Raw genomic sequence first — 1,148,126 nt, 5'->3', positions numbered from 1 at the left:
GAGGTTCAGTGCTGTTAAAGCCTGAAGATCTCTTAATCCCTGCGCTCCTGGGGCATACCTCCTGAGCCACTAAGATCCCAAATTTTTATATTTTTCTAATTTCTGTAATTTTTCAATTTTTCTATTTTTAATAAATTATTTTAATTTTTACTAAGAGTTGTCTCATTCCTCACAGCATTTCCATCACCACTCTGTGGTGGTGGGATAAAAGCCTGGCCCACTCCAGTGGCTCCTGGGGGACAGCTGCATTTTTAAGATGTGCCTGGCAAAATGCACCTCACGACCCAGGGAAACCCTGGACATTCCAATCATCCCCACCTGGTCCCTTCTGTATCCCACAGATCCCTCTTCCCACCCTGGAAACTGATAAATGCAAAAGGTTTCTGTACCCTCTGTGCTTTTGGGGGATTTTTATCACCAGCAGGATTCATATTGATTTTGAACCAGTCTTGTTTGCCTGAACTCCAGAGCTGGCAGACTCTGGACATCATTTCAATCTCTTCAGCACTCCCAGGCGTAGGGTGCCCTCTTTTTATTTTTAAGGCGTGTAATAAAGAACAAAATTAATTCCATGTCTGATTTATGCCCAAAGCCACTGTTCTTTGTTCTTCCAGCTGAGATTTGATTGGATTTCATTAGTTTCTTTCCCATAGAGGCAGATAATTTTCTTCAGGTTTAAGTTGGAGTGTTTCTGGCTTTGTCTGGGGTTTGGGGTTGTTTTGTTATTATTTTTAAATAGCTGAGAAATAAATCCAAATATTTGTCTGTATGAAGCCATTCAAGCAAAAATAAAGAACACACCTTTTTAAAGTCAAAAGCACAAAAGTTTTGCATAGATAAATCTGTCCAATAATTCTTTCCTTTTGCTATTTATTGACTCTCCTGTGTCATTAAAAGGTACTGTCATGAGATGCTTTTGGCACATTTACAACAGACCCAGCAAATGGTTTACTCACCCCCTGTCTTGCAGACCTGCATTTTCTAACAATTCCAGCTTAGCAGCTTTCATCTAAAATAAAATAAAAACGGAGTGGACATGCCTAGATGGGTTGGCAAATTCCTTTCCTGCCTGATGCTTCCAGAAGGAAATAAAATATTCCTCCCTGATCTGTTGATCCCACCTTTGAGAACAGATTGGCTTAAGGATATGGCTGGGGTTGGCAAGGCCAGGTTCTGGGAGGAGAGATAACAGGGACTGTAACAACACACACCGGGTTATCAGAGCTGAGCCTGAACACAGCCGGCACTGAAATCTGACTCCAGAGTGAGTCCTCACTGCTCTTGACCACTTAAAAGGAGTCTGAGTGTGACCCTGGCGAGATGGAACAGAGGGAAGGGGAAAAGGAAAGAGAAAAGGAAGGGAAAGCAGAGGAGAAGCTGGGGAAATAACTAGAGGATAATTAAGTTGATGGGGGGAAAGCATCATAAGGTGATAACAGAAGTGAGTTTAATTCAGACTTAAATGCCCTTCTGCATTACGAGACCAACCTGTCCTTGATGTTCTCCTGGGTTCCACCAGCCAGAGGAAAGATTTTTGTCATGCTTTAAGGAGGCCGAAGCAGTGTGTGCCCAGCTGGTAAATCTCAGCCTGCAACCTGCCAGAGCCCAGCCCAGCTTCCACCCCACCAGTGCAGGAAGGAATTTCATAGAAATCCACAACTTCTTAAAGTTCTGAGACCACAGCTTGCAACTAATTATAGAAATAAATAACTAGTGACTGGAGCCATCTGTTCTTTATTTGGCAGTGCCTTCCTTCGTCAGGAAATTAGCACACCTGCAACCTCTGTGTCTTCCTGAGGATGGGTCACTCTGCCCTCTAAACCACAGATGAATTGCTGGAGCACAGGCAACCCTCTGGAGATGGTGCTGCTCATCCTCCTTCTCCTCACCCCCAGAGGAAAATAATTAATATGCTCAATTGAGTTTCATTAGTTACTCAGGCTGAGGGGAAGCAGGGATGAGGAGGTGCAGTAGTAAATAGATATTTATCACCACAGTTTGAACCTCGTTATCAGTGCAGAGCTTGGAGCCTTTGGCTCCCCCAGCCAGGTGCATCCTCCCTGGCAGAGCAGGAGTCAGAAGGTGTGGGATAGACATCACCCAAATACAGACAATTTAACACGAGGTTTCCCAAGGCTCCAGAGGAGGTTAAATCAGGGCATAATATGGGAAATTCTATTTTCTCTCTCTTTTTCCTCCCCACTCTCATATTTCCCTTGGTTTAATCTTTGGCATTGAGGTGCTCTGTACAACTACGATCATGGGAATGAATTTTAAAAGGATTATTAATTTTGCTCTTTTTTTTTTTTCAGTTTGACTTTTAGCTTAAGTCAAAAAAATTTCAGGTCTTTAGAGCCATAATTAGACATATTGTCCTTAACCAAATGCCAGATAATTTGTACGCACTTGAGGTAAATCTTTTGCTGGAAAGGTAGGCAAATATTGAAATATGTAATGAAAATGAAAGGAAGCATGAATAAAAAAAACCCCCACACAACTATTTTAAATCTTTTAAATTACTTTCCCTTCTCCCTCTCATTAGTAAATATTTTAGTTATTCTTGCCCTGAACAAATCCTCCTTTCAGGGTTTCTGTGTATCTTTCTCTCTCATTAGCATTCTTTTTTTTTTTTTTTTTTTAAATAAGTCATAAAGACCTGGTTATTTTTAAAGTTCACGTCTTATATGCTATGCAGATGCAGGGACCAGAGAGACAGAGAAGTAGCAGCGTTGCTAATTCATTCTGGGCAGAGATTTTTTTTCTTCCTACCCTTAGATGAGAAGGAGTTTTCTTTTGGCTGAAAACATTCAAAGTAAGTGCAGCACTTTGGGAAATAGCACATAAAGGGACTTTAGAGGGAGGGAGAAATGAAAAGGATGGAAAAGTCGAACAGTGACAGAGGTAGTCAGAGAATTTACAAATTATTTTCTCTGACAATGTAGACAGCTCCAGGAGGCTGCCTTCTCTTCCAGGATAAAGTCACTTGTCATTCCGTTAGGGAAAGACAAGGGATGTGTCAGGAGTTATTTGAAATGTAAAGTATTGGTTTTAGCTTCTTTCTTGCTCATTATGGTAGTAGCAAAGTGCTCTCTCTGTGCTGATGGAGAGGCTGAGATTGCGGCAGGGAAGGAGGGCTGCAGGACCAAGGGGGCTCAGAAAATCCCAGGGTTGGGATAGACCATGGAGAAAAAGGATTTGGGGACCCACAGAATGGAAGATATAGGGCAAAGGAGTAGGTTTGTACCAGGACTGAGGGGAAATGGGGATTATGGATAGCTCTGTATGCTGATCAGCTCAAGAAAGACTGCAGGGAAGGGGGACAGCCCAGCATCAGGGACCCCCTAAGGACACGGGGCTGCACAGAGGAGGACACCAGGAGATGCTCAGATGAAGGGGAGCACTGACTATTTGTCTATCCCAGAGCCCCCTTCTGTCCTAGTCCTCTCTGCCTCCTCCCCCAGCCTGAGTTCCTTTAGTGCTCTGCCTGTGTTAAACAGGAATACTCCTCCCAGAAAATTCCTGGGTGAACTTCTCCTCTCTGCACTGGTCCTGCTTGGAAGCATCACATGAATGCAAAGTGCAGCACAGACACAGAGCAGCATTGCTCTGTACAGCAGGATCTTTCTTCCCACATTCCCTGACCATTTCAGACTAATCCAACTATCCAAATAAAAAAATCCCCACATTCTTTCTCTGGGCACGTCAGATACTCCACCTTCTCATCTCCAACCTACTCTCCCCTGATCCCACTGCAAAGGAAGTTTCAAACCAACTTTCTATTCAGTGCTGCAAACCCTGGCTGCTGAGAGACTCTGGAGTCAATGGCACGAGAAACTCCAGGCTCTGGAAAAGTTGGTTTGTGGAGAACACACTCCCTGCTAGTCCGTGGAGTGCTCTGCTGTTCCCAGCCATCCCAGCTTTCCCTCTTTGGCCTCTCCCTGTAATGGCTGCAGTTACCAAGAGCACACCGGTGGCAGATAAGCATCTGGTAACCCATGGCAACCAAGTTCCTTTAGAAAATGGTCTTCCGATAATTTCCTAAATGAACAGGCCTTTTTTGTCTTGTTGGAAATGGGGGAGAAAAGAGGATAAGAGGATGGGAAAAGGCACCAGGTGCGTTTGTGTGGACAGGTGCCACAGGCATCCCTGGGTGCTGCAGGATCTGACAATTTGCTCACCTGTGGGCACCTTTCTCTTTCCAGCTCTCACAGGATCTGGGGGGTTGGATATCCCACCAGCAATTTCTTCCAAATCTCTCCATAACAGGCTGAAGCTGCGGTGACAGGCTGAGAGGGATGGATGACCTCAGGCAGAGGCACAGACAGGGCAGCAGACAGTGAGCCGGGTGTTTGTGCAAGTCGCTGTTACAGGATGAGGCTGATTATATTCCATTCTGGATTTGATTAGATTGCATAAGTAGACAGACCAGCAGAAATGAGCTGCCTGGGAGAGCAGGACATTTAACTAAAGGTCAGACAAAATTGCCCTGGAAACTGGTAGGTAGAGAGAAGTGTGGAGATGGAGGTGGAGCTGTGAGGGCTGGCTCCTGGTAGAGACACTGGAACAGAGCTTAATTGCTGGAATTTCTGAGAGTTTGTACAAGCCTCACCTCAGAGGTGCCCTACATAAACTCACCTGTACTGCAGCCCTCACACTGCAGTGCTCCCCTTCCACATGGCAGCACCCCAAATCCCCAGGGCACAACCACCAACACTGCCCACCCTCCCTGCATGGCCACGAACATCCCCTGAAGACCACCCCTTCTTGCATCCAGCTGAGCTGACCACAGAAGAAGGAGAACACAATATTCCACTCCTGCCCTCCACTGCTGGGATGGCAAATCCATCCTCACCAAAGGGAAATATTTTCCCTGTTAACAAAACCAAAACTGCAGGGGAAGTGACACTCACAGACTGTGTTGACAGCATCTGTATTATTTTTAATATATATTTTTCCCCCTTCTCAATTAACTTTTCCATAAATATATTTTTCCAGCAGGCCAAATAATTGGATTTTTCTTTGCTAAAAGAAGGGAACATAAATTACTCCTGTTGGGTGCAGATTAGGTTATGGGATTTCTTTTCTTCTGTCACCGTCAATGCCCCAATGTCAGAGAGCTTTAATATTTAATGCATTCCTAATTAGTCTCCATTGGCCCAGGGCACTTAACAAAACCTGACACCAACCATCGAGTCAAGTTCATTTAGAGAGCACAATTACCCAACCATCATTTCCATAGCGCAGCTGGATTAGCCATGAAATTCCCTTCCCAACCCCCAGCCTTGCTCCCACCTTCTCACAGTTGCAAGTTAATTATGGGGAAAAAAGAAAAAGGAAAAAAAAAAAAAAAAAAAAGAGAGGATTTGATTCCAGTGACAGAAGATACAAATTATCTCATTTGGTCAGGGCAATGACATTTCCAAGATTCCTTTAATCTCTAGGAAGCTCTGCTGCGTTGAGCGGCATTTACCGAAGGATGTTGCTGCTTGTGGCAGTCCTGTTGCTTTGCATGCTCCAAAGATCTGGATTTCATATTTCCCAATGCACAGGCTGATCACCTGGGAAAGGAGGGGGGGGGGGGAAAAACCATCTGGAAATATATATAACTTCAAATAATACTTATTTGCCCAGAGAGACTTGGCTTGTCTTGAGAGACTCAAGAGGCAGGAAGGGGCACAGGCTGGAAGAGCTGGGGCAGGGAGAGATGGTGATGGCAGAGGCAGCAAAAATGAATGGGGGATGAAGGGAGAGCCCAGTTTCACTGCACTCAGCCAAAACATGGGATATCCAGGCTCTCCAGCTTTTGGGAGCTACCCCTGGTGTCACCCAGGTGCAGCTCCTGATAAATCCGAGCGAAACCAGCTCTGAAGCGCTGTCTGGAATCTCCGACCTTTCGCTGCTGGCTCAGGGGACACAGCAATGCAAAGTTCAGCTGCACGAGTTCCCATCTCGAGAAAGACTTTGGCTCTTTGGCACAAGGAGCCCTGAGTATAACTGAGCTGGGTAAAAAAAAAAAAAAAGATGCAAAGAAATGTCCCAGGACTTCACCCCTCTGGAGCAAAATAATAACCCAAACTCCTCCCCTGCCAGCTCTTGTTGCCAGCAGAAATGACTCTGTGTGGCAGACTTGGGCTAAAAATTATCATTTAAGTGGCCAAATGTTGTGAACTAATCCTTTCTAGGATGTCAGTAACACTGAAACCAAACTGCTTTGTGGGGATGAATAGGCTTGACCTTCATTTTCAAAGGATAACCACAGGAGCTTCTCACAGACAATATCAACAATTACAGAAAAAGATCATATCTGTAAAATCTGTCACCCCGTGAGTAATTTCAATTGCAATCACAAATGCAAAGTGTATGTTGCATGCTGGAGAGTAATTTAATTTGAGACCTCAAAAATGGTCAGATAAAAATACATGCTATATTAATTAATTAATACTTAATACCAGTTTCCTCCTCATACTTTCCACAGTGGTCATTGAGGATAAAATTTACCAAAAATACTCTGCTAAATAAACAGGCACAGGTTTTATGATGCCAAACTTTTCATTTCTCAGTTAATTGCAGCATTGGTAACCAAGCCTACACTCACAAATCATACAGTGCTGCTGCTCTTTGTATGTTGCTGGCCTGAAATTGCAATTGGTGCAATTGGAAATGTTTGATCCAAACTCATCGATTTCAATTCTTCTCACCAGTACCATGAAATACTTTTTTTTTTCCAAGAAGAATCACCCAGCTCTGCTATCTGTCTGTATCTGTTCAGTATTCAGGAAATAAATCCCTCCACAGCTTCTAAAACTTCTTAAACTGAGCACTAGGGAAGCCTATTCCAGGAAATGATGATATTTCTCTTCAGTGAGTGAGAAATAAGCACTTGTTGATTCCTGTGAACTCATCTTCATCCTCCTCGTGCAAAGAGGCAGCAACTGCAGGGTTAATCTGGAATATTAACTTGTTAGATTGTTGATCTGCCCTGGGGCCATCAGGAGCTTAAATAGCCAACAGTTAATTAAAAATAAACTGACACTTTACTTTAAGGATAGTTTTAATAACCATTTATAAATGTTACATTAAAAATTCATACACTGTTATCAACTCCTGCTAAGGATTTACAGCACAATGGAGGTGTCATGAATGTTTTATAGCTTCTGTGGAAAACCTCTTCCTGAACAGACATTTTCAGAGGTCTGTGTGTCTTTCCAGGGCTGCAGCAAACACCCAACACAACAGCAGCGTGGAAAATATAAGGAGATTCCCGAGATGCCAGGGCTTGAGTTTAGACTTTGCTCTGCAGCCTAGATGGCCAACACATCAGAGGCATCAAATACTTCAAGGAAGTGTTAAAAACTCCTCCTGATTTCTGCTCTGAAGCAGCCCATCCATCCATGGGCTTTAGGAACAGCCACACAGAGCTTCCCAGCACGGACTGCATCAGTTTTCTCAGTCAGAACCCCCACGAGGGTCACCATAAACAGTCAGGGGCTTCCAAAAGTGCAGAAAATTTGATTACAATCTAGAGCAGGGAAAACAACCTAGTGCTGCAAGGTAATCTCCTTCGTCAGCCTCTCCAAACTCACACACACACACAGGCAAACGCCCTCCCAGACACCAACACCTCGGCCCTGTGTATGGGTATTAGCTGGTCTCAGGTACATTTTTTACTCCTGTTTGCAGCTGAGGAGAGGCAGCAAAGCTGTTGTGCTTGGAATAAGTGCTCTTTGACCTGGAAAGCACGGAGAGATTCATGCTGTCGAGTCAGGGCTCCCGGCTCTTCCCTCCCCGCCTGCCTGTGGCTGCAATGTGTGATGGTACCTTCCCTCCCCATCTGCCAGGAGGGATGATAATCCCTCCCTGTCGTGGTGGGCTTGGACAGATAAACCCATTAACGAGGGGGAGGTGGCACGATAGCACAATGAGAGCTGCTCCTGAAATTATTATGGATAAATTGGTCTTGCTGTCATCATTAGCTACCTCCAAATGAGCTTCCTTTGACAATGTTGCTGCCCCTTTTGTTTTAAAAACACACCAACACTGCCATGATTGAAGCTGGCTGTCTACATGCTTCTGCAAAACAAATTCAAGCTCATGGTTACTGCTTGTCTGTGTTGCTTCTCTCTCACTCTCAAAGTGATATCAAGATGCTGAGTGGGGGAAGGAGGAGATGTGGCTTCCAAGGCCCTGTGAGGCACTGAGGCACAGAAGTGATTAAATCCGCAAGGTGAGGGCTGACCACCTCCCTTGTACTTAACACCAGCCGTGCAAACACAGGCACTCGCTGTGCAGGCACTGATGGAGAACAACCTTCAGCCTCCTCAGCCAGCCACCAATCAAACTGGCATTAACCTTGCTTGCTTTTGCCTTGCCTTTTTATTTTTCTCCTGTTTTGCTGTGTTTTAGGGGAAAGCTTCTCTGAGTATTTGCTTCTCTGGCATAAAAAAGGTTAAAAATTAATGAAAAATACTTGGTGTCAGGCAGGTGCCAAGCTCTAATTAGGGTAATTGATAATACAATGTTCGAAGGTAGCAGAAGCCCTCAGGCTGCCATGCAAACACCCCTGAGGAGCAGATAAAGATAAAGCAGGCATTTGTCCAGGTTCATTTCATCAAATTTGCACCCTTAAAAGCAGCCAAACCAAGGCTGGATTTTATCCTCCTGCCTACAGCTGAGGTGGGCTCCTGGCAGGATCTTCCAGGCACCCGCTTCTCCTCTCTCTCCCTCTCCAGAACCAGGGAGGGTGAGGGCAGCGTGCTCAGAGACCAAAGTCACACAAATGTAAAACCTCTTGGGATTGCAGGAGCTTCTGACCTGCAACCTGTCCCCTCTGGCAGCCTTTGGGTGGGCCTGGTCCTGCTGTCCACTGCCAGCCCAGTGTGCCCAGTGCTCCCCAGGCCCCACTGCCAGAGCCAAGGAGGTGAGAAAATGTGGGCTGATTTTAGTGGGTGGCAGGCACAGAGATCTTTTAAAATGCTGTCCTCTCCATCCTGCATTCCCGTTCACTCTTCCTCTGCACTGTAATCTAAATGATTGTTTTCATTCAGGGCAACTTCTCCTCTTTTCCCTCCAGTGACGACAGTTTTGTTCTGATGGAGTCGTGAGGTTCACCAGATATAGTGAAGGGCTGTTTCTGCAAGGACTTCAAAAAGCTTGTTTCATTCGCTTGGTCCCTTTCATCCTTTGTTGTCCCTGGTTGTGTTGGGCTCCCAACTGCTCCCCTGCCTTATCTGCTCAAATTTCTGCTGAGGGCTCAGAGGCAGCACAGTCAAAATCCACATGTGATGCCCAATCTGAAAACTGCTGCTCCCCAGCTCACACAAATGACAAAAGGCTCAGAGAGGCTTCACACACACACACACAGGGACACAGGGACACAGAGAGACACACAGAGACACACAGGGACACACAGAGACACACAGGGACACAGGGGGACACAGGGACATACAGGGGGACACAGAGACACACAGGGACACACACAGACACACAGGGGCACACAGGGACACACTGGGCACACAGGGACACATAGAGATACACGGAGACACACGGGGACACAGGGGGACACAGTGACATACAGAGGGACACAGGGACACACAGGGACATGGGGATACAGGGACACAGACACATGGGGGACACAGAGACATACAGGGACATACAGGGACATACAGGGACACACACACAGGGACACACAGGGGCACACAGGGGGACAAAGGGAGACACAGGGACACAGGGAGATACAGGGGGACACAGAGACACACAGAGACACACAGGGACACACAGGGACACACAGGGGGACACAGAGACACACAGGGACACACAGGGGGACACAAGGGCACAGAGGGACATAGAGACACACAGGGGGACACAGACACACAGAGACACACAGAGGGACACAGGGACATACAGGAACACAGAGGGGGACACAGACACACAGGGGGACACAGGGACACACAGGGGCACACAGGGGCACACAGGGACACAGGGACACAGAGGGGGACACAGGGACACAGAGACACACAGGGACACACAGGGACACACAGGGACATACAGGGGGACACAGGGACACAGAGGGGGACACAGGGACACAGACACACAGGGACACACAGGGACACACAGGGACACACAGGGGGACACAGGGACATACAGGGGGACACAGGGGGACACGGAGGCACACAGAGACACACTGGGGACACAGACACACAGGGACACGGGGACAGGGGGACACAGGGACACAGGGGGACACAGGGACATACAGGGGCACACAGGGACACACAGGGACACACAGGGACACACAGGGACACAGGGACACACAGGGACACACAGGGACACAGTGCCTGTGGACGCCACCACCACCTGTTCCTAAAGAGTTCCACCTGCTGATACAGGAGGATGAAGTTTCTGTGGATATTCAGAGGATGCACATCCCATGCACTCCCACTTCCAGCTGCTTGTGGCCACACTGACCAACCCTCAGAGAAGGTTTTTTGGGGGATACTGGGCACTATATCTGTTTCTACACCCCCTCCCACCATGCTGCAGGCACCTGCTCTCTGCAAGTCCCAATTCCAGCTTGCCTGCATGGGAATTGTGGCTTCTGGCACTGCCTGTCCTTGCAGAGGCCACATCACACACTGCAACACCCATGCACTCACTGCTGTGCACGTCTCTCCCACACCCCCACCCTCCATTTCTTCAGGAGCACAGGAAAAGTTTTAAAAAGGAAAAAAAAAATACATAGCTTTGGGCTGAAACTGGGCCAGGACATCCCATCCCATCCCAGTTGAGGGTTATTCCCAGCTCTGTACGCAGTGCCAGCAGCTCCTGACAATTTCCACAGCACCCCGTTCTTGCTGTGACTCTGCTACAGCTGCTGTGAGCCAGGAAAAAGGGGTGTTTTGTGGATCCAATTTGTAATTTTGCACCAGATCTTGAGAAACTTGATGCCTGCACTTCTGCCAGCAAACCAGGACTTGGGAGAAGCCTCTACCCAAGCACGGATTCAAGGCTTTCCTGCCCAGAAAAACACACACTCTGCGGCATTCCCAGCTCCTACCTGGGCCAATTTGCTCCTTGTATTACTGCCACGGGAGCATCATTGCCATGTGTTCACTCACCCATATCTCCCTGCAGCATTTTAAATCTAATCCTCTGTGTAACTGCAAGGCGAGGGTCATTTAGAGCTATTTTTCATAAAAACACTATCCCAGTCCAAATAATAATAATGCAGAAGGAAAAAAAAATAAAAAAAATAACCAGAGAAGTTGTTGGAGAGGAGAAAACAGGCCTGGATTAAGCTCAGAGACTTGTCTCCCTCTACTGGCTCCCAGATAGGGCAGACAGGAGTCAAACTCCTTTTTCAGGCGAAAAACAGCACTAAACACGCTGTCACACCATCCTTTTTTTTTTGCACTTTATTAATGCACACACCTCTGAAAGAAACAAGGGCAATCTGAAGAGGTTTTATGAAACGTGTCTCCAGTTCATTATTGCAAGTTAGGAATCAGCACTGGAATATTCCCACCTGTGTTCTCCTCTTTTTTTCCCAAGGTAGGATTGCTTCCTGCTGAGTATTTTCCTAGCAATCCTCCTGATCTCGTTTTCAAAGCTCCATCTCTAGATTTCCCTCTGATATTATTTGTCTGCCCTTGCCCCACAGCTTTCCTGCAAACCTGCTCCAGCACAGTGTGCAGCATCGCTGCTGTGCTCCCCTCCAAATCCCTCACCCAGCCTCACAGGGAAAGGGATTTTCCTGCCCAGGAAGGACAGGAAGGCTCTGCCAAGCTTTCCTGTAGGACTTTTGGTGTGAGAGGAAGGGAAGGAGAGGCAAAGAGCAGCCACATGCATGGATCTGATTTCAGGATGGAGCCTTGGAGGCATTGGCACCACCTCTCCCTGTGATTTATCATTCCCAAATGGATTCTCTGCCTTGTACATTGAACGTGTGGGAGGGGGTGAGGGAAGAATCAAAATCTATTAACCAAAAATTCTCATGAGGGGTATAAAACTCTGGACTCAGCCACAGTCTGCATCAGGGTCTGAGACAAGCCACAATTATTATCCCTGTCCTCATTACTTTTTTTGGGTTATTTTCCATAAAAACAATATTTCAGTCCAAATTATAACCATGCAGGGGGAAGGGGAAGGGGAAGGGGAAGGGGAAGGGGAAGGGGAAGGGGAAGGGGAAGGGGAAGGGGAAGGGGAAGGGGAAGGGGAAGGAAAGGAAAGGGAAAGGAAAGGGAAAGGAAAGGGAAAGGAAAGGAAAGGGAAAGGAAAGGAAAGGAAAGGAAAGGAAAGGAAAGGAAAGGAAAGGAAAGGAAAGGAAAGGAAAGGAAAGGAAAGGAAAGGAAAGGAAAGGAAAGGAAAGGAAAGGAAAGGAAAGGAAAGGAAAGGAAAGGAAAGGAAAGGAAAGGAAAGGAAAGGAAAGGAAAGGAAAGGAAAGGAAAGGAAAGGAAAGGAAAGGAAAGGAAAGGAAAGGCAGAGAACTTGTCAGAGAGGAGAAAACAGGCTAAGGTTGCATTATACTGCTAATATTTATATGTCTAGAGTGACCACAGGTTTGGGGATCTTTGGTACAAAACTTGGCTGAACGGTCTGGATCTTCAGCATTTTCTAAGTTTCTTTCTGCTTGATAATCTGCCTCTTGAAATCTGTAAGAAAGGGAGTCTATAATGAAATGAAATCTCTAAGGATGTTCCCTGAGTCCTGTGATCATCTGTATTACAAACAATTAGGCTCTTTCAGTGGCTTGACTCTCCAGAAATTACTCTTCCTACTTCTTTCTTTTGGTTGAAATGTTAAAGGAAATCAATGCTGTTAAGAAAAAGACATCATAATTTGCAGGGGGAAGGGCAAACATGGTCATTTTTAGCCATCATGAAAACAAAAATTGCTATCCCCAGCTTGAGAAATATTGTGATGAAGTTGTTTTTCCAATCAAAGCCCCATTTGTGCTGGACATGTTACAAAGATCCTGGTCTGCCTGCAGGTAAGAGCTCATTGGCATTTTTACTAATGTGCCTGGAGGGGAAGCAGGACACAATAATTCTGAAGAAAAATAGCTGAGAATTTTGCCATTTATGTTGTTTTTGATTTTCAGACGTTGTCCTGTTCATACACCATCCAAAAGGCACTGAAACTGCCCTAGAAAGTTTTCACCTGTCACACAGAAATGCCAAAAAAGAAAGAAACGTGGGAAAGGAACATGGGACCTTTTTGGCAGCTATACTATCACAGAACCATAGAATTATCAAAGTTGGAAAAGACCTTCAGGATCATCAGGTCCAAGTGTGCCCGATCCCCACCTTGTCAGCCCAGAGCTCTGAATGCCCCCTCCAGCCCTTCCTTGGACACCTCCAGGGATGGGCACTCCAAACCTCCCTGGGCAGCCCCTGCCAATGCCTGAGCACCCTTTCCAAGAGGAAACTCCACAGCACAGGGTGCAGGAAAGGAAAAAACTTGCCCATCTGAAACTGTGAAGGGCAGACTGGGGAGAAGACAATAAAGAGTCAAAATGGAAGATAATAGGAGTGACACCAAGTTCCTCGGAGAGGAGGTAGAAGAGAATGAGTGGACAACACATGATATAGACAGTGAACCTTGTGTTTAATATCAGGAATTTTCAGCCTGGATTGCAGATGCTGGGGCATCCACAGGCTATCTCCAGGAGATCTGAGAAAGCCAGCAGAGGAAAGTGAGCCAACTGCAAGGGCTTATTTTAGACTTCCACCTCCAGCAGGCAAAGCCTTAGGGGGCTTCAAATCAAAACAGGATGGAAATGAGTGTTTTCTCCCCAACCAGGTCAGCCAGAGCCCACCAGCACCACAAGGTGGGGTTAGTCCAGCGTAGATCCGCCGCCGACAAGCGCCAGGTAGTGAATAATAATCGCAGTCCCACTTCCTGCGGCTCTTTCTCCACAGAGGTTTGTTATTGACCCAGCGCAGTTTAGCTTGTGAGATGTGATGAAATCAGCGCCGCAGGGCTGATGGCAGTGGCTGCAGGCTATTAAAGCTCAGATGCCATCCTTAACTTGTGCTGGGGGCTCTTCTTTATTCATGACATGACAGCCAGAGGATGAGGTGTCAGGCGTAACACTAACATTTCTTGGCACCCACTGGTTTGAATCGCTCACAAAACTTTGCCTTATTTAGGAGCCGATTTGTGTATTTATAATTAATATGGATTAGCTGTTATTATCTATGCAATATGGCAGGCAGGCGGTGGAGAGAGGCTCACAGCTGTTCAACCATGCAAATGATGCCCACAGAAAGCACAGTTTAGTACTGGGATATTAATACCAGCACACAGAAGAAGTTCAGGACCAGGGGTGGGGAATATAAATAACTATGGCTTGGAAACTTTCCCAAGATTTCCCTGGACATAGAGCTGAGGTGCAGGGCATAGACCCAGGCATTGGTTGCTCCTGTATTCTCCAATGGTTCTCACTGTTCACAGCAGTTATGAATGAATGAAAAAAAAAAAAAAATCACAGCTGGCCTCAAAACAACCATCTAAGCTTTCTGTGCTTGCTCCCAGCCAAAAAATTCCCAGTGCTTTTGTTTGCACCTGGAGTTTTTGAAGAAAGGCATCGGATTTGACAAGCATTTAGTTGGGAAGGTTGATCTGTTCTAAAAATAATCCTCAGGGAAGGATCTGGCTGTATGGCCCATTCTCTAATATTCTGCTCAGTGGAAGAGGTGCTGCATCCCTGATGGGTCTGGGGTCAGCCAGAAACCCCAATTTGCTCAGCAGCCCCTCCCAGGCAGCGCAGGTGAACGGCACCTGGATTGATGTGCTCATCCCTCTGCATGGGCTGTAAATCAGAGGCACTCTGGACAGGCTGCACTCCCTCTCTGTGAACCTCGCCCAGCACAGCACATAATTCCCTCTAGGAAATACTGGATGAAAATCCTGGCTCTGTTTTTCTCTCCAGTCACAGAGGCTTCTGCTTTTAGACAGTTCTGCCAGCAAGACGCCCTAAGGTGAGGCTTTTCCCCGGATTTCAGGCTCAGCAATACCTTCAAAGCCATTGCTCCTATGTCAAGCCTGGCTCAGAGACTCCTCGTCAGCAGCACTGTGTTAAAAGTCCCAAAAGCTCCAGCTGCAACTTATGCCTTGTTAGAAACCAAAGCCAGTCAGTGTCCAAGAAACCAGGACTCGGTGGTTCTTGTATCTTCAGGATTCCTTATCCAAAACCACCAGGATCTTGTTCAAGAAAAAGTGACTCTTTTCTGCAGGAGAGCATGTCCTGCTCTACCAGCACCTATCTGGCTGTACCTCTTCTGGTAAAGGACTGGGAGAAGATGATTTCCAGGCCTGCAGTCTCAAGAGAAGTAAAAGTGGGGCAGAAAAGCACCAAGCTCCGGCGTAGCCTCCTCCATATGGGTGATGAATGCAGTAGGGTTTGGCATCAGCACTCACACAGCTCCTCTTGGGCTTGTTAAGCCTGCCTAACTATATCAGATATACTGACAGGAGTCCTGTTAACAGAGCAAATCCAAATCATCTCCTCTGCCAATATCCCAGAAAAGAGGAAAGGAGTGAGAGAAGTGGGATGCCACAGAAAGGCTTTGATTTTGCACTGCCTTGCACAGAAAGGGCTGTTTGGAGATACTGAAACAGGGTGAAAGGGAAGAGGGGAGCAGGAGATCTAATGAAGTGAATAGAAATTGCACCTGTCTTCAGGTCCAAATCTGCACAGGACACACATTTGTCTTCACGAGTCAGAAGCTCAGCCTTTGCCTATTTCCTTCACTGAATCCTACTGCAAGGTGCTTTACCTCAGCTGTGGTACCAGTGACTCCTGCTCGGGGTGACAGAAAATCCACAGGTCTCTTCCATCCCAAGTGGCCACTCAGCGTGTCCTGACAATGTGCAGCACAGGGAAGAGTGTTGCCCAGTGTTGTAAGCAAGGCTGGGCCTTCTGACAGCACAGACCAGGACTGACTATTGCAGTGCTTGATCTGCTGGGTGGGCAATTTATTAAAACAGATATCTAGGGCTTTAATCACTCTGCCAGGCTGCCATCTGCTTCCCTCATGCTCCATCCTGGCTCAGGCCAGGTCTCCATGTAGGAGAGGAGAGCACTTTGGGGTCTGTGTCATAATTCACTGTGTGCATACAGACTGTGCTGTTTGGGGCTGTGGATCCTGCCACACGTGAGCAGCCCCAGTGACGCTTCCTGTGAAATTAGAGGGGGGGCTGGACGAGCACAGGGGGTCCCAAGGTTTGGTTTGGCCTCTGGGCTTAAGCTGGGAGCAGAAGTGATGGGGGGAGCTAGTTCCCCTAACCTCGCTGCCATGTCAGCAGGGCTCGTGGAAAACATCTGGCAATATTTACAGAGATGTTATTCACAGATACAAAGTCAATTCATCTCATCCACTTTCTTGCTGTGATTCTCAGTGGCAATAGTGTTCTCCAAAACCTGAGCTCTCTCTGTCCTGTGCATAACCTTAGAAACCACATTGCCACCCTCCAGGTGGCTTCTGCCAACAGCTAAAAAACAGGACTTCAAAGTGCTCCTGAGAGGGGTTTGGACTCAGTTTGACTGTGTCTTCTTCACATCACCCATCTGGACCAGACTAACAGGACCCAGATGTGGCTTGGCTGTGAGGCCTCCTGTTAATGCAAACCCTTTTCCTCCTCAGAGCATCCCCAGCAAGCAAGTCAAGAAGGAAAGGTCCGTCATGGGCCCTTGCTCACCTGGTGGAGAACACTGTGCTACGTGAAGGAGAAGGTCCCTTTGACTCAGAGATCTTAAAGGTTGCTAAGGTTTGAGAGCATTCCCCAGATGAGTTATCTACACCACTGGCTGTGGACTGTACAGTCTGGGAAGGAAAATTCTTTCTACCCCTAAGGACGGGAATTCATTGGAAGAGTTGCTTCAAAGCGTCCTGCAGTGCTGTGTGGTTTGTGCCTCTGACAGCCAGGCTGAGCTGCACTGAATGGTTCAGTGTCCTCACTGCTGTCCCCTGAGGCAGCAGAGTGGTCCCAGAGCACAGTCAGTACCCACCAGCCACCAATGATGGAACCCAGACACAAACCAACAGCAGAAGTGTTCAATAAATTCAGATTTCTCTCGAAAGACTGAAGAAGGCTCCCAGAACCATATGCCAGAGGAATGGAAAATATAAATATCTCATAATGAGATAGACACTGGAGTCTCAGGGAGATTAAGAGAGAAATGCAGGGAAAGGAACACAGTCTGCAGTGGGGCAGACGTGGAATAGGAAATATTTCTGCCAGAAGGACTAAAGGATCCCATGGGTGACAAATAAATGCATTGTTATTCCTGGGCAGGTAGTTTTTGTTCGTGAAGGCTCCCAATTTTCTGCCTACATTTTCCAGTAGCTAGTCCACATGGGGAGCAGCTATGGCTGGGCTGAACCTCGGAAGGAAGGGATCCTCAGGTGGCTTCGTGCCCACTGGGCAGGGGATTTGGGTAGATTTGACTGAAAACAGACAGATGGGCTTGGAGTCTTATGGAGCCGAGAACAGGGATTAGTTAGAAACCCCTTCACTCCCCAAAGATAAATTTGGGTTTATTGAGATGCACGTGAGTCATGGGATGAGACATGGGGCACATCACTTAAAGCATCGCTGGATGGAGATCTCTTGTCATTGTGCAAAAAGGCAGTGCAATACTGGGTCAGGGCACAGGATTCTGCCTTTGCTTAAATAAAATGATTAATACTAGATAAAAACAGCCATGAGATTTTAGTTCCATGACAGCTGGTACCCACCCGGTGTCAGGGACCAGGGGCGATTGGAGAGCTGCCACCTCCCTGCTCCCAGACCTCCTCCTGAGAGCAAACTCATTCACCCAGCCTCCCTGAGGAAACTCCACAGACACGAGGATTAAGGAAATATTTAGCCAGCCAGGCAGGGGCACTGTCCCAGTGAGAAGTCCATCTTAACCAGTAGGGGTTCAAAACTAATTTGTCCATTTGATTTCCCAGAAGCTGGTGCCTTCAGTGCAGTAAATGAGTCTCGTAAATGGAGGTCACAGCAGGGCCTGATGTTTGCTTTTGCTCCTGTCAGGAGCCAAGCATAAGGGCTTTCACATGCCACTCTGCATTTCAAACCAGCAACGGCAGCCTGGGAGCATTTAAGTGAGCCCTAATTAGCACTGATAGATTTCAGGGTGCTCCGAGCTGGCTGAGCAGCCTCTGCAGAGCTGGGAGCAGTCTCCTTCCCTGCCTGAATGACAAACAGGTTCGCTGGGACTTGGGTTTGAGACAGCTCAATAAAAGCAGTTATGACATGGCCACAGGCCTTGAATTAACAGCTGATCCAACAAAGAAAAGAGGTGAAACAGCAAACAATTGATGCTTTTTCTTGTGCCATTTCCTAAAGACAAACTCCCAGAGAGCTGCAGGTTTGGAGTTCAGCTGCTTACCTGTGTTTTCTCCAGTCCTTTGGATGTGCAAAGCTGGGGATGGCTCATATTAAAAATTGTGCCAAGTCATAAATTCCTGGTGGTTTTAAAACTCTCTGTGTTTGTTTGATACTTTATGAACTGTTGCAGAATTATTCTGATTAGGTTAAGTGTCTGTAGCTTGTTTTAAGCTTGGCATGTCTCCAGTTGTGACAAGGATGTGTGGGTCAAAAGCATGTGACCTGTATGTCTTTTACTCACAGGGCTATAATTCTGCATGGCTTTTGTTCTGGGGCGGGGGAGGAGGGGGGAAGAAATTAAGTAAATCAAAAGTAGACACAAATCATTCCATAAGAACTAATAAATCCATATATTTATGTCACAGCTTCACCCCCAACATTTTCCCCTTAGAGCCACCTTGCCAGAGGCATTTTTGGCCTTAATCACCCCCATTTCATAATCAGCTCTGGCACTCCTCCACCCACAGTAGCTCTTTCCTGTGAGCTGGATGCTTTCTGTGGAAGCTGGGATGTTATTTTATTCCACCTGAACATGAGGAACTACTTCTTTCCTGTGCAGTGACTGAGCACTGGAACAGATTGCCCAGAGAGGGTGTGGAGTCTCCCTCATCCCACAGCTGTGTGGGCACAATCCTGTGCCCTGTGCTCTGGGATGAGCCTGCAGGAGTAGTGAGTTTGGGCCAGATGGCCCTACCCCATTTCATGTCTGGATTTTCTCCAGGCTGAAAAGAAGAAATGGGGTAGAACTGGGAGCCTTCAAAGCATCATGGTATGTTTGAGTGCAGGAGGAGACAGCAGCTTATCCATCCTCTCTACTTCATGCGATCTCATCGCATCATGCTGTTGGGGAAGCATGTTCCCTTCCATCCTGTGACTCTGAGACATCTTTGCTTTTCTTTGTTGTCTTCACACACCCTCCAGAGGCAGCCCCTGGGAGTATGTGAAAGACAGTCTGAAGATATTTGGGCAAACTCATGAGTTACCATTCATGAGTCTGGGCTCAGAACTGCTCTAGGCCAGTGGCCATGGTCACTTCAAGCCATGCGACCGCTCACCTGCTGACTCCACAACAGCACATCCTCCATCCCCAGCTGGAGCTCCCCTGTGGCACAGGGCAGATATTCTGATGTCTGCACAAGTTCGAAGAGAGTCCACTGACTTTCCAGTGTGACATAAACTGGAATCCCGTGTTTCTGTCTGCTCACTGCAGTGACATTAAACAGCAGCAATGAAACAACAGCAAAAAAAAAAAAAAAAAAAAGTGTGTTGTGTTTGGAAAGTTAGTGTAGAAGGGCAAAGGGCTTTATCTACAAAAGCAAGGTGTGCAGGAGGGAAAGAGGAGAGCAAAAACCTCAAACTCACACAGCTTAGGGGGAAAAAAAAGGGCAGTTAAGAAGGGATTTAATTGATAATGGTTTAGATAATGTCAAGTGAAGTTTCTATTCTCAGCCCGAGTGCAGATGATGAGGCAAAAGGACTAAATGTAGAAAATAAACACCCATTCAAAGCTAAACTGAGAAACCTTTTGTCACACAGAGAATCCTAAGTGTGTGAGAAGTCCCAGCAGGAGAGGTTCTCAAGGCAAAATAACACTGGGGGCATTCAGGAAATAATTAGCTGACTTCCTGGAGGGAGCAAGTGGGGAAGGCAGGAGAGTGAGAGGAGAGGGTCGGCTGGAATGAGATAAAGTTCCAATAGAAAGAAGGGATGAGGAATGTGGGGCCTTTAACTCATTCCACGAAGGTGGAAAAAAGTAAGCAAGTAAGTAAAGGAAGCAGCAGCTCTGTTGTGCTCGATTTAATGAGCTCCTCTGGAGTGGCAGTCTCAATCAGAGGTGTCAAATGAGGCTCCTGCTCAGTCAGAGCTAAACCACCCCAGCTCACAGCATCGCCTCTCCAGGTGGTCACTTAGCACAAACAAGTGACCCACGGGCTGCTCCTGGTCCTGGCAGCCAGAGCACGAGTGTTGCTGGGCGTTTGGTCTTGTTTGAACCGTCCCCAGCTGGACCCCCCAATCCAAATGGTTCCACGATTCCATGACCTGCGTTGCTCCTGCTTTGATCCCCATTTTCAGCTGCATTTGCTGACAATATTATTACTGCCATTATCGATGCTGCTGAAAACCAAAGCTTTTTGTAGGAGCTCCTTCCTGCTCTCAGGGGAGGAACCATCCATCCCATCTGGCTCAGACACCAGGTGTGGATCCAGAGAGTTGCCTTCTAAACACGCCTGTCTCTCTCAGCTACCTACAAATAACCATCACACTGCCAGGGCCTGACTTTTGGGTGGTCCAAATGGAGAGAGGCAAATGTTCAGCCTCAACCAAAGCTTCAGGGACTTGGGCTTTTTGCCTGGAATTTCTTTGGAGTACTTTCGTGTCATTACCCTTTTGCAAATAACTTTTGATTATTCTTGCACAGGAAATTTCTGCCACAATTGCTGTAATCTCACTGGTTTCTCATTTTTTTCCTATAAAAGTGATAAATGATGATGCTTTTAAAATTAATTTCCATTCTAGCAGCTCATGACAGCCCCTTTGTCTGTGTTACTCGGGACAAAGCAAAAACATTAAGAACGGGTTTTATCATCAGTGCTAGCACACAAGGAAACCTAAAACAGAAAGGAAAACCTAAGCACAGCCAAAAGGTGAAAGAACCACAAAAAGATGCTTTTCTGTATCAAATACAACATTTGATTTTCTCCCTCACAACCATACCCAAACCAAAGGATGTTCTTTTTAAGAGAATATGTGGAAGGTTTTTCAGCTCCAGCCCTGAAATTCCTACATCTCCTCCAAGCAGGATAGCAAACATCTTACCCCGACTGCCTGTCAACCCTTAAGTGGAGCAGTCACCTTGAAGGAAAAGAGTTCACTGTTTGGGGCTATTCCACAAGTGACTTTTCAGCAGTAACTGCTAACGAGGACAACAATTAGCACTAAATGTGCTCATGGCTTTTGCTGGATAAGTAGAGGTCCACCAGGAACCAAAGGGAACCTGTCTCAGGATCTGACCTGAACATTCAGCTCAGGCCACTGGGAGATGGCAGAGGCTGACCACTGTCACCTGCCACCTGACCACTGTCACTTCTTACCATCGCTGCTGGATCTGAACCACTGGCTGGGACAGCCAGGTGCACTCATGTCCCCAGACTGTTTGAAAGACACAATCTGTGCCACCCTCAGCCCTTGCTTGGGTGCAATGCTCATTTCCATTCCTTCCTCTCACAGCCTGCCAGTGCAAAGAGCAAAAGCAGAGCCTAGCACCAGACCCAGCGAGGAAAAGGTCACTGAAGCCTAAATCACACTCTGGCTACCCCTAAGGGGGTGAAGGGGAGTAGGGCACTGTTGCTGCAGGCTACAGACGAAATGGGACAGAAAGACAGGAGAAGAGCCACAATCCTCCCCCGAGACCCCAGACAGGGGGCAAATTAATGGGGAGAAACAAAGACTGGAGATGAATGTTTGGGTTTAGTGAAGGAGAGGAGATTGTAGGATTGTAGATTGTGTTGTCTGGGAGGGGACAATAGAGAGTGCACAAACCCTTTAATCTGCCAGGCTGTGGCTGTTGGGGAAGCGTGTTCCAAACCTGCTCTGTGACACTGTAGATCCTGTTGGCCTTTGTGCTGGTTTAATTGGAGCTTTGCAGTAGCCCTTGGTCACTGCTAATTGTCCTAATTGAGATGGCATGAGAGTGTGCAAGTGGGAATACACGTCCGTGGGGGTTTCAGAGGAAAATCCATCCTCAGCCTTCCCAGCCATTGTCCGGTGACTTGGGCTGAATTATGTGATTGCATCAGCTGCCTGCTGTGCTTTAGTAAAGCTGGGTGGATTTACTGCAAGCTTATGAAGACCCAGCTTTAGCCTGCACTGGTGGCACTTGATTACTTAAGGGAAGGGGAGAATAGAAAGAGAATGAAGCATTTGCTTGGTTTTGGCACATTCACCCTGCTGAGGTGGGATCTGCAGCCCCTCTCCCTACACTCAGCCTGCCTTCTCCAGCTGGGAGGGTTTGTGTGTGCACCGAACTGGATTAGAGCAGGAGACCCCATTTCATGTCTGGATTTTCTCCAGGCTGAAAAGAAGAAATGGGGTAGAACTGGGAGCCTTCAAAGCATCATGGTATGTTTGAGTGCAGGAGGAGACAGCAGCTTGTCCATCCTCTCTACTTCATGCGATCTCATCAAGAAACCGAACACACATCTCAGTGTGCCTCTGTACCCAGACTAATTGGGCAATGTGGTAATTGGCCTCAGCACAGTGGCAGGTGCCCTGACAGGTGTCCCTTCTCCCAAGCAAGTGCCTTTACTGTAACCAACTGTCCATAATGGTGTGAATCCCTCCAGAAAGCAGAATCCACCACTCCACCACCTTGCTAAGGCTCTCATCTCTAAGCACTCACATGAAAGCCGTGACCTGAGCCAAAGGAGTTCCAAACTTTGCAGTGAGAAGTCCAAGAAAAGGGCAGCAGTTAAAAAACACCCCTGTGGCATTCCCATAGTGGCAGCTGATTGCCTGGGATCTTCCAGGGTGCTTTGTTGTCCCTCATTTCACAGGGAGATGAGGAGCAGAGCTCAGGGCCCTGGTCTCAGCATGTGGCAGTGACCCAGAGCTGGGCTGCTGTGACACCAGGACTACACCCTCCTGTGATATCTGTGTCTGAGACTCTCCAGCACTGCGAGGGCCTGGGAGCTTGCACAGATTTTGGCAGAAGGAAGCTTTGGCAGCCCACAAAGATGCATCACTTTGAGTTAATTTATAAGAACTTGGACAGGGAGAGAGTTCATTTAATTGAAAGATGTAATTATCAGGTGTTGGAGGCAAAGGGGCTCATTAATTTCTGAGACATGCTGTTGACTGAGTTGTCCTCATTTTCATTTTTCACTCCATATCAAGGCTGAATCCGTGTGTCAGAGAGGCCGGGAGACACCAGATCACTGTTATCTTCCACAGGGCAGAGGTTTCTCTTTCTCCCAGCAGGAACCCCAGGTGTGCAGTCCTGCCCTGCTCTGCCTGACACCAAGGGCTCCCATGGGGGTGTTGGCATTATCTCACTATGGCCTGGACCCGGAGAACTCGCAAACCTCTGGTGACAGCATGGTCTGGGCTCAGGTGGAAGGTGATGGATTACCCAGGCCACCTCCACTGATGGGAAGGAATCAATGAACTCCCTTAACACATCTTCTTCCTCTGGCTTTAAGGCTCGAAACCCTAGAAGTGTCCAAGGCCAGGTTGGACAGGGCTTGGAGCAGCCTGGAATAGTGGCAGCTGTCCCTGCCCATGGCAGGGGGTTGGAGCGAGATGAGCTTTAAGGTCCCTTCCAACTCAAACCATTCTGAGATTGTGTGGTTCTGCCTGAAATGAAGAGGGCCATGGTGCTTAGAGGCTCCTACAGGAGGGAATCCCACTGGGGACCAGTGAGAGGTGATGGCTTTAGGCTGGTCATGTCCTTTGGCAAAGAAATCCCAGTCACAAACCTCTCCATCAGGATTTTTACACCCATCCCACTATCACTCCCTCCTCACCCCTGCGCCTCACAGAAACCAAAACTACCCTGCTGCCACCCTCCTCATATTGGTATTCCCTCCAGCTTGCCAGTCTGCGCTTAGATTTATGATTTATTTAGAATTGGATTACACCAAGGCTCAAGGCCAGCACTCCCTAATCCGTCACCGTCCCCGCCATGGCCAAACACAAACATTTGTTTTAGCTGCATCAGCATCCCTGGCTCTTGGAGAAGGATGCATTGTTAATTGCTATAGCAACCACGACTCAAGGTTTGGGCTCTTTTCCTATTTTTTTCATCCTTCTTCCCCCGCTGAAAAACACTGGCATTGTCAAGTCATAGGTATTTATAACTTCATATAACAGTGGCATATCTAAGTTATGCCGTTGAAATGCATCACAGCCAGAGTGGTTCTGTTATTTGCTTTTGTGCTGAATAGCAGCAAGAGCTTTAAGTTATTGTCTTTGCACATCCATAAAAAGGGGAAAAGAAGGGATGGATAATTGTTGCTCATATTTACAGCGATTGGATGCAGAGTGCCAGGGTGCAAGAAAGGCTGCTCCCAGCAATGTCACCCAAGATGATCCTGAAGACCACGTTCCCTTCAAATACGCTGATGGTGGATGTCTATTTGAGTTGGGAAATGAAGGTTTTGGGCTTGGATGAACAAACTGATTATGCCAGGGATATTTTTTGCCCCAGCTGGCTAAAGTTTGATGAGCTAAGATACGAGCACTCTCGAAAAAGTGGAACCAACACAAAAATAATGAGTAAGCCCTTTGAAATTACTGAGCAGAAGCACGAGCCAGGAAATAATCCATCTTTAATGCACCATGAGGCACAAGCAAAGCGTTTGCACTCAGCCTTTCCTTGCAATTTTCTAGTCAAGACCTTGTGGAGATTCTTCCTTCACAAGGCTCAGTGTTCTGACCACACACCCACAACCTGCTGGGACAATCCAGAGAGTGCAGGACACCACCAGGCTCTGGTCTCTCCTCATGGGCTCTACAGCCTACAGAAGTCCACAAAAAAATCTCCTGTTGCAGGGACTGGAGGAACAGCAGGAAAGCCAGAGTATGAGATAATGAGATAATGGATCAGGCGGTAGGAGAGGCTTAGAGGAGCCTCCTAGCAGGAAATGCAGCTCTCTGTTTCACCGCTCTGTGTCCAGGGGCAGTTATCCTGCCTCATCTTCCCATGATCCCAAAGTCTGCATTCTGTGACACTGTTAGTGCTTTGGTGACCCAGACTGGTGGGGCAGGGGAATCCTGCCAGACCTTCTTCTCTCTGTAGGGAGACAAGGAGGATAAGGAGAGCTGGGGTGATGGACAGAGGCTGTGGTGCTGTGGCAGGGGATAACATGAGGACCCACCTCAGAGAAAAGGAGAGACTTTCCTCCATCTCCTGGACCCATTTTGGGATGAAACCCATTTGTTCCTCTCAACACTGCACACCCTTGGAGGAAACCTGAGGCAGACACGTTCATCTCCTCCAGAGTGCATTTGCCCTTGTACTCACTGACTATTTTATTGCTCAGCTTTGTCCACTCAGTCTTCCCCAGTCTGTCATGGTTTTGGGTAGTTTTGGGCAGACTAGGTCACCATCCTGATGCTGAAGGGGAAACCTCCCCAGCTCAGCTCACGTGAGGCACCTGCTGCTATTTCCCCATAGCTGTGGGGTGGACTGGGAAGTGTATAAGAGAGGGCATATGGATTTGGGATGAAACGAGGTAGGGCATTTCCTTAAACAGCTTTAAAACCCATCAGTGATTTGATTTGCTTCCTGAGAATGGTTTAGCTCAACAAACAATTGCAAGCTACACAGTGGCAAGGTAAAATGGAAAGCCCATGGGCATTAATTATATATATAGGTATTAAAAAAGAAGCTACTGCTTAATTATTGTTTGCAAATCTCGGTATTTAAATTGACTTATTTGCAAATGTCTGTTTAGAAATTGACTTTGTAATTATAAAGTCGGTGCAGGCATATCACAGGCCCTGGAGGGGTCTCTAACGAGGAATGATAATGTACCAGGCAAAGTGAACTATCCTGAGCTGCATTTTAATAACCAAGAGGTGCTTGGAAGGGGGAGCGGAGGGTCCACAAGAAATCCCAGCGCCAACAGAAGAAGATGCAAGAGGCAGAGGAGAGAGAGCTGGCTCCACAGAGCAGAGGGCCAACGTGTTTGAGAAGGGGCTTCAGGGAACTACAGCTCTTCCTGCAGCCCCTGCAAGAGGGGTGAGCTGGCAGCAGGCTTGGTTTCAGCTCTGGAATGTGAATGAGGCCGGCTGCTGGCAGGGAACCGTGGTTGCTGAGGAGCCCAGCGCCCTTCCAGAGGAAAAGACTCCGTCCAGCACAGACCCAGCCATCCCTTCTCCACCCGCACTCCCTGCAGCTGATGGCCTGGACTCAGGGTGATTGCCCCTCAGCCCCAACATGGGCATGTTTGCAGGACTCACACTGCCTGTTCAGCAAGATATTAGCAATTAAGGTGATTCCCCAAACTTACACAGCTTTCCTGGACTTGAGGCCGTGTTCACCAAACTCTGTGGCTGAGGATGGTCTACACGAGGGTGTGGAGAGCATGTATGGCTGTGCTCTGTCATGTGAAGCAGGGGATCTCTAGGGAGATGCAAGGGCTTTTGGGTCAAGAGTGGCTTATTTTACCAGATCACAAATCCTTGTCTGTCCCAAAGCAGTAACTCTTTAATATTTAACTTCAGCACGTGTCCAAGAAGTGTAGTTACACCATGAGTTATACGAGACTGTTCTACCTTTTTCTCTCCATCATCTTTGACAACAGCACTGCTGCATTTCCAGATCCACTGGTCTGGGGCATTTCTGCTTCACGGACCATTCACTATTAACTTTAAAACCGGCCACTGGCCAGTGATTTCTTGCCATAGTTCATTAAGCAAGAGGGAACAAAACTTGGCTGCTAAGCGGCACATTAGCAAGATCAACAGCTGGCAGGGTGCAAAAATAATAACAAAAAAAAAAAAAAATTATCATAAGCAAAAGCTCCAGGTTTCTGACTCATCTGCTATGCACAGTCATGTTATCCCTTATTCGTGAGCATTCAGATGGCACCAGTATATTCATGAAAATGTGGCAGCTTAAGACAAGGTCTGAAAGTTAAATAGGATCCAGCATCCTACTGGAGCAGAATAATATTAGTCTTTTGAGTGAAATTATGAGTGAAAGTGTGGTCCTTGAGAAATCAAAGGCAAACACCCAGACACATTTTTTTTATATATACCACTGTGAAGGCAAAGGAACTCTGTGAATTAAAGCCCAACTGCTTCCCTGGCCAGCAGAGCTGTGGCAGTGTCAAAGCACGGCTCTGATGGGCTCAACACCCTCCTGATGTGTCTCTCTAAATGCTGCAGTGCTGCTCAGCGTTTGCTGTCTGTTCCACTGTGCAGCTTGTGCCTGTTAAATACAGCACAAATTCTGCTTGGAACGGCAGTATCTGCCTTGTTTGGGAGAGATAAGAAACCCCACCCGTTAAAACCAGTGACATGGAAGATCCAAGGTCCTTAATGTCTGCTTGAGCTGGCCAGAAATAAGATATCTCCCATCTGGGAGCCAGGTAGTCGTATTAGGACAGCTGTAAACACAAAATCTCCATGGAGGGATCTGTTCCTAGGCACAGGGCCCTGCACAGTTGGATCAGCCTGTGCGGGAAAAGCAGCCCAGGCAATGACACTGGGATTTTCTGCTTGTCCTGCTCACTACTCCAATGCATTTGTAATTAAATCAGTGAGGAAGGAAAAGGAAAAGAGGAAGAGGGGAAGACCAAAAAAAAAAGAAAGAAAGGGAGAGGAAGAGAAGAGGGAGAGGACAGGAGGGGAGAAGCAGCTTGTGTTGAATCAAAAAGGGAAAAGAACCCCTCCAAGCAGCTTGATTAGATTTGAAATCGAAGCATAAGCTGTTTGTCTCATTAGTTTAAAAAATGTGCATTGCCTCTCAGTATCAACTTGTCTGTTGTCCTCAGAAGATCTCTGTGCGGGGATGAGGTGTGTGTGTAGCCTGAGCAGATTTTCCAGGCATGAGATCCAGGCTGTGGGATCAGGGCAGCACAGTGTGAGCCTACACAGACTCACATGTTCCTTCCCAGGCGGTTCTGCTCACAGATCTGTAGCATCTCATTTACTTTTATTTTCCCCATAATCCTTTAATTCAAGGGTTGTGTTAGGACAATAATTGTTCAAACAAGGAGCATATTATATCTCATATTCCTGCATTAATTAAAACTGTCCAAAATCTCACAAAGTTTGTCACTGATTCAGAGCAAATGGGACCTGCAGATAATTAATGACTCTCAATAACAGTTCTTTAAAAAAATTGGTTTCTGGCAGCAGTCAGCACATACTGGATAGATTTCTATTATATAAACCTGTTCAGTTCTTAAAGACAAAAGAAATAGGGAAAGCATGCTGTTCTTTTCAATATTAATGAGACCATTATTTATTTGGAAAAGCGGTTTTTTGTGTCAGATATTTTCATGTCAGCTGAGAATTCCACCCTTAAGTCCATTAATAATTCATTAAGAAACATTTGTGATGGCTAATTATTTATTACAAATTCAGAATCTGTTTACTAGATAGCTTTAGTTCTGTTAATTAATCAGATTACCTTTTAGATCCCAAACTCACGCTGCCTACGCCAACCCTGTCATGAAACACAACATTTGTGAAATGTGGTGCCTTGTACATTCTCCTTCTTGGGTGGTTTGAGTCCTGCCTAAGGAATGTGAGTGTTCTGTGCCTCACTTGTGGACATATCATTAAGCCCCACGACAACCAACAGCTCCTAATAACAAACACTAATGAAGGGCTTGCTTTCACCTTGAGGAGCAGTGGAGCTGCAGGCTTGCTCTGCCCTGGCACAGATTGGTACTACCAGCCCAAATCAACGGTGGCAAGTCGTGACACAGCGTGGCCACAGCCTGAGTCAGCCAGCTGGTGAGATAAGGCGGCCTAGAGCTCAGCTCAGGCATCTCCTGGAGTTCAAGACCACCTAATAGACCTGAATGAAGGCTGAGCCAGGGGCCTGACGGTTCCCTTGGTCCCCTGATTAAAAGAAGAATATTTTTTTCCTAGGAATTTCTTCACAAGTTGAAATCATAAGGGGAAGTAGAGGGGCAGCTCCGACCTCTGCTCCTGGGACAGGGACAGCACCCAGGGAGCGGCTGGAGCTGGGCCAGGGCAGGCTCAGGCTGAGAGCAGGGAAAGGTTCTTCCCCCAGAGGGTGCTGGGCACTGCCCAGGCTCCCCAGGGAATGGGCACGGCCCCGAGGCTGCCAGAGCTCCAGGAGCGTTTGGACAGCGCTGCCAGGGATGCCCAGGGTGGGGCTGTTGGGGGCTCTGTGCAGGGCCAGGGGTTGGACTCGATGATCTCTGTGCATGCCTCCTATGATTCTATGAAATTCCAGCCCTTCTCCCTCCACACAGTCATTTCCCACACATTTAAAGGCTATTTTAAACTCCTACATTCAGGCTCAGCACCTTGCCCTGATGTCCCAGCTCCTCTGGAGCACTTACTCCTGCACAGGAACAGCTGAAGCCTGTGCCCCCAGAACCCACCGACTCCAGCCTTCATCCCCTTCAGTGGCTGACCTTGAGGAGAGCACCTTGGACTCCCCGTGTGGAGACAGCACCACATCTAATGAAAATCCATACTGAGAGGGTATGCAAAGATCAGACTTGATTAATTCTTTCCAGAGGTGCCTTCACAATGTCAACATTGATCTGCTTCCTAGACGCACAGTTTTCTCTTGGCTGACAACCATATGCCAGTCAGAGCTCTGCTGTACTGTAAATTTAAACAGATATGGAGATAGGATCATTAAAATACCCTGAGAATACACAGCAAGTCATTGTTTTGCTGCTTGTGCTGAGAAAAATCTTGCAGTAGCACTGAAGAAATAAATGCTCTGGGCCACTCTTATGGCAAGGAAGTTAATCTGACAATGAAATTGGATGAAATGCCTGAGGACAGGAATCAGGACGTGGGTGTCTTGTGCTGTCTATGCTAAAAAGTTGCTGCTTTATAAAGGACAATTGCAGATGCATTTTATTTCCAGCCATAGCCAGCCTGGTCTCTACAAATGGTCCCTCCCTCCCAGAGTGCCTGCGTTTCAGGCTGCCCTTGGATGTTTTTCCATTAGAGATAGTTTAGGGATAAATCATTTCATCTTGCCAGAAGGCAGCAAGCTCCACCACCATCTGTCTTCCTACATATACAAGAGGACCTTTTGGATTCACCCTGTGTTTCCACAAGTCTGGAGTCCTGTAGATACGCTGGATTTTGATTCATGTAACTGAGCCGTCCAGATTGACTTCTGATAGACTTCACCTGAATCTGGGGAGGGGTTTAGCCCCAGATCCCATCAGCTGTTAAGTTCCTAATTGAATTCAGGTGCAACCAATCTTTGCTAATGGACAGGTTATCTTTCATTATGAATATAGAAAACTGCACTCTGAGGAGGTCCAGTTGGCATCTCCAAGCAATGATGAGCTGGGTTTTATTTTTTTAATTAATTTATTTTATTAATAATATGTCTACTATTATTATGACTATTATTAATAGTGACTATTATTATTAATAAAATACACAAGTCAGGGCTATGTCATTTTAATGTCCTTTTTAAGGCCAGCTTCACCATTACTTAGATGTCTTCCTGTTTCTTTTTGTTCATCTTCCCCTGTTTGGTTTAAGTCAAATTAAACTACCAAATGTAAAAAAAAAAGAAAAAAAAATTAGAGACTTCCTAATTAAAAAGAAAAAAAAAATCTTAGAGAAAGAGAAATAGAAAATAAATTCAGAAAATCTTTTTTCCTGGGGCCCAAACTTTGAAATCAAGACTTGTAAATAATTACCCCCTGACAAGGACAACACATGCACTGAAGATGTATCGATGGCTCTGCTGTCCTAAAGGTCACAAGCCCACATGAGAGATCTCCTTGCCAGGGTGAGTGGTGCCCAAGAAAAATATGTTGAGAATTACTCACCTTTCAAAGAAGTTGCAGACAAATGAGAACGGCCTTTCAAAGGGGCAGCACGATTGGAACCAGATGCCTTCCCTAAAATGCCTCTAAAAGGCAAATTAAACCAGCAGCTCAGCAGCATCTTTGCTACCCATCATGCTGGCATTTCTAGAGAGAGGGAGGTTGAAAACAATCCATAACGAGCTGTCTGTGCAGAACTCGAGCCCTTCCCATGTGCTAATCTATTCCATTCCCTCCTCGTGCCTCACCTGTGCCGTGCCTCCTGCATCTCCCAGCCAGGCATTAAACAACATGTGCACGTCTCTGAGCCTTCTGCTCCAGCCTGAAAACTGCTCTGACTTCCACAAACACCCGGCCAAGAAGACATCACAAAAGTACCTAACCTCATCTTGAGAGCGGGAGAGGAAGAGTTATGAGAACAAGTTTAAAGGAAGAGAAAGGGAGAGAGAGAGAGACAGAGAGATTTTATTGCTCAAGGGGAAAAAAAGAGATTATAATTGAACTGCAGAAAATTCTCCACATCACGGGTAATGATGCCTGGGTTACCTCTCTTTATCTGTGCAATAGAGATTAGCAGACGGGGTCATAAAGGGAAATTAAAGTCAAATAAATTCTGGGCCAGCACTTGGTAAGTACTGATTTCCTACCATTTAGAAAAAAGGAACATCAAATGAAGTGGCACAGCATAAGGTAGCAGCCAGTGGAGAGAGCCACGCTGCCATAAACACTGAGCTGAGGGGGGCCAGCCCCCTCCCCTGCCACAGGCTGCCCTGGGGAAGAACTGGGGGAGGCTTCCCCCAGCAGCAGGGATGCTCCAAGGGGATGCTGTCAGACTCAAGCCCTGAACCCTTCAGGAACTGGGGTCTCAGGCAAGGCAGACATCAGAAGCAGCTCCGGAGATGTGAGATATTACCTCCCCACTGTTTTTTTGCCCCTGCCCTGCTGGTTCCCACTTTTCCCTGAAAGATGGAGGAATGGAAAGCATCCATGTGCTGTGACAACTTCCATGAGGAACTTGAGACTTCACCAGAGTCCCTCTCCCTACTCAGACCCCACATACCCACCCTTCCTCTGGCAGCCTGTGCTGAGCCCTCAGACCTGCACTGAGCCACTGCCCCCTCTCAGCCGTGGCTGTAGCTGCCAAGACACAGTGAGGGGAGGGGGACACTCCAGGTCCACCTGGCAGAGCCCCCAGTTTGTGTTTGACAGACCCCTTGGGACCACAAGTCCTGCTCTGGCTGTGTGCTTCTCCCTTGCAGTGGAGTGTTTTGAATGTCTGCAGCCAGCACTGGCAGAAAGGACAAGAGGTTTGGAGGACATTTTCCTAAGATTTTCCAATCCGAGACCCCTTCAAGAGGCTGATTCTCTAAAATGGCTGGAAAAAAATCTCTGGGAATTAGGTTTCTGAAGGTATCTCAGAAACAGAGTAAATAAAACACTTGGGGAAAAAACAATCCAAAAAACAACCCAAAGCAGGCATTACTACAAATCACTTTGGATCTGTTGAAAGCTCTTTCCTGCTCCTTTTAGGAGCTTGTTACAAATATTTTTTCTTTGGCTTTCTTAAGTAACACTTACTGACCTTCACAAAAATATTGCAGCATTTCTGGCCAGTAAAATATTCAGGGAACTTTCTGTAGGAAAGGTGATGTCTGTATTGAGGTATCTTTATTCTTTTCTTGAAGTGTCAAATTAAATCAGCATTCACCTTCCCCTTGCCAGGATGGGCAGTACATGAAGAAGAAGAAGAGGGTTTGGCTGTCAGAAGCTGTCAGCTGGCGAGAGAGCTGGACAGCCCAGCCCAACCTGTCCAGTGCCTGTTACTTTGATGGTGAACTGGACCTTACATCTCCCCAGCAGTGCTTGGGGCAGTTGAGCACGAAACTGGCTTGGCAGCCGATAGCAAAGGAAGATTTGCAGCCAGCAGCCTCACGCTTATTCCTCAGAGCTGGGGCAGCCGTGTTCCTTGGGGACTTCAGACATTTTTGCAGTGAAAAGAGCCTCATTAGGTTCAAGTGGGGCAAGGAAATTGGTCTTGCAAGAGAGGACAGGGACAACTGGAGGAATAAAGGCAGGGGTGTGGGTAGCAAAGATGGACAGAGATCAGAGAGAGAAAGAAGCCCATCTGCACTCGTCTCCACTCACCCCTTTCAAGGGAATGTGTTCCCAGCCATTCATTCCTTCATTCCCTCCCTCTCCCCCTCTCCATATTCTCTCTTGCCTTACTTGATGCTCTTTGAAATCAAGCACTTGGTTTACCCTTCTCAAGCGGAGCTGATCTCTCCCAGCATGACTCTGACTGCAGCGGGAGGCACAGCGGGACGCTGGATATGGAAACCTGGCATTAGTATCACTTTCAGATGACAGCAGATCAGAGAGCTGGACCTAGGAGGGAATTAATATAGGGCTAGGATTCACTTGGAGGGTTTGCTGCTGTCATACTCCTCTCTAGATGTGAGAGAATTAATGCGAGGGGCTGGGATTCTCTCCATGTGCTGCGGTGGCTGCCTGACATCCTCAAGGAGCTGGGACCTGGGCTGTGAGTGAGCACAGGGGATGGCTTTGCTCCAGAGCCAGCAGGTATCCCAGAGAGCAGCAGGGATGGTCAGCTGGAAAGGTCACAGGTCACTGATGACCTCTCTGATCCCAAATCCACCAGTGCAGGTGACTGAGGGTTGGTTTAACCTCAAATAAACGAGCAGTTGGCAGGCGTCTTCTTGCTCCTGCATTTTCCTGAGGGATTCACACTCTTCATGGGGGGTCTGGTGGAAAACCATAGCAATGCCCCAGATCTACAATTAACCAGTCAAACATGGAAAAGGCACCCTCAGATCCACTGGGACCATCTTTAAATGTCTTTGGGTAAAGGGTGTAGCTGAACACAATGGGTCCCTAATCCCTGACCCTCTGTACAGGCAGGGACAGAGCAGGTTTCTCCAAGGAGGCAGAATTGCAACTAAACTTCCCAGTTCTAGGTAAAAGATAGTGGCTTTATGTGCAGGAGCTGCTGATTATCCAACAGCAGAACTTTTTCCATAGACACTCATCCCTGAAAAAAAACAATATCTGATGCCCTTAAACAATTTCTCTCACCCTTGGCCTCACAGCAGAATCACACTTGGAGATTTCCTGGTTTTGTTTTCTGTGGCCCACAAGGCACCTTCCCTCTTTGGGGAACTTTTTTGCCCAACAGCAAGTTGGGCACATTCACAAGGACTTGTGTGCTGGTGTGTTTGTAGCCAATAGAAAGGGGTGCAGAAAAGATGGAAAGATCTGTCGTTGCAATAGAAAGTGACCCACATTTTGGGGAGGTTAATGGTTATTTCGAACAATACATCCCTGAGCCAGTGGCTCTGCAGGGCAGGAGGCAAAGGGAGGATTTGCTTCCTCTTTTCAAAGGGAGAAAGAGGTTTGGAGCCTGGAGCATAAACACAGCTGAGAATTCTGAAAATAGACAATATCCTTCAAATGCAGCCTAGGGATGGGACCGAATCACTGCATACACCAATTTCTCTGGAAAACAACCCAGACCAAACCAGAGAGGAAGTAGGGCCTTGGAAGCCAAATAAAGACAGAACAATGGGAAAGGGAGCACTGGAGGGAAGAGCTCCGGATAATTACACTGTGCAAGCGCCATGCTGGGGAGCAGCATATGCTGGAGGAGCCCTTGCTGGGGACACAGGATGAGCAGGCAGGAGGGTGGCCAGGCAAAACCCAGCCCCTTCAAAGCAGCACATGCCAGGCCAAGCTCAGAGCAGCTCCAGCTCCGGTGAGCTCAGCACAACCATGCCAGGGATGAAAATACCCCCGTGCTCGAAACAAAATCCCTTCCTTCCACTGCCAACAGCACCTGCTAACAAGCAGCAGGCGAGGGACTAATATTGTAACAGATATTTGGGTCACAGGCCAGGTGGGTGTGTGTCACTCGGTGCCCCTGAGAGGAGCAGGGAGGGGGCTCAGCTCTGCACAGGCCCTCGGGGAGCTGGGAAATGGCACTGAATTGTTGAGCTGAGAGCAGAGGTCTGGGCTCAGCTCGCCCAGCACTGAGCACAGGGGCTCTGCCGCTCGGTTTCGAGGGATCAGCTTCAATGTGTTTAGGAGGTGACTTCCCAAGGAAACAGGTGGAAAGTTAGGAGTCAGTCCTTTGTGGGAGAGTTGAAAACAGTTTGTTGAATCAGAAACTGCATTGCTGAGGCTGTGCTGGCAGTGGGCTCGGTTAGGGGAGCAGGGCTGGGTCAGGCCAACGCTCTGGTGATGGCCAGGTCTGGAACAGCCTGATAAATGCTTTTGTGCCTTTTTGTCTGACAGTACATTTTATACTTAAGTTTTTTATTTAAACAAGATTTTCTATTATTTTGGTTTTTTTAAATGGAAACATCTTGACCTTGTTCTATAAAGATAAGTAAGCATGTTTTTTTGAGAAAGGGAGATTCCATGTTCTGTCCTGAATCATTCCACTTACATTTCAGCTTCCTTTATGGAGGGAGTTAAATACAGGAAGCAACTACAGATTTGTCGCTTTAGGGTCCAAATTCCGCTCAGCTGTGTGACCAGCACTGCAAAGCCCCCCTGGACATGCCCATGAGAAGCAGGACTTTGCTGAATAGGACCTGCCCTCATCCCAAGAAATTCTTCCTCTCACCTCCCTGTGAAGAGAGTGGCACAGGAAAGGGATGTGCCCATAAATCTGCCACCCCGTGGTTTTCCACCTGGAGTTTGCGAATCCTTGGAGGGTCTCCATTATTTTGCTGATGGATCCATGAGTGGTAACTACAGAGAGTTGTTACCAACAAGTCTGTTGTGCCAGAGCTCACATCTGCCATGCAGGGTCTATGCCTCCCTTGGGGGAAAAATTAGGGAGCCAACCAACTGCAGGGTAGGCAAACCATTGCTGCATGTCTCCACCCTATGTGCAGTATAAATGCAATGAACCCAAACGGGCACAGATGCACCCTAAATACCTGTGTTTACTAACTCAGCTCAAAATGCCCAACTCACCTACATAGATTTACCTGCTCTGCCTGGCTGTGACAGCTTTCAAGAAGCACCGAAAGCAACAAGTCCCACCAGAGGGCTTGAAAAGGGCTCTGAGAAATCCTCCATTAGCAGCAGAAACTGTCCCCAGAAATACATTAGTGATGCACGGGGCAGAGCGTTAAGTTTGGACATTTTGTCAGATTTTCTGATCAGGTAAATACCTTACCATGCATGTCTTCCCAACCTCCCCCCACCCTGGCTCATCCTCCCTGGCCCCAAAATGAGGAAAATGTCATTAGTGCAGGACACTTCAGTGACTCTGCTATCAATCCCTGGCAGTTTCATTTCAATATTGACTGGCTCCGTGATGATAATTGATGAGAGATGCAAGTGATGGAAGAGAGCAGTGCTGAGCAGATCTTCCAGCCCAGATGGCAGGAAGCCCCTTGCTGTGCCTCATCCCCATCCCATTTTCTGTTTTAGAAGGGGAAAAAAAGGAAAAACCTTTTATTTCTTTTTTTTTTCCCTAGGAAAAGGCCACTGCAATTTTCCAGATTCCAGTTTGCAATCAGCATGTTTTGAGTGTTTGAATTGAAAAGCCTTTCCCTGAGAGAGAATAAAGAAAAACAAGGAAGGGCAGGGGGAACAAGGTGGGATGAACATGCCATTGACGATACAAAACCTGAACAGCTGAGCTTAAAGCTTGGAGGGATTTTGTCCATTTTTTGAGTACAAATCTCTCCCCCAGACACCCTGCTGGTGAGGGCAATCTGGAAAGCACAAAGACACAATATGTCAAGAGTTAAACTCCCCAGCTCAAAAAGCAACAGGGTACATGATCCAAAGGAGTTTATTTATTCAGGAGGAATAAACTTCCCTGAAAAGCCACCTTGATTGAGTGCTCCATGCAACAGCGACTGCAGTAACACAGCCATTGCTTCCACCACTGACTCTCCTCACTCCATTTTAATATCCCAGCCACCATGGGCCTGTTGGTTTGCATTCCTAACACCTCTCCAGCTGCTCAGGATGGGCTTTCAATATCCCCATCCTAAGAAACACTGCACCCAACTTCTTTTTCATGGTGTCATCCGCACTGAGGGAAAAAAACTTGGGAGCTCTTGGTAGCATTTCAGCCTTGGCTGGGAGAAACAAGGATGGCATTTGGAGAAGTGCCCAGACCGTGGTGTTGCAGGCAGGGTTAGCAGCTCTTCTCCTCAGCTCTCGTGCAGGGCTTATTCCTGGAGGGTGCTGCTCTCCTACCCTGGGCTGGTGAGGCCACTGTGAGGTGAATCTTAGGAACGAGGCATCTTAGAGCCCAAACTCCAACGTGGGCTCCCCGCAGAGCTAAAAGTCAATGTGGGAGTGGGTGAACAAGGAAATGGTGAGGTTTTATATAGTTACACACACATGTACACCTCAAGCTCCTTGAGGCTGCTCTCAGAAATGGCTCTGAAATGTCTCATAAATAGGAGCAGAGTAATTGTAAGGTATATTCTAATAACTGCAGCTATAATAACACCCCCTCCTCCCCACTTTCCTCTTTAGGGGTGATCTGCCAAAATGAGAAACAAAATTACTGTGTCTGTTCAGCAAATTCTTACTGACAAAATCTTTAAGGGTTGACAAGAGTAATACACTGAAAATTAGTTTAGAAGTGTTTCAAGTTTCAAAAAATCAATCAAAATCAAATTAAGTTCTGAAGACGCTGTCTGTAGAGTTTAAGGAAAATAGAGATCAGCTGCAGCAACGTGAGATGTGGGGCTCAGCTTCTGGGCAGGAGACTTGGACGTGCTCTGCCCCCTCTCCTGGCTTAGGGTAGAGTGACAACAGTCATGATGGTTTGCTGATGCTCTGGATACTGGTGAGTGTGGGTGCTAACAAGAAGAAACTCAGCCTAAGTAATCCCCAACAGAGTCCTCAGCGTGGCACTTCCCCCTCCTAAATTTGTGTCTTAAGCAGTGAGCCATAAATTGGGGGTTACAGAGATGGTTTTCTCTCCTGCTTCCTGATTGTTTCTTACATTCTTGCATTTCTTACATACATTCTTAATGACAGATAGAGGGGAAAAAAACTGAAATCAAAGCTCATAAAAATCCTCATCAAGGAGGAAAATCAGTTTATAAAGTAGATCTGTTGCAGAAGCTGGCAGGACCAAGCCTGGGCTAACCCAAAGCAGGGGCAGGGGCAGACTTCAAGTCTATTTTGCTTTGAAACCTCTTCATGTTTCCTTCTTGGCTGCATGATCTCAAATAACTGAAGCTTCTGCTGGCCCTGGCGTCAGTGAAGAAGCCTGGGACTCAATGTCTTCTTGAGAATATGTGAAAAAAAAAATGGTGTGAGAGTTTGTGGTGTTTCTGAGCGAGCAGAGCCTTTCTGGGGAAGCAGGAGCGTGGCTTGCTCGGATGTGTTGTCTTCTTTGCCCTTCATCCATATGGTACCCTGACCCCATCCTGGCCCAGCAGATCCAAGAGCTGGTGACCTACAAATCCTCAGCCATCTGCTTTGCAAACTCAGCCTGCGCCGAGCTCTCCTGCCTTGCTGTTTCAGCACTCACTCAGAGTGAATGGGCTTGCTTTAGGTTTCCAATTATGTCTTTCTTAATTATATTCCTCCTTGGGGTCCTAGAGGCCCTGGAAATTTTCCCCCACTCTGTCTTTTCCCATAACTGTGAGTCAACAGTTCAATTATAGTCTCCTTATACAGGCATGAGAATTTGTTTCTTGGGCAAAGTTCCTTGATAAGATGATATGCTACATAAATGTCTCTAGCAAAACACATTTCACAGTGAATTTATCTCTGCACAACTTCCCCGCCTTATAGCACCTTATCATTCCAAGACGTCTCAAGGCACTTTCCAAAAGGTGTGCAATAATAATACTTCACAGTTAGACACAGCCTTTCATGGAATGTCTCAGGGCTGTGTGCAGGGAAGCACTCAGCTCCATCAAACAGCTGGGAGCAGTGAGGCCAGGGCTGGGGGAGAGAATTGCCCCAAGGAATAAGGGACATGTAGGGCTTGTGCTGGAGTCCAGGACACCAGGAAGCCTCTCCTTTGCCCCTAAAGTTCTCACAAGTTCACTGCCCACCAGCGTTGGGAACCAGCCATGCCATGGAGAGGAAATACATCCTTGTCCTGTGGCCATGGGATGGGGACTCAGCTCCCTGACTACCTCATCTATCCTACACCCAACACGTGTGTGTTATGCAAGGAATAAAAACCTCCAAAGCCACAAGCCGCAGAACGTTTGTGATATGCTTTGTGTCTATTCCTGACATGAAGATGTTTGTGCTCTGCCAAGGATCCTGGCCTGGAGCAGAGCTGGGTATCTTCTCTGGGGGACAGAGCTCTGAACATTGCTGGGATTTCCCGAGAGAGGAATCCAGATGCAGTCCCTGGCACTGGGCATTTCCTTCCCCACCACACATCCCCCTACCTTGTCTCCCATCAGCCGGGTGTCCTTGGCTCCAGCCCTGCCTGTCACCTTCCTCCTCACTCCATCATGTTCAGCAACCTGCCCTGCCCCTCCTCCCTCAAAGCCCAGCTTATATCATCAAAAAATCACTTTGGCACCTTCACTGTCAGCAAACGGCTGTTTATCTGCTGTATCATTGAAAAGATCTCCAAAGCCAGGCTTGGAAAACAGCCCTTCTTTTATTTGATGCAGGATCATCTGAAAGGAGGATGAGAAGCAGCGAGAATATGTTTTCCTTGTACAGATCAATATGAGTTTAACCTTCCCCCTCAGCAGGGCCTGCCTGCCCACCTCCTTAGCTCATGTATTTCTCCCTCCTTCTCTCTTTGCTCCCCCTTCCTGCATCCCAGTGTTTCCAGCACTCCTGGCACATGGACCTCTTTGTCCTATGTGCATCAGGGCAGCATTTCTGCCTTGCCAGAGCAGGTCCTTTTGGTCCAGGGAAGGGTTTCCTGGTCAGCCAACTCACAGACTCAGTCACCCCACAGATTTCAGATCCTTTTTGTCTCCTCCTTGCTCCATTTCCTTACCGCTCCCATGCTGTCCCCCACACAGAACTCCTCTTCCAGCTGTTGGGTGTCACTAAATTAATTTTCCATCTCCTCCCTTTCTTCTCCCCCTCTGGGGAAGAAACAATCGTGTCCTTCTCTCATGCCCCCTTCACCTCTGCCAGTGGCAGATTTACTCCTGCCTGGCTTCCTGGCAGCTGCTGCAGCTGCAGCCCTGAGCAGGGGATCCGGCATCTTCCCGTCCCATTCTCACTGTGCTGCATCCCCAGAGGGATCAGAAATAGGGAGGGGAGTGGTTTGGGTCCTGTGGTTCGGGCCTGAAGCCTCAGGGTCAATTCAGGAGCCACCTTGATAATAGATCAATATTATCATTTTATACACAGGGAAACTGAGGAACATTCTGGGGGGAGGACACCCCCACGGTCACACCAGCAGGAGGTCACTTCCTCCTGGCTCACATGTCACAGATGTCTTTGCTAACAAGGGAGAAAGTCTGAGACAGGGTGAACACGAGGATGGTCCATGCTGCTCTCACCTGACAGGTACAGATCAACCACCACTCACTGGGCTTAGCCAGCCACAGGAACCAGTGCCAAATTCATTTTTAAAGGAAAAAGGAAAAGCCTGAGTCCTTTCTCAGCTCAAAATCCAGCAGCAAACCCCATCCTGCTATTCATACCCAGAGACAGAGAAGCACTTCTCTCTTCTCAGGAGATGGGAGGGGAGCAGACAGGTTGTTACTGTAATAGCAGGAAAGACGCCCACCACTGTGCTAAATGATAAATTTATATGTACCACGTAACGAGAGACTGCTCCTGTTCCCAGAGCACTGACAGCCTGAGGGAGAAATGCCAGCACCTTCTCCAAGGTCACAGGGATGGCATCCTGGTTTCAAACAGCACAGGGAAAGATTCCCACCCCGTTCCTCTCCACCTCCTTTTTCAGAAGGAATGTGCTTAGCCAGGCTCCGAACCCCTTGGTTACCTTGTCCAGACTCAGGGGATTTATTCAGACAGACAGACAGACAGGGAGGGTGACCAATCCGTAATCCTGGTCCTTCATCCCCATGCAGAGCCCTCTTCCCAAGACAGGAGCTGAGAAAGCATCCCTGCAAAGCTAAAAAAGAAGCAGGAGGGATTCCAAGAGCCAACAGGCAGTTCAAAGTCTCACACACACAAAGAAGAAATTAAAAAGACAAAAACTAGAGCTGAGGTGTTCTGTCCACATCCAGCCAAACCCAGGGGCTGTCAGAGGTTAGACGCTTTTGCAGATAAAGGCAGGTAATAGGGCATGACCAGATAAGGACAATAAGAGAAGAATAAAGGGAGCAGGGGAAAAGGCAGAGGTGAAAGGCCAGAGAGCAGAAGAGACAGCAGCAGATCAGCCTGACAGATCCGTGGCTGGGGCTGTGCAGAACCAGGGCTCGGAGCCAGGAACTGAGCAGAGGCACGTGGGACATGTCCTGGTCCCCACAGCACTGGGGCCTCCTGTGCTTCCCACCTGTGCTGCTCCTGGTGGGACACATGGTGCTCCCAGCGAAGTCAGGATTGCTGCTGTCCTGATCAGGAATGTGAACAAGAATCACTGGTCACCCTTCCCAGGTGGCCCAGCACGAGGCCATACTGGAAGTGCTGTGAACAATTGACAAAAGCACCCAGAGAGGCCTGGGCTGGGGGATATTTCTCTCCTGACCACAAAGAGACGGCCATCAGTCAGTGTTCCTGAGCACGGACTGCAGCAGTTCCATCAAGGATGACTCTGGCTTTAGAAGTCAAGCATGATCTAAGGAGTGTCCTGCTCTTCTCCATCCCCTGCCTGCTCTTCTCTTGCTCTTCAGAGCAGCTCCTCTGCCCTGTGGAACAGCCTCAAGCCTCAGAAGCTGTGATGAGTGCCCGAGGGCAGCTGGAATGCCTCAGGGAAGTCGCTGTACAGCAGGAACACGGGCAGTGGTAAAGCTGCAGGGTCGCTGTCCCTCGGAGGGACCTCATCCCTTTTTGTGGGATTGTCTTTGGAAAGCCATAATGGAATATTTGATACATCGTCCCCTGTACCCTGGGCTCTCTGTGGTGTTGTATCCCCCTCCATCCCATCCTGCACCGGGAGGCTCTGCAGGAATGGGCTGAACTTTGGTTTCCTCTGCAGAGCATCTTGATGCTCTCACTTGGTTCAAACCCGATAATTACATCTAGAGGCTTGGAAAAGGCTCAGCCTGTCATTGCTTTGCAAACCCTGCCTCCCCAGTCAGGAAAGGACAGAGACACTTGGCTGCTCCCAAGGGATTACCTTATTTCACTTTCTTACCACTTCACACAGTCTGGGATTTTCTGTTCCAAAATCTGCTGCTGTAACTGTGAGTTCCACACTGGAGGTTGTGTTTTTCTGCTGTATCTTGGTACCACTTTTTGAGAAGAACTGGTAAAGAGTTTGCTTTTCTATACATATGTAGATACCAACTATATAGATACAAAAACCTGGATGTTTTCAGCATCCAAGAACACTCATCCCTGCCCGAGGACAAGGATCCCCATGTGAACTCCTCCGAATAAAAATGGGTGAGTGGGAAAGAAAGGAAGAGCAAACCTGCAGCATCATCCTCTCTGCTCCCTCCTTCCCCCAGAGCTTTGCTGAGATGCCAGTGCCATGGGGTAATCCAGGAATTCTGTTCACTCTGCCTTACAGGTGGCCCAGGTCTGTAAGAAATGGGCTCTCGCCCCCTCACTGAATGTGATGCATCAGCTCTGGCTGCTTATTTACTGCAGTTAATTATTCTTGGGAGGGAAAGGGGCGTGTTCAGGTTGTTTTTCTCTCTCTCTCAAATCCCTGCCATCTCGATGGGATGCAGGAACTCAGCTGCACCCTGCAAGCAGGGTAATAAACCCCAGGCCTTCAGCTCAGCAAAGGGAATGGCCCCACAGGGAGACAACTTCTCAGTTCCCCTGACTGCTGGCTCCTCTTCCTTGTCAGCTATCACTTAATTCACCTCAATTTTTGTTCTGCAACATATTTCCTTTAAATCCCCATTGAAGGATTCAGCAGTGAGTTTAAACTGTTGGTGATTGGATTGAAAAACTTCCGTGAGATGCAGAAACACCATCCCTGCCTTGAACTTTGTGGGAGCTGAGGGGGCCCAGCACATTGTGCTGCTTCCCCTGCATGATGCAGGATCAGGCTGTGAGCCCTGGCACTGCATTCCCCTCCACATTCCCCCTGTGCACATCCACCACTGCTGGGGAGTGTTGTTTGTCCCTAATAGAGAAATATCCATCTCCTCCAATGATTTACCTTGTGTTTGAGCAGCCTGATAATTCCCAAATCTACTATTCCCTCTCACAAATGTGGAGTCCTCCTCACTTACCAGCCTTCTTGTTGACAGCTTAATATTAGGGGCTCTGAAGAAGACATTGAAAACCTGGAAAGATCCTGAAAACCTGGATTCTCCTAACAAGCTATACGCTGTGCTGGCAGCCTCAGTGGAGAAAACTGCTTTCAGAGGAGACTTAAAACACAGTCCTGTTCATTCCTGGCTAATAAATCTCCCTATGTGGTTTTGAGAAGCTGATCCTGATGTCTGTGCCCCAGTAAAGTTTCTAAGTTTCCCTACAACCTATTTGGTGGTGAGGAGAGCCCAGTAATTTAAATACAAAGGGTGCTTTGCACAAATTGTTCTTTGCCTGATGCTTAGCTCCCACCATGGCCTAGAGATGGGTGCTTCAGCTGATAGCCCACACACGAGCTCGGGCATGATATAAAATGGAAAATTATCCCTGCAGCTGTCCCAGAGGACTCAGAGATTTCCAGGGGCAAGGAGAGGGGAGGGTAGTGGTCACTAGCAGAATAAATGGGAAAATCCATAGGTCAATGAACTGAGTAGAGCTACAGTGACAAATGTGACGTGTTCATGGCTCCTGACACAGCCCCAGCCCTGCAGTGGGAGTGTGAGGGCAGCAGGTATCGGTGTGAGTGTGACCCCAAAGCACCTCCACCGTGAACCTGCTTTGTCCCTCCTTTCAGCAGTCAAACCTCGGTGCTCTGCAGCTCTCTGTGTACAGACACAGCTTCTCCTCTTTTCTATTCACCCCTTGTCATGCCCTGGAGATACCCACACCTCAGGGTAATCCAGGTCCTTGCTCCATAGCTGGAGTTGTGAGAAAAAGGGAGGAAGAGGGAAAGAAGTGTTCAAGGATAGTCATTAACCATCCCAAACCTACCGAGGTGTCAACATCGTTCCAGCTCCACCTGGGCCCACACACAGCTGGAGCCAGGGGCCAATTTTTAAATTCCTTCCCCCTTCCCATGTTCACAGACACTTCTCTCTAGCTGGGAAAGACAGAGACCATGGGCACGTGCAGCATTTGACAGGAGACCCAGGTTATTGATTCACAGCTCTACCTCCCTGAACTTTTCTGGAGGAAAACAGGGCTGCTTTGCATAAGGCAGGCATATGCTGCAGCTTTGGCACGAGGAGAGCCGCTTGGCATTTCCTTGCCAGACTTTTCCCACCCTCCTCTGATGCCATCTGCCTCCGTGAAACACTGAAATTCCCATCTGTCAATTTTGCTGTAAACACACAATTATCCAGGCTGCTGGGGGGGAAAAGTGGCACAGCCAAATCTTGGTCATTTGTAGAGAGGGACAAGTTGGGGATGAGTGTCCCTCTCACTGTCCCACCAGGCAGCTTGGTGGAGGGGGCCATGCCTTTCCTTTTTCTCCTTCCTTCTCCCAGTGGCACACCAGCTGTGGGTGCCACCAATCCCTCTGTCCATGCCCTGGGCCTCTCAGAACCCGGGGGCAAACTCAGAGCTCAGGCAGGGGCTGGTGGGGAGCTCCATCCATTCCCAGCACCCAGGTCATGGCACCCAGGTCATGTTGCTCCCATTTGCTTCCCTTTCTGCCGTGTCATGGCAGCGAGGACAAACCTGCACCTGGCCACCCATGCCCAGATCCCTGCAAACATCCCAGGGACCCAAGAGCAAGCTCAGCACCAGGGAACAGCCTTCCCTCGCCAGTTCATGTCAGCAGCATCTCTGAGACCAACTCTGCCTGTCCCCACCTCTGGGTTTCATTGCAGCAATGCCCAGATCCGGCAAGCTCAGATGCCAGAACTGCAAGGGTTTTTTTTTCTGCATTCTCCCTGGAAATCTCCCTCTTTCTGGCTGCAGGCAGCTTTCTCTGACCACAGCAGACAGCAAAACTCTGACAGCAGCCTGTGGCGTGAGCTGAGCCCTGTCAGCCCAGCTATCAGCAGTCAAAAGATCTCCTCATCAGTGCTCTGAGATGCTATCAACCCTTGCAGGGGCAGCAAAGCCAGAATTTCCCAAGCTGAGTCCATCTGCAGGATGAGCGAGCGAAGGGTGACAACTGAGGGAAAGAGAGGAAGCTGCAAACAACCGTGGGCTGGGAGATGTTTTGGGGGTGGGAGGGGATTACGCTTTGTTTTATTAAATATTGGCCCCTGTGTGGTGTCTCCAGCCCAGACTCCAGCTCCACCACCTGTTTCATTTAGCTGGGCAGAGGGAGGGGGCCGTGGGGTGGCGGAGGAGCTGGCAGATGGCAGCGTGTTCCCAGAGATAACACGGGGCTAGTTCAGAGGTTACTAATTGGGTTTCTGCTTGCCTTTTGTACTCCATGCAGACCCGAATGAGAACATGAGGTTCAACACACACAGAGCTCCTCGTCCCCCCAGGATGCCGCCCTCCGCCCCGTCCCCCCGCCAGCTCCGGATCACCCAGACACCCTGGATCCACTCAGCAGCCAAAGCGAAAGGGAGAGCGGGGAAACAGCAGGGAGGTTAGAGGAGAAGCAATTAATAAACTCCTCATCCAGGGCAGACCCTCAGCCCTGCAGCCCTTCTGGGCACTCAAGGCACCAATTCATGCAGCCAGACTGGGAACGCCACACCACGGGTAAGGGAGCTGGCAGCAAGGCCGCCTCAATGATTAAAGTGTGTGCAGGAGGACAAACTGGGGGGCTCTGGCTTCAGGCAGAGCCAGAGGAGCCCCACACAGGGTGCCCCCATCTCCCTCCAGTGGCTGCCCCAGTGCACTCATCTTCCTCTTCCTACTTGGCTGGACAAGGCTTCAAGGGCAACGTTCAGGGAGGATGGCAGAGCTGCAGAGGGGAATCCAACCACGGCACATCTGGGCAAAGGACACAGAACCACGGAATGCTACAATGGTTTGGGTTGGAAGGGACCTTCAAGATCATCCAGTCCAACCCCCTGCCGTGGGTAGGGACACCTTCCACTAGAGCAGGTTGTTTAAATGTCACTCAAATGGACCCTGTCCTTTCCAGTGTCCATCCCCAACCCTCACGTCTGGCACAGGGCTACTCTTGAGGAAAACAAACTCCAAATCTTTAAAATGTGCCCCGAGACTTGCTTGAACCTTTGGCTGCAGAGGAAGGCTCACACCCAAGGAGGACAGCTGTTACCCCAGCAGAGGTTTGGGGAGCACATCGCCTTTGGGTCCTTCTTCTGCAGCCCCTCACTCTGTGGGGTGTCTCATGCACATTTTGTGCTGCAATGCATCTCCCAGGCAGTGGCAGGGAGGGATATTCAGGAATAGAAAGCAGGAAGTGCGCACAAAATCTTGGAAGGGGGAGGAGGATGGAAGTTAACCAAGAAAAACACAACACTCTTTGAAAAGGAAAAGTAAAAAAAAAAAAAAAAAACAAACCAAAACCCCAACTCTTTGTCAAAGCATTTTGCAAATATTGCTTTTCCTCCTCTCCCTCATTTTCTGACAAGCTGCAATCAGCATTCAATATTGTCACTCAGTGCCCAATTTCAGAGGGGATAGGTACCCACGGAGCTCTTTAAATGAAATAAATAAATACATCTGGCCACGTATGGCAGGGGCTTAGCTGGGAGCTCAGCTCTTCTGAAAATCTGGTCAATCACGGTGACATTGATTCAGGACAATTACTCCTGATTTACACGGGTGTAAATGAATAGAATGGCATTAAACTGCTGACTGGGGAGTCCATACTCAGGCAGAGCTCATCAGAAAGCCGAGTTCCCATTCTGTAAAAGATTGAGATCAGCTTCCCCATCCAAATCAGGACAAAAATGGTCTATTTTTCTTAAAATGGAACAGAAAGAGGGGGAAAAAACCTCACTTGGGTTCAATAAAAACTTTGGGTTTGACTGCCTGGCATTTGTCATTTTGACTCTTTAAAAAGTTATTCATATCTAACAAAAGTAGGGAAGACAACTTTCCTGGTGTCATAATGCAACTCTTGGCTTTGAGTTTTCCTTTTGCCCAACTGAAAATTAATTGGGACTAGGGAGGACAGAAATCTGGGGGTTTTAACCAAACAATCAAACCTGTCCTCCATCTCTTTTCCCCTCCTGCATTTTCCACTGCCACACTGTCAGTGAGGTTTCCAAGCTCATTCCCACACCAGCCAGGTGCAATCCTTGCCCTGTATCACCACCCTGGCATGAGCAGGCAGCTTTGAGAACACACTCTAGGCTGTGTGAGGAAAAGGAGAAATGTCAGGAACCTTTAAAAGTCAATTTTTTTAGGAATAAGGAGTCTTCTCAGTGTAGGAGCTGCAGGCAGTGGGGCAGTGAGGACAACCATGGGGAGGAGGGAAGGATCCCTCTCACTGTGGCACCCTGGTATATTTTTAAGCAGGATTAGTTTGTGGGGAAGGAGAGGAGGGGAAGAGGCTAAAGCTCTTAGAGAGGCCCCCCCCCCAGTTTTTAAAGTACTTTGTGCCTGGATATGTGCTCCAGACATAAATCACTGTAGCTCAGGATAAATGGGAGCCCGTAAGTGCCATGAACACTAATGACAACATTCATCAAACCCTGAACCGCTCCATATTGCACCAGTCTCCGGGATGCCTACGGACATATGGACCCAGCTCGCTCCAGCAGCCCCCGCTCCCCTGCACCCTGCACTCCCTGGCAGCCTCAGCCTCCCCACAGCCAGCTCGGAGCAAAGCAGGAGAGACCATCAGGCAGTCATGTGCTGTCCCCTCAACAATCAAAAATACAGGGATAGCTCCCCTTGGAGCCCCATCTCACAGCACTTTCCCATCCCAGTGGTCCTGAGCCAGCAGCACTCCAGATTCCCAAAACACCGGTCTTGAAAAACCAACCCTCCATCGAAAGCAACGCAGGGAATATTCCCTGAAGCAATCAGGTTATGGAGACTCCATGGCCAGTCACTCACTGGACATCCTGCAAAGTGCATTGCATCAGCTTAGTTGGCAAGCAAAGCCCTGAGAAGGGGGTTTGAGCAAACCAGAGCTGCTCCACAGCAGCACCAGGCTATACCAGGATGTCTGATGGGAATTGAATCCCATATTTATCCTCTTACTGCTTAAGTGCCTCCCATGGGACAGGGTAATCTGGCAAAATAGTTTTTATAAGTCTGCAACAGCACTGGGGCTCTGAGGGGACATGGGGAGTGCTGTAGATCCAGTCAGGACAACCAGAGAAGTGGTGAGTTGAGAAAAGAAAGGGCAAAAAGGGGGTGTCTGCAAAGGCATGGGGAGAGGGAGGTCCCTGCTTGGGGAGAGGGAGGTCCTTGCACGGGGAGAAGGGAAGTTCTTGGATGGGGAGAGAGAGATCTTTGCATGGGGAGAGGTCCTTGCATAGGGAGAAGGGAAGTTCTTGGATGGGGAGAGGTCCTTGCATGAGGACAGGTCCTTGCATAGGGAGAAGGGAAGTTCTTGCAGGTGAAATCCATTTGATGGGCCTTGTGTAACAAGTCTGAAGGAAAAGAGAAGTTCCTGGGTCCAATATTTCACAGCACAGCCTCAATCATCAAATAGGTCAGCCTGTAATTAATTCTATTTATTGAGAGATGTATTAAACTGAAATTTCTCTGCAGACGTGCCAGGTTCAAGAGTAAATGTTCTCGAAGGGGAATTGCTGCTCAAAACTCAGGAGGACCAGAAACCTTTTAGGATAAGGAAAGCCAAGTGATATCCATTGCAGAATTCACAGCAGGAACCTAAACTGGTTTCTCTTTCATACCCCCGACTGAGCTGATTTCTTGCTAGACCAAACTCCTTCCCTCTGAAAAATCTGAAGGAACAAGTTCTTATTTCAGCCCTGGATTAAAAAAAAAAAAAAAGAAAGAAAAAAAAAAAAAAAAGAAAAAAAAGAGCAGCATAGCTTTCTCATTTCCTGGCTTTGAGCTTTAAGGACAAGGTGAGCAAGTGATTTCCTCCATTCCCTACTTTAGTTAAGGATGTTGCACAAGCTGGGTTCAATTTAAACACCGAAGGAAAGGCTACATCCAGAAATGGCATGGTTTCCACTAGAAAAGAGGGAGAAAAGTACAACTCAGGTAGTATCCTAAGGAAAGGGTTTTTATAAGTCTGTGCCATCCCTGGGGCTCTGAGGGGACATGGGGAGTGCTGCAGATCCAATCAGGACAAGCAGAGAAGTGGTGAGTTGAGAAAAGAAAGGGCAGAAAAAGGGGTGTCTGCAAAGGCAAAAGGGAGTTGGTTTGCTTGCTCACTTGTTTTCTTAAAACCTCTCAGAAAGTTGATTTTGTGTCTGAGCTAAAGCAATTATATCTGGAGATGTTTATCCCAGTCCTCTCACTGCTTTTCCATGGGCATAAAAGGGGGAATATCAGCACAGAGTGAAGGGGAATGTGGCTTCACTGCAGTGAAAATTGGCATTAGTTTAGGACAGTGCTCTGAATCCCTCAGAATATTCATGAACAGGAAGATTCACTCAAACAGAAATAAAAAAGTTTATTGAAATATGAAACTGCAAATAGAAATGGCTGTTTGGGGCCCTTTGCAGCAATTATGGAGGAGACATTCATTTTCTAGCTTTTATATGCAACTCAAATGATGCTTTAATGTAATTTTATAATTTATTTACTCAGGGAAATCCCAGCTTAGTTGTAGCATCTGTTTTCTTTTTCCTCCTCCCTCCAAACCCCAGCGCAGACCGTTATGATTCCATAGCCAGTTATGAGCTGGAAGAGAGGCAGATGATGCTCCTGAGGCCACGGTGGGAGCTAAAACCACCAATGAACTTGTGAGACCCCCAGTGCCAAGTTAATGTCATCTCTTCCTATATCTTTTCCTTAGAGTTGTCAGACCTAGGAAGGGATTGGAAGGGGATGGGGAGGGGGATCAGAGGCACAGGCTGTGTTTAAGGAAGGCAGGATGGAGTGGGGCATTCCACTGCGAGCCAGTGGGGTCAGGCTCTTTGGAGGTGCAGGAAAGAGGAAAAAAATGTGTCCTGGTGGGACGAGGTTGGGAATTAAAAGCCACCTTTTGCCAGGTGTTGGGCAGCGATCACATCTGTCCAGGGGATCTGCAGCTCACACAGGCAGGGAGGAGCAAGAAGAGACAAAGGCTCGAGGACATTCTGAAAGCTGCTCCAGGAGGATGCACATCACTGGCAGACCCTGAAAAATGTCCCAGAAATCCCAGTGCAGCAGCAACTGCAGCTCCCAGTGGATATTTCATGGTGAGGGGCTGTAACTCCCAGTATTGCCTGGGGACCAGGCCTTGAGAGCACAGTCAGTGGGGAATGCTGGTGGAAGCAGCTTCCTGCTGCTTTTCCAAGACAGAGATTTGGGGTTAGGGAAAGGGAGTTTTTGAAATACATTTCCTCTTTCATCAGAACTGCTGCTCAAGGAGGAGTTAGAGAAGTCAGAGATGCAATACAAGGGTTCTCCAAATTTGAGCCCAGCTGCACCACACAGTTTTAAAATATATATATCTATAGGTGCCTACCAAGTGCCTTCATGTTATTAGACTGAGCCAAGTCGAGCTGAGTTCTCAAGACAGTTAATTTCATAATTCCCTCATTTCATGGATGAATTTCATGTGCAGAAATGCAAAGAATTAGTGGTATGTGTGTGCTTTGCAGGTATAAGACCAAATGAATCTGGATGGAAGACATTTTCTTCCATGAAAAATGTCAAGTTATTTTTAGAATTCTAGGGAGGAAAGAAACTTCATCCTGGAAGGTCAAAAATTTTATTAAAAAGTCAGGAAAATAAATTCTTAGAGAATGAAAGTTTTCATGTTCCTACTTCAGGAGAAGTTTAATAACTTTCTAGTCACTTTCTTCTACTGCCCCTCTGAGTCACCTGCTCAGGGGAGTTTGTGTGTTGCCAGAAGGACAATCCTTCCAAAGGGTCTGGGTTTGCTATTTGCTCAGTGAGTCAGTCCCACACACATATCCAAGGTGGCTTTGAAGTTTAGGAAAAGTAAACATTGCAAAGACTGAGGTACAGATAGTTGCAAGCTCTTTCCCTCAGTGCAGGAATCCTTCTCCTTGTCACTCCCCTCCACCTCCAGCCTTTCCAAACTGAGGCAATTGTGATGTGAAGTGGCTGCCAAGATGCAAAAAAAAAACCAACAACCCACAAACAAAAAAAAAACCCGAGCTACCTACACTCAGTGCAAACCCAAAACAAGCAGCCTTTCAAACCCAAGGACGGTTCTGGGGCCATTAATCACGCACAGCTCACTGCTACAGCAGGTGACCACCGGTTAACAAAAAGGAGCTGGAAATCAAACCCAACAATGAAGTGTGATGGGAAGCAAACTCTCTTCCTCCTCCTTGGATGGCAGGAGCTGAGCTGTTCTGTTGGTTCCGTTTTTTGGGGGCACTATAGGGAGGTTTATTCCTTGAGGCTGTGCCCTTCTGGCCACCAAAGCATCTGACCTCTGTCCCCTGCTGCCAAGCTGGACGGGGCTGTCACTGCTCCCTGAGCACCCTGCTCTCCTGACTCTGATCCCAAACTCTTTGCATCCAAACGAGGTACCTGCCCAGCACTGAGGCTTCCTCTCCTCGTCTTGTAGGTGTTCCAGTCCGGGGTATGTTCCCCTGCTTTAACATGGTCATACCTCTCCATCCAGGAGTTCTCCTTCCAGTGCTCACAATCCTCAAGCCCCACAGACTGCATTCAGCTGGGTAGGATGTCCTCTTCTCTTCTTTTACACAGGCTTGGAGTGACAGGACAAGGGGGAATGGCTTCAAAAGGACAAAGGTCAGGATTAAACTGGATATTGGGAAGAAATCCTTCCCTGTGAGGGTGAAGAGGCCCTGGCACAGGGTGCCCAGAGAAGCTGTGGCTGCCCCTGGATCCCTGGCAGTGCCCAAGGCCAGGCTGGACGGGGCTTGGAGCACCCAGGGACAGTGGAAGCTGTCCCTGCCCATGGCAGGGGCTGGAACAGAATAATCTTTAAGGTCCCCTCCAACACAAACCATGCTGAGATTCTGTGACTCTCCCTGCCTCTCCTCCCAGCCACAAACCTGCCCTCCCAGCTACCACGTTTGCATATTTACTCCATTTCAAGCAGCTCTTCAACTTATTTCCCATTCATACAGAAAGGGTTCATCAGGGGAAGATCAGAGACTTTCCTTGGGGAGCATGACCTGAGTGGAGCCATCCCTGTCCCCCACCAGTACTGTCTGGCTGGGCAGCCTCGGGAAGAACCAGGGGAGACGTGATGAACAGGGACACGGGAGGTGACACCACGTGTGTGTGTGTGTGTGTGTGTGAGATCACATTTAATTCATTGAGAACTGAGGGAGAGGGCAATTGAGAGGAAGGGAAAAAAATAAATCAGTGGGGAAAAGAATGCCCAGATAATAAAAAAATAAGTGCAAGTGACTGAGAGAGCACATGAGGCACTTGTGAGCAGCATGGGCTCTAATCTCGTTACTGCCGTCAGCTCGGGAGGCTGATGTACCCCTGAGGACAGGTTGGCATTTTGATGCTCCTCGTTAGGGAAAGCATGAACTGGGAGAAGCTGCATTAACAAGCAAATCAATTTATGGTTGGCTGGCACCAGGATGAATCCGGCTGTTTGTCGGCGGCACTTTCCTGGTGATGGATGGACAGGGGCAGCTCTGGCAAAAATCCCTTCTCTCCCTTGGAGCCAGGGCTTGGTGGCAAGGGAGAGGGAAGATCATGGGATTTCTGTGGACCTCCCAGAGAAAGGGGCTGAACAAACCCATCTAAAGGTGAAAAATGAGGGTATTTTGCACAGTGCACCACTGCTGACCCAGAACCTGGCCAGCCCGAGCCCAGTGCCACGTGCCCAGCAGGGAAGTGTCATTGCCACTGAAAGAAGACATCTCTGATTTACAGCAAAAGTCAAAATCCCCTGATTTCAGCCTAGCAGGGGAATAAAAATCAAAATCTCCCAGTATCTGCACAAGGATGATGCTTGGAGGAGTATCCTAGGAAGCAGGCAGGATGGATTCTTGGCAAACCTTGGGAGGATCACTTGGACCCTTCCTGCTGTTGTTTTTCAGAAGGGCTGAGAGGGGTTTGGGGGCTTTGGGACCTCTCAGGGGAGAGGCCTTGCTGGGGTAAGAGCATCATTCCAGGGGAATCAGTGGTCAGGAGGGAGACTGGCAGTGATTTGTAAATCTTTGCTTTTTCTGCTGAGCTGAGCTGCTGTCTCCAGCAAAACAGAACTTTAGACGGTCTCACATCTTTACACAGCAAATAGGGAAAAAAAAACCCAACAAAAAGCAGTGAAACTTGGACTTTCTCCACACCCCCTCCAGCAAAGGAAACCTCTGGCTCTGAAAGCTTCCTCCAAGGCACCTTTTGCAGAACAAGGGTGTCAATCACAGGGTTTTGTCTTGCTCTTTCAGGATCCAGATCAAAACTCACTGAAGACAAAATCCTTTTCACAGACATCCGTGGCGGGTTTTTTCATCGCACTGTTATTTTCCATTTAGGAATCTGATTGAATTAAACCTTCCAAGCCCTCCACACGGGAGAAAGAGAGGAACAGCGAGTACTGAACTGTCTCCTGGAGGCTTTGGGGAGAGACTGGCAGCAATTTAGCACTAACCATTAGTACAGAGGGGACTGTGGGCTCTGATTCTCTTCCCACCTGCACTGATGTTAATCGGGTGTAACTCTGCTGACTGCAGCCCCATGGGCCAAGGGCACAGTCAGGCTGCTCTATCCTTTCTACCTCCTAAATACCCTGTTTTCCAACCAAGCTGAAGTGGGAATTTATAGGAATAATAATGATGATTAATCACGATTTGCACTTTTCAAGCATTTTTCTTCTTGGGAACTCGAAGCTCTTCTGAAAGTGAAATTAATTATGCTTTATAACCCCTCTCTGGAGTAGGTCAAGGACAGTTAGGGGCCGTTTCCACCTCCCAGGGAAGCAAAGGGAATGTGTGAGCAGCTCCTGCACAGGCTGAGACCAAGGACCTGGCACTGAGCAGAGACCACGAGGGGCTCAGGGGAGCAGCAAAGCACCACGAGCAGAGGCTGGGATGACCCTGAGATTCCCAATTCTCCTCCAGCAAAATGAGCCTTGGCTATAGTTGCAAGCAAATTGTTTCTCTTGTGAGAGATGAATGAAGTAATGATATTAATAATAATAATAATATTATTATTTATTTGCTTCCATGGTGGAATATAATAAGACCTTTTTAATTTTCTCATAACACTTAAGGGAGAGTTGCCCATGCTACTGATCCATGTGCTGGTGATAAAGAGGGATGACTGAGTTGGGAAAGATTGAGATTCATTTCCCCTCTTCTTCTAATTAAGACCAAGGATTCAAAGCAGGTTCTCTGGTGTACCAGGTGAACTTCTCCCTCCAGAGCTTCTCAGATGTTCTACTCCTACTCTCTTTCTTCTTTAACAGAAATTTGACCCAAAATATGAGAAACCTTTTCCAATAAAGAGTCATCGAATGAGGCAGAGTCCCCCCGAGTGTTGGACCCCAAAGCCTGCACTTCACAACAGAAACAATGAGCCTCTCTCAGCCATTCCTCCTAATCAGGCCCTGTGTTCCTTATCCTGGCGGAGCTGAAAATACACTTAAGACAGTAAGTATTTCATGAGTGCTCAATTAATTCACAGGAAGCCTAAAACCAGCAGAAACCTCAAATTTCACAGGTCCTGTTGGCTGTGAAGGAGCTTAGGAAAAGCACAGCACTATGAAACCAAGGCAGGCAAGCCAAAATTTATCAGCAGGCTGAGTCACCACAGGAAGGCTCCTCCGTGCCATGGAAGCTCAGCAAACCCCAACCTCCCTCCCCATCCTGCCTCCTCATTTCCAGCTCACCACAAAATGAGTCCTTGGCAGCTTTACTCAGTCTGAATTCAGTTTCCCCACTCGCTGGGAGCTCAGGAAGTGCGTGAGGTGCTGGATTCCAGGTTTCTCAGTATCAAAGCCCTGGTGAGTTCAGCTGGGTCAGTGTTTCTGAGCAGGAGAAGTGTGGGAGAGAGCGGAGGAATGAGGAGAGAGGAGGGAGTTTCAGTCCCGGGGAAGTCCCTGTGCAGTTGTGGGGCTGCTGCAGGTGATGGCACTGAGGTCCCCAGGACCAGCATCCCTGGGAACCAACAGCAGTGTGAGGTGAAAAGCAGAGCATTTAGAGAAAAAAGGGAGCTCTCCTGCTCACACAGGTGAGGTGTTTGTGGGGGTACCCCCTGGAGCCACAAACACACGCTGAAGCTCCCTCACTGACAGCTCCCCATGCCCGGCCAGGGGCTGGGGTTTAAGACAGGTTAATCAAGAAATAAACCCAGTATGATTAAACCTGCAGCACAGGGAACAGTGTCCTCCCATTGCAGGTGACAGGGATGTGCCCAGCCAAAGCCTAAAAGAGCTGCACAAGCAGCACCATGGAGATAAATTCTCTTTTCCACACACAAGTGCACTCACAGTGAGATCGTCCGTGGGTCTCAGTCCACCAGCACACCCTGATGTGTGTGCCTCTCTGGTTTTGGGGTGTCATGGGAAGGACACAGTGCCATGGGTGACAGAGCTGGAAGCAGGAGAGGAGCCCACCACAGGCAGCCATCTTCCCCTGGGCCTTCCCACCCCGCAGGGAATGAGTATTTATTATTCTATTTATAATATTATTTATTACTATTATAAATATTATTATTATTATTATTATTATATATTTTTATTATTATTATTCTTTATCTTATGCTCAGGCACAAGAAACTTCCTCAATAAAATTAAGCTTGCAGGTATGAGGGGAGAGGCCTTCATTTGTTTGATTTTCAAGGTCCTTCATATCTCTCAGCAGCAGCATCTGTGCCTCCAAGCTCCTTCAAAGCCCTGCTCCTTGGGAAGAGCTGAAGGCAATGAACCCATGCAATAACTGCAGGATACCCACAGACATTACACCTGTTAAATCATAATTCAGCAGCTGAAAAAAAATTAAATTAGAAATTAATCTATAAATACACACATATTTATATGCAAATATTTATGTATGAGTATGCCTTCATTTAAAAGCAATATTATAAATTACAATTCACCTGGATCTGCAAATTACATACACCCACTGCTCTTGCTATGGCAAATGAAAATCTAAACAGAGCTGGGTCAAAAGTTGCTCCACCAAAGGTTTTTTCAGGCAGTGGATGCTATTCCATGAATGCAGGGACAGGCTAGCAGGAATAGGACAATTTCACTTATATTTTATTGCTTCGATACAGTTCTACTTTGCCATTTATTTTGGCTTTTTTTGGACTCTTGCCACACTATCACAAATCAAGACAGAAGTGTCAGAATGAGCTATCAACTGAAGCTAACAACTACCAAAAGCCCAAAGAGTTCAACACTGATGCTAATTGTTCTAAAGACAAGTATTTATCTCCAGGTTGTTCTGTTCCTACAGAGAGACCAAAAAAAGTTTTATTCTACTCAGAAATTAAATAAACCCTGGGAATTTCACAGGACATAAAATCCATGTTCAGCTCTATTCTACTTACTAACTCCTCTCATGCTGATGCAAACTTTCCCTCCACATTTCAAAACACCAGCCCCAAGTGCCATCCACTTCTATTCCTGGGAATATTCTACTCCACACAGAGCCAGCACTGTGAGGAAAACACTGAGACTCCTGCCAAAATGCACCCAAGCCTGTATTTCATCCAAAATTTCATTTCTATATTTAGTTTTAGTGCAATTCCTACTGCAGTGGTTCTGGCAATGTCCCCACAGCTTTTCTGAAGTTGAAAATTGAACAGTGTTTAAAAGCAGCAGATAAATAAAAAAAAAAAAAAAAAGATGAAAGCACAGCATGGTTTGGACACTCCAGGCCCTCTGCCTGCAAACCCTGCACAGTCAGGATGGAAACACGGACAGTCAAAGTGGGGTTTGTGTGTCTGTGTGAGATGGCTGACACCGTCAGAGAATTCAATCCTCGTTTCAGGAGGTTTCCATATTTTAGAAGTGGGATGCTTGCTCAAGGGAGGAGTGATGATTTTCCTGAATAAAAACATTTCCCAGGACATGTAGGGATAGGACAAGGGCGAACGGATTTAAAGAGACAGAGGTCAGGGTTAGATTGGTTGGATTTTAGGGAGAAATTCTTTATGATGAGGGTGGGGAGGCCCTGGTACAGGTTGCCCAGAGAAGCTGTGGCTGCCCCATCCCTGGAAGTGCTCAGGACCAGGCTGGATCAACCTGGTCTAGTGGGAGGTGTCCTTGCCCATGACAAGGGTGTTGGATTTCGATCATCTTCAATGGCCCTTCCTACCCAAACTGTCCTGTGATTCTACAATTTAGCTGAAATAGCCCCAAACAACTTTGTCTGGGATCAACCACCACGCACACAAACAACCACAGAGGGGAAGAGGCCAACAAACCCCAGCACCGCCACGGGGGCAAACTCGGGGAAGCACAAGAAACTGCCGGTGCTGGCAGAGACCGAGCTCGTTCCCCTGTTCCCAGCCCTGGGGAGTGGCTCTGCACATTCCCAAGCTGCATCCCCATATCCCCGTGCCACATCCCCTCATCCCCCCATCCCCTCATCCCTGCATCCCCTCATCCCCCCATCCCCTCATCCCCCCATCCCCTCATCCCCTCATCCCCCCATCCCCTCATCCCTGCATCCCCTCATCCCCTCATCCCCCCATCCCCCCATCCCCTCATCCCTGCATCCCCTCATCCCTGCATCCCCTCATCCCCTCATCCCCTCATCCCCCCATCCCCCCATCCCCTCATCCCTGCATCCCCTCATCCCCCCATCCCCTCATCCCCCCATCCCCTCACCCCCCATCCCTGCATCCCCTCATCCCCCCATCCCCTCATCCCCTCATCCCCCCATCCCCTCATCCCTGCATCCCCTCATCCCCTCATCCCCCCATCCCCTCATCCCCTCATCCCCCCATCCCCTCATCCCTGCATCCCCTCATCCCCTCATCCCCCCATCCCCTCATCCCTGCATCCCCTCATCCCCTCATCCCCTCATCCCCTCATCCCCCCATCCCCTCATCCCTGCATCCCCTCATCCCCCCATCCCCTCATCCCTGCATCCCCTCATCCCCCCATCCCCCCATTCCCTCACCCCCTCATCCCCTCATCCCCTCATCCCCCCATCCCTGCACCCCCTCATCCCCTCATCCCCCCATCCCCTCACCCCCCATCCCTGCATCCCCTCATCCCTGCACCCCCTCATCCCTGCACCCCCCCATCCCCTCACCCCTCATCCCTGCACCCCCCCATCCCCTCACCCCTCATCCCTGCACCCCCTCATCCCTGCATCCCCCCATCCCTGCACCCCCCCATCCCTGCATCCCCCCATCCCCTCATCCCCGCAGCTCCGCATCCCCGCGCCGCCCACCCGTGGCCGCCCGTCTCCCGTGGAGCTGCGACGCCACCTGCCGCGCACGGGGCTCGCCGGAACGCTGCTCGCAAGGCCACTAAAGTCCGGCCAGGAAACGCCCAAATCTCTCCTCGAGTCCCATTTCAGGCGGTGCCGGGAGGGGGTTGTGAAGCTGTAGGGGTGAGATGCAGCCAGCCTGATCCTGGGACAACCAGAAAGCATGATTTTATATACATAGGCATGATTTTTCTATCATCTATCTATCTATCAATCATCTATCTATCTATCTATCTATCAATCATCTGTGTATACCTATGTATGTACATGTATACATATGTGTGTGTATGTATGTATGCATAAATATGTGCATACCTATATATATAGGGGTTTTTTTATGGTCTGAAGGATTTCTTTTAAAATCCTCAAGGAAATCTGCCTCAGGAAGAGCAGATGGAGATAGGAGGAAGGGCTGATCCTAATCCAGTGTGTCCCAAAAGGCAACGACGCTGAGCCTTGGGAAAACTCCCTTTGCACAGCGCTCTCTCCCCCTCTCTCTCCCTGCCAGCCCAGTGTCCCCACACAGTGACAATGCCCACTGCTCTGTGTGGAGCTGGGGAGCCCTGCAAGGAGAACCAGAGGAATGGTGTCCATGCAGATGTTTTACTTTGCATGGAAAAACAACGATTTTTTCATGGAGGGCTCTTTCCCCGTGGTTTCTCTCTATTTTCTAGGCCAGTGGATCTTGCACACTTCTCTAAACCTCACTGCCTGGCCCAGCCCACAGCACCCCAGTGCTGTCCTGTGCCTTTGCCCACACTGAAAATGAGACACCGGGAGCCTGGCAAGGGAAAACCAGGGAAGCAGGATATGTGTCCTGCCCACTTTATCCATTTTATTGTTATATAGGATACCACAGGTTCCCACCGGAGAAATGCCAGGCAGCCTGAGTCCCCTTTGCCCCATGCACAGCAGATGTGGGCAGCAGGGCTGCAGGGTGCTAAAGGAAATTGATTTTTGGGCAAAGTCCCAGGGAGACCCTGGCTGGAGGCAGGAGCCAGGCAGGGCACAGGGAGCTGCTCAGCCTGGCGTGCAGGGTCTCAGCTGCAGTGCCCACAGATAAAAATACAGAGAGGGCAAGTTTGAAACAAGCTCCCTGAGCTTTTATGGCCACCAAGGGTCCCTCTGAAGGCATTGACTGAGATGGTTTGAGGTCAGCATGTTGGAGCAGCGCTGCTGCTCGGGGAGGACTTGCTGCTCCACAGCACCTCTGCTCCAGCCAGGGCTGGCAGGGAGCAGCAAAACAAAGAGTTTGCTTCGGGCCAGGGCTCGTCCTGGGCAGCTACAGCACAGTCCTGGTCACAGGGACCAAGGAATTACACAGAGATGGTCAAAGAATGAGGGGTTTTCACCACCATCAGTGGGAGACTCTTTACAGGGTCAGGTCTTCAGATCCACACAGAATTCCTGGGCATCCTGGCAGTGCCGGAGAAGGAAAAGCCTGGAATGTGTGGACTGTTTCACTGCACGGTGTCTGGAAGTTATTTAGTTCTCCTGTTTGGTGCAGCATTGACAGCTCTGAGAGGCTGAGACTTCTGCACACAGAGGGCCTCTGCTCTGGAGGTGCTGCTGCTGTCAAGGGAGTTAGAGGAGTTGACTTCGTTTGCAGGAAAAATGTGATTCCAATTCCAAAGTTTGCTGACAATTTCCTTAGGGAGCAAGGAGAAAAAAACCATCCCACTGTTTCCAGAACAACATGCTGGGAAGTATTTATTTTGATAACTCAAGCCTTTCTATGCTTCATTATTAGTTTTGAAGGGGAAAACAACCTTAACCCAACCCACACAGCAACCTGCCCAGCTTCCTGCACAACCTCTGCAAAACAGGATCATAAACACTTCTTTATCCAGTAGGCATGTTAGTGAAGCTTCATTAACTCCAAAGCTCAATTAAAGTCTCTAAAAGGCTTTGAGCTGCTTGACCGAAAGGCTCTATGAAAATTAATTTAGTGCTTTTGTATCTGCTCAGCACCAGGACTGCAACAAGATGCTCTGTCCCCCAAAAGTGGGTACAGAGAGGTGATGGCCAGTGAGGGGAGGCAACAGGTGGCTTTTCTGAGGGCACGTGGTGGCCAGAGGGCACGGGCTGGGTGCAGAGGGGAGGGAAGAGCTCTGATTTTTAAACACTGGGTAGCTGCTGTGCAGCCGGAGGCTGAACACAGCATGCTCATCTCTTCCCAGCTGCAGCATTCGCCTGGCCTGGGAGCCTGATGAGACAGTTTGGAGTAGGAAAGGGGGGGTTAATTGCACATTTTATGGCTGCTAAGAGTCCCCCTGAGCCACAGAGCTGCCTGCTGCACGGGCAGAGAGTCACGTCCAGGCTGAGCAGCGCACAGAGAATCCCCAGCCGCGCACGGGGACACTCAGATAAATGCCACCCCCGTGCCTCGGTGGCAGATTTACCGGGCTGTTTGCATCTCCGGTGTAAATCCAGGCACTTAGAGATAAACTCAGTCCATCGCCAGGGATTGTTTCAACAAAGCAGGGCCTGTCAGGAGCAGGGTTATGTTGACAGAGTGGCAGTCCCTGCTGTGCCAGCTCTTGGCATCCCCCAGCTGGAGCCTTTATTTACAGAGCCCTCCGTGCAAGGAGCATGGCTCCTCCCAGCATGCGTCACTCTCTCCCAGAGACACAGAATTAGCAGGAGATCCGGGAGACCGGCAGCATCCTCTTGGACTTTCCCAGATAGCCAGGAGGAGCAAAGAGTGTCTAGAGCCTCAGAAATCCTCAGAGTGTGGTCATTTCCTCAGTTTCCCCCTCTACAGCTCAGCCTCAGAGTCCATGCAGAAGGTGGAGGGTCTGGTACCTTTGTGTGCAAGCAGAGTTTACCAAAGAAAAGTGGAAGGAAATGAGGGAAAGCACTGAGAAAAGCAAAAAGGAAAAAGATGGGCACTGGTGACATGCTCTGCTCTGAATGCACGTACAGCCCCATCTCTTCTCTCCTGCTCCCTGACAGTTCTGTCTGGAGGTTTGCATTCAGCACAGGCTCCTCTGTAACAAATACGAGAGCTTTATGCAATAGAATAATTGTTTAGTGTTGAATAATTCTCTCCATTTGTACCCTTCAAGCCTCAGACGCTGAGCAGAGCCGACACTCGGCTCAGTCAGAAAAGAACAAAAGCTTTCAGGTATGGAGAGAGCTGGGGAGAGCAGCAGGACCCCTCCCTCTGCCCACTCTGCCCCAGGTCCCCAGGTTATCTGGCTTTGCCACAGGCACACATGGGTTGCTCATGGTCAACCTGGTGCCCAGCAGGACCCTCGTGTCCTTCTCTGTGTGCGCTTCTGCCTGGGGTGATTCCTCCCCAGGGAACGTTTATTCCTCTCCTATTTAGCTTTCTGGGATCCCTGCTGGCCCATTCCTCCAGCTCCCTCAGAATGGTGCCCCAACCACCCAGTCCATCAAATGCTCCTCACAGTTTCACATCTCCTGCATCCTCGAGGTGCTCTCTGTGCCATCTCCTGCTCTGTAATGAAGATGTCAAACAACGCTGACCCCAGCACTGACCTCTGTGTTCCCCACCAGTCACTGGTGTCCTCTCCATCACCTGTGTGAGCTCACAGGTCCCACCCCTGTCCCCTCACAGCCATGCCCATCGCCCCACCTGGCCGATTTGCTGGAGACTCTCCAGAGGTAGATTTTTATCCTCCCCAGTAAAAAGATAGAGGAGGCTGGGACCAAAACTTTCCAAAGAAGTCACACATAACAAAGAAGCAGGGGAGTTCCCACCGGGGTTGGAGTTGCTGTCTCAGAGAAGCAGGAGTGGACAAAGCTTCCCGCTAAATATCCCTCCTGGCAGAAATTTCTGCACTTTCCCAAAGGCCAGCAGCATATTAGTTTCAGAGGCAAGAAGTTTCTGCTGTAGCTCACAGCTTAAAAGAGCAGGCAGAGACAGCAGCTCTCGAGACTTCAGCACTGTCTTAATAGAAGACACCGCAGTAAGGGAAATATTATATTAAATCTCTATACTTATACGTGTAACAAAAGTGGTATCAGCAAAATCCTCCAGCATCAAAGCAAATCACTTACCTATTTTTAGCTGTGTGATTTAGTCACACACTCTGAGGAAATAAGGTCAGGCTCTTTGCGATGTATCCCTTTCTCCCTGTCTCCTGCTATTTTTTTCCTGTCCTTATTAAAATTCTCCACTCTGCAGCAGAGCTTTGTGAGACGGAGCCTTTGCGGAGCCGTCACCATCTGTGGGGTCAAGCTGTGGCCCTGTCCCAGTAGGAATCTGTCCTGCTGTCACCGTGGCTGGGTCGGAGGTAACAAAGGCAGGCGAGGCAGTGCCAGGATTTGCATCCCAGCACCTCCAGCACTGCCAGGGGCTCTCCGAGCAGGTCCCTGGCCAGCTCCGTGGCACTGAAAGGGTGTCACTAGGAAATGTCACCCCTGATGCCATCGGGGAGCTGGCCCGGGCATGTCCAGCTGGGATACCGCTGCCTCTCCCTGCAGCTTTCAATCCCAACCTACTCCGTGCCTCAGTTTCCCCAATGCCAGTGTCTTGCTTTGGTCTCTCCTCCAAAAATGGGCAGTTCCAAGCTGTCAGGAGGCAAAATTACGTTTGGGCTTCTTTTCAATGTCATTAGAGGATCAACTCCAGCAAATCAAATAATGGGGAAATTATTCTATTCCGTTGAATATTTTGTTTCCCAAGACCTTTTTTCTAGAAATTCTTCTGGCAGGCATTTTTTTTTTAATTACAAAAAGAAATTTTAATTTTTATATTTAAAAGAGAAACTGTGGCAGAACTCCCATAAAGGAAACACTATTTTCCACCCATCTGTACAACACCTCAACATTATTAGGAGTAACAGACAAGTAATGGAAGTTAATTTAAGAAATTAAAGTTTATTTATTTATTTATTTATGTTCAGTGAGATTTTATTTGCTCTGTTTTGATTTCAGCTGCTACCAAGAGGTCTACTCTGGGAAGCAATAGTTCACTCACCTCATGATGCAGCTGAACTTTGAACTTCTTGGTCCAGCACATAAAAACCTTATTGCTGCTGCTTTTTTTCAGTTTGATAATTCACTGTTATTTCCAAGTGCAGCACTAACTGCTGTCTAATACACTTCAATATTTTACCTGTTGAGCACTGACCATGATTTATGGCCTTACTGTCCTGTGAGTACAGCTCCTGACCCCTGAAAAGTCCATTTTGCTTTGCAAGTTGCACTAATACACATAAAACATTGAAATTGGATCAGACTTGATTTCTGGACCATGTAAAATCAAATTTATTAATAAGAAGATATAAAAACCTTCATTAAATCAGTTTTTCAGTCAGTCTGAAGTCAACTGAAAATGTCTTCATTTTAATAATCTACGATTAAGAGCCATTTTAGAAAAGTTTTCAATTTGTTTTAAATTCTGAGACTGTAAAGTAGACGACCCTACAAAATAAATTATTTCCGTTTCGTTAATCAAAATGATGCCACAGTTGCAAAGATAATAGTGCCAATTAAATAAATAATAGCAACTAAAATATTTTCACTGGACATACTGATATAGTAACAATCTCTTAGGAAAAGAAGAGCCTCAATATTGTTTCCAATTTTAGATGTGGGCTATAGTGCCCTTATAACGAGTTATTTTACAGCTCTCTATTGATATTTGCTCAAAACTTGCTGCTGTTTTCTGTGTTCATTATTTACCACTGGGAGAATGTATTTGGGTGGTGTAAATGATGTTGTTTTGGGTACTGCTGCAGAGTTAAGGTTATTGTTGAAACTTTAATCAATACCTTTGATGCTTTTTGCCTCTGTGGTTTTTGACCTGCTGCTTCTATATTTGTTTTAAATCTTGCCATTGAATAACAACGAAAGAAATCCGACTTTTTCCATTAATAACTGCAAGGTACTAATTATGTTCTGTAAAATAATGGTCTATTTACTGCCTTAACCTATCTTAACAAAGATTTTGTTTGGGGATATATTACTAATGAAAAAGCCTTGACATCTTAATACTCTCCTGGGCAAATCGTTAGAATAGATCCCAAATGCAATTAAAGAAGGACTTTTTTTAAACCACTGTATTAGGAGATAAATAGGCACAGGCTCCTCTCTGAGTGCTTGTTTGTAAATCTACAGAATCCCCATTAATTCCGTGCTTCCTGCCTCAAAACTGGGCTGCTGCAGGTGGAGCAGGAGAAATGGCTGGGACAGGAGTAAGGGTTTGGTTTATTTTTATTTGTTGTCTATGTCGTGAAAAATTGAAACGAGGGAAATCCCCAGAGGCGGCAGCAGAGGAGGAAACACTGGAATTAGAAATAATGACCTGAGGTGGGAATCTCCTCCTTCTGAGGATTCTTTTCCTCAGCCATCAACAAGGCTTTCTCCAAGCATCCACAGGCGTGGAATAGCCTCCCATTCAAATTTCCAAAGCATCTTTTCAAAGATCGTTGCCAGCTCTGATGATCTTTTGATAGTTGTGTGATTGGGGGAGAAATAGGGATTTTCTTGCAGTTTCTGACCACTCACACTGAGCCATTTCTCTGTGGTTCTTGTGAAGCAGGAACTTTATAACCTCTGGAGTCTCCAAGAGATGTTTTAGAAAGCCAATCGTAAAACTACAACTGTTTGAGAGAAACCATGGGTTATGATTTAATCAATCTTAAATGTTTTCCAGTGGAGACACAGCTTTGGGAGGACATGACCCTTGAATTTGAAATGAAGGGAAATAGTTGTTTTTTTCCTTTTGAGGAGTTCAAATCCTTTCCTGACAGTTTTCAAACCTGCAGCCCTTGACAATTTAGCTTTCCTTCTTCTTTTTTTCACTGCTTTTATGGAGACAGGAACTATTTTGAGGGAGAAGGGGGCAAAAGGGAGGGGAATGGATGAGCACAGTCCATGACCCTGCTGAGATGGACAGACATGGGAGAAAGCAGAGGACAGACAAGCTCCCGCACAACCCCCCAGTCTGAACCACCGAGGAGAGGTTTCTGAGCACATGGGGGAAAGCCCTGGGACCAAAGCCATTTTTTCTCCTGGTTTTTGTGCCCCTTTTGTTGTCAGGAGACCTCTCCAGAGCAAGACCAAATAAAGAGCCTTCAAACTCTCCCAGGGTAGGGGAGGGAGGGAGGAGGTTGGTGCTGCCTCTCTGCCACACACTGGCGTTCAAGCAGCTGAATTAATCCATAGTTTCATGCCTGCTGCTCCCCCGGCTGGGCTTTTATAATTAGAACAATCTCGTTCCCCAGTGTTTATGGAAGGACTCCAGTGCTGGCTCCCAGGTTTTCATTACAGCTGAATTTAAGGGCATTTATTTGGCTTATTGCTACCACTCCCCCGTCCTTATTTGCTAACAAGGGCTTTGTTCCGTGCCGGGGATTTCAGAGGGACACAGGATTAGGGCAGCCCCTCCTCTCTCCGTCCCAGATCTGTCACCCCAGCACTGCCCGGCTCCGCTGGATTACGGCGCTGTGCCATTCTGCATCCGTCCCTCCAGAAAGGGGATTGATTTACCCGTCTCAGCCTGCTCGCTTTCCCCCCCACCTTCCTCCCGAAGAACAAACAGCATCAGGTATGCCAGAGCTCCTCATGTCACCGCTCAGCGACTGCGCTTTGCAAAACAAAAGCCTGGAACTGCCGGCCGGAAAGCCGGAGTGACAGGCGAGAGGGTGAAACTGAGGAGGAAAGAGGGAAGAACGATTTACAAGGGAAGGCTTTGTGGCAGGGCTTGGGAAGAAGCAGAGCAACACGCAGCACACCCCACTCTCACAGCCAGGGCTGGGAAATACGGAACCACTTTTTCCTGCAAGTGTGTTCTGAAGGAAAATGTCCAGTCCCCGTCCCATTTTCCAGCTGTTTTGTCTCCTCAGACTTCCAGAGTTGGAGCTGTCCTGTGTCCATGGTCCTTAAACCACACAGCCCAGATCCTGCCGGACACACGCTGCCTCACCACAGTTTTGTGCAAATGTCTGCAGTTTCAGCCCTCTGGGGGTTGGGGCAGGAGTGAAAGTTGTATTTTCTTTAAAAGGACCGTTTCAGCCTTGAAGAAGGCATTAGAAATCTCCCTGTTTAGCCGCTCACTTTCTTCTCACTTAGCTTTTGTTTTTTGTAGATTTATTCCCCCCCGGTGATTTTCCTGGAATTTAAATATGTGCCAGCAGTTTACAAGCCTTTCCCGACGCTGCCCTAGGCAGTACTGTGTGTTTTCACCTTCTCTGCCTTCAAGATTTAGCTCGAGGGTCCAGCCCCCGTAGTAAAATACCTGGCCCTTAAAATTCCAGCCTGCTGCCATCGATCGCAACAAATCGTCTTGGGTTTACTGCTCAAACTGAACAAAACCGAGTCTTTAACACATCAAATGCCAAAGCCATAAATACAAGGGCTCAGTGGGACAGGGGAGGGGATGGAGAGCGAGAGGGAAATGGAGGGACGAGCTGTGGCCACGAGCAGGGCCCCATCATAGGGGCACATGTGCTCACCAGGCCCCGATTCCCCCCAGCCTGGCACGCTGTGCTCACCCCACACCAGAGATGCAGAGAGCTATTTCCAGCAGGTAGGTCATAAATCTCTTGTTTATTGCCTTTTATTATGTTGTTTCAACAGCTCTTAAAGCTGGAACAGCAACCGATTGATAGCTGCTTTAAATCTCCTTCATTTTCTGCACATATTTATTTATATTTCAGGGAGGGGGGCATCCATCTTTTTCACACCTATCCACCATCTCTTTCCCTCCAGGAGTCAAATGCCAGCTCTTTCCCTTTAGGAGTCATGTTTTATAGGTCCCCCTCCACTCTGGAAATGCTGCTGATGGCTGGGAAAGGGCAGCCAGGGAGCGCCCCTGAAAGGGAGCAGTGTTTATGATTTGCTAGGAAATGCATTGAGATTGAATTCAGAGCAAGAGGAACAAAGTGGAGAGAGAAAAGGAGAAGAGACGGCCTTGATGGAGAAGAATTGACTTCCGTGGAATGAGGAGGAGAGAGCCACAATTAAAATACTCCGGTTTATAGCAGACTGTTATAGTCTGGATCAATTTTCAGTTGTGCATTTGCAATTGCATTCCCTCCTCTTGAACGACTGTCCTACAGGGTACAGGACAGCACGTGCCACTTCAGAGATGGTGTCTGATGAGGCCAGAAGATCTTTATGGAGATGCTGGAGAATTATGGATTAAATCCCAGTATCTCTATGGTGCTTTGGGGAGATCCCACCTGGAGCATTGCTGGGATCCGCAGCACAGGAGAGATGCCAACCTGTGGGAGCGAGTCCAGAGGGAGCCACAAAAATGATCAGAGGGATGGAACAGCTCTGCTCCATTGGGTTGAGAGAACTGGGATTGTTCAGCCTGGAGGAGGCTCCAGGGAGACCTTCTTACACCTTCCAGTACCTAAACAGGACTTGTAAGAAAGTTGGGGACAAAATTTTTAGCAGGGCCTGTTGCGATAGGCCAAGGGGTGATGGTTTGAACTGAAAGAGGGTGCATTTGGATTAGATAGAAGGAAGTGTTTTACAGTGAGAGCGGTGAGGCCCTGGCACAGGGTGCCCAGAGCAGCTGGGGCTGCCCCTGGATCCCTGGCAGTGCCCAAGGCCAGGCTGGACATTGGGGCTTGGAGCAGCCTGGGACAGTGGGAGGTGTCCCTGCCCATGGCAGGGTGGAACTGAATGATCTTTAAGGTCCCTTCCAACCCAAACCCTTATGGGATTTGCTGATCTCAGGCAGCCTCTGTGCAGCCCCTCTCACAAACCCCAAGCTTAAGGGTCACCAGGGACCTCTGAGGGACAGAGGTCACACCAGCAACACCAGCAGTGCCAGAGCTTCCTCCTCCAGTGAGCCTGGAAGCAGGGATGTGATTGATGGCAGCACTGGGGACCTCAGGCATCACTCTCCCACAGCCTGTATTTTTCCAAGAGTTGATCAAAATCTTATTACGTTGGTCAGGGTAGCTATCTACTGGAAAAATAGAGTTTTCCCATGAAAACATTTCATAAGGATATGTCCACAGCACCGAAATTTATAGTGGGGGGAAAAAGCCGAGTGAATTATTTCAACAGTGTTTGCTCCAGTTCTCATTTTGATTACCTTCATTTTGACAGGTATTTTAATATATTCATATTTTCATGCTTTGACCTTATCAGAACGAAACGTTTCATTCCATCTAAATGAAGGGATTACAAATGGGCTGGATGAAACTCTTGGCTGTTCTGAATCTGAAAAATGTGACAACTTCTGTTCCGTAAAAAAGTTCCAAATTTCCACATCTCATCCGCATTCAAAGCAACTCCCCAAAGAGTGAAAAGGTCTCGCATGAGCACCAATTAGAAGTCTGGGACCACTCACCACACAGTAGCCCTTTTAGGCAGGTTTCCAGCATTCATTAAGACCTCTAAACTCGCAGCTAATTTTCATGCTAGATTCAGACTGGTCACATCTGAGAACTCGCTTTAAGGGTGTTTTTTAAGCACCTGAAAATCCAGTCCCGGGTTCTCCAGGCACATCTGTTTCTACAGCCCTCAGCATATCTTTCAAACCTGCTTTTCTTGCTGGAGGTGAGGGATTTTAGCAGCCCAGCAGCTGAAAGCAGCCCCTTTGCAGGGATTTAAGAAAAACACTGAATACCAAAAGAACCCTGCACTTTAGAACAACAACAAAAAAATAAAAACAGTCACAGCAATGAGCATCCTTCACAGTCAGAGTGTCCCAGGGCTGTGGCTTGTGCTGTGCTAGAAGCCAGCCCAGCCAGAAGGGTCCCTCCCACACCATCTGGGAGGGCAGAAAAACCCATCTTCAGGCATCAGTGATTATGTATTTCTACCCAGTGCAAAGGGATTTGTATCAATAATTCCCAAAGGCCAAGTGTGAAGTAACTAAATCGTGTGCACATGCCAAATGGGGAGGGCGAGAGGGGGAGCAGGGTCTCCAGTCACTCCCTCTCATCCAAAATGGGAATTAACTGCCTTATTTTCTCTTTAAATTAACATGAGGGCACAAATCCCAGCATTTCCCAGTGTGCAGCTCCTCGCTTTACAAGAAATGCCGGCAGGTCCCACATCTTGACTGGCCCCACCTTCTCTGATTTATGTGACAATTTCCTCCTGGGAGCTGTGACAAAGCCTCGGCATCGCTGATGGATGGGATGTCACCGGTGAGCAAATTCTCACCTGGGAGCTCTTGAAGCCAGAGGCACACCTATGGTCCGACATCTTCATTTCAACACTCCATTATTGCAGTTTTAAAGCATTCTCGTATAAAGGCCAAGTGGACACGTAAATGTTTGGCCAGCGTGAGCTGGATCAGTTAAAAGGGTGAATAGCTTTTTTAATTATTTCATTTTTTTATGACTCAGATGTGCCAATAAAACTCTTGGCCAGTTTTCCACAGCTTTGCTGAACTGAGAGCAAATTAAACTGACAAAGCAATTTTTTCCCAGGGGTAGAAGAGCTGCTTTCTAGGATGGCAATCCAGGCAAACTCTTACACTTAACCCAGAGGCAGAGTTGAGATTTGTAAAACTGCTTTTCTTGCTTTCAGAGAGACATCAGCTCAGGTTCTCTCTCACACACAGTGTGAAGGTAAAGACATTCCTTCCTGAAAAGCCCCATTCCAAGGAAACTAACAGATGATGCAAACAAGTAAGCACAGAAATATATTAAAGAAAAGGTGGGATCTAATCTAAGATAAATCTGAATCCAAAAAGGAATAAGGGTGGCACAGAACCACCAGAAGGTTCGGGGCTGAAACCATCCAGCTATGTCTTAAGTGAGCATGGGTGAAAATTCAGAAGAAAAGGCAGATTCCACCCTGCCTTCCCATCAGACCTGGTAGCTATCAAATTATTGCCCTCAGCCTGGGAAATCTCGATGGGCTCTGCTTGTGCTGAGCTGAACAAGGAGCTTCTAATCATGGCTGGCTCAGCAGGGCTGGTCTAAGGCACATGGAACTGAGTGGTGTCCCCACCCCTGCCTGCAGCTTCTTTACAAGAGCTGTGCTGATGGGGCAAAGTAGGACAGCTCCGGGGCCAGCCAGCAGCTGGCTGTGGGCACCTGCATCCCAAACCAACCCAAAACACGGCAACACATCCCAGACAGGCCACTAACTGACACGTGGGTCAAAGGTTTTGGGGCTTTTGGGTTTTTTTGTCAGTACCATCAGCAGCAGAAAAAGCACTCTGGAAATCCTTGTATGAGAAAAAAACACACGAGGCAGGTTAAAAGGTGTCTCAGTCAGGGATGAGCCTCCTGGCACATTTGCAGATCTACCTGTCCTAGGCGCTGCCTGAGCAACCTGGCATCACATGGTTTAACCCCCTGTGCCTCAGCTTCCTCCCTTGGGGGTGCAAGGCAGCAGTATTCCCCCCACAGAAGCCTCTCTGCATTTGGGAGGTGGCACAGAGGCCACTGGTACCAGAAACCTGGCAAAACTCAGACTTTTGGATCCACGGCGCTGCTGTTGCGCATTTGCCAACTTTTTATTAATCACCATGTCACGGCAATCAAATATTGTCCACAGCAGCTTCTGTGGTTCTCCACAAACAAGAACAAGCCCTGACAAAACTTCTGTCTAAACCCAAGTGCCAGACTGCCTGCACTGGTGACTCAGTTTCTTACTATTTCTGCCTTTAATAGCAGCAGCTCTGATAAGATTGCTCGGAGTGGCCCATGTTCAGCAGTTTAATGGGTACCAGCCCAGACAGACTAATGGATCTAGAGACCAGGAAAGAGCAGGAAGGTGAGCTGAGTGGAGAATATTGAGGCTTTTAAGGCAGAAAAGTAGCAGCTAGACATAGGGTAGCTGACTCACAGAGCCTTGGTGGAGACAGATATCCTCGCTGGGCGTCCCCAGTCATCCATCACCCCGCGACAGGCCCATGAGAACCAGGCATTTCTTGAAACAATTTGCAAAACGCAAAGCTGAGCTGGGAAGGGATCCTGGGGCGTGGGGCCAGACACACAGCCAGGTGAATTATTGTCAAGTCTGAGCTCACAGGCTTTTCCCTCTCCTGCAGAAGTGCATTTCCATTCCTGTTGCCTCATATCACCACCAAGGCGATGTCAACACTCCAGAGGAACCAAATGTTCCATCCAGCACCATCCATTTCTCTGGCTCTGAGAGTTCCAGACAAGACAAATCTGCTCCTCCTCCTCATAACTCTCAGACCCTAATAAACAAGTTCTGCCAGGGAGCAGGAGGTGTTGAATTCACCCCTGTGCAGGGACTTGCCTCAAAGGGGTTTTACCTGCATGTTGTCCTGGTGGGTGACTTTTCAGAGTCTGAGCCACAGAGAATGAACTTCAGTCTCCTTCAAGATGCATTTCCAGACTGTGGGATCTGTGAACAAAAAACCCCCAAAACATTTAAGGTATCTGCCATATCAGAAATGGAGTAAATAGGGAAGGATTGGATTAAAATTGCTCTCATGCTCCTTCAGTGAAACCTTTAGGACTTTTGTTTTGCTTCTTATCAAAAGAAAATCCGGACTACATATGACAGGAAGAAGACAGAAATCAGGGCCACTATGTGTCCTTCTGCAAAAATATTTGTAGGATGATATTTATTGTTCCCAAACTGCCTGTGCAGAGAAGGACCTGTTACCCTCTCCTCACAGGTGTTAAGTGTTCTGAGCAATGAAGAAAGGTTTGCACCAGCAGGAAGGTGAACTGAGAACATCTAAAAATCATTTGAGTTGCCAGCAGAGAATGAAAAACCTCCTGCCCTCGTCACTGGAGTGATGCGAGGGGAGGCCGGGAGGGGCAAGGGACTGGAGAGAGAAAAGGAGTGATCCCGTAATTAAACAAAAGGCTTTCTCCAAAGCCCCCTGTGATGGATGTGCTCCTGCAGGCTGGGAAACAGCTGGTGCTGCTCAGTTTTGTTGCACTGGCCATAAATAACAGCTCTCCTGGGACGTGTGGGGAGGGTAAAAATGGCACTTGGCAGAAAAATTGCGACAGGGACAAGGATGCGATGGAGACCTCGAGTAAGGGATGCAAAAGCCAAGGTGCAGACAAAGTGCTGATTTATCCTGTCCTGCCCTGGAGGCCTCCCTCCCCCTTCCCCAAATCCACAGAGTGAGCAAGGCTGAAATCAATAGCTCAGCACGGCCACAGAGAGGAGGAGGAGGAAAGCAGCACATGCACAGGGTGGTAGATAGGAAATAAAACCTGGTGGGGAAACCAGCTTTTTCTTCCAGGGGAGGGAAGAGAGTGGCATCCAACGTCACAAGCAATGCCGTCCTTGTGACAACACCCAGACAACTTCAAACCAGAAGATTTCTACACACGTTGCAGGGATGGCAAATCATCCTCTGGCTGCTAGAAACCAACATTTGGGGAAGACATGTCCAAGTCAGAAAGAAAAGCTCTGTGAGAACTCAGCTGCTCTGGTAATGCTCAACCTCCCCTCTCACGCTGCTGGCTGTGCGCATTTTAAGAGCCCTGCATCAGCCTTGGCCCTGGGGGAACAGGGAAACTGGTGTCTGTGGGGATATTTGGCAATCCCAAACTGTCCAACATCACAGAGAGAAGGCAGGGCCAGGATCCAGGCTCAGTCAAGAGGTCTCTCAAGCAGCAGCTCCACTGCAAAATGCCCTGGTCACACAGTCAGTACCAGAGACCCTCAGACATCCCTCATCCCTGATCCAGCCCCCTCCTCAATGAGGCCAATGTGGGGCTGTGCAATAAAGCAGGAATTTCTTTAAATCATGAGCTGGGCTTGAAATCTTTATCTCAAGCCAGATGGAAAACCTTCATGAATATACTCACCCTACAACACACCCAAGGACAGATAGCAGATGCTGGGGGTTCTGTCAGACTTTGCTGCTGCTCTGCTGTCTGAGGAGGTGGCTTTCCAGGAAACCTGTCTTTTGGGCTTGAAATCCTTGGATCATACCAGCAAACCTGAACTCAGGCTTGCTGATTGCATTCATCTCAATTTCTGAGCAATGGTTCTTTGGACAGAGAAGTGCTCCTTCTCCTGCAGACCTGAACCTCTCAGCTAAGGAGCTACAGCAATGTTGTGCACCTTTCCACTTTAGTTACTTAAACTAAATTGCATCTCATCCCTGGCAAATTTAAAAGGCAGCCGGCAAACCCGCCGAAGAAGAGCCATGATGGAATTCAATTTGTGTCGACTCTGGGCTGGCAGGGATTTACAGCCGAGCTCGATCCAGCACAATGCACTTTATTCTTTTTATAGAGCAGCCTGAATGCAATGGTGGAACAGGCACGTTGAGGGGAGCCGAGCAGAGGCGAAAGAACAGGAAGGCATTTTATAGGTTCAATAAGATTTATGAAGAAAGACGTTTCTCTGGAGCAGGAAGCAAGGGAATTTCCAAAAGCAGCAGAAAACCTCTGCTCTTCTCCAGATGCCTTTAATGGTGAGAGGAGTCGATCGTGTCCTTGAGGGTTTTTATCATCAAATAGAAAGGAACAGAAAGTGGAATTATGCTCCAGTGACTTCAGTGGCACAGGGGGTGTCCAGGGGTCCAGCACCTTCAATGCCCCAATTCTCCACACCACACACTGTCTGCTTTCATGGGGCACAATTGTTGGCTGACTTCAGGGATGGTGAGGGGAAAGACTTTAGGTCTAGAAGGATATGGTGGGAAAGCATGACCCTGGCTGAACTGAGGAGAACATGCAATGCAAACGCTGCTCCCATTAATGGTCCCATCAGAAGAGCAGTGCCTTGGGGTTGTGGGAAGTTATTAACTCTCAGTGACCCACCACAGAGCCGGCTTCTCATCTCAGCTGTGAACACCAGTTAGCAGAAGAGGAAGCTGGCAGCTGAGAGTGTCCTCCCTTGCAGGGCATCCTGACACAGCTGAGGCAGACTTTGCATCCAGCTCCTAAACCTCTGTTTTAACTGCAGTGAAATCTTCACTGGGCTGCAGACAAAGCCTGAGCAAAGTCTGGCATGTCAGAGCACTTCTTGCACGTCACTCAGTTTTCTGTAAAGTCAAGATGCTGATATTTACCTATGAAATCCATAAAGCACTTGGAGAGTCTCAGCTGTAAAGAGATGTGGGGGAATGGATCTCTGCTAAGAGCTCTGAGTGAGAGCTCTCCCCCTCCAACAGGCAGAGAAGCCTTGTAAGACCCCCCCATCACAGTGGGGCTGCAGAATATCCACACCACCACAGCTGCTTCCAAGTGCATTTTAAAAATCATGGAGAGCCCCCAATAGCAAAGTGTCTTCTGAGAACCCCTAAATACTTTCAAGGCCCTGAGACTCACCATGTGAGCTGGCACAGCCCCCTTGGGATGTCTCAGTGGCAGAAGACAGGATTTTGCTGTCCTTTCCTTACAGCCATCCCTGTTCCCCAGCTCCAGCTCCACTGGCTTCAGCTGCAATTAATTGGAACATCTCCCACTGATTCCTGATTAGCTGCTTTTGATTAGGGTTTAATGACTTCACTCGGCCCCTAATTCACAGGGATGAGCTTGGAAATGCCTGAGAACAGCTCAAACACAATGACATTTTCTCCCACCTTGAAGCCACCACTTAAGCTCTGTACACACGAGCCCTGCTCCTCTGACCCTGCAGGACCTGCCATCCCCAGCCCTGCTCCTTCTCCCTGTGCCATCAGGCAAACCACAGCTGGGGATCCCAAAATCTATCTCCTGATGGTGGAGGATAGAGCTGGAGTGAAAAGATGGATATTTCAAAGCCACTTTGGCACTCAGATAATCTATAAAATTCAGGGCTTTGTATGTGGCTTAGCCGCAGAGCTGAAGGATGCCTTTAAAAGTCAGGATCATGGGCCCATGGGTGACTATCCTCATGTGAAATGGGATGCTCAGGGATGGCCAAGACAGTCCTGTATTGGACTTTGGACCTTCAAGGAGGGCAGGCACTGGTGTGATCTGGCCCTGGGTGGAGAAGAGCAATGCGCTGCCCTTTGGGGCTGGACATCTCCAGCTGCTGTGTCCTGGTCCAGGATTTAGGGCAAAGTGAAAGTCCCAATATCCACATAGTGCTGAATCCTGGGGAGGATTGCTTTGCTCCCTCTCCCTGACTCTATCTTCCCTCTCTCTTTCCTCCTCCATCCCCAAACTCTCCTTCAATGCCTGGGGAAGGAGAGTAGGCAGAGGGAGGGAGTTTGCCCTGGCAGGGAGTAGAGGTAAACCCAAACTCTACGTGGCTACTGGGAGCACTGGTGCCCACTGTGCTCCCAAGGACCAGGATCTGCATTTTGGTTTGACCTTGGAGGCTAAACTGAAGATCATGTCACGCTGCCTGCCTTGCCACCAGCCAAGGAGGTTGTAAACACTGGTTTCAGAGGCTGCCTTGCCTTTTGAAGATCTGAAAGTGCATTTATCTTCCTGAGACATGCATTAATCTACTAACTACCAGTGAAGATAAGGGGATGAAAAGGGGCTTGGTGGGGAGGAAAAAATAATAAAATAAAGCAAAATAAAGTAAAGTAATCAAATAAATAAAATGGAACAAAGTAAAAGACTCATTTTCATCAGTAAGAAGAGGTCCATGGACTCTTTCACAGTGCCTTAGGCACTGATGTTCCATCACACAGCTGCCTTATCACAGCTCTCCTCTGCACCAGACTCACCCTGGCAGTGTGAGGTGACAGCTTACAAAGTGTCTGAGTCCCCCCTGAGTGCCCCAAGCTCCACAGTTGATCTCTTTAATCACCACATCTCAGTGACAAGGCAGTGAAGCAACTCAACTCCCAGCAAGACAAATCCAGAGCAGGTTGTTTATTTTCTCTCAGGCAGCTTTGATTCTGTGCCTTGGAAGAGCAAAGCAGGGCCAGAACCTGGAACCTTGCAGCAATAACCCCTCAGAGCTCTGTAGCTGGACCTCAGCTCCTGCTGGGGGAGGCAGAGGTATTAAAAAAGAAAATAAGCCTGGGTTGAATCCCAGCTACACAGAGCAGAGCATCTCCTTGCTGCAAGCCTCAGTTTCCTCAGCTGGCAGAGAAAATCAACATTGGACTTCCACGTGAAGGAAGTTGGAGATCAAGGACTTCTTGGGTGTTGTTTTGAATCATTCTCTGTGTTTGGCTTCTCTGCTGAACCTGCCTCGGCTCCCCTGCTCTTCGTGGCAGAAGCCTCCTGGGTTCAGGCACTGAGGGGTTGCTGGCAAACAGGGAAAAAGGCCAACAACCCCAACTCATTTTGGAGTCAGGCACACCAGGGCTGACAGGAAGGGAAGAGGGAGCCAGCTGCCCCCAAAACCTGTGAGAGACAGCACCTCAAACCATGGGAGGGAGGGAACAGTGGGCTCCTCCACCATGAAGTGCAGGGGTGATTTCATCAGCAACAGGATTTGGGCAGAGAGGCTTCAGGGCTGCCTTTTCCCTCAGCTGCATCCTGAGGGACTCTAGGGGATGTCAGCACCTTCACAGCCCAGGTCACATCTCCAGCCAAGCCTGGCCCAGAGCCCTGGGCTGTTTGTCTGCAGGGCAGCTGAAGAGGAAGGTGGAAGCAGAGAAAGAGCTGGGGGCGGGGGAAGTGCTGCAGAACTAATAAAGAGCTTTGAAGGGGATGGGAAATTGAGTCAGGTTCACATTAAAAGGCAGGGAAATGAATGCTGAGATGAAGGCGCCTGCAAGTTCAAATGTATCCAGCTGATAAATAAATAAAGTTAAAAGAATGACTTTTAATTACATTTGAAAGAGAAAAATAGGGAGAGCTGGGGGGAATGATAGAAAAAACTCCTTCAAACCCAGACACTCTGGAGCTCTGGCCTTGTTCTTGGGGACACTCCTCTTGCCTGCCTAGTGAGCCCAGGGCAGCCACCCGCAGTGGCAGGGCTGTGGGGACAGGAAGATCAACTGAACCTGGGTTTAATGCCTCAATTAAGGTTCATTCTGATCAGCTTTAAAAAGCAATTTAGCCCCACTAAGCTGCCCCAGGTCAGGAGCAGGGATAGATGGCAAGTCTCATTTGAAAGCCAAACACACACATTGCCATCATTAACGGTCCCATCCCATTAATGTCAATAATATTGTTGGCTTAAAATGTTGCTTTCATTGAACAACTGGAGAAGAATGAAATGCTTTCCTCCCGTTTTTGGTCTGGTGCCAGGAGCTGCCTGTAAAATCCAGATAAGAGTTCTCAGCACAAACTTCTGATAAGGGAATTAGCAGGTAAACTTTAAACTTTGGTGAAGGCAGAGGCGAGGAGGGGAGGGAAAGCATTTGTGATCTCTTCACAGGTGTCAGCTTGCCAGGCTGAATCTCACCAGACCCAGATGCCACGTTCCCTGAATCCTCATCCCTATTATCTGTCTGTACTGAGAAATTACCTGTTTCCATGGCTGAGGCCAAGGCCTCATCCCCTTAAGAATCTGCCTTTTTCCTCTCCTTTCTATTTTCTTACCCCCCAGAGACCATCCTCCATTTTATTCCTAGCACTGCTCTTCTCTTAAGTTGAAGCTAATTCCCTGTCAAACCTTTTGGGGTTCTTTTATCTCACTTTTTAAAAATCTTCACTTCACCTAGCTTATCCACAAACTCAGCCAGAGCTAAAAGTGAATGCATTGACTCTGGACAAATCTCCCTCTTGCAGATGCTGGGTACAAGAACATCTGTCACGGTCACGATGAAACACCTCGATGAAATGCCCTCTGGAAAAGGAGCCTTTCACCTGATTTGTCCACTTTGCCAAGCCCCAAGTTCATGAAATGCTAAAGATGATGCACCAGAAGTCCTGGGACATCTGAAACTTGGAAGAAGGGGACAATATAGAAATGAGTCTGCTCCTACAGGTGGTTCAAGCTGTACATCCACTTGGTTTAGGAGTGATAAAATTCATTTGTCTTTGGTCACCATTTGGATGGACAAGTTAACTCCAGGGATATTTTGAATACTCATTCCAGTGCTGGAGAACCTGTATCCAAGGGGGATTAAATGAGCAGCTCATGATTGTGGAGGAAATTATGGTCAGAAGAGCAAAGATGAGGGCATCAAGTCATCTCTCTATCACTGAACCTGGAGTGGCTCCTAGCCAAGCTGTCTGTGCTCCTTTTTAAAATAAAGTGGTGATACACTCGGCTGGGAGGTGAAAGAGTTTCCAGGATCCTCCTAACACTGAACATATGATTTTGCCTTTCCATCCCCATTACCCTCTGCTGTTGGGAAGGTGGGTTAGGCACAGGAGCAGGATGGTTCCTCACAGAAGCACCAAGATTTAGGAAACTGCTCTTTCCTGTTTTCCCATCCTGGCACTTGTCTTCAGGAGCTGCTGCCTGAGCCAAACAATGGCAAAGCCAAAATCCAGCCACCCCAAACAGAAATCACAGAGTTTTTCAGAGGCTAAAAGGAATTTGTTAATTTGCCCAGATTTGCTGGGTTTGGACTTTTATATCCTGAGAGGGAACACCAAAATAACACATCAAGGGCCATTCATGACAAATTTCCTGCTTGCACCTGAGCAGGCAAGCTGGGAATCTCACAGCTTGATCAGCAGCATTAACACACCCACTCTTTAGTTTTAGGATTGGTTGAGACCTCCAGGTCCTCCGAGTTTGGGAAAGGCTGAAATCTTTGTCACCCCTGGCTCCTTAAGACTTCCATTCTACATTCTGAACCCTACTTGTCCCAAAACTTCTGTCCTCTGCACTGCCATCATCAGGCACCAGTATCCCAAGAAACTCACTATTTCTGGAACAGCAAGAGCCAGGCAGGAATATCTTGTTAAGATACCTCTTACAGGTTGGAAAAGGCAGATTCATCTCTGTTGAAATGCTTGGAAGAAAGAGACCCAGTTTGATGAATTTCTTCTGCTGGGAAAAAAAAAAATGAGACTTAGACAACTTGTTTTAACTTTTTATTCAAAGTCATTTTGTTTTGAAACTTAAGCTGATTACAATAAAAATATATTTTAAAAATGAAAAACAGGTCATGCATGAAACACTTTGATATCATCAAAATGAAGTATTGCAGACTATTTTTTTTCATTTTTGTCACAGCTCAACAGAAGTCTCGGTGATTTTGACTTTTTCATGCGAGGACAAGGAATTTTAAGCCTCTATGTTTCTTTCTGGGATAAGCAATCATTTATAGTAATGTAGTTTTTCTCACAGAAAAACAGAACCAGCCTTTCAGTTTCTAGCTCTGCTTTGAACTGAGACTGGGAGTTAACTAGAGTGATCCAAAGTTGTTAAAAACCAAGAGAAAAGCTTTCATATTTCAGACTTCTATCTTCCTCTGCTCCCAGCGGCCAAAGAAAATGCCATTAGCCCTGGAGGTACTTTTGGTAAATAAAGAAAAGGGGAAAAGAAAAAAGGAGAAGGAAAAAAAGATAGACAAGAGAATAGTCTTTATCTTTTATTTTTCTGTCGCAAATACATTATAAACCATTTTCTCCAAGGCGTCAGTGTCTCACTTCAGCCCTACAGAGCCAAGGGAGTCTGAGCTTTCAAAGTCGCCTTTTGAAAGGGACGGGTGGCTTTTAAAGGCCGTCTCGAATGCAGTTTATTGAGAGGGGCAGTTCGCCGGGGTGGGTGTGAAGGTTCCCGCAGCGATCCCGCAGCTCCGCTGCTCGGGATTGTGCGGGAGGCTGAGCGAAAACAGCTCAACTCCGCCGGCTGCAAACCTCAGCCCCTATTTGCACATCAATCCCCAGAAGGAGGGGACAAAGCCTCGCTTATCTCATCTCCCAGGTTTTAGTTCTTGCTGCTCAGGCATTTATTTGACAGTATTTACCAGGGGGAGTTGTTCCAGGGAGGGGAGCAGATCCCAGGGTCATCACTGCTGCCCCTCGCTGAAGGGATCAGGGATTTGAGGGGCTCACTGGTGACTTTTGCTTTTCTAAAGCCAGAGCTGCTGCTGATATTATTACTGACAGCTTTGCTGCCCACACCGCGGGGACAGGACTGGGAGCTCTGGGCTGTTGTGTAGAAGCTGATTTAGAAAAAGGCTATTTTGGAGAAGTTTGGCTTGTGAGAAAGCCCCCTTTGGGTCTCAGTTTGTTGTGGGCAGGTGAATTAGTGCACATAGAAAAAGCTGATCCATCCCTTTGTCTTTCAGGATGGGGCCAGTTAGGCTTTTCCAGAGACTTTAACCTTTTATACTTTTTTAATGGAAGTTTTTGTCAATAGTGCTATCCATCCATTTGATGCGTAATGAATTGCAGCTCCAGGAGGGGTGGGAACATGTTTGGGACCTAAAGAAAAAGAAGTGAATGAAAAGAGCAGGAAAAGACAAAAGGAGGGGAGGGGAGGGGAGGGGAGGGGAGGGGAGGGGAGGGGAGGGGAGGGGAGGGGAGGGGAGGGGAGGGGAGGGGAGGGGAGGGGAGGGGAGGGGAGGGGAGGGGAGGGGAGGGGAGGGGAGGGGAGGGGAGGGGAGGGGAGGGGAGGGGAGGGGAGGGGAGGGGAGGGGAGAGGAGGGGAGAGGAGAGGAGAGGAGAGGAGAGGAGAGGAGAGGAGAGGAGAGGAGAGGAGAGGAGAGGAGAGGAGAGGAGAGGAGAGGAGAGGAGAGGAGAGGAGAGGAGAGGAGAGGAGAGGAGAGGAGAGGAGAGGAGAGGAGAGGAGAGGAGAGGAGAGGAGAGGAGAGGAGAGCTGTAGGTACAACAGCCTTTCCTAAGCCACCAGCTGGCTCATACCTCCTTAAGGGCCGTGTCCAGGATTCGTCTCCTGGAGGGATGGACACAGATATTTAAAATGACTTGAGACAGCAGTGATTTGGGACCAAGTGTTCTGTTGGGAAGTGCTTGCTACAAGGATGCTGCATTCCCAGTCCAGGAGATTCCCTTCTCTGCATGTCAGGAGAAGGTCACAGTCACCCCACTTTGTGCTGTGAGGCAGGAAGGGGAGGGAGGAGCACCCTAAGTAAAACATAACTGAACAGTTTGAATGCTTTGCAAGAAACAGTTCCCAGAGTGAGGCATCTGCTGCTGGCTCTCCCTGCTGCGTTCCTAAAATGCCGACAGCACGGAATTCAGATTTGAACTTGGGGAATTTTGTAACCTATTTGAGTAGAGCCTGGGATCGCCCCCTTTCTGAGAAACCCTTTGCACCAGGCAGTCATTGCAGAGGGGAGCAGGGGAGAAGGGAAAGCACAGCCTGCCCTTGCTCAGGGACACAGAGGCAGCTAATGGCACGGCTGCCGTGTTGGACAAACAGAGCATTCACGCTCAGTGAGCTGCCTCCAGACTTCCAGCACTGACACTGCACCAGAACACATTCTGGGAGGAAGAAGCAGCACAACGATGCTTCTGCTCTGAAGGGGAATATGCAGAAGAAGACTCTTGGGAAGGGCATGATGATGCTACTTTTATTGGCAAAGTAAAAGACGCTGATAAGGTTATTATTCCCGTTTTGGTAAAGGTTCCACTAAAACTTAGGTGTGGGGGCTGTTGGCATTACAGAAAACATTCCCACATTGCAAGGACTCACAGACATGCAACCCCAAACCAATCCAGTGAGGTGACCATGGATACCTGAGAGAGAAGGGGCAGTGACAGGGTGGCTCCATCCCACTCCAGCCATGCCCTGATTGCTTTGGCTTTGGTGATTTTCTCAGCTCGAAGCAGGAATGGCTTCAAACTGACAGAGGAGGTTTAGATTCAACATTAGGAAGAAATTCTCCCCTGTGAGGCTGGGGAGGCCCTGGCACAGGGTGCCCAGAGAAGCTGCTGCTGCCCCATCCCTGGGAGTGTCCAAGGCCAGGTTGGATGGCGGTTGGAGCACCCTGGGATGGGGGAAGCTGTCCCTGCCCATGGCAGGGGGTGGAACGAGATGATCCTTGAAGTCCCTTCCAACCCCAGCCATTCTGTGATTCTGTGGAGTGAACCTTTGTTAATGGAGCTGCAGCAAAGCTCTGCTGATTGTGGAGCCCTCAGGGAGCCCCAGCCCCTCCTGGGCCTGCAGAGCCGAGCAGGAGCCAGGCAGAGCTGGTGGCATTTCTGCACATATTTACAGCTGCACTCCTAGGGAGCCTAATAGTCCCATCTGGAAACATCCGAGCTCAGAGGGGGCTGGAAGTGGTTGTGGCAATTCCAAGCAGCAGGAGGTGGATGGATGGGGCTCCATAAAAGTCATTTCAAGGATACGACACAGGCAGCCCTCACCTCCCCTTGGTCCAGGAACAGGGAGAGGACACAATGTGGCTCCTAGACGGGAAATAGCCTGGAGCCCTTCTTTTTACCAGCCTTGTTCAGCTTTAGGATTTCCCAGTGATGCAGGGCACTAGAAGCATGCCTGGGTTTTCTGCCTGCTGCTGGTGCCAGGGAACAGTGAAGAGAAGGCTCCCTGAGGATGTTGGACTGTGCTGTTGGGCTTTGGGAGGGGCACAAGAAAGGGATGGCAACACCACAACTACTTCTCATCTCCTCTCTGGGGTCACATTGTCCCCAGCCTGAGCTCCTCGGGCTCAGGGTGACTCTTGCTGCATTGATTGAGTCTTTCACATCCCTGACAAGCAGAAAGTTCCCTGTCAGCAGCTCCCCCACGATCTCCTGGAGCACTTGCATAAACATGCAGCTTTCCATCCTCATTCTGCACAAGTGGACACCTCTCAGCACACTGAAGGGACAGCCTCTGTTTAACCCCACCTGTCCAATTCCACAGCCTGATCCTTCCCACCACACCTGGAGCACATCTGAAAGCCACTTGTGCAGAGCACAGGACAAACCCAGATTCTTTCCAGAGAACCAGCCACATCCCACCTCGCTTGTGATGTGCCAGCCCACGTGTGACTTTCCATCCTCAGAGGAGTCAGGATGGTTATCACACCCCATTTGCAAGGTTTTGCTGGGTGGGAAAAGGGAAAGCAAAGCCATTGCAGAATGACAGATCCCTCAGGGTGCAGGTTTTATCATCACAGTTGTGGCTGTGGTGGCTCTGTCAGTGCTCCCTGGCACCAAGGGACACAGAAACTTCGGGACTGCCCCCAGGGCTGGTCATGGTCACTCACAGCTCCCAGTTCAATGGAACAGGCTTGGGCTTCCAACGTTTTAGGAGCTCCACAAGACAGGTTTGAGCTGAAAATTTCTACCACACTCTAGAGCATGGCTTTGGTTGGTTTTGCAGTCAGTTCAACCCAGAAGTCACTTATGATCAATAAAAGGGAAGGAGATGAAGGTGGCCTTTGCTTTTCAGCCAAGTGTGTGACAGGGAGCACCCTGGTGTGCCTGCTTGGGAGGAAGAAGCTCTGCTTCCCACTGAGGAATGGCAAGTGTTTGTTTGGATAAGACAACCAAGAAAAGCACTGCCTAAATAGACTCCAGGTGGTCTCAGATCCCCTCTGTTCCTCCAGGGCTTCTTCCCTTTTTGGGGTCATTGTCCTGTGCTTTCAGACAGAGTAGGGAATACAGCTGCTGCCTGGCTGGGGATCAGGGCTCTGCCTTCCATCCCTTCCTTGGTGCTTCAGTTTCCTCATCCTGTTGGTGCCAGCCAAGGAATTTGTGAAGGTGAGTGTGGTATCAGCTGAGAAGGGCTCACAGACCCTTGGAGTGAAGAACTGAGGACAAATACAATCTAAATAAAAGACTTTTTAAAAAGGTAAAGCACAGAAAGAGGATTTTTGCAAGGCAAGCAAAACAAGCTGTGCTATGGCAGGGACACCTTCCACTATCCCAGGTTGCCCCAAGCCCTGTCCACTCCCAGGGATGGGACAAGGATGGTTTTCTCCCTTCCAACACCAGTTTTGTTCCCCAGTCTGGGCCAGAAACAAAAAGGGCCAACCCCACAGGGAAAGCCACAGCCCCACACTGCCAACAGTGAGCCTGCAGAGCCCTTGGGACTTGGGGGTTTTGCTGTTTCTTGATGCAAAATAAAATAAGAAGAAAAAAAAAATTGTCAGCAAATTGGAGGGGCTCCAGCAGAAGGAGATAAAGATGATTAAGGGTTTAGAAGGATTGACCTATGAAGAAAGATTAAAGGAACTAATTATGTACAGCTCAGATAAAGGATGAGTAAAGGGGTGATTTAATAATGCCCTGCAAATACTCAGGAAGGTGTCAACAGTAAGGCAGGGGGAGGAATTATTTAGAGTCCTTCACCAAGGAACAACACAAGTGATGCAGTGAAAGGGGAAGGTGACACAGGACATTGGCACAACACAGACAAAAGCAGAGATTTCTTTTGGGAGCAGCAAGTGAGTTAGGAGCACAAATCCTCTGGAAGCACTCTGCCCTTCCATCCCTAAATGATCAGAGAAAGCATTTTCAAAGGTATTTAGGTGCTTAAAGGTGCAGGGAAGTGCTCTAATAGGATTTTCAAGTGCATCTAAGCAGGTTTCAACAGGAATTAGGCACTTAAATAACTTCAGCAGTTCCACCAGTTGCTTACTCACATCCTTGCACAAAACAGCTGGAAGGTCTGGCTGTAGGACTCATCAGAAATCCCCCAGCACAAGAAGATCAGACCTGAATCCCAAGCTGCTGGAGCAGCGTGAGGGTGGATGTCTGGTGTGCAGGAGGACGTTCTGTAGGAAACCATCCTGCCTCGTCAGGGCATTGTGCATTGATCTGCACGGTCGATTTGAAAGTCAATGAGATTTAGACTCTCAGGCCCATTAAAATAAAAATTTAAAAATGCCTTTGGCACTTCAGCACCTTGGTCAGTTGGGCAGGTCCTTGTGCAGGTTATCAGTGAGCCCAGCCACGGTGACAGAGCTGTCCCAAAGCAGTGTGGTCACCTTGTGCTGCCCTGGAATGTGTCGCCAGCACTGCATGGAAACATGTCCCATTTTTTCTGTGCTGCAATTAAGCCATCCATGTTTTCTTGGGGACACAGGAATATATTTCCCCTGTAAATACAATCAGCTGGATGGAGGAGGGCTGGGAAGGCACTAAAGGAGAAGATGACAATGGAAACTGAGAGTCAGGAGAGTCCCAGGGTGAAAATCCCACAGGAGTTTGCAGCTAAAAACACTGTGAAAATATAAGGAGGGAATGTCAAGTGTGGACTTGGAAGAGGATTGCTGACCTCAAAGCTTTCTTCCCAGTGCCTCCTGCAGGCAGTACCAAGAATTCAAGACCAATCTGCTCTCCAAGGAGCTCAGCCAGCAATGCCTACTTGGAGGGTGTCATGCATGGAGATTCCCCAAGGCTGCCACTTGCCTGGCTGCTCTCCTGGACAGCCAAGTCCCACAGAAGGTCACTGCATTCCCACCAAAACCCCTCCAGATCCTTGGGGCAATTCTATCAGTGCACTGTAATGGTCACAGGGAACTCACATCTCTGCCCCAAGCCCAGAAGCACAAAATTTGTGAAGCGCTGCTGCCTTCTGACTGTTCCCAAATACACACACAAATACTTCAAAAAAGGGGGGAAAAAACGAAAAAAAGAAGATGAAAACCAGTCCAAATTGCCAAAGCCTGAGTTCAGTCAATCCCCAGCCTGTGACTGCCACAGCTCTTGCAGCTGCAAGTTCAGATTCCAGAGAATTTTGAACACAGTCATAACACAAGGGAAGGTGAGAGGAGAGAGGCTGTGACTCATTCTTGTTATTGCCCTGAAGGGTTTTTCAGGGCAAATATTCCAGCGGCACTTTTCATTAAACCACAAACTTTTCAATTTAGCCCAGTGTATATGTATACATATATATATATATATATATATATATACAGATATATATGTATTTTCAAGTAATTGCTTAAAAACAGGGAGGTGTTTGAAAGAGTGATTTAACCCTTTTGCAGCACTTGAGTCCACTTGAAATTATAAGAGAGGAAAGTTAAATATGGAGATAAATGCATAAATGGTCAGAGTTGCTATGGAAATGGGAGAGGATGGAAATTGAAAGTCAATAGAGGACTAACTTATTGTTCAATTTTAAAAATAGTCTTTCTATACAGAAAGAGAACATTTTTCAAATCTCTGTTGGCCGGTATTGTACAAAATGGGAAGTGGTTTTGTGGCTGGGTACATCGATTTAATGCTGCATGCTCCACCTGCAGCCTGTATGGTCCATGGTACATCATAAGTGGGACTTTTCCTCAGGTTTGTGCCAATCTCTGTTGCAGCTCCAGAGCCCTGGTGCTAAATGTCAGCATGAAAAGCACAGACATGTGGGTCAAACTCTGTGGGGTGTAATGACAAATAATTTGTAGGGATTTCAGGTTAGTTCTATTTATTTTTTAACATAATTCCCCATGGAAAGAAGGTTTTCCAGATTGGGCTTGTTGCCCCATGGGCACTGCACAGTAGCTTTCCAAACCTGCTGGCCTGAAATCAGGTTTGATGGAAGAAGAGGCAGCTCAGAGGAATTAAGTCCTAATGAGCTTTATGAAGGAGGATATTCTCCAATGAGCACTTTCTCCCATTGCCCTTCCATTTTCCATCCCGCTCCCAGGGTGTGATACGAGCTCAGCCAGGGAATCCACACGGGAGACGACCGTGGAAAACCAGGCTTTGTCTGTTCCACAGCCTCCAAAGCCCCTTGTTTTATTAAGATAAATGTAATACACTTCCCTGGTTCCATTCAGAGAGGGAGAGCAAATTATGTTTGAACAGCGTCAAACCCCATCCATGAGCAGCATATCAAGAGGAAAGTGGGGCTTTGCTTCCACCAGCCCACACTTCGCTCTCCCTCTCCATCCCCAGACACTTCTGAGGCTTCTTGGTACACTTACTCACCCCTGAAATGTAGGTGAATAAACCCTTTTGGCAATTGGCAGCCCAGACTTCACGGCTCATGATGTCCCACACCCCAAGGATTTGACTCTTTCAGCCCCTTGATCTTCTCTGCCCGTTTGCTTCCCTCACCTCTTACTCTGTGGTGCCCAGAAGCTGCAGGCAACCCCTTCCCACAGCCCTGGGTGTGAGCACAGCAGCCCTGGGACAGTTCCTGCTCACACTTCCCATGCCATGGGTCCCTCTGCTCCTCTGTTCAAAGCACATGAGTCTCCCTCAGCAAATTTCTGACAGCTGGAGGTGTCTCACTGACTCGGGTACAGCAAACCTCAAAAAACCCCCTCAACAGACGCAGAAGAGGCTGAAATTCAGCTTCTCAAGGCAAAGAGCTGGCACGAGCTTCAGACTTGGCAAGAAGATTCTGCCACTTCCTTTCTCTCTGAGTCATGGTCCCCAGGTCTAGCTCCATCCCCTTCTGCGAGGGGGTTTGAAAGAATTCCATGGTACCAGCAGGATTCTCACCAACCCCATCTCCCAGCCTGTCAGAAAAAGGCCTTTAAAAATAGTTCTGTGCTGCTGGGTGGGATTTTCTTCTGCAGGTGCTGTGCAATAGAGAGTGAGATGAGATTCTAATCATAGCTCCTTCGCAGAGGGAAGGTTCAGAGTTGAGCCATGTGGCAGCAGCCTCATTTTCACAGCAATATCACTTTATTCTCTGGGTGTCAGGGGGACACATATTGCTGTCATTTCCCTGCACCATGTTTGTATAACGGATGCAAAGAGCAGCCACACAACATGGAGCTATCACTGCTCCATCACATCAAGGCAGGGAAAGCAGCCTGGTTGGTGCCTGATGCTTCTGCTCTGAGTCCCCAGAGAGTCCATCCCACTGGGAAGAGGGTCCCTGGGCTGGTGGGTGCTGTCCCCTCCAGCTGGAGGGATGAGGGGGGAGTAATTCCCATCCAAGCAGAGAAATTGGAGCTCAAGGTTGCATTTCCCCACTGCATGACGTGGCCCTGCACTCACCACTGAGGACTGGCTCTTCCCCACCACAGCCCCAGACTGCCCCATTAAAAATTCTCCAAGTCATAAAACAAGTGGTTTTCCCAAAAATGGGTCAAAGCCACCACATTTCTCTCACAGCAAGTTGCCACCACCCTGCTCAAGGTGTAGGACCTGCTTGGCTCATTTCCTCTCACACCAGACCCTGCTGCTGCTTTCTGCCAGGTCCCTTCACTCCGAGCTGTCAGTCCCCAGGAGCAGAAGGTCCCTGTCAGAGCCTCTGCATCTGGATCTCTCTGGAGGAGCAGGCTGGAGGCCTCCACGCACCCGGGGATTTCTGGCAAGGTCTCCCAGCACAGTCCAGCAAACACAAAGCTCCATCTGCTGAAGTTCAGGTGACTGCAATGCTTGTGGGAATTGCAGCACCATCACACCCCACAGACAACCTTCTCCTTTTAGTTTCCTCTTTATCAGGCACCACCTCTGCTGAGCTGTGCCCTCTGCCAGCTCTCACCATTAGGGCTGCAGTTGCTCTGTGGAAGTGCTGCCTTACCCACTGATCCTTTGCTGTTTGATTCCAGGCACTTGCAACTTCCCCGAGGCATCACCAGCTGATTTATAGCAGAAGAGTGTTTCCTAAATGGAGGCCCAAGCCAAAACACCACTCCAAGGGCTCTCCCCAACATGAACAAATCCTGGGACAGCTCGAGAAGGGATGCACTTTGGCCCTGCATTTATCTTCTGTGGATGTTTTGCCCGCTGTTCCTTCCTCTCCAAGTCCAGCTCCTTGCTAAGCAGGTTTAATAATTCTGTTTCATTTTTAGCCATTCGCTGCAATAATAAAGTCTGTTTTGCTTTGAGGACATGGAAGCAGCCTGGGTGCACTCAACCCAACAACCTGGCATGATTTAGGAGCTTTTGGAGGTGCCTGAACCCATCCCAGGCCAGCCCTGAGCTGGATAGCTGGGTGCCAACCTGGAGCATCAATCCAGCCTGCACCTGCCCTGGCATCCTGTCAAGCCCACCCAGGCTCGTACCTGCACCCTGCAGGATCTGCGAAAGAGTCTGATGGAGTCATGGCGAGAGAAGTGACACCCATAGCTGGGCTGGACCAGCCACCTCACCCTCGGGGGAGAAGTGTTCTGAAACACAGATTATTGCTACATAACGACACCTTCATGCCACCCACAGCCAGGAAACCATCGATGACAGTCACCCCAGCATGACCACACTGCCAGGACGCCCGTTCACTGCACCCTTCCACATCCACAGATGTTTCATCAGGTGCCTGACAGGGCTGGCACACCCTGTCTCAGAGCTGTGCTGTCCTTACCAGCAGCAAAGCCATTAAGCCCTCTTAGCAGCCCCATATGCATTCACTTCATGCCTTTAATCCTGACAGCCCAAGTAAATTCCTCCTGAAAAGAAAACCCTTGTTCCCCCTCCCCGAGCTGCTGCTTCTTGCTAAATGTCATTAAAAGCAGAACCCACGGTAACATCAGTCCTTGCTGAAGGTTGAAACCACCTTGACTGTAATCTTGGTGTGGCACTGGATGGAAAAAAAAAAAAGCAAAAAAACCCCAGATACTTCTTCCACTTCTCTGTCAGCTCCACTTTGCATCAAAATCTCCTTTGTATGTCACAGCTATTAAAGTTGTGGATTGTGGCTGGGCTCTGTGTGTGTGAACGTGTGTGTGTGTCTGTGCCTGTGTCTCGGAAACTGGGTCACCCGGAGAGCACTCCATGAAAACTCTGCCCTGACAAATCCAGCCTGGCAAGACTCAAAGATACCCCTTATAATGTTTTTCTGCCTCCCATCATGCTTTGAAATGAGCGAATAATACTACTTTCTGCTGTATTTTTGTATCTTTTATTCAGCAGCTTCCTGAGGTAAATAACCTCAGGCAGGCAAATCCAAGGGGATGCTCCTATCTCTCTTGCTGTCTGCTCACACTGAAATCATGATATACTTTGCTTTCATGATGCTCTTTATAAAACATTCTTTTTTTTCCAGGAGAAATGGCCATCAAGGAGGGCAAGAAACTTCACACATTTGGCTCAGGCTTCAGTCCCAGCTTTTGTCACCCTTCTCTCCCTGTCACTGCCCCAGTTGTGACAGGAGCCCACAGCAGCTCCCCATCACACAGGGGACCCCTGTGGGCACCACCCCGGCCAGAGCAGAGGGTGACTTCTCAGCCAGGGCCCTTTCAGCAGGCAGACATCCTGTAATTTCCATCAGGGCTCTGAATAACACGGCTCAGGCAGTTTCTGGCTGAGGCTGTGGGGTGAATCCTGTCACCCACCTGCCCTCCCTGGGGCACTGAGAGGTGGGGAACCAGCAGAGCACAGAGTGGCACTGGCCCAGCTCAGCACCAGGCAAAATCCAGGCTGCTGGAGGGGACAAGAGGGGGAACTGAAAGTTGCTGAGTCCATGCAGGGCAGAAAGATGTGGGCCACAATCTCAGGAAGAGCTGAGAGGGGGAAGCCTGTGGGTTTTCTACTTAACAGCTTATTTTAATACTTACAGCATGAGAGAAGGGGTGGCAGGAAGAAATACCTGGGCAGGAAAGGCTTTACTGCTAAGCAGAATTGCCAAGAGGGTCTTGGGGGCCGAATACTGCTGTTTTTTTGGTGCTCCTCTCAGTGCACTTATTTCCCTTAAAGAAAGCAAAACTTAAGTGACCACAAACAGAACCAGTGACAGGAAAGGGAATGGAAGGATCTGGCTTCAGACAGACGTTTACTGGCCTGGGGGAGAGCTATAGAGGAGGATTTCAAAATCCCAGGATGAGGGAAATGGAGTTGAGGAACAGAAAGTGCCATTTTCACGGGTTCTGATCTAGACTCTGTCTGTCTCTTAGTGCTCCACTCCAGCAAATCACAGTGTGCAGGTTGTGAACCCCATTTAACCACCAGAGAAAGCAAAGCGGGGCAGAGATAACAGGCAGCATTCAGCACCTAAGGGGGCTTGGCAGCATCCAGAGCCAGGCAGAGGTGGTAGAGAGCCCTTCCCCGCAGACTGCACTGCTTGGAAAAGAAAACAGAGGGGTTGCAGCGTGGGAGCAGGGGAGGGGGCACCAGATCCATCGTGAGACATGGAAAGGAGGGGGAGTTCCAGGTGTTGCCTTGTGAATCTCGCAGCGGGGGAGCTGAACCACCCAGAGCATCCCACATGGGGCAAGTTTGGGGTTGTTTGGGGTCGCTCAGGAGTAGAAGTGCTGATCCAGGAGCCCGTGGTGGATGGGTGGGTGTGTTCAGCTGGAGCAGCAGGCTGCAGGGAGGGAGGACATGGGACATCACTCTCCCAAAGCCCGCTCCGTGTCCTCTGGTTAATGTATTCAGCGGTGAGTTTAGGGGATCTCAGGAGAATGAATTGTCAGAACGTCAGCAGCAAGAGATGGCAGGGGAATTACTGCTAATCCTTTCTTGTGGGACACAACACTCCAAAGGATTTAAAGGCTATTCAAAAATGTAGAAAAAGAAGAAGTGACAAGGACATCCCTCCCTCTTTCTTACGTTTTACGTTGGTCACTTGCTGCTGGCTGGGAAAGACAGAAAAGAGAAACTTCGGGGAGAGGGAAGCGATGAGCGGGGAGAAGAAAAGATGAAGACTGAAGATTAGATCTGGAGAAAAGCCGATCTTACCCTCTCCGGGAGTGTAGGCTGCAATTAAATCTCTTTTGCCTAACAATACTCTATTGTTATTTGCGTGGCAGTACTCAAGATGTGGCGATAAGGGAGGAAGGAGCTGCCGGCAGGGGAGGCTGCGGTTGTTATCCTTGAAAATCCCCTGGCTGGAGGGCTGTGGGCCCCAGTCCTCCGGGGTGACCCTTTGCCTCAGCTGAGGATCTCCTCATCACCCATAATACATGTATTTTGAACAGCTCTGGTGGGAGGATCTGGGAAGTGTGGGGTTTGAATATCCTCTCCCTGCTGTTTGATTTGTAGACATGGTCAAGGGTTTGGTCACACAAAAGGTGTGTATTGGGTAGCCTGGCAGGCACAAAGGCAGGGCTGGGCTGGGCTGCCTTTGCCCTCCAGCGGTGCTGAAGTTCTTTCATCCCGGTCACCTGTGCCAGCTGTACCCCAAGGGCTGCCAGTCTCCATCCTGTCACCTTCAAAACATGGCTGGTACCCACGCGATGCTCATCGCCATCCCTCTTATTATCATTGTGCAAAAAAGTGGCACTTACAGACTCACCATGAACCTTCAGCCTTGTAGGTGCTCTGATTAGAGCTGGAAGCCCTGGGACCCAGCCACCTCCAGCATCTGGGATCCACCCAGCTGAACTGTGGCCACTTTCCCACCCAGAGATCCTGCACGAATATCTTCCCTGTTCATTGTCTTCCTTTTTCTTGCTTTTCAAGTGTTTTAACAGAGCTGTCCTCAGTTCTGCAATGTTTCTCTGTGTGTTCAGAGCAGCACAGCGAGGTCCAGGCTGGTGCATTATTGACGGTGCCCTCTGGGTGACCTTGAGGCTGAGGAAGGTGAGGGCTCCTGGCAGACGGGCTCCTCTCTGCAAATCGTGCTTTGCTGTCATTTGTCCCAATTCCCAGCCTGAGCTGGCGATGGCAAAGAACAACTTATTAAGGAATTGCTTCTTTCCTCCCCTGTTCACAGCTGCTCTCAGGCTCAGGCAGTTCCTATCGATCCACTGCACCTACTCAAGATGTTTTGCAAAAGGCACTTAGTGAAATTCATTCCAGGGGTTTGTCAGTGGTTTTTTTGCTGCCTGAACCACACATGGGACAGGTGAAGGTTTGACTCTGAGAGGGTCATGGTAAGAGCTGTCTTGGAAGAGGAATTTCCATTTTGCCAGACATACTTTTCAGCATGTTAACAAAAAAAAAAAAAAAAAAAAAAAAAAAAATTATTTTTCCCACAAAATGAAATCCAGAGGTTTAAATTTGGGTGTATGGGAAACATTTTCACATTTTGGTGTTGTTTTGGGAAGCTAGTCAGATTGTATAAATAGAAACAAATTTTAAAATGAAGATATACTCTGAAAATCAACAGCATTAGCCTAAACAGACTTTTTTTTTTTTTAAATGACATCGTGGACCAATTTAACTTTTATTAGAAATTCCTTTTTCAGACCCTCCAAAGGATTTTTAAAAATCACTGTTTCCATGAAAAATATCTGTTCTAAAATTACAGCCCCATGCAACACTAAACCAGACACTCTGCTGTGACAATTCCCATTCCATAGATTCTCCATGCTACCTCATTAAATTCCATAAACCACCTACAAAACAGCATTTCCCAAAGGACAACTGCTCTCCCTGAGAAGTTTCAACCTGTTCCTGTCAAGTATCAGTCGGTCTGGGGAAGCCAGCTGCTTTTCCTTCTTCTGGTGGGGTTTTAAGTGACACTGGAAGTCTGTGCTCCTGCTCAGGGGGGCCTGGGGAGCATTCCCAAAGTGCTGCTCCTGCAGCCAGCCAGATCCAGGTGGGAAGGACTGCACATGGCTCTGGTTTCCAGCTTTTCCAGCTGCCGCAGTGTGGGGAGCACAAATGCAATCCCACTAATGAGGGCACGCTCTGCTCAGAGCCCTTGCTGGCTGCAAAGCACAGCTTGGTGACAGTGCCAGCACATCAGGATGTCCTGCCCCTGGGGCAGCACCCTCCACCAGGCAAGGAAGTCCAGAGCTGCATCTGTCCTGGCATTTTGCATGGGTCAAATGAAGCTCAGAGTGAAATCAGGGCACACCCCCATTGCAAACGGAATCGCTTGGATGCAACAGCCCTCTGGAGCTTTGTCTCCATCTCTTTTTATGACCTGGGCAAAAGAGATGCTTTAATAACTGGAATTTCCTCAGGTATTTACATGAGACCTGCACAGCTGTTTGCTTGGCTGCTCATTTTTCACCCAATGAGTAAATCCTATCAAAGCCACTTGCTGCAGAGTGGGCACTTTCAAACCATGCACGCCAACAGCTTTGGAAACACGAGAACGTTGAGTTTTCCTTTGGACATTTGCTTCCTACAATGAAGGCAAATGAGTACGTGTGTTTCTGTGGGAACCACAATATTCCCCCCATTTATAGTACTGGGGAAAGCTGGTTTGAGTCTTCCAAAAAAAATCTACTGTTTCTCTGCTGGGTAAGTAGTGAAAATACAATTGTTCACACAGTCTTGTCCATCTTGGACTCATAAACCTCAGTGTAGGGCAGACAGGCACTGCCTGGGCAGGTCACAGAATCACAGAGTGGGTCAGGCTGGAAGGGATCACAGAGGGTCATCTGAAGTTATGATGCTTTTTCTGGCTTTTTCTTGGACAATAAGGAAGCAAGGGGCAACTCATGTATCCATCTCTGCTGTAGAGACTCTGAATAGGAAGAGAAAAACAAGTGACCAGTTTCTTTTTAAATTGTACTGGTGGGAGCCTCATCTCAGCATCACTCCAGCTCTCCTAAAGTTGCTTTGATATTCAAAAAAACACTGACTTTTTAAACAATACTGTCCTAAATCCCTTTTATAGATGCCCAGAACCACTTGCAGGCTTTCTGAAACTCATTGTTATAATTACAATCAAGAATCATAGGACCCTGTGCTTTGTGCCAGAAATACACATCCACTGAATTGTTTGCAGAGGAGCCACAGAGAGAAAGAGTGAAGGAGAAACGCAGCTTCAGTGCTGCTCAATTCAGGAGCAGGAGCTCCCACTCTATTTGATTTTTCCTCTTTTGTTTCCCAATTTAACTTGGAGCTGCTGAAATTCCAGCTAATGTTTGCTTTGTCCTCTGTGCCCTCCTTTGGCCTCAGTCCAAGGAGCCTTGAGCTGTGCCCTGGTTAACTGTCCCCCACCATCTCCAGCAGCCTCTGTCCCTGGAGGAGGTGGGAGGTGTGGGTGGAAGGGTGAGGTGGAAGGTCTGCAGGACCCATTAATCCCAGCAGAGGTAAGAACTTAATTTTGGGAATTGCTGGAAGAGTATTTAGCAGATGCAGAACAAACTCTCTGGGCAAGGGAACGCAGCATCAAGCTTCGTTTTATTAAAGCTTCATCTCCTGGGTCACAAAAAAGCTTAGGGAGGGGCTGTGGGGGTTTTTGGTAGTGTTGTCTGACACAGCACATAGGGAGGGAGCTGTGATTCAACTTTTGCCAGCACAAGGCCTGGAACTGGCTCTCCCCCTCTATGCAATAATGTGTGATGTTGATCCCTGATCCTGCTCCATGGAAATGTCCCTGTCTGGTGCTTAGAGAAGTGAGCTGGATCAGGCCTTCCTTCTGGATAAATATCAGATTTGATTCACCACTCAGTTGCTTCTGTTTTACCTCTGCAGATCCTCATTGATTATAGAAGGATTTGCAAGTTTAAAACCAGAGTAATTCAGTGATTAATCCCAACCAAAGCCTTTGATAAAGAGAGCAATACTCCTGCCCCATCCAATAGCCCACACATCGATGGAGTGCTCTGTGATATGATTCCATGGCATTTAGACCTTCCTTCCCTTGATTCAGGATGGTGCCGGGATACATTTAGTTTAGCTAATCCAGACTTTTCCCCTCTATCTCTTCTCCCTGCAAAATGTCAGGCACATTCTCAGTGAAACAAAAGCAAAACCCCCCCATGCAGTCCTGCTCCAGGTGGCAGCTGACCCCTGGGGAAGGCTGAGCAGACAGGCAGATCTGAACTCCATTTCAAACCCTGAAGGCTCCTGCAGCACCTTCCAACAGTGAAGTAAGGCTGGTCCAGAGAGTGAAAAAGCTTAATCTAGAACTGGCTGGCTGTAAACATCAAAACACTTTGTTCAGGCTCAATTTTGCTCACTTAGGGCAGTCCCAGAGTACATCCACGAACACTGGGTGAGGAGAAGCAGTTGGAACAAAGATGCCCCATTGCTCTCTGGAGGGTCTGTCCCCTGAGTCATGGTGCTCACGGAAGCACACACAAGACTTTTGGAATCCAAAGTTTGCTTTCTGTTTCACACCATTTTTAGAGCCAAGAATCCTGTGTCTTTACTCTGCCTTTGAGATTCTGGGCGCCACTCATAGAAACAGGCTGTGAAGTTCCTCTGGGTGAATGGTCTCAGGACCCAAATCCCCTTTCAGAAGCAGCCAGATGACAGTAAGGACATTGGTCTGTTCCCTGACCCACCAGACCTGAGGTATTGCTGGGCTACCTGTGGGTGACAGCCATGGGCAAACACGGAGCTCAGGCAGCTCTTCTGGCTCTTGTCACTCCTGAATTTGCAAATTCCCTTGAGAAAAGGTGATCAGCAAGGCAGGAATTCCTGTAGTGCTTTGGCAGTGCCTCCATCTACTCCCTCTGACTCTGAAGAGCAAGAGAAGACCCGGCTTCTGAGCACCAGCCATCAGCTCAGGCCAGGATGGCAGACAGGGGAGGAAGAACCATTCTTTCTTTTCACATGAGTTTTACCTCCTCCTGATTCCAACTTTTGCCTTCCAGCAGGACTCCTGTCAGCTGCCTCCAGAAGATGTGCTTGCTTATTTCCTTGTCTTTCCACTCCAGGTAGGTGTTCCTCTTCAGGTACCGGGACAGCCCCAATCTCTGCCTCAGCAGGGCCTTATTCACATCTTCCAGCACAATCATGATGATCCCAGTCTTTCCCTCCACCAGCTGCCAGGACTGGGCGATGTCAAACTCAAAGCTGCACCACTTGCTCTCCAGGAAGTCGGTGGAGATGACTGCAATGACATTCCTGCTACTGAGAAAACCCTCCTGGATGATATTGGTGACAATGGGTACCCCTGGCAGGAAGTCCCTGTGGTACAGACACAGGTGGAAGGGAGGTGTTCCTCCTTCCAAGGGTTCCACCAGCTCCTTTATCACCCATTCCTCATCTTTGCTGGAGTGGATGACAAAGGCATCGTAGGTGTCACCTCTTTCTGCGGAGTGTTTGCACCCACTGAGCAGCACCACGAAGTAGTAGAGCTGGAAGTAGTACTTGTAAATCAGGAAGAGGAGCACCACTATACAGAGCAACACAACCACTGAGAAGACAACTTTTCCTGCATGGATGTGGCAGGAGGACAGATCAAAGCTTGGCAGGCTCACGTTCGTCACGTACGAGGGTGTGTGGCACAGCATCAGCTCCTTGTTCTGCAGCAGCTCCTGCTTTTCCCTGATCCATGTCAGAAAGTCCAGGTACACACAGGAGCAGTCAAACAGGTTTTGAGAGATATCCAACAGGACCAGGCTGTCAGGCAGGACTTCCCGGGCTGAGTCCAACAGAACAGTCAGTTGGTTTCTGCTGAAATCCAGGACTCGGAGGGCTTGGAGTGGCTGGTAAACTCCAGCATCAAAGGTCAGGAGCTTATTGTTGCTGATGTTTAGCTCTTTTAGCTCAGAGAGGGCATCAAAACTACTTTGATCCACATGTACTAATTTGCAGCTTGAAATATCCAAGGTGTGGAGGTGACTTAGGTTTTTGAAGCTGTTTGACAGCTTATTGTCCTCAAAGGAGTTCCCTGCCATCTTGAGCACTTGCAAGGAGTTCAAGCCACAGAATGTACACTGGGATTTAACTTCAGTTTTGGTATGGGAAATATCAAGGTAAATCAGTCTCTGAAGGGACAGAAAGACAGGGTAGGAGCCAGGGCCAAATAAAGTTGTGTGCTGAAGGTCCAAATATAACAAATTCTTCACATTAGTGAAATCTCCAGTCAATCTGATATTGGAATTGAAGCTTAAGTTCAAGTGTTTCAAATTTGGACAATTTTGAAACTGAGGGGAACAGCATCCACTAAAGGTGAGGCTATTCTCACTCAAATCTATGACCTCCAGGTCACTGAGACTCTTAAATTTCTGCTTGAAGTTCCTGAGTGTTTTGTTCTTGGTAATACGAAGCACTCTCAGTTCCTTGAAAAGCGACAGCTTCACAGCAGGTACGTCCTCAAAATGGCATTTCTTGCATTCCAGGTGTTTCACTTTAGACCACACAGGAACCTCTGATATCTCCTCAAGTCTGAGGTCCACCAAGCGAATAGTGGAGACATTGCCTATGCAGTTAAAGAGAGTGTCTGTGTTATACTCAAAACCCTTGAAGCACATTAAGACAAACTCTTCCATCTGTACCTGGCACAGTCCACTCAAGAGCCCTCTCTCAAAGTCTTGCAGTCTCTCACTGTCTCTGAATTCCCCAGCTATGAGTCTGCTGACCTGCAAACCAGCCAGACCTTGCAGAGAAGTTTGCATCACACTGAAGTTCTCAAAAGCAGACCGGAGAGCCAGCTCAGCGAGGTGAATCCCTGCAAAGGCCCCCAGCTCTATGAATTTTATATTGTTCAAGGAAAGCACCAGCGTGAGGTTGAGCCTGTTCCCTTCCCTCAGGGCATCAAGGTCTCCTCTGGAGATAGATGTGATCTTGTTAGAGAAAAAGCTCAGGTGCCTGAGGGAGGTCATGTTGGCAAAATACTCGGGAAGCTTCAACGAAGTAATGTTGTTGTGGCCTAAATTCAACTCCTGCAGGGTATGGAGGTGGCCAATGGGCAGCTCAGACAGAGAGGTTCTGTTGGTTTCCACCAGAACCAGTTTCTTCAGCGACGTTAAGCCATAGAAAGCTGCTTTCCCCAGGTACTGGAGGGAATTGGCAGTTAAAATCAAGGTGGAAAGTCTCTGGAGATCCACAAAGGAGTTATCTTCTATTGTATGGAGGTGGCACCTGCTGGGCATGAAAAGAAAATATAAGTACATGAAACACTGTCCCTGCCTTCACTGAGTGCTGGTGTGACATCCTCAGGCTCAGCCTCATGCTGGGGGCTGGTTTGACTTTGCTGTGCTGGGCAGAGCATCCCTGGATGTGCAAAGGGAAGGCTCCTACAGCAGGAGACCTCCTCTCACCTCCTCCTCTCCTCCCTTTCTAATCTAAAATTCAAAGCAAGAGACCTGGAGACCTGGTGAAGATCACAAATTCATGCTGGCAGCAGGAAAGAAGAATCCTAGCTTTCAGTTTAGGCCAAAGTGACATTGTGATGACCATCACTGATGGAAGAACCAACCAGATCCAGCATTCCCTCATATCTTGCATCCCCACAGCCCTCAGACTTCCACCTCAGCCACATCTGGGCAGCCCCACTGGCACCAGAGCGGTGCAGCTGTGGCAGAGCTCACAACTCTGTCAGCAGTTGATACCTGGTGATGGCTCAGAGGGAGCAGACCCCAGGCTGTGCTGGCTCTGAAGGAGAAAAGTAAAAGAGGAAAATGAGGGTGGCCCCCTAAGGTTTGTTTCATGTGGGAAGATCCAGAATTTGAGACCCAAATCCATTCTGCAGTGAATCCCAGCAGAATTAGTTTAATGATCCAGCCAGTGTGTCTCACAGCAAATGTGCTCTGCCACTCAGCCACTTTGGAGCTAGAGCTGTGATGGGACTGAGTGACATTTCTCAGTGAAACAATTTACCCAGAGAAACTGTTGTCTGAAGTCAATGGAAATTATACATCAATTCAAATTTGCTAATAGGCCTCCCCCATCTCCTCCCCCAGATATATGAGGAGAAGGGAGAAGAGAATATGTTGATATTTTAAAACAGCCTTTTAGAAAATGAATGTACCTTCATGTTATTTTTTTTTTAACTGTGATTAGAAAAACAGCTCATCCAAGATGTTCCACTTCAGAGTTTTTGTAACAGTGAAAAGTCTGACATTTTTCTTGCTCAGAGACAAGTAAAACATCTTCCTCCTCATTCTCACATCCCAGCCTACAAGATCAGACTGACAGACCCAGCTCTGAGTGGAGAGCGTGCACTCAGTGACTGGACTAAAAGCTGCACATCACTGCACCATGGGGACATGCAAAATGACAGACACAGGGACACAGGCACAAGAGAAAAAAAAAAAGAAATAAATGGCCAAGACCAATAGACCCCAAAATATGCCACCATTGCAGCCCAGCTGGTGAAAGAAAAATTAACCAGTATCCACGTAATAGATCCCATTACCTTGAAAGGTCCAGAAGCTGCAGCTCAGGGACTGATGCAAAATAATTTGAGCCCAGTGATTTCAGATTGCTGAAACTGAGGTCCAGGTTCTGGGTGGTGTTTGGGACTCCATCAGGAACTCCAGAGATGTTCAGTCCGGTGCATCTGAAAGTTGTGTTAGGGGTGATCTGTAACAGAGGCAGACCCAATCATGGTCAACATCTGCTCTTCATGAAGTGCCAGAAAATGTCACTGCGAGGAAAGCAGGAGCAGAATGACCCCCCCCCCCCCCCCTTGCAGTTCATTCCTAAAGGAGCTACCCTGAGTTTTAGGAAATAATCTTACATATCCTAAGCATTTTTCCATTTCTAACAGAACCAGTCCTACTCCCCAGCAAGAGCTGCATTTCTTGCTGATTGAAGCTGGGACAAAACTACAGGGCAGTGTTCCTTGAGGCTACAGATGAACCAGCAGCAACCTCTGAGAGAGCCAGCAGGACAAGCACTCATGGACACACTGCATGTCCAGCATGTCTCAGCTCTCTTCCCCTGCACGTAACCAGGCAGCTCGAAGCAAAGTTATTCTGCAAGCAAATAATTGTCAGCAAAACTTTGCAAAAGGCAGTCGGTCAGTGTCAGGTACTTGGTGAAATCACTACTGCACAAATCAGGTGAAAATCTGTGTTTTGTAGAAATGAGATAAGGTTTGGATCCCTTCCCAGGGAAATATAATCTATTACAGTAACTGCACTGCAACACCCTCAGAGGTACAGAAAGCCAACGAGAAGAAAAGGTTCTTGCTGTTGGTTCTGGTTCTCAGGTGTTTTTGAGACCAGAATTTACTTCAAATACTTCAATCACCTTGATAACAACCTTGAAAGAAAAGCTGGGCTTTCCTAAGACAACTATGAGGCTTGAAGCACAAATCTCCCAAGCAAAGGGAAAAGTTGCACCGGAGAAACAGAAGGATTTTGTGCTCACTTGGAGCTCACATACCTCCAAACAGGGATTGAGGAGGCAGCCTGCCAGTGGGGATGGGACAAACACCAGCTGCAGCAGCACCAGGAGTATCTCCAGAGGAAGGGCTCCTCTCCTGGGCATCTTCAGGAGGCCAGGAGTGCAGGAGAAAGGAGCATGGAGAGAGAAGCCTGGAGAGAGGAACCTCCTGCAGTGCCAGGGGTTGTGTTTCACCACTCCTGCTTCTCACCACACATCTCTGAGAATGAGAAGGGAAGTGAAACTTGGTCACTGTCTTGTTTCCACACACGCTCTGGGTGAACTGCTCTTCTTGAAATTGTTTTTTAAAAAATGTTTTAAAAAAAAGCAAGGAAAAAAAAAAAAAGAAGTACTGACAGTTATAGTTTGGGCTAGAAATTAAAGAAGAATATGGGTTCCATCAGTGTCACTTGACTTGACTGCCCCTGATTAGCTCAGGTCAAATTGGCAAAAACACCCCAAAACAACAGAATATTTTGCACAATTCTGAGCCCAGTTTCATGCTCCCCATGCCATAAATTCAAGTGCACTGGTTAGAGAGGGTGACTCTCTGCCTTTGCACTCCTGCCACGCTCCCAGCTTCACCCTGGCAAGTACTGGAGAAGTGCTCAGCTGTGGAAGAGGTTTTCTTAAGCAAGGTAAGCACAGGTTTATCTCTGGCCAAGCTCTTGTGAACAAACATCCAGATTTTATCCATCTGGTTGGACCTTTATTGCAATTATTGCAGGAATATTATTGCAGGAATCTCCAGGACAAGGAGATTCACAGAGTGATCAGAGCTGTGGTCACAGAAATTCCACCCCTCCCCACCCTTCCCGTGGGAGAAGTTGCTGGGAGCAGCAAAAATGAGAGGCACAAACACCCTAAGCTGGGCTCAGAGCTGCTCCCTGCCCTGGTCATGCCTGAATCTCTGTTTGATGCCAGGCTAGAGAACAGCTCAATGCTGAATTCCCAGTGCAGACTATTGTTTCAGGAAAAAGCTTTGTAAAACCTCACAGTGGGCAATATTAATTTAAGTCAGCTGTGAGCCTTCTAATAAAGCTCCCTGCCTTCATTCACTCTGATAAATAGTCGTGCATTCATGTATCTCCTCCTGTCTTCCTGGAGATAACTAAGAAATGTTACATAGAGTTGCTGGGTATTATCAACACCACATAGAAAGAGAAGTGGCAAAAATATGAGACAAGGGTGGAGTGTTGGTCTAGAGGAAGATGGAATAAAGTGTGACGACTCATGACAGTCTGTGAAAATTAATATTAAATATAAGCTGCAGTACCAGTCCAGTGAGCAATCCGCTTATAAAGAAAAGTTTAAAATATTTCAGAGGTGAGGGTTAGACTTTTTCGACAGGTTAGTAGAGAGCCAGAGATAGATGGGGAAATCCTAAAATAACTGATGATCTCTGCAATAAAAAACACATGGCAGCACAATGGGAGCTAAAACCGACACCCTGATGTGCAGGCAGATAGTGCCCATTAAGCCAGCAGACAAAAAGTTTGTTGAAATTGGACAAGTTCTACAAAATCCCTGCTCTGAAAAGCCTCTGGTGATTGCAGGTATTTCCTTTTATAGATGGAATCAAAAGTGAATGGAAACAATTGCTGACTGCTTCTGTGCCTGGATTAAGGAAATTGGCAGAGCATCGTGTGTCTGCAGAGAGAACAAACGAGTGCATCCCTTAGTATTCAATATGCGGAATGAGGCAATCCACATTTAATTTTTATCTAAAGCTGAGATGAGCCTGAAGTATGCTCTAGAAATTACCATTTCAATGGAGACTTACTGAAGATGCTAAAGAGTTTAGGAGCATCACAAAGTCCCTCCCACAGCCACGCTCAGAGGTCAAGTGGGAAGTGCAGCTTGAAGGGCGTTCAGAGAAGGCGCTGCTGCTGTCACAAGGGACAGTTTCACAACACCCATCGTCATTTGTTCAAGGACAAATCCTACAGACACTGCAAGGCATGGGGCACTAGCAGAAAACATGCAAGTTAGCAGATCAAACCCGGCCACCGGTTTAGAAAGTCAGTGCTGGTTAACTTCGTATTACTCAGCTGGCACACAACAATGCAGAGAAAGCCATAACGTCTGTGTAATTGCTCACAAAACCCAAAAGAATTATTTGGAATCCCTTAAAGTGACAAGAATAACATCTAAAATCAAACATGATTCACTACTCTGGCCATTTACCAGTGGGATCATTAAAGATCTCTTAGCAAGGAGGGTTTACAGAGAATATGTTTCCAAAACCACGTGCCTGAGCAATCTTTGTCCTCCTGAACATTATTCTAATGTAAGTAACACAATGCAGACAGTGCATATGCAGCCTCTGTGATCTCAAGCAAGGTATTACAGAGCATAAAACAGCCACAATGTAGCTGGACTGACAAAACATCTTCTCCTTGCTTATTTTAAAAGAAAATGATTTGTGAACTCCAGCCAAAAAGCAAAGTTAGCTAAACTCCTGGACAAGACAAGTGGTGAAGCCATAAAAACAGGGTTATCTGTACCTAGAGTGGTTTCAAGGTCACAGTTAGCCCAGTACCACATGTAGATCAACAGAGCTCTTACCCTGGAGAGAGGCTCTATTTTCCTAGGAGTCATCTCAAGCAGTTGCCCAAGTCTGTCTGCAAATAGAGGCTGAGGAACATGACACAAACTATTTCAAGATTAAACAAACCAGGTCTTATTTTAAGTGAAAGGACCATCTATAGCAACTATTTGGTTATGAGCTATGGATCAGATGAGAGAGATTCATGGATGAGAGGGGGGAGCATTCCTGAGGTGCTGGCACTTTCACAGCACAGGACTTGTGGAGCTGAAGATGGGGAGCGCCACAAGAGCTTCCAAAAGTCCTTGAGAAGCTCAGGATACACCAGGTGACCCAGCATTGCTCTCAGACAGGCTGCAGCACTGGCCACATGTCCCTTCCTAACTATCACAGTGTCAACTTCGCAGTCACCTGTGGTGAATTAGGCTGAAATCAGCCACTGTGCACGAGGGATCCAGGCTCAGGGGGTGCAGGAGTTACCAGACCTTGGGGTTCACCTGACACATCACCAGTCCTTATAGTCAGCAGGTCAGTCACCTGGCCAGGTCTGAAGGGCTGTCTAAGTGGAACGGAAGAGTGACAGGAAATGTGGCACAAATTTAACAGCAAGTTGAGTTTTCCCAGCCATTCTGCTGGGAAAAACAATTTATATAAATTACAAGGGAAAATGGGGGAAAGAATAATCTGAAGATATCTTTAAGATCTTTCTGCTGCACATTCCACAAATACATTGCTTCCTGGAAATGGTGAGTCACTGCCTTGCACAGTAACCCCTGCCTGACCTGGCAGCCACAGGACAGAGCCAGTGCTGGAGCACACAGAGCCTGGGGAGGGAGCTGAGACAATGATTGCATCAGAACAGGACCTAGAGAGCCTTCACGCCTGTAACTCTCACTTGTGATGCTTCCCCACGTGAAGGGCGTCTAATAAGGGAATCACAGACTGGTTTGGATTGGAAGGAACCTTAAAGTTCATCTTGTTCCAACCCCTGCCTTGCTCAGAGCTCCATCCAACCTGGCCTTGGACACTTCCAGGGATGGGGGAACCACAACTCACACTTGATGGAAGATCAGCCTGGAAAACCCCCTGCCTCTGCATCTGGATCTCCTGGCTTTGAAGAAGAAAACAACACTCAGACTGAGACACTCCACATTCACTTTGGGGTATCAGACCCAAAGAAGAGCCAGCATCACTTCTCTCTGTCTGAGCAGTGATTGACTCCTGCTGCAGCTCCAGAGCAAGGAGCATCTGTAATGCAGGTTTCTTGTCATGCCTCTAAGTGTCAAGGAAGGGCATGGAGGTGGAATCACAGTCTCTTCATGCTACACAGCCCAGACCAAGCCCAGCCCATTGCCAATGGTGGCACCTAGCAGAGTTAAGCACAGCTGAGGGTGTTTCCCATTACAGAGAAGGACTGAGACTGGTGTATGCAAGGGACAGAAAAAAACAACCTGAAAGCCACAGTTCAGGTTAGTTTGATGAAAATCAGCCAAGCCTGCATTGGAGTAGGCAATGAGTGCCATCAGATGGGCTATTCCCCAAAGCCAAAGTCATATGAACACCCCAGAACTATTCCAAAGCTATTAGGGAAGAACTGTGTCAAGTAACCAGGGACAAATACACTCCTAGAAGAAGTAATTAATCAGTGTCAGGGTAGTCACTATCTGTGGCAGCTACTCCATATGGACTATGTCAGGTCATTAGGAGCCCTACATTTTACTGAAGTCAATGTTTAATCTAAATGGCTGGAAGGATTTCACACAGATGGTGGAGGCAGCCAGCCTCGCCTGCCAAGCATTCCTGGGCAGGCAGTGAGTGACAGTGGAGCTCCCTGGACCCCTGGAGAGAGGCAGGCTGGCAGCAAACAGGCCAGCAGCACCTTGTCCTTCTGCCTGGGATGAACCATGGTCACCCCTGGGCTGGCCAGAGCCAGGGATTCACTGTCACCATGGATGTGAGGGCATCCCCAGTGCCTTGGCACAGAGCACTCTGTGTTTAGAGGGAGTATAAATTCCTTCCACAGCCCTGAGAAAGGTGGATTGGCCACCTCGGACTGATGCTGGCTTTTCTACTGAAACAACAATAGGACTTATTTTCTTTTTCTTTCCTCCTCCATTGCATCCTTATTATGGTGTCTCATAGCCTGATTTACATATGTTTTGCATTACTGTGGCTTTGACTTATCCTACCTATTCTACCTCCTCTCCCCCATTTCTCCTAATAATGAGTCTGCTGTAGAGCAAGGATTTATTCAGACTGTCAAATATGTGTTGTCAAGTATTTGAACCTTGATAGCGTGCTCCAGCCAAACCATCTTTAGTTTTTTTACCAGATCCCTCAGAGTGGGACCAGGCTGGAATTACCCTCACTGGCTTCACCTGGCCTTTCCACCTTCAGCTGCAGCACATCAGCCCCAAGAGGGTTTTTTAAGCTCCAGTCTGAAGACTTGAGGAGAGAAGGGAGAGGTGGGACAGGTTTATATCTGCTCCCTGGCCTTTGCTGTCTTGTTGTCTGGATTTCCTGGACTAACTTAGCTGCTGATGGGTTTTGTTGCTGTCATCATCTTGACGCTGCTTGCCTGGATCAGGAGCCCCACCTGTTAGAGCCCTCAGGAATTCATCAAGGATTGAAAGGTAAACTGTGCTGAATTGGGAAAGAAGAAGCTGAAAAACTAAATACCAAGACAGCAAGGAATAGATAAAAAGGACTGTGCTGCACTGGATTAAAACCAATCACATTATCAGAAAAGTGTGTGGAGCTCATGGGCAGAATAGAGAAACCAATCAAGCAATGTGGGATCTCATGCACAGCAGCTACAAAATGTATAGGTCTGATGGATATGTTGTAAAATGTATAAGTAGAGTAGTCTGTAAAAGTAGGTAAAATGTGTAAGTAAAGTGCATAAGTAGTGTGCTATGTAGAAGTTGTGAAAAGTATGAGTAAGAAAATGTATAAGTAGAGTGATGTGTATATGTATAAGTAGCAAAAGGTAAGTAGGTAGAATGTATAAGTAAGGTATTATGTCAAAGTTGTGAGCTGTGTGAACACAGGGGTGTTTTAAACAATGAGACACTTCTGCATAATCATATTGAGTTGTTGATCAGAAGGCACAAGTTCCTGCAAACACAAAAGGTGAGTGGGGCATGGAGCACTGCAGAGCTCAGATTTTTAAACTGGACATAAAGAAGGTTGACTTGGGCACTCAGTGCCACAGCTGAAGCATGGTTAAATGTCGAGCCCTTACAGCACTGCTGTGACGCTCTGGGAAAGTTTGAAACAAGGGGCAGCTCTAATGGTGGCTTGGAGAAATTACAGATCCCTGTTTTGAGGGAAAACCATAATGTAAGAGCAGAAAGCTGTGTAGCAGACCTGCTTTCTGTGAACACTGAGAGCACTGCCACAGGCATGGCTAGTGCCAAGACTCCTGAGCCTCATGTTTGTGGTTTCACTGCCATGGCTTGACACCACATGACAGGAAAATGTCGCAATGGCTGCAGCAGGAAGGGCAGAGCCAGCTCCTGCAAGCCATGGCAAAGTTCTCGTGTACACATTACCCAGAGAGAAAATGCAAACCCCTCCTGGGGTTAGTTCATGGCATGCTTTAGACATCAGCTCTCAGACTTTTAAGTCTTAAGTTTTAATAATTAATACTTTTATGGCATTTGCCAGGAGAATGACACAGAGTAATAATTGTCCACACTACTGAGAGCCCACTTCCATTACTTGCAAAGCAATAAATTCCAAAAGAGTGGCAGAGCCAGACCCAGATGCAGGTTTGCCTGCACGTGGAGTGCTGTGTATTGGAATCTACAAAACCCATGTGGCTATTACGTGCTTTTTGGAGAGCAAAGACTTACTTGTGCACAAAGTAAAACCTGAAGCTGTGTTCCTGATAAAGAGGGATTTATTCAAACACCCCTTTTCTCCCAGTTCTGTTCAGTTTGCATATTTTAGGGAGGATTTTTTTAAGCATTTCTTTGGCCTTGAGTTGCCTGCATCAACCAGGAAAAAAACACTTAGGATCCAACAGAGGAGGAACCGAGCAGCCACAAGCAGTGGGGAAGGGCATTCACTTTGCAGATCATGAGACAGGGTCTTACAGAAAGCTGTCAGGGCTGAGATACCCAGAAGGGAAGTTACCCAGGAAAAGGAGTGACACAAAGGGGACAGGAAGTGCCCTGACAGCCTGACCACAGTGAAGGGAAGGGAGGGAGGAAATGTGAGGAAAAGCAGAAGTTTCACCTCCCATGGACACAGCAGCTACGGGTGCTCTACTGATGTTTGACACCCCAAATGAAGCTGCTGTCGGAGGTGCAGCCTCATCTCAGCCAAACCAACCCCACTTTTAGGGTTTGCCTTCTAATAGCTGTGCAGAAGGAGTCTTCTTCCCAATGAACACCCTGCTCAGAGGCTGCAGCAAGGGGGTTGTACATCAGCTTGCACATCCATCACCGTGGGTCCTTTCTGCTGGTAGAGGCAGCATTTTGGAGAGGTGAACCCATGAAGGTGACAGGCCAGGAATAAAGCAGCAGCAACAAGGGAAGTAAAGAAGGGGAAATAAAACACAGCTGCATCCTAGAAGAAAGCAGATGAGGATGAGATGATGTGGCTCCAGAGGTGGAATGTGGACAGGAGCCAGCACATATAAGCGGTGGTTTAAGGTGGCTTCTTAAATGTGGAAGATCTTCAGCACACAAAGACTTGGCAGGGTGGCTCCATGCTTAAAACAAGCTGGAAGAGACATGGAATGCTCTGACAGCATGCCAAGGAAAACAATAATAATAAAAAAAGAAGGGTCATGAAGCCATGGGAAGACTTCAGAGGAGACACTAAGGTAATTTTCACCTCTCCTCACTCTAAATCCCCCTCCCACAAGACAGTGTCAACTCCTTGAAACCAGAAGTGCATTTGGTCTCAAACAGAACAATAAAAGAACATTTCTTGCCTCCTGCAGGCAGTCATGTTTCCCAACAATGAGCAAATCACTGATATCTCTGAGTGTTCAACCTGGCCCTTTTCCAAAGGAATGAGTATGACTTTCCCTCACTCCAATTTGTTTAGGAAACAATGTGAAATCCCATGGCAGGTATGACACCCACGCCCCCTCCCTTTCTCAGGGACTAAGAATGGAATTAGCATCTCATTTTGGTGCTTTTCTCAAAGAACTGATGAGCACAGGGTGGCTGCTTACAAAACAGGAGGGGATTGTCCAAGGACTGTGCAACATCCCACCCTCCACCTCTGCAGTCAGCACTGGAAACCAGGGGCCAACAAAGTGCTCTGAATCTCAGGGCTTCATCTCCTACCCCACACGAGACAGGACAAAATGTGACTTGCTCAGACCTGTAGGTTCCCCTATGGAAAACACTGTAGTTAGAAGGGGAGGCACTTTCTGTCCCTTTTTTCCCCACAGTGACCCATATTGCAGTAATGGCTTGGCACCGTTTTGTCCTGGTTTCCAGGGTAACCAAAGCTTCAGCATTGACCTCTGGGCACATATGGAGGGTTTAAGTCCAGAGCAATGACTCCTGTGGTGGCAGATCTTTGGGAAAGGGGAAAGAGCAAGCATCTGTTCAGGATTTCAAACTCATGTTTTTACAATACTGACACCAGCAACACCCTTGCAGCTGGGACCAGCAGCTTCTTCCACACTCAATACATGAAAAAAAATGTGAATAAAACAGGACAGGTGCATGGACAGCACCTCCAAAACTCAAACAATGAGCATCTTATGGAAAGGTTGTCAGAAGATGACGGCTCATGAACAGAGCCTCTGGGCTGGTAAAACATAGAGCACCATGGGAATCAAAAAGCTTTGAATGGAAGAAGTCACCACCTCCTTTAACAAATCCTGTAAGAAATCAGCAGAGTTTTTAATAAATCCACATCCACGGCAGGGCTTATACAAGGTCTCTGCATCTCTTTTCTGTGTGTGTATTCCCTGCTAGCAGCCCTCGTGTGACACCTCACTTTTAATCCACACATTAAATGCCTGTCCCTACCCTGTGTGCTGCATCACCGGCTCCTGCTCACGCAAAGCCAACACAGCCAAATGCAAACTCAAACACTGCCCTGACAGCCGTGGGACTGAGCAGTGCAGCCACCACGCTCCTGACCACGCTCCCTGGTCCCTCAAGCACTTCACATGTCTCCCCTGGATTACCCCACTTTGCACTTTTTAGCAGGGAAATGTACTTTTTTTCCAGCATTGCTTCACCAGGGGACTTGGCATCAAACCTCAACCCAGCCAGGAGTCACTGTGGGACCTTGGACAAGGTTATTTACCACGCCAGGCCTTCAAGCTTCTGCTGCACTGGTTGCAGGTTATCAACATCCTCATAGTGCCTGGCAGGCTCAAAGTTAATTAAAGATTGCACAGCACTGCCACAAAGATCATTGGCACCAAAGACAAAGTATCATTTTATCCATTAATGAAATAATCCTCCATCATGCAGTGATGGGGAAAGCTGTGCTCCAGAAGCAGGGGGTGTAACAGGCAGCCCCAGGCCAGAGAGCTGTGAGAAGAGAGTGTTTTAAGGAATGCCAAACAAAACTCCTCTCATTTTACACTAACTAATTAGCAGTAATGGTCTTCAGACAGGGAAGGCTCAGGGACACGTGTGAGAGGGCTCATACAGCACAGCTGCTCGTCGGCAGAGAACCAGGTTAGCTAAGGTCTGGAACCACAGACAGAAATGTAACTCTGAGAAGGGATTTGACTGCAGAATGGTGGTAGGGCAGCCTGGAATAACACTGCAGTGCTCTGACAGGGGAGAAAAGGCCTTCTTTCCTGGTAGGAGCAGGTCTCCAAACATTAAGCAGTTTGGTATCTGATCATTCCTCTATCTGTGCACGTTTGGGGAACACTTATTCATCCTCCCGTTCTTTGTCCACAAGAGGAGAGAGGGGCTGGATTCCATTTCTAATTTCATTTATTCATTCATTTCATGACAGAGCTCATGACAGCCATGACAAAGCTTCACTGATCAGTTCGACAGTGCATCTTCTGATTGTCCTTCAGGGGACATTTCCCTCACTGTTCTGCATCCCACGTTCTGCTGGCCTGTTGGCTCACTTGGAATGGTATCCAGATGTCATCGGGCAACACCTGACTGAATTTAACCCTATTTCCTTCCCTGTTTATCTGCACACAAATCCCAGGCTGCCACCCACCAGCAGCCACTGAGACACTGATTCATCCAACAGAATTCCCCACGGCATGGGTAACAAACCTTCCAAGAAAGGCCTCTCTCCACATAAAGGATGCTTCCTGTGAAAGAAACCAAGTTCATTTCATGCTAGCCCTTCCTAAAGGCTTTCAGACCGTGGCCTGAGAATCAGTGACAGCTCAGGAGATCTCTTAAAGAGGTCTAGAAGTGCAGGGTGCTGAGCTCATGCCCATGTTGTCCTGTCTCCCAGCTCCTGGACACTTCAGTGCCATGAACAGCCAGCCCCTTCCCAAGCACATAAAGAGCTCCTGCACAGAGGAGTTTAGGTGGAAACAGATGGAGAGCTACTGCCAAAGTTATGTCAAGCTGTTCAGGACCTTGAACAGCTTGAGTTTTAGAAAATCCTTGGCCTCAGGTAAGCCCCATTTGTTGCTCCAGATAGAGCCAGGCAGTGAACAGGCTGTGGGATGGCCACCAGGCACTCTGGAAGTGACCATCAGCACCAGGGAATCTGCTGCAGTCCAGCTGAGGCATCTTCATGGCACAGGCTCTGCTTCATCCTGCTGCTCCTCTGGCTGCCCTGCCCAGCCCTCCAGCCATGTAAGGCTATGCAAGGAGCAGAGGAGCTGGGTGGGTCAAACCTTTCTCTCCCTGTATTCCTAGGTGCTCTGGCCCATCGAGACAATAAATAAGCACCCAAACTCCCTGCCAGGCAGGTCCCACCAATACCCTGAGCCCAAGAATCAGGCTCTGGACCAGAAATGATGCTCAGGATCAGTGCAGCTCATCCCACCACCTGCACAGGGCCCTCGGTCCTGGCCATCCAGGAAGCCCTGGAGGCGCATAACTGCTTCCCAGGGATCTTTCCCCTTCACAGCCCCACCATTTGTCCCACCAACACGGGAAAGGAGCCTGCAATTGCTGCTTTGACTGCCAAGCACTAAAGTCCTGTGATCAGCCCTGCTAAGCCATGGTTTATAGTGTTTAGGTGTCTGAGTTTGACTGACAGCCTTAATTATACAGGGACAGCGTCGCAGCTCAAAGAGACAATGGCTGGTTCAGGCTGGTGAAAAGCAGGAGCAATATTCTGCTCTCTTAGAGAGAGGGTGCAGAAAGTGAGAGCTCAGCTTCCCCATCTGATGGTGATCACCTAATTATCCTCAATGAACTCGATACAAATCCCAGCTTAGCAGGGGGAAGCACACTATGATGCTCTCAATGCACCTATACCCTGGCCTGGAAAAAGATCTTTGGAAGTCTGACTAATCCATCCAAGCAAATCCTACTGCTCACTACCCCCCTCTGGAACGCAGGGCTGGCAGCTGCTGCTCCCCCTGGTCATGCCAAGGAGCTCCAGTGATCCCCCAGTGGTTGGCTTTAAACGGGAAGCCCTGAGAGCCTGCTGTGCTTTGGGAAGGCAGGGTGTTTTCCTGGATGGATGGGTGTGCTTTAGGGGAAAGATATTGGGAGTGTTTCCCAGAAATATCTTGGAGAGAACAAGCTGATCTCTGCTGGCTGCAGACGTACTGCAGGCATGGGAGGGGAGTGAGGAGGTGCCCTTCATAGGCTGCTCCTTCTGCTCAAAAATGCAAGGAAATAGTTCTCTTGGCATTTTTCCTCCAGACAAGGCTTGCAGACTTACATTGCACTCTCCCTAAAAAACAGGGCTTCCCTTTCTTCCTGCATTGCCAAAATTTGCAGTAAAAAAACCAGATGTGATGCTTTCAGCCTCTAACTCCTCTCCTGGAGACGAACTCCAGGTCTGAGCAGTAATTTCGTACTTGCAGCTTCTGATGCCTCTCATCTGTCCATGGAGTTAGGACCAGCCTGGCACACTGAGGAGTTTCTGGCTGTTTGCTGCTGCTGGGCTTGCCCTCGGGACAAGCTGGAGCCCAGGGAGGGAGAGCAGCTACAAGGAGCCCCATAATCAAATACAGCAACCACGAGGAACTAATTTAATGCTTTGCACGTAGGTGAAGGAAAGAGAAAAGGCCAAAGCACTTAGAAAATACTGTTTTCTTTTTATTCTCAAGACATGATCATCTAAAACCATTCCATCTGTCCTGCACCAGGACTGGAGCAGGGGCTGGAGGAGGTGGAGGTCAAGCAGTTTGAGACCTTTTCTCAAAAAGCTTTCTCAAAGCCTGGCTTTCACCAACACCTCCCTCCTTGCCTTGAGCAAAATAGTCCCAATATTTATATTTGTGTATATGCAAAATGCAGCCTGGCTGCCAAAGGGCTTCCTTTGCCCATTTCAGGCCTCTTAAGATTCTTTTCACAGAGGCCTTTTCTTTTTCTGCATGGTTTTTTTCCTCCCATTTTAATTAAAGTATTTGTCTCCACAGCAGGAAATGTAAACTGTGCAGCAGGCAATCTTGATATATACTTTAAAAGAGAAAAAAAATACTTAGCTAAGTTATTATCTTCAGCTATGCACAGAGGCACTCTCTAGCCCTTTTTCTGGAAGCCAGAAAAATTATACACAAAAGGAAAAAGAGGGAGGCTGATCCTTTAAAAAGCAGGGGGAAAAAAAGATAGACAAATTTTAATTTTGTGTCTTGAAATGTAGGGTCAGATTTTTTTCTCTGCCAAAAAAAACATCCTCTTAGCAAAACAGAGGATCTTTTCTCTAAGAAACACCAAGAGCTGGGGAGTAACTGAACTATTTGGAAAATCTGCTGCTCAAGGTCTGGCTGCTAAGTAGTGGTGAAAATCTCATTTTGTCTGACTTTAATTGAGAGATGGCAGTGCTGAAGTGGGTTTTTTGTGTGTGTTGACAACATCCTGCATTTGGAAATCAGTCCTGTTCCTGACACTGTTCTTGGTGACAGATGATCTGAAGGAAAAAGGACTGCTTTAGTGCTGCTTTACTACTGATTTACTCCTCTGTGCCCCAGTTTCCCTGCTTGCAAAATGGACATTTTCATAGCTCAGGCTACAAACCTGGAATCATTGACAAAGAGCAGCTACGAGTCCCTGCAATAGACCAAGAATAACACAAAACCACCCCAAAAGACACATCACTCTCTGTTCTTCAGAGAGCACTGGATGAGTTGAGCTGCCCTGTCCTTTTTGTCCATCAGAGACTGCAAACTTGGAGATAAAATGCCTAAAAAATGCGAGTGCATTTTGCTGATTCTCTTTCCCTCTTCCCATACCACTCCCAGCCTCTGTCTCCCTTACTCCAGAAAAAAAAATAAAATTAAAAATCAGCTTCCCTAAATATTGTTTCTCTCACATCAGCCCAGCAGGAGAGGCAGAAATCAAATTATAACCACTGAAATAACCATCAGCGCTTAGTGCCAGAAGGGTGGGTGGAGATGCGGGAACATTTTGCTTCTGGCTTCCAAATAAGATAAATCTATCTTTATTAAAATAAACAAGTGCAAAAGAAGAAACAGAAAGAAAATCAATCAGCTGCATTTACAGCAGGGAGGTATCAAGTAAAGAGTGCTCCATCCAGAGAGAGGGACAACAGCTGCAGGAATCAACTCCCCTCTGTCTTCCTCGCTTGGAATAGGGTTTCCCCCCCCCCCCCTCCTCTCCTGCTTCTGAGTGTGTTTTCTCCTGGATGTAATTCTTCTTGCTTATGGAAAAGTCCTAGTGAGAACTTTTTTCCTGTGGGGACAAGGAGGATAAAAAGCAGAGCCATCCACCTTGTGCCCACCAGATAATTCCAGACAATCTCTATGAAGGGGATCACACTGTTTTTGATCTGACAATAATTTGGGCAGAACTTGCTGCGTTTATATATCTCAAAATCTTTGTAGATAAGAACAGATAAATACCAGGATTGTCACTTCCAGATATTTTAACTGAGTTTCTTTCCTGCAGGGATTATTTCAGGAAAAAAAGCCTGTTCTATATGGAAATGGTGTTGCAGCTTTTCTCTTCATCCCTACGGTGCTCCCTGGTTTTTGGCTGGAGGATCTGCACCTTCAGGAGCAAGCAAAGTACCGAATTCCTCTCTGTCTCTTTTCCAAAGCTGCCAGCCGAGCAGGATATTATCATGCAAGACCTGCACCGGGGCTTCATTCCGACCAGCGGAATGCCTGGGGGAGCTCAGGAGGTGAAAGCAGAGATTTGGCAGCCACGGGGGCTGAGCCAGCCCAGGGCAACTTCCCTCAGTGCTGGAGGAATTCGGGACACGCTGCTGCCCCAGTTAGCCCTGGGCTGCCCCTCGCTGCTGCCTGGCTGGGAACAGCCGGTCCCTTTGGGGCAGGAGGGAAAGGTCTCAGGCGTGTCGCGCTGTGGGGAAGCAGCCACTGTGCCTTGCGCAAGCTGCCAGCCCGGTGACACGCTCGGGCCACGCTGCAGCTCTGTGTCTCCTCTGGTCCCGAGGAAATGGGGGGGGGGGGGGTCCCAGAAAGCTTTACCCTACTTGGGAACAGCACAAGTCTGGGTTCGGCATCCCCCCAATCTCCCTGCACGCGCTGTCCCTGGAAAGCGGCGCCTGCAGCAGGGGATGGAGGAGCCGCGAGGAGCGGAGCTTTGCGCGCTCCTGCAGTGCCATCGTGTGCTGTCGGCGCACATTGCACAGGCGCTGCTGCCACAGCCGGCACGGCCGGCCGAGGACGGCAGAACCTCCCTGTGGCTGCGTGTCCTGCTCCGGCCGGAGCAGCCAGCGCTGGGAACGCTGCGGCCGCCGCTGCCACGGCGCAGGGGGCAGAGCAGCTCTGCGGGACACAATGTCCCAGCAGCCGGTGTCCTTCAGCGCAGGACTGAGTCAGCCCCACACCCGACAGGGCTGGTAAAAGGCTGTGGAGATGTCGGAGAGGAATCAATAAGGGTCCCTCAGCAAAAGAGCCATGGAGTGGAAAAGGGGGGGGGGGGGGGGGGGAGGTGTTGGCCCTCTGTTTCACCTGGAATATTCCTTATCCTGGGGATTTCCTAGCACGCCCTTCTTGCTGCTTAATAAAAGCTGCTCCAGCCATGGCAGGTCCCCACTCCTGACACAGAATCACGGAATCATGGAATCATAGGATCACAGAAACAGAATCACGGAATGTGCTGAGCTGGGAGGGACCCACCAGGATCATCCAGTGCAGCCCCAGCCCTGCACAGAGCCCCCAACAGCCCCACCCTGGGCATCCCTGGCAGCGCTGCCCAAACGCTCCTGGAGCTCTGGCAGCCTCGGGGCCGTGCCCATTCCCTGGGGAGCCTGGGCAGGGCCCAGCACCCTCTGGGGGAAAAACTTTTTCCTGATTTCCAGCCTAAACAACCCTGGCACAGCTCCAGCTGTTCCCTGAGTCCTGTCACTGATTACATGAGGGAAGAGATCAGTGCCTGTCTCTCCACTGCCCCTCCTGAGCATGTTGAAGGCCACAATGAGTGCTCCCCTCGGTCTCCACTTCTCCAGGCTGAACAGACCAAGTCAAATCAGTCACTCCTCATATGGCTTCCCCTCCAGACCCTTCCTCATCCTCGTGTCCCTCTTTTGGACACTCTCCCATGGCTTAATGTCTTTTTTATATTGGGGTCCCATGGCTTGGCCTGTTGCCTCTTCCCATTCCCCAAGTCTCATCCAAGGCACAATTCCAAGTGAAAGCCTCCTTCCATTCTCCTGTTTTCTCCAATTGCTCTGATGCCAGCTTTCCAGCCCAGAGCTTTGTCAATCCCTCCTGCCCTCCTGCAGCTCCAGCCCACCTTCCCCCTGAGCGTCAGACAGGCAGCAAGGATGCAAGCAAGCTCTGGAGCCTAACCAAGCCCTAGAAAATTCTGCAAGGAAAAAATGAGCTAATGCAAGAAAACCCCAACCATTCACAGCACACTGCCTTTCATCCTGGGGGATGAAATCCCAGGAGCTGATGACACTGGCCCACCACAGCAAGTGGCTGAGGGGGTTGTTTTAATGAGAAGCTGCTTTTCCTGGCTCTACTGCATCATCCCCAGCCAGGTTTTCTGGGAAGGAGCAGGCAGAGGGACAAATGGCTCCACACCACACACCCAGGGTGAAGTGGGCTGGCAGGGACAATGTTCCCCTAAAGCCAAAACCCTTCCTCTGTCAAAGTCTTTCAGAGAAAAATTGACCTTTTTAATCCAACTAACATGGAGCCAAACTATTTAGGCTGAAAGTGTTATAATTAGCTTTGGTGATGCCCCCACCTCAGCACCCAAAATATTCCTGTTTCTTACCACAGCTCTGCCTTCACTGCAACACGTGGCTATGGCTCACCACCTCCTGTTATCAGTTTTTAATTAAAAAATTAAGATATTTGGGAGAAAGTAGGTTCTTTGAAATCAAATAATAAACTAAAGGATCTGCCCCAACCAGCTCCTGACAAGAGTTTGAACTCAGAGTAAATGTATTCCAGCATAAGTGGAGGAAGAAAGTTATTAGAGGGCAATCATAATATTTTACTCATTTTTTACTCAATATTTTATTCATTTTATAGCAGTCTAAATGACAGCAAAAACATACAGTTAGGGGTGCTCATACATCCACATTTCCTTCCTCTTTGCACTTCCACACCTTTCCTAGCCTGCTCCATCTGGAGGAAGGTTTCCAGCCAGGCATGGCTGGCAAGGAGTCAAGGGCAGAGGGACGCCCTCAGAGCAGTGTCCAGGGCTGATTTTGGGTAGCAAGAGAAAATCTCTCTAAGCTCGTGCTCTTTGTTAAAGCTTTCTGGAAAAGGCCTGTGGTGGAGAGGACTCTGGCACTGCCCATCCCACAGACACCCCCCCATGTGCCTTCACGGTGAGCCAAAAACTTCCCACAGGCAACTCTTCCCTCAGTCCCTTCTCTGCTCCAGCACGTGTTCAACCACGCTGATAATGGTGGGATGCAACTGGTTCTGCTGAGATGCTGTCCTGATGTGGGTGTGTAGCTTCTGATCAGCCCTATCCCTTTTCCTTCCCCCACTTTGAGTCACACTTCCCAGGTTTTTTGCTGGCAGTGGGATCTATTTTAATAGACGGAAAGCGATGCCTCTCCAGCTCCCTGCGCTGCAGCTCAGAGCTGCTGGATTGCTGCTGTCTAATCTCCCCTTCCATACCCCAAAACCCTGCAGCTGGTGGCACAGGTGGGATGAGGTGGGTTTTCAGGTTCTGCCCATACCCAAAAAGGCAGCAGGCAGCTCCACTGATCAGCATCCACTACTCCCACTAGGATAGCCTGTTGCAATGTTTTGGCCCAGAGGCAGAGAAAACCCAGCTTTGATTAAGATGAGCCAGATGTTTTCCATTCAGAACTTTGGAAGAGACATTAGGCAGGATCCGTGGAGCAACCTTCTCTTTAAACACCACCAGCAGAAGACAGAGACCCAGAGTTAACAGGGAAAAGAGCTGCCTGACACAGAAGTCCTGTTCTTTGATTTCATCTTATCCCTGTGCCAAAGCACAATGGAAACATCCTTCTGTGGCTGAGGATTTGCACAGGGGCTGGGGGAAACCTGCTTTGCCCTGGAGCAGACCCACACCAGCAGGGAAGGGTCACTTTGCCACCTGTACCAGCTCCCTGTTCTGGGGAGTGCTCCTAATTCCATTAACCCCTCTGGAAAGCAGGTCAAGCCCTTCCTGTACAAGTGGGAGCTTTCGTTTTGCATATTTGCACAGGAGGGATAAACCAAATCACCAGAGCAGACAGAGCTTGAGGGCTCTGCCAGGTATCTCCTGGTAGCTTGAGCTGAGATGCTGCACGACCCTGGGATCCCCTGCATGCTGCCATCCCACCAGCAGCAGCTCTGCTGGAGCCCTGGATCCCCACACGCTGCGGGAGAGGCAGAGGAGGAAGCAGGAAGGCTGTGCCTGAGAGCTGCCAGCCAGCCACCCACGCCTGCCAAACTCCCCGGCCCAGAGGAACAGTGTAGGTTTGGTCACGCCAGCGAGGAGCGTCACCGCTCCCCATCATGAGACGGCTTAAAAATAATAAATGGTGGTAAGTGAAAAATGTTCCCTTCCTCTTCATTTCCCCAGGGTTCAGGAGGCTTTCACAAGCTGTTAAAGCTGGTTTCTGGGTTTTTTTCTGTGATGGATGAAAGTTTGTGTTTGCTTTGGTGAGACCTTATGGCTCTCTTGTAATTAAAAGTTCCAATAACAGAACTTAGAAGTTAATAAAACAAAATAAAGACCACCAAATATCACAACATTTGCAATACAGGATTCAGTCTGGTCAGGCAGTTTTCTTGCTTGTATTTACAGGATTCCTTGAGGTGGCTCCCATCAGAATTACCTTATGCATTTCCAAGAACACCATGATAGAGGTGAGGACTCTGGCTCCCCTCCAAGCTCACAGCTGTAGGAACTGGAGGCAGAATGAATCCACAGGCACACACAAGCTGACATCCTCTGGAATCAGACTGTCCACGGCAAATTCCCAATCCTGGTCTTCATTAACACAGGCCTCTCTCTGCCTCTCCCTGTTTTGTGAGCCAAACATGTTCAAGGGATGGGAGGTGAAGAGAGAATAATTTTTCACTGTCTCTTTAATGCAGGAACTGGAATCGAGTTAAATTAGTAGGAGATATGCTGAAAACAAAATAAGAAATTCAGCTTCACACAAGAGAACTATGGGACTATTTGAGTGAAGATTTTTGTGGATGCCCAAAGTTTGCATCTCTTTAAAAAAATGACTAGGCAAGCTCACAGAAGAAAATTCCAGTTGGAGCTAGAAACTACAAAGATCTCCCTGAGCTGCAGATTGCTGGAGGCTGTAAGAGAAATGGCATTTTATGACTGAACTAGTCCTAGACATTTCCCAAAACATGAACTGTGGGTCACTGCTGGAACTGGAATACCTGGCTGGATGTACCTGTGCTCTGACCTAGCCTGATCATTCTTTTTCCTTACTCATTTCAGTGTACAGCACTGCAGGAGGTAAAATCTGTGCCATTGAGAAGCTGTTTGTCCATTTTCTGAAAAAAAATCTCCCTCTGAAGGCTGAGTTTGCTCAGGAATCAGTGGTGGGACACTAGGATGGTAAATTGAGGTCCAGTGACTGAGCAGAAAATCCCCAAAACAACCAGCAGGGCTTTATGAATAGACAGCACTGTCAGGTAGCTGGGATGGAAAAACACATTCCTGCTATCAGCTCCAAAGGCTCAGCCTGGCAAAGAGTGTGACTGCAGATTGTGAGTGTCTGTTTCCTTTTCTTTGTTTCCTTGTTGTCTTTTTTAAACAATCTGCCAATTCATCATTAAGAAATTAAATATTTTATAGCTGCTGTGATGCTGATGACAGGTGCCAGACTGATTGGTTCTGGCAGAGGAAATTTGCTGCTCATTTCTTCCCTTTGCAGCAAGAAGTTGTGTGCACAGGGGTAGAGAGAGGGAAGAGCTGAAGTCTCCAAGCTGTCCAGATCTGACCCAATAAAGAGTTTAAAAATAGGTACAATCTGGAAACATATTGGTGCCAAGAACCATGACAACAAAAGCCCAGCTCGAGCGGCTGCATGTGCTAGTCCTGCACGCGGTGGGTGGAAGGGGAGGCTCCCTGGCATGGCTTGTGGGGATGTCAAGGTTGCCCTGACTTACAGGACCCCCAGGACAATGCTGCTTCCAGCCAGCCACAGAGCTCCAAAAGGAGCAATCATGTCATTAGAGCCAGAGACCCTGAGCTGTGTTCTGGTCTCTGCCACTGACTTCCCACACAGCCCTGGATAACTCCTGGGCAAGAACACACCTCACTTTTGGGGCCTGTTTCAGACAGTTTCTGATTAGGAATGAGCTTATCTGGACATCACCATCAGATCACTCAGTGTGGCCCAGCTGACCTCCCCTTCCCACACCCAACCTGCCTGCCCCACCCTGGGCCCATCCTGAGCAGAGCTCGCCTCATGCCCTGGCAGAATTTGGGGATTTGGGAAGCTCGTGCCCATCTCTGATTGCCTCCTCTGCCTCCTTCCCCACAGCTTTTCCATAAGCCAAGTTCCCCTGGGGCAGCCTGGTTTGTGCAGCACTCGGCTGAGGAGACAGACGAGCCACGTTCCCGGGGATGACACTAACAAGATTTAGTACGTGACTGAGGCTTGCAATCGGTGGTGATAACTAGAGAATTACCCTGATAAATATTTGATATGATTTGGAGAGTAATAATAGATTTTTCTTGCCCACGATTTCCATCAGGAAGAGGCAAGGGGAAAGAGCTGCTGAAAAGGGGAATGTAATTGTGGCATCCATCTTTCTGGCTGAGGTTACCTGTCCTTTGCAATAGATCAGTGGGGAATAGGGCAGGGGGGACGTGGAGGGGCAGGAGGTGACAGGGCATCCCTCAGCCCCACTGCATTTGAGATCTGCTGGCAGGCCCGAGGCTCTGGGAGGATTGAGTGTGTGATTCCGTGTGTGTGTGACAAGCCAAACTGAAAAATGGAGGGGAAAAAAGAAGTAAGGCCAGAGAAAGAAAATAGGATGGAAAAATCCAGGGCAACAATGGAAAAAGGTCTGGGCTGGCGGTGGGAAAGCTGGGATGCAAAGGGAGCTTCCTCTGTGTGTTGGATGTAAATGTAATGAGAGCAACTCAACACCACCAAATTCCAATAGGATTCCTGCTCCTCAGAGCCAAGATATTTTGTTGGCAGGCAGGTGAGAGGAGCATATGTCTCTGTCGAGAAGCTCAGTGACACACAGCAAGGCCTCAAAGAGCGGCAAAGCAAATCTCCCCCTTCTCCCCCTGGCATGGGGTGGTCCCAGAGACCCCACAGCTTTGGCTGTCGTTGGGTATCACAGCAGGATGGCAGCACTGTCCTGGGGTCACAGGGCTCCAGCACACCCTCAGCAAAGGCCACTAACTGGCACACAAAGGTTCTGTTCCCACCTTGCTGGATCCTCCACAGAACCATGTTTAAAACCACAGGCGAGCTTTCATTTCTGAGGAATCACTTTTCACTGGCAACAGGACAACCCTGCCAGGACTCTCCAGCTGAGGATCTGGGACACCCAGCACCCAGAGCTCCTGTCCTGGTTGTGCCACCCGCCCGCTGTGACACACAAAGCAAGTCACTCCATCCCTCCACACCTTTGTTCTCTTCCCAGTGCTTCCTCTGCTGATGTAGCTGTTCCTGTTGGAGCAGAGGTTTGACAGTGCAGTGGTGCCTGGGTCTTCAGTTTCCACCAGGATATAAATCGAGGTCTCCTGATTTCCAGAGGATCTGTCACTGGTGGAAGCAGCACAAGCTATCTGCCTCTGAGACAGTGGGCTTCCTTTCACTTTGGTGCCCAGTTTGAGGCCTCTGACAGTAAGTGTTCACCTCATTCTTTATTCCTGTCCTTATTTTGCACTCAAGTCATTACTCAGGCTGCATTCAGTGGCATCAGCTAAAGGAGATTTTCAGATAATGCAGGCAAAGCAAGTGAGAACAAAGATCACAGCGAGGAAAGTGGTTCTTTGGCATGTTCACATAACAGCTACTCCATCAGGTGGAACATGACAGTTATTGTAGGAATCTCTTCGTAAACCCTAATACACACTCAATTATATACTCTTAAAATTCCCTTTTTGTTCTGTATCACTCATCTGGAGAAGTGTCAGACGGAGAAAGGCAATAATCCACAGAGACACCAATTCATTTCATCCACATGCTCGGGGATAGTTATTAATAGCAGAGCTGCTGGCTAATTGCACATGTCCTGTTACAGGAGATCAGTCACACACAGAAGAGCTTGAAAACAACTTCGTGTCATTTCACACAGAACTGTTTAGTCAGGGCTCCACTTGTGTCCTTGCTGGATGTGTATAACCTTTGTGAGGGTTTGGGTTTGCTGTGGTTGAACTGTCCTGGGAGCTCTGCTTCCCTCCCCGAGGGTGCAGCTCCACCTGCACAGTCTGGGTTATCCTTTTGGGCTGTAGTGGTGACACAATCTGAGGGGCCCGGGCTTGTAATATTGATAGGCACAGCCTTCATGTCCTCCTTATTAAAAGATAATAGGAACAATAATCCCAAGGGCTTTTTATCTGCAAGAGGCTGTGGGCAATGTGGTTGTCTCTTCCACGAAGGAGAGGGAATGCTCAGCATGTAACAAACTAAACCCACCACTCTGCTATTGATAAATTACCCTGCTCTTATTTAGGACCACATAAAGTTCCCAGACAGGGATAGGGATCTTATTGCATGAGATGCTGCACACACATACAGATAAGATTTAGGCTGTTCTAAATATATATATATTTTTATACTTTTTTATAGTGCCTAAACAATAAGCCTGCAATGAAATCAGCATGAGGAGCCCCATCAGACAAATCCATTCCTACCTCTCATCTGTGGTTCCAAAACCCAGTCCAGTTTCCATCACTTCCAGCTCCCAGCAATCTTCAGGGGCTCTTGAAATGAACAACAACTTCCATCATCACATCGTAAAGGTTAATCTCCCCTTCAAGCAATCATCTTCATAAGAATGACGAGTTTAATTTAAGGAAAGTTTCTAGACAATAAAGCTACAACTTACATGGCTACCCTGAAGAGAGAATCAGACAAACAAGGCACTGTCTCCAATGATGGATTCATTCAGACCTGGAGAGCTGGAGTTGAAAGAAAAATTCAATAAAGCCTCCTTGATGTTTTTGCTTTTCTGCCCATTAAGTTGTCGCCAGATGTTTTAATTAGATATTGTTATTAACAAGAACGTAACACACAAATTAAACCTGCTCCGTGCTTCATTTCATTTGGCCAGGAAGGTAATGTTACCCAAGTGGGTTCTCTAGAGAGCAGGGGATCTGCTTTGTCTATTGTCCTTGCCTCTGGAATGGCTCTGGATCTGGGTCCCAATTCTGTTGTGCATCTGGGCATCCCTAAATCTGTGGGGTGGAGACGAGCATTTCACTAAATTCACACAAACAGCAAAGACCTTCATGTCTCACCCTGAAACCAAGACATCCAAAAATGACATGGAAAATACAGCTGCTAGGACCCTGGGCTAGATAATTTGGGTTTTTTTCTGAGCCATACACCTGCAGCCTGTTTTTGCCATACTGATACAGGGGGAAGATAATTCTTATCCTGACACAGAGTGAGATGGAGATGGGCTTTGAAAAGCAAATATAATTTAGATTGTGCCTTCATATCAAGGACATTTCTTAGCAGGGCATCTTTTTGAGAGGGGCAGCACTGTGCATCACCTGCAAGTTCAGTTCTGACCTCTTTCCCTGCTCCCCAGCAGTGGTGTCATGCAGGGCACTTAGCAGGCAGCAAACCTGCTGGTCCCCTCTGCTCTGCAGCCTTGGGTCCAGGTCAGGATGGACAATAAGACTGGATGGCTCAGATGGAGAGATCAAAAATGGATCCATCTCTTACATCTCCTGTGTGGAGGTGGAGCTCTCTAAACACCAGGGAGAGGAAAGTCAGACCTTTGGAGTGTGATTAGAAAATGAGCTAAGTGGTCTCACAGAGTGTGGAGGAGGCACAGAAACATAGCCCTTCCTGAGCTGGAAGGGCCCCACAAGGACCAGAGTCCAGCCCCTGGCCCTGCACAGACATCCCCCAACAGCCCCACCCTGGGCATCCCTGGCAGCGCTGTCCAAACGCTCCTGGAGCTCTGGCAGCCTCGGGGCCGTGCCCATTCCCTGGGGAGCCTGGGCAGTGCCCAGCACCCTCTGGGGGAAGAACCTTTCCCTGCTCTCAGCCTGAGCCTGCCCTGGCCCAGCTCCAGCCGCTCCCTGGGTGCTGTCCCTGTCCCAGGAGCAGAGATCGGAGCTGCCCCTCGGGAGGAGCTGCAGACCCCAGTGGCTCCCCCCAGTTTTCTCTTCTCCAGGCTGCACAAGCCAAGTGCCCTCTTATGGCACCTCCAGACCCTTCACCATCCTCATGTCCCTCCTTTGGACACTCTTGCACGGCTTTAGATCTTTTTTTATATTGTGGTGCCTAAAACTGCCCCCAGCACTCAAAGTGAGGCCACCCCAGCCCAGAGCAGAGCGGGACAATCCCATCCTTCGACCAGCTGGTGATGCTGGGCCTGATGCCCCCCAGGACAGAGGTGGCCCTTTGGGCTGCCAGGACACTGCTGACTCACATTCAGGCAGAGTCAGAGAAGCATCGAGGACTGAGCACTGCTTCAAGCACTACAGCCCCCCTGAAGTCACTGACTGTGAACCAGCTCCGAGCAGCTGAGGAGCTGTCCATAAACACGTCTGTGTCTGGGAGCCTTGTATGTCCTGCCACACTAACAGACTCCTGGAAAGGCTGCCAGCTGCCCTCCTGCCCTGGCCTTTCTCTGCAGAGCCACTGCCATCTGTCTGAGCTTTGAAAAGGTCGTGGTGCCATGGCCCTCAAGTGCTGGGCATTGACCTTTCCTGGAGGGGACAAATACTGACACTCAGCGTTTCACCACCCATCTGCCAACATGGAGATCCCACAGGAAGGGGAGGAGGGCTTCCTGCTCTGGTAGCTCTACACAGGCAGGGAGAGAAAGCCTGGCACTCTACATGAGCATCTGAAAGAGGATTTGGGCAGGAGCAGAGCTGTGCTCCCCATTCACAGCTGCTCTAGGGACAGCTGGGGCAAGGAGAAGGTCAGGGGCAGGAGTAGGTGACACAGAAGCCTCTGGGCACCTGTGGCTGGACTAAGACACCTCTGATGGAGTGGGGGAAGGATGCTCCTGTCACGCAGGGATTGGATTAATTTAATGTTGATTCAAGCACCAACTGCTAAAGACTCCAGGGTACTTTCTATGTTTACAAACATTGCCTTTGGACCACTTCCACTGCCTGTGCCTAAGTTTCCTGCTCTGAAAAATACAGACTATGGTGGTTTTTAGGAGGTATGGCAAGGGTGGGTCCAGGAGAGTGTGCAAGCTACTCTGTGGACACAGAATTGTCACCAGCTGGGACAACTGGCCTGGTGTGAGAACATAGTGTGGGAGTGAAGGTGCCCCTTGCTGCCCTCACTGCCTGTCCCCAGCCCCTCGGAAGCTAAGACCCCAATCCCAGTCCTGCCCACCAGCCTCTCTCCCATGCTGTGCATGAAAAGAACTTGGATTACAGAAGCTGGGAGCTGCAGACAGAGAACAGAGCAGTGACAATGAGGATTTAGCAGGGCTCCAAACACACAGGGGAGCAAGTACACCGAAAGGACTGCAGGGCATCATGTTAAAGAGGTGGGGCAGACAGACAGACAGACAGCCCCATGGCACGATGCAGTTCTTGGGTTGCATTTTTTAATAGGCAACAAGTCGCTCACTGAGAATCTCTAAATCTCAGCTCCTGCCTCTTCCTTCCTCAGGGCCCACCAGGCTCCCCCGTGCCTGGCACCTGTTAATGTAATCATCCCAGCAGGGGGGAAAACTTTGCAAGAATTTCACTTAAACAGCTTCCTCCCCAGGACACCAGCATCTACATGTAATTACAGCATGTGTGCTGCTGGCCCAGCGCTGAGAAGGAAAACCTGCAAGCTCACCAAAGCCTTCCCCACTCTCCCTCCCAGCCCCATCCAGGGATGTATCACCTTGATTGCTCAAATCTGACTGTTTCCCAATCTTCTTTCATCTCACATTGACCTCCCAGCATGGCAGGAAGCAATAATCAAAGCTGTGACACGTGTGGTAGCCCTGTGCCAGACGAGGCATTAGCAGTTCCTTTAGATTTAAGCCCAGTTCATACCCACCCGATAAATAGCCTTCCCAGCGAGCTCCTCAAATCCACAGTCAGTTCATCAGGAAGCACTTGTCCCAGTTTCACAAAAGGCCTGAAAATGAGGCAAATAGCCAAAGAAAAGAGCTTATTCGAGTTAAAATGACTCTAATACAGGAGCAACAGACAGGAGGGGAAAACATGCGCTGCGCAAATCTTATCAGCACGCTGGGTTCCAAATGCCAGTTTACAGCTTTAGGCAGCTTTAGACAGCAGAATACAGAAGGGATTGTCCTGTGTTGATGTAAAGTAGGAAGCAAGTGGCAGGAAATGCTAACAGGGAGCAGTAAAAGCAGACAGCACAGGGTAGCAGGCGGATCACCGTGAGCCTGGACAGACAGTTTGTGTTCTCACACCGGGCTAACTCCTCTCCTGACCTGTTTTTCCTGGTTTTCTCACCTATTCTGGCTACATTAAACTTGAGATTTTCTTATGTGTGCCGCAATCATCACTTCAGTTTCCCACGCAGATGTTCTGACTCTGTCAGGAGCCTGGAGGGATTCTCGGAAGTATCAGGAATGAGAAAGCTGTTCAGAGTACTGGGAAAAACTCATAGGAAAGAGCCCTGCCCGGGAGCACAGCAATGTCAGGGACCTTCTGGCTAGAAAGGGCAGTCCTTTTCATTGCAGGTGTGAAAGGAGAAGCTCAGACCTCAAACCTTCTCTTTTCTCTCTGCATCTTCCACCAGCAGGCAGGGAACCTCTTCTCCTGACGTGTTCTCACTGTGCTCGTGTCACAGCTGCTTCAGGAGCTGTATCCCAGCAGCTCATGGAGCCATTTTACCTCTCCGGAGCTTCTCCCGTGTCAATCTGTCTTTTACCAAATCACACATGCTGTTCCTGACTCTTCTGACCTCCTGTAAGTGTTCTGTTTTCCATCTTCCAGCCCTCCTCTGCATTCAAGCAAGGTTAAGCTTATCCACCCTGACCTTAGGAAGCCAGACATGGTCGGTGACACCATTTTTTGTCTGTATTTGCTGACATACCCCTCCTGATACATCCAAGGATAGCATTTGCCTTTCTTTGCCTGGCATCTCAGTCAGGCTGCTGTCACTCAGACCACACAGTCCTTGACCATTTGCTGCTCATCATCTCCTACAGTTTATCTCAGACTATCACAAGTCCTCACATTCCTGACCTGTCATCTCAAACTTTCTGTTTGCCCTCACATTTCAATTATTCTGATGCTCAAGGTTACTTAGTTCTTTCAGACTTGTACTCTCATTCTTCTCTGTGTTGTCAAAACTTCCAGTTCTGTGTCACTGGGCGATTTTAGCCTCAGGATCCTGCTTTCATTGCCAAGATCATCCACAAGAAGAAAAGATCAGTTCCCAAACAGTTCTGTGAGAAACTCTTTTGGTAAATTCCCTCCAGAGAGTTGCACCTCACCTTACAGTTTACTAATCCTCCTTTCCTTCAGCTTCACTAATAATTTCCCACATGGCACCTATCAGATACCTGACTGAAGCCTAGATAAAGGAGATCAGCAGCATTTCCTTTGTCTAGAAAATCAGGTATTTTATCAAAACAAAGCTATCATGTTCGTCTGACACAATCTACATTTCGTAAACCCATGTTGCATCTTATCTCATTTCCCCTTTATCTCTGCGTATTTAATTGTTCTTCCCTTCAAAATTCACTTTGAAATCTCCAGTCAAGGTTAGACTAAGAGGCTTGGAGTTAACTGGGTAACTTTTTCTCTGCACGTTACTACTCCTACTGTTCTCTGATCACTACTTGTACTGTTCTCTGATCACATGGCATTTGGAGACAAGGCGTTATTAGTGACCTTTTCTGCTGGAGCTGCACTTTAACAGGAGGATTCTTTCTGACCTCAGCTGAGGTGCAGTCCAGTGTCAGGGTGTAGTACAGAGGAATGCTTACACAATCCCAGAGGCCTGGGAGAAGCACTGTGGGACCCGATGCCTGCTGGGATTCACTGTAAAAGTGACTAGAAAGGAGGCTGGCTCTGTGCAAGCAGGGAGCAGAGGGGATTAACCAGGTGAGACTGGGCTGGTTTGTTTGTGAGCAGCTTTAAAAATATAAAACTTATAGCGGTGCTTGTCAAAGTGCTGCTTGCAAACTTCCCCACTGTCACACTCGACTGCCAGAGCTTTAATGTTAATTGGACAGATTGTCTCTGGTTTTGAAGGGAAAGCTGTGATTAATGAAACAACTGTTAACGAGGCTGGAGCAAAGCAAACCCCTCACCTTCCTTCTTTTGAGAGGAGGTGAACAGCAACTGGCTTTGACTGCCCTTAAGAAGCAGCTGACTGAGAGCCCTCCTTAAAAGCACTGCCAAAACCAAGCTGCAGAGATGAATTCAAGGAGTGGAGAGGCATGAAAGTGCTTCGTACCTCCAGGAGGAGGCAGGAAATCCACAGCCTCCTCCGTACTTTAGTTCCTGGGCAAGTTTGCCCCAGTTTAGACATTCAGAACTGACTAGAAAGCACAGTCCTATACCTTAGGTGGCTTTGGGCCTACACAGGTTCTCCATGGTCTTTTGCAATCTGTGACTTTGCAGTGATCTAATATGGGGACATTTTGCTCTCCTAATTCAGAAGTGGCTTAAATGTTTATACTGGCTGCAGAATTCCATGTTTACACTCACAGAACTCGCCAAAGGAATGGGTATAGATCCTCCTTGGATCTAAAACAATGGAATAAGTGGGATTCTTTTAGTCTTCCTTTATCATTGTCTTTCCCTATTCATGAACCCTTGATCTCACTCTTTGCACTGCTTCTACCACCATCCCTGAATTTCAGACCTGCTTCCTAAGTGTTTCTGCAGATGTCGATCTCAGAACACAGAGCTTAAACCAGACAGGACTTTCCCCCTTTCCCTCCCATCTCCAGGAACACGGTATCGTAACACACACAGCCTAAAATATTTCCTGTTGTTTTCAGTGAGAAACCTCATGATTGTGCTCAGGAGTATCCAGCTCTCCTTTGACATTTTTCTCCAATTTGTCTTCTACTGAAGGAAAAGATTGGAGCATTTGGTGTCTGAGCCCTACAGAGTCTTCCTGCTTCCCCAGTGAATTTGCTGGGGCATCTCCATGGAGCCATCCAGCCCCACTACCAACACTTGGACCTTAATCTTCCTCTCCCTGTAATCAGCAGCACACCAGGCTGAACTGAAGGGGACACAGATCAGGCCTCCAAAGTCTGCCTTGAGCAGTGAACTGAGAGTTCTCCCCCCTCTCACAATGTGCTCGCACTCCGAGGTCTCCGGTCATTACTCTCCTTGCTGCCTCATTACCAGAATGGGCCATTAAAGTTTTGCTCACTTGAAAATGATCTCTTATTATCTCTCCATGGAAATTGCCCCGGCAACAAGCTTCCTTCAATATCTATCAAGCCAAAGAAAGCCATTAGAGAAATTACAGGAGCTGCATGGATGCTCCCGCCCCTTCCCTGGCAGGTGGGATCCCCTGGCTCTCCGGGGCTGTGCGCGGCTCTGGCTCCATCATGAGGCCAGGAAGAGCAGCCAAGTGTCCCTGTGAAGGTCCCTGTGAGGGTGAGGTGGAGGAGGCCTGGAGCCCACCCTTTGAGGCTCGCCCCAGAAAGGTGACCTGGTGCTCTGTGCCAGCACCTCGGGTGGCAGCAGCTAAAGCAGAGGGGAATGGCACAAACTACCCATACAAAGGTGTGTAAATGTTCCCAAATAATCCTTCCTGGCTGCTTTATTTTGGAGTGTCTCTCATGAAGAGCCTGGAAAGTCTCCTCTCTTCACTCTGGATGTCCACAGTGTTTGTCTGGCTCCATAGCACCAGGCTGCCTTTTCCAGGCTGTGGATGCAAGAGACGTGTCAAGGGCATGATTCATTTGACCTGCTGTGGACACCAGCACGGGATGGATTGCGCCCCAGAGGTATCAGTTTCACTCCCCTGTCTGCAAAAGAAGAGCAAATAACTCACTGCTGAGGGTAACTGTGTTGTCTGATGAAGCAAATTCTCAGAGTATCATTTCTGGAGGTGCCAAAGCATTTGGATTAGGGACCTTGGGGAAAAAAAAGTAACACCATTTAATCATTTTCAAAATATAGCCCAAACCCGTGCAGGGGAAGGACTTGGTCTCTTGGTATCTGGGTGCTTGACGGGGAAGTACCAGACTTCACCAGACTACCTGAGGCTGTATTTGATATTTCAAATGTTACAAAACCCTCTGGATTCATACAGGACAACAGCAGGTGAGGTCCCAGGTCCTTCTTTATCCTGTACTGTCTCCTGTGACTCTGAGTCACACTGAAGGCACATGGTTATTATTTTTATTTTTATTTCTCTCCCTCAGCAGAATAACAGCACTGCCCTGTCTGCCACCTTTGACAACAGTGGAAGTCCAAAACACTCAAGGCATTTTGAGACAAACAAACTTGAAACAAACTGTGGGAGGCAGGGCCCTGCTCTGCCCTTTTGACCACCACACTCTGCAGGTTGCATTTCCACACTTGGGAAGAGGCTTGATTTGCTCCTTGCAGCCCTGAAAGTGGGGAAGGGAAGAAGAATAGGGGCATGTCTTCATTGCCAGTCAGAGGTCTGCATTCAGGGGGGTTTTGGGGTGGGAGCTGCTTTCCAGCACAGAGGTGTCACCAGCAGCAGGGTACAGCTCACCCAGAGCTGAGACACACGAGAAGGGTTGGGTGGCACAGGGTTGTCTCCCAGGCTGGTGGCAGCAGTGATCATTATTCTGGGAGTGCAGGCTGCTCCCCAGGGGTGCTGCATGTTGGATATCTGCTTTCTTTACTCGCTGGTGCGGACCCTCCCCGTGCCATGCAGCTCCCTGCTGCGGGCATGTTCTCCTGCCTGTCTCCTGCCTCTACTATCACAAGGCTTGTGCCTCCCCTCCTTGTCCCTTTTCCCACCACCTTGTGCAGTTAGAAGGCCACAGCACTCTGCTCTAAGCAAGGGCTGGCACATGGCTGTCGGAGCAGCCAGCTCCACGGAGATCTTTGCATCCTGCCTGCTGCTTTTCTGGATTTTATCCTGGTTATTGTCGTCTGTGTAGGGCGTTCACTCTGGTCCCCACGGCCTCCTTCTGGACTGGGGGAGCTGCTCTGCTCAGTGATGGACCCCAGGATTCAACCCAGGTCCCCAAGGGCTGTAATTATGCTGCTAAAAGGTAACTCAAATTCCATGAGTCCCCATATTCCATTTGTACAGCCACCCTTGCCAAACTGCCTGGGCACAGTGGTGCTGTGGCTTAGCCCAGGAGAGGATGGGGAGGGAGAAGAAAAGAGACTGAAGGAGAAAAAGGCAATTTATAAGCAAAGTGCTGCCAGTACTGAAAAGCAAATGGGTGATATGGGCAGAGAAAAGAAAACCAAGGGCACGAGTCATGTTCTGGTAGGGTCAGAAGGTTTCTTGATAGAACTTTTCAGAGCCTGCCTGGTGTGTAGGTCTCTCTTGATGACCTGGAGCTGGTTTGGAAGGTGTATGCAGGGAGAGTATTGGGAAAACATTTGCATTTTTCCACACAGAAGTCTCACAACCCCTGCAAATCTCCTCTTGGTTGTTTCCCTTGTCAATGCCACTGAGATGAGTCCATATGAAAAAAAAATAAAAGAAAATGAAATAAAGGTAATAAAGAAAAAAGCCCTAATCTCACAGAAGAAGAGACACATTTTGCTAAGCGCAAAGCAGATTGGCGTCTCCAGAGGCTCAAGCAGTGTTTATAGGACTTGGTTTGGACTTCACAGCCTGCTCAGCTGCAGCAAAGGGATGTAGCCCAAGATTTTTGTTAGCTGACTTGGTCATAAAGCAGCCAATTAAGTCTGGAACTCCCAGGGGAGGATTTAGTTCCTTTCAGCTGGGCCCCATATGTGCTCTCTTTCTCCAGCTGGCCGGCAGCCAGCTCTGCCAGAGCAGCCCTGGCGTTCCCTGTACCTGGAGAGACTTGGAAGCACCCCGTGGGTTCCCACTTATACTCCATCACAGAACTGCGAGTCAGGACTCCTGCATTCCTTCCCTGCCTCCATCTCCTCCTTGAGATATGACTTCAAAGAAATCATTTCCTTCCCTGTGCCTGCTGTCTGTGAAATGTGGCTAATGACGCTCTCCTGCCTTTTCAGGTTGCTCTGAGATTCCCTGCAGTCTGAGGGCAGTGTTAGTGTAGAGATAGGACTGGATTGCCCAGCTCAAAAATGCTTTTAGGAGACCTGATTGTGCTGAAGGTGGGGTTTGCTGACTGAGGTAGAGTGGTCAGAGGGTAAAGATCAACAGACAGGTTGGGATCAACAGAAAGGTCTGAGAGCAGCAAAGATCAGAGCATCTGAGGAGGAGGAGGAGGATGAGCAGCAGGAAAGACCCACCTTGGTTAATGTGATGTCAGGAATAAGCTTTCCAATGTGTTATTCACCAACAAGAGGATGGGGTCACTTTCTGCTTTTTGAAACGTTTTGGGGGTTCTGGGTTTGATACTCCACTGTGGTGACACATCCAGGGTAGTACTGGGCTCTTGTAAAATTAATCCAGCAACAGATTCAACTCAAAGTAAGCATTTACTGATTGGATGACATTAGATCATCAAAATTATGATAGCAAAGGGGCTTTCAAGTATTTCCCCAGGCGTGAGGATATCAATAGACAGTCACAGGACAGCTCTGCTGCTTCAGGGAGCAGAAAGAAATTTGATCTTTGGGAAATTGGATTTGAATTTTCTGCGTGGGGTAAAGAGCCTGTGCCCATGTCTCCCAGGTGTTGAAAGAAATAGGAAATATTTGGCCAAATCTAACCTGGATATACTTAGACTCTAGCACAGGATGTTCTGGGCCATTTCACACGGGGGAAGATGTCAATGTTTAATTGAGACTGAAAAATTGAAGGGAAACAAAAGTAACTGAAGACCTAAATGGGGTTTGTCTACGGCCACCCCATGTGGCAGGAATTCTCAGAAGGTATTTAGCCTGGGGAGGAATGTTAATGGCAGGAGTATTTCAGAATTGTGAGAGTCTTAGTGAACAGGAATTTATTGCTCTTCTTGCCTTGGAATCATAATATGGAAACTGTGATCTTATTCGATTAGATTAATGGTTAGGCAAATTTAATACAGGTCAAAAGAAAAAAAAAAAACCACCAGAGCTGATGTACTGTGCAGTCAGTTCATGTAATTCACTGCTGCAGGAGGTCAGAGAGTGATGTGCTAGAGCTGGAGTTAAGAAAGAGCTCTGTAATTTTACAGCCATTAAGAGCATGTCATTATACCTGTGAATGGGGGAATGGAAATCTCAGACCTGAGAATGCACAGAAAGAATAGCCTTAGGAAAGAAATTTCCCCATCTTCTCCCATCACCTTTCACACGCCTGGGAGCTGTATCAGGCTGGGTTATTGCCATTACCCCTGGAATTGCCTGCTGGCAGCCCTCAGAACATGTGCAGGTGCTCAGTGGTGCAGTGAGGCACGGCCAGAACTCGACTCCTTCAGCTTGCTGAACAACACTGGCTTTCCTTGCAGGCTCCCAGGGCCCCCTGCTTTATTGGTTTAAGGCAATCCTCACTGCCTGCACCCAGGAATGCAACAGCCACAGATTTCCCCACTCCTCCAGCTCCACTGGGACTGGCCAGCAGCACACAAGGAGAAAGGCAGTGCTGTTTTGGTGGCCTTCTACTAAAACTCCCTCTTCCCATAGAGAATTTTTGCAGTTGGCATCTCACAGCCTGGGCCTCATGGTTTCAATGAGAGCAGGGGGTGTTCAGCAGGGCACTCTCCCCACAGGGAACCAGTTCCACAGAAGGCAGTACTTCCTAGGCTTCCTAAAAGCAAGGAGGGAACTCTATTTCCATAGAGGCAAAGAGCATCAGGAGCAGCCTGACGCCTCTGTGCAAGTCATTTCACCCTCTAGATTTTCACAGATCCATGAAAAAGATGAGCTGGGAAATCTGGAGCTCCTGTCATAGTTTGCTTTTTCCCAGGGAGAGCCATGGCATTTCATTCCCAACGTCGTGCCCCTGCTGTCTGCACAAAAGCTCCTCATGTTTAGGTGAGGAAGGCGATGACAGGAGGGCAGATTGAGTCCAGGAAAGATGTCATGGATGTGGCATGCACAGTGAGCAACTGGGACACTTTATGGGGCATCTCCATCTCCCTTGGTTTATGGTTTGTCTGCACCATCAGGTGCTGAGCTGCACCTTCTCCCCAGCAGGTAAATGGAGACATTCCTAAGAATGTCACATTTCTGAGAATGTCACAGTCATAAGAATTAGACACACGTGGGAATTCAGTGTGTTTTCCACCTGCCTTTACATTCAAAAATTGAATTAATCTGCATTTAAACAGGCATTGTTTTCTGTGTTGTGTGAGGAGCTGGGGAATAGATTCATGTTTTAGTCAGGTTCTAATTTGGTGGAGAATTAAAGTCTCATAAATAAGGCACAGTATTTATTCAGCATGCTGTTGAAGATATCCGTCCTTAGCTCCAATACAATTCTTTCTCTTTTTTACAAGCAACACAGTGTAATGTGAAACATTTTGTATGCCATGAGCACACAAAACTCATGGCCCAAGTGCTCAGCTGGTGCAAACTGGCACAGATGAGTGGCTGGCAATGCTAAAGCATCCTCTGATGCTGCACGAAGAGGTGTCAGAGCTGACCTTGCTTTGTTCTCACGTCTCCCTAACATTGCTCCCAACCCGTGCATTCACACCTGCATCTCCCTACGGCTGCTCCTTTCCATGTGGAAGCCTTTGCCAGCATGTGGGATGTGGGGAAGGGGCTCCCAGGGCGAGTTCCCTCCTGCTCTGCCTGGCTGAAAACTTGCTGTGCCACTGCCTGTGCTCATGGGGAAACACAGATGGATGCCAACAGCGAAAATGTGCTGGAGAGCATTTTCCAGGTGGGAGATTAGCCTTCAAGCCACCCAAAAGGCCTTAGGCAGGAGCAGCCAGCTCAGGACCTGTAGTGAAATATCCTTTATCCATCCCCATGGCTCAAATGTCCCTTCCTGCTTCTGTGAGTTTTCTGGCTCCCCTGAGGTTCCCAGAGGAGCACACACCTCTCTGCTCTGTGTGCTCCTGCTGCCGGATGTTGGACTCTTCCGCCAGCATCCCGGGGTCCAAATGGCCTTTCTCCAGCTCAGCTAATCTGTCACTGCCTAATCTGTCAGCTGGCACATAAAGGATGTGCTCCGGCTCTGGGTGGGCAGGGAGGGATGGCACAGGCCCAGGATTCACAGTGCATGTCTCAGGGAAGGGGGTAAAAGCTGCGAATGTGACACTTTCCCCTCCCCATTTCCAGCAGGCTCCCAGCCCATTTCAAAGGGAGTAGCCCACAGGAGAATGGTGGTTTTGTAGAAGATTTGCTGATGCTGAATTAATCCCAAATTTTCGCTGTCTCCATGCAAAGTTCCCCTGCCCTCTGAGCAACCTCCATGGCTGACACCTGCCAGAAAATGAGAAGCAGGGTGTTTGGGGCAGAACCAGCTTTCCAGGAGTGATCTCCCCCTCTCCTGGGTGGATTTGGATGGCACTTGCTCCCAGCTCCCAGTGCTGCTGCAGGTGGGAGGATCTGCAGTCACAGGGTCCCTGTGTCAGACTGATGGAGTGCTGTGAACCCACAAGCTGTGGGTGCACCCCAGAGTTCCCAGCTCCAGCCCATCTGCACAGCAGAGAGGAGCTGCAGGCTGGACCCTGCGTGGCAGGAGCCCAAATTGGCAGTGGTTCAGCTGGAGACCTTCCACCAGTGCCAGCCGGTGCTAGGGCTGTGTTTCACAGCTTGTGAGTCCCTGTCAGTGCCTGGGTGACTCTGGACTCACACAGCAAACAATACCCTGCTCAGACCTTCAGCCTCTGGTTAAATAAAGCTCCTTATAATTAATCATCTCTGAAAGTCCTGCCCCTGCACACACAGGCCACTGTCCCCTCTCTGCAGAGCAAGCTGTGCATTTCAAAGGCATGGGTCAGACACCAGGCAGGACTTCCAGCAAAACATATTCCAAGTGATGCTGTGGCAAGTAATTACGGTGATCCCTGACTCAGAGATCAGCCACTGTACTCTCAACGCAGGAAAGCTCTTTGTATCTGTGCAGGAGGAGTCTGAACTCTTGCAAACCTGTCCAGTTACCTGAGGCATAGAATCACAGACTGCTCTGGATTGGAAGGAACCTCAAAAATCATCTCCTTCCAGCCCATGCCATGGGCAGGAACACCTTGCACCAGACCAGGTTGCTCAAACCTGGCCCTGGTCATGTCCCATACCAAGCTAAATGAACTCACCCATGCTCCTGGAAGACCCAGGAGCTTTGCTGGCTGTGCCTCAGAGCAAGCACTGCTGGGAGCATAGGACAGGGCAGCTGAAAGGTTTGACATGGAGCTCACGAGCCAGGTGACACAGCCTCAGTGCAAACACCACGTCCCCCAGGAAGATGGGCCCTGCCTTGTCAGGCACAGCACCTGCACAGAGCTGTGACAGCTCTTGTGGCACAGCTGAGTTACTCTGTCAGCTGGTCACCTGTCACCAAGAAAATAATGAACGCTTGGAAGGAGGCTACAGCAGTGCTGTGGTGGCCTTCAAAGCACGCTCAGTCACCCCACCAAAGCAGCAGGTGCTTCCACCTGATGCTCTTGTGAAGCCAGAGAGGCAGAATCCCCCTCATGCTCCTGGGGACACAGAAAGTAAACAATAATTTACCACCCACACTGCTCTCACGTCCTTGCTTGGGACTTGGGACCTGGTATTACCTCCCTGAGACTGACAGAAATAGGGAATTGCTCCCTGGAAGCCTGGGTAAAACTGGCCTGAAGACTTCCGGTCTTCTGTGGTGGCCCCAAAAGCTGTCATCCTTTGTGTCTGGATTGGAGGCCAGGGGGCTTTGCTGATCTACCCCTGCAGGTTTAGTGGAGATTTTACATAATTGCAGGTTTTCCTGTCCTTGACACTGAGCTTCCCCCTTTCTCTCTCCAGTTCCAGCTCTTTGGAGCAGGCTGTGTATCTTCTGCAGGATTGTTTCCACATAGGGTCACCTCCTCGGTGCCTGTAGGGAGAACTGACCCCTCTGCTTCACACGGGGCTGCTCCCTCATGGGACACTCAGTGGGATCCCTCTCCTCCAACTTCAGCTGTCCAGAAATCATAATAATAAAATAAACCAATTGCCTGGTCTTTTCCTATGGTCACTAGAGAAAGGTTGGCATTTCCCAAATTATTGCCATCATCCAGCGGGTGTCAGGCAAGACAGGGTTCAATTACCACCTCATTAGGGCTACAAAAAGCCCTAAGAACATGAAATTTGCTTGATTTGCGAGGAAAAACCCGATCTGCCCCTGGGGTGAGTTAGTAAAGCTCCTCTAAACCATGCCAAGAGCACATTTGGATTGATCAATAGGCCTGGCTCAGCTATCTTTGCTGCGCAGCAGTGCTCATCTACAGCAATTACCTAAAAGCCTGTGAAGGGGAGGAGATCAAGCAATTTAGCAGGGGGACAGGGCCTTCACATTGATTAAAAACTGTAATGGGAGCGTTGCAATGGTTTCAAAGATGCCCCTGAGGTACCTGATGAGCTAGAGGCAGGAGTCACAGCACTGCTGGGCTTTGCCTCTGCTCTCCAGCCCAGCAGACCAGGGCACCAGGGGACATCTCTGAGGTGCAGCCAGGGATGTCTCTGCAGGCCCCTTACAAAAACAGCGCATCCCAACCCGAACGAGAGAGATGTGCCAGAGATTAGAGCACCCGGATAGAAGGAGGGGCAGGGCCCGCATGTCCAAATCGATGGAACAATCAGTCGAAAGCTAAAGCAATTTCGAGATTAGGCCTCCTTTATGGAAAGCAGTGATCTCTTTGTGATGAAAAGCCATCCCAGCCTATTGCTATAATCTTACCTCTGCTCAGGCAGGTTCCCCGTGTCTGTGCCTGACCCACTTCCTTCAGCTCCTGCGCTTGTTTCCTTCAAGTGCAGTTTTAGCTCCACATAAACACCTTGTTTAAATTGCTTTAATCTCCAAGTGCTCTTTCTATTGATTTGAAACAGTTAAGCTGTCAATCAGCCCTTTCTCTTCACACTGCGGGGAGGAAGATTAAAATAACAAACAAACAAGAGGCGGATGGGCAGGGAAGTTAGTTTGAATTTCACAGGGGCTGCCAGCTTTACGGAGTCTGGAAGCAGGTGGGAACGAGGTCCTTCCAGGTGGAAACGAGGTCATTTCAGGTGGAAATGAAGTTCTTGCAGGTGCTGAACCCTGCAGAAAGGCCCTATCCAGAAGGGAGGGCAGTGTGTGATGCCCAGCAGTGCCCTGTTCTTGCAGCCTGCGCAGTCACTCCCACAGGTGAGGGTGTCTCTTCCAGCTGAGTGTTATGCAAATATTTCCAGGAGACAGCCTCAGTCTTAATGAAGTTTGCAGTCAGCACTAATAAGACACACACACACAAAGAGAATGCAGGTAAGCAGATGCACAGAGACAAAAAGCACTTTTTCCAAGGGCAGTGTGTGAATCCAAAGTCTCCTGATGAGGATGCAGCACCTCACCAAAACAAGTAATAAATAAACATAATAAACACATTCAACAAACCCATTCAGAGTGACTTTTCTGTGGAGTACTGAGGGAAGGGATGGACCTGAAGTCTCAGATGGCATCTGGAGCCTTGGCTGCTGGCAGCTGTGTCCCTGAGGGCTGTGCAGAAGTGCCAGAGGAAGGACATTTGAGCTGCACCACTGAAGGTGCGGATGCTCCTGCAGGCAGTGGTGCATCCCCTGGCACTTCCCCCGGCTTGGAGAGCGCACCAGGCCATCTGCACTCGGGCCCATCCTGATGGCAGGCTCGAGGCAGCGAGCTATGATTCCATCATTACAGCAAGGATAATGACAGGGCCAGGGAGGCTGATTGCTGCTGGAGAGGTCAGCGGTCAAGGAACTGAGAAGGAGAATAAAGATGAGGAATGGCACGCGTGGCGTTGAAGGCCGGCTTAGCCTTGCTCCAGTCAGAGTATTGATTACTAAAATTAAGCTGAGGGTCTCTAGTTAGAGTCTTCAAAGTGGAAATGCACTGCAGTCCAGTGCAGTGCTGGTCACACACTGAAAATCCATCAATTAATCACATTATGCGAAGCCAATATTAGACACAGCAACACTCAGGTTACTCTGCTGTCAGGGGCTGAAGAGAAGCCCCTCTGGTGACCTACTTGTTTCTGCCCCTTCCCACAAAAGGTTTTTTTACAGCCCCATGAGTATGATAAGGACTCACCCTGCACTCTGCCCTGCCCAGAGGGAAAATTTCCCAGACTCTTCCCCTTGTACCCAGTGCAGAGGGATTTTCAGGGAAATACATTTGTCTGCTAAAATCCTCTCAATGCTGTGGCCTGGGAGGGACAGGAGATTCAGGAAATGACAACCCCAGAGGGGCTGGAGGGACATGGGGGGTGAGAAGTGGGGCTTTCAGCTGTGCTCTGAGTTATCCAAGGCAGAGCTGCCAGTCCTGCAGCTGGAGCGCTGAGGGATTCCTGGCAAGGGCTCACAGAACAAAGAGGCCTGAAATCGATTTGAATGTTTAAAATAATAATAATAACTCTCTTTGAATGGCTTTCTTTCCCCTCAAGCAATTTAAGCAGCTGCTCAATTTCCATTTGGCCTCGAGATCCTTTTATTGATAGGCTGTAAAAATTTGCATGTGGTGGAACGGCTGCTGGGGAGTTTGGGGAGGGAGGGTCACACCTTTGGAACTACAGGGGCTGTGGGGTTTTCTCTTTCTTCTGCTGACTTTTGGAAGCAGGAGCAGGAATAAAAGTTGGAGCAAAGGGGTCACAGAGGAGCCAGCACAGATCAAATGAGAAAAGATCACTGTCTGCACAAAATGAAACAACTGTCCTGCAATACAGACTCCTCCGCTACGTTTCACCAGCCCACTCAAAAAGTGCCAGTGTTAGATACAGGATAAGGTGGAAGTCCTAGGGAGAAAATATCCAGGGATTGAAAGGATAAAGATGGAATAATGAGTTTAAATACAGGGTAGGTTTAAGGTTAGATGGACAGCTGGCCTTTCACTTCTGCCTATACAACTTCCTTTTAAAATGAATATTCTGTATTTTCCTAATACAATAATATTGTATATTTTACTAATATAGTAATATTTTATTCTTTTACTAATATTCTTTGGTCAAATGGGAGAAGAAGGGGAAGGAAGGCATCAGCAGGATTCATGTGATTTTTTTTGCATGTTAGTCAAGGCTGGGGTATGAGGTGAAAGTTGCTCCTGCATGGGGAAGCTTCAGAATTTCCTGACAGCTCAGAGAAAACCTTCTGGAGCCTGGTAAAAGACAACTTACACAGGGAACAGTGTAATATGGAGAAGGGAAAATATATGTCAGCACTCCCTTTCTGATGATAGAACAAAGTGTCATTCTAGGAAAACAAGCAAATTTGAAAGAGGGAAAAGAGACAGCCTATAAAACAAGTAGATATTTTCTTTTTATACACAACACAGAGAGTGGATTGATTTCATGATTTTAGAGGGCTTCAATCCTATGAATAAAGATGTCTTTCCCAGTTGTTCACAGCTGGCTGGCAGCCACTGGACACAGCAGCGAAGGCCAGAGCACAGAACAGAGCAGCCAGGACTGACTGGTGGATGAGAATTATGGATGAGAACAGGACAGACAGGGCCTGGCGAGAGGTGTCAACTAAAATAGCACAGGACAGCAGCAGCAGGGCCACAGCACAAAGACTTAATCTGTGGACTTGTTCTCCTCTGTAGGGGTGGGCTGATGTGACACCCACGCACTGAGCAACAGCTGGCAACATCTGCCACTGCTCCTCCTCTTCTTCAGCTTTCAAACACTTGCTGTCCTCATCAGTTCTTCTGATTTCTCCTCCCCTTGCACTTCCTGACTGCTGCAGTTTGCTTTTTTTTAATGAAGTCCCTTACTGGGGCTTCAAAGGGGAGGTGCACAGAAGTCAGGAAGAGGAGGGAGTGGTGCCTTTCAGTCTTCCAGGTTAAAATTGCAAACACACACATATGCATACGCACTGGCAAAGCAAAGCAAAGAGGGAAATCGATAGCCCTGGTCAAGACTCATTTTCAAATCTGAATGAAGTTTGTGATCAGTAGAGCCCCGCAGACGCCACTGTTTCAGTCTTGATCTGATCCTTAAGTGTCAGCCTTGCAGAATCGAAGAAAACTGGGGGTGAACACTTCCAGATACCACCTAATCCATCCCCTTGTCAAACAGTCCCATTTACAGGAGATTCTCCAGCAGGGAGAAATGCCAGGTCCTTTTTATGCTTTGGTGTTGTGTCTGGACTAGAAAAATGCAAGGGGCAGAACCTGCTTTCTTTACTGAGTTTACCTCACCCCTGACACCCAGGGTGTCCCAGGATCTCCCAGATGAGCAGGGCAGATCCCAAACTCAGACCTTCCTCATCACCAGCTCTGCCAGTGGGTTTTAGCATCTTCCCCACTGGGTTCAGAATGGGTGGGGAGAGCTGGGAGGGATGATCATGCATGGAGGAGAAGGGAATTTGGCTATTCTAATCTCCTCTACAAAATTTGTGATTTTTTATTTTAACTTGTATTTCATCAAATGACTGCAGGCAGATGAGTGGTGGGGCAGGAGGGTGGAGGACCAGGCAGAGGTAGGTGTGGACGTGAGAATGTGAGAGAAGAAATGAGGAAAATAAGCTTTGGCCACCTGAGCTTGTTTCTGAAGCTGGACATAACTGGTGATTAGCAAAATCCGGCAGAACCACAATCACCTCTTGCCTGGCTGGGATGTAAATGTCAGAGTCCTGCAGCTGGGAGAGGACCACGAATGTCTGCAGCACAGCCAGGGCGGCGAGGAACCTCCAAACGAGCCTGACATTTGCTCAACCTGAAACAAAGGCCAGGGAAGGGGCCCATCCCAGCGACCGAGAGCTGTCGATGAAGAGCAAGACCTCACTTAAACACAGCCTTTTGTCGTGGGCTGTGGAGCTGTGACAGAGGGTGAGTTGTGGGAGTTTGCACTGGGAGGGGGTGCCAAGAGGGTGGGTGGAGGAGCAGATGTGTTCACACTCCCTTTTGGCAAAGGGAATAATAACATTTGCCTCCTCTAAAGGGAAGGCTGATGAATCGTTAGTAAGCCTGGGCTGGGCTGCTTTCCATAGGCTCTGTCTTCTCTGAGGGCTTTTCATACAGGAGGATTTGAGAAGTGGGACCTCTAAGGTAAATAAAGAAAAGCTACACAGCAGGGATGGTTCCCTTTCTTGCAAAATTCAAGGGTATTTTTTGTTTTCTTCAGGGCAAAAATGAGATCTCAAAATTTTATGGGCTGAACCAAGAGGGAAAGCACAAAGAACAGGTTCCCTCAGATGAGTCAATGCATTTGTGATCAGCAGTCATCTAACACAAAATAAATGCAGGTTCATGTCTGCCTCCACCTGCTTCAGAGCAAGGCTGGTGTCAATCACACCTCAGTCACTCCTTGGGTGACAGTCCCGGGTCCCACCTCAACTCAGTTCTACATCTTTGCCCATTAGACTTATCCTGCTCCCATTATGAACTCATCTAAGCTGGTTTGTCCCCCATTAGAAAGAACTGATGTCCACCCATGAGCATTTTCCAACTAAAATCCATTTCAGGCAAATGAAGTCACAATAAAGGATCGGTAGTGCTGTGTCAGACCAAAGGTTCCTTGGCCCCTACCTCACAGAGCAAAGCTTCAGAGAGGTTCTAAGATCAGGATAAATAGGGAATGACTCTCTAGGTCAGGCAGTTTCCAAGTCCATTTCGAACTACAGGTGGTTTGTGCCACTGGAAGGACACTTGGGTTCGAGGCACCTCGGTCCTTAGGGTCTCCTGGAATTTTCCTTGAGCCAACACACAGCCTTCACATCCCTTTTGCTGCACACAAGTATGTGAATGGGTTTGAAAAAGCTGCTTATTACAGTTCAGTGGAGGAGGATAGACCATATTTTATCACAGATCAGTTTGTAAGGTTCATTATTGATTTTAATGTACGCAACGATGGCACAGTTTTTTAAAGAGAAGGAAGGAAGATTAAATATACTCAATCCTTGTCACCTTAGCAAACATTTATCCATCCGGTTGTGTGTGATGAGAAGTCTCTATTCCAAAGGAGGAATTAAATTTTAATAGGACAGAAACAAGCTTCTGGGGCTGTCATGGCCCAGGATTGGAGCAGACTATAGCACTGAAGGGAAACACCAGAGACTGCTGACAGAAGGAAAGCAGAAGGTGATAACTTATGCCTGAATGACTGATAGTAGGGAAGTAGGTGACTCAGGACAGGACTGATGTGGAGTGTCCTAGCCAGTGATGGGAGAGAAATTCTGCTCAGAAAGGAGGCAGAGAACCCCCAGCATTGCTGTAGCTCACAAATGTGATGCCAAAGTCAGGATGAAAACCAGCAAACCCCAGTAGAGACCAGAAGGTTCCTCACTGGTGCACGCTCACTGCCACAGGTTCCCCAGCAGCAGCACTCAGCCTGCAGGACTGTGTTTGCAATTCAGCTGCTTCTCTCCTGTGCAGGTGGGCTCTGCTCCAGCAGGGGAATGTGCAGTCCTTCCAGGCAGTGCCAGCCAGGCTCTGTGCTAATGAGAGGGTTAATGTCCTTCGGCAGGGAAAGGCTGGCACTGCGGGTGAAGCCTTCCTGGGCTCTTCAGGTCACAGCCCGGGGTCTTCAGGGTCAGAGAGCCGCGTGTGGCAGAAGGAGTGCTAATGAACTGGGCCAGTGGAGGCTGGGAAATGGTTTGGGCACCTCTTGTGCCACGCTGGGTACCACGGAGTGGGCACAGCAGAGCTCTCCCACCAAGGTCCCCTCCACACTCCATCGGTGAACTCACTTTACCTTCTGCCCTTTAGTGGCCTTCGCAGCTTCTTACTTCCAGTCATTACCAGCCACCGTCTGGATTTAATGAGGCCAGAGTTCGCCAGATGAAATAAATGCAGGTTCCTGAACCCTCTAAACCAAAGCTAATGAAAAATATATGCTCCCGCACTCCTGCTCTCATTTTCACATCCTGCAAATTATCTGTGCTAATGCACGCAAGGCGCTGCTCCTCCGCGGCTTCAGATGCTGAACTTTGAGTCTTTGTCACATCAGCCGGCACCAAGTAATTCTGTACAGAAGTCTGACATTTCCAGTTGAAAAAAATAAATTGATTAAAATTCAACAGGCATGTAGCGTTCAGTTTTTAAAGGTCGGCAAATCTAAGGAACTATCAACTGTAAAATAATTCAGCATTTAGAGGGGAGGGGCAGCTGGGGGGGTCCTGGGAAGAGGGAGGGAGTGCAGAATGTTAGGATCATTTACTGCCTGCATTTCGCTGTCAAGAACATAATTACAGGCAATTTAATTATCGTATAATGGAAAGGGTCCATCTTCCTGAGCAGCACAGCCAGCTCCTCCTTTGCCTCCCTGGGCTCTGTGCAGTGCAGATGTGGGGAGGGGTGTGACCGTGCCCGGGTGTTCCCATGGAGGAGTGCCTGCACAAGGACCTTGGAGGATGAAGATGGAGACTGGATGAGGCTCAGCTGATGGAGACTTTCCGTTGTCCTGTGAAGAATCACAGAGCCATTCAGGTTAGAAGATCACCCAGTCCAACCCCCCTGCCAAGGCAGGGCCACCCAGAGCAGGTGACACAGGAATGAGTCCAGGTGAGTTTGGAATGTCTCCAGAGCAGGAGACTCCACGACCTCCCTGGGCAGCTGTTCCAGAGCTCTGCCACTCTCCATGGAAGGAAATTCTTGCTCAGGTTGCAGTGGAACTTGTATTAAAGTTATTGTCCATTACTCCTTGTCCTGTCGCTGGGCACCGCTGAAAAAAAGGTGAAAGGATAAGGCTATTTGGAGCAATAGCCCCATCCCTGGAAGTGTCCAAGGCCATGTGGGATGGGGCTGTGGAAGGTGTCCCTGCCCAGGGCAGGGGGTGGAATGAGATAATCTTTCAGGTCCCTTCCAATCCAAAACCATTCTGTAATTACAGAATTACTAATTACTAAGAAACCTGGGTGCAGAAGTCTTCAGCTTGAGCCTTCTTTGGCAGGCTGCAAGTTCTAATTAGGACACGCTCCCTTCCCTGGATTGCACTGTACATGTATATATCATCTAATGAATGGCTTCTTTTCTTCTCCCTTACCCCACACTCTTGTTAAACCCTTTCTTCTTCAAACGCTTTTGTGCATGAACTTGAGACCAATTCCTTCCAGCCTGGAACATGTTTGGTTTCACTGCTCTGTAAACTCAAGGAATATATCCCATGGGAAACCTCTCCTAGGGCTTAGAGGCACAGAGAGCAGAGGAGGGTCTGGGGAAAGGGATATTCTCTGTCACTCAGGATCCCTGAATAGCAGGGTGCAGTCAATATGCTTGTGATTTATAATTCCTTGTAATTTCAAATTCTCCCCTCACACTGGTGCCAGGCCATTGATTTTACTGGGGACAGGAACACTGTGACTGAAGGGAAGGACACGGCCCGTGAAGTTACTGTTGGATTGTGGTATCCAGGCCAAAGACCACCAGAAGGACTCAGCTCCAGGCAGCAAAAATCCACATCAAAGGAGAGCAAGACGACTCCTGCTGCAAGGGGGCTGTAGGAGGATTCTCCAGGGGAAACTGTGACTCAGCAGCAGGCCAAACCAACCTTTAACAGTAGAAAGAAGGGGAAAAGAAAGAGAAAGAAGGACCAGCAGGCACATTGCTGTTGCTCTATCCCCCAAATGCTGCTGTAGTCAGTACAAAGGAGAGGCAGAGGAAAGGGAACATTGTGTAGTCTTCATTTGAAATGCTCCCAGCATAATCTTTGCTAACTCAGCTCCATCTCTGGGCCTCTGTCTTGCCTTGTCTCAACAGGAATCCACTCCAGTGCATCATTGCAAGCTCTTTCTAAGCTTTTGACCTCTCTTATACCACTGGAAAAGTGTCCCTGCCCTTTACCCTGGCTAGCGAGCCCCTTTTGCAATGGGCCACCCACATCCCCACCCATTATATCAGCCAGTGCAGGGATTCAGCTCTTCCATCACCACACACAAGACCTGGACCCCACCTTCTCCAGGGCCACAAGCACACAGCCCAAGTTTCCAGCATGCTGGGGACTTGCTCTGGGTGGATCAAGCACACCACAAGTACCAGCACCCCACCAGGCTGCAGGGGCATCTCTCCGAGTGGTCAGGACTCTCCAGATCCTACCCCTGTGGATTGAAACCTGTGCCAGGGAAAGAGGAGGAACCCCCGAGGAGCTTGCACAGGGATCGGGGGCGGGTGGGGCATCCCAGCTCCCCACGGAGCAGGGTCTGCTGATGGCAGCACGAGAGCTCACTCATGAATCAATGTCAGCCAGGCTCTGCACTGCCTCCCTTCCCTCCCACTGGTACCCAGCAGCCAAAAAGCACCATGTTGATTATTCAAGAGTGGGCTCTTAACAGCTCTAATCAGCTGATAATCCAATAACACACTCAGCTGAGCTGCACTCTCAGCTCCCAGGTCCCTGCCGCTGAGAGAACATTTACAGCTGCCTCGTGTTGATAAAAACTGCCCGGCTGGCAGGAGGGGAGCACAGCAGGTGAATCACCCTGCCTGCTTCCCCCTGCTCCTCAGGCACACCTTTCCTGCCAGCCCAGCCCCTCTCTGCTCCCAAACCCTGGCACAGCTGGCTGCTGGCAGGGTCCTGCCTTTGCCATGCGTGCAGCTCCCACAGCCCAGCTCCTGGGATCCTCAGGAAAGCAAGTTGCCTGTTCTCTTGAGCTACGCCCCTAGCAAAACTGCTTTAAATGTAATAAATAAAAGGGGAAGCATCAAATCCATCATTTTGAAGGCATTTGAAATGCAAGATGCCAGGGACCAGCCAGCACAGCCTCAGGCCCTTTCAGTTCTCCAACACTTCAGCACAAACTGTGAGTGTTCAGCCTGGGTGGCCTGGAGCCAGTGCGCAGGGAGAGACATTAAATGCAGAAATGTCTCTTCCTCCGCATCACCCCAGCTTTGCATCCCAACCCCATCCTCAGGCAGGCAGAAAACCAATCACACCTGCTTCTCACTGCTTTCACAGCTTGATTTCTCAGATAGAGAGTCTGTCTGAGCCTCCTGGCAAAGTCCTCTCTCCTTGTCTCACCTTCCATTTTGCATCATTCCTGTTGTCCACCCGGGTGCCTCCCCGGGGCTTTGTCCCATGATGGGGTCATGCTCAGCCCCTCCTGCCCCACACAGCAGCTACCTGACCCCACCTCATTAATCAATTCCCCTCATTAGCCATGTAATTACAGGCGACTGCTTAATTCCTCCAGGTGTATGACAGGGCTGCAGTAGAAAAAGGTGTGGAAAGCCAGTTCTGGGCCTAAGTACAGATACTCCATTAAGAAATGAAACCAATTTCCCCAAGCACTGAAATGAGTAGTTGCATCTGTGTGTGCATGCGTGCAGGAGTTTGTGCATTCAGAGCATATCACCCTTTATTTCCTGAAACACTTTAGCTGGCAGATTTACTACTCAGACAAAAGGGTGTGAAGCAATCTGTATCCCTTCTGTAGCCCTTTCTTGGGTACCAGAAGAATGGAAGTAAAATGGAATCACCCAGAGCAGGGTGTTTCTTCCTTGCCAGCTCTCCCAGTGCACAAATGTCTCCAAATGGTAATTTTTCCATGGGTGCCCCTCTGGTGCAGGAAAGTGCATTGTTTGGAGTTATATTAAGATGTTCAGGTCCAATAGAAACTAAACTGGGGTGGATGGTCAAGGAGGAGAGCTGGACCAAGTGTCCTCCATGGCCAGGGGACAGTGGGCACCACACAGCCACATCCCAGCCCCATGGGGTTCCTTTCTCCCCTGCTACAAAACTCCCTGCTCAAACCCCATGGTGGGACACGCTGGCTTGCTCTTCCTCCCCTTCATCCCCTTCCTCCTCTTCCTCCTCCTCCTCCTCCTCCTCCTCCTCCTGGGATGCTGCTGGTTGCCCTGGCAACCTCACACCCAGCAGGAGCAGCACCAGCTGCCCATCCTCACCACAACCTCCTGCAGCCACCCAGGAGGGCTCCCAGGGGGCCGTGGAGGCAATGGTCACCCCACACAGACCATCATGTGCCTGTCCCACTACCCCCCTTCTACCTCTCCCCAAAGCCAGCTTGCTCCCCTCCACCCCTTCTCCTGGCTTTCCCTGTCTTCTCCCCTTTCCTGCAGACCCCAATTAATCCTGGATGTCATTTCCCTGGACCTCCATCAGGAATGAACTGTGCCCTCCTGTTCTGGCAGGTCTATTTCCCATCTCCAGCCTTCCCTCACTCCCTGCAAAGTCTTTCCTAACAATTCCCAACCAGCAGCTCCTTCTCTCCCAGTACTGTTGCTCCCTGCCCTCTTTGTGGTCTGTCTCCTCCATGCCAAGCTGTCAGTCCTGGGTGAACTTTGTCTACAGCTGGACTCAGTGATCTTAAACATCTTTTCCAACCTTACCAATCCTGTTGTCTGCAAAAATCAGACATTATGCAATGTGCAACAAGCCAATATTCCATGATTCTATAATATCATCAGTGTTCAGGGCCATGGGATGGGACATGCACATCCTGATGCAATCAGAATTCAGGGACCAAAAGAAAAGCCTATTAAAATCCAGAGCCCAAACCTCCTCCCTGCCTCCCCAGCACATGCAGCAAAGTTAGTTCAGTGCTTCCCCTTGTGTTGCTTGTTTTGGGTACAGAGCAGCTCCAAATGGCTTTGATGGGGCTTCTCTGCTCTGCTGTGAGTGTAATCCCCTCTCTTAAAACAACCCTGATTATATTCTTAGGGAAGAGGCTGGAAAATCCCAAGGGACACCAAGATTCTCTACAGAAGAATCTGGGAAGAGCTGGGGTTTTGCAACTGAAAACAAAGTGAAGAAGTATCACTGCCTCGCTTCTCCCTCACTTTGCAAAAATCCTCACAGCAATAATGATGTGTTTGGGGAGCTGGGGCCGTGGCAGACGTGTCTGGGAGGGGGACAGGAGGGGTGGCAAGGAGGGGAGCTGGTACAGCACATCTCCAGGGGAGTGCTGTCCTGGTGGAGGCTCTTCAGGGCCACAGAATGCAGGTGGCAGCCCCACAGTGCTCCATCTGCATGACTGAGCTCAGGCCAGATGTGGCCATCCCACCGGCGGTCTCCAGGTCCTGGTTGTTCACTCCCCTCCAGACCTTTCCAATTTCACATTAACTGGGCCAGCGCACAGCAATTTAGCATGATCCCACTGGGCCATGGAAGGTCCACGTAGGTCTTGACCAGCCTCATTTCACACTCCAGGCACAGGGATATGATGAACTGCCTTCTCCCTCACCTTTCAGATCCTTTGGGGTCCATAAGGACCTGAAGGAGTGGAAAAGACTTGGGTCTGTGCACCAAGATCAGCCCCTGCCCAGGTGCTTTTCTGTACCAGAGCCTTCGAGTCCTTTTCCTGAGCTGTTTTAGGCAGTGAGGATGAGGGGTGAGGATGAGCAGAGGGTACATGGACAGCATAAGAGCTCCATACATGACCTGTTGGGCTGGAGGGAACCATACAACAGGACACTGAAACATGTCCAGGCCTTCCTCAGCCCCTTCTCCACATTTGGCCCTTGACCCCTTTGGTACATTCGCTCCCCAGCCTTGACGAGGAGGAGCCCAATTAGCAGGAACAGCTTTCCAGTGGAAAGCACTGGGCTGAGACTCCCAGCCCATTTCACAAATGGCTGGCCCAGCAAAGCCATCCGTGGGTAATGGCCCTGTCTGAGCACTCCAGAGGGAGCCAGGAGCCCTGAGCCAGAAGCTGTGTGGTCTGTTCTGGTCTCTTTTGTTCTGCAGCCCCAGCCCACCCCAAATACCACCCTCTGTGCCAGGGGCATTCCTGCTGGGAAGCAGTGATGGTGCACACTGGTTTCTCCTGGATCTTTGCAGAGACCCCCCCTCGCACAGGATTTTCCAGTGTGCTGAGGAATAAAATGCATCTCTTCCTGGTGGTCACTTTGACTGAGTGCTCTTTTGGGTATACTTGATTTGAACCTGATGATCAGGTGTACCCCAGTCCCTGGCAGGCAGCAGCTCTTCCTGAGGAGAGTTTCTGCTGAGAACAGTGAAGATTGTGCAGGAACCTCCCCAGGATCCCTGTGGTCACCAGAGCTGGGGCTGGGAAGGGCAGCACTGACTGGTTTGGGGCAGGAAACTGAGAAAAAGGGAGGACCTGCAGTCAGAGACCTGGCAGCAGTGTGGAGGTTTTGGGATAGTACCCCAAACATTTGGTACCTGGCTCAATAGGGACCCAGCCATGCTCTGTGAGCCTTCAGCCCTGTGACAGCAGTGTCCCTGCTGCCACTCCAGCACTGCTGCAGCGAGGAGCCCCACAGGGATTCCCTGGATGCCACCTGGCAGGATCGAGCCCATGGCTGGGCTGGGGTTTGGCACGACCTGGCCCTCTGGCACTGCTGTGGTCCACTCCACCATGGAGCATCCAGGGCTCCCAAACAGAGCTCGGTGTTGCCTCCCCTCCCTGCTCTGCCCCCTCCTTGCTGTCATTCGGTGACATAATGGAATCAAATTAAAGCCCCATTTACCAGTTTTATTGCCTATTATTTATAATACTCCAGCTCCAAAGTGCTGTTTTATAGAGTGCTTAAGCTGCCATTGCTGGATAGAGTTTGCCATAAATGTCTCCACATGCACAGAACATAATGTCCTTGTGTCGTGCAGGAAAAAGGAAGAGATTATTCTCAATTATTTCATATAGTCTGTTTTATTGTCTTATTGTAATAAACTGTCATACCCTACAACACTTTAAAATCAATAGTTTGCATTAAAAGTAATGAAAAGTAGTTATTAATCCCGCTTAGTGCTTCCGCTCTTCCGCTCACCGCGAGGCCCTGGAACAGGGAGCGGGTGATAATTATTCATTTCCGATCAATAGGAACATTTCCCAGAGCTCCTCTGTGTATCTGCTCTCGCAGCCGTGCAAGATAATGACACTGGAGGGCAGGGGTGGAGGCTGGGGATTGGCTGTGCCTCAGTTTCCCCCGTCCCCCGTGGCTGCGAGACAGGAGGGTTTTGTTTGAGAAACAAGCCTGGGTTTAAACCAGGCCAGGGGGATTATTTAGTTTTGTTTTGTCTCCCTGAGAACTGACAGATTTATGGCACACGAGGGATTTTTTCAAACACAAATCAGATCTATTGGCTCATGACAGGTTTTTGCTCATCTCTGGCCTAACTCAGTTAGCATCAGGCTCTTCTCTTTGACTGAGCTGTGCATCCCAGACATTTGACCAGCCGTGACTGAAGCATTGCTGAGCATTTCACCCAGCAGCGCCAGCTCACAGACCCCAGTTTGGAGGGACGTGCCCCAAAACAGAGTCCAGTGGCTCTGGGTGTGTGGTGGTGTCAATTCATTTACTGCCTGCACTCTCAGCATGATATCAAAGGCCTTGTAGGGATTTCAGAGGATCCTGGAGCCCTCATCCCTATGGATACCTAGGAAGTGCCAGCCTGGAGCACACCCAGCTTCTCTCCAGCACTGAGAAGCATCCAAACAGCCATCACCAGCAGTTTCCAAACCTAGGCTTTAGGTCTCCCCAGCCCCTGATAATACCCAAAATCTTGGATTTATGCAGAGCTCTGAGGCATAGAATTTCTCTTCTTCAGGAACAATCCACCAAGCCACATCCTCCATCCAAGGTGTTCCCTTCTCCCATTGCTCTGGGACATGCAGCAGCCAGGGAAGGCAGGGTTAGGCAGACACACATGATTTTGCTGGTACATGTGGGCAAAACACGATGAATATTTAGAAAAAATTTGAGCTGGCTTCAGGTTTCTTTGGGACCCTGCAGTGAGGCATGCAAATCTCCTACTAGCTGGGCCAGACCAAATTTGACCTTATTCACATCCCTCTCTTTGCTTTATGACCTCCCCCATCCTGTGTGGGACATGGGAGTTGCTCCTTGGATGCTGTTGGTGTTGCCAAAAGGTGACATGGAGCCACAGTGCAAACTGGTACTTTGGAAAAGCTAAGTGGCCTTTTCCCAAGGACACGATTTTGCGGTCACAGCTCACTGCAGACGTGGCAGAATGCAACGAAATACAAATTATTTGCATTTTCTACAACCTGAATTTTGTAAAACCGAGGTGTTGAGGTTATGATCACCTTCCCCCAGGGCAGTGTCCTGCTCCAGGCTTGGGCTGTGCTGATACACGTGGCACAGATGGGAACAGCTGCTGAATTTCAGCTGGGGAAGGATGGAGAGAGCAAACAAAGGATGAAGGAGCACATTGAGCACCAGGGCCATTCCTTTATATTCAGTATTTTTTAATCATATTTCAAAATAATCGTGGTTTTAATATTGTTTTTTCAGTGGGAAGGCCCAGCCAGTTGTTTGGATTGACTCTGTCTCAGATTCAATACAGTTGTAATGAAAAGGGTGCAGTAGCACATTAATTGTCATGATAAACATCAGAATCACCCCTCCACCTGCACACACTCAGCCCCATGGCAGGATTGTTATATCGATATCAGAGCAGCATTTCTTCACTGCTGCTGCCTGTGATAGCTGAGAAACAGAACAAAATGCTAGCAAAGCCCAGGAGGAGTTATCAGTGCCTGATCGGATATCAAGAGATTTTATTTTTATTTTTAATAAAGTCTATCTTCCCTCTTGTTTGTCAGAAGCACTTGGCTTTAAATGTTGTATGAGCTGAAGCAGGAATTACGTGTCTGCGTTCACTTAGGGAAGAAGATATAAGCAGGCACTTCCCCTCCTTCCACACAAACATCTCAAAGCCGTTAAAAACATCCTTACCCCAGGCAAAAGGCTCCATTTTTTCAGCACTCAAACCTGCAAACCTGGAGAGCCACAGGTAGCAGGAGCAGGAGTTGGAGCAAGCTCCAGGATCTCAGCAGAGCTGACTCTGACCCAGCGTGCACAAGGGAGAGGCTGAGGGAGGAATAACATTAAACCACCAAAGAATGACAAAGAAAGGTAGAACACCCTCCATGCACACTGTTTCTCATTATCTGTCAAGTACAGAGAGAGCTGTCTAATTTAGGGGTCTTTTTCATCTCATGGTGCCATTCTAAGTGTTCCTAATTTCTGTATGTCTCTGGCAGAGCCAGGAATAAACCTCTTGAACCAATAACCCTTTCCTACTCTGCAGGCACCTCTGGAAGGGCTCTGGGGAACAGCCAGGCACGATGGGGAGCTCTACAAATGCTGTTTTCACCTTGTTCTTTAGTGGCCAACCCAGTCATTCCTCAGCTCTCACTGCTTTTCTCACATTCTTCTGCACTGGAACCTCATTTTCCCCGTGTCCACAGCTGACACTACATCTCTGCCACCCAGATCCCTTTCTTATCCATAGATAAAGCACCCTGACACCACACAAGCATCATTTATGGAGGGTAAGGGGCTCTGGTGTCCAGAGACAGGATCTGGGAGCAGAAGGAGAAGGGAATCCAACCTCCCATGCAGGAGCCTTCATGGTGTGCCCTGACCCAAGAGTGTTTGAAGGGAGAGGAGGGAAGGATGGCAGTCCCTGTCCTGGCAGCTGAGGGAGGTGAGGGGGAAGGATGAGTCTCTTTTCCTACCTAGACGATGGGGCTTTAATCTGGCTTTGACATTATCTGAAATTAAAATCAAACCTGACACACGGACAGTGGCAGAAATGAATTACACCTCTCCTGCTGGTAGATAATCCCCTTCTAATACCCCCACTTTATTCAGATGGGAGATGGTTTAAGGAAGGAGCAGGTAAGAAGGAGTTTCCCTCTCCCCCTTTGCAGACGGCAGCTCATCCAAAGCCTCTGCCCGGCACAGCCCTCCCAGGACACATCTGTCAGCTGCCAAAACCACACCACCGCATCAGATCACCCAGCAAACTTCTCCCACCGTGAGCAGCATCCTCATCTCTCAAAACAAAGACCAAAGCAGAGCAACTGAGAGGGCAGCTTGGGAGGGGCAGTGCCTCGGTGCAGAAGGGAACAAAGACACAGAAACCTGAATGCTGGAACAAAGAATTGCAGAACGAGGACACGAATGTTAACACACAGCAGCTCTATGTCCTCTTACCTGCCTTTCCCCACCCCTCAGCTGTGGATCTCTCTTGCACAGCCGCATGTCATAATTTTTTCATTTTCTGAATTACTGTAGCTGTGCTGGCGGGGTGTTTCTCTCTCTCTCTCATCCCTCCCTTCCTCATAATTTCTGAACCTGAATGCCAGTGTCAACCAATTTAAGAGGAGCTAATGCAAAGCTATCACGTTCATACAGGTTGCATAAGAAATAGGTGGCCAAGTGGAGGAAAGAGATAGGAGCTTTATCAGACATTGGAGAGGCCACAATCAACAGCACCAGGAAACCTTGGATCTTCTGTCCTGCTGCCCATGCCGTGAATTTCTCACACTCCTGTTCTCACTACACCCCTTGGGTGGGGATGCTGTTACCCTCTGGCCCATCACTGGCTCCAGAAGGACATCAGGGTGTGGGAGTGAGCAGAGATGGGATTGATGAGCTGTTTGTTCAATTAAACCCATCTCAGAGCAGCCCTGAGTGAAAGCAGGGGGAAATCAGAGCTTTTAGTGGCTGTACAGCACCTCTGCCTTCCTCAGACAGTCTGTGGTGAGCAATTACCCCTTGAGCCCCTCCACCACGAGTGACCACCTTGGCAGAGAAGATCTGATTAAGGACAGTGAGACGTCCTCACTGTCCCCAAATACCAGTTTGTGGTGAACACATCGACTCAGTTTGGCTCGATGGGTGTGGAGTAATTTTTAATGTGGTTCTTTGTGTGTCTGATGAAAGCTTCTGCACGGGAAGAAATTACTCACAGAGTCCTCCTTCCCAGCTGGATCCCCTCCTCCATCCACACTTTCCTCTTCCCCAGGTCTAATGCAATCCCTGCCCGTGAGTGAGTGTGGGTACAATCAGTGAGGAATCTGCAGCACAATTCAATTTCAGAGCCATTCCAGCCAATAATAGTTCTAAACAAAATGTAATATGTAATTCACATCGTAATATTACCTTAATTACATTTTTTGGAACAGTCTTTCTCTCTTGGTCTCTCCACCCTCCAGCCCCAATAAGCATATCTAAAACTAGAAAAAGAAAGCCATCCATCTCTTAAAGCATCACAAGGGATGGGAGGGAAATTGCAGGAAGAAGAGATTAGAATTGCAGGGAATTTTGCTCTTTTTGTGGAGCAGTGTTCTCATCGCCACCTTCATGTGCTGGGTAATTGATTTTCCATGGAACTCTTAGAGGCTTTTTTTTTTTTTTTTCCCCTAATTTACTTTTTGAATTTTAAATTAATTTCACACCAGTCAGCTGGACCTGCACATTGAAGTCTCCTGTGTCAGCCTCAGAATAAGCATGGAAAAGAGACAGCAGGGCTGATTCTTAATCCACCTGTCCAACAGCTCTTCCTGAATCCCAGAAGAGAAGCTGTGTAAGATTTGGAGATTATTGATTCTTGGGGATCTAGTTCTGGAAATGGTGAGGCCATACTGCCCAACACAGCTCTTTGATGTGATCTTCTCATGGAAACATAGATCCTAAGTCCAGGGGGATGACCTGGTTTGACCTCTGGTGTAAGAAACCATGGGATTTTCCTGCAGTTTTCCTGGAGTATAAACTGCAGGGGAAAAAAAAAAACAAAAACAAACCAGTCTTGATGGATAAGCATGGAAAAATCAAGGGCTAGAGAGTGTGAAGTCTTTTACTCCTGCACCATGGGAAGGAGCCACACTTTGCAGCAGGTTATCTACATAGTGGTGTCATGACAGCTCCCTCAGCAGGTCCTGAACAGAGAGCAGGGCCTCAGGAAGGAAATCCAGAGGCAAAACTGCAGCTCTGGATGAAGCACCAAGGGATTGCACTGCAAGTCTCCAGCACCTGAGCTAAAAAATGCAGCTCCCTTAGCAAAACCTGCCTCGGGTTCAGCAGCAGCTCCTTGTGACCCTGGCAGCACAGCGAGGGGGAATGGATTACAAGTGCACCTTCTGTTGGAACAGCTGATCCACCCATGGAGGCAGAAAAACAGCTCCTCACACCTGTTGAGGGAGTGCTGGAAGGAGCAGGGTCTGACAGCAGCTGCTACACACAGGCTATTTTCCTAACACGGACACAAGTCATAATCTTGAGTGAGATTCCCAGCAAGAGGCTAACTGGGAGCCTACAGCTAGCAAAGTTCACAGCTGTGACTTGCCAAGGAAGAGCTGAGCCAAGAGCAAGAAGCCATTAGAAGGTAATAGTGTGAAAACACTAATGGCCTGCAGCCAGATTCGAATTAACAGTCCAAGTCCAGAGAAGCCTATCAACACTTCTTTGTTTTCCCCTTGCTTTCTTATAGGGCTGCAGTGCTGTCAGAAATCTGGGAGACAAAGGTGGCTCATCCTGTCAAGGATGCTGCCCCCAGCACTGCAGGGCATTAACCTCTGCTTGGAAGATCCTCTGCTCACTGGTCTTCCAGGCTGGGAGGGTAATGAAGAGAGGCACTGAACGGTGGACCTGGGAATTAAAGACCATTAGGGCTTCCCATATGGATTTACAGGTGACTTTAAAGTGTGTCCCTTTATCTTCCCAGCCCCTATACACCTTTCAGCTGACCTTTACCCTCTGTTCCTAGACCCAGTGCCTTTTCCTCCCGCTTTCCACGGTGGTATCCCAATCCATGTAGCAGCAGGGCAGCCAGGGTGGGAGACCCCCAGGCTGAGAACCCCGATGCTCTGGCTGTAGAAACAAAGCACAGTCAGCACCTCCTGTCCTTTCCCAATCCCTGGCACCACCAGCCTGTCCCTGCTGCCCCTCACAGCCTGAGCCACGTGCTTCCCACAGCTGCTCTCAGCACCCCTGTTGCACGCTCTCACAGATGCCAGATAAATTCCAGGTGCCTCCTAGCTCAGCCCCTCTGGATGTGACCCTCCAAGGCCACATCCTGGCCCGATTCCCTCCCATAGATGGTTTCTCCCCCTCGCCTGCCTCCCCTCCCCACAATAAATAAGAGGTGTCTCTCGATTCCGCGCTCTGGTGTGACCGGCAGCACTGGGGTGAAACCACTCAGCACAGATGGCAAATTATCCTGCCCAGCTGCTCCTGTGTGACGTAGACCTTCTCTGGCTTCATTGCTCTTCAGCCCTGGGCTCCTGTTCCTCCATGCTGCCAGTGGCCTGGACGAAACTGGATTCCAGTCCTGCTGGATCCCAGTAACTCCCAGTGATCTTGGTGGGGGCTGCATTCAGGCTGAAAGGACAGGTCCCACCACAAGCTCTCTTTTGGCAGGAGGAAAGGGATTTTCCATCCTCTAGCCTATGTTTTCATCTCTTAGTTTTCATCTCTTCAGAAGTTCTTCAACTTCTTTCTTGGATGCACGAAGTTCATAGAGGTTGTCAGGGTGGACTACAGTCTTGTAAATACATGTGTGACATCTTATGTCTCTTCTTTGAAAAATCCTTTCTTTCCCCATCAAAACAAGTCAGTAAAACACAGAAAACATCTCCCAGAGATGCCCTCAGGGCCCCCTTTTTCTGCCTAGTCTGAACATTTCATCTCCTGCTGATGCTTTGTCTGCTTTTCTCTGTTCTCCATCTACAGTCAGTCATTCTTCAGCTGTAGTCCCAGCAGAGCAGCACTTTCTGAGAAGATACAACATGGCCTCAAGTGGTTTTGCTTGTAGTTCAAACAGTCCTCCTCTCTCCACCCTAGCAATGATCCTCTTGTCATCATTCTACTTGGACAAGGTGACAAGGTCTCAAGATGAAGGACTTGTGAGAGGGCAGATTCTGTGCCTCGTGAAAGGCAGAGAGGATTGGGATTGTTCAGCCAGGAGAAGTTTTGGAGTGACCGAATTGTGGCCCTCTAGGACCTGGAGGGAGCCTGCAAGAAACATGGTGAGGGACTGTTTACAAAGGTCTGGAGTGACAGGACAAGGGGGAAGGGCTTCACACTGGCAGAGGGTAGGCTTAGATTAGATATTAGAAAGAAAAATCTTCCCTGTGAGGGTGGTGAAGCCCTGGCACAGGGTGCCCAGAGCAGCTGTGGCTGCCCCTGGATCCCTGGAAGTATCCAAGGCCAGGCTGGATGGGGCTTGGAGCAGCCTGGGATAGTGGGAGGTGTCCCTGCCCATGGCAGTGACATCGGAATGAGATTATACTTAAGATCCCTTCCAACCCAAACTATTCTATGAGTCTTTAATTCCATGAAGGAATTCATCTGCTGCCTCTGCAAGGAAGCCCAGCAGTTCAAAATCCCCCAGGAAGGAAAACTGCCAGTACAGGTGCAGAGGGCTAAGCTCAGGTAGACCAAAAGTGGGGTCTATTCACGCCTGCTGAGGAGCTGGCCCTGGGAGCCTGCCGTGGAGAAGCACCCTGAAACTGGCCTGTCTGTATCCATGAAGTGATGCTCTCTGGCTCTGCTTTCTGTTCGCTGGTTCTCCTGGCCCAGGGGCACCCCAAAGAATGTATCATCCACATTCAGCTCTTCCTTTTCTTTCCTTTCCCAGTGCTGGATGCATCCCAGAGCCCAGGTCTGTGCTGGCTCCTCATGAACCCGCACGTAACCTCTGCAGCACAGAGTGCTGATGGCTCCCTGGTGTGTGCTTGTGCCAAGCATGAGCCAGGCTGCCCTTTGCTCACATTTGCAGCCTCCCAGATGGAGACAACAATGCCCTTGAAAGTCGGCTTCAAATAACTTTGCAAGACACAATGTGTGCGCCGTTCCTCCAGGGAGATTCTGCCTCCCATCCTCGTATGGCGTGGGTCAAAGTTCCAGTCCACATTTGCTTAGATAAAAGCAAATCTTGGGAAAACAATCAAGAAATGCCATTCATTATTGAGGGGGAACTGGGGAATAGGTGGAAATTACTGGCAAAATGCCTTGAAAGCCCTCCCGTTTTCTGAACATTTCTCTTTGGTTTCTTGCGGATTTGAAAGGTCGCTAGGAGCTAATGAACCTCAGATAGAAAAGCTGTCTCTTGTTTGTTTGTCATTTTGAGTTTTTCTGGTTGATTAAGATCCATGCTGGCAGCAACGTATAAAATAGCAAATTTCTGTGAGTACAGCGAGGTCACGTTTCCTACCCTCACAAACTGATGAATTTACCAGGAAAAACAGTAATTCCCAAGGACTAAGAAGCCAGCTCTCAGCAGAGGAAGCTTCTCAGTGGTTCTGTTGCCCACATTTATTTTTGTTATTCCTGGTTCCATAGGTTTTCAACATCATGCCCCACTACAGTGGTGTGCCAGATAATCTGCACCCTGAGATATTGTAGGGCTACCACAGAATCCCAGAATGGTTTGGGTTGGAAGGGGCCTTACAGCTCAGCTCGTTCCAACCCCTCCACCATGAGCAGGGACACCTTCTGCTAGACCAGGTTACTCAGAGCTCCATCTGGCCTTGAACACTTCTAGGAATGTAATGTCCACAATTTCTCTGGGCAGCCTGTACCGCATATTTGAGAATGGTGAAGGGTGTCTTCTTTCTCCACCTGAGAACTTGATCTGGGGTGAGTTTGAGGACTTATTTTTGTCTGCTCACTTGCTAGGAGTAGCAACACCAGAATTCCAAATGCACAGATGACCTCCACAGCAGAGGTCAGCGAGCCCTACACATCTGGACAGGTCAGCCCTTTCACATCTGTGCTGCCCGGCTCCCTGGTGAATGCACTGTGGCCATTGCACCCACGTATCCACAGAGCTGCTGGAAGTGACAGCCACACCAAGCTGAGAAAGATGGAAAATGATCCCAAAATGCCCACAACTGTGAAGAAATGGGCTCTGCACAAAAAGTCCAGCCTGCAGAACCAGCTGTGTACCGGACATCCTGGGCTCCCCATACTCTGAGCATGAACACAAAACATTCCCAGCAGAAGTTCTGAGTTCTACGTTCTGGTAGCTGCCCCGAGCACAGGAGGTTGGATAACTCTGGATTTGTCAGATTCATTCTACTTTGCATTCGTGCTGGCAAATGTTAGTCAAAAGTATGTTAATACCCCCAGTCACCACCATGACTGATGACTCATGTTAGTCCCAGCCCACTGGAGAGCCCTTGAAGGCTGATTCTCCTGCTTTTATCAGTAGAATCATGTCTCTCCTCTTACAGCTGCAGCTCCAGACCCAAGTGACTGTGGTAAAAATGGAAAGAAAGAAATTAAAATTCCATTTACCTGCTCCTGCTCCCAGCCTACTCAGAGCTAAAGGACAAACACATCACTGTGCTCCTTTCTCTCCCCTCCCTGTTTGGGAGAGCTCGGGGCTCACGGCACAGCACCGAGCAACACCCGATGGTTCTGCTGAGACTCTGGAGCAGCTGAAGGAGCCTCAGCATTTGCTGAACATCAGACCCCTCCCAAGAGCTGTTGACTGAAGTGGGAACTTGCTGTTTCCACTCATACCACAAGTGAAATAACTCCAGGCAAGGAAATCTGTCTTGATGGAAGCAGCTCTGTCTTTTTTACTCCAAATGCACCGGTTTTTGCAGTTTTCATGGGACCCTTCAGACAGAGCTGTGGGCGTTCATTGCTTTGTCTGTGTCAGAGCCAGTGCCCACTGCAGAGCTAAGAGAAGCCTAAAGCAAGTGAAAAGTGACTTTACAGACTCAACTCAAAAGACTTTAAGGGTTCAGGGCTGTTTCCACCAAACAATTGAGCTCCAGAGCTTGATATGGCCCACATTTCAGAACCATTTCAGTCCCCTACGCAAGGCCCTGTGCTCGTTTCCCTGTGCACCTGCAGAGCTGATGTGCCCATAGATTTCCACGCACCCACAGAGTTACAGAGCTCACCGGTGAAACACAGGGGAGGCTTGGCCAGAGCACAGCCCAAATCTGGGCCAGCACACCATGGCCAGATCGGCCATGCCTACACAAAACTGCAAAGTTTAATGGGCCCGGATGGGGAGCCTGAAGAGAAATACCATGAGAGTCTGAGTCCCATCAGCATCTGTTCAACCCATCATGGGAAGGCACCACCATCGTGGGACTCCCCTCATCTTCCCAGAGAGCCTCCCCCAGCCTGAGGGTGTGCTTTTTCTCCAGTCCAGGCACGGCCGTGGGTGCTGAGGAGCCAAACATTGGTCACACAAAATCTGGAGCTTCTTATGACCTCCTTGCCCAGCCCAACATGGAACTGTGAGCGTGACGGAAAGAAAATCCATTTCCATCTACTCTATCCACTATGGCCTCAACACCCCTGCTGTGGGCAGACCTCTGTTGAGTGGTGTCACCTCACCAACCCCGACCCTTCCACTGGAACGCATCCCTGCTCCCACAGGGAACGGGCAGCAGATGTTTAATCACACATGGCAGCACCACAGAGCGGCGCAGGCCAGGCAGGGAAGGTGGATTCCACACTCCAGTGGAGCTGCAGGATGGATTTGGGTGGACAGAATGCAATTACCCAAATCATAATTTACTCAAGACATAAATCTTTTTTACTTTCTTTAGAAACAGCATCTAGCACATATGAAGCCTTATACATGTTCAAAGCACAAATGGTAATGTTTATGCCAAAAATATTTGAACTAAATTGATAACAAGCAGGGAAGTTGCATAGTTGAGAGGTGTTTCTCCAGCTTTAATTCACAGAAGAACCTTTTTTTTTCTTACTGGGAGGATTTTGCTCAGACTTCTCCCTGTCTTCCGCAGATCCTAGATTTCCTCCCAAGCTGAGTCAAGAAATAATAATTAAAACAAACCTCATCCTGTAAAGAAAAGACTTCTGAGTCTTAAAAAAAGCAAGGAAAATGAGAGGAGATGTGATTCTATAAGTGAACCACTTTTTAAAACTGATGTACACAAATTAGTCACATACATAGCCAGACATACATTTTTAATATGCATGTAAATATATCTATATGTATAAAAAGCTACTCAAGGCTCACACTTTGGATATGAACTTTTGGTCCAGCCAAGCTCAGATCATGGTACCTGGCTCATGGTGTTTTTTCCTGTTTCCCAAGGTGTGGGATCCAAAAAGGAACAGCTTTCATCACCCCATAACTTAAAAATAACCCTATGGATAAGGTAATGTAAGGGTTGATAAGCTTCTCCTTCTGCCTCCTGCTGCCACCTGTACTTCCAGAGAACATTGGAGTCATTTGAGAAGCCCATGTGGGATGAAGCCTTATTCCTGTGGGGAGTGGAAGAGCCCCAGTGCCCCATCAGTGGGTTAGAATGAGCACATTCCTTCAGTTTTAACTTTGCCATGCACTGCTCCTCTACCAGTTCACACCCTTCACATGCAGAATTTGGTAAACAGAATTTGCTTGCCAGAAAACCTGCTCCACATCCAAAGGCACATGAGCAGCCTGATTTTCTGAGCCTGGCTGGGTTGGGGCTGAACAGCCATCACTCACTGGAGCAGCTGGGGGAAGCTGGCATGGCTCTTGAGGAGAACAGTAGGTATTGTGTCGGAAAAAAGGAAAAGAAGCCATGTCTCTGGACAACTCTTGGAGCCAGAATTCATTTCTCTCCCTCTGATCTCCTAAAGCATCAACAATGGCCGATGTTTGGAGCACTGGTGGCTCATTGGCAAACTCACCAGAGCTCCGGGGCCTCTTTCTCATTTGTGTATTTACATAAATTTCCATATGGCATGGAAAACCAATAAATAGAGGCAAGAATGTAATTTTGTACTTTTCCATGGATTTGGGGTTTTTCTCCTGTAAGTGGCCAAGCACTCGCTGCCCAATTCAGCACAAGGGCCTGAGGTTTAAATTAAGGATGTGCTGAGATGCCTGGGGCTGCAGGGCTGGGCCTCCTGCGGCAGCTCAGGATGACAGCAAGAGCACAGGCATATTTTAACAGCTGGATACATCTTCTTAGAGATGCTACAGGGATAGGAACCTTGGAAACAGGCTGGGATGGAGAGGGAAACTGCTGGAGGAGTAGCCAGGACCATGTTCTTGTTGAAATGCAGTTCGTGCCTGGTGCTGGACGTGCTCAGCAAGGAGCTGCAGCTTGGCCTTGGTGTGGCAGGGAGTGCACCCACCTCACACACACAGACACCACGGACACATGGCACCACACCAGGCTGGCTCCCTGGGTCATCCTCTTCCCTCAGCGTGTTCTTATTAACAGGGAAGCTCAACGGGAAGCCTGCGGTATCCCAAACCCACCTTCCAGATTGGGAAACACATTGGTGCTCGCCTCCCCCAGCCCGGGATGGAGGAGAAGGAAAGGCAACATGAGGCCTTCTGGATGTGGGGAGGGAAGAGAGATGCATTAAGTGTCCTGAAACTGTATTTTTAAATTATAATCCAGGGAAACAACCAAAATTTCCACCCTGCCAAGGCACCATCAAAACAACAACCTCAGCTTAAATACTTTCTCTGGGCATGATTAAACAGAGCAGAGTGCTTGAACCTTCCCTGCAGCAGGGTCCCAGAGGGGTTAAGGCTTTCTGAACTCTCTTGCCCAACTTTCTCCCTCTCCCCTGCTCAGAGCTGGAGGGGAACCTGACTCATTTGGTTAAAAATAAAAACACTACTATCTAAACTTTAATGGCTTTGTTTCTCATTGCTGCAGGCAGTGGTTCATATGCATTCCAAACAGCACTTTGACTGCAAATGTAGCATTTTGGAAGCTATTCCACCTGAAAAACAATATCTTCCATCTCTCTGCCTTGCTCTGTTGGGGGCTGGGAGCACACCCGCCCTGGCTCCAGGTTCAGGGAGGTGCTGGTGTGGAAAAGGGAAAAGCTGGCTCTGCTGCAAGGATGGTGCTGGAGAACGCGAGGGCTGGGACAGAGAGCGGGAGTGCTGATGAGGAGGGCTTCAACCTCTGCTGGGAGAGAAAGTGTTTGAAATGTTGGGGCTGGGGGTGATGCCAAACCCTGCCACGTTTGGGACTTGTGAGGGGCCACTCCAGCTCTATCCCTTTGACCCCTGCAGACCTCCCACCCACAGATTTCGCTGCCCAGAGGCTCCCCTGTGCACCCAGAGCAAAGTTTGAACGTTGCACGCACTGATGTGCATGTACAGTGGAAAATTCCTCACACAGGGGTCCATGGCAAAGAAGAGGGGACAGATGGAGCTGGAGGTGGCTCTGCTGCCCAGCACTCACACACTGTGCCAGCACCAGCTGCACGCTCTGGTGACCCCTGTTGAAGCCTCTTCCGTGACACAGAATCATCTAATCTGGACTGGTGTGGGTTGGAAGGGACCTCTAAAGGCCATCTTGTCCAACCCCCTTCAGCATCTTCAACTGGAGCAGCTTGGTCAGAGCCACATCCAACCTGGCCTTGAGTCTCCACTGCTACTTGTCTGGCCAGGAGAGCTGCGACAGGCCATGTGTGACAGGCCATGTGTGACAGGCCACGAGTGCCATCCCCTGCCCAGATGCACACACATTCCCCTTGGCTGCACAAATCCCACACAGACCACAGCTTACCCTGTGTTTATGGAAGGGAATGGCCACGGTGAGGTCTGGGACGGGTGATTTGTCCAGCCACCATCACTCCAGCCCTGTTCTTTGAGCAGCAGCGTGGCTTGGCTGGGAGCCTCATGTCTAACATTGAGTTGCTCCATTTGTTCAGGTCTTTTTGTCCAACCTTTGAGTGACAGTTCCCTGCATTGCTCCTGTTCCCATGGAAGTCAGGGATGAGCCTCTCACCTGGTCTTACATCTGTTTGAAAAGGGACAAAGGAATCTGAGTTGGGGTTCACAATGGGATGGCCAGATAACCTGTCCTCAAAGGGGGTAAGGTATTCATCTCATGCCTGCAATGACTTTGTGGGGTTGCCCTGGCAACTGACGCTCGGAGGTGATGCAATCAAATTTGGGAACGATGTGATTAGAAATGACAGGCAAGGGGAAACAAAGGGAGGCAAAGTTGCTGTGGCAGCTGGGGTGCCGCGCTCGGTGCGTAATGCACGGATCGGGGCTGCGAGACGTTATTCTGAGCAATTACACTGAAGATCATATTCTATTTGCCAGCTAATTACAGAATATCACTCAGTGCCTGCCGTCCAGCCTGTCTCTGCCCTCCCCACTCTGGGAGGCCTGGGAAGGGCCCTCTCATTAACCCACCTGTGTTTGATCTGCTCTTACATTTTCAACTGGCACCTGCCCAGCAAAAACTACTATTTCCCCCCCTTTGCATATTCCCTGTCCCACTTCACAGTCCCTTCTCATCCAGGGAAGTGCTGCTCTCCCTTGGCAGCTGCCCAGCCCTGTCTTTGGCCACCTCCAAGGAAGAAGTGCTGATGAGCATCCTAAAAGGGAGTGCTTTGCTCTGGGCTGCACATGCCTGGCTGCAAGTGCTCAGCCACCCTTTAACCCCAGGTGGGACAGCCCTGGAAGGTGTGTGCACCAGCTGAGGACTCATAACTCCAGAATATAAAGCTTAAATATAATTTAGAAATGTGGTGCTTGAGCACAGCTGCCCAGATGTTCTGCCAGCTTCACAGCCCCACATGATTTGGTGTAGGATGCTTTGCTAAGCCACAAGCAGCTTCACTGCACAGCTGAGGGGACATCCTGCCACCCTCCAAGGGACACCCTGTTTGCTCTCGCTCCCCTTGTTTGGAGCAGGTGGCATGGCCGGGGTGCAGGGTGTCCATAAGCTCTGTCAGACACTTTGGGCTTGGTTTATTTACATACTATGGAGCTCTGCTGTGTGTTCCTGGGAATAATTGCCCTGGAAAGGAGAAGGAACCAAGTGGAAATATAGGGAATAGGGATGTGCACTGTAAATATTACTGGTGATTCATAATCCCTTTTCCTCAGAATTTCAGCTTTCTTAACTATTATCCCTCTCGCAGGAAGCCCCGACGGTTCTTTCAACAGTTTTATGTGACCCAGCAGGCACTTTTGATTCATTTTCACTGAAAAAACAGGAGGCTTAATTCCTTGTGGCTGGGTACCTGGTGGTGTCGTTAGCCCAGTGCCAAGGATGAGGAGGGGCAATGGGAAGAGAGAAGAATCGCTGCTGCTCTGATGTGACACCTCTTTACAGCCATCCACGCTGTTCTCAGCCATCAGACATCTCTGACAGCTACCAAGTGTCACCTCAAGGGTGCAGAAACCAAATGTTTTCAAAGAAGCACTGAGAAGGACACAAACCCCCTGCCATTTCTCTCCCAGGCCCTCCGGCCTTGTCTCTGCTGCCAGAAAAGACAGGGTGGTTTGAAATATGCATAACCTGACATGTTTTAAGATCCCTGTGGTGACAGGGTACCTTGGTGGATGGTCAAGATGAACTTTGATGTTGTCTCCTGTTAGCACGTGTTCAGGAGAGAGCAGGCAGTGCCTAAATGTGAGTCAGCCACGGGGTAGATATGATAAGGTGCATTTCCCACCTCTCCTCCCCCCCTCTGGTTTTGGCATCCCAAAAACGATCCCCCCTCTCCTTCTAAATAACTTCTCCCCAGGTGGGAGCTGAGGCCAGAGAAAGGGGAAAGAGGTTCTGATTCACCTTATTTCATATATTTTCAATCTCTAAAGCTAAAGCTCCACTTCCTACCATCCTGTGAGGGCACAGTGACCTTATGCTGGCAGGGAGAATGGACAGACCTCAGCATAACCTGCCACATTCCCAAAAACCTCCTTTCCTTCTGTTCTAATCCAGGTGATCACATCAACAGGGTGTGAGAGGAGACAGTGACGGTGGGGGCCAAGGTTTGGGCTTCAGCTCCCACCTCAGGGTCACCCTCTGGTCCCACCCCTTGTTATCCCCAAGGGGTGACCAGCCCAGCTCTCCTGGGCTGATGCTCTCTACAAGTACCTGACAGGAGACTGTGGCCAAGTGGGGGTCATTCTCCTCTCCCAAGTACCAAGCAGTAGAAGATGAAATGGCCTCAAGTTGCACCAGGGAAAGTTTAGATTGGATTTTAGGAAACATTTCTTCACTGAAAATACTGTCAAGCGCTGTCACAGTGCCCGGGGCTGTGGTGGAGTTACCATCCTTTGCAGAGATTTAAAAGTTGGTTAGATGTGGCACTTGGGGACATGGTTAATGGTGGCTTTGGCAGAGCTGGGTTAATCGTTGGACTCAGTGACCTTTGAGGGCTTTTCCAATCTAAACAATTCCATGATTCTGGGTCATGGGTTCCACTTCCTTGCAGCACATCAGTGGGGAACCACAGCACCTTCTCTTTTCTGCTCCTGCAAAGCAGCACTTGAACACCAACCTTTCCTCCCCAGCCCTCTCCCGGGAGTCCCCATCCTGCATCCAAGAGCAAGCTGCTTGGAATGACTGGGGCTGGGATGCACCGAGGCCTGGCAGGTGTCTGTGAGCACCCAGGGACTCCAAAATCCAGGCAGATCAAACCACTGTGGGATGAGAGAGAGGGAGAGCAGCTGAGGAGGCAGCAAACCCAAATGGGGGAGCTGCTCTTGCCAGATGGGGCACAGGGAGCAGAACTTCATTTGCATTGCTTGCAGGCTTAGCAGCCAGGCAGAAAGAAATCATCACAAATCCATCTAATACAAACTAATGCTGGTCATTAGGAGGCAGGCTGGGAGAGCGCTGCCTGATCGGGAAAAAGACATTAGGAAAAAAGTTCCTGAGCAGATTTCTGAGCCAAAATAGATCATCTCTGAACAATTTACTCTTCATTTACTCTTGTTCTCCAACCTGGGGAAGGGAGGGTTGGTATTTCTAATTTTTTTTTTCCCACAAAGAAAAGTACCCCCGGGTGATCTCATCTCATCTCTCATGTATTGAGCCAAGTTTTCAGCAATCATAGAGTCAGAGAATCATGGAATGGTTTGGTTTGGAAAGGGACCTTAACGATCATCTAGTTCCATCCTCACTGCCATGGGCAGGGGCACCTTCCATCCAAACTGGCCCTTTGGGAGCAGGACAGTGCTCGTGGCTGTCAGCAGGGGGCCCGGCCACTCAAGATCACTTAAAAGCAGAGCAGCCCTTCCCTCCACACGTGGATCAGGGCTCATGTCTGTAATTGGGTTGATGCAGATCTGGAATGGAAAACAGAACAGTCCTGACTGTGCCTGGCACTGACCACAGCCCCCACCCCGCAAACATGACCGTGCTTCAACAAGAATCAAATGCTTTTGATGACTGTTTGTGAAAAATAAACAAATCAGTAATTCCCTCCCAGCTGCAGACACTGGACGAGTTCTCCCAACTCTCCTGTCCAAGGCACACTTTACTATTAAAAAAGCGATCTCGCAGAAATAACCCATCTTTCCCCAAAACAGCCCTTTCAATTATTCAAAGTGACTTCAGTGCCAAGGCTCTTTCCACCCCAGCAAACGCAACACGCTCCAAATCCTGCCCTGCACCCCAGGACGTCCTGTGCAGGCTCTCGGCAGGGAAGGAGTTAATATGTTTGCCTTGAACAAGCCCGATTGAAGCCAGGCTGGGCTCAGCTGGAGAGAATCACTTTATCAGGAGAGGTTATGAGAAAAAGAAACTCTTAAAAGACTCTGGAGCAGAGTGTGGAGCTGGCAGGGAGTTGTGTTGTTCGGAGCCGGGAGCGGGTGCGTGTTGGGAAAGCCTCTGCTGATCTCTTGGCGGGGCAGATTTCGGTGCTCCCTGCTCCCCATTAAAGCTGGGGTTTGGGGGTGGTGGCAGGTGGGGGCACGGAGGGGACTGTGCAGCCAGGCACAACTTTTGATGTAATTCTGATGGGGAACTGCTGAAAACCTCCTTGTTCTTCACAAAACTATTTCCCAAATCAAAGGCCGGTTGTTTTTTGGGTTATTTTTTTTTTGTTTGTTTGGTTTTTGTTTTGTTTTTGTTATTTGATAAAATGTAAAGTTTTTCCAAAGAGTTAATGGAATGCTTATGTTTTGGGTCAATCTGAGGGTTTACTTTCAAATCATCCAAACAAAGGAAACTTCTGGGATCATGTAAATACTGTTTTATTTCTTAGACTTTCCTGATGTGATATGCATGAGCAACAGCTCTGCTAAGCAGAAGATTCTTTCTTTGATTTAGAAAACATTAAATGTGTAAATATACATTAAAAAGCTACTTGGAATTGAGAGAAAAAGTCACATTGAGTCAGACTTTGTCAGGATCTGTAATGACAGGACATGAGCCAATGGCTTCACACCGACAGAGTGTAGATTTAGATTAGATATTAGGAAGGAATTGTTCCCTGGGAGGGTGGGCAGGCCCTGGCACAGGGTGCCCAGAGCAGCTGGGGCTGCCCCTGGATCCCTGGCAGTGCCCAAGGCCAGGCTGGACACTGGGACTTGGAGCAACCTGGGACAGTGGAAGGTGTCCCTGCCCATGGCAGGGGTGGGACGAGACGGGATTGAAGATCCCTTCAAACCCAAACCAATATGGGATTCTATGATAACAGGGTGATCCCAGCATTTGAAGGCTGTCACCAATCCTCAGCTTCAAACCTCACCCTTTCTGTGTAGGATCAGGCTCACAAGCACTAGGATTTTGGCTTGGTTTTGGTTTAATTTCATGACTGTTAGTTCCTGGCTGTTCTGCCACTGCTATTCACTCCCCCTCCTCCTTTTCCCTGACATGCCAAAAAAAAAAAAGGGAAAAAGAAAAAGAAAAAGAAAAGAGCTTAAACATATTTTGCGGTTAAACCACTTTTTTTTCATGTCTGCTGGTTCCCACTGGGCTGAAAAGCAATAAAAAGTCAGGAAGAAGTATGGGCTCCCCTCTCAGCTTTGTCATGTGGATGAATAGCACAGTAAAAAGCACTGAATGCTATCGGTTAAAACGAACTCACTGCTCTTCCAAGTACATTTTTGCAGCGCTCTGATGCAAAGGGGTGGGGGACTGGATGGTGAAAAACCTCTCCCAGAGATGGAGCCTTTGTCAGGCTAGAGGTTTTTGCATTAAAAAAGAAATTCTTTTTATAATCACTTTACCCACAGCAACATTTTCCGTCCTCGCTTGCTCTGCCCTCACCCTCCTCACTTTTCCATGGCACTGGAATAAACCTCAGGGAGCTGTGACCCGCAGCAAGGCTATCTGTGAGCAGCTTGGAGGCTCTGTCAATAAGAGGCTGGCACACAGGAGTGCAAAGATCTCCTGACTATCCCCCTTCAGAGCCCTTCCTGGGCATTCCACTCCCTTGTGTTCCTCATCAGGTCCCTGATGGTGCTGCTAAGAGGTGGGAAAGAAAAAAATAGAATGGGGGGCTGTGATAGCAAAACTAGGTGACAAGGCCTCGTACTGTTTACACCTGGCAAATATTCTGGTCTGCACTGTTAATGTGTAATTGCAGATAAAAGTAGATGAGCAATTGCTGGGGACTTTCCCATTAAGATACTCAGATCCTTAAAAATCGCTTCTTATTTGGGTTTTGATCTCCTATTGTTGAGAAAGCTGAAAGACTTCAGGGGAAAGTAGCTCTGTTGTCTAAGATCTCTTTCCAGCAGTGACAGCCAGGCTGGAATTTTCAATAAAATAGGTTTTTGATTTGTCTCTTACTTTCTCCTACTCCCCTACCTTTTTTGTTAAAGCCAACCTCTCAATCCCAAAACCTTCCCAAAGCACATCTCCACCCTGATGAGATGGTTTAGCCTGGCCAGGAGGGACATGTGGTTAAACCAAAAAGGAGGGATGTAGCAGGAGCCTCAACCACAGCTGGAGGAAGGAAACTGGACAGGAAACGCTGCACTGCAAAACCACAGACTGAAGGAACCTCTGAAGGGTCCAAGTCCTGCCAAAGCAGGTCTAACTTGGCTCAGGCTGCTCAGGCCTGGCCCAGTTGAGCCATGAACACTTCCTAAGTTGGAGCTTTATCCAAGCTCTCTTCAACCACCCTTGTTGTAGAATCCTAGAATAGTTTGGGTTGGAAGGGACCTGGAAGATGATCTCGTTCCAACCCCTGCCGTGGGCAGGGACACCTTCCGCTGGATCCGGCTGTCCAAAGCCACATCCATCCTGGTCTCGAACACTTCCAGGGCTGGAACTTCATCCAAGCTCCATTCAACCACCCTTGGGAAAGTTTTTCCTCATATCTTATCAAAATTCCCTTATTGCTACTTGTGACTGATGCCACTCATCCTGTGCTGCTGGCTCTGATTACACAGAAATTTGGGTGTGAGGAAGAGTCTGACTTGTGCAGCTTGGTGCTACAAAAATCCCACGGAGGGCAAGGGCTCCAGAGTGATGGACAGATAATGGACATCCATAGATAAGAGGATAAAATATTTACAAGGGATATAATCGCTTCTGTTCCTGGTGATAAGCCAGCTGCTGACTGACAGAGGCAAGGAGGAAAACCTTCCTGGGAAGATTATTCCAAACCTGGTGAATTTAAGGCATGGATACTTGCAGAACTGGTTATGGCAATCTCGGAGTCATTAGTGATTATCCCTGGATGCACCAGAAGACTGAAAAGGGACAACAATGCCCAACTTTTATAAATTATTTGGAATATGGGGAATTATAGACCCATCATTTTATCTTCAGTTCATGAAAAATCCTGATGGAAAGATATGAATGCATTATTTACAGTTATCTGGAAGGTGCCAAGGACAAGAATCTTGGAGACCATGGATTTGCCAAGGACACCCTTCTTTAACCACCTCTGTAACAAACTGAGGAAATGGAATGAAAAAATAAGAGGTTGGGATTCATGTGGGACAAACAGAAAGCAATATACCCTGGGCTGATGGAGTGCACAGGTGAGTTTAGGCTGCACTTGAGCAGAAAAAGATCTAAGGTTGATTTCTTTCCACAGCACAAGTCAGTGATATCGCGCTGGTACAGCAATGACAAACATCATCCCAGCTTGTGCAAGAAGGCAGACGATGCAGGAGACATCACTAATCCCAGGGGCTGGGGATGCCACAGCAGAGCTCCATGGCTGCAGGAGTTACCACATGGGAAGGAAGAGGTGGGAGAATGGCAGAGAAATCAGGGGGAAGCAACAGGAATGATGAGAATTAGAAGAAATCATTCACAAGGAAAAAAGCAGTCTGGAAAAGAAGGAAAGCAGTAAATTTTTGGAGTAATGCAAGGCTTGTTTATAGAGCCAGTTTGGGAGGGAGAAGTTCATTGCAATTTCTTTTGTGGCTGGGGTTTGGACTGGTCTGAAAGTTTTAGCCAAAGGCAGGGGTGGGAAGGGCAGCTCAGGGGAAACCTGGGAGAAGAGACTGAAGACTTATCTGAGGATGGGCAGGTGGGTGTAAACAGAGCACCCAGGCTCTGCATTGCTGGGAAGTGCCCTGTGTGGCCCCAGCACACACTGCTGCACTGCAGACACACTGGGAAAATGTTCCATTTAATGCTTTTCCTTTGGTTAAATGGCTCCTGCAGCTTTTGCAGGCCTGGCAGGAGGGGGAAGTGCCAGAGCCACGGTCACCTGGGAAGTGGCAGAGTGACAACCTTCTGGGGTGGGATGTGAGTCCTCACCCCTGCCGGCATCCCAGCTGCTGCTGGCTGCTCTGCAGTGCCAGACGGAGATTTGAACAGAGAAGGAAAAACCTTCGCCCTGGGGTTCATCTGCTGGTTTTAGGGGTCTTGTTTTTTAGGAAAGACATCCTCTAGCACCTGCTTTTCTGGGTCAGGAGGTGATGAGGTACAGGAGAAGGCATTCAACAGTCTGGCAGTGAGCCTGCAAGCAGCATCTCCACCAGAGAGCAGCAGACAGCAGGGAAACATCCTGTTGGACCATCCCAAATGGACCCCCAGAGGCTGAACAGAGAAGCCTTCGGGTGCAAGTGGCCTGCATAGAGCTGGTCCGACCCGGAGACCCTCTCTGATGAGCGTCTGTAGGCAATCACTGGATTTTCCTTTGCGGAATCCCTGTTTAATAAAGAAACAGGAGCACAAAGTAACTGCTGGGAGATGGGCAGAAGCCGAGGAGAGGAGCAGAGAGAGGGCCCAGCCTTCCCCTGCTCCTCAACCCTGTGTCAGGACCAGCGCCAGGCAGCCCCGTGCTGCTTCCAAGAGCCAGGCAGAAGAGAATATTCCATGCCAAGCGAGTGTGAAATGGTGTGCAGACAGTCAGCCTCCCATTGTCTGTGTCCTTGGGAGGCTGCCAAGCCCCGCTGCCGTGGCCAGGGCACGGGAAGGAGCCCAGCTTGGTTGACATCTGCTCTGCTCAGGCCACAGCAGAGCGGGAGGCTCCAGGAGAGCGTGCTGCCCTCCTTCCCTCCCAGCCGGGGTTGTGCCGGAGATGCCAGCTTTGCTAGTCCTGCAAAGCACCTCCTGGTGGCACTTGGCCACCTCCAGTCACCCAGCAGATTGCTCTGTCCTTAAATCTTGGTCCCCGCTGCTGGCGCTCGGCCACCAAACCCACCGTGGGTGTCAAATCCGCTCTGGGCTGGTGACACAAGCACAAAGGCTTTGTGGCTGTGGGGACCTGCTCCTCTCACACCTCCAGCTGAGCGAGCATCAGGCAGACCTTGATCTCACCTGGGGGCATGCTGGAGACCAGGAGAAGCCTGTGGCGTGACTCAGAGCCCTGTAAGGGAAAGAGAGAAGAGCATGGGGGTTCCTACAGCAATTAAGGGGATGGTATCTGCACTGAGGAGGGAAATGCCTTGGAGCACTGCTAATGTATGCCATGCTAACATATGCTAAGTCATCAAAAACATGCCATTTTTAAAATATCCGGGATGCTTGCCGTGAATATCAGCCCAGCTTTGCCAAAGAAGACTTTCAGTCTCATTTATGGAAATCCAGAAAAGATTCTGCCTTCTGTCACCCAAGGGCAACCTCAGTATCAAAAGAGATAACATCCATGGCTAGAAAACGCGCTGAATATTTATCCAGGCCCTAAAGGCCGTTTTTCTAACTTCAGTCTTGGTTTGCTTTTCAGTACTTTTATCTTTTTTTTGGTATATTTTGGAAAATATATAAGGATTGGTTATTGGAACGTGCATCTTTGTGCAAAATATTTAATTGAAGCTCTTAATTGCAAGCTGTAAATGTAGCACTGGTGACAGATTGTAAAGCCAGAAACCATTTGGTCGATGCACAACAGCTAACAAGAGGGGAAAAAAAAACAAACCAGCATATAGGACAGTAATTTAGAAGAGATGTGAGTTTTATTGCAAAAAAATAAACCTTCCAGAAAATTAAGGAAAAAAGTAGGAATGTGTTATCAGATCCATGTGATAAAAAAATCAGGCTTTTATTGTTTTTTTTTTTAGTTAAGGAAAAATATATACAGTCAAAACTATATTTATTCAGTCAAAAGAAGTGAGATATATATTATTCTTACCGAAAGTAATTTTGTCTATAAACACATTCAAGACTTCAAAGCAAACCAAACCGAGGACAGGAAATCAGGCTGTGGAAGGTGTTTGTTGCTCCTGTTCAGCTCGTGTTCCCTCTTGTTGCTGTAAAGCTTGGGTGATTCCTTAAAGGTGTGAAATGACAAGTGCTGTGCATCTGTGAGAGACACGCACAGCACCTCCTCCCCCTGCACTGGGTTTGTGGCTGGGGAGGTGCTCCAGGTACGACACAGCAAGGTCAGGTGCTGCCGCAGTCAGGCACTGATATGAAGAAAAGAATATTTCTATTAATTGGAGAATTAGTCCTCTGTCAAGAGGCACCTCGGTAAGCGTTGTTAGGAAAGAAAGGACAATAACTTCTTTAATGGCTGCTCAAGTTTCAAGGCGCTCTTTAGGAATTAACTAAATTAAAATCTCTTTGGAGAGCTGGAAGGTTTCTATACATGAAAGTGAGGTCATCTGGGCTTATTGGAAGCAGAATTTCAGTCACTATTAAACTCTGGTGAAACTGGAAGAATTACTTAGAAAATTGACTGAATAAATGAAAAATTTTAAATGCTCTGAGAATTTCCCAGACGAGCTGTGGCTGCCCCTGGATCTCTGGAAGTGTCCAAGGCCAGGTTGGACGGGGCTTGCAGCAACCTGGGATAGTGGAAGGTGTCCCTGCCCGTGGCAGGGCTGGAATGAGAGATCTTTCAGATCCCTTCCAACCCAAACCATTCCATGTTTCAGTTTTAAGGGGATATCAGATGCTTTTATAACTCATAATACTGAGAGTTTATACAGGAAGCACCAAACTGGTTAGAAATTTTTTTCTTGCAATTGAGAGACTGCCCAAACTTCAGTCACAGGACAAGACTGTGATTTTATTCAGATATAAGCATTGTTATACTCTTTGATGTGCCTTTCTTAAGGTGCATCTTCCTATGGCTTCTTCTGAATAAGTAACTTAAGCATTTGCACTGCATTCACAGGGTTTACTTAAGATGATTCATGTTTCTGATTATCAGCTATTTAGGTTATCCCTAAAATACCAAAACAGGATTTACAAGTTTCCCCTGCTTACAAACAGACAAGCCATGTCTGTGCCTTGTTTTTTATCTACCATTAAAACAAGATTACAACTCATTTTAGGAAAGAGGTACTTAGATCCCCTCCAAGGGTAAATCCACTCTTACCATATATAATCTGTTACAAAGTGTCCTCAGAGAGAAGTGCAGAGGAGACTGTAACTGGAATAATGATCATTTATTGTTTATGATTTCCTCTGGTTCAGAGTTTGCTTTTGCTTTCTTTGGCAATAAAATAGCTACAAATCATTCACTAAAATTGTTGTGTTTGTTCTTTATTGTCTTTATTTTAAAGACAGCTGTTGAGGATGGGGTGAATAGTGCCATCACAGCTTTGTACTTCCCTGAAAGGCAAATTTAGAGATGGTGCCCCCCTGTGCCTCTTGCTTTTAGCTTTTAGCAGTGTCTAAGGCAAAGTCCAGCATCCAGAGACATCACCTCTAGTCCCAGCCTGAAAGGTCCCCTCTCTCTGCTCCTGGGAGAAGGGGATGTTCAACACCTACAGCTTAAAACCCTTCCTGTTGCATTGGAGAACCTTCCCCGGCTGATAAAGCGAATGTCAATGAGCGATGTCACTTATCACATTGGTGGGACCCCCAAATTCAGAGGGCAGTGCTGCTCAGAGCCCCAGGACTCTGCAAAGCCACAGCTGACCCTTCCAAAGCCTGGCCATGCTGTGTTAGGAGAACAACCCTTGGGAATGATTGATCTCCTTCCTCAACAGAGACTGAATTACATCCACTGTCTACCAGTGATGCCCGTGTGGGTTCTCCAGTGGTGAGAGGGCAGGGAGAGTTAATGGGCTCTCACAGCTGGTTCAGCCCCACCTGAGCCAACCATCACAGGTGGTATCTAAGCCCAGACTGAGTACTTGAACCTCCCTGGGACTGTCTCTACACTTTCCATGGCTATGCTGCTCCTCTGTGCCCCACCGAGTGGCCTCATGGATGGATGTCGGATCTGCCTGTCCCTACAAACCTCTCTGGTGCTGTGGGTTCTTAGCAGCTGGCCCTGCTCAAGTATAGTGGGATGGGCTGGGAACCCCAGCCGCTTCTCAGCTCCTGGACCTGAGGAAGCACCAGCCCTTGTGGCACCTGCATGTTGGGACCAGAAGTGCCATTTGCATCACTGTTTATTGACCAGGGCACCTCAGCAGGGCTGGGTGGGCCGGGAAGGCAAAATCAGCAGTACTGTAAAGCATGAAGGGGGGCTGAGCCAGGCAGGGGTCCCCGGGTGGGCTCTTTGTCCCAGGTTGATGCTGCACACTGGAACTGAGCCCTCCAGGTCACCTTTTCGTGCCCAGCCTTTCTCCAAGGAAGGATGTGTCCTTCGAGATGTGTCATGGTGACTTCTAGAAGCATCGAGCTGGTTCCTTCCAGGGAATGGTCACAGCCCCAAGCCTGACGAGTTCCAGGAGTGTTTGGACAATGCTTGGGCACAGGGTGGGATTGTTGGGGTGTCCTGTGCAGGGCCAGGATTTGGACTTGATGATTCTTGTGGGTCCCTTCCAAGTCAGGCCATTCCATGATTCTGGGGCCACAAGTTCTCCCTGAAGCAGTTTATTTATCCGGGCTCCTCCTGCTGTGCTCCTGCTCTGCTTTGCTTTCGGGGTGTGTGGGGCAGGGGGAAGCTCCACCACAGCAGAGCAGTTTCCCAACCTGTTGTGCTGTGTGGCAGCAGCAAGAGCCAGGAGAGGCGATGCTGCATGTTTGGGGATTTTTAACACATGTGATTCAAGGGCTTGAGAAGAGAAATGACCGTCTGCAAACTCCGTTTCTGCGTGCTGCGAGCCCCTGCTAGTGCCTCCCTGCCTTCCTCCCCTCGGTGCTCCCTCTGCTCCTCTGCAGCTCCGATGCTGCTGACAGCGCTGATCCCTGCGGAAATCTGCTGCTCCGGCAGCCTCTGCCCCTGCAGCCGGCGAGGAGGGCTGGATGTGCCCTGCAAAGCGAGCCAGGAGCATCTCCCACAGCTGCCGGCCAGAGCCGGGGCGAGGTGGGAAGGCTCCGCAGCTCCCGCTGCCTGCTGTTCGCCTTGCTGCACCGAGCAGGGTGCGCAAATATTCATTCCGCTGGCGCTCAGGGGCAGCGCTGGTGGCTCGGCAGGCGGGTGACCAGGGCAGGGGCTGCTCTTTGCTCCGCTCGCAGATCAGCCCCTGCTCTGAGGGTGTTAACGGGATAAACGCGCGGGTAAATTCCAGGGATGTGAGCTGCCAGCCTGTGCGCCCGATCGTGTTCCTGAAAGATGCCAACAGAGGGCATCCGCTGCCAGGCACAGCCTGAAAATTCCTGCTGCATCCCCCGCTCCTGGCTCCACATAAAGAGCATCTCAGGGCTTTTTTTTTAACCCTCTCCCACTTAGCCTCAGGTTCAGCTTTGTCAGAGGTTTTTAAGTAGATGGGCTTGTTCGGTGAGTGCTTTCATTTTCCTTTGGAGAAGGGAAACAATAATCCACAGCTGCAGTCCTTTGGTCAGGGCAGGGCTTTGATAATTAGTGACTAAGGGCTCCCCACAGCCTGGCAGAGCAACAGCCAGGTTCAAAGTGAAGGTTGATGCTCTGTTGTCCTGTGCAGCTGTAAACAAAATCAGAAGCACTGCTGTGCTGGTGTTGGAGAAGAGCAGGAGATTTCATAATGAATGTCCTGGCTTTGGTGGATTTAAATAGTCAGTTTTATTTATAGGTGCTTATTCCTGGTGTTTAATCTCCTTGTTTCATGTCTCTTGTGGACAGCCAAAAAGAAATGGAACTTCTGAAGCCTGCTGCTCCTTCTGGTAAACACGTATTGATGTCTGGGCTGTGAGGCAGCTCACTCTGGGCACATTGTCACTCTTCTTTTGTGAAGACCTCACACCAAAACATCCGAGATGTCCAAAGGCCAGGGAGCCTGTCTGATGGCAAGATCGTGAATCCAGTTTTGACTGGGACAGCAAAGGTCCTAAGAGGAGGACTGGTGTTAGGCAGGGCTTATGTGAGGGGTGGTGGGAGCCCCACACATGAAACCAGCAGAGGGATGATGGGTGCAGGAGCTGGGAATTGTGCCTCTAAGTGTGCTAGAAACAAGGGTCACTCTGAGCTGGGCAAGGGCTTAGTCTAAAGGGATGATTCCAAGCGATAGTTTCTACTGGAAATAAAGTAAGGGTAAGACTGATACTCTGCTGCCCTTAGTTGTGTATTTCTTGTGAATCAGCCCAGATGGAGCAGGACCTTTCTGGGATCCAGCTGGATCTCAGCAGTGAAGGGATGCTGATTACTGTGCTCCCAGAAGCACATTCTGTTCCAGGGTTTCCAGCTGCTTTGCACACAAATTGGGGCAAAACCCTAAAAAGTTAGAATGGTTGGAAGGTCTGGCTAGGATAGCCATCGGTGCTTGGGAAAGACCTGTCTCTGCCTCATGAAACTTGAGCTAACCCAAGCTGTGCCATGTTTAGCCTCATCCAGTAGCTGTTCTGTGTCTGGTTTAACTCTTAGTGTGGGAATATTCACATTTTACCTTCCAAAAAGTGCACACATTTTCAATAGTGAAGCTTGAAATACATGAACATGCTCCTTATAGCAAAAGTGTTCACTTGCTTTAATAATTTAACCAGTTTCCCAACTGGCCACCAAAAACAATGCCCTGCTCTGTATGTACAGGTCATCTCTACTTCCTATTATGCATTGAGAAAGGGCCAGTAACATCCAGCCAAATTTGATTTATGGACTACCATAGAGATTTAAGAAATTTATGATTTGATTAATCCATCCCATATATCTTTTTCTTTATTACCGGTAATTCATGCCATACATCAAAGCCTCCTGAGCAGGAATTTGGCACGGATCAGGCAGCCAGTGTTTCCAAAGGGTTAAATTCTATGGTGAACCAGCCAGACAATAAACTGCTGTGACCTGCTGGTTAAAGATGTAATCAGCAGTCCTGGGGTCTGGCTTACCCAAGCTTTGTTCTGGTTTACCCAGTGGGTGTTTCGGACAGGTGGGATGTGCAGAACAGCATTACTGGGGAATTAGGGGCAGGGGTGTGGAGAAAATATTGTCAAAATTCTCATGTGCCGGGGTGATCACTGTAGTAAATTAACAGGCACCTGCAGTGCTCCTAAAAATATAAGCTGAGCCAAAAGATGGGCTGACCGGTGGTCTGGATGACCAGTGGGACTGCCTGGAAAAATCTTCTCTTAGCAGAGCTGGCTGTTGAGCTGACAACCCCTGTTTTCCCTCAGAGGGAGGTGGGGGTTTGGCAGAGGGCATGGAAAGCAAATCAACTAATTAACTCAATGAAGGAATATGGAATTGCATACCTTGGATTGGATGAGGATGTGACCTGAGACTGTAGATGCTTCTGCTGCTGGTAAACAAGTTTTCTGTTTTTTCCTGTAACACTATTGACATTTTAAAATGATCAGAATATTTCAAGAGCACATTTAACCAGACAGAAGTACTGGATTTCAATACTGTCAACTCCAGAAAGCAAAAGGTGGGTCCTAAATTACCTTCAAAATCATAACAATTTTAAAAGTCGAATCATTTCTCATCTGCCTTGTGTTTTTCCAGCTACTCCAGGTCACCCAGCTGGCTCCTTGGAGAAGGAGGAGGCAGAGGGGTGATTCCTGCACTGGGGGAAGCGGCACGCACACACCTGACAGCCCTGGAGCACATTCCCTGTGCAGGAGCCAGGTGTGTGAGCTCCCCCTGCCTGGCCCTACCCCGAGGGTCCCCCAGCCCCTGCAGTCCTTGATCTCTGCTGATGGGGAGTGGGGATGCCACTTAGCAGGAGCCCCAGCAGCATTTTGCAACCGGGGCTCCTGTTAGCCTGGGATCGGGGACAGTCAGCGTGGTTTCACCCAGAGACATTTAATAATGTTGCAGCTCTGTTAAGCTGCCCACAATTTCATCCAGCCACCTCTTTCAGAAGAGCCCTGTGTCTTCATTACCTTCCCCTCGAGCCATCTGGTCTCCCAACCTGACCTTTTTAAGAAAGATTGGTTAAAAAAACTGGAGCAGTCCCTGAACAGAAGACCTTGTGTGTCATGTTTAAGCCCAGAGCAAATTTTTATGTCCAAGCTGTGAAACCTTGAAAATAAAGATTTATAATTGAGATTCTGGCTGAAGCAGAGTGAACAGAGATGGTCTAATTAAATTCTGTGGTGGGTATAATTAACCCATTTATTCATTTATTACCCTTTATGCAGCTAATGCAGGCCCAACCATTGCCATTTGTTTATGGAGAACCTGCTACCTGCCTGCTTGGCTCAGGCTGTGGCAGCCAAGTCCATGGTGATGCTCTGGAAGGGCTGATGGTTCAGTAAAAGCAGGACTGAACTGATGGATTCTTTTTCAGAAGCCAGCGCAGCTCCTGAATGAGTCAGCTGGGAAGGAGCAGGGTGGAAAGCAAAGATTCAGGGTTCTGCTTTGGGCTCTTCTGCAGAGCTGCCAGGGGACCTTGATCAAATGTGATGGTTTGGGAGAAAAAGGAGGTTTGGGGGTTTTTTTAAGAGCAGAGTGGCTCTCTGGTGTCAAACACACCTTGTCCTGTGGCACGGAATCCCTGCTGTGCACCAGGCAGGGCTGCAGGAATATCCACCCTGACGTGTGGATTTCTGCCTTCCCTCCTTCAGAGCTCAGTGTGGAAATGGTACTTCCAAACCCGTAACACAGATAACTACTCACACATCCTTTGGGAGAGCCTCATCTGACTAAAAGCCTGTCTGGCTCTTCCAGAACGGAGCTGTTTCTTTTCACCCAAGACTCATTTCACTTCACTTTCTTGCAGCCATCATGAGATAAAAAACAATGAATCAACCAGAGATTATTTTTCATGAAAGTTTAATCAGGCAGTGTCCCCTTCCTATGCCTGTGTGAGCAAACCTTGATGAGCATGTAGGGTTTGAACATGGAGTAAAAACCATCTGCTTGAGAGGCAAGAAGTGCAGGAAAAAGCCTTTGCTGGCTGGTACCTCTCTACCTGGGCAAGCTGTCCTGCTGTAGATGTGCTGTCTGCAGTTCAGCCCCCGGGTCCCTCAGCCCATCCGTCTCTCAGGCAGTGAAAGCCAATACCACCCACCTCCTTCCCCTCCCTCTGCTGCTCCTTAATATTTCATGCATCAAAGAAGTTTCACTTGTAATGCAAAAACTGATTAATTAAGTAGAGTGCAAGAGTTACATGCATTGAAGGTTTCTTTCATCTTGGCAAGGAGAGGAGCCACGCTGGAGGCTGTTGCTGCTCACGAAGGTGTGTCAGAGGGTGGGCAGTGATGGAGTGGTTATGGGGTTCTGAAGGAGGGGATGGGATGGGATAGCCTCATTCCTTGGACTTTGGCTCAAGCAACAGGCTGCTTTCCACTTTTCCCTGGGTTTTCCCTTCCTCTGTAAGTGTTCTTGCCAGCCAGGCTGGCCCGTGCCTGGCGATGGGGGTGTTCGGGAGAGGGATTGTAGCAGGTACCTGCCTGGCTCCAGCCTCAGGATGTGCAAGGTCCCTTTCCAGTGTGGCTTTGATCTCGGACGTGCCTAAGACCCTGCTGCTACCACACACAAGAAAAGTCTGGCTGAAGCCGCAGTGAGCCTCAGGGGAGTTGTAAAGAGACAGGTAGAAAATGCCATGGCCATGGGCACCTGACCACAGCCTTCCCTGGGTGAGCAAGGCTGCTGGTTGTACCATAACTGTTTAGTCTGCACCTCAGCCCAAAATGCTGAACAGCCTTTCCTTGCTGTACAGATGCTGCAGCTCCCTGTTCCCACTCCAGGCCCTTCTGAACCGAGTCCAGGGGCTGTTTCCCAGCTCACGGCTGGTGGTTCACAGCTCTCCTGTAAGAGGTAGGAACCAACTACTTGGATCTGAGGAGGGAGGAGAAAATTCAGCCTCTCCTGGCTGCAAAAGCAGGGAAGCTAAAGCCGGCAGAGTGTCCCCTCAGGGCACTTCTCTGGAAGTGGTCAGGAAGCTCCCGGTTTGATGCCGTGTCAGAAAGCAGCATCTCCTGCAGCTTTGAGCACAGCGAGGGGCCCGCTGGCTCGCTGTTAACCAGAAGCGAGAACCGAATTGCAAAGGGCACTTTGTGCACCCCCTCCTCTCTCAGGAGGTATTCCTTGGAATTGCTGACCCAGCCTGTCTCCTGTGTTGCTTGTGAGAGCTGGCAAAAGCACAGCTTGAGCCCCGTGGTCACCAACCACAGTCAGGTACCATGTGGCTGTGGACCAGCATTTGTACACTGCAGCTTGGAAACAAAATTAATTTTGTGGCATTTACTTCACAGTAAAAAAAAAAAAGAAATTCACTCCTTCAGTGGAGTTATTGATGCTGATGTGACCCTGGCAGGGTGAAATATAAACCACTGATTACATCAGAGCTCTAACAGTGGCTTTCTCCTCTGATTGCAAGCAGCAGGATTTGTGACATACAGGCATTACAGACATAAATTGCTCTCTGTATTGTAAATACATAGTGCATTTTAATGATCCCTGCTGTATGTACATGCCTTTAGTAATAGGGCCAATTGAAAACCACTTCAGAAAGCTGCTATTGGTATCTTTGCAATAACCTCCTCATCTATGCCAGCCAATAAAAGATACATTAGTTCTGGGTGTCCAGAAATACAGCTCATGGGATTGAAAGTCAAAGAATGCTTCATCTGTGACCCTTTAAATGAGAATTACTTTTCTTTTTTCCCCTTCACCCTCCATATTAAACTTAGATAATACAGATGCTTTAAGCACTTTCCAGCAAAATGGCTTCACAAAGCTCTCCTCAGAGGCACAAAACCCTGGGTTTGCCTCAATCCCACGTGGGGCGTTGTCACACAGAAGAAAATAACCCTGGGGCTGAACTGCTGTGTTTAGGACTAAGAAATAAATTGAATGTCTCAAAACCCCTGCTAAAAAAATACACTCAGGTGAAAATTAGGCATGAATGTGGGCAGACAGAGGCATAAGGTTGGCATAGCCAAGGTTCCTGGTTTGCATGACACACAACATATGCTCTGTCTTCTCCTAGAGGCTGCTCCACCCGGGAGCAGCCCGCTATTGCCTCTCGGTAGTGGAGAAGCTCCTACTGAGAATGTTTCCGCTTTCTGTGCGGAAACCCCCACGCTTGGGACCGGTACAGATATAATTTCCACAGCCCTCGGTATCTCTTTTTATCCATTGTGGCAGCAACGAATTATTTTCCTTGCATTCCTGTATGTGAGAGAGCATAAAAAAAATCCCAGATTGGGGAAAAAAGAAGGGATTTGCCCCCAAGCTGCACACTCAGCAGCCGAGGTGAGAACAGAGCTGGTGCTTCCTGACAACCCGTCAGGTCCCCCCATCTCACCCTGCCCAGATGGGTCTTGTCAGTGCAATGTGTTTTCACTTGTAAGACGATTTCCATTTTCATCCAGCGTTTTTGCTGGGAATGGCAGTTTTTTGCTGGTTTCTTGGCCCCAATGCTATCAAAATCGACGGTCAGGCAGGCGCCAGCATCCCCAAGGAAAGGCTGGATCCATGAAGCATAAGAAAAAGATATTAAAAATAGGCCTCATTTAGAAATAGCAATCTGGGTTATGGGCTATGCAATTGGCTTGAATATCCACAGTTTGTTCAGATTTAAAGTATCCCCAAATTAGCAAGTTAGGCAAACTTCTGTAAGTGTTCCTAGAACATTTTTTCAGCCAGTGAAACTCTCAGAATCCTGTTCGTGCCATTTTCTTTCCTCTTGTAAAAGGGGGGATAATAGAAACCTGTTACCTTCAGTTGTAAAGCAGGATTAACACATTCCTCTGTGCAAATATTATTGATGGTTTTCAAACAGTGAAGTTCTGCCTTTAGCTCAATTCTTTGGAAGGAAAAAGCAGGTGGAATCCTTTTGTCCCAAAAATGAGAACAGAGATTTGCATTTACACAGGGAAGGATCCAGACTAAATGGAAGCTGAATGTGCCCATTTGCGGGCAGTGGTTTGCAGAACCTTCCCCTTGATCACCGAGCCTGTGCTTGTACGGGAGGGCTTGAGAAAACCTCAGTCTGCTGCTCAGCAGAGAGTTGGTAGCAGAACGTTGTGAATCTAAAAAGTAAGGCAAAATAGGACCAAATGACGTCCAGAGAGCTGCTGGACCTCTGTTTTTTAATATCTCAGGACTTGCCTGGAGTCAGACAGTCTGTAGCAAAGCAGGTATCTCAACCTATGTCTCCTGACCTTTGCTTTCCAGCTCTAAGCCCTGGAAAACATTCACCTCGTTGCTCGATGGCACATGCCAGGTCAGGGGAAAGCTGGATGCACCTAAAACATGTCCTGCCCTCCAACTCAGCTGGATCCTCAGCAAACCAAGAGAAGGAAGCACTTGCTCAGAGCTGTGACAGCAGCAGTGGATATCTCTACACCCCCTTCCTAGCCCAAGGACAGCTCCTTACCAAAATCTCCTCGTACTTGAAAGCAAAAAAGTCTCTACTTATGGCAAATGGATGCAGTTGTGCAGCAAGTGGCTACGAGGAGAGAGGAGTAACAGGGCTGGGGCCTTAAATAGAAAGAGATGTTTTTCAGGATTTCCAGTTCTAAAACAATATTTAAAATTTGCTTCTTTTGTAGACATATTGGCAATACTCGTGTATTGGTGCTGCACTGGTTCTTTGCAGTCTTTGACTAGAAGGATTTTGAACAACAAGAAAAAGAAAGGAGCGCACGTACCAATAACAGCCTGAGCCAGTCCAAAAGCTATCCTTTCCTCCTTAAAAAAAAAAAAAAAAAAAAAAAAAAAAAAAAAAAAAAAAAAGAAAAGAAAAAAAGGAGAAAAAAAGAAAAAGGAAAGGAAGGGAAACTTTTTTCCTATTACTATTCTTTTCTCAACAAAGACCTGACAGGGCTGCATAAATAATCAGGGCTGCATTTTTGCCTGATTATTTTTTTTCCAGCATGCCTAGAAACTTCACCCCTCCAACTCAGACGGAGCTGGAATCCCACATTTAATGTTTTACAACAAGTTGCCTGTTTGCTGGTGAGCACTTTTTGCTTTCTCTCTATTCTTGTAGCTGGAAACAGTCGCTGTTCTCACACTACGGCGGGGCTGCAGCTTGTTAAGGCTGGAAGCTGGAGCTGGGAATGGCCCCTGGGAATGGGGCTGGAGCTGTTTGTTTGCTGGATTTCATATTCATTGCCATTCTGCCCTTGTTGTGGTTTTAACATTTGATGACCTAGGCATCTCAGAAGGCTGTTTTGCCTCAATAGGCATGTGATGAATTGCTCTTAATTAGCTTGTGGAAATAATATAAGCCTGAGCATTAAGCGTGCTTTGTTAGGGTTTTGACATCTTCTTTTATATGTACATCTACAAATACAATCAGGTAGATTAGCAGTCACTAGGAAATTGTTGTTGTGAGTCACTGACTCACAGCTACTGTGGGCTGTCTCTCCTCGTCTTTGTTAGTCATGCCCGACAGTGGGCAGGAGTTCACGGGGCGCTGGGGCTGGGGTCAAATGTGTCAACTTTGTCTGTAGGGACAGGGTTTGTCTTCAAATTCACCTCCGTCACTCCAGTTGGAAGAGCCAGTTGGCTCCACTGCAGTTGAAGGCAGAGTGTGAGCAAAACCACGGCAGTGGAGCTCACCTGGTTTTGTCTTCAAGCACAAACTCCAGCCTTCAGGTGGCACCGAGGCGCCCATGTGATGGAGGGATATTGGAACGCGAGATCAGACCTCAGGGTCATTTATCCTTCTGGCTCCCACTTAAATGCTGGCTGGTAAAGACCAAATCTAAAATCTTTGCTCTAGGCCACCAGCCTCTCTCCTCCAGCTTTGTCATTGCAAGCCATCCCTGTGTGCCCTGGATGCTGGAGGTGCCTATTCACTTAGGAGAGGGTAATAATTAGTAAAAGCTCTCAAGAAACTAATTTCTGTGCCCTTGCACCCCGGCAGTTGCCCGAAAGGAAGGAAGAGTCTGACAAAAGAGTGGCAATGAGCTGAATGGGGGGAGAGGTGGGAGGGACAGCGGGAATTTCATAAAATCATAGAATTCTATAATGATTTGGATTGGAAGGGACCTTAAAGACCATCCAATCCCACCCCCCCACCATGGGCAGGGTCTTCAACTATCCCAGGTTGCTCCAGTCCCCGTCCAACCTGGCCTTGGACACTTGCAGGGATGGGGCATCCACAGCTCCTCCGGGCCACCTGTGCCAGTGCCTCGCCCCCGTCACAGGGAAGAATACCTCCCTAATACCCCATTTAACCCTTCCCTCTGCCTTTTCCAAGCCATCCCCCTTGCCCTGTCACTGCATGCCCTTGCCAGAGCCCCTCTCCATCCCTCCCCGCTGTGCGGGTCAGGAGCGGCGGCAGCGAATGCGGGAGCGGTCTGGCCGCGGCAGCAGCGCGCAGCCGGGGCGGGGAAGCCGCTGCGGGGCCGGGCCGGTGCCGAGCGCATCTCTCCGCGCGGGGAGCGGCGTCCCCAGCGCGGGGCGGGCGGAGGGTCCGCGGGGAGCGGCGGCGGGGCCGGGGCGGGGCGGGGCGGGGGGCGGGCCCGGGCGGTGGCGGCGGCGGCGGCGGGGCTGGGGCGGCTCAGAGCGCCCGGCTCCCGCTCGCCTCCCGCTCCTGCGCCTGGCTCCGGCCGGCATGGCCGCTCCGCCGCGCCGCCGGGCCGCCGCTCCACCCCCGCTGCCGCCGGTGCCGCCGGTGCCGCCGCCGGTGCTGCTGCTGCTGCTGCTGCTGCCGCCGCCCGCGGTGCTGCTCGGCGGCGGGCCCGGCGCGGCGGCGTCGCGGGAGCCCCCCGGCCCCTGCCGCGTGAAGACGGTGACGGTGTCCACGCTGCCGGTGCTCCGGGAGAACGACATCAGCTGGAGCGGCGCCCCGCCGCCCGCCGCCGCCGCCGAGTCCCGCCTGCTGCTCTTCGTCCGCAGCGAGCTGCCCGGCCGCGTCGCCGTGCAGGACGATCTGGACAACACCGAGCTGCCCTTCTTCACCCTCGGTAGGCGCCCGCGCCGCTTCCTGCCCCGTCCCGTCCCGCATCCCGCCCCGCCACCCCGGAGCATCCCCGAAGCATCTGACACCCGCCGTGCCGGCTCTGTGTCCGCCCTCCCCTCTCCGCGGGCAGCTGGATGTGTTTTGGGGCTTTCTAACCCTGCCCGTGCTGCATCCTGGTTTTTGGTTTTTTTTTTTTGTTTTTTTTTTTTGCCTTTCCTGCCGGGGAGGGATTTTTTAGCAGGGCCTGAGGCTGCCGCCGCTGCCAGCCCCGGGAGGAGGAGAGCATTCCCCGGGAGGAGGAGAGCATCCCCGCGCAGGCTGGAAGTGATGGGGGCTGCCTCGTGTGCTCCAAGTTGAGCTCTGAGCCCCGAGGAGGTGCCGCCGAGCCTGGCAGAGCGGGAGGGGCTGTTTTTCTAGCCAGAGCCTGATTTTATAAATGCTTCGTGTTAATTCTCGAAGCTCGCTCTCGCTTCACGCACAACTCCAGCGCCCGGGTCTGTGCGAACGCTGCAGACTTTCCTCCGCTCTCAGCTTTGTGGGGAGGGGGATGGGAATAGAAATAATTCGGTGGCGGTACTTCGGGTCTTGGTGCCGGATCCTGTTGTCTCGGATGGGGTGCCCGAGCTGCCTCTTGTCACTTCTACCCATTTCTGTGCCGTAATCAGCCAGTCCTCCAAGAGAACTGTTCCGAATGTCACCTGGGCAGTGCAGTGTTTACTCTGCCAGGTCACTGAAAGGTTTTTGTTGATCTTTGCTTTATCCGTCAGCTTTCCCGTTTTTCGGCATCCAAAACTAGGATACTTTGAGTACCTGCTTAACTCGGGTCTCAGGTATCTCTTGACACACTGGGTTGTGACTTCCAGCGCATCTCTGTGTGCCTCAGGTGTTTCAAGGTGTGCCCATATCCAGGCTCACCGGGGGCAGCTGTCCCCAAGTCCCTTCCCATGCCTCGTGGAGTGATTGCCTTTCACTGGGTGCAGTGAGCAGGGGTAGGGAAATGCCTGTCTGTGTCCCCCAGCCCTGTCATTTTACATTGTGTGAAGCTTTGCTGTAGCAAGCACCCCTAATAAATAAGTTGGTGGTACTTCCTGAGGCTCTCGGGCTCCAGCTTTGCAGTTTCCTTAGACACGGTTGGTCAGCTGTAAAAATCCGAAACAAACCAGATACTCTGCTTCCACTAACAAAAGTGACAAATCAAAGGTTTGATGCAGTAGGAATGACGTTTACCGTACAGTGGTTAAAAGTAACAAGAAGTTTCATGGTTCACTGAGTTAATTTTCAGATGAGAGTACAGTTTCTTCAGGGACTGGGTGTGAATTGCGTACTGATCTAAATATATCAGATAGCAAAGAAACCCCTCTGTGTGAGCTTAGATAATAGCTCAAGTTGGAGGAGAGAAATTTGTCTTGATAGATCAGAGGCACGATCTTGTAGAGCAAATCCTATTTCTGTGAGTGCCTGCCAGTAAAGAGACCATGTCTTCATCTAAAAATTTCTTTTACTTGCCTGGCATATTGGTTATGTGTGTACTCATGAATATGAAGCATGTCTTGTGTAAATCTGTGGGGGTTTTCCTGCCTCTTTATGAACAGAAGACCCCAAAACATCCCCTCCTGTTCCCCTGGACTCTCAGGCATCAGGCAGATTGGAAGATAAATGGAGGCTGTGCCCATGGTGGGATGGCTTCATCATGGTCCTGGAATTAATCAGTCCGTTGCCTCAAGAGAAGGTAAAACACTTGTCCTTCCCCAAGGTCTAGCTCATGAATTGCTGTGGATGTTCTGATATTTCAAATTTGTTGCATTTCTCCCCGTCTCCTGGTGTGGCAACTGAGTCTCGCTCACAGTTAACTCTTCTCTGGGTGAGGGCTGTGGAGGATTTCTGCTGGCTGGTTTTACCAGTGCAGGAGTTAAGGCTGTAGTTTTCTGTGGTGATTTTTTTCCCCCTCTATCCTTTTCTAACTTTGTTGATGGTTGGGAACCGGAGAGCAGCTGCTGCCTCGTAATGGGCTCTTGGAGGTGAAAATCACGTTACATGCGGGAGGGCTTGGGAGTGACGTGGGGGCAGAGATTTCTCTTTGGCAGAATCTTTGCTAGTCCGTCTCTTTAGCTGGTTTCTGATGACTGTATCTCTTTACGTGTGTTGCTGGACATGTTTAGTGGCTGTCTGGGCATGAGCTCAGGAGGACACGTAAGAGCTGACGTCCTGCCGGCTGCAAATGTGTTGAGGACTCCTGAATGTCTTGGAGTGCAGATCTTGCTGTGAGCAGAGATCACTTTCTGGCCTCAGCAGGGTAAGGATGGGGCAGGATGGCCTCCTAAAGCACACAGCTCAGGACAGCCACCCTGACTGGCAGCCTGGATGGGTTTTTCAAAGGCGAAAAAGATTAAAATAAGAAAAGGAACCATTAAGCTGGCAGAGCTGAGTCCTGGTGCTGATACTACTCACTCTGAAGTGAAATAAGTTGAGAAAATATTGAGGCCACTCCATTCTGCAAGGCTCAAAAGTCTCTCCAGGCCAGGAGGCAGGAAAGAAAACATTGCCTTGCTAGTGGCAATGAGTTCAAGCAGCCAGGGCTGTACTCCTGGGTCTGCTCAGCAACTCCCAGCTCAGTAAGTCTCCCAGCGCTGCAGTGGTTCCTGTGCGTCTCCTCACTCCTTGGCATTTAAAGGAGGGTGGGCGATCTGTAGCTAAAGGCTGGCAGGTGCCAGAGCCTTGTCTGCAGCAGTGTGAAACCTAAAGTCGTGGAATCATGTAGCTTGGAAAAGATCTTTAAGATCCTCAAGTCTAACTGTAAACCTAATGCTGCCAAGTCCACCACTAAAGCATGTCCTGAAGTGCCAAAGCCTCCGGATGGATGCTCTGAGTAGGTGCTGGTACAAAGCACATGGAGTGCTCCGTGTCCCTTTTCTTTAAAGGATTCCCCCTTCTAGGGAGGAAACAACTTTATCTGTTCTTGACAATATAAGACTTTATTCTCTTAAGTGCATAAAGCGAGGGCTTCCAGTGTAGCATCCCTGCCTGCGGGGCTGCCTGGTCTGCAGGAGCCACTGCATGGCTGAGATAGGGGAGAAATCAGCACTAGGAAACATCCACACAGCCAGCCCTGGGCCCATGGCACGCTGGCAACATCGGGAGCAGCAGAAACAGGAGCAGCAGCAACAGGAGCAGCAGCAGCAGCCACTCGTGGAAGGCAGGAGCCCACTAGGGGGTGGTGGGTACCCGGGGATGCTCCACAGCAGCTCCTGCTCTGTGGGAGTGCCCGGGGATGCTCCACAGCAGCTCCTGCTCTTTGTGCCCAGGGGGTTCCAGCGATTCTGGACAGCAGCTCCTGCTCTGTGTGCCCAGGGGGTTCCAGCGATTCTGGACAGCAGCTCCTGCTCTGTGTGCCCAGGGGGTTCCAGGGATGCTGGACAGCAGCTCCTGCTCTGTGTGCCCAGGGGGTTCCAGGGATGCTGGACAGCAGCTCCTGCTCTTTGTGCCCAGGGGGTTCCAGGGGTGCTCCACAGGAGGGTACCCAGGGATGCTCCCTAGGAAGGTACCGAGGGGTGCTCCACACCCTCCCTGTGTGCCCGTGTGAGCACTCTGGGATGCTGGACAGCAGCTCCAGCTCTTTGTGCCTCAGTGGGCACCCGGCACCTGCAGGGAGGTGGGGAGCCCAGGGTGGGGGTGGCTTCATCCTCTCCTGACAAAGGTAGAAAACTTTGATTCCTTGTGCATCCCTCCGGGACTGCAGTGGGGACCTGCTGCTGAAACACCCCCTGGCAGCTCCCTGTGCTCGGTGTCCCTCCTCCAGTGGGGTGTCACAGCTTCTGTATTTCCTACGCCTCAGTTTATTTTTTCCCTCTTGCGTTGGAGACAAGAAGGATGCTTCTCCCACTACCCCCCAGTTATGTTACTATAAAATTACTCAGCAAAGCCCAGTGGTGGCAGGAAATGACAAATGTAACTGCCACCAGTGCATTATGAATTGCTGTGCCTCCCTTTTCCTGAAAAAGCATCCTGCCCTTTCCTTAACCTTGGATACAACTGATGCTTTGTGGCTTTTTCCCCCCCCCTCTAATTCTCCTAGAGTTACTCTGGCAAACGGTGCAGCCTATCATTGACTTTATCCCTGCACAGCGAGGTCTCTCTAAGGTATGGATCTTGATTCAGTCAGCAGCCATGTGTTCCCTACAGAAGCTGCTCCACCACGGTGTAGCCTGCTCCAAGTGCAGTTCAGGGAATGAGGCAGTTTGCTTCCGAGCTAATTTAGATGAGCTCTGTCTATGTGTGAGCAGATTTATATAGAGGAGAGAGAAGGGAAGAGGCAGACAGATTTTCACCACTGCTCTTACCCTGTAGTGGCTTACATAAGAACAGTTTACTACACACTTCTCATAAATGGCTTTAATGGATGCTGTTTGACGGTGTCTGCAGCGCTTTGCAGTGCTTTGTTTTGGTGGTTGTCACAAAACAGGCTCCTGTGTCTGCATTCCTGGTGTCCCCCTGTGGCCCCTGTGTGTGGCTGATTGATGACTGTCCCCGGCTCTTCCCTCTCCTCAGCAGTTCAGTGCCACTTCTTTTATCTTCTTTCTTAACTTTTCCTGAAGTCATCTTATAACTTGGACTTCTCCTCTTTAGGGTAGGAGTGTTGGGTCTTGAAGGAACGCCTGGACGTGGCACTCAGCGCTCTGGGCTGGGTGACAAGGTGGTGGGGATCGGTCAGAGGTTGGACTCAATTATCTTGGAGGCCTTTTCCAATCTTAATCATTCTGAGTTTCTATTAATACATTAAAATAAGGGAAAGCACTCAGTTCCCTATGGGCTGATGGTATTTATTGCTGTTCCTAGAAATGCTTGAGCAGGGTTTTGCCACCCTCATTTTGGTCACCATCTCCTGTTTGTGCAGACCGTGTGGGGAGGCTGAAGGGTCACCCCGGGAGCGTGGCTGTGACTGGAGCTTACTGATGCTGCTGTTCAGAAGTGCCATTCCCTGCTCTGAGCTGGCCCATGGGGTCTGGAGCAGGGTGGGTGCAGAGAGTGTGCCCAGTGTGAGGCTCCATCGTCAGGGCTTGGCATCTAAAAATGGGGTCGTCCCTGCGGAACAGCTGATGAGCAAAGTCTGGTTCTGCACCTCCCTTTGCATTAACTGCTTCCTGCCAGGCTTGAGATGCCCAGAGTATCAGCCCAGAGATTTGGTTAATCAAGTGCTGGGGTTTTTATTTTTTTGCTATTTATATTGTTTCTGTTCCCCAGCTGACCCAATGGGTAAAGAGTCACCCTTCCACCAGGCATGTGGAGGGAGCCTGATCTCAGTGAGATGGTGTGGTGAGGATGAGACAGGCTGGTGGGCTCCCAGGGACAGGGACAGGGGCAGATGTAGACCTGGCAGAGGGGCTGCTTCCCTGCCCCTCCACTCCCATCCACAGCTGTGTGTGGTCTGGGGTCTGGGCCAGGTCCCTGGTGGTGGGGGCTGCCTGGGGAGGGTGTAGGAAAGAGGAAAACCTTCTGGTAGGAATTTCTTCCCCTCCTTGTATTACTGTGTGATTAGTCCAGCTTTCCAAGGTGTTGGATTTTGTAGCTGGGAAGAGAAGGAGGGAGAGCCCAGCTCGGGGTAGGGTTGTACTGGTGATGTGGATGCTGAGCTGCTGGTCTGCAAGCACTGTAACCCCAGGAAAGGCTGTAGGCACAGAATGCCCAGGAGAAGGGGTCAGTCCTGAGGCCATCACTTCCCTCCCCAAAGGCGAGGTTGAACATGGCTTGTCCAGCATGGTGGGGTGTGGACTTGACAGGGATTTTGCTTCATCTCAGGTATTTTCTGGGCTGAATATCCCAGTTAAAGTTGAGGATTTGTAGCTGAGTGCAGGCTGTGCTCGGGGAGCTGCTGCTTTCCAAGAGTACCCACATTGACCAGCTAGTGGCAACAGAAGATTAACTATGGAGGGAGAGAGGAGCTGCTTGCTGCAGCTGAGCTGCCACGGGAGGAGGCTGGTGGCTGGGGTTCCCCCTGCTCCCCCTTCCTCCCAGCTGATTTTCCATGATGCCTGGGTGCCAGAGGCTTTTGTTGCTCTTTTCGGGAAGAAATAATGAGTTTTTATTCCAAATTATGCAGACAGTGTGCATTCCTCCGTGGGGAATGGGGTGGTGAGTGACCTCCGAGTGCCAGCACGCAGATGGATGTTACCTCCAAAACTTGCTGCCTGTTCCCTCCTAAGCCCTCAAACTGTGAAACTCAGCTGCAGGATGGACAAGCCTTTGTGCTGCCTCGGTGACACGGTGCTGATGTGTGGTGTTGGCTGGCTGTGAAATAGGGCTGAGCCCTTGGGCTTTCCTGGTGTGACACGAGCTCAGGCACGGGACTGGCTGGGACAAGGGGAGGGCAGATTGATGCTGTGTACGGGACTGATGTGGTATTGATCTTACGCTCCTTTGACATTTGTTTGCAGGTGCAGGTGGCTTGAGAAACACCTGCCATCACACCAAAATGCCACATAGAGTGTGGGGCAAGCTGGGTTTGGAGCCGAAAGAAAAGAAGATGCCTCATTTGATGCCTTTCTTCATCTGTAATGTCCACGGCACAGCCCGTGCCCAAGTGTCCTCCCCCTGTAGCAACCATTTGAGATGGGGAATGATGAACCTTGCCCTGTGTCCCCATGCTGCTCCCCAGTCCTGCCCCATCCCTACCTGTGGGGTGTGTGATGGCATCGAGCACAGATGGTTCTTGTGCATAACCACCTTAAGAAATGGGGCCACTTAAAAGAATTGAATGCTTGTGCTGCTGCTCGGGTCTCAGCTAATGCAGTTAAGGTTTCCAGTGTCCAGACAGTATGGAGACACTTAATGGTATTGAAGAAGCAGAATGGCATGCAGAGGGGACGAGCAGTGATCTTGGCTGCCTGCATCTGCACTGGCTGGGTGAGTCTTTCTGGTTGTCTCCTGGGAAGGAGGAAAGTGGGGAAAAAAAATCGCGAAGTAAATGTTTTGGGCCATTGTTCCCTTTGGGCGCCTTCCCCGCTTGCCCTGCAGGAAGCAGTGCTCTTGAATGCTTCCAGTGTCCTGCTGCAGGTCAGGGGGGAAGAAGGGATTCCTTGCAGGGGGAGGTTGGGCTGTGACTGCCTGTGGGAAGGTGGGGCAGACAAGATCTGGAACCAGAGCTCTGCCTGTGGGTGGAGGTGGCTGGTGGGGAGGGGGAAGAAGTACCAGTTCCCTCTATGTCACGTTACCTGTCCCCCACCAGCCCTGCACTCCGTTCTCTGTGCATCCACCTCTCCTGTCTTAGTGCAAGACAAAGTCTGTAGGAAACCTCGACTGGCTTTGGAAGCAGCAGCAATAGGGGAGAAATTTTCCATTAGCAGCATCAGCAGTATAAGAGATTTTTCCCAGTCACCTGGTAACTGCTGTATTTAGGAAGATTACTGAGCTGATGGTGCTGCTCCCAGGCATATGCACGGGAGCGATCCTGTTAGGAGAGGGAAGCAATGGCCAGCATGGATGGCCACACACGGGGAGATGGGCTGGTAAAGGTCAGCTGTGCAGGGAGAGAGGCCCCTGGGGCCGGGCACCTCCTGTGCTCCATCATCTGCTCCTCCAGAGCAGGGGAATGGCACAGAAATGGCACTGCCAGCTGCACTCAGGGGTGCAGTGGGGGCAGAGAGTGGGGCTCCCCAGGGCTGGGTGCTTGCACATCCTCGAGTGGAGGAGGGGAGGTCTGGCTCCAGCCTGATTTGGGGCCAGGCTGGGCGTTCTGGTGCATGATGGCTCTCTTTCTGTGGGATGGGATGTGCCTGCGGAGGGGCACTGCCCTGCCTCTGCTGTGCACTCGCTACAGAGGTGAGCCCACCCTCCCACAGCCCCAGGTCTGTATGATTGGGGTGCAGATTCTGGGGACCCCAGCTTCACTCCCAGTCATGACCCTGCTCACCAGAGCTCAGCTGTGCTAGTGCCTTTGAGGCTTTGATTGTTTTTCCTTTTTACCCTCCCTTTTCTCTCTCTAGGGCAGCAGGGTGGCCTCGCCTGTGGCTGGATCCCTGCCCTGGCTGAGCTGTGTGAGCTGGGCTCCCTGGCCAGCCCCAGGGCTCCTGGCTGCCGAGGCACTTGCCTAACACGAGCTGTCGTTCCCGAGTGTGCCTGCGGCTGCGCAGCCACGGCTGTGTCTGTCCCAGGGCCGTTCACAGCCTGGATCCTTCCCTTGCTGCTCCCTATGGCTCTCCAGCAACCAGCGTTCCAGGGAGCAGAGCACATCCCTAAACTGTGGGATCAAGTGACACGATTTAGGAGTTGGCAACAGCGTAGGAATTTTTTTGTTGCCTCTAGCCAACATCAGCTTCCTGGTGCAGTGCTCCTGTGCTGGGATGGGGAACACGGGGTGGTCTGTGTGTGCGAGCAGGGACCGGGGGCTGGAGCAGAGCGTGTTCCCTGCAGCCCTGGACCAGGCTCTGCTGCTCATCCACCCCGGCCAGAAAACCCTCTCCCTCAGCTCACTCTTGCTGTGGATGTTGCTTTTGCTACCAGGGGGCCCGATGAGGTAAAACTTGGTGCCACTGACCTGATGAATTCCTCGTGCAGGTGCACCCAGTGCGAGGTCTGCTCTTCCAGGCAGCTCAGATGGGCTTCCCGGGATGATGGGGCTCCCATGGCAGGTGCTGCCAGTTGTTCCCACCTCACTCTGTTACGTAGCCCTGCCTTGCCCAGGCTGCTCCATGGGGTGGAGGCAGATGGAAACCCTTCACATTGGCTTGCTGGGCCTGAGCAGTCACCTGTGTGGTGGGTTCAGCTTGGGTTGGGGCCCTGGAGAGCTTTGGGGCTTATTGGGACATCCTGATATGTCCCTTTTCCTTCTACCCCCATCACACTTCTTCCATGTCCTTTGAACCTCTCATCTGTTTAAATTAGAGGGGTTTAAACTCTTTTTCCCTGCCCTGCCCAGGGAATTCCTCCCAGCCTTCTTGTTGCAATCATGCTCCTTGTAATATCTGTAATATCCTGGGAAATCTGGCCAGAAAGGGGTGCCCAGGCAGAGCAATGTGTTGGGCAGGTGATCCAAAAGGATCTGTATTCCCCACCCTCTCTTCCATGCCATCCAAACTGGACAGCCCACGGTCAAGCTGTGTCCATCTCCCATTATCTTTGGTCTGGAGCAAATGTTCAGGGTGGGCAGCTCGGGGTCTTTAAGGGCATACCAGTGCTGGGCACCACTTATTTAAGGTTGGCTCAACTGATGGAGCCTCCTGGCCCTTACTGGGGGTGGGTGGATGGGACAGGAGGCTGTGAAGAAGGTCCAGCAGAGAAGGGATGCTGTAGACGAGCCAGTCACAGCAGGGGCATTTTGGGAAGCTGACAGGTATATTTATTTGGGAGTCAGGCATGTTGCAGGCTGAAAGCACATGCAGCAGAGGTGACATCGGCCTTATCTGTGCAGGCAGGTCCTCGCTCGCTGTCGCTGGCAGGGCGGTGGCTGCTCTGGCTGCTGTGTTCCCATCAGGGGCTTTGGCATTTTTCCTCCCCCACAGAAGGGAGGAAGGGCTGCAGGGGTGCATTTGTCACCTGAAGAGCCTCCGGGCTTCGGCTGAACTTTGTGTTCCAGCAATAAAGCCATGCTAGGAAATGTGTGCTGTAACAAAGCCCATGGATATAATACATCCGTATCATACTGTACCTTTCATCTTGAAGGATTCCCAAGGAGCTTTACAAACTCGGTGTGCTGCAGCCTGCCAGGGTGACTGAATGTTATCAGGAGCAGCGGCAGTCTAATCTCGGTGGTAGTATTTCCCCCCCTTGCAGGGGGAACTTTATGAAGTCTGGTCTCAGAGTAGCGCAGCCATGGTGTTTTCCTCTAAGCCCGAGTTTCTCAGGAGAAACAGGCAAACCGTGTAGCTGTTTGTTATGCAAAACCACCAAAGAAATATTTTTCCTGGGGCAGTAGGAGTGGGTGGGAATTACTTTCACACAGCTTCAGCAGCTTTGCATCTTGACAGAAGAGGCATTCGCAGGGGAATGTGCCCTCTGTGCAGCCCCAGAGAGGGGATGATAAAGTTTAAACGCTTGAGGAATTGCTTCTGGGCATTAGCAGGGTGGTTAGAGTTCGGCTGGCAGGACAGGTCTTGGGAGGGAGACTCTAAATGTCTGCCTGAAATACTTGGTGTGTGAGTCTTTTGTCACCTAATGTCCCCTTCTGTCTCTGCAGTCAGTCAGTCCCCGAGCCAGCTGATGGCTCAGGTCCACATCCTGCAGCCTTTGCTAACATCTGGGCTTGGTAACATCTGTCTGTGGGGTGCGAGCACGGAAGGATGATGCCTCCATCGCCCTTGCTGGTCTCCACCTCCAGCTGGTTGTATTTTCACTGCTCTTTGCTTACCTGGAGCTGTAGGAGGCATCTGAAGGTGCTGTCAGTGGTGACAGAGCCTAAAAATCAAAACTGAACACAGGATCAGGGGCACCAAGCGAAGCTGTTGTCAGAGGCTTGAAGCACGGCGGGTAGCTGGAATCTATTTTGGTTTGGAGTGGTACACATTTAGCCTGTTTTGTTTAGCAGTTTGTTTATGGGATGTATTTTCCCATTCTGTGTAGCTCCCCAAATGTGTGCTATAAACAAACTGTAAAATCAAAAGCAGCCTCTACGTGTTCCCATCAAACGCATCACAGGAGAGGCAGGGTGCGTGGTGCCTGCCAGCCTCGGGTCCCCGCTTCAGGAGGAGACAACACACCAGTGAGGGAGGTTATTCCATCAGGTTTGAGTATGGGAATTGCTGGGATGGAGGAGGGATATCTCAGAAGCACACCATTTGCTCTTGCTCCAAACCTTCCCAAGCTCGTCCCCGAGGAGTGCAGGTGTTGCTTCCTGCTGCTCCTTTAGCTTTGCTTCCTTCCCTGAGCCCCATGGAGGCGGTTCCTCAGGCCACCAGGAATGGGATGTGCTGTTGCCAGCATCATTCCCACATCCTTGACGTTAAGAACCTTCAAAATTGATCAAATTTCAAACAGGCATTAGAGGTTGTGGCTGTTCTTACTGTAGCCATTGCAGTCGCATGCCTTGTGCTGAATCAAAAACTGTGTGTTTCTTGGTTTAATTTTCCTGAGCGTGATCAGAAGGGCTGGAAGTGCACTAATGGAACAGCAACAGCCTTGCCTTTCAACGCAATTCCAGAAGCCAGAGCTGCTTGAAGACGCAAACTCCGCTGCCTTGCTTTACATCTTACAGCCCGTGCTGTTTCCTCCTCTCGTGTTCGCCGCTCTCCCAGCCCAGCAGTGCAGTTGTCCTCTCTGTGTTCCTGGCTTCTGCTGCGTCGCGGGAGGAAATCCATTATCTGGGGGAATGGCAGCTGGGAGGGAGGTTGGGGACGCTGCCTGTAGGGGCTGCTCGCAGCCAGCTCGGGGTCTTGCCAGAGCAGCAGTTCGCACAGCAGACACGCTGCTCCTCGTTGTACTCGATTTTATTCTGCTTTTGTAGCAGCTGCCTTTGCTGCTTGGCTGACAAGCTGTTCCTTAGCGTGCCGTGGCCCTGCGGTGCTTAGGGACAGGAGCTGGGGTTTGGCCAGGATGGCGTCTCCATCCATGAGGTGGGGGGATGCTGCCGACCTCAGGGATTCTGCCAAGCTTGGATTCTGCTCCCCAGGAGTGCTGCCGAAATCCCGTGTGCTGCCCAAAACTGTGTGGGCTCAGGGAAGTTTCCTCTGCTGCCTAGGCTTGCTTTTTAAAGACTGTTGTAAAACCTTTTCCCTCCTTGGTGATAAAGGGTTTTACAGTGTGTTGCAATGAGCCACTTAAAGGCAAAACAGGAGGAAGAAATCCTGTTTGCAACACTCCTCCCAGCTGAGCTGCCGTGGTGTGAGATATGGGGTGTTTGTAGGGGATGCTCCCAGGAAGTTGAGCCTCGTGAGAGCCTGTTCTTTGCTAAACAATCCATTGGTGTTTCTCCTGTGGCATCGCCCACCTGAATTTCCTCCCCAAAATCGTGTTTCCCGCTGCTCAAAGGCTTCTCTGGTTTGAGGACTGGCTTTAAGTCATGTAAACCCGAAATTTTAGTAGACTGCAGTCTCCAAAGCCTCTCTCCAGCAGAAATGGTGCAAATTTATCCACGGATATCTTGCCCACAGCTAAAGCAGGTCTGGGTTACCTCCAGGGCAGGGCATTCCAAAGCAGCCCTTGTCCTGCAGCCCTGCTCTCCAGGGCCCTGTTGTGGGACAGCAGCTCCGTGCCCCAGGAAGCAGAGGGGTTTGGGCTGGCAAGGAAGGTGATGTTTTTGCTGTGGTTCAAAAGGCAAGGGCATTTCTGCGGATTCGGCCGTGGGTTGTAATTGCTGCTTGTTTTGATCATCTCCCTACTAAACTGCTCTGGATGTGCCTACGGGCAAACAAGAAGGTGTTAATGTTGATATTCTGCTCCTTTTGCTGTTGTTGGGTGGGGGAAAGAATTTAGATTGCAGGAGAGCTGCAAGGGGTTGGAACGGTGCTTCTCTCAGCCGTGGCAGCTGGAGGGAGCTGAGACCCGGCGAGAGGAGACCAGCGCTGGACCTGGCCGGGAGCAGGCTGCAGCCTTGGGCTGCCTGCTGATGGCTTCTCCATGCTCTCCTTCTTCCAACTCTCTGCAGATATTTGCAGCAGTTAGGGGACTGCCCAGGGACATTTTTAGTTGTGGCATGAACTGAATTAGAGGGAAAGGTTGGGCCGGGAGAGTGGTCTCACAGCGGGCAGCAAGATCTACCTTGTCCGGCAGTCTCTGCTGTGGTGGCAGAAGGTGAGGAACAGGGCACGGCTCTCTGGAGCACCCCTGGAGCTGTTCCTTATGCTGTGGCCTCAAGAGCTGGGATTTGGGCAGGGTGGAGGCTCCGTGAGCTGGAGGTGCTGCCGTCCTCAGGGATGCTGCTGGCCTTTGGTTGCTCCTGCGTTGCTGCTGCAATAATGCCTGTCCTGGCTGAGCTGAAAGGGTCCTGCAGCAGCTCCTGAGGGGCTCCTGCATCTCTCCCCTGCACCTCCCTAGCGCTGGCCTCTCTGGGAAGCCCCTCTGATCCCTGGGGTGCTGCACTGTGCCCACACAGATGGGATGCAGTCAGGGAAGAGGGAGGTTTTCCTTTGAGGTCTGAGGGATGTGCTGAGTGCTGACCAGGGGCCGGCGCAGAGGGAAGGATGCCTCTGTTAATTAGCACGAGATGAAAGGAAAACTTGTCTTTATTCAAAGAGCAGCTTGTTCCAGTTTCATCGCAGTCCCTCAGTTCTGAGCTTTAAAGTTCGGTGAATGTGTGAACAATAAGTTTGGGAAGATTTTGAAGCCAGAATGGCAGCATTGTTATGAAAATGCTGAAGGGGAGTTGTGACACTGTTTTGAAGATGAAAGTGTTTTTACAATCTTAAACTGACACATTTTTATAAGAAAAAGAAAAGAAAAAGAAAGTTTTTTGTGAAAGACAGCTCTCAACAAGACTTTCCCTGGCCACAATCAAATGGGACTGAAGGCACTTGGAGGTGGCTGTCACATTGGTGACCCCGTGTCCAGCATGGAGGGGTGGTTTTTATTGGTGTTACTGGTGTGTGTTGGGCAGGGCGGGATCTGCACAGCCCTGATGGAGGGAGCAGTGAGTGCATCCTGCCCTGCTGGGTGTTGCCTCCCTCCGGGCAGCTGATGGACCAACAGAGCAGCAGGAGGAGGGCACAGAGATGAAGAGTTGTGGATGAAGCACGGACACATGCCAATCCCATCCTTGCTGCCCCAGCCATGCCCTCACCACTTCTGACCACACAACACTCACTGCACTTTCGAGTTTGTCTGTGAAAACAGATTTTCCACGTGTTCAGCAAGTTTCTGTTAATGGCTTTGCCAAACATCACCCTGTCAGTGCAGAGTGAACGGGAGGCTGGAGCTGCCCATGGCTCACAGCAGCTCTGGGCTGCTTCTGCCCTCGGCTGTGCCACAGGACTTGCCAGTCTGTGCTATTTCAGCTCACCCAGTGGCACTGGAGAAGCTGGGCTGGGGGGTGGAGGCTGGTGTGACACTGCTGGCACGGGAGGGAACGGCCTGGGGTGTCTGGGGACGAGCAGCAGCTTGGGCTCCATCCAGTGACTGGCTCCCCATGCCACTGCTGCACCTTGCCAGCTGGAGCTGCAGTTCCAGCCTAACCCAGCCTCCCTCTCACTGCTGCCTGAGCTGAGCAACCTCTAGGAATCATAAAATGGCCTGAGTTGGAAGGGACCTTAGAGATCATCTCTTTCCAATCCCCCTGCCCATGGAGGTGGCACACCAGAAGGTGCCCGGGGTGCCTGAGGCAGCTGTTCTGAGCCCACCTCCCCTTTGCCAGCTGCCTGCAGTTCCTCTTGTCAGGGTTAGCAAATGGCAACATTGGTCACACACTGACCACTTTTTCTTGGGATTTTCATGAGCACTGGAATGCAGCAGCTTGTCGCGATGTGTTGGGTTTTTTTTTTATTCCCATAAAGCTCTAGTTTCCATTACAGTCCCTTGGACACCCAGGGGCCTCTGAGTGGGTGCCCTGTAATTAAAAGCAATCTACTGCCATGGCTGAGGGGGCTGTGTGAGCTACGGGGCCGTGAGCCGTGGTCTCCTGCAGCAGAGCTGTCAGGCAGTTCCTTCCTTAGAAAAGAGACACCAAAAATTCCTCTTCCGCCCCCAACTTTGTCTTCCTGCCAGCCCTGAATTCCAGGTTTATTTCAGGGTCTTTTCTTTTGGGCTTGGGTAGGTGCAGAGCATGTATTTTTTGCCATGTGAGTCTGACAAGCCCTTGGGGAGGATGAGTGGGTGTCTTGAAGTGTAAGGGAGAAACTTGGCAAGTGCTTCAGCTCCAGGATCTCTTTGCATTTTTGGCTGCATCTCCTTTTAATCCTGCTGCTCTTAAACTTTTCTGAACCAGCAGAGTCATCCCTGGCAGCGCTGCCATCCAGGAATACCTCTGCTCCCATTCCTCGAAGGTCAGGTCACAGGGACTGCCTGGGTCGGGGCTTCTCTCGAGGGTGCCAGCCACTGCGTGCTGCTGGATGGGGCAGTCCTGCACTTCCCCTGCCCAGCACTCCCAAATCTGTGGATGGGGATGGTCTTACCTCCTCTACATCATGGGAGGGCTCCTCTGCTCTTGGAGGTGGGCAGGAAGGTGCTTGGAGCCAGTTGCTGTACACTGGATGTGTGTGCCATGCCTGTGTGATTCCCCAAAGGAGATGCTCTCCTGAGCCTCTTTGGGTGATGTATTTCTTGTTGTGTGTTGTTCCATGCTCCCAGCTTGGTTCCTGGCCTTGTCTATGGGATTTGGGATCAGGTTTTCAGGAGGTGAAAGCAATCACTTAACTGTGAGGGAGACTCGGGCAAAGAACTTCCCTCCAAGATCTTTCCTGTGCTGCGGTTAAAGGAAGCACCTGGGAGCGTGTGGATTCATCTGGTGGAAAATCCAGCGCTTTGGGTCATTCTGGGATTCTCCTCTTGGCTTTGCTATTTACTCATGAAATGACTTTGACCGAGTGAGCACAGCTCCTGTACCTCACTGTTTGCTGGAGCCTGGAGGGGCTCCTGTTTTGCATTACTGAGGTGGTGTGAAATTCCCGTGTGGAGGTGGGAGGGAGGGACAGACCCTCTTGGCTCCCTTCCTGCCACGCTGCCTGCAGACTGGTGGTGCAGAGGGCTGAGGAGAGGAGATCAGGGGAAGTGCAGAGCCAGAAGTAAAAGAAATGGGTGAGTGGACTCAGCAGACCAGGATCTGCTGCTTCTCTGAGCTGGGGAAGCTCCTTGCCCCATGCACTCCTCCATCCAGAAGCTCTTCCCATGGTTCAGCAAGTGGCTGGACAGCGGCACGTGGCTGTGTCTGCCCATGGCTGTCCCGTGAGGAGATGGGGTTTTCTCCCTGCTTTAATGTGCTAGAAATGATCTGTGTGGTTGAAAGCTCCCCCACGTGCACCCGCATCCCCCGATCTCTGCGAGACAGTGACAGCTCCTCTAATTAGGCAGCTGAGGAAGTAACCTTAGCAACTCCACACTGCTGCTGGGGACCAGCTTGGAAACACCTTGAGATGGTGTGTGTGGTGTTCAGATGGGCTCTCACAGGACAGCAGAGCTCGGGATGCCTGCACGCCATCGTCCCTCCCCGGGAGTGCTCCCGTGGCTGCTGGTGCTTGTCACGGAGAGCAGGAGCTGGCACAGGTGGAGGCACTGATGTCCCTTCACTGCTTGCTCTATTCTTGTTGATGCACAGGCCTGGCATTCTACCTGCCACAGCTCCAGGGAGAAGTACTGGTGCAGTACTGGTGCAGTACTGGGAGGGAACTGGTGCAGAAGAAGGTGCTGAGCCTACTGCTGCACTGTTGTAACCGCTGCTGCAGGGAGTGGGGTCTTGGAGCTGCATCAGGAGGAGCTCTGGACCTGCAGGAGAGCAGGAGCCTGCCCTCCAGGAGCATGGTGTGGGGCATGCCCTTGGATAGTCCCTCTCCTTAGTTTGCAGGCGGAGGGAGCTGATGGTGTGGCAGCAGAGCAGTGCTGGCGTTTGGAGGGTGCTTGTGAGTGTCCTGTGCCCTGGGAGCTGAGAGCATGGATGTGCCACAGCATCCCTGTCCCACTGCAGCATCCCCATCCCTCATCCTGCTCCCCATCCCTCATCCTGCTCCCCATCCCTCATCCTCCTTCCCATCCCACATCCTCCTTCCCATCCTGCATCCTCCTTCCCATCCCGCATCCTCCTTTCCATCCCACATCGTGCTCCCCATCCTGCATCCTCCTCCCCATCCCTCATCCTCCCCATTTCACCTGACCTGCAGCTGCAGCACTGAGCACTCCCTTAAAGCCTGAACGTGCCCCTTGCCCTGTGGGCTCTGGAAAGGGCCTTGGCTGCTCCAAACAGTGCTTGGAAATACTTCTGTATAGCAGCTGAGAGTGAGCCAGGGCAAAAATGAGCTGAGGCCGCTGAAGGGAGATAAGCTGAGACGTAAACTGTGATTTTCTGCCCTGTGAGCCCTATGCATGGATTTCATCTTTTAATGGAAGTGCAGTAAATAAAAGCCATTTTCACAATAAGCCGAGCAACAGGTCATAAGCGTCTGAGCCACTGAAATTGATAGAAGCGAGCTAAGCGTAACAAATCTCCCAAAATTGCACCAGACTCCACTTGTATCTAGTCCCTTCCTGCATCTCACCAATTATAGCAAACGGCAATTATTTCTGAGCCAGAGCTTTCTCTGAATAAAACCTCAGTCCAACTGTAGATGCTTTATCTTCTTTTCAAATAGATTTGTACCGGAGGAAAAAGCCCCAGTGGGGAGAAATCCCATTTGAAGGGGTTTTCCCTAGCAGTGTTTCCACAGACAGCGGATGCTGGACATGCATGGAGGCGTAAATTTGACCAATCCGTAGTTTGCTGGCTGTGGCTGAGAGAGGGATTTAGGGAGATGTCAGGCACATTCCCTTTTGGTTGTGTCTCTGTTAGGCTGAAGTGTGGGCTGGGGATGTGGGGCCATCAGGGATTGACACACTTGCTCCTGGGGTGCTCCTGTGGATGGGCCCCTGTGGAGCAGTGACTTTTTCTCCCTCTTCCAGTTAGATCCAGTGACTGTCTCTTCCCAGCCCCCGCCCCAGGGCTCTGTGCTGGTACCCAGTGGTGCCTCTGGGGTGTAAAGCAGAGTCTCGAGTCCCCACTCAGACTAGATGCAAACGCTTTTGTCCCGTATAACCTCTGTGCTTTTTTTAGAAGCATCTCTGCCGCAGAGCCTTGGGGATGCACCTGCAGCAAGGAGAGTGCAGGGGGGGAAGTTGTCTCAGTACCAGTTTGTCCCATTTGAAGGGGTTACTCAGGAATTTGCCTTTATTTGCAAGTGCTTGTAAAGAGATTTTATACATAGGGATGTGGCAGTGTTGGCTTTACCCACTCAGTCTCCAGTGCACAGCCAAAAGCCTGAACTCTTTGGCTCTGGGTGTTTGAGCAGGACCTCCCTGGTGCTGTACAGACCATGCAGGTCACCAAGGGCTTGTGGAGGTGGCCTTTGGCATGTATTTGGTCACTCCTTGGCCAAATGGCTGTGCTGGGGCATCAAACATCTCAGCCCCCATGCTTTCCTGTAGGTAGGATTGAAGTGCCTCACTTGGGATTTGCTGGAGGCATGTTCTGCTGTCAAATGCTGCTAGAGATGCTGATGAAGAAGTGCCACAGGGTAGTGGGTGTATGAAGCTCAACTGGCTTTCTGATTGATGCCATTAGTATTCCCTACTGAAAAACCCCTGGGAAGCTGGACACTTTCTGTCTCTGGATTTCACCAGAAGTTGTAGCTGAACAGCTTCTCCATAGGTGAGCAGAGGCTGCTAATGTGGCACCCTCCTGGGTGTCTGGAAAAATGGCAAGGTCTGAAATTGCCCAGGGACTGATTGGTGTCTCGTGGTGTTGTCAGGGAAGTGCCTCAGGTATTCTGCAATGCCTGGGAGCCTGTGGGATGGGACAGGGAGGTGCATTTCCTGCATGGCCCTAGAGCCACCTCTCAGGACGTCTCTCAGCAACGGGGAGTGATGAGTGTTGCTCAGTGGTGCGTCCTCCCCTGTCATGGGGGAGCAGGGTTTGATTGATTCACTCTGTGGTAGCTTCTTGTGAGCAAAACTGTTGGTTATTTTTTTATCATTTTTACCTGAAACTTGGGAATTGCATTCCCCATCTCCCTTGGAGGGTTGTTAACAAAAAGCACTGAACCAGCTTGTCTTCAGCTTAATTTGTCTGAGCTGGCAGCCCCCTCCAAACACCTCCCAAAATGTGTCAGAGAATCCCTGAATGGTTTGGGTTGGAGGAGACCTTAAAGCTTGTCCTGTTCCACCCCCTGCCATGGGCAGGGACAGCTCCCACTGTCCCAGGCTGCTCCAAACCCCATCCAGCCTGACCTTGGGCACTGCCAGGGATCCAGGGGCAGCCACAGCTTCTCTGTGCCAGCATCTCACTACCCTCACAGGGAAAAATTTCTTCCTGATATCCAATCTAACCTTCCCCTCTGTCAGTTTGAAACCATTCCGTCTTGTCCAGGGCTCTTGATACATCCCACCACAGGGATGCAGCCTCGTCATCCACCTTCGGAGCCTCCTTTATTGGTAGTATGAGAGGTAAATCAAATAAAACACAGGCTCAGCATGGTTATTCAGTACATCCCCCTTCCCTGGTGCGTGGTTCTGCAGGCAGAACATGTTCATTTACTCGCCTAAACAAAATTTCATCCTCCACCTCCCATGGTGTGTAATGAATCCAGCCGGAGATGCTCGGCCCCTGTAGCCACAGCAAACCCAAGCTCCCCAAGATGCTGTGCAGACTGTGACTTGTTCCCTGCGTCTTGCAGCGTTCCCATAGCGCAGTTGTCCCCCATGAACCTCTTTTCAATTTGGAAAGTGCTGTCTTTGTTTCCTTTTGCCTCGCCAGCTGTAATCCCTGCCTGGCGTGCCCCTTCCTGGGTAGCCGTTTATTTTCCTTAATCTTTTATGAAGTACTTTTATCATAAGCTCTCTGAAAATCCGCTGAAATGAGACCCTCTAAATCACCTTCATTTATTTTAAAGGCTCGCTTTTGCTGATAATACTTCCAGGTTGCTTAGCACACCTCTTTTCCACCCTTCCTTAAGGAAGTTGTCTTGACCTTGCTCAGATTCCACTTTGCTGCCTTCTACACTGGCTGACCCCTAATTAGACTCTGAGTGAAGTTCTTGGGCACCTGAAGTTTGGTATTTAGTTCTTTGGTCCTGGAGCCACGGCCTGCTGCTTTTTAAAAGCAAAATAACAATAATTAAAAAAACCAGTGCTGCAGCTGTTTCACTGTTTGCACAGCTTTTAGGAAGAGCATCCAGGGCTTGGCAGATATTGCAGGAATTGTATTAGAGTTTGATACAACTCTGTACCTGAGCTAAGAAGGCTTTTCAGATGTGTAGGAGTGAAATTAGCTTGGCAGCCAGGATGCAGAAGTTTGGCTAAGTAGATATAATCCTAGAATGGTTTGAGATGGAAGGGACTTGAAAGCTTATCTCATTTCAACCCTGCCATGGGCAGGGACACCTTCCACTATCCCAGGTTGCTCCAAGCCCCATCCAACCTTGCCTGGAGTGCCCAACACCTCTGGTGTATCTTCTGTGGTGGTTCATGCCTCATTTGACTAGGAGGGGCTTTTTTTTCCAGGAGATGCTGACCCCTGAAGACAGGGAGAGCTGTGGATGAGCTGTTTGCCCACAGACAGCAGCCTTGGGTCAGTCCTCCTGTGCAGAGGGAGGCTGCAGCATAGCCCAGCACTGCTGTAGGGAATTATTATTTTCTTTCCTGTGTGGTAAAGTAGCCCATTCTCAAGGCACGTGGCTGTGGCCTTTTGCCTGGTGTGAAAGCTTGGGGAAAAAATCACACTGCTTGAGCAGCTTTCTGTATTTGGGAAAATGAGGCTGCTCAGAGCAAAGCCCCCACTCTGCAGGCTCAGGCAGAGCTGTATCCCACTGCTGGAAGCTGCAATTAGATAAATTCAGGCGGAAAACGAAGCTCCAATCCCCAGATGAAATTAAGTGGCCGCCATGGGGTGGGAGGTTGGGCTGTGGGATTGCTGTGATCGATCCTGTCTTTGGGAACAGCTGGATTCTGGAAGTGCTGAACTGCTCAGGTGGCTGCTTCCTCCCAGCCTCAGAATGCTGGAGGCTTCAATAGACTGGCATATTGCTCTTTTTTAATGCTTTCTACAAATTAAACAAGATTCTTTCTGGGCTTCTCAGGAAGGGTGGGATGCGGGAGGGATGTCTTTGAATGGAAACATCCATCCTCCCCCGCATCCCTCCTCCTTCTCCCCCATCCTCTGCTCCTCTCTGCAAGGTTAAATGCCACAGCAGAGAAGGAAATTGAGTTTCAGTGTCTGTGCTCCCAAAGGCTGCTCTCAGCTGGGGAAATGCATCATCCCTCTGGACTCTCCTGCTAATCCCTCCTGGGATTGCTTGGTGCCTTGGGAGGCAATGACACAGACCCAGGGGGTTGCAGCTGGTGCTTCTGGTGTCCTCAGGTCAATGGGATACTGGTCCCATTATGCACTTGTAATGGAGAGGATATCTCTAAAAGCAAGGATTTATTCACTGTGTCTGGCCTGGCAGGGGCAATTTGGGATTGTAAGGAATAAGTAATCAGATTTCCATTTTCCGAGGGCAATGCCAAGTGAAAATGTATGAGTCTATTTCCTTTTTTTATTATTGTTTAGAAATAACAAAACCTTGTGCCCTGCACACAGGGTGGGCTCTACATTAAAAATAGAGGTTAAAGACATGGAGCAGAGCTGCAGAATCCTTGTGAGAAAGAATCCAGGACATTTTCCTTGGCAAACCCAGGGTGGAAGAGCTACTGATCCCAAGATGGGCTTGTGGAGAAGGGAAAATCGTGTTGTCCCACATCCTCCCACCCCCAGTCTTCTTTCCTGTGGGACTCGGGGAATTATTCTGCTCTGATCATACAGGTTGCCATCAGCTGATGGGGGACTTCATCTCCTGCATCCACTTGGCAGCGTGTGGTGCTTCAAAGAAAGATGTTTCATAGGTCTGAGTTTTCAGGAAGTGGAGGGAAATGGAGCCCATGCTGCCCATCAGTGTGTGTGTGTATGTACACATACATATGTGTGTGCATATAAAAAAAGCATATTTGGGCATGTTAGCTGATATATTAAAAAGAATTATTATTGGTTCCACAAACTACTGGCAATATTGCTGTGGCTGCATTACAGCCTCAGTTTTCACTTGATTGCCACCACATAATTTTTAAGCAAATAACCAAAGCATTCTAACTTAAATATTGTCACAGTATCCTTTTAATAGGCAAATGAGGTAATTATAATCTCCCTGGATAATAGGATAGCTTCTACCTACCAACATGCATGTAATGCATTCTGCTGATTTCAGGAAGATTGGGAGAGCTGCATTTTCTTTAGTGGTAGCTCTGCAAAGCTGGAAAAAGCCTTCAGCTGGGTGAATAGGAGAATCCTAGAACCATAGAATATCCTGAGCTGGAAGGGACCCACAAGGTTCAGAGAGTCCAACTTCTGGGCCTGCACAGACAGCCCAACAATCCCACCCTGTGCATTCCTGAGAACGTTTTCCAAACGCTGGAGCTCTGGCAGCCTTGGGGCTGTGCCCATTCCCTGGGGAGCCTGGGCAGTGCCCAGCAGAGCTGGACATGTGTTCTGGTGCTGAAGCTAATCGGGGTTGCTTTTTTCTGGGAAGAGTTTGTCCATAGCCAGGGGATAAGCTCGGAAACAGTGTGCACAGTGGTGGCTGGGTTTTGGGATTAGTTGCTGAGTGGAGCTTGTGGCAAAGCAAGAGTTTCTGGTATGGTGCTGCCTTTTTAAAGGGAGCTCTGGTCTCTTGCAGCCCCAAAACCTGAAACATTCTCTGAGTGGCTTCCCAGCTCTGCATGTTGAATTTTGCGCTTGACCAGCAGTGTTCAACTCCAGCTGCTGGTGCTGCTGAGGGCTGCAGGGAGCTGGGGCACAGGCAGAGGTTGTCATTGTCATTGGCTTTGGTGCTCTGCAGCATCTGCTTTGGCACCTTCCCCTGGAATGCTCCCTGGGAATATTCACTCTCCCTGGGAAGGGCGGGTGTACAGGGAAGAGCAGGGGCCAGGGGGAGGTTTGTCCCTCACTTGTCTGTGTAAAAGTTTTACTGGCCTGGTCTGAGGTTTGCAGCAAGGTGTTAGAAATGGTTTTTGGCACTTGGATCTGGAATTGGTGGAGGGAAAGCTGGCAGCTGCGAGACCATTCCTTCTGATTTCCAAGTGAAAGGATGGGTGCTGGGCTTGGAGCTGTTTCCAATGGTCTGCATAGGGAGGGGAGGCTGGGCTGGAATTTTGCCGATTACCTGCATCCAGGGACAGGAATTGGGATGCAGAATGTGCCCCTGAGCAGGATGACTGGCTTACTTCACTCTGCCTGTGCCCACTGGCAGCCCAGGGGGATGTGGTGCACACAGGGGAGCTCACAGGAGCCAGTGGTCACAAAAGAGTCACCCCAAATTCATCCCCTTCAGCATCGCCTACTCCTCCAGTCATGGTTTGGTGGCTCCCTGACCATCCAGCATTCACCAGAGGAGCATTTCATGAACCAGCATCTCCTCTGTCCCCACTCTCTTCCCTCTGCTCCCTTCGATGGAGTTGATTGGGAGGGAAATCACAGCTGCGAATGACCCTCGCTGCTGTACCTAAGCCATCACCTAAGCGATACTTTCCTGCTGTCTCCGCCCTGCCTCCGGTGATTGTAGCCGGGAGAATGCCTTGATTGCCGACAGCTTCTCAGGAGTTGCGGCACAATTGAATCAGTTCCCTTTCAGTGCATAGAAGACCGTCAAATTGTAATCACAGGCCATTCTGCAACTCTGCATTGTGTTCAGCAGCCAGCTGCGAGCCAGCCTCTCCTCCTCCTCCTCCTCCTTCTCCTCCTCCTCCCCTGAGCCCCCCGGGCCGCGCTGGCACCGATCCCCTCGCTCTCACCCCTGTCAGGGTGCGGGTGTTTGCATGGTCTCTGCAGATAGGGCTTGTGATGGAGTGGGCTGGGAGGGCATGGAAAAGCCAGTGGGAGCAGGTGAGGTGACTTCTGGGGACAGCCAGTGTCACGGGGGACAGAGCTGCAGGTTAGGGATGCTGTGTTTGTGTCTCTGCATCCCTCTGTGATGTGGAAAGGGGGAAGGTCCCGGCTGGAGGCAGGACGAGGGTGCTGCCAGGCTCCTGTCCCGCCTGCTGTGCCACCCGAGGCGAATGGGTGCAGCACTCAGAGCTGTAATCCTGGCTTTGAGGTGGGCCCTCTCCTAGGAGCAATCCACTTATTTTGGGGGAAACTCCAGCCATAAGCAAGGGGCAACCACATCTCTCTGCCCCGCCTGTGGGACCGAGTAGAAGCCAGAAGAGAATGCAGAAACGAGCCTGTGCTGTCCTTGGAGCAAAACCATCTGCATCCTTCCCTGCTGCTCTGCTGGGTGTCCCAAGGAAAACCGTGCCCAGGAGCCAAGCAGGGCTGAACTGGTGGCTCCTGGGGCCGGGAGTGTTCCCGAGGCGGGGCCGTGCCAGAGCTGCGGTGCCTCCCTGCTGGTGCCATGCAGCTCTTTTATCACCCATTTATCAAGCGCTGCGCTTCCCACGTCATCATCTGGATTTCTGCTGCTCTTGCTCTTCTTTCTCTTCCCCTGACCCTTCACTTTCTTTGTGCTGCATCATTTTTTATTTCCTTGGCTTTCCTTTTGTTCCCCATCTCCCCCCTCGGTGCCTTTCTGCTCCCTTCAGAAGCTTCCCGGGCGTTTCTGTCCCACAGGGCTGTGTCCGTGCAGATGCCAGCAGGACCAGGAGGTGCCTGTCCTGCCCCTCTATTCCCATTCCATGTGGGCAGGCGAGAGAATGCTGCCTGCTGCCTGCCCAGAGCGAGCAAACGCAGCAGAGGGTCAGTGGAAAATTGAGTGCAGAGAGAATTAGGGCAGCAAGGCAGAATAATAAAACCTATTGCTGTTGAAACCGTGCCAGGAGAAGCTATAAAGGGAGGGCTGGGTGCCAGCTCTAGGGAAAAAGATATGATGCAGTGTGACCCAGAGCTCATCTGTCTGGAAATTAGGATGGGGCTGGAATGAGCTGCTGGGCATGGGGACAGCAGGGAGGTGACACTGGCTGTGGCAGAGCCCTGGGACCACCTCCCTTTGTGACCCTCACGCCTCTCCCCGCAGTCTCCCGTGTTCACTGGTGGTGCTTGCTGGTCTGGGTTTGGTCTGGCTGCTGTCAGGTGTTGCTCTGTTCCTTCCCTGAAGGGCCAGGGAGGTAAATCTGAAAGGCAAATAAGTATTTAGTGGAAAAGAAGAGTGTGAGGGTGGGGCACAGATTTTGTCCTTCTGCTTGTTCTCGCATCTCATACTTTCTCCAAGAGGAAGACCTAAAACTTGTTAGACTTAAAAGGCCTGAAGTCCCCAGAGTGCAGCGTGGCTGGGGGAATGACTGTCCGGTCCTGTGAGTGCGGGACAGGAATTGGTGAGAATTTGCTTGTCCCGGTTCAGCAGCACAGCCCAGGCACGTGCTCGGCTTTCAGCACCGCTGTTGCTGAGGCTTCAGGTCGATGCTCTGCTGAAACAGATCTGACAGACTCGTTTGCTTTGTTTGGATTTTTCTTTTTCTATTTTATTTTTTTTCATGTTGGGAGGAGGAACTCTCTCAAGGTGGCAGTCAATTAAAAATAACAAAGCTCAAAACCTGGCTGCTGTGATCCATCGCTCTCCCTCACGAAGCCCCACCGGTTCCCTCTGAATGCAGAAGCGATGTTAGCAATGTTAACAACATCGTTATCACAGGCGGAGTCTTGAAGGCAGCCTGCTTTGTCTCCAAGGCTTTCAAACTTTCTTTTGTCCCAAGAAGCCAAAGTAAATGGTAGGCAGCCAGCTAGAACGTGTGTCCCTGGGGGATCCTTTCCCTGGCGGACAAGCAGGGGTTTTGTTCCTCATTGAGGTCTCCAGCATCCCTGAGCGCTGCCATTGTGCTGTCACCGTTGTGTGCTGCCTGAGGGCACGATGGGATGTACTGGGAGAGGGCCGGGGGAGCAGAGGCATCCCCGGTGCATCCCACAGCGTCCTCGCTTGACATCACCCAGCGCGAGGGCATCTCCAGGCTTCATGGGAGCATCCAAGCCCCTGGGGACCCTTTGCCCCAGGGCCTCTAGTTTTACCCGTGGCCTCTGCTGGCAGGAGCCTGGGTATTCCCAGCAGGATGGCCAAGACCTTGGTTAACCCTGTCCTGGAGCTGGGGAAATGACCAACTTTCTTCCCGTGCCAACGCTGGGAAACAAATGGCCCTGTCTCCAGCTTAAAGATTGTGTCCTCACATCGGCTGGGGCACAGCAGCTCATACATTCTCGTTTCCCTAAATGAAGGATGCACTCAAGCAATCGAAAACAACTTCTGGGACAATCTGGTTCCATTATGTCTAATGGCAGTGGGTGCACGTGGTGCGTGCTGATACCTTAGAGAAACAAAGAGGGATTTTCCCATTATTCAGAGAATGGATGAGACGTGAAATGAACTCCTCAGAGGCGTTTCAGTTTGTCACAATAGAGCAAAGTGAGTCACGTTTGGAGGATTCAGGAACAAAATGTGTGCGGTTTCTTGTACTCCCCTGTTTGTGTGCTCCCTCCCTCTTCTGTCCCACTCCTCCCTTTTCCTGTTCGAATTCGGCAGCACAAACCCAAACTCAAGGCACACTTGGCTACACTTGTTGAGTCATCAGTGGGACAGCAGCACTCTCCTGGAACGGGGCTTCAGGAGCTGATCCTGTCAGCCCAGGCATGAGCAGATGTTCCTGAAATGGGATTTTATTTGTCATTTTGTCTGTGAGCCCAGAGGAGGCATCACCTTGTGCCTTGAAAGCTGTGACCATGAGGGGCAGCTAATTAAAGGCAGAGCATCTCAGCTCTTCTGGATGTTGTAGTTGGAGCACTAAAAAATGACCAAACATCCTGTGAACTGGAATAGTTAATCTCATATTGATAAGTAAGCTAATGGATTCAATGGGCTGTGGGATGTTGTATTTGCAGCCCTGGGGCTTCCTGATGTTACACAGCCAGAGAGGAGCATCCAAAACTTTTTTCACAGCTTTCCCATCAGAAAATATAATTTCACTGGAAAAAGGGAGGGAGCATGGGGGGAACATTTAATTTGTACCCTCCAGTTGGCTTAATTAGAATTAAAAATGAGATTTTACTTTGACATTGTTTTTCATGGCTGAATTGGAGGAGGGTTTAGGATTCTGCTGGGCAGGTGTCCTGCTCCCAGCTCTGCTCCATCAGAAAAGAGGGATGGGGAGGCAGGTTTGCCATCAGCAGAGGCCCAGGGAAGGTGAGTAGCACTTGTTCAGGAGAAATGCCTGCCTGAACCCCTTTGCTTTCATGGCACTGAAAGGTTTCCAGAGGACAAACGGTGCCCCCGAGAAGGTCTGGGGTAGGTTCCAGGGACCTTGTGCCAGACCCAGGGGCAATGAGCTGCCCTACCTGGGTCAGCACTTGCTGGACATCCCCGATTTTGGGTTATTTCTGCTTTTCAAGTGGAGTTTTTCCCAAAGCAAGGCAAGGAGCCGGTGTAGGGATGGCGATGCAGAGGCTGGTGTGGGCAGCAGCTCTCCTTGGTCAGATTGCACACTTTTTGGAAGGGCAGCACGAAATGCTGCAGTTTGTTTCTCCTAAGCAGCGTGTCATTTAATTTTCTCCTGCGGAAATGCTGTCCAAAAAGAAATCCTTCCCAGGCGAAACTTAATTAGAAAGCCTTGGACATAAATCTCTTTGTGCCCCTGTATCCCAGCCTGGCCACAGAGATCCCTGATAGCGAGGAGGGGAGAGCTCCTCTTGCCACACTTTCCCCTGGAGTGCTTTCTGCCTCTTGTTGAGCTCCTCTTTGCTGCACCTGGGTTGCTGATTAGAGAATTGCCTTGAAAGGCATCTTGAAACTCTTAAAGGACTGTTTCCCGACTTAACAAATCAATGCATTAAAATCTATAAATATTTAATCACTGTTTGCCCTCCAGTGAGGCTGGCATGGTGCCTCTTCCCCTCCCAGCTCCCCCCTGCTCCGCTAAGACCCTTCCCTGCAATGCACAAATAATCCATTTATTAATGACCACTGCATGACCGTTCCCATTCTTCTCTGGCAGCACAAGGTCTGTGGAAGAAACAGCCCAAAAGTGCCTGGGAAAACCGTGGCCTGCCCAACCATCCACCTCTTTTCTTTGCAGGCTGTGGTCCTGAATTGCAAAACAAAAACCAATCCCCAAGCAAACTCTAAAATTATTTAGAAAAGAGACACAAATAATGTGGTTTATGAAAGGGGTTCTTTATCACTCTGAGCATTTTTTAATTTTTTTTTTTCTTCCACTGCAATTAAATTCAAGGTCTTGTATCATCTGCTGTCATCATTCCCAGGGAAAAAGCTGTGGATGTGACAGCAGGAGTGTGTTGGGAGGAGGGGACCAGGCTGCACCTTGAGATGGGGGCCAGCTGTGCTGGTGCTGTGCCTGGACCCCTGAGAGGTGGGAAGGCTGCTGTGGGGGCTCTGGGATGAACTGGGAAGTTGTGCCCGAGCTGGGATGGCACACAGGGAGCAGGGGTGCTGGCACGATGCTCTGTGGGCACAGCAAGCCCAGTTTCCCTGCAGAACTGGTGAGGCTGACATTTCCATTGCCCACACGAGCTGGGGTTTTGCTGCACAGAACTCCCTGTGGAAGGGGGAACAGGGCGAGTTTCACAGAGAAAAAAAAAAAACCATTCAGGGAAAAGCTGCTGGCGAGTTGTGTAGCAGAGGAGCAGAACCTCCCATCCCAAGCTGCAGCTCTGCCTCTCCCCTTTCCAGCTCACCAGCCCGATGGCTTTGTGCCACGGTGCTGCTGCCTGCAGCATTTGTGTTCTCCCTGTGACTTGTTAGGAATATTTCTGACATTGGCCTGAGTGATGGGAGCAGGCAGGCGCTGGAGCAGCTGGGCCAGGGCTCTTCCTGGGCAATCTCGAGGTTCTCGGTGCTTAGCAGTTCATTAGCCTTTGCCCATCTCCGGAGGTTTGGCTGTCTTTCCCTCTTCTCCTGAAAATGTGGCGTTTGAGGGGCTCCAAGATGACAAAGTGAAGGCTTAAAATGAGCAGGAGTGAGTGGCTTGGTCCTGCTCCAGGCTCTTCCCTAAGGTGCTTCACTTGCCCAGGGGTTTGTGCAGGGGGAGCCCTGCAGGTACCAGGGCTGGATGTTGCTGGCTCTGGGTGTGTCTGCTGTAATTTTGAGAAGTCCCGGTGATGTGGGCTGGCTTTTCTGCACGTTTGGGGAAGGTGTGTGTCCCGAGGTTCAGTGCTGGAGGCCTGTTAGTGCTGGCTCCAGCAGGAGGCAGGAGGATGCCTTCCCCTGTAGGAATCTCAACAGGTTGCTCCTTTGTCCTGGACTGTGAGTGTTTCATCTGGAATCTGCTTTATTTTTACTTCTGAAAGTGAAAATGAGAGAGAACCAAGTGTGTGGGGCTGAATGATTCCATGTTGGGGGCTTTTGTGGAGTCCTACCGGCTGCAGGGAGCCTGGGGAAGCTGGAAGCAGCATCAGGAGCTATCCCATTTTGGAAACGATGATTTCTCCCTCCTCCCTCCCTTGAAACGAGAGGGAAATTCCAAAAAATCTCATCGTGACAACTCTGACAGTTCTGTTTCCATTTGCTCAAAAATTACCTTTCAAATATAGTTCAGTTTTCTCCAGCAGACCTGTCAGAGGAGCTCTTCCAGGACAGCTGAGGAAGAGAGAAAGTACTAAAGCAGCATCCGTCCCTGCTATCTCTAAGGGAACTGAACATTTCAGCTCTGGGTGCCTGTGCTGTGCTCTCTCCTTCTGCAGCACCAATCCCAAAGGGAGACAGTGTTCTGAGTATTATAATTTGATGATAATAATTCAGCATTTACAGAATCTTCTATCTCTGAATAACAAAGCATGTCAGGGAAAAAATATTATCCCTGGTGACAGGTGGGGGGGATGAGAGGTGAAGCTGAGGGAGTTGAACTGAAGATCTGGAAGTGAAACTTGGGGCTTCTGACTTGTGACAGGGGGGGTTTTACATTCCTGATGCTCTCGCTGTAGCCCAGCTGTCTTGCAGGGAATGTCACCAGAGGATGCTGCTGGGATGCTGTGGATGTGGAGGGATTGCTGAGTTTGCAGCCCATCTCCATGGTGGGCTCTGCTGAAGGTGAGATGCCAGCTGTGAGAGAAGGGTGTCGCAGGGCTTTGGAAATGATAAACTTTTTTGTTTGAAAAGTAAACTAATTCAAGCTTCCAGGAAGGATCCTGGTGCTGTTCCTGACAACATAAGGAATGGCAAAGCTTCCAAGCGCGGGTGGCTTTGCGGTCCTGCCCTTGGAGCCGTGTCAGGCATCTGTATGAAAGCCATGCCGGAATGATCATTAGCCCTAATTGCTCAAACTCCTCCTTGGCTGCATGATTTCACTTCTGGAATGACCGAATGAGAGCATGGGGGGAGAAGAGAAGGGGGGTCTGCGGCGGTGACTCAAAACCTGGGATTAGAACAGAAATTGTCTTATAATTAAAGTTATGGAGCTGCTGCTGCCGCTGCAGTGTAATTACTAATGGGGATCAGTGAGGCGCAGATGAGGAAATGTGGAGATACCTGGCTGTGGTGAGCCTGGGAGCAGGGCTGAGCAGGCAGCACGGTGCTGTTTGGGAGGACAGCTGGGGGTGGATTTAGGGGACGAGCAGGATGGCAGGAAGGGGACAAGGGAGCTATCCTGTGCTGCTGCAGCTCCTGGAGGTGTTCCAGGCTGGATGCAGGGTAGGGGACACTCTCTGACCTGGTTTGTGTGTGCTCTCGGGGATGCTGAAACATCTTGCATCCCTGCTGCCACATGCATGTGTTTTTCTCCAAGAGCAGCCAACCTGTTGTTTGTGTGGAGGGAACCTTTTATTTGGTGTACGTTGGCCTCTGCTGCTTCATTTCATGCTCAGTGCTCAGAGATCAAGGGCTGTTCCTTTCCCAAAGCTTTATTAAATGCTTCTGGATTACTGGAGCTGGTTGGTTAGGCCAGGGAGGTGTTTTTTTCCCAGTCCAATGCTTGTGGCTGTTTTCTTGCATTCCTCTGCCCCTTCCAAGCACATGCTGCCTAGTTTTTATTTATTAATATTGGCAAAATATTGTTTTGGGGAGGGTTCTTGCTGGTCACCAATTAGAGCTGCGTGTCCATGAGCACTCAGGAACGAGCAGTTATCCGTGTCTGCTCCCAGCAGAGGCCGTGGCATTGCTGGCCACCAAAACGAGCTTCAGTGACCCCAGTTTGGCTCTCGTGCTCCAGGGTCAAAAGGAGTTATTTTCATTTTTGCCTCCTGCACAACCGATACCATCCCTTCTCATTTGGATGCTCTTCCTGCTGGTGTCTCTGCCCGGTTCCTGCCTGGAGGCTGGAGTGGAGCTGGATGTGGCCACGATATTCAGAGGTAGCAAGAGGCTCCTGCCTAGGGCAGGAGTGTGGGATGTGCTGCTCCACGGACAGGCATTAAACTGGTGAGAGCAGTGACAGTTGTGTTGTACTTCTTAAAACCACAGAATCACAGAATCATGGAATGGTTTGGGTTGGAAGGGACCTTAAAGATAATCTCATTTGAACCCCTCTGCCACGGGCAGGAACAGCTTCCACTATCCCAGTTGCTCCAAGCCCCATCCAACCTGGCCTTGGGCACTGCCAGGGATCCAGGGGCAGCCACAGCTGCTCTGGGCACCCTGTGCCAGGGACACCACCCTCACAGGGAAGAATTTCTTCCTGGTACCTCATCTAAACCTACTCTCTGTCAATGTGAAGCCATTCCCCCTTGTCCTATTACTACATGCCCTTGCAAAAAGCCTCTCCCCACCTTTTTTGTCGTCTCCCTTCAGGTGCTGGTGTGTCCTCTGCATGGGATGGGACTGAGGAGGGTGACTGGGATGGGGGAGTGCCAGGCTGCAGGGACTGGTGCTAATGCACATCCCTGCAATATGCAAAATGCTTACAGGAGCAGTGGGAATTTCTGCCTGACCTCAGCTGGTGTGATCAACTGATGCCCTGAAGCATGAAAATAAATAGCTCTGACTCATAAGAACAAGTGGTGCAATTACTTTAGCTAGGATAAAATATTTGTAAGTATCTAATCCTTCTCTGCACCATGTGCAGGAGCGAGTCCTTATCTCCTCGCTGCTCCCTCTTCCCTCCAGCAGCACAGATCCCTACAAACCAGGAGCCTCTCCAGCTCCAGGGGCCGTGGTACATCCCTGCAGCTCCAAGCTGGGCAGCAGGAGGGATGCACAGCCCCAGGGCTTGCTGTTAGGAGAAGTCACATCTCTTCATTCAGGGTTATTTTGTAGTTTTCCCTTAAAAAACAAGACAGCAGAGAGTGCCCAGGGGGCTGTGAGCAAAAGGGAAGCTCAGAAGGAGCAGGAGCAGTGAAGTGAACCTGGGGAGGGTTCCCTGCTCCTGGCTGGCTGTGCAGGTGCTGAAGCAGCAGCTTTTCCTGTGGTCACTGGTGTGTGGAGAAGGGGCTCGTTCCGCCTCAGAAGAGGGAGTTTGGCCCAGCCAAGGGGCTGGCAGCAGCGGGTTTTAATTTGGGTTATGTTTAATTTGGATTGCTGATCACTGCGTCTCAGTGGAGCCCTCTGTGTCAGCTCACACCTAATCCCCCTGACCCACAGGGGCAGGAGCTTTGGACCCGTGTTAAACCCAGTCCTTGGATGCAGAAACTTGGAAAATCCTTACTAGGCAGGATGATGCTGCCAAATCCGTGCTAACACATGGACAGAGGAGCGCTGGCAGGGTGGGAGTTGTGCTCTGGGAAGGGCAAGGGCAGTGCCATTCCCTCCACTGGCTGAGCTTGGTTGGGTTTCCATCCTTCTTTCCTTTCTGGTGCCCAGGGGTCATTCCCACTGGGCTGATCCCACAGCAGAACTGAGATTTTTCTGACCCAAGCATTTATTTTTTTTAATAGGTTTGGCCCAACAGTGATTTAATGATCTTTTTCTAAAATTTAGGGGATTTTTGGCTTGGTTTCCAGACATTCAGTGTTTCAGAACTAATTGTCGAATGAAACATTGAGTTCACAGCAAAACATTTTATGTTTCATTTTTTTCCTTAGTGCTTTCAACAACCAGAAAAATGACTAAATCTCAAGGCTGTGCACTGTGCCTTTGGTACTGCTGTAGCTGGACAAGTGTACATGGCAATACATTTCACAGTCAGCAGGAAAATAGTCCTGACTTCAGCTGTACTCTTACAGCATTAGCATCTTGCAAGGACCTGACCTGAGCAGCTGGAGGTGTCGGGTCACTGCTGCAGGCTGCCTGGTGCCTGCGTCTCCCTGTGTTTCCAGGGTTCCCTGTGCCACCAGGGAAAGGAGCAGCTGTGGGAGGATGGCTCTGTAGCCACCTTGTTTAAACCTCTCCAAGGTGATGTGAGCCTACCTGGGAGTAGAACTGAAACTGAGGTTAAGCAGCGTGGCCAGCGTGTTTGGGGGGGGGGAGGTTTCTCCCACTCTGCCCCTGTGCTCAGGTGAGACCCCACCTGCAGAGCTGCCCCAGCCCCAGGGCCCAGCACAGGAAGGAGCTGGAGCTGCTGGAGAGAGGCCAGAGGAGGCTACAGAGATGCTCCCAGGGCTGGAGCCCCTCTGCTCTGGAGCCAGGCTGGGAGAGCTGGGGGTGCTCACCTGGAGAAGAAGAGGCTCCAGGGAGAGCTCAGAGCCCCTTCCAGGGCCTAAAGGGGCTCCAGGAGAGCTGGAGAGGGACTGGGGACAAGGGCATGGAGGGACAGGACACAGGGAATGGCTTCCCACTGCCAGAGGGCAGGGAGAGATGGGATATAACAGGAAGAAATTGTTTCCTGGGAGGGTGGGCAGGCCCTGGCATAGGGTGCCCAGAGCAGCTGGGGCTGCCCCTGGATCCCTGGCAGTGCCCAAGGCCAGGCTGGACATTGGGGCTTGGAGCAGCTTGGGACAGTGGGAGGTGTCCCTGCCCATGGCAGAGGGCAGAACAAGATGATCTTTAAGGTCCCTTCCAAGTGAAACCTTCCATGATCCTATGATCTGGTACAATGCCCTCAATGTTGTTTCTCATCCTCCCCTGAGCCCTGGTGCCATTGGGGGCTGGGGCTTTGCCCTCTCCCCAGTGTCCCCAGGCTATTGTGAGCTCAGGGAGGTGGTGCTGGTACCTCAGGCCTGGTCTGAGCATTTCCCTTCCTGCCTGGAAAGGGAAACATCATCTCCTGGGACTGGGGGAGCAGAATGAATCACTCCCCCAATAATAGGATTTGTGTTTTTTTAAGGAGACTAAAATAAGCTATTTCTCCTAGCTGTTCCTCTCTGGAAGTTGCTTGTTCATGGGAAAAAAACCCCAAAACAACAGTGCTTTTTGGATAGCAAATGATTTGTGGGACAAAGCCAGTTTTGGGGAACTTAGGCCAGCATTGTACCAGCTCAGCACCCACTGTCAGCTCTAGATCTCTCCAGGGCACTTGCTGCCTCGGAGCTTGAGTATTCCTGCCTAGTTCCCTGAAACCCAAAATGCCTCCGAAGTGCACACAAACCAATTACCATCCCTGCCCCCGGAGAGTGCCTGTGAGGAGAGCTGCGAGCCCACTATCTTGATTGTTCCCTGGGAAAGAAACAAAGCCAGGCTTGTACCCGAGCTCCCTGAGGACTTGGGAAGATGTGTGGCTCAGTCATGATTGCATTTCTCCGTCTGCCACCGCGATATTAAAAACACCTCATGAACGCTTCTGGAGCGCAGACTGACGCACGCGCCTGCGCCGGGCGAGCTTTGGGAGCCCAGTGCTGAAGTTCACTGGGGAAGTTGTTTCTTCCTTTGGCTTCAGCATCCTCTGGTCCTGCCCATGAGCTGGGCTGACACTGGGAGTCACCCATTCCCAAGGGAATAATTTCCTGGACCTTAATGCTAAAGTCAGGAGGATATGGGGCTGTCCCATGGCAAACTTCCAGGCTTCAATGCTTCCGAGCCCTTGGGACATACAGGGGTATATTTTGTATTTTCCTTTCAGAGTGGGGCTGTGTTGATCTGCCTGCATCACAAAGGTTGTGTTTTTCAGTTTGCAGGGTTTCTTTTTTCTGCTCTCTTTCTGATCAGGAGTGACAAAAGCCTCCCGGTGGCACCCGACAGCCTTCCCACTGAAATGCAAACATACTGGGAAGGTTTTGGCTTGAGCAAAGCGTGCCCTTCTGATGGAAACCATTAGCTGCTGCTTTTGCTTTCCTCCCTCCTTTCTTCCTTTGCTAGAATAAAGTGGTTTCCATCATTTTTCCCCCTTGTTTCAGCCAACAAACATGTTTGTTTCTCCTTAATTACCTGGGTGTCAATGGGGTGCTTCATCACTGTCTCTCCTCAGCTGGTTCCTTTTCCTTTCAATATGCAGCAGATAATCAGAAGCCTCCACTGCAAATCCTGCAAAACCCTCCAGACTTGAAACTGTAAAATAACCCAAAAATGACCTTGAGATGACTTTCCATGTCTGTGGAAATGAAAATTAACTGGACTCATTTGACTGGCCTGAGGGGAAGAAGGTATTTAAAAAAATTAAATAAATAAATCTGACAAATGAGCCAGGGAAAGTTTCGAGTGTCTCAGGTGAACAGGAACATTAGAATATGTATTAGTTATAAATGCTCTAGCGCAGGGTGCCTGAAATTGTTAGAGGAAAATAATCTGTGTGTATGCATGAGGAATGCATGTGAGATGTGCCGAGCTGCACTAGGAATGTGACCCTGGGAGATGGGAGAGAGCAGGAGCCCGGAGCTGGGAGGGCTGGGAGCTGCCTGGGAGCCGGGGTGAGTTAGCTCGTGCTCAGCTGTCTGGATGAAGATTCATTTCGGTGGCGCTGGCAGCTCTGCCTGAGCTCGACCCTCACTTTTGCTGTGTTTTGCACAAATGCCGAGAGCTGCAGGGTCTGAACAGGGCACAGGGACGTGTCCTGCCGGTGTCTGTGCTCTGGTGAGGCACAAAATGGCTCATGCAAGGTCCTCTAGGCTGGACCTCGTGGAGGTCATGGAATCAGAGAATGGCTTGGCTTGGAAGGGACCTTAAGGATCATCTTGTTCCATCCCCCTGCCATGGGCAGGGGTGCCACCCACTAGATCACACTTCAGACCAGGCCCCCTGAGCTGCCACAGCTGTACCTCCCCTGTGGGCATCTTCCATGGGGACAAACCAGCTGATGAACATGGGATGGAAGGTGACTGGAGATATGCATGGGGCTGATCCTCTTGGGATTTCCCAGGCTCTGTGTCTTTTTCCCAGCACAGGTGTCTGTGCTGAGGTCCTTGGAGCTGCCTGTTGGAGGCTTGTCCCAGTCTGAAGCTGCTGGAGAAGAGTCCCCCTTGTGCTGCAGCAGGAAGGGGCTGTGCTCTGTGAAGTCTGTGAAGGTCCAGCCCATTGTTTGGTCTCCACCACTGCCTCGTGTTCACTGATGGACTCGCTCGTCATCTGTGAGCTTGGGCAGCAGAATTATCTTGACAAGAGAGAGGGATTTAGAGCTCTGTAATCCATGCTTGTCCATCCTAATTGTTTCCCTTATCAGCCTTCAAGAGAGTAACTTTACTGTGGTAATTAGTCTCTGCAATCCCACCCTATCTTAATAATTAACACAGAGTTAGAACGGGAGGGGAGAATCTGTTTTGGGCTGAAAAGGTCCTTCTGATGGGGAGAGTGGCACAGATTTCTTGAGCAGTCAAGTGCAGCCTGGAGAGGACAGCAGTGGGGATGGCACTGTGTGCTGAGGACCCACGGGACAATGACAACAAGTGGCAAGGAATGCATGCCAGGATTGTGTTTGTACAGTGTGAGTTTGGATGTTTTATTAAAGGAAGTGCTTGGCAGCAGCCCTGGTATTGGAGCACTGAGCATCTGTGGTTTGCGTGGGCTTCACCTGGAGCTGCGAGCATCCAGCTCTGCGGAAAATGAGCCCATTCATCATCTCCAGTGCTTGAGACACAGCACAAAAAGGGCAGTTTGACCTAATACTGCCCTATAGCAGCTGCAATTACTGGAGTATAATTCATTTCAAATAGATCCAGAGATTTCCTTCCCTTAATATCCAGAGCGAAAAAAAGAGCGAGCGGGCAGGATTTGTGAGGCAAGCAGGGATGGGATCGATCGCCGTCACAGGCGGGGGATGAGCTGGGGATCTTGTGGAGGTGAAGGGTAAGATTGGAACTAGCAGAGCTCTGGTGTGCACATCTGGAGACACAAAGGTTTAATTTCTGGAGTTTAAAAGGATCTTAACCCTGAGCACAGGTAGCAGTACAGTGTGTGATGCGATGGTCAATGTTGGCCATAGTGGGGGATCTCTTGCAGGAAAAGTTGATTCTCAGCTTTTTCCAAGTAGAGTTTAGTTGATAAAACTCACATCTTTGGGGCAGCATGTTCGTTTTGGTTATGTCCTTTTTCAGAAGGAAGCCCACAGAAGAAATTTACAGAAGAGGGGAAAAGTGTGGCCCTGGAAGCTCCTCCATTCTGATCAGTTTTGGGACATGTTTCTGAAGTAGGATGCACAGAAACCGTGGAGTTACTGTGGACACTCAGTGCTGCCTCGGCTGGAAGATCTGGCTGTGTGTGTTGAACTCGGTGTTTCTTTGAAATTGTTTAAGATTCAGTTTGGTGTTGTTACACATTTCCTGGAACGCAGCCATTAACCAGCAGGGTGGGTTTGGGAGCAGGACATGGTTTGCATGCTGTTCCTGTGCTGGGATGAAGGCAGCTGTGGCTCCCCTGCTCCGGCACTGACCCCCCCGTCTGCGAGGAGCTTGCGAGTAAATGTACGCAAAGGGACGGGTGGAATTGAAATCTTCTTTTAGGCTGCTCCTTTAATCTTCAGACATCTATCTAACCTGGGAAAAATACATCTTGGTTTTTATTGCAAGCCCCAAAGGCTCACGCTAACAGGTTGTTTTAGAGCTGCCAGTAATACCTTCCAGAAAGTGTCTGTGAAATTGTCTGGAGGCTGGATTCTGTCACCACCTCCTCAGGACCTCTGTCCTCGCTGGCTTTCTCCATCCCTACCCCCAGTCTGTTCCCCTGTGCTGGAGCTCTAAGGAAGACCTGCTGCTGCCAGGTCAGCCTGTCCAGGTTATCCACCAGACATGGCCAGGAGGGTCTCAGGTCCTGGGTTTTCAAGCGGGGTGCAGGGTTATGAACAGGGTGTGAAGAGTTTCCCTCCCTTCCCAGGCCATCACTGTGGAAGGTGTATTTCCCTTGGCTTCCTCCAAGATGAATTTGATCCCCGCCGTGCCAGGCAGGTGTCAGGCTCTGATGGATGGGCAGAGACACTGAGGAGCTGGGTAAGGATCCCCCTTGGCTCCCTAGCCACTCCCGTGCCAGGGACACGGCCCCTCTGTGGCCCACATTTCCCTTCCATCATCATCATCATCATCCTAAACTGCAGAGACAGCTCCATTCAATGATTCATGACCTCACGGAGTCTTGGTAGTATTTACAGGAGTGGGATAACAAACACCCTTTGGGTTGTCCTTCCTGCAGGCTGAAGGTGGAGGGGCAGAAGTGGTGAAGGCTGTTGGGTTTTTGGGCAATGCTGTTTGAAGGATGCAGTGATGGACACAAACCCTTCCTTGCAGAGCTTCAGCATGGCAGGGAGGTGGGGCAGGAGAAGCCCTCTGAAGGTGTGAACATTGTGCTGGGTGGGGAAGGCTTTGCAAGAGACCTGTGTAAGGGCCAGAGAGAAAGCTCCAGCTAAGGTTTTACTTTTCTGTTTGGTTTTGAGTGTGTTGTTGCTCAAGTCTGGCTTTCAATGGGGATTTGATTATCCAGAAATCAGGATGTTTCTGAGAACCAGCAAAACTGGCTCTTAAGGAATTTTGCAATGAGTTTTGAATGGTTTTCTTGTCATACATGTGACTTACCCTCATGAAATGACTGTATAAACTAATTCTGCTTCCTTTGGCTCTAAGGTGAGGTATGAGTTTGTCTCCTGTCCCTATCCAGGCTCATTTTTACTCTTGTACAGGCTTTCTGGGATTCAAGTAGAGGGTGCTGTGCTGTTTGATTGCTTAGAAGTCGCTGGAGTATCTCATGTTCGCTATTTTAACAATTGGAGAGAGGCTTTTATTTTCTCCAGAATCATAAACACAATCTTCAGTGGTTTTTTTTTGGAAACAATAAAGCTAAACTCTAATAACCACACATTTTCCTTGCTTTATGTGCACACATCCTTGGGGAACAGGGCCTCAAGGACTCTGCTTTTAGTGGGGTTTTAACTTGTTCCAGCTGGAAGGTGGTGGAAATCTGGATTATGAATTTGCTTTGGTACCTAAAGAAATATTTTTTGCCTTTAAAAATGCTCAAGGTGAGCAAAAAAAGCACCTCTGGAAGAAAAAGCCATTGACGGAACATGAAGATTTTAGCACCACCATCTGAAAATCAGGCTTCATTTAAATGTCGTATCTTGCAAACTCCTCTGTATGAGGACTAATTAGCTCTCTTCCATCTCTTTCCCATCCTGTGAATAATATTGTTTTCTTTTAGAAGAGATCAGAGGCTCTCGGAGGCAATTTATAAAGGAGGATGCTCTGCTACAGACGGAAAACCACAGCAGGGAGATGAAGGGACACAGTTCCTAAAGTATTTAGCCACCTAATGGCTTTTTATTTTTGAGTGCAGAAGTAGGTTAGGGCCTGAGCTCCATCTGTGGTAGTGCTTTTTTGATGGAGGACTCACTTAACAAGGTAGTTTTCATCCAGAAGTGTTGAGAAATCCAAAATGCTATGAGATGCTCCAGTTTTGAAGACTTTTTTGGGGGAGGTGTGGGGAGAAAATCACATCTGCTCAGTGTGACAGGGATGGGCACTTAGGCTGCACTTACAGAATCACAGAATGGTTTGTCTTGGAAAGGACCTTCAAGCTCATCCCATCCCACCCCCTGCCATGGGCAGGGACACCTCCCACTGTCCCAGGTTGCTCCAAGCCCCGTCCAACCTGGCCTTGGGCACTTCCAGGGATCCAGGGGCAGCCACAGCCTCTCTGGGCACCCTGTGCCAGGGCCTGCCCACCCTCTCAGGGAAGGATTCCTAATATTTAGTCTAAATCAAAACCTATGGCTCATCCTTGCGAGCCTCACATGGCAGGGAGCAGGAACCCCAATGCCTGGGGCATCAGGGGGGACAATTTTCAGCTGTAGGTCCTGAAAACAGCAAAGGGCTGCAGGAGGGTGGGCCTGTACACCCAGTGCTCAGATGATCTCGGTGGGTGGAAAGCTGGCAGGGAGGAAAGAGGAGGGGATGAAAAGTGTTGCTGCTTTCTGCTTCCAGAGAGAGGACAGTGTGTACATACAGGCAAGTGCCTCTCTTTTTGGGAAGGCAGAGCTTTGATCCAGCACCATGGATGGACAGGCTGTGGGCTCTGTGCTCAGCGTCCCGGGCAGCAGGAGTTAATTATCAGAGCTCTGTCACAGCAGGGATATTTGCCACCGCTGTCTTTGCAAGCTAACATGGAGTTTCCACGTCCCAAGCCCTTTGATGCTTGTCTGAGAGCATCAGGGCTCTCTGCTTTCCAAAAGGAGCGCTCTGCTGAAGAGTGATAAATGTGCTTAATTTTTGCAGAGCTTGTAGCCTGGTTTTATCCCAGGATCCGTCTCTGGAGGTTTTATTAGCTGATGGTGTCTGTAGGAAAAAGTCAAAGCGACTAGACAGGAACAGCCGTGGAATTGATGTCGGAAGCAGGAGCGTGTTTTGGAGATAATGTTTCTCATTCTTGCCGCGCTACATGCCGAGTTTGGGCAGTGCATTTGCAGTCCTGCCGGAGTTTCACAGCTGCTGCCTGCCAGAAACCCCTCTGGCTGGCTCCCACTGGGGCAGGGTGTGAGCAGGGATGGGTCCCCTGCTCTGGAGCAGGGGAACGGTGACAGGTGACCAACACCCTTCTCCCTGCGTGTGGCTCTGATGAACCTGGAGCAGAGGGAGCTCGGCCGGCTGTGCCGAGGCTCCAGCTGTCAGGAGGGGCTGGGAGCGCTGGCGTGGGGAAATGATCACCTTTCCTTTGAGTCTGGCAGAGAGACAATTTGCAAACATGTGTTGATGCGTTCCCAGAGGAAGCCAGGCACTAAATCATCACCTTGCATCTTGCATGCAGATTCGTCCAGGGAACCTATTTAATTAGGGGATAAATTTAGAAATCAATTATTTGCAGAAACAGTTTCTTTCCCTCTAATGAGGCTGCAAGGATTCATCCCCCTCTGCCACTTTCCCATGACCTTTGTGTATGCAGATCAAGGGGAAGAGTGCTCCATGTCTCTTCTGTCTTGGTGTAGGTGTCCCTTTTTGGGCAGCTCCTGTACAGCTTTCACTGAGGCTCTTATTAGGACAACAAATGAGACCATGCTGCCCTTGGATCTAATGGTGTGGAAATGGTGGGGGCACCAGATAATGACATGTTATATCCTAGTGGGGAAGGAGATGGGAAGCTGCAGGGGAAGGGCTGGAATGGGGCGGCTGGGTGGTGGTGGTGGTGTGTAGTGTCTGCTTCAGGCTTTGGTCTCTGCCACTTTGTTGCTTCCAACCTCTGACAAATTGCTCAGCTTCTCTTATGCCTTACCCACTTTTAAATGGGGAAAAATTGTTTTTACCCCAGGCTCTGGGAAGCCTTGATAAATTCGGTTGCTTTTATTATTTTGGATTTTAACGTCTCCTCATCTTACAGTGCCACTTTCTGAGCCCTCCAGCGACTTTGCTGTGCTCTTACATCAGCTGCTCTGAGTCCAGTTCACTGCAGTGGGAGTCAGTCCAGAGAGAGGTGAGAATTTTCGCAGCTCATCTCAGTAAACCTTTTTGCTTCTGGCAGCCTGATGGTTTGCAGCCTCCAAGGGCAGCCCTTGGCTCCAGGGCTGAGGCTGCCCGGGTGATTTGTCCTGCTCAGGGGGATCTGGCACCCTGGGATGGCATCTTTGGGAGCAGCAGTCTGCTTTCCCATAGCCCTTGTTGGGCTTCTTTCCTGCAGAGCTCTGGTGGTGCTTGGCCAACGGGAGGCTGTCAGAGCATCCTGGGCTGGGACACTCTGGGGCAGTCCTGTCAGAGTGTCCTGGGAATCTCTCTGGGTGCTGGTGTAGATAAATGTGCAAGGTTGCTCCTGGGTTAAGGTGTAATAGTCTTAGAGAGAAACGAATTTTCTGTGAGGTTGCAAGAACTCATTTCTATGGGTAAGAGCTGAATTTGAGGTTTGCTGAGTAGCCCAGACAAAACCTGGGTACTTGAGTGGTACCTTGGATACCTGGCAGGCTCTAGGGGCTTTCCAGGGAGCAAGCACTCAAAGCCTGTCCTGGAGAAGAGATAAGATTCTTAATCCTTTGTAACCACTGTGGATGTCTGCCTTGACAGCAGGGAAGGGACACGGTGAGTGTAGGAGCCCCCATCCCAATCCAGGTGGAGAGGCAGCAGGTATAACTGCTGATAAATAACTGATATTTTTGCCTTTTTGGGCAAAGGCATACCCAGAATTTTCAGGCTGTTTGGCTTTTGATGCACCCACCTGGTGCTCCAGGTGACACACAGGCAGAAGATCCCAAGTAATCCACTAGCTGCTTTTGTTTTTCTCCCCTGAAAATGCCCAGCCAGCTCCTTCTCCTTGGAAAAGGACATCCACCTCTCAGGAGATGGAACTGTCTTAGTGTTTGTAGAAGGCGACCAGACCTCCTCTCTCCTGTTTTCCTCTCCTCCTCTGCCTGTTCCACCTCCCCTTTGGGGGGGCAGGTCCATGGAGGAGCCATTGTAGAAAAATTACTTCACAGTCTGAGCAGAGCCATGAGCTGTCAAACTGCCTTATTTTAAGAGGTCTGTTTCCCAAAGAGAGATTTAAAAATGCAGAGGACTTCGAAAGCTCTTGGCTGGTTCTAATGGAGCCTGGAGCTGTGCTCACCCCCAGGGCTGATGCTGGCTCCTCTGCAGCTGTGAAGCAAATGCACCTCTCTGCTTTGTCCTGGAGCCTGCCTGGCTTGGCCACACTCTTCAAATCACCTGAATAGGTCATCTTGCCCTTCTGCTCCTGTCACAGCTCACAGGGAAGACAGGCACGTTCCCTTTCTGTCCCTTTGTGTCAGTCCTGCAATGCCCTAATACCCACAGCCCTGCTGTGCCCGGCTGCCCTTGCCCTGCTCCCAGCTCTCAGCTCCTGCAGAAACTCACAGACAAAGGGAAAGCTTTGCTGTTGCTGCTGTTACCTGCACAAGGAAGAGACCATAGGGGTGGCTTTCCAAATGTTCTCCTTTGCACAAGCCTTACCTAGTGCCATCCTGACTCCTGGGGCTGCTCTGCTGCCACAGTGTCTGTGTTGGAGGCTGCCCTGGGAAAAGGCATCCCCACCCCAGCCTTAGGTACCCAGGAAAAGGAAGCAGGAGCAATGCAGGCAGGTGGGGACTGACTGGGCTCCTTCCCTCTCATTCTCTGGGATCTGTGCTATAATGGCAGAAGCCATCTGGCCCTTTTTCCATATGCCAGAATTTCCTGTGCACCTGGGGACCATGTGCTGCTGCTGCAGGTGATGCATGATGCCCTTCCTTGTGCCCCATCCCTGTGCCCTCCTTGTACCTTCCTTGTGCCCTCCCTGTGCTCTCCTTGTGCCTTCCTTGTGCTCTCCCTGTGCTCTCCTTGTGCCTTCTTTGTGCTCTCCCTGTGCTCTCCTTGTGCATTCCTTCTGCCCACCCTGTGCCCTCCCTGTGCCTTCCTTGTGCCCCTTCTTTGTGTCCCTTCCCTGTGCCCTCCCTGTGCCTTGCCCAGCCACCTCCCTGGTGGTCCCTTGGCTGCAGTGAAAATTCAAGTGAGTGGTTATCAGAGGCAGCAGCTCTTCCCTGGTTGTGTCGTTGGACACTTCAGATCCATTCAGGCTCCAAGCAAAGCTCCGGTGTAGCCATAGAGGGACTGTGAGATGGCTGAGCTCTGCCTGGCCTTGAGGGTTAAATAGGGGTTTTTCCTTACCCAGGTGCCTAATGAAGGCTTTCAAAGGCCATTCCTCTGGACGTGTGGTGGGAATAGACCCTCTAAAGCTTGCAGTGGTCCTGCAGGAGCCAGGCTGTGTTTTCAGACAGGCTGGAGTCCCATGCAGGACTGGGGCAGTGATGGAGAGATGTCCTGTGTGGCAGCAGGGGCAGGCTGGCACCTGGAGAGGGGCAGGCCAGGTCCATGCAGGGCTCGGGTTGGGCGGCTTTGCCTGCCCTGATGGAGCAGATCTGCTCATTCCCTGCCCATCACTGGGTTTTGTGAACCAGAACATCCCCACAGTCTGCATGCAAACCTGTCTCACTTCATCCACCCTGAACACAGAGCCAGGCCAGTGCTGTGTGCCTGTTACCTGCAGAAAAGCTTCAGAATCAAAGGCACGGATTTCTTTAACAGAGATTGAGAGTTGGACCATCAAAAATGATGCTTGTGCCTTTCAGGTAGATCTTTTTCTCCCCATTTATCAGGTCTGTCTGTTGTTGGATTTGAGGATCTGGAGTAGCTGGGAACAGAGGACTGTCCCAGCTTTCCCCATGCACTGCCACAACAGCAGCTTTCATGGACCAGCAGCTCTTTCTCCTGTGACATCTCCCTCTTCCTTGTGCCTTCAGGTGCTGTTTCAAAAGTAAATCCTGCACTTCTCTTGGGTGAGCCAAGAGGCTCCAGAGAAGTAGTAAAGCTTGAGCTTGTTACTAAAACCCTAAAGCACCTCCAAAGAAAACTCCTGTGCTTTAACAGAGGGGTGGGGACTGGGGAAGGAGAGAGGGAAGGAGAGCAAAATCCGTGCATGAAAGCACCTCCTTCACACCCATCCCTCTGGCACTGTGCCCTTCACCTCTGCAGGATGCAGGAAAGAGGGGCTCTGATGCTTGAAGTCACATTTCTTCACCTTATTTTCCCTCATGGCAGCATCAGGGCGGCACCACGGAGGGGCTGTGGCTGAGCACCCCTGGTGCTGCTCCAAGCCTGGGTGTCTCCTCTATCCAAAAAAGCCTCACCCAGGAGCGCTCTCCCCCTGCTCTCCCATGCCCCACGTGCCAGCAATTCCTGCAGGATCAGCAGAACCTGCAGGAGCATTGTCTGCCTGCGCCTTTGGCTCCCACCGCTGGCCGGGGAGCCTCTGCCGACAGGTAAAGATGGGATTGGATGGAAGGGAATTGAAAGTCAAAGGGCCCTGTAATAATTTCAGAGTGCCTGAGGCGCCACACGGAAGCCCTGGCATCATAAATAAGGGTAATGTGCTGGAGCCTGAACTGCAATCAAAGCAGCTGCAGGAGCGCGGAGTGTGCTGAGCTTCTCTGGGCTTTGTGGAGTCAGACCGAGATCTGTGGGCAGCACAGGCAAATCAATATCTGCTCCCTGATGTGTTCAGGGAGCCTAAAGCCTGGGATTAGGGAGGCCGAAGGGATGTGGGGATGGCGCAGAGGGCTCCAGAGCCAAGACCAAGAGAGTTGTGTTGGAGCAGCCCAACCCTCCGGTTGCCTGAAGTGTTTCCAGGGGCTGAGGCCTGGAAGAGGCTGACTCTGTCCTCCCTGCTCACCCTGGCTCATCTCTTGGACCACCTCTGGATGATGCAGTCTGCAAGCTCTCCATCCGAACTGAGGAGCTTTTCTTGTTTTTTGTGTTCCTATTGAGCTTGGGATCTGCCCCCACCTTCAGTCACACTGCTCTGGTTGTCAGGAACCCTTTGGTGGCAGCTCAGCTCCTCCCACATCCTTGTGTCTTTGAGGTGACTGGTCCCAGGAGCACGCCTGAGCCCGGCTGCTTGTTCTTCTCCTTCCAGCAGAGCCTGAAAACAGCCAAACCCACTTGACTGCAAACCCCATTTTGCCTCTCCAAGGTCAGTTGTGTGATGCTGCTGGCAGTGAGATGCAGAGAGTGCTCCAGCCTGCACGCGGTGCCGATGGGACCCCTTGGACCACCCCAAGACCAGGCTGTCTCCAGCCCTCCTCCACCCAGCACCATGCCTGGACAGGCACCATGTCTTGGATTTGGCACTGCTGGGTTAACAGCTGGACTCGGTGATCTCAGAGAGATTTTCTAACTCAAACCATTCCACGATTCTGTGTCCCTGCAGACCCGCACAGCGCCAGAGCCACCCATGAAATGCCCTGCAGGTGCAGCACTGTGTTCTCACAGACAGTGGCTTTGAAAGGAGATGATCAGAGCGAGCTTGTCATCTTTTTTTTTCCCCCCCTTTCTTAAATTTCTGAGCTTCTCTATTACTTTTTATGATCTGCAGCTGCATTTGTGTGCTGCCCCAGGGAGTACTGTGAGGGAAGAGCAGGGGAGGAGGTGTGTAAGGGAAGGAAAATGTTAAAAAACGAGCGGAGGGGAAGGGAAGAAAAAACCCTGAGTTAATGATTTGGATAAAAAAACTCCACCACATTACCACCAAAAGACCCAAACTCTTGGAACTCTTAGGGCCTGTTTGACTGCAGAATAGCCCCCCGGGGAGCATGGGGGAAGCCCCATTTCTAGAGTCATTTTGGAACTAGTCTGCACAGAGCGTGATAATCTATTCCGCAGGGAGCAATCCTGCGCTGGCAAGGGCACTGGGGAGAGCTCTCTGTTTATGACTTTCTGCATAAATTTCCTTTATTAGCATAAGTGGTAGCTAGCACCGAAGGATCTCTGAACTAGCACTTTATTGGAGGTTGTTGCCTCTGTAGAACATTAACTCAGGAGAGCCCCTGGAAGCACAGCAACCGAATGGGGTGGCAGGATGAGGGGTGTGGAAGAAGGGGACACACGCTGCAATTGTGTCTCTGTAAAAGGAAGTACAGTCACTAACCAGATCTCCGGCTTTTCCTCTGCCAGACTGAGATGCTGAACTGTGCAGGTGAGCTGAGGAAGCCTGGCTGCAGGGTGCAGGTCCTGCTGGGATGAAGCAGGTGGGGAGGAAAAAGGCCAGGGGAGCCTGGATCCGTGCACTGGAAATTACTCACTGGCTCCTCACCCATCACCCCAAGCACTTGGTGCTGACAGGAAAGGTGCCCAGCAGGTCTGAGCAGCGCTGGGGAGCCGGGAGGAGGCACAAGGAGGGTTTGGTTATCCGGGGGCGGGGAACCTTGTGGGGATGAACTGCTCTAAGCAAAAGGGCTTATTTTAATAATGACCTTCAAGAATGAAATAAAAATACAATAATCGTGGTAGATTAGCAAGAACAAGCCAATTAAACACAACACAGGCTTTGTACAATGCCATGACAGATAAGGCAGGGCTGCAGCTTCCCGAGTGAGTGGTGAATGTTGAGGCATTGCATGAGGTTGGGGTGGGGGCTGGGGAGAGCTGGTGAATATTTCAAGCCTGACAGGCTGCCTTGGAGAAGGCAGAGGTGAAAAGGCTATCCCTGCCTTCAGTGAGACCGAGGGGGAGTGGGGAGAGAAGGGAGGAGGTGGGTAGGGTGGCCAGGAGCCTGAAGGCACAGAGTAACAACCCTCCAACTTTAATATCTGCTGTTTCATTTTGTATTCATCATGTCAGCATAATCTGCTTTTATGGGAATCGTCTTGGTTCCCAACCAAATGCATTTAGGCCCCTTTGCTTTTAAGTTTGATTGTAATACAAGTTGAAGACTTCAATGAAATGTTTATATGTAAGGATTGTAGCAACAGCAAAGGGAAAAAGGGGATTAGAGAGTTGGCTGGAAGGGACCAGCTGTGGTCACTGCTGTCCCCTGCCTTATCCTGGATGGGTGACCTGCTGATGGACACGAGCCCAGGTCAGAGGCTGAGCTGTGGGAAGGGTTTTGTTTAGATTGCTTGTTTTATTTCCAAGGAAAATGTTGAAGACTGTAGAAGTTGTACAAGGCACAGAGCTTGGGGAAGAGCAGAAAAGGCAAAAAATGCTCTGTGTGTCTTTTTCTTACTTTCAGACCATCATCAGGTGATAGCAAAGGCCGGTGGGTGCTGCCTGTGGGCTCAGCTGAGCTGTGGGGTGGGAGATGAAGGGCAGGTGTGAAGGTTTGGGGAGGCTGAAAAGGGAGATAGACCTGCTGGTGTGGGGGAGATCAGATCCCTCAGATCCTCTGCTCTGGGATGGAGGTGGTCCTTGCTTGGGGTCTTTGAACAAGGAGAAGGGGAGAAGCCTGGCTGCCTGATGTGGGGAATCCGGATCCTCCTTGTTTCTTCGTTGTCTCCTCTCTGCTGAGCACAGTGAGCAGGTAGGAAGATGGCATGGCAGATGTTTGATGATCTGTTTGGCTGTTTTACTTGGTGTTTTACTCACAAAGGGGTGTTTGAACCCCATCTGATAGCTCCCCATCTGCTGGGTACTGGGATTTTTAACAGCTATAGAGCACACGTGCTTTTCCATTGCTGTGCATTTAAAACCTTAACCGTATCTCATTCCGTCTGGGTGCAGGAGTGCCCTTAATTTGTTCCAAAAGCGTTTGAAAGCTCTGATAACAGGCAATCTTGCTGCAGACGATTACATTCTGTCTGATGGACGGGCTCTCACTGCTGTAACTACAGCAGATCGTGGAGTGACAGTGTGTGTCCAGTGAAACACAGGCAGCGTAATATTCGTGTCAAGTATGTGAGGCCAAAAAACTTCCTCGTGTTTGAGGATTGAGGGATTGTGCAGCTACAGGGCTTGGAAAAGCTTTTTAAGAATTATTTTTATTGTGAGTAGTGAATCTGCTTGGAGGCTCGTGGTGTCCTGGGGGTGCTGGGGTAGTAACCAGGTGCCCTGAAATGAAAGCTCAAGCACATGAGTGTTTGTAGGTATGTGGGAATGGGTACCCAGGTTTGGCAAGTCTGTGTTTGTCACAAACTGCCTGGCTGCTGGGTTTGCTTAAAATTGTGAAATGAATGTTAAATTGAAGTTTCTACTTTTGGAAGAGACCTTTTGAAAATGAAACAGGCTTATCTTCAGTCTAGGCTAAAATCCAAAAAATTGCCTATATTTCAGAACTCCTGAGAAATGTTCTCCGTGATCCTTTTAAACATCCCATGCAAAAATGTGTGTGTAAGGGGAAAAACTTGGAGAACGGTTGACCCTGGAGGTTTTTTCCCTGCTTCCCTAATGGGAGGTAGCCTTTGCAACTGGAGCAGTTGGGTCCTGGTGGCATCCCCATGGTCTGAGCTGTGGGCTGGGTGATAGAACCTCCTTCCTGAGCTCCTTAGGAAAGGTGTGCTGCAGGATATGTGTGTGATGAGTGTGTAATTCTGTAAATCATCCCCTCCTGTGGGTGACTGTCCCTCTGGACAGAATTAAGATTATGGCTTTGCATAACTGAGTCTCTCCCTTGGTGTTGCTGTGCTCTCCCATGGCCTCTTTGCCTCTGTGGATGATCTTGGATTTCTGCTGCAAAGCTGAGTGAGTGCTTTTGCTCCTAAAAGTAGCATTTGTTTTGATTTTAATTAGACAAGGAGATGCTTTTCAGTACAGACCTTTGAAGTATTGCTGGGAAGATGACTGCAATTAAGCAGCCTTGATATTTCTCTCATTTTGTTCTTATTTTTACTGCTATAAGAAACCTCTTTCTTTAGCCTTATTCGGAGAGGAGACACACAGGGTTCATTCCATGAGGTTCCCAGGTCTTGAAGGAGCTGCAGGGCTGCCACGATTTACAGGTTCCAATGCTCAGGCAACACCCTCCTGCTGCTGATTTGCTCCAGCAAAGAGTTCTTTATGTCAAAGGAGAGAAGGGCCATTAGCAGGATGTCAGGGCAGTGACAGGGATGTGACAGGGAGCTCATGCATCCCCTCCCAAGCACAGGTGTGGGCTCTTGATGGATCCATGTGTAGTCAGGAGCTGTTGGGTTTTTCTCTGTTGAGTGCTCAGGTGTGCACAGGGTTGGGGATAAGGAAGGTGCTGTGCTGGGGGGGCAGAGGCAATGAGCAAGCCCCTCTGGTGAGATTGAGGTGACACTGTGGTGGCTTGGGGTGTCACCAGTGAGGGATCTGGCAGTAATGGGGTGGCCTTGTCCCTGACCCCAGCCCTGCAGGACCTGTGGTGTGATGGGGTCTTCTCCATGAGCAGGTTGCTTGGCTTTGTTTTGATCCATGTTGGGAAGCCAGGAGCTTGCTGCTGGAAAATATATTGATTTCAGGGGTGAGAGAACCTGTTCCTGAAGGATTGAGAGGTGTTTTTGTTGGGCTGGGACATGGGTTTGTAGGAAGTGGAAGTGCCTGGTCTTGTAGCCTGAATGGCTGCTCACCACCCGAACGTTTTGTTGAAGCATCGTGTCCTGCAAGGTGTGGGTGGCTCCTGAGGACAGCCTCAGCTGGGCTTGTTCCTTCCTTCCTCTCCACTGGGAGCTGGAACTGGAAGTGCTTTTGCCCAGCTGGGCTCAGAGTAATGAAATGCAAAATGCCACCAGCATTCCCTGGCTGCTTTGCCTGCAGGGGAACAGGCGCTGTCCCCCCACTGACCCTCTGCAGACAAGGTGGAGGAGAAGGAGGAGAACCTCATCTCTGTTTCCACTGTGGTGCCAGAAGTACCTGAGCTTGTGCTCTTGACTGTTGTGGGGCACACACAGCTGCAGACAGTGGGACAGGGGCTGTCAGACCTGGTCTCTCCCCAAATAGGAGGGAATTGAATTTGGGTCTCCCTCAAAGCCGGTGACTGCTGAAGCTGTGGGCCCAGTGACTAAGAAGACCTGTCTTGCTTCCCATTGCTTATACTGGAAATGGAAAAACAAACACAAAAAAGATGTGTGGAAGGAGAAATATTTTGGCTTATTTTGTACTAGCATTTTTTTTTCCCGGTTTTGATTCAGCTGCCAAACTGCCAAACCCGTTCTCTGCAGAGGTCTGTGTGCAACGTGCTGGGCAGCTGTGGAGCTGTCAGTGCTCCTGGCCCACTCAGGAGCTGCAGCTGAAGCTGGGAGCTGCTGCCTTCACTGGGTCTGCAGGTCTAGGGGAGCCCTTTGGGTTGTCCAAACCCCCAGTTCAGTGCAGGTCAGGGAAAGCTGGTGGTGTGGGTATGTGTGCTGGGATGCTGTAATCCCGGCTCCCAGGGTGCCTGTGCTGTGAATCAGGGTCGGGTGGGATGTGAAACCAGCAGAAGCTGCAGAAGGTGACTGACAGATGCAGCCCCAAGGTCAGTACATATTTGTCAAGCCTGGTGGTCTTCCCTTGCTCCTGGTGCTCACAGTCTGTGCTGAGAGTGTCCCTGTTAAATACAGCTGTGCTGCTGCCCCACAGCTGGAAGAAGGTCTCCATTGCCAATGCCAGCACAGTGTGTACTGGTGTCTGCATCCTGCCTTGTTTGGCACAGTGTCCTCCCTGAGCTATGAAACCCCCTTGGGCTTGGCTGCAGCTCCCTGGGAGCTCCTTCCAGCCTTTTTCCTGGGAGAGCCATAGGAGGTTTAGGGCCTCCTGTGTGATTTACTACTGTTGCCTTCCTAGCCTAGAAATCCCAAGGCACTCTGTAGCCCCTTGCTTTTTATTGAGGAAGACAAACATTACTGTTCATGTATCGGGGAAGTAACAGGTAGAGGTTAAAATTAGATAGAAGCAGTTCTGGGGGTAAGACTCCAAAGTCCCAATTTCCTCAATCACTTAGAACTAACACCTTTGGGCATCATGGAGAAAACTGACCCTCAGCTGTGCGTTCTGTCCCTGCAGAGATGTCGGGGACCGTGTCGGACATTTCTCAGGTGCACTGGAAGCAGCAGTGGCTGGAGAATGGCACCCTGTACTTCCACGTGTCCATGAGCAGCGCTGAGCAGCTCTCCCGGGCCACCCCCCCCAGCCTCCAGGAGCCCTCGGAGATCGTGGAGGAGCAGATGCACATTCTTCATATCTCAGTCATGGTGAGTCCCAGCTGCCGGTGGCATCGGAGGGGATGGAGGGACCCCTTTGGAGGAGGGGGCTGGCAGCCAGGGTGTGGTGGGAGGAGGGGGATGAGGAGCAGGGTGGTGAGTCTGGGTTGCAGATGTTTGTCCCTTCTTGGTTGGGTCTCCAGAAAGGGAGAGATGTGTTTGACTGGGCCAGGAAAAAAATTAAAAAAAAGAATGCTTGGTTTTCTCAGAAAATGAAACAAAATAAAGCAACAGAGTGTGGGGAAGAAGCCGGTGGGAGGGTAACAAGGATCCTTGTAGTTCCTCCTGTCTCTGCCAAAAAGTGGTGAGGTGTGGAGGGCTGGGAGCCCTTGGCACAAGAGCCCTCTTCTCTCCCTCGGAGAAGAGACTTGAAGGCAAGATGATCTTCCCCAGAGATGAGCAACCTTCCTCTGGGTCATGGTGACAAAGTGAAGCACCCCCAGCACACCTTGTTTCTGTATGGTAATACCCAGTACCCAGCTGGCCAGTTGGTTTCCACCCCACCCCGTGCCTACCCCATAGAACCCCTGCCCCCAGCCCTGATTAGGGAGCCTTGTCCCTGGCCTTCCCTTCGCAGGGACTGCTGGACAATGAAAGCTGCCTCTGTGGAACTGCTGTACGAGGCTCCTGTCCCTCTATCCCCGAGTTCACCTTGGGTGATTTCACAAAGAGCTGGAATCACAAAAGCTGGAATCACTTGTAGCTGAGGAATTGCTACACTTGCTGAAATCACCTGCTGCCCAGGGAAGCCGGCCACCGCCCCTGCAGGAGTGGTTCCTTGCAGGACACTCTTTCTAGGAAGGTTGTGGCACACCGGGTTGCCCATCCCCTGGCCTCTCTGGAAGCAATAGTGAGGTGCCAGTGGAATATTTCTGCTTGTTCTTTGTGTTTTGGGTGTTGTGCAAAGGCAAGAATTTGGGCTTGGCCATTTAATTTTGAAGCTGAAGTTTATCTTTGAAGTGAGTAAGGGCTGCAGCATTTCTTGCAAAGGACAAGTCTGACCTAAAAGTAAAAAGATGATCCAGTGCTTTGAATGTCTCCATCTGGGGTGTTTGTGACCTTTCATTAACGCACTGTTCATGTGCGGTGTTGCCTTTTAAAGTTTCGGTATCGCACGAGGTGGTTGCCTACGTATTTGGATCTGGTCCATGGTTCCTCCGTGTTTTAGAGCTCCATCTGTAAAATGGGATTCAGTGTATTGTCCCTTCAATCCCTTTGGGATAAGATAAAGAAAGAAGTTAGGTTGGTATATGCAGTGTGTATGTATGCCATTCCTTTGCCAAAGCAAGTCTTTTATGGGATTGGGGGTCCCAGCATAGCAACCCTCTGCAAAAGGTGAATCTGTCCATCTCTGGGAATCTGTGTCATCTCCACAACTTCTATCCTTAGCTTTGGAAGGAGGAACAGAGACAATGGCTGCACAAATACTTTATTATTTTTATTTGAACAAGCAGCTATTTAGCTTTTGCAACTTAAATCTGGTTTTTTGGAGTGTCTCCTCGGTGGGGCTTTAGATCGAGCACTGAGTGCATATGAGAGGGCAGAGAGGCATTCCATTAAGGCTGTTGGGAACAATAAGATGCAGGATGGCAGAAGGGAAAGGAGTTGGGGGCTGCAGCTTACTGAGTTGGATAGAGAGTGGTTTTATGTCCTGCTAAAATTGTCAATGGGATGGGGGATCGGAGAGGGGGAAAGGGTTAGAAATGTGCACTTGGAAAATGAGCCTGAAAATATAAGTGAGAGACAGAACAAAGAAAGAAGACAGCACAACTTGTGTCTTTTGGGTGTGCAAAGCTCAGTCCCTGGGAGGAGGTTTGAGTAAGGGATTGTTTGGCTGTTGTGGGCAAACCTGAGCCGTGGAGAACTGCCCTGTGTCTGTGGGGTGACACTGGCTCTGCAGCCTGGTGATTCCTGCTTGAAATGCAGACTTCCTGTAGCAGGGGAGATTCAGTCCTGGTCCTCAGTCCTTGCTGAAGGTGCTCTCTGAAATACAGCAGATGATTGTAATGATTTGATGCTTGGGAAGGTCCTTGGAGAAGCTCCTGCCAAAGCCTTGCTTTGCTGCACCTGGGAAGGTGGGAGCAGCGGTGCCGGTGGGGTGGAGCTGACAGCATTGCTGGGAATGCCACAGAAATGTCACAGAAATGGTTTTGCCCTCTCATCCCAGGTTAGCCAGGGAAGATGTGCTTTGCCACTGGCGTGGGAGCACCCATGGCTTTGTGACAAGGGTTAGTTCCTGCTCTGAACCTCTCTTCCCTTCTGCAAAAGCAGCAGGAGGACAGGAGAGAAGGAGTTGTTCCTTCCACACACAATGAGATGTAATTCCACTGTCTTTATAAATCCTGACATTCCTTGCAGCAGGAGCCAAGGTCCTGGCATGGATGTGGGTCTGGGATGGGGCCTGGGCTGCACATGTGTCCCTGGAGAGGCAGGAGCCCTGCAGATCCCTTTCCTGGGTCGGGATTGCAGCACAGGCTTGAAACTTTGCCCAGAATTTTCAGAAGGTTCATTAACTTTTTGAGTGAACCCGAGCCAAGTTTTGAGTTACCAGCAAAGATGATTCCGTTTTGTTGGTTAGTTGTTATTTTCCTCCTTGAGGCCTCATGGAGTTCTGTAGCTGAAATAAAATGGGCACAGCTTTTGTTTCTGGGGTGGAATATTTCACCCAGGTCCCTGGGCTGCTTTATTTTCCTTCATGATCCCACCTGGAGCACATCCCAGAGGGCCCCCATCACCTGAGCTCTCTGACCCCAGCAGTGGGGTTCCCTGGCTGTGCCCTGGGTACCCCCTCCTGTCCCCACACCCTCTGTGTCCATATCCCTTTTGCCTCGGGATGCAACTGGACAACTTGTGTCCTCCTTCCCAGCTTCCCAAATGCTTTTCCTTCCTCTTCCTGTCATGAAGCCCAACGTCTCCTGTGTGCTTTCTATAAACTAAAACACTGCAATGGAAAAAAATCCAGCCCACCCCAGTGCTGCCTTGGCATTCAGGCTCTGCATGCCCTGTCCATCAGCCCAGCATCCCTCCCCAGGGGACAGGAGGGGACATGGGAAAGTGCTTCCTTCATCTCCTTTAAGTGGCTGTAGCACTTGCTGCTTTTACCTCTCTCCTCATGCTGCAGGTGATTTATAGGAGCTGGGGAAGGTTTGCCTGGGGGATCTGGTTAATCCATCTCTTACAGAGCACTTGGCACAGCTTTATTGGGCAGTGAGACACCTCCAAGCCAGGAATTGGTTGGATTTCTGTAGGTGTTTATGGCTTGGCTGGGAGCTCCTGCTCTGCCTCTAAAGCCAAGACCCCCTCAGTGCTGCATGGGGGCCCCAGGGAGGTGCAAATCCTGGGTTTACTCCTCCTTCTGGTGATTCTGACTGTCAGTCTGTGGCTTTCTGGTTTGGGATTGGTTTGCTTCCAGTGCAGCAGGAAAGTGTCCATGGCCCGTGTCCCTGTGGCCACCATCTACCCCTGCAAAGCACTGACTGTGAACATCTTCACACCTCCCTTCCCATGCTCAAGGGCGTCTTTGACAGCAAGACAATACTTAATTTTTATTTTTTTTCCTTTCCTAACTGTTTTTCCTTAATCTCTCCCCAATGAGACATAACATTAATTACTGCAGTTAAAGGGAATTCAGTCTCCATTACTCTCTGCCACCCATTTCCTCTTGGCTTGAGTGTCTGAAATTTGTCTCCCAAATGAAAAGAAGGGATAAAGGGAAAAGAAAAACAAATATGCAAATGCAAGATTTTATTTATTTACCTTTTTTTTTTAGCACAGTGTCAAGTAGAAAGGAATCAATATTTTTGTCATTACGCCTGTTGTGTTTTTTCACCATAATCTCAGCTGTCATTTGGGTTTAATTGTGTTGTTTCCTGTTGTGTGGAAGTAAATCTTATCTGTTTTGGATTAAAATTCAATGAAGGTCACAGCAGCTCGAAAACTTACCAGGCTGCAGCAATTAATGTTCATTTGGCTTTGATAAATTGGAATGTTCCCCACAATGGGACTGGAGTGGATTTCAGAAGCAATAATTCTTCCATTAACTCAATGATTCCCTGTGTGATGGAGCGTCTTGTCACTGCTCTGTTTGTCATCTGTCACTTCAAGGATCTGGGCATATGCCTGATATGATTTATCATGATTATTGGGGCTGCTTGTGTCAAAACATTTTAAACCACTAATTATTCCAGCCTTGTAAATTGCTGAATTTAACAAAACATAAGAGGGATTCATTTTTTTGTTGTTCCCCCCCGCCTTGTGTCTCGGTTTGATTATTGCCTTGTGTGATGCTAAATCCAGCCCCGGGGCCGTGTCCAGTGGCTTTGGCCGTAGAGGGGGGTGGTTTGTCAGGCTCTGAGGGGTGGAGGGGTGGGTCTGGGTGGGACAGGCAGGTTGTATCCCTGCATGGACCCCTTTATCAGGCATCAGTAGGACCACTGCAGCCTGTGAGTGCTGGGATGCAGGTTTGGGAAGAGGATGCAAAGCCCCATCCCGTCCTGCTGGTGGAGGGATGGGTTTTCCTCTCTTGAGAGTGATGCCAGTAAAAGTCCTGGCTGTGGGGTACCAGAGCCAGGACCATCCCTGCGTGGTGTGAGGGTTGTAAACGTGCTCTGCGCTGCCTCTGCTCCAGCTCCAGCAGAAATAAGCTGGGTTTGTTGGAGAGTGGTCACGAGGAAAAGCCTTGGTGCATCTCATGCCATCACCTTGCAAGGGACAATAAAAGTGTCTGGAGTAAAAGGTGATCAGACCTCATCAGGCTGCTTTTTAACAGAATTGCTATTTTTTATTTTTAATGCCCACTTTCTGCTGGCTGTGCTGGCAGCAGAGGCGTTATCTGCTGGCTTCTAGGTCTCCCAGAGGATTTTCTTCAGCTCATATTTGTGGAGTTCCCTTTTTTTCTTCTTGTTCCCATACATCCTGATGTTCCCCTAATGATCAGCTGCCAAAGCTGTGCTCCATCAACCCCTGAGCTGGGTATAAATTGTGGTCTTAAACTCTTCCCTCTGCTCTCACATCCTGCTCTGAAGTGGAGCTGGGAAGGAATCCTGTGCCCCAGTGCACCCTGTGCTGTGTCCTGGGGGCCCATCCTTGGGGCTGCCTCAGCCTGGGGCAGCTCTCTGCTTCCTTAAGGAATCTCCAAGAGCAAGAAAGTTTTTAGGAGCTGCTGCTGTCACCTTTTAGAAAAAAAATCTTCCCTGTGAGGGTGGGCAGGCCCTGGCACAGGGTGCCCAGAGCAGCTGTGGCTGCCCCTGGATCCCTGGCAGTGCCCAAGGCCAGGCTGGACACTGGGGCTTGGAGCAACCTGGGACAGTGGGAGGTGTCCCTGCCCATGGCAGGGGTGGCACTGGATGGGCTTTAAGGTCCCTTCCAACCCAGGCCATTCAATAATTCTGTGGTGGCTGTCCTTCCCACAGGTGGATATAACATCACACCAGTGCAACTGGGTTTACCCCAGCTTGTATGGGAGGGGAGAGGAGGCTGAAACCCTTTTCAGAGCTGGGCTGATTCCCACTGTCCCCAGCAAACGGCTCTCTGAGGGATCACTCCAGATCCTGTGGGCTTTGGGCCCATCCCCACTGGGGCTCCTTCAGCCCCAGCATTCCCTCAGATTGACCATTCTTTGTGTGGTGCCTCGTTTCCCTACCCAACAGTACTTAGTCCTCCTTGGTGCAAAACTTCCCATGGATTTAGCTCTCTCCCTCCCTTGTGCTTGCCTGCTGCTGTGTCCTGTGGGATTGCTGGCAGCACCAGTGGACCTGGCTTTTCCAGTGGATGCAAAGCACTGCTTGAACCTCCCTCTGGCTCTTTGCAGCTTGTCTTTCTGATGGCAGCATTGGAGCTCCTGTCAGGCAGCTCAGTGGGAGAAAAAAACCTTGGTGTGACATGAGTAATGAGGTAGTGAAGATGGCACAACATCTGTGTCATCATTTTTGCACCAGGAGGTCAACCAGATTCATCAAACATGCACTTCCAGCTTGTGATGTGTTTAGAAATTAATTAAGATAGGGAGAGAATTGCTGCTGCAGCAGATTTTCTTATCTGAAAGGTATTAAAAAGCTAAATTGATCTCCAATGAGCTGTTTTTATTAAAAAAAAAAAAAAACTAAAAGAAAAGCTCTAAAACCCTGGGGTTCAGCATGTCCCTGTGTGAGAATTGTGTGTGGGGAGAGAAGAAGGAGCTGCCCACCCTGATGTGGAGGTGGACTAAGCATCCCCAAATCCCTGGGATGGGGATGGGAGCTGCAGGCTCCGTGCTGATGGCAGACCAAGCAATCCTCAGACCATCACCAGTGCTCCCCACTCTGCTGAAGGTGGCCCTCAGCTCTTTCCTGAGCTGCTTCGGGGTGGCCAGAGGGACTGGTGGGATCTCTGCTGGGTCAGGTGGCTCAGGGCAGAGGGGCTGAGTGCCTGCAGGCTCCGTGGGTCTGGGGCCTAGAGCTCAGCCCAGCTGGGAGCTGAAGTCACCAGCCATGCAGGAGCACTGGAACTGAGGAGTTTTTGCTGGTCCATGCTGGAAGAAGGTCCCACTCCTTTCACCCTGACACTGTTGTGGCATCTGCTCTTTCCCAGGATGGGACATTCTTTGGCTTCAAGTTCCATTTCCATTTTAATGTTTCATTAACCAACTTCTTGCTGCCTGGGAGAAGGAGCCTCTTTCATTCACCTTCCCCCTCCCCTCCCCTCCACTCTCCTTTGCAGAGCCAGTATAAAACAGGGACTAAATGTAGTTAATGATGAGCTCTTGTATTTAGGGAATTCATTTTGGGGGGATTTGTCTTTAAATTGTCACTTCTGTGACAATGGCACCTGTTATGTTAATAATTTTTCACTAATCTCTCTATTTTCCACCTTAGCTCCAGTGAATACATTAGGCCCTTTATGGCTTTCTCTCCATCAGACTTTTTCCACCCCACTGTGTTAAAATATGTAACTGGAGTGCTTGATTTGCATCTCTGATAAAGGAGGGCTGAATAAATGCTCTCAGTTCATCTGAACTGAGCAGCAAACTTAACTTCCTCATCTCATCCCCAGAGCAACTGAAGTTGCTACTGGGGGAAAAGAAGCCATGGGAAGCACTGGGAAGGGGTTTGGTTTTGGCAGATGGCATCGAGGCGTGGGAGGAATCTGCAGCCTGAGAAAATTTCCCCAGCCTCGACGTGCTGAGAGTCGAGGACGGAAGGGAAAAAGTAAAAAAACTCCCGTTGGAAAAGTGGCCGGTGTTGTCAGGGGGTGTGAGAGCTGGAAAGGGGAATGGTGAAGTCGTGAGGAGATGAAGGAAAAAAAGCCAGAGGGAAGGTTTTGGGAGTGGGGCGAGGAGCATCAGAGCAGTGTGAGCTTGTGGCACGGGGTGGGACACGCTCTGTGCCTGCCTTCGCCCCCGGGCCGGGTCCCTCCGCTGCCAGCGGCGCTGAGAGGGTATTTTTATCAGTTTGCTGATCTCAGAGGCTTCTCTTGAACTTGTTCCCTTCCTTCCTCCTCCTCACTCTTCCCCTTCCCACCATCTGTCTGGGAGAAATACTCACATCCACAGCGCTGCAGGGTGTAGCTGGTGGCCTGACCTTTTGGTGGTGGTTTTGTTTCGCAGTGTGGGACAAGCAGATGGAAATCCAGGCTTCAGTGGGGTGGCTCTGCCTCAGCTCCTGGTTTCCACCCCTCTCCCCCACAGGCTGGGTCTCACTGAGCTGCTGGGCTCCTGGAGAGAGCAATTCCACGTGGGAGCCCCGTGCTGATCCTGTGTGTAAAGTGCTGGGAGTACTGGATTGGTACCTCTGAAACACTGACGTAAACACAGAAATGCTTTGCAGCTCCCAGCCTGGGTCTAATTGCTTTAAACTGCCAGGCTCCAAAGCACATACGGCATTAAAATTGTCAGGAAATGTTATTCCAGGAAAACTCCTGTGGATGCTGCCTTCTCCAGTGATGGCTGGGTGTGGGTGGCCCCTGGCTCCGAGGTAATACCTCACGATGGAGAGCGTTTACTTGGGATGCAGACCTTGCACTGCCCGGCCGGGTGCCGGGAATGCTGGCGGGGTGGAGGGTGTTGTCTCCTCACTGGTGAGGCTGTGCTGTGCTGGGGGGTGCCTGACACTTTATTCCCAGCAGGAATATTGTAATCTCCATCTTTCTGTTGGTACAATATGGGCTCTGACTGAGGGCGAGGAGCCTCACCCAGCTCTCACACCCCCAGGAGGATGCCTGCAGGCTTGAAAGCTGGGCTGGTCTTCAGACAAGCAGCGAAGTGCCTTTTTTTTCTCTTTCAAACCTTGTGTTATCTGCGGTTCTCGCTGCTCTCAGTTGTTACTCGTGTTTGAATGTGAGTTGGAAATGTCTGCATCCGTTCGAGTGTTGTCGGTGTCAGGCGCTGGCTCGTGTGAAGGGGAACTGTGCTCAACCTCATGCAGAACAGCTTCAAGGTGGTGGTGAAAGATGTTACATTGCAGCACCACAAAAGGCTGAGTTCTCATTCGCTTGGTGAATCCCGAAGATGGGAGTAAGTGTTAACGACAGGATGAAATGCAATATCGTATTTGTCCCCAGAAATATATTTGCTCTCAGTTTGGGCTTTCATTTTTTTTCCATTTAAAAATAAATTGGACTTGGTTTCACAAGGCACCGTGATGCCGTGAAAAGGCAGAGCGCTTTTTGTTCAGGGAAGTGTCAGAATGAAATGTTTCTACTCTTCAACACTTTCTATATCCTCCCCAAAACCACTTACACTTTAGTTTCAGCTGATGTGAAACTGTCTGAGCAGATAAACCGTTCCTGGAAAAACCTTTCCAAGCTCTGTGTGGAGTAACTGTGCCTGGAGCAGAGGAGATGTGGTGCTGTGGGTCTGATCATCACCCTTGGTGTGTCTGCAGCCTCTGCAGTGCCTGGTCCCAGGGCAGGGGCTGCTCAGCCTCCCACCAGCAGGAAATAGGGGGAAGAAGCTCACATATCCATGATTTTCTCTGACCATCGTTAGGCTGCTCATACAGCAGAGCCCTTTTTGTGTGTGTCTGGGTCTGGCTGCTTTGGAAGTTGGGCAGAATTCCCACTGGCTTAATTGGGAGCAACATCAGGCCAAGTATGGTTATTTTTACCTGTTGTTGCTCCCACTCCACCTCCTCCCTCCCTCCTCCATCCCCACGGATGAGGGGGAGCGAGCTCTGTTTCAGCTTTCAAAAGGTCTCTGCCTGCTCCGAGCAGGAGCCTCGTCATGAACTCTCAAGATGTGCAGCAAAGGAAAAGGGGAGAGAGAAAAAATGGAATTGTGCTTACTGTTAAAATCCAGTTTTATAAAACTGCAGGAAAATAACCGTTTCTGAGAGGAGCTGGTTGACTGGCTGGGCTTTGCCTCAGGTGGGTGCTTCTGGGGCTGGATTCATGGCAGTGCCTGGAGAGGGAGTGAGTGCGAGCATCGGCCCCAGCCCTGCTGGGATGCACGTGGATTTCAGGGGTTGGACATTTTTTCATTGTGTTTCCCTGTCGGTGTTTTTGGTGAGCAAACGGGATGGGGAACCCAGACAGGCGCTCCAGGAGCCTTTTTATTCTTTTATTCCGTTATCAGTCTCACATACGGAGTTGGGGCAGAGATGGTACAGAGCTCACGCCACCACAGGCATCCAGAGACTTCCTGGTTACAGAGAATTCTTAAAAGCTTCTTAGCCAATTAATGTGCTTCTAGAAGTTACAGACAACTGTTTTAACCATTTTTCAGTAATGCACGTACATCTGTTGTACACAATACTTGCTTGTTACACCTTAGATCATAATGCACAATATTCCATGATTAGGCTTAAACTTATCTATCTTGCTAAGCATATTTTTTGCAACTTCAAAACCCATCTCAGCCAAACCTAGAAACTCTAACCATTGTTTTAATGTCCTTGCTTGCTATATAATTGTATCCTCTTCTATCTTCAAGTTTTCACAGCTAGAGCTGATTCCTAAATTCTTTTGCTTTATTTCTAAAACCTGCTTTTTTTCCTCACACCTAAGAGCTTTTCCACCTTTTTGTGTTTCCCACATTTCCCTTTATCCAACAGGAAAACTGGTGATTTTTCCTTTGTAGCTGCCTCCTTTTTAGCTCCTCAGGGGAGAGGAGACCACTTTTTATTCAGATGGAAGGTGAGGAACCCTGGCTGGCAGCAAAACCACTGATGCTTTAGCAGTGTCAGGTGTCTCTGCTTCCCTTCCCAGAGCTGTAGCTGGGGAGCAGCTCCTCACCAGCCATTCCTTGGGCAACCTTGAGCTCTCCTGCTGCCCTGGCCATGGTTTTCCTCATTGCACCAAGCTCGGGCTCAGGGTGAAACCAGTGGGGTGGGAGCAGCAGTTATTGGGGGCACAGACAGCAGCCCCAGTGTTGAATTTTACTGCTTCTTCTGCAACTTTGGGCATCATTATTCAGAGGCTGGGGTGGGTTTGGTAATGCAGAAGCAAAGGGACAGGCAGCCCCATGTGCTGGCAGTGGGAAGTTGCAGTGGGGGAATGTCTGGCTGGAGGGTGCTGGTAGTGCCCCAGAGGGAGTCTCTCTCCATGATTAAGCTGCAGGTTTCACTTGGCCTTTCCCAGAGATCCATCATCACTCAGCCCTGTGCTGGGCCTGCCAGCCTCCCTCTGCCTCAGAAATTAATGATTTAAACTCTCCCAGCTCAGGTGCTGGGATGCAGCTTGGCCAGGCAGGTGAAGGCTGGGCTGGGTACCAAGGATCTGATCCCACCCTGCATCCTTGGGGTGTCTGGGACCTCAGGATAGCTCAGGGCAGCTGCTTCTCGCACTGCTCTTCCTCATGATGGGGATTCGGGGTGTGTAGCTCTTAGACACTGTACCCCACACCTTCCCAGGTGGGTTCAGACACACCTTCATCCCCTTGGACATTGGTCCTTCGTCCCCTCACACAGCTGGGATGTGCTGAGGGATGCATATTGAGGTGCTGGTTTGGGAGAGTGGGGTGAGGATGGAGTGCTGGCTGCCAGCCATCCGTGGTGCAGGGGTAGGTGAGGAAGGGGCTTGTTTACAAACTGCAAACAAAAGCAGTGATTGCTGCGAGTTGTGGGAACAAACAGGAACGAGGCAGCAGCTCCAGGGAGAGCCTGAATCAGTGCTGAGGATTCCTCGTGCCTGCAGCACCGAGCAGACAAGCTGTGAGATGTCTCTGGGCTGAGGTGAGGATTTGGTTATCAGGTGAGGCTTGTCCCCCTAGGCTGCGGCTGTGGAAAGGGTGAGGATGTGGCCGTGCCCTCCCTGGCTGGGGAAGGGTGTAAATTGCTGTGAAAGCTCGTCTGCCCACCTTACCTGAGCTGCAAGGAGGGGCTGGTGCTGTCACTGACACAGCCAGCTGTTCTCTTCTTTTTTTTTTTACTTTTTTGTCCTGTTTTGCACCAAACACCTTGAGAATCAGTTGCCTGGGCGTGTTGGGACTGGCCGTGCTGGTGGCACTCACAGATTTTAGGTTCCCCTTTGAGGGCTACTTTGATCTTGTCTCGAGGCATCCTTGGTACTGGTTTGGGGCCAGATCCACCTGGGACACTCGTGGCTTGTGCTGGGATGAATGCAGTGATTCTTCTCTCCCTCTCCGTGTACTGAACTGCCTCTGCCTCACAGCCCAGCTCCTCCTCTGGCGGTCTGGGGGCTGAGGGGAGGAGGAGGAGTCCGAGGTGTTGTTCTAGTAGCTGCTGCTGTGTCCTGGGAACTGGGGAATAGACTTGTCAAACCAGAGAAGTGAAGTGACCTGATTCTTCTCCCCCCTCTGCCCTGTGTGCTGGGAAGGGAGGGATGAGAAGGGCTGTTCAATGCTTGTGTTTCTCCTGTCCCCCCATGACAGGGAGAGAGAGGTTCACGTGAGCATCTCAGCATCCTCGGTGTGCTCTGCAGGGAGGGCTTAGAGACACAGAGAGATTTTTCAACCCAGCTGCTCCTGCTTTAGGATCCCGACTGCTTTGGATTTGGCTGCGTCTATCCCTGTATATCCCACCCAGGAGCTGGCACCTCGTGGAGGAAGCACTGGGTGCAGGTGAGCAGGCTGTGCTCCCAGGGCTGTCTGCAGCATCCCAGGTGTTGCAGGGACAGCTGAGCCTGCACAGGTGGCTGGTGCCCAGCTCGCTGATGTGCTGCACAGCCAGCAGGTCAATGACAGTCATGTGCTGTGTGTCTCTTTGCCAAAAGGATCACATTTCACCCCACCGTGCCTTTGCTGATGTCTGTGTCTCTGCTGGCACCCAGGCTCCCTCCTTTGCAGGCTGGAGTGTTTTCCCATCACCTGTTGGGCTGCAGTGGCTGCGTGGGGCTGAACACCCCTCCTCAGGTGAATGCCCCTTGCTCGGCTGTCACCCTGGCAGGGGGTGTGTGTGTGAGTGCTGCCCTCAGACTGTTCCTGGGCTGGATGGCCGGGATTGTCCCCATGCTCTTCTGATCGGTCTCCTTCCTTCCCTTCTCTGAAAAAAAGGTTAATTAAATACTGGCCTCATCCTGTCCTTTCCTGAGATGCTGTGATTCTCCAGCAGCAGGTTCTCACCCTTGGTACCCTCTGGGTGCTGGTGAGCTCCTTCCTGCACAGCATCCTCAGCAGAGGAGCCACCTCCATGGGGTCTGCTGCATGTGCTGGGGAGGAGAGAGGCTCTCCACCACCCTGCCTTTTTGGGCCATGAAATTTTGAGGAAAAATCTGTTTCACCCCCATGCACTCAAGGTTGCCAGCACAAGTGTGCACCCAGCAGCATTTATCTCTGTGGGTTTGCTGGGAGTGAGTGCAAGGTCCTGCTTTAGGGGCTCCATACAGCAGCGTGGGTGCAGGGAGGCTGTGCAGAAGTGCTCCTTCCTGCCTGGGAAGGGGGCACTGGGGGCCTGGCTCTCCCTGTGCTGGCTGGGGGGTGTGGGGAGGGTGATGGCTTTGTCCTGGCCACTGAACAAAGCCATGGCTCCAGGTGGTGTCCGCTCACCTCCTGCCGCAGCTCCATCCCCCCAGCTCGGACACAGCAAAACGAGTAGTGTGGTGTTTTTTTTCTTTCCTTTTAAAACTTTTTTCCCCCCATGCTCTTCCTCCTTGGCATGCAGGTCAGTGGGGGGAGGGAACCTTCAGCCAAGCTCTCCATCACATGTCTCTTGTTATTTTTTCCCCACTGCTGCCCTTGCCAAGGGAAGGACATTGTAGAGCTGCTGAGACTGGCAGGGGCTGTTACACTGCCTGCCAGTAGCCTCGGAGTCTGAAAAGACTTTGGAAATCCAAGCTCTAAATTAGCTCCCAAATCATCTTCTTCCCTTTCTCAGGCTGGAGAGCCCTGCAGAGCCAGCCCCGGCTCCCCTTCTGTCACAGGGCTCTGCCGTGGGGCTGGAGAGGCTTGGCCTGGAGAGCACAGCACGACTCTCCCGTGGGGATGGCAGGAAGAGGCTCAGCATGGGTGGCTCAAGGCAAGCTGGAGCACTCCAGGGACAAATTCCTGGTGTCCCTCCTCCCAACATTGCCATGCTGTCCCCTGCCCAGCTCCCTCCTGGTATAACCAATTGGGAAGTGTGTTGAGGCTCCTGGCTGTGGTGCTGGAGGGCAGGAGGGGAAGCACAGGGCTGAGGAACATCTGCTGACAGCCTCCCAGGGGAGATGGGAGCCCCATCCTGTGCTTGCCCCAAGGATGCTGCTGAGAGCAGCCAAGGTCATGGCACCGTTGGCAGCACACAGGGCCGGGACATCTGGGGTCGGTGGAAGCTGGAGGAGGGGAGCAGGAGGCGTGCTGGCTGTGTGTCTGCTGGGGAAGGAGACAACCTGTGCCCTGGCCAGCTGTTCCCCTCAAGCACTTCATTTCTGCCCTTGCCAGGTCAGTGGGTGAAGGCAGCAGCTGCAATGAGATGGGAGCAGGAGCAGCTCTGTGTCCCTGTGCTCTGCCTGGGCATGATATCCGCAGGGCAAAGCTTCTCCCAGGGCCTTTGGAGAGAGGTGGTTTTGGAGCAGCTGGGCCTGGGGAGCAGCTTTGCTCTCAGTGCTGCTGTTTGGGCACGGCTGTGTCTCAGAACTTTGTCTTTGCTTCTGTTGTCACCTCTTGAGAGAGAAACAGGAAGGGCTCACCTTTGCTGTGTCTCCTGGAAACTCAAGCTTCAGCTCCACAAATGCCCTGCGGTTCTGCATCCCCCCGGCACTCTGGCCTTCACACTGAATGCAAATTGCTCTTTAAATGTCTCTGTAGGTGGATTTTAGCACTCAGGTGTTGCGGGCAGAGCACAGGTGTCACAGCTGATCTGCTCTGCTAACCCCAAACCATCCCCTGTGATGCCTTTTCCTGGTCTTAAAATCAAGAGTCATACACAGTTAGAAGGGGAAAAGGGATTTTACCTTGGTATTTATTTTAAGGATCCTTAGGTGCACACGTCCAGGTCATGTGCACTGAAATGCACCCCGCCGAGTCTCTCTCTCTTTTTCTCTCTCCCCAACATTGGGTATAACATTATAGGTTTTACTAATTAGCATATCTATCAAAGATTCCCCAATGAGAGGCTCGAGTGAGCCCCCCTCCCCAAGGAGCCTTCCCCTGGATGGTTCTATCTGAGTTTACAGAATGTGTTCTGGAGAGGACCTTGGGCTCTGGGGCACACTGATCCCTGGCTATGAAGCTTCTAAAATGTTTAGTCTCTTAGCTTAACAAACAAGTCCAAGAACGTAGGCAAAAAGCACTAGGAATACAGAAGTTGTAAAAAGGTATAACAGGGGTATAAAAGAAAAGGCAAAAATCTTCATGGCATCACCTAGAGGGCTCTTGTGTTATGGGGCTCTTCGCATCCCACCTGGATTTGCCTGTGGGTGAGGATGACGGTGCCTCCCTGGAGGACTGAGCATCACCAGGACACGTTGCTGTGTTGCTGTGGCCCAGGGAGGCCGGGCTGCTGCCGCCAGCATCGCTCCTTCTCCGGGCCCTCGGAGGTGGCACGTGTGTGGGAGAGGCAGCGCGAGCTCCGCAGAGCTGCCTCGGGCACTGAAGTCTGTCCGCTTCGTCCTAACAGCAGGTACCTGGGGAAATAGCAGAGGAAAATTCCACTTCTACAGCAGCATAACTTGGGTTTTGTATTTTTTTTTTTTAAGGCTTTGTCAGGCTCCTGCTCTCTCCCCCTCCCCGTGCTGTGCAGCCAGCTCTGAAGCAGAAGTGATATTTTCTGCCAATGCAATGATTAGCCTTTCTGCTAATGACCCACGAACAGTGTCCAAAATAAATGAGCCCAACCTGCTCATCTTATTAGCCAAATGATTGCATAGAAAGAGGAAATATCTGCAGAAACAGCTTAGGCAGCTGTAATTTGGAAGCGTGGAGGAGTCGCTGCTTGAAGTATAGAGAGGAGCCATATGTCTTCAAAAAGCTGGGAGAGCTCCTGTGTTATTGGGGTGCTTCTGCTCACTCCCTGCTCCCCCTTTTGTGAAATAATTGTGCAGGGCTGGAGCTGTGGCTGTGCTCAAATTCTGCTGGTTCCTGTGGTTGGGAAGCTGCAGACAGGTAGATACTTCTCCTCCTGTCTTCCTTGTCTGTTTTTTGGCTTCCCATGTCCTGCAGATGACAGGCAGCAGTGGTGGGATGTCGGTCAGGAGAGCAGCTGATGCAGTAGCCAGTACTGAGCTGTTCTTGTGTCCTTCAGGCTCTTCCCAAAGCACTTGGCAAGGCTGTGGAACATCCTTGTCTGACATGGGGAGGGATGAGGAGCAGAAAAGGGAGAGGTGAAGGCGAAGGGGGTTTCTGCAGAGAAGGGAGGTGAGGGGGGTCTTGTGATTCCCCTCATAGATCATGGTGATACTGAAGTAAAACAAGAGTTTGCTTTGGAAGGGATTTCAGGCTTTGTGTAAATGCAAGAGAGAAACGGGGCTGGGTGCAGGAGAGTACAGCAGGAGGATGGGGGGATATGTGGAGAAGCTGGAGGGCTGAGTGTGAAACCCCTCCTGATTTTGGGAACAGCTTGACCTTCTCTGGGGCTTGTACTCAGTTTGAAAGGTGGGTTGTCTCCCCAGTTGCTGCATGTGTGTCTCAGTAGGTCTCTTGCCTGCAAAAAGGCCTGTCCCTGAGTGAGGTGACAGCAGTGTGGCTGTCCTGGAGAAGGGCTCTGGAGCTGAGACAAGCCCTGGAAGCTTGACCGTGTAGCCTTGAAGCTGTATCACATCAGAGGATGCACACAAGCTCGTGTCTTGTATAATAGCAGAGAAAAACACACTTGATCCTCTTGTCCCCTGGAGGGCAGCTGGAGACCTGGCTAATGATGCACCAGCCCCAAAAAATGCTGAGGAGGGTGAGGTCATCCTCTTCCAGAGCCCTGTGTTCAGGCCATGTGCTTCCCTGACCTCTGTGGCACAGCTGAGGTGAGTTCCCATGTGCCTGTTCCCTTGTTCAGCATCTCAGCTCGTGGGGTCCCCTCAGTCCCTCTGAGCATCCCACCAGGACCCTTCAGCTGCTGACTATGACCAGAGCTCTCCATGAATATTCCGTGTCTCTGTTCATGTGCGTGCATGTATATCCATGAAATAGAAACTCCATATAACTATGTGCATATTTATTTTTTACTGAGCTGGGTTCTGAAGGTTGTCATGCACAGGAATAAGAACCACGACTTTAATTTTCATTTTGATTACATTCATATGTAGCTATTTCATTGCTCTTTTCTGTTTTATGCAGACAAATTCTGCTTTGGACTTCTTTCTTCCTTTCCTAATTAGGGGGGGAATTGCTAATTGTGCATTTTTTTTTTCCTATGAAGTTTTGGGTTTAAATGATTATCTGTGTTTGGAAAACATCCTGACAATGCAAATATTGAAAAGTGGAACATGGAGTGGATGAGCCAATGACCGTGGCTCTCCTTGCACCTCTCCATGTCTTTCAGTGTGCTGAACCTCCAGGAATGCTGCCCTCAGTCCCTGGGGCTGGGAGGCGGCTGAGACAGGGGCGTGGGTGTGGATGGAAGGTTCACCTGCACGCCCCAGGCTGCATGTGTGTATTTGATAACTTTTCCTTGTTGCTCTATTAAACAAGTTTTTCAGGTTAATGCTCAAGGGGTTTGGCTGTGCAAGGCATGACTGCAGAGTGGGTTTTGGTTCTTTGGTTTTTGTGTTGCCATTTTTGGACTGTTTGTTTTTGGGTTGTTTGGTTTTTTTAAGTGGGGGAGTTGCTTCTTCATACCCCAACCCCTCCACACGTGCCAGCCCTGTCAATGGCACTGCCATCCGTTGGGACACTCAGAGGAGCACTTCATTCTCAAGGGTTTTGCGGGATGAACACTTGCTTTTCTTTAGGATCTGTGGAGTGGAAGGGATTTGGAGCGGTCATTGAATCCACCTCTGTGCCCTCAGGCAGGATCAATAACCCTTTGTCACTGGTGATGGATGTTTCTCTGTCCTGTTCTGCAAGAATTCCCGGTCCTCGTGGGCGGTTGTTTCAGCCTGCCCTGTCTGACACGGATCAGGGACGAGCAGCCACACCAGCGCTCTGCCTCCAGCCCAGCTTTGCCACAGCCGAGCATTTTGGATAACTTTTGCAGTGTTTGGACTGATTTAAATAAGCAGGCAGTTTGAGGTGATGGATGGAAACCCCTTTCCTGTAAATGTTTTGTTCTGAGGATTTCACTGCAAGTCTCTGGCTCCTGGCAGCACGCAGGGATGCAGGCTGGCATCCCGCCAGGGATACAGGGGTGGAGGGTGACCAGAGCTGCTGCTTTTGAAGAGGAGGGGTCTAAACACATCTGGTTTTATTTTCAAGCTGCCCTCTGAACATTGGGTAACACCTGTGCTCTGTGATGCCACGTCCATTCCTCTCTGTCCAGCAGCTCCTCCCTGCAGGGACAGGGACATTTGGTGCGTGAGGGAGGGACGTGGATTGCTGAGGCTCTGTGTTCTGGGATTTCATTCCCTGGAGCTCCTGTTTGGTCTGTGCAAGACACATTCAGCCTCTGGTTTTAAAACCCACACCCCTGTCCAGCTTGTGTGAGAGCACCTGCTCTTAGAGCAGTAACAGTGCTGCTCTTCTTTGCTTCCCAGCGCACTCTACTGCATTTATCCTGGGATTTATGGATTTATTCTCGCCCCACTCCCATGTAACAGGGCAGGGGCTGCTCCCTGAGGGAACTTTTCCAAGGGCTTGTCCAAGGATCGCAGCCATGGACCAGAAAGGCTGAACCACCAAGTTTCCAGTGCTCTGTCTGTAGCACAAAGTAGAGACTCCTTTCTTCTTTTGGCTTCCTTTGTTCTGTGGGAAATTACTCTGGTGTGGTGAAAGCCTGAGAGAAGGTCAGATGCTGAGGACAACAGCTGAGCCCCTGGGGAGCCAAGAGGCTTTTTGTTTGGAGCAAGGTTTGAAAAGCGGAGGAGCTTGTGCAGGTCAGTGCTGGCTCTCCAAGGGTGCTGCTCTCCACCCCGGAGCTCCCTCCTCTCCTTGGCAGCCAGGTGAGCCTCTCCAGGAACACACTCAGCTGGATCTTCATCTCCCATTCATTCTTCCCTCTCAGGCCAAGCTGTCTCTTTTGCAGGGCTGCTTTGAAGATGGGAGCATTGCCTAAACTGGGCTTAATTTAGATTAGATTACTCAAGCCAGCCGGCAGGACAGGCACCACCACATCAAGGAGATGGAGCTGGGTGGAAGTTGTTTTCCTACCTCCTACGAGCTTAAAAACAAACTGCTGGGGGATGCCTGTGCATGGTGGGGGAGGGTGGTGAGCAGAGTAAAGCTCACTACTCAAAAACAAGGAGTGGAGAGGAGCTTTGTGAGCCCAGAGGTGTGGGCAGAAGGGTTTTATTAGTTCCATTTGAAACATTTTGTCTGGATTCCCGTTTAGCTGTGGAATCTAATTTCATTTTAGCTTTAAATTTAGATTTTCAAAACAGGCCTGTCAAACCAGTAAAAGGAAATTTGATTAGAAAATGGCAGCAGGATTGAGGTCTTTGTTTTTCTCTGTTCACAGTTTGGCTTCATGTTTGGTCTTAACCAAAAATACACCATTGGGAAAGTGGTTTTTAGCTGGTCAATACTTCCCAATTCTGAGGAAAAAAATAGGGAGCAGAGATGGAAGATTCTTGCCACTAGTTCCCCAGTTGCTGCCCCTTGTCTGGGACCTGGGGAGTCAGGCTGTGGGGCCAGGGCTGAGGTGACATTAGTGGTGATGCAGGGACTGGAGGGGACGGGGGTCACAGAGGAGCAGGATGGCTGTGTGCCTTCCCCTGCTCTCTCCTGATGGCTGCCATCCCCATGTCTGGGTTCATCTGCTTGAACTCCCCAAGGACATCAGGGGCTGAGGCTTGGAGCAGCTTCAGGAACCTGGGTTAGTGGGGGATGCTTAAACCTGGGGGCTGCTAGGCTGGTGTGGGGTGAGGTGCAGAGCTCTGCCCATTAACCCCAGCGCCTTGGTGTTCCCGTTGTCTGTCCCAGGCTGGGCTGGTGGGAACACATTCCAGAGGGAGGACGAGGAAGGTGGATGAGCAGTGGAGTTAAACACTGGCTGATAACAGCCAGGGGAGGGCACAGGGCTGGAGAGCCAGGAACTGCGATCCCAGTGCCCAGCAGAGCTTCCAGGGGGATGAGGGAGCTTTTGGGGTTGGAGGAGCAGCTTTGCTTGCTCAGAGCCCTGTTTGAAGCCTGGGAGCAGTAATGGGATGTCAGGCTGGCTCCAAAGTGGCCATCCTCACCTGGTCCCTGCCTGCTGCCAGGGATGGAGCTGGGATCTGCTCGGCAGTTATTCACAGATGCTGCGATTAGGCTGGAGACACAGTGTCAAAACCCTGATGGCAGCCCCGGTGTGTGCATGGGGAGGGGGTTATTAGCCTGTTGTTATCCATTTACCCAGATAGCCTGGCTAATCAGCTTTCAGATGGGGAGAATTAATTGGTTTCGATTGGAGCACCAGGCATATTTAATTGAAATGAATCCTTTCCCACTTCCAAACGGGCACTTTCTCAGCTGCTGCTGGCTGGGGAGGGGGGGCTGCAGCCTTTCCACCACGACCCTCATGGTGTGGTGCAGCTGAGCGGGGTGAAGCAGCTGTAACAGCCATGCCCTGCAGTCCCCGCTCCATCTGGGAAGGAGCTCCTTTTTCTCCATCCATGCATCCCACTCAGACACACTCCAAACCCTCTGCTTCCAGCTGGGATGGAGAGTGTGAGTCTCAGACTGTCTCAGCCTCTTGCAGCATACCAGGGAGCTTGGGAGGTCATCTTGGTGGCACCCAGGTGGCATCGCTGCCATGCTGCCACCTCTGCTTTCCTCCTGTTGCCTTTGATGTCCTGCATCCATACAGAAAAAAACAGAAGGACTTGAATTTCAGGAGTTTGGGGACGGGGGCAGTCGCCAGGGTGTGCAGAGCTCTTCAGAGCTGGGGGTGCAAAGGGTCCTTTGGCAGGTGCAAATTCAGGTTTTCCCAGCCCAGTGGCAGGGTGCCCTGTCCTTCCTTCTCCAGAAAAGAGTTTGTTGGTCTCGTGCCCTTCAAAGAACAAGACAAAACCAAATCTGGTGCATTCCCATACTTCAATATTCCCAATCGATGCAGTGAGAGGGCCGGGTGAAAAAGGAGCAGTTTCGTCAAGATGTGCTGCAGAACTAAAAGGTTTCTGTGGGCTCGTGTGTGAGCAATGAGTGTGGGAGCTGTACAGCAGGAAAACCCATCCCCATGGGTTTGTTTTTCCACTGTGCTGAGCCCCGAGGTGGTTTGGAGGCATCACATGGAGAGCTGGGAGAGCTCCATTCTTGTCAGGGAGAGGAAAAAGTCCTGGGAGATGAAAAAGCCCTGAAACACCGGATAAATTTTATCTGTGTGTGAGGTTCCAGTGAAGTTAATGGGAGTTAAGTGTGTGGTTAAGTGCTGTATTTAACTGGGCTCTTAATAATTCCTGCTGGGAATAGCTGTGGTGTTTTGGGAGAGGAGGCTTGTGGGGTTCCTGAGGTCTTGGATCTTTTCTTTAAATCAAAGTCTTGGATCTCCCTGTTCTGTGCTACTTGGGGGGCAGCACAGTTTTCAAATGTATTATCAAATCAGAAATGAAAATTGATGACACTTTAGATTTGGGTTGTTTTTTCCCTTTGGTGTGTGATGCCCAGAGTACCAGAGGAGGATTCTCTCAGGGTGTGGGGGGCTGTGGTGTGTAACTCCTGTTGTGTGAGCTACGATGCCAGAATTCCAAAGCATCTTCCGATGCCAAATGCCATGTGGGCACGTGCACGGCGGCTTTATCCCCGATATTGTGTTTGAATACCCTCCCTCTCCTTCTGGAAAGCTGTGCTTTGTGTTCATTCAGTTGTTGATGTTCATTATGCTGAAATGTTTGCACTTTAAATACGGCAAGGCAGGGTTTGTTTTTTGTGGGTTGTTGTTTTGGTTTTTTTATTCTTTTTACACAATAAGCTGGATTGTTCCCAAAAAAAAACGCTCTGCCAACAAAACAAGCTCTTTTCCTTCATGTCTGTGTGCACAATAGCACCTTCCCATCACCTCCTCTCTCCATAAATTGCTTGAGAAGTCCATAAATAAATGCTAAACCCCTTTTCCAGTCTCTCTCCCGTCTTCACCGTGGGTAGAGCAGCAGCACAACCAATGCAGAGGAGACCTGATCCGTCAACAGGGTTTGGAGGTGTTTGGCTCTCCAAGAAGTCCCTGTGTTTGTGGTGAATTTTTGCACCTTTGCTACGTTTTCTGGACGAGTGGCCAAGGTCTGGCAGCCCCAAAAGTGGGCTGGTTAATTGAGCAGAACGGGTGTTGTACCGTGCCCCTCTCTGGGGCTTGGGAGCTGGAGGCACGATGTGAATCGTGCTCGTGTTCCCTCACCCGGAGATGTGCATCTCTTATTAGATTATTCTTTTTTCTAATATATGCAGAATATACAGTGGGAACAGCATTAATTCGCACTAATGGTTGTGAGATCCACTGAGAATTAACTGCATTTTTTGCAAATTAGTGAGGAAGCGGATAAACACAATTATTAAAAAAAACAAGCAAAGGTACTTTTGCAACAGCAGTACGTGTTTGTCATTTATCTGACAAGTGTTCTTTACTTTTAATTACATTTCATTACTTGCAAGCAAATGCTGCGCTGGCGGATATTGTAATAATCCTCCTAATTTGAGACCTTGCTTTAGCTTTTGTTAAACCTTTGTTCAGAAGGGGTGAGGGGCAGTTGGGTGGGTCAGGGCTCCTACAGTGGCTCTGACTTTGGGAGGTCCCATGGCAAGTGCCTTCCATCCCTGGAAATTACTGGCGATTTTGGTGAAACCAAGCTGAAACTGAACCCTGGAGGACTTTGTTGCTTTGTCACTCTCAGCTGGGAAGGTGTTAGGGCCACACACAGTCAGTTTGTGTGGATTCCCATTCGCCCTTTCCCTGGCAGGAGCTGCCTTTGCTGGGATGTGGCTGTGGCATGGGGATGCTCCTCACCTCAGCTGGGTTCCCGTGGACGATCAGGGTTTGGGCTCTGTGCTGAGGGTGGTGCAGAGAGGGACGTTGTGTCAGGGGTGGCTCTGAGGGACTTTCCTTTAGCTCCCGGTTCCACTGGGAGGTGCTTTTGTGTTGCCACAACCCCGGCCACTCTCAGCCTGCAGCACGTGGCGATCCTGGCCAGTGAAACCTCAGAGACACTTACTGTGGATGAGGTGGCCTCTTTTATTTAAAATCCAGGCTCCTTTTTCTTAATTCAAGTGAATTGAATACGGATGACACACAGTTCAGGCGTGGGGTGGAAATGAGCTGAGTGGGATGAGCACGTGCAGGGGTCTCTTGTTGGCTTAGCGTGGAGCAGGGATGGGGCTCTGTAGCTGAAACTCCTTGGGGGGACAGAAAAGCTTTTGTTTTTGTCTGAGCTTTCTGCTCCCAGGCTGCCCACATTAGGAAAACATGAGCGCAAGCGCAGGAGACCTTATGAATTTTAAAATCTTCCCTCTCTGAGGGCAGGCTCTGGGTTAGCAGGTCAGCCCATTTAGGTGAACCGTTTAGCACGCATTAAAATCACAATTTATGCAATCTGCGCCCCGGCTTTAAAAAGAGCCAGCAATCAGGTGCTTAATAAAATCACCTCCAGCCCTCCTCTTTCCGCTCGCTGCAAATAAATGCCTTTTTTTACATAATAAAAATGGATTAGGAGTCATTTTGAATTGTTATCCTAGCGAGATGTGCAGTTCGGGACACGCAGGCATGTTGGCTGTGATTGAGGGTTGTGTGTTTTGGTGCTTGCACACAGCCGGTGCCTGGGAGACCTTTCAAATAAACATTTACTGGAACATCACATCGCATGTCTGAGCAGCACAGAAAGGCTGATTGGCAGGTTCACTCCTTCTTTTGTTTCCCTTCTTGGATGAAACAGCAAAACAAAACTGAGCGTGGCTTAAAAAAAAAAATTATATGAAAATGTGACTTGTCTGACTTTTTTTTTGTTGTTGTTGTTTTTGTTTTTAACATGGAAGAGTCAGAGATTTTAAAGTTATGGTTCCCACAGCAACTGTAACTCTCATTGTTTGTGTGTGTGTTGTACTTTAAAGGACTGTAGGTACTGTTAGATTTATGCCCTGTGTGTGGATGTACAGCATGGCAGGAGGATCTGCATGGTGTGGATGGAGCCGTCCTGGGGGAACCCTTCCTCAAACCCCTGGGCCACATGCTGTGCTCCTTGCACCCATTCAGAGAGGGTGGCTCAGGGGTGCTGTCACCTCTGGGCAGGGTTAGGTGACACAGCTGTGGTTGCAACACCACCACAAGACAGTGCCCCAATCGTATCTGTAGCTCAGTGAGGTGGTGAGCTGTGGAAAGAAGGGAAAAAAGAGATGTAACACAGTTCTCTTTGGGCTGCAATTCAAGGAGCTGTCCCTGCTCAGCAAAGCGCTGAGGCGTGTGCTTTAGGCTCATGGACTGTAATGGGAATTAAACACATATTTAAAGTTGAGTGTGTGGTTAAGCACCTTGGTGAAGCTGTGCTTGAACGGGGATTTGAAGTGTACAGGGAGAAAATGTTGTGTTTTTAGGAGATTTGCCCTGTGTATCATCATTGTCTCTTATAGAGAGAGGTGGGGTTGAGTGGGCAGGTGATCAGGGCTGGATCCAGATCCCTTTGGAGTGCATATGTGTATATATTTTAATCCTGGTGTTTGTCTCTTCCTCTCTAGCCTTCATGCTGGCTTGCTGTCTGTCCCATCCCCCCTGTCTGCCTCAGTTCCCTCAGTTCTGCTCACTCATCCACGGGCTCATTGCTGGCCCCGCTGCATGTGGGGGTTTGGGCTGGCGGGGGGGGCTGTGATTTGTGCATGGGGGTGGGCTCTGCCTGACCTCTCTTTGCGTCCAGGGTCTGGTGGTGCTTTGTGTGTCTGGGTTATCTGGGAGGGGATGATGTACCCGAGATGAAAGATAAGATGCTGTGGAGCTGAAATGTGGGAAAGCCAAAACTGGGGTGAGTGGAATTCAAGAAGGGACCATGGGATCATCTGCTGTGCCCTCAGAGCTGCACAGGGTGCAAGAATGCCCTGAAGCCTCTACTTCTCATTTGAAATAAAGTATGACTTTTCAAAAAAGCATCCAGGCTTGATTTAAAAAGAAAATTAAAATTGACAGTGATGGATAATCGAGTACACCCCTTGGTAAATTTTCCTAGTGTTTAATTACCTTCACAGCCAAAAAGGAAAGAAAGGAAAAGTACACAATTGTGAAGAGCCCTGAGGGTTGTGTGGTTATTGCTCATACCTGATTGCTCACCTTAATTCACCTGCTGGGTGATGATGCAGGGGATGTGGTGCTCCAGCACTGGGGGCTCGTTCAGCCCAGGAAGTGATGGGGTGTCCTTGAGCTGTCCTGGGGGACTGTCCTTGGAACGATGTCCGGGGCTGTGAGATCCTGTGAGATTCATCCAGCAGCAGTCGCTGGCCATGGGGCTGGTTGCCAGCACAATGTTGGACAGTAAATGGCTTCGAGATAGGAAAGAAAGAGGGATATTTTTGCCTCAGGACAAAACCTTGCATTGGTGTTGGGAGAAAGGGGCCCAGGTCAGCACAGACTTGAGGGCTGTGCTGTTTAGCACCGGGTTTTCTTTGACCTGCAGAAGGGATGCTGTGGTGTCAGAGGTCTGCCCAGCCTAAACTATCCCCTCCAGCCTGGGACTTTCTTCTGTGACTTCAGCCCTTCTGGTGTGGCAGCTGGAAGACTGTCAGGGCTTGATTTCTGAACTGCTGGGCTGTGTCACTGTGTAACTGCAAGGCTGCAGGGATGGAGGATTCCCACAAGGGATCACACCACATTCCCCCCAGTGTGGGGAGCAGAGTTGGAAAGGCCAGAGGCTGCTGCAAGACAGCTTGTCTGGAGCCCTGAGGAGCAGTGGGACTCCCTTGTCTTTCACTGGTTGGTAGGGCAGGGTGGTGGTTGTGTTCAAAGCAGTGATGCCTCCTCTTGCTGCCTGGAAATTGTTCAGCATCTCAAAGATTCCTAAAGAGTGATGGCCCTCCAATCCAACAGCTTGGCAGCCTTCATAACTGTGTGAGGGTCCAACCTCTTGGGCTTCAGGGTGGCCTCTCCTATTGATTTTCCTCCTGGGCTTCAAATAAGTCCCAGCCTTGCTGCCCTCGCAGCTTCAGCGGTGGCTCTGGTGCCACCAGCCCTGCAGTTCCTTCCACATGTGGCTCGTTCCCACCATCCCTCTTCTCCCCCATCTTCCTTTCCCCATTCCTTCTCCTCCCCTGTGGGTTTTGGCAACACTCTGGTGCTGGTGGCTCCTGCTCGGCCGGCCCAGGGCAGCGGGAGCATGGCAGGAAGGACATTACGTGGGAGAATATGCATGTTCACAGCTCAGAGGATTAAAGGCCCGTGTTCTTATCACTGCAGAACAGAGTATTATAAATCCAGCCTTAGAATACCAAATCCCCGTGCGGCTTGGCCATTGTTTGGGAATATTAAAAAGCTCGGAGACAGAAATAATCAGTTTCCGAATGACACGTTGTCAAATAAAACATTTCTCATATTATCCCTTCTTTCCCCTTTCTCTCTCCCGCTCCCTCAGTTGGATAATTTAACACGAAAAATAGATTAAAATGAGGTTGGCTTGAATGCCTCCTAAGTTTGATTCTTTTTTTTTCCCCCCTTTTCCCCAGGAAGCTCTCCCAGCGTGTGTGGTGTGGTTAAACAAGCAGCTGCTGGCGCAGGGTCAGGGACGAAAGGAGCACATTGGAACTGTGCTGCCTGTGATGAGCCCGTGGTGCTTACCCTAGGGGCTGGCACGGGCAGCCCCAGCTTTTCCCAGGCAGAGAGGGGCCGTTGTCTCAGTGACTGGCAGAGCAGAGATCTCTGGCTCATCCCCAAAGGATGTGGGAGTTGTAGCTGGGCTGGGCTGGGAGCCCTTGGCTTCCTTAAGCCAGCCGTGCCAGTCTTGAGTCAGAGAGGGAATGGCACACCAGTAACCTCTATGCCTCTATGCCTTCTTGTAGGTTCTCCCAAGCAGAGAGATCTTTATTTAATATGTTAACAGATTTATTTTCTCCAGGCCATTTCCCAGGGGCAGATATAAGGTGAGCCCAGGCAGGAAGATCCAGAGTCCCAGGCCTGCCATGGGTGTCTGAACCCCTTCCTTGGGTCCAGCTGGCACAGCTGCTCCTCCTGCAAGGCTTTCTCTGTCACCCTGACTTTTTCTGAGCATCTGGGATGTCTCTGGTTTTGCTTTTCCATGGAGAGTGAGTGCCTGTGTGCCCATGGGTGCAGAGTGCTCTTCCCTGCAGCCACTTTCCAGTGGCAGAGTGCACCAAGGTGTGAGTGATATCTAGCTGGGCAGCTCAGGGATTTGGTGGTGAAGGCCTTGGAGGAGATTCTTCTCAGCAATCACATCCATGAGTGTTGTTCTGAAGCCCTTCTGGACCACGAGAACCCTCTCTTTGCTGTAAGGTCTGGCACATGAGCCAGACCTGGTTTTGCAGCAGGGTTTGTTGTGTTGAAGTTTGTGGCCCTGCTGTGTCCCGGCCTGGCCTCCCTTCTGGCGTGCCATGGTTTCTCTCCTGCAAACTGGATTTCTGAGCAAATGCCAGTGGGTGTGAGTGCCTCAGGCCAGGGAGCTCCTGTGATGCTCTGAGGTCTCCATGCATCAGGCACTGTGCAAATCCAGGGAAACTCGTGTCTGCTCTCTCAGGTTGAGGTGTCCATGCTGGTTCTTGTTTTTGAGCATGGAAGACCATGATGGGTCCTCATCCCTCTGGTCCTTGAAGTGCCCTGGTACTGCAGGGCATAAACCTGGGCTGCTCACCAAGCCCTGCTCACCAATGCCCTCGGGGATCCCTGAGCCTCTCCTGGACAGTAAAACACCTTTCCTGAAGGTGTGTGTCACACAAATTGGGGAACTCAAGCTGAGCAGTGTCCTGAGCCGCCAAGTCCTGCATCTGTTAGGGACATTTTGTGGGACAGGAGGGGATCCTGATGTGGGGGGTGCTGGGCTGGGCCCCTCTCTGTGGCAGGTTGTGGTGCAGGGAAACGTCTCTCCTCCGCTCCAGCTCTGGAGGCCTCTCCCGAGGTAACTCCTCCTGTGAACTGCACTTTCCAGTGCCGCCTCCTTCCAGCTGCTCCTGCTCAGGAGTCAGAGCCGTGCTCCGGGTGCAGCCTGCTGCTTTGTACCGAATGCAGAGGGAATATTTTCGCGCCTCTGCTTTGCTGTAGCGCTCGCTGCAGCTCTGGGCTGTGGCATCCCAGGTGTGCACGGAACGCCTGCCCTGCCCTGGCTGTTCCTGTCGTGCTGCAAAGCCCTGGCCGCTCGTGCTGCTCCTGATTTACATGCCCTGCCTTGCTTGTCTGCCACGGGATAGAATTGCTCCGATGCTGCAGAGATTAAGAGGCTCAGAGCTGGCACAGGCGCAGCTCTTGTGTGTGTAGGGATGAATTTGACTTCCAGAGCAGGCAGAGGCAGGGCTGGCTGCCATTGGTACTTCCTAGCCAGGCTCCCTTGGGAGGACATGCTACTTCCATGTACGTAAAGATATTTGGAAGTTTATTTTTTTTGTAAAAGGTTTTTATTTTTAATGTTAACATTGTTGAGAGCTGTATTGAATAAAATTTGGAGGGGGGAAGGACAAGAGCTTAGTAGAGAAGGTCTGGGTCTGAAATATGTTGTGCTGTGCCCCCAGCTCTGCAGCTGATCTTGAAACCAGAGGGAAATCATCCCAGAAATGTTGGAGCTGGGGTAACCATGCCTTGGGAGCATCTCCTGTGAGGGGCCATTTGTTGCACCATCATTTTTGGGAAATATGTGTCTCTGCTAAGGCTTTATTGCTCCTGGGTGATGGCTGGGTTGTTTTAATGAGGTTTTTTCTCCTAAGTGGTGGGATGTGATCATCCCCATTTCCCATCTCCCTGTGTGTAGGGGGCCTGGGGGTCCCAAGGGGTGAGGTGGAAAGAACAAAGTCCCCGGGAGAACGGGCAGAGTTGAGCCAGGGGTGTCACTGTGCTATTCCCAGCTAAAGGCCACGGCTGGCATCCTGATCTACCTGTCCGTGACCTCACACTTGAGAGATGGCTGCTCCATGAATCCACCTGTGTGTGGTCCAGGGTGTGTGGATGGAAGGGTGCTCTGGGGTGGTGAAGCACTGGAACATGTTGTTCAGAGAAGCTGTGGCTGCTCCATCCCTGGAAATGTCCTAGGCCAGGCTGGATGAGGCTTTGAGCAACCAGCTCTAGTGGAAGGTGTCCCTGCCCATGGCAGGGGGGGTGGAATGAGATGGGCTTAAAGGTCTCTCCACCCATCATTCTGTGATCCTATGGACACTGCAGCATCCCATCACCCCTCCCTGCACCCCGTGCCCTCCTGACTGTGCCCTTTGCTCTCTCTGCAGGGTGGGCTGATCGCGCTGCTGCTGCTGCTGCTGGTGTTCATGGTGGCCCTGTACGCCCAGCGGCGCTGGCACAAGCGCCGCCGCATCCCGCAGAAGAGCGCCAGCACCGAGGCCACCCACGAGATCCACTACATCCCCTCGGTGCTGCTGGGCCCCCAGGCCCGCGAGAGCTTCCGCAACTCGCGCCTGCAGGCCCACAACTCGGTCATCGGGGTGCCCATCCGGGAGACCCCCATCCTGGACGACTACGAGGACGAGGAGGAGGAGGAGACCCCGCGGCGGGCGGAGCCCAGCGCCAGGGAGGATGAATTTGGCAGCCAGGTGACAAGGACGCTGGAGAGCCTGGGCCGGGGCGGGGAGGAGAAGCCTGACTACGAGAAGAAAGGTTTGTGGCTTTTCTCTCTCTGCTCTGCTGGGGAGCAGCGCATTCCCCAGGATATTTTGGCTAATGCACACTTGATTGCTTGCATTTCTTATGTCTGTCTATCAGAAGCTGCTGCACCCGCCTCTGCTTATCGAAATGTTATTATGAGCCATTTAATATTGTTCACCTGCAGTGCACAGTAAAACGCATTTGAATAAACAAAAGCAAAGCACGTTAGTGCTGATTGTGAGTGCTGTGAGTGACTCCAGCAGCAGCCAGGAAGGGATGTGCTGGCTTGCTCTGTGCAGGGAAGGGATCTTGGGGTGGTGCTGAACCATCCTTCCCTTCTTGTGTGGCTTGCCAGAAAGGCTGAGTAGCCACAGTGGCAGGGATGGGCACAGGGACTCTTTTTGTCTCCACGGAGGAGCCAGGGATAGCCTAGGTGATACAGTGTGTCTGGAAAGCAGCTCCCTGCCTTTGTGATGGTCATAAGTGGTGGTTGAGGTTAAGTTTCTTCCACCCTTTAAATGCTCTTTACTCTTTCCCCTTTTAAACAAAGTTGTGATGATGGTGATGGTTGTTGTTGCTAAAACAGATTTGGAGGTGCCCAGGGGTCAATCTGCCATCCTCAAGTGCTGCTCTGCTGTTGGCATCCCTTGGTGTGTGTCTGGGGTTACCAGCCCATGGGGTTAAGAGATGTTTCCTCAACCCTCTTCTTAGTGAGAATGAACAAATGAAAGCCTTCATACATCATAACTGAGCTACCTTCTTTCTTCTTTCATATTCTCATCTTTGTTTCGCTTTTCAATAAATTATTTAGAGTTGTGTGAGTGGGGAAGACAGCACTAACTGCATTTCAGTGCTCTTCAAAACAAAATAGCAAACAAGATCTAGAGCAGAATATTAAACTGTCCAAGGGCTTCAGGAACTGGCAGCAGAGAACTTACACAGGCTGAACCCCTTGCCCCAAGCTGGGGCTGCCTGTACGATTCCTGAGCTGGGAGAGATGTTCCCAAATGCTCCCACCAGCTCTGCTTGTGATGCTGTCACCTTGGATTGAGGCAGGTTTGTGCCTTGCCTAGTCTGATCCTTCCAAACTGTGCCAGTTCACCATATGCTTCCTCCCAGATGGGCACTTCTCCCTCTTGGATGAGGCTCTGCTCAGGGAGCCAGGCTATGGTATGTGCTACTTACTCCTCTCTGCTGAAACTGCTTAGAGCCTGGATTGCCCAGGACAAGGTGGCTGCGGTTCAGACCTAGGGTTTCTAGATTGCAGATATAAATATATGTGCTGTGGGCTTTCCACTCTGACCTGGTGACACACACAGGGGAGATGTGGTGGTTCAGACATGCTGCTCACAGGGGCTTTGACCGCACACAAGCAGCAGTCACAGCTGGATTCCTGTGGGGATGGGGCAGGTGGGGTGGAGGAGCTGCAGCTGGTGTGAGCAGACACCAGGTACCTGGAGATGCCCAGGGACTAGAAGCCAGTTGTGCTCAGGCGTGGCTTTGCAGCTGGATTGAAGGTGGATGCATTTTGGGACGCCCAGCTGGAGCACGGCTGTAGTGCAACAATAAGATCAGCCTTTCTCTGGTGCCCAGCTGGCGCTGCCAGATTTCATTGTGGTCACTGGGGATGGGCATGGAGCTGTGCCTGCATCCCAGGGAATCCACCAGCTCCCATGGGAAAGGCTCTCCTCGGTGCTCTTGCTGTGTTGCCTTGTGATAAGACATCAGCTGGGACTTGTCAGCGGGCTCCAAGCGGTATCATCGTCGGGGCTGTCAGCAGAGGCTCTTTCAAGTGTCACTTCCCTGCACTAATTACCAGGGATGGCAAATCCAATGGGATGGAGCAGTTCTGCTCACCCTCCACCTGCCAGTGCTGCAGCTTCCCCCCTGTGCTGGCACCGGTTGATTTGCTGGTGCTGGCTTGTGCGCTTTCCATCAGTGGGGGTTTGCCACCCCACGCTTGGCAGGTGTTGGGTCAGTTATCCTTTCCATGAGGAAGACCGTGGGGTTTTTTTATTCACCACTTCTGGATGTATCTGGTCAGGGAATCAGGCAGGGAATTGCACTGGATGGCTCTGCTCCATCCAGTCCCTGCCCAGGAGGCCTGAGCAGCACAAATGTTTTGCAGATCATGGCTCAGCGAGCCAAACCTTCCTCCCCGGCTCAGGCAGTGATGTGGATGGGAGGAATGCTCCCGTGTGGTGCCAGAGCATCTGAAGTGAATCCCAGCACAAACAAAACACAGGAGTGATGTGCTGAATAATGACGTCTAGCAACAAGCGTGTCTGAATGATAAAGTTAATGAAATTACAGGTTCTGACCTGATACCAGGCTCTGCTGTGGGGAGATAAACAGCAGGGCAAAGATGAGATGTTTATTTCTCCCTAGCTGCAGTTGTAATCTGGATGTGCTGTGCAGGGCCATTAATGTTATTACTGTTATGCAAAATCATTTTTGACTTGGGGGAAAAAAAAAAAAGGAGCAAAGAAAGAAAAATCTCCCAACTGCCTAGAAAATGTAAAGCTGACAAAATTAGAATTGCAGCAGGAGCACAAGCTGACCTGGTGACATTGTACAGAGCCCAGATGAATTTAGACAGAAGAAAAATCCAAGGCAGTTTAGGAAGAAAAGTAGAAAAGTAGTCTTTTTTTTTTTTTTTTATTAATAATAAAATGAACTGGAGCGAGGCTGGAGGCAATAGCCAGGCTGTCCTAATTATCCAGAAGGATCCCTGGAGCTGGGATGGAGAGGGGGCTACTCTCTCCTCGTGGGTTTGAGTTCTCTCTGGCAGTTAAAAGGTCTCTAGGGCTTTGTGCTCAGTGGGTGTGCGTGGTGCCAAGTGGGGTCTGCTGGTGTGGGGTGCAGTTTCTGGGGTCTTGGTCTTTGCTGGGGAGACCCTCCCTGTCTGAACTCCGCCCCTGTGTGTACATGAGGTTCAGTGATTATGGGAATTCGGGTAAATTTGTGCAGGTGTTGCCCCTTCCTCACTGCCTCTGTCCTCACTTCACTGTGCAGTTTCCAGCCCATAGTCCTCCTGAGTTCTGCTCTCCTGCCTTTCCCAAGCAGATGGCCTCAAGCTCCATCCCTTTGGGAATTCCTCACTTGCTTTTCTCTTTTAATGTACATGTCTCTCATCCTCACTGACACAGCTTCATCCTACAGCAGCGGGAGCTCTTTGCTTCTGTCCATCAAGTCCTCTTTGAGGGACTTTGGCCCCAGTCCATTGCCTGGCACTGCTGCATCCCTGTCTGGGAGGCACTGGATACACAGCGATGGAGTTGGTAAACGAAGGCAAAGTCCAGCAAACCTCAGTATGGGATTACCCACAGGTTCCTCAGAAAGATTTTGCCAAACCATATCTCCTAAGGATCAGCAAGAAACAGAACCTCTGCCTGGTGAAAACTGAGGAGAAATCAGGCTTGAAAATCGACTATCTGCAATTCCACTCCTGCAACAAAGGACCTGTCTTTATTTCTCAGTTTCTTTCATGTTCGAAAAAAGAACTTTTCAAGCAGGCCTTTGTGCTGGCTTCACAGGCTCTGCAGTCTGGGTATGGCCTCCAAGTCTAGACAGGAGACAGGACTTATTACTGATGGTTCCAATGATTAATGCCATGAGTATATCAAAGGTGTGGTTCTGCACTCATCTTGAATTCCTCTCCTGGACTTTCTTCTGCCCTGCTGTGTTGGCTCAGGTAAACCTCTGAAGTTTCTCTTACTTAATCCATGGATGCTTTTCTCTGTAGCGGTAGTGAGATGCCTTTGGGCATTCCTGAAAGATGGTCTGGCTCTTAGAGTGCACCTGGAGATGTGGATCTAGCTCCATTCTGCCACTGGCTGCTCTGGTAGCCCTGGTCATGTCATTTAATGGTCCAGCCCTCATTTGGGGGTTGGAGAGGGAGCCAAGCCAGACAGCAGGCAGGGCAGCATAAGGAAATAGTGAGAACTGCTGATGTCAGGGCTTGTGGTCCCCCCAGCCTCCAAGCCAAGCTGCTCTGGGTGATGAAGTCCAGGGGAACTGTGGGAGAAGGGATTTAGGCACGGGAGACAAATGGCTTTGAGATAACAGCAAAAAGCAGGAGAAGGATCCTGATGATGGCAAGAGAGTGCTCCCTATGCCCCCCACCAGCACTGGAGTAGCTGTTCTGGTGGCCACATCTCAGTATTGTTTTTGCCTTCCAGTGGAGACTCCTCCAGGAAGAGGTAAGGCAATGCTCTGGCTGGAGGGCAGGATGTTGGGGCTGTGGAAAGGGACATTTTGGGGGCTGAGCTGTGCAAGAAGAGGGCAGGTAGTTAAACTGTTCCCTAGAGCTGCCATTCATTGCAATACCTGAGCTCTGCAGTGTCTCGGGGATGAGATTTAGAGATGGGTGTGAGTTGGGGGCAATGCCCTCACCATGGACAGGTGATGGTGTTGCTCTCCACATTGGAGGAGGGAGAGCACGCAGGCAGCAGGAACGGATGTCTGGCCTGATGATGACGTCCCTGAGCTGCCTGCCTGGTGTCCCTGAGGGGACACTGGTGTGTGGCTGGGCTCATGGCTGTGCCAAGATGTGCCATCCCTGGTGCCCGTGCTGGGGCTGGGAACCACCGTCTGCCGGTGCCGCTGGCTCGGGGAGTCAGATGCAGTTCCACCCTGATTCCCAGCATTAACCAGAGGCTTTCTGAGCCTTTAATAAATAAAATGATGGCTTAACGTTTGCTGTGGCTGGAGGCTAAAATGGGACAGTGCGTCAGGCCAGCATCTGATGTGTCTTGGGGCTCTTCTTTCCAGTGACCTGATGGGATCATGACCCTCTTTGTACGTGATCAGCTTTTCCCAGCTCTAATCCCCGCCAACTCCTTCTGTAATTTACAGGGACCTTTGAAAATGTATATTCTCATAGCCTGCCAGCGAAAAGTATTTTCTTGCAGTCCTCTAGTCCTGTCCGTAAAAACAGCTTCGAATTTCAGCTATAAAGAAATTAAAAAAAAAAAAAAACGGGAGGGGGGGGCTTGACAGGGTAGGAATTGACTCCTAATTCAGGGAAGCACTTCCAGACGTGCTTAGGTCGTGTCTCTAGTTAATAGAGATGTTTAAGATGTTTTTAAGTCCAGCAGGCTCAATTGTAGCTGATCTGAATGCGTTAATGAAAGGAATGAGGGCCCCAGTTAGAGAGGTTACACCAGGCGTGCCACTGGGTCCTTGGTTCTGTGGTGATGCCAGCTCAGGCTTCAGTGCAGATTTGAAAATGTCCTGACCTGCCAGGGAAAAGCACAGTCATAATTAATATATTAATATAATAACTGCTGTTGGAGATCTCAGTGGAGAGGCGCCAGGCTGGAGTTTTAGGTTTGTTTTGATCATCCCATTGGACTGGATACCTCCAACCCAGATCTGGGTTGTCCTCCCCAGTGTGGGGGAGGGAACGGTGGTGCTGTGGGACATGGTCCCCCTCCCTTACACCCTCAAGAAAGTGCATCAAAGCAGCGTCACGGATGTGTGGGAGCATGCTCAGGTCATCTCTCCCACAAGAGCCATATCCAACATACTTCAGCCTCTAAGAGTGGCTCAGAAGGGCCAGGGAAGCTCCTGGGGTCTGGGGCCTTCCTCTGGTCCTGCAGCCCCCTGGCTCATGGGTTTGTGGCCCATGCTTAATGACTAATTAAGGTTTAAACACCTAGGGTCAGCCAGGGCTCTTCTGGCTCACGGCAACTGTTGCTGTGGAGAACAGGCTGGTGGGGTGGGCTCCTGATGTGTTTTATTGTTTTTCTCCCCTCTCTTTGCTACAGCCCACTCATTAATTTCATGAGACAGAGGAGGGAAGAAAAGTTGGAAAAGCAGCTTTGAGTGGTGCCATGGGGACTGGAGCAGAAACAGGGTGGTTTCTTACGCCATCCTGAAGCATCCTGACAGGATGCTGGATTTATGAAGTCCTGCTGCTTTGCAAGGCGTGCGCTGGTCTCATCCTGACACTCCACAACATCCCATGTTGAAGAAATACCCTTGGTTGTCCCCCTCTTCCAGCCACAGCTGGGTGACATCTGGCTCCTCAAGTCAGCAGCAGCTCTTGAGCGAGGAGTTTTGTGGAGTTTGGTGGGGCTGCAAATGCCCAGTGCGGATGTCATGGCAGTTTCATGTGCAGTAGTCCTGATTCCCCAGGTGTCCAAAGTGTTTTCCATCCAGGCAAAATCACAAGCTCACAGAAGATAAGCTGTGAAGTGTTGGCTGTCCAAGGAAAATAAGCCATCAGGAAGTATATTTATATAAATGCCAGGCGCGCATTGTTCATCACTTTGTGCATCACTATGAATGTTTGATAAAGCACTACATTATTTAAAGGCGTAGCTGGGCTGTGGGACAGTTGTTGACCAGGATTAGCTTCAAGATGACTTTTTTTATCTTTTTTTTTTTTTTTTTTTGCCTGATGGAAAGTCTAAAAAAATAATATGATGGCTGTTTACTTGCCTTGGGGGATCTCAGGTTTCCTTGCCTCTCTGGAGTTTCTCCTCTGGGTTGTATCTTGCAACCACCTTGTGTGCAGTGCAGAGGACCTGGAAGAGCTTCTGAATCCTAGAATGAATGGTTTGGGTTGAAAGGAACCTAAAACACCATCTGGTTCAAACCCCTGCCATGGGCAGGGACATCTTCCACTAGACCAGGTTGCTCGTGGCCCTGTCCAACCTGATTTTGAACACTTCCAGGGGTGGTGCTTCCATGGTATCGGCATGAAGTGAAAACCTGCCACTGGTTTCTGAAGTCAGGCTGATCAGAAGAGGATGTGGGATGAAGGAGAACAATCCCACCATGTTCCCCATTTCTACTGGAAGTATATAGAGGTTGGTTAGGACTCAGCCCTTGGGATGCCGAGCTCAGAGCTGAGGCTGCTCTGGATCCTGTCACCTGAGCAAGTGATGGCTTTGTCTCAGACCACGATACTCAGCCCTTCTTCTCCTTGGCTTCTAGTGGCATTGTGGCTCCACCAGTCGGCATGTGGAGATTTCCCCCCATCATTCCATCCCAGACTTGTGGGTTTTATGGGGAAGGGAGCAGGGAGGGCAGCTGCAACACCAACTCTTCACTCTGTTTGTGTGTCCTCTTCCCATCGGTCGTGTTTTACCTGGCTACAGCACTGAGACGGTTTTGTCAGCTGGCTCCTAAGGAAGATGGATTGAGGCTGGGCACCTGTGCTGATACTGGGTCTGCAGGCACCTTCCAGCCCCATTTATCATTAGGTACTGACCTCCCTGAAGGACCAGTGGGAGAGGAAACTTATTAACAAGGTGCTTCAAAGCAATCCTTTCTGATGGCTGAGTTACGGCGTTTGCTGCGAGTCTCCCACTGGGTCCTGTGAGTGTGGCAGTGCTCAGCCTCACTTCTTTACCTGCGTGGCTTGGAATGGTTTGGTTTTGATATCCTGGGCTTTCTGGGTGTTCCTATTACTCCAGGTCTTCTCGTGAGCCAGCAAACCAGCTCTCAGCTCATTTTCTCCTGCCTGCTGCCTCCACCCATCTGCTGCCCAGTGAGGGAGGTCATTGGTCCTTTTGCTGCTGCTTTTGGAGCTGAAGCTCCTGGCCACGTTGAGAGATTTTGGTACTTTGTCCTTCTCCTCTGGGTTGGCATCTCTCCCTCGTTCATCCTGGCAGGTGGCACGGCATTGTCAGTACTGTGAAAAATGTCACCTTGTCTGCTGGGCAGAGGAAATGTATTTTCTAACTAAAAAGTTCATTCTGCTGCTGAGTTCACACTGCTGAGCGGGGGGTTGGGTAGTGGTGGAGACTGGAGAGGGGCCACTGTGCCACATTTCCCACCCATAGTGGCTGTTCTGGAGCCCTGTCCTGCCCATGCCCATCCTTTGGGGTGCTGGCACTTGGCTTACACTCACTTAACACATACCAAAGTGCTGCTGCATCCAGGTTCATCCCCCAGCAGCGGCTCCTCAGCCAGGTGGGGATGGGACTTTCCTGCCCTCGGTGTGTCCCTGCCCCAGCTGGCTCCGTGGGGCAGCGTCTCCTCTGGCTCTGCGGAGCTGCAGGAGCTGTGTGGGGGCAGAGGGAGCTGGAGGTCAGCGCTGTGCTCTCGAGCCTGTGTCTCTCCTCCACGCAACATTAGCCCAGACTGTTCCGTGTGCCCATTAGCACCAAATCAAGAAGCTTTCTCCAGAGTGTTCTTATTTAACTTTTCAATTATTTGATAACTTGAGGAGCATTAGCTGATACCGAGGGTCTGCCCATCTTCCCTCATCCTCTCTGCTTGCTGCTTAGGCAAGAAAGTTATGATATCTCATAAAAAAACCCCTAAGTTAAGGGTTTTATTAGAGCTGAAAAAACGGGAAATGGAGTCTCCGTTGGACTGGACCTCCGCAGTGCTCGGGCAGGGGGAGATAGAGCAGTACCCCACGGCCAAAGGTTTTTCCTTGAAGGAGAAATGGGATAAAAAAATAAATGCCCTGTACATGTTAGGGGAGGGGTGTGCTAGAAAGTCTTTTCCCCATGGAATAGCTGAGGGTTTCCTGGACAGAAACAGCTCCTGGGAAGGTCAAACCCAGCTGGAGCAGCCCCAGGAGTGCAGGGACCCATCAGCTTTTGGGAGGTGCTCTCCAGGCAGAGGTGTGAGGCGGAGGCGGGACTGCCGGGCTGCGGCTCTTCAGCGTTTGATCTTTCCTAATATGTTTATAATTACATTGCATTATCTTAATTACCAACAGGAGAAGTGGGGGGAGTGGTGGGGAGGGAAGGGAGGAAGGTGAAGAAGCAGGGAAGGTGCAGGGTGACGAGTAACTCGCAGCCTCCATCCGCAGGGCCGCGACTGCGGGTTGGAGTTGGAAATTATGCTATTAATACAATGCTTATTCATTTCCCATCATAAAAAAATGGGAGCACATTCGGAATGAAATTAACATTCCATGACATTTTCCGGTAATCGGTGAGTTTGCACACATGAGTGGAGGCAATTAGCTGGGAAGCGACTGAGCGCCGTGACTGGAGGGAGGATGAAGAAGGATCAGGGCAGCTGGTGCTGGGTGGGTGCTGCCGTGGGCTCTGGCTCTGCCCGTCCCTTTCCGGTGGGATGGGGTCCTGCCAGTTCCTGCTCACCCAGCTGCAGTGAGGATGGGAGCTGCAGGTGTTCTCTCCTGCTCTCTGCAGGTGGGGGGAATGGCAAAGCTTGGCAATAAAGGAGAAAAGCAAAGAGTGGGTGCGTGTCCAGAAGGGTTTTGGGGTGCCCTGGAGTCCCTGTCCCCACTGCAGGATGCTGCTCTCCATCCCCCTCCCACTGCACACCATCCTTTCCCGGCATCCCCTTTCCCGTCACGCTCCTAAAGCTTTATTAGAACCCAATGGAGACTTTTTCCCCGATTTGTTAAACTACTGAAAACTTCTGATCCTATCAGGACTTTTTTTCCCTGCCTCGTACCAGATAAGGGCTGTGCTGGCTCCGAGCCCGGAGCTGAGGGTGGCGGAGAACGGGGTAGGGAAGCAGTCATCTCATGAATATATGAAGGAGGAAAGTACATTTATTCAGTTTCCTTCAAAGGAGACATCTTGAATAAAACTTTATCTCTTCTTCTGCTTCCCTCCCCCTCCAATTTGCAATTGAAATCAGACTTTTGCGTACAAAGATCTATTTTTGTAGTGAGAGATTTATTAATGTATATAATAATCTATTAATGTATTAATAGCGGTGTATTAATAGCTATGTATTAATAACTGTGCTAAAAAAATGTATACAGACTCTATTTTAAAACTCAACAAAAAGGGCCAGGAGAGAGAAAAAAGAAAAAAAGTCGACATGGAATACAAGGCTGTTTTCAAAATGTGCCTGGGTTCCTCTCTCCCTCTGTTGCTGTGTGTGAGAACCCCACTTTGTAAAGGGCTTTTTGGAGATGGATTGATCCTCCCTCGTGCTGTGGTGGCAGGGCTGGGCTGGGGGCCAGCTGTGACAGAGCACACGGTGCCATGGGTGGCATTTCCCTGATGGGTCCATCCAAGTATGGTTTGGATATGGAGGCATTGCAGGAAGTGCTTGGCCCCCCAGTGTGTTGTTATGTGTGGTAATCTGTGCTTCCTTTTGATGTTTTTATATATATCCATATATAGAGATACACATTTAAATAAAAGCATATCTATGGAGATATATATATATGTATTTAAATAAAAGATATATATATATGTATGTCCAGAGTTGGTTGTGTAATGCAACCAGCAGCTTTCCGTGTTTCTTGGGCACAGTGGCTGCACGTGGCATTTGCCATGGACTGCTGGAGATCAGGGGAGCAAAGGGGACAGGCTGTCCTGCTCCAGAGAGGTTTGGTGGCTGGAGAAACACACGGAGAGGTGAAGTTCCCAGTGTTCCTCCTGCCTTTGCCGTACTCCCCGTGCTCTGTGGCAGGATGTCGCTCTCCAGTTGTGTTTTCCTCTGAGTACCTGCGAAGCTGTTGTACAAATCTCTCCCCCTGTCATCACATCAGCATCAGTGTAATTACCTAATTTTATGCTACTAAAGCTCTGTGCTTTGTGGAGCTCGGTACCTTCAGGGTGGCACTGTAAAATCAGTCCACATCCCAGTCTCAGAACAAACACCCTTAGTTATTTCATGCTTCAAAAAGCAACAAACACCCATTATTTAGAGCTGGTGAGAAATCAGGGTTTCCACCATGTGGAAAACTTCCAGTATTGTGAAATGTATGCTCGTTCCAAACAGGATCGGAAAGTCAATTTCTTGAAATACTTTGTAGAACAGAAATTTCTGAAATATTGATCCAGAAACATCAAAATGAGCTTGCTGAATATCAGGGGGTTGATTTGGAGGAAACAATTATAGCATTATTAAACTGTGTTGCATGTGCCTGGTGTTCCCCTGGCATGCTGGGGACGTGATGATGTATTAGACCTTTAGAGCCCATGTCAGGGGTTCCCAGGAGGGCCCCCTGGCCTGTACCTAGAAAGAGCAGATTATTTGAAAGATACTGGAAGTAGTCAGGGAAAGGGCAGGAGAGTCTTTGAGAAGAGCCAGTGTCTGAGGTGAGGGGGCTGCATCCTACACGTGGCCATGCAGGTCAGGAGGTAAAACCCCCCCTGACCCTGACTTCTAATTGCACCCAAACTTTGCCCATTTAATCCTTGATTGAGTTTGTCTTGTTGCAGAAAGCTCAGTCGAGCAGCTCTTGAGATGCTCTGGAGTTATTCCTCTCCCTAAAACTCTGAGAGCGTTGTGGCCACTGTTAATACTGAGGGATCGATAACTTGCCTTCTGACAGCCAGAAATCAGAGAGAAGGATGGGAAAATCAGATACTTAAAAGGCTGTATTTTATAGAAATATGTTTTAGTCCATCCCTCACATGGGAAGCTCTGATAGAAGCTGCTGTTGCCTTGCCTGTTCCCTTCCTGCAGCTGCAGGAGTGCAGGTGTTGTGTGAAGAGAGCAGAGATGGTTGTGGCTCCAGGAAAAGAACCTTAAGCCAGACACCAAAGACTTCGAGGCTCAGGAAGCTGGCACCTTTGCAGACCTTAAACCTCACTGTTCTGTTTTAATAAGATGCAAACCCCAAGCTGTAGGACTACTCAGCTCTCCCACCACCCAATGGCAGCACGCGGTTTGAGCCTGGTTTGGGGAGAAGCTGCTCCAGCTTAAGGGGTCCTCAAGGCCATGTCTGAAGACTAAAACACCCCAGCAAAGCTGAGAGCTTTTTTCCAAGAGCTGTGGGGTATTTCCATCACTGCCTGACTTTGCTGGCTGGGAACAGGTTGCATAGTCAAAGGGGTTTTGTAGTGCCTTGAGAATGTCTTGGAGGCAGCATCCAAGGGCAACTGGTGGGGGCTCACAAATAGTTCATCTCTCAAAGAGGATTTGTGGGTGGTTGCACTGATCCAGGTCTGGGACTCTGATATGGGGAATCCCTCTGGGGATGGTGAGATCCTTGTTGTGGCATCTCCCCGGAGCAGCCCCCCGCACCCATCCTGTGTGTCTGGGAGGCTGCAGCTCTCCTGGCTGTGCTGGGAGCCCTGCAAAGGCTGGAACGAATACTGCTGCTTCCCGTCTCCATTGCAATGTATTTTTACCCAAACATTGCTCATATTGTTCAGTTGATGACTACTTTTTTTTGTTGTTGTTGTTGTAATTTTTAAGCCAAACAACATATTTTCCCACTGCAATTTGTGCCAGCAGAAAGGAAGGAGGAGAGAACGGCTCGGGGTAGGAATTGTTTTGTGGGAGATGCACGCATGAATAGGGGAGCCATAAGGAGAGCAAATGGCTTTTCAAATAGAATATGGGGGTGGACAGGAGGGAGGTGTTCGTCAGGAATGTGTGCTGTGCTTTGCAAAGGTAGGGTGACCTTCAGCTGTGTCCTCAAAGAGCTGCTGGAGAGGGAAGCTGACTTTGTGGAGGCTGGAGTGCCTCATGATTCCCCTGCTCCAGCCTGCTCCTGGCGTGGTTGTGCTGCTGAAGGCTTGGCTGTGGAATGGGGGGAGATGGAGATGGTAGCGTTGTGCCAGATCTCGGGGTGGATCTCACCACCTCTGCCAGGCTGGAGAATCTCTCAGCGTGGTGACGAAGATGTGAGCTCAGTAGCCTGGGGGGATTTATCCTGGAAACCGGGGAGGGGAGAGAAGGCGTTTGGCAAGCTCTGCTCGAGGGGAGGACAGTCCTGTCGCCTCTGAAATGTGTCACGTTCGGCCAGCGCTGGGAGGAGCTGGTGCCTGGGCACTGCTGATGTGGCTGTGTCGTGCCGGGGAGGGGAGCAGCGTGTGGGTGCTGTGGAGGTGCCAGGAGCAGCTGGCTGAGCCCGTGTGTGACACAGGCAGCCCACGGGGGCTTGCAGGGGTGTGTAGATTAGAATAGTTCAGTTGGAAGTGATCTACCAGGATCATCTAATCTGACTGCCTGACCGATTCACGGCTGGCCTGTAGTTAACGGAAGTTATTAAGGTCTACCCCACAGTAGTGCTTCTTCTCATCCTTTTCTGACCACTTAAAACCTCCGAGGGCTGCTGTGGGAAGGCCCAGATGGCAGTTTTGTTTGCAGTGGACTGTCTCTCTCGTGGATGCGCTGAACAGCCCAGCAAGTGCTGTCTCATTCTGTTATGGTGCAGTGGTCTCTTCTCTCTCTCTTTTGGCACTGCTGGCAGTGCATGAAGGGTTCTCCCTTCAACCTTCACCCCTCATGCTCACACAGTTGAAGCTCTGCTATCTTTCATTTGTCACTGAGGGTTTTCTCTGTGCTGTCCACCCATGCCAAACTCCACCTGCTGAGATCATGTCAACAAGGGTCTTTACTCATTTTCCCCACTTTCTCTTTTTTTTTCTTCCCCCTTCCCTTCCCTTCCCTTCCCTTCCCTTCCCTTCCCTTCCCTTCCCTTCCCTTCCCTTCCCTTCCCTTCCCTTCCCTTCCCTTCCCTTCCCTTCCCTTCCCTTCCCTTCCCTTCCCTTCCCTTCCCTTCCCTTCCCTTCCCTTCCCTTCCCTTCCCTTCCCTTCCCTTCCCTTCCCTTCCCTTCCCTTCCCTTCCCTTCCCTTCCCTTCCCTTCCCTTCCCTTCCCTTTTTTTTTTTTTTTCCTTTTTCCCCCTGCTTTACTTTTCTCTCATCCCTCCTGCTTCCCTTTCCCATTTCCTTTCTCCAAACCCCTGAGCTCAGGGGCACAGAGAAGCCAACGACATGCTGGCACACCTGAGCTGTGCAGAGCAGTGAGATGCACCAGCTCCTTGCTCCCAATTCCTGCAGTATTTGCAGCATCATCCCAAACAGCCTGTGGCCAAGGGACCCCCCTTCCTCCCCACTCCCCCCCTCTTGGCTCTGGCTCCACTGACAGGCGCGGGAGCAGCTGCCGTGGGATGGCTGTGCCAGCGTGGTGGCCAGATGGGCACAATCACCACGGTCCCATCAGCCAAGCAGAGGCCATGGGACTGCTGTGACCTCGCTGCTCGCTGCAGGCATGGTCCCCTCCTCCTCCTCCTCCTCCCTCCATGCTCTCCTCCTGGCCTCCTTTCGGTAAATAAACCTCAGCCGTGCGAGCCACTCCAGAGCTCCCTGCTCCACCTCCACAAGTCCTGTATCACACAGCCCCAAGGTCTGGATAACTCTCCATCTGTTCAGGGGAGGCCCTGCCACACGTGCTCCTGGGCGAGGGAGCTGCGGGGTCGGGCTTCCCCCTGCGAACACGGCAGCAGGAGGCTGAGCCACCCCGGTGCTGCCACAGCATCCTTCCCTGGCACCTCGGGTGGGATGTGTGCTGTGGGGATGGGACTGGATGTTCTTTGGAGACCTTTCCCTGCTCTGGATATATTTTTTCTTCACGTGATGCTGCCTGCTGGGGCATCTGACACTGCAGGATTCAGCTGCACCTGCCGTAAACGTCGGGGGCTTTGGGGAGCTCTGTCTTTGATCAGTGGTTCCTGGGGGAGCCTGATACTGGAAAATTCAAAAGCGTAACACAGCTGGTCCCTTAGCTCCCTGTCTTTCTGGAGCTTTCCTGAAATGGTTCCCACTGTTGGTGCTGAACTCAGGCAGTGGGTTTGACCCTTGTTTCTCTGTTGCCTGGTGTGGCTGGATGGATGGATGCTCTCCCTCTGTCTCACAGTATGGCAGCGCTGGGTTGTGGGATCCTTTCCTGAGCCCTCCTGATCTGCTCTCTGGTTCTCCCTCTCCCGATGGCCCTGGCAGATTTCAGAGCCATCTCTGGAGCCCAGAGGGGTAGGAAAGCACCCTGGGGAGGCTGAGGACATCACCTCATCACTTGTGGGATTTAGGGAGAAGGGAGGGGACCTGCTCCATGGCCTGGTGTGGCACTGGGTGCTGAGGGCTCTCTGCTGCCTGCAGCATGGCTGGATGTTGGGCAGTCTGCTGCAGACTCTGTGTTTAGGTGAAATCCTTGCCTAGAATTGCAAATCCTCATCCTGCACGGCCAGCTTCTTTTCCAGCTGAACTCTAAATTCCCTGCACCACACTGGGAAGGGAATTGGTGTCTGTGGTGGAGAGTAGTTCTGTACCCTGAGCTTGCTGGGTGCCTGAGGAGCATTGTGCACATCTGATGTCTCTGGATCCAGGAGCTGTGGTGGGGTGCTACATCAGCCCATAGCTCCTGGCAGCCTGGGAGCTCCAGGGTGCTCACTTATCCCTTCTGCAAGTGGGTATGGGGTGGCTGTAGGACCTGGGATCTCTGCCATCTCCACACAGCCATGCTGCAGGCAGGGAGAGCTTCTGTAGCTCATTGAGGAGACTTTTGTGACTCTGGAAATGGACACAGGACAGAGATTATGTTCTGCTAATGGGTTTATTTAAGGAGCTGACAGAGGCCGAACCAGTGTTGCACCTGGGAGACCTCTATGTCCTGCAGGATGGGCCTTTTGATCCCAAATCTCATCTTTGCTTTTTGTGGGTGGTTTCATGGTTTCCTGCTACTGCCCCTTGTGCAGGTGGGTAGGGAGCTTCATTGGAAGTTCTGGGGGAATTTTGTGGCATTACAGAATTGAGGGTGTGTGAGAGCAAGGAGAGGAGTTGCTTAAATATCAGCAGGATGTGACACATGCCGTGGGGCATTGCAGGAAGTTGTTTCCTGACCTCAGGTGCTGCATCCAAGCATGTGAGTGCAGCCTCTGGGAGACCCCAAGGAATCCTGCTGCTGCTCAGAGCATTCCTGGGCCAGCTGCGCTTTGCCTGACTCCCACCCCAGCCTTCCCATCATTCCATAAGCCCAAACTCACCTGTTGGGGAGTTCCTGCTGCCCTAAAAGACTGCCAAGGTTTGGGTTCAATTCTGAGCTTCTGGTGTAGAGTTAAACCTGACCCAGAGCCAGCTTCGGTGCCCTGTATGATTTGAACCTTTCAGGCTGTAACTTGGATAAGGACGTGACGCTTCCAAGCGCACATGGGGGAGAGGCAGCAAATAATACAAAATGCTGGAAAGCAGGGTAGAAAAGGCAATTTCTGTAAACTCTAAGTTTTCTCGTTTCTGTGGCTTTGGTAAGATCAGAAAAGTGCCGGATGGGTGCCTGGGTGACCCCGGAGGGTGTTGGCAGAGCTCCTGCCCCAGGACTCGACTCCGGCTTACACAAGGCAAGGATTTTATGGGCAGCGGGGACACGGTGGCCCAGCTCTCTTCTAACCACAGCCCCTCTGCTGGTGTTGCAGCTCCCGAGGTGACGCAGGAGACGGTGGAGTCCCTGATGCAGAAGTTCAAGGAGAGCTTCCGCACCAACACGCCCATCGAGATCGGGCAGCTGCAGCCCGCGCTGCGCAGCACCTCCGTGGGCAGACGGAAACGCCGCAGCCGGCCCCGAGGTAGGTGGCCATGGCCAGAGGAGCTTGGCTGGGGAGGAAGGTGGGAGCCTCCTCACCCTCGCTGCTGGGCATGGGGACACCAGAGCTCCTCTGTGGTGGGGTGAGAGAGGGACGAACGCCATGCAGCATCGTCTGGGTGGTCTGGTGGAGGTGCCCGTGAGTTGTGTCACATCACGTCCCCTCCAAGGGATTCTGCTGCAAGGCCAGAGTCCCTGTCAGCTGCCCCAGCTAACTGAGGTGGGAGTGAATCACAGTTTTGTGTCAAGTTTTCGTTTCATGAAGGGGTGAAATTCATTTTGGCTGTAACTCACATCACTAGAACCTCTCTTCTTTCCACTTTCCCAGTGCTTAGGGGCTTTAGGAGCTACACAGAGGGTGGGAGCAGCATTCATGGATCTAAAGGCTGTACCACACTAAAGGCTGTGCCAAGGGTTTGGGTCCAGATTTCCATCTGTGGAGGAGGCAGAGACATCAGATCCCTTCAGGGATGATGGGGATGAAGGTCCCTTGGCCGTGATCTGCCCAGTGCACTGAAGATCTTTGTGTCAGCTCTAGGAGCTGGGAAGGAAATGCTTTTCTTTCTGTTTACTGTTGGTTTTGTTTTTCATTTATTTATGAGTCTGAAATGTGATCTTTTATTCCCGATACATTTTCCTGTGATACAGGCCTGGAGAGGACTTTTTTTTATTATAGCTCTGCCCATAAATTATTTACTCAGTGTGAAGAAAATGTTCTGACTCTTTAACTGGCTTAAATTATTTGGTTTGTTTTCTAGTAGTTATTCAAATATATGTCTCTGGATTTTAGTGTGGGTGTGGGTGCTCTGGGGTCCATGGGGACTGTCAGAGAAAGTTTCCCTGATTCCCTGCTCCAGCCTCATTTTTTTTGGGTGTGTTTTTATTTCATTTTTGAACTGCCTGAAGGTAAGAGGCTTTATGGTCACTAATGGAACGAGTCAGTTAATCCTTGCAGCTGAGCTTTGGAGGAGACACAGTGCCCAGCTGCAGGCAGAGCCTCTGGCTGTGTGGGAGCACAGCGTGGCCCCGAGCCAGCCCGGCCTGTCCCCAGTCTCTGGAGACACTCCCACCCCATTTCCCATCTCCCCAGGATTCCTCTGCCTGTTAGTGACCACGGGAACAGTCAGTGGATATCAGGACAAGAGCACCCTTGGTCTCTCTCCATCTCTCCCCACTGGTTTCCTCAGTACGAGAATGTGAGATTGCTTTGTACCCAGTGAGCAATGAGGAGCCCGAGGTAGAATGTACCCTGAGGGCTTCAGGAGGGGACTCTGTCTCCCAGTGTCCCCAGCCACAGGCATCCCTCACCAGCACACCCTAAAAAAGAGATTTCAAGCTCTCAGTGGTCAGAAATCCCCAAAAAGCCAGGAAGTCCCAACATCTCCAGTGGAGACCTCGCTCCCCACAGCCCCATCCCACCCATCCTCTTTTCCTCTTAATTTGTCTTTTTTGCTTGTAGAGGTGGTGGCTGGGTGCTGCTGCTGAGCTGATCCATGCCTTTCCCTGCCCATTCCCTGGCCTCTCCTGTGCCAGAGGTTTTGTTTTCACAGCCTGTGGTTACCTGTGCCTCCGGCAGGCGAGTGGCTGGAGTGCGAACAGCCCTCCAGGGTAAAGGATGATACCACAACTCAGGATGTTTACATTTTCCATCCAATTGCAAACATAAACTCTTTGCCTCATTAATCCATTGCAATCCACAAGACTTTTTTTTCCTCCCCCTAAATGAAATTGTCCATTTGGGATACATTCATTTCCTCCTAACGGCCGCGTGACAGTTCCGCTGATGGAGTTTGCATCCAACTTTGTTTCTGGGTAGTGACAAGTCAGCCTGATGGATGCATGTGTGTAATTATTTTCTTGTGGTTTGATTTAATTAATGTTTAACCTCATCAAAGCCCTACAGCTGGAGTGCTGTCCCTGCAGGAACTGCACACAGCAGAAGGATTTCCTCCTCTTCGAAAAGGCTCCGAAAGGGTTTCTGTGTGCTACTCCTTCAGAAGGGTGGGATAAACCATCCAAGCCAGAGAACAACCCGACCCTCAGTCCAAGGGAAACAAATCTGGGATAAAACTTTCCCTTGCTTTGCTTCCCTGCTCTGAGTGTGCTTAAGCTGCTGCCCGTTGCTCCTCATTAAATCTGATTCTGCCCTGAGTGTTTCCAGCAGCGCTGGGAAAGGTGCTGTTCTCCCAAGTAGATTGACTTTAAAAAAACCCACCAAATCACAGCACCCTCTCTATTTACTGTGCCATATAACTTTATTTCGTCTAATGCCTCTTTCATACAACCTTTCTCCCTAAGCACTTCTATGGAGTGAAGCACATTCAGAGCTTATAAATAATTGAGGGAGAGCGAGGATGGAGAGAGCCGAGTGTGGGAGGGGTGGGCTGGAAGGAAGAGGTCTCTGCTGGGGGCTGGCAGCACCGGAGGGAAGGATGCTGCATTCCAGAGTGTTTATTGATCCTGAAATGCAGCCCCGGAGCATCCCAACCTGGCTGCCCCAGAACCGGGCAGCGATGCCCCGGGGAGAGGCAGCGGGGCAGGGACTGAGGGTGTGGCTTTGGCTGATGGACCATCCCGTGTGCCCAGCCCTGGGGCTGGGAGGTGGCCTTGGGGGTGGCTGGTGTGCGCAGAGAGGGGGTCTGGTGCCCTCTCCTGGGGCAGGGCTTTAAAAACACTCTGGATTTGGGAAGAAATAACCCATAATGGTCCTTCCCCTGAGACAGGATGTGCTGTTCATCGGGCTGTGCTGCTTACTGGGGCTGCGGTTCCTGTGGTTTGGAGGTCTTGGCTGTGCCCTGAGTTACCCAAAGCTCCCTGAGGGAGGAGAGCTGAGGTTCAGCTGGGCTCATCCATGGTCCCTGCTTTTGCCAGGACACCTCTGCTTCCACCTTGCCCTGTCTGACTGTCCTGTGGTACCTGTGGAGCATTTTGCTGGTGAGGCTTTTCTGGGGTTCACCTGGGACCTTTCACTGCACCCAAGTCAGAACATCACGTCCAGCTCTTTGAGTTGGTCCTTGGTGAAATAAAACCCTTCAGGCTGTGCAAGGGCTGCTGTCTGGGATCAGCATGGTCCCAGTTTCTCACAGTGGAGCTGTCACCTGGTTGTTGCACCACCTGCACTGCTGGGGTGTTTTGGGTAGAGACAGAAGGAAAAGGGAGATCACTGAGGAGGAAGAGTTTTCCTCAGGTGCAGCCAGTATATGTGAACATACCCCTGCCACAAGGCACTTAGTTTTAAAGGGCATTTAATCTTTATTCTGTTTGTTTGTTGTTGGCTTGGGGTTTTTTGGGGGGAGGGAGAGGTTGACTGGTTAAGTTTCAGAAGAAAATGTTTGTGTATTGTTTTTATTCCTCCTTAAATCTGCATCTAATTTACCTTTCTCTGACCACATTTGGGTTGGGTTTCTTTTCAGTTGTCTGGTGCTCTTCTCAGGGTTAAATTAATTAAACTGAAAATTTCCACTTAGCTAATTGCATTGCCCTGCCAGCTCTTAGTGCATGGACCTTGCTGCTGTGCTGGGGAGGGCATTCCTCATCCAGTTTTTACTGGGAAGCCTGGGAGCAGAGGGGCTTGCTGAACACCCAGCAGGCAGCATTGCCTGGGGTGAGTGAGCATGGAGTGGGGTGAACCCAACATGGTCGATGGGGGAAATGGTGGGTCTTGAATTCTGTGATAGGTACAGGTGTTTGCCTTTTTCTGGAGGAAAAAGATGCAGAAAATCCTTTTTCCATTGATAGTGGCTGCAGGGCAGAGGGATGCACAAAGATGTCACCCAAGGTGGCACCGCTGGGGACAAAACCAAGCTCCCACTTCTATTATAACATCCAACTTGGAGGGATTAAGTGTCTGAGGTCAGCTTGGCCTCAGATAGGAGTTATCCAAATAGCTGCTGTCACTTATTTCTTTATTTTAACTCTGTTTTGATTCCTTTTACATCTATAGTTCTTTCCTTGAGATATTCTGTGACCTTCTGGCTTCGGGGAAAGGATTAAAAATGTCATGTTTGCTTTTTATTTCCTCTGTAATGACAAAAACCTCACTTTTAAAAACATACACATGGCTTCAGCTGACAAAAAGTCTTTGGGGATAAATCTGATTCCTGAATTTTATTTCTTTATCCCCACTCAGCATTAATGGGACCATCTTTAATTGCACAATAACGAGGTGTTTGCCTTGGCACCCCGCCTTGCTCCCCACTAAATTAATGCTGCACTCGGAACAAGTGCCCTACCCTGGTGCCTGGCTGAGCTGAGATCTATTTGAAGGGATTAACGAGCTTGTAAATCTGCAAACAGGATTAGAAACAAGAGCATCTTCCTTGAGCTCCCCTTCCCTGCCTGCCTCCTGCCCCACTGCCTGGCGAACGAGCTGGGCAGAAGATGGGGGGTGAGGAAGAGGAGCTCTGTTTTTCTCCAGTCTCAAAAGCAGGAGTAAACTGGGTGTAAAGAGGGTGTACATCCCCGTGGGAGCTGCTGGAGAGAGTTGCCAGTGCATTACAGGTGCCCAGCTCTGAGAAGCTGCTGTTCCCCTGTTCTCTGCCTTTTAAGCATCTTATTCCAATTTGTAACCGATTGCAGTGATTAGGATCTTTTTGTTTTCTGATACTTGGTGGTTTTCTCCCTGTTTCTGGAGAAAAGGGAATGCCGACCAGGCAGGACTGCTTGGCTTTATCTGGGTGCTGTCCTTGTTCATCAGTAATTGCACATGGGTGCTCTCTGCCGTGAGTGTCCTTGGCCCCATTGTGATTATCGTCAGCCCCATGCCCTGGTGAGCAGCCTGTGACCAAGGCTGGTTATGGATCTGGAAGAGGAGGCATCTCCCCACTTGTAAATGTCTCACTGGGCTGATTTGATCAGATTTTGGGGCCAGTTAAACATGAGATCAGGTTCATGGCAGGATTACTTGAGGATTAGTGTCCCTGCATCCTCCAGGTTGCTTCAGCTGGGCCCTAAGATCCTCAACACCACCACCAAGATGTGCTCCAGCATCCTGGATGGCACAAAGGTGTAAAAGCACATCCCTGGCAGCTGTGTGTGTGCCCCAGGCTGGTGTTTCCCGGCCGACCTCTGGCACTGCATGTTGGGTCAGAGGAGACGTTTCCGCTGCGGGCTGGGGACCTGCGCTGGGTCTCACAACTCCTGTATTTATACATCCTGCTCAGTGCTGGGTAATCAGAAAATGCAATATCGCTGTCACCAGCTCTCTGAAGACATCCAGCCTGAGTAATTTAACATGTCAGCTCCATCCATCACGGAGACGCAGCCGGCACACAAACGCGGAGCGGCTGGAGGGGGCTGGGCCGGTGGCTGGCGGAGCAGCTGCTGCCTGTGCCAGCTGCCTGGTCACCTCCGTGGGCTCTGACAGCACAGAGAGCACCACATCGCTGCCTCTGTCCACCCCAGCCATCTGCCTGTGCAAAAGGGGCCAGCTCTGATGCATGGGAAGGTGACAGAGGGACGTGCCGTGTCCTACCTGCACAGGCAGCGTCCAGGTCCCTCTGCCGGGCAGGGCCGAGGGCTGTGCTGAGCTCTCAGGAGTGGGGGGACCCTCCCACAGCTGGTGTCTGTCCCCCAGCCCCGGCCACTGCGGCAGTCCCTGCTCAGTGAGAAGGGGATGTGCAGCAGGACTGCAGCCCTGGCTGGTTGCCCAAGGGCCTGCCTTAGAAGCCCAGGTTAATTAAGGTTTTCCTCACTCTTGCAAATAAGCCTTACTGGCCTTACCCCTCTGCTGTGTACCCTTGGTGTGGGTGCATCATGGCACTGGATGTTTTTTGTGGTGTTTGTGGCTGAGGAGGGGCTGATGGTGGGTTATGGTTTGGGGTCTTTAAACCCTCCAGCCCCACTGTCCAAGCACTGAATGCTGCTGTGTGCAAGCACTGACCCTTCCTGCTGCTTCCAGGAGCAAAGGAGCCGGCAGAGCCTCTTCCTGCCCTGCTGCTGAGACTGCCCTGGAGGGCACTGCTCGGCCAGGTCAGGGCATGGCCAGGGCAGGAGCCACGTGCCGAGCTCCTTGAGTCCCTCTGGCTCCTGCCAGCCACCTCTCATCACTGTGATTAAGGATTTCAGAGGGCAGAAGGCACCGCTCATTTTCTGTTCTTCTGCCAAGAAATGGGGAAATTGTGCTTCTGCCTAGAATAAAAGATTTTTTAAAAACAGTAAAATATTTTAATGGCAGTTTAAAGGGCCACTGTCAACCCCCAGAGGCCTCTTTGCTTTAAGCTCTGCAAAGATTGAAGGACTTCTGCCAATTAGAGTCTGTGGTGCCTTTTAAGCATCCATCGCTCCTTGGTGGGTCTGGGGAGGAAGCCAGCTGGGTTCCTGCTGCATCCCACACCGCATCCGGAGAGGAGGAGGCTGGGTGAGCCACGGGCCAGCCCTGCTCCTGTCGGTCCTGACCACTGCAGGGTTGTGCTTCTGGCTGTCACAGCAAGCTGGAGGAGCAGATGGGTGAAACTGGGTGCTGAGGGGCAAGAAAGACCCTCAGGCGGGTCCTGGGTGCCCCCCAAGTGCTGTATTCCCCCTGTACCACTTGTCCTTGCTGGGTTTGCTTTGAAGCAAATGCCTAAAAGTCACTGCATTTCACCATGTAGGTGTCCTTGGGGAGAGCAGCTGCCATGCTCGGGAGTTTTCTTTGTAAGTCCCTTGAAATACATTTGTGTTTTTATTTCTGAGGATAAGAAAGCGTTTTCTTACATCCACATCACTATAGGCACTGTAGGGTCTTGATTTTTGATGAAATCATGAATGGTAAAAGTTCCTGCTCACTACTGGTGACCCCAAGCAAAGAACCTTAGCAAGGAGTGGGGGTTGCTGGCCCGATCCTGAGCTCTGCTGAGGAAGCTCCTGGCTCCACCTGCTCCTGAGCATCCCAGCTGCCAGGGCTGATTTTTTCCTCTCTATTGCCTGCAGGTGGGATCGGCTTTGGACGTGCCAAAGGCAACTCTGGCTCCGAGGCCGACGATGAAACCCAGCTCACCTTCTACACGGAGCAGTATCGGAGCCGGAGGCGAAGCAAAGGTACGAAAGGCCGCTGTGAGTGCACACTGGTGTCGGAGGAAGGGAAATGGTTGAGCGCCTTGACTGTCCCCATGGGTGGTGGTGTCCAATACTGCCCAAGTCTAAAGGACAGCCACACCAGTCTGTGGCGGTAAGGACGTCCCAAGGTGTGCTGTTTGTGTCCTGCAGCACCATGCAGGAGCCATAAATCCCATTTCCCAGCGTTGTTGCTGAGGTTCTGGGTTTCTTTGATGGTTTCTAATATCAGTTACCCTCCACATGCCCTGGCACTTCCCCAAAGCTGCACCAGCAGGGAGTGATTGTGTCTGTCATCGTCCTGGCACCAGCACAGCTGTCAGGGATGGTTACCTTGGCAATTCCTTGCTCCAGACTCCTGTTTTCTGCCCTTTATTTCTCATGCAAAGCATCCGTTGGATGAAAATTTCCCGGCCTTCCTCTTGGCACAAAGGCAATTAAAAGGAACAAATTCAAAATGAGGGTTGGGGCAGGGATTTGTAGACCCAAGCCCCTTCAGGCTCTTTTGTGAGTTAGAGAAGCTGAGAAACTGAAATATCATCTGCAGTTTGAAATGAGTGTCCTCATTTCCTCTGGTCACATCACGCCGGATCGGTTTTGTTTGGGACTCTCAGCCTGAGCTGTTTGGTGGAGGAGAGGACGAGTTCTGCTGCTGCTGCTGCTGCTGCTGCTGCTGGGTTTGAAAAATCACTGTCGGGAAATAACTCCGTTGGGAAGCAATTTAAAAATTGCACAGTGGGTCTGCTCCCTCCATTTGTTTTGAGCACGAAGCTGGGCCTCGGCAGAGCGCAGCAGCCAGATAGATGCTGGTGCCCACCGCAGCAGCACACAGCCCCATTTGTTTCCATGATGAGCCATTCCCATAAATGCTTCCAATGCGTTTATTTGAATGTGAAATCACCTCAACACCTCTGATCAGCTCGGTGGTTGCACATGGGAATAAACTCACGCATGCACAGGTCTGTGCTGCAGTTGTTCCTGCCCAAAGGCTGGGCCTTCAATTTTATATGTTTGGGTGCGGTTTTTTTTCTTTCCTTTTTTGGTTTTAGAACCAAAAAAAAATCATCTCTGTGTTTAAAATGAGCTTTTGATGAACAGGATGAGAGGATTCATGACTTACTTACCTGTTGCAGTACAAACTCAGCTGCGTTCAGGGGAAAATGACAGAATCCCAGAACAGTTTGGGTTTGAAGGGACCTTAAGGCTCGCCTTGTTCCACCCCCTGCCATGGGCAGGGACACCTTCCACTAGCCCAGGTTGCTCTAAGCCCCATCCAACCTGGCCTTGGACTCTTCCAGGAATGGGGCAGCCGCAGCTTCTCTGGACAACCTGAGCCAGGGCCTCCCCACCCTCACAGCCAAGAATTTCTTCCCAATATTCTTCCTAACCCTGCCCTCTGTCAGTTTGAAGCCATTCCGCCTTGTCCTGTCATTCCATGCCCTTCTCCAAAGTCCCTCTCCAGCTCCGTTCAGGTACTGGAAGGCTGCAGTTTGGTCACCCCTAAGCCTTCTCCAGGCTGAGCAATCCCAACTCTCTGAGCTTTTCCTCATAGGAAAGGCGTTCCATCCCTCTGATCATCTCCACGCCTGTGTGACAGAAGAAAGGAATTGGTTGTGTTGCAAACAGGGACAAAAGAAACTGTCCCAAAACACTGCTGGTGCAGGGGTCAAATGTCCCAAGTGCTGGAACAGCTTTTTCAGTGACTTATTCAGGGATACTGGGCAGGGTGTGACAGCACTTGGGTACCTTGGAAGAGTCACTGAAGTTTGGGGTTTTTCAGCTTCCACCAGGGAAAGGGGTAATAGGGCACAGGGAAGGTATGGAAAACTGTGTTTTAATGAGAGGCAGATAAATCTTTGCAAGGCTGCCTTGATGCCATTCCCCTTGAGGTCAAGTGCCCTGTCAGTCTCTTGAAAAAAGCTCATACTGGATGCCGGGTCCAAAGATATTTTTATTGACATCTGTGTTGGTTTTTGGTTGTTGGTTTAAGCTTCCTTGTAGGGCAAGTATAAAGGAACAGATGAATGGGAAGAATTCCTTTCTTTCCCTGTGAATAAGCTGTTGTTCACCTGGGCAGCTTTGATGGCTGGGTTTGAAGGGAACACAGGAGGCAGAGCTGCCTCGCGCCATCGCGCAGGGCTGGCTGTTAGATCTGCCTCAGTGTTTGAGCAATGCTGTGAGAACCTGGTTTGTTCATGTTCACTGGGGGCTAACTGAGGGAATTGTCTTGCATAAAGTCCCCATTGTACTTCCCCTTCTGTCTAGATAAATTTGGCCATCGCTGCATCCTTGAAAGGAATTTTCCATTATCCTTTCATTGACTCTCTTCTCCCTCATGGAAGCAAAGCAGAAGCGTAGTGGGAAGTCGTAGTTCCAAACTCATAATTACAAGTTCAGCCAAGATCCATAATTGGACAGGATCGTAACTCTAATAGAGAAGGATGCGTCGTCAGATCCAGTTAATTCTTACAGAGATGTTCCCCTATCGATTGCACCAGGCTTGCGTGTCGTTGCAGGTGCCTTCAGATAGTTATCAGGTCCAAGGAGAGGGATTCCTTGGGGTTTCTCTCCTCGGATAAGATTTTGTAGGATTGAGCCTAATTATTTGTACTGTCAAGGCATTGATCCTAGACGATGCGATGGGAAGTTTCCACTTAGGAGGTGTGCAGGTCTGCTTTCCTCTGAGCTTGGTTAGTGGCCTCCTGTGTCTCCTGGAGAAGGAGGACAGCAGGTTCTGTAGTGCTTTGGTAAGCTATGTTAGAGAGACATTCTCACAGGACAGTACTGAGCAGGGGAGAGCTTGTTCTGCTAGCTCAGGAGCAGCAGACCCACTGGTGCCTGGTTTTCAGGGCAGGAATACATGGAAAAGTAGGAGGCAGCACCTTTTGTGGTCCCAGCACGCTGCACCACTCACATTCCCAGCTTCTAGGTCTGTGGGATGCCCTTACACTGATGTTGCTGTGTCTTTGGAAAGTCTCCAGAGAAATGATAGGGGAGTAGAGTGTGAGGAAAAAAGCAGAGATCTTCCTGTGGAATCTTGGTCCTTGCTGTTGGGCTCAGCCCCATCTCTGGGATTTGAGCTGGGAGAGGCACTGCTGGCTTATGCCAAGGAGTACTCTGTTCATACCCAAATCTTCAGTGAGACATCCCTTCTCTTCGCCACAGTCCCCTGCCTGTGCTCACACCCTCCACTTCTCTTTGATGGATCAGTGTGAGCTCTGCTCCAGTGGCATGCAGTCTCAAGGGAGCTGGAATCTGGACTGCTTTTCCAAGTGAAACGAGTCCTGAGAGAGGCTGTCAGGCTGTGCACAACTCTGTGCTCAGAGGCTGGAGGGACCCTCAGCTGGGGCCAGGAATGGCTGGTTTGCTCCTTCCTGCTCCCCCTCAGCACTGACTCCTTGAGGATTTCCAGAAATCAGAATTTCTTGCACCCTATTTGCGACAGGTTTGCGCACTCCAAGGCTCTGCTTGCTGTGGGGGCTGGCTCTCCCCTTTCCCATTCCCCTGGGAGTACCAGGAAATGTGGGCAGCTCCTTGCATGCTGCCTGTGGTGCACAGATGGCTCTTGTCTCCAGGGCTGTCGGTCATCACACCTTCCACCAGCGCTGAAGTCTCTGTGAGAGAGAACCTGTCAGTGTTGTAAAGATGTGAATCCACATCCCCCGCTGGCCGTCAGGGCGATATCAAAGCTTTGATGCTTAGTTCCTGTCTCTGGAGCAGGGTGGGATGTGTTCAGTTGGATCCTACTCTGAGTTTGAGAGGAAAATATTAGTAGCAAAAATCCCCCTAAACCAAGGAGGCAGAGCCCTGTGCACAAACCCCACTCCTGCTCCGTCTTGCTTTGCCTTGTGCCCAGCAAAATACACTCGGCTCCAGGTCTGACTGTGCAGCCCCGAATTCCCCTGGTCACTGGCAGCACCTGCCCGATGGTGAGATCAAATAGTGAAAGACGTGGGGGGAAGAAGCAGCACTGTAACTCCGAGGCTGTATCAGGCTCCCTGCCCGTCTCATTAAGGATTCCGTGAGTATAATGAGCCCCTCCTTGCCGGAGGGGAGGCACAAGCAAGGCTCCTGCACCTCCCTGTGCTTTCTCAGACCACAGAGCAGCTGCTCTGTAACATAGAAATGTGCAGCAGATGCTGTTAAGCTTCCTGGGTTGGGGGAAACTGAGGCAGGGAAAGTGATGGTGTCACATGGGGACCCTGCGAGGGGCTGAGCCTTGCCAAGCCCATTTGTCTTGGAGACCCACAGACCCTCTGCCCTCCCTTGCACCCTAGTCATTGTCTGAGCCTCTGGGACCTGCTGGGAGCCCCTGTATCTGAGCCCCTGGCAGTTGCCAGGAGGTCCCCATAAGTGCTGACAAACCCCAGAGTGTGGGGCTGGTGTCACTCCCCCATCAAGCAGAGATCAGGTACCGAGTTGCTGGAAACCCAGACACAAAGCAGAGCAGGGGATGCAAAGGCAGAGGGCTGCTTTTGTTCTTGTGATAGTTGGGATGTGCTGGAGGGCACCTGGTGCAGTGTCCACCCACCCGGGGTGTCCCATGGACTGTCCTCAGCTGGCTGCTGCTCCTCAAGCTCTCTCTGGTATCTGCTTTAGCTCGAGCTGCACCACCCTGAGCCTGCTGCCCCACGCTTGGGTCTGGGATTGCTTCACCTCTCCTGGCATCACCTGTTAAAAGAGGAAGGGGGGAAATACTCCACTCTGTTTTCATGCACAGCTGTTGTTCAAGCTCCCCAGCACCCCAGGGAAGGGAGGGCGTGGCTTTGGGATGTTCCTCGGCTGAGGTCTCTGTGAACAAGGCACCTGGCTGTTTCCATAGCACGCGGTGATGGGTTTGACAAATTAGCAGAGTTCAATTATGTACCTTGGATTGGTGTCAGCCCCGTGTGCGTGTGTGCTGGGCTGGCTGGCGGAGCCTTCTGAGGGCTGTTAGAGAAATGAGAAGCTGAGCTTTGATCTGCCTCTGTATTTGGTGTTTAAAACAAGGCCTTTTATAAGGCAATATTAGGTATTCGGAGTCTGCTACATATGAGGAAGCTTTGCTTTGATCCTCTCCCATCTCCAGAGGCATCTGGCGCTTATTATTTCATGGGCAACTAAACGAAGTGCAGAATGAAATTTGGGTACTGCGCTCTTTGCTGCTGCCTCTGGCCTCGTTGGAGCTGAGTGAATGCTGCAGGCAGGACATCCCCCCAACTCTTCCATACTCCTCAGGGAATTGCCCCCCTGCTCTGCCTTAGGCTTGATTCGCCTTCAGACTGGGGGAGATGCAGTTGGGAATCAAGTGGGAAACAAAAGGTGATAAAGCAAACATGTCAATTTGGGCTGCTTCCAGTGGCAGGAAAGAAGAATGGGTCTGTCTGTGTCTGGTGCTGTCTGTACTTGGGGTGCTTCTCCCTTCCTGACAGCCCTGTGGCCATCCCCTCCTTGTGTGGTCAGCCCACGGCACAGACAGGTTGGGATTCCTTAAGAGGGGACACAGAGCCCTTAGGATTCCTCAGGACGGGACACAGAGGCATCAGAATTCCTCAGGAAGGGACAGAGAGTCATTAGGATTCCTCAGGAAGGGACACAGAGCCAGCAGAATTCCTCAGGACAGGACACAGAGTCATTAGGATTCCTCAGGAAAGGACACAGAGCTGCTCCCTGTGGGGACAGACGGACAGGTCAGTCTGGGTGGTGCACACCCAGCTGCTTCATGGCACGAGGAGCTGTGCTGCTCTTTGTGAGGCCAGGAAAGAGCAGCCCAGAGGGGACACCCCGGCTCCCATGCAACCTGCAGATCCCCACGTCTCAGGGATGAGGTGCCTTCACGGTACAAATGTTGTCTTTACGCCCCAGAGCACCAAGGTGCCTCCCTCCAGGCTGCACCCCAGCAGCACAGCCATGCTCACACTGTGATGCCCAGGGCAGTGTGACAGTGGGGGATGCTGCTAATTCCCAACCATTCCCTGCTCTCTGTCATGGATGCTGCTTTTCCAGAGAGCAAACGAACGTGGTGCTTTTGCCTGATTGCTTGTTTCGCCTGCAGAGCAATGAGGCACTGCAACAGCACATGAAACCCATTCGGAGTCCCTCTCCATCCCTGCTGGACTCCGGCTGTGCAGGGAAGCTGGGCTGGGGTTGCTCCAGCTGCTTCTTCGCTCCCTGAATCGCTGGTGGCTGTAGGTGGGGGGGTGCACTCATGCTCCTGCCTGTGCCAGGGGTACTGAGCTGCTGGAGCTGGGCAGAACAAGGGTCTGCAGGGAAAGGGGTGGTGGAGCTGCGGTGGCCGCAAGCTCTTTAAGTTCCCCGGACTGCGCTGGAGATAAAAGCTTTTACATCTGTTCCTGGAGGCAGTGCGGGTCTTCCTATTTATTTATTTATTTTCCGATTGTATCTGATACAGCCTCAGCGAGTAATTGAGTGTTTGAGAGTGAAAAATTATCTCTCCGGCTTGGCCCTTATCTTGACAGCAAAGCAGCACTTTTAATTTAATTTTGTTCAGAGCATGTGGGTAACAAATTTCACTAATCGCTCTGCTGTCGCCCTCCGCATGGTAACGAGCCTCTTGTTTCCCAGGAAGCAGAACATAAACACGGAGCTGGATGCAGGCGGGAGGAGGGCGAGGGTTGGTGCCGGTTGGAAAATGAAGATGCGTTTCCTTGTGGATTCCTGTGGCACGATGGATTTGTCTCCTGGCTGGAGCAGGAAAGGAGGCAGAGGGTGGTGGATGTCACATTTGTTCCTGTGTGATGCTTGGCTGGGGGGGGAAACTGAGGCACGGAGGGATGTGCCCCCACCCTGGGGAGCTGTTGCAGAGCAGAGATTTGTATTCTCCTCCTGTTCTGTCAGTTTTCATCTGTTCCAAAAATAATGGATGGAGGAAAAAGATGGTTTGGGACTTTTTTTTTTTTTTTTTTTTTTTTTTTTTTTTGGATACAGCAGCCCACTTCCTCGATCCCAGCTCTGCCTGCAGGGAGACAGTGGGACAATGGGCAGTGTGGTGAAGGTCCAGCCAAGATGAGCAACTTGAGTCCTTGGGCATCTCTTGCCACCAGCCCCTGGGACATCTCCTGCCAGGTCCTGAGCCCTCCCTGGCAGCCTGGCCTCCGTCACTGCTCTCTGCTGGTTTCTAAAATCAATTCATCTGTCTGACCAGCCCTCCAGTCGCTGAGCACAATCCTCCCTGGGCTGTGACTCAACACAAACTATTTCATAGATAATGATTACTTTTTTTTCCTTTTTCCTGTAGGAATAATGTTTTTGCTACACTGTATTGAAAATTGCTTCTCTTCTCCTTAAAAGGAAGCCTTCCACTCAGATTTGCCTTTGTGCTTGTATATTGTAAAATTGGGACTCATTGGGAGTGTAGAACAAAAAAAGATCAGGACTTAATTCCAGGAGAAGTGCTTTCATTGATTTTCATGAAAGAAAATTCCAGTGCAGGCAATATCTACCTTTAAATATGTAACTGTTTCTTTAATGTGATTTTATCTCAACCAATTCAGCACCGAGAACATGAAAGCAAAACTGACTTCATTGATTTTAATTGTCCCTGCCCAGAGAAATGCAAAAAAAAATGTAACAGTGCCCAGAGAGCAAATTGGGTTTGCACAAATTCTTCTCCCCTTTGCTGTGCCAGGGGAGGTCTAAGATATGTGGGCCAGAGAATCTGCCTGGTGGTGATGGGGCTGGTGGATCAGCATCTCAGCCTGTGCCACTTTGGCCATGTCTATTTTCCCCCTCTCCTCAGCTCCTCATTCCTTGCCCAGCCTTCAAGGCTTTACCTTTCCCCCCTTCCTCCTCTTGGCTGGAATTTGCCTGCTGCAGGCACAATGTCTCAGAGCGAAGGGGGAGCACCACCACCAGCTGTATAATTAGGCAGCAAATACATTTATTCAGTACATAAGGCTTTATAACTCCAGGAGCACCTTAAGAGCCGAGGCTCGGGCTGCTGGAGGAGCACAAGAGCTCACTGGGACACACAGGAGCTCAGCCAATGAGCCCTTGACCTTGCTATGGGGTCCAGCAGCCCAACCCCAACCTGCCCACGGTGCCCATGCCACCCCTTGGCATCCTCCTCCCCCCGACCCCCACCCCAGGGCTGCCTTTTCTGCAGCTCCCTGTGCTGTACTGGAGGATGTCTCGGCTAATTGCTAGAGGATAATTCATAAATGTTAATAGTATTAATCTGATTCAGCATGTGCTTAGCAAGGTCTAATCCTCTATAAATCCAGAAGTGACTGATCGCACCCTTCTGCTGCACAACGTGGCTGCCTTTCCTCCTCCTTTCCCCCATCCCTTCCTCTGTGCACCCTCTGCCTCCTTGGAGGGTCTCCTCGGGGGTCTCCCCCAACACAGGGGAAGCAGAGCTGCCACTTCATGGCTGATCCACGCCCCGCTGACTCTGGGATGAGGCTGGAGACTGCCCAGTGTCCAAACCCTGACTCAGATCTGGGCTGTAGCTGTGGGCACCTTCATTTGGGATTTGTCCAGGACTGAAATGGAGAAGATGCCTCAAGAAGAGGCTGGGACCAGGTGTGGTGTAGAGCGTGTGTGATGAAACACCTGCCTGTGCTCTCACCCCCTGCTGGGGGGCTCATTGCCCCCACATCCATCCCCTTTAGAAGGAGCTGGCTCTGGGGCTGGGTACTGCATGGAGGCTTAGTGGGGTCATGGTGCGGGAGAGCTGTGTCTGGCTCGAAGGAGGATCTGCCATCCCATCCCATCCCATCCCATCCCATCCCATCCCATCCCATCCCATCCCATCCCATCCCATCCCATCCCATCCCGCTGAGGAAGGGCAGGCTGCAGGGCAGAGGGGACACAGGCAGTGCTGCTCCCCGTGCAGGGGTGCTCCATGTCCAGAGCTGCCTGCCAACACCGCTGCTCATCTTAATTGGCATTTGCTTTGATTGGACATGATCTGCTCCTCGTAAAACACCTTGAGATGTGTCTGTGTGTGAGGCTGTCCTGGAAACGCTGCTCTATTCTGTTAATGAACCTCTGCTGGAACATAACGATGGATCATTAGGAGCCCGATTCCTCTGACACGGCAGCAACACCGGCGTGCTCCGGGAGCATCCCGGGGGTGTGAGCTGGGCTGGGGTGGGCTGGCTGTGCCCGGGGGTGCTGCTGTGCCCGGGGGTGCTGCTGTCCCGAGGGTGGGCTGGCTGTGCCCGGGGTGCTGCTGTCCCGAGGGTGCTGCTGTCCCCGGGGTGGGCTGGCTGTCCCCGGGGTGGGCTGGCTGTCCCCGGGGTGCTGCTGTCCCCGGGGTGCTGCTGTCCCGAGGGTGTGCTGGCTGTGCCCGGGGTGCTGCTGTCCCCGGGTGCTGCTGTCCCCGGGGTGGGCTGGCTGTGCCCGGGGTGCTGCTGTCCCCGGGATGGGCTGGCTGTGCCCAGGGTGCTGCTGTCCCGAGAGTGCTGCTGTCCCCCAGGATGCTGCTGTCCCGACGCTGGGCTGGCTGTGCCCAGGGTGGTGCTGTCCCCCAGGGTGCTGCTGTCTCCGGGGTGGGCTGGCTGTGCCCAGGGTGCTGCTGTGCCCGGGGTGGGCTGGCTGTCTCCGGGGTGGGCTGGCTGTCTCCGGGGTGGGCTGGCTGTGCCCAGGGTGCTGCTGTGCCCAGGGTGGGCTGGCTGTGCCCGGGGTGGGCTGGCTGTGCCCGGGGTGGGCTGGCTGTGCCCGGGGTGCTGCTGTCCCCGGGATGGGCTGGCTGTGCCCGGGGTGGGCTGGCTGTCTCTGGGGTGGGCTGGCTGTGCCCAGGGTGGGCTGGCTGTGCCCAGGGTGCTGCTGTCCCCGGGATGCTGCTGTCCCCGGGGTGCTGGGCGCTCCACACGCCGCTCAGCACGGCGGGGGTTGCTAAGCACTTGCAGCACTCGCTGTTCTCCCGCTCGCCTTCCCCAGCCCCGTCTTCCCCGGGTGCTGGGAATACATTTCCATATCCGAGTGGCCACGGAACGTTCCGTGTGATGCTATTATCTCCCAGGGGGCGGGGAAGATTGCAAAGCACTTGGCGTTTAACACCCACATATGGTTAACACCACGGGCTGTGTGCTGATAAAGAGGGGGTAATTAAAGTTTATTTTTTTTTATAGACTAATCTCCCAAGCATGTATTTACGAGCCTGATTTAGAAACAGCATATTACCGAGAACACGGGATATTTGTGTTGCTCGTAAATCCATACGTGTTCTGAACACACCTTTTTTTTTTTTCTTCTTCTCCCCGCCTAAATTTAGGGACTACTGCCAATATTAAAAAGAATTGAGCCTGGAGTTTTGTTGGGCTTTTCCCCCCCTCCTTGTCTTTTGGGCAGGCAAAGGAAAGTGTACAAAGCAGTGAGTAATTAAATGCACAAGGAAATGATATTTCAAAGGAGACACGGTGCGTTTGGAGGGGCTGTTTGCTGAGTGTTTCCACCAGTGGCTTTGAATTTATCTTCATCTTGCAGCAGGTGCAAAATCTTTAGGGGAATGTGGTGCTTTGCAAGTGGTTTCTGAGCTGTCTGCACAGACCCACATCCTCACCATGATAATTTGCACTGGGCTTTGAGGAGAGACAAAAAAATCCTGGGTGGGGAAGGTGGTGGTGGCCAGAGTCCTTCTGAGCACAGTGCTGGGCACTCCTCTTGTTTTCCAGTCTAATTAAGCCACCCTTGGATCACTAGCAGGGAGTATCTCAGGTGTGGTTCTGCCCTGAAATGGAGCAGTTTGTCTTTCCTTTCTGCCTCTCTCCTGGGATTTTGTGGGCTGTGGGGAGAGGTTACTTCTCTCTGTTTGGATAGAAGTAATTTATTCTCATTTTTCATCCTGGTGGTGTGCCCAGCCCACTCCTTGGGTGCAGAGGTGAGAATCCCCATGGTCCATGTTTTTCCCTCCAAAACTGCCTGGGTGAGCACTCGGGCATCCACTCACTTTGTTGTAACCACTCAAAACACTACAGAAACTTCTTTGATTAAAAATATAGAGAGGTCATAGTAATGTATGAAACATTTATTAGGGGAGAGAGATCTGGGGAGTGAGTTTGGTCTCAGTCATGCCTGGTCACCATCTTCCTCCTGGGCTTTTTGGACCCCACAAGACCCAAACCAGGGCTTCTGTTGGGTGCTGGGGCTCTCAGCCATCCATAAATGTCTTGTATTCCCCACCCAGCTTCCTCCTCTTGGTAAAGGACATTGACAGCTTCTTTGATGCACCTGGATTTTCAAATATGCTCTTCAAACACTTCCTGAAAGCCTGGAGATGACAAGAAGAGGAGGGAAAGCACAGGCTTAGCCAGGTCAAGCTCTCATGTGTGGCACTGGGTTCATTTGGGGCTGCCTGAGCTACCGAGCTGGGTTTGGATCCCCTCCCTGTGCTGAAGAAGGAAGGGATCAGTTTGTCTCACCTCTGGACCAGGGTTCAGCCCTGGTGAACCTGCTGAGGTGGGTTTGGTTAGCAGGGCCTTGCTGAAAATACATTTGCTTGTGTTTTTAAAGGCTTGGAGTGAAGCTGATTATCTCCAGACAGGTGTTTAAATGCAGCACAGAGTGCTGGAGCATCAGTGGTCTGAAGAGCAGGGAAAGAGATGGAAAACAAAAGCCCTGTCCCTCTCTTTAAATGCTTTTCCAGCAGTCTCCCTTTAAACCTGGCAGCAAACCGGTCGTGAGCAATAAAGAGCTGAGCTGGAAATCCAATTTCTGCTCAAGCAGAAGCCCCCTTGTTTTGGTTCAGTTGGTCAGAACCAAACGTCAGGCGCTTCTAGAGGTCAGTGATTAGCAGTGATGGAAATGAGAGAGTGCAGGAGGGAAGGGAGTTACAGGAGACTTGGAGCAATTGTCCCTTTCCTTGAGCAGCCAAGCTCAGTCTCGTGGAACTGTAAAAGGCTTTTTGCTGTTCCAAGCCCCTGTGCTGCTCTCCCCTGAGTCACGGGGAGAGAAGAAGCCACGTGGACCAATGGGGATGTGAAATCCTAATTCCTCCAGCTCCACTCTGGCTGCAGTTTGGTGAAAGCTGCCATCATACCTGGGATTCAGGCTCTTTGTGAAAAGGGGATAATACTTGTCTCACTCATAAGGGATTTATGATTTAATGTTTGCAAAGCACTTTAAGACTCTGGATTGAAAGGTGATTTATAATGGTGAAATCCAGCGTTGTCTGGTCCATTGTACACTTGATTTCGTCCACTTATCCTGATGGGGGCTTTCTTCCTTGCTTTTTTTTCCCCTTTTTTCTCTTTTTTGCATTCGTGTCATAACTTCAAGCCAAGCAGGGGTTGTGGCAGGCACAATATGCCCAGCAAGAGGAGGATTTTGCCTCCCTTGGAGGTGCTAACTTATGCTGATGATATGAATAAAGATTGGAAAGGAAAAAAGAGGATTGTGAGGTGAGGGGCACAGGGGATTGGCAAAAAATCTGTGAAATAGGAGTGGGAAGGCTGTTTAGATGATCCATGCATAAGGAAAGGAGAAGATGCTTTATTAATCAGTTTACTTGTTCCTGTTGGTCTCAGTGATGGGGGTATTTTCCAGCAGATCAGCCACTTCAGATCCTGGTTGGAGCATCCCCTGTGCAGGCTCCAACCTGGGGATGCTCTGGTGGGGGTTGGTGCCCTGCCTGGCAAGCACAGGTTGCGCTGAGAAGGAGGCACATCATCCCTGCCCCGGCACCAGCACCTCCAGCAGCAGCTTTAGGCAACTTGCAGGGTGTTCAAGTGCTAACTTGGATCCATTTCCCATCCAGTTTTCAAACTGATGCTTTTTAAATCTCAATTTGCTAATGAGGTCTGGGGGGCAGGCAGGGAGAGGCTGCATTGGCTTCCAAAAATCAAGAGATGTCCTCACCTGAATCCTGGGCAGGGCTGTGGTCAGCTCTGCTGGCAGCTGGGTCATCTCAGCCTGCACCAGAATGGGCTGTAGAGCTTCTGGGTTCGTTGCTGGGCTGTGCCCTCTCCTTGTTGTGGACACTCTCCAAGTGGTGCATCCCAAACCCTGGAGGAGGAACCCGCTGCCTTGCGGGGTGTCTGTTGTTATCTCGGAGCAAAGCGGGGTGCTGGCACCAGGTGTTGGGTGAGGGGGCTGGGGGGGATGCAGTGCAGTCAGAGCAGCAGCGGGGCAGCCCCCAGCTCCAGTGGGATCAGTGGTGCCTCAAGGATGCAGGCTCCAGGGCTGCTCCTTGCTTGGGCAGTGGAGACCTGTTGGTGGGGTTGTGGTGGCCTGGGACAGTTCTTGGTCATCTCCATCCGTAGAGGGGGACTCATTTGGACACCTGATATTCCCCGTCTGCATCCAGCAAGAGCAGGCGAGTCTTCTGGGGCAGCCAGGCCTCTCTGGATGACTCTGTGTTGCACAGCTTCACCCCATTCCCTATGACACTTGGGGATGCTGTCCCACCCAGCTGCAGCTGATGGTGATTCAGCCATCCCAACGCTGTCCTGCTCCACAAGGGTTTCACAGGGGGTTGCCAAGCCAACCAGTGTGGACAAGAAGTGATGGTGGTTTCAGCAGGGGAGTATGGCAGGTGTGATGAGTGATTCCAGGGAGGAGAAGTTCCCAGGGAGAGGGTCTGTACAGGGCTTTGAGCAGGTTTTCCCCCTCCTCTAGCAAAATGAAGCCCCGTGCCCAGCAAGCTGTGATGGGAGTCATGGGGTGTGCAGACTCCTGCTGAGCTGCCATCCCTGTTTCCAGCGCCTTCCTTCCCCGTGCTGGGGCTCTCCCGCCTCTGCTGAGAAAGCCCTGGGTGCAGCTTTACCTTTTGGCTACCCACCTGCCCCTCTGTGTGCCTTGCAGGTTCCATGAAGAGCCCCGTGAACAAGACAGCGCTGACCCTGATCGCGGTCAGCTCCTGCGTCCTGGCTGTGGTCTGCGGCTCCCAGCTCTCCTGCCCGCTGACCGTCAAGGTGACGCTCCACGTCCCCGAGCACTTCATCGCTGATGGTAAGAGCCTCCTGCTGCCCCTCTGGGTGTGTTTGGGACATCCCTCTCTTTGGGAATGCTCCAGCTGTGTTTGACTGCGGGGATCTCCCTTTCCAGAAGCACAGCTGCGAGCCTGAGGCCAAAATCTCAATCATGTCAATTAATATTATCGTTGTTGTCATTGGTGCTAATTGTGTCTGATGGATATTTCTGTTCTCCTCCAAGCTTGTCAAGGAGCCCTGGGAGCTGCACAGACAGGCCTCCTGCTGTCCTGCAGCAGCAGAGCTGCTCATCCCAGCCCTTGCAGCAGCACAGAGGGAAATTGCTGGGGTTTGAGCAAAGGCAGAGATGCTTTGAAAAATTAGATGAGTGCTGCTGTCACTATTTATTGCTTTCTCCAACTGGGCTCCTTGCATTTGTTGTGTTTCACTGACCTTTTCTTTATAATGTGCAGTGAGCGTCGAGTGCAAGTTTTCAGTAACATGAGGGCAAATTTCATTTTCTTCCAGCAGACAAGACCCATTACTCAGTCAGTTCCAATTCCTCAGCTCCTGCGCTCGTCTCACTGCTTGGGGCACGCAGAGGGGCACTTCCTCTCTGCCAGAAACATGCTGCATGCAGCCAGTGCATCACCAGCTGCTGGGGTGTCCTGGTGCAGCCAACTCTGGGACAGCCCCTGCTTTGGGAGCTTTGGAGTGGAGGGCAGCTCTTGGGGGATTAATATTTTGGGGAGTGGGAGATGGTTAAAGAGACACAGCGGGATGAGAGCTGCAGGAGGTGGTGGAGAGGGGCTGAAATCATCACCCCATGGCAGAGTCACCAGTGTGTTTGAAGAAGGATTAGCCGTGCTAAGAGTGATCTCTGGGTAGCTGGGCTACCCCAGTGATCACAGCTTGGCCCTTGTAGGAAAGAGGAGGAGAGCATCTACTTTGTGTTTACACATTGGAGGAACTGAACATCGGTGGAGTGGAGACATGAAGGTAACATCAAGGTGTGGATGCCACATCACTGGAAGTGTTCAAGGCTGGTTTGGATGGAGCTCTGAGCAGCCTGGTCTGGTGGAAGGTGTCCCTGCCCGTGGCAGATGGATGGAACAAGAGGTTGTTTAAGGTCCCTTCCAAGCCAAACCATTCTGTGATTTAAGGATTTGAAACAAAGGACTTGTCTACACCTTGACCTGTTTCTAAAAGGCTTTAATGATTGTCCAAGCCACACATGAATGTTTGAAATCTTCACAGCTCATTCCAAGTAGCTGGAGAACAGAAACTCTTGCATTTGGGGCATGAGGGTGCTCCAGTGCTAACTCGTGTCCAATGGGGATGGGCACTGGCCAGTTCAGCACTTGGACTGGGAGTTCACACTGGTTCTGGTACTTGCTGAAGGTCAGCCAGGAAGGCAGTGATGGAGACAGGACCTCGGCATCCTGCTCCCAGCTTGTGGTTCTGGCCCAGGGAAGACAGTGTGTCCTGAGTGAGAAAATAAACAAAATGGAATGAGACTCCATAGAATGAAAGTGAAAAGCTGAGCCTGTGCTTGCCACCAAGAAAGGGGTGGCAATGCAAATTATGCAAATGCAGAGAACACTCGAATGAAAATGACAATGAAATGCCAATAAAACAGATTAATATCCTTGAAACTGGGGGAAATGGGATGATCTCCAGTCCCGACTTAATGACTTTTCTGAAGAGAAAGTGGCAAGAGGACTGGTAACAACGGTTTGGAGAAGAATTAAAATGAGCTTTGTAATGAAACTGTAAAATATAATTACAAACTGTGAAAACTTTTTTAATATTTTTTATGAGAAACAGTCAAATTCTTTCCATAGAAGCAGCCAAGACATTTTGCAGTGGCTATCACTTTCCCTGAAATCCCATCATTTTATGCGATGACAGTCCCTTGCCTGGGAAGAGAAAAAGCTCTTAAAGTTGTCCCTTCTTTCTGCATAACAACAAATCCCAAGGCACCACCCAACAGGCAGCAAAATATTACAAAGCTTTTAAAGACATCACTGAACTGAGCTGGGTTGGGAAATTTCAGTGATACCCAGGAAAAATGTGGCTGGATGTGTTCGCCAAGGCTCGGCACCTGGAGTTTGATGCTGATGGAGAAGAGAGGCCCTGCTTCCCCCTGGAGATCTCCTGTGGGGGATTAAATCGGCCTTCTACAGGGTGCTGAGGAGGGTTGGCATGAGCATCCCTGTGGCATCGAGGTGACAACAGAGATGATGTGTTTGGCCTGGCAGAGTCTGGGAGCTTTGATCAGTCTTGAAGCAGCTTCTGGTGTGGCACCCGACGGTGGCACCGTGTCTCGCGAGTGTCGCCGTGCGCTGAAATCGTCTGGTTGCTGAAGCTGTTCCTTTGGTGTTGCGCAGGAGGATAAGGCAGGCTCTGCGAGAAGGCAGGGACGGTGCATTCACGGGAGATGTTCCCATGCGAGGGAGCGGTGCCCTCTTGTTCCCTTTTGAAATGTGGGATTTCAATAGGCGTCAGGAGCCAAGGAGAATCTGAAAGCGGAGCTGCTACCGGCACCTCTGCAGGAGAAGCCAAACAAAGGCAGAGGCTGAAAGAAATCCCTCTCCTAGACGATGAGAACTCGGCTTTGAAGGAAACTTTAAATAGATGCCAGCCAGTTCTGGCGTGCCAGCAGCCAGAGCCAAGAAAAGAAAGAGGGGGGGGGAACCTCCCCAAATGTCTCCAGCCTTGGAGAAGAGCAGCTTTCCCTGCTGCAGCAAGAATGGCGTTAGAGAAAGCAGCTCCAGAGCCTGCTGGAGTGGCAGGGTGGGAAAGGGGAGGGGAAGGACTGGGACCAGAAGCCAACTGGCAGCCAGGCTCGGAGGATATATTCCAAGCAGCAGTTCTGTAATAACCAGCCTGTCTCTGTTGCCCTTATTTCTCCCTCGGTTTGTTTTCTTCCTTTTGTTCATTTGATGGGGTCCCCCTGCCTCGCTCCCCGCTGGGCAGTTATTGCCTGGTTTGTACAGCTGCTGTGCCTTCACTTCTTGGAGCAGCTGGATCAAGGAGAGCCTGGCAGAAGCTGCCATGGTTGGCAGGGAGGGCTAGGACCTCCTGCTTCCCAGAAATGGGTTGGTGCCTCTAAATCCTCCCTTCGAGTGCAGTGGTTGGAGCATCCTCTCCTCCCTTCTGCTGCTCCAGGGCTTTGTGTTTCGAGGCAGCCCCTGCCTGTGCTGAGCAGAAGGAATTGTTCTGATTTCAGAGGTGGCTCAGATTTATGGAAAGAACTGTAGTGGCTTTTATGAGGATATGGAAATGCAAGGCATTATTTAGAGGACCCTTTAGCCGTGTCAAAGGGGGGAAGGAAGGAAAGAGAACCCCTCCATCTGAGTAATAAAACCTCTCATGAATATGTGAGCCACTCAGCTCTACATTCAATAGTTGTTTTTTGGTTTTGTTTTTTTTTTTCTTGTAAGTAGTAATTCAAAAAGTAGAGCTGGAGCAATGGGAATGGCTTGCAGGGAAGGCAGGACTGGAGAAAGATACTCCGGAGGGCTCAGCCTGGAGTGCCTCCTTGCTGCACAACAGTATGAAATATAGTATCAATTAAAGCTTCCCATTTTTACAGCCTGTGAGAGGTTATATATGGTGTGGGTGGATGTTTGTACTTTAGTGGGAGAGGTGGGTGAGATCTTCCAGCGGTGCAGAGGGAAGCAAGAGCTGTGTTTAGCGAGGGGCTTGTAGGGCTTTGTTTTATAAGTGGAAATAAAGCAAAGGGCATAAAGCAGGTTTCTGTCAAATCCCTGGGCACTTACAGCCTTCTTCCCTCCTCTTCTGAGATGTGTGCCTGGGGAGATGTGGTGATCCCTCTTCACCTCGCTGGGCTGTGGGATGGGTGTGCAGAGTGGTGCACAGAGCTTGGTGTGGGCAGGGAGGGTCCTCACTGTGGGGTCAGAGCTCAGTGTGGGCAGGGAGGGTCCTGACTGTGGGGTCTGAGCTCAGTGTGGGCAGGCAGGGTCCTCACTGTGGGGTTGGAGCTCAGTGTGGGCAGGGAGGGTCCTGACTGTGGGGTCTGAGCTCAGTGTGGGCAGGCAGGGTCCTGACTGTGGGGTTGGAGCTCAGTGTGGGCAGGGAGGGTCCTGACTGTGGGGTCTGAGCTCAGTCTGGGCAGGCAGGGTCCTTACTATGGGGTTGGAGCTCAGTGTGGGCAGGGAGGGTCCTCACTGTGGGGTCAGAGCTCAGTGTGGGCAGGGAGGGTCCTCACTGTGGGGTTGGAGGGTCCTTACTATGGGGTTGGAGCTCAGTGTGGGCAGGGAGGGTCCTCACTGTGGGGTTGGAGCTCAGTGTGGGCAGGCAGGGTCCTTACTATGGGGTTGGAGCTCAGTGTGGGCAGGGAGGGTCCTCACTGTGGGGTCAGAGCTCAGTGTGGGCAGGGAGGGTCCTCACTGTGGGGTTGGAGGGTCCTCACTGTGGGGTCAGAGCTCAGTGTGGGCAGGGAGGGTCCTCACTGTGGGGTTGGAGCTCAGTGTGGGCAGGCAGGGTCCTTACTATGGGGTCAGAGCTCAGTGTGGGCAGGCAGGGTCCTGACTGTGGGGTCAGAGCTTGGCATGGACAGTGTCCCCACCCTGACGAGCTGCCCGTGTGATGGCTCTGTCCCTGCTGCAAGTGTGGGTGAACTCTCCCAGGATGAACACTGCCCTGAGAGCAAGCCCAGGTTCCCCCTTGCAAAGCCAAGAGACCGTCAGAAGTGGAATTTCCACTCGAGACCGTGTTTTGGGTTGGAGCATCTGACAAGACAGCAGAGGTGGAGGGAGCTTCTTTTTTGTTTATTCTTTTAATCTCCGTGCATCTGCGCCTGCCTGCCTGAACGATGCTGAGCTGTCCTTGCCACGCAGCTGATCAGTAATTGTTTCATCTGCAGATTATTTCCTACCTTCCCCCACCACAGTTTCCTCCAAGATGCCAGTGAATTGGATGCTGTGATTAGCAGCCTGTGTTAATTTTCCCTGAAGATTGCTCTGCAGACTGCAATTGTTGGGACTCGCAACAACTTCTCATTTTGGTTTTAATTAAATGTGTTGCTTTAAATTGTTTGTTTTTGACATTTCCTGCTCAATCTTCTGCAGCTCTCGGAGGTGACCAGGGCACTCAGGATGTGCTGCACACGTGGCCACACAGAGATGAGCCACAGGAGGTGGGGACTGGCTGTGTCCCCATCCTGTTTGGCAGCAAGGAGGAGCTGGAGACACTCTCTGATTTACAGGTGAAGCTCCCCAGGTTTGTACCAGAAGGATGGAGAAAGAGATCTGATCTCAAAGCGATCTCTGGTCAGACTGGATGGAGCTCGGTGTCCCTGCCCACAGGACAGGGGTGGAACAAGATGATCTTTAAGGTCCCTTCCAACCCAAAGCATTCTGTGATTCTGTGATCTTTCCAGGCTTTCAAAAAGATTCTGCCATTGGTGTCCCCCGTGTTCTCCAGCTGTTCCCAGATCCACAAGTCCTCCCTGAAATCAGCAGAAGGAATTGGTTTAAAGTAAGTTTTTTCTTGTGTGTGACCCTCCCAGGGTTTTTGCAGTATGGAGACCTGGGTCAGGGCTTTGACAGAAGCAACACTTTCCTGTTGCAGACTCGGTGTCACGTCTGGCTGCCCCAGGCCCCGTGCGTTTCATGTAAGGTGGCCGTGTTTGGGGGCAGCTTTACAAATTGCATTTTATTTCAGCACCTCGTAATCACCAGGGTCACCTCCGTGCCTGTGTTACAGCTCACTCCCGCTCCCGTGTCTGCCTGCCTGGCAAGAAAATGTGAGCAAATGGCTGCAGTGTAACCAGACATGAACTCTAAATATTAACATCAATTTATGAACTGTATCAGCGTGGATCAAAGGGATTCCAAGACGGTTTTACGGCGTGAACGCTCGTTGCATGAAGAACTAATAAGATTCTGGAGGCTGAAGTACATCATGTTTTTATCGTGGCTTTGACAGGCTTGTGAACCTGCTCAGCGGCTGCCCGGCTCCCCAGCCCCGTGCCTGCCAGAGGCATTCCCAGCTTCTGGGGTAGCTCCATTTGCAAGGGAAGCCAAATACTTCTTCCTTCTCCTTTGCAGGATTCACTGGAGCAGAGCCAGCGGGATTGGTGTTGGCGTTTGGATGGTGTCGGCAGTAGCTGCCTCAGAGCCGGGAGCATCCTGAGAGAGGCAGGGGGTGCCCAGCCCCGTGGGGAGGGGGCATCTCCTGGCACCTGCTGAGCTTTACCAACACCCCTTACCCTCTGATTTGGGAGGGATGGCACGGCTTTGGCCTGCTAACCTGCTCTCCGTCCCGTGGATGGAGAGATGCAAACATTGACTTCTGCATTCATACAACAAGCTTATCATAGCTCCTCTGTGCTTTGTGATGTGATTAGATTTAGGCTGGATTTCCCTGAACCCTTTTCTGATATCTGGAGAGCATCACTGCTAAAGAGCCCCGGGCTGCAGCGTGGGAGTTGGGAGATACGGAGCATTAAGGAGAAGCACTTTTTTTTTTCAGGAGTCGCATTTCTGTCTCAGCCACTGCTGGCCCAGATGCCTTCTGAGAACAGAGATGTGTTCTTACCAACAGCTCCACAACTACATTGTCTGATGTTGCCATGAGAGATCTCGTTGCAGCATGAGCTTGACCACAAGGCAGGGTGGGCAGATTCCTTCTTGCTTAAGTTCAGGAAAAGTTGGCTGAGCCATCACCTGCCTTACAAAGTGAAGTATGTGTGTTGTTTGTCGGAAGCTCAGCCCTGGAGAAATCAAGACTGACTGACAAGAAAACCCAAACAAAGAGTCTGGCAGAATGATCAAGAAAGTGCAATTTAACACTTTAACCCTGCTCCTCCCGCAGGAGAGGTGGTTCCAGTGTGAGCTGTAATTACACATAGGCTTGTATCACTAAGTGACTTCTGCTTTGCCTGGGTGGGAAAGCTCTGGCAGGATTGGTGGTGTTTCGAGGGGATGGGGGTCTGCAGGTTTGATCATTGTTGGGTTGGGGATGTGAGAGCCCATGGGTGCAGTTCATGTGCTGAAAATACACCCTGGGGTCAAGCCCTGTGAGGTAAAAACTGTGTGTCCTTCAGCTGGGGGAGGACTGAGTGAAAGATGTGTTTATAGGCTTGGGCTATTTTCAAATCTGTCTAACTTAACTTTCTGTTTAAGCATTTCACCTTGTTCAAAGAGAGAAATAATTGAAAAAAAAAAGTAAAGAGGGTTGGCTTGGATTTTAACCTGGTGGGATGCTATCCCTGGATTCAAACTAGACTATAGAACTTAGAGTTTGACTTAAAACTATTTAAATTATTCCCAAATCACCTGGTTTTGTGCTGAGCATGAGGGGGTGGTAAAGCTGAGCACTGTGTTAGTCTGTGGGTGCAGTCCTGCCCCAAGCCCCATTTCCTTGCTCAGGTCAGTACACGTGTGTCCTGGGCATCCAAAGCCTGTCCGGTTCTTCAGCATTTTCTGGGAGAAATTTCAGAGGCAGAAATTTTTGTGCCCTGGGACTGGGGCAGGAGATGGAGAGTTGATCAAGGGGAAGAGCTGATAGGGGAGGAGTTGTCTCTTTGGGCAATGTTCTTTCAAGTTTAACAAGGGTAAGAAAAGGGTCTCTAAAGAAATCAAATAGGGTTATTCTTTGTACCTATAGAATGAAGCAAGAGGGATCATCTTTCCTCTAGTGTTTATAAAAAATATCTCTAACAGGATTAGAGCTGTGTGGTAGTATAGGGCTGGATACATTAATAGCAACCTGTAGTATGACCTCCCATTGCTTCCCAACACAAAATGCTAATTTTAGATGAAAAGGAATTTTGTTGGCCAAGAAACACTGAATGGACCAAAGATGACAAAGAGAGCAGAGGGAGGGAGAAATAGATGTTCTTCAAAAAAAATTATGTTTTGATCTTTTCTCTTGAAAAGAAGGAGAAAGGAAAAGCCAAACCCTTTTGGCTGCCTTTTGGGTGCTTTGTTCTTTTCCCTTGTTAGATATCTCTTCTGAGCTGTTTTATCCTGTTGTGTTCTTGAAAATGATTTTTGAAATGTCAAAACTTCAAGCCTCTTTTGTCAGGGCTTAAGCAATTGCACTGAACTTTGAAGGAGACCCCAGCATGAGAGACATGAACTTCTGACGCTGCCTTAACTCATCCAGCTTTGATCAGTGCTGGGGAAGGAACGGGGGAGCGGAAAACACACGCACAGAGAAACCCAAACAAATCAATCCCCTGAGGGGCTGCTGGCCCTCATGGAGCTGGGAGAGAGTTGTAGCTGTGTCCTGGTGTTCTCCAAGCTGCTCCATGGCATTGGCTGGCTTGTAAAGCCAGCAGCATTTGAGGGATATGTCCTGCTACGGGGTTCTGGGAGGTGGTGCTGGGTGGATTTGTTGCTGTGTTCTCTTGATGGTTGCTTTACCCTGAGACCTAAATGGCTCTGTTCAAGGGGAATTTCAGCAAACTTCTGAATGGGAAGCTCCAAATTTGTATCTAGGAGGACACCTGGGAGGTTGGCAGCAGAGGACAGCAGGATGGACAGTCCCTCCAGGTGTCTTCAGAGTGTCTGTGCTGGGACTGCTCTGGGGACTGCAGGCAGCAGCTGAAGGTGTGCTTCAAACTGGGCGTGGGGGTGATTTAGTAGGGTCTGAGGTCCTCGAGGAAGGTTTTAGGAGGGTGGTTTGTAGTGGGTTCTACCCCCCTCAAGTCCCCCATCACTCCCCTTCCCTCTATCCAGAGACTGTGTGTTGGGGAAAACAAACCCAGTTGTTGTTCCCAACAAGCTGAAGGTGTTTGAAACAGCTCTTGCTTAGAAGATGTTTGTTGTCGGTAGTTTCTGAAAGGATTTGTTCCTCAACCTGCCCTTTCTGAACTTTTCAAGGTGGTTTTGATATGTACACGATGGTGACTTTTGAAAACTGTTTTCTACACGTGGATTCTTGGAAAGTGAAGAGAAAAATTTTGTGAAAAGGCTTTGAAATCATCACAGTTTTAGCTTTCAAAATATTTGTAGGATGCCTTTTCCTGTTTATTTCCCAGGCACGCTATAAAGGGATCGAGATTGGGGCGTTTGTTTGTGTTTTCAGTGGGAGTGAAGGTGATGAGGGCGTCTGTGAACGTCTCTCAAAATCTTGCCACGCACTCAGCTTCGGATATGGGAGAAGTTTCCTTGCTGGAAGTTGTCCCCTCCTCCTCTGGGGAAGGGAAGGGGAAGGGGAAGGGGAAGGGGAAGGGGCAGGGGAAGGGGCAGGGAAGGGAAGGGAAGGGAAGGGAAGGGAAGGGAAGGGAAGGGAAGGGAAGGGAAGGGAAGGGAAGGGAAGGGAAGGGAAGAGAAGGGAAGGGAAGGGAAGAGAAGGGAAGGGAGGAAGGAAGGACAGACCTTTAATTTCCCAAGGTGTGGGTTTGTTTCAGACTGAGGTAGAAAAATCTCTATTTTACACTGAGCCTGAATTCAGGACTTTTGGATTCAAATGTTTTCACTTGTGCTTTTCAAACAAACAAACGCACAAAACCCCTGAAAAACCTGATAATGAGGATGATTTCTCAATCAGGCTTACTAAAGTCAAAATAAGTAATTAATCTTCAAAATACCTGGAGCTTGGGAAGGGGTTGGAGCACAAGTCTGATGAGGAGCAGCTGAGGGAGCTGGAGAAAAAGGGGCTCAGGGGGAACCGTCTCACTCTCTACAACTCCCTGACAGGAGGGTGGAACCAGCTGGGGTTTGGCCTCTTCTCCCAAGTAACAAGCAATAGGAGAGGAGGAAATGGCTTCAAGTTCCACCAGGGGAGGTTTTGGTTGGATATAAAGAAAAGTTTCTTCGCAGGAAGGATTGTCCAGCCCTGGCACAGCGTCCCAGGGCAGTGATGGAGTCCCCATCGCTGGAGGGATTTAAAAGGCACTTGTGGATGTGGCACTTGGGGACATGGTCTGGTTGCCTTGGCAGTGCTGGGGGAACGGTTGGATTTGATGATCTGAGAGGTCTTTTCCAACCTAAATAATTCTGTGGTGGGGAGCTCCAGAAGTCCCCCCTCCATCACCCACCTGACCACAGGCTCTTCCCCTCTGTGCAGCAGCTCCTGGGCCAAGATGCTCTGCCAGCTCCAGCCACCTTCACCTTTCTGAATGCTAATGATGCGTCTGGTTCGTGTCGGGTTTGCTGCTGTTACTTGCAGGCTGTATTTTAACCAGAAGTGGGGTTCATTAAGGAGGGATTTAATCAAGAGCTGCTGGTTTCGCTCTTCTGTCCTTGGGTGCAGAGGGAGTTGTCTGTAGCCGAGTCTCAAAACAACTTTACGTGCTTCCCAAGCCTTGCTCTTTATTAGGGAGCTGCGGAAATCTGGAGGAAAACAAAATTGACAGGTTACTACAGAGACACCTACATGTAAATAGTAAACACTCCCAAAGGGTTCACGATGCATTTCTGCTTGGTAAAAAGAAACCAGCAATTGTTGTTATTGGTGTGTAAGGCTATCTTTAAAAATTCATTGAGAAGAATAATTAGAGATAAAACCACATGGCTCTAAGAAACTTCTTTGTGCTCAGTGTTTCTCTGCTTTCCAGTGGTGCTGGGGGGCTTTACCCAGTGATTTACTGCTGCCTCGTGTCTGATTGAGATGTATCCTGCAGCCTTGGCAGGGCAGCTCCTGCCTTGCTGTTTCTCCAGAGCTGCTGGATCCTGATGTCTAATTCTCATTTGCTTGAGCAGTCAGAAGCTTGGCAGCCTCCATTGGCTTTGAGTGTAGAGATGCGCCTGTGAATATGTTTATGGTATGTAAACACTCTGCAACAAAGACTTGTGTTTATGGGAAATTTGGGCTTGGATTTGGATGGTGCTGAGATCTTGGGATGCCTGAAAATGAGGTCACTCACTGGGATGCTTGACTTGAGGCTCTGCTTGTTTTATCCTTTGCATGGATAACGTGGTGCAGGATGAGGGTGAGAAGGGCTCCCTTTTGCTAAGCATCAGGGATCCTCTTCAAAAGGAGATCCAGAGTTTGTATTCAGGCAGGTTCATGTGGGGCGGCTGCTGCTGCAGGTTTATTGGCTTGCTTTTTTTATCTCTTGGCTTTCATCAAAGTAGTTGGTGCTTAAAGCAATGATGTCCTAGTCCTTTACTAAGGGTCATAAGCCTCAGAGTTTCATGATGATAGGCCCTGGATCTATAGACTTGCTATCCCTGGGTAATCTCTGAGAAGGATTTCAATCTTCAGACAGTGGTTGCAAATTTTGCCCCCGTTGCAATTCCTCAGACTTAGTGGAAAAGTGGCTGTGGGTTCCTGGGCTACCTGGCAGTTCCCCTTGCCCACTCCTCCTTGCAGGTTTCTTCTCCCCTCTTTCTGAGGCTTTTACCTTGGTAAGTTTTGCAAAACACCACTTAATGGCAGAGGTTTTTTGGCTCCCCTCTGATCTGTGCAGCACTGTTATGGAGGCAGTCTTATAATCAATGTAATTGAAGATCAGAGTTAATGAGGACCTCTGTGCCTGCAAAATCCCCCAAGCAATGCTGGGCCTCAGATGTTAGATAAGGAAATGATTGGGCTGAACTGAAAATCTATTTGGCTAATTAGATGATGCATATTCCCAGATGCCAGTGGGGAAAAATACATTTTGCAAAATAAAGAAGCGTAAGATTTTGTAAGAAAATATTTTTGGCAGGAATTCACTTCTAACTCAGAGGAGGGAGAGAGTGGGGGAGTGTCTGATACAAGACAACTCATACAGGAAGTTGTGTGTTGGGCCAGTTCACTCAGCTTCAGCTAAAGGGGTGAAGTGGGAACGGCCTCTGCTGCCACTGCCCATCCGTGCCCTGAGCTCCAGGTGCCTCCTGGACAACACCTCCACGAGCTGGGGCCGTGATGCTCTGATTACAGATCAGAATAATTACAGTGGTCCACGTTTCTGTAGAGACCTGGGAATCCAACCCCAGTAGTGTAAGGGCAGGGAAGTGTCTGGGCAGAGGAGCAGGTGGACCATTTGCTGGAGCAGGTTCCTCTGGAGAGGAACGGTCAAATGAAGTTCTTTGGGACCAGCTGTCAGTGAACTCGTTATTATTTTGCAGATATTGTCATCACAGCAGCTCCTGAAGAGTGCAGTGCTCTGATGTTGGGCCAAAATGCACGTTTGGTGTTTTTCTTTTAGATTTCCATGCTCACCTAACCCGCTTTTTTCCCCACTTCCCCCAGGCAGCAGCTTCGTTGTGAGCGAGGGGAGCTACTTGGACATCTCTGACTGGCTTAACCCAGCCAAGCTGTCCCTGTACTACCAGATCAATGCCACGTCCCCCTGGGTGAGAGACCTCTGTGGACAGAGGACTACCGACGCCTGTGAGCAGCTGTGTGACCAAGACACAGGTAAGGGAGGCCAGGGGAGAATGCAGACCCTGGAAAGGTCAGAGATGTGGGGGAGAAGGTTTGTCAGTGGGTATTTTGATGCCCTCTTGGCTCATCTCTGCTCTAGCCTGGTGGCAGGCATGGGGGACTGAGAGGTACTGGCAGGGTCACACAGTGGTGACTCCCATCAGCAGCTGTAAAGAAGATGGGCACAAGATGGGGATTTGAAATGGTGGATCTACCAGTTCTTAGGTGTGGCAGCTGCAGGCACATGGAGTTGATCTGCTTCTAAGCTGAGTTGTTTTGCTGTCCAGTATGGAAAACCTACTCGTGAGTTTACCCCATCTCCCCCCCTTTTCTGTTCTGGCCATTCCACTGCAGAGCACCACGATTCCCATTAGTGCTCCTGCCTGGTGGTTATCTACATTGGATCTGTCCCCCCAGCCCTTCCTGGTGGAGTTGTGAACTCTGCCATCCTTCCTCATCTCTAAATGAGCGTTCTGCTGAATGTGTTCTGCTTGTGTGCAGCAACCGCCCTTGTGGAGCAGCAGCCAGCCCTGCTGGGACTCAGGTGTGGGGCTGGGCAAAGGAGAAGTGTCACCTTCCCTTCTGTCTTTCCTGCATGACACATGGAAGTCCTGGAGTCTGCTGTGAGGCAAGAACAGAGAACACAGCAAATAGGGTGACAGGACCTGCCATAGGAGGGTGGCCTGGGGACTGTGCTGGGTTTTTGTGCTAGGGTGTGCTGTGCCTCACAGTTGCTCACCAGCCTTGGTGCCTTCCTGGTGGTGTGGAGACAAGTGTCCCTGGTGGTCCTGGCTTGCTGAGCTTCTAAAGAGCACCCAAACCCCATCTCCTCACAGAGCGGTGCCGTCCCAGTTTAGTCCGGGCTCTCCATGTGAGAGCTGCTTCCCCCTCAGCAATGAGCTTCCTCACCTCCTGTGAGTATGAGATTCCTGGCTGCAGGTGAGGGTGTTGGTGTCTGGTTCTGCCAGAGGGTTTAAAGGATGGCTCACTGTGGAGAAGGCTTTCCCTAAGCCTCCCAAAGCCCCCGGCTGTCGTTAATACACAGATTAGAATAAGAAATCCTTCAGAGTCATGAACGCCTCATGGGGTGGTGGGGGTGACCCTGTTCTCAACCCTCCCTGCTCAGCTGAGATGCAAATACTGAACTTGGTCCTACAAACTCATTTTCCTGGTCAAGACAGGTCTTCTCTTCTTAGTATTCCTGTTCCTCAAGGCTTGTCTGCCTCAAGGCTGTCTGGAGGCACGGGCAGGCATGGCTGCAGCAGAACAATGACGCTGGATGAATTCCCTGTGTAGACAGCCCTGGGCATCATCTGAAGTCCCAAGGAGGGCTGGAAGGTGATGACAGACATCTGACAGCCGTGCTGACAGATGGAGATGGTGCAGGAGGAGGCTCTTCTCATCCAGATGTTGCAGAGCAGAAGGATTTTTGTTTCAGGCATTGGCAAAACGCAGCCACCTCAGTGGGAGAGGGAAGATGCATTCAGCTGTCCCCTGGTTTAGAGGAGGAGAGAAACAACTCTGCCTCCAGCAGAAACCGTGGGGAGACCGTATGGAGCCAGATCATGACTTCCCTGTTGGAAGAGCCCTGTGGCTCCCCTGGCCAGCCCCATCCTTGGCTGGTTGGATCCTGGTGTGGCCTCTGCTGCGAGGAGCGGTGCTCTCCCGTGCTGGCCCAGCTGCCGCTCCCGCTGTGTCCCCAGCTCCCAGAGCAGCTTGTGGCTCTTGCTGAGTTCTCCATGCTTGAGCAGGATGTGTCAGATCTTGTTTGCAGGGAAGGGAGAGATGCTCGTTATCCCAGGAGCTGCTCTGTCCTGACACTGGGCTGGAGCTGAATCTTGGCAGCTGCTCTGTTGCTCCCAGCCCTGGTGCCCATGGTCCCTGCTGGCCCATGGTGAGGGCAGAATAGCCTGGATCTCAGCCTTCAGGTCCCTCACCTGAAATGTGTCCATGGGCTTCTTCCCCCTCTCTCCAGCCTGGGAGTGTGCACATGGATAAACCAGAATTTTTGTCCTGTCTAAGCCAGTTATACCTGCGTGGATCGAGCAGGACTGGCTGATGGGGCTGCTGATCTCCATAGCCTAAATCTAAGACTCCTTAAGAGGTCCAGGCTTCACAAGAACTGAAATTAAGCCTTTGGAATTACTTGCTTGACCCTTTACCCCAGGTATAACCCTAGGCACCATGTCTGTTCATCACCATTGGCCAGCCTTGAACTGGTGAGAAGTTTTTCCCTCAGGCTGAGGCAGACTGTAACCCCATGATACACTGCATGTACTTTTAGATTTATTTTTATTAATGCCATTCTATTTTTAAGGATGATTTATTTTTATCACCATGAGAGAGGAAGGCCTGTGGTTTTACTGCGGCACATAAATCCTGTCTGGATTTCAACCTTTTCGGGTCAGGGATTTTATCCTCTGTGAGCATCCCAAGTGATGGGTGCCAGGGATTCCCCTGTCCTCTGCCTTCTCAGGCTGGGCAGAGCATCCATGAGAATGATGGACTGAAGTTTGTCCTCTCTGGAGGCTGAAAGCCTTCAAAGTTTCCCCTGTGAAGAGCAGCAGCGCCAGCATTGAGGTCCTCCAGCACATTTATGGCTAATCTAACTTCAGCCTTACCCTTGGAGCTGCTCTCCATGACAGTGTGGATCCAGCCTTGTCCCAAGCTTCCTTGCTCCAAGGTGTAGACAGACCTCTGTGGGCAGGACCCGTCCTTGGTGGCAGTGCCACGGGCTCCTGGCACACCTTTGGACAGAGAGCCCCAGGTCACATGTGCACTCTCTGGTGAGACTCAAGCTCTTACCTTTCCCAGCACTGAACACCTCTGTGGGTTGGAGTTTTGGATGGGACTTGTCCATACAACATATTGACTTGGGACTCTGGATACCGAGTACTCCTTCAGTGTGAAGAATAATTCCCGGTGAAAACAGAGGCTCTGGAACAGTAGGAAATGCCAAAATCCACTTTGTTGCCTGCCCTTAATTTGCCTTCCCTCGTGTCTCTGTCGTGTGACTCACTCTTTAATTAAATGATTGCTGCCCCCCTGACACATTTGAAACCTGTGTTGCAAAGCCCCGGCTCATCAGAGCATTTCGGAGGGAACACTGACATCTGCACACGAGCAAAATGTCATCTCCCTCATCCCTCCTGCCTTGGAAACGGCCAAGCTGGTTGATCTGACTGCAAATCCAGAGACAAGTGGATGCTGCTGAGGGGCTCCTCCCTGCAGAGGTGACACGGTGACCATGCCCAGCTGCCGCGTTGGAGGGGACAGGCACCTCTCCAGGGCAGGATGTGCTCCTTGGCTGGAGATGTTCAGCCACAATGCCCCATCCTCCTGGCAGATGCTGCCTGTGCTGTTTGAGATGAGAACAGGGAGGATTTGTTGTCTTGTGGGACTGGCTGTCAGCTCTCCTCACTCTCTGTATTTTGAAGAGATGTGGGAGCACTGCTGGTGCTGCCACTCGTGCCACACACTGGGATACCCCTGGGTAAAATCCAGGAGTGCTTGCCGCCTCGCTGGCCTCCCTTACCAGCCTCAATGAGAGCATCCCATCCAGCAGCATATGCAAATCCTGATTTGTGAGCACAATTACCTGCTTTGTATGCACAAAACTAATTCACTTGCACATTCTGTGGGCATTGCTGAAGAGATCTGCTGGAGAATCAGTCCCTCAGGGCCAAATGCTGGAAGAAACAGTCTCTGATTTTGTGCTGTCAGGCTTGCTGGAGCAGTGGCATAAATGAGATGGATAGCTACCTTGATTAGCAGGTGCAAATGTGTTGAAATTTTTTTTCCCCCATCTATAAATCAGGTGTTTCTTCATCAAAATTCTCTCATTGCATCCACAATTGGTAGCCCCCCCCCAAAAAAAAAAAATCAGCAGTAAGCACGAGCTTGAAAGAACCAGATGAAATGTAGTAGCAAAGGTTCTTTTCTGGAAATTGGCAGGAGGAGATAAAAAAAAAAAAAGGTTTCCATCATTGTCCAAATGGGCCAGTTTGTCACCAGAGCCACAGATGGTGCTGCTGTCTGGGTAGGACAGGGGTGTGTTGTGGGCACGAGGCAGATGAAAGTCATTTTTCACTGAGCTATTTTTTTAAAGGCAACGTGTTAAGGGGATTTGGAGGTTGCAGAGCCGAGCATGTAAATCAGGAGATGACCAACCCTGGCAGGGGGGCATTTATGTTTAGGAAAAGAGCCATTCCTTCCTAGAGTTCAATTTAATGCCATGCAGGTTCTGTGCACATCAAGTGATATTTGTTTGTTCTTGTGCACTTCTGCTATTTTCACTGTTGGAGGATCCCGGTGCCTTTATTGACTTAGACTTTTATAGGATGAGGCTCTGTCTCTCTAAGGTATGGAGTTTAATAACTTGGTCAAAACCCATGTAATATCCCATTCCTTTTCCTGTGGTGGCACAGCTTGCCTCGTGCACCAAGCAGGGCAGGAGGCAGTTAACTCCCAAGCTAATTTAGCTCCAGGCTGAAGTGTTATACATAAACAGCAATCAAAACTCGTGCCTGCAAGGGGCCGAGTTAAGGTTATCTGTGCTGTCTTTGCACTCTCATTTTCTGCCATTAGAGTGTTTAATCCTGGAGCTGCTAATGTTCTTGTAATGGCATTTCTGTGCTTGTCTAAAGAGCACGGGGAGGAGGGAAGAGGGATGGGTTTTGCTGTACGGACCTGCTCCTGAACCCATCCCCCTGAACCCATCCAACCAGCGCTGCAGGGGCTTCTCAGCCCGCCATGGGCAGCTCTGGGGCACTGCCCAGCCCAGAAGGTGACAGCCATGGCACACAGGCCTCCCTCGGGACCTCCCTCTGCTTCCTTGCATCAGCTCGTGTGTTCCTTGGAGGTGCGGTGTAGGAGCTGAGCAGATGATAATGAGAATTAGATCTGTGCAGAGCTTAAACTCAGGCACAATCCTTGGAGGTTAAGCTTGCACTTAAGGGCTGTGATGGATGAGGGTGAGGAGGGTGCCTTGCAGCAGGGGGAGAGGAGGGATAACTGTCAGAGTGACTCCAGGTTTTCCCTCCATGCTCTGTGCCAGGTTGGCAGGGCAGGAGCCACTTTCTTTGTCTTCTTCCTCGAGCATTAAACTGCTTCTAGAAAAGTTGCATTTCTCATCAGGATGAAGCAGAGGCCCAGGTTTGGAAAAGGTCATCCCTGAAGAGCAGGAACAGCAGGCACCAGGGGTAGAAGAGGAGCTTTTCAGAGAGCTTTACTGGGCTGGGAATGTGGTGCTGCAGCTTTGTGGCCCAGTGGCACTGAGGATGCTCTGCTGGGGCCGGTGTGTTCCCTGCAGGCTGTGTGTGTGTGTGGATACAAAAACTGTGGCTGAACTCTGTATCCCTTTGGGTGGGAGAGGCAGCCCTGAGATGGGTGTGAGCGTGTTTGTGCAGTGCTCACACAGGTGGAAAGGTGTGTGCTTATAGCCCCACAGCCTCTGGGATCAGGCTGCCACCCCAGCTGGGGTCAGGACTTGTCCCCAGGATGTACCTGTGCAGCTGGGGCACAGCCCTGGCACAGCAGGGCATTCCTCCAGGACAAGGGTGAGTGCCAGTGTTGGAAGTGCTGCCATGGAGGAGGGAAGCACGGACACCAGCAGTGCCAAGAGAAGGCTGACAAGCAACAGCTTTGCTCCACCACTGCCAAAGCTCCTCCAGCTCCTTAAATAAAAGTGCCAGTGACAGCACAGAGCAGCTTCCCTGGGAGCACAGGGACTCTGGGAGCCTCCACTTCCTGCTGTGCACCGGGTGGGTGGATTAGGGGGATTCTTGCAGCATTAGCAGATCGGCTCTCTCCATAATGAGGCGAACAGGCTTATCCTGGCGTGCTGATGGCTCGTCCTGCAGCCCTGCAGCCCTGCAGCCCTGCTCTGCTGCTCCCAAGCACTGTCAGGATGGGCAGGGAGGGTGTGGGTGCAGTGTGAGACCCCATTCCTGTTCCAGCAGAAGCAGCAGGACAGCATGGAGAGCATATTGAAGGAATAGTTCGGCAACTTCCAGCTCTTCTTTCAAAAAGAGAGCTAAAGCCTCCACCTGTTTAATAACACACTGGAAATACAGTGTTGGACCTCCAGAGCTGAGCACCTGCCCTCATTTACACTGAGTGAGCAGTGATCCTTCCTTCCTTTGGCTGTAACAGCTGAAAAATTGCCATGGATTATCCAGCCTGGTTTGTGGTTTCTGAATCCAAAGGCAGAGGAAGGACCGTGCATGCCGGTGCCATGGGCAGGGTGCAGGGTGGTGGCAGTGGGAGCAGGATTCCTGTCCCGGGGGTGGGTAGATGCTGGTTCATTTGTGCTCCTGCAGCAGCTGGAGGCTGTGCAGAGGCGTGTGCGGGACCTGTGGAAATTGCATCCAGCTCCAGGTGCAGTTAGTTGTCAAACTTGCTTACTTTGGTTGACTTTGACTTCAAGCTCAGCTTGAATCCTAACTTAGCTGCAGCAGGGTTGAGAGGATAACTGTGTCCGATGCAGTTGCTTTGAACAAAGACACTTTAGTTTGGCCTTTTGATGGTTTATTTTAGCAGAGTGTTGAAAAACACACCCTAAAGAGGGCTTAGAGGTGTGACAACCCCTGTTCCTCCCCCTCCAGGCACTCTACCACGTGTTTCTCATTCCATGGGGGCTAGCCAGGCTCAGCATCCTTCCTGGCTCAGCATTGTCTTTGGGAAGGATGGGAACAGACTGAAAATAACAGAGTAGTTCGGGGGGCCAAAGAAGGAAGGTGGATGCTGGTGGGGAGAGTGCAAAAGGTCCTGAGAACCTGTAAGGGCACAGCAGGTTCTGCTGAGATTTTTTTGGAAGCCCCATGAGTTGTCTGTTCATGGTTCTTGATAGAGGAATAGCTCCTAAACCATCTGTCCTGAGGCAATGGAGTCCTCACTCCTCCAGCAGACTGCAGCTGTCAGCTGATCCCATGATGGGAGCCTTCCTATCCAATTTCCCTAACTCTCCTGAAGGGGTGTAGATCGCCCTGGGAAACCTGTGGAAAGCTGATCCCCACTCTCTCCTGCCCTGGATCTCCTCCCAGCTGGTGCCACCACTTGCCCTCTCAGTTACTGAAATAAACCTCCCAATAAACCTCCCAATAAAGCCTCAAGCACTGGCTGTAGCTGCTGAAACTCCAGGATTGGAGTCGATAAAATCAATATTTCTGCAGGTTGATAGAGTTCCTCCTTCCGACGCCAAACTGACGGAGCAGTAAACAAGCCAGCAGACAAAATAAACCCTCCCGCACCATGGGAAGGGGCTTCACCCCCCAGCACCCCCAGCCATCAATACAGGGGGAGGCATTTGGGCCATGGGATGCCAACTTCTGTTGGTGTTTTTTCCTTACTTGCTCTAATTTCTGTGGCAGGAGCCGAGCGTGAGCCGGTGCCCCAAGACTCCCAGCTCTGCTTCGCAAGCACTTCGAGATGTCTCTCATTTGCAGAGCATATATTTGTTATGTAATAAGTGCCAGGAATTAATGATCCACAGCACGGCTGGGGAAACTTGCGTACTAAGCACCCAAGGAAAAAATAACTTTTCTTTTTATAAAATCACTGATGGAGCCATTAGGACCTGTGTTTCCTTGCACCGAGACCACCCCAGCCCCCAGGCACGGCAGAGCCTGAGCAGGGCCGAGCGCCGCCATCTCTCTCCCAACTCTTTCCCTTTGGAGCAGCAATGTTCCTGCCGCTCCTGTTATGAATCATGAGGTTAGCAGCTTTTGACAGATCATAAATCAGTGCTTCGAAGTCGCTAGGACAAATCCCAGGACATTTAATCTTTAATATTAGACGCGTTTGAGGCAGTGAATATTTCATGAAGGTGCTGTTGCATTTTAGCACATCATTAGCCGTCTCTTTTTTTCCCCCCACTCTTTCCTTTTTTTGCTGCCTCTCCCTTCCCAGGCGTCTCTTCCTCAAAAATCTCAGCGGCTGAATCCCCATCTCTCTCCCTCCTGGCAATAAAGCTCTTTACTGTAATCCTTGTGAGGCATTTTAAGAACTTGTTTAGGATCCCGAGGGGCACGCAGGTAGCTGCCAGTCTGCATTGCCACTGTGAGGGGGGTACCCACCTCCCCAGCACCCTCCCCAGGTCCCCACCTCACCAGTGTTTACAGCTCAGCTTTGCTGCACCGTCAGGCATGATGGGGAGAGGAGCGGAGGAGGGGAGGGGGGGAAACACTGGCGGCAGCTTGTAGCAGAAACTCCACGTGCAAATCCAATTAATCTTTTGATTTTGCTGTTTCTTGCTCTGGGTTATGTATTTCTGCCGAACACTGAATCAATTCAGGCCAAGTGTGGTTGGGTTTGTGGTGCAGGAAATGTTTTCTCCTGCTGTCAAAATAGAGGAGTAGGGTGAGGCAGCACCCAAGAGTGGAGGGGAGAAGGGCTGAGAGCCCCTTCACTGTGGGATGGGGGTGCAGCATGGGAACTGTGTGTGGAGGATGGAAGTTGGGGGGTTCTGCGTCTTTCAGTGGGAGTTTGGCCTGCAGGAGACTCTGCTCGCTTGTCCTGGTGCCAGATGGCAGAGCAGAGGTGGGAGGGGGACGTGGGATGGGATTGTGGTGTCCACCTCGGGGATTGCACAGGGTGGACACTGCTCTGCTCAAGCAAGGTCAAGATCCCTGCTGAGGAGCGAGCCCCTGGCTGCAGGACTGCACAGGAACACTGGTTAAGGACAGACCTTTGCATCATGAAACCCCATCCCCAGCTGCTGTGGGTGCTGCATCATGCAGTCCCCTCCCTGAGAATAACTACAGGTTTCTTACAGCTTCACATCTCCACTCCTCCTGGCTGTTTCTGGGCTCCAAGGTGCTCCAGAGGCACAGGAGGGACCAGAATGGCTGTGACAAAGCAGAGATGGCAGCTGGCACAGAAGTCACTGGCACGCCTGTGGGCCAGAGGGATCTCATCCTTCCCTGTTCTCTTTAGGAGAGTGCAGCTGCCATGAAGGGTACGCCCCGGACCCCGTCCATCGCCACCTGTGCGTGCGCAGCGACTGGGGACACAGCGAAGGGTGAGTGGGGACGCGGTGCTGCGGTTGATCTGCCCCGGCTCCCACGGTGCTGAGGAGCCCAGTTCTCCTCCCCTTGGGTGATCACTGTGCTCCCTGCCCTGCCCAGTGATGTGCTCAGCTGCTTTCCCCTCTCTCCTCCCAGGCCCTGGCCCTACACGACGCTGGAGCGGGGATATGACTTGGTCACAGGAGAGCAGGCACCAGAGAAGATACTCAGGTGAGTCAGAGGAGGGTTCAGCTGGGACATTTGGGAAGGGAGAGCTGTGAGGACATCCCAATGGATGGAACCTCTTGGTCACTCCCAGCTCATTCTTGTGCTGGCGAGGGGACAAGTGTCCTTTGTCTGTGACAGACCTGAAAGATTTGTCCATATTGGGCAGGCAGGGAAGGGTTGACTTCTTGTCCCATCAGCAAATGTGAGGACAGCATTCACAGATACTCCTCCTGGAATAAAAAGAAGAGTTTTCCTATCCCCATGTTCTCCTGTCACATCTCAAGTCATTCCTCTCCCATGTGGCTTTCAGGCCAAGAGCAAATCACTGACTTATCTCGTGGTGCCACCACTACTCTGACTTCTGAGTGGGCAGTGGAGGGCCACCATTCCCTGTGGACACTCTGTTCCTGTGTGACATGTTTGTCCTTTTCCCAGGTCCACCTACAGCTTGGGTCAAGGGCTGTGGCTGCCTGTCAGTAAGAGCTTTGTGGTGCCCCCTGTGGAGCTTTCCATCAATCCCCTTGCCAGCTGCAAGACAGATGTTCTGGTGACAGAAGATCCAGCAGATGTCAGGTAGGAAGCAGATTTCTCGTTTTCTCCATGCTTGAGTGCCTACACTGCTCTTCAAATTGTTATTGAGGATGCAGTAATTTCTATGATGATAGGTTTGATTAATTTCCTTCCAATAAGAAATCTGATGTGATTGCTCTCCAGGCTCTTTGGGCTGATGGGTCTAGGGCAGGCCTGAGTGTGTAACTCTGAAGTCTGTCAGTACAGGCAGGTGAATTGATAGGAACCTGTGGCAAGGCAATTTGGAAGTGGCTTAAGTGTAATGTTAGACTGCAGTGCTTAAATGGATGCATTTACTGGGATGGAGGTGCTGTCATCTGTCTGAAACTCATACCTATATCACACCCACCTGGCCACTGACATCTGCTGGGATGCTCATGAAGGGTGAAAGGCCATGTTGGTCATCCAATAATTACACAATTAGAGGGTATTTTTTTTCCCTTTTGGAGTTCAGTGAATGCCTGGACATATCGGTGATCACCTTGGTGGTGGTTGTCCTCCTTGGTCTGGTTTACGAGGGTTTAACTGTAAACTGTAAGGGTTTAATTCTGAAGGTATTTAGTGTGTATTTCCTTCTGTCCCATTAAATTAAGACTGAACATGTCATTGTTGGGTGCCAGGGAGACTCTGTGTTCCCTCCCTCCCTCCCTCCCTTCCTTTTTGCTGCTTTCTCCTGTTGACTCCAGACACAATTGCCTGACTTGAAAATTCTTGGTTGTGTTATGAATCATCTTCCTGGGCACCAGCAGGATCCTTGTGTCCCCCAGCCCCTTCTGTCTTGTTTTTTCCCAAAGTGATGAGGTGGTGGATTTCCTTACTTCTGTCCCATCATCTTGGCAGGGCCGTAGTTGAAGCAAGTGCCTACAAAAGCTATGGCAGAGCCAGGACTGGCATCCAAGATGTCCTCACTTCCAAGTGTGTGTTTTTGTTGCTAATTAGCGCTTGTTCCCTTTCCTGTGAAAAGAGGCCGGTGGTGCACATCTATCACAGTTTGGCTCTTTAAGGAGCGTTGTTTTTCTTGTCTGCAACAACTTTGGCTTTCATTTGACAAAGGGAAGCACTGCCTTGGTTTATGCTAACATTTTCCAAGCCAAAGTGCCAAGAGAACATTATCTCTTTCTTTCCTCCTCACATCTTCATTAAAAGTACCTCAGTGAAGGTAGGGGCTCAGAAGCTTGTTTTCTGCTCCAGTGCAGTAATTGTCTCTGGGTACTGCTCCTTGTGGAAAAGTCTGTGTCAGGATGGATGAATGCCAGGCAGGAGGAGGGGAGGTTCTGGCACAAGGCTGTTGCCTGCTCCCCTCATAAATGGAACCTGAACTGAGAATTCCAGGTGTAAATATTGGAGTGGATCAGGTAGAAAAAGGGAGGTGTGAGTTCACGGCACTTGTATCTTACGCGCAGGGGTTGGTGAATTATTAAAACTTTAATAAACGCAATAATAAATATTTGATGTTGCATTATGGGAGGTTTCACAGATACAGTGAGAAGCCAAAAGCAATCTATTATTTCTGCATTAGGACTGAAACACTTCTCAAAAGCGAGGAGCTGCAAGCTCAGGATCCTCAGCACCCCGGGGTGGGTGGAACCCTCTTCTGAGGTTCTTGGTACTTGGGTACTTTAATGAGAAAGGTGCTTTCAGAGCTGCTTATCTTGCAGCCTCTTTGCTTTATCCTTCTGGAGTGATATAAGCAGCTTCTCAAGGGAGCAGTTTTGGTGGTTCAGATGTTCAGGTGGTGATCTAGCACATCAGACCAACATCAGAGGTGAGCACGTGCTGTCCATGGTGCAGGTGTTCAAACACAGCCATCCATCCCTCTGCCTGGAGGGGTCCTGTCTCCTGGCTTTGGGACTGTGGTAGCACTGCTGTCCCTCCGTGCTGGGAGCTCCTGCAGGTGAATCACAGAATCATCTGGGTTGGAAAAGACCTCAAGGATTGAATCCCACCTGTGACCAATCCCCACCTTGTCAACCAGACCAGTGCACTGAGTGTCATGTCCAGTTATTCCTTGAATATTTCCAGGGACAGGAACGCCACCACCTCCCTGGGCAGCCCTTTCCAATGCTTGACACCCCTTCTCCAGTGAAGAAATTCTTCCTGAACCTGCAGTGCTTGGGCTTTAATAGAGTCCCATCTCCATGGCACAGGGCAGGCCCTGGGCTGTGTTACACCAGCTGCAGCACAGCCGTGCCTCAGCACCCGGCGTGCCCTGTTTGCTGTCCTGTAACACTGTGATGGTGGCTCAGTGCTGTGTTTCTTCTGTGTCTGTAATAACGAGCGTGCTGCATTCCTGCAGACCTTTCATTAGTCTGACACCTTTGGCTCCAGGGTCGCTTGTCTTGAAGAGTTTAATGGAGGGAAATTGCAGAAAGACTGGTTTGGAGAAAACAAGTGGTGAAGTCTTTACAACTCAGAGGGTTAAAGGTTCAATGTGGTCTTGCGTTTTTATGAAGATGTTTGAGATGTAGAGGGACAGGTGGGGCTCGGCCTTTCAGCAGCTCTCTGGGGAAATGCTGACTCCAGTGCTGTTCTCTGGGTTTCATCACAGGGCAGTGCAACAAGCTGTACTTTGGTGGATGGGGATGAAGGGCCCAAATCTTCCCCTGCTGCAGCCAAGTCATTAGAGAAACTTCCTGCAGACTGGAGCGAACAGGCTTCGTGCAAACATCCCACTGGGGATGCTCCAGGGGCTTCAGGGCACAGGAGTGTGCAAAACTAGGTGCTGGAGGTTTTAGGGCTGTGCATCATAAATTAACAATGAGAGTGCTTAGAGTTAATGAAACTTGCATATATAATTTATCAGTGACCATATTGAGCATCCCTTCCTCGACCCCAGAGTCTGATCCTCCGCACAACGATCGCTTCAGTCGCACGCCTGGGACTGTGACAGCCACGCTCACGGTGACGTCTTTGTTCAGATGAGGTTGGCCAGCAGTGCTGCAGGGCTCTCCCCACACTGGGCAGCCTCTGCCTTGCATCCCAGACTGGGCAGACTGTCCTTGCAGGACATCCCCTGCCAGGGCAAGAAATACATCCCAGTCCCACCTTGTCTTGCTGGTTTTCAAGACCCCTCTTTGTTTCCACTCCCATCCCTCTCTCTTACCTGTATTTCTCCCATAACCTGGTGTTAAAGGCAGTAGTCTATAAAATTTTGTTAAACAAATTACTGTTAGGTGTTCAGTCCTTCTGCTGGCCTTCCCTGGACACCTTGCCATCTCTGTCTGACCCTTTGGAAGGTGCAGCTTGTCCTGTGGGTCCAGGAATTGCTCTAATTGTGGCAATGTATGGGGAGGACCCACAGCCACAGCCCCCAAGTCCTACTGCCCCAGCACCGAGCATCCCTGCAGGGATAATAAAAGCATCCCTGTAGGGGATAATCAAAGTATCCCTGTAGGGGATAATAAAAGCATCCCTTGGGGCACGCACAGCAGTGGGGGACCAAGAGGAGAACTAACCCTGGGGGCAGAGCATGGCCCTGGCAGACGCCCTGTGGTCACGGTTCACTGTGCCACCCGCTCTGCAGAAAAGTTGATAATTTCTGTTGAGCAGCTATAAATCAGGCACGAGCCTCAGCTGCTGCCTGACATGACATATAGCTCTATCGTTATGGCAACCATAGAAACAAATAAAAGCCTTGCCTTCACTTGACAAGCCTTTGAGATGTCCTGATGGAGAGACAAGTGTTCAGCAGCAGAATGAATTCTCTTGAACTCGCTGTCGATTCATCTTCGTTTTGCTCCCAAGTGAGCCCCTTTGCTCTCAGAATTCTTTGCCAAAGTACAATCAACTGGATTTTTTTATTTCTAATTTTTCTTTATTTGTTTGTTATTTTTATTTTCAGTTCTCTCAGAGGCAGAACACTCTGCTCCCCCGCTCTGTGCCCTCATGAGCCCCGTTTTTTGTCAAGGATGGGAGCAAGGGTTTTTCTCCCTGACCACGGCATTCACCAGCTGTGCTCTTGCAGCCTCGCTGCTGCCTCAGCCTTACAGGGGTTTTGCAGTGATTTGGGCACTTGTGATTTTGCAAGTCAGTGGTGATCACTGTGGTGTGAGGCTCCCTGGGAGTGGAGGAGGATGAAAAGTGAAGTGGATAAGAAAGGCAAAGGGAATCTGGGCCAGGAGAGTGGAAACAGCTTTGCTGTCCCTGCTGTTGCAGCAGAAAAACTCATCTTTCTGTGCCTTAACTTCCTGCCTGATCTGCAGGAGCACAGATGAATGGGGGCAGCTGCAGGTGAGCATCCCTCAAGGTCAGGAGGTGGGCTGGGCTGGTCTGTGCGGGATGGGATATGGCATGCAGGCAGAGGGCACCCTGCCAGCTCTTCTTGCCATTTGTGTAGGGGGTGCCATGGCAACTTGATCTTTTTTCCCCTCTTTTCTTTCTGCTGCCCCCCTGCAGCAGAGCAGGCTGTGATTTCTGGGTGCTTGGTGCCACAGGACCCTCGACCAGGAGGTCTGGGGAGAGGGAAGCCCCTTTTTGGGGCTGTTCCTGGGCGAGGGCCTGTGGAGCTTCTGCAGAGCCTCCTGCTCCGTTGGGGCCAATACAAAGGTGTGAGTGGCTGCAGTCGATGGTCGTGATGAATGGACAGCTTTGCATGATGGAGCAAATTGATCATTGCATCAGCAGGCACAACTTACTCATTTCTGCAGAGAGGGCAGTTCATTACTGTGCACATCACAGTGACACCGTCATCCCCACAGATAACGTCCTCGTGCTCTGGCCTGGGCTTCTTATCACCCTGAGATGCTGTTGTCTCTCAGAAAGTGGTGGAGAGGCAGCTTTTGGTGCTTAACACTAGGACAGAGGCAGCCTTTGGCCTCATCCTCTGGAGAGCAGGGACAGACGCTTTGCAGAGAGGCAGCCACCAGCCCCTGCCCTGCAGCTGTCAACTGAGCTTTGTCCTGGCTTCTTACCAGGATTTTTCCTCCTCCCTGCCTCCCGCTGTGATTTATGAGAGCAGGTTAGAAGAGTCAGGTACGTCTCACTTTGCTACGGGGTGACTAAATGGAGATGTAATCTTGCGGCAGCCACTGAAGGGTGTGAGCAGCAAAATCAGAGAATTAGGGGAGCAGTGTGATGGGGAAAGAAGGGAAAAGCCCCCCAAAAAACTGGAGCTAAGTCACCCAGGAAGGTCAGAATTGAAATGTGGATCACCTAGCACCTCTGGGACAGGGCAGAGGTGCACTCAGCCTGTCTCTTCCTGGTCCATCAGCAGCCATGGCATCTTTCATGCCCCGAATCCAGGGAACATTTCAGCCTTCCCTCATCCCGGGCTTTTTAATAACTCCTGCTGCAGTAATGCTGAGCTTCACTCTCTGTGCTCTGCTGTGTGAACCCACTGCGTTTTTGAGGTCTTGATGCTGCGCTGTAAAACTGCACAGAAAATGATCAAACCTCTTAGGGACAGGGGATGTAAACTTGGGCCTGGCTCATAGGCAGATCCATCGCAGGGAGCACCAGCAGCCACTACAAGTTTGGCAGCTGAGTGATTGCAGTCCCTCTCGTCCATGGTGCTGCAGAGCCCAAGAGGGAAAAAAAACCCAGCGAGTGAACAGATTTTGTTTATATGTTTATTGAGACAATTAAAAATACCCAGCACTTGCCAAATATGCAAACGCTGTCTCACACCCAGAATGATTCCCTTTGATGTCTCTGGGATCTCTCGTCACAGAGTAGGGCTTGGCACTGGACGCTGTAGCTTCTCCACGTTCTGGATCTGCTGTTGTAGCTGTGTGTCCATCCACCCGTCCGTGTGGGATCTGTGTGGAGCAGGATCCTGCCAGCACTGAAACAAGCAGTGGTGCTGAGGGTTTGGAGGGGGAGGCAGGGCTCTAACGCACTGTGAATGCTTAGCAGAAAGGGTGATGCAAGGCAGCAAAATCAGACCTTGGGTTCCTGTGTTGAAAGGTGTTTTTCCCTCCCCGTTTGATGTTATTTGTTTCTGTGTCGCTGCCTTTGCTTTCTGTTAACCAGCGGCTGGGGTGTGCTTTGTAGCTGCCTGTTCAAAGCACAGCCCCTTGGCCTCTCTGTTTATACAGCCTCTCTGTACTATTTTTCCTGAATTACAATTTTTTACCCCTATTTGAGTTTTATTACCTTTGCTTTTGTGTGTATCTCCTGCCTGAGAAAGGGTCTAGAAGGTCCTCTTGCAGGAGGAAGGACCACGTGGTTCATACCCTGGCCCAGACAGAGTGCTGGGGTGATGCCCAGGTGGGGCAGTGACACTGGGAAATGCCTTTTCTTCAGTTATTTCTTAACATAACTCAGTGGAAAGAGCTGGCACTATCCAAAAACCAGTTCTGATGAGATGTCGGTTGCCTAAAGCTTGCCTGATGTGCATGGGATCTGCTCCTCCTTTCCTGTTTTCATCTCCTGTAACTACTGCTGGATCACTTCAGCCAAAGGACAAAACTAATAAAATTCAGCAGAGCCAAAATATTCCTGGGAGTGTGCCAGGGACCTGTGACAGGCTGCACAGCCAGGGAGGAAAAACCACCTCTGTGGAGACGACAGGAATGGAGACAGACACGAACAGGGCAGCTTTGTCCTTCTGATGCCTTTTCCTGGTCTTAAAATCAAGAGTCATACATGGTTAGAAGGGGAAAAGGGATTTTACCTTGGTGTTTATTTTAAGGATCCTTAGGTGTACACGTCCAGGTCATATGCATCGAGATGTACTCCACCGAGTCTGTCTATGTCTCTCTCTCTTTCTGACCCCCTCCCCAACATTGGGTATAACATTATAGGTTTTACTAATTAGCAGATCTATCAAAGATTCCCCAATGAGAGGCTCGAGTGAGCCCCCCTCCCCAAGGAGCCTTCCCCTGGATGGTTCTATCTTGGTTTACAGAATGTGTTCTGGAGAGGACCTTGGGCTCTGGGGCACACTGATCTCCAGCTAGGAAGCTTCTAAAATGTTGAGTCTCTCAGCTTAACAAACAAGTCCAAGAATGTAGGCAAAAAGCACTGAGAATACAGAAGTTGTAAAAAGGTATAACAGGGGTATAAAAGAAAAGGCAAAAATCTTCATGGCATCACTTCTGCTTCTAGGGCACTGCGAGAAGACACTGTCCATTGTGGGCTTCGAAAGGGCTCTGGGAAAGGGCATCTCCCTGGGAGCTCAGGGTGAGTCCCAGACTCCCTTTTCCCTGGTAAAGCCAGGATATGCTGCACCATGGAAGAGAGACCTCTAGGCTGATTTTTGCGGGGATTTATTAATTGCTAAAGGGAAAGGGGGGATGCACGTGTTGCTGCAGAGGAACATGGTCTCGCTGTGGAGGGATGAGGGACGGCAGCTCAGGCCAAGGGGCAAAGCTCCCGTTTGATTTTCACCCCAGGGCAGCCAGGGCTGGGCACAACCAGTGACCCAGGATGGCTGTGCTCCGTGAAGACAAGTGAAGTTAATTAGTTTCAGCTCCTGCTCCTCAGCAGCACTCCTTGATGCAATGTCCCACTGCTCTGGCTGCTGCCCTTGAGAGATTTTCTCCACTCCAGGATGTCACCCTGGCTCTTGGGGTGATTTATTAGGAAAAAATGCCCTTTGTGCCTTTAGTGCAGCACTTTCCAGGCAGCTCAGAGTAAATTTGTTCATGCAATGCTGGTCCTTCTCATTGCACAATTTCCAGAAGCAGGAGAGATGCTCTGCAGACCCTCCCTGGCCCTCTCACTTCCAGGCAAAGGAGCAAAATCAGTTCAAAATGAATTTAGAAGCACCAAAAAGTTCAGTGCATGGTTTACAGGCAATGCCAGCATTGCACAGAGCAGGGATGGTGTGTCCTGTGTGGCCTTGCCCACTAGCTCAGAAAATCTTTCCATGCTGGATCAAGGCTGGATCAGAGCATGAAAGTCCACTGCCCTTTGCCTCCACTCTGCACAGGTTTTGTATCATTCCCCTTTTGGTCTGTGTATTTGGTCTCCTTTTCTGATTTAGATGTTTTGAGTTCTTGTCAGGGCTTTTTCTATTCTCCCCAAAGTGGGTTGCTGACTACAGAGCCAAAAGCAAAATCTTCCTTGACTTTTTCCTGCTGCACATGTTCCAGTCCCGGCGATCTGGGTGGTGGTGATGCTTTCCCGGGAACTTTGCTGGGAAACTTAACTCTGTTAAGCAAAATATTGTTTTCAGGAACTAAATCAAAGAGCAGTGCAAAGCTGGAGAGGTTTGGAAGGAGGGCTGGGGAGTGAGCAGGGGGAAAATAACATCAAGAAAATTAGGTGAAGCCTTGCAAAAAAATAATCCCATCTTGGGAATTGCCCTGCTTTCACTGCCTGAAGAATTACTGTGCCGTAATCAATTCAGCTCTTGATGTTTCCTGCAGTGTTTTTGATATTATGAGATGCTATTGACTGCAACCAAGTGCCTTTTATCAAAAGTTAGATGGGTGCAGTTGGGGACCCACTGCTGCAGGCTGTGCCGTGCTCAGGGCTGGACTCCAGCAGTGGTGGTGCGAGCGCAGGCGGGGATGGCAGTGCTGGGAAGGAGGGGTGGGGATGGAGCACAGTCTGTGTATGATCTATCCAGTGCCTGTTTCCCCTCCAGCAGAGGGAACAGACGTGGCTCGTGCAGAGCAGACTGGAGAGGAGGCATGCAGTGGAGGAAGAGCCCCCAGCTGCACTGCGACATGTTCAGGAGTGTTGGCTCAGCAGCTGGATGAGTTTTGGGGGAGAGTCTCCTCCCGTCACCTGCAGACAGGAGGTGTGGGCAGGGCACAGCAGAGTTCATCCCAGATGCCACAGGGCTGGGTAGCTCCGTGCAAACTGATGTTGTTTCACCTTATGTGTAAGGCAGAGCTGTCCTCCATCTGTCCCAGGCTGGGGGAGTGTCCCCCGCTGCTGCTCTCCCTCCTGGCTGCTGGCTGTCCCCCTGTCTCAACCACCCCTGCCCTGCCACAGGGCTCTCTCCCAGCAGCAGCTCGTGGGGAGCCGTGCAGAACCCAGCAGCACACAATTAAACCCCAGCTAATACTTCCCTGCTTCTGCTGAGGGCTTAAAGTGACACAAATGAAGCAGCTGAGCATTAAGGCAGGATGCTGTGTAAATATGCTCTGAGCTTTTGCAGGGAGAGCTCTCTTCATTCACTTCAGTCCACATTTCCTTTCTTTTATTTTTTTAATCAGTCTGTATCAAACACAGACAGGCCAGAGCTGGAGGTGTTAGTTCTGGACTGTGGGTTCCCTGGATTTGGACCCAGCTTGGGACCATAGCTGAGGAGTTTTAAAAGGTTTATGATAAAAGTTGTGGTTGGATAAATAAATGGCTCCTCAGCTGATGGAATCATAGAATCACAGAATGGTTTGGGTTGGAAGGAACCTTAAAGATCATCTTGTCCAACCCCCTGCCCACAGTGGCTCACATACCCCACTCCTGCTGGTGGTGGCTCCAGGTACCATCCTGCATCTCCCTGAGGGAAGGGAGAGCTCTGGGGGCAGGGATGGCCCTCTGCTTATTTGAGCCAAGGATTCAGCACTGGGCGTGTTGGGAGACCTCGCTGCTTCTCTTCCTTACAGGAACTTCTCAAGGACTTCAAGTAGGAGCAGATCATTCCTACCTGACATGGCCGTGGGCAAATCCGTCCAACCCCTCCCACTCTCCTGCCTGGGTGGTGGGAGCTGGGTCCAAGGGGAAGGAGCGCTCCTGGGTTTGTGTTGATTTGCCTCAGTAGCAGACCAGGGGGGTGAAAGGCTTTTTTGGGGGGTAAAAGCCATGAATTGTGCCTGAGCACAGCTGATAAGCGATACTGATAGAGGAATAGCGTTGGCAATGCTGTTGACCTGAAGGGCTTTTCATGGCATCTCACTGGGAGCTCAGGGACGGTTACAGAATCCCTTTTTCCTGGTAAAATTGGGATATGCTGCATCACAGACAATTCATTATAAGTGGAAACCTCCTCTTTTTACAGAATCATAGAATGCCAGGTTGGAAGGGGACCCCGAGGAATTATTGAAGCCTGCTTTATATAAAGGGAAAAGAAAAGGAGCTTTTAGTACGGAAAACTTGACTGCATTAAAAATAGCACCTGGCTTGCTTAAAAAGCAAGCAGAAGGACTTGGAAGCAGCAGGGGTGGCTGGGTGGGGGGACACCACCTGTATTTGGGGAGCACCCATGCAAATCTGCCGCTTCACAGGGTGGAAAAGAAACAACAGAAATTCCTGCCATGGAATAGGAGGGATGGGAGGCTGTTCCTGTGGAGGCTGGACGTTGTCCTCCATCTGTCCCTGTCTCTTGGTGTCATCCCAGCTGTGCAGCTGTGGGTGACAGAAGATACAACCCAAGAGAGCTGGGAGCATCCCCACAGGTGCTCCAAGCACCACTCCTACACACACACATCTTTCCCTGAATCACCTGGTCAGGCAGAGTATTCCCAGAACAGCCCCAGATGATCTCATTTTTGGGGAGGGTGTGGGTTTGGCTGCGCAAAGCCCAGCAGGATTAGCTGGAGTGAAGTCCCTGAGCTCTGGCCTCTCGGCAGCAGCTGTGACAGTACAACCTGTGTCAGCATGTCACCTGCTATAATGGGTTATGAGTTTTGCAAGGTTCATCCAGCCTGTCCTGGCTTTCCCAGGGGGAGCAGGGCTGGGAGAGGTTTGGGCTGGGAAGGCTGGAGCAGCTCAGAGGGAGCTGAGCTGGCTTGCAGGGCCAGCACGGTGTCTGCATTCAGCATCAGTCCTGCAGGTCTCTGGGTCAAGTGCTCACACAGGCGCTTCCTCAGAGTGAAGCCACAGACATAAAACCCAGCAGCAAGTGCTGGGCGACCTGTTTAGGAAATCCAGGGCTCCGCGTGGACTTGGCCCTGCACAATCCTGGCAAAGTCAGCCCCACATTTCTCAGGCTGATGAGCTCAGGGGTGATGTGGCCACCAGAGGCAGAGGAGGCCCCGTCTGTGTGTGGGCTCTGCCCCATGGACAGCCTCCACAGCCCAAGGGAAACAGGCTCTGTGGTGCTCATCCCGTCTTTGGATGCAGGAGCAGGATACATGTGACATCCTTCAATGGCACATGTGTGGCAGGGAACTCAGGGAATTGTAGATCCCTGCCCACCCAGGGGGATGGAATTAATGACACAGCCAGGACATTGGTCACAGACACGTGTAGCTCTGGGGTGGCTGTTGTCTCACTCTGTCTCAGTTGTCCTGTGATAAAACCTTTTCTGGTGGGATTCCCTCTGGCTTGGCCAAGATGCTGTGAGTAGGGAGATGGCTTTGGCGCTGGGGATGGCACTGGGCACGGCCCCACGCTGCTCTTGCTCTCTGAGCTGGGCAGTGGGAGCCTGGGGGGAGAGGAATTCCTGTGACTTCAACACAGGCAGACTTTGCTGCCAGACTCCTCCATTCTCCAGTGAGAACATTAGGGTGAAAATCAAACAGGATCAGAGCCCAAAGGGCTTGAGAAATGGTACCAAAAGCTCCCTGTCACATCTCCCAGCACAGCTCAAAGGCTGTTTTTGTACAGTCTCTGGGCTACCTCGTGGTTTCATGTCGATCCTTATCCAGGACTGCTTTACTCATAATTTCCGTGCATTGCTCTATCAAGTTATCTGCCGAGGTCCAGACAGATCAGGTATTTCCCTTTCCTTAAAAAAAGAAAAAAAAGATAAAAGTTGTCTTATCACAGAAGGATAAGGGGTGAATCTGATATTCTTCAGAATCAAGAGGTAGACTCAGAGGGAGGGGACAGGGACCAGCGTGTCTGGCAGGAAGTGTCACCCCTCTGTCACCTGTCCTGCCTGGGTGCACCTGGGGATGGGATTGATCCCTGTGGGAATGTGCCAACCCTGCCACTGGGTCCATGGGCTGCACAAGCTGCCATTGGCATGTCCAAGAGCTACCTGAGCTTCCACCAGCTTCAAGCCCTTCTGCCTCACCCCATCCCAAGGTCTCTGGTCCCCTCAGTGTCCCCTCCCAGTGCAGATCCCCAAGTAGGAGGAGTTCCTACCTTTTCCTGGTGGCAAAATCAATACCAACGGCTTCCATTAATATTCTAGGAATGGCAGAGAAGATTGACTGCCTCATTAGCAGGCATCGTGTGAAACTCTGACAATAATTAACAACTCAACGGTCTTATTTGCTGGCCTATCACAGAAGTATTCAATCAAAAATGTAATTTGCTTGACGCTCCCATTTACCATAAAGAGAATATTCCTTCAAAGTTTTAAATAGACTAATTAAGAGGGAAGAAATACAGGGGAAAAAATTATTAACAGTATAGTTTTAATGGGAAATTACTGGAGCGTATTAATAATGCAATAACCATTTTTAACAGCTGTCTGTCAGTTTGTGGGCCGGGGTAATTAAATTAGTCACTAAAGGGTCACTCAAATTAGGTGTCAGAGAGTGGCACCGGGGCTAACGAAGGCATGTCAGGAGAAATGCTGTGGCACAAGGAGGAGGGTGAGATGCTGATGTTGAAGTCAGGGTCCCTCAGAAATGCCCAGGGGCCCTGCAGAGGTGGGAATCCCTGGTCACACGAGGTACCAGCATCTCCTTGGTTTAGGTGTGCCAGGAGATGCGAGGAGCGGGGCAGAGCTTTGCGCTGGCAAAGGCTGGGCTGTCTCTGGGAAAATAATAAGGAGAAAGAGTCTTATCTGAGCATGAGCATGGCCCGGGGTGGCCTCCGTGACGTCTGCTTCAGCCTGATGCTGCTCAGGTTTTTAATCTCTTTCCCAGAGCCAGAAGGCAGCGATGCAGGGGATTTTTGGCAATTTCTTTCAAGGCTTTTATATTCTGCGGGTTTCAGGCTTGCGTTCCCCCTTCCTCCACCCCTTCGCCCCTTCTGAAATGAATTGCAGTTAATTTTGGATGTTGTTGAGCCTGGAAACGCATCTTTCTTGCCGCCAGCCCATTAAAAAAATATATTTACAGTTCCATAAAGCAAAGCCAGCTGCCAAGGTAATGTCCTGCTGTCTCCCTCGTGTTCTGGGCACAGAGTAAGGATTTGGAGAGGTGCTTGCTTCTGTGAGCACAGGGAAGATTTTAAACCCAACAGAGAGGTTTCTACCTGAGAAAATCATTGTGTCCAGCCTGGGCAGGTCTTGCAGGAAAGCAAGGTGCCTGAGGGACCTGGGGTGCTCAGGTTCAGGGCCAGGGGATGCTGCTGCAATTCCCTCTCCTTCTCCCCTCCATCGATCAGGCTGTGGATGCTTCTGGGTCTGAGTGGGAAGGGATTACACCTTCCAGTGGGATTTTTTGAGATTTCATCCGTTTTCTCAATTTGGTGTTGAAGTAGGACCTTTCCCGTGGGTGTGGAAAAACAACTGGCCACAAGGCAGTAACCAAATCCTAGGGGAAAACCCTCACCCATCAAGAGGAACCAAGCAAGGTGTGGTGGCTGGGATGTTTGGAGGGCACAGAGGTCTCTGAAACCATGACCTACATCATGCAGAACAAGGACATACATTTCCATGTACTGGCTGTATGTTTGGGCTTTTTTGGACAACTTTCCTACTCTGATTTTACATTTTCTCACTTTCAGGATCTGTAGGTGACAGAGGGGATGGCAAAGCCTGTGTGTGCTCCCCTGAGAGATTTCAATTTTCACCAATCAACAGGAGTGTTTTTCCATAATTCTTTCTTGCACCATCCCCATTGGAAATTTAACTGCAGTGATGCCCTGATCTCTCTGAAGTGCTTGGGGCTTTCTGCTGCTCTTTTCCTATCATTAAGATATGTATAAAGCTAGAAGCTGCTTTAACTGGGTGATATGGGCAGAAAATGTGCTCCACATGGCACATGGCAGTTAAATACTACCCAGTGGAAGAGGCTCTGGTTCAGCTGTTGGCTCCTCAAATCACTTCAAGAGGAGCACAAGGAGCATCCCAGGGGAAAGGAAACAGTAAAACCCATCAAAACCCACCAAAATATCTTAACAACAGAAAAAAAACCCCAAACCTGTGCGCACCCTTCCTGCAGCCTGGGTGGGCACTCGGGCAGGGGCAGGCCCTCCTCTTTCTCCACATGAGGGGGAATTACAAGCTGTATAGATTATTTTAATGGCCGTATTACTTCCAACTGTGCCTCCACCATCTGTTCTTCCCCAATTACAGATGCAAAAACCCAGCATGTTTCCCCATTCGGGCTGTAGAGGATGAAATACAAGCCTTGTAAAAGGGTGTATATCCTCCCAACAATGCAGTTGGCACCTGTGAAGTTTTCCTGGCACTTTTGCCAGCTCGTGATGCTCATCCTGGTCCCTCTGCTCCACATCCCAGCCCATGCCTGGATCCATGGTGGCAGAGGGAGCTGTTAATAAAGGGAAGAGGCTGTTTTGCTACATGATTTGTCTAAGGTGTGCGGGGCAGCTGAATTATTAACACTGACCAAGCATCTCAAGTGCTACAAAAGTCGACAAGAACCTCTTACCTCCAGCACAGTGATAAACAGGATTGAGGCATGGTGGGAGGGAGGGAATTAAGACAGGACATCAAAGACTGGATTCCATCAAGTAAATCATGCCATTGCTCCAGTGAAAGAGGCCCTAAATGTTTTATTAGGGATTTTCAACAACTACCAAAATTAAGATGGAAGGGATGAATTATTAAAAAATAGATTAACTAAACCAGCTGCTGAATTAAACATGAAAGGTGTGTGTCGGGAGCAGCACGGCCACCGTGTGCTGCAGGCATTGGAATCCTTCAGCCAGGCATGCTGGAGGGGTCTGGAGAGGGGCAATGGCAGTGCTGGGGGATGGAGAGCCACAAGCTGCTCTGCCAGGTCAGGTTTGCAGTGCCAGGGCACTGAGAGACTGGCTGCAGGGTCGGGAAAGCAGAATGCCACGTGCTGCAGAGGCGCCAAAGGAGGGGGTTCTACCTCAGGGAGATGCAGGCTGAAGGGACAGCCAAGGAAATAATGCTGGTCCTCTGTTAAATAATGCAGGAAACGTAGGTGCAAAAAGGAGACTTGCCTGAAGTGCTTGAGCCAGGATCTGAACTTCCTTTTCCTGTGTGTTTATCTGGTTTTACCAACTCCAAACCACCTGTGGCAGAACAGGGACTGAGAACAGGACTGGGACAGGGACTGGGGATTGGCTCAGGGGTTGTGATGGGCACTGGGCAGCTGCTCCTCCAGGTGTGATGCTTATGGCATTGGATAAGGGTAAAGGAGGGGTTGTAGGGGCCAGAGAGCCCCCAAGGTGAGGGGATGAGTGAGGAGGGCTCCTATGGCCCCTTCTGCCAGTGCACCTGGGAGGACAGGACATGATTTGGGTGGTGCCAACATCTGGGAACAGCTGGAACAAGGAGTCTGTCCATGCCCCTGCATAATTAGGCCACATTGTTCTGCCCCTGGTTTGCTTCTTGTGCTAAACCTCTCCCACCTGTTAGACACAATATATTAAACACTTCCTAAAGCAGCCGTGCGATCCCAGTTTGGTGTTTCTGTGCCCTCTCAGTACAGCCTGTCCTGACATTCCCCATGCCAGGATATGGCAGCCTGTGAAAGTGAAGCACAGGTGAGAACAGGAGGTGAAGAGGTGCTGCTGTCTGTGGTTTGTTTTGTTCCAGCCCCCGGGAGGGTGGGAGCATTGTGGGAGCGTCGTCGTCTCCAAGTGCGAAGCACAAAATATGGTGGAAATTTCTGTTTGTTCTCTCTCTCCTTCTTCTTCCCCAGCGTGTTCAAAGCCTTTACTTGGAAGTCTACAGTCAAAGCCCTGCGAATGGCAGCGGTATTCGCTGCTGGGAGCAATTCACAGTGTCTGCAGCAGCACTGCTTTAAGGGGCACTGATGGAACGAGTGGAGGCTTCATTCATAACAATAATAAACCGCTATTTTGCGCTTTTACACCGCTTTTAATCTTCACAACTCAAAGGAGCATTAATTAACTGTGTGGCACAGTGGGAGGCAGGTAGCTGCTGTTGTCCCTGTTTTACAGATGAGGAGGCTGGAGCACTGGCACATCCTGCAGCCTGCCCACAGTCAGACTGTATTTCACCCTCCGAGTCTGCAGACGATCCCAAAATGCCAGCTCCTGCTCGGAGCTTTATTCCTGAGAATGCTCTCCTGTGGCAGGGCGGACCCTCAGGAGTTTCAGTGTCATTTGCATTTCTTTACACCCAGTTTGGTTTTGGATAGATGGAGGTGAATATTGCTGAAGTCAAATGAGAATCTTCTAATATAAATTAGTCCAAATGCCAAAAGCAAATTCCTTGCCCTCGGGCCAGCGACCGGGCAGCGTTCCAGCTCTGCAGTGCTCCTTCCATCGGGAGAAAAACTTGGAGAAACATGTAAAGCTCAGTCTTTGCTATGATCCCCACTTTTTGGTAATATTCCTGGAGAAGCCTGTTTAGATGAAATGGTAAAAATACAACCACTGACTGTTTTCCTGCTCAGAAATCCCCAGGTTTGCCTCTCCAGTGAGCTCTGGCTCCAAAAAACCTCCAGCTTGACTCTTTTTCCAAGGGTCACATTTGCAGAGGTTTGCTTCTGTTGCTGCTTATTGGCTGAAAAATCGGTGCTTTGGCCCTTGTGTGTGTAATCAAAGGGGAGTCTTGGCTTGTATTTTGGGAGAGGCTTTGGGAATCCTCGCCTCTCCTCACGCACAGCACCGGGCTGGCATCGCCGCTGCAGGGTGAAGTGAGTCAGGCTGAGGGATCCCCCCTCAACGAGCAGTGGGGTGCTGTGGATATTGGGGGTGATCCCCCCTCCCTTGCCCCCTGCCTACTCTGAGAGCCCTCCTGATGCTCACAGCTCCCCTCTCTACCTGGAGGCTGCCCGGGCTCTGAGGGATGCTCCCAGCACCCATCAGATCTCCATCCATTGCTCCCCGGTGGTTTGCAGGGTTTGTTGTTGGACCATGTGTCTGCGTGGCTGTTTCTAACAAGTTTTAAAGGAAGCAAATTGCATTTCGGGCATCCTCCTCAGCCCCTCGAGGCAGACGTTGGATCAGCACAGAGGCTTTTCCCTTTAGTCTTCTTAATTAAGACAGACACTGAAATAAAGGTGGTGAGTGAAGTATGATGAGCAGGAGAAGGAGGGTGGTCCTGCAGTGTGCAAACGCTGCTCTTGTCTTTCTCTTTTACCCTTTTTTTTTAATCTCCTGTCATCAATCTCCTGTTGCTAAATGTGCAGCTGGAGAGAGGGTTCCTAGGCAAAGTTCCTGCTGATGGATTCTGACAGATCTAATCAGGCAGGGATGGTGACGACCACGTCCTGCACTGCTGTGAATTGTGGTTCAAACCTAATATCCTTCACCACGACACACTGTGGCAGCTGAAACGAACCTGATGGCTGAGATCTGGTTGGCCTGAGGGGAGGAATGTTCCCATCACATGCACACCTGCCTGTAGCTCCCATCATTGCCTGTGGGACTGGGTCCCTGATGGGTCCCTTGCAACCTCTGCCATCACACAGCTCTACTGCAGGCCTTTAATGTCTCTCCCAAGTGGTGTTTTACCTGTCTAATGCTGTGGGTGATCTCAAGGCCTTACTCCTCCTCAGCAAGACCAGCTCCCTGGCATCTGTTACAGGTAGTTCCAGGAGCTCTAGTCTGGGACTGATTTGACTGTGCTCAGGAGTAGCTTAGAGCATCCCTAGGTCTGTATCTAAGCTAATCCCCAAGGCTGACTGTTGGAGATCTGGTCTGTGGGGCTCAGGGCATGGATCAGCACTTTTGCACTGCCTTAGGGCAGGGGGATCATCCACAAATGAGCCAATTTCTCCCTGTGAGTTTGGAGGAGCCCAAAGCAGCCAGTCCTACGCGTATCTGCGGGGTAGATGAGCTGAATCCCATCTTTGGCCACTCAGATCTGGGGCAGGGTTGGTCTGGCCACTCCAGGAGCAGCAGCAGTCAGGTCTCAGCCCTGCACAGGCTGTGCACCGGTTCTGGACAAAGGCCCTGGCACCAGCAGATGCTCAGTTGCAGGAATGCAATCCCCCATCTCAGGATTTGGGTCTGGGATCCTGTTTTAAACACATCAGAACCGGTCCCATGGCACAGTCCCAAGCCTTGGCAGAGCCAGCACAGTTCCTGCCTCCCAGTGCTGAGCTCCCAGGTGAAACACCCTTGCATGAGATACAACCATGCCCTGCTTCAGCCCCTCTGCCTTTAACCCTCTCTCCTCCTCAGGCAAATGATGATGTTCCCTATTCCATATCCAACTCCCCACTCAATTTATCTTGTTTATTGACCCAAGCAGAAAGTCAATGTTTTCTTCATCTGCCATTTGCTTCGATGGCAGCCAATTTGGTTCATCCAGAACAAAAAACGGATGCAACAGAGTTTAGTGTCAGATTTTTCTCTTTTTTATTTTTTTGTTTCTCTTCTTTTTTTAGATGCTGATTATTCTTTTTTTCTGAGCACACCTGGCCCTGGACACAGCTTGGCAGCCTTTGCTGTACGATATGGCTGCAGGCAAGGCTAAAAATGTGCAGCAATTACCCCACGAGCTGCAGAGCCAGGAGGGAGCCTGCGAGTCAGCTCATTACAGGGAGGTGATGCTGCAGCCAGGGCTGCCCATGCCCTCCTGGTGGGAGCTGTTTGTTTGGGAAACGTTGGCCTCTGGGGCCTTCCTGTGCATTTGGAGCTCTGTCTCTTCCTCAGAAGTCCAAAGGTGATGCTTTGCAGCCATTGCCTGGATCAGAGCTTTCCAGGCTGTGGGCTCCGGGGCCTTGTTTGTGCTGGGGGTGGGATGTGGGGTGTGTCTCTGATGGGATATTCATGGCACTACAGATCAGCAAAGGCTCGCTGAAGAGGAGCGGAGAGGTGCCCCAAGTGCAGGGCTAAACACAGCCTCTGCCCCAAGGAGTTTGCAGGGTGGGATCAGTGTGTGGCAGCTTTGAGCTCTGTCCAGGCAGTGCCCAAGGCCACAGTGGCACAGCTTTGCAGGGGAGGTGGAAGAGGAACCCTCCTGGCAGTTTTAGGTAATAACCAATGTGATTTTATGAGATGTGGCTACTGCTCAGGGTGGTGCAGACCTTGCCCGGCCACCAATGCCCATCACCTCCCCTGAGCCAGCAGTGGTGTTCCTCTGATCCTGGGCTGAGCTTGCTCAGGGGTTTAAACCAGCACAAACCCCTCTTTTTCTCCAGGGTAGGAAATTCTTGGCTCTGAGGTGCCCACATCTCCAGGCAAGGGTGGGATGGGTGCCTACCAAAAGCAGCAGCAGCAGATCAGGATGCTCCTCACCTCTGGAGACCAGACCCGTGGAGGTGGTGTCCTCAGAAGGGCTCAGTGAGCAGTGGCTTCCAGAGCAGAGTGCTGCCCTTGTGACAAATGCACCTGTGCTCCCCGGAGCTGCTCCTGGATGCTGGGCACCTTGGAAAACTCCGTCGGCTTCGGGTGCCTTGATAAGAGCCAAGCCCTTTTGAAAAACCTGCCCAGACGGACGGAAAACCCAATGCAAATCTCTCCCCAGGTACAAAATTAATTGGATTCTAACTTCAAAGAGTGCTTCTGGAAATGAGCTGTAAATAATCTGGTTTTGCCTCAGTTCCTCTGTCTGTGGACATTCATCTGGCTTTTTTGAGCCAGTGAGTGTTGCTGATGGAAGGTGCTATATATAGCAGCAAAGCTGTGCATATATGGCTACATATGCATAAATGTATCCCTAGTAACTGACCCAGGTGTGTGATGTTTTCTATAATACAGCTGACAGGTTTATTTCCCAAAAAAAGCTCCAGTTTTGCTTCCCATGGGCTCTCACCCCTCTCTTTGTGCAGCCGTGTGCAGTCCTCTGACGTGGGCTGCTTGCTCATCCCATGCCATGGCTGGGATGAGCAGGTTGGGATCTGGTGACCCCTGGGATGCAGAGGGGTTGGTGGAGGTCGCCCGGGTGTGTGGGTCTCAGCAGGGCTCAGCTGGATGGAGCTTTATGGCAGAGCTTGGTGTTGCTCCTGGAGCTGCACGGGGTGCTCAGAGCCCGCTCCTCCAGGGCTGTCCTGCCTGCAGCCGGAATTCCACAGGGATCTGCATTCCCAACACTCATCCCTGCCTGTGTGGGGATGGCTGGTCCCTGGCACCCAGTTTCTGAGGAGCTCGGCGCTGTCTGTTCCCAGCGGATCGATAGGAACATCTGTGAAAAATCAGGACATGGATATCTGATCCAGCAGCCCTGGCTGTTTCCTATTTGTCTGATCTAATTCTATCAGCATTTCTGAAGTGCTTATCAGCACCACATCTTGGCACTTTATATGTGTATTGGAAACCCCCCTCAGTCACTGGGCAATGAGAGGGGTTGAGTCTGGGCTGTGGCCCCTCCCTCTCCCAGTTTCCCTGCAAAATCCAACTTTTCCTTGTGACCCTCATGAATTGTTCCAAAATCAGACCCAGAAGAGCCCACTAGGACAAAAAAACTTGTCCAAAATACCCCGGAAGGGTGTAAAAGGGAAGGAAAACCCCAGTGAGTCGTTCATGCCTAAGTTGAGGCTGAAGTCTGAGTCCCAGGCTGGCATTTTCCAGCTTGGCATTGCCAAATGCTTGGGATGGCCAAAGCCCCCGTACTGGATCTGTCCTGTGGGGCAGTGTAGGACATCTCTGCTTCTGTGGGGCTGGGGGACTGTGCAGCCATGGGGCACAGGAGCAGGGTATGGAGCCTGCACATGGGCTGGGGTCCTTCCACCTTCTCTCTTGTCTTTCTGGCCTCACCAGCAAGCAGATTCCCAATTTCTAGGCCAGGGAAGCAGCGTGGTGAGATGGAAACTGGCACAGCCAAGCTCTTGTTTGGGCCAGAATATATGTCTGGTTTAAATGGGAAAATCCTTTAGCTCATGCCTTGGGAATGCTGAATGAGCCAGGACCTGAAATCTTGGTTTGCTGATGGCTTGGAAGGGTGGAGACAGGGAGAGGGTGGCTGGGTGTTCCTGCCTTCTCCAGCATGGGACTTCCCATGCTGGGAGTGGATGCAGGTGAGGTGGTGAGGAGATGCCCAGAGCTCGTCACGGCACTGAGTTTGAATGGCAATTTTGCCATTAATGACATTTTTTTTTGCCGTGGCACGTAGAATCCATGTGAAGCTGTGTTGTATTTGAACCAGCCTAGGTAGGGCTGCAATCACTGCCTGGTGCTGGGGTGGCCTGACCCAGCTCATGATGTTTTCAGCCTTTAATAATTTAGGGCGAGAGATCTCAGGCCCTCTGTCTCGGCTTTTGCTTGATTGCTTGTTTTTCTAAGATTTCTGTTTCTCCCCCCAGGCAACACTGTTGCAGAGGATTGAGGCAGGCGTTTTGTGGAGGGTCCTTTTTTAAGAGGCGAAGAACAGCCCTAATTTGTCCAGCTCAAAAGTGCTTTTGAAAACCTTGAATTGCTGCACACAGCGTGAAGCCTTGTTTGGTGTTAGCAGTGAGAGCCGGCAGCGATCGTCCGTGCCCGAGTACAGAGACAGCAGCTGGCCAAAAACACCGAGTTTGGGGCTGGTGGGGAAGGGGAACTGGGAGGATGGGGGAGAGGAATGGGCTATACTGGGACAAAACAGGGAGGGAGCAGGGAGCCATCAGGGAGGAGCGGGCCCAGGTGATTTTGGCCCAGAGAGAGCTCTGCCCACCGAAGGCTGAGTGATGCTGTGTCCTGCAGCTGCTGCTGGAAAATGTCCTCTTTTTCCAGGCTGAGCGCCTTCCTCCCTGCCCAGAATAAAACCCCCAACAGGCTCCCCTTCAGCAAACCTTACCAAGTTTTCAGAATGCCAGAGCTGGGAGGTGCCAGGGTCGGTTTGCTGTGCAGCCTTCAGGCAGCCCCTCTGTGCATATGCATTATGGAATCATCTTTAATGGCATGATCATATCCTAGTTTTTCACCTTTGCCTCGCTCAGCACAGCTGATGAACCTGCTCTGGGAATGATCTGCATTAATGTGAAGCTGTAAAAACTTCAGCTGAAGTCAATGAGAGCTGTACTTTGAGCAGGGAAAGTGTCATTTAATGCTAAGCACTCTGAAAAATCACATCTAAATGTCTCAGATTTGGTGCACGTAACAGAGTGGATGTTTTTTACATCACTGTGCCTGTGCCTTGGCTCCCTGTCTGTAAAATGGGGATGATAACAGGGAGATTGGGAACTTAATCACTTTATTTGTTGTGAAATACTGCTGCTTCTCCGTGTTGAGTAAAGCATAAGCAAGCCATGAGGAGCTAAGTAATTGTGCATGCAGAACGGTGCCTGGATAGAGTACAATAAAGTAGGAGCTATGTGTCCTCCAAGGAAGAGAAAACAAGATCCTGGGAAGCTGCAGATGAAGTCATTTGCAGGGGCTGAGAAGCTGTGGATGTTCGTAGGTACCCAGGGGTGGGTTTTGGGATGCCTAAACTGAGTTCTGGACTGTTCCAGGGGCTCCTGGCTGAAGCTTGGCACCATCACCTTTGGCATTTGGGGAGAGATAGGTCCTTAGGATAACCCTCCTGTATTTGGTCTTGGAGTCAACACCCTCATCAAAGGCAGAATTACCAGAGACTGCATTAAGGTTGTCCTGGCAACCTTAATTCTTAATTTCCTTAAGTTTTGGGTATGTGACCTCACAACCTTTCTAACTTCATGCATTTTTCCTGTGTGCCCAGGCCAGTGTGTACCCACATGGCATGGCCATGGCTCTGTTCTTGGCATGCCTGATGGACCTTGGTGTCTCCCTGGCAGTGCCCATCGTATCTGCTGGGGTGGTCAGGGGGGAGATGATGCTTGGCAGTGCTGCGTTTCCTCCTGCATGCTTGCTGTGGCATTTCTGTCCCACTGAGAGCACCTGCTGTTTTCCAAGCCCCTGTCCCATCCCATCCCATCCCATCCCATCCCATCCCATCCCATCCCATCCCATCCCATCCCATCCCATCCCACGTTTTGCTGCTGAGGTTCCTGACACACAGGAGCATCCAGCAGACTGGAAGCACATCCTGCTGAGTTTGGGATGGATTACAGACCGCAGCAAAGCAGGTACCAACACATGGAATTCCCAGCACACTTCCCGACCGTGCTTTGCCATCCCTCTTAAGGCTCATGTGCCTTTTCTTAACCCCCCCAGCACTGACATTGCCTGGGAGACTGAGCCAGCACCTCCTGCATTTCCTTTGGCTCGTGCAGGGTTGAAACCTCAGCCACAACTTTCCCTGAAACAAGAAAAACACGCAGAATTAAAACTGTCTTGTTTAATTCATCTGTGATACCCTGGTCCTTCATATGGCAGAGCTGTGCTGGCTCTGGGGGGCTGCAGCAGGATGCAGGGTCCTTGTGAACCCAACATCCCCTGGGATGAGCTTTCCGAGCTCGCTTTTATCCCGGTGTGTTTGTTTTCGCTTTGCTTTGCTGTAATTAAATTCCTGGCCCTTCTGCTTGCAGAAGTGAGCTTCAAAACACTCCAGCAGAGGGGTGGTTTTATTGAATCTCCAGCAAATTATTGAAGCTTGGTGGGGAATTTTTCACACTTTCAACCTCAAGGTTTTTGGGAGAGCGTTTCTGCAAGTGTTTATTATAGTATTGCCACAAGAAGTGAGAGTACCCGGAAAATTTATAGCAAGCAGCTCATCGGCTGTGGAATGTCAGCACAGCACCGTTGAAATGCCTTCTCCAGTGTCACTCAAGTGAGGATGATTTCTGCCAGTTGAGGACCTGGGTAGTGGTTTTTCTTCAAACCTTCCAGCACTATTACAGTGGCTGAAAAGTGGTTGTCAGTGTAGTGGGCAGAAAATCACTTTTTTCCTACAAAAAATAATAAACCTGATGCAGACACAGCTGGGACACCTGGTTAAAGACAGAAGCTTCAGCTTGCCAAAGTTTCAGGCTGGGAAGTCCCCAGGTGAGAAGTTGCCACCACCTCATGAGTGCCTTCAGTGCTGGGGATGGACATTAACTTTTCCAGAGCATTCCAGCTTGGTCCGTGTGTGGATGGACTTGCTTGGCTCGTGGTTCAGTGCTGTAGGAGATGGTTGCTGCATTCTCCAGAGAAGCAGATATCTGGAAGGAATCCTTCCCTGTGAGGGTGGGCAGGCCCTGGCACAGGGTGCCCAGAGCAGCTGTGGCTGCCCCTGGATCCCTGGCAGTGTCCAAGGCCAGTGGGATGGGGCTTGGAGCAGCCTGGGGCAGTGGAAGGTGTCCCTGTGCATGGCAGGGGGTGGAATGAGGTGAATTTTACGGTTCCTTCCAACCCAAACTGTTCTGTGACTCCATGACTAAATGTTGTAGGGATGCAGGAAAGGGCTGTAGAGAGAACAGTCTCTTGCTGCAGGCAGAATAAAAATTAAAAGGCTTGAAATCCCAGAAAAAACATATTCTGTTGCATTTAAATTGGAGACCACTTTTCTCAGGTGATCATTTATTGCATGTTCATTATAATTTGGGTGTTTAACTGGATGGCTCTCAGCACAGAAGAGCTGAGCCTGTAGTGCAGCAGACCCAGCTGGAATTGTAGTGTGAGTGTGGGAAGTGCGAAAAGTACTAAAAATAACTTTGAAAACATCTTCAGTTGGCCATCCAGCAGCAGCGAGCACTTTTCATCCTCTGCTCTTGTTGCCTTGGCTGCCTGTCTTAAATGGGAAGAAAATCACCCCCAGTGTACAGAAGCTGGGAGCTAAAATGAATGTTTGTGACACACAGGGGGGTCCTGGTGGGGACTCCCCTGGGCAAGGGGTGGCTCTGCCTTCGCTGAGGGCAGGAATGCCACGTGCTGAGGCTGCAGGTCCTAAGGCATCACAGGTGGTGGCAGCAAGGGGTCCCCAGGGCTCTACTTGCAGCCAAGGTCCCAGTCCCATGTGCTGATCAATTCTTTGCTTCTGAATCTGGGCTTTGCAGCTGCAGCTTGGGGTTTTATTGGTTACATATAATTATAAAAAATGTGATTTTGAGTTTTACAGTCCACCCTCGGCTGGGATCCGTGTGTCGATCACCCTTCGTGCCCATTTCTGTGATGAATTTTGCAGGCCATCGTGGGAGAGCTGCTCAGAATTGCTCAGGCAAGCAGCAGCTGAGCTGAAAAGTGCAGAATCGGGGTGTAAATTGCTCTGTCCTGGTTTGCAGGTGCAGCAGCTCTGAAGTTCCCTGTTCAATGGAAGTAGAAGCAATGCGAGGTGCTGGGCATGAGCCCTCCTGGCTGGGCTGTGCTGGGTGGTTCTGGGTGAAGCTGCAGGTGGCACAGCATCACAGCCTGTGCTGCTAGTGGGCCCTGTCTCTAGAAACTCCAGAACCTCAAGCTCCCACCCTGATCCCTCTCGAAACCCAGCTCAGGGAGCAGATGGCACTGGCTTAGTCCCCAGCTCGCATTCTTTTATTTTTCTCAGCGATGGTGAACTTTGTAAGGCACTGAAGTCTTTAACCATTAGCAGGCAATAAAAAGGGGCAGCAGAGTTGGATAACACCCACTAATCCCCTTCAGGATGAGCTGGAAAGAAGAGCCACTGCAAAGCTCTGGAGCTTATTCTGGGATGAGTGCTTTGGAGGCTTTGAGAATTGTATGGTGTTGGTATTTCATGAATAAATAACCCCCAGCGGTATTTGTCAGTGAATCTGCTTCATTAATGAGACCTGGAACAAAGCAGGAGGGTGGAGGAAAGTGTTTTTGAGGGAATCCAGGCGAGTGCAGGTGGTGGGAAGTGGGATGGGGCCGTGGGAGGATGGGTGCCACGGTCTGCACCATGGGAGCAGAGTCAGGAGGGGAGCCCTGCTGTGCTGCACCACTCTGGGCATTTGTGGCATGAGATGTTGATAGAAAATTGGGTTTTACTGCTCCTGACTGTGTGTTCAGTGGGTCCTGGCAGGGAGGGGAGTGTGTTTCATTTATAACTATATCATTTGGGTGTCTGCAGGTGTCCTTGGAGGGCTGGAGAGTTAAAGAAAGTGTGTGTGTGTGTGTTCATGATGTTCATGTGCTTGGGGAGAGGATCTGGCATTAGCAATTAGGTTGCTCTCTCCAAAATGCCCTTTTTGACAAGACCTGGCTTTGGGTCAGTGATGGATTGCCCTGTCCTCCCAGTACACCAGGTGCTGAGCCCTGCCTGCTCCCTGGGGTTTTGGCAGCTGGGTCCCGCCAGGGCCACTGGCAGCTTCCCTGGGCTCTTTGATGTGCTTGGGGCACGGCACAACTGCGGAGCCTTGTCCTTCTCCATCCCGCCCTGTCAGAACGGATCGGGGGCTTAGTCACTGAAATTCAACTCAGAGAGGTGGAGAACAAGAGCTGTTCTTTTGCAGGCAGCTTGTTACTGCAGGGAAAGTGATTCATCCATCAGGGCTGGTCTAATCTGGCACCCGGGTGGTGGTGGGGATGGCTGTCCCCCGTGGGCTCCCTGCAGTGGTGGCCAGATGCCTCCATCGCTTCTCAAGTGTCCCCTGCCTTGTTGGCACTGCGTTCTCTCAGGGCTGGCTCTGGAATCTGAGAACAGGAGCCCCATACAGAGGGCAGGGAAGGACAGGCAGGGGTCACTGCCAGAGCTGTGTGGGTGGAAAGTCATCTGCTCCGTGTCACGTGTTGCCGCAGAAGGCAGGTAATTAATGACTGCTCTTCGCTCCCAAAATGAAATGGAGCCACTGAGGCTGGCAGTGCCAGGGACTTGGCAGCACCTGCCTGCACCGAGCCGGGCTCCTCCAGCCCCTCCAGAGGCAGATGAAAGTGAAGTTTGCTCCCAGCTCGCTCCGAGCAGCACGTCAGCCTCTCATGAGCTGCCTCCCGCTGCCAGGGCTCTGTGTCGAAGGGAAGCTCCTCTCTCGAAGGTAACGACGGCCAGCGTGGCACTGATCCAGCCGAGCAGCCTCCCTGCGCCTGCCCCCACCCACCCCTCTCCCAGATGACACCTGAACACTTCCCTGCGGCTCTGCTGCCAACCTCCCAGCGAGGTTAATATTTTAATACCCTTAATGGCTCATTCCAGCTCGCCAGCCCTGCCCGGGCTTTGGCAGGGGTCATCCATTATGCCAGCCTTTGGAGAGTGAGTTTCCCGTTCCCATCCTCAGCCATCCCGAGGGCAGGAGGTCAGTTTGTGCTTCCAAGTTTTAATTAAAGCATGACGAGCTGCTTGTGCCAGCCCCAGCTTGGTGCCATGTGGGATGAGCCGGTGTCTCCTGACAGAATTCTGTCTCTCTGGAGCAATCCTGTGCAAGGACCCAGCCCCACGATCTCCTTTCCAGCAACCAAAGCAGCTGCAGCTCCTCACCTTCTCCTTCCAGGGACGTGGGAGCTGCAGGAAGGTTGTTTGGTGGCTCAATGGAAAAGCCAGGAGGGAGGATGGGAGCACGGTTCTCCTTGCTGTCCACCCACGATGAGAAACCCCCTGGGAGGACCAGATGGGGCTGAGCCTTTGGGGTGGGTGGTGGAGGAGCTGTCATGGTTTGTTGGTTTTGGCTTTTTAAAAATACTTCTCCCTACATGAATAAACAGTGGTTTTAGTTAGTAAATAATATCCCCTTCCTCCCCCCATCTCTCCAGCAGAAATACGTGCCCTGATCTAATATATCCTGCCTTTCTCACTCCCTCATTTCAGAGGAGCTGCAGATCCTGGTGGGAACAGAGTGCTAATAGAAAACGGCCTCTAAAGATAGTTGAAACATGACCAAGAAAGGACAGAGGGAGATTCATCTCCTAATATGCTGGAAAATCTAGGAGGTGGGCCAAGAAAGGGAGAATATCAGGAGCTTGATTGCTAAGAGTGAAAAGTTAATTGGGAAGCATTAATTGGGGTGAGAGCGGGCAGCACAGACGTGAATTTGCTCTGTCCACCACGGTGGACACGGAGCTGCCCCAGCGCTGGGATAACTCATCCACCCTGGCCCATGGGGATGTGCCAATTTACTATTTCTTGCAGCTTTTAATGGTGTTTTCCTTGTTGAAAGTCCCAACTTTTGGAATCCTGTGATTCCCTTGAAATCCGGAATCTAAAAAATCATGATGTCAATACTGCATAAGGCTGTATTTGGGTTTGGTCTCTGAGGAGTTTCTAGCCCTCCAGTTTGCAGGGAAAAGCTTGGTTATATAGCCTAATGGCTCAGAAAGCAGAAAGCAAATTCAGGGGAGGAAAATATATTAAAAAAAAACCCCAAAACAGCACAGCAATTGATTTATTTTTAAAATCTCATCATTTTGGTGCCAGTTTCATTATATTCTTTTTTAATTCCTGACTCATGGTTTTCTTGAGCGCTCCGTGTTGGCAGGGCTGTGTGCGTGAGTGTGACGGCGTGTGAGCTCAGGGGCCCTCTGCTGATAGAGAACGCAGGGCTGCTTCCAGACAGCACTGCCACGGCCCTCCAGGGCTGATGAATATTCCTTCACTGCTGTTTCATTGCCAAGCAGACTGTTTTCACATTAGTGTCCCCCCAAAAAGGGACACTAGCGCTGGGCATTGAGTCATTGCGCTGATGGCCGAGCAGGGGAGAGGCTCAAGGAGAATAAACCATGCTGTGACTCCCAGCATTGCCTCAGGGGTATTGAGGCCAGAGGGGTCGGGGTTAATTTGCAGCCTCCTGTGTGTGAAGATCTAATAAACAGCCTGTGGAGGTCATGCCTGTCACTATCAGTGACTTGTTCCGTGGCCTTCCTCTCTCTCTGATCACTTTGTCTCTCTCCTGTCAGTGAGAGGGTGATGGGTTCTGTTGCCCAGGATGGGTTGTGGGTATTGGTTAACATATAAACTGTGCATTGAAGATGAAAAATATCTTGGAGATGCTTAAAGCTCTTGACAAGCATCTGTGTTCCTTTTGCAGGAACCCAGCAAAGGCAGAGTGCCTGAATGCTTTGTCACAGGCAAAATCTGCTGCGTGCGCAGCTCCGAGAGGCAGGGCTGGGAGCTTCCCAAGGCTTCACATGGCCTTGGAACTATTCCTGGGTGCTCGTGCTTCTTGCTTGCTTAGGAGAGGGGTGTCGCAGCACAGCACTGCCTGGGGCTGTGCACATCATGGGCTGGAGCAGAGCAGCAGAGCTGTGCCTGCAGCCCCATCCCTGCATTATCTGCTCCCCATCCCCATCCCAGCAAGCATGAAGCCAAGTTTCATGTGTCTTTCCAGCTTTGGCAGTGTCTGTGGGGTGGATGTGGGTGATGGTGATGGACGGGGTGTGGATGCTCAGGGAGGCTTGGCCCAGCTGTGAAACATTCAGGAAGAGTTTTATGGCTTTGGATTTGCTGTTGTCTAGTGTAGGGCTGGATTCACGCCCAGCTCCGGGCTACTAATGAAGCATCTCCTGGTTGCTAGTTTGCATAAAACTGGTGGATAGTATCTTTGAAACCCCATGACTGGTTGAGTCTATGAAAGATGCCAGAGTTATGCAGCAAATTTATTACACAGCATAATCACAAAGCCCTCATTTTCTTGGGAAACTTCCTTTGGCTCGGTATTGCTAATCAGGATGCAGGGATTTTGCCAGAGCAGCTCTCTGTGGACTGCCCTGCCTGTGCCCATGCTCTGCCAGCTCCCTGCCAGCCCTAACGGTGCCTTTTCTCTCCAAGGGAAGAAGCGATGCTGTCCACCTACTTTGAAACCATCAATGACTTGCTCTCCTCCTTCGGGCCCGTCCGGGACTGCTCCCGCAACAACGGCGGCTGCACCCGCAACTTCAAGTGTGTTTCGGATCGCAAGGTGGACTCCACGGGCTGTGTGGTAGGTGCTGGGGCTGTGGGGTGGGTACTGGGGCTGTGGGGTCCCCAGGACTGGCCTCTGGTTTGCAGACAAGCCAGAGGGAGATGTGACCTGCTTCCTCTGGCCAAGGGGATGTGTGTGCTGGAGGTGGACTTCCCCCACTGCTGGGGCCTTCACAGCAAGTCACAAATGCCTGAAGGACTCCAGGGAAGCAGCCCAGGTGCTCAGATGAGCACAAGAAAAAATGCTTGAGGCTGGTGGTCATTTTCCTGCTTGGCAAGAAGCAGGGGTGGAAAGCTGCCTCTCTTTTTCTCCTGCTTCGTGCTTCCCAGTGCAGAAGAAAGATGAAGCATCCCCCCATTCTATCTACCTTTGGGCATCTCTGACACCCTCAGAGTCTTGATTTGTTTCTGAACATGCTCATGTCTTGCCAAACCATCTACTTGTCCCAGGTTTTGCAGAGTCCAGAAGGTCTTCTAGACCCTAGACCATTATTTTTGGTCAGAGGCTCTGAATCAGAGAATCATAGAAGGGTTTGGATTGGAAAGGACCTTAAACATCATCTTGTCCTCGCCCCCTGCCATGGGCAGGGACACCTTCCACTAGAGCAGGTTACTCAGAGCCTGGTCCAAGTCCCTGTGAAGTGTTCCACGGAGGTGTTCCCAGCCACTGCTGCCCAGAGGGGTTTTGCTGTGCTTCCAGGTGGGAGCAGCAGAGCTCAGCACCTCGCCCAGCTCTAACCCATCTCACCTTGACCTTGACCTCAAAGTCTTCCTTTCCCTTCGTGAGGAGCCTGTGGGAATGCAGTATGACACGAATGGTGGAAACCTGGAGCATCCCTCTTTGTCTGTTGTCGAAGCCCCTGCCTGCCAGGAAGCCATGGTGACCCCGAGGGGGTCCAGAGCTGTTACCCGCTCCACCAGCCCCTCAACCACGTACTCACTGCTCCTAAACCCCTGAAAGCCCTCATCTGGCTGCCGCAGAGCCCCCTCGCCCCATCCCTCCCATCTCAGCAGACAGGAGATAAGTGTCTCTTTATTTATTGAAGATGTTTGTACACGGCAGCTGGGAAAGGTCAGGCTGGAGCCGCGCTGTCCCGGGGGGAGGCGTTTTCATTATCCCCTTCTCAGGTTGCTTGTTAAGGCCATTTAGCACAACAGCCTTGATGTGTCACCAGCAAGGCCTGCTGCCTTCTCCCCCTTGCAGCTCCTCTCCCGTTCCTCCTTTCTTTTCCCATTGCCATTTTTTTTCTTTGTCCCCCTTTCCAGGGATCAACTGCCTTTCTAGTCTTTTGGGGTGTTTTCTCCCTTTTTTGGGTGTTACTTTGCTCTGAATGCCAACGTGCTTGCCCAGGCACTGTCAGAAGCCATCAGGGCGCTGATCACCTCACGCCTCTGGGAAGTGATGCCTCTTTTTAAAGTCAGGATATATTAACATAGGAATTGTCAATAAATTACACACCTAGTGCTGGCATGTGGAGAGGCAGAAAAGGACAACTGTGTCACTTGGGGAAGATACTCCCAACTTCTGTGATACCCGACTGAGGCTGTGTGTAAAGAGAAAGGACCTTGTACAGTGCGGGGAGAAGGGAGGAGCAGCAGGAGCGTTCTCCTGGAGTGCATCCCCTCCCCGAGAGCCATGGGTGGGAGGTGACACATGGGGACCACAGGAACCCCCATCCTGCACATCACACCAGGCTCCTGGGGCCATGCATCCCCTGGGGACAGGAGACCATCTCTCCCCACTCTGCTCTTCACCCCTTTTTCTCCCCACTGCAGGAGCATGAGGCTGCTCTGTCCTTCTCCACAGCTCCCAGTCTTGGGATGAAGCTCTCCAGTCGCAGCCTGAAGACAGCAGAGCTGAGCTGCCCCAGGGGAGTGTGGGGACAGCCACTGCATCCCACCCTCAGTCCCTGTCTCCCTGCTTCCTTTTGGGCTGACACCAGCCACTGCTGCTTCCCTGCTCTCCCAAGCCCATGCAGTGTTTTATTCTCATCATCTGCTGTCGGTCCCTGGCAAAGGCGGGGTGTGAGGAGAGGTGTGGAATGAACTGTCCCCACATTTCTGACCACTCTCTGTGGCCACTGTCCAGGGAAAAACCTATTGGGTGGGCTGGCAGCACTGCCCCCAGCCCCGGGTGGTGCTCACGGTGCTGAGCGGGATCAAAGGGGCTGGGAGTGGAGTCTCAGAGCTCACACAGCCCCGGTTTGAGACATTCTGGTACTTTCTTTGCCCGTCCCTGTGCTGCCCCTCCTCATCCCACTCCTGCTCCTGGAGCCTGCTGGGTGTGAGCTGGGCTTCCAGTGCAAGCAGGGATGGGGTCGTGTGCTGCAAATTTTCAGGGATGTCAGTTAGTTTTGAAGCTGAACTGCTGTGAACTCAATTTGCCAATTTGGAAAGTGCTATGGGCAATATCGGGATGTAATTTAATTAAGCTATCCCCTTTTTATAGAGTTCAGGGAGCATTTGCCTACTAATTTTAGCACTAGGTTTGCTCCAGCTTTACTCTGGACACAGATTCACAAATCATGACATGTTGTTAATCTCTACCAGTCAACAGTTTATTAATTTGCTGAGGACCACAGAAGTATATAATCAGTGGTTCATCAATCAAGGCTAAATCCAACAAATGTTCCAGGCAGGTACTGAGCATAAAATATACATGCAGCCTTGTAAGCAATTAATACACCACAGAGCTGGAGCTGAGCGGCTCAACCAGGGAGCAACACAAATCTCAAAGATTTCTTATTCCTTTTATATATAATCATCATCTGTTACCACTTCCTTCGTGCCCTTAATACGGCTTCCAGTAATTCTGCAAGGACTGGGATGCGTTTATCTCTGGGTTTTTAGTGGTGTGGGCTCTGCCATTTCCTAATTGTTTGGCCTTAGAAGGTCTCTGTTAAAAAGTCGAGGGTGGATTGCTCGCAGCTGGTGCTGGTGCCTGGCTGAGTCTCCTTGGGCTGATGTTGGAGAGAAAAGAGGGCATTGCTTGTCTCAGTTAAAATCCTGCTTTTTAGGCGTCACTTGAAGACCCTAAAGCAGAGTCCCCACCCACAGGGGTGGCAGTTCCCCACCTGCCATCCCCCACTTCCCGTGGGATCCCTTTTTCCCCCCTCATCTCATGGCTTTCTGTTAGTTTTATGTGTACCCAGTAGATGGCATGAGTGCATAAAGGGTTTCTGCAGTTCTTTTCTTATCGGAGGCCTCTTTTTATTCAGGTAATTTTAAGAACTATCAGCTGCAGCCTTGCCAAGACCTTGACATTGCTAACTGGAGCCTTGTTTTTGAGCCCTAACATAACCAAACAGCCCCCAAGCTTTAGAACACCTGCTTCCATGCTGCTTTCTCTTGTTGCACCCTTGAACTGATGATGGATCTGGTCAAGCTGTGGGAATTTCCCAAGAAAACAAAATCCCAGTGAATTTCTCTGAATCCAGCGACTCTGCACATTGAGTCCAGTGTGTGTTTCATACCTTCTTGCAGGGATCACAGCAAACCAGGAGAAAGTGTGCTGGAGGAATAATTCAGACTACATGCTGTAAAGGAAAGATCACTGATCTTTGCTTCTGGCACGGTGGTAGCTGCACAGCCTGGAGGGACAATGCTGAAGGAGGGAAGATGCTTAACCCTCATGTGTTGGTGATTTATAATTTGAGATGAAAACCTGTGAATTGGTCCTGAGAGACTGAAGGAAACACCTGCATCATGGCTTAAATTCAGGTTTTCCCAGCTGTCTCTCAGATTGGCTTCGCTCACTGTTGCCAGTCCTCTCACCCACCTGAGGAGAAGGGGGGTGGCTTCCATGTGCATTTTTGAGCCTAGAAAGGCAGGATTGCAGCCCCAGGGAAATAAGAGGGGTGAGGTTGTTTTCCCAAAGGAATGGGAGCTTTGGCCTTAGCACATGAGCTGGGCAAGGAGGTGCTCTGTTCTCTTCCAGTGCACGTTGGGCATCCTTGGCATCGCTGCGGGAGGAGGCAGCAGCAGTACAGGTGTGCAGTGAAGGTGTCTGAGCCTCCTGGTGCCTCCCAGGACAGGGTCTCCTCGCTGGGAGGACCCCCTGGAGAAGCAGAAGGGCATGAGCTGCCTCACTGTGGGTGAGGATGGCAGCTTGGGGTCTTGGGCCAAGAATTATCAGAATTAGCCCCTTGTTTGTTTAAGGTGTGAGAGGCCTGCCTGCAGCAGGGGGGGGCAGGTGGTGTCTGATGGCTCTGTGATGTCTGTGTGCCTGCAGGTGATGGGCAGTTAGTTCTTTAAGGCACATTAGAGTGCTACAGGGGCTGAGGATGTTGCAGGTGGATGTGGAAGGGCTAAAGCGTGTCTGTGCTCCAGGAGCCATCCCATCTTGGAAGAGGTGTTGGCAAGAGCTGGCAGGGCCTTGCCCAGCCTGGGCACTGGGTGCTGCTGTTCTGCACGGACATGAAACCCTGCTGATCCTCACTGGCTCCCCTCTCACAGGCTCAGGTCTCTCTGGCAGAGATTTCCTTCTAGTCTGAGCAAGAAAAAAGTGCAATTTGCCTATGAGGATGATCTGAGCTGTTCCTCCCTGCTACAGCAGGGTCAGCCCGTCAGGAAGGAGAGACTTTGCCTGGCTCAGCAGGATGCAGGAGAGAGAGCATCCACCAGAGAGTCACTTTATGAAGTTGTGGCCCGCAGTGACACTGGTGTGGTGTTGGTCCCAGCCTCTTTAGACACAGAAGGAGGAGAAATTTGGCATGGTCCACACAGGCATATAAGCCTTAGCACAGCTTGTCTGGGGCTAATCCTTCCCTTGCTCTCTCCCACTCAGAAGGATGGGCTGTTCCTCACTGCTGCAGAGAAACAGCTTAATTTAGGAGTGTAACCATTTCAGGGAGAAATGGGATTAGAAATGAAGGAGCAGGGCAGTGGCTACTGCTTTGGTCTCCTCCTTCCAGCACAAGTCACCCAGAGGTGACATGGGGAGATGCTTTGAAATTATGTGGGTGATGATGAGAACTTATTTTCCTGGGGGGAAATGGGATGTTTGGGAGTTTCAGCCCCAACCAAAATGCTGTGCAGAAATGCTTCACATATGTGAAAATTCCAAAATACTTTGGTTCAAAACATTTCCTTTCTGTAAAGGGGAGGGAAATGTTTAATTCCAGCACTGTCATCTGGAGCTTTGTTTTACATTGCTTTATCCCAGTGTACAGCCTGAAATAAAAACAAAATTAGGTGGTGGAAACCAAAACATTTAAACCTTGTCAAAATTAAATGCTCTCCTAATTTCCCAATGAGTTTTGAGATGTAATTGATGGAATCCCACAAAGCACTTAAGCTTCATCAAATCTGCATTTTTCTGACAGACAATTGTTCATTGAAAAATAAAAACTTACCCATCCCTGCCTTGAGAGGCACCTAGCTAATTATGGGAGAGATGCACACACCAGGGAGGGAGATGAGGAAACCAGTCTCTCCTAATCCCTTTAAAGTCTCGCTGGCTCCCTGAAGCAGGAGCTGACTCCTTTTGCACATTGTGGTTGGAAGCAGAAGCCCCCTGAGCTCAACAGCAAGCCCTCCTCCAAGAAACCTGTGGTTTTGGATTTTAACCCATTAATCCAGGTAAATACCTGTGTTAAAAATGGGATTTGAGGACGAGAGAGGAGGAAAGGGTGGCAAAGGCTGTTGGGGTCAGTGTTGGTGGTGGGTGGGAGCAAACCACCCACCTGCTTTTGCTTTCAGAGGGGGTTTGCACCTCGTGGGCAAGAGGCAGCTGGTTTAAAAGCAGGTGAGATAGTTCAGGAAGCACTGAGGTGAGCTGGAGGTCTCTGCCTGCACAGGGAAGGAGTGGTTTGGGTGATAAAAGCCCTGTTTTCTCCAGTATTGGCTTTTTCAGCAGCGTTCCTTGAGGGCTTGGTCGGTGCCCCTCTGCTCCTCACCAGGCTGGGATGCTTCGTGTGCTGTGGTCACAGCTGGCCTGGGGCTTTGGGACTGGTGTGGGATATAGGATTTGGTGTGTAGTGATGTGGCTGGGCTGCACCCTGGAGGGTGAGTCAGGTGGGGCAGGGGTTGATTTTCTATTTTCTGGAGGTTTTTGGAGGTGCCAGCTTCTGCTGTGACTGAAAATGCCCCAACAGGCAGGAGATGCCAGCATACCCCAAAACAGGCTGTTGGTGACTCCTGGAAGGGAAGCAGATTTCCTTGCTCCAGGAGCTTTGAACACTTCTTTCTATGTGCAAGGCATCCCACCAGCTGCTTGAAAGAAATCCCGCCCTCTTGGAGTTGAGATGCAGACATACACAGAGTGACTTGCCTGAGAGGGTTCACTGGAGTGGTGGCCAGAGGTGAGGAGATGCTGCCTCATCTCCTGGAGCTTCCATCTCCTCCATGGATCCCCCATCCCACTTTCACAGAGGGACCAGGCTGAGAAGCACAAGCAGCATGTTCTCAGGAGCCTGCAAGACAGATGGGTTTGATTTTCTGAGGCTAAAATAATGATTGATGATCTTTAAAGGGAAAAGGAAGCAGGGGAAAAGGAGGGAGGGGGGGAAAGAGTGGGAAGATAATGAGTGTTATTTCAGAAAACAGTTGTAATGTTCCCCTCTGGGAAGAGTGTTCCCCTGCAGTGGGGTGTCAGGAAGAGCTCTGCTACAGCTGGGGTTGGTGAGGACATCCCTGCCCTGAGGAGGCGAAGCAGGGGTGGCTCTGGGGAGCCCTTTAGCAACCAGCATTTTGGTCCTGTTTTATCAAAATACTGGGAGAAGAGGGATAAATCTCACAGAGACTGGGCTGTGTGCAGCCAGGCTCTGTCCTGTTGCTGCTGAGGAGCTTTGCTCACCAGGGGCCTTCTGGGTCAAGAAAATGAAGGCAGAATAAGCTAGAATTGTCCAAATATATATCTATATGGACACAGAGGGGTTTACTGCATTTGTATCATTTCTGAGCTCCAACAAGCAAATAAATACATGCCAGTGCATAGACAGGAGCTCATTAAAATGCTGGCACTTGCTTGTACCTCAGCAGTGCCTCGGATTAATGTTTTTGTCTCACACTGAGGAGGTTCCTCGGTGAGGAGCGAGGATGCCTCGGCACAAAGGGGGGTCATTAGGGCCTTTGGAAATGATCCTCGATGCTCTGTGGCACTGAGCCACCAGCTGATTGTGCTGCCTCGGGCCAGCAGTGCTGGGGATGCAGCTTGGGGTCCTGGGTCTCGCCTCTGGAGGCATCCAGGCATGGGAACAGTACCTGGAGCAGCACTGGGAGCACTGGTGGCAACTCCCCTCTGTGGTTTTCAGAGCTGAGGGGATTCGGACTCATCTGTACCCCGAGCATCACCGCCAGCACCTGACACAGAAGTGTCTGACTAGAAGGCTGCTGTTGTTGAGAAAACAGAGTGGAATAACAAAAAGAGCAGTTTACTCTCTACAGAAACACTTTATTAAGTATTCTGGTTTTTTAAACTTAATAATGGAAGAGAAGAGCTGAGCTGAGCAGCTCTGGCAGGCAGCTCAGATGGAGGAGAGCGGGTGTGCTCCTGTCTGGGGGATTCGTGTCAGTAATGATTTGCCTTCCAGTGACCCCTCGCCCATCTCGCTGCTAATGAGCTTTGCAAACGAGAAAGCGAGCAAAGGCCCCTTTTTTACCTTACAAGAGCAGGGACTTGTCCAGGTATTTATTTTCCTAAGGCACAATCTCGCACAGCTTCTGTTGTGTGCTTGTGTTCTTTGCCCCTGAAGATGATCCTTCCCCCATGGCATTTGCTCTGGCCGTGCTGGGGATGGGGGTGGTGGTGGGCAGAGGAGCTGTGCCCAGCCCTGGTGGCAGGAGGCCACCCGGTGCCACACGGGTCCTGCCCCAGCTGGCACAGGCTTCCCATTTTGTTCCAAACCACAGCCCCTGTGTGTCAGTGAGGCTGGACCTGGTGTATCCCCAGGGGTGGCAGTGTGCATGTGGCACCAGGCCCTGCCAAATCTGCCACTCCGTGTCACCTTGGAGACGTCATTTAAAAGGGAAAAAAGCCTGTTTCGCAAAACAACAGATAAAAATAGCACTTCCTATTCAGCACATCCGTTCCCCATGTGTGCTCAAAATTCATTTGCTGACTGCAAGCACAGGAATAAGGACCTGGGTGCTCTGGGATGGGCTGGTGTCCAACTGTGCTGTCAGCCAAACCGTGTGGAGCTGCTGGTGGTTCCTTCTCCTCAGACCCCTTGGCAGCAGCAGGGTCGGAGCGTGGGAGCTGAGGGTCGTGTTTAGCCTTCAGGACCTGTGTTATCAGTGCTAACACGCAACAAGGCAAGAAAGTTTTCTTATCCAGTGCCAAGGGCGATTTTCAGGGTTGTCTGTTGGCACGGAGAAATCAGTTCACTTCTGCATAGATGGAGTGGATTTGCAAGACCATGGAATTGTATTTGTATGATAACAGCTTCTCCTTGGATTTTGAGCACACTGTGAGTTGGAGTCTCCCCCTACATCTCCTTTTCCTCTCCATAGCATGGATTAAGCACCAGACCCTTTTCCCAAGCTCTGAGCTATATTTCCTGGTCAGATCCATGGATAAAAGTTGGGCTGGGAATTGGAAGGGAACGCATGCAACATGAGTCTAACGTGGTAAACCACAAACAGCTTTGTCTTTTGAATTGCTGGGGAACAGTGTGGGGATCCCTTTGCTCCCATGGCTAAATAAATCCGTGCTGTGTGTGCATGAGGGGTGTGCAGAGGTGTTTGACCAGGACCTGCTGGGGCACCACGTCTCACCAGCTTTCCTCCCACCAGGGTGGGACACCAGGGTGCTCGCCCAGACAGAGTTATTGAGCAAGTTGCTTATTGATTTTGTAATCATTTTCCAACAGAGCCCCTCGTCCTGTGTCACTGCCAAGGCAGATTGCAAATTGAACTGCACCTAAATTGATGGGGCATTGATTAAAACTCACCATAATTATTGGTTCTCTGCTGCCCGAGCCAGGCAAATCAATGTCAGCAAGAACAGATCTGCTCCTTTATAAAAGCCCAGTGAGCACAGGGTGAGGACTGGCTTTCCAAGCCCATCCAGAAGCTCAAACTGACCCATCAGGAGTCAGGATTAGCACAAACTGGCTTTTTCCATGGTCATTTCTGACTCCTGTGGGCAAGAACCTAGTTGCACCCAAATGGACTTCAGTTTTCCCCCTGAAAACTCTATCTATTGGTGGGACATCCTGGTGGGAAATCCTCTGCTCCGGGGCAGGGAGGTGTGTTACAAAGATTTATAAGCCCAGGGAAGCTATGGCTTCCCCAAGAAGTGTCCAAGGCCAGGTTGGACAGGGCTTGGAGCAACCTGGGACAGTGGGAGGATCCCTGCCCACAGCAGGGGAATTGAGCTGATTTTTAAGGTCTCCTCCAACCCAAACCATTCTGTGATTTATTGTGCTCGGTAATTCCTTCATCCACCTATTCATCCCTGCAAAACCCTCCATGCAGAGGCTGGTGTTGCCTGGCCAGTACTAATTGCCAAGTTTGCTGATTCCCCTGGCTCTCCTGAGCAGGGACACAGCCTGTGTTTTCACACTGGATCCCAAAGCTTTCTGTCCCTGGAGAGCTCCGTGCTGCAGCACAGCAGCTGACTGGAGAGGCGGCTCTGCTCCGAGCAGGGATGGATGTGGAGAGACAGGAGTGCTTTCCTTTGCAAATGCTGTGCTGAGCTACTTGCCTGCTGTAATTAATGAGTATTAGGATGCATAATTATGTACTGAAAGGAAACACGTTTCGTGGTGGTTAAGAGCCAAAACTGGAGGAATATCCCAAGGGTGGCCTCAAGCAGAGTAGGACGAAGGGAGGGAGGGCTTTGGTGACCCACTAACCCAGTCACGGAGAAAGGACCGTCTTCTTCCTCTGGGGGCTGGAGAAGTGCTGAGCTCAGCTCATGGATCTGTGCCAAGGCAAGAATTCCAAGTGACAGCGCAGAAGAGCTGTGACTGATCCTCTGGCTGTGGTCCTGCAGCTCCTGCTGCCTTACAGTCCCATCCAGTTGCCTTCAGCACCCTGGAAGATCCCTCAGGATCTCTAGAGGGCACCTGAGCAGAGCCCTGGGCCACCCTATCGCCGTGGATGTGGGGAGAGCAGCAGAGAGGCAGATGTGGTGCCATGAAGCAGAGATGCTGTTTGCAGCCAGCCCTCCCCATGTCCTCCAGGGAGTTCCTCTGCCAGTTTGCACAGCTCTGCTCTTACAGTGGGGCTGGCAGGCAGGCAGGAGACCACAGGAGATAAGAGCTGTATCTGCAGATTCACAGCCACTCTCATCCTGGTGCTGTTTCCCAGGCAGCTCCGGGGTGGTGAAAGCACAGATTGTTCTCAGTGTCCTCTCCTCCTTCATTATTCTGTACGTGCACCTGGAAAGCCTCCTGCTCCCATGTCTTCTGCTGCTTCCTGCTGCTAATTCCAGAGCTGTGTCTCTGGGACCCTGCCTGCTCTGCAAAGATGGACAGCATCCTATTCCAGAGCCCTTTGCTGCCAAGATCCTTTGGATGGAAAAGCCTTGTGCCTTCCCTTCTCACCTTAACAAGTGTCCCCAAGGATGGTGCTGAGGTTTGCAAGCTTCAGAGCTGAGGGCATGGGAGGCAGTGAGGGATCTGAGGGACAACTGGCACAGAGATCAGCACATCCCAGTTGCTGCAGACAGGGCAGAAGCAGTTTTGATGCTGCTGTAGGGAAGAGTCATGGGGTTTCTAGGAGGTGGAGAGAAAGATGGGGACAAACCTTACAGCAGTGTGATGGTTTTAAACTGAAGGAAGGGAGGTTTAGATTAGATATCTGGAAGAAATTGTTCCCTGTGAGGGTGGGCAGGCCCTGGCACAGGGTGCCCAGAGAAGCTGTGGCTGCCCCTGGATCCCTGGAAGTGTCCAAGGCCAGGCTGATGGGACTTGGAACACCCTGGGATAGTGGAAGGTGTCCCTGCCCATGGCACTAGGGTTGGAACTGGATAGTCTTGAGAGCTCTCTTCCAACCCAACAATTCCAGGATTCTGTGATGGCTCAGTGTGGGCCAGGACTCTCTAAAGCCCCTTTCTGTGGTCCCTGTTTCCTTTTTAAGTAGCCAAGATTGAGTGAGGCTTGGCAGCCCATCTCCCATCAGGACCCTGCCGGTGTCAGTGAGCCAGGGTCCAGGGTCTCCTGGACTTTTATTAGTATGTGCAGCATTTTGCTCACATGGAAAATTGATTTTCTTTTTCAAGCACAAAACATAGTGGTTTTATAACCTTTCTTCTGCTCGACAGAGGCCATTTATAACCTGCCTTCATCACTACCTGTGCCGTCTCCAGTCTAACTCATCTTCAAAAAATTCCATAATGCATTTTTAATTGTGAGCTGCTCCTGGAAAAGATTTATTTATTTTTTCAAGGCCTGGCCTTTTTGTTGTTGTTTGTGTGCATGTGTGTTTGGTGAAAAGGGATAAATAACCAAAGTGGAAGCGTGCTTTAATCTGGGTGACAATTTATCGATGGCATTTGCTGCCTGCTGGCTTTTATCTTTTGGGGCAAGGAAAACAAGCTGGGGAACTGGAATTAGAAATTAGAGCCATGCTTCCCTCAGCCATGGAAAACTGATGAGCCTGGGCTACCCTCCTGGCTGCCCCAGACCTGCCTCTGGTGTGGGCTGCATCAAGCAGGCATCAAGATCCTTTTGGACATGATTCCAAGGCCATGCTTGCTGGCCTGCCTGGCATGGGTTGAGATGGATTTCTGGGTCATTCTCAAGCACTGAGATGGTTCTCTGGGCTGGTCCCAGGTGTTGAGGTGTTTATTTCTGGGTTGCAGAGGAATTTTCTGCATTTTGGAGGAGCAGGTAGCAAAGACAGAGGGTTGTCACGCTTTGCCCCACACTGGCTTGAGGCTTTATTGCCATGTAGTTTTGCTGCCTCAAGGGTTTCACCCTCTTCCAGAGGGAGGATGAGGGGGGAGGTTTTGGCAGCAGCCCAAATCCTTGCCAATGGCCCTTGCCCCTTTCCCGAGGGCTGTGCGAGGTGGCGCGGGGTGATCCCATCCGTCACTCAGGGCAAACTCATCATGGAAAAGTTCAGCAGCACTGGCTCTGGGATGGGATGTGTCCTGGCAGGGCACCCACTGGGCAGTGCCTCCACTGGGGAGGGTGCACAGGTGACCTTTCCACGTGTCCTCTGTCGCTGCAGTGCCCCGAGGACCTGCGGCCCATGAAGGATGGCACCGGCTGCTACGACTTCTCCAAAGGGATCGACTGCTCCGACGGCTTCAACGGCGGCTGTGAGCAGCTGTGCCTGCAGCAGACCCTCCCTCTGCCCCACGACCCCTCGTCCAGCACCATCTTCATGTTCTGTGGGTGAGTCCCCTCCAGTGCTCCTCAACGGGCAGACAAACAGCCCCTGCCCTTCTCCACCCCTGCCACCTGCTGTGCCACCCAGCCTGGAGCTGGGTGTCCAAGAAAAAGGAGGCTGTTGATGGAGCTGACTTCCAGCAGGGAACAGGGGCACCTGGTTTGCCTGAGGGAAGTGTGAGGTGCAGTGTGAGCAGATGCACCTTCCTCCTCTCCCCCACTGTGTGACAGAACAGTTTGATCTGTGACTCACCGTGATGGGACCCAAAAATTGCTCATTGTGTGTTGGAGGGGAAGGTGTAGGACTTGTTTAAAAAATACTACTTTTAAAATTTACTTTTTTTCCTCCCCTGTGCGCCTCTTAAAATAGAGTTTCATCCCTAAATTTTGGCCGGGATCTTACAATCCTACACAATTTAGCATTTTCTCTCAGGAAAATCTCCCTGGCTGCAGTGTGCTCTAAAAGGAGCTCAGTGATTATCTGGCTTTATGCTGCACAGCTGCAGCCATCCATCGCCTGCCCCAGCCCCACGGCTGGTTCACACTCTCAGGCACACTCATGGGGACCTACTCCATGTCCCCGTGTGACAGATTAGGATGAAGAACAAGAAAAAAAGCCCTTTTTGGAAAGCAAATGCCCACAAGCAAGCAGGGGAGTGAATTCCTAGCAGTAACTCCAAGGAGCATCCGTCAAGTCCCGATGCTGCAGGTGCAGCAAAGACCTCATGCAGCTCTGGCTGCTGCTGGTGGTCCCCGGGAAGAGCAGCCCAGGGAGCTCAGCCTGTGTCAGCTTCTCCTTTATTTATCCCTTTTTTGCTGGTTTGTTGTTTTTTTCCCCCCACTACCTTATTTTTTTATTATTGTTTAGCAGCACGGAGTGACTGAGTCACCAAAACAGAGCACGTTTTCTGCTCCGTGCCTGCAGCAGGGGTTGCAGGGAAATTCATGTGGGCACAGCAACCTTTGTGGGGAGGGTCTAGAAAGTCTTGGGCCATTCCATGCTCTCCACCCACACCCACATGAATCTGCATTTCAGCCTTGCATCCCCAAGGACAGAAACTGTTTCCCTTCTTGTTTTTTTTTCCCTTCTTTTTTCATAATCCCTTTTCAAGGCTGAGCTGTGCTTTGAGAACAGGCAAGGAAAAGCGTGACAGACAGGTGGGAGTTCTGCTTGCAGTAAAATGCAGTAGAGGAAGGGGAGAGGGAAGCAAGCCTGGAGATGGGGTTGGTGTTAGCAGAGCACTGGGGCTGTGGGGAGGAAGGAGCAGGCAGGGAACAGAGGTTTCCCAGTAAGGTGGGAGCTGAGGAGAAGGCTGGTGGAAGAGGAGGAGAGGCAGGATGGCACGTTTACAAAAGATTCCACCGAGGTCTCCAGTGTCTGTAGTTAAATCACATCCCAGCTGCCTGCCTCAGTTTCCCTTCCTGTCTGTTGAAGATGAACATGTGAATCTTACCCAGAGTAGGCTTGGAAGTGGGATCAAAGAGCAGAAGAGCAGCCAGGGTGGAGCTGCTTCCTTTCAGGAGGGTATTTCTGGGTGGAAGAAGAGGCAGGAGCTTGATTTTGCTTTGCTGTGGCCTGGGGAATGTTTGTACCTGAGCAGCGGACACACAGTGGGCTCAGCTCTGCTCTCCAGCGTGGGGGCAGCTCCAGGCAGGACAGCATGGAATCATGGAATGGTTTAGGTTGGCAGGGACCTGAAAGCTGCTCTTGTTCCACTCCCCTGCCATGGGCAGGGACCCCTTCCACCCGAGCAGGGTGCTCCAAGCCCCACCCAACCTCACTGCAGGCAGATGGGCTGTGCTGCTACAGCAGGGAGGGGAGTTGGAAGCCAAGCCCCCATTCACTGGTCACCCAACCCAGCCAGGGCAGAGGCTTTGGGCTCTGTGACCCTTTCACGTGTCCAAACGACTGCTGCAGGTGTTGGTGGTGCTTGGCTGGGCTCAGCAGAGGCTCGTGGGGTGGGCTGCTGTGTGCCTGGCTCTTCTCACATGGCCTGTGGTGCCCCACAGGTGTGTGGAGGAGTACAAGCTGGCCCCGGATGGGAAGTCGTGCCTGATGCTGTCTGACATCTGCGAGGGCCCCAAGTGCCTGAAGTCGGATGCCAAGTTCAATGAGACCCTTTTTGGGGAGATGCTGCGTGGCTACAACAACAGGAGCCAGCACGTCAACCAAGGGCAGGTGTTCCAGATGACTTTCAGGTATGTCCTGGTTCTGCTCCTTGTTTTGGGAATATCAGGGAGGTGAGATGGGACCAAGGTCCAGTGGTACAGAGCCAGCATCTCTGATTTGCTCATGATGGGAAGAGAGCAAGAGGGCAACGAGCATCCATGGCTCTCCTACCTGCTCATCCTTCCCTCAGGCAGCAGCACAGGACCCTCCTGGGCCAGTGTGTGCCATGTCAGGTGAGACACATCTGCCTGTGCTCCGTGGGCCTTTCTCAGGAGCGTTGCCTCATCTTTTTCTGGATGCTGATGTGTTTCATCTCCGTGATAACCTGCAACAATGAGTCGTTTGATTGTGTGCAGTGTGAAAGAGCATTTCCTTTAGTTTTCAGCCTATGCCAGCTGGTTTTACTCAGTGCCCCCATTACAGCACTGGGAGGAGCTGTGGGTATAGCATGATAAATAATGTAAATGAGCTGAAGGTAAGTGCCTTCACCTTGCAGAGCTCACAGAGGAGTGCTTGCTGAATTCAGGGCTGGCATATGAGTTATTTAGTTATTTTTCTTCAGGTCTTCTGAATGCAGCTGTGTTTTGATCAGGTGTAAGCCAGGGTGGGTGTGTGAGTTTTGAAGCAGCAGCCCTAAGCACAGTCAGGAGAGGATCCAGCCCACATCCCATCCAGGCACAGCTCTTCCCTGCCCAGCACCTGTTTCTCTCCTGTTCAGGCACCAGGACCTTATTGCTGCCTCTGATTTTAGCTGGAGCTGTGGGTCCTCATCCCTTCTGCCCAAAGAGTTTTTCCAGGTGTTTTTGCCCAGCTGAGTGCAAAGCTTCCCTGGCTGTGGATTCAAGCTGAGCTCTGGCCTTCTGCTCTCTTGGTGACAGAGGCATTACAGACTCCATCAGCACAGAGGTGCTGGCAAAGCAGAGTGCTTGGAGCCAGCAGAGCTGCAGCTTTTTCTGGAGGTTGCTGGAGCACTGGCAGGACAGAAAGGCAGTTTTCCCAGTAGACTCCTCTTTGCCTTCTCTCCCTCACGTTACAGTTGTCAGTGGGTCCATCGGAGCAGAGCAAGGGCTGCAGAGATGAAGTTTTCCATGAGCTGGTGGGTCTAAGGGATGCTTTGTTGCTTCCAGGTAGCAAATGTATCCCCTGGCTAAATTCCATCCGGAAAGCACATCTGGAAAACAGTGGGGCTGGTTTATCCTGGGACACGTGGCTTCTTCAGGTCTTCCCCTCTGAGGGCATGCTCAGGATGACAGGCTTGGGCAGGCCAGAGCAGGTCCTGCTGGGGTTGCTCTTGGAATAAAACACCTGAGGTGTGGGGATGGCATCTTCCAGGGGCCAAAAAGCACTCCTTGGGGCTCTGCCTGACAGGTTTTGTGCTTAAAAAAAGGGCTGTTAGTCCTCCTCCCCAGGGCTGGCACCGCTCCTGCCATGCTGGCCGGGGTGTGCAGGGCGGAGAAGCTTTTCCCTGTGAGGGGCTGTGCAGGGACAGCCAAGTTCTTCGCACACCCTGCTGTCACAAACAGGGATTTCAGTCTCTTTAGTCCCAGGTGTAACAGCTGTGAGGGGCAGGAGAAAGGTCTGAAACAAGAGCAACCTGCAAAACTGCCCACATGGTGCAGGCTGTAGCATGCGGTGAAGTGGCTCCGCAGAGCTCGGAGCCTGGAGGGAGGCAGCACATCTTGCTCCAGAAATGCCTCCAGCAGCCTGGAAGGTCAGCACAGCTGCCCTTTTCCCATCTGAGTGTAGGCTGTTGGCTCCAAAAGCACCAGGCAGTGATGAGAAGGGCTCAGCTCCCTGCGTGGCCAGGCTACCAGGGATGTCAGCAGGTTACGGTGTGGAAGCACCATTACATCATCTCTTAACAAGGGAAGAGAAGGAGGTTAATGGAGAAGAAATTATTAACTAAAAGATGTAATTTTCCTCTGATTTTCATAGATATTCAAGAACCTCTCTGAGCATTAAGACACCAGCTGTTAGAGAAGCCCTTAATTTGGTGCATTTGAAACATAGCAGGAAGCTGCCTAATACTAGGGATTAAAAGCCTGTTTCTGTGAAGCAGGAGCAAGAACCTGCTATCAGAACAAGGGGCTGAGTATTTTAGAGGGATTTATAACTGCTGGGATCCTTTAGCTATGCAGATGTGACAATCTTTTGAATGGCGTCTGCTTCCCATGTCGCCGCATCTTCAGTGTCTTTAATAAATAGGATCTTCTCAATCTGCCAGGCATGTCAGCGTGGGGCTGGGAGGGAACCTTTGTGCTGGGAAAAGCTGCCTCACACACCCTGGCCTGGGCAACACTTCTCAGTTACTGCAGAATTTCCATTTCCTGGGGGTCAGGGAGGTCCCTTTGCCACCTAAGGGGCTGCAGCACTGATTAATTAGAGTTTCTGCCCTTCTGGTGGCTGCAGAATGGGCCAGGTTGGAAGGAACCAGTCTGAGTCATCTGGTCCGATTGGAGCACATGGCACAGGATTGCATCCAGTCAGTTCTTGAATAATCCAGTGAGGGAGACTCCACACCCACTCTGGGCAATCTGTTCCAGTGCTTGGTCACTGGACAGTGAAGAAGTTCTTCCTCACGTTCAGATGGAACTTGCTGGACATCAGTTTCTGCCCATTACCTCTTGTCCCATTGCTGGGCACCACTGAGTTAGAGCCTGGTCCGTCCTCTTGGCACCCTCCTGGCCGTGCTCAGCACATCACTGGGATGTATCAGGTGTAGCAGTGATGGCTTTATTGTATCTGACCAGCTGGAAAGGCTGGGGATGTACAGGGGGTACCTTCAGGATGCAGAGCACAGATGGATGTGAAGATGCAGCACAGCTGCACAGCCTGGGAGGTCCCAGACCTCAGATCAACGCGTGGTTCTGGTCAGTGCTGCTTCAGATTTTGGTTTTCCCCTTTAGTAGATGTCATTTTATCCAATGGGCCCAGGCTTTTATCCAAGGACTTCAGCTGTGTGGCTGAGGAGATGGTAACACCCAGGGGATGAAGCAGATATTGGCTGCTCAGACCAGTGTACCCCAGCAGGGCTGGGCAGCAGCCAGACTGGTTCCTGCTGTGTGCTCCATACGTGCTCCACATACTCCCCAGCACTGATGGAACACCTTGTTGTGTTGCCTAGAGCCTCTCCCTGCTCACGTGGCCCTCGTGCTGGTGCCAAGGTCCCTTTTCCCCATCCATCAGTGACAGTGAAGCCCCAGCCCAGCAGGGTGTGAGCACCACAGCATCCCTGCAGCTCTGCTCCAGCCATCAGGAGTTAGGAGCTCTGTGGGCAGCTTCTTCTGTGCTGAGATGGCTTAATAACCACTGATTATTTCTGTGGAGGTTGGGGTGCTCGACTGCTCTGTTGGACATGGCAGCATCAAGGTTCCTGCTCAGAGGAGCGTGCCATGGAATCGCTGCTGCTGCTGCCTTATTGCAAGTCCCTCGTGGGCACTTTGGGAGGGGACTGAAGAGGGATCTTCCATCACTCACCAGAAGCCTCCCTTGGTCCTTCCACTGCTGAGCCAGAAGCACATTCAGAGCTGTCTTCTTCTGGGCACCCCTCTCCTTTCTTTAGAAAAGGTTCTTCCCATTGACAAAATGCTCTGTGGGGTTAGTAAGTAGATGGGATTGGAGCTGATATATTCCAGTCACACCTCCTGGTCCAGCTAGGAGGCTCAGCAATGGATGCAGCTCACTAAAGACTAGATTAGAGTGATTTTCCCCCCGTTGCCTCGCGGTGGGGCAGAGCCTGAACTCTGTGCTGTTCCCAAATCACTGAGGAATTATTTTCCAAATGGATTGTTTGTTCGTTCTTTATCTGGTTTTGTGCCGTCTCTTTGCCATGAGGGAATAGATATTTTTGTTTAAAAGCTGTTTGCAGTTTCAGACTGTTGCTTTTATGCCATTAATATGGAGAAATCCCAAAATACTGCCTGTGGAGCCAGCTTTACTTGCTGGATTATTGCTGCATGGCAAACGGGATGTCAGGGCAATGCATGGCAGAGCATTCCCTGGGAGAAGCTGTCTGCCCTTACCAGAGTCCCTTCCCATCCCTACCTCCAGCTCTGCTTCTCATCCTGGCTCTTGCTCCAGCTTGGCAAAGCCCCAGGACACAGGAACAGCCACACAGCCCCAGTTTGATTCCTCCCAGCAGAGAAGCAGTGAGTCCAGAGAGTTCCAAGGTGTTGAGGGCAGATGAGGAGCCAGAACGGTTTCGTGGCTGGAGGCAGGAAGAGCATTCATGTTGATGCTCCCTCCCTGCTAAGCACCAAGTGGTTTCCCTTCTCCACACCCAGGGAGGATGGCTTTGGAGGATCCAGGGCTGCTGTGCTCTGCCGTGCCGAGCACCTTCCTGCAAATTGGAATCACCCTTCCCTCTGCAACTCACTGCTTGGAGGATGCTCTTCTCCCCATTCCCACTGATGAAACAGGGCTGCTGCTTCTTTCCAGCCTTGGGGAAGGAAAGGGGCAGGTTGGAGGTGGTGCTGAGCACAGCCCGAGGTGCTGGGGGTGCTGCAGGGAGGGACGGGCACTGCCCCAGCTGCTTTCAGTAGGCTCTGCCTCCACACAGCTCTGTTCGTGCTGTCAGGTCACTGAGCTGATGGGGGGAATTGTCATCATAGTGATGGGGAGTTTGGCAAGTTAAGTTTAAATCTGTCTCTTCTTCCCCTCGATGTTTCTCAGCCCTTAATAAACCAGCGTGGTGGCAGTGGGGTGAGCTGGCAGCTCCGTGCCATCCCTTCCAGGGCTGCTTTGGAAAACATCTCCACCCATCCGTTGTCCACGTGGGTGCTGCCAGGGACTGGGCTGGGGGCTCAGCTGCGTGCAGCATCACATCTGGGTGTGAAGCTGGAGGGCCTTTGCTTGTGTCCCTGGCTTGGGGCTCACGGGCAGCCCTGGCAGGGACATCCTGCTTCCCCCACAGCAACACAAATGTACTGTCTGTAGGTGGTTAAATTAATGACGTTGTTTTTTCACCTATTTTTCTCCCTCTCTTTGAAACCTCCAAGCACAGGAGTTATAATTGTGCTGTTTATTATTCCCGTGCTGGCGAGCTCGGTGCCAGCCAGTGCACCAGTGCCTTGTTTACCTATTACCCTTCAGGCCGGGATAATGGATGGATCTCTTTTCCAGTGGCTGCCTTCCATTTCATTCATCTTTTTATTGTTTGTTGCTGCAGTTCTATTACCTGTTCACAACTTTGAAGCCTCAGACATGCTAGTTGGAAGCAATGATGTCTTTCCAAGCCGGGCTAATGCTTCATGCTGTGGTCCTGAGTAGCAGCAAAGGGGTTGTTAGGAGTTTAGCAGCTCTGTGGAGGTGGGATCTGCTGTGGGATGTGTGGGATATTTCAGAGCCCACAGCAGGCTGCACACAGACACACACTGTGTATTTTGAGCACATCTTCACTGGCCAGGCTCAGCAGTGAGGTTTTTTCCAATCTGGTGTATAAATGACTAATGCAATTAGCGCAGCATTCCATCAGTTAGGTCACTGCTACATCCCATTCAATTTCAAAGTTCTCATCCCACCAAAAAGGATGACAGATTGTGTGGCTTTGAGCTGGTGTTGCCCAGTCTGCAGCCACATGCTTCTGCAGCAGGTTGGAAGCATTTTTTATTCTAGAAAAACAAGAGCAGGTGTAGTGTCCAACAAAGCAGGGGTCCAGGGTGGAAGAGATGCTCTGTAACAGAGGTTGTTCAAATACTAGAGGTTCTCAGAGTGGTTCTGCACCAGCTGCAGGTAGGATTTAGGGAATGGGCCATTGAAGCCACCTCCTGCTCCTGCTGCCCCATCCCAGCTCCAGATGCACCTCTGAGCTGCTCCATTTCATTCCTGTCTGTGCAGGTGGTGGGATAACCTCATACAGAGTCAGTCTCTGCTGTTTGGTCATTGTCTGTGAGAACCCCACTGCTCCCAGCATGTGCCTCAGCCCTAGGGAGAAGGATGAGGAGGAAGAGGGATGGCCATGGTGGAAGCTGCCACTGCAGCCAGAGCCCAAAACCAATTGTACATCCATGATCATGAGATTTACATTAGCAGGAAGTTCCTCAGTCAGAGGGTGGGCAGGCCCTGGCACAGGCTGCCCAGAGAAGCTGTGGCTGCCCCATCCCTGGAAGTGTCCAAGGCCAGGTTGGATGGGGCTTGGAGCAACCTGGGATAGTGGAAGGTGTCCTTGACCGTGGCAGGGGGTGGAAGGCTCTTGCAGACACCAGCACAGTCCAGAGCCACTGGCACTGCTGTCAGACGGTGCCAGCACCCACTGGAGCAGGTGGAATGTCAGCCATGGGCTTCTGCTGGCTCAGGGACCAGAACTTTCCTTTCCCTGGCAGCAGAGCTGCTGCCCTGGCAGTGAGGGATGCCGGGGAGCTGTTCCTCCCCCCGCACCCCTGCTCCCCGCTCCCCCAGCCCCGGCAGTGCCGGTGCCTGCGCAGATGTTTGTATTCTCTGCAGCTGATGAAAATATTCATTATCTTGTTAGCGGCTGCTGCGGCGGGGGAGGTGCAGATTTGCATTCCCACAGCTGATCCCGCAGCGCACACGGAGCTGCCACGCACGGCACTAATTGGGCACCGCAGGGCCGTGCCCAGGCCGGGAGCTGTCCCTCCTGCCCTGCCCACTGCCACACTGCCAGGCCCACGAGGACGGCAGGGAGCCGTGCCAGGACCGTGCAGGGGCAGCATGGAGGACGGGAGGAAGGTTGGAGAGGGATGTGGAGGAAGGCAGAGGGCACTGGGGCTTGGTCTGTGTGTTAGCTGGGTATGGAGGCAGTGAGGAGCAGTGCTGGTCCCTGCACAGGTGGGAGCAGGCAGGGGGATCCCAGCCTGGGAATGCTGCTGAGGTGTCTGTGTCTATGGGAGGGTTGTGTCTCCTGGCTCTGGAAGCTTCTTGTGGGATGGGAGGTGCAGGGTCTGGGGGAATGCTCATCCCAATGGAAGGTGGGCTGGGACATGGGCTCTTCCTGCAAAGAGCCTGCCCTGGCATGGTCAGCCTGTGGCCCCCAGGGAGCACTCATATCCCCTGACCCATGTCCCCATACAGCTGTCAGGGGGTTCCCCGAGGTCTTCTGAGTGCACCTTGTGAAAAGTTGATGGTGACACCCATAAGAATTTGGGAGAGAGGCCAGCAGCGTGCCCAGGTGACCCAGAAGACCAGTGGCACCTTGGCTGGTACCAGCAATAGTGTGGTCAGCATACCAGGGCAGTGATTGTCTCTCTGTACTGGCGAGGGGCACCTCAAATCCTGGGGTCAGTTCTGGGCCCCTCACAACAAGAGGGACATTGAGGGGCTGGAGTGTGTCTGGAGAAGGGAATGGAACTGGGGAAGGTTCTGGAGCACAAGTGTGTGAGGAGCAGCTGAGGAAGCTGGGGGTGTTTAGCCTGGATGAAAAGGAGGTTCAAGGGGAGACACTGAGAGGTTGGTCTCTTCTCCTGAGTGACAAGCAATAGGACAAGATGAAACAGCCTCAGGTTGCCCGAGGTGATGTTTATACTGGATATTTGAAAAATTTCTTCACCAAAAGTGGTGTCAAACCCTGGCATGGACTGCTCAGGTCAGTGGCAAAGTTATACCATCCTTGGAGGGATTCAAAAGGTGTGTGGGTGCTGCACCTGGGGACATGGTTTAGTGGTGGCCTTGGCAGTGCTGGGTCAATGGTTTGACTCAGTCATCTTAAAGGTCTTCTCCAACCTAAATAATTCCATGATTCTATGGACAGGACAAGAGGGATGAGCAGTTGGCACTGGGTACTTGCAGAACCAAGAGCTGGGCTCTGCTCCCCTCCTGGGTTTGGCAGAGATGTGATCCATGTGCCACCCCCTCCTCGTCACTGCTCCCTTCATGGTGCCTGGCACTGCCTTCACTCTCCCAAGCTCCTGTGGCACCCAGGAGTTTTCCCCTTTCCCTGTGCTATGGGAAGCAATCCATGGGATGGCCTTGCTGACCTGCTGGCCTTTCCCATCTCTGACTTTTATGATATTAATTATAGCTGGTGTTACTGCGCAGTTAATTTTTGTTATTAAGAGATGCGGTGGAGATTGGTTTTATAATAACAGCTCAGATTTATGGAGTACCTTTCTTCCCAGGGGGTCCTTATTGGCTTTATAGCCTTGCAGAGAGGAATTGCTGCTTCTTCCTTCTTCATCTCACAAGGGCTGCAGCTGCTCCTGGGCCATGGGAGCTCTGCACCCCCTCGGGACACATGAAAATAAGGGTTATGTTCAGCTGGAAAGCAAGAGGAGAGTGAGACAGGAGGGTTTGAGGCAGTAAATTGTGATCACACAACTTCAGGACTTGAAAGCAGCATTTTTCCATCGTCGTATGGACACTGTGCTGGTCCCTATTAGCTGGGCTGTGGGTTTGTGCTGCTCACACCATGGGGCTGCTTCAGTATCACCTCCAGGGACAAGGCTGACATTTAGCAGCCCGTCACTGCTCTTCCTTGCTAGTGCAAGCACTGGTTGATGGAGATTCCCCATCCAAGGACTAAATCAGCTTGACATTGACTTAGCAGTGCGAATCCTTGCTCCAGGCAATGCAGTCAGGAACAGTCACCAGCGTGGGGATATCTGAGCACTCCACAGCTACGCCAGCTGTCGAGCCATACCTGCTTCCGAGGTAGCAGCAGGGCTTGGATGCAGTCCTCAGTGCAGCAGAAAATCTTGTCTTCCTCTTTCCCATCCCAAGCGTTCTCTCCAGAGGTGGAGGATTTGCTGTTCTGCCTGTTGCAGTGGAGCTTCTGCCTGCATAAACCTGAAAGCAAGTGCTGGGTTTGAGCTTGGGCCCCATCAGTTGTACCCAGCGTCCCAAAAGTGCTGGACAAGCTATGCTGGGAGCCCTCCTGTCCCCCGTGGCATAATCCAGTTCCCGTTAATCTTCCAATGCACCTGGTTCCTAGGCAGCGTGACCTGGTTGGGATGCTGGTGGCTCTGTGCAGAGGAAAGCTGGAGCAGGGGGTGGGGGCAGGCTGAGCATCCCTCACCCTCCTCCCTGTGCTCTTTGCTGTCGTGCTCTCCCCCTGCCTGGACTGCTGGAGGAGTCTCCCGTGGGCTGCTGCCTTCCATAACAATTCCCTGGAGATGAAACTCGAGGCGTTTGTGCCGGTTCATTTCTCCCCCAGCACGGGCGGAAGGAGCCCAGCACAGGCAGAACAGCCTGCGTGCCTGGCCCCGGCTTTCCAGGGAATGCTGCCACTCGCCATCTGTGCCCGTGCCCGTGGGCAGCAGGCAAACATCTGGAAGGTGTGCCAGCACTGCCACTTGTCATCAGGCAACCGGAGTGCGACAGGCACAGAGCTGGGAGGAGGGAAGGAATGTGGGAAGTGCTCCGGGCACCTCGCTGAGCCCAGGACTGGGGCTTGGCTCCTGGCACCACAGTTCCCTGGGAGGGTGGCAGGGGTGAGGTCGCTGCGGGTGCTGTCACCCTGCCCCGTGCATCGTTTTGTAGTTCTGTAATTAACTTCACACACAGAAACACAACTCTGCAGCTGCAGTCACAAATCCCAGCTAATTCTCCATATGCTCTGGCTGCCTTTCAGTGCTGCTGCTTATGGAAGCATCCCCTGCCTGGGCCCTGCCTGTCCCTGTCCCCTGGGGACACCCGGCAGGCAGCGGTCCGTGCTGGTAGAGCCATGGGCTGGCCAAACACCCTGCATGGACACCTCAGGCAGGCACTGGGGTCACCCTGGGCTTGGGATGGTGGCACAGGGATGCTGGCACAGCTGAAGCCCACACTGGTGTACGGGAGGTCTGGTGTGGAGGGGAAGTGGGAGCATTAACTGCACTGAAATGACATTGTCGGAGTGCCAGCATATGAAAGTGTGGTGGTATTGCAGCCCTGCCATTGCCTGTGGCTGTTTTTCTTCTGCTTCTAATGACTAATAGAGAGAAGACAAAACAATTTCTATTAGTTTCTCCCACGCCGCAGTGGGTTTCTTATTTTCCAAACCTCATTAGAGTTTGTAATACCATGGTGGTAGTCAAGAGCAGTCCGAGTCACCCTGGGGGGAGAGAAGAACCGAAGAGATATGATGTGCAGCCCAGTATTAACACTGCTTCTGGCTCATTTCCAAGGTCCCTCCTGACTCCTTTCCAAACCCTAACGCCTTATCTTCATCTTAAAGGTTAACAATGAAGCTTAGGAGAGGGGGAAAAAAAGAAATGTTTAAGATCTCAAATTGTTAAAGAGAATGGATGTGTGTGCTGAGTGGAGAGCTGGGTCTGCATTTACATTGGAAAGGCAAATATTAATATTAAAAGACTGTGCTTGTGCTTCCCAGGGCACCACAGCTGGGGTGTGGGTTCCCCTGGAACTCTGGGGCTGCTGGTGCACAGAGAAGCCATTGGCTGCAGGATGCCGTGCCCAAATCCCAGAGGAACTGGATGGCAGTCAGGCACCAGCATCCTTGGGAAGCCCCAGCGGGTAGTCCTGGCTCCTCTGGAGTCAGTGGGAGTTGTGTTTGTTTTCTCGTTATAAACAATGCCAAGGAAAGTGCCAGGCGTGGAACTGCTGGAGCAGCACTCGGGAAGGGGTCGGAAACAGCACCCAAACAGTCTGTGGGAGAGAATCCACAGCCTTGGCTCAGCTCAGCGCTGGAATCAGCACCCATAGGACGTGTCCAGCCTGGCTCCAGCTCTCTCAGCATGGACAAATCATTCCCAGAGGGAAACTGTGCCCAGGTCATCTCACAGTGGCCACAGCCTGGTGGGCCCGAGCTCCATGAGCTGCTCCGGGAGGTCTGTCTGTTGTCTTCTCCATCACATTGTAAAAGGGCTGGAAGTTGCTGAACTTATGGAAGCTGACAAGGTCAGAGCCTTTGGCTGTCAGTGATGGCAAAGCTAATGGAGGCAGGCACCTTTAAGCAAATACTTGGAGCAGGACATGGATCCTCCTGGCAGACACTGAGCAGCTCCAGCCCTTTGCAGATGGGCCGATTTCTCTCCATCCACAGGTGCTGGGCATTCCCCAGACCTTCCACTCAGGATGGATGGCACATGGTCCAGATGCGTCATGGTGGCCTTGCCACCAGGTTAGGCTCAGGACAAGGCTGCTGAACCACTGTGAGGCCCTGGCACAGGGTGCCCAGAGAAGCTGTGGATGCTTCATCCCTGGAAGTGTCCAAGGCCGGGTTGGACGGGGCTTGGAGCAACCTGGGACAGGGGAAGATGTCCCTGCCGTGGCAGAGGCTGGAACGAGATGACCTTTAAAGTCCATTCCAACCCTGTTGGAATCACAAATCTGTGATCCTATGGTTCTTTACCTTTTTTCCGGCCATGGCCGTTTCTGATTGTTGCTCACAGCTTCTCCGTCTCTCAGAGCAAATTCCTTTGTGTTTCCTTTAGGAATGGTTTCGGGAGAGGATGTGCTTTTTCTCCACGATGGTGAATCGTGAGCCTCATGTTTGCTCTCAGTGCCACAGTGGTGGGCACCGCTGGCTGAGTTTCCTTCGGTGCTCGGCGGCGTTGCTGGGACTGTGTGGCCCAGAGGAGGGCTGTGGTGTTTGGGGGATGTTTGGAGATGGTCTGGGGGAAAATCAGGTTCAGTGTTGGCAGAGCACAGTGCTGATGGCAATGGGCACAGGAGCTCCCAGCCCTGCAGAGGGTTTTGGGGCTCAGTCTGGGGGTGTGTGGAGGGGATGGTGCTGAGCAGCAGCCATGCAGACACCTCACATAGCCCAGGAGCACCGGGGCTTCGTAGGCACTGCTGGTGTGATTTACCTCCTGAAACACCTCAATTTAAATGCTAATTCTCCCTGAACCAGGGGGGTGAGGCAGCTACTGGATATTGTCAGGCTGTTTATTGGTGGCACTGAAGTGGGACACGCTGGGGACGTGGAGGGATGAGCAGCACGGGGACAGGTCTTACCCACAGCATCAGGGGCTGGTGGAGGGATGCTGGTGGTGCTCTCCTTTTTCCCTGCAGCCTGGCCCAACCACACTTCATTGCAAACAGTGGTTAAGGCTGAGAGTTGGGGAGCTGAAGGGGCTCCAGAGCCTGGCAAAACCCGACTGGTCTCTGCTCTTTTATCCTGCCTTGTTCTACAGGAGTGGGGCCTCGCTGAAATTAATACTCAGTAAATTTGGAGTAAGTAACTGCTGCTTCAGAGGGTTTGCATTAAACCTTTATAATTCACCAGTGCTTGAGGTCATGGAGACATGCTGGGGGAGATTTACAGTGTGCTTACCTTCTCCTAAGTGGCTGTGGCAACAGGACACCCTCTTTTCTGCTTCCAAGTGACTCCAGATCAATTTTTTTTTGGTGATGACAAGCTAAAAGGAAGCCATTTCTCAATGTCCCTGTGTCAGGCTGGGCTCTGCTGATCTTGCAGCCACCCCAGCAGGCAGCTTCTCGAAGGGAAATTTGGGTGAAAAGCTGGCACTAAATAACCTCAAGTCCATCGTGTTCTCTCTGAGCCATTGTGGGACAGAAAGAAGTAAGATTAATAACTAATTCTTTGCCAGAGCAGGCGTCCTCTCAGACGTCCCCTCTTGCATAGCAGAAAGGGCGGCCCTGGCATAGGCACTTTGCTGAACATAAGCTTGCTGGATGATAATGTGATTAACATTTGTAGCTGTGCTGGCTCAGATAAGGGTAATTAAATCTCACGCTTCAGGGCATAAGCTAATCACTTGTAGGGTCATTTTATATATTTTATATATATATATATATATATTTACCCCTCCATGACTATATTTGTGCGGGTGCTGTGGTGCAGGGTGTGCATCCACTGTCGGTGATGGGTGTCAGCAGGAAAGCCCCGTGTCAGCCCATGCTTGGGAATGTGCAGTGGGAGTTTTACAGCTGTGAGGAAGGTCTCCAGAAGGGTTGGTTTGCAGAGTCCATCCTCAAGGCCGTGTCCTGTGGGAGCAGAGTGCCAAGGGAGGAAGCCACAGCTGACTGAGCTAAGGAGGAGAAGCTGCCCCTTCACCCAGCGGTGTTGCTAACAGGAAAACAAAATGCATGTCAGCCACCAGCTGATCTTTCCCTGCTGCAGGCCAGAATCCCACTGCCAGCTTAGCTCTCTGGCTTTGAGTGTCTCAGCAAGGAGACACGGTGCCCCAGGGTGAGCAGAATCGTGCCATGAAGCAGGATCCGGCCCAACCCTGGGAGACCACAGCACTCCAGCTCCTCCCCAGTGCCTGCACTGGGCTCTCCTGCTCCCCCCAAACCCCTTTTTGCCATGGCATACTGGTCCTTTCTGGAGGCTTCCCATGGGCTGTGTGAGCTGCTGCCAGCACTGTGGAGCACAGCAATGCAGCCCAGCGCTGCATCACGGCTCTGCTGCATGACCTTGGGTGTGTTATTAAAGGTCACAGTTCCCAAAAACAGGGCTGGTTTGTGTGCCTGGTTTCAGGAGGACAGGAGAGCAGTGGCACAGCAAGCTCTTGCTGCCTGAGCCCTGCTCCTGGTACCTAAGCAGCTGCTAATTGCTGTCACCCCAGCAGCACCCGGAGATGTGGGAGCTGCTGATGGTTGTTGGTGTCACCCCAGGCAATGGGTGCACTGTAGGACTCGCCGAGGACACACCAAGTGTCCGTCAAAGCCAGGATTTTGAACTCAGTTTAATCCAGGCAACTGCCTTCCTCCTCAGCCCACCCTGCCAGTATCTGCTAAAGCCTTTGGCCATTTGACCTTTCCCAGCATCAGGCTCGTTCGTATGGAATCAGTTCCCTCCAAGGCAGGCATGTGCTCAGGTCAGATGCTTCTGGGAGAAACTGCATTTCCTGGTGTAATGACTCAGTATCTGCAAAATGCCTCGGGAGATGCTCAGATCCCCAGCAGGAGAATGCCGTGCCGGGGAGTGGATTCCGTGTGCACCAATGCTGGAGAGAGCAGCGTGCTCACTGCTCCAGTGAGTCCTGGGCAGCTGTTCCACTGGGGAGATGCCAGGGGCAGAACAAGCGACACAGGAGGATGTTGTGGGGCTGGCAGGTTTGTCTGGCTCCCTCCTGATCCCACTGGAGTAGCCCTGTGAGCCCCACACCTGGCCCTGCACCCGTGCAGAGGTGCCGGTGGCTCGGCTGTGCCCCAGTTGGAGGCACGTGTGGCTACACGTGCACAGGGATGCTGTCACATCCCTCCCCTCATCCGTGTCCCTGCCCTTTGCACAGAGCCCGATGGCTTTGATCAGAGCTTCCAGAGAGCAAAAGAGTGTGGCAGGAACTCTTTTTTGGGCCTCCCCAGCGAGCAGCGTGCAATCCACAGGGTTATTAGAAAGGCTAAGGAAGAGGAGCTGCAGCCCTCTGCCGGCTGCGGAGCCATGGAATGCTGTGCCCTGGGCACACCCCAGCAGCGGTGTGCCCTGCCTGGCGTGTCCCCATCACCATCCTGCCCCTGCAGAGGCAGTGAGGACTCTACAGAGGGACTGAGCCATGCCCAGACCTTCTGCTGTGGCTCATCCCTGCCTTGGGATGGCAGGGGGCTGGAGGTGGGGAGAGCTGGAAGAGATGCAGGAAGGGTTTGGGAGCAAGAATGCATCTTGGAAGTGCTCCTGAAGTCCTGCCTTGCACTGCTGCTCCCTCCCCTTATGGAAGCACACTGTGGGCACGTGCTGATGCATGAGCCCACTCCTTGGCTCCCACTTGCCCCCGGCTTTTCCTTGGCCTTTCAAGTGTGGAACAGTTGAACAACTGGATTACAGGAGGTGGTCCTGCAAAGCGTGGCTGTTCAGTAAATACCTTCTCATAGAGGCAGCAGCTCTGAGCAGCAGCTGCTGTGTGCAGGTCCCCTCATGCCTCAGCTTTTCCCTCCTGAGCTGCCCAAGCGTGGACCACCAGTCCCCGGGGCTGTTCTGCCTCACGGATGAGCTGGGATATGCCCTGGGACAGCTGTTTTACAGGCTCGTGGCACGGGTGGGTGTTGCTGAGATGGCCCAGGTGGGATAACAGGGGGCAGGAGGAGATGCTGCCTCTTTCTGTCTCCTCTGCCCCGTGTCAGGGTGCAGGGCGCTGGATGAGCAGGAGCTGCTGGTATCTGTCACGCCATGTCTCTGTGTCCCCTGGGGCATACCAGGTCTGTCCCCTCACGTGCGACAGCACTTGGGAAGGTTCCACCAGCCTCCTCCTGGGCATCCCCTCCTGGTTGTCTTAGAGGTGGGATATGGGGCTGGGCAGGCAGTGACCCTTCTGGCCCCTGTGCTCACCCCTGGTGCCGGACGTGGGGCTGACCTGCCAGGAAAGGGACAGTCCCCACGCTCCAGGATGGCAGGCAGGCTCAGTGCAGCTGCATCCCGCTTTCCCAGCGCAGCATCACGCTTCTCCACGGCTTTGGGATTCGGCAGTGCTGATGTTTTCCCTTTTCTGCTGAGGCAGAGCAGCAGAGACACCAACATGCTTCTTCCCCTGTTCCCTACCCACTTGCCTAATTTTGCAACCCTGTTTCCCACCACCCACACGGCTCCCAGCTCCAGCAGTAATTGCAGTTCCCCATTTGGAATTGCTGTGACAGCAAAGGGCTCAGAGCAGCAGAACGCTCCACCATGGGGATCCCATGCCCAGCGGGATCAGTCGGGGATTTGTGAGCTCGCTGTGAGTGAGAGGCTTTTCCTCTCAGACAAATAAAGTACTTTTTCTTTTTTGCACTGAGGCAGTGCAGAAAGTGAAGCTCCTGAGATGCAGTCAGGTGGCTCTGACATGGGGGTGCAGCATGAGGCAGGCTGCCTCTGCAGCCAGGGAATCATGGCATGGTTTGGGTTGGAAGGGACCTTAAAGATCATCTTGTTTCAGCCTTCCTGCCATGGGCAAGGTCACCTCTCACTAGACCACATTGCTTAAAGACCCATCCAGCCTGGCCTTGAACACTTCCTGTGCCCCACCCATGTGTCCCCACCTGCAGATGCTCATCCCTGTGCTCCTCTCCTGCCTTGGGGCTGGGAGAATCCCCAGGCTGGCTGCACAGGGCTATGGCTTCCTGCTCACCTCTGGTGCGGGTTGCAGTGGCCACATCTTGGCCCCAGAGCAAGGGGAGGACCCCAGGGAAGTGTTCCCCCAACTCAGCATCTCGCTGTGCTGGGACCCATGGAGGCGGCCAGGGTGTCCCAATTGCAAGATAACGACAGGATGACGGATCATCCCCCCAGGGACAGGCTGTGGGGGGTCAAACCAGGGAAGGTGAGCCAAATCAGCAGCTGTTTAAAGGAAAATCTATTCCAAAAAATGCAGCTGTGGCAGGCAGTGCCAGTCTGAACCTCCCCCAAGCTCCTGGGGCTGACCTGATTTTGCAGGAACCTCCCTTTCTTCTGCTCTGCTGCCCTTTTGTCTCCACGCCCGGAGGCTGCGAAGCCTCCTGGCCTATATTTTGGCTCTAAGATCAATATTTAAAATGCCCCCTCCTGTTTCCTCGGCGCAGGCGCGAGGCATTTCACTTACTGGGGGAGGCTCGTCTCCCAGAGACCTGTCTGTTCACCATTTCAAATAATTTCCCTGGTACCGTTGTTCTAGAAACAATTCATTAGGGGCCTATTATACAATGTTATACTTGCCAAGGTTAGAAAAGATCCTGCATGTGTGGTAAAATTGCACTGTGAGCTGTACACGAGAGTGGGGTTTTCTGTGTCTGTCTGTAAAATGTACTTTTTCTGCCTTTTGGAGAGGAGTCACTGGGGGTGAAAACTGTGGGGGTGATGATGCTGCCTGGGGTGGGGAGCCCCAGCAGGGCTTGGTCGCTGTCCATACAAAGATGCTGCAGGTGTGGAAAGGGGCAGTTTGGAGTGTAGCAGCCATTCCTCTTTCCTTGCCCCCTCTCCAGTGGCCCACTTTTAAAATCTGGGTCAAACGCAGTGGCTGGGTCCCCAGGCTGAGAGCAGTTCCATATTTCCCGAGCGCTAATGGAGCTGCGCTCCCTGGGGAGCTCATTAAGCATCACCTCAGAGGGCTGCCCAGCCAGGGCTGGCTGGTGGGGAGGCTGCAAACCCCATCCCCTGGCAGGGCTCCTGCTTGAGGAGATGTCCCCCGCCCTCCTGAGCCGCCTGTCCCCGTGCCACCAGGGCGGCTCGGCCCCGCTGCCCGGCTGTGCCCTGCATCGTTGCTTTGCAGTTGTCTTTTTCTCTCTGCAGGGAGAATAACTTCATCAAGGACTTCCCTCAGCTGGCTGATGGTCTCCTGGTGATCCCTCTGCCCGTGGAGGAGCAGTGCCGTGGTGTCCTCTCGGAGCCCCTTCCTGATCTCCAGCTTCTCACGGGTACGAGCTGCCCCCGGGTTCAGTGTCCCTGGGGAGAGCACAGGAGGAACAACCCCTTCTCCCACCCCGGCTCCCAGTGTGGTTCCTGAGGGGCATCATCACCCTCTTTGTGCCACCCTTCCCGTGTGCCTGGGGCAGAAATACTCTGAGGGGTGTGTGAGCCCATCCCAGCAGCATCTCCATCCCTGTGAGCTCCTGGCAGCCACAGCCATCCCAGTGCTGGTCCTGCCAGCAGTGCGGGGACCCCACGGCATCATCCCCACTGAGCTTTCAGCCCTCCCAGCACCCCATTTCTCACCCCTGCAGCACGTAGCAAGGTGGGAGCATTAAGCATCCCCCAGAGCATGGTCAGCAGGGTCACCCACCCACTCTTTCTTCGCAGGGGACATCAAGTACGACGAGGCCATGGGGTACCCCATGGTGCAGCACTGGCGGGTCCGGAGCAACCTCTACAGGGTGAAACTCAGCTCCATCACCCTCTCTGCAGGTGAGGGATTCCAGGGGCAGGGAGATGTGTGTCTGCATGGGTGGGTGGTGGTTTTCTGCCCAAAGTGTCCCACTGACCTTTCCCACCTCCGTGCCCTGTTCCCAGCACTGCTGCAGAGTCAGGCAGGGAGATTTGCCTCCTTTTTTTGCAAGGGGGAAACTGAGGCGGGGAGTTTGTGCAGCAAGAGGTGAGGTCAAAGCCAGGAGGAAGCCAGTAAGCAACACTGGCAGGGAGGAATTGTTTTGGGGTGGCTGTGTATGTGAGTATGTACAAAAACCAGTCAGTGCCTTAAAAAAGGTGGTTTCAAAAGGAACCAAAGCACTTGGAAAAGCAGGTCATGTAAAGCACAGATGAAGAAGGGGTGGGTGGGAGGATCCTGCAAATGTCAAAACATTTCACTGCCACGTTTTTATAGCTACACATTTTGTTTCAGAAATGCTGAAACATTTTGTTGCGACCTGAAATGTTTTGCCTTTTCGTTTCAAAATAGCATTTTTTATTTAAAAATCAACGAGGTTTTAAATGGAGAAAGAAAAAAAAGATTTAGTGCTAACAGGCGGCACAGCCCCAAAATGAAATAACCTCCTTGGAGCTGAATAAAGTATGTGGGTTCAGCTTAAAATGAATTCTTCTGGCTTTTTTATTAAACCAGCCTTCTCTTTCAATAAACCAACCAACCAACCAGCCAGATAATCTCATTTTGGTGGCAGTTATGACGTATTTTCTTGCAGTATGTTTTCCGTTCCACCACTGAACCAAAATAGGGCTTTCAGCCAGCTCTCAGTGATGCTGAGGTGCTGTGAAGTCACCACTCTCTCCAGGATATTTCACCTCCATAGAGCAGCAAGGATCCATGTCCTTTTCCCATGCCAGAGGTCCCTGCTGTCTGTATGGCTGTTGCTCAAGGGATGCCCTGACCTTTGCACACCCAAGGAGCTGCCACCAGCCCTGCCCTGTATGTCCCTCTGAGCTGTCTCCAGCTTCCCTAAAAATAGTCACCAGTTGTGCTGAGTGCTTGCAGTAGGGATAGAACATCTCTGGTTATGGATACAGCCAAGCAAAGGCCAAGCACATCCTCTGGGGAGAGTGTTCATGATGTGCCAGCAGCCTGAAGAACACACTGGAGCTGGCAGGGACAGTGTGTGTGTGTGTGTACATGTTCACATGCACATCCCTGTAAAAGCATCTGAGAAATCTCTTAGGGAGAGGAATCATAGAAGGAAGTCAGAGCCACAGCCGGTTGTGGATTCCAAAGGATCAGGTGGAGGCAAAAGAGAAGGAACTGCACCCACGTGGGGCCTTGTATGACCTGAGCAGGGAACCTCTGGGGCTCCTTCCCCTGGGCTGTGGCTGCCAGCCCTGCCTGGCCGACCTGCCCAGCCCCTGCCTCCCTCCCACAGGCTTTGCAAACATCCTGAAGATCCTGAACAAGGACAGCAGCCGGGAGGAGCTGCTCTCCTTCATCCAGCAGTTTGGCTCCCACTACATTGCGGAGGCGCTGTACGGCTCCGAGTTCAGCTGCACCATCCACTTCCCCAGCAAGAAGGTTCAGCAGCAGCTCTGGCTCCAGTACCAGAAAGGTGAGCAGGGCGACGGGAAGGGCAGGGGCACAGACACCAGGTGTCACGTGCTGGTGTCCCATGCGTGCACCATCACCATGCTGGTGAGCAGGCTCAGGCAGGAGGCTTGTCCCAAACTGAGTGCCCAGTGACAGGTGGCACATGCCATTGGCAGCGTCCCTGAGCCACCCTGCCTGCTCCTGACCTTCAGCTTCCACACTCTGGCTCCATCCTTCCCCTGGGTGCACCCTTTTGGCGATTGAATCTCGGACCCAGACCGGCAGGGAACCTGAATCGTTTATTTAAAGGAGTGAGTTGGTTTTATACACTTTTCCAAGGCACAGTATTTCCTTACATGGCGTGACCTATCCCATGTTGACACATCAGCAACACGATTCCTAAATGTCCTGTTATGGGGTGGTCACTCACTGTTCACCCGTCCGTCAGCTCCTGGCAGGCTCCTCTCCATAGGGGTCTGCTGTGTGACACCTCCTCCCCCCAGGGTCTGATGGAGACAAGCTTCTGTGTGCTTGTGACAATGACAGTCTTTAAGGAAGTGCATTAAATCAATAGCAGCCTCATTGTGCTACATCATAAATAATGAGACACATCATTAAACAGGGCAATAAACTTCAGGACTTTGAAGTAATACAATTAGGTTATGTTTATAAAAACTGCCTTATCGCTGTAGCCTTCCATTTGCCAATTCATCTCTCTCCTCCAGGGAGTTGGGGATATTCCCTGGATCTGCTATTTTTCTATTCAAAAAACATCTGTGGTGTATCATAGAGCCCACCTTAGGACTGATGATGACAGAGGTCATCAGGGCACTTGCCTCCTGTCCTGGTGGCACTGCCAAGAGCAGCTCCTCTGCAAGCAGGTTTTACAGCTCACAACCCAATTCTACCTTACTTATAATTCCCCATAATTCCCCCTTTTCTGTTTTCTGCAAATAAGAATTATGACAGTGATTGAACAGATAGAACTTTGAGAAACAATGTAAGAGCAGCCTCGCTCCCTGGAACCAGGCAGAGAGAGGTGTTCTCCCACACGCCGCCTCCCTTGCTCTTGGCTCATTTACTTCTCCGTTTTCCCAGTGCAGCTCGTCTTGTAAGCATCTTTATAACACCCTGTACTCGTTTGTTTGGGTTTTAAATAGTGATAAATGAAGTTTGCCATAGCAATGCCCCTATTTAGCAGGAGAAGGCACGTGGAGGTGGGTTGTTTATGTACTCATGATGTTATTAATCACTTGGGAGCACTCCCTGCAATCCAGGGGCAAACATGTTGGTGGGGAGCAGACCCCGAGTGCCCCATGGTCCAGCACCATCACCTCAGACAGGGCTTTCCCAGGAGAAGGAGAGGTGGGAATGAGAGGCAGCTGCCGCAGTCCAAGCCTGGCACAAGCACTGCTGCTGTTCCACAATGCTGGGGCCAGAGAGGACACGAACAGCGCTTGATCTGGTGGTGAAATATCTCCTGTTCCCTCACTCCCACCTCCCCCATGTCAGGGGCAGAGGTGGCTCAGGGCTCAGCCACAAAGCCCCGTGGTGGCACAGGGCCTGAAGCACAGCAGTGTCTCACTGACAGAATAATTTCCTTTTTAGTCCATGGTATGCAGCTGGCCGAGGTGGATCCCTCACTCCCCACCCAGGTCCTGCCCCCATTCCTGGAGCTGTGCCTGGCTGCCCAGGCATTTGTGGGGCATCCAGAGCATCCTTTCCCACTGCCTGTGAAGCACCAAAGCACTCATGGGACTCCAGGGATCCCCTGGGGGGTTGGATGTAATGCCTGGACATAAACCTTTAACTCCTGGTTGTGCAGCATTTGGGCAGCAGGTGCTGGCCCAACCTTCTGTTCTGTGCGTGGCTCCGTCTGTGGCTTCGGTGGCTGGTGGGGTCAGTGAGGCTGAACTTTGAGGCTGTGAGCAATGCAGAGGTGACCAGTGTTGTGTTTAGCTCTCTGATGGCCAGAAAATGCTCTTGGGAGGACATTAAGGATGTTCAGGGTTCTTCAGGAGATCAGCTTGTGGACAGAGAAAGTGTCAGGGCATTGTCCCAGAGAGCTCCCAGTTAGCCAAGACAAAGAGCTTGCTGTTCATGGTAGATGGATTTTATTCCCATCTTCTCTACTGATTTACCCTCATTTTGCCAGTGACATAAGGCAGATCGGAATAAATAGCTCCAGCTAGACAGTTCTGGATGCCTTCTCCACTCAGAACAGCTCTGGCCTGCCGGGCTCCCCGCTGCTCACCAGCCCGTTCTGAACTGCTCAGTGAGCTCACATATGCATCAGCTCTAATAAATAGAAAAGTAGGGCCAGAATAACTGTAATTTGTTAGTGGACAAAACAGGTCACAAGAGGAGGGATAGAGGAGAGTCTCAAGCTAATTGGAACAACACCAGCTCTGAGAAAAATGCACATTACAGGGTGTTTGCAGCACCGCACAAAATTATTTTAATATTTTAATCAACTTCATAAATCAATCCCCAGGCCTCAGGAGGAGGCCTCCAACAATAAAGGCACAATCTGTGCGTCCAGCCCTAATTGAAAACGTGGTTTTGAAGAGAAGCTCATGCCACTGGTGCCAGGGCAGGCGCTGGCTCCATGCCAGGGCTGGAGCCGCCCCAGTGCCAGCGCAGAGCCTGTGACATGGGTCAGTATCTGCAGAGCTCTTCCTTCTGCCAAGGGTAGGGAAAGGGATCCGCCTCTGGCCAGGGACAGCACAGAGCGGGCAGCCTGCTCTGCCTGGAGGAGTGACACGTGTTCATTCCCCTTCCTCCTGCAGGTGGATGAGGGGTATGTGGGGGGAAACGAGGTGACAGAGCAGCCTGCCCTTGTTCCTAAGGATTGGCCAGAGTGAATCCTGCAAGAGAGAACCAGACAGGCACGGTGGCATAGCTGTGGCACACCGAGCACTGCGCTCCTTCAGCATGGGAGCATCCCCCAGGCTTCCTCACAGGAACAGCCTCAGTCCGTGAGCACACCAAAGAAAACTCCAATTTTACTTCATGCAGAGTGATTAAAAGCTCATTTTTTGGGCTGCTTGCTCTGGCTCTGTGCAGCCAAGCAGTGCTTTAACACATTGAGTGTCCTCCAAGCGGGAACCTTGAGATCGACCCAGCCATTGATCTGTGCCATGGGAGCCCACATCGGTTTTCTTCCCCGTTGGAGCCAGCATTTAACGCTGACGGTGCCTCATTAAGTTGGTAGCAGTTGTGTGAGCACCTTCATTTGGCAGCTGGGACAAACGTGATGTCCCCAGCCAGCTCCTGCTGTGTGAAAGAATGTGCTGGGCCTAGCAGGATGGAGCAAACTGGCTTTGTCACAGTGGTGCCGAGCTTTGGATTTCTGGAGAAACCAGTGTGGATAACACCCCGGAGTGCTGGCTGCTGCTGAGCAGTGTCTCCATGGCATCCAGGCTTCTTCTTCATTCTGTCCCCACAGTCACTAGTTTGGGGTGGACAAGGTGTTGGGAGATGAGGCAGCCAGGACAGCTGACCCAAACTGGGCTATTCCTCACCACACAGTGCCATAATAATAAAACTGGAGGTGGAGGCTGGGAGTCACCCCACCTCGGAGACTCAGAAAATCTCCAGCAGGGAAGAGAGTGATACCCCATCCAGCAAATCCACCTGCTGGGAGCCACTTCATTCACTGATAAAAGTTCATCAGAGAGCTGGCTGCTCTGTGGTTCCTCGTCCTGGCTGGTGAGGAGGAGGAGAGCTTGCTTAGGGAAGGGGGAGAGCTGCTCTGGTTGCAAAATCTGACAGCCGTGGTCTGCAAGAGCTGTTCCAGCTTGCTTATTCCCACTGGAGAAGCCCAGCTGGGAAGCAGGAAGGGATGCTGATGGGCTTAGGATGTGTGTGCATGGGTGGGGGAGATCCAGAGGGTTTCACTGCCCAGCTGGGAGGTTACTTTAGTTCTGCAGTGAGGCAAATGTTTGTTTTTCTTGAATTTCCTATGATCTCTAGATAGAGTTTCCTTGGCTGAGGTTCCCTGGCCACACTGAGTGCTCAGCAAGCTCAGCCTGTGGCTGCTGCAGATGGGAAAGATGTTCATGTTCCCTCTCAGTAATCGATCATTTATGGGAACAGTCCATGGAGGGGCTGTGTTCTGGCAGGTCCTGTCACATTCCCAAAGCCTTTCTCTCCCTGCCCTCCCCAGTCCTTGCTTCTCATCTCTTGGACCACACTCCATGAATGGCATTTACCTGTGGCAGGTGACAGCCTTCATGCTTTCTTGTGAGCTCAGCAGTTTTGACAGAAGATCTTCATAAATATCCTTCATAAAACTCAGGATAGAGCCTGGAGCTCTGCTAAAATAGCAGTCTGTGTTCCTCTGAGTAGGGCCTGTGGCTGCCTCCTGTCCTTTCAAGGCTCCATTTGTCTCCCTTCAGGTCTGATACTGCCATTAACACAATTAAGATTGAACTAGTCCGCAGGAACCTTTAGTTTTCCTTTCCTAGATGCAATCAGGTGCATTAAGAAAGCTGTAAGGCTGCTTTTTCATCTGTTAAAGGACATAATGGGTTTCCCTTACATGTGCTTGGTCAGAAGCAGAACACAAAGAATTTCCATTTTGAGATCTGTCCCTATGTACAACGACTCTATTACCTTTTTAACACTCTTACTTGCTTGGTTTATGTCATTACATTTATTTCAAAACCTCAGATTTCAACATTTTGTTCGGAGGAGGTAAGAACAATCTAGCTGGTTGCCATGAAATTTAGTTTAGACTAAAACATGTGCTGTGACTCAGTCTGCTAAATGACCTTATGCACTGCTCATTGTAATCCAGAATTGCCAGGCAAGTCGAGTAATTAGTTGTGCAAAATGAAATAACTTTAAATCCTCGCATTGAGTAATGATCCAGAAAAATCACTTAAGCTGTACAATAGAAATGACTCAAAGCATCTGGCTTTATTTTTACTTTTGTAGCTTTGCCCCCTTTGATGAGGAACAGGCTCTCCTCCTCATCCCTTCATTCCCTGGCTCCTGGTTTTGCCCAGAACAATGTCCATGGCTTAGCTGTTTTACCCTAAGAAATCAAAACCTGTGATAAAGCTGCAGGGGAGGTCTAACAGCACCACACGGCAGCTGTTCTGCAAGAGTTGAATAATGTTTGATAAACCAGAAATATATACCTGTTTGAAGAGCTGAGATGAGCCCAAGTGATGAAATCCTTCACCCAGATGAGCCAGGTGGCTGAACAAGGGGAGAACCTGCACGTGCTGTGGATGTACCTGTCGAGGAAATGTCTTTGCTGGCCATGCAGGAGCCCCTCTGGCAGCCACACTGGCACCACCCGAGCTGGGGTCGAGGCACCTTCACAGCTACACCCCCCACACTCAGTCACACCAGCTTTCCTCACCAGCTCAGCTCCCATGGCAGTCTTGATCCTTAAAATAATTTAATCATGGTGCAACAACAAAAGAACAGCCCGAGCTGGTGCCTCCAAGGAGGGGGACTACAGATGAAGGAAACCCAGGGGTTTTATACCCTCACAGTGTTAAGTGCACCAAAGTGTGAGGTCTTCTAGGTGAGCCCGTGGCTCCTGATGTGTCCAGTCCCCCCCAGGCTGCACCACGGGTCCCTGCTGGCAGACCATGGATGAGCCAGGGACACAGGGGATGGAGTTTTCAGCCAGGCTCCCACGTTCTGTTGAGCTCCCAGAGCCAGTGAACTCGAACCAGACTTTTGAAATGTCAGGTGACAAGGAAGATATTGCCCTTGTGGCAGTGTGAGTTAAGGTACAAAACCACAGCATTTATTTATAAGGTGGGTAGGGAAGTGTCAGGAAAAGTTCCACGAGCCTGCTGAGATCAGATTTATTCTTGGCAACCTGACACATAAAAAGGGTCTCGTAGCCACTGTGTTCCCAATCTAATCCCCACTGGCTGTAAAATCCAATCTGCCACCGAGGGGAGAAGATGAAGTGTTTTAATAAGAAAATGAGCCGTTTGCAATGCACTTTTAATTGGATCAATTTTTCCTTTATTACACGATCTTTAAAAACCAAACACATACATATGACCAGACAAGCTCTTCCTCCAGGTACAGAGCAGGAGCCAAACTATTTCAACATAATCCTTAATTACTCCATTTCACCTCATTTGGCAGATGATCATGGCACTGTGTGGGAGCACCACAGCAAAAAGAGCTCTGTATAATCATCTCACAGTCGAGATTTGTCAGGGGATGTGCAGACCCTGGGTGAGGGACACCAGGTTTTCTTTTCTCCTTGAAACCCCAGACTTCAAGAGTTGCAGGCAAGACAGAGCCCCAGGTGCTGATTGCAGTGTCCTGGCCCACCAGTGCCTCCCAGGGTGGTGTTATTTTTCTTAATTCTCTGAGTGAGAAACAGATGACAGACGCTTTGTTTGAACTCTGTAACCAGGAACAGGCTGGAGTAACCAACTGCTCAGTTTACTGGACCAGCATTTATTTTTTTTTCCTTTTTTAATTTTTTTTCAAGCACTCCAGGAAATGTTATTGCTAGTAGTTGTGCTGTTTATTGCAAAAAAAAAAGAAAATCCATGGGAACAGAAAATTACAGAGGTACATATTATCATAGATAATATTGCTTTAATTATTCAGGTCCACGGTAGCATCCCGTGTGGAGCAGTTCTTGGAAGCAGGAGAAATGTTTAAAAGAAACCAGGAGAGGAACTGCCATTGCCATAAAACTGCAAAAATGCCTTCAGTTACAATGTCATGAACTGCAGCACAGCCCAGTAATCGTCATCACCTCCCCAAAACACATATTCAGGATGAGAAAGGCTCCTCAGATTGCTGTCACATGCCTTGGGCAACTGCCCCCTCCCACCCAAAAAAGAGAAGCAGAGAATGTGAATAGTGAGTAGAAGTTGGTAGCCCTGGCAAACCCACAGAGCAGCTCAGGAGGGAGGGGGAGTTGAGTCCCCTGGGCTCCCTCAGCACCATCGACCACCTCGTGTCTTAGCTCCCTTCTCCCCAAGCTTTTCCCAGCACATTATAGCAGGAGAAATTGGAAGTTGCCGTGAAGGAAGCTCCATCACACAGCTGTGTTTGCATGCTCACTCCTTTAGCACTGTCTGAGCACAACAAAGAGAGGGAAAAAAACCCCAAATCCCACCAAAATCCGCTTCCAGTGCTTTTTCTGCAATCCCTTTAACTGCCAAACATCCAGCTAGAGCAGCAGCAGCTCGCCAGCCTGTTTCTCTTTGCTGTTTCAGTAGGGAAAAGTATATGGGCTTCAAAAAAAAAAAAAAAAAATCAAATCACCTGTTGCAAACATGTTGTAGGACAAGTAGCAAACAATTTGCTGGAGCACGGCAGCCACCATAAAATCAGCTTTTATATTGTCTGTCGTGGCCCCAAATTTGCAACTACGTTCTTGATGGCAACAAATAAATGCACTGCAGTGTAACTATTATCTGTGGCAGATTAACATGCTACCACTGTGCCCTATTTAAATGCGTCTTTCCTTTCAATAAACTATTCTGGTCGAGCAGCACCACACTGAGGTACGCATTTATCAGCCAGGAGAGCAGCACTGTGGGGGCCTTGGTTCACACAGCTGCAGTTTTGTGCTTCGTTTGGCCCAAAGCCGTGATGAGCAGCAACTCTGGTGCCTGCTAGTGTCGTGGAAAAAAGAATTACAAGGAAAAAAAAAAAAAAATCTGAGGAATGTAGTGTTTTGCTGTGCAAGGGAAAAAAAAGGCAGTGCACCACCAATGGATGTGCTTCCAAGTCTTAAAAAACCAGAAGTGAAATAGTCCCCCCTGCCCATCCCTATCTCCTTGCACAGAGGAGGTGCAGATGAGTGGAAAGCTATTGCTAAATGCAGTGGTCTGGAATGCAGAGTAGTGAAGTGCAGGTGAACATACAATGCATTGCATTTTATCTCATTTCCTACAATCTTTCAGTCTTATTCCCCCAGCTCTTCCCCCCTCCCCAGGAAGTTTTAGATACCAGATAGACCTTCCAAAGACAGTTTCCAGGATACATTTAATAATAAAACAACAGTAAATAGCAATCCTAGGTTTCCCCTCTTTATTTTTTTCCTCCAGCCCCCTCCCTTTTTACCCCCTTCTACCTACCAGAGCTCTGATTAGGAATGAAACCTCTGTCTTACAACTCAGGAATAAAGAGGTTAATTCTCTGGCTCAGCTCCGTCTCCCACAATTGCACAGTACTCACTTCACATGAACAGACACAATTCACAAATGGCACGACGGGGCAATCTCTTGAACACCAGAAAAATGGGAGAGACAACCCTGCCTCGTCAGGGTGGAAGCAAAGCTCCATCTCTGCGCGGTTGAAGAGGCCATTTCGTTTTATGCAGTGCTGCAAGCACAAATTGCTCTCTCTAGGAGTTGCCCAGACAACTGCTACCCAGTTCCTTGCAAGTACCACAGGATTGCCTCTGCTAGTTCTCTGAGGGAAGGTGATTTAGAGCAGTCAGTCAGCGCTTATGGCACAAAGAAAGACACAATGGTTGAAGCTGGAAGTGTAGGAGATGTGGCATAAGGAGGTGAGGAGGTTTATGGAGTGACCAGTCACAAGAACCAAGACTGCAGAGGATGGATCCTTTCCCTTGTGCTTGTTCTTATTTGTATAGGTTTTATATAAAAAAGAAGAAAAAGCAGACCACCACCACAAAAGCTATTTTGTTTCTAAACACAGAACATGATGGCCTCTATGCCAAATCCCCTTCAGTTATGGCACAGTCTTCCTGAAGGCTTGACACTGGTTCCTGTCAGATGGCAAGGAGACTGGAAGAATCTCCACTGCCAAGACAGGCTTTGCTTGCAACTCAGCCTTTAAGGGGTGGAGTATCTTCTCAGGTGGTAACTGTAGATCTTAATGCAATGATCCCAACAGTCCAGCACCAGCAGCTGCCCTTTGGGAGTAATGGCAATGCCCACCGGGCAGGTGAGTCCCTCCCGGATTAAGATGTTGTAGCCGCCTCCTTTAGGAAAATGCAGGATTTCCTTGCGACTGCTGTCAGCAACGATCAGGTCTCCCCTGGCATCAACGCACATCCCAGCAATGCACCTGAAATCCTCATTCTCGGAGAAGAAGTGGCTAATCTGGCGTCCCAGCTGCCCGTCTGGGCCGACGGAGCCGATGGAGAAGCCTCCTTCTAAGTGGTGCTCGTACTGCCGGTTCTCCAGGTTGAGGCCCAGCCCCTGAGTGAAGTAAATGGTCCCTTCAGCGTCGCAGGTGACAAACTTGGGGCGCACGGCACTGCACAGGCAGCTGTACTTCACCACCCCCATGCCACGGTCCACAGTGAAGCACCAGAGCTTCCCCCCTTCCACGTCGGTGACAACGAACTGGCCCGAGGGCAGTGCGGCGATGCCCCAGGGCTTGCTCAGCTGGCTCCGGTGACAGGCCACGCAGTGGCCATCCATGGTGTACACCTTGACAGAGTTGTCGTAGCTGTCTGTCACACCGATCAGCCCGTGGCAGTTCATGGTGACAGAAAGGGGGGTCAAGTTGGGCAAGTCTGCTCCAAGGAAACTCAGCACGAAGCTGTCGATGCCGCTGGGGCTCCGGCGGATCTCCTTCAGGAAGCCTTTGCGGGTAAAAACCTGGATTCGGAAGTTGCCCCGGTCTGCCACGAGCACCTCGCCTTGGCTGGTGACGTGCAGGCTGACGGGGAGGTTGAACATCCCTGGCAGGCTGCCCTTGGAGCCCATCTTCTTGATGAAGGAACACTGCTGGATGCTCGTGGCTGCTTCAGGCATCCTTGGCTTGGCTGGCGAGGAATGGGGGGTGCAGCTGGGCTCCTCCTGCACCAAGTCAGGCTCCCGAAATGGTGCAAAGGAGGATGCTGCGGTTTCCATGAGCGATTCCTCCACGTTAACTGTCCGGGGTTTCTTCACCACCTGCCCGATCTGCAGTGGTCCCACATGGCTCACCTTAAGGAGTTCCACCTCTTGGAGAGTCAGCTCCCTCGGGAGACTGTTTGTCAGTTCTGGTTCTTCCTCATCTGCTGCCTCCTCCAGGAGAGCTATATCTCCCTGCTTTATTTTGGCAAGGAAATAGTCACAGCGAGACATTATCTGCACTTCTGCTAAGTTCAGTAGGTAAGCTTGCTCCTCCATCACCTGGTTATTTATCTTCTCCACTTCAGACAAAGAGGTGGTGAAGAACTTGCGTGACCTGGCCAGCTCTTCCTGGATCTTGCGCTCCTCTTTGCTGTACTCCTGCAGAACCGCTTTGTATCTGGATTGCAGGTCTCTTGAAACATCCTCTAGAGCAGCTTTCCTTTTCTGAAGATCACCCATGAGCTCTCGAAGCCTGGCAAGTCTGGTCCCAAATTCCCTCCTACGCTCCTCAGCAGCCTCTTTGATAGCAATGACTCTGTGTCCTTGGGGCATGTGCGAAGCCTCCTTGCATGGCTCACACAAAACCAAGCTACAGCTCTTGCAAAAGTGTCTTGGCAGCCTCCTCCCGCAGACCTTGCACATGAGAAGTCCCACCACTTCCCCCAGGCCGGCTGTGTCGATGATCTTCAGCACGGTGAGGTTGTCGGTGAGCTGGGCCAAGCTGGTGATCCGCGTGATCTTGCTGCAGAAGGGGCACCGGATCCCGTTGATGCTGTTGGCCAGGAGCTTCTCCAGGCACTGCTTGCAGATGGTGTGCCCACAGTGCAGGAGCTTGGGCCTCAGGTGCTCCTCGGTGAAGGACTCCATGCAGATGGGGCACTCCAGGACCTCTCGGAGCGCGTCCGAGTTGAGATGAGGGGCAGCAGCCATGGTGCTCCAAGGCAGCTTTATCCGCCGCAGTGCCTTGTGCTCACATCTATTCCAAGGTGCTCCGATTCTGTCCAGGAAGAAAAAAGGGAAATATGATTTATGTCACCTCCAGCAGCTATGTATACATGCAATTTATTTCTGACTTATCGCCTAACCCTGCAGAAAAAGAAACCCAGTTAGCTTTTCTGTGTTGGGAAGGATGGATTAGTCATAGCTAATCTCAGGGTGGGCAAATTTCAAACCTAACTTGCAGCTCCCAGTGCGATGAATTATTCACTTGCAAAATTTGTAAAGTAGCACTGAAAGAAGTGTAATGGCAGCAATATGGAAACCCAGTAGATATTGATGACTGAATCACCTCCTCATGGTGCCCATCTCCTGCTGCCAAGCCTTGGAGTTTACAGAATTTACTGAAACCAGGGAGATTAAACCAGGCATTCAAAATGTTGCGCATCAAAGGAGGAACCAGATGGTGCGATGCTTTAGGACATTAATAGATCACCTCTGGAGACCTGCATTCAGATGTGACATCAGACACCAACGAAATAAATGTGCTTGGTTCACTCTGCTTTGCTAGAGAGCCAAAACCCATTTTCAAGGTTTCATACATTTGCCAGGAAGTGAAAGTAGCAGGAATGCTCTGTCAGCTTCCACTCGTTCTGGGGTGACTGTGCACACTGAAAACAGACAGAGAAGGTCTGATGCCGGTGCATCTCATTAACCTCTGCCATGCTGCACCATGCTTCATGCCAATTAAACACAGCTCAGGCAGGCATTAGCAATAATGGAGTTAACAGACAACTCCAAACATCCAAACTCCAAACATACTCCCAGTGTTCGCTATTAGCTCCTGAACTCAGCTTAACTGCATTTAATTTCTCCTCGTTTCACAATCTCGCAGCATTGACCTCGTTCTCGTCTCCTGGTTCAGTTTTACACCACTCTGGTTGCTGTTCAGCTTCAATCCAGGCTTCTCCACCCTCACATCCCTCCCAGCAGGGAGCAGGTCCCAGCAGCTCTCCTGCCAAAGCAGCCATCCATTCAAAAGGAACAGCACAGGGCTCACATCATTAAGTTATTATTCACTAGACTGGGTTTCAAATCCTTTGCTATTGTACTGCTTAGCCGCTAAAAAATAGGGAAGAAAACCTTTCTTCTAGGGGAGAGGAGGAGGAGAAGGAAGTAGTTAGTCTTTGAAATGAAGAGAGGGTGGCAGAGGGATGTGAACAGACAGCTCTCTCTGAGAAATGGCTGCATGCACACAGCATTCTCACTTCCCTGCTGGGTCTGCCTCCTTCCTCCTTGGGAAAGATTCTGTGTATCTCAGTTTGCCGTGTGTTCCTGTGCAGGAAAACAACTGCAAGGAGGAAAAAGTTCTTTATGCTCATATGGAAAAGAAAAAAAAAAAACCCTAATTTTAATTTGTCAGCTGCAGTTCAGAGCCCTTTAAAGCGCGTATTTCAGGAGGGGATTCAGTGCTGTGGCAGAATCTGCAGGCACCATGCTGGGATCAGCTCGACAGTGGCAGTTAGAGTACCACAGCCCTGGCCCTGGGGAAGCAGAAACCTGGGCACTGCCATGGGGAACAGAAACCTTCCTCTGAGGGAGGAAAAATCTGTGATTTAAGATGATTTTTAAAAATGAAACACAGGATACCAGGTTCATTATTCTTTCTTTCCTTGGAAACACATCAAAAGACTCGCTCAGGGAAGGACGAGGGAGCAGCACAGGCACCAGGTACTAAGAGTTACATTAAAAGCTGCCTTTAAAACAAGTATTTTCATTAAAGAACAATGGTGGATGGGATTTTAAGTCAGGCTGGGCTTTGAGAGAGCTGATTTGTATGACATTCTTTTCATATATAACCCCCTTTATTGGAATGTCAGCATGCCCTCAGTAATGGGACATTATTTTTTCCTTTTATCTCCCTCTCACACTCGGCTGTGCCTCCATGGAAGTTTCCTTAACAGCGAGTTGTTCTTGCGTGTCGGTCCCTCCCGGGACAGTTCCTCTGACGCAGAGCAGGGCATTACAGAAAGCCTCAGCTGAGGATCAAGCCATAAAACTGTGAATTATGCGAGTTTGGTTTCCTTACATTCGAAAGAAATTTCCTGCCGTGGTTTCTCTTGTCACCCGGTAGCTTTTAGCGAGTGTCTGCGGTGAGACAACCGGCTTCACTTGTAATTCAGAGCTCGTGTCATTAACGAGGGAAAATAATGGGGTAATGCTGCAAAATAAACGCCGCTGACAGGAGTTGTCACAACAACAAAACCGACAGGACAACCCCTGGGTTCTGGGGGGGTGTTCACTGAAAAATCCAAGAGGTTGGGCTGGAAGGACCTTAACGATGACCTAATTCCACTCCCTGCCTCGGACGGGGGGGACACCTTCCACCAGCTCAGGTTGCTCCAGGCCCCGTCCAGCCTGGCCTCGGACATGGCAGGGATGGGGCAGCCATGGCGTGACCTGTGCTGGTGTCTGACCGCCGCGTCCGCTCAGAGCACACGCCCAGGCTCCGTCCGGCCGGGGCCACGCCGTGGGGTCAATGGCAGCGGGGCGCGGTCCGAGCCCGCTCTGCCTCGGCCGCCGCGCCGCTGCCGGCGGGGGAGCGAAGCGAGGCCGACCCCTCGCTCCTGCCGCTCGGCGCGGCGGGGAGCGCCCACCCCGCGGGGCGCGGCCCGGCCGCCCCGTTCCCAAGCCATCCCCTCCGTGCCGAGCCGAGCCGTGCCATCCCGAGCCGTGCCATCCCGAGCCGTGCCATCCCCTGCCCTTCCCTCCATCCCCTCCCGCCCGTCCCCTCACGCCGCCCGCCCGGGGGTCCCGCCCTGCCCGCCCCGCCCTGCAGGGGGCGCCGCCGCCGCGCCCCGCGCGCGCGCTCCTCACCTGCCGCCGCTCCGGGCCGCGCCGCTCCCGGCGTGCGCCGCGCGCCGCGCGTCACGTGGGCGCGCCCGCGGGGCCTGCCGGGAGATGTAGTCCGGGGCTGGCGGGGGAGGGGGGGACACCGGGGGGACCGCGACAGCGGCACGGGGGGGCTGTGGCGGGGGGGAGGGGCCGCGGGATGGACCTCGGTCTGCCGGGCTTGTGCTGCGGCTCGTGGTGAAGGGAAAGGTTAAAAGAAACAGAGGGGAAGCAGGAACGTCTTTGCGTTTTGGTTTGTTTTTGGTTTTGTTTTTTTTTTTTTTCCTTTTTAATCGGGTTTTAGATGTAATTTCGGCACGCGTGGGTTGTTCACTGTCCTTTGCCTGACCAAGCAGTGCTGCTGTGGGAGCAGCCCTTTCCCATTCTCTTTCACCTTCCCTTTACCTTTTCCCTTCCCTTCTCCTTTCTCTACTCTTTTCCTTTCCCTTCCTTTTTCATTTCCCTTGCCTTGCCTTGCATTCCCTTCTCGTTTTTCCTTTCCTTTCCTTTCCTTTCCTTTCCTTTCCTTTCCTTTCCTTTCCTTTCCTTTCCTTTCCTTTCCTTTCCTTTCCTTTCCTTTCCTTTCCTTTCCTTTCCTTTCCTTTCCTTTCCTTTCCTTTCCTTTCCTTTCCTTTCCGCCCCTGCCCCTTCCTCTTCCCCCTTCCCCCTTCCCTTTCCCTTTCCCTTTCCCCCTCCCCTTTCCCTTCCCCTCCCGCAGCAGGTTCCTGAGCATTTGATGGGTTTTGCATCACCTATTGAAAACGTGTTCCTCATTTCATACCCTGCATTGGAGCAGCCTGTGGTCTCCAGGACATAAAGGACTATTTTGGAGCTGTGAGCAGACACTGCAGGCTGGCAGTAGTAGCCAGAGGCAGGGATTTGGCCACTGGACTATGGCTGGGCTTTGCCCAGTGCTTCCTGAAGCCAGTAACACCATCAGGAGCACTGACCCCATTCCAGCCCCATTTTTGGAAGTCATGAACCTGCTTGGGAGATGGCAGAGAGACCCCTTCTCCTGTGACCCCGTGGGGCTGCACAGCAGACTGGGGAATGTCAGGGCTTGGGGCTTGCTCTGGGAGCAGGGAGAAGCCAAGGGAACCGTGTCCTTCACACACCAGTGGTGCCACGGCTCCAGTGCCACGGGCAGCATCCGGGCAGCATCTCGTGGTCAGCCCAGGGCTGACGTGCAGCTGGAGGTCTGGAGGCTCAGACTCGAAGGAATTCACTGCCTGGAGAAGAGGCAAGTCCCTGGTTTAACCATTTCCCGAAATCCCTCCGTGTGGCCTCTCTGCCTGCAGCGCTTTTCCACTGCTCACCTGCTCCAGCCGCCACCAACCTGCGCTGAAGGAAGCACTTGCATAATGCAGCAAGTCTTGCCACCTTCTGCTCTTGGTGCTTTTCTCACTTTGTTTAGAAAAGAATAGTTCATTTGGAAGGGATCTGCATCCCAGGAGCAGCAGGGATCAGCAGTGTGGGCAGTGGATGCATTCACAGGCAGCGAGAGCAGATGCAAAACCTGATCAGGGTTGCAAAAGAGAACGTGAGAGAGTGCAAAAGAGAGTGAGATTTGCAGTCTGCTGTTTGGAGCCCCACTGGCTCCCTGGGGGTGTTGCTGTGCCCAGGAAGGGGACACAAGGTTCACTCCCAGTTCCTGGCCTCTCCAGGGAAATGCTCTTTCAGTCCCTGATATATGGGGAAGAAAAATGCTTGTAAACATTGAAACCAGGGTGGCCTGGCAGATCTTGAGAAGCCACCCACACCTGAAAATGAGCAGTGTGAGGAAAAAACAATGGTAGAAATAGGAAATAATCTTCCAGTGCATCCTGGGGAGAAAACAAAGGACTCTCTGGATTTAATTAGAGGTGACAATGACAAGCTGATGATGTTATCCATCATGTCTGAGTATGGGGATCCTACATGACAAGGAAGGATGGGGAGGTTGTCCAGCCTGGGACCCCGCTCACCCTGACCCATGGACAAGGTGGCTTGTCCCAAGGGGCTGCCCCATGCTGGTAGTGAGACATCCAGCTGGCAGGGTTGGGAAGATCTCAGCCATCCCATGGGAAAGGGGTGTGTGGGTGTGTTGGAGCAGAGAGGGAGCCAGCTGCCATGGGAGGTGGGTGTGATCTGGGGGGTTGTGGAGCCACCCTTGTGGGGCCAAAGTGTTTTGGAAGGCAGGGGAGTGAGCACTGAGATGCTGCCAGGGGTTGGATGAGCAGGGAAGGGCTCTGGGTGCTCTTTGTGGGACCCAGTGCAGGCACTGGGGGGGACACTGGGGCCTGTGCCCCAGTCAAAGCAAAGTCACAGGGAGTATCTTCAGAGTCCCCTTTTATAGAGCGTTATCAGAGGTCTCTAAGAACTCTTTTTTTTTTCTTAATATCTCAGGCTTGCAAGTGTGTAAATACCTCATCTGAGGCTGAGGTGAGATCCTGCCTGTCCAACCTGCAGGCAGCAGAGGTGATCTGCCTCCAGATTCTGCCTGCTGGTACCTTTGGGATCATGCCAGAGGGGCAGAGGGGCTGTGGCAGGCCAGAGGTCACACGTGCCGCCAGTCACGAGTGCTGTGGTGCAGCTCTCTGGTCACACCCTCATGTTGGATGTCAGGGTTGTGTTTAATTGAGTTTGGTTAATCAGCTGGGAGCAGCGGGCACAACGTCATCAGGGTGAGGGGGGTGTGAAGAGGGGCAGTGGCACTGTGGACATAAAGGGACTCTTCTCCAGGAGCTGTGATGACAGGACAAGGAGTAATGGGTAGATTGAAACAGGGGAAATTTAGATTAGACAGAGAATAAATTTTTTACTGTGAGGGTGTGAGACACTGGCACAGGTTGGCCAGAGAGGCTGTGGCTGCTCCATCCCTGGACATGTTCAAAGCAAGGTTGGATGGGGCTTGGAGCAACCTAATGAGTCTGATGGGAGACATCCCTGCCCATTGCAGGGGGTTGGAATGGGATGATCTGTAAGGTCAAGAGGGGATTAAAAGGGCTCACGGAGCCTCGCGCTCGGGAGTTTATCAAGCCCTGGCACCCAGGGGATGTTACACATCCTCGCTGCCGCGCTCCCTCCCGTCCCCGAGGCGCGCGTGGCCGGGATGAGGACGGACGGACGGACGGACGGACGGACGGACGGGCGAGAGCCCGCGGGTGGCGCGGAGGGGCCGCGGGGCGGGGGCGGCGGGATGTGCCGCATCCCGGGATGTGCCGGGATCCAGCGCCGTCCTGCCGCGGTGCCACGAGAGGGCAGCAGGGCCCCACGGACCGGCACGGCCACAGCTGCCCCGCCGAGCCGGGACCCGCCGCGGGCAGGGGCGGGCGGGCGGCTCCGCGCCACCCCCGCAGCGCCCATCCCGAGCTCCGCGCTCGCAGCCTGCATCCCCGGCCGCGCTGAGCGCCTGCCTTCCGCCAGGGGATGGCGTTCCCCCGCGGGATTCGGGCCGCGGGATGGCGGCGTGTCCCAAAAGTCGCGTAGCGGTTCCTCGGGAGCTGTCAATCCCTTGCCCAGCCGACGCGGTGCTCCGGGATTGGGGTGTTGGTGGTTGGTCGATGGTTTGGCTGGGGCGGTGTTTCCCCCTCAGCCAGGGCTGGAGTCACAGAATGGTTTGGGTTGGAAGGGACCTTAAAGATCATCTCGTTCCAGCCCCTGCCATGGGCAGGGACAGCTTCCACCATCCCAGGCTGCTCCAAGCCCTGTCCAACCTGGCCTTGGACACTGCCAGGGATGGGGCATCCACAGCTTCTCTGGACAACCTGTACCAGGGCCTCCTCACCCTCACAGGGAAGAATTTCTTCCTAATGTTCCATCTGACCCTACTCTCTGCCAGCCATTCCCTCTTGTCCTGTCCTATCCCTCCTGCACACATGGATGGGTGTGTCAGACTGACTCCCCTGGATGCTACCCACGCCTTCCTCGAAGCCCCAGCAGGGTTTGCCCATCACTAACAGTGGGCAGCATTAAATCTGTCCAAGCTCTTCACAGACCTGGTGGCTACTGCACTGACAATATCTCAGTGCAGGAGAAATTCCCAGGCAGACACATCCATTGATTTCCTTCCTAACTCCCTCTGGATGGATTTGCCAGCAAAAAGGGTATTATTCCACCAGGTGATAAACGGGCAGCCTGTGTCAGCAGATGTGTCCTGGCCACGAGTCCCCACTGTCCTGCGCGTGGTGGCACTAGGTGTGTCCACTGAAGGATGGTGTACAGGGAAGGTGGACCAGAATTCCCTCTTCTGTGCACAAAATGCAAATCCCAGGACCTAAATCAGGCTCTGCTGAGCAGCCTGTTGGTTTTGGTGGGGTTAACCTGCAGAGCCTCTAGGAATCCCTACCTGGGTCTGTTCCTGCTGTTCCCTCTGGAGAACCTTCTCCTCTCCTTGTTCCAAGCATTTCTGCTCCTCAGGAGATATCACATCCTACCCCTGATATGGCTGCATTCTTGTGGCAAGTGGAGTGATTCCCAGTTTTGGGATGACTTGGGGATCTTTTGGAAGAAGTGCTGTATGAAATGCTGGTTCAGTAGGAAACCCATCTTCTCCTGGGAACTCTCGAGACAGGACAGCACTCCAGTACAAAGCAATTAGGCATTGTGCTGTTGTTTTTTGTCGTAGTGGTGGTGTTGTTACCCTGCTCCCTCGTGTCCAGGCACCAGGAGGTGCTGCTGGTAGTGCTGGAAGCATTTCCCCACACCAGCAACTGCTGCATCCCGAGCAGGGACCACTTTGTGCAGGCACTCACCTCGTGCTGTGGGATTGTAAAATCCCAATGGAGCCCAGAAACAGAGCCAGGCACCCCAGCAGGCAAGCGGTCCCTCTGCACACCCTGTGCTGCTCATCCTCCCTTTCTCACACAAGGCCTGATGCCTGGTGTGAGGCTGTTATTTTATTTGTTTTGTGGTGGTGTTGGGTTTTCTTTTTTGTTTAAATCCATATTTCAGACAAACAAACTAATAACTCCCACGAGTTTCCATGATGCATCCAACTGCACCCGAGGCTCTCTGCTCCCAAACAGATGTTGCCAGGGTTCAGCTGAGTTGCCAGAAGTGTTAGTGACAGCATGTTCAGATTCAGGGGCTGATAAGGGTTCCCTGTGTCCTCACTGCTGCATCTGAGTCTCCTCCTCTTCCCAGAAAGGACTTTGGGAGCACCCTAGCAGTGGCCACCTGTAAAGCCCTTTCCCAGGAGTGAAGCAGAGGCTCTGCAGGAGTGCCCTGGGATGTTACCCTGTTTTATATAGGTAATAAAAGCCAGGCTGAGCCTGCAAGAACTTACGGGGCTTCTCCAGTTCACTGCTGAGCCCTCTCCTTTCATGCAGGGAACTGAAGAGATAACCAACATCCATGTCAGATGTAGGGCAGGGGGAAATTGAAGGACCTCAATCCATCTCCCCAGGCTACAGTTGCAATGGCAGCTACAGGAATATGTTTTAGAGGGAAAATATCTCTCAGATCTGAAAACCTCCTCTGTGAGATGCCCTGAGTGGTGGGTGGGGGATGTGTGTGGGATGAGAAGGAAGCACCGTGTCCAGCCAGGTAATCTCCAGCTTTCTAGGGATGAGGCACCTGAGCAAGCAGATGAGGAGCAGCATCTCCTCCTCGCTGCCTGTCTCTGGCTCTGGAGGAGCTGGTTCACAAGCAGGGCGTGCTGCTGGTGCTCCCACATGGGTTCCAATAGCAGAAACGGGGGGATTATTTTGTTAGGGCTGTACTTAAGCACCCCAAGCCCATTCCACAAAAGCTACCAGGAACTGCTACCCAGTGCTGATGACTTCCAAGTGTTTGTCTGGATGAGAGCTGGCAATTTGACAATGAAGCCAGTTCTCCTCTGCTGAGCCACGTCCTATTTCATTTTCATCCTTTGGAATTGTAACCCAGAGCCCTCGTACAAGGGAACACCATGGATCCCTTGCCAGTCTGCAAAGGAATCCTTTTCCCCAGTGCAGCTGGGATCTGTTCTAAAGAGGATTAACTGCAGACAGCCACTTCCCCCTCAGCCATGAAGTCTGCTCTGCTCACAGGTCTGCCATGAGTCACCCGGCTCCGTGGTTAATCTGTCACTGAGCCCGTGGCTGCTGGGGAACGGGAGCTGTTCTGCTCAGTTTTCTACCTTACCTCATTTTCAGAACTCTGGGCTTTCTCCTGTGCAGCTCCACCTGAGCACTGCTGCTCCTGAAATGGCTTTGCTCCTGCTGGTTGGATTATAGTGGTCTATAATTCTTAGCTATAAAGCCAATAATTCAGAAGGAAGGTTTGATATCCTGTTGCCAGTCACGAGATAAGTGATTCCACTGTCTTTTCAGCCCTTTGCTCATGTCCTCCCTTAAAGCATGGTTCCAAAACTTCCTTTCCCATGGAGAATCTCTAAAGCTGTTTCAGCTCTGGTGAAGAAGCTTTGCAGCCCAGAAGTGTAATTTTCTCCTTTCCCTTCTACATGTACTTTAGTAGTGATGGTAAAAGATGTAACCCTTATTCACAGGTGAGAAGGGACTCATGGTATCCCCCTATAAATCCCTTCTTTATCTGCCACTCTATTTTTCAAGGCTTCATGGTTTTCCCTTATGAGACTTGAAGTTGCCTGGAGCTGATCTTCTAGAAAATAATCTCTCCAAGAAGCAGCTCCAACTCCTGTTTCCCATGTCTGTGTACACCAGTGTCTCCCTAGATGTTGAAACATCTCCCTACAGCCTTGCTTTAATTTATCTTAGCAACAGCCCCCTTCTATTCCACTAAAACATGGGTTGGTTGGAATTTGCTCACTCTTCCTGTGACAGTTTTGATCCTGTGCACAGAAGTGTTCCCTGACAGCCAGACAGCAGAGAAGGGCTATCCCTGCCCTCAAGGGCTCTGGGAATCATGAATGAATACTGTTTACTTGTATTTCCAAATGGCTTGTGCCTTGCCAGATCAGCTGCATGTCACTGCAAGCTGAGCGTGTTGAGACAACCCTCACTCCTCTTCAGCTCCTTCTCGGGACTGGGAATTTGTTGCTGGAGGCCACAACCATAAGATGGAGAAAGCCTTTTCTTCTGTAGGTCTGCCACCAGGTTATAAAAGTTGGGCCTTCTTGGATGAACCCAGCTACAGACAAAGAATTTAAGTGGAAGTGTACAGGACAGACGTTGGGGTCGTGTCTGCTTTGCTCAAGTGTGACACTTCCCTTGGCCTTAGCAAGTGTTTGGATGAACACAGAACAAAGCAAAGGCTCTGCAGGTTTATTGCCTTGTGCTTAAGACCACCAGGAGGTTTCCCAGTAGGTTTCAAAGGCTTGAATGTTTCCTGAAAGCAGTGTTGGCAGTTTGGCTTTGGTAGTGCCTCCGTTTATTCTCCATGCAGTGAGTTTGTTCTCATACCTGCTTTCCCCCACTGCCAAGGGCCTCCATCCCTCCACGTAGTCTTTTTGCAGCCTCTTTGGATAATTTCAGTGCTCTGGATAATGTGTCACCCACAAGAGTGACCTGAGGACCACAAGGACTAGAGGGGGCTGGTGTTAGGGTGGGGATAAGGGCACTCAGCTCCTTGGCCTGGTCCCTTTGGGGATGTTTCTCTTTGGCAGGGAAGATACAATGAGCTGATTTTGTCTCATTTTGGAGCACAGAAAGTGGATATGCAAGTTAGGAAAAAGAAGAATATGAGTTAGAAAAGAGAAGAAGAACAATCAGTTCTGTCAGTTCAGACATGCTTGTCTGGAAATGCTCACACTTCCAAGCAGTGACCCACAGGCCCTGTTTTCCTCCTTCTCTCCTTGACCTTTCTGTTTTCCTGCTCCCACCTGGCCTACACCTTAAGCAGCTGCATTTCTTCTGGCTGCAGCACAGTTTGGTTTTGGGAAGAGGCCTGTGCTGAGATTTGTTTAATACTGTTTGGTTTCTTCCCTCTCCCTAACCCAGAAACAACGGAGCTTGGGAACAAGAAGGAGCTGAAATCCATGCCCTTCATCACGTACCTGTCAGGCCTGCTGACAGCACAGATGCTGTCAGATGACCACCTCATCTCGGGTGTGGAGATTCACTGCGAGGAGAAAGGGCGCTGCCCGTCCACCTGCCATCTGTGCCGGCGCCCCGGCAAGGAGCAGCTCAGCCCGACCCCGGTTCTGCTGGAGATCAACAGGGTGGTGCCTCTGTACGCTCTGATCCAGGACAACGACACCAGGGAGGTGAGTGAGCCTGTGACGGGCCAGCCCCACCTCAGTGACCTCGCTCAGTCCCCTCTCAGATCCCCTCTGCAGTCGCTGCAGGTTCCCTGGGGCCAGGCGGTGTTTTCATGGGTGTTTGGAGCAGAGTGCTGTGGGATGGTGCCAGAGGTGGAGCGGGCAGGTCCCACCAGCCACAGCCCTCTCAGACCTGCATCTCCTGCCTTCAACATGGTCAAGGCAATGCCGTAAGCAGCCAAGGCCACGGTCACTCCCAGTGTGCATGCTGGTGTGCAGGATGTGTGCTGTGGAGAGGTCTCAGGAGCCGAGCATCAGCTCAGTCCTTCACTCCTGGCTCCAAGATCTCGGACATACCTGTGTGGGGGTGGCCAAAGCCCTCCAGGGCTCCAGCGTGGCTTTGCAAAGGTGCAGAGGGAGGGAAGAGCCATCCCCTTGGGACAGTCCCACAGCCACAGGAGGTCACTGTTACTCCAGGAGGGACCAAGCAGGCTGGAGGTCACCCGTCCCTGGGGCTGGGCTCCTGCAAGAGCTTCAGTGTAAATCCTGTGGAGATTGAGTTCCCACTTTCTCGGTTCGCTGCCACTCCCACCCCCCTCCGCAGCCCTCTGACCCCAACCTCAAGTCCAAAAATGACAGACCTGCTTAAAGTCACCTATTAGCACTGAGCCTGCACTTGATTAGGATGTCTGGAATGAGCCAGCACGCAGCAGCTGCGGGTGGGACGCAGAGGGCTGCAGGTCAGGAAACAATCCTGGCACGTGGAGGTGTGCCCAGCAGGAATGATGCTTCATCCCTTTCCCACGTCCATGGGGAGAAGAGCCCTCATGCTTCTCCCAGTACTGTCACTCCTTACCTCTTGATCTGGTTCCTGCTTTCCCATCTATCAACCCTCTTGGTTCTTGCATGAAGCCATGCCTGACTTTCACTCCTCAGTTCCCCTCTCTTTCCAGGTCTTTTCCTCAAACTCCCTTTCTCCCACTATGTTTTCTTCCTGCATTCTTTCCCCCCCCCCCGCCTGCTCTTCCCGCTGGGCAATTCTTGTGTAGAGGCTGACCTGCTGCTGCCAGCATGTCCAGGGCAGTGCTGGGATGAGGCATAACAGGTACAGAGAGAGCAGTGGGAAAGCTGCTTTCCTTCAAGCAAGGAAGATGTGCTTCCCAGCAGCAATCTGCAAGAAGACATTCTTTTTGGGATACAAGAGGTAGGTTAGCCAGCGAGGAGGGGATAACAGTGAAGAGCCCAGCAGGATCTGAAGGATCTCCATGGACCCTGCTCACCACCAGGTCCCCTGCATAGCCCTGTGCCCAGGTGGCAATGCCACCCTGCCTCGCTGGGCCTGGCTGCAAACTCCCCCCTTCTTGCTCCTCCTCCTCCTTCTCCTCCTCACCTGTCCCCCCCAGTCCTGCCGACACTGCTGGGCTCGCTTGGGGTGCCTCCTTGTCTTGGGGAGCTGTAGTCTGTTCCACCAGCAGCCTCCCTTCCTCCCTCCTTCCCTCCCTTCCCTGCTCCCCTGGCTCCAGCGAGGGCTGGCCCCATCAGCTGCAGCTGGAGCTCGGCCCGCATTGTGCTTTCTGCTGAGGCGCTGGGAAAACCGGCAAACAAACAAAACTCCAACAAAGCAACCAAACCAGAGACACCCCAGCAATCTTCCAGGGGGCTGTGCTCCCTGCATCTCTCCTCCTCTTCCTCCTCCACCTTCCACCTGCTCGCCCAGGGCTGGAGGGGCATCCCCTGGGAGCCTGTCCCTGTGTGAGAGGGCTGTGTGTGAGCCTGCTCCCCCCTCACCCCAGGGAGCTGCCCATGGGCCGGGCTGGGATTAGAGGTGACAGGGCAGCTGCAGGGTGGGGGATGCTGCCAGAGCAGGCATTAAGGGAGCTGGCAGTGAGCAGCACATTCCAGGACAGGTGACTTTGTGCCATCCGCAGTGAAGGTCCTGGGGGGGGCAGCAGGTGGGGTCATGCTGTCTTCTCTGACCACCCCCTCCTTAGCTGGGTGCGGTTGTTTTGGCTGTGGGCTTCTCTTGACAGCAGGCCCTCTCATCCCCTTCCTCTCTACAGCCCATTCAAGACTATCCCCATCCTTGCTGCAGCAGGACACAGGGAGTGCTTTCTGCTTTCCCTGCCCCTACTTCTCTTTCCAAGTCATTCCCATTCTCTCAGCATGAATCCCTTGTGTTGCATCAGCTCCATCCATTTCCTTTCCCCTTCTTGCTCACTTCTGGTGGGCTGTCCTGCTCCCTCCATCCCTTCGCCCCAGCTTGTTTCTCCCCCTTCTCTCCACCAGCCTCTCTCCTGCAGGATTTTTATTCTCTCCCTCTCCTTCTCTTGCTGTCCTTGGCACCACAGGGAGGGACAAGTCCTGGTTCCTGAAGGCTGAAACCCACCACTGCTGAGGAACTTGCTGCCGCCTCGGCACAAACCGAGGCTCTCCACACTGGAGGTTTTTGGGAGCAGAGCTGTACTTGCCTCTCTGGGGGCAGTGGAGCTCGTGGGAGCCGTGTCCCTGCCCTGGAGGGGAGGCTTTGGTGTGGGGTTAGTGCCGCCTGTGTGAGAAGGTGTCGCCAGCCTCTTGTGGCATCATGAACTCGAGCACAAGGGATGCTCATGGGGGGCAGGGTCATCGTCTTTCCCTCGCCTTCCCCTGTGGGCAGCGAGGGTTACCATGAAAGGGAAAGGGATTTAGGGGTGGTAAGGAGCTGCCACCACCTCGGGGACATCAGCCTGTCACCAAGACCCAGCAGAGAGCCAGAACGCCACCAGTTTAAACTGTGACCATGCTCTGTGCACTGAGAGAGCCTCCCACAAGGCATGTGCCACCAGGAGCATCTCATGTACCATCTGGATGATGAAATACCCATTTTCAGCACCAAACAGGAGGCCAGGGGTGTCCCAGGCACTGCAGAGTGGTGTTCTCCTGTGCTGTAAAGAGGATTTTCACATGCCTGGGCTGAACCGAGTCCAGCATCTCCAATCCTGAATGCTCCATCGCCTGCTTTTCTCCCTTCATCTAGATGAACCTCAATCAATACAGCAAGTACCTTAGAGGAACTGCAGGCACATCCCAATTCTCCTGTAGTGTTAAAGAAACAATAATTGTAAACACAGTTCTCTTTGCATATGTGTCCACAAAGATAATGCTGTGGTCGTTAGCAAGGTGGATATTGGCTTCTATAAACTTAGCTGAAAGTTTTCCTGTATAAGCTGAGCAGCAAAGATGAAGCACAACACAGGTAAAGACATTTTGCCCTCTTCAGGATGTGTATTTTTTTAAATAGGTTAGTCTTTTCATCTGCCTTAGTGCAGTGAGTTATGCACTTTTTAAAATTTACAGCTACTGCCTGGTCCAAGGCCGTGTTCTCGGTTGCTGATGACCTTGCCAGACTCTTAAGTGCTGGGGTTTCAGTTTCCATGCTGGGTGTCTGCTGTGGGCTGATTTGTGATTTTTCTTTGTGTGTATGTTTCACTTCAGCTAAAACTGACCATTTCCAAGCAGGAGATGAGGTGAAAATATATTACTTTGCCCACATTAAATGAGTTAGAAAACTCTTTATTTCCATGTCAGTGGGAATTGCTGTTTTCTTCTTGCTTTGAAGCAAGGGCCTGAAATGTAAAGGGCTCCAGGAGTTTTGCCTTTTGCTGTCCAGGGAGCATTTGTCCAGAGGAAATGTCCTGAAGGAAGCTCTCAGCTGTGTGTGTTCTGTCCTCCCAGCCCAGCTCCAGTACAGCTCCAGCTCCCAGCAGTGGGGAGAAACAATCTCAGTATAAGGAAAAGTATCAGGCCCCTCTTTTCCTTCTTGTATGCGATGAGAGCTATGGATTGAGCTCCTGCTAGGAGTTTCTTTGTTTCCCCCTGGGGTTTAATAGTGTTGGTCAGAGAACTTGCACAGTCACAGGTCACTGCAGCCTGGCTGGTGACTGTGGCAGTGCTGGAGCTTGCCAGGGTGAAGGAGGTGTGTTTGGAGGTCCAAGCAGTTTTTGAAGGGCTTTGTAGAACGTCTTTTCCATAGCTGTCACAGCTGGTGTGGCTGTGGGTGGCAGGTTTTACAGGAAGGACTGCTTGCTGGATCAGAGGCAGTGCTGGAGTCCCCTCTGCACCAGTCCCAGTCACCTGGTGAGATCCAACTAATCCAAGTATTTTATAGGACCACTGCTGTTGTAGCTCCAGTGCTCCTTAGTTGGAATGTTCACACTGGGAGTTCAAAAGGTATAAAGAGACAGAGAAGCTGTGACCTTGGCTGTCACCTTCCAGGGACTTCTCTGGATCTCTCTGGATCCTGCATCAGTTTTTATCGATGTCAACATCTCTCTTCTCCTTCCTTTGTGCTTTGCAGCAGGGCAGATACCACAGTGGTCCCTCCATATGAAGCTGGAGGAGATTCTCCACTGCAGGGCTGTGGAGGAAACATCTGCCAGTGTCAGTGGCTGGCCAGGCCCAACAGCAAACAGCTTCTATCTGTGGTGGGGTCTTCTGCTGGCAAAATACTCCCAACATCTCGAGGGCTGGATGCTGTTGGGTGCATGTGGTGGGAGAGAAGAGAGATGTGGTGACCCCAGGTGCTTTGTCTGTAGGGAATATCCTGGAGTCAGAGAAGAGAAGAGCTGCTCCTCACCCCAATTAGAGTCCCCCAGGTGACTTTCCTCTTCCACCTTAAACATACTTGTGCCTGCCCTCTCCCCATGGGATGGGGAACATCTTTTTTACTGCCCAGCACAGCCCTGGAGTGCCCCCAGAGGCACAGGCTGAGAGTGAGAGCACAGGCCTGTATGATCTGTGTGATCTGCAAACCATCTTGTCCCTTGCAGGAAGGCAGGGAATGCCCTGCTTCCCCCATCCCCTCCCCAGAGCATCTCTGACAGGGATGCAGGTGTGCATGTCCGGAGCCACAGGGCAGGCTGGCCAGTGGAGGGGAGAAAAGGGAAGGTGTGTTGGGCAGTGTGGTCCCTCCTGCTCGTGGTCTGTTCAGTTTTCCCCCAAAAAACCCTGAAACAAGCTTCTGTGGAGCAGCTCAGCCAGCTGCAGAAGTGCTTAGAGGGTGGCGTGGTGAGGGGGGTGTGGAGAAGGGAGGCAGGAGAGATCAATCTCGCTCCTACTGGGAAATGGACTCAAACTCCTGCTGTGTGTATTTAAGGAGACAAATGAATGTGGAGCCTGGATTTTTAGAAGACCCCTAGGACCTTGCTTTGATTCGAAAATTGAGTAATCTCAGCATTTGCTGCAGCCATGGCCTCCTCTTCATGGCACACATGGCCCACCCCATGGTGTGGGGGCTTGCTGGGGGGCACGTCCCTGTGCTGCTGGTCCCATTTGCCTCAGCAGGAGCCCAGAGCGTGGCTGGAACCCTGGCAGGGCCCTTGGAGAGAGCTTCTTCCTATGCTGGAGGTCACCAGCTCAGATGACAACTGAGGTTGGAGCAAAATTCCCCATCTTTTCTCCCCACCCCTTGCCAAGGAGCCATCTCCTCCAGAGCAGAGCACGGCCACCGCTGTCCCCTTCAGTGTCCCCAGGCTGGCAGAGGAAGGATGAAAGGTGTTCCCGAGGCCATGGGCTCAGTTTGACCCTGATCTAGCACCGATGGCAGAGCTGCTGGAGGACAACAGCCCTCCCTGCACACACACAGCCTCCCAAAAGCAGCTCCTGAAGGCTTGGGGAGCCAGAGCCAGGGATTTCTTCTCCCACTGCCGAAGCCGACAGGGAGCCTGGACCAATGGGGACAGCGTTTTTGTGGCTGAGGTGAGATTTTGGGTTTGGTCTGGGGTGTGTTTCTTTGTATTTGTTGCTGCTTTATTTTAATACCTGCTAATTGGCCCTCATCCTCCTCCTCTGGCCCTGGAGCATCGTGCTGCAGCTCCAGCCCACGTCCAGCTCGCATTTCCAAGGGAAGAATGGCTGCATTGTCGGGCCTGGCTCGGGCTGTAACCGGGAGCTTTGTGCCGAGGTGTGAAAGCGGAGCCGGCTCCCTGGGACGGGGCTCGCTGCAGCACAGAGGGCTTTGATTTCCCCTGCTGCCAGGTCTTACAGTGTCCTCTGCTGCTCCCTCGCATCCCGTAAAAAACAGAAACCAGGATGCTGCCCACCCTGGGTCCCATCCAGCACCCTGACCTTTCCAGCAGACCACTGATGTCCCCTGCCAGGATGAAGTGCTGGTGATGCTGCTCCTTGGGGGGAGGCAGCGGGAGGCAGGGAGGGTGTGAACAACACCACAGGAGGAGATCAGCTGCCAACAGCAGGAGGGAAACTTCTTCCTCCTTTGCTGTGAACCTGGAGCAGCCTTTCGGACACGAACTGCGTGATCCTGGACAGAGTCTCTGGCCTGGGAAATCCTTATCTTTCCTCCCCTTTTTTGTTCCCCCCCCACCCCCTTCCAGAGATGTCTAGACTAAGGAGTGGCATTTATCTCCTGTGAACAGCACTGAGCATTGCTGGAAGGGCATGGAAGGCCTTTTCTCCAGCCACCCTGCCATCATGGTAGCATCCTGTTCAGGCTGTGAAATCCCTTCTTGAACCTACAGCCTCCTCCGGTGGCCCCTGCCTGTGCCTGAGGGAAGGTGGTGGTGGCGTGCAGGCCCCATCTCCATCCTGCAAAGGGGAAGGGACAGGATGTCTCCCTTTTCTGCTGTGTCCCTGGACATGGGATGGAGCCTGTCTGCTGGCATGGCTCAGCCTGCTTCCACTCTTCCTTCTCTCCTTCTGCATTAAGAAGAACACAAAAGCGAACAAGGACTGGGAAATCAGTGCAAAATCCAAAATGAACCAAAGTTCCAGCTTCCAGATCATATCCTTTATCCACAGCACATCTCTGTCCAGCCTACATGTTCACCTGTGGTTGTTTTTTTATCTCCCTGTGTTTCCTTTTCAATTTTTCCGGAAACAGAGATGTGCATCCTAGACTCAGTGAACCAGATCTTCATATCCCTGTCAGCCATGGAGAAGACCAGATATTCACAGATGAGCACCCAACACTTGCCCTTTCCAGTATCCCATCTGCAAACACCAGCCCTGTGGTGTGTGCAGAGTCCTGCAAATGCTGATTTTGAAAGGTTCCTTCATGTCCTATCCCTTTCCTCTCCTGGGATGGCAACAGAAAACCCACGGTCAGAAATAACTTAGTGCTTCTCCCTCCATCAGCCAGGTCTAACAGAGGACAAAGGAAGTGTTCTTCTCTATTCTGTTGCAGAGTGTCTCAGCTATAAAATGGGGCCAAATGGCCTCCCCCTGAGCACAAATAACAACAGGAGAAAGATCCATATGCAATCGAGTGTAGGATAAATGTGCTTAGCTGATCGTTCGTTTCCCTAATATTTTTTTTATGAATAGGCTTAGCTTATGGTAAGATGGGACTTTATGGTCCTGTAAGTCTTGCTTGTGTCAAAACAAATGAACTAGCCATCCTAGGGGGGAACTATCAATCCAATATATGTGTGTGCATGGGTGTGGGGAATCAGACCTATTATACCTTTAAGAGCAAATTAGATGCTGTTCCTATGATTCATAAAGCTATATATCTAATGGCATGACTCGTCATCTAGAAAATAAACGTTTCCAGCCAGTTTCTCATCTCATAAATTTCCCCTCTGGCACTGAAGGACATAAACTAAATGGGCTGACTCACAGGGAAACAATACAATTTGGATACTTTTAAATGAAAGATAAAATTGCCTTAGGGCACAGAGGAGTCTTGGGGTCCTGGGGAGTGGTTGGCAAGCTCAGGACGGTGCATTGGGGGCCACTGCCATTCCCAGCAGGTCCATCTGCTCCTGGGAAGCCCTCCATGATTCCAGACCCTCTTGGGCCTGTGAAAACATGACCACCATGATGAAGCATCCAAAATGGAAGGGGTCATGTTTGAGGTGGGCTTGTGCAGGTGCTGTCTCCTGGCAGGGAGGAGAGCATTCAGTGAGCGTTTCTGAGCATGGCAGTGAAGGACAGGAGATGCGGAGAGCCCAGCCCAAGGCAGGAGGAGAAGGTGGTCCTCAGCCACTAGCGATCAGGAAGGTCCCTGTGCATTCCCTCCCACCTGAAGCTCTCCCAAAGGCTGCAGCTTCCCATGGGATGGATCTCAGCACCTTCACTGCATCCTTATCCATCGCTCCCTGTCTTCCTGTGCCATTGCGCTCCTTGTTTGGGTGGCAGCTGCCATTCCCTTCTTTCTGTGTGATCTTACCCATTTCTGCTCCCCATTAATTTGCTCTTGATGCTTCCCCACCCTTCAACATGCACTCCCCAGCACCAGTGGGAAAATCCCAGAAGCCACTGGCTCAAAATTCCACTGGAAAGAAAAGTCACAGAATCATTTAGGTTGGAAAAGACCTCCAAGACTGAGTGCAACCTTTAACCAGCCACACTCTTGTCACACCACAGCACTAGTGACACATTCAGTTGTTTCTTGAACACCTCTGGAGATGGGGACTCCACCACCTACCTGAGCAGCCCCTTCCAAGTCCTGACCACCCTTTCAGTGAAGAAATCCCTGCTGATGCCCAATCTGAGCCTCCCCTGGCCCAGCCTGAGGCTGTTCCCTCTCCTCCTGTCCCTGTTCCCTGGCAGCAGAGCCCGACCCCCCCGGCTGCCCCCTCCTGTCAGGGACTTGTGCAGAGCCACAAGGTCCCCCCGGAGCCTCCTTTGCTCCAGCCTGAGCCCCTTTCCCAGCTCCCTCAGCCTATTCTCACATGACTGACACTCCAGCCCCTTCCCCAGCTCCGTTCCTTTCTCTGGACACACTCCAGCCCCTCAATGTCCTTCTTGTCATGAGAGGCCCAGAACTGGACATAGCACCCGAGGCGTGGTCCCACCAGTGCCCAGCACCAAGGCACAAACCAGGGCCAAGCCCTGGCTGCCTGACTCTCCCAGCCTGGCCTTGACATGAGTCAGGACGGAGGCAGGAGCCGGCTCAGGCGGCCGTGCTCCCGGTAACCCGGTGAGGGGGTGGAGGTGTGCTCGCCGTAATGAGCGCAGCATCCATCCCATAACCTCGTTTGTGCGAAGGGTGACACAAGGCAGATGACAGCTGGGTACCTGCAGGATCTAATTAAAACGTATGCGAGGCTGGGCAGGCGGAGCAGAGGGGATTGCTCATGCAGCTCATGCTTAACAGCAGGAAAAAGAAAAACAAGGAATTGACTACTGGATTTACTAAAGGGCATGGATGGGGCGGGTGGGGTTTCTTCCCCAGGTTGAGGATGTGCAGGGAAGAGCTGGGTAAGGGGACAGGGAGGGGGTGTGCAGAGTGACAGGGGTTGGGGCTGAGGGACAGTGGAGCAGTGTGACAGTGCAGCTCTTCCCGCGATCACCCGCATCTGTTTTCACCCCCAGCGCCTGTCTGTGCACACAGGTACCCTCAGCAGAGGGTATTTATCTTGCTTCCCAGGGAGAGCACATGCTTCCCCATCCATCTGCACACATCCTTTGCTGTTCCTCTCCCGCACGGACCCGCCGCTCTCTCTCTGCAGACGTGTGCCTGCATCCATTTATCTGGGTGTCAGATAAACTCCTCTCTTCATCCCTCTCTCCGATTATTTTGGATGCCCTTTCCAGCCAAGCACTTCAATTACATTCTAAAGAACAGAATAAAAGAACGTCACATTTTCTCTCTTTCACGTGTTCGTTCCTTTCTTGGGTTTTTTTGGGTTTTTTTTTTTCCATTTTTTCCATCTGGAACAGTCCCATTTTGTTAATGCCTGGAAGCAGAAAATTTTGCAGACGCAAGAGCCTTGAGGCGCCTTGTTAAAGGTGCTGGGGGTGTTTGGGGAGAGCGACAAAACCCTGGACAATGGGAGCCCTGACGTCAGGCTCTATTTATACCTCCTCCTTTCAGAAACCTCCCTGGGATGGCGCTTTTCCTAGAGCTTTCTGCTAAATTCTGCAGCCTGCGCTGTCCCTGTCTTCCTCAAAGGGCACAGTTTTATTTCTAGGCGTACCCTGGCAGCACAGGCCATATCACCAGGGCCAGGCTTCCGCAGGCAACTTTTCATGGGAGGAACAGTGTTGCCACAAGCAAGGCTGCTCCATGTGGATGAGGACCTGTGAAGGAAGGTGTTTCAGCTCCAAAATGTGCCTCTTGAAAGGTCAAAAGCATTACAGAGCTTTGTTTTAGTGGCTGGTGTTTTGGTGTTCTGATTATTCTAGATGGGCGTTGTGGCTTTGCAGGGTTGGGTTGGACATTGGCTCTGTGTGTGTGAAGGAGAGATGTTTTTGAAGCTGGAAGTTTAATTACAGGCAAAGGGTAGTGGGAGGAAACCACCATAAATCCACATGGTCCAAATGACAGGAGGGTATGGAGTGAGGGATGCCCCATCCTGCAGTGTGGGGACTGACACCGAGCACGCTGAGCTGCGGGATGAGCACGGCAGAGACACTGAGGGGTTAGATCTGTAGGGATTTGGGAATTCTGACCACAGTTATTATTCCAGGGATTCATTGGTGTTATTAGGAGCAGTCAGGGTGGCTCCTGGGGACATCCTGCAAGTATTTTCCAGGTTTTATTTTTTCCTTCCAGATGCTGCTGTTTTGCTTGTGAGTGTTCCTTAGGCAAGTGAATAAAGCAGCAGTTTGCTTGCAGGAGGGCACTTTGTGTGAATAACAAACCCGTGAGAAGGATGGAAGTGGTCTGTGTTGTTGGGAATGTAGGAATTACTTTATTCTCAGGGGGACAGAAACAGCTGGGCAGAAGAGCACGGGGAAGAGTGGAAGAGTTTTATTGTGCACAGCAGCAGTGTGCAGGTACTGTGTGTATTCTGTTCACTGTCACAGAGGGACTTATGTTTGTGCTTCTTCAGGCAGCTCAGTCCTCCCACAGGAGATCCCCATCCCCATTCCAAAAGCATTCAGGGATGAACCAGCATCACTCAATACATGGGAGTTAAACCCAGCGGGGTGAAGGGCCATGCCCAGGGCCATGCAGAGAGGCCATGGCAAAGCTGGGGAGGACACACTCCCCCGTCCCATCCCATCCCATCCCATCCCATCCCATCCCATCCCATCCCATCCCATCCCATCCCATCCCATCCCATCCCATCCCATCCCATCCCGTATTTCCTGATCCCAGGGCTCTGCACGCTCCCCCTGAAGCTCAGCACAATCTGGCCAAGCCGCTGGCCAGATTTCACCGAGTCTTTAGCACACATGTTCACGCTTTTTGTTCTCACATCAGGCCTTCAAGGGAGCCCTGATGAGCTCATACTGGTGCTCTGGGAAAGGTGATGTTATCGAAGACTGGTGCAGGTGCGACCTCAACGCCTTCGATGAGAACGGACTCCCAAACTGCAGCCCTCTCCCTCCGCCTGTGTACGTATCCCTGTGAGCCCTCCACGGGTCACCAGCCCCTTTCCCGTGGGTCACAGCCCCCCAGAACCACCCCATTTCCCAGGGGGTCAGCCCATGGGCACCTCCTTCTGCACCCTCGGGCCTGGGGGCTGCAGTCCAGCCCTTCTCACTGTGTGACTGATGCCTTTAGGATATCCTGGCTCCGGCTGTGGCCCTGGAAGGTTTCCTTATAGATTTTCATCACCTGATTAGCAGGGCTTGTAGAATGGGATTTCAAATGCTGAAAGAAATGGAATTACAGTGCAATTCATTGTGGCTTGTCAGAGCAAGAGCAAATCAGGAGCAAACTGATGGGGAATTAGCTGAGAAAGCAGGAAGACTGGCTCCAGCGAGCCACAAGGAGCAGAACACCTTCTTGTGAGCCAATATCCTCGGAGGGGATTCATTTCCCATCCCGAGTCCAGCAAGCATGCTGTGTGTTTGGAGCCAGACTCTGTGTAGCCCTGTACTTGGTGTTGTCATCTGCCCCGGCGCAGAGGGAGCGCACGCCTCTGCACTAGCAGGGCCAGGAGCACAGAGCTCCTCTGCCTTCATCCCAGCCCACGTTGTTCCTGCTCTGGGCAGGAGCTCCTGCACAGCTGCCCCACTCTGGCTCTCGCCCACACGCCTCAGAGGTTTGCAGCTGGGTGAATTCATGCCACGTCTGCCCCTTCCTTCTCTTCCTCCCGCCCTCCCTCACCTTTGCTCACTGGTGATGCAGACCTGACCCTCCCCTCCTGTGGACTCAGCCCTGCTGGGTGTCAAGAACTCGGATCCTCTCCTGTTTTGCTCCTGGGGTGCTGGTCCTTGCTTCCCTTGCTGAAATTCAGCAGCTCTCCCAGACAATGAAGGCCCCTTTAGATGAGATATTTGGGGTTACATGAGCTTGCCTTTTCCAGGAGCAGGGGGAGGCTCCCAAGGGCACACACTGCAGTAGGCTGGACTCAGCTGACCTTCAGCTGGAAGTCCATTGATGCTCACGAGCCTGCTCTGCCCTTGTGGCTTTGTGGGCACATCCACATGTGTGGCTGTGAGTCCTTTTGGGGACTGTGCTGCTTGGAGATGTGGATTCCTCCCCAGAAAGGGAGCTCATGTCTTACTTGTTCTCTTTCCTTTCTCCCGCCCAGCCTGCGGCTCTCCCCCAACGTGGAGCCCTCCAGCACCGTGGTGTCCCTGGAGTGGCTGGATGTGCAGCCTGCCATCGGGACCAAGGTGTCTGACTATGTCCTGCAGCACAAGAAGGTGGATGAGTACACGGACACAGACCTCTACACAGGTGGGTGTGAGGGAGGGCAACCTCCTCGTGCTGCAGAGGGCTCCTGGCGATGGTTCCTGTGCCCTCCTGGCTGGGAGGTGCTGCTTTGGTGGAGAACAGTGCACAGAGCCAAGGTGTTACATGAGGTATCAAACCCACTCCATTTAGGAGAGGTTTCTGGAATCTTCTGCAGACATAGCTATTTGAGGGGAAGGGGAATTACAAAAATGCAGTGCGGCAGAAGGAAATTATTTGCCCTTTTTTGGGCAGGAGAGCTGTGAGTTGGAGTTTCTGAAGTGGGTGCTGATGTGATCACTCTGAAATGCCACAGGATGGTGGTTGTAGGGGGAAGGTCATCCCTCAACAGCTCAAGGGCTTTACTGGTCTGTTCCAGTGAGTGACCAGTGACCCACCTTTGAAAGGACATTTTCAGTTGTCTTGCACACCTATCAGAGGAGCTCCAAACCTGCAGTATTGAGGGAGATCATTTGAAGAGCACAAAACTTTTCCAGGAGAATCTGAAACTTCCCTGAGTTGGCGTTAAGTTCTCAGGCTTGTTACTGAGTGCTCTGTGTCTTACAAAGGCTTTGTCAGCAACTCAGTCCATGCTCCAGGGGCTGCTGGTCAAGGCAGAGGGCTGTGAAGGATTGGACTTGATTTGGGTGAGTCAATGATGGATTTCAGAAAATAGGACTTGAGACCGTGAGTGATGGCAGTGCTGCAGGGAAAGCCAGGCAGAACCTACTGCTTTTTGCTTGAGGATTTTGGATGTAGTTTGAAGGCAGGAATGTTGTTTGGTTATAAACAACACAGAAAAAAAGGGAGAGATTTAGAAGCTCACAAGAGTTGTCAGGAGCAGCTGGTGGTGTTGACCGAAGCAGAGATTTACCTGGGACAGGGCTGGTGTTGGAGTGCAGAACCTCGCTGTCCACATGCAGACTTGCATGGGCTCCCAGGGCACCCAGGCAAGATGTTTAGCTGTGTTTCCCTGTTGGGAGGAGAGGCTCAGGGAGATCATTGAGACTTCACAGCCACAGGGAAGTTTCCACCCTCTCTGTTCACCTCAAGCCCATCTATTCTGCTTCTGCAGCGTAGATGCCACCATATCCAAAAATCGTGTGCTACAAGACTTGGCCTGTCTCTGCTGGAGAGAGCCATATCCCCACCTCCTGGGGGGCTCTGGCTGTTTGTAGAGACCCCTGCAAGAAGGAGCTCTGGTTCCTGGCTCATACACCAGTCCCATCCTACAGGACCTTTCTCCTACAGCTTGCAATCATCCCCTCCCAAAGCTGCCCAATGTGGCTATGGACCCTGGGTCATGTCTCTGCTTTCATGGCATGGAAAAAGGTTTATTCTTTATCTTGGAGGGGCACCTTGCAGTAATGGAGAAAGAAAACAAGCCACCAAAGAAAGGAGGGGCTTTGTTTTGGATGGGGATTCCAGATTGCTCACACATCAGTCAGATGAGGCGAGACCAGAGAAACATGGGGTTTCTCCTTTGAAGTGGCTGGATCTTTGCCTGGCAGCCAGAGTAGGAAATACTTATTATTATTATTATTATTATTATTATTATTATTATTATTATTATTTTCCTTTTATGACTGCCATGTGTTTGACAGGCAATTGAATTCATTGTGGGGAGCTTCCCTCCCCTCTACCTGCTCTGAGGAACTGTTTGGGACGGAATGACCCTATTAACAATTAAAGAAAAAAGCCAGTCTCAAATCTCTCCCTTTTTTTCCATGTTTATAACCAAACAACATTCCTGCCTTCATTCCTTTCTTACCCTACAGGCCTCTAATGCCAGATGACTTGATTCCTGCAAATACCTTGTGCAGGTTTGCAGAGGTGCTGACTGCTACAGCTCTCTACAGCCAAAAATCCTGCCCTGGATATCCCCTGACCACCATCACCCACTCATCCTGCTGCACCACAGCTCCTCCCGTCTGAGCAGCATCCACAAAAACAACAACTCAGCCTCAGAGGGGGAATCTTTGGGAGGGGGGTGTGGGATATGAAATTTGGATGGCTTTTGGTGGATATAGGCAGATCTTCCTTCCCTGTCAGTCTCCCAGCTGCTGGCAGGGAGGAGCAGGTTGTTCCCATGGCTGGGAGGTGCATCACAGGTATTTGCAGAGCGGGCCAGCTCTGTTCTGGGAGGATCTGCCAAGGCTGGAGGGCTCTTGAGGCTGCTGCCACTCATCTGTTGGAAATCTTGAGTTTAAATGAGTGGGTTGTTTGTGCTTGGACAGTGGTTTTGTTTGCTTTATTGCAGTTGTAGCCATTTCTTTTTGGGATTCCTGGCACTGACAGGGGCTAGAGCTCTGCCAACCTGTTCTTCATCCCCGTGCCAAACTAGGGGGTACCTGGCCCCAGCCTCACTTGCCTTCTGCCTTCCTCCTGCCCCTCAAAAGCCTCCAGTCTCTCACCCTTACAGAACTCCTTGGCCTCCCCCTTGTTCTGCAACTGGAAGATGTAACCATTCCCTTGAGCCAGACAACATTTGTTCCTCTTCCTCTTGGAGCGGAGTCAGGAGGGAGTTTTGAGACGGGTCTGACGTGGGTCCCACTGTGCTCCCTGCTGGGCTCCCCCTGAGACAGGGATGCTGCAGGACAGCGTGAAGGGAGCCAGTAGCCTGCGTGGGTCAGCTGCCCTCGGCTGCACGAGGTTTTTTAAGAGGCTTGGTAGTGGTGCTTAGAAAAACACAGCCCTTGGCCCATCTGAGGCAGAGAGGAGGTGAACTTGTGTGTGAAACAAGCCACGCTTTCAACACCAGCGCGCGGGGAGCGAGCGGCTCCGTGCTCGGGAGCCAGCCGAGAAGACGGAGAGCAATTACATCCCAAACTGTTTATTAAAACTTGTGGAAATTACTCATAACTCCATGTACGCGACAGCTTTGTAGTTGAGTGATGCTCTTTGTTTGAACGTGGGGCTCTCGCAGAGGGCGCGAGCGTGTGTGTGTGTGTGTGTGTGTGTGTGTGTGTGCACGGCCGAGCCCGCCAGCGCATTATGTCATGGACCAAGCAGGCGCTGCACTTGAGAGAGGGAGAGGGAGAAATGTGTTTTACAGGGTGAGGTACAAACTGAAATGGCTGTGAACATCTGGAACTGATATTAGGCTTGGAAAATGTTTTCTGTCACTCCAACACTCCTCTGGAGGAAGGTTTCTGAAGTTAAGAAGCTCCGAAGGGGATGAGGGGGAGGGATGAGGGGATAACATGGCTGTGGTGCAAAGTGCTTTTCATGTCTCCATTCTCTAAGCTGGGACGTGTCCCTGCATCTGCTGGATGTGGCACCTGGGCTATCACCACTTCTCGTTGTTGTGGCCCTGGTTGAGGAGGTCCCCTGGACCAGCTGAGCCCCTCTTGCCTGGGGAGTGCAGCATCTTCCAGCCTGTGCTGGAAGACAGAAGGATCCTTGCCCTGGTTTTAGGGCTGGGAGCTGAAGAGCTGAGCTGGGAGGCCTTGTCTGAAAGCTGAAGGGTGAAATCCTCAGGAGGCAGTGGGCAGACCTATGCCTGGTTTAACACCACCTGGACCTTCTCTGGGGCCCACCTGGGAGGTCAGACCCACCTGCAATTGGGGAGGCTGCTGTGAGCTTGTGTAATGCAAGGTTTAGAAGTAAAAAAGTGCTTTGAATGTGCTTTTAGAACATTTTGGGGGATGGCTGGGGAAGGATGAAGGGCTGGGCTTGGCTGTGTGATGGACTGGGGTCTGTGGGCTGGGCTGTGTTGCTCCTGGGGTGGTGGCTGTGTTGCTGCTGTGATGTTTTGTGGCTCTGGGAGCTCCTCAGTCCCTTTCTCTAAGTTCTCTCCCTGGTGCAGTTTTCTCCCCTCCTGCCCACATCTCTGTTGCTGCTGGGTTTCTGAACACACATCTTTGGGGGCCTGGGGGGGCTGCCATGTGCCTGCACAGGGCATGGTGATGAGTCTGGGGAGGGGGTGGTTTGAGGGTATCTCAAAGAACTTTGCTGGTGGTAAGCCAGACCTTGCATGCTCTGAGGTAGGAATGGACTCTCCTTTAATCTGAAAATGGAGGGGACAAAACAAGACAGACAGAGAGATAAAATTCCTTCCCTGAAGTCGCAATTAATCTCAGCATGAGGCCCTCAGCATGGGGCAGTACTCACCTCTGAGGGCAGAGACAGGTGCAGGTCCTGGATCCCCCTGCTTTGTGCCCTGTCCTGTGCTCACTCCTGTGTCAGGACCCTCAGGCTGAACCAATCTGCACCTCCCAGTCTTTCCCCACCACTGTGAGCAGCCCTGGATCTCAGCACAGCACATGCAAGAGCTGTGTCCTTGAGCACGAATCCACCTCCTCCTGCTGTGCTTCCGTATCAAAGTGGGTAGAACTGGGGAGATGCAGAGGAAGGAAGCATCACTTGCTGTCCCCATGGTTAAGGGTGGCAGAGAGTCCAAATGAGGTGTTCCAGTGCATTGCTGGCTCTGTGCTGCTGATGGTGAATCACAGAAGGATTGGGAGGCTCTGCCCATCTCCCAGCCCTTCATCTTCTGTCCTGCCCTGTGTAGGCTCCCATGCTGTGGTTTTGCCCCTTTTCTGTGGTACTTCACAGCTTGGTGTGTGCTGACAGCTGAGTCAGGATAGCTGGGGACGTTGTGGGGTGTTGGCTGAACACAGTGTACAACAAACAGGTAAACAGCTCACCTGCTTCAGTACAGCACCTGGTTTGGGATGCCATGTCCCAGCAGGACAGGTGAGGTCTCAGCAGAGACTCCCAGGCTTTATTATCTCAGGTGACATCAAGGGATCCTGGCTGCTCTGGGGTCTTCTTACCAGGGCAGTGACCACATTCATAAGAAGTAGCTCTCATCCAGAACAGCTTGTAATCCTCAAAGAAAGGAGGAGAACAGGAACACAGCCTGCTGAGTGAGCCTGTTGGAGACCTCAGAGCAGGAGAATGCGGAGTCTGGCAGCTTGCTCAGAGCCCTCTGCTGTACTGGGACCCTCGATACACGGGGCTGTGGTGTGGAGGAGAACCAGCAGGTAACCTGGGAGGGTGTCTGTGATGCCTTTTCCTGGTCTTAAAATCAAGAGTCAAACACAGTTAGAAGGGAAAAAGGGATTTTACCTCTGTATTTATTTTAAGGATCCTTAGGTGCACTACATCTAGGTTGAATGCACAGCGCAATGCCCACCCCACCAAAGATCTGGTATAACATTATAGGTCTTACTAATTATCAAAGATTCCCTAATGAGAGGCTCGAGTGAGCCCCCCTCCCCAAGGAACCTTCTCTTGGATGGTTCTGTCTTGGTTTACAGAATGTACTCTGGAGAGGACCTTGGGCTCTGGGGCACACTGATCCCTGGCTATGAAGCTTCTAAAATGTTGAGTCTCTCAGCTTGACAAACAAGTCCAAGAACGTAGGCAAAAAGCACTAGGAATACAGAAGTTGTAAAAAGCTATAACAGGGGTATAAAAGAAAAGGCAGAAAATCTTCATGGCATCATCTGGACAACAGACAGGGCAGGAAGATGTGCAGGAGTGGAGGGTAAGGTTATATAAAACCTGCGCACGTCACCACGCCGGCGTTAGAGACTGCTCTGGAGCAGAGCTGCTCTGCAGAGGAGCCTGTGCACAGCATCGTGTCTGTAAAAGAAAGCAAAAGAGGTCGACCCAGAAGGCTGAATGTTTTGTACACTTGCAAGTTGTGCTCTGAATTGAGGCTCGGGAGTGTCTTATTTATAACTTCCCTCTGCGGTGTGGAGCAGGGCTGTGACGTGTCTGGATGGCTGGGGATGTATGGATATAGCTATGGCAACCAGCTCTTCCAGACACCCTCCTGTGTGCAAGCTGTGCTGCTACTGCTGTGTGAAAACCAGGGGTAGGCTGGGAGAAGAGGAGAAAAAACTGCCTGGCCAGAGCAAATACAGTTCCTGTCAGAAGGGAGTCAGTGCAATCTCCGTGCAACCACGTTGCACTCCTATTACAAGCCTTAACAATCATCTTTAAGAGTGCTGACTGACAAACTGGGCACCACAGAGCGCAGCAGGAGGAGTTGACTCTGCCCTTAGGAAGCTGTAGAAGCTTGAGGTCCAGCCAGGAGCTGGACATGAACATTGCCCCTGCCTCTTCTGCAGCTAACACATGGCTAAAGATGTTTTCAACACCCAGAGTGCCCTTCTTGAGTGCTGAATCCACTTCACTTGTTAGCAGAAGGAAAGATGATTCAAAAAGGAGCCTTTGAAGTGAAGGTCAAGTTTTTGGATGCTGCTTCCTGGGATGTGTTGTGTAATAGCACCAAGCAAGTGCTTAATTTTGGCCATTACCCTCACTGCAAAGCTCCGATTTCTCTCTCCCTGGGACAGCTGTAGTTATTTCCACCTACCAGTGTCATTTTTGTATCCTGGAAAGCAGAAGGGAGGTGGAGGGTTCTCAACTCTCAGTTAGGGTTGAGTCAGTTGCTGAAAAATTTCATTAATTCACATTTCCATATGGTTGTTCCAGGGTTTTTTATTTTTATCTGCCCAGACACCTTTTGGCCAGAACTGGGCATTATCTTTGCTTTCTCCCAAATCACTTTATAGGTGGAGACCTGGGACCGTCTGCCCTTTTCCTGCTGTCTGCAGAGGATGGAGCAGCCTGGCTGGTGCCACGAGTGTGTCATGCACTTCAGGAGCACCGTGTTTGCCAAGGGCTTTGTGCTGTCTGCTCAGAGCTGCCTCTCCCTCAAGGACAGCTGTAGATGCTGCCTTCTAGCTAGGAAGGCTCTGAACTTCTTACATGGCAGTTAATGAGGCCGGTCGTGGAGTTTTTTTACTCGTCTGTAATTTTATCCTCTAGGATTAAGTTTCTCCTGATCTGGAAAAGTCAAGGCCACAAATCCATCTTGTCAAAAAGCATCAAAAGCCAAGGCTGCTAACACAGCCAGACGGATCACGGCATGTGAGTGCAGAGCAGTGGAACTTTTTCATAGGAGCCTCTATTGACTAGACAGGCTTTTTTAATCAATAAATTGTGGCTGGAATCTGGAGGGAAGCTCAGTCTGTGTTTGCAAAGCTGGTACTTGGCAATGCAGCCCTGAGCTATGTGGAAAACACAGGCTCTGGGGCATCTGTGGATGCAACACAACCTGCTCTGGGAGGAAACTTGAGCAAAGAATCTGGGTCTTCCCTTTTGCTCTGAATGACGCCCAGGCAGGGATCTTCTGCCAGGAGAGGATCTTCCTGGAGATTTTGTGTGTTGCTCTCATTCTAGCCAAAGGCCGGGATGATATCCTGAATGGGATGGGGAATCTGCTTTCCAGTCCTGTGGCTTCAGTTGAGGTTTCCCATGCGTTCAGCATTGTCAGGTAGCTGAAATACAATCCAAAAAGTTAGCCACTATCCCTCCATGCTTCTCTGGAAGGAAATAAGGATAGAAAAGAGATCCAAAGAGGCACAAAGACTGCCTTGGGACAGCCTATTCTGTCCTGTTTGAAACCTCTCATCCCCAGCACAGGAGGTGCTCTGGGGACATTGCTGTTGTCCTGGGCTGTGATCGTGTCCAGTGCCTGCTCTGTCCTGCCAGCATCAACTCTGCTCTAGCCCTCACCATTCCTCAGGCCCTGCTCAATGGCACGTGGTGGCACCAGCCCTTCCCCTCTGCCTCTCCCAGGCTGGGCTGGGTGCACTGTGTGTCCTGAGAACCATCATCCCCTGCTCACCAAAATGATGGGGCCTCCTCTTGTTGGCCAGTGGCTCAAGGTGGGGCTTGTCATCTACTCCCCATGTTGCTCCAGTGTGAGGGAAGTTCAGTAAAAATGGAGAGGGATTAAACCTGAGTCAGGGGATTTGCCAATTAAAATATCTGCTCCTCCTGCAGGTTTCATATGATACAAGAGAGACCCTCCCCATCTCCCCCGTGACCCCTTCCCAGTTTGTTCAGCTTGCCAGGGATTGAGATCTGGCTCTTAGAAGTGAGGGGGCAGCTGAGTCTAGGTTACATTTCATGCTGTTTAGATAGGATAAACCTTTCCTCCCTGTAATTGGGTGATTGGACTTGTGAGGTTTCCCAGATATTAATCTGGAGACCCTAGAGGGGGTCAGATTAGGTTATGGAGACATAATAGGAAATGCTGCTCTGGCTAGTTTGGGTTATGGGGGATAGGGTGGATATTCTGCAGCATTCCCCTGCTGGGTTCCCACTGATGGGGCCTGAATGGTGGGGTCAAGGAACGCTCTTATCTCGGCATCGCCTTGACTTGGTCTTTGCTGGGAGCGACTCTCTGTGAACTCTGTCCACCCCTATAATCCTGCTCTTCCAGAGGACTGGACCATGACCCCTCCTTTGGCGAAGGGAGGGGTGGGTGGTGCTGATCTGCTGCTGGGGCTCGTTCACAGGGGACAGGGCATCTTTTTTCAAATGGGTGTCGTGTCCTCAGGATCCTTGGGATAGAAAAGCCTTTGTATTCTGAAGTGGCGTTGTTTGGACCAAGTAAGATCTTCCTTGTTATTCACTCACATGGCGCCAGTAGTGGGGAAGGGGTTGATGCACTCCAGAGGGGATCATTTAGTGAGCATTTAAGTGCATGTGCCCCTCTGTCCCACGGGAGGGATGTATTTGAGGAAGGGTGTCAGGTTAATCCAGTGAGATGAGCTCGTCCCTGTGGCCAAAGAAGTGTTTTGGAGCTGTACTGGTGAGGGACCCTGCACTGAAGCAGCATCCCAAGGTGTCCTGGAGAAGGCAGACCCACCACATCTGTGCTGCAGAGCCATTTGTTATGTGGGTTAAACCCCCCCCATTCCTGCTGTGTTCCCCTCCCGTGCTTGGGAGCAGCTCTGCAGAGCTGCTGGACACAAGTTCTGCTGAGACAAGCCTGGCTCCAGGCACCAGTCTGCAACACTCCTTCCAGCCCTCCTTTCTTTTTATTAACAGTGAGATGACAGATAGGGGATGGTCATTAATTTAATAAAGGTTGTTTCTGATCACGACTACAGAAGCAAGATCCTGAGATTTTCCACGGTGGTCTGATGACTCACCCTGATGAAACAGGGTGAGGCTGGGATAGGAAATACCTCACTGGAGCTTGGAGTATGGCAACAGCTCTTCCCACAGAGCAGCCAGGCTCCCACAGTCCTTCTGCCATCCTTGGCTGGGCTGTCCTAGGGACTGGCCTTCCCAATATGATGATTACCCACTGGGAGGAGCTGGATTTCAACTCCAGAGATACCCCTGGACCCAGTGCAGCTGGGTGAGCATCACTCCCTGCTTCCCTGGTGCCAGCCCTGAACACCTGCCTGGGTCGATGGTGGAGTCAGGGAATGTTGAGCTGTGGCTGGGGGACCCCATTCCCCACCACCCCCTTCGTGGCACAGTCAGGAGGGCAGCCAGGCTGTGCTGTGAGAGGAGAGCTTGTACAGTATCACAGATAATACCTGGCTTTTCTTTATCCTATTCTGTCATCTCTGGCAATCAATAAATCTCACCAACTCCATTGTTCAGATTGGGAAAGTGAGGTGCTCAGCAGTAATGGCCAAAAATCACATGAGAATTCTAAATCCAGAAGAGCCAGTTAAGAGCAAGGGCTCTAAATTTGTGCACAGTTAACAGTTGCTTACTGTGCTGGCTGCTCTCATGCCCCAGAAGTTCACACTTTGGCTGCAGACTTTTTCAGATCTCAGTTGCCAGTTCCTGTAGAAAGCCTTGGAGCTGTTGTGGTAGATGGAGAGTGTCAAACACAGGTGGATGTGCCCCTCCTGCTGGGACACAGTGAGCAGGAGTGATAGCCACCCCCAGGCACCAAAGAAACCATCGTGTCTACCCCATCCTGGTGCTGAGCTTTCATGAATGGGACGTGGCCACCCCATCTGCCTGCCCTGGGGTGTGCCAGACCCTCTGGGGACAACGTGCAGTGGCTACAGGGACTGTTCCTCATCCACATCCGGGTTGGTTGTGGGTCTTCCCACAGCCTTGTAGCTGATGGAGCGTCCTCTGATGGATACCCCCAGGATGGTGGGATGGTGCCTGTAAGCACAACCCCATTTCAGCACACTCCCCTCTGAGGGTAAAGGCGTGGGACCATTGTGCACTTCTTTAAGTTAAGGGGCTTTCTTTGGTATCTCCCAGACCTTTTCCAGTCCTCACAGATGAGCTCAGAGAAGCAGCAGTAGATGCTTCAAATTGGGTGCTGCAGCCCTCAGACCTCAAGAGTGGCTGTGCATTCCCTTCCCAGGGAAGCCAGGAGGATTTTTGGTGCCTGCTCTGCCTGGCCCCACCTCCCAGCCTCCCTGCTCCCTCCTATCCACAGAGCGGGTGAGGCTTGTCAGGGCTTCTTGGGAGCTGGAGAGAGGAGTGTGTGAGCCAGAGAGATGGCCTGTGATGGGAGGGAAAGGGGAAAGCCACCAGTTGCTGGGATAGTGCCAGAGGTGGGTGGCTGGACACAGCTACAATGTGTGAGGGTCAGCTGCTCGGCATCTGCCGTGTCTTCCAGCTGCAAACAGCTGGAATGTCCATGGGAACACTGCACTGGGACCAGCCCCACTCCGGGTCAGCCAAGCTCCCCTCAGCTCCCATCCCTGGGCTCATCCTGCACCCTGCATGTGGCCGGGAGGGTGCTCTGCCCTGGGGTTCCCCACACAGCTGAGATCTGAAAATAATCTGCAGCCAAAGTGTGAACTTCTGCAGTTTGAGAGCAGCCAGCACAGTAACTGTTAACTGTGCACGAATTTAGAGCCCTTGCTCTTAACTGGCTCTTCTGGATTTAGAGTCCTCACGTGATTTTTGGCCATTACTGCTGAGCACCTCAATTTCCCAACCTGAACAATGGAGTTGGTGAGATTTATCAGTGTTCCTTCTCTGAACGGTCGGTGGTGGGCACACGGTGCAGTGGGCACAATAGCTGGGCAGCAGGGTTGGGGATAGGAAATGCCTTCTTCCCTGTGCCTGTGCTCATCCTCAAGCACGCAATAGGTTCCCTTTACCTGCCAACACAGTCATAAAACGATCCAGATCTGTCCATAATCCTGTTAGAGCCTTTCGCTCTTGCTCCTGTGACTCCCAGCAGCTCTAATTACGGATACTCAAGCTGGTAATTAACGACTTTGTTCATCCTCAGTGGCACCAGTTTTACATGTGCAGCCCGATTTGTGCGAGGGAGAAATAATCCCTGTTACAAACCGACAGCACAGAAGTGCGGTGCTGGCATTGTGCCTCCATCTGGCCCTTCTGCATCCTGTCCATCCCTTCACTCATCTCCCCCCGGCCTTTCATCTCCAAGAGAATGACCCTAATTGCCGCACGCTCTAATTTTGCTGCACTGTATCCCATAAATCACTCGGACGTGCGGAGCATTTTCCTGCTCCTTAACAAAAGGAATGGGATTTTCTCCTCTGCTGCATGTTTTACAGGTGACTAATTGCATCAAGGCACCTTTGAAGCAATGACTTCATCAATTGCTCATCCTGCAGACACATTGCTGGTTTTGTATGCCTGATCAGAATCCTGCATTTATTAGGATTAATTTATTCTCTAGTGATTTTTCATCCACCACAAGGACAGGAAAGTTGAGTGATGTTACTTGCTCAGCTACGTAAGCACGATTTCTTGCCTCATTACTGAGCCTGAGATATTTTTGCTACACACTGAGACTTCTCCAAATGAAAATGAGTAATGTTACATCTCGGAGAGAAGTGCTCCCAGAACACTGGAGAAATCAAGTTATTTCAGGGTGCCTACAAATTGGCTTTGGGTATTCATCATCCTCCTTTCTCATTTTGCCCCCCTCCCATTTGTCATGGGGCTTCAGACAGAGGGAGCCAGGGGTGGGTAGGAGGATTTGCTCTTTTTCTCTAGTTTCTCCCAACTAGAGAGCCTCCAAAATGAGGGGTTCTTGCTGTCCTATGGAAATAGGCTCAGAGAGCTGGGCTTGTTCAGCCTGGAGAAAAGTAAGTCCCAGGGAGCCCTTCCAGTATCTAAAGGGGCTCCAAGAGAGCTGGAGAGGGACTTTGGGCATGGGCTGGGAATAACAGGACAAGGGAGAATGGCTTCAAAGTGCCAGAGGGCAGGGTTAGATGGGATATTGAGAAGAAATTCTTTATGATGAGGGTGGTGAGGCCCCCGACACAGGTTGCCCAGAGAAGCTGTGGCTGCCCCTGGATCCCGGGAAGTGTCCAAGGCCAGGCTGGACGGGGCTTGGAGACAACTGGGATAGCAGAAGGTGTCCCTGCCCATGGCTAGGGGTTGGAAATAGATTATTTTTATGGTCCATTCCGATGCATACCATTCCATGATTCCATAATTCTGTAGGTTAGCAAATCCTTACAAAGCTGCAGGAAACACTCCGGGTACATGGCTGAGTGTGGGGTGTGGCAGGGCTGGCAGTGTGGGAAGGGATGCAGTGAACACAGGCTGAGCTTCTCCAGGGAGGACGATCTGTAACTGCTGGGGACAGAGAGCAGTAAACACAGGCAAATTCACACCTTTCCTAAAGGCTGTGGTCGAGTTTTTGTGGGAGTAGTGGCTGATAACGACTGCCAGAAGACCTTGACTCGGCAGCTCAGCTCCCACCCCTACAAAGGCTCCTCTTTTGGGAAGAATGGAGCTTGTTTGCATCCAGGCAGGATTTTTGCCTCTTCTACTTCCAGTCTGGTGTTCATCTGCCCTTAACTCACTGCTGGCCCCAGCGAGTGTCTGGGGGGTGGATTTTGCAGCATAGTTTATGGACCAAATGGGGTTGTTTTGAACCAAAGCTGGGTTTAAGACTGGTTTGGTGCACGTGTGGCAATGCTGGGGAGCCTCACCTGGGCGATGTGCTGTGCTAGGATGAGGAGGTGCAGGAGAGAGAAGCACTAGAAGTGGATAACTTCCTTCTGTTGTACTGGGAAGAAGTGCACCAAGGCACCAAGGGGCTCGGAAAGGGCTTGTGCAGTGCTGGGGAGCTGGGTTTGGCAAGAGACCAGAGAAGAGCTGGTGGTGGGTTTGGAGAGGATGGAGAGAGAACCTGGGAGACACACCAAAGCCTGGAGCTGTACAGGGACATGCTTATTTTATTCTGCCACAGCAAGCTGGCAAGGTCTCAGATGTTTTGATGGCAAACCTGCTGTCCTGTGGGATGCCCAGCTTTGGTGCATGTCACGTGTAATGGGACTGGCTAGAGAGCCCTGATCCCCAGCTGGCACTGATCTCTGCAACCCCACTCTCCCCCTGACCCGGTGTTGGGGCTTGGGTTGGGGTGGATGAAGAGGGGTCGGGGTGGACAAGGAGGGGGTGAAAGAACATGTCAGGGAGCAGAAGGAGCTGGTAACTGTGGGTCTTTGCCTACAGAGGGGGCTCCTGCACTGCCCAAGGCCATGCGGGCTGGGAAGGCAGGAGAAGGGAGGCAGCGGCTGCCAGCTGACCTTTCTCAAACAGTTCATGGGTTTCCAGAGCAGCCGAGGTGTCAGCGGTGTAGAGCAGTCACAGCTTCCCAGTCGCTGGAGGAGGAAGGCAGGGGGCACTCGAAAGGGGAGGAAAAGGCTCCGTCCTGGAAGGGTGGAAACCTCCCAGCCCTTTAACTGTTTCTCCGCAGAGAGCCACGGAAAGCAAACAAGGGGCTGCTTTTTCTCCTGCACCAGCTCGCCCACTCCCATCCTTTCTGCCCTCCTCTCTTCTGCCCCTGCCTCCCTTTCCCTTCCTTTTGTAAAGGCAGGGCCTGGGGTAGTGAGGGTTTGGGTGGAGGATCAGCTCAAGCCCAGCAGGCCAGCCCAGAGCAGCGTGCTGGGAAGCAAATTCTGCCTGGGCACCCGGAGCCCCGGCATCCCCAGCGTTGTGTCTGTGTGCAGAGCCCTCTGCTTTGACGAACTCTCTGCAATCCGACTTAATTAGTAGGCAGGGACCCAGAGAAAAACCTCTCCCAGCCCTTTCTAAGCAGCGTGTAGCGGGGTGCTCTGTGCTGTCAGATCTGCCTGAAAGCACATTTGTCTCAAGCCAGCGAAGGGGCCGAGTTGTTCTGCGACAGCCTAAAACTGAGACACTTTCCCTCGCAGATGACAAAGCTCGGGAGTAAATTAGCAGGCAGAGTCTGTGAAAGGAAATGTTTCCTTAAACGTTTCCATAAAAGCTAATTGGCCTGTAAGAGCAGCATACCTGTGGGCCGCTGCCTCCGGGGGTTCAGGGCTTGGGGAATCTATTCCTGGCTCGACTAATAATTTTCATTGTGACTTTGAGCAGGTCATTTCAGTTCTTTGTGCCTTGGTTTCCCTCTCTGCGAAACGAGGAGAATACTCCCTTCCAGAGCTCTGATAAGGTTTAAGTGCTAAAATTTTATTGCACCGTTGAAGATCCTTGGCAAAGGGATATTATGCAGATAGAAGGTTAATGATGATGATAGGGAGAGAATAAAAGAAGAAATTGCTGTTTTATTTTTATTTTGTTCTTTAAATGATGTTTAATTGCCAGTTTTCGATTGAGGAATAAAACCCAGTCCCCTGTGACCACCAAATTATCTTGCAAATGCTTTTTTTTGCCTGCTCTTAAAGCTTGCAGAGAGAATGAGGAGCCATACCCCTTCTCTCTGCTTGTAGAAGCAATCAGCAAGAGATTTCCTTTTCTCAATTAGGAAGCTTGTCTGGATTCCTGGATAATTGAGGGAGCTTCCCAAGAGTCCTCCACGCAGTGTCGTGGGTCTGTTAGGGGCTGATGGTCCCTGCTGGGGCCAAGCATGGTGTGTGGTGGGGCAGCTCCTTGCCCATGGCCTGAGGGGATGGAGGGACCTGCCTGAGGTTATTTAGTAGGTCAGGCAGACCAGGCAAACAGGGCTTTACCTCTGCCAGAGGGAATTAAAGGCTGAACTGAGCTGTTACCCCCACAAATGCACCCCACGCCTTTCCAGAAGAATTTTCTGGGCACTCCCACCACTGTGATGACCCCGAGAGCCCATTGCAGAGCCCGTGAGTGTCTGCAGCGATGCTGAGGGCTGCGAGGGATCCCTGCAGGGTAGGTGCCCACCAGTTGCTCTCTGACCACACAGCCCTGCCCACGGTGCCCTGCCTGGCAGCACCACTGGCCACCCCAGTTTGTCATCCTCACCACAGCCACTGTAGGCTGCAAATGTCAACCACAGCGGAACCCGGCGCAGTCTGCGGCCGGGCCTTTGCTTATTTATTCCTTTTTTCATTTGTTTCTTTCACAAACACCAGCATCACAAACATCAAGAATGGCATGTTCGTCACCCCAGACTGTTACAAAACTTAAGGTCAAATTCATGGTATAATTGTGGCTGGGGAAAAGGACAATATAGTTGTGTTGGTCCCTGGTGGGTGAAGTGTCGAGGCTGGAGGATGCTGTCTCCTATTTTTCTGCTGGGTGAGGGTTTCCTGTCCTGTCCAGTCATGGGGTGGAAGCTGCATCTGAAGATGCACTCGTGGTGCCTGTGCTCGCTTTTTCCTGCTGAGTTCCATTCTGGAGAAATGCTCAGTGAGCTGTGGTTTGTTAGGGAAGGTAATAGCTGTTGTTTGTCCAGCTGATCTACCTGGAGAAGAAAATGGGGGAAAAAGGACCAGGTTTTGGACACACAGTCCTCTGTTAGTCAGCAGCTAATCCCAAACACCATTCCCCTGCCGCTCCTCATGCTCCAGTGGCTCATTTGGGAGGTGTGACACCTCTGCCCACTTTGCCTATCTCCTCAGACATGATCAGACCCCTCTGGCTGCCTACACAACCCAGTGCTGTCTCCCCATGGAGGCTCTCACTGCCAGAGCTCTGGTTCACCATCTGCCCATTCCAGAAGCTGAGGAACTGAGAAACAGGAGAGCTTGGGGCTTTGTACTGGCTCTTTTCTGGGGGAAGAATCCCACCCCAGAGCCTGTATTAGGATCATGGAATAGTTTGAGTTGTAGGGGACCTTCACAGACCATGTAGCCCAATTCCCCTGCAGTGAGCAGGGACATCTTCAACTAGACCAGGCTGATAAGAGCTCCATCATTCAACCCTAGAGAGCTGGTCCATCCCTTTTCCTCTTTGATATTGACCTCTTTAACATCCCTGAGTTTCTTCTCAGCACTTTCATTTTAATCACGTACACAACAGGCTCCTCAACAAGGATGCTCTCACAGTCCCCATCTCCTCACATGTTCTCTCAAGGCTTTCCCCCAGAGCTTCCATGTGTACACACAGCCAGTTTTCTCTTCATCCTTGTGCCCTTCTCCCTCCTTCCTCCATCTCTCTCTGGATTCTTCAGGCTGTGTCTGGGAGGGGTTCAGCTCGAGGTGCAGGGTCTGTGCTGGGGAAAGGGGCCATGTTCCCCTTAACCCTCCCACCTCAATAAATACTGTTGTAGTAAATTTGTTGAAGACATGGGTTGATTGTTTTGTTTTGTTTTGCTTTGCTTTGCTTTGTTTTTTCCATCTGTGTCTGAACTGTGATGGTGACAGTATTTCACAGGATATTTCAAGTTGGAAGGGACCCATAAGGATCATTGAGTCCAGCTCCCTGAAGCAGGAGTTGCCTGCTCATATCTATGCATAAAAAATCTCTCCCAACAAGACCCTGGTCTCTCTTGGGACCTTCAGGATGAAACAATCAATACCATTGCCCATAGAAAGGTCACGTTGTATTTTACAAAGTAAAACTCCTCTTTGTAAAGAACAGGAGCTCGGTCTGTCTCTCTGGGTAAGAGCCAGGCTGCAGGTTGTTGCCAGAGGAGCTCTTTGGGTGCTTGGTTTGTGTGATGGATGATGGGGAGAGGCTGAAGAGGGAAGATTCCACAAGGTGTGGGTTTGCCTTCTGCCCCCCCTGCAGCCTTCCTGCCCTGCTCTGGGTCCTGGTGCTTATTCATATCAGCGATAAACCCAGCCCTTTTTTGACCTTAAGTGATGTTTTAGGATTTATTTTATTTGTGGACCTTGCCTTGGCCTTCTGTCACTATTTGTCTCTCCAAAAAAAGGATTCTGCTCTTTCAATTCCTGCGTCCAATTTGGAGGGGGAGATATTACCAATGGGGGTCAGTAAATAGCTCATCTGACTTCATAACACTTAGCATTTAGATAGTGCTTTCCACTGCCAGAGCCCTCTGCAAACTCCCAGTAATCCTCCCTGCACTCCTCCAGTTAGGTAAGTATAACTAATCCCAAACAAATAGCTTCAGTGTGGAACTAATGCAGAGAATGCATAAGAGTAATCTAAGGTTTAAAAGAAAACTAGTGGGTAATCTCACAGCAAAATTAGAAAAAAAGGGCAGAGAGAAGGGAAAAAAAAAGCCCAAGTTATTGAATGTGAAAGCTAAATCAGACTGGAATATGTTGTTAATTTGCATTTCAAGTAGCCATGAGAGGCTGTAGATACTACAACTACTTAGTGTAGGCTGTTTGGAGGTATGAAGTAAATCAAAGCTTCTGTAATATGTAAAATAATAAAATGTAAAATGCCCTCAGGTTTAGCCTTTTTGTGCCTGTTGGCTCTTACCAGGTTTTTCATATATATATATTTTTAATCCTGCAAGCATTACTAAATTCCATATTTTCTGTGTGTTTATATCTAATAAACTGTAGACTTCAGAGTCCAGGAAGTGCTCAAGGCCAGGCTGGCTGGGACTCTGAGCTTCCTGGTCTGGTGGAAGGTGTCCCTGCCCATGGCAGGGGGTTGGAACAAGATGATCTCTAAGGCCTCTTCCATTCCATGGTTCCATTTTCTTACGAGAATCCAAATTTCATCCTTCTGCTGCCTCTCATCTCTGATGACTGGGAACTGCAGAAGCTCTGCACACCCTCATTAGTTATTTCGTCAAAGTTTCTTGAAATTTGTGTTCCTTGCTTCACATTTTTCCAGGTTCAATTGACCAGTTGCATTTGGCACCAACAGAACTGATCAATCCATGTTCCATTTGGGATAAATTTCTGGCAGGGTTCAAAATCAGACTTCCTTTGGAAACTGAGTACCTGATCTTGGCTCTCCATAATGACCTGCCTCCTTGTGCTTGCTGCAGGAAATCACATCTGAAGGCCTTGTGAGGAATCAGAGAATCATGGGATGGCTTGGGTTGGAAGAGACCTCAGAGATCATCTTTTCCAACCCTCAGCCATGCGCAGGGGCACCTTCCACTAGACCAGGCTGCCCAGAGTCCCAACTGCAATCAGAGGCTGAGATTTCCAGCCTGATGGCTCAACAGGCCACTTCCCATCTGCTTTCCAGTGTCAGCCCTGGTGCTGGGCCAGACCCAGGGCTCCAGACCAAATCTCCTGTGAAAATGGTTTTTTTACAATTATTTGCCCACCCAGGAAATCTCCTGGCAGCCTCAGGAACATGGAGCCAGCAGTTTCCCTGTGTGTATTCTCTGAATGGTCTTGTATGGACTTTAAAAGATCATCTCTAGGTAAAGGCACCTTTTTGGATTTCTTGCACCCAGACCCTGTGCTGTGTCAGATGTCACACGATCCATCAGGGTTTTGCAGAGCCGTTTAGCTGCAGATGCTGTTGCAGGTGCAAAAACATCTGCTATTGCAGATGCAAACCCAAGGAGCTCTCGAGGAGATCCAGATCATAAGGACTTTTTTTTAGCATGTTTTTGCTTCCAAGCATTGCCCTTATCCAGGTCCCTGCCACAGTGAGCACTCACAGCATTGGTGTGTGCCAAAGCCACAAGTGTCCCTATTGAGGGGGGATTAGATTAGATCTTGGGAAAAATTCTTCCCTGGGGTGGGCAGGCCCTGACACAGGGTGCCCAGAGCAGCTGTGGCTGCCCCTGGATCCCTGGAAGTGTCCAAGGCCAGGCTGGACATTGGGGCTTGGAACAACCTGGTGATGCCTTAAGAGGCCTCCTAGAAACAGAGACTAGACAGGAGTAAGGGAATAAAGGGAGGTATTTATCTGAAAGGCCTTCAAAGGTACCCCTGGGGAGCCTGAGGCCACTGCCAAGATGGAACCCAAGGTGGAGCCCAGGTCATGAGGTATTCACACTTTTATAGGTTTGGTTCATTGGCATAGCAGGGTTAATTCTCCAATTAAATCTTCAGTTTAATGATGTAATTTCCCCAAGCTTTCCCCCCTTTCAGAAGCTTTTGGTTTGTACTTTTGGGCCTGGGACAGTCTGGGTGTCCTTGGAGAGCAGGCCTGGAGAGGCTTTGTTCTGTCTGCCCAGCACGAGAGAGCAGAAGTGAGCAGGCTCCAAGAAACTTCAGAGTGACACACCAGGCAGTGCAGGATTTGAAAAATATAAAAGTTAAAACCTAAGGCATCACTTGGACAGTGAAAGGTGTCCCAAGAAGGGGGTGGGAACGAGTGGAGATTTAAAGTCCCTTCCAACCCAAACCATTCCATGATTCTTTGATACGATGCTGATCTGCAACCCTGGATAACGCTGACAAGCTCCTGCAGGGCAGGACCAAGGTGTGCTGGGGAAGTCCTGGCATGGGAGAGGGCACCAGCAGGGTGTGGTGGGGCTGGGAGTCCCAACTGGGGCATCTCAGAAGGGGAGACTAATGGTGAGACAAGCTGTGGTCCATGCCAGGCTAAGCTATGATAGCAGAACTGCAGTGGATGCTCCTCAGAGGCTTTTATCCCTTACACTCACCTAAATCCAACATCCACTGCTTCCTGCCCCAGGCATTTCCAAGCAATTACGTATTTACTCCTCTTCCCCTTCGTACCCAGCCACGTGTTTTGAAAGGAGAGTAATGAACCATGCCTGAAGAGGACCAAGCATGACCATTTACTGCAGAAATCAGGTTCAGGAGAGGCAGGAGAGAGCCCAACCCTCCCTTGTGCCCCCTGCCCTCCCCTCTGCCCGCTGTACCCCTCTGCTGCGAACTTCTCAAGAAGAAAGAAAAACAAAGGTTTGGCAGGTCTATTCACACAGTGTAAAATTGAATTAGTGGAGGTATGTGAGGAGCATGGCTCAATTTCCATGGAGATGAGGAGATTTTTATCACCACCCCCCCCCCCCCCCGGGTTATCCTGTACAGCCCAAAGCTGCTTTCGGCGCTGGTGGGTGGGCATCCCCCCCGAGCCTCCTTGGGGTAAAAGGAGGCTCAAGGTGATGAGTCAGGCTGGCCTTGCTGGGATGGGGGCTTAGCCAGGGTGGGGAAGTGAAAGGGGAGAATGGAGCTCAGGGTAAGCTGGGATGAATGTCCACAAAGGTAAAGGCTTGAGACCGGGTGAGCAAAAGAAGCTGGGAATCCCCAGTTGTTTTCTGCCCCCTCTCCTTTTGATGCTCGGTGGGGTTTGAGGAACTCCTGAGCCATAGCCAGGGCAGGAGGCACTGTGACAGGGGCAGGCAATTGAGGAGATGGCATCCTAATCCCCAAAATAACAGGACTGCTTTCCCTATCCGCTGCTGATGAGCTCCACCTCCTCCTGCGTTCAAGAAAACGTCCTGGACCTAACCTGTAAAGGTGCCAGCCCAGCCCTGTTGCACGGGGTTTCTCATCTGTCTGTCCCAGAAAGGTCCCTGCAACCCATCCTGGGCTTGTCCAGCCCAGCACGTGCCCATCAAACCTCAGGGAAGGGCTGAGGCTTCCACCGGAGCGTGGGTGGCAGTGCCACAGGACAGATGTGACGGTGTGAGTGACGGGGGAGCAGTGGGAAAGCAATCCCACCTTTCTGGGCTGATGGGCTCCACGTTCGCTGCCCTGGACAGCGAAGTGCAAAATGGACAGGAAAAGGAGAGGGAAAAGCCCTGTCTGCACACCCGCCCCAGCGCAGGCAAGCCAAGCCTGGGGCCAGCCAGCCGGGAGCGAGCGGCCTCTGTGCTTCCTCCCTCCCCACCCTGGAGGGACGTGGCTGGGTGGAGATCTGGCCAAAGCTCCTGTCCTCTCTCTCTCTCTCGCCAGCACAACTGAACTGGGGCAACTGGTATCCAGCCCCGGCATGGTTCCATCACTGCCAGCAGGGAGAAGAGCTGTGCGTCCCTGTAGTAAAGCGGGGACTGAGGAAAAGTCCTTGAGTGGGGTGGGAGAGCACGTGGGATGGGTTACTGTGGCTTTAGGGTGTGCAGGGCAGGGTTTGAAACAGAGTCCCACTGTGCCAGGTGGGGAATTATCTCCTCACTCCATGGACAGCATGGGAAAAGGTGCAGGGCCAAGGGAAGGAGCTGCTCAGGGCACAAGGGCACCCAGAAAGAGGAAACCCTGCAGAATTCCCCAGGAGAACAAACCCATAGAGGGGGTGGGAAGCGGGGGGGTGCAGCATGGCTCCAGATGGAACAGGAAGGCTGGAGAAGCTGCCCAGCCCTTTGGTCCTCCCCCCTCCATCAACTGGATCTGCCACTCGCAGCGTCTTTTTCCCACCTCAGAGTGATTTTTCCTCCACTTCCTGCAGAAGGGCAGCAGCCCAGTTCTCATGAGGAGCCCTTCCAGATCTGCTCATCAGGATCTGCCCTTCCCAGGCTAGGAAAATCAGGCCCAAAATAACATGGGTTGAGCAGATGTTCCCCCTGGGCCATTGCCCACCCTGGGTGTCCCGGGCTCCTTCAGCACCGTCCCACGTAGTGCTGCACACCAACAAGCCTCATCTTCATAATTTGGAAAAGGCTGTTTCATTTAAGTGTGACCCTTCACCATCTTAAAACTTAAATACCTTATTTTCCAGAGACTTGGGCACAATCTCTATGGCTGGGATGGTTCCTGACTCAGCATGGCCCCTTAGGGCCTCGTTCACACCTCTGTCATCCCCAAAATGGTAATCAAGGGTTCTGATGCTTTATTTTTCTAATGAGGAGCTGCTCATAACCCTACAATACTCCTGTGCAGAACCTGTGTGCAAGGATCATGCAAACCCTGACATCCAAGCATTCTCCAAAATGGATGGGAAGTCTGCAAGGGGCACTTGGGGAGCTGCTGCAGGACTTCACCCATGGAGCGGCTTCAGCAAGATGGGGTTACAGGAATTCAGTTTGGCCCTGCACGCTGGGGCAAGGCAGAGCAGCATTCCACCCTGGTTTCTGCCACTGTGGCTGTGTCAGCAGCCAGGCCAGGAACAAAACCCATCCCTGCCCATGGGTGCCACTGGCTGCTCCCACTCCCCATCCAGTGTAGCTGTCCCTGTATCCCACAGCATCACAGGAGCCCTTTCTGATGCCAACACACTGGCTCAGGTGGTGAAATGTTCAGTTCCCAGACTAGCAAAGGGTTAAAAGCAACCCTGTTTGTGGGCACAGTGCTGCTGCCCAGGGGCTCCTGGGTGCTGAGCCACAGGGCTGCCCAGCTGCAGTGCCAGCTCAAGCCCTTGGCATTTGCCACCACTCGCCTTCCCTTGTCCCCAGGCAGCAAAACACACGACCCTTTTGCTTGTTTGGTTTTGTCCTGTAACCAGTCTGTTTATTGTTCTGAAAAGGTTAAATTGGCCAGGGGAAAAAAAAAGGATAGGGTTTTTTTTCTTCCCCTTTCTAATGAGAGTCTGGGGACCTTTTCCCTGCTGACGTCAGAGTCATATCCAATAGCCTTTGCAGTGAGGCCTGATTTGCAAAGGACACCCTGGGGAAAAGCAAAAATCTTGGTGAAACCTTTAAAAAGAAAAAGCACCCTTTGAGACGATTTTCTGCTTCTTTTATGTCCTGATTTCACCTTCTAATTACTTATTCCTTATTCCCTTTTTCCCCCCCCCCAAGCTGAGGGAATGTGGGAGGGGAGGGTGTTTGCAGCCCCCCGTGCACGCACACGCTCCCCGTCCCTCCCTGCGCTTGGCTCTCCCCCCCAGCTGCCATGCAAGGAGAAGCCAAGCCTGAGCAGCTGGGCTGCTCCATCCTGCCTTGGCTGGGAAGCCGAGGGGGCCCCGTCTGGGTCGCTCTGCACTCAGGCAGCCCTGGTCCTGCCATTCACTGTGTGCTCCTTGCCTTGCCTTGCCTTGCCTTGCCTTGCCTTGCCTTGCCTTGCCTTGCCCTGCCTTGCCTTGCCCTGCCCTGCCCTGCCTTGCCCTGCCTTGCCCTGCCTTGCCTTGCCCTGCCTTGCCCTGCCTTGCCTTGCCTTGCCTTGCCTTGCCTTTCCCTGTCCTGGCATCCCAAGGGACACGTGGCACCTTCGCTTCCTCCCGCCCTCCCAAGGCAGGTGGGCAGGAGCAGGCAGGGCCCAGGTGGAGTTACAGCTCTGCCTATGTTCCTGCCCATCCAGGCCTTCCAAGCAAGACTGGCATCTCTGGCATCGTGTCCAGGCCATGTCCTGCAGACAGCACCTCCCCACAGCTGTGCCCTGTCCCTGCAGCAGCACCAGTGAGGGTGGCAGTGGCAGGGGCATCACTTTAGCTCACCGAGTGTCACTCTGTGTAACGATGCCAGAACATCCCAGCTGGAAACCAATGTCCTGTGTCCGTGGAAATGATGCCATGAAGATTTTTGCCTTTTCTTTTATACCCCTGTTATACCTTTTTACAACTTCTGTATTCCTAGTGCTTTTTGCCTACATTCTTGGACTTGTTTGTTAAGCTGAGAGACTCAACATTTGAGAAGCTTCCTAGCTGGAGATCAGTGTGCCCCAGAGCCCAAGGTCCTCTCCAGAACACATTCTGTAAACCAAGATAGAACCATCCAGGGGGAGGTTCCTTGGGGAGGGGGGCTCACTTGAGCCTCTCATTGGGGAATCTTTGATAGATCTGCTAATTAGTAAAACCTATAATATTATACCCAATGTTGGGGGGGGGAGGCAGACACAGAGAGAGACTCGGCAGGGTGCATCTCGATGCATATGGCCCGGATGTGTGCACCTAAGGATCTTTAAAATAAACACCAAGGTAAAATCCCTTTTCCCCTTCTAATCGTGTATGACTCTTGATTTTAAGACCAGGAAAAGGCATCAGTGAGGCTGTGAGAGATGCCCACACTGATGGGGGCTCAGGGGCAGCTCCTGGCCGGAGGTGGCATTTCTGAGATGCTGCTGTGGTCACCATGGCTCACTCATAGGCACAGCCCACGGGTGGCTGTGGTTGTGGTCAGGAATTTGACTCAGTGCTCTAAATTACACCCAGCACAATTGGTGACTTGTGATCCCACATGCCCAGGATCCCCGGAGATGAGGGGCTCCTTTGCACAGCTGAGTCATTCTACACCCTTTGGGCAGAGGTTCTGATTTGTAGAAATGTTTTACATTCATCATGAATCGTTCAGCTGCCTCTTCCCCCACTGCCTGTGCTTCCCAGGGATGGGAACTTCCCTGCAGTTGAGAGATGGCCTTGGAGTGCTCCTCTCCCCTCCTGCCTCACTGCAGGAGCCTGGGATGTGCAGGCACACCCCGGCCTCCCAGATGTGCTTCTTTGGTGGCTTTCTGGGTAACTTTTTGCTGGTTTTGAGGATGTTCGGGGGAAGATGTGTCTCATCCTTGTTATATCCGACTGTGGTGAGGTTTGTTGGGCTCAGAGGTTCCTTGTTCACAGAACACAAGGTAATGCTGGCCATGGGGTGAGGGCATTTGGTTACTGTCCCGTGTCCTGAGCATGAAGTGTGTTGAAGTGGTGCAATTTGGGCGGGCTGCAGTGTGGGTGTGGAGGTCCCACCTGCCAGCAGCAATGGCTGCTTCCTCACAGGATGGGTCCCAACAAAAAGCCTGGAATTCCAGCAGTACAAACTCAGTAGAAGTTTAGTTCTGGGTCCAAACTTCATGGCTATTCTCTTCCTGAGGAGCTGAATCTTTTCCCAGTTGAATACATCCAAACTTTGAGTGAGCTCAGCTCCTGGTCTGGCTCTTAAGCCAAGCTTTGCAGATTCAATCTCTCCTTTCTCCTGCTTTGCTCTGGACATGTTTCAACACTAAGCAGAAGATCTGGGTCCAATAGCCATGCTTTTCTCATCCTCCCCAAACCATTTCCTGTCTGGCAGCAGTGGAACAGCTTGGGTTTTGTGTGCTGAGCCTGGTATAACTCCTTTACAGAATCACAGAGTGGGTCAGGTTGGAAGAGACCACATTGGATCATCTGGTCCCACCTCCCTGCTCACACAGGGCCTTCCCAGATCACATGGCACAGGATTGGGTCCAAATGGTTCTGGAATATCTCCAGTGAGGGAGACTCCAGAGCCTCAACCTTTGCTCTGCGCTGGTGTGCAGGGTCTGGGCACACCAGGGAGAATGGACAAGTCTGTGTGTCCTCACAGGCACTGGAGTATGGGACATGTGCACCTCACTGATGCAATTAGCAGGACTTGCAATGAACCTCCCTAATTAACATCTCATTGCTTCCTGAGTGCAGGCTGTGGCCATGCACTCAACTGGCTACAAACATCCTTGGTTGGACAAACCTGCTTGTTCCTCTGCTGAGTGCCCCCAGCTAGGAAATCCTGCTGGCAAAAGGTGTCTCCTAAAAAATGTCTCTCTGTGCCCTGCTACCAGGACTGTCTGTATATGGGGGCTCTGCATGTGGTGCTCTGATGATATTCAGGGCTCTTTGTACTGCAGATACTTCTGCAATAAAGCAACTACCCATGGGGGTGGCAAGAGGCTTCCTAAGACACAGAGGACAGGGTTTTACTATGATGGAACTAAGCTCAGCATCTCATGTGTCTATTTTAGGGCAAGATTTATGTCATTGTGTTTGTATCAGAACATCACTCTTTGGGGTGAATGAAACAAGTGTGGAGTGCTTGGGAATGCGGGGAGCATCTGCCTCCAAGAAAAAACACCCTGGCTGCTGTGGTCGAGCAAGAGGCTGGAGGGGATGAGCGTGGTGGTGTAACACAGGTGGTGAGGAGGTCCTGGTGACAGCTCATCCAGCCCCACTGCCCTCTCACTGCACTCCTTGCTGCAAACCGGCTACCCAGCCAAGTTTGTCTTGAACAGCCACAATACACTGGGAAGGTTGGGAGCACCCTCTGTCTGCCCCTCCTCCTTGTTTTCTTCCTCCCCTGCCGCCCCACCATCACTTTCTGTCACTGCCTCTCACTTTGTTACCCTCAGCAAACCCCTCCACGTCCTGCCTGAGCCAGCACAAAAGCAGCTCCGGCCCCGTGGCCAAGTGCAGGCTTAGAGGCAGAGCACAGACACAGCTCCATTAAGCCAGGCTGAGCCTTACGGGAATCGTTCCTGGCCAGGGCTTGAAAAACAAATATAGCACGTTGGTTTGCTTTGGCTGCGCCAGGAGGGTCACGCAGGGACGCAGGTTTTCTGCTCGGATGGGAGGCAAGGTCCAGAGAGCAGCGTAATAGGCTGGAGAGCCGTGGAAATGGTATGTCATTATTTACATGTCAGGGACGGAGCCAGCGGCAGAGGCTGAGGATGTGCTCGGAGGGACGGCCCGGGTTTGTGCTCGTGCTCGTCACGTGCGGGGAATTGTGGAGGCTGGAGGGCTCTCAGCCACGTCTTCAGCCAGAGCAGGTCCTGCAGGGCAGGGCTGGGTGGCAGCCGGACCCCACGCTGCGAAGGGAAGGCCGTGTCCCATCCATTGGCGCTCGCTCTCGCCTCTGCACCCGCCCGGGTGTCCCAAAGCGCGACAGCTCTGCTCCAGAGCAAAGCACCCGAAGGTTTCCTGGGTTTTAGCAGAGGTTTGTCCACCATGAGTGTGCCCCAGGTGCTTCTCTTGCCTTGGGTCCAGCAAGGGCAGATGTGGAGGTGCTGGCAGAGATAGTTCAGGCCTGGAGGCTTTCCTTGAGGACAGGACTTACTCTGCCCCTGGCCCCACAACCTGGGCAATGCAACTTTTCTCCCAGTTTTGCTGCGTCTAAACTGTTTAAATTGCCAGTTCTTTGGGGTAAGAATTATTCATCCATAAAGCATCCAGCATGTGTTGGTTATTATTTGGATATGTTATTATGAGTCAAATAGGCAGCAATAATTTATGCTGGAGCTGGAGCTGACCTTTGTACACCAGGGAAACCAACCTGAAGAGGGAAAACAGTGACGACATCCACTGTGTTTACTGACATTTTGGCTTTTTACTGGCATGTTTTCAAGCACCAAAAACAGTCAGTAAGTGAATTCACTATAAGTACACTTAGATGTAGTGTATAAACATGATGTATAAGCATGGGGTTTGGTTCTATATCTTTTTTGTGTGTGTGAATATATATTTATATACACATAAAAATGCAGGCGTCAGGTTTGCAATATTAATATCTAAATGATTTTCTGTTTGCGTGTTTTCTATTTATTACCAAAACATGACTTCTTTTTCTTTCATAACCCTGCATTTAAATGAAAAACAAAAAAGCCATAAATCTAGATTATATATAAAACATTCTCATATCATCGTAGAGAAGACTAAGAGGAAAAAAAATGCCTTAAAGTTAATTTACCATTTTTATTGCGGTGTTTGGGGTGAGGGGAGGAGGAATATGGACTAGTACCAAGTTCAGCCCTTGATTTTCTTTCTTTTCTTTACACCTCCTCTGGGTGATTTCGGAGGTGGTTGCTGGCCCCACGCAGGAGGTGGGCACGGACGTGCCTGTGGGCATGCACACATGCACAGCCCATCTCTCTCCTCTCTTCCATGCTCACATCCAACCCAGCCCATGTTCAGCTGTTCAGTCATCACCTTATAAATAGCTTTTCCTCCACGCACTTGGCCAAGTGCATAATGCACTGAGTGATACCCAGAGCTCCTTGGATTCTGCTTTCAGGTTTGCTGCTGAGCCTTTTGAGGGGGTTTAAGCTGTTGCTTTGCCCCTTAGATCCTAATTCATCCTTTGGTTTGTTCTTTTGGGATCAGGAATTGTCCAGGACAGGGATCGTGTCTACATGCCCAGCACAAGCAGGTATTAATTAAACCTGGAGAGGGCCTGGATGTTGAGTCTGGGAAGAGGTGTGTGTGGATATATACACGTGTATATATGCACAACATGCGTGTATTTAATTATGACCTAAAGGAACAGTTCTCCTTCTCGCCTTCTAAAATAACTTGAAATATTCCATCAAATAAAATCTGCCCTTTACAGCCCCTACCTCCCATCCTTGCCCACTCATAAAACCCACTTAGGGCTAATTTAGAGGTTTTGTTGTGCGAAAGTGAAAAGTTTTTTCTCTTCCTGACCTTTTAAAAACGTAGTATTTTTAACCATTGGTAATTGTCTTTAAAAAAGTAACGTTGAAAGCTAGAATAGCATTGTTCCATTCCAAAAATGTCATAATGGGGCAATTTCAATGCTACCAGAGGTATTGCCTCACTTTGTTTCCCCCAGCCCAAAATTTCTTTCACCTGTACATCTGTTTCTAAACCTGTTACTTTTAATAGAAGGACTTCTTTTGCTGTACAGCTGGTTTTGACCTCAAATTCCTAACTAGTCCTGCTCATAACTGCTGCCTGGTCTCTTGGGAGATCATGGAGTTCCTTGGGGATGATGCTGGAGGTGGGACATCAATTTCGGGATTGTTTGAGTTCCCCACCAAAGCTGCAGAGCAGGGGAGGCTCCCAAGCTTGGACACGGCCACGTCTCTGCCCAGGTCCCACCACCCCCCAGCCCAGGCACTCAGAGCTGCCCTGAGCTGAGCTGTGCCAGCTCGAGGCAGAGGTGACTCAAATGCCACTGAGAACTGGTGGCCCCCCAGGCGTAAACTGGGAGCCCCCACACTGTGCCAGGCGTGAGTGCTGGTGTGCAGGCACATGGCTGGAGCCTTGGTTTGTTGTCGTGGGTTGTAAGAGCCTCCCTGGGGCTAGCCAAGAACGTGTCCTTCTCCTCCTGTGCCACAGCTCTCTGTTGTCGTCCCTCATCCCAGGGTTTTCATGTTTGCTCCTGTGATCTCTCCAGACAAAAGGGCTGGGCTTTCTCCAAGCCTGAGATGTTTTTGTGTTCTTTTGCTGTCATTTTTTCTTGTTGTTTTGCCTCATCTTTGCAAGGTGAGCTGCTCCAGCTGACAGGCCATGCCTTCAGGCTTCTCCTCCTTCCCTTGCCCACTCCTCATGTGGACACCCTGACATCCCTCCCTGGGTGTCTGAGAGCCCCAGGAGCCCCTCTTGGCTGTCACCAGCCCCGTGTTGTGAATGTGCTCGGAAATAGCTCCAGCAGCACCTTTCTTAAATCATGTGCATTACATCCAGGCTGGATGTTCGCTGGGAGGCCACTGGAATGGCTGGGAGGGATTTACCAGGTCCAAATTCACTTGACAGAAAAACAAAATTCCAGCGTAATTTTAACCAGCTGTGGTGGGAGAGTGAAAGAGAGAGAGAGAGGGAAGGGAAAAGAGAGCTGGGAGCGGGGGGAGAGCAGGAAGGGAGGTGGGAGAAGGGTGGTTGGTGCTGCAAGGGGGCTGCTCTGGAGGAGCCCTGGGAGGTCACCGTGGTGGGGGCTGGTGACAGTGGGGACTCCGTGTCTGCCTTCCCCATGGTGGCCATGGCCTCTTTGCTGTCACAGGGGGTGGCTTTGTCCAGCTGAGCCATCACAGCTGTTTTCGTGGAGGGGTGATGGGCTTCCCCCTCTGGACAGAGCAGATCCACACCGCGCTCATGTCATCTTCAGTACCACAGTGGAGAGTGTGCATATGGTGTTAAATAGATTGTCTAAAAAGTCCACTGATGTTTAAAAAAACAATAAAAAAGAGCTAAAAGAGAAAAGAGAGCTCCATGAGTCCAATATTTAGCTTTATTTTTATATTCTTTGGTAGTACAGGATGAGGATGGCATGTCCCCCAAATACATATGGCAAACAAATCCATTTAGTTTCAGTATGATTTCAATTTTAAATTTAATTTAAATTACATAAAAATATAGTTTACAATGTAATAATGTATTTTATACATGTAAATGTCATGTGTATTTTGTAGGTGCAATTTGAACAATGCAAATTTAAATTAAATATGAGCTATTTCTCAGTCTAGCTTTGTGAGAATACATGTTCATGATTTCAAAAGTTAGGGAACTTACAAAGAGAGATTCTTTTCAATAACCTGAAATGTTTATAGACATTTTTATTACATTTTATTATGTTTCCCATCCCGTTTCCATTTTAGACTGCATGTACCAGGCAAGTCAAACATCTGATGGATCTGGGGACTCCTGTTTGAACCCTACTGCTATGTAATAATTTTTCCAGATCCATAAAACATGAGCACAGCCTCAGCCTCTTCAGCAAGCTGCTGCTGAAAGGCTCATTGGAACCAGGAAGATCTCAGGCATACACAAAGCTGTGCCCGTGTTGAGAATTTGCAGCATGAGGGCAATGTGTTATGATGCATAAACGTCGGTAAAAACGAGTTCTTGTAGGACATACATTAAGGAGAATTTCACACCATTTACAAGGAAAAGCTGTGCTGTTCGTGCTGGTAGAAGTACCCAACTGAACACTGTCCTGTGGGGAGGGACATCCTGCTCAATTGAGGTGAAATTCATCGGAGATAAATGAGCTGAGCATCCCGAGCATCCCGCTGATAATTTCCATGGAAGTAGAACAAGCATTCTTCTTTTATTTTGTTTTGCTTTTTTAAGAGGAGCAGCCCAGCACCGTGTCACCATGCTTGGCTTGGTGAGGCCTCCTGTGGGCAGCGAATTTGATGGAGGCAAGAAACGGGGTAGGGGGGGCTGGGCTGGAGCAGGAGGGCAGAAGTTGGAGAAATCTGCTTAATCTGTGCTGCACAAGGGGCTGTTGCTGGGGCAGTTGTCCAGGATGTGCTGCAGCATGTTGAGGTGGCTGAGAGTCCTTGTTCCTCCCATCTCACCACAGCTGTGTTCCCCTGCTTCCCCAGTGCTGTTGGGGAGGTGTGGTTTGAGGCAGCTCCATGTACCCATCTCTAAGTGTGGCAGTTGTGTCTGGAACCTCCTGAAGACCCCAGCAGACACTGCTTGTCCCATGGACTGTGTCCCCATAGAGCCCTGGATTGTGTGCCCACCCCTCTTTCTCTCTCACTTCCCTGTGTGTCACACAGTTCCTGTCAGACCAAATGGCCCAACCAGGCTTCATGCAACCATTTTTTACACCAATACATATGACTGACCTTGTTTCTATCTGCTCCTTCATGGCTGGGGATGACATGAGAGAACTTGGGGAGGTCAGTTTTGTGGTACACAGGACTGTTTTACCTGCAGCAACATCTGTTCAACTCAGTCCTTTTCAGTACCCAACAGGGCAGGAGCAGGGAGATTGAGACATGGCAGCAAATGAGTTGGGATGCAAATTTCCCATGGTTTTCTGAGGTGCCCCTCTCCTCCAGCTGTTCTGGGGATGTTGACATCACCATTCCTGGAGAGGCTGCTGTCTTAAGTATGATTTAATGTGAAAAAAACTGAGCTTAGATGTAATACATCTAAAAGGATCTGCCTTCCCCTGGGAGCACGGAGGTGTTGACTCTCTCTGATCACTGAGTCCTGGGCTCTCACCCATGGATAATTACGTTCTTCCATGCATGATCCTGAAGGCCAAGTTCTGCTGGAGCAGGAGGACGTGCAGGTGGGCAGTGGTCAGCTCTTCACCTCATGCTTTGTACAGCTGCTGCTGCAGCCACTCTGGTTTTCTGTCTAGGGAGGGTCAGACGAGGGAAAAGAAAACCTTGATGTAACTGTCCCTCTTTTCCCTGTTCAGTAGCAGCAGTGAAATTCATGATCCATTCCCATTGGCGCTGAGCTACCCTTGATGGCTTCTCACAGGAACACTCAGGACTTTGGCTCAGCCCAAGGGGTGACACAAAGCAAAACACTTTGTACCTCAGCCCATGGTGATCTCTGGACTTGGAGCTGGGCTGCTGTTGGGACCACCTCCCTCAAGATGCTTAAATCAGTTAGGCAGGGACACATCATCTCTGGTCTCTCAACTTTTTCCCAGTTGCCCTCCCCCATCCCATCTCGCTGCATGTTCTGTGCGGATACCTACCACTCCCAGCCGGTAATGACTTCCACATGGGGCTGGACCTTGTGGACAAATCCCCTGTAACAATAGGAAATGTTCCTTGGTCTCTCATTGTGTCTGTCTTTGGGAAGGAGGAGAAGGCGTTGACGACAAGCCGAAGAGCTCTAATATTCCTCCCGGACAGCTGATTAATTCCATCCTCTGCATCCGCTCTGGACCATCCCGCCCCACCCCGCGCCTTCTGCTTTTTATTGTTCTCTCCACCTGGCTCCCTCTGGCAAGGAAACCGATGGGAGTTCGTGCCACGTGGAGCTCCAAATGGAAAACCCGAACTGCAGGAGCCTCCGCTCCCCCCGCAGACCAGGCCCAGTGGCTCTCGCTGGAGGAGGAGAGGCTGCACCTTCCTCACAGCCAAGTCGGAGCGCTGGAACGGAGACGCAGCATTCCTCCCCGGCACGTCTGCTCCCGCCTGGGAGAGACGAGACCCTGCCTTTTCCCACTCCTTCCCCCACCATCAGGGCAGCTCCTCTCTTTGCAGATAGCTACAGACTCACGCTCACATTCAGACTGTCTTCCTACACGTATGGGCACGTTCCTCCTTAGAAATGTCCAGGATCCTGCCAGGATTGCCCACCCTTGCTGGCTGTAGAGCCCCCTGTGCTCATTCCTTCCCCTGCTGATGTCATTTGTTCGCTCAGAGGTGACATGGCCAGTGCTGTGGTGGCTCACACGTGCACAGGGGTTTGCACACTCCCTTGCCACAGTCGGGTATCACCTCCAGTCCTTGCCATTCCCTCGCTCCAGCCTCACTGCTCAGCTGTGATCCATGGAAGAGGGGGGAAAAAAGAGAGACAAGGGCATTTTGATTATGGAGCTGATTTATTAGAATCATTTAAAACACAAAGCCATCTGTGTGCCTCTTCCCCATCCAAGATTTATAAAAGACGAAACCATCCATCTGACCCCCAGCTCTCCCTCCCTTCCTCTTCCCCCGCCTCATCCTCGCCTTCCATTCTCCTTTGTGGCTCTCTTGCCAAAACACTTGCCCATACTTAATTCTTGTCCCAGAGAGACAATGCTTTGCATTCTTGTGTTGGAAGCCAAAAGAAAAGACAATTCTATTCTGTCTCTGCTCTGCTGAGTTGCTTTCCCAAGAGTCTGTGTTTAAAAAAAAGAAGATAAAGGAAAAGACAAGTTGGTGCTGAAAGGTGCTGGAATATCGTTGCGTGGGGGTAACTTTTTAATTCACTCCACATATCAAACAGCCACTGGCAGGCCGTCCCCAGGCGGAGCGCGTGGGACTGCAGCCTCTTCCAAAGGGCTCACCTTTAGGGCGGAAAGACACTTTTGGACTCTGTCTCCCATCCTTCCTTTGCTCCCCTTTGAGGGCCTTGGCTCAAGCCCCAGATTTTGAGGGTTGAGGTGTGCTGACAGATTCTCCAAGTCAGAGGAGCCAGTGGCTGAAGTCCAGAGCAGGAGGAGAGCTAAGGTCCGTGTTTCCTGGACTCGCCTTGTGACAAGCAGGAAGAGGCTCAGCCCTCCTCTTCCTCACTGCTCTGCTTGATGTCAGTCCAGCCTCCCTGGGGCACTGGCATCAGAAGAGCTGTGTTGGGACCTGTCTTGTCCAGGCCCCACCGTGACCAAGTCTTTTCTCCTCTCTTTGCCTCCATGTGTTCCAGATCTGCGATGCTTTAGGCATTTCTGTGGTCACCAGGAAAGCTCAACCAGCGTCATCCACTGGCAGTTGAGGACTTTTATGTCATCCTTCTCACAAGGTTGGAAGGTTGGGAGCAGATCTAGAGCTCTGGAGCTCCTGGAGCTAAAGGGAGTATTAACATGCAGTTGAAGGAAGTTGAAATGACCTAATGCGTGTTCAGCCTTTTCTTATTTACACATCAGGGAAGCATTTTCCTCAGTTTCAGCAAATTAATATGCAGCCAAAGTCCGGCATTCAAAATCACAGTGATGGTGGGAAAAGGTCACGGGTGATGGTGATCGCAATTCTGAACAGCACTGTTTTGACTTTGATTTTGTTTGTGCGTGCTTGGGTACAAACAAAACCTTTCTGGGGTTTGTAACTATTCTTTTGAACTTCATCTTTCCATATAAATCTCATTTTTATGTTGTTAGTGATTCCCATATGAGATCTGACATTTGTTATTTGATACTGGCAGAGGAGAATGAAACCTATTAGTGGAGGCTCATGGGTTCAACAGGATCCTAGGGAATAAGAGCAGGGCTTGTGAAAAGACCTGAGGATTTAGTGTCACTGTCATCTGCTCGAGCTTTTGAATCTCTTTCCTGACCCCCTTCTATCCACAGAATTGTCTGTCTTCAGTTTTCCTGGTTCCAGGTGTATATTCATTGAAGCTGATGACTTACCCACTTTGTTGGACACTAAATCACCCAAGTGCTGAGTGTCCTCCAGGACCTCTTCACAATTCCCTTATGCCTGCTTAGAAAAAAATAGGCAAAACCTCATGCACTTCTTTTGGAAAGAAGCAAAAAAGGAGTTTTACTAAGAGCACAAAACTACCGTGGTTTGTGTCGCACCTCTTTGCACCAAGGTCCCTCTCAGTCCTCTTCAGGAAAGACGTCTTGTAGAGGCAAGACATTACTCAGCTGGCCTACAATCTATCAGAAATGCTAGGAAAGAGCTGGAAGTGATGGTCTCCCAGGCCTGGAGCCAAATAACCCTGCTTAGACCAGCCATGACGAGGGTCCAACCAGCAGCTTTCCCAGAGCATCCACATCTACATTGAAATACCTGGACACGAGGAGGCCTTACAGGTGATCCTCCCATTTATAGATCCCAAAAGAAGTGAGGACATGAATCATATTCTAGGATCAGAGTGCAAAAATTCCTGGTTTCTCCATGGATGCAGACTGAAGGAAGGGAATTTCCAGGCCGTATTCCCAACATTCTCATCTTGTCCCTTTTGATATCTCTTGAACGCGCCCTTCATCTCTGCGTCCGGTCCAGCGCTGCTGTCTCATGGATTAAACAGCTGCCACGTCCCACCCTCAAGGCAGCTGTGTCTCGGGGCTGCCTCAGGAGCACAGGGCTCTGTGCCCCGATGCTGGTCCCGCTGATCCAGTGGGATGCTGCCCTGCCATGGGCACAGTCTGGCTGGAGGGACGGGGCAGGACCGTGCCAGGCCATCCTCTGGTCATTGTTCACACTTTGCAGTCTGGTACAGAGATGCCTTTTCTCTTCATTTTTTTCCTTCCCTTTTTTTTCTTTATTTTTCTCTTTTTTTTTTTCCTTTTTTTTTTTTTTTTTTCCTTTCCATTGGTTGTTTGGATTAAGGGGCCTTAAAGGGGCCAGACATTTTTCGTGTTCTCTCATACCCTATAAATAACCGGCACCTCTCCAGTGCTCCAACTCCACCCTTCAGTTGCAGATTCCACTGTCTAGCTGCCACCGCTCCGCATGGCCTTTCACACTCTTCCTTTCTATTTAATATGGAAATATTAGTAAAAAAAAAAACCTTGCTGTCACCAATTCTCCAAGAGGAGGAGGGGGGAAGGGGAGAGAGAGGTGGGAGCTGGGAGGAAAGGACGCAACCAGCCAAAAAGAGTATCCGAAGGAATGTTCTTCTCCCTCCCAGGTTTACAGCAATGCCTTTCCATCCAGAGTCATCTGTTTTGTTTTCCTTCTCCCTCAGCCTGAGAGTGCTGCTGCATTATCATGTAATGTTGCTTAATGGGACCAAAGGCTTCGGGGTTGCCTCACGGACCGCAAGCATAGCCCGAATTCCAGGCCAGCAATGTCTTGATGCCTGCGGTGTCTCATGAAAGCAGAGGACTTGCAGCCCTCTGTCTGCCCCATGAATGGTTGGTTGGGGTTTTGTTTTTTCCTTTTCTCCTTTTTTTTCTCCCCAAGGGCATGCCGCCACCCTATCCGGGCAGGGATTTTGTAACCGCCAGCGTATCTGGGAGGTATGTGTGGAATCTTCCAAGTGCTTGGTCAGTCCTCTGTGGTTTCCTTTGAGCAACTGCCCACCCTGCCAGCTCCCACCACCCCTTCTCAAGCCCCCTGACATGCAACCAGTTGCACCATTCGTGCCAGAGTTTCACATGACAGTTGTCTCCTTAGGATTTCTCTGTTCCTTCCTCCTGCCACGTTTCCTGATGCTGGTGAAGGATCAGAGGGTAGGAGCCCTGAAGACAGAAGCTGTCTTGAAGACCACAGAGCAGACACAAATAAAGAACAAGCTCTTACTTACAAAGTGTCCTAATTTAGGGAGTGAGGTGTAAGCCCCACTCGGTTCCAGGTGGCATCAAGAATTTGAGGGAGGGAAGTGGGATACTCCAGCAGATGAATTTCTGACTTCTTGCTCTGAGGTGTTATTCCATCAGTACTTCAACTCTTGTGATTTTGTTTTTTTCTGAGCAGCCATCCCTGGGACAGGGAACTCTTGTATTCCCATTTAGGGAAGGGAGAGTTGGAGCACACAGCCCTGGAGAGAAGGGTTGGCTTGAGCACTGCTCTTTGCCTGGGCTTTCCAGGTGCCCAGGGGCCAGGGCGGTGGGCTCCAAGCCTGTGGGTGCCAGCTCTCATGGAGCAGTGCCCACGTGGCTCTGCAGATGTGCTGCTGGGTTGTGCTGGCTGTGATTTTGATCGGGGTACTTGAGACTAAGTGGGTGGCACATGGACCTGTGAGATGGCACCTCATGGTCCTCCATCCCCCTGCCATGGGCAGGGACAGCTCCCACTATCCCAGGTGGTTCCAAGCCCCACCCAACCTGGCCTTGGACACTGCCAGGGATCCAGGGGCAGCCACAGCTGTTCCAGGGCCTCCCCACCCTCCCAGGGAACAACTTCTTCCCAATATCCCATCTAACCCTGCCCTCTGGCAGTGGGAAGCCATTCCCCCTTGTCCTGTCTCTCCAGGCCCTTGTCACAAGTCCCTCTCCAGCTCTCTTGGAGCCCCTTCAGGCTCTGGAAGGCCACATCCAGGTACAAATGCCAAGTCCACGCTTTGAACCCTGTGGCTTCATAACAAAAGATGTAAGTTGGTTTTAGTTTTTCACCTTTTTTTTTTTAACATGAAGAAAACAATATTTTCTCCCAACTGCTTTGCTGGAATTGGCTGGACTTCTTTTAATCTAAAACTTTCCCAAAAAAATTCAGCCAGAGGCAGATACCCAGTGTGGAAAATTTCAACCCAAACAGTTGAAGCTTGGCAGTGTTGTGGGAGCTGAGCACAAGGAAAGTGCTCGAGCAGAGGACTGAGGCCACGGTACCTGCTCAGCTCCAGGGGTGTCCTCATGGGGACCCCCTTTGCAGACAGCTGAGTGTGGATCTGGCCTCATGCAGAGGCACAGTAAGGGATGGAAACATCTATATGGGGTTGTGGGAGGCTGACCATAAAGCAGGGATTTCATGATGGGATCCTGCTGGGTCACCTTCACAGAGGTGCTGCAGTGAGATGAGCCAGGTGGGCTGGATCACACCCGGCTGCCATCGGGGCAGGATGGGTGACTGGAATGAGGAGAGGAACTCTCTCTGCTCCTGGTCCTTCTAACAAACTGAGGTTGGTGCCAGGTGCTGGCTGGTGGCATTAACCCATCAGAGCTCGTGTGCCACACATCTCCTCACATCCCAGTGGCACCCAAACGTGTCTGCTGTGCTGGAGAGAGGTTTCCAGCACGGGCACCAGCCTGCCCAGAAGGGAGCAGTGGTTTTGTGTTCCCTCCATGGCATCAGAATCAAACAGGGCCATGATTTTGGCCTGGTACTCGAGCAGGATGGGCACTGCTGAGTGCTGAGGGGTCCAGCTTCTGTAAAAGCTCTTTCCCAAAACCCTGCAAGGCCCAAGATTCCTGTCACTCCATTCTTGCTCTTGGGTTCAAAAAGGAGTCTGTGAACCTAGGGCTGGGGTTCTGTGATTGTTGTGTTTTTAGTGAAGCCTGCAACCTCTTTGAGAGAGTGGCTAATCCTCTTCAGAGCCTGTTTGGGTTTCTCAGTGGGGCAGAATGCTTTGGGCATTTATTTTCCCCAGGTTGTGGGGCAGGAAGAGGGGATCTGCTCTCCTCTCTTCCTTCTCTCTCAATGCCCCTGTCTCAAAAGCCCCAGCCCTAAGCTGTGTTCTTTTCTCTTCCCTGCCCACCACATCCGTGTGCAGGTGCACACTGTCCCCATCACCTCCCTGAGAGCCACCAGCTGTCCTGTCACCCATCCCTACCAGCTGCACGGGGACAGCCACAGGCACAGGATGATGTCTTACCACCAGACAACCTGAGTGATGACTTCTGTTGGTTAATCTGACTTTCCTCCCCTCCTTCTCTTCTATTTCCATCCCCAAAGCATGGCAGAAAGCAGCAGTTGCTGTCAGATGGTTTGCATAGGCAGGGTGACATCAGCTCCTTTTCTTTGGGATGGTGCTCTCCAGCCATTTTTTAGGGCCTGTTTTCATTAGAAGTAGCTTTCGAAGTAATAATTTGCTAAATCAGGCCCTGAGCTGCTCAGTTTAACAAATTATTATTTATTTTTTATGAAGAATACATGGGAAGGGAATGGAAAATGGCCAGGTTGGAGCAGGCTGGGTGTTAATTCCAGTTCAGTGTCACCACCATCTTTGTGGTCATGGTTTAGTCATGTCCTCCTTTGCATATTAATTAAACTGGTGGGTCAGTAAGTGTTGTAAGTACAGATTTGGATACTGTTTGTTTTTATGCTTCTGCAGTGTTGCTTTTGCAACATTTGTTTAGTTTTCATTCAATGCATAAAATATGGAGGGAACAAAAGGCTCATGCACATTGTATCGTGTAATTAGACGAGTAGCCAGATGTTAATTAATATATGAATATCGTTTTTATTTCCAATGGTCTGGCTGTGGTTTGAGCAAACCTATGTCCCCCAGCTGTTGCTACATGAGACACAGCCAGAGCAAAAACAGAGCTCGAGTTCAGCTGCTCTGTTCCCAGAGCACAGACCATTACCCCAGCTGACAGAGGAGCTGCTTCGGGGGTGTGCTGTCCCCAGGCATGGCACAGCACTGGGACATTCTCCTGCTATCCAGTGGAGGGCAACAGGGGACACGCTCCCAGCTGTCTCCTCCAGCCAGTTTGGGCACCCAGTGGTGCCCTGGACTTTGTTCCCGGACACCACAGTGCGGTGGGATTTCAGCTCCGGAGCAGTGGTGGTTTAAACACCAGCTGTGTGGCTCATGGTTGAGTCCCTGGAGCTTTCCAAAATTCAGCTCCGAGCAGCCATGCCCTGTCTCCACATTTGGCCCCACTTTGAAGAGGTTGGACTGGAGACTTTGTGATCTTCTGGCGAGGCAGGTAGTGGGCCACCACGTTCAGCCTTTTGCTGTCAAAGGATTTTATTCTTCCTATTTCATCTCGAAGGTCCTTTTAAAGAGATCCAGGAACTTCCTTTCCTTTTCTCCAGTTCCCATGTGGTTTGCTGAGACCAGTCAGTGCATCCAGGTGTTCCTCCTTCTCCTCCTTTGTTTCTGCCTGGAGAAGTTCCTGCTAACAAAAGAACTATTTTATCTCCATCTTTAACTTAATTTGCATTATTAAATATTAAAATGCATTCCATTTCATTGCTATAGCCCTCAAGTTATTTTAATTTCTGTTGACTGATCCTCTGGTGCCCTAATAACACACCCTTCATCGGTGCTGAAACCACTGCTGTATTTCCAGTGAGAAATAAGATTGATTACAGGGCTGAGCATTAAGGAGCTCTGATAGTGATAACTCACTTCCCATCACTCTCTCCTCAGCATTGCCTGTTTTCATCTGTCCAAACTCAGTCCCTTATCTGCTGTATAATTCTGATAATTCCCATCTTTTCAAGCTTCCCTAATAATTACCTGTGTCACATCATGGTGCCTCTGGATACCCAGATAAATTAGATTGTACCACAGTTCTCCTGTCTAGGGAATGAACTGTCTCACTGAAGAAATGCATCAGGCTCATCTCACACAATTTACTAAACCTGGGGTTGTGGTTCATTCTCCTTCTCTTCATCTCATTAAAAGAAGAAAAAAAAAAAGGGGGGGGGGGTCTATAATGGTATAAATTTCTCTCCCAAAGCTACACCTGTGCCTTGAATATCAGCACTGAAGGCTGGGCTGTCCAACCTCTTTGCCCATCACGTGTCCATGGACGCATTGACTTTCTCCAGGCATCCCATCTCCTGCTAAGCCAAGATGAAAGCCTGTGACTTTCTCAAAATTGTCTGCAAACTCCCTGACACTCTTCCAGTTTTCTGCTTTTCCTTCCCTGCCTCCCAGTAGCTGGCACGAGGAGAATAACAGTGGAATCACCCACATTGCTGCGGTATGAGCAGGTTTCTCTCATATTATGTCTAAATAAATATTAATAAGAAAAATGGAATAAGAGCTCATTGACAAATTCAGCAAATATTTGCCTTTGCCATCCCTTTCCAGCCACCTGGCTCCCGCAGGAAAGTTTTGCCCTTTCTCAGACCAGCGTATTCAGGACATAAACACTCGGTTTATTTTCTTGGGAGGAGGAGGAAAATGAAAATAGCATTATGGGCCCTGAAGCCCACCTGTCACATTTTGGGTGGCTGCTACCTTGAGCCATGGCTTTTGTCTGTGCCTTCCAGTGATAAGTTATCACAGAAGTGGCCAGGAGGGCCTTGAATGGTGCCCATGGGCCCATCTTGATAACCTGGAGTGCTTTTCCACACCCATGGAGGACCTGTGTGCCTAAAAAGCTACCAGAATTAAGAGACTGAGTCTTCAAGATGATCGCTGCACTTGAAAAATTGAAACAGCAGCAATGGGCAGAAGGATCAAAGAGAAGGAAAACCAAGGATGTAACAGTGCCTGCTCAGTGGTGCTCAGTTCTCTGGTGCAGTTGACAAGGTGAGGATTGGTCAAAGCTTGGATTCAATGATCTTGGAAGTCTTTTCCAATCCTAACGATTCCATGTTTCTGTGATCCTTGCCTGGCACCCGGCCATGGCCACATGCAGCTCCCTGCAGCTCCTCCAGCCCAGCCTTGGCTGCTCCCTGCCGTGGCTTTCACTCCAGGTGCTTGCTGGGCAGAGAGTGGGCAAAAATTGTTCCTGGGGCACCACGTGGTGGCATTCCTCAGTCCTCCAAGGATGGAACAGTGCATCCCACCGTTGTCTTAACAAGACTGACTAGTCATTTATTACAAAGGAGGTTGCAGGAATCTGGGGTGGAAACTACTCCCCAGACCACCTAATTCACAGTCAGCACCCCAGGCTGTTTTCAAGGCACAGCACATGCTGGAGAGATCAGACCTGCTGCTGGGAGGCTCCAGGAGTGGGACCAAGGCTGGTTTATCCATGTGTGTCAGTGGTTCTGTGTATATATATATCTGTATGTGTATAAAAGTGCATGTGTGTCTGTGTGTGTGTGTATTTTACTATGTTAAGCTATAAACTGTATGGGTTAGGTATGAATTAGAACCTTATAAAATGTGTTTACTCATTCTGTGTAACTCAAAGCAGGGATTAAACAGTAGGAAAATCTGACCGGGAGAATTTTCCAAGCAGAAAAAGTTTTACAGCTCTCATTGTGAAGTGCAGAGGAAGGACTTTTTTTTTTTCTCTCTCTTTTTTTTTTTTGTATTTAGGTTTTTTTCAGGGCAAATATTTTCTGTTTGAATTTTTATGGTTATTAGATAAAAGGAGGGAGAGGGGGGCAGCTGAAGAGGAAGGAGGAATGGAGGAATAGCAGGAGAGCATTTGGGCAGGCAGAATTCGCCCCAGGCACCTGAGCCCCATATTCTCCTCTCCATCTCTTGTGACAATGTACTTTCTGTGCCAGTGGCATCCAGGAGGGCCTCCCCATGGCATGCTGTGCTCCTAAACAGGCCCTGCTTTTCTCATCTCCTTGAAGGCATCTTTTACAGGGAAAACAGGGTCACATAATGCTGCCGAATTTAAAGGGAATGGGTGTGGGAAAGGAGCAGTGGAAGCAGAAGCAGCAGGGAGATGAGGCTCTCAGTGACTGAGCATCTCAGAAAGGGGGAGAAGAGAGAGAGGACCAGGAAATGGGGATGGATTGAAGTCTTACAGACTGTTGGCCCTCCTTCTCATAAAGAAAGTCTGGACAAAGCACACAGGGAATAATCTCACCATTATCAAGTGAGTCATCCTAGGTCACTTGAGTGATGTTTGATAAAGAGCAAGGTGTCTTGCAACATGGAACCATTTCATTTCTTATTTCCTTCTCGTCTTTGATACAGCTTTGGTTCTGCACCCTCTCTTTAGTCTCTTCTACCTTGCAGTTCTTGCTGCCTTGGTGAATCATCCCTGTCTGCAGGACCGGTGATCCTTGCATAGTTAACAGAGCCTGACTCACTCTCCTCTACATGTTATTTCCACAGAAGGTTGGGTTTGGGTTGTTGGGGTTTGGGTTAGGTTTTTTTTTTCCACTTCACTTTATGAACATTTTCCAGGGGACTGGGGAAAGGGAGGGGAGAAGAGAGACCTGAGAGGGTTCATTGTTTTGGTAATTTTCCCTACTGCTAAATGTCAACATCCTATGCTTGATGCTTCGGATATGGAGTAACAGGGCTTCTATTTCAGGCTTTGCAAGGGATGGGAGAGACTCATCTTATCTCTCTAACATGGCCCAAGTGATGTTTGGGTTCTATTTAGGGATTTGAAGAAAAGAGGGAAGTGATAACCTTACTGTATGAGCTCCGAGTTGGGTACCTGGCCCTGGCTTCCCTCGTCAGCACAGATCCTGGAACAGCCCTGGAATCCATTTACCACTTGGCTTAATCCTGCTCTGCTCATTCTGGGAATCTGTCTTTTGTCATCTGAGTGGTCAGATATTGCACAGTTTCTGGTGATGACACGTCTCCAACGAGCCATCCTAAAGGGATCAGTGATCCTGGGGGTGGGAAGTGTGCCCAGATACCTCACTTTGCCAAGGACATCTAGGAGTCAAAAGGCTGTTCCCACCAGAATGGGCTCCCAGGTCACACTGTCCATCGGATTTGACTACCAACATCTCCCCTTCCCTGTGGATGACAGGATTGATTTGCTGTGGTTTCTAGGATGACTTAAAATTGGGAGCAGAAGGCATTGCCTTGCCAACATCCTGCTGTGTGCCAATGGCAGGTGTCCTCAGTGCCTGGAGTTTGCACTCTTGTAAGAAAGGGTTAATAGTCCTTTAGGGATGAAAACCAGCTATCAGTGGGGAGAGAGGTGGATTGGGCCTCTGGTTATAGCCTCAGATTTGCCTTTTCCCTGCTACTTTGGAAAAGCAATTTCCTTTCTCTTCACCCGTGTTCCTTTGCCTGCGGTCTGTTGCGACGCTGCAGCCGCTGCGACACCGTGTGTCACGACAGAGCTCGTGTCGTGGTGTAAATGACACTGTCAGTGGTATTAATGGCCTACATGGAGTCTCTGCATGTCACACACCTCACTGGCACGGGTTTGGTCCTTGAGATCACCTCAATTGATGAAATTACAGATTATAATCTGTAATTATAAGGTGTCCTTGTGAGCAGCGGGCCTGTGCAGTGGGGCAGGAGATCCTGTCTGACCTTGCAGTCTTAGTGGAAAAGGTGGAAGGATTGCTGAGATGGTGATGGGTGCTGAGGTAGACTCCTCACAAGCAAGAGATTCCCAGCTCTTCCTCTTTTCTTGTGCCTTCTAATGGATCAAAACTGTGAAGAAAAATGTTAACTTCATTTTTGGAAAACCAATTAATGAATTACTCATGAGCTGTGCTAGGAAAGCTGTTGTGAATGTACTCCAGTAATTCAGGTAATTCTTTGTTCAAGAGCTGATGTCAACTCTTGCATGTGTTAGTCCTGACCAAGTAGGTATTTTCTAGCTTCTGAGTTGGGTCAGATAATTGCTTATTTTTTCAGTTTTGTCTTGGTATCGCCTCTGGCTTCTCTTGTGATGCCTGCTTGGGTAAATGGAGAGTTATGGGAAGAGGCACAGCCAGATGAGAGGCTTTCTCCTCTGAGTCTGAGGTAACAACATATCTACAAAAATATTCAGAACTCGCTGTGTTTGCACAAGTTTTAACCTCGGTCCTGCAAGCATGTACATTAGTTTATCTGGCACATGAGTGTAATGGAACAACTCACATGAGTAAAGCTAAACATGTGTAAATGTTTGCAAGATACGGGTCAATAATTCTTTGGAAATCATAGCAAACCAACCCTCTATTTTCTTACACAGTGCTGTTCTCCAGCCCGCCTCAGACAAGTGATCAAGAATATCTGTAATAATCATTATGGTGTTGTTGTTCCAGAGAGCTCACAGCCAGGATGCAGAAACTCAACAAGTGTAAATTGTTATTGTTCCATTGACTTCAAGGGAGCTACAGGAGGTTTTATGAGCTGAGGATCTATCCCCCCACTCTCAAATGTCCAAAACTGCAGAGTAGGGCCAAATAAGAGATCTGCTTCCATGCAGGTTCCTCCATAAGGACCAATTTTTTAAGTCTTCGTTGGATAACAGCCTGCAGGTTTGGCTGCAGTTGGGCTTGCTGAGTGCTTAGGAATGTACTGGTCCAAAGTCTGATCACTAATTCATCAGCATCTCTGCACATGTCCTCTGTTTAGAATAAATAAGACCAAAAATATTTAAATATTTGAAATATTTAAAGAAGATTTTTTTTTTTTAATCTGTTGCCATTATAGGTAGTGGTTTGGTCCACTTTCCAGGCTGTGAAGTCTAAGAAGGGACTGGGAACAGGGTCAGGCAACAGTGGCAATACAGAAGCCCAGAAATTCCACTTTCCCAATAAGTGCAAGGATATGTGAAGCACAGACCAGCTGATGGCTTCTCACCATAGGTTTACATGAATCTGATTTGAAAAATTACCCAAGATAATTATGTTTTTAGCAATTAATTGCATGCTGATTTTCATTGAAGGAATTGTTCCTTTCTCTTCCTGCTGGTTTGTCATTTCAGTATTTGTGACGTTTCTTTAGGAAGATTCCCAGGATTTGTCCTCAGACATAGGTCATGGTGAAAGCTGCTCCCCTTCAAATTTAGCCCTCTTAATCCCAGCAGAAGATGGAACCTCCCAACCCTCTGGACTGGTGGAGCTCAGGTCCCTGGTGCAGTGTTCGCATCCAAAATTTGGGAGTCATTTTTGGATAGTAGCTCAGTCCCCCAGGAACTACAAGAGTGTGCTGGTCATTTAAGGAGAGCGAGGTTATGATTGATTCAGGTTTTGTTGCCATCTCTGCAGTGTCTGACACATCAGTTCATGCTGGAGAAGAGTGGCTCTGGGGCTGGAGCAGGGCTGGTGGGATTCCTGGTGAGCATAAGGCTCCGTGCAGACCCTGCATCTGCTACAGGCTGCCAGCTATGGGCCTTGGGGACCACCAAGTGGTCTGCACCATTGGTCCAGTGTTAGAAATCTCCAATTTAAAAGAAGCTAAATATGAAAGGAAAGCAAGAATGAGGGTGGGAGCGAGATCTGTGGTGATGAGAGTGAGAACTCGCTCTGTGGTGATGGACAAAGTCTGCCAGACAAGAGGGATCTGAGGACAAAGCTTTGCTTCGTGCCTGCACAACTCCCAGTACAAATGGGTTCCCACCTTGCACTGAAATCAAGTAACTATTTTGACATGCTGCAGAGCCCGAGACAAACTCCAGGGAATAGAGACATTCCCTTGGACTCTCCACCGTGCTAATGTGAATACGTGGCTTTGAGATTGGAACTGGCTCATGCCTGGATGTCTCTGAGCGTAGCAGAGTCAGCTCGTGTCTGGCTGGGGCTGACCCTTAGCAACCCAGTGAACCTTGAGAAATCCTGGAGGGCTCACAGCACAGAACGAAATGCTTTAATTCTCCCTCTCCTCCAGGAGCACACTGCTTTGGGGATGCATTTTTACATGAGTTGAAGCATTTTTGAAGCATGTCTGAGGTCTTAGATATTGACTGTGAAAGACCTGTGATCAGCAGTCTGTGGAGAGCTCAGGTGAAGGAGCAGGGAGTCCTACTGATGAACCCTGAGAGAAGAATACACCCATGATTAACCTTGTGCATCATAGAACATTGCAGCTCATCCAAATTAAGACCATTTCCTTCTGTTTGACTGGCTCTCTTGATAAAGAACAGCTCATCCTTCAGCTCCATGTGGTAACTCCATGCTAGTTCCAGCCCTGAAGAGCGCCAGTGAAGGCATTTAAGGGGCTTCTGTGACACTGGAATGCAACTTTTGCTCTCAGCTCAGCTAAAGCCTTGCTCCTTAAATTTAGCCATCTGCAAATGCTGTCTTCCATCCGCAGAGGACCTGGTGATGGAAACCTAGAGGAGATGGAGGCCCAGAGGAGATGGAATCCTGGAGGAAAGCTCTTCATCATTATTAATATGTCTGGTAGCATAGTCACACAGGAATCAAATTCCCCCTAAACTCATTAACTTAAAAAAGGTGGAGCTGTTCAGGGAACTGCAATTTGCACCTTTGTACAGGTGGGGAAGTGAAGCACAAGCTGTGCCCAAAGGTGCAGCATAATCACTGGCTTTTCTGCCTCAGCCTAGACAACCTGTGCCCAGCCAGAGGGATTCCTGATGGATGTGTCTTTGAGAAAAGCCATGACAAAGAAATTATTCCTGAGGCTACAGGGTTTTGGGGCATGGGATTTAGGCTCCCATCTAACACGAGAGGCTGGTATGCATGGATGCTCCCAGAATGTGGGCAGAAATTTTTTAGTAACAACTGGGCCTTTTTATTTCTTTTATCATCTGGCAAGCCATGTAGGGAAGGAGGTTTTGACATCATTCCTCTAGGATCAGTAGGGGTGGTTTGCTTTTAATGATCTAGGCAGCGAGACAGACCATCTGCTGATGTAAATCGGAACAGCTCCGTCGCCTGAAGTTATGTTACACTAATTTAAATCAGCCCATCATTTCCAAGACAAACCAACCACCTTTCACTGCCTTCCCCCGCCGAGTGCCAGATCCAAAGCACATTAAACCCAGGTACAACCTCATGGTGGAGGAACCACCGTGCAAACCTGTGCTCCACATCCACTCATCCAAAAACCCGGTCCCAGCCTTCTGCTCACAGCCCTCCTCTGAACCTCCCCTCCTTGGAGGGAAAGCCCCAGGGGAAGAAGAGGGTGAGGCAAGGACCCCCAAAAGGTGACAGACTTGGAGGGCCGAGCATGCCATTTGTTTCCTCATTTCAGGAACCAAAACCTGGCAAGGGGAAGTGGAGTAAGGTCTCTTTTTCCATCTGCTGTGCTGGCATTGCTCTGGAGGTCACTGCTGGGGATGGAGGTCCTCGCTGGGCCCCATCTGCCCTCTCTGGGCTCCCTCATTTATGCCCACTTGGGCCTCTGACATTCTACTCTGTTTTTCTTTCCTTGAAAATGGATCAGGAATTGGGAGCCGCTGCGCAGGAACGTGCCTGTTCCCCATTACAGCTCCACCGGGGCTGTAACACGATCGTGCCTGCTCCATACCCACACAGATATTTATTTATCCATACAGCCTTTCTCCTTGTTTTCATTAAGTTAGGCAGAAAAGGTTAATCTTTCTTCTGCTAAAGCTTCAAAACCAACCAAACTAAATAAAATATGATTTCTTTCATTTCTTTTTTAAAGGACACTCTCTCTCTTTTTTTTTTTTCCCCCCTTAAGTACCAGAATGAGGTCACAGTCAGAGATGCCACAAGAGTAAATTGAAAACAGGTTGAAAAAAAGCAAAGGGGAGAAAGACAGGGAGAGAAAACCACAACCAGGGGAAAGCGCCTGGTAACGTTGCAGGGTTGGTTTCATCCAACCCTGTAAAGAAGCTGTCAAGACAGAGACATTGATGCCTTCCTACTTTCCCCTTCATGCTCTTTCTAGGAATCTTGAAGGTGAATGGCAGAGGGGAGGCCTCCTCTCATCTTAATTTCCACTTTGGTTCGCAGCGCCTGGGTTTTCTCCGTGCTGCTCTTGGCACAGGGACGTGGGCTGAAGGTGTGGGAACGCCTGCGAGGGTCCCAGAGCTTCCTCGAGCCTCCTGGAGGCTCCTGGCCTCGCTCTCTTGTTTAGTCTGGTTGAACTCAGTGCTGTAGCTCGGATTGTCCTTGGTGGGATGGTTGATAGGTGATTCATCCAGCCTGCTGTCCGCAACTGCTGGGCGCTGGCAGGGCCACAGTGGAAGGACTGAGGCAGACTGAGGCTGTTGGATGCTGTGTGTGAGCCTGCTCCCAGCCATTTTCATTCCTCAGCCCCTGTTCCTGCCCGTCTGAGCCTCCTGCCACGAGAAATGTGCTCTCTGGAGAGCACATTGCCAGCTCAGCCTTGCAGACAGGCAGCTGAGCTGGGGATGTCCTCTTCCTCCTTCTCCTCCAGAGATGGTGTTGAGTTCCTAGGTGGTTATCCCAGAGTGTCACCAGTGGGTTGACCCCTGGCTATGCCTGCTGTGGCCAGGAGAAGCTTGCAAACCTTCCCAGAATGGGAATGACCCCTCTGCAAGCTCCAAATGTGCTGTTATTTCCCTCTGTTTTAAGGAGAGCCACACCACCAGAGTCAGTGTAGAAGATGCTTAGAAAACCAGAAAGAGGAGATTTGCCAAACTCCACAGCCATGCCTGTGGATGAAGATGAGACAGTAGCAAGGGGTTGCACTGGGGAGAGAAGGGAGATGCCACCTGGAGGGAGCTGCATCTTCCTGACAGTTATTAGTAGAGTGGAGATGGATTTTCAAAAGCTGCCTGGGGAAGTGGATGGTTTGGGGCAGATCAGCCCTGAGAAGGCAAGGAAACGAGGGGGAAGAGAGTCTTGCAGGGGTATTAACTCCTTGCGCTTAGGAGTGTCAGCATCCCATAGCTGAACACAATTGCCCCATAACCTGTCATCAGTGAGCAGCAAGTGACATTTTTTGCTCTGTGCACAACATTTTCCATGGTGATATTGAGCTCTGCTCTGGGTTTTTTACTACCGAGAAGTGAACACAGGTGAGGCATCCTCAGAGGAGCCAGTTATTTGTCCTTGATATCTGTAACAGCTTATTGCTTTATTTAGTGTGACATCAATTATTTATTACTATTAATGAAGGACACAGATGTCTGTCTGGTCAATAAAATATCTCCTACTCCACAGAGATGATCTACTTAGCTATCATTTACTCTGCAGAGAACCTTTGGATTCTTTCTGAAATTTAATAACGTGAGCAAAGATACTCAGGCAATTTAGAAGGTTTGTGCTCCAGGGCTGCTTTGGGAGGCTGAAATCCTTCTTTATATTTGCTGGCGGGGTGTGTGAGAACACAAGTCCAGACGGGAAAAAGAAGCCCCTTTGCTTTCCATCACAAGCTACTTATCCATGTAATCCCTATTATAAAGTGATCAAACTCCTTCTTAGAAGATGGTTGGGTTATTTGCCCTGTGCAGGGGTAGACCAACCATTTATCTATGTCCAATTTACTTCCTCTTGCCATTACTGCCCATTAGCCTAACTATTCCTTTTCCATCTGAGTGCCTACCCTGTTGATGTTTTCACAGTCGTGTGTCTCTGGCCTTTTTTTCCTGTTCTTCTTAGTAAATTTGGGCTTTTTGTTCTTTCCCTGTGAAATCTTCTCTCCTGCTTTTCCTGTGCCTTGGTCTTGAGCACAGCTGAGGAACGCTGTGCACTGAGCTCTTTCGTGGCCTCGTGCAGTTGGGTCAGTGCTCTCCTGCTGCTACATCATCCCATGATCACTTTTTCTTGGCAGGGCAGCATTACTGGTCAATTAAGTGGCCCAAGCATCCAAAGCCAGGTTGGACCAGGCTTGGAGAAACCTGGTCTAGTGGAAGGTCCCTGCCTGTGTTTGGAGGGGGTGGGGGGAAGGTGGGGTGAAAGGAGATGACCTTTTATGTCCCTTCCAGTTCAAACCATTCTCTGATTCTATGATAATCCTCTCACCATTCCAGCAAAAGCAGCTGTTGCCTTAGCTCTGTTCCACTGACAAGGTTCCGGTCTAAATCTAGGGAATACCTTGTTTTCTGCTCCTAGAGAAGGCTCAGGAAATTTCATTCCAGCTGCTCGCAGAGCACTGAGGACTGAACGATCTCTGCCTTCTCTTGTGTGAGATGAACAAATGCAATCTCCGTGTGCTCTGCTTTGCCCAGGGGAGAGCAGGGAATAGCAGCTCCCTGTGCTGGCTGCAGATTGACAGCTCTGGGTAGCTGGCTTGTCCCCAGGGTGTCCCTTCCCTGTCTTTGCTCCATGGTCTGTGCAGTCTGGCACCACCAGTGATCTCACTGCTCCTTATACAGGTACAGAAAAAATCCCAGCTTTAGGGCTGACGTTCCAGCATCTTTGTTAGCATCTATTTTGCTGTTTTCATAATAACCTCTGCTTTGCAGAGCCAACAAGAGGGAAGAGTTCCCCCAGAGGTTCAGGATTGAGCAAAAAGCACCCTCTTGTTTTGTGGATTTTGTTGCAAGCGTTTTGTCTCAATCCAAGTGGAGACACATGGCAGACCCTGAAAGCTTCATTTCCTCCTGTGCAGGGGGACAGAAATGCACTCCACTGCCTGGGCAGGTCTGATCCATGGCAAACCAGACCACTGTGGGAGGCAGCTGCTGCTGCATGTCAGGGCCGTGCTCCCTGCCAGCCTGTTCCCTCAAAACTACCCAGAAAGACCAAGGAGGATGAGCTTTCGGAAGCTAGTGGGTGTCTTAGGGAGAGTTAGCTGTGCAATTTTAATCCTAGAATGGTCTGTGTTGGAGAGGACCTGAAAGATCATCTCATTCCAACTGCCCTGCCATGGCCTGCCCTGCCCTTCCACTAGACCAGGTTGCTCCAAGCCCTGTCCAACCTGGCCTTAATACAGTCTTTGAGTCAGTGGTTGCACATGACATTTTCCTTCTCATTTCCAGTCTCCTGCAAGTCTGGTTCCACCCTCTCCCTGTCTCAGCCCATCCCATCTCTTGTGCTCCCTGGCACAGATGTCCTGGCTGATGCTCCTACCCGGGGACTGCCCAGTCCAAATCTCCCCTCGGCCTTGCCCAGCTCTCATTGCAATCTCTGCCCAGCTATTTTCTTCCCTAGCCCTCATCAACTGCTTAGAGAAAGGTGTGAGATCCCACAGCATTCATCCATGGGATGATCTGTCCCGCCATGAAGCTTCTTCCTGGTCAGAAGGGAAGTTTCTTGAGGCTGGAAGAGCCTTAAAGCCCCTTGCTCTACTTCAACAACACATTCTGGTCCTGCTTCTTTGCTGGTGATTCATCAGGTTTGTAAGTCACAGCAGAGTCTGTTCCCAGTGACTCCTGGTGACAGGGAGTTCCCCAATCCAGCCCAACGTCGTAGGAAAAGGGGTGGAAATGAAAGTTGGAAGTGAGCAATAGGGGTTTGTTTGCTTAAACCATAAACCCAGAGCTGAGGGACTTGCTCAAGGCCGGGCAGCGCTCGTGACTTCCAGGCAGGGATTTTCCTGCTGCCAACCCAACCTGCCTGTTGAGTTGTCTTGGGATTTGGGACAGACCTGGGGCCAGGAGCTGGGCTGAGCTACAGAGACTGGTGACAGAGCTGCCTGAAAAAGTCTGGAAAGAACAAGTCGTGCTGGGAGCATTAAAATGAATAATTAAGGCTTGGATTCCTTCAGGGAGGAAAAGAATTTATTGCTGCTCTTTTCTCTAGCCAAGGGGGACATTTGTTACTGAGTTGTGTATTTTGAGACAAGACGCAAATGCGGTTTGGGGGGCTGGGGATGAGGGGATTTTTTTCTTCTACCTGGATAATCCAGCTTCACAGTGGGATGTTCTGGGCTGGTTATACCACTGGCTTGTTCCTTAGGGTCTGTACCAAGAACCCGGACTGGTGCTTCGTTTCAGTATTCCTCAGTCACTTTTGCCTTTAAAAAAATAAAGTGCTGAGAGGGGAGTTCTCCTCCTCCCTCTGCTGCGATGTCTTGACATTTCCACAAGCAGGAGGTACCCGGCACAGCAATCTGGGCCCAGGTTGGCTTACACCAGCATAATTCTGTCATCTACAGCAGCCCTTGCTCCGATTCCCATCACTGGGAATAGGGCACAGCCTGGGCAGCTGCTCTGTCTTAGTTTCCTCCATGGTACCTCAGGCTTTCAGTTACACCAGTGTGAAATGGGAATTAAATGCAATGAGCTCTAACCAATAGACAGGCTGCCCACTGCGAGGAGACAGGTTGCACAGCAGTGGATAGTCATGCCCAAAAACCTTAATAAATGGAGCGTTTTCAGTTTCAGCTGGGTCATGATCTAAGTGTTTAATAGGCTTTATAAACCAGAAGACCAAAAAGAAAGGTTTTTCAGTATTTTTAATTAGCGGGTCTTTTCTTCGAATGCTTATAAAGAAGCAAGTGTTCTTCAGCACAACTGAAGGAGCTCCAGTCAGAGCTCCAGGAGCTGGCAGAGTGCAGATGAAAGGGAACGCAAAGCTACTGACTGTCACTGAATTTAAAAAAAGAAAATCCATCACATTGAGAGCAATTCCACCCAAGCACCAAAAATGTCTTTTTGGCTGTTAGTCCAACATAGCAGAAACACATTTTGCCGTGGCACGTAATTTTTGGAAAAGGCCATGCCCTGTTCAAGAGCTGGACATGCATCAAGGGCAGGAGATCCCTGTTTAGCCAGGCTTACACATCATCTGGGGCCCATCCCTGGATGGTGGTCCTTCCTGCAGTGTCTGCAGTGAGGCCCCACGTCCCCTCTGTGCTGGGATTGTACCTGGCCAAGCACTGACTTAGCCCCGGCCCCCGTTCCCACAAAGGGTCCCTGCTACAGCTGATGGCCCAGGTGTGTTTCCTACTTGCTGTGTCCACAGGGGACATTGTCCACGCAGACTTGGGGCATTCCACAGCCACAGCCAGCTTGAGTTTGTTGATTGCCTGTCCTGTATAGAGATGTTTCTACAGTGATTTTTTAAGTGCTCAGCAGTAGTTCTACGCCTGTATTGATGTTCTGGTCTCGCTCCTCTCTTTGCTTTGCAGGAGAATCCTTGAGCTTTGCGGATGATTTGCTCTCTGGCCTCGCGACCTCCTGTGTGGCAGCGGGTCGGAGCCACGGAGATGTCCCTGAAACCAGCCTCTATTCAGTCATTTTCAAGTGCCTGGAACCAGATGGTCTGTACAAGTAAGGAGAGACGTGTGGGGAGCTGCTGGGGGCAAGGAGGGATCTCCAATGCTGGTACTGAGTTGTTATTGACCTTCTTGGTCAGCAGTGTGTTACACCAGACAAATGGTCAGACTCTTCCTGTTGCTCTGGGTGTTACACTCAGCTGGTGAAATGGGAAACCAGTGTCTGCCAGTACAGTGCTGGAGGCACTGGGAGTCAGTGGGAGACTCCAGGATAACACCTGCTTTCAGTGTTCTGGGTTTCCAGGTCCATGCCTGCGGACAGGGTTGTCTCTCGTGGGTGAACTGAGCTGATGTGGTCAGTTTGGAGCAAGTTGCCAAGTGCCTGGTGGGATGAAATAGATGGCAAAAGTGTGACAGGGGTTTCTATGAGTTGCTGTTTCTCTTAGTAGGATGTACAGCAGATCAGAGACACCAAATCCTTCTGCCCACCACCCAGATACTGTGGACATTTCACTCTTCTGAGATACTTTTTGGGGGTTGAATTTTCTATTTTAATCTCATGGATTAATTAATTTCCAGAGCAAAGGGATAATGTGAACATCTGAATTTTAACTTCTCCTTTGGTATCATTTGGACAGAGTCTGGGCTTTCCAACCTGGCTCGTTAGCCAGGGCATCCTCTGTATTGAGAGGGATATCAGGAGTCAGATCAGTAAGAGAGGAAAAATAGAGCAAAGAGGCCAGGAGACAGAGGAGAGACAGAGTAAGCAAGAGAGAAACACCCAGGGCTTAATGTCAGAGCGACTGCAATAATTAAAACACATTTTGTAGTGAGTAATGAAACTTTTTATGGGACCACAAAAGCATTTAAAGCGAGAGCTGGCAAATAGTCTGTCAGCGAGAACTTTTTAAGACCTTGATTAATACTTTCCCTCCACCATCCCCCAGTTAAGTATGTTGACAGCCTCCAAAGCCTTTATTGCACATCCCTGGAGCAGGGCTGTCTCCAGGAGTGGGCTCCAAGTGATACCTCTTGCCATTTAATAATATCAGACATTTTCTTGTTAAATATCTATAATGCATAAATATAATTACTAATATCTCTGGGAACTGAGCTGCTCTGAAAAGGTGCCAGGGAGAGGCTGGAGCAACCACAGAGCTCGCTAATAACCCTATGCCCATAAAACTGGCCCGTTGTGAGCTCTCAGCTCCCAGCTGCCAGGGGCTCTGGGAGAGACAAGAGCCACTGGGTTTGATGGAGTTGCTGCCGTGGTGAACACACGGAGCTGGGAGCCAGCAGGTCTGGCTCTTGGGCAGTCTGGGCTGCCAAGTAATCTTCCCCATCTGCCAGGCAGGGGTATTTGCACTCACCCATCACTTTAGGGGCTCTGTGATCTAATTCCTGGTGTCTGCAAGGGGCTGGGAGAGCCTTGGGTGGAAGATGGAGGGCTTTGTCCAGGGTTTTGTCATCCCTGTGGTCAAAGCCAGGCTTCTGCTTCCCAGTCCCAAGGCACATTGCCATGGAGGTGGTCAGCAGAGTTGGCCCTGAGCCCTGGGGGTGGCTCCTTCTCTGTGGGTGCCCCTGGGCAAGGGACAGCAGCTTTTGTGGTGAGCCATGGCTGCAGGCAGCCAGCAGGCAGCAGTCCCCTGGCACCAGGGAGTTCTGGAGCTCATCCTGTGTGGGGACAGGCCCCGGGGTGACGCACAGTGCTGGCTCTGTCCCACAGCTCACGCTCAGCAGGGCTTGGCTCTGCGCTCCCGGGGCGGTGCACATGGACGGACACATGTTGGTGTGGGCACCTCTAGGGCATGGACCCACCTTCCTGGGCATCCAGAAAGAATGCATGTGGGCACACCACAGCACCCCTTCATCGCTGGCTGCAGCTGCCTGCCCCAGCACATGGCACGGACTGGCAACCCCTGCTCCACCTTGGCATGAGCTGCCGTGGGTGCTGTCTGCCCAACACACACCCGCTTGCTCCAACCTGGGCCCTACCCAGCGTTTTTACGGAGCATTCTCGGATCCTCAGGCACCCCCATTAAATATTCCTCTGCTCAGATGTCCACACGGTTGCAACACAGCGTAAAGAAAGCCAGAGCAGTGAAATGTGAGGCTAACGCTGCTCTGCGCCCGCACAGACAGAACAACAACACAAACACGGGCACGGGGTCATTTCTTAAATTGAATTTCTTCTGCTTGTTTCATTTGTTTCTGTGGAAAAATAGCTATCTGTAATAGCTCTAGGCTGGGTATAATCCTGATTATAGCCACTCGCAGGGCCCTGTGCTGTTCTCTAGGCTGGGAGGTGAGAACACAGTCTGCAGCGTCAGAGCTCCTCAAAAACAAATTATTTGCTTCTGCAGTAGTCTGAGGGTATCACGTAACCCTAGCAAGGGGACTGTCAGATTGTGGAAGTCTCTTCTGCCCTGTAAATGTGTCGAACATCCTGTCCCTTTTCTTCTGTAGTACCTACAGCAATTACACTCTGCTGTGGACCATTCATTTGGAGTACTACCAGCCTGAGATCAAAGCTGGGCCGGGCTATGAAAACAAACCCAAAAAATGTTCTACAAGCAAACAAATAAACAAAGTCTGATTGATTCCTCTGCTTTTGAGACTTCTGTAATTCCAAAACATAAATGAACAAAAGGAGAACTAATTTCTTTGTGCTTTGCAGTTTCAGTCTGACAAAAATATGTTGCCTGTCAGGCCTTTTCTTCCCCTTGCCCGTAACACATTGGGGTTGAGATGCCAGTCCCTGCATAGAGGGTTTTCCAGGGAAAGCAGATCATGTTAACAAAGACATGTGCTCCAAAGGCTCGTGTACACGTGTGGACACTCCTGCCAGTCTGTCACACCTGGGTGCCCATCCATGGGGATCCGTGCTGCATTCGTGGGAATGCGCTCCCATGGACCTGCACAGGGATACTGAGGGTGGTCCCTGAAGACTGTTGAGTTTGACTTCAGTTCTTAAAAAGCAAAAATCTTATATTGTTGTGAAGTGGAGAAGGGATTGCTCTCCCCTGAGGTCAGCTAGACCACAGCAGTCTGTCAAGCTTCCTCCCAGGTGGCTCTGGAAGAAGATGAGGTGAGGAGGGCAGAGGCAGAGATGTTGATGTGTCTGTGAAGTGCTCACCTTGCATGGACCAGTCAGCCTGGACAGCAGCCAGTGCCACTCAGACGGGTGGTTTGGGAGCCTTGGGAGTGCCAGGCTGTGACAGGCAGCTTGTGATGTGCCAAGCACCAAACGCCAGTGAGGAGAAAGGGCTCTGGCTTGTCTCAGAGGTCAAACTCATCTTGGAGGACTGAGCACTGCACAAACCCATCCAATCTCTTCACTGAGGAGGCAGGGGTTTCCCCTGGGCACCCCACAGCCTCCCTGAGCCTTCAGCCCAGCTCATCCATCTCAGCTCTCACCCCATTGCTTGGGGAGTTCCTGGGGATGCCTTGTGGCTGAGCTGTACCTGCTTGGCTACCAGAAGGCAGCTTTGCCAGCCCAGCACATTCATTTCAGATACTTGGGGAGACACCAAATATCCCTCAGCCCAAAAGGGAAATTCTGGAAAGGGAAATGAAAACCCCCTCCAGCTCCTCAATGGATCTGCAGTGCAAACACACCAACCTCTTCCCTGCGCCACAGATACTATAATTATAGATTAGATTAAATCCCAGTGTTTCGCTTTATTTACATTCCTGACCTAGCCTATTCATTTCCAGTGTTTGTGCCAAGAATCAGCACAAAATTTACTGGAAATAATATGGAAGTCATCAGGATTCCTTCCAGAGCCTTTCCTTGGAGTGTGTTCCTATGCTGTGAAGAAGCCTTGACTTTACATTGCCTTTGCTGCCTCAGATGGGGTTTCCCCAGGGTGATCATGAACCAGCCCAAAGGCTCTGAGTGAGCACGTTTCAGGGGTGATGGAAAGGTGGAAACCTCTTCCTAGGGGGTGCAGGTTCAGGACGGCTGTTGGATGGAAGGGGATGCAGCCAGGGCCCACCAGGTCCTGCCCAGCCAGCATCATCCTCTGTAGGGTCTGCAGGCCATCAACAGTGTGGCCAGGCTCAGCTTGGGGTAACATGGAACATCCCTTTATTTTGGTGAGCTTAAGGAAAGAGGCAAAGGTGTGGAGCAGGGAGAGCCCATGAGAGCATGGAGAGGCAGCAGCTGCAATCCCACGGGCTGAATGTGCTGAAGGAGCTGGCCTAGAGCAAGGCTGACTAATGCAGAGTGACCTCTGCCGTGTGCATAGCCGGGATAAAAAGTGGAACGGAAAACCCTTGGTGCTCAAGAGTGTGTTAATACTGGCAGCTGTCCCCTGCTCCTTATATGATGCTAATTGTTATTGTTGGTCTTTGGTCAGGAAGACACGTGAGTGAGCGCTGGAGCAATCGGAGACAGATCCCAAGCAGCTCAGTGGCATGGGTTAAAACACATCTGTTACAGCCCTTGGCCGAGTCCCCTGTGTGCACAGGAGCTGTGTTGCTTCATTGAATCCACCTCTCCCATTCCACATGCTCTCCAGCTTCCCAAAGCCGAGCGGTGCATGGCTGTCGTTTCCGCTCAGGCATTCCTGGCTTGCGGAAGCTCAAACAAGGCAAGTCAGGAGCTGAACAAGTGTTGGCTAAATCCTAGGCCTGTCCTAGGATGAAGGCTTGTCCTTTCTCAGCACTTTGGGGTTGTGGCAGAGCCAGGTTGACCAAAGGTTGGCTCAGGTGTCTGGTTGTTTTTGCTGAAGTGAGTCCAGCATGGAACCCTCTGGGCTCACCTGGGCTGTGTGTGGATCACTGGCTTGCAGGGGGATTGGCCCCATGACAGATGGTCTGTACAGGGAGGTCAGGGGCTCAGCAGAAGGGTACAATCTCTCTCTCTGCTCTGATTTTCATGGAGTCCCATTTATGGAGGTAGGTTGGGCTCCTGCTGAGTTTCCAGCATCAGGAGGATGCACATCTAAAAACCACAGAGAAGACATTCATGATGTTTTCATGGCCAGTCACATCTGGGGACTCTACCCAACTTCACCATTTGCTCTGCTGAGTGATTTAAGGAGATCATTTTGTCTTGCTTCCATCATCACCTGTTTACCTGATCCCTTTAAAAACTCAGGTTTTAATCTCTCTCATGCTGTCTTTGTGTCCAGCCTGGCCTGGGTGACTCAGACCAGGGCCACCAGGTGCTGCTGCAGTGTTGCTACACTGGCTATTTGCCAACACCCGTCTAAATGTTGTGTTTGTACCTGAATCTTCCTTCTGATCTATCTCTGCCACCAGTACCCAACCACCTGAGACAGATCTGAAGTCAGATGCCTTTCCCTGACCTCAGGAGAAGTTTCTTCTTTACTATCTGCCCAGTTTATGGGTATCTTCCACCTTTTTCCTGAAAGACCGGGTTTTCCTCCCCAAATTCTCTGCTTCTGCTCATACCTCATGCCACAGACAGCAACAGAACAGCTTTTGTTGCCTCCCATGACAGTCTCCTCCCTGCTCCTTTCTCAGGACAATCAAATTGAAACAACATTCTTGTTTTTGTCCCTAAAGTCTGCCAACATCTAAATCCCAAACCTGTCTGGGTCCAGGCCCATTCACATTGCCCCTCTGGAGGAAGGCTGGCAGTGGTGAAGTGAGGAAAAGGAAGGAGAAGGAGGCACAGAGGGGTTATTGTGTGGGGTAATTGCAGCTGGGGGAGTGTGCCAATATAGGATTCTTCCTGCGAATGGTAATGGGGTGGAGAGGAAGATTTTGGCCACTTTGCCTGTTGGTAGACAAATGGACCTTTGCAATTCCACCTTTTTCCCATCAGCAATCCCATATCACCAACCCCTTTTAGTCACAGACTTGGAAAGTGTTCTTATCCCTGACTGTGTAGAAACCTAATGCCACTACACATCCAAGTCTTATCTCATGGACTAATGGGAGAGGGAGTACAAGAGCTGTGATATAAATATCAACACGGGCGTTGCTGGCTTGGATTTGCTCTAAGCCAGCCAAACCTGCATCGTGCTACTGCCTTGGAGCCATTTGTTTTGTTCATCAGATCTCCATGGTACACAGCACCCTCCTCGTGAAGGCTGGAAAGCTGAGGGCCATGCTGGTTTGATTCTTACAGCACAGTTTGAACACACTCCCGTTCCAGGACACAGGAATTTCCTTCTTTTTTTTCTTGTAGAGAAGAAGGGAGTGAGAAGAAGGGCAGATGTCCTTGTTGGCCATGGCCTAGCAAGGGAAACTGGAAGGGAGAGGTGTGACATGCCTGAAGCTCCTCAGTGAGCTAGAGCTGAGCAGAAGTGAGGCATGTCTGTGCTCACACTTCGCATGAGCCCCACTTCAGGAGAACAGTTGTGAGAATTGCTTTTTTGGTCAGGTGATTAAGAGATGGTCCCTGCAAAAAATTCTGTTCTCTTCCTAATTTCCTCATGCAGTCTGGGACCCAGGTACCCGAGAGTGGGAAGTTGGACAGCTGCCCAGCGCCCATAGCAGCTCCACCTGATATTTCCAGACAGCTCAAGATTCTGGCTTATTCAGGCTTTAAGGAGTGGCCAAAAGCAGCACAATTCTGCCCATAAACATGCCTGAGGAAGGATGTGACCAGCTCCTCTGGTGCCCAGGTGTTCAGTCACTACTGAACCCACAGGTCTTATCTGAACCCCACGGTCCAGGGGGATCAATCAGCTCAGACAGGCTCTGCATGGGACCCCAGGTCCCCAAAGGTGGAGATGTGATGCTTCTTCAAATGAAAGGATAAGTCACAGGCTAATCCCACCTGCCCATCTTTTTGTTCACTCTCAAAAGCAAAGTTTAGATGCCATGAGCTACAAGTTCTGTCCCAGCTCAGCCCAGCAATGTGCATTTATCTCACATATGGCTGCAGGTCCATAAAACTGGTTAAACTTGTTTTAGTTTCATTTTTCCGAAGGACACCTCCAGCACATCCCAACCCATCCTTTTCTTGTAATGACAACAGCACAGAGAGTCCTTCACCAGCCTTGTCTCCCAGAGAACACTTTGTTATTTTCGTTTTCCTTTTTGGTGTGTGTGCATTAAAAAAAATAAATCTGTTTTAATCTCTGACTTGTGCAGAACATTACATCAGTAAGCACCCGTCTCCTGGTCTTGCCAAACTGGAGTTTATCAGCACAAAGTGACCTCTCCATCTCTGCCACCCCTTCTCCCCCTCAGGGCCATGGCTTTTTCCCAGAGAAACAGGGAATTTCTGCAGGGAGTTTGTCACAGGGGAGCTGTGCAGGCAATGGAGCCCTGCCCATGTGGTTGCTGCACTCAGCTGTAGGTCTCAAATAGCCTTTAACTTACTCCTTGGGGTTTGGGGTTGTTTTCCCCTTGCCTGTGTTGTCAAAAGTAGCCAGTGAATTGAGGCATCTCCATTTTGGGGGCATCATCTTCAAGGCTTCACCATCAGAGCCACAGCTCCTGTTGGCTTCAGCTGAATTTGTGACAGAGTAAAACAGACATCAAAAAAGTAACCTCAAAGTAGCTGCTTCTTCCAGAGTTTTCCCACCTGTAAAATGGATGTATTAAAACTGAGCCACACCCTTTGCTGGGTTTCCAGCACAGTGAGGAGATCGATAATAAAACGGGAGAGAAAGCTGAGGAGCAGCTGCTGGGTTGCAGAGGTGGCATCCCTGTGGTGAGGTGGGGCTTGCTGTGGGTGATGCTCCATGCTGAGCTGTGGCCCATTGGTCTCTGCGTGGTCACCCCCATCTGATGCCTCTCCCAAGGATATTTCCTTGGCTACCTTCAGAGAAATTGCTCCCACCCCACGCACCCTCATTGCTCCCGGTCACCTCACACACACACTCACTTCCCTCATCAGGAATGAGATAAATTTGATTATACAGCAATATGGTTTCTGTTATGAGAAGGGGAAAAAAAATACCCTGGCTTTCACTGAAAACCCTCAGAGCCAAAGCTTATGTCATGATGTAAAAGTTTCTGAAAACAAAAAAGAAGTAGGGTCTGAGGGATGCTGATTTTTCAAGGGGTGGTGGATGGAGGGGTCAGCGGGGTCCTGTTTTCGCTGGATGTGCTGATGGAGTTGGGTGTGGAGATGCTGCCCTGACAGGATGGGTGTGAAGGGAGCTCAAGGCTGGGTCACTGGGACATGCTTGTCCAAACAGCTGGGCAGTGAGCTGGGCTTGGGCACACCTTGTCGCAGTTCTGGGCTGTCATACCCCTGGATTGGGATCTGTTCCTTGTCTTCCATCTTTCCTCCTCTCAGTTTCTGCCAGGGAAACCATAGGGCAGCCCATGGCAGCCACAACCTGAGCTGGGTCTGGAGCATGCCAGTTTTCTCCTCCCTTCCGAGCATCTCCCACTGCCCTGCAGCTGCAGGAGTGGCCTCCCCTCCTAATCTCATTGCACAACCCCAAACAGAAGGCTCTGCCACAGGGCGGGGATACTTCTGTGCTTTCCTTCCCTCTGGTTTGCATCATTGCAGCATCCCAGTCTCCCAGCCTTTCTGGACAGGGGCTGTGGGGATGTGTCCAGCACACAGGAGGCTTTGCACACCCCAGTTTCTCACATGGAGCAGGGGATGTTGGCAAGGGCTGGTTGGTCTCTGGGAGACCCACCCAAGGCTGCTGGGGGAACCTCTCAGACAAAGCAACCGAAACCAAAATACTTCTTCAGGGTTTTGACACATCACTGCTGATGTAAGGGGAAGGATTTCAAGCCATTTCAGCTGCCACAAGTTGTACTCTTGGTGGTCTTTGCCTCTTGTGCCCCTCCCCTCTGTTAGATTGGTGGATGTTTTGTGGTGTTGCATGCCCATGGGTGCTGCCCTCCTGAGGGCACGGGGATGGATGGATGGATGAATGGATGGATGGATGGATGGATGGATGGATGGATGGATGGATGGATGGATGGATGGATGGATGAGGACCAGGGTGCATTTCTGTCCATGTTTTTTATGGCTTTGGACCTGGGGCTGGGGCATCTCACTTTGCTGAGGGTCTGTCCTGTACCACAGCAGGTACTTTAGTGGTACCCAATAACCCCATAAACACACCAATCATCCCATAACCCTTACTCCATAGCCCACAGGTAAATCGTGGCCAGATCCTGGTGTAAGCAGCCTCTGGGCGTGCAGGTGTGTTTGGAGGTGTTTGGTGGAGCAGTGTGGGATCATGTGGCTGCTTAGTCCCACACTGGCAGGTGAAGCAAACAGATAAACTCTGGGCTTTCCACGTTGTTGCAGCCAAGGGCGCTGCAGAGAACAGGATGTCCCGAACAGTGCTGAAGCCCAGCAAAGTGCTACCCCCAGAGTCCCCCTTGGCAGTGCCCCCTGTTCCTTGCTCCCCAGGCAGCAGCTTGCAGTGACACCCCCGTGGCTTTTCCATCACCTATCCAAACCCTCCTCATCGCTGCTCCAGCAGAGCCACCCCAGTGAAGGAGAGCTCCAGCAGAGCCACTCCACCCCATAGCATGAGGCCCACCCCATAGAATGGAGCCCATGGAATGAAGCCCACCCTGCAGCATGAAGCCCACCTGCATCACCCCACACACGGCTCCCGAGCTCTCCCAGGCCATCTCCAGCTCTCGGCTCTGTCCCTGCCTCGTACCTGCTGCCCTGCCACAAGCTGAACTGTTTTCCAAGTGGAAACATGAGTTCAAGGATTAACTCCACAAGGGCCTTTCCGTGCAATGCACCGGGATTAAATATTTATGTTGGCAAAAAGCATGTAATAGGCAGCTCCAGATCAGAGATAATGAAATTGAGGTGTGTGGAGAAAGCAGGGGAGGCAGGGGGCTTGCAGGAGCAGACGGGAGAGGGACCCAAGTGGGTTGTAGTATGTGTGCCTGGGTGATTACTTCTAGTTTTATTAATACCCACCTGTTTGTGGGGGGACCCCAGCCCCATCGCTGGGAGCTCTGCAGAGCACAAGGGAGTGCAGAAATCAGCCATCCCTGTTCCTTGTGTGCACACCAGCGGCAGGCAGGAGCAATTGTCACCCAGGTGGCTTTCACTTAGAGCCACCTGAAGTGAGGGAAGGCAGGCACTGTTGTGGGGGAGGTGGCTGGGTGGGGAGTAGGGATGAGACCCTCTCTGTGTCATCTGCAAATGATGCACAATCCTAAATCATTCATAGCAGTGATATAGGATCCCTGGCTCTTCCAGACCTCTGCAGTCAAGGTTATTTACTGGTTGACTGTATCGGATCAGGCAGCAATGTGGTTTGGATTATACGGAAGGTTCCTGATCAGGTCAGGAGAAGGCTCATGGCAGCAACCACAGCATGAGCAGGAAGGCCCATGAGAGAGTCCCTGGTGGGTGTTAGTGAGGAGCCCTGCCAGGATGGGCAGCAGGCGAGCACAAGGAGCGTGGCAAAGGAGAGGTGGGAAGGATGGAAGACCTTCCTCTGCTGCAGGAGGAAAACAAGGAGTACAAAAAAGCTGCTGCTCTTTCTCAACTCGTTATTTTTATGAGACAACAACATCTCCCTCTTTCCACCCAACAACAAACATCGCGGAAGGCGGCACGCGGGGGGTGCGAGTCCCGCGCGGGGCCGTGGGACCCCGGCCAGTCTCGGGCCCTCCAGGGAGGTATGAAATGAGGCATGAATGGAGTGTTAGGAGAGAATGGAAATCCACTGGCTCCCAGGCCGGCTCTCCTGCGGGGGGTCCCTTGCTCACGATGACAGCGCTGCCTCTCATAAACACGCATTTCCTCATCCCCGTTTGTTTCTCTCTCTTGTGCAATCTCTTGTACCAGACGGGAATGGGAGTGAGTCCCACTGGTACGTGAATGTGTTACAAAAAACCTTCCCACCCTGCCACCAACGAAGTACTGAGAAAGAACAACAGGGTTTAAAAGGAAAAAAAAAAAAAAAAGAGAGAAAGAAAAGAAAGATGGGGCAGCTGGATGGATTTGCTACTGGCCATGACATTGTTCTGAGTGTAAACTCAAGGGCATGGCTGTGCTGGTAGTTAGCAGCATCAACCAGCACTCAGAAGCCCCACTGCACTTGGTGCTCTGCATCCCTCTGGGAAATGGATGTTCCTTCCCCAAATGATTTTCCTGGGTGGAAAACATGGGACAAAAGTAGAGGCAAAGTAACTTGACTGAGATCACAGAGTGCTCAAATCAAGAGATATCCCAGCTCCATCCTGCCCAACACCATTCCTTGTGCTGGGTTGTTTCACTTGGGGTGTGTGAGCAATGCTGCTGCTGGCAGTCCCTGGGCATGGACCAGGCTGCCCTTCCCAATCCACACTGGTGGGACAGAGCACAACTGGGGCGAGGTGTGACACTAAGGTGTGGGAACAAGGGCAAGTCCCACCGTCAAACACATCTCCTGGGCTGGTGGTGGAGGTTACAAAGTCTCCTAGACCTGGGCTGGTGGAGCAGGGATGGAGGATCAGCTGTAGCTGCAGAGGAAGAAAAGCTGCGGGGAGTTGCAATCCTTTCCTGCAGAGTGAAAAACAAGGGAAGAAACCTGCAGGGAGCGGTGCCTCTGCAGCAGCATTTGCAGGAGAGCAGGGCTGGCTCCACACCTCTGGAAGCTCCCAAGCACAGTCACTGCAGTGACAAGGGGCTCTCCCATGGTGCGGGACAGCGGGTCTCCAGTCCTGGCTTCTGGGGTAGCAGGGCTCTGGCTCTGGGCTGGTTGGCTGTATAGCCATCATTTCAATAAAGAAATGATTAAAAGAGGGTGGGGAGGGGGGAAAGAAAACCCCAAAACATCTGTTTTACTTCAAATCAGGGAAGATTCCTTTGCTTGCAAGGAATGTGTAAATCACGCCGGGCTGGGAGATGTGCATAACCCTGCCTGAAAGCTGCTCTGCACTTCAAACGAATTCTAGCGTGCTTACTGGGATTTTGTTTTTATTATTTGTTTCAGACCCCCCCCCCCCACCCCCATTCTACCCTCCCCCCTCCCTGTCTGCCTGCTGGAGCTGTGAGAACCTCCTGCCCACTGCCAGTCCCTTGCCCTGTGCCCCTGAATTTGGGGGCCTCGGGGCACAGGGACAGTGGACACTGCAGACCTGGCTGGCATCCTTCTTGCTGGCATCCCTGCCTGCCACCATCCCCATGCCAACACTGAGGCCATTGCATGGCCCTGTTGGCTGCCCTGGAGCTCCCAGAGCCCAGCTGGAGTTTCTTACAGGGGTCCTGCCTGGGATGCCTGGTCCCCGTCTCCCAGCTGTTCCCGTGTGCGTTATTGCTGGGCTTTGTTTTGCACTGTAGCCTGCTGAAGGTGAAGCCAGAGCTGCCCAGCAGTGCTGGGGACAAATCCAATGGAGACAGATCAAGAGCTCTGCTAGCAGGGGTGCACAGCCACGTCCTTGTGCCAGCTCACTAAGGTGACTGTCCCTCGGGCCGAGGACAAGCTCTGCTCCCGTGGTCAGCACAGCCCTTGCCTGTCTTCTGAAAGCAGGAGGCCCTACTGTGGTGGCTTTTATAAGAACAGCCAGCCATCGACTCGCTTGCCGTGGACCACCCACTGCTCCTCAGATGACACTGCCTTTTGAAGTCACTACCAGCCCGGGCTGGATTTCAACCAGCAGCCCAGATGGAAGCCAAGCCCCCAGGAGAATGAGAACAAGCCCTACCAAGGGGATCTCCAGGGGTAGCAAGCTGTGGAGTGTCTGGTTCTTGTTTAGAGGGACTGTGAGGTTGGGAGGGGCAAAGATTTCCCAGTTTGGCAGGGGTCACAACCTTCCTCTCGCCCATGTCCCCAGGGCCGGCGATGGCCAAGCTCTGCAGAGTTTTGGTAGGTTGAGCAGCAGGGATGGTTAGCTGTGAACATTCCCATTGTGGAGCTCCCTGCAGGGGTCCAGGGCTTTGCTTGTCTCTCCTTTCTCCTTGGCACATCTGGAGGAAGAGTATTTATTCTCTCTCTCCTGAATATTTATTCCCTCTCTTCTCCTCATCCCCTGCAGCTACAGCCACCCGGAGCACTGCTGTCCCTTCATGGGGGAGGATGGCAGCTGTCCCACGAGTGGCCCAAGGAAGGTCCTGAAGGGGTGTGTCCCTCGTGGGATAACCCACCTGGCACACAGGACTAACGCTGTGAGATGAGGCTGAACTCCACCCACCCACAGATCAGTGCAAAGACAAGCAAAACCTCCCCTAAAAGCAAAATTTACCCTCAAAGTCCCAACCTCAGCAGAGCTGGGCCCGGGGGCTGTGGGGTGTCTGTGGCTGAGGGAACAGGGTTGGGGTGTCCCGAGCTGATGGGGACAGCAGCAGGTGTTGCACAGGGGGGAGAGAGGATGCAGGTGCTGCTGGGGGATACCCTGCCCTGGGGAGCTGGAGGGATTGATGGGCATCGCAGTGCCCTTGCAAAGGCTGTGGCAGGGCCTCAGGGACATGTGGGATGCAGAGCCTGAGGAAAGCCTTCCTTTGCTGCTCCCAGGACAGCTCGATCCATCACCAGCTCTTGCTGATGCTCTGCAGCCTGAGCAGGACCAGCCCCCTCAGTTGGCAGCCTCGGGCATCAACCCGAGCTGTGGCACAGTGGGAGTTGTTCCAGCAGCACAGGGAGTCAGAGGCAACTCCTCTGACCTCTGTCCAAGGGCTTTGTTGGGCATCCCAGCAGAACAGGGACTCTGGCACTTCACAGACTGTAATGAGCTGCTGTTGCTTCACTGGAGACAAAAGCCCCAGCCTGCAGCGGCTTATTATCACCTCCTCCTGGTTCTTCACTCCACCAAAGGATGCTACAATTCACATTCTGGGTAACATGGGACCTTCCGTGGCCTTTCCAGGCGCTGGGGGGAACACCTTGCCTCAAGCCCTGAGGCAGACAGGGAAGACTGTGAATAGCTGGGCCAGTTCTTACTGCGTTGCCTTTAGAAGCACATCTGCAAGTCTTCATCCTCACAGCCAGCAGGACGAAAGCAAGGACATAATGACTGCCAAGAAATACGGACCTCAAACACCCTCTATCCATCCTCTCCAAAGCTGGTAATTCCGTGGTGATCCTGCTTTTTCTGCCGTCGTTCTGCCTTCACAGCTGGGAACCATCTCTGTGGGGCACCGAAGAGTTCTGCTGGGGCATCTCCGAGCTAATTGAATCCTCCTTGCTCCTTGGAGAGTGCCTAGGAGCTAAAGCCCCAGTGTTGCAACATCAGCTGTGTTAATGTTATCTCGTGTCAGGGTGGATGTTTTGGGTGTGTTGTCCTGCTGCTGTGCCAAGGAGCTGCTCTCTCATCCACATCCCATCTCCGTCAGAAGCTCCAAGGTTCTCTCCAGAGAAGATTGCTCTGCTCTTCCTTCCTCGGTGGGGTAAAGCTGCTCCTGAAAGGATGTACTCCGAGAGGGAAGGATGAGGGAGTCATTATCTGCTTCTTGAAGCAGCTGGCAAGGAGCAGGGGGGACAAAGGAGGGAATCAAGGCAGAGAAAAAGGCAAGGGGGGACAGTGGCACTGCTGGAGCTCTCAGCCCTGGGGTGGTGATGAAGACACTCTGGGGATGCAGCAGCCAGGAGGGTGGCAGTGACTTCCTGCACCTTCTGGATGAAGCCATGGCCTGGCTAGCACTTTCCCCTCATTTCCAGTGAAACACATTTTCACCTAAGGCAGTGTTGGCACTGCTGCTCACACAGTGTCCGGCTGGCAGAGGGGCTCCAGTGGAATCTTGGCCGTCCAACACAGGTATCATTCAGGAGCAGGGTTCTTGGGAACAGAAGGTGGCCTGTGTATCAAGGCCTTCTTTCACAGCCATGGCAGTAATGGGAATCACTACTCTGGTGGGTTATTGACAGGGTTTTGAAGGAAATCTTGGGAAATTGAGATGCTGCAGTTGAAGCTGGGAAGGTGAATGTCCTGCTGGGCATTTCTTTGTCAGGGAGACAAAAGATCCAGGCAGTAGCAAGAAGTGCTCAGGATTTTTAATTAATTTCTTTCTTTCTTTCCCCTTCATCCTTTGTTTGGATCTTGTTCAACGGGGATCTGAAACAAAAGAGGTTGATGAAGTGCTCAAAGGAGGGAGAGCTGAGTGAATCTGCGTCGTAGCTTGGCTCAGGTGCAGGGCAGATGCTGCTGAAGGGTTGAGGGGACCAGCACTCAAACCTGCCCACTCCAGGTTTTGGCTCTCTGTGGCCTCACAGCTCAGAGGGCAAGCCCAGGAGACTTGGGGCAGCACGGTGTGGGATACTGTGACACCAAAGTGACGCTGTCCCACACTGCACCCCTGTAATTCAGCAGCAATGAGTGGCCCAGCCCTCCTCCCTCCTCTCCAGCCACTGTTTTTGAGCATGGCCATGGCATCAGCTGCAATTCAGGTAACCTTGCAGCGTGGATAATCCTCAGTGACTTCCCCAGGGTTGACACAAAGCAAAGGTGGACCCATGGCTGTGCAAGCCTGTCCCCAGCCCCACAGCAGCTCCACCTGCCCTCGGTGTCTCAGAAATCAAGCCTCCTCTGCCTCTCCTCAAGCTTCTTACAGTGCAGAGCAGCCTGTGCCTTCCTCCTGCCTCCTTCCTCCAGTATTTGATGGGCACTGTTTTATCCACTTCCAAAAGGCATCAGACACCTGAAGCATGTCCTGGCAGGTACATCTGACAACTGTGGTCTGGTTTTGTTGGGAGGCATCTGTTGAAGGATAACGATTAGTCTCACAGCATTTGCTGTCCTGGGAAAAAAAAAGAAGTGTGAATTGTGAGAACAGTTTACTGACAGCCCCATGTATTGGTGTAATGGCAAGGCTTCAATACTCCAGTGTGGCACCAGTTGCTGCTAACCTGTTCCTCCATCACACTGACGGGAGCAGGTCAGTTGTCACAGATGGTTAAAAAAAGCTCAGTTATAAAAGGATGGTAGAACAGTGAGGAGAGCATTCTAAAAGATGGGGTATTTTTTCAAGATCACCCTGTCCACGGTTTCCTTACTGTGGGAAAGCAGAACCAGAACCAAAGACAATGAAGAACAGAAGACACTTGTGGCCGTGCCAGTCCCAGGGAGATGGCACAAGGGTGACCACTGCCCTGCAAAGCTTTGCCCAAATCCCAAGGCTCCAGCAGGGCCCTTGGCAGGGATGCAGTGTGGTCAGTCCCCTGCCCTCCCCTGGCACCACGGACATGGGCATGGCATGAGCGAGCCCAAAGCCAGGGCCCAAAAAATAGACCAAGAAATCCTCTCCTTCCCAAAACCACCCCCTGCTAATTGTCTGCTCAGCATTTGCTGCAGAGACTGGGGGGTTGCTCTCATTTACCTCTCTTAATTACCACGAATCACAGAGTCGTCAATAAGCTCAGCTGCATTCCTGTGGCTTGTGTGGACCGGCTGCTTTTTATTTGATCTGATTTATTTTTGAATTGTAATGGTTTCTGAATTGGGAATCCTTGCACTAAACACACACACCCCTTCCCATGCCTGCCCAGGCAGCTGCTGGCAGGCAAGCCCCACTCCTGCTCCATGTTCCTCAATGAAAGTGGCTGGGGGGCTCTGCAGGGGAGGTACGAGCCCATGGTCGGGGAACAGGAGTGGGTGGATGGCTCCTGGACCATGCACAGCCCATGGCATGTGGCTGGGGGTGAAACACCCACAGCTCTGCTCCACCCTGCAGCCCCCCTGGGCTCCCACACTGCTCAAGAAGAGTCTTTTAGGGAAACTGTGTGTGTAATTTATGGATGCTTTTAGCTCCAGGAGATGCTGGGATGAAGGTCTGATGCTGCTCACCTGTGGGTATCAGGACAAGGAAACACACTCCCCCCTCAAGCCTCCCTGTCTCCCTCCAGCGAGCCCCTCACCTTGATGTCGGGGAGCCAAGGACACTCTGAGACTGAAAGAATGGGAGAGAACAGTTTGTTTGGGTCCCATGAGCACGAGGCCGTGCACGGTGCTGGGTCTGATGTGTGTGCTCACACCCATGTGTGTTTGGGGCACCGTTCCTGGCAGCTCCACTCTGCACGCGCCCGAGTCCCGGCACAGCCCGAGCCCGGCCCCATCCCTCGTGCCCAGTCTCCGTGCTGAGATCACTGGGCAGCAGGGAAGTGTGGAATGCCAAGAGCTGCTCCACTGAGGGCTTTTAAAGGGAGGCCTCGGCATTGTTTTTCAGCTGGAACGGGAAGCGAGGAGGGCTGGCAAGGCAGGGTGTGATGTGCGTGTGTCAGCGCGCTGGAGCAGCCCCGGCGGCGTGGGGCCGGCTGCGTGCGAGCCCCGCGAGCCTGGGCTGTGCAGGAGGCACGGACAAGCTGTGACCAAGCGGGGAGTGACAGCAGGACGTGCATGTAACACCTCAGCCAAGTCAGGATTTATGTTTGCAGGCTCGGCATGACGGGTGGTGGTAGCCACGCTGCCAGGGGAGGGAGAATCCATCGCGCTGTGTGTGGGACGCCAGCCAGGGTTGCCCTCGCTGAGCTGCTGGAGTTAACAGCAAGAGGCTGCAGGGACACGGCACCAAGGCCAGGCAGATCAGCCAAGCCCAAGCCAAGCCCTACTGGCAGGAGCGTGCTGTGGTTGCACCACTTCGGAAAGCTTGAGGCCGTGTTTTTGCGTGACGCTGGGCTCTGGAGCAGCATCTCTGCCCTGTCCTTCATTCACACGGGCCAGGGGGCTCCTCTCAGAGCCTGGGTTGGCCACACAGCCGTTGCTGCTGGATGCAGCTAGCTCCCAGTAGGCACACGCTTAATTAGCGTGGGGGTTTGGCATCTATGGGAGTGCTAATTGAGCTCCTTATCAGAGCCTTTCTCTGCAGCCCAGGCAGCCCGTTTGTGGTACAGCATCTCACCGAGCAGCTGCACCAGCCCAGAGGCCTCAGGAAGAGCAGACAAGGCAGACCAGAAATGCCTGTGGTATCTCTGTAGGATATAAAGAAATCAACAGCCAAGCTAAGGAAGGTCAGACTCAGAAGTCCTTATCTTGCTTCCCGCAAATAAGGATCATGAGTAAAGCACTCAAACATCATGAGCATCACGAGAGGGAGTTAAAAAAACATGCTGCCTATGAATAAGTAACATGTTTTGAGCTTTCATTCTCAGTCTTAAGAGTTTTGTGCCTTTATAAATTTGTATTTTGGGTTATTTTCTCTGCATTGAGAAAGGATAGAAACATACTTTTCTGGTTTTCAAATCTCTTGAAACACAGTGGACAATCCCAACAGTCCTTGGGTTGCAGTAACTGAAGCTTTAACTTTTGCTTTCTCTTCCTCCCCCAAGAAGCATCTTGAGCCTAGTGATAAAACCCAGCCTTCAGCCAAGACTGGGTGGGGAATCTACAGGGAAGGTATTGACATTTCATGAGGCCAAATGTTGATTGGTTTCTATCTCTCCCTGAACGTTCCTTCAGGTCCCAACAGGTTTGAATTCAGCAGTAAACATTTAACCAGCATTACCTTATAGGACTTAGTGTGCTGTGATTTGCTGCAGAGGTGGCAGCATTTCCAGGCATGGAGGGCTGGATCCCTGCCAAGAGCATTTGTGTTTGGACCTCTTTGGAACCTCTTCAGGTAAAATATATTCTAGCATTTCTAGAAATACAGGTCTTTGTATAGAATCTTACTGAAGGGATGGTTGGAAAAGAGGATCAGCTGTGAGCTGAGTAGCAGGGAGCCCAGAGCTCCTTTGGAATGCACAGGGAGAAGATGAGGAAATGTCATGAGGACAGTTTATCAGTAAACAAAACACCTCCACTTATAAAGGAGCCTCTGCCAGATCGTAGCTGCCATATGGCATTCCAGGTTGTCTGATGTGGTTTTGTGCAATGGCTCTAGGTCTGAGACCTTTTAGTTTCTGGCTTTGACTTCACCCCTGAGATCTCTGCCTTGGGCAAAGCACTCAGAACCACTCTTTGGCCACATTTATTTACAAATTATCAGGGTTGGCTTATTCAAGTGCAGCTCCACCCTCATCAGTGAGGATGATGCCTGGCTTGGTCCTTGGCCCACGATGCTGTAACAGATTTAAGTGGGGCAGGAGGATCCCCATGGAGGGGTGCAAACCCCGCCATGTCCTCGGCTTAGCTCCCTCCCTCAGCGCGATCGCTTCAGCTTTGCCCTGGTTTGTCATGCAGATGCAGAATCATGGAATGGTTTGGGTTAGAAGGGACCTTAAAGCTCATCTCATTCCACCCCTCTACCATGGGCAGGGACACCCTCCACTGTCCCAGGTTGCTCCAAGCCCCGTCCAACCCAGTCTTGAACACTTCCAGGCATGTGGAGTCCACAGTTTCTTTTGGTAACCTCACCTTTATTGTAATGAATTTCTTCCTAATACCTAATCCAAACCTACCCTCCTTCAGCTTGAAGCCACATCCCCATCTCTCCCAGGCAGTGGTGGTCTCTCCTCCCACTGGCCACCCCTGTGATGTCCTGTTGGGTCCCAGGCTTCTCCTTGCCTGCATCTGCTGAAGGTTTCCAGCAAGATGGGAATGCTGGGTTTGCACAGAGACACAGAGACACAGGTCTTTGCACTCCCTTCTCTTAATTGTCTGTTTCCGGGAATAAAAGAAAAAAACTAAACCCCAGCACTCTGCACAGTGCCATTAACTGGACATAAAAGTGTTTTGCTGTAGAGGCTGGGTGGTTAAGTGGTTTGAGAACAAGATTGGAAGCCGTCATCTCCCGAGTTTCCAAACTGTTCATGTCGCTGAGCCTCGCCGGGGCACGATGCTTCACCCCATATGTCTCTGTTTACCGTCGATAAAACAGAGCTATTAATACTGCTGTGCTTCAGGGTGATCTTCTGGACTGTAATTAATGTTAAAACCCTCTGAGGTCACTGGCTGGAAGGAGCTGGAGAGGTGCAGAGGCTGTGTGCTGCTGGGCTGCCAGCCTCCACCACGGCTGGGCTGATTGGTGCTGAGTCCAAAACATCTCATTCACAAGGAATGGAGATGAAAGAGTTTCCTCTAAGGTTCTTGAAAGAGGACTGGCTCCAGGTGAGGTAAAGCAATTGGGTTTGTTCTCAAAAAAATAATTTTTGACAAGATCAAAATCACTTTGATTCTGATGTTTTTCCATTTACATTGTTGGTTTTTTTTTTTCCTTACATCATCGAAAAAAATGGTGAAATGAGGGCTTGTTTTTTGACTTTTTTTTTTAACCCAGGCCTGACCAGGAGAGATGCTCTTGCTCTTGGCAGCTGAGTGACTTTTTTCCTGTGTGAGCTGGGCAGAGGGGAGAAGTGCAGTCAAAAGGCTCATGCAGGTCTTCAGCATCACCCAAAGGGGTGGATGTGCTTCAGCACCCAACCAATCCTCCTGACCCCACTGGTGATGGAATAGGTGAAATGGGCACTAATTGCTGAATATTACAATTGTGTTTTGATAAAAGTCTTCTGTTTTTCAGGGAAAGTGCTCTGGCACTGATTGCCTCAGAGCTAATGGAGGCAGCCTGAGCTGCTGCAGGCAGAGCAGAGGTTACACATTAGCTCTGCTCACCCTTTTACAAAAGCAAACACAGCAGCACAGCCACTGTGGCTCGGCAGGTGACCCCAGGATGGGGATGGGGAGCAGCTCCCAGCAGTACCCTGATGTTGAGCCCTCTTACTGCTTGTTGTGCTTCTGCTGATGAGCAAGAAGAGCCCTGCACTGGGTGGGCAGCAGGACCCCTGGGCTCTCTGCCCTGTTCTCCCACTGCAGCTCCTCATCTCCTGGGGCTGGAGTCCCCCTGCCCAGCACTGGGTGCCCTGTTGGTGTTGCTGAGACACAAAACTTCCCTGCTCCCAGCAGGAGACTCCTCACTCCCCCTGAATGTCCCATCTGCTGAAGGGAGGGAAAGGAACGGTGGCACCTTCAGGATGGGATGCAAAGCCCTGCAGTCAGACTCCTGCATGGAATTCGCTGTTGCCCTATTGCCCTGCCTGTCCCTCAGTGAGAACAGCCTGTGTGTGGTACTTGTGTGGTGACACAGTGTGGATGTCCTTCCTGAGATGCTCCCACTCCGAGCAGCGCTCCTGGGAAACTAAGGAATGTCATGCCAAAAGGATTAAATAGCATCTCCTTGGGCGAGCCCAGCCTGTGCATCCCCTGCGTGCCCCAGCTCTGTGAAAATGGGAGTGCTCCCTGCACACAAGTGTGTTCCTTGGCAGTCTGCTGGCATCCTTTCACACAGCAAGTATTGTTAGGGACATAATGCTAATTGCTCGGAGGGAATATGTCCTGCGCTGGGAATTGCTACTGTGCAAATGTCAGCTCTTATCAGCCACATGTGGGACGTGCAGGGCCTGCAGGGAGGGGAGAGGGGGCTGGCAGTGCTTGTGTGTGGGGTAAGGAAAAGGGAGGCATTGCTTCTGTCACCCCCCAAGGATGGTAAGGACTTAGGACCATTCCTTATATAAACATACGTCAGGGTCTCAATCCCATTTAAGCTTCAGCTGCTTTTATGGTACTCCTTGCACTCACTTGCAAGAGCTGCTCACTTTTACCTTAGGCTAAGGAGGGGTGGTGTGTTATTTCTCAGGCTGGGTACCCCACCACCAGGCATCTCAGACCTCTGAGAGGCTCAAACCAGCCCCTGCACTTTGTCAAAGCCAGCTTGAGTTGCCATGCCCAGCTCAGAGTGAATAAATATGAACTGATGCCCTTTGGGAGAGCGGACAGAAGATTGTCACCCCTGCTGCGAAGAAGCATTCTCATTTTGGAGCTTTGATGCTCTGAGCAGGACTCTGAGCTCAGCATCCCGGGACGTTCCATGCAGCCACAGCCTGTTTACTCAATGCTCCATCCGGCACAAAAGCCATATTTTACTGTCAGATGCTCTCCATTAGCTTCAAGTGTGAAATTATCATTCCCACCCTTTTACCAACCCCACCCTTGTGAGGAAATGAGGGAGCAAACAACTCAAGGGCCATCCACAGGATGAGTACGAGCTGTCACTTGTCAGCAGAGCCCACTTACGGCAAGAATTACTGCCCTGCTCCCAGAAAGGCCAGAGATAGCCCAGCTCACAGACACCACCGTGTTATAATGCTCACATCAGTGCATGGCAAAGCAGCCCTGAGGTGTTTGCATCCCTCTGCAGTCGGGAGGATTCAGGGTGCAGCCCCACAGGGGTCCCTGGGATGGGGGGAGAGGAAACAGAGGCCTGCAGATGCCAGAAAGGGCTGAAGTGACCTGTCCCCTCAGCCCTGCCTGCTGTCCCTGGGTTCTCCTGTGTTCCAAGACATCTCACATCTCCTTGAGATGCCAAAACTGACTGATACTGATAGTGCCTGGACCACATTTTTCCTTTCTCTTCTGAAGGCCGGTTCCCATAACAACCTGGTGGTGTGGGACTGAGGGATCAAGGCATTGTTTTCCTTTTGCTTCCTGCCTTCCAGATTTACCCTGTACGCGGTGGATACACGGGGCAGACACTCAGAGCTGAGCACGGTCACCCTGAGGACAGCCTGCCCACTGGTAGACGACAGCAAGGCAGAAGGTCAGTGTTCAGGCACCTCCTGTTCCACACCAGGAGACATTTCCTTCTGATTTTGATTTTCCTTTCTTCACTGTGCTCCCACAAAGCTGCCCAGGCCCTTCTCTCCCAGTGGGAAGGCTCCTTTAAATTCACCTGTGGGCACAGGGACGTTCATCTGGGGAGGGGTGACAAATTGCAGGAGTGTCCAGGGGCAAAGTCTCCTTGGCTGGGCAGCTGATGACTCCGTGATGCCACACTGGCATCCTTGCCAAGCACAGCTGTGGGAGCTGGTGCTGTGTCTGCCATAAGTCCCCTGGAAAAAGAGCAGTCCCTTCTCACAAACCTGAGAGAGGCAGCCCTGGCCGGGCCATGCAGGGCACCATTGGCTCTGGGTGCTTGAAGGGATGCTGGGGGCAGCTGGCTCAGTTTGGAAACAGAAATGTTGATAAAAGCCCAGCTACTTTTGCACATTTGCATTGTTCAGTTTTGAAACTGGTCCCACTTGTCCTTACCCCCAACCCAGAGCACCTGGCTGCTTTCAGATTTAAAAGGATTCCTCTAAGTGACCATCATGTTACCTGTTCTCTTGCTTGCTTGCTTTCCCTTGGGAATATCACACAGAAGAAAGTTTTGGTTAGTGCTTAGTTCCACGTTCAATAAGAAAAGCAGTCCCATGAAAAAGCAGCAAACAGGAGACTAAGGAGAAGGAAGGAGATACAGTTTTGTGCATTTCTCTTCTCCAAATTGAGATTTTTTTTTTCTCCAGCACAGAGTTAATGCTCTTGTTTAACACATCTGAGCTGCTCCAGCCAATGCCCACAATAATGAGGTGCTGCATTTCTGGCTGAAGGACCACCCTGGGATCAACAGTGTTGATCCTCTTTAGCACCATAGCTGTGAATGGCTTTTGGTTTGGTGAATTTGGGAACAGCTTGCCTGCCCTTCCTGGGAGGATAAGGCTGTGCCTGCCTCTCCTCCTCCTGCTCCTTCACGGAGTATTGCTGGAGTCTTTGGGGCAGCTCTGCTCGTGCAGGGCACCCGCTGCAGGATCAGCCTGAGGAATTGCTCAATGCTCTCCAGTCACTGAGCCCTGCTGCAGGCAGCCCCAAGGGACTGGCAGCCATTCCAGCTGCCTGCCCCTGCTGCTGGCCCTGCCAAGGGCTCTGCTCCTCCTCTTCCCATGTTAGCACCTTCAGCTGGTCATTAATCCCGTGCCCTGATCCTTTCCAGAGATAGCTGACAAAATCTACAACCTCTACAATGGCTACACGAGCGGGAAGGAGCAGCAGACAGCCTACAACACCCTAATGGAGGTCTCTGCTTCCATGCTCTTCCGAGTCCAGCACCACTACAACTCCCACTACGAGAAGTTTGGGGACTTCGTCTGGCGCAGTGAGGACGAGCTGGGGCCCAGGTACCTGTCCCTTCCCTGTGTCCTGCCCTGCCCCATGCCCAGAGCATGCCTCTGCTCGGCACTGTGGATGTGACCCCGCTGCCTTCTCCTCGTAGCTAAGAGAAGTCCCCGTTTGGTGTTCACCAAGCTGTCCTGCATCCCCTTGGACCACCAGGTCCTGCTCGGTCCTTGGATGAATGCTGGTGGGACACCTGGCAGCTGGGGGGGGTCTTTGCATGAATGTTTGTGCCATCCAGTGATACAAGCAAGTGGGTGATGCTTTGAATGAGTGGGAGCTTGGAAACACTGGGAAGTGGGGGGAAAAGGGTATAATATAGGCCTGGAAAAGTTTTTCCTTCTCCCCTTGTTCCTATCTGCTTGTTGGATGTCACTGAGGATCTCTCCATAGTACCAGGATGACAGCTCACAACTGTTCACACCCCTCCTGGACATAGATCCAAGCTGGCCTGGGGCTCATCCTCCTCCAGAGATGACCTTGGTAGTTCATTGGCCTCTGGCACAGAGCCATTCTCATCCTTCCCACTGCCTTCCCTCTCCTTTGATGACACTGCAGGCTTATTTGTGCTTTGCAATTGTTCCTTTACCTCTGAATCCCTGGGAACCATCAGCTTCTTCTTACACATCCTTATTTCCCCTGTTACTTGAGATCCACCCACTGAAGGTTGCTGTCCAACCCAATACCTGCATCAAGCCATAGGACAGCAGGGTGACATTTAAACTGCCAGACTCAGGACCCAGCTACATCTGGAGCCCACGGTCGATTTGGCTGCTGGCTGTTGTCCTCACCGAGCCAGGGGAGCTCCTCACAGCACTCCTCTGCCCCTGTTCTGTACTTGAGAAATATGTGACTTGCAGCCAAGGGGATGAATCTATAAAAGCCAAGGCAGCCAGTGCCAGGCTCGTGACAAGAGAGAAGCTCTGCCATCCAGCCTGGCTTCTCAGGGAGCTTGGACAGAAGCAGAGGCATTGACATAGCAGGAAGCATCGAGGATTCTTTTTTGCCAAGGGAGGCCATCTCGTAATAGGATTTTAATTGACAGACTGTTCTCCTTCCCAGGGGGACGTTCATTTTTGTACCTTGAAATGTTTATCAGATGAGCCTCGGCTTCACAGTAAATGTTCACTCATAAAACAGAGTGACAAGAGGGGAGTCGATTGCCTCTGTGTAATAAATACATCACACTGAGGTTCCTCGTGAGCCCAGTTTCCATGAAAGCCACAGGTTACTGCAAACAGCTGCTGGCAAGAAGACACACTGACAGCCAGATGTCCCAACCAGACCGTTTACATTAAGGAGACATTAAAAACTTAGCTCATAGGTGGCCCTAAACCAGGACTTTCCATGGTCATCTCAGCACCTGGCTTGCCTCATCCTGCTCATCTCCTCTAGCAATAACAGCCCCTTTCCTGCTCCCCCCATTCCTCTCACAGGCACCGAGTGAATCTCACACAGTTAATTTGTTCCAACAAGACAGAAGAATCTGTCTAAATCAGTGAATTTTAATGCTACTGTGCATCCAGACCTCTGGATCCGTGCAGCCAGTGTGCTTCCTAACACAGCCATGGGGAGATTTCACTATTATTTTCTCTTACTGTGTTTGCAGGCTGATTCTTATGACCACTGCAAGCAGGGTATGGCTTTTAGGAGGAGACAGAAAAAATAATTAAGTTAAATTATTTTTTTTTAAGCCCCTACTTGTGGCTACCAGCAGCACTGGGGTCAGTATGTGGCATCAGCCCAGGGCTGACAACCTGTCCCCTGCTCCAGCCAGTCACCCAGGCAGGCAGCCAGGCTGGCCAAGGGACATGAAGTGCATCTCCAGAGCAGCTGACTTCTGGTACAAGGGGGAATGCAATGTTCTGATGGGAGGCTGTGATAAGAGGCCATCAAGTCCTGGACTCACTGTCCTTGCACACGAGGGTCTGAAAGACCCAGGTCAGTTCTCAGTAGAGTGGAAAATCTGAATTTATGACAAAAGCACCTCATACAGGAACACAGCAGCCAGGCAACCACCCTCTCCCTGCAGTCTCAGGAATCTCATCCTTCCTTCAGCCAGGTATCATATTTTATTGGCCTCTTCATGCTGCTTCACCCTCTTTTAGTACCTCCCTCCGAGGTGAGGCAGGGCAGGGTTTGGCTGGCTCTGGATATGTTTTTATCCCACATCAGCCCTCAAGGTGAGTGTTGGCTGTCCCCTGTGCAGCAGGGGGACGAGCATCCTGGCAGGAGCACCCCTGGCACTGGGCAGAACAGGAGGCTCCTACTCTCGAGCATATCCTTGCAGAGCCAGGGCTGGCAGCAGGGACCTCAGTGCCCCGTCCCCTGTGCAGTGGGAACACTGGTTCATGCAGGAGCCCTTGGAAAGTGCCCTGGCAGCAGACACCCATCCTCTCCCTTTTCCTGTCCCCCACCATGCCACGGGGCATTGCAGAGGGAAGTGGCTGCTTAGAGCTGTCAGGATTTTTAAACCCCCCTCTCCATCATTTGTGACTGTGCTGTGACCTCATAAATCCACCACCTAAGTGCAGTCCAGAATCAGTCCCTGGCTGCTGTGGTGGGCGTGTGGTGGGAGGGAGGGCACCACTGGCCCACACCAGCATGGGGGCATCCCCATCTGGGGCGTGGGCTGAGGGGGAAGGGGGTCACTTCTTCCCTTTGGGGACCGAGAGCTTGGGGACTGGCCACAGGCAGGCAGGAGAGTGACTCCCCTCTCGCTCCCCTGCTGTCCCCTCCCAATTCCTGCCCTTTAATAAGGCAATAAATTGCCATTGCTGGCAAGGATGAGGTTGGTCAGCATTTAGGAAGATTTCATTTCCAGTATTTGAAAAGGTGGTCGTTCTGACCCGACAGCCCTCCGTAGGGAGCACTTGGGTAATACCCAGGCCTTGATTTATGGTGTTAAATTGGCAGCCCAAGAACTGCTCCTGTAATTTATTACCCAGTCTTCACCAGAAAGCCTCTCTCTCTTTCTCACCCCTCCCCTCACCCGCTCTTGTCTCTCTTCCTCCTTACTTTTTTTAAGAGGGAACAGCTGACAGCCGAAAGCTAAATCTAACATTTACACATGACTTCATTACCCCGCTGAAGTAAATGACTCAAAGTGGTGAAACCCATCAAAACTGGAGCTTTGGCACTGGACATCAAAAGTGAGGGGCCTGATTCCCTCTCCCCCATCACCCTGTCTCCTCTGTGACCACAGTTCAGCGTGTTTTCAGTATTGTCATAGGGCCAACCCATCATGTGCCACATCCCATCCTTAAACAAGGGTTTTTCCTGGGGCTGACCACACCTAGAGAGCTGTGGATGCAGCAGGTGTGTGGAGACAGCTCCAGGAGGAGCACAGCCTCTGGCACAGCTGGCACCAGCAGGCTGGGGTGGTTTGACCCCTGAATTTCTTGCCATCCTTGAGCTGCTTCTCACACATAGGAATATTTGCCTGGATAAGAGACCTGAGTATGTATCAGGAAGCAAGGATAACGGGGTGAGTTCTAGCAATATCCAGGAGATCATTAAAGTGTGGTGGAGCAAGGAATGAAAATGGGAAGGTAGAGAAGGCCAAGGGAAATGGAGGCAAAGGCAGGTTGTGTGGGAAAAAAGTGAGAGATGGGTGAGGAAAGCTGTGGAGGGTAGGATAGGGGAAGTGGTGAGAAGAATAGAGGAAGGGCAGAGCGTGGCCAGCAGACAGCCACTGTTCAGCTGAGACATCCATTCCTTGTGGTGTTGTTGGTTACCCACCACCAGGGTTTGCCTCAAGGGCTGGTCATGGCCCCTCCTCATTGCTCCCCCTTGCTGTGGCTGGGAGAGGCCTTGTGGTGAGCTGGACTAGTAACCAGTTTGGGGGGAAAATCCAATCATTGCTTGTTTGGCCTTTGAATAAACAACTTCCCCATGTTGGCACAGAGTTGAGGTCCATGGACACCAGCATGAGCACAAGCTAAAGGGCTGGGGAAGGGCCAGTACCCCATTTTGGAGCTGCTTTATGACAAATCCGGGTCATCGTGCAGCTGTGGCCTTAGAGAGATGAGAGTTCTCCTCCGTGAGATCCTTCTGGCTGATTGATCTCCTCCTGAGCATGGTCAGCCCACATAAAAGTCCATCCTTTGAGGTGGTGTGGGTACTGTGCTTGTTCAGCCTTTCCTGAAAGGGAGAATCAGTGCAGATGTTAAGAGACAATTTATCAGCGTTAGGATGGGGAGCACGGGAAGGATCACCAGCTCCTGACTCTAGGAACAGGTCAGAAATTCATCCAGACAGGTTGATCCCAGCAGGAAGTGCACAGCTGATGAGTTTTGGTCCCTTCCAGCTGCAGTGACTTTGATTTGTTGAAGTTTGCCAACTGTAGTGACAATCACTACAGACTGGTTTGCAGCTGAGCTGAGCTTGAATCAATCAGTCTTCACCAAAAGCACCTAACGCCATCATGGAATTGGTGACTCCAAGAGGTGCACATCCAGCAGCACAGGACCTGTTCATGGCAGTGTGTCAGGTCTTGGTGAGTGGTGGGAGCACCAGATGCTGTAGAAGGTCAGGTGGCTGCCACAGAGAGTAATGTGAGTAGAGGTGTTGTGTCAGAGCTGGGCACAGCTCAGTCCATGGCATCATTATTATAGATGTGACTGTAGCTAACAGGGCTCAAATTGCCCAGTCTGGCTTGTTTTTGTGGATGAAATCCATAAATGGATACCATGGAGTGTTGTCTAAGAAGGGCCAATTTCCTTTGCTCTTCCTTTGCTCTTCCTTTGCCCTCCAAGCTGACCCAGAGCACATCACCCTGGGGAGGAGTGGGACAGCTTTCCATGTGCAGTCCTGGAGGAGCAGTGGTTTCCTACAGCCTTTCATCCAGTGTTCCCACTCCCAAGGAGAGGCCCAAGCTGGCTGGGGATGCCAGGATGCCCTCTCGCTTCCTGCTGCCACCCCTGCCCTCTGCTCTGGTGCTGAGGTGACCCTGACCAGCCCTTCCCTGGCGTCCCATCCCCGGACATCAGGCTCACAACACTTCCCCCGGGCTGGGAGCTCACAGCCTGAGCTGCAACACCACTCAGCTTTCATAATCAAATAATCCCCATGTTTATGCCTTGCTGACTGACAGTGCTGCCCCTGACATATCATTATCGGGAATTTACATTCCTGCAGGAACTGCGAAATCCCCGACTCCTGAATCCAGAGCTTTCCTGTGGCACCAGAGGGAGAGGAAATAATCTGTGATCTTGAGACTTTCAGACCACTGAAGTAAACCCTCTTCTCTCCCTTTGTTTGATTTAGCACTTTGCAGACTCCCACAAGGGGATTCTTGGTTTCTTACGGGTTTATTTTGTTTTGTCTTAATGTGTTGTGCTTTTTTTCCTCACTCTCCTAGTGTCAGTCCTTTTGGGCCGTTTGCCTCCTGCAGACTTGAGAAATCAGAAAGGGGAGGGCTGGGCTCATCAGTCAGGAGCAGGAAGGTTCTGGGGGTCTCACCAGGGTGGCAGGTGGGGCCAGCACATGTGCTGGAACTGGCCAGGATCATGTGGTGGTGGTGACAATCTAGCTGGGGCAGACTGTCCCCAGGGCACACAAGCTGCTCCAGTGGATCCTGGTGGTGTGAAATGGTAGATATAACCAGAACTTTGGGAGAAACAGAGTGTCTCTCCACTTCAAATAGGAAAGACAATGTCTTAGGCACTGGGTCTCGTCCATTCTTGTCACAAGACAGAGCTGGTGGCAGAAAGCAGAAGTTTGGACTCCTGTTCTCCCCTGTGCTTTTCCCGCACTGCTCTGTTCCCACCTCTGTCCCCTCCAGGAAGGCTCATCTGATCCTGAGGAGGCTGGAGAAGGTCAGCAGCCACTGCTCGACGCTGCTGCGCAGTGCCTACATCCAGAGCCGCACTGAGACCATGCCCTACCTGTTCTGCCGCAGCGAGGAGGTCCGGCCGCCCGGCATGGTCTGGTACAGCATCCTAAAGGACACCAAAGTCACCTGCGAGGAGAAGATGGTCTCCATGCTGCGCAACACCTACGGGGAGTCCAAGGGGCGGTGAGGGAAGGAGCGGGCCTGGAGCTGTGGGAGGCAAAGGGACTCCGAGGAGTAGAGGACTTGTGATGTGCTGAGTGGCTGGTGGGGTTTGGGGTCGGGCGATGTTCAGAGGGGGTGGAAGGGGACAGCGAAGCCAAACAGGACTTTCTCACACAGACAGCAGAGAAACAAGAAATGAGCGAGTTGGACTTTATTTCTTTTCCCTTTTTTTTTTTTTTTTAATTTTTCAAGAGTGAAAAAAAAAAAAAAAAAAGAAATTACCTAATTTGACTCAGCATAAAAGCCTCTCCTTTTTAATCTTTTCTTACTGAATTTCCTGGACTACACGCTCCAAAACCCTAGGAGGAGGAGATACCCACTCGAGGCCCAGGGCCAGGCAGAGGGGAGCTGCTGGGTGCAGGGTGACCCCCTCCCTGCCTGCCCTGCCTGCGCTGCCACCGGGCAGGAGCTGTGGGGCGAGAGACCCCGGTGCTGTGGTGGCCGAGGACGCCAGGAGGAGGAGGAGGTGGCGCGGGTGGCCGGTGACACCGCGCTGCCAGCGAGGGTCCCGGAGGGGGAAGGCAGTCAGGTGCCCGGGACACTGCAGGCAAGCTGGGCTTTTGCAGCGCTCCGAGTGGACGGGGCGGCTCCGGGCGCAGCCTTGGTTCGCAAGGCTCCCGGCAGCTTGTTCTGTGCATTAAAGATTCATATTAAGTCCATCTTCGCTGTCTCACTGGTGTTTCTTCCTGGCACGGTCTCACCTCTGCTTGGGCGTTGGTGGGGTTTTGGTTCTGGGGAGGACATCGCTGATGGCCACTCCTGGGATGTGGCTGAGATGAGGGACCCCAAGAGCTGCGTGCATAGAAAGGAGGGGAAAGTGCGGCCTTTTGCCCAGAGTCCTTCTCTCCTCAACACCCAGCAGAGCCACTGGTCCCCGTGGGAGCGTGTGGGGAAGCCCAAGAAGAAAGCCAGGGGCTAAAAAGACATGGAGAATCTGGTTTCTTTTACTGTCAGATGTGGGTTAGGCTGGCCCGGGCTCCCTGTGGGTAATGGATTTCTCAGCCTGGTAGCCAAACCAAAAAGTGCGGGAGGGTGAGAGGGGAAAAAATACAAAAATCAGATCAGCTCAAAGCTATTGCTTTTTCCTTTTTGAAGCAAAACAACGAACTTGGAGAGGGAAGAGGGAAGAGCGTAGGTTGAATGAATCAGTTTAGTCAGCCCAAAGCAAATAGTTTTGTTTAGTTTTTCAGGTTAGTTAACCCTTTAACATCGAAGCAAACAGGAGGTGAGTTTCAAAACAAAAATGTTTTGAAACCAAACAAAGGTGCAGGATTTGATGTGGAGAAGGTTCAGCCAGAGACCTTTTTCTTCTTGAACTAAACCTATTTGCTTGATTTGCACCCACTCTAATAACTCTGATTGTTCCTTCCAAACTCCTCTATTTTTTTCCCCTCTTTGGTTATGTCTCTTCATTTGAACCACATTCATGTGCATTGGGAATGATGCCGGTACCTGGTCAAAGTCCTGCTGGAGTTCACAGAAAACTTCTGTGACATTGCTGCCTGTGAGACAAACCCCAAAGCATTGCAGGTTGCCTGAGGTTCTTAATTTTTAATCTAAATCCCTTTTTCTGATGGAGAGAGAGAGGAGGATGACACTGAGGGCTCTGGGCTATGGCCTCTGTGTCACTGAGGCTTGTACCACGCTGAAAACAAAGACCAAGGAGGGGCCATGACATCACCATGTGTTAAAATCTGAGTGCCCAGCACTGCTGCTGCCCATTCACCATCCCTTTGCCCTTTGGGGGTGACTGGTGGCCTCGGAGTTTCCTTGTGGGGATGAAGGAGATGACTGTGATTTGTTGCAGTCAAATGAAGACTTTGCCTTTGTGGTTGGAGCTGCCTCAACACCCAGCAAAAGCTCGAAATGCCAACGTGGTGGTGTCTGGCCAGTGCCCAGACTGGTGTCAGACCGAGCTGCCCATTTCACATGCTGCCAGGACACAGTGTGTGCACTTCTGGGGGGTGAAAACCTTCAAATCTCTCATTGGAGCCACTGATGCAGAGTGACTGGGACTGCTGTGCAGTTTCCAGTGCCACAGTATAAGAAGGATCTAAAGCCGTTGGAGAACGTCCAAAGCAGGGACACAAAGATGGTGAAGAAGGGCAGAAGCCATACGAGGAGTGGCTGAGGTCACTTCATTTGTTCAACCTAGGGAAGAGGAGACTGAGGGGAAATGATATCACATTTTGCAGCTTCCTCACAAGGGCCAATGGAGAGGCAGGCACTGATCTCTCCTCTCTGGTGACCAGTGAACAATTCCTGAGGCAATGGCTGGAGCTGTGTCAGGGGAGGTTTAGGCTGAGAGCAGGGAAAGGTTCTTCCCCCAGAGGGTGCTGGGCACTGCCCAGGCTCCCCAGGGAATGGGCACGGCCCCGAGGCTGCCAGAGCTCCAGGAGCTTGTAGGGATGCTTGTAGGGATGTAGGTAGCATCGCTGCCAGGGATGCCCAGGGTGGGGCTGTTGGGGGGTCTGTGCAGGGCCAGGGCTGGACTCTGGTCCTTGTGGGGCCCTCCCAGCTCAGGGTATTCCATGCTTCTGTGCCTCTATGGTCCTCCCCTCCTGCCACTGGCAGAGCAGAGAGTGGCTCCACTGCCTGTAGGACAGGTGCCCCTGGACACTTGGCAGGACACAGCGCAGGCCAAGGCTGTCAGGACCAGCAGCAGCCGCAGGGAGCTTGGCCAGTCCATGCTGTCCCTGCTGCTCACCGGGTGCAGCTCCAGGTGCTTTGAAGCTGTCTTGTTTTCTCAAGGCTCTGGCCCACAGCTGTGCCTTTCCCTGTACTTTATAAACACAGGGTTTTATTTTGTTTTTGTTTGCTTGGCTGGGGGATGATTCATTTCTCTTGGAAGGCCCATGCAGCACACAGCGATGGGGAGCAGCTCTGTGGTCTCGCTTCAGGCGAGAGCCAGTGTTGACCAACCTGAGGAACAAATTGCCTGTGTTTTCTGACTGGAGTGGAGGTGTGACAGGGATAATGCTGCCCCTGGGATTCCTCTCCATTGTGAGTGTGGTGCTAGGTGTTAGGAACAGGAGATGCCAGCCAAAATACAAGGCAGCTGGCTGGCTGGCTGTCCCTCAGCGTGTTTTTCTCCACTCTGACACTGCGAGCTCGCCCACAGTGACACTACGATGGTTTTTGCACCTGGGATGCCCGTCCCTCGCAGAGCTGCAGCATGGGGATGTTTTGTTGCAGATGGTGATGGAAAGGAGACCTTCAGCTCTGGTATCCCTGACTGGGAACATAGCAGGAGCAGCACAGGGACAGGCTGGTTGTCCCCTGGATCCACACGGCAGCTGTGTCCATTGCAGAGCCTTGGTTTGCTTACCTTGGAAGGCTGCTGAGGAGCTTTGCTTTGCATCCATGGTGAGACTGGCTGTTCGTGCGGGTACATGTACAGAGTGAGTTGTGTGTGAGCCCGTGTTAATATGTACAGAGCAGGTGGAAGAGTCTAGACTCTGGGCTGCGGAGTTTGATGGCCATTAACCTGTCATGAAGCACACCTAGCTCCCAGATCAAAGCCAGGACAGCCTCTGGCCGGTGATGCTACCTGGCACAGCGCACCCAAGCCAAACAAAACCGAGGAATTTGTCGAGGTTACACATCCTCCGGCACACAGCTGAAAGGAAGGGTCTGTATTTTCTCCCTGGAAACTTTGGAGAATGTAACCCTCTGGCTTTCAAGATAAACAGTTGTAGTCATAGCCCAGCAATGCTGGCAGATGGACCTGTGCCCCATAGTGTACACACACACACACAGACCCCTGCCACTCCTCTGGCTCCCTCGGGGAAAAGGGATCCCAGCTCCAAAGTAAGTTGCTGCTGCCCTAGGAGCTGGTTCCTTTTGCCAGCCGATACCCTGACTTTGCTGTGCCACTGCCTGGGCTTTGGCAGACCAGGGGTGATGCTGTCCTGGGTGGGAGAGCACCAAGGGGTGGATGAAACATGAAAAGCAAGTGGGGAGAGTGGAAAAATGATGCCATCATCCAGGTTTAATAGATAAACTGCCCACATCCATTTGAAAAGCTGAAATTATTTCCCTAATGGCATGACTGGGAAGGGTAGCTTGGCTTCAATGGCTCCTGGATGGAGTGATCAGCTTTAGGATGAGTTAAGGTTAAAAGGAGAAACCTTCTCCATGTGTCTTTGCAGTGTGTGTGTGTGCAGGTAACAGCGCTGATAGAGCAGCCATGGGTGCACCCTGCACAGCGTGGCCCTCCTTCCCCCATCCATGCACCCCAGCACCCCATAAACTCCAGCTCAGCATGGGGAGAGGGTTTTTCTGCAGAGAAACCTTTAACAAGCATTCACTGCCACTTCCATCATCCTATGAACATCCCACCGGGCACACGCCCTTCTTGAGGGCACCCCAAATCTGCCACTTGTCTGGCAGCTCAGAGCTGGAGGCAGCTGCAGGTCCCCAGGGCTACGTGGGGCTGTTGCCTCCGGAGGAGCCGGAACAATCCCCATTGTCCCCACGGCCATTGTTCCCCCCGCCCTGGTCCCGGCTGGGCTGCAGCTGGCACGGGGCACAGAGTGGCTGATTGTTTGGGTTTTTGTGCTGCTGATGACACACCACTTTGGGACGGCTTCTTCCCACGGCAGAGGCCTCTGGAGTCAAGTGCTGCGTTTGCTCCTTTATTTATTTGTTTGGTTTCTGCTTTTCCTCTTTTCTTTCTTTTCTTTTTTTTTTTTTTTTTTTTAATTTTTCCTTGGTTGGATGGGACTCTGCTGAGGCTGGGGAAGAAGCCAAGAGAGAGCCAGTGGCTGTGCTGTGTAGGCAGCCCAGGTCCTCACCATTCCTGGGGGGAAAAAAGCCTTGCAGTGGCACTAATGCTTAACCATGGCAGTGCCCTGTGGTGCCACAGATGGCTCGGTAGCCTGTGAGCTCATACCTTGTTGCCCTGGGAGGATGTAAACCACACATTGTACCTGCTGGGCCAGAGGCAGGATTAGCTGTCCAGAAGCTGAGCATCATGACATGAATTGATTTGTGCACTGGGAGACACAAAGGAAAAGGTTTCTGTTTTACTTGCCTAAGTACACATGGCCTGACTGCCTCCCTGAGTGTTGGTGGTGATGATGTTAAACCAGGACCGTGGCTCACAGTGCCACCATGGCCAGGGGGACCTGCCCTGGGCAGCTCTCTCCTTGCCAGCACCCCTCACAGCACTGGGCTGGGGGGCACAAAAATCTGCCCACAGGCTCTTGATCCTGGGCACCAGGAGCTGCCAGGGCTTCAAGGATTGGTTTGAACCACTATGATGTGCTTCAGCTTGGGCATTTCCTACGGTGCTATGAGGGTCGGGAGGTTTTAAGTGCTTGGGTGGAAAGTTTGAGCATTGCAGTATTAATAAAGAGTGCAATAAAAAAAATTCCCTTTCCCTTCCCTGCACCTGCCCACCCTCCCATCTCTCCACGCCTGTTTAGCTGGCACTGTGGTGTGGAGCCTTATGGAAACACAGCAGCACCAGGGTTTGGGAAAACTCACGTTATTAGGGTGACATTTGGAAAAGAACAGGTCTGTGTTACAAAGGTGAGTGCCTGAAGACAGAGGTGGGTTTTGACTTTCAGCCAGAACCATCCCCGTATCTCAACTCTTTCATCAAAAATGCCAATGGATATGAAGCATAAGTTAGGTTGGATGAGCTGGATGAGGATAAAGGGGAGCAGCAGCGAGCTTAGGTATGGGGCTCTTAAGCTTTAAAAAAAGATATGACTGGGGAAGTGATTTATAAATAAATAAACTGGCAGATAACATCTTAAAAGCAGGGCAAGGAGGGTGGCTACAAGGGAGGATGTTTCTGTTTGCATTAGTTCTTCATTCATCATAAGCAAAATGATCAAAAAGTTGTGAATAACCTTTTATCTGAAAAAAAGAAAAAAATAGAAATTTCACGGAAGTTGTTTTTAACCACTAACAATCCTCCCCAGGCCCAAGAGAAGTCAGCCAAAAGATTGTCAAGACCTTTAAAACTATTTTTACACAGTATTGCCTCACTTGTACTTAAAAAAAATTAAGACCCTGGCCCTTTGGCTGCATTTTATCAGAGAACTTAGGCCAGTTGTTGACTTGGATGATGTAGGCAGCTGTTATTCCAACTCAGGGCAGAGGGAAAAATTTGGGGCCACTGCAGCGATGTGCTAGTTAACAAGCAGCAAAAAGAAGAATTCCGGCCTCAGAACCGCTCACTTTTCTTCACCTTCCAGGTGTGTGTGCCTTCGAAACTAAAAAACTGAGGAGGTGGAATGAACAAGTCCAGGAAAAAGTAGTGCTGGAACAGAGAGGGTGTGCTGGGTTTGTGTGTCTACCTGTGTGCAGGCAAGTGAACCCATGGGCACACATCTGCCAGCCTGGACATTCATTTGATTTTCAGATGTTCTTGTTTACATGGAAAGGAGGTTTTTTCACACTTGTGAGTAATTTTCTTTATATTCCAGTCCTCCTATGGAAGCTTTTTTAAGCCTCCATGTTTTTTTGACATGACACTTCTCCGCTGCTAACAGCTTCATTTTCCCATTACAGGATGATCTTTAAGGTCTTTTCCAACCCAAGCCAGTCTATGATTCTGTGATTGCCACAGTCACCAATGCCATGCCTGTCTGAGAAGCTGTGATTTTGAGCCAGGAGAGGGTTTTGCCATAAGAATTCAGAGCAATTTCCCCAGCTTTCTTTAGTGATTGATCTCCAGACAAGACACATAACCTGGAAGTAGAAGCTGTTGTTCTGACTGTACATTCCAATTGATCCTGGGGTGGTTGTGCACGTGCAGGAGGAGTGGAGCTGAGCAGAGCCCAGCAGGGGTGAGCTGCCTGCTGTTCCCTGCCTTCATGGCTGCTCCCACCTTCAGGTCTTTATTAATGCCTAATAGATAGTTCAACACACAGCCAATTGATTTGTTCATTGCCATAGACACAACCCATTTAATCCCTCGTTCCTGGGCCTTTTTACCTACAGTATGTGCTGTTGATAGAGCTGTGTGTGACGCACTTATACTCCATTAATAATGCATTGACCAAAGACTAGGATGGTACAGAAAACACGGTGCATTCTTGCTCATAAGATTTCTGTCTCTCCCTGCTCAATATGTTGCAGGGGTTTTTCACGGGTAAAATGCAAAACATTTTTTTACTGACTTATTTATGCCAAAGTAAAAAAAAAAAAAAAAACAAACCAAAATTAAATGATTTATTCTCATCCCTCAGTCTATTGCCCTCACCACACATGAATTGTTGGTGTACACCTCACAAGGCCTTGATCTGGTGGGGGGACAGCAAGCCCAGCTCTCTCTAGACCACTGGAGACTGATGCATCTCTGTCTGTTTTCTCATGTGTCCAAAGGCTCTGTGCATTGGGATGTTCAGCTCTCTGGCTGCACACAGTTTGCTTTCAGCCTTGCTTCCCTCCTAGGTAATACCCCTGAGCCAAGGCACGCTCCCACTGGGACTGCTTTTTTGGATGAATATGTTCTGCATGTGATGAAGAAGACAAGCAGAATATGGACAACTTGATTTTCAAACCTCTCTCGCACCAAAATCTCCACCAGCCTGCCTGGGGGGAAGCAGGACCTGAATCACCTTGGCAGAGCCAAACCCACTGGAGGCAAAATTGGCTCCCAGGGCCCTGGCCAGTGATGCCTCCCTCCACCCACTGCAGCCCTCTGGAAAAACACGGTGGTGCTCAACCCCCCTCTGCCCCAAAAGCAAAGAGCTGGAGCACATGGACAGGGTGCTGTGCAGCTGTGCAGCCAGATGTGGGACCCCACAGCCTCCAGTGACCACGCTGGGTACCCCCATGGGTGTTGCTCGGGACCGGCTCGACCGAAAGCAAAGGAGACGTGGCAAGAGTGAGAGGTCCAGTTCAGAACTCTTTAATACAAGCTTATATTGTTTGTGTTTCTGATTCTCTGTTCTCCCAGCATCTGGGGACATTAACCCTCATATGTGTGTGAGCATGTGTATGAAGATATATACAAAATCACACAGTTAAATATTTAAGCATACAAGGTATTATATATTTATATAATATAGAACTTTAGGGTATAGGAATCAACAATGGCAAAATATTTCTGATGAATCTGACATAACTTTTCTTTTTTTTTGAGTGAAACATGACCTGTTTTTTGAAAGACCAGAGGAAGTTGTTGCTTATTCAAAGAAAGAGAAAAAGCTGTATAAAGAAATTCTGTGAAAATGATTTAAAAAACATCATGAACCAAAAAAAGGACAACTGTTAAAAACTGTATTGAAAAAAAAAATAAATTAGATGAACAATTGTGTAAATATAAATTAAAAAAGATGACAATCTTAATAAATAAGCTTTACTATTTACATCTTTATATATTGCTTGGAGACTTAAATTAGATCCGTTAAAAACAAACGAACGCAAAATAAAACCCAAAATTGGAGCAGCAAACGTACAGGCGTGAGGTACAGAATTAAGGGTTGAACTGTATCTTGCTTGTTTCTTTTTTTTTTTTTTTTCTTTTCTCTTTTATACAGTAGACCAGTAGAATTCTTGTGAAAATAGATCCTCAGCACTTCATTGGAGTATTGGTTGACGTGGCTTCCAAAAGGTGCCAAGAAAGATTCCATAATAATAATAACAATAATAATAACCATAATAATCATAATAATTATAATAAAAAGATACAATATGATACATAAATATGGAAGAGCAGTTGGTAATATGAATACATTTTTCTCTAGACGAGATCACAGTTTTATTTGTAAATATTACACTGATATATATATAATATTACACATGTAATATTATATATATATCATATATATATTTATATATATATTTATATATATATAGTACGGCTCAATCCTGCTCCCAGTGAAGTCAACAACAATTAAAACCTGTGTTGACTCGATGGGAGCAAAATTCAGCCTCTCATCTGCAGACAGGTACGTAATTACAGAGGCCGTACAATGCAAACTCCGCAACGGTTCCAATTCCCTCTTGAATTGCTGGTGAAATGTTTCGTTAAAGCCCTGGTTCTTTGCACTCAGAAGATGGAAACTGGTGGCTGAAGGTGGCCTCACCAAAAGAAGGAAAAACCAAAAGACTAAAATCTAAGCCAGAATGGGAACCAAAGAAATCTTGGACTCATTAGCTCCACATCTCGACCCAACAGGACTAAAACCACCAACTAGTAGCACCAAGACTCCTCATCGAACACCTGAAGCCAACCCAAGCTCTTGAGTGTGGCCTCAGAGGAAGTGATTCTCATTCTCAATGAATCTTGGATGTGTAGATCCGGTGAAAAGCGGAAAACTCAGTTTGCCAAACGAAGACAGAAACAAAACATTAAGCTTCACTTTTCTCCTGCTGAAAGGAACACGGGGGTTTGAACCCCCCAGGCGGCAGGAACAGCCCAACACCAAATCCCTGTTGCCCAAATTGACTGCAGCTCCAAGGAAATGGATCTTGGGCCACCTGGACCTGCTCCTGCTGATGTTCTGCTCATGCTCCCACTGAACTCAGTGGTCAAGATCTTGCAGGGAAATGGGATAGTTCTGGGGGCTTCGGTGTGCCCAGCATATAAGGTCACCTGGAGGCAGGAGTGCTGCTGCACCCTCAGCAGGGAGATGGCCTTCCCCAGAGGATGGGGTAACATGTAAAAAATGTAACACAAATCAGCTCAGCTGCACCACTGAGACCAAAACGGGGCCCACAACCATGAAGATATCTAGAGATACCTAGAGTGTATCTCTGCCGGTCATGTGGTCCTCTCCCAGTGATACCAACATGCCCATCAACTCTCACTGGAGCCTCCAGGGATTGGGCAGGGGAGGGCAAAACGCTGCCGAAAGGCTGGGAATTTCCATGGCATCCAAAACAGTTCAAAGGCCAAACTTCCAGCTCTGAAACCCCTCTGAGCATCCCAGCCTCAGCTGACTTCACCCCATCCCCTCCTGTCTTCTAGCTCGGCCTCAAATGGGTGCAACGAGCTGGAGTGTGGGAAGGGGGTGGTCAGCACCCCGCTCCCCCAAAATGGGAATCACCTGTCTGCTCAGGTAGCAGCTTTCTCCTTCCCCCTTCACTCCCAGTCTCTCGCAGCTCTCCGGGATTCAGACTGTGCAGTGCTTCTGAGTGCAGTAATTAGAGCACAGTGAAATACTGGTTAAATGCGTATGTACAGTTGGATAACGTAAAAATAAGCACAAATACACACTTAAAAAAATAATCTGGAAAAAAAAAAAAAAAAAGCCAAACTCTGCCCCCTCCCTCCCCCCACAAACAACAATATACCAGGGGATAACCCCTTAGCCTTAGTTCCTGGACTTATCACAACGCACGAGGAAAACAAAACCAGACAATGTTATAAAACCTCACGGTACTTCTAGGGAAATCTACACTCAGTATCTAGCTCTCTACTCAGCCGGCAGAATCTGTGTTTTCCTTTCAAGCACACAAAAATAGGCTTTGCTCTTCTTGGATTTGGAATATGCGGGTTTTCTTTTCTTTTTCTTTTCTCCATTTTTTATGGGTTTTTGTTGTTTTCTTTTTTTCTCTCCTATTCCTCTCTGTAAAGCCTCACATTATTTCTTTTTTTCCCCCACTTGAATCACTTGCAGCAAGAAACTTTTGTTGGCTATGGGGCTTTCTTTTTTCTCTCTCTTTTTTTTTTTTTTTCCCTTTTTTTTTTTTCTTAGACACAGGTAAAACCTAGAACAAACCGACAGTTACAACCAAGTGAAACCGAAACCGGAAGGGAGGTAGCTGGAACCCGATTCCAAGAATCCTCTGGTGCCATCCTCCTTTCTCAGCCTGGGGGTGACAGAGGAAGATGCAAGAAAAGCAGGAGGACACCAGCTCAGCCTGTCTGCTAGAGGGTGGGGAGGGAGAGGGGTAGCAGCTGATTGGAGTTTCCCACCCCACCGTGCACCATTCACCGCTTTCTGCTCCAGCTTTCCCTCCTGCTGGCCATGGACATCCCCCACAGCCTGGTGGCCCCACATAAGGTGCAGCCCTGGCTCACTATCTGTGACGGAGACGATCTTGGCACTAATGTGAACTGGACTTTATGAGCAGCTAAATTTCACCAGCACGAGCACTCTCTTCTCCTCCCCCAAACTTGTGGTTTGATGTTGTCCTGCACCGCTGGCTCAGTGGGTGGAGGTGGTGGGTGGTGTCCCTCTCACCTTCCACCCAACAGCCACCACAGTCAGGGAGGGTCTTTCCTAGGACTCCACTGGGCAGTTGAGGTCCATACAGTGATAGATGACCCAAGGATCCAGCTGGCCTTGCCCAAGGTTGGGACCACAGGGGACAAGAGCTGAGCAGGTGACCATTCCCCATGGCTCCCCTCTCGGCATCCCTCTGGGTGCTTGGTAAAGCACCTGGAACGTAGAGGGGATTTGCCCCAATAGAAAAAAAAAAAGCCATTGGATTTAACATGACTCAGGGCAGAACTTTTTCTACTCCTGATTCTGTCAGCCCTACTGGAGGAGATGGACAGTGCCAACGTGGCAGTTAGAAAAAAAAATCAAATAGCAGCATGGAAAGCCTTCCTGTGGGAAAGGGAGCTGGGGCACACCAGGACTGCAGCAGGGAAGTGAGGAGTGAGGCTGTGCTGGTGAGAAGCCACCGTCTCCCTTGAGCTGAGGTCTCTAGCTCAGTAAGCAGGGGCAGGTCCTGGCTGGCCAGAGGGGCTCAGCTGGCCTTGAGCTCCTGCGAGCCCACAGCAGCAAGTGGCAATAATGTCTGTACAGACCTGTCTCTCCTGGGCACTGTCCAAGTGGGAAAAGCAGATGGGAAATCTCCTCCATGCTGAGCTCCACACTGGGAAGGGCATTTTCAGGATGTGCTCAGGAGCTGAACTGAGTTTCATCCTGCTGGGATGAAACCCGGGTGCGATGGAGAGGGGGAATCATGCCGAGATGCCTCAGGCATTGAGGATATGATGTGTTGTCAGTCTGAAAGGCTTTTGGGTTTGTGAGCTCTTCTGATAGGATGGGTGGCACATGAACAAACTGCCAACAGAACAGGGGAGGGCAAAGGGAGCAGAAGGAAGCAGCAACCTTTGCACAGTTATTTACTTCCCATATTAGTTAGAAGGCAGGGGGCAAAACTGGAAGCTTATGCCACTGCTCTCTAAGCTGAAAGATGCTCAGTCTAACTCCATGGAAGGAACCCTGATCCCACTGCACCTCCCTTTCCACTACACCCCTGCACAGAGGGGGCAGAGCCATCCACACAGCTCCCATGGCCAGGCCTTCTCTAGGAACAGCTGGAGCTTCACAACAGAGAGCTCCTCACCTTCTTAATGACAATCACCTCTCCAGGCTTCTACTTTAGTTCTTGAGATTCATCTCTGGTTTATTCCAATAGAAACAACCCCAACAGCAGGTAACAAGAACCTGGCTCCTTGCACCTACTGTTCTATCAGTTTTCCATTTCTAGTTCTCCAAACCATTTTTACATCCATCTCCATGAGCTAAATGACCCCTCCCTTTACCATTCTGCCTTGCTCCAGTGCCTAAATGTTCAATCAAGAAGGAGTTAGAAAAAATCTTTCTGTCTTTACCTAGTAGATTGTACAAGTCAGGACAGTCTCGAGGAACAAGCAAACTTAACACTGGGAAGGATGCTCTTTTGGATGTGTGTCCTTCCTAGCAGGAGCTTGAAGCAGCAGATACATGCCCAAGCCACACTGGAAAGACCTCTGGGATTTCCCTGGGATGGGCTGCAGCAGCAGCAGCAGCAGCATTGGATGCCCTGGGTATCTCAGTGACTCAATGTAATGAACCCCATGAGGAAGGGAATCACCGAGGGTCTGGCACATGTTCCGCTCTGGGCTGAAGTAGGAGGATGACAGGGAAGTGTGAGGTCTGCTGCAGCTAATGCCCTTCTTTCTGAAAGATTACAAGCAGCTAAGCTCCTCGTCTATCCCAAGTGTCTGACCCACTGGCCTGGCAGCTTAATACTAACAAATATGGCCAAAAGTCTAATACTGTCTCCTGTGGACCTTTCCTCATGGCAGGTGTCTCCTCCTCCTCTTCCCCTCTCCCAAGAAAACAGGAGCATGAAGCGGTTGTCAGATACAGACCACCATAAGAGTGGGGTGGAGGAGGCCTAGAGAACCACTTGGCAGGGTGGAGACCAGAAAGCAGATTCCTTTGGCTGGCTGGCTGGTGTCCTGTTTTCTTGCCCCAATGCTGAGGAAGAGACCAGAGGGTTTGAAAGGCAGGTTGTAGGTAAGCTTTAAGGCAGATTGTTTGGTTGCATGGGGTTGTTTTTCACCCTGTCCTGACACAGTAAGGAAACTATTTGTATGGGACGTAGCAGCAGGAGTAGCAGCAGCAGACATGCTCAAATGACAAGTGCGGGCGCGAGTTCCCCTCTCTGCTCCTCGGAAGCAATCAGCCATGTTCCTCAATGCCAGTCCTTTGACTCCCCACTCCCTGACTCCACCATGGGACCACCTGCCCAGCTCCACACAGAAACGTCCCAGAAGCCCTGCAGGCTACAACGGGGCTTTTTGTTGGCTCTTTGAGGGCAGGGGGAGAAAGGAGGAGCTGTACAGAAAGGCCACTGCAGTCTGCTGAGCTCCCTGGCTGGAAGTAGCATTCCTGTGAGGAGCAGACGCATCCCACATCTCGAGCTGGCTGGGCGCCTGGCAAGTCACTTGCCAAGAGGCCCAGCCCTGTGGAGATCCCACCCCAACCACAGTGCCCCGAGCATGCGATACCTTGGCATTCAGCATCAGAAAAGGCTCAGCTTGGAGTCCTCCAAGAGCTCAGCCTCTTCCGTGAACGGTCCGAGTTGTGAGTGCTGGGGAGGGGAAAGTGTTTTTGTGTTGATCATAATCTCTCACTCTTTCTCTCTCTCTTTCTCTACTTATTTCTATAAATATGTGTACATAAATAGTTTGTTTCTCGCCTTGAATCTAGATATGAACTGTTCAAATTAGATGGGCATAACATGCTGTTTTGATACATGAAAGTCGTCTCGACTTGACTCTTGGTTGTTTGTTTCTTGTCATCACTATTTGAGATATAATTAATACATAAACCCCTACTTTGAGTTCTCCTTGGACAAAAATTAAAGGCAGACTGGTTGAATTCTAAGGGTCCCTGGTGCAGAAATGCCATCCAGTTAAGCAGCTAAATGTTAAAAACGATACCAAAAGGGATGTGGTGTCTCTCCTAGCCTGCCTTGAGCAGTGTGGTCCTCCTTTCCACGTCACTTGGCGTTACCCAAGACTGAAGCCACGGAGGTCTTTCTGGTTGTGCTCTTGGGCGTTGGGGTCCCGGCAAGCACACTCTCCTTGTAGGTCACAGGACATAGGAAATGGTGTCACCTGGGAAGGAAGCCAAAACCACAAAGGCATGAAGGAAGGAACACACCTACAGCAGCGTGGAGAACAAAAAAGACCTCTGGGGTGAAATCTTTAGAGATCAGCTGCAATCTTCAACTATGTTATTTTTTACAGCGATTTATGTTAGTGCTGAGCTGCTGCTGCACTGAGGCTCCCAAGGCCTTGTGGTTTGGGTGCTGCTGCTTTACTTAAGTCCATTTGTGCACTTAATTATGAATGTTTTTGGGTTCAATTCCTCAGGAGCAGAACCAAGCACTGTCTCACAGATCGGTGAAATTGGAGTCCAGCAGAGACTTCTCTGAACACCTCTTGTGTTTGAGGTCAGGAGATGCGGCTAACGGGCACTGAGGCACAGCAAAGGAATGCAGTGGGGGACGGCTGCATTCACCATCTGTTATCTCTCTGTGACCCCTCTGGAGAAGCGTGGGAAGGAGCTGAAACAATAGCCTGCGATGCCTGGCCACCGAAAGCTGATTTGGGCCTATTGCACCACAGTATTCACCTGCAGAAAAGGGGGTGGCAGTGGGACAAGTGTCTCACTTGCCCTGAAGTGAATTCCCGAGAATTTCTCCCATCTGCACAGATTGAACAAATGACCTCATTCCCCTCCTTTACACTCCTTCCGAGGCAGTGCCACAACCTGTTCCGACGTTCCCAGTGAGGGCTGCACGCACGCTCCATCTGCTCCCCCCGGCTCTGCTGCCACACGTTCACTCTCCCTTTCACAAACTCTTTTCTCCAGGCTACGACTCCTGAGTCTGCCTGTTCCCTGTGCATCACCCATAGCACATCTAGGAACGTGGAACCAGCATTGTGCTGTCATCTCCACCTAGACCTTCCACACGAGTCCCTGCCTGTCCCTCTCCAGGATGCCTTTCTCCTGACGCACACAATTTGGGAAGGAGGGGTGTGGAGCTTTGTTTCACAACTGGGGAGCCTAAGGCAGGGACATGCTGACAGAGACACTGAATAGCCAACACTCATCACCAAATCAGGGCTTAGAGAGCCTCTTCCCCTTGTTTTTGACTCCATTCACAGAAGACCTGACCCTCCAGGTGGAATAGGGTGATGACTCCTCATCAAGCCATGTCCTTGGTGACTTATGAACTAAATAACCAGTGAATAATCAGAATCTACAATTGCGCAAATATGGAGATTGCAAAGAGAAGAAAGAGTCCAAAAAGTTAAAAGCAAATGAACCCAAATAACTGGCAACTAAATAAGTTTATAAACTGCAGAAAACAGCAGGAGCTTGAGGGTCACTTGATCCAACAGAAGCCAGCCCAAGCAGGATTGTCTCGTATCACAGTGTTACGAATATTCTTAGATAGGAACACAGAGAAGTCTGCAAACAATGGGGCTTGGGGAGCAGGCTGAGGAGGGATTGTTTAATGACTGAATTAAAGTACTGGAAAGGAAAAAGAAAAGATACATGCAAAATAAAAATTGAGTTTTTCTGTTCAATGTAGAAGGAAACATTTTGGTTTAGATTATCTGCTACATTTCAGGTTTGACCTTTCCCTTCAAGACAAACAAATAAAAAAGGCTATTTCACAGCAAAAGTTACGTCTTGAAATAAAAACTTGTTTCACTTAGAAAATGCTCAAACAAAACATTTAAGTACGCCTGGAGTTTTCCCCTATTTTTTTTTAATCCTGAATCATTCAGTTCAATCTGGATTTGGCAATGATTTTGACTTAAGAAATCCTCCCTGTTGTACAATGAAGCTACTGGTTGGAGGCGAGACCTGGGAACCTGATTCTTTCATTTGTCTTCATCAAGCTTTTTCCTCTCCCTGGCCTGGATTCCCTGTTTGCCTGTAACAACCTGACAAAGGCGATTAAGTGGCCTCTTCATTCAGAGGAGAGACAGGGAAGATGGATCCACACTTTGCACTGAACACAGGTCAACCACACACCCAATTCAGGCATTTCAGTAAAGTGTCTGAAATTAGTGGTGACAGCCTACTGCACTTTGTCTCTGCTGCTGTCCAGGCTTAAGTGGGATGTGCTGCAGTCATGGAGATCCCAAACATGCTCCCATTTCACCTGCAGGAACATCAGAGCCAGGAGAGAGAGCCCTGCATGGCTCTGTCTCCAAACCACCAGCTCACATTCCCCTCACCTCCTCTGTGCTGAAACAGCAGCCTTAGACACCCAAACTGGCATGAGTTTGATGTTGCCATAGGTGCTCTACCTCCTTCATTCCCTCTTCTCCCATTTCTCCTGGTGAATCCTTCGTTTTCCTCTTTGCTTTATCACAGGCTGTGCTCAGCCCTGAAGCAACCTGGAAAGGTGCACGTAGGAGACTGGATTGCTGCTGCATTACAGCCAGTTCCTGGGGAGATGCAGCCCCTAGAGAAGAAATGTCTGGCTGTTTATTGTCTCCCAGTAGTGGTCACGGACAGAGGAGCAGAAGCTTTCTCTGAGGCAGAGCTGTGGCCCCCAGAGCAGACAGCTTCGTGGCTCGGCAGCAGTTCCCAGCAGTGGGTAGCCTGATGGAGGAGGGTTTCTTCCTGATCAGATCAGTCTTACTCACTTTATGTCCCTTATGGAGGCTTTTTATGCAATTCGATTTTTACAGTGCTATTGTCCAGATAGATGAATTGTTTTGTCTTATGGCAGTGAGCTCCAGAGATCAGTTTTCTATTATGTGAAAAGGCAGAGATTTCTATGGGTAATGAGCACAGCCACTGTCATATTAGACATGACAAAATTCTCCAAAAACTTAGCAGTAATACAAGGTTTTCCACTTTAAACAACATTTACAACAAATGCACATTTGAGTTCCCCAAGGACCTGATTTCCATAGGTATTTAGGGAATCTAACCCACACACAGAATCTTCTGGGACTGTCTGGAGTACCCAGCTCAGAGAAATTGTAAAGCCCCTTAGAAGAAGGACTGTCTGTTGCCTTGGGCTCACACAGTGACAGCCCCTGGAGTACACAGCCATGAAATAGAGCTGCTGGATGTGCTAGAAATAATAAATGCTGAGCCTTTCACTGAATGGTAGCCCATTTAGGTGTGGAGCCCAGATATACATACTCCAAGATTAACTACCTCTTTTCTTTTTAAACAGGTCTGTGAAAGCCCAACTCATTACCAGAGTACACGACCTGCATTGAAATTTCCAGATAGAGCCATTGTAGAGCCAGGAGTGAGGAGTCAGCTCCTCTTCCTTCAACACTCCAAGCCCTGCATTTCACCTACATCCATCTCCCCATGCAGAAAACATGGAAAATGTATAGGAGGGCGAGAAGAAAAAGCTAAAAATTAAGCTTAGGGCCTGTCTTGGACACCTGATGAAGTAATGCAAATTATTGTGTGCTCAGACCAGCTAAAATAGGATGAAAAAGACATAAGTGAAGAACACAGCTCCACACACCTACACACACAGCACTTGGAGATGATCCAGAACAGTCATGGCACTGGATCAACAGTGCTCAGGGGAATGTGAGTCACACCAGAACCACACTGGACCACAGGCTATCCATCATCGAGAGAAAAGAAACACCACCTCCATCATTCCCATCACCTGGAGTGTGCAGGACATGACACATCCTGCTCTGAACCTCGTGGAGCCAGGGCAGCAGGTGTGGGCTTATAGGATGGGCAGGAGGCTGGCACAGACACCCAGGTGTAACTCACAGGAGATCCAAAAAACCTCGACCAACTCACCACCATCACTGCACTGTGCATGACCTCAGACTTCCTTCTCCACCAAAGAATTAAGCATCCTTTCCCACACTGAGTGATGAGACCTTGGATAAAACCCAAGCTGCCTCTTAGAAACAGGACTGGATTTGTCCTGGATGCCATGCTCCCAACTGTGGGAACAAAGAAAACGATGCAACAGAGCAGTGCAGAATCAGGATGCAGGTCATGGAACGAGTGAGAGGTCATAACTCCTCGTTACGTGCACCTATCTGAAGAGGCTGGTGACATCCCAAGGCAGATCCCTGCTGAGAAAGGCCAGTCTATAGGGAACTGGTGGGAATGTTGACAGGAGAAATCCCAGACAGGCACAGGGAGGGATGGAAAACAGCTCTGCAAAGGCTGTGAGCTTGTCCCTCACAGAGTCTGGTATCAGGCTGACCTGGCTCTGCCTCCTGCCTGTGCCTGGGGTTGGCTCACCAGGGCAGGCAGGATCGGGCCCAGGGAGGGGGAAGCAGGGGAGGAGGGCTGCAAAGTGTTGGGAAACAGGCTGTTGTTAGATTTCAGCCCCAAAGTGTTTGCGAAATCTCCCAGACAGGCCTCAATGGGGCTGTGGAGGCCCTGCTGCAGGCAGAGCCTCAGCAGGCAGTGTGGCCTGGGAGATAAGTGTGGCAGCCTGTGCTGAGTGTCACAGTTCTGTGCCTCCCCAGAGCCTCCCAGCTCAAACACCAGGGAGTATTCTGTTCCCTGACAAGGCCCTTGTGGGATAAAAAAGCATCTTGGAAGGGTCTTCCCAGTGGTTTTCAGCATTGAGGTCACCAGTTTGAGATAACAGACCAAGAGCGAGCCCCCTTTTAGCTGTGGGCACTGGTATGTGGGTTCACACCTAGGGCACTGCTCTGGAGGGCCTGGGAAGACTAAGCTGCTCTCCATGCAGCACATGCAGTTCTAAAAGCTTGAATTTTTGTTAACTACCCCACCATAACTGAACTTTCCCCCAGTGAAACCAGCAACCGTGGTGTATCGAGACGTAGCTCAGCTGAACCCAACAGATGCTCCGCTCTCTCCATCGTGTGCGAATCAGGAGCAGCCTCACCAGAACCAGTGGGAGCAGAATGGCCCAAAGCCAGCAGGGATTCCCGGGAAAGCCCAGCCCGCATGGATCCCGCATCCCCGCCTGCCGCGGAGCAGAGCGAGGGAGCCCGTTTGCCAAACCACACGAAGCTCAGTTGCTCAGCAATCAGCTGTGCTTCCTACTCTCGTGCTACTGATTGTGCAAACATGAATGTAATTAGTCTAAATAATCACCAAAGATTTAATAGGAGCCAGACCACCCAGAGGCCAAATAGCTGGCGGTGGAGCAGGGAAGGTTTGTTGGCTGTTTTTTGTAACACTTGCTAATGAAGTGAGGTCGGATAGCAAAGCAAACACCCTCCACCAGCACATCCCCTGGGAATGCCGTATGTTGTGGGAAGCCCCACATCCCTTGAAGCCAAGAACAGTTCTCTCAGGATAGGCAACATGTGCTACTACCATCACTGCTTTTAATTTATCGACGCCTGGAAAGCCTCCCTGAAGGATTATGAAACCAAGCTCTGAGCCCCAAAATAAGCTCCCATCCCAACCAACCCTGACTGGAAATGCTCCTGTCACATGGCAAACAGCTACAGCCACCGAGCCTGTGACCGAGGGCTGGTGGGGAAGTGAGCTCACCCACACGTCGGGGAGAACCCGCGTGCTTGGAGCGCTCAGCCGCTTCCAGAGGCATGAAGCAACACTCAGCATTGCATCCTGCCTTCCTCCCTGCTCACCCACCATTCATTGTATCTCCCTGGCTAATTATAGAGCTGACAAACACACCCAGCTGGGGACAGGAAAGGAGTTGGGAGCAGCATCGTGGCAGGAGCATCAGTTCTTCTGGATAAACAGAATTTCCTCAGCTGGGGTGGTCACTTAAGCTTCTAATGGCACCAACTGCCTCAAAACCATGTTGTGACAGCGGAGAAAGATCTGAGATTCCCTAAGACAGGTCTGTGTTGCAGTCAGCGAGCTGGGAGAAGGTGCTTATTTCTCCAAGGTACCGAGAAGTGGTTATTTCTGTTGGCTTAGGCGTAGGAGTGCAGACACATCCCCCCCTTCCTGGGGAGACAGGGACAGCCTTTGGAAATCCCTGCTGGAGCCAGCAGCAGCCCCTCAGTTCAAAGTTCCTTTCTTTAGGCCTTGAATTCTCGGCCATAAAGTCTCTGAAGAGGTTTTGATAACTCGCCTATCTTTTAGATAAGCAAGGCTTTGGATGAATCCCACACGGCCCTCTATCTACCACAAGTCCTCATTTGTTTTCCGCCAAGGCACTTGCTGGTTTTCCTCTCCAAGGTGTTGGACAGAAATGTCAAGAGGCTGAAGGGACAGGACAATTTTTCTCTTTTTTTACCAAGTGCTATGGGGCAAAGCAGTTGAAGAAAAACCTGAGTGATAGCTGAGTGAGGCAGGTTTTTCTCATGGGAGCTGTAGGTTTAGCCCTTCTGTAACAAAAAGGAAAGGCAGACAGGAAAGACACATGGAAGTTCACCCTTACAAATGGCTGAAGTTGAGGGAATTTTAAAACAGTAAATTCAGTGTATTTAAATCCACAGGGACCAGACTGCAGGACCTTCAACTAGGCAAATCTGCGATCCGAGTCTGGAACAAAGTACATAAGCAGAGCCTAAAGAAAGACTTTTCTGATTTCTGTGAGGCCTTTTCTAGACAGCCTTGTCTAGGGAAAACTTATAAAAGGGAAGGGGAAGAAAAGAAGTGGAGGAGACAGTTACTGGAGAGAAGATTTCCTGAAATGAATCAGAGGAAACAGCCAGAGCCTCTCCCAGCAGTGCTGCACACCCCACGAGCTCCTCGCAGGCAGCTAAGAGCCCAGAGACAGCCAGTTATGCCCAGGTTATTTACTTCCCTCACTTTGGCAGTGTCACGTATGTAATGTTTTAGAAAATAGTGTCTTCTTTTATCTGCAGCAAGATACAAAGCGAGAAGCAGCTTCCTAGAGCAGCCAGGCAGAAGGGAGCTGGCAACCTGTGCTGGGTCAGGAGGGGAGGAAGATTAAAAGGAGATGGGATTTTGCTTTGTCCTTCACGGAAGACTTTATCCCCTCCAGATACACAACAGAAGCTTTCTCTCCCTTGGAGGTTGGCCGGCAATGGCCTTCCTGTCTCTCAAAGCTGCTCCTGGGTCATGCACAGGGCAAGCTGTGAGCAGCACGGCCCCGTCCTCTGCCCCAGCAACAGATCTGCCATCGGCCCCCTGCTCCCCGCACAGCCTGCCCGTGTCCTTGCTTCCTTGGGTGGCACTCGTCCCTGTGCCAGCCCTGGCTTCTCGCCCGCTGCAGGGCGACGTTCATCAATTAGCGCACAACAAATAATTAAGCTGATGAATGTCTCTTTTTCCTGCTTTCTGACTGCACTTGCTTCGAATTTATGCCCAGATTATGACTGAATTTATTCGTTGCCGCTTGTTGCATTCAAAAGAGGCCTTTAATGATTTCTTTTAAGCTCTCCAGCCTGATTGTGAACAGTGCAGGGCAAATACTCATTATTTCCTATCTAAGCAGCAGTGCTGATTAGTCGGTGCTTGGTCAGATAAGTCACACTGCTCCATTCCTCCCTCGCTGACGGAATCCACAAGGTCATTCACTGCTGATGCTCAAATGCAACGGGAAAACATGGGATAAGCGTGGAAGTCCCTGGTGCATTTTCACGGCAACAAAACGGGAGCATGCAAAATCTCACATTGAGTAAGAGGGCTCAGAATTAAAGTGAATTTAGGTTGAAGCATTTTGCTTTCAGGCAGCCTGTTCACAGCGCCGTGTGCAGCCAAAAGTGTGTTTGGGAGGGTAGTGGGACTGCAGTGAAACTTAAGTCTTGACAGTTTGCGGACACTGAAGATCTGAAGCCAGCTCTTAGTCAACTGTTAACTCCTGAATCTTCACATGGTGCAATGTTAATCTTCAGCCCTTTCCCAAAATAATGTGTGGAGTTGCTATGTTCTCTTAAATGTGAACCATGTGTCACCTCAGCAATGGCTGCTGCGGGGAAAAGATGATAAATCTAAAGCTTTTAAAATGTCCTGTGACATTTTGGGAGAAAAACAGGTGTTGCATAAATGTTGGACATTTATGGGTAAACTTGCAGGGGCTTTAAAAGACTGACACATCTGCCACATAGTATGTAACCCTGAAAGAAAAGGAGCAAAGCAGTCTCTTTCATGTGTCTCGCTCTCTCTACAACCGTATGAAAATACATCCTCATCTGGTATTGGAATTAACAGAGCTGGACTCGCCCCTCCCTATGTCTCCTCCAGGTTTTTGGCTTTTACACCCAATGTGTATTTTAAAACTGTGCCTTTTTAAGTAGGTGGCAAACTGTGCTGGAAGGATTTGGTATGCGGAGTATTTTTATTCAGCTCCCTTTTCTCTCACCTTTCATTGTTTTTCCCTTTGGAATATCTCCTGTAACGCTCCACTCATAAACCTCTTCAAAGGGAGGGCTGTATTTGAACAGCCTGGCCTGAAATCTGGTCTCAGTCAAAGGCCTCAGATGGGAAAATAACTGGGAGAGCCAAGCCCCATGGCCCCACGGCTGCTGCTGCAGGTGCCGGCAGCCGCTTTGCAGGAGCAAGGTTCTCCCGCTGCCTCCTTGACTCTGACCCCACAGCCCCCCTGGCTGGGTTATTATTCCCCCTTTTACCCTATAAATGTAATAAACTGTGACTTAGCATCTTGCTTTTAGTGTGGAAGATCGAAGGAGAAGGTGTTTTTTCTCACTTCTCCCAGGCATCTTGTTCAGCTCCTGGAATGTTGTTGGTGTTTTCGGAGAGAGGAGGAGAGTCTGGAAACCAAATGCATGCCAGGGATGTGATGGACTCTGTGTCTCAGCCTTCAAACCGTGTGATCTCTAGGATGGAGGGTTCTAAATTGCCAGGTAGGGCAAGTCTAATTCCCCCAGTCACAACAATCCAGCTCCCAGTGAAGTCTGTGAAAGCAGACTTAACTCCAAACAGCTACAAAACCTCCCCCTCCACGGGGAAAATCCATCAGACGTGTGACCAGCTGTCTGTCTCTGACCATTTGCCCTTTGTATCGAGCAGTTTTAGCACAGAAAACAGTAATCCAGTGGGCTACAAAGTGCTTCCCCTCCTTGGGAGGTCACTTGGTTTCTGGGTGGCAGGGAAGCAGCAGATATTTTGAGCGTGAGTTGCCTGGCTGGTAAGTGTTCACAACTCTGTGCAGATCCCACTCTGTCTCAACTCCCTGCCCAGCAATAAATTCTGCTCCCAAACCTTAATTCTATCCCTTCCCCCCTCAATTCAGCTCTCACATCCCTTGTGTTTCAGCCATGCCCTTAGCTCCTGTCTTGATGGGGCTGGTTTGGGTTGGTCCCCTCCCAGGGACCTCGCTTTCGTTCCTCTGACACCGCTTGGGATTTTTCATCGCCTTCTCTCCAGCCTGCAGGCAGTGAGATAAAGTTTCCCAGGCAGGCTGTTTTGGGAGGAGAAGACCTACACCATGCTGAGCTACCGGGCACTTCCAGCTCTGCCCTCCCGGCTGGTGGGAGGTCAGCGAGCAAGCTGTGCTGCTGTTGGGCTGCTCCTCACAAGGAGGTGGAAAATCAGCCAGAGATAGGAATCTCTTCTTGGAGACAACTGAAGATGAGCCACTGCCTGTCATCCTGCTCACCTCTTCAGTGGCTGTTTCACCATGGAGCCCTGTTTGGGCTCTCCATGCCCTACTCCACCCGTGTGGAACAGAGGAGCTCCCCTGCCTGGGCTTTCCTGCACGTGGCTCCCAGGACTTTTTTTAAAAGAAACACCACAATGCAGGGGAACATCTGTCCAAAAAGACCACAGCTAGGGAAACCACCTCTTTCCCTGCATTTTCCCATGAGGAGAACTTAACTCCTTCCACTTTCCAGGGCACATCCATCTCCCTTCCCCTGTGCTCCCAGGGGGACCAGAGACAGCCCACAACGCTGAACCAAGGAAAAGAAGCCTCAAGCCAAAGCTGGCTCCCCTGCAGAGAGGACCTCCTTCCTCAGCTGGGTGACATGGATGGTGCCATACGCTGAGCCAAGTCCCCTTGGGTTTTATTATTTATTAATATGTACCAGATACTTAATGCAGCTGGATTTTTCATTTGGTTCTACACTCAAATCTTGAGGATAAGATAAAATATTTACCTGGCAGAGGCTAAAATTTGCTTTCTTTTTTGAGGGGAAACTAGTTCCAAATACCTCCTGGTTAGAAACCTACAAAATGTTGTAGTGCTCCAAGCCACAAGCTCTATCACTCCAGTCATTGTCTCTGTCAGTGGCCAGAAATGTGTGTTAAAGAAGCATAAAAAAGGGGGACATGTGTGGAGCGACCCTTCCCCAGGCTCAAGCAGTCAAGGGTTCAAATATTCCTCAGCCAGAAACTGCATCCAGATCACAGTGTCTAAGAGTCACTGATGGAGCAAAGCTCCACAAATTAGTCTGTTCTTTTTTTGACTTCAAATATATTTTTGTTCTTAATAATACTCTGTGGCAACACATCCTATTACTCAAACACACACTGTGCCAATAAGGATGTTCTTTCATCTGTTTGGATCCTCCTTCCAGGAAATTACCACTTCACCCCCTCATTGCTGAGTGATAAAAACTGGTGGATTTCACTTCCCTAAGCATTTTCCCTACCTTAAATAATGATTTTTTAGATCTGTGTCATTAGCTTGTCACTTTTTGCAAGGCTCTGGTCTATGTGGTCTCTGTGCAGAAAATATTTGACATTTCCCCCCAGGCCTGTTGCCCTGCTCCACATCCTTCTCTGTCCCACTCTGGGATGGGACAGTCAGCAGCAAGCCAGGTACATGTGGGTACACATGGATCAAAGAACAGATCCACAACGATGCTTTCCTTTTACTCTCTCTTCTTTTCCTAATGACTCCTAACCTTTAGTTTCCCTTTGGAGCATTGAGGATGATAAATAAACCAGTAAGAACTCATTGCCTATGGTGAGTTGATCCCTGGGCTGAAGGTCCTTCCTTATTTGGACCTCCCTTATCTGAGCAAAAATAATCTTTTTCCAGACACAAAGCAGCACTCGACAAGGAATTCCCATGAAAAGAGGAAGGGGCATCCCTACCTTTTTGGTTTTGACTGTTGAGGCACAGCAGTCCCCACCATCATAGTTGCAGAAGGCTCTGTTGTTGATGGAGTCACAGTAGTTGTCCCCCATGAAAGGCTGAAAAAGGAAAAAGCAGGAGAAGGCTGAGAGTGTGGACATGGATGAAATGAGCCCCTTCCTTTTGGAGACAGGGTGAGAAAGCTGTGGCTGGAGAAGAGAAGGTTGTCTGGAGACCTCACAGCAGCTGCCAGCGTCTGAAGGGGCTACAGGGAAGCTGGAGAGGGACTGTTCATCAGGAACTGGAGTGACAGGACAAGGGGGATTGGCTTCAAACCGAAAGAAGGGAAATTTAGGTTAGATGTCCAGAAGAAATCCTTCCCTGTGAGGGTGGTGAGACCTTGGCACAGAGAAGCTGTGGCTGCCCCTGAATCCCTGGAAGTGTCCATGGCAGGGGATTGGAAGTGGATGATGTTAAGGCCCCTTCCAACCCAAAGCATTCTATGATTCTATAATTCTAAAGCCTGTAATAATATTTCAGAAGAAAAACACAAAGATTTGAAGGAGCCATACAGTTTGTAACATACCAACTGCCCCAAAAAGCAAGAGATAATTATTCCCCTTTCCCTTCAAAGCAGACAGAAAAAAAAAGGACAGTAGATGGAAGGGAAATGAGCCCTTGTTGGCTCTTCACATCCCACATAAGAGGATGCTTCAGGAATATTAATTTGACTAGGCCCAGAGACAGCATCCAGGCATCTAAAATTGTGGCACCTTTGATAATTTTAAGCTAACCTTCCTAAACTGTGTGGGATAAGAAGAAGGTTATGTATTGCAGCAAAATGGGCTTGCTTTTAATAGCTGTGCTTTTCACCACAGTTCTCCTGACTGTGCAACATGTGTCAGCAACGAGGGCACAAAAAAATCACCACGAGGAGTGGAAGAGGTCTGAGCTCAGCACAGGGACCATGTTCTCCTGTTCTCTGAACAGCAGTGACTGCGTGGGACCTTGGCCATGACACGTGATCTTCCTCCACTCCACAGCTCAGAGCTGGGATAATGGCAATTATTCAGAGGGACACCGTGGAGAGCTGTTAAGTAAAATTAATACATCACCTTGAAAGAGAAAATGTGGTCACTAGGCTGGGCAATGTGATCACTAGCCCATGTGCTGCACAGGGCCTGAATAATAACCACCATTCTGAAGGAAAGGCTTGAAGTCTTTCATTACACATTGGAGTCTTCTTGGTTGGCGAGTACAGAGCCTTCCTTGGAAGTCTAAGCTGTGCCTGATGGTAAAAAAGGCCCATGGCAGGTGTGAGAACCCCAGGCAGCAATGAAAGCTCACAAAAATGGATGATCAGCAGAGAGCAGAGTCATATCTCTGTAACTCTCTTCACACGCCCAGGCTCATGAGGCCATTCCCATTTTATCTGCTCTTTGGAAAATTCACTTATTCTGTACTGAGAAAAACACACCAGGGACTCTCCTGCAAGAAGGCATCATTGCAGAGCAGGCAGGGTGGCCTGGGGAGGTTTTCTGGAAGGATTTTGCAGCAATTGCCTACCCAGAGTGTCCCAGATGATGGATACCTGAAGAAGCAGCAGCCATGAGAGCTCACCGTGCCCTCCCCAGAGCTCGCCATGGCCACACTCATCAGAGTTGAAATGAACTCCACGGAGAGGGGCAAATGCACACTTTTACTGCTGATGTGCTGCAAATTTAAATATTTCTATCAGATAGAGGAAACCCAGGCAACAATGGCAATATCAGACCACAGCAGGACTACCAGGAGGTGACAGACTCGTTGACTGTCACTTGTTTAATTACGTGCAGATACTGCAAATGGTGACAAGGAAATCAGAGTTACAGCGTGAGGCTCCTGTCCCTCTAAACTGCCTTAACTCCACTGATTTCCACAGATATTGATTTATTTATACAGGCAAAGACTTCGACTTGCAAACCCCCTTCCAATTTAATTAATATGCTAAGAGTTAAAAGGGAATGATTTATAAATAGATGGAGAGATATTTTGAGGCCAACCTGGTCATACTGAAAACCATGAACTTTGCTCAACCTCACAGGAAATTCTGCAGACTTCTCCATGTTTCTCTTGTGTTGCCTGGCTGTGCCTGCTTGATGGGAAAACTTGACTTTGAATTTCCATCCCTATGCCTGCATCCTACACCTACGAATTCTGGAAAATCCATAAAGAAACTAGTGGAAGAATTTGCTCTGGCACAGAGTTGACAAGCCAGTCCTTTGGAGGAGAAGAATGGGACAAAAAGCATCTATTCTGATTTGGGACTAAAATCCTTGCTTGGAAGACCCTGGAGGCCTGGCTGTGGGGGGTGAGGTCTCTGTAGCTCTTCATGCATGTCTTAGTGCTCTGATTTTTTTTGGAGGACTGTACAGGTAATCCAGAGGAACTCACTTGCTACAGAAACACCCGAGTTAGGTGCGACAAGTACGGGGCTGACTCATAAACCTCTATTCCTGCCACTAGGGAGCGACAAAAAATCACATTGCAGCAGCTGCCGGGGTTCCCCCTCTGCGATCACCAAGTGCCAAACAATGCCCCACTTACAGCCTCCTGTTCAGGGAAGCCTCCCTAATGCTAAGGATGTCCATACATTAGGGGTTGTACCAGCTTAATGGCCCAGAATTATTGACCTACTGGCTTATTAGTCTCTGCTTCCATAGTCATGGGGAAAAAAAAAAAGGCTTGGTGAAGATGGCATTTTTCCTGAAATCTTAATGCCAAGCTCTGGTCCATCCGTGGATCCTGGAAGCATCATGCTCTAAAAACGATGCTAGAGGCCATTATCAATTGTCTGGGCAAAGCCTTCCCAGATGATGGATTGCGATGCAGTGACACTGCTGAATGAACGTTGAAAAGAAGAAAGTTCCTATTGATGCACAGGGCTCTGGCAATTAGCAGTGATGGAAGGGAAGAAAATGCTGAGAAGCAGCATGGCAGTAATAATGGCTTCTGGTAAATTATTACATCATTGCAAAGTTTGTCTCAGTAACAACTATCCTTAAACAGCAGAAGGATGGATACCCAGTAGTGCATCAGCACCTGAATGGCATTTTTTAATGGTGGCTGGATGTTATTTCAGCTCTCTTTGGAGAATGGGGGCACCCAGCCAGCCTGCATGAATGCGATGCGTGAGACAGCTTATGACATTCAAAGCACTGACAGCAGAATGCTTTTCATTTAGGGAACAGCTAGACAGAAACTATTACACTGTTGGAGAGTTATTACCCTCTTGGGCCCAACATTTGTATGCGAAGGAAACCTGTCTTTCACTTCAAGACAAATCGCATCCCACAGCAGTGTGGTCAGGAGCTCTGTGTCACATTTAGGAATTCGCTCCCATGTTCTGACACTTTGGGCAAATAACTTCAGTGTGCTGGGGTTACTGGGTGCTGAGAGCCTGGTCAGTGTGGCAGAAAGTCAGGACGTGTGCGGGAAGACACAGCTCTTCCACTGCCCATCGCCATCTGTGCCTCTCCCCGTGAGCCATCTCATTTCTAAAACGGGCAGGGAGCTTCCCAACCTTCCAGAGGTACCACAAGGATCGACTTCTTGATGTGGGTGAGATACTCAAGGGCTGGCATGATGGAAACCACAGGAATGCCATGACCCAGACAGAGGTGCTCCAGCCCTGTTTAACCACCAGAAGCATCCTCAGTCTTCTCCAACTTATCAAAGACTGCTGCTGGCAGAAACAACATCCTTCAAAATAATTACTTTTTTCAAGTAACTTGCAAGACTGTAAAAGTGTATCACAGCTGAAATGTAACGGCATGTTTCTCATTATTCTTTTCTGGTTCAGACAGGTGGCCAGTGGAGGGAGGTGTGATTTGCTCACTGTCCGTGCTGTCCACCCAGTGGTATCATCTCTGGCTTTCCTAAACTTTCTCTGCCCACACCAATGCCCAAAGCTTAGCCGGCCTTGGAAAGAACTGTCCCTCTAATAAGAAGTCAAGATCAAGGAAAAACAAGAGAAGGCTTTTGCAACTTCCCAGAAACTCCCAAATTCTGGTAAATTCTTTTGGTCAACCAGTGTTTTTGAGCTGCTTGATCATTGAACTCCTGTGAGAGTCACCCAACCATCATCTCTGAGAAAACCACCAATTTCCCTACTGAGTGTCAGAACCGATGCAGGCGATCAGTCTGTGTGATAGGGTGATCAGGGCAAAATCCTGCTTGCCCTACTTGAAAAACAGAATTTACAACCCACATGCCTGCAGTGATTGTTTCTGTAAGATTTAGGAGAGACACCACGGACCACCTGAGCTAAAGCCAAACTCACCTCACAGCCTTTAACACAATGAATGAGGGAAGGGTGAGGGTACCACTTGAGTCCTGCTGTGCAGACAACGCTCTGGAGGGAAGAAATAAAAAAAGAGGAACAGGTTAAGACAAAGAAATCAGTGTACAGAAAGTCAGTGTGCTGGCTCCTATGGCTCTCCAGTACTTAACCAATGAAGTTCAGTTCCTAACACCTCCTGTGTTCTCAGGACCTGGCTGTCCTCCAGGTATTTACAAGAAGTGTTGGACTTGACACTTGCAATAACAGAGCATTTGAGATTAAAATAATATTTGAGGTTCTCCTAAAATGTCATGTCCAATATTTCACTCATGGTGGGGGAACGTGGCAGGGAAAGGTAAAGGCACAGGTCCACTCTTGCTCTTGGGTAGGGGGGAGGCATTCTAGGAATTCATTTAGGGATTTCTTTGGTGCTGCAAAGCTTTGTTTTCTTTCACTGCCCACCATACCTTTGCTTCTGGAGGATGGAAGCAGCTAAAGGTGGATTATCAGATACATTTCAGCACCATCTTAAATAAAAGCACCTCCCACCACACACCTTCAGAATAACCCCCAGACAGGACAGCATCATCTGCTACATTTTATGAGCTTTATAATAATTTCTGTCTCAACTCTGTCTACAGAAAAAAGTTGGATGCTTGGTTTTGGGCAAAAATGATGCCCAGCCTCCTAGACAATGGCACAGCCAGGGCAGCCACAGACATGGACATTTAGATTTAAAGAGTGGATGAAAACTTTGGCTGGTCAGTGGAGATGGTGATTCCACACCATGGAGGTCCTGGAGACAGGACTCCTATCCATGCAGCAGGACATCAGGCACAATGTTTATTTTGGGTTATTGCCCATGGATGAAGCACTACAGTGTCCAGTTGAGCAAGATGAACACGCAGGCACTCACCTAAAGTGTGGGGGTTGGGGTTGGATGGAGGCCTGGGGAAGGAAGGGATTAACATTTGGGAAGACCTGATGCACAAGCCATCCCTTCCCCTGTTCATCTGAGGGCTAATTTAATCCATCTGCAGGGGAACCTCAGCTTGTTTTTACAGTTTCTGTCATTTGAGGCTTACCTGGCGTGTGCTAGAAAAAAGGACTTTTATACTATCTGACTCGGGCTGTTTATCTTTCCGATGCTCTTGGATTTTCCACTATTAGTCAAGCCCGGCTTGCCCCACCTGCCTCGCAACAGGGCCTGTCTGTGTGAGGAGAGAAGTGGCTGGGGAGGGGAGGGTGTTGTTTATCCCCTGGGAGGGAGGGAGGCTGCAAGGTGCGGGGGCCCTGCGGTGTCACACATTCCCCCGGCGCGCTCTTGACAGACAGCTGGAGATTTCCAGGCTGCTGCCTGCCACAAATGGTGAGGGTTTTTCTTCCCCCCCCCCCCCCCCCCTTCTGTTTATTGCACTTCAGAGGGAAAAGAAAGGAAACTTTTCTAGGTTTGAAAATAAACAACACCAGTCAACAGAGCAGGAGCGGGGAGAGTAAAGGAAGCAGTTCAAGAGCATTTGAACCCAAGAATTAGAACAAAGTGGAAAAACTCGGGCGTTTGTCTCCTGTGTCCAAGGCCAGAAGACAATAAGTGGAAGAAGTGCACTTCCAAAGAGCACCTCACATTCCCCTGGTAAGAAGCATCAATATTTACAAAACCTCTCATTCTGTGTGTGTGTGTGAGCATGCAGAGTGAACAAAAGAAACCAAATAGCCCTGAACCAGGCTCTTCAGAAAGGAGTTTTCCATGTGAGAGCAACCCCTCAAAGAGGATGCACTGACTGCTTTCCTGACCCTTCAAGTATCAAAACGCCAGCACCCCCCTTAGAGGAATGGATGGGAGGTGGAGTCTGCTGAAAGTGTTCTCTGAGTGCTCACTCAAGGTCATCCTCAATCCCAAACACAGCCTTGGGCTGAGCGTCCTCCAGGGAATGGGAATGCAGCCCCAGGTTGCTCTCCACAGCACAGGCAAGCCAGGTGCCAGGTTAATCACTGGGTCAGTGGGACATTCCCATTCCCCTGGAGTGGCACATGCCAGTGGCTTCATACCAGTTACTCTGTCCTCCCCTGGGATCACCCTTTGCTAGTGGAGACCACTAGAGCTGAATTCAATCCTGCCAACATTCCTGGAGCTGGAAGCAGAGGGAAGGACCCTAGGCCTTAGTCCTGACTCCTCTGCCTGGTTTTCCAAGCCCTCAGTTCCCACCACTCAGCCTGTTTGTACCCTTAGGCTGCTGCTGTGGAGTGTGCGGTGCACTGGCAGAGAGGATGTGAGTAGAGGGGGAGACTGGGCTAGAAAACCAAGAAACTGGGAATGTTTGGATTGCTGGGCATCGTTTCTGCCTCCTGCCGTGCAAACAGGCCTACAGGTGCCACAGGGTGCTGCATGGGGCACCTGAGATAAACAAACGTACAGAAAGCAAGCAAGGATGGCTAAAGGCGGTACATGAGCATGATCTGATGGAATCAGCGTGCACAGAAAGGTAGACTCAGAATGCCAGCAAAGGATGTGGAAAGAGGTGTATGGAAGCACCACATCCACCCCATGCCAGGTGGTGCCTGGGGAACAAAGCCCATCTGGCCACTGCCCCGTGAGCCCCGTCCCTTCCCTGTGCTGCCACGTGCTCCAGGCCCTTGTGGTGACATCTGCTGCCCTCCTGGCCCCAGCTCCCCTCGTGCATCGGCTCCTGCAGCACAGCTGTGCAGCCGGCTGGGTTGACTTCGGTGCTGTCCCCACCCCAGAAATGTCACCCTGCCACATCTGCAGCTGGTGGCTGGACTCCATCTGCTGTGAAGGGAGAGGGAGCCGGGCTGTGCTCCCACAGTAGGCAACAAAGAGCCAAGGAAGCAAATCAAGCTGTCATTTTCTTCTTGTGAGGGAAGACCCAGCGCCTCCGGTCACAGCACTTCCCTCCCGTGAGGGGACTAACACAATGATGTCAACCCTTTGCGGGCTGCAGAGGGGATCAGGTTTCCCCCAGAGAGGCCAGTGGAGAGCTTTCCTCCACCTTAGATGGGTCAAGTGTCCCCCCGGGCTGGAGCCCAGGGACTGGCATCTCCTGCTCTCAGCTAACTCGGTCCTCAGGCACTAAAGGAACAGGACAATTAACCACGGGCTTAATGTGTGAGGGGACCAGACACTGCTGCCAGGAAAGGGGACTTTGGAGCTCCATCTTCCTACACCTACAGATGGAATGGGATCTCCTGCATTCCCAGGAGCGGAGCTGCTGCACCACAGCAGGTCACATCACTGCTCCGTGACTCAGTTTCCCTGCTGCAGAATGAGCCCCAAACTCTCAAAAAAAAAAAAAAAAAAAGGAGAGGGGAAGGAAGGAGGAAACCTGCAAAGCTCAAATGATTAGGGGCGTATTTAAGGAGCATTCCCTCTAAGGACTTCTGGACATTTACTATCCCAGGGCTTGCAGTCCTCATGGGAAGAGGGGCCACACCACGCTCAGCCCAGCAGAGCTGGGATGTGCCGACCCTTCGAAGGCTCTCCCAGGCATGCACATGCCCGCACACCATTTAGCCTGTCCCTACTCAGCACTAAGGCAAGAACCCAAGTTCAGACAGCCTAAGAAATGAGGTGTCTGCCCTGTTTCTCTGCAGTCAGTGGGAAGGAGCTGTCAAGCTGTCTCTCAGAGATATTTCCCTTTTTTCTCCCCACTGCCTGCACAGTCAGTCTTGGCAGCTCTATCCATCGGTGTCTTCAGCAGCTCCGTGTGTCACACACAGTGAAGGGAAAATCATGGGGACAGCACTGGCTGCTCTGAACACATCCCACAGCAGAACAGAGGCACAGAAGATTTCAGGTGGGGTTTTTTTTTCTTGCTGAAAGTACTGATTTGGAAGACACTGCCAGCATATCCTGATTTCAGCAAACTGTTTCAGACCCAACAAAGCAACTGAACCTAAACCAATTCTGAAGAAACACAGAAATATTTAGACATTTTGTGAAATAAAATATCTGTTGTTGTTTATCATTTGAGAGGACATTTAATTTCTCAGTTTTTGCTGGTTTTTTTTTTCATTTTCACTAAACAAAAAGTTTACAAAATTTCCTTGGAAATGAAATACTATGTTATGTTCAAACCAACATGTTTTTTCTTCCAATTTTTTGGTTCACCAAAAATCACAATAACAGAAGAGTCACTTTGATTCGGGAAAAAACTTTTTTTTTTTAATTTAAGAGAACTTTGAGTGAACCGAAAAATCAAGTGATTTGCACAGCTCTGCTCTAAACAACCCTGAGAGAAGGGATAGTTCCTTCTTCCCATTTTGCTTCCATAACAGATGTTGCATGAGCTGCAACAGACAAATTATTTATTTCTTCTCGTCAGCTCTCCCTGTGTTTTCTCTGTCCCCATCCCCTCAAAGGTAAGCACCAGAGATCAGTCCTGCCTTTATCTTCTTCCCATCCTGCCCTCATTTGTACTCCACTTGTGCCTAAATTAAGCAACAAAAAGTGTTTCCTTTGCGTCATTCAAGTACTCTGAGATGCACAAAGACTCGCCATGTAAATGCAACCAGCTGCTCCCTGTGCTCATATGGCACAACAGCAAAGCTGTCACTGGCCATAAACAGAGACACGGGTTATTAATGATACAGAACACATTGCCATGGGGACCTTCCCCCAAGGCCTCCCACTCCCATCTCTCCAGGGTGTCCCCACTCCCACCAGAAGCAGCGTTTCTCCCGGTGGCACCCCACGAGGTGCCACTCCCCGTGCGTGACATCCCCTTATCTGCAGAGTTGGATAAGATGGATGTTCTACGGCTACCAAAAAAGATCCCCTCTGGCATGTCTTCCCTCCCAACACAAGTTTTCCAGCCCAAATCTCACCCTCTAGTTACAAAGTGTTTGTAGGGTGGAACTTGTATCTGCTCAGGGCCTAAAGCTCTCGCAAGATCCTCACCATCAGGGAAAGAAAAGGGCTTATTTACCGCTGTGCTCTTGGAAACCATGATTTCTCCTCCATCCCTCACTCCCCTCGTCTCCCCCTTTACTACTCTATGTTTTCCCTGCTGCCTAATGAGCCCTCCAGAGACCTGCAGGTATAAAACTCGTTACAGCTCCCTCCATGTACCCGCATCAATAAGTGAAGGAGTGCAGAGAGAACGGGAGGGAAGCTGTCACTTTATTTCCCCATGAATTACAAACCACTTTAAAGTCTGGCACTCAGGAAAGGGCCAGTGAGAAATTGCCCCTCATACTGAGATAGGGGTTTTCTTTATGTTTCATGCCAGAAACTTGGCAAAGCCTTGGATTAAGGCAGTCACAGAACCTCAGCATCTGGAGCGAATGGGAAGCTGGGAACGACATTATGAGCTTGTCATATTCTCTGGACTTAGGTTTCCCACTTCTTTCCCAGATTTATTCTCTTGCTCTGTGTGAAACAGGGAAGTTCAAAGTGGTGGAGAGTTCTGGAGCTGCTTGCTACCCACAGCCAAGGCCAGATTTCAAAAACCCCAAACCCTGGGCGCACATTTAGGCATGTAGAGAAGCAAATAGACTGTCAAATCTGCTCAGGGTATTCTGGGGCTGTGCTGGCTGCTCATTCTCCTTCTTAATGGAGTTCAGGTGTGTAAAACAGACTCCTGCAAAGCCAGGACCAAGTATGTAAATGCCAGAGGTCTTAGCTCAAGCACCACCAGCAACTTGCACCAACCTGGTGACATCTGATGTGCCACCATCTTCTGCCAGCGTGTCCAGTTAGACTTCCACACCCACGGAAATACCATAAAGCCACAAACACCCGGTTTGTTTGTAGGAACGTGAGGGTTTTCAGGAAGAGTTAGGTGAGCGTGTCTCCCACTGGCACCCAAAAACCCAGCAGGTGTTTGCTGCCAGCAGGGCTGAGTGTGTGTGTGTGTGCAAAGCACTGCACGCGGGTGTGCACGTCCCCATCAGGGCACGCTGCCACTGGTGTGTGCTGGAGGATGCTCAGGCCAGGGAGCTGTGAGCAGTTAATGCTGCCTGTGCGTGTGCAGCAGGCAGGAGGGAGAAGTGGTGACCTCTGGAAGGGGCTGTGCTGAGCAGGCAGCTCTTGCATGCGGGTGAAGGGGCGGGGGGAGCACTCAGCCAGCTCCACGGGGTCGGGAAATGGAAAACCCTCTGTATCAGCTTCTTTTGTCATCCAGAAGCGGCACAGAAAAATCCAGCCCTGCCACCCAAAGAATGCAAAATATGGAACAGGAGGAAGGAAATAAAGCCTGGCCAGTGCCCTTTCTCTCACAGTCCGTCACAACTTCCTGTGGCATGGATCCCATTTCCAGATCAAACCCCACCGATGGGAGGCCTTTACCTTGAACTGACTTTCACTTGGAAAACACAGAGAGAAAGCAACTTGGAGAGAGAGCCACCATGTTAGTGGAAGAGACACAAGAAAAATCAGGAGTTCTTTCCTAGAGGCCCAAATTCCCCATTTTCCCCTCATGGAACGAACCACAGGTAACACTGATCCCTCCCTGCTCTTAGACATGCAACAAGGGATGTGGTTTGTGCAGCTGCCAGGCACTGACCTTCACTCTCTGAGGGTTCATCCAGTGCTGGATGTCTTGCACGGTCTCGTTCACGCGCAGGAGGATGGGCTCGTGACTGTGATCCAGACAGGAGGTGGTACACTCCGTGCCTGCTCAAAACACAAAGGGGATAAAGCTAAAGGATAAAGCAGGCAGCTTCTGACCCTTCCAGCATCCTTCCAGCTGAAGGACAGGATTACGGCTCGTTTTTCCTAAATTGCAATTAGCAGTCAACCATAACTATCACATATCTCCTAGCCACACGTGAAGTGCTGAGCACAACCCTGCGCTCAGCAGGACAGCATGGGGGTGGCAGATATTCCAGGGCCTTTTTGTATGAGCTGTAAATCTAAGTATTTCTCTGGCTATTAACTCCAAGAAGGGGGTCAGGTTTTGCGCCTTCAGATCATCAAGGCAACATGAAGGTTTTTCCATTTCAACTGCTCTTTCAAGCAGTGGGGCTGATTAGGCAGAGGCTGTCGAACTCATCTCACCTACGACATGGCAGAAACCTATTGTTTGATCTGTCAGATTTACAAACATCCAATAATAATCTTCCAAAGGGTGACCAAGCCTAATGATATTGAAGACAAGCTATCACCCAAGTCCCACAGTCAATAAGAAGTACGCAGAAAGGTAATGATGGCTTTGTTCACACATAAACCTGCTTTTTCTCTGATTAACTGTCATGGCCAGTGGGAATCCTGTCCTTTCTTTATTAAAACATGCTGCGATACTCTGCAGCAATATCCCAGAGCCCTGTGGTGACACAACCATAAGCCCTTGTGTGTTGGACCATTACCATTTCCCCCCTGGAAAATCACTCTTGAATGGCACAGCTGCTGCAAACATGTCATTAGGATTTCTGTACTCCAATCAGCGCTGGGGGAGGAAGTAATCTCCGCACTGATTTGAAGAGCTGAACCTTTGGCTCAACACACGCCTCAGCCTGGAAGGGCAGATTAGGTGTCTGAGGAATTACCGAAGGTGTGTGGGATTCATAGTGACCATGACTGGTTGCTATTATTTTCCCACCTGCTTCTGCCTTCCCACATGCTCCACTTGGAGGAGTCAGTGGGAGCAGCCAGACCTGGGCTGGAAAGATGGGGAGTGCTTGGGGTTTGTTTTGCTTTCCCAGGACACCTGGTAGTGGCTCCAAGGACCTGCTGGATGAGGCCCATTGATACCACCCCCATAGTGAATGAGTGGCAGGACAGCACCTTTTCAAAAGGACATTGATCAGGCTTTCAAAAACGCAAGGAAGAGAGGAAAACCCCAACATCTGATCCCAAAAGTTGGTGCTGGGTGAGCCTACAAAGTGTGTGGTATGTCTCCATCTGCTGAGGATGAGAGCTAGCGGCTGCTGTGCCCTCTCTGAGCTCTAAATCCCTTTCCAGAGAGAGCCACACTCTTGTGGGGGGTCTGCCCCACGCATCCCTCACCTCCATGATGCTGTGTGGTCCCACCCCAGGGTCAGGGCCATCAGTCCCTGGGATTGGCACCTGCCGACAGTCGCTGCAAGAGGAGCGAGAGCTGGCAGGCGCCCAGCACAAAGATGATCCCCTGCAAACCAGGAACTGGGGTTTCTCTCCCTGCAAAAACCTGTCTGGCCCTGGAGGTAACCTCGTCTCAAGGGTAAAACGCCTCTCCACATTAAGAGTCGCAGCAGCCTCCTCGCCGCTCGCTCTCCCGCGCTCCACCACGCTCATGGAGAGGAGCGGGTCGGAATTGTTTTGATATATGATCTGTAATTGGCATCATTACAGAGCGGTGATCTCATCCAGGTCGTGTTCTCCTCCCCAGGGAGGGAACACAAGGAGGCTCGTGGTCCTCTGCATGGCTGCGATATAATGAGGGAGCCGCACAAGGAGGAAATTTCTCCAAGTTCAAAGGGACAGGCGGAGGCAGGAGGGGGATGGCAGGGGCTGGGAGGGGGACTGCAGGAAGGGGCCTCGCAAACCTGTGTGGGCTGCAGGCAGTGTGGCTCCTGTTGCAGCCCTTACAACAGGGAGACCCCCAAAATGGGGGCTGAAAATACAATATTGAGTGGACGGCTCCGCGTCTGTCCCTCCCTGCGCCTGGGTGATACAAAGCCAAGGTGAGTGCAGGGGTCATCACCCTTGCAGAGGGAACAGGTACCCCAGAAAGAAGGAGGAAAGTGGACCTTTTAAAACAGCTCCTAAACAACTGTCATACCAAAGGGGATGCTCAGCTGGTCTCATACTGTTTCTGGGGAGACCTGAATTATCCTGGTGCTGCATTCTCCTGTCACCTCCCTGCCTTTCAGCCACTGGAGCGCTGGGTTTGTGCACGTGGCTGAAGGAGTGGGACATTACAAAAGTATAAGAGCAGAAGCAGGTACAACCCCTGCCTGTATTTTGCAGACTGGATGTGTCTCTGGCACAGCCTGGCATGCTGCTGCCCCTGAAAACCAGCTGGCCAAGAAGGGACACCATGAAACTGGAAGCCCTGCAAGGAACCTGCAGTCAGAGCATGTTACATGATGCTCTCAGATCTTCACCTTTCCTAAAAGCATTTCCCTGAAAAGCCTCCCATAGCAGTTTCTCACTCGGGCAAACACATCCACAGAAGGTGACTTGAAGGACTGAAAGCTCCTTCCTCCCTCCCTGTCATTCCCATCCTCTTCCTGGTGTCCTGCTGTCTGCTCCCACCTGGGGACAGGTGTCCAGGGGTGCTCACCCACCTATGCCGTAGCCGCCGGCGCACTGCAGCTTCAGGTGGCTGTTGAGCTGGGTGGGCAGAGCACACTGCCCCTGCATCTCCCTGCACAGGTGGAAGGACCCGCTCCAGGTGCCATCCTTCCGGCAGTGGATCACGTTGCTCCCACGGCCCTGGGAATGAGAGAAGGAGATAATGAGGATTGACACAGAAATAGCCAGGAGAGGCTGAGAGGTGAGAAGTGAGCAGAGCTGAGCTGGGAGTAAAGTTCTGCTGGAGCTGGAAAAGCTCCTGGTTGGGACTGCCAGCCCTGGTGGCGGGGGGCAAGAAGGAGTTTTCTTCCAAAGACTAAAGAAAACAGAACCTGCACTGCTCTCACACACACACACACACACACACACACACACACAAACAGACATCTCTTCTGCACAATTCAAGGTCTTTACAAGCCCCTTGCAAGCTCTCCACCTTACAACAGCCCCACTCCTGTTGCAATAAAGCTGCCTTCACCCCGTTTGCCTTCCTCCTTGTTGAAGGTTGGTGTTGAACGCAGACAACCTTTTTCCTCTTCGCAATTTCTAACCAGTTACATCATCTTTGTCTTGAAAAAGAAAGAATCCCCAACGGCCGTCTGAAGGAGGAAGGGAGAGCGGGACATGAGCTTAGCAGGGCAGAACGTGCTCTTTAGAGCTTGGCTGCCTTGAGTGACAGCAGGCAAAGGGGCTGAGACGGACACGCACAGAGGCAGGTGGGAAGGAGGAAAAAATCCTCTGGTGTGGGAAGGGGCAAGGAATAGAATATGACATTTCTCTTATAGAAAAGATTCTCTGTATGATACTGGAGAATGAATACCAAAGTCCGAGGGGAAATATCATGCCCTTTAAAAACAACAAAGGAGTGCACAGGCAATCTATTGTCAGATCTATCCTCACGGCACTGGGGATTTCTGTGCAAACAAGCTGTTCTGTGGGATCTGCGAACCCGACTGCCATGGGGCAATGTGGGACATTCAACAGGAGGATGTCTGCTGTGGTTGGGCTCCAAACCTCCTGTGGGGGCCTTGCTGGGTGGGAGAACCATGCAGGATCTCTGCTTCTCCTCACCCGTTTTCATTCCAGGCACATTGCCTGCAATCTACCCACCCTGCTCTTGGAGACTGTGCTGGATATCTTTGGGGATCCTTTAATGTGCTGTCTATACTGGGATCCCTGCGGGGCTGCTGAACTTTTTGGAGGAGCTCTGCCCTACAACCCACACCCATTGTTGCACAGGGACCTGCATAAGCCCCTGGTACCGGCATGGAAGAGGGCACAGCCTTCAGTGTTAGTCTTGTCCTTAATATCCTAATGCTTCCCTTTTTTTGCTCAGCTTTGTTAATGAACACAATTTTTAGTGAGATGCAAAGTGGTCTTAGCAGCAGACTACGGTGTGGGACCTGCTTCCCCTTCTCTAGACATCTGGCCATTGCCAGAAGTAATAAGGAAATCATATGAAAGGATAATGGAGCAGATGGACTCAGGGTGTGATCCAGCTTGGTGATTCTCACCTAAGGGCCAGTTTGGCAGAGATTGATTAATTTAGATCTGACTGTTCATATGATTTGTGTACAATATGCAGAAATGGAAGACCCTTGCTCTGGTGCCAGGGGAGGTACCTGCTTAAATGGCCATTACGTTCCTGGTGATTAAGAGATGCTGTATGTGCAGCCAAGTAATGATCTTTCAGCATGGTGACAAAGTCAGGAATAAATTGCTAAATGATAATTGAGCACAATTTGCTGTTTTAGCAAATGTGGTACACTTCCCTTTCAATTTCCATGCCAGGGTTCAAACATGATTCTCAAAGGTGAGCCATGAAACCTGATTTATGTTCCTGGAGCTGGCTGTGCTTGAGGGTACTCTTATATAGTTTCAGCAACATACTCGGAGATCCCAGGATATCCATTGCTATAGTAACATACTGTCCATCATTCCCTGACCTGCAAAATCTCTTGTGAAAATCCCTGCTGGGTTTCTTGCTTGGATGCAACGTGTATTATCACCTTATATAGCTGAGAGAGACTTAGTGGGGTTTAATCCTTAAATAATTAACACCTCTCAAGTGGTTCTGGCTTGTGCCAGGAGTCCTCCCTCTTCTTCTGTAGCCTATTTTCTGGGATAACTGAAAATACTTTTCACTGTAAATCCCTTTCTCAAGATGTTATCTGCTCCTTTGCCCAAGGTGCTTTCCTGTCCCTCCCAGTGAATGCAGACAGAGCTGCATCTCTCTCTTTCCAGAGCTCACTTCACTACTGCTGTAACCCTGACTCCACTGCTTGCTCCTCTTTGTGTTCACCCCGCTAAAAGCAAAGACAACTCGTTCCACCAGCTGTCATTGCCCTGGAGGTCCCAGTTTCCCTGCACTGGCAGTGCTGGAACACGGCACCAGCCATGCTGACTCCTCTGAGCAAGTGGTGGATGCACAAAGCCACAGCTGCCACATCCCAGAGCTCCCACCCACTCTGCACTCACGCCTGCAACTTCTCATTTCACACTGCTCACAACCTCACTCCAAGTCTTAAACAAGGAAAACTTCTCCAGGTGCCCTGATGTGAAACGCCAGGGCTCTGCCTGTTGTCCCTGTGGAGAGGGCAGGCCAGAGGGCAGGGAACAGGGGCTTTTAACCTGTGGAGCAGCTACCAGAGGTGCCTTTCACATAATCGGCCCTAGGGCAGGGTTGGTACCTTTTTAAATGTCCTCAGATTCTGGAATGAAATTAAACAGCCCTTGTCAGAGCACTCCCTGCTCCATGCAGTGCCTGCCATAGCTGCAGATTCCACATCCCCACTTTTTCTTCCCAACCACAGGGAGCAGCAGCAGCAGCACTTCTGGGAGAAGCTACTTATCTCACAAACTATAATTACCTCTGGTGAGGAAAACTAGGCATTTCAAACAAGATAGTAGAGGCCAGACCTTCTCATATCAGTGAACACAGCTTCCAGGAAGCCAAAGGCAACACGCTGATTTGTGCCAGAGGAGGATCTGACCTCTGATGCCAAATGACACCTTCACAGCCAGAAAAACATGGAAGTTTAGAGAGAGTTCAACTGAGTAGTTGTAATCCCTATGGCATTAAATTATCACAAGACACACAAACATACAATGGTAAGAACTGGAGAGAAAAGCAAGGTGAAACAGAATGAACAAATGGGATAAGTGCAGATAACTCACATTCTACTTACTTTCATTTGTTGCTCTGCATTTTCTAGCCAGATCATAAAGCCACTGAGGCAGATCTGTCTTCCACTTACTGTCCAGAAACAGCAAGTCAGTCACTTCTAATCCTCTGCAGCTAATAGTTAATACTGTTACTGCTGTCATAAAAATAATATTCCCAGGCTCTCCCTCTACTGTAATTATCTTTTTCCCTTCTGCATTTCTCTGTTCTTGGAAGAGCTCATTGTCCCTTGGCCTCTCCAAGACCAGTGTCCTTAGGGAAGATATGGTAAAGCCAGCCTTGTATGGGCTAAGGTAGCTCGGGTAAGGGAGACTCACCGACTCACTGTCATCATCCTCGCACTTGATCCGGCACTCGCTGTTGAACTGGAAGCCATTGGAGCACTGGTAGAGCCCGTGGAACTTGGAAGGTGGAGGGTCACAGGTGACGGGCACGCAGGCGCCTGGCAGCCACGTGCCATCTTGTGTGCACTGGATCTTAAAGGCTCGCCTTTTTGTGCAGAAAAAAGCAACGTTTAGTGAGTGGCTGAGTCAGCTGGGAGCCTCTAAAGCCTCTGAGCTCTGCTAGCAGGTTGCAGGGGATGGGTGTGCTCGAGCTTTTAACACTTGGAGAACAAGTTGTGAATCTGCGTCATGAGGTCTCTGAGCAAAAAGAACGATTATTTGCAAAACCAACACTGAGCTGCCCAGCCTAAACTCCTCTTTTGGCCTTGGACACATCTCCCAAGAACTCAGCTTCCCAGGCTTGTGGGCTGTGGTTGGTTTGAAGTGGGTTTGTGCAGAGTCAGAAGTATACGACAGCACTAACCCTTTTCTGCAGGGTTTCAAAGGGGACTCCCCAGGCTGCATATCAAAGGGGTATTTCTATGGTAAAGTCTGTTTTTTGAGCACTGGTCAGGATTTTCAAAGAAGCCTAAGGGAGCTGGGTGCCTAAACTGACACAGCACAGATACCTGCATGAAGGAATTGCTCCATGCTATTCCCTACGGCACGTGGAGTCTGTGATAAACACCCCCTTCCCAAAATAAATTTAACTCATGGCTTTCTGAATCAGGCTGATGGCATAGCTTTAGTCTTTCACGTACTTTCTTGATTTTCTGGAGGATCCAGGGACGTGGTAACCTGGTTTGCATTTGTACTTGCAGAACGAGCCCACTTTGTGCTTGTCTTCTCGGCAGCGAGTGGTCTGGAGATCCGCGTTGGGGACGACGGAGGGTGCTCGACACATCAGCTCACACAGGGCCTCAGGAAAGGACCACAGCCCGTCCTCCATGCAGGTCAAGTTGCTGTTGTTTCCTGAGAAGAAGAGTGAGCAACGTTCAGCAGGACTATTTTCTTTTGAAATGTCATTACACCCATAATGCATCAAAAGCCCCCTCAGCCGATTTGACAAATCCAACTGCATTGAACATTCACATGTCCTGTGTGTTCTCTCGCTCTAGATGATGTCATTAAATCATTAAGGACTCTGCTTTCAGGTGACAGGCAGGCAGTGCTTATTTCAGGAAATGCTATAGCATAGGGGAAGCCACACAGGCTTTGTCATCTTTTGTATTTCTCTTCCTTATTTTGTTCCTCTCTGAAAGGAAGCTTGTTTCATACACCAACCCCCTCCTCTCCAAAGCCGTGGCTTTAACAGAGGGTTTGGTGCCATCACATTCTTCATTCTGCTTCTGTGTTATATCTTTTTCCTGAATCTGTCCCTTTTATTTCAATTTGGAGCCTTTTGGAGCAGCATCTGTTAGTATTAGAGTCACTACTCCAACACAATGAGGAGCCATTCTCAGCTGGGGACTCTCAGTCCTTGGGGACTACTGTGATAAATACGATTCATAATACTCATTAGAGACTCATTTTCCTCAGGAAGCTTTCTTGGCCAACACCTCAAAGGTAAAAGGTACAATAGATCTATTTGCCTCTGCTATGACCTACTTGACTTCAGAAGGTTAAGCTAAAAGTAGCCCAGTCTCAGTGTATTTTACATTCTTTGTTATTTTATACCATATGTTGAAAAGGAATAAGCTTTTCCTAAGAAACAAAGCACAGCTATGAGCCACTAACCCTTCAAAAATCCCTAATACTCCATTGAAATCCCCGAGCATTGCTGCAGGAACTCTTCTCAACCCACAAGACATATTTTCAACAGTGAGCCAACTTCGGAGTTATCTGAAATAATACTGACAAACTGCTAACCCCGGAGCAATGCCATCTCTCTGCGAGGGGAGGAAGAGAGCCCGAGCATGAGGCTGGAATTCAAAGAAGAAAACAAAAGGCTCTGGAGGGCTCAGGAAGGTATGTGGAGGAGCCCTCCTGCCCTGCCCTCAAAGATAAGAGAAGCCGCATTAAATCAGCCCTGGATTTCTCTCTCCCCTCCCCAACTGCAGATGATTGCAGAGGTATTTTGTGCAGAAGGGAGTTCTTTTCTGGAGCACCAGCATGTTCCTCTGCTCTGACTCATGCAGCAGCTCCCAGCCCAGCCGTGGTGATATCATACTTGCCACTGCAAAGCGATAAGCTGTGACATTACCAACAGTGGCTGTCATGACGTCAGTGATTGAATTAGGCATGAGTCACACATCTGCTGCTCTCCAGAAGCTTAGTGGCAACATTATTAGTCATCAGTGACGGCTCTACACCAAACAGTGCCTTCACCTCACAGCTCACAGCGCTTCTGGACAAAAGTGAAGTGATGCTACACGCCAGAGGTGCAGCCCCTGACCTGGGGTTGGTTGTCATCCCTCCAGCTGCCCCTGAGTCATCAGCTCTTGTTGGTCATGATGAGTATAATTATTTTCACTGCCCGCTCAAAAAATTTTGAAGCACTTTAAATGATAAAACAGCTTTTTGTTGAAGATGGCCCTTTTGAGTGTATAAACAGAAAAAGGGAGTTTTTTTGTTAAAAAGTAGTCTTAATTTTCTCTTAACTACCCTTTGAGTAGTCATAACTTTGACTGTGTGTTGGCTGCTTGTGGCTATCTTCCATCAGAGTTAAAAAGAACTAAGCAATTTCCTTATATATGAAGAAATCAACATAGCCTTTCCCTGAAATGAAGAACACTTCCCATGCCTTCCCTTTTGGGGTTTGCAATGAATCCCAGCAGAAAAGGAGAAACCACAGGTACAAAAAAATCGTATGCAGTGTTTGTATCTGAGTTGACAACAGCAGTTAAGTTTACTCCACTGCAAGATGGACAAGTTAATTTGGGTCCAATGTTCCTTCAAATTAACAATGGTATCTTTTCTTGCTTCCTGAGGCCCAGATCGAAGAGGGAAATGTGCCAGTGAGCAGAAGAGTTGATGGTGCGGAGAAGAGGATGTGGATATTAGCAGAAAAGTAGCAGGAAAGAAGGAAGATGAGGAAAGGAAAGAGGGCAGAAAGCTGTATTCTTTCTAGGGGAAAAAATAAAAGAAAAAAGGAAAAGTAAAGAGTCCCAAACGAGGAGAGGAAGGTCAGAGTAGAGCAAGGTGAGCGTGGAAAAGGAGAAGGGTGATGGTGGATTAGAAAAAGCAGTGACGGGGGTCTGTGCCACTGGGCCGTGGGGCTTTTCATTCTTCTTTTGCCTTTCCAAATACATGGAGGAGGCATAGATGGGAGACAGACAGTGGAATCAGACAAAGCATGGGAAAGAAGATGAGAGAGTTCAATCTGATTTATCCCCATGACTTTTCCATGTTTTGGTTGTATGGAAGCAATATTCCCTGTCATTACTGCCTGGCCAGACATGATCAAGGAAAGGTCAAAGTAAGGTAATAGAGAGATGCAAAGGAACTTAACTTCTAATATAAATAAACCTTCTGTAGAGTCCCATAATTCTTCCTACTTAAAATATCCTGAATAATTCTAAACCAACAGCAACAGCAACAGCAACATGTATTCCTAGGAGCAGTCTGTGTTAGCTGTTTCTCTCAGGTCACTGCACAGACACCCCCAATACCTTTCAGAAGAGCAGGAGGTCGGCAGGTGAAGGAGCATTTCTTGCCAAAGGTGGTCCCCTCACTGCAGTTGAAGGTGGCTGGGTAGACATGGTACTGGTCTGGGACACCACAGTCCACGGGCTCACAGGTCACCTGCTTGTTCCACTTCCCATCCATGCAAGTCATGGTGACACTGGACTCCATCTGGAAAAAGACACACGGCTACAGCCACCACAGCCAGCAAGGGACAGATCAAAACCATTTCAAGCCTACTAATAGCCATTATTTTGGCTCACAAGTTAAGCAAAGCCATGTGTGGTCCCTACCATCATCATTTGGACAGCAGCTACCAAACCCACCAAGGCTCATAACAGTGTCAGAGAAACAGGATTTGCTGCCCTCCCCCTCACCCCCGGGGTGAGACACCAAAGCACTTCCATAGAAAGACTGGAGCTCTACAAATAATCCAAACTCTTGTCTGGCCTCCTGAGACAAGCAGGGAAGCTGCTGCTCTGCCCTGCCATTGGAAAGGAGCACAAGCCTGAGCTGTTTGGAGCTGACAGCTGTCCCCCATCCCTGTCACCTTTGCGGTGACACAGCCACTCCAAGGGGATCCCCCTGTGCTTCCGAGTAGTCAAACTCACTCTTGGGTTTGAAGTAAAAGCCAAGCTGACACAAAGCCATTTGGGACTCTCATCCACGGCTCTCCCGAGAGGTGTCAGTCACCCTTGGATGGGGATCCCAGGGGAAGGGCTTTGGGCCACATCAACCTTGTGTGCAGATACTGGCAGCTGCTGTTGTGGCTTTCTGTCAGAGTGCCCCAAGGCTCCACATAGAATCAAGGCCCTGCTGTCCTGACACCATGGACATGAATGCCTGAGAGACAGACCTTCTCCAGGAGGAGTTTGCTATGGACAGACCCAAGAGCATCCTGCCCATAACTGGCACCTGGAACTTGAGAGGTTGTACACAGAACCAGTGCCCGTGCTCTGACTTCCCCAAAGTCACTGTACCATCACAGCAACACAGAAGCTACACTTCTATGGATCTGAGGAATAATCCAAACTGCACAGCACATTGGGATCCTGGAGTGCTAGGGGCAAAGGAGAGAAATTAGGGGAGGTAAAGGAGCCACCCATCCAAAGCTCAGATGAATTTACTGAGTAAATGAGGGACAAACAGATGTTGGCAAAGAGAACTGAGTAAACAACATATCCACTTTCTAATTAAAAATGGAAAATTATTGAAGATTAGAAGTGAAGAATTTAACTCTTCTCTCCACACCAGAATAAAGAGAGGGACAGAGGTTAAGAAATGTGAGAAACCCAAACATGAGAAGGGGAAGATTCTGGTGAGGAATCTGACCAAGCCTTACAGCAGCACTCCTCTGCCTCCAGGGAGTATTTTATTCAGGGCTGGTATGCTCACAGGAGATTTGCACCGCTGGCCATTGATCTGGGTTTATAAAAGGAAGGGGAATTTTTCTAGCACACATCAAAGAGACCTGGATTCCCTTTTTGCAAAAACACCCTAATGGTTTCAACAGAAGTTCAGACCTGTCTCCCTTTGATATATGGTTGCATTCAGAATGGAAAAAGCAGTCCCAGAGCTGAGAAACTGGACACTTCCCAAGTGGGCACAAAACCCCTTTTCTAGACTGTGGAGTTTATTTAAACAGGGAGCATTGCTGATGGAAAAAAATGCCTTTTCTACAAACTCAGAGTAGCACATTCTGGGATACTCAGAGCCATCAGGTGAAGTGACACTGTGTGTTCTCATTCCCAATCATTCCACTCCCCAGTGGCTGTTAATTCTGCCTTTGTTGTTTATCAGAATACCTGTATTATTAAAAATTGTGTACGAACTGCAGGCAGTTGATGTCCTGAAGGTGCTTCCAGGGGGTTGCAGTGTGATGGCCACAGGAGAAGGGATAATACAGCACATCCCCATGTCTTGAAAACCATCAGCACTCCAGGATGAGCTGCTCCATTTCCCTTTAACAGATGCTATCATCAAATAACACAGCAGCACCATGGCTGCTGGAACTTAAAACATAAACCCAAGCTATTGATGTCAATAAAATCAAGCTAATGATGTCAGGGGCTATCCAAATGTTATGGAAAAGAAATAGGTCTTGCATAGTTTCATGTTGGATACTGGATCCATGCTGAACATAGAGAGGCTCTATCAATAAGAGATTCAGCTCCAGGAATATAGTTATTGGTGTTGCTGTGATTCTGAGCTTAGGAATAAATGAGTGTTCCTACTAGCTGATGCTGGCTGCTGAGACACAGCGTGGTGCACGAGGAAGCTTCTCTAATGAGAAACTAACGGGTTGCACGTCAGATGTACCTCTGCAGAACACCAAGTAAACAGTGCAAACTCAGAAACCTGAATATAACAGAAACATTTAACCAGGAGCAGTATCTGTGTGTGACAGCCACACCTTACAAAAGGAATGTTTTGCCCAAGCTACCACTTGTGAGAGTATTTCAGCTGCAGCCATGGCCTTTGTTAGCAGGAAGCTCTGGGACACCAGAGCCTGCTGGAAATGCCACGGGCCTGGGATGCCCCTCTCTTTGGAAGAGACCCCTCTCTACAGCTGTACTCCCACTGCCCTTTGTCTGTACCCCTGTTTTAGACCTTGATGTGAAAAAGTTAGTAATTAGTGTCTCCACATTTTCATCTCTGGGTTTTTCCCCATGGTACCTTCCCCACAAAAACCCCAACCTAACCTGTAAGAGTCCTCTCAGATCCCTATGGCTCTTCCTCTTCCTGGCACACAGGGAAGGCCATTCCCAAGCAGAGAAGCTGTGCCCATGGGGGTAAGACCCTGGCTTCTCAGCTTTTCCCAGCAATTTGTTCCACGTTTGGCATGATGGAAGCTGAGGTTTTCAAGGTCAGACATAATAATGGCACATTTTAGAGCATGTCTATCATGTCATCACTGCAAGCAACAGGAGCACATGTAATTCTGCAGCAGGACACAGCAGAGAGCATTCCCTGCAATGGAGACAAAGACCAGAGGCTCTGATTGGAAGTACAGAGGACAAACTTCTCACAGAAATCATCGCTGATGGCACCCACCAGCTTTTGGCTTTCCCCTCTTGCAGCGAGCGTCACACCTGAGGGCGTGTCACTGCACTGCCCAGGGACAGCACCCCGCCTGCTGAGCAGGATCCTGTCCCTCCCCAGCTCCATGCCACACCATGGGGGTATTTCTGATGGGCTCAGCCCTTGGATCTGGCACTGGGTCTTAGTGGCAGCATCTGCCTCTGCCTTTGCAGCTCTCCCACCCGGAGCTGAGCAGGCACGTGCCTGTTTAGCCTGTCTGATCTGACAAGGTCACCCAGCTCACAGCAGCCCACACGAAGCACTTGGCTTTCTCATCTGGTTTATTAGCTGTCACTTTGGGCACTTTGTGCTGCTTTGACTGGCATCACAGCAACTGCTTCCCTTCATGTCCTGCCTTCCAAAGGAGGCTTATGCAAGGAGGGAGGGTGGGCAAGGAGGAAAGAGCGGGGAGAGGAAAGGGGCTTCCAAAGATACAGTGTGCATTGCAGTGAAGAGGATGCAAACTTAAACAAAGCTGGTGCCAGAAAGATTTGTTTCTCGGGACTTTTAACAGCCTGGGAGAATTCATGTCTCCTTCCTGCTGCCCAAGATCCCAGCCGGCTCCTTCTTCAAGCGATGCTTCACGTGTGAAGTTTCCTCTCCTTAAAAATGAACAGCTGTGCCCTCCCCTCTAAGTATTCTTCCACTTCTGCCCACTACTGTGCCTCTAATTGAACCCACATGAGCCGTGCTTTCTTTTCCTGGCATGATTGATGATGCCTTTGCACAACATTAGGGAGCTGCTGGGTTTTAAATAACACCTCTTGACCAGAGCAGCAGTGGTGGTAGCTTCAAGGAGAGATGACAACAAGTAACTGAATGAGCGGGGCTTTCAGTGAAGGACAAGGGGGAGGAAAGCAGTGAAAGACAAAGGGGGGAAAGAGGGAGAAGACAAGGAAGAGCGATGGAGTTGTCAGGGGGGGTGGGAAGAAATCAGGGAGGGAGAACGGAAACATCCCCGAGATCTTCTTTGTGAGAAAGATACATGAAGGATTTTGCTCCATCACTCTGCAAACCCCTTTGTTGTTGTTGTTGTTGTTGAAGTCCCTAAATGAGGATGAGAGAGAGCCCAAGAGTTTGAAAACAGCTCAGCTTTCTTTTTCTTTTCAAGCAGCAAACAGTTTCTGCTGCACAGAGCGCTGACGGGTTTCAGGGTTTGGTGATTTTACGGGGTTTTAACAGAATTTGGGAATGGGAGCTTCTCAGAGAAGGAATGAATGAATGTTTTGCCTCAAGACTGATTAAAATGGTGGCTTCAGAAGACACAGAGACCAGAAAGTGCAGAAACTGTTAAGAAGATTTTCAAAGACCCTTCAGATGTAAAAGATTGATTTGAAATGTGACTTGTGCCCCAACATCACCGAGGTGCTTTTGAAAATTTCGCTTTTAATTCTCTCTTTGCCCTTTTTTTCTGCCTTTCAATGAAATAGGGATGACAAATGTGGTTCAGATGCTAAACCAGGGTGTTTCCACTGGTCTCTGAATCACCTTCACCAGCACACAGTGGTTGTGGGCCACTGATGGTCAGTCTGCTCTTTGAGATGTTGCTCCTCAGCTCAGCCTCCTTCCTACCCAAGAGTGTGAAACACCAACATGTGCAAAGCTACTTCCTTCTCTTCTTCCTCAGGCAGCCCCACACACTGACAGTTAAATGAGAAAAAAACTATCTCTAGACCCTCAAATTGGTCAAACAAGTGAAATAACCAACTAAATGACAAGAGTGAAACAAGGAATAGCTTCATGCAAGGTTCCCCAGCCATGAGAGAAAGTCCCTCTGACCATGGACAACAACCCACATGCCCTTTCTCACCCCCAAATGCTTGTGAATGGAAGAGAAGCTGAAGCTGGGAAGCAATTATGGAAGGAGCACAATGCCTTTTGACATGAGAAATCCAGACCATGGATTCTGGACTTTCTCAGATAATTCATTTCTTGCCTACACGTTCCACAAGTTCTAGTTAGAAGCACCTGACACAAAGAAATAAAACAAGATGATAGTGAAAGAAACAGTCTGTTCCTTTTCAGCAGAAGCCCACTAATAGAACTTTTAAAGCATGTGCTTAATGTGCTTAGCTGGTCATGGGTATGTTTCAGATGCTCCACTCCTTCCCTGATTTGAACAGTGAATGCACAGCACTGAGCAAAACAAAGCCATTGGCCTCAGGGGGTTTTATTGGTGGAAAAAGACAACGAAGTGCAATAGCAGAGCAGGGTGAGAGGAAGCGTGTTGTAATAGGCAGTGAATCACGTTAGCGAGGGGTGCTAAAATCCTCTGCTCCTGTCATATGAGTCTGATCAAGACTCTGAAACCAAACTTCTCCCAGCAAAACCATGCCCAGCTGGCCGAGCCTCTCCGAAAGGTAACGCTTGCATTTAAATAACACAGGGCTGGTGAAGCATGCTCAGGCTGTTTTATTTGGTTTGTGATCCCTGCGTGCTCCATGTACCCCATGTACAGATCCCTTCCAACAATTTCCTGGTTCAGCCATTCAGGCTCATTTTGAGAACTTGTTTTCTGTTCTGTAAAAATGCTCAGCTGGAGCTGGGGTTCTGGTGCTGATGCCAATTAGGATGGAAGAGGCCCAGCTCGCGGGGTCCTGTATTTGTTTTGTAATTGAGTTGAAAGGGCTGACTCATTCCCCTCCACTCTGTCTCCCCCCTCTGCGAGCTTATGAAGAACACAGTATTTCACAAGTACAGACAGGCTGCTGAGTGCGGCCGCCCCAGCCCCCGGCCCAGATGTGAGAGCTGCCCCAGATGTGAGTGCTGCCCCCACAACCAGTGAGAGAAGGTGATGATGGGGGAAACCACCCCCATGTCGCACTCAGAGGATGTGGCAGCGTAAGAGATGAGGGCACAAAGTGGGGTGTCAGCCCTGCATCCCCCCGTCCCCAGCATCCTGCTCCCAGGGCCTTGCTGCACGTGCACCTCATCCACCTTCCCCAGCACAAAGGACCTGCATTTTTTTTGATGTTTGAACAAATTTATAGTTTTCCTCAATACCCCCCTCACTGCATGAACACATGCTGTTTTTGTAGGACTGGATTATTAAGGCATGGATTAGAGAGGATGGGGAGCACTTCCTGCCCTGCTGGGGGAGGTTTTTGGTGATTTGTCTGGAAGCAAAAAGGTTTGGGGGCTTCTTCTGTCCCCTCCATGCTGTACACATCAAGGAGCGGTTGGGACCAGATGGACTGAAACACTGCAAAGGAGTTAAGACATTGTTAGCCTCAATCCAAGGACTAAAAATGAGGTATTTTGCCGAGAAATTGGTTGTGCAAAAACACAAGCACCCTACTCCCAAAACACCAACCCCACTGTTCGCCTGAGTAGAGCCAGTGAGATCAAAGAAGGACTGAACACAAACTTTTTGGTTTGAAGATTTCTAAATTTGGAGAACATCTGAGCTTTGCTCATTGCCAGTAACTTCCTACAGAGTCAAAGGGCTCCTGTTCTCACAACAAGCATTTGGATAAGACCTTGTCCCAAGGCTGGGCTGGGATTTTAGGGTCTAGCCTGAGTTAATTCTCAATTTCTCCACAGTTGTTTGCTCATCCTGGTCTTGTGCATCACAAAAAAAAACCCCAGCAGGACAAACCTGGCTCTTGATGAGATCATCATCTCTGTGGATTTGCAGGATGTAGCCGGTCCTGCAGCTCACGTTGCACTGGGCGCCGTTGTCCCAGCCGGTGCCGCCGGTGCAGTTCAGCACCGCGTTCTCGATCTCCAGCCTCTGGCAGTCGGTGGCTTCGCAGGAGTAGTGGACACAGCTGGGAGGGAGACAAGGAGTGGTGGTGTTATTTGTTATTTGATTATTTCAATCCATCCACAAGTGCAGTGTCTGACTGACAGACTCTTTGTTCAGAGAGTTCTAAACCCAGCTCAGGAAAGGGCTCCACAGCCTCTTGGTGCGTGTCCTGAGGGACAGAGGCAGTGGGCACAGCAGTGACAATGACAGCAAATTACAGGTTTTGTAGCAAAAGGGAGGAGCCTGGCAATTCTGCAGAAGTACCTTCTGTTCTGCAATATTCAACTGCACTGTGACCTCCCTACTTCTGTATTAATGTCCATTTATCCATCCATCCATCCAGCCCTCCTGCGAAAGCACTCTTCCTCCAAGAGCAGTCCTTATGCCCCATCCAATTTTAAATCTGCTGAATTCAGGAGGGCTGATATTGGCCATGATAAGTGTGCACAAGTGAGGAGGGGTTTCTGAGATAGACACTCTTATCTTTGAGCAGCTCGATTGAAATCATCACATTCATTTTATTCCACTTCACGAGGAACACCAAACATCAGCAGTGTAGCTGTGTTGATAAGCTCTTATCAAGCTCAGCAGCATGCTGTCATTTCAGATCTCTCCAGTTGCTGTCCTGCCATCCATAAAATCTTTCCCCCAAGGTAACTGTCTGTTCTCCCTCTGGAAAATTAGTGTAACATTTAGCACAACTTGCAAGAAGAGATTTTTGTTTAATTTTTATTTACACGGAGATGTCTGGTTGACACAAAATCTTTCACCATCTCTGATGACCTGAGTCAAACATTACAGCAGCACATGTTCAAATGTCAGTCCCTCAACAAAACAGCAGTGAAAATGTTGAGGGTCTTAAAGCATGAGGGAAGATTTAGACTAGAGTGAAGGAAGAAATATTTCCACAATGAGGCTGGTAAAGCACTGGCACAGGTTGCCCAGAGAAACTGTGGATGCTCCATCCCTGGAAAAATTAATGGCCAGGTTGGACAGGGCTCTGAGCAATCAGATCTAGTTTAAAATGTCCTTGTTTACTGCAGATGACCTTTAAAGGTCCCTTCAATCCAAACCATTCCATGATTCTATGTGCAAAGAGTTTCTGGATTAGAGACGAAATTTCTGGGATAAGGACCTCTACAAGGTGATATGTCTCTGCTGAAGTTGAAAATGAATTTAATTTTAATAGAGTTAAATTAGTTCTGAGGAGGGGAAACATTGACTTATTTCACCACATGCTTGGGTAGGGAAGAGCCCGAAACAGAAAATTATAGAAAGAAGAGAGAGCAATGTATCAAACACATACTGTGAAATGGATTACAAGCAAACTTTTCCTGTCTCCTAGAAAAAAGGGTTAACAGCCACCAAAGCCCTGTTCAGCTTAGTAAGCCCTGACTTAGCATGTATGTGGTGCTTTGCTGTGTTCAAAGCACAATGCAGACATTATCTAATTAATTTTCATGACACCCCTGCGAGACACCTGGGCTGGTATTGTTATCCCCATGTTACTGACAGAGAAGCACATCTGCACATGTCTCTACTGAGCTCTAGACCAGATTAAATGACAGTATTTATGTACCTGCACAACTCATTTCTCTGTCCCAGACTAGTGCTATATGGGAAGTGCCCACTGCTTGTAATTTAAGGTTGCTTGTTCAGTGTTGGCCCTTCCCGGGAGTGTGATGAGCCATAAACAATTTCTACATCCAGAAATACCTTATTTCCTCATGGTGCACAAAGCATCGCTGCTGACAGGACTGAGGAAGGAGAATTCCATCTCTGTGTTGGCCAACTCCACACCCTCGTATGCAACAAACCCCTGCCTATCAGCATGGCTGTGATGCTCATCACTTCTGCAGAATGGATGCTCCCCTGCTAGAGCTGGCCTGTCCAGGGTGATCCTGCTTTCAGGAGGATCCCCAGCCACTGACCACGGATTTCACATGTTTTCCAGTCACTGCAACTCACAGCCTGGCGTACAGATTTAAACTGCCATGGATTTCACTCCATTATGATTGATAAGGTTGTGGATGGAGCAGCAGCAGAACAAGGGAGCAGCACATCCTTGTGCCCAGGTGGTCATCACTGAGGAGAAACGAGGTGAGAAGGACAGCCAGGTGCTATTGCCTTGCAAACACCCAACACCAATCACCCAGGGGTGTGAACCACAAGCTTTACACACCCCTTTGGGCACCACGAGCCTCACACCCTCCGGCTTCCTGAGCAGAGCAGGGCCTTACCAACCTCTTCCTAACCCTACCAACCTCATGGCATTGCTGCTTGAGTAAGTCCTCAGCTGACATCAGCAAAAATAGCTGAAGCTGGATGTTGACAGAGAGTGTAAATGATGAATGATGCTGTGTGGAACCCTCTATGTTCCATGTCCCACGAGGGCCAGCTCTCACTTTGCTCCCCTCCATTTCCCAGCTGGTGAGGCTGCAGCACGAGTGCCTCCTGTGCCAGGGCTGCAGTGCTGGGGAAGCTGACTCACTGGGGAAAAAAGGGAGCACTACTGCCAAGCCACTCTCAGAAGCACGTACTGCAAACCTCGACTGCCCGCTGCAAAACTGCCTCAACAACTGAAAACCTTCTTCCACGAAAGTTGGAAAAATAAAATAATAGCAGACTTATTTAATCTAATGCTTATGTGAATTAATGTAGCACTGAATTCAGCCTTGAATGGCTTCAGAGGGAAGGATGAGCCCAAGAAAACCCTTGCAATCTGCACAGAGGGAAATCTGAAGCAACGTCACGGCAGTCGGTGGCATCGCTTTTCATTTCCATCAATGTAAAGGAGAAAAAGAATCCGGTTTCTGGAGTTCAGATTAGGACACCAGATGCGCAAGCCTGGGCTTAGAAGTCCTACAGAACTGAAACGCCACAGACAAAAGCATTAAGAAACACTTATTGTGATGTTCTTCTTTCTGTTTACAAGTCCCCTTGTGGTCTTCTGAAATGGCCAGGGAACATTTTTAGCCACCCCCTCCAGGCTCCAGATTATGCCTTGGTTAGCAGATCATCTGGGCAGCTCTCTCTGTCTGTAACTCTATATGAATGACTTCAGTGACAAACAATACAACCATTCACTTTTTGTAAGAAAACAACCACTGCCACCAAATGTTTCTAATTTAAATATTTCTGGTTCTCTAGCTACTGGTTCCAATTTGGTATCAGCTACTGTCAGCCATAAATCCCAATGAATTTTGAAGTCACGATCCTGAATTGAGCTCTGCAAATGCAGAATTAAGAGAAATTAATATCTCCAAGTAGGAAGTTTAGACAAAGAACCCATCACATCCATTTGTGGATTACAGAAGCTCTTGCATGGGTACTGCCATTTAGCAGTGGTCAATCATCACATGTTCCAGAAAATGTGCATTCCTCAGGAAAGAAACAGTATGACAGCATCTGAGAATGAAATCACTTCAGCTTTAACTCATGTTGATTCCCGGCATAGGACAGTTTATCCCGTTTTCTTGCAGTCAAAATCAAAAAGCAGACTTCATCAAACCTGCCTATTTCAAATCACCCCTGGTCTATTCTAACTCCCAAAAGTCCTTATCAAAGTATGAAGTGGTCTGGAGCAAAGCTACACCAGGGACCCAAGGACCACTCTGATGATTTACTTTATCAAGTGTCCATGCCTGGGACATTCCCTGACCAGTGTTTATTTTACTAGGTCCCCATCAGGATTCACTTGCTCCTTTTCTTGCCCTGGCAGTGTACAATTTCCTAAAACAACATCTTCAGGCCAAGGTGAGTGCAAGGAGCAGTGGATTTCTTGCACACATTCCATTGCATGTTCAAAACAGATCAAGGCAGACTGTTTCAATGATGTAAAAAGCCCTGGACTGACTTAGCTTCACATGTAGGCTGAAGTTCTGAGCCAGTTCTTACTTTATTCAAATCCATTCTGCCCATCCCTAATCTAAATGAGCTCAGTCACTGGGCTCTAAATTTGTATTTCACTGTGCCAATATTGGCCCCAATTCAGCAAGGCACTTAAATATGTGCTTAACTTCAAAAGCACAGTTAAGTCCCACTGATAGATTTGACTACAGGGGGATGTAAGCAAATAGCTCAGGGCTTTGCTAAATTGGGGCCTTAGTGACACAATCCTAGAAACATTTGTATTTTAACATGTTTATAGAAAATTATAACAATTAAGTGGAGCTCTTCCTTCCTCACATAAAAACAATCCAGGACTTCCTCTTTCAAAAAGCTTACAGCAGCCAAACTTTCTTTTCCTAACCCTGAGGTCAAGCACTTTTCCAAGAACTCATCTTAACATGGTGCCTTAATTATTTGTTTCCTTCGTGATGGCTCTGACACGTATCTAAGCTCAGGTGAGCCTAAAAGCTCATAGTGGGCACTTTTTAGGAGAAGAGCCACGACATTATCTCTTGGACACATGAAGAACTCCCTTTTCCACAGTCTGGGCCAGCCTGGGCTGCAGATCTGAAGGGCAACTTGGTTTTGTCCTATGCCACCATATACACAACTCACACACGTGTAAACTTCTGAGGGTTTTTCCAAGCATATTTATCCTTACAATGGGTTTGTGTTCTCCTCTGTAGAGGTTATTCTAAAGGCAAGAGCAGGTTCTCTCTCTCTAACCCAAACATACATGCAGAGGCTGCTAGCCATATTCCTTGCTGTGGAAATTTAAAAAAAAAAAAAAAAAAGAACTGAAAATGTGGCAATGAATTTGTCTCCTTCAGTCTTCAGCTAAAGCATATTGCCTCCTTGTATTGACACAAAATCTTGAATATCTCCCCAAATCCATGGGACTGGATGGGGACTGATGAACCTGTGCTGACTGGAAGAAGGATCAAGCCCTTTCTTACAAAGGTATTTTCCTACCAATCCGGTCCATGAGAGCGACCACATGAGTGGTGTCACCTCTGGTCCCTTCAGCGACGTCACCTCAGTACTGCTGGGTTTCCCTCTGACAGCAATCGCAGCAAACTCCTGCTTCAAACTGAAAGGGTCAGAATGAAGCTAAGCCCAGAGATTTACAGAAAACCCTCTCTCCAACCCAAGGCAAGCCCCAGGGAAAGGAGAGGCATGATCCAGTGCGTTCCCCCTCACTGTCCCCACCACTGGCAGGGCAAATTCTCGTTGGGGTAGGCTCTGCCTCCAGCCTGCCTGTACCCCGTGGTGTGAGCTGCTCCTGCCAGGGGGGTCCATGTTGAACTGATAAAGCTCTCAAAGCCCCATCACCCTGCCAGCTTGGAAGTGGGACTGTGTCGCTGGGCGTCAGCAGCCCCACAGGTCTCCCTGCCAGAGTCTGTCCAGGCAAACAAAGAAAATGCATCGCCTTCCACTTTAATAAAAGCCAAATGATGCCGTTTGCCAATTACCAAAACAGGGTGAAGGTTAAAAACCCATTGAATTATAACACATGTCACGGACCAAAGCTTCTATGATTAACAGTTCTGTGAGAAATTCATTAATTTCACCCGAAGCAAGCTGACAGAGATTGTGCTTAATGACAGAATGCAGGGCAGGGGAAAGGCGGCCGAACCGGGAAAGAGAAAGCTGCATTAATTCACAACAAAAAGAGACGAGGAAACCCTTTTTTCCCCCTTATAAAAAGGAAAAAAAAAATAACCAGAGTTGTAAAGAGCGGCTGCATTTGTTCTGCTGCTGAAGATTTATCTTCATCATTTCTTGTTGGGGAAGCTGACAGCAGGAGAGAACAAGACAAAGAGAAGAGCTGGAGTGGGCTATGAATCCCTGGGGCTTGTTTGGGGCAGCAAAGGGTGCAGCTCAAAGGGAACCTCTCCTCAGAGGCCAGAGGAGGTGATGGTGTGGTGCCCAGGGGCCGGTCTTGGTCTACAGGGTCTAACACCCACATATGTCCACTTATGGAGAGAGGAAAACCCAAAATCTCCCCTGCAGAAGCAAATTGGAAGCCGTAGCAGTGAGGCTGTGGCAAGGTTTCACTAAAGAAAGCAAAAGAAAATCTTTTTGCTACTCTCTTTAGAAAGCACAAGGTGGGGACAACGTGAGGCAAGGAGACTGGAGAGCCATGGGCAGTCAGGGGGGGACTTGTCTTCAGTATGAACACGGAGTAAATGGTGGATTAGATGGATGGAAGTCCTGAAACACACAGTTCTGACCGCTGAGCTGGGTGGATTGGGCTTTCCTGCCTCCTGCCTGCAGTTTCCAGGAGAGGAACAGTTGCACCAGGAGGGGTGGTGGAGGGGACAGGTCTGGTGACCATGACAGGGAAATGACACCGAGGAAGAGCAGCACTTCCCACAAACTGCATTGCCAGGGATGGGTGACCCCTAGCTGACATTTCCTACCCAGCAAAAAAGACAAAAACCTGATTTTTGAGGAACCACTGTCAAAGGCAGCCCCAGAACACCAGGCCTTCTTGCTGCTCGAGTGACTGCGGGGTGGGAAATTACACCTCTGCTTCTGCACACCCAATTTCACTGTCCACTGCATGAGGCTACACAGGAAATAGTAAAAGTATAACAATTTGAGCTATAATGCACAAGAGAAGGACTAACCAGGCCATTATATCTGGCCTAAGGATGCAGTGTGAAAATGAAGAGTGTCATTTTTACAGCACATCTCCAGCAGTGAGGTAAACTTCTACTGAAAACAAAAAAAGAGTCTATAGTCACTGGCAGCAGAAAAAAACAACTGGAAGAATAAAACTGGAAAGGAGAGAGCAGGAATTTTCAAACTCTATATGTGTCTTCAGGAGGATGGAATGGATTTTCAAAACAACTCATGACGACTGAGGACAGCTACCTATAAAGTTTGATTGGACTTTTAGATTTAAGCCCTTTTTTCCTCTAAAATATTAGCTACAATACATATCTTAAGAAAGAAGAGTGAGTGCCTGTTTTATTTTCATTTATTAAGTTGTCACTGACCCACAGGAAGGATCCATTCACCCTCAAAATAAAAACCGTGGTAACTTTTAAGGGACAATATATTTCCGTTCCCTCACAATTTTAAAATCTGCACCCTTGCCTAGAAATATCTGTATCTGGCTACAAATCCTCTCCAAGCAAAATAATTCTCCTTGAAAGAGGAAATAATACCTCTTGTAGAGAGAAGCCAAAAAGCAGGCAAAAATATCCATGTTGACCTAAGGAAAATGAAAGCGGTATAATTGATGCTTACACGCAGGAAGGCAAGTTTTTTTAAGAGTTAAATAAATACTTTTAAAATCACATTAGGCACATGCAACCAGTGGGGAAAGGGGAGAAGGGAAAAATGGGCAATGTGGAACTGGCACTCTAAGGGAGTCTGATGGGCAGACTGTGAGCAGGGGAGGCAGAAAACACACATCCAGCCTCTGAGCTGGTTAAGAAGTAATTTTTAAAATCTATCTATGTTCTTCCTGGATTGGGTAAAATAACCAAGGAAAAACACAGCAGGTGACATCAAAGGTGTCACCTATTTCCTGGCTGCACAACCTAATGCACAACTGTCTCCACATCTTGGGTACCTGAACTGTTTGGAGTTTTTTGTACAGAAGGAAACAGATCTGGTCACCCCAAACGACCCCATCACAAGGCAAACCGGGGGCTGACTGTCCACTGTAGCACTGTCACCCGTGGAAAAAACTCCACTGATTTCAACTGCCTTTGGATCAGGGCTTTACTTCTGAGGGTTTCTAGTTCCCTGACAGACATGGGAAACTTTATGGTCAATCCAGTGTTGGAACCTGCAAGACCTAAACCATGACTTTGGCCGAGTGAGGCTCGGATGGGAGTTTGTGAGAGCAGGGGGCTCAGAGGGTTCAGTGCATCACAAAAACAAAACGATGCCAAAAAATCAAGAAGAAAAAGAAGAGGTAAAAGGCAGGTGATTCTCCCTCAAGGGATTTCTAAAGGTTGGGTTGCTGGGCTGCAGAGGCTCACTGAAGCTTTGCCTAAGGGGAATGCATTTTTATTAAGGAAATAACTTTCTAAACACAGAGCACTTCTAATTCCATAAGTGAACAAATGGTTCAATTCCTACTGAAAACTTGAGAGGGCAGCGGAACGTGGCCCTGTGTCTCAATCCTCCTGAGCTCCCTGATGTTTCTCACCACCTCCTTCCAGTGAGGCTTTCTCACTCTTTCTGTCCTGCTCCTGCGCTGGGATTTGGCCACACTTCCACCACCACACTTCTCATCTGAAACTTGATCCTGCTGTCTTTGGGCCTCTGAATTTATACAACCTATTGCACAGAATGATCAGACGCCTTGAATCTAGGTCAGAACACACTGACTGGATTGATTTAGCTATAGATATACTCCTTTTTTTTATTTTATTTTCCCTTCCCTCTCCCCCTTCTCACCCTCCCGCCTTTCCTGGAATAAAAGCGGGTCCTAAAAACAAGCCAGAACATTATGAAAAAACCTGACAGCTTGCTTAGGAGGCTGAGCAGAGGTTTGCTGGGATATGCAACTTGTTTTACTATTGCTGCTGCTATGGTATGACAACTGCTCACAACTTTGAATTCACAAAGGAAGAAAAAAAATTATTCTTTCAGGGGTTTTGCTAAATTCTCTCCTCTTCTTTTCACTGCCTCGCTGAAAGGATCCATGAAGCTGCCGCACCAGAGGCCATGAAAGGTCACAATCTCTGTGGGATGCTGTAAAGCAGAGACTGAGAGGGGTTGGTGGTGATCTATTGATGTGTCTGTAATAACAACAAGAATAAAACGGTAGCTATAAACCTTTCATCCTGGGGGGTCCCACAGAGCTTTTCAGAATGGGGGCCGAATCCAGAGAGGTGCTGAGGGCTTCACCCAGCCATAAAAGCACGGCAGATGCTGATGGCCGTGGCCCTGCAGCCCAGGGCTGAGCACCTGGCAGGATCCAGCCCCTCCAGGGCACAGGCACCACTCAGTGTCGGCGCGGTCCCTTCCGTGGGAGGTCCCCACGGCACTGTGGCAGCACAAAGCGGGTCAGACTGAGCTGGTGTGTGAGTGGTGAACACGATGCTGGGCTGGGGAATGTGTGCCGAGTGAACTGGCCCCAACTCCAGGCTTGGCATAAAGGAGGGAGGAGAAAGGAAGAGGAAATAATTCACTAACAGCATCCCATGTGGGTTAAATGTCCCATCCATCCTGATCAATGAGAACACTGCCGGTTTTTTACCCGTGACACAAAGGGGTCAGCAGGGTTCAGCTGCTGTGCCCCTCCTGCCTCCTCCCCAGCCCTGGCTGGCGCTGGGGGTGGTGGGTGTGAGGCAGAGGGAAGCAGGGCTGACACGCTCACCTCTGCTCCGCAGGGCTGTAGGTCTGTCCTCGCTGGCAGCTGCTGATGGTGATGGGGTCGAAGTTGTGGAAGGAACGCAGGGCCACCCCAGAGATAGCCACAAACTGGGAGCTGAAGCTAATGAGGACAGCCTGGGTGTGATAAAAAGGGTGACTGAGGTCATGGATGACGGGGATAATCAGGGGATTGTTCCTGCAGCTCAGGACGTGGACACCTGCCAGAGGAGAGACAAGATCAGAGGAAGGGTCAGGCTTAACACAATTGCTTCCCGAAGCTGTGGGCACTTCAGAGGCATTTCACCCAGAGGAATGGCCTTACAGAGCTGAAAAGTTATGGTAAGCTGCCTGGAGGGGCTTCCCAAATCGCTCAGGAGAGCTTAGCAGAGAAGCAGATCCCTCCAGACAGCTGAAGAAAGGCTGCCATTCTCTCTGCGAGCGCGGCAGGCCCTCGGAGCCGCTTCTTTAGACCACAGCCACGTTTCTATTGTGCTCTGGTAAATCAGGAGCAACCAGCACGGGGGAAGTGGAGTCACACTATTGTCAAACAGGTCCTGGAGGACAGTTGGAGCCTTTATATGCAGCATCAAATGGGGCCGGCGGGCTGGGGGGCTTTGTGCACCAGGGCCAGGGCACCACTGGCTCGTTTGGAGCTGTGCATGTCATTAGCACTCAGTGTAAAACTTTTTGGTATGAGTTTTCCACTAAAAGTGCCTAGATTTGATATTTTCGTCAATAGTTTTGAGCCTTAGGGTATCTTGTTCTTTGCAAGAAAAGGCAGATTTGGACCTGGAGATAGAAATGGGGGTGATGAAGCCACTGAGGATTTTACAGGTGATCTCACTCGAGAAGAAAAGAATTGTGTTTTGGGGAAATAAAAGCATCTCAAGGTTGAGGGGCACAGAAACACCAGAGAGGCAGCAAGGAGACTTCTTAATCCCTTCTGTCCAGTGCAGAAGGCACTCGGTGACAGCTGGGAAGAAATTCCCACCTTCAGGTAGAAGCAACCTGAATTCAAATGGGCCAAACCCATCTCAGGGGGAAGGCAGAGGACAGACAGCTGAGGGCTGCCCTCAAAATTCATTAATTGAGATTCATGGCCTGCTGGCTGCCTGCAAGGCTCTGCCTCCACAGCTCCATGGCATCACTCCGAGGATCAGCTTGGCTCCAGATCCATTTGCTTCACTGGAGCTCCCCCAGCAATGGCTTTGGCCCAGGCCCCTTGGCTACCCTGATACTCTTACAAATTTGAAAACAAAATAAATTCTATTTGCATGTTTAACTGGCTCAGGGATTTCTGTTATTATTTTTTTTCCCCCAGTTCGGATTTCTTAACTCAAAAGGGAAGGAATAAAAAGGCTTTCATTTTTCTCCTTAGAAAGTGATTTCCTGTGAATTAAGACACGCTCTTTAAACATCTATCTCCCACCCTCTACTTAAAAAAATCTTCCTGTAATAAAAAAAATAAAATAAAAAAGCAAACCTCTTTTTGTTTTGGTCTTCACCTGACCCTGAAATAACCTCCCTGTCTACTTGCCTCCCACAGGTCTTTTGATATCAGCTCCTTGTGGAACGGTGCATGTTTCTCACTTACAAACAGGTGCAGTTAATACTCAAAATCCCGGGTTCCCAAATTCTTTGGAAGTTTCTGCCTTCTCTGATGGAAAGCCAAGAAAGACCTTATGGTATGAGGCTGTTTATTCACTTCTACTTCATTCCTTGCACTCAGGTGGTGCCCACAACAGAACAGACCCTCAGGTATGTGCTGCACTGCTGGTTATTTCTGACCCTGACAAGGAAAATGGGGGGACAGGTCAGGGTTATTTATTGAACTCCCCTGCCTTAACCCATGAAGAAGGCACAGGTGCCCATGGGGGCAGTCAGAGCTGTCCCAGGATCACCCCTGTTTCTCTAGTTCTGCACCCATCTATTCAGCTCAGCAGCTGAACCCCGGTGTCTACGATGGCTCTAAACCAACAGCACTGAGGTTTTTGGCACCCCAACCTCTCCATCTCCTACCAGGACTTAGAAGAAGCTTCACATTATTTTCTGGGCATCCACTGGCTCTGATCAAGGTGGGAAACTGCATGTCTGATTAAGCTTTAAACTATTGCTCCTTCCTTTTGGATGTACTTTTAGTTTGCCATGAACTCCTGCTTAAGGCTCATTGAGAGTCTCGGTCGGTCCTGCACCCAGTGCATGCCAACATTTGCATCTCAGCTGCAGTTTCCAGCTTGTCATGGTGATAACTCAAACACATGAAACACAATACGCAGGAAAAGGACTTCATGTCACTGTCAGAACTCCGACAGAACAGCAGTGGGGAGCCCTGCCTGAGTGAGAAGTGCTGGGTAGCCCACCTATACCTCTCCTCTGCTCCAGGCAGCCTCTTCTGAAAGGCCAAAGGGGCTTTTCCGTGATGAAAGCAGCATTTCAGCTGGGAGGACGTCCAGACATCAGGCTGAGCCATGCCAAACTCGTGTTGCAACTTCATTGAAGATTTCAAAACCTAACCACCCTCAGTTTCCTCTTTGCTCCTCTTTCTTGTTCTCTTTCTCTCCCAGTCTGTCTGTCCCTATAAAATGTCACATTAAGTATTGCTGGCATGCTCGTGTCTCCATCATTTATTTCTCAGAGGAATAGAGCTATGTGCCACTGTTTTGCAAAAGGAGGGTAAGATTAATCCAAGGGCTCTGGCAAACTGGGAGCCATCCTGACTCAACCTGCACGACTTGCTACAAATTTCAGTTTGTTCTTGGACAACAGACACCACACATTTCCTTCGTTTTCCTCCAGGCCCCACCAAATCCTGAATGATCCTGGATGCTCATCCAACACCTATCACTCTGTGTGTGTCCCTTCTTCTTGTCTCTGGTGGGAAGCTCCTTTGAGTTTCAGCTTGTTAAAATTGAAACATTCTGGTAAACCAGAAACCTGGGGGATGGGAGTTATGTCTCCTTAAAAACTGCTCTCGAGGTGACCTGGCCAGCTTTCTCCTCAGTGAAAAAAAGGCAGAGAGCATCTGGGAAGGGATTATGCAAGTCCTACCCTGACACAGAGTTGGGAGCTAAGGAGAGCTCCTTGGTCCTGGAGCTTAAATGCAACCTGAATCAATTCACCAGACACAACTTCCCCAGTTTAGGGCCCTGTGCCAAGGGTAGAGACAAAACTGGTCTATCCTGGCACTTCAGCACAAGCACAGGTCCTGCCTCTGTCAGGCACATCTGCTTGATGCCATGCCAGGAGCCTGGGGTTTGACCTTCACCACCTGAAATACTTCACCTGGGGAATGTTGGTCATTAAACGGCTCTGGAGACCTCCCTGCAAGCAGGACTAGAGATCACCCACCACTCCCTATGAAGCAGAAGCCTTTGCTGCAGCAGCTGGTGCAGGTCCCTCACTCCCTGCTCTCAGGGGTTCATCTGCAGCACCATCAGTGTCTCTCCAGGGCAGTGCTGGGTGTGAAGCATTGAGATAGTGCTGATTTTAGTGACTGAAGAGGAGCTAATCACCTCTGAACACACAGTGAACAGCTATGGAGAAATGTCTGTACAAAATAACACATCATTTCCCACAAACTCTAGTGAGGCTCAGGGCTTGGAGCATTGAGCAAGCACCATTTTTTGGTCTAATTCTGAAAAAACCAAGCAGGAATACTGGTGAAAGGGGGCATCAACAGATTAAGCAAGCAGTAAAGAGGGGGCTTAATACAACACAGTCTTACCAAGATCGTGGCTCTGCTCTTTGGTGTCAAACAGCTGCACACCGATGGTCTCCTGCTTCTGGTCCAGGTAATAGGTCCCATCAGTGACCAAGTGAACAAGGACTGCTGCAGCCACCATAGGCTGGGAAAAATAAGCCTGGGAAAACACAAAGCCCGAGGTGGAAAACTGTGGTGGGCTTTAAAAAATCCCCAGGAGTCAGTTGAGGACTTTTAAAAGAAGAATTCCCATCCCAGGTCACACAGAAATCTTCTCTTCCAATCTCTCCTACACAAACTAGATAAGTCAAACAGCCCTGAAGCTGAACCCTCTCAGAAATTCAATAGCCTTGTCACACACGAGGGGACTTCACTACTGACTCTCTAGACAGTGCTCAAAGACATTGTTCTGCTCTTTTACTCTAAACATACTTCAGAAAAGAGCAGCTTGGCCCTGGGAAGGCTGGCCCATGATATTTTGATTGCTGGAGAAACTTTGTAGAGGCAGGAAAAGAGGAAAGTTCTGAATGATGTGTGCACTTCCTACCTTCAGCCAGAAAACAGTCTGTGTCATGTGGGAGTACTGGAAGTTGGCTGTGCAGGGATACCAGGCATATTGGGAGACACCATCGTTCAAGTCGATCACCTTGGTTCGACACATCTGCAGCAGGAAAAAAAAGAAACACCAAAACTGACATAGAGGACAGCAAGGAAGGATTCTGACTGCTTCAAGTGGGGAAACAACGTCCAGGTGCACTCCTAGGATAAAGCAATGCATCTAAATACCATGAGATTGTTCAAAAGTTAAGTTTCCAGATCTTCTACCCCAGTAAGAAAAACTGAATCATGAAGAGGAGCTAAAGACTCACAGCAGCTGGACAGCAGCCAACAACCTCCTCTGAATTTGGTACCAGGTTTCTGACAGCATTTAGAACAACTTTGCTCCCACCCAAATGGACCAGGACTCTTCCCACTGGAGTCCAAGTGAGGATCACTTCTGAACACCCCAGCTCCCAGCACAGACAGTCAGGAAGTGCCTCCACAGTGCTCCAGCACTGCCCTATTTAAACCTGATGTTCCTGTAACCCCAGGGAAGCCACAGCTGGCCCTGTAAACCAGGTGTAGCCAGGAAAGTCCTGCCTCTACAACCCAATTTAAGCAAACTGATTTCCTTTTTTACCAGCCAGTTCTGCAAGTGGAATCAGCTACACCTGCAGCCTTTCCATGGCAGGCAGCAGTGAGACTGGAGGCAAAATGCTCTTTTCAGTAAAGTAGATGAATCCCAAGTCCTGCCACAGATGAAAAGCTAAAAGAAATGCCAGAATCTAAGTACCAGAGAGCCTTGCAGTGCCTTAAGTACGTCAGATGTGACAATGAAGCTGCAAGAAATGGTAGGATTTACCCTGAAAACACACTGCTCAGTGCAGCTGCTTCAAAAAAGAAGCATGCACGACCACAGCCTTTCACCTCCCCAGCAGAGAGAAAAAAGGAAATGTCCACCAAGGAAGAAGTTACTACTGCATTAGAAGGTTACTTATAGCTGAGGCTCTGGAGCCTCTGACAGGTACCTGCTGGATTCACAACCCTTTGGTGAACTCACTGGCTGTCCTTACCATAGGAATAGAGGGAATTCCTTGGGCTGATGTGCTGTCAGTAAAGCTGTTCCCATCAGCAATCTGATTATTAAACCAAAAAGAAAACCCTGACATGAAACAAGAGAAATAACAAAGATGCTTTAGGCCACTCAAAATCCTATGCCCACTATAATTTTGCATGGAAATGCCCTCTTGGTCTCACCAGGCAAAGTCTGGGCACTGCAAAGAGAGCCTTGGATTCCTGGGAATGAGAAACCAGATTGGCTAAAAATGAGGTAATCCCCTTTAAAATCTGAGTCCCTCAAGATCCAGCACAGAGGAATCTTACAGGCAAAACATAAATCAGCTTTAATGGGTTGGAAGAAGATTTTTAGTTTATTTATTTTTTGAAACAACTGGGACCAAGCTTCATTGAGGCTAGCCAGTGGATAGTGTTACATTTTACAGAAGAGCAAGGCTTTACATAAACTATCTTTGGCATTTGAAATCCAGGCCAGCAATTCGACATGTACTGTTTCGCAACTCTCCCTTCTTGCGTTTTCAGCAGCCTGTCTCTTGTTGGGAGCATGGTTTTTATTTTAATACCTCTCCAGCTAGGGAATTTATCTTACCCACATCTGCAATTTATATGGTCAGAGAGCTCTTTGACATGAACAAAGGTCTCATTACTTTTATATGGTTTTGTTCTTATTCTTACTTTCCTCCTGCTCTATTGGTCCATAAAGGTGGCTGAAAGAAACACAAGTACTGACTTTCGGTGCTTTTTAAGTGCCACTTAATGGATGAGTGAAAACCTGAATTAAGAAATCATCCAGACCTTCGCCAAAAGTTTGAATCTAACCCAAAATAAACCCCTGCTGAGGTGGGCTGGAAATCTCTGATAACTTTTAAATGCCTTGTTTGATTTGTGCGCGTGTGTGAACTCTAGCACTTTCTGCTTCTGCCTGAGAATATTAGCAAAAATCTGAGCATTGCATAAAGAGCCTGTGTTCAGGCCACGTGGGCTGTCAGACTGGCCTGGTTTGAACAGGTTAGATAAGCTTCCCCCTGCTGAGGCTGATCCATCGCTACCCAGACAAGTGTTTCAAAGTGGTCCTGCGGTAAAAGGTTCTTTCAGAAGAAGCTAATTGAGAAGTGTGGGAAAAGTCTAACAGAGATGAATGGCTACAAGAGCCTCTTCTCCGCTAGCTGCTGGCCAGTAAACTTAGCTCATGTTAAAAAGTGTTCTCTAGGTTTCTCTGAAAACAACTGGATTGGATAAACATTTCCTGTCACCTACAGACTCCACCATCCCAACAGGCTCCAACACACATGGTAAATCCATCTGCCTTTCAATTCTGCCCAGGCACTGTGTGTCACATCACACCTGCCTAGTCTGAGAATCATCTGCTAGGAGAGTCTTTCACACCTCTGCTTTTAAGGCATCCCTAGAATGTGGCAGCAGCCCGAAGGCCCCTATTATTTAGGTTAATGGTTGGACTCAATGATCTTTTCTAACCTGAATGATTCTGTGATTACTGCAGCACAAACACTTTTAAGCTACAAGTTCCAGTGGCCTGGAAGACAGAATATCATCTGTCCTCATGGCTATTCACAGGAATTCACACTTATGAGAAACAGATCCTAACGTCCTCTAGTTTGGTACAGTGATGCAAACCAGCAGCTAAAGCACCTGACAGCTGCGGAGGGAAGAAGCATAGATAGACTTCTCATTTCAGGGTGTTACCAAACACTGAAGTATTTGCTTTGAAGAATGACAGCATCACACAGAGCTCCAAACTTCACTCACTGGGGCTTATCCAGATTCTCAGACCCACACAGCAACTGGGATATCCACAGGAGCTTAGTATGTGCTCCAAAGTATGCGGCAACTATTTGTGTCTAGTTACTGGAAGCCCATGTCATCCCCCTCCCGAGGAAGCTGCTTTCAATTAAAAGAGCTGATGTCTGTTCCTCTCGGAGGTTCAAATCCAGCTCGTCTCCCACCCACACATTTTGTACACAAACATCGACAGACAGAACGATCAAGGCCAGAGAGCACTGTGGGATCTTCCCACAAGAGGGAATGCCTGGAGGATTCCCTTTGACTGATTTATACAACCTCTTGTCAATCAAAGGCACAACATGTTCTTCAAACCGCCTCTCCTGTTTTCCTTCTCTTACTCAGGGGGACCGAGGAATGTGTCAGCAGAAAGGGAAAAGTGATATATTGGGAGCACTTAGCTTTTTGCCACATCAAAAACACATTTACTATTGCAATCAACTCCATTTCCTTCAAAGTAATATGGGAAAATTTGCTGAAGAGCAAATTTTGGAAGGCGCCCTTGTGAATGATTCCCAGCCATCCCGTGACTGCAGGCAATGTGAATTTGCATTGATGGGTTTCTGTTGCAGCTGAATTACAGGTTATGGATCACAAATCCTCTGGACTGGGCACTGGACTAGATCCCAGCCCAACTGTGCCCAGTGCACGGCCCCAGTACAGCCTTCTGGGCAGCGCTTGGCTTCTCCAGGCCTGAGCTCCCTGTCTGGAAGATGAGGATGATGTTCCCCCACACCACACAGGTGGCTGAGCCACAAAATGGTGCTGAGATGTTGCTGAGCGCATGCACAGGTGTGAGGATACAGCTCCCCAAAGGAGCGGGCTAAACGCAGATCCCATCCCACTCTGACCTTCCCACCGCACAAGCACAGTCAGACACCACAGGCTTCGCACACACTGCTGGTTCTCAGCATTGTAACATCAAAATAATTCTAAATGCAGACAGAAAAGCTGCTATTTAAGCTCGGATGCTGCCCTACTCAGCTCTGGCACCGTGGTTGGAGCGGACGTGCCTGTCTGCATGCCCCGGGGTGGCTGGACACAGAGCAAACCTCCAGTGCACAGATCTGTCTGCTCCCAAAATCCCATCTGGTGAACCATGGCGGGGCTCCCTCCAGACCATGTCCTCGAGCTCTGTCTGGCTGTGAGGGGCCATCGTGGGCACTTGGTCAGGCAGTGGGGAGCATCCTCCTTCTGCAGAGGAGGGTGGAAGTGGAGATTGAGGTCCAAAAGCTGCCTCTTCCCACTCCTTTCTACAGGAAAGTGCTGCTGACCCTTCTGCACCCCAACAGACAACACAGAGTGTTTCTGGGATGAAACAAGCTATACCTGTTGGCAAAACAGCAACCATGGAGCAGGCAGGAACAGGATCTCTTGGTAAAACCCACAGTACCAGCTATTTGTGGAGCACAAAACATCCAGGCTGCACAAGTGCACAGAAAAGCTCATGGACTGATATAAAACCCATGGAGGCACAAACAGAACATCTTCTGTTGTTTGAAGATCCAGCTAAAGAACAGATTTCAGCCGTAATACTGGAACCTAATTAATCTACAATATTTAGCTGACTGCTCTGCAGAATGTTATTTGTATTTAACTCAACACATGCCAGAGGATCCCAGCCATGACATGAGCAGCATTTTAACACATCCCTTACAGATGAAAACTTTCTCCCTGCCTTGCCAGGCCAGGGGGCTGGCAGTCACCCAGCCCTTTTATTCTTAAATATGTTATTGTTCTTGCCGACCTAAGGTTAATCTCACCCAAGGATGAGAAACCATGGTGCAGTTGCTAAATATCAGAAAGGTTCCTGCCTGTTTATTGCCCAATATTGTAAGGCAGCTTGACTGCCACATGGACACCACCCAGTTTGCCGACTGCAGCACAGACCTCCAATCTGTTCTGAAAGCTGTTGCACTGCTTTTCTCATTTCAGCTGGGAATTGGGTTGGAGCTAGGGAAAAATGAAGTTGCCCACATTAGTGAGCACCGAACCATTAAAAAGGCCACCATTTGGGCTCCAACAAACACCTCAAACTCCAGCCAATTTCTCTGACCGTTTCAAACCTCAGGAGCCCACAAAGCTCAAATGGAAATTGTACACAGTGCAGCACAAAGAATTTTGCTCTGGGTTTCCGTCTAGATTCTGGTCAGAAATGCTTTAGGACAAGTGTCTTTATCAGCTGTCTTTATCAGTGGATTTATCCCATCAGAAATTTGAGTCCAGAGTTGTCTGCCCAACTGTGAATGTCAGTCTTGGGTCATTCCAGGTTGACCTCTAAAACTTAAGGAAAACATTCAAAGCTACTTTTCCCAAACTGGGACACACATTTATTTTTATGTGCACTAACAATGGCTTTCTGTTGCAGAAAATAAAATAAAAAACTAAAACCAAATCTGAAATTCAGCAGCAGAAATTCTAAACATAAAATGAGGGAAGAAAGCTGTGTCCCTCTGTCTCTTTCAAGAGCCACCTTACCTTACAGTCTACTGCTACTTCCACAGCAGCAACTTCACCTCATCTCTGATGCTCATCAACTGCAGCTTCTCCCCCCAAACCCTCCTTGTCCTCTGATAGCACAGCTCTACTGTTTCATGCTCTTCGTCTGCTTTTGCCTGTTTTCATTGGGGTGCCTAAAAGTCTGATGGCAAAAGATGAAAACCTGCAGCGTGCCCTGCTCCAGGACAAAGGCATGTGGGCAGGTGATCCACAGAAAAGCTTTACCAACTGGAAGCTGATGAAACTCCTGGGGTAACACACTGATGCTATATTACTCCCAGATTCAGTTGGCTCAGAAGTCAGAGGAAATCTCATCTGTCAATTTTCCCTGTGTAATGAAGAACAGGATTTGGCTGTGGGATTGGGAAGCAGCTTACATCTCCTACAGGATGAAATAAAGCCCCGCTGCCAGTCCCTGTGTCCAGTCTCAGCACAGCCACGTCCACTTTGAACCTGGGGCAGCTGATGTGTCTGGACCTTGCAGACTCAGAATTCAATTAGCATGATATTACAGCTTCCTTAGCACAGAGCCACGATTCTCAGCTGAAGATTTGGCTGGATTTTTTAGTAACTGGAAAGTGACCTTTCTGTGTACGAAAACACTGCGGGCAGGGCACCAATAGTTCGCCTGCAATGTGACATGATGATAAATTCCTCTACTTTACAATGATAGTGTTCCTCTCCAAAGGGAAATTTCCTCAGAGTTTTAGATGTAACACAGGGCTGCGATTCAGAAATGAGTGGGAGATGCAAGGGCTATTTCATTTTGTCATGTAAGTTGGTTTAGTTCGAGGCAAGCGAAAAGGAGCTACAGGGATTTCCATTAGATGATGGCCCAGATTGCATGTGTATTCAAGGTGTGTTATTAACTTTAGCTTTCTCAAAAATGCAGTTATTTCACTTCCAAAGAGCTGGTATGAACAATATATTTCCATTTTTAAATCATGCAGACCTGCATTCTTTGAGCTTCCCTTTGAATTTCTGTTATCTCCAGATTCAAAGCAAACTTCATTTAAAACCAGTGAGTTCAAATCAAAATCACATCAAACCATAAACTTCACATGGCATACCTGAAAAAACTGTAAATCAGTTCTGACTGGCCCTATCCCAAACTCACATGGGCTTTGACAGCCAGCCAGGTGTAATCAAATATCTAGGATGCTTGCTGGACCCGTGGAAAAAAACAATATGGAGTTTTGATTTTCCAACAAAACCCTAACCAGATGATTTTTGCACAGTTCAAAGGATCACCCCAAGGACATCAGTTAAGCCAGGGCCAGAAACTACAGAAAAATAGGGTGAGAAAAAGAAGAAATAATTGCACTAATGGGATTTAAAAATCAACTCATCTTCTACACCAGCCCACAAGCAAACCCCAGCATCTGGAGCTCCTGGGTGCAATTTGCACCTGCCCCTGCTTCTTTTGCCATTCAGAGATGCAAACTGAAGGGATGCAGAATCAAGAGATAGTTCTGAGTGCACAGCACAGTCTCCTGTGCAGCACATGAAAGTGCAATCCAGCAATTTGCCATGTGCTCCCGTTTATTCCTGCCAGACCTCTGCTATTTCTTCAACTCAGCAGCAGGACATAAAGATGCTGCTCTCAAACAACAGCATCTTCCACACCAGCACTGCCAGGATCTCACCTCAGAGCAGTAATTCTTAGAGTTAGCCCTGAACTGTGTTATTATGCTCAAATTCACAAATACAGCTACTAGCAGCAACAACACCTCATGCAATAGGCTAGACAGACAGGATCAAGCAGCAGCACCCAAACAAGAATTTAGGCCTTCAGTTCTGCAAGTATCAGCCTCATTAAAGCTAAAAGACATTTTCAAGCCGCAGCACAAGCTCCTGTCTACAACTTCCACATTACTGCTCACAGAAGTGTGAAGGCATTATAGACTGATAAGTGCTTTAGCAGACTGTATATCCATCCACTGGAGAGCGAGGTTAAACAAATACAGGAGCCAGAACATTATTGTTGGCTGAGCACTCGGTTCCCGAGCTGCCCGTCTCTAACGTGAACCAGCCAGGTCCACTGCAGCACAGCTTTGTGCAGCTGCGGGCCAAGGCTGGCTGTGGGGTGCTGCAGCAAAGCAAAACAATCCCATCCCATCAGCTTTCATCACCGAGGAGCAGAGCAAAAGCAATTATTTTTGTTTTTCCTTTGACTGGAGCGTTTCACTCAGGAGCAGCTGGCACCAGAAAATCTAACTGTCAAAGGCAGAAAGTGTGCCACACTTTAGGAGGATCTTAAATATATTTTAGTTATTATATTCATGGTTCTGGCTCACTAGATTCATTGTACTTTTGCAACTCCTTTAAGGCAAAGCAGGGTTGGTACAATCCACTTGGTAACATCCCCTCCTTCCTGCCCAGAGCTGGTCCCATACCTTTGTTTGGATGAAGAAAACACACAACTAGGTAGAGAAAACCCCAAACTAACAACAACAAATCCCTTAAAAACTTGAGTTCTCCATCAGGATAACACACTGGCTGAGGTGGACAGAGATGCTTAGAAGCACACGGGCTATGTTACTGATAAAAAGAGAGATACATAAGAAAAAAAAATAAGCCACGACTCTCAAGCAGGAAAAAAAAATGCAGTTGCTTTTGTTTCCTGTACAGTAGAAGCAAACCCTAAGTATTGCCATACCTCAGCCCAACTCCCTGCACCACCCTGAGTGCTCATGGGGCACAGGAGCCACTTCCCAGAATGTGAAACAAGGCAGGTGCCACCCTGAGCCCTGCAGACCCCTGGCTAAGCTTTGCCTGCGGCTGAGGCAAGCAGCCCTGCAGTGGTTAACGTCAGCCCCGACCACATGATCACACTCAGAAAAGGTCAAAAGAGTGATTCTTCATTTAAAAACATCTGTGTGTTTAAAGAACAAAACTTTCTCATGTGCAGAAAACCAGGGGTTTCCAGTACTTTTATTTCCAGAGTTAAAGCCATGCTTTTCAGCTTTGTTTAGGGTTATGGCCCATGTAAACACGCTGTGTAAACCGCACGCAACACTCAGCACACAGCCTTTCCACAGGCAAGGATAACTGGGGGTGCAAATCTCTCTCTCCCTGGCTCCTCTTCCCTCTCCAGGCTGCTCAGCTTCCCCCACTGTGCTCCCAGTGAGCCAGCCAGACACCCTGTTGTTGTCCTTCCCTATATGAAGACATACACATGCCTCTAATCCTAAGGGTGTAAGTCTGCTCTGGGCTGTCAACAGGCCTTAATTGGATACATCCAGGGAGATGATACATTGGGAAGAGGCCCTGAATTTAATAGGAAAAGGGAAGGCTGCAGAGAGGCTCCAGGGGAATGTGGAGGGGGGCTTGGAAGAGCTGCCCTGTGCACCAGGGAGCAGTCACACCTCAGCTGGCAAAACCTTTCAGTCCCCATCCAACTATCAGCCCTACATCAAGGGGTATTAATCAAGATTAAACCCTCTGGTTTGTTTTTCAGCACCTGAAGACATGGCTTGCAGTATGCAAATCAAAAGGTTCCCCCTTGCTTCGCTGGGCTTTTCCCAGCAAAACTGCAGAGTAATGAAAGCACCATGCTGCAAACAAATTCCTCTGAATGAGCTGGACCATCCAGGGAGAGCCCACAGAGCAGCACCAGCTGCTGCCTCCAGCCCCTGCACATCTCCACCCAAGAAAAGGCTTGTCTGGGGAAGCCTGTCACTCCCCTCTAAACTTGGAACAACCCTGGTTGCTCCAATAAACCTCAAACTCCAACAAATTAAATCAAAATACTTGAAGCATTTAGTCCTTGATGTCCCAGGCTAGTAGGGGAGTTCAGAGGAAGTCCCAGCTGCTCCCAGAAGTTACTGGAGGAATTTAAGTGTTGTGTGAAAGAGGAAGCTCACAGCTCCTTCAGCCTCACTGCCTTCCAGGAGCAGGCTCTGGGAGGATGGACAGGGATCAGAGGGAATGGAGGAACACCCAGGTGCCAAGGCCAGCCTCTCTCAGCAGGAACAACCTCTGGGAAACAGGTAAATTTCCACAGAGTGAGGCTTTCCCTCTGCAGCTGGGCCAGCTCACAGGGTGCACACAGTGCCAGGCACAGGGACAGAGCAGCTCTGCTGGAAGGACAAGTGTTTCAAAGGGATTTGGATGGAGAAGGGTGGGAAGAAGGTCATCTCTACCCTGTGCTTCACCTGCCCCTCTCTGAAGAGTGACTTGTCTTCTCTGAGCATGATGATGCAAGGGTTAATTACCAAAAAAATGGAAAAATGACATCCACTGCCAGAAGTGCTAAGTGGAAGGATTTTGGCCCAGTGACTAAAATGGTTAAGCAGAACTTGATGTTCTCCTGAGCTGAGGGCTTCTCCCAGAGAGGAGGTACATGTGGGGACAGATAATAGCACTAATCCTGCAAATAACCATTTCCTGGCACGTGTGAGAGCTTGGAGCCAGACCCTGAGACCACGGTGGAAACCCAGTCCCCAGGAGACTCCTGCTGATAGCACGGGGAGCTGGGCCACTTACCAGATGTGAATTTGAATTACCAGTGTGAATCATGTCTTCTTATCAGATTCCCCACTGAAATGACCTCAGAGGAAAGAGCGGTCCTGCAGCTTTGCAGGCAGCACTTCCAAAAGTGAGCACAGATGTGGGGTTCCTCCACAGTTGCAGCTCCAGCTAAGGCAGCACAGTTCAGGAGAGACTTGGAGCAGCTCAACAGTGTATCCAAATGGTCCCCAGTTCGTTGTTTGTTTTTCTCCTCATTTATTACTATTGTTATTAGTAGGATTATTACTAAAGCTGATTCTTATTTTCAGGTGGGGACAGAGGGATTGACTCAAGATGCCTTCAGGACCGTACTGGGTAAACACCATCCTCCAAATTATGCCTTTTAGAGACATCTTAAGAGGAACACCCTGAAATTCATTGGCATTCAAAATACGAGGTGTCTTATGACAATGTGGGCTAAAATGCCTACGGTACTCCAAACAAGTGGTGCAGACGATCCTTCATTTACAAGAAAAAAAATAAATTCTTTGCTCCTGGCATGAGAAAGTTTACTTTCAGCTTAAAGAAATGACTGTGTGGTTTTGGGGATGGCATTCCGTTCTGCTGGAGAGCAGCACCCTGCCTGCCTGTACATCCGAGGCTTTGTAGCTACATTACAACCCTGGAGAGCTCTGTTTACATATTTGACATGTTTCCTTGTGCAGAACATGAAACCAAATTACAGAGTAAAAGCCATTATGGCTTTGCTCTTGCACCCTTTTCCATCCCCTTCTCCCATGGCTTGGTTTAGATCTATCTGGCCATTTTTAACTGCGCCGGGTCGCCTGGCAGTGCTTCAGGCAGGTTTATTTGCTGTTGCACAGGGAAATCATGGAAAAGCTGGTGAAGCCACATGCCAGGGAGCGGGGAGAAGAAGGCCGGGGCGGGGGTGGGATGAGAAATGCCGAGAACCCTTCACGCATGAACAAAGCAGACGTGTCGATGCATTTATGCAAAATCATTCTGCTGTGAATGGAGAGGGACCCAAGACAAACAACCCGGATGGGATGCAGGGGAGCTATCCCACGCTCACGGCTGGACATGCTCTGCATCCCAAGGCTTGTGAGCAGCAGCAGCAGACAGGGAGAGTGGCAGGTTGAGGGGCAAGGGCCGAGGAGGGGGGTCTCCTTTCAGAGGAGTGCATGTTAATGAGCAGCGCTGCTGTCGGGGGGTCCGGCTGCCCGGCCCGCCGATGCCAGGGGGGTCCAAGCTGCTCTCTATTGATGCCTCTAATCTGGGTGGGTGGCTGGGTGTACAGCAGATATGATCGTAAAATGGTAATTTACTTCCTAAAGAAGCACATAATCCGTATTACTGCCCAAGACAATATTCCTTTCTTGCCTTTCTTCTTGTTTCTAGAAACAACAAATGGCATGGAACTCTGCTCTCGTTTCATTAGTGGTAAATGTCTCCTAGTTCTAGGAAGATGGGACCAATTTCCGGCACCTGAAGATTTTTGGTTTGACCTTCATCTCTGAAAAAGTCAGATTGAACCTCTCTGAGAGTATGGTTGGCTGCTTTGCTCTCTGCATCATTCTTTGTTTCTTTTATCTATTTTCTCTACAGTACACAAAGGGAACACAGTGTACCAGCCCCTGGTACTCACTGTTCTGTTTCCCTTAGATGACTTGCATATGTGCTCTTGAAAAATTATACTAAAAACCAAGGGGGGGAGGGGAGTGGAAAGAAAAAAAAAATATATCCCTTGAGTGTTTGGCAAAATTGCTTGGAATCTCCTCTGACATCTCATTGTGTTCTCTCTGTCCTCCCCTTACACAAATCAGCCAGAGGCTATGACATCAGCTATGGGGTCTGAGCTTTACTCCAGCCAGGAGGAGAGGAGCACTGGAAGCCATGGGGATGGAGGAGTGGGAGGGAGGGGATCCCTGTCTGTCCTGGCAGGGAGCAGGCAGCCAGGTGAGGGGCAGCATCCTCAAGCCAGTCCTGACCTGACTTTAAGAGTAATGCTCTTCCTCAACCATCTCTCTGCAACTGAAACCTTCTGCTAGCCAGCCTACCTAGAAATCCCATTTCTCATTTTATTTAGCTCCCCAGAATGCTGAGATCATTCCTGAGTCATGGCACTGGTGGCATATGACACATCTTTGTAGCATCCCTCACCTCGGACCCTTCACATGGACCACCTCCTCCAGTGAGGCAGAGCAGCAAAGCAAACGTGCAGCTAAGGCCCAGTGGAGTTCTTTTGGCAGAAAGGTTGCAGAATCCAGCTTTCCCAGCAAGACAGGTGGGAAGCAATGTTTCCAGCCATTAAAGCAAGGAGATGATGGGACAGTTTTCCAGTCCTTTTGTGCTGGGAATGAACAGCCAAACTGTGCTCAAGACTGATTAATTCACAAACAGGATGATGTGAGGGGGCTGACAGAGCTAAAATGCAGATTTAATGACCTCAAACCCCTCCAGGGCTCTGCTCCCAGGCAGCAACTCTCAGCAGGCACTGAACAGTTTTCTTTTTATCCAAGATAGGAACATTTCCCTTTCAAGACATCCTGAACTTCCTAGTCCTTGGGAGGTTTAGGCTCAGTAATGCCCAGTGCTGGCAATGTCTCTGAAGGATTTTGAGGTCTAATCCTCAAACAGTAGTTTTACCTTTCCATGCTCCCATTTCCACCTCTATTAAATGGAACAGAGACCAAGCAATGTGGCCGTGATAAGGCTTAATTAACCACTGTGCACTGGAAAAAAGAATACGAAAAATATCATCACTTAATCCAAGGAAGGAGCATTCCAGCCTGAATTCGCCTGACAGTCAGGGCCAGGCTCGTGACGCAACTCTCCAGCCTCAGGCAAAAGACCAAATTGGCTGGTCTGTAGTTTCCAGGGGAAATGAAGACAAAATTTTGGACCCCTGGAACTAACTTTAGACTTGGAGACTCTGTAACCTAAGCTGAAGCCCTTTGGTGGATCAGCCAGTACTGGAAATGAGCTCAGCCGTGTTCAGCAAACCTACATTCCTCCTGTGACAGCCTGTGCACAGTGTCCAGTTCATCTTTTTCCAGAACTGGTCTCTGATCACTCATGGTTCCTCCATTAATGGTTTTTCTTAGTGGGATTCTGCCCTCATCCTCCAGAGCTTAGTGGTTCAAAGTCTGGCTCGGCTATAAATAACAAAGACATTTGCAAAGCAAATCATCTTATTAAAAATGGGGATTTTTATCCCTCCAACCACAACAAAACTCTTACCGTTGAAGAGCAACAGGACTTGGCTGTGAATTGGGAAGTTCAAAAAGGGCCACTTGCAGAGCCGACAGACAGACACCCTCCTTCTTCTCAGCAAGATCACCCCAAAGGAAAGGAATGGCTTCTCCATTAAAAGTTGCAGGTTTCCTCTCTTTCCACTCCTGTTCAAGATTACTCTATTTGCTGGCTGTGCTGGATCTTTGGGGAATTATCTTCAGCATTATATTTATTAGACAGAATAAAACTGCATGGCAGAGAACTTCATCATCTTTCTCTTCAATTTTCTTACGGTATTTTCTTACCACTCTTGGAGCCCTTGCTCTACCATGTTATTTCTTTTAGTATTCAGGATATTTTTGTGCTCCTATCTTCTCCTTTTGTGGGCTATTCCAGACATACTGCAATTCTAGACATCTTTGCTGCTGGTGGAAGGTTTGCTGCAGCAAGTCTGGATGAGTGCAATTGTGGGAACTGTAATAGGGGCAGGAGGGGGGTCTCTGCTTGTGGGAAAGATGTAATAAGAATCCCCTTCCACAACTTCTTACTCCACAGAATCCCCTGTGGGGTACCCAGAGGAGGACAGGGTGTGTTCTTTAGTCTGGGAATGAAAACGAATCCCAGGATCTGTCTGTGCCCAGCAGCCTTGGGAAAGAGTCCCTGTTCTGTTAACTGTGCCTGAGCTGTGTGGCTTTTTCCATACAGTGGAAAACCAAGCTCAAACAATGGCATAGGGACAAAAAAAGTTACTTTTTAATATATATATATATATATATAAAAATATATATATAAATTATTTATATGTGGTTACTTGGTCTAAACAACTCCTGCACAGCTGGGAGGAAATGCAACAAAAGACAGTTCCTGGGGGACTGTCCCTCTAAATAACCAACCCACACCAACAGCCAAGTCTTGAGTACAGATTGCTGTGACAGGAGGAGCAAGGTCAGGAATCAGCCACCTGAAGACCCATTAGTCCCGTCCTGTAATTCTCTATTGTAAAGGCCCAAGGGGAAACTGCAGGTGAATCAGTTCTCCAAAAGCAGGAGTGCCACCAGCAAGAGGAAAGGAGAAATGGCACTGCCAGTGTCCTGTGCTCAGCCTGCACTCACCTGCCTGTGCTCTGCTCACTGCAGCTGGAGCATCCCTGCTGGAATAGGTCTGTCAGAGGCTTCCTCCAGAGGCACATCTGTACAGACACCTTAGCAAAATATCCCAATCCGCCCTGCTCAGTACAACTTACTCCAGCAAGAGAGACTAACAGGAGCTAATGCACTCACCCAGCATAAACTGTGGCAAAACAAAACTGATGTGCAAGGAGAGGCTGTTTGCAAACTCACAGCAGAAGCACGAGGAAAAAAAAAACAGCTCAAGAGTGAGCAAAGCCCTTATTGCTGAATTCCTCCTGCAGCTGACAACAGGTACTGAGCAGCATCTGCTTCCAGGTCTGTGGAGAACACCAGATTAGAAATCAAACTGCAAAACTACCCTGCACTGGTGTTTGCCTTTCTGTGCTGGTGCAGTGTTGCTGACTGGCCCTCTTTGGCTCTGAATATGATGCTGTCAGTACTGAGAATATTTCTTAATCAGCACTGAAGGGTGGCTGCCAGGAAAGTAGAAGTGGCTGTTTCTCAGTCTTGCTTCTGCAGAAAGGGTGATTGTTTAAAGGGGGGGCTGTTTGACCTTTCCGTTTTTCAAATCTGTATCTCTTTGCCAAGACTGTGTCATTCTTTGTAAGCATTTTATTGTTCAAAACAAATCTTATACTGCAAAGTTTCTTTTTTATCTCCCTTACTATGTTGCCATTCGGAAACCTCACACTAACAAGTGATGTAAGAGCCATCTCAAACTAATAACTAAGTGTGGGTATCTAAGGAGAAGCCAGCTGCAGACATGGGCAATGTCTTCAGTGAACTGAGCAAAGAGGTCACAGAAACAGCCCTACAACAAGAAGAAAGTGCTCTCCAGCCTGTGCTTATCAACAATCCCCCGGCAGAAAACAAGGCACGTGGGCAGATATTGCTGAGAGATACCAGAACGACCAACCAACCTGGGATGCAAACTGCTCAGAAAAAGCCTTGACAAGAACTATGACAGTCATGCAGAGAACCTGGTGTTGAGATATCTAAGGATGAGAAACATTTGAAGTCAGGACATGCTTAAAATGTTTTAGAGCGCCTTGAGAACGCTGGGGCAATGATGAGAGACGGGGATGGCTGACAAATAGGCAGCTTATGTATTCTGTATATTGCTGGGCACTGCACTCAAACATATCCTTCATGGCATTCCTGATGGGAGGCCAACACAAATACCACTCTGATTAATCAGGAAGCTACCCAGCAACAACATGAGAAGTTTGCACAAGACCAACAAGCACACAGCCTACTGTGAACGGTATCTGGGTGAGGAAAGGTGCTCTTTTCATCAATACAGAAAACCCCTAAGGCTCAGTGCTTGTGCAGATAATGAAGCTAAACATGTTTACACACAGTGATCATTACATGCAGTGATTACAGGAGTTCTTAGGTTAATTTTCATCTCCACAAGCTCACAGACTGATGACCTGCTGCCCCACCTCACCTCTCCAGAGTGACAAGTCAGGTGCTTTCCCAAGCCAACACTGTCTTGTTCCTGGGGGAAACAAAGACTTTCCCGACATCTATGTGATTAAAAAGGTCAATGAACCCCATGCACTCAAACTGGTGTAATAGGACCAGCTGAGCTAAAGCAAAAATTCTTTTTGCTGGAAGTAAATAGCACACTGTTATCTCCCCAGGGGCCAGGCAATAACAGGAGACATGTTCCCATTCACTCTGCCAGTGTGTGATATGCTACTGCTCTGCCTATAAATACAACAGCTTTTTTTGCCTTTTTTTTTTTTTTTTTAACAAAGCTGTGACAACTTCATCTCATCTGGGTACAACAAACACGCCTGAGTTGTGGCTACACAGCAGGGCTTTCTGTTGTGTGTATGCGTGGTGGTGGTTTTTCCACCACAGGACCATATGTTACCTACTGTGTGGTGTGGCTGAGTTCCTACCAGTGCTTCAGAGAAAATCAGGGCAGCTCTCTGAGCAGCTGCAGGGGGACAGAATGCCTGAGGACATGCCCAAAAAGCAGCACCTGAACTGGAGACACTGGCCTTTGGTGGGCACAGGGAGCTTGAATGGGGAAGAAGTTGTGAAGGCACAAGCAAGAGTCTAGAGGAAAGTTCCTTTTACAGTGTGAAATAATAAATGAGACCATGACAAAAAGTCAATACTGGGCTCAGGATTCTGTCTTGATACTCTGCCAGCTAACCACGCTTTGTGCATTTAGAACTGACCTGGTCATTAATTTGTTACAGACTTGTGCAATGTGAGCAAGGCCAAGTCTCTTGCATAAAGATGTTTTCTCTTGCAAGCCAACTGGAAATGCTTAACATTTACTATTCACAGAGAGATCTGCTTGTCATATCTGTGACACGGCACTCCTCTCTGCACTGCCCACTCAAGACACCTCCTGGATAATTAGATTCTTAGAAAAACTTTTCTGCATCCAACCAGAAGTCAGCCAAAGTTGATTAGTGTGATAAGTACTCTATCTCTAGTAAGGGACAACAGTGGGGGCTGAAGGAGGAATATACAAAACAGCTCTTATAGATGAAGATTCTCTCCCTTTAAAATCATCAACAAGCAACGTGGGCTTTCCCAAATCAGGTTGCATCTGAACTGCTGCATCTGCATCCTGTACAGCTCTGTTTTCCAGGCATTTATCTAATGTTTTTTTGAACTCATTTGAATCTAATTCTCTCAAAGAGACAAAAGGTAAAGTTATGGTAACTGGAGCTATTTATGTTACAAAGGAGACATGGGAGAAGGGGGTTAAAGCTAATGAATGGCTTTGGGAATGGACAGGACCTTTCTCAGAATAGAACAATAGGGTGCTTTTATGGAACTGGGAGGCAGAAAACACAAAACTATTAAAAAAGAAAGAACACTCTTTTGTATTATTCGGCATTAGCCTTCAGAACTCATTGCCACAAGCTCGTCCCCTGTGCTTGCTGTGAAGAGCCCGTCTATCTTCTAGGTGATGATGGTTGGGAGAGGTGACTCCTGCACAGCTCATTGAATCAATCCAGCCACAACTTCAGCCGGTTCGAGTTGGGTGACTGGGACTGAATTTCAACTCATCACTACTAATCAGGCTCAGAAAGAGAGAAACTGCTGCCAGGGGCCTTCCTTGGTGAAGCAACAAGTGAATAGGCAGGGGTAACAGCAGCCCTGGACACTGACCATTGACCTCCACCTGAGAACATTGCTCCTTGCTGGACTTCCAGGAGAGAAGAAGGAACATGCTGTCCTCACCTGGGTTGCTGCTGGCTGACCGATGACCACCCACCCTGGGCACTGCTGGTCACTGTGGTGTGAGACAGAGACGTTGGAAGCCCACTGATCCAGGAAGCCTTTGGGAGTGTAAACACCACAGTCTTTGATGCTGGTCATTTGCTCGAATTCCTCACAGACTCCATCACCGTCGTGGAAATAGCACCTGCTGGGTTCATCTGCCAGGGGAAACAGAGAAGAGAAATCACACTTGTCTGCAGGGTGGTTCCTATGACCTGATAGCATCAGTGGTCCTGTATCTGCTGTGTCAGGTCACGGGGAGGCGGAAGCATTGGTCACTTCTAGGTCATACCGAGCTGATTTAAACAAAGCCAAGCAACAATAACCAACTTTTGTATTGGGCAATTCCCTGAAGATATTTCCTAATGATAGGGGGTTTCTGCTTATTTTCATCTATCTCCTTTTAAAAGGAGAAGAAAGCAGCAATAGAAAATACATAGAGAGGCAAATGTGGGTGTTGGCATAATTCCGCCAGCTGGGATGGAAAAACGCCAGCGGAGGATTTGGTCTAAAATGTTTCCCTTTTTGTTTTTAAAAGATATCTGCAAATCAACAACAACAGCAGCAACTGTGGCTGTAGAGATGGTGAAAACTGCCAAGTTCACAGTTGTAATGACCAAAGGGCCAAACAGATCTGTTTATCCAAGGCAGCTACAGTACACACAGTGTGAGGGTGAGTTTGCCACATACACACACGGCTTCAACCAACATGACTCAGATTTGACCTGAAAGGATCAAAAGCAGCAGGAGACTTTATTATCCTTGCCCATTTATTCTGTGGCTTCTCTAATGAGACTGCCAACAAAGATGCCAAATTTTTGAGGTTGTTTCTGTAACACTGGCCCATTAAAAACTGAACTGAGATCCATCTACTCTTTTCAAACAGACTGCATAGCAATAATGACTTTCAGTAATTAGAGTACTCTGTGAAATGGAAACCTTTGACCTGTTGGTATCCTATTTTGTATTGTATTATCATTGCCAGTCCCCAGAGGTATCTAGTTCTGACAGCCTGTTGTATTTTTGTCTGGCAAATAAGCCTGTTGAAAAAACGGTAGGAAATTAGCCAGAGCTGCTAGCTGGACTGATGGAAAGGATCCCTAAGGAGAGTCCTGTCGGTAGCATTGGACTATCGTGAGCTAGGTGTCAGAAAATCCAGCGGCTGCTCAATTTTGAGCTACTTCCAAACTACTAAATCCCCTGTTTATTTTTCCTCCTGGTTTACACAGTGAAATACCATCATGAGCCAGAAAAAAATCGGTTTATTGCTATTCAATTATTTAATGACTTTCACTCCTTTTCCTCCTGTGCAATATTCCAGGTCTTTAAGAGAGGGTGGCTTTGAAAGAATGGAGAAGTCTATCAGGGAAAAATGTCATTATGGTTTGATTTCATCACAACCTCTGTGGATAACTTGTGTACATGGATAAGCATAGGGAACTGTGTATTTTTCAGGCCAGTGCTCCAAGCTGGTGAAAAGGAGAACAAGTCTGAAAGTGTTTCAGCCATATGAGTGCAGCCCTGAATGAATATTCCCAGGGCGGCCAAACTTCTTGCCCCTACATGTCACATCTTAAAATCTTCATTTGTCTGGGAGCTACCAAACATATACCCCACCCCTGAAAGAGCTCCGAGGAGAGCTTGGGAGAGCGTTTCCCAGACAAGAGATGACAATGGCTCCTGGGGTGTCCGGGTGAAGTGCTGATGGGCCCTAAAGCAGCCCAGCAGTGCTACTCCCATGGGGCTCATTCATCCCTGGGAGAGCCATGCCCTGCATCTGGCCAGCTCAAGGAACGGGTGGAATGAGAATGTCACTGTGATGGCCATGGAGACAAACTCTTGGTTGCCTCACCTTGCCCTTCTGCATCTCTTGTTCTGGTCCTCTCCCATATCAAGGCATAGGCGAGGTCTCAGGACAGGAGGATAAAACTAAGTGGCTTACCCACTATGTCCCAGTTTGAGTGAGAGCCCCAACAGAATCTCTGAGAAATATTCACCCCCAGAAAGACTGTGGTCAGCAATCAAAAATCCTCAAAAACAAATGCCAAACAGATGAAAATATGCATTTTGGGGAAAAAAAGAGCTTCTTTGTCATTTTATGAAAAGAAGCTTATTTCTGTAAAAAGGGAGAAAGAAAGAAAGGAAAATACCTATCATATCAAAAAGACCTGACCTTCAGCCTATAAACATATGCACAGTCAGATATGCACGTACAGTGAAACATCACCACCCTGCTGCACACCCACACCGACAGAAACACTGACACACAAACGCACGGGCGCTCCCTTTACACATCCCCGACTCAGCCACCCCCCCATGCAAACACATACCCACAAACTCACAGCCTAATTTTAGGCACATGCATTTAGACAGTGTTTCCCGGCCTTCCCAAAGCACTGACTTCTTTTCACCACAGGCACTGAAGTAAGCACAACATTTATAGAGCAACATACTCCTGCACTGGCTCCAAATGTTCCCTCCTAATGAGATGATAAACGTAATGGGCTTCTGATAAGATCATGTGTTTGGGATAAAAGAATACTCAAGGCCTACTCCAGCCTGATGACTTAATTCATACTCACGGAGGGGAAAGCAGCCTTTGAAAAGCTGTGATCCAGGACAGTGTGTGATCCTAACAGAGGCTAATTTGTTCCTGATTATGCCTAAGACCCCAATAAATCTGTCTGATCAGAGTCTGCAAAGCCCGAGGGAGGAACTGAAAGGAGAGCCTGAGATGTCTGAATTAGATGGGGGCTGCCTAAATGATTAACCAAGTCCTGCTGAACTGCACTGTCATGAGCCCTGGAGCTGTGCTGGCCCTGGAGAGCCACGCATCCCACGCCCATGGGACACTGTGCACAGAAGCTGAGAGATGAGGTACCTTTGTGTGCTTTGAAAAATGGTGAGGGAAAGTGGCTTTACAACCCTGGTTACTTTCAAGGAAGATCTGTTGGTCTCACTATTGACTCATCACACAGTGTGAAGTGCTGTGCATTGAGGGGAGCGCTGGTAAGAAGAGGGGAAGACCTTTCCTGCCTGAGAGCTTCCCAATTCTGAGTGATGGCAAAGAGGGGATTGTCATTAAATCCTTCCCAGACACTGATGAGGGCACCAACCTTCAACAGCCAAATGTGCTGCATCTGGGTGGGCTGCCAAAAAATTAGCAGAGGTTCTTCCTTAAGGTGTGGAGCACCAGCTCTACTCTGGATTCTTCCACTGCTCTTGGATGATTGGTAGGTTACATGTTGAGCTTTACATTTTCATGAGCAAAGCAAAGAACAACCAGATTGTTTCTTCCTAAAACTGCCCTCAGAAAATAAAAACGAACAGGCTTTTTCCCTTTCATCAGTGGTGGGAACAGAGCTCAGTTATATTCATAGAGTCCTACAGGCTCAGAGCCAGAGAGGACAGTGTCAGGAGTGGTGTATTTCTAGGAATAAGTAGCTAATGGTTTTATTCCTATAACAATGCAAAATGCTTTTTCTGTTCTCTTCTTAACTACTGTGACATTAAATGCATCCGTGGCCTTGGCAACATGAGCTAATTTTTGTCTCCACAGAGGTCTAGAGGCTCCCAAGACCTGGTGATGGTCACAGCAATGAACTGGTCATGCATGACCTGCACCACAGACTGCGCTCATCAATGCCATGGACTTCTCACTTGAAAGATAAACCTGATTTGAAGGAGGTATGGAGGAAGGGAACATACAGGATATCTGATTTGTCCTCAAGGAAAAAATTACTTCAAAAAATTAAAAAGCAGTTGCCTGGAAATCCAGCTTAAATCTAGAACAGTAAAATGTCTGCAGGAGTAGCACCTGGCAGCAGAAGAGAGCATCTCTGGAGGGTTGACAACAGATGCTGGAGGATGCTGAGCTGGACACAGGGAACACATTTTCATTCAGGCAGCCCAAGCTCCTTTTCCCCTAGAAAGTTCTTACTTAAGGCAGAAAAACATTGGGGCCAAACCAAAGTTCCTGTCTTGCCCTTGTTTTGGGAAAAGGCAGTCTCCAGTTCAGTAAAGATTTCTGTGACATCTGGGAATCCCTGAAGAAGACTCCGTGGCAGCATCAACCTGGAGAAGTGTGACTTGAGGAAACAGATTGGCAAGACCTGTTTTGTGAACTCTTGAAGTCAAGCTTTAAGATCTAGAATAATCTTGGGGCTTTTGTGTGTTGCACCAGAAAATGATGCAAACTCCATCCCTCCTTGCTTCCTAAGCTGCCCGAGCACGGTGCAAGAGGCTGCCTTTTGTACTGAAATACAGATCCCTCCTCTGGGGTTCAGAAATGAAAGGATGCCTGAGATGACACAGATGATTTAGTGAGCACTGGGAAGCACCTACCAGAGCAGGTCTGGATGAGCAGGTAACTCCCCATCACTGTTACCTGTTTGAGGAGAAGCTGGAAAATCATCAGCAAAACGAGTGAAGCCTGACAGAGGCCAGCAAGCAGGACATACACATATCTGTGATAGGCAGCCTTCCACCTCATTAAAAAAAAAAAAAAGAGAGATAAAGAGATCCAATTCAAAGCACAGGGCACATCCTCAAATGAGGCTTTGAATGTCCGAGCAGGGTCGTCAAAGTGCTGGGGACAGACACTGGGGGCAGCTTCCTGTTTTCAGCCAGGACACAGTGATTGGCATCGGCATAGTCTTCTTTTGTGCAGCAACTACCATTTTTTTTAAAGGCCAGACAAAAAAAAGGAGTATTTTTAATCTCAGCTGTTTACTCAGGGATGTTTCCAACTATAACAAGCCTCATGCCACATAACTATTTGTCCGGAAAAAAAAAGGAAAAAAAAAAAAAAGGGGGGGGGGAGGACAAAAATGCAGAAGCATTGTCTCAGAGTAACAAATTCTTGGAACAGAACAAGATTTGCATTTTAACCCCCGTGAGGTCTGTCTGGAGGTGTGCAGGCCTTCAGACACAGCAAAGGCCAAACCCCAGGCTCACCAGTCAGCAGCTTCTGAAGAAGCAGGGTTTTACCAACACGTCACTTAATCGGCATCTCCAGCACGGGTGTTTATGTTCACACAGAGGAGAAGAAATGTATCCAGAGGTTTCTATCACAAAAGGGAAAATAATTCCACTGCAGATCACATGAACTCAGCGGCTGCGTGACCGCAGAACCTGCTCCATTTATTTCTATGGGAGTTTCACCTTTGGCTTCAGTGGGAAGAGAGTGAATAACGTGGCCTGCTTCCAGGATATCTGCTAATCTCTTCTTTAATATTGAAGAAGGCAGAGACAGAGATATTTCCTGCTACAGTAAAATATTCAAGAGTTACTTTCCTTCCTGGATGTTCTGATTTGAAAGGAGGAAAACCATTACACGGAGCTTGGGCAGACCTTTCCGAATAAAGTCGCATATCAATAAATGGTGACGTCTTCCTTCAATGAAATAAAACAGACACCTTGGAAATGAAGGCAGCGCGAGTGTCGCAATCTACTGCGGAACATCCAGGGGCCTCGCAGGAGGCTTTTTTTCCATGGAATATGACAATCATGTCTGAGCATCTCCTGAGCAGAGCGGGCAGGGATAATGCCTTTGCAGAGCACGGATCCCTGGTAATTCAGCTGCTTCGTGGAAATGCATTCCTGGGCGTGACTGGCTTTCTTTGTGTGGCGGGACTCGGCTCCTCGCTATGATATAGCAGTCGGAGCACCAGAATTATGCAATTGATCTGTCTGCTGCAGACAGATACAATTACAATTCCCTCGCAGAGCCCGGCACTGAAATTTGATATTTCACCTCCAAGAACATGAGTCTTTGTCACTTAAGAGAAAGGATATTTCCCATGGCTGGCAGTGGTAGCAAGACCTTGTCTGAGCTGTCACTGCCAAAGTGGCCATCCCCAACCCCTGGCAACCAGGAATGGCCAACAGGACCCAACACACCCATCTCCAACCCCTGGCAACCAGGCATGTTGTAAGAGCGCTGCAACACATGTTCTCTTCCCACCTCACCTTGTTTTCCTCCCTGCATGGTTGCATAAAGCAGTGCCAAGAAGATTTTGATATTACACAGATTTATCAGCTAAACTTGGAAAATGTTCAGCTGAAAGTCTTGAGGTTTCTGTCACACAAAGGAGTAACCATTATGACCATGAGAAAGGTGGCCAGCATGGCCCTTCACGACACCTGGCACAATTGTTTGGCAGAAGGAGCCAGGGAGCACAAACCCTGCAGTGCCATGGCCCAAGGAAAACAAAGTGCATGTGGTTGGATGTTACTGCAAAGGAAGGTCTTGTGCTCATCATCATCCTCTGAGCACAGTTGCTGTTGAGTCACAGAGGATGCTCTGAGGGGAGTATGACTAGCTGTAGAAGCCTCTCAGATCCACAGGCAGTAGTGTGTGAGGGATGCAACAAGCAGAGGAGTAATCCTCCTGCTGGACTCTAATTGTAGCTGTGTCCTAAAAACTAAAGCTGGATTGAGCTGGGCTGGAGTCACTGGCCCAGGGAAAAATGCAGGCAAATACCACTCCAGCCCACATTCTCCCCCACAAAAAAGCATCTGTCCTTTGTGTTTTGCTGCCTGAGATGTCTGCTCTCTCTGCTCTGTGGCTCAGCTGGCCCTCCTAGGATTGCACTATTAATGATGACAGTCTGAAAATCACTTTAAGAGACTTTACGAGGATGCTGTGATTACTAACTTGCCAAATGAGTGCTTAGACATTTCAGAACATGTAGCCACACTCCCGCGAGCTGCAGGAAACAGTCAGCTTCAAAGTATTTGCCTTAAGCTGAAGGAGTCACACAAATATCATCTGAATAACCCCGGCCAGTAAATTCATGACTATTTGCCATGAAATTCTGCTATAGAATCTCAGCTGCTTTAACAACAGTAAAACTCTTTCCCAAGCTCCTTGGTCAATGCTTTCACCTTATTGATGCCCTGGGAGATGCTGAGTTTCTCTTGCAAGGTGGCTCTGTTTCTCCCATGCTGTTGTTCTACTGAAAGCCCTCGGCAGGGTCAGCCAAGGCCTATTTAATGCTGGTGAAAGAAGGCAAAATCACCATTAGCTGCTGCGTGGGGCCACGGTTTGGGCAGCCAAAGCTGTGTTCCTGTGCAGTAGTATGAGGAAAGGAGGGGGAGAGGATGGGAGCCCTCTCAAAGCATGCCCACAATGAATATGGATGGTCATCCATCAATTTATTTTAAGCACATTACTCCTCTGTCAGAAAGGGAAAAAAGGAAAAAGAAAGAAAGGAAAGAAAAGACATATAAAATTAGGTTTGTGTCACTCATTTAACACTGCAATTTCCCCAGAGGATTATGCACCAAACAGAGATAGCAAGCTCATGAATATTAATCATTTCCCTGAATGCAATGCAGCCCGCCAAACAATAAGATTAGGGGAAAGTGCTATGCTTAATTTATGGATAATGGGAGAGGTAAAGGATAGAGCTCCCACAAAGGTAAGGCTCACAGCTGGAGGGAGAGGCCTCTGAGGAGGAGGACAGATCCAGATTTGTAAGGTAGCAGAAAAACATTTGGGGCCAAGCAGGAGCAAAAGAAAAGGTGTTTAAGGATCATTGTCAAATTAAAATCATACTTCTCCCTGAGCAGCCACTGGTGACTAACGTTTCAAGCATGCCAGAAATTGGTGGTAAATTCAAGAGCTAGATATATTTGTTTTCCCTTTGCCTCTGCTCTGTGCCTTTTCTTTGTATTTTGCATACCTGAGGCCCTGATCCAACACACCACCGAGATGTGTGTCTAACCTGAAACATTCCTGTTCTTCAGGGTGACCATTCACATGTGGAAGTCAGTGGAAGTGCTGCCCTGTTTTGCTGTGAAAAGGCTTTAGCCAAGAGTCCCTTATAAGAAAAGGAGATAAAGTGTAGCAATAATAACACCAATAAGATGTGTCTGAAAACCACATAAATTACCTGGCAAACTTAAGGGGAGATAGAAGTTCTGGAGTTACTTCGCAGCTGTGTTTCAATGTGTCTATCAGTCTTTACTCATCTCTTTCCATATTACTTTCTGTCCCGCTCCCTCCCTTTTTATTGATCTCTGCATCTTTTTTATTATATCCTTCTCTTTCTTCAGCCCTGGTGAGCTAAATCAATGCATAATGCACATCCCACTCCACAAAAGGAATGCAAATGAAAGCCGGGCTCTTTTTCAGCGTCCCACATATATCTGGGTGTGCAGTGCTGGTGTGTGGGAGAGTGCACGCCAAGGACAAGGTGCTCAGCTGTGCCTCAGACACCCATTTCTCAACACTCCACTGGGAATGGATCAAGTGCTAAGCCCCGGGTTCCCACCACTGCGAATCATAACTCTTACAAATGGGGTCTGTTTTACACAGGACACGTCAGGTTGAACTTGGCTGAGCTCCGCGGTAACCGCAAAAATCAGTTATCCCGGGAGTAATCAGGAGCAAGGTGAAAGGAAAGCAGCCCAGAGGTAGGAGAGGGGTGCATCAGTCACACAGACGCAGCTTTGAATCGCCTGTCTCCTACAAATCAAAAGGCAAAGTGAAACTTTCCCTGTGGGACCAAATTCTGTGTGGAAAAGATAAAAATATGCAAACCCCGCTACATGAAGCGGGGTGGGGGGAGGAAAGGTAGAGATGATAAATTTCAGGTTGGGAAGAGCGAGAGTGCTGCAGAACTTAAAAAACGGAGCAATGCCAGATGCTTCCATTAATTAATTAATTAATCTCACTGTCGCTCTTCAGCATGTTGCAGGAAGAAAACGCTATTAATCTTTTCTGTTTTCTGTTCCTCGGCTTTGTGCTCGGAGAAGGCCAGGACAGCCTGACAGTGAGACCACACAGTTTTCTTCCCTGCCTCCCTCCTTCCTTCCCCCGCGCCCCTCCTCCCTGGCAGAGCAGATTGATCCACTGTTATCTGATTAGAGAGGAAAGAAGGAGGAAAAACAAAAGCAAGACAAAAAATAAAAAGAAGTTTAATTTTATTACAGGCACTAGTGCAAAGTGTCTTGAGAGCCTTGTGCCATTTAGTCAAAGGAAAGTTGGACCAATTAAAAAAGCCCATAAACCCCATGATCCTAAAAGGCAAAGGGAGCGAGAGAGGCAGAGGGACACCTGCAAACAGGCTGCCTCCATCCCTGGAAATATCCAGAATGCAGCTGAACATGACCCTGAGCAACATGCTCCAACTTTGAAGCTGGCTCTAACTTTGAAGTTGGCCCTCCTTGGACCAGAGACCTCCAGAGAGTCCTCTGAACCTAAATTATTCTGTGATTCATGGCTCTGAATCTAAAGCCTGGTGGTGCTTGCGGGCTCTCTTGTATTTCTCTCCTACCAAGTGAGGCGACTTGCATGGTCTCTGCTTTAGGAGGCAGGAGCTCACTTGGGCTTTGCTATCAAACCTCCTCCTCTGGAACCCGCCCACGATGCCCCTTCAGCCCCGTCTTCAGCAAACAAAATGTTTAGCGGTTCTTTCCAGCCACGTGGGACCCAATCCTGCAGACAATTTGTGACGAGCATTGCATTCACTGTTGTGGTTAGATTTGCTGAAGTCTAAAGAATGCCTTGTGGTAGTTCAGAAACATGCCTGGAAGAAAGCATTTGCAAGATCAAACCCTGAGGCCCCCGATTCAGCAAAGCCTCTGAACATGTGTTTGAGGCTCACTGAATTCTTTGGTGAAGGGGAGTGATTCCCGGGGCTCTAAAGAGCTACATAATACAACAAGAACATCACTGAAAAAATAACACCCTCTGAAATAACTACTTGTTGTTCTACAGGATTATAACATGTGTTAGCCTTGTAAACATGGAAATAAATTAGGCTTATTTTTTTCTGCTCCTCAAATGACAACCCAAGAATTCTGTATTTTCCAGGAAAACACCCCACCGATATCAAAGAAGACTTTTGTTCAGCTTAAGGCAGAGGATTAGGTCTGATATTGTTAGATTATGGAGAATGCTGAATTTCTGCTCTTTTTTACTATTATTTATTATGTAATATGTGCAGCCACTCACTTCCCCAACATCTTTATATGTTCTGGTGAGATTTTAGCGCCTGATATGCTAAGCAGAATATAAATCAGCACTGCTCATTTGTCTGAAAGACAAACTGGCAGTGTCTCCTTAGCTCTTGGGGTCATAACTCACGGTGGTCCAGCTACCACAAGAGCCAACAGGATGTGTTTCACAGGTATTACCTCCTCTGAGCCTGTCCTAGAGACCTGAAAGCAGCATTTGCCTGAAAACAGCAGTGGGGCTGCCCTCACAGACCCTGCACACACACTGAGCCCATCACCACCACAGCAGTCACACCAGCACGACTGTAAAGTCACCCAACAAAGCATTTGTAAGGTCTCTGTTCCTGCACCTTCCCTTTGATTCAGCTAATTTGATTCATCTGAGTCCCCTATATTCAATATTTCACAAGCAATTTGATATCATTTGTTTTGTAATCCAGGATCTGTGCAAACCACAACCTCCCAAAGCCCGTGACAAACAAACAACTTTTTTGCCCCTGGAATTCCCCTCTCCTTTCCAACACAAGCAAATCTGAAAACCCACTTCCTCTGTCATGGAGTAGAAAAATCTGTATATTTTAGTTGCTTCGTTTTCTAGTCAGACTGCTGTCAGCTCTGTCCCACACTCTCAGGCAGCCCTGCTGCTGCTCCTGGAGATGAACGGGGGATGAATGGTTGGATGATAGTGGATGGATGATACAATTAGACTCGATGATCTTAAAGGTTTTCCCAACATAACCAATTCCATGATTTTATGTACGAAGGCATGAAGCAGACTCCTGCATACTCCTGGAAGAACACCACTGTGTGGTCCAAGGCTTGGGACACCCCACTCTTACTCCTGTCCGTGGACTTTTTTGGAGCATTTTACAGCTCCCACCCAGCCCACATCACCTGGTTTCCTGGAAAACCAATGGACACAAGGGAGGACCTGGGTCATGTCCTAATGTAACGCTGGGATGCGGTCAAAGCACAGACCTGGACCAAGGAATTCAGCCCTGCTGTTGAGCAGGGTGATACAGACACAACCATCCAGCACCAGCCCAAACCCTTGCTGGAACCAGCCTCACGCCACGCCTGATGTCTGGGGAACCCAAAGCATTTGCGTAAGTGTTTATCCCACTTTCAAAATATTATGACTAAAATCTTTCAGTGCTTGAGGCTCTAAGGCAGCAAGTTACTTGCAACACAAATGTATCTTCAAGACCACCAATAGTCACAATTAGCCTCGACCATAAATATGCCCGATTTCAATAGAACTACTTACATATGTAAATAACTACATCACCAAATCGGGCCTCAAGTCTCACAGTGTGGCATGCTGAAGTAAAAATGTAGCTGTTCTGATGAGCCAAGCAGTCCCTCCGTTTACCACCCAAGGGAAACATGGTGCCTGTGAGGTCCATTTTATGTTGCTCCAGGCACAAGAGATAATGGTCAAATTGCCAAAAAGAGCAAATTTCAGACTTGCCAACATTGTATTATCTGCTGAGGACTGATCCCCTGAGCTGAAGGCATGGGACAACATGGGACAGAGTGTTTGCTTGGTCAGTCCAGATAAGGAATCCCATAAAATGTCTTGAGGAAAAGCCGATCCTTTATAAACATTAACCTTGGTTCCTGAAGCTCTGCAAGTTTCGTCCTTTCCCAGACCTCACAGAGCCCTCGGTATAAAAAGCAACCCCACAGAAGGTGCAGTGTAAATTGGTCTCCATTTCCCTTCTCTGTCCCCAGCATTCCTAGAGAGTTTAATAAATATGTAAAGCTCGCAACTGCAGCCCCGATAGCTCGAGCATCTTCCGGCCATTGTGCTTACAGGTTTTGCTAATCAGAGCAAACCAGGCTTGCAAATGAAATCTGATTAAGTAGTTTTCACCTCTGAAAAAGGGGATTAGCCAGACCTTTGATCCTCAGATATTGATTTGCAACTCAAAGGAGGTGTGACCTCAGCTGGACTTGCTTCTGGTCTCAGTCCCTTCCCCTTTCACTCCTCCTCCTGTTTACCAGAAAAAATCAGTTCATGTCTTCTCACGTAGTCAGATCTAAAGCCTATTGAAGCCAGTGGAAAACCACCCACTGACTTCAATGGGCTTTGGATCAGTCCCACAATGGCTGACTTAGCCCTAAGTCCTGGGCTGTTTCAAAGCCAGCAGAACCAATTTCCCATCAAAATGACCAGAAGCTGGGAAGATATGTTCGCCTTTCAAACCTACAAATTCCACCTTTTTTCTCTCTTCCATGACAACTCTTCAGCTGGAAATGCTGAAAGTACTGCTGGTTTTTCCCTTGCCCTCTGCACGGAGTTGTTGCCCGCTGTGGGTCGAAGGGCTCTGAGCCAGACTTACCAATGCAATTAAAGGACAGCTCCTGCAGGCAGAACAGGGAACAGCCATCGCCGTTGATCTTGTTCATGTCATCACATTCTTCTCCCAGTTCTCTGTAAGCAGGGCACACACATGCAAAAAGCAGTCAGCTGGCGAAGTGGCATCCACCCAATGGTCTGTGCAACCCCTCTGAAGAACCCCAAAGTCCCGAAATCCGTTACAGCGGCTTTGTGTGCCGACCCCTAAAATACCTCTCCCTTCCTCCTTAAGGGAGGACTTTCATCGTTCCTGGTTCACAGGCTTGCCTGGCCAGTTCCCTCCTGCACATGTGGATACCACTTGCTGTTATCTGATGAGGATATGAGCAACTTCCTTCATAGCTGGTGTGGCTGTAGCTCAGCAGGTGGGGAAAAAGAGAACAGGAATCTCTGAAAGTCTTTGTATTAAATCTGGAAGGGCCAGCCTGTGACCCCAGCATGGGAATAACAAGGCACAAAGCCTGGAGCTGGGCTATTCCAGGTGACAGCACTCGGAGGAAAGCAGTCAACAGGGAGCAGAGGGTGTTGGGGATGGAGCCCTGCCTCGTGCCAGCCCGCACGGCTGCGGCAGCGTGTGCGGAGAAGAGTGGGAACCAGATGAGAAAGGGGCTACCACAGCTGCAAGTGGGGCCACAACCAACCAAGCTGTGACACAGTCTGGTTCCTGCTCGCTCCTGAGGCAGCTCAGCTATTGTTTGACACTTGCTGCAAAGCCACAAGTGATGTTTGAGGAATGTGCAAACATAACAGTAGCAGAAAAGTTATGTAAAGCAAAATTAATCTGTCTTTCTCCACCTCTCTTTCCAGGACTGCCCTGGATTCATATGTTGTTGATTGTTTTCTTCGATTTCCTTGCCTGTTGGGCCTCTTCCTGCAAATATTTGCTGCCAGGTATATCGTCTGACAGAGTTGTGCTACATGATTGCTGATCAGCATTATTTCAAGCAAATAATACTGGCTGGGTTAAGCACTTGCTTGTTGTTACTTCCATAGTTTAAATAATTAAATTACCTAATGCCAGGAAGCTCTGAAGCAGCAGCCTTAAGGGCCAACGTAGTAAAAGAATAAACCCTAACATAATTGTGAAGGATTGTTTTACATTTTCGGTGGCCTGGGGACTGGTGAGAGAGGGGAGCTGATTGAGAACATGCAATTCCCAGTGCTCTCCCTCAGAGGCCAAATCTATCACCTCCAAATGCATCCCAGCTCTGGTGGTCAGTCAAACGAGGGGTTGCACCAGGAGCTTGGCCCCAACACGTGGCAGGGTGTTACCCAGCTGCCACACACATGGGACGCCACATCTAAGGACAGCATCAAAGGCTGTGTGAATTTTTCCAGCGCCAGCTCTGTGTAGGAAATGTCATATACGTGTATAAAGATATGGATACACGGGCAAACAGCATAAACAGCACAGAGCGTCCTTGCCTATCGATCCTGCTGTCTGGACTCCATTATCTGTATCTCTGTCTGTATCTCCTGGTGCCAGGAGAGCGGGGCCTACGTTACAATTAAATGTCATCATCCCGGTAATCATCAAGCACGTGAGTCATTATCTACAGATGAGAGCCAGCCTAACCTAAGGAAACATCAGAGGTCATCAATTCCTTCCTAGTCTCAGATTCTGACTGAGGAGATGTGCCCAGATTTATCTGTTTGCCCGCTCCAGACTTACATTTGGATAATCCCGTCTCCACAGTATCCACTCCCAGAGATATAAAGGAGCGCGGGGGAAGGCTCGCTCTCCTCCATCCCGGACACAATGACCACCTGGTATCTGTACGTGGTCCTGTCGCTCAGCTCCCTGCCAGACAAAAGGAAAGTCAGTGATTCGTACAACAAAGGCACCAGCAAAGGGCAGAGAAGGAGGGACTGAAGTGGGGGTTGGCTGCCAAAAAAGCAAGGTTTAGTTCAATCAGCTCCTCTCAGCATTCCTACCTTGTTTTGATGGGATCCGTTTTTGGTTGGGTGTCTTTTTCTTGTGAGCACAATCAGCACTACCTCTGTCTATGCTTGATTTATGCACGACTCTGAAATAGGTGCAGCTCTTGACCACTTGACAGCTAAACCATTTCCTGATGAGAACCATCCATTTTGGTGAGTTGCTGCTTACATCTCCACCTGCTGCAGAGACGGCAGTGCACTGACACTGTGGCAGTGCCAACCCTCACCATGAGCAGTGGGAAACACTGAGAGCACCACCAACAGCCAACAGTACCTCAACACCTGAGGAACCAGCCCTGTGCCTCACTGTGTTCAGCCTTGGACACTTCTGCTCCACGTCAGGGACAGCACTACCAGCAAGTTTGTGCCACGGTTCATTTAAGGGATTTAAAATACCCTGTAATACACTATTCTTATAAATACTCATTATTTCCTGAGCAGCCCTGAGCTGAATCCAGCTGCACCTGGAGCCAGTGGGAATGTGATGATTAGTGTAAGAATGGGGCTGAGGATATTTCAGTGATGGACAAATAAGTTATTCACTTCACATATGGGCATTAAAACAGTAGAGTTAAAAAGATGGTTTCTTCCAGAGCAAAAAATAGGATCCACACCACAGCACTGGATCAGGGTATTAGCATCGAAGTATTCACAGAAAGAATTAGCAAACTGTTACATATTTATGCAAAGCCATAATTACCTAAATCCTGTGCATCTGTAAATGAGGAATAATATTTTTCATATGCAATATGGAAATAATATAAGCCTAATAAAAATGTTTAGCTCTTTCACAAAGTCTTTTACACTATCAAAACTCAAAACCTCCCTCAAAGAAAGTCATTACAGTTGTCCTCTTTGTGCCGATTTGTAAAGCCATGGAGTGGCCAAGGCAAAATGATTTGCTTGAAGTCATCAATCAGGTTAATTGCAGAGCAGGAAAGGCAACCCAGCCCTTCCCTAACTCCGCCAGTCCTCTGCTCACTGCGCTCACATTGCCCCAATTACTGACAGCAATATACATGGCTTTTTGTCACAGCAACTTGGTCAAAAAGCATCTACTAATGAAGTGTGTACTACGAGGAGATAAATCTACTACGCAGAGCAGCAAAGCCATTCAAGTGGATATCAATGAGCTACTGAAATCTTCAGGTTCACGAAATAGGTATCTCCTTACAACATTCATTAAATTAACAAGCATGACTTAAACTCCAATATCCCACACTATATTTTACAACAAAGCTGTTTCTCATGGATACTGTGTCTGCAAAATAACTGGCATTGAATGAACTGCACGCCAACAGCACTGGGGTCTGACTCTTTGTTACTGCGCATGGCAGTGGAATGGGACTGAAACTCGGTGGAACGAAAACAGAGCTGGCTTTCTCATTCCTTCTGCACCTGACTCCTGTCAGAACAGTCTGTAGCTCCAAGTAGCCAAATTTGAGACTTCATGTAGCACAAACAGTATCTTAATTCACCTACAGGCTCGGGAGATGTCTACCCAGATATTGGTAAGACTGTTTATTCAATCAAAGTGAAAAGTTTCAAACTTCTGCCCGTGGGACTTGTTTAAAGCAACTGTTTTTCTGGAAGAAAAAAAAAAATTGGAATTATAGGAAATAACTAAAGTGGCCAAACACACACTGTAGTAAAATAATGAGGGTTTTCCTCTAGATTTCACTCCCAGATAAATCCACTTACTAAGATGGAAGGTTTCTCATATATACTGAGGAAATCAAAGCAGAGCCAAGCTTTGATTATTAAAGAACAGTTATTTCTCAAGTTCTGTCTTAAAACTATCTCAAAACCATTTGTAAAATATTTAAGATTAACAAGTACACTTGCAGAAATGTGAATTTGTCACTGGGGATCTGCTAACCACAAAAAAAGATTCAATTTTTTGAAAATGGTAACAAATGAACAGTTGGGGCAGCTACAAAACAAATAAAGCCAGGCTGCTTTCTGATGCATGGAGATTGCAGTACTGAGTGCAACATAGGAGTTTCCAGATTCTGATTTCTGGTGTGATTTCCACCAATAACTTCAGGTGATGGGGCAGGCTAAGAGCAGTGAGTGAGTCTTGCACGTGGGTTTTACTGGGGGGAAGTATTTGTGGGCACATGCAAGCAAAGGGACAACAGGAAAAGCTCACATTTGTTTGGAAGTTTGCAGAATACAATGGAAGAAAACCTGGAACTAAATCAAGCACGAGAGAGAATATGGTGGTTATGAATTATGAGGTGGCTGGATGTGAATGTGTACATGACTGAATAAGACAGAAAATTTGAAATGAAAGTTATTAGGTGGGGACAACTCTGGCTTCTTTAATTGTATGGATTGATTGAATGGAAAACTTTGTGTGGGGAGAGGGCCCTGCGGACATGGAGCACATTGGCTGCTGGCTTTGTGGCACTGGTCTGTGCTCTAACCCTGTCACCTGCTACACATTGGGAGGGAAGATATCCAGCTGCAACCTTCTCAAAGATGGAAAGCTCTTGGAGAAATGATATGTTGTGACAGGCAAATGATCCTTAAAATTTAGTGTCACCAAAAAAAATGCCATTTCTTCTCCAAAAAAGAAGGTGAACAAAATCTCTGTTATAACAAAACATTATTTGCACCGCCTGGTTCCCCTTACTCTTCTGCAGCTTGGGTAGAAAATAACAGCTATTAAATTATTGATGCTCAGGATACCCCGATATCCTTGTCTTAGGTTAAAATACAAGGAAAGGGAAGACAAATGCCTGGAGACATGTAGTCCCTGCAGAGCAATGGCAGCCTTGGGACCAGGCCTCCAGAGGAGCCAATCCTCCCCATCCTCATCCCGAATCCCCTCCTGGGCAGCCCAGGCCAGAGCAACCTGAAGCTTCACAGTCTTCCTTGCACTGGGGGACAGCAGAGGAGCCCCAGGGTGCGACATCCAGGGCAGCACCAACAAACCAGCGGTGCCCAGAGGAGCTCAGAAATGGGATGTCTGCTCCAGAGGGGCTCTCCAGCATCACACAGGCAGAGCTGGAGGTGTGGCTGGACTGGAATACCAAAACCACCTTAGAAACTCAAAACTGAAGCCATCATGCTTTCAACTCACCCTGGCCTGACTCAACAGTGACAAAAAGTGGACTGAACTGGATGTGGCATTTCACGTTTCAACAACTGGAACGTGAGATATCCTCCTGAACTGTTAAATGTGTCATATTGGCAGCAACTGAGAGTTTTAGCATTCCTTCACAGTGCCCACATTTATAGAAATATAGCTGCTAAAGGGATGATATGTGCAGTACTGCAGGCAGTAATCCAGTCCCATAGTGAGGGAGGGAGGAAGGAAGGCAAGAACAGGGAGGGGAAGAGTTTATTCCCTCTCTATAGTTATAGGATACCAAGGTCGAAATTACAGACTGTATCTGGAGATGTCAGCAAGACAAGCTGTGCTCCTAATGGTGATAAAAGTGTGCTTTTTGACCGTTTATTTCCTCTCCCACCTTCCCTGGGAGCTGGTGGCACAGTGACAGCAACAAGGGGCACTTTCCACTCGGCTGCCAGGCAGGACCCGGCGCACGGCAGCTCCGTAAGATGCTACTTAAGGAAGTGAGAGAGACGAACATCTTTAACATCAAGGATGTGAACAAACACTCTTTAAATTTATATCTATGGTCTTTTAATGACCTTTTCCAGAACTGAGTAAGCCGCATTGATCGCTGCAGCTTCCGCCTGTGGGGAGGCAGCCTTATTAAAAAGCAATGACTCAAGCCCTCTTCTTAGAGGGGGAATTAGGACGTGCCGTGTGAAATACCACGAGGGCAACTTTCCTGTCTGTTGTGGCAAGTGGCGGATCCAGGGTCAGGCATATAGAACCCTCTAATTCTTTTCCTGTTTTTACTGGGGAGGCTGGGTATTTGAGTTAATCTTGCTTTCTCTCCCCCAGGCAAGGGACCTCTGCTCTCAGTTTGGGTGTTCCTGGAAAACTTAACGGGAAAAATTATACCTGTGGGAAGTTGTTTTCGACTCAGACCAAGGTGGGTTCAAAGGATCATTGAGTTGACAGAAGAAACACTCATACCCTTGAGTTCCAGCAGACCTGCAAGGGCTGGCACTGCCCTATCCATATCTGCTCTGTGCACGCTGTAGTGTGCATCTGAGGACACAGCACACACTCGAGAGGCAGTGAAAGCATTGAGGGAAAGCAGACATCCCATGCCTCCTTTCCTACTAGCATGGCATATATGTTTTTCCTACTACAAATAACAGCAGGAGGGTTTCTTATATGGCAAAGACTTGTTTCCAACAGAATTGAAAATATCCTAATGGCTGAGCCAAATGAAAAGACAAATGGTCAGACAGCAATGAAAGCAGACAGTGTTCCTGTTGTTTAAGGACAAGATGACACAGTCTTAAGCATCCCCAATTAAATTAAGGCTGCCACAGCCAGTCCTGTGAAACAGGCACCTGAAGTGTCCTCATGAAGGACCCATCTGTCTTTGACCTTAAACAGCCACCAAACACTTGAGCCAAAATTTGGCATTTCTTTGCCATTGCTCTGCAGCCCAGAATGAGCCCTGGGCTGCCAGTGACACCCCTGTTTCCCTCTAACACTGTCACCTCTGCTCTTCTTCTCTAGCAAGGAAGCCTTGCCGAGCAAAACAGGAAATCTGCTGGCAGCAAACAGCAGCAACCCCATATCTTCCCTTGTTGCAATGCTTTAGATCAGCTGCCAGGGTGGACTGAATTACAACCACAAACAGAAGAGCTGAAGGTCTGTACCATCCCTTGTCCTGTCAGACGCAGCCTGGAGCTGTCCAGTCTGTCCCCACATGCTGCTCGCAGCCTCTGAAACACCCAGTGCCAATTCCAGAGGTCCCAAATTACCCCAGATATCCACTAACACCATGGTGTGTACAGGTTTCACTATCCTCAGGTGCTCCAAAAGCAAGTGATAAAGAGTAAGCCAGGGAATGAGGCCACTTCAGGACAACCCAAACAGGTCTGCTCCCCAGCTTCCATTCTTTTCCCCTCATTGCCATTGACTGCACAAGTATGGCTGTTTTCTTCTTCTTCTCTCCTCTCACACATGCTCCCCCTCGCTCTGCCTTTTTTTAATAAAAATGGCATGAGAAGCATGGCAGAAGATAATGAAGAGAATTCCTGCCTGACTCTGCAGTGGGGAGAGAGGAGGGGTGGGATGCTGTAAACACAAGAAGGACGTCAAAAATCCCGAGCTCTTGTGCCGGGCTGTTATTTCAGCTGTGGTCCAAGCTCTCCCTGTTTGGATAAGCCCAGCAACATGGCAGGTGCAAAGGCCTCAAAACAAGTCTCTTGCCTCTCTCTCAGATACCGAGCTGACTCAGAAGACATAAATTCCAAGGAAACAGCCTTGGAGAGGCTTTTCTGTCTCTCTATCTATGAGGAGAGATGTGCCAACAGGGGCCGCAGGTTTGCTCTGTGCCCTCCAGCTTTTTTATGATTTGTTTACAAGCACAGGAAAACGGTATTTGGAGTACTGAATGAACACTCAGGGGCTGGATGGGAGACTGGGGACCATATGGTGGATTTCTGCTCCCAAATCCAACTTAAACCTGAACTGGGTGTTTCCAAGGAAGAATGACGGAGCAGCCAACGACCTGAACAGATAATCTCAGCTGAACACTTGGTGGGTACGTTCAGCAGGACTCTGTGCTCTCTGAAGCCCAGACTCAACTTTTGCTTCTGGCTGTGTCAGAAAGTTGAACCAACACCTAAACCAGCCACCTTACCCACTTATGCAATAACCCACAGGTTTGGGATTGAAGTCAGAGGTTAAAGGACCCAATGCATTAGAAAAGGAAAATATCCTTGGATCCTTGGAATATTTCTACAAACCAAAGCCACCACCAACTCTCATAATCACCACAAATCCAAACCAGGCAATTAGTCTGCAGCTCTGCTTTCCCTTCTGTCAGTGTAAATCTCAAGTAACCCAGCAAAACACTTCAGGTTTAAACCACTGCAACTCAGCTGCTCGTCTGTCCCTCTGAGGTGCATTTGCTGCTCAGACCAGCTCCAAGCCTGCCCAAGATGCCCTGGGGCAGGATTACCTGTCTGCCTGTAGCACCTCTGCTCTGAAACCCAGGTCCTGTTTAGAACCTTAAACACACTTGGTTTTGAACATTTTTCTTACACAGACTACTCTCCTCTGTCTTTCATGCAAGAACTGTTAAGTTTTGTAAGCAGCAAACCTATAGGTATATATGCAACTGATTAACTCCAGCAGACTTTGATATAATCCTCCAAGCATTTGCCCTGCTACTAATTTAAAACACAGTAGCACGTTTAATAAAAAAACAAAGTTTGCAGCCAAGGCCTTAAAGATAGCTCTTAAAAAAAAAAAAAAAAAAAACAACAAAAAAAACCCCAACAACAACAACAAAAGTCAAGAGATGATTTTCTCCTCTCATGTTTAAACAACAACAAAAATATGAATTTTTAAGGTGGCTGATATAAATGGACAATCTCCCTGAGATTAGGTTACAAATCCTGGGATAAAGCAAATCCTCGAGGCCCTGGGCCTCACATGGGTGTTTGCAGTAGACAGGCAATTTCACGGCAGCACACAGGTTAAGTGTCAGAGCACCTGGTTGCTATTAGAAGCAGGGAAGGAAGGAAGAAAAAAAATCCGTTGTGTTTTCTTCTTCACTGCTGCGCTCAGCCCCTGAGTGAGATGGGAGCATTTCTCTACATGAGGCTCAGATGTGGCCAATGCAGGAGGGGAGGCTGGTGTGGTTTAGCTCAGGAAAGATCTGGGACATGAAATGCAGAAAGCCCTATTTCCAACGGGCAGAAGCCAGCAGTTCTCCATCGATTTCGAGGGAATGGTGCCAGTATCCTCCACCTGAGGACAGTGCTCCGGTGTCCCGGTGCAGCAGGGAGAAAACAGTAACACAGCCAGCAGGCAGGCTGGGACAGGATAACTGCTGTCAAGGCCATCACTGTCACTGACAAAGCTCTGCCTGTTGCATCGTGCCTCTGTGTGAGCACTGCCTGATTACTGACACCCTTAACCATGTCCCGGCTGTGACGCGGTGTCTCCGTGCGGGACCGCCAGTGCCAGCACCTGCCTGGTTACACCACAGTGTAGGAGAAGTGCCTGATGCACACCCTGCCCACCACACCCTGAGAGCCACAACCTCCCCTCAACCTTTGGATCATCACTGGGGCTGGGAGCACTTCAGCTGCTGCCCTCAGCTCTGTGCCAGTCCATGGAGTTTGGGCAGAAGGCTCTCCTCAGTTTAGGGTGGTCAGCTTGGTGGAATGATCTTCTTCACCTTCTCTGAATGCAGACCTGACCTCTTGGATTTCTTTTCAACAGGCCTGAGCCAAGACCTGATTTTCAGAACTCAATACCCTCCTGTTTCCCTGTAATCCCACCAAAATGGTGAACAGAGCCAAGGGAGCAAACACTCACAGTGTCTGGTCCGAAGGCTCCTGGAGCCAGTGGAAATTATTTTGTGCATTTTCAGTAGGGCTTAGATTGGGCCCCAAGAGAACACAGATGTTTGCAGTGTTCTCTGGTTTCACATCTACCATCCCACCTCACCAAGACCTAATTTGGAGGGTGCTGGGCACGGGGCTGTGGCACTCCTGCTCCTCAGGAGGAGGGAGGGATGACAGACAGGGATGTGCTGTCACACCCAGGGCAGAGCAGAGCGCACAGACATGGGTGAAGAGATGAGGTGACTCTTCCAGAGGAACATTTTGTCATTTCCCTCCTCAGAGGCTCTGTGTTTTGCCTTAAGCCGCTGCAGATTATGAGAAATCCTACTAGATGGTCTCCAGTGGGATCTCTAATGGTTTAATAACTAAACATTACTGAACATACTTCCACTAGCCTCTTCCTAAAATCCCATCATGAGCTAATTTCCTCTATTGTCATTACATCTGCAACTGGTCTTACAGTTTAAAAAACTCCTGTACCACTGTGAATAAATGATCTGGTTTACTGCACTGGGCTTTCAGAGACTGATAATTTGGGGTATTGAATTCCAGGCACCCTCTCTGAGGTACAATTTGAAAAGAAGGAGCTTTCTTTCCACCTTGCCTTTCCTATCACAAAAGCACCAGGAGAATGCTGGAATTGGGATATCGGCATGGAGATGCCCAATGTCAGTATTCATTTAAGGAGATCCTGACCAAAAAGGCTGAAAGAAGTTTGGGTGAAACAATCACAAGATGGGTGGCCTGGGCCTGCAGCAGGATTCTCAGGTTGTACACCATGCAGCGAGACATCTAAAATCATGGAATTCCAGAATTGTTTGAGTTGGAAGGGACCTTAAAATTCATCTCATTTCAACCCTTTCATTAGATCAGATTGCTCAGGGCCCTGTCCAGCATAGCCTGGAACACTTTTGTCTTTGTTGCCGGATCCCACAAGATATAAAGGACAGCACAGGTATTTCAGTCTGACTGCAGCGTTCTTTCCAAATCCTTGCTTGTTTGAGTGTAGATTCAAATTTAACAGAGACTTGGAATGCACTTCCTAGGAAAATATATTAAAATAAAATGCCCAGGAAATGATCAGGCCAATAGTTCAGCAAAAGTAGCTGAGAAAAGCTGTATTGGCTGACTGATAAAAAGGTAGGTAACACATTTCTGCTACTTCTGCGGTATTTGAGGCTCACTCCAAGTTTTACAAGAGTTATTTTTAAATTGTTGCATAACACATGTCTGTCCAATATTTCTGTCCTCAATCAAGCAAAGAAAATGCATTTGTTATTCCTGGGAGATTTCTGGTGCTTCTTATCTTATTTAGAGCCCAAAATAAAGATGCACACAAGAAGGCAAACATCAGAGAGAAGTTATTATCCATGAGATAATGCACAGCCTAATTTACCACATATCTGAGACTGTTTCACCTGCAATAAATTATTTTGCCCAGCAGGAAAAGTCCTGTTTGACCTTCTATTTTTTTTTTTCCCTCCTGCAGCTGAAAACTCTGCTACTACTTCTAGGTCATGAGTTCAAATTCCACCCTGGCTGGGAGTGATTAAATATATCAATTTCTAATAGTATCTATTTGGATAATAATAGGACAGCTGTTAATATTCACTTTTTTAGGAACACTTGCACATGCCTAAGTTGCAGTCTCCAGGCCTGATCTCTCTACAGCCTCTGTGTATTGCCCAAGAGGTACTTTGGAGATGCGAATCCAATGTAGCAGCAGTCCTTGGGGAGACCCTGGCTGGAGCAGAGCTAATCCCAAAGCCAAGTGTCACTCCCCAAATGGGGCAGTCCCTCTTTCATGGAATAATTTATATAGAAGCGGCAGCTGTGGGGCATTCAGAACAATCCCACCCTTCAAAGATAAGCCCAGGCTTAAAAATTTCTCTGGGCTGCCCTGTCTTGGGATCACAAACCCATAAAGATATCAACCCGCCCTTACTACCTTTATTCTTGCATCATGTTCAGCCGAGCCAGAACAGGAGCTACGGATTCTGTCAAGTGCCATCTTTAGTTACAGTGTTACATAAGAAACCGCAACAGCGAGGAACCACAAATCTATCACCACAGCTGGCACCAAACGGCCTCTCTGCACAGGCTTAGCGGAAAAGCTGCCTCCTGAATGGGCACAGAGTGTCAAATTGTTCTTTCTCCTCTCCAGGGCAGGGTTAAGGCAATTTGGCAGAGGGTGGTAAGGGAAAAAATTGCTCTATCTGCTCTGCCTGTGGGGTCAGGAAGCAGGTTTTCTTCTTTCACAAAGATAACCTGGCACCTTTAATGAAGAAAGCAGGGAAAAGGAAAGCCATCACAACGTGGCTTCCAGCTGTCAAATCACATCAGCCAAGTGGAGATGCATCACCCCTGAGAGCAGCAGCACCGTTGGCCCCCAACACTTCACTGGGAGCTCTTTGGATGAAGGCACTCTGTGTATTTCCTCTGTGAAACACCCAGCACGCTACTGGCAGCTATAAATAATAACAACCACTACCTCGGGATTTAACAGCACGACATGTGAAGGAGAGAGGCAGGAACAGGAGATGGAGTAGAAGCAGTTCTCATATTTTTCCTCTTCTTGTCTCGCTGAGCCCTCGGTGCAGAGCAGGGCTCTGTGCTCCTACCTGGCACAGGGAGCAGCATCAGTCACCCCTGTGCCTCCCTGCCCAGACCCGTGCAAGCCACAGGTGAGGCCCCACTGCTGGGAAAGGAAAGAATTTCCCCGGAGGGTGTTGGCAGTGGAGTTGCTACTGGGTGGAGGAGTCTCCTTCCCACAGCATGTCACCTCTGTTAGGGTCAGGCAAACCTGTGGCCAGTTTCCCGCTGCTGGGAGGGAAGGTGTGGGACAGGCAATTGTCCTGTATTGCTCTGTTCTTTCATCATGGGGGATTTCCAGGTTCATTAAGCAGGAACAGGGCAATCTATACTGGCTGCATGAGGAAGGAGCTGATGACACAGCCAAGGCCAGGCATGGCCTTGGAGCAGCACAGGGACAATGCCAGCCCCTTGCTGAGCACCAGGACTGCTACACTGTCCTACACCAGCTGCATATCAAACATCACAACTTTGCCAAAACTGACCACAGGCAACTCCAACACACTCAAAACTCTTCACTGACAAGGCTTTCGTACAGTGATAGCACAGCCACTATTCCTGCTGGGAAAGTAGGATCTGCAAGGAAAAAATGAAACATTTACTCCTTAACAAAAGGACTCTGGATGAAGAACTAGGCAAGTTCTTGAACCTGAAACTGGAAATTACAGGGGCAAGAGAAACCTGGTGGGACAGAAGGGTGTTTGCTTCTTGGGAAAGCTCAAAATAGCTTTGTCCATGGAAAGCTAGCATGGAAAGTTAATGATAGGGAAGCTCTTAGAAATGAGCAAGAAAGTGTGAATAAGAGTAAATCTGTTCCTGCTGAAGCTTGGTAAAAGTGTTCCTGCTGGAGAGGAGCTGTAAAATTTCATATGGATATAGCCAGGGATCTCTAACATTACTAAAGAAAAATAATATGGGGAATTGTGCAATTATGGGAAAGAAACCTCCTAGTTGGAGACTAGTGAAAAATGCTTTTAATAACAGCAGTTCCCTGGTAGTGCGTGGTGTGAGAGTGCCCATTAAATACTGAGTGACTCAAGTAGAGACTCACTGTTTTGCATTTATGCCCAGTAGCTGTAATAGGTTGGATTGAAAGAGAAATTTGAATGAAAATGGATTTTTTTCATTCAGTTATCACTTTGAGGACGACTAACAAACATTTCCTGCAAATAAAGATCAACCCCAGAAGCTCAAGTATCCACAGACATACAGAATTGGTAAAAAGGCTCAGTCAATGAAGAGAAAGATGGAGTTATAATGCAGAAATGAATAACTTACAGGTCTGGATGTCTTGTAATGGTCCATATGTTGGTATAAGACAATATTACACATGTTAGGACCAAGAAATTCAGAATAAATTGGGAACTCTTTATTGCAAGTGAGAGAGGAAGAGAGCAGTTAAGTGGAAAGCCAGGCTGGACGGAGCTCTGAGCAACTTGGTCTAGTGGAAGGTGTCCCTGCCCATGGCAGGGGGTTGGAATGAGATGATCTTCAAGGTCCATTTCAACCCAAAGCATTCTATGTTTCTATGATTCTATGATTTATTCAATTGCAAGAAAACTATGAACCATCAGGGGGATGTACCCACAAAAAAAGCGTGGGAGGTCCTCACACACATCAAGGCAAGGCCTCTCCGGGGTAACTGGGTAAGTGTTGGTGCACAAGGACAGCTGGAATGCCATCTACAGTTCCAAAGCCAGCCGGGAATCCAGATGTGCAGCACGCCAAAATCGCATGGATAACCTTGCAGATAGATCTGGCCATGCAAAGTGTTTTCTTAATATTTCAGTCCTATCTTAGATACTCCCCAGTATTTCCTGGCATATCGAGAGAGGTTTGGCATAGTAACTGTGGAGGAGGGATGAGCAGAAGATGGGTGATTATATGGGCTTCAGCTTTTGGTGTTGGGAGAAAAACCACCCAGTGATCTGTATCTTGTTTGGGTGGAAATATGGTGTTAATTATCGTCATGACAGATAGATTTGGCAATTCATTTCAGCTGCTTTAGATCATACATTCCTCTGGCTGGTAGACCTCCAGAAAACAGAGAAATAGAAATCTTTGAGGTGAAGGAAGGAATGCCATAATGACAGATGTCACTGTGAAGTTTTAGTGTTGCATTCTGCAGGGACTTGGGTTTAGATATCATCATTGTGATATTCATAACTTCCCAGTCAGTTCAGCTGGGCTGGTGTCAGGTAAATGCACTCTTGCTCTTGAGTTCAGGGGCTAAAAGGCACGCCAATAACTGGCTGTAAGGAGTTCTTGCTCAGTATGAACAGCCACTGCTGATTCTCCAGCCTCTCTGCTTGTTCATGTTTGTAGGAACCTTCAGACTAAAGAGTTACTTTCCATTTCACTCAACTTCTCCTCCTCTGGGGTTTCTGACAAGTCACTGACCATACGCCCCTTCCAACCGGGGACCAGTAACAAATGGTAAATGCATCAATAAGGCAAATTTGGAAGCAAATGATCGTGTTGGATAAAGTAGGGGCCTAAAGCACATGAACTGCTAAGGACCCCTGAGCAATGAAACATTAAGGACCTACAAACAGTGCCACAGGAGCCCTCCAGCCACCTGCCATCCTGGGGGTGGCAATTTCCCTGTCATTCTGCAAGCACTCCAAGAAGCCTGAGTGAGATCTTCCTCTACCACCTTTAGGTGTTAAAACCCAAGAAATGACATGGAGTTTACAAGTTCAGCACTGAATGGAAGCCCTGATTCTAACAAGACACTTAAAAAATACTGTACTTACTTGAACAAGAACTGCTGTTTACACAGATGATGATCAGTCCCCTCCAGCTATTATCAAGCCACAGAAAAGGTTTAGCCACAGAATGTCAGTGCAAAATAGCCAAAATTGAGAAGAAAACCTATTCTCTGGACAAGAAAATACAAGCTTCTCTCTCAGTGTTCCTTTTTTGAAGTCTGAATGCAGGATCGCTATGTGTCAGCTCGGGACTAAAGCTCTGGTAGGAATGGCTCAGAATAATGTTATCACAGGACTGCTAACTGGCTTCTCAGAGAAGCTCAACTCTGCAAACCCAAACCTTGTACCAGGGCTTCGTGCTGAGATTCTTTCTCAGGTTATTTCAGTCAATGCCTTTGTCTTGAAAAAACCCTACTGGTTAACACCACAAAGACAACCGGATCCAGTGCTGTCCACCACACTTTGAGGCTTCTTACAAAGTCTGTGGCAGAAATGTTGGGAAAGTTTCCAGCTCTCTGAAACTTTTTCAGTTAATCTGACAACTTTCCAAAACCAGCTTCAGTGCCTCTTGGCTAGGTCTGCCAGAGGAGAGCACGTAGGTCTTGTCAGTGCACCCATCTCCTCACTGCTCACAAATTGGGATACTGGGAGTGCCACGAGGAACTTGGGCTGCTCACCCCAGACTGCCCTGGTGGGACTGACACCTAACTGCCTGTGACACCATCCAGAGAGCTCTGGGCACTGACTGCTCACTGAGCTCTTAAAAAATCAGCAGTGATTACTCTCCAATGCAACAATGTGAGTGCAAAAAAGCTCCAGTAATGGTGAAAAGCCACTACCTCGATTACCACTGTGACCATGTCACACACTATTTCTAGAGAACAGCCAAAGCACAGCCCTCTGAGCGTGTGCACAACCCACACTTTGGATTAAATTGTGAGCTGAGACTTTGAGACTTGCAGATGAGGCTCCTTCCTTATCACTCGCTGTGGTGTGAAGACTCAGCAGTTCTATGCTGCACCTGGCCTGACCTCTTTTTTCCCCCCACTGATTTATTTAGCTTTCTGCTCTCTTCCTAGGCTCTGACTCTCATTTTATCCCAGATACCAGCAATTCTGGCTGATCACACTCAGTGGAATTGAGTGTATCTTGCCTGGTTTCTGTAAGGTCCAAGGCTAAGGTCCTGTCCCTCAGAAATGAATGTTTAAGCCTCAGCTTGAGCCAAGAGCTGAGATTAAAATTCAGCTTGAGAACAGAAGGTCTGGCATTATTTTGCATTTCTTAATAAAATGTTTCCACTGTTCTAGTTATTTACTCTCCTCTGCGGAGCAACCAGTGCTGACTAGGCAAGGGCTATCCATTAAAGGCTGTCTCTCCTCTCAGCTTAAAAGGAAGTTTCCTCTCTTTGACGGGAAGAAGGTAGGAGAAATTAATTTTTCTTTCAGCATCTCCACACCTGGGGAAAGGATCTTGCTCACAGATAACAGTGCAAGCAAATATTTTCTTTGGGAGAAGAAGAGAAAGTGAAGATCAAGGTCAGAGGAGGCAAGAGTAAAGATATGTGACTGCCTTCAAAATAGCCTTCCACAGAACATGTGGGGGGGTCGTTTTATTTAATATGGAAAGCATGTGAGGGCACCAAGGAGAGGCAACTGGCTTGGGGCTCACAGGGAGATAAAGGGGCTGCAAAGCCTGGCTGCACAGATATGCTGAATTCCAGTGGTGCAGAATGAGGTAAACAGGCAGATGTGAACAGGGGAGAGAGACAGTATTTACCTCTACACGCATTTATGAGCAGGAGCATGGCCCAGCACCTCCATCCCTGAATTCCCTCATCCCTTCCTTCCTGCCTAGGGAGTATAAAGACTCTGGTGGCTCTTTGCACAAGGTTCCAATGGAAAATTCATATTGCTTTTGCCTCTACCAGAAAACCACAACCCCATGCAGAGTTTCAAGGAGATTGTTGTGTCTCAAGGTATGGCCCAGCAGCAGCCTCTCAATCTCCCCCATCACTAGCGGATAGAGGTCAGTGCTGTGCCCATATGATATGATAAAAAATTCATCTCACTTCTCAAAATTTCAAATGCTTGCAGAAGTCTTGAATCACACAAGCACAGAATGGTTTGGGTTGGAAAGGACCTTAAACACCATCTTGCTCCACCCGCCCCCACCATGGGCAGGGACACCTTCCACTGTCCCAGGTTGCTTCAAGCCCCATCCAATCTGACCTTGGACACTTGCAGGGATCCAGGGGCAGCCACAGCTTCTCTGGGCATTATTTCAAAATTATTTCAAATTATTTCTGGGCAACTATTTCAAACCTGTGCTAGGGCATCACCACCCTCATTGTAAATCAGCCAAAACAGTCTCAAAGCCAACTATGAGTGCTTAGGAATCTGCATATTTGCCTCTTCACCTGCTGACTAAAACCTCACTTCCCAAGTGTCCTGTCAGAGCTCACTGCCAGGATTTTCCCTGTGGTCCCTGCTAAGACACAGAGGAAGTGAGCCCAGCTCGCCTGGAGGGTTTGGATGGGATTTGGTTGTGAGGTTGGCTGTGCCAGCTTCCAGAAGCATTCATTTCTGTCACCACTGCTCACAGGTGGAGCCCAGAAAGACTAAATTAAATGCTGTGTCTGATTTTTAGCTTGCTGTGTAACTACCTGAGACATACAGACAGGGACAGTGCTGTTACCGCCTGTGATTTAATCAATGACCCTCAGGAAAACTGTCATCTTCTCCTGGCTACTGATTTAGTTCTTGGAGCACTCTTTCACTTGAGCTAGCTGTAAGCTAGATGTGACCCACAAAATCATAATAAAAGACAGAGAAACAGAATTCAGAATACAAGTTATGCTTTGGGCTTTCCTTTTTTCTTTCACATTGTGTTATGAAGTCAAAACTGGACCTGTTTCTGCGGGAACTTGTGCTAAGGTATGCAACTATTTCAAACCAAACCAGTCCCATTTTCCAATGAGAGTGGGCCAGGTTTCAGGCAAAGATGCTTTCACAGCGAAATCTTGGGAAAATTCACCACTTTCCACATTTCCAATATGCCAATATTCATCTCATGCTAAGTGCCAGCAATTGTTTGAACAAGGCTACAACCCAAGAAAGCACTTAAGCACATGCTTAACTTTCAGCACATGAGTAATCTTTGTGATGTCCTGGGTTTTTGTTTTTAGATTCACTATTGTTAGTTACCTTGAATTTTTAAATCCATAGGGACAATTTGCATTTTCTGAGCTGCATAATTGGGCCATGAAAAGGGATGGTAGCTCATGATTACTGAATTGTTAATTAATCATTTTTATTCTATTTAAATATGCTTTAGAAGACCATAATGATGTATGCTTCCTTGATATTAGCTGTACTAATTAGATCATCTTTTCTAAATTAGAGTGCAGTTTTCTTAGCAGGTTTCCTTTTATCTGGTGTTCATTTTTCAAAAGAGCTTCATGTTGCTCCCACAGATGAGTGAATCATTTCCAGGGAATCATGTTATGCAAAAGATGTTTTTCTTGCTGTTGAATGCTTATGGGTAGATCATGGATCTCCTCCAAATCAGTAAATATTTTGAAGGTGGACTTTCCTCAACAGTAATGCATCCCTTGACTAGATGAGTGTAACTGTATCTGGGATGAAACTCAGTTCCTACAACAAACTAGAGCACTTGCCATATTTCCCATTTCAGAACAATCTCACACCAACACAACTTGGTTTAGTGACACATGAAAGCAGAAAATGGAAGTGGTTGAAACAGATTTACACACCTGAACATGCACATGTATTTCTTTGCACACTTCCTTTAGCAGTTAATCGTTGCTCCAGCCCTGAAAGCTCTGCTCTCTCCTTCTCTATCAAAACATTACTTTCAAAAGATTCCCAAGGAAACGATGACCGTGTTATTCCAGAGGTCCTCATTTAGGTTAGCTTAACCATTTAATTTGTCATATCTTGGGTAGATTGCATTATCTTTTCTAGTTAGAGAAAGCCTGAGTGACACATCTCTGCACAGCCAACCTGGAAATTTCTCACAAACTATCCATAACTCTCAGGCCGTCTCATTTTTGTTTAATGCTCCTGGTTTCGAGAGAAACTATGAGAACATCCTGTCATGGTAATTCTGGGCATGTCTGTCTAGTTCAACGTCTTAACAATCACCTGTAGTGCTGGACATGAGAAGGATGAGAAGAACAGGGCATTGTTTTGATCTGAACAAGTCTATCCAGCTCTCTGGAAAGCAGCTACTTACGTGTCGACAAATCTCCTGCTGAGGTTTGAGATGACCACGGGAGATCCAGACTGGAAAGGGGGGTCCCGGACCACTTTGTATTGGATGGGTTTGCAGCCTGAGCACAGCGTGCTGTGGGGGACAGAGCTCAGCATGGCAGCGTCGATTTCCAGGTGCTCGTCCAAGGTGTAGATCTGGATCCCATACACCTCCTCTCCCACTTTTCCCACATCCAGCTTGATGGTCAGTGGGATGTCACAGAAGACGTTCTGTGGCCCGAGTGAAATGTTCTTCCCGCTGACCGTGAGCAGCTTGATGTCATTCACTGCTCCACTGGAGTCCCAGTCCGGGGAAACGAAAGTCACCCAGACCGTGAGGGACTCTGGAGTCAGGGGATAGCGAAATTCCAGCTGCAGGTAGCAGCCCTGGGGCTCAGGACAGGCTGGGGGCACCGTGTGTTGGTTGACGGCCGAATTGGGACTCCATGTCCTGACGCTGGATTTACAGGGCTGCTCAACGTCAGGGTGCCCTAGAAAGGAAGAAGGGAGCAAAGAGAGGGCACAAAAGAAGTTAGAGAACTTGAGTTTTCATTGGCATCAGTTTAAAAGGCAGACCAGTGGCAGGAGAACATATCTGTCCAGGAAACTAATTATTTACTTCATCAGAACAGGCGTGGCCAGCATGGGGAGGAGGAACAGAACACCAGCGTCTCCTGGCCGGGTGAGAGACACAAAGGCAGTTTAAGTGCCCAGCTGGACTGGATGTCACACAACACACTCTGTGCCGGTGCATCTGGGCCTACATTTCCTATTTCTAGTGCCTTTCCCCATGCCAAACAATATTTTCTACCCCTTCCACTTGGTAATTTACCTGATAAACAGAGTCACTTTGCCTTCAGTTCACCTCCTACTTATTCCCTTGCCTCTCACTTGAAAATACAATCTTTTTCTCTTTAACAAAGACAAGAAAAGAGCCTTTGTTTGTTCCAAGAAGCTGTTGTGCTGTTCAGGGGCAACTCCTGTGGCATTTACAGGCTGATCTAGCACATTGTGTAAGACCCTTTCTTTGGAGCACATGGAGCCCAGGTCTGAGCTGTCTCTTTGCTCTCGTTGTGATGAAACAACAGGCACTTGTGCTTTTACATTTCTCACCGTTGGTTGTGTTCAAATACATGGGAGGTAGTACTGAAAAGTAATGAAAGCCACAATTCTTGCTGGGTTCCCAAATACTATGGTAACATTACAATTTGGCGTGGAGTCATGGACTGCAAGATCCAGAGGGGTCAGATGGGTGGAACAGTTGGTAACAGAATCCAGTGAGAGCTATAAATCCCCTTTTCCTTCCCAAATAATCACATAAAAAGGGAGGCAAACATGACAGGGAGAAGGCAAAGTACAGAAAAGAAGATAAAGAAAGGTAATGAGAGGAGAGAAATGCAGAAGGCAGAGGGAAAAGAAAGGATAGCACCACTGTTTGCAACTGAGGAAGAAAGCAAGATAAACTACTGGGCAAACATAGACAAACAGGACGTCACTACTAATTTAAAGAGAAAAGGGCAACGTGCGAAGGTTATTCTGATTGTCTATGATCCAATGAAGTGTTAGAAATGTGCCTCTTTTGTCAAGGATAAACAGCTCAGGGAATTCTCCGGTTCATACCAAATGGACCCAGATGCAGAATAGATTTCCTGGCAGCCTTCCTGCGATTCAACACTATTGTCCTGCAGATGCCCAACTTTTCATGTTTCTCCCTCACCTCCCATATCCCAGAGGCCTTCTCTCCTCCTCACATGGCACAGAGCAGTGGGAATGCCATCAGCATCTGGAGAGACCACAGTGGTGATACATTATGAAGAAAGCCAGAGGTCCATTTAAAACGCTCGAGTTTCCCTCCTGGCAAGTGTGCAAGCCCTGTGGATAATCACTGTGAGCAGCAATACCCCATTCAGCTCACGTCATCTCACCCTCACTGCCGGCTGGGTGTGCTTGGCTGAGCCCTCTGATGATTTTGTCAGACCCACAGCAAGCTCCTGATTGCAGCCCCAAGGTCTTTTTTAACTCCAGTATCTCAGAGGGCTTTGGAAAGATCTGTGAATTTTACCACTGTCCTCTCACAGAAAGGAAAATGGAGCTAATGGCTCACAGCCCAGCACGTCCCCACCTGGGATCCTGCAAATTCACCTCTGTCAGTTCAAGGCCTTGGTAAGACTTAAATTCCAAACAAACCCACACGTTTTGGTAGATCAGGGTGTGATCCCTGGAGATGCATGAATTGGACTCAGCCTCCAGGGAGCTTAGCACAGAGATCATTACCCCAAAACGTCTGGCAGATTGTAGTCATTCATTGACTAAAAACCTCAATGAAGCTGAGATAAAGAGACTCTTTCTCAAATATCATCCAACACTTTCACTGGGTAAGAAATATCCATTTAGTTGTGGAAGAGGACAAAAATCTTATTTCATGTAACTGGATTTCTAGAGATGGGTAAATACTCTAAAAATTACAAATATTTGTATGTAAAAAGAAATAGTGTAGAAGTTATTCTTCCCCTCTGCACTCAGGTTCTGAAAATCCTTTGCCTTATGAGATAGTCAGATCAGACACAGAACAGCATCTCATGCAACATCACATCTTGCCTAACACAAAACAGGAATGTGAGGTTTGTGAGGATGAGCTAAACCCCACATCTGAGTTAGAGAGCAGGGATGGCAGGTTAGGAGGGTGTCTTTCCTAAAATGTTTTCCCCAACTACAGCCTGGTGCACCAATCCTTCATTGTGCAGTAAAGTGCAGTGCCTGGGATGAATTCCCCAGCACAGGGATGGAGCCTGAGAGGCCATCTGGCATCAGGAGTCTCTCAGGATGTTACCCCTGTCACAACTGCAACTCACCTGCCACATTTCTTAGGTGGTCAAGATACAGGAAACACCCAGTGGGACTCCAGTGTCCAGCTGGGACAATTAGGATACAGAAGGAATTGCTCTCAAGGAAATATTAGGCCCGGGAAAAGGCTGAGCTCTAGAGCAGCACAAGGCAGCAACATTTTTTATAATATTCTCACACTTCTCTCAGTCAGCAGTGAGCCAAGCAGGAGGAGCTGACTGATACATGCATATAGTGCACAGCAAGCAAAGGTACTCACTGGGCTGGAGCCAAAATCACCTTTCTTACATAAAACCCCCCTTTGACAGAGCTATGGAGGTGCTGTAAGATTTGTTGATCTAGCTGGTGTTGCTGGTGAGAATCCAGGTAGGTTAGAGCTTTCTGGCTCTATGGTGAAGATAAAGAGTAAATCAGAACTGCCTGATCTCCAGAGCCTTCCCACAACCCCTGCCAAGGAACAAACAGCCCCTCAAGCAGGGCCCACAACTGGCTGAGAGAGAACCACGAGATGCCTCAGCCTGGGGGTTGGATCCCACCATGCTCAAGCACGGAAGAAGCACGGAATTAGGGAGGACACAGCGCCCAGAGCAGGGTTTTGCATTGGGCACAGCTCACACATAGCCCAGACCACTGCTGGTGCAGCCACCTGGGGTAGGACATGTCAGGAAGTTGAGATCAACCAGAGCTGCTTCAGAGACACGTGAGGAGTGTGGTTTTCTGCTCAGAAGCTGCATGAGTCCTACAAAACATTTTCCACGAGTGTCATCTCAGATTTTACAACAAGTTCATTTTGGCCATGCTTGTGCCTCCCTTGTCTTCACTTTCCACGGACATTCAAGCAGTGAAGATTTACACCCATGGACCCCTGCAGAAAGTGAAGTTAAAGCTTGAATGCTTGAGTGCTCACAGATAGAGAATTAAAGAAGCCAGACAATGATCTAACTGTGCTATTTGTAACTCAGACCAAGTGCAAATAGGCAGAGGGCCTGAATGTCAGGGAGTGGGGTAGCAGAGACAGGAAATCATGGAGCAACAAACACCATAAACTTGGTATATTTCCTACCCTAAAGTGGCAACAACTCGTTAATCCTGAGGACAGGATTACCAAACTTCTGTTCCATAGCAATGGCACAAGAGCAACTGAATGAGACAGATAAGGATCTGACTGCACCCTTCACAGTTAAGAACATGCAGGCACACACAGCAAGAAGAGGAAATTAAACGCAAAATGCTGCTGAGTAATAAATCTTAGAGTAGCTTAGTTTCTCTAGGAATGATGCCTCTGGCAAGACGTGTGAGATCTAGAAGTTTTCAAATCAAAGCTCAGTGGAGAAATTTTGATGGAACTGCATATTTCAATGGAATATGCAGTCCTTTCAAAATAAAAACACTTTGCAAAACTGGGTTTATTTGGCCAAAGTTTTATTCTGGAAGAGAAAATGGCAAGACATTTCTAACACTATTGGAACATTGTGTTTTGACATTTTTGTAAGAAACCTTTTCACTTTTGCACCTTGAAACACTTTCCATTTTGATTTTCAAAGTTGCTTTTGCCCTAGATTCTATACTAAAAGGGTATATTTTCAAATGTCATAATTTAACCAAAGTTCATGAGGAATTACATGAGCTAAACAAAACATTTTGGCCAGCATCAAACACTTTTTGTTTTTAATTTTCCTTCATGGAGAATTTCAAAAGTTTCAAGTTTTCTTCCAAATGAAACCAGGTTTCAAAGTCTTGTAATCCTTGGCTAAGTGCAAATTCCACCATCTACCCTGAACTACTACTGCAAGTGACCCAAACTTTGCTAATGCTGTTTACTGGGTGATCTAGTCACCCCCATACCCAGAGTGCTGCTTCCCGGGATGGAGCATCCACCCAAGGGCCAGATGTGTCCTGAGCTGTGCCCAGCAGCCTTGGATGTCATAGGACCATGGAATGGTTTGGGTTGGAAGGGACCTTAAAGCTCCACCCCTGCCATGGGCAGGGACACCTTCCACTATCCCAGGTTGCTCCAAGCCCCGTCCAGCCTGGCCTTGGACACTTGCAGGGATGGGGCAGCCACAGCTTCTCTGGTCAACCTGTTCTAAATTTAGGGGGTGAGTGGGAATGAAACACAACCTCTGCTGGGCCCCCACCCTGGGACATGGGTGTGTGGGGCAGAGGACACTGCCCACTGTCCCATCAAGCAGCAGGGACACAGCTCGTTGCACATGCTGACCGTAGGACAAGAGAGAGCTCCTGGGTGCAAGCCCAAATAATATTCCTTGCAGAATAACTCCCGTGTGCAGGAGAAATAAACCCGTAACATAAGGAGGTATTTGTATAATGAGTTTGCAAAATCCAGGATTGTCCTTGGGGCTCAATGAGCTCACCTGTGTGCAGTGTGGGCCCGGAGTGTGCTGCTCTGGAAGGAACAGCTCGTGAGGCACAGGCTGAAATAATGCTCTGCGCTTTCCAAACCGTGATTTGGGATGAGTGACCTTTGCCTGGTACAATCTTAAATATGCTCCACCACAAACAGCCAGGGACATAACGGAAGGGACGTGTGGGGGAGAGTTAATGATGGAGATCTAATGGCACTGCACAACCAGCCCTGCAGACCATTCTCCCTCCAACAGGCTCCAAGAGAACGACTTGCAAAACATCCTGAACAAGAGGGCTTGACGTGGTCACCTGCATTCCTGCTGCAGAGCACTTGCCCAAAGGGCAATCTCCTTCCAGCCTGGCTGCTGCTGCAGCCCACTGCTGTTCACCACAAGCAAAGGCAGCACAAATCAGGCCCAAATAAATAACAACTCTTCACTTTTGGAGTTGGAGTAGAGGGAGTAAACAGTTCCCCTGAGGATTTTGTCTGGCAGATGTGAATGGTCAGCATTTCTGCTGCTGTGTGAAATTCATATTCAGCACCTGGAATTCCTTTAATTCATGGGCAGGGGCAGGACTCAGGGGCCAAAACACAGGTATTTGAGCCAGTGGCATTCCTTCAGGGCACGGTGTTCTGCTGCCTGCTGGCTCTGTTCACGTTACATGCAGGTATAATCAAGCACTCCCAGATTTTCCCACTTTTCCTTGTGGCTCTCCCTTTGCTCTGTCCCATCTTCTCCCCCACCATGTGTTTGCCCCCACCATGTGTTTGTCCCCATCCTGTGACTCACCTTCTGCCTCCCGTGGGCTCCAGTGCCCCGAGGGATCGCAGGGCATGGGGGAAGAGGCGCTGAAGGCGTATTGCACCAGAACTCTTCCTTCCGCACACAGATCACATGCTGATCCCACTTCTCTAGGAGGCCAGGAAAACAGGAAAACACACCAACTTAGTAACAGCTGAATGAGCTGCTTATTCAACTATATTAAAAGCAATAAGACTTAGAATTCAGGTCCACTTAACCCTCTTTTCTCAAGGCACTGACAAAAGTGTTTTCTGATGCTGACCTTCTGTAGATTTAAGTCAAGAGCCTGTGTAGAAAGCATTTGTGAGCCCTCCATCCAGCACAAAATGACAGCAACCTGGGAAATCACATTCACCTATATTTTAATTTTTTTTCTCCTGCACTGGACCAAACCATGACAAAAGAAAATACACACTGCCTAGTGGTTAGAGCAGAGAAATTGGCCTCAGGAGTTTTCAGATCTCTTTCTGCTCCCACCATGGATTTATTTATTGTTTGAACTTGTAGTATCTTTAGGATTGTCCTACCAGCAAGACTGGCTTAGCAGGGAAACACAGTTAAACACCAATTCACAAATCACAAACTGGTTTGGGTTGGAAGGGACCTTAAAGCTCATCTCTTTCCACCTCCCACTGTCCCAGGCTGCTCCAAGCCCATCCAGCCTGGCCTTGGGCACTGCCAGGGATCCAGGGGCAGCCACAGCTGCTCTGGGTACCCTGTGCCAGGGCCTGCCCACCCTCACAGGGAACAATTCCTTCCTAACATCTAGTCCAAAACTACCCTCTGTCAGTTTAAATAGTTTTGCTAATACATTCACAAGATATGGGTTTAAGCTGATGTAGACTGGAGTAATTCTAACATTCTCCATAAGGTTAAGCTGATTTCTATCAGCTGAGGATGCAATTCACACAGTTCAGCCCTAGATTCCTTGGGGTCACAAAATTCGGAACCCTGTGTGCCCCAGAGTGTGTGGTTATTCACACCAGCATGCTGCTTACTATTCAGAATTAATTGTTCTGCTTTAAGGATCACTTTCTGCTGGAATGGAAAGTTAAAAATTAATTATCCTAATGATCAAATGCACCTAGGAAAGGACAGAAGTTTTAGGCAAACAATTTGTGTGTAAAACAGTGTACTATCTACGCTACTCTAGTAAGAATGATGTGAGTCAATTATTAAAATAATTTATATCAATTATTATAATCAGCTATGCAAATTTTAACCATCATCACCACCACTGCATGATTTATTTCAGCACTGCTTTGAAGAGAGGACTGTGATCCCCAGGAAGAAGTTATTTGGGATCCTCAGTGGCTGAGCCAGCCTGACAGAGACAGTAACTGGCTGAACTTGTGCAGCGCAGGAAGGGATGCACCTGCTGAAAACACCTGAAAAACACAACATGGCAATGGGGTAGAATGAAGAAGAGGAAGGAAAAGGTGACCTCCTCTTCCTTTCATGGTCTGTAACACTGGAAATGAGAAAATGTGGGCACGTTGTGAGTACTTCTCTCCGTGTCTCACTTCACCCACCTGCACTATTGGCGTGACACTGCCTCCCTATCTCAGTTCTCAGCTGCCTATTTAGCAGAGGTTTAGGTGTCTGACTCAGCTTGCCTGAATAATATACGCAAAAAGAAAATTTAAAAAATCAAGAAACCTGAATAAATGGTCCTGAGAAATCAAAACGTAGAAATATTGTTCTGCTGTTGTTCTTCAGACACTTCCACCAACAGTCAGGATAGAAGTCCCTGCAATAATAATCTTTCAGTTTCTTTACAAAGAGACTCCTGCATTAGCACTTGGTTCTGGATGAGGAGAGGGCTCTGGAAGCCAAGTTTCCACAATTAGGACTGCTTTTTACTCAAATTAGCAGCTATACAATTTCATCACAGGCTGCCATGATGGAAAAAAACTGTAGGCTTATGGACAAACATTTCCTTTTAGCAGTGAGGACTTGGAGGTAAGAGAAATCACAAGGAGCATCATGTGGGAAAGGCTATGAGCAAACTTTCTCTTTTTACTTTTCCAGTTTGGGAGCCAAACTCAGGCCTGATGTAACTCCACTGGCTGAAAGGACTTACACAGGGGATGTCTCCTGGGTTAAAGTTTTTGGTCTGCAGACTCTTGAACACAAATCCTATAAAGAGTCATGAATGTCAAACCTAATTATGGAATCCCATTTACAGGCTTATGAAAACCTAAGCCAGGTCCTTATACCTTATGAAGCCATGGCCAACAAGAAAAAAATGAGCACAAATTGGTTCAAAACACTGTTAATTAGGAATGATAGCCATATCTGCCACCTTATACACTGTGGCACATGACTTCCCAAAGTGCAGGGTAATGGAAAATCAAGACTTCTCTGTTTACTAATAAGCCAAGTACTGGGGAAATTCCAGCTCATGAAGTTCAGAGCACAGGAGGAATTCATCCCTACAGCATGATATTTCAATGAAGTGGGTTCAAAATCTAAAGATTACTAGTGAAAAAACAGATAATTTCCTTCAGGGCCAGCACCAGTTCAGTAGGCAACTCAAAACCACAAAAAATCTGTCATTCCTTTGGGTAAAGAGTGCCTGTTTACCAAATAAATTGGAACTGCTGTACTTGAAATTCAGAGTTGGTCCTCTCCCTTCTAAGGCACTGAAACTTTCCAGCAAGGTTTAACAGAGTGATTATCAAGCCCAGCCATCTCTGGGACACCACACTGACCAAAATATTTGCTTGCTAAGAATGAGACAGAATCAGATTCATGGAAGTTAATGCTGTCACCTCAATGAAAACTTGAAGAAGCAGATGCATTCAAAGATTTCTGCCCAAATTTGCTGCAGAGCCCTGTGACAATAACTGTTTACATCTGCCCACGCATCTCAAACGGGAGGTGCATGAATGGATGCTCAGAGACAGCAGATGAACACATCCAATGGATGCAGTCAGGAAATGAAGAGACTTCTCTTTTTCTTGCTTGTTTTCACTTGTTTCATTGGCTTTATTGTTATTTCATTATTACATGCTACTATGTGTGCATGCAACATTTTTGCACGCTTTTTGAAAGGGAGGATGGAGAACGGTAAGGATTCCAATCCTGTGGGCAGGACCTACAAGAAGAAATGTTGGTTGTTGATATATTTGATTATTAGAAATGTTTGGGAGCTCAACCAGCTGCTGGAGCTTAGGGTCAAAGTGTCTTGGGAAATTTACATGCAGGTGAGTGACTCTCTAGAGTGAAAGAGCAAACACCAATTGAACACTTTGAAGAGGCAAGATTTTACTGAGGTGCACAACTCCTGTGTCTACTTCTGCCGAGATGTGAGAACACAGGATAGCCAAACCCAAATTTACAGGAATTAGGAGTTAACATTGCTCTCTGCCCCTCAATCCATGTAATTAATCATGTAATTTGAAGACCCTGTGAGGAAAGCATCTAAAGTACCTATGACCAAGTAGGATCTAAGCAGGGAACAGACACATGGTCTTTACTTCCATGCCTCATCTCCCTTCAACCTGTCAGGACCTCCCACACAGATACAGCCAGCCCAGTGCTACGTTTTTAAACAGAAGGCTAAATTTTCCCTCCCTGACTTTCATTAAGCAGAGGTCACTGCCTGTGCACAGCTCTGGAGAATAAAAGAGACATAAAAAGGAACTTGAGTTATGCCGAGCGCGCCCACAGCAGCATGGTAATTGGGATCAGGAGTGAGCTCTGGGAGTGAAACTCCTCCTCTTCCCCACTCCCAGCACTCAGAACAGTGCTGGAGCAGGGAAGCTGAGCCCATTTGTGCCAGGAATCGGAGTGGAGGTGTGCTGCAGGACCACACCTGATGTGCTCCCAGCGCTGGTGCCGCGGGGCACCGTGAGCCCCCCGAGCCCCCGCGGTGTTGACGTCAGGTCTTCATTAACAACTGTTTTGCGCTGGAGATCTACTTATATTGGGCCACAATACTTGCTAATGTAGCCAGAGCCATTCATCCTTTGAAGGCCCTTTTACACTGTCAAAACAGCAAGGAAGGGGCCTCCGTGCATTAGAAACCAGGCCCAAGGCACTCAGCAGCTGAGTATCAGTCTTCTGTTTTTTACATGAATAGTCCCATTGAAGTGAATGAGTTTATTCATTCAAGTGAGGCAAGTAAAATTTGGGCCATGGTGTGCACTTTGTGTAAAAATATCTGCAAAGATTTACAGTATTCCCACACACAGATAAGATTATACTTGGCCAATTTTACCTCCTACTTGTCTTGCACAGTGACCCAATTTCACAAATTGATACAGGCATGGGTCTCTGGCCGAGCAGCGCTGGGCTCGGCGGTTCTGGAAGTTCAGCACGTGAGCTTTTCCAGGATTAGTCACTAGAATAATACTATCATCCTTGTTTTGATTAGCAGATCAAAAATTTGGGCATGTTTTAGACAGGATCATTTCTATGTTTCAGTGACATTTTTAAATGGTCACGGCAACATTTCTGTATCCGTTAGCAGTGGGAATCTCATTTTAACAAGGAATTGGACTCAGAGTATTTGAGGCTGTCTCTTTAAATCTCTTCAGTAATACTGAGCACACAGATTTGAAAACCCAAAGGACTTTTTTTTCCCTGGAAAATCATTCTTTATTTAACATATGATAACTCTGTTATGAAATTTTAGATTTAGCAGGCTATCCACTGTGTGTTATTTAAGAAGCAAGCAACTAGAGGTTATTAAGAACATATTGATTGAGTTATAAGAAATATGTAATAAAGTCATATTTGGTTACACAACAATTAACTCTGCATCAATGTGTTTTTTAGAGGCAGATGGCATTTATTTAACACACAATAAGCATCTTCTGAAATCTAAATTAAATTGGAGAAACTTAATTTACCTAAAAATGATTATGGGCTGAAAAATTCTGAATTAAATTTCAGAACTACACATAAGTCCTTTTCACAGGTAGGGAATAAAAGGATTCGGTTACAAAACTGTAATTAAAGCAAACACTGTTCAGAGCACAAGACCTCTCTTCATCAATTCCTAACAGGATTTGATTTCCCTCCCCATATTAATCTGCAATAAGGGTGGAAAATCTCATCTGAGCAGAAAATAACAGCTCTCTGCCTAGTGGGATAAAGTGCAAGCTGGCCACTGAAATGGCCACGGCGTCCTAGCAGTGCTGGAAGGAGTTTCATCCCTGATGGAGGCAGTGATTTCAAGGTGCTCTCCCAGCACAAAGCAGCAGTGCTGAGGCAGCTTTTTGGGTGCTAATACGCTTGTAAATTTGGCCTCCTGTGCTCTGAAGTGCTGCGGTCCTGAAGGACACTCCAAGTGTGCTCTCTATAAAACAACAAAGCAAGAGGTGGAGAAGAAATGCAGACGGGGAGGTGAGTTAATGGTAACGTGAGAAGGTCAGTCATTTGGGAAGTTCTCTGCCAGGACTCCCATAGCTCCTGCAGCTCATCCAAGAGCTGCATAAGAGCATTTAGAGGAACTACCCAGTTACTCAGGTCATACTGGGGCAGAATTGCTCCAGATATGGGCTGGAGTGAGGTGCAACTCCTGCCCAGAGCCCTATTTTCCATTATTGATATCACATAGCTGCATGCCTGCTAGACAGGAACACACACCCCTACCCTGACCTACAGGATGACATTCACATCATACCCAAGGGTCTGGGACTCTGCCTTGTTCAATTCCCATCTCACATCTACAGCTCAGGGGAGGAGGGAACATTTTTCCCTGTCCCCAGCCCAGCCACCTCCTCGCCCATGAGCTCTGTGTTGTAAAAACAAGATCCACTTTGTCCTTGCAAAGGGAATGGGCAAGGAGAGGAGGGGGGAACATGCAGGCACAGCCGAAGCCCACAGGTATTCGTGAGCAGCAGCAACAGCAGGAATCACAGGGCCGGAATCTTTGATTGAAAATTCCTCCCGTAATATATGGAGAAAGATTTGCCCTTTACATGGCAAATCAATGGCCTTCAACTGAGTGCTACAGGCTGAGAAAGGAAGAGCAGACAACAGATCAATAACCTCCTCAGTATGAACCAATTTAGGAAAGAGCCTTAACCCAGGCTGAGCACAGCACATGACCAAGCTGCTCCTCCTGGAGCGGGGCCTCTGGTTCTCCCCTTCCCATTTTTGCAGCACAAGAGTACAGAGCAGAGCATGATCACCTTTCAAAGAAGTGGCCATCAATGGGTGGAAACCACTCCAGGGTGACAGAGGTGGAGGTGCGAGCCACGATCTGGGGGGCGATTGCGACGGGAGCCGGTTTCTTGGTGGGCTGCCAGCTCTGGTAGACGAGGTCCAGGTAGCAGTGCATCCTGGCCACCTGGTTGGGCGTGAAGGAGTCGGTGCAGTCATCGTCTGGAATTCAAACAGAAGCCACATCAGCCACGTGGGAGAGGAGGCGGGAGCAAGAGGGAGAATTACGACCTGGTGAATGGCAGCTCTTTGGAAGGGCTGGGCTGGGATCCCACAGCACTCCAGAGTTAATGGTCTGTGAAGGAATTAGCACAGCCATCACTTGTGGAGGCAGGTGAAAGGAAAGAATGGCTAAAAAGGAAGGAAATAAATCAATAAATGTTCCCTCCCCCTGACCTGGGACACACCTGAAGCACCCAGAGATCATCCCTAAATGAGGCAGAGACACAGAGGGGAAGAAACAGAAAGCCTCAGTGCAGCACCTTCTGGTCAGGATTTGGGCCACCAGTGGAGTGCTGGTTTAAAAGCATTTCACATTTAAAAGAATAACTCTGAGAAAGGATGGAAGGGTAAAGGATGGTAGTGTAAGGATAAAGCACTGACTGGGATTCATGCAAACTGTGGGCAACAGACTCTGTCAGATTTCTTAGATTAAAACACCACAGAATTTTAAAAATACGTAACTTTTGAAGTTCTTAAATTTTTAATGAACAAATAAAAATGTTCTGAAAGGTCAATTCAAAATATTACAGGCACTGATTAAAAACGTACATTTTTGGTGCAAAAAATAACTTTAGTTCTGTAAAAAAATTCCCCCGTTACCACTATGATTCTAACGTCCTTCTGAAATTTTCACAAACATTTCTCGATATTTCATATTTCTCTTTCATTCAAAATGGAGAAATAACTATGCTGGATGATTTCCCATAAATACCCATTTCTCATTTTGTCTTGTTTTCCTCAAACATGATTTGGCAACAAGAACACATCCAGTGCCCTCTGAACACCATACAGCTTTACAACTACAATGCCCCAGAGAAGCAGAAAATTGCTGTCTCTCTATTGTGCAGATCCCAGAGGGAATAAATGTTGTGCAAAGTCACCCAGCAAAGCTATGCTGAGGAACTTGATGCTGAGCCCTTCAACTATTTTTCTGGTGTTCTTCCCATCAGATGAAAAGCTCTTGAAAACACAGAGTGTTCCTTCACATGTGCCTGCAGAGTTCCCAGCCCAGCAGAGCTCGGTCCCAGCTGGGATCCAAACAACAATGACAGTTCTGCACAGGTCAAGTGCTGCACTTCCCTGGGAAGATGCAGGTCACCGGAGGCTGCTCGGGGAGTCGCGGGTAAGTTCAATATGGTGACAGTGGTGCTCTGATGTTTGCGAGTCCGTGCCCTGTGGTACTCCAGAGGAACAAGAAAATATGAGTTTCTTCTAAAGAGAAGTGAGTATTTGCTGGCTAATTTAAAACCTGGCCACATCTCCCCAGAGATGCAGGCAAAAGGAGACAGCTCCAGCCGGGATCCTGCTCAGGCTCCAGCTCCCCCACAGTAGGGACACACCAGCTCACATGTTTCCCTGTGTCTCTCCCAATTCCACTGAGCAGTGACACTCCTCTGATCAAACATGCACAGCAGAGAGACAGACACCACCCGCTTGATAAAATCTACAAATCCCTGTGGGTATGCAAAAAGCTGCTTTAATGTGACATCTCTGGATTTCCTCAATAATTATCGATGGTCTACCCCTGAGCATGCTGTAAAAGCCATAAATATTCTTCACGGAAGCACAGAAGGAGACAAAGGCCCTTAATAGCCATCATAAAAGAACAATAAAAAATATATAGGACAAAGCCATGAGACAATGGCACAGCAGCAAGATGACCTGCATTCTCAATCTGTTTAAACATCAGCACAGGCTGTGTCCTGGGGGAGGGAGAGGGAGGAGAGGCGAGGGAGAGAGGTGCTCCACTCAATATCAAGAGAGGTTCAAGATCCTCAGATAAAGTAATAATTGGAGAAATTCTATACTTTGCTGGGATGAATACTCCAACGGAATTCAGAGGAAGAACTCCTAATGATTTCATGAAAAGTCATCTAAAAAACTAACTTATCTTTTATTTGGGAACACCACAGCTATTTGGACTTGTAAAAATAATTTACAAGTCCTTTTTCTCACACTACCTAATCTTTTGGCCATTGTAACTTGTAATTCCAGGAAAACTAAAAATTAGCTAAGTCAGTGCTTTGCTCAGGGCTGGGGGTAACTGGGCAGATGGATGGGGCAGGGACAGACAGACAAACACAATATGATCAAGCTGTACATGAGCAGCAAAACAGAAAGGAAAGAAAGGCAATTCCTAGAACTGCATGACCTCAACCTACGTTTCAAAGGTATTTTGACAGCAATTTGATACCCTGATATATTTTACTCCACTGACAACAACAGAAAAACAAACAGATTCGTGCTTGAGCTCTAGAGATACCTATCATGTCGCTTCACTTAATTTTTCAAGGAAAAAAGCAAAGGTTTCATCTCAGAACACCAGCACACGTGTAGCTCCCAGGAGCAGATGGGTATCTCTGTGGTCTGCCTCTGCCTCGGCTCCTGAGTCAGCTGGCAAGGCAAGTTCTCTTTGGAAGAAGAGAGCTCAGAGTTGTGAATTAAGCACGCTCCACCCCTCACCACATCCACACGAGCAGATTTGGTGGGGGGATTTTGTCATCTGGGGTGGCCCTGCCTTTTCTGGGGGATAAGAGGTCCACCACGAAGCTGGCCCAGGTGCTCAGGCTCCCTGCCCGACCACAGGCACCACAGCACAGAGCACACCGAGGAGCTGACTCGGTGGGTTTGTCCCTGAAAGCACCCTCTAAACAAATAGAAAAATAGAGAGAAAACTCGGCAACACTCTTAGCTACTGCCACGAAGGGCATAAAAGCATTTCTGTTATAAATCATTTCAATCCATGCCCCAGATGCCATTAAACACTTTGCTTCTCTACAGTTTTATTACAGAATAAGCAATCCTGTGACCTTTTGAGTGGGCAATATGTGTTTTTTCCTGGAGTAAAAAGGTGCCCTTCAGTGTCTGTGAGTATATTGGTTGCCTTTAAAATGTTGTTGATGCTGACAGCTCACTGTCATAGATTGTCACCACAGAGAGACCCTGTGGCCCAAAATAAGGGGAAATATGAGTCAAGGTATCCCCTGTTCCTTCTGAGAAATAACAGAGGATCTTTCAGCTCCCCTTGAGCTTCCAAGGGTGCACCAAGGACCCCCAATCCAGCCTCATCCAATTGGACAGGGTCACAGAAGCAAATGCCCTCTTTGGGATATGCTCTGTTGGTAGGAATGCCAGAACCTGGCACACCTGGGCAGCAGAGCTGTGGCTGAAGAACTGTAATCACGTCAGCTTTCACTTTGAGGGGTGGCTTTACCACACTGATATGGAACCTCTGTAGTTGCACTCCCAGTACAAACCAGGACAGCACACTGGTAGTCCTTGACCAGGCAGAATCCCACTATTCACATTCTACTGATGGAACTGGGATGTGAGTGATTCCAAGTCAAACTTGGACATGGCATTTCAACAGACACCTGGAGGCACGAGCAGGGCTTCAGGAGTTGTCCACTTGTCACAGGTTTATCCTACAGCCTTGGCGGTATCAATATCACCTGTTTTTCTATAACTCCTTGGGAGAGTATAAACGATCTCTGGATTTGAGTTTTTGAAAGATCTCATAGAGCAGGCATCCAGATCCCAGAGAAATAGGGTGTCAGGTTTGCCGTAGAGCCTTTGGAAGCTGTTTTCTTAATGCTTATCTCATTTCTTCCATCCCCCAAACCTTCTGCCTAGTCTTCACATGAAACTCTGCGAAGCTGGGGAAAACTGGGATAAAAGAAAAGGAGAACTAGAAGGGATTCAAGCCCGGTCCTAGACCTTTATCAGCATAAAGCCCCACAAGAAATAGACTGAGAAATCAGGGGTAACACTGCAATTCTTCACTCCTGCCCAGCCACAGACTTCCCCAGCAACCCCAGAAAAGCCCAGTACCTGCGTAACTCATGAAGTTGCTGAAGGGTGTGTTCAGGAAACTGTGGAAACCACAGGTGTCATTGCCAGGCCCAGGGTCCCCACACAGCTTGTGCTTAGGAGCAGGGTTGGTGTCACTGCAGAGGTCCCCAGTCTCGAAGGAGGGCTCTGTTTCCATGCACGGGTCGCTGCAGGAGAGGATCTCGGAGATCCCCCGGAAGACGTGGTAGAGCCCCAGGCTGTGCCCGATTTCATGGATCATGGTGTGCGTGTGGCCAGGGATTCCGTAGAAGGAGGGATTCAGCACGATGCCACCTGCAAGGGGAAGAGAGAGCAGCACCTGGGTTTGCCTTGTGTTCCTCAGGACAGCAGGAAAAAGGGAAAAGAACACATTCCTAAGGGTAGGTCCTCTGGCAGGTCATTGGATCTTCTGTGCACAGACAGTTTTTTGCAGAACTGGACACATTTCCTGCACAGCAAAGTTTCATCTCACCCTTAACTTGGGGCTCTAAGGATGAGGAACTGTGGGACAAAGCTCAACATCCTGAACCAAAACCACTGCAACAATCAGTCTTTCAACTGAATAAGCTCAATTTGGGTTTTTTGTTAACCTAGAGGAAAATCCTGCATGAAATTACTTCCTACTATGCAATTTCAGATAATTTCATGTGCTTAAAGAGTGTGACTCTGCCCAGATAGGTGTAAGCAATGTATTTGACACCAAGAGTCAAACAAAACACACCTGGAACACTCTGTGTATATTATTCCATAGGGTAAAGATGTGAGAAAAGCCTATTAACTTCTGAAACACCCTGAGAATTGCAGAAGGCGGCACCAATATTTGCAAATTAAGAGCTGGACAAAGCAAAGTGAGAACACCCAAGGCTGGAGCAGTTTTTGCAGGGTGTCAGGGAGGCAGCTTTGGAGTAAATGTCAGAAACACACTGTTCATGGACTCAGACAAGCCTGGCTTGATCTGAACTGCACAGTCCACTAATGAATATGCATTAAAGTCTAACATGTCAAAAAAATGAAATCCTGTAATGTGATAACTCTAAAAGAACTGCGTGGTTATCAAATGTTTGCAAAGAAAACTAACGGGGTTTTTTTGTTGTATGACTTAAGGGATGTTTAAATAAGCAAACAGCAAATTAGTGAGGATTTACAGTACATTGAATTAATCATATGAATCATATTTGTAGCTCAGTTAGGTGTACCTTTGTATTTAAGATATGCTTGATATTTTCTTTATTTAGCTTGTTGATCTCAACTTTTCCAAGCCTTTTATTTAAAACTCTTTTTGTGTCCTGCCTACCATGAGAAGAGGAGACTGCTTGTTAAAGTTATATTGGGAATATAAATCTTGGACATGGTACTCTAGTAATTTAGTGACAATGAGGAGAGAAAAGGTTTTGGCAGGAGGAACTTTATCAGTGACTGTAGCGCAGGGAAGATGAGATCACCGGGTTCCGATGCACCATGGACTCTTCATCCTCATCTGTCTGGAGACTTGGTTGTAACAACCATGAAATTAGAGGAAAATAAGACCATGAAGTTCTTAGGAAGTCCTCTAAATTCCACTCTCAAACAACACAGAACCAATTAGGTCTATACCATCCCTCACACACACTGGCCTGCTGCCTCTTCACAACCCCTGATGACATGACTGCCCCAGCAATCAGTGTCAGCACTCAACATCCCTACGGCTGCAAGGATTTAACTCACATCTAATCTGAATTGATTTTTTGGCAATTGAAGCTCATGACTTCAAGTCCTTCCTCACACAGATATGAAGAACAGAAGATTCTCCTCCCCTTTCATCAGCTTTTATGAGATTGTCATCAACCCCACTTCAGGCTCTTTCCCTTCAGAGTCACTGTAATCCCTTCAGCCTTTCCTTGGAGTTCCTTTTCCTAGACCTCCCTGACTGTGGTTCTGCTTTGATTTTCCCCATTGCCTCACGTTTTCCTCCAAGAACATTGTCCAAAACACAAAATGCAGGACTTCATTTGAAACTGTGTCAGTGCTGAAGGGAGAGGAAGGAGCACTTTGGATGTCCTGAAGGGACACACACATGAATAGCAAGAGAGAAAAGATCTTCCCTCCGAGCAGGGGCACATGAGGCAATATGCAGAGGGTGGAGACGAGTCCCATGGGCATGTACAAATACACAGAGAGTACTAAGAAAAAAGAATAGAAAATTTAAATACGTACACAAAAGAGTGAATAAAACCAACCACGCTGCAGCATCTTTTCTATTACGCCACACGTGGCATCCGCACCTCCTTTTCCCAGCACGGAACTGTTCCTTACTCCAGTTCTTCACATTCCCAATTAATTATATACAGACATACCAGTATGCAGCTCCACAATAAACCCATGATTCCTCTCTCTCGCTGTCGTGGTTTGACACTGGCCCAGTGCCAGGCGCCCACGAGAGCCGCTCGCTCACCCTCCCCTGCCACAGCTGGGCAGAGGAGGGAAAAGGAAAAAAAAAAAAAAATTAACGAACACTTCATGAGTGAGATAAGGACCGGGAGAAACACTTCAAGGGCAAAACAGGCTCAACTTAAGTTGCTAAGTGAATTTATTACTAACAGAATCAGAAGAGGATAATGAGAAGTAAAATAAGCCCTTAGAACACCTCCCCCCCCAGCGCAGGGGAAAGGGCACAGGGGTTTGGTCAGCTCATCACCGGGATTTCCTTCCGCTGCTCCTGGGAGGCCGTGGGGTCCCTCCCACGGGAGAGCTCTCCTGAACTTCCCCGCCGTGGGTCCGCTCTCAGCAGCAGCCACAGCGCCCGTGCTGCAGCCTGAGCCCCTCCCACGGGCACAGCCCCCCGAAACTGCAGCGCCGGGGGTCACTCTGCCCCGGGGTGCAGTGCCCCAAGTGCCCCTCTGCATCCCCCGGGGATCCCCAGGGGCTGCGGGTGGATCTCTGCATCCCCCCTGGATCCCCAGGGGCTGCGGGGGGATCTCTGCATCCCTCAGGGATCCCCAGTGCTGCGGGTGGATCTCTGCATCCCCCAGGAATCCCCAGGGGCTGCGGGTGGATCTCTGCATCCCCCGGGGATCCCCACAGGCTGCGGGTGGATCTCTGCATCCCCCAGGAATCCCCAGTGCTGCGGGTGGATCTCTACATCCCCCATGGATCCCCAGGGGCTGTGGGTGGATCTCTGCATCCCCCGGGGATTCCCAGGGGCTGCGGGTGGATCTCTGCATCCCCCGGGGATCCCCCCAGGCTGCGGGTGGATCTCTGCATCCCCCGGGGATCCCCAGGGGCTGCGGGGGGATCTCTGCATCCCTCAGGGATCCCCAGGGGCTGCGGGGGGATCTCTGCATCCCCAGGGATCCCCAGGGGCTGCGGGTGGATCTCTGCATCCCCCGTGGATCCCCAGGGCTGCAGGTGGATCTCTGCATCCCCCCTGGATCCCCAGGGCTGCGGGGGGATCTCTGCATCCCCCGGGGATCCCCACAGGCTGCGGGTGGATCTCTGCATCCCCCCTGGATCCCCAGGGGCTGCGGGTGGATCTCTGCATCCCCCGGGGATCCCCCGGGGATCCTCACAGGCTGCAGATGGATCTCTGCATCCCCCGGATCCCCAGGGGCTGCGGGTGGATCTCTGCATCCCTGTGGATCCCCAGGGGCTGCGGGTGGATCTCTGCATCCCTGTGGATCCCCAGGGGCTGTGGGTGGATCTCTGCATCCCCCAGGAATCCCCAGGGGCTGCAGGTGAATCTCTGCATCCCTCAGGGATCCCCAGGGACTGCGGGTGGATCTCTGCATCCCTCAGGGATCCCCAGGGACTGCGGGTGGATCTCTGCATCCCATGGATCCCCAGGGGCTGCGGGTGGATCTCTGCATCCCCGTGGATCCCCAGGGGCTGCGGGTGGATCTCTGCATCCCATGGATCCCCAGGGACTGCGGGTGGATCTCTGCATCCCCGTGGATCCCCAGGGGCTGCGGGTGGATCTCTGCATCCCCATGGATCCCCAGGGGCTGCGGGTGGATCTCTGCATCCCCGTGGATCCCCAGGGGCTGCGGGTGGATCTCTGCATCCCCCAGGAATCCCCAGGGGCTGCGGGTGGATCTCTGCATCCCCGTGGATCCCCAGGGGCTGCGGGTGGATCTCTGCATCCCCCGTGGATCCCCAGGGCTGCGGGTGGATCTCTGCATCCCCCGGGGATCCCCCCAGGCTGCGGGTGGATCTCTGCATCCCCCGTGGATCCCCAGGGGCTGCAGGGGCACAGCTGCTCCACCGTGGTCTCACCACGGCCTGCAGAGGAATCTCGGCTCTGGCTCCTGGAGCACCTCCTGCCCCTCCTTCTCCACTGCCCTTGGTGTCACCATGTTGTTTCCCTCACATGTTCTCACCTTCTCCTCTTCTCTGACTAGAATCCCAAAATCTTGTGACTTTGTTTTGATTTCCTTCTTAAATCTGTTACCACAGAGGCGTTACCAACCTCTCTCACTGGCCCAGTTTTGACCAGTGGCATGTCCATCCTGAAAGCCATCAGGGACTGGCTCTGCCAGACATGGTGGAAGCTTCCAGCAGCTTCCTCACAGGAGCAACCTCTGTGGTCCCCCTGCTACCTAAAACCAGGCTGTGCCAAAACAATACGCTCACCATCTTACAATACAAGCTCTGATTCCTCTCATGCTTGGTCTCTACCCAGGTGGAGCCATTTACACCCAAAGAGTACCCTAACATGGTTTTGGGGATTCTCTATCCTAAAAATAATTCCAGAGTTTGTTTCCCAGTGGCAGGAATATTGGTAAAATTCCACAGCAGGATGTGCCTTCAATAGAGGCTGCTTAAATTGTTCTGGCATTGCAGAACCCTGAGGCAGCTGGAGAGGGAGATTTTATTTTTGCCTTTGTTGAAAATTTATATTTTTTATAGCTGTCAAGAATCTAAATCAATTGCAGTTTTACAGAAAAGATAAACTCCCTCACCCAGACAATCTCTATCCCAGCCTTTAGATCTGCACCACAGGACATATTTCATATTTTTTATTAAGTACATATTGGATTTATAGAAGAGAGTAAAAAAGATTAAAGATGAATTCTTACAAACCAAGCACAGGTCTGGGAGGGCTATTATGACAGGAAATTATGAGCATTATTTATTTATTTTTTTACTTTTTTTTTCCTATGGCAAGTCAAATTTAATCTGTTGTCCAATGTCTATTTTTTTCTTGTGAGATCTTTTTATGGTCAATGAACTCTGTCATTGCTCTGTAGGAGCTGAATTTAAATTGTTTTGCTCAGGCACGATGCTGACAATTAGCTTAACGAAGTGACAGAAGAACTCATCAGGGCTTTGGGAGAGCCCCAGCCCTCTTGCAGAAGGTTCTTCTTGGCGCTCTGGAGCTCTCCCCTTGTCGTCTGCTCCCTCCCAAGGCAACACGAAGGGAAGCTGTGAAAGTCCTCATTTAGGGAGGGAGCAGCTATATTGCAGCCATATCTTGGGCAGTGACTCTGGGGCTAATGTTTCACAGCATCACAGCATGTTCTGGGTTGGAAGGGACACACAAGAATCACTGAGTCCAACTCTTCAGTGAATGGCCCATACAGGGATCAAACCCACAACCATCAATCCACACTGATTGTCATCCCAAAGTGATAAAAATCCCATCACTGTGGGTGCTGCTCAAGGCTGGGGTTAAGATCTGTCTTTGCTTTTGCCAGATGTTGCCTTGAGGAACGGTCACTGGTGGGCATTTACTGAACCTTCTGGTTTGTGTGCTCCCAATAGGTGCCCACAGAGATGGGGCTGTGGACAAGCCAGGGTGGAAGTGGCTTCAGCTCCAGTTGGGCTCAGCAGGAGTGTCAGTGTATCAGTGCTGCTCCTTGGGAAGGGAAGCTTGCTCACACATCTTCCAGAGCAGCTGCAGAGCTGGGTGTTGTAATAAAACATTTACTAAACTGAAGGAAGGCAGCCAGTTCCAACTGCTTGGTCTGACCATGGAGCCTCTCTCTGCTATGGAGACAGGTGACCATAAAAACATGGTGACATCTCATTTTTGGGGTATTTTTGACCATGAAAAAGCCCCCCTGACTGATGGCTATAGCTCAACTTCCATTGCATGTTTTAGGACAATAAACGCTGATTGTTCTCCTCATTTATGTTTATGTTCCCCATATCTTTTTTTATTTAGCTCAACATGAGGTTGGGTAATATAAAAACTAGCTGAAACAATCTGTCACAAAGATTTAGCTTGGATGAAACTGGGCTTCACTTCTAGCCTAGGAAGGTCTGCACGAGCTGGAGAAATGTCTGGAAAACCAATGAGAACCCCTGCTCAGAGGAGATGACCAGAGCAGGCTGGCAGCTCGAGGGAGGTTTGTGAAATTATAAGAAGCTCACACTGGCTCAGTCAGTGCCTTCTGAACCTTTTGAGGCTCCTCTGACATTTTGCAGGGAACACAGGTCCAGTGGCACTGCAGGTGGCAGTGAGTCATTTGGGAGGCTGCAGAGCTTTGTCTGGATCCCTGGGTTCCAGCAGCAACCTGGTTATGAAACACACCAGGCAATCTGCAGGGCAGTGAACTCTTTCCAGTTCCACTCAAATGAACATTAGAAATACAATCCCTCAGCAGTTTTCTCTTTCGCACGTTGGTAGAGAAAAACAGCAGCAGATTTTAGCTACAGTCTGTGAGTTAATTGAATACTTGCTAATGAACTAAGGATCAGATCTTAGGCTAAGGTTAAAGATTCACCTCTGCCTCATCCCCACACCTATCCCCCAATCTTCTGCAAACTTCTCCCATGGAGTGAATGCCCTGTAAAGTAGCTTCACTGAAAAGGTGAAATACTTTCGGCTTGACATCATCTACAAATACCATAATATGCTTTGGGTTTATAACCTAATATTTTCCTGGTTGTGAGCCAGTATCTGGGAATCGTGAAATACTTTTTTTCCCCTGACTATATATTAGAGGAATGATAAGAAATCAGAACAGAGCTTAATGCATATTTGTCTTTCCTTCTTAGTGCCTCAAAAGAATGCTTTGCAAAGAAGAAACATCTTTATCACTCACCTAGATGCATCAAGGCTTCTTTGTCCCAGGGCCAAGTTGCCACTCCAGCCAGCTCTTCCTCAGAGGAATTGGCAAAGAAGATGTTGAGGTGTGTGGATCCATCCAGTTTGAGTATGTTCTTAAGTTCATTGACATCTAAGTATGCTCTGTAGAAAAAGAAAAGCATTTGTTTCCTAAAGGTGACACAAAAGCAACAAAACCCTGAAGAAGTGCTGCAATCCAGGCAAAGGTCTTATAATATCCTGCTTTTCAATCACCTGAAATGTTTTAATAACCCACTCCCAAACTTTGATTACTTTGCATTCACGTAGTGAATCTCATCTAAAACTTCAGGGCATTGATTAACTAAGGCCACAAAATCCAAGGTAAATACATAAAGCTGTCCACATTCTCAAGGTAAGTATAGGAATCTATTTATTATGAACGTAATTAACCAAGTATTATGGTCAGTAAATCTTTTTACACCAGCAGTTAGCTTGCACATTTCCTCTAAGCTGTTCGCTGTTGTTACCTCTAATTTTCCTTCACAGTAACGAGTTTCACATCCTCAGGCTGGCACCACAACTAACACCAGCTCACAGGGTCACTCCTGTAGCACCAGTGGCAGCCACTTGTGCTGAGACCATGTGGCCTAACCCTGACATCCCACAGCTGGTTGGGAATTGTTGTTTCCAATAGGCAGAGGTTTCCTTGCACGAGCTCTCTGCAGGAGTGGTACCATACCATGACATAAATTCCTAAGGCTCCTTAGGTCTTCCCAGGGTGAGCAGCATTTCTCTAAGCTTTTGGGATGCCTGGAAATTACAGAGCAATCTGTTTGCAGGCAAGCTAAGCCAATCCCTTAAGCTTGGTGGCTGTTGGAGGTATTTTTTACTCCTTTGAAGGAGTAGATTTTCTAATACTGAAATACAGGAGCTGCTTGGCAGTGCACATACCATGGTGCCACACTGATTGCACTGCTCTAACTCACAGTAAAGCTGGAGAAAACAAAATATAAGATTAAAGCCATTGGTTCTGTGTTTCCATCTCACACTGGCTTTTGATATGAAGTGTTGTGATAAGAGAAAAGTTAGAAGAGGAATATGTTGTAGTATCTTCACTTGACAGGTGGAGACCCCAGAGACAGTGATCACCCAGAGCCAAGCACGGTTCAAAGGCTGTAGGGAAAGGACACCACGATGGTCTTGAGCAGGTGGATTCCTGCTTCCTGGAGTCCCTCCTTGTGTGTGTATGTGGGTGTGGGTAAGGCTCACGTAGCTCTCCCAAACCACACACCCCCACAGGCTCTGAGAAGGGTTTCCTGCACACTTTGCAAGGCTTTTGCTCCCAGAAGGGTGAAGAAAAAATAGGGGAGTTGGCTCAGCACCAAGATCTTTTTGTCCTTCCCTGGAGGACTCCCAAATGGAAAACACATTCATATTTCCACAATAGCTTCCCCTGCCACTTGCTGAAGTCATTGCCTCCAAAATAGATCATGGCTGGGTGTCCCCAGGCCCTGGCTGAGTCATGGACGAACATGTGCTCTTTGGGGACACCAGTGGAAGGGGATGTTTCCATTCCATACAGTGTTTATCTTCTGATCAAATGGGGATGACATCCTGAAGGACAGGTCAGCACTGTGACCCTTTACACATTTCTCATTTCTCCAGTGTTCCCAACACATCCATGGAAAACACACAGACCTTCCCCTTAGCTTCTCAAACTTGTCCTGCCTGCATCTGCACAATGCTCTGAGGCTCTACACAATCTACTCCCAGGGTCTTCTTTGTGCCTTAGAAAGCATCTTTTCCAAGCATGGGCTCCTTCTTAGACACATCCACGAGCAATAGTTTGAAATTACATGTGAGAACTGATGTGCATTTCCAAATGCCAGTGTGAGAGCACTGGGGGAATGTGTGACAGGGGGTGGTGACCATGGGGAGGGGACAGTGTGTGCCTGCACCTATGGCAGCATCACTGACAGTGAGCAAAAGTGCAAGAGAGAATGTGGGAGTGATGTGATGCTCCGTATGAGAGAGGGGGGCAGAAACAGAAGCACTGAGTCTGATTAGAACAATGTTTATGTGCTTGTATCACAGCGGGAAGGAAGGTCCTGCTGCCTGGACGGAGGCGGCGGCTGTTGACTCTGGATGCAGATGCTTCATGCACATGCAAACCCCTCTAGGAGTAACTATAATCCAACTCCCCCCCTGAGATTACCATTTTTATCCTTCCTCTTCTCTTATGGTTTCAAACAATCTAAACTAATATTTCTTTATTCTCAGCTGTCTCTTTGCTTATCGTTTACACAATCCAATCCCCGTCTATCTCCTCAGCGCATGGCCACAGTTGCTCTTTCTCTTCCATACAGCACATGTGCTCCAACATCCAGGGCTACATGGATTATTACTGCAGAAAACATCCAGAGCAGACAGCATTTAACTAATTGGCCAGTGATGGCAATGCTTCACTGAGACTGGATTCATGCCTTATGTAAATCCATCCTACTATAAGTCCTTTTGACTTGGGTTTATGGTATTTCTCTGACCACTTTTCTCTGCTAGCCAGAGGAAGGCTGTGAGTGAGCAGAATGTATTCAGTGGTGGAAGAACAGAATGCCAAGAGGATTTTTAGCAAAGGATCTGCCCGGGTGTAGGTGTGAGTAGATCATGCTTGGAAGGCAGTAAATGCAAACTCCTTCATGGAAGCAGCCAGCAAACCCCAGCACGTAAACATGCCCGAGCCCTGAGCTCAGGCAGAGCCCTGGGAAGTGTGTGAGCGTGTGCCTGTGTGAGCGTGCAGGAGCAGAGGTGTGAGTGTGGCAGTGAGGGCTTGGACACTGCACACACGTGAGGCAGCCAAGAGAATGTGAGGAACCAGCGTGTGTGTGTGTGTAAGAGATAAAAACACAAGCTGGAATTCCATCCTCTCCTTCCTCCCCATGTTTCTAATAACCTCCCATCCCTATCCATCATCGCCACATTCCTACACTCAAGGAGGCATAAATTAACTACTTTTGCAGTTCATGTCCAACTCTGTAGCCGCAGGCAGCAGACCCAACAGTTACCAGGTCAAAATAGCTTTCAGTTATTGCCTTGGACTAGGCTGACTCCCCCCTGCTTCGTTATCAGCCCAGACTATCTGACCCAGCACAATCCACGAGCACTGCTTACACTCCTCAAGGTTATGTGGGTCCCCTGATAGAGGACATTATGTCTGTCACATGGGCTCGTGCCAAAGAGAGCCAAAGAGCCCAGCCTTTCCAGCACTGCCAAACTCGCATTTCAAAGACGTGAGTGCAGTCTTGGAAAGGGATCAAAGCCTTTCCAACTGTCATTAGAATATTTCCTTTATGCATCTCTCTGTGAGTGCCAGCAACATATTTCATAAAATTCATTGGCTCGAGATGGTACCTCCAATATAAACCTGAATGGGGGAACTGTCAGGGCAAGTCTATGTGGAAAACAAAACAAAACCCAAAGCACAACAAAACACGTGTAATTCCTGTAATGGAAAAAACATACGATGCTGTGAGCGTGCCTTGCTGGAGAAAGACTAATGAGCCTATTAGTGCATCATAAAAGGTCTCCTTTGCTGGAATCTGTTTTAGACATAGAAATTCTATGGGCTGTTTAAGGCCATTTGGGACACCAAATCATATCAGGCAATGCTCACATTCCCACCCAGATCTTTTCATCGACTTATTTGTTCAATGCACAGTTTTTGTTTGCTTTTTGCCTCCGCTGCAGTGTAAAGAGCCCTCTGAAACTGCTCTGTGCAGCAGCTCAGCCTCATCCAGTGAGCCCCAGCCCTCAGTCAGGGATATGGATCCCGTGCAATGCTCCAGTTTCAGTCTAATGGAGTTTTTAGCTCACACAGCAGTGTCTCTCGGTGGCCCTACCCATCACACAGCCCATCCCATCAGTCACCCAGCCATTATCCCCGTGCCTGACCCATCTGTCAAACCCGTTTCCTGTCCATTTGGGCTGTGACTCGTCCCCAGGGATGAGGTGAAGCCCTTGGCCACCAGCCCCACCTGCCTGTGGGAGCCACTGTGACGAGCTCCCTTTGCTGGACGTCAGCTCCACATCCAAACCCAGCCACAAACCTCTGTTCTGAACCACAGACACATTTGGCAATTGCTCTTAAACTCAGCTGATATCAGGTTTAATCATATTAAATCTGATTTTGGTGACTAGGGTTGAGCAGTTTTGTTGGGGGTTGGCAACTTTTCCTCCTTTTTTTGTGCCAGGTCAGAGAGGGGCTTCCCCAGGTTTCCCTGATGGGGCTGGGCTGCAGCCTCTTGCACTCCAGGTTGTTTTTGCAAGGAACACAGAGTCTTCCAGCCCTTATTGTTAGAAAATGTTTCCTACTGTTTGCTCCCAGTTATTCTCTATTTGACTTTGTTTTGGTTTTGGTTTTTTCCTTCAAAGACAAGTGTCGCTTTACAGCAAGAAAACAAACAGGGTACTCAGGGGATTATTTGCAAGACCCTACCCAAACACAGAGTAAGAACCTTGCTATCTGCTCACTATGGAGTATGGTCTGCAACTGCCTGGTGAGTTTGTTAGGAACAGAAGGCACTGCATTTCATCCTTAAAAGAAACCCAACCGACAACAACAAAAACCAACAGCACCTCCTGAATTGGGAAGTCAGCCTCAAAATATCTCCATTTTGTGTGCTATCCTTTACCTACTGGCTTCAGCACACGGCAGGACAGAGTAAATCTGCTGGAATCACAGGGACCCAGTGAATCACTTCTTCCCAAGACTCCTTGTATCCGCTCTCAGAACTGTCAGCCCAGCCTAAACCACGGTGCATGGTTTAAACAAAGAGAAAGCTTTTTTTTTTGGACAGCCCTGGAAGGGTCTCCATCAGCCTGTGATAGATCCAGGTGTGATTCCCAACACGGTGTGGCTGACAGGTCTCGGTGGTGTTCCCTGTGTCCCTCCAGGTCTCATCCTGGCCCCAGGATTCAGTGGAGCAGCAATGAGCACAGCAGTCAGTGTGTGGACAGGCACCCACCAAGTGTCTGTCCTGGTTGTCCAACCCACACAGAGAGCCCAAGGTTTCAGGGTGCAGTGTCCACCGAGAGATTCTCAATATCTGCAGTGAAAGTGAACAGCAAGAATGGTTTTGAGATAAAGGATGTTCTTCCTGAAGATAATGGCAAGAGCCACGACTGCAACAGCACTGAAAGCTGACCTTGAAATGGGGCCATTTGGCAGATGTGCACAGCTGTAATTTATCTTTTCCCCTTGTGATTTCTCAGTCCTGGGTGGTTAGACAGCTAACTCTGCTTTTGGAGAGGCAGTGTTGATGCCAGTGTGAGAGCTGCCTTTTGCCCTCTGTTGTACAGTCACAGAAAAATGAGTCTGGAAGGGATGTCCAGAGACCACAGCTGCCAGCCCTTCACCCCAGAGCTGGGGCATCTCTCTGTGTCACCAAGCAAATTTTTATTTAGCTCACTTAAAACCACACATGACAGGGACTCTGTCACTGTCCCAGTAACCCGCAGCCCTTGTTTCAATTCCTTTATGGTCACAAAGTTTTTTTCTAAAGGTCTACCTGAATCTTTTCTGCTCTATTAGATGACTGTTTGTGCCATTCCCCACTGACAGGGAGTTTCGATTCCCTTCTGCTTTGCCAAACCTGTTACTTGTTTGAGAGCCTATTATATCTCCTGTACACCATTTCATTTTTAGGCTAAAACCACCTTGTTTCCTCAGCCTTTCTCACTGCTTTTAAGACCTCTGCTTGTTTCTGATGCTCTTATCTACACTCTCCACATTTCTCCCAAAGGCAGGTCATCAAAAAGGGACACAGCCCTCAAGCTGAGAGTTTATCAGTGCCGTGTAACTGCTACGTTTGTCCTGTCTGTCACCTCCAACCTGACGCAAAGACACAGTAGAGATTTCAGACCTGCAAATATTTCTAACTCCTTTTTTTTTTTTTAAAGCCTGAAGTGCTACAGGTCTATAAAAAAACCTGCATAAAAAAAGACAATCTACAAACCCTCTTTAGCAATGGATGTGCAATAAAATTTGTGTCTGACCTGATGTTAAAGATTTGCCTTTGCTGGCAAATTCAATTTTGTTCCTCATTTCAGACGGATTGCCATAAATCATGTGCAGCAGGAAGCGTGCCTCATCTACACTGAATTTAGTGTTAATTTAAGACACTGGCGTAAGTGTAGTAAAAGTCATGATAATTTATTGATAAAGGTATAAATCTTTCAGTGATTGGGACAGAGCCTGAAACAGAGCAGAACCAGAATATTACAAGTGAGAGGCTTCAGGTCCCGGTTTAGATCCAGATCACTGCCTGTGTTCACACTGAAATCCAAGTGTGGAACTGTAATTCCAGCCACATCCAACCCAGGCAGCCGCTAGGTCATGTCCACAGGCATAAATTGCAAGCAGTGTCAGCACATGCAGGCTTGGCAGCTCTGAAAGAATTTCGGTTTATCAAATGTCTTCTACAGGCCCCAAATCTGATCTCCCGTTGCAAGAGAGGAGAGATGTTTTGGCAAAAAAATATAATAACGATAAGGATCCAAGAAAAGCCACTTAGGATAATTGTTCAAATATAAATCCAGCTCCTTGGATAGGTTTGTAGCCCCTGCTGAACTCTGTGTTGCTCTCTGTGACACTGTTAATGCCTTCAGGTGAGCCTGTTAAAGCTGGACCAGGGGTTTTTACATCACTACAGGTTTTACAGTTAAGACCAACCCCTAAGCAGAAAATAATGCAAAATAAAAGCCCACGTGGCTATAAAGCTCTGGGTGTTCATTGATCCCAGGTTTCCCTTTTCCAAACTGAATTCATTCTACCATTAGGATAGTGACTCAGGCTTTACTCACCCAATTAAAAAAATAAGTAAAAAACATTATAGAAAGAAAAGAAGAACTTTACTGTACAAAATATGGGAATTCTTTGGGTCTGGGTTTTCTTTATCCTGCAACAGAGACTGAGAGCACCTCCTTGCTTGAAAGTAGAGAATTTTTACAATTGTCAAGTTACCAATTTCATTGCATTTGCTTTGAAACCCAGGCTTTCCAGCAGGACAGCCCTAGAAATACACAAATTTCTACTGTAACAATAAATCTATAGGACTGAGAGGAAAAACCACCCTATACATATAGGAAATTATTTGCTATTAACTTTTAAAATCAGTATTATCATCTTAGAACCCTAAGGGCGCTTCCCCGCTCAGTCCTCTCTGACCTTCTCATGAAAGACTTGCAATAAATGATACAACTTTATTTCATGCAATCAGTTAACTCCTGGATGCTGTAAATGCAGTATCTACTTAACAGGCTGAACCACAGCAACAGGTTGGAATAAATGTGATGCCTGGACTACTCCAGACTTTGTGCTGTGTCCTCTCTTGGTTTGTTCTTGGTTTGCACTCTGAGCCAACCTCTGCTCTCACTGGGTTGCACACAAATATCAGCACTGACTGTGATGTATTTGCTCCAGTGTAAATCTAGAGTTAGAGCAAAATTTGATTCTCAAAGTGCAGTTTCAGGTTCAAATCCAAAATCTCAAAGGAAACCTCAGTTGAAACGACCAATTTTTGCCCAATTTCTGGCCAAGGCAACTTGCTTTTTAAAGGAGGGAGGCGGGTTTCCTCAGATCTCCGCACGGATTCTCTCAAAGGTTTGTAAATCCTTGCCAAATCCTTCACAAACCTGGGCTCAGATTCAGAAGTACAGTGAAAACAGATTTTTTTTCTCTTTTTTTTTTTCCCCCGGCACTTTTTCTGCTGGTTCTGGCCAGGATAAGAAAGAGCAGAGGCTCGGGGAAAAAGATGATGCAAAATTTTTCAAATGTCAAACATGTTCTGTCTGAGCTCTGGGCAAAAATTTGGGGTGGCTGTTCATGTACACAACATTATTTGCTCCTTCTCTCTCTTTATCCTTCCAGGCTTTACTACCCAGTTCTTGGAGCCCACCTTTAGATAACCTTTACGTAGGTTTAGAAAGAGGTGCAGTGCTACAGACCATAAATATCTGATCACTGAGCCCTCTGCTTTTGCAGGGTCTACGTCCAAGAGTGGAGCAACTTTGGAGTTCCCTCGAGCAGCAAGAACTGAAAAGCCCCATTTCCTTGCATGACCATAAAAAATTATTAAGCTACACAGAACTCCATAATATACTACAGAAAATAACCAAGTGCACAGAACTAGGAAAAGATATGCTGGCTGGATAGCTTGCAGGGAGAAAAAAAAAAAAAAAGAAAACAAAGGGAAAGCCTTGGCAGAGAGAATTGTGATCTTACTGTGCAGTTAACTTCTGAGACAGTGAGTAGGATTAAAGGACGGAACATTTCATTTAAAACAGCAAAGCATTATGAAGCATATATGCACATTTCACAGGCCTTTGAAATCAGCAACACTGGCAGGTTTATTTGTTTTGATTGTCTCTTTTTCTTTCTTTTACTGCTTCGGGATTTTTTTCCTCTTCTTTTCAAGACTAGAGCCAAATGACCCATGAGAAATGTACTGTAATTTGCCTCTTATCTATCCCTCATCTCCATCTGATATTCCCTCTGCCCTGGTTACCCTGATGTTTTTCCAGACTCTCCAGCCTGAACCACTGTAACAAGGAGAAAAGTCAAACCATAAAGAGAGAAGTGGCATAAGGATATTTTCAGGAACCTGTTCTGTTAAAACCGATTTCCTTTGCCACTTCATGGAAACCTCTTCTGGCTGCAGCCAACCTCATTCATGTACACAGAAGAATTTAAACCCGTAGAGGAAGGTGTATAAATTTTATTTTAACTATCAGTTGTACTGCTTGGCACTTGCCCACTGCTTCCCCTCTGGGCCTCAGAAAGCTTCCTAAACATGGAGAGAGAAATTCCATTCTGGTCAAAGCCCTGACACCAGCCCTGCACTGATCCAAACCCTGTTCACCCGCTGAAGTGATGCTGAAGCAGGACAAAACCCCTTGCACTGGGCCTCCCCTCAAGAAATTTTACTGTGAGTGAAGAAGTCATGAAATAGGCGAACAGAATATTTTTCCTTGTCTTCTGAATGGGAAAACTGACAGCAAGGATTAGCTCCTCTATCCCTTGAGCCTGCATTCTCTGATAATACGGATCATCTTTCTTTTAAATAAGTGGTGTCTTGTGTTGCAGATCCTTGAAGTTTTCTGCTGGTGGCCACTAATCATATTTTACAAGCCTTCACTCATATTTTACAATCCTTGGCTTGTATTTTACAATCTCCAAAAAAGTCCTGAAGGCCTGGTGCTCCACAGATGGAACATCAGTGCTCCCTACAAAAAGCTGGTCCTTCCTGAATCCCTCCATTTCACCGTTCCTGAAGACAAGGAAGTACATTAACTTCATAAACAGATATTCTGGTGGAACCAGGCTCTGCTTTCAATGAGGGAGCAGCCACTGTTCTAATATTTGGCATTTACCAATCTCTCATCCCAAAGCTTTCAAGAACAACTGGCAGATACAGGCACAGCAACACTGCAAAACAGCTCTAGTAAGGGACGTTTTGGTTTCAGTCACCAGGGCAAACCTGATTTTTTAATGAAAACACCAGAGATCAGGAATGCAGCCTGTGATAACCCCCTTGAACAGGGGCAAGAGTTAGAGCCTCTGTAAGTTAGAGATCAAGAGGAAAATTGTGATTTAAGATGGAATTTTCTTTAATTATGAGACTAACTCAGAGCAACTACTATATTAAATTTTTCTAAAAATTTCTAATACTAACACTCAACTCCAGCCTTTCTTCCTCATCTCCATCCTGGGTCAGGTTTGCGGTCACTTTTGCAGCCTGCCCAAACATCTGCCTGGCTGGTGGGACCTGTGGGAGTCACAGTTGGAGTGTCTTTGGTTTGGCACTTCTGGAACACTGGCAAACACTTTGTGTCCCCCCTGTAGAGTCCAGGAAAGCATGGGATTGCCCCATGGACACAGCCCTGTCCTAGGCTCCAGCTCCCTGGGCCCTCTGCCCTTGCTGTAGCAGCCTTTTGTGGGTGGGATGGGTCAGGATCCTGGGTGGGCTCAGTGGGTCTCCTGTGTGGGAATATTTGGGATTTTTAGGAAGCAGCACACAGGACAGGGTGGGGAGCACTGTGGGGTGCTCGCAGTGCAGTTACTGCTCCTGCAGAAGGGGACATGTGGCACTGTCCCTGCCAGTGCTGCTGGCACTTTAAGGGGCTGGTCCTTCTTCAGCATCTTCCCTAATGAACACACAGCAAAAAGTGCAGGGTGGAAAAAGAACAAGATCAAATTCTTCACTGCTTTCATCTCACTTTTTGACACTAATCCTCCCTGCACATAAACCCCGTGCCACAAAGGGAGATATACGTTTAGATTGGAATGAAGAGCGACTTGGAATCAGGCCGACATCAACAAAAAAAAATAAAATAAAATCACATAAAATCACAGAGGACCTAGCATGTTTATTGCAGATCCTTCTGGAGTTGATGGGCCAAAATAACCACTCCAAATATGCAGCTTGCAAAACATCCCTTTTGCTTTGGAGATGCCGCTTCTTTTCTGTTTTTGTTTTTACAACTCATGGACTTTCAAATCTCCTTTCTTAACCTCCTGGAGGGGTTGTGCATGAAGCTGGTCCTGTTGCAGTGGGAAGATCATCAATGGTTAGGATAATCCCAGTCTTCCTCTTTTCTGAGAAAGAAATGAAAATCGGATTCAAATGAGACAGGTCAAAATTTCCTCTTTTTCCATCTTATGCAGAAAAGTGTAGGAGACACCCAAGCGAGATCACAAAGAGCACAGTCAGGTGATGGAGACTTCAGTTCAAGGAAACCAACTGTCCTGGCAACAGAAGCCTCACATTTTCAAAGTTCATGAGATTCTTTTTCTCCCTGCCACAACAAAGGAATGCTATTTCTCTCTATTTGGTTTCTAGGGAGTTTTTTCAGGGAATATTGATGGATCATAACAATAAATCTTTATCTTCAGCTGTGAAGCCTTGAACACACTTTTTAAGGAAATGAAATTGTATAGTCAGATGCAAAGGACTACTAAATATTATGAGGGTTAACAAAAGCTGGTTACTCTTGTTCTTTCCCAGCCATGATGAGAGTACGAGGAAATAGAAAATGTCAGTTGCTGAAATAGAAATTTTACATAAGAACATTTAGCTTTGAAGTTCCCAGAATTCACAGTCAATTGCCAGGTGATCTGGCAGAAACAACAACACACCTGCAGTGAAAATAGTTCAAAGTTGCAAAAAGAAAATATTGTGGACAGTGTATTTCCTAAAGCCAACTATTTTTTTTTAAATTTCTACTCTTGCTCTCTAGGAAAACAGAAAGAAATGAATAAAAGAGCAGGAGAGAGATGTAGTAGATCATACCTTTGTCAAGGAGCCTGTTGGGAAGCAAAATGTGCCAACAGTGTCTGTAACAGACACCACAGACATAATGAACTCCTTGACATCGAATTCCTGCCCCTCATTTCTCTCTGCTGAGCCCAAGACAATCTTTCCTGCAGGAAAGATGGAAATGTGCCTTTTCCAAACACTCAAGAACTTTCAGAATTCCTGGTTTTTAAACCTGTGCAGGGCCTGCAGCTCCTGCACAGATCCCCGTTGTACATTTGTGCTTCCCGGAGTGGACAGTTCCTGAACTGGAGGATGTAGCCAGCAGAAAATCAGCAGTGGGCAGCAGACACAGCCAGTGCCCAGGTTATGAGCTGGATGGAAGGACGTCTGGATTTCCTCACATATGGATCTGCTAACGTGTGTACCAGAAAACAGGCACTATCAGCCCAAAACATGAGGCTGATTGTAAGCGTTCCCTGGGGGACACATTTCCCAAGACCCTACTAAATTGGACTGGCAGCTTATGAAACGCACAGCTCTGATCCAGCATGTAACTGTAAACTATAGGAAATCATACCCATATATTTGGCCTTCAGACACGAGTGCAGAAATTGCCTGTTTTGGCACCACAAGCCTGTGGATCCACTTGAATCAAACCCAGACCTCTCGCAGAGGGCTGTGAGAATGCAAAGATCTGTTCCCCATTGTCAAATGATAGCACAGGAGGGGGAAAACTCTAATTTTCCTTTATGGCAAATTTCTTGACCAACTTTTGCCCTGAGCATGACTGCTATGGACAGGCCATGCAGTTTAATTTCCCCATAAATTTGTACTCTCTGTCACTGTATTTACTCATCTCAACCACGCATCAGCTTTTGCTCTGGTTTGCTCCTGTAATTTATTGGTGATGTGTCACAAACCACTTATACAGCACTTAAGATCTCGATGGCTACAAAACCAACTCTGCAAAGGATCCAGCAAAAACTGCAGGTTGTCATTTTTGTCCCATACACAGATCCTGCATTGCACAAACCCATACTTATAAAAGCCTTTGTTAGCATGAGATATCTTGCAGCTCCCTGTCAAAGGCAGAGAGGGATGAATTCCCTCACTTCCACAACTCTGTGCCAGCTCAATCACTTTGGAAAAGCTGACATCCTGCCTTATTCAGTTGTTGGGGAAGAGAAGGCATCCTGGAAGCACTCTTGGACTATCTCCTCATGATGGTTTTATAGATCAAAAACTGGAAATGCTTCAGGTATTGTTCCCAGGAGGATATAAAAAGAACTTCATGTCTGATCAAGATGAGAATAGTTAAAGGTTTGAGCTGGAATTAAGACAAAATCAGAGTCAATTAAGTTGGAAAAGACCTCTGAGATCATCAAGTCCAACCTATGACCCAACGCCACCTTGCCAACTACACCATGGCCCTAAATTCCACCTCCAGTCTTTCCTTAAACACCTCCAGGCGTGGTGACTCCACCACCTCCCTGGGCAGCTCATTCCAGTGTCTAATCACCCTTTATAAATAGGACATTTTATAGCGCAAACACGAGAATAAATCTACCCCCAGAAGTAAATCTGTCAGGAGAATTCTGAGTGTATGAGGAGGGAGCCAGGAACTTCCAGCCCTTTTCTGAATCAAATTGGATGCAGGGAGAGAAATCAAAAAGCACAGATTTCTCCAGGCAAACTGGGAGAAACACTCTGATGTGTCTGACGGAAGCATTTTACTCTGTGTTTGGAAGTTTATCATGACCGATCAATTCTGGAGGAATTAGTGAGTGTGCTCTGGGTTTTGGCACTGACACAGTCGTGGTAAAAATGCTGGAGGCAAAAGGGAAGTGATTTTCATAATGCTGTGAAGTGTTGCCATCAATCCTTACCCAGAACATTTCTCCTGCTTACTCCAGTGCAGTGCTGTTCTGTAGGAGCTTTCCTCTGAGCTATCGCCCTTCGTCTCAGGAAGGCTCCAAATCTCATTTGTGCTCTGGAAGGGGAGATCCAAGCCAAAGACCAAGGTCTTTGGGACTTCAATCTTTCTGTGGACTTCAAAGAGCTTGGGATATGCAGCTTTGTCCAGGCAGAAAGCATAACATCCATTTGGAACAACATTATGCACTTAAAAATAGGAAATGTTGAATGATTCTTAAGGAACACAGCGTGATGGGGAAGCCTGATGCAAGCTGTGAATGAATTTAGATTCCTGTTTTCAGGCTCTAAACTTGGTGCTCTAAATCCTAGTGGAAGGATCTACCTTATCCCAGCAATTATAAAGACTTTAAGATTTAATTCTCTCAATCATGTCTGTACCTGCAGTGAACAGATGGCAGGAACCGTTCCCTAAGGAACTGAGCAACAACTACAAATAGCCAATGCTCATCCTCAGCTCTCAGTGCAGCAGCAGTGACACCTCACATTTTGGGAGGAATCAGCATGAAGGCAAAATAAAACCCCTTAACCAGAAATGCCAAGCCCAAACATATTCGGGTGTTTTGAATAATATAAGTTTATGCAATTATGACTATTTCTCAGGCATGCCTGTGTTTGCCTCCAAATCCATTTTCTGGGATTGAGGACAGGAATAGAGCATCATCAAGCTTGTGAAAAGCAGGAGATCACAGAAAAATGTTGTTTTGTAATTGTTCTCAGCCAGTTGTGCACACCTAAGCAGTTCAGATAATTTGGAAATATTTCCATTCTCTCTCACACTCACGTGAACCAAACTAAGCTCTGCCTTTTCTGATGTCTGCCCACATTCTCTAAATGAGTGTAGCACATTTCTCTATTTACTTGAAATTTTTCACCAGTTAATCTCTCCCTGTCTCTTTTTCAATTAGAAAACCTGGATCAAGTAATTAAGGAAACACAAAGCAACTTAGAGCAACGCTTTTCAAAGTGTAAAGGGGATTTTGATACCCACACTCTCCCGACAGCCAGTGGATCTTTTCTTGGCCTGGGAATATAACTCCCCATCGTGCCTTTGGAAGGTGCACAAAAAATGTGCAGATGATTACAGTGATGAGTCTATTAATTGATATCATCTGGGTTTTATGACATTTAATCAATGTCTGAGTTCTGACTTGAAAAGCAACTTTAATTGCCTCACTCCTTTCTGCTCAATGCTCCCAAACTTGTCGTCTTCGATACACGAATATAATTTGTGAGTGACAAGGCCACCGGTCTCATTACATTGTATCATGGAAATTAGAAATGAGTCAATAAACAGAGAGGCAAACTCCTGATCAGCTCCTTCCATCCACACAAGGTGGAATTCTTCACATTTTAACCCTAATCCCACGACTGATCAAAATGAAATGTCTTCAGGGTCAGGAATGCCTCCACTTCCTTTTGGTATTTAATCACATCTCAGAAAAGATGGTATTTCATGTCTATGTGTCTTATCTTCATCCTTCGTACACTTTGTGCTGTTTAATGCTGAAGAAGTAATTCAGCAGCATGTTTCATGTGATGGGGCAGATCCTTAGTGGAGGAGAAATGCTGGCATGGCCCAAGTAATAGATTAAATCCCCTTCTTGGCATATTCATTTTTACTTCGTCTTCCAGCATAATTTCAACATGGAATTTTCCTGACATAAATCCCACAGGTTTCCCTCTTCCCCTCCACACCACGCTGTGTAGCTCTGTGTTTTGGTAAATCTCATCTATTAATAGTTGCCCTCTGTGGCTATAAAAAAATACCTCAGTAGTCAAAAGCCAGCCCTTGCTAGGGAGCAGCTGTGGATGCCTGAACACACACAGGACCCAGCATCACACAGCAAAGCCCTTTCTTGGCTCTGTGTCAGAGCAAACCGATTAAATATGGCCATGGAAAGCTAATGGAAAAGGAGCCCCTTCCCTGCAAGAGGGAGAGAGAGGCTGGCTCCAGCACTAGGCTGGAGAACATCAGGGTATTTCCATTTTCTCACTGACATTTTCTTTTTCCTTTTTTAACTCAGCAAACCCCCTCCCGTGTCTTCCTCTCTTCACCCTTCTGCCAAGTCCCAATAAAATACTGCACTTAAAGAAATAGGACAAAGACGTCATCGCAGCGAGTAGCAAAGGTCGCAGGGTAAATTTTAAGGTCTAGTTTACCTTTTTTTTGTTTGATTGATTTAACTGATTAAAGCATTTCTGCTCTTCCTGTGCTTTCAGCAGCATCCTGGGTAACTCAGGGGAAATTCAAACCAAGCAGCTGTGATCTGTATTACAAAGTCGAGGCTGGAAATACAACATAAGGATGTCGATGGGGCCATACTGGAGAGGGTGAAAGGAGAGGAATCTCCTCTCCTGGTGAAGTGACAAAGTGCTTTTATGTGCTGGAAAGAGAGATAGCTTAGCAAAGGATACAGGGAATTGCCCCTCCTCTGTGGTGCTGCAGGGCACCAGTCCCAGCGTGGAGTGGCCCGTGGGTGACAAAGGACCTGACTCCCTGTCACAGGAATCGTCCCTGGACTTCAACTTGAATTTTCATTTGCATGAACTAAAGTTCTTGAAAATCCTCAAGAACTGCTGAGTTTCAGGGTTACTCATGCAAAATGTACAATGCCACAGCCATCACGAGGATGAGTAGGGAAAGGAAGGGAAGGGGAGCCAGGCTGGGGCTCTCCACACTCCCAGCACACCTGGCCTGGGCAGAAGGAACTCACAAGCTCAATGCCACATAACTTCAGCACTTTTCCAATTTCCCTGTAGACATCTCGCTAGGATAAATTCTTCTTGCAAAGCTTATGGGAGTGATTTGAACCAAGAGATTCTTGAGCTGGGAGAGCTGACTGCCACAGCTTCTCGCTGAAGTCCTCAATTTATTGACACAACAAGGTTATTGCACGAGAAGCAAATTTATTCTGTATTATCTACTGGCAATGTAGCTCCAAAGATGCATTTTGAGACAGCAGAAAGAATTTTATTCTCCAAAGCCTTGTAACTCAAGCCTGCTGAAGCTGCCCTCACACAAATCGGTGATGACACATCTTTTCAACATCTAGGGCCAAAATTATTTTTAAAAGCATTGCAGGTAATTGCCACTGCTCTCATTCCAAACCACTGCTGTTTCCATTCTTTTACCATCACTGATGTAACCCAAGTGTCAACAGCAAACATGGGCTGCTTCTGCAGTGACTGAATTAATGGAAATAGTGCATTTCACAACAAGCAGCTCACCCCTATCAGTGGCCATGGCCAGACCTTTAACTGCAATTTAGAGGAGATGTTCTGTGTTTCCAAGGTTTCTTATATACTACTCAAACATCTGGGTACCTTCTAAAATAATTGGTCTGCAGGGTGTGGATTTTATTGATCTTTTTCGCTGGGGTGGATTGGCCACAAGAGTCTTTAAAACAACGATAGAAAAAAAAATTGCTGAAGCTGGTTCTCCTGAAGAATTTCAGAAAGATCAAATTAGGCCAAACCCTCTAATTTTGGTTTCAGTGGGGTCCCTTTTTAGTAGGGGTCCTTCTAGTAGGGTCCCTCCTTTAAAAGAGAAAGGAAATTAAAAATGAAAAACAGCACTGGGGAAAAGTTAAGCGTGTACTTCAAACTCACACATGCCAGGAAATTTAGAGTTAAAGGTGAAACTCCACCCTAAAGAGTTCCATACTGGAGATATTTCAGTGAACAAACGTAACGTGTTCTGAAATACAAAGACCCTGTAGGGTGCACTAGGTATGGAGTTTCAGCCTTCACTCCAAATTTCCTGGCTTTTTGGAGGTTTATTAGAGTTTCATACCCCAAGCATTTAAGTACTCCAAGAAGTTTCCTCAGCGCAGCTCACCCTGATCCTTTTGGAAGCTGAGAGCGAGCTCTCTGATGGTGTAGCCATCCATCCATTATTAATGAACCTGAAAACAACTTCTTGCAAATTTATGGTAATTTGGAGTGCTGAAATTACATGCAAACTAGGTAGTTTCAGTTGAGTTACTCTGAGAAACTTCAAAATTGCAAATCTACTCCGAACCAAACAGAAGGACAGGATTTCATTGACCCCAGCAGAGCACGTGCTCCTAATCTTTCTCCACAGTATGTGGGTCCTGGAACTCTGCACCAGCCAGGGCTGGGATGGAGCAATCATGGAATTGCTTCTGACAGCAGTGGTTTGTATTCCCAGTCTAAACACTCTGCCGTGTTGTGGGGTAGGGATAGATCCATCCTACTTCTCAATGGATCTGGCTCTAAGGGAGGAAACATGACTGTGGCTATCAGCATCACACTTTTTTACAGCACAGCAGCTACGAACACGTTGCAAATATTGAAGTGGCTCCTGCATATCTCAGTAGCCCTGACAGGTCTGTTTGAGGCTCTGCGTCACTGCATCTCCCCAGAGCTCTACAGAAATTATGATCAGCATCTCTCTGTAGCCCCTCCATCCTTCTCAAATCAGCCACAAAGAAAGTTTTGGGAATATATGATGATTCCAGTGGGTATCTTGATGTGCATCTAATGGAGAAGACATCACATGTAGTGTGAAATTGATCACCAGTCACTCTGCACAAGTGTGTCTTAGTGGTGGGCAGCTACAAAAGTGATGGGACAGCTCCACACTGTCCTGATCCTGGGGTGTTTGGGGGATAATTAATTCAGTTAAGGGAAGATAAGCCAAGGCATCCACTCAGTTTCCCCATCCCCCAGCAAAACCAGCCCAACTGGAGTACTGTTTGCCCAATCCAGCAATCCATGAGAGAGGCAAAGTCAAATGCACCCTGTTCACGGGTGCTGTAAATGGAACATGGTGGAGGTGGCTGCTCTGTATTTCCCCAAGGGGCAGCTCTTGCTTGCAAGAATTGGACCTAAATCCCTGTCAGAAAAGAAGCCTGAGGGATAGGATGGGAATTGCAAATGTAAGTGTTGAAGCTGGTTAAGCTTGCCACAGAACTACACTGAGCATCTTTTTCAGTGTGAAAGCGGCATCCTCCTGAATTTACACAGGAGGTTCAGCCGCCGTTAATTAAAAACACAAAGGTCACCCCACAACAGCAGCTGAAGAGAGGTTGTACACAAATGGCTGTGGGAGAAAACCAGGGGGATTAATGCAAGGCCCTACAGCACTTGAAAAAGGCCTGTTGGACATGGTCAGACTGTGGGTCTGTGTGAGAGGGGTACAATCTTAATTGATCAGCAAAGAGAACAAACCAGCTCATATACATGGCCACATTGCAGACTGAGGGACAGGATGAGCTCCACCTCCTTTGCTTAACCAGAGGCTGGTAGGGTGTTGCTGGAAAGCATCCATGGGGAAGCTGGTCCTAGAGGAGGTGGTGCTGCCCAGCAGCAAGGGGCAAATTCAATCCCTGTCAAATCTGCAGACTCTGCACTTGCAAATCTTCCACGTGAGGTTTCAGAGACGAATGGGTCTGCATCAGCACTGGGGGCATAATAATACTTTAATCTGTTGTCTCCCACAAGGATCCTTAATGATCTCTGTTACTTTATGCCATAGATTTTATAGGCCCCCTTCATCCCAACCATCCTGCAGTTTGACCAGACAGTGATCTTTTTCCTTAATGGATAACATCCATGAAAGAAACCATGAGTTCTATGAGTCTTGGGGAAAAAATGTCTCTTAAAAAAAGCTGTTGGAAAAGTTGACTGTGGGTCAAGCTAAATCGAGCAAACTCCTACTGTTTCTAGGGTGTGCAATCGTATAGAAATAGTTTCTTTAGCACTGAAGTCCTGTCTGTATCAGAATTCAATACTAGACTTATAAATGTCAGTTGCTAGCATGGGAACAGATGCAACTCCTCCCCACTGATTAACATCCCTGACATCTGGAACAGAGGACAGAATAAACAGAGAGAACAGAGGATTTCCTGTTGGGACTCAGCTTTTGGGTGACAACTACCAAGATACAGCAGCTCTGTCCTCGACAGCGTTACTCTTCGCCTTCTAAACAGCCCTGGAGCTGCTAATTAAAGAACTGGACACTTAACACTGAATCCCTAGACAAAACCTCGTGTATTTGCTATATGTCTGTCTGATACCTGTGTGAATGCAGGAATCCTTGATGTCAAGAGCTGCACAATGGTCTCTTCGAGGCAGGGGATTAAGTTCTCAAGCTCCCGGAACTGAAGAGCTTTGATGAATTTCTTCTGTTCTTTTTAGTGTTTAGGATTAAGTGGAAATTAGTCCTTTATTGGGAATCAAGGAGTGTTTCTTACAACTCTAGGTCCTGGAAAAGGGCATTCAGTGTGCCTCCCTCCTCCAGAGTAAGCTGACCATATTTTTCATGTATGCCTCATGAAGAGATTTCCAGCAGAAGAGAAGGAAAAGAGGTTGATCTGATACTCCATGGAAGAGCCCTGAAGTGCAGCTCAGTCACCTGTCTGAGGCTGCCCCGGGCTATGCATTAGCCACCACCTCCTCCTCCTGATGCTACTGCTTTGGCTCACAAGCCACAGCCCAGTGTGCTCATACACAGCTCTCACACCCACTGCTGCTCAAAACCACTATGGAAATTCCTTCAAATGTGTCAGACATGTATTTTGAGTTTAATTTATGTATGCCTGGAATGTGCCAGTGCCCTTAACCCCGAGCGAGCCGATGTGACACGGTCTGAACAGAGCCGAACTGTGCAATACAAGTGCTGGAAAAGGACACACAAGAGGGTGGCATCAGCAGGGCACTGGGCTCCAGCCCTCAGAGGGGGTTGGAACGGGATGATCTTTAAGGTTCCTTCCAACCCAAATCGTTCTCTGACTCTATGACTATGGTTTGGCACCAACATGAGTTTGCTGCAAGAGGACCAGAGCTTGTACAGCTCATCCTGCCCCTCATTTAGGCAGAAATGAATGGCTGTGGCAGCCTTTGGGGCACACATGTGGATGTTGAGAAAGTCTATCACCAGGTCAGCTATTCTGGGGGGATTTCCAGCATGTATTTGGGAGGCCGTATGGATCGACGGAGTTTGAAGAGACTCCAGTACTTTTACTGCTTCAGGAATTTCATCAGGGTTTTCCTAAGAGGGCACTGAGGGAAATGCTTCCTTATCTGTCCATGAAATCCTGTGGTGAAGCCTGATGTGCAAGCCCAATATTACATAAGAGGAACATCTCAGTTGACCATAGGATGGTGCAAGAACTCACCACATCAAATGGCATTTACCGAGCATGATTTCCTATGATCCCTTGCTGCTTCTTTCAAGTTCTTTGAAAAGCAGCCATGGTAGGTGTCATGAGCTCAAAGTCTTCCCTGTTTTGTAACCAGCAATATAACAAATAATACAAAGAATGAGTCTTTCTGGCAAGAGTGTTTATTCTTGCTCCTTCCCTTTGTATTGGGCCAGCTTGTATGATCTTAGTATGTTCTAATTTCCCAGAATTGCAAAAAAGCAGAAAAATATTTGTAAACCTTCTGCTCGGACAAAATACTCTCATGAAATTAATAAAAAGAAGTGAGACAGATATTCTTGGATAAAGCCTGCTGTGTGGCTAATGATAACCAGTCCTCTGTTTTTTCCCTGCAGGCTATTAAAAAAGAGGAGAGATGATCTAGCTGGTACCACAATGTTTATGGTTTTTCTGCTGAGCAGCTCTGAGAGCAGAGTCCCCATTCTCAGTGCTGTCCCTCTGACAAACTCAAATGCACTTAAATCTCTGCCGCCTCACTATGGCATGGAACATCAGCTTTTTGGACTTAAATGTTTTTGGAGAGGTGCCACAAAGACAGGCAGGAAACAGAAGAGAAACCAACCAGCGGTGCTGCTGGGATCAGCTCTGAAGCCACTACAGTTGCACCACCACAGCGACTGAATGACACCATCAAAGTACCTGAGCCCTTTGTCCAAGGTGCCCAAAAGGATCACAAGAAAACTGTAACACAGATCAGAGGTGTCTTGGAATTGTTCCAGTGGTATCATTTAGTCACAAAGCACCCAAAGTGTTTTTTGTATCAAGGCTCAGAGCAACTCTGTCCCAGGATGGAGCTTCATGGACTGGGACTCACAATCAGCAGAAGGAAAGTGGCTGGGAACAGATACATCAGCCTTTGGGGATAAAGAGGCACTGCAGAGGGTTCCTGTTTACTACAGCATTAATCAAGAATTAGCACTTTTTGGTTGGTTCCAGAGGACAGAAGTATTTAACGAATAAGCTCTGCTTGGTGAACAGCTGGCTGCAACTGCTGACCCTGAGGGTGTGGAAGGAACAAAGTCCAGTACCAAGGAAGACTCTGAAAAGTCTTTACAAAAAAAGTTCAGGAAACTTTTTATTGGTACCATTTCATCTTTCTTTCTTCCCTCCCTTTCCTCACTGGATTGAAGGATCTTTTCCCTTTCTTCTGTTATTTTTGGACTGAATTTGGCAGATAAAATAACTGAAATGAGATGTGAGCTCTCCATGGCTGCAATGCCTTCACTGCTGTGGCACAAGGCCTGCACTAGAGGGGACTGAGGACTCTTGGGCAATAAAAGCAATGACAAGAGGGGCTGGGGATGCAAAATGGGCCCAGACAGTGCCAACCAGGTTTTGACATAGTCACTAATTGACATGGAAATCTCCCTCTCAGGGAATGATGCTGACAGCCATACCAAAGTCAAACACAGGGTTTGAATCTTCACCCTTGTAGTCAGTAAAGGCTTTGCTGCCAAAATCACTGCCCTAAAGCTCTGATTTGTTAACCTAAATACCCAAAGCAGTGTAAGTCAGGCTTACAAACTCCAGTGATAAGTCCACAGACCCAACTGCTCTATTTTGCCTTACTGAGTACAAACACCCATCATAGGGGTGAGTTTGAGCTCAGCCAAAGCACATCAGCCACCAAATAAAGGCTCCAGAGAGATGGAAATTCTCCTCCTGAGTTCTGTGGTTTCATTGCCAATGATCAATGCTGCATTACAATGTCTGTGTGAAGATAAATAAATTGAATCTATCTATTCCATAATAATAATAATAATAATAATAATAATAATAATAATAATAATAATAATAATAATAAATATTTGGAGCATCTCTGGATTTTCTGAGGCTCTAGGCTGTGGAAGAGGATCTTCAGGCCTCCCTCACTATTTCAGGTCAAGAGGAGGTTTTTCTCAAGTCAAAATGAACTTGTAGAAGATCTATGAGCTCAAGGCCATGAGATATAAATCCTCCAGACCAGCTCAGCCAGGAGATTGTCTCCAAAAGGAACATAAAACTGTGCATGAAGAGGAACTCCACGGTGCTAAGGTGACTTCAAATTTTGCAACTCAGTGTCTTGCTTGGGCTTGTGCAAGCACAGTCTGTGCAGCAAAAAGGCTTCATTTGAAATAGAAACATTTCTGTACCTCAGAATAACATTAAGACACAGCCTTAAGTCCGTGAACTATAATTTGCAAGGCTTTTCTTGTTTCATTTTGTATGGGCATTATGCTGGTCACAGAACAAGTGATAAAAGGGTACTATCAGATTAAAAATAATGTATTTTTTCCTAAAAATTGTAGTAGTTGCTATAACTAACACCTCGAGTTCTCAGAACTACAGTGTTAAAACAATCCAATTTGCATTATGCCTTTGATGATATTTGCTTAGTTGAGTTCCTCTCCACTTGAACAGTATTAAAAATTGGTATTTTTCCTTTCAATGTTTTCAAGCATTAATATTTAAAGTATTTTATCATTTGAGCTTTGTTCACTGGTAACTAACTGAAGTCAAACTGAGCTAGAAAGATTTTTTAAACAACCTCACTGAAGTAAAAAAAAATTGGCTTTTCTTTCCAACTTAATTATGTGTATTTAAAGCTCCAGTAGAGCTGATAATGTTGTTTAAAAACTTCTCTCTATTAAGGAAGCTATAAATATAGCCTGCATTGCTGCAATGGAAGGGACTCCTGAAGAACTCATACTTTCCTTCTTAACCTGAACTTTAGTGTTGGTTGTTCTGACCATTGAGAAGTTTCCCCTCTATGGCTCTGTGAATTCCTAAAAAAGCTGTAACATGGAATGCAGACAAGAGAATTTCAGCTTTAACCTTCATCTTTTCTTGTGCTTATATTTCACAACAAACACTTTATTACTTAAACTATGTTTAATTTGCCTGAATTTGAAGTAATTGTAGGTACATGGTACCCACCTGATGCAAGTTATCCAAGGACATCACTCCTCAAACTGCAGCCCGAGCAAGCCTTAGCTGAGGAGCTGAGAACTTTATAAGCTCACATCCACCCACAGAAAGTTGCCTCGCAATGAAGTGGCATTACCCTGTTTACATTTATTTGTGGAAAGGGGCACAGAAGAGTTTCGTTACCCACTCAGTGTGTGCCACAGGAACCTGGTAGCCACTTCCCTCCTCACAACCCCCAGACTCAGCTGCCCCTCCCCAGCAGTGCCTACAGAGAGCTGTACACAGCAGTGAGAGTATGGAATTACCTGCCTACCTTCAAAGAAGTGCTACAGAATTAAAGTCTACCTAAGAGTATTCATGTTCTGTTTCATGCCCGAGGGCCTTTTCCCTCTGCAAATACACATGAGCTTTCTCTGACATCCAATCCCCACTCCTCAGAGTCTGGAGTTAAAATAAACTGTGCGCTGTTACAATATGCTGCTCACAGCCAACAACTGATGGGTCTCTCAAAATTGGCTGCTTCAGTCCTTAGCACAGATTTTCTTTAGCCTGGCTGGAGAATACCAGTTCAGGGGTAAGACACTGCTCAGACCATTGCTGAGATTGCATTTGAAGAACTGCAATGTGAGCCAAATACTGAGAAAAAAATAAATTCATTAAACTCCAAAGCCCGTAATAGCAACAACCAAAGGGTTCAACAGCCAGCAGATCGATACCTAGACAGATATTCAGCAATATGATCATAAAAAGAAATTGCCTACCTGTAAGGAGAATATGGGTCAAAGCAGGTCTTGGTGACTTCTGTTATCTCTGGGTTGCAGCACTCCCCCCCATCGAAGTTGTACCTCTCGTAATTACAATCCATGTCACACACCCCGTTCTGCTTCTTCTTGTTGAAGAAGGTGTGACGGACGTGCCGGCAGTCCCCGCCGTCGTACCCCGTCAGGGTGTGGTTGCACTCGGGGTCACAGTTCTCGTCCCCAATCTTGCTGATGTCGCAGTTGGCCAGGATGAGCCGGTGGCGAAGGGAGGAGTTCTTCACCTCCAGCACCTCCAGCTCCCAGGTGATGTTGTAGCGGCTGAAAGCCTCGTTCAGGTGCTGATGCTGGAACTCGATCTGCTGCTGGCTGACGGTGGGGTTCTGATGTTTGTCGTCGTACAGATTCACCACGCGGTAGCGCACGGTTTTGTTGCGGCGGAACCTGGGCAGTTTGTTGTAGCTGGCAATGACGTCCGTGTTGTCACACACTGTCTGTCCGCAGAGAGGAGGGTCCAGGCTGGTGTCGAGCAAATAACCGTGGTGGTAGCTGGACTTGGTCTGAGGGCTGCTGCCATCCTTCATGGGAGACCAGGTGCTTTTCACATTCAGTAAACTGTCTTGAAGAACGAGCTGAGGTAGGGACGTGTCTTGCCTGTGAATCGCCTGCTCCATGTCCAGCAAGATCTCCTTTTGAGACCGGGCTGTCCTCCAGAGGCTGAAGTGCTCCACGTAACCCCGATAGTTCTGGTTCAGGGCGTTTCCTCCCAGCATGAGCACCTTGCACTTCAAGGTCAGCAGACTGAAGATGCTTCCCACTTGCTCTCCGCTTGTGGCCACCTGGGCACCGTTCACGTAGAGTCTCATGAGGCGCCCATCGTAGGTGGCAGCCAGGTGCACCCACTGGTTGGGGAGGTAGCTGCGATGTGCTGCAATGGTGGTGACTTTGCGAGCACGGTCTGTCTTCAGCGAGAAGAAATAGCGGGGGTCTCTGTTCCCCTGGTCACTGACGGTGTTAATCCCCAGGACCCAGCCTCGGTCACGGGAGGTGTAAGAACATTTGTCATACAGTCCTATGTGCCCCCAAAAGAGAAATATGAATAAATAAGGATGACAGAATGAAGGCATTAGTCTTTAAATTGTGTAAATATATCTCTCTAAATGTATATACACACACTCACCTACATCTGCTAGACAGTTAGTGCACAAAGAAGACTTTAAATCATCTAATGCACCATTGTGGGAGGTCGTGTCACGACTTCCTATTAAAGGTAAAGATTTGACAGTGGCGTGTACAAATGGGATTCCCCTTTCCTGACCAAAGCCCGGAACTTTTCTGCAAATTCCTATCAGCAAGATGTTGGACTGTGCATCTGGTTCTTCCCTTCCCTCAAGCCACTCCTCAGTGGTTGAAAACAAAAGCAGTCTTGAGAACCAATCCCTGTTGATGTCACTCATCCCTCATACCCCTGAACCCTGTATCTAATAAGGTCCAGAATGGAAATAAAGACAAAATCTAAATTCTGCACACTTTGAGAAACACTGAGCAGCTGCATCTTGATAAGCAGCATCATCTTGATAAGTTCAAGCACACAAATCTTACAGAGAGTGAACGGGACGTGTTCGGGCTGCTTTCAAAGTCATACCCAACAAAAACCAGCAAGCACATGGCATAGGCTGTTATAGACCACACTGGGAAAGGACAAGAAATACATGCAGATGGACATCCACAGAAAAAGGACATTCAGAAAGCTTCCTGCCTCCTCACAGGCACACTTCCTAACAACTCATTGCACCGTGGAATGATTTCTCTCCCAGCCAAAGTGTAGATCCATACTTGGAGCTCTCTCAACCAGCCCTCAGACAGCTCCAAGCAGTGGACAGAGCCCACTCCTCCCCACTTTGAGACACAAGGCTCGGTGAGTTAAAGACAGACATTTCCATCCTTCAGTTCTCAAAGGCCAAGGGCTGCAGGGACACCCCTCAACCAAAAACAAAATCATTGGAGCTTTCAGCACCAAATGGCCTTTCTACTATCAGCACATAGAAAACAATCCTTCCCCAGAGCCTCCACTTCCAAAAGCCTAAAGGAAAATCATAAATCTCTGACAGTTCAGTCCTCGTGAAAAGACTAAATATCCCCTTACCTCACCCCTGCACCCTCACCCTCCCCTCACTACAACCAAATAACATCTTCTGCTTCTGACTAAGTTGCTCAAGAGCCATCTGTTAACAATCACTCATTAACAGTGCAGTCTTGTCTAGTATCAACAGAGCAAAGGTTACAGGAGCATTCACTGTATTTTTCCTCCCCTCTCCCAGCATCCACCTTCCCCCCTTCTCCTCACACCCTGCCCCTCTCCACCTCCTCCCCCTGTAAAAAAAACTCTTCTGATGGGAAAGTTAAAAACATTTAAACGGGCCTTTTTTCTGCATGCTGGTATTTTGCTAGGGACTCTGAGCTCCCCCTTTTCCTGTTTCCTTTGGAAGAGAGATCCCAGGGTTCGGAAGGTAATGTGTTTATTCATCTGTAGGGCGCACTCAGTTCAAAACCTTTTCAAGACCAGCTTCTGGTTTATACTGCTACATCTGATCACGAGAAAGGAGAGGAGGAGAACCAGGCAAGGAAAAAACAAATGTGCTAAAAAAAATGACATTTGCTGGGATGGATATTTACCCGAGGAACTTGTGATATGAGAGCCAAAGCTACCAATAACCTTCTGGAGTCTGTTTTTGAAGTGTTTTTAAGTTTTTTTTTTCTTTATGGAATAAATACTTTTACAGAGCATTCATTTTCAGATGGATGAGAGCCTATAAGAGTCTGTATTTTTATGAATTTCAAATGAAGGTATTGTCCAACAATAGTGGGTGGATAATACTGCAATGAATAAGAAGGCAGCTGGCAAGACAAGTCCCTCTCCCAAATAAGTCATAAAAATCTCAGCTTATTGTAATGAGACCATTAGAGCTGATCAGGCATTTTGTAAGAGTTTTTGCCTGCCAAGAAATGCCAACATGGTGAGAGAAGAAAAAGTGATGCAGAAATGGGCTTGTCCCAGCGAATCCCTCTGAGACTCCACATGTCTTCAACATGGCCAGGGGAACCCCAGGGACTCCCTGGGCTGTTTTGACTGAGGCACAGAAGGACAACTCATCCCTGCCACAATCCCCACCATCTCTGGTCTCCTTTGCCATCCGGTGACCAAATCCTCCAGGTCTGTGGATCACAAAGCAACTGCACACACAGAAGCTGCTCCACCTGTTTCTTCAGGCATCCAAGATCCCCATGCTTGGATAGACAGCTGGAAGTCCTGGAACAGGTCTCCAGTTCCAGGGAAGCCCACCATACACTCTTCAAGGGTCAAGAATTTTTGTCCTTACACTGACTGGGGCTAGAAGTATTCCCCCAAAGAGCTAATAAATTATTGTGGGAGGGAAATCCAGTTTCCCAGTCAGCATTTAAAGAACATCTTCCTCTCTCTGAAGTGCTGCATGATGCTGGTGATTGGTCTCAGCTGAGCATGAGGAGCTGCTGGAGGAATACTACAGAATTGTAGCAATCCTCCCTTGCCTTTGAGCCTTTAAACCCTGATGTGATGCAATGTGTCTTGAGTTGGGCTCAAACAGCTGCCATCATTTCAAGATTTACAGGGAGCCAAAGGAGGGCAGAAAAAGAAAAAATCCAGTGACAATAGGGACACTACTGAACACACCAGTATGAAAGCTGCTCAAGTAAAACACTCTACTATTCCAGTCCATGCATTTTCTAGTTTAGGGCAAAGGTCATTACTGAATCCTTATGCCACGTACAGTATTCTTTTCTCAGACTTTTACTATTGCAGACATCCAACTCTTGATGAAAAGATGGATTGAGCATGAGCCTTTCAGCAGCAAGAGTTGTTTTATTCTTAAGAGAAAGGAAAAAATATAAAAAGAGGGACAAGAAACCCACACTCCCTTGTGCTGGGATAAGAAACCCAACTCCCTTGCAAGTTGTACCAGTTCTTTATGACCCTCTTTTGCTTGAATGCTTCACCTATTTTCCCAATCCTTCATTTTACTTTTGGCATTGGACTGAGGATCCTCTGGCTAAGGGAGTGTCACTTTTCCGTTTTGTCCCCAGCACAATGAAACTAATTTCAGCTGGGACACTGGATGTCATAATGAAAGAATTTATTGCTTCTTCTATGACAACTAATAAGGGCAAAGCCATTGGTAGAGGGACATGTGAAATAATTGCCAGAACTTCTGAAAACTGAATAATTTGATGTTTTCACAATTTATTTCAATTTAGTAAAAGGTTCCATAGCCATGAGTTATTTCTCAGACATAATTAAGAACATTTTAAACAAGAAGAGGCCTCTTTTACCCCAAACAAGGCTGGTTTTGAGCAAAATCACGCCACATAATGGTTGACACTCCAAATTTCAAGTCAGCTGTGACCACAACGAACATTTACATGAAAAATATACAGAGTTTAAATTCTCATTTACACTGAGAATTCTTTACAATGATGTGGTAAAGGACATTTTTAGCTACTTAATATCTCTTTACCAACCAAAGAGGCCTCATGGTAAATGAGACTCAAGCCAATGACTGTAAAACCACAATTTGGCGAATGTGCCTGAAGTTTCTGAGCCAAGAAATGGTGTGAAATAAAACTGATGTTTGTTTTCCCCACAGCACTTAGATTAAAAAAATATGTACAAGTTTCATACAGCAGCAAACAGTTTTCTTCACTTCTGCTTGCCCTGAGTTGCTAGAAAGGGATGGAGCTCCAGCTGAGGAGAACACTGACAGCCCTTCTTACTGCTTAGTCTGAATGATTTTTCCCTTGTAAAGCTCTTGTTCCTGAAGCCCAAGGGATTGAAACGGAATTTTATATTTAATTTAAAAAAAAAAGGAAGAGGTGCTAATTCAGCTTTCCAGCAAGAGGCACTGGTAGCTTCCCTTCCCCACAAAGGAGTGAGTCACTTCTCAGAGGACTCTGGAGAAGTGCATGAACAGAGGAAGATGCCACCTTCCTTTATGCTTGGCCAGAGACAGACTCCAATGGCCCACGAGGCTTCTTCCAGTCCCGTGATGTTTGTCCCCTGTAGGAAAAGTAAATTCCTAGGCATCAAAAGAGTGGGGAAATCTGGAAAACTCAACTGCAGCTGCCCAAAGCCAAAAGCCAAACACGGAAAATGAGAAATACAATAATACAGTCTCCCTCCTTTTTTTTTTTACAAGTGAAATCTAAGTTCTCTGGTTACTGACCCACAACAGCTCCATCATCACTGTCCATCTGACCTTTTTCAGGACCCCCAAACCAGTGCCAGCTTTTATGACCCACTTTGTTTTCAGGACTTTTCTGGGGACTGAAATAGAGCCACATCCTCATGTGGGCCCTGAGCACTGGGCAGGGTTTGGCAGCATGAACACAGCACAGAATGTCAGCTGCTGAACTTGTGGGAGACAGTCCTGGGTGAGGACAGGAGGCATTGCTGTAACTGGGATGGGAGCAGAGGAACAGGAACTCACAGCTGGAGGCTGCTGGAGCCAGAAGTAGCCCTCTGTGGGCAGAGTTGGACAGAAGAGAGGCTGGAGTAGCCCATGCAAGCTGCTGTAACCCACTGTAATGTTATAAATAACATACTCCAGGGCCTCCCTCCCTCAATTCAGTGCCATTTCTTATGTCTGAATAACAGCAATCTTTGCAGCAACGAACGCAGCTATAGAACGAATGAAGAATTTCATTCTTTGTGCAGGAAAAGTTTCCTCACTTTGCTGAGCAATGGGAAGTGGGGGGAGGGAGAGGGGGAGGGGAAAAGTAGAACTAAAAAAAAAAAACCCTTGTTATGGTTTCATTTCCAGGAGGGTGAGGTGGGGGAAGGGGAAGAGGGAGGTCAGTTTGACTTTGAACACATCAGGTGCTGGGGAGCCATCAGAGCTGCACGAGGCGGAATGGAAAACAGTGCCCTGCACTTCTGAAAGTTGGCTGTGCCTGTTTTGCTGGGAGACTCCAACCAGAGGTGACAGGACTCAGTTATGAAAGGGGAATTTAGGTCAACAATCAAAGCTGCAGTCAGGGGGCCCAAGAACAGGGAGCTAAAGGTTGGGGCTGTTTTTTTCTTTAGCATGCTTTAATCGTTTAGTATCAAAGCGCAGAAGAACGCTTGAAAGAGCAAATATTCTACAGGAACCTATAGAAAGCTTTTATCTGTCCAGAGGAAAATAATTAAAACCGACAGATTTGGGTTAAGTATCCCCATGTTCCATGCAATTGGATAAGTCAGTGAAGATCCACTGGAGCAGTTCTTGAGTTCTGCACTGGATATTTCATCGTATGACGTTGAACCCAATATAGTTTTACAAAGGGGAGAAATAATCTCTCCTTTCCTTTGCCGTGCTTCCCCCAGCCCCCGCTTCCTTCCACAATAGTTAAATAATTCAAAGTCCAGAGTACTTAAGGCAACGTCTCTGTCTATATCATTTCCAACACAGCTAAGAGGCCTCCTGAGGTCACCCCCTGAGACAAGGAGCGGTTCAAGAAAACCACCTGAGGCTTGCTCAGGTGGCAATGTACTACTTAAAGAGCAAAAAGGAGATGTTTGCTGCTGCTGTCAATCTAGCTGAATTCACACCAGATATTATCATTTACAAGCTATGCCAGAGGATTCAGATCTGAGACAGAAGGACAGAGATCTTTTTGTTCTGACATGAAAGACAAGAGCTTCATCGTGTAGAATACAGAGTCTAATACAGCCATGCCTAATTAACATTGAGAATTTAGCCCAAGGCTCTTTAATATCAAAATCTTTATATCAGTGTAATTTAGCATCAAATTAAGCATATATTCTGTACTGTTTCTCAAATTCCCAGTCACTCATTTGCTCAGTGAGATACCTTGAAGTCTGAAAACAGGGAGGTGAGAATGACTAGAACAGCAAGACATGAATTTATAGTGGCTGGTTAGTTATGAACATTACATCAATCCTTCCCTTTTGATAACAAAATCATGTGGGCTGCAAGAGAGCAGCCACTGGCATGGACAATCATGTTAGTGACACTCCACTGAGCCTATTGTGGGAATACACCCGCTAACAGTATAGAAGAGCTTACTGCAAATACATCTGGTAGGCTGGGCTTAGTGAGAAATTACAGATTGTGAGGGTTTTGAGGTGTAAGGGAACACACAGCACTGTAACCACAGGGCAGAGGAGGAGCTGAGTCCTCGCAGGGTTATGACAAGGCCAGCCCTGGGCTGGGTATGACTTTTCCAAGGGCTCCTTCATCTACAGCCTCAGCGTAAACAAGGGTGAGTGGGAAGGTTTGCCCCTTATCTAGATCTCCTTAAGCATTTCACAATAAAGCTGCAGGACCAGTGGAGACTGGTGCTTGGTGAATAAACTGTTTATGATCTAATAACCAGCTTTAGGCAGCCTGTTAGATGGACAGAAAAATGCACATCCTTTGCAAGGGTCAAACTTCAGTCCCCGCTATGAAGTCTGGGATCACAGGAACATTCCAGACAAGGGGAAGGATATTGTAATATCTGCAAAACTATTTATTTCTCCTGCCTTGTTCTTAGAAACAACTGAATATTTTTGGATGAAGCTTGGAAAACCAGTATGTGTCCATGTTATTAGAGAGGATTTTAACACACACAAGCACAGCAACAGTGAAGATAATAGGGACAGGCTTCTCTTGGAGCCTACTTAAAGTCAAACTCTGATGTTCCATCAGGGAATCACTGCTGTATGTCACAAATATGGGAGACTTTGCATCCAGATTGATTCAGACAAGAATTCAGATTTTTGGCTGCCAATTTTAGACACTCTATTGTAGCCCGCTTATTAAAAAGTTGAGTTTAGTGTTTATGAAAACCCAGATATCCTTCAAATAGGAGGAGTGGAAAGCCCTCAGTAAGTTTTTTGGTTTGGTTGAAAGGGATCCTCACACACCTCTGAACTCCCAAGCTTATCTGTGCTCAGTGCTCAGCAGAGCCAGATTACAAATTAACCCTCCCATTGTACCCAAGGCAGCTGATTCACCTCCAGAGAAACCCAGCATTAACACCATTCCCACTTGAAAAGCAGGTGTTGCAAAACACATGGATACACATCAGGAGGGATGCATGGAAACCATCCATCCTTCACAGACACACCACACACAAACCTGAGAAAAAGGACATTAAGATAAAGGCACAGCAGCAAAAGGGTCACTGGACTCACACAGATGAAGGCACCCAGCAATGTTTGGTGGAACAAAAGTCACCTCTGCTTCCACATCTTCTCTTCCTCCCTGCACTGTTTGCCAAGCACTGATTAGCTATCAAAGCTCTACAGAGAAATTTACTCTCGCTCACACAGAGTGGCTTTCCTCCCCTTTGTAAGAGTTAATGCTTGAGAGCAACCACAGAGTATCTTCTGTGGAAAGAACAGACATGTAAGTACCACAGCTTCCAGGCAATCTAAATGATAAAGTGATATTTCTGGGCTCCTTTTAGAAAACAGCAGAGAGAATTGATCATAAACTGGGTCAAGATAGGTCAGCATACCTCAGAGCAGATCAGATGGCCAGAGCATCCCAGGAGGAAATATTCTCCTGGAAGGATTATTAGGGGCACATCTGTGCCATCAGATGACCGTGCACAATACCCATCAGCTCACGGGGAGTTCAATATGGCATTTCCTTTCAAAATGTGCTTTGTGTCTGACAAGCAGTGCAAGTCAATCAGCTGCGGCAGCGCCCGAGCCCGGAGTGGGGCTGGAAAAATGCCCGACACGCTGCCCGGGACGGCCACAAACACAGGGCTGGGAGAAGCAGAGCTCTGCATATGAGGTGGCTTGTGGTGCTGATCAAAACACACAGCCAGGATTAAAGGGGGGACAACAACACAGCTTGTTTTGCTTTTTAGAATTCCCTTGTCTCTGACCTTTACAGCAGCTTTAGGGCAGTGCTGGAACCAGCTGAGCAGTTACTACTCCCAGCTGCAGCCAGGAGAGCTTTTACACCATTGCACAATGCATGTGTGTTTGCAGGGGGGAGGTTAGGGCTGGAGAACAAAGGAGGAAATCTAGTGGCACCTAAATCAAACATTATGATCAATGAGGGAGTGGGAAGAGAACCTGGGGAGCAGGGACAACCTTACAACCTTTCCAGGATCAGACAGATGGCCAACATCCACATTATTACAGAAACAAAACAAAAACAAAAAATTCCATGAATGCAAACTAGGGCACCCTGCGAGGAGACTGTAAAAATCACATCATGATAGCTTAGACTTGTCTTTGTAATTGAGGGGCATTTCCACATGAAACAGTTCTAGTTATTTAATTGGATTTTGAGAACATTCTTGGGCAGACACTTTGTGAGTGCAAAACTGAGTAGTTCCAGTGCATTTACACTGATTTATACCCTGCAAGGGTTTTGCTCTGCAAAAATTAAATATCTTACTGTAAAAATATCTTAGATCTTATCCAGACTCAAATATTGCATGTGGCTTTCCCATATGACTGCATCTTTCCTGTACTAATAGAAACAACTGAGGCATTTATCAACCTTCAAAGAACTGACTCCAAAGCAATCCACAGAGGAGGAGGCTGCAACAGCAGTGGGGAGAAGGGAGCTGCTCGTGCCTGTTTTCTGCTGTCATTTATGAAAGGGATCTGGGCCTTCACTAATCCTGACTATTTCATGCCTCAAATTCCCTGCTCCATACTTGCACACAAGTTCCAAACCCATACACAAACCACAGAGATATTTCTGCTTTCTAGGAAACGTCCTGCTGAAAAAAAACCTGCCTCTCTAACATGATACAACTATTATAGCATGCATTCCAGATAGGCTGGAGTCACCACATACTAACCTAAGTATATAATTTTAGAGCTTTATTATTCTGCTCGGTTAGAATCCAATTTCATTTGTTTTGGTATGATTTTCCTCCTGGAAATACCTGAGCCTGTGTTTCTGCTCTACAAATACCAGTGATCACTTGATCTGTGAGCACAAATAAATAGACATCTAAAAGAAAATTCTCACACAGATACTTATGGTGTCTTAGAAGTGCACAGAAACAAATTCACACCTATTAAACCGAAGACTGTAGCTGTGAAAATTCAGCCTTTAGTTCTTAAAGGACAAGATGGGACAGCGATGGGCAAACCTCCAAAAGGTCATAATTCTGCTTCGCTTTCCATAAGTGTTGCCAAAGCCAAATCCTTCTCTAAAGTAATTGACCTTCTCAAGTCTGCAGAACTGGGAGAAAAATGTAAAAGAAACAAGCTACCTTGGAAGATTTTTGGCAATTCTTGTATTTAGCTGAGCAGCAGGAAATATCATATGTCCAGCCTTTCTTATGTTATTTCAGCCCTTCTACTTCTGGTTAAATTTGGAAGCAGAGCAATGAAGACTAACAAAATACCATGTACAGGCACGATTTTCTCTGTGCAGGGGCCTATATATACATGTGCACATGGCTTGGAGGGAGCAGACTGGGGCATTTGGAGCACCTGGCTTAAATTTGAGTTTTGAGGAACAGTCTCCAGCTGGGGATGGATCAAATGAAATTAAATCCTGTCTCAGAACACTAATTACCTTCGACAGGTTTTTGGTCAGTGTTTTCTGTTTGCAGCTCAGCTAAACTCACAGCAATAGGTCATTCCAGCATCCTTCATGCCCTTCTGGACTGCTGTTCTGCCCTGAGACTGAGGCAGACCACCCAGCAAGGCGATGACAAGCTAAAGTCACCCCCAGCTTATTCTCTGCTTTCTCATCCACTTTGTTTTTAAGGGTCTGATCTGTTGGCTTCACAGTCCTGGCTTTGTCAATGGTCCAGCTTCCAGAGGGAAACCTTGATTCTGCTCCCCAAAGTCTGTATTCTGGAGGTAAATTCTTGGCATCATTAAGGTCAACAGTGAAGCTCTCACTACCTTCAATGAGAAAAGATTTCAGTCTTGTTTTTCAGGTGGTTTTCTGACAGTGGACTGTTTCAAAAGGGAGAAGTCAAGTCATTGCTCAGGACATCATTCTGGAAAAAGGTGACAATATCTAAACAGGATTAAAAATATCATATGAGACAGAGCCTCACAATTCAACTACAGTGGTGGTGAGGAAACCCTACAATGAGCTGGAAATATTGTGGAGACCAGAAATATCCTAGCAGCATCAAGGAGAGCCCATAGAAACTAAAAAGAGAGAAATTAAAAGATTTGAAATTGGCATCTTAGTGCTGCTTGTGCTTTACTGTTGGCTTCAAACATTTTTTCAGTAATAGCTGAAAAACCCAGAATACTCTGACATTGGAAGTTCTTAGACACAATATGGGTGACCACTGAATTAATTCCTCTTTAAAGACCTTGTAGTTTGGAAAAACTATTAGCTCTACATTGAAAGCTATGGTGACAGATATTCCACCATTCTACTCAGAAAGGTTTTTTAATAACTGACTACTCACAGGGCTAAAACACTGCTAAAATACTCTGTTCTAAAGTTGCTTAGTCTCCATTGGATCAATTGAATTTACTCATATCCTCTATTATTAATTTCCAACCCCCAATAATCAGTTTAACATCCCCAAAACACACGTTTAAAGATCATGGTGATCAAGTCACCTCCTAATCTTCTTGAGTCCAACACTTCAAGGCTTGTTACAAATCACATAATTATTGTCACTGCTAATTGTTTTCTCTCTAAATCCTCTTCCATACAATATCCTTCTTAAACTGCAGACACCAGAATGGGACAAAGTGCTTTGGCAGCAGCTACTCCAGTGTCATTACAGGGGTAACACAACCCCCCCCAGTCCTGTTTAATATCTCCTTGTTTACCCAGCCAACGATGACTCCAAACCTTTGGCCACAGCCTCACATTGGCAGCTCACATTTACATGCTTTATCTATTCCAACAGGCAGTTGCTGCTCCACATTCAGCTTCCAGGTGAAAGATCCTTTCCCCCATCCATCCTTTGTGTGTGACCCGCCACCCCTCTCTCTATATGAATGACTTCACATTTGGCTTTACTCTAATGCATAGTTTGAATGTTCTCAGCTTTTGAAAACACCCAACTGAGAGTCCTGTTTTGGTCATTGTTTACCACTCCCTGCATTCTGCAACATCTGCAAATTTTATCAGCACTGATTTTGTTTTCTTGCAGGTTGTTGACAGAAAATATTAACCAGTAAAGAGCCAAGATTGCATTGTGCTGAATAGGAGGGAATGTGGCCAGAGTCACACTGTTCAGGCAACAGCTCTGTTTTTCAGTGGGGGAAAATAAATACCTGTGATACTCATGAATACGAGCTTACACAAGTCAAGAGAAAAGAGATGGGACAAATAGATAAGTAGGAGATTGGCAAGATGTGCCCCTGTCTTTCTGTCTCTTTGGCACTCCACAATCTCAGTCTTCCCTTTACAGCAGCACAAGAACCCAGCACGACCCTGGCCAACCAGGCTTCTTGGCTGAACGTTCCAACCTGTTGGTGCAAAGGAGTGGCATTTGTCATTTACAGCTTCATTCATGAAGCACTGCACTAATGGCATTTCCTCACCCTTATAAACAGCATCTATCTGCAGGCTGCTCAGAGCCATTATCCCACCTTTGGAGATGCAAAGGACAGAGCTGAAGGCACCTCGAAGCAATAGCAGAGCAGCAACTAAAACCCCAAAGCAACCTGTGCACTTCTACTGTGCCACAGAACCAGCAGCTGGAATTAGCAGGAGAGGGAGTCTGCTTCCCTCACACAGCAGTTGCATCACTGCTGAAACAAACACCCTTTCTTTCTCCCCAAGCATCTAATTTATCACTGAAGGAAATCTCTGTTCTCTTTCCGAACGCACCAGCCAAAAAGAAACCTCTACCCTTTGCAAGAGCCTCTGTTTTCTCCTCTGCCAACTGGTCTCTGTCTCTGCTTTCCTTATAGAACATCTTGTTGCAATGCCCTTCTAGAATAACGTTCACATAAACCCGTGTGCCCGTTCCAGCTCGTCCTGTCACCAGTGTGTGACAAGTGTCAGAGAAACCCATAAAACCCAGGCTGTTGGCTCGACAGGGCAAAGGACACCATGTGTTGAACACATTGACAGTTCTCAATAAATAACAGCCCTGCTGAACAGCTGGTTGGATTGCTCGGGTTTGGAAGAATGTTGGCCACATTGCCTACTTACGTGCGTCCTCCTCAGTGATGCACAGAAGATCCTGCGCGCGGGGAGCGGAAATACATCACTTCCAGAATATACCAAAGAAGAATAAAAAAAAGAAAGTGTCTGAACACAAGTTAAAATCTTGACTCAAGGTTTATGGCCAATTTTGGACATACTGCAGAAGTGCAATAAAGTGTTGGTTTGTTGATATAGGTGCAAAAGATGTTCCTCCTGAGTGAGGGGAGAGATGGGCGGTGGTAGGAAGAGCTGTCCTAATCTCATTTCCTTCTTCTGCCTCTCTCATGGAATACTTAACTCCCATTTCATTCAGTCTGAGCCCTCTTACGTCTGAGAGCACATAAACTGTTCATGGAACAGTTTGGCCTTCACAGTGTGAGGCAAAACACAAGGTTTTGGCAAAAAGGCTTTTGCTTCTCTGACTCTACCATCAGTGTTTGAGGCTCAGAGAAGAGTTTGAACCAACATTCAGCCTCCTCCTGCTGCACGGTCTCTTCCTCCAGGAGTGCAAGTGCTCCCAGCCCACCTTTGCTGCCAAATCCCAGCCCTGCAGAAACCTCTGGAGAAGAAACACAGCCCCCTTTCTGTCTCATTTTGCCTCTGTGAGACGCAGCTGCTGTTGCTTCCCTCTCTGGCCTGTTCCATGGAGCTTGCAGGTGTTTGCAGATGGCCATTTCCCAGTAAAACTGGTGGTATGCTGATGTTTAAAACAAAATAAAATAAACCCCCAGTGCTACAGCGTCCAGTTGAAGACCACTGCTGTTTGAGCATTGCCTCTGCTGAGACACAGAACATAAACAGTCTGTTTGATTAAACCATCCCTAGCAAAGAGGACTGCGGGGAATCACAGCCTTTCCCAGCAGAACATCCTCTGCACTTCAATAATTCAGAACTCCTCAAAGGGTAAGAATGAATTGCTCAACTTTCCTGCTAGGAGAAACTGTTGATAGTTAGGCTGGAATTCTTGGAGGAAGCTCACCAGTATAAACCAGGTCCATTTCCACCACCGCCCCACCCTGCTCCTTTATTTAACCTGCTCGCAAGCAGAGGGGTTGTGCAACAACGGATAAACTGTCCATGCTGCAATGCAAAATGCTCATTTCTGATTATCTTCCCCCGGTTGGGATGGGAGGTGGAGAGACCACACTGGAACAGCTTTACAGATAAGACTTGACAGAAGATATTTGTTCAGTAGGAGAAACTGCTCTTTCGACAAAAAGCAATAGATAAGACTATTTTAAACCATCCCATTTTAAGGTATGGGGATTCTGCCAGCACTGGACACCTTTTGTAGTACCATTCTAAAACTTCAAGGCTCTTAGAACTAAAAGTGGGACCACAACTTCCACATCTATTATATCTGTAAAAGCTTCCTTAGCCCCAATTTCCAAATACACTCCTTATGGAAGAGAAGGAGCCTGGAACAGTGACATGAGCACTGCATCAACACCACACCTCTGCCCAAGTGAGGAACCACAGCCCTGACCAGGCTGCTTCCCTTACTGCCAGAGCTTTCCTTTGTCTGATGATCTTCCTAAGTATTTTGAGGGGCCAGAAAGACTTACTAGAGAATCCAATTTTCTCCTGAAAGGAAACAAACACCTAATCGACTCACCTTGTACCTGAGACCGAGGTGCAGTGCTAAAGACACAACCCAGGAGCAGCCACAAGAAAATGGACTATTTATTCAGTTGCCCCTGTGCTGTAAGAGGTTTGTGGGACCTCTGGAACGAGTCGAAAAACATTCTGTGTTTTCCAGCTGCCAGCACCATTACCATGCTTTGCTCATGCCCATGGTGACCACAGCCCTGTGTTACCCACTCCCCTGGGTCCTGCTCACTCCTACCTCCTTAAGGGGTGGTTCTGTGAGAATGATGTGCAACACCAGATGTATCATCAGCCCTGTGCTCAGACTATAGTGGACAATTATCCTTTGGGCTATTTTAGTCCTTTTACAGCCTTTGCGCAACTCAAGAGCAACAGTTTTGCCAGGAGCCAGAATCTAGATTTTGATGCTAAAACAACAACAACAACAAAACAGACAAAATCAGTGGATTTACCAAGAAGAAAATCTACAGGGTTACTGAAGTCAATCTCCCTGTTCAGGGTTCCCAAATACTGTCCATGCTGATTTCAAAGCAAATTGAGACCGCAATTTTTCCCCACTTCTTTTATATTTTCCACGACGATGGGAAAAGATGAGGAAGACACAGAGTTAGACAGACAGGCAAACATCTCATCAAAGAAACTCCTACAAGCAGATGCAGGGTAGGAAACATCCAGCAACCCTGCTGGCTCCAGCCTGCAGCCCAGGCCTGGGTGCGTGGTTGATTTTCATTAACTAACTTTTCTTCCCGTGAACTTCCTCTGAGGGTGTTTGTTTATAAACAGAGGAGGGAATATTATTGCTGGAGATGGGACAGTACAGGCGGGGGTGAAGGAGTTTAGGCCACAAGCCTGGAGAGCAGAGTTCAGGAGTGTTTGTTGCCGGAAACACAAAGGGCTCACTGTAACACTGGTACATGGCCCAGTCCCGCAGTCTGGAGGGATTACGATATAGGTATATGCAGAAAATACTTCAAAAAGCAAAAACAACCCCACATTGTACAAATGTTTCCCACTGCATCACCATAACCATTACACACCCAAATAAAACCACCGACAGCGGCGACGGTAGTTGGAGGTTGCTCTCCACAACATCCACCTCTCAGCTTGGTCACTTTCCCCATTGCATGCCCTCTGTCTCTGCCCCAAATTCTACACATTCACAGGTCTGGAGCAGCCCCCCCAGTTTCCTCTCCAAAGGAGTTACTCTAGGTTTACATTGGTGTGTTCAACAGCAGAATCTGGCTTATATTGCTCGCCCTTCCCTCTGCCAAGTATGTTTCAAAACCGTGTGTGTAATGCATTTAGTTAACATTTGCTTTTTCTCCCAGTACTCCTTTTCTCCCTGAACATCTCCATTCATGAGCTACAGCACAGGAGGCTTCCAGTTCTTGTCTAGTTTACACTGAAAATAATTCTCATTAAATCATCACTGGTGAAAGGTGCTGTTTTGACCTCCGGGAGGCTGCTCTGTTTATCCACAAGACAGATGACATGTAAGACAGTAGTAATGCAAGCTCCAGATTTCAACTTTAGCACCTCACACTTTACAAGCACAGATGCTGCTGCATTCAGAAGAAACTCCCGTGGATGTGCATCCTCCCTGGTGATGCTCCTGACAGAAGCACTGATTGCTTAGCCATGAGGGTGTGTACTGGGTGGTGATCCCTCCCCAAAAATCCTCTGGGGCCCCTTGTGCAACCTCTCACCGGGTCTGGATTTAACTATGGGGTAAATGAGTTGTTTTTGTCCTTGTTTTAATAACCTGAGATATCCAGAGACAGGTTTTCAGCATTTCCTAGGAAGATAAGCAGTTGCAACTTCCATGTTTTACAAGCTGTTTCAGCAAGTCAATACAATAATCAATGTGCAGGCAGATAAAAAATATCAAAGTATTCCAATTTAAATAGGAGTGCTCTGAACTAAGGGGCTTTGCTGATATTTGCTTTTCTCTCCCATTGTGGGCTGCACACTGTTCCATCTGAGAAATACAGTAATTCATGTGGATTCCACCATCACCAGAGTGTCTGGCTCAGAGACATGAATTCCAGACCATCTGATTTTCTGCCATCTCCAAAGAGCTCATGTCACAAATGCCAAGTGCCTTCTTCCCCCAGCCCCTGTGTTGTCACCAGCCAGATGTCACCTGGCAGGTGCCAGACTCCATCACCACCACTGGCTCAGTACTGTCCTTATCCACTGAAGAACCATCAACAGCTACAAGGAAACATCCTACAGGAATTAGGGCATGGGAATTCACATGGAGAACAATCTCAGCTGAGGAATAACCATCCTCATCCCTAAAAAACAATTATAAAAGGTAGCAAAAGGGCTGCTGCTGGGCTTGATTGCTGACTTTGTCACAGCACACTGCCACAACCAGGACAAATCAGAGCATCCCTCCATTCCTCAGTTTCCCTGATTTTAAGGGATGCGTTCTCTAGCACCTGAGATTTATCACCAGCAGCAGCAGAAAGTTTTGTGGCAAGATCAGGACTATAAAACCGTAATCTTGCTGCAATGCTAAAGGAAAATAACAGCACTAGGATACATTAGTACAGGAGAAAAAAAACTCCATTCAAAACTAAGAAACACTGGTAACAGCAAAGGCCTTTCCTTTCCATTTCTTTCCCTGTCTTGAATAAAACAAACAAAACAATGGCGATAAAATCTGTTTCCTCAATCCAGTGGATGATCTTTGTGAATAGGTTTCCAACACTAACAGCAGAGAACAGACAAGGAAGAAAACGAAGGAGGAAAGGAGCCTGCAGCTGATGCTCAGTGTCAGGAACAGGGCTGCTCTTCTCCCAATTCCATGACGACAGGAGACTCCTGGGAATCAGATGAGGGAGGGGAAAGATGGGTCAGAAGAGAGAAATCCATATGGGAAAGTGATTTAAAGCAAACAGAGAGACAATAAATTAGATAAGGAAAAGGAGGAAAAACACGACGGAGGGGAGGAAGGAGAAGAGATAAAAAAGCCCTAAATATCACCCAAAAGGAAGACTCGAGAGCCCACCAGGCCCCAGGAGGTGCCCAGCAGAGAACAGAGTGGTTTGTTTCTCTAGCACAGCAATTCTTTTGCTTTCATGAGCTGGTATCATATCTCTCAGCTGCTGCTTCACCAGGCCAATTCCAGATGTTTCTCAGTTTCAATTCCCCCTCGCTCCCTCTCTGTGAGAGCGACCGCTCGCTCCTTGTTTGTGCACGGCGAGGATGGATATTAAACAGAACAATATCAATAATTCCCGGAAAATAGGCAAGCCCATGAGCCTGGCTAAGCACACAAACACAGAGCCTGCTTACCCTCTGTTCCCACAGCGCTTCCAACACCAGTTGGCTGAAGCCACCAACCTGTGGCCACCCTCGGAGGGGACATCACCCTCCCGCAGCAAAGGCGATGGGAGAGGAGCAGGAAAGCAGCAACTGTGCAGAGCAGGAAGGAGGGAAAGCGGGGGAATCAAGGACACCAGACAGCAGGGGAAAAACTGAGACTAGGATGGTGATAAGAGAGGGTGGAGGGATTGGACGGGAAAGTTGCACACTTACATCACCCCGCAGAACAGAAAATGGGAGAGTGGGTTTGGAATGGGCGAGATTTTAACATTAAAAAAATAAAAAAGGAAAGAAAGGGAGGGAAAAGAAGAACGGTTGAAAGAGACAGAGGCCAGTTTGAGATTTGGAGTATAGCAAAAGCAAATAAACATGTCTCCTTCCTCTGGCCAATTCCCCTCATGTTAGGGCTTCACAGTTTTTCTTCTCTCATATCCGAAACAAAAAAGGCCAGCAAAATAAAGGATCCCGAAGCAAGGACCACAGACAGGTCCAGGCTGTAGAGAAGGGGTACAGAAAACTCTCTGAAATCACAGCCTTTTCCAGACTCAGCCAAGCTCAATGGTATTTTTCTCGACTAGGTTTCGGATGAAATCCACGCTTCCTGTGCAACCACAAATCCAGCCCCATTCTACCAAGGGATAATAGACCTTCATTTATATTTGTTCACTTTTAAGTGCGATACATAAAGTACCCTCACTGGTGCTGCCCAAACTTATGGATGCTCAACAGTCCTCAAATTGTTCTGATCACTGTCAGCAAGGACAGCAGAAAGCAAAATTCTGTGGTAAGATACTCACTCCTGTTCTCTTTTTACCTCACCTTTTTGAGTTCTGCTCTGCTCCTGATCAGAGTAAGAGTACTTTAACTTCATGGATGGCTCTGGGGAGAGTAAACTTTATAATAGGCACTAACATCAAATCAAAGCAGTTTACAAGATGTGCCACTTGTGTCAGAATATGTGGGGAAATAAACAAGCTGCTCCTCCTTGATCATTGGAGTTTAAATGCTCTATTGATCTGGAAAGAAAATCAAAGGTGCTTTGGAAATGGTGTGTGTGTGTGCATGCATGCTCACAGCAGAGAAAATGAAGAGAAATGTGGAGAGACAGAGAAAATAGCACAACAATCAAGTACTCCTTCCCCACAGAAAGGTGAAATAAAATCAAGAATCATATCCAGATGTCAGCAACCCCCAGGTGGGGAAATGGGCGCAGAGGAATTGAAGGGTGAGGTCAGGGGAAAGGTACAGCTTCATCTTCAGAAGCCTCTTTTTTGGGAAAACAAAGAAACAAAATGGGCAGCACAGCACCTGTGCCAAGAACAATGCATGAAGCAAATGCCCAGAACCCAAGAAACAGAAGAGTCCAATATATTTTGCCTATATGAAATAAGATTGATATATACTGACCATGTAAACAGTGCTAGATGAAAAATTTGGCAGTGTTGAGAGAGGAGGGTAAATGAAGAAAAAGATGATGTTAAACTTGCTGATACACTTGAGAGAAAAAACATAGAGGATTTTGATCAAACAAGTGTTTTCTGATGCATTTTCTCAATAACCTAGAATATAAGATGTAAAGAAGTAAAAATGCAATCAAGCAAAAGCGTTCATTCCTACTACAAGGGGGTGCAGGAGCTGCCACACAGGCTAAGACCAGAGAAGGGTGGGAAATGTTTGATAAAATATTTTTCTCAGGAAAAGGGGAAATTAATCAAAACAGACTATCTGTGGGAAAGGATCAGTTTTGGCAAATATTCCAACTTAAAATTTCAATAGAAGTTTCATAACTGTCAAAACACCTGATTCATTTTAACTCTCTGAAAATAAGAAAGCTGATACCTTTTACCAGCCAATGTTTTTCTTTCTCATACTTAACAGTTTTCTAGACCAATGTTTTGGATTTTAGGTACTTAAGATGTTGTGGATCTGTCCTTCTCTTTTCCTGTCTTACATTAAAGTGGTGACTCTTGGTCTTAGCTAAAGAGCTTTGGTTTATAGTAGAGCACTGGGAAATCTGCTGTGGCCTGTGCTATATCAGAGCCTACAAAGTGGATTTTCTGTGAATGTTTGGACTAATTATCTGCTGTTATATCCCTGACACTGCAGGGGACTGAATTTGGCAACCCAGGCGGTCCCTTCTCTGCTTCTGCTCCTGTAATTTCTATTGGAGAAAAGAAAAGAGGACCTGAAAAAGCAACAGATAAAATTAGAAGCAAAACTATTATATGGGAGCATTTCAGCTGACCCCAGTCATGGAAGGGTTTATTTTTGTTTTTTCAATATGTCTTTTTGAGAAAACACACTATACTTTGGCTCTTTTTTTTTCCTGGCTCGGGCCAGCATGAAAGTCCAGTGTGAAAGCACTGGGTTGATCCTGTGGCCTTGGGAGCACCTAAACCCTGTTGGTCCTGCAATATTTTTCATTGAATGGTTTGGGTTGGAAGGGACCTTTAAAAGTCATCTCATTCCACCCCCTGCCATGGGCAGGGACAACTTCCACTATCCCAGGGTGCTCCAAGCCCTGTCCCACCTGGCCTTGGGCACTGCCAGGGATCCAGGGGCAGCCCCAGCTGCTCTGGGCACCCTGTGCCAGGGCCTGCCCACCCTCACAGGTGATTATCCCTTCCTAATATCTGATCTAAACCCACTCTGTTTCAGTGTGAAGCCTTTCCCTCTTGTCCTGGCACTCCAAGCCTCTGTCAGAAGTCCCTCTCCAGCTCTCTTGTAGCTCCCTTCAGGCCCTGCAAGGCCACAATGAGCTCACCCCAAACTTCTCCTCTCCAGGCGGAACAATCCCAGCTCTCCCAGCCTTTCCTCCCAGCAGAGCTGCTCCATCCCTTTGATCCCCCTGGAGCCTCCTCTGGCCTCTCTCCAGCAGCTCCAGCTCCTTCCTGTGCTGGGCCCCGGGGCTGGGGCAGCTCTGCAGGCGGGGTCTCACCTGAGCACAGGGGCAGAGGGGCACAATCCCCCTGCCCTGCTGCCCACACTCCTCCTGACACACCCCAGGACACAACTGGTTTTCTGTGCTGCCAAGGTGTGAAACACTTTTGTGTTAAAGGTGCTCCTGGACGCATTGTGGCTTCACGTCTCTCATGACAGACCAGAGCCAGACCCAGGCTCCAAAGGAGGCATTTCTCCACCAAATGTCCCTGCTCCCCTCAGCTGGCTGCCTGCAAACTGAGTCAGGCCCCAGTGACCAGCGAGGTGTCCACTGGCAGTTGGATCTCTGCTGTTCAATGTGCTCGGCCAAGGATCTCTCCCACCCTTGGCAAAGGTGAACCGACTCAAAGCTCATGGAGCTGCCTCAGCAAACACCTGGGTCAGCTTTGCAAGCAGAGCCCTGTCCTGTTCTGCACTGGAAAGTGGCACCTACCTGTGTGGAGGGTCTGGATTAGGGTCCCCAGGGAGCCAGCATCAGTGAGACCCTCTGGGATTTGGGATTTGAGCTCATCCCTCCCCAGTCCCCTGTGTTGCTGGGGCTGACAGGGGACACCTGTGCTCAGTGCAGCCACAGCCTCAGCACCCCTTGGCCACCTACAAGCCCCTCCTGGCACCACGTGGGGTGGGAGTGGGGACCTGGAGAGCAGCTCCAGCCTGATTCCCAGGATGCTCCAACCCCGCCCAGGGCTGGCTTTGGCAATGGCTTCGCGTGCGAAGGCTCTCCAAGGGCTTCCCCTCGCCCTCAGCAGCGAGCCCGCCCTGCACAGCTCTTCTCTGCACTCCTCCAGACATCTCCACGGGTCCCTGAGGACAGCCCTGCTCCTGCTCTCTCTCCAAACACCATTCTCTCCGCTTGCTTTCTGCCTCATGCGGGTTTTCCTAACCGAAACAGGCTGGCTCAAAAGAAATCAGGCTGAAACGAAGCTTGGAGAGGCAAACTCAGCCTGGGACACAACTCCGTGCCTACAGGAGACAGCCATACATCATTTAGGAATCTAAACTTGCCATCCTTCACACACACAGTCAAATTACCCTCACTGTTTTATTACCATTTAATTAATTAGTACAGCCTACGTGTAAGTGCTTTAAGGGGAAAAAAAAACCCCAGCTTTAACTGTGCTGTTCTGACTCTGGAGTGTAGCTGGTCAAAAGAATGAGACCAGATTAAATAGGAAATGTTATGGAAAGAAAAATCAGTTTCTGATTCTTCTGCCAGCTTCCACAGGCTGAAGGAAATGTGCTGTTCAAATGCAAATATTTAGTAAATGACTAAAAAGCTGTGAGGGTATTTTTTCAGTGACCTATGAGTCAAGCCATGTCCAGATCCATAGTCATGAAGTGGATAATCATTTGAACCCATCCACAGGGAAGCCAAACCCACACAGCTTCCCCCACCCTTCAGCAGTGGTGTTTCAGAGACTTGTCACCTTGCAGGAACATCTGTGCAGGTGTTCCAGCTCCTGTCACTCCACTCTGCCCACCATGGCCAGCACCCTGGGACCTGGCACATGCCAGCACTAATTAAACAACAGAACTACAAGTTTTATATTTGACTTACTCCTTCATGGTAGTCCTTCATTATAGAACATGACTAGAAAATTCATACGATTGAAAGATAACAGGCTGTTGAAGATGAGAAAATGCCACGTTATCTACCTGCCAGGTGTTTTAATGCCAGTGAAACCCTGAGTAAACTCTCTGTTGAAAACATCCTCCAGTTCCCAGCACACCCAGCATGAGAATCATGAGATAGGACCCAGCTCACCAATTCTACCCGAAGTGTATTAAACCAATATCAGACTCCAAAACTTCAGAAGAAAACAAGTTAACTCCCCAAAGTAAACATATATTCTTTAACCCCGTGGAGGGACCAGACCTATGAAGTGTCAATTACAGATCCTTATAATTGCCCACTTACTGGACCCTGACACATTTCTCAGTCTCTTACATGCAAAAGCTGTGGCTTTAAGTGAGCTCCACCGTGCTGATTTTGGCTTTTCTCTTCTTTTGGTTTCTGCTGCAGTTTTATGTTCATCAAGGACCGAAGTTGGGAAAACATAGGCACTCCCTTACATATGAAGCTTTATTAAGTTGGGATCATGCTCCCTGTAGGCAGGCTGAGGAATAGAGAGACAGAGGAGAATGAAACCAAGAAGTAAAAAAAAACCAAAACAAAACAAAAACAACAACAAACCCCAAACCAAAATACAAACAACTTTCACTCTTCAGAAGCAGGCACGCCTTCTTACTCCGGTTCCTGCTGCCGATCATTCATCCCGCTCCTCTCAGCTCCCAGCCAGTAAAGAGTCAACATCTCGCTCCTGTGAAAACATGAGCTACCCCATACACCAGAAAACACCCTGACAGGGACCCGGGAGGATCCTGTTTCTTAGGATGGGGTTGCGTTTTCACAGTGGAACTGAAATATCCTTGACTACAACAGCAGCAAGGTCAGCAGCGCTTTGAAGCCCCTTTTTTTTTTTTGCACGGTGTGTGTGCATTACCTAACCGAGCACAGCCCCACCTTAACCCTTTCCTGCCCCAGCATCCACAGGCTCCGCGGGGGAAGGTGCCCGGAGCCGCCTGATTGATTCCATGTGCACATGTGCGTGTTTACAAGAGGGATGTACTGTGCTGCGGGGTAGGTGCGCACATTCGGGCAGGGTTTGTCCAAGAACTCTGCGGCCCGGGGAGGGAGGGGGGCCGAGGGCGCAGGAGCCGGGAGCTGCCTCCGGGAGCCGCACGGCGGGAGCCGCTCCGAGCAGCGCAGCCCAGCCCCGACAGCGCTCCTGAGCTTTTGCGTAACGCAGATCAATGGGTCAGACTTCCAGTTTCCCAACAGCTTTCCCTCTGACAAATGCCAGAGCAGATATCAGTGGAGTCAAACAGGGCGGCAAAAACATCGCTGCCAAGCAGCGTGAAAATTGGCAGAGCCTGGCACCAGGACTGCCTCTCATCAGAGACAGGGCATGGCCCGGCACAATGACGAACCCACTTAACAGCGCTGTAAAATTAGCCATTTATGAAAACAAATTGAATACTGCAGCAGAGGGTGACGTAAGGAGAGTTGGCTCCAGACAGAAACTCCTGTAGCCTGGATTAGCAGAAGAACTCCGTTATGTCAGGGCTCAGGCGCAGAAGCTGATAACAACTTGGGTCCTACACGAGATTTTTAACAGACACAACAGATTTCCCCTACAGGCACACATGGGGCTCCTCCTGTACAACTTGCAGTAATTTCTTATATGCCAGCAGGGAGGGATGCAAGGGGAGCAGTCAGCACGGGCAGAAAGTGGGGGGCAGAAAGTAGGTGAAGACACGAGCAACTCTGAAAAAGAGGTGTATCCCAGTCAATCCCACCCTTTTCCTCAGATCTGTACAGCCACACAGCTTCCCACTTTGCAACTGGGAGGAAAGTTGGGGAGAAACTCACTTCTGGCACTGCCAGAAAATGCGCCCCAGTCCCTTCCCCTCCAAACACCCAGATGGGCTCTTGATTTCAGTGGGGTCCTACAGATGCAAATTCAACAGCAGAACTGAGCTCCTCAGTCTGTCACATCCCAAAACAGTGAAAATGTGAAAGCCAAGAGTTTTGGCAGCCAGAACCCTTGATTTCCTCATTGAGGGAAGCGTAATCTCTCCCTAAGCTTGCTGCAGGTCTGGGAGGCTGTGGTGTGCAGAGGATACTCCAAGTGAATTCCTCTTGGACCTCTTCCAGGTGTTTACACACAGAGCCAAACCTGACTCCTCTTCAAGAGTGCGTGCGAGGGGGGCAGGGGGAGCTTAAAAATAAAATAAAAATCACAAAGTCCTCCCAAGCCGAGCTGAAGCTCTACGGTGCAAAACTGGGGCATTTCTCTTCATTTTTCACAGTGGAATGTTATTTCCATGCATAAAATGGGTCAAGTGTTTTATACAGGCAACAACCCAACCTCCCCCATCCAATTAAAGTATTTTACTACAAATGATCTTTGTGTGTGTTTGTCTAGGTTCCCTGTTGTGAGAATTAGAGATACTTGCACCAAAGACGGACACGGGGTCCCAGGTGTTGGATTAAACACATTAAAAAATACACTGACCCTGTTTTGGTACTGATGAGATCTGTGTAAACCCAAAATTCTGCCTTTCCTAACTTGAAAGGGAAGCACTTTGAGCCCTGGGGTTTAAGTTAGGGTTGGAAACCAGAAGAGCAGAGTGTGAGAAAGCCAGGGGGAATAAAGCAAGGAATAATGTGGTTCACCTATGAAGTCACTGCTCTGAAGGCACACGGGACCAGCCCCTGCCCGGCACCTCCTGCCCACCCCGGCAGCCCCGCACAAACCGCGTCCCCCTCCTCACAAGCGAGCGGAGCAGCTGGGATTAGGGAAAGTTAAGGAAAAGCACGGCTGAGTTCATCTCAGTTTTTGTTTTCCTCAGGACAAAGCAACTTTCTTGCGAGACAGCAGCCGGTCAGGGATGGGGCAGCGCGGCCGGGAATGTGGCAGGAGCGAGGGTGGCAGGGGACGGGAGCGGGGCTGGCGGGGCAGCCGCGCCACCGGCACGGGCAGCGCTGCCTCCTGCTAGGAAGTGACTCCACTTAAAGGGAAAGGGGAAATCCTCCCTGTCTCTTTAAGGCATCCTAGGACATGGAAACTTTGTACTTTCAGGGAATCTCCTTGCCAAAAGAGCTGTAAAACATGTCTTCCCCCCGCCCCCCAATACTCGTTTCTCTTTCTGACTTGTTTCCTTTTTTTTTTCCTTTATTTTTCTTTTTCTTTTTTTTTTTTTTTTTTTAAGGGCATTTCCATTTTCTATGACTTCCTTCAGAGCAAAGATGGATGTGGCGACATTTATAAGGGTTTGTAACCCTCCGAAAAGGATCCGATTTCACGACAACTTCGCTGCACTTTATCACTAAAGCGGGGAAAGGGCGGGAGGTGGCGGGAGGGAGGGAGGGGGAGAGGGCGCGAACGCGGGGAGAGGGACCCAAATTCAGGATGGGCTCATAAAATTTAAATAAGAAAAGTGCAATACTCCTTGTTATTATCCAGCTCAGACAGCTTAGACTGGTAGCTGCTTTGAGTACTAAATGATTTTATAGGGCTGTTTGACCTTAGAATCATTGATGTTACACTTGCCATTTCTAAGGGGAGACAAAAATACTCCACACATCCTCTAGCTGCAGTGCGAGTCCCAGCCGTAGCTGAGTGTCGAGGGGTTGGGAACTTTATAAACTCATTTGATTCATTTGAGGTTTCACAATAGCCAAAAAGTTCCTTTATAGCTTTTTGGAAACCACATGCTAACACTGCATCTAAAGAGCTAACAGCGGAGTACACTAAAAAGCCAATAAAACCAAGGAAATCGTAGGGGGACCTTAGATATGCGTTTCTTTGCAGCCACACACCCGTCACATACATTTCTTTCCATACATACAAACAAGCCACTTTCAAATGCTCTACTTACAGTTTTCCAACCTGAAAATTAGACAAAACCCCACCGTAAGAGCTGGCTCTTCTACCTGCACCTCAATCCGCGCACCCAGAGAGACAGAAACCACCCCAGGGCACTGCCATTTCCCCTAAGCAAAAGTTTACATAACTTTTCCTGCGAGCCTATACTTCCAGCCGGTCCGCAGAGCTCCGGGATCTCCCGGAATATCTGGCGGGGTGAAGGCAAGCCCAGCGTGTTCGCAGAGGCGCTGCCATCCCCCGTGCGCTGCGGGGCACTCCCGCGGGGCTGGGTGTGCACACCCCGCTCCCGGACACACGCACGCCTCCAGCCGCCTGCTCCGCCGGCTCCCGGCGCCGAGCGGGGATGCTGCACACAGGCACGGCCAGCTACCTACCTGCAATGACAGCCGGAGATCTCTGTCCTCCTTCGGCTTTCAGCCACACTTGCAAAGTGAAGGCATCTCGGGGCAGCTCAATGTCTGCCTTCAGCCGCAGCTGATCACCTTGGCCACTGAAATAGAGCGCCCTGCTCGGGGTAAGGGACTCCTCTTCGTCCTTTACCTCCCGCTGTTGCCTCCTGCGGGGGACATGCCCAGGCTCCAGCCCAGCAGTGGAGCGCCTTCCTCGGGCTAACCTGGTGGCACAGGTGCCCGGGGCAGTGTGGAGGAGCTGGCGGCTGTGCCTGGTGTCCCTTCGTGCCCTGCGGGAGCGCTCGTCCATCCCACATTCGGGTCCACTGGCTAGGGCTGTACAGAGAAGCGCAAGAGGCAGCAGCAAACTCCAGAGCTGCATTTCCAATCTTCCCCCCCCTTCTCCCCTGCAAATCCTCCCGATCTGCCAGCTTTGGGCTCCTCCTTGCCTTGACTTTCTTCTCTTGTTCACCCTTCTTGGTATTTGCTCTTTTTATAACCCTTCTCAGTTGCTTTTTCTTTTCTTTTTTTCTTTTTCTTTCTTTCTTTTTCCTGCTTATAGATTTTTTTTCTCCTTAAAACAAATAAAAATCAAATAAATCAAAACTCCTTCTTGGTTGAAATGTATTTCTCTGTTCTTCTCCTCTATCTGTCTTCTTCTCCTCTATTCCTCCACAGCTGGAATTCCTCTCTCTCTTCTTTTCTCTGCTGAATTTTCTTCCCTTTATTTTTTTCTTCTTAAAAAAAACACACACACACTCTCTCACACACACAAAACAAAACAAAAAACCAAAACAACCCCCCAGCTTTCTCCAGGACTCAGACCCACTGATTTCCCTCCCCCCAAAAGATGCTCTAATCTATTTATTTTTTTGGCCTCCTTTATAACATAAGCCACAACCCCCTCCTTCCCCCCAACCTCCCCCCCTCCCTTCTTCTCCACAAAATGAAAGAAAAGAGAAAAAGCCCCTCAGAAGATGAGTAAACAAGAATATGCTAATCTACTCTAGGGTGCTCCACCTTCCCAATTGAATGATTCCCATTAAAACTGCAGGGATCATGACTAATCAATCAGCTTGAAGGAGCAGATAGCTCCAGAGGTTCAAACACTTTTGCTGTTTTCCTTTTCCCCCCTTCTTTTCCTCTCCTCCTTTTTCCCCCTATCACTTCCCCCACCCTTATTTATTTTTTAAAGAAGACAATCAAGATGAATGGATCAATGTGACAAAAATCCTGCACCCCCCTTTTTGCAATCTCCCCAGCTTTCTTTCTCAGTCCAGTCCAAAACACACATTCTTATTTTTTTTTCTTGGCAAAAGAGAAAGCTATTTCTCCTCTCAGACTCCCCGTTGCACTTTGCTGGTAAACCTTATGCTCCTCTGCAGCACATAAAGAGTCTTGAAACTTGAGTCTCAGATATTTTTTTTAATTGCTTTCTTTCTTTCTCTCTTTTCCACACTCTCTCTCTCTTTCTCTAATTCCTTCTTTTCCTCTTATTATTTTCTCAAAGTTATGCAATCAGCCAAGCTCCCCCTTTTGTGGTCCCCCTCAGTGCAGTTGTGTGCAGCTAATCCAAATGTTGCATCAAAGGTCCCCATCGAATCATCAGGAGCTAGAAGGAGAGAAGCTTTTTGAAGAGCATTTGCCTTCCAGAAGCTGTAGCAACAGAGGAGGATTTGGCTTTTGAGTGCTCCAAAGACTCCTGGGTTATTTTTTGGAAATAATAATTTAAAAAAAAAAAAAAATCAATGATTAGTTTTATTGGTGGATTGAGTCAAAAAATCCTCTCTCAATATTTCTAATTTTTCAGCCTAAGGAATTCAGCTCCCCTGGTTTCCTTGGCTTAGTTGTAGCCACAGGTAAGCTCCTGGCTGCTTGCTGGTTTGTAGATCTCTGTTTCTGAGCTGGGACGTTTCTTTTTTTTTTTCCTCCTTTCTTTTTTTTTTTTTTTTAATATTTTTTTTTCACTCTTGAAAGATCTCAAAAGCTCCCCCTGATGGCAACAAAAAGGATTTTTCTAAGTCCTTAATCAGTGGAAACGACTTGGCAGTGGCGCTCACCGAGTGTCCGGGCCACTACTCCCCTCTGAAAAAATCCAGTAAAACCAAGAGAAATAACACCAAACTCGGCCACAAACCCAACCTCTCACCTCATCCTCTTCTTCCATCTCTAAACTGATGATTGTCACATCTTAATTTCCTATAAATTTTCAACAGGAATCACGCACCAGAGTTTTCCTGGGGCCAGCATCTTTCTGCTTCTGCAGACTCCCCTGCCAGCACCACTTAGTTCTGACAACTTCCACTTAAAATACACATTGTAACGCTAGTGAAAATCAAATTTTCCAATGAGAAACGTTAGTTGCACACTCACAAGTCTTCCAAAAGATGTTATTTTTAAGCTTCTTACTAATTTGAACACTCCACAATACACAATTGGCATTTTTGGGGATGCTGGGTTTGTCCATAAAGTCCCACCAGAAGTCGAGCAGAACCACAGCCTTACAGCCCCCCTCTATTCCCCAGCCCTTCCTCCACCACAGCTCTTCTTACCAGAAAGACAAAATACTGGTGACATCTACAAAGTTTTTATACAAGACCTCCAAGCCATTAAGCCTCTCAACAACCACAAGGAAATCTTTAACTGGGAAACAAACGGTACTAACTCCTATAAATGTCCCAAAGAACTCACAGGGATGTGAAAAAGACGCTTCTGTCTCTGTGCCTGCTTGGCAGAAACAATTTAAGATCAGAGCTAAGTGCTGCACTGCACTGTTCTCACTTAACACGTAGAGGACAGTGCAAATCAACCAAAAAATCCAAAAGTTTGAAGTGAACCTGTTCAGCTTCAGCAAGAGCTAAACCAGGAGGAGTCCTGCTGCCAGGACACTGATTTCTCCACTTGACAACTCCTCCAAGGTCCCTGGGAACTTTTCCACATGTCGAGTCTGGAGGAGCAGGCTCTTAAAATAATGCTGGTTCCAGTTTTTTTTTTCCAGGAGAAAAAAGCTAATTCTGTGAAATCGTGGTGTTTCTTAGGGACATCATGATTTGGCTAAAATCATCAAAGAAAATTACTGAAACACTTCAGTTTGATAGCACTGCGTCCTTTAATTTTGGACACGTTTGACCTTCTATCTCTTACAAAAGGGTTTCACTGTGACCAAATCACACTTCAGTGCATCAGCCTGCAGCTCCAGCAACAAATTCTGGGATATTCTTGCTGCAGAGGAAAAGCCCAGAGCTCTGCTTTCTGTACTTATGGAAGACAGAAGAAAGTATGGAAAGATGGGATTTACCTCTAGCCCACAAATTACATCTTTAATCAGTTTTATTCCTAAGACATAGTGAAAGCCTAGAGAAAATGTCTTATATAAACTCTAGACGTGATAGAAAATGAAGTGGAAGAGATTTAATTTTAGGAATAGTGAGTATATCTTGGATTCCTTAAGTCTGTGGGTCAGATCTAACTTCCCTGACCAGCTGAAATTCTCCCCTGCACAGACAGACATTTATTCTCTGCTTAAGCCAGTACTTAAATGATGTACAGACCTGGCAGAGAGGTTGCTGCCCAAGGAGAACAATCCTACCACTGCACTTGAGCGGAATATTCTCCTCGGGAAAGGGAGCAGGAGATTGTCTTGCATCTAGAGGTATTTTCATGAGAAGAAGGGAAAAGAAAAGCACCTAACCCTAGATACACATATAGAGACAAGATTTTTAAATAGATATTTATGACACTATGCCAAAAAATAGCATTGAGCTAAATGCTGTATGCAGTCATTAGAAGGAGAAATACTCAGCAGGAATCTTAGCTGAAGCTGCCAATACTCCCAGGTTCAAGACTGGAGCTGAGTGAATAAATCATAACAAATAATGGTTTTGTCAAATTTCGATTTTTTTTCCCCTCCTATTTGCAAGCAGACTGCGAAACCTCTCAAATATGTTTGAAATTACATGCCCATTTCTTCCTCGTCGTTAGTATTTCTCTGAGGCCAATTAGCACACAATTTGCTGTAATGTACACATTTTCACATTTGTTCTGTGTTAATTGGGCAAGGAAGTCACACAGCATTATTTTTGGCTCCCTGGGGGTCAGGTTTAATCACTCATGATACAGTAAAATTACTAATTTTACATATGATGGGAGTTTCCACGCTTGAAACTCTCCTTGCGAAAAGCGGCGCTGGCTCTTCAAATTACTCACACGAAGGTCAATTAAAAACAATATTTCTTGAAAGTTGAGCTGAAAAGTCTGCCAGATACGGCTGAATTGAGGCCCTGCTATTCTGGGTAAGTATTTGTGCATATTTGTCCTCACAGTGCACAACTCCATCAATCACAGCAGAGGTTTCATGGTCTTTACCCCTCACCGATATCCCAGTCAAGTCTCTCCCAACTTGGCTTGGGTTGAGGATGGCTGGAACACAATCCAACAGCTACTCTGCTCAGAATCAGACAGGGCCCAGACACCAGATTTTAACACAACGTGTTGGATTCAGGGCATATTTTATGCAATCAGCAGTGGTATGATTGGAATCACGCTGCCTCCACAGAACAGCACGGAATGAAACCCAAAGAGCTGAGACTAGCTTCAAAGAAAAGGGGCTTTGGGCATTCTGGGTTGTGGATCCCATGAAGTCCAGCACCTTTTAGGAGAAACAGAGCCACGTGCTTGGTGACATGATGGTGGTGCAGGGGTTGCATTGGGTGGAATGTGGCTACAGCTCCTCGTGAGCCTGAGGAAACGCTAATAAATGAAATGCTAATAACTGAAAAAACAACAGTGAAAACATGTGAAACATGTTCTGTCTTGGAAAAGACTTAATAGAAGACCTAACATGGACTCAGTGAAATTCCACCAGATTTTTCCATGTTTTCTCTATCTGTTGTTCCTCCTCTTATTTTAAACAGAATGATTAACAGTGTGTGTTCTGCCTCCGCTGCCTCACTCCGTACTGATAACAATCCTGATTTTAAGGATTTATAACTACTGCCTGCACACTCATCATTCCACAAAACTCCACTCACTTGAAATCACACCACCAGCCCTGTGTCACCTTTATTAGTGGATAAGAGACTCTTCTGCTGCTGGTCCCTCAGTTGTCCCTTATGTAAAGTACTCTGTTAATTTACATCAATAAAACAGCTTCATGTCAATTTGAAACACACCCTTTAATCCAGAAAAGTTTACGGAACAATTAAGAAGTGCAATAAATGACAATCAAGACTAACGCATAATTAATGACTTTATGAAGGTTTCAGTAATTTTATAAGGTAATTTGCAGTCAGTGGCTATAAATCCCTATTTAAACCTGGCATACCACTCTTTTTTGCCCTGCAGAGAGCTGTATTTCCTAACAATACTGATGCCTGTTTGCCTGGAATTCGGTTACTCTAGCCTTCAAATTTCCCTCATGAAATATCGTATTTCCAGAAAAAGTTACATATTCTCTGTATTTTTTTTTTTCACCACATTCTTGAAATACATTCTTGGGGGTGGGGCAAAAATCTCTGTTCTACACTGTGGTGAGAGTGATAAGCCACAGCAGATGATGTAAGCAAAGGGGCACAATCTTCAATTAAACCAAGTAAATGCTGATTAAATGCATGGACCCATTTTGATTTGGACTGCACGCTGTAATTCTGAGTGCTCAGGATGGGCTGTCCAGGTGAAACCCGGGCACTGAAATCCTGCCCTGATTGAAATCTTTGCTCAGGCATGAAGAGAGAACAACCATGACCTCACCTACATGGTGTCACTCCAAGGCCATGTCCCTGTGACCCCAAACATGCACGTGGGGGATGCACCAGGTTTATGGGAGCACCCCAGTGGGTCCCACAGGGTGAGTTTGGGACCAGACCCTTCACATCCCACTTCTCCAGGGCCACATCCTGATGTGGGAGAGCACCGGGCAGGTTCAAAACCAGCAGACTGTTGGGGGCAGCAAAATCACAGCCTAAAGCAAAAGATGCAGAGAGGAGGAAGGACCTCGTAGGTCTCAGCAAGCGCCCACAGCGCCCTGCCCAGCCAGCCCCACATCCCCCAGCCCAGGGCATCCCTGTGTGCCCTTGGCAGGCACAAGCTCCCAGCCCCCTCCCCAGGCCTTCCTGGCATTGCCCCTCTGTCAAAAGCACTGCTTGGAGCCACGTGCCCCTCTCACACAGGCTTAAAATCCCAGCAAGAACACAAAAACCTCTCTGCCTCGCTTTCCCCTCTCAGCTAAGGGGCCTAAAACAACGCCTCTTTTAAAAGTCTCTTCACCCAGAGATTTAAGATTCCCAGATGAAACCATGATGGTAACAGCCAGAGTTGCAGAACACTGTTTTTATCTCTTCTGCACTTTTCCCATGAGGAATTCTGGAGAGGCCATGGAAAAACAGGAAAAACCCTGTGGGGTGCATGAGGAGATCCCCTGGTTTTCCATAATGCAAGATGTGCTTTGTGGCTCCCAAACCATCTCACCTAAAAGCTCTACATCGTCCAGTATTTCTGGGGCTGGATGAGAAGCTGGAAGAGAATAAGACCTGGTTGGGAAGGAGCAGGGATCAAGACAAGCAGTCAACTGACCAGGAGGGAAAAAAAAAACTCCTGGTGATTTCCATCTCCTGGTGATTTGAAAACACTGGTAGCTGGTTTAGGGCTGGTAGGAGAGGGACCTCCTCTGAATGAATAAATGGCTTTATTCATCCCTGAGCACTGTCACTGTGTTTGGGCTCTCCTGAGAGAGCCGTATCCATGACAGGACCCACAAGCCCACCCTGACATCTGCTGGGGCCACCTCAAATCCATCTCTGGAATGCACAGTAGTAGCCAGGCTCCCACAGCAGCCAAGGCCAAACCGGGAGGATTTGTCAGAGAAAAGAAAAGACCATTTCACTGAACCAAAGATGTGTCTGACAGCACCCGGCACTCACATAACTCTGCAACTGAAAAAACGTGGTTTTGCTTTGTACCCAGGGGTGCCCTGGCTTTGTAAACACAGGGTGCATTGGCAGATGTTCCACCCGTGTATCCACACACAACCCACACCACTGCAGTCACTATTAATTACTCACCTCCCCACAGCAAGTCTCAGCCCAGAGGTCAAGGACTGGGTGAGCTCTGGAGCCTAAACCCTTCTCCTAGACCTCCTAATGTTTTCCCCACAAGATAAATAGCTTGCACGGGTGCAGAGAGAGAGGAGGGGGCTGCCTTGCAAAGGGACAGGGGGCCTCTGCTGGCTTCTACCTGTTCAGAAGATGCATGGGAGGTTATCACTCTCTCAGGGCTTTGCTCTGACATCTTCCTCGAGCCATACATCACTTTAAAAACATTAAAGAGAGAGAGGCCAGCATTAGATCTCCTGGAGGAGGAAGCCAGGAGAAACAATGGGGTGGCTCTCCAGTCCCCCACTCCAGGGTGGGCTCCCTCAGGCAGGGTGGCATCACTGGAGGAGAGGCGGGTCCAGGAGATGGGGCTGGAGAAGAGAGTTCTGCTTGTGCTCTTCTCTCAGAAGAGCCACACAAGTTGCTCTGAAAGCCAGAAGGGAAGTTTGGTGCTGGTACGTAGGAATAAACAGGGAGACACAAGGAGCAGGACTCAAACAGATGGAAATGCAAGGCTCAGGAATAATCTAGAAAATTCAAATACATCAGGCCATGCGTGATTTGGTATTCACAGGCAGCATCTTCAAGAAAGTTTAACATACCCAAATGTTTTCCCTAAACCATTATTCTGCTCCAAAGCCAGTAGTAACAGGATTAACAAAAGAGACCTGCCATGTCTTGCTATTGGAGATGATAATCAAGCAAATGATAAACAAATTGATCAAGAGAAAGACACCATGTGTCACCCTGCAGCAAGGAAGCCAAAAGACAGAATTCGGAGGAAAAGCTGCTCTGCATCTGAGAGCTATTCCCAGTGAAATGGGATTTCCCCTCTCTGCTTTCATTTGAATGGCATTTGAAAAACACAGCTGCAGAGTCCCATGCACACCAGGGATGGAGCCAAGAGGGGAACCCTCCCAGCCCGGCCGCCACCGCCCTCAGCAGCACATCTGAAGGGAGCAGCTCGTCCTGAATTCACAGCACTCGGAGCACAAGTCAACTCCTTCCCTCAAACCTTCCCAGACCTTCACAGGCATCTGATCCCCAGCAGCACTTGGGACCCTGAGATCCCCCATAAACCAGCAAAGGTCAGCTTCTGCCCCAAGCTGGCACAGGAAGCTCTCTCAGACCAAACTGCGCTCCTGGCACAGGAACTGACCTCTGCCAGCTGTGCATCATGCCTTAGGCCCGGAGCTCAGAGCAGGGCAGGATCTGGCATTGCAGAGTGAGGTGCCTGCCTGCCTGCCTGCAAGGTATAGCCAGTCCCTGCAGCCATGTGCTTAGCTCCAGAATTTGAAAAATCTCATAACTTTCTGTGTCACCCCCTTGCACCTGAAGCACCCCCTCCCCAGGCCTCCCTTCCTGATCCCAGCCATGCTGTCAAGCGTCCCCAGCCTCATTCCAGACTTGCACCCCAGCTGCTTCATCTTCCTGTGCCCCCCAATGCTCTGCCCCCAGAACCCAGAGATATTAATTGGTTTGTCAAAAGAAAGTTCAGGCAAGGATGTATTAAATCCAAGCATTCCACTCATACCTCCCGGGCTTCCCAGTGTAACTGAGATTCCTCAAATATAGTAAAAAACAAAACAAGACAAAACGGAGGACGGAAGAACCGAAAGAGTGGAAATAGAAACCAGCAGATGAAAAGCAGAAGGAAAAAGAAAACCAACAGCAAAACACAAATAAATTGGAGGACAGCCCTCACTAAAAGCTGCAGGTTGGGTTTTTTTTGGCTACAAATTCGGCATCAGTGGCCTCCTGTGATATGTCAGGGGATGAAATAAATACAATATAGCAAGCTTTACAGGAAACAATTGCCATATGTGAGGGTGGTGGCAGCCTGTGCTTTCCCCGCCACCCCCTATTGCTTTCGTCTGCACTAAAGCTGAGTTTAAACAAGTGAAATCCATCTCTATCTGTCTAAATGTATAAATACATTTTCAGCCAAGACCCACCACTGGCTGCAGTTGTATGGCAACTCTCAGTCGAGATGTCTAAGCAGGGTTTTGACTTTATCCCCCGCTCATTGTTAATGCATTTAACAGGATTTTCAAAAATTCCCTTTGCTCTCGGAGGTGATACCCGGGTCTCCAGTGAGACGTCGCAGATCCCTCTGATGCAGCACAGCTCAGTAGTGAGTGTCAGCCCCTGCTTGCCCACAAGCATAGAAAACCAGAAAACATCATATGGACAGCTATAAAAGCTGCAGAGAAGTAGATCTGAGAGAGCTACAACCTTGTTTGTGTCAGAGGAGATCTCCTGTATCCTTCTGTTAAAGCCGCTTGTTATTGCACGAGCACATCTGTGTGCAGAATTGGACACACTGCTGAAAAGGCAGCTCAGCTCTGCTGCTCAGGCAGGTAATTAAACCCATCAGTAAGTGAATGACCTGGTTAAGGATCTCAAGAAAATAGAAAATTCCTCAGGAGGCAAAAACTGGAATTGAAATATCAAAATTTATCCTGGAGCAAAAAATAGCCTCCTTTCATTCCTTTGCCACCAATGCTTTAAAAAAGGATGAGGAAAATGAAAAGTGCACCAAATAATACATGAAAACATTCTCCCCAACTAAATAGACATAGAAGCACAAAGCCCTGTATATATTCAATACTATTTTTAGAAAACATTTAAACCTACAGACTTCAAAATTAATGCTCCAAAGTACATTTCTATAGTGCAATACAAATCTCATTAAACTCCATAGTTCATAATATTTATAGAAGAAGGTACCCTTTGTTATTAAACGCTATAGGACCTGCCCAGAAAGGTTAGTGACTCTTTCTAGGATACCAAAAAAAACCTTTTCAGATCAGTTCATCTCTAAAAAAAGCTTGGGCTGATTTTAATTTGATCAGCCTTGAGTTGTTGTCAGAATAGTTTACTAAGCAGTTCCTAGGAAAGACAGGAAGGCTTTTTATGGACAAATTAAATCAATTTTGTTAGGAGTATTCACAATATTTCAGCCCTTAAAATGCCACGTGCTCCAATTCAGTGCACACTCTGTGGCAAGCAGGGTATTGCCAGCTTTTAATAGGAAAAGCTGCCTGTGGAATTCACAGCAATGACTTCATGGGGAATGTGGGGAACTTCCTCGCTGAAGGTGAGTGAGGTGATGAGTTCTGCTACACAGGTTGGGACAAATCAACCAAAATCAAGGTATGCTGGTGCCTACTTTTTCAGTTATGTCAGTGGAAGGGAGGAATTTGACTGGGAGGTGATATTTACATATTCCATGCTAATTTTCTACCAGGTCGCAGTGAGAGCTGGCCTTTGCTAACTCTGGCTGTACCTGACGAGGGGATGGAGCTGATCTGACCCTTTCTGATTGCCTTGTGTGGCACCATTTTTTGGAGAGCACCAAGAGCCTTCACTCCTCAAAACACCACCTAGAATCCACCTGAACATGGGAAGGACCTGGAGCTGCTGGAGAGAGGCCAGAGGAGGCTCTGGGGGATCAGAGGGATGGAGCAGCTCTGCTGGGAGGAAAGGCTGGGAGAGCTGGGATTGTTCAGCCTGGAGAGGAGAAGCTCCGGGGTGACCTCACTGTGGCCTTGCAGGGCCTGGAGGAGCCAACAAGGAACAGAGAGAGAGAGAGATTTTGTCAAGGACCTGGAGAGACAGGACAAGGGGGAATGGCTTCAAACTGACAGAGAGCAGGTTTAGATCAGATATTAGGAAGGAATTATTTATGCAGAGAGTTGTGAAGCCTTGGCACAGGGTGCCCAGAGAAGCTGTGGCTGCCCCTGGATCCCTGGAAGTTCCAAGGCCAGGTGGGATGGGGTTTGGAGCACCCAGGGATAGTGGGAGGTGTCTCTGCCCATGGAAGAGGGGTTGGGATTATATAATCTTTAGGGTGTCTTCCAACCCAAACCATTCTGCGATTTAGAGGGATCAGGGCAGAGATGCAGCAGACAAAAACATGTGCTGACATTTATGACACAATTTCAAGCCTCCATCCTATGTGTAGCATCTTCTGCCAGCACTAAATTCACCAAGGCTGCCACCAGAGAAATGCAATTGAAAACTGAGAAAGATTAGCAGGCTCAAGAACCAGTTCTTTAAACCGCATCCTATATTGGGGTTTTGTTTCCTCATTCCACCAGCTTACTTTTACTAAGGCTGATTGTAACAACAGCATGAAATTAAGAGAGGGAGAGGGAAAAAAAAGGGGGGGAAAAGGAAGAAAAAGCACTCTGTCTGTTTAGATTGGGTCACATTGTGAATTTAGGTTTCATTTTTCTCTTATTTTTTTGCAAAGATTGGCCTTAAGAAGAAACACATTTCTGGAATTGGGAACCTACAGCATGGTACAGCTTTCAAGACACCATGCCAAAGTGTCTCTTTAATTATTTTTTAGATGAATTTTCCTTGTTCTGAGCTAATGGGTAACAGACCATTTCACAAAATATTCCACATCCCTATTTATTCAGCAGAGAGCTTTTTCTAAGAGTTTTCAATGTGTTTAAAAAATATAGGCAGAAACTCCTTGGAAGAAATGCCTACAGGCTGTAGGCACCTTCTTCAGGTTCACTGGAGCCCCATTCAGCCCAGGACTTCTCATTTCAGCTGCAATTAAAGATTAAACTCAGGATGCTCAGGAGGCAACAGACCTGTTTGTGTTCCTGTTCCTTCACCACCCTGTTCCCAGAGAAAAACCCTGAGAGAGCTCCCAGAAACCACAGGTACAGCTTCAACAGCCCTTAAAAATGTACAAAATAAACCTGCCTGAGCTATTAAGATGTTTTTGATGTTGAAGATCACTGAGTGCATGAAAGTTGACAGATAGCCCTGAGCTGTCCTCAGCCAGAACAGCCATAAGAAACTCTGGAGCAAGGCATTTTTGGCTATAAGAGGCGCCAAGGTCCATGGCAGGAAGGACTGTGGGAAGCTGGCTGAGAAAACTGGTGCTGGGAAGCTCTCAGCTCCTCCAGGCTCAGCCTTAATCTTCAGGAAGCTCTGTCAGAGCACCACAAAGGCTTGGGGCACCTCAGGCAATAGGGATGTCCCAAACTGGTGTCGGATGCTGATGCTGGGGAGAGGGAGCCCCAAAGCCCCAGCCAGCCCCGCTCTGAGGGACAGGGTGGGATCCTCCTTCCGCAGGAAATACAACTTTTCTCTTACAGAAGCCCTTCCCAAAAGGGCTGCAGAAGCCAGCCTGCTTTTTGTTCTCAGTAATCACTTTACCAATATTTCAAAGGCATTATGTAACTGAAACAGTGTAAAGTTATTGCTACCGACATTGTCAATAAATCATTAACATTTCTTAACAGGAACAGCACGACTGTTCATGTCATGGCTGTCTCATTCACTTTCAAATCAAAGCTTTCAAATTAAATATTCATTTAATATTAAAATATTAATGCAGTCCCACTGTTTCTGTAATATTAATTTCTTATGGCATTTCCAGGCAAATGCATATATTATAAACTTCATCTCCCACAGGAGATCCCTCAGCCTTCCCTTTCCTTCTTTCAGCATTATCCTGATCCCGGGCCAGGAAGGGACTTTGAGAGAAGGAGGGGCTGCCTGATGAAGGGGAAGCAAGGTGGATAATTTAACTTAAAGTACCCCATTCCTCCCCTCCCACACAACCTCCCCACCCTTAGATCAGGATATCGAAGGCTGCCATTATATCTCCCGCCTCCAGAATGAGTCATTCGTACATTCAGCAATTCCTGTTGGAAAAACAGTGAATGCCTCTGTCACCAGAGCCCATTACAGAAATTAAACTTCGCAGATCATCAGGGAGGGGCAAGATTTGAAGCATTTCAAGGCGCACTCCTGGTCTCCCCAGGCTCGGTAAGAGAAGAATTGATTTGACAATAAGCTTTTACAGCCTTAATGCCTATGGTAGCAGCACACACACACCCGGGTGGGAAGCAGGTCAGAGGAACTCAGCACTGCTCTCCTGGATATTCTCTTCCCTTTTTTTCTTTCTGGTTTTTTGGTTTTGGGTTTTTTCCCCCAGTGGTTCATCTCAGGCAAAATGACACTGACTGGAAATCCACAGAGGCTCTTCCATGGCTGTACCACGGCTCTCGCTAAGGCTCGCACGAAGAGCACCCCTTGTCCATCTGGCTCCTGCTGGGTGTCCCTGCATGAGGCTCCCCGGACACCCCGAGCTGTCAGGGAACCTGTGGCACCCCCAAGGAAAGCTTGGGGCTGTCAAGAGTTTCACTCTGTAGGAAATAATTCTGCTTGGGAGGATCCAAAGGAGAAGTCAAGAATATTCACTGACAATTTGCCAGAACAAAGCCCCTCTCAGAACAGCTGATTTTCTGCACAGTTGTGCTGGTTTGGGCTGGGGGGAGTTAATTTTTCTCATAGTAGCTGGTATGGGGCTGTGTTTTGGATTTGTGCTGGAAACAGCATCAATAACTCAGGGAAAACTTTTTTATTTGTTGCTGCTGAGCAGCAATTATCCACCAAGGCCTTTTTTACACTTCTACTCTTTTCCACAGAGGCTTTTTCTGCCTCTCACCCCACAAGTAGAAAGAGGGGGGGTGCACAAGGAGTCGGGGGGACACACCCCAAGGGACATCCCACAGCACATGGCCTCGTGCTCAGCATAAAGCTGGGGCAGAAGGAGGAAGAAGGGAACACTCAGAGTGACGATGTTTGTCTTCTCCTTATACACCCCAGGGCGCTGCTGTCCTGGGAATGCCGAACCCCCGCCTGGGATGGGCACAAATTCCTCGGTTTGCTTTGCTTGTCTGCATGGCTTTTGCTTTACCTATTAACTGTCTGTGTCTCAGCCCACAAGTTCTCTCACTTTTCCTCTTCCCGTTCTCCCCCCAGTCCCAGCATGGGGCTGGGAGGGAGTGGCTGTGTGGGGCCGGGTTGCCAGCTGGGGTTAAACCACAACAGTTTACTATAATTACTTCTGCTGCCTGGAGCTTCCTTATGCCTCCTCCTGAGACCATTAAACCTACGCTGCTCTTCTTCAGAGCAAGGAATAAAAGCTCTTCAGCCTTCAGTCTCCTTGGTATTTTCTCTCACTGTTTCCTTCCCCACTCATGAGACATCTTGGGGTTTGTTTAGGGATTTGGGTTGGTTGGTTGAGAGGGCCGTGTTGCTTTTTTAAACCAAGTATATAAACTCTGCATAAAAATTCATTCACTTGCATTCTTCAGGGGAAGGGAAATTATTTCTCGTCTCAATTTGCCTATGGCCCCCCATCTCTGCATTGTTTCATGGCCCGTGGGGTCTCCAAGACAGGGGTAGCATTATCAAGGCTCAACAGCAGCTTCTGACAGGAGTAGACACAGGTTGCAACTGAAATACTCTGCTGGATTTCAGATTAGTTGTTGGTTGCTGACTTTAAAATGAGGGGAGATGTATAGAATCCTAAAATGGTTTGGGTTGGAAGGGACCTTAAAGACTATCTAATTCCAACCCCTCTGCCACGGGCAGGGACAACTCCCACCATCTCAGGCTGCTCCAAGCCCTGTCCAACCTGGCCTTGGGCACTACCAGGGATCCAGGGGCAGCCACAGCTGCTCTGGGCACCCTGTGCCAGGGCCTGCCCACCCTCCCAGGGAAGAAAAAATTCCTTATTCAATAAGAAGAGCAGGAGGTGCTGTGATGGAGGTATCACATCTCTGCCTCCTTCCAATCCTGCTACATGCCAAGACTTTGTGTCTGGATATTCCTGGCCTGAGTGCTCAATGGGATTACAAGAGCCACTTTCTCAGTTTATTCTGAATACAAGAAAATCTGTTTGCTCAAAAGTGTTCCTGCCTTTCTTTGAGGTTTGTCATCAGAAGACACATTGCAGAAGCCATTTCATCACTTAGGATTAAACCCACAAAGGACTATCTTTGACAGTGCTAACTTTGGGTATTCTTATCTCTGAGAGAAGAGTCTGGAAGCTTGGTCTACCTAAGGGTTCTTCTGCTTATCAATCTTTTTTTCCATGTAAATCCCATACAGAGATCATCTTTGGAAACTGCATTCTTGGTACAGAAACTAATGGCATGACCAATAAACTTAATATTGGAATTGTGTATTCTTAAATTCCCATGAATCACATCCCAGGGTACCGCCATCAGCTCAGAAGAAGCAGAGAAGCCCATCAGTTCAGTCAGGAAATACCTCCCCCAGCCACCCTCCCTCCTCTCACAGCCCTGCCCCTCTCCCTCCCCTCCTAGCAGCCCCCTCCCACTAACCCCATCCTTCTCCACTCCTGCCAAAATTGGTTCTTCCACATCCAACCCCAACTCCATCATTCACCTCTCCTCTTCTTTCCCATTCTCTAATTGCATCCTTCAACTCCTGTATTGTCCAACTCCTCCACATCCATTTTCCTTCTCCCACTACTCTCACTTTCCGTTCTACCCCCCTCATCCTTCCCACTTGTAAGTGGTACCTGTCCTTCTTTAGGTGCCACTTTGCCCTTTCTCCCTCCAAATCAGCATCCAGCCCCTGGAAGCACTCCCTTCCTATTTTACCTTCTCCCTGTAAAATTTTTCCTGATTTTTTTTTTCCTTTTTTTTTTTTTTTTTAAGGATGCTCCATAAAAATAAACTATCTTCTTTTTTGAAAGTCCCTGTGACCATTAAACCACCACACTCAGCAGTGAGTTTTTACAGCTCCTCATAAAGCCTCCTGCAGTCCCATTATTGTTGACTGAGGGAATAAAACATGGTTCAAAAATAATCCCAACTGTCTCCCATTACTGATTCCCTCCTGTGCTTCTTAACCAGTTAAAAAAAAAAAATCAACATATTAGAAGCACTCTGTCCCTGGATTTCAGAGCAGTGCCCAAAGGGGACAGGGGAAGGGAGAAGAGAGCCTGCAGGGCAAGTCCTGAATCCACCATGGTGATTACCAGTCCTTGCCCAACACAGGCAGCAGATAAAACACTCCCAACCACTTCCCTTGTCCTGCACCACAGAGGTGTCCAGTCAAACCCCTGCCTCCCACCAGGACACCTTGGAGTGTGTCCGATCTGTTCTTTTGGCCAGAGATCATGGAGGGGAAGGGACTCAAGAAACTGTAAAGGAGAGAAAGCACAGGAACAGCTTCAGGCACCGAGGACAATGCTGGAAGAGGCCCCAGGCTTGGCTTCGGGAGCAGGTGGCCAAAGGCAGCGCTCCATGGATGTGTTTTGGGATGGGTGAGCAGGAGGAAGTGACACAAACACGAAGGGTGAGTCAGAGCCACACCTCACAAGGGGCTGTCCCCAACCTCTGCGACTGCTGTGCGCAAGGCTCTGGCCTTAGCAGGAGTTTTCTGGATTGTGGCCAACGAAGGGATTGCTGTGAAGAACATTAGGTGTAACAGGATGTTTTCCCAGAAAGGGCTAAAGGCACAAGTTATGTCATTGCTTTGACTTCCTTTCTTCCACACCTCCACCAGGGATGAAAATGGATCCCAAGGTGGGAAAAAACTTTGAACATGCCGTCAGCAGCTGACTCTCCCTCTTTTTGAACGAGTTATTTAGGAGTACTAATAATTGCATTAGGGATGAGCACATTTCCCGGCTCTCCAGCTCTCTCTCCTTCCCTAATGCTGACGCTCCAAATAGACTGTTAGAGAGTTATACCATTACTAGATTAAAAGGATGTCACAGGCAGCTTTGATGATAAATTCAAGTGATTATATTAACTGAAAAAAACCCTCTCTAAAGTAATGATGTTGGCTTTATAACATTATTCTCTGCAGTTGTGGCAGAGAGCAGGAGGGTGATAGACCCATATCAGAAGGTGGGTAACGCCAGCCCAAAGTTTCTTCTAGAATCACAGAACAATTAAGGTTGGAAAAGACCTCCAGGATCAAGTCCAAACTTTGACCAAACACTCTTTTGCCCACTAAACCCTATCCCAAAGTGCCACATCCACTCCATTTTTGAACACTTCTAAGGATGATGACTCCACCACTTCCCTGGGCAGCCTTTTCCAACATTAACCATTCTTCCAGTGAAGAAAATTTTCCTAATATCCAACCTGAACCTTCCATGGTGCAACTTGAGGCCATTTCCCTTTGTCTTATCACTAGCTGCCTGGGAGAAGACTGATTAAAGATAAGCAAAAAGTGAAATCTTTAACCAATTTGTCACTTCTGAGTGATTTCTCTGCAAAGGCAAAACACAGCCCCTCTCTGCAAAGTGTATTTTAACAATAAATATGATGGGCAGACACCATTTTGAGCAGGAACATTTCTTCCCAACACTTGGGAGTGAGGGGCTGTTCCCTACCTTTGTTCTCTAGTTTGCTTACCCTTATATGAGAATAAGGACATTTTCCTTAGATCACTTACAAGCCCCCAGAAGTTCAGAATTTTTGAAGGACCATCCCCAAAATTCAGATGTTTTGCTGCCTCTGCCATAGGCTCTCCACAATTCTTCAAAATTCAGAGGAGGGCAGAAAACCTTTCCTTGGATTTATGTCCTACACCTGGTTGAACTCTGACATCATCAAAACAGCCCCTGACATTTTGACATTCCGGGTGCTGTGAAGCCAGGAATTGCAGTGGCCTTGGAAGATGAAGCTTTCTGCAAAGGATAAGGTGAATCTCCTCTAAAACACAAAGTAAATTAAAGCAAAGATTTGGGGAAAAAGTTACATTTCCTTTCTCCAAACTTGTATCAGCTATCCTTAGCTGGCAGCCTGCAAGAAAAACAAGTTTAGACCTTCCTCCTGTGTTCTGTGTGAGCTCAGTGTAGGTTAGGGATGATGATGATGATCCACACAAAGCTGCCGTGGCAGAGCTGTAAGAGTTACTGCAGCAATGAGTGGCTACTACCCAAGAGAAAGTAGTGAACTGTGAGCTATCAACAAATACCAGCAGAGATTTTTACAGTATTGGTTAGGAAGATTGGATTTTATAGCCAGGTAATGCCAAATGTCTATTTGCATCAGAGCCTGACACTTCCCACAGTGCCCAACGTCACAGTCCCCAAGACTCTCCATTTTTTCTTTTCTCAGTTTTTTGCCTCATCATGGTTTAAAAGCCCGGCCATCTGTTGCAATTACAGCACTGAATTACACCACCACAGATGGGAGAAAATTCAGAAGGCTGCAGAGTCAAGATTTCAGTGATTAGGAAATCCCTGAATTGTGCTTGACTAAAATTAGCTCCCCACACTACAGCGACATCACCAACGCTACAATCACGGGCTCTGTTATCACCTCGTCCTTAGGGCTGCCCCACTCCCTGCACAGACCCCTGCTCCAGGAGTGGGCTGCAGAGCAAATGAAGCTGCTTTTGGCACGTGAACATGGACAGGAGGCTCTTCCTCTGCCATGCACTGATAATTCAGGAGCAGGGGCTCCAGAACCAGGCAACAATGCACAGTTGGAGGATTAGCTGCAGATTTAGGATGAGAGAAATGCACATCACAGGACTGAGGCGCCCACATCCTACTAACAAATGTCAAGTATTTTTGTGTGGATGTTTGAGGGTTTCACATTCAAACAGCTGTGAGTTTGTTTGGGCTTTTTTTAATGGGCAATACAAAATAATTTCCTCCCAATTTGTTCCTGGAAAGAGAAGATGACTTTGGCTCAAATGTTTAAAGAGATGAACCAGAAGGAAAAATTTCAGCCTGCATGAGTAACTGAAAGAAAGTCCTAGTTTTAGATTGACAGCACTAGAAAATCATAACCTTGGCCATTGTCCTGCACCTGGCCTGTGCTCAGAAGCAGCTACACCTGAGAGCATTTGTTTTAATTTAGGTTTGGGGCTTTGCTTTGGTTTTGTTGGGAGTTTTAAGCTGTAAGTGGAATTCTGGACCATTCACAATTCCTCTTGAAGCTATATAATATTAAACTAATAGTTCTGGCCAAAAGAGATGAAAATTAAGAGAAAATAAAAGCTTTTGAAAGAGTCCCAATATTTCAGTTCCAACTTTTCACAGCGATGGGAATCAGTTTTTCACTCCATATGAAGTTTGGAGACCAAATTTACCTCCATTTATGCTTATAGCACTGAACACCTACATTCAATGCTTTATTTGGAGCTACACAAAAATTGTTGTCTAACCTGATGCCCTCCATATCTTGAGGGAGAGGCACTTCACGAGGTGGCAAAGACAAGAGGCCATTGCATCAAATATTAGCAGAACTCTTCTGCAGGCTGAAACCTTTTCAAGATCTACAGGAGCCTCTAACATGTTTTTGGACACAGGGAGAGGGAAATATTTCCAAGACTCTGGTTATCTGATGCTCTGTTTTCCCTCTTTGGGTGTGGTTTGGAAGATGCTTTCCAGAGGCATCCCCCTCAATCCTGCACTCACTGCTGTCTGCATTAACACCTCCATATTTGGCTAAATTGCTGGTCCAAGGTACTTTCTGGAAGTTAGTTTTCCACTCCTGACTTCCACAGTGGAAGGTGTCCCTGCCCATGGCAGGGGCTGGAATGAGATGATCTTTAAGATCCCTTCCAACCCAAACCATTCCTTGACTTGCAGCACTGACTGTTCTCTGCAAGGGCATTTTGGTTCCTCTCTGGGAAGCTTCCAGGAGACTGGGGAAAAGATGTTCATTAAAAACATGTCAGTGTGGTGTTTGGCCTGTCCTTGGAGCAGCCCAGAAGTCTTTTATTTCAGGGGTAGTTTCTTGTCTTCCAAAAGCTACATCAGAAGTTATTTCTTTTTTTTCTCTCTGGGAGGGTAGAAATTTCCCAAATTCACTGATTATCTCCATCATCTTGATTCTAATTTGAGCTGTTTATTAACGGAGGCATCTGTCACCTTGTGGAAGAGAGCTCAGTGACACACTGAGGGAGGATGCTCCTTCCCTTTGCCACGCAGGAAGCACTGGTCAGATTGTGCTCCACTATCAATGCCCTCAGTTTCTTTTTCAGGACAAACTATAAAATTTTCCAGCAAGTGCACTCTTATAAGTTTGTTTGCTAAGTGGAGTGGTGTTGCCTCCCTCCTTGATTATGGTGATATAAAAGTGTTTTTGTTTTAAATGAAAAACCAAATGGAATAGATTCCCCAGCCTTCCAACCCTCACAGGCACCTTTGGTAGGAGGTTTATCACTCAGCAAGGGTGAAGGGGAGGAAATAACTTTTTTGGATGCCCCTTGTTATGCTATGGACAGCTGATCATGATACAAGATAATCCACAATGAATTATTTCTGACAATGTTTTACAAAAGTGCCACAGTGGTATGCAAGTCAGAAAAGAGCTCTAAGCCAAATCCCTAGAAAACATAAGTCGATTTATACTGCAGAAAATGCCCCTTTGTCTGTAGCTCAAGGAATTTTTACGCCAAATCATTTCATGGAGAAGTTTGGGCTTTTTTTTGTGTTGCTGGACAAGTTACTTTGGGATAGTTTTGCTGATTCCTGTATAAGAGGAGCCTCATGATCAGAGCCAGTCTCCACCCCGTATCCAGCTGTGCCCAGCAAAAGGACCAGAAGGTTCACCCACATGACAGAACAACAGATGAGACCTAAGGTAAACCAAAGCCCTCTGCTTTTTATCCCAAAGGAAAAATGAGCCAAATACCTGCAACAGGGTGTGGCTTTTGGCATGGCAGCCCCCAGGGAATGGATTCCATGTTTCCCCACCAACTCTCCATCACCAGCCACACATCCATTCCTACCTGTCACCTTCTGCTAGATCCATACCCAAAAAGTGTGTGAGTGCCCATGGAATGCCATGGGCACCCCGCTTCTGGGAGTTTAGATGAACAACCCTATTTCACAGGCAGAGTCAAAAGAAAGCTCTACCTACTTCTCTCATCTGAGACTGTAAGGAACATTCAGAGTGGGGTTTCTTATCTCCCAAACATTCCGAGGCCTGGCCTGAAGGACATGGGCTCTGTCTCCTTGAAATAGCACACAGTGTATTACATCAGGCTCCTGCCTGTCCCAGGCTGAACTACAGAGTAACTGGAGAATGGAAAAATGCTGCCAGCACCCAAGTTGCCTGTTGCCACCTCCCACTGTAAGCTCCTTATCTGGGAAATGCCTCGTGAATCGCATGGCTGAGTTTCAACTGATGAGCCACTGCCCCTTCTGGTGCCCGTCCTGCCCAAAACTGCCCCCCACGGCATCAGAGCTGACCCCAGGCAGGACAGTCCTGACCCCACAACCCCGTAGGAGGAGGGACAGGGTGAAGGGACAGCTCTGTGGAGGAGGATTGCCCTTTCTGGGCTTTCATAGCTTTGCGTGTAACGCACCAGGATTCTGATAAGGAGGGAGGGGGAATGGCTATTTTGCCATCAGATGGAATAAAATTAGCTTAGGTGAGTAAGGGTGTCTGGCTGGCAGGCAGCCTATTTCAAATACAGCCCAGTGAGCTCAGCTCCACGGCCAAGAAAACAGTGGGATTTGTATTTTAAAGTGCTTCGTTAGATCAAGTGCTCGTAGCCAAAGCCGAGAGAAGTCAGAGGGGGAGGAATGGGGTGGTGGCAGCTGGGAGTCTGGCAGCTGTGTGATCTCTGGGGGCTACAAATGAACATGTAAATTTCTATATTAAGCAGCAAAAGCATCTATTAGAGTAAAATTGCTCCAGCTTAATTGTTAGATAGGCATGTTTGTTAAAATACAATTTAGGCAAGATCGTATCGTTCTTCCTCACTCAGGAGCGTATTCTCGATAACGTCGTTTGTCAGCAACTGCCTATTATGTTAAATAGCTGAGGAATTGCTGGATATCTTTCTGCTTAGATAATAACATTAAAGTTTCTTGAAGCATTTTAGAAGTCTGACTAATCTCGCTGTCTCTCTATTTTATTTTTCTAAAGTGAATTTAGTGCTGGTGAAAGGTTCCAGATTGACAGCCCTGGAGACAGGAGCTGATTGCTTATCCACATAATAGGTACAGTCCAGACAGCTGCAGTGCACGCACGGCTCCCTCCCAGCCACAGGCTCTGGTTCCTGCACCTTGCAGTCATTTTGAACACTGGAGAGTGACTTCAAGGCACTGCTGGATGGGTGATGGTGGTGGGCGCTCACACAGGGCATCCATGGTCTTGTCAGGTTAACCTTCTTAGGTTTCCTTTACAGACAGTTATTTATTATTGTGTATATATTTATATAATGATTCACCATCCAGAAAAGCCAGCAGGAGCCTAACTTTGTCTTATCCATCTCCTTTTGACCACTAAGGGAGCCTTGGGACTTCAGGCTCACAAAGCTCTGTCTACGTGGCTCACTCAGACTCACAGGGAGTCTCTGTGCCTCACTGACTGTTTGGGGACTGACAACTTTTGTGCCTTTCACCACTTGCAAGCAAACAGCCACGACCTCAAACCAGTCTTGAAGCCCAGGCCTTGAGAAATACCTGCAGCTGAGAATGGGCAAAGGCATGGAAAACAGTCTTTGGTCGAAACTGCCTAAAAGTTGGAAAAGAGTCTTTGGTTAAAGCTGCCTAAAAGTGCAACAACCGCAGCCAGACAAATGACAGGGGATTTGTTTGCTTCTGACACATCCAGAGCTGAAACCACCTGGATGCCCAGACAATCATCTGCTGGCAACAACGTTCAGACACCAACAACCCAAGATGCCTTTGAATGACAAACTGGTTACAGGAAACCTAACGGTATGTGCTGCTAAAGCTGTCCAAGTCCCTGACTCACAATCTCTCTCGCCATTCAGCTCTCATTCCTGGGCATTCCCTCGTACTGAAAGATGGATGCAGTCATGAGAACAATATCACCCTGCAGGAGACACCACAGCTTGTGGGAAAGTACTTGGTTAAAGGTGAAAGGTAGAAAAGGCATTTCTGGAAAATGCATTGAGCTAGGAAAGTCCTCTTTACAAATGGCCCTGACACATTTTCTCCTGCTGGCAGCGCTGGAAGGTCTACTTTGGCAAATCCTACTCCATCATGCAATCAGTTAGAGTGAATCCATGCAGAGCATGCAGCAAACAGGCTAAGAAAGCAGCACATCTAAGCAATTTGGGTGGATCTAAATGCTATTTCAACTAAATGAGGGGGATTTTTCATTTTGCTGTCATTCCTGTTCTCATTTGTAGAAATGTTTTCTCTCTTTGGATAGCAACATGGCAAGCAAAGAGGTGATGAACTGAACCAGGCAATGGCTTCTTCACTGAGGACAAGGCCTTTCCTCTCTCCAGTCAGCTGCCTCCAAGCATCCACATCCAAGCTCAGTATTAGCAAGTCATTTCTGTAATGAATTAGGGCAGTTTCCGGCATCAAATCCTTGTGACAGCCAGGGTGAAAAGCAGTCCTAGGGACAGCCATGCTAGATAAATGACCTTTACTCAACAATTCTTAGGTTGCTCTTGAGAAACTGCAATTGTTGGAGGAGGGAGGAGGGAGGAGGATAAACCACAAGCCTCAACAAGGAGAAAGGATTTACACAATAGTTCCTTGTTTTCCAAAATTTCCCCAAACAAACATCACAGTGGCAAAGTCTATACTTTCATTTCATACTCTTTTGGCTCTCAGAGGGGGAATATCTACATCCCAGTCTTGTAAAGGTGCATGTACACTCTGAATATGTACCTTATGATTGCTGCTTCTTGCAGCTACTCCCAGAGTGCAGAGCTTTGTTTACACACAAAAGCCTTTACAGAATTGGGGGTTTGTGTTCTTCTGTGCTTATTCAAATGCAATCAGACATTATCAGTTTCATTTCCTACCACTGGAACATTACAATTGCAAATAATTTCTCTTTCATCCCAAATATTGACTATTTCAAGGCACAGAGTGAAACTGCAAACATTGGAGTTATAACTCTAAAGAGCACACACATCATAAGAGCAACGAGCTGAGCTCAATCCAGCCCCAAAATTGATTTGGCTTCCACACTTTTGCAAATTAAGTTACATATTTCCATGCTCAAGTGAAAAAACCAACATGTAACTTTAATGCTTAATATTTAAACAAAGTGCTTGATGTTTACACACTAAGTTCTTTTTTCTTTTTCTAAATTTAAGCATTTGCCTAAGTTAGACAGAAAATAGTAAGAGGTGAACCTCAAACCATTGGAAGGTTGGGTCCAGTTCAGAAGCTTATCCAAACCCCTTCTCTGTTTGAAAAACATTGGCTTGAAAACTTGCAAGAACATGAGTCATCTGGATGTCACTCTGACTTATTATAGACCATCAGACTTTGAGAGATGGTCCTCAAGTCCTTTCTGATCACCAGTTTGGCTATTGCTTTCAAGTTTAATGATGCTGAGTCACACCAATGATAAAATCTTCTAGAAAACCACTTTTGTCTGTCGGCAGAGCCACAGCCAAATGAGGTCTGTCTGAGCCATGCCCTGGTTTGCTCCCATCTCAGCCTATTCCAGTCCACCCTGGAACATTCCCCAAGGCCGTGGCTGATGCAGACGTGATACAAAATTAATAGATCTGCATTGGACTCCCCAGTCCTGCTGTCACCAAGGGTATTCCAGAAAGGCCCTAAGATTTTACCTGCAGCACCTCTCTGTCAGTTCAGTTTATGTTAAGAGCCACAGGAAAAAAAACATCAAATCAAACGTTGTGGCTGATGCAAGACGTAGATGTGCAAGTGTTACATGAAACGATGAACAACTACATTCACCCCAACTACACCCCAGGGCTGGGCAGTGCACCATGAGAACAGTTTTTCTCCAAACTGAATGTGTGTCCTCTCTGAGGAGAAACCTTCATGGTCTTATCTCTAGACACTGTCCAAAAACATCACATGGACCTCTTGTTCTGTTAAAACTCACCAGTAACCCAGCAGGTTGAGGCATCCCATCTCTCTTTATCTGTTTATTGTAGGATGATGTGATCCACCATGAAAATCACAGCAGCCCTCATACACCAATAAACAATTGAAATATTCTTAGCTCAGTGGTCCAGGAATAACAACCATTCTTATCATTGAGAGATAAAGGGAGACAAGAAAAGATAATGAGAGGATAACCAGGGTTTCTGGAGCCTAAGCAAAGCTTGATACCGCTCAAAGTTTCAGTCAATCCAAGCTCTTCTTCTGCTTTAGTCTAAGTGAAAATAAACCTGAGTGCCACTGAGTTCATATAAACCAAATCCATCAGAGAAGAGAATGTTTTGCAGAGAACAGTAAAGCCTGATTCTTAAAAAAAAACAACCAAAACAAAAAAATCCTGTTTATGCTCCTTAAAGACTGCATTCAAGTCCATCAATGTTAACAGAACCTTCACTGACTTTATCACCCTTTCCATCAAAATTTTCCTTCCTGGAATTACCTAACTGGCACCCAGGCCAGCCTCACCTCTTGCTGTTGTTCATTTTAGGGCAGAAGATTCCTTCCTCTGGCAGACTATTGGGTTACTTAGACATGGGGAATCAGTCAATGACGACCACCATGGTGGGAATTTGCCCTTAGGTATTTCTGCTTGCAGTTATCTCATTCCAAACAGAGACAGAAAAGACCAACAGAGAGAGCCAGAATGAAAAATAATAAATAAATTTGTGCCTTTAAGTAATGGCAGTAACTTAAACTAAAATTATCCATCACCTGTGATGCTCCTCCAGGAATTTCTGGACTCATTCCTCTAACAACTTCAGGGAAGAAACCCAGGCTATGAAAGGACCAAAGCTGTGTCCTCTGATGGCGACATCACAGGGATCAAATTCAATTAAGAGAACCCAAAAAACCCCTATTTTTATTCCTCCAACCTCTGGTAAATTTTATTTCTGTGACTTGAGGTGATTATTTTTCCCTTTTGATACCATTTTCAGTGCATGCCCTTCATCTCCCCTGTGGAGCCAGCCCAAATGTCACCGAGACTATTAATGGTGTGTACTTAACACACATACTTACAGTATGTTCATTCTCTGGGAGACCAAACATTATTGAAAGGTTACAGCATTTATTTTGATGTGTGTCTGTTTAACCAATTCTAGCAAATGTTACACAAACACAAAACGGGTTTTCCTTCTCTGTTCCTCACAAGCCACCCTGATCCAGAGGTTTGCAAACAGAAATCCTCCCTCAAATCAATGAGGAATTAATAAAAACATGATGCCACGCTATGGCACATGGAGATATTTTGAATATACAGCAAACAGATATGTAAAAGAGAAAGAAACATTTCATCCTTGTTCCCTGGAGCCCTACTAAAGCCCCTTTACAGCTTCAAGTCCACCAGTTTCTATTAACTTCTGGCTGATTTCAGGGACCACCTCTCCAGCAGTGATGTGATATAAGGAAGAATTGGTAGGTTTGTTCCTCACTATCTTGAATCTCCTTTAATGGAGGAGATTTGGATTAATTTCTTGTGATTCCTAAAGATTTCCTGTTTCCATTCGGGCTGGACTTAACAGTTGATAATACAGCCCTTTATGTGGCCAAGTCATAGCAAGGAAGAAAACATGGAGAAAACACCAAAACCACTTCAAACCACTGGTGAGAATTTAAATTTTTGATTATCCCAGCTGCAGTTTAGAGAGGATCCATCCTTAACAGTTGTCACTGCTCTGAAAAAGTGTGATTAATAATCCCAGCTGTAGCTACTAACAGCTCTATTGACTCTCAACGTGTTATTTCGAGAGAGACCTTTAGAAAGAAAAACCAAAAAACCACAAACAAACCCAGCCGAGTATTTTCCCCCTCCTTACCTCAAACTGCATAAAGACACAAAGATTTAGTGCAAGGGAAACCCCATCTCACACCTCATCTGACTGCAAAGAGAGGCGAGGGCATGTGAGGCCAGGGCAGAGTCAGGTGGTTGTGTTTATCATGTGCTTGTTCCACCTTGTTTCACTGTACCTCAGGGGCTGCTCCTGGGGAATACATCCAATGCCATCAAAGCAGAGAGCTCACATAAACACTGCTCACACGAAACCAGAATCAGAAAGCAGCAGCAGCAGCAGCTAATAGTCAGAATATCAGGAGAGCTAATGAATAGGTTCCCTCAGTGTAGAACCCCAGCCCAAAAATGCGACTTTCCACTGCCAGTCATCAATTAAATTCAGTGTCTTTTCTTTATGCTGGAATGAGTTGGGCTGACTGGACTCCTTAATCAAAAGGTCAAATGTGAAAATAAAATAGGGAAAACCAGGCTGTCCTTTCCCACTGCTCTGACACCTCATCCTTGGACTCTAAACTTCTCCTTTTCTCAGCAAGTCTTCTCCCAGCAACCCTCTGCTCACCCCCTGCTTCTTACCTTCCTTCCAGCTGCCAGCCAGCACAGACAGCTGCCCAGGCACTCCCAGACCGGGAGAAGCTGGAGCAGCAAGGAGATTTGCTGCTGCAGGCAACTGGGAAGGGTGTCCAAGACCTCAGGGCTGCCTCCAATTGCTCCCAGAGAGCCCTGTAATCCTACCTGTGCCTTCTCCAAAGGGATCACAGCTGTGTCCTGGGTGATGTTACGGGGTAAAAGGAGGAGCTTGGAGTAGAAGTAGCGTGAAAGAGCAGCTGGTTGTTCATGTCAGCCACTCTTCCAGCTCCTCAAAGTGTCCTTGAGTTCACATCCGTCATGTCCCAGCCATCCCAGTAAGCCAGACTGGGAAGCTCTCAGTGCGCTGCCTCCAGCCAAGCAGCCTTGGAGGAGGAAAGAGAAGAGACTGTCCTCATCCAAACACAGCAATCCTTGGTCCTTGGGAGATGGCCTTGAAAGAAATGCCCTTCCCAGGGCAGACAGCCCAGAGATGCTCTGGAAGGGAGCTCAGAAGCTCCTGCACAAACAGCCACTGGTATTTTCCTACCACCAGGACTGCAGCCCGACAAAGAAGTCAATGAAATAGAAACCTGAGACTGGCCATATCTCCTTTCCTTGGCCAGTCCTCAGAGTAACAGAGAAGGTTCCACACTGTAGAAGAGGGTTACTGGGGTAGAAGTTTCCAGATGTTTTACCATTGGCTTCACTTCCACCTGGAAGCATCATTTCATGTGAACTTGTCCCAGATTTACGAGCACCTATTGTCCCAGATCTGCTGTGAACACACCAAGCTCCCCAGCGACCAGTCCACAGGGAGCTCCCAGTGATCCTTTCTTATCATGGCATCCCATTCCCTGTTCACTCTGAACATGTGGGGCTGGACTTGTGGGGACACCCCCAGCATAAAGAGATGCCCTTCTCTCACCTCGAAAGAGGAATGAACCAGAAAAGCACAAAAACTTCAGCGCAGCTGGGATAAACCAGGAACTATTCCCAAACACGACACCAAAGCTCCCACTGCAAGTTAAAAAGCAAATATTTTCAGAATTCATTTTTCAATTTCATGCCACCTCTCCACTATTTACTCGTAGCCAGGATCCTGCCTGCCAAGATGTTACAAAATGCTACCAACCAATGCTACGAGAGAAATCTTTGGGGAGAGTTCTCACACAACAGCCCCACAGCCACAAGGAACAATGGAGACAGATACATTTGGAAAGAGCCACCCAGAGCACTTCATGGACACCTCTCCAAAGCAGGTCCCCAGCCCCTGGAGCACCCTCCCTCTCCTGTCCCCCCGTTTGCAGCAGGATGGGCCCTGGCAGAAGCTGTGTTGCTCAGTCTGTAGGGCCCTTGGGGGTGTAAGAGCTGCTCAGGCAGAGGAATCAAACAGCTGCAGAGTTTCTGACCATCTCAGCACAACAACCCCAAGTCCATGCGCGGGGAGGAATGCGGAGACCTCGACGGTGCCTCTCAACACCCATCTGTTTTTTAGAGTCAACTGGCCTGAACTCCTCTGCAAGCTATTAGCTCTGAATGTCCAGTCGAGGGCTGTGTTCTCTGGGTGTGCTTTAATTCCAAAGTAAACTCTTTTGCCTCAAGAAACATGCAACACAATAAACTAATTTGAGTTGAGCTTAGTGTAATCTTTCTGGGCTTTTTGTTGTTTCAATCTGATCCCAGAAGTGGAAGTCTGGTTTAGGTACTGTGTTTTTGTTTTGTTTTGGGGTTAAGGGGTTTGGGGTTATTTTTTTACTTTTTCTGGGATCTGCTCTCCACAAGCCAGATTCCTGGATTTGACAAGTTCTGTTTTATTCTACTTACACTGCCACCTGCACAGCAGAAAGAGATTTAAAAAGCTGACTTCTCTGTTGGTAAAAGCAACAACAAGCAAACAGAGAGCTGTGTTCAGGACAGGCTGAAAGGAATTCCAGCTTCCTTTCTTCATATTAATTTACAGATGTGTCCTTCCCTGTTTTCCTATGCCCTATCCTTGCACCCGGCCAACACTTTTCCTCTGTACAGTACACTTAACTTGTTCTCTTGACACATGAGCTTTGTTTAATAATCTTTTTTTTTTTTGCACTTATTAATTTTGCCACTGCCTGCAGACAATATGGCAGGGAGCACACAGATACAGAGGCTGCCTCAGGGCCCTGCCGTGCTGAGCAGCGTCACCTCCGTGTCCTCTCTCCAGGCCAGGAAGACCCAGAGACCGCAGCGATCCCGTCAGGAGCCTGGTGATGTCATCTGATGTAATTTGCCCGATATTCAGACAAAATGAGGCCAAACTTTGCCGATGGTGAAGTGACTCATGTTGTACAGAGAGTCCTGTGAAGGGTCAGAGGGAGGTTCAGAAGCCCTGATTCAAAATCTCTTGCGTGGCTGACCAGACCACAGCTCAAACAGGAAGGGTGGGGAGCAGAAGCGACGGAGCGGAGAAGGAGGAGGTTCACTGCAGCCCAGACCCAGGAGCACCAGCCTGGGTTTTCAGGCGATAAGCCCAATGTACACACTTCTGCTGCAAATTTTAATTTTGGAAACCCAAAGGTCAAGGGATTGGAAGTTTTGCTCAGCTCCTACTGAAGCCTGCCAAGCACTGCTGTAACGACGCTGCTTTCTGAGGATGTTGCAGGCACGGTAATGCAAAAGGGAAACCAATATTAATAAAACAGAAACAAGGAATCCCTTCATATAAAAATAACAGCAAATAATGCATTGTAAATACAGAAGCTATTTGGTGAGGTGACATCTGATGTTACAACTCAGTGGGATGCTCCAGTGTAGAACTCACAAAACTTCTTAAGAAAAACAGGGCATTTCTGGACTTTTCATTATTTCCCAATCGTATCACTATTTAAAATAAATCCATGAAATAAAAATCCAAAAAAGTAAAGCCCAACTGTTTCTAAACATAAGCAGGTCCTTCCCTTCAATCTGTGTACCCTTCCCACTCCCTCCAGGTTCCCTCTCTCCCTGTTCAGATAAACCAAAGTGAATAAGCACACTAGGATACAAGAGCAGAACAAAATGACTAAGACTCTGATGTGTAATAATATGTCTGCACTGTAACTAGACATAAACCTTTTAAAAATTCAAAATAGGTGACTCAAAGCTATGAAGAATTTTCCAAACACCAGATGGAACAAAGAACCCCACATTAAGATATTTTCAGTTAAGGCAATTACATTTAAATAAAGCTGCTTATTATTGTAATTGCAGAAAAGCTCTACAATTCAGCTTGGCTTTGATAAAGAGGCTCTGCCTGAGAAGCATCCAGGGCACGCTGCCTTGATTTGACATCTGTCTTGCTCCCAGTCACTCATCTTCACTCACTGGAGAATAGAGTCATAAAATGGCTTGGGTTGGAAGGGACCTTAAACTTCATCCAGTGCCACCCCCTGCCATGGGCAGGGACACCTCCCATGATCCCAGGGTGCTCCAAGTCCCGTCCAACATGGGCTTGGACACTTCCAGGGATCCAGGGGCAGCCACAGCTGCTCTGGGCTCCCTGTGCCAGGGCCTCCCCACCCTCACCCAGGGATGAATTCCTTCCCAATATCTAACATCAGTTTCCCCTCTTCCAGTTTGAGCCCATTACTCCTTGTCCTGCCGCTGCAATTCCCAGTATAAAGTCCCTCTCCAGGTTCCTTGTAGCCCCTTCCAAATAAGAACAAGACTGTTATTTCAAGCAACTGAAAATTAGATGCTGTTGCAAAAGAGCTTTGATTTTGTACATAAATCACACCTCCTTGTGAATATTTTAGTGCCCTTTGGTCTGCAGAGAAGGAGTCGGTGCCAGCAGGCAGGAGGGGATAAGGACACTGTTGTGCTGCAGATACTGCATAAACCGGGAACTAAAATCATGACTTGTTAGTCTGAGCTCAGTGTAGGACTGAGACTCAGAACTTGAGTGCCAGACGAGCAGAATGCTGCACAGCTTGTACTATATACACACCAAATCCCTCAGTCCCTCAGTGAGGCAGCTTCACAAACCAAATTCTCCTACAATTATCAACTTTCAGCTAAAGAATTCATAAGAAGACCCACATCCACAAAATGCAGTGCAGAGAATAACTGTATTCAGTATCAGTTGATCAGATAGGCCGTAAAATACCTTTTAAATAAAGAAGCAGTGTAATTGAATATTCAATCTACAGTTGACAAAAGATAACTCCACATCAAGGTACTCCTGGAACGCAAGAATGCCAAATATTCCGCTCCAGGCCTAATCCTGATTAGGTGCCTTGGGCTAAAAGGAAATACTTTTTATTTCTGTTACAAAACATGTATAAACAGAAGGCCTGGGTAATGCAATGTGAAAACCCCTGAGTAGGGAATCCAAGATTTACCCCATTAATCATAAATTACTAAGAAAAACAAAATATAGAATAGCTTGCTTTGTTTCCTTTGGTTTCTGAAACAAGCAGCAGCCACAAACACGTAGGTAGGGATGATAAACCAGCGGTGATGGTGTAGAAATCCCATCCAGTGTGTGCAGGGCTGATTGTTCATGGGGGTGGCTCACTTCCGAACGGGAGGGCCAGGTTGTGCAATGACTCCTTACCCAGGGAAGAATTCCCAGCACAGCCGCGTCCCCTCGCCAGGGCCGGAAGACGCCCGCCAGGAGCGTGGGGAGCTGTGGGTCTGCCCCAGCCTGGAGTGGCTCCAGCAGCGAGCAGGGCCTCAGCTCCCCTCCTGGAGCTGGACAAGCATCCAGCTCGCTTCTCTGCCAGAGCAGGTTTGTCTTTAAAGACGTTTTCTAGGATTTTGTCCAGCTGCTTTAAAGAAGTCCTAAACAATGGGATTCCACCACCGCACTGCAGCGGCCGCTTCACAGCCCAGCGCCCTTTGCTTGTAAACTTTTCCCAATACCCAAAATTGTGTTTCTCGCCTACTTTACTTCTTTATTGACTGTCTCTCTCTGTCAAGGGCATGGCATGGAATGAAAATCCTTCAGGATTCACCTTGTTGGGATGGCAGCATTTTATCCCATGGTGACAAAGTTTCTCTTTTAATGAAATATTTACAGGATTTTGCTCCAGGAAAGCAGACCTTTTATGATCTCAGGAGCCCTCATCAGCTCAACAGGTCTGGAAAAGGTTGCTGCAATTGCTTTATTCAGACCTACTCTACATCTTGCCCCCTTGATTTTAGGAATGGTTGGGAACTGTTACCTCTCTTCCCTATATATCCATATCCCACAGGGACATTACACTCTCACCTTGTACTTCTTGCTGCATTTACTTTACAAAGCCTCCTTTGGCCATGCCATTCCCAAACTATTCTTCTTTTTTAATTCTGCTCTGGATTTTGAGTTCACACCCAAAGGGCCAGCACACACAGTGCAGCTTCCTCAGGCACTTTATCAAGCAATTCTCACCACAAGGCTGTATGAATCCTCAAACCCTGACTGATAAATAATGCATTCCAGCAAAATATAAATCCATTTCCTCCTATTAGCTACAATTACAGCCTAAAATAGTAATGGAGGGATCGGGTTACTAAAGCAGCCACGCTTTCATTAAGAGCATTCACCATTCACGTAGCACTTGGAGCACAAATAGGATAATTTCACATTCACCTTTCCTTTGGTCATCGTCTCCCTCCACTTATTGGCACTGAGAGGTTTTACCTGGTTTGCTCCTGCACTGCTTCCAGATCCTCGTGGGGGCTAATGACTGAATCAAGCCTTCCTTTGCCTGGGTTATTTAATCCCACCTGGGCATAATAAATGGGAAATCCCCAGCTCTCTTTACAATATTTGTAGCACTGGGACGCTTTTACGACATTATTACAACTGGAGCATTGTTGTACCTTGAGATTTTTTTAGAGAGGTCTCACTACAAGGAATTTTCTCTTGATATTTGGCCTGAGTTTTACTTATTTTGCTTCCACTGCCTACAGATTTGCTTCTGTTGGCTCAAACGAGACATTTCTGTTTCTCTCTAGTATTTATGTGTTTGAAGATAGTTATCATATACCTACTTAGTCATTTTAAACCAAATTTAACAATATTTAACTCTTCTAATCTTCTACTCATAAATCATCCTTCCCTGGTCTCCTTTGCCAATGTCAGGAATGTTTTCCTACAGTTCCAGAAGAGAAATATGCCCCTGTTACAAAACAGCTTATATCTGATTGCAGCAAGAAGAAAAAATCAATTCAGAAATTACAAGAAAAGGAAAGCCGAATATCCTCTGGCAGGTAAAATTCCCAGGAGCCCAGAGCCTCATGCCTTATGTTGCCTGCTTCAAAATCCTTAAAGAACCTCAGAACTAAGCACCGGCATCTCAAAATACCCAATAAGGCACCTAATCATTCATGTCACTTCTGACCCTTGCCACTTGAGATCAGGGCACTTCCTTCCTTGCACTTTGTTAAATGTGTTTTTAATCTGCTTAAATTGCATGAAAACATGGCACAGTGTGAATGGGCGCCCGGCCCAGGGGAAATTTTAAAGGCCTTATTACAAAGGTGCCTCTTTCCCTGTGGGTCAGTGAGATGGATTGGGCCACAGCTTGTTTAGGGTCTGAGTGAAGGAAGGGAAGAAAAGTCCCCAAATCCTTTGTTCACGTTGCTGACCATGTGCTGCCTCCACCTACCCTGGGATTTGCTGTAGGATCTGGCTCTGTCCTACCCCTGGCACAAGGCCAGTGCTGCCCCAGGACACTGGGACTGCTGCTGTCCCTTCCACCAGGGTCCCCAGCACAGCTGGGAGACAGAAATGCTTCTGCATCGCTCTGCCCGATGCTGGCCCGGTGAGCCACACACACCCACACCACACACTTGGCCCACTGCTGCTTGGGTCCCTTCCCACCTTTCATCCTCACTTCTCTCCTGGGATGGCAGGTTGGGAGCTGAGTTCCCAGGGTAATTATTCAGTAAAACAAACCACTCTATCCTTTGCTTTCCCCACCCCCTCCCTTTTTAAAGAGTTAATTCACTGGATTTCCGTCTGCCATCTGCCAAACATTGCAGTACAACTCTAAAGACAAAACAAGGGGGTTTTTTTCTTAATACATTTCTCCCACTGTTCACTTGTTTATAGGATTCAGTCATTCTCATCGAGCCAAACCTGGCACAACTGACTCTGATCCCACGTTCAACAAAATCTCTGCTGTGTTTATATACCCAGGGGGACTTTTCAGAGGGGGAGAAAAGCACCTCTAGTATGTTAATTCCCAAGGACTCAACGATTAATGAACTAATCTTATTACACGTGCCGGGGGCGGAATCCTGGTAGATGAAACCTGAGCTAATGAATTAAAGCCCAAAAACTCCTTTGGCTGCATAAACGTGCTTTTAATTTCAGCTAACCTTTCAATAATAATCCTTCAGGATTTTTTTTCCATGATGCTTATACTTTCTGAAGATATGTGACTCCTCTTGGATACAAGCTCCTTTGTTATTTTATTTCTTGGAAATATTTAGCAACGTCCCAATAACTTTCTTGTTAAAAGTGTATTTGCCTTTCCTGTCCTGAAGGTTGTAGCTGAGTTTTCCTCTCTCTGTGGAAGGCCCTTGGCTTTTTACTGAATTTTTACTGCTGGGAGTAAACACAGAATAGGAGAAATGTTTGCCATATGTTGATATAATGGTCACATTGTGGGAGGGGAGCAGAGAGGAAGGCTGGGCCCCTGACATCATGGTAGAAGTGCCCTTTTTTCCCAGTTAAAAGTAGGTAAATAAATTATGGTAAATAAAAACCGACTTGAACTTTCACTCAGGACTTCAAAGGAAACCTAAATACCATAAGATTACAGAGATTGGAAAAAGCTCAGTTAACATTCCCCATGTTTAGAGACATTGGTCAGAAAGACACTCGCAGTAGGAACAACTTATGTTCACACAAGGACACCTAAAAAAAAGTCACTTTTTCCTGTGAATACCTTAGATGTCATATTGGAGGAAACACAGAGGGAAAGATCTTCAAAAATCATTCCCATCTCTCTATTTCTGTTCAGTTTAGATCCTTAGCAATCTCCTTTGATTCACTGCCTGATTGTTGTCCCTCAGAAAGCACACAACACTGTCTTAACCCTTCTGTATATTCCCATCATAAATCATGATTGATCTAAGAACCCGTACCAGAATCTATTGATTAACCTGATGCCTTGGTCTCTATTTGAAACAGTTTGGAAATGCTCTGGGAGCATTGAAGATACTTCATTTTCTTACTACGCAATACAAGTGGTCAATGAATAATAAACACCAACAACCCTCTACTTCAACTTCATCCATCAAACAGATTGCCAAAGGATTGGTAATTTTACCATGATTTTACCTTCCCTTGCTATTTTACACCAAGACATCAGTTCCCATTGATGTGCCAGAAGCCAAAGCTCTGCTGCCTGTCTTGGATAGGGCACTGGTGGTGAGGTCCTGCATCCCTGAACCCAGCAAACCCCACCACAGTGCAGCACAGCCACACCAGGCCCAGCAGCTCCAGCAGCACTGAGGAAACCCCCAAATTCCATGTTCTCTGCCCTACCACACACACATTTCTTTTTCCAGGCACGCCACTACAAAACGTCACTTCTAACGGTATTCCTCTGCTGCAGAAGGTTACAAATAACACTTTCAGGTGGGTCAGTGCCACCCCAAGCCCTTCTCACGGGCACTGCCTGGGCAAACAGCAGTTTTTGTTGGCAGCCCCAAGGTCTGAGCCCCTCGTGCAGAAAGGAGGATGGAGGGAGAAGTCAAAAGCCAGCACAGGCTTTGGCAGGCTCGTGGCAGCCGACTTTCCTCCTGAGCCGTGCACACACATGGGTTTATTCCACATGCTGCCATTCACTATTTTGGCTCTTTTTCCCCCCTAGACTCCCCTTCTGTCACCTCCATAAAATAATACACGAGTATGTGATACCTCAGAATTTGGACAGGGAGGTTGCGAGGCAGAAAAAAACCCGCTATTTTAATTTCTGTGGAAAAACAGGTTATAGATTCTATGTTTAAATAAAGGTTAGAACAATAAAACAGCCGGGTTTTTCCACAGTAACTCTCACCTCGGACAGCAAATGCTGAGTAACCGCTCAGCCCTCCTCGCCTGCTCCCTCCCGCGCCCCGGCCGCGGGGCTCCGGCTTCCCTCGTGTTTACTGAACGTCTGCAGCGATGGCGGGGCAAAGCCACAAGGCCGGTCTCTCTTGGAGCCCGTTCCACTTTGTCACCACGTTAGAAAAAACACAAAAAGGGGGAGGGAGGCAGGAGCAGCCAGCCAGAGCCCGGCCCTTCCACACGCCTCCAGCTGCAATGGGGCACGGTGGCGCTGCCGGCCAGGAGAGCGGCGAAGGATCCCTGTGGACACAAGAGGGGCACTGCCTATTTTTAGGCAGCTGGAGTTTCCACGAGGATTCCTAAATCTCTAGTTTCATTAGGGTGTGTGGGGCTTTTTTAAGAACAGGTCATTTAAAGTTGTGGTTGTGCTGTTCTACTTCTTTCCCTTCCACAGCGCAAGGCTTGGAATAGAAATAACAGACCGATTATATCAACATGCGAGCCCAGCGTAGGGCAGGGATAAGGCCTGGCCTAAAGGCTGAAACCAGGGTGAAGAACGAGGGTGACAGTGGGGTACAGCCTGGCACAGGGACAGGGTGGCCGTGGCCGGTGACGAGGGGCCTGTGCAGTCCCTGGCCATGGCCGGTTGGTTCAGTGATGGACCATTCCCTGCTCTGGCCTGTTTTTCCCAGGCTACAACAAAGTCAGATTCACCCATTCGAGCCACTCACAGCCCAAACCTGACTGTTTCCCATATGCACACGATTTCCGTACACTTTGAAATAAACAGCATACATTAGGCCCAAGCTCTCACGCCAAGAACTGCAACGTTCTCACTGGGATCTCCCAGTTTTAAGGCTCACACAGCACTTACAACTGTCCAGTGATTTGGCTTGTCAGCTCACTGGCATCGCCACTTGTGCACATTACCCTCCCGACCCCAAAATAACAATTCCCCCCCTTTTATTTTTCATTCCCCCCTTCCTTGATGAGGCTAAACTGTCGACTTACCGTTCCCCACACAGCAGCAGCAGCTGGGAGCATCTGGCATGGTACATATGGAATTTAATTTCCCGATATTTACATAGATTGAAACAATTCTGATTCCAGACTTCAGAAGGCCCATTGCAGCAGACCTCAAGGCAAAAGCTTTCAGTTCATTTCATTTTCCTCTTCTTCTTTTGGCAAATGAGCTGGGAATACCAGTTTAAAGTCTGCACAGGCCCTAGGATGTTGAAAGATACTCAAGTCCTTGATCTATAAGGCTTACAGGGTAAATGCCGCTTTTTTGCTTCTTGGGAATCCAAAAGGACTTTTAAGAGCCCTAGCCACTTTAAAAATATCTTTTTTCAATGACCTTGAGTAGATTTGAAACAGTCCATTCGAGAGTTTTGCACATGTGGCTACAGATAAAAGGTTCTTTGGGAAAAATAAAATAACTGAAGGGAAATACTCGGTCATACAAAGGAGAAGGAAAAGGGACATGTCTAGTGCTGAGTGCAGGGCCAGTGTTGCTGCTCTGCTGCTGCTGAGCACAGAGTTAAACAAGGACTCGCTCCTGAGCAAGACAGATGCTGTATGAAAATAGCAAAGCCAAAATGTGGCTGAAGCACCACACTCCTCCAAAACAGTTGGTTGTCTTTACTTTGTCTGTCAGTTGCCGTCCATGACATTTCCAATAATTGCAGAAACAGAGACTTTAGAGGTGGTGGAGTCCATTATCAACAAAGAATTGCCAGGGATGGCAGCACACCAGTCCAGCTTTGCAAAATCCCTCTAAAATCCCTCTTGTAACAACACTTGAAGGGAATAGTTTAAAAATTCCACCTTATTTTAAGGACGTCCACAATAGATTCAACAGCTAGAAAAGCTGAGAGGACAGCTCATCTTCTTTATGGCTACAAGTGACCAAATTCTTCAGATGGCAGTGGTGCAAATACAAATACCAGCAGTATCAGTCATGGAGCTCTTCCAATGTGCAGCATCTGAGGACCTCACACATTGACTTGCAATTTGCCAGTAAAATCCCAGTGGCTGAGCTAGGAAGATACTATGGTTTCCTGGGAGAGTTCATCCAACAGAAAATATGTCTTGCTATACACGCATTTTTTAAGACCAAGGTAATTTTTTTGAGCGCGTCAGAATGAGGCCAAAATAGGACTTGGATCTTCAGATTTAGATTCTGAGTTTGGATTCCTATGCACAAGACATTTCTGCCAACCCTAAAGGCACCTCGCTCAGTTCCTTTGAGCTCCCCAAGCTCCTCTTGGTTTTGTTTCTTTGCTTGCTCAGCTGTGTCATGGAAAATGCTTTAACAACCTTGGAGTTACGGCTGGAACTCAGGTCTCCTATCATTGGTAAAGACACTTTTACAAGGCCTCAGGTTTTGGTTTTTTCCCCTCCTCATTATCCAATGACTCCTGCATTCTGATTCAGAGATCAGTAAAACTCACTGCCATACTGGAAAACTCACCCAGTGCAGAGGAACAAGCTCTCTGGTCAGAGATCTTTCTAGAAAGAAGGAGATTTAGGTCTGAATTCTCCCAGGCAGAAGAGAAAGCTGAATGTGGATCTCCAGCATCCTGCGTGAGCACTCAGACACAAGGGTGGTATGGAAGGAAGGGTCACTTTGGGGAATCTGACCCACCATGAGAATCAGGTCTTCTTTTTTTTTTTTCTAAAAATACCAGTCTCTGATAATTGTTCAAGTACAGCCATCACCAGGGAGGGTTTGCAAAACACAAGGCAGATTTCCACTTGTGCTGAATTAGAGCAACTGAGACTGGAAAGGAGTTTAAAATCCCCACTCCTAATTGCTTATTTAACTTGCTTGTTAAATTTGATTTTGTACTTGTGTGCCAAAGGATCTCCTTGTTATGGACTCCTAAAAAAAAATCTAATAATATATAGTGTTTTAATACTGTGTTCGTTCAACTTTTGTTGCTCTATTTAGAAGACCTTATTATACTTTTATTGCCATTAAAGAACTGTATACTCCTTATGATTATTTTACAGGGCTCAAGACAGTTGATCTGGATGCTGTCTTATTAACTGTACCAGGTGGTAGAAATACCATTTAATCCTCTTTAATATCAGTAATTCAGACTACACGGCAAGGCTGACCTCAGCATCTCTCATGCCCCTGGAGGAACTACATTATATCACTGCATAAGGGGTCAGAGATGAGAGTGCTTTTGGCAAGGGACTTTCACTTTGTAGATGAAACACCCCGATTAAAAATGATGCTTCCTGCATAACACTGCTGTTCTCAGCTCACGGTTTCCAAAGCCACAAAGGCCGCTTTCTAAAGATGGGTAAAACGATCCCTCTATGGTTTATGTAATATATTTGCTGTGTAGTTTTAGGGTTTTCAGGAGGAAAGTTACTGGAGTACAGTCAGCCTTTAGGACAGGTAGTTTAGCACCCAAAAGTAGTTGGCACTGAGGAATAAAAAGTTGGAGGTACCCCATGGTTGCTCTAAAGTGGGTGCGTGGGATTTACACTCTCCGTTACCTTAGTCCCCAAACACCATTTATAGCATTAATGCCTTTGTCCTCACAAATCCCTCAGAGGCAAGAATTTTAGAAGGCAAACAAACAACCCACAAAGTCAGAGCAAGCCAGCTGAGAAGGCGACTGAGAAATGCCTGAGTGCCTTCACTCTCCCCACCTCGTTTGGGAGATACATCAAAGAGCAGAGGTCTCAAAACCAGGTCCTTTCAGAGCATCTTATTTTTAGGACTCAAAAGCTGAATCTCTTCCTCTTGACCCTCAAACATCCCTTAAGCAGCCTGAAACTCCCGGCCAAAGAGACCTCGAAGGCCGTCGTGGCGGAGCAGGGAAGGAAATGCCCGTCTCCCATATCGGAGGCCCCTCACCACTTCCTCCCACAGCATCCCGCGGGATGCCACAGCAGCCCCGCCACTCTCCCTAGATGGCGTCACACCGGTGGAAACCCCACGACATGGGCAGGCAGAACCCACCCCGAGGTATCCCCAAACATTCCTGTTTGTCCAAGAACAAGAAATTTGAGGCCAGTTTTCTGCAAGCCTTGAGCCCCAGAGTAGACGTGAAATGTAGACTCTATTTTCACAAGTGTTCAGCACGCAATCTGTGGAGCTCTTCTGAAAATCTGGACCTTATTTAGATGAGTAAATGAGAGCCAAGCTCTTTTTAAAAAAGAGGGTTTAATAGAAATGTCTGCCGCCTCCTATTCTTAGGCCCCTAAGTAAGTGGTGCTGGCTGTGGTGGGAGCTGCTGGTGCATGACTGGTGACTGGCTTTGTCATCCCAGGAGTTCTCCTGGGTTGCTAAAACGTTCATGAAAAAAAGCAACAAAAATGTGCACGAATGGAGCAGACGGGGGAAAAAATCAGCTTCACGCTACAGGAAATGCTCAGGGAAAATGTTTGCACAGGTCTAATGTGAACTGGTTAAAAGTCAAACCCAAGTACTGCTCTCCTGGCAGCTGAACACGTATTACAAAATCCCATTGCCTCAGTTCACTTCAGAATTGTCTCAGCTACTCATTCCTGTATCAGTGGGAAATTTGGAAGTGACTTTGGATTTGCAGTTTCCTTTTGATAAATGTATTAAAAATACCAATATAACAGCTTTTTATATCATAATAAAAATACATGGAGTATTAAATCCTGCCTAACTCTTGCTGACTTGGAAGCAAGTTTGCATGCTTTCCTCACATCCAGATTCGATTACACTAACTCTTAATGCACAGCTTTGCCAGAAATGTTTTTATTAGAAGAAATTGCACTTGGTCCAGAATGTGGCAGCAGGAATGATCTCTGGCATGCATGGTAACAGACTTTTTTCACCAATCTGAGATCTCTACATGGGTTTCTAATTTCACTCGGAATTGAGTTGAAAAATTGACTTTTGGATCAGCAAGCGATTGGACATGATTATAGGTAATGCTGGACTTTGGAAGTCTTGGACAAAAAACTTTTGGCCAATAGGCTTTTTGCATTATATTCCTCAGCTCTCTGCCAGAGTGTACTCACATTCACTCTGGACTTGCCTCCTCTAGTTACTAGTGTGTATTTTAGTCCTTAAAACATCTTTTTTAAACCCTTTCTTTCTCATAATAATTTAGTTGCATCTGGAATTGTGCTATCTATCCCTAACAGCTTTTAGAAATATTGATAACTTCGTGAAGGGCTTTGAAGTAGCAGCTGTGAAAGATATTGCAGAGATGAAAAGAGGTAGAATGATTGACTGTCTTGCTTTTTTAATTTTTTTTTTTTTTTAGTAGCCCACTTTTTACTTAATTTAGTCAACCAACCAGACATCTTTCCATAGGGGTTTTTGTCCAAACACCTTTGGCGTCATCCACAGACAATATAAAATAAACCCAGTGATGGTTTTGAACAGCGAATGCTGATTATTGCATTCATCTTTCCATCAGAGGTATTATTTTAAATAAAAAGTACTAGAATCATTCCCACTGCATTGCTGGAAGTGAGTGAAAGCCAAGGGAATGTATCTCCATGCATTTGGTACAGTGATTCTTCAAATCTCCTCTTCTCTTCATCAGTCTCCTACCACTAAAATGAGGCAGTTGCAATGCGAGACTGGAATTAACACAGAGAGGCCTGAGATCCATCTAAATCTGACTAAATTCTGCACGGTTGTAGACTCTGAGGAGGCTGCAAGACCTGCAAGCAACGGCAAGAATCGCGTTGGGGAGTTAAGATGAAAATGAAGGACAGATTGAGGTTTCTGAAACCAGACAAGGAAGCCTAGGTCTCAATCTTGCTGGATTCCTGAGGTGGGCAGAAGACACTTTAATTACATGATCAATACAGTTTCAAAGTAAGCACAGAAGCCACAATGACTCTGAGGGCACAAACATTATTTGAAGGGTAAAGCAAAATCCCGTTGATGGAAAATGAGAGATCTCTGCCTCACAGAAACCAATCAATGCCTTCTCAGTCTCCTATGTGTTAAGTTTAGAAACATTTGAAGACATCTGAAATGGAAGTGCAAAGACAATTCTGCCGAAGCTCAGCAGTTTCCCAGATCCCTGAGAGACTGTGCAGCGGAACAGTCGATCAACAGCAACGAATTCATCTTCCTGAGGAAAAGCAGGTGCCTGAGACATGGCATTGCTTGTTGAAAACTCAGGGGACTCCTCTCATGCAGAACAAGGCCTGAGAGTAGCTTGTCCCCTTCTGCACAGGCTGTTACTTCCTTGGACAAATTAATGAAGATTTCCTTTTTCACTGAGAAAACTCTAGAGCCAGTATCCCAAGGGAGAAATTAGACTGAGATGCTGCAGCAGTAAATTCATAACCTATCCTGTCTCCACCAATTAAGCTGATATTCCATAATTACAACATCTACAGCAGAGAAGATAAAGGAAGAATATCAATGATTCCTGTTGATATTTATTTGTTTTTAGAGAAAATCTCGATGTCTTGAAACAAACACTGTAGTGGTAAGTTTCAGCTACGCTATTGTTTTAAAAGAAGATCAAGATGGAATTCATAAATCTATTCCAGAATGCCCTCTAACATGATTAAGGTACCCACCTAGATTTGACTCAAGGCCCAGATAAAGAAAAGGAAGACTCTGAATTTGAGTCATCTCAATCCAAGCCACTGGACAGTGATGGTTTTGGATGGATGTAATTGGATCCTTCCATCTCCCCCAACCTGAAAAATGTTGAAAGATTTAAATCTGAGAAAAAATGAAAACAAACATTAGAAAGTCAAAAAATGTTTTCTGTCAAACTGAGTTCTCATTTTCGGGCCAACTGTAACAAAAACATTGTAGAAGTACATGAGCAAAGCCCAGACTTTCCAGGCTGGAACACAGCACTGGTCCATCAAATCCTGGCCATCAGAGTCCAGTCCCTCCTGCAACACCTGCATCACCTCCTCACCTGCAGAAATGGATCCTTCTCCAAACAGCAACCACTGGGATTTTCAGCAGCTAACTGATGCCACGACAGTGTAACACAGAGCAGAGGTGTCAGGAGGAATGACTGCAAAGTAAATACAGGCTCAAGAATGAGAGAAATTTAGTTGATAAGGTTAAAAAAAAGACAAGCTGGTAAAGAAGAGCTTTTTCCAATGTACAAAACCCTCTGACTTTGCATTCCCACTTCCAATCTTTTTTGGGTTCTCCCTACTGGAGAAATAAAGTCTTTGTGGCAGGGGCAGTATCAGACCATACATCTGGAGCAAGTAGCTCCATCCAACTCGACACTCCGAGTCAGTCCCAAAAAGTCCTTACATGCCCCAAAAGAAATACACCCATCCTTGGCCATGCCCCATCAGGTTTTGCTGAGGCTTTGAACGGAGACAGGGGAATTTCCTCTAAAATTCAATAGGATCCAGGTACCAGATTCTTAAGGCTCTTCAAAATATCCCCTCTAGTATAAAAATGTCAATGTACTTTTCCCTTCACAATTAATTTCTCTTACCCAAAACGAGTCCAGAGTTAAATTTTATGGACTACAGGTTTAAGGGCAAACCCATCAACAAAATGATAAAACTTGTCCCTCCCAAGGTGTCCCTAATTCCCTGCGATTACAGAATGAGGACACTGCAGGTTTTTATTGCTGATGCACTCCAAGAGCAAGAAATTTTCTCTGTACTTATTGAGAATGATAAAGATGCAAGAGTGATTATTAACGTGCATCTCATGCATTTGCAATTATGCAAATACACATGCAAATGAAACACAACCTTTGGGCTCCTGTCATGTTGCCAATGCTTCCCTCTGTGGCACAAATTTTGGATACACTTCTTGCTTTAATATCAGGTCTTACACACAGACTCTAAAGGATTCTGAGCATCTCCAAGCCAGCCCTTAATGGCACAGGGCTCCCTGTGACTTCACCAGGTGCTCAAGGCTCTTCATACTATCCCCAAGTCTCAAAACTTCTCTTAGGCAGGTTAGGAGGACACAGAACACCCCAGTCACAGGGGGATCCGTGAGGTAAATCACTGCTATGTGAAGAAAAGCAGCGAGCAGTGCCCCAGTTTGCTGACTCTGACATCATTCAGATTAGTTAGTGCTGTGGCTCCCAGTGAAGCTGGAGCGTATGCCCACCCTTCTGCTTAATTAAAGCACAAAATGTAATTGGTAATTTATTTGGGGGTTCTCCTGGGATGCTGAAGAGCAGAGCTGCTAAGGAAGCCAAGGCTTTGCTGTGCCGAGGTGAAGCTCATAGGAATGCACCTCACAGCAAGCTGCTCTGGGTGTGCAGGAGCAGCTCTCCTGCTTCTCCCCAGCCCAGGAACTGCTGAAGCAGGATTAACCCACCTCCTAAAGGAATAAATGTGTTGGGTTTATCCCTCTCCAGCCATACACACATTGGAAATCTTGATAAATGAACATGTTGTTGTAAACTTCCTACAAGAACTGCTGACTGTACATCAAAGTTATTGTACTTCCATCACCCCGGGGTGGGGGGAGCTGTTGTTAGGACAGACCATGATCCTCTACATTCAAAAGCCAGGAGGGGCTGGAAGTGTGTCCCAAGTAGGTTTCTGTGAGGATGAGGGGCTGATTAAGTGACTTGGGCTGAGCCTGAAGTGGCACAATGTCCTCCCTTCCATTCTTCAACCGAAAGCACAGGTGGACTCGACACACAAATCTCGAGCCATTGTTTAGTCCAAAAGTTGTGGAAGCACAAGTAAGCAGAAGCAAAAGGCTTCTTGCTACACCTAAGCAAGAACTCTTCTGACTTTTAGTCACTGCTGTGGCTCGGTGATGTTACTCCTAAAGAGGGGCAGATGGAGGTTGGTCCTTTGACTCGAGGAACAGCAACAACAAAGTAAGGAACAAGGAGTGAGCAGGCACATGATGTCTGGGGATTTTTCCCTGCAATGCAGTCAGCGTTGTGCCTTCCCTCTCTTCAAGAGGTGTTGAAATCCAACCTGATTTGATTCCCATCAAGAAGTGCTAAATAGAACTCCCAGATCACAAATGTGCACAGAGAAAAGCACTGCCTGTGAGTACTTGCAAGGTGACAGCTGCTAAGGCAGTCTCTGTACAAGTCTCCTACACATCCAATGCCCAAGGATCATCCCCGAGAGGGGAAATTTTCTTAAGGGACAAAGCAAATCAATAATCAGAACAGGGGTTAAATACAAAAAGGCCTAAAGAAATTAACTGAGAAAACATTTGGAAGGATATTTTAAAAGTTTTTTTGGTGGCTCTGGGACTGCAAGTGTGGGTGGAGGTGGAGAAAAAGCCCTAAAGAAATCCTTTCCCAGCCAGTTATCTGCAAGGCAATGTAAGTGCACAAAGTTTTCTACTGTGCTCAGGACAGCAAGAGACTTCAAGTCCTAAGCCATGGCCAGGAAGGATTGTGCAAGAGTCCTCTGGACCACGCTCACTTTGTCCCTCTCATCGCAGCGCTGGTGCACCAGTCCCATATTTCTTTGGGGTCAGAAATATGCTAAAAGTTTCTTTTTAAAGAGACCTGGATCTGGGAAGAGCTCCACTCTCATAATATCCCAACAATTATGGCTTGTTCCTCATTCCTGCATATCTGGAAATCTTCCCTTGCTTCTTTAAAGCCTGTAATGCCATTGCTTTCCCTCACAGTGCTGAGGTGACTAAGAAGGTTTCCACACTCCCTCCATCCCATTAGCTCAGGTAAAAACAGTCCAATAAAATCAGTGACAAACTGAAGAAGATAATCCACATCCTTTTCATAACTTTCCCAATCATTCACCTTTTAATGCTATTAACAGTGAGGGCTGTTGAACCACAGCTCCTCTCTCTTGCCTTCCCCTGGGACTGCCATGGTGCTTGTTGCTCGTCCAGCAATGCCACCACCAGTGACTGCCCCATCATCCATCAGCAATGCACAAACACATGGGGCAAGGAGGAAAAAATGCAGGAAAGTAAGCCAGGAGCCAAGAAACCCTTCTCACACAAAGAGCAGACACGCTGCTGCCAACTGCACTTAGGATGGTGCTCTCCTCAGCTATGCTAAACAGCTGAAAGGAGAACACCGTGCACTGGCCAAAATTCTTCATGCAACAGGATGTCATCAGTAAGGCCAGAGACATCAGAAATGTGCCAGATGACACCAGAATTTGACCTCTGAAGCACTGGCACACACCCGTCAAGACAGTCCCTTGGATCAATGTAGTTCAGGGTGTGCTGAGAAAGTTGTCATAGGTTGAAATTCAGAAGAAGCTGGCTCAGTCTGCTGATATCCTTTGTTGAGTCTACACTTCACAAAATATCCAGTGGCACCATTCAAAGCACGAGCAGAACAATCTGTCGTCAGCATATGCTCGAGTAAAGAGGATGATTTTGCCCCCACAAACCCAGGTGCAGCAGTGGCACACGCTTGCCTAAAAGTGTCAGAAATGTATTGCCTGCTACAAAGCTTGAAATTCTAGGTAGAAAAATATCTTACTCTTACACTGAGCATCTAAGAACCTCTCTACTAAAACTCCTGTTTTGCCTGTGTCCCTTAAAAATACATCAAGATCAGAAGGAAAAAAACAGGGCACAAACCAAGATTTTTGAAGCTATTACAGGTCTAATTTCAAGAACTTACCATTCACTGTTTGCATTTCAAAAGATGTCAGCAACAGAAACAACCAGAAATCTTTTTTTTTTTTGGTCTTGTGAAATCAACACCATTAGTTAACCATTTTTCTTGTCCCCAGCAAATGGTATAGAGCGCTGAAACCATGAAAAGACACAGACAGTTTCAGAACCTAGGGTTGGGAAATGCCAAATTTCTTTTCATCAAAGCAGTTGAACTTTTATAATTTCCCCTTAAAAAAAAAGAAATAATCAGAACTTTAAACTGAAACCCGCCATCTTCCTTCCCTTTCAGAAGTGTTTGATCCCATCCAAATCGGCCAGCTCAGCTCCTACCACCTCCTGTTGAGACATGACCTCACGTTCATAAAGAGCCTCAAACATGCAATGCCGCACGGACTTTGCTGGAAAAAAAATAAAACTTCGGGAACCAGAACAATGCCAACTTCAGCCTTGCAGCTCTTTCACGTTCACTTTCAAAAAGGAAAAGTAATAAGCCTGGGAAGCTGCATTACCGCAGGCACGGGTCCCTCAATATGCATGTGAACTCAAGTAACCTCCTATTCATCCAGGCCTTAAAATAGGAAGGCACAGCTCTGGACAAGCATATTGATCTGGATTCCTGCAACTATCCCTTTGAAACACAAATAAACTATTGTTAAAAAACCCCAACAGATCTCAGTGTGTGCTCTGGTTCCTTTGCAATGTGTACTATCTGACTACAATCCATCTTGGCAGTGCAGCAGCTACGCAGACGTTCTTCTGAGCCAGCTCTAATGTAAAGGGATGCCAAGTATGTCTTCCTTTTGTATTTACAGTAATAGTCTCAGCTTTCCCCACCGCTGGGAGTGCTGTTGGGGATCAGCTGGCAAAAGTACACCGATCTAAAAGGACCACTGTAATTCCACTGGAAGCTGAGCTGTTTTGCAGGGGTTGTCGGCAAAGACCTTCTCCCACATTAATCTACAACAAGTAACGTCGAGGTGCTGTCACTGGCATGGAGCTGACAGCAAATCCTATTCCTGCCTCCTCCCAAGCTGGACTATCTGTTGACAGACCCCTGGCCTCAGTCTGGCTCTCTTACACTGGTCTATATTTGGAGTGAGGCTCTCTGGCATGTCTGAGCTGTGCTGTCTGCTCTGGAAATGGAAAAACAAGGGTGATCTATCACAGGAGTGGGTGCTTCAGAGAGGCAGGTACACAGATGTTGGAAACAAACAGGGCTAGAAAGCAGCCAGGGTATTCTGGCCTCCAGGAACCATCAAGAAGTGCGGAGGGATGTGGGATGTGTGCTCCATCATTGAGCAACCTGCAAATAGGGCTGGTTTGTGGTAGGGAAATTCACCAGCTTTAGGGCTGCTTCACTCTGCAAGGCCTAGAGCAGGTCTCCAGCTGCCCTAACAACACAGCTGGCAGGTCACCTCGAAGCAGCCAGTGCTGCCAGTGACAGCAGCACTGACAGACAGACAGACAGGCCACTGACCTGTACGAGGACTTACAATGTCTGGGTATAGTAGAAACTTTTGCTGCTGTCCACAGAATCCCAGGATGGGTCAGCCTGGAATGGACCATAGTGGGTCATCAGGCCCAAACACCCCACTCCGGCAGGGTCATCCTGGAACACAAGGTACAGGACTGAGTCCAGACTGCTCTGGAATATCTCCAATGAGGGAGACTCCACACCCTGTGTGGGCAGCCTGTTCAGGGCTCGGTCACTGCCCAGGGAAGAAGTTCTTCCTCATATTCAGGTGGAACTTCCCGAGTATAATTTCCTGCCTGTTCCTCCTGTCCTACTGCTGGGCCCCAAGGAGCAGAGCCTGGTCCCAGCTCTAAGCCCTCCCTGCAGACATTGATGAGGTCCCCTCTCAGTCATCTCTTCTTGATCATCATTTAAGACCTTAACTACACTAGAAACAAGAGCTGGAGACCAGTTTTCCTTGAACTATGGCTGGGCCCACAGGTATCAGCACTGCCTTAAGCAAAGCACCTGGGAGGCTGCAGGTGACAGACTGTGGGCTTGCCTGCAGGAGAACGAGCTGCTGGTGGGGGCTCAGGTTTGGGAGATTCAGGAACAGGATTAGGATTATCCTTTTTCACACAACATAGATGAGCAAATTTGCTCCAGATTTTTGGGGACTTGCTGTGGCTGTCTTGCACATCTCTGTCACATCTGCCCAGCTGAGCATTGCATTCTCTCTTAATAAAACAGGTGGAAGATTTCTCTGCGTAGGAGCCTGAAGGAGGGAGAATTTATTTTATCTTTCCAGGGTATATTCCTGGGTGTCAAAGCCCTGCCCAAGGCACTGTTGAACAGAAAGCATTCCACTCATGTCTGTGGAAAGGAATTGCAAGGGTAATTTGCCACTGCTAACAGCAAACCCAGGTTAGAGGAGTTTGGAGTAGAGGAAGTCTGAAATCATCATGGAATCACAGAATGGTTTGGGTTGGAAGGGACCTTAAAGCTCATCTCATTCCAACCCCCTGCCACGGGCAGGGACACCTTCCACTGTCCCAGGTTGCTCCAAGCCCTGTCCAGCCTGGCTTTGGACACTTCCAGGGATCCAGAGGCAGCCACAGCTTCTCTGGAAAATCTGTGCCAGGGCCTCAGCACCCTCACAGGGAAGAATTTCTTCCTAATATCCAATCTAAACCTGCCCTCTGTCAATTTGAAGTCATTCCTTCTTGTCCCATCACTCTGTGTCCTTGTAAAACATCCCTTTCAGGCTCTCCTGTAGCCCTTTTAAGTGCTGGAAAGTGTTCTAAGGTATAAGAAACCAGCCCATAACCTCTCCCTTAAAACAGGGCATGACCTCTATAAGACTGCCCTGTCTTCTCGATGCTGTAGAAAAATGAACAGCTTTTGCCACAAAGCTAAAACTCCCACCAGGATTTCAGAAGGACTTTGTTTGTTTTTTTAAGGTGATAATTCATGTAAATAAACCACCCCTCATGACCATTTAACATTTCACTTATTATACCATTATCCTAATTTATATTTTGTTAAGCCTTAGGGGATTTAGCTGAGAGCACAGATCCATTGCAGCAAGTGCTATAAAGACACAGTAGAAAGCAGTCCTTGCTTCAATGAATTTACAGTCTGAATAGACAAAAGGCAGGAGAAAAGCAAAATTATTCTCCAGGCCCCACCAAAACAGCCAATAAACTTACCCCAACTTCCTGCTGACTTGTGCTCCAGAACGTCAGCTTTCATTAAAAAAAGCAACAACAACAAAAGCCACTTCTGGCTCCCGTGGTTGTAAAAAGACTCATGAAGACACATTAAATCAGAGCAATCTCATTCACCCAACTATGCAGAGGACTTCAGAGAGAGACACAGCCATTCATCTCTGACAGGGAGCAAATAATTACACACTTCTGCAGCTCCAGAATTCTCCACTGCAATCCAGCAACTCTTAGTCCATATCTCCCTGTCTTACTTCATCCAACATGAAGTGGTGACTTATTCTCCAGTTTTCCCACCCCAAATCCACAGGAATATGCATATTTCCATCACTACTGCAGGCAGTCAGTGACTAAAAGCTCTGTCTGTCACAGCTGGTGGCCTCAGTTCTGTAGTAGAAGCACAGCACAGTTAGAAGAGGAGTCTGAAGTGAACTGGAACCAAGGCACAGGGTAATAGACCAGTGAGAGTATGCAGAGAGGGGAAAAAACCCCAAGAAAATCCTCCACCTTCCACAGCAATATCTCCTCCTGAGAGCACGTGTCCGTGAAACATCCAGGCTTGGGGAAAAAGGGAATGACGTGGAAAGGAAACAAAGCAACTATTACCATGCCCAGAGAATCCCAGAACGGTTTGGGTTGGAAGGGACCTCAAAGATCATCTGGTTCCAACCCCTGCCATGGGCAGGGACACCTTCCACTACACCAGGTTGCTCTGGGCAACCTGTGCCAGGGCCTCACCACTCCTATTTCTTCCTAGTAGCCCATCTAACCCTGCCCTCCTCCAGCTGAAGGCCATTCTCCCTTGTCCTGTCACTCCATAGGTTTGTGCCACAAAACATGGGAAGCACCTTTGAGCATCCCCATGTGCAGACAGAGTTTGTGTCACTTCAAAGTCAGCACTTGTGCCAAAACTTGATTTTCCTTAGTGAAACCAGCAGCATCCCACTACCTCATCCTCATTTCCCAATAGCACATGTTGTGCATTAACAAACCATCCTACCCATGTAAGAACTGAGAGCACGGACAGGTCTGCAAACAAAACCAAACCCCAGCCCTGTCTTTGGATCTTGAAAGGACGTGGCCAGTCAAGGTGGTGTTGGGAACACTGCACATTTGGGAGCAGACCGGTGCTTCCCCCACCTGCTGGCATGCTCCAGGCAGATCCAGCTCTGAGAACTTCACCTCCCCTGCCAGCAGGAAATAAATCTTGTGGTTTTAGAGTTGGAGAGTGAATCCATATTCAGTTAGGAATTTATGGTGACTTTATGGATCCCACAAATGCTTCACTACCACCATTTTCTGGAAACTGTACAATTCCTGCAGTTCATTCACTGTGTTCAATTGCCTTTTTTTCAGGGAAGCGCTTCTAATTGCTTTTTTACAGATATGGGTTTCTGTAAAGAATAGAATATGCTCATATTGTATAAAATGTCTTTTCAACTATATATGGATTTTATAGCCAGTTCTAATTTCCCCAGAGTATCCGTCCCAAAGAGTCAAATCTGTCCCTCCTGCAACTCAATGGATGCACACCAAAGTGTATCTGACACAATAATCATGTTGCTACAATTCAAGCAAAATTTTCCCATACAATTCCTACCATCTCACAAGGGTCCTTTCCTCTCAGCTGCGATGAAATGTAGCACTAAGCACAAATACCTGTGCAGTCTGCTCTGATTTACAGCCACCCAAACACTGTTACCAGCCCCTGCATCCCCATGGCTGTTTGTTTGTTGTTGGGTGGGTATTTTTTGGCTTTAATATTGCATCAGATTGTTTCACTCTTTCCCTGGGAAGCATTTGTACACATTTCTGCACCACAAACACTGCAAAGCCAGTATCAATTTTCTTCCTCTATATTAGCCCCTCTGGTATCTTTACATTAACCCAGAATGAATCACTGGCCTCCCAGTCATTTCTTGCTACATCCAGCATTTGAGAAACAGTGTAACTCACATTTTGGAGCAGGCCTGGTTTCTGCAGACAGGTGTGATGGCTCACGCTTCCTCTGAGCACTCAGCCCCTCCACACAGCCCCTGGCAGCTCCTTCTCTTCTTCTCCCAGCTCTGCATCCAGTGTGCTGCCAAAAAGTCTCCACTGCAGCCAGTGCCATGCACACAAGGAATGGTGAGGTGACTCCAGTCCTCCCAGCAGCATTATGTGTTTCCACCAAACAGGGGCAGCTCGAAGTGTCAGCTCTCAGTGCCAGCTTGGTGCCCTTTTTCTATCCAAATTGCTCATCCTTTTCATCAGCCGGCTCTGTTGCCCTGTACAAAGAGAGACACGTGTACCCTGTGATGGGGACAGAACCAGACAAAAGGCACAGCACACACAAGCTGAGCCAAAGTTTAACAAGCTGTCCATCCATGGCAGACTCTGGGCAAGCTAATAACAAAAAAGAGCCCTTAAATGCCTGTACTAGACCAGTGAAACGTGAGTTTGGTTTAGATTGTAGCACACTCAATGCTCAATGCCTCCTTCCCAGCGGTGGAAGAAATACAGGAATACAAAGGATGTATCAGCGACCTGAGGATCCAAGTTCTGCTTGGTTCCCTGCTGCCTGGCCAGCAGAAAAGAAAAACCCAGCAGTGTCTGCTCATCTCACCAGGGACCCAGAGCAGACAAAACCCCTTGACAGTAAAGACTGAATATTTGTTGTCTTCCTCTGCACCACCACCAGGTAACTGCAGAAAGACCCATGTCATACTTGTTAAATCCAGCATCCCCTCCTGGCCCTAGAAATGTCATCCTCAACCCCCAACAAACACTGTCCCAGGTGACTTTTTCCCTCACTATGGGAATAGTAGCAGCAACACAGACACTAAACAACCCACAAAGCTGGAGGGTGTCTAATAGGTGTGTGCCCTTGCATACCAGAACACAACTGAAAGGAAATTCAGTCACTATTTCAGGAGCAACGAAAACAGCAAAAAGGAACAAATTCATTTAAACAAAATAACAGGGCCTAGGAGAGAAAATACAATTTTTTCCATCTTCCTGGGCAGAAGTCTCCTTATTTCATTGGCCTTACTCATTCACTCTCAGAAATGTTGTTATCCCCACTTAACTCGTGAGAAACTGGGGCGTAATAGAAGTAAGTTGTTTTTGAAAGGCCATGCAAGGTTTGTATGGCAGAGCAAGAATAAAATATTTATGGCATTAAACGCCCAGGCCTTTTTCCCTTCAGGCACTGGTGGGCTGAGGTATTGACTTCTACAGCAAATCAGCCCTGACAACTCCAGTAAATCTGTCTCACGACAAGAGTATTAGAATCAGCCCACTACAAAACATGGCATAAATCTGTCCCTTACAGTCTGAGGAGAAGGTGTGGATTTGGGTATTAAAACCATTGAAATCTCCCACTAGAGACCCCCAAACCTCATGAAACACATCTGTTCCTCTCAGGGCCTGACTTTCAGATCGCTGAGGTCCACATAAAACTTAATTTGAGTTAATACATTTGGAAAATACAAGACTGAGATTCAAGAAATGCAATTTTGGTCCACAGTTTTGGCATGAATCTCGTGTTGCTTTTGGCCAAGCGAGCCCCCTCGCCTGCCAGGTTGGAATAGCTGCTGTCTTGTCTCCTTAGCTCCTAAGTTCTTCATGAAGAGGGTCATCTCTACAGGAATACACAGGCACTGGAGCTCAAGCCCCGAACAGGAGGATCTGGGAGTCAGGTCACTCAAAATACAGCTTGAAATGACATCAGACACATTCTGATATCCCACAGAATTCCAGTGTTAGCTAAGGTTTGGATCAGGGTTTTTTTTGGTGAAAATTCTGGCTGGAGTCTCACGGAAAATGCCTGAGGGCTCCCCACAATGAGGAGTCAGCGTGAAGTGAAAAAACATCATCACTGAGCCCACACTGGTGCCACAGCCCCTCGAAAGCCACCGTGCTGGTGCCTCCCTGAGCCCTCTCACCTGCACAACACACCCACAGCCACAGGCAGCACCTTTCCAGGAGGGTCCAAGGAAACAACCCAGCGCATTTCAGATGAACGTGTAGCTAGGAATGCAAACTGCATTAAAGAGCCCCACTGGAAACACCCTGCACACGTTTGTCAACCCAACACAAATCCATTTGAATGGATTTCTTGTGGCCTTTTATTTATGAGGGGAAAGTCTCCCCCAGTCTCTGGGCTGATGAGAGCCCATGCTTTCCCCTCTAATCTTGACTGCCTACTATTAGCAACCCCATTTATAGAATACCCCTTTGCCTTATATATCCCAAGTACCCCAGTTTTCCACTCCACATGGGCACGTGGTAGGGGAAGACACAGAGCACTCAATTAGTGGCATTTCAATGTGCCTTTTGCAGAACACTCCTACACTTGGGATAATCTAATTACACAGGGCAGAAACCTCACACAAACATATATTTTCCTTAGACCCTGGTGCCACCAGCTACTTTTACTCCTCATTGAAACAGAGTCCCCCTCTTTTTTTTATTTCCTCCTCTTTTTTTTTTCCACATCGTTAAAAATTTATTATTTAGACTGATGATGACATCATCTGGAAAGGGACCCAGGCTGTGGTCATCAGGGCCTTTTTCTGCATTACAGAGAAGCAGTTTCCCCTCTCTCCCTTGCAGATCATTAATTTTTAAAATAGAGTTTTGCTTTAAATATATACAGCTCTTTTTGCTTTCAGCTGATGAGTCAGAGGAGCTGTCTTTCAACCAAGTCAGGTGCCCCCTGTGCCATGCTTCCTGCCCAAATCAGCACACACAGACCCCAGTGAAGCTCTGGCTTCAGGGCATTGCAAGGAACAGAAGGGAGTTTCTGTGTAAATAAACAAATAATTGTATTTACAGGTGCCCAGCTTTGCTCTGCCATTCATCCTGAAATGGCTTGAAGAATGCAGGCCTCATCCTGCAGGTGCTCCTCAGGGATGGGATCTCATCAGCTTTGCCTGCAGATATTTTGTTTAAGGGAAGACTCTGAAATACGGCTCTTGCACAAGAATGTGAGCAGGTTTCAGCCCAGTATGGGTGTATTTCACCACATCACACCAAGTTTTTATGGGGACTCTTCCAAGAATCCTGACACTGCCCTTTTCAGCGCTGTGGTTTCCTCTCCCCTGCAGGCACCAAGTGAGGTCTCTGCATTATCTGGAGGATTACACCAGGGGCTGACAAAGTGAATGCTAATTGTGGGATGCACTGCTGGCATCCTAAACCACATCTCTTCCACCCAGATGGAGCAGGCAGATGTGCATGGGAGCACCTCTGCTCTGCAGGTCGGCTGAGAGCAGAACCAGCCCCTGAGGCAGCAGCAGAACCCTCCAGGAGACATTGGCATAATCTGACAAAGGCACCTCGCAGTGGGACCTAGGATGGAGCAGATGGAGCCTGGAAATGGAGAAGCTGCAGAGAGAGGTTGGGCTTGATCTTGGAGATCTTTTTCAACCTAAATGATTCTGCGACTCAGCGAGCTGCATGTCTGTAGTGTCCTTGTTTGCAGGGAAACACCTCTGTCCCTGCAGAGCCCATCATCCAGATCTTGGCTTGAGGGAAGCAGGAGCTCTGGGTAGCACAACTGCATTAATCCACCTAAACTTTAATTCAGCCTTAAATCTACTGGTTGCTCCTCGTATTACCTGGGGGGAATCCCCATTTTTTCTCAACTGCAGCTATTTCTTCACCACTTACACACAAAAATCCCTGCAAGCATTTCTCTATTTAAAGCGGTTTTTCCCTGCTCCTTCAAATAAAGCAAATTTTATCACCCCCATACACATCCAGGGATTCACAGAAGCACACGGAATCAGGATGGATGTGCAGCCACCTTGGAAACACTTTAACATGGCACAGCAATTGAGGAGGAAGGGACAAGGCATATCTTATCTGAATGAGGATGCAGGACACTCTTAGAGACTTGGGTGTAAACACCACTTACATTTAGGTATCTACCTTAGCCTCCATTGTGAGACTCTTGTACATTTAGTGATCGGAAAAAAACAAACTCCCTGGAGGGAAGTAAGAAAAGAAGCTTAATTTAGATGCACTCTCTCTTCATTGACTCAATGGAGAAAGAAAGTGATGGAGAGAGCCTCCTAAATAAGGGGTTATAAATAGCTGCCATCAACACATAGGAGAGATTCGCTCGAATGTGTCTGACCAGGGCAAGGTTTGCTCATCCAGCCCAGTGAAAGCTGCCACGAGTTCTTTAATGAGTGCAAGTGGCTTCAGCTTTGGTTTAAGGTTTACTCCAAGCACAACACCAGTCCTCAAACTGTGCTGGGGCACGGGTTCAGGACAGGTCCATGAAGAACAGTGCTCCCCATTCAATCATGTCCAGCTATTACCTTCTTTAACGCCTTGTTTTTCACTGAATTTTCCACATCCTAGAACAGGCCCATCCCTTAACTTGTGAGCACTCAGAAGCTTCTGAAACCCTAGCACGGAATGCATGGGTTCAGGTCTAAGGGAAAGGATTTGATAGTCCTTTATTACATTATTGTATTATTTTCCATAACTCCCCAGTAGGCAGGGAAGGCTGTCAGAGCACGTACATAGAAACCAGTGTCACACTGCTCTTCTGAGAAGCAAATGAAAAGGTCAGAAGTATGAACTGGCTGTTACATGGACATGTGTTGCAATATTTTCTTGGCCTCAGTGATCCAGTAACACAGTTCAACAAACTCTGTCAGAACAATCCACAATGCCTTACTCGCTCTCCAAATCCTGCTTTCCCCTCCAGCATCTCCACCTGACTGCTTGCAGGTCCTCAGCTCCCTCCCCACCTCTGAGCTGCCATGGGATGAGCTACAGAGCATGCAATAACCCTTCCCTTTGGGCTGAAACAAAACAAAACAGACGGGAGATGGAGATGAAACAAAGAACAAAAGAAGACAGCACAGTCATGCATTTCACTGCACTTAAAAACTACAAGAAGTATTCTCCAAACACAATTTCTCCTGGCAATGGCAAGGGCATAGAAGGGAGGATAAAATGCCATATGGAAAGGAGCAGCCTATATCAGGGTGCACGTAGGTTCTATACTATGGACATTTTAAAGGAAAAAAAAAAATCCCTAATTCAAATGATAGCAGTGCGCTCCTTTCAAAACCCAACACTTTATCTACACCTCCTGGTTCTGATTCTCTGAGTCCCTCTTTCTTAGATGTCCTGCTCTCCTCCACAGAGGACCTCTGCCACCCCTACCACCACCCCTCTGCCCCTGCCCAGGGCCTGCTGTTCAAACCCTCTCACCCCCACTGTGCGGGAACCCTCCCATTATCTGCCACAAGCCTGTGAATTGGGTCCTAATTGTGCTGCTGGAGAAGAGAGGAAGGTTTTATATGCAGCAAAAAGAAGTTAAAATGAATTAGATTATGGTCATATTAATTCAGGGCACCCACCCAATCCTTTCATTAGCTTGATTCTCCTGCTGCTGTAGCAATCTATAAATGTTATAAGCTTTAAATGCTCCATGTACTTTAAGCTTTATAGGAGACGACTACTATTAACAGTTCCACAAGCTGGGAGGAAAGGGAGATGCTATTCAGGGTTATATACGAGCCTGTCAAGGCCATGAATGTACAATCTTAGGCTAAACATTCCCAGAACTTGGGATGAGGCTTCCAGATACTTCATCTCAAACAGCTCCCAAGGTGACATCTAAGGCAACATTTCCAAGACTGCTCAGGTCCCACCAGCAGTGTGTGACACTTTCCAGCTCTTTGGCCATTCCTTGCCTGGAATGAAGACGTCACATGAGTGTGACCACGTCCCAAGCACTGAGCAATTCAGCCGAACTCTTCCCCCTGCAGCCCAGACAACCACAAGCGTGTGGTTTTCAGGAGAGTTCCTTGAACTTCTGAACTCTACTTTTTTTTCTCTTAGTAGGGGAATTAAATGGACTTAGTCACAAAGAGCTTCAGTCAGGGGTCTTTGAAGAGAGGAGCTGGCAGTGATAACACTCCGTGTGGATGTGTGGGGAGGCATTTTTTCCTCTTAGTCCTTAATACCATGTTCAGCTTCTCAATGAGAAATAAAACAGGGATGAGGGCAACAGCCTTCCCATGGAGATGAAATCACTTCTTCCTAATCACCATTGGAGCCTCAGCAGCAGGAGACCATCGGGTCACAACCTAATACCTTTTCCAGTCATAAATTTCTAGATATCTCTAATAATGGGATATCTCAGCTTACTGGAGCTGGGCTTTTGTCTGTTGGTTTTTCTCAGAACAGTCTTATGGAAAAACAACTTCTTCACAGGCAGCACCAACAATTTAAGGGAGCTTTAACTCAGCCACTGACCAACCATAAATTCCATATTTACACCTATCGCCAGATGAGTAAACAAGTAAATACAGTAACTTTAAAAGTCAAATCTCAAGTTTTCTGTAACTGAAGATGAGATGGAAGTACATCGGCATCAAGTCTCGGCACGCTTTCCAGGATCATAACTGTGCTGCTTAGTTACCTTCCATAAAGAGATCAGGACAAAAATGAATCAGTAATAGTTTCTCTCCCATTTTATAAATGAGGAGCATTTCTCCAACCCAGTGTTTTCTCTCATTATTGCATTATAATCAGATGTCCATTCTCAACCTTCCACCTCAACAAGAGAAAGTCTCAAAACACCCGTTTCGGAATAGAGGACGTTTTGTAACCAAAAAACACAACTGCAAAAGGGGAAAAAAAACAGAAGCACTTGCTCACAGTAATAACTATTTTCCTTTCCTCTTAAAGCAACACAATGAAGCAATTACTGTACTCTGGGCTTCCAAGGGCTTCTGCAGCCAAAGCAATTGGCTGGGAGGCTCAGAGGGGGCTGGAGCTGTGGCACAAGGAAAAGAAACAACTCCTACCAGATATGATTCACTGACAACAAAAACATCCCCATGGTACCTCTTACTTTTCATGGGATGAGGACAGGTTTTCCACCAGCAGGGTTTTTCAGATTAGAGGAATTTTTCTGTAATGGGACTGATGACATAGGTGTCGGTATGAAAATAGGAAGGACCTCAAAGGTTACGGCTAAGCTGGGAGTCTCCTTGTACCTGAACCGTCACAGATCCTCAGAAAACTCCTTGTGGTCCCAGGAGGACGCCCTGCATGGGAAACCCTTTAATTTACTTGAGAGAGGAGAGCGCGTTCATGGGTAATTATCTCTCAGGAATTACGGAGAACGTAACGGAGAATATATGAATAAACATAGACTAGTCCTTGTTAGGAGTCTATTGCTGGACACTCGGCACAGGGAACCAACCCATTAGACCAAGGAACATCATATAAATTAGAAATAGATTAAAGAACATCGTGTAAATGTATTCTGTCTCCAGGCAACAAATTATGTGACTCATCAGACCCACTTTATATGTATATATTCTAAAACATGTCTTCAGTTCCGATGGCCTTTGGCACACAGCTTTGCTATGAGTGTGCCTCTAAATCTGTATTTGTTTTAAAAGTATTAAAAAGGCAGAATTGGCAGCAACTTCTGCATTTAGCTTGCTTGGCACTTTCTTTTAGAAAAGGTTCATTAAGTCTTTTTTTTGGAAACTTCAAAAAATTATGAGACAACCGCTATAAAATTAAATTGAAGGACAGGCAGGTGGGAGAGAAATACTATTACCATTTTTCTCCATGTCAGCAGGCACTAATAGTTCAGTGTTTTATATTATAACACATGAGCTTTCGTAATTGTCTCCCAGAGATGAAAGTCTGATGAGACAGAGCCGAGGCTGGGGGTGCTTGAGGTTTCTGCCTGTCATCCTGTGGAAGTTTTCTTTATATCCAGGTTGTTGTATCTCAGTGGGGAGTCTGATGCCGCAACACTGGATGCAGTTAAAGCTTGTGTTGGTCTGACAAATGATTCAATTATTGTATAATACATTTGAAGCAGGATTTCAACATGAGGTTACGTGTTTTTGTGACTTTGACTCACACATGGTGCTCCCAGCTCACGATGAGTTCAACCAGAGATGTGAGTGGATGGTGTGTCTTGGAGCCAGACTTCTTTTAGCCATCACTCAGTGGGTGCTATTCTTATGAACAACAGCAGATCATTTCTTCTACCCCACACTCATGCCAGCACAATAAATGGAAGGGTCATTTTATACCCAAAATGTGCTTTGGAGGAATAAACAAAGAGAAGCGTGAAACTAAGATACAAAATGTTAATATTGCCTGATTTTTTTTTTCTTAATAGACAACAGAACAATGTCTAAAAGCAGAAACACTAATTTAACTGCCCTCTCAAATTAATGAACTAATCAAAGAAAGTAGGTTTAGATTAGATAATAGGAAAAAAATATTCCCTGGGAGGGTGGGGAGGCCCTGGCACAGGGTGCCCAGAGCAGCTGTGGCTGCCCCTGGATCCCTGGCAGTGCCCAAGGCCAGGCTGGACATTGGGGCTTGGAGCAGCCTGGGACAGTGGGAGGTGTCCCTGCCCATGGCAGGGGTGGAATGGGATGAGCTTGAAGGTCCCTTCCACCCAAACCACTCTACAATTCTATGATTCTAAGAATTTGCCATGGAATAAAGGACTTTTAACCCCAAATTTCTAGTACTGGATAAAATCAGACCTAGACAGAACAATTCATTAGAGAGAAATCCATGAAATTGGCAGGAATAGTAGAGGCTGTTGAAAAAGGGCAGGAAAATGCATAAAACTGCTGCAAAAACACAGCTTATAAAGACTGTTATCTTATAAAAATACAAGGAAATATAAGAAATTACAACAGCATACAAAAGTTAAAGTTGAAAAATGCCCTTGCACGCCAACATTTTCTATCCCATCTGACACTGCTCACAAATTTTGTACACTGAGGAATAGGAACGCAGAGAAAATGGGAAAACATTTTCTTACTTTTTCTTTTCTCCACATCTCATCATTTTGATGGTATTTAGAAGAATGAGAAATTTCTATCACCTCAGCCCATCAGCTAAACAACAGTCAGTGTAGCCTAAACTTGACATTTTTCATCTGTGGATGTTCCCCCCTCCTAAAACAGATGTGAAAGACCCAAAATATTCTCACGCAAATGGCTACATCTGTCTTTTATAGACTTAATTCTGAAAATGTACCTTAACTGAGCAGCAAGGATCCCACCTGCCTGTCACCAACACATCACCTGCTAATGCCAGATTGAAGTGGAGCAATACACAGCACTGTCTTAAAAGATCTGCTGATTCATTAATGCTTATGCTTTCCCTTCGATAGCAAATATCTCCTTTTGTCTCAAATAAACACAGGGAAATAAAGCCACCCTTTATGTCAATAAATTACATTGTGTGTACTTCATTCTCATGCCAATGGGAAAGATGTTGTGAGAAGAGTAGTTCGAGAATGGTCAAAGAGAATTGCAATTAATCTGCCAGAAAGAGTTATGGTAAATATTATTATTATGATTATTAATGATTTGTAAAGCGCTGTAAATCTCCATGACAGTAATTATGATGCTTTGTATATATAAATTTGGCATTCTGCATATACAAGCACTTGGGTTTGAACTCTTCCTAGATCATTAGGAAATTAGAGGTCATATCATCGGTCACTTGAAAAGTAATTTCCTGCAGATTTTCAGGCCATTCTCAGATTTATCCTCGCTGTAAAAAGGTACCAATGATTTCTCTCCAGGCAAACGAGCTCACACAGAGGCTGTTGTTAACAGTGCAGCAACCCAGGCCTGCACAGGACACAGGGGTCTGGATCCCCTCTGTGCCAGCCACAAGGAAAAACAGGGTGGGTATGGCCTGCCAGGGATGAGGAGGTGGCAGGCTGAGGGCCCATGTCCATGTTGGTGGAGTTTCCCAAGATAAACTGAATCTGTGGAAAGCATTAATTTCCAGGGGCCTGCTCCAGGCTGTGCATCACTTAATGCATTGAGAGGAGCAATGGGATTGCAATGATCTGCAGTTCTCATGCCAATCCTCCATGTGAGGAAATTCTCCAAGAGAGGGTTCTGCTGCTTCCCAGCTCCGTTTCTCAAGGTTTAGACTCAGATCTCTGGAAATCTGTGATTCCAGGTAAGGGATTCCCAGGAAGCATGAGTTGCTGTTCAAAGGGGTTGCCCAGAGCAGCTGTGGCTGCCCCATCCCTGGAAGTGTCCAAGGTCAGGTTGGATGGGGCTTGAAGCACCCTGGGAAGGTGTCCCTGCCTGTGGCAGGGGTGGAATGAGATGAGCTTTAGGGTCCCTTCCAACCCAAACCATTCTGTGATTCTATGAAAGATGCAGCTTCCTCTCTCACAGGGGATCAATAACCTTTCTTCTGGCAGTGGTTCAGCTGAGTTTGGTGCTCTGCCCTCTTTTTCAGTAGATGCCTCCTCTGGTGATAAGTAAAAAGGACATTACGAGTCAATTCCATTGCAGATTAAACCCAGTCGCCCTCAGCTCAGCTAAATCAGCAGTTCCTGCAGTCTAAATGCCAGCCAGCAACAATTCCCCTATTCCACCTCTTCCACTGGAACACCCCACGTTTCATCCCAGCCAGAAGCAATGCTCTCTGCACTCCTGGGAGCAGCCATGGGATATGCCAGGGAATACAGACTTTGCAGACACTCAACAAAATACAGCTTCTATCAACGAATGTTCACTTGGAGGTTCAACCCCTGGCAGTGACTGTGAAACCAAGCAATTATTCTGATGTTGTATCTCACTATACAATGACAGGGAGTGCCCGAGCAAGCTGGGCTCTGACACATTATTTGTCTATCAAAAAATAAAAATATAATAATATCAAAGCCGCTGGGAGCACTTTACCCGCTCTATTATGACCGAGTTCAATAGCTCTGTGATTCCAAGCTCTGGAGTGATGGCTTTATGAGGACATCAAAAGCACTCAGCCTGACCAAGCCTCCTGGATACATGCACGCTTCTCCTACAAGGAGCCACAGGCGGCTGCAGGCAGTGTCCACTGGGAGCTTCCCAAAAGAGAACCCTTCCTGAATTATGAGGGCCCACACACACACACACACACACTCAACTTCACAGCCCATTGCTTTCCCAGGAGCGGAGTCTGTGCTGTCTGCACCAAGGCAATATATCTCTTTATGGCCTGCCAGTGACTTTACAGATAGATAAACAAAGCTTTTAAATCAAAAGGAGATGGAGCAGAAGAAAAAGTTTGGCACCCCAGAACATAACGCCGCTGTTTGTGCTTTAACCCTTCATGAAAATCAGGGAAGAAGGGAGTTTCTGATGTAGGATCTGCCGAGGGGAAGATGACAGGAGAAACGGGAAACCCAAGGTGGAAATTCAAGGAATTCTCCTAAATGTTAACAATTATGTTGGTATCTGTGTTCAGTGAAGAGAAAGGCCTGCATTCATTTAAAATGCTCTGAGAAATGGATATGGCACCAAATAGAAATGTAGGATGTGGCAATGATTTGAGCAGTAGGATAAATGGCCTTAAAGTAGAACAGCTTGAATTTTCAATTAACCAAGGATGTGTAATAAATTTGCCTTACCTCTATTGACTGTAAATTTGGGGGGGGGTGCAAGGAGGAACATCACCTTCAGGTTGCACAGCATCAAGAATGAGACTGCCATCAAGGTAAAGTCTGTGGGGGTTCTGTGAAGTAAGTAGCACCAAAGTAATACCAAATCACTACATATTGTCCTGATCTGCTTTTCAGCTGTGCAGCTTTTTGGCTGCTGCATTAAAAGGCTTGTTTCAGACCAGGTTCCTGCAGAAGGTGATTTGCAAAATTCAGAGCTAGAATGGGAGTGAAGCTGCAAATCCTTCCCCACCTGCTGGGATGGTCAGAGCTTTCCCTCACTCCAACTGCACAGCAGCTGAACCCCACCAGCTTCAGTGGGGACAGTTCCTGATTCTACCCAGGTAAAAGTCCAAGACCAGAAGCCTAAACTCAGACCAAAGTAAAACAGACCTTGCCTTCTGGCCCTGACCACAAATCTCTTCAGAGGAATCTCCAAAGCTGCTTTTCAGTATTTCTACGTGTTTTCACAAGCCTTTCCCCACCAAAACTTGAAATGCATAAAAGCAATTCCATATTCTTCTGATTTTTTTTCTTTTTAAATTATTATTTCTAGAATTTGGGGTGGTTTCTTTCTCTGTGATCGCAGCTGAACTTCCTACTGGCCCAGGGGGATTAAAGAGCAATAACTTTAAATGGCCTCATAGATGCAGCCATGGCCTCAAGCCAGCACTAATTTCCAATCTTGTTATGCTGAAGAAAGAAGGTGAAGGGAAAAAAAAATGCAAAAAAGGCGAAGAGTAAGAATGCAAACCAGAAAAACCAGAAATATCCCATAATGTTAGTGAGAATTGGAAAGTCCTGTTGGTGGTTTCAGTGACAGCTTTAAGTTTCTACTTAAAAAAAAAAAAAAAAAAAAAAAAAAAAAAAGAACAGCAGAAGCATTTGGGCTGTTTAAAATAAAAGTGAATATTTTTCCTCAGACACAGAACATCCTTGTGACATTCAGATCTTTGCGTACTGCAGGCAGGATGGAATTTTACTGACCAAATACAGCATCGTCACTACGTGAGTACAACAAACATTTGTGAAAACATATTAAACATGTCATAAATTAACTGAATTTGGGAGCTGTAAACACTCACTTGAACTGACAGCTCTTTGATTTCACCAGCATATCCAGATATGTGGATACCCAAATTCACACCTTAACTTGGAAAAGTATTGGCTTTTTAACTTCTTTTGCACTTTCTAAACTCCTCTGGGCCCATTTAGTCTGCTGCCCAACCCCTTCCCTGACAGTGGATGAAAATTAAACACATTGGGAACAAGGTAACATTCTGCAGCACCTTCCCAAAACCTCTCACTTTCCAAACTCAGGCTTTTACCACGTTGGGGGGAAAAAATGGTTTTTCAGGCTTTTACCACGTTGGGGGGAAAAAATGGTTTTTTCAGCAAGTGCCAGTCAAGAAAAATTAAAACTTTATATCACACAAGGAACAGACACAAATCAAAACAAAACTCCAAGAGAAATTTAGCAAGGAAGTATGGAGTAACCCACATATATATTTGGCCAAGAAAATGGGGATACTCTCGTGAGGAGCAGCTCTTGTGAGGAGCAGCGTGACCGCAGTGCCGGGCCAGCAGCGCCACGGGCTCGGCTCTTCTCCTGCCAAAGGAGATGGGAGTCTGGAGCTCAAGGCGTGGATTACGGAGAGAAGGAGCACCACTTCCTTCCCAACAGGTCTGTGCCCCTGCCAGGCAGTGGGAGGATGGCTGGACTGCTCATAGCACAGGACTAGCAGACCTTGGCGTCTTCCCATTTGCTTTTTCCACACTGCGTTGCCTCCCCTCCACCTGCAGGGCACATCCAACCTTCCCATCCAGCACCACGGCCCAGGAGGAGCCAGCACTGCTCACCTTCTGATCTGGATTTCTGTGAGTGGGTGGAACCATAGGATCCCAGAATCATTGAGGTTGGAAAAGACCTCCAAGATCACTGAGTCCAACCTGTGCCTAATCCCCATCTTGTCACCAGCCCAGAGCACTGAGTGGCACATCCAGGCCTTCCTTGGACATCTCCAGGGATGAGGACTCCAAACCTCCCTGGGCAGCCTGTTTCAATGCTTAACAGTGAAAAAATAGGCAGGGCTGAAGCAAAACAAAAGTTAGAGTTCAGCTTAATGCTACAAACTCAGCACAGAGTTAAATCTAAACTGAGGAGGTCTGGAAGGTAATTCAGATTTGGCCCAAAGGGAGCTACACAGAGCAGCATAATATGCCCAAAGGTGTGAGGAAATGCAGAGTATAAAAATTAACAACTCATTCTATAGTATCAAATAAGGGGCAAGGAAAAGAGATCCCCTGTTCTTGCACTTTGCTCTCTTTCCGTCCTGCCTTCAAGCTTTCCAAATTCACTAGAGAGAGACTCTGACAATAAATGATGTTTTGGTTTGAGGCTGCATGTCTTGCATCCCCTGGAAAAGGCAGCAAGCCACATTGTCTCCTTTTAATCTCAACAGTTGGTGTTCCAGGCCTTTTATTGTCTTAGGTGACTCAAAGCTGAGTCTAGATTCCTAAATCTGGGCCATCAGATCCAAAGTTTAACTGCAGACGAAACAACCCACGTTAGATCCCCCAAAGGCTGCCATTAAAACCAAGGAAATTATTGCTACTACTCTTAGTTCAAAGTCTTCCTGTCTGCCTTGAACAACCCTGGTGAGGACTAGAAAGAGACCCAGAACAGCAAAGCAGTAAAATGTGGTCAGAAACAACCATAGCAGGAGCCCCCTGGCACAGAGCTGTGGGGCTGATGGGACAATTAATGCTGGGTGACTAAGTGCTTCTGCCTTGTCAATGGTACATGAGCCACTTCAAGCCCTCAGTAGAAGAGCAATTTCCAGGCATCTCACTCCTACTGATTTCTCACTGATTTCAATTGGAATCAGAGCCCAGGCAGCAGCCAAAGAGTCCCTTAAGCTTCAAGCACATAAGGAAGGTTTAAAAACATGGGGACAGAAATATCTCGGGTGCCCAGTCCCCTGCCCAAACTGCATTTTGTTTGCCTGCCTTCTTTCTTCTTGACTTAATTGACAGAAAATAACAACTAAAATCTGGTTCAAGGTGCCTAAACCTCCCCAGAGACCCCCCTTTGCACACAGAGACCCAACCCCACATGCAGGAGGACAGTGCAGAGGCAGCATTTCTCTTCTGTGGCAGGAACATGTGGCCCTAGGAGCAGATGTTGCCTCCTAACGTGCACATGCATCTTTTCCCTCCAAATGCCGATTGCTCCTGTTGGTCTGATGCCAGAAACCCCCTCAGGAGACACACACACATCCCCTCCCCTGCTTTTCACCTCTCTGCACTGGGGTAGGCTGGGAGTAATTTTTTAAACATCATAATTGCCTGGGTACAACTGCGAGTAAATCCAGCTCGGTATGCCAAAATGAACTGCAAGTTTAGGGGAATATATAAATAAATAAAATCAAAACACCCAAACAACAAAAATAGTCATAATTTCTCAGCATTTTATATCAGCTGTGGGCCCATGCAGCAACTAAGGCAATTTGGTCAAAAAAACAGATGTTAACTGAGGAGACGCATCCTGCACTGCAGGTCCTTGGCAGTAATGAACAAGCCGTGCTAAGAGTCTTGTGCATCTAAATTGCCTTTAGAGGAAAATTATCCCTGAGAGTGAAGACTGGAAGATATTTGGAGCAGGGACTGACTCAATTGCTCTTTGTATAAGGATGCTGATGTCCAGGCAAATTCCTAATTGCAAACAAACAAATTGGTGTCAGAAAAAATCCCATTGTAGAGACATTCTATGCAGGAGGGTTTGGGTTATGGAGGTGCCATTCCCAGTCCTGCCAGGCACCCTTTAAAAATCACTTGAACCTTCTGAAGAGGATGTTTCTGTGGAGTTTCATCAGATGGCCTCACTTCACTGGAAAGCCTGGGAGCTTTTTGCTCCCTGTGTGCTTCGAGATCCCCAAATGAAGTTGCTCAGTGTGAACAAACAAACAAGAAGATAAATCACTGCTCATCAGCTTTAACCTTCTGCTTGAAAACCATCCCTGAGGAGCTCAGGAGATTCAAGCAGGAGCTCACCTGAGAGCAGTGATGTTGCTGGGGGAGACACCTCCACCTCTCTGGTTTTTGGGAAGTGCCTTCCCAGGTCTCTACTTTGCCAGGCTGATCTGAGGCCAGTAAGGAACATGGTAATTGTTCCTTTTATTTTTCATCTCTCCCATACATCTCCTCCCTAACAACCTTGGCTGCAGCCACATTCTATTTTTTCCCCTTACAATTGTTTCAATAGATTCTTTATGGTTTATGGGTTGGTTTTTGGTGTTGCTCCCCCCCCCCCCCCCTTTAAACTGAAGCCTGAAATATGCTCTGAATTAAGAAAAAGCTCCATGTCACTGGGGATTGGACTGCTGCTGAACTGTTCCGTGTGTGAGTGTGTGTGTGCACACAACCTCCCGGCCAAAAATGCCTCAGGGGCTCTCCCTAACTGTTGGGGTCCTAAAAAGGGTCCATTTCTCCCTATTGGCCACCTCCTGAACTGGCTGGGAGGGGGGCAGAGCTCGCTCCACCCCCACTAACACCACGCTCCCTCTCTAGCACATCTGTCCAAGCTTGCTCACTGCTGGCCCTTCCCTTCCCCATATGCTACAGGCGTTTTTGGCTTGGCTGAATCCTCAGTGCATTAAGCAGGAGGCCCCTGGTTCAAGAAATCTCCCCCACTCGCAATGTGTAGAGCAGCAGAAGTGATGTGTGCAGCAGCGGGGTGAGAAGGAGGGATCAGCAAGGAGGAATGAAGAAAAAAAAAGATGTATGTGGGGAGGGGGAACATCTCGCCTGTTATCTTTATCCGAAAAGCAGTAAATCACTGCAGGAGAGTAACACACAGCTTTGGCTTTTAACCTCTTGTGTTCCCCAGGCAGAGCTTGGAGGTGGGATTATTTTAGAGAGTCTTGCAGTTTTTGAGCATCAACCCAGAGATGTCCTCGGTCCACAGTCCCTGTCTCCAGTTAGGGCAGTTTATTCTGGGATGATGCAGCTGTGCAGCAAAACAACACACATGAACACTCACTGCTACCCCCTCCAAACTAGGAGCCTTCTGGATATCACTGGTCCCAGGTTTGAAGCTGGAATCTGGGAACTGGTCAGCACAGCTGGGAAAGGTCCTGCCTGGACTGTGCGGGTCCAGCCCTAGCGAGGGTCATGCACTGGGGCAGCCAGAAACGCTGCACCACCTCCCTCCAACCCATCATCGGGCTACCTAATGCTGCATCCCAGCTCCCAAGGCACAAAACCAGCAATCCCAGGGCTAAACACACACATCAGGGCCGAGCACTCGGCTCTTGTTCCTCGGACAAATGCTTCCTGCTGCTCAGACACACCTGTAACCCCACGGAGGGAAGAGAGTGTGCTGTGAAGGCAGAGGTGCTGCAAACTTCTGCTGCTTCTCCCAAACTGACCTTAGGGTGAGCTCTTAGCAGTATAAATTAATTCCAACACCCAGGTATCCAGCACCCTCCCAGTGCTCTGCCAACATGACCACAGGCATTTCGTGGGGATGGAAGCCTTGCTGTGTCTAAGCTTCCCATAACTGCACAGGTTCTGCTTCAGAGAGGCCACAAGATCCCTGGGGAAAGGCAGTTTGGAGTGGGATAAGAGTGCCAGCCTGCCAGCCCTGCTCGGCTGCACCTCGTCTGGCAGAGCCTCCCCACCATGGCAGCACAGACCAGTCCCTGAGGAAACACCACAGAAACATTTCATGTTGAAAGGGCACAACTGTGTTTTCTTGTTTGTTTTCTCAACAGCATCGTGGAATTTCAAATGCTGATGGTTTTAGGTATTTGACCTTTCCAGAGGCTGCTGCCATTGACTCAAAACCATGTGCAACAACAGCTCACGTTACCTTTGTGCCCTGTTTAGACTTCTGGTGCATGAACAACAAATCCCATCCCATAACATATATATTCTTCTAGTCACAGTTCTACGGTTCAAAGACACAACTACATCCTAAATTATCCTCCTTTCAGCAAGGAGTGTTCCTCCATCTCAGGAAGTTGTAGATCTCTGTTTATGTATCACTGCACTCCTTCCACTCTCCACAGTTATCTCACAGTCAACTTTAAATAACAAATTAAGCTATTTAAAAACGTAAGCAGGTTAATTAGCACTCACAGCAACATGAAGAAGTAAAACAAAGGTAGAGAAGCATACAAAAACTACAACTGGCAAGGAAGACTATGGACTTAGGGAACAATTATTCCCAGTTATCTACTGTCCAACTAACCAGAGATGAAGAGCAGAGAGCTTTTCACAAACCTGAGGATATTTAGATCAAAAGGCACGTGTCTGGGTTACACAAACCAGTGAGATGATATAACACAGAATAACCTTGATGAAACCACTTAGTCTGCCTTGCTCCTCACCTGCTGTAAGAAGTGCAGAATTCCCCTTGCACAAGTGTTGGTTGAATAAAACCTTTCCTGATTATATGAACTCAGCTGTAGCTACAGCATCACGTCCCTGGAAAGCAGAGTGGACAAACTACCAACCTCCAGCGACCTGTCAGTTACTAATATTGTATTCAGCCTAATCTTTAAATGCATTTACAAACTAAGGTATACAAGCCAGCAGATAGCCAAAGCTGCAGCCTGTTCCCTCATACAGAGGGCAACACAAAATCCTCCCAGGCCATCCCTGACAGATGAGTAACTTGTTTTTAAAGACGTCCAAGGAAGCAGCTAACCTTCTCACACAGCTTATTTTAGTGCTGAAATGGCCTTGAAGCTAGGAAGCTTTTTCTAATATCTAAACGAAATCCTTTCTGCTGAAAATTATGTGAATTCTCTCCTCCTCGCTGCTGCTCTGAAGAACATTCATCACCATTCTCTTTCTAGCAATGTTTTACATATTGGAGGAATGTTATCACGTTCTGTCAGTCTTCCCTTCTCTAGACTAAACAAATCCAATTCCTTCAATCTTTCCTTTCCTTGTGTTTTCCAAACCTCTTATCATTCCTATGGCTCTCCTTTAGTCCCTCTCCCATTTGTCAAGATTTTTCTCGAGCTACAAAACCAGAGGAGAGCGTAGCCAAGGCTGTACGAAGGTTGCCTGAAAAGTAAAAATTTACCCCTTTTCTTTTACCCACAAGCCCCACTCAAACTCTGTTGCATTAATTGTTATTTCTGAAGTGGTTTTATGATATTATATCATATTCAGTTTAGCATTTTCTGTCACTCTGTGTTGTCTTCATTGTTAAGCACTGCTTCTTTTGCCAAGGATTTTCTGGTTTGCATTCTATTCTGCACTTGCATTTGTTTAACGACTACAATTTGGTTTTATCCCATTTCAGGATGCAAATTTCATATAACCAGGTATAAAAATTATTCACAGCTCTGCTTCTCTTTTCCAAAATGCTGAAATGCCACCCAGCATGACATCAGGTAGTTTTATTAATGTGCACTTTGGATTGCCACACAAGACAGCCACTAAAGAGCTGAGCTCTTCCCAGCACAGCGCAGACCCCTGAGGGACCCCCTTTGTTGTGCCCTCCCACCTTGACAGGAAACAATCTGCAGCTACTTTTTGAGCCTTAATTTACACCTGGTTGTGCTCCCAAAACGTGGCAGTTTGAAACAGAGAATGCACCTCTGCTTAGACCATGAGGATGCCATGAATTCTAACCCTTACTAAAATACCAGCAATCACCATATCCACCTCTTGGTTTTTATTTACCAGTTCATCCCCCCTGCACAGAATTGTACTGGTTTGACATGATTTGCTCTTGACAAATCTGTATTTGCTGTTTCTTATTAACTTCTAATTCTCTGAGTGCTTGTAACAGCTAATTCTAGAAACTTTTGGGGTATTGAAGTCAGTTTTACTGTTCCGTAATCCCCCTGGTTCTCATTTTCCCCCTATTTAAAAATAGACCTTGTGATTACCCTTCTCGGGGCCTCTGGCTCTACCTTGGTCATCCTGAACTCTGAAAGATAATCTCTAATCACTCTGGGATTGTTGCAGCTAGAGCCTGAAGTACCCCAGGGTCGATTTCATCAGGTCCTGCTGAATTGCAGAACATCTAAATTACCCAGATTTTAGCCAGCATAGTCTTTAGCTATTTCAGATGACCCCCTTGTTAAAACTTACTGCATTAGTACACAGCCACAATCAACATTTTTCTTTTTTTTTCAGGAGAAGCAACCAAAAATGGCATTGAATACTTCATTCTCTGTAGCATTTGTTATTTCCTCTCCTTCCTTTTTAAGTCATGGGCTAACTTTCTTAACTCTTGTTGGTTTTATATTTGCATTTATGTTTTTAAGGGGTTTTGACTCAGAGACTGATTTATGGGGGGTAATGTAATGCGAGAGCAGGATGTGTATTATCTTGAAACTCAGATACTGTGAGCAGATGAGTTTATGAGCAATTTTTGGCTTCAAAATTAACTCAGAGACATTTAAATTTAAAAAAAAAAAAGGACAACGTTTCCTTAGAAATGAACAGAAGTCTAAATAATATAAATACAAAAGGAAAAGTTTTTGGTGTCCTTTCAGAAAGTTTATCAGGCTGTTGTAACCAGTGTACACAAGCCCATGTGTGTGTTTGCATCTCTGTACGAGCTGATGACCCAAAGCATTTGGAAGCCCAAATTTACACACTAATGTGCTCAATATATAATTTCTCATCTAACTGACCAAATCATCTCCAAACACATTTTGTCCACAGATGTCACAGAAAGCAAAGGAAGATGAGGACAAAAGTACACAGAGCACTTGGAAAGCAAAATAACTCTCAGTACTTTTCTTTTCTTCCAAGTGTAGCCATTAGCAAGAGATCCTTGGAAACCTTGCGGGTTTTATGAGGTTTGATGAGCTCTTAATTAGAAATGGCTGAAATTTGAACTGAGGACTTCTGAACACTGTGTCTGGCTGGAAACAGAAGGTTTGTTTCTGCCTGATTTCCTGCTTTAACCAGGCTTGTGTGCAAATTTGAATAAACCTGGCTAAGAATGATGACGGTGAAGTGGTCTGGTAGCACAGGGCCACGTGTTTCTGATACAGACTGACTAAAAATAATTTCTTCCCAAACTCAGACTGAAATATTCTTTGATCAGAAAAGCAGGTAAATGGTTCAAGAAGCAGGTTAGAGGCACCGAGAAAGGAAAGAAGGATAAGGCTGGGTCAGAGGAGGCCGGGGGGAAAACATGGAATTTGAGAAATGGAAAGAGTCAGGCAATCACAAAAGCTCTGAAAAGCATCTGGGAAAAAAATCCCAGATTCTCAAAGCAAGCGAGGTGCCTCACTTTGGAGGTCTTCAGCCTGAACTCCTCCGAAGTGGTGCCGATGAATGTTGCTGGAAAGAAGGCAAGAGAGACCCTGCTGACTTCCAAGGCAGCTCTGCTAATTCCTTCAGACAGCCTGTATCCTAGGCACGAAAGAAATCTGGCAACTGAACTTTGCTGGCCTGCAGCAGGATGATGGAACATCTTCTATCTCCTCTTTATTAACTCACAGACCCCAGATACAAGAATCAAACCGAGGAGCCCCTGCAATTGCTGCAGCTCTGAGCACTCACAGGAGTCACTGGACGTGAGCTCTGAGAAAGTTCCTCGTGGATCTGATGATTTTTCCCTATTTCCAAGCTATACCTGAAATCAGTACATTTATATCTTGCATGAACATCTTAACTGTTCTCCTTGTCTCTGAATTTCAGGTGGTACTTGATTAACTCCGCAAAATATGTGGGGATGTAGTGGGTCTGGAACAACACACACAGAATAGATGATGATTACACAGGCTGAACTGAACATGGGCCAGATTAGCAGCTACACCAGACAGCCAATCTATTTAAGTCTTCTGCATTTCACTGTGATTTAATTTAATTAAAATACGGTGGGGTTTTTCCAGAGTATTACTTAAAAATAGGATTTCTTATTTGTCTGGAAGATTTGCATTATTAAAGGGTCCTGAACAAAAGCCCTCAATATTTTTGGTTAAAACTCTACATTTGCAAGTAATTTCATCTTCTAAAAATTACACCTCTGATGAGGAGGATTCTTGTTCTCCCTCCTAAGCTGAAACACGAAAGAATCTTAGATATTCAAGGTTAAGGTGATAGTTAGAGAGTGACTTAAAAAAATTACAAGCCTAGAACAGAGATACTGTTATTTCTACTAGAAATATTAATGAAAACTATTTCCTAATTTCACATGACCCTTTGATGCTGAAGAGCTACACTTGATGCTTTTCAGGGCCCTCTGTATCTTACAAACTTCTCCATTGCTCTTTCATTTTCTGAGAAAAACATGTGATCTTAAGGGAAAGAATCTCAGATCAGTGTTTCAGTGATGATGTGCCCAGATTTCCTGGGGACACAGATATCCTGTTTGCACATGGATGGTCTTTCTAAACACCTTTCTTCCCCTCTCCAGGACATTATTCCATTGCAAGATGCTGGAGGTTGTTTAGGGAGACCCATTTTGGAGCAAGCTGGGGGACTGCACAACAAGCAGAAGCACTCTCCTGTAATTCTCAATTTCAACCTTTTACTTCAGAAAACTGAAGATAAGCACCAGCAGCTGGGCCCTGAGTAAATCACAGCCACGGAGCCTGTGTAAATACTGAGGTTTCTGCAGGGTGAACTCATGCCAAGGAGTTTTGTGCCGGGAAAAGGGGCAGGAAAAATCCGTGTTCAGAGAGAAACTCCCTCTTCTTGAGCGCTCAGTGGACATGTCCGGACAGGCTCAAGCTCGCCGGGGCCTAAAGCCAAACAAATTTCTGCCCTCTCAATCTGGCCTTTGTGTTTAAATCAGAGTGATGAGATCAGAGGGAGCGAGGGCTCAGGGATGGGAGAAGGAGGGAGCTGCAGTGCCGCAGCTCGGCGGCTCACACACACCAAATACCTTGGCTTTCACTCGGGCACAAGCTGGCAAGAAATCCAGTGCCCGTGTTCAAGCCATGGCCAGAACAGAAAAGTGATTTGATTAACGAGCAGAGACACCTACGTGAGGGGAGGGATGGGAAGGAAGAGATGAGAAAGTCTGCTCTGGAGGGCTCTGGAGGCTCGGGATTAATTAAGGACTGCTCTGCAATGAAATAACCACCTACAGAACTGCACGCCAATTGCAAGGCCTCCCATAACAGTCTCAGCATCTCCTGTCTCCGCTGCTGGAATTTTGCACACTAAAGCAGCCAAAGCTCCCTCCCAGCACCTCTGTCCCAGGGCATTGGGCACAGCTCCTCAGAGCTGCCATGGGGGCACACAGCAGGGAACAGACAGCCCACAGGGGACACTGCAGGGATTTTAGGGAGGAGGGGTAGTTACAGTCACTGGAAACCAGGGGCCAACAACCAAAGGCAAGTGGGAGTCAGGCTCCCAGTAAGAGTCACTGAGAACTGGGGCATGGGCTTCGTTGTCCTTAAATGTGCCCTCTGCAGCACAGGGACTGACCTACGCAGGGCTTGTCCACTACAAGGTAAACCCAGTTATACAACCTACAGGTTTATTAGTTTTTTTCTTCACTCTGAAAGATCTTTAAGCCTCCTTGTAACTTGGTATGTTTGGGTAAATATCTGTACCTGGCTGGAACTCCTCTCTGAAATCCAGAGGAACCCATATGAGAACAGGGTCTCCCAAAGGCATCCTGTTTCAGGTCTTCCTTGGCCTAATGTCAAAAAAGATTGTTCAGTTGTTGGAATTTCATAAAATTTCATTTTACTAGAGCCCATTTTCCAGCAGCCCCTGTGATCATGGTGGGATTAAGCTTTACCTGTCTTGTAGCAGTTGCTCTGCTATTTTGCAGCATGCTGGGCATTAATTACAGTGTGAGGGGAACTGAGCCAGCTCCCTTTCTCTATAGATATATTTTTATTTTTTGCTTCTGATACAAAGACAACAGATGAAATCTGCTTTAAAGGGCTGTAAGACAAGTCCTACCCCTTCATGCAGAATACAGTCCCTGAGAAAGTTGCTCTGGCCCAAAAAGGTCACATTTTGTGTAACATTATTCTAACTCAAAAGCTTTATCCTAATTGTTTTGATCAGCAATAATTTCTTCTGCTTTGCCATTTTATGGATATTATGTAAAATAAAAGGACAATGAAGTAAAATGGATTTTGTCAAAGCCACCAAACCATTACAAAAGATTCATTGCATAATAGATGCCCTTTTCCCCATAGGGAAAGAAAAATACCCTGGCTTCAGCTTAATTTTTTTGTTTTGTCTGTTTGATATCTGATGCCTACCAGAAGGATTTGTAAAGAAACTAAGGCATTTAGCCTCCAATTTAATGGGATTTAAGCATTTACTTCTGTTGGAAATGTTTGAAAACAATATGCTACGGACCAAATGAACTATTGAGTTTTAATCACCTTCAAACTCTGATACCTTCAACAATAACACGTTGAAAAGAATAGAAAATTATGGGGCTGGAGGTAGCAGAATGCAGCTCATGCCCTGACTTTCCAAAACATTTCAGGCTATTTATTCTCAATAATTTCAGCTGGGGCTGCAATTACTAAAGACTTCTGAAAGTCAGCTGTCAGTTTTTAAAGTGTTTTGTGGTGCTTTTTCCCCAATAATAGCAGATGGTTTGGAGACACAGTGGCTTTAAATGCTCACTTGAGGGAAACCTGAAAATTCCAGAAGTAGGAGATTTTAAAGCTGACAGACAATTGATAAGATTTGAGACTATTGTGTGAAGCTGAGAAAAGGCAAAAAGATCAGGAGGAGACAGCAAAAGAGAAAATATGAACAGGCTCTCTCGAAATAACCGGAGCTTCGTGGCAGTAACAGGGGAATAACAGAACCTGCTCGGTGCCTGCCTCGGCTCCTTCTGCCCTCACTCTTGTTGAGTAGTAGCATTAGTTTCACTGAAATCAATCAGGCTGCCCCTGGAGCTGGCTGTTATTTAATTTCACCAAAGAGAAAAGGGCAGAATCAAGCCAGTAAATACTATCACGTTTATAGATATGTTTTGTTGTGTTACATGAGAAATAGTAGCATGGGACTGCTGGGAGTTTTCAGGCTGATAAAACTGTTAACGGATTTCTATTTTTCACTGGGGAGCTGCAGCACCAAGAGATCAAGGTCATGTTTAGTAGAAAGAGCTTAACGGGTATTTTACATATGAAGAACTTGAAGCCTTTGGTTAAGTGTTTGTCTGAACAAGAGTCTCTGCAAAGGGCCTAACACAACAGAGACCAGGCAAAGTCCACAGCACAGAGCCCCAAGTAGCTGTTCAGGGCTGTAATTGCAAACCCATAAACTCTTTGCAGGGACAGCTCTATTAATGTGATCATCTTCTCGTCCCTAAAGAATATTTCTGCCCCTTACAGCCCATTCAGCAAAGGAAAATAAGGAGACATGAGCTCCCAGTTGCTCTCCATTTCTTACCTAAATACAGCCTCTCAGTTCATCAAGAGCATCACACTGTCCTAAGCCTCTCATTTAACAAGACATGAGTTTCACCTGAAGTGCTTCAGCGACTCTCTTAGACAAGTCTGAAGCTCTTGAGACTAGTATTAAATGCACTAGGTGTTTCTTGTGCATTACTCAGATCCTTCAAGGAGGCAGCGGGAGAAATGAATATGTATTCTATATGTCAGCTGGTTATATCACAGCCTATCTGTGCCTAATTATGGAAAACAATCTGCCTATGTGAAGTTAACGGGGAAAGCTCTAAACAGATGTTGATTAAAGAGTGCCTCTGTAGAGTACTTTTTGAGAGGTCATTTTGCTGAGTTTAGATTGAGATGGATGAAGGTGAGGCATTTGGCAGGGAATTGCATCTTTGAAGTGAGTGACGAGATCGGGTTTGGGGATGGCAGCACAGAGGTTGCGGTGACATTCAAGTGGAATATTATGGGAATGAACAAACTAATTCAGGTGAGTGAAAAACCTCTCTGCAGTCAGTTGTTGCCTTTCCTTTAAAGGTACGTATGGATGAAAAGGTTAGTCTGAGTCATGAGAGAGAAAATTAAGGAACTTCTTGCTGGATATTCAGTTGCCAATGAAAGTCTCTTAAAAATGAGCCTTTAATTCAGAATTAAGTCTTCCTTACCTTGTCCAACATGAGGGGGAAGATGTTCTATTAACACCTCATCACAGCCCTGAAGGAACTCTCAAAGGCCAGTTAGCTTCCCCAAGCAGAGGGATGACATTTTAGTACCCTAAACCACTGAAAATAAAGCATGGTGTCACCCTAAACAGTTTGCAGAGGAAGGAGCCAGCCCTTTGGTGCTGGAAAATGATAAATCTGCGGGGCAGAGGACTTGGCCTGTATATTCAAGCCTTCATGAAGATGATGCCCGAGATGGAACAAAAAAAATGCCACAAGTTCCTCTCTCTCAAGCGATGTTGGCACTCCTTGTGACTATCCCAGCAAATTTATTACTTCTCTGAAAACATCCTCCTGTGCTTTATACCTCCTTGTGGGATTGCCACCATTTACTGGTAGCCAGAAGCCATTAGGTGGAGATGTTCCTTTCTCCATCCCTTTGGATTCAACAAACAGAAATCCAATGTACAACAAAGAGCTGTGGATAGGAACTCCACTGAATATTTGACTGTAAATGAAACCCTTGGTAGCTCATTGCTTGGAAGTAAAGAGCAGAGGTTGAAAAGTAAATGCACTTTGTTCAGGGCAGGGCATTGCTAAAATAATTTCTGACAGTCTGTGCCAAGGAACTGAAGTCAACAGACTTGGCTAATCCGCCCTGATAAATGCAACAGTTACAAAAATAAGTATCTTCAAAAAGCAGCTGGGAGCTGGCCAACATGAGCAATCAGACAGCCACACTCGACACCCCCGAACCCTGAAACAGGAGACAGTGAAAATTATGTCACTCTGCAGTGACATTCCTGTCAGGCATGGACAGTCCCTGCTCACCACCAGCCATGGACACCTCACTTGTGACTCTCCTTTTTCTGTTCCACAGGACTTTCAGTGGGTACCAGCTGTACAGCCAGGGTTTATTTCCATGAGTTCCTTCATCCAAACAATCCCCAGCTCTAAAATAGACCCACTATTCAAACTACTCCACAGGACCTTCTGCCTGCTTCGCTGCTTCTTCGGTGTTGTCATCACCTCATAACTTACAGAGATAGGCAGAAGAATTGGAGGTGACTTTTGAAGCCACTGCGACAACACTGGAAATGACGTGATGCTCATATTTACTAATTCTGCTGTATTATTTCACACAGAACAAAGAATGAAAATATAACTTAACTATTTTCTGGCAGTTAATCCTACTTTTTTGGCAATCCAACTTACTTCAAAGCATATTTCACTAAGTACAGTTGCCATGGGGAGAAGTGCATAAAGGAGAAGAGTGAAAGAGATAATGTATGTAAGAACTATCTTTCCCTTTGGCCTGTTTCCCGTGGAGTCTCTCCACCTAATTTATGTGGCACTACGAATCTCCGAAATGTCAATGGACCTCTTTGCAACTTCCAGAAGAAGCCAGGAAAGAAAGATGCAAGTACTTGTAAGGAAATCCTTGAATTTCCAACAGCTTTCTATGCAGTGGTTAATGTCTAGACTCTTGGAATGAAGGCTGTGGATGATTTTCCCTTTTTTCTCCCCGAGTACTGCCCTGCATGATGAGCCAGCCTTTCTCAAAGTGTACTCAGTGCTTTCAGTAAACTTGTATCTCACTTTCAAACTTTGGGATTCTATTATAAAAAGAGACATGGAAAGCCAGAAGGATATTTTAATCACCACAGATTTTAGACTTCTGACTAATTCTACGTTAAACAAACTTTCCGAATATCCCCATTCAGCAACCAGCTACCCTCTCACAAATTGGCCTTTGTTTCATGAATGATTTTATATCTTTTCACACAGGATTAAGCTGTAATTCTCCACACGTAGCTAATCTCAAATTCATTGTCTCAGATCTTGCCCCTGACAACCACTTCAGTTCCACATACAACACCGTTGGTGTCAGTGTCAGTCTCCCTGAGTGCTGCTGACACAAGGCTTTAGCTCTGCTGCTGCACTAGTTGTGCAGGTCCACCTCTACACCTTAGAGAGGATGAGAACTTACTACAGTTTTGCTCAGACTTCACTTTTTTCATCAAGTACTAACAATCCCTGCATTAATATTTCAGAGACGAGCGCCCACCCCACTCCAGTTCAGGTTAGCCCTGGAGAAAATGTACTCTGGTTGTCACCAACAGTTGTGTGACCACCAGCAGTCCCCACCCTGGCCCTTAACTCCTGCCTCCAAGTATGAAACCAGAATATATGGGCAGGGTAGTAGCAGGAAGCACCATTTCTCAATAGCATCCATTTGTAGAAGAAACCCAAAAAATCATATCCCATCACACATCCAAACTCCCATCTCCAAAACCTCAGCAATGCTACCCCAACACATCCCTTCTGCACACACAGAACTGGGTCCCACCAGAATAACTGAGCCCTGTAAAGCAGTTTTATAGACATTGGCAACCGTGGCGTCACTGCGCGTCCCCAGTAGGAGCTTGCCATGATTTAACAACCAGAGGTTCCAAACTATTATTTACTTTTCATGCTTTTCAAATCTGAAGCTTAGAACAAAGTCATGGTGGCAATGGGAGAACATGATTTGTCAGGCAGCCCTAAATCTGGGATGCATTAATGGTGGTTGGAGACAGACTATTTATGAATTCATACTGTAAGTTCACAGAGTTGTTGTCTGCTAATCTATCAATCCAGGGAGATGTTGATCTGAACTTGAAGGAGTGTGGGATCATCTGGAGAGTGACTCCTGTGACTAAGGCAGTGATGGAAATGAGAGGCTTAAATCTAGAGAAAAGCTGGGTCAGCTGTGCTGGAGGTGCCCATGCTTTGGCAGTGCTGATTTATTGTCTCTTTATGACTCCAGCAGCAAAACTTCGAAGAGGTTTCTCAGCCATTGCCTCCCTTGAGTCATAGATCCTTATCTGGGGTATTAACACTGAAATAGGATAATCAAGTTACAAAAGGCCAGCCCAAGTTATCTCCTGCCCATAATGCACTCCTTGGGATGAGCCAGAGTGACAGGACAGAGCCCCAGCATAGATCAAGCATTATGGATCATTTCTTGCCTCTCAGGCACTGCATTCTGACATCACTCCATCGAAGGAGGCATGAGAGAGGCACTAATGTATGCATGCCTTAGCACAGCATGTAATGCAGTGAAGGCCTGACCTTGTTCAAAGTTACTAAGTGCTATTAATATATTTAATGGAAATAAATATTAGCCTTGCTTTGCAGAGGGAGCAACCTGAGACACAAGGCCCCCGAGTGGTTTGTCAGGACAGACAGGGAGCCAGGTATCCTGGCAATTCCTTTTACCCTGGGCACCTGACAAAATTCATTCCCATCCATCCCAGGGCTCCTGCAGAGGGGGAAAAAAAAATCACCTCTAAAAATGTTCCTGCTTTATCAGCAAAACGAGGGTGATAACAAAAACAGCTCAGGCCAGACAAAAGCTAATCGAAGCACATGGGCTCGTGCAGATTCATAGAAGCCTGGCCTTAAAATAGCCCAGCAAGACCGGGATGAATCTTCCTCGAGCTCCGACAAGGAAGCAGCAGTCAGCAGTAAGGCTCCAAATGAACCACAGGAAAGCATTTCCAGGCAGGTCAGACACCTGCATCAGACTTGGTAAAAGGACAACAGGGCCCTGAAAGCAGTGGTGACAAAGGCCAAGGGATGCCCTCAGGGCAGCCCATGCCTCCCTCGAGGGCAGAGCAGGAGCTGCTGATCCCCTCTCTGGGAACCAGCAAGAGAACTTGAGAAAAGGGAGTGGAGCTGCATCTGAGGTGGCTCAGAGCAGACATTAAGGAAAGAGTGGTCCCTGGAACGGGCTCCCCACAGCACTAACCCTGTCCTAGGGTCAAGGAGCATCTTGGATGATGCTCTTACCTGAAGGGAGCCAAAAAGAAAGATAGAGGAAGACTATTGACAAGAGCATGTAGTGACAGGGCAAGGGGAATGGCTTCACATTGACAGAGGGGAGGTTTACATTAGAGATTAGGAATAAATTCTTCCCTGTGAGGGTGGGGAGGCCCTGGCACAGGTTGCCCAGAGAAGCTGTGGCTGCCCCATCTCTGGAAGTGTCCAAGGCCAGGTTGGACGGGGCTTGGAGCAACCTGGGATAGTGGAAGGTGTCCTTGCCCATGGCAGAGGCTGGAACCAGATGGTCTTCAAGGTTCCTTCCAACCCAAACCATTCTATGATACACTCAGGCAGTCCTGGGAGGAGCAGAGAGTTAAGATCTTATGGGTCCTTCCAACTCCACATATTCTATGATTCCTCCATGAAACAGCTGCCTAAACTTTGTGTGGGATAATCTCAGTCCTACCGCGCTCCTGCCTCAGAGCCAGCCTCAAATCTCTGGATGAGATCACGGGTATGGAGGTGCTACTGGTGCTGCACTGGAGTGACCTTCTCTAGAACCTTGAATATAAATGGAGAACACCATAGGTGACCAGAGAAAAATTTGACACATTGCCTGGAGAGAGAACAAACTGTTTCAGTGCTTGGAACAGGAATGCTGCATGGCAGTAAGCAATAGGCAGCATCCATTAAGCAGGATCTCTTCAGACACAGATCTGGGGGATAAGTTTTCAGTGTGACATTGAATTCTTCAGACACTGTAGTAGGCTTAGCTTCTTTAAAGGAAATTTGCTCAGAGGAATATAAGCCATTTCCAAGCATGAACAGAGTACATTAAAGCACTGACTCAGGCTTTGATTCAGAAAAGCACTTAAGCACCCTTCTTGTAAAGGGATACTGTTCTGTGCTTGGACCTTGGAAAGGAAGGGGGATTGTGGTCTCTTTGGCTCAGCGCCACATTTCAGAGCATAAAATAAACCTCAAACTAATGCAATTAAGGAAGAATCTTTCACAGTGGACGTATTTAATCCATTACTGCCCACTGCAGCAGTTCTTGCACCTAGAACTGGTCATGGCCAGGAGCACACGCTGATTAGACAGAAGAATGACCCATTTTGATAAAAGCACTGTCTGAAATATTTAAGGAAAAAACCCACCCTATCGCTTTGCAGTGTGAATTTGAAAGGGATGACTTAGCTCTTCTGCTCTGATAGTTTTGCATGATCCAAATAGTGTTTTATGATGTGAAACACACAAAAATGGAGCTTCCTTGGACAAAGGAGCTTCGTGCCAGGAGAACTGATGGGTAACAGTGCCAGGAGTCTGTGGAATTTTGCCCATGAGAGATGGGGTGTGGCAGGGAGGAGCAGAGGTAGAAAAAGGTTGACTTCATAAAAAAATGTTTGATCTAGAAGAGGAAAAAGAAGCAAAACAGGGTGAAATAGCACAAAGCCACTCTTATTTCACAGCTAGCTGAACTTTTGGGAAAAAGATTAATAAGAATCTCACCAAAACTTTCTTTTTAAAAATTGTGCCAAAACTTCCAAAGTAAAAGGAAAACCTGACAACTGCAGTCCTCTTTACTATGAAAGCATCAGTGCTATTGATGTCAAAGCTTCTAAATCACAGACTCATTCATCTTAAGAGCAAAATTCATTTGTAATTCCACAGCATTTTATTTTGTGATGCACTCGTAAGTGTTCAGCAGTGCATTCTGCAATAATGATAAACTAAAAGCAACATGAGATGTGTGCTCTAGCTTGGCTGTTAAATCTTTCCTTGAAAGTGCAATGAGCTTGCCAGAATACTCAGTAAGAGATGTCAGGGTTGCAAATTCCCACAAAGAATGGACCAGGTTCTATTATACACACAGATTTTCTTTTAGCTGTTTCTGTTGTGATTAATCTCTGAACCCCCTTGTAGATGTTTTTATTACAAACATGGTTATTGACATTAATATTCTTATTGCAGGACACTTCTAGTTTTAGCATAAATTCCAGTCTGAATGCGATCCTCATCAGTGGGGCCATAGACATGACTTCCTTACAGCTCTATCCCCTCAAAATATAATTGACACAGCAGCATTATATAACAAAAAAAAATATGAATAAGGTAGGAAACAATTTTCCTTTTAGATGAGAAAACTGATCTTCAGTGTCATAACCAGGGTTACATGAGGAGTTAAGAGCAGAATTAGTTATTCCTGTTCCAGTGTCTTAATGATGCAATCATCCTTCCCTGGCAGTTAGCTCTCCTTGTAATTACCGTGTGCAGTGACGCATGTTCTGAGAGGACAGACGAGCACTGAGCTAAGATCAGGGTAAGTGGGCTCTCAGGGAACTGCATCAGCTCTCTCTAAGTCTGTACAGCCAGGGAAGCTCTCAGAAGAGTGTGACCAGGGCAGCTGTGGATGAGGAACACCCAGTCAAAGTCTTTGCAGCCTAATTTGGTTCCTTCCTGTAGTTCCCAAGGAAACAGAGAGGGTTGTGTCCAAGGTGTGAGGTGCAGCACTTCCCCTTGGAGCACTGGTGCAAAGTCAACAGATGCTTTTCCATGGAAAAGAGCTCATGTCCCAGGAAGTGTACACACTGAGCTCACTCATCTATCACCAGGTGCTCATCCCTCTCCGGCTTGTTTCACATTTCTACTTTTGGCCCTGGCTGCTGCACAAGAAGGGCAGTTTGGCTTTGAATTCCTGAGGATCCATCCCCTATTTTTAAGTTTCATGACAAGAGAGAGAGCAGTGCAGCCGAAGGTAATGTCCTGTTCCATGAGCAGGAGGATCCTCTTTCACCAGTCAAACACTCCTGGGCACAATCTACCTGCTGGTGAGGAGTGCCAGTTTCACAGTTCCTCCAAAGTCAGGAACCCAGATGAACCTTCCTGCCTGCACTGACTTTCAGCCTCTTGAAACACTGTGCTAAATTGTCAGCATTTATCTTATGGATGCTGTTTTAGAGCAAGGCTTGGCTGGACAGCATCTTCCACTCCCTTCCACGCCAGCCTGCCAGGACCATGTGCTGCAGGTAAAGCACCAGCTCTCACCCTCACTGGCCTCGGGGATGCCTCCTTCAGCTTCTGGACACAGACCTCCTTGCAATTTAAATTTACAGCTTCTTGCCCTATACATCTTCTCCAAAGATAACACATTTTTTTCTTGCATGTACAAGCCTTTTATGCATTTGAAGGCTTGTCATATCCTTTCTTCCTTTTTTTTTTTTTTTTTCCTTAGATAAAACGAGCCTAATTTTTCAGGATTTCCTCAGAAATCACACGTTCCGTCTGAGCACCCTGCTGACTAAACCAGATTAACTGGGGAAATGGGATAGGAAACCATTCATAGCTTTGCCATGTTATTAAGGATTTCTAATGTCTTTGCTGCCACTCAGGCTCCTGCTAAAGGTCTCTGCAGAACAATTTCTTTCTAATTGAACTTTTAATAAACTCTTCATGCTTCTGACTTGGTCCCCTGATCATTAATGGCCATTTGTCTACTTCTGTAAGCCCAATGAACAAACATTAATAGAAACTACTTGATTTGAACAAAATGAGATTTTACTGCTATAATAAATGGATACCATAATAAAGGCTGAACCAAGTTATATTAAGTGCTGTAGAAATACATGGAAAGGAGAGGCCCTTCCTAACAGATTTAAACTAAGTCAGAAAACACAGGAGATTTAAATATCACCATCACTCCAATTTAGCAGGTGAAGAACAATGGAACATTTAAAAGGCTTGTAGGCAGTCAGGATAACAGGTAATTTCCTAATTGGACCCTAGCCTTAACAAGTTGCTTTGGAGATCTACTCAGTCTCAGATCGACACTTCAGCCATGTGTTATCCAATCCTGCAGTTTCAAGGGAAAAGGTTTGTTTGATTCTTCATGAAAACAGCTCCATTTTCAAAGCCCAAAGAGTCTGTGAAGGCCATAAACTCCATGAAGACCACACTGAGGAAAGGAACACTGCTGAAGCAATGAAAGGTATGAAGATCATCTTGTGAAAGGCTCAACTAAGATCATGCCCCTTATGTCAGAGAAAACTCTCTCAATTTATCTGTCAATTTTTATGTCCCATTTCTTCGAGCTTTCTGAAGCTCTGCAAACCAAGTCCAGAGTTTCATTATTTATTTGGGATGCTGTGTGTCACAGTGACACATTGAGAAACTGGCATCTGCAATTTTCACATGTCAGAAAGACTGTAACTTGAACTGACAAAATAAATTGCTGTTCACACACTCCCACTGACTTTGTTATGTCCCTGAAGCCCCAGGCCTATTTTTTCAATTAAGATCCCGCCTTCTTCCATCCCCCCTCTTCCTACTGCAAAAGCACAATGAGTGGCTGGCAGGAGGGAACGTGCCTTCCACAGCTGGCAGTAGTTGACTGGGAAAGGCAATGGCATTGCTGATACAGAGAACAAATAATTCTCCTTAGCTTTTCAGGAAAAGGCACACGTCCTTCCTCCATCAGTTAATGCCACCAAACCCCTCCGAGAAGACAACAGGGCTGTGTCAGGTTTGCTGGAGCCTTTTGACTCACAAAAGGAGTGGAGCAGTTCTGGCAGGACAGAGCAACTCTCAATTAAAACCAGTGGAAAATTTCCTCATCGGGAGATTAAATTGATTTCTTGATCACAGGAATGTCAGAGATGTGAGTGAGTTCAGTGAGAAACTACACCCATCCCCCTGGGAGAGGGGGGAAATAAAACCTGACAGATGGGGACATCTCATTGATTGTATGGTCCAGCATGAGAAAATAATCTGAAATATCTTAAAGACCTGAGAGCCCCCTAAGCCTGGCTTACTGAAGGCTCAACATGAACATGAATCCTCTGCCTGATTTCCCATTAGTGAGCCTGAGCCATGACCTCACTTCCGACTCCTACCTCCATTCCTCCTTGTCGTGTCACAGCAGGCATTGAAAGCTTCCCCTTCTCTGCAGCAGCACAGGCCAAAGAAAGCAAGGAGAAACTAATTTCAGCCTCCAGAACTAGTAAGGCTCACGAAGCAACTTACTTAGGCCAGTGTAGGTTAAACCTCACCTGAGCCCCTGACTTAGACTCCACACTGTCTTCTCCCTTCGGCAGAACGCACCACACACTCCTGGATGCTACTGAAGCAAAACATATTTTGTTTAACTCTCCAGGTTGACCCAAGTTGTTCCCTCATTTTGTAATCCTTTCCATTTATTTGAGCTGAATTTGGAGCAGCAAAACCACATGTGGCTTGCGTGACATTTAATTGCAAGTACTTCACACACTCCTAAATTCCTTCCTTTTGTGTGCAAGCTCTACATATTTAGTCAAGGACACATTGGGGAAGGTCAGTGGGAGGGGCGGGAGAGGAGAGGAGATCTTCTAATGCACTGGCCATTCAAAAAAGAGCCTTGCTCACCACAAGAGCAGTTGTCTGTATGAACAATCCCATATTCCTATGGGCAGAGCTGTGAGGGTGAACTCAGTTACCCAACAACAGCCACTGGCTGGGCACTCATCAGCTCAGGGATGTATCTGGGTGTCTTGTGGCCTAGGAAGCTCTGAGAACATCCCTGGATTACAAATGGGGTCACTGGGAGGCCTCAAGGTTTGCGGTCATGACTAGCTCCCAAAAAATCCTCCTTCTGGGCTCTGGGACTACAAACAACAACATGGTTCTGCCTGTCCCAGATGAGCCACGAACACTGAAAAGAGCAGAGGAAGCAAAGAGGAAGAGAGCCCAAAGTCTCCACTCTAAAGTTGCAGAGTATAAAACAGAGAAAAAATTGCTGATATTGAACTAATGGCAATAATTCAGTGAAGTGTGCAAGAACAGTTATTGTGTTTCCTAATTGTAATTGTAAAATTATATGGTCAAAACCAAGGGAAAAATCAAAGAAAAGATTTCACGCTCCTGCACAGCTGAGCCCATGCCTCAGCTCAGATTTCTAAGCTCAGGAGTAAATGATTTAGTCTCTGGCTCAGCTGTCACCCCACAATTCCCATGCTGTCAGCTCCTGCTTAGCTTCTTAAGAACCAGTCAGGAGCTTTCCAATTTGTTTCCATTTCACTCCAACATTTAAACACATGGGGAGGAGGAAGTAAAATGGGAGCAATGGTTTTTCATGAAAAATTTTAAATTTCTACAGTTTTGGTTCAAAGTAGACGCAGATTTTTCTCTACTTAAGGCTTTGCTACCTAAGAGATTCTGACCTCAGAGTAACTCTTGTCCATCTGAGATTCCTGAGCTGAACCTGCCACTACCCACAGTGCTGCTTCCCTGTGCTCCTCCCAGTTCAGTCCCAGGTGTTATCCCAGCCAGCTGGGTGTGCACAGACAGATCTCCTCTGGCCTGGCTCTGCCCTGATTTCCACCACAACAAATGAGAATAAACAGCCTTTTTAGTCAACTGAACCTTGCACGGAAAGGAGGCGAGATGAGCTGTGAACAATGTGTTCTGCTCCCCAAAGTGACTGAGCAGGAGCTCAGTAACAGCAGCTGAAGAGGTGCCTGAGAGAGAGGAGAGTTCATGGGCAGAGACACCTCAAACACCACCAGCAGCTTCATTTCACGCCATGGAGATGAAACTTTCTTCTCAAGTGGGCATCAGCAGGGCCTTGGAGACTTCTGGTTTCTTGCTAAGGAAGCAAAGGCTTCTCTGCCTTTAACCTTGAAGTGAATCCACCAAGAACAGACATTGCCAGGTTAAGAGTTGATGAGAGTCTATTCCTCTGCACCTACACAGCAGGTAGAACAAAACCAGCAGTACTATGAAGTTCTTCCCATCAACTCCCCTCTCCTCATCGCTCACCTCCAAAACACCTCTGGGATTTTACTGTGCAAGGAAGGCTTGTCTGTGTTCCCAAACCCCCACAGGGATGGTGGATCAGTGGGAGCTGTACAGGAGAACCAGAGGAACAAGCACAGACTGGAGCAAGCCCACAAAACCCCCTCCTGCAGGCAGGCCAAGGCTCCAGAAAATTCCCTGAGAGCTTCTGAGGTCAATGTGTCGCTGTTCCCTTACTCGCCCCTCTCTGATGCACATGAAAAAATTGTTCCCATATGAAAGCATGAACAGCAGATGCACAATAGAAATTTAAACAAACTTCCTCTGCAGGAGGACTGCCCAAGGAAGAATGGTCTGATTCATGCAACTTAATGATGACTAAAGCCACTGTTTGTGCTTTGAAAATGTGCTGAGGTATTGGCAGTCATCTCAGACCTTTGTAGTATGTCAGCAGGTTATGGATTTGAAGACCAACATAAATCTTTCAAACTTCCATTCCAGAGGAAGGCCTTAACATTTGACCTCTGCAACATTCACTAGAAATATCTGAAAGAAAATACCAATTTGTCAAAAACAAAGCTGTTTTCCCGAGGTTCTGCAGAAGCAGAGAGATGTTCCTTCCTGCCCCTTCATTCAAATTAAGCAACAGTAGCCAAGTGATTATGCTGCCTTTTCCAGGTCTTAAAATTAAGAGCCAGACGTGGTTAAGGAGAAGTGGGGGTTTTAACTCGGTATGTATTTAAGGATCCTTAAGGTGCACCACTTCATCCAGGTGGAATGTGCCGAAATGCACCCTGAAATGCACCCGAAATGCACCCTGAAATGCACGCTGAAATGCACCCTGAAATGCATCCGAAATGCACCCGAAATGCACCCTGAAATCCACCCTAAAATGCACGCTGAAATGCACCCTGAATTGCACCCTGAATTGCACCCTGAAATGCACCCTGAAATGCATCCGAAATGCACCCTGAATTGCACCCTGAAATGCACCTGAAATGCACCCTGAAATGCACCTGAAATGCACCCGAAATGCCCACACATGATAGATCGCCTATACAATTTATAGGCCTTGCAAATTAGCATATCTATCAAAGATTTCCCAATGAGAGGCTCGAATGAACCCCCCCATCCTGAGGAATCCCCCCCTGGCTGGACCTATCTTAGCTTACAGGATGTTCTAGGGAAGACCTTGGTTTCTCAGGATAGCGTGGGGCTTTCTGCTCCCAACTGCGAGGCCTCCAGGATGTTTGGCCTCCTGGCTTAACGGAATATTGGGTCTAAGCTAAGTTATCAGACTTCAGGAATTACAAATATGCATGCTAAAAGCACTGAGGATACACCAAAGCTATATAAAAGGGTATAGAACAGGTATATATAAAAAAAAGGCAAAAAAATCATCATGGCATCATTTACTATACTCAAACTTGGGCAGGTTGAAGATCTGTCAGGTTTGCAGAAAACACCTGAATTCAAGAGTTCACCATGATATGTCAATGTCCTGACAGCGACCACAGAGCTTGTCGGGCTGGGGAGTGGAGGAAAAGAGCAAAGATCCTCTTTGGAAACAAAAGGATGGAAAAGAAAAAAGAAATCTGGTTTGTGATCTCATTCTGCAGCAGAACACGTCTGAACCTCTGTGACACCCAGCTGGACCATGTGTTGTTCAACAATCCCCTGGAGCACAGGCACAACTTTCCCATTAAGAGGGCAGTCCCTGGGAATTCAGCAAGGCTGAGACTGCCCCGAGGTGCTCCCAGGCAGCAGCAGGATGCACACAAGAGATCCCCTCATTACTGGACAACTTCTACCAAACATGGTCAAATAATATTCTCCAGAATGCAGCAAATTTTGTTTTCCTACTGCATTGTAAGTTACACACAGATGGGAGTTTAAACAGCACCTCTTCTCCACAGAAGACATTCATCCTGTCCCAAATTTTCCTTGACCATCTCCTCTGGAATACAACACTGTAATAGCGGTCTCTGTTCCAGGAGAGCTGGGCTTGCATCTGTTCATCTCCAGAGATCCTGCTAAATCTTATTACTGCTTCCCCCCTCTCCTTCCAGAACAGAGCTGATTGAAGAACAAAAAAGAACTTCAAGGTGAATAAAAGCCCTGTGTTAAGCATGAGGTTATACACAGGGGTTGCAGTATCACAGCAGCCTTGGAAATGTCCGTGAATCCCCAAAGCTTTGATTTCAGCATTAAGTAATGCTGGCCTGAACATTCATCCGGAAATGTGCACTGCACAGAATTTTTTATGCATAAACTTTTCTTTTTCAAAAGGTTCACTTCTCCCTTCAGGTCGGGAGACTAAAAAAACACCAAGAACATTGGATTCACTATTGGGGTCAGTCCAGCAATACATCTCCTTCGGCTCCCTGCCTGACAGATGAGGTGAGCCAGCACCAGCTGCTCCAGTGGTAAATGTGAAACTCTGCAGTAGGCAGTTATGAAATAACCTTGGTGAGAGGAGGCTTCTTGCTAGCCTCATCCTAACCCCTATCATTTAAGAGTTGGCTTCCACCCAGAAGCCCTCAGCATCCAGAAGGGGCATATACACCTTTTTAAATTATTACATAATTGGACATTCTCTCATTAGCCTTTCGCATTTCTATCATGGTCAATCGTCCTAGAAATCGAGATGCCAACTACTTATTTACATGTCTGGGCAGAATATTCACAATATTTAATAAACATCAAGTGTTTATATTCCATCAGGCCTCCCAGTCCAAGTCTGGCCATGCTTTCCACAGAGTGGAAGGCAGGAATAAACTGTCCTGCCTGAACAGCCGAGCAGCATCGCCCCTGTCGAGAAAGGAGGCAGAGGAATGTTCTGGGCAGAATTTGCTGTTCACAGAGCAACAAACTGGTCAAGAAGAGCATTTCCCACGCCATCTAAACCAACAATATTTTTACACACTTTTTGTGGCCACCTCACCACAGTCTTTGGGATCAGTTTCCCAGCCTGGGGACTGCTGGTGGGTGCAAGAGCCTTCCCACCTCGTGCAGTAACCTCGACGCAGACAGGCAGGGAAAACTGGGATACAATTATGGGAAATTTGGCAAAGCAAACCTGGTTTAAGACACAAGGAATATTTTTCAGAAACAGTTCTGAAAAAAGGCTGGTCACAAATGGAATCAGACTTGTCAAATATATCAAGAAACTCCTATGCACACACGTGTGCATGTGTATATCTGGATCTATACGTATTTATGTGCCCTGGCATTCTCAACCAGGTGAAAACTGTCCAAGTAAAACTTCAGGATGTTTTTCTCTGCTGTCGTGTGCATGTTAATATTGATGAAAAATTTTCGCTGCTTTCCTCCTTCTCAGAAAAGAGTTAGAACAGTGAAACTCTTACCAGTGAAACACTGTCAATTACCCTCCACTTATCTGCAAGATTCCTAACAAACACTTTTAGTGGGTTTTGAGCAAGCTTTTTTTTTATTTCCTCTGCCTTTTGCTCCTTCTCCAAAGCAGAGGTAAAAATAAAATTATTTTTACTGTCTTTCCAAAACAGGTAAGATTTTCCTTTGCTGGCTGGGTGCTCCCCCACTCCATTTAGCACTTTTTTCCACTGCTGGGAAGATCCATCTTTCAGCAGAGCTACTTTTCCTGGTTTACATGGAAAGTATATATAGACAAAGGCAACAAGCCCTGATAAGAACAGCTGGGACCACAAAGGAGCTATCAGAAATTCAGCATTTATATTACAGCAACATAGAGGGGACGGAGGAAAAATCAGGTCCTTTCCCTTGGGACAGGAACTTGGAATAGAAAGAACAAGGAAATAGAACAGTGAAGCCCATTCTCATTGTAAGTAGTCAGTATTTCCAGAGCGAGAAACTTTGTATTGCTTTTTGGGGACAAAACAGGCTTCCTAAGGATTCACTCAGATCTCCTAAATGCCTTATTATTTCATCCTGACTCAGAGGAGCAAACATCTTTGAATATCCTGCTCTGAGTCTTCTTGCCCTGAACATAAAAGGCTGAGCCCTGGATCACAGAAAAACCTGGAAAGTGCAGAGAAGGTCCAGCTACAGCAAGCCCAGTTCACCTTTCCACAAGAAAACAAATAAATAGCCCTTAAAGCTTTGTTGAGATCCAAACCTTTGTTAAAAGGCTTAACTTCACTCACTACAGTGGGTCAATCCTTCCAGAGAACCCCAGTTTTAGCCAAAACTGTGCCTGCATTGAAACCAAGGGAAATGAGACTGGAGGAGGGGGAAGTAGGAGTAGGATGGGGAAGAAAGAAATGAGTTTTCTTCAGAATTTGAACACACAGACTGAAACAGAAGAGCCTGCGAGGTGCCACCATCACCTTTCTCACAGCTCTGAAGCTACATCATTTCCCAAGGCAGGGGAGAAGCAGCTCTGAACAGCTCCAATCGCATTTGTATTTCCAGATGCAGAATAAGTTGAAACACCTCATGACCATAACATAGCAAACATCCCACTCGCTGCCATCAAAACTGCAGGCCTGGGAGCTGAGAGCAGAACTCTTCCTTGCATCTCTCTAAGACCTAGAAGGAATTTCAACCTGGCTGCGCGATTTTTTTCTCCAGGTCTCCCACCTCCCTCCTGTGTCCCTGAACAACAAGAGCTGTTTTCCCTTTAATCTGCAATGCCACCTTGTGGCTATAAACAACGAGAACACGGAGACGACACCAACGTTTGAAACAAAATTCTAGGTCACTTTGACCACAGGTTCAAGTACCACATCTGCCAGAGAAACACCTGATGCAGGGGGACAAAAGTCATCTGAGAATGGCTGTGTTTTATCGAAGGTGGTGTTTGCTCTGTGTGGGTTTCAGTGGCCCAAATTCATAGCAGCACGTGGAAAAGCAGCTTCTAACATAAATCCTGTAGTGGCTGAATCCATTTCATAGAACCATGGGATCCCAGAATGGGCTGGATTGGAAGGGACCTTAAAGGTCATCTATTTCCAACCCATGGCCCATGGGCAGGGACACCTCCCACTGTCCCAGGCTGCTCCAAGCCCCAATGTCCAGCCTGGCCTTGGACACTGCCAGGGATCCAGGGGCAGCCACAGCTGCTCTGGGCACCCTGTGCCAGGGCCTGCCCACCCCCATAGGGAAGGATTTCTTCCCAATATCCCGTCTAACCCCTATCAGTGTGAAGCTATTCCCCCTTGTCCTGTCACTCCAGGCTCTCGTCAATATTCTCTCTCCATCTTCTCTCTAGGCTCCCTTCACTGCAAGGCCACACTGAGGTCACCCCGGAGCTTCTCCTCTCCAGGCTGAACAATCCCAGCTCTCCCAGCCTTTCCTCCCAGCAGAGCTGCTCCATCCCTCTGATCCCCCTGGAGCCTCCTCTGGCCTCTCTCCAGCAGCTCCAGCTCCTTCCTGTGCTGGGCCCCGGGGCTGGGGCAGCTCTGCAGGTGGGGTCTCACCTGAGCACAGGGGCAGAGGGGCACAATCCCCCTGCCCTGCTGCCCAAGGACATCCCACCTGTAAAAGCAACAATTACAGACACAGCTTTTAGCTGTGTGCTGCAGAAAGCTCCAGCTCCAGCCCTTCCCAACCCTCCTGGATGCAGGCTGTCCCATCAGCCAGGCTGGACGCTTCCATCCTCCCTTCTCTCTGAAAAGAGCCTCATTTTTAAGGAGTTTGTGCATTCTTTAATGGCTCCTTCAATCCCAGATTGAGTGAAACATCCCTGATCCTTGTTGTGTTACACTGGGAGAGGCCCTGGGTCCCTCTGGACTGAAAGGCCTGGCTTAATCCCAGCTGGACACTGCTAACCTGTCGCAGGGTCCAGTATCTAAAAATCTGAGTACAATTCAGCACTTTTCTTCTGAAGGCCTCAGAGGCATATTTTGAAATAATTCAGCATGTCTCTGAGTTGCCTCTTGAGCAGACAAGTATTCTTCCCCTCTCACGGCTGGCAGGCCAAGGCACACAAATACTAAACCCTTCTGGGTAGGGAGTAGCTGCCCTGCTATGCACAAAAATTATTGTATTTTTAAGCTTTAAAATATGATTCTCTCAGGAAAATTAGGAGCAGCTGTCCCTCCCTGGGACAAGCTGGCTTCTCACAAATATTTGGCATTTGGAATACTCTTGTCCTTTGACCACTGGGTCTGGTTTTCAATTAGGCCTGATTTTAATGGACAACCAGGCTATTGCTCAGGGTTGCTGGGGCACAAGAGGCAGCACAAGGCTAAATTCAGCAAGAGTGCAAATCAGGGCATTTACACAAATTAGAGCTCACACCTTGATGTCCCTCCAGATCCCTAACCCAGCAGTGGCTTCATTCCCTACTCCCTGCATCCTGTGGAGCTGTTGGCACCTGGGGAGAAGCTGGTACAGATTATTTCCATTGACACTTGAATAGCTACTCAATCAAGGTGCCTTCAGCCCCTGTCAGCAGGGCGAGCACAGAACACCCAGAGAGGGGGTTCCTCTCTCCTGGGGAGCATTCAGCACATTATCTACGGGGTGGAGGATGAGGAAATCTCCACTCATGGTTCTGCTGGGAACTCCACGGACTCCTTTCAAGTAACAGTACTAAATACTGGCCTAGATTTATCCCTTCTCACTTTATACACTTCCTGAAGCCTTTAAGTGGAAGGTCTGGGAGGCAAAGCCTGGGGTAAGCCTCCTAGATCCCCACTCTAATCAGTAAAGAGACAATAGCCCTCCTGAAAGTAATTAAGATCTTAGGCAGACTAAGACAATGTTTCTGTAACTTATGATGTCACTGAGACGCTGCCAAAGCCCTCACTGAAATCTCAATACACAAATCTGCTGCTGCTCCTCTGTCCACAAAACCGAGTGCTGCCCCACACAAGGAAGTTGGATGGCTCTGATGAGATTTTTGGCGTTTTAAAAAGGTTGCCGGAGTACTTGGCCATGTACTTGCTCAGAAATTGATGTTAAGTTGGTGGCTTTCTAGCTCCCCAACTCCTCCTCTTTCTTCTTTTTTAGGAACACTCACTGTGCTGGTCTTTTCACAGGCTTCTGATTCTCTCCTTTGCAAGTTAACCCCACTTGCAGGACTGAAATATCTTTTCTTCTTTTTCTTTTTTTTTTTTCTTAAGTATTCTAAAATTAAATTCACAATTCCAACCCATTTGAAAACACCTAAATCATCCAGGTTGGCCCTAACCCATTTTCCCACACCTAGGTTGGGACCTTACTGCTTTATAACTAGTCCTAATTACAGAAATCATCTAATTAGTGTTGAACCTCGTATGAAGAAAAGACATTAAACAATTATCTCAGTGCTGATGTGTTGATAGCTCCCTTTCCCAGCTGTAGAGCAGAACAGCCTCCTGTAACAGTGATACAGAGCTGGAGCTCCTTACTGCCAGTGCCTCTTAAATGTTGTATCTTTATTTAGTTCTTTGGCCTTTCTGATTCTGTCTGTGCTCCTGCTCCACTTCTCTTCTCGTTCTGGGAGCCTGACCTAGTTTCTCCTTATTGCATATTTCTTTCTTTCCTTTGAGGTCAGCGATGAGCTCATGATTAAACCTCTCTGGTCACCTACTATACTTTCTGAATGGGATAACTTGAACTTGGGGCCTTGAGGCTCCCTAAGGCTCTGCCAGCTTTCCTTATCTAACTTTTCCCTTAGCTCACCCTCTCAGGAGATATTTTTTCCCAATTCTTACAGTGTGTTCCAGTTAGCCTTCATTGCTGAAAGCTATTTTTTAAAGTTTTGCCATGATTTTTCACCATATAAATGCACCTGTTTTGCTTTTACTGTCTCTATAAATGGCATTTAATCAATAAACATTTATTGACATGTAATGCATGCTTAATAAAATGCAGCAAGGAGGAGTGAAAGAACAGTGGTAAGAAGCAGTAAGAGGTGATTCTGCAAATGCCTGACCACTTCAGCTCACCAATAAATGATATTATAAAAGTGCAGAGTTTGCCAGAGCCATTTGTTAGGCAGCACACAGAGAACAGCTTCAAACTGAGAGCATGCAGGGCTCTGGCCAGAGCAGAAACCTCCCCAGAGAAGGAACCAGTCGTACCCCTAACTCAGGCAGTGTCATTCTGCTTTTTGAAGCAAACTGTGCAAGAACAGAGGGGGAAAAAACCCCACTGAAGTAATTGATGTAATTAATCAATTTACTGATGTTATTCTTGCTGAGCATCCAAACAACTAGAGGTGAATTTTAACAACTCACACAGTGCATATTGAAATCACAGAATCACAGAATGGTTTGGGTTGGAAGGGACCTTCAAGCCCATCCTGTGCCACCCCCTGCCATGGCAGGGACACCTTCCACCACCCCAGGGTGCTCTAAGCCCTGTCCAACCTGGCCCTGGACACTTCCTGAGATGCAGGGGGCAGCCGCAGCTGCTCTGGGCACCCTGTGCCAGGGCCTGCCCACCCTCCCAGGGAAGAATTTCTTCCCAATGTCTAACCTCAATTTCTGCTCTTTCAGTTTGAACCCATCACTCCTTGTCGTGTCACTGCAGTTCCTGATGTAGAGCCACTCTCTGGTTTCCCTGTAGCCCCCCAGATACTAAAAGGAAATTCACTCACATTTAGGGCACACTGGATACACAGATCCACAGAAAAGGAAAAGGCCAAGAGTAGGAACGAAAGGAATCAGTATATTCTCACACCAAGGATTAAAAAGAGCATGTGGTCTTTCTCAAACTATTCTGCATCAATCCAAAACTGGAACATGGGGAGCCACTGTTTGAAGGCTTATTCCACTTGCCCTCCTCAGATACAAATAATCTCGCTGGCCGTAGTGTAACCATCAATCCCCCCTTGTGTTACCTGGAACTGCCGTGAGGCTGTAAAGAAAAAAAGGAAAGCTGGGTAAATTCCAGCTTTTTTTAAAGAGACTCCTGTGGTCCCAAAGTGGCCTCTCTGCCCCACCGATTTTCTTTGCAGCCACCCCTGCATTCACCTCACTGGTGCTGCAGCAATTTTCCTCTCCAAGAGAGCAACATCTCATCTCTAATTAAAAATCAGTAAGATATTCAGCTCATCTCTCTCATTCACTGTGATTTTATGCCCTAAACACAAGTTCCTGTTTCCCAGGTCTCTGAATGAGAAGATGGCAGCAGCCTTTTCTTCCTCCACCACCTCCTCCTCACTCTGACCTTTATGGCTTTAACAAGTGGGTTGATTGCCACAGAATTTAAACTTCACAAATGAAAAAACACCTTCAACTGCTGTTCTCATTATTTCCCTACTTTCTAAAAGAGCACCCTCACACTTTATTCCTTATCTTCACCTCCTGCCAGGTCGCTCATGTTCTCTTTCTCCTCAGGGGCAGGCGTAGCCAGTGCTCAGCCCCAGGTTTGGGGGAACCTGGAATGAGGATCCAGCTTCACGATTTAGGTGACCTGTGCATCACCAAAGCGAAAGATTTACCAACTTCCTACAGCCTACTTCGATAGCTTCATCATTCAGAGGGATCACAGAAGCAGCAAGAGCAACTGCTTTTTCTCACTTATTCTGTGATGAAGCATAGATGCCAAATCCTAGACAAACAAATGAGTTATTTGGATACAGAAAAATCGAGAGCCACTCAAATTGGCTGAATTACAGCTGTTGTCAATGAAGCATCGAAAAAGTGCATCTGGGGCTATATACAAGAGTCTCTGCACTTTACAGTCACTGAACGTCCTTTAGCCTCCCCAAAGAGGTCAAGATGAGATCGACAAATAAACGCCAGTCCAGCAAATGAGCGTATTTACTTTTTCCCAATGTGTTTTTTTTTAAGTGCTGGATCAGCCTTGTAAACTCTCTCATGCCGAGTGCACTTATTTATGCAAAGTTTGATTGGTCTCAGCCTCCCAGAGACACCTGAAGGGGATGCTGAGATAAGCCAGCCTTGGCATTCTGCTGCATCCCTTACAGCAAAACACGGAGCAAAATGAAGCATTAATTCTGAAACCTTCAGGAGAATGAAGCAGGATAGATTCACTTGTCAGTAATGTCCATACTGATTAATATAAATGCACATGGCAGCCAATATCAGAGTGTGCTATGTGGATTTATTTACATAATTATTTGAGAATTCGCCCTCCCCTCCTTGACTTTGATGCTTGGTACATGTTTATTTACACAACACTGCACTGCCAAACAAGCCAAATGTTTCCCAGAAAGACATCAGAAGAATTACAATTGTTTGAGCAGTGGTTATTTCAGGATGATAAAAAACAAACTCAACTCAAATCCATTTAGCAACTGAAGTGCTTTCCCCAGATGACAAACAATGCTGCTGCTGTCCTTGCGTGGTCACTGACCTTGAGTGGCTCTGAAGGCACCAAGGCAGCTGAGGAAGAAGCTGTTGTAGGTGCAAGCTCAGGCAGAAAACTGTGGTATTCAGCAAGGTGGGACAAAGGCCCAGTGCTCACAGGTGGTTTGGACAGGGAAGAAATTTTGAGATGTTCCATCATATGACAGGGAATAGAGATGAGGGTTTAGAGGCTTGTATGAACCTGTATCTTTACCACGGGTGATCTGCAGATCTTCTGGACCCAGTCAGGTGATTCAGAGCCTAATTTCCATCAGTTTCCAGATAGACAAAGACAGAAATAAATAGAGGTAGAGAGAAAAATGCCCCACAAGCTACCAGCGGGCTCCCATTACACCAACAGACATCACCGCTATCTCTGGATCTTGATACCTACCAGCTATCACCTGCTGGTAAGGGGACATGCTGTATAATGCCCTTTATGCACCCTCATCACTGGCAGGATGGTAGAAACCCACTCTGATGGTCACAGAACCACTTTCACAGCACGCATCGAGCCTAAAGCCACAAAAATCCAACCAGTGAAACTCGCAGGGCTTAGTCCTGAGCAGTGTGAACACAACCCTGGTGCATTCCTGTCATGACACTGAGAGGTGCACCCAGCCAGCATTCACTTGATATTCCATTATTTCTCTGTCTCATTTGTTTGCTGAAATTAGAAAGAAAAAAACAAGAACAACAAAAAAAACCCAAACCCAACAACAAATCTCAAAAGTCAAATCAAATATAGAGAAAAAAAGTTAACTAAGCTTTACAGACCTTCCCAAGGTATCAGTTGGAGTTTTTGGCAGGGGAGACTCTGGTTTTACATTCATCTGGACACAACATGTTTTCTTTCCAGATCCTGACAGATCACTAGAGTTACTCAGCACACAAACAATGCCTGTTGTTTTGGAGCTGATTTCTCAACCTATTATGTGTATTCCTGTTTACAAACAGTGGCTGCAGCATGCAGAAAATCTGCAGGCAACTTCACTGCTCCCACTTAACTCCTCTGCCTGCATGTGGGCAAGCCTCAAGTAATTTTCCGTGCTCACACCGAGCAGCAGAGTCCCAGGATGGGGCAGGTTGGAGGGGACCGTAATGGGTCACCTGGTCCAAGCTCTCCACTCAGGCAGGGCCATCCCAGAGCACATGGCACAGGATTGTGTCCAGATGGTTCTGGAATATCTCCAGTGAGGGACACTCTGCACCTTGGAATCTGTTCAGGGCTCGGTCACTGCCCAGGGAAGAAGTTCTGCCTCGTGCTCAGGTGCAACTTCCTGGGCATCAGTTCCTGCCCATTGCCTTTTGTCCTACTGAGCAGAGCCTGGTCCAGCCTCTGACACCCTCAAAGCACCAGAAACTGAACCCAGAAACCTCAAATGGTGGAAGGAGCCATGAGGAGTAGGGGAGGCAACATTGCAAAGCTTTTAATAATTATAACAATTGTCATAATTACATCATCATAATGACATGAGATGGTGGCACATGCTTTAAACACGTCAGATAATTTATATTGTGGAGCATATGTGGACTCCTGGGGAGAAAAAACAACCAAGCCTTTAAGTTATCCAATCTACAGCTGGAGACATCAGGAGACAGAGAACAAAGCTGTGTCCATTTGCTGGAAGTTTTGGGTTGTTCAGGATCGCGGGCCCAGAGTTTCGTCCTCAGCTCAAATGAGAACAGAACTGCTCAAAAGCCGAGTGTGAAAAATCAGCCAGAATCATGAAGTTTTGCCTGGCTCAGGAGAGGGATCAGATTCATGTAAAATTATAGTTCAAATTGGTTTCCACCCAAGATCATAAATCCACCTAGGTTTGCCAATAGGATTCTGACTGTCAGCAAATCCTTTCTTTTGGCAATGCCTGATAATTTCAAGAGCTTCAGAGGAAAACTCTTGAGGGTTTGCCTGAGCCATTGGTCTTTGGGGCGAGAAAAGGAGGTGAGGGTCAAGGACACCCCTGAGGACAAACACCCCAATGACCTCCCCACACTGGGATTACAGTGGCAGGGACATGGTCTCTGAGGTGTCTTTGTTCCTGGGCAGCTGCCAGACAGGACATGTGGGGACCAAAGCCCTCTGACATCTATACTGAGCTTCTCCTATCTCTGCTTCACCACTGGCATCTCCCCTCAGCAGGCTGTACAGGTAAATCAGCACCTGACTCCCAGGGTGACACTGACCATGCCGTAATTAATCCTCTCCTGATGGGAGAGAGTTTTTAAAGTCCTTGCCAGGAGTTCCAGAGACAAATGGGACTCTCAGCCTTCGCTGCTTCTTGATAGTTGTTTATTAAGTCATATCAGAGAAAAAGAGTCACTAGTGTGATCCAGACATAGCACAAAGCAGGGAATGCAGGAGAAAGCCGAATTATCGAGATGACACAGCCTTTTTAAAGGTAAATCAACCAATGGTTACTAAAAATGTGCATTATTTTTACTCTTCTACCAATTATTGAGTAACACAGCCAGGAACTGCAGAACTCTTTGTCCAATCATCCCAAACTACTTTTACTGCAGAATATGGAGTAGTAGAAGAAGAAGAAGGTTTGGAGAACAACAACAATCCTCCATTTTGATGTTTTTTGCTTTTATCTATTTACTACATTAACAAACCCAAAACCTCTAAATTTTTCACCCTGTGACAATCTCACATAGTAGTCTATCACCTAATTCACACCAGTTTAGTTTCTAGTTCTTTTCTAATAGTAAGCAGTTTTTTCCAAGGACGAAGGTCAAAAACAGTGTTGTTCAGGGTGGGTGAAACCCCTCAAAACAGGCAGAGAAATATTCTCTGCACTCTGGGTTCCTACACCAGGGAAATTAGAAAGCCACATTTTTAACCCCTCTGAGCTCCTGTAGATATAAATGATAGAATTATTTAGGTTGGAAAAGACCTCCAAGATCATCAAGTCCAATGGTGAACCCAGTACCATTGTACTCATCACTAAATTGTGTCCCCAGGGGCCACATCCACACAGCTTTTGGACACTTCCTGGGACAGCAACTCCTCTGCTGCGCTGGGCAGCCTGTTCCAGTGCCATTCAGGGAAGTGGTGGAGTCAAATCCCATCCCCTAAATCCCACCAAGAGACTTTCATCCTCAGAAAAATACATCCGCTACCACCACTCCAACACAGACCTGATGCATTTGGCCACTGACACAGGCCAGGCCCTCAGCAAGGGCAATACAGATTGGGCCAGTGGGGAGAAACTGGGGTTTGGAAATGAAGGGATGATTAAACAAAAATAAAAATCACTTCTCAGAGCCACAGAGATTTACTATTTTGCCTGTAGCTTTGGAGGCTCAGGGAAGCAGCACTCACAGTAGTGCTCTCTCCTGATAAGTGCAAAGGGCCCTCTCATATTTCTCCTTCTTTCTGCAGTTTAATACACGGGGGCTGAGGCTGTGACCATGACCTCAGCTGTCTTACAATGCTCCCCTTCCCCGGGGAAGCCCCACACTTATCCTTTAACCAAGAATTAAGTCTGCACGCAGCTCTGTGCATTGAGGAAAATCCCAGCACACATTTCTCCTCTTCCACCCAATGCAAAACGAGGATTGATTTTGCTCCAAGCAAGGAGGAGCATTTGGAATATAATGAAGCTGGAAAGGGTGGAGTGGGAGTACAAAGAGATGAGTCCAAGCTCAGCATGACAAATGGTACACAGGACCACTTGGTTTTATTATACACTATCAAATATCCCTAACTTAAACAGCAGAGCTAATAAGCATGCCAATGTATATATTTACATTGCCTGAAATGTGCACAACCCTGTACAAAAATTAGAGTGCAACTGTTATGATCAAGCCATTAGAGAAAACAAAATCAATCCAAAGCATAGACCAGCCTTGCTAACGAGCTCCCTGCTTTGCTGCCTCCCCTTTCCTCAGAAACTTTGTGGCAGAGTGAAGCTTTTCTGACCTCAGAATGAAGGAACTTGCACAGGAAAGCTGAAGAACTAATTGTAATGGTACTTCATCGAGCTAAAATGCAAATAAAACAGCAGTGCTGGAAATACAGACCATGAACCGGCATCAGGGGCAAGAGGGAAGTTAATTCTCTTTGCAATTCTGTAAACAAGACTTTGTGGAGTATTTTGGGCAGTGGGCATGTCCCACCTGCCTCCTCTCTGTAACCCAGAGTGATTTCCCTCTTGCTCTTAGCTCTGGACAGAAAAGGGTTTCAGCATTTTGACGATTCTCCCATTCCCATGCCCAAAAAAGTTGAAATTGCAGAAAGTTTCTATGGAGCAAAAAGCTGATGAGGAAAGGGAGAAAATGTAGTTTGGCTAAAGTAGAATGCCCTCCTTTTAAAGTTTAAAGATATCCTGTTTTGCTTTAGATCACTTTTACTTCATGTCTCTTTCTCTATATTTAGCTTAATTTCAGCTATTATGTAATTTAGAATTCTTTGTTGTTGGATAAAAGAATATCTATAAAAAAAACAGAGCCCTTCACATGAGAAATTTGGAAAAATCCAGATTATTCCTGTCCATGAAGATATTAATATTTTTACTGAAAATTTTCCAAACCAGTCCTGCCTCTCTAGGCAGAGGCAGAGCTCTTCATAAGCTCGGTCTTACAGCCCACACGGCCTTTCAGTTCTTCAGGCTTTTATTTGCAGTAAGTTTTTAAATAGTGTAAACCTGTCAATAAAACCCTCTCCAAAGGGGCTTAGGGGCTTGAATATTTTGCAGGTTCACCTGCAGCTCTGGAGAACTTGGAGAGCTCCAGGCAACCAGGGCTTCCCTGGACAATGCTCTGGAGAGGCAGCCCTGGGAGGAGCAGCTCAGGGAGCTGGGAAAGGGGCTCAGCCTGGAGCAAAGGAGGCTCAGGGGGGACCTTGTGGCTCTGCACAAGTCCCTGACAGGAGGAGGCAGCCGGGGGGGTCGGGCTCTGCTGCCAGGGAACAGGGACAGGAGAGAGGGAACGGCCTCAGGCTGGGCCAGGGGAGGCTCAGGGTGGACACCAGCAGGAATTTCCCCATGGAAAGGGTGGTCAAGCCTTGGAAGGGGCTGGAGTCCCAATCCCTGGAGGTGTCCAAGGAATAACTGGATATGGGACTGAGAGCCATCACAGAATATCCTGAGCTGGAAGGGACCACCTACAAGGAACATCAAAGCCCATATAGGATACCCCCAACAATCCCACCCTGTGCCTGAGGGCATTGTCCAAACACTTCCTGAGCTCTGCCAGGCTCGGTGCTGTGGTACCATGGTCTTGTTGCAAAGCTGGGGATCGGTCAAAGGTTGGACTCGATCTTGGAGGTCTTTCCCAACCTGACAGAGTCTGTGATTCTGATTTCTCCTGATTCTGCCATGGGAGGCTGACAACCAGCCTTGCTCTAGGATATTGCCGGGATGTCTCCTGACATGAGGATGTTGCAGCCTCCACACAACAGAGTCCACTGTGCCTGTCACAAGAGCCAAGGGGACACCAACAACATGCAAAGGGCAAACAGAAGAATGAGCAATTTTAAAGGTAAATGTTTCTTAGGCCAGCAAAGAAAACCTCCTCTGGACTCAGAAGATGGTTTAACTGAAGGAGCAAGTGCTTGACAAAGAAGCCAGAGACAGATCCCTGCCTGCTCACACCTTGAGCACTACGATTGAAGACATCCCGGACAGATCCTTGGCAGATGGAAATGGGCATTTACTAACTTCCATCTCCTGAGGATCTGCTTCTCTGCTATCATGTCAGCTAGGATACATATAAATCTAATGTAAAGAATAAATTTCCATGACATTTTTATCTGCAAGGACCCCCATGGAACATATTTATTTTTTTTCCATCAAAACGTAGTTGGCACAAAGGTCAAGTGCAGAAGTTTCTCAGGTACAGCATGTACAGGTCAAGTTCACCATCTCCACTAGAAACTACACCAAGGAAGCTTGGTACAAACACAGTTTATACCTTCTGGAGCTCAGCAGGTATCCTGGGACTAAATCTTTGACATTTGTAAAGACCTCTCTGCAACCTAGAGGTCAAATTTTGATTTTACAGATCTCCAAGGTAACTCCTACCACCAGCTCTGCTGATGGAGCATCAAACCACGAAGGAAAATTGTTTTGCTGCTCAGTAACTCGTGCTCCCCTCATCCCATCCATAGCTCATGCTGCAAACATCTCCTGTCCCAGTCCTGCACTGGCCGTGGTTCAGGCTCATGTGCAAGCTAGGCAAAACAAAACACATTTTCTCCTGGCTCCAGCCATATGCCAGCAGATGTTTGAGCTGAGATTTTCAAGATGCATAAGGACTTTTGGGTACGTAATCCCTCATGTTCCAAATCCCTTGCTTCCTAAAGCAAGCCTTTGAGCTCTGGAATCACACAGTGTCCAAAAAAGAGGCATCCAATGCATTTTAAGGACAAGGTGTTTTTATCTGAAGCACTAAATCATCTTTTCACAGCAGTAAATTACTGAAACTGTTATTGAGCAGTTCCTGAAATGAAACAGAGGCCTGACCTCTACAACGTCTCCAGCAAATGTGAATTCAGGCCAACGAGGTCAACCAAGAATCACTTGCACCCTTTGCATTCTCCCGCCTCATCAGGAAACTCTGCTAAAAGAGCCCTACCACGAGCTAGTAACTGATACAGGAATCCAGGGAAAAACAGAATATCAGGTAATTTCATCTGCCCGCTATCCTCAATGAGTACAACTCCCAGAACAGGGCCTGGGCTGCCTGAATTCAGAGCTGCAGTGGGAAGAGCTGCAGGGCTCCCAGCCCCCCAGCAGTATTTTCTATCAGTCACTTTAAAAAAGTTTCCACTGGGTAATTTTCTTTAACTTCCTAGGTCATTTCCATCTATTCCCCAAGTTGACTTAACTACATATCATCCCTATTTCTGATACGTCAACATAAAAACCATAATCTCAAAATCAAGCAAAAGTGTTTGCTGTGACAATGAACGGCAGGAAAAAAAATGAGTTGCTGATCTATACTCAACAATAAATGTTCCTATAGAAGAGTTTAGGCCTATCTTTCTACAGATTGAAAAACATTCACTGCAAAACCAGCTGGAATTCTGTTTTCAGGAGATTCATAAACCCCAAACAACACTGGACTGACTCACATTTTTTTGGCATTTCCTTCAGATTTTTCATGGCATTAAAGGTGAGAAGCAAATTAGCCATTAAACTATCAATTCTGAGCAGATGTCATTTATCTCTTCCACCAGATCTTGGCCACAAGGAATTTCTTGAGAACTGGGTTGAGGCAGACAGAAAATGTCCTGATATAACCCTAGTGCAGAAATAATTTAGATAACTGCATAACTGCAGCAGGAGTAGCTTGAAAATTCAACTTTTTCACAAATATCTGAAAGTCTGTCATTGCAAGGATCTTCCTGCAAGACACAGGGTTGAGATATTTCAAATATGGTTTCCTAAATGATATTTTCACACCAATCTGAATCGTCCTGGTGATACATCTAACTCAAAAGAAGTGGCACTAATAGACCACACTTTGATCCAGCTTAGCCCTTATTATGGCTTTTTATCTATAAAGTATTTATAGAGTTAAGTTCTAATAAATGTTTAATTACTGCTTAAAATTAAGCTAAACCAGCTATTTAACAGCTCTCAGCTGCTATTAATATTCATACCAGAGCTCTGTGATTAATGCATACAGGGTTTTTATGACCTTTAATTCAAATTCTGAATCACTGTTTGATTTGGCCATTGTTAACATACTTTTTGTTGGCTACTCACAGATTGTTTTACAGTTTTGAAAGCATTTGAGAAACACTGATTCTCTGTGCAGAACAACTCCATTTAATTAGCCCTCTTTTAAGAATGTAGTCTGCTTAAAACTTGAACTGTCTGAAAGGCAGCAAGGGACAATGACTGTGATTGCACAACATTTCTTTCACCCCAGTCCTAGAAATCAATCTGATCAGGATGTTCACGATGCTAAGAGCTGTAAAAACACATAACAAATGGAAGCCCACCTCGCAAAGAACACATCTTCTGAAGAGATCACAAATACAGAACGTCTGCTGAGACAGCTCTGCCTTGGGCTGGGCTTGGCAGAGGCAAAGGACTGGTATTAAATGTGACTCCAAGCAGAAATGGTGTGCTAGAGCACACACTGGTTTATAAATATGCCAATATCTTAAATTGTGTTGCTATCAGAGCAGGGACTGGACAGTTTACAGAGAATAAATGCAACAAACTGCCTTTTCTTAAGGAAGAATAATGGCTGAGCCATCACAGCCCAGACCCTGATTGCATTTAGAAGTGAGGAGTAACAGCAAAGAATACATTGAGCTAAGGCAGCACAGCATCTGCATGATCAATATATTGAGTGCCACATATTTCACATACAAATGTACCTATAAATATATAATGGTGCATAAATAGTGCTTTCTTATAGAGGCCTCTCTGGTCACAAGGGCTCTATGGCCTCTCTTCAAGGATCCACCAGTTTGTCAGTCAAAGCAGGATTCCTGCTCTCCCAGGGTCTGCTCCTGAGGAGAAAGGATCCCATCTGTGGAGCTCTGACAGTCTGTGCTATGGGACATGCACGGGACTGACTTCACAATGAGCACTCTCAGAAAAAACAGCCTGGAAAAAAGGTGGGGTTGGGGTGACCTAATTGTGGCCTTCCAGAACCTGAGAGGAGCCTAAAGAAAAATGGAGAGGGGCTGTTTATAAGAGCCTGGAGTGACAGCAGAAAGAATGGCTTCACATTGACAGAGGGCAGGGCTGGATGGGATATTGGGAAGGAATTGTTCCCTGGGAGGGTGGGCAGGCCCTGGCACAGGGTGCCCAGAGAAGCTGTGGCTGCCCCTGGATCCCTGGCAGTGCCCAAGGCCAGGCTGGACATTGGGGCTTGGAGCAGCCTGGGACAGTGGGAGGTGTCCCTGCCCATGGCAGAGCCTTGGAATGAAATGAGCTTTAAGATCCCTTCCAACCCAAACCATGCTGGCAGATTCTGTGACTTTTGGGGTTTCGATCCTTGCCTCTCTATACCACATTACAACCTGCAAGTTATGTAAGGAAATAAGTAAATAATACTTTCCAGACTTTTTTTTAATTATTTTTTTGCAAGAGAGAATGCAGATGTCAATATCTATACAAAAAATAAGTTACTGAAACACAAAGCAGTGCACTTGCAGGAACAGCGTAGGAGGAACTGTGAGAAACTATGTCACCACATTGCTCTCTGGTTTTGGGCAGTTCCAAGTTCCCCTCCCAATTTTTGTTTCAATTCTAAGCATTTTAAGACTCTCAACATTAGATGAAAACAATACTCAGCATACCAAAGGCCAGATTCCCATCTGGGACTCAATGATATTGTAATAATCATCTCAATACTGAGTGGTATTATAACACAGAAACCCAGCATGATGGATCTTTTCCCATCCCTGGAGGTGCCCAGGCTTACAGATAAGAGAAACGTGGGAATTCAACTCTTCAAACTTCATGTGTCTCATTAAAGAAGTAATTTATAGTCTCTCATTAGAGAAAGTGATTTTGTTTTAAATTGTTGTGCATGAGAAAAAGCCAACTATGAGCAAGGGAATTACTGAAGGTTATGCTTGCTCCTTTATCCACCAACTCCAAGTGGGATTAAATTGCCTTGATACAGATTCAAATTTAATTTTGGAAGAATGCATCATATTTCTCTGTGCAATACCAATCTGAAAAAAAATAAATTATAATAAGCAAAAAGGATATAAAAATATGATATCAGATATGACTTGTCTCCACTTCAGCTGAATGACTTTATTGTTGGTCAAAAAAAGAAGTTGAGTTACTTCTCTGTCCACTGAACTTCTGACTCTGATACATTTCAAATTCCAATGCAAAGGGACAGAGCTCTGGATGAGTCCATTTGCCTCCCTTCTTGGAAAACGCTGTGGTTTTGATGAGCACTGTAATGACAGCAAGTTTGCTGGTGCTATTTATTCAATCATCAAGTCAAATATTCCCTCCATAGCCATAAATCTGAGCAGATTCTGTGAAAAGGCTTGTCTAGTTTAGCGAATGATTGGCACTTTTCACCACTACAAGAAATGATTTAAGGAAAAAAATGTATTGCCACAGTAATTACACTATTTGTGTGCTGCCATTGGAGAGAATAATAATACTTCTTCGTGTTTAGAAATATTCATATTATTCCATTTGTTCAGACTTGGATTTAATTCATGATACAGTTCAACAGCCTCAAAGAACTTCAATTAAAACAATTTACATTTGGAATTGCCCTGTTTGAAGAATCTGCAATGTGTCCTTGGTCCTGCTTCCTCAAGTTAGAGATGACACTGAAGATTGATTTTAGTACTTTCTGGTTCACTTAAGGACAGGATTTATTCCTGAATCCTGATTATTCCTACCACAAACACCTTTGCTCCAGGAGCTACCTGAGTGAAACTTGCCTATCCCACGGAAAATGCAATTCCATTCCTGTTCCCTGCTGAAAGATATTAGTTTAAGCCAAGTAATTCATGGTTTTAGTTTCTCCTTCACAGTCATGGCCTCAAGCTTTTGGACAGAGTTTCAATTTCTACTAGCAGCTCAAATTGTGTCCATCACAAGCGTGGCTGTTGCAGAAAGAGAACTGCTGTGGAATTCAGTAAATTAGGATTAATTTCTTTTGCCTAAGAGAAGCAGTAATTCCAATGTCCATAACATACTTCTTCCCACCCCCACAAACCATGTGCCATGGAAAAACTCAGTCAGTCATAACAGCTAAAGTCACCTCCTAAACTAGGATGCAATGACACAAATTTTGATCCCAAATCCCACTATTCACAAGCAACATTTGTACATCACTGATGGCTTTTCCATTTAATTCTCACATCACCACTCACAAAGGATAAATAGCAAGGCTCTAAAATGGATAAAAACTAACAATACACCAATGTTCCAGGATTCAAACCCCTCCCTGCTGCAGGGCTGTACAAAGATTCTGTCTGCACTCTCTAATAGATTGCTGTTTATTTTTCAACAAACATGCAGTAGTCTCAGAGAAGAGATAATAAGAATTTTTAGTTTCCAGTACGCTGAGGTTATTGCAGAGTGAAGTTTGTATCATACCAGAGATGGCTGAAATTATTTCTCAGATTAAACAGTTTTCTTATGGCTGGTGGTGCTGGGTTGGACTTGACAATCTTAAAGGTCTTTTCCAAGCTTAATGATTCTGTGATTCTAAAATGCTTTTTCAAGCACAAATGTTTTGTTTTGTGGAAAACTGTTGACACTGTTGAATGTTTTCATTGGGAAGAAGAATAGCAACTTCAACTCCTTGAAATCAAATGGCAAAGTTTTGTAAAGGTTTCACACTGCTCATTTTGGATTGTTTTGTTTTTACCTGCTGGGACTCCTCCTTGGGTTTTGTAGCAAGTGTGATGAAGATCCACACACAAGCTGTGCCCACTGCTGGGAGATGCTGAAGTGTCTGCAGAAGTGAGAAAAGCTGATCTCTAAGAAGAGGACATATGTGAATGAATATGCACATATGTGTAGAAAAGACAACGCTTTACATCCAGCTCTCACCCACCTCTGGAGTGATCTGGTGGGTCAAGACACCGAAAGTTGTGGCTTTACACGAGACAGAATCATAGAATGGCCTGGGCTGGAAGCGTCCTTAAAGATCAGCCAGTCCCAACTTCACCTTCCACTATCCCTGGTGGTCTCCAAGCCCCTCCAGCCTGGCCTTGGACACTTCCAGGGATCCAGGGGCAGCCACAGCTTCTCTGGGCACCCTGTGCTAGGGCCTGCCCACCCTTCCAGAAAAGGATTTCTTCCTGATACCCAACCTAAATATCCCCTCTGGCAGCACAAAGCTGTTCCCCCTTGTCCTGTCACTTCAGGTCCTTGCAAATAATTTCTTCTCTCTGTCTTTCCTGTCAGCTTCAGGCACTGAAGGCCACAATTCGATCACTCCAAAGCCTTCTCTTCTCCAAGCTGAACAATCCCAATTCTCCCAGTCTTTCCTCCTAGCAGAGGGTGCTCCATTCCTCTGATCACCTTGGTGTCCCCCCCCCGAAGTCGCTGGGTGGTGGACAGGAGCCCATAGATGACCAATGCATACATTAAAAGGCAATAATGTTCCAGTCTCTGCCAGAATGGGCAGGGGCCTCAGGGTAGGATCCCCCAGAACAGAGTTTGGGATCATACACAAACTGTGCAGCTCTCAGCACTCGAAATTTAAGTTTTGCTGCATTTAAGCATGTGAAGAAAAAGCTGCTGTCCGAATTGCTGGTCGGGTCACAAAGTCCCCGGGGCACAGGAGGAACAGGGTGGCAGGAGCCAAGAGCTCTTGCACATCTCTGGATAACCAGCACGCCCAGCCTGGCGGCTCCCTGCCCTTCCACAGGGCAGTTGCTGGGGAAAACAGGGAGCAGCTCATGAGGGGAAGGGGAATATTTTAACTAATGACACCCTGCAGTGCTGTGAAAGCAGCCTGGGTTTACCCAGCCCAGGGAAGGCTGCCTGGCCATCGCTGCCCCGACCCTGGGGATGCTTCAGTCCCTGGGTCACCACTGACGTGTGAGCAAGAGGCAGTTCAGGCACCAGAGAGGGAAAAACCCCAAGGAGCAAAGGGAAACAGCCTGACAGGACACAGAAAGTCTGCCTGGCTCTTTCCAACAGAGCAGGAACTGCCCCCTGAAGCTCTGCCTCACGTACAGGCTCTCAGAAAATGCAGGGATTGGGATTAGCAGCCCCCAGAATGTGGCTGGCAGCTCACTGGCAGGGCTGCAGCTTCCCTCTGCTGCGCACTCTTGGCTCAGGGAGAATTCATTGTGCACAGAACATCCAGAAGGAATAAACCCTCCTGGTGCTCAGAACAGGACTTTTCCTCCTCTTGCTGCTTTGTGCTCTCCTCCTCCTTTCCATACTTTCAGAAATAGAGACTATGTATTTTTAATAATACAGATTTCTAAAGAACTGAGTATGCAACATTTCCTTTTCCCCCAGGAACGCAGCAACCGCTGCACTAACACCGACACGGAGGAGAACTGTGGAAATCCATCTGCCAGGAGAGGCAAATCAGAATTACATTGACCATAAACGCCGCAATTACGCCTTGGGGCTGAGCATTAGTGCTCACCTGAACAGTCTGTGCACGGCAGGGATGGCGTGACTGCAGAAAATCCTCCACCTCTGCAGCGAGCTGCACTCCCGGGCCACAGAGCCATGAATGTTTCATCTCCCTGCGGCCCTGGAGAGGAGGAACCACGGGAGCTGCGGGCTGGAATCGCGCGGAGCAGCTGTTAATGAGCATCGCCTTCAAACCCTTCTGCTGCTCCAAAGGGACCTGCAGGGAATCGGAGAGAGCCTCAAAACAGGGGGGAAATGTGCTGGGGCTGAGCCCCTAAGCTTAGGAGATGGCTGCATGCTGTGGAGAGGGATGCCAAAGGATTAAGCTTCGTCTTACAAGTCTAAGGCTTGACCTGAAGCTTATTAAGGTCAGTGGAAAACCTTCCACTGATGTCTCTGAGTTTTGGTCCAGGTACACAATGCACTGATCTCAACTACCATCACTACCATTTATTTTTGCCATTGCAACTTCGTGTATTTAATTCAAGTTGTAGTTGTGGCTTCTCGTGACCTTCCTCAACTAAAATCCCAGGTTGTTTAGGTAGAAAAAATGGCTTCCAGATTTTCATAGACAGTCTGGTTGTAAGGAAAACAAAGAGCTGAAACTTTTACCCAGGATAAAAACAAGAAAATTAAGGAAAAAAATAGACATTAATCCTAAAAATCTCCCTTCTGTGACAAAGAAAACAGAAAAAATACCCAAACCAACAAACCCAAAGAAAATAAACCAACTCTTTTCTCTGGTATTTGGCTAAGGAATTGGTTTCAAAGGTTCCCCTAAAGCATTTTTGTGCTTTGACACTTCATACTATAGATATTGGCTCAGTGCTTCCATACCAGAAAAATAGACTAAAACACCTTTTAGCACATCATCAATCCTGATCAGAAAAGGACAAATTAGACAAGTTGCTGGGGAAGACTCCAGTAAACAAACTGGAAAACTTCACTCAGCTGAGATTTCAACCCAGCCACCTGGGTACCAATGCAGAACACGCAGCACTTGTGTGGCTTAAAAATAAATATTTTTTCTTTAGGAAAGAAAAAGCAGACAAATAGATACAGTCTGCTCAAAATTAAACCCTAAATTTGAAAAGACAGGAAGAGGGAAATGGGTGGGAAGAGATAGATAATTCTATACAAACACAAATATATGTCAAGTAGCCAGAAGAAAGTTCTGAGCTCAGAGAGGAGCAGAGGGCCAGATCCTCGGCAGAGATAAATCAGCCCAGATCCATCAAAATCAAGGGAGACACAGCTCACTGCACCAGCTGCCAATCTCATCCACCAACCAGACTCTCCACCAACTTGCATTTTGGGCCCTGCAAAAAAATTTCCTCTTGGAGTATAAAGCCTGTATTTATCCATTGGCCTTAGAAAGTATGCACAGCTGTGACATAAGTAACCCCTGCTCTGTTTTTAAATGTATGCAAACATAAAACGAAGAAGAAAAACGACATTAAAATAATGTTAAGGATTTGGCTGGGGGCCATCAAAGCTAGGACATTCCAAGTTAAAGCTGAAACGACATCCTTAACCTTAAGTCACCCCATTGTGCCTGGGTATTGCAGCTGCTGAAAGGGGAAAATCAGAGCGGTTACGGTCTGGCGTGTGAATGAGAGCTGAGGGACTCTTAAATCCAGGATTATTTGGCTGCCGCACACCACGCACTGCAGCCACGTGCTAGCAATCCTTATGCAATCTTTGCTGGGAGAGGGGGAAAAAAATACATCCCTCAGGCTGCGTTTGCACACTGAGGGGACTTCTGGAGAGAGCAGAAAGGGCACTTTTTAAATTAAGGCAAGAGCTGTAGCTGGGTTTGTGGAGGGTGTGAGGAGCAGCAAGGACCTGAACCACCAACTCAGATACCTGAGACTGACAGGGAACCTCCTGCACCGACTGATCCTGGGGCAGCAGCAGGTGAATCCCTCACGATTCAGCTACTTTTCATCCAGGAACTTTTCAGAAGAGGATCATTCTGACAAAAAAGTTCCACTTCCCAGATTTTTTTTTTTTTTTTTTAATTCGGAGTTTCAACACACCAACGTCAAATTTCCTGAAAATCAGAACTGCTTTTTGTTTCCAAAAGGAGCACATTGAGACATTAGACACACTAAGGATTTGGTTGAATTGGATTTTTTGCTTCTAGGCATTTACTAGTTTGGGCAGAGATTCCTTCTCTTTTCTCCCTTTTTCTCTTTCCACCAATGCGTCTTTTCCTTCTTCCTCCACCCCTAAAACGGCAGAAATAAAGACAGAGGACAGAAAAGTAAAACTATAAGAAACCATCACAGAAATCCTTCAAGTCCAAACTTAGCCAGTGTCTCAAGAGTGCTGGAAGCTGTAGGTAAAAGCAATCATAAAAACCACTTGTACACGCACATCTGCATGCAAATAAAGAGCAGTACATAAATATTTGTAGTTTAGACTAATATTTGCTTGACGTGAGCAATAAACAACTGGGACAAAGCTGGTTAATATAGACTTTACATTTTTTTAAAGTAGTCCAGATAGTCATTGAGTTAAAATAGTGGGTGAATTGTCAAGCTCATAGGCTCCCAAAGCCCTCTCTAGCCCTGCTTTTCTGCAGTTCTCTGGCCCATGGGTTCAGCACATCCAGAAGCACTCAGGTTACTGGGGACAGTCATTGAGAGCTGTGGCTGAAGTGCAAACTCCTGTGGCAGTCTCCAGGAACATGTCCCTACATCCAGCTTGCCTTTCTTTCAAGCAGCTGCCAGCACCCACCACTGGGAAGGACCCTCGGCCCTGGTCTCTTTTTGCCTTGAGATGTAAAGGAAATACTTCCCAACAATTGTATTTTCCAGCTCAATGTCTCATCTTGCAAGAGAAAGCACAACAAAAGGTAAAAATGTTATTTTTATAGAAGACGTTACTATGTCTGAGCCCTTGTGCTCCAAAGGGATAGGAAAATAACCAAATGGGTGCAATAAACTCTCTCTGCATTGCTCTGCTTGCACAGTACCAGTACATTTCTGCCTCTGTAAACTCAGCCCTGATCTCAGGAGTGAGAAGAGACAAGGAGGAACGGAAAGGCCTGAGGGTTCTGATGTTTTGTTTTGCCATGGCCTCCAGCAGGGCTGTGCCCCTTTGAATGCTATGGAATTAGGATTGCTCAGGCTGGAGAAGAGAAGGTTTGGGGTTACCTGATTGTGGCCTTGCAGCCTGAAGGGAGCTGACAAGAAAGATGGAATGAGACTCTTTACAAGGGCATGGAATGACAGGGCAAGAGGGAATAGCTTCACACTGACAGAGAGAAGAGTTAGATGGGATATTAGGAAGAAATTTGCCCCTCGTGAGGCCCTGGCACAGGGTGCCCAGAGCAGCTGTGGCTGCCCCTGGATCCCTGGCAGTGCCCAAGGCCAGGTTGGATGGGGTTTGGAGCAGCCTGGGACAGTGGGAGGTGTCCCTGCCCATGGCAGGGGGCAGAACAAGATGATCTTTAAGATCCCTTCCAACCCGACCCATTCTGGAATTCCATGAAATTAGAGTCACCTACATGACACCTACACCCTGTTGGGTGACACATTTACCAAGGATTGGTTCATTCACTCAAAAGATTTATGCAGAATCTCCACTACCTCCTCACTACTCTCCCTTCCCAGTCTCTCTCTGCTGCTGCTGAGAACATTTCATTTCAATATGAAAGGAGGGGAATGGCACAAGGATGGATTGCAGTAACCATTTAATCACAAAAAATAAGCTCCACTGGAAAATACTGACGAGTGGTCATATTTAAAAGTCTGGTGATTATGTTTGATTAAAGTAGAGTGCAAAAATATTAATTAATTGGGCTAGTTACATAGACAGCTTTATGTCCTGCAGCAATTCATGTAATAACAAATTGATTTTTAGCTAAGCAAGCTGAAGGAAAGGAGGAACTGGAAACAGTGCCTGAATGCATCAAAGTAGCCTGAGTGTGAAGTCATAACGTATGTGTGGCATAAAATGCTGGGGAGAAACACAGAACAGTTCCTTCAGTGAGAGAATGAAAGTTAATTCATTTAGTGCCCTTTGCCTGCTTAAATTCCACCATTTCACATTCATGTCATTTTATTCTTGTTAATACTCCATACTGGGCAGACTGTGATATTAAAACCCCAAAATAAATCTGCAATACAGCGACAAGTTAAAGAAGTTTTCTATGGAAATGCCTCCAGCTGGAATAAGGGACAGCTGTATTTCAGCTCCGCACAGCCCAAGTCACTTCCAAAAATAACAGCACCTTCCACCACTCTCGACAAGCAGAGCCAGAAATAAAGGTTATACAGATAGAAATTTGGTCCAGGTCCCTAAATCGAGTTTAATGGGTTTGTACCATGGTTTTGGCGGGATCCTGAGTGAGTCTCATGGTGGGGCTGCTGTGCAGAGACCCCAAAAGAGGCTGATGCCTGCCCACAGGAATCCCATGCCAGGTTATCTGATGGATACGTGAGGCTGGGCCAGCAGAGCACACTCACAAATCAGGATTTTGCCACATTTACACCCTGATCCAAGCCCCTGATCTTCTCCTGAGCTTGGCTTCAGCCTCTGGACTCCAACCCTTGAGAGCACCTGAGGGAAAAACCCACTGTTATCCAAAAGGTGGGAGATGGATGGGGAACAATGAGAAGAGCTTCAGGATTCTGCAGCACTGGTATTACAGGGAGAAAGAAGATAAGAGGACAGATAAGCATGGCCAGGGCAGAAGGCAGCTGCCTCCTGCCTCACCAATACGCTTCCCCCAGTCCTGCCTCTGCTTTCCACCAGGATATAGGGAGTTTTTTTGAGGGAAAACAAAGAGCACTGAGAGGCCAGAGAGAAAAGCAAGGGGTTTCAGAAGAAAGCGAGCACTCATGTGAAAAGTGTCACAGCTACTTAGGAAATTGAAAATATTTTCCATCCTTGCCTGAATGATCATTTCCAGATTTTAATTATTTCCCGATTGTCTCTGAGAAGGATACATGGCTACTGACCTCATTTGGGCCTGAGGAAACAAGACTGTCAACATTTTAGGATAGATCTGATCAGATTAAGAGATATTTCAGATATTGAACATAAGAATTTGACAAGCAAGCTAGAACAGTGGATGTGTTTGGATACGTGCAAAACCCCAGAGTATTTCTGCAAGCTCATGCCTACTTCCCTGGGCTGCTTGCACTGAGTTATGAGAACAAACAGTTTGAGCACATTTTCCTCTCTATTTGATTCTTTTCTCTGTTTCTACTCCCAGCAACAGCTGGTTCCAAACAATCTGAGTAGAGCCTAGCATTAGCAAAATGAAACAGAGAGAAAGCCTTAAATTATATTAACCTAGAAATGGGTCTCAGGCATAATAACCATGGAAAGAGGGAAAACCAAGGTCAGTAAATCGAGGCTGAGCCGGACCAGGCTCAGAGGAAAGGTTCTAGGGTGGTAACAGACCATATATGAGACCAGAAGAAGTACAAAGAGCAGTGGATTTGCCCTGCCTGGGGCCAAAGGCACATCTCGTCACTCTGCAAACACTGAACAGGGAGAAATAACGAGAAACAGAGTCAAACTCTTCCTAGAGATGCACCAAGAGCAAGAGGAAACACACAGGTTGCAGCAAGAGAAAGTTCAGCTGGAAGAGGGGGGGAAACAGCTGTAAGAGCAAGTACTGGAACAAATTTGCCCAGAGAGACTTCGTCCTTAAAGATAACCCAATCCCAGCTGTACAAAGCCTGAAGCAACCCCATTGAGCTTCAAGGGGCCCTGCTGGGAGCAGGAGGGGTGGACCAGAAACACCAAACTCCCCCCTCACACCCAACCTAGTTATACTCTATTTCATCTTCTATTGAGACAGTACTTTTCCTAAAAGAACAGGGAGTCGATCTTTTAGCAACAGAAACGAATTTTGAAAATGCCTTGACTTGAATACAACAGTTGAGTCCAGCCCCCCCGATCCCTTTGATGTCGCTGAGTGAACAGCAGTGCCTCTGACTGCGAGTACACTGAACAGAACCTCCTGTGAAATAAGGATTCTCTTTCTAGTGCAATTTGATGCCTTTGGTTTGGTGATATAGACAGGGCGAACAAAAGCAATTTGAGGAGAGATTGGCAGAGCAGCTCAACTTTCACATGTGCCTAACAATGGCACAGTGGTTAGTTCAGATCCTCTCTGAACAGCGAGAGCACAAAGTCCAAAACTGCATGGGCAGGCACTGGCTCCACTTCAACAGCAGCCAGCACAAAGGGAGGACATTTACTGAGTAAATGAACATTTCTAGGGGCTCAGCATCTGATGAGTTTGATCAGAAAGCAAACAGTAAAGCTTCTATCCTCAAGGCTGGCCCACAGCAAGCTTTCCCAGAGAGCTCTGATGTTATATATAAGTCCTGTGCAGAAAGGAATGTGGTGCTCGGGGTGCATTGCACAACCCCTGCTCCCTGCACCCTCCTCCTCAAGCAAGGCATTCATTCCCCAGAGGAATTTTCCAGTCTAAGGAGCAAAACAAGCCAAGAATGTGTTAAAACAGGTGTTCCAATCAGCTCTGGGTGCAATCATAGCGCAAGTGAGGTTAAAAATATTTGGGAATGATGTAATATAAGGATAATAAGTTGTTACTGTATATTCCCCTCCACCCACCTCGTAAGAAGGTCTAGGTGGAGGTTGTCAGTTGTCTCTCCTCTCCTAAAGCCTGAGCTCAGGTTCAAGGGCCAGCACAGCTCTGAATTTTGCCATATTAGGCCAGACCAGCCAAGGCTGGTGAGGAACCAGCAACAGCAAGCCCAGGCATGGAAGGAAGGAGGAACTTTGTGGTAACACAGCACTGTCTAGGTGCCCTCCTGTGCTGGGTGTTCACACCAGGAGCAGCAAGCAATAACCAAGGAAGCATTTGGAGCTGGAAAGCTGCTTCATCAGCAAGGAATAAGGAGGCACCCAAACACACCATGCCGTGCATTTCCAGGCCCTGTGTGCTGTAGTTTCACCAGCCAGCCATGCCCCTTAAATAAAACGTGATGTTCCTGCTCCAGTCCCACTTATTATGCAACAGGAGAGAGGTGCTGCTGGCTGGCCTGGTTAACATGCAAGTGTGATGCTGCTCACATCACTGTGGCTGCTACAGAAATCCTGGCAGTGCCTGAGGGATGATCTCTGTGCCTGCAACTCGGGCACAATAAGAGCTCCTCATATTCCCCCCTCTGTCACAGGACATGAGATCCTTGTGGGCTTGCAGTCAGTTTTCCTGGGGTGTGAAGTTTGCTAGCGAGTCACAGTGTACCCCTAAACCAGTATTGAGGTGCTACATGCATTGTTACTGCTCCATTTGTTGCCTCCACATCTGAACCATTGTGTGTTTTGTCGTGGCAAAGTGCTTAGGGAGGCTCTCAGCACAAAAGGCACAATAGCAAGGCCAGTTCCAGCTGAAATGAGGGCTGTTAATAGACAGATCATTTCCACCCTGTATCCTGATTTCAAGAAAGACCAGACTGCTTGGTCTGGATACTGAATACTTGGAAAATATCACATCACTTTACATTCCACTCTCCCCAGCTATAAATCATTGTTTAAGACCTACCTGATTTAAATTTGGAAAGCATCCATCTGTCAAGCTCCACATTGCCAGCACCTTTTGTGCCAAATACCCCCAGGTGCTCTTATCAAATACTCACATTAACAGCTCAATTAATTATGAGTTAGCCAGATCAAACAGGCCAGTCCCAGGCTTGACAGGTATCTGATGTTCAGATATCCTACCTATGCAAGCTTTACAAAGTCAAGCAAATTCAAATTCCACAGGGCTCAGATCAATACCACATTAAGATGCTGAGCTTATCTCCTCACTTGAAAAACTCACGAGAGAGTGTGGAGAATCTGTTTGTCGATTCATCTATGGAATTAAAATGGAAAAACAATCCACTAGATCTTAACAGTTTGATGTGGTAGTAAAGGACACAAACCAGGAAGCAGAGAAGTACAGAACTCCATGAAGCCAACAGAAAGCATTAAGTGGTGCCTGCAGAATGAACACAGGGATGAAAGTTGTTCTCAGAGATATGGGGCAGCTGGAAAGAAGACATTTCCCAGCAGGCACAGGATCTGCAACGACGTCTGCCCACCCAGCTCCATTCCCCTCTGCAAATCTCAGCCTAGAGAGAGGGAAAAGCTCCATAGACAGGTTTTTCTCTGAGCACCTTCATCTGCCTTCCCCACCTCAGAAACCCTCCTGGGGGCATTTCTCTCACTGCTCACCAAAGCTTCATGAATCAAATAAAATCATCTCCTGAGCCCATCCCATTCCCCCTCCAGGCTGGTGATGCTGAGAAGAAATTCAACACAAGACTGCTCTAAATTTAAGCTCTGTGCATGGAAAAACATACAGGCTCCTGCAGACATCAAGTGCTTATGGCTCTGGGATCCCTAGAAACCCTCAATGCTCACAGAGTTTGGGATATCCCTTTGTTTAGATAAGAAACCAGATAAAAGCCATGCTATTAATCCTGGCTGCAAAGAGATGGGAGGAAAAACATACATCGAGATAGAAAACTAAAAGTCCTCAGCATTGCAGAGCTCCAGGTCTCAGACCTATTGGGAAGTCTGAGGACCTTTTCCCAGTTCATGCTTTTAATTACTTAAGCTTTGTCAATTCAGATTTGTCAGCTACAGATCCGTAGCTGAGTAAGCCTTTACGCATTTATTTTGTTGTTGTTAATGACATGGGCTTTTATTTATTTAAAACTAAGGAACTGAGTCACAGATGCCACAGTAAGAGCTGTACTTGGCATTTATGGCAAATAACGTTTCCCAGTTTCCCAGCAATTTACAGGCAAAGACTAATCAATCTTCCCAGCATACATATGAGATAAGGAAGCATTATCTTGGTAATGTATTATTGGTTAGATCTCACATGCTTAAGGGTACTGAGCAATATTCCTTCATTTCAGTCACTCTGTCGAGTTGCACTGAGGAAAACCTTGGGGGAAATCACAAGTGTTTACACATTTCCATAATCTGCTACATTATTTGTGTTGTACCTCCCAGCTGGCACAAACTAAAGGTAGGATTTGTGCTGGGACTTAAGGAGGGGGGAAGACCCCGCTGTGGCTGTGGTTGGTGGGCGGACACAGCAGCAGAGGGGCTGTGATTCCCTCATGGGCAGCTCGCTGCTCCTCTGGGAGCCACGCTCCACACCTGGCACAGCCCTCAGCAGGTGGCTGCATCCAGCCAAACGTGCTCCAGGGTTTGCCAAAGAGCACACCTGGCTTGACCTCGGGTGAGTGTGCTGGGTGAGATCTCTACCTGCAGCTCAACCTGCCACACCCCCACGCTCCTGGTGAGGGAGTTCCAGCTGCACAGCTCCAGCTTGCACCGGCTGCCTGGATTTTATGGTAGAGACCAACTTCCATAAACCTCCAATCTGTCCAGAAAACTGAAGGGGTTGAGGAATCACAGAATGCTTTGGGTTGACAGGGACCTTAAAGATCATCTGTTCCCACCCCCTGCCACGTGCAGGGACACCTCCCACTATCCCAGGTTGCTCCAAGCCCCGTCCAACCTGGCCTTGGACACTTGCAGGGATCCAGGGGCAGCCACAGCTCCTCTGGGCACCCTGTGCCAGGGCCTGCCCACCCTAACACAGAAGGAGCCCTTCCCAACATCCCATCTATCCCTGCCCTCTGGCAGTGGGAAGCCATTCCCCCTTGTCCTGTCACTCCAGACCCTCATCAGTAGTCCCTCTCCCTCTTTCCTGTAGCTCCTTCAGGAGCAAGGCCACAGTGAGGTCACCCCGGAGCTTCTCCTCTCCAGGCTGAACAACCCCAGCTCTCCCAGCCTTTCCTCCCAGCAGAGCTGCTCCATCCCTCTGATCCCCCTGGAGCCTCCTCTGGCCTCTCTCCAGCAGCTCCAGCTCCTTCCTGTGCTGGGCCCCGGGGCTGGGGCAGCTCTGCAGGTGGGGTCTCACCTGAGCACAGGGGCAGAGGGGCACAATCCCCCTCCCCTGCTGCCCACGCTGGGGCTCAGCCCAGGGCAGGGGGGTTCTGGGTGCCAGCAGACACTTTCCAACAGCTGTGTGCTTTACTGCAGTTACAAACATACGGTTTAATACAGCTCAGACTGAATACTTGGGTTTGAATCCTTCAGAAACAAAGATACAGAGAAAGCAGCGATTAACAGGTGAGCACAGCAAGGTTGGGACTTCTGCAAGGTCAGTCAGGGATTCTGTGACAGACCCACTGTCCATTCCAAGGCACTGGTGTCCATTGCTTTGATCAGCATCATCCCTTTTCCTAATTCCTATGATTTGATGCCACTGCTATTCACTGTTTAAATGCAATCAAATGCCAGAGCACTTTGTTGGATCTGGGTCTTCTGACTGACCCTTGCCATTGGCAGCTGCGTGCTGAGATAACAGCGAATGAAACACATAAAGGCTGGGAACATCAAATGGGGCTAAGGTATTTTTATGGCCAATTTTTGCCAAAAAAATGTGGAATCCCCACTGGGTCTCTTGAAAATTTCAGCTCAAAGATTGCACAGCAGGGCACAACAGAGGCATCAAACCAGCCTGGACCAGAGAAAGTTTCTGCCTTACAGTCAATAGAGAAAGAGAAAAGATTGTCCACAGAGTGATTCAGAGCTCTGGTGGGCCCTTAAATCTCTTTTAAAAAGTACATTTGCGACAGCAAAAGATAGTCACAAACATGCTAATTCCACCAGAGACATCAATTTCGACTGCCATGTGAAAATAAGTCAAGTGAAATGAAAATAAAAGGAAATAATTTTCTATTAAGTTTAGCTTTTCCTCATTCTTGGTTGTTTGTTTTATGATGCATTGTCTGTTATGATCTTCCACTAAGAATCTCTGCTTCATCCACGAGGGCTTTCCTTGAGGCTGAAAGCACCATGGTAATTGTTTTCCTCTTCCATTATCATTTATCTTTTATAAGGAGGTGTTAACTATGACACTTGCCTGTGAAGGGCAGTTTTTCTTGCTGAAAGCTTAGCTTCAGAATAATGGGAAAGATTAGCATACCTTTAAGTTGTCTCATTTCTTTACAAACCCATGACAGATAAATGATACTTCACAGAGCCGATTCTCTCATTTTGAGAACTGCATTTAATTAAACGAAGGAGCACAACTGTATTTGTTAAAGGAAGGTTTTGAGTTTCCCAGCTACAGGTTACTCTCGAGAGTCTCCATCCTCAGTTTGCTGGTCTCTAACACACAGCTCTGGAAAAGAGAGCTCTTTACAAAAGTCAGGAGTAAAAAAAGAAATTATCTACGTCTCTGTGAAAAAATACAAAAGGCCAAAAACCTTTTTGAAGTGGAACAAATAGAATATCTGTTTCCTCCCTACAGAAGATTGTGATGACCAGATGTGAGTCTTCTGACACACACTCCTTTAAGTCTGTCTTTTAATCAAAAACATCTAAGATGGAATCTTCCCGAAATTACCTTTTTCTTTTCTATTTGGGGTTGTTTCTTTCCATCTCAGGAGGGGAAAATTGAGGTTGTACCACCTGAGCAGCAGCTTAGTGAAAGCTGTAACTAGATACATCAGACTTGTAGGAAATAACGAGATGGGAATGTGATTTGTCCATGTACCTTCTCCAAAGCAACTAAGCAGGACACTTCCTTCAGCAATTTGAAATCCTCATGTCTACTCAACCCAAAAAACAACACAGAACTATTTGTAACAACGACTGTCAAACATATAGAAAATAATGTGAGCGATGACAAGGAAAAAAGAGATCAATTGGAAGTTGTAAGTTGCATATTCTTATGGAAACACAAAGGATCAAATTTGACACACTCAAGACAAGCAGGAGTCACAGTTTACACAACATCAGGCTCGAAATGATGCATCATGAATCAAAGTTCACTGCTAAGAATTTTTTTTGATGGACATCACAAGGGTGGGAAGCGAAGAGCTCGGATGTCAAACTGATTCCAGAGACAGAAGAGGAGCAAACTAAAAAGACAAACCCCTTTTTCCCCATCCCTCCAGAACCTAATCTGTGACAGCACCTCTGAAGTCATTTGTATAAAGCAGACCAAAGTGTTTCCGACAGATGTCTGATTTCCAAGCGGGCTCGGTGTCTCTCAGTGCATCTTTGTCTCTGCTCCATGAATATTGTGTTACAGTTCTAAGGCACGAGGCATTGTGACTCTTAACAATGGGATTAGAAATCACTGGGATCGTAAATGCTCTGGAGCAGGGGGCATCTCTCTGGCATTTGTACAGTGCCAAGTACAATGTGGAGGTCTTGTCCGTGGCCAAAGTCCCTCAGAGTGACAGCTGAATAAAAGTTAAACTCCCAGAAAAGTCCAGGTTTCAGCAAGATCAAGCACCTGCATCTTCAATTAGCACAACGGGGCAGTGTGGTACTAATTATTGTCATGCTTTGGTTGCCCAATGGGGGAGCAAAAAGGATCCCACGTCACCAACGGGAATAGGAAACACATTGGGGCCCGGAGCTGGAACGGGACCCCTCGGAGCTGCCTCCAGCAACTGCACAACAACAAACGCTCTGCAAGCAAAGCAGCCCTGGTTTGCGACCTCCTAATGAGGAGAAAGGCATTAAGTTGTTAATCCTGGTTGTAATGAGGGGTTTGGCCCATTCTGGGCTTGAGCATTCAGGGCTCTTGCAAACAGCTCTGTGATCCCTGCCAAGCTGCAGCTCAGCTAATTTCTTCCTTACATCCCTACCTCCCAATTCCATTATTTGTAGTAAGTCAAATGCTGAGCTGGAATAAGCCAGACCAGATCCATTCATTTATGGAAATACACTAATTTTTACCAGCTGAAGTCTCTGCTCTCTGTGATAAATGGTAACTACATGAAAAATGACTTAAATTAAGAGAACCAGTGCTGGCTTTTTTAAAAAGTAAAATATTCATCACTTCTTCTATTCTGCACTTCCAGAAAATTTGAAGCATTTTCACTGAGCTAAAGCTCACGTCCCAATTTTTTTTTTTTCCCTTGGATATCCTTATTCACAGCCCAGTGGAGCTGGCACATGTGCTGTGCTCACCACAGAGGTGACTTGGAACCGCAGAGGCTGAAAGAAACTCGCTGTGTGATGGAGCTCTCACTTCTACACGGGGTATCAGTTTTCATCCTGCTTCAGCTAAAGCCTGGAAAACAGCAGACCCAAGAGTTTCTGTGGCTCTGAGTTGTTAGGCAAGCCATAGGGCCAGGTAAATAATCTATTAAAAGGAACTAGAAAGAGCAGGCAAGAACGAAATGAGTAGGAAGAAAGGCCTGGATGGGCAGTAGGGGAAGTGGGAATCATATATTTGACTGCAGGGACTTCGTGGCAATGTTTCATTGATTTCTTTCCTTTTGTTAAGCACTCAAAATTATCTATTTTGGTACGGGGATCTTTTGGCAAGTTTCTTTGGTTTATATCTTTCTTAAAACCTCCTTACAATTTCTGTGGGATGTAGAAATAGTAAAAAAGTATTCTTTGGGCAGTGTTAACAGCAGAGAATTGTGCACCAGGACAGAAACCACCCTTTATGGCTTTCAGCTCTGTATTATTCCAGAGCTTTATTGTCTCAATTTCAGTATAGAGAAGGGCTCCATATCCACCCAAAAACTGTAACATTAAACACAGTTAAGGGAAAGAGCAAAAATACTCCAGAGCTCTGAACACACAACACAAAGGAATCAGGAATTTGCTGGTAGTGCTGGTATCTAGGGAGAAATTCACCTTTTCTCCTGCCAGCCAGCAGCCCCGAGGAGCAGCACAGGCAGCTCTGCTCTGCCCAGGAATGCCTGGAGCTGCTTCACAGCCAGCTCTGACACACCAGTGACTCCATCATCTGTTCTGCCACTGAGGGGTGCTGGCCAAGCACTTCTGCCTCTTCAGCTCCAACAAACCCTGAGGTGTAAAGAAATGAAGGTGAGTGTGAGGATTCTGCTAAGCTATGAATAAAGTGACTTGTCTAAAGGCCTCCTGGCACATTCTAGACAAAGTTAAAGCAGCAATAAATAAGAAAAATACAGACAAAGCTATAAGGTAGAGACAGTAATGCAAAAACAAACAATACCAAGCTACCACTTGGCAACACTGCTGCCCCTAGCACAGTCAGTGTATTCTGTTTTCAAGAGACCATCTCCACAACTTTACATACCTTTATTATTATTATTAATATTATTATTATGAATGCCATTATTTCTTTAGAACCCGCAAAGCATTTCAGAGAACAAATGAAGCCTTTGCTCAGGTGGATGTTCCATGACACGGCACTGATCATCAGCCTCGCAGAATTCAAACCCTTGAACATTCACCCAACCCTTTTGCCATTCCTGTCTGCCAACTTTGTCTGCAAGATTTTGACAAACAGCCTTTAAAAGCTGCCTTTTCTTGCCTGTCCCCCATTCCCAGGAAACTGAAAAGCAACAGAGAAAAGTAAAATAGAAATACCAAAGTATTGTGAACAATCAAACAATCAGAATAGAAAAAGAGGAAGTGATCCCCATTCTGGAGTAGCCCAACTCTGTGTTTGTTATATCCATGATGAATCTTTCACTCTGCACAAAATCGATCAGATTCTGGGAGCCCCTGACATGGCAAACTTGAGGAAGGTGCCCAGCATAGTTTAACCTCTGGATGAGGAAACAGGATAATTCCTCAGCTCCAGAGGAAAAATGTGAACCCTCACCCATGAAGAGGAGTTCCCCTTAATGTACAGTCTGTAGGGAGAGTCCCCCACACATTTCTGGATCCTGGCAAGAGGCCGAGGGTCATGTTCGTGCCCTGCCATGGCCTTTGCATGGCCAACGTGGGAAATGAGTAATGGAAGCATTTTTGGCTTCTCTCAAAAACAGCTAAAAATAACAAATAGCTTTGTCAACTGACTAGAGGGAGAACCCCCCTCCCAGAAGATAGGAAAACATGAAAACTATGGGGACAAATCAAGTGGATTCCCTAAATGACATCCCTGCTCCTCCTTGGAAACTCTTCCATTTTCAGAAACAAGAGTCACAGGGTAAACACGACACTTGCTACAGTGGCACCTCTCCCCATTGAAAACTGACATTCCTGGGAGTCCCTAAAGAAAATGGGGGAAAAAATAAACAGGCATGAGACGTCAGCACTCAGGGGAAAAGGCAACGTAACCAGGATGGGATATTTATACAGAAAAATATATAGGGAAAAGGACTTTCCCTCTGACCTACAGCATCTCTTTGAGAAACGTGCCTGGAGAAGTTCCCCAGTCTTCCTACAATGGAGTTACAACTACAAAATACAAATAAAGTAAAAGGTTTTAGGAAAAAATCTTTGAGAAATGATGCTAAAATAACCCCCAAGCACCTGGAGAAAGCCCCAGGCTTTGACCCATTCTCTGCAGAGGGGTGCACAACTGAGTAGATACAGAAAACTCATTTTTCCATTGCACCCAGCTGCCATCCTGGTGCTGATGCCCAGGCCCTGTAGGCTGGACAGAGCTGGCCTCATCCATACCTGTGGGCAAGGATGGGGGACAGAACACAACCTGTGCCCTCCCAAACCTGGGAGAACCTCACACAACAGAGATTTGATCCGGTGTGACCAAGCACAATTTCATCCCTTGAGCAGTAACCCTTCAGTCCAGCCACGTATAATCTGTATTTCCATACTCCAGTTTGCCAATGCTGAAATTACTGCTCTGCACCAGTGTGAGACCAGATTGAGGATGCAAAGTCTCAGGCTGCCAGTGCCCACCCTGCATCTCTCATGGTGCAGGTGGTGGTTGCTCACACATTTCACACAGTAACACAGATTTCACCAATTATTTGCTCATGGCAGTGTTGGTACAACTCTGGAGTCTCAAAAAGCTCAGTCTTGACAGGACAGATCACACAGGTGTGTCACACAGTGGGACACTCTCCTGTCACCCTGCACCACACAGCTCCTCCCTCTGCCCAGCACACAAGTGGCTCTGGGGGCATCACCAAAAGGACATCAGTCAGGGGCCCAGAAAACAAGATCCTGCTATGTGCAGATGAGTATTTTAGGAAAGTAAATTAAAGCAGAGTGTATGAAAGATGCAAGATAATCCCCGGCAGCAGCTCCAGCTCTAGGATATTACAAAGCTGGAGCGGGAGCTGCTGCCGAGCCAACAGCGGTGCCCACAGAGCCTCACTGACTCTGCAGTGAAGGCAACACGGATCAGCTTCCCCTCCTTGTGCTGGGCAGTCTCTCACCTTGTGAATATTTTATTTCTTTTTTTAGCTTGGTCAAAACCATTACAATAGCAACTCCAAATACATGCAATCATTTCTAACAATGCTTTTTCCCCTTTTTCTGTTGGGGGAGAGATATTTTTATATTTATTGTTCAAATTCAGGCTTTTTCCATCACGGAAAGCTTTTTTTTTTTTTAATTTCCTACTACACAGACCATGGAGCTTATCTGCTTTACAGAGATGAGTAGCTGAGTCAACTCTGCTGAGATTCAACCCTCTAGGCTCAAACATCATGAGTGCTTCCTCTCCCTCATTATCTACAACAATTAGAAGAGAGAAGAGAAAGCTGCATTAGAGCTGGCATTTCCTGTGCTCATCCCCTGGCACGACATCTCTCAGCAATGCCTGTATTTATGTGAGCTGATCTTCAGCCCCAGATACTGGATCCAGACGTGGATTCACACTGCCATCAATCCCCTGAGCTTGAAGCTGGGCAGGAGAAGCGATGCAGTTCAGGCACATCAGTGAAGGAGGCCTGAAATTCAGTGATTTGCTCCAAACCTGGCTGGCTTTTTTGGGGCTGTCTCACCAACTGCTGTTGGGTTTGTCTCTAATGCATCCCATCAGCACATTGTCAGACTACTAAAAATTCAGTATTTTCAAACCCCAAAAGTACCAACATTCCTGGGAGAGAAAGCACAGGTACCATTCAAAAGCAGCTCAGGGCCCAGGACAACAACTACTACAGCTCATGTGTTTCCAAGGCTTTTCCTCTTTGGGTTCAGCACACACCAGGTTCACTTAAACTCAGTTCTGAAGTTAAGAATAGAACAACTTAGGCTACAGGATAATATTCTCGATGGGGTATATGTTGAGGATAGGTTTAGAGATGTCAATGCTCTGATAAAAAGTGAATTTTAGCCCCATTTAGAGCAATAAAACCACTTAAGCAGTATCTTTCTTGGAAGGCTGAATCACTGTTCAAGCTAAGCCTGATTGTGTAATGCTTAAAACTGCCTCTTTCTGCATTTAGAGTTGGTAAGCAGAAAATAGAGCCTTCATTTCTCACTGAAGGCTTTATGTCCAGTCCTAATTTACTGCCTTAGAAACTACTGTCAGGAGAGCATCAAAGGGAGGCAATGAAGGCTGTCAGAGACTGTCAATCTTGAGAACATCTCATTAACCGCCCTGCTAGGACAGGAACAATGTAATTTATTCCGAGGCTTTAAGGAAGGGGATCTCCAGACAGATCTTTAGCTGAAAGGTAGCAGGTTTTAAGGTCTCTCTGCTGGACTGGGGAAGACTGGACAGAGTTACCTTTCCTTCAGTAAGGGCTGATGGGGCAGGGAGCGGGATATGGAGTTGGCCTGTGGTTTGCTAATTATCTGCAGATTCCCCAACCTCTTTTATTACCAGTTCTTAAAACCTGCAAACCCAGAGCCAAAGGAGATTTGAAGTTCACTCAGCGAACCAGCTGACTTTGATGGGAATTACTTAAAGTTCACATAAGGGCTGCAGGACTGGACAGCGAGAGGGGAAAGTGTGGAGGAGGATATTACATTCTTGGATGTGAGTTGCTGGCTAAGGAACATATGAGAGGTGAATAGGCACTAAAGAGCACATTCGGGCTGCTGAGATTTCTCCCGAGTCCCTTTGCCTCTTGGCTGGCTTCAGATTCAGGTCTTCAGATCTTCCTTTGAGTCTCCTGAGGATTTCAGTAGTGCCTGAATTTTGATAGAGCCTAGGCAGAGAGCTGGAGGTGAAATTTAAACTCTGAATAAGCCTGTATGTACCATTATTTTAACCTCCCCATGAAGGGCTTTTTACTCTTGAGGGAATGCTTAAGAGGAGAGCCTTTGCACATTGAGCAGCTTCATGTGCTTAGCAAAAATGGTGAACTTTTTGCTGGTCTGTGCAGACTCTACTGTTTTGGGAGAAACTTTGTTATGGCCATTCCAACAATCTTTTTCACACCTCTGCTGCACATTAGTGTATTCCCTAGAAAAATAGCAAAATATAGCTCATATTACCCATTAGAAAGGTAGAAATAAAGCAGAATACAGTCAGATTATGAACAAAATAAATAAAATAACACACTAACCAGGAGAGTTTATGCACAGCCTTTGTGCAAGCCTTCCCTGCAGCCTCAGACTTTACACACAGGTTCTGGCCCTTAGCCTATGGGGGCCATAAGCAGCAGCACTGAAGCACAAGACATGGTGCAACTCAACAGCCCTGGGCAGCCCCAGCACCCCCAGGGCTTTGCAGAGAACAGGAGGTTTGAGAGCCATGAGTTCAGGGCCTCTGTGCTGGAGTTTGGAAAGAAAATATGAGTTAGGAAGTTTTATGTTGCCCAGTTTTGATTCCCATCCTGAGCAACAAGCACTGACAGAGGAGCAGTCTCACCCAGGCGGGGTTTATCACTGTTTGTACACATGTTGCATCCGTGGTTTGCCAAATGTTTTCCAGGAATTCAAGGAGATTAAGCCCTGCTCTAAGAAATTCACAGTTGAACAACATAAAGGGATATGTCAGACAGAAGAGAAAGAAAAGGTGGCAGTATTTGCTTCACAGTAATCACCATTGGAAGTCTCTATGAAAGTGCATCTGTTACAAGGAGGGGGAAGGTGTTAGAGCAGACATACACAAGGTATCCTGAATCTGGTCTGCTGGAATACTGGGAGCAGCGAAGCAGGAGCTGCCAAAATTAATTCTGCACATGCACAAAGCCTCTCAGATTCACTCTGTGCACCTTGCACTGAAGCCTGGACCACTAAGGCACAGATTTATCAGTCCTTGAGCTACCTGGACTAAAGACACTCCATATGTTTGATTCCAGAGTTGAGTCCCTTTCACCACAGATGGAAAAGAGGGCCTGTAGTACCTATACTGAACATATTTTGCAAACTCAGTTTAATTAACCTTCAATTCACTTATTTTTATGTCCATATTTCTCTATCCCAAACTCAGATTGCTTTTTTATTAACCATCCTAACACACAGGGAGCCTCCAGCACCAAATACCTGCCCAGCAGCTGGGTTGGACCCTTACAACAAAAAGGGTTTTCCCTCTGGTGCTGGATGTGATTGAGCCCTCTGCCAGAGCACAGGTGCAGAAGCAGCTCTTCTCCTTGGATCCTGAAATTATCCTTATCACCAAGAGGAGAAGGGCTGCTGAGAAGAGCTGTGCTGGCCCTTTTTGACAATTGATGCCACAATAAAACTTTTGGCTTGGTTCCTGAGGAAGGCTCTGCACTGCATGCAGGTACCATGGACTTTCTTTAAGTGTTCATGCTCTTTGAATCCTTCCTGGGATCTTTTATGAGAGCTCTACAGACAGGCACACATCTTCCCCAGAGGTTTAAGGCAGTGCCATTGCTAATACTATTTCTTCAATCTCTTACACGGCAGATAGCTTTAAAGGAGCCACGTGTGATGCAAGTGACCCTCTGGAGACAACCTCTTCTGTGTTGCTGACCCACCTCAAACAATTCCAACTTCACTGCATCTCCAGAGCAGACTCTGTCACCATTCCCAGTGGGAGAGCATTCACTGGTCTGTCTCTATTCAGCCAAATTAGGAGTAACAGCACCAAAACCAGGTTATAGAGCTGAATGTGCCCTATATGTTTATGTTTGTCTTACTGCAGGAGCAGTTTCCTGGTTACCCTTCTGCCTGACAAAATGTTTTCCTGTGTGCTGGGGTTGGCTCAGAAAAGCTGCTCTGTGATATGCACATATTCCATGCAGGTGTGTGCAATGGAATGTACCTCTATCACTCATACAAGGAATCACTCCCAAGCCAGGGTCATCCCAGGCAGGTGAAGAGGCTAAATACACCCTGCTTACCCCATCCCCACACAGCTCCCTCAAGAATTTTGCCAACTGAACAGCAGGAAATGAGTGAACCTTCCTCACTGAACTTCTTCTGTCCTTGCTGTCCTGAGAAAGAGAAAAGCACAATCCTCCAAACACTCAAATTATAAACACGCTCTTTAGGAAACAGAATGTTTCCATGCAAGAAAAACTGACAAATCTACAGCCATGATAACTGTGGCAGTGCAGGTGGATCCCACCACTCTGTCTCCTGAGAACAACTCAAACAAGCAGCTGTGGTGGTCAGCAACCCAAGTTTAGCATGTAACTTTCAGTCATGGTGAGAACCCTTGATTCCCTTGTGCTGCCTTTTGCATGTTTTCTCCCCATTGGTTAATGTTTTCCCCTCCCTGTTTTATACATGAAGGTATGGATATTCCCTTCTTTAATAAGTATCAGTTCTAGAAAGTTCTTTGTTCCTCGATGCCCCATTGGATCCTTCCCTAAGTCCTTCCTATGTGGTGTTCCCGTTGGTTCCCTTGCTGTCAACCCCACCTACTTGCCCCTATCCCATTGGCTATGGGCCCTTTCCCTGCCTATTCTGTACCCAGTATAAGATCCCTGGACCCTCCTGCCAATTTGGCTCTTTGTCCCTGTTTTTTCACCGAGTAAACCTGTGTGGAACACCTATGGAGAGTCCCCTCTCTTTTCTTCTTCACCTTCATGCCTGCTTAACAGTGACAGAAGGATACAGCCCCTTTTGGGTGAGGAGCTCTGCCCCTTTCTCATTGTGTGTTGGGCACTGAGTGCCCCCTTCCAGAGGGGTTTCAGCGTTGATGTCTGGGCTTCTTTGTGTCGGCACTAAAACCTCCTTCTGCCAGCTCCCAGTGGCTGCAAACCCCTCCAGATAACCCCTAGAGGTGCCATCAGAACAGGAGCTGACCATCCTTCAGCAAAGGAAGAGCAGAATGAAGGGACTGGTCACTGCCAGAGGTCTCCAAGAATTCATTCAGTGCCATAGCTTGGTAGAAGTCAGATATGAAAGACTTTATGACCTGCTGCAAATTCAGGGAAAATCTGAGCAAGGAGCTGACTAAAATTTTGGTCCAAGCAACTTTGGATGCCTCAGGTTTGGAAGAGGATCTTTGTAACCTGCTTATGTTTTTTATGAGTCAAGCTGGGGTATGAATTATTTCAACTGTGTTTTGTAATGCAGTAATACTTAAAGGTGAGAGAACGGGTCTGCATTTCAAATACTGCACTTCAATGAAAACCCCCATATTTTCTCTATTAAGTCTTCTTACTTTCCATTTTCAAAATCCAATAAATGAATAGACCCTAAATGGGGCTGATAGTGGGGAGCTATTGATTCTAAGCAAGATCTACCTGTGAAAGAGAGGTAAAATGGGCTAGAAAAGAGAAAATTGATGTCTGAGGCTTCAGACAGGCATATCTCCAGAGAAGTGTAAGCCAGGCAGCTAATGCTGGGCCAGCAGGAGAAGAACGTGTATTTTTCTGTCTACCTGCCTTGCCCTTAATGCAAGGTGAACAACATGGAGCTCTGCCTCACGCTCCAGCTGCAGTATCAGCTCTTTCAGCCCAGCCTTGCTCACACCAGTTACAACCCTGCTCACACATGCACAGGGACCAGCAGGATGAAGCCCTGAGATAATCACAGAGGGCACTTACAATGCCTGGTTTTTACTTCGAGCCAGCCTTCAGGTGGTGTAAATGAGCAAAGCTTCCCCAAAATTAGGGCTGGAGTTTTACCCCAGCAGCAGTTTTAGGCCTTTGGTCCAACACAGGTAACAGAACCCATTCTGGCCACAGGCCCTCTGTGCACAGGCACTTCTAGAGGGTTTGGTTTAGGTCTCTCTGGCTCATAGTGAGGCAGAACTCCCTTAAAGCTGAAGCACAAATTCTCAGCTCATGTTCAAAAGCCACCTCCTTTTAACTACACGAGCTGTGTCCACAGAGCAGCACAAGCAAGTCAGGACAAGCATTTGAGTTCCTGCCTCAACAAAAAAGTCAGTATATCCCTCTGTCATTGTGTTTGTGAATCTGAAGGCTGGAGAAGAACATCTGCACTGCCTCAATGCCTACTCTTCAAAACCATCTCGGAGGAAACCATCAGGTAAGCCAAGAAAACTTTCAAGCTCCCTAAATTGCTTTCAGCCCTGGGTTTGATACTTGTTGTTACAGAGGTCTCAGTGCAGAGAGCTGCTCCCACTTTGTTTCTCAGTGCACAGAGTTGTTCCAGTTGTTTTTAATCAAACTGCGTAATTACAAAACACTGGGGAACTCACTGCTTGCTTTTCAAGTTTGCTCATTAATCTGTGTTAGATTCTACCCAAATGACTGTGGCACCCAGCCAGTCTCTGCCTCACAAACCCAACATTTAAGGAAGTAAATAACCGAAAATGGTTAAAAGGCATAATTATTTTTGTAATGCAACATCTAATTAATCCTTGAAGCTCACTGAAACAAGTGCTAATTGACGAGAATACCTTAACAAGCTTTTCAAAAAGAATGATTAGGCATGGTTAGGAATAGCTGAAATCAAGCTGCAAAGTCACTTTCCCATTTCTATATTTAAGCTGAGTGCAGGCAGGGCTGGGAAAGGCTTCTGTCTCCTCGCATGAGCAGCCTGATGCAGCACTTGGCTCTTTGCATCTGTCTGAGGAATGACACGTTCACCATTATCAGAGACAAGGTCCATCTAATCTGGTATCATTCATCTGTTTTTGCTTGTGGCAGCTCCAATATTGCTGTGTAACGTCAGAGGAATGTGATAATGAAGAACTGACTCATGATGAAGCCATCATCTCCCAAAACCTCCTATGCAGCTAAATGAATCAGGGCTTGCTCTGAGCAATATCTTGATGTGACTAAGCTCTCACGATAACTCAACCATTCAGCCATTAGGAAGCAAACTGGAACAGCCCAGAATGAGGTTTCTGGCAGAGCACCTTCAAGGTAATTTCCCCATGGCAAGCGTGACAAGCATGCCCTCAAGAGACGTGATCTTGTACGAGAAACATCACAGAGAGAGGACAGGAGTTACTGTAAATACGGCTGAAATGCCTGATCCACCAAAGCCCCAGTTCTGCCATTGCACGGGGATCTCAAAATCCTGTTCCCTGTTCTGCGGCTTGGGATGATCCAACACAGGATTTTAGGAAGTTTATGTGCAGAAAAATATCACCTGCCCAGCATGAGCGCCAAGCTTGGACAGGGTTTCTAATCCTGTGTCGGGGATCTGCCCTTTTGAGGTGGCACAGCACTGAGGTGCTGCTGCAGGGAGAGGGATGTCACCAGGCTGTGCCCACCTGCTGCCCCCAGGACCCCCCAAAACCACGGCCAGCTCACACTTTCCAGGGAGAAGAGTACAATCTTTGAAAAACCCTGACCATTTGAAAGCCAAAGAACTGCTGCTGGCTCCAAATATTCATTTTTAATTTTTTTCTCAGGAGATTTTCCTCTTATCTTCAAATTCAACCAAGTAACCTTTTTCCTTTTTTTTTTTTGTCGTAACAACTGACATACAGGATCAAACCAGCCTCTGGTACATGGTTCTGATTTCAGCCACAACCCACTGACTACTCCACTTTGCCACTACCAGCCAACTGTTACGACACAGGAAAAAATATTGAAGTGAATTCAAAAAATCTTAGAATACACACCCAAAGTATTAGCTGTTTTCCAAAGGAGTAAACATAATAAAACAAATTTTGTTTATACAGTGCTGGAAATAAGGAGCCCATGGAATCTGTGCTTAATTGTCCCAAAGTGAAGAAAAGCTCTGACAGATCCACTGGTGTTTGACATGCACACAAATGGATGAGTATCACTTGAGATGCTGCAGAATTGGTTTTTTAAGAAGCCCAAAGAACAATACAGCATCTGAACATCTCATTGTTTTATTAGATTCCTAATGTGTTCTTTTTTCCACATTTCTAAGAAACGCTTTCCTCAAGGATTGCCCTCCCTCCACTGCTTCTGTCCAATGGCGAGGATTAAAATAAATGTTTTTGCAGATACAGCTGTTCCCTTCCAATCTCTCTTATCACAGAATTATTGGCCGTGAGGGCCCTCTCGTTGTCCTGCTCAGCGTGGGCCCGTGGCCAAGGCTGGCTCGGGTTTAGCCAAGGCTCCACATCCTCCAAGGATGGCGCTTCCACAGCCTGTCTAGACAGCCCATCCCAAGCCTGGACTTCCTTTCTAGGGAAAATTCTCTTCCTAATATTCAACTTGCAGTTTCCAAGCAGCTGTTTCACAGCCCCTGCACCCTTGTTTTACTATCTGGCACTGCAGCATCTCCCCCAGCTCTTAACACCCCTCCAGGGAGGTGTGGGTTGCTCATAGGGAGCTGCTCCAGCCCAGCCCAGCCCTTTTGTCTCCAATAACCTCAATGGCTCTGTTCTGTATCCTCTCCCTTAAACCTGGAGAACAGCAGCTCCCTGTTTTCAAGGACAGGAAAAACCTGAAGAGGAAGAAAACAGCACTTTCACTTCAGCAGGCCCCCACTGCCTGAAGCAGTGTCTCGCTAACAAATTCCCCACTTTTTAATTTGGGCAAATGCAGGATACCAGCAGCCAGTCCTCCAGCTGGCTGTACCTGACCATTTGCTAATTGTGCATTATCGTTTCACAATTGGAATTATGTTGCCATTGGATCACCAAGTACCCAATCCATTCAGGAATAAAACAATGCAATAGAGCTGAAGTGGAATAAACGAGTCTTTATCCCAGTTTTCTCGTATGGGCCTTTTACAGCTGTTACAGTACCATCCATCTGTCTGTCATGCTTCTGGTGCCATTCCCTGCTATCATTTTAACAGCCACAGTCTCCTTTCATCCAAATGAAGGATTTGTGTGGGAACAGCTGGACCGCTGCTCGCAGCTCCCAGTCCATCACTCCCTTATTACTGTGAAGCAAGGAGAGAGGAGCGTAACTTTGTGTGCTGCTTCACAGGCCTTCAAAGAGAAGCCTGGCCTTCAAAGAGAAGCCTGGCCTTCATCCAAAATGAGTTTATTGTGGTTTTACCAAACCAAAAAAACTGAAAAAAAACCTCACAAATAAAGCCAGCCCCAAATCGTGCGATTGATTTATTTCCATGCTTCATTCTGCAACTTCAAAATAGCAAAAAGATGCTGGAATTCTTCAAGGATCTGGATGCAAATACCTCACAACTGATTCTGAAATCACCCTCTGCCCGCATTTAGGAAGGTATTTTTAGTTTCAATTTATGGATTAAGGGTTGAGTGAGAAATGTCAGCAAGGTCTGACAATGCTGGGGAAGCCAAACCTTTGCTCCCCTTCATCTCCGAGCATCAGTTCCGACGCACACTTGCCACGTGACCCTTCCCCCTCACTGCTTCACCAGCTGGAGCTGTGTGTCAGGAGACACCCCAGGAGCACCAAACAGCACAAGAAATGCCCAGGCTCCAGAACAGCTTTGTGTTCTCAGAGATGAAAATGGAGATGACGTCATTTGAGGAGGATGCTGTGCACAAAAGCTACAGAGGGCACCCACCTTGACCCACCTGCACCAACCAACCCAGAGCTCCACTGGCTCTGTCCCAGCAAAGAGGCTCTCTCCAGAATAATGACATAAAACTTGAGTGCCACTGCCTGATTCAGTGTGGTGATCTCAGGTAGAACTCCCCTTTGGATTCCTTGTCATCCTCCTCACCCTGGTATAAACCAAAAACCTACTGCAAGACCAGCTAGGGAACAATTCTCTTTTTTTAAGAATAGTCACTTTTGTGTCTAATATATATATTTATAGAATAACCATTTTTAGTTCTTTTTAACCATAACCATATTTAGCTATATTTTAGTTCTTTAGTATTACTAAACTAGAGAAGAACAGGTATAGCTGAGCTCCATGCTTAGGGGAAAGCCAGCTCCACTAAAGACCAGTTCAGTACTGGTTTGAGTGGCTCCACACACAGCAGTTAATGCTGCTTTCACCAGTCAACACACAGGATGTTTCCCTGGAAAGTTTTCAGCACTTAAAAATTGGCTTGCAGTTATCAGCTCAGTCCCATGGCCCAAGGAAGGAACAGAGAGGAATCAAGGCTTTCTATTATTATTTTTAAAGGAATCCTCAATTTTGGGGCCGTCTCCAACACTTCCTTTGAATTCCTTAGTTCCATTTGAGTGGAGCTAAAATTATGTACTGCTTTTGGACCAGGATTCATGAGATCTTAGGGAAATAAATTCCTGCACAAAGCCAGGCCAGAGGTCTGATATGGGATCCTGAAAGACTGAGGCAAGTCAACAACCATTCCAAGAAAAAAACCAAAAGATGCCCAAGCTTTTACCGACAAAAAAAAAGCAGGCAGCTAGAGAGACAAACATCCCTTTACCTCATACTTCCACTATTTATGATCCACTCCAAGGATCCACACACACTTTTGCCCCTTCCAGCCCCAGCAGATCCCACATCAGCAGGAGCAGTGCTAATACACAGCTTTTCCAAGAGCACTGGGCACAACTAATGCTGCATTAATTACTGTGCGAGAGCCCTCGTTAAATCAATAAAGATTAGAGCACAAATCTGAAAACTGCAGTAACCAAAAACCTGCTCAATGTGCACTAAGTGATGCATTTACCCAGCGTGTCTCGGTCTCTCTTACCCTCCCCTGACCTCTCCTACGTTCACTCCATACATATCGTTCTGTAAAACACAAATTAAAATTCAGTTAACATTCCTGGAGACTTCAATCACAGGGCTCCAAACCTCTACATCTCCCAGCAAATGCACTCATCTCCCAGTTCTGAGATGAGCACAATTTTTATTTTTATTATTTTAAATGTTCTTGCCAGTTTCCATTGCAAATCGTGCGATGTCTGGTGAGCAAAATGAAAGGGTAGAATGTTCTCATGCTTTGGGAAAGATATTCAGTGTGGGAGAAAAAGTTTCTTAGAAGAAGTTGCACTCTTTCTAAAAAGAAAAATACAGTGCATGCTTGGAATGGAATGAATAGAACAGAAAAGATGACATTAAGACAGGGGTGTAGGGAATATTTTGACGGTGGCCATAAGAGCTGAAGATGTTTCTATGCTACGCTGGTAACGGAGAAACATCTGGATGGGGAGGGAATCAGAGAAAGGAGCCTTTATTATAAATCCTGGCATAAAATGAGAATGTTTACTTGCTGAAGAGAATACAGCCAGTTTTTATGCCCTGTTCATACAGAAAGTCCTGATTGCCATCCTCACTCATGGCTGCCCCAGGCAGATACACTCAGCCTCCAAACTAAACTGAGCTGACAGAAATAAACTTCACTTTTCACGTGTGGCTTTGCACAGGGCTTCAGCTGTTGCCTCAGCACTGCTTGTGCTTTGGGATCTGGGAACAGCAGCAGCCAGCACCGGGCAGCAGGAGGGATGGGGAGGCTAGGGGCTAAAAAACCTCCTATTTTCATAGAATTATGGAATAGCTTGGGTGAGAAGGACCTTCAAGCTCATCTTATTCCCACCCCTGCCATGGGCACGGACACCTTCCACTGTCCCAGGCTGCTCCAAGCCCCAGTGTCCAGCCTGGCCTTGGGCACTGCCAGGGATCCAGGGGCAGCCACAGCTGCTCTGGGTACCCTGTGCCAGGGCCTGCCCACCCTCACAGGGAAAAATCTCTTCCCAATATCCAATCTAAATATCCCCTCTGGCAGTTTGAAGCCATTCCCCCTTGTCCCATCACTCCAAGCCCTCATAAGTTGTCTCCCTCCATCTTTCTTGTTGCTCCCTCCAGGCCCTGCAAGGCCACAATGAGGTCACCCTGGATCTCCTCCTCTCCAGGCTGAACATTCCCAACTCTCCCAGCCTTTCCTCACAGCAGAGCTGCTCCATCCCTCTGATCATCCTGGTCTTTTGCCTACTTACTGTGCATAGCCTCAATTAGGCACCCTTTCTGGATTTTACTAACAGGGATTTACCCTTTTACTTGATAATCCCTGACTCTGCTGAGTCTGGGATTGTAGGAGTTTGTATCAGCATCTGCTCCGTGGGGCCAATTCTCCCTAATGTTTATAGGGAGCATAAGTGACACATCTTCACTCTGGGAGCTGCAGCACAGTCATTTACATTAAAGTGAGTTTAATTATCCACAGCCAAATTTAGAAACACTTCTGCTTTGATGGATACAACCACTACATGCAGTGCAGCAGAAAATCATGGCTAGAGCATGTTTAGACATTCCGAGAACAGAACAGCGTGGTACAGGTTTAATGATAATTGTACAGGGATCTCTATGACTTCCTTTTCAGCCCCTCCTTATTTATAGCCAGTGGATATAACCTATACCATGAACAATAGCCTCAAAAATATTAAAAAGTAGAATATTTGGGCTCTGCGGAAGGTTTGGATTGGCATCTCCCAGCAGTAAGAGAGTGAAGGAAACAAATCATGTTTTAGAGCAGAAGCAGGGATTGGGGATATGGGGTTTTTCCTATTCAAAGCACTGTGATCAGCTTTGAGAGCTAAGCATGGGCTTAGAGCAATTTCACGTAAACACAGGAAGAACTGATGACAACACTTGGGAATAATCACAATGAGTCAAAGCTGCACAAGTCTTCCCAATGCTGCAGGATCACTTGGAAAAACAATCTCTCATTTTCCAAAGACAGTAAGTGCTGATAAATGAGAACTCATTTATTAAGAGGGAACTTTGCATCCAGTTTTCTTCTCTAAAATCACAGCAGAGGATGGGGGTCTCTGGATGCTGAGCACCTTTCTAATGCAATAATCCCAACTTGTTCATGGGACCAAGATGAGAGTAAACCTTATTGACAGCTTTGTTTAACACCTTGAAGGGCTCTGCAGCTCCAGAAAAGACAGCAATAAGAAGGATATTTAATTTAAACACAACTGATCTTCTCATTTGACCTCACTTCCCCGAGGTTCAAATAGAAGAATAAGCACATCTCAAGGGAACCCCTGAAACTCAAAAAATGTGTAATTAAAACTGGAACATATGCGAGTGCTGAAGGCTGTCCATTGCCTCTGCCAGGATGGCCATGAGCTTTACTCAATCAAAGCATTTTTTTTTTCCCCTGAAATTCAGTTAAAGTACAAACCAACCCAAAATCAAGTAGGCAGCTGAGATGGCATCTCCCTCCTGCCATGGGCTGCCACCGAATTCATGCACAGGGTTCATCTCCCTCTTATTTTTCCTCACTTACAGGACATAATCACACTCGGTTCCCCATACAGGACTGGTGTGAATTGAAATTCCTTCAGGCTGGTGCAGAGATGATGGGGAATGCAAAGCATCCCGAGGAGCTGCCGCCAGCCCTGTGCCGAGCTGCGCACGGGAGGAGAATTACAGTCGGGTGGTGGCACAGGGGAAATTATGAAAGCAATTCAGAAGCATTGTAATAAAGTACAATGCACTGTAGTGCTGCTCAAATTCAAACCAGGAATGAATTCTTTCATATGTTAAGTGCTCCCTGAAGTACGGCGCTGCCTGAAGCGCGAGGCCCTGGCTGGGGGCACCGTGGTACATGTTGGAGCTGGGGCTGGGTGCCTGACACAGGGCTGCAGCTCAAATTCAAACTGACATGCCCACAGCTCCTTAGCTGTCTGAGCCACAAAAGCCAAATTAAACATTGCTTCAGCTGCAACTTACCCTTTGTACCTTTCGAGCCATTATATTAAAGAGCGGTGTCATTTATGAGCTGGCCGTGGGGAAGGGCAGGTGTCTAACACTGAGAAATCATTGCAGCTAGGGGTGATAAATCCAGTCTATAAACTGAGAGCAACAGAAATGAGCTCCACATTCGATCCCACCCCTTCCCTTTCTTTTTGCCTTCGCTGGGATAGATGCTGAGCTCCAAACCTGAACAGCCTCCTTTGGTGGCAGTGGCACAGCTGTAACCTGAGGTCACATCAGCATGATACTGGCAGCTCGCTCCAATACCTGCTGAATTCAATGGAAACCTTTCAATGGGCTTCAGCGAGCTTTGGTTTACTCCCTAGGTGACACTGCATGTCTTTTTTTTCTTCTTTTAAGCTTCACAGTATCAGGCAGTTAAAAGTGTTATTTAATCTCTAGCCAGCTCGAGTTGTCTTCTCAGCAGGAAGCTCCATCTCACCAACAGACCTTGGAGCCTTCCCCTGTGAAGCAGCAGAGAGGAACACGTGTCATTGGGGACTGCTTTAGTCATCCTTTCCTTGGGGGTGCTTCAAATAGATCCTGACATCCGCACAAGTTCAGCGGGGCAGAGGAGGTACCTCCTCACCTCCCAGCTCAGCCCCGGAGAGAAGGTGGATCATTAAAACACTCCTGGCTGTTGTCTGAGCACAGGGGCTTGTCCACACTCCTCCCTGGGCATTTAGGGGGTGGAAGAGTCACCTTGGAGCTACCAGAGACCCACAGAGCACTTTATCTTCAGAAAAGATAGCAGTGATACTGCTGATAACAACAACAATAGGTGCCCTCACCCCCTCGAGCAGCTCAGGCAGTCAAGGTGTTCTGTTCACATCCATCCTCGAGTATTCCCAAATTAAGCCTCACTTCCAGAGGCCTGACAGCCACATGTGGATGAATATACAAGTGCACTTCTGTTGCATGAAGGTTATGAACATACAGAGCTTGCAAGAGCAGAATACAAATTCTCTTTGCTAACAACCTAAAGATGATATGGAAACTGGAGTGAAGAAGCAAACCTAACCGATGTTTTCTCTATCGAGCAAGCCAGAGGAGTGATCTGCTTCCAGAACTGGAAGCGAGTCAGCAGCAGTACCAGCCATGCTTCAGAGGAGTGATTTTCAGACCATTTCCCAAGAGGACACCTCTCCAGCAGTTCCATGTTCCTCTTTCCATGGTGCTAAACTGAGGAAGATGAACTCGGCTGCCTGGTACACCCTGACTGCCCTGTCCTGCCGCCTGCTGCAATGCCACGATGATTTTTTGCCTTTTTCTTTTATACCCCTTTTAGATACCTTTTTATAACTTTTGTATTCTTAGTGTCTTTTTGCCTACATTCTTAGACTTATTTGTCAAGCTGGGAGACTCAACATCTTAGAAGCTTCACAGTTAGGGATCAGTGTGCCCCAGAACCCAAGGTCCTCTCCAGAGCACATTTTGTAAACCGAGATAGAACCATCCAGGGGAAGGTTCCTTGGGGAAGGAGGGGCTCACTCGAGCCTCTCATTGGGGAATCTTTGATAGATCTGCTAATTAGTAACACCTATAATGATATACCCAATCTATCATGTGTGTGCATTTTGGTGTGCATTTGGGTGCATTCCACCTGGACGTGGTGCACCTAAGGATCCTTAAAATAAATATAGAGGTAAAACCCCTTTTTCCCTTCTAACCCTTAAGACCAGGAAAAGGCATCAGCAGCAGCCTGTGTCACTCTGCTGCCCCAGCACCTGCTCAGTTCCTGAAAACATCCCATCACTGTTTCTTGAACACAGGGCAGGATTCCATTGCCTACAAATTTCTAGGCCCTTCTTTCCTAGGGAGGGAACTCTCCCCTAGAGCGATCAGTATGGAAAAAAATATCCAGGTTACTCATAGTAAACTACATTTATATCCAGAAATAGATCAAAATTTGCCTGCTGCTCCAAGGATATTCAGCTTGGTGTTGGTCCCTCAAGCCATCCCAGGGTCATGAAGACAACAGAACCCCAGAACTGGGAGTGGATTTACTTTGGTGCTTGTCCCTCACACTGTCACTTGGGGTGCCACCTCTCAGGCTGTTACGAGCCAAGCACGGAATCCTATCCCACCCATCTCACAGCCCCTGCATGACAGCTCTTTGTCAGAAAGGTATTTGGGCTCAGTTTAAAATACACTTTGCTGCACACAGCCTTTCCACAGCAGTGCTTGTGAAACAGCCCCGCTGCCTGAACATGGTCTGTAAAACACCCACTGTGTGTCCAACCACACAGTTACAGGGGGCTTCTGCCCACTGCTTTGAGTCTCACGGCATATAATTACTGAGGAGCATTTCTAGGTGTCACACTAGGCATACATTATGCCCCCATCTGCATGAGTGGTCTCATTTCCTTACATTTACAACCTGCAAAAACCATGAATAAACTTGGACTTTATGGGGTTTTTTTGGGTGGTTTTTTTTTTTTTTTTTTTTTGCTTTCCAGTAAATTTCAGATTTGTAACTTGGCAGAGGGAGCCATTGTATTTAACCACCTGTGCAGACATTAACTAAACACTTGAGCTTTACGACCAAGAAAACACAAAGTGCTAACACTGCTCAGAGAGATGTTTGGGCACCTTCCAACTCGTAGCAGGACGAGGTTGGGAATATGCAGCACCTTCGTGCAGCCTCTGCTCTCCCTCCCTGTGCAAGGGGTGGGAGTGCTGCCTCGTGCAGGAGGATTTACAGGGTTAGAGCCATTCCCAGGCAAAATCTGCTGCAAGGAAAGGTGCAGGCAGGGCTTTGGGGAGGTCACAGCCTCTCTGTGTGCTCTGCTCACTTGACAAAGGTTGCTCGCAAGCTGGAAACCACAGAGGCTTCCCAGCTCACTCCAGCAGGAGTTTCCACTTGTTGGTAATATTTCTTTGAAAAACCCCCCCAGGCTTAGACAAAGCAACAGCTTGGTTCTGTGAGGGGCTTCACATGCACTCAGGTCACGGGTGGCCCCATCCCTGTACTGACGTCAGGCAAAGAAAAGCTCATTGACCACATTTCCTAGGGGGAAAGTTGAAACCCAGAGGGAATAAATGACTTTACTGACGGCAGCCCAGGTCACAGGCAGCACCAGGATCTGAATTGTTGCACACCAGTTTCAAGATTCATTCCTTAACTCCAGCACTCTCCTTAGCTACTGCTGGAGCAACAAAGGCCACGAGAACTGGCTGCAGAAAAACACTCACATTCTTCCAAGCTAGAGACATAACACAGAGGGAAGCCTTAGAACTGCAGGAAAGGCAAATCTATACCATGGCCTGGCCCTTCTTGGACTCTTTCCAAGCCCTTGCTGTTGAACACTCCAGGGATTTTGATTTCAGGGCTGTCACGTTTCAATTAATTCTTTTTCGTTGGGCTCTCGTTTCTCCCGTAGAATGCGGAGCAGGGAGTGCTGTGCCCATCTCTGGACTGCACATGAGCAGCATAACCTTTACATCCACGCTGATTTGACAGGGATGGCCCAAAGGCTTAACCCAGAGCCCTTTCCCTGGGCTGCACTGGGCTGTGGCTGGACCTCCCCAGCCCAAATCCCTGGGCCTGTTGTCCATAAAATCCGTGTCATTCCAAGGCTCTTCCCTTGCACAGCAGAGCTGAGAAGCCCCTGTGAAATGGTCAGTTCAGAGTCAGTACAAATAAACTGACATTGCTCCAAAGTGAGATCATTGGCAATTTATTCCTGCCCAAGCCCTACCAGAAAGAAAACAGTGTTTCATGTTGGGGCTTTTTTCCTCCTCTCTCCCGCTCTCATTTCTCATCTCTCTGCTATTTCCATGTACTTCCCACCACACTGTGATTAATCTTTTCTAAGGCCTAAGGGACTGGAGGAAAGAGGTAAAGTCAGACTCTATCAAAGACCCTACACAGAGGCAGCCAGGATCTGCCCCAGCCTTTGTGGGGCTTGCAGCATTCCAAGAAACATTTTCCATCCTCAGAAATTATAGAGTCAGAACTTTTACAGCTCATTAGTAAATCATTAATGAGATATTCCCTTTACCTCTCAACAAGCTCCTTGCTGCCCTCCCCCAAACCAATGCTAAAAATCCTCCTGTGAAAAGGAGCATTTTGTTTTCAAGGCTCTGTAAACGCCCAACTCCTCCTTTTCTTCCACTCCCCAGCACAACATTTTCCAAGAGCTGAATTCAAACCCACCAAAGCTCCTCCAGGGAGGAGCAGAGCTGGAGCCAACCTTGGCACAAGCAAAGGGATTGCCACACATGCACCTTCCATGCCCAAATTCTGGCTTTCTAGAAAAAAAAACCCACAAAATAATTAAGAGCTGGAACCGTGGTGGAAGTCTGGGAAATGCCTGACACCAGCATGGATCCTAAATCCACACAAGGAATTTGCCAGCATGGCCATCAATGTCAACCCCAGTGAGGAGCAGGGGCAGCTTTTGTGGTGTTTGTTAGTAAAAGCTCTTCCAATGCAGCCCTAGAAGAGCAAATTTATCAGCACTTCTCATGCACTGGATGGTTGTCAAGTAACGTCAGCAAAAGCAGTTTGTGTCAGTATAAATTATGCTTATTCCATGAGGACCCTGCGAGTGCAGGTGTTTTAAAGGAACAGGTGTAAAACAGGTCTGGAGCTCCTGCACTGAGAGGTAATTCCAGTGTTTTCAAAGGAGCAGTTGCAAAAGGGTTCTGTACAACACAAGTGCTGCAGGAGACAGAGACTTGACTGAAATACTTGAAAAGAGATGGGCTCCCAACAGATATTCAGCTCCAAGAAAGGCTTCCACCCAATTTACCAAGATTTGGGGTCTCTGTTAGATCCAAACCTCACAATATTGCACTTGGCTTTTAGAAAAAAAAAAAAAAAAAAAAAGTTTAGAGAAATAACTTGTCTTGTGACTTCTAGTTTTCTTTACTTTTGATTAAATAAAAGTATCTCCCATATGTACTTCATGGCATGTTAAAATTTATTCCTGTGCTTGCCACGGAGTATCTGCAATCATTTACAGTGTTTTGGTGTGGTCATTCCTGCAAAATTATCAATAATCTCACACTACTTGACTGTATCCCTGAAGTCTGAGCTGCTGACACCTTCTGATTGAAACCAGAATTCCCTGATAAAGAAAAAAGGCTGTCCCTGGTTTGAGAGAGGGAAGTCAGAAAGTATTAGGTTGCTGAAAGATTAGAAGGAAAGGCAAAGAACTCCAAGTATGTTCTATATTTCAATATCACAGGGAATATGGTGCTTGGCTGTAAAGTTTTAACATATCACTGATAATAACGGGACACGTAAGAGCTAAGCCCAAGTCAGAAAGCATCAGGGCCTAGAAGATGATTAGAAATTCAGAGTTCAACTTAGCTTTGTGTTTTAAACGTAAATCCAAACCAACTCTATTCCATGTAGATTTGCCTGAAGAATTTTAACGGAGATACTGTCAACACCGGAAAATTTCACTCAGGACATGGCCTCCCATGACATGACCCCTCTCCAGCTCTTCCAGAGGTTCTCCTGTGCCTGTGAGTTGCGGAGAACATGCTCAGATCTCACCTGGGACAGAGTTAATTTTTGTGTGGGGCAGAACTGCAGCTTTGGTTATTCAGGGTAGAGAGACCAACACTGTCACAGCACTGCAGAGGCCAAGTGCCACATGAACGAGGGGCTTGCATTCATTAAATCCCTTTTTAAATCAGTGTGAGATGAATGTTGTCCTACAATGTCTTAGGAAGAAGGGTCTGGTGCTGGTAAAGAACAGTGCTGAACTGGGACCACTTCTCAATGCCATCATAGCACCTTTCTCCAGCTGCTCTCGTGCCCCTTCTGCTCCTTTTTCAGTCCGACCTGGGCCCCAGGGCAGAAAGTTTGCCCTTTTCTGTAATATCAGGTTGTCATTTTCACAGGAACAAAGAGCTGGAGTTCAACCCCAGAAAGGCAAGGTCTTGTGCATCCTGGTAAAGTGTCCTGCACCCATGCTACAGACTTCTCAACATGTAATTAGAGACTAAATCCTACAGACTCCCACCTTAATAAATGAACACAGCAGCTGCAAGCGCAGAGGCAGAAAAATGTTTGTGATGCTTCACTTTGGGAACATTAAAACAGCAGCTGGCAGCCTTTTCATTTTAACATACTACTGAGATGCCCCAGTTATTCAATGGAAAACTACACAGAAAAGCAAAATATTTCTTTACTTGCCAAAGTGCAAAGAGGGAAACCAGACAAGATTGAAATCAGCAATTTTACCCTGACAGTGTTATCAAACCTTTCCTAATGGAACCACATGCAAGATAAAAGTGATCTATTGTCAGGACAAGTGTTCTGCTTGATTTCAAATCAAGCTAATTCCAAAACCAAAGCACAACTGGTGGAGCCCTTGTTTATGTGTGGCAAGAATTAAATCCAGAACAACTCTCCATTGGAAACTCCATACTTAACTCTTGCCATCAACATTTGTTTGGGCTTTCCCTGCTTTGATCTTTCTGGGTTTTAGTAGGGACTGGGTTCTCTGGTAAAGGGGGACTTAAACACTGCTGTGCCAGAAGAGCTGACACGAGGGTGGACTCAACACCCACAGTCCTGGTGAGACAAAAATGAGCTTTTTTGGGTAAGTTCAAAGGTCCAAGCCCATCATCCCTGGTGCCCATGTGCCCAAGAATCCAGCACACAACCCCATTGCCTGTCCCATTTCCCTGTGCCCCTCCACCACCCCCCTTTGGGGCACAGAATTGTCTCCCCATCCACTGCTCTGTGTCCCTCATCCTTACAGGGACACCACCTCCATGCAGGGACGTGCTTTAGTGCTGGACTGGCAGTGTCAGGTTTAGGGTTGGGTTGATGATCTTAGAGGGCTTTCCCAACCTAAATGATTCTGTGACAGAGGTGAGGGGACAGCAAGGGGGACAAGCTGCAGGGAGGCCAGGGTGGATGGAGCACTGAGCATCCTGGTCCAGTGGAAAATGTTCCTGTCCATGGGAGAGGAGAGGGAACAAGATGGTTTTTTAAGGTCCCTTCCAACCCAAACCATTCTGTGATAGTAGAAACAAAGAGGTACACGAGGAATAAAGAGTTTTGAATTAGGCCGTGTTTATGCAAACCAAATGAAGCAAGAACAGCTACAACTATTTAACAGCCAAGCAAAACCTGCCCATTAAGAGATATTTGCATTTTGAAAGGGCCCAAAGAGACCTATTTTTCTATTTTATTTCTTCAAACATCTTTTTTGAGGGAAAGGGTAATTTAGCTCAGATTTTCCTTAGGTTTGTCTTTACTGAACACAGTCTGGCTTTTTTTGGGAAGAGAATCATCTTTTCAGGGAAGTTATTAAAGAAGCAAGCCATATATGCTCTATTAAAATTTTAAATAAGATATGAATTCATTTGCAAAATGTGAAGCGCTAATAACCTCGGCATATTTTAGTCAGATGCACTTTAAGAACAATTCTTTCTCTCCACAAAAGGATTTTCTATGAACAACTTAAATCAGCTCTATTAGCAGTTTTAGAAACAGCAATGTGGCTAGGAAGACAATTCCAGGCAGAAAAGAGCAGACATTTGTTGGGGGAAAATTAAGGGAATGTAAATCATTTTCCAATAAATATTCCATACAGAATATTCTGCTCTGTGATATACAATACTGTCTTTTTCCAGAGATATTGCATTCCCTCCCTGTGGATGCTGAAAGGGATTGCAGTATTAGGTTTCAATTGATTGTTAACAAAACCCTGAGCCTGTTCCTACTTTTGATTCAATCCACTTAGAATGGCAGGCTGAGCTCTTCTAATCTCATTTTAATTTTCCATGGGGGACTAAGTGTCCAAAATCCTGGTGAGGGGGCTGGAAATTTCATCTGTAGGATGCAACAACCTGATTCAAAGTCAACGGAGAAAGGCACTTGTTTGGATTAGGTCCCTGACGGCCTTGGAATGCTCTGGAAAATGCCCTGAATTACCATTTTCTCCTAAAGCAGGATATCATTCCGCCCATATCAGGCCTCCACATATATTTAATGCTCAGCCTTTGGAAGGAAAAGGACGCCAGTGGAATAGTCCCAGTAACAGCTCCCTGGACTGGTTTTCCTCAGTTTGCCATTCCTGATGCCAGTTTGGATCCCCCAGTGCCACGTCACCTTTCCAGACTTTGGATATCTAATAAGCACCTGAACCCTACCCTGTGCTTCCTGTGCATGCAAGGACTGCAGGGAAAACACAACAATCACTCCCCAAAATTGTATTCTTGGCCTGCCCTGCTCTACCTGTCTTCCCATTCTTCTTCCCCTTTCAATCCCCCTTCATAACTCCCTGGCAAGGTTACAGGGAGTTTCCTGTCTGGGCAGATTCTCTCTCCTTTCACTGAATTTCACCTTCAACAAAAACAAACAAAACCAAAAACAACCACGAAAGCAAAGCAAATAAGAAAACAAGCCATCCCAAACACTTTAGTTTCTCAAGTCCGTCCACTCAGGCCTATCCCTGTAAATCTCATCCTGGCTATTTCACACAATCTCTCCCACCAATCTCAAAAGTGCCAGGCTGGTGTTGGAGGAGGGGTTTCACACTTAGCAGACATCTAAGGACAGCCTCGAAAGTCTTGTTTCAATAACCCACATCCTCCATTAAAAATCAACCCCTTAACCTGAAATTTCACACGCCTGCCCTACCTTATCTCCCTCCCTCTCTGCATTTTCAATATTAATGCCATAAATCCAGGAAGTTCCTGCTGTGTGTTCAGATGAAGATGTTTCACAGTAATGGTTCCGACCATCCTATCAAACTAAAGATAAATAGATTTTACAGGTCAGTGCTTGACCCTGTACCCAACAAGACACACAACAACCCCAAAGTCAGTCAACAACTCAAGAACTAATTCCAGAAGCCCAGTCCCAAACCCACCCCCAAGCCCTGCTCAGTCCCTCTCCTCAGCAGCTTTATTCTTCAGACTTAATGAGACAGATGCAAACAGCAGGCACTTATTCTCTAATTAACCAATTTGGCTGCCACTTTATGATCATTAACCCAATGTTGCTGGGTCAAGATTGCACACAAAGCATTCCTTCCTTCTCTCCCTTTCATTCCTCATCTATGCCAGGCTTGGAAATCAGCCCCTTCCCTCCATTCCCCAATTGAAGTACAAACCATCTTTGCTCACTCACTGCAGCACCTTACAAGATGCATTCCTGAGATCTAAAAATAAGCTTGTTAGATTATTTGACAGTCAAAAATTAAGTAAAATTGGAAGTAGTAATTATTTTCTTGATTATTTAATGTGGGCCAGACTTTTATCAAAATATTTTGACATGAGAAGATTTGTGAAAATAAATAGGCAATCAGCAAGTCATTGCTAACGGAAAAGGCGCTTTTTTTTTCCAGGGAAAGAAGTATATATTACCTGTCAGTGCCATGGGAGAGTCTCATGCTTTAAGAGATGATGTGTTAACAGCACTTTATCTAGAAGACAGCCTAACAGACAGCTCAACATCACCAGGTGACAGATTCATGCAGTGCCACACCGAACATGGCAGAAACACTGCACTGCTCAAATATCAGGGAGTTGTAAGTGTTTAGGAGTTCCTGGTGGCAGAGACTGGAATATGGGTCTCAGTTCAGCTTGGTGAGAACCCAAATCATCAGTGCAAAAACACTGAAAAAAAGTTATAAAATCACCATCATCCATCCGCCTCCTTTCTTATCCTAAAAGCTCTCCACTGAGGAGCCACAGAAGTGTTTGTGTCAAACATGAAGGAGGGAGCTTTGCCAGCCTTGTGCCATCCACCAGGTCAGTCCTTTGCCTAAATTTGTGGAGTTTCATCTCCTGGCCTGTTGCCTTAGGTTTAAACTTTTATATTTTTCAAATCCTGCACTGCCTGCTGTGTCACTCTGGAGTTTCTTGGAGCCTGTTCACTTCTGCTCTCTGTGCTGGGCAGACAGAACAAAGCCTCTCCAGGCCTGCTCTCCAAGGACACCCAGACCATCCCAGGCCCAAAAAGTATAAACCAAAGAGCCTCTAAGGGGGGCAAGCTGAGGGAATTACATCATTAAACTGAAGCTTTAATTGGAGAATTAACCCTGCTATGCCAATGAACCAAACCTATAAAAGAGTGAAGAACTCATGACCTGGGGTCCACCCTGGGGTCCATCTTGGCAGTGGCCTCAGGCTCCCCAGGGGTACCTTTGAAGGCCTTTCAGATAAATACCTCCCTTTATTCCCTTACTCCTGTCTAGTCTCTGTTTCTAGGCCACTTCAGGCATCAGGCCCTCGCCAAGATGGGACATCTCCTGCCCAAGCCAGGTCTGTGTCATAGCTGGTTATGCTCATCTTGACTTGCCCTTTGTACTCCAAGTTATTGAGTGCCAATGTTAGTGGAGCATTTCTTGTTTCCTATCCAGGCAAACCTGACTTTGGAGATGATCTGGGAGTCCTGGGATCTGCAGCAGCTCTGCTGTTCAGTGTTAATCAGGAATACACAGCGCCAGTTTTTATAGCACAAACAGCTGCTAGAATTATTCGCTTCTCCTTTCTTAAAAAGAAGAGTAATAACATATGAAATGGATTTTATCTGCTTTAGGGATAGAATTAATATCATTTTCCTATGCCTGTCTCTTTTTTGGAACTGCTTTATGCAACATTTCCTAGAAACACTCTCCATGTGCACACCCAGCTCTCCACACCAGCGAGACGTTTCAACTGGAGCGACTGGGATGCAGGGGGAGGAGGGACCCATCCCCACACATTTGTTAACACCAACACACACCAGGACGGGCTGTGGCTGGGCCAGGTGAATTGTTCCAAAACAGCAGGACAGCTCCCATCAGACCTCCACAAAGCGGTCTGGAGAGATTACGTTCAGCACACAAAACACACACACCTCAGTTTGGAAAGGCCTCATTTAGCATCTGGTGTGGTGTGTCAGATTCCATTTGAGATACTGGGCTCCAGAGAGCAGTGGGAGAAAACAACACACTCCAGAGTGCATGTGTAACATGAGGAGTTAATCCCACACAGGCATTCATCTTTTCAAAGCATATATTCCTGACAGTTTTGGAAAGCACGCTTACAATTTCCATAATGTTTGAAAACATACAGACACTTTCTCTCAGTGTCACAACGTCTTGAACTTCTGAGACCCTTTTCGTGACACCATAAACTTCTCCTTGGAAGCACAGTATGATGTCAGAGGATGTAACAGTACAAGAGGTGAAGAGGAAAGCTGTGGGAGCATTCAAATAACTTTTTCTGGCCTAAAAAAGAAATAAAATAAAAACTGGAGTTTGATCCAAGAACATTTTGTTCATTTGCTATACAGGGGTGCCTTTTGTATGAGCACAGACTGTTTTGTGGACTCTGGTCCTCTGTAGTCACCATGAAACAGAAAATACACAATGAAGCTAGTGATGGGTTATCATCTGAGATTTCTATGAATGCTATTTCTGTCTTATGTTCACAGAGAACTGCTGGTCAAATGTTCATCCACTACAACTTGATAAAAACAGGGGTTTAAAGAATTATCACAGATATTTATAGCTTATTTTCTTTTCTCTCTTTTATCTAATCTGCACTGTTGGCACAATAACGCTCATTAGTGTTCAGGTTTAAGTGAATCATCCAAAATAGCTGTTGGTTTTGGGTTTTTTTTTAAAGCTGCTTGTTTCTCACACATTCATCAGGGTTAAAAATATCCATATTTTTAATAAATATGTACCCTTTGATATAATCCAGGTGAGCCAAACAAGTTTTACGCAAGCACAACTGAGCTGCTGTATCTGTCACCTTCAGGTTTGACTTGTGCCATGGTTCCATCAGAGATTTAATGAACAAGTCAAATTTGATGCAAACTTTCAGAAGTTTCACAGCCCTAATCAGCAAAATAAAAGTGTGCTAGATAATTACTGAGTGTTAAGCTGATATTTCTCTCTGTAATCCCCCAGATGAAAGGAGCAGATTTCACAAGAACAGTCTTTATTTTTAATACCACATGCAAAAATAGACATTATAGCTACTGATGTTAATGAACGCTGGACTGTTCACACCTCCAGCCCTGCTCACCCCTGTGAAATGCTTCTCTTGCATGACCACAGTGGCTGTCACCAGGATCAGGCTCAGGGCTAACAATGTTCACATCTTCCTCTCCCCCACTCCTTCAGAACTCTGCTTTTCCCCCTTCCATTTATCTATTCCACACCCCTCAGCCTCCATCCTCTGTTTCATCACAGCCTTTCCTGCTGGAAATCGTTCAGTTTAGCGAGCAAAAACTCACAAATTGCACGTTCCTGCACCTCTGCGAAAGGCCTGCTGCCCGCTCAGACAGGGCACAAAGATAGAAAATCGTGCCCATCACTGGGAGTAGCCTCCATTGAATTAAATTGGAAGAAGAAATAGTGCAGGGCTGGGGTTGGCTTCAGACCTGCTCTGGTGAGGCTGAGGCTGTAAATGTTTGCACGTTGGCAGGATGGAGCCTGTGACCAGGTGTCAGGGCGTTTTTGTGTTTCAGTTGCTGCAGCCCCCAAAGTTAAAAACGTAATTTTAAATAGGGGCAAAACACTTCTCTCTGTCCATACAACAAATAGAATAGCTGCTGCAAGACTGCTGAAAAATATCCTCCAAATGACTGCCACTTCAGTACACTTATTGGCCTCCAAACACAAGTAACAATATTGAACAACCTTAAAAGGAGCTGATGCTATTTTTTACTCAGTTTAACGTTGCATTTTTTCAAAGACTCACCAAAAACAAAGCCCCAGAGGCAGTGAAAACATTTTGGACACTTCAGCCTGGGGTCTTCAAAAAAGACTGAGCACAGCTGTTGAGCACAGCAGCTCCACCAACCACCTTCCATTGTAATCACTACATTGATATTCACACCTACACAGCCACACAAACACTGGTGATTAAAAAATTAAGTATAACTGAAACAAAAACAAACATCTCAGGGGGAATACGTGGACTTCAGCATTAAAAAAAAATGCCTCCATATGCCCAGAGAAGAAAAGGAGAGAACAGATGGCTTTCTTGCTTTGTCTTCATGCTGCTTTCATACTTATACAACTTCATGCTTTGGGTTAATATTTTAATCCAAACTCGGTGATTAACAATAGAGACAGACGGAGGATTGTGTTTCACTCTATAATTAGGCAGACACAATGAGGTGACTTCTCAGTAAGGTACAGAGGGATATAAAGTGCCTGTAGCTCCATTAGTGATATTCCCAATGCACAAGGGAATAACTTTTATTCCACTACAGGCAACAGAGATGAGATTTTAAAAACCCTCAGACAGACAGAACCCAGGGTTTGCAGTGTTATTAGTGAAACAAAATACCACAAGGCCTCCTTTCAAGACAAGACTTAACTCTTCCCTAACTTCAAGCACGAGCTGGGCACGTGGAGCAGAGCCCACCACTTGTGTCAGGAGAGGCAGTGACTGACTCGTAGGGAATCCCACATGGAAAACCAGCGAAACAGCTCTGGGAAGGGCACAAGGATCGGCCAACAGGGCACAACACAGGGGCTGATCTGCTCAGATTCCCAGGCTGTGCACAGCTGGTCTGGCTGTCAACACAGTGAGAGCATTTTGCTTCTATGGGCTTACTTGTGACTGAGGTGCTATCAGATGAATGGGTCAAAAAAGACCAATTTCTGGCAAAACACTTGAGACCAAATGCATACCCAGGGGGGGAAAAAAAGCCCATTTGCCACAGTAATGAAGATATTTGTGGTTTCAGACCTGAAGGTAAAGCCCACACACTTGCATGACCTAGCTTAAAAGACCTGATAAACACAAAGGATGCACAGGAGTGACCACCCCAGTCACCTGAACTCAATTTAAAAGCTGATGTGTAGCCAGGACATAGAAAAACCACCTTTGAAAGGGTCTACAAGACTCTGGTCCCATCAGAGTGCCCCCACTGAAGCTGGGGCAGTGTCTTGGTAAGCCGGGCATGCATCTCATCTGCTTCCCGTGACAGCTTTGCTCTTTAACAGCTCATGTTTATGAATGACAGGAAAATGATGGGAAGTTTATTACTGCTAAGACAAGAAAAACACAAAGGAGGTGCCAAAAATAACACAAGATATGTTGTGTGCAGTGGAAGTAGCAGGAGCCCACAGCCCGGACAGGGAGGATTCAAGGAGCAGGACAAGATCTGATGATTCAACTCTTCCAACAAACTCACTCTGCTCTATTTACAGCAGGAACATGGCAGAAGTGCAACAACCTCTCACAGTCCCTTCCTCTCCCCTCCTGGAATCCCAGGGATTGCCATGGTGACTGACTGGTGGCCCAACACGTTTAATAACCTGCTGTCAGCAGGAGCTGGTGCTCAGTGCTACAGAGGCCAAGCACAGCAGCTCTGCAGCAGCTCCAGAACAGACAACCTAGAGGGAAAGGTTCCCTCTAATCCTCTCCATTCGGGATTGGCTTATGGCTTCAGGAGCAGCAGGCTCAGAGCCTGCCCAAGGAAGTGTTTGAAGACAAACACAGTGTTAAACGTGGGTTTTACGGGCATGTGCTCAAATCTGAGAGACTTCAGAGAACAGAACATTTCCCTGCACAGAGCCATGGTCCTGAACCACAGCTCAGGGGCTCAAGGCATGAAGGCTTGGTCTCTCCCTGCCAGAAACACAACTCTTGTGTGAAGAACACCAGTTCCCAGCCCGTAATGACAACACAGATGCAAAGACAGCTCTTGATCTGACTCAGACACACAGATCTGCTCTGGAGAGATCCACAGACTGCCTGGGAGCTGCCCAGTGCAGGAACTGGACATCCCTGCACATACACTCCTCGCAGGAGGAGCTAACCCACAAAAAGATATTTAAACTGGAGTGGTCTAGGGGTAGAATTTGATGTGGTTATCCCTGGCTTTAGCCAGAGTTCGAGGCCTCAGTCTGTGCTCCCAATCGAGGCACGTTTTCCATAGGATTCAATACCCATCACCACCAGAAATCTGATCTGGAAACCTGGAATTGCCTCTCCACTCCACCAAAGTGACAAACAGCACTGGCCCAGGCAGACACAAGAGGTACCCAACTCTTACAAAACTATTCTGGACCAAGACTCCTTTTCCAGTTGTGATGGAGAGCTCTCTAAGTCAAATAAAGCAGCATATGGAAAACCCCCAGCACTGCATGTTCTCATAATTTTTGGAACACTGTAAATATTTGAGTCAGTAGATCTTAATCCATAAACACAGCTGGACTCAAGAAACAATGATGGTAACTTATTATAATTTAAACAATTGTGTAACAAAACAAACCAATGATAATCACTTTGGTTTCCCAAGGACAATAGGCACAACCTTTGCACAAAGTTAATGCGATGGTACATGTAATTACATAAAAAATAAACTTACATATGCTAAGATAAATTATTCTCAGCTTTAAGGAGCACTGTGGAGGAATGACAGTGGAAGAGCAAAGCTGTGTGGTGCAAAGCCAGCATTTCATATAAAGTACAGAGCTGGGATGGTAACTGCCAAAGGACATCCCCCTTCCCTTCTGTCCTCTTCCAGGACACATCAGTTTAATCACTTTATGACCAGGAACATCGTTCCCCCAAGTTCACCCTCAATGTAAGCCCTGGTGCACAGAGTTTACACACAAAGCACTGGTGGCTGATCTCTGCTGTGATTAAGGAGAGGAACATTTATCCAAACTGCATCAGAACAGAGCTGGGCACTCATCTCACGTTTTATATAAGTTAAACGGGGCTTAAGTTCTTTTCCTGAAAGTTCAAATAAGTTCACTTCCTTCTTATTTCTGCTTTGCATTTTCACGAGTGTTTGCATTCAGCAATAAAACCTAGAGACAGAAGTAAACACAATATGGTTCAAATCCATTTCAGAATTGTTCTAGGCAGGGTGCTGTTCTCAAGTTTTTACTAGACATGTAAAGTGCATTTGTCTACCACCAAAACACGTAGTCAAGACAAAAAGTACTCAAAAACAAAATAGGATTTAAAAGCACCCACGTTTTATAAGCAAAATCCTGATCATAGCCATAAACTCTTTATTACTTGGTTACATCAACACACACACACACAAAAAAAAAAAATCCAGCTTTCATATTTTACACCCAATAATCAAGAGATAAGATTCCTGCCCAAACCTTTAAAATCCAGAGTTCAAGTGAAAACTTCAAGTAAGGCTGAAGTTCTTTAGTCAAGCACGATAAAAACTTGATATTCTACAACAGCAGCAGCCACACCAGAATTTGGCCCCCTCAGAAACTGGCTAAGCCACTACACCAGCAATATAGAAATACTCTGAGCCCCAACTTCCAGCTTTTGAAGTCACCAGGGCCATGTAAAATGAGAAAGCTGACATCTGAATTAATTCCTTATACCAGGAAAATCCCTACTTCTGAAATTGCCAGTTCCAAAAACGATCACATGAACAACACAGGGCTCCCTCCCTTGCAAGGAGACAGATGAGCCATATTAACTGCAGCTTACCAAAGAAAAGAATCAAGGATGGAAAACGTCAGCTCCACGGAACAAGTCTGGCAAAGTTATAATCAACTAAAGTCAGGTTCTTATAATAGGAACTGACAGGGAAATTCTAGCTACTTGTGCTGCTTAGAAAGCTTAACATTGTCTGGCAAAGGGATGAAGCTGTAAAGCTGAGATCGAGTTCTGGGCTAGAACTTCCCCAACATTTCAGGGAATTTTGACAAAGGAGGTCCGTTTGGTCAAGGTGAAAGTGTACAGAAGCCTTAGACAAATAAATAATTAAAATATCTAAAACTAGAAATACTGCCTGTGCTCCATTTGATTATAGAAGAGCATTCCTTTAAAAAAGGGAATAATAAATCCAGAACAATGACCACATGCATGCAGAGCCTGTTTGACAGGGGCTGCCAAACAACCACTAACAGGCATTTGTGCAAGTTCCTAAATAGAAAACCCTTCACTGGTGATGCCACCCTTCAAATGATGGAACATTTCTTGCTTTTTGTGGCTTTGCTATCCGATTTCTGCAAGGGTGCCAGGCAGGTAAACAGAATTCCACTTCAACTGTCTGCAGCTTAAAAAGTAAACCAAAAATGACCTACAGCTTGTCTATTGAGGGCAGAGATTTAAAGATGAGGGTTTAACATTAGACAACTAAATCCCAATTTAGGAACTGTAATATGGAACCTGGTTTTTAAGTCTTTAAATAAGTATTTTATGCTCCAGAATGTTCTCCTATTCCATGGTGTTCTTCAGTACAGCACTCGAGGGGAGGGCAGAGAAAGGGAACACGGGGCTGTGGAAATTTATTGTCTCCCAGGATTCAGTCACTTGCATGGCAGCAGGACTGGCTAGAGAACAACTCTGCTCCCCTAAATCCTCCAGGATTCTGACATTTATCTTCACATCACTGGTGCAGTACCAGGAGAACTGTTCTACAAGGGATGTAGGGGGAGGTGAGAGTGACTGCCATGGTTGAGAACAGAGACTTCAGTCTGCTTTAATCAGACCAGGAATTGCCCCTTACCCCTCTTCCCAGGCCTACAACTGCCACAGAGCTGCCCCAAACCTGAGGAAGCCCCTCCTGGTGAGTATTTCAGGAAAACTTACTACTCCAACTGGCTGAATGCTTTCCAAAAGCAGGAGTCTTCAAGCAGTAAATGATGTTTTAATTAAAGCATTCTTGGCCATCTCTGTTTAAGGACACAAGCAGATTTCCCAGTTGGTAAGTTCACAGATGCAAGGTGGGACCTGTCAGAAGCCAGCACAGCTCCAGCACTGCCACCACCACCAAGAACTTGGATGCAGCAACATTTTCTCATCATTTTCTTCACAGCAGATCCGTAGTGAGGGCTCCAGGGAAAAGAAAGGAAATGGCTTGAATGTTGAGAGTGGGAATGTCAGAAGTGCTCACCCTACGCCCACTGGGGTCAGAGGCAGGAGAGTGGGCCAAAACTTGCAAAAAATGTTTGCCTTATATGCATCAATTTCTGCAGTCAAGAGACTGGGGAGCGACCAAAGGATGTCTCCTCACCAGGCAAATATGGCTCTGATGGAAATCCCTTCCCTGGATGGCTCCAGCCCATCCTTCAGCTTCTGGCCACCTCAGCACAGGTCTGCATTCTCCCTGCTTAAGCCATGGGCCACCTTATACCCCTTCACTGCTCAGCATAGGGGCAAAACCTCTTCCCAAAGGATCTTTCCCAGGGTCAGGATGTGCACACCTACCCTATGCCTCTTACATCTCCCAAGGCCACTGGCACCCAGCATCAGTGAAATGCCAAAAACTAAACTAATGCAGATATGGAAGTAATTCCTCCCTCTGCCACAACAAAAATAAACATTTTTCTGGGTCTATACCATCAGCCCTGGCCCAGTTTTAAGTGTCCGGGTATAAAGCAATGGAGATGTTGCTACTGGCTTCAGCAGGATCAGATTTAGGCCAAGACTAAAATTCAAACAAGAGTTAATCGGGCTACATTAGGTTCAAAGTACTCTCAAGCCAGTTGTTCATCACATTGTGGTTTAAATGTTTAGTTGCCTAAACCCATAGACATTGCAAATTGCAAACACTGCCAGCTGACCCTAACTTTTGGCTTCTTCCTTTTCATGTCTTGTACTTCTCCTTATTTAGTCTTCCCTCATTATTATTTCTGTAAATTATTCACATCAGGAGTAGCGAGCCACAAAAATAATACTTAAATGGCTGCTTATGTTACAGGCCAGAATCCCTCAGTATTTTCAAATCTGTTAAATGACTGATTGCTGGGCCTCTTATTTGTTATTTCCAGAGAGCACTCACACAGCAGCCCAGGCAAACCAAGTTTGGGAAGTGGGAGGGCATTAGTTTTGATTGAAAATAATGCAAAGCAAAACTTCACCAAAAAAAAATTCAAACTTGAAAATCTGTAATTGTGCATTGTCTCAAGTCAGTCAGATAATCAGATGCCATTAAGAAATTAAGTGAGAAGGAAACAATGCAGGTAAATCTGAAAAGCCCAGGCTGAGTGCCTGAGAAGAAGCACATTTCCAACTCACACTCAGCAGCGTGTGTGCAGCAATTTCTCCATATTTCTGTGTTTAAATGGATCAGTACAAAAGAGCGAGGAGCCTCGTGATCTGTAACTTTGGAACCCCAAAATCCTGCTTTGGGATTTCACCTCTGCTTAGCTGAGCTTTGATCTCACGTGCAGCTTTTGTTTGCAGCAAATCTTAACAAACCTCAAGTTGACCATGGATTTAGGAATTCATTTGTATTTTATTCCTACAGAGTGTTTTGACACTGATTTCCACAAGAGCAGATTTGGGAAAGCTGCTGTTCCTGACAGGATGGTCCAAAATGAGGAGGGTACAACTGGGATCCCAAATGGGAACTTTATCTCCTGCTTCTCTAGGGGCCACATTGACCTGACAAAGTCAGTCTGGCCCCTCTAAGGCTAATGTGGCTGCCAGGATGCGGGCACCATATCAGCCACCCATCCTTCCCATTTAATTCTGAGGATAATTCATTGGGTAGCACTCCTAGGCTAAAGGATGGGATCATCAGAGGGATGCCCAGTCCCCCAGAGGCAATGGCGGGATGTGATGGCATCACAGTGCAGTGGAAGCCTCCAATACCCACCAGGATTGTGCTCTGACTTTGAAGGGCTCCCTCTCCCCTTTAATGCCTATTCCAAAATGATTTGCAGATTTTTATGGAAGTGCAGTGGAGAGGAAAACTAAGCATTACCAAAGGAGGAAAAAAAAAAAAAAAAAAAAGAGTGAAAATACATTTTCAGTTAAATTTTGAAAAGTCAATGAGACAACAAAATATGGGAAAGTTGTTCCAGATGGCAAGAACATACTTGAGGAATTTCATTTAATCACATTCATGCAAGATGTTTTGATTTGGATGACATATATCAATTGCATACTTAAATTAACAGCCCTTCCTACTGCAGCAAATGGAAAGCTCCCAGGAGCAGGAAAGGGTCTCAGTGCTTTCAGCTCAAGTGCAAGCACAGCCTGGATGGGGCTGAGAGGCTTTTTGTTGTTTTCTTGAGGAAAAGACAGTGGTTCCTCACGACACAGCAAGAAAGTGTCTGCTCAGAGCAGCCTCGGGGTCAGCCGGGTCAGCGGTTCTTGGTCCACCAAGCTGCACCAAGACAATTCCCACCTCCCAGAGAGGTGGGATGGCCAGGTCCCAATGCCTTGGAAAGAACGTGATGGGCTCAGAGCAAGAAGGAATCCTAAGTATGGAAGTTTCATCTCCTATAATCTGATTCACCTTGAACAAGCCCCCAGTGCTCCATCCCAGAGGAATTCTCCAGAGGTGTCACCAGGGCAGCCCAAGCCACCAGCTCTCCTCAGACAGGCAGGGTGTACAAGGCCTCTTTGAATCTCTTGGAAAGCTCAAACAAAACACCGAGGTTCCACTTGGAAGGGAAATATCATTCTCCATGTAAGTTTTCCTCATCCTGCTGTTATTTAACCCATTTTCCAGAAAAAAACTGATGGTCCCAAGGTGACCATTGCAATACACACACACACCCATATATGAATACATATATTAAACATATATATATATACATACACACATACACACACTGGTGAGGTTCCAAAGGTCCTACTTGCCTTAATAATTTAATTCATATAAGGCAAGGAAGGAACACAGGTAAGACAACCCAACATATGAACAGAATCAAAACTCATGCACAGGTTTTTTTACAGCTATTAAAAAAATAAAATTAAAAAAAAAAAAACCAATCTGTCTTTGAGGCCACAGTACCCCTCAAACAGAACGTTAAACACAGATTAATTATTTACCGGGGATTTTTCATTAGGAGTTGAAATTCAGTTACACCTCAAGCGCACATCAAAGTTTTCTGGGATGTGGAGAATTTCAGTCCCGTCCCAAACACTGCGAACACTAAACTGTCTTTTTTTTTTTGCACAGCTTCTTCCTGCAGCTGTGCTCTGGAGGGAGCCATACATACACATACAGGTATGTATATTAGTTATTGCTAAAATAACTGCACTAAGGCCCTTTGTTTGGTGACTGTCTCCTTCTGAGGAGTGAAACATGAGGAGCTGGAGCTTGCCAGCTGCACATTTCACTTTCTCATCTCCCCAAACAGAGATTGAAAATAGCCTGTTTATCAGATGTGTATCTAAGTCCTATTCCACTGTGAGGTCTAAAAAGGAATTTCCATCCTTACAAATGTGCCCCTGGTGGGGCGTTACCGTCTGTTCCGATCACTGCAAAGGGTCCCTCTCCCCCTCCAGTCCCAAACCCACTGAGGCATCTCTTTAATGACTATAAAACAAAAGGGAAGAGGCTTTCTTGCCTTAATTTATACACAAATGCATTACCAATTAAAAGGTAAGTGTGAAAAATAAAGCTGATAATTGAAAGCCCTCTGCAACCTGAACTGTGGCATTGCTAGCATGACATTACAATAATTAGTTAATCTAGCCTTTAATTTGTCTCAATTTGCATTGGCAGGCTGGAAGCTGCTGTCTCCATGATTCCTCATTGCAAACTGTGGTAGAAAAGAAAAGAAGGGGGGGATTTCTTCCCACGACCCACCCACTCTGTGCATAATTTTTTCCCTCTTCTCTCCAGCACCACTGTAAATCTGGAATCCATCTCCATTAAGACAAGTGGAATTATACTCCAGATCCACTAGGAGAGGAGAATTAATACCCCCTGAAATACACCAAACTCATGCATTTCAAAATGCCTTTTAATTGCCCCAGCCTGCTGCCCATGGTGCTGTTCCACTGCCAGGTTTGGCACAGGGAAATTGCAGAGAACTCCTTCACTTCTACGTCTCCATCCCCACTTGCAAAGAGTTAGATCAGTCCATAAACTCCCTGATTATTCCTCTTGCCACTCAAAGCAGCAGAGGCAGATCCCCCCTTCTCACCTCAGCTGCTCAGCTGGATGGAACATCTGGGAACATCTGTGCATCCCAAACACGGGGGGGTAAAGAGGAGTTCAAGGCAGGATTCTGCACTTTGGGAATCTTCCTCTGACTTCCATGTACATCTCCTTCCACCAGGAGTCAACTGCTCTGCTCCCACACCTGTGCAGCCAGATGTTGGACTCCAGCAATTCAAGCCATTAGAAAGACATTTTAGAAATATCTTTCCTTAAAAAAAAAAAATGCAGGAAGACAAAAATTGGTAAAGATAATCCTTTCCAGCTACATCAAGACTTTGACAAAATACATCTTGCCTTTCCAGGAATTATATTTACTTATCTGCACAAGACTTGCAATACCCCCTATTTTTCAAATCAAGCTCCATTTTGCTCTCTTCCACAAGATGAAACCCACCATTATCTAAAAAAACAAGGACAAATTGTACAACTCACAGCAAGCATTTGCCAAAATGCTAGCCCTCAGCACTTCTTTTTAAACAAACATGAGGAAATAAGATGACCTTTAAATTGCTTCTTGACATGTACTAAATCTACAGAAATTAGGGAGATTCTCTGGAAAGAGCTGCATAATTTTAGCACTCAGTGTATTTTTAGCTAAGAATATTTTGTATACAAAAGAATTCTTCATGCAGCAAGACTTGAGGGATTTTAGGGAGCTTTGAAAGGCTGGAGTTTAGGTGAAAGGGCAGTAGAAGTAGTAGGTAGATGGCCTGAAGAAAGCAGAAAACAACCACCATGAGCTGAGCCAAACTTGCATCACCTGGTCAATACATTTTTATTGCCACCATCATCTCATCCTTTAAAAGCAGAGCTTGGGGTTTGCATTAGTAAATAAATTCCTTCTTTCACCCACCCCCTTCTGCTCCTAAGGCACAGAGAGCACAGGGCAGGTGAGCAGAGTCTGAGCTGCAGCTGCACAGGTAGATTGGAGAGGGCAGCTAGATCTGAGCCCTAAACTAGGAGGAGCTCAGTCATCCTTTTTTCCATTGAGATGGATTCTGTCACCAAAGGGAAGTGGGTGGCAGAAGAAGAGTCCCAGGAACTGGGCATGCTGAAAGGAAGGAAAACAGGCCATGGATCTGCTGCCTGATGAGATAACTGAGAGACCTTGGGCAGGGACAGGGTGCTCAGGCTGAGGTACCCACACACAGAGCTGGATTTGCTGAGACCTTTGCAGTTTGTCTCCGATTTAGTTCCTTGGGAACGGAAGGATTGCAGCTCAGTCTGAGTGCTTGGAGCACTCGTTTTCCATCTGTATCCCTGGTGGAGTGTGATGTTTGCTCCCAGCCAAGCTCCACAGAGCTGCACCCTCCCTGAAGGGGGTCACAGCACCTCTGAGCTGTTTGAGAGAAGTGTAAAGGGGCATCTTTTACCACAACCCAGCACAGGATGGTGTAAAAACATCCCGGAATTCCCCACAAAAGATAGATGGGACCCAGATCCAGCACATTCCTCCAGTCACCCATATTCATTTCCCATCCCAAAAGTGCCAGCTCAGACTGAACTAGACAGGCCTTAACATCACCCTTAAATCAGAGACAGAGCACTGCAAGCCTGAAGAAAAAGAGGCAAGGACAAAGTAGAGCACAAGGAGAATTTGAAAGCAGTCACATCTCCCAGACCATGACAACAATTCTGGAGAACTAAGGGGCACAACAAGCAACTTTCCAGCTCATTTCACTCAAGCCCAGCACCGTGAAGACTGAGGCAAAGGCAGAAAAAGAGTCAGACACCATTCATTGAATATATAATCCTTAATAGTGAGGAATTAAGGACTGCCAACACATTTCTCCCCATTTCTCGCTCACACGTGCGTGCGTTCCCTGCAAAACTCACACAGACAAAGCTCACAGAGTTTGGAGAGATGTGCTGGGCTGCCATTTGCTCTTTACTAACGCCAGGAATTGCTCTGCTCAGTTTTCCAAGAGCAGAAGTGCTGACACCCAGGTTTAGTAATGCCCAATTCAGCCTGTGGCAGCTACAAGTTCAGTGTCTATTTTCCTGCCTCTCCTCGGTGCAACTCCTATTAAGAAACACCAGCAGCTCCCAGCTACTCCTGCACGGGTTTCTGCAGATCCTCCTATGGAATACCTCTCCCCTGTGCACCACACGCGAGAATTTCACTTCGTAGCAGATGTTTGAGTAGGATTACTGCAGTGGGCAAGCGGTACAGGCAAAACACCAGGAAAAATAAACAGGAAAGCAAGGACTTCAATTCACCTGCCCCAAACTCCCAGCCCTGCAGTGTTGGGGCTGTTGGGGAGTCTGTGCAGGGCCAGGAGCTGGACTCGATGATCCCGGTGGGTTTCTTCCAACTCAGGGTGTTCTGTGGTATCAGAAACGTAGAATCCCTCACTAGATCCAGCATCCCATAAATCTGCCTGTCCAGAGCTGAACTGGCCCTTTTCTGGGTTTTCTAAAAAAGAGCTAAAAACCTACAAATTAATAAGTAAGTAAGTAAATTCTTCAGAATCTTAAGTAAGTCAATTCTTCAGAAATAATGACAGAAGTGTCACATTGCTGGTTTTGCCCTGCAGCATGACAAATCCCACCCCAAGGACCCACCTCAATCCTCCATTTCAGAGCAGAGCCAGCTCTCAGAGCAAGCAGTGCCTGTTCAAGAAGCATCGAGGATGAACACAGGGGTGAAGTTAAGGCAGGGAATGTTTTGCTTGTTAGTTCAGGGTGCTCTGAGAGCCCTGTGGTGCCCCAGCTGGTCATTCCTGCTCTCGTTTGTCCGAGCAGCAGAACATGCCCAGCTCCAGTGGTTATGAGTAAGCGAGGACAGAGCACTGCTGGTGACAGGAGCTTCCCAGAAATGATCCCAGAACCCCCCAGTACACACAAGGTCTTTAGAGCTTCCCAAATATGTATAACACATCTATAAATCCCATTTCAGGCTTTCATCTGAAATGAGATTTGTTTTCCTGGGCCTTTTGATAGCCTCCTGTAGACAGGAGATGTACAGAAGCTGCTGTCAAACACAAGGTGTGCTTACTGCGCGTATTTAAGGGTTGCAAATAAGTGTTCCTCAGCCAAATATTTCCACCCATGAGGTGATGTGTTTACACACCCTGTGGTACAGGACCAGCAGTTGCTTGGGATACACTGTGCCTCTCATGTTTGGAGCCTCACAAGCCACGTGCTGGGAATCAGGTAGCCTCAAACTGTTTGACTTCACTCGCAAACACTGCTCCAGATGGGAAAGAACATCATCTTCCCTTTTTAGAGATGACTTCCCCCATGATTCCCTTTTTCCCCTACGAAGAAATCTAAAAACTCAAGTTAGCAGAGGCACACAGTCGGGAAATAGAAGAAATTATACAGCTTGCACAATATGGAACACATTCAAATAAATCAGGAAAAAAGCCACCAAAATAACTACAAAACTTTCAGTTCTCTGGAAAGAAAAAGGCTCAATTTTCAGCACATGGGGGTGAACCAACACATTCCCTGTGCACAGAGATGCCCAGAGAAAGAGGGGTATAAATTTGATTTTGCCATCCCAGCCCCTGTATTTCTATGTCTTTGATGAGACAGAGCAAGAGGCCTTCAGCTGGTAGGTGCTATGGTATATCCAGAAGGAATTTTGGGAAGAAGACTCTTGTACTATGGAGTCACTTGTTTCCACAGCAAGGTGCTGTTGCTTTCCATCCACTGCACCAAAGCACTTCCTCAGGGAAGGGGTGACCAGCTTTGGATGCAGGAAACTCTGCAGATACTCAGATCCTGGGTAAAGCGCTTACCCAGAGCATTTAACCACACTTCAGTGCCGAGATAAAACTGACACTCACCCCAAATGACTTGTCTGACCCTACAGAATCCATCTCCACCACACTTCCCCCTGTCCTCTTTTCCTGCCAGAGCACACTTTTGGGGAGGCCACCACAGTTCTGCCACATCAGCCGTAAGGAAAATTCCCTCTCTGACCATCCAGGAGCTGCTCAGTCTTTTAAAGCCAGACAGACACCAGCTTCTGAAACCCCAGAGTTCAACCACCAGTGGGTCCTTATCAACCTCACCCAGAGTCCCAAAAATACCAACATTTCTGACTCTGTTTTCTGACTTTATTCTCATACAGATCTTGACACCCAGTGCTTCTTAAATAATGCTGCTTTGGAGACTTGCAGAAATGTCCTATGATTTAAAAATCAGTGTCTACCTAAAAACTGGAGCATGGTGTCCATCACGCACCTTAATGGCTTAGAAAGGCCGGTGTTACCAGCCAAAAGAGCTGGGAATAGGCACAAGAAAGGATCCTGAGAAAGAAACTTGATTCCTCAGGGAAGGCAGGAGCCTGGAGCACCCCTTGTAATTGTGGCTGAACATTGAGGGCTCCTTCAGAGTGGGCTCAGTGATTGTGGTGCTGAGGGATGCACAGCTCCACACCAGCCAGAGGGGAGTCCCTGCTGCTCCTCTACAGGACACGAGTGGCAGCAACAGATCAAGCTCAGCTCCTGAACTCCTGTAGCAAACACAGAGCATGCCAGGAGGAGCTGCTGGCAAGCCTGGAAACACAGGAATGAGCTTGTGACCACATCTGCAGGCATCCCAACACGGCTTGCCCAAACTTCCCAAGCAGGGGGATGGCCCAGGTAATGGATGGGAGCCCAGCTGCCCCCAGATGAGGGGGTTTCCTTTGTGCACGAGGCCCTGAGTTATTCCAGCAGCGTCTGGCAGTGATGCTCTTGTTAAGGCTGCTATTTATAAAGTCTGATTGTTCCTTCAGGGACAGCTCTTGGCACAGGAGGCCTCAGGAGAGCTGCAGTGATCTGGTTAACAAAACATCCAGCAAGCTGGGAAATCAAGTCTGCTTTTGATTTATAACGCAGCAAACTAAAATTACGATTTGCCAGGCTCGTTTTGGCACTCTCATAATTCAACTATAGTTCTGATTATTTTTTAAAAATAATAATTTAAAAACCCACGGAGTTTAATTATCATAATTATGGGAATACTCAGAGTGAATAGGACATGAAAATAATGAGGCAAACTTGCACAGCTCCAACTCCACCAATTAACAGGGGATGTTAAGTTTGTGAGACAAGTCTTAGCAGGGAAAAAACTTCACGTCTGGCACCATTGCAGCAGAAGGGACAAACACACCTCGTGTCGAGGTTTTATCACAAACCTATTGCACCCTCTTGTGCCACAGCGTCAGAATTACTTTGGCTTGGCTGGAAGCGAATTGCTCTGCAGCACTTGACCTTCAAATCTGCTCTCCTGCAGCAGAACTGTGGAAAGACGTGCAGTGGTGGAGCAGCAACACATTAAAGGCTGTTAGTGATGAGCTGGTTTTCTGTGCAGGAATGAATATTGCCGACTTCCAGGCTTTTGGGGCTTCCCTGGGTGTCTATTTTGCATATGTCACCTCAGGATTGTGTTGGGCATTGGCCAGCGGGAGCTGAGTCAGCAGTGCCCTGGCAGCCAGGAGGGACATCCCTGTCCTGGGGGCATCAGGGACAGCAGCACTGGCCAGGCCAGGGAGGGATTGTCCCGCTCTGCTCTGGGCTGGGGTGGCCTCACCTCCAGTGCTGGGGGAGTTTTGGGTGTCTCAATATCAGAAAAAGACCTAAAGCTGTGAGGGAGTGCCCAGAGGAGGGACACGGGGATGGGGAAGGGTCTGGAGGGGCCCGTGAGGAGCAGCTGAGGGCACTGGGATTGTTCAGCTGGAGCAGACTGAGGGCAGAGCTCCCCGGGGGCTGCAGCTCCTCCCGAGGGGCAGCTCCGATCTCTGCTCCTGGGACAGGGACAGCACCCAGGGAGCGGCTGGAGCTGGGCCAGGGCAGGGTCAGGCTGAGAGCAGGGAAAGGCTCTTCCCCCAGAGGGTGCTGGGCACTGCCCAGGCTCCCCAGGGAATGGGCACGGCCCCGAGGCTGCCAGAGCTCCAGGAGCGTTTGGGCAGCGCTGCCAGGGATGCCCAGGGTGGGGCTGTTGGGGGGTCTGTGCAGGGCCAGGGCTGGACTGGATGATCCTGGTGGGTCCCTTCCAACTCAGGGTGTTCTATGGTATCAGAAACGTTGTAGAATCCCTCGCTAGATCCAGCATCCCATAAATCTGCCTGTCCAGAGCTGAACTGGCCCTTTTCTGTGTTTTCTAGAAAAGAGCTAAAAACCTACAAATTAATATTTCTTTGCCTCAGGTGCCATGTTCAGTGTTTGTGCTGCATTTTAAGCAAGGCAAGGAGCAGGAGCAAGTCTGAATAAGAATAAGATGTATAGAAAACACTGACTGAGAGTCAAGGCAGAACCATCAGGGACTGTCCTGCCGAGGAAAGATCAACGAGCTCCCCTCAGCCCTCAACAAGGCAAGAGGGAACAAAACCCATTTTCTCTCTCTGCTCCTGGTTGATAGGACAAGGAATAACAAGGCTAATTTGATCCATGGGAGATTAGTGTGAAATATTAGGATGAGAAAAAAAATTTCCTCAATCAGTCTCTTAGAGTAGTCCCTCACTGCAAATTAAAAGCAGCTTGGGCAGGTATGTCAGGGATAACGTGGCTAGAACAGATCCTCCAAGCAGCAGAGTGAATTACATGACTTCTTGAGGTTCTTTTCCAGGCTTGTTGCTGTTGTGCTCAGCTCTGGAATTGTGCCTCTCTGATTAACACCGAGGTTTGTTTTTCAGGGGATCAGGCACGAGCTTGTCCAACAGCTAAATAACAAAGTTGTTCCCTGGCAATCACATCCCCAGTCCCAGCGCTGCCTCTCTCCTGCTGGGAGCACCGGGTAACGCTGATTTGCAGCTCCTGATCACTGTGAAAACAAAACATTTCTAAACATTTCGCTGCCTTAACTGCAAATTTTAGCCCAAGCTAAAGCTGCTTCTGCTACAGCATGGAAAAATATTTCAAGTACAGGAAAGTGTCTAAATCCACAGATTAAATAGCAAGCAGGATCCTCAGGTGCTGCTGTCAGCACAGAGCCAGAGCTTCTCTCAAAGCAGCTTTGGCCCCTTCCTTGCTGACGATGAAATCTGAAGAAAATATACTAAATAACAAAGCTCAAAAAAAAAAAAAAACACCAAACCACACAACAGATAATGGGAATAAAAAACCACCACAATGCCTTGGTTTAACAGGGATAACCTTCCCCATATCTTTTCCTCCTGAAGGCACGTGGCTGCAGCAGGAGTGGGGGATCTGCTTGGATTTGCCAAGTGCTGATAGGGAAGTCTCCAAAGCCTGGCTCAGGGGCTGTAGGACAGGCCTGGAACAATTGGAACTAAATTACATTGTGATCCATGAATCAAAGCACTGGCAATTACCATCTCAAGGCAGGTGAACAATAACAAATAATGAACAAAGAGATGTTTCAAGCCCTTGCTGATGCACTCCCTGTGCTTGCTGCTCACTGGACACATTTTACCCAGAGCCAAGGTGAGCCTGTGATAGCTGTTAATCACAGCTGAGAAAATGAGGGTGTAATCTCCTAGACTGGAAAGCAGCATTTCAAACCTCCTCCAGCATGCACCCAATAAAGGCTTTTATAGTCTCTGCTTAGATTTAAAATGGGGGAACAGAAAATAGGTGTGAATTGCACCAAATTGCACATTGGCTGAGAGGCAGCACAGCCTCTGAAACTCCTTGGCAGGGGTTAAAAACACTCCTAGGCAGCAGCAAAACATCCACATCTCATTTTATGTGGGTTTTTTGTACACAAGATGAAGCTCTCTGCATTGAAGACATGACATTTTTGACAAGATTTATATAAAAATTCATATTACAGACCTGAATTATTAAAGTGGGTTTTTGTATTATTATTATTCAAGTTCCTCAAGCACAGGTTTCTCCCTCACAAGGCAGATCTCTGCACACTGGTGACAGGTTCTTCTAAAAATCTCTTAGCAACTCCTAAGAAGTGGCCACAAACCACAGGTTGAAAACCAGAGGTTTCAGTTATTTCCTGGCCTGCTTTCCTTTGTCTCTCAATCCATCTAACCTCTGGCCACAGCCCATCTCTCACAAGTCAGCCACCTTTAACACTCCAACTTCCTCTTTGCAGCTCAAAAGAGACACAGTTGGGAAGAAAAAAAAAAGTGGGAAAAAAAAGTGTTACCTACAGACAGCACCACAGGATCATGGAATCATTAAAGCTGGAAAAGACCTCCAAGATCAGAGTCCAACCTTTGACCAAAAACCCCCATGCCCACAAAACCCTATCCCAAAGGGCCACATCCACTCATTTTTTGAGCACTTCCAGGGATGGTGACTCCACCACTTCCCTGGGCAGCCCCTTCCAAAGTTTAACCACTCTTTCAATGAGTATTTTCCTGATATCCAACCCAAACCTCCTTGGCACAACTTGAGGCCGTTTCCCCTCATCCTATCACCAGTTCCCTGGGAAAAGGAGCCTTTCAATATCAACAGACCTTCAAACTAGGATCTGAATTCACCAGCAGGCTGACAGAGGAGAGGCTGCAGTGCCCAGCTCCCTGGCAGCTGGCATTGCTGCCCTCAGACACAGAAAGGAACTGAAGCACAAAAGGATGGAGGAAAAAATGAGCCTTAAAGCGAACCAGGAAGAAGGTTCCAAGATGTGAGTGGAGCTATTGAGGGCTTTCAGCTGCCAAAATTTATCCCTATTTTTACCTCCAGGTGCATTGCAAGGGTGGCTTGCTTGCACTGCTGAGCTACTGATGCTGCCTGAGCTCACAGAGCAACTCCTGTTAAGCAGTGCAGGGTGTTCTGCAGGGATGGAGATTTGTCCAAGCTTTGGGTTTGTTGTTGGGCTGGACAGAAACAGCCCCCAGAGTGGGCTTTTGGCAGGACAGGTACAGAAACCCAGGGAGTGTTACCCAAGGCAGCTCAGCCTGCTGTTAACACACGTGCTAAATTCCCCATCAACAGCACTGGAAACCATGCAGGTAAACTGGAAACAAAGCTGGCCCTTGCAGAGGAGCTGATGGAATAGCAGTGCCTGCAGGAGAAAAGGGAAACCAGCCAAGCCTCAGGCTCCAGGGAACCCACGGCTGGACAATTTCTGGGCACCTATCCTGCTCTTGTTCTCCTGGAGTCCTGGGCCTTAAGTTCACATCCATGGAGAGCTCAGGCTGCTCTGGAGCTGGTGACAGTGACTCCCCTCTGGCAGGGAGGGAGTGGGGGGTCAGGAGCTGGTGATGCCCCTCTGCAGCCCTCACTCTGCTCTTTGCTGCAGGCAGCAGCTGAGCTCAGCAAGTTGCATTTCCAGCACCACTGCAGCCCCGGTTCTGCACTGGCAACGTCACTCCTGCTCCTAATGCAACTTTCTCCTCCGTTCCCTGAGCCGAGGGGAGGAAAATAGGGGAAAAGGAGGAGCAGAGAGAAAGGGAAGCTGATTCTCACCACAGCTGCAAGCTCCAGCTCTAAACTGCTAACCCCTCTGCTCCTTGGAAAGCTGACTCCCAAATCCCTAGGTGTTTCATTATCTCTTCCACTCCCTCCCTGAGTTTCTCTCAGGTAATTGTTCCCACCATAGCATCTGCTTCAATTTGAGCCTGTTTCCTCCTTCACTCCAAGGTTTTTCAGCACGAGTGAGGTGATGGCTTTGCCTCAGCTCCCTCATTCCCTGCATAAGCAGTAAAAGGTCTGAGAGGCAAATAAACGAGTTTGTGCAGGGACAGAACTCCTGCCCAGGTGAGAGTGGGAACCACCAGCCCCTGGGGAAGCAATAACAGGAACAGGCTAAGCACAGAATCAGAAATAACCTTCTCCCAACCAGATAACCTGAGCAGACACTCATGGACTTGGCCTTTCGACCCATCCTGCTCTCACACACAGATTCCTCCAGCTCCAGGAGGAACAAAGGAATTGTCATTCCCACATCACTGCTGATAAAGTGCTGGTTTTCAGACAAGTCACTATTCCTGCTATGAGCAGCAGTCAAAAGATGCTGCAAAAACTTGCATCTTCAGTCCTGGTTAGGTCATCATAACCCTCACAAGAGAAGTGAGGAATCATGAGCTCATCCTTTGGCAGGAAGGGATTGACTGTAGTTTGCAATATTCTGACTAATTTGTGTAATTTAATGCAGAGGTGAAGTTCTCAGCCAGGGTAAATCAGAGCAATGTCAATTTTGCACTATTGAAGCAGCTGGGTCAGCCTTTTAACAAAAAAACTTCACTCTTTAAAAAAATATTTCTTCTGTTCACCTTGAAGAAGCCTCCTTTAAAGCCATATACTCTTTGGAGGTTGCAGTAACTGTCAGCTAATTGAGACCTGGTCAGTGCTGTAACAGCCAAAGAGTTTCCATCATGGCTTTGATTGAACCTGGGTAGGTGGAAAAAGCAGATAAAGTCCAGTGCAAAGGTATTTTAATTAGGAGGCACATGGATAATCACGACTCTCATCACGTAACTAATTACAAAACTGATTCAATAACTGGCTTTTTAAAGTCTAACAAAGTTCACTGGGACAAATTCAATACTGCTGCAGATTCCTGGAAGCACCTCAGTGGTGGAGGAGAGATGGTCTGGCATCTCTAGCTTTTCCCACAAACAGAGACTTAAGAGCAGGCAGGAATAACTTATCCTTGGTTTCTGTATTAAGCAAGGACTATTGCTGGAGAGCCCAGAACAGACCAGGACACAGACACTGCATTCAAAACTGCAGAGAGGTGAAGGAGAACCTGCTGCTTTGGGCTGGGACACAGCTGGTGTTCCTCACAGCAGCTGGCACAGGGCTGTGTTTGGATTTGTGCTGGGAACAGTGTTGGTAACTCAGGGATGTTTTGTTTCTGCTCAGAAGGGCTTACAAACAGAGTCAGGGACTTTCCTACCTCTCACCCCAGCAGGGCAGAGGCTGAAGGAACACAAGGAGTTAGGGGACACAGCTGATCCAAGGGATATCCCACACCACAGGGCTTCATGCACAGCATACAGAGCTGGGGAAGGAGGAGGATGTGCAGAGTGATGGGATTTGTCTTCCCAAGCCACCTCTGCTCGTGATGGAGCTCGACTGTCCTGAGACAGCTGAGTTCCTGCCCGTGGGGACTGAGGAAAGAATTCCTTGGTTTTCTTTGCTTGCCTGCACAGCTTTTGCTTTACCTACCAAACAATCCTCTAGCTCAACCCACGAGTTCTCATTTTCGCTCCTCTGACGCTCTCCTCTGTCCCACTGAGGGAGGCTGAGCGGCTGTGCAGGGCTGAGCTGCCAGCTGGGGTGAAGCCATGGCAGAGCCTGAGCAATGCAGCATGTGCTGGGCCATGAACAAATCCTCCCTTTTGGCCATTCAGGCAGCATTGCTCCTGCTACAAGGCAACAAATCAAGCTCTGCTCGTGGGCGTGTACAAGTCCATGATGTTCCCCGAGTCTGGGCGCACATCACTGAATTTGGACTTCAGTCCCAATTGTTTCCTTCCCCACCTCCCTGCTCAGACAGGCTCCTGTGGAAGCCAGAAGCGTTGTTTCCTGATATGCAGACATGAGGAAAGCTCTGTTTCCTCCCGGACTAGATTATGGGAAGACCATACTCTGGGCCAGCTCTCTTGGAGCAGCTTTAGGATCACCTCCCAGTGACATGATTCCTCCCACCCTGCCATCAATCCAACACCAGCAGCACTCCCACCATGGCAAAATCGCCTCCATTTCCACACAAAAGGCTCAGGTCCAAAGGTTTTACACCAAGCCCAGGCCCTACAGCCATGACCTACAGCCACCACCGTGCCTGGGAGCAATTTGCTTTGGTAGAAGCAGGATCTGCTTTTAAACCGAAGTCCAGCAGCCAAGTAGGTGGTCACTTAATATCTCCGAGTACTTTCAGGGAAGATTAGGTGAAAGTCCAAATCCAGGTTGACATTCCCTCTCTCGGAGAAACAGGCCTGCAATAAATAAGGCTGCGTGCAAGTTGTTGTTCCTGCTAAACTGCTCCACTCAGCCACTTACAGCCAATGTGTTCCTCATTAGCACTCGGGGAAGCTGCGAGGGCTCAGGGCTCTCTGTGCAGCCCCGTTCCCATTCTCCTCTCAAACACATGGAAACACTTTAAAAGTAAGAGCCCTGGGACCTGTGCAAGGGCGACAAGTGACGAGATGAGGAGAGGAGACCAGAGCCAGCCCCTGACAAATTTGAACCATCCAGGCTTTAATCCACAGCAACCCCCAAAAAACTGATGCTAAACAAACCTTGCCTTTTCCAGAGAGGAGATTACACGTGTAATGGAAAAATTATGGGTATGGGGAGTCTGGCCTACAAAAATTGGTTAATATTAAGAGCCTTCAGTTTTGTTTTCCATGATTAATGGAACTTCCCCTACATGTAACTCAGTCAACATTTCCATCCCCCTCAGAGCCTATTGAGAGCCCTCAATTTCTTTTAATTTAAGGAAAGTGGAATTTTAAGGCTTCGTAGCATTTCCATAACTTGCTGGGAGCAGGTGATGGGCCATTTCCCCATTCAAGCACCATCCCCCTCATGAGGCAGAGCAGGGCAACAGAGGGGTATTGCCTTCACATCTCCTACCTGGGACAGCATTTAGGGCTTTTCAACCTAAAAGATTCCACAATTCCCCTCATTGTAGCAAAGGGCAGGAACAATCCACAAAGCCAAGCAGAGCTGAACAGGCTCTCAGAGAAGAAGGGGCCATCCCAGGATCCTGGATCTGGTGGATCATGGGGATGCCCAGTTCTCCTCCAGAAGTGAGGAAGCATCACACAAACAAATGTCTAATGAAACTGTTGAGCCCCAGCACTAGACAAAGCAGAAATAGGCCATCAATGCCAAACCCACAGGACTTTAAAAGTTAAAGCTGTTGGAAGAAATGTTTGTGCATGTTGCTTTCATGCCAGTGGAAACATGAGAAAAAGCTGAAACTCTCTGCACTGGCACAGCAGGTTCAGCTTTGATCTCTCAGGAGGTTCGTTTCCTTCATTAGGCTTTTCTTAAAATCCACTTTTATGAACCCTTTTAATTTCCCCCCTGCATCTCACCCCCATAAAAGCCTTTTTAGATTCATTTGACAACAGGGCAGGGTGGGGGAGGAGAATCTCATTTAATTGCCACTAAACATTACCTAAGATGCTGGTTCTGTACAGGGATGCTGGAGCTGTTATTTTGAGAGTTACAGGTACTGAAGGAGGGGAATAATAAATCATTAGAAGGAACACAGGGAGGAGAGAGAGGGGCAGATCCTCAAAGCACCAACACAAGGAAAGGTACAGGACAGGGAAGATGTCCAGCAGGGAGATGTCCAGCAGAACGTGGCCAGTCACTGCTGTAAAACATCCCCCACCATCCCTCTGTTTCACCTCTGGATCCCTGGCCAAGCCAGAACCTGGCCACAGTTCTGGTGTCCACTCTGCAAACACAGCCCAATGGCACAGCCTCCTCCTCACAGTGGGGCTGCAAGGCTTAAAAAATCCAGACTAAAGGAGTTTCGAGGGGGTTCAACATCCCACTACCCAAATTCCAGCACCAAGCTGATCACTGAGCATTTGAGCAGGTGATTTAGGACTGCTCTTCCTGTAAGGAGAAGCATGGGATCAGAGGGGCAGCCTTTGAAATGCCTGCAGTGGGGAGAATTTGAACTCTGCATTTATTTCTGATGGAATCCTCGCAAAAAAACCCAACCAAACAATCATTTCATCTACCCTATCTGCAAGCCACAGGTAACTGTGTTGAGTTCACTTCTCCAAAGGGAAATCTGGAATCTCCAAAGGGAATCTTCTCAACATCAGGTCACCTTGGTCACCTTATACCACAGAAGTTTTTAATAGCAAGGGCTGGACAGGCACTGCCCAGGTTGCTGAATGCAGTCTCCCACTTTTGCACTGGACTGGGCTGTGTCATTCTGTCCACGAGGAGCAGCTTCATTTTCACAGTAATTTGTGGGTTTTACCCCCACTACTCCTATTAGGAGTTAACTTACGAGCAGCCTGTTACCTGGAGTAAATTAACCAATGAATCAATAAGAGCAAATTGTAACCAGCTCGTCTGTGTAGATGAACTTGCTCAAGTCCTCGGAAGCAGATACTGCTCTTAATGAGAAAACTGTGTCCACATCCCTGCTCAGGCTGCACTGAACCCTCAGGGGTTGTGTCCTCTGACAGGAGAGAACAATCCCCACTTCGCACTCTCAGCCTGCTCCTGCTAGAGAAAGTTGTCATTTCCAGACAATTTCCAAGGGACAGATTCTGACCTCACATAAAACACGAATCCACACAAGGAAGGCTGTTCAGTTGTTCTGGCTTTAAGCCTGGCATAGCACAGACGAGGTTCTGCCCTGCCTTTTCCTTTCTGATGTTCACTTAATTCACCGTAACAGGAACACAACTGGATTTAACAAGACTCAACAACTGCAATAGCTCGCAGTATTTCTTTAGTCCTGGAAGCACAGGCCACTGCTTTTCTGCTACATCAACCCCAGGCCTCCCCCAGCCCAAACTCAATTTCAATTACATTTAACAAAGCTAGGTGGATGGACAGCATGAAGTCAGATGAAGTTCAGTGCAGACAAATGCCAGGTAATGCACTTAGGAAAGGATAATTTGAACTACAAGGGGAAAAAAAAATAACAATGCTTTTGCAAGATAATCATCTGCTGTGCACAGAGAGGCAGCGAACTGAAAAGACTTAAATGGGAAGGGATGGCAAGTCCTTCCTTGGGAAGCTGCTCATCCCAGCTCACAGCAATCTGAGCTCAACCCCAACTCCTGCAGCAACAGCAAAGCTCAGACATCACAGAGACTCTTCCACACAAGTAAAGCTTGAATGGAGTTGGAGTCTGGGGAGTGCAGGAAAGGATCCAGGAACGAGCAGCGCTTTGTGCACCTCTGAGTCAGGACGTGCAGAGGTTCTGGGGACCCAGCTGCAAACAGCAGGGCAGAGGAACTTCTGCCCCAAAACCACCTTGAGCTTTAATCCAGGCATTACAAAGCTCTCTACAGACACATCCACCACTGGTGAGCCAGAACCATGAAGTGCCAACAGTCATTTCACAGGATGAGATCCTGTGCCAAACAGATTCCCCAGTGAGACCCTCTGCACCTGCACTTTGTGCCTTTGCACATCAGCTCCCATGGAATCCCAGGCTGGTCTGGGCAGGAAGGGACCTTAAAGCTCATCACATTCCTCCCCCTGGCATGGGCAGGGACACCTTCTACCAGACCAGGTCGCTCCAAGCTCCATCCAACCCAGCCTCGGACGTGCAGGGATGGGGCAGCCACAACCCTAACCCTCTCCTTACACAACAGCCCAGCTCTGAGTCTCAAACCTCTGTGTGCTGGGCAGATCAGCCAGGGTGGACCAGGGAACCCAGAGCAACTCCCTCCAGCCTGCACTCAGCAAAACAAAACCTAACCTCAACCCCGAGCTCTATAATCCCCATATAGGATCCAGATTTGCTGGAGAGAAGCAACTACAGCGCAGCCTCTCCCAGGGAGCTCTGCTGCTCCCCACGTCCCTGCTCCAGAGGAGAAGCTCCATCACTGGCTCCCAGCTCCACAGCAGGGAAAAGGTGGTTGGCAGAGGGTGCTGGGCACTGCCCAGGCTCCCCAGGGAATGGGCACGGCCCCGAGGCTGCCAGAGCTCCAGGAGCGTTTGGACAGCGCTGCCAGGGATGCCCAGGGTGGGGTTTTTGGGGAGGTATGTGCAGGGCCAGGAGCTGGACTCTGGGCCACGTGGGTCCCTTCCAGCTGAGGATACTCCGTGATTCTATGAAGGAGAGCAAGCCCAACTCCTCACTCCCCATCTGGTGCCTTAAACACCAGGATCTTCCCTTCTACACACCTTTGGAGGACAAGAAGAGCCGGCACTCCTGCTCTGGGCTTTGCCAGCCTTTCCCGAGTATCTGCAGGCTGCCAGAGCTCAAACGAGGGATTGCAGAGCCCGCGGAGCATCTCCCAGGCGGGACCCGGGGCCGGGAGCATATTCCGTGAAGTGTGGGGCCATCTGATGGCAGGAGCAGGCAGCGCCAGGCGCAGCATCCCAAAGGCTGCTCTGCTTTGCTCCATTCATCTCCGGTAATTGAATGCATGCCCTGGGGGGGAGCGCCGCGCAGGGCGAAGGAGGGGGGGAACAGTATTTATATTTGTCTTCCCAGATTTAGTTTGTCTTTATCTCGAGCTATTTTGAATGTCATGGGGAGTTAATGAAGACATGTTGTGCATCTGCAACGCATGGAGCAACTTCTCTCCTGTCTCAGCATATTAAATTCTTCCTTACTTACATTAGGAATTACAGGGAAAGAACAGACACAGACAAAAAGGGAGGAAAGATAAAAGGAAAGTAGAAAGAGATAAGAGTGGAAGAAAAGGAGAAGGAAGGGTTTTGTTTTGTTTTTTTTAAATTCAGCTCTCAAAGTTGCATCACAAGACATTTTTCCAACTCCTTCACCACAACTGTCTCAACTAGAGATGTCAGCCCTGGAAGAATTGTCCTGGTACATTTGGGATGACCCAGGAACAGCCTCTTAAACACCCCCTTCGATATCACCCTGCCCCACAGTCCAGTGCCCAGGACAAATGCAAGGTGGGGGGACACAGCAGAGATGTCCATCCTGAGCTGGAGCAGCCTCCCCAGGGGCCAGTGGCACATCCCCAAGCCCTGCTGTAACCTACCTGCAGCCCCCAGGAAGGGCATCCCACACAGCAAGGCCTCAGGGCCCCCACCACAGGCACAGACACTGCTCTGCTGCTGGGTATTTTTAGTTGCTTTTCCTTCACTACAGACAGGAAACTGAGGCAGACAGAAAATACAGGCTCAGATCTACAAAGGCTTTTGGCCTCCAACCTCTGTCTTGAGACAATCCCTGGCTTAGATCTCACCAGTCCTTTCCAAGAGAAGAGACGAGGCAGTGGCAGAGAAAAGCCCTTTCCCCAGGATATCCCTTCCTCAGCTCTCCTCTCTCCCTCCTGGGAGAGGCAAGAATACAGAATTCCCTCAATCGTAGGGCTGTTCTCTTAGAAATTAAGATCTTCACTTTCCTGGCACTTCCCATCCTCTCTCTTTCCCCAAGGCAAGATCTGGCACACCTTAGATGTTCTGGTTTGGCCTGGAGTTTTATTTAGACTGCTCCTTGCTTAGGGGATTCTCTGTTTATATCATTGGAGGGTGTTAATAAGGGCAGAATGGTTTCCAGACCCACACCAGCTGACTGGATTTCCTGAACCCACACCATCTGTAAAAACAGAAATGTTCCCTTCTCCTTGTACACACAGATAAATGCATTAATGCTAAACCTCCCGGGGCAGGAGTGGAGGAGAGGCTGAGACTCCTGGCCAACTGGAAACCCAGCAAGTTCTGGAACGAGGCACACAACTACCATTTTTATGATGAGGGCTCAGCTGAAGACATGAAAGATCTCATCAAGACAGAAGAGCCTGACATTTTAAAAGAGCACACTGAGGAGTTTCTGGCACCTCTCTCAGACACATCTGGCACTGGCCACCCTCAGAGACACCAGAATGTGCAAACTGAGGCCTGGCTGGTATTACAGCACTTGCATGTGCCTATCAGTCAGCTCTTCCATCTCGAGGCAAGCTTCTCTGGAGTTTGCAGAGCACTGATCCAGATCCTTCCCGATGCAGAGGGGCAGCACAGGGAGAGGGGCTTGGGAGATGGGACACATGGGGACCGACACCTGGGGTCTGTCAGCCAGAAGGGTTTGGTGTCTTGTCAGCCTGACACCAGTTTGATAACAAATTCCCAGTTTGGACTGAGCTGCGCACACCAAACTGAACTGGAAATTCCATGGCTCAGCCGAGCCTCTCTCACCAGGTTCACACAGGGACTGTGGCATTATCTAAGCACTGCTGTGCAGAGCTGAGCACAGGGCTGAGTCAGCTCCACGTTCCCACTGTCTGTTCTCCCCACCTATCACAGCTAAATAAATGCTGCACTCTTTAGAAAGAAGTGGCAGCTGCCAGTACAGCCAAAAAAATTCATCATTCTACAGCATGAAAATCATCCTCACGTGAAAACAGGCTCAGGCATCAAAGGGTTGGTCTGGCTGAAGCAGCAGCAATGAGCAGCTGTGAAATACCCACCAAGAGAAAAACCAAGGGGTCAAGGAATGAAATCCCTTGTCCAGGGATGCCCAGGACCAGTATGTCTATCCCAAGAGGGATAATTTTGTTTGTTCAACAAATGGAAAACCAAAGGTACAATTCACATCCCTACACACCTGATGAGCTTTCAAGGAAGGGGAGGGGGAGACTTTACAACCAGGAGCAAGAGCAGAGCTACACACCTACTCTCTGTCTGCAGCAATGTGTCCTCCAGGCTCAGCCACTCCATGTCCCTTCCTCACCCCAAGTTGCTCCTGTGATAAAACTCTCCCTGTCTCAAGAAGGGATGAAGATGCAACAGCTAAACCAGGATAGGAGTGAGCAGCCAAGGGATTTTGGGAGTGCTGCAGGCCACAGGGACTCCTCACCGACAGGAACACAGATCCACCTCCTCTGCACCTGCCCACAGGACCAGGACACTTCCCTTTCCTCTTCCTGTGCCAGCTGTGCTCATGTCTGACATACGATTTGGGGATGGGACTGGCCTTCACTCAAGGTCACCTCACAGGTCAAGGAAGCACCACACACCTGGAAGGGGTTGTTTCATCCCCTGGTGCCATCTGCTCCATGAACAAGCAGAAGGTCTGACCACACCACATCTGCCTAAACCTTTTAGCTCCCTGACAGGTTTGACAGCTCAGACCATTTAATGTCAAGCCTCTTATCTAATGGCAGTGGAAATGAGGCTGTTCCCCTTTGGAAGCTCCCTCCCTGCCCCAGCCCACTGGAACCCAAACACCTGGTTATTGTTTTCTCTCCTGTGACTAAAAATGCTTCCTACAACATCCACCTCACACAGCTACGAGACTGCAAAGGGCACAAGGTGTTAACAGCCCAATTCAGTCAGGTGTTCACTGTCATAACATTGAACTCAGGGCATGAGAGCTGGCTCTTGGCTTGGCTTCTGAGTGACAAGAACCTGTGTGTGTTCACAGCAAATCCAGCCACCAACATGGTGCTTCTGAGCAATTCTGCTTTGTGCTGTCAGAAATGCCGCAAAACTGAGGTTTTCCAAGGTTTTTAATGCTTGCTTGATGCGTTCAGAACTGCAATTTGAACCCCAAAATAGAACGATACAGCTCACATTATGCAAACGTGACAACTATTTACCTCAATTAAAAGAGCAATTTTCTACACATTATTATTAAAGTCACCAAGCTCCAGGAGAGCAGCCCTGCAAATACTGGCCAGAATCCAAAAGCATTCTGCTATAAACCTTCTTACAACAGACCCACACTAATGCATATACATGAGGATTCAAGAAATAAATCCATATTTTTTTGCCTCCATCCCATCAAATTAGGCAGAGTTAACAAATGTAATTATTTCAGATTCAAATACAATACATTATCTTCATTATATCTGTTAACTTCAGTTACAGAACCCCTGACCTCCCAGTTTGATCTCAAGAACTCTGAGATTCATGGCATTCCAAAAGCCACTCATTTTTTGATAACTCAGTTTGCGGCTCCCCATTGTGCGTTTGTCATAAAGGGCCTGGAAGATCCTACTTATCAAAGCACATTCAACAGTAATGGACCATCTAATCCTAAAATCCTCTCTCGAACAAAAGCCAAGAACAAGCATTCCCATTTTCAACTTCTTTGTACTTCAGTCAGCCTCCCAAAAGTCACTTTATATGGTTCATGGTTTAATAGGAGTTTAAGCAGCATTCCCTTCTGGGGGTTTTGTTTAAAAAGTTACCAAGTTTATTGCCTGTGTCAGAAGCTTCCTTACCCTGTTTTTATTATCTACAGCAGTGTTATGATTTCATCTCTGCCTCAGTTTTCCTGATGCACAACGCACTCAGGTGATCCCTCAGTAACTGCTGTGGTGGCAGAACCAGCAATCCCCGTTCTGGCCATTAAAGCACCTCATTGTTTCACACCGCGGGTTTGTTCTCCGGAGTAATTAGGAGCATGAAAGACAGGAATGAGCCTCATTAGCTCCCACAAGCTCAGGCATCCTCCAGCTCCTCCATGAACCTTTCCAAGGTGCAACAACTCGCTGTAGGTACCCACGGGCGCGTCGGGCTGAGCAGGGAATGCAGCTTTCAGCTTTTCTCAAGCTCTCTGACGGATGCCTCACAGGCAGCACCAAGCACAACAGCCCTGACCGCTGAACTAAGCTCACTTGATGATATCCTAACAAAATTCCCACGTTCCAGCCTGTACAGATCGGAGAGCTTGTGAGGGAAATGCGCTGAGAGCTACGCAGAGCCATCAGCTGCAGCTTCTCTCCCTCTCCCCTAAAGCCCATTGACAGTCTCTCAGAACAAAGCAAGCCATTCGCTGGATCTCCCTTATCTTATTGTACATCAATTTGCTGAAACATTCATGGGATCACTACTCATTTCGTTTACCCTTAAGGCCAACCCCTCTGCTTATTAAATTAAGAAGATGAATGAGAGATTTGCTCTCTTGCTAGCAGCCCAGGGGATTCATTAGTCAAGTAAATGATTGCACTTGCCTCAAGTTATGCTACTGCAATGTTTGTAATGTGTCTTCTGATCTCGGCTCCCCGTGCACTATTTGGAAACAAGGCTGGCTTTCAGACAGGTCACATTTAATTCCAGTCATCCGGCTTCAGCAAATGGAATAAAATAAGGCCTCAAATTCACTATCCTACGTTCCCTCCCTTCGCTCAGCCCTCCAAACATTTCACAGAGCAGACACACGAAGGGAATCAGGAGCTCCATGTAAGCCACCAATATTTGTCCCATTTATGTCGGTATCAGGCACAGTCACCACCTTAACACTGGCCGAAAGCAGAGATTTGGGGACAGTGCCGGAGCTGCTCTGGGCAGGAGGGAGCAGTTCCCCCACCACGCTGGATCATTAATTAAGCACAAAGGTAGCTGTTAACAAGCTCCTTTTTGCCTTCCAGAAAGGAGCTGGCTCTCTGTAACTGCAGCCAGAGGACAGCAGCATTTCTGAGAGCAATAGCAGGAAAGCAGGAAGGAAATGGCATTTCAGAAAAAGGTTAAAATCCACATCCCAATTAAACTGCACCACGGCGCAGATGGAAAGGAGGCTGAACACAAATGAACTCCGGGGAATAGCTGTTCCCAATTCCACAGGGCTGCTTCATGAAAAGCAGAACCTGGATGAACAAGCCCCACTAGCACGGCTGGGTGAGCACTTCAGAAGTGGGATGAGCAGCACAGAAGAGATTCCCTCTGGCGAGCTGCAGATTGCACACCTTGGAAGTGACTTCCAAGTAGTGTTGTCATATCTGTGGACTCAGCAGGACACAAGCTGCCACCTTTAACATCAGGAAAACATCACAGCAAAAGCAGTTGCCATGTAATGGAGCTGCGGTGAAGCACATGCCATCCTTTAGGAATGGCAACAGCAGGAACCGTGGTACCTGAGTCACCCACTACAGCCCCTGGAGATGCCCAGCTGACTTCACACTCTGCTACAAAGCAACACAGATGAGTCTGAAACATCAGGCATGAGGAATCTGCCTAGTTCCTGAAGGCTTCCCAGCAAACCTGGAACCAATCAGAAATGAAGGATGCTGCTCTCTTTCCCAGCATTGCACCTGAGCGGAGCAGCACAGCAGGCAAGCGCTCAGGAATGCTCCTTCCCCTGAAATGTATCACAGCTGCAGCAGCAAACGAGAGCACCTGAGCTGCAAACCAGCGAGGAAAAGGGAGAGCCAACTCTAAAGGCAACAGCTGTGAGAAGGGAATTAAGATGTCTGAGCCAACACAACTGTCCTCCCTCTGCTTGCCCGCGAACCAAGTGCTGATTTTCCTCCCAGCTTTGCCACAACTTTCTCACCTGACCTTCATCATGTCGTTTATACCTGTCTATAAATAGCATAACACGACAATTCTGCTGCCTCCACAGAAGAAAGGCTTTAGCCAGCACTGATTTCACACAGTGAACGGGGCCAGGGTTCGCACAGCACAAGGCACACGTGGAGCTGCTCTGCCCTGGAGCAGTACCAGGACACACGCCAGGACAAAGAGCCCCTCCAGGGAAGGGTGGGAGGCAAGGCTGACAAATTTGCACGTAGAAGTGCTCCCATTTACCAAGCAGCCGTAATCAGGACAAAGTTAACCTTGGAGTAGCCTGTTACACAGCAGAGGATTTTAAGATGGCCACAGATAGCTGCAAAATTCCCTCTCCTACCCCTGGATGCTTGCTTTAAAAGAACGCATCAATCCTAGAACAGTCTGGGTTGGAAGGAACCTTAAATCTCATCCAGTGCCGCCCCTGCCAAGGGCAGGGACACCTCCCACTGTCCCAGGTTGTTCCAAACCCCATCCAGCCTGGCCTTGGGCACTACCAGGGTTCCAGGGGCAGCCACAGCTGCTCTGGGCACCCTGTGCCAGGGCCTGCCCACCCTCACAGGGAAGGATTTCCTCCTAATACCCAATCTAACCCTGCCCTCTATCAGTGTGAAGCCATTCCCCCTTGTCTCATCATTCCATGTCCTTGTCAAAAACCCCTCTCCATCTCCCCTGAAGCCCCTGTCGGTGCTGAAAGCCCTCTTGGTCGAATTAGCAGCTAACAGGCCCTCCCAGAAAAGGGTTCTTAGTTCTAAGTGTTAATCTGCGTGACAAAAGGCGAGGGACGGTAGGTTTGGGATGGAACAACATTCCTTGCCCTAAACAGGTGGGATTTAATTACACTGCCACAAATCTGGAATTAGCACTCAAATTTACTTCCTACTCGGGCTAGAGCTATCAGTGATAGCCCAAAGATTAATGTTGACCACAGCAGAAATCACAGAGCAGCAGCCGGGGCTGCTGGAACATCTTGGCTGCGAGCTGAGAACTCGGGGCTGCTGCAGCTCTGCAGCCCCCTGACCTTTCCGGGTAGAAACCACACATGCACACAATATTTATACACCTTTTGCTCCTTTTTCAAGGGCTTTGAGCTCAACCCCTGCACAGCGGCGCCGCGGGGAGCGCACACGACCCAGACCAGACCCCCCCAGTAAAGCCCAGTTGGAGGAGCAGGGAATGTTCAGAGCGCTCAGAGGCAGCTCTGCAGCGTTTGTTTGAGAAAACGCATATTCCAGGTCTCCAGCTCACGGAAGGACCCCTCTAGGAGCTGTTTTTAGCCGCACGGACACCCCGGGCAAGGGCTGCCCCAAGGAGCAGCCTCGGGATGCGGGAACCCCCGAGAGCCGCAGTGCTCAGCTCCTACCGCAGCTTCCGCGTGTGAAGCCTCATCCTCCCCTTTTTCCACGCCAAACGCACAAATTTAAGGAGCTGCCGCCATCTAGTGGGTCTGACGGACCCCAATGCGGTGCTAAACCTACCGCGGGTCCTGGCGCTGCTCCCCTCCAGCCTCGTCCCAAGCAACGATCCTTCCTAGTGGTGAAAGACGGGGTGAGGAGGGGGGATTTACCCCGCCGGGTTTTTCAGCCCCTTCAGCCTCACAGGTGTGACCCATCACAGCCCCACGCCCACCATTAAAGCCGAAGTGGGCCCAGCTGGGCTGGGCTGGCATCTCCTACACCTGCTCCTTAAAGGAACAAATGCCCTACTTCTGGTGGTAAGGAATTTAGGAGGTGTAGGGTCATTGTGGCCAAGGTCAGGGGTTGGTGGCAATAGTGAGGAAGCGATGGAGAAGGCGTTTCCTGTAATGGTTGAGGAGGGTGGAGGCTCCTCTTCCCTGTTTCAGGATTAGGTTCTAGATATGATCTCAGGCTGGTGGCCTGAGGGGAAGCTGCAAGAGGAAAAATTTCATCAAAAAAATAAAAAAAAAGGCCACAGGAGGTAATTGTGTTGCTTCTAAAATGTGGGATAATCCTTTCAGCATCCCTTCCAGTACCTGAGGGAGCCAACAGGAAAGATGGAGAGAGACAATTTACAAGGGCCTGGAGTGACAGGACACGGGAAGTGGCTTCCCACTGCCAGAGGGCAGGGGTAGATGAGATTTTGGGAAGGAATTGTTCCCTGGCAGGGTAATGATGCCCTGGCACAGGGTGCCCAGAGCAGCTGTGGCTGCCCCTGGATTCCTGGCAGTGTCCAAGGCCAGGCTGGATGGAGCAGCCTGGGACAGTGGAAGGTGACCCTGCCGTGGCAGGGGGTGGGATGAGATGAGCTTTAAAGTCCCTTCCAACCAAAGCCATTCTATGAATCTTTGGTCCCCAAAATGGACTGGTGTTACCAGAGGAACCCAAACTCCAGGGCTCTGTGGCTGAGGCCAGGTTTGTGTCTGGTTGCCCTGGCTAAGGGGAGAGGCAGAGTGTAAAAGGAGGAGCCAAGTCTACCTGTGGAATTTTAAATGAAAGGCAGATGCTGTGAGAAAAATGGATGTAATTAAGAGACTGTGCTTGGTAGTAGGATTTTTGGAGAGAGCTTTACGGAGAGGATGTCAAAGATAAAAGATAAATGTGCAAGAATTATACAGTGTAAATATGTTATTTCTGCTGCAAAAGCACATTTTATTTCAGGCAACAACCTGGCTCTGCAGCTTTGTACCGAGAGTACATCTGCAAGGGCTCTTGTGTGAGCCTGAAACCTGCACAGCACGGGCTTATTCAAAGGGCTTTGGAGATTTGGGAATAAGGAAGGGATTCGTTCCAGGTGCAGAGCTTTAGCTGCAAACCACAAAATTCAGTCGCTGGTATTGGTGGGACAAAGTATTTCTAACAGGGTTAATGTTGGTAATTTTAGCGTGTCTTCTGAAGAGAGGCATAAAAGGAACTACAAGGATTTAGACTGAAGCCTCCTCTGCAGCAAGTGGAAAATTCCAACAAATCTTCAGTTGTGTTGAGTTCGGTGAAAGCCTTGAGCAGGCTGGACATCACCCGGGCCAGAGTGGCCAGTCAGGCACTCCCAGCTGTACTGGGACACAGGTGCTGCCCTTGCAGGCCATGAACTAATTAGGGAACAGCTGCAAGCACTTGGGTTGCTCTGCCGTGGTCTTGCACAGATTCCCAGGTCTCTCCTGGGGTTTTGCTGCAGACACCTCTGCAATATTGCAGGGCAAGGTGGTGCTTTTGCCGTGGGGTCACCTGTGTGATGAGGCTTCAGCAGCAGGTTTAGAGTGGTCCTGAGTTTGAGAGGTGTGAAGCTGGCTTCAGGTTCATGTTGTGGTGGCCTGACAAGCCAAAGGGACACCTTGATGCCATTGCAGACACTGAAAATGAGTCAAAGGGCTGATGTTGCTCCAGGTGGTTACACTGCTGCATTTGCATTGTTTTTTTCCTGAGACTGAAACTTATTTTGTGGAAGAAAACCCAAAAGCTGCCAGTCTTTTGCCTAGGATTGATTGCATCTGGCTTCCCTGCTAAAAGGTGAGTGATAACAGGAACTGCCTGTGCTGACAGCAGACAACAATTTGGTGATCACTGAGAACAGCACTGGGAGACAGATATTCAATTCTTGGCCACTTCAAAAGGGAAAACAGCCTAGACCTGATGTAGCAGTGTCCATAACAGCAGCTGCATTCTTCTCCCTGAGTCAGGGAGCCTTCGATGGGTTATAACCAGCTCACACAAGCCTTTGCTGCAGCTGATCTCAGAGCCGTGCAGGGTGGAAAGGACCTCCAAAAATCCCAGTTCCAGTCGCTGCGCCACGGGCAGGGATGGTGCCGGGGGTTGCTGGGAATCCCCAGCCAGGAGGGGATGCTCAAATCTCCACCTGGCCTGGGGCTCAGTTTTTGGAGACCCCTCACACCTTCACATCGCCCTTGGGGTTCCCTCTCCCCACAGCTCTCTGGGTTCTGCCCGATGTGCCCTCAAGCTTTCTGTGGCTCTGGAAGGCACAGAGGTTGATGGCACCGCTGTAATTAGGGTGATGCCGGCCTAGATTAAATGACTTCCCTCATTTGCATGCCTGGTGCAATCACCATCTTTGCCTCTGCCTGCTGCTGAGCTGTGCTGGGAGGGAGGGGAAGTCCTGATCTTGCTGACAAGTCCCCCCTTGCTGGAGGGGAATGTCCCAGCTCGCTGACACCAACAACGGCTGCTGCAGGTTCAGGCAGCACTTCAAGGCCTCCAAAAGGCACGGGAGATTGAAGCTTTTTCTGAATCCCAGAGGTGATGCAGGGTGGCACATCCCTAGGGCCCCAAAATAGGTGTGTTTATGTGAAAGCTGTCTTTGATTTCTCGAAGACAAATTCGTAGCTGCTGTTTGTTTTCCCTGCACGCACCAAAATGTGGCTCTTCCATGTGCAAAGTCAAGAGCAAAGCAACAGGAGAGGGACGAAATGACCTTCTGCTCCTTAGGACAAATGTGCCACCCCTGGATCTGAGGGATCTGAGGGCAATTTCTGCCACTCCCCCAGGTGGGGAGGGCGAACTGAGTTCATCTGAGATGCCTGATCTGAGTTTCAGGTGAATCAGGCTTAAAAGGGCCAGAAAATAAATGACTTGTAATGTTCAGAGGAATTAAATCACATTGTATTAGGGATGAGGTTGAGTCCTGTATGGTGCCTGTACATGGTTTTTAAATTAATGTCTGGGTACCAATATTTGGGGAGATGCTGGATGCAGATTCCAGCTGCAGCAAGAAAGTAAAAGCAGTATTTGTTGGCAAAAACACAACAACCTCCTTGGCTTGTCAGCTGCTTTCCACTTCCATTGTTGTCTTCTGTAGGATTTGAATGTTTTTTACACCTTGCAAGTGTGTGTTACTGACCTTATTTTGGAATAAACCCCGTGTTTATCACTCCTGTCAGAAAGAAGAGCAGAGATTTCCTCTCCAGTGATCCACTGACCTTTAAACTGAGCCTGGGGCTCCTCGAGGTGTGTCTGAGAGCAGTGTCCCTGTGGTGGCCCTGTCACTGCTCCCCAGCCTGTGAGCATCCAGTGCACGTCCACAGTGTGTCACTGATACCTGACTGGGCTACAGGAGCAAAGTCTGCTCACTGCAGGCCTGGTTCCTGTGCTGAGAGTTGAGTTACTGGTGAATGGGGTGAAATTCCAATTTCACAGAGCAGGACTGGGGACCTGGACTGATTTTTGGGGATTTTGAGAGCTGTTGTCATACAGACCAGCAAAGCTGTGCTGAGTCTGCATGAATGACTGTTCAGACACCCATCACAAATGATGAATTCATCTGAAAAAAACAGATAAAGAAAAGGACAAATATTTTACTTTGTGTGTTGTTTTGCTTTAATTTCAGGTAAAAACCCAGGCAGGTTCCCATCATCTCAGCAATGTTATTCACTGTCAGGAGAAGGATTTGTTCATGCCATGTGCTAATCCAGAGGAAAAGCTCTGAGCAGCAGGGACCCTGCTCTAGTACACGAGCCTGGGAGGCCTCAAGTGCCTATGGTTAAGTCCCTTGTTGAATTCCCATAATTACAGCTTATTATCATTATTACCACGGGATTTGGGTTTCCTGTTCCTACTTATTAAAAATCTATGAATGCAGATTTATTAAAAATCTATAACAAAATCTAAAACATTTACAGCACCCCCAGTTCTCAGTCTGGGTTTACCAGGTGCATTTTCCCCCAGGTATGAAATCCATGGCTGGGAATTGTGCAGTGGGAGGGGACAGGGTGCCAGCACTGTGTAGGTGGGGCTGAGAAAATAGAGGATGGATGGATGGATGGATGGATGGAGGGAGGGAGGGAGGGAGGGAGGGATGCTGCCACTATTTGCACGTGCTGTACCACGATTTTCCCAAGCTCAGCACCACACACGAATGTAAAGGGATAAATTGAGCAGCGCAGCCTCGGTGAGGCTGGGGCACTCTGCAGCTCCTATCTCTTCTCCATCCCTCTTTTTCCTTTTTTTTATCCGTGAAGTTCGTAGCCGGGCACTTCCATACCCGCTGGATTTCCCTCTCCCGGAGGCAGGCACGGCACCCGCAGTGTCCAGGAGGTGGCAAGCTTTCAATTCACATCGCTCTCTGCTTCCACTCCTCTCCCCAAAGCCGAGGATTTGCGGGAAGCAAAGGACCACGGAGCCCTGTTTTGTTCCCGGGGTGGAATCCTGTGCCCAGGTGTGTGTGAGTGAGACGGAGGGGCACAATCCCCCTCCCCTGCTGCCCACGCTGGGGCTCAGCCCAGGGCAGGGGGTTCTGGGCTGGGGCAGGTCCAGGTCTCCCCCACAGCCCCCCCAGGTCCTTCTCCCAGGGCTGCTCCAGCTGCTCATCCCAGCCTGGATTGATCCCAGGAGTTGTCTTGACCCAGGTGCAGAACCTTTAGCTTGGTCTTGTTAAACCTCAAGAGACTGATAAGGACCTCGTGGAGTGTGGCTCAGGTTGCCTCAATCACAGATTCAAGAAAAACACCATGCCAAAAATCCCTTTTACACATTCCTGCCCCCTACATCATCCAAGGTGATGAAGAAAATGCCATTTCCCTTCTTTTCCTGCCCCTAACCCACTGCAAGCTGCTGGTGACATCACCAAAAGTGGAAGAAGAGGTGGAGACACTTGAAAATATTAATATAGCCTTTATGAGCACTTGGGGGTGCATAATTGCATCTATTGCATGGTCAGTAAAGCCTACAGCCCAGGCTGCTCTTCTTCCCTTCCTGCAGCCACTGCTTTTATTTTCCTTAGATCTTCATCCTTTCCCGGGTGGAAAATGTACTTAAATACACTATTTGAAGAGATAAGCAGGGCAGACCAAAAGCAACAGCTGATAACAGGCAGGGAATCACCCTTTGGATTGCCGGAAAAGAAACGAGTTGGGGGGCAACTTTCGCTGGAGCTGCTCCAACAATCCGAGCCTGAGAGCTGGGATCACTCGTGGCAGCAAGACCCTGGCTGTGTTCATGGTGTGAGACACTCGGAGCAGCCCTGGCAGCCCTCCAGCCGCTCACACATTCCCTGCTCTGTCTGGAGGGCTCCGTGCTCCGGTCTCTTATCGCACACGGGTGTGGGAGCCAGAGGAAGCGGCATCAGCCAGGGGCTCGGAGTGCCACGGGCCCTCCTCTGCCCCAGGATTCCCCGAGCAGAAGGTGGGAAGGGAAAGCTCATCCCCTGAGCAGTCCCTCCGCTGACGCTCACTGAGTTGCTCCCTGCTTTCCTGCCTAAATTACCGATAGGGGCAGTTAGCCCAGAGCTCGAGAGATGAAGCCCAAGCGAGGCAGAACGTGGGGGATGGACCTGAAAGAGCTGTAAGATGAACCCTCCTCAGGAGACTCTGACTCTCCTCAGGAGTCAGAGGAGAGACACAAAGTCGAGCTTCTCACAGCCCTGGTCACATTCACTCGCCTCTGAGAGACTGGAAACAAGACGAGAAAAAGCCATGGCTCCAGAGCTCCTGGCATGTGCATTCGCTAGGCTGTGAATTTCAAGTTTTAGCTACAAAGGGAGTAAAGATTTTCAAAAAGTTTTTCTGTCGCTTTGGCCCCTCAGTAGTTTCGAATTCAGATTTCAGATGAATTCAGATGCTGCCCATGAAACGTTACAGATGGAGCTGCTGGGGACTGCCTGCCTGGCCTAGGCTTGAACCTCTGTTAAAAATCTGCTCTTCTCTGTTAGTCAGCAGAGAATTAAACACATCAGCTGTCCTTCTCCATCTGCATTCCAAGGTAAAGCTCGGCAGCAGGGCTGGAGTTCATCTGACAGCTGGCTCGGAAGGCAGGGTGCTGAATGTACCTTTTCCCTGCAAATAACTGAATTTGGGATGGATCTGAGGGAGTGGGGCTGGTGAGACTCTACCCTGGTGTTCCTTGAGTGTCTGCACCTCCATCTGTCCTTAGGTCTGGCTCTGTGCCTGGGGGGAAATGAACTCGGAGCTTTTTCCTGACAGACAAGGAACAGATCCAAGTACCAGCATGGGCTACTGACAGACCCATCAGGGATATCAGCAAATGTGTTGCCCTCAGAATTGATTGTCCTCAGTGAACCAGTCCAGCCAGACTGTCCAAAGGAAGCCAGTGCTGCCTACTTAGAGCAAATAAAGAATTTAGGCAGACCCACATGGGGAATTTTGAATGTGTGGCTTAGATGCAGCAGCTGAAAGGTTACCCTGGGTCTGGGAAAGCCCACATACAAACCCTTCCTCTGCCTCAGCATCGGCCCAGGGGCACTGGCTGGCCCCAGGATTTCTCCATAACTCACAGCTCAGGCAGGGCAGTCTGAGATCAGCCTGGGAGTATCTGGAAATCCTGGAGAAATGCCCCCAGAGTCCCCTCAGAGGAGCCCCAGTGTTTGTGCCAGGGGAGATCCCTGCCCCCTGCTCACTGTACTCAGGTCAGTCTGTCTGGAAATCCCAACAGGAATTATTTGGTGTCCTCACTGCTTCTTTCCTTCAGCAGTGGAGATCCAGACACAGACCTCTGCTTCCCACCCTTCAGCCAAGTGGCAACTGGGAACTTCCCTGTTCAGCAAACAAGAAGATTTATTTAAAATTCCAAGGACACTTTTCCACAGGCAGGGATTGCTGTCAGCATCTCCCTGCACATGGCTGGGCCCAGAGCCACAGCAATACAGGGAATGAGGAGCCAGATCCTGACATCTGTCACTGCTTGGGGTGAAAGACACACCCCAAGCCTCTGGAGGGGATTTCTGACAGCTGTGACACAAAACCATGGAGTTCTCTTCGAAGTGGGACCAGATCACTTCTGTTTGCCAGCCTAAAAGTGGTGTCCAGGAACTTAAATCAACTCCTGCAGTGCTCTGAATTTTACAGACTAAACCCACGATGACTTCATGGTAAAGCAGCATTTGATACCTGCATGAAATGTTACAGGATGCCATTTTTGTCATTTCCTCCTCACTTGATCGTGATAACACAGTCCCTGAGGCACTGGGGAGGCAGAGGAAGTGTGCCAAGTGCAGGAGATGGAAATGGGAGAGTCGCCAGTTAAACAAAACATCGTTAAGGAAACAGAATTTGAGAGAGATTGTTGTGTGATAGGGAAGGGTTTGTCTTATTCTTCATCGATCACTTGGAGTGGGAAGTGATAATATTTTTTTTAAAGCTTGGAAGCAATTTTGGGGACTGCTTTGAACCAGCTTCTAAGCTCACCCTGGAAACCCCTTCCAAAGGGGTTTCTAAATGAAGTTCTAAATGAAACAGCAACAATAATAAAAATATATATATAAACCTTCACCTATCCTTGACCATTCAAAATGCAGTAAGAACAGAAAACACAAAAATGCCAATGTGGTTTAAATATTCTTCTGCCGACAGCGAAGCATGAGAAGGGATCCTGCCCTCACCTCTGCCCTGACCTGCTCCAGGACTGATCCTGGTGTTGATTTATTCCTTTGCAATGAGGCTGCTCCGAGCAGGGGGAGGGAGAGGAGCCAAGCTCAGAGCCCAGGGACACAGCAGTGCCAGAAGGACTGCAGTGTTTTACCCCAGCTGTTTGCAGGGATTATGGGCTCTGCTAATTACAGGTGGTTAAGAAGATGCAAACTTCTTGTCCATGAGGAAGTTTATTCACGGTTTAACACCTTTCCCAGAAGAGAAGGAGCACTCAGAGTGCCTGGAGTCACATTTAATACACATTTAATGCACAGGCTTTTCTGAGCAGCTGACTGCAAACACACCTGAGGCTGCTGCAATGTTGTTTCTGCAGAACCATTATATCAACAAGAGCAGGAGCTGGGAAAACAGAGATGTGGTGGCATTTCCTGGGGCTGGGAAGAGTGGAAGGTGTCCCTGCCCATGGCAGGGGGGTTGGAACAGGATCATCTTTAAGGTCCCTCCCAACCCAGGCCATTCTGTGATTCCATAATCTCAGAAAATCTCCAGGTCACTATGAGATGCATCCAAACCTCAGTTTGAGAAAAAAATACCCTTGCAAGTGCAGCTTTAGCTTGGTCCACGATGCTCAGCCCTAGTTTTTCCCAGTTTCAAAAGTCAATCATCCTGTGGAGTGCAGTCTCCCACAGGAAAAGCACAGAGGGTGTTCTCCTGCTTTTTGCAGCAGATTCCCACTTCCCAAATGCCCAAAGGCCTGGGTTTGAGAGGAGCTAAAGCGTGGAGCAGCTCCAGCTTGATCCTCAGGAAAGTTCCAAGGTTTAGCCCCAGTGCTGGCAAAGAACCCGTGAGGATTTAGGAGCAGTGGCAGTGTGAGTTTGTGTGCTTTGCCCGTCCTTCCCCTCAGGCTGGTGCATTTCTCCGTGTTATTTCCCACTCTGGGAGCAGAGAGGTACCTCTGTGGAATGCCACACGTTGGAGTTGGCCTGGCTCAATGGCTGGTGTGAAAAACCTGCCAGGGATGAGCACACAGCCAAGGCTCAGCCTATTCTGAAAGTATTAATAAACTCTTCTAATTAATCTGCCTTTGCCATTGCCATGATTCAGGCCTGGGTGACCCTGGGGAGCTCAGAGGGTGAATCACAAGATTATGCCTTGTTTTCTGTATTGCTGCTCTTCCAGGGAGTCCTCCTGAGGAGGTGGCAGCTCCTTCATCCCTGACAGGGCTCATTCCTGCTCCTGTGGATGGCAGAGGAACTTTACCAGGGTGGTAAACACATTTAACTATATGTGTTTTCAAATACTTCTTCAGCTCTGGGACTTTATCACCTCTGGTGTGTTCAGAGAGGGTTCTGGGCTGGAGACCAAGCTCGTATCAAATAAAGAAGCCATGACTGTCTGAACAGGCCTTGGTTCTTCCCCAGCCTGTGTCTGCCTCGGTGATAATCCCTGGGAATGCCAACAAATGCCTGTGGCCTCCCAGAATGTGCAGCAGCTGCCCCAAGCAGCTCAGAGCCAGGCACCAGACGTGGCATTAGGAGCAGGGAAGGATATTGTGTTTTACAGCCAGGGGAAGCCAAGGCTATTCCAGATACACAGAAAGTGCCTCCAGTGTGGAGAAAGCATCAACTCCCAGCCTTTGGCAAATCCACTGAACAACAGAGGTATTTTCATAGAATCATAGACTGGTTTGGGTTGGGAGGGACCTGAGATTCAGCTCATCCCAGCCCCTGCCATGGGCAGGGACACCTCCCACTGTCCCAGGCTGCTCCAAGCCCATCTAGCCTGGCCTTGGGCACTGCCAGGGATCCAGGGGCAGCCACAGCTGCTCTGGGCACCCTGTGCCAGGGCCTGCCCACCCTCCCAGGGAACAATTCCTTCCTAAGATCCAATCTAGCCCTGCCCTCTGTCAGCTTAAAGCCATTCCCCCTTGTCCTGTCCCTCCAGGCCCTTGTAAACAGCCTCTCTCCACCTTTCTTGTCAGGCCCTTGAGGTACAGTGCAGGTGGGGTCTCACCTGGTCAGGGCAGAGTGCCTACCCTGTACATCACATTAAAGGCCTGAAGAAACAAAATGCTAAATAATCGCATCCTTTTCCTCTTTTAAGTCCTGATAAAGTGCACGAGGAGAAGGAAAAGGAGGAGCTTCACATCCAACTGCAGCTCAAGGACGACACAGGGCAGAGAAGAGAGAACTTCAGACTCCTTCTTGCCTGGATCATCCCCATCCTTCGGGGTGCTATTCAAAAAGGGATTTATGGTGAGCTTTAGTGAAGCGTGTTAGAAATCTGGCATTGCCTCCTTGGGCTCTGGCTGCTCCTGCTTTGCTCCTAATGCAGCAACTTTTATAGGAAATCAGGAACTCATTTAGCAGCTTTAGGTTGGTGTTTTAGAAGGAGAACTGGAACTGCTGGGTTCAGTTGCTGCTTTACGGGCAGAAGTTATGGGATCTGGGATACTGGTGTTGAGGGACTTGGCTCCAATCCCCCTCCACAAGCAGGGTGGTTTATAGGGACCCCGTGCAAACTTTACAGGAAGGGACTGGCTGGGGAGCTGGGATGGAGGAGGGCAGTTCCTACAGCACAGCTTCCCACAGTAATCCGGGATTGACTTGGAGGTCGCCCATGAGAAAGCAAAACGTGGTGAGATCACAGCCCCAGCTGAGCCGATAGAGGAGAGGGAATCCTTCCCCAGCTGGAGGCTGATCTATACATGTAAATATGTGAAGTCACAGCTTCCATTAAAGCCTCTCCATCACCAGCATCTTGGCACGGGATAACTGCTCCCAGTCCGAGTGATTCATAGGAACGAGCCGGATTTCAAGAGCCAGGGAGAATTTGCAAGATCTTACCTCGGCCACTGGCAGCACCAAGAGTTCAGCACAGGGATGGAAATTATGGACCAAGCAGAGAAAAATGTGGGGGAGGATGTGTGCACAAAACAGCTTTGGGAGTTTAGGAAAATATCCAGCCTCCCACAGAGTTGCTGTGGGATAATTAATGAAAGGCCTCATTCTCTCCATTTTTGCTTCCAGTCTTCTGCTCCCCAGGGCCGTGAGCTATCACCAAAGAACATTTTGGTTTGGCATGGTGGGTTAATAATGATGGATGGCTGATAAGGAGCAGGTTTGGAACCCAGCTCACCTCCCTCGGTAGGAAATGAATCACAGCACAGGTGGCCAAAATGCAGGTACAGAGGGACACAAGGCTCCCTGGGGCTGTGGGTGCCACCTGGCACACAGGGGCATGGCACAGGGACTCTCACAGGAGCCAGGAGCGATGGCATGCAGGCATCAGCCCCTATCTGATATCTCCTGATTGCTTTGTGGGAGCTGATGGATCACTGCTCACACCACTGCAGCTGGCAGAACTCCTCAGCTGGAAGCAGCACACATCAAAAAAGATGGGAAAATCAGCTGGAAGAGCTCCAAAGCAGAGAGGAGTAATCCGAGCTCTGGAGAACATGACCTGTGATGAAAGATGGAAGAGACTCGGTCCATTTAAGCCTGGAGAAGGCAAAGGGGAAGATGTGATAACAGTGCTCAAATATGTGGAAGGGAATTGCAGAAGGGAAAGGAATAAAGCGTTTCCTGAATAATTTAGGGAAGCTGTAGATTTGCCAAGGTTGCAGTTTCTGAGCAGGTTGGGCTGTTACAGAGAACAGTTTAGATATAGCAAATCTAGCCCTGGGCATGGGGCTGGTTAAAGTATTCCTTAAGGTACCTTTCAGATTTTTCTCTGATCTGTAATTAAAAAAAATATTTTTTCTGTTGCTCCAAGTGAAGAACACAGAAGAAACAAATGCAGTTACCATGGACAAAACAACCAGATACTCAGAGCTGAAAGATAGCAATACCCAAAAGATCTTCATAAAATCACGTTTTTTTTAATGGAGCCTGCAACTTGAACCATCAGATCAGAACATATAAAGGGTTATTTGTGGGGTGACTTGAGGCTGGGGCTAAGGGGAAATTTATGTTCCACTCATTCATTTTAGAAATATCCTCATTAGTAATTGCCCCATTTATAATCAGAAGAAAACAGTACACTCAAATTCCTGGCAGCAAAACACTTCCCTTGCTCTAGATAAATATTGATATTGGCCTTAAGTCAGTTTACAAAAAGAAATGGAAAGAAAACAACAGCTCTGGTGATGCCTGTCAGCCTTTGAAGCATCTTTTGAGAAACTGTTTGGTGAATATCATTGTGCAGGACACGAAGTCCAAACTATTCACTATTAATAGTCTGATCTGAGGCATTCAGGAGAGGGACCCTGTGGAGCTGGGATGCAGCTGGCATTGCTCAGCCCCTGGCCCAGCACGGGCAGCAAAAGTCCCACAAAAAGATCAATCTTCAGCCCAGTGCACCAGGACTGTGTTCCATGAGTGCTTCCCATTTCCAGTATTGAGACCTGGCCTTTGGTTGGGAATTTGTGGAGATTGAGAGGGGGAATATGGAGCAAAGCAGAGGGATTCATCCCTGGGAGTGTGGGCAGGCCCTGGCACAGGGTGCCCAGAGCAGCTGGGGCTGCCCCTGGATCCCTGGCAGTGCCCAAGGCCAGGCTGGACATTGGGGCTTGGAGCAGCCTGGGACAGTGGAAGGTGTCCCTGCCCATGGCAGGGGCGGGAATAAGATGAGCTTGAAGGTCCTTCTCACCCAAGCTATTCCATAATTCTATGAAAATAGGAGGTTTTTTAGCCCCTAGCCTCCCCATCCCTCCTGCTGCCTGGTGCTGGCTGCTGCTGTTCCCAGATCCCAAAGCACAAGCAGTGCTGAGGCAACAGCTGAAGCCCTGTGCAAAGCCACACGTGAAAAGTGAAGTTTATTTCTGTCAGCTCAGTTTAGTTTGGAGGCTGAGTGTATCTGCCTGGGGTGTAGTGGGATGAGCTTGAAGGTCCCTCCCAACCCAAACCATTCTGTGATTCTGTTCCATAGTTCTATGGGCTGTGACTTCACAGACACTGGTCCTTTGGAAAGCTGAAATACATAAAATTTCAAGCATCAATTGACTTCAAGACAAGAAAAAGAAAAGTGCCTTTCTGCCAAACAGGAAAGAAGGATTAATGCTGGTGTGGTTATTTACCACATACTATTTGGTACTGGCACTTCATTTGTCAGGTGTATCTGGCAGCTTTCATTGGTGAGATAAGGGAAATGGCTGCAAAGAAAATAGAAATGGCTTAAGTCATCCACAAACTAGCTGCAAACTAATCCCAGGTCCTCAGTCATGGTGTCTTGTAAAAGTCTGACTCTTCTGTTCTCAGCTCCATTCTTTCTTTGACAGAATGACCTCACCACAGAATGAACGAGGTTGGAAAAGACCTTTGAGATCATCAAGTCCAACCTTTCTGCTGGGGAGGTCCCAGATTTCCTGTCAGGATCAGAAGTTAGAAGATATTACAGACAGGCCATGTGAAGGGAGTTGCTGTGTGCAGATCTGCTGGGGACCTGCTGCAACTTCTCTGTAAAGTTGAACGTTGTCCTGTGCCTCAGTTTCCCCACTGGCTGTGCATGAATAAACACTCACAGGTGCCTCTGTGAGCCCCACGTGTTGCTCTGACCCATTTTCTGTCACAGCCAGGGGCAGCCCAAGCCCTGTGAGGGTCACTGGGGGCTGCCAGGGGTGCAGATCTGCCCCCCTGACCTGCAGGATCTCAGCTGACCTCCCAGCCACCGACACACACGTGATGTGATGATCAGCTCAATACTCAGGATTTCCCACTGGTTGTAAGGATAGGATGGCAGCCCCATAGCTCAGAAATTCCTTAAGTGAGCAGGAAACCACCTCAGACCTTCTGGCTGATCTGATCCCCTTGACTGCCTCTCGTTTTCCAGTGTCCCAGCAGGGTGTGTGGAGGAGAAGACACGGTTTGGAAAGCCAGGCCAGCACCCAGGGGAGTCAGGGAAGGAGCAGACAGAGGTTTTGCTTTCCTCCTGCACTGTGTGACCTCAGGCAACCACTCAGCCTCTGCCCCCACTCCCACTCTGGCTACACAGCTCTCTGTGCTGTGGGCAGCCACAAAGCCCTGGTGACCAGGGGGATCACTGGATCACCTACTCCCACACTTCACGGGGGTCAGGCACTATATTTCACCTGATTATTCCTAATAAAACAATTCGTGCTCGCCTCAAAGTCTCTTCCAGGAAGGCTTTGCATGAAAACATCCAGCAGCACAGAATTTCTCACACAAATTGATTCAGCTCCATATCTCTCTGCTCTGTCTTGCTTTGCTGGATAACTGAGGAGCTTCACGTAGCCCAGGTTTTTTTTTTTTTCCCTCCAGTAATACACTTACATATTTACTTCACCTCTCAATATTTTATTTTACTAATTAAATATTTTAACCAATCTATGTTCTTCTTCTGAAGCATTTTCTCAGCCTTCATGTAACTTCTGTCCCTTTTTTACAAGTTTTTGCACTTCCTACAGTGCCAGAATGATGTCACAGCAGCACAGCTTCAGAGATGTGATGACACAAGACATCACAGAGGCAGATTTTGTGGGGAGAAGTCATGTCATTAATTAGATCAGCTGGAGTTAGAAGGAAAAGGTTTCATAAACATGATTTTTTTAGGTTTTCAAGTTCCCCACCAGTGCCATACAGAGGAACTGAATCATTCTGTTAGTCCTGCTGTGGCTCCACTTGTGCACAACCTCCAGGATGAACTCTGTCCACTGGAGACACTGACAGATCCTCTGGCTGCCTTATCTGCTCTGCCTGTCACTACTGGTACAACAAAAGCCAAGGGCACGGTGTCCTGGGTGACGTGGAAATCAATCCCAGTAACTGAGCGATGGGAGAAAGGCTCCTTCAAAACTCCCTCTGCTTCTCAAAGGGAGAAAGTTTGTCTTGGCAGCAAAGTGAGATCTGTGTGAAGGACTTTAAAATGTGTGCTGAAGAGTTTTGACAGCTGCTTTTTGCCAGAAAGGTTGTTTGAAATTCTGCTATCCATAGCTGTTGTGTCTTCTGTGCTTCTTAAGCTCTTCTGGAGCTCCCTCTGATCTCTGGCATGTCCAGTATTCCCTGGAGTTACTCTCTGAGCATCATTTTTCTCCTTCTGATTCAGCTCTTGGACTTGTCTTCCAGCTGAGGCTAAAAATGGTTGTAGAAGGGATGAGCTCCGTGCAAGGCTGAGCAAGCCCCAGGGGCTGGGCTGAAATATCCAAACAGAGGAGCAAACAGATTTTGGGAGCACTCACAGGAGCAGAGAGGCATCCACCAGCCCTGGCCAAAGCCCTCTGTGCTCGTCTCCATGGCCCTGTATTGCAGGACAGATGCCTCATAGAATCTTGGAAGAGTTTGAGTGGGAAGGGACCTTCGGGGTCACCTCCTTCCAGCCCTGCCATGGGCAGGGACACCTTCCACTCACTCCCGGGGTATTTGTTTAAGGAGAGGTTTCCCCAGTTGAGAACCACAGAATGAAATTAAGGAACTCTCCACTTCATTAACATTTTGGATCCCATCATTGGTTTGGTTTCTTTCTAAATTCAGCCACTGCCAGGAGGCTGTAACTGTTATAAAACGGGGATAAATGGATATAACTGTGCCCTTGAGGTGTGGATGGGCAGCACAGCACCAGGGTCAAGCTGTCAAACTGATCCAAAACTCTGAGCCCTAAGGAGACTCAGAGAAATGATTGGCAGCTGAAAATCTACAGAACCTCCAAAGGATCATCCCAGAGGCATCCAGCACTTTGACAATATCTGATGGGACAGGGTCTGGGGAAGTGTTTTTTGGTGTTTTTTTTTTTTTACAGAGAGCATAAAAAGCTGTGGGGACAGAAAAATAAAGTCATTGTGGGATTTTGTCAGTTTTGTTTTGTTGTGCTCTCAACCTGGGGGCAATTTTTTGCTCTATCTAAACTGATTTATTCCTAATCTGAAGATGAAATAAAATATGTTCTCTCTTTCCAAGGCTTGGTCTGGTTCTTCCCCGACACTTGCCATGCTCTGTGCGATTGCCACATCAACACACGCCTGCAAATCCAGCTACTCCAAACTTTGTCCCAGGCGCTGGAAAACTACTGCAGGCTCCGAAGTGCAGCCTAATAGGATCCATCTGCTCTGGAGACGTCCTTAATTCCCGTGATCTACTCGTTAATTTTCTCCTCTCTAATTGCGCACAAACGGCAGTGCGGGGCACTGGGAAAAGGGGAAGAGGGAAGGAGAAGGATCCAGCTGGGAGGGAAGGAGTGCATTTCATGGAGCAGGCACTAGCCGGCGTGGTCCCCACAGCCATCACAACTTGTCCTGGTCCCCAGCTCTGCCTCAGAGGAGCGCTGGGAAACGACGAGGATTTTTCAAGGGGAATAACAAAAGAGAGGATGCTGATGGTTGAGGGAATTGCGTGTGAAGAGAAGACCCAGAGGTGCTATCAAAGGGTGCATGGGCCATTATTAAAAGGCTCTGAATTGTAGAATCACAGAATGGTTTGTGTTGGAAGGGACCTCGAAGATCCTTTAGTTCCACCCCTGCCATGGGGAGGGACACCTCCCACTGTCCCAGGTTGCTCCAACCCCGTCCAACCTGGCCTTGGACCCTGCCAGGGATGGGGCAGCTCCTGGCTGCCTCTGGCACAGACAATCACAAGACTTCAGGACAATTTTCTCACTGATTCAGCAAAGCAGGGCCTGTTTCAGACAGATTTGAGTCGTGCCTGTGATGCAAGAAGGACACAAACTGTCTCTAATCCTGAAATTATCTATTCCCCACCTGATCTACCTCTGTGCCTCTGTCCTGCAGCATCTCACCTTTCACCCACTACACCTGAGGCACCTCTCTGGCTTCTTTCCAGTCTGAGCTGTGCTGCCCCAAAAAATGACAAGCAAACCTCCCCCATGGCCTGGTTGACCCCACTCTCCCTTTTTGCCCCTCTGAGCTCTGCATTTGGTTCTTCCTTGGATTTACCCACCCTGGCTGCACCAGTGAGGAACCGCCCAGCCCATCCCGAAAGATCTGGGGTCCCCCACAGCCACTGCCTCCCCAAGGGGTTGTTTGAAAGCAGGAATTTGGGAAAAGCTGAACTACTCAAAGCTGAGCCTTTCCAGGAGTTGTGGCTGACCCCTGAGGGCATCACTCACTTTTATAAACCTTTACCAACGAAGCTCAGAACAAGGTGTCAGAGGAAAACAGCAAGCATAAATCACTTGTCTTCTCATCATACAAAGGAGTTATTCATCTGTCTCCAGAAGGTGCTAGGCAGACCTGATGATCTTTAGAAAAATACTAATTATGAACAAGGAAAGCTTTTCTCTCCAGATGAACACGTGGGCCCACCTTTTAGCACCAAGTCACACAAAATAAATCACACACACCCCCTTTTGTCCTGCATTACTGGCACTTGTTACATATTCCTCTATTTCTTTAGTGTAGGTCAAACCTATGAACACAGATGTGTTCATCTTAATTCTGAGGAAACAATAGGAAATCTTCATTTTGCCAGTAGGAAACAGAGAAGTAACCAATCTAAAGGCTCAGACACATCAAGAAATTGCTGTGTTGGCTGATCTGATTGTGGAAGGTGACCCACAAGGGTTTCCTCAGCCACTCTCATGTTACAGCACACGAGGCCAGGCATCATCCTGTGATTTGGTCCCTTGCAAGGAATTTAAGCACCTCATTCCCATGGAAATGCACCACTGCTCAGCACTGAAATACTGTCTGAGCATCACCTAAATCTCCAGTTAAATCTAGAATTGAACAAGCTCTGTCCAAGCACCACAACCAGTGAAACAGCCTCCCTCACCTGCCAGCTCTGGAAAAGAAAGGGAACAACCAGAGCGTGTTTGTGGGATTTTAGGTTACTGATCAAAATACCTGATAAATTAAGTGGAGGTCATGAGCCAAGTGTTTACATGAGACAGCCATTAAAAGAGATTGCTAAAAAGAGGGAAATATAAATGTTTATGTATTTTTTTTTTTCTGGGCTTGTTTTGTTCACCTTTAAAATGTTGGGGGTTTTTTTCAGTATTTCATTGGAATTTTAAAAATCCCTTCATCACCAAAACCAGGTTGGATGACAGAGAGTGCACCTCTGCAAGCCTCGTCCCAACTGTCCTGCAACCCAGAATCTGAGGAATCCCTGTCATAGCCCTACACTGGATTTTTAACTCCCTCCCCATGGTGCAGGTGTGAACTCAGAAGGTGTTTGAGGCAGCCAGGTTTATGGGGCCGTGATTAATCAGCCAGGCAATGCTGCGGGATCCAGGAATGCTCCTGGCTCGGAGTGTGAGCCCTGGCAAAGCTCCCACTCTGTGAGGGACCGAGCCTCGACCCTGCTCAGCACTTCCAGCTTCAGTTTCCATGAGGAGAAACCCAAGCCTGAGGCTGGGAATGCTCCGGGCTGTGCCTTACAGGCCCCCGAGGGCGACAAGAAATGCAGTTTATTGCCGGGCACCAAACGGATGCAGGCACACTGTGACATAATCGGGGTGTGAGTGACATTAACACCATTTCCCCAGGGCTGCCTTTCAACACTTCCTCTTCCATCTGGAGCTGGGAACAAAGGCAGGGGGCTTGTCCAGGGAAATCTGGGAGAGGGGAGGGAGAGCAGGATGTCTAGACACACATTAGCACACGCTCAGGGCTCGCTCGGTGGCAGGGACCTGCGTGTTGATTCCTACAGGTGCAGAAATCGGCTCCAAGGCAGGCAGCCCAGTCAGCTGCTGGTCTCTCGGGTGGAATTTGTCACCCAAACCAGCCAGGATCTCTGTGCAGGCCACAACAGCAACACGAGCTCTGGGGACATCAGTGGCTCCCATTTGTTGGTGACAACAGAGGCCAGCAAGGAGTTCCTGCCCGGTACCCTCCACCTGCAGCATTCCCTGGTTGCTGGGCGAGCAAAAGCCAAACCTTTCCCTTCCTCTTTCACAGAAATCTCTTGCTCAGTGTCTCCTACATTTTCTATAATAGGTACTGAAAACATTTTGGCTCTACCTCCTTTAGCAGCCAATGCACTTTCAATCCTGCATGAGGGGGAAGGGACTTATTTTTTACAAGTCTTGTTAATAGCAGGTCATTTTTAGCACAGACAATCTCCTGGAGTTTAACACACAGGGGTTTTTCACCCCATTTTGCTCTTCCCATGTGCAAAGTAATTTGGCTCTGTAGAGTCCCTGCCATGAATTTTTATGTATTCTGGACTTGTCATTCTTCCCCATCTCTCTCCCATCACAGCTGGGTTTGCCATGGGAGCATCTCCAGGCAGAAAACAAAACACTCCAAAGAAAAGACACCATTATGTTGTTCCTCCTCCTCCTGTGGGTGCTCCCTAGGTGGACTCTGAGTTCTGCACAGCTCTTGCCAAAGACCCAGATCAGCAGGAAAGTAAAAACCCCACTGGCTTCACACCTAGCCCATCTGTGTGAGTTGCTTTTCAGGGTTATATTTGCTCTTTTTATTTCCATCCTCCTGTTTGTGCCAGGAGAATTTGGCCTCAGAAGAGGATCTGGAACCTGTGTTACCTGTAGCTGATGTGGGACATTCAGCATTTTCTGGTTGCTGAGCACATCCAAACCCCACATCCACAGAATGGGATCACAGGAAGCATTCCTGGCACACAGATCCCTGCCCTGATATCTGACGTGAAGGGACAATAATCATTGTCCCAGTCCAAGCACTCCTCAAATCTGAAGGCGTCAGGACAAAGTGTGTGCCAGACACTTTGGGTCGGTACAGTGCCTGAAACAACAGAACTGCAATTTCTGAGGGGATTTTTAAGTGTTACCACGCTATAAATAATAAAGAGCAACAACAGAGACATTTAGAGCAATATATAACCATATTTCACTTCCTCTTACATTATTTATTCATTGTGATCCGGCTGTGAACTCAGCAATGAAAAACACAATTACACACACCCTGTGTTTTGCCAAAAATATCAAAGTGCAATGAATTTCTTCGTGTATTTCACTGCTATTTCACTGCTGTCCCTACTGAATTAAATTACTCAACTGATATGTTTTCATCATGTCTTACAGGCAAGGCAAGGGCTTTCAGTCTCTGAGTAGCACTTGATTTTAAGAGCTGGAAGACTCAAATCATGTTTCTGTCATTAGGTATTAACTGTCCATCTGTGGTTGGGAGCCTGTGAGTTGAAGCAACAGAATTCCTTCTGGGTTTGAGTGAAATATCTGTGACTGCCACAGTCTGAGTGATCTCAAAAAGTTCTATTTTCTAGAGAAGAGAGAGAACAACATTCTCCCCACACCTGCCACAGGTAACACAGCACCGAAAGACAAACAATGCCCACCCAGAGCATGCGCTGTGGTTTTCCTGCTTTTTTGCATAATTTGACAGAATGAACCTGGTCCCCACAAAACCGGGAGAGGATTATATTCCCCTCACAGCTCAGAAGTGGCAGAGTGGCGAGCTCTCCCCTGCTGCCCAGTGCTGGGAGGCTGTAGTGAAGACAAGCTCAGTGAGTCAGTTGCTGGAATTTCTTCATTCACCCACTCACGGGGATGCCCCAATGTAGCTGCTTCTCCTCACAGACTTTCCCTGTTGAAAATGCAGAGCTTGCCTTCCGTGGTGGTGATGGTGTAGATGCAAGTGTGAATCACAGGAGGGTTTGGGTTGGAAGCATCCATAAATATCACCCCCTTCCAACCCCAGCCATGGGCAGGGAGGCCCCTCACCAGAGCAGGTTGTTCAGGGCCCCATCCAGCCTGGCCTTGGACACTTTTGGGGCTGGGGCATCCATAACCTGTCTGGGTAAGATGAAGATGAGATAATTCTGTGTTTCACAGTGTCCTCCAACCACAGGACACACCGTGCAGCATCAGGTGCCTCTAACGCTTTGGAGCCCTGAGACACCAGGACATTAGTGCTGTACATCCCCGTTTTGGAGATGAGGTTTTCTTTTAAAACTTGGTTATAATCCTCCAGCCTCGGGAGAGGATGCAGAGCCTATCCTGTGGATGTTTATGCTCAAACTCCTCCTTGGCTGCTTTGCTGATATCCTTTGGAGGCCCTGAACTCTCCCCTGCACCACGTTGGGAGGTGCAGGGAGCTCCCTGTGTGCAGCCAAGTGTTTGTGGTGCCATAAAGCCCAACGCCAGTAACGAGGTGGTGACATGAGGGATGCAATATCTGCAGGGCTCCCAGGCTCTGCCTCTGCTCAGCCCATCCATCACCACAGCCTCCCTCACAGGGCTCTCTCCCAACTCTCCGGGAGGAAATCCTCGGCAATCGTTGCATTAATGAGAAAGCAAATATCAGCTTAGAGATGGAGGTGCTAATTGTGGCCCATCAGCAGCCAGAAGAAACAATTCCTTCGGGATCACACCCATTAATCTCCCGTGACTGCTGGTCAGAGGGAGAGGCATTCCCTTAGTGGTGCTGACAGCTGCTAGTAAGACTTCGAAACACTCCAAGCCTGACCATTAATGCTGCCAGCCGAGGAGCTGGGCATTCCCATCTCTGCCACAGCTGGGTCTGCAACATTTGTTTCGTGGATAAGCAGGAGGGGAGACACTGGAGTGCCTTGCAGGCAGGAAAAGGGATTAAATGGCTTTCCGTGCATTAATTGCTGGTGAGAGTGATGCCTTGGGTTTTAACTTTTATATTTTTCAAATCCTGCACTGCCTGGTGTGTCACTCTGAAGTTTCTTAGAGCCTGTTCACTTCTGCTCTCTGTGCTGGGCAGACATAACAAAGCCTCTCCAGGCCTGCTCTCCAAGGACACCCAGACTGTCCCAGGCCCAAAAAACTATAAAGCAAAAGCCTTTGAGAGGGGGGCAAGCTGAGGGGAATTACATCATTAAACTGAAGCTTTAATTGGAGAATTAACCCTGCTATGCAAATGAACCAAACCTATAAAAGTGTGAAGAACTCGTGACCTGGGCTCCACCTTGGGCTCCATCTCGGCAGTGGCCTCTGGCTCCCCAGGGGTACCTTTAAAGGCCTTTCAGATAAATACCTCCCTTTATTCCCTTACTCCTGTCTAGTCTCTGTTTTTGGGTGGCCTCTCAAGGCATCAAGAGGAAGGCTTGGAGGAGCAGCACAGCTCTGAGTGGGTCACACCTTCTTGCCCAGAGCTACCTGGAGGTTTATGGACAGTGCTGTTGAAGATCACAGATAAGGAATAGCCATCACCCTTGTTATGATCAGGTTGTTGGAGCAGGGATGCCCCTCTTGGGTACCTCAGTCCTGATACTCAGCTTTCAGGGAAAGAGCTCTGCCTCCTGGTGTTTGCACCCTGGCCTGGCCAGCTGCCACTGACCATCACAGGAGTGGCGGCTGGAAAGGATTTGTGAAGGTTCCTAATCCAACCTCCCATTCAGCTCTTGGACCAGTGCCAGAACTAGATCAGGGCAGCCAGGGCTGAGAGCCCTGGGGACAGCGATGGCACAGCCTCTGTGACCTGCTCAGTGCTGCAGCACCTTCTCAGGGAGGATTTTCCCCCCATGCCTGACACAAACAGCCCACACCACACCTTACCCACTCACACAGGAGTAACCAAAGAAAGCACGTTTGGTCCCCTGACTGTGCACATTTATTTGAACTTAAGACCTCAGACCCAGTTCCCAGGTACTCCTCTCTGCACCTTTGGTGCTTCCCCACTCACAGCAGTCACAGCAAAAGAGAGGTAAACTGGGGACTTAACCCTGCACAATGCCAGAAATGTGTGCCTTGCAGAACAGCCCTTTCCAATTCCACCCAAATGTCATGAACTTTTCTAGGGACAAATACCTCCCCTCCTCCACAGCCCCGGGCCTGTTATTGTTCCTCAAACTCCTGACAATGTCCGGGGCTGTGGAAGTGCTTTTCCAAGCTTGACCAGCAAAACTGAAACCGTGGCTAATCTCTTCCTTTGCAAAACTTCCACTCGGGGATATTCTGTCACAAGGAGCTGGTATTCAGTGAGGGAAAAGCCCAGACTGCAATGCCAGGTGCTGGGGCACATTGTGGATGCAGCAGCAGTTCAGGCACTGAGTGCACAAACACAGCTCCACGTCTGGCTGGAAGCAGAACACATTCCTGCCTTGAGCTGGCAGCTTCCCTTCATCTCCTCCTGCAAGACCCTGACTGACCCCAGCCCCATCCCATCTCCCTCCTTGGCTTCATCCAGCTATTATTTTGAGACACAAATAAGCTGTCTTGTGAGTTGGAGGTTCCAAAAAGAAGAGAGAAACTTGCTGCATCAGTCAAATTCCTGCACTCCTCTTTCTCTTAAGTCGTAGCTGGGCAAGCATCCATAGAGTCCAGGAGCGAGACAGCAAAAAGGAGCAGGGAAGGAAGGAAGGGGCCAGGGGAGGACACTTAAAGGTATAAACTAAAATTATGAAATGGAGAGGAAAGGGTAAAGTTTGGTGAGGGAGGAAAGGGAATAGGAAAAAAGAGGGAAGACAAGGAGAAACTCTGAGAAAAGTGGCACATGGTGTTGGCCTGGAGAGTTAGCACAGATTTAGATTTCACTGTTAGAGGAGGCAATCAATGGCTGGCCCCACGCCTCATGCTGGCAGCCTCTGCTGTTCTGATCTCAGGACCAGCATCTGTCAGCAATTTTCAAGAGGAACCATTAGAAATCACAATGTTTAACAGTTTGTCTTGGCCCCCTGGAATTTTACCACCCCCATCAGCTACCGAATAAAAAAAGCAGGGGGTTGGAAGGAGGAGAGGGGAGGAGGGTGGAAGAGAAGGAGGAAGGGAAAACAAAATGGTACTTGTGAGATTTAACGTGGGCCTCCCCCTTTTTCCCCCTGCTTATTTGCCACATCCGCAGAGGTGATCTATGGATGGTGGGGTTGGCCTCATTCCTGGCTGCTCCAACGGGTGCTGGATTCGAGGAGAGCTGGCTGGAAACTCCCTGTGAGCAGGATCCAGGCGTCTCTGCTGGGGAGCCTTCCTGGAAGCACAACAGAGCCCGAGATTTACAGCGTTTTGCAAAGCAAATTGCTCCTGACACCAGAGTGACTCCTGGGCATCTCACACACAAACCCGGCAGAGACAGACACGGCCTTTCCCAGAAGTGGTTCAGTCACTTGGCTACCAGCAGACGATTTATTCCATCTGTTCTTCCCTCCAGATCTCTAAACAGCGAGCCACAAAAGGCAGTGTGGGGAGTGAGGGAAGGGAAGAGCATTTTCTCAGAGGGTTTTGGCAAGGCTGGCCCTGTGTGATGCTGCGTGGGCAGCTCTGGAGGGGACACCCAACGCTCACAATCTAAAGGTTCTTAAAGGAAGTCTTCAAAGGGCTGGTCTTGCTTGGCACTGATAAAACTGGTGAAAACAAAACTGAATGATGGAAAACAAATCATTGTGGTGAGGTTTGAATGCGTTTTCTGCAGTGCCAGTGGCGTGAATCGAAGGCACTGTGCTGCAGGAGAGGCTGACGTGGCAGCTGAAGGATGGGCTGTCCCAGTACTGAGGGACTCTGTGCCCAGTGACTTACAGGGACCAGAATCAGGCAACTGGGCCATTTTTCATCAAGTGCTGCCTAAATCCAGCCCCAGAGCACCTGGTGCTGCAGGGATTTCAAAGTACAACCAAGGCTGAGTGGGATTTCAGGTCCAGGCCTGAACTTTGATGCTGCCTCAGCCTCTACATGAGCTCAGTTGTATAATTCCAGGGAGATGAGATCTGTTTGTGACCAGCTGGATTTGCAGTATGAACCTCACATTTCAGTTCTTCCACAGTCATAACTACAGTCTGGTTATGACTATTGGTCTTTAAGTATGTGATTTGTATGGCTTTGGGAGATAATTTGTGGTTTATACAGACTCTCCAGTTTATAGGGGCTCCATGAGGCCTTGACAGTCCTGTGCCTTACCAGGAGAGAGTAGGGTAGGAGTTAGGATGAGCCTCACCAGCTGGACTTGTTGCTTTTAAAGGTCCTTTCCAACCTAAGTGATTCTGTGATACATCAGCTGTGAGCAGTGGAGGAGAATCTGGATTTTGACTCACCCTCCTCAGAGAAAAGGAAACTGTCCCTTGAGTTCCACTCTACACCAAAACGCATTTCCTCACAGAACCACTGACTTTTCAGCGATAATTTGCTAGAAAACAGCTTAGATTAAATACAGAGATTTGGGAAGTTCCTCCTGGGCAGAAGGCCACGTTATCAGTGTAATTTGATTCCCTCTTAGTGCACTGAGTCCTACTACAGGTCTCAGAGCAACCCCAGGACCCCTCTCCAGCCCCTCTCTCCACCTTCAGCAGCCAGGTGGGGAGGCTGAGCAAGGAGTGACAGAGAGAACCAGGGCAGAGATGTCCCTGTGCTCTGTTCACAGTGACTTAAAACCCTTCCAAACACAAAAGCCAAAGGAGTTTTGAAACCTTCCAAGCAGAAAAGAGAGAAATGTGTTTTTCAGATCCCCTGGACACTCAAAGTGTATGCAAACACAATGTGACCTGCAGCATTTCAGAGAATTCCAGCACCACCACAACAAAATGCAGGTTATGTAATGTCATCCACACCAGGGACAGGGTGACAGACAAGTGACACAGGCAGAGAAGCTTAATCAGACTAACACTGAGCAGTTGGCATGGTCTTGGCTGTCAGATCTTGATTTGCCTGCACATGGCATTTGCAGTCTAGCCAAGTTTTTAAAAATACCTATAACGAGCTAAAGCAAGCTTGGCTACCTTTGACATTGGACTAGATTAACACAGAGAGGAGATTGGAAGCTGTAGGGTTTAGATTACTGAAAAGATAAGCCCCTCTTTCATACATTTGGTTCATATTTGAAAGATTGCATCAAGTTTTGTTACTCAGTTCTATCGCTATTTTCACAGTCAATCAGCTAAAAAGTTGTCTTTTAAATTTTTTTTTTCTCCTTTTCTGTGGAAGAAAAAGTATTTCCTGGTTAAAATGAGATGATTCAGGATTTTAGAGAGGAGCAGAGGAATCTTAGCATCTGTTTTCACATTGCCTTGACAGGCACAGGCCTCAATTAAGGATCTTATTAAAAGTGTCTCCTCCTGCATTACATCAAATCCCGGTGCTTTTGCTGAAAGTCGAAAATGTGCACACATGGCAACCACAGATTCAGAGTCCAAAGGTGATGGAGCTGTCAGGAAAGTAAGGAATACATGCTGGATTAGCTGCAAAGGAGATGGATCATGGAAACTAAAAGAGACTGTGGCAGCTTGGCCAGTGCCTAGGAACACTTTGGGTCCAAGTCTATTGGAGTGTTTACTGGGGGAAGTACAAAATATTCTCCAAATCCCAGCCAGTGACTTTTAAATTAATCTGTTGCTTTTTCCATGTTTAATTTGCCTTAACTGCCTCGCTTGATTGATCATGGCTTTTTTAGTTCACTTGTGGGTATCTCTGATATTCCAAGTGCTTCCCACTGCTGCAGCTAGAAAAGTTTCGGGTACCTTTGGGAATCAATCAGCTTATTGGGGCACATGGGAAATCCAAGAATTAAAAAAGTAAATAACAATAGTTTAAAAGAAAATAAAATTTGGGTTTTCCAGCTTTGTTTTGTCACCTCAAAAAGGTATGGAAACACCTACAGAAGGTTTATATGAACAGAGAGCTGGATTATCTATCCCAGATTCCTGTACCTGGTCTGTTCCCCCCTTGCCCTTGGAGCAGCCCCTTGAACCCTGAGCCATCAGGAAGCAATTGCAGCACAACAACGCTGCTTTACACCAGGAAAAACCTCGGCCCATCACATCCTTCCTGCACAAACTCCTTGTTTAAATCCTTAATCCCCCATAAACGCCTGCCCTCGGTGTCAAGGGTGTGCAGTGCCTACAGTTCTCACCCTGCACAAACCTCTCGGTCCCTGTGGAGCTGTAAATGTTTGATCCCTTCCAGCAGCTCATCCCTGGGCCCAGCTCAGAGAACATTTCTGCATAATGTCGTCATCTTTCCTGAAGCAAAACAAGTCGTTCAGAGCAGCAGCTAAATGAATTCTCTTTGGAAGTTTTATGTAAGCCCTGGTTTGGAAGCAGCAGCGCTCACCAGTGTGAGCCCAGGGACGAAGTGGCTGCGTCCAGCATTCCCTGCTGGGCAGCCAGGTGATTTCTTTGGGCTTTCTTCAACTTCCCCTCCTCAGAACCACTTACTGAAAGTTTTGTTGTGAAGCAGGTCTTTCTCTGGGTCTCTAAGTCTGAGAGAGAGGCCTCAAAGAGCAGAGACAAACCTGTAGCAGAAGTCAGCAGATGGAAGATGTAATTTCCCATAAGTACCAAGGCCCTGGGAGGAGTCCAGGAAAAGCAGGTGTATCTCGTTTCAGGAGCATTCAAGTAAATAACAATCCCACTCTGGAACAAAAAAGGGCTCCACAGAGCTGCAGCTGATGCCTGCAGAGTGTCAGGAGCTGATTTTTTGGCCTTCCTGGATCACTAAGATTTATTTAACAATAATCAAACATTTATTTGAGTGTATGGGAATTAAGTTCCAGAATATCGCTGGAAATCGGGGATGCTGGTTAAGTTTTCTATCCCTTTTAAACTTCTATGAACTCCTGGCTGTATAGGATAATTTGTTGGATCATTGCTTCAATCTGTGTGTACTCCTAAAAGGTTCCAAGGAGCACATTCCACCTTCCACTGCAGAGATGAGTGAATTGCAGTGGGAAAATCCTGTCCTTTCACATCTCGGGCTGAGGAGGATGAAAAGAGCAGGACAAAGACCAGCACCACGTGACCTCTAAGTATATTCCAGAATGATTTTTTGAATCAAACAAAATTTCAGTCTTTTCAATATTTTGACACTCTTTTCATCTGTACAGACACATCTACGTTGTGTGGTCAGTGTCAGTGAGCAGCACCAAGGTTAATTAAGCTTTGGTAAAAAGTCACCCTGACAAGCAGCTTGTGCATTCCCATGGGTGTGTTCCTGGGATAGCTGGAGGCATTTCCCAGAGCTCTCCACCCCACAGCCAGTGGGTGCTGCCATGTAGATACAACTAAATGCCACAGTGAGCCTCAAATCTCTCCAAGCCCCAGCCAATCGCTGCACTGCATCCAGGATTAGAGTAGGAAAAAAATCCTTCACCAGAAGGAGTGTCCAGCTCTGGAAGAGGCTGCCCAGGGAAGGGCTTGAGTCACCGTCCCTGGAGGTGCTTGAGAGCCATGGAGATGTTGCTGCTGGGGACATGGATTAGTGGTGGACTTGGCAGTGCTGGGGGAATGGTTGGATTTGATGCTCTCGAAGGTCTTTTCCAACCTAAACAATTCTATGGCTCTACGACATTTGAAAAATATGTTTTTGAGATCACAAGGCTTTGCTGTGCCCTCCTCTCGCTTCTCTTTTATGGGTTCAACTGCAAGCGTGTTGAATCACCAAGTGACATCCTAAAACAACTTTATAAAGTGCCCAGAACATTCGGTGAAAGGAAAGAAAGCATCATGGCAGTGTGAACCACAATTTAAATTATTCCTTTTCCCTGGAAATTACAGGTCAGATTCTGTCTCCCAGACAGGAATTGTGCTGTTGCTGTCCTGCTCTTCCCAAAACCACAGCGTGGTCCCCATTCAGAGGACACTTGGATGGGTATGAAAGCAGGAGGCAGAAGGAGACTGAAAAAAAAGAACATCAGTTTTGAGGGTAAACTGCACTGATTACTGATTCCCAAACCATGATCAAAACTGAACAAATCTCTCCTTTTATTGGGAGAAAAACCAAAGTATGGCTGGACAGGATGTGCTTAAACTCCTCTCTGGTTGTGACTTTCGTGCCCTCCATTTCTCCACAATCCCTCCCTGCCCACCACCCACACAACCTTTGCTGCATTGTGGTGTCTAAAAAATACAGAGATGAATTTTCAGATTCTTATTGTTTAAATGGAGATCACAATTTCCTTGTTGTGGTCACAGATATAAGCATCTCTAAGGAAACATTTAAAGCTCTGGCTGAGGTTTGGGTCTGAAATGAAGGAACTGGAAGTGCAGAGAGGTCCTGGCCAAAGTCAACCAAGACCAGAGGGAGTGAAGGAATGTAAAAGAGTCTGGAAAAGTTGAGTTGCATGGAGCTTAGAGTCCAGAAAGTGCTGGGGATGCCGACTGGGATCCTTTATACATCAGAAAGTTGAGTCAAAGCTTCAGTTCTATCCTTTAAACCCTTTTTGCCCATTTCATGACAAACATCAGCACTAAAGAAGTCTAAATGAAAGCTTTTGGAGCTGCCCTAAGGAGTGCGACCCCCACCAGTGCCCAGACTTGGAGTAGTTTGATTTCTGAGAACTGCCCACCATAATTTGAGCCACAGTGGCTCAGAGGAAGGAGAGACACTGCCTTGTCAGCTCTGGGACACCGCCAGCACTTGCACACAGCATTTCTTGGAAAGGGAAAACACCACAGCACAACTGCGTGTACCCAAAATTGTCATGAAAGAAATCCACCCTGCTCGCAGCCAAGAACACCAACCCAAAATCACAGGCTTGACTTGGAGTCAGGGTGTTTTGATAAAGCATGAAAACCAACTGATTTCTGCACAGGGGGAAGCTAAAGATAGATCTGACTAAATTGACAACATCAGCAGCACTCGGGGTTGGACAGCCTGGCTGGAAAGCTCCTTCCAAGGAGAGACGGGAGTGGCTGTGTGGGAGCTCAGTTCCTTCAGATCTACCTCTCCCACAGGCCCCACATTCCAAAAACCTCTAAGAAAAGCTGTCTGTGGAACGCTTTGCCCTTTGGTGCTGAAGGATCTCACAGCAGCACCGCTTCCAGACAGACTGGCTTCTGAGAGTCCTTCTGAGAGGCACTTCCAGCAGCAGCTCCTTCCCAGGGAAGACGTGGAAGAGGGCAGTGGAAAAAGTTGCCTATAGAAGGACCAAAATTGGACTGACATAGGAACAGCCTTACTGTAAAAGAGAAGGGAAAGGAAAATCTGCAAGTCAATGAGAGAATTCACAGGGAGAAACAGAAAAAGGCAGATGTCAATGAGTCACTGCTCAGAGAAATCAGCCTTTTGCCTTTTCCTTGAGTCAGTGGCACATCCTGAAGCAGCAGCAGCAGTGACCTCTTGACATGAACCATTTTTAACAATTCATTACTCATATGATCCTCCAGCCATTTAAAAGCTCCGTGAAGGATTGGGACACATGACGTCACCCCTCATCCACGCTGTTCCCTACCTGGAACACTGGCTGGGGGTCAGCCCTTGGGTATGAGGGAGCCTGTCAGAGGGCAGGTTTGGGGCTCACAAGGAGTCCCATACCTGCAGTCCTTGGTGGGTGCTGTGGGATTGACCCTGCAGCATTCAGGAGTCACCAGGAAAAAAATTGCCTGGGCTAAAAACACCTCCAAAAAAATCATGAAGTTCTTGTCAGCTCCACCCTAAAATACCAACTGCTCACTTTCAGTCCACTGCAGGAGGTCTTAATAAAGCTGTGAAAAATGTGTTTCTCAGTGGGGACACAAAGAGGCATCCAGAGCTGCTCTGGGGTCCAGATGTGAAGCTATAGGGATGACAAAAAGGGAAGAGAAAGGCACACTACATGAAACATCACAAAATGCTTCCCAGCTTCCAGGCAAGGTGGCCTGGCCTCGCAGCTTGGTGCTAAGCCCTTAATCTACAAACTGCAGTTTTACATCTGTAAGTGTTTTGGGGGGGCTCATTTTCCCTTGCAGGATTATTTCAGGCTGCAGGAGAAATGATGTAGAGCACGTGGAGCTGTGTATGCAGCGCTGAATCAGGAGGCATGTAAAGAATGCAGCCAGGAGAAGGAACTTATTGGAATCACATGGGATTTTTAGATTGCATGTTTCCAGGCCAGCTTCCATCAGCTCCACTCCCTTATTTTTCAGTCTGGTTATCACAAACCATCTCAAGGTTCCTCTGTCTGCCAGATTTGTGCGTGACTGCTCCCCTCCACATCTTGCTACAAGGGACAGTCAGTCCCAGGGCATCTTTGGACTACAAATGGATTTAACCTCAAACCAATGTAATTTTTTCTTTCCAGGGCTTCTTTCCTACCCTGCAATCATGCTTAGCTTCTTTCCCAGGACCATGACATGGGGATGTCAGAGAAAGGAGCAATTTCTGATTCAGCAGGGCAGGCAGTGGTACCCACCAGCTCTCACACTGCCACCATTCCAGACCTCAGGAAAGAGGCACTAAAAATGAAGTCAGGATGAAATCCTGAATGCAGATCCTCAATTTAGAACTGTTTCCTTTCCAGAAGTCACTCCAAAGCTTGTGAGAAATGAGCAGGGGGTGTCATAGGGAATTAGGATAGGAGAGAGAATTGTTCTGTTATTGATTTGATATTGATTTCAAGAATGAAGAGCCATAAGAGAGAAACAAAAGATGTTTCGCTGCTCATATGTGAGCTGGACCCGTGCTTTCCAAAGGAGAGGGCTTCAGCCTCAGGACTTGCTGAAATGAGGCACTGCTGGCATGAATTCATCAATGTTGCTTTGCACAGAGAAGCAGTAACAGCTCCTTCCTGTTACAGAGCAAGCTCTGCTCATGGAGAAGAAATGTCGACATGGAGAAAAGGTGATTTTAAAAAGTGACATGGGAAGGTGAATAGAATGAAAGTTGTTCCCTACACACCTTCAGCCTGTCTAACCATCCACACCCAGCCATGGCTGTCAAACACATCACCTGAATGGCTTCTAAAACGAAGGGGTGATAACAAACTCCTTTGAAACCCAGTTCTAAGCTCAGGAATGCTGCTGTGTGCCGGGCGAGGGGGTCATTTGGGAGACATCCTGGGCTAAGACATTATTTGGACACTTCTCACAGAATGCAGGGTTACAGTTGCTATTTCAGAAAAGGGCGTATCCAAGGTTTGGTGAAAATTTACAGGGAAGAGCTGGATCCTCTCTGAAAGACTCTGAGAGAAGAAAACATGAGGCAGAAGTTGGGCAAAACAGCTTCTTTCCATCTCAGAACTGCACCCAAACTCCTTCTGGCGCTAATACTGGGTGAGCGATTTAACCCAGAGAAAAGGGTCTGCTCCCAACTGAGCCTTCCAGGCAGAGCAAGGGAATTGTTTTTAGGGTTAGCACTTAGTTACTGCCTCCTACAAACTGACAAACATCAGCCCAGACTTGTAATTGCTTTCAAACTTCAGCTGGCTGCCATGGGGAAGAGGTTGGAAGACCATAAATATTGGCTGACAAAACCCTGGAACGGATCCAAGCTCCTACGCAAAGGAACATGTTGGGAAAGAGCTCCCTGTGACTTGGTTCTGACTAGAATTGAATTTTATCCTGGTTTTTCAAGCTCTTCACATCCTTGGGTACTGGAGAAAATAGAATAGGTTGGAAATCTCGCAAGTAGTCAAGCGTGTCCCAAGGTTCCTGGGGAATCAGCTGCATTTTCCCAGTCAGATTGCTCAGGATTTACGGACTCAGCCTTCGCACTCTGCAGCTGAATGGGCAGGAGCTTTAGTCAAGTCTTCACACTGTGTCTCCATTCTCAAGTAGGACAATTTTGCATGGAAAGATGGAAATGAAACTAAAACAAAGCCTTGTCTAAGTTGTGGGTGTTATCAGCTTCACTAAGACGAAAGCAGAAATCACTCTCCCAGACCACACCATTGTCTACTCTGAACCAGCACCTAGAAGTTCCACCACAGGTCAAACCACTTGTGAAGTTGGATATTTTGAAGACCAAAATACAAACATAAGCGAACTAGGAAGGTTTTGCACTTAAATAGGGTTGAATACCTGGTTAGAAGAGCAGCTGTGCAAACATCATGGCTGTGATTCGGAAATCGGTCTGTGCTTGTCAAAGCATTCTCTGGAGACAAGGATCTCCATGGCAGGATTATCCCCAACAAATCCATGTTGTTTGTGGAAGGAATGGTGACACTGACCATGCCACAATGAAATCTCTCCTGATGGGAGAGAGTTTTTAGTCCTTGCCAGGAGTTCCAGAGACAAACGGGACTCTCAGCCTTCGCTGCTTCTTGATAGTTGTTCATTAAGTCATATCAGAGAAAAAGAGTCACTAGTGTGATCCAGACATAGCACAAAGCAGGGAATGCAGGAGAAAGCCCAATTATCAAGATGACACAGCCTTTTTAAAGGTAAATCAACCAATGGTTACTAAAAATGTACATTATTTTTACTCTTCTACCAATTATTGAGTAACACAGCCAGGAACTGCAGAACTCTTTGTCCAATCATCCCAAACTACTTTTACTGCAGAATATGGAGTAGTAGAAGAAGATGAAAGTTTGGAGAACAACAACAATCCTCCATTTTGATGTTTTTTGCTTTTATCTATTTACTACATTAACAAACCCAAAACCTCTAAATTTTTCACCCTGTGACAATCTCACATAGCAGTCTATCACCTAATTCACACCTGTGTAGTTTCTAATTCTTCTCTAATAGTAGGCAGTTTTTTCCAAGGACGAAGGTCAAAAGCTGTGTTGTTCAGGGGGGTGAAACCCCTCAAAACAGGCAGAGAAATATTCTCTGCACTCTGGGTTCCCACAGAATGGATTGCAGGAGAGGCAGGTAGTAGGATGCAACTTTCACTTCTAAGTAACTGCACAGACTGTTCGTTAGAAAACAATTGATTTGCTAAACAGGAATGAGCCAAAGGTCTTCTCGTGCTGTTTGGGGGAAAATGCTCACATCAGCTCAAAGGCCTCACTAACAGTCTCAGAATATTTTTTATGAATCAGTGAAGAGGTTACCTCTAGGGCAGCATGGAATGAGCCTCTGGGGGTGAGCAATATTTTATTAGTACCCTGTGATTTACCCCTCCTGCAAACAGGTAGAGCTTTGGATCTTCAGGACTAGCCCAACACCTTTGATCTTACATGAGTGCAAAGCCAACAAAAACCCCTCCTGGATTTGGAGTTGCTGCCTTTGAACAAGGGAGGGGCATACTGAACCACAGCTGAAAGCACTCATTGTCATCCCTCCTCTGCCCACAATTTAATTGCTATTTTACTTAAAGCAGATAAGTAGCAAACTTGAGTTTGATTTAAGGTTTTCAGTGAAAAAATCAACCACAATCAGTGGTAATTTATGAAACAGATTAATTGCTTCATTGCTAGGACACTGCACAACATATTCAATTCAGTCTTGCCTAATTGTGGCTCCTATTGACTGGTGGTTTTAAACCAAAGCAAACACAGGTTCTCTGAAGAGCTCTTCAGGCTCTGCACTCCCACCTTTCCCGTGTTTTCATTTCACTCTGTTTCCATGGCCACCGCTATCTCTTAAAATCGTTTTGACTCATCAGTGTTTTCCCAGACAGGAGTCAAAACTCCAGGAGACAAACACTAAAGAAGTGGGTTAGTCATGGGTTTAAAGGCTTAGGAATAAAAAAAACCCAAAGAGCAGACAGCAAAGTTATCCCAGAGGTGAACAGGGACTGGCACTGGAGATACAGAACCAGACATTCCAAGGCACGGAACCACAGGCAGGATTTTTACCTTTCTGCCCTTTTTGATTTGTTTCGGTGTCCAAACTGAATACTGGCGTGACTCACAGTGCCCCTTGCTGGTTAAAAAAAGGACAGAAAATTCAAAGCAGCTTATTCGTGTGCCACTTGAAAGCAGACACTTTAACGAGTATTCATTCAAACTTCTGAGAGTATTCTTGAAGTGAGTGACCAACACAACCCCCTCAGTACCTCCCGTCCTTCCTCAGACTCACTTTGTGCTGCTGACATCTTTGCAGAAGAAGGAATATTTGGGATACTTTAGTAATACCTGAAGAAAGCCTGCAGAGCTCATTTCTTACAACAGCTCTAGTTGAGCCTGGTGATTAGGAGGAGTCTTTTTAAGTCATCTTAAACAAAAAGAGCCTTCTCAGCTCATGTCTGTATCATTGCCATGTCCTACACTTAGTTCAAAAGATTAAACCATGAGAAAATAGACACCAGGCCAAGTCAGTGAGGAGAAATTTTATAGGGACCTTTCTTATCCACAGTCCTTTTCATAGAAAGGAATTTGCCTCCCCTCAGTTCCACACCTTCTGCCTGGCTGTCCATGGATCTCTCCATCCTTTCTAGAGCAAAATCAATTTTAAAAGCCTACAGATGGAATGAGCAAAACAGCTCTTCTGAGAAAGTTTCTGGACTTGAACAACTGGGAGTCATTGTGAATTTTCTCAGTGTCACTGTCCTCAGTGAAACATTTCCATGTCTTTCACATCAGCAGTTGGTGGTGGGAACCACACAGACAGGAAAATAGGGAATTGCAAGAGCTGGTGTGTGCTGGCCTTGGCTTTTCTGTGTCTGGGAAGATGATTATGGTTCTAGTGAGTGTTCCAGAGCCTCCAACTCTGAGCCTTTCCCAAAAAATCCCTCAGGAAGAAAACAGATCAGGAAGAAGGAATATATTTGTACCAAAGGTGTGCTAGAGGAAACCCAACATTAATGAAGCAGAGATCATAGAATATTCTGAGTTGGAAGGCACCCACAAGAGATGAGTTAAAGACGTTTTTCCTTCCCTCCTCGTGGCAAATCCTACCAAAAAATGCATCAATCCAGTTCCTGTTCTTAACCAGGTTCTCTTCTTGAAAGCTGCTGAGGTCCATCTCGCTCTGCCATGACCACACCCCATTCCCCCCACTCCAAAATATTTCATTTGGCTTAAAAAAACCCCCAAATGTCCTGCGCTGAATTAGTGCTGCACGACAATAGAAACTTTTAGGCTCCTACTTCATTTCTAGGAAGACCCACATGCTACATGAGGAAGGATTTCCTGGAAAAGAAAAGATGATCTCATAGCTCTGGAAATTGGGTGCAGACTCAGGCTGGAATCAGCTTCTGTCACCACCAAGCTGAGCTCAGTTGTTTCAGCCAGGTGGCCACGTTTTGTGTGCTCCTGGTGTGAGCTGGCCCCCAGGAGCCTGATGTGCCCCAGCTGAACTCAGTGGGAGCTGGGAATTAATAAATGCTCCAGATTGCTGAATGGTGGGGAAAAAAACAGCCCTTGGGGATCTCTCAAAAAGCAGCCAAAAATTAGAGGTTTTTCCATCCTGTGTCCCTGTTTCCCCACCGGTCCCATTGTACCCAACAATAAGGGAAAGGAATATAGGAAGGGTTTGTATTTGTTAAAATGTTGTGATGGGCACAGTAGGGAAATAAGAAACAGAAAAACTCAGAATGGATTGAATATTTTAAATAGATCACGTGACTTGTCTAAGGTATAAGTTAGATAAGATCTAAGAAAGATAGAAAGACCAAATTCAGGTTACTTAGGAACTAATTCCCACTTCTGCCAACTTCTGAAAGATTGGCCTTGCAACTTTTAATGCACTTACATAAAAATAGCTCAAAAAATACATGTGCTGGCAGAGTACTTTGATGGTAATAGCTTGGTGTAGCTAAATCTCTTCGAGAAGTCCTAAAGCTTCAGGCTTTAACACTATAGGAAAACAAGGAAAGGCTTCTCAACTGTCTTTTGTAGATTTTACAATAAAGATTTTCTTTAAAAAATATTTCCTCAGGCACAGTGGACAGAAGAGGAAGATGCTGACTGGGGAGTGGGGGCAGCTAAGAGCATTTTAAGCCGGGAGTGTGGTTTGATTCTCTATGGCATCACAGGTTTCACATGCAGCCTTCTGAAAGCCAGAACATCAAAGGCAAAAAAGGGATTCAAATGACAAAGTTCGAGGCACACCCAGGCTCTGCAGCAGAGCTCTGTAACCCCAGAGCCCTCCTGCTCAGGCCATGGATCAGTGTTGTCACCAGTTCCCCTCCTGAGGCTTCAGGATGGAAACTGCCTTTGGAAATCCATCCACATCCAGGACAATCCAAGGCAGGGAACCCTGTGATGGATGTTTTTGAAGCACAGAGTGTGAGGCAGTTCCTGGTCAATGGTCAGAGGACTCCAGGCTGTCTAAGAGCTCAGTGCTGTGCCTGGAGAGTGTCAAGCCCCCCTTTCCCATCTCTCTGCAGAGCCTCAGGACACACAGGAGCTCAATAAAGAATCCCATTTAAAAAGGTTTTCTTTCTCTCCTTCCTCTCTGGAAGCAGGACTGACATCTTGCCACACAGTCTATAAAGACCTGAATCAAATTTGAGGAGCTCTAAAGCTTTTCAGTGTCCGAAATACGAATCTGTAGTAAAACTGAGAACCAATCCAATCCCCACACCCACACAGTGCTTGTGCTCCTGGCCTGCCTTCACAACGCATTTATAAACCATTTTCTGTTTAATAAACTCTTCTTGACAAATCACTTGACTTAAATTCCAACATCTGAAATAACCATCAGGAAGAGATAAGGCAATGGCCTGAAGACAAGGATATTAATTCTAATTATTTCTGATAACACCCTCATTTGAAATAGATGTTAATACTTAGCCAGCTGTCGTTAGTTTCCCAAAAGCAGAATTTCAAAACACTTCCTTACCCAAATCAGCCCCTCTGGCCTCAGATCTCTGCATCCCCAGACAGCTTCCAGGATGTCAGTCCAAGCAGATCTTCCCAAGTGCACCTCAGGGAACAACTCCTGGACTGGTACTTTCCATTTGAAGCACTCTGGGCTCTCTCTAAGGGTCTTGGGGAAACATGTCTTTGCTTTCCCTCTCTCAGGGTTAAGAAAGCTCAATGAAATATTCAATGAAACCCAAGAAGCCTGTTGTTCACATCGCTTGCCAGTTTGTTAGGGGGTTGTTTTCTTTCTTTTAATTATTTTTAATTTGTTGCTTTGTGTGCAGCAATCTAACAAAGTCTAAAACCCCAACTGCAAACATTTTCTATGCTGGCAGAGCTGTTTTCTCATGCTTGTGACAGCTGAGTGACCTACTTTTGTTTGCTCGTGTGGCAGCCTCTGTGTTAGGAAGCCCAGCTGGGATGTCAGCAGGGTTTGGAGGAGTTTGGCTGAGTGCCTAAACCTGCATCACCTGGGACCAGCTGGGATTTAGAAGCCAAGAGCCCAAGATAAGAGACAGGTGACAGAGCAGAGCCTGGGCTCGGAGGGTGGATCTGGGAAGGCAACGATGCCACTTGGACCAGATGTGGATCATCCTCCTTGATTATCTGTGGTGGTTAATTTTAAAAACTCCTCTTAAAGGAGAGCTGCAGCTTCACCACAGCAGGAATCAGCTCTTCACAGGTTGCCAGTACAATCTTTTACTTACTGGTTCCAGAGGCTGCCCTTTTTTATCTTGAGAGAGTGAAGAACAAAGCTTTCAGCCACAGCCAACACTGCTTTGGAAGCACCTTAAGAAAGCCCAGCTTAACCTCCACATTTCTGCCCTCCCACACCTTTGCAGAATCCCTGCAGGCCTTGTGCATGCCTCAAATTACCCCAAATCCTGAACTTTGAATAGAACACTTTGAAGAATTGCCACAACCATGAAAAAAAAACATCTTCCCACCCTTCAGAGAAATACACTGCACAATATAAATATTAACTAAGAAGGACCCAGTGAAGATAGAGAAAGACAACAGGATTAATAATATGGCAGAAAGTGCTAACAAAGAAACAGGGAGCAAAAAATGGGGCAAATCTGCCCAGTGAACTCTCTCCATAGTGGTCACATCCCGATATCTCTCTCACACACTCTCCTACTTGCAGGCAATTTTCTCTCAGTGAATACCAAAGGGACCATTTTCTTTGTTGACAACATCATTTCACTGACTTCCATGGATTTATGAAGGCATGGCTTGGGATCACTCTGTGGAAAACACACTACTTCCTCTGGGTAAATATTATCAGAATGGTTGGGAGGAAGGAATGCCCCCTGAAAGGAAACGTGGCACATCCAGGCAGAGGATTTTAAACTTGGCAAAATAACCTACAGGAAGCTCTTACTTGTGCCAAACTTTATGCTATTGATTCAGTAACTCAAACAAATGTTAGTTGGGTTTGCTTTCCTCACATCTTTAATTTCAGCTCAGGAAGACCAGTATGTCCAACACGAAAGTGAAACAAGCTATGTCCTACTTGCCTTGTTCCAGGAAAAATTCCAGGGCTAGGAAATGTTCAGAGGCCACAGCTGAAGGTTCCTCTACAGAGGAGATTGTCTCCATGCCCACTGATGTCACGGGGAATGCTGCTGCCAACAGAGATCAGTACTTGGCTCTTGGTAATAATTGCCAATCCCTCAGCCTTTACTGCAGGCTGGACCATTCCTGGTTTATGCCAATTATCCAGACCAGAAAAGATCGTCCTTACAAGGGTGGAATCAAGGGGTGCACTGGTCAGGACCCACAATACACTGAAACATTTCCAAAGGAGTCATTTGTAATCCTACTTTCTGCTGTTCTTCAAAGCCACCTTCCACATGTCTGCCTCTCCTCTGGTGTGAGTGAATTTGTAAGGAGTCTTCCTGCATCCCAGCTTTGGGAATGAACACACAGCTCAGCTTCAGCTGTGCCCTAAGCAATTGGATTTGGATGAAATCAAAGCCCTTCCTCATATCAATTATTACTGCTAAATAATCTGCAAAATGCCAAAGATCCGAGGTTCTCTGAGTCCTCTTGAAATAAATCATCAAACCACCACACTTTGGCAGTAGTTCTTCGCTGCCTGTTGAGTTTGGGTTCACAGCTTTGTGATATCACAGCTTTTCCAAGGTATTAAATAAAACAAAGAACCTTAAAGACTCCATGGCACAGCCTGTGGGAGCTAAAGCCCCCAGAGGGGAGCCCCGGGATGCAGCACAGCACAGAGTGGTTTGTGGTTCGATTGCATCCTCAGATCCCTTCGGTCCCACTGCATCTGCAATGCCCACGGAACACTGTGGGAGAGGGAGCAGACACTTGATTTGCTCAGGTACTGGGATTGCTATGAGCACCTGGAAAATATGACAGGCTCAGATTTCCAGATCACTACAAAATTGCACCGATATCATTTCAGTGACCTTCAGCACCCCCAAAGGCAGAAAGACAGAAGCTTATTCAGTAGTTTAGTCTATGATAAAAGAAAAAAAAGAGTAGGTACAGCTCAGATAGAAGTACTGCAGCTCTGAAATCCTTTTACACATATTTTGGGATAAGAGGTGAAAGCTGCAGCCATTCAGGTGAAGAATGAATAGGCTGCCAAAATTTATCTTGTAACATAATCCACTGCTGAACAAAGAGGAGATGTTTTTCTTCATATCTGTATATCCTTTCCCCATTTTTCTTGAGAGCAGGGAATTCTGCAGGAGCAAGACTTTAAAGAGAGACTTTAATCTCCTTCAGAAAGTTTCAACTGTCGTTTGTTAATATATGACTGAAAAGCCTTTATATTAAGTTTTTATAATTTGTCCTGGCTACTCCTGTGATGAAGGATTTTAAGATTCTTCCCACTTCACCCTTGAAGCAAGCAGCACAGCATTAGAGAGCTGCTTAGGGAATTAGATAGGGCCACACATCTGCACCGGGGAGCCAACAGTTAACGTGGATATTTCTCTGCTTCTGTTGATCACTCACTAAGTTTTACATTCTGCGTGATGAGTTTCAGTTCCTGGTGCAGTGAAAAAATGCCATTTCACTGTGCAGGGTGGCTTACAATTGTTCAGTAGAGAAATAAGATAATTTTAAAAAATAATTTCATCTGCTTTCATCTTGAGGAGTATTCATTTAAAAATGTGAGCTCATAAGAATTTCTGGCTAAATAGATGAATATTTTGACAGGCTGCAGCTGAAAAAACCCTCTTTAGATCACAGAATCATGGAATGGTTTGGGTTGGAAGGGATCTTAAAGATCATCAAGTTTCAAGCCCCTGTCCATGGGCAGGGACACCTCCCACTGTCCCAGGCTGCTCCAAGCCCCAATGTCCAGCCTGGCCTTGGGCACTGCCAGGGATCCAGGGGCAGCCCCAGCTGCTCTGGGCACCCTGTGCCAGGGCCTGCCCACCTTCACAGGGAACAATTCCTTCCTAAGATCCAATCTAGCCCTGCCCTCTGTCAGCTTAAAGCCATTCCCCCTTGTCCTGTCACTCCAAACCCTTTGAAATTGTCTCTCTCCATCTTTCCTGTTGGCCCTTTCAGGCACTGTAAGGTTACTTCTCTCCAGGCTGAACAATCCCAGCTCTCCCAGCCTTTCCTCCCAGCAGAGCTGCTCCATCCCTCTGATCCCCCTGGAGCCTCCTCTGGCCTCTCTCCAGCAGGTGGATATTTCCATCCCTTGCTGATGTGTCTTCCTCAGAGGAAAACATTTCCTCTAGAACAGTCAGTTTTACCTGAAAATCCATCCCTTTTCCTGCTTGCTGATTGGGCCTCATCCCTTGTTATAAAGGAAGACTTTGGTGAAACAATGGCTTTGTTACGTTGCTTAACAACTCTGGATTCTCGTCCTCTCCCATGGAAGGCTCTTTCCCAGCTGGCTCTTGGCAGGCAAGGAATGTCCCTCAACTGTCACACACATCATCCTAGACCCCATCAGCACTGAAATTTTCAGTTGTGTGTTATTCTTCCCCCACATCTTTCCCCCTTTCCCGTTTCTTTTTCCATTTTGTAACCCGGCTCTGACAAGGACATCCTTGTTTGAGGAAAACCACCGGCCACTGAACTGCCTTCAGGCAAAGGAATTCCTTGCCCTATAAACTCGTTTCCTCATGCTTTATTAATTTTTCCAAACCATGATAATGATTTGCTGACCTGAGTGACAAAGGGGCCTCTCTTGTGCACAAACAGACACTCCCAGGCTCCTCCAGCACAGAATTCCCAGTGGAAGAGCCGTGTTTATCCACACGGGCTCGGCTTCCGGAGGAACGCGCTGACTTTATTTCTCTTCTGTCTGGAGTCAAGAGAGGCACGTTCCAGTTGAAGTCAAAATAATCCCAAGAAAATCCCTGAAACTTCAGACTTTCTGGAAGAGTTTTGGAACACCCCCAAAGGCAAATGGAGGGATTTTATGAAGCATTCCAATACTCATATGAAAATGATTGTGGGGAAATACACACAAAGCAGATCGCTCTGGGGATTAGGAGCCTTCCAGCAAAGAATTCCTTCAGCTTTGCATTTCTTGGATAAAAGTATTTATAAAAACAGCAGAGCATTATAATCTCATTTTCAGGTGATTTGTTCTGACTGATGGGAGGTTTGATGCAGTGGCAGGTGAGGTGGCTGCGCTGTGGTCTGATCACGAGTATTTAAGGGAGTATCAGCTCTCTAAGCCTATTTTCCTGCCTTTTTCTCCCCCTCCACGTCTCTGCTTAACCAAACATCACCCTTCTTGATTCTCTGCTCAGAAAGAGCGGGATAAGTCAGGAATAATCCTTGTGAAATGACTAACTTAAGTCAGCCTAAGTAGAGAATCAGGTCTCAAAACCCAGCAGTGAGTTGTGAACCTGCCTTTTCTGTCACAAAGTACGAAGGGCAAGTGAGACACTCCTGGATCAGCAGGAAAGTCTCTTTTCATTATAAGTGATTAACAAGCAGAAAAAACAGACCCCAGCTTTTTCACTGGGGAAAAAAAAAAAAAAAAAAGATGAATATCTCAATTTGGCCTTTTATGAATCTTTTTGTCCAACTCCAGAGCTTTGTAAACACATTAAAGGAGAAGTATTAACAGAATAAGGCACGTTCTCAGTGAATTTATTCCGGGCAAACAACACATGAACATTGAAATGAGCCAACAATGCTTTGGTGGCCTATTTGAACTGCTGGTTTCACTCTGTTTTCTCAGTAGATAAAATGTGCACATTAATTATGTGCAAAATACTCGTGCAGAAATGGGTGTAGGCCCATAATCCCAGGATTTTTCTTTTTATTTTGGTTATGATTCTGAAGCCCAGTCCAGTTTGGCAAAAACAATCCATTCTGTGTAAAAATCTGCTTAGCAGAAGTGGATTTCTTGCACAGAGAATCCTGTGACTCTCCCACAGGCCAGCAGTGTGTCACAAAGTGACCTTCAGCACTGGTCTTTAGTCCTCATTTACCAGGAGGTTCATATTTTAAAATAGTATTTGGGAGATAACTGTGGCTAAATAATGACATAGTTCCTGGATTAGGTCATGCATGGCCTTTCTGCCAAGCACCTTATCTAAAATAATTATTCTTTTTGGGGGGAAGACACCACCACGTTTTTTCATTTCTAATCTATTGTTTGTCTCCTTCCTTCCTGCACACTAAATAATGAAGACTTGAGGAATTCTGTAGTGAAAGGAGAACACTTAGTGACTTGAATCTCACTTTTACTCCCAAATTTCATTTATCTTTATTTTTCATGTCACTTTAGCAGTCTGAACACCAGAGTTCTCCCTCCTTAGGGCAGTGCCTGAAACACGAGGCTGCTCCACAGTGGAGAGGCAAGGAATTTTCACTTTCCTTCTGCTGGAAGGTGTTTCCACTTTGCAGATGACATTTCCAGTGCTTTGATTACACAAATGAGGGGGTGAGGCTGAGCTGTTGCCTTGTGGCTGGAGAAGGAAATCAGATTTCTATTGCAATGTCTAATCTGAGGACACTTTAAGAAGAGAATAATAATTAAAAAATAGATAATAATAATAATAATAATAATAATAATAATAATAATAATAATAATAATAATAATAAAAACCAACCCAGCCCATTTTCTCTGGAAGGGACCTTCTTTCAAGATATTGAAGGGAATGAGATGTGAGGCACAGCCTGTCCCCAGTGTTCCCTGGCTTGTTGAAGGGGATAACTCCCTGCTCAGAGCTTTTCTCCCCCTCTCTCAGTTGTGAAGCATCAAAGCCTTTCCATGCAGTGAACACACAGAACAGCAGCCCTTAATTCTGCATTCCCAGTCCCTGCTGCAACTTGGAGCACAGGACCTACGGACAGAAATGACTTTGGAGGACAAAGCTGGCAGGAACAACGAGCAGGAGGCAGAGGTGAGCTGCCTGCAAGTGAAATTTGAGTTGTTATGATGTCACAGAAAGTCTGCTCTGGCTCCTGAAAGTCGTGAAACACTTCATCCCCCGGTGCTGAGACGTGACACACGTTATCCAAAGCCTCGTTTAATCAGCTTAGCAACCTGAATGGGGCTAACAGCAAAACCAGCTCCTGCCAATCCCCTCTCCCGAGCTTTTGCTTTCTAAGCAAGCCAGAGGAGTTATTCCCAAAAACCCCATAATCTCACCAGGAAGAATTTGTCGAGCACACACTTTTAAAGGGGTACTTCTCAATAGAGTCAGTGCCCTCGTTTCACTGGGCATTTCTGTAGAATATTCCAGGTGATTCAGAATTGGCCTTCAGTACATCTGCATTCTCTGCATATGAATTTTACCAGCATCCAGCTGGGGAGGATCCCCTGGGTTATCAAGTCTGGTTCCTTGCTACTGCAAACAAACCTTTCCATGTGTCCACAAGGTCATGGACATGCTGGCATAGGTATCCAGTGTTTTGTAGCCCTCTCTGAGGTGCCAGCTGCTCCCAAAGGGATGAGGAGCAGGAGCAATCCCAAGGCTGGGAGAGCAAGAACCTCCCCATTCCTGAGCAAGGGGAGCAGGACAGGCCAGGGGTGGTGGCCAGGTTCTACCAGGAGTCCCCATCACCACAAATCCATGGTGAGGGATCAGGTTTGAGGCCAAGGCAGGAGCAGGTCCAAGCCAGCAGGGCAGCATTAGGGTCAGTGGTGGGGAACGGGGTCTCCCCCAGCCCAGGGAGCACAGACGGGGCCACAGTGACGATGCAGACTCGATGCACCACTGAAGGAGAGTTTAGTGACATCCCAGGAGAAGGAAAATGAAGCTATCCCCATTACAATCACTGTGTTATGACAAGTTTCTGAGGACCCACTTGCTCAGAGTTGCGTAAGGATGAGAAGTTTCCAGTGTTGTCAGACAATGTGGGTTTTTCTGGACAGTTTAGGAAGGTCTTGTGCTCTCCCCAGCCTGCTCCCTGCTGCTTCCCCCATCCCATTCCCGTTCCCTGTGTGGCTGTGCAACGCCTTCTGAAACCACACTGACCTGGCTAAAAGCTGAAACTTATTTTTAGGCAAGATCACTTCAGCATTCTCCTTCAAAACCATGTGCACACTTTTCTCAGCGTTACTGACAGCAGGCAAACTCCAGCATCAATTTGAATTCTCCTCAATGAGCTTTGCTGCCGGAGAAGATTTGTCTGATTATTTTTCCCTTTCCAGAAATGAATGAGAAATTCGGTCTTTCCACCCTGATCTCTCCTTGCTGCTCATTCAAAACATTAAATGAATTTCATGCTCTCCCTATTGAAAATTAGAAAGAAAAGTACAAATCCTAATTAATTTTTGGAACTTGTAGTCTGAAAAGCCCCACTGTGACATCTTAACAAAACTGTCAGTCAGTTTTGTTAAGATGTCAGGCTCTGTGCTGGATTCATTTAATGTGTTTCAAACCAAGAAAAGAGGATTATAAAACCTACAGGGAAGTACTGTGCTTAAACTTTAAAAATTTTGGGGGGTGGGATGGTTTTCTGCATTTTCAAAGCTGATTTTTGCTGTCCACAAACTCCACCCAAATTTATCCTGCAGTACCTGATAACACACGATAGGTTTTAAGCAGTACTACCACAGGCCAGTTGTGTTATTATGACTCAAGTCCCAGCCAGACTTCAAGTGCCTTCAAAAGCAAATTTAATTAATCCAGTTAACCCATTTTTGGGGGACATGAAGGCACATTCAGCGCTTTTCAACGTTTGGCTCTGTGTTAATTTGACCTTTTTTGACAGAAAGACTCCGCATCAGATGACAGATGATCCACAGGCCTGGTCAAACCTTCTGCATCACTCACAGCCCATTATTTCTGAAGTGCCATTAGCAAGGAAACTCAAACACTCCTTTTCCCAGGTTGTCCTTTCACCCCTGGCCTTGGCAAGCTCTGAGTGCAGAGCGATCCCAAAGCCTCTCCAGCTAAAGTGACACGTTCCAAATGGAGATCCAATTGTTTATGGCAGGGTGATGATTGCCTTCTCTCGGATCTTATTTGGATCTTCTGGTAGAATTTGTGGCGCCCAGCTGGTTTCTAAATCGAAAAGAACTCTCTCCTGCTCTGTCTGCCTTTATTTCTCTCCTCCTGTTGAACTCCTGGGGGACTGAGATAGTGCAAAGAGCCAGCAAAGAGGAGATGGCATCTCCTGGATGGAAGGAGCTGGAGCCAAGGCACCCAGTTTGCTCCTCCTGGGAGACTGCTCTGTGCAGCCAGACACCACAGGGGTGCCAAGCAATGAAGTCAGCAGCTGTACAGATGCCTTGGGTTTGGGGCCGTGCTCAACATAGCAGCTCTACCACGAGGTGTTTGGAAGGTTCCTCAGAAGCGGGGCCGAACGGTTCTTGCTGTGCAGAGTACAGGCAAACCCTGCTCTGTCTCTTTGGCCAAACTGGCACAGTGCCAGTCACTTAGGGGACTGCTGCCATTGTTACAGCAAAATTATTCCTTTCCACAATGAGCTTCACTGGTTTTTGTGGTTATCTTCTATAAATAACAGTTATTTTACCCCAGAATTACAGGAGCAAAAGATGGTCCACCTAGCCCTGGACTACCACATTTCTCTTCCCAAAGAACATTTGTCAGGGAGAAACTTGAATGGTGAAGAGAATTATAGAGTCACAGAATATCCTGAGCTGGAAGGGATCCACAGGGATCAACAATCCAACCCCTGGCCCTGCACAGACCCCCCAACAGCCCCACCCTGGGCATCCCTGGCAGCGCTGCCCAAACGCTCCTGGAGCTCTGGCAGCCTCGGGGCCGTGCCCATTCCCTGGGGAGCCTGGGCAGTGCCCAGCACCCTCTGGGGGAAGAACCTTTCCCTGCTCTCAGCCTGAGCCTGCCCTGGCCCAGCTCCAGCCGCTCCCTGGCTGCTGTCCCTGTCCCAGGAGCAGAGATCGGAGCTGCCCCTCGGGAGGAGCTGCAGCCCCCGGGGAGCTCTGCCCTCAGTCTCTTCTCCAGGCTGAGCAAATCAAGTGACCTCAATGATATAATAATAATAATAATAATAATAATAGTCACAAAGGCTATTTGTGTTGAGAAGCTGCTCAGCCAGAGCTGCACAAGAAGTCACTGTCTGCACCATGAATCCAGCTGTGCTCCTGCGTGGCAGCGCAGCTCCCATCCACTTCAGCTGTCCTTTGTTCTGATGACATGGACTATTTCCTACTCATTTCTAAGAAGTTCAGTCTTAGGGATTAAAAGAAATGGAGTTTGACCTTTTCATTATCCCCGTTAAGGCAGCCTGACTGACCACTGGAACTTCTGAGAGCTGTGCTGGCAAAGTTGCCTTTTCTAATGATGTGAAGCAAACTTGTCAGAAGGATGAGGCCTCCTTAGCTGCACAAGATCAAGGGATATTTTTAAAGGTAGGACTATCTGCAGCCCCACCCTGAGGATAAACTATCAGAAGCAGACCCCTTGCAGCTTGGATTTACAGCATCAAGTCAAGCAGGAAGAAATCTGCCTCCTCCAGCTTTTTTCTGAAGGGTTAAATTTGATTGAGAGTCATGGGAACTACTCTTTTGCAAGCTGGATTTTAAAGGAAACTTTGATACTTACAGATCAGAGTTCCAGTTCAGTTCAGTTCCCATTACATCAGTAGATCTCCACTTTATTACCATGTAAGAAAGACTCTCTTCCCAAACACTTATTTGGCACTTCACTGCCAGAAACAGCCACTGTTTTTTTACAGAGCTGCTCCTTTCCCTAATGCTGATACAAACTAAAACGTGAGAAGAAATTCACACGATTTTGCTAAATGAAGGCTTGGTTTGCTTCTCATGATTTTCACGGAGACAGGGAATTACATCTTAATCTTTCAGGCTGCTGCTGCTTCCCTGTAGGAGCCTGGGAGGGAATGTGACCTGTGCAGGCTCCTGACCTCTCACACAGCTTTGGTGCCCCTCTTTCTGCTAAAAACCAGGGATGCTCCATTTCTGGCTGTTTCCATCTGGCCAGAGTAGAGCAGTTGTAAAGTTTAGTACCACGTCTTTACTATTTGTTCTAACATATTGGCTGTAGTCTCAATCCCGTGGCCAGGATTGTCAGGTTTAGGACAGGAACATGATTTTCCGTGAAGGTACCAACCTTGAATGTCCTATTAGAGGATAATAAACCACTGAGAACATTCTTCCGTTTCTCTGGCCAATTCCACTTGAATCATTAAATGTTATTGGCAAACACAAAGAGACAGGCAAGGTAAATAGCACAGTTTATACTTGGGTTAATTAACTGCCTGAAGTACCACCCATGAAGCAGATAAATCAGACTGTTCTTCCGAGCCCTCACTCAAACAAGGTTAAAGGAATTGTTTCGCCATCACCGTAATCTAATATGTGACCAAATGTACAGATGCTGCATTCAAGAGAGCAGAAACAAAATAAATGCACTGCTGAGGGGAGGCTGACTGGATAAACGCCAGCATGTTCACTGCCCTGAAAACAGAAGACAAGAAAATACACATATCAAGTTAAAGTAAAGATTTATGTATCCCAAAGGCAGGTACCGGGAGAATGAACCCCTGGAAGGCACAAAAAATGAACACACTGCCTGTAAGAGAAGTGTTTATTTCTCCTTCTAGTAGGAGGCTATTTCCTAACAGAGAACATGAGGATTTGATATTCCTCCCAGCATTTTGAGAGGATCATTGGTGCTCCCCAGGGAACTGTCTGTCTGCAAGGAAGCTGCTCAGTGAGGGCAGCAGGTGCTCCCAAAGGCAGCTTCATTTGTCAGTGGGTGGGCTGGGAGCAGAGATCACGGCTGGTAAACTTGGGAGAAAATGGTGCTGGAAAGCAGAGTAGTCCAGGGAAAAATATGGCTGGAGAGAGATGGGAATAAGGTGACTCAGTAGAGAGAGGTCGTGGCAAAGTACACAAGAGAAGTTTTCAGAAACTACAGAAGAGAGAAAGAATTTAGCAGAGCCCTGACCAGCAAGTGTTGTTTTACTGTACAATACAGTGCATCTTTCCCAAGGAAAACACACTGTCTGGCTTGCACAGCTGGGTCAGTCAGCCCTGGGGAAGGGAAGGAAAGTGGGATGATGGATTAGCTTGGTAACCTCCTCCTGAGCTCAGGGTAAGGTCTCTGCAGTGCCACTGCCCTGTGCCATCAGCCAGGCTCTGTCTTTAGCTCACAAACCTGATGTGCACCCCAAAGCACAACATAACTCCAGCCTCAGGGAATGCCCCTCTAGGATCACAGAATCATCAAGGTTGGAGAAGATCTCCAAGATCATCAAGTCCAACCTGGAGCCAAAACCCAGGAGCTTGCACTCATACAGGCTGTACCCTGAACCCACAGTCTGGTAGTACAGCAAGGTTTTCAGGACCTCAAATCCATTAGAAAGGATTCTCTTCTGGTGCCCAGTGCCTCTGTCACAATCCCATGGTCCTGCCTAGACCAGCTTGTTCTGACAGTGTTCTAATTATAGAAGAAAATAGAGCCTCAGGCAATTTTCAGCTGTGACTGTGTGAGTTTAAAGACAGCAAGGTCATGGACTATTCTCACCCCATCCCTAATTTCTTCCTTCATTTAAACAACTGCCCAGAAGGACAAACCCTGCCCACCAGCAAGTTCCTTGCCTGGAATGGTTTTTCAAGGAATGGTTTCTGTACCTCTGTTTCACATCAGCCTGGAATCCAGCCTTATATTTCCACTGATGGCTGTGCTCATGCCTAAAGCTGCACTCAGGATATCCACCAGCCTATAGCTGTCAGCAGAGCCCTTAATAGAGACATATGACAGCCCTGAGTAGGCACATCCCAGACTCACATGACGGCCTGAAATCCCATTAGGAGCATCTCCATGTGCTGACATAACCACAGGGAAAGCCATGTCCTTTACACATGTAAGAAATCCCAGAAACCAGCAAGGATGTGGGATGAAAGGAGGAGAGGGGAATAAAAGAGCTCTTTGAATAGACATGAAGCTGCTATTTATAGCAGAATGAGTTCACAGGAAAGGATACTCATGATATCAGAAACCACCAGGACATCTGCTTATTTTAATAGTAAAGAAGATCTTCCCGAGGGGAGATCTGAGTGTGCTTCAAGGACTCCCAGGCCAGCGTGAGCCAGAAAGGCAGGCGGCAGCAGGATCCCCTTCCTCCCCCACGGATTGCCTGCAGACAGTGAATCAGATCCTGCAGGATCCCCACTCGGCAGTCCATGGATGTCATTCACACTCCAGCCCTGCAGGTGGGAAACCCTCAGGGTATCCCCAGACCGGGAATGTCTGGGCTGTGACCCAGACATGGAGCCAGGCACATGAATTAACACCAGAGTGATTGTTGGGGGGGTTTTAATGAGGACAAAAGGATGATAACTGTGGATTATTCTGCTGAAGGCTGGCCTGTGGGGGTGAATTGTTACTGGTGCCCACATAGATCCATGCTGGAGGGTAGCCTGGAGTACTGAGGGACATTTAGGGTGTAAAGTCCCACATGACACCAACATCCACATTTCCCCACCAAAAGTCAAAACCAAGACAGCTTATTCCTTTACCAAAACAATCCATGGACTTTGGGAAAGCAACTTCATATTTCCAGGATGGCAGTGCAAAGAAGTAATCCCACTCACCTCCAAAAAAAAATCCCAGTGGGACATGTCTTACTTTAAACTGGGATACTTAAGGGAGAATTGAAAGAACTCTGTGCAGGACTGAGAGTGCTCAGTGTGTTTCTCTCTCACGAAAGATGCAGTAACATACTTATTTGCTGAAATAAGCTGGGAGATCAAACCCCTCAGTGAATCCAGAGACCTATGATGGATGAGCTGCCAGGACAGCAGTGCTGAACTGTCTGACACTGAAAGGCTCACAAGCAGCACATCATTAACATGCAGAGGAAGCAGTTGTGGAGTGTATCAATCCATGGAATTGGATCAACATCCTGAGAAAGAGCTACTCATAGTTTTAGAATCGAGAATCACCTGGAATAAAGGTGTGTATTCCAAAAAGCAGTCAGACGTGGGATTGTGCCCCAGCATTCTATTGAAGGCCCATCAATGTGTTGATGTTTTCATTGTCCTCGTTTCCATTGACTAAAAATGTCAAGTGCTTTATGAAGGCTAAAAAGCCTCGAGCTGCAAGGCCAAAAGTCATGGTAACTGGAATGAAGGCTTGGGAATGAAGGCTGCTTTGCACTTACTGGGAAAAGAGTCAAAAGAGAAAAATAGTCGATAAAGTGTTGGATAAGAAATGGCATGAGAAGGAGGCAGCTGAGGGGGGGAAAAACCTGTAAGGAAGTATCTCACATCAACTTTATAGAGGGCTTTAACCATCAGAGAATGTGACTTGGGTGCTCTCAAGCCTAAATGAGACCGACTTCAGGGAGCTCCTGACATACCTGTGTTCAAAAAATTAAAACGAGGTGAAAAGACTTGAAATCCTTGCTCCACCCACGTCAACAGAATATTTAACATTGCTTTTCCTTGGAAATTCACTTGCAAATTAAATGGATTTGCAATCACCAACAGAAAGGGAAAACTGGCAGCAGAATGAATGATCTGAGTGATATAAATCATCCACTTCCTTCCCAGCTCTGACAGACGGGTGCATTCCCTTGGGGAGGACATGTCGGAACAGAGGTAAATTAATGAGGACAAGCCTTTGGTCATCATTTAGGAAGTTAACAAATCCTTCAGGACTTGAAGATGTTGCCACATAGAGCACAATGAACACCTTCAGAGGCTCTGCAAGGTGCTGCTCTGAAAAGAAGCCCAGGTTATCCTAGGGGGTATGTCTGCACAGTGTGAAAAGAGCTCACACTCTAAACAAAACTCACCGTGAAAGAGATTTCAGTTCTGAAAATACACCTGGGGTTCCAGGCAGGATGTTGTGGCTGTTGCAGTTGCAGCTTCTTAGAATCACAGAATGGTTGGGGTTGGAAAAGACCTTAAAGCCCAGCCAGTGCCACCCCCTGCCATGGGCAAGGACATCTCCCACTATTCTAGGTTGCTCAGAGCCCCTCCAGCCTGGCCTTGGGCACTGCCAGGGATCCAGGGGCAGCCACAGCTGCTCTGGGCACCCTGTGCCAGGGCCTGCCCACCGTCCCAATATCCCATCTATCCCTGCCCTCTGGCAGTGAGAAGCCATTCCCTGTGTCCTGGCACTCCAAACCCTTGGAAATTGTCTCTCTCCATCTTTCCTGCAGCCCCTTCAGGCCCTACAAGGCCACAGTGAGGTCACCCCGGAGCTTCTCCTCTCCAGGCTGAACAATCCCAGCTCTCCCAGCCTTTCCTCCCAGCAGAGCTGCTCCATCCCTCTGATCCCCCTGGAGCCTCCTCTGGCCTCTCTCCAGCAGCTCCAGCTCCTTCCTGTGCTGGGCCCCGGGGCTGGGGCAGCTCTGCAGGTGGGGTCTCACCTGAGCACAGGGGCAGAGGGGCACAATCCCCCTGCCCTGCTGCCCACGCTGCTTTGGATGCAGATTTCCTTTTCCATTGAAAATGGGCTCATTACAACAGCAACTGAAAGAGGAAAAGAGCTGAACAAGAGCAGAGGAAACGAGCAGGAGCACACCGAGGGTTTGCCACAGCAATCTGAGCAACACTGAGCGGGCCCTGAGCTGGGCTCACCCCCAGGGTCTGGAACACAAAGCTATGGGAGCACAAAGAGCAGAAAATCAGGATGATTTCCTACAGACAGTGAGGAAACACTGCCTTTCATGTGGCTGCCAGCTTGAGTAACTTCCCAAAGGCTCCTCTTTGCTAGCCTGGCTTGATCAAATGTTTCCCAGCATAAACCAGTGCCTCTCTAAACAGATGGATCATCCAAGACCTCATGCACAACATGAGGATAATATCTCCCAGAACTACCACAAGACTAAAAGCATTAATGATTGTTTGTAATACTGAAGTGAAAGGGAATGCAAAGGAAAAGATCCGTGGGCAGCTCTCCCAGTTTCCAGACCTGGTGAGTTTTCTGACACGTACCCTGTGTCTCAGTCACCTCAGAGTGCTTTGCTGTGCAGGTTCTTATCAAAAACATCTCTGCAGAGGCTGTTCAGGCCGCTGCCCTGGAAAGCAGAGATGTGGGATCCTGCCTGGCTCAGCAGGGCTGCTGCAGTGGCCACTAGATCAGATTTAATTAAAAACTCCAGGCCAGCACACAAAGCAGTGATGTGGAGTGCTCCCAACTGCACACGCCAAGCTCAGCAAGTCGAGCTTTGTTACCAAACCTTTTCATCTTTCCAGGCTGGTAAACAGCTTCATTTCCAACCTTTTTCAGGAATCACTGCAAAGAATTCAAAGGAGGGAACGGGGAGATGGGGTAAGAAAAGAGGGTGAAAAGGAGTTTTCTGTTAAATAAGAGTGTGTTTTGATTTGATATCTTGAGTGCAAAAACAAATGGCCTTCAGATGTGGCTTTACAAATTACAATATCAGTAGGAAAAAAAAGTCTCTTAAATGTTAAGTTTTCCCTCAAGATCCAAGTGAGTATTCATGCTGGCTGCTTCACTTCATTCCTTCCCCTCACTTCCAAGCTAAAATGTCAGCTCAAACTCTATTTACAGCCCCTACTTTAGACTTTCCTATGGCACTGTCAAAGTAACATTTGAATTTCCATTTCATCAACTGAAATAAAAACAAGCCCAAACTTTGGATGGAGTGGATGCAGGGATTAGAGCTGTGTACTGCTTACATGTCTCCTGTTGTTTTGTCTAAACCGAGGGGTTTGTGCAGGATGCTGACGAGGGTGCAATATCTGAGCCATAAACTAATGCTAATGGGACTAGGGCACACTGAGGAAGTTAATTAAGGGTGTTTTTCTGTAGGATATTTAGCTGCAGTCATGGCCTTACATGCTCTACTCCTTTCTGATTACAATGTAAATCATATTAAGGCTAAAGCACCAAAAGAAATATTTTGTACCTTCTTTGCAGACGTGTTCAAGGTCATGTGTTCTCTAAAGCAAATTAATGACATTATCTGGGTTTAAGAGCATTTTAGTAGCTTCTATTTAAAGTCTCATCACTTCCCTGATCCACTCCAGAGAGCTTCTCCCACATCTGAGAGGTGGCAAGCTCGGAACTCCAGAGTTTGTGTTGATCCACCCCTGTGTTTCTGAGGAAGTTATAAAAACAAGCACAGAGGGTTCTGAGGAGCTCTGTTTCCTTCAGAGAGCAGATTACGACAAATAAATCCCAAATCACTCCTGGGATGCCTCTGTTTGGATGCAGGGCAGTCCAGCTCTATTCCAGGGGCTGTGTTTATCCTGCTGGATAGGAAGCACCAGGAAGCCAAGTATCAGATTCGCTCCCTGGCTTGTGCCCACCCTGTCGGCAGCCAGGCCTCTGCAGGGCAGGCTTATCTCAGAGCTTGATGAAGTGCTCCAGAAGAGATCCCAAAGGAGACTTAACAAGGAGTCCTTGCTTGCTTGGCCCCCTCCTTTCCTGGACCTCCTTTAACTGAGCAGTAGGTTTGTACCAACAAAGTATTCCGTGCACTGAGACCTTTTCAGATCTGTTACTGAGGGGTCAGCAGCAGCTCTTCTTGCAGAACAGCTCTGCTGGAAGGTTTTACTGGGATTGATTGGACTGGGATCATGTCAAATCACATCGCTAGCACCAACCCTCTTAGCCCTAGCCTTGTTACTGCTGAGTCTAAAACCTGTTCTCTGCAAGTATTTCAGAACGGGGAAAATTCAAGTATTACTTCCAAAATCGTCTGGATTTAAAGTCTTTTCCTATTTTCTTTGTCTGCTGAGTTCAGACTCCTTTTGCAGTGTTTGCTTGCCCCATAGACGGAATGATCAGACGTCAGGCCTTGATCCTTGTAGCTGGATTTTCCATAATTTGCTGTCATTTTGTGTCAAGTGGAAGCAGAGAGAGAAGGGAAATAAGGGACACTAGAAGGATGATTTCCTTACATCACTTGCATTGTCTCTGCTAGCACATGGCTAAAGTCCCCCCAGGGAAGAGTTAGGGACCCTCTGGCGATGTGTGAGGAGCTCTGCAGAGCTGGGAAGGAGGTGCCATCACAACCCAGCTGTGTCACAGCAAGGAAAACCTTTAGCAGAGAAAGCTTCCAGGGCTGTGCCTGGCCTGTCGCTGTGCCTGGCGGAGTTTCCTCTGCTCTGTCAGGATACAGAACTCCCAACCCCGTGGAAGTCAGGACAAACCCCTCAATGCTATTTCAGGTCAGCTCAAACAGCCATCAAAGAGCAGCTCCTGGTTGCAGACACACAGGACTGGTGCTTGACCAAAAATAAAAGATGTTTTTTTCCACCCCCTGCTGTTTCCTTTCTCTGCCTTTACATCTGTGGCCTTATCTGGAATGTGCACTTGCACCATGCTGTGATAAAAGGTTAATAAAAGCAGAAACTGGCAAACCCACCTCACTGGCAACATCCACCAGTGAGTCACTCCTGCTATAGGAGCCATTTCCTTTAAAGTGGAAAAAAAGAGAATTTAACACAGAAATAAGGAACCAGTCAGTGAATTTTCCATAAATAATGTTTCCTCCTCATGTTCTTTCACCAATTGACTTCATTTTTGCTCTCTCCCTTTGCTCCTAGCTCCTGGTTCTGGTCATTTGTCAATGAACTGCAGAAGGAGCAGAGTGATTCATACCAAACCCAGACAACCAGCTCTATGGGGAACCTCCCCCCACTCCAGAGGGGAAGATTTGATTCCCTGGCTTTAAAAAACTCAGCTCAATTAGAAGGGAAAAGGGGAAAAAAGCTGTTCCAAACATGATGTCACTGTTTCCACTGCTTCATAAGGAAAGCATGTCCCCTTCTTATTTTAAAGATGACATATTGGTGCTTATTTTCCTGTCAGTCCTCTGTGTGTGAGGAAGGGGGAGGCAGAAGGAATAAGGATTTTTCTGGCTTCTTTTACCTAACTCTGAAATTATCAAGAGCCTGCATCAGCTAAGAAGTGGGAAGCAACTGAAATATATCTGGAGAGAACAGAGCAGCCAAGCAAGCTCCATGATGGAAAGCTCCCTGTGATGCCATGAAGATTTTTGCCTTTTCTTTTATACCCCTGTTATACCTTTTTACAACTTCTGTATTCTCAGTGCTTTTTGCCTACGTTCTTGGACTTGTTTGTTAAGCTGAGAGACTCAACATTCTAAAAGCTTCGTAGCCAGGGATCAGTGTGCCCCAGAGCCCAAGGTCCTCTCCAGAACACATTCTGTAAACCAAGATAGAACCATCCAGGGGAAGGTTCCTTGGGGAGGGGGGCTCACTTGAGCCTCTCATTGGGGAATCTTTGATAGATCTGCTAATTAGTAACACCTATAATGTTATACCCAATGTTGGGGGAGAGGAGGGGACACACAGACTCGGCGGGGTGCATCTCGATGCACATGACCTGGACGTGTGCACCTAAAGATCCTTAAAATAAATACCCAGGTAAAATCCCTTTTCCCCTTCTAACCGTGTATGACTCTTGATTTTAAGACCAGGAAAAGGCATCACCTGCATTGAGGAAATCCTGAGGTGGTTGAACCCCACATACTCAGGGAGCCCTTCAAAATGCCCAAAGTGTGACAAGAAATGGGGCTGTGTTCAGAGCTTAGTCAAGGCTTAGATGAAAATCACATCTGTGTGGAATAACTATCAGTACAGACCATGCCACATTAAAATTATGGCTCTTTTCCATGCCCCTAAGCCTGGTAAAAATTGCTGTCAAGGGTGTGCTTAGGGTGCAGGTGATAAACCTGCACCAGTCCAGTCTGAACACCCTGTCTGGTGTAATTCAAGGTGCAATAATAAATAGAGCTCTCCCATATTTGCTCCCCAGTATAGGAGTCCTTGGCACAAATCTGTTCATGAAGGATCTGTTCATGTCTGACAATGCTGTCAGACACCAACATTTGTGGAGCAGGGTGCTGCTAAATAACCCAGCCCCAGGTACCCCAAACCACTGCAGCATCTTCAGTACCCCCTGGCTGGTAACACTATGGGGGACTCCAGAAGTCAAGGCTGATGGAAAAGAGGATCCAACAGGTCCAGAAACATTAACAAAACCAAATTTTTGCCTTCTCTTGAGTGTGAGGTTGTGGATTATTTGCACTTTTATTCCCAGGGCCATCACTCTGTCTGTCAAGAGCAATTGGTTGGACAAATCTGAAATGTTTTCTGAGTTCCAGATCTGTAATTGACCAAATCACAGAATCACAGAATGGTTGAGGTTGGAAGGGACTTTAGATCATCCCATCCCACCCCTGCCATGGCCAGGGACAGCTTCCACTATCCCAGGCTGCTCCAAGCCCCATCCAACCTGGCCTTGGGCACTTCCAGAGATCCAGGGGAAGCCACAACTTATCTGGGACACATTCCCCTCCCTGTCACCACTGCCTTCAGCCACATGCTGCTCTTCCCACCCTGCCTCTCATCCTGTGCCTCCAGAGCATCTGGCTGTGTCCACAGGAAAGCAGATCCATGGATAATCCCCTCCATGGTGCTTCAAACCAAGTGCAGAAGTGCCAGTACTCATCAGTTACACGGTGCCCAGGCAGAGGCAGAAGTGCCTGCAAGCAGCATCGCCTCTGTCAACATTTTCCTTCCCTTTTTCTCTAAAAAGAGCGTAATCCTGAAATTCCTGTCCCCACCTCCTCCCTCTCATCCTACAGAGTTCAGCAAGAAATGTGGTTTTGTTTATAGATGTAAGGAATTAAATCCATGTCTCGGCTTGACCCTGTCTGCCCCATTCCATTAAATACCATTCCTCAGACTTTCGAGACAAAGAATGAAAGGATAGAGCCTCTCCCAAGCACATACACCAAAAGGCAATTTGTGTTTAGTGTTTTTGCACTCTTAGATTGCTCTTCTGTGTTGATAGTGACTCTGCTTCTTTCCACATAAGCAGTGCCTAATAATCCTCTGGGTTTTTTTCCAAATGGTTTTTGAAACCAGAGGTGCTGCCCTTCTTCCCAGGGCAGGGGCTGGGCTGTCGTGCCCACTTCAAGGATTGACTGCAACATATGATTTTCACTTTATTATACTGCAAGTGATGAGGTCATGGAAGGCTGTCAGAGAACGAGATGTGTGTCCTCACAATGGAATCCTGCCCCCACAGCCCTCCCCACGGACACTGCTACAGGAAAAGGCTTGAGAAGAGGGGGAAAATGCCTTTCCCACCAGCAGCTGGATTCAGACACTACCTGTGGCTCAATCCATGGCTGATTCAGCTTTCTCTTGTGGTTACAGTGAGGTAACTCTGGCTAAGATAGTGCACAGGGGACATTCAGATATTTGCTCAGAAAATGTAATCAGCCACAATACAACCCATTGTTCTCTGCTTTATGTTAGGGAAAATCCACACCAGCTCACAGCAGAGGTTAAAGAATAGATATTTTGCTCATTCCCACAGCCATCACCATCGCCCAGCAGAACGAAACAGCCACGTGGAGAATGGCACAGAAATGTTGGAAAATGATTGAAGTTTTAGTCTTGTAGTGAAGGGAAGGATGAGTTTGTGGGAGATGGCACTTCCACCCTGCTGAGATGCCACAGCCTCTCCAGGATAACCCAGTCTCTAGAAATAGAGCTAAGCTCAGCACTTTCCAGCTCTTCAAGTGAGGAACCACATCTTCCAGGAGACAAAGCCTGTGCTGGGAGATCACCTCTACTCTCATTTTCTATCAGCAGACAGCCCAGGGAAACCCCTGCAGTGCCCCAGTCAGGCTAGGACAGTTTCCTGTACATATTTATCTCTCCTCGAACCGTTCTGAAGAGAAAACCAATCTGAAATATGTTCTAGCAGAGATCAGCCAGAAAGGGCACTGAAGCACAAGACTGAGCTGAAAAACCCAAGTGGATTTTCTGGCATTTGAGTTGAGGTGTGGGCAAGGGAGCACTCAGGCCATGGGGAATGCAGTGGGAGAACTGAAAAAAAGAGGCTGATGAAGAAACAATAAAGAAAGAAGAGGATCTTAGAGCCAAGAGAGAAAGAAAAATGAGGCACAGGGTACATAATGGAAATAGTTATGAATTCCAAACACTGAAACCCCTCATGCTTTCCCCGTTCCAACAAGTGAGGCAGAAACCATGTATTTCATTAACCTTTTTGTGTTTGCTGCCACTCTCAATTTGTCTCTCAAACAATGGTTTTTACTACAGCTACAAAGAGTCATCAGATGGAACATTACAGGAAATAAACCATTTCTTATCCAGGACAAATTAGATGTTCTTCTCCTGTTCTTCTCTTTCCAGGAGCTGCAGTTTGGAAGAACAGCTTGTAGGAACTAGCATGGCACAGAACATGGGCATTACGTGCTGCAGGGCCTGAATGCTCAACCATGCACTCAGTTAAAACCCTTTGGTGCTGGAGTGGGAGCTGTTGAATTCCCAATTCCTCAGGAACATCATTCAGATTTCTCTTCTCCAGGAAATCCATTTTGTGCCATGCACATACATGTGTTTGCTTGCAAATGCTGCCTCTGCTCATCCATCCTTCCCATCCTCTGAGCTGCATCCACGTTGTCCTGAGAGCTCTCCAAGTCCCTGGGGTTCATTAGGAGCTGGACTCTGCAAACGGATCTGTGGGAAGCTGTCCGTGCACGAGGGCAAGCAGCTCCCTAGGAAAACTCCTGCTGAACCATTAATGCCAGAGCAGCCCCTGCAGAAGTGTGTAATTATCCAGATAACTTGTCCTGGAAGCTCTTTCCTGGCAGTCTGGGAGGTTTGGGAAGCCATAACAAAGTTATAAAGCATGGAAAATCCCAGGATGAAACACTGCTTCAAATTATCCAGCTCCCTCTCCTCAAGGGTGCAGACAAGAGTGGCAACCCAGCAAGAAAGCAGAACCAGCTGAGTGGGACCAAACCCCAAATCATGTGAATTTTCACCTCACACTGGTGATTACATAACTGCTGGGCTCTTATATAAGCAGGCAGACGAGGTTGCCTGCAAATAATCAAGTTAAAATCGTGAAGGTCCAGAACTGTAAACATCCTCCCCACTGGGAGCCCGAGGAGCCTTTTGTAAGAAGCATGGATCTCATTATACCAAAAATATCCAATGTGATTAGATTTTGTCATGGGTAACTTCTTTGCTGAATCTCCTTTATAAACCTTATTTTGATTTTAATGATAAACAAAATCCCCAAAAAGCCAGTCTGGTACATATTACTGCTTTAGAAGAGTGGGCACTCTGGTGAAAGCCTCTTTTTCCTGAATTAGGACAATTTAATTTGCTGTTTAAAATTGCTGGAGACTTTCAGTTATTTTATCTTTTTTCCCTACAAAATGAACAAACGTCCTGTCCAGCTTCATCTGAGCCTTGTAAAAAGCAGCATGAAAGAAGGTAGATAAAGTTCAGTGGTCATAAGAAAATGGTGTTTTCCTCTCCTTTGCTGTAGCCCAGAAAGTTGCTCTGAGAACCAAACGCTGCTGATCTCTGCCCAGGGCAGGTCAGTGCAGCCTTTCCATAGAGTGACCTCAATGCATTTATGTTCAAATGAACCTGGAGAGAGCTCAGAAACAAAAAAAAAACCCTCGACAGACATCAAAAGGAGCAGTACTTTGATTTCCTAGATGAAACATCAGGATTCTGCATATCACTGATATTCAAATAAAAGAAAAAATTCTCCCTGTAACAGCTGGTATTAATTCAGATGTTTTTCCTTCAGAACAATGTAAAAAGCCTGAAATGGTCCTGCTGATAAAGAAGCACCTCACAGCCCTTCACACCCCTCTGGTAGGATCCACCATCCCACTGGGAGCCAAGCTGAAGCTGACAGGTGAGACCTCATTAGGGTTGGAGTTCCCTCAGCCTCATCCCTACACCTTATCCCACCTCAGAGCTTCCTTGAGCAGCTGGAATTTTGTCTCTGTGCAAACAAGATTAATGCAGCACCTCTGCAGGATGATCCCAGCAGGCTGAGCAGTCACATAATAATGGAATCATTATCCTGGAATCATCACTGCTGTCAGCTCAGGAAGCACAGAGCACCATCCCCAGGTTTTCCTTACCTCTGATTAAAATCAACAGCCTCTGGATACCTAAGAGCCTGTGGAAGTTATACATCCAGCTGGAAATCAAAGCAAGGGGTCCTTACAGCAGCATTCCCATTCCTCAATATTCCCTCTTCCCTAAACTGAGGAAAGTCAAAATTAATAACCAACCCAGGCCACCTCTCCACAGATCTTTGTCCAGAGTTTGTCAGGCTCTCACTGATCAGGTCAGTGATCCCAGGTTTGCTGCTGGAGGTTGATTTCAGGTTTTTGAGATTCAGGCTGATCCATTTGCAGTTCCCCTAAATATACCCATAAACAGAGCTTTCAAAAAGCTGCAATAAACTCATATGAAGGGAAAAGCTCAAATGGACAAATCTCAGCAAATGTGTCTGGTTCAGATGAGCCTGAACTTGAACTCTGAGCCAAATCTGTTTAATCTGGAAGTGATGCTGGAAATCTCATAAAGTCAGGCTTTCTAGAAAGATTTGTACTACTTCCTTATTTTCATGTGGCCAGAAGTTACTATAAGAAAAGATGTCTTTTCATGCTATTTCAGTATTTCAGCTTTATGTTTGGGCCAAAATCAAAGCTGCTTTAATTTCATTTTCAGTAAGTTCTAAACAGTCTATAAAAAGAGGGCTGCCATTAGATTTTGGGATGAGATGTCAAGACTTGTTCTGCATTTCTGAATCCAATATTGATATGCTTTTTTGAGTTTTTTCTTATTAATCAAACAACGATTCCATTTTACCAGCAAAGTTTTTAGCTGGTAGGCCAAGGGGGTGCTCTTTTGTCAGGTTAAAATCCACATACAAATTCTAGAGTCCCAATTTAGCAGGGGACTCTTCCCATATTCTCCCCTTTATGTGCCACCCTGGGACTTCCTGAATCCCACAGAGCTCCAAAGCAGTTCCCACAGAGGGAACCTCATCCAGCAGCATGAGTGCCTTGTGTTTTTAAAGGAAATCATTTCAAATGCACCCCTCTGGAGCCCATGGACCCCCTTCCATCTGCCCCAGATGAGAAGAGGTTTCTGCCAAGTCCAAAACCCCAGTGGCTCTTGCCAATTCCGGATCTAACTCGAGGAAAGCTGTGTTTTCCAACCCCACCATAAGAAATTCTTGTCACATTATTCACACCAGTGGTGTCTCACCCTCTGAGGAGCCAGGCTGGGCAAGGGAAAAGCCAAGCTTAATATTTGCAGAAAGCAAGGCAGGCCAGAGCCAGGACAAGGGGACAGTGTGTCCTTGGATCTCAGCACAGCAATCAGACTGCACCATCCGGCAGAGCAGGGGCTCCCCAGGATCACGGCTGGGGAGAATCCAGGGATATTTTGAACCCCAAATCGCAGTATCCTGGTTCACAGGCTGTTTGCCAGCAGTGGCACAAGGATCTGCTGGGATGCAGGCTGGATCCACACCAGGATGGATCCTGGCTGGATGCCACATCCAACAATTGGGCGCCAGGAACACTCCAGCATCATAAATATGTCTGGTACTCCCCCAGCAGGTCCTGCTGTCCCTCTGTGGCCTGATCCTGATGGATATTCCCTCTCTGCCACAGCACTGGGGTGAGGGGATGGGAAGAGACTCTTCTCCCACATTCCCTCCCCAAGGAACTCGCCCTCTGCAGCTTCACAAGGAGGTGGCCGGTGTGGGAGGGAGAAGCTTCTCCTACAACGTGGTGCAGTAAAAGAGAGCAGGAGCCTCCCAGCTCTGGCTGCCATTCCACCAGGAGAAGCTGCATCTGGATTCTTCCTCTGCAAATGCAAAGTGTGGCCAAAATCCAAAGGGATCTTCCTCCATGGAGAAGTGTCCTGGTGTTTGCAGTTTGTCCTTGTTAATGAGAAGTCTTTGGGAATAAAGGCTCACATCAGAAGCACGTTGCCCACTGTAACATGAATGATCAAATATGGGAGGGAATACTTTGAAGAAAAACTGATAAAATGCATTAAAAACAGCATTAAAAAAAAAAAAAAAAACTCAACAAAAGAAGACACTTAATCCAAAGAAGCTACAGAATATCCATAGGATATTCTGGGAATTACAAATAAGATTTGAAACTCTGGCCTAGAGGAAAGTAAACCACTCCAGCTTGATTTAACAGTGGCAAAGGACTCTGGAAGTAAATCCATGACACTGAAAAATCCAGAATTTCCCAAGATGCTGGCAGCAAACAACACAAAATCCTACCTTTGGAGCCAAAGGAATATTCCAGTTAATGAAACACACAGCTTGGAAGGATCTGCTAGAATTTGTAAAAGATGCCTTGAAAAAATTCATCCCTTCTAGCAAAATTTCCAATTAAAAAAAAAAAATTACTGAGCAGGAGCTCATTTTACAATGGAAAGGAATTTCTCCATCCCAGAGGAGTCCTGGAGATGAGCTGAGGAAAGGGGGCAAACAAGTGACTCAGAACCAGGGGGAGTTGGGTCTGGCGAAGCCAGAGCCAAAGGAATGTGATAGGGATGCTTCATATCCCAGAAAGGATGGCCTGGAACAGACCACAAACAGCTGAGGAAAACATGGATAAAACAAATGAGGAAAGGAAAACGAGAAATTTTTGGAGAGGGTTAAAAAACTGGTTTAGATGGGAAGGCAGAGGGAAGGGGGCTGATGTCCTATTAATCCAGTTCTCTAGCATGAAATGCCATTTGGCAGTGGAAACTTGGTGGCAATAATATTTGGAGTGGCATTTATGAGTATAAATGTGGGGAAGGGAGAGAGCCAGGTAAAAAAAAAAGGCTTTTGGCACAGTAACTTAATCTTGATTAAATGAAGTCTGGGAGCCTTGCTCGAAGCCTTCATTAATGCATGGCCATAAGTGGGTGAACTGGAGATAAGGAGGGTTTTAACCATTACAGGTAAGATTTTGAAGTAACAATCTCACAGCAGCAGTGGAACTCAGCCTGGACTTGAAAATCTTGATGTATTTATGAATGCCATTATGATATCGATGCCTGACAGAGACTGGACAGGACAAGGAGAGACCTTTCCAGAGCTTTTTCCTCGTTCCTCCAGCAGCATCCTATCAGCCACTGTCTGTGTTCACTCCAGCACTGTGTTCTTCCCAGCTCCCCACACTGAAGCAATTCCATGTCCACCAGCTGAGTAAAAAGCAAAATCATCCTTACAGGAAATGCACCAGCCCTTCTTTCATGTTTGGATGCAAGACCTAAAGGCCTCATGTCCAGCAGCCAGAGCGGCTTTGCTTGAAATCTTCCATAAAACCAACTTTAGCAACGCTTTGGAAAGGTTTCCCCAGCAGGAAGGGCCGAGTTTCAGATGTTGCACTCTTTCCACAGCTTCATTTCAATGGCTCTTTCTGCAAAGGTCACAACTGTTTGCTTTCATAGCCTTGCTCTGCCCATCCAGAATTGAGGATGATTTGTAAAATTTGGATGTGCACGGCCCTGTGGGCTCCAGCAGTCCCAGAAGGACTCCAGTGGAAGTTAAGTGCCTCACCAAGACCACGCACAAACAAACTTTGCTGTTCTGGAGTGTCCTTACCACAATCAGGCAGAGAACTTTTCCCTCACTTGGGTAAATTCAAGATACATTTGATGTATTTTCACCTCTGCTAACACATCAAAGGGTTAAGAAGAGCACCAGATTTCAGCTCTGAGCAGGGCCTTGCAGTTTATCCTTCATGCCACAAACACTGCTCAGACATGTATCATTTATTTACACTGGGGCTCAGTCAGGAGCCAGGCTTCCTAACACGGTGGCATGCAACAAATGAAATGAAATGAAATGAAATGAAATAAAATAAAATAAAATAAAATAAAATAAAATAAAATAATAAAATAAAATTATATGAAATGATAATAAAAGAAAATAATAAAATAAAATAAAGTAACAACAAAACAAAATAACAAAATAAAATGAAATAAATTAAAACAAAACAAAACAAAATAAAACAAAACAAAATCAAATAATAAAATAAAATAAAATAAAACAAAACAAAATAAAATAAAATAAAATAAAATAAAATAAAATAAAATAAAATAAAATAAAACAAAATAAAATAAAATAAAGTCAAATAAAATGAAATGTATCTGGGCTTTCCTGGATCTATGGGAGCAGACAGGAGCTATCACAGATCCTGCCAGCTGCTCACCAACCTTACCCTTGATGGAAGAAAATTCCTTCTTTGCTGAGCTGCTGCCCAGAGCAAGCACAAACGACACACTGGGCCCAAAACCGATGTGGGGTGTACCCAAAACAGGCTTAAAGACAAGGATTTGGCAACAGCATCTTCATCAGAGCGAGCATTAAACACTGAGGGAAGATGGAGCTGGTGGGGTTGGCCAAAGCCAGTTATGTTTGGAGGAAGGAAAAGGAGTTTTTTCCTTTTCTCTTGGTCCTTGACAGCTTCAGATCACCCCAAGCCAATGGATGTTTGGTGGAACTCTGTCTGTAGCTCATCCTGCAAGATCAAGACCTCAGCCTTTGGAGCAGGATCCATAACCCAAGTCCCCTTAGGCCCGAGGTTGGGTTTGCTGGGTGAAGGTGACCAGCACGTCACAGAAAAAGCTCTGCTTTGTATCTCTTCAGTCAAACACTGATTGTTATGCACCAGCAGGAAAGAACACACAGGACTTGTTTAGGCACCAGTGCTGTTCTTTCATGAAGAGAACTGGAAAGAAAGTACTCATGTGCTTCCCATTGGGATATAAACCCAACATCTATTTCAGGGAGAAGAAAAAAGTAATTCCATTTTCACCAAAAGCTGAAGAACACACAAAACACCATCTTTGTGAAACTTGGGATAACATATGGCAATATTTTAAAGGGCTTTGTGCCATTCAAAAGTTTTTATTATAGCAAATTCTTCTGCTTTGCATGGGGAGACTGAAAAGGAAAACCACACAAGGATGTTCTTCATAATATCCCACTGATTTGAAAGGGTCAGATTTTCTCCCCTAGAGATTTGCTACTGGAGTTAATTAACCTCATTTCCAAGGAGTGTTGGAGTCTTCTGTTCTTAAAAGCCTGCAGTGACAGCAGTGCCACCCACCCCATGGCAATTCAGCACCTCAGTCTCCTCAGAACATTCTGTAACAGCATTTCCTTTGCTGTGATTTAAAACTTTCACTACTGTTCTTTATTTACACTGCACATGGAGAACATCTTCATATTTTGCCGCTAACTTTTAAGTATTTTAAGAACATTATGTGTCTCTCGTTGCTCCTCTCCACATTTCATAAACCCCATTCATCCACCAAAGGTCACGGTTGTTTTTCAACCTTTGATCATTCCTGTTTTCCAGGGTGCCTCCAACTGCTCTTCATCTTCTCTCAAGTGCATCCGTGAAGTCCTGCCCAGCAGGAAGGAAGGAGCCCAGGAGATGGGAGATCTGAATGCAGGGAGCAACAGGACAAATAAAACCTCAGAACAAAACGGTGCCATCAGGAGGGTGTTTGCTCACAGCACTTCTCGTTCTAGTACAACATCATTCCTCAGGACTAGGAAGGAAAAGCTCAGGGTTCTTATCTTATCTGAATGTTTGCACATTTTTAGCAGTGAGTCGAAGCTTCTTTAAGCAGAGTCCAGCTCTGTGAGTTTAAATTCTTTAAAGTCAACAGTAGATAGGTCTGGCTAAGTCAATCTTTTACTTTTGGAACAAAGTCTGTCCCATTATCACTTCCCTTCCTCTCCCCTTTTGCTGGTTTAACCACACTATTCATCTCTCCTGAATTCTCTTTCCTTATGAAAGTAGAACAGAAGACCAGGTTTCACTGATTTTCTTTGCTATAATGGGGGGAGTGGGTGTGGAGAGGCAAAAAATAAAGCACGAAGTAGCATCAGGATTTATAAACACGGTGGATGAGAGCGAGTGACAAAGAGAGAGATGCAAATGGAAATAAACAATAAACCAAGTGTAAGTGAGGTGATCATCTGGGTTTTATTCATTTTTATGAGATTTAAGCAATGCAGAAAACCTGCAAGGCCAAACCCTACTATGTACACCTAAAGCAAATATCAGCACATTTCAGAGGAGAAGCAAAGTGTGGAGGCCGCTGACCACAGAATGGGATTCTCCTCATGATTTCCTATTTGTTCCTCTTCTGAAAATAAAACCATTCTTCCTCCCAGGAGACAAAGATTAGACAATGTAAAAAGAAATCTTCTTTAGGGGTGAGGAAATTGTGGGCATCATTTCCCAGCAGAGATTTATCCATTTATATGAGAAAAATTGGTCAGATTGGATGACATGAGCCCGTGGCTGCTCTCCTGCTCCACAGGCACGTCAGGGAGCAAGCCCTGGTACATTCACCATCAAATCAATCCCACTGAGCATGCACCAGGAAAGAGAAGGAAGACAGACAGAAAAATACACTTTTCACATCAAATTCAACTTTCCTTCTGCTAAAGACACTCACAGAGGCATCACATGCAGGCTTAGAACCACTTTTGTTCGGGTTTTTCACACGACAGCGTTTACCACGACTCTGCCTGTTCAGCGCAGTTCCGTGTGCGCCCACACTGCTGCAGGAATGTTTCCTGCAGGGAGGATTAATGCAAACAGCTCTCCTGGTGCACCCATTCACCATAACTCACCAGGCAGCCTCAACACATCCATCTCCACCAGTCCGAGTCCTCTGACCTCCCTCTGCACCGCTCCTCATTTCTGAGTTTCCATTCCCTGTTTCCAAAACATTGATATATTGACTAAACTGCAAGCACTGTTTTTAGTTCTCTTTCTGAGTCAGAGCAAAGCTTGCCTCCAAACTCACTGGTTGAGTCACCTTTTTTTATCCCTTCTCTGTGCCTGCACCCTGACCACTGCAGTCCTCTCCAAGATTTTCTCCTACACCTCTCAGTGCCAGTTCTGCTGAGCTCCTGTTCATAACCTCCAGCCAGGGCTAGGTCACTCACAGTGCTTTGCTTTTTCTCCTGGGCCTCTGTTTGCTTAAGCTCCTGAAAAAGGCCAGCTTAGCTTAGTACCAGGCTTGGAGCTTTTTTGTCCCTCCAGCTTCTCAAAGTGATATGTGGCATTTCAGGTTTTTCTGACCCATATGTGAGGGATTTGTATTTTATATTTATGAAATAGTTTGGCTTTGGAAGGGCCTTTAAACTCATCTCATCCCACCCCCTGCCATGGGCAGGGACACCTTCCACTATCCCAGGTTGCTCCAAGCCCCATCCAACCTGGCCTTGGGCACTTCCAGGGATCCAGGGGCAGCCACAGCTGCTCTGGGCACCCTGTTAAAGACACTGAACATACGACTGTATTATGCAAGGAGCAATTAGATCCATTTGCATTTAGACCCTCAAATTAGATCTTAGATGCTTCCACACTGATGTGGTAAATTCTCACATCCATTTGCACTTTCTGTTGCATAGGAAAAAGTAAATGGTGCCAGGCAGCAGAAAATGAAGCCACTTATGTGTTATTTCCATGAATATTTATAAAAAAATGCATTAGAAATATTTAATTGTCATTGATGAGATGCTGAGCAATCACAGTAATAAAGAGGAGTGGCTATTATGAAATACTTGATGGAAATACAAGGGGATTCAACAGTTCCAAAAGAGAATGCCACTGGCACAGAAATGAAAGCAGCAGGAATTCCCACTGGGAACTAAGAGCTCTCACCTCCTCCTTTCTCTTCAGTACCATCGTTAGCATTTATTACTTTGAGCTGTTCCTCACAGATACAGAGGGAGCTCCCTTAAATGGTGTGGTGAGAGCCTGAGTCAGGATCCAGCTGATGACACTAAAGGGATCCTTCTCATGCATGGATAATAACATGACGTGAACCTGGAGGCCAGGGAAAGACTTAGGGATAAGAGTTTACCCAAGTCATCCTCACAGCTTTGAGTAGCTGGGAAAGGGAATTTGGAAGAGGCAGGAGGAAAGACACCATCCAGGCACACCTGGGGAAGAAAGAGCCACTTGGATTCATCTCTTAAGGTGCTGTGAGACGTGGAGTCAAACAGAGCCTGTGAGGTACCTGCACCCCGAGCACTGTGTCCAGTCCTGGCCCTTCACTGCAAAGACCCTGAGAGGCTGGAGCGTGTCCAGGGCAGGGAACAGAGCTGGGAAGGGGCTGGAGCCCCAGGAGAGGCTGAGGGAGCTGGGAAAGGGGCTCAGCCTGGAGCAAAGGAGGCTCAGGGGGGACCTTGTGGCTCTGCACAAGTCCCTGACAGGAGGGGGCAGCCGGGGGGGTCGGGCTCTGCTGCCAGGGAACAGGGACAGGAGAGAGGGAACGGCCTCAGGCTGGGCCAGGGGAGGCTCAGGGTGGACACCAGCAGGAATTTCCCCATGGAAAGGGTGGTCAGGCCTTGGAAGGGGCTGCCCAGGGCAGTGATGAAGTCACAGTCCCTGGAGGTGCCCAAGGAAGGGCTGGAGGTGGCACTCAGTGCTCTGGGCTCGTGACAAGGTGGAGATTGGGCACGGATTAGACCCAATGGCCTTGGAAGTCTTTTCCAACCCAAATGATTCTGTGATTTTACAATTTTATGTGGGTGCTGAGGTGGAAGCTCTAAGGAGAGCAAGCCTCGTGAAGGCACCCTGCTGTACTTTCTTCCACTCTACTCCTGTTTTTTGCCTTTCAACTTTCACTGTACAACAATCAGAGGACTCTCTTTGTTTTCCCATTTTACAGCCAAGAAATGCACCTCCAGAAATCAGAGACTTCATCATAGTTAACATTTCCTTGGGGAACTCCAAAGTATTTCGTTCTGAGCCTTTAGTGCAGCCAACAGGACCTGGAATGAGTTTTGACTGCACAGAGGTCTCGGTTATTGCTCAGATTTTGTTTTCCTCCCTCTCCCCTGCCTGGTGGATGCTCCTTCTCTACAAACTGCAGCTCCCTTGAAAATGTTCTACATTAGGAGCACTCTCTATTTTAAAAATAGCTTTACTTATGATTTACACAGAATGTAATTTAACCAAAAGTGGGACTCTTCAGAGAAATTTGAGCCAAAAAGCTGTTGCTATGAGCATGCTGTGGGATTTCTGCCTGCATGTCTGAAGCCAAGCTGCTTTATTTGCACACTGGGATCCTTAAACCCAGATGTACCCTTAAAATGCACATCCAGCCATAGGGTGTACTCTGGATCCCTGGGGGATCAAAGTGATCCTTGAAGAGGGGTTTATATTTATCTGTACATTTGGAAATTAAACCACTGTGACGTTATTTCTTAGTGCTAGATAATGTGTGGCAGAAAACTGCTTTTTATTCACTCCTCTTTAATGTAGAAATGTGAGTTCTGTGTAGCAATTCATTCTTTAAATGTACTTTTTTCTTCACTGGCTGGAATACAAACCAGACATTCCACTTGGGCTTAATACCTGACTTCTAGACAATAAACTGAGCTTAATCCCACCTCGTGCCCCAAAAATCTGCAGGTCAGGGCTGCAGCATTTGTAGAGATCCTATTTTGGGCTGAGGGAGGATGCACAGCTTGCGCGAGATACACAGCAAGTGTAAACCAAATGAACATGCAAAGGCACAAATGAGCAAAGCTAGAAAAAATTCCAAAGATATCTCTGAGTTTTGCAAAAATATCCATGAACATGTTGTGGAGAACTAAAATATTGTGGAGATGAAATGATTTTTTAATGATTAAAGTGGCTGTGCTTATCTTCGTTTGTGTGCCTTTCTGGATGGGGAAGGATCGAGCTTAAACCTTGTTCTGGCCTGGAAGAGAACAAAGAGAAGCATTTGGACCATGGAGATACATTGGGACAACCCATTTTGCAGCTTCTCCTCCTGATCTTTCCCAGACACCCCTGAGGACTGCTGGGATTTAAGAACAGGGACAGAGGAGGTGGAATAAGATGAGACAGGAACGACTTTAGGCTTCATGTTTTAAAGATCGACCACTGGTGTTTTTTACCCTTGGTCCTAGCATTGAAAATTCTGCCAAATGTTACCAGACCACAGCGCCAGAACAGTGAATTCCACACAGAGGCAGCTTCGTGATGAAAAACCTGACACCCCCTATTTCCACAGGCTACCCCTGGAACACCCCAGGGAGCTCCAGCCACAGCTGAAGGTGCAGAAAGATTCCACTCATAAACTTTATTTTGGTTGTGAATTGCTCTTGGTTTTTCTCCTGCCCGCAGTTGGTTTCGCTCACTTATTTTGGGGAATCTGTAGGAAAATCCTTTCACCCATTTTTCAATTAGGAGCAATGCAATTATTGCCACATCCTTCCCCCACACAAATACCTCGTAAACAGCTGGAACTTTTAAGCACAAATCTTGGCCAGTCTTGTCAGGGCTGTTTGGGGATATTTGACATGGCTACAGTGAGTCACTGTTGCTTTGCCCAAGCATTAAAACAACTTAATCACAAGACTGCCTTAATCACTAGATTTTTTTTCTTTTAGCTTCTGAAATTTTAGGATTCTCATGTTCGAGACTTTTCCCTACAGCTTCAATGCCTAAAATCAGGGAAGAAATGTTCAAATACTCCAACAGTCGGGGCTGGAAGGCAGAAGTCAAACAGGCAATGTGGGATAGATTATGGGAGCTGGGAACTTAGATAAATTCAGGGAAAATAACTTAAATTCTGAACTTTAGAACACTGTTCTTGCCACACTTCCAGAAGTTTGCCTGCTTATGCAGTGATTTAGTAATAACCTGTCACACCCATTCTGCCACACAGCCCATCCTTCAAACCCGTGAAGGACAGAGGGAAGAGTTACAGGAAATCCTTCTGCAAGGAAAACAGCTCAGGGTTTAGATCTGGCTGGGACAAGGACACTTGGCAACACCTTCAAGGGTCCCCCGACCAAGGGAAAAATGCTGTAATAATTATGTTGACCCAGCTTCAGCATGAGAGGCTTCCAGTACAAATGACATTTTCATCATCTCCCCGATAAACGCTTTTGCAGATAACAACAAAACTTTTATTTGCTATCTTTTGCTGGTCATAAATTCAATCGTTCTTGTTTTTCACCATCTTCCCTTCTAATCAGTGATTTAGGAGGAAAAGGCTTTGAGGGGTTTTAAAATTTCCATTTGCAGCAGTTGAGCTGGAATAATGATCTGGCTTTGACACTGGTTAAGTGAGGGGACCAGTATTAAAGAAGAAAAGGATTTTCAGGGGATGCTGAAGCTCTTTGCCAATGCACTTTGAATTTGACAGGTAGTTTGGGCCAGGGTAGGTTGGGAAAGACCTTTGAAAAGATAAAAATGCTGTCAAGTGATGTTTTCACCCTGATTTGCTCTCCTTTGTTTTCTAAATAGCATTTTCTGTATTTTCGGGTTTGAAAATAGATACATATTGACTCAAAAATAAATCCTTTAAGTCACTGTTGGGGTTTTGGGGTTTTTTTGCATTCAAAAGTTGAAATAGCTAAAAGAAACAGATTCAGGTCTGAGAGAGGTATTGTAGATTGATGCAAAGTGAATTTTCTTGAGCTGATTGGAAAACACAAAAGACATTTTTTTGTCTTTCTCACCTTTTCCCCTGTCCCTGCCTCCTTGGTGCCCCATGGACAGTTGGCCACCTCCTGGCAGGGCCCTGATCTGTGTGTCCATGGTTTATCTCCTCTCCTGGCTTTGGCTCCATGCTCTGGAAGCCCTTGGTGCCTGTGCTGTACCCTCGTTTCCACACCCATCTCTGACCCTCTTCCTTTTGCTGCTGGCTGTGCTTCATGGGGTGACGGACCCTGGCTGCCCCCTGACACGAGGGGGAGAGGTTGGCTTTCTAGGTGAATTCAGGGCCTCTCTTAGGATGATATTTTGAAGACTTACAGTGGCCATGCTGCCTTTAACGTGGCTGCTGCTCATGCAAAACAACTCTGAAGGCATTTCATTTTTCCTCTCTGGGGACTCCAGGGAGCTGTTTTTCTGTGCTGCTCCTTTCTGCCTGTATTCTTTTTCATTCCTTCCACATTACATGAGACAGTAGGTGGGAATATGTGGCCAGATAATGGTAATTTATTACTGATCTGTCAGAGTTGTTCAAGAGTCTTTCCAGCTAGGACTATAAATTCAGCATTTCTGTCCTTGCCTTGCCTTTAGTGATCTGAGAACCCTTTTGGGGGAAGGCAATGCCACGTCTAAGTTCCTCACAAATATTTAAGCAGCATATTCTGGAAGATGGCATGTGGAGAAGTGTTTTTGTCTTATAAGATGGGATTAATTAACTATGTTTGGGTGTTAATTATCAGTGCATTTTGTCTCCCCCAAAGCAGGTTTCTTCTCTCCTTTATGTCAGGACTTTTTGTGATCCTTCTTCCTCCTCCTCTGGGAATTATACAGTAGAAATTTTTCTTCTCCTTAATTTTGTTTTCTCTGCCTGCTGCTTCCTATGTTTGTCTTGAATAAAATGAGTTGTGAGCATTAATTAGGTGCTAAACCTCCTAGAATTGTAATTCTGATAAATTCTCATTCTGGTGCTTTCCCAGGTGGATCAGGGTGTTATTTACAACCAAGCTGGGATGACAGCTATTCTGCTTATTCTTAATTAGTTTTGCCAGAATTGGTTGTGCCAAATCATATTTCAGCAGGTCTGGGGTTCGATTTCTGTTGTTGGCGTGTGTAAAATTAAATAAAATAGTGCATTAGTGCATCTGAATGTGGCTCAGGGCTGAGTGTCTTATCCAAAGCCATGGCACTGTTACTAATAAATAAAACAAGAAACTATCTGTGAGCTTTTTCTTTCAAAGAACTTCCTTCTCCAGTCTGTTTGAGCCTTTCTGCTGACATTAAACACCAAGGGCTAACCCAGCAGGCAAAGTGACCATGAATTTGCAGCTGCTTTCAGATCAGCTCATCCCCTTTCAGCTGCAGCACTTTGAGGGCTGAGCACTCCCTTGGGTTGCTGTCTAAATTCTCTTTCAAAGTATTTGATTACATTTCACCTTTTGGAGCGTTCTGAGGGGATGGCAGAAGGCACAGCAGACTGACTGCTTTCCTTGGGTAGTCTATCATCCAGTCTGTTCAGGTTGTGCTTGTTCTCAGGAATTATCACCTAAGGTCACCTCTTCAATCAGGAATTTCCAAGAAATCCTTGCGCTGTTGGAAACGTTCCCAGCTGTAGCAGGAGCAGAGAGAGCCTTGGATTCCATATTTCTACTGTTCCACGTTCGATAAAATTCATTCTGTGTCCGGCATCACTTCGAGGTATAAACACATTAATTAAGGTACAATGCTCATTCTCATGGAGTTTAATTGAAACTTGAGGTATCCCAACACCAGAGCTGAGCAGCAACTTCCAGAAGTCACTCTGCTGCAGGTAGAGCTTTCATTTTCACTGGATATCAGCAGGATAAACCCTTGAGTGTTGCAGGAAAACTTCAATATTCTGCAGGCCATCGAGCATCTGTGAGCCGTCTGCTCCCTCCCATCCCTTCCCTGTGCTATTTTACCAGGCAGCTCTGTGTAAAGCAGTTTTGTGTTTTATGTCCAGAATGTGTCCTGAGCCCTGGCCTGGGTGACTCCTGTGCTGATTTATTCTCACAAGGTGTAGCCAGCACTGAATCCAGGCAGGAAGAGAGGAGCTGTGTGCTGCCTGCCTGCCTGCCTGGGTTCATTCTTCTACTCTGTTTATCTGACAGGACATGAGGGGTTTGTGTGCTCTGCTCCAGTCTCAGTGGGGCACAGCCTGAAATTGTACTTCTCCCCAAAGCATAAACATCTCCTTTCTGGAGTTTTTATTAGACCTAAACCTTCAGAGCCCCAGCAGTTGCCAATCAGTCTCTCCCATTCGTGTGGTGATGACTCTTTAGCTCTGAATGATGTTTGTTTTCAGTTCAGAGAGTGATGCTCACTGCTGTGAGCATTGTTCAGTGCTGAAAATTGTAATGGGAGTGTTTCAGGGGAGAGCAGGATCCCCATCAACTTTATAACACTATAAAGAAAGGATAAAGTAGATGTAAAACGTTCTGGCTGGTAGCATTCCGTGCGAGAGTTAAATGACAGCACGGATTCAAGGTGACAGACTGCAGCATCTGTGCTGGAAATGCACTGAAGTTCAATGTTCTCCTGCATTATCACAGTCACTCTGACCACAACGAGTGCAATTAATATTCCTGGCTGAGCAGAGTTCTGCAAATAGACTTAACCCACAAAAGAAATTGTTCCATCACCCTGGGTGTTGAACAGTAATAGAGCCCAGGCAATGGCCAATCTGTCTTCAAAAGAGAGCTCTGGCTTTGCACGTTCCTTTGACCTCGTGCTGGGCCTTGGACCCAAGCAAGAGCAATGAAAACTGGGAGTACTGAAAAAAAAAAAATACAGGCAAACAACAAAAAATCCACAAAAAAGAGAGGAAATTGATATTAGTGATCCAATTTGGTTTGGGCAGGACAAACAGAGAATGCATCTTTGATAACCCCCTGGCTGTGGCCTCTGTGTGTGACTTGAGCAGCAAAGAATGAGGTTTCAAACTTGTGCCCTCAGAGTTTTTGCTGCACGTTACATTTCTAAAGCTCTGGTAGCACTTGCTGCACTAAATTAAATGAGCCTGAGAGAACCAGCTGTATCTAAGGAGGCCTAAAACGCCTCCTTTTTTGTTTGTATTCCTAGAAATCAGTGTCTTCCTTCTAAAACTTCAGGGAACCTGTCTACCTTATTTTCAGCAGACTGCTTCTCTGTTGTCACAAAATGACATTGACAGAGAAAAGGCCTTGTCTCTGTTTGGTTGTCTGGAGTTTTTGTTTGGCTTGGTTTGTTTTTAAAGCAGCTCCTGATGAGCTTTCGTTGCCTTGTCAGAGTTCAGAGGAGATAACCCCGATGTTTGTGAAGCTGTTCTTCATTCACACACTGCTGACTGTAACAAGCAGTGCCTGGTTCTTACAAAGCTGGAAAAACTCCTGGATTCTGGCATTTCTTACTGCTACCTATTAGTTGTCTCTGTTTCTGTATTTCGAGTTCTTCTACTCAGAGTTTGAATTAAGATGCAGGAGACTGAGGATTCTTGTTTGGGCTTAGTTGTTTATTATATCTGATCAGTAATACAGCTGCAGTGTGTGCCTCGTAGTTGGCAGGGTGGAAAATGGCCGTGAGTTTTAACTTTCAAGGCTTTTTAAAGTCTAAATTAACCAATTATGAAATACCAAATAATATGTTTTTACTTACAACCCAATTACTAACGTGTGGGACTTTTGACCCAATGACAGAGCACTCAGATTTGTGGAGAAGAAGGAGAAAAGATGAAGAACAAATCCACACCCCAAATCCTGCATATTGTAACCTATTATTATCTATATCCCCTAAACCTAATTTTCTACATCTCTACATATTCCAGCCAGTGACATAACTTTTAATTACACAGCAACAAGCTCAGTGTTATCACACAATTTAGGAAGCTTTTCCCAGGGTTTTGGGTCGAATACAATGTACTTCTGAGGAGCACTGCCTCTCAGCACTGAAGGGCTGAAATTCTCAGAACCCAGGGTTCCAACACTACCCTTCCTGACTGGGTAGTTTCTACTACTGTGATATTTCCACAATGCCCAATATCTAAAAATCTTTTTTTTTTTAACTATCATTGCCCTTCAGATTACTCTGTTTAAGTTTGATAATGCAAGGCTGGTTTTGTGTGCCTGCTTTTGCTTATTTTGATAGAGAAATTTGAATTATCAGAGCTGATAAACCTGCTGGAGATGTTTTTGATTTCGTTGCAGTGAGTAGATAGAGAGGTTTTCTTACTCTGTGGTGTGATGGCAGAGGCACAGCAAGAGCAAAGGTCCTTCAACCTGGCAGCAGTGGCAGAATCCACAACTTGGATACATTCATTTCAAGTTAACTTATCAAGCAGAATTTGATATAGAGTAGAACCACAGGTGTGATAAGAAGCGAGACAGGGCTGTAAGATCTCACACAAAATATTGTGCACAGCTCACTTGTGTGCACTGGAAACTCCTGATCTGTATTTCAAGAGCTGCATGTGTGGTATTTTATAACTTTCCAGGAGGAGCACAGAGTGTTCTTTTGGGACCTGCATTACTGAGGCCGTGTGTTGGAGGCCCTTCAGTTTTAATGATATTTACTTGGTTTCTTTCATTATGTTGGTGGCAGTTTTAGCCCAACAAAACCCACCCAAAACTGATTTTTTTATTTATACATATAAACATGAGAAGGTGGAAACTATTGTTTTTCAGGTTGTGGTTTCTTGTGCTCATCCAAGGACAGTGCTGGCCCTTGGAAGAACACTCTGGGATGCTCAGTGCTGCTGGCTGGAATGCAGGAGGGGTCAGCCACGTGTGAGAAGTGCTGGGGATAGCTTTGCTACCACCTCTGCCTTTTGAGAGGTTCCTGCTGCTGCAGAATTAGGGATCTGTGTATGGCACAGACATTCCAGGCAAGGGGCTTTGCATATGTACATGAGACAAGGAGAAGCCTAAACTGCTCCTCCAGGTGAAAGTCTCTGGTTTGAGGCTTTTTTATTGATTTAATGGCAGCTGAAAGACTGATGGTGACAGCAGATCCACTCAGCTCTTTCTGGGAATGCTCACAAGAAGCTGTTTCCACTGAAACTAAAAGCCAAACTCCCGGGAGGCAGCAGTCACTGGACTTAAAAGAAGTCCTGCAAACGTGCTTGTTCATGTGAGAGGAACTTCCATCAGCTGCCTGCCCAGAGGAACTGCAGAAACTTCTCAAGTTCAGAGAATCTTTTAAGGCTTATTGCATTAAAGAAACCCAAAATACTGTCTATTCACTGACACCTTTAATTTTTTCTTCCTCCTCTTTTTCTCCTGCCCCCATGGCACATCCAGACCTTCCCACATCCAGACCCTCCCACATCCACGGGTACAAGTGCCTGTGAAGCTGTGAGCTGGAATCCCTTCTGCCTGCGATTTACAGCTCGCTCAGGAGGAGCTCTTGGGCTCAGGGAGAATTTGTCAGCACTGTCAGGAACTCACCCTCATCTTTTAAAGAGCAAATCACCTCACCCAAGGTGACCTGGTGGAGATATGAGGGATAAGTGCAGTACTTTAGACAATTATTTGCAGGTTATTTATGTTTTCCAGTGCATTATTTGTGAGGGGTTTGTGCAGGATTCTGCCATGGCACAGCTAGGGAGGATTTTCAAATAACGTTGACCCAGAATCAATACAAGCTGCCCTAACTTGATTATGCAACTGTTTTGTAACTAATTGTTTTTTGGGTAGTTAAGATCTGCAACTTTAATATAAATAACTATGAAAGTGGACTGAAGATGCCTCGATCTCAATAGGTTATCATTTGCAAGTAGAAAGTTGATTATGTTTAATCAGTTCTATCATCAGGTCTCAATAAATTCCATTTTTCCAGCCAAAATGTCTGATGCAACTGAATGATCACATTTTCCAGTGATCTGTGCTTGGGAGCTTTGTGGTGATGTTCTTTGGGTTGTTTTGTTGTGGGTTTTTTTGGGGGGGGGGGGCTGAGGGAGGACAGGGCTGGTTTGCTGGTTTTTTGTTTGTTTTCTGGGGTTTGTTTTGTTTCATCTGGATGGGTTTTTTCTGTCTGCTGCAGTCAAGAAGCTCCATGTATTTGCCAGTTAACTACTTGAAGTACTTTCCTTTCCATCCTTCTTGTGGTCTGTGAGGATTCCTGTGTTACTTTGTCCCTCTTGAGTACTGATTGAGATCTTGCTTTTGGAATTGGGTCTGGCCTACAAGGTCCTGTTCTAGACTGCAAACACTGTGACTTGCTAAACTCTGTCTTAAGATGTTCAATTTCTGTTTGTTTCCAGGCTGTAATTATTTATAGTGCAGAAACCAAGAAGATCTTATGTCAATACTTAGAAAACTCAAGTGTTTTGCTATCATGTGAGGTTAAAACTCTGTAAGTGACCTCAGTGGCCTCACTGGGATTCTTTCTGAAGTGGAGGTCATGTTTTGTTTCATGCAGAGGTTCCCCCACCACCAGGTCAGCTCCTGACAGAGCATTCACCAGGGGAAGCTGTGGATATCTGGTGAGATTGTGCAGAGGGTAAATACGACTTGAGAAAAAGGAGTGTCAGGACCTGGCATGTGCTGAGGGAGGGCTGCTCTCCCTCCTTGCCATGCGCTCTTGGCCAGCACAGCACTGAGGATGTGAACTCACATTTCCCTGTGGAAGGGTTGGTGCTGCTTCTCTTTGATAAATTTGGGGGTTTGGACTAATTTGAAGTCATTTAATTTGGTGTTCACATTACTTTTTACCTCCCAGCTGGGCTGCAGCCCTACAGCACCTGTGGAATATCACAGACACCGGGGGCTCCCCTTGACTGGGTTTTTAAGTCCACAAAATTCACAGGTGCTCTCCCTGCTTTTCCAAAAGGTGATCCTAGTGCAGCAATGAAACACCTGGTGTTGAAACATGTCCAGTGCTCTGTATTCCTCTTTTTTTACTGGCATGGAGGAGGTGATTCCATCTGGTTTGATCCTTGCACTGATGTGCCCACGGCTGCTGCTCGCACAGCCCCGTGTTCAGCCACGGCAGCGATGGAAAGGACAAGGGCAAAGGCTGCTCAGCAGGAAGGACTCGCTGGGCTCCACCCATGGCAAGGAATCAGAGGTGGTTAGTGGAAAAAAAGAAAAGGTTTGAACTATAAACTCTGGATTAGTGAGTGTTGAAAGACTTGTTTTTTCCATGTATCTAACCTGGCAGGGTTTGCACACGGAGAGCAATCACAAGACGTAAGAGTTCCTGGATGCGGCAAGGCAGGCCACACTTTAGAAAGGCAGAATCTCTGTTTTCTCTGCTCAGATGAGGCTTTTTACCCTCCTTGAGATGGAGAAACTGTCCTTCAGTGAAGGTGGTGTCTGTCCTTGTGACCATCTAGGGCATTGTGACCTTCTGGGACCTTAAGGGAGCTATAAAAAGGAGGGAGTGGGACTTCTTTATATGGACAGATAATGACAGGACAAGGGGGAATGGCTCCAAACTGACAGGGGGCACGGTTAGACAGGATATTGGGAAGAAATCATTTATTCATAGGGTGGGCAGGCCCTGGCACAGGGTGCCCAGAGAAGCTGTGGCTGCCCCTGGATCCCTGGAAGTGTCCAAGGCCAGGCTGGACGGAGCTCTGAGCAAACCTGATGTAGTGAGAGGTGGGGAATCTGTGACTCCAAGTTTGTTGGAATCACCACAGAGGCTTTAAGAGCTGCTTGTTGGGCTTCTGCTGTGGGTGAGAGTTCAGCTGTAAAGTTCAGTCAAGTGGTAAAGAAAACTGAGGAGGAAGGGGAAACTCAGACTGCCCTTGAGGATTTCAAGTCAAAATCAGAAGCAACAAATTTTAAATGAAAACTGTGACCTTGAGAACACCCGAGAATGTGGAGTTTGGGTTCAAGTTTCATGTTCGATATAGCCATGTTGGGAACTTGAGTTCTGCTGGAAGTGTATCTGCTTGAAACTTGAGGTTCTTGAGGTCTCCTTTAGTGGAAAATCTTAAATAAGAGAAAAAGTAGCAATAAATTGGCTTCTGGGTGGGAGATGCAGACCAGCTACTGGAGCAGGCTGTGCCAGTATGGGCTCCTTGCTGGATTCAGGGGCTTCTTCGTTTGTTTTGATTCTTTTGCATGGATAAATTCAAAAAAATACGAATAAAAATTCGAATGAATATGAATCTATAAAAGTAGGGTTGAAAAACCTTTTGGACCAGAGATTTGTTGTGAGGGGTTTGGAAGGACAAGTTTTTCAGGCAGCCTGGTTTTCCATTCTGTTGCATCAGCTGTGGTTCAGGTGAGCTCCACAGAGAAATGGGCTTTTGGTGGTTCCTGGAATATTGATGGAGGGCATGCAAGAGGAGAACTGCCTGGATATTTTCAGGTGAAGGCTCACGTCAGGTATTTCATACAAATCCATGGAGGTAGCCATAATAACAACAAGCTTCTCCTCCAGCCAGTGGAATAATACCCACAGCAATATTTTATAGATATGATTCCAGGCCAGGGGGAGGCATCACTCTGCTTGAGACACCAGACTCCATATTTTGTTATTGGTTTTTCTCACCCGTGTTTCCTTAGGAAGTAACAAAACCACAAGTTGATCAATGCTTAATTTATTGCCTCAGCAGTAGCGCTGGAGATCTGGCACTGAATCAGAAGTGAGGGAAGGGACAGTGGTTTAGAGCTTAACACGAGGGAAATTGTCCTTACAATATGTGTATGAAACAACAGGGAGAGGAGGGCTGGAGATTCCATCAGCCACCCTGCTGATGTTTTTAAGAATCTGTGTCTGGCAGATCCATTAGCTGCTGTTGGAGCTGTCAGGAACTCTTAGGAGGACTGCTGAAACATCCCAGTGCTCTGACCCCGGAGCACACAGCATCAGGAATTGGAGTTCCTTTGCTGCAGAGAATAATTCATCCCCATCCCCTTGCTGAGGGGAAAGTGGGAATAGCTCTAACAGCATGAAAGGATATCTGGAGCTCTGTGGTCCTCTCCCTCCTGAATTTTAGACAGGGTATTGTGTAGATGGGATTGGCTGGGAACTGGTCACATCCTCAGCACGTGTCCCAAATTTCAGTTTCCCAAGGACACGGCCACTGGTGACTCAGACAAATGGGAGTAGGATGCCTGTAATTATATTATAATAACTTACAAGCTGATTAAAGTGTTTCTGTGTGTCTCACACTTCTGGAAAATCATCCCTGGATTCTTCACAGCTAATTCCTTTTTTTTTTTTAAGGAGTGAGACCATCTGTCACTACAGAAATACCTTAGCAGCAGCATCTGAATCCGAGGACAGCTGGCATAGCTCAGGTGGGTGCTGGCAGAAATGGAGAAGAGGTTGGCATCCCTCTTGTTCCCATCTGCAGCTGCTCATTAGGAAGTGCTGCAATGCAAATTTCTGATGGGTCTAAGGCAGCCAAGCCAGTAAATCAGTTTGGGATGTGGCCCTGGGATATTCCAAGTGAGCAGTTGTGTCAAAGGAGTGTATTTCCATGGAAGCTGATTTTAGGAAAACTTAAAGTCATGTAAACTATTACACTAAACACCAGGTGTGGGTCCAAAACCAAGCTCTACATTTGAGTTGCTGGCAGTTCTAAGCATTGAAGAGCTCTGTTCTGATAGAAGCTGTACATGTTCAGCCTCTTCACCTCCCACCTGGATCAAGATTTACTCATTACTTCCTGGTTATGAAGTACTTCACCTGGAAACCTCAATATGACCATTTTTTACCCAATTACTGAAGAATTAAGGGCTTGATTTATAACTCTCAGGTAGGAATCATCTGTGGATAGTATGAACACAACGGGCAGCGTGTGCTTGAAGTGTGAATTGGAGATGAAGACAGGGAAAAGGGAGTGCATTGTTTCAAGCTGAAGCTGAGGAGGCACTTGTGGTTTTTGCGTCTCTGATTTGAAAACTGGGGAGTTCCAGAACAATTTGCCTTTGACATCTGTAACAAAAATAAGAAAAGAGAGTTTAGTGGATAACTTCAACACCAAGGAAAACAATGATCACTTCTGAACTGGAGATGAGCACACTGGGTAGGTGGCTGCTGTCTGAAGAGGCAGAATTGGTACTTCAGAACTATTTTATCATTCATTTGCCAGACTACACCACTGCTGCTGTGACCCAAATGCCCCAGGCTAGTTCACACTTTCTAGATGAATCCTTATTAAAAATTCAGCCCGTGTGTGTGTTTTTGGGCAAAATGAAGTTAGTCATAAAACGTCTGGTTAAAATTACCAGATGCTCCAAGGTCTCAGCTGACAGAGTCCCAGACTAAAGGGCATGGCTGTGGAGGGGAGGAGATGGCTGAAGTTATTCCCAACAGCCCTGAGAAAGGGAGATGTGGCTCCCCATCCATAGCATAGGAGCAGGGAGAGAAGATGCATTAAAATGAGCTAGGCTTCTTTTAAGTCTTCAGAATATTTTCAAGGTGATAAATTAATTTTGAGAGAGGAGAGAGTGTAATTTTTTCCTGCTCATGGCATTTGCATTGGCTATGAGAAGAGTGCCAGTTCTTAGGGATGTTATCCTGCTTTTCCTTGAGCTGTTATCACTTTTTTTTTTTTTTTTTTGAATAGTGGGGGCTGTGCAAAGAATTACTGCATTATCTTGTGGGTTTCCTTACTGCCCTTAATCTTGTGCCAGTTGTTAAACTTGCAGGTTACCCACATATTTCATTAAATCTGGTTTATTTGGCATAGGGAAGGGTAACTCATCCCTGTAGTGAAGTCATTCAGAAAGCTGATCCTTAGAGCTCAAAGGACCTGGCCTGTCTCAGTGTGGGTACACCTAGAAATGGCATTTCTGTGCCTGCTAACTGTGGTTGGTGATGCCTGGGCAGAGAAAGAACAGGGAACCATCCTCTGTGCAAGCAGAACATTTCTAGGCTGTGAGAGAAACAGCACCAGATCTGAAGAACCACAACTCTTGCTCTCAGTGAAGGCTGTGGAAAGCAGGAACAGCTGCTTCTTATCTCATAGTCAAACATTTTGAAGCCCTGGAGGCGAAATATTTATGCTACTGGACAGTTTGTTTATTCAATGGGCCTTTTTCGATTTCTCTTTTCTTACCAGAGAAAATGAGTGACGTGTGTGTGCCTCAGTGTAAATAAGAGACTTGTGACTCCTCATGTCAGAATTAGAAATCCTCCACGCTGCTCTGAGGGGCTGAAGGAAATACTGATGTGTGTGAACCAACAGAAAGTAAACATTGATTACAGGGAAAAACAAGCTGCTTAATCTTAGTTCAGTTTTAGACAGAAAACTTCAAGGAAAGAAGACTCTAAAGTGTGCAACTTCTGGGAATAACCTCCAAGGAAGGGTAGGCCTGCATGCAAACACACACCTTCCCTGGATTCTGAGAAGCTGCAGAGTGAGATGAAAAACAAGTCTGTGGAAATCAAAAGGTTTATAAACATTATTCTCCTTGTAAACAGCCTGTTTCCAGAACAGAAGCCACAATAATTCAGCAGCAGGGTGAGGCAGCTCCGGTAGGTTTGGGGTACAGAAAGCAGCCTGTGCATCTGGCTCACAAAACAGCCAACAGCATCAAAGCTGGGGAATTCCTGAGGGAGAAAACTGTTTGGATTTTGGATAATATTGGGGAGAAATGCTATAAGGACTTGCCTTTTTCCTTAAGAGCTCATGGACTCACTTGTGAGCATGGTGGAGATGTTTTTATCCCTTTCAATTTTACTTGCCCAGGTTCCCTTCTGTGGGACCCTTCTTTACCTGACTGAGACAGTATTTCCTCAGCCCCAGCAGTCCCTAATCAGTCATGTCTGGCAAACTCTCTCTTCTTGAAAAATGCTTCTCTTCTGAACACACCCGGGTGTTAAATTCAAGAAGCACTCACCAAATCCAATATTTTCGAGAGTTGAAATCCAGTGGCTGACTCATCACTTTGCACAAAGAAGATGTTGCTTCCAGTTACTTTGTTTGGGCTGACTGCAGGTTTTTCAAACAAAGCAAGTCATTTCTGGAAAACCCTGTAAAACTTTGTGCCAGAGCAGTGGAGAAGTTATCCAAAAGGCCAACACCCAGGTTAGTCTGAGAGACTGAACTACTGGGAAGCCCTGGGCCTTTGCTGGTCTCTCTTGTGTCAGTCCTTTCAGGACCTGGGGCATTCTGGAAGTGCTGGATTGATCCCAACCAGCTCCCGGACACCTCTAACCTTCCTGCTCTCCTTGCACCTGGCTTGGGGTGTATAAAAACTTGATAAGCTTTTCCTTCTCCTGCCCATCTCCTTCAATTAATTTTCTTTTTAAGTTTGGAATCTTCAGATGGGATCCTGGCAGAAGAATCCCTGAATACCTCCACAGGATGTTGCATTCCAGTGAAGAGCTTCCAGGGTGGTATTGTTTTCCCTCTGCCTGGATGAGCCTTTGGTCTGAAGCAATGGGAAAGGTTTTGTGGGTTTTGAAGAGCAAGGGAATTAAAGATAGGAGTGAACAGTGTGAAGGTCAGACTTTTACCTTTTGTAGAGTTATCTTGGAACAAATTACGTGCTTGAATAGTTGTTCCCAGTATTTTTGGGCAGCGCTGGCTTGTAAAACTCAGATGTAAGAACTCCCAAAGGCGGCTGCTTCTGTTGGGCAGCCGCTGCTATGACAACTGTACAAGAGGACTGATACTCGGGAGTAAGGAAATCGAGATGAAGAGGTAAATGAATGTCTGTCCTGCCAGCAAATCCTGTTTTCCTTGGAATCAGGGATCAGAAGGTGGCGTTGCAGGCAGGTTTGTGAGCAGAGAGCGCTCAGGAAGGGCAGCAGGGCACCAGGGTTGCCCACACGGATTTTCAGTGATGTTCGCCTGAGGACCAATGGCTCATTAAAGGTTACCATGGCTAACACAGTCGAGGAGATATCAGATCTTTCACTTTTTATAAACTTGCCTTTATTTGTGCTCTGCCTGTTGAGCTGAAACAGAGCCTGTTGCTTCAAAGGGGTGCTGGGTGCAGGAGGGGATGCCTGAATTAATTTGAGATCTGATAGAGCTGATAGTGTTGGATGGACCATTGCTTCACTTCAGAAATGGCCCAAAGCTCTGAGTTCTCCGTGTTGAAATCATGCATCTGGCTCCTTTTCCTGTTACTAAAACCTATAAATACTAAGACCAGCTTTAGAAGCTTTTCTTAAGAAGAAAATCTTCCTTGTTAAAAGCCTTTTTAAAGTGGCTGAAACTCTGCTCCAGGTCCTAAATTTAATTCAGTTGCTGGTGCATTTAGGTTGCTTCTACGCTGTAAAATGAAACTGATCAGTGAAGAGAAAGCAGTGAGATAAAATCTAGGAACGTCTGTGTTTCATTACATGGCCAGTCCCTAATGCTTTCAGAAAAAACAGGAGTGTTTAATATTCATCACTTTGCGATGAGTGCTGGTAACTCCTCTGCAGGGCCTGGGCACTTAAATCATTGCTGTCATCTGAGCCTCTCTCGCCATTGTAGGGGTGGTCTGTGCTGATGGTTTGAGGCTTAGGGATCCCCAGCTCAGTAACTTGGCCAGGGATGGCCCTGCCCAGGACACCCCAACAGCCCCACTCTGGGCATCCCTGGCAGCGCTGTCCAAACGCTCCTGGAGCTCTGGCAGCCTCGGGGCCGTGCCCATTCCCTGGGGAGCCTGGGCAGTGCCCAGCACCCTCTGGGGGAAGAACCTTTCCCTGCTCTCAGCCTGAGCCTGCCCTGGCCCAGCTCCAGCCGCTCCCTCAGGTGTGATCTTCCTCCTTCACACATCCAGTTCTCAGCTTTAGATTTTTAGTCTCTTCTGAGATTGATTGAGAGACTTTATCATCTTTTGAGATTCTACTTGATTGGTCACCAGTGTGAGGGCAAAGAGTTGTTGCCCAGAGAAGTTGTGGCTGCCCCTGGATCCCTGGCAGTGTCCAAGGCCAGGATGGACAGGACTCGGAGCAGCCTGGGATAGTGGAAGATGTCCCTGCCCACAGCAGGGGTGGGATGGGATGGTATTTGAGGTCATTCCCAACCCAAACCATTCCATAATTCTATGCTTCCAGTGTTCTTTCTCCCCCTATGCTTTGCAATGCTGCCATTCTTTCACATCCAACATTAATGTCAGATATTGCAAGTGGTGTAAGTCCTCTGCTGTGCTTTACCCACACTGATATAATCTAGAAGGAAAATTAAGCCCAGAACAAGCTTTTTCCAGTTCCTCTTAAAAGCAAATTATTTCACTAATCTTTGGTCATAATGTGAATTTTGAACCTTTTCACACAAAAAGAGATCTGAGCTTTGGGGAGCCAAGAGCATCTGACATGGAGCACTCACCTCCTCATTCTTCTGTAGGTGAGCTTTGCTTACCTGTTCCAAGTCCTTGAGACTTTCACACCACCTCTTTTCTGTGCTCTCAGGGACATGTGAGCCCCTTGCATGCTCTTGCAGAAATAAGCAGAGTTTTAAGAATAAAAGACAGAGTTTGACAACGCTAAAGGAGACAAAGCAAAGAGAAACTCTTGATCAAAGAGGTCTCACACAGTTTCAAGGACAAATACAAAGACAAATTGTAGTTTTGTTCCAAAATAAGAAAAGAAAAATCCCCCAGCTTTACAGGAAGAGCTCTGTTCATTTCCCCACCTTCCCAAGCAGTTTCAGATCTGTGAGTGCTGAAGACACCAAACACTTTCTTTTTCCATCAGGATCCCGGGAGCCTTCCCTGACCACGCTGCCCTTGCTCCTGAATGGTTTGTCTTTCTCTCCCTCTGCTTGCAGAGCATCTTTAAAACAACTCTGCCTTGTTCAGAATGTTGAAGTTGGCTGTCTAAACTGCAGCTAAATCAAAAACATAGCTGACGATTTGGACAGATACAGGCTGGGTGGGATTCCTGCCAACGCTGTATTCGCTTTTGTCTTCATAAAGAGCAGTCCTGGGAGATGTGCACTGCAACCAGGAGGAGTCTGACAAACGCATGTGCCTTTATCAAGGGCTTTTTTAGAAAACTTATTTTTCGACTCAGCCAGCTGTGTGAGTTATTTCAGGCCATGGTGTGTTGATCAGATGCAGAGTATAATGATGTCTTGAAAGAAAATGCCTGATTTCTGGCCCCTGCTGATATTTTGTAATTGGGTGCAAGGGTTAAAAATGTGCAGTGCCCACCTTGGGCAATCCTGCCTGAGGTGGATGTGGGAGCAGCCTGTGGATTGCTCCTGATCCTGATATGGGAATGGTGAGACTGTCAGCAGGAAAAGTTGCCCGGTGCCTGATTGACAGGAGTTTGTACATTTTTCACTGCTGTTTAAGAAAATGAAAAGTATGAAATATTTTGGGATGTCTCTTCCCCTGACTTCGAGCATGTGGCCCCTGAGCACTCTGAAAGGGCTCGCTATGGTCACCTGTGAGCTTGGAGAAAGTGTGGCTGTCACTATTCTTTTTATGTATTTTCAATGAGATTGTGGGTTTCCACCTTATTCTCCAGCTCATTTTCTGCTGGTGAAATTGGTATGAGCATTTAGTAGTTGCAACACATCCAATACTGTGGTTTGCAAGTCCTCCATTAACAAGGACTGTGTAAAAAATTAACAGAAATGGAACTGGGGGTAATCCCTATGGTTTGGGGCCAAATTTGGTTTGATTCTAGTAATAAGAAAGTGAAGCTCCTATGGGAGATGCAATTCACTGAGGCAGAGGAATGGCTGGACTATTAATGACCTTGCAGAGAGATCACTGCACATGTTGTAGGTACAACTTTGTAGTTTTCAGGGCTCTCCCATGAAAAGGAAGCCAAACTAAGCAACCATAGACTAGGAATTCAAGGAAGATTTTCTTTAAAACAATGTAGGAATAAAGCATGAGGTAAATAGGAAAGGAAAAGAGGTGCATTCACCAGCAGCCTGTCTTAGCACTTGGCCTTAGGCAGTGAAGTTCCTTCTCTATATGGATAGAATTTGGGGGGGTTTTGTCTCCTGGGTGCCAAACTCGTGTAAAATCAGCCTCACCACCAGTTCTCTCCTCAGTACCTTCTTACCCGTGCTGTTCCTAGGCTCCCCATGCAGACAGTTCAGAACCTTCTGAGTGCAATTAATCTGGTGCATTTAACAGCTGTTTTCTCCTGCTTTCCTTTACCTTACAAGGCAAACATTCCTGAGCAGTATTGGGAAGAAACATTTTTATGGACAGATGGACTATAAACTGAGGGCCAGCTCAAACATCTCAGAAGACTGATGTTAAAATTTCATACCCAGTAAGACTCAGGAGTTGTTTGACAATGTCTGCTTTTATTTAATCCTTCATTCTGCCTGCAGTGGTCTTGCTGTTCCCAGGATTTTGGTTTTACTTTCATCACCTCCATGAGGTATCTGGCCTGTTCTGCTCACCTGGTACCTTAGACCTGGAGCAAAGGAGGCTCAGGGGGGACCTTGTGGCTCTGCACAAGTCCCTGACAGGAGGGGGCAGCCGGGGGGGTCGGGCTCTGCTCCCAGGGAACAGGGACAGGAGAGAGGGAACGGCCTCAGGCTGGGCCAGGGGAGGCTCAGGGTGGACACCAGCAGGAATTTCTCCATGGAAAGACCAGTCAGGCATGGGAAGGGGCTGTTCAGGGATGTGGTGGATTCCCCATGCCTGGAGGTCCTTAAGGATGCTCAGTGCTCTGGGCTGGTGACAAGGTGGGATCTGTCACACGTTGAACTCAATTGTCTTGGAGGTCTTTTCCAACCTCCGTGGTTCTGTGATTCTAAGATAAGAATTCGCCTTTGTATCATAGATCAGGCAGTGGCAGAGTAGATAGAGGGGAGACTGAGGTTCTCCCCTGTGTTCCTACTCTTCTTTCATCAATGCTAAACTGGTGGTGACCCTGCTGCCTGCCAGCTAAACATCTCTGCTGGACTGCCCCTGGCAGCAAACAGGTCTGGGAGCTGTGGGATGGAGCCCCAGCCAATCACCCTGCTCAGCTGTGCTGCCCTGGGCTCTCCTCTCAGCTTCACCTGCAGAGCTGCTTTGCCCTTCACTGGAGCTAAACAGCCAGGGGAGGCTTTTTCTCAGCTGTGTCATTTTTTGTCTTAAACCGTTCTGAAGCCCCACTCTTGTTTTTGACAGCTCCAATCTGCCTGCAGTGCTGCAATATTGCACTTCTGGTGAAGCTGCAATGAGGCTTTACAGCAGTCCTGCATTATTCCCCCAGTTGCTTCCCCATCCCAACCACCAGATCAAGTGTAAGTCTGGTGCCAGTGCTCCTGGCTATGATTTACCCTGCTTCTACCTCCTCCCTCCTTCACTTCCTCCTTTTTTTGTTTAAGACCAGCAATATTTGGATGGTAATTCTAGCCCCAAGGCTTGTATAAATTCATTAAAGGCCCTGCCTTTTGAAGTGGAATTAGTACTTTGTTAAAGCTGTTTGTGTTCTGGGTCATGAACCATCTGATGGGAGGCCTGGGTCCATCTGGGCTGTGCTAATTAGAGCTGCCTGCCCTGGAGCACCGGGGCTGAGGCTGCAGCTCAGCACAGGGAGCAGCTCCAAGGATCCGAGCTGCAGAACCACCTCTGGCTTCCGTGCTGGAAGCTGATTGCCATCAGACAAACCTCCGGAGTGGGAGCTTGTGTCTGCTTGTGTCATAATTTCCTATACCCCACATCCTCACTGGGAAACCTCTGGAGGCTTTTTACCTCAAGAGTTTTTCTCTTAAGAGGTAAATTCCTTGCCAGAAGCCTGTTATAATAAATCCCCCATCTAGAGATGGAAATTAAGCATCTTCCAGTCCTGTAGATCTTTGCCAATTCCTTAAATGCTCTATCCCTGGCTCCTGACTGCATCCAGGGGCTATGACAGGGGATACAGTAGGGGATAGCTTGGGATTTCAGCTTCTTAAGCACAGGCTTCTGCTGTCCAAGCTTAACTTTCTTATTAACACAGACATAAAGCTGAAATTGCAATTGCTGGTCTGGAACTCTGGTTCTGGGTTTTTCTGCTGAACCATGGTCAGAAGTGAAGTGGTAACAATACAACTGGAAATGCTGGAGTGGCTAAAGGTGCATCAGTTTGTTGTTTCCAATGTTGACATTTGCTCTCAAGCTCTTTGAAATCTAAACAGCTCCAATGTCAAGTTGGACACTCTAAAAGGTTTGGCTTCTTAGACAGTTTTGCATGAAGCAGTTCGGTGTGCAGACAGGACATATCTCAATTATTAGGCAAAGATCTTTTTTTTTTGCTGCCAGCCCACGATTTGCTCACTTTGGATAAAACTGGTTATACTGCAACACAATAAATAGGCAATAAGAGTAACACTGGTTAGAGCACACTTCAGCCACTTGTGCTCACCTGAGCTACCCACACACTTCAAAGGAAAATTTGTCGGAATTTTTAAGTCTGAACCTCACAAAATATAATTATAGAGCTTTATGGCAAGATCTTCCCAGACTAGATACATCTGAGATGCTTCCTGGCTGTGACTCCCAGCTCTGCAGTGGGCTTTTATGTAGGAAAAGCATTTGGCATTTCAGCACTGTCCATATTTCCCCTTGAAACAGCCTGATTAATCCGTTCTTTTAGGCACATGAAGTTTATAAATCATTCTCGTGGTAGCTGAGCTTACGCAAGGCAGCAGATGTCTCTCAGTCCCCAAAGGCCACAAGTCCCTCTGACAAGTCCCTCTGAGCTTTGTCTGTGCAGCACAGTTGTTCACATCTCACAAACAGCTGAACTTTCAGCTCTCAGAGGTTCAAAATAACCCGACTTTGGTGAGAAATGCAGAAATTCTGGAGAGAATAGAGGCTACTGGAGGAACATGATGTCTTTCAGGGCTGTTGCTCAGACATGAGAGAGGTGAAGGAGCTGTGTGCTTGGGCAATCTGCTTCCCTGGTTCTTGATGTCTTGGTGAAGTATTTGAGTTGTACAAATTGCTTAATTACTTTACAGCTTATTCCTCAACCGAAATGAAAATCCTTTGGGATCAAACTGCTCTTGATAAACATCTCAGGCTTTTAAGAAATGCTTCTGGGTTTATTGCCCTTTAAATTTCAGGCACCCTGACATTAGTGTGCTGTCTTGTTTGGCTTCAGCTCTCAAACCACAGAACAGATTGACATTCTGAATTAAAAATAGAATTGTCTACCACTACTCCCACAGCTTGGCACTAATCTGGTTCTGGTTGGCCTTGGGGTCCTTTTCTTTTTGCATGGAAAAAAAAAACAATCCAAGTTTGGTTATCAACAGCAAAGTCTACTGTTCAAAACACAGAGGCATCTGAAGTCCCTGCATGGTGCGAGGCTTGGCAGAAGCTGACTTTGATTAAATACAAATCAACCAGGAGGGTTTTTTCCCCTTTCTCAGCATCTCTTTTGGCAGAGCCTCCATCTGTGGTTGGGGTTGGAGAGCCCGGCTGCTGTTCCAGGCTGAAAAGAATGCCCAGGGTGGGATCTGGTGAATAGCTCTATTCATAAGTCATCCTGCCCTCCCTCCTTCTCCTTCCAGCTTGAAGCCTCCAGGACACTTGTGCAACCTTGGGCATGACATGCTGAGTGGAGAAGGGCGGGAACAGCCTGTGCTGAGGGTGGGAGCAGCATGCGGAGCCCGCTCATGAGGAGAATCAGAAAAGGAGTCCCTACAACTCCTGCACTTCCTTCTTGAGCACAGCCCTGCCAGTCACCTTCTCCAAGGGCTGATTCCTCCCACCTGAGCAGCCTGGCTCAGTTTCCTGCCCTGCCAGGCTGCTGGATGTGCATGGAAAAGGCTCATTCCCCTCTGGAGCTGACGATAAGGGAAGCTGAAGGAAGAGCCTGCTGTGTGCCTCTTGTTACCTTGCTTGGCACAATAAGGGCTACTGATCCCAGGCTTGGAACACTTCTCCGAGGGGTTTTAGGTTGAAAAAGATTCTCTTTCATTTTGGACTGTCATGGAACTCGAGTGTTGGAAAGCTTGGCAAAGTCACAAGCTGCTCTGTCTTTTCTTGCTTATTTTATTAGCAGAGAAGAAAATACGAGACTTAGGAGGGAAAACAAACAGAAGGTGGGAGGGGAGAGCATGGACAGGAGTAGAAACAAATTTGAAGAGGTAAAATGGAGACTTCCTGAAAAGAACTTTCATAGAATGATGTAAATAAATATCGACTCTGAAAACAATGATGTCCATGGCTTGGCCAGAAAATGAAACTTTTTCACTGGTGGAACAGCACTGTTGGGCCATGATGGAGGTCTTGTCTTGTCAGCTTTGTCTCTCCATCCAAAATGTTCTCCTGCTTCTTGTCCTGATTCACCAAAACCAAAAGTCTTCTCTAGGTAATTATCCACAGCTGATGACCAGCTGGGTAAGGTGACAGAACCTTTTCATGAGTTTAATGAGTCAAACCTCTCAAAGTGGGATGTATTTTGCTGTGTGACCACTGCATACATTTGCAGGGAATCTCTTCCTTTAGGAATTAACCTGACTTATCTACACCTGAGTGTACACACTGAGTTCTGTCTCCAGGTGAGATGTCTGGATTGCACCAGCCAACAGCAGAGCCCAGCATGAACAGGTGCAGACTCAAGGATCTATTGCTCGATTTTGGGGAGTGATGCAGGCTGTTCTTAAGTCAGCTCAGCTGCTCTGAATTCTTCACTTGCAGCTCATGGGTTTATTTGTCTGTTTTTCTGGGCACACAAGCCCCTGTCACAATGTTATTAGAAGACTTAAGTGGTACTTAAGTGGAAGTGACAGGTCTCTGTGCTGCACAAGTTGTGTTTTGAGAGAAAATTGATCCAGACAAGTCCCCAGATAGAAGTAGTAATTCACTACTAGTGCTACTTCTTGCTAGGACAGTGGAATTAGTGACTAAACTAAAGTTAGATTAGTTTTGTTCTCTAAAAGCAACCCTGAGAAGGCTCTTAGAGAACACTAGTAACACTTCCTCAGTGAGAAAAGCTCAGAGCTCCTGTTGTTAACAGAAATGCTGGTTTTTACTGATATCTTAGATAGAATCTAAATGTGAAGAAACCCTTTGATATTTTGTCATAGAGACCTAATCCACTGAGTGATAGCAACCCTCAGAGAATAAAATTAGGCTTTTCAATTCTATCTTCTGAACTGTTTCATAGTTTAAATCTGAGTTGTTTCCTAGATTAAATCCATCACTGATTGCATTTACAAACCAAGAATTATTCTTCTCCCTTTTGTCTTCCACTTTTCCCAACTACAAGAGGAGTTGTAAGTGCTGAGCATCTCTGAAAGCCCAGTTTTGTGATGCAGACCACAGTCCAGAGGGTGCTGGGCACTGCCCAGGCTCCCCAGGGAATGGGCACGGCCCCGAGGCTGCCAGAGCTCCAGGAGCGTTTGGACAGCGCTGCCAGGGATGCCCAGGGTGGGGCTGTTGGGGGCTCTGTGCAGGGCCAGGAGCTGCACTCGATGATCCTTGTGGGTCCCTCTCAGCTCAGGACTTTTTGGGATTCTAAGAGACCATGGCTGTGGTTTTTTGGCTGATGATGGGGTTTTCTGGCCAGCAGACAGCTGGACATGAACACAGAAATCCTGAAATAAGAGCAAAACCTGGGAGCTGCGTAACTCTAAAGCTGGAGAAAAACAAAATCAGCCCTGAGGAAGATCACTGTGGGCCAGAGGAGAGGCTGGGCAGTGGGTGAGCTGTAAGGCAAGGCTGGGATGAGCTCCTATGGCCAGAGCTGGTGGAAGCAGTTGAGTACTATTGAAATAAATGGTGTTTTGTAGTGCGAGCTTCCTAAGCTGGAAGTCACTAAGGAAATAGGAAACCTCGGCTCCTTCCCACTGGGGAAGGCAGAATGTGAGAGCGCCTTTGTTCGGGGCCAATTTGTTTTCACTTGAGTTAATGCTTCATCAGTGCTGTCCTTGAAACCTTGGCCTTTATCCAAGGGAAAAAAAAAGGCTAAAAGTGATGGGGGGAAGAGAGCCCCTCCAAAAAGCTTTGAAATCAAGCTCTTGGATAGTTTAATGTTATCACAGAGGCAGCAGGTTAGAATAAGCAATTTTCAAGTGTGTCTGAGCTGTTGCATGTTTGGGCCTCTTTTGTGTGGATTTCTGAGCTTGCTTTGGGAAGTCTCAGATCCTGAGTGCATGGTGTGGTCCTTCTGGGCTGCTTTAGGAGTGGAATGGTTCTAAGCATGTTTATGGCCAGTTATAAATCCTAGTGATTGTTGCTCCTCCTGGAGCCCTGGAGAGAGAACAGAGATAAATGACTGCCTTTCCACAAAAGATCTCTGTCAAAGTTCTTGCTGTCTGCCCAGTCACCCTCTCATTTTGGAAAAATTATTTATCTGCATTGCAGGAGCTTTCCAAATATAGAGCTGCTCTTCAGCCCTGCTCTGTTACAAATCTATTCAATAGCTCTGATTTAGCTTAATACATGTGGGAGTTAAAAATTTGCTCCTTAAAACAGAGGGAGATTTTCAAGGTGGGGGTCGGGCTCTTGTCCCAGGCAACCAGATCTGGGACAGAAGGAAAAGGCCTCAAGCTGTGCCAGGGGAGGCTCAGGTTGGACACCAGCAGGAATTTCCCCATGGAAAGGGTGGTCAGGCCTTGGAAGGCCCAGGGAGGCTTGGAGTCCCCATCCCTGGAGGTGTTCAAGGAAGGCCTGGAGGTGGCACTCAGTGCTCTGGGCTGGGGACAAGGTGGGGATTGGGCACAGGTCAGACTTGATGGCCTTGTAGGTCTTTTCCAACCTCAGTGATTTTGTGATTCTACAAGTGTAGGTTTGGGCCACTTGGCTATCCAGGTTAGGGCCCAATCCAATGTAAACTGGGTGCAGAAAGTCACACTTCAATTTGTTTTAACTGGAGTTGAATCACTTCTCTGTTGCTTAGTGACATTTTTTCTAAGTAGGTCTTGGAAAGAACAGGCTCAGTAGGAGCTTCAGATGAGAGCTGAATTTTGTGTTTCCTTTCATGATTTGACTTCTCAAAGAGCTGCATTTGTGCTGAACAGGGGGAATGTTCAAATCCATCTTAATCTTCAGGTGGTTGAACATCCTTTTCCTGAGCTGGAGTCGGTTACTCTTTCCATCCAGCCTCAAGGTTTGTGGTCTGAAGGTGAAACACCATCTCCCCTGAAGGTCGAGTCAGCTCCAGTTGGTTTCACTGGCAGCAGGACTTGAGGTTCAGTCACTCATACCTGACTTTCTGTTAGATTCTGCAGATATTTGTTCTTGAAATCACAACTTCTGTGCTACAGTTGCCTCCTGGCTGTGTTCTGGGTCTAAAATGCTTCACTGCAATTCTTGAACAAAAAAATCTCTCTTGTCAACTGCAGTAAAAAAAAAAAAAAAGGTTGTTCTTAAAATCTACCCCCAAATCTAAGATTTCTTTCATGTGTCAGCAGGACTGATCCTGTCAGAGCTCAATGCTCTTGCTGATATGGTTTAGTTTAGATATTCCTGTGAGGAGCAGGAATTTGGACTGGGATCTTTATGGGTCTTTTCCAGCTTTAAATATCCTCTGATTCTATTCTAGGATAATGTCTCCCCTGAGCTGAAGGAGGTGTTTGCATCTATCAATAATAAAAGGTCTAAGGCAGAAGTTTGTAGCAATTCCATGAATTCTGTGAAGCTCTGCCTGCCCATGGTGACTTTGTCCCACAGGAACACATGAGCTGCCCTTATCTCGTGCAGGCAGGAGTGATGTGAGAATTTGGGATGGTTTCAAGCAAGTTTGAAGTTGTCTCAGCAGCTTTGCTTTGTTTGCAATATATGTTCAGGCCACAGAGGGTAGCCCTTGTCTCTGAGCAGAAATGCTGTGTATTCTTGGAGCAGGTACAGCACAAGTGGCCAGGTGCTGTTCTGAGAGGGAAAAGCAGTGAGTTTTGAGAAGAGAAAGCAAAGTCCATTGCCCTCCTGGAGTGAATGAAAAGCAGGATCTTGTGTATGAGCTGAAAGTGATAATGGACAAAAGGAAGGGAAAAAATTAATCAAGCAGGTGAATGCTAATTGCAAACTAATTAATAAATGCACATGGAACAATTGCAACCACAGTGGTCTGGCTGCACTGGGTTCAGGTGTGGCACCTCCTGTTCTGAAGCAGATGGAACATGGAACAACTTGACTTGTATTGACAAGTTCTGCCTCTTGTAAATGGTGACAAAACCTGGATTAACTGAGCTGCAAGAGGCAAGACCAGGTGTCCTGAACTAACTCTGTCAGTGTGGAGTGAGCAGCGCTTACAGGATCTGTGCAGGTGTTTGTCATGAGGTGCAAAACACAGATCTGTGTCTCAGGTGCCTTTTGTGGGGCTCTGGGGCGGGTGACAATCGCATTCCACCAGCACTGTGACGTAGCAGAGCTGTGCTGTGTTCCTGGGTGCTTGGAGGGTACAGCCGGTGTTCCTTTGTTTCCCTGGGCACTCAGAACAGCTCGAGGTCACTGCATTATCTGAAGCTGATGCCATGAAGATTTTTGCCTTTTCTTTTATACCCCTGTTATACCTTTTTACAACTTCTGTATTCTCAGTGCTTTTTGCCTACATTCTTGGACTTGTTTGTTAAGCTGAGAGACTCAACATTTTAGAAGCTTCATAGCCAGAGATCAGTGTGCCCCAGAGCCCAAGGTCCTCTCCAGAACACATTCTGTAAACTCAGACAGAACCATCCAGGGGAAGGCTCCTTGGGGAGGGGGGCTCACTTGAGCCTCTCATTGGGGAATCTTTGATAGATCTGCTAATTAGTAAAACCTATAATGTGATACCCAATGTTGGGGAGGAACAGAGACAGAAACAGAGAGAGAGAGACTCGGTGGGGTGCATCTCGATGCACATGACCTGGACGTGTGCACCTGAGGATCCTTAAAATAAATACCAAGGTAAAATCCCTTTTCCCCTTCTAACCGTGTATGACTCTTGATTTTAAGACCAGGAAAAGGCATCAAAGCCACCTTTAGGGAGCCATATCTACACAATGTCTCAATTTGGCTCCAGAAAATTTTCCATTTTTCTTTTTTTTTTTCATTAGGAGCTTTTAGGAGGCCAGACCAAAGAGCTCTGAAGAAACAAACAAACTGTACTATTGTAATTCACCTTCATTGCTGCTCTCCAGCTTGGGAGCTGAGGTGAACAGCTTTCCTGCCCTCCTGGTTTCTCTGGGAATGTGCTTTCCAGCTGTGGGCACGACGGAAATGTGTGGGCACGGAGCTCTGAGCCCAGCTGACGTGCAGGATGTGTACAGGACTGGCCAGCTGGGAGCCTGGCCAGCGAGGCAGACACGGGAATTGCTGACTGTGGCTGAAATGGAAATGCCAACGAGAAGGTTGTCATTTAGCCATGGCTGGCAGGGGACATGGCACCGGACAACTGGGTGGCTTTGGGAGCTGCCCATGGACAGGATAGGGGTGATTAAGAAACGTAATTTGGCTGGCAAAGCCTGAGGAGGTGGACTGATGCATAGTGTGGCCTTCCAAAGCTGAGCAAATCCTCAGGAAAACCATAATTGCTGCTGCAAACCAGGGACTAGTCCTTGGCTTGGCTAGACTCGTGTTTGTTCAGCTCATGACTCTACACTGTTCAGGCTTTTCTTTCCAGAGGCAAATGCCTGAGCTGGGGAGGAAGTCAGCAGAAAGAAGGAAGACAGCAGGAAGGCTTCAGTTCCAGGGAGCTGCTGCAAGAGCTCAGAGATGGTGCATGGTGCAGGCCAGGCATTTCCCTGCTCCTCCTGTATGGAATCTTCTCACCTCTTTTCTTAAAGCACTTTTTTCTGAAGACACCTCATCTCTAAAATTTTTGGATGCCTCATCCCTGGAAGTGTTCAAGGGATGAAACTTGGAGCAGCCTGGTCTAGTGGAAGGTGTTCCTGCATGGTGGGGGGTTGGAATGAGATGATCTTTAAGGTCCCTTCCAACCTAAACCATTTTGGGATTCTGTATCAAGGGAGAGGTGCTGCCCTCACCCCTGGAGCACTGGGGCAGTGATCCTGACACTTGTTTGCATGTGATGTTCTGAAATTCATCCACCACCTCTGCTAAGAAATCGTGTTGTCTTTTATTAAACATTTCTCTTTTTTTGTGGTTTAATATTTAACTCTCACTTCTTGTAGTAGATTAAAGCCATTTAACACCTGGCAGCTTTTGCATAAAGGCACTGGCACTCAGGAATTAGAAGGACCCCGGTGCAGAGTCAGCGCTTTTGCAGAACAGGTTTAGTCCAGAGGGAGGGTCTGAGGAAGAATCCAGCTGGATTCAGTTCACAGGTTTTAATTTGGAGCATGTCCAGGCTTGGGAGGGACAGGCGATGACAAGAAGGTGTCTGTGCTGGACTTCTTTGCAAAGCTGAGTAGAAGAGGTGAAGAATTTTTCCCGAGGAGATTTGATATTTCCTACTCCTCTGAATTGTTGTGAAAAAATACCTAGGGCTGTGAAACAGCTGCTGCCCTGACAACAGGGAACAGAGAGCTTGGGCTGTGTTCAAACTGTATCATGTAGTGGCTTCAAGGGACGTGGCTCAGTGCTTGTCCTGATGTACCCCTGCTACTTTCCACTTGTTACTGCTTTTACATAACAGGCTATTGCTGCTTTGACTCTGTTTTTCCAAGTGTTTTACTGTCATAACTTTGTTTTAGCAATAGTACTTGAAATTGCGAACTTTTTATGGAAGCAGGATGCAAGGATTTGCCTCTCAGTGCTGTGCTTTGCTTCCCAGTTGTGAGTGCACAAAGGCAGAGGTGCTTTGGCCTTGGTGGTTTTGCTGAGGAGGTGAATATTCAAGTTATTCCAATTAAGCAGTGTGCTCACACCAGGAAAACGCTGATCTCCAAAGACAATTGGTGTTTATTGCTACCAGTGCATGCTGCTAAAGCTGAAGGGAGGGCTGGCTGGTAAAAATACTGTGAGAAAGTGCTGCAACAGCACTGCAAAGGCACAGGAGAGGCTAAGTGGCCTTGTGGATTTGACCCACTTTGCAGTTTTCTTGCCTCAGGCTGCTCAGTGCCTCTCACAGAACCCCAACAAATCATCTGGGTACCTCTTCCCTTCTTGTGCTTTTTTTACTGAGCTCCTATAAGTTGTAATAATCATTGGGTCATTCTCCTGCTGGTCTGAGCTGATCACACCTGCAATATTAATTTGCATTATTTTTTAACACACAGTTGCCTTTTTCAGGGAATTTTCTTCACAGAAAGGGCTGTAAAGCATTGGTGCAGGTTGTCCAGGGAAGTGGTGGAGCCACCATCCCTGGAATCATTGAGAAAACACAGATGTGGCACTTGAGGACACAGTTTAGCAGTGAACATGGTGGTGGTGGTTGGACTTGATCTTTAAGGTCTTTTCCAGCCTCAGTGATCCTTTGGTTTTTGCTCTCTGTTCCTCTCACTTTCTTTTCTTGCTGCAACTCTATTTTTAAAGGTGGCTCACCGTGCCCTGCACTGCCTGGGAGGTGAGCTGGACTCAAGTTAGGCCTATTAAGCCACTTTAAGGACGTTATGGGGAAATATTTCCAAATATAATGAATCAAGGGAAAGAAAAGTCTGTGTGTGTGTATGGAATTTCTGGGCCCAAATTTGCCTTAAAACAGTTTTAATACCTCAGTTTACAATTGTGGATGGGATTATATGATGAGAGTGGGGAATAGCACCAACCTGGGTTTGCTGTTATCTGTTGGAAATTCTTGTGTGGGTCAATTCCAGAATCTTTCCACCACCATTCCCCTCCTGTAACTCGCTCTGACTGGTGGCATCAGACCTGTAGCACTGACATCCCTTTTTCCTGCACTGCCATCCTTTCAGCCCCAGACACTTTGTCCTAAGAAGAGCTCTGGCAGACAGAGCTTCACTTCCACCTGTTTGGAACAGGCCAATATTTGGCATCAACTCCCAGTAATGGAATTTTCAAGGGCCAGAACTCTAAGAAACTTCTCTTTGGGAATTCCCCCACTCTGAACTGTTGTGGTGGTTAAGTCCACAATGCGATTGATCAAGGAGCCACAAGGCCCCAAAGCAGTGGTGGGCTGCCTCAGAGGTCTGAGGCCACCCTTAGGTTATGGTGAGATCCCACAACCCCTGGCTTCCTCATGTAAACCTCCCGCAGGTGGTTGGCCCATTGGGTACCACCCCCTTTACCCCTTATAAGTCTTTGGATCTGGAAAGTTCCCCCTTCCTCAACACCCCAAGGGTTCCTGGTTCCTTTGTTCCACCCCTCACCCTCCCCACTGGTCGCTGTTCTGTCACCCCACGTTCTCTCCACCCCTTGGCCCCCAGATGATCGGTCTCTGATGTTCTGCCCACTCCTGGTTTCACCCCACATAAAACCCCGGACCCCCCAGCATTCTGCGCTCTTTGTCCCTGGATCCCTCTCAGTGTGGATCCCAAAAAAACCCCTTGGAACTCCATGCAAAGGACCCCTCCTGCCTCTTTCCCTCCAGCAACGCTGCAGCAGCTGCCCGGCTCTGTGTGTGTGAGTGGCTGCGTGTGCCACGATCTGCTAATGCAAGCGGGGGTCGTGGTGGTTCATTTATCGATCTCAGAGTGTAAAAGGACACAAGGGATTTCAGTTTTAATCAGAACAGTGCACCTTTATTAAGTGCCCACAACACAGTAATGTGATAGAGGAGGGAGAGAGAGAGAAAGAAACACAAAGTAGAGAGGAAGAAAAAGAGGGGGGGCAATAGCTACCAACAGATGAGACCAAGTCCTCGTGGTCTTCCACCAATAGATTCATCTTCATTCCGTGGGGAGATCTCGAGCTCAGTTATTTCAGAAAGTCCCTTTATAGTCCTTTTCAGAAGCGAGGGGCAACTGGCCAAGAGGTGGGGAAATCTACAGCTGTTGTTATGGGGTCCATTGTTTTGGGAAAACAGGTACAGGACAGACGTGTAGGACAGACGTGTAGGACAGGTGTACAGGACAGGCGTACAGGACAGGTGTGCAGGAGAGGTGTGCAGGACAGGTGTACAGGACAGGCGTACAGGACAGGTGTGCAGGAGAGGTGTGCAGGACAGGTGGACAGGACAGGCGTACAGGACAGGTGTGCAGGACAGGTGTACAGGACAGGCGTACAGGACAGGTGTGCAGGAGAGGTGTGCAGGACAGGTGGACAGGACAGGCGTACAGGACAGGTGTGCAGGAGAGGTGTACAGGACAGGTCGTTCCTTTCCACTTCAGCGCAGTCTGTCCTGCCTGGGCAGCAAGAACAGCGCAGTCCTTTGCAACCTGCACTAATTTCCTCAGGAATGTGTACCAGTTCCCAGTGGGCACACCCCTAGGCAACACTCGGCAGACATCCCACCTCAGCAGGGCCAGGACTGCTGTGCTCAGTCTCTGTCCTTGGTGATGATGGTGAGGCAGATGAGGGATCTTCGGACCGTCTCTTACAGCGTGTGTCCCCCAACTCGGGTGTGTCACAGTGTGTCCGAGCGCCTTTGCTGCTCCGACAAGGCACGCTTTCAGGAAGGACATGGCACCCTTTCCACCACCTACCCCTCACCACATCACTGAATTCCATGTGTCTGTATTCTACACACGGCTGAAGAACGGATTCCAGCTGTCCCTGTCACTGTTGCCGAGCTCCCGGTGCAACAAGAACCAACGTTGTGACAATTCGCCACCACCCTCCCGTGCTCACAGCCAGCTCTCTGCTTAGATGCACACCTTGGACCCCAGCCTGCCTTTATTTTGCTACTTTTTTTTCCTTTTGGGGTGAAAAATGAAGAAGAGGGACCTCGTTTAGGGACAGCATGTTCTCTAAAGCAAGTCCAACAGCTTCTTTTCGGTGCACTTTCACTCCTGCAGTGCTTAGGCAGTGTCACTGCATTACATGACAAATGACTCTGAGAGGGTTTGCTCTTTCATCCTCTTCCCAGTGGCAGCACTCTGTGCACTCTGGAGTGTGGATTTTGGGAGTGTTTTCTGCTCTGTTTGCATGATTTAAGTATAAATATGGTGCTACAAAGAGAAGACTACACAAGGAGGTTTTTTTTTCTTGTTTTCTAAGGGTCTACAAAAGGCTCAGGCTGCTCCTGGGACTGCAATGTTGACTGTATGGAGTAGTTTTAATCTTTTAGCAAAACTTTAGGTTAAACCTTTGTCATGTGCACCCACTTCACAACAGCAGCTCTCTTATTACACCTAAAGCTTCACCTTTTTGTTCTTTTCTCTTTCTGTCTTGACCCATACTAATGGTAAATCAAAAATTACTTCTGAAGTTAGTGGGGTGATGCCACAGCCCTCCACTTTTCTCTAGTCTTCCTACAAAGGGACATGAAATTGGAATTTGCTTTGTAAATTTCTGTGTATTCAGTCTTCCCAACCAATGTTCTTCTGGTCATTACTTGTGTGAGAAATCTGGCATCATTCTCTCACTGTGTCTTAATTTATGACTAAAAGCCTGAGATTTGAAACAGAATCAGAGAAACACAGAATCAAACAGGTTGGAAAAGATCTTTGAGATCGAGTTCAACCTATTGTGGACATGTGCAGCTCCTCCTGAGCCTTGGCCATTTCAACATAGATTTATCTGTGGGTTAGGATGTCTCAGAACTATTCTGAGGGCAGGAGTCCCCTAATTAGGGGCTGGTGCAGGAATATTTATCAGCTGGAGCACAGGAGTTGCTGTATAAAAGCCCCAACTGGATAAAAATAATCACCTTTTTGCAGTGACCCTTTTGCACTGTAAAACTCTTGTATTTCGGAGGGGAAATGAGGTTTGTTTGTCTTTTTTTTTTCCTTTAGGCAAACTCAGAGGTCTGATCTCAAACATGTCATCAAAGGACAACACCTGCATATGGCAGCGACATGGGGGCAGGAGGCAAAATGAGGGGGAGCAGTGTTCAAACAGTGTTAACTTCATTTCAGACAAGGAAACAACCCATGAAACATGCAAAAGCAATGAGCTTTAATAGCTTTTAATATGTTTTTAAACATTTCCATCACCCCCTCTACATTTTCAGACACAGCCTGGCAATAAATCAAAGTAAAAGCAAACACTCATCTGAGCTGGTCATTAGGGAGAAACAGGAATTAAACACTGAAGAGGGGGGGAAAGTACAGAGTTTACATCAGTGAGGTTAAGGAGCAGACAGACAAACACTCGGGAGCAGCAGGGAATGCATCCTGCTTTCATTTGGGCCTGACCAGCAGCCAGCACTAGAACTGGGAATGTGTTGGCTGTGGGAAGCTGCTGCAGGCACAGGAACCACAGGGCTTGGCTAGTTTGCTCCGTGGTGGGGCAAGTGATGGTGCTTAGGCTCAGATTTTGAAGTCAGCCCTCTCAAAGCTCCTGCAGAAGCCTTTTGCTGCCTGAGATTTGCTTCCACCCCTGTTTGAGGGAACAGGGTCAGGGCATCTCTTCTTTGCTCTTCCTGCATTTGCTCTGCTGGTCCTCCACGGGTGTTACTCAGACCTTAGTGCTGCTGGGGCCTTGTCTCTCTTGCTTTGCTTCAGAGGAAGATTTTAGGCCTGCATGTGTCCCCTGTTTTAGTTCAATGTGGAAGATCAGTTCTATGTGGCTCTTTACATTCAGCAAGATGGAGAAACCACGGTAATTTAAGTTAGGGGGCGTTTTCAGAAGGTTGAAGTGTCACTCACCGTTAACTTTCTGGGCACTGTCCTTGTCCTGGGAGCTTAATTTGTCTTTGACAGCCCATCCTCTTGATTTCATTTAATAGCTTCTGGGGCTTCAGTAACCTAATGGTCCTTTCTGTTCCTTGGAAGCTCTTCCCCAGCAGATCCATGAATCAGTCAGACACATTTACAGAAGTTGATAAGAGGTAGTGAGGAGGAGCAGCCCAATCATTTACACTTCTGATTCTTCTTGTTTTCAACCCCTTGTGATAGTCTCCACCTTTGGAAGGATTTTTGAGAATGGGTAACGAGAGAGTCCTGTGAGAGAAAATGCGTTTAGGGCCTAGACAGGATGGGCAGAATGTACCAGAGACTTGAGTCTCCTACTAAAGGCAACTCAGGAGACTTAAATTAACCTAAGCCAGGTCAGCAGAGCTCCTGCTCATTATAGTTCTCAAGAATAAATGCTGTTAATTCATCTGCCTTTATTTATTCTTGCAGCACGGGCAGGTTGGGCTCTGCTGGGTTCACCAACGTTATTTTGCTCATGCTTTGTCCAGTGTAATCCCTTATCCAGGGAAATGTCTTCCCTTCCAAGGACAGAGGATTAGAATGTCTCTGCTGTCCCAATGGAGCAGCATCTTCATGTCACACTGTCCTCAGCAAGCTCAGAAACTCTCCAGGTTCCTACCAAAGCTGTGGATCTCCTTCCAAGGCTCCATCCAGAGGTGCCTGTGCTGACCCTTCCCTGCTCAGCACCACCTGAGCCACTGTGGGAATGTCAAGTGAAAGGCACTCCCTGGCTTTATTAGAGCTGCATTTCTGACTGATGAAAGCTTTATTTCCCAGATTGGAAAATATCAAACCCCTGGGGTTTCCAGCCGCAGTTGGTGCTATATTTAGAAAGTTTTAAATCACTGCAAGCTCTAGGTTTGAAGGGGTTGTTATAGAACGTGTGTGTGTATTTATATGTGTGTGTGTTTGGGTTTTATTGTGGAAGATCAGTCAACAGGGATTTTGTGGGTCTTCTTGGCAGTGATGGAGTAATTAAAGTGCATTTTGAGGAATGGTGGGGGGAAAAAGTGCTGAGAGCCAAGAGGAGAAGAAATGGAGGAGGTTAGGGAGTTACTGAGAATAACTTCACTAATCCCTCTTCCCTTGCTGCTCTTGCAAACCTCAGTCTTTACCTCACAAAGGTGGAAAGCTGCCAAGGGAAAGAATCTCATTAAGATTACACCAAGCCCTCCAGTCTTTGCTGGAATACATTAAAAGCCAGAAGAGCACCCAGACCGCCCTGGAAGGTTCTAAGCAGTGCCTGCAGTGACTCATCCAGGAAGATTCCCCCATTGTCCCATATTTTCCAGCCTGCCAGACAAGTGAGCGCTTTGCAGGATCTAAGTGTGTGTACCTACACATGTGTGTGTGCCCTAGCAACAGGATCCATCCTGCTTTCAGGGTTTCCATGTCAGCCAACTGCAGTAAGTGCAGTCATCAGCAGTGACAAGGAATCCCAGAGATATTCCCAGCACTGCCAGCTGAAATCCTCTGTTTTAAGTCCCCTAATTTTGGAAACTTGCCTTCCTTCTCTGAAGTTTTGAATCCGGCTTCCCATAATTAGGTGAGATGGTGAGAATCTATTTTTCTTTCCAGGCTTATGATTTTTCAGCCAGGTTCCCTCCTTTGGGGGGGGGAGCTTCCCAAAGTGACTTCCCCTCTGCCAAGCGCAGATATTTGAGAGTGCACAATCCCAAATTAGCATATGCTTGTGTTTGTGTGTTTATTTGGTCTGGCTGGTCTTGTCCACTGGAGGTAAACACAGAACTCCTCCACATCTGTGAGCAGCATCCCTTGCAGGCCCTGCCAAGGGTGCAGTGGAACATCAGGACACTTGGGAAGAACATGTGCTGCTGTGGAAAGCTGCAGTTACTGGACATGCTGGAACAGCACGTAGGTGTGTGGGGAAATACAGTTTTCCAGCAGTAGGGAGGCTTGTGGGAAAAAGAGTGGAGTTCAAACTTCAGCTTGGATCTGACTCTGCTGGGATGTGATTCATTTACTACAAAGTCACTGCTGGAGGTAGAGAGAATGGATGAATTCTGTGCCAAGCTGTTCCATTTTCATTTCCATCACGGAACTGGTTTGATTTTTAGCTTCATCTCTTTGCTTTGAGATACCAACCCAGAGCCAGCTCAGGAGAGCCGCTTTGGAGGATCACCTGTCAGCAGATCCTGAGCACTGCAGGTGCTGCTGTGGGTACAGAAGCTCTGAAGAGAATTTGCAGAGCCCTCCCTGCACAGCTTCAGCTGTGAACACACTGCAGAGAATATCAGAACTCCTGGCTTGGATTGCAAGGGACCCTAAAGCTCTTCTCATTGCCATGGCCAGGGACACTTTCTGCTCCAAGCCCCGTCCAGCCTGGCCTGGGACACTGCCAGGGATCCAGAGGCAGCCCCAGCTGCTCTGGGCACCCTGTGCCAGGGCCTGCCCACCCTCACAGGGAAAGATTCCTTCCCAATATCCCATCTAAACCTACTCTATGTCAGTTTGAAGCCATTCCCTCTTGTCCTGGCACTCCAGGCCCTCATCAATATTCTCTCTCCATCTTTCTAGCTCCCTTCAGGCCCTGCAAGGCCACACTGAGGTCACCCCGGAGCTTCTCCTCTCCAGGCTGAACAATCCCAGCTCTCCCAGCCTTTCCTCCCAGCAGAGCTGCTCCATCCCTCTGATCCCCCTGGAGCCTCCTCTGGCCTCTCTCCAGCAGCTCCAGCTCCTTCCTGTGCTGGGCCCCGGGGCTGGGGCAGCTCTGCAGGTGGGGTCTCACCTGAGCACAGGGGCAGAGGGGCACAATCCCCCTGCCCTGCTGCCCACGCTGGGGCTCAGCCCAGGGCAGGGGGTTCAGGGCTGGGGCAGGTCCAGCTCTCCCCCACAGCCCCCCCAGGTCCTTCTCCCAGGGCTGCTCCAGCTGCTCATCCCAGCCTGGATTGATCCCAGGGGCTGCCCTGACCCAGGAGCAGCTCCAGCACTCGGCCTGGTTAAACCTCACGAGGTTGCCATGGGCCACTGCTCGAGCTTGTGTAGGTCCCTCTGGACATGATGAGTGATGAGAAGAAGGAACACATAATTAGCAGAAAGCTCTTCTGATCTTTGCTCGGCAAGTTCCGTGTCCAACTATTTCCTTCAGATTTGGAATTTTTGTGTCCTTGCCCACGAGTTTTGCTGCAATATCCCGAATATTTCCTATGTGTTGCTGCTGAGCTTGGCTCCTGGCATGGGAAACTCTGACAAGCTCTTGCCTCAGCCACACATAGCCAGACAATTAGCATGGAGGGAGAGGGAGGGCAGGGCAGGGAAGGAATAGGTGTGCTGAGCCCTGGAGCTTTCCTGCTTTTATAACATGTCCTTCCCTTAGCAACGGGGGGATTTACACACAGACACCCCCCTGCAATCTCCATGTGTTGGTTAAGGTATCACCTCTAGCAAAGGCTTGTCTCTTAAATTAAAAATTTGCTACGTTTTTATTTATTTTGCACATGCCAAGGGCGTGAGTCAGCGCTGTGCAGGCAGGTTCCCCTGGACTGGTTCTGATTAGAGCCTGAGTGATGGAGCAGAGAGTTTGGAGTGGTTCCAACTGGAGTCCACGATGTCTCGACTTAAATGTAGTTAAAAATCCCAGACCCAGTGGTTTCGTTTATTGCAGTGGACTCTCACCTTGGCTTTGGAGCGTCTACATCTCCCCAGCCAGGATGAAAATTGGAGCCCAGATTTCCCCATGCCTTTGCTAATCCATACTTAAAGTCAAATTAATGGCCATGATTCATTTCAGAGTTAACTGCATTATATATCAGGAATATTATTACTAGTTACAGTAATACCATAGACTGCTTCTATTCAGAAAACCATGATTTGTGTGAGTTCATTAATGGACACTGTCTACCTCTAAAATTACCATTCCTCTAAAATAGTTGGATTCACATCAGATGTTGCCAGTATCAGACATATCAGATGTTGTTACAGTAAAATGATCTGTTCTGAGACATTGGGAGGTACTGAACAAACTGATTCCACCTATTTCCTCTCCTAAAATTGTGACTCTGCTTTTTATGCAGCTCATCAACCGACTCACTGTGGCTGCAGACTGAAGTTTTTAAAACAGAAAACAATAAAAATTAAAGTCCTCCTTGTTTGTTCTACCTAGATGTTTATATCCCTCTATTTGTATGTTTAAACTACCTTTAGGAACCTCTTAGATGCTGGACAAGCCTTTTAGCAAGCACAGGGTTCATTTGAATAAAGAAACTCTGAAGATTCAGATAGAACTGATGTTTTAGGAGTTTAAAACCGTCTCACTGTTAGAGATAAATCAGAAGCTGCATTTAAAAACAGAATTCCAAAGAGATCAAAGACCAATTTGAGATCAAAGCCAATGCTAGTATTAGTCACACCTTTTGGTTTTGCTAGACCAGTGCTGGTCTTCTACTGCTTTGGATGAGCCCAATCTTTTAGGAGAGAGCCTCCCTGGCTTGGTTATCATTCCCTCCTCTTATTTCTTGCAGCATAAATGACAAGGTCACTGGGAGTCTGTTTTGTTGGAGGATGTTCCTGACACATAAAACTCTCTTCAGCCAGTTCAGTGCTCCCTGTTCCATCTAAAACACTTTAGAGGAGGGTATTCCCTACCTCCCACCCTGAAAACCTGATACCCAGTGGTTGATGTCTGATGTCTCTGGGTTTAAAGGTTTTAACAGCTTGCAAGTGAGGACTTTTATTCATTTTATACCATCATGAATGCAGGAGCAAAGTATATTCACTTTGTAAATCCTACTAATGCTCCAAGGGCTTCTCTCCTCTGCAGAGAGGATGACATTGAATTTTGTTGAATTGCTAGAAAGAAATCCTTCACATATCTGTGAGGTGTGGAGATTAAAAGGAGGAAATTCTATTGAACTCCAGTCAGAATTTTTTGTTTGTGACTTTGGGGTAGAATTTCACCTTGAAACCAGACAAATTTCTTCAGTTCCTGGGTACTTTGCCTTCAGAGTCAGTGTTAAATTTTAATAGGGCGAGTGATGGCCCAGCTTGGTGTTATCATATAGACACAGCCTACCCAAACCAGTGGGACACTAGAAATACATCACCCATTTAGGGGATTTTAGACATTTAGAAGTCTGATGTATCTTTTCCTTCCTGCTTTATGGAAGCACTTTGGAGACTGTTTTTCCATAGAAATTGGGTGGAAAACAGAGATTCTCCTGTGGAAGAGGAAGTAGAGCTGTGAACTCTTCTGTCACAGGAGTGCACGGTGGTGTGAAATGCAGAGGTAACAAATTCAGCAATTTAAACCCAAACTGAGGGAGCTCAGCAGTGCTCTCGTCCACAGCCCTGCAAGATCAGGATTCCTGAGCTCTCTATTCCATTTGTCAGAGTCAACTGCTGCAAAACCACATGGGACTTTTTTTTATAGCTGGCAAAATAAATTTCCTTTAATAACTGATAACTCCAAATAGCAGTTTAGAGGCATTTTCATAATTCCAGCTCCTAATGTGTGTCCTGTTGATTTTGATTTTTTTTTTTTTAAGAAAAAGGCAGTTTGCCTTAGAGTTGAATGCAATTATTATATCTGAGATGAAGCTTTTTGCTATTTGCAGCCATGAAAATATGCCCAGAGCCATTCCACCGGAGCGAAAGGAGATGGAACAATCAGGGTCACTCGGCTGATGTGGATTTAAAAAGAATCAGCTAAAGAATGACCTCCATGGAGCTGCCATCCTTGAGATTAAAGAAATGCTGGAACCTCTGGAAGAACACAGTAGTTTAGAAGTAGTTATTTGAAACAAATTGAGTGAAGTTGATGAATTTTCAAGATCCTTGGCCTCTATAAATGTGCGCAGTTCTAACAATGCCCCTGAGTCTGTCACTCCCTCCCAACTGCATTGATGTCTTATCACAGTAATGCCACCAGCAGTTCCAAAACTTGACTTCTGGAACCTCAGGCTGTGTGGTTTTACTGCCCTGACAAACTGGGAAATGTGTTCTCCAGCCCCTCAGAGCACTGTCACAATCACCAACTGCTAAAGATTTTGGAACACATCAATACTTGTCCCAGGCAGCAAAAATTTGATTGTTGGGGGTTTGGTTGGTTTGTTTGTTTTGGTGATGCTCTTGTGGGATTTTTTTTTTTCCTTTTGTAGGTTAATCAAGAATTATTCCTTTGGTTTTTTCAGGATAAAATGCCATTGTACCAAATGATCACAAGTTTTCTTGTTCCACAGAGTTTCCAGTGTGGCCGAAAGCCCTGCATGGAAATTTCTAGGAATTATTTACACCCATGACTGTTTGCACTTCTTTTTTTTCCTTCCTGTCTAATTTAGTGGCTAAGTCAATGTATCAAGGGCATCAAGCTTGATCACCATAATGGATCTTTAATTAGTGTTCTAACGAGATGCACTTTCAAAAAGCTGGGATCCAAGTCATCATTAACTGGCTTCTGGGGGCCCTTCAGAAAATCCTGGAATCATTAAGGCTGGAAAAGAGCTCCAGGATCATTGAATTCAACCTTGCCTGGTTTCAAAGCAGCCATTGGGCTTAGCAGAAAAATCAAGTCCAATTTCTGGACATACAGAAATATCTCAGTGCAGCTAGAGGCAGAGAGATAAAAGTAGAAGTTTGGGAGGGAGAGATGAGGTGGGGAAAAGAGGTGGGGAAAAGAGTTCATAAAAAGCCTTTTTTTTTTACAGGGGGCAGGGATCAGCTATTTTGAGTCCTGTGTAGTTTGGTCAGAAGCTGCTGCTGTTGTACAATCAATGTAAATGTGTGGTTTCCAAGGGGAATCTTCACTGGAAGTTCTTAAACTGGGTTTTGCCCTGGATGCCACAGGATTTCTTCTCTTGGGAAAACAACACCACAAAAAAAGCAAATACTCCCACACACCCCTAAAAAAGAGAAGGCAAATTTAAAAAGCCCCACAGGAATTTTATTATATTTATTTATTATATTTATTTATTATATTTATAGGGGTGCTTTCTTTCTACCACAGTTATTTATGCCCCTTCTTGAGATGTCCTCAAGCTCTGAAGGCCTGTAAAGAGCAATGAAAGTCGATCCTTGCTTTAGACAATGTTGTTTGGCCAATTTTAGTCCCTTTTGGCAAGTGCAACTTTGCTGCCTGGGCAGCACAAACAGTGCCCGAGTCAGGAGGACACTTACAGAAACTACAAATTCTCCCTGTGTGTGTGAGGTCCTGGAGATTGCATGGTTATAACCACAAATGTTATCTCAAAAGGGTTCATTTTCCCCAGTCAAAAATAATTTGGGATGAAGTAAATGAGTGATTTCAGTGGGGTAGATAAAATCCCATAAAACTCCTCACTTTCTGGGTGAGAAGCTGTTGTTTATCAGAAGATAACTGCCTGGGCTTCCAGTTGATATCTTGCCTGTGGAAAAACAATTATTATTGTTGGCTTCCCAGCTCCTCTCTTGCTGTGGGGCAGCACACCCAGGAGAGACTCTGGGATTTGTCTGCCAGATTATCTGGTGAGTAATTGTTGTGCCAAATGAACCAACAGGAGGATGATTACATAGAGAAATTATACAAATATCTGTGGTTAGGGACACAGCTGAGAGGTATTGAAAAGCCTAATTGAAAAAAGAGGGTTTGGAAAATATTTAGGTGGTGCAGAGGATCTACTATGACTCTTATGAAGGAAAGTAAAGATATAGAGGAAAAGTCTGAAAAAATAGAATTTCAATGGGGCTTTGTTTTTTCACAGCACCTGACCTCCAAACCTGGACAGAAGTTCTTTTCTAACACCCTGTACAACTCTTTATCCCTTACTGGAAGAATTCTCAACCATTCCAAGCGTGTGGGACTGTTTGGGCTATAGCGAGATTTTAAGAATTGACAATCAAACTGTTTTCCTCCTCTCTGGGACCCTGATTCTCATTGTAAAGTTCAAATAAAAGAAAAAAAAAATCTCTACTGGTTTACAAATGTGCCATATCTCTAACATGTCAAACATGTGACATAATCACTTCCAATCCTTCCTGATCTGCAGATGTGTGTATATATGTGACTAGAAATAGTTTTGCACCTGAGAAGTCTTTGTTTATCCAAAAGGTGTATTCTTGGAGAGGGAGAAGAATCCGTTTCAGTGGCATTTCATACAGAATTTCTGTTTCCTTGAAACACACCTGGCAAGCTCTGTGTCATGCTGGGATATTTTGTTATTGCCTTTTTTTTTTTTCATGGCATTGCAAGGATTAATTCTGCAGAGACAGATGTTCAGGTGGTGCAGTAATGAGAGGGTAAAATGGCTGCAGAAAGAGAATTTAATGAAATTAGGTGCAAATGTAACCTGTCAGATAACAGATGTCTTCATCACAGCCCCTAGTATGTGGTTACCACAGCAGGAGCTCTGTTTTCTTTGGTGAGGAAAAACTCATTAGAATCCCTATTTTGCTTCTTCAGAGATCCTAATTTCAGCAGGTCAAGTCTCTGAAGGAGTTTCTGTCTTTCAAGATCTACTTCTTGTGTTTAAAGCTGCTGGAAGTGGTGCCAAGGAACATCGAGGAACAGGAAAAAGACAAGGGGATCCTGTTCTGTTCAGTTGCTGGGACTGTGTGATGATGTTCTGGTTAAAGCTCTTCTCAGCAGAGCCCACAAGCGAGAGAAGCCCCTCAGCAGCGTGTGGAGGCTGTGGATCCACTCAGCTGTTAATTTAAATCATATTGAAAACAGGCTCTTAGCAGTTGTGATATAAGAAAACATAAAATCCAGCTTAAAGGCAGAGTTCAGAGAAATTATTTGAACTACAGAGGGTTTGGCTGGCAAACAGGGAAAGAATTAGGAACAAGCTGTTTCTTGCCTTTCTATTTTTATCGCTGGGAGCAGATGTGAATTTTCCATGAATGGTTTTAATGAATCTTTTTCTTAAACCACGGTTGCTGCAGTGTCAAAGAGTTAGTGCTTGGTCAGCCTCCCGGTGCTTTCACAGTACTGAACAGAAGTACATTTTAAGTCTGCCTCGTGTATCTGCTTGAGCCCCTTTTCCATCCTGGATTTTTGGGTTTTTGCTCATCTTTAGTCCAACAGATGTTTCAGCTGTGGAGCAAAACTTTAAATATTTATCCCGACCTGGAATGAAAGCAATTTAGGTTTTTAAGCCAATTAATAAAATTCCTTGTTTTCAGGTAATTCCTGATGCTTGTGATAGATTCATTAGGACCTTTGGTAAATTGGGAGTGTCTCCATAACCGCTTCTACTGTTGCAATGTGAACTGTAGCTGAAAAGCTGGACTGGTTTTAGTTTCTGCTTTCCTCATGTTAAAGATGCATCAAGACAATTTAATTTTTTACTGATGCTCTTATGGCCCTTGAAGCTTCATCTCAAGTGCCACCTGTTAAAGCTGACCCAGAGAAATTTCACACTGAAAGAACATTCTGCTGTTGTGAGTGGTCCCCTGCTCTCAAAACCTCTGCAGGACCGGGGGAAATGGGAGTTTTAGATGCACGAGGTCAGGCTGGGGTAAGGATGAAGCTCCAAGGTGCAATTTTACTTCTTGTGATGAGTCCCAGGAATCCCTTCCTAGACATGACAGGGATAAAGATGGATTTTGTCTCGTGGCAGCAGCTCCTTGGTGGGCAAGTGCTGGCGTGCATCTGCTTTAAAACTGGAGGAGATTGGACACGCGACTCCGGGTCACCGTGGGTAGAGGTGCATGGGGTGCACGGTGCATGGGATGTGGGTGCAGGTGAATGTTCATTAATGAAGATTAATGAAGACTGATGCAGATTAATGAAGATTAATTAAGCCTCCGCGCCCTGGGTGTCCGGTCCGCTCGGTGTTCCAGCACCGCGGACAGCGCCCTTCGCCCGGAGCGCGCGGGGACATCGCCGGCCGTGCCCGTCACCTCCGCAGCCCCTGCTCGGCCCTTCCCACAGAGCGGGCTCTGTTTCCTACCCTCTTGACGAGATTCCTGGATGATTTCTGTTGTCTGGCGAGCTCAGGGTGTCATTTTTTTCTCCTGCCCCTGGAAGCAATTTTTCGCGGAACGGTGTGGGTTGATAATTCACTTCAGTGTGCAGCTGGAAGGTGCAGTGAGGTTGGTGTCAAGGTCTTCTCCCGGGTTAAGTGACAGGATGAGAGGGAATGGCCTCAAGTTGTACCAGGGGAGGATTAGATGGGATATTAGGAAAAAATTCTTCACTGAAGGAGTGGTCACACATTGGAACAGGCTGCCCAGGAAGTGGTGGAATCACCATGCCTGGAAGCATTCAAAAAACACGTGGATGTGGCTCTTGGACCTGTGGCTCAAACAGCTGAACTCTATTTTAGAGACCTTTTCCAACCTGAAGGATTCTACAATTTATGGGCAAGGGATATGGGTAGAAGAACGGGCATTCTTCAGGGTGTAAAATCTTATTTGGAAAGAGTCCACCTGCAGGGATGGTTCATGAAGTAAAAAGGTTCATGTGCAGATGGAGTGACCTGCAGAGCTTGTCTTCTATTGAATTAACCCCATCTCCATTTAGCTGGTTCAGGGAGCCGTGTGCTGAGAGCTGTGGAGAAATTTGGGGTTGTTCATGACTGATTCCTGAATTGACCCATAAGGAATTTAAGCTCCTTGTTTAAAAATTGCTGGCCCTACGGCAGAGCTCCTCATGATAGCTCTGAATATTCTCTGGAGTCATCAGCCCAGCCCTTTGTTTGAAGCTCTTCCTCTGAATGGGAAAAGTTGAGGACTTTTCTATGGCAAAAATGACTGGGATATGTAAAATGTTTTGGTTGGGAGTGGAAAGACTTCAACTTGATCTGAAGATAAATCCTTGCAGTATTTTGTGGTAAAACCCTACTGCTCCATGGCTTTGGGTAAATTGTGACCACCTGGGCCAAAATGCAGCCTGAGGAACAAGTCAGGGCCTCCCATTAAACAAGGGCCGTCCTGACACAGTTTGGCATAATTCTGTTTTTAAATACGCTAATTCTGCGTTCATGTGCTTCCCCAATTTATCAATGGCTTGGTACTGCACATAAGTCCATATATTATTACATTTTGGGGTTCACCAGGTCCAGCGTGGAGTATTTTTGTCTCAGTAAGGAGTTCCAGCCCTTCTTCATGCCTCACCCTTCCAATGCATCCATTTCCTGCAGCACTGCAGTCCCAGATTTTGTATGGCTGCTTCATGTGTGGCCTCTTTTGGAAAACAACACAGCCAAAAGGTTATAATTCACTTTTAGGTACCATCCATGTCCCTGTTTTGTACTGACGTTGTGGGCTTCGGCTTATTTTTCATTAAATCTCCTATTTTCTCTTTGTCTTCTTTGGCAGCAAATGGGAAATACTTTCTGCAAAAATGAATCTTGGTTTTTAGGTCCAAATTTTGTCTTGTGTTCCAGGACGTAATGTTCCAAAATTATGAGGTTTTAGTTCTCTTTCATTCATTTTAATCCCCAACACATGCCACTTTCTCCATAAAATTCTGCTAAAAACTTGTAATGGGCTTGTTTTGCCATTTGGTGGCAAAATAAATTAAATGTGGCTGTTGGATTCAGCTGGCAACCAGCTCAAGAGGGAGACCCTATTTCCATCAACTGTTCCCTGTTATTGTAGCTTCTTCAAAGCTCTTAATTCTTGATAATTTTATAGATAAGCAAATGAAGGATGCCTCCAAAATGGCCCAGGAAGAGCCATCAACATCAACTTGTTTTGTCTTCCTGAGAGATGTTTCCTGAGCTATGGACTTGGTTTCCCTCACCAAGGTTAGGAAGCTGTAGGAGAGAAGAGATAACGTTGTCTCTTTCTCTGCTGATCTTTTTAAAGATATTTTAACTGGTTTAATTAATATTGGTTGTTAGGGTGATCTGCCAGAGGTTTTTTTGCATCCTGAGCCCTGAACTGGTCAGACTGGAGGGATCAACATCTGTCCCTGGCTGCAGGGAGGGCTCGGAGCAGGGCCCAGGCTCTGCTCCATGGGGGCCAGCAATGGCACCAGAGGAACGGGCAGGGACTGATCTCAGGGAGTTCTCCCTGGGCACAGGAGGCAGAACTTCTGCCCTGGGCAGTGCCTGAGCCCTGAACAGAGGCCAGGGAGAGCGAGGAGTCTCCCTCAGCAGGGATATTGCAGAACCATCAGGACACAATCCCATGCCCTGTGCTCTGGGATGGCCCTGCTGGAGCAGCAATGTGGGACCAAATGCTGCTCTGTGGTCCCTTCCAGCCTGTCCCATCCTGGGATTCTGTGACTCTGCCACGCAGAACTGGGATCTCATTCCCACACAGCCAGAGCACAGGCAGGGAACAGCTCAGTAATGTGACTGGGGGGTTCTGGTCCAGCACAGAAGTGCAGGAAAAGCTGAAGCCCATGTCAAATTTTGAAGAGGTAAACTGAGGCACTGATGGGGGGGATTTCAACAACAGCAATGGTGGTAATTCAATACTACAGCTTTTACATAGAAAATTCCATTTTTAGTATGGTTTTGTGACCTAAAATCCCTGTGTGACTTTGTTTTCTTAAGCTGAATGCTGATTTCTGGATTCCCGTTCTTTCCTGCACTCCTGGGGACCCTGCACATGGACAATGGAGAATGCAGCCCAACCTGTGTGTCTGCTTTGAGCCCAGCCTCCCCAGCAGCCATCCTGCTCACCCTTTCCAGCCTGACACATTCCTATATTCCAGGAATCTCCAGTTCTTGGCTCTACAGGTGCCGTGCAAGCCAAAGAAGGGCTCCAGGGCTAACCCAGTGCAGTTGTAGAAGGGAAACTTTAATTAAAAAGCCTGCAGCAAAAATCCCTCACTCCTACAGGCTGGAAAGTGGGAAGGGAAATGAAATTGGGCTCGAGTTCCTTGTGGTTTCTTGTTTTTCACGTAGGGAGATGCACTCAGGCCGCTGAGCTGGCACTGGAGGTTGCTGCCAGGTAAGAAGCCCTGGGTCTGGCTGGGTGCCATGGGCGCTGTCTGTGCTGTGTTTGGCCACAGCAGCAGAAAATAGCATGTTCCAGGCAAAAAAAAAAAAAAAAGCTGACCAAACATCTTCTGGTGCGAGGTGATTGAAATCACTGGCATTAGGCACACGGTGAACTCGAGGCAAATTTAGAATATGTGAATTATTTGAGCTGGAAGTTTTTGAATGCCGAGCAAATGTTAATGTGTCAGCCCAAATCCCTCCTAAGGTAGGCAAGTATTACTTGCTGTCTTCATTTTACTGGCTGGAAAATTGCAATTTCAAGGGCTTCAACCTCTGTAATCTTGATATAAACTGGAACTAATTCTGGTTTTGTGGTGTTGCTCCTTGTTGGTGCTGATGTAGGTGAAATTTGAAAGCAGCTTTCCCTTTCCTGCCAGGGAGAACTGGGACAGCTTACACAAGCAGATGAATCTCCAGGAAACAATGGTGTGGTACCTGTTGATATTGGCAAAAGTGCTCAAGTTTCATTCAAAATACGGGGTTTTATTCACTGCTGCTTATTCTGCCCGTGCAGCCTCTGCCTGGGCGATTACTCTTTGCCAGCTTCAGAACTCAGCAGGTCCATAAAAGCATCTGTCAGCAAATAAAAAGCCAGGCTCTGAGGAAAGTGTTATAAAAGTGCGTCTGAAGCCTGCTGGAATCAGCCTGCTGGAATTTGCATTAGATTCCTTTTTAGTTGCATCAGCTGGGAATATATTGTGACTGCCTGACACTTCCCATTTACTGATGCTGAATGGAATCCTGATGGAGAGGGGTTTTAATAGAGATGTCACCTATTCAAAGGACAGCGTTTGACAAATGCTGTCAAGCGTTTTTACAACAATTACTTTGTACAAAGCTTTTTATGCAGACAAATCCCAAGGTGCTTTACATTAATCTTTTTGGGGGGGGGGGGGGGGAGGGGAAGGAGGAAGAATTGGGATTTGTTCTTGCCTTTAATCATTTGAAACCCTTTGACATTCTGTCTCATGATGAAAGGCCTTCTTTGAGGCATGCCAGGAGGAGGAAAAGCTCATTTTGTGTACAGGGTGTTGTGCAGCAATCATTTACTCCATAATGCAGCCAGGTAGGTTCTGTTGGGTTCTTTTGCCTCTGTTGTTGATTAATAAATTATATTTGTGCTTAGAATGAACAGTGGATGGGGATATGTGACTTTCTTTCAGAAGATGAAATGATAAATACATTTATATACCTTTATGCATACATTGTACTATACAGACTGTCCTGCTTAAACACATCAAACACTAAAATCAATTTTACAAACAGCTCACTGGAAATGGCTAAAAAATAGAGCAGAAAACAAAGCAACATCATCTACCACCCCCTGAAATTCAAATGTCACCTCTTATGAGGAACAGGCTTAAAGCCTGTAAGATCACAATGTTCAAGATGAATAAATCAGCAAGTTTTCCTGGGACTTGACCCATAAAAACTGCAGTTAGTCCAGAGGGAAGAGTGCTCTCAGTTGAATAAGGTGTTCTGGACACCTCTCTGAATGCCAGCCCGGGGCCCTGGAGATATTTAGGGGCTGAATTTGCTGCTGTGAATGGTGAAAAGGTGGTTAAGAACTGGTTTGGCTCAGGTTGTTGTTGCTTTGGGGGAAAGCTTTGCAGTGCTGCTGAAGACCTCAGTGGAGAAAGCAGGAGGGGATCAGATGTGAGCAGAGAGGGGAAACACTCCAGTAGATTTTACCCCCTCATTTTAATCCATTCCATGCTTCTTGCAAATATTTGGTGCCTTTTTTGCCATATATAACATAACTCTATCAGAGGAAGACCTGAGTGATAGTAGATTCCCAATTCCTGCAGAGACAACCAGAGAAAAGTAAAAACTACCACGTGAAATCACTATTTTAAAGAGAAACTGGGATTATGATTATGTTTTATTAATATCAGCAGGGAGTTGACTCTCCCATGAGGAAAGAAAGGGTTAATGCATTGATACAGGGGGGGTTGTGTCACCTTAACGGTGTCATGTAGGCAAAGCTTCATTTTCCAAGGAGCTGTTTATCCAACATGCCCTGAGACACCAAATCCTGCCAGCTCACTGGGCATAATCACCTGAAACAGCAACAACTCCTCTGCATGGTGAACTCTCTTTCCCTGGAGTGATGATCCCAAGATTTTCCAGCACAGAAGAATTGCTGGCTCAACATCTGCTCTGTCTTGCCCATTGAATATGTGTAATATTCCAGTCTTAATTTTAGGATAAGATTCTTTTTTTCCTCAGAGGGACCGAGGAAGCTGGCCCCATCCCTGGAAGTGCCCAAGGCCAGGTTGGATGGGGTTTGGAGCAAGCTGGGATAGAGGAAGTTGTCCCTGCCCATGGCAGGGGATGAACTTTAAGGTCCCTTCCAGCCCAAACCATTCCATGATTCTATGAAGATGTGTCCCTAAAACTTCATTTTGTCCTTAAATTAGCATTCCATCACTTGATAACTAAAGAATCTACTGAGTAGTTGATGTACCCACAACAACCCCGAGCTCCCATTTGACGTTTTAGCAATCCCAGGTTGTTCAGATTTGTGTTAAATCAGTGTAAAATCAGCTGAACTGTCAGGATGCTCCAAGATTAGCTGAGATGTTGTGAGTTTGATGTCAGTGACAATGTGATCCAAAGGAGCAGTTGGAGCTGATATAACGAGCTGCTGGAAAGCTGTTGATTCACTGATATGTTTTATTGTAAAACCCCTCACCCAGTTTTGGGTTGAACCCACAGTGAGGGTGTGGACAAGGCCCCTGCCATGATCTGATGGAGCTGAGCCTGCTGACCTCCACTAAAGGCAAAACAGGAGAAATCCCTGATTATTGCCACTTAAAGGGAAGCACAACTAAAATACTGGGACAGACATTCCAGAACTGTGTCATTTTTTTGTCAAGGAAAGAAGGTTTAGAAAATCTTCTGTCATCAGCATTTAATCCTATAAATATTTAAATGTCAGCCCTCCTGGGAGGAGAGAAGTGCTGCTTTCTGAAATGGGGTTATGCTAGAAAGATGATATTTAAATTTTTGCTAATGCTGTACTCTAATTTGATCTTTTTCTGCCTCGCTGGTTAAATTGACTTTCTGCAAGAAAAATAGAAATTCAGCCCAAATCTCCCAAAGGTTTTTCTAACAGCATTTAAAGATAATACAAAAATAATCCGAACTAAATACCAGAATTGAAGGCTGTGGAGTTCTCCAGTGGTGTCACACAACCCCGCCAGGTTTTCAGCTACAGATTTTTCTTTGAGTGTGTGGAGAATGAAGTTTTTTTACAACCTCAACTCCTCATTCTGATACTGAGTTGTTTTAATGAGCACAGAACCTTTTCCTGATTGTCTGTTCAGATGGGGAGAACCAACACTGTTCATGGAACGTCTGTTTTAGACAAGACTTGTTGTTTCCAAACAATGTTTTAAGACTTCATTTTCTAATAGACTTCCAAATATAAAGCCACGCATTCTGAAAGAAAAATCTTATGAGGCAGGGATGAAACCAAGTCTTTGAGGTTAAATGAATTACTGTACTTAAATATATTCTGTACCTTTTGACCACTGGACTCAGAAGTCCAGAATGTGGTAATTGAAGACTTTTTTCTGCTTTTTCTCCCTCCAAAAGTTCAGAGGATCAAATAAAAAGTTTACTGAAATGCGTTTCTGGGAATGTGGATCAGTATTTTGTTTGTTTAACTTCAGTTCTTCAGCAATTATTTGGCTTTTCAATTTTTTTTCCCTCTAGAAATGCCGGGGATTCTGAGTTGTGCTGAAATAGCATCACAACGAAATAAAAGTTGCCTTTGACAACTCTCTCTTCACATGGCCCAAAAGCCTTTTCCTCCTTTCCTTTTGACCATATTTGTCCTGGAAGAACACAATCCCTTTTTGTTTTGCTGACTTTGGGGTTTTCTTGGATGTTGTGTCTGACCTTGTTTACTCAGAGAGAGGAAGAAATCCTCAGTAATTCTCTTTTGGTCATTTCTGATGGACAATGACTCCTGTGTGTCAGGAATTCCAGCTGAGGAGGACTGGCTGCATTACTGACCTTCATACCCTGCTGTAATTTTGAGAATTGCTGCCTTTACAGTGCTGAGGCAACAGGGCTTTCCTTATTCCATTGTTTGAACTGGGGAATGAAGGACTTAAAGGCTTTTATGCCTTCTGCAGAAAAGTTTCCGAGAAATTCCATTTTCTCAGGCACTTGGGATATAATAGAAGCAGCAAAAATGAGTCTGAACTGGTTTTAAGAGAAGAAATAGGTATTTGAAGGGAAGTGAGGAATGAACATGTGGTTGTGGAGGTCAGACTTGAGTATGGGAGAGGACAGGAATTTATTTATAGTCAAAATGTTGAAGATATCAGGAATATGTATCATAAATAAAGAAGGTAAAGGGATAAATAGATAAAGGGAGCTGGTAAAATAAAGAATCTAGAATCTGAGTGGTGGTGATTGAGCCATCTTCAATTGCAGAGCCCAAAAGCACTGGGGAAAAGCTGCTGCAGACATCGAGAAATAAAAGGGAAAATGTAAAAAAGGCTTGAACCAAGCTTGAAAAGATGGAGGACAAAAAGCCCAAAATATGAGAACAGCAAGTCTGATAACTACACAAAGAAGACAGAAAACGTGACTTGAAAATGTGAATTTAATTTACTTAACATGGAGAATTAGCCCCAAATTATTGCTGAGGTACCATGAATACTTCTTGCTAAGAAGGAAATTCCGAGAGCTTTGGAGTTTGGTAGAGTCCCAAAGACCATCAATAGAACATGTTTGTGGAAATGTTTATTCCCATTGAAGCTGGGGAAATCTCCTTAGCTCTGATTTGTGATGTGCCAACACAGCTGCTGATCCGCAAGGGCACTGATAATGGAGCTTTAAAAGATCTGAATTCCGAGGCACCATCCCACTGCTGCCTCTGCCATCAGCTGTCTGAGCACTCCATGAAGATGGTGGTTTCCATGCTCCTAATTTATGGGTTGGGATGCAGAAGCAAAGGGCAAAGCCTTTACAAAATGTTTGCTGATTTTTCCATGTCTTGAGTTTAGATTCCTGTTTCAAGGTGAGTTTTCCATTTTGGTTGTTTCTCCTGTAGATGCTGAGCCAAGAAAAGAGCCTGAGATGACTTCAGGCAGCAGGAGCTGAAGGGCTCCATTCAGACCTCCCACTTGCTGCGCCCCACTCCAGAGGGGCTCCGTGCTGCTTTTAAACCCTTAAAATTAAAATGCTCCTCAGGCTTTTAATGCTCCTCAAGAAACACCAATCTGTCTCCAGCACCGCTCTCCCTGGGGGCTCTGAGTGATGGGAGTGTCATATTTAGCAAGAAATCTAGTGTTTATTTCTGATGGTATTCAGCTCCTTTCACTCCTTCCCTTGTTTTCCTGACTGCTTTTCAAGCACTCCACTTAATTAGGAGGATTAATACTTCTCAGTGACAGAGCCTTCCTTCCCCGTGAATGGAGCGCAATTAAAAATACTCTGTCAGGAGAAAGGGTGGTCTTTACAGCTCAGCCTGCGAGATGAGGTGTTGGAAACACGAGGCATTGTGTGACAAGTAACTTAGTCCCTTTGTTCCCCCTCACGAATTCTGGATAATTATTCCCCTTTCCACCCCTTCCTTTGTGTCCCTTGTCTGCTTAGACTTTGAGTTGCTGGGAAGGGAGTCACTTCCAATGTGTTTAAAAGTTCTTGAGAGGGATCTGTCACTTCAGCTTGCTCTGCTTCTGCAGGAAACACTGAAAGCCACTAACTCCGTGTTTTCTTTCCTTTTTTCCCCCCTTTTGCTTGTCTTCCGTTCTCCTTCATGTTTAAGGGAACACATCGTTCTTCCCACACACACCTGTTGTGCCTGGCAGATATCAAACACTTTCAGCGTGCCATAAGCCACTTCTTCAAAATGCTTTTCCTTAGCTTTCCTTCACTCATCAATTTGTCGCCTCTTCTTTTTTTGAAGTGTTTTCATCCCAGGACAACTGCCTTTCCCAATGATTGATATCCTCCCATTTCAGGGAAACTCTTCTCTTCATGATACTTTTTGCAAACTTTGATTACAGCAGGGAATTTTTGAGGTGAAACTGGCTTTTCTCTGGGTTTTTGGTTTGTTTTTTTTTTTTTCACTTTAATTTACAACTTTATTTTGGATGTTTACTCCAGTAAATCCAGGCTGGGATGCTGAAACAGGTTTACTTTTTTGGTTTGGGGGTTTTTGTGTCAGTACCTTTACCAAAATACTCATGATTGGATTAGGAACATTTAATTCCATATCACAAGAGCAGGCAGGTGCTCTTAATGTCTTACACGCCAAGTCTGACCTGACTGTTCAGCTTTTTGGTGGCAAAAGATATTAAATTGAGTAAGATGGGCTCGAAATACCAAAAAACCCGTGAAGCCCTTGTACAGCAAAAGTTCCCCAGTGCTGCAGTTATTTCGCACAATGTTCACCCTCGGGGACTACACTGAAATTCCATACGGTTAAAGCAAAGGGAGTCTCCAGCAGGATGTGAAATTTCTTGGAAAAGCTGTGGAGGTCCTTTTTCCATTGCAGTGACGTGAGGGGAATAGATTATCCAGGACCTCTAATTACCTTTCCTTCAGCCTCAGAAAGACCTGTAACACTGCCCTGTGGCAAAAAGCTTTCTGCTCTCCCTCCTCAATGGGTCATTGTGCTCTTTCCCTCCAGCCGCTTGTCATTCCAGGGCAGCGCTGCCGGGAAGGTTCCATTGGATGAGTGACACTTATTGCCGGGGACAGACGAGGGTGTCAATGCTCTCTCCCCTGGGAAAGGTGATGTTTGGGAGAAAACACAGGCCAGGCTGCTGTCTGTCACTGCAAGATGAGCTAATCTTTCCCCGCGACCCCGTGTGAAGCTGTGGCACAGCAGCCCCGCTCTCCTGCTGCCACCCAAATCAGGGGACAACAGCTCGGGCATTGCTTTGGCACCTGCCCTCCCCTCGCCTGTGCTGATTTGCTCTGGCTCTTACGGCTCTCTGGGCCATTTCTGAAGCCACCTCTGTTCCTCTCTCTGCTCGCACACAGCTAATGAGATTCGGCCCCAGGACAAGTTGGGGCAAGGGAATGTTCCTTGTTAAAGCCTCGGCTGCTGGGAGGGAGCTGAAATCAGAGCTTCACTTCACGTCCTCCTGCTCTGCTTTCCAGAGAGCTGAAGCAAGCGTTGCATGGAGATCTTTAAAAACAAAACAGACTCCCAAGCTTCACTTTTCCTGGGTGATTATTTATGTTTTTTTCCTGTTTCTTTGGAGAGAAATTCCTGCCTTCTGATTAAAAAAAACTTCTGACAGTGCTGTAGGGTGTATATTCATTTATTGTGTTACAGGACAACAGGCTGAGGTGTTCTCAGCTTTATTTTACTTGACTTCACATGAAATCAAGTAAAGAATAAATGCTGCAGTTAAAATTAAGCCCTGTCTTAAGTCCACAATGAGGTGGCTGGGAGAAGTTCCCTTGACTTCCTATGATCTACCTTTTTTCCTTTTGAATTAGAAAATAAAACAATAAACTGATTTTTCAATGTGCACCCCTAACAAATTTATTCGTGGAATGGGATGGGTGGGCAGCTGTTTATAAAACCTCCTGATAAAGGCAGAAAGGGGCTTTGGCAGATCTCCTCCTGTGCACCACCAGCACGAGTGCTGCTGTGAGGTTTATTATCCATCAAAACCCGAAATTGTTTACTTTCTGTGATTTTTCAGGCTTTTGTGGGGGGGATTGTAGGGGTTTTTTGTGCATCCATTGCACCTCTCACAGTGACTGCTTCCTAAGCAGGAACAAGACCATGGTTCAAGGTGCTGTGGATGGCAGGTGAGGCATTTTTCTAATGCCAGATTGTGTCATTACTGGCACTGCTCAGATATTTTTCCACCTAAGCTTTTTAATTGAAAAGCCCTGATAATAGTTCTCTAGGAAGAACCACACGTTTTTGAATAGAACTTAAAATAATTTTTTTGTTGTTGGAAGATTTCAGCACTCTAATTGAAATCTCAGCTTTTCTCAGAAAATACAAATCTTATTTTAGGCAAAACTGCAAACATTTGGCACTCTGAGCTTGGAGTAACTGTTGCATTTCTCAAAATGTTTCTGTTAAATAGTCAAAGCACAATTACTCATTTTTATTTCTTGCTTTATTAATGAGTAATTACTTACTTAGTGTGTCTACAACCCAGGATGTTATACACCCAAACTTCTCAAATTATCTCAGAATTTCAGGATCATTTAATGATTTGCTGCATTTTCCTCTCAGAGGAAAGCCCATGATAAAATCAGTTTCCAGCTCCACATGCTGCCAATCTGCTCAATTTGTCCTTGCTGGTACTGAACAACTTTTTGGTGGCAGAGATTTCCCAAAGTAGGTCAGCAAAACAAAACTGATGTGTGTGGGGAGGGAGGGAATCACAAAGAGGAGCAGTATGGATTTAGGCCTGGTACATATATTAGGTCAGTTAATTGCAGATCACTTCACAGACCCAGTTTCAAGTGCAGGCTGATGAAGAATTGCATTGCCACTGACGGTAAAAAAACTCCTAAAATACAACTCTGTCCTGGACATTAAAACCAGTTTATTGAGGGGAATAATCGCCCACTGAATTTGCCAGTGCTGAGTTGCTCTCAAGGATTTCCTTGATGAAAATAAGACGTTCTGTGAATAAACTTTGGTGGAACAAAATTAGGCGTGAGGACTGTGGGGGTTTCTGATGTGATGGTGCCGTGCTAGAGCAGAGACATCACAGAATGTTTCCTGCTGGGAGAGTTTCAGAAATCTGTTTTGGCTCCCAGTGGGGGAAGAATGGCCCTGGAGGAAACGGAGCCCATGTGGATTTCCTACTGAGATTTATTTTTACAAAATGGGAGAATTGGCTCTGGCAGTGCTCTTTCTGTGTTTCACAGAAAACTTGGAATTAAAAAGTGTTTTCAGGCCAGAGCTTGCAGAATAGCTTTCTTGTAAAGTATGGGACAAAATTTAGAAAGGATTTATCCCCTGACAGAGCTGTCCTTGTGTCCATTGTAGCTCTCGGAGGTGAGCACCGTCCACACTTTGCATGGGATACGCCCAAGGACCTCTGGATTTGTTTGTGTCCCTCCATGGAATCACAGGAGGAACCAGGTTGGAAAAGACCTTTGAGATCATCAAGTCCAACCTATGACCCAACCTAACACCTCCTCATCAACTAAACCATGGCACTGAGTGCCACATCCAGGCTTTTTCACAGGCTTTTTCCACAGGCTGCTGGGAGGCTGGGATTTGGAAAGTGGAGGGAGCTTGGACTTCTTGGTGGACATGCAAAGCACAGTGGGAGGAGTTAGAACCACCCTGTGTCATGGCTTTGGCTCTGGGCAAAAGTGCATCCCTGCTTTTGGATTCCAAATGTTTCCCAACATTCCCAGTGCGGAGCTGCAGTGTTACCCCATTCTCATGTCATCCCCAGGCAGTGTTTAACCCTGCTCGACCCCTTCATGACTTGTTGGTAAGTCTTGGGGTTTATACCCAGAACAGGCTTAAGGACAGGTTTTTGAGCAGTTTGACAGTCTCTGTTCTCCACTGATGAGATGCAGCAAAGAAAAATGTGTTTTCTGCAGCACAAGGCCAAGGCCAGCTTGGAGATCTCATTCCAAAGCAAAGGAAACAGCTTTTGCTGTTCCCAGAGTACAAATGTTGTCTTTCCAATTGCCACATGTTTGAGCTGACATCAGTGCCTGTAAATAAAATCCTGTGAATAAAATACTGAGCTGTCCAGTGAAGTGGGAGGTTCCTGCTGCTCAAATTCTGCAGTGCTTCAGGAGATCAGGAGGTCAGGGCTGTGCTTGAGTCCAGTAGATCCATGAGGGTGTTCCAGGACAGCAAATGCATCATTGCAGGGTATAACCCATCATTTTCAGCTGCAAGGGCCTGGCCCAGCTCCCTGGAAGAAGCTGAAAGCATGAGAGGACACGAGGAGGGAGCTGGGAGAAGGGTGTGGAGAAAGAAACTGGGTTGGAAGTAGAAGAAAAGACTGAGACGCTTTAATCAGGAACAGGATGGATTAAATATAAGAATTGTCTGAGCAAGTATTTTCTTCTTTATTCTTTGCCTGAATTTAGAGACCTATTTGAATCAAATTATGTTTTCAGCATTTTCCATTTCTCTCTGGAATGAAACCATCCTTTAAAAAAATGTATTTTACTGCAAGTACTTGTAGTGGTTTGGTGCAAGTAAAGCAAAACAAAGTCATGAGGGTGACGTTCCTACCTTTTTATTTTAATGAGTTGGGACGTTCAGTCAGGTGTAAGATTCTGACTCAGTTTCCTCTTCCCTGGAAAGATTCAAACCTGCACCTCTCACGTTCCAAGCAGCTGCTCTAATTATGAAGCTGTCACATTTAAGCAGAAGCACACAGTTTCTTTCTGCTGGAACATGGAAGATTCCCAAGTGGAAGAGCTGCTGAACAGGTGAATATTGAGGCATCACAGGAGGGATGCAGTGACCACCTCAAGCAGGAGCCTGGACAGAGAAGGCTGTTGAACCCCCAAATGTTTGTGTGTTTGCTTTCCCTTGAGCTGCCTGTGGAAAAACATAAAAGGGGAACAAACATTAGTGAGTCCAGGAGGGCAGTTGTGTGTTTCCCCCTCAGCTGGTGCCATTTCTGACTAAATCTTGGGACCATCAGGCTGAAGTTTTCAGTGTTCCCTAGGAACACAGTTTGCTGGTTTGTCTGTCAGAAAGGAAAGAATGACTAAAAGCAGGTGGTGTCCAAAGAGGAGAAAGTCAAAGAAGGAATTTCTGTAAGAAATTGGGGCTTGGCATGACAGGACCTGACTCCAGCTTTAGCAGGCGTGTCCTTACTCAGACCATGAAGCTCTGCTGTTGGTACCTGATGATGACATTTACTCATGAGAAGCCACAGTACTGGACCAGCTCCTCCAGGAATTTTGGTGTATCCTTAGGTCCAACAGCTCCCAGGTTTGATGGTGATTTATTGCTGATGAGTGTGGAAACTCTGCCTCTATTTCCAAATGTTCTTCTTTGGGTTGTTCTGAATGCTCTTCTTTAAGATGGTGGTTTGGGAGAAGGCAGCACAGAGCACAGGTGCCTTAAAGGGAGCAAGAAACCGAGTTCACCTGTTACCAAAATGTCTCACAGAATGTGAGACCAAGGATGAAAATAACGGGATGTGAACAGCTGAAAAACCTAAACACAGCAAGGTGTGAGTGTGGTTTCCTGAACGAACTCCCAGCAGTCTGCAGCAGGATTATCCATTTCATCAATCTCTCCTTAAAGGTGAGCACACCTAATGAAGACCTCGGGCTTCTGTCATCCTCCAATTCCATTGAAATAAGATCGGGGATAAAAAAAGCAAGGAATGGAGCCAGTGTCGAAGTACAGCTGTATTTTGGGAAATTTGGCTCTCAGGTACTGGGAAAGATAAAGCATTTTCTTTGGAGAGCTTGGCAGAGTGGTTACCTGCACTCAGCCTCTCTGGAGACAGAGGTGACAGCGGGGCAGAAAACAAATGACACTTTAACTTCCTACCTGGCACAGGCTGAGCCTGTCAGCCCCAGAAGATGGAGGGGTTCTGGGGCAGGGGGTTATCCAGGCCCATTCACAGCTGCAGCTGGAATGTAAATAGTCTGGGCCCCTAAAAGAAAATGCTACCTTGCCTCGAGTTTAAATCTCCCCATTCAGCTTTCCCCCAAACCTCTGCTGTGTTTCTGCACTGCAGCCCATGGGGAAATCTGTATTGCTGTGATTCCCTTCTGTCTCTCAGCCCTCCGAAATGTTTCTCCCGTCTTTCCCTGCCCTTTGCATCCCTTCCAGCCCCGGGAAGAATAGGAGACCATTAAAGACACGACTACAAAGAGCCCACTGTGCGAAGCCCTCCGGCAATGTCCAATTACAAAGCCCAGCGCTGCTCTCCCAGCAGGAATTGCTGCATCTGCTCTGCAGAGCCAAGGTCAGCGTCTGCCTGGGGATCTCTCCTTCTCTGGAGCCTCTCTTCCCTCTCTGCCACTGTTACCCAACACCTTTTCATCCACCTCCCCTACCACACACCATAACATTATTCTGTGTGTAGTCCCCATTCATTCACCTCCCTCCGGGGAATACATATTTCCCCATGGAGGCTCTGGAAAACTGCAGCAGAGCTTTGCTGTCTTTGAACACTTTCTCTTCCATTTCTAAATTCCTTCCTCTCCTCTTAGAGCCCATTGAAAAGATATATATATATATAGATAGATAGATAGATAGATAGATAGATAGATAGATAGATAGATAGATAGATATATTCCAGCTGTTTAAATTAAGTCTATGGCATAGTTTAGTTCTTACTTAATCCAGAATTTATTAAATCATTCACTGGACCCTTTGTTTTTCTGAAAACTGCTTTTGCATTGAAAACAGACAAAGAAAATAAAAGGGGCAGAGGAGGGGATCTGAAGGGCTTCCAAGAGAAAAAATCTCTTTCTTGTTGCTGTAGGTCTCAGCCTGGATCTTCAGTGGTGCTTGCAGAGCCTTTGCAGTGTTCCAAGTCCAATGAAAGACTCAGGATTGTGTCTGGGAATGCCACAGGAAGATTTGTGATGGGCAGGGAAGGAGGCAGGAGAGGGGTGGGCAGCAGCTGAAACAAGACAGCTCAGACTTTTCCTTCATTTCTCCAACTAATGTTGGTCTTGGCTTTCAAACTCTTATTTCATCTGCCCAGCTTGCGATTCATCTCCTCACTTTGAATCCTTTGGTTTAATTTGTTTTAGCTGTTTCTTTTTTTCAAAAGCCATTGCATCGGGTCAGACAAATCCAGTGAAAAGGGAATAATGCATAATTTGATTGTTCTTCAAACAATAAACAGGAATTGTGTTTGTTTTGGCAGCAAGAAGGAAAGGTCTTCACTGGGCAAACTTGGCCACAAGTTCATGAAGGAAATCACTTGTGCATGTAGGAGTGAGATGGTTTTTATCTCCACTCAAGGCTTTGGGAATTGAATTGGAATATTCTGTACCCAAGCCCTGCTTGCTGTGTGTGCCATAGCCTCTCATGAGGGAATGGCTGAAGGAAGGAGAGGGTTTCAGGGTGTCTGGCTTTTCCTCAATCCCCCTGATTAAATTCCAGGTGTCAAACAGCAGCTGTGACCTTTCACTTGCTCATTATAAAGTTCAAGTTCAATTCTTCTGATGTTTGCTCTTCCTCAGCTGCAATAAAGTTCAGTTTGGTGTGTTGAAACAATTCAGCTTTTTGGCTTTGTAGAGCAAGAGAAGTGTGGCTGTAGGGACAAAACTGAAAGAGTTGGGCTGTTTATGCAGTGACAGGCCTGGGGGAGTCTCTACTATATAAAACCAGCTCAGTAACAGTCTTACAAAGATATTTTATTTGCCATGTCTGGATATTTAGAGCTTCCTTTAGGAATTTATGTCCTGAGAGAGGACCAGCCTGGAACAGTCAGATGGAAATTATAGAAAGCTGCAATGGAGAGGGGAAGAAAGTGTTTTCTGCATGTTTTAGATTTATTTATTCCTTATTTAGAAAGGACCCCTAAAGCTGTGTGTCCATTTTAGCCAGCCCAGCAGAGAGGGGAATCCCCTTTCTTTCCAGCAGCAGCCAAATATTTTGGTGACAGTGTAACCACATATCAAGAAACAACTTTGTTCATCACAACTTTTTCCAATGTAATTGTGTTGTGTTTAAGTGTTGTACTTCCAGGCTGGAAACAAAAATCCAAACAAGGCTGGGATTTAATCATGAAGGGCATGACTGAAACCAGGAGCTTGGGGCCAGCAAAGAGACATCCAGGTGGCAGCTTCTGACTTCCCCCAAATCAGGGGGGTTCTGCCCCATGGAGGTGAGGGCAGGGGCAGCACCTTCCTAAAGAATTTTGGGACCAGGGTTTGTCGCTATAAATGGCTTTGAACACTTCTTTACAATCCTGGTGGATAAAGTTGTGTACAAAGGGATCACTCCTGATGTGCTGTCTCATCATTAACTCCTGATTACACCCAAATGCAGGAGTGCTCAGCTCCCCTCTGCTGCTGCCTCTTCCTCAGCTGTGCCTGTGTCAGCCTCCACACAGCTCCTGTCCTGTGTCACAGAATCCCAGAATGGTTTGGGCTGAACGGGACCTTAAAGCCCATCCAGTGCCACCCCTGCCATGGGCAGGGACACCTCCCACTGTCCCAGGCTGCTCCAAGCTCCATCCAACCTGGCCTTGGGCACTGCCAGGGATCCAGGGGCAGCCACAGCTGCTCTGGGCACCCTGTGCCAGGGCCTGCCCACCCTCCCAGGGAACAATTCCTGCCCAATATCCCATCTATCCCTGCCCTCTGGCAGTGGGCAGCCATTCCATATGAGCATATCTGCTCTTCTACGTGCGGCTCTTGTCATTTGAGGGATCCCATGGAAATCCCAGCTGCAGGTGGTTGGTAGGGACACGGACATCTCTGTCTGATGACATCTGTGATCTTGCAAAGGTTGATGTGATAATTTTTTGAGAATTTGACAAAAAGAGACAGGTTTTGACCATCTCTGCCTTTGGGAATAAATTCCACCCCACTGACTGGGCGAGCCCTGCTTTGAGCTTTGTCTGAACACAGATTTGTGCCCTTTTGTTAAATCCTTAAACAACTTTTGCTGAACTCCCTCGAGGCTGTGCCTGATGTGCAGTAATTTACTGATGCTGAGCATGACCGTGGATGGTTACAGTGCAGCTCTGTGGGAGATTTTTCTTCTGTGCATTCTTTGGCTTAATTCACAGGGCATGTCTTGGGGAAGATTTTAATTTCCACTGAATAGGAGGCATTCTCTCAATGCCTTTCACTGTGCTAAAAATCCTCGAGCTTTAATATCATGTTTAGCTTCTGCTTTTAACACTAAACAATATTTTGATTTGGGAGAACTTGCTGACCTCTGAGGGGAAAAAGTGCAACTGTTGAGCTCAGCCACATTTGCTGCGTATGCTCAAATGATATGTGGGATTACAGAGCCCTTAAAGACAAAAATGGCAGGGGTCTCTAGAAGGGCTATTTCCTTTCTGCCCCCTGGTGAAATGGAGAAATCGATCTGGCTGAAGAGAAGCAGAGTCTGTCTCTACAGCTTTATGGCCGGTTTTAAGTGCCTGCTTAAGTCACCTGAGTATGAATTGGGCTCTGTCTAGGAGCTGAGCAGCCCTGCTGAGGTGGCAGCACGCCTGGGGCTTGGAAGGACATGGGAAAGGCTCTGCAGGAATATTAGCCTGGAGTAGGCTCAGGTCTCAAGTAGCCAGCCTTAAACTTAGAATTATAGAATTATAAAATGGTTTGGGTTGGAAGGGACCTTAAAGATCACCTTGTTCATTCCCTGCCATGAGCAGGGACAGTTTCCACTGGACCAGGGTGCTCCAAGCCCCATCCAACATCCAGGTTCAGAGCAGACAGGAGCCCATGGCTGCTTGCAAAGAGTTTAATGAGCCTTCAGAGAACGCAGGTGAAGAGTGTGAGCGCTGGTCCTGTGTGTGGGATAAAACCTCAGAGCCTCTCTCTGCTGAGCCCCAGGACTGAGAGATGCCTGAGACTCAGCCAAAGAGCTCCAAGCCATCCTTTTGCTGTGCTTCGATTGCAGCCTGCTGGGATTGAAAGAGGAAGGAAAGTGGATCCCAGGTTTCAGCAATCCATTAGTGAGGAAGTGTCACATAATTCAGGCATAGGGTTTTAGCTCGAATTTTAACTGCCTGTGTTGCCAGCTCTGGGTTTGCTCTCTGGAGGAGTGATTTAGATGGTGTTTTTTCAGGCGACTGCTTGTGAGGAGCTGACTCCCCTGCAAAGGTGAAAATATGAACCTGGAAAATCCCAAATATCAGGCTCTGCTGTAGAGAACTCAGGTACCACTGATTTTGCTGTTTGCCCTCTGGTCATCCACGGCACTGTAAGTGCTCCTGGCTCCCACACTGAAAGCTCAGGCAGGAATGCCACTGGCCAACAGCTGCTAATGTTTGGCTGATAAATTCATTTAAACAGAATCCCAAATGGCAAAGTTTGTAAATGACGGGCTCACATTCTTGATTCACGTGTGGGGGTGGAAGAGGAGCTGTTGTTTTCGTTCTGTTCTTCTCGTTTGCTTTTAACCTCAAAACCACTCGGCATAGAAAAACAATTCCCCAAAGGCTCTGAAAATAGCAAATCTGAATAAGCAGAATATTTCGCAAGTGAGCTAGCACACGCTCGATCTCAGCAGTAGCGCTCAGAGAGGAGGAACATCAGCAGTCACCTCCGAGGAATGAAGGCATTAATCTGGGAGCAGAACACAAAGAGGAAACTCAAGCAGACACCTAAACGTGACTCATTACGGCCATTTGTCTCAATTAGCACACTGAGACAATGGCCTGATTATCTCGGCAGCACTGGGTCATGGTCTAGCCACCCGCGAGTGTCAAGGAGGAATTAGCCCCTGATCACGGAGTAGGATATAATGCCCTCCTTACACAGCAGCTGAGTCATGGGCCAAGAGAGACAAAATAAACCCCGGAGAGGAGAAGTGGTTAATTGATTAGAGCAGAGGAACAAGGGCCAGGGGCTCCCAGTCCAACCTCCGGCTTTGGAATGACTCATTGGAGCCCTGGGCAAAAGGTCTGACATCCAACATCCGACCTCCGTGTGCCTCTGCTTCCCAAAAGGAGATCAATTCCCTCTGCCCCCCAGCAGGCTGCCTCTGGCTCCCCGAGCCGTGTCTCAGCCATTCCTGGGGCTCCCCGTTCCTGGGAGGATCCGGCATTTCTGACTTGAGATGAGTTTGGTGTCTGCCCCGAGGGGCCATGAAGGGAGATGGAATGAGGCACAAAGGACGTGAACTTGAGGCGGGGAGGGAGGGCTGAACCAGGGGGGCAGTGAGGGCCTGGCCATTTGGGGTTTTTGCTTCACAGTGGTGGATACAAGGGACGCTAAATGTGTCCTGGATGAGAACAAATGTTTCTCTTAATGAGCCATCGATGTTGCAATGCAATAATTAATGTTGTTGACTTGTGATCTTTATAAGAAACTTTTTCATTTCCAGTTCCTGCTCTGTCTCCTAGAAACTGCAGAAGAAGGGGTTTATGAGCTTTACTGGTTTTCTGTTTAGCAGAAATCGATTTTTTTTTTTTTTTAACTTGATGGAGGCGATTCTCAAGCTGAGAAATGAGATGCTGCTCCTCTGGCTCACTTGCATAGATAGGAAAAAATGGGTGAAGGAATTTCAGCTCAGGCCACCAGTGCTCTGGGGCAGGATTTTATTGATGGGGCAGATTTGCAGGGACAGCAAGGTGGCCGAAGGTTTTTGTTTTAGTACTTAATGAAGGCGGAGCAGTTACTTGCAATGTTGCTTCTCTAGTGGAGACCTTTAAAGAGTGTGGTTTATTCTCTTTCTCTGTCCTCGGGCTACTTTGGACTGTGACACCTTCAAGAGCTGGCAAACCCTTGCAGTCTGACTTTTGTTGCATGCTGGAGTGTTTTGAATTACAAGCTGGTTACTGGCGTTGGCGTCGAGGTGATTTATCCCCAAAGGTTTAGGTTGCCTGCTGGATGTGAGGTGCAGCTCCAGGGCCTGAGGGGAGCTGGGATGTTGTAGGGAGGGGCAGCTCTCCTGCAGCCCAGTTCTACCAAAGGAAGGTGAACATGAATGGAAATACTAAATAGTGAACACAGAATCCCGCTTTACACTCCACTGCTTGTTCCCACGCAGCCTTTTTCACGTGTAAATTACTTAAGAGTAAAGATTTGCTGTTGGCCTTTACGCCAATTCTGTGCCTAACCTTGAATCATTTTACTTCCATCTTCCAGTGAGCAATGACGACTCTGCCCCTCAGCTCTCAAAACTGCTCAAAGACACGAGGTGGTTTGAAACTGAAAGAGGAGAGGTTTCGCTTGGATGTTAAGAAGAAATTCTTTACTCAGAAGGAGGTGAGGCCCTGGCACAGGGTGCCCAGAGCAGCTGTGTCTGCCCCTGGATCCCTGGCAGTGCCCAAGGCCAGGCTGGACACTGGGGCTTGGAGCAGCCTGGGACAGTGGGAGGTGTCCCTGCCATGGCAGGGGCTGGGATGAGATGAGCTTTGAGGTTGCTTCCAACCCAAACCATTCTGTGATTCTAAGTACAGAGGACAAAATCACATTTACACGTGGCACTGAGTGAATGAATATTTATTGACAGGTTTGGCATCCACCAAGGTCAGTCCGGTTTTCAGACTCTCCCCTCTCCCCCTCCGTGTTCTTATGTAGGAAATGACTGAGCTGGTTACAGACTGCGATGCTGTCACGGACAGGGAGCTGCATTTTGCTCTCGGTATTTTCTTCACCACTCCCCTGCCAAAAGGCGCTGTCGGTGAGGAGGGAAAGCAGAGCAGTCAGTGCTGGCAAGGACTGGCTGCACAGGGAGCTCTGGGAAGCGGCTGCTGCTGTGCCGTGCAGGTTCCAGGTGTGCTCACAGCCTCCTCCGGGGCTCCCTCGGGTAAATCTTTGGATACCCCTGCTTCTTTTCCTGCTGGGAACAGGGGAATTTCATCCCTTACTGCCCAAACCTAAGGCAGCTTTTGGAATGAAATGGAGATGTTAGCACGTAATGCAGAGGAAGGGGGCACAAAATGCTCTGATTTCCTCAGCATTTGCCTTGAATGAAGGAGCCCTTTATTCCAGCCTATTTTTAAAGGAAACAAGGCAGTTCCAGTGTGTTTGCCTTTTCCAGGGGGATGTCTCTGTGTGGTCAGTGCATGAATAGGGTACCTTGCCTGTACAAACAGGTAATGGCCATCCCAGCTTGGGCATAATTTTGAGTTTACCTTTTGATAGTAATGTGACCAAAAAGTATGAGGTAGGTACTGTATGGATGAAAGGTAATGATTTCCTGTGAGACAGTAATGTCTTTAACAGAAAAACATCTCAGGAGGGAGCAGGATCACTGCAGATAGTTGATAGCTTTTGCAGGGATTTGTGTTGCTACTGCAAACACCACAGAGCCTTCCTTGGAAAAATAATTTAATTGTTGAAATTGTGTGTTGTGTACAAAATAATTATGGGTGCGACAATGCTGAGCACTTCCAGATACTCCTGGGTAATTTTATCTGAAGGGGAGGGAAATGTTTAACTTCCAGATGTGACAAAAGGTGGGAAAAGCTAAACACATTTGCAGGGAATGCAATTGCAGCAAGAAGGGAGGGCACGGCATGGCAAAGCTGAAGGGCAGCCCCCAGGTTAGAACTGCACAATGCTTTAGGTTGGAAAAGAACTCTGAGGTCATTGAGTGCGACCATTAACCCATCCCTGCCAAATCCACGTGAATCGGAGAATCACAGGATGATTTGGGTTGAAAGGGACCTTAAAGCCCATCCCATTCCACCCCTGCCATGGGCAGGGACACCTTCCACTGTCCCAGGCTGCTCAAGCCCTGTCCAACCTGGCCTTGGACACTTCCAGGGATCCAGGGGCAGCCCCAGCTGCTCTGGGCACCCTGTGCCAGGGCCTGCCCATCCTCATGATGTGAGGGATGTAAGTGGTACCTGAGTTTGAGGCCATTGCCTCAATCAGGGGATGGTGAAACTCTGCTCTCCCTGACTGGATTTGTCAGATCCCCTCAGATTGTTCTGACCAAAGCACGGTGAGCAGGACCAGGAAGGTGAGGAGCTGCTGCCTCTGGCCTTTTCATCAAATAGCTGTGGACCAACCTGAAAACCAGACAACTGAAGGCTTCACAGTCTGTCCCAAGGAGGTAGAAGACACTGGGAAGGTAATTACCCTCTGAGTTTCCAAGGGAAAAACTATCTCCTGTTTAGCAAAACTTAGATTTCTGGGTTTAGCAGGAAAGCTGTGGTTTTTTTGCCTGCCTGGTCCAAGGATGAGTGAGCTGGTTACAGCTGTGCTCCTCAAAAGCTGCCCTGGCATGCCTGGGCTGGTTCCTGCTCTCTAATTTTAAACCATCAGGTAAAGAGGAGACAGTGCTGAGACCATCCCAGTTCACGTCTTCTCTGTTCCTCCAGTTCATCCCCACCCAAACCCAAAGCTCCAGCTGGTTCTCCTGAAATCAGTCACCACCTACACCATGATCTACCTCAGAGCCTGTCCCAGACTCCTCATTAACTGTGAGGGGGAAAGAGCTGAGAAATAGTAACAGAAACACTTTGTGGTGAATGGGTTCCCCTCTGTTCCCCACAAGTCTCCAAGAAGCAGCTGCTGCGGCCTTTTGGGGAAGGTTGGGGAAACCTTTAGAGCAGCAGTGAGTCCGTGGTGTTCCCAGGGAGGGTCTGGGAGTGCAGTTGGCCAGACAAAATTGTGCTTTGGACTGTCACTCCAGGCTGTCTTTAACAGAAGTGGCACAAACCCAGCAGCGTTAGTGATGAGCGAGATTTGGGGAGAGATAATGCTCGACCATCTGCCAGGGGATTTTTCAATTTCATATGCTGGAGCAGTGGATCTTTGAGAAAAGTCCTCTGTTAAAGTCCACTTTAGGCTGGGCTTAGCGGTTCTTGCTGTGATAAGGACTAAATCCTAAAATGTGAACCTTCTCCAGTAATATCTGTTCCTCAGGTGCTTGCTGACAGAGGGATTAATGGCCCAAGGGGTGAGTATGGATCTGTTTATATTTTCAGTGAGGTTTTTTTGTGCAGCAGATGACGATGCATTGAAGCATTCATTTATTTTACTGTGGTGGAAACAACTGCAGTCAGAACTTGCTTATTTACAAACCAAAATGTTTAGAGAGAAAACGTTCCTGGGGAGACACTCTAAATCCAGGGAGTGACAAATACCATGGTTTTCAGCTTCCTCTTTCTAATGGAAAATAAGAAAATGAAACAAATCTCATCAGGTGGTGTGTCAGAGCTTGTAGCTGGTTTTAGACATCGGGATAGCTTTGCTCTTGGGTACAGATGAGACTCTTGTTTCCTTCCCTGCTAGTGAGGAAAAACGAGGATCAGTGTAGCACAGCAATTAAGAGCACTGAATTCCCAGGGGAAGATGCTGTACAAATGGCTTCTGATTGCTTTCTGATATCTTTTTTGTTTTGGTAATGAGCTGTTTCCCAGAGACTTTAATATATTTATTATGTGACAAATGAGACTTGGCTCTTTTCAAGACAGTAAAATAAACTAAACCTGAAATCATAATCAAGCAGCTTGATAGTCCTCAGATGGGAAGCTTGCAGCAATTACTTTTGGGCCTCCTGAACCCAGATTTGTCCAAGTGGAGGGATTTGCTGGGCAGTGGGACCTTCAGTGGTGGTGTGAGAGCTGCCCTTGCTGCAGGCAGATGCTGAAGACCTCCAGAGGAAAGAGAGCTCTATCCCAGCAGCTGGTTTTTGAGCTTTCAAAAGGTACTTTAAAACCAAACCACCCAGCCCACACAACCCCAAGCCACCTCCAAACAATCAATGAAAACAAAGACCCAAAGGGAAATCATAAGCAAAACTTCTATTCATCTTCAGATGTGGAAATAGCCACAGTTGTTCTTTGGCCTCCTGCAATGGGATTTTCCAAGTGGTTTTTTTGCCTGATGTTTCTTCCTCTTGGCAGCAACATCTTCGAAAATTCCCCTTTCAATTCATCCACTGCTGCTGGTGTTTGCAGGAAGTGTCAGTGCTCAGTTTCCCAGAGTCAAGCTGCAAACACTGTCAGGATTCTCTCATCTCAGTTTGATGCAGGGAGTCATTTTGCCAACAGAAGAAGGCTGCGGGGATGATTGGGGGTTTCTTAAAACCTTGGTAGATTTCCAAAGCTGTTCTTGGAAATGGGAGGAATTTGGATTAAAAGTATCTGGAAGAGTTCTTTGTCCCTAACTGGCACCAGTGGTGGAAGTCAAGGGAAGGGAAATGTCCGAGGCTGGACTGATTGGAGTCACATTCAAGCCATGCTCTTTTTGGAGAGGTGAATTGTGGTAACTCAGTCCCATTTAGGAGGGTGGCCCAGTCACGTTCAGCTGCTTATCTAGAAGTGGTGCAGCTCTGATAAGAGAGATTTGCTGTCTTGCTGATTAAAATGCTCCCATGACATGGGACAGTTTGAGCAGTAACTTGACCCACTTTAGCACAATTCTTGGAATTGCAGTGGGCACTAATTTCTGAGTGATGTCTTGGGCTTATATTTCATTGTCTGAACAGGATGAAAATTGTTTGATTTCATTGTCTGAATGGAATGAAAATGGTTTGATTTCATCCTGATGTGGTGTGAAAAAAAATCCATTTGAAGTTTTACCTATTCTCCAAGATGGATCATTAATTTAGTTTCTTTAATTTTTAAAATTTTTTTAAATTTTTTTTTTTCAGTCAGCTTTTGTAATGGAATGTTCTGATGTGGCTGCAAGTTCCAGAACATGCTACAGGGCACAGGTGAGGGTGTGAGATGTGGTGAGTGTGGTGATTAATGCAGGTCAGCCCCCAGCCCGTACAGGTGAGTGGGGTTGCTCCTCCCCAGGTGCAGGACCCTGCATTTGCCCTCCTTGCATTTCAGACAGTTCTTGTCTATCATCTCAGCCTGTCGAGGTCCCTCTGAAGGGCTGCTCAGCACTGGGGGTATCGGCCACTCCTCCCAGATTTGTGTCATCACCGAACTGCTGAGGAGGCACCAACCCCTCATCCAAGCCACTGATAAATTAATTAAACAATACTGGGCCCAGTATTGAACCCTGGGGGACAGCACCAGTGACAGGGCTCCAACCAGACCCTGTGCCACTGATCACAACCCCCTGGGATTCAGCCACCTCTCACTGTCCAAAATAACAGCTCTGACAGTCACAGCACTGAAGCAGTGTCATTCTCACAGAATCCCAGAATATCCTGAGCTGGGAGGGATCCACAGGGATCAACAATCCAACCCCTGGCCCTGCACAGAGCCCCCAACAGCCCCACCCTGGGCATCCCTGGCAGCGCTGTCCAAACGCTCCTGGAGCTCTGGCAGCCTCGGGGCTGTGCCCATTCCCTGGGGAGCCTGGGCAGTGCCCAGCACCCTCTGGGGGAAGAACCTTTCCCTGCTCTCAGCCTGAGCCTGCCCTGGCCCAGCTCCAGCCGCTCCCTGGGTGCTGTCCCTGTCCCAGGAGCAGAGATCGGAGCTGCCCCTCGGGAGGAAGCTGAAGACCCCGATGAGATGTTCCCCTGATTTAGTCACTGGAGCACAAGACCTGGTGTTTCATCTGTGCCGGAATTGCCTCACATTCCTGCTTGGAACACGGATGGCAGACGTGAATTTCCCTCCTCCCAACGTCCCACTTGCACTCCCAGAGAAGTTCCCGTGTCGGTGGGATCCATGCCCTGTGCAGATGAAGCCCTGACTTGGTTTGGCCCCGATGCTCTCATATGTTAAACATCCTCGTGTTGGCCTGGGTTTCGCACTGAGTTGGACTCTGAGAAATTTGCAGTGACGTTCATTGCCCCTGCAATTCATTCCTGTCTGCCTCGTATGGAAAAATGGGCCAAAGCTCTGCTCTGCACTAGGCTGGAGCAGATCATTTTGGAGAATTAATGCTGGACTGATTTGCTTCAGAGATTTGTAAGTTCTGAGGTATTTGGCAGAATATTTTCTGAGTGTTGCAACAGCCTAGTTGGTTTTAACACCATTTCTATGAAATAGGAAAAATTTTCAAGTGTCTCGCAGAAAGGAAATCAAAAGAAATTGAGTTTTTCTGCTCAAAATTTTGCTTCTAGACTACCTCAGGGAACAAGGGAGAAACAGGCTGTAAGGAGAAGGAAATTCAGAAGGATTCCTCCAGAAGGCAAAAATAATCAGGTCTGATGCATGGTTTGGGGGAAAAGAGGATTTTTTTGAATGTGTGGATCCAATTAAAATTGTGATGGACTGCACATCCCTTGCTGGAAAGTTGCACTTACCTGACTAAGAGTGGGAATGAGGGTGAATGATTAAGGCAAGACTTTTTTTCTTGTTTTAACAACCAAGAATATTCCATTTAGGAGAAAAGGATGTGGAGCACAGGCACACCAGAGCTCCCCTGCATTTTCACTCCTCTGTAAAACCAAAACTGGGAGAAGGATTAGCAGCCACATGGGACAACATGAGAAAGACGAAACAGTTACCCCATGTAAAAATACGGAGATAGAAATTTTATTTCAGAAAAGTTTTAGGGTTGTCCCCCTCACACCAAACCAAGAACATTGTTTGCAGTCACTATAAATGTCATTGCTCTTTGAGCTCCTGAATGGGATCAGCAGTGAACAAGAAGGAAGAAGAGTTCTGCTCTCCTGAGCTCTAATGGGGCCACTCTAATGGGATCAACCAACAGCAGACAGACCTCAGGCTCCCGAAATGACAAAAAGTCATAGCAGGGGCAGCCTGTGAGTAATCCTCACCAAAGTGACTTTGACAACCAGCCTTTTAGTGGAAAACCTTACTGGAAGTAATTTTTTCTGTTTCAGTGAGAACAGAAATCAGGCTGAATGCGCACACTGCTGTACCCTTTGGGCTCAGGGTTTAATTTAGGAGTGCTAAAGATCACTTTGTCTCTCTGTTTCCTCAAATCCAAGTTTCCCTGCGTGTCTTCGCTCCATTCCCTCCAGCAGTTTGTTCTGCCTAATTACCCCGAGTGTCAGAGCACGAGCAGGTGGTAAGTGCTGCACAGAGCTGTGCTATCCATTTCCCTAACCAGGAGCTGCTTCTGGTGTCATTAAGATTTCCACAAGGCTTGTTTTGCAACCTGCTCATCCTTTCAGAGCTAACATTTTCTCCCCAAAATGCTGGGTTTTTTTCCTTTCTGTCAGCCTCTCAGTTCAAATGTAACAGCAGCTTACAAGAAACTCAACCCAGTTTCACAGCCCTTCAAGAGGTTTTGCTGAGGCCCTTTGCACAATTTGCAGCTTTTCATCTTTACGTTATAAATGACTTGGTTTGGTGTACTCAGCTGCTGGGGGCAGGTGGGTGTTTACACCTCATTATAAACGTTCATGGTGTACCTTAAAATCATGGAATGCCAGACTGGTTTGGATTGGAAGGAACCTTAAAATCATCCAGTGCCACCCCTGCCATGGGCAGGGACACCTCCCACTGTCCCAGGCTGCTCCAAGCCCCAATGTCCAGCCTGGCCTTGGGCACTGCCAGGGATCCAGGGGCAGCCACAGCTGCTCTGGGCACCCTGTGCCAGGGCCTGCCCACCCTCTGAGTAAAGAATTTCTTCTTGACATCTGATCTAAACCTCTCTTCTTTCAGTTTCAAACCATTTTGCACCTTTGAGCAGTTTTGCAGTCCTGCTGCAGTTCAGCCTTGCAGCTGTGCCTGTTCTCAGGCAGCAGGCCCAGAACCCAGGGAGAAAACCCAGCAGCAGGTTCTGGATAAATCACTTTTGCTGCCTGAAGCATGAGGCTGCTTTCTCTGGGAAACAAGGATTGGTGGCTGACCTCAGGGAATGTGCCTGATGTGGTTGTCAGTCCTTTTCTCCCTGACTGTGGAAGAAAATCTAAGTTTGTGCAGCTTTCTGGGGTTTGAGGAGGTGGTGTGGGTTAACCCAACAGGCAGTGAGCACCACACAGACATTCACTGCCTCCCCCTCAGTGGGATGGGGAGAGAATTGGGGAAAACACTACAACTTATGGGTTGACATAAAGACAGTTTAATAGGACAGGAAAGGAAGGGAAAATAAAACAATAGAAGAATACACAAAGCAAGTGAGGCACTGCAACTGCTCCCTGCTCTCCTGAGGGATGCCCAGGCAGTCCCCAAGGAGCAGGCTGGCACCCCCAGCAGTTCCCCCAGCTCTCGATGCTGAGCATGGCAGGTGTCCTGGAATGTCCCTGGGATCAGCTGGGGTCAGCTGGCCTGGCCATGTCCCCTCCTGACCCCGCTCTGGCGCGGCAGCGGGAGAAGCTGAGAAGTCCTTGACTTAGTGTAAGCACTGCTGAGCAACAACTGAAACATCAGTGACTTATCAACATCACTCCCATCCTAAATCCAAACCAGACCACAGTACCAGCTTCTAGGAAGAAAACTAACTCTATCCAGCAGAAACCAGGGGAGTTTTGTGGTTGGTGTGCAACTCGTATGAGTAACACAACTGCTACGGAAAGAATCACCTCTTTGCAGTCCTAAATTCAAACCAAGTCTTGGCTTTTTATTTCGCTGAAATACATATTGTTCGTATTTCATTTGTATGTTCTTGGCACATTTGTGATATGCTGGGACCAAAAAATAGCCCAACCCTCAGACAAAACAACTTTCTTCTGCCTGAAAGAGGATCTCCTCTCCTTGGTGAACGAGCCACTATTTAATTTTCTCTATTTGAAGTTTGACTGATGTGTAAAAGGAGGTTACACAACAAACTGTGTTCTTAATTTACAAATGTATCAACATCTTTTTAAGAAATAAACCTCATAAAAAATCCAGCCAGCATATTGTTATCCACCAGCTTTTATTGTTGCTTTGCTGCTACTGAAGAAGTGCCCAGACTGGGAACTCCAGAGAAGTTCACTGCCCTTTTCTAGATTTGAGGAGCAGCATAAAAGTGGGACCTTCATGACAAGAGAACTTTTCTGCTCCTTTCTTACCTGTTCAGTCTTGCATGGTGTCAGGGACACATTTTCACACTTAGATTCTCATCTGAAGTAAGAATTAAATATGTGTACACAATATTTCTTAGAATCCTGATATGGTTAAAATTAGGATAGATGATTCCTCTGCTCTCCCAATACTGGAATGGGGAAATCTTCAGCAAGCTGATTTTGCACACCCAAGATAACTTGATTTTATGATTCCAGGCAGGAGAGGAAGGTTTTCTGTAGGACCTTGGGTGCCCCTCTGTCCCCCTGAGCACAGAAATCTACTGCAGTTATTCTTTATGCTCTCACTCAGCTGCCAGCTTGCCCTGATGTACCAAAAATCTCTGAACTTCATTAGCAACTCCTAAAATCAACAGTGATTAAACCTTTGCTCATTTAGGCTCCTCCATGACCACACTAATGAAGCTGGCAGCTCTTCCCCAGGTGGGTTCTGGTACTTTCCACACCAGAGGTGTTGCTTTCTCTTGTGGGTCTGATTCAGCAGCTGAACTTAGAGAGTGCTTTGGCCTGCTGGGAAAAAGCTTCAGGTGAAATCATTTACTGTTTTATCCAGGGTTGCTCTGCTCAGTTCCTCTGCCTGGCTTAAGGACTTGGATGAAGTCTGGTCTAGCAGCTCATCTGGGGTGAGCTGCCCTCCCATTCCAAATGCTCCACTTGATATGAAATATGATAAAAATATGGGAACAGCTTCCTGTCCTTGCTCCAGTAAATATTTAGCCAGTGACACAAAGCAGAGCAAGTTCATGAGGAGAAGCTGAGAGGCTGCCAGCTGGTAATTAGTGGCTGCTATGGGAGCTTGGGCTCCAGGGTTCCCATCCTTGCTCCAAGTCCAACAATGCTGGGTCTTGGTCCTGAGTCTCCTTCACCCTGGATGGCTTTGGCTGTTGGCCTTGAGTGGAAGAGGACAGCACAACTTGTCTCCTCAGATCTGTGGGAGACGGGATTCACCTGCACTGATGGCCTCTGAGAAATAAACATCTCCTTTCAGTCCAGAAATTAAAAAAAAAAAGACAACTAAAATTAATTTCAGTCCAGAATTAAACACTGGATTTTCTTCAGGCTCCACCTCTCTCTGGTCTTTTTTAACATCTCAGTGATCTGCTGCTTGATACAGTTGGTGTCTCCATGAAAAACCCTATGAGAGGCCTCCTTTGTTGCGGTGATAATTAATGGAGTGTTTGCATTACTCAGTAATCCCAAATGGCTGGGCATAGGATCAAGAACCTGTCCTTATTTACTCAGTTCTTTGAGGGTTTTTATTCTAAATGTGCAGGTTCTCACCTCAGCTGCAGCTCAAGACATGAATAGATAAAGGGTAAATGAGGTGTTGGCATAAGTGGAGCTGAAAAACTGTGACTGAGACAGAAGTGGAATTTAAAGGGATATTTTTCAGCTCGTCCTGAAGTTTGTCTGCTTTTCTTGCTCTGAAATCGGGGTATAAACCTCACTGGGTTTGAAATTAAAAGAGCATCTCCCTAATGCTGAAGACATTTTGCTTTGTGGCACCTCTGTAAGGCAGGACTGAGTTTGGGGGTTCCCAGGTGTGAAAGAGTGGCATGAAACCACACAGGGTTTGTGGCTGGGGAGAAATTGTTGAATACACATCTTTACCTACATACCTTTATTTATAACCCCTTCATTTCTGGAGTGAGGTCTCTATTTGGGAGCAGAGAAGTTAATGAAGGTGAAGCAAAGCTGAATCCCATGCTATTAATGTTCTTTCTGCTAAAGCTTTGCACCTCTCCTAGAGTCATCTATCGATATTTCAAGTTGTTATTGGGTTTAGGGTTGGGTTTTCTTTGCTCTTTAATATTTTATTAGCAATGGGGGTATCACTGAACTGACAACAAGTACGAGATGTGCTCAGCAAGGAAGATGTGACCAAGGCTGACATTAAAATTCCTTTTATCTCTGTCCTTGTGAAAGAAGAGTGGGAAAGGTCTCCTTGTGTCGTCAGAAGGGCTTCACTGCAATGAAGTGAGAGATTCTTGGGGAACCTTGAGGGACAACCTCCATCCCATGCATCTGAGCAGCATTCCCGGTGCAGGGCTGCTCTGTTGGCCCAGGCAGGATTCCTCAGAAAGCCTGGGTCATTTATTGAGGCACAGGAGATTGCAGCACTTCGAACCCTGCGTGCCACAGCGCTCTCGCCGGATGCACAGTCACACGGAAACATTGTTCAGATGCTAAATGAAACCTCATCACAGGCCCAAAGTCCCCAGTTACGGTGTGACAGGAGCCCCAGCTGTGCTGGCGAGTGATTTCCCTGCCTTCCCAGCCCAGAAAGCCGAGCTCCAGCTGCATTTCTGGGACAAAGCTGTCCCGTGTTGCCCCAGGAGTGCCACGCGGAGGTGGCGGAGGAGGAGGAAGCCAGCGGAGCACGGGGACGCGCGGAGGAAGCGCCGCGAGGGGATCATTTCGGAGCAGCTTGCTTGGCTGCACCCTGCGAGTGGGATTTGGCCAAACCCTGCGAATGTGATTTGGCCTCTGGCCACGCAGCAGCTCGGGATGACCTTAAAAAGCAGTGGAAGTTGTGTTAGCATGTGCTGCTGGAACAGCCGTGGGACGGCTCCGGGTGCTGACTCACGGGCTGGGAGCCGCGGGGGGAAGATGGATTTTGGGTTATTCATCACCACCCCAGCCGGGCTGGCACGGGGTGTCCGTGCTCTCCTGCAGGAATCCACACGTCCCGAGCTCCGTTGCGTCAGGGCCGGTGTTTCTGTGCAATAGGGAACTTTGGCAGAAGGCAAATTCGGCTGGAATGTAGATCAGGCTCGGGAGGTGCTGCTCGGTGTCTGAGCGGCAGCGTGGAGGTTGTTGTACCCACAGGAAAAGAAAGGAAGGAAGGAAAACAATCCAGTTTTAATGTGGCTCAGCCAAAACTGGAGCTAGTTATGGATTCCTCCAGTAATTATTCCAATAAACAACAGCACCTGGGTTTGCCACTGGATGAGACAGATGCCAGAAGCATCTCCAGGTGCTTCTCCAGCAGCACCAGGCCTTGACCCTACAGGGGTCATCAGAAGAGAGGGTGAGGACTGCATCAAAACTCATTAAATCATTAGAAAATCATTGATATTTGAAGGCTTATCTCTGCTCTTGGAGCTCAAGGAGACTTGAATAAAATTCTCATGGCTGGGAGTGAAAAATGAATGAAATATTTTAATGAGGGAGCTTCATGGGCATTTCCATTCGTGCTTCGGGGCAAAGACTCAAAACTGAAAAAAACGGCTCCCATTTAAAATAAATCTTCTAAAAGTGTGTGCTGGGTGTTCAGGGCATGGTTTAGGTTATGATTTAGGTATGGGGTGGGTGTGAGGGTCTCTGTGGGGACAGACCAGAGCTGCCCTATGCCAGGCACAGCCTGTTCAGCCTCCTCAGTGCAGGGCACTGCTGGGCCTGGGAGTTACATTGGGGGTGCCCCGGTGACAAATGGGGCTTAAAAAGAGGCAAAATGTCAGCCAGGCAATGAGGATGAGGAGAAAAGGGTGAGGAAGCAGCCCTGCAAACACTCAGGAGGAGCAGGGAATTTGCTGCAGCCTGGGGAGAGGAGCACAGCAGAGCAGGGACCCAGCGGGGACCCCAGGCTGCAGCAGGGAAGTTTTTGATGTTTCTGGACAGGGTTGTGGCCCGTGGAGGACCCACCCTGGAACAGGTGTAAAGTGTAAGGAGGGAAGAGTGTCAGGGAGGAGCCGTGGGCTGACCATCACCCTCCAGTCCCTGGCTGCCTGCACTGTGCAGGGCTCAGGGAAACAGAGGAGCCAGGAGTGAAGCTGAGCCTGTGGATTCAGGGGTGGGGTAGGCAGAGATATTTTAATTCCTCTTTCTCAACCTATTTTAATCAGTAATACCTTATTTCTTTTTAAAAATATCTGTTTTGCCAATGGCTGCAGTTGCTAAGAGATCTCCCCGCCTTTATCTCAACCTACGAATTTTCCATCCTGTGTTCTTTCCCTGCCCTGTTGAGGAGGGGGAGATTTTTTTTAGTCTCCTGCCGTGTAACCAGAATCTCTTGAGGAAGAACTGATGCATCAGCATCTCCCTCAGAAGAGCCACCCCTGCCCACGGCCCTGGCAGCTGCTGCACCTCCCCGGGAGCCTGGGAGGCCTGTGGGAAGCACAGCTGGAAGCCTGGTGAGCACCATTACAAACCCAAATTCTGGAGGAGAATATATTGTTACCTTGGGCTAATAGTTTGAAACCAAATCATCTGAATCAGACACCTGCCCAGGTAATCGCCATGGCAACATCAAAACAAATAGGAGTAACCTGAAAGTGATCAGCCTGAGGAAAAGGAGGAGCTGGGCTGCAGTTTTGGAGGGTATTTAAGATTATGCCTACATGGTTAAATATGAGCTTGTTCAGCACTGAAGTGACCAAAAGGCACAGAACTGTGTAGGGCTCTGTGCCTGAACCAGCACAGGCCAAATCTCTGCAGACCTCATTAGTTTGGACAAAAGGAGGAGGGATATCAAGATGATCAGAGAGATGGAAAACCCCTCCTGTGAGGAAAGGCTGAGATAATTGGGATTGTTCAGCCTGGAGAAGAGACCAGGGGTGACCTAATTGTGGCCTTCCAGAGCCTGAAGGGAGCCAAAAGGAAAGATGGAGAGAGACTGTTTATAGGTGCCTGGAGCAACAGGACACAGGAAATGGCGTCAAAATGACAGAAGGCAGGGTTAGATGAGATATTAGGAAGAAATCTTCCCTGTGAGGGTGAGCAGGCCCTGGCACAGGGTGCCCAGAGAAGCCCAGGCTGCCCCTGGATCCCTGGCAGTGCCCAAGTCCAGGTTGGATGGGGCTTGGAGCAGCCTGGGACAGTGGGAGGTGTCGGAGGTGTCCCTGCCCATGGTGTCTCATCCCATGGGCTGAGATGAGCTTTAAAGTCCCTTCCAACCCTTCCAAGCTGTGATTCTATGAAAGGTCCGTACCTGCAGAAGCTCTGTCTGACCTGAACACAGGCAGAACAAACTCCAGTCACTATGACAACACATAATCAGGAGCTGTTGTTCATGGGCTGTCCATGGATCATCACTCCCTGAGCCTCCCTGGTATCCTCCCTGCTCAGCTGATGCCTTGATGGGGCTGCCTAGAAACAGAGGCCAGACAGAATTAAGAGAATAAAAGCAGGTATTTATTGAAGGGCCTTCAGGTACATTTAGGGCAGACAAAGCCCCCAGGGGCTACACCCAAAATGGATGATGGGGTCACAGGTTTTTATACTTGTATAAGTTTGGTCCATTTGCATATTGGAGGTTAATCCTCCAATTACAGCTTCAGGTAATGAAGTCATTTACCCCAAGTTTGCTCCCCCCTAACCCACTTCTGTTTACATTTCTCAGGGCCTGAGACAGGAAGGTGTCCTTGAGTTTCAGGCCTAGAGAGGAATGGTTTTGTCTGCCCAAAACGGGAGAACAGCAGCTAACAGGCCGTGTGGAGTTTAGAGTTACACACTAAAGAATTGCAGGATTACAAATATATTAAAAATATAAAAGTTAAAATCATAAGGCATCACAGTGGATGCTCAGCTCTCATTCTGGGCAGGGAACAACTTCCTAACTCTGTGTATACATACTTTTCCCCCAAAATCATGCAGACTGAGCTGCTTGAAAGGATCGTTTAACTTCAAGAGCAAAACAGTAAACAGGATTAAGTGGGTATTAAAAGGAGTCTGGAGGAAGGAAGAGGGCACAGGCACCCATCTATCTCACTCTGGGGTATCTGCATCAACAAAGCCAGGAAAGCAGCTGCTGGGATTGTTTTGGGGAGCTCTGGAGTGCTGATGTTTCTGCAGTTAGATCCTGCCGGGATGGGATCTGCAGCCGCCGGGAGCCTCATCCTCGGCAGCTCAGGCTCCACATGCGAACCGGCTGAGCTCTGTCTGTGCACATCGAGGGGGGAACACCAGCCTCTTGGACTGCTTTCACTGCTGGAAGGATCGGGAAGAATTAACGAGTTCACAGTTCAGGAATGCTCCCAAGAAACCACAACAAGGGAATCTGAGCAACTGCAGACATGGAAAGTCTGGGAAGCACAGAGCCGAGCTCCCTGTGGAGAAGCAAAGAAGAAAAGGGAGGTGAGGATGACCCAAAGAAGGAAAACCTCCGGGATTTCTGACACATCTCCCTTGAGGGCTCTTAAAGCAGCTGCTTGGGTTGCTTCATGTGGAGAACGTGGGATTTCCTGGTGGCATCAGCACCAGCCTGGGGCAGATCTTACTCCTCCAGCCCTCCCATGGCATCCATGAGCTGTGCTGGGTGTGCTGGGTGTGGATGCAGCACTGGAATGGCTCTGGTGGCTCCCAGGTGATCTTCAAAGACACATGGCAGGGACAACTGTCACAGACCTGTGACTTATTAAAGAAAAACAAAACCAAACCCAACCAAAAATAGAGAGAAAAGAGGAAACCCCTGCCTTTAGAACTGCTGGATGCCAGTTTAACCTGGTTTTAGTGGTGTCTCCCCTCCATCCATCTGACAAAGCAGATGGGGGTTATGTTGCACAGGAGAAGATATGAGCTGTAAAAAGTAATTAGAAGAATGCTTCTGATTATACAGATCCTAAAAATCCTGCTCTGAGCATTTATTATAATATTTCACTTACTTTTTTTTATTCCAAAATGATGCCCCAGACTGGTACAGTTGGTACAGGTGCAGGTCTATACAAAATAAAGCATTCTGTGGATGTGTTTAAACCAGAGAAGAAAAAAAAAAAATAGGGATTTTTATACATAATAGGGATGGTGTAATTCCTCCAATATGTAACAGATAAAAGATAGACCAAACTACAAAAAGCAGCAGCATGAAAGATTTGCAGATATGTTTTTAATACCAGCCTCATGTAGCTTTGATTATTTTTTTTCCAGTCAGACGTTCCTTATGGAAAATTACAATGTAGCATCAAACAACTCCGAGTTAATGAATGCAAGGAGTAATCCTGAAGTGACAAACACATGTTTGTAAAGCGTGATAACGATTAACAATCGTAAAAATTGTTGGAATACTTTTTTTAATGCTTTGTGCCCTAGTGCTCTAAGTTCCTCTGAAGGACAGAATCTTTCAGCTGGGTCATGGGGGAAAATTCTCCCTTGGCACCAAATATTGCTTTGGGTTATAAAATAGCAAACTCTGGGTTATAAAATAGTAAACTCTCCTTTCATGGGCAGCTGTATTTCCATCATGGGTTTTGACAAGGGCTGTCCCAGCTTGGATAATCTTCTTTCCACACCCCTCTTTCCCCAGCATTCCCCAGAACTCTGTGAGCTTCTCAGAGCAGCTGTGGCTCTGCAGAGCTTCCTTGGGCCCGATAACCCCGCTGGCTTCCTGTCTGCAAACCACGCAGGAGGCTGCTGCTCCTGCTCACCAAGCCCTGCTGTGTGGCTGAGCACTTCCACGGGGTTGGGTATCTCACCACCAGTGCCCTCAAAGGCTGATTCTTTTAGAGAAATGCATTCTGCACATTCCTGATTGTCTGACTCACAGCCCTGGTGCCAGGACTCCTCATTTCTATTTATTCACCATGGGAAACCTAAAGTACAAATACATTGGATGGGAGCCTGGCTCCAGTGGAGTCAAGGACAGAATTCCCGTTGATGTCTGCGGGCAGAGAACTTCACTTCTGTGCTTTTGGTTGTTCTTTGCCATTCCTGGCTGAGGGCTAAAGGGACATTTGAAAAGGCTCTGTTGCCCAGAGTGATGCTGAATTCCAGTGGCACTTCCAAACGCAGCCCATGTGCACAAGAAGCATCTGTTTCCATCCTGGAGGCTTTGTAGCTTCTGGACTGAGGCAGGGCACAGCAAAGGTTTTTTGCACACACTCAGACTTTGAGTCTGTTTGAATTTGTCCCTCAGGCCAGGCCAGAGCAGGGAACAAAGGGACTTGTGGCTGGTCCAGGTGTTGTTCAGCTTTTGGAAACACAGAGTTCGGTAACAAGGATGGGATGGAACTTGTGCCCACCTGTCCCACCAGGTCCAAACCATGGTTTGGATGGTTCCCTCAGAGCTAAAAGAGCCCCTTGGTGGTGTAACCTGCCCAACACAGAATCCCAGAATGGTTTGGGTTGGGAAGGACCTGGAAGAGCCTCTAATTGCAACCCCCCCACCATGAACAGGGATACATTTCAGCAGAATTAATGTGGCTCTAATTTATGCTGCAGTACCTAATTTTACTTCTTCTCGGCAGAAGTGACAAGAATTCTTTTGGATTTTACTCTAGTTTGAGAGACTTGGCTGTAGCCTTATTAACACATTGCAAGGGCTCACTGTGTGCTGCATCAAGTACAAATTCTGATAAAGAACCTTTAAGGAAAAAAAAAACCAAAACACAAAAATAATCCTAAAAAAAAACCCTAGAGCCCAGAGCAAACCACACACTTAAGAGCATAGAATTTCCAGAGAAAAACCCAGATACCTCAAAGTACTTCGCATCTGAATTGAGGAAAGTCCATTGGTTAAAAAAATAATACTGACAGCTCCCCAGCGCTCAATGAATCATTTGGTTTTAACAACAGCAACTCAGAGGCAGCCACAAAAGTGGAGCAGGAAAGCAGGAGAAATGAAATGGGCCTTTGTCTTGGGGCTGAACTTGGTGCCCTTGCCAGGACACAAACAGTTCATCTGGGGAGAGAAACCCACTGGCCCACTTGGCATCCCGCAGCTGCTGGCATGTGCTGAACAGGGCAGTAGGTGGTCTGGCACAGCCCTCCTGGACGTGCTTTCTCACCAGGTCCTTTGCCTTGCCGGCAGGAAAAACAGCTCCACAGAAAGGGCTTTTCCATAGGATTCATAAATTGGTTCGTGGTACTCGGGGTTCTCTGTGAAATATGAATTCTGTAAGGCTGGCCTAGTTGTTACAGTTATTAGAGTTGTTTCGTGCTATCCCAAATAATTTCTTTGGAAAAGAAATTCCGAATTCTCTCTTCTGCTTGTTTTGTCTCAGTGATCTGTACAACGATTTTACCAGAGAAACTGCAAGCAAAACACAATTTGAGTATTCAGAAATCATGAGAGTTATCAGGTGAAATGATGTGGCTGAAACTTTGAGATGAAGTGATGGAGAATCCCAGTGCTTCTCTCTGCCTTAGTGTCTGACTGTGTTTTGGCTCCAAAGACTGTGACATTTTTCACTCTCTTTAAATCTACTGGAGAGTCCATGGTGCTGGTAGTTACAAGTGTCTTTTAATGTTTCATTTTTTGAATATTATTATTATTATTACTGCAGGAATATATTCGTCTTTCTATAAAGGTTGCCTGACTTGCCTGACTTGCACTAATCTCTTGGAAGAACATTCAGGTTTTAATTGGGGATTCAAATGGAAAAAGGAAGAAAGAAGAAGAAAATTCAGAACATATTGGCTCAATTTGACAGGGTTTTCTGTCAGTTTAGTGTTTTCTCTTAGAGCTTCTCTGTTCAGGGGTTGTGGAGGGGATGCCAGGCCGTGTCTTCTGAGGTTGAGACAGTGACACTTTATTTACTTTTATAGTTTCAGCCTCAGCAGAGTTGTTGCTTAGCACCTCAGTCAGCAAAAAAGAGACCCAGGGTGGAAGATTGTCTTCCACTGGTGTTTGTTCTGGTGTGCTTTTGTTCATTTTCCTCCAGCACCTTAAACTGGTGCCTTTTCCATGAAATACCGAGGATTTACGTGAGCTGATGGCCTCAGAAAAGGGCAGGTGCACTCCTATTTAGTTTGATAGAATTGTCCTGTTTTTTTTATTTTAGAGATTTGAATTTATTTCCCTTTGATATAAAGTGTGTAAGTTATGTCCACCTGTCAGCTCAACAACTGCTTGGTTCTTTTCTGTGAACTGACTTCAGAGGGATGGTTCCCATCAGTGCCAAAGTTAAGAGAAGTCCTTCCCAGCACAGGAGCTACATGAACTCTCCTGTGACATAAAGAAACAGGATCTTAGATATCAGTTGAGTTTTAGTGGGAAAAGTGTCAATAACAACAAAGTTTAAAGGGCTTTTGAAGCCGTTTGAGACGCCCAAAGTCAGTCAACATTTACTTCAAAACACCTAGACCTTAGTTTTCCTTTGTCTTGTACAATTAGTGAAGGCACGTTGCCTTCTCCCATGAGGAATGTTGGAGTTTACTCTCTTGGGAGCTGTCAGTGCAGGAAAGGGATTCCTAAAATATATATGAACAACAGCTTTCCATTCAGTCTGTTCTGTCTTCCAAATCAAGAAGCTGAACATGCAGCACAGCAAGATGGAAAAAATTAATTAGATTTCTTTTCTTTTTTTAGTAGTAGTGGGTGCAAAGAGTCAGCTTTTATCTCACTACCAAGCACAGTTGTCTCCGTGAAATCTGAAGGCCCTGTCTAGAAACCATTGAAGATTTCAGGAGATGTGAAGTCAGCAGAGTGGTTTTGGGAGATATTCCCACTTCCTTTCCAGGCAAGTGTGCTCACTTTGTTGGTTTGGATTGGCCTCTGAATCACCCAGTGTTTGCATCCACTCCCCATCACTGCCTCCTTTTCCATTGTAAATTTCTGCCTGCTGGTTTTCCTACGAGTCTATAACACATTTTATTCCTTAACAATCTGTTCCTCGGGAGGGGAAAGAAAAAAAGTCACTCTTTTCCAAACAATTGTCAAGAGCTCCTAAGCCTTCTGGAGCATCACACAAAAGCAGCTTAATCCCGCTCTCTGCAAATGTCACATTGCCTTGATCCCTCCGAACAGGAATTTGTTAAGTTGTTGCTGCAACATTCGCAAAGAGCCGTGCCCTGTGTCACCGCCTCGTGCCACAAATCACACACAGGGAGCTGTCAGGGGGGTAACAAAAACACATCCAGGATGGAATGGCTTAAGTCCTGTCTGAGGGATGCAGGGCCATAATTCCAGGTCGCTCCTTGGTTTGTCTCTGTTTGCTTCTGCTAGAGCCTTTGAGACTGAATTAGGTCATGGATCTGTAGGGGGTGGGGGGGGAATTTGCTGTGTAGAGCAGAAAAAAATTTGAGTTGAGCGTAGCTGGGGCTTGATGCCTTCATAAGGATTTGCTGAAAGTGGTTTTGTAGTGTGACCTTGTCTGGAGAGGCAGAGCCGGCCCAGGGAAAAGGAGTTTGTGGCTGCCTGGCTGCTGGGGCAGAGCAGAGAACACAGGAGTCCAGGACTGGTCAATCAGGGCAGGACCACTGCTGTTAAAGTTCATTTTATGATTCCAGTAAGGTCTCTTGTGGGCATTCTGCTGAGTGCCTCCACGAGTGTCAGCTCACGTGCTTCCAAGCAGGACTTGAGGGAAGCCTGGCAGGGGCTGTGCAGGGCAGGAGGAGGCAACCACGGGCCTGGGCAGGGCAAGCTCTGAGCTGGCATTGACATCCCGGGTGCTGCAGGGCAGGATTTATCAGCTTGGGGTTAGTGCCAGGCTGTCCCAGTGGGGATCTGCCGGGTTGTAACCTGACAGCTTGGTTGGCCTTTGGAGGTAAATTGTTACAATCATGGAATGGTTTGGGTTGGAAGGGACCTTCAAGCTCATCCCATTCCACCCCTGCCATGGGCAGGGACACCTCCCACTGTCCCAGGCTGCTCCAAGCCCCAATGTCCAGCCTGGCCTTGGGCACTGCCAGGGATCCAGGGGCAGCCACAGCTGCTCTGGGCACCCTGTGCCAGGGCCTGCCCACCCTCCCAGGGAACAATTCCTGCCCAATATCCCATCCAGCCCTGCCCTCTGGCAGTGGGCAGCCATTCCCTGTGTCATGCCTCTCCAGGCCCTTATAAATCATCTCTCTAGCACCTCTGCTGGGAGGAAAGGCTGGGAGAATTGGGATTGTTCAGCCTGGAGAGGAGAAGCTTCGGGTGACCTCAGTGTGGCCTTGCAGTGCCCGAAGGAGCCAACAGGAAAGATGGAGACTAGAGGACAAAACAGGAATAAAACCTTACCTCAGCCCTCAAGTGAATTTTTTGCTGATGTCTTCTCCCAGATTGAGAACTACTGAATGTGCAACTCCTCTGCTACAGCCATTTTATTTAAGAAAGTGCTTTCCACAGGGGAACTCTCTTCACTTGTCAGTGACTGGGTGACACCAGCTGTGTGACAGTGACAGCACACAGCCTCTGGAGGGGACACTTGGATGTGGAAGGAGGTGCTGGAGCTGGGCAGGAATTTGGGTTTGTACGTGGAGTTACGGCTCATTTGTTGCCACTCAGTGAGTTTATTTTGCTAGTTCAACTTCTCCAGTGAAAGATACACAAAAGGTGCAAGAAGAGCCTTCATCTCCGTGTTCTGATGGAAATGTTCTTCATTGCCAGGCGAGTAAGTGGTAAAGGAAACACATATTTATGTGGGAAGAGATCCAGTTCTTCTAACAGAGCTTTTAATTGTCAGAGGGGATTTTTCTGTCCATCCTGCCCATTGAGGATTTGTAGAGAGCCCGGCCCTTCTGTCAGAGGGGTCTGGACTCCTGAGGAGAATTAATAATGTTGCTGATGGCCAGATACACCTGCTAGGTGCAGCAGCCCACCAGCACTGTGGGGAAAAATAATTTGTTTTTAGATAGGATCAAAGGAAAGCAGTTTGTTCTTCTTCTTACGAAGTAACAGCCAATTTACACTTAAAAGAGACCTTTGGAGGGAAGGAATTCCCCATCTGGAGGGAAGATGTGGTGTGTGGATTCAGGTTTACTGTTGTAAAAACAAGCTGTGGAGGGTTCTAGCTGATTTTTGTAGCTGAATCACTGAGCCAAGTGTTTTGAACCGGGTGAGGGAAGGCTGATCAAGAATGGTCCATCATGTTCTTGCAAGATTTTCTCAGGGGCTTGCAATTAGAGATTATTGTGTCATCACAGCAAAAGGGCAGCCTGGAGATCAGCTCTGGTATGGGAAACCCCAGGCAGATCTTTTAAAATAGCCAGGGCAACTCAAAATGATGAAATAATGAGGGAAGACCAGCTTGTTACTCAGCATGGCTGCCCCCAAATCTGCTGTGCTGTATCAGCACAGAGATGTGGCCCTGAATCCCAAAATGTGTGCAGCATACTTGGACTACGGGATGTCATATCCTTGAAAAGTTTAAATCCAAGCAGAGCTTTTCTTGCAGAGCTTTTCTTGCAGATCTTCCTCATGTAAATAGTCTATAAATGCTGTGATGCCTTAGGTTTTAACTTTCATATTTTTCAAATCCTGCCCTGCCTGGTGTGTCACTCTGGAGTTTCTTGGAGCCTGTTCACTTCTGCTCTCTCGTGCTGGGCAGACAGAACAAAGCCTCTCCAGGCCTGCTCTCCAAGGACACCCAGACTGTCCCAGGCCCAAAAAGTATAAACCAAAAGTCTTTGAGAGGGGGACAAGCTGAGGGGAATTACATCATTAACTGAAGCTGGAGAATTAACCCTGATATGCAAATGAACCAAACCTATAAAAGAGTGAAGAACTCGTGACCTGTTGTCCGTCTTGGGGTCCATCTTGGCAGTGGCCTCTGGCTCCCCAGGGGTACCTTTGAAGGCCTTTCAAATAAATACCTCCCTTTATCCCCTTACTCCTGTCTAGTCTCTGTTTCCAGGAGGCCTCTCAAGACATCAGTTGGACTTATCAATTTGATTATTCACATAAGTCCAGGTTAATATTTGCCCCATAATTCCATGTCTGAGCAATTCACAGCAGGGCTCTGAGACTTGGGAAGGGCGGTTCTGCCCTGCTGTGTTTGGAGGTTGGAGTGACTGCGGCTGAGACAGCAGCAGATGTTTCTGTGTGGATCCCCACACAGTTTGGGAGCATCGTGTGGCCACTTCATCTGTCTCTGTCCTGTGTGACATTAAAGCAGTGATTCCTCCCCTCTCCACGAGGCCAGGATGTGCCTGCAGCCAGCAGAGCAGGACGAGCAGCATCTGGCATGCAGGGCGTGGGATGTTTCAAGAAGAGCAGCACAGGACACTTTAAAGCAAACAAAAGGTTGAAACAATCAGGCTCCAGGCAGCTCGAAGAAGAAGGTCTGAGGCTGAGGCTGTGGAATCCCAGCCAGGACATGCTTCAAGCCTGGGCTGGTGACGTTTCCCAGCAGCAATGTAAAACAAGAACTCTCACACTTCAGTCCCCCCAGCTCTGGGGTGTTGCGCTGGGCTAAGTGTGACTTGACTTTGATGTTCTCCAGACAGGCCCCATATTTGTCCATGTTTACATTTTTTGACAGGAAAGGAACAGCTCTGCTCAATATCCCCTGGGCTTCCTCGCAGCAGCCTCAAACGCCACAGGGCAAATAAGAAACCCTGCAGGTCCTGCAGCAACCGAGCTCCCACGGGGCAGGGGGCTGTGGGGAGGGAGCAGGAATCACTGAGGGGATTTGGGACCTATGGCCTCTCCTGCATGTTTAAGAAGCTCTCATTCCCTCCAAACAGGGAGAGGAAAGTGATGGAAAGGCTGTGGTAGGCCAGCCAGGGAGCTGTCTCCTCCTCCTCCTCCTCCTCTTCTTCCTCCTCCTCCTCCTCCTCCTCCTCCTCACCACCTCAGAATGCCTCGGGAATGCTCCTCCCAGGAGCTGGACATTGAGGAGTTATTCCAACACACCCGTGGCAGGGACGTGCTGGATTTGTGTGTGCAGTCAGCAGTGTCCTGCCTTTACTACCACGTCTGAATGTGTCACTAAATCCCAGGTTTGTGGAAAATGGGGGTTTATGGAGTTGGTTCTTTCTTTTTGACACTGAACTTAATTCTGATTTGATCCCTTGTATATTAAGAACTGGGATGGAGCGAATTTACTGAACAATCTTGGTCACATTTTGTCCTCAGTTCCACTGGTTTTACTCGTCACTTGTCTTACTATAGGCTCTGATTTAATCTGTTGTGTTATGGGCAGAGGGCCTGGAGAGTTGGAAGAAATAAAGGAGAGTTATCAGTGGATGAGGAAACTCAGGCACAAAGAATACAAAATTATTTTTCTGTGTGTTGGAGGTTATCAGGGCATTTATTGCAGGACTGCCTTTCTGCATCCCTCTGAACTTTGATCATATTTAATATATTCTGTTTTATTGATCTGTTTTGCCTTTTGATTTAACAAGGAAAAGCAATGAAGAAAGCACAAGTAAACCTGAAATGGGTAAAATCTGTACACTGAAGATGTAGCATGCCATCCTCTGAAGGAACTTTCATCTAAATCCTGGGAAGCTGGGTTACCACTGCAGGGAACAACAGAGAAATACTTTATCTGAAAGTCAAGGCAAGGCATGGGATAGATACACATGAAAATGAGTGGCTACTTTTAGGGCAAAGCTTTTTTCTTGGAAAAGCAGCAGATTTGGTTCAGGGAATTCCAGCACTACTCTTCTCTTGGTCTTTTTGAGAACTCCCTCTTTTCTTGATTTCTCTCTTTTTTTTTCCCCTCTCTGAATGTTGAGAAACAGAACATTGAGTCACACTTTCGACCAGAATCCAACAAGCTGAAACTTTATTTACATTCAGGATCAATGAGAGTAAGTGCAGCAAGCCAAAACCTTCATTAAATGGCAATTTCAGTGTCCAGTGGGCAGAAACACAAAAAAGCAGCAACTGGAGGAGCTGCTGAAATTACATGACTCTATTTATATTTAATAGCTGTATTAAAAAAAAAAAAATCCAGTCTTACAAGTTATTAGAAATACAAGACAAAACTGAGAAGGGTAGAACCTCGTTGTCTCTAAATAGATATTGTAACAAAAAAACCTGGCTGCTGCTCCTGCAGTAGAATCAGCGATGAGACCTAAGGTCTGTTTAATTTTCTGTGAGGGAGATGAAATGAGAGCAGATTCAGAGCCTTCCTCTTCCCATCCCAAAGTTCCCTTCCATTTGTAAATAATCTGTGGGGAAAAGCCCTAAAGCCCTGGGCCTAAAGGTTAATCCAGGGCTGTGTTTGAGCTGTGCCTGTGGGGAAAGCTCCAGGTGTGACACTCAGAAGGGGAGACAGGCTGGGTGTGAACCCCCTGAATTCAGGAGGGGCTTTTTAACTAAACCAGGAGCAAACCTCAGCAACTGGACCAGACACAGCAGGTTCTGGAGCTCTCACAGGACACCAAGGAAACAAGTGATGTGGTGAGGTCCTAAATGTAAAACATACACAAAGCCAGATCTGCAGCTGGGGGAAATTGGCTGAACTCTCTGAGCACAGTGGAAGACCATTGCTTTATATTTCATGGAGTTCTCTGCGTCTGGCAGGGCAATAGTTTAGGCTCTCTGACACACTTAAGTGTAGATGGGTGGATGGAACAAAGTATGATTTCATTCAGCCAGTTGTAAATATTTATGAACACAGCCATCATTGGTTGGGAATGCGCTGTTACTTGGCATTAATAATCCTGGAAAGGGCAAACATGGCTGAGGCTCGTGAGGCACATCTGGGGCCAGTGAAATCTAAACCCTTCCCCAGATTTTTGATACCTTTCTGAAGCCCTAGACAGGTAAGCAGCTTTGCAGTGATGTAGATGCTCATTTCAGGCTGAGGATTATTCCTGTGTTGATAGGAGTTTACTGAAGAAATAGAGGAAGAGTTTGGGTTTGTCGAGGGCAGAAGTTTGATGTCAGTGATGTGTTTGTTCCCTGCTGGCTCTAAGAATCCATAAGCTTCCTTCAGTCTGGTGCTTGTGGCCCCAGTGAGCCAACGTGCCACCAGTGCAGTGGATTTCGTGATGTGGTTGTAGCTGACTGTGAGTCTGCAAACTCAGGCTCTGACAGATACCATGAGTCATTAGGAAAAAGTAACTTCTAACATAAAAGTTGGGAAAGGATTGTTGGGTTGTTTTTTTTCCTTTTTGAAAAGCTGAAATGGTTTTTTTCCCAGATATGTCCATTCCAAAGAAAGCTTTCTTTCTAGTTCTGCCTTGCCCAGAAGCCACATTCCAGTGCAGCCTTGGGAAGGGATGAAGGATTTGGTTTGGCTGAGGATGCTCCTGGGTGCAGGGAGGTCTGGCTGCTCCTGGCTCTGTCACGGACACCCTTTTTCATGTCACAGTGTGGGTACCAGGCAGAGGATTTTGGAAAGGCATGGAACAGCACTAATGCACAATTCATTGTTTTTCAGGTACAAAAATCTTTCAAACTTAGCCCTGACCTATTGCAGGAAGGATTTTATGCTGTTTGCTACACCAGGAAGAACAAGGTTTACATCACAGAATACTTACTCTTTCTCCTTTATGAAACTACCTCTACAAATATTTCCATCCTTTGCTGCACGACTCCAACACTTTGATATCTTTCTGCAGGAGAAAGCTGCCACAATAACCTGAAGCAGATAAAGCCCAAACCAAACATCTTCCCTCACACAGCTCCAGCCTGGCACCTTTGGGGCCTGGTTTGTGGGCACAGAGCCATTTGTCAGGCTCTCCTGACTCTCACCCCTGCAGTTCCAGATGTGTTCAGCTCCTCGCTGTAGTGTCCCCTGGCTTCCAGAATTGATTCTTGCAATGAGAGCCTGGAAAGAATGTCACCCCCTCCACCCCTGCCACCTTTTCCACAGCCATCCTTCAGCTCCCAGCCTGTCCTGCAGCACCTTCCTGAGCAGCAGCTGATTCCTGGAAGTCTGGATGGATTGGATGAAGGGCTTGGCCAGAGCCTGGCCTGTGGAAGTGGGTGGTAAACATTCTCACGGAGGGCTCACTGTCTGTCACAATAATTTGCTAATCTGTTTATAGCTGGGATTCCTGCAAAATGAAATCAGTCCCCCAATCAGCCTCTGCATCCAAATGACTCCAAGAACTAGACTTGATGCCTTTGGTGAGATCACTGTGCCTGCTGCTGCTTGACCCTATGACATTGAGCAATATCCTGCCAGGATTTATCCTACTTTGGAGCTCACAAGGTGTAAGAACAATAAAATCCTACATCCTCTTTCCTTGTTGCAAGAGAACCCTGAACTGAAGGTGGCACAAGATTGTCTGCCAGACACTGGTTTGTAGTAAATGTTGGCCAGGCAGTGTAAGGGGAACAAAGCCATATTTATCAATACATTTGAAATTTGAGTGAGTTGGAGAGTTATGGAAGGGGGATCATTGGGACAGGAAGGGATTGAGAGCAGCCCTGGGAGAAGGACCTGGGGGGGCTGTGGGGGAGAGCTGGACCTGCCCCAGCCCTGAACCCCCTGCCCTGGGCTGAGCCCCAGCGTGGGCAGCAGGGCAGGGGGATTGTGCCCCTCTGCCCCTGTGCTCAGGTGAGACCCCACCTGCAGAGCTGCCCCAGCCCCGGGGCCCAGCACAGGAAGGAGCTGGAGCTGCTGGAGAGAGGCCAGAGGAGGCTCCAGGGGGATCAGAGGGATGGAGCAGCTCTGCTGGGAGGAAAGGCTGGGAGAGCTGGGATTGTTCAGCCTGGAGAGGAGAAGCTTTGGGGTGACCTCACTGTGGCCTTGCAGGGCCTGAAGGGGCCAACAAGAAACATGGAGAGAGAAGATTTACAAAAGCCTGGAGTGCCAGGACAAGCAGGAATAGCTTCAAACCGACAGAGAATAAGTTTGGACTAAATATATGGAAAGGGAGGGTGGGCAGGCCCTGGCACAGGGTGCCCAGAGCAGCTGTGGCTGCCCCTGGATCCCTGGAAGTGTCCAAGGCCAGGCTGGACATTGGGGCTAGTGGAAGGTGTCCCTGCCCATGGCAGGGGGTGGCAGTGGATGATCTGAAAGGTCCCTTCCAACCAGAGCCATTCTGTTATTTTGTGATTCATTACCCACTTAAACAATGGAATGATTTTTGTCAGAAATTCACAAATTCTCCATAGGCAGAGTGCCTGTGGATGTCATTTGTGCCCTCACTTTGGGGATCTTCAACTGCTTTGAAAGGAGCCTGCACTGAACTCGTTCAGAGCCCTCCTGTCCTCTCTGTCCTCACACTGGCCAGGAAAACAAAGAGCTGAGAAGCAAAAACCATCCAAGGGCAGAATTTCCAAGTAAGCTTCAAAACGGGTGGCATGAATAATAAATGATATTGAAATAAGGTCAGATTTTAGCACTGGACAGTCACAGTCTCCAGCAGACCCTCAAAGGCATCATCAGCTGTAGCCAAATCCTGCCCACCACCTCCTTATCACAGCCTTTATCTGTGCCACTGCTGGGACAGCAGCATGAGAGGTTTTAGTTACGTTTTGCTGTGCAACTGCATCTCAAAAATGTGTTGGGGTGTGTGAACAGGGCCCTTTCCAGCAGAGATCACACAGCTGCAAGGCCAAGATCCCTGTTATTCTAGGGCAAGGCTCACCTCTGTGAAGGAGTTGATATTCCAGATCTCAAAAGAACTCACTAACTGTCAATACAAAGAATTTCCATGGCTCTGGAAATTTTTCCACAGCGAAGATTCTTAGAAAATTTCTGCTACTCTGTTATTTATATTCTTCTTAGCTGATAAAAAGGGATGAGTTTTACAATCTGTTCAGAGCTTTATAAAGTATCCATATTTATTAGCAGTCGCCAATTCAGCTGTCACGTTCCTTTTGTGCTTAAAGTGTGTTTGGAAGTGCTCAGTAAGTTGAGGGAAGTCACCCCAGCCAGGCAGGAACATTCATGGGAAGTGGAAAATCCCCGGAAGTCAAGACAGGACTGTGCCCAGTGCAGAGCTGTCCTGCCTGCTCTGGCAGGGACCCACACAGAGCTGAAGGTGCAGCCTGAGCCCCTGGCAAAAGGGGAAAGCACAGCCCAAAAGTCACTCCTGAAAATATTTCACTTGTTAGGAGTCTCTGGTATTTGGCAAGTACCTTTAGCTTTTATTTTCTCTTTTTATTTGAAAGAGCCAGACACTTCTATGGAGCCTTTGGGGATGTCTGTACTGCAGGTCGGTGCTGGGAGAGCAGTTTAACCTTGGCTCAAGAACTCCTCAGTTCTGTGGAGCTCAGCAAGGGCTTCCGACTCTCCTGGGATTCCAAAACACACCTTCAGTGTCACCTGGGATGGGAGGCAAATGTTAGTAAAGAGTCTGTATGGAAACTTGGTTTTCTGTGCCCTCACACCCATTCACATTCAGTCTAAAACCAGTTGGCATCAGCTGCTCTCAGCATTTTAAAATTGCATTTTGTCTGAACATCAAACCACGTTACCTGTCTGTTAAAGGAGATAAAGAGGGGCTGCAGTTGTTTGCAAGAGCTCTGTGTGATCGTGGCAGTTTATGAACACCTTCACAAGCTGTTTGTGACCTTTCCCCTTTATCCCAAATTCAGGCTGAATGAGGAGACAAATGGTTGGGGGACAGAAGGTACCAAGGACCTGCTCCTCTACCTCTCATCTCCACTGCAGGCAGGAGGAATCAGAGGGGTTGGACTGCACAAAGAGTGTAAAATGAACGAGGAAGGATGTTTCTCCAACCAGATTTTGGCAGCAGTCTGGTGACAGCTGCACATCCTGGACAGCCTTGTCCAGGGCATGAGGGTCCAGAGATTGCTGGGAGAGCTGTGGGTCCTCAGGATGACAGAGATGTTGGCCTCCTCCCCTCCTTAACCCTGCCGGTTTGAATGTAGGCCTTTGCTCCTGGAAAACACTGGTTCTGTGGATAATGATGCCAGGATCTGGTGAGAGGGACAGTTAGGTCACAAGATATGATATTTCATGATTATCCAGCATTGGGAAGTCACAGCAAGAGCCCAGTGGTTTCCAATGTGTTGGTGTGCACGGTCTCAGACTCGCATGACCTTGGGGGTGTCACCTCATATCTTTGCCCACCCTGTCTGCAGAGTGGAAATCATTGGTTTTTCCCAACAAGAACTGACTTCAGGATGGGTCTGTGATCAGGAACTTTCATCCCTGGAAAAATAAGTCACCGTCATGTTTATGCAATCCTCAAAACCTCTGGTGCAGTTTGCATTTAGCAAGGACAAGAAACCTTTCCAATTACTCTCAGTCTCCGAGGAGAGCTGGGTGTCCTGCTGTGCCCAGCCTGCTTTCCAAGCCAAGCTGACAGAGGGCATTTGGAGAAAGCTTTGTAGAACAGCCCAGACTGTTGACATTTCTCCAAACAGACCCATTAACCTGGGGAGGAATTTGAGAATCGCACACTCCGAGTCCTGAGGGTCCCCGAGCCACATTTTCAGTGATCGCATTATTCATATTCCTGAGGTAAAAAAATACCCCAGCAACGAATTCTGTCCGGCCTTGTGTTTCCTCCTTCTGTACAGGAGGCTGCACCTCTGCATTTCTGATGGCAAATTTGACCACACTCAGAAAGTTTCTGTCTCCAGGTGGAGTTCAGTCTATTGACACAGTTGGCTTTTTACAGGGCGGTGAAACATTAACCACTTCCTCTCCTCCTCCCAAACTCTTGACCTGTCATTCAGGGGCAAAACTCATTTACACCAATCAAAACCTGAGTAACGACCTGCTTTTTCAGCCAGGCTGTTTTTGATTTACACCCCCTTAAGAGCAGAATTTGCTCCTGAGTGCTCTCCTTCCTCTCAGCCTCTTCCTGCCCAGTTAAAACATTGGAGTTATTGTAGCTCCCACATTAAATCCCAGCAACCTGGAGGTCAGGCAGTCCTAGACCATTGTGGTAAATATATCAACTCACCCTGAAATAGATCTGCCTTTCATCAGATTCTTCTTTAATGAGGTAAGAGGTTTAATTTCATGGTTAAAAAAATAAAATGAAATAAAAGACGTGATACATGAGCAACTCCATTAGACTGCGCAAGGAAATGGGAATTGCCAGACCAGGTCTAGACAGCAGCCCAGGCAGCATCTCTGAAATGGTTAATTATGGAACAAATAGCTCACTTTGAGTGCTGCCTTGAGAGAACTCCCTCAGCCCAGAGTCTGGAGAGAAAATTCCCATTGTAGTAACTGCATCCCCTTCATTCTCACCTTGGCAAAGTGCACTTAAACAAAACCAAGGTGAAAAGGACTGGAAGCCGAAAGGGAAGGTTTTGTTGGTTTTTTTCTGGGTTGGTTTTTTTTGTTTGTGTTTTCTTTTATATTTTTATACATTGTACAGAAAGTATTAATTCCCTGGATTGCTTTCAGAAGAGAAATCCTAAAAGACTCCTGTTGTTCCTCTCAACATTGCTCTTACACCAATTGCATCCTTTGCAGCCAGCTTCTGGACAGGACATGAGTTAAGCTGGAAAACCCAGAACATTCTGTATGTTCCCTGCTCTCACTACTGGGCTGTTTGCTTTTGTCTGTCAGCCGATGTAAAGAATGTAAAATAATTTTTTCCCCTTTGCCTGCAGGTTATTTTATTCATCTGTACCACAGCGCTGGAACAGGCACAGGTGCCAAGAGTCACTTCCAAGATTATATTTTAACAACTTCCTCAAGTGTCTGTTAGCCTGGAGATGCAAATTGCTTCACTGAGGCACTGCTTGTTACTCTCTCTGTACTTATTAAATCTCATTTCTGGATCTGAGACCCCCTGAATCCAAATCTCTGCTGTCTGAGCCAGCTGCTGAAAGGAGTAAATTCTATTATGCTGTCCTTCCCAAACTGTAATGTCTTTAAACATACCCAGCTCACAGCTGAGAGCCCTAGGGAATAAAAAGGGAATGTTTTCTATTTTTCCCAATTCCTTGTCTGGCTGCCTCCTGAGGAGCTTCTTACCTTGATGTTTTCCAGTGTTGTAGGACTGTGACACCTCCACTAAACAGGACATGGCCTTGCTTATACCTGCTCCCACTCTTGACTCATTCAAAACCTTTATTCATCCTCCTAAACGGGAGTGTTGAAGTGAGTAATGTTGCCCTCACACTGCTGCCTCTGTGCTGGAGGCAGAGTGGGTGCAGCAAGGGTGAATCTGCCCTGGCAGCCCTTCCCGGAGTGCCTGAGGTCAGGGAGCAGGGATGGGAGGGGGCACAGGCAGGGAAGATCCCTTCTGGCTGCCGGGATCCTTTCTGTGCTGCCTCACCTGAGGGAAGAGCAGGGATTGAACAGCTCCTGTGGTCACTCGCTGGAGCTGGGCATCCTCTGATCGAGGACAATTTATTCCATTGTGGCTGCTCCCAAGGATCTGAGATGCTCCAGCTCACTTCCTTGGAATGTCCAAATTTCGGAGGTGGGCTCCTAGAGAGGAGGACAGTGCCTTTCCTTGGGAAGGGAAGCCCCCAGCTCCATCTGGCAGTTCTCTGAACACACAAAATCGTTGCCAGATGTTTTCCTCCTGGCTTGCCTTGGGATGGGCAGGCAGGGGAACACCTGGGGATAACTGGGACCAGGGGTTTGTCTGCAGGTAGCTGGGCCAGGAGCCCTTCTGCAGGGTCCACACAATCTCCAACATCCGAGCCAGCCCAGTTGGGATCGGGATGAATTTTTCACACCTGTTTCTCCGAATTCAATCATCATAAAAAATTCCATGCGAGCTCAAAGAAGGCAACATTCCAGTAACATTTTGCTTTTACTGACTGAAGTTTCCCGTAAGATGGGCCTCTGGCTATAGTGTGGAAAATGTGTCCTCACTCGCTTCCCCCTCGGCCCTGGGCGGACCTATAGAGAGTCTGCTTGGGTTTTGTCCCTGCCAGGGCTGCCCTGGGGGCTCAGGGATGGTTGGTCCCTGAAGTCAGAGCCACCAGTGTCCCCAGCAGCAGTGGGAGTGGGGACTCTGTTCCAGGGGATGTTTCAAAACCCTGGGTCAGTGCATTACACAGCAAATTGGGAACAGACGCTGCTCGTGTAGACAGAAGAAAAAAAATAAAATAAAATAAAAACAGAAGTCATAATACTATCAGAGAAATATGTGTGAAGTCCCCAAGTGCTCCTGAAGCTTGGCCAAAAGCCAGTTTGAAATCCCAGACTCCTGATGTGTTGAATTCCAAGTTTCCCACCCCACTACTCCTTTTTTTTTGTAGCTTATTTTTATTTAGCAACACATAGTGAGATACAAACTTTGCTGTTACCATGTTGAGGTTGTGGAAAACTACAGTAGGAGGCCATGGGCTGAATTTGGCTATAATTGACTGGAATTCATGACATGGGAGTATCTTTTGTTGGCTTTACAGAATGGAATCACTTCCTGGCTGTAATGAGCTATCTTGGACACGATCATTTTGGGATAGTAAAGCCCTGGCTGTGACACGAGAGCTTCCAAAGCTCCTTGCACAATGGGCTCTGTAAAAAGCTTTTAGGGGAGAAATGAAATATTTGGAATTTGATACCTGTGGAGGTTCTGACTTCTCTCTGATCTCCAGACATCAGTTTCAGCCTTGTGGGAGGCACTGCCTTTGCCAGAATAAAGGCAGTTTAAAACAACAACAGTACTAAAACCCCTCGTAGGCAGATGTTTGTCCTAAAAAATATTTTAGATGAAAAACTTAACTGCACTCTAACAAATCAGGGCTGTTCTGGAGAGGGAAAATTAAATTAGAGATCTTATTTACAGCAGGAGGAACATTTTTTTGGTTAGATCCACATTTTAGTTGTGTGCTTCCTTATAATAGACAGAGGTTACCATTTGTTTAGGACAATAAAAAAATGTTTATTTTACCCCTTTACAACAACAAGACTTTTCTGCTCTGTCTTGGTCATTTTGGAAAAAGATGTTATTAAATTATTGATACTGATCTGCAATATCAGCAGGGAAATGAAAAAGTCTGTTCTTTTGTAACAGAACTCGTGCATTCAGTCAACTTCAATGCTGTAAATGAAGTTTAGGAGGAGTGTTTGTACAGTGCTATCATACCACTGGCACTCCAAAAATATGGGGATAAAAGGACTGTATTCAGAATAAAAGCAGCTTACACGATGTCTATTGTTGCACTGTCATAAAATCAACCTTGTTTAAATGTGCAATGATTTGGATTATTCTCCCATGGAGGTTTGCTTTATTTGCTGGCTCTGAAACAAAGATAAACTTAAATCTGGGCTGAGAAAGGTGGTGATGAGCAAGACAGAATGTTCAAACTAAATTTGCTCTTGTGCTGTTGATGTTGAGAGAGCCCCAAACTTGGGAGGAGGTCACAGGGTGATGCTGGGGTTTGGAGAATTCAGGGAAGGCAGCTGATAGAAGGAGAAGTCAGTCGAGCCTTATCCTGGTTTAGCCTGGTGTATATTTGTCTTTTTCTGTGCTATTTGAGGGACTCTGCTCTCAGTCTAAGCTGGATGTGAAGAACAAAAGGATTGGTCTGGGCTCAGTTACAAACTCACATTTTTTTGCTCAATTCATGACAAATTCATGACAAATTCTCTGTCTCATTATTCCTTTTTTTTTCCCGGCAAAATTCTTGCTAGGCCTGGATTTCCAAAGGCCCAGGAGCGACGTCAGCAGTGAGCTCACACATCTGAAGAAGTCTGGGGTTACAGCTGTGTTTAATAAAATCTGAGTTAGCTACAGAGAATGTAAGTAAGTTAAATCCCATCTGCTTTGAGGTTTCCCTTTGGTCCCAGAAGAAGCCAAATGCAGGATATGAGCAGAGGTGTCCGGGCTCCTTCCGGAAATGCTGGGGAAAAAGGCAAGGAAAAAAGGGCTCCCTCTGCTCCTTTGGTCTGGTTTGGTGACGTGACCTCAGCAGTGAGCAGTGAGGGGAGAGCAGAGCGAGCTCGAGTCCCCCTCACCACCAGGGAAATGGGGTCAGAGCTCTGGGAAGAGACAGCAGCTCCTCTGCCTTTGCTGATCCCATAGAAATCCCAGATAAACTGGGCAGCACCAGGATCTGGGCTGGAAGGACTGTGCTCCCCTCTCTTCACTCCTGGAGAGGAGCAGCTACCTCAGTCCCCAGATTTCTGAGGGCTCCTGTGAGTGAGGGGGGATGATCATGAGCTGGCTCTTGCCAATATTTAACAACTTGGATGCGATATCTCAGATGGGCAGGGGAAAATTTGGATAAAAAACAGAGAAGAGAGAGAAACTACTTAGAACCTTCCATTCAAAATCAAGATTAAGCTGGGAAATCCAGTGGAAATTCCACAAGTCTGCTTTTCCTTGACCATGTTTTTTGTCGTATTATCAAGCAGTCAGGAAATAATCAGGGAAACACAACTGTAAAAACCTCCTTGTTAGTAATTGAGGAAGCCAAAATTATATTTTAATAATATGCATCTATTGTTCCACCCAGCCCCCTCCCCCTGCTCACAGACCTGAGGTTCTGCATCCAGACTTTAGTTCTTCCTTGGAAATGAGCACCTCAGTTCTAGGTCTCACTCAAAACTCTTGTACCTGTGCTGTGCTCACACAGCTCTGCTGGTTCCTCCTCTCTGCTCTTTCTGGGCTCCCTTCACCTTCTGCTGCCTGCAGAGGTTGAGAAACGCAGAGCAAAGCTCAGTTCTCCATCAGCCACATTCCTGACTTTCCCTTGATGCCTTGAGAGGCCTTCTAGAAACAGAGACTAGACAGGAGTAAGGGAATAAAGGCAGGTATTTATCTGAAAGGCCTTCAAAGGTACCCCTGGGCAGCCAGAGGCCACTGCTGAGATGGACCCCAGGGTGGAGCCCAGGTCACGAGTTCTTCACACTTTTATAGGTTTGGTTCACTGGCATAGCAGGGTTAATTCTCCAATTAAAGGTTCCATTTTCCCCTCAGCTTGTTCCCCCTCTCAAAGGCTTTTGGTTTATATTTTTGGGCCTGGGACAGTCTGGGTGTCCTTGGAGAGCAGGCCTGGAGAGGCTTTGTTATGTCTGCCCAGCACAGAGAGCAGAAGTGAACAGGCTCCAAGAAACTCCAGAGTGACACAGCAGGCAGGGCAGGATTTGAAAAACATAAGGGTTAAAACCTAAAGCATCACCCTGATGACTTTATCTGCTGGATAGGGGAGTTAAATATCCCTTTTATTTTTATAATCTCTGACCATGATTTAACACTCTAAAACAGTTTTAGGATACGCTTTGAAGACCAGAGACTTCAGTGTCTAAGGCCAACACAAACAGGTTTTGAGTTATTTTGGGATTCTTCTCAACCACACCTTGAGATTCTCAGGACTGGCACCGAGAGCTTCCTTCTGGGGGAGATTTTTCTTTTTATTCAAAGGACAGACAGACAGACAGACAAGTCCCTTCTGCTTTTATTGAATGGAATAAAAACCATGGAATCCCAGATCAGTGTGGGTTGGAAGGGACCAGGCTGGATGGAGCTCTGAGCAACCTGGTCTGGTGGAAGGCAGGCAGCCAGAGTGAAATGAGTTTTAAGGTCCCTTCCAACCCAAACCACTCAGGGATTCTGTGGATTTGCATCACGTTTTCTATCAAATGGATGCTCAGGTGTGCTCACATCTGTCTGTGCTGTATAATTATCCACCCTTTGGCCTTCATTAGCAGCAGGAATCCTCTTCCCTCTGGGGCCTATGCTGATTTTCATCATATGGAACTTGTTTCTTCTGGAATGGATAAGAACTACGGATTTTTGCCTTGCTGTTTTCCATACTCAAGCTTCAGTAGGGAAACTGTGCCTGCAAGACATTTAAGGATATATTTAACATGATTAGCTGCAATTTTGACACCAACAATCTTTAAAACATGATTGCAGTCAAGTGCATGTATTTTGGGATGGATAGGAGCACTTGAGCATTTTTATGAACTCAGGCAGTTAGAGGGTACAAATTGGTGTGGCACAGGAGAAAACCTTTACAGCAGCTGAGTTGTTTTGCCTGTGCCATCTATGGATTAACCACTCAGGAGTGATGCTACTGGGCTGATAAATCTTTACACCACCCCACAGAGTGAGTTTCATTTTCTCCCTCTGTCCTCAGCAGTTTGATGTTCTCTTCCTTGTCATTTCTCATACTTGGTGCATATCTAAAGCCATATTTTGTCTCATAAACTGCTAATAAATCTACTGCAAATATGATCAAAGGCGAAGAAGTCCCTCTGTGCGACCAAGTCTGACACCAGCAGCTTGCATGGAAAATATTTCTGTACTAGCACAGTCGTCATTGTCTATTTATTCTTTTGATTTTGATTTTTCTCGAGGGAGTTTTGCCCAGAGATTATCTTTGTAAATGTTTGTGATAGCACTAGCAACACATTTTTTGCCTGGTGATTATCAGTGTGCTGATGCACACTGATAAAATAAAAGGATTTTTATTTTATGGATCAGGAAAAGAGAGGATCAAGGGCACCAGTTCAGATGGCACTCAGGTTCCCTGGCCCCACTCTCAGGTGTCCCACAGCTTCTTCCCACTGGTGTGATCAGAGAGCTGGAAATACCTTTATTAAACACCAATATTTGCTCCATTACCACTTGTTTGTCATTAAGCTCGTGGCCTTCCCAGGCTGGCAAACACAGCTGATGCCTTAGCTTTTCACTTTTTTATTTTTCAAACCCTGCAGTGCCTGGTGTGTCACTCTGAAGCTTCACGTGGCCCATTCGCTGCTCTTCTCTCACACTGGTCAGACATGACAAACCCCTCCAGGTTTCTACCTCAAGGACACCAGGCCCAAAATGTGTAAAATGTGTAAGCCTCTGAAGGGGGCAAACTTGGGGTAATTACACCATGAACTGAGGTTATAATTGGAGAATTAACCCTGATATGCAAATGAACCAAACCTATAAAAGAGTGAAGAACTCGTGACCTGGGCTCCACCTTGGGGTCCATCTTGGCAGTGGCCTCTGGCTCCCCAGGGGTACCTTTGAAGGCCTTTCAGATAAATACCTCCCTTTATCCCCTTACTCCTGTCTAGTCTCTGTCTTTAGGTGGCCACTTCAGGCATCACAGCCAGGACATTCTCAACTCTTTGGAGAGGCTGAAGGGACTGCACAGCCCCTGTGGATCTGCTCCCCAACAGCTCCTTCCTATTTCTTTATTTAGGGAATGAATGCAGCCCTTGGGAAATGCCCTGGTACAAATAATAAATACAAATACTAGAGGAAATTTCCTTTTCGTTTTTGGAGATCATCTCTGAAAAAATTCCAAAATTGTTGAGTATTTTTTCTTTGGAATATAGTGTTTGGTGTGCTGTTTAATGTATCAGTGAACATCATGGGGCTTTGACTTTGCAGTTTTTACTTCTGCAGCAGCTGTAAACTTGCACCTTCAGTCTCTGCATTTTATTTAGGTCAGACTTCCCCAGAGTTGGGAGTGAGCTTCTTCATTCTCTAATCCCAAACCAGTAGCCACCTTTTAATGTGCATTGCAATTGTCAGGATCAATCCATCCCCAAATTCATGTTGGCTTCAGCATGGTTGAATATGGTCTGACCAGTGCTGATAATATTTTGGAAAGGATTATCAATACATAATAAGAAATTATAATTATATCAATTATATAATTATATAAATGAGTGTTTGCACTGGAAAAGTGGCCAAAAGTCTGCAGTGCTTGGAAGTCCTCATTCTGTTTGAGTCATCACATCAGGGAAGGGGGAATATTAGTGTAGAAATAATGTGAATTATTGTACATAGGTATTTAAGGCAACAATTGAGATGTTTTCTGGGGAAGTAACCTGAAGTGCCTTGTTTAATGGCATTGAGGGGTCGTAAGGAAATGCTCTCAAAAAAACAGTTTGTTTGCAAATAATTGTCAAATAAGAAGCAGCAAATGGTTTTCTGCAAATTCCTGGGAAATCAACAGACAAGTAGCAGATAAGGTGGTAATCCAAGAGCCAGATTTTGAACAGGATTGCTGGAATATTGCTCAATATGAACCCCAATTAATGGAGCTGTATTTGGCTACAGCTGTAAAGGAATGAAGGCAATGCAGGTGGAAAGACAAAAGCATTTTGATCTTGATTCTCTGCCAGTGAAATCTTGTGAAGATGGTCTGGAAAGACAGAAAATGTAGGGAAAGGATACTCAGTGAGAAAGGATCAAAATGTCTCCAGAAATTGACCTAAAATCATCATTAAGGGAGCACGGAAAGGGTCTTTAAATCTCTTTAAGGATCAGCCCTGTGCTACCAGAATGTCTCTTTAAATCTTGAATTTTGATCTTCCATTTGCCATTAAATGAGTTCTTTTCAGCAGGATGATTTCCTTGGGACTCAGCTGGGGCTGTTTTCAGGCTCCTGGCCTGGCTGTCCCCAGGCTCTGTGCTCACATTCCCGAGGCTGCCAGAGCTCCAGGAGCATTTGGGCACCACTCCCAGGGATGCCCAGGGTGGGATTGTTGGGGTGTCTGTGCAGGGCCAGGAGTGGGATTTGGATAATCTTTGTGGGTCCCTTCCCACTCAGGATCTTCTGTGGGTGTATGATTCCATGCTAACACGAATTTTCTCTGGTAAATACACTTCCTTCTGGCCACAAGCACTGAATGCTCCTAAAACTGTTTGAGCCTTGTTGTTCATGTTTCAGGTGTTGTATCCCAGTGGCTCACTGCATTCCCATCTGTGTGTCCCTGAAACTGGCTGCACTCTGTGCAAAAGATTCTCAAGCTCCACCAAGGGTGATGATAATTCACATTCAGGGCAGCTTTCACTCTCAAATGTGCTGCTACAAAGCAGATTATTCCTAGGGCTGGGTGAACCAGCACAGATATTAAATTGGAACTAAATCTAATTACCTGTGGTGTAACAATTTTGTCCCGAGGTAATAATGAGGATTTTTTTTTGCATTTCATTAATATTTCCCCAAACAATTAACTGGTCTCTTTTGGGCTTTTATAAATATCAGTATATTCCTGGATTTATCATTTATGCCTTTCCATAGATCTTTAAATTTCATTCCTAACACTGACTTGCAAGCACATAAAACCACAGCAACAAACTCCAGCATATTCAGCTCAGTGTTCTTTTAATTTCTCCCTGTTCCTTTCACTTAAAAAAAAAAAAAATCAATTTTGATCCACATTTATTTAATGAAAGAGGGCTCCGCAGGGCACAGAATCCAGCACTGGTCCTGCTCGTTAGAGATCAGAACCTGGAGCCAAATTTCTGATTAAAATGCATTTCCCCTGTTCTTTCATGTTATCATTTGTTTCTGACTCAGTCTATGGTTCAATGTTTGCCACAGACTGTGATTAAGGATGGGTGAGCCCAAAAAGATAAAACAAGAACAAGCCTCAACTCTTACCTGGAACTTATCTCCCATGGCACTTTTTTTAAAGTCAGGTAAGTGGGTGGTGAATTATTGGAGAAAAAATTAGTTCAACTTTTGATTCAGCAGCTGTTGGTGGAAAAAATGGCATTAGCAAATGTTCCCAAAATAAATCCCACAAGTTGCCTCTCACAGTTCAACTTTCTCTTGTGCAGACTCATGTGTATGGACAGGGAAATAAAGTGTTTTTAAAATGTTTGTGAAAGAACAACTGAAATAAGAGGCAGGGAACAGTTCATTGTATGAGGAACTGTCTTTTCCTGAGTTCTGATTTTATTGGAAAAATTGTGTTACACCTCCCATGTAGGTTTTGGTCCTGAGCAGACTCTTCACTGAATTAAAAATCACCCATAAATCACAGAATATTCTGAGCTGGAGAGGATGAGCAAGGATTGAGTCCAGCTCTTAAGTGAAGGGCCCATGTGGGGGTCAAACAGCCCCAGGGTTATTTCACACCCTGAATTAGGGCAGGGCTGACACAGGAGCAGCTAGAGAAGATTCTGGGAATTACACACAAAAATTGGGGACCTCCTCACGACTGTATTCAACAAGCCCACTGCCTTTGAGATTGGTGGAGATGTCCAGAACAAGATCAGCTTCTAAGGAATCAGCACTCAAGGAGGGTCCAATGCTTTTAGCAGGAATTAAGTGGCATTTCTGACCCTCTTTCCAACACATTTCTTCTCTGAAGGCATGACTGTTATGAAACACAGCATGGCACAAAATTAATGCAGAAGTTGGAAATGGGAGGTCACATTTGGAAAAGACTAAAATTTGTGCCGCGTGCTGGGAGAGGTGTGGGAACTTGTGCCTTCTGATCAACAAATCAATAGGATTTCACAGAAGCTTCTTATTGTTTAAAATACCCCTGTGTTCACACAGCTCACAACTTTGACATAATACCTTACTTACACGTTCTACCTACTTACCTTTTGCTACTTATACATATACACATCACTCTACTTATACATTTTCTTACTTACTCATACTTTTTACAACTTCTACATAATATACTACTTATGCACTTTACTTACACATTTTACCTACTTTTACAGACTACTCTACTTACACATTTTACAACATATCCATCAGACAGTACCTATACATTTTGCAGCTGCTGTGCATGAGATCCCACATTGCTTGATTTGTGTCTCTATTCTGCCCATGAGCTCCACACACGCTTTTCTGATAATGTGATTGGTTTTAATCCAGTGCAGCACAGTCCTTTTTATCTATTCCTTGCTGTCTTGGTATTTAGTTTTTCAGCTTCTTCTTTCCCAATTCAGCACAGTTTACCTTTCAGTCCTTGATGAATTCCTCAGGGCTCTAACAGGTGGGGCTCCTGATCCAGGCAAGCAGCATCAAGATGGTGACAGCAACAAAACCCCTCCAGTGATCAGCAGCCAAGTTAGTCCAGGAAATCCAGACAACAGAGGACAAGGAGCAGATATAAACCTGTCCCACCTCTCCCTTCTCTCCTCGAGTCTTCAGACTGGAGCTTAAAAACCCTCTTGGGGCTGATGTGCTGCAGCTGAAGGTGGAAAGGCCAGGTGAAGCCAGTGAGGGTAATTCCAGCCTGATCCCACTCTGAGGGCTCTGGTAAAAATAACTAAAGATGGTTTGGCTGGAGCACACTATCAAGGTTCAAATACTTTACAACAGGAAGGGAGTTTGGGGTGAGCTCAGTGGTACAATCAAACATAAGAGAAGGTACGCAGGGGGTCAGTGTTATACATGAAAGCCACAGCTAGGAAACCTTAAGTAGCTCAGTGAGCAAAAGAGCTCTGTATTTTATGGTCTTCTAAAACAGAATTTCAGGGTCGGGGATACCCCCATCCTTTTCTAAATGTGTAGGATTGGTTGAGTTGTCCTGGTAGTGCTTTGAAGAAGCAAAAAGGAAAAATTCCTGAACCACAGAATCATGGAATATCCTGAGCTGGAGGGACCCACAGGATGATTGAATCCAGCCCCAGCCCTGCACAGAGCCCCCAACAGCCCCACCCTGGGCATCCCTGGCAGCGCTGTCCAAACGCTCCTGGAGCTCTGGCAGCCTCGGGGCCGTGCCCATTCCCTGGGGAGCCTGGGCAGTGCCCAGCACCCTCTCGGGGAAGAACCTTTCCCTGCTCTCAGCCTGACCCTCCCTGGCCCAGCTCCAGCCGTTCCCTCATAAAGTGATGTGCCCGTGGAGCCAGGGAAAAGCCAGCTGGGAGGAGATGTGTTCAGGGAGGAATATGATCCGAAATTCCCAGGCAATCAGTTTTTATTCTCGTGAATATCTTGGCTCCTGAGCAGGATGCTAGGAGCAGAGGTTTGTGTTCTCCTGGCCCTCAGAGATGTTTGGGTCAGTGTTGCTTTCTAAACCATCCAACAGAAGAGCGATCTCATCTTTTATGCTGGAAGACAGACCTGAAAGTTCAAGATTAATCTTCCTCTTTCCTCCTCTGCCACCACCCCCCAACGACAGAACCGAAAGGAAGCAGAAACCCAGAGCGCAGAGGGCTGGGGTACAGGCAGGGGAGAGCCGGGGTTTTAGTGTCAGGGAGGAGGGAAATCGGTGCTAATGAGAATCCTTTAACTGTGATCTTCTCTTTTTTTGCCACAAGCCTCAGGTCCAAGGGTACTCAGAGACAACAAAGAGCCCTGGAAAGGTCCCAGCTGAGCGCTCTGTGTGTCACTGATAGCTCCGGGACTGGAAGCAGAGAAGCCCTGAGCCTCACAGAAGTGCTTGGGTTATCTTTACACGCAGACAGCCATGTAATCACTTTTTATCTGATCTGAGAAGAAAGGGAATCCCTCCTGTGTTGTCCTCTTCGGGCTTTTTTCTCTCCTATTTTAGGGTTTGTTTTTTTTTACAAAGACTCAGGCTACGACTCTGCTCACTTTTCTCTTGAATTTCCCACTCTTCTGCCTGCGGCTCTTCAGAGCAGGAGCGCAAAAGGATGCAAAAGGGATCACAGGCTTGAAAAGATGGGAATATGCCAGATCCTCTGTGCAAATCTGAATTTTGCAGTTGATTCCAGTGCAGTGGGGACTATTTACACCGAGATTAAACCCATTAATTTCTGTAGGAGTCCCTGGAATTTAAACCCTGCTTGTTATTCCCCTGATTTCATGTCAACTTGCTACTATTTCACAACATTAAAATAGTGGGGGTGAGGGGATTAAAACTCCTGATAATGCACTCTGCTGATGCTGTAGGGAAAATATTCTGCTTTCTGAGTCATTTGCCCTGAGCTGACTTTCTTTTTGAATGGTTCAGGGGGTTTCCTTCTTTAGCCATAAATCGCATGCAAATTCTTTTTGTGTATGTGTGTGCCTGTGGATGACAGCGTGTGCGAGAGCGTGAGTGTGTGTGTGCCTTTCAGAAGCCACGCCAGAGAGAGAGAGAGGCTGTTCCTTTAAAGCAAAACTGAAAAAAAAAAATGCCTTCAGGCGTCCTATTACAGTGGAACGAGCCAAGGATCAGGATTTGCAGCTCAGCTATATAAACCCAGCAGAATCTGGCTGATCTGACCAGTTTGCCTTGCTGTCAAAGCTCGCTGCCTTACGCGCACACACGGCACCAGACAACGCAACTCCGCCGAGTTTTGACAGGACGGCAGCGAAGTCAGGAGCCCCGAGCTGGCTTTGAACAGCGTATTTATTTCATGGAGACTGCTCACAGCGGGATCTAAGCTCGGTCAGGGTCTCTAAGGTAAGTCTGCTTCCTCCCCTGAATTAAAGAGTCAGGAGCTCTTCTCGCACACAAGTTTGCAGTGACCCCGTGCTCTGGCATCACCCTCGTGGTTGTGGCTATCAGGTGAACGGGCAGGGATCCTGTTAGGGAATGGGTTTGGATTGGGGCATGCCTGCCCCGAGGTCTGTCTGCACTGTCAGGTGGAATAATGTTAGAAATGTCTCGGTGGCACCCATCTGACGCAATGAATGAATGGAGCAGGAGTTGGTGGGATGCTCGACATCCACACAAGCACAGACAGAGACCGAATTGACAGGAAGGGTAGGAAAGCAGATTTGGGATTTCCTCTTGGCTCCTGGAGTGCTATAACTGTTTCCCCATCCTCACCTCGCGAACCAGACTAAATCCACTCGCAGGTTTTAACCCTCCCAGGCAACACTTTCTGTGCTCCTGCCCGTGACCTGATGAGAGCCGGGCCTTCCCCGCTGCTAATTTGCTGTCCCCACACTTTTTTTGCACCGCAGCCTTTGTCACCTCCCTCCCCGCCCCCACTGGGCTCCGGTTTCTTTTACAAGTCCGGTAACATTAGTCTGCAGCGGGGAGCAAAGCACAAAGGAAGATTCAATTGGTATTTTATTACCAGTGCTGTACTGGGTGGGTTCCGGGAGCGGGAGGGTGAAATTCTCCATCCTCATGGAAAAACAGAGGCACTTGCTCCGTGTCTCAGCTCCTTGCTCCCTGGTGCACTGAGATTTTCTGCATGACTGTGTCTGCACTTACCAGCGAGGCTCAAATTGGCTGAAAACAGAGCAGCTGGCTGGGAGAAGGTGAACACACTTAAATTCATTTAGGAGTTGAACCCGCTCACTCAAGACTTTGTGTTACATCACCTTTGTAGAGTTTTCCCTGCCTGATTTTCTGTCTGGCTACCAGGACAGAGAGTTTTTGGCAGTGCATTTAAACTTCTGAAAAGTCTGTCTCATACTGTGGAAAGGAATGACACGCTCAGGTTGAAATGATGGTGATGTGTTGTGTTGCACACTGGAGACATAAAATTTAAAAGCACAATAAAAATATGTATAAAGTTTTTCTTCATGGAGAAAATAGAGAACAAGGAGATGGATGTGATTCTATGGTCTGGGTAAAAGCCTTGCTGTCCAGCTGTTGGGTTTGGTTTTCTCTCCTGGTTTAATTTTTTAAGATCATATTAAATATTGGGAATTCATTTTACACACTTCCTGATTAATGTTACACGTGGGGGCTGTTTTATTGTGCTGGGTTTGTGCAGTTGCCTTTTAAAGCTGTGAAATCGTGGAATGGTTTGGGTTGGATGGGACCTCAGAGATCATCCAGCTCCAACCATGGGCAGGGACACCTTCCACTAGACCAGGCTGCACGGTTCAGGGGTGCCGTAGTCCAAAAATGAGGTGGACAATGGGGATTAGGGACTGTCCTTTGAACCCTAGGAAAACGTGCAGAAATGTGATGTCTTTTGGGTTGTTTCTTACTGTTACGGGGAAGGCAGGGGCAAATTGAATCTGAAGAAGTTTGACCAAACGAAAATGTTTAGCCAAGAGAAGATAACTCGTCTGTCTGCAGCTCAGCTTCCCTGGCAGGGAATTTGGGAAGCAGCTGGAAGAGCTGTCAGGGTGTTCCTGGTGCAGGTGCTGCCCGGTGCTCAGGGAAGGACGAGCACCTGAACTGAGCAGAGTGGTGGGACAGGAGTGACGAGGGCTGTGCCCCCCTGTCACTGACCCGTCATGGTCACTCTCCCAAATACCAAACTGGCATTCACTTCCCATAGTTTTTGCTCATTAATTTCATCCTCTGGCTCCTTTCAGCCCGGGGAAATTTCTTTGCAAGTTCCAGCCCTTAATCCTCTCACTACAGTTACTTTATCAGTGTTTCCAGAGCTGTGGAAGAGCCAAAGGATCTGCTGCAAAGCCCCCAGCCTGCAGATGAGAATGTCAGGTCTCACCTGGAGAGAAAGCAGAAATTCTCCTAAAGAAACCCCTTCCAGGTACATGGTGGTCCTGGAAAAAAACACCAACCAGACCCAAATCTCCTGTTGAAATCGTGATGCTTAGTGACGTTAGAACTTACTGGAAACATCCCTCACCACAGCCTAAAATGTGCTCCACAAATTCTGAGTAACTGTTAGCTGGAGACTTTTTGAAATCCATCCCCTTTTATTATCCCAGCTCTTTAAAACTGGATCATTTCTCCTGAGAATTCACTCAAACTTAACTATCATGTTGCTATAACATCATTTCTAAAGGTGTTTGACATTCAGCTTATTTTCCACATCAGCGCTTTTTATAAAATACCTATAAAAAACCAAAGATTATTCATGGGTGAAGATGTTCTGACTTGCTCTAAAGAGACTGTCAAAGTTTGTTCTTGAGTATTGTCTCACTTTTTGATAAGAAAATGACGTTAAGTGGCAGGGTCTGTGCTTTTTGGGACTTTCTCATCCTTTTCAAGAGTGAGGCAGAACTAAGAAGCAAATGTTCATGTGAAACAGCGATGCTGCTTTGGAGCCAGAGCTTTAACCCTTTCATCCCTCCTGGCAAAACTGTTTGGAAAACCAGCTCAGGCAGTTCTGTGCCATTTTCCTGGCACAACACCACCGTGCCTCTCCCCACCCAGCTCTGCAGGCTGTGGCCAGAGGCTTCAGTGGTGCTGAGGGCATTTAATTGTCCTGGGCTGGACAATGGGTGTGTGGTGTAAATGGATGTAAGGGAGAAACGGTGTCCATCCAGTGCTGGATCCCTTAGAGAGCCCTGCTATCCCAGGTGGAATGTTACATTTGGAAGTGAGGTTAATGCAGAGGGTGGTGTCTGCTACATTATCAGCTACACATTTACCTGTCCTACCTCTGTGCCACGAGAAATCCAGAGTGGTCAAACAATTACTCTCATTTGAAGCCTGTGACTTGATAAATTCCTCCTTGGCCTCGTGCCAGCACAGTCTGCTAAGCTGAAGGGCCACTGACAGTTTTAAGGTCCAGTGGCTCATAAAACTCCAGGCTTAGGAGTGGATGATTTACATCCCTGGAAAGTTCAAAATCTCAGCTTTCCAGTAATAAAAGGAATTAGTTTTGAACTGCAGCAGTTTGAGATATAGGGCTTTAAAACTGGGCTCTGATTTACCAACGTGTGCTTTCTCAGACTTAACTTCTGGTGTGAGTTTCACACACCCTGCTCGAAGACTGATCTCTGATCTAACCCTGTGGTTATAAATGGCAGAAGTCTGAAACTACTGTAAAATGTAATAGCTGCCCTTAGTGGTTTTAAGGAAGCTGCTGATGTCATATTGCAGGAAAAAATCATTGTTGCTGAAGTGGGAAACTAAGGAAAACAGCAATCAAAGTGAAGTAAGTTAATATTTTATCATCTACCAGGCTCAGAAATCTTCAAAACTGCAAACAATTATAGGATTAGTAACTAATGAGTTCTGGACAGGAAACACCATATCCTGAGGTCAAGGGCTGAAAAATAAGGGACGTGTACAGATTGCTTATGAGTTTTTAAGATGCAATTTAGTTCCTTAAACTGCTTGGTATTGAAGAGGACTTGTTGTCCATGGCTTTGGTTGGTTGATGTTGTAATTCTTGCTCCTGCATTTTAGGGTCTCACTGTATTAGGAGTGAAGAGGTTTAATAAATGATACTCTCTGCCACAAAGAACCTGCAATTCCTATTATTAGCTATTCCCAAACAATTCTTTGTATAGTGAAGAGAAGAAGGAAATAAGAAGGCAGTTCTTTGAGGAAAGTTAGTGCTGGAAAGCAGAGAAATGAGCAACCCCGAGGGACAATCTTGAGCCATCGCAGTTTCCACCAAGCTCAGGGCTTCTACAAGTGTGAAACCGCCCCTCCCTCGGTGCTCGCTGTCCACTCGTGTGTCTGACCCTCTGGCCAGTCAGAGCTGGAGTTAAAAGCCTTCCACATGTGGGAAAAGTTAGAGACTGGGCATTCTTCCAGCTCCTGAAATCCCTCAATGCATGATGTAACCCCACGGTGTGGAATGGGCAGACTGGGAGGAGGAGTCAGTGGGATCCTGCCTGAAAAGAGGTGGCTCTGGAGCCTGCAGGAAGTGTCTGGGCATTGAAAGAAGGAATAGATGGGGATCCTTCTGCTAAAAGGGCAAAGTTTGAATAACTTAGTGTCACTTTTTAGCATTGAATTAATGCTAGACGTGCCCTTATAACTAGAATTGTCCTTAATGTAAGATTTTCCTGGATTTCTGTGTGCATCCCTTCTCTCTCTCCTATATGCTGCCTGTCCTGTTGCTGACAAAAAAAAAAACCATCAAAAAACCTCCACCTATAGCTTCAGAGAGTATATCCAGATGCAGAATTTGAATACTACTTATTAATATAAAATATTCCTCACAACACACCCCTCCCAAACCAGTGTGAGATTTTGCTGCTCAGGCTATGGAGTCAACGAGAAATAACTCCCCATTTATGTTCTTGTTCGCCTTATGCATGAGCCAATCACCCAAGACAAATCCATCCCGAGCTGATCTGGTTGCAAGAAATTTCTCCAAGCTCCCATCCTTAACTGTCTGCAGTTTCAATTAAACTAAGGTGGGATGGTGCCAAGTTTTCAGCACTTCCAACGGGAGAGTCCTGGTGCCCGAATAGGCAGTGGCATTTTGTATTCTTTGGGGAGCGGAGGGCAACGTTGCCAAGTTTGCATTCAGTCATCCATCACATATTAGCCCACTGGAGGTCCATTCTTCCCGAGCAATGGGGGAGCTCTGCTTCCTACTTTGAAAGATTACTCACACAGAAAGCCCTTTCCCCAAAACCAGGCAAGAGAAAGGAAGCTTTCTTCGACTCATACAAGCGCTCGCTTTCCAAAGTCCCCACAAAAATGATATTGTTTCATGCTCAGAAAACATATTCTCTTCAGCAGCTGAGGAGAAAGTGCAGGGTGGTAGGACAGAAATCTTAAATACAGATTTTTCCAAAAGTGCTTGCTTCAATCCTGGGCTCAACAAAGGTCTATTGTAGTGGCTGCCTCTTCCCAGGGCAGGCTGGAGCATGGACTGTGTGGGGATAGATATGGGCCAGGAGCCTCCCAGGAGTCTGAAACTGAGAGCCTGGGGAAATCCCACTGTAATGATTTTGGCTTTAACTCTGCCCAACATGCACCAGAACTTGATAAGCTCATAAGCCTAAAATTGCAAATGCTAATTTTGTTATGGAATTAGGATGTTTACCAGAGTATTAATCTAAAGAGTCTTGATTCTTCTCTAAATTTACTTTCTTTTCCACTGTTCTGGCAGCACAAGGCTAAAAGGGAACATAAATTTCTTCTTCTGTGTATATATGAAAATTAAACTCTGGGATCCTTTCCCTCTGTGCCCAGCAGAACTGGCTAAAGACTTATTTCCACCATTAAGGAAAGGCTGTGAAAGGGCTAAAAAAAGCTTTATTTCCAAAAAATAAATTAACTTTCCATTGCCAAGAAATCAAAAGACCTGGAAACGGGCAGATTTTGTCGGTCAGTTTGGGCTTTATCTCAAACACAGGATGCAAGGCCAGCAGGTGAGAGAGGCTGTGGGCTGAGCACTCTGGGGACTGTGGTTTTGTGCCTCTTTGCTGTGATGGAAAGCCTTTACTTGGACAGGAAAGGGTCGCTCTCAGTGTGTGCTGAGCACTTCAGCACAAGCCCTTGGTGGTTATCTCCCTCCTCAGGATTTCGCCTTGTCAGGAGCTGTTTGTTGGCCCATCAAAAGGAGCTCAGTGGCCACTTTGCACTGGCTCTTTGTTTCTCCTGGTTCCTTTGGAAAGCCAGCCTCTTTTGGGTATGCTGAATCCTCCTAAATAGCTTCTCTGTGCTGTGGGACAAAGGTCTATGCCAAGAAAGATATAAAGGTAGCTTGTGATCTGCAGGCAGCCCATTCCTCTTGGCCAGAGCCAGTGTAATGCATATTTTCCCTTTACTTGTGGCTTGTACTTCCCTCCTGCATCGCTTGTACCACAGTAATTCAGGGCTGACTCCCGATGAATGCTGCACACTGTGGGCCACAAGGCACGGGAGAACAGGATACACATGAAGGGAAAGTTCTCAGATCATTTTTCTTATTGAAGGATTTTGGCCATGTAAACAGTTTCCAGGAAAAAAAAAAACAAAAACGCTGGCATTTCCCATGGTGAGGTCTCCTTATGAATGTCCTATCTATTTTTCCAGTTTGGTGGCCAAGTGGAGTGTTTAGAGGAGGATATACCACCTACAAGCCAGGGAATTTATATTTCCACTGCCAAGTGTTAATTATGATGTCGACTCAGCCACTTTACAGGTTAGCAAGTCAATCACAGGGAGCCAGCACTCCAAGTGCTGCAGCTCCAGGCTTGATGGGAAGCCTGCAGCACCCAGAGAGTGCCGTTCTCAAACACATCAGCGTTATTTGTTGCTTTATTTGGCTCTTATTTCATATAGTGTTTTAGAAAAGCACATTGGGATTTGACAGGGTTGCTGGCAGTAGGAAGGAAATTCAGTTTATTACCACCAGCCATGTGGCAGGGACACCTTTTTGGTTGTTCTGATCCCTGACCTTGAACAATTCCGGAGATGGGGAATCCACAGCCTCTCTGGGTTATGTATGCCCTATATATCCTGTATCCTAACATCCTAGTAATAAAGTGAAAAATAAGGGGTGGGAGGGCTTGATTTAACTAAAAATTATATTAATAATTTAACTAAAAATTAAATTAATTAATTTAACTAAACATTGAGTCTGTGGTGTCCAACTCCACCTGGGGCAGAGCTCTTCCTGCTGACAGGAGCAATATTTAATTCCCTTTGATACAGGGTGTTGGATGTCCCTGTAACACCCGTGCTTGGCATTGCCTTAATGAGATCTTTTTGCAGAGGATGCCTTGGGCTGCTCCAGTTTGGTCTGTGCTCATATAGGTCAGGGGACAAACCCAGGCTGACAGAGGGGAATTAGAACCCACAGAGTGTTTTCCATGCCCAGAGTGGCCCTGCATTGTCTGCCCTGTCCCCTGTCCCCTCCAGCCTGCCCTGCTGAGGGGATGGGTTTCTCCTGGGCAGACTTCAGAGGCCGCCAGCCAAATTCTCATGTGACACAATGGCATTGATTTCACTGGGGATCTGGTGCTGGATAATTGAGCTCCATGTCCCTCCTTTCATCATCCCATGGCTCAAATTGCTGCCAGCCAAGGCTTCAGCACAGTCACAGACAGGGCTCAAGTCACTGTGGGTTAAGAGAACGAGGTCAGAGGGGTGCTGGTGGAGGGCTCTCAAGCCTCCCATTAATGTGGCAGCACCCAATTTGCTGACATTTGAAGCAGCAGCGCAGATTTTTGTCTGAGTTCAGTCACTAATCCCTGCTCAGGGCTGTGTTTATGGCTGCAATTTCCATTACATTACATAAGTGCCTCTGCTTTGCATCAGAGCACTGCAAAACATCCCCAGACCGGACTTTTCAGAAGCAGCCTCCTCTCTTTTTCCAAACTCCTTGCACTCAATTTGTTTCATATCTTGTGCATCTCATTTAGATTTCATTTTGCCTTGCCAAGCCATGGCTGATTTCATTCCATCTTCTCTTCACGATGTATTTTGCTCTAGTATGAGTTTGCTACCCTTCCCTGGGTTGCCAAAGATGCAAATTCTTGATGCTACCACATGTGACAGAACTAGGCCAGGCAGATCTGCAGCCTGGGGGCGATTACTGGAAGTCAGATTTCAAGGAACTCCTTCTGTGGTCTTGTGAGTTAGAAAAATGTGCACATTCCTGTGTGTTTGAGGTGCTAGTACCAAGGACAGAGGAGCTCCAGCAGGGAGGAAAAGCTGCCCAGGGAAACGAAGGATTGGTTTAAAAGCAACGAACTGCCTGGTGAGGGGTTACCCATCTGCTTCCTCAGCTTCTTTTAAAACCATGCCCCAAGTCTGCTAATGACAGGAGGCAAGGAATGATAATTCTGGTCCCCAGGAGCAGTGCAGGCTTTTACGGCCTGCATAAAAGTCATTTTTAGTGCTTGAATAAGTATATGGTTAAATCAAAGTAAAATTACAAACCACATGCAAATATTCATAATGGATTCTAAAAGTATCCTGCTGCCTGCTGACCAATATCATCTGCAGCAATCCATACAATTAAATACTTTCTGTTACTCCAGACCAATATAAATGTAAATTGTCCGTGCTCTCAGTGACAGCAAAGCCATTGAAAGAGAAGAATTCTACCTCTCTTGCCTCTGGACGTGACATTCCTTCAGCTAAAATGATTTTAAATATGGAAAAGTGTGAGGCTGGGTGTGTGGAGCAGAATTTTGGCTAATCTCTTGCTCCTGACCTCCAGGAGAAATTTGAAAAACAGCTTCCTCAGAGGTGCTGTACAAAGCAGTGCTGTCTCAGTGCCTGTTCACTGTGTATTTGTTTAATATGTCAGTAGTTTATGGTTCTTATAAAAGATCCTTATTTCTACTGCACAGACCCCACCAATAGTTTTGGTAAATGCATTAATTTGGCATCTGGTTTTTTTATAGCAGACCAGCTATTCATTCACCTATTGTTATTATATTTATCAACAGTATTGATGGCTTATTTCCTACCTCTCATTATCAGTAACAAAGATGGTGTTTGATACCTAAATCATGAATTCCTGAGACAAATGACACTGGCTAAGTTCCCATCCCCAGGACTGGCTGCTGCTTTTTTCTCAGCAGCTCCTGCTTGGCGTGAAAGGAGTGGGAAGAAAATTCAGAAGTCTTGAATTTCTGCTCTTCCCATCTCATCCCAAAACCACCTAAAACTTTGAGAAATGGGCTCTGGAAAACATATAGGTGGTTTTGGAAGCAACAGCATGGAGAAGGGCCGGGAAACGAAGCAGAGCTTTGTGTGTGGAAGGAACACGATTTGCTGTGATTCATGCGAGAGAGCACACGAACCCCATGGTCTGAAACTGCATCAGCAAAGCCCTCAAAATATTTCAAAGCAAAGTCTCCAGCGTCTACCCAGAAAATAATGAGCTCCTGACAAAGTGTAACTTGGCAGAGAAACTTTCCAAAGACAAGTTTAGAAAACCGTAGATCTTTTCCAGCTCTGCGTCTTTGCTGCGAGCAGGGAAAAGCCAAGAGCCCGAGCGAATGCTTTTGCTATTAGCAAAGGCTTTATTAAAAGGTACAGGACGTACTTAAGAGGCAGGAGGGGTTTCTGCTGGGAGACTGTGCACAGAAGTTGCTTTTGCTGTGAAAAGGGCTTTTTTTATATTGGAAAAGGCACTAATTGAGGCTTCTGTGTCTGTGGCAGCTCTGCCATGGCCCGCATTCAATTCCCTGTTCAGCAGCCCAGAGTTCTGCTCATGTCTTCAGAGAGGGACGGGAAAAAGTCACTCCTGTGCTGGAAATGCAGACGGGGTTCAGGCAGAAGCCAGACCAAAAGAAGGTGTGACCCATCCATTCTGCTTTCCACGGAGTCCCTCGGATCTGACCCATTTCTACAGCTCTGCTTCTGTTTTTAGAACGGCGCCAGTTTTGCTGAACCCATTGTTGTCTTTGCCCTTCCCATCTCTGGTGTGTCCTGCTGTTTCTAATCCACAGTTTTTGTCTAGGCTGTATCTGCCATGGGCTTTTTCTTCCCCCTCTGACAGCTACAGCAAGAACAGAGGTTGCTTTGCAGATGTGAGAAAAAAGTATTTAGCAGATGGCTTTTTTTTCCCCCCTCCTGTGCTTGTAGCAAATTGCTCCACTTGGCTGATTGCTGTGCCCCCTGCCAGGAGCCTGAATGCAGCTCCAGAGCACCCCACTGACCTGCTTGTTTTGTTTCTCTTTTCTGAGCTCCCATTTCCAGAAACTGATGCTCAAGTGTCCGAGCCCTTAACAAAAAAACAAGCTCCAAGGGCAGACTGAAATCCCTGTTAACTTGTGCCTCATCCCAGTCCCTGTGAGAGAGACCAGCTGGGTTTGGTGTGAGCTCTCCCATGGTAACCTCTTGTAATGCTGTTTCTCTTTTCTTTCAGTTTATATGCGACACATTTGAATGATCTGCTCTATAAAATAACCAGGCTGTTTCTTGTGCCTGCTGTAAAATTCCTTCTGTGGCCAGAGCTGGATGAAGGATTCTCCTGCCCTTCCCGTCTGCAGGGGTGAATCACTTGGGTTGTGTAACAGCAGCAAACATTGGCACACCAAGGTGCAGGAGGATTGTGCACATGGGTGTGGGAATCATCCCTCTGATCCCATAAAATGTCTAGAGATGAAAAGGCCTTCAACAGACACGAGAGAATGAGCTGGATCCGTGAATTTTGGGTTAGCTGCAGTTTTTTTCTCAAATTCTCTGGTGTCTTTCTCTGTGGGTTTTGGTTACCTTGTAATTTATTTCCATGGATTCATCTTCTCCTTCTGGTGATTGGCCTGGCACATCCTCTTGGCTTCAGAGTAAGGCTGGAGCTTTCTATTGTTACCCCAGAATTGCAGGCAGTCCTGTAGCTCTGTGCATTTGTGCTGCACATCTGGTCAGACCTCCTTCCTCAGAGCAAAAGACATCCCAGAGAATCATGGAATCACAGAATGCCTTGGTTTGAAAGGGACCTTAAAACTCATCCCGTTCTACCACCTCTACATGGGCAGGGACACCTTCCACTATCCCAGGGTGCTCCAAGCCCCAATGTCCAGCCTGGCCTTGGACACTGCCAGGGATCCAGGGGCAGCCACAGCTTCTCTGGGCACCCTGTGCCAGGGCCTGCCCACCCTCACAGCCAAGATTTTCTTCCCAATATCCCATCTAACCCTATTCTCTGCCTGATTGAAGCCATTCCCCCTTGTCCTGTCACTCCAGACCCTGCCCAACAGTCTCTCTCCATGGTTCCTGTTGGCTCCTTCAAGTCTTGGAAAGCTGCAATTACCCCAAACTTCTCCTCTCCAGGCTGAACAATCCCAGCTCTCCCAGCCTTTCCTTCCAGCAGAGCTGCTCCATCCCTCTGATCCCCCTGGATCCTCCTCTGGCCTCTCTCCAGCAGCTCCAGCTCCTTCCTGTGCTGGGCCCTGGGGCTGGGGCAGCTCTGCAGATTTCCCTTTCTCTCCTACATTTCAGGGCCAACACTCCAGCTCTTTTCTTTTTAATTAGGTATTTATTTTCTGACAATATTACAGCACTCCCTGGGAAGATGTTTAATTATGGAAATGAGGATTTGACAGCACCTTTCCTGTGAGGTCCTTGGAATGCTTAATTCACAGGGACACACACAGCCCCTGGAGGTTTTACCAGCAGCAAAACAGAGGCACAGCAGATGATTTATGAAATAATTTCAGAACAGGATGCCTGAGTTTCAGTCCTCACTCCTAACTGTGATACTGATGCCTTAGATCTTGACCTTTGTGTTTTTCAAATCCTGCCCTGCCTGGTGTGTCACTCTGGAGTTTCTTGGAGCCTGTTCACTTCTGCTCTCTCGTGCTGGGCAGACATAACAAAGCCTCTCCAGGCCTGCTCTCCAAGGACACCCAGACTGCCCCAGGCCCAAAAAACTATAAACCAAAAGCCTTTGAGAGGGGGACAAGCTGAGGGGAATTACATCATTAAACGGAAGCTTTAATTGGAGAATTAACCCTGCTATGCAAATGAACCAAACCTATAAAAGTGTGAAGAACTCGTGACCTGGGCTCCACCTTGGGGTCCATCTTGGCAGTGGCCTCTGGCTCCCCAGGGGTACCTTTGAAGGCCTTTCAAATAAATACCTATTTTATTCTTTTACTCCTGTCCAGTCTCTGTTTTTGGGAGGCCTCTCAAGGCATCAAAACCACACCACCAACCCCAAGGTTTTGGGCACTTTCTGGAATCTCTGCCAAGAGCACACGGTTTTGTGGGAATTCCATGGGTCCAGCTCTATTTAGCTCCATTTTCTTGTTATGGAAAAGAAGACGGCAAAGGGGATGGGAGACTCTTGGTCAGGAAGGTTTTATCTCAACCTTAACTGCTGAGATGTAGTTTTGCCAAGCCTGGGGAATCCATTCATGGGAGACCTGTTCGTTCCCACTTTGCAATGACACCTTAATTCCGTACCTCAGCATTCCTTTGAATTATAACTCCAAGGTGAACATATTCCTTGGTTGCCCTATTGGTTCACCTCAAACTTTACTTCCATTTAGATTTGTATTGATGCCTTGAGAAGCCTCCTAGAAACAGAGACTAGACAGGAGTAAGGGAATAAAGGGAGGTATTTATCTGAAAGGCCTTCAAAGGTACCCCTGGGGAGCCAGAGGCCACTGCCAAGATGGACCCCAAGGTGGAGCCCAGGTCACGAGTTCTTCACTCTTTTATAGGTTTGGTTCATTGGCATAGCAGGGTTAATTCTCCAATTAAAGCTTCAGTTTAATGATGTAATTTCCCCTCAGCTTGCCCTCCTCTCAAAGGCTTTTGGTTTATACTTTTGGGCCTGGGACAGTCTGGGTGTCCTTGGAGAGCAGGCCTGGAGAGGCTTTGTTCTGTCTGCCCAGCACAGAGAGCAGAAGTGAACAGGCTCCAAGAAACTCCAGAGTGACACACCAGGCAGTGCAGGATTTGAAAAATATAAAAGTTAAAACCTAAGGCATCAGTATTCCCAGATTTCCCAAAGGTCCAGCCTCACAGCACCACAAACCCAGGCTCTGTGGTAAAGCAGAGGTGGGCTCTGTGCTCCCTTGTCTTTGCATCACCTTCCAAATGTCCCTGCAGGACAAATCCAGAAGGAATTTGCTTCCTTCCTTATGCTGCCTGAGAACCAGGATCGAAATCACACCCACACGTGTGCCACTGTTGGAAATGTTAGCTGAAATACATTCTAAAAAATAAGATTACTCCAAATGAGAATTTGTTTGGCTTTTCCAGCTCAGCACTCAGAGTTTCACCTCCTCGCATCCTAAAGGGAATAAACCTAATTTGTAAGAAAAACCCTTTGCATTTTATGGCTGCAGCTTTTTCATTTCCTGGGCTTTGCACCTCTAAGAGAGAGCAACACAAACCATGAGTGAGACATTACTTCAGGCAACCCACTCCAGGCTGCATCATTCCCTTGAACTCATTCAGCAGCATCCTTTTTGCATGGCCTTATCCTTTTTCTGCCTCCAACAAAACCAGTATTTTTAAAATCATACTAGCCAGGCATATTTTTAGCTGCTGTGAATCCCTGCAGCGCCACGGGTCAAATCCACCAGCTGGTCTAACATGTTGGGAGGCAAAGGGGAAGTGGAATTGTCTAAGACACCAGAGCAGCACCATCAAATCCCAAACCTGAGAAATCTCCGTGTCTGTCTCCTCTGCTGCCCCTCCCCAGCTCTGCTCTCTTCCCTTTCCCCGCTCTTCCAGGCTGTTTGTTTTACATCTCCAGCCAAGCTGACTCCCCGCCAAACACCCTGGGGGGGCAGGGGAGTGTTATTTATCCATAGTTCCAATTCTTTGGTGGATAACAAGCAGAATCCGCCTTGGGAACAGGAGAATCCTTGTCCTTGAAGATGGTAACAAGCTGAAGGTAATTGGGCAGAGCAGCCAGCAATAAGGAGCCCTCTGGCTCCTGGACCAGCGTTTTTGAAGTATCTTGCTGCCTGAAAATTCAGTTTGGTGTTTGAAAATGCACGGACATGTTTTACTCCCCAGTGGGCACAACTCTGAGCTTTTAGAGGTGGGAGTGAACGTGAGATTAATTCTCTTTCTTCTGTCCTGGGGTGCAGGAGAGCACAAGCACTGTGGGTTTACTTTCATAAATTTTCACTTAGTAATTGAAGGCCAGGCTGCTCTGACTTTTATTAGAAAAAGGAGCAGGAATCCTTTGAAGAAATGATTGAGGTGGTTATTCTTTCAAACAGCCCACTTGGTTCAAAGCAAGCCATTACTGGTTTCAAAGATTTACAAGAAAGATTTGTCAGGGAATTTTTTCTCAAGAATAGGAACCCCTGAAATGCTGCTGACTTTCTCTTGGTGTCCTTCTTGCTGAGTCCTCAGAATCAAGTGAAAAATGGCATCTTTCACTGACCAAATACGTGTTGAGAAAAAATTTCACTTGTACCTGTTATTTTATCATCACTTGGCTCCAGTTCTTTAGTAAAAACAACTTTTATACGTTTTTATTTGGACATCCTATGGAGAGGACAGGGAAATGCTGAATGAAATTGTACAGAATGAGAGGAACAAAGGTAATTTTTTTCCTCGAATATAGGGGACCACTAGTGCCACCAAATAGCTCATCTGAAATACTGTAATTCCAGTAAGTACAGCAGATATTTTATCATTTATAAACATCCTTGAGTGCTTACAGAGAAATCAGTGCAAACCAGCCAAGTCTTTCCTCAAGTCAAATGAAAAATGGAGTGCAATTTGTTCCATAATGGAACAAAGTCCCAGTTTTGGTGAAGGATTTCACTGCTGCAGAAGGTGGGTGCTGGGTCACTCCAGCAGGGAGAGGCGTGGGATGGTTTGTGCTGTTTGGATGGTGCATTGTGACCCTCCCAGGTGCTATTTGCCACATGGATGGGTGTAGCTGGTGTCTGCCACAGGGCTGGGCTCTGTGCCACTGCTGGGCTCTGTAGAAATCTTGAAAATAGGTGAAGACTTTTGTTCTGCCATCTCAGAACAATGAATCTGTTTCTTGTGCCCCTTTCCCATCTTACTCCTCTCCCATTTTCCTGTTGGCTAAAATGAAAAAAACAAAAAAAAAAACAAAAAAAAAAAACCAAAAACCCAACCAAATTCAACTTATTTGTTCACTTCTCAATTCTGCCTGAGCCTGTTGTTTAAAGACCCTTCTTTTGTGAGTTTAATCAGATGCTTGATAAGAGAACAAGCTGTTGCTAACTAACGAGGGCTACAAAGCAGCCCCTTCAGGGAACACATGACCTCATCCCCAGGATTACTCCAGCACAGGAATTCAGCCTCCAGCGCACACCCAAAATAAACCTCTGCAGGGAGGTGCTTTATCCACCTCCCCTTGGCCCAGCATCTGCTTTGCCAATGTCCTCCTCAGTGGTTGGGACGAAAGACGTATGGAAATTCCGATTTTCCTGCTCCCCAGCAGCCTGCCCCGCTGGCTGGAGCTCCTTTGGGCCGCTGCCCCGCTGCAGCAGCCAGCCCTGGCACAGGGATGCAGTCATGGAGCGGGGCTGGTTTTCACTCCCAGCTCCCATTGTGTGCCCGGGTTTTGTTGGGATGCTCGGAGCCTTGGCAGCCGGGAACGGCTCTGGGAACGCCTGTGGGGTCACACACAGCGCTCCCAAAACTCCCCCTCTGCCAAAAGGTGGCACAAATCCCGCCCTGATGGATGAGAAGTGACACCAGTGTGTTGTCTCGGTGCCTTTAGCACCTAACACTGGACAGCACCAATGTCCTGAGGATCCCATCCCTGCTCGGGAAGCTGCTGGGTTTCCAGCCAGCTGCTTTGGGATCTCAGTCTGGGTGTCAAGACTTAGCTCCTGTTGCCCCCACGATGAGGAAGAGGACGTGGTGAGCAGCTCCCCACCCTGGCACGCTTTTGCTGGACAAGGTCTCCAAGGAAAGGCAGGAAGGACTCCTGCAGCCCTTGAAGCAAAATGATCTGAAAGGCAATATCCTCTCAGGTCCCAAGCTGGTTTAAGTCCCGTTGCCCCTAGTCAGGAGCTGATAACCATGCTGGAAGGAAGCACATCTGCAGCTCACGCTGAGATGTATCATTTATTTATTTCCAATTATGCACATTTAGCAGCGAGTTACATGAAAGATTAAACACCGCGTTACGAGTGTGGTCTCATTAATTCTGCACCACGCATCTAAGTCACTCAGCAATTACCTTCACTCCTTTTTAATGTGGATAATTTTATTAAATGTGGTGATAGCAAAAATGAGTTAAGAGCTTTGGATTCCTGTTTTTCATGCGCTCTCTTTCCGAGGCTGGCTGGCTATATATAATTATTGCATAATGCCACGTTGGATGCTTCTCATTTAAACAACTGCTTAAATAGCTGCAAGGCTCTGACAGGGTTCAGCAGATGCCTCTTCCTTGGGCTCTGATCTTGTAAATGTGAATTCTTCATCGTGCCTGGGATACCTGTTGGTGACAGACGTTGCAAAGCCTCGAGATTTGAGTTTATTCTACAAATAATCGGCCTGAAGAGTAAATTCTGCCCTAAACACCACAGTGGTGGTGTCAGAGCAGCTCTGCTCCAGCCAGGTTGTACCATTTCCAAAAGCATCTCCTTTGCCCTTTTCTCCACCAATCTTGTCCCCACCTGTGACCTGTTCAGAAGGTGAATGTGATTAAACCTCATTAAGAGCTGCAGCCACTTGGCTCCTCTAATTTAACACATTTGGGACTTCCTCTAATCCAGGTGATACATTAAAAGAATTAAGGGATTCTAGCATGAAGAGTATAGAATTCAGGCAGAAAAATTGAGAGCAGAGGAAGCCTTCACAGGGGTAAACTGAAGAATCTTTCTAGAGGAGCAATTGGAAACATAGAATTAGGGAATTTAGTTATTTGTACTTTGGTTAGACTTATTAGCAATCAAGGTGAGAACTGACTGGTCTGAAATGTCAGAGCTGAGGGGTGATCTCAGCTCTCCCAAGTCCCAGCTCGGTGCCATTCCCACATTCCTGGCTCTCTCCTGAGCTCCTGCTCCTTTGCTCCCCATGGAGCAGTGGGATGTTCAGGCAGGATTTCTTTGCTTTTCTCATCATCAGCCAGGTAATTCCTAAGAAATATAAATCAGAAGAGTCTGTAGGACCCAGAATCTGGAAGGCACCTCTTGGTTGCTGAGTTCCATACCCTGTTATTGCAGGCACCTCGTCACATAATCTGTTTTTCACTTCTGTGTAATTATTGCATGTTTTCAGCAGTCATTTTCTCCCTGCTGTACCTCTGCCAGCTGATTTAACTTTTCATTTAATTCACGAGATTTGCTCAACATATTTAATATTTCATTGACCAAAGGTGTCAGTGATACTGGAAGAAGCCCACGTCTGATCCCTGAACTTTCAATCTGCTTTGAAAATCAGCCAAACTCACTGTTTTGTTTGGAAAGTTCTGTTCTCTCTCTGAGATCCTGAACAAGGATAGACCTGGAGAGATTTTCCATGGCTAAGAGGACAAAACTTCTGAAACAAAAGTGGTTTATAATGGAATAATCACGCTAATTTGCCTCAAAACAGTCACTGCACAACAGAAGGTTTAGCCTCTCATGGGTTTCCTTTTATGCTTATCATTCGGAATTTACCAGAGCTCTTTCACATTTTTATGGCTGTTGGCTTCACTGGGTTATTTCTCCTTTCCTTTTGTGGCACTGTCATGCTGATGGCTTTGAAATATGAGCCTTTGCTAAATTCTAAGTTGTACATAAAGCAATTAATTAAAATTCCTTCCAAAACAGCCCTGGTAAAGCCCTGCCGGTGCTGCTTTCCAGCCAAGGTAGGATGGATGGCGGCTAAAATGCATCCAAGTGGTTTTAGTTCAAGATGATGTACAGTAGGATCTGTGAACCAGAAACCCTGCAGCTTCCCCAGAGCAGGAACATCATCTAAGAGCTGTGGCCAAAGGTGAAAAGTGAACTGGAGTGAAGAGTTCGGGCTTAGCTGGGTGATACTTAATGCAGGACCTCAGGGGCTGCATGGGGCAAAAAGCATCCATGAATTGTTTTAATTGCTGTTCTTTGAAAGAGTCTGAGGTATAAATGTGATCACAATTCCAGTGATCACCAGAGACTCTTGTAGGATTTAAGATAATCTAGAATTCCTTCTGTTTTTACGACTAATTCCAGTGGCATGGGCAAGGCCCTTGGAATGGATGATGGATGCATTCTGGGCTTGAAAACTCTAATCTGTGACAGCTCAGAAATCAATCCTGAATTAACTGTGCAGAGCAGTTCCCCACCTCTGCACTCAGAGTGTTCTTGGTTGTAATTGTCCTCAGTCCCACGAAGTTTCACTGCTCTGAAATGTGCAGTGCCAGCACCAGATGGGACACAGGTGGCTTCAGGGGGCATCCAGAGCCCTGAGCTGTGGCTGCTCACCCACATCAAACACAAACTGCTGGTTTGCCCTGAAATGAAAAGGATTTAAGTCACAAAGGCAGAGAAAAATGTGCTTTTATGTGCTTTAAGTGCTATAAATGCCTTCTGGGAGCTGCTGGCGTTTGAACCACTATGGTGGGACTCAGCAAAGCTGGACCAGCTTCCCCTGTCTTGCAGTGGGTAAAACACCTCAGCAAAAAAGGCAGAGGCTCCTGGGGAGCTTGGGAGTCTCAGTGTCAGCCTCTCCATGTCCCAGTTTTCCATATTTAAAGTGGAGGATTGTGCTTTGTTTATCCATCACAATTGCAAAAGCTTTCAGAGAAGAGGCTCTTTGCCTTTCTCCAGCACACGTGGATGCCGTGAGGCTCCTGCTGTGGGGCCGTGGGCATCACTGAGTCCCTTCTGTGACAGAAAATGTGGATTTGTGTCACTTGTATCTCTAGACTCCAACTCTTCTACTGAAACGAGTTTTCAGCCTTCCTTCCCAGCTGTTTCCTCTTTGCCTCTTTCTCCATGGAGCTTTTCCAGAGGATGCTTTCTTGCTTTTTCCCCTCTTTTTCACTCCCATTGCACTCCTACAGACAGCCAGATCAGTTTGGTTAATGCTTATCTCCCTTTGTAATTTCCAGGAAGAGCTTTAGTCTGAAAATCTGGCGTAGGTGGGGTGGCAAAGGTTTTCTATTCACATGTTGCTATTTATTAAAGGGAGGTCACTGAGCCTGGATCCACAGTTTTGTGTGGGCTTTCCAGATGTGGGATTCCTTATCTAGAAAACAGCAGAGCTTTTGCAGGATGTTTATTCTTTATGACCTGGCCATGGAGGTAGAAGTGAAGCTGTTTGACTGTAAATTAAAGGTAAGTCCTCAACCTGGAACCTGGATGGACTCCTGCTTATCACTGTGCATTTTATCTGTTAGAACCATTGAGAAAAAGGCAATCAGCTTCTTTCTGTCCCCTTTGAAAGTTATGACCCTCTTTTCACCTCTTCATGCAGTTGATTTAAGACTTTGAAGAAAATTGCTGAATTATGAAAATTTCTCTTTGGAGTTTCACACCCTCAGGGCCTGTTCATATCTGCAGGGTCCGATTGGGGTTGAAACAATTGCCACACTTCTTTGCACCCACATTCTCCGGGAGCCTTGGGGAACACAGCAGATTTTCGGAATTACTCTGAGTGCAGCTGCCCTGAAATTCCTCTCCTTAGAATGGATACAATGTAAATAAAGAAGGGGGGGGGGGGGGGAAAGGCGACAATTTGGCTTTGATAATTTCTGCTGAAAAGGTTCAGCCAGGACTGATGGCTTAGGACTGTTATGAATTTCTGCTCTCCACTGTGATTTAATGTAGTTTGACCTACACTGAGTATCCCTGCTGATTCCTTTGCCCTGTTGGAATTGGGAATGGGAAGAAAATTATTTTCTGCAGTTAAGAATGTGTGGAAACAGCAGTGGAAGATGATGAAGTCAGAGCTGTTCGTGTTTTGGCCTCTCATGTGAAAACTTCCAGGGCCCCCCAGTCCTTTGCTTTGAGAGCATTTCAATTGACTTCAGCCTTAATCCACTTCTGCTGGAGAAGATTCCCAGAGCCTCGGGAGTTGCAAGCTCTTGGCAAAACCACAGCAGCACTTTGGCTTTGAAAGGTTGCATCTTCTGAGGCCTTGCCTTGTGAAATTGCCCTCTGGCAGATGGTCTCCATTTAGCAGTCCTGTGTAACAGCACTGCTTGTATTCCTTGCAGAAAATGCACCAATTCCCCATGCAGAGAGGGAAAGATCCGGGTCAGAGCCAATGCTGCTGTGGCAGCAGCAGGGCAGCGGCCCAAAGGAGCTCCAGCCAGCGGGGCAGGCTGCTGGGGAGCAGGAAAATCGGAATTTCCATACGTCTTTTGTCCCAACCACTGAGGAGGACATTGGCAAAGCAGATGCCGGGCCAAGGGGAGGTGGATAAAGCACCCCCCTGCAGAGGTTTATTTTGGGCAGTGGGCATATTTGGTATATTTGGGCAGTTTATTTTGTGGCAGTGGATAAGGAGAGGAGCACAGTGATAACGTGGTGTCAGTGCCTCCACGTGTGCTCTGCTGGGCACCCCGGGCTGCAGGGGACACACGGAGCACGCCTTGGTGGAAACTCTGGAAATGTGAAGTTCCTGCAGTTAACAGATCACAGAAAACTACTCTGAGGTTAGCAATCGACAAACCTCAAAATGCTCCTTGTTGTGTTCCCTGGAGAGGGCTTTGGCTCTTCTCCAGCCGAGTCTTCCTCCCTGTCAGAGCCCAGCCCGCTGCTGTTTTGCCCAGATTTTAACAAGATGTGCTCAAATCCAGGATGTGCTGACAATATTTGATCCCCTCCTGCTGTAATGTTGGAAGTATCTGCTTAGACAGGAATTGCTTCCTTCTTTTCCTCTCTTTTTTCCCTGCCATTTTCATGTCTAATTTCCAAGTCATGACATGTAGAGAGTGTCTGAGAAAATCTAATCAGCCTTCTGCCTTCGTTAGGAAGGACAGCTGAGATCATTTCTAACACCTCCATTCCTTCCTCGCTGCAATCTGTTTTGATTAAAATTGCACAGGGCTCTCATCTGCATATTTATCATCCCACATACCCACAAATCATCTCACAACTCTGCCACCCCTGAACGTTCAGGAGAGATCGGATTGCTACACCAGGACTTTAAAGTATGCAGACATTAATTTAGTTTCTCACACCTGCTGCTTTCCAGCAAATGTGGCTTTGGGAAAGGGAAATATTCATACATTACCTTTGCTTAGTATTCCCCAGGAGTTGGGATTCCTGGGGTTTTTTTCAAGATTGATTGAAAATTTCCTATTAAGAAACAAATTTCTAATTAAATGGAAAGGTCCTGAAAAAGTTCTGATGCCAGGAGGGGGGCGAGGGGAAGGGGGGAATGTCTAAACAAAGAAATAACCCATTTTAATAACATTTTTTCAGCTTTTGACAGCCAGAATGTGACGTGCTTTCAGATCTTCAGATGAAAGGGCTGCAGTGGAAATGAAAATTATTCCTTCCCTTTGTGCAATTGACAGTCCATCTTACTTCCACCACATATTATTACGTGTATCACCAGGCAGTGATCAGGTTTTTAAAGAGTGTTTTCTAGAAATAGCCTTTTTCTGCTCTTCGGTTAAAATCTGACTTTTAAAGTTACTGTTTATATAAGGATTTTTTTTTTTTTTTTTAACCTGAATCTCCTTTTGCCCCAGCTGGTACTGCAGAGATGCTATGATTTGCTTCTCAATTCATCATCTCTATTTTTTAATCAGATATTTAAGATGTGTGAGAGGCCACAACACCTTTTCTTCTTATTTATATTGAGGTTGTGCCTCGGGAAGCAGGAGAGCAGGAGATAACTCTTGCCCAAGGAGGGTGGAAAGGTGCCAATGACCAGATGGGGAGGACATGAGCTCCAGATTTATTGTCCTGTGTGACAAGCAGAACATTTTGCAGACCATCCACATCATCGTTGCCAGGATTTTTGTACTCAGGGTGGCAGGAAGACCTGAGGGCACAGCTCATTAGGATGAGTGGTGTTCTCTATTAGACAAAATATTTGTAAAAATAGAAATACTCTGGGTCATACAAACCTACCTGAGAGATATCAGACATCAGCCAGCTCCTCTGAGAGACCACAAAGCCAAACTCATGCTGGGAAGGGTCATCTTTTGCCAACCCTTGCTGCAAGACTTTTAGGTGCCCCTAAATAATCCAACAGCTGATGTCTGCAAAGAAAATATTGAGAGGATTTCTCCAAGAGGCAGCTTTAAAATAAAATCTACACGAGCTGTTTGGAAGGGAAGATGAGGAAAAATGAGGGGACAACAGAGCCTGGCAGTCGCTGTGGCTTCATTTCTCTGCTGCTCCCGGGTGGTCCATTGTGGTGGGAGCTGTTGTTTGAGGAATTGGGGTTGGAGAGAAGGGTGTCCTCTTTGTTCTCCCTGCCAAGACCATGGCTAATGTATAAATAATTGGAGGAAGGTGTCTGGTTTTGTAGATGTCAGACCCAGGAGTGGAGCTCAGCTAATGCTGCTGGGCCCTTGGCAGATGGGATGGGAAACACCTGATGGGGATGAATTAAATTGCTCTGGCATCACACCAGGTGACAAAGCACTGAGGTCACAGAGCAGGCATGGAATGCTGCTCCTAGACCACCACGATGTTTCTCCAGAAACTTCAAAAGGACATCAGCCAAGACACATTCATTCTTCCAGTATCATCTATGGGCTGAGAGGTTTGGCTGCCTGTAATGCAGCACCACTCAAAGTTCTGGTGTTCACGTGGATTTCATCAGTAGTGAAGGTGACAGTGACAGTGGCTCTTGCCAGAGCAGGTTTGTCATTTTCCAGGCATATTAAAGAAATCAGTTTGTACCATCATTAAGTGATTTGTCAGCTCACGCCGGTCAGCAGCAGAAAAAAGTGCAATTTCCTTGGTTTGGGAATGGCCCATATTCCTGTAGGCTGGGATTTACAAAAGCCATAAGGAAATGGATGCTCAACTTCCACTAAAATTCAGTGAGAATTAGATGCAGAGCTGCCTCCAGTTTGTTCCATTTTCCATTGGTGATCCATCTGTCAAGCTGCTTTTTGCCTTTAATGACTACTTGAGGGTTAGGCACCAATTTTAGTTGTAATGACCTTGTCCTGGGGCAAAAAGTGCATAGCAGCACATGGAATTGCATGGGAAGTAGTTTGCAAAGCCCAGGTGGGAGTGCTCGAGACCAAAATCCCACTTCAAATACAGTCCTGAACATGTTTCATGAAGTGGCAACCCAGTTTAGGGATTGAGTCAGAAATGAGACCTGGAGCATGTCTGTCTCTGTTATTCTTTCTTAACAACCTTGTGATCTCTTCTGGTGCAGGCAGGGCTTGCAGAAATATTTGAGCAAATGGGGTAAGTGTTAGAAATGCCTTAAAGCTGAATGGTTTTCCGTGACAGGGAAAAAGCCTTCCCTTCTGCTCGTTTAGTTCTGATTTATTCTCCATTTAAAAGGGGTGAAGTTTGCCCTCTGTGAGCTCGACGTTGCCTACAAAACCCACTAAACTTCAGTGAAGTGTCTGATGTATGATTGTCATTCCCTCACAAAAGCAGCTGGGATGGCATGGGAAGAACAATCCCTCCATTTTGGGGGAAGCAGAAGGGTGGAAGAGGCCGGTCTCTCATCTGACAGATAAATTAGCATCAAAACTATGATGTTTAGAGAATAGATTGGTGTTTCCTCCGTTACTGGCATTTCATAGCTTGCAACCACTGAAAGCACAGTCACTGATCTCACCATTAAACCAAGCCTGTGTGGGAGAGGGAAGGAAAACAAACGCTGAGATGACATTTATTAGGTGTGCTTGTCCTGACAGTCCATTACTGCTTTGGCTCCTCTCTCTACCTGCTGAGGGGCTGATCCTGCATGGAAGTCAGTGGATGTCTTTCCGCTCCCCTGGCTCACTCCACTGAAAAGGAACATGCACAGACCGAGGAGGAAGAGGAAATATCGGAGCTAATTGAAAAGAATGAGGTTCAGGAAGAGCTGTAGAGCCCAGCCAGGTGCTTGTAACCATACACGAGTTACTGTGTTATGGCTGAGGAAAGATCAGACAGTGGGAAATGCTGCCTGGTGGAAAGGGAGATTGGCTGCTAAAAAGGCATTTTTACACATGAAGTTTTATTGCTGTCTCTGTCGTTGGAGTCTCAGCTTCTCTTGTGTCTCACTCCTTTTATACTGAAATATCCCTGTGATACAAGCACTGACACCAGAACCTTCCACCTGCAGAGAGCTCCATTTATCTTCATGTTCTAGATAAATCATCATATAGTGGAACTTACTATGGAGGTACAAGCCCTGGAGTGCAGATTTCGCAGCAATTGGAGTAATTTAAAACAGATAGAAAAGGGATGGAATGAGCTGGTGATGCTGATGCACCTTTTGACAATGTGTCAAGCCTCTTAAACGGTCCAACCTTGAGCAGGCTTCAAGCAGTGGAGGGGTGAAGGAACTACAGAATTTAACATTGGTTAAACCATAACAGAACATGTATTTATTTTATTTATCTCTGTTTTCAGCTGAGCTGAGACTCAGCAGGCATCTTTGCCCCAGTCTTCTGCTGGAGGCAGTTGAACTTTCTACAACCCACTGTATTAGCTCTAACCTGGAAATAACAGCAGCTTTCTTCATGTCTGGTGGCATTTGCTTCAGAATCACAGAGATCCTGGAAAACCACTGTTGTTATATATCAGAGCAAGCTCAGCAGCTTGGGTGAAGTGATGGTCCTGTTCTCTGAGGATGCAGCACACGAGCAGTGTCCCACCTTCAATAGGTGGTGCAGCTGCAGTTCATCCCTTACACTGTTCCTTCTTCTTTTAGGAACCAAACGCACCGGGAAAGAAAAGGATATCCAGCGTGGTTTGACCTGGCTCTTCAATTTCTGCTCCAGATTACCAAGGCCAAGCAGACCTAAGACTCTCTCAGCCTCGAAAGGGAACCGGGCACCACAATGGGACTCCCCAGCTGGGTCTTGGCCTGCGCCATCCTCCCTTTGCTGTCCCAGCACGTCACTGGGGGACTCATCAAGAGAATTATCAAGAAGAGGGAGACTGGGCTGAACATGACCTTGCCGGAGGACAACCAGCCTGTGGTTTTTAACCATGTCTACAACATTAAGCTGCCCGTTGGCTCCCTCTGCTCTGTGGACCTGGACACAGCGAGCGGCGACGCTGACCTGAAGGCGGAAATTGAGCCCATCAAGAATTACGAGGAGCACACGGTGAATGAGGGGAACCAGATTGTCTTCACTCACAGGATTAACATTCCCCGCCGGGCTTGTGGCTGTGCAGCTGCCCCAGACATTAAGGATCTGCTGAGCAGACTAGAGGAGCTGGAGGGGCTGGTCTCCTCCCTGCGGGAGCAGTGTGCCAGCGGGGCTGGATGCTGTCCTAATTCCCAGGCAGTAGAAGGTAAGGCAGCCTGGGGAGCTGCTCTTGGGGGAAATTCTTGTGCTGGCTGTAGATGTTGTTTAGAGTGATACTCCAATCTGTTTCAAGAATGAGCACAAGTCAACCAGTTAAATTTGAAACGTAATCAAAACTGGGAATGTGTTTGGCCAGCGTGCAAGGTACATCCATTCACAGTTCCACGGCTTTACGGACCTGTGGGTCAGGAGTTGGCCTGGGACCCTTTGTAGCTGTGGCACTGAGCATGGACGGCACTTGGGCATGGTGACAACCTGTGTCAGAGTTAAGATTAAAACTCACACAGTCCAAGCTCTTGGCTCCACTTTTTGTCCCCTTGAGGAAGCTGCCAATGTAACCATTTTTGCTTCCAAGTTTTCTTTAGTAAAGACCAATAAAAATACAGCAGGACATAAGGCAATAGACAAGCACAAATAGTTATAGAAGAGGGAAAAATGTGTCTGTCTGGTTGATTTTTAAATTGAGGGAAGGGGTTGGTCATGCAAGAGAAGAAACACAAGTCTTCTTCAGAGTGATGTGTCCCTCTGAGCTCAGAGTGGCCTCCCAGTTGCTGATACAGCGATGACGCAAAGTGCTGCCTGGCTTTTTTGTGTTCTGGGGTGAATGGATGAATGATGTTTCACGGTGCAGGCCCTAATGAAGCAGTCAGGAAAGCTGCTCAGTCAATGGAAGAGGATTTTGAGAAGGGATGAGGAATCCAGCATGCTCAATTGCCAAGTCATTGGCAGGGGCTCTTCCCTGGCATTAGAGCAAATTAAAGCTTTCCTGGTAAAGTAAATCTAGCTGGAGGAAGCAAGAGATATTCTCATTTAAAAACTTAAAAAACTGATATCCTGTAGGGAACTAGAAAACTCAGAGTCCTTTTAGGTCATATGTGCCTCGTTGGCCTAAGACATCTTCATGCCAAGGGAGTAATGAGTTTTTGGGCTCGTTGGTACAGGTCGCCTGGACACCACGCCCTATTGCAGCGGGCACGGCAACTACAGCATCGAGATCTGCGGCTGCGTCTGCGAGCCTGGCTGGAAGGGCCCCAACTGCAGCCAGGCCTCGTGTCCCTCCGACTGCAACGACCAGGGCAAGTGCGTGGACGGGCTGTGCGTGTGCTTCGAGGGCTACACGGGCCCGGACTGCAGCCAGGAGCTCTGCGCCCAGGGCTGCGGCGCCCACGGGCGCTGCGTGGGCGGGCGCTGCCTGTGCCACGAGGGCTTTGTGGGTGAGGACTGCAGCGTGCCCCTGTGCCCCCACAACTGCCACGGCCGCGGGCGCTGCGTGGACAGCGAGTGCGTGTGCGACGAGGGCTACACCGGCGAGGACTGCAGCGAGCTCATCTGCCCCAACGACTGCTACGACCGCGGGCGCTGCGTGAACGGCACCTGCTTCTGCGAGGAGGGGTTCACCGGCGAGGACTGCGGGGAGCTCACCTGCCCCAACAACTGCCACGGCAACGGGCGCTGCGAGAACGGGCTGTGCGTGTGCTACGAGGGGTTTGTGGGCGACGACTGCGGCCAGCTGCGGTGTCCCAACGATTGCCACAACCGCGGGCGCTGCGTGGGCGGGCGCTGCGTGTGCCACGAGGGGTACCTGGGCGAGGACTGTGCGGAGCTGCGGTGTCCCAACGACTGCCACAACCGCGGGCGCTGCGAGAACGGGCAGTGCGTGTGCCACGAGGGCTTCATCGGGGAGGACTGCGGGGAGCTGCGCTGCCCCAACGACTGCCACAACCGCGGGCTGTGCGTCAACGGGCAGTGCGTGTGCCACGAGGGCTTCACCGGGGACGACTGCGGCCAGCTGCGGTGCCCCAGCGACTGCCACAACCGCGGGCTGTGCGTCAACGGGCAGTGCGTGTGCCACGAGGGGTACACGGGCGAGGACTGTGCGGAGCGGAGCTGCCCCCACGACTGCCACAACCGCGGGCGCTGCGTGGAGGGACAGTGCAAGTGTGACAATGGCTTCACAGGAGAGGACTGCGGAGAGCTGGCCTGCCCCAACGACTGCCACGGGCGTGGGCGCTGCGTCGACGGGCGCTGCGTGTGCCACGAGGGCTTCGTGGGCGAGGACTGCCGGGAGCGCTCCTGCCCCAACGACTGCAACAACGCGGGGCGCTGCGTGGACGGGCGCTGTGTCTGCGAGGATGGGTACATCGGGGACGACTGCTCTGATGGTAGGTGTGATGTCCCCCTGAACTGCTTCCCCCTGGGCCAGCCAGCAGCCTTGGAGGCTCTGTGAAGCTTTTCCATTAGAGCTGGGCCCTCCTGCTGCTTTTCCAACATAGTCCAAACAGCAGGATCGGAGATGCAGCAACACCAGCAGATTTTGGCATCCCTGAACTGTCAGGACGAAGTAGTGTAGCAGTTTCTGGTGACTTTTGGTGGTTGCCAAGACAACAGGCTGATGATGGTGTTGCAGTCCCTTTGTTCTCTCTATTTCTGTTCCCACCACAGTGTCACTGATGCTGTAGCCAACACTGGCTGGGATTTGTTACCATGACCCTTCAGTTTCTCATAGCACCTCTTGATGCCAGAAAAAAAAGCTGAAAGAAGTTGTTCTAGCTAAAGGGGAAAAGGGAGATGTTCCAGAGCCTTCTTACTCCACATGTGTGTGTGTGTTTATATGTATATGTATATGTATAGCTGTGTATATTAGATCTGACAGAAGCTTAGAGGAAAATTGTGAGATCAGCTGGAGTGGAAACTTAGCTATAAAGTCACATGCTTGGTTTCCCAGGACCACTGACTCTATGGAAATAGATAGGAAATTCTGGCAGCCTGATAGTGACAGGCAATACACCATAAATGAGGTCGTTTTCTTTAGTAGATCCCCAGGGAGAAATTGGGAAACTAAATTTTGGTAGAGTAATCAAAGAGTACTTTGGGGTTGGGAACACTATAAAAGACAATGCAAAGCCTTTAAAAGAAATTCCCATCTTTCATCTCCTCCTTCTGAAAGATGCCTAAGCCCCACTTTGTGATCTTACACAGGCAAATCTATTGTAAGTATTTACTCAAATAAAAATGTTTTATTTTACTTTGGAAAATCTGTGCAAATCCCAAGACTTGTAGCTCTACATTCACGTGCTGCTGGCAGTTGAATTAAACATCTGAATCCCTCGGGACCCAGCTACAGCAGTCTTGTGCTGCAGCCATGAGAGGAGCAGCTGGAACACAGTCAGCCAGAGGTTGTGTGCAAGTGTGAGAGCAGAAATTGGCCCGTGGCTTCTGGAAATGTCTGTAGTCTCCATCAGCTGAGCATTCCTTTCCTCAGCAGCTAATTTGTGGCACATGCCTTCCCCATTCCCTGTGTGCGAGATGAGCCTTAGGAACCGCTCCTGGGAAAATGTGAAACTGGGCAAGTCATTATTTCCTGAGCCTTGAGAACTTCTTATAACTTCACTTTGGCTTTTTTTTCCCTCTCCCATTCCCAGTGTCTCCTCCAACTGAGCTGACTGTGACCAACGTGACGGATAAAACTGTCAATCTGGAGTGGAAGCATGAGAACCTCGTCAATGAGTACCTCGTCACCTACGTCCCCACCAGCAGTGGGGGCTTGGACATGCAGTTCACCGTGCCAGGAAACCACACAGCTGCCACCATCCATGAGCTGGAGCCGGGGGTGGAGTACTTTATCCGTGTCTTTGCAATCCTTAAAAACAAGAAGAGCATTCCAGTCAGCGCCAGGGTAGCCACATGTGAGTTTAATATTTCCTGTATTCATCCTTTTGTCTATTCCCTTTGCATCCCTATTTTGGGATGTTGCTTATTTTGTATTTTCTATTTTCGGTTCCTGTGTGTTGACTTGCATCCCTTTTTTGGCTGTGTTTATTTTGCATTTTCTACTTTCAGCTCAGACGTATTGATTTACATCCCTTTTTTGGCATATTAATTCTTTTGGTTTTTTCTACTTTCAATTCAAATGTTGGCCTGGAAAAAACAGCCTTCTGCACTTTCATTTTCTACTTTTTTCCGATGCCAGGGACTGCGTTAGAAGCACAGTTCACAAGCTCTTCTGCTCTCAATATGGGGTCTTTGTGAATTAAGGACCTTAGCTTCTTTATTATAATGCACATTTCTTTATTATAATGCACATTTCTTTATTATAATGTGCATTTTAAAATTCTGGTAAGTCTTCCTGAGGAAAGGTAAAAACGTAGCAGCATGTAAACGAGCAGTATGAAATCACTTGAATTCAAACTATTTTGGCTAAAATGGAGGTTATATTTGTTTTGCATCTTCACTGTGTTTTACTGCACCTTACCTTTTATCTGCCTGTCTGTCCTTCTGTTGTTCATCTTCCCTTTTGTTTTGTGCACATCCCTGTCATTTCTAAACATCCCAATATCAAAAGGTGCTCGTCTTCTGTCACTGAGCTCATTTCTAGAGAGCTGGGGTAGGATTCAGCTCTCCTGACTGCCAAAGTCCACACCAGCCTTCTTTCAAGAGGGCACAAAAAAGAGATTTTGAGGGTAAAATTCTATTCTAAGATGACATGTAAACCAGCTCAGAAAAGTCTCTCCAAAGCCACAATAACTGGATCTGAGGAGAGTTTAACCACCTCAGCTGCAGATCCTACCTGGCAGATATTTCTAGGGGTGGAAATATGTGCCACCCCAGTGCCCTATTTATGGGAATTTGCTGTTCATGTGAGGATATCCCTTTTTTCTGCCACAGATCTGCCTGCTCCAGAAGGTCTGAAATTCAAATCTGTTCGGGAAACGTCCGTCCAGGTGGAGTGGGACCCTCTGAACTTTTCTTTTGATGGCTGGGAGCTGGTCTTCCATAATATGGTGAGGAAGCACTTTCACATCCAGAGTGAAAAATCCTGGATTTTTATGTTTGTACTCACGGATTGTCCCATGTGTTCCAGAAAAAGGATGATAACGGTGACATAACCAGCAGCTTGAAAAGGCCAGAGACATCCTACATGCAGCCAGGTTTGGCACCTGGGCAACAGTACAATGTGTCCATCCATATAGTGAAGAACAACACCAGAGGTCCAGGACTGTCCAAAGTCATCACCACAAGTAAGCACAGATCGTATTTGGTCTGGTTTTAGTTGGCCACCAACAAAACATCTGCAGTTTGGGGGTTTTTAAACAAGAGAAAGTCAAGTTCTGCACTGTAAATTAATGGGGGGGGAAGTAGTGGAGCTGCTAATGAAGAATACATGAGGAAAAACCAATTCTTCTCCACGTTACCTGTTTGGAGCAGAAAGGAAATTGATGTCCAGCTAGAAGGTAGCAGGCAGTAGGCACTTGATTCCTTTTTCAAGATGTACATCAGCAGGAGCTGAATTGTTACTAGAATTTCTTTCATCCTGGTGATATTTGCATGAAGAGTGTACGAAGGTGGAGAAGCTCTTAGAGCTCCTGCTCATCTTTCCTTTGGCAGCTTCTGGTGTGAAGGAGTTTTGATGGATTTGCTTCTGATGGATTGACTCCATTTGGAACCTAAAACTATAGGAAGAAAAGGAAGAGAGTAAATGAGGATACTAACTTTAATTTGGTCTGAATCGGCTATTAAAGGCAGAAGAATGTGTGTGTGCTTTCATGGCAAGATTTCTTAAAAAAAACCCCTTTTTTTTCTCTCTTTTGCTTGGTAACAGAGCTTGATGCCCCCAGCCAGGTGGAGGCCAAAGACGTCACCGACACCACCGCTCTCATCACGTGGTCCAAACCCTTGGCTGAAGTTGAGGGCATAGAGCTCACCTATGGCCCCAAGGACATTCCAGGGGACAGGACCACCATCGACCTCTCTGAGGACGAGAACCAATATTCCATTGGGAACCTGAGGCCGCACACAGAGTATGAGGTGACGCTCGTCTCTCGACGAGGGGACATGGAAAGTGACCCTGTGAAGGAAGTCTTTGTCACAGGTAAGGGGCTGGGAAGGTGACACAGGGACCACCCATCCTCCTGTGCTGTTTGTGTCTTGTTGCTGGAGTTGGCAGTTGCTGATCCACACAAAATCTGCCCAGTTTTAGAGGTACATGAAAGTAGAGAATGATTGCCTGTGCCTTTTGTGCCTTGTTGGCTCACCAAAATGTTTAGACCTGCCCCCCCCCCCCCCAAGAATCTAAATGTATTTTAAAAATGGGAATTAGATTATTGTCTCTCCTACCCTAAATCCCTACTTCAAAAAGCAAATTCCTTGGGATCATTTGTCTGAAGAGCTAAATGTCTTCAATAGCTCTTATTCCATCTTATTTCTCTTTGTTTAATTAGTTTAGAAGAAGAGAACTGTTTGTTTTTTTTTTTCTTCAGTTCTGTAAATATTTCCTGTCATGCTTTTATAAATTAACTGTGCTCCTCGGCGATCCTGGGAATGCTTTTGGAAAGTGTGGGTCCTTTAGCAGGTTATCAAGGCTTGATGCATTAAGGGAGCTCAGAATTACATCCCTTTTCATCCTAAAATACAGTTGTTATTTTGGAGCAGGATTTGAGGCTACAGTAGGTGTGAAAAATGAAAGCTCATTGAAGCTCATATAATATTCACCTATTTTTTGGAGACTTAGAGTTCCTTCCAGCCATGAATGCAAGATGTTACTGAACAGAAATTCTAGAGATGACCAGTTCTTTTTTCTTTTTTCCTTTTGAAAGCTGAGGTATTTATAAAGAAAAACAGTATTTTCATCCAAATATATTTTTCCACAAGCCTGTTTTGTAATAAAAACTAATTATTACAAGTGAAAACGTTATTTTTGTCTCAGGAGATAAATTTCTTGCACTGAAGCTGGCGAACTCTGCTTTTCATGCTAAAAGAACTCCGGCTGTTGTATTTAGGACATAACAGGAATCATGTGAGAGGAAACTTTCTGGGTCATTTCACCTCCTGAAAAGCACTGTCACAAGAGACTGCTGTCAAAGAGAAATATTCCTAATTATTTCTTTATTGCTTGGTTGATTGCAGACCTGGATGCTCCAAGGAACCTGAAGAGGGTGTCCCAGACCGACAGCAGCATCACCTTGGAGTGGAAGAACAGCCACGCCAATGTCGATAATTACCGAATTAAGTTTGCCCCCATCTCTGGTGGGGACCACGTGGAGATCACAGTGCCCAAGGGCAGCCAGGCCACAACCAGAGCTACACTCACAGGTAGGGGAATGGAGAGATTGTCACCGATGTCACATTGTTTGTGTCACCCCAGGGACAGGACACGGGGAGAAAATGTGCTTGTGGAGGTACAAACAGAGGTTACAAATGTTAAATTAGATGTTAGGAAGGAATTGTTCCCTGGGAGGGTGGGCAGGCCCTGGCACAGGGTGCCCAGAGCAGCTGGGGCTGCCCCTGGATCCCTGGCAGTGTCCAAGGCCAGGCTGGATGGGGCTTGGAGCACCCTGGGATAGTGGGAGGTGTCCCTGCCCATGGCAGGGTCTTTAATGTCCCTTCCAATGCAAACTATTCCGTGATTCTATGATTTTGAGTAGACCAAACTGAATCAAAATCCATGTGAAATGGATTTACACACCTGCAGATGGATAACCAGCCAGCAGAAGGTATGGAACCGTTTCACTTTCATGTGCATCCCTGAATCCAATGAGTCCGTTCCCTTAATTCTAAGCAGCTTTGTGGAAGCAGCTTCACATCCCGAGCTCAAAAGGCATTTTCATGTGCTAGGAGTGGGATTCACTGGTGCCAGTCTGCAACTTGTCAGCTGGAGGGTCAACAGAAACCTCAATTCTCTGCATAGAGGAAAGCAGATCTCTTACCTTGTATCCATTCAGCCTTCCTTACTCCAACAAATGCCTGCAGGCATATTCCATGGACAGGGACTCATATTCTCCTCATCTCATAGGTTTGAGGCCTGGAACTGAATATGGCATTGGAGTGACAGCAGTGAGGAACGACAGGGAAAGTGCTCCTGCTACCATCAATGCTGGCACTGGTGAGTGTCCTGATCCCCTCTGTGCTCTGGAGGTGGCAGCAGCTCAGGTGGAGCCACTCTTTCCTTCCTAAGAGATGCTGGAAGAGATGTTTTAGGAAGTTCTTGATTTCATTTTGCTACATTTTCCCTCAAGGAAAAGAAAAAAATTTCCCCAAAGGTCCTGACCTCTGACTTTGACTTGTTTTTCATTTCTCTTAATGTTCTGGGAGTTTCCTCTCCAGGTGAGCTCCTTAATGATAATTACACTTACACTGATCACTGTGCCCATCCTGTATCCATGAGGGTTTCTGGCAGGAATGGTGGTGGTGGCCAAAATGTTGATGTGACAAAGAGTAGTTGCAGTACTCCTGACTGACCTTCCAATCCAGAATTTTTCTCACAGTATCCCCCTTTTCCCAGGCAGATTATCTGAAGGCTTTCCTTCTGCTTCTCGAGTGTAAGTGGGAGAGATTTGTTCTGGTTTTGTCTGTAAAGGAGAACATCCTCATCCTCTACCCATTTCAAAAGGTCCCAAAGGTGGGCAGACCCTGAGCTGCTGCCAGACACCCTGTGGAGATGTTACTCTGCAGGTGCCTGAAAAACGGTCCCAGAACAGTTCAGAGACACCTCAACTTTGCTTTTTTTCACCCCGTAGATCTCGATAACCCCAAGGACTTGGAAGTCAGCGACCCCACTGAAACCACCTTGTCCCTTCGCTGGAGAAGGCCAGTGGCCAAGTTTGACCGGTACCGCCTCGTTTACACCGGCCCCTCCGGGAAGAAGAGCGAGGTGGAGGTCCCTGTGGACAGCACCTCCTTCCTGCTGCGGGGGCTGGATGCGGGCACAGAGTACACCATCAGCCTGCAGGCAGAGAAGGGCAGGCACAAGAGCAAACCCACCACTGTCAAGGGTTCCACGGGTGAGTAACAGCTTTTGGTGGTCACTGGGCAAGGACTAGCCCAGGGATAACTTCACCTGATTTTCTAATCCATACCTGGGGAACCTCCTGCAGAGCAGACACAGCTCTGCCAGCATGAGAGACCGAAGGGTAGCTCTTTATCTCCCTCCCTGCTGTGTTCACCTCTATGTTCCCTACGATTTCTTGCTCATCCTTTGAGAGGCCTCACAAAGAACTCAGCCACTGGTCCTGCATGGATGTAGAACTCATTCTTTGTTTTAGACAAGGCTGGGTATTTTTGTGCATCATGTCTTCTAACGTGTTTTGCTTTCTACAGCCAAAAAACTGAGAGGAAGAGCAACCAGAATGTGTTTAACATTGTTTGTTCCTGCCTAATTGATTCTCTTCACAGCAGGCCATCATCGCTCAGCAGGGCCACTGGGGCTCTGATGTTGCTCTGTTTCAGTTTTCTCATCCAAAAGTGGGAAAGGCTCCTGCCCCAGTCTGGTTCCAGCCACTTGCACTGGCTACTGTGACTTACATTTGTCTGTTTCTGCCGTCTCCATTTGTGCAAACCACTCCCACTGACCAGTACCAGAGGACTTATGGAACAGGACTTTATCTTTTGTAAAATCTTGTTCAATAAGTTCAATCTTTGAAACACTTCGACCCAAAGTTTGTTGCACATAGAATTATATCTCAGCATAGAACACAAATAAGTCCTGAACCTTTAGGTTTTTCAGCCTAAATCCTGTGAGGCAAAGTTTTAACTGCTCTAAGTGAGCAGAGAGTGAAACCAGGATTAGTTGGACTACAATTATTTGCCTTAGATAGGATATCAATGTGTTTATCCTTTTCTCCCCAAAGACCATCTGCCAGACATTGTGGATTTTACAAATTAATAACTACACAGCTTAAATGATCAAAGCTGGGCTCATCTCCCCTGGCAGTATTCATGCCAGCACAGCCTCTGAATGCTTTATGGAGACAGCAATCCATCAGAGAGCTCCATGGTCTGGAAACCATCAGTCCTGAATGAATTGTTTGATGCCTAATTCAGGCCTGTGTCCAGTGTGAGGAAAAATTAGGAAGCCTTGAGGCACTTACAGAAGAAAGGAAGCTGAAGGTTTATGTGGCAGGAGTAAGCAGGCTGCAGTTTTCCCAACTTTCTCTGCTGGAAGACTGAGAGGTTTCAAAGAAGTCTGCAGTGCTGGTGAACAGGCAGAAACAATGTGCTGTGGAATCTCACAGCCTGCTCTTTCCAGCACCAGCTTCCAAAGCGTCACAAGGTGGTTTCTTTTTCCTGGTTTGCCTTTTTCTTTTTTCTTTTCTTTAGAAATACCTTCATCTGGCCCCTATATTTGCTTTCTGTCTTTACTCAGAGCACTGGTAAACAAAGAGGGCTCTGCAGTGGGCTCCTGGGAGCAGCAGCTGACATAACCTGGCTCTGTGACCTTTCTCCTGCGTAGGAATGGACAAATCCAAACACAGAGCACAGGGAGCAGAAATTCTCTGGAAGCCTGGGCAGTACAAGACAAGTGGTCTCTTCAGTTTGCTTTTCCATTTACCCTCAAGACACTCCTCTTTATCCATGTTCCAGCACTTGGGAGGTCCCAAGCCCTCAGGCTAAGCCAAACAATTTTGTTTTGCCCTCTCTTCGCAGAGCTCTGAGGGACCTTGGGTCCATTGCACCGCTGGGGAGAGTCCTTGGAGCAGGCAGGGAGAGAGTGAAGTGGGAACTGCCAGCAGCACAGCCAGGACTGGGCTGGCTCTTTGTGGTGGGAGGAGGAGACAGTCCTGCTGCTCAGAGGGTCTGTGCCACCCCTGCTTGCTCAGAGGGTCTGTGCCACCCCTGCTGCTCAGAGGGTCTGTGCCACCCCTGCTGTTCAGCCAGAGACTGCAGAAGGGCTGAGAGCTTTTCTTTGCAGCTTCCTTTGCTCCTAACATTGCCATTTTTTCATGTCATGCTCTTCCCGTGCTCTTGGTGGTTCAGTCAGGCCAGAAGGTGTTCAGGACTTTCCCACACATCATTTTTATTTGCTTGCATAGTGGATTTTACAGCACTTAAGGGTAAAACTTCCCTTCAGCTCCAGAGCTGGGAATCTCCTGTTGGAGCCTTTTCTCCTCTCCCACACTCTTCCTACTCTCTGTTATGTCTATCAAGTCTCCCTACACAGGCAGCTGAAACATTCAGATCTCCTGAACCTCTAGCAAAGGACACATCACAAAATCTTCCATAGTGTAGGATGGCAGCCACTGTGGCTGCTGTCTCTTCATAGGAATGAGGTGCGGCTCAAGTGACAAAGTCTTTTTGAACTGATATCCCTGATCCTGCACTCAAGAGATGGCAAAGATTGCAGTTTGCTAAGTTTTGCTGAAAAGCAAAGACTGAATATTTCACATTTCCATTTGCTTGTTTGTCTTTGCAGCTCTATAGTGTAACCCTAGTGCAGGCATTGCATCCTGACCCAGAGGAGCTCCCTGGCTCTGGGAGTTTTCCTACTCCAGAGGCTTCAGGGATGCAGGGGAAATCCCTGAGGGACCTTGTGGTCCTGAGGGGAACAGACCAGACAGCTTTAGTGTCTCATGGTGTGTGAATAGAGGAGCCTGCAGCAGTTTTGTGCTGGAGTACATGGAAGTGTCACAGCTGAGCCCTTCCTGCCCAGACACCCCCTGGGTGCTGGGATTGACAGCCTCCAAACCAACACTGCCTATAAAGTCAAGGTGTGTGGGTTGGCTGAGAGCAGCACTCTGCTCCTCTGGAAGCTGTGGCTGCAACAGGAAACTCCTTTCTGATATTAGTGAAGGTATCACAAGGGTCCCACCCAGCACTGCACTAAAGTTTGACTCAGAAATTAAAGAAAATGACGCATTTTACTCCTTGGAGGGACCTTGCCTTGAGAAAGTCCCAGCAGAGCAGCAGCTCATCTATAGGGCGAGCACGTAACCCAGCTCTGAGCAGCTCAGCACTCAGACTGCAGCTTTGTTCTCTCCAGCTCTGCTTCTGGAACCCTGCCTGCAGAGCACAATGTGGGGCCTGGAGCAGGATGGATGGCAGTACATCAGGGCTGAGGGGCTGGGGAGATAAATGAGTGAGCATTAGAGAAACCAAGAGCCAAGCTCAAATTCCTCTGCTGAAGGACCCAGATTGTGCAGCAACTGTTGATGAATCGTGGATGTGATACTGTCTTGCCTCTGGAAGTGAGTTTGTACAGCAGAGCATGGCTTGGAGAAGTAACTTTTCCATTCTGCTGAATGTTTCTCAGAAGATTTATGCTGTTTATCAAAGGCCCTTGTCCGTGTTGTGCGTCAGCCCCTCTTCCTCTCCTGGCTTCTCCAAGGCTCAAATTGCACCACCCTTTTTTTATACAAACTCAAAGAAACATCAACAAGAATGATTAGGTGAGCCAGTTCCATGGGAAAGCTCAGTGCTGACCACTGGGAAACTAAACTTGCCAGGGAAGATTGTCCATTTGTTCAGCTGAGTCCTCCTCTGAGAGCACCTGGAGCCTGAGTTCAGGATGAGGGATTTTAGTGGTAGCTACTCCAGTATTGCTGGCTTGTGATGTGCTGCAGTGGTTTCTTCATGAAATTCAGAGGTGCACGGGTGCTGTAAGCCCAGTTGAATCAGCTGATTAAGAGAGGGGAGAGTGGTTTAGGCAAAGGGGACTAAAAAGGAAACCTTGCTGGGTCATCATGTCTCACACAAGATTGGGAACGTGGCTGAGAGCCCCGCTTGGGGAATAATATAAAATCCCAGAGTCAGGAGCAAGAAGTGATACAGAATACTGCTTGCTCTATCCCAAGAAGCTGGGGAAATGTCCTGGCAGCCCACGAGCATCCTTTTTAGTAGAATCACCAGTGAAACATTCCAGTGGAATTCCTCAAAAGGCCAACACCACACCACAGACATATTCAGGCCAGGCTCAGCCTGGAGATTTTACCAAGAGATATTGAGCTGTTTCCTAAGCTGATAGTAAGAAGTATTCCAGCCTGGGAAGGAGTGTTTGTTTGTTATCCATCCAGTTTCCTTTTTACACAGCTTTCAGCTCAGTTCATTCATCTCATCACTGAATCACTCTCTGGCTGTCACCCACCCACCTAAAGCTCCCAGAGCTCTTTTTTTTCCCTGTCCATCTATTTGCCTCGTTGTTAAGTCAAGTGTCTGAGCTCCACTGCTCTTTTTATTCTACAGTTGGATCATTTTCCAAATTTTCCATTTTCTGTTACAGCATTCTGCCTGCTAAACAAGGAACACTGATCCTGTCTGTGGCATCAGAGTATTTTCCATGTATTCATATCATTTTCATTTTGCTTTTTCTTGTTTGTTTGTACACAAAGCCACACATTCCCCTGATACACACGAATTTAATGTGGGATATATGTGTGTTAACATCTGTGGTAGTGGGAAGCCACTCTTTCTCACCCACAAATTCATTTGTGGAGTCATTAAGGCCAAAGTAATATTCAGGATTACGTTCCCAATATTCCATGGTACAACCTGTTCATGGCAACCTCCCATGTAGCTGCCAAAGCTGGCACGATAAAATAAATCCACTTGTGAATCCAGCAAAGTTCTGGATTCAAATCCCACATGGTGGTTGGTCCTGCAGGTTTTTTATGACACAGCTGAGCTGCTGCTGCATTCTCCATCCAGGCTGGAGTAACCAAATCCTTGTGTGGCTGTGCTAGAACAGGCAGGGAGCTGGGAGAAATGTGGGGTAAAATGAGGGAAAAGGAGAAGCCAGTTTTGACTGACCTTGCACAGGGGTCTCTCCCACACCCTCAGTATATCAGGAGTGTATTGCCACCCTATTTTTTTTTTGCCCTCCTGTATTTTTGAATGTTTTTATCTTCCAGTTCAGGGTTCAAGGCAGGGTTTTGTCCTCAGTTTCCCTGTTCAGGGTTCAGTTTCCCAGGAGACCATCCATGCACGGAGCTGTCCCTGTGGGATCCACTGTTGCCATCTCCTCCCCACTGGGCTGCCCACTCTTGTCTTCAGCAGAACCCCTCCCAGTAAAGCCCAGCTACCTCTGTGTCTGTTCCATGGACAACTTCAAGACTAAACGAGTGCCAGTGCTCTTGATGCCATAATTTTTTGCCAGATCCCAGAACAGGAAAGACCTGCCTGGCACCTGCACAAGCAGCTGGGAGTTGCAGAATGGTTCCAAGCCTTCTTGCTTTGTTCCACGAGCTCAGGAGCCCTGGAGCAGTCAGGTAACAGTTCTGGCAGTGGTTTGCTGGGAGAGAGGGAGTGATGACAGAGGTGAGCATTGCAGATGTGCTGGAAACATGGTTTTCTCCAGGCTGCAGCAGGTAGGGCCTGTTCAGGTCATGTCTGGGGTGATTTAAGGATAGTTTCTACCTAAATCAAGAATATCAATGACATGTGCAAATACAAATATTTATATTTAATATAATATAATATAATATAATATAATATAATATAATATAATATAATATAATATAATATGTACTAGAAATTATAAATTATAAATATAATATATAAAATATAATTTATATTATATATAATATATAATTTATATAATATATATAATATATTATATATATTATATATATAATATAATTTGTATTATATATAAATATAAATCACTCTTTGCCTTACAGGCTTTTCTCCTTCCCAGAGGTGAGCAGCAAACATTTTCACACCTGTAGTTGACCTGAGAGTTTATTTACAAAACAACATTCCTGCGTCTCTTTGAAAAGATTTCTAATTGATTTTGCTCCTCTGAAAAATGCATTTCTTTGTGCTGGATGTATGTGTGAATTTGGAGACATGCAATGAATCCTGAGTACATATTTGTGCTGAGCTGATGGATGGTGCTCCATGACTTGCTCTCTCTTAATTGAATGCAAGTGGAGCATGAAAGCAAGGAAGCCACCGAGGTGTGAAATGATGTGGGTTCCCACTAATGAGGAGATAATTCTGAGTGTCAGAGAAATCCCCTGCCTGGTGCCTTGTGGCTGGGATCACAGATTCCCAGTGATCTCCTCAGATTTCCAGAATCTGGCTGTTCTACAGGATATATCCACAGCTCATTCAGCCTGTGCAAAGCCAGGGCTTTCCCCTGTCCATTCCTTGGGATCTCTCATAAGAAATATATTTTAAGTTCTTTCTGCCCTAGAGTTTAGGTGAGGATGGGTGCCCCCTTTCCACTTTTTTTTGCATGTATCACAATGGATGACTCCTTCAAGCCTGTTTTTGGTTGGATATGAGGAGCCTCAGCACGTTTCTGCTGTGATTTCACAGCCTGGGTTTGGATGTGTTGGTGATATTTGGCATGAATTCCCCTCGTGGTTTGTATCAGGAGCACTCACTGGTGGGTGTAGGAAAGAGAAAGGGCATGTTTGGATACTTAGGGTTCCAATGCAATGTAAATGAGCAAAGTTCTTTGGAGGTACCCAAAGAGAACTGATTTCCATCAGCTGAGGATGTGCCAGTTCCCTGCTGGAAGCACTGGACTTGAGGATCTCAGAGGTCTTTTCCAGCCCAGTTCATTGTGTGATTCTGTGATTCCAGCTCATCTCTGTGTTTGCTGGTTTTTGCTCCGGATGTGCAGCTCAGGGTGGCTCTGTGAGAACCAGGGTGTGCTTGCTGATGCTCCCTTTGCTCCAGGCCTGGATTCAGTCTCCAAAACCAGCAGAACTCCTCTGTTTGCTTTGTTTTCAGAGCTCCTCAGTGCACACAGAGAGTGCTGGGGCAGGTGTTAGCTGTTGTTTTGGGGGTTATTATCAGGAAATGTTAACTCTCAGTTTACCTCTGTTTAGCACTTCCCATCACCACACCTGGAGAATCAATCTGTGAAACACCATTTGATCCTCCCAGCCCTGCACCTCCCCAGCTCAGTTATTTAACATCCCCCAGCCCTGGGGCTCCTGATCTGCTTTCAGTGCCCCCTCACTTGCCCAGTTCAGAAGCCACTGGGGCTCTTCATGACCTTAGCATAACCCACAGGACTTGCAGCAGTTTCACCCTGTCCTGGGCAGCACAGGATGAGGTATTTGATCAGTTCCTTACCACTCTGAAAGACCTGTCCAGTTTAAACAGAATGCAGGAAATGTTTTTGCTGGGAAATCTTCAAGAAACAGAAATTCCCAATCTCCCAGCTGGCACACAATTCCAGATTAACCTCCGTGGAAGCACTCAAGGCCAGCTCTCTTGGTCCCTGGAAGCTCTAGCTACTGCAGGTATTTTCCATGGATTCATAGCCACGTGTTCCTTTTCTGCTTCGAAATCCAGAACTTCATTTCCATACGGCTTTGGTACGGATTTCAGGCTTTGTGAGTGATGCTTTTCCTCTTGGTTGGTTCACTCTTTCTTTTGCATGGGATGAAACACTTCTGGAATGAGAGCCTTGGGCTGTGCAGCATGGACAATGCCCTGTGGAAGGTGATGCAGCATCAAATCTCTCTTTTCAAAGCACATGCAGAGAGAGGTGTTGGTGTGCCAGGTGTTGCTGAGGAATGTGGGAACAGCGAGATGCTGCAGATGCTTGTCTGGATTGTGGTCAAACACAGGAGGAGTTTGCAGCATTGGCATGGAAGTGGTGATGTCAGAGGAAAAAAAGAAAGATTGTGGCACACTGGGAGTTTACCTTTCCAAAAACTCCCACCTCTTACCCCTCTTCCATGAATTTTGTGAGGTAACAGGGCTGAGCTCAATACTGACCAAAGTACCAGGGTGTGAGTTCAGCTCTGGAGACTGAGGGCTGTGCCTGTCCATCCCTCAAAACCAAATGCCCAACACGAGGTAAAATATTTACGTAGAGACACAAAGATTATTTCACAGAGCCAGAACGGTCTCACCTCTCCATGGTTTGTTCTCTCTTGATTTTTTCTAAATAAGAAACATTATCCCTTGATGTTTACCATGACACTGATTGCTTTGCCATCTGTGTTGGATGCTGGGTGGCTGAGGTTTTTGGAGGTCCCTGACAGTGCTGTTTGGTGAGTGATTCCACAGGAGAATCCCTTGGTCCCTGGAGAGCACGAGGGGTTTGTTTGCCTTTCTGTCTCAGACGTGCATGAGAAACAAATGGCAAGAAAAGGAGCTCTGCATCTTGGAGGAGAATGAAACTGAGCCTTTTCAGAGAACTCTGAATTGCTTTTGAGATGGTTCCTGCACTGCTTATTATAACCAAGCTTATATTTAAAAGATTTAACCTTACTGTAACTTTAGTTTCACTTTCATTTTAAGGAAATGTGGTTGTTTTATTTGTTTCTGTTGCCATCAACAGATCATTTTTTTTGATACAACCAGTTCCCTTTCTGTTTCTCTTTCCCAGATAACAGTCCTATTCTGACAGAATTAATATTTTACCTCAATGAATCTCCTTTCTGTTCCTGATAAGGGAAGACAGCTCTGAATTACTGAATTTCTTTTATTGTTGAACATCAGCGTTATGTCATAACCAATCTCTTTCCTTCTAACAGGATGGGAAAAGCTCAACAAAACTCATGTTCCTGAATAGTAGCAATTTACTGATTTGTTAATGAATTTTACTGAAGATCATTATGATCTATGAGTGCTCAACCTCTGAAAATCCAGCCCCAGCTGCCTGTCAAGGCTTTGAGCAGTCATGCAATAATCACTCTGGTTTTACAGGGAGAAAGTTTATATGAGTGATGCTGCTGAGCCCAAATTTCATTTATTCCAGGGCCCCCTTAACTTCTGTATTCAAATATGCATAAATTGACAAATCAGATCCCTTTCCCTTCATGCAACATCTCTTCTGAATTCTCAGTCATGCAGAATGGGATTATTCAGAGGCACTCTGTTCTTACTGTAACACTTGTGTGTCAGAATTCAAATAAATCAGAAGGGTGCTAGAAACTCATCAGAGGCTGCAGGTCAGTGACAGAGCACACAGGAGTTTCCAGGTAGAAAAATCAGGCAGTGCTCTCTCATTTTCCCATGTGACTGTTAATGAGAAATCAGTTGTATCGCTTTTGTAACAAGGAACTTTCCTTTCTTGCTGAGCAAATGACCTCAACTTTCAGATTTAACAGCATCAGAGCTACCTCTGATGGCTCCCAGCGTCCTCGGCCACCCCTGTGGGGCGTTTGTGAGAATGTTCATTTCTCTGAATGAACATTTTGATTTTAGATGAATATCAGTAACTCTGGAAGTCCTGTCTCCACCCACAGGAAGGTTTTGTGGGCAGAATAATGGGCTAAAGAAAGACAAATCCATTAAAGACATGCAGACATGGAGGCATTTTCCTCTTCTTTATTGTTTTGTATTAGAAATAGTTTGGAAGTAGGAGCAGTGGATGCAGTTAAAAGCATAAATATCTGAATCCCAACTAATCTAAATTGTGTCCTTCCTACCCGTACAACACAGGTACTTCAGAATGGCAAACACTGAGTAAAGTTGTTATGGTAATACCTACTCATCTCATAGGGAGTTGTAATTAATGTTGACAAAGCACTCACAGCTGTAAGGTTCTCTATGAGCTGCTTTCTATTAGCAGCCTCTAAATATTTATTAATTATTACAGTCCTTTTCTCACTGGTCTGTTTTGCCATGTCTCCAAAGAGACTTTGTTGTAGTTATCTGTGGCAGCTGAGGATATAAATGTGTGTGGGGGCATCTCTGTGGCCCTGATTATATGGGAAATTCATTAACACAGAACCTCATTAAATAATCTGACCTCAGCACCGCTCTGTAACCCGAGTAATGGATTGACTCTCTGTCCTTATCCAGAGGAGGAACCTGAGCTGGGAGGATTATCAGTATCAAAGACTGGCTGGGATGGTTTCCAGCTCACCTGGACAGCAGCCGACGGGGCCTATGAGAACTTTATCATTCAGGTGCAGGAGTCTGGCAACCCCGAAGAAACCCGGAATGTCACAGTCCCGGGGGCACTGAGCTCTGTGAATGTCACCGGCCTCAAGGCCAACACTCCTTATAACATCACCCTTCAGGGGGTCACTCGGGGCTACAGGACCAAGCCCCTTTCTCTTGAGACCACCACAGGTATCTTTCCTCCAGCCCCACGTTCTTTCCCGACAGGGATGTGAGCAGAGCTCTTCCTAGTGCTGGGCAAATCCTGCTCTCTGGGTCAGCCTTGCGTGGGGTGCCCTGAGCTCATGAAAGCTTGGCTGGACATCTCTGGCGTGGAATTCCCTCCTAGCCAGGCTTTCCAGCCAGAGCCTCAGTGTCCTGGCGCAGCCCTTCCCTCTTTTAGGAATGCTTTTCCCTCTCATCTCAGAACAGCTTTTTTTTTGTTCCCTTTCCTCACTCACCTGGCTGACACTAACAGCAAACCCAGCTGGCTGTTGTACCTGCTTGGGAAAGGCCAGTTTGCCTGGTAAAACTATAAAAAACTTTTCTCTGCTAGCCCAGATATTCAATGCCTGAGAGTGTGTTCAGTTCTTACCCTCCAGAAGCTGCCCCTGAAATTCTGCAGTAGCTTCTGTGTGAATTCAGAGTCAGCGTGGTAAAAGCTGTGTGTATCTGACTCAGGGCAAGGACAAACACCTTCTACATGTTCTCATATAGGAAAGGACACAAATTAATTCCTAATAAGACTAATAAAATGCATTAAGCCATCTAAGATCATTAAACAGTCTGATTGGCCTGAAAAAGTTAATGCAAAAGATCAAATTCTGCAGAACTGCCCTGGCATTAAACTGGCCTGAAAGGAGGAAGGTGAGCTCTGCATTATCAGGAGCTTGTGTGAAATTTCATCAAGAGCCCTGAAAATAATTTTCTGGCTGATCATGTGAAAAGCAACAGTTTTAAATCAGAGCTTATCACACGCTTTGACCATGAGAGATAAATGTATATTTACATCTCTGCTGTGTGGTTCTCTGGTCCTCCCAGGTGTTGTGATCACTGGTAATGAACAGAGAGTGAATTAATTGGCATTAAAGGGGCACCAGTGGCCTTTCCTTCAGATAATTTCTTGTCTACAAGTTCTGCTACCTCTGGGCTTCCCTGCAGCCCTTTGCAACCTCCTGCCACTGTGAGATAGTCAGAGCTGGCTCTGCCCAGATTCCCCCAAGCAAATATTACCCAGCACAGAAGGGGATGAAAGCACCTGGAAGAACTAATCAGAATTAAACCATGAAGTGCAGCAGAGCTTGCTTGTTTCTGTAGTGCTTTAAGCAGCCTGACTCGGGCAGGAATGTGTCCATGCTGTGTCCCAGTAAAAGTGCTGAGCTTTGAGAGTCCTCACTGGGAGCTGGGAGCAGATGCCCACAGAAAACAGAGCAATGTGCTGGACAAAGGAGACAAAGCAGGAAACACATCACGGGTGTCCTGCCTAAATATACAATGTGCTGCCTTCCTCTCACCCTCATGAAAACAGCAGAAAATGCCCTGCTGAGGTTTTCCCTTCCCTTTCTGGGTTAGGCTCAGCACCCGGCTTTTCAAAATCTTCCCTTCTGGGGACTCCCAATTGTTAGAAATATCTGAACCTTCCTGTTAACGCTACGGGGGTGTCTGAAGAGAGGAAGAAACCCCAAGGCATCTCTCCCTGTTTTGCATTTTGGCCCCAGCTTCAAAATTACAAGCCAGCTTTCATAGACTTAAGCTGAAAGGGAAAGTGGAAGAGTAAACAAAACACCAGATTTTGCTTTGGATAAAGTAACAGCTTTGGTTTTAGCCTCTCCTAAAACTGGGAGCTCTCTTTTCCAAATGCCCCAGGGGCATTCAAGAAAGTCCTTTTGCATCTGCTTTCATGCTCAGAGCTCAAAGACATGGCTGCTCCTGCAGAGAAAGGGAAATAGCCATCGTTTTAAAGCTTATTTTAATTTTTTTTTTCTTATTTAACAATTTGCGACGCTTTCAATTTGATTTCCTCCCCTTAGTACCTGTCTGCTTGTAGCAAGCTTTTACTCACACCCTCTTCCCCAGCTCGGAGTGCTGCCAGCATGGCAGAGAGGAGCCTTTGAGAGCAGGAGGAGGTGCAGGAGGGCTCTTCTGACCGGTGTTGTTTCCCTCCCCAGGAGAGCAGCCCGGCGTCGCTGAGCTAATGGTTTCCGACATTACTCCCGAAAGCTTCAACCTCTCCTGGACAGCCTCCAACGGGGACTTTGACGTCTTTACCATTGAAATTATTGATTCTAACAGGTTGCTGGAGCCGATGGAGTTCAATGTCTCAGGCAACTCAAGGACTGCTCATATCTCAGGGCTTTCTCCCAGCACTGATTTCATTGTCTACCTCTCCGGGATCTCTCGCGGGTTCCGCACACAGGCAATCAGTGCCGCAGCTACCACAGGTACACAAAGCCTACCTCAGTGCTAACTCTGCTTTTTTAAACTCTTCCTTACAGGTTGAGCCCCTTTCCCTGCCCTCAGCTACCCCACCAGCCCACCCATTTCCTAATCCTCTCCCTCTATGCCTTCCAAGGAAGAGCAGCCGGGGACATTGTGAGCTGTGAATGTTGAGCCGCCATCCCATCCAGCAAAGTCAGGCACTCACATCATGCTGCAATTTCATTCACACAATGAGTTCAAACATTAAGGTTGGGGCAGCCTCTGAGGCAGATGAAAAGCAAAGCAAATTTCCCAAGAACCAAGCGGGAGGTGATTCCTGATGTTCACCTTCCAACCTGTGTTTGCATCTGTCACACAGCACAGAGCAGACAGTTCCTCTCAGATAAGCTGATTTTTAGACACAGATTCACCCTGATTCTCCCAAAAGATGTCAGGCACGTTTCAGTCTGTGCCAGCACAATCTTGCAGGGCACATTCACTGCTTAAATTCAGCTTCAGTGTTCAGGTTATGTTGGGTGAGAGACTGAAAAAGTCCATTTGAGTTGATGTCAGAGAATGGAACAGGCAAGCATTGGCACATTGCACATCTCAAGGTTTTACAGCTGACAGTTTTCCCAGAAAAGACAGGGAAGCCAAATGTTCAGGATGAGAGTGGAAAGTGAGGACTGGACTACAGAAAGAGAGCATTGTTGTTCTAGGCAGATAATGGCTCATGTTGTGATCATTTAACACCTCCTCCAAATTCTGCCCCTCTAGGAAAAGTTGCCATACTGATTTGTCAGAGGAATGGAGTAACGTGGTCAGTGAAAGCAAAATAACAAATCTGAGCTAGCAGATAATATAATTTCAGTTTCCAGCAGCAGCAGGCTGTGAATATCCTCATTTCATGAGGGGTGGCAGGGTCAGGGTGACTGCAGGGGTATGGGAAACACAAGGAAACACAAGGCTGGGTGACCTGTGGGACCTGTGGTCATGTAAACTCGAACTTTTCTATTAATTTATTTTACTGCTTTGGCTTTTAATAATGTGATACATTTCCATTTGTTTTTCTTCCCGTAGTAGAGGAACCTCTCCTTAGCAAACTCAGTGTATCAAACGCTACCTCAGCCAGCCTGTCGCTCACCTGGGAGGCACAGGACAAGGCCTTTGACCATTTTATTCTGGAAGTCAGGAACTCTGACTTCCCCTTGGACTCCCTGGTGCTCACAGTGCCGGGGGACTCCCGGCACTCTGTAGTGACCAACCTCAAAGCTGCCACTAATTACACAGTCCAGCTCCATGGGGTAATTGATGGGCAAGGTGGGCAGACCTTGACAGCCATGGCAACCACAGGTATTTCAGCATTTCACCTTCCAGGTTTGCTTTTTATTCTCCTTTCTCTTGCTGTCCACCCAACTGCTCTGAAACATGGCTCCAACTCATCGTTGTTCCTTCAGGGAATTATAGGGGGATCACTGTGAGGGGAGGCTGGAATGCACTGAGAGGGCTTGGAAAAAGATCTGAGGCGATGGAAAAGGCTGAAAAAGTACCCCCAGCATTAAGAGAGCTGGTAGTAAACCATGATTGGTTTCCTTATATATACACACCTGCCTGCAATTCAGTGTATATATAATTGCCTTGCTCCCCATGGTTGATGTGTTTCACCCAGCATCTTTGCACTTGGTCTTGAACGAAGTTGTTCATCCTGCCCTCACTTGCTTTGCTGGGGGTGGGAGGCCTTCATGTGGTTCTCAGCCTGGAGAGGCACCTGCATGTCAGTTTTGTCCTCCTTAAACCCAAATGTCTCCCAAGGCATTTGCATCTCTGGTGGGAGTTCGGTGCAGCATGTGAAATGACCAACCCGAATTGCATGGAGTGGTCTGGCCACCACCTGCTGGTTCTGATATTTTCTCTGCCCAGGATTTTTATGTTCTCAGCACAGAGCAGGGCTCAAAAAGCAAATTCCCCCTTTCTTGGTGGTCAGCCCACCACTCTGTCCCTTGCATTGCTCCCTTTGAGTCTCCGTGACCTGTCTTGTTTCCCTGGGCGTCAGAGCTTTTCCCGTGCTGGCGGTGATTCCAGGATGGCAGGAGATCACTAAGACTTGCCTGAAGATATGATTCCAGCTCATTTTGCATGCAGCATTCCTGGCAGTCAGGCTGTCATGATGGGAATGTGCCTGACGGGATGCAGGTGTCATGAGAAGGAATGTGGCCATGCCAGGATGAGGTTGGAAAGGCTCCCTTTGCCCTCTCTGAGCTGCATGTGGGGCTGAGGGCTCCATTTTCCTGGGTTTTCCACCCAAACCTGTTTGCTTTGTGGATATTTTCTCATCTCCTTGCCTGTCTTCAGGAGCACTATGGTGGCACCTTCCCTGCTGGCCATGAAGGCATCTATGGTCACTGGTTGATAGCATGACATCTGTGACCTCTGTGTCCTTAATCGGGGCCACTTCCATTCGCCTCTTCCCAGACAGTTCCAGAGAAGGAGCTGGATTACTTTTTAAAAGTCTTGGAATGAGGGACAGGAGTAAAAGTTGGACCATCTTGCAGCAGTTCTTGTTTTAGCAAAGGACAAGATTTCTCTCTTTCACCTCTCTCTCTGCCGGTGGGATGCCTCTCTCTGGCTTTTCTCCCAGCATGGATCACTATTCCATCGTTATTTTTCTGTGTCTCACTGGCTGCATTTCCCAAGGTGCTCTTGGTTCCTACTCAATTGGCATCATAAAAAATAGAAAATCAGCCCAGAGAGCGAACACAGGATTCTCTGCCCCTCTGACTGTTGGGTCGTGTTTGTTCTCTCTCTGGGCTTTAATGAAACTTTAATGATTTTTGTGCTAAGTGGAGGAGGTTTAAAAGAGAATGGGTAAGGAGCTCTCCCTCTCCTGGAGGACAATCTTCTCTCCTGGCAGGGCAGAGACATGAATTTGAATTTCCTCCAGCAGAAAAGTCTTTGCTTCTTAAGGAGATGCCCTGACCACTGAACAGTCAGGGAGGAGAGCAAGAGCAGCGTTGTGGGGTTTATTGTTTATTAGACATTTTCGGATTGTGCCTAACCAGAGGATGAGGAACACCTTCTCTGTGGAGTCCAGGGAGGTTTTGGCCTGAGATTAGTGCTGAGATAATCACTGTTAGGCCTGAAATCCCTCATAAACCTCAAGGTCCAAAAATAGAAGTATCTCCAGCTCCAGGCAGCAGAAACACCAAACAGAACCTGAACTGTGATTTCAAGGATTCCTGCCTGAATCCTCCTTTCTCTATTTTGGAATTGCTGTGGGTCTGTATTCCCATCAAACTCCCAGTGTGGAATTCCTGCAATTTGTATGTGTATGCTGTTGGTGCTTCTGTAAACCAGGCCCACATTTCATTAGGCAAATTGAGTTTATTTAAGAAAATTTAATGACGAAATAAAAATTAAAAGTCAGCACTAATTTCAGTGGCTTCTTTCCAAAACCTGAGAAAATTGCTCTTGAAATGCTGCTTTTTAAAGATTATTTCATTTCATTTTTTTTTAATTCAACCACAGCAAAACAAGGTTAAAACATTATTTTTGAGCACCTGCAACGCCCCTGTGCTGATTCCCCCACCTCCCTGGAGTAAAGCTGCCTGTTCACCTGTGTTCCTTTCTCCCTCAGAGGCTGAGCCACAGCTGGGCACGCTCACCCTCACAAACGTTACCCCCGACAGCTTCAACCTGTCCTGGACCACCCGAGATGGGCCCTTTGCCACGTTTGTTATCAAAATCCGAGATTCCCTGGCGGCACAGGAAGCCCAGGAGCTCACGGTGCCAGGGGGCACCCGCAGCGCCCACATCTCAGGCCTCACAGATCACACTGCCTATGACATTCACATTCAGGGGACCACCAGGACAGGTGTCCACACAGAGCCCCTCACTGCTTTTGTCACCACAGGTACCTGCTTGAAGCTTTGGAGTCCCTTTCTTGGCTCAGGGGAACGTGCATCCCAAAAAGCACAGAGTCTCTTGCCTGCAGCAATGGGTTTGTTTGGAAACCTGGTGCAAGGAGGGGTCAGAACAGGAATGTTGACCTTAAAAAAACTCCTAGGAGCAGGATTAGTTTAAAGGGAGCTAAAAGGCCAGGCTGGATGGGGCTCTGAGCAAGCTGGGATAGTGGAAGGTGTCCCTGCCCATGGCAGGGTTGGAACTGGATGAGCTTTAAGGTCCCTTCCAACCCAGATTATTCTGTGATTCCATGATTCTGTGATTCCATGATTCTGTGATTCCATGATTCTCTGATTAAGACCCCTCTGGAGCTTTTCTCCCATGTCTGATAATCTTTTTTAACTGCTGAAGTTTGAGGGAGAAATTTGCCTGCTGCTCAGCAGTTGCATCAGACAGGACTGGCATGTGGAACACCTCCTGTCCCGTGATGTTCCCTTCCAGAGACCAACCCAAAATGCGAGTCTTGGGGATTGCTTGATCAGAAGTAAGAAAGATGCAAAGATATCTCTAAAATGAGTCAATTTGAGCTGAATCTCTGGCACTCAAATGTGTAAATATTAATACATAAGGACTTCCAAACACTTCAGGAGGGAATTTTTATGCCAAGTTCTAACAAAATCCATTTCAGCCTTTGTGAAGTGTCAAAAGCAAACCCAAAACCCTTTTCAGGAGAAGGTTCTGCCTTTCACAAACTGGTGTTTTCTGAAGTGAGTGGAATTTGAGTGGTTGGAAGATTGGATGAATCAGCTCCTGAGCCAACAGAGCAAGGCTGGACAAATAATGTGGAGAAATACAAATCCCAATCCTGGGATCCAGGATCAAGGCCAGGGCTTAGCAGAGCCACCTGATCTTCCTATTTGACTTATTGGATTTTGAATGAGCAAAATACACTGAGAATCTTGTGAAACTTTGGGTTTTGTTTTTTTTTTTTCTCCTGAGACTCGGTGGGTAAATTTTAAGAGTTTTCCACATCTTTTCACTTTGGCAAATGTCACACTGATGTGAAAAAAGGACCCCTCCATGGAATTTCTTTAAGTTGTCAACAGAGCACAGCAGCAGCTGATTTGCACTGGCTGTGACCCTGAGTGATTAATGTTCCTGTCCTGGCACCTCTGACCCCACCAGCTCTGAAAATTAAAGCTGGAGATAATCATGTGAAATAGGTAAAAAAGCAAAATACAGGAGTTGTGAATGCCCAAATTGAGGCTTGGCCCTAAAGCACTGATGGTGGAGAGAAGTAAAAAGAAGGGAAATCTTTCTGTGTGTCTAAAGCAGTTTTGGTTATAACTTTCTTAAGAGTGCATGGGTAGCAGGAGAAATGTGCTTACACAGTAAGCCTGGGAGGAGCTTCGATGGAGTTTGGGAGAGGAGGTGCTGAGACATCCTTGAGGAAAATTCAATATTGAGCTCCACTGAAAATCCTCATGTGGTCCTGGCTGCGCCCTTCTATTAAATCCATGCTAGGGGGAAAAATGTGATTTTTGTTTGGTGGAATCTGTGACACTTTTTAATTTGCAATGTTTTTCGCTTCTTTGTGTGTGTGTGCGTGTGTTTTTGCACCTTCCCTTCTTTTAGAGGCCATGCCCCCACTGGAAAACCTAACAGTGTCTGATATGAACCCCTATGGGTTCACAGTGTCCTGGATGGCATCGGAGAATGCCTTTGACAACTTTCTAGTAGTCGTGGTGGATTCTGGCAAGCTGCTGGACCCACAGGAGTTCCTCCTTTCGGGAGCGCAGAGAGAACTGAAGCTTAAAGGCCTAATTACTGGCATTGGCTATGAGGTTTTGCTTTATGGGTTTGCCAAGGGGCACCAAACAAAGCCCCTGAGCGCTGTGGCTGTTACAGGTATTTCAATGTGAGCAAATTGTTCCCTTCCACCCTTTTGTCTCTTGCTTTCCTTCTCACACGGAAGATGTTTCATGCAAACCTTGGCTTTTGCATCCTTCTCTGCATCGTGGCTCCACGTAACTCCTCGTAACTGATGGGTTCACCAGTGGAATTCTGTTCCCTTTAACTTGATCTTTCCCTGTGAGGGGTCCTGTGGAGGAGCATGTGGGGGCCTGAGGGGTGAAAGTTCCTTATGGTCTTGCAGGTACCTCTAACAAAGTCTTTAAAGAAGAATGGCTGCATGCAGAGCTCGTCCTGTTAACAGCTGGGCACATCAGCATTCTCCAACAGCATCATTCTCCAACTTTCCGGCCACCAGGACCTTCAGGAAGAGCCATGGGCTTCTTCCCATAGCCTCCTTTCTTTCCCTCTCCGTGTGGGTTCTACCCACAGTGGGATCATTGCCACCCCTAAAGTTGGCACCTCTCTCCTCAAGCCAGCTCATGTTTCCAACCACATCAGAGCTGCTGTTTCAGCAGCACTTGAACTTTCTTGGGAAATCATTGCAGGCTGATTCTCCAGCCCCAAAACCATCAGTTCTCATCCTGTCTGGGCAGCAGTGAAGCTGGGGGGAACTGGTGGGAAGTTTGAAAGGAAATAAGTAGGAATGTGTGTGTGGAAGGAAGGATTGCATTGGAGGTGCTGCAGGACACAACCACTCCAGCAGCATTTCTCTAGGTAAAGGTGCCTGGCCATACTGAGTGAGAGGTGTTTTGCAGGTAATTAATAACTTACAGCTCTTGGGATCCTTTGGAATGGGTTCATTAACCGAAGGCAGCAGGTCTTGCATTTAGACTGAAGGGTGCTGTTGAAGAGAGGAATTTTCATGATTCCCTTTTGCTGTTTAGGAGCACAGTTAAGGATTAATCTGATCAGAAGCATCACAGATGCCAGAAGTGCATGAAATAAGGGGTTTGCATGGAGAAAAAGAACAGAGGGAGGCCTGACAGCGTTCCAGGCATGCAGTTCTGTAACCAGAGCTTGTTTTTATTGGCCATAAAGGTGTCACACAAGTAGGGAAGGAGAAATGCCCAGGAAACTCACCTTTAGCATGTGTAACTCTGCATGTGGGAGACAAACCTGTGTGTCCATGCAGTGGATTTGCTGTTTCAGAGTGAAAGCTGGAATGGGCCTGCACACACTCACATTTACCCTGTTCTGTGTAACACTAATATTTATTATTTTTTTTAATAGCTGGCAGATTGCTCCCTTGCTTTGAACTGTGGTCGGATTCTTGCAGTGTGCTGTAGCCAGACCTCGGGCAGGTCTCTGATCAACTGATTAAAAAATCATTTCTTTTCCCCACTGCTATCTTCTCCTTTTTTAGAAGCAGAACCCGAGGTCGACAACCTTCTGGTTTCAGACGCCACTCCAGATGGATTCCGTCTCTCCTGGACTGCAGATGACGGGGTTTTCAACAGCTTTGTTCTAAAAATCAGGGACGCCAAAAGGAAATCTGACCCACTGGAGCTGATAGTGCCAGGCCATGAGCGCACCCAGGACATAACAGGGCTGAAAGAGGGCACTGAATATGAGATTGAGCTCTATGGAATTAGCAGTGGACAACGTTCCCAGCCCGTAAATGCAGTAGCATCCACAGGTATTGTCTTTGCAGTGGCAAAAGTGTGGCATTCCCTGTTCCTTTCAGCATCTCCTTTTCACAGCCGGCTCGTGCTGTCCCTGAGGTGTCCTGGACTGTCTCCTGCATGTCCCTTGTCCAAGTCACTGGTTCAGCGTGGTGTGGTTCTTTGTAATCAGTCTCAGCTTCCCAAGCTTCGTCACTGTCTGTTTAATATGGTTTAATTGAATTACTTTAATGATCAGGAATTAGGCAGCGGAGTGTGGCAATTAAAGCTCTGTCTTTGAGGGCCAAGAAATATTGTCTGTGCACCAGCCTTTTTCAGTGATTTTTCTGTGACTAATTACATCTCAGCTCTGCACAACAATTTACCTCCCTGGGAAAGAGTTATGACAAAACGAATTTACCAGAGCCATTGAGAAGTTTATTTATGGCTTGACCAGCAAAGGCCTGAGCACCATTAGCTTGGGCTGATCTTACCAGGAGCAACATGTGCTCGGTAATTCAAACTGACTTGAGTTTCTTTGCAAAACCAAAGCTTTGATTGAAGTTCATAATGGAAGCATTTCATTTCAGCACTTTTGAATGAAGTGTTTCAATCTTTTTTTCCACATTAAAATTGTGGTTTCTTTCAGAAACATATTTAAACCTGAAGCATATGATGCAACAGCCCGTGAGCCAAATTTGGCCTTTAAAAAATGCTGAGCTTGCTGATGTGAAAACGTGGTAATTTGAAGTCAAATTAATTATGGGAGGAAAGGAAAAGGAAGGGGACAGGAAAGTGAGGGGAGATCTCAGTGGGGGCTGCAGCTCCTCCCGAGGGGCAGCTCCGATCTCTGCTCCTGGGACAGGGACAGCACCCAGGGAGCGGCTGGAGCTGGGCCAGGGCAGGCTCAGGCTGAGAGCAGGGAAAGGTTCTTCCCCGAGAGGGTGCTGGGCACTGCCCAGGCTCCCCAGGGAATGGGCACGGCCCCGAGGCTGCCAGAGCTCCAGGAGCGTTTGGGCAGCGCTGCCAGGGATGCCCAGGGTGGGGCTGTTGGGGGGTCTGTGCAGGGCCAGATTGATGATCCTGGTGGGTCCCTTCCAGCTCAGGATATGATTCTAAGTCCCATGAGTGAGCAAACAAGCAGAAATTCCTAAAGGAGGCATTTCCCTGGCTGTACTCCAGGCAGCACCCAGGAACGGGGCAGCAATAACTCAGCATTGAACAGCTTCTCCTGGAAGAGCCTCCCAGCCCTCACCCTCCACCCTGCTGTCTGTGGGGTCAGCTGCAAGCACAGAAAGGCCCCAGCTCCACTCCTGCCATCACATCCCTGGAATAAACAGCCAGGCCACCTTCACACTGCCCCAGACACTTCCATGAAGCAGAACTGCATCCACCAGCAGCCCCCCTTGCCCAGGCTCCTGCACGTTGGCTCCTAATGGAGAGGGATGCTTAAAGTCCACTGCACTTGTTAGCAGCATGTCCCCACTCTCACTGACTCCCAGAATATTTATGGGAAGCCACTGAGAGTTGTCATTTTCCTCATGACTACGTCCCTGTGCAGCCCTCGCAGGGAGATTTAGCACATGTCACCTCCCGGAGCCAATAGCCCAAGAGATGTTTGTCAGCTGTAAATAGCCCATGAATAATGGACAATAAAGCCACAAGAATCCAGCTAAATAATTTGGGGTGCAGGTTACACCATTCTGGGTGGGTGGCTGCCAAGGCATCCAGCTAATTTCTTTTTTAGGAGTGGATTATTGCACAAACATATGGATATTTATAGCATTTCCAGTGTGGTTGCAAGGAAATATTTCTATCCCCAAAGAGGGAATTTATCTACTGCTGCTCTCAGAGTTGGTGTCTTCTAGAAATTTATCTGTAAAATCTCAGTTAAGGTGCAATTTAACCCCCACTGGGAGACCACAACACATCTATGGGCCAATTAATATCCTTGTGGGAAGTGTGGGGCTCGTGCTGCTCCTTTCCTCTTCTTCCAGTGCTGTTTTGCCACACTGTGACAGCGTGGTTTTTTCCTGAGAGGACCACAAAACACTTCACATGTTCTTGATATGTGATAAATGCAACCTGCTGCTTCCTGCAGATTAGGAGAAGAAATCCAGGGAACCAGGGAACATCCTCCTCTAGTCTGTTAGGAATGAAAGAACAATTAGGAAGAAAACATCGCTAAAAAACCAGCAGCTCTAAGGTACCAAGGGTGCTTTAGCAGCCTCTCAGGAGGCTCTAAGGTACCAAGGGTGCTTTAGCAGCCTCTCAGGAGAGTTCCTTGTCTCTCATACAGCTCTGAGGATGAAGCTGGAGGGTAAAGACAATTGACCTGTGCCTGCCCAAGAGATGACCTGAGGTTCTCTCTGAGTGCCAGGTCAGGAGCACACTGGCTGCTTTCCCTGCCTGCTCAATTCTGGCTTTCAGGTAGCCCAAGGAGATTATTTCATTCGCTTCTTTTTCATTCCCCTGTGCTCAAAGATGCAAATCTCTCCCATCTCTGGGATTCATTCCAGGACAGATTCTCTGATGGTCCATTATATTTCTTGCCAGGTTCTCTCCCAGGAAAGCTGCAGTTGGGGGACTTGGGGATGCAGAAAACTCACATCAAACTCTTCTTACTGCTCCTTGCCACGCAGCTCACCTGGTGCAGGAAACACACCTGGGGCCCGTGGAAGTGGTTGCACAGCAGAATCCAAGGGGGATGGATTGGGTATTTTATTTTCTGGGAAAGGCTGAAATTCTCCATGTGTATGAAAACCAAGTGCTGGGCCATCTGTTTGGTCTCCAAAATCACCACTGGCCCTGTTCTTCAGCCACTCAGGGCACCTATAATGTGAAGCAAAACCAATGTGATTTTCATTCCTCTCTCTTTCCCAGATTTTCCTTATTTTCTCCAGTTTCCTTCAGTCTGTACCCAAATCAGCAGCACCTTTTTGTGCCACATAGCTTTTCCAACCCCACCTTGCTTCCTTTGTCATCCATAATTCTTTTCTTCCCTTGGCTTTTCCACGTGAGCAAACCCCACAAACACAGCACTTCTAGTGAGCTCCGAGATATATTTTACATTTCTCTTGAGAGCTCGGTTGTTTTTCTTTCCTTGCCTTTGAGTTGATTTAGTGCCCTGCTGCTTTGGGGACACATGGAACAAACAGCCTCTGACTCCCTTCCCGCAGGCACGTTCTTTCCAAGCTATTTCAAGCCCAGTCCCTATTTTTTTTGCCTCCTCTTGCCCCCCTTCCCCTGCTCTCAGCCTGTCTCCACTCCTCTTCATGTGGATGTTTGGGATCTCTCCTCTTCGTGCTAATGGCCTGCTCTGTGTGTGCTGTTTGTTTTTTAATACCTCAGGGTTGTTTTGGTTACAGGCAAAAAAGCTGGAAAGATTGGAAGTGGGATGCTCAATGTAAACCTGGAAGTGGTTTACCACTCTTTACCACGTCCTTCCAAAGCCCTTTCCATGCCTGTTTTGCAGGATCTTAATTAAGCCTCCAAGTGGAATGTTTCAGATACATGTTGGGTTTAAGTTTGGGTCATTTTGGTAAAATCTGGGCTTTTTTTGCCCAGCTGACTGATTTAATTTATGTGGGCAAATGCAGTGCTCAGGTTTCGACAGGGAAAGGCTGAGTTTTATGGCAAAGAGCTGCAGTGGAGCCACGGGTGCCTTCCTCATGGTGGTTGTACTTGGATATTCTCTGGATGGATGTGCTTGAAAGAAAAACCATGGGCTCAGAGAGAGATTCCAGCAGGAGAATCTTGTTGCTTCTGGTTTGATGCCAACAGAAGTTCCAGGAGTCAGTGCTTGATGGACTCCCACACCTGAGTCCAGGTCTCCTTGGAGCATCCTGTATAAGGAACTTTATGCTCAGGAAGGGAGATCTGTCCATGGCTGTCATTGCCATGTGGGACTCAGTCTAAAAATCCTCCAAGTGAAACAGGGGTAGAAAAAAAATTCCAAATACAGCATCTCCTGCGTAGCAGAATGTCATTTCTGTCCATGTTCCTCCCTGCTGCTCTACAGCACTGAAATCTCTGTTATTTCTATGTGTAGACACATGTTGGGTATTTTTAACCTTTGCACTACTGGACTGCTCCTGAAAAAAGGAAAATTTGGACCAACCAGGCTGTTGCTGTAATCAAAGCCTTCAGTTTTGTACCCCCTGCATTAGTGTTGTTCAGAGCAGAACATTGACAGCATCAGCTCTTGCTTTAGGGTGATAAAACAAATCAGTTTTCCAGCGCTAAGGACTGATAAACAAATGATTTACCTTTTCTTCCTGTGTGGTGTGTCCTCTGCTCTCCCCTGACAGTCGTTGGCTCTCCCAAAGGAATTTCTTTCTCTGACATCACGGAAAACGCCGCCACAGTCAGCTGGACCCCCCCTCGCTCCCGTGTGGAAAACTTCCGGATCTCCTACGTCCCCGTCACGGGAGGTGAGGAGGGACAGGGGTGGGCAGGGAGAGCAGGAAGGGTTTGCTGGGCTGCCATCCCTCCTTTCAGTGTGTCTCCCAGGTGATCTTGCACAGATCATCTCTTTTTTCCCTTCAGGAATGAGGGTGCGTAGGCAACCTTTGGACGCAGTGTCCACATCCCACGGGCAGGGCTTGTAAGGGAGCTCAGAGGTGGAGGCTCGAGTGGTTGTACTCCTACTAAGTCTCTCTCTGAGCCTTTTCATCAAGGATTAGTTTCCAAACTGTCATTATTTTGTAGACATTTCATGAGCTGAGCACACAGGAAAAGACAGCCCTTGGAAATAATGATAATTATCCATGGTTATAAGGATTTTTGAAGGCAGCGGTTTACTCAGTGCTCCCCAACGTTGTCTCATTCTGGTTTAGCATTCAACTTCAAAAACTTCCTCTACTTCAACAGATTTTTAACCTAATTTAGGGACCTTTCTAAGGGAAATAGCTAAAGAAAAAATACTAAAGACCTCAGCATGAAAAAAGTCCTGCTGTTGGCTGAGACAAGGAAAGATTTAGGCTTTTAGACAACATAGCCTGGAAGCACATGTGCAGCTGTAAATATACAGCAGTCCCAGAGAAAAAAAGGAATCTAGTCATAAAGTTAGGCACTTGTCTAAGTGCTTTCCTGGAATAAACCTAGGATTCGGAGTAAATATGTGTGCTAAGTCTTCAGCCACACACAGAGCACCTTTTAAAATAGCATTTACTGTATCTTAATTCTAAATGAGGTGGGTGGAGGAGAATCTTCCAGCCCTCACCACAAACAAGGCAGATCTGAACTGCAAGTCCTGTCCTCAAGGTGTTTGAACTCCCATGGAGAGACTGCTGTGGTTTCTGCTTACATCTTGTTTATGAAATTATATTTTTCTGAACAGAAATCACAGAGTCACAGAATGGTTTGGGTAGGAAGGGACCTTAAAGCTGATCTCATTCCAACCCCGTGTCACAGACAGGGACACCTTCCACTAAAAATGTTAACTTTTCTTACGAATACAAACCAGTGATTCAGATTTAGGTGTCACAGCAGCAATATTTGACACCAGTGGCTGTAACTGAGGAAAATTCATCTCCTGCTGTAGAAGCACATCTTTAACTTGAAAAGCACCCTTCAAACATTTCCTGGAGTATTGTGTCACTCATCCCGTGGCATTTGGCCTCATCCTAGGTACTCCAAATGTTGTCACGGTCGATGGGAGCAAGACAAGGACCAAGCTGGTGAAGTTGGTCCCAGGTGTGGACTACAATGTCAGCATCATCTCTGTGAAAGGCTTTGAGGAAAGCGAGCCCATCTCTGGCACCCTGAAAACAGGTAATAATATAAAACCAGGAAACAGCAGCTTTCCAAATGGATCATCTGGGCCACAGGAGGGACTCAGGGACTGGAGCTGCCAAGATCCCATTTTTGCTGTCCACACAAACTGTAGGAAACTCTTTTTCCCACTCCTTCTTTATATGTTTGCATTTTGGATGGGGATAGAACTTGTGAGTTTGGTCAGGCTCCCATTTGCTAAATGCTAAACAAACTTATGAGACACAGACAATTTGTTTATTTACAGTTCTAATTCATCAGAAAAAAAACCCCAGAAGTTTATTTGGTTGGTTTTTAAATTAATTCCATTTTTGAGTTGAGGGAGCAAATGGCCAGCTCAGCTGAGCACTTCAGACCAGTTTCTGCTGTGAACTCCACATCTCCCATGTTCCAGACTGGGAAGCTTTTCTAAGCACAAAAACATTCTCTCTCCTGATTTTTTTCTTCAATATTCTCTCAATATTTTTTTTCAATATTCTGTCTCCTGATTTTTTCTTTAAATATCCCTGCAGGAAATGAGGGTCCACTTTGCTCCTGCTGACCCCTCGCTGCACCCTCCATTCATTCTTTTTGGGGGCTAACAAGCATGCAGAGAGCTGAGGCAAGGAACAAGATGATGAGTATTGGATGACAGGGGATTTATAGCCCATTCCAGCTGTTCTGGAGGCAGATATCCATCAATTCAGGGAGAGCATAAACCTCTGTGAAAAGTAGAATCCTATGAGGAGGCAAGGCAGGATGTGTGGGGATTTTGGATGCCTGGCTGGCTGTGGGATGGGTTTGTTCCAAACAAGCTGCTGGAAGGTCACAGCAGCCATCAGCTGCCGTCACTTTGGTTATTTTTCCCAGCTCTGTCTCCTGAGTTTGCTCTAAAAAACAACTCAGATTTGAGGGTGTGGAGAGAAATACGTCAGCTCTGACAGAGCTGTTGAGATTGATGGTATCAAGAGTGATCTGAGAACGTGGCTAGTTCTGTTTGCTCCTAGACTTTCATCTCTTCCAGCACTGACCTCCCTTTCCAGTGGAGGCTTTTGGTGTCTCTTCATAGGCACTGACGTCTTTCCTGATAAACTCCACTATTCCAAAGGGACTCATAAAAGCTGCACTGAGCTTTGGGCATTTTCTGTCATGAATTTACAGCAGAGCACTGCACAGAGCTGAGAGTGTTTGTCAAATTCCTTCAACCTGCTTTTCTTCCAGCTTTGGACAGCCCGTCAGGCCTGGTAGTGGTGAACATCACAGACTCAGAGGCTCTGGCAACCTGGCAGCCAGCAATTGCAGCTGTGGATAACTATGTGGTGTCCTACTCTTCTGAGGAAGGTGAGAGCAGTGAGGGATGGGTCAGGGAGCTGAAGGGTTAAAGCTCTCAAGAGGTGCTCATTGTAACTCCAGGAAAATCACAGAATATCCCAAGTTGGAGGGACCCACCAGGATCGAGGGACCCACCAGGATCAAGTCCAGCTCCTGTCCCAGACACCCCAACAATCCCATCCCTGAGAGCGTTGTCCAAACGCTCCTGGAGCTCTGGCAGCCTCGGGGCTGTTATTTGGAGGAGGAGCATTGCTGGAAGCATTTAAAAAATGATCCTTTTTTATTCTGCACTCTCAGTTTGGCCATGAAGAGAGAGAAGGGAGATTCCCGGGAAGCAGAGGCGGTGTTGTAATTCCCGTGAACACTAGAGAGAGCTCACACTTTTAGATAAAAGGCTCTGGTGTGACTCAGAGCCAGCAGAGGTGTCACACGGGCACGGGCTCCGGGCTTTTCTTATTCTGCACTTGCACCAACCAGGAATAAAACAAATCAGTGAATGGAGCATGGAGTTGAGCACATCATGATGCCGACACGTCCTTTCTTCTGCGTTTTCCTCTCAGAGCCAGAGGTGACTCAGATGGTCTCAGGGAACACCGTGGAGTATGACCTGAAGGGGCTCCAGCCTGCCACCGAGTACACGCTGAGCGTCCACGCGCTGAAGGACACGCAGAGGAGCGAGACCCTCTCCACCCACTTCACCACAGGTGCCACTCCCCACCTCCCCAGAGCTGCCATCCCTTCTAGTCCCACCTGCTCTGTGTTCTTCTGATCCTTTTTTCCCTGGAAACCTGAAGTTTGTTAGTGTTTGCATCAACCTTTCTCCGCTGGGAGCCCGGCGTGGCTGATCAGAGGTGGTTTTCCATCACCAGCTCTGCAGATTCTCACACAGAGCTGGAGCTGGAGCTCTTCTCCGAGAGCTGGTGTTGGCTGCTGAAGGTGCCCAGCTGGTTTCATGCTCATGGTTTTCCATGAGCATCAATGAAATCAGGGATGTTTCTCATTTTCCTGGCTTGGCTTGTCCCAGGGTGTTAATTAGGGAGCCAGGAGCTGAGCCACACCAATCCCGTGCCATAATCACAGAGGGCAAGGGCAGCTGGAGCTTGGAGCCAGACCAAGTAGGAAAAGTTTTCCTATTCTAAAAAAACATCATTGGAACCAAAGTTTTATTTCCTGGGAATATGTAAATACAAATCACCTCGTGAGAAATAATAAAATGCACAATTTTGTCTCAAAGAACATTTCAGTGGAACTGCTCATAAAATAAAGTGCCTGGAACAAGCCAATATTTTAACTTAGATAAAGTTAACACATTTATTTTAAACTACCAGTGGGAAAATTAATCCTTAACCACAAAATTTAGGTTGAAGTGTTTTTTTCATTTCAAATTTCTCTGGAGAAAAGGTTTGTTTTCCTGGCTTCTTTTGATGTATGGCCCACAAGATAACCTGTGTAATTAACTTTGTATGGATGTGATTGTAATTGCTCCGGTTTCTCCTGCAGGGCTGGATGCTCCAAGAGATTTGAGTGCCACTGAGGTGCAGTCAGAAGCAGCTGGGATAAGCTGGAGGCCTCCCCGTGCTCCAGTCACTGGATATCTCCTGATCTATGAATCCATTGATGGCAGAGTCAAGGTAAATAAACCAGAGGGGCTGTGCCTCCAATCTGGGCAGGGGAGATGCTCTGAAGTGTCCAGCAGTGCAACATAATTAATGTTCCTTAATTTGAATACTTAATTTTAAAATACTAATTGCCTCTTTCAGTGCTAGACTGAACACAAATGCATTTAAAAGGCCTTACCTACATTACACCCTGAAACAGAAGCTCTGTTCCAGGCTGAATTTTGCCTTTCAGCCCTCCACGACACAGGAAAAAGCACAAACGTTTTCCTTCATTCCAAACCTGTACCATGGATTAAACTCACACCCCCCAAATGGATGTGATTCCCTTCCCTGAACTCAGGAGAATCCCTGTGCAGTGGGGTGTCCGAGGCAGGGGGAGCTGCTTCTGGAAGTGCCTCTTATTCTCCTATAGTTTTATTCTGTTCCTACATAATCAGATCTCACTAAATGCTAAAACATGAATCAGGTGAATCCCAGCAAAAGAAAATTTTGGATGCCCAGCCTGGCACATTGGAGATGATTCTGATTTTCAGGAAAGCAAATTCCCCAAGCACACTGAAAATCAGTCTTTTAATGTCACAGCAAAACAGCCTTTTGAAGCCTGGAGTGCAACACTTCCTTGTCCTAAAGGATGAGTCTTCCCAGTTTTTTATGAATTTCACAATCTGTATGTTCAGGGCATGTAAACATTTATGCTGCCTTGCTTTTAAACCCCCAGTTTGGACATTATGATGGTAAATGCTCATTTCCAGGCAGGCTTTCTTGAACTTTTTAAGATTAGCTTGGTAAAAGTCTTACAGGAGTATCTTTATATTCATTAATCTAGATGGTTAAAAATACCATCAATAATTATGAGAAAAAAATAATGTGGCAGACTAAAATATGCACCCATTATGATTTATTTCTCTGAGATTTCCCTGTATTATTTCTTCTCCCCATAGGAACTCATCCTAAACCCCGAGACAACGTCCTACAGCCTGACAGAGCTCAGCCCCTCCACCCAGTACACGGTGAAGCTGCACGCCCTGAGTGGAGCCCTGAGGAGCAAAACCATCCAGACCATTTTCACCACAAGTAAGGACATCAGAGCACAGCTAAAATAATCTAAATCACTGCTCTCAGGACAGAGCTGAGCTCTGCAAGGAGGACACACAGACCCCTCACAAGATTTTAATCCATTTGTAGTGTCGGTGAGAAGTCCCTATTCCCCCAGAGCTGTCATCTGTTCTCCCCTGGCAGGATGGAATTCCAGTATGCATCCACATCACCCTCACAGTCCTTTTTCTGGTGAAACATCCTGCTTTTCCCCTGTGAAATATCAGCAGGAATTCTTTCAATTTCGGCTGACACCTCAATTTCCCCCTGTATTGATCCCAGCAAGCTGGGAAAACAAATCAGAGTTTGGAGTTGGAATGAAGCAAAGCACAAACACACACAGATCGGTGCAGGGGGCTGAGGACATGAATTTCTGGGTGGGTTTTTCTCCTCTCTCTGAGATGGGCTGTCTCAAAGCCCCTCTGCACATCAGCTCCAGCCCTAACAGGACAGCTCTGCAAGGATAAATTGGCTTTTCTAAGGCCACTTCAGAGCTGACATTAGAAAAAGAAGTTGTTCAGTATTAGCTGTGACACTTTGCCTTCATTTGTCTCACTTGTCCCAGTTTCCAGCCTTTCAGGCCCAGCAGGATCTTTAGTCATTCCCATTCCTCCTCCTGCTGCTGGTACCAACTCCAGCCCAAGGACTGCCAGAAGTCACCCAGCCCCGAGTTTGCCCTGTCACTGCTTGTGTAGAGCAGGATGAACTCCACCAACACATCCAGAAATAGGAGAGGAATTAAAGCTGGGTCTATTTAGGTGATGTTTGGCAAATTGACCACGAGCAGGGACAGACCAGGTGCCTTCAGCCATGTGAACAGTGTCAGACTCAGGCAGAGGGTTAAGCCTGGCCTTAACTCTGAAAATACATTTGTGTCTATTTAGTGACAGGGAAACACTGAAGGAGCTCCCTGCAGAGAATCACTTTTTTCCAAATCCCAAAGCTGATGGAAACTTGCATGGCCTTAAGTTACACCAGAGGAGGTTTAGATTAGATACCAGGAAAAATCTCTTCATGGAAAGAGTTGTAAAGAATTGGAATAGGCAGTGTTGGAGTCACCATCCCTGGAAGTATTCAAAAAACCTGTGGAGGTGGCACCTGTGGACCTGGCTTAGTGGTGAACATGGCAGTGGGACTGTGTTAATGGTTGGACTTGATTTTAAAATTCTTCTCCGACCTTAACAACCCCATGATTCTGTGGAATTCTCTGGAGCTGAAGCACAGGCAGGGGTGTGTAACACTGGCAGGGACTGGCAGCCACCCTGTGAGAAGTCACAGTTGAAAACTCTGCTATGGACACACCTGCAACCACACTTAATTGGCTGAAAAAGTTAATGGCCTGAGTGAATGAAAAGAAAAAAAAAGGAAATCTTTTTTGGGGGGTTAGGAATTGTTCTGACTGCAATGATTTTATTGGCTTGTTGTCAGAAAGAAAAGATGAACAATATTTTCCTGCAGTTTCAGCTGCTGCTGTTGCTTCGTTTTTTTGAAGTGTAGCTTTATAATGCATTTAATATTCTCCTTGCTAGCAAAACACTCCCAGTTAATTTATTTTTGATTGAAGTCCTGTCTTTGTACTCCCCCTCCTTTTTCTGCCACACGATCAGAGATTGGTAGATTTGGTTTTCCCCAAAAGTTGCTGTCACACAGCTCACGAATTTCAGTCTTTAGCTGGAGGATGCATTCCCACCCTAGCAGGGTTATCTGGAATTCCCAGCACTTCCAGAAGTGTAGACAGATGTGACAAAATGCATTGAAAAGAAGAATTCACCTCATCAGCTGTATGCTGTGAATGTTCTGTGTGCTGGCTGCAAGTACAGACCTGTTCTGGGATCTGTACCTGACCCACGAGGGCATTTCCTCAGTCCTCTGCATTGAACACATTCCTTGTAACTGCTGATTTCCTAAGGAATGCTTTCTCTTCCTTGTGTGTGCAGCTGGGCTCCTCTATCCCTACCCCAAGGACTGCTCCCAGGCCCTCCTGAATGGAGAAGCCACCTCTGGGCTCTACACAATTTACCTGAACGGGGACAAGGCTCAGCCTCTGCAAGTGTTCTGTGACATGGGCGAGGACGGGGGAGGATGGATCGTGAGTATGGGGACAGGGGCAGCACATCCCATCCCTGCTCAGCCCAGGCAGTTATCCCAGTAGGGCTGGGATACCCTGTGATAACCCCTCAGTTATCTCAGTAGGGCTGTTTTGTCTACAAATGTGGGGAGTTTTGTCTTGGGTAGGACACTCCAGTGCCTAGAAGAGGGTTAGCAGCTCTTTCTGCACTTGGAGGAGAGAGAGGAGTCTCCGAAGGATGGGGCACACCAGTGGTTTCAGCCCTGATCCCTCTCCACGGGTGAAATGCTGAAATGACCATCTCAGATAACACATTTTCTAAATAATCACCAAGGAAAGGGGAGGGTGAACTGACTCGGAATGAGAGAGGGAGTGAGAGAGATTAAAGCCCAGCCCGGGGGAAGCATTTGCTGAGCAGCCACGGGGTACAGTGGCTTCCAAAGCCACTGTGCAAGGGCCACATCCCACCCAGGCAACAAAGGAATGGCAATAAAATGCCACCTCTCCACAGTGACATCCCCAAATTTGAACATGCCAGAGGGACCCAGGGCACAGAAAAGCAGAAGGAGCTGGAGGAATGCTTGGCTAGGAGAGTAGGGGATGGAAATCCTGGGAAATCCAGACCTGCAGGATGGATTTTAAAAGGCAGAGAGGAGGAACTGAAAGGCCACATCGTGCAGAAGAGAAATTGGAGACTTAAAAAATACATGGAGCATCCAACAGCCTGGGTTCAACTCAGTCATTGCAGTGAGACTGCTGGGAGAGATAAAGGCAGGGCAGGAGCAATGCTGATCTCTGTGTTTGTAAAAGCTCATTTCCTCTGGCCAGGGCAGTCTGTCCATGACATTTCTTGCTTTTAGGTGTTCCTGAGGCGTCAGAATGGAAAACAAGATTTCTACAAGAACTGGAATACTTATGTGGCAGGGTTTGGAGATCCTAAGGATGAATTCTGGATAGGTAAGTGCAAAGAATTTGTCTTTTTGGAAAAAAAAAAAAAATCACAAAACAGAAACACAGCCTGAAAGTCCAGGAGCCACTTAGAGGCCTCCATTTAGCTGGCAGGAGGATTTGTAAAGGGGAACAGGAGAAAAGGAGCCAGAGACACCCTCTGGAGGGAGACTGAAAGGGCCAGGCCCAGCCAGTCCCTCCAGCTGCAGTCAAAGGATGTCATGCTGGGGTCTCCAGCTGTACCCACCCCGTGCTCAGTGGGGCTCTGGGAGAAGTGGGAGGTAACCTGGGGAGCAGGTTGTTCTTCCTGGCCTCCTGGGACACCACCAGCAGCAAAGGCTGATGATCCAGAGAGGAAAAACAGGACAATAAACCCACATTTTGGTAAAACAGAAGTAAAACCTCCACATCTGCAAGGGTTGCACTGCGTTTTTCTGGTTGTAAATGAAAGATAATGATGATGATGATGATGATGATGATGATGATGATGATGATGATGATGATGATGATGACACAGCACAAGTTTGGTAGTTTTGCCCAACCAGTTCCTATCATTTGAAGGGAAGAGCTCTCCCAGTCAGTATGGGATTATTTACTTGCTTTTGTGCTGACTGCTGACAGCTCAGTGCCCTGCTCTATTTGTAGAGTTCAGTATGGCCCTGTTTATGGAATAATGGGATGGTAGAGATAAAAACATGGAGAGACTGATGTCTTAAGGAACCTGGAAATAAAACTACACACGTTTGAGATAGTATCAGTGTAGGAGGCAATGTAAAGGTTGGCCTTTATTGGAGGCCTCTAAGGGCAGATATGGAAAATGTCCACAAAATGCCCACCCCCCCCCCCAGGGTGAATAGAGGTTTATAAGTTTAGCAAATTAGCATAATTAACAAAAATCCCCAATTGTTGCTGTTGAGATGGACACGACACATACAGACCCCACACCAGTTCCAGGCAAAAAGCCATTTATTAAACAAAGCAGCTTCTTTTATACACTTGTTGTATGTTATCATTCGTGTTACATATTCCCTGGCTGCTGAACTACTACAGCAGACTCATTGGCTATTTGTTGTGACCACTGGACTCTGGCTAGCAGGCTGCAGCTCCCTGGAAGCTCAGCGAGGGTTTCCTGGGGCCGTGCGATTCATCGCATCCCGGAGCCCATTTCGGCCAGCCCCACGGCCTGGCTCTGGCAGCCAGCAGTGTTACAATGCAGTGGTGCTAAAGAAGGCAGAGAAGGGGCTCTCATGAGGGTTTGAGATGGCTTTAATCACATCTCAACCCCCTGATGTTCAGAGGTGGAGAGACAGCGGGCTCTGAGTGTGGGCTGGTTTTGTCAGGGGCCCAGGGGCGGTCCCTGGGTGGGGTTGGGGTAGAGAAGCAAATAGGGAGAAACCGAGGGAGCGGCCAAGGCCAGGGAGGGAACAGGAGGAACATACAGGGTTAGGGGGTAAATAGGCTACCACAGGTATTGCTAACTACAGCATTCTTCCATTGGCTACCTATGGCATAAGCGTTCAAGCATTCAGAAAAATAACAGGTGCGAATATGTTGCTGTTTTTCTCCTTCGACTGTTTAACTTCCTTGCTTCTGCTCATACTACATTCTCTGCATAAAAACGAATTGTTTTTCTTCTCATGGACTTTTCTCACAGTCCTTCTCTAGCCGAAGTAACAGGCCTGAGCCATAATTTTACACAGGCCTTCATTTTATAAGGTTTTACTTAAATGCCACACCCAATTAGGAGCACAAGAGGTGATGCAATTCCCCCCCCAGTTCAAATCTCCTTCTAAATCCTCCCCCCTCAGATGGGACTGAACTTTGTTGATGAAAATGTGTCTCAAACAGCTGGTTTTGGCCTTGGTTCTTGAGGAGAACCGAGATGGGATAGGGGCTTTGGAAGGTGTTTTGTCTTTCTGCTTAGGGAAAAAGTAGGGAAAAGCACTGGGAGAAGTAGCCATGGATACACCAGGCTACAGAGCTCCAAATGTATGTGTGAAGAATACAGGGGATATATAAAAGAAAAAAGGCAATAAAACCATTCGGCATCAAGACAAACATTCCTTCCTGCCCACAGGTCTGGAGAACCTGCACAAAATCACTTCTCAGGGCCAGTACGAGCTGCGGGTGGATCTGAGGGACAAGGGGGACACGGCCTACGCCGTGTACGACCGCTTCAGTGTCGGAGACGCCAAGAGCCGGTACCGGCTGCGGGTGGACGGCTACAGCGGCACAGCAGGTGAGAGCAAAACTTGACTTCTTCTCCTCCTCATGACCAGTTTCCTCCCCATTGACTCAAGGTAACTGTGTGAATGTCGCAGAGCAGCAGGTGCCTCTCCTGTGTGCGGTGCTGGAAAATCAAAGGTATCGATGTATTTTATGAGTCCGTTTTAAATCCCCCAGGCACTTTGGTGCTGTGTTTTATGGCCTGCTTATGGCAGGATTGAAACAAGCATATTAAACCACAGTATATCTCATTTGGCCAATCTTGGCTGTCATTTATACAGCCAATAATAGCCTGGCACAGCCTCTTTTCTTGTCAGTAGAATTTGCAGCAAAGCCCTGCTGTAATGTGATTTATAATTTTGCTGAACAAATCATCTGCCTTTAGTAATCATTGTGGGGCGAACCCTGCAGCCCTTGTTGAGTCCTCTTCAGGGCTTCAAAGGATTAAGAGATAAATCCAGTTTAACAACATGTCTTAAAAGGAGATCATTTCACAGTGCTGGGTGCATAAACCAGAGCAGAGATGTGGGTGTGGGCTCTACCCTGTGACCAGCACAGGAACTTTTACCCAGATTACAGAGATACAACGGAAATGCAGCAGCAGAATTAATGTCTATTTAATTTAGATGGGATATTGGGAAGGAATTGTTCCCTGGGAGGGTGGGCAGGCCCTGGCACAGGGTGCCCAGAGCAGCTGTGGCTGCCCCTGGATCCCTGGCAGTGTCCAAGGCCAGGCTGGACATTGGGGCTTGGAGCAGCCTGGGACAGTGGGAGGTGTCCCTGCCCATGGCAAGGGGTGGGATGGGATGAGTTTTAAGGTCCCTTCCAGCCCCAACCATTCCATGATTCTATGAATTAAGGGAAATATTCTGGTGCAGAGTAGTTGTAGCTGCTACCACGAGTAGGATTCAATCAGTGTGGAGACTCCTTTGGTCTTGATTCCTTCCTTGTGAACACCTCTTTGGTCTTGGCTTGTCCACACTGTAAAATTCAGCTTTCAGCAAGAAGTGCAGAAATTGAGCTGCATGAAAAAAAAAACACTTCATATTCATTGGGGATTAGAGATCACCTGGGAAAATATTTTGACCTGCCTGCAACAACAAAAAAGTTATGTGTTTGCTGTAATTAAAGCAAGTCAGTTTTAAAAAATTTAGATGCAGACAGGGCATGGCACAGTCCCAATATTTTCTGCAGAATGGGCACTGCCATGAAATCTAAACCAGGCAAACACTGAGCTTGCTCTTTGTTTTGTCCCTCCATTCCAGGTGACTCCATGACCTACCACAATGGAAGGTCCTTCTCCACCTTTGACAAGGACCATGACTCTGCCATCACCAACTGTGCTCTGTCGTACAAAGGAGCTTTCTGGTACAAGAACTGTCACCGAGTCAACCTGATGGGCAGATATGGTGACAACAGCCACAGTCAGGTGAGTTTGGGGTCTGAAGGCTTCTGTAATGCATGAGAGGAAGGGGAATTGCAATTATGGATCTGTCTGATGGTTCAGCCAGCCAAAAATCACAGCATCCCCTCCTCCCACTCTCCAGGATCATAAGCAGCTGCTCACAAAACAAGAATTTAACAGCAGCTGGTGAAATCTTGTTGGCTTTGTCTGATTTTCCAAAGGAATATCCCAAGTGTGCAAGGAATAATTGTAGTTTCCAACACATGAAATAAAAATGTTCTTCCTGCCATGAAAGCCAGGCAAGGAGGGACAGACAGCTCTGGGGGAAAGAGGTTTAACAAGGCCAAGCTCAAGGTGCTGCTCCTGGGTCAGGGCAGCCCCTGGGATCAATCCAGGCTGGGATGAGCAGCTGGAGCAGCCCTGGGAGAAGGACCTGGGGGGGCTGTGGGGGAGAGCTGGACCTGCCCCAGCCCTGAACCCCCTGCCCTGGGCTGAGCCCCAGCGTGGGCAGCAGGGGAGGGGGATTGTGCCCCTCTGCCCCTGTGCTCAGGTGAGACCCCACCTGCAGAGCTGCCCCAGCCCCGGGGCCCAGCACAGGAAGGAGCTGGAGCTGCTGGAGAGGCCAGAGGAGGCTCCAGGGGGATCAGAGGGATGGAGCAGCTCTGCTGGGAGGAAAGGCTGGGAGAGCTGGGGTTGTTCAGCCTGGAGAGGAGAAGCTCCGGGGTGACCTCACTGTGGCCTTGCAGGGCCTGAAGGAGCTGCAGGAAAGATGGAGAGAGACAATTTCCAAGGGTTTGGAGTGACAGGAGTAGGGGGAATGGCTTTCCACTGACAGAGAGTAGGTTTAGATGGGATATTGGGAAGGAATTCTTGGCTGTGAGAGTGGTGAAGCCCTGGCACAGGGTGCCCAGAGAAGCTGTGGCTGCCCCTGGATCCCTGGCAGTGTCCAAGGCCAGGCTGGATGGGGTTTGGAGCAGCCTGGGACAGTGGAAAGTGTCCCTGCCCATGGCAGGGGGGAAACCAGACGATCTTTAAAGTCTCTTCCAACCCCATCCATTGTGTGATTCCGTGATTCTGTGACCTCACGTGGGTGGGTTTGTACAGGTTGAACATTCCACACCCCCTGTGCTTCCCAAAGCCCCTCCCCTTTGCAGTGCCTCTGTGCCCAAATCAGAAACATCCCTGGTCTGAACCAGGGGCAGCAAATGCAAGTGTGACCTCCCACCCCTCGCCTTTGCCTTCACAGGGCGTCAACTGGTTCCACTGGAAGGGCCACGAGTATTCCATCCAGTTTGCAGAGATGAAGCTGAGACCCTCCAGCTTCCGGAACCTGGAAGGGCGCCGGAAGCGAGCGTAGAGCCCCGGGGGGGCTGCGGGCAGGGGATCGGGGATGGAGAGCGGGGTGTGGGGAGACCCTCTGGCATCGCTGGCCTGGGGGTGGGAGGAGCTGCGACTGGTACCAAAGCATCGGTGACCCGTGGCCCGACAGAGGCTTTGCAGCATTCCAAACAACAAAAAGCCTTAAAGCATCCCAGAGTTTCCAGCAGAGCAGCTCCAGCTGCCCACCAGGAACGTCCTCCTCCACACCAAAGACAACGATCTCAAGGGTTCTGTGTTGTTTTATCAATTTTTTTTTTTTTTTATTATTATTATTTTTGCCAGAAAGCGTCTGGGATAAAGTTCTTCTTGGGTGGCCCAGGGGAGGGGAGGGAGAACAGCTTTGTACATTGGTAGTTTGTTTTAGAACCAGCCATACACACGGAAATGGTGTAAGATGAATTATCATTATTATTATTATTAGTTATAAGTGGAAATAATTGGTGGTTTGAATGCCTTTTTTTTATATATATATCAAGTACCACAGAGAAGGAGGGAATGGGAAGGGAAAGCAGTATGTTTTAAAACTTAACCATAAGATTAATATTATTAATATAAAGACAAAGTAATAATAATAATAATGATGATAATAATAATAATAAGCTACATTTTGTCATTTTTAAGAGAACCATGCTTTTGGAAACACAGCAGGACAGTGTCTGATTGTAAATTTTTTTTTTAATATAAATAAAAGCACAATTACTTTTAAATGAATTTCTACCTTTTTTTTTTTTTCATCCATGTGGAGTTCGTGCATGTCCAGGATATATTTACTTAGGTGGGGAAATAAAGACAGGCTGAGAATAATTAGGCTGCTGAGCCCCTACTGAAAACTGTTCCTTTTGTCAGTGACTGCTTGTAATTATTCTGGTGGGTTTGTTACAGTGAAATGCCCGTGAAGATTTGGGTTCTTTTAGAACATAATTCTCTTTTTTTTTTTTTTTTTTCCTGCCCAAAAGCTTCTCCCATGTTTTTCTAAGTGTTACTGACTCAATGCTTGCTCCATCTAGGTGGGAATAACTAACAAAGCAAAACAAAGAGGACCCAGAGTTGTTGCTAGGTACCGTGGGCAGCTTTGAACACTTGTGTAAATAAAGGGCTCTCTCTTTTTTTTTTTTTTTTTAATATGAATGAAAATCCGTGTAGTTCTTCTGTATCACACTCTGCAGTTCAAGACAATAAAAGATCTCTTGTTTTAATCCCGTCTCTCTGCCCTGCTTCAAGGTTGCATTTTGCAAACATTTTGCAAATGTTTTGCTAATGTTTCTCGCCTCCCTCCCGGCTGAAGTTACACTCCTGAACATTGTGTTGCACGGGGAACACGAATCTCCTCTGACCCTCCAGAGCACTGGCAGCACTATATTAAATTAATTCTCTGTAATTAATTACCCTTCCTTGGTGTTTATCACAGTAAGTGATAGGGAGCGTAAAAGAGAACAAACCCAGTAATGCAGGAACACGCTCTGCTCTCCAGATGCTTTCCAAGCTATTAGGAAATGGCACTGGCTCTGTGTTTCTGGGCGCTGGAAAGCTCTTGCAGTCTGTTTGCAGACATTCAGGGGAAGAAGTGACATTTATGGAATTATTTCCTCATTTCTAGTAACATCCCAGAGCTGCCTGGCTCTGGCTCTGGCTCTGGTGTCATTTACCTTGGCAGCTCCGAAGAGCTACTGGAGACAGGCTCAGGTTTGTGCCTCACCCCAGACACGATTCAAACACCCTGCATAAAAGGAAGATGATATTTCCTGTAATTACTCACTGACAGATGCCCTGCTTGGTATTCTCCATGATTGCCCCTGTGAGAGGGAAGCTGGCAAATCCTTGGAGTCAGAGCTGCCAAAACACCCGTCAGAGCTGACACAAGCTTGATTTGGTACCAGCAGCTCCACCACGGGCTGAAGGAGAAGTTACAGGCTTTTCCCCCTTTCCTGTCTGTGACTTGTGAGAAGAGTTGAAAAACACGCTCAGATTTGAAATCTGTCCATGAACCTGCCAAACCTCAGCGCTGGTGTTCATCTGAACGTGATGAAGCAGTTTGGGAGCCTCAAGGGGGCAGGAGAGGAAGGGCTTCAAAAAATATTTCCTCAGCCGGGTTTAAGGTCCTAAAGGCACTGAAGGGGATATCTGGGGGCATGAGAGGGGTTTGTGGGGTTAGGGCTGTATCCATAAGGTATTTCTGAGAAAAGTGGATGGAAAACTCCTTTTCTAGTGACACTGTCCCAACCTTAACTAAAGTCTGAGCAAGACCTCAGGCTTGGATTTCTTAGTTAGGTTTGAGTGAGGTGAAAGCTCCAAGCCAGGTGGGCAAAAGTCAGCTGGATGGATAATTTGGGGGAGTGAGGATGGAGCTGATGGCAGCTTTTAAGTTATTACATCCCCTGGCTTTTTGTGAGACTTGGACTCCTGAGTAATGTGGTTTTCTCTGACTCCAGGCATGAGTGTGCAGCCACCCTGAGCGAGTGATTAGAGCACTCCAGAGTGATGTGGAAGATGACAGATACCTTAAATTCCTCCATCTGACAGAGTAACACCTTGGTGTCAGCTCAGCTGGAGCACCCACATCTGCTGCATCACCTCTGGGTGCAGCTCCCTCACCTCCTCTCCTGATACAATTCCAGCCAAGGGAACTGATGTCACCCATTGCTGGGCTAAATGCCACCACAAAGCCAGGGAATCCTGCCTGAGCCTGAAGTAGTGAAGAAGTAGCCCAGTGATTTGTGACAGAAAACACAAATTTCCCATCTTTCCTGCACAAGGATGTCCTGTCATTCAAAATTACAAGTTTGGCTTGGTTTGCTTTAAGAGCAGCTGAGCATAACTGAGGGTTAGAGAGCTCAAAAACAAGAAATTGAGCACACAGTGATCCAGTGGCTGCTCCTGCTGCTCATTTGGTTTCAGTCTTCACTGCCTAAACCCAAAACTGCAGCCTTGAAAAACCTTCTTGCAGCTGCCATGTTAATCCTGGGGGGTGTTAAACTCTGAAGGAGCAGGACTTTATTTCTTTGTTCTTTTCTTTTTTTCCTTCTTCTTCTCCTCCTTCTCAGCCCTCTTTGTGCTTAACCCACTGAACATTCTCTACCAGACCTTGATTAGAAAGGAAAGCAGGATAGAAATGTTTAGGTGTCATCAATAAGCAGCAGCTTGATCCCAGAAAATGGTGAGGCAGTGGCATCAGCCCACCAGGTACCTTGGCACTTCTTATTTCTGCCTTCCAGGGATGAGAACAAGATGACCCAGGGCACTGGAAAAAAATACAGCTGGGATTGCTGAGATGGTGCTTGGCTGGTTGCTGCTGGTTCTCTGCACCCCATCAGAACCTCAAGGCAGAGTGGAATTCTCCACAGAGTGTTACAAATACAGGGGATTGACAACACGATAAAATTTATTTAGTGGCAAGTGGGAAAAAATAATGTAAAATGAAAATAAAGAAGACATGAACCTCCCAGCAGCTTTGGAGCCCCTGTTCAGCACTGCCTTAGCATTTTCTTTGAAAAACCTCTGCTCCAGCCTTTGTTCCTGCACCTTTTCCTCGGTGATTTCCCCGGCAGGTACAGAAATCTCAGCCTGCAGAGCTCCAGCAGCTCTGTGTGTGTACAACATATGTTGGTGCTGATAAACAAGGTGTGGTTTGTCAGCAGGAGACTGCGAGCAAAGCTCAGCCAGAGCTGCACCAATGATCTTTATTCTTGGAGGGCCCTGTAAAAACACACATCTTAATCAGGCCTCCAATCTAAAGGTGAAGGAGTTGGTGTAGGTGAGAGAGAAAGACAACTCTCAGCAAAAAAAAAAGCAAAAAACAAAAGCCAAAACCAGAATAAAAGATGATGTAAGAACCGCTCTGGCTTTCTGGGTCACCCTCGCCTGCTCACAAGCTGTTCCTGGCTCCATCCCAAAAAGGTTGAGGAGTAGAAACACAACCTGATGATTGTACAGTGAGGTTTTCACTTGACTTGCAGCCTTGGCCAGGAATTTCCACTGGGCTGAGAATGAGTCTCCATCCGGGCTTGCATCAAGCATGTTCCTGCTGCAAAATGAATCAGGCCTGGTGCATTTTGCAGTGGAACTGAGATCCTGAGTGGAGGCCGGAGCAGGGAAATGTAACCACACACAGGCATTTCAAGGAAGGTTTCCTGGAGGGGGTAGAAGTTATTGGACAGGGGAAGTTATTGCAAAATAAAGAGGCTGGTGCTGTAGCCAGCTGTGCCATCTCTGTGTCCCTTCCACTCCTACATTTAGGCCCACTCAGCTGAACAATCCACTTCAGCTTTAGTCACTCGTGCAGTGTGGGGAGCTCATGGTCTCTCCGAGATGGTATCTGCAGGGTTACTCACTTGTGCCCTTTCAGCTGACATTGAGGGTAAGGGTTTGGGGTTTTTTAGGCCAAAAGTGCCCTTTCAAGACCTCTGAAATTGCAAAAGTCTGGCCTGAGCTTTTCCAAGGGGTGTTGCAATGGTGGGGGCCCAGGTCTCACTCCTGAGTGCTGCTGTTTGGCTTTCCCAGCTTGGCTTCTTGGCATCCTGTGGGGAAGGGACAGGTTTGGAGTGGCAGCTAAAATGTGTCTGTCCCTCCCTAAGTACCCTCTTTGTCCCTCCCCAGGGCCATCCTGGCAGCCTCACATTCCCTGGATGCACAGAGGGCCCTCCACAGCCACTGTGGGCAGAGTGACTGTGGTTAAGAGGTTTTTGGTGTATGAGGTGCAGCATCCCTGATAAATATCTGCTGTAATTCACAAATCACCAACAGCTGCTGTTATTCACAAATTAGTTACACAAAGTTACTGACAGGACTCCCTTTTCCCACAGGGAAAAATCCAATCCCCCTGTACCAGCCTGCCTGACGTGGCAAAAAAACCACTTCAAAGGCATCTCTTCCAAGGCAGCACCTGCCTGAAACCATCATTGCATGGGCAGGGATGGGCTCAAAGGGCCTGGTGATTCTGCTCCTTCACCTCTTTGTCATGTACTTTCCTCAGAGGAAATCATTCAGCTTCCTGTGTTTTTACTGTAAATTCTGTGCTGCAAAGAGGAAAAAGAGAAAGAGACCGACACAGATAGAGAGACTGGGGGGAGGAAAACCAGCACAGGGTGGTTTCAGTGCTGATAATCCCTTTCACTCCCACTTTTGTGGCTCTCTCTGCCAGAGGCATCCCCCTGTCTTAGAGTCATAGAGAGGCTTAAAAACAACATCTAACCTGAAAATTGGTCCCCTGCTTAAACTGAAACTACTTTCAGGACTCAAAGTGCTCATTTCCTCCCCACCCTTCCTCTGCCTCTTTACTTTTACTTTACTTCGTGCCTTGTCCTTCTGTTTCTGTGATTCTGTGAAAGTGAGAGGAGAAATAATGTGAAAAAGGCTGGGTTTTGTCCAAGTGAAAGAAAAAATGCCTGGCTGTGTCACTAGAGAGCACAAGCATTCAGATTCAGTCTGAGAGATAATTTCCACTTTGTCATCACACCAATTGCGAAAGTCACAGCTTTAGGAAGAGCTGGGACTTTTTTATTAACAAGATATTCTAGGCTTTCATGCAAATAGGATGCTGCTTGCAAAGAAGGTACTCAGCAAAAGAAAACACCAGGTCTTCCCTAGAAAAAGGTTTTAAAGGACAATTTTGAATGTTTCAACTCCATTATGACCAACCAAAGAAGTGTAAATGGCTGAGAGAAATTGAAACAAAAATAAAAAAATATTGTATTCTGAGTTGCTTTATATCCTGAATCATTTGACTTTTCCCCAGAAAATAAATAGTAAAAATCAGGTTGGAGCCCTGACATGATAATTTTTATTTGTTTTCAGTGTAAGTTATGTGCTTTATAATAACCAAACTACCTGGAAATTACACCCCCACCGCAGCACTGGCATACAGTCAAATTAATTGCAATTTTTTCATGATAAAAATTACCTTCAGGTGGCAGCTCTGTGTTTTGGCAGTCTCACATCAGCCCTGAGGAGTCTCCTCTGAAGCCCTTTGCGTGAATAGATCCCAGCCTTGGCTATACCTGGATTCATGGATTCTGCTCTTGGCTTTCCACAGGGCTTTTCAAGCACTCACAGCTCCAGCCACTACTTCAAATCTTCTCACTGAAATGGGGAAAAGTCTCTCAGCCACCAAAACCTCAGTGTCCCTGAGCAATTCTAAGCCCAAACCATCTCCCCCATGCCAAACCCTTCTCATCTCACTTGGCCTTGCAGGGAAAATCAGCTCTGGGTTGTGATGCTGAGCAGGGAGCTCCTGTTCCTGTTCCTGTTGTTTTCAGGGAACAGGACTGCTGTGAGTGCATCACCCCCGCAGCAGAGCTTCCACGAGGGAGTCTGCGTGTGCCAGTGCCCCTCAGCTCTGCCCTCCTGCCACCAGACCGGGGACAGGACTCGGACCCGAAACTGCCCTGGTGAAACCCCGTGGGCTGGAGGATGTAAGAAGTCACCTCAGATGACACAGCCCCGGTCACTCCTGCACCATCCCGTGCTGCAGAACATTCTCTTTGGGTTGTTTTCTTCCTGCTTGCCTCGGGAGAGCTGCTGTGGGTTGGGAGAGGCCTTGGGGCTGTGGCTGTGCCAGGGCAAAGGCATCTCCTGGCGCTGGGTCACACCTGCCCTGTGCCAGCCTTTGCCTCCTGGGGTTTAAATGATGCCCCAAGAGCAGGGGAGGCACTGCTGTGAGCTGCCAGATGGGGACAGCCTCCAGTGGGGCAGCTGGGCTTCACCAGGGGGATGTGTGAATGGATGGATGGATGGATGGATGGATGGATGGATGGATGGATGGATGGATGGATGGATGGATGGATGGATGCATGGATGCATGGATGGATGTGTGGATGCATGGATACATGGATATATGGATGTATGGATATATGAATGTATGGATACATGAATACATGGATTTATGGATGTATGGGTACATGGATATATGGATGTATGGATGTATGGATATATGGATGTATGGATATATGGATGTGTGGATATATGGATACATGGATATATGGATGTATGGATATATGGATATATGGATGTATGGATATATGGCTGTATGGATGTATGGATGTGTGGATATATGGATAGATGGATGTATGGATGTGTGGATATATGGATGTATGGATATATGGATATATGGATGTGTGGATACATGAATACATGGATATATATGGATGTATGGGTACATGGATATATGGGTATATGGATATACAGCTATATGGATGCAGAGGTGTGCATGTACATGTAAAAACAATCCATGTCTGTGTTTGCCCACAAACAGCCACATATAAATACAAATATAAAAATAAATGTGAATATATAGAAGAATGATAAAACTATAATTATTTCCAGGCTCATACTCAGGCCCCACGGCGCTGCCAGCTCAGCAGAAATGCCAGTGTTTCCTGCAGCTTAGAAAGCGAGAGGAAACCACGGAGCTTTCAGGTGGCAGCAGGTGCTGATCTCAGAGCTGACAGCGCTGCCTGGGGCTGCTCTGGCCCTCAGCCCCACACCGAGGCAAACAGGGATCACCAGCACTCTCAAATATTGTGGTGGATCCCCCCCTTCTACTCTATTTTAGTGTGTGATAAAAGCACGATGGTCTGTCTTGTTCAGGTGTGATTATGAGTAGGAATTCTCTGATTCTGTAGAGCCACTGATGTCTGTGCTTCAAAGGACATGAGAGGAAAAGACAGGGAGAACCAGAGAGTGTCTGTGTCCTGGGAGGGATTCAGCCCAGATCAGAGCTTGTGTTGTGTGCCTCAGGCCCGAGCAGGTGGTGAATAAAATTAAAATAAAGAACAATAATTGTGTGCTCCCAGCTTTAGTCCTCCTAGAAAAGTTCTGCATCTCCCACTGAAAATTTCCAACAATCTGTGTCCTCAGAGCTTCCTTCCTTGCTACAGTTTGGCACTTCTCAACAAATTTCCCACCTCAGCAGAGCGTTGATTTGGGAGGCTTTGTGACACCCAGGCTGCTGGAAAAATCTGTTCTTCCTCTGAACTGAATGCTGAACAAACACCACCTGATCAGGTACCTCTGTGGGCACCCAGGGAATGGTGCAGTGCAGCAAAACTGGGGACACACAGCACCTCTGGAACAGGAGAGCAGCTTTTCATCTGCAATAAAAACGAGGATTTTCCCTCAGCTCCATCCCAAAGGCAACAAAAGCAGAAGCAGCTGCCAGGGATGGGCTGTCTGGAGTTGGAACAGAGCAGGAAACCAAATCGTGGGCACACTCAGCTGTCTGAGCAGCAAGGGCTCAGATGAGAGGGGGTAGCTGTGTGTTCACCTTGCTAGACCATGGATCTGGAGAAGAAATAGCAGCAAGGACGCAGTGGCTGGCAAGGGACTTTCATTCCAACTGCAAGGTGACAGTACATGGGGAGGATTCAATGTTTCTGCAGCAAAAAAAGCTCTGAGTTTTGCATTTGTTGCTGGCCAAACAAACTTCAGCTTAGTTTTTCCTTTCCAGGCTGCAGGACCAGCTGCAAAGCCAGGACCTTTGCCAGGGCTTTGCTCCCTCCCAGGTGGTCAGACTGTCCAGGTACTGCAGGTACAGCAGGTTTCTGGGCACTGTTCTGCACTCAGCATTTCTGCAGCAAAGATCCCCCTGTCAAGAGGCCATGTGGAGATCTGAAAACCCTCACTGAGAATCTTGCTTTGTGTTAGTTCACAGAATCACAGTCACCAGATGGGTCAGGCTGGAAGGGACCACAGGGGCTCCTCTGGTGCCACCTCCCTGCTCCAGCAGGGCCATCCCAGAGCACAGGGCACAGCATTGTGTTCAGATGGTTCTGGAATATCTCCAGTCAGGGAGACTCACAGCCTCTCTGGTCTCTTTTCAGGCCTCAGGCCCTGGCCAGGGCAGCAGTTCTGCCTCCTGTGCAGGGGAATTGCTGGGATCAGTCCCTGCCCGTTGCTCTGGTGCCACTGCTGGGCCCTGGAGCAGAGCCTGATCCACGCTCTGTCCCCTCCCTGCAGCCAGGGACACCCAGGGCTGAGGGCCCCTCAGACACCTCCTGAGATAGGTGTGGATGTGCACACAGACACGGAATCACATGGAGAGTGTATAGAAAGTATCCACTTTCTATGATTTATTTCTAGGATAATAATGTGCTGTTTCTTCTCATAAATCATTTAAATTTCAAACAAATTGGTTTCTAAAAGTGGGGTTTAAATCTTTTATTGGTGACCTGATTATGTGGGTATGTGTGGCTATATCTATTTTTATATATATATATGTATAGGAGAGAGATTATTTTTAAGAGTGTGTTGAGACAGGACAAAGGGGAATGGCTTTAAGTTGGCAGAGGGGAAATTTAGGTTGGATAGTAGAAAAAAATCCTTCCCTGGGAGGGTGGGCAGGCCCTGGCACAGGGTGCCCAGAGCAGCTGTGGCTGCCCCTGGATCCCTGGCAGTGCCCAAGGCCAGGCTGGACATTGGGGCTGGGAGCAGCCTGGGGCAGTGGGAGGTGTCCCTGGGATAGTGGGAGGTGTCCCTGCCCATGGCAGGGAGTGGCACTGGATGGGCTTTAATGTCCCTGCTCACCCAGACCACCATGTGACTCTGAGCATGTCACAGAGAGCTGTTCTGTCTCTCCTGTAAATAGCCCAAGAAATGCCCCATCAGCACAACCATGAGCAGCACCAACAGCAGCCGCTGAACTGAGGACAAAGTGTGCAGAGCAAACATTTCACAGAAGGCTTTGGTGATGATTGTTATTATTTGACCTGCAGAACTTCCTAGAAGCCCTCGCCATGGAGAAGATGAAGCTGTTCAGCAGGGCTGCTGTGGGAGCTCCTCACACCCTGCCTGGCACTGGGCCCAGATGCCCTTTTCTCAGAACAGCACCTCCAGAGAAGCTGAGCATCCTGAGTGCTCTGTCCAGGCCATCTCTGCCCAGGTGTTTTTCCACTGACAAATCACCCCAATGCCTGGGCTGGCATGTGCCACGAGCTGGGAATGTTCAGCGTGGAGAAGAGAAGGTTGTACGGACACCTCACAGCCATGTTTCTTTGAAAAACAACCCCTCCTTCTTGAAAGCCCAGTGATGTCAGGGGTCAAACACTCCTGAAAAACCAACGGGCCAAGAGTGTTTGTGGGATCTGAGTGGAGAAACCTTTTGTGGTCATCCTTGCTGACCCCAGGAGAAAACAGCAGAGGAGCTGGCAGGTGTTGGCATCTGCAGTGGGCAGAGTGAGAAAATAATAAAGGAAGGCAGGCTGTCAAAGAGGATTTTTAGCACCCGGTACTCACGTTAATCCCCTGACCTACTTTCTGAAAGGCCTATATAAGGAAGAATACTCTCCACTGAGCAAGCAACTAATAAGCAGTGCCAGCATTTAAGAGTTGGGAGCGCATCAGTTCTGAGATTCAGTTATCTCTTCCTGGAAAAAATTAAAGCAGAGAAAACAAACACTCTTCAAATTAAAAAAAAAAAAAATCCACCCGCGGGTCTATTTCTAACGAAAGCTTTGCACTTCAGCAGGGCTGGGAGTTGGCACCATGGCCCCAAAATGTGTTTGTGGGTGAGCTGCCCAATGGCCCTCACCAGAAAGAAAAAATCCTGCCCTCAAATTGCCACGGCTTATTTTACTGGAGTTGTTGCAAACATCCGTTGAGCCACAGGCAGCCACAGCGCAGTCTTGGCACCAAACTCAAGATGTCTCATGGACTTGGAGCAGGTCCAGAGGAGGGCATGAAGCTGGTGAGGGGGCTGGAGCATGGCCCCTATGGAGACAGGGTGAGAGAGCTGGAGTGTTCATCCTGGAGAGGAGAAGGTTGTGTGGACACCTCACAGCACCTGGGACAGAGAGAGACCCTTCATCAGTGATGGGACAAGGGAGGATGGGTTCAAACTGAAAGAGGGGAAACTTAGGTTGGATATTGGGAAGGAATTGTTCCCTGGGAGGGTGGGCAGGCCCTGGCACAGGGTGCCCAGAGCAGCTGTGACTGCTCCTGGATCCCTGGGAGTGTCCAAGGCCAGGTTGGATGGGGCTTGGAGCAACCTGGGACAGTGGGAAGTGTCCCTGCCATGGCAGGGGTGGAATGAGATGAGATTAGTGGGGTATGCACAGCCTCTGCCCTGGAGGGAAAGCCTGCTGAGATAAGGAGAGTGCTTAACCTCCCAGCAGAACTCCCCTGGAAAGGCAGCCACTTTTCAGTTACGGTGAGAAGAAGACAAACCCAGAATCCTCTGGGAGACCCTATGCAGATCCTTTGTAACCCACTGGCCTCTACCCTCTGACACCCACCCCCTGTATCCCTACAAGACCTAGCCCTCTGCCCCTGTGAGAGCAGAGAGAGCTCGCCCCTGGCCTCCCCTTTGTGGGGTGCGGACTACTAAAGCTGCCTCATACGGAACTGCTACACGGGTCTATTCATCTCTCTCCTCCTGGTCTGGCCTGGAGGCTGCCCTGCAGAGCTGAGCTGAAATCACGAGCTGACAATCACTAAAGAGCTGACAGCCTCTGCACGGGCACTGTGGCTACGGCTGAGGGAAGACACCGGCCCTGGGAAGACGGTTCCTCACGGGACCATCTCTCCAGACCGGTCACAGCTTCCTGGGTCAGAGCTACTGCCCCCACACCAGCTGCCTCAAGATTAGATGAGCTTTAAAGTCCCTTCCAGCCCAAACCAGGCTGTGATTTTTTTTCTTTCTTTCCTTTTTTTTATGATTTCAAACTGTCAACACCTTTAAGCCTACAGACCTGTGGGGGAGGCCCACGCTGGGCACAAAGGGCTCTCACTCAGCCCCTGTGACCATCCTGGCATTTTGGGAGCTTTCATTTCCACTTGGCCAAGGCGAGATGTCTCAAGGGTTCTTTCTTCAGTCTTAACTATAGGACCTCCCCTTTGACTTCCAGTGGGGCTGAAGGTACTCAGCACATTGATATGAGGTTTATTGGACTTCAACCAGCAGGATAATGTAGAGCTGTTGTCAAAATCAGACATCTGGCACGTTTCACACCTGGCAGCTCTCATTTCACTGCTCACACTGCTTCTAGTGAGGAGACAGCAATAAATGGCACTGGGGTTGTTTATATTTTGATAAGTTGAAGGCTACACCCTTAGTCCTTGTAAGAGCCACAAGATTATTTTCACCTCTTCATCCTTCCAAGAGCTGTTTCATATGTTCTGGTGTAAGACATCACAGTGTTTCAAAGCTCCTTGCCGTCATTCAGGAAAGAAAAATACTGGAATTTTTCCAGAAGTGCCTTCCCTGGTGAGAGCCCAGTTCCTTTCTGAGCACAGAAACATCGGCTCGAAGCAGCCTGGCCCTCAGGATGTTTGGGAGGCCCCTGGGGGAAAGTGAAAGCCCATTGTGTGGTGCTGTGGTTGGGGCCAGACCGATGGGTTGGTTCATTAATCACCCAGTGTTGTTGGCTCAACACCTTTCTGGCATTTGGCTTTCTTCTTGCCCTCTTCCACACAGGGAAGAGTGTTTTCCTTATGGAAAAAGTCTTTCCTTAAATCCTTGCTTGTTTGACTTCAAAACAGCACAGATACAGGTGTCCATGTGGGCATGGGGAGCAAGGCAAAATAAATGTTCCTAATCTTTCCTCTTCTTCCATTAAATTTTTCTTCTCGCAGAGAGATCTGCTGGAAAGAACTTCCTGTAGGATCCCCTCAAACTCACCAAATCCTGGGATTTCTGTTTTACCTGTGTCAAAACCTGAGCACAGAGACACAAACCAGCCAGTTCAATGCACAGAGAAAATCACTGCCAGAGCCCAAAGCATCATCCCCTTCCTCCCTGCACTGCCATCCCCGTTCCTTTGCACCCTCACTCCTCGAGGCACAGGGGTGGGGAGAGCTCAGCTCACAGGCAGAGCCTGCCTGGCTCCTGCTGTAATAATTTCCACCCAATGTCCTCTGTGAAAGAAAACAAAAAAAATCAAAAAAACAACAGAAAGTACCTTAAAGCTATTTTTTTTTTCTTTCAAAACTAAACTCGCCAGCCCCAGGGGAACATCTGACACAACCAGCTCCCTCCTCCTGTTCTTCCTGCATCACTGTGTGCACACAGGGTGCCCTGTGGGAGGCTCTGAGATGAATTTGCCACAGGTGCTGGTAAAGATGAACCACATTGTCCTTGCAGCTCCAGAACCTCACTGGCACATCCCAGGCCCTCAGGGGCCACCAGGAACAGGCCCTCAGGGGCCACCAGGGACCTTGGCGTGGGTTTGTGCCAGGGGTGAGCAGATGAGCTGACCAGGGCAGAGCCGCCATTTGTGCCCCCAGGTAACCTCTCCCCGCACTGACCTGTTTGTTAGAGCACCAAAGCACTCAGGCACTTGTGGCTTTTTCTAAAGCTGCAAAACAAGAAATGTCCCCTGATTCTCAGGAAACCTTACAAAACCACACCAGAACTCTGTCAGGCAGCCTGAGGTGTGTTCTCACTGTGCCTGCATCTGTAGGGATGGGGGAACTAGCATGTATCAAAATTAAAAATGACCTGGCATCCGCTGAAATGAAAACAAACCTAAAAAGCTGTCTCAGCTCTTTTAACGAACAAATAGGGTTTCATTTCAGTTTTTCTTCATGATTTTGGAGTTTTCTGCTCTCAATAAACCTCTCAAGGCCAAGCAGAGCTGCTCAGTGCCTCCCTGCTGGGCTGGCCTCAGGAAGGGCTGCATCCCTGCTGGCTCTTCATGCAGGGGATGGGTGCAGCTCTGGTCCCCCATGGGACAGGGTCCTGCACCTGCCTGTGCTGCTTCATCCTAGAAACCAGCAGAGACACCTGCACCTTTCACCATGCTCACTTTTAGTGGCTTGTGCTCCAAGATAAAACTCAGGTTTTCTCTTTGATCCCTTCCTCTCCTTGTCCCACAGGGGTCACAGCCCGCCAGGTCTGGCTGCCCTGCAGGGTTTGCATGCAGGGCACACCTCGCTTCTGATTTCCCTTCTTCTTTCCCATTGTCTGAGCCTTCAGGCAGTGCTGCCCTGTACAGCCAGGCTGTGTTTGCCCAGGCACTGAAGTGTCCCAGGATGGAGCTCTCGCAGCTAAAGCTGATGGCAGGAGAGTCTCTGGAGAGGGACAGGACATGAGCAGTGCCCTCCTGAACCAGATGCATAAAATAAACTGGACAATCCCCTTTGGAAAAGTTCAATTCCTCTCTCTTGATTTCAAAATAAAGAGGTATGAAAGATCCCTATTAAATTTTGACTGAGTGGAGACAGCGAGCCAGAAGTGAATCCAGGCTGTAATCCAACAAACCTAAGGAGTACGCCGGGAAAACAAACCCTTCCACATTTAAAATAAATGAAAAGAATCTTTGTTTTCCACATTGCACAATTAAATCATGGATGTCACTGTCCCAGAGTGTAACAGGAGTTCACTCCAGTGAATGCCTGCTGTATTTTAGCTGTTGCTTTGCCTCTCTCCCAGAGCATCTTGTACTTAATTAATTAATTGTAATTAATACATTGTATTAATTGTAATAATTGTAATAATCTTGTAATTAATACTGGCCCAGCACGGTGCTCTGGCTCATTGCAGGGATTAAAGACAGTGGCTGGTGACCCTGGAACTGTCCAAGGCCAGGCTGGATGGAGCTCTGAGAACCCCACTCTAGTGGAAGATGTCCCTGCCCACGGCAGGAGGTGGAATCAGATGATCTTTAAGGTCCCTTCCAAACCATTCCATGATTCCAGTGATTAAGTGGCTCTGGACAATCTGCCCCTGCTGGGCTCCAGAATGGTTTTACTGTGTGTGTGGAACACACCTTTCTGTGCCTATTGCTGCTCCTGGCATAAAAATAAAGATAGAACTTTAAGCCGAGACAGAGTTTCAGCTTTACTCAGCTAATATTGGAAGGGTTGTTGATCTCCTGTCGAGTCCAGTGGCTGAATTCACAGACTCCTCTAACAGGTACTCATTCTGGGAGTCCCAGGGAGGGAATTTTAGCCTGCAGTTTTCATGGAATTATTATCAGGTATTTTCCTGTGCTTTCATTCAGTTTATGGTATTCTAATTTGTGCATGCTGACTCAGTCATGATTTCTTGAAGATGGGGGAAGATTGCTCAAATCAGTGCTCTGAATTACTCAGAGAGGGAGATTACATCTGTTATTATGGCATCCACTGGTAAGTTAATCAGCCTGGTAAAGGATGAGGAAAAATACCTCCATCATCTGTCTCAGGTTTCGGCAAGAACCAAACCAAGCAAGTAATCTTGGATCTAAACCACTGCTTTATCTTGTGTAATTCTGGTGCCTCAGCACTTCCAAAACTTGTGGTTTCACCTCACCCATTCAGCAAAACCCAACTCAAACTCATGAACAGGCTTGGTCAACCTGAAAGTGCTTTTTCCAATGAATGATGAGTCAGTGAACCATTTTCTCCCAGTTTTGGAGCCTCGGCATCTCATGGCAGGCAGTTCTGTGCTCACAGAGATGGCTATCACAGCCCATTCCACCGTAGGAGTGTTGAAAGCTCGGGCTGTGGGCTGTGCAGCTGTCTAGGACTGTATCCTGTGCTACCCTGAGCTCTCAGGGCACCTCCTCCTCTATCTCTCAATTAATCCAACAGATTAATTGCCATTCAGTGGCTGCACCCAGTGAACTGCTCGCTGGGGTTAAGGTCACCAGACTCTGCTTCTGACTGGGATGTGCCCTGACTCGCAGGTCCCCAATGTGCTCTGTCGTTCTGGTTTCCACCTTGCTGCTTTCCTTTGTGCTGCACCCTCAGCTGGAGGCCAGACTAAATATTTAGATTTTGATTTAAATATTTAGATTTAGATTATAAGAACAGAGACATAAAAGTCTCAAAGGCTGCCTATAGAAAATTCCTCTTTCTGTGGAGAATCCCTGATCCAGCTGCTGGCTTTAATCAGAAAAATGGTGCCCAAGATAATTTCCTGAAGAAATCCAGTGCAGTCACCAGTGTCAGTTTGCTGGAGCTGCCTGACCTCCACCTGGCTCCATCCCCTGTGACAGTGCCCTGCAAGGATGGGCACCTCTTCTCGTGCCCAGATCCCATGAAACCTTCATGACAACATCCTTCCCATTCCCTTGGACCCACAAATTTAACCTTTCAGCCACCTAATCCTTCACCTATCCCTACAACTCCTTCCTTCTCCTCCTCTTGCTATCATCACCTATTTTTCTTGCCTGATGGTCCCTGCCCCCTCTTGTGCATCATCATCCAGTCCTTGCTGCACTGAGGAATTCTTTGTTTCTTAGGAAAGAAAACAAAACTGATCCTTTTCCAAAGTGTTATGAAATCCATTAGATTGGCAGTCAGGGAAGGCTTCCTGAATTGCTGAATAGAAGTGCTGACAAGAGTTTGCTATCACTGGAAAACCACCAGTGATGCAAATATTTCATCAGGAATTAATTAGCTGTTGTGTTTGGTTTGTAATGAGGCAGCTTAAGAATGAATTCTATTTAGAAAAAAAAATCTCAGAAATTTATCACAAAGAAAAAGTCCCTTTCTCCACCACTAAAATATAGCAAACAAAGATCAAAAGGCTTAATTTTTTCCCACAGTTTCAAGCTGAATAAATACATTGAATAAATAAAATAATGAGTGGAGAGTTCCAAAACAAAACATCATTTTTATAGAAAAAAGAAATCATTCTATTCCCCAAATGCTGAACTTGTGTCTTTTGATCTTATTAAAATATATGGGGTTTTTTTAATTTCTGAAAAGCTTTATCAGAATTATCATCTTTCCAAAATCCGGTTTTGCTTTTAGTGAAATGCCATTTCTGAGAGGAGGGGAATTCACTGCAGCATTTCATAGAATCCCAGGAGGGTTTGGGTTGGAAAGGACCTCAGAGCCCATCCCCCCCTGCCATGGGCAGGGGCACCTTCCACTGTCCCAGGCTGCTCCAAGCCCCAGTGTCCAGCCTGGCCTTGGGCACTGCCAGGGATCCAGGGGCAGCCACAGCTTCTCGGGGCAGTCTGAGAAGCTCCAGCTGTTTTCAGACCTGATGGCTGAGGTTGCCCTGAGGGCCACTCTAAGCCAGGTATATCCCCAGTACACCCCAAATATGCCATGGCACCCACAGGGTTTAGCTTATCTTGGGTTTGCTGATCCAGCTGGCATGGATTTACCAGCTGGAACTTACTGGGTCTGACCCCATTGCCACAGCCCACCTGGGCATGCAAGAAATGCCTTGGGTGCCTCAGGCTTTCCCTTTTCTCTCCCCAAAGCCACGTCCATCCCCTGCAGGACCAGCACTGAAGGATTTGCTGCCCACTCCTGGGGATGCTCCAGGAGAACAAGGGCAGTCCCTGCCCCCCAGCCTGGGAGACAGAGCCTCAAACCCCACATCAGTGAGCTGTGCTTTTGCTCCTCATCAGCCTCTGCAGCACCTGATCAGGCTGCTCTCACCAGGCTGCCTCAGAATGTGTTTGTGCAGCACCTCAGACCACAGGTTTCCATTGCTGGTGTCACCACGACACCAGAAAGGCTTTGCCAAGGTTAAAACACTTCCTCAAGTGCTCTGCTCACCCTGTCCAGCTGCTTGTCAATGCCTTTATGTCTCACTTCTAGTTTTTAGGCTTTCAGGTCTTTGTGTGTCTGCCTAAGTTGTCTTTTGGCAAAAAAAAAAATGCTGGTAGGGATATAAATAATATCACAAAGCAGCAATAATCACAGCCCCAGAGCAGCAGAGTGGCTGTGCTGTCTCTCCCTCACCTATATTTGGGTTGTGATGAGCCCAAACTTGGTTCTTCTCAGCCTCAGCCCCTGCCCTCCCCTGCTTCATATCGATTAATAATAACAACAACTTCTCCGTGGGTTACCACCCACAGATATCCACCCCCAAAAAGCCCCGGAGGAAAGAACATGAGGTAACTTGTTGTGTTTTTTCTATTTATAAACAGAAAAAGATGATTCCCAGCCGTAGAAGAGACTGAGATGTTTATCTGCTATGGCAGAAATGTCGAGTCGACTTTTTGAAATTCCAAATGTGAAGTTTCCTCTGCTCAAGTCGAAGCTGCATCGTGTTCTCTCACAACCTACACCACCACCTCCTCATGATCTTCACCACATCCCTCCCTCATTCCTTGCCTTGCCCAGCTCAGGCTCAGCTGGGACAACAGGGACAACCCCCTGTCACAGGTGCTCGTGGAGCTTTTCTCTGGCCAGTGATCCTGCTGGAATTCAGGGAAGAATCCCACTGCAGCTCCATGGATCTCATTTGCCCAACTCATCTGGCAAAGCTTTTGGGGAGTCTCTGCTCCATCAGTCACTTCTCCACCCCCCTGCCTGAGATTTTCTGTCTGTAAAATGGTAAAAATGAAGAAGACTTTTTTCTTCCAATAGGATTTGAGCTGTGGGGTGAAAACACCTGGACTCAGGCCCAGAGATTTTATCATTAGCAGGTGCTTCTGCTCAGAGCTGGGTTAAACCCTGCCCAAGGTGTTCACGGAGCAGCTCAGAAGTGCAGAGCACATCTTGGTGGCTTTCCTTGGTCCCTGCCACTCTTTTCCCTCGGGCTTCTGGCCTAAG

The 1,148,126-nt window shown here is 48.1% G+C and overlaps 5 protein-coding genes and 4 long non-coding RNA genes across 21 annotated transcripts; 4 read left to right on the top strand and 5 right to left on the bottom strand.

Annotated features, from left to right (window-relative positions):
- Positions 1-93,026: 93,026 nt before the first annotated feature.
- Positions 93,027-101,041, bottom strand: TLR4 (toll like receptor 4). 2 transcript variants are annotated; one of them, XM_069031898.1, is made up of 3 exons: positions 100,837-101,041; positions 99,863-100,029; positions 93,027-98,589 (listed from the first exon to the last, which is right to left on the bottom strand). In XM_069031898.1, exons 1-3 carry the CDS (start codon positions 100,939-100,941, stop codon positions 96,327-96,329), a joined length of 2,535 nt encoding a protein of 844 aa, XP_068887999.1. In that variant the 5' UTR covers positions 100,942-101,041; the 3' UTR covers positions 93,027-96,326. The 2 variants fall into 2 exon arrangements, with proteins under 2 accessions (XP_068887999.1, XP_068888000.1); XM_069031899.1 differs by having other exon boundaries at positions 93,027-98,586; positions 100,837-100,973.
- Positions 101,042-186,737: 85,696 nt separating this feature from the next.
- Positions 186,738-507,127, top strand: ASTN2 (astrotactin 2). Of its 4 annotated transcripts, none has more exons than XM_069031598.1 (23): positions 186,738-187,089; positions 238,093-238,280; positions 267,034-267,418; positions 283,508-283,657; positions 290,584-290,691; positions 304,453-304,599; positions 316,719-316,886; positions 325,827-325,911; positions 326,054-326,128; positions 326,561-326,698; positions 356,013-356,163; positions 368,265-368,431; positions 370,436-370,624; positions 387,634-387,758; positions 388,141-388,245; positions 389,646-389,825; positions 411,333-411,598; positions 422,742-422,875; positions 424,021-424,169; positions 476,631-476,772; positions 498,932-499,032; positions 500,242-500,425; positions 506,206-507,127. In XM_069031598.1, the coding sequence occupies exons 1-23, from the start codon at positions 186,738-186,740 to the stop codon at positions 506,441-506,443; spliced, it is 3,927 nt and encodes a 1,308-aa protein (XP_068887699.1). In that variant the 3' UTR covers positions 506,444-507,127. The 4 variants fall into 4 exon arrangements, with proteins under 4 accessions (XP_068887699.1, XP_068887700.1, XP_068887701.1 ...); XM_069031599.1 differs by lacking the exon at positions 186,738-187,089 and adding an exon at positions 234,532-234,679; XM_069031600.1 differs by lacking the exons at positions 186,738-187,089; positions 238,093-238,280; positions 267,034-267,418; ... (6 more) ...; positions 326,561-326,698; positions 356,013-356,163 and adding an exon at positions 360,087-360,133.
- Positions 395,778-403,453, bottom strand: TRIM32 (tripartite motif containing 32). Its single transcript, XM_069031602.1, has 2 exons — positions 403,438-403,453; positions 395,778-400,621 (listed from the first exon to the last, which is right to left on the bottom strand). The coding sequence occupies exon 2, from the start codon at positions 400,552-400,554 to the stop codon at positions 398,611-398,613; it is 1,944 nt and encodes a 647-aa protein (XP_068887703.1). The 5' UTR covers positions 400,555-400,621; positions 403,438-403,453; the 3' UTR covers positions 395,778-398,610.
- A 7,205-nt stretch (positions 507,128-514,332) lies between the features above and the next one.
- On the bottom strand, positions 514,333-696,417 carry PAPPA (pappalysin 1). Its single transcript, XM_069031458.1, has 22 exons — positions 695,571-696,417; positions 668,724-669,792; positions 644,638-644,783; positions 637,616-637,909; positions 633,532-633,724; positions 627,374-627,495; positions 621,355-621,862; positions 604,065-604,193; positions 602,376-602,467; positions 590,026-590,222; positions 572,604-572,717; positions 572,081-572,216; positions 568,361-568,574; positions 558,973-559,144; positions 552,281-552,464; positions 549,431-549,641; positions 548,664-548,835; positions 545,156-545,303; positions 542,452-542,561; positions 535,931-536,002; positions 531,630-531,728; positions 514,333-520,792 (listed from the first exon to the last, which is right to left on the bottom strand). Exons 1-22 carry the CDS (start codon positions 695,965-695,967, stop codon positions 520,685-520,687), a joined length of 4,887 nt encoding a protein of 1,628 aa, XP_068887559.1. The 5' UTR covers positions 695,968-696,417; the 3' UTR covers positions 514,333-520,684.
- Positions 696,418-820,284: 123,867 nt separating this feature from the next.
- On the bottom strand, positions 820,285-881,568 carry LOC138119671 (uncharacterized). 2 transcript variants are annotated; one of them, XR_011155576.1, is made up of 3 exons: positions 881,483-881,568; positions 858,206-858,430; positions 820,285-820,637 (listed from the first exon to the last, which is right to left on the bottom strand). It is a non-coding gene; the product is annotated as an uncharacterized lncRNA (long non-coding RNA). The 2 variants fall into 2 exon arrangements; XR_011155577.1 differs by lacking the exon at positions 820,285-820,637 and adding an exon at positions 851,574-852,148.
- A 101-nt stretch (positions 881,569-881,669) lies between these two features.
- LOC138119723 (uncharacterized) lies at positions 881,670-885,641 on the top strand. Of its 4 annotated transcripts, none has more exons than XR_011155595.1 (4): positions 881,670-881,718; positions 883,385-883,468; positions 884,854-884,920; positions 885,300-885,641. It is a non-coding gene; the product is annotated as an uncharacterized lncRNA (long non-coding RNA). The 4 variants fall into 4 exon arrangements; XR_011155593.1 differs by lacking the exon at positions 881,670-881,718 and adding an exon at positions 881,741-881,942 and having other exon boundaries at positions 883,309-883,468; XR_011155594.1 differs by lacking the exon at positions 881,670-881,718 and adding an exon at positions 881,741-881,942 and having other exon boundaries at positions 885,300-885,640.
- Positions 885,642-1,038,524: 152,883 nt separating this feature from the next.
- Positions 1,038,525-1,041,781, top strand: LOC138119839 (uncharacterized). The gene is made up of 3 exons (XR_011155639.1): positions 1,038,525-1,038,611; positions 1,041,008-1,041,085; positions 1,041,189-1,041,781. It is a non-coding gene; the product is annotated as an uncharacterized lncRNA (long non-coding RNA).
- A 10,769-nt stretch (positions 1,041,782-1,052,550) lies between these two features.
- Positions 1,052,551-1,056,330, bottom strand: LOC138119841 (uncharacterized). 2 transcript variants are annotated; one of them, XR_011155641.1, is made up of 3 exons: positions 1,055,936-1,056,330; positions 1,054,813-1,054,905; positions 1,052,551-1,053,567 (listed from the first exon to the last, which is right to left on the bottom strand). It is a non-coding gene; the product is annotated as an uncharacterized lncRNA (long non-coding RNA). The 2 variants fall into 2 exon arrangements; XR_011155640.1 differs by having other exon boundaries at positions 1,056,133-1,056,330.
- Positions 1,056,331-1,058,366: 2,036 nt separating this feature from the next.
- Positions 1,058,367-1,130,401, top strand: TNC (tenascin C). 4 transcript variants are annotated; one of them, XM_069031685.1, is made up of 28 exons: positions 1,058,367-1,058,530; positions 1,082,867-1,083,456; positions 1,084,412-1,085,632; positions 1,086,893-1,087,156; positions 1,088,136-1,088,251; positions 1,088,332-1,088,488; positions 1,089,070-1,089,339; positions 1,090,374-1,090,559; positions 1,091,260-1,091,349; positions 1,091,984-1,092,247; positions 1,099,016-1,099,435; positions 1,101,954-1,102,226; positions 1,104,203-1,104,475; positions 1,105,533-1,105,805; positions 1,108,087-1,108,362; positions 1,109,988-1,110,260; positions 1,111,630-1,111,902; positions 1,116,178-1,116,300; positions 1,117,499-1,117,642; positions 1,118,843-1,118,962; positions 1,119,514-1,119,657; positions 1,120,454-1,120,584; positions 1,121,514-1,121,646; positions 1,123,605-1,123,756; positions 1,124,596-1,124,692; positions 1,126,761-1,126,922; positions 1,128,175-1,128,338; positions 1,129,561-1,130,401. In XM_069031685.1, the coding sequence occupies exons 2-28, from the start codon at positions 1,082,997-1,082,999 to the stop codon at positions 1,129,669-1,129,671; spliced, it is 6,570 nt and encodes a 2,189-aa protein (XP_068887786.1). In that variant the 5' UTR covers positions 1,058,367-1,058,530; positions 1,082,867-1,082,996; the 3' UTR covers positions 1,129,672-1,130,401. The 4 variants fall into 4 exon arrangements, with proteins under 4 accessions (XP_068887786.1, XP_068887783.1, XP_068887784.1 ...); XM_069031682.1 differs by lacking the exons at positions 1,099,016-1,099,435; positions 1,105,533-1,105,805; positions 1,108,087-1,108,362; positions 1,109,988-1,110,260; XM_069031683.1 differs by lacking the exons at positions 1,099,016-1,099,435; positions 1,101,954-1,102,226; positions 1,104,203-1,104,475; ... (1 more) ...; positions 1,108,087-1,108,362; positions 1,109,988-1,110,260.
- The last annotated feature ends 17,725 nt before the right edge of the window (positions 1,130,402-1,148,126 follow it).

The sequence above is a fragment of the Aphelocoma coerulescens genome, chromosome 17, assembly GCF_041296385.1.
Source record: "Aphelocoma coerulescens isolate FSJ_1873_10779 chromosome 17, UR_Acoe_1.0, whole genome shotgun sequence".
NCBI classification, from domain to species: Eukaryota; Metazoa; Chordata; class Aves; order Passeriformes; family Corvidae; genus Aphelocoma; species Aphelocoma coerulescens.
This window is presented reverse-complemented; position numbering and strand designations above follow the sequence as displayed.

What these genes read in the sequence shown, in the direction of transcription:
- TLR4 (XM_069031898.1), bottom strand. Translation starts at nt 100,941, where the DNA reads ATGCCCAGGAGAGGAGCCCTTCCTCTGGAGATACTCCTGGTGCTGCTG. An exon ending in TCCTCAATCCCTGTTTGGAG is followed by an intron (nt 100,030 to 100,836) that starts GTATGTGAGCTC and finishes CCTCTGTTACAG; the next exon opens with ATCACCCCTAACACAACTTT. An exon ending in CAGCTTCTGGACCTTTCAAG is followed by an intron (nt 98,590 to 99,862) that starts GTAATGGGATCT and finishes TTTCATGCCCAG; the next exon opens with CAGGTGCCACCTCCATACAA.
- ASTN2 (XM_069031598.1), top strand. Translation starts at nt 186,738, where the DNA reads ATGGCCGCTCCGCCGCGCCGCCGGGCCGCCGCTCCACCCCCGCTGCCG. An exon ending in GACTGGGGACACAGCGAAGG is followed by an intron (nt 325,912 to 326,053) that starts GTGAGTGGGGAC and finishes CTCTCCTCCCAG; the next exon opens with GCCCTGGCCCTACACGACGC. An exon ending in GTGTTCCAGATGACTTTCAG is followed by an intron (nt 370,625 to 387,633) that starts GTATGTCCTGGT and finishes TTCTCTCTGCAG; the next exon opens with GGAGAATAACTTCATCAAGG.
- TRIM32 (XM_069031602.1), bottom strand. Translation starts at nt 400,554, where the DNA reads ATGGCTGCTGCCCCTCATCTCAACTCGGACGCGCTCCGAGAGGTCCTG.
- PAPPA (XM_069031458.1), bottom strand. Translation starts at nt 695,967, where the DNA reads ATGCAGCTCTGGAGTTTGCTGCTGCCTCTTGCGCTTCTCTGTACAGCC. An exon ending in TGAACCCTCAGAGAGTGAAG is followed by an intron (nt 536,003 to 542,451) that starts GTCAGTGCCTGG and finishes TCTTCCCTCCAG; the next exon opens with AGCGTTGTCTGCACAGCAGG. An exon ending in ATTGTGTTAAAGGCTGTGAG is followed by an intron (nt 531,729 to 535,930) that starts GTGAGTTTGGCT and finishes TTCCTTTTTCAG; the next exon opens with CCTTTCATGGGGGACAACTA.
- TNC (XM_069031685.1), top strand. Translation starts at nt 1,082,997, where the DNA reads ATGGGACTCCCCAGCTGGGTCTTGGCCTGCGCCATCCTCCCTTTGCTG. An exon ending in CAGCGCCAGGGTAGCCACAT is followed by an intron (nt 1,087,157 to 1,088,135) that starts GTGAGTTTAATA and finishes TTTCTGCCACAG; the next exon opens with ATCTGCCTGCTCCAGAAGGT. An exon ending in AGCTGGTCTTCCATAATATG is followed by an intron (nt 1,088,252 to 1,088,331) that starts GTGAGGAAGCAC and finishes CATGTGTTCCAG; the next exon opens with AAAAAGGATGATAACGGTGA.